The following is a 1,153,433-nucleotide window of genomic DNA, read 5'->3' as shown; positions in this document are numbered from 1 at the left end:
CAAAAAAAAATGTTGCCAGCATGCCCCAGCGCACATACCTGGGTTGTGGGATTGGCTTCTAGGCAGGGCATGTATGAGAGGCAACTGATTCATGTTTGTCTCTCACATTGATTTTTCTCTCCCTTTTTTTCTCTCTCCCTTAACCTCTCTCTAAAAATAAATAAATAAAATACCTTTAAAAGTCTTTTTAAAAATATATATTGCCACTTTTTGAACTGCTGAAACTAAGCAACATATTCAATTATATTAGAAAACATATTTATTTCTCTTTAAAATAACAAGAAAAAGAAGAAATGATATATTCATATACATGATTTTACAAAAACCATGCCTTAAAATTGAACTGAAAAACATGTTTCTTTTAAAAAATTTAAGGGAAAAAGACTTCCATAGACCTACTAGATGCTCAGTACATTTTCATTTTAGCTCACAGTTTCTTATATATTTAACAACTTCCTCTTGTGTTAATTAAGGCCCATTTATAAGAACTATACCCAAATTGTTTTATTTAATAATATATCAAAATATTTTATTAGCACCACTTCCTTACTATATAACTCATTCTAAAAAAAAAGCACTGTTATATAACTGGGACAAAGCTCTGAATGCCAATATACCTTTATTTTAGTTTGGTCCTTTCATTAACTAGTTATGAAATTTTGAGGAAATCTATTAACGTTTTCTGGCTTCTTTTCACTGATTTGTTTAAAATTAGGAAATTAAAGCAGACATCTTGATTATTTATTTTAGAAAGGATAAGACTATGAGTAAGGGTAGAGAAAAAGCTTGTCTAAAGGAAAATACAGAAGGTCCACAAATAACTTTGTTTTATTCAGTGTCATTTTATTATAACACTGATGAGAGAAAAAAATGATTCCCAGCCATAGCCAGGTCTACTATCTATGCAGAGCTTGATGGTTTCTCCACATCTGTATTTCTTTCTGTGGATTCTGGTTTTCTCCCACATCCCAAAGATGTGAATGTTAGGTGACTTGGCATGTTTAAATTGTCCCAGTCTGAGTGAGTGTGTGTCTGGGATAAGGGGGTAGTATACCCTGAGCTGCTGAGGGAGGCTCTGGCCACATGTGATGCTTAAGCAAAATAAGCAAGGAGAAAAAGGATTATCTCACTTGTTTTTATTCTTCTTTCTTAAATGCATGTATGACTCACATTTATTTCAATATTTATTATAGCAAGTGTTTTGGATTTTTATTTAGAAATTTGATATTTTTGTGACTAGAAACATGACTTAGGAATTTAACTCTTGGTTATATCAATTAGCCTATGGTAAAATTGTTTTATTTTTCTATTGATAATGTTAAGTGTGGACTTACTATATAACTATCTGAAGAAAATACTTATTTTATAGATTCAGTTATTTTATTGTACAGGTAGCCACCCTTAAAATTCTTTATTAATTGGTCAATTTTTCATGGAACAAATTATGATGGAGGCTCAGGTATCTACCTTTGGAAGGTGTTCTGTTAGGCCTTCAGGTACAACATTGAAATAAATAGAAATGGTCACTGCTTGAAATTTTTCAGTCTTTCACAAACATGCAATTTATTTTTTCTAAAAAAAAAACACAAGGAAGAGAAAGAAAGAAAGAAAGAAAGAAAGAAAGAAAGAAAGAAAGAAAGAAAGAAAGAAAGAAAGAAAGAAAGAAAGGAAGGAAGGAAGGAAGGAAGGAAGGAAGGAAGGATGGATAGGGGGAGAGAGGGGAGGAGAAGAAAAAGAAAAAGAAAAAGAAAAAGAGAAAGAAAAAGAAAAAGAAAAAAAAGAAGGGGAGGGAGAAAGGAATAGGGATGGGGGAACTTAAAAGTTGGAAAATTTTAGTTTCAGATAATAGTTAATAAGCCTAGTAGTTAATGCATGTAAAAAGCTATTGTTCCAGGAATTGCAGATATGACCCACCCTGGCTCCAGGAGACCACCAGCACTCCAGAAGGCACAATAAGCTATAAGGTGGTATAGGAGCCATTGTGTTCCAGGGAGACACAGCCCACTGCCTGAACACAGATAAAGAAAATCTCCCAAGACGTAAGAAACAGGACACAGATAAAAAATATATATATCCTTCAGTAGATGAAAGGATGTTAAAAAATTGACAGCTTTTATCTGATTAACCTGTTTCCCGAATCCTAAATCCCTTACTTAAATTTTTTTCCCTTGAATTAGGAAGCCTTCACCTATACATATTTTCCCCTTGAATTCCAATTCCTTTACCTACACTTTCCTCCCTTATAAAAATGGCTGGCTTGAAAGGAAATGTAAGATGGTCTCTTAGGGTACATTACCATCTGTCTTCTCAGATCACCAGCCATTTGAATAAAGTGCCCATAAAGATTCAATCCCTGTCTCTGCTTATTGGTTCTGGTAGTGACAGGTAGCATGAATGCTGGCTTTTCCAGTTTCAGAAGGAAGGCAAAGAAATGAAGGAAGGAAAAAAGAAAATAGAAAAAAGAAATAGTCTTTATTATCTTTCATCCTGTTACTGTTGGAATATTCTTAAAGAAGAAAATGAATTGTCCACTATTAAAAAAATGAGGACTAGAATTCATGTAGAAATTAAGCAATACATTCAGGATAACATGTTCTTTGGGCCACCAAGATCTGACTTCTGTTTCTGATGTTTCCTTAATGATTTTATAATAAACTTTTTAATTTTGAATAATTGTTGACTTCTAAAGGAATCAACTTCTAGAAGATGGTATAAAAGGCTCCCGTGTACCCCACATTTAGTTTCCCCATGATTAACATTTATATTGGAATGAATTCTCACAATTTTATTTCCCACAATTAATGAACCAGACTGATACTTGATAATCAATAAAGTACATACTATTATCACATTTTCTTAGTTGTAACTTAACCTCTTTTTTTGTCATCCCATCAAGGATACAACAGTACATTCAGTCTTCATGTCTATTTCAGGCGTTATCTGTTTAAGCAAATTCTTTGTTTTGGTGAGCAGGCCTTTGTTACAGAGAGGGCTTAAGGTATTTCACAATGAGTACTCTTACCCTCGTGCTGGCAGAGTCCCACACATGAAAACCAGGTGGAGCTCCTGGAAGGAAAACTCGCAAAAGTGTGCCGCCTCCCAGACAGCAGCTGCAGGAGTTTCTCACTCTCACACTGTCTACGCTCAGCCTCTTGAATTTAAGAACACTAACATCAAGTATTTCTATCAGTCCCTGGCTTCAGCAGCTTCTAATCCAGGTGGACAGAGCTCAGCTGTGACTCGGAAGATCTGCCTGTCTCTCCAGATTTCAAGCTTTCAGTTTCCTCTACAACCTCAGTTTTCTTATAGGTCAAGGAAAAATAATCGATTTTTCTGTGAGAGAATGGAAATAAGGACCTCCCAAATCTTAACGTAATACAGCTGAAAGCAGAAGACTCTGATTTTATGCAGTGTCAATGCTGAATATATATTGCAGATTTTTATAGTTCTTCAAGAGACAACCTGGGGTGATGGTTAAAAGAGAACTTAAACTTCAGCTTGACTCTTGTAAGAACCTATAACTTTTTGAAAATATATTGTGCTATTTACAGTAGATTTACAGTTTCTTAAAAGACTTCTACTAAGGGAAATCACTCTTAATAACTATCAGTAAAAAGATCATATCTAGATTTGTGATATGTTTACCTAATAAGCAGAGAGAAGAGGAATGCTCTAGTTTTTGTGAAAAAATAAATAAATAAAATATATATTATGCTCCTGTGTGGGAAATGCAAGACAGGGATGCCTTTTTCTTTTATTGCTACTATTTCTTTTGTTGAGAAAATGTTTATGAACTATTTTTTATTTTAATTACAATTTACATACAATATTATATTAATTTCAGGTGTACAACATACTGATCATACATTTATATAACTTACAAAGTGATCACCCTGATAAGTCTAGTACATATCTGACACATACATTTTCTTACAATATAATTGATTATATTGCCTCTGCTATAATCTACATCCTCGTGTTCATGAATTTTGCTGAAAGTGCACAAACTTACAATCCTGCAACCTCCAATTACCGATTTCATGTGTGATCTTGAGTGAGACAAATGTTCCATCTTTGTCTTCTCTAAAGTATGGGTGATAGTTCTGTGTGATTGGATTAGAAAATGTATATGAAGCTTCAAAATCAGTACACATCATTAATACTGAATGATCATTAGTTTCTTCCCTTTAAAAAATTAATCAGCTACCCTTTCACAACCTAATTCACATTTTTCTGAAGTTTCCACTGGAGTTCTTAAGTTTCCACTGGACCTCTGATTGGCCTTGTAAAGGAGACATAGTTTTCCAATAGGGAAATAATATTATTTTGAGTTATTTACATTGTCTGAAAATCATTCTACTTAATTAGTACACATTATTTTATTTCATTATTATAATATTCCAGTAACTCCTTATGTAGCTATGAATCAAAAAAGCAAGAAATGTTAACTGCCTAAGATCACACATCTAGAAAGTGACTAAACTATACATTATTTCAATTAAGTTCCATCAAAAAGCAAAAATCGTAGTTTTCTAGTCATTCTAGCATTTCATAAAATTCATTTTTCTTATATTAATATTGTCAATTTTTAAGAAATTGACAGAGAAAGCCTTGCCTGCTTGAAATATGAAGACATGAAATTGTATTTTCTGAGTCCAGATACTAGGTAGATGTGAATTCAAGAGTAAATATGAACAGGATATGTTTTGCATAATGAAGTTGTTGTGAAAGAATGAAGAAGCCAGTTGGATTTCCTTGTCAACAACATCTTTATAAGCAACCAAACAGCACTATTTTCAATGGTTCCTAGGAGCAAGATGTATAAAAATTTAAACTCTACATATAATGTAATCATCCAAAATGTTCAAACTTCACTCAGTTGGAATGGGATAAAGCTTAGCCACCCCTAAAGTGCTAATTTGGCAAAGTTTAGACTAATAGGATAGCTAAAATAATACTGTAAAATATACTGAAAAACAGAGCTTGTGTGGATATCTTAGAAAATAAAATTGAGCCTGCATGATACATAGAACAATTTTATCAGAGATTGCATCTGGTTGATAAATAATACAACTAGCATCTTGACTTAGTATTTCTGAGACATGCGTGAGTGAAAAAACTCTACTTTCTGTATATGCAGTGACTCTGAGATTAGCTGTTTTCTTCTGATAGGTTAATTTTCAATTAGATTTGACATGCTTGTTTAACACCTATTGGTTCATCCAATTATATTTCATACTTGATCTGTAATCTTAATCCATGGACCACAGATTCCACAAGGCCAGAATAGAATTTTTAAGGTTGATGACCTGCCAACAGAACCTCTTTTTCTAATGCAGCAGGTCTAAGTGAGCATACTTTAATCTTTACTCATCAATACTATTGAAGTGTCTATTTTGCAGCAGAGATGTACTGAAATCCAAATTCTTATACCTATTGGGAGTAAAAAGGAGAAAACTGTATATGAACAATGATTAAAATAAAAAAATTCTTATACCTACTGACACTATACCTTTTCATCTTTTTTAGGTCCATGGTTTTTGTGAAGAGTGAATAAAATAATGTTTTAAGGCCTATATAGACTCTAAGAAGACTTAATTTCCTCTTTAGGATTTATACTAGAAGTTAAAAAAAATTCCTAGGACTTGTTTTTTTCATTAGACTACAGAAATTTCCTTTTGAAAAACCTAAGTTGTGTGATAGAGCTGTGTGATTAATGTCATAAGCACTAGAACTAGACATACTGGATTTAAGTGTTTAAATCCAGGTTCTGTTTCCTATAAATTGCATATCAATGCAAAGATATTGTAACCTCACTAATCTTCAGTTTCTTCATTTTTAAAATGGAGATAATAGCATGTTTCATGTGATTTTTGTGAGGAAAACGTTATTTTAAAACACCTATAAATCGTCTATACCCATTAAATTGTGACCACTGCTATTATTCAAACAAAACAGCTTTCTTTATTCTCTTTTTTGGCTAAGCTAATAGCAATGTGATTCTACTATTCTCTTACTATGTAATGAGTCAGGATGTAGTCTTAAAACAGTATTTCCAATCCCAGATGCCTACAGACACAAACAATATAAATAGATGAATCTGAAGTGCAAAATATTGTAGAAAGTGATGGAAAATATGTAAACTGAAAAGTGTATGCCCATTGAGAATCTTTTCAAACTGAAAAAAGTTTTAAATACAACTATAACCAAACAAATCAAATCTGTAGGATTAATCTGACCCACTGGTCCCATTCAAAGTGACTTAATATGTTGCATAAGGAAGTTAGGTTATAAAATAAATAACTTTGTTCTCTATAGCATTTTTTTTTTTGCCAAGGGAAATTCTTCCATGTGATACTACTCAGCCTGTATATTCTTCAAAGATGTGTGGCCCTAGAGGTTAAAAAATAATTTCAGCAATCATAAATCTAGCGATTCTAAGTCCACATAATAACTTTTGGAACAACTGTTTTTGTAGGTGACTTATAACATTTTTTTGCAGTGGGAATTAAAAACATAACAAACATACAAGAAAACTATATATGGGTAACTTTAAAGAATTATTTGTATGCCCCTCTGAGTTCAATTCTAATTCAAGAGCAAGGAAAAGTATGAGAAGCTGCAGAAAGCTATGCTAGCTGTAACATGATGAAGACATGACATAGTCCAAGCATTACTCAAATTTCAGACATGCATATAATTTAGAAAACATTTTTGACCTTCCTTTATTATATGAAAATGAGTTTGCTCTTAGTGTTTTCTTCAATACGTCCATTTCTAATCTAAACACATTCTAAGCCCTTTTCTTTCATTAGATAAGCTTAGAGAAATTTTAAACCTCCTTCAAACAATCTTTCACGTACATCAGCTGTGCTGAAAGCCGTTAGAGGACAGCCTCACAACTGGAAAACCAGGCTCTCAGCGTGCCCCAGGAATGCCTCTGTACTTCCACAGTCTGCAACAGCCTTTGCAAACCTTCTCCACTCCCATTGAATCTCTAAATCCATCCCTCTGCTATGAGTTTAAGATTTCACCTTCCAGCCCTGGCTGGCGTAGCTCAGTGGATTGAGCGCATGCTGTGAACCAAAGTGTCACAGGTTCGATTCCCAGTCAGGGTACATGCCTGGGTTGCAGGCCATGACCCCCAGCAACCCAACATTGATGTTTCCCTCTCTCTCTTGCTCCCTCCATTCCCTCTCTAAAAAGAAATAAATAAAATCTTAAAAAAAAAAAAAAAAGATTTCACCTCCCACCTCATAAAGAAAGATCTCTCAAACCAGAATAGTCAAACTTCAGTCACCTTAAATAGAATAAATCAAGCTCTCTGTTCCTCACCCAATGAACTCTTTTCAACACACTCCCAGATGTAAGCAAACGAACAAAAAGAAGTGAAACTACAGAAAAGCTATGGCTTCTAAATAAACAAGTCATAATCAAACACCTATTTTGCTTGCAAACTGAGCAAGGTGCTTCTTACTAGAAATTACCATGATCGTATTTGTTTCTTGAGAGACAGGAATTTCATTTTACTTCTCTAATATCTTCTGTGCATCTCATAAACATTGAAGCCTCAGAAACATTTGACTGAATAGATTACTGTATAAGTGTAAGCATCAGAAATGCTTCAATACATTCAAAAGTTTAAAATATTCAGAAATCTTTCACTGATACATAATTCTCTGAGGATGTTTTTAAAAGAATATTTTGAGGTTTAAATCTATATTGGGTAGCTTAGAACTAAAACATAGTTAAAACTATGTTATTTACCTTTAGAAATAACAGATTAGCTACTTAATTGTAGTAAAAAATGTACTAAAATTTAAAAAAAAATGAATTAGGTAGCCTGTTTTTTTTTTCATTCAGCTGGCTTTTAAATATTCTATTTTCCCCAAATCATATTAAGAGCTTCATGAAATAACAAGACTCTTTATTTCTTCAAGTTGCTTCTGACATTTAACATTTTTTTTTCTTCATGTATCTTAAGCAGGAGAAATGCAGAGCAATTTCTCAATGGAAAATTTTATATTCAATGCTTATTCATTTATAGGAGGCAGGGAGTGGCAGAGGTAGGGGAGAAAGGAAGTAAAATAAGAGAGGATGGAAAAATAAAAAAGGAAGTAGAGAAATGATAGGTACCTAGAAACACTAAAATGATGTAAATAGATGGTCTGTAAGTTGGGCAAAGGAGATACTTATGCCAAAACCTGTATTTAAATAGATCATGTGCTTCTTGAGGAATGGCAGAATACTATCCCCTTCTTTCATTCCACCTCGCCACTGTCCCCCTCTGTGTAGTGTAGTCACAGAAAAAATATATTTACTCTCCACCTAAGTAAGTAGAAGTCTTCTTTCACTGAATTGCCTTCAGGTTATGAATTAAAATGTAAACCAGTAAAATATCAATAAAGCTGACATAAAACTTTTTGTTCCTAAAGATAGAAAGCAAAGAGCATGGCCTTAGGGTAATATACTATGCCTAAAGGCTAACGGAGTCTCCTGCCATGCATTATATCAGAGGGTTATTACATTTTGTCTATTAGAAGCATAGTGCCCTTGGGATTTTACAGGGTTTTGAACATAAATCCTTCAGCAGCTCCACTTTTAGTGGATGCAGAAGTACATACCATGGCTCTAATGCTCATGAGTGGGACAAAATACCCCATCATTTCTTGAGATGCCTAATGTGAGTGTCAAATTACCAGCCTCCACCAAGCAAAAGAAAATGCTAATTAAAAGGGTAGGACATGTTCCAGTTGTTCTAATCAAAGAGAGCTTAATCCGTCCATAAGCTGGCCGGCTTTGTTGGAGGAAATTCTGAACAACCTTGTTACTTTTGATAACTGTAAGCCACTGACTCACAGCCCCTTGACAGCTAGCTGAGCATGTAATAACATTTCTCTGTATTTGGGGACTGGCTTAGCTGGCTTTATAATAGATTATTGTGGATGTTAAAGTGAAATGTTAGTCTTTCTTTAAAGATCTGTATTCCCCAGTAATTAAGGTTATAAAAAGGGCACTGAGCACAATACAGTTTCAAGGTCGCCAAACACAGATATAACAGCCTTCAGTTTGTGTAAATAAGGTATTACCCATAGGTTTACTCTGCAATTGTGTCATGAAAAATAGGTTTTTCAAGAACGGTTCTATGGGAAAGTATTTTGAGGAGAATTTAAAAATGTCTTTTTTCCCCTTTCATTCCCCTAAAAATAATGACTAGAAGGAAAAGCAAGTGGCATTACAGGAAGGTAGGAAAAGGGAAAAAAATATAATAAAAAGAAGTTGAATGTTATCAGGGAAAGAGAAAAACCAGATACCAGAGCAGAGTTTCATCCAAAAGCATTTGAGGTTATTGGGTATAACAAGAACCATGGAGAAATCACAACCTTTGGCATGAAAATGTCTACAGAGACAACACAAACAAGGATTTCACTTTAACTTTCAATGAAGTGACAGTTACTGGCTATTTGTTTTTCCAATTCCTTGTAAATGGAAAAAGTTAAAGTTTACCCAAGAGAGCCATGTAACCACTTATTTCAAAGGAAGAAATTGGTGTAGTTTCACTCAACTTTAGAGTCTTGATATTCACTCACCATTTGAATCAGATCCTTATGTTGGTTATTACAACAGGGAGAAATGTTACATCATGTGTTTCATGAGAAACACTCCTTTGTGATTTTCACTGCCATATGATTTGAAATGAGAAAAGAGAAGATTTTCCATTTAAGTATTGTCAGGGTAAAACAACTTCCTATAGAGCAAAGAAGTCACACAAATGGTGTAGATTTCTATTGTAGAAGGATCCTAGGGTTGGGAAAGCATAATTCATAGTGTCAGTAAGGCAATCATATTTTCATTCTACCATATAGGATCAGGGCGGGTACTCTCTGAGGAAGGAGCCTCATTGCTGGCGAGAGGGAGGATGTCCAGTGCCCTATAGTGCAGGCAAAAATGTCACACTGCTAATTGCTACACAGGTGCTTGAGTACCTTCCAAATAAAACCATAAATTATATTTCTCATGCATTAGGCATTAATTGTGTCAGTAGTTAAAAGAACAATTACCACATAAAGTGTAACTTTTTAAAAGATAGAAATAATAAAAAAATCATTCAGATAACCTTTTGTGAAGAATTATAACTTTATTTCAAGTTATTTTACATCTTTGTGCCTATCCATCTTCTAAGCAAAGCCTTTATTTTAGTTAAATTTCTTCTGTCAGATGCCTCATATAATATGTTGAAGTCTTCCAAAATGTACCAAGTAAAACTATAATTAGTAATATAATGAATTCATTTAAAGTTACACTATAGAATAAAGGGAAGTTTGTATAACCTTCAGGATCACCCTTCCTCTTTCCCTATGCAAATTTACTCAGTTCTTCCTTTTGTAAGAGACAAAAACATTTAATAACTCAGTACCTCACACCTATAAACCCAATAACCTTCTTGTATTGGTCCTGCCACCTGCCCTTTCCTAGGCATAACTTCCATTGCACATTAACCCAATCTTAGCTGATCAGAGCTCTTTCCTGGTATTGTTCAAACAGAACTTGATGGAAAGACACGTGTTTTTACTCTCTGGACACAGGCAATAAAGATACATGCACTGAGATCACACTGGCTGGGGTTCAAGTATTACACAGAAATTAATACAGGGAAGTAAATATAAGAGCAAGGATTGAAATCTAATGGTATTCAACTTTCCAATTATGCCTAAAGCCTTATCTACCATTTACCTTTCTAGAATTCAGTTAGGTATGCTATTATCAACTTTTTGGTCTCTGATACCTTAGGTTGTTTTATACATATAAACAAAGAAAATGTGGGAAATACATATGTGTTTCCACTGGATTCTGTTTGTATTCATTAAGCTACCATGTACTAATTGTGTAAAATGCCTAAAACTTGCATTTGAATATGACTCAGCTATCTCTTAGCTAAGAGATTTTGGTCAAGTGCCTGAACCTCTCAGTGTTTTAGTCCCCTTGTATCAAATTAAGTAATAAGTATATATGTCTCATGGGAATGTTAGACAGATTAAATTGATTAATATATATATATATATATATATATATATATATATATATACACACACAGGACTTAGACTAATACCTGGCACAGGATAAAAACAATAATAATAAAATAAAATTAGTTTTTATTAAAGTCACTTAGTTGATTATTACTTTTAATCATAAAATAAATTTATATAAGGTTGCTCTTATTCTTTTCCTTTTACAGATAAGGAAACTGAATTAAAGAAGTCATAGGCTCAGCTTTGAAATCCAGTTTCATTTGAATAGTGTGTTGTTTTCTCTTTATCAGTATACGTCTTATAGTGTTAACATGAAACAACCCATTATATTATTTTTTTTCATTGTATAAGGATCTGTCTCCTCTGCTAGATCATAAATTCTGTGAAGGTAGTAACTATATTAAACTTATTTGCTAAACTCAGTGCTGAGCAATGTACATGTACTTCCCCTCCTCTCCAACTATGTCTCTTTTTCCTTTTCTTTTCTCCCCTCCCCAAGTCAAATAACCATGTGCAAGTCCCATGCAATCTAACTGGAATGATTCAGTCTGGGCCTCTTGACTACCCACAGTTTCCTTGCCTCCACAGAGTACTGTCACCCAAGGGGGCATCATATTTGCCCACAGGGGCCATCACTCCCTGTGGTCTGAGACCTGCTCCCTACTTAATTCTTACAGATTCTGTTTCATGCATGTGATCTTGTATCTGTTCTCACTGATCTGGGTTTTGCATGGAGTTTCTGATATAACTCAGTTTTGCATCTATAGCTCAGTTCTTTCCAGTCTTCATTGTCCTTGATACGTTTCACAAACATCACATTGCCTTTGACTCTAAATTCCCAGCATCAAACTGGTATGGATCTCTGCTCTGGACTTGTTAAACTTGATTCTTATTGACTGATCACTATTGTTGACCCATATTCCTTCTTGCTAGTGCCAGGATTTTAATTCTTGCTTCAGAGAGCTACACCTGAAACACCACTTTTACATACTTGAGAAGGTCCTGTTATTGCCACAAGCCATGAACTCATAGTATATATAAAGCCAGAATTGTGGGGGACAAAGGTGACTAGGTAACAGAAAGCCTAGAAAGTTGTAGTGACAAATTATGCCAGCGTAAGTACAATCATAACTCAGTAATGAATGGCTTGTATCATGGGAGAGTCTCTTTCACTTTCCCATCACCAAAACAACTTTCCTGGTGTTTGCAGCCTACTTTTGATCAGCATGTGTGCTGTGTGAAAGCATCCATCATCTAGTACCTTAAAATAACACTACATTTTTGTAGTAATTTAATGTACTTACTTGTAAACATATATTTACTTAAATAACAAACTAAATGTTATCTGTGTGTCAATAACAGATTGCATCAAAAGCCTCAGAGTCTCAAGAAAATTACCCCATTCATTATAAAATTTAGGAATATCTTGAAAAGTTTAACTAAGACACTTTTTCCAGTGTGTGCAATGACTGTCATCATAGATGAATACCCTAAAAGTTGTAGGCTAGAAACATATGCAGATAGAAATTGTGAACCAATTGTGAAACTTATTTCTCAATAAGTTTTATGTTACTAGAGGAGAGTAAACATGATAACATCTTCCTTAGTTAGCTTTCTAGAGACAATTCATGATAAATAGTCAAATAATAAAGTGCCATTCAAGACTGCTAGTAAGAGTACAAAGAGACATACAAACTGCTTTGAGACACTGTTTGGCATTACTACTAAACATAGGAGCCAATCCAATGGTTCAGCATTTCACTTCTAGGTATACAACAAAAAATAAATGAAAAATTATGCCAATGATCATAAACGATGTAAATACCAGCACTATAATACCTCCAGACTGGAAACAGACACAATGGTTTATCTAAGTAAAGTTTTAAAAAGTAAGCAGATGTATCCTATACCACAAAATCATATAAAATACTGAAAATAAAAAAAAATAAATACAACATGAAAAGATATAAGTGAGTTTTACTTACATGATATTGAGGAGGAAAACAGAACTAAAAAATATATGCTGTATAGTTCTATTTATACAATATTCAGGCTAAACCTACCTCTTGTACTGAAAGCCATGACAATGGTTATCCTTTGGTGGCATGTAGGTATCAGAAGTGATTACAAAATGTTCTTCTAGGTGATGACAATGATTCCATGAGGATATTTACTTCCTAAAAATTCACTGAGCTGTGCAGTGATGATATGTGTATCTTTCAGCTTGTTATTCTTAAATAGTTTACTTAAATCTGAAAGAGTCATAAAATGAGGCATTAAAAATAGCAAATTTTACATTAGTTTTCAAAAGGATCACTCAGTCCCAGTGCAGTTAAGCAAGATGTGAAAACAGTCAGTTTAATTAGAGTTTGAAAGAAGTATAGGTATAATACCCTATAACTCATCTTGGTAGGCCTATCTGGTAGAATAAAGTATAATGAGTACCTGGCCATGTACTTGGTTGGTTAGAGCATTGTCTTGATATGCCAAGTTTGAAGGTTTGATGGCCCAATGGTGCACATATGGGGAACTCCACAAAAGCAGAATTTATTTATTAAAAAATGTGCATTTATTCTTACATGTTTAAACTTCAGTCACTTTCAAAGTAATCTCCACTTGATTCAATAACTGATCAACACATTTCTTCCACTGCTCAAAACAGTTTTTGAACTTGTCAATTTTGATTTTGTGTTTCTGCTGTTTTTAGTTTCACCTCTTCCACATTAACTTTTGAGAACTTTTTCATTCTAGTCTTTCTGGGAGATAGGGTAAATATGGAGGATGAGGTATGGGGGGGGTCATGCCATTTTTGGTCGAAAACTGCTGAACACTCAGCTTGGTGTGGGCAGGTGTGTTCATAAAACACCCACCATGAAATGGGCAAACACATTGAAAGAGTCTTCAAAATAAATTCACTGAAGTTGAACACAGCCTCTCACAACAACCCATGATAGAGATGGGTTCCTAGAACACTCACTTAGAGGGGGAAGTCTGTACTACAAGGGCCCCTGCCCCCAGAAGATAATTCCATGTAGGGGCAGTCCTTCCCTTGTATAAGAATCAAACAAGGGCCCTGGCCGGGTGGCTCAGTTGGTTGAAATATGGTCCCATATACCAAAAAGTTGTGGGTTCAATTCTTGGTCCGGGCATATACCTAGGCTGTGGGTTTGATCACAGATCCAAGTGAGTATAGCAGGCAACCAATTGATGTTTCCCACATTGATGACTCTCTTTCTCTCTGTCTCCTGTACTCTCCTTCTTTCTCTATTTCCCTATCCCACTTCCTCTCTCTAAAATCATTAAAAACACCTTCAAGTGAGGATTTAAAAAAAAAAAATCAACCAATGAAGGCATAAATAACTGGAGGAACAAATCAATGTTTCTTTCTCTCCCTTCCTCTCTGTTTCATTCTCTCTCTCTCAAATTAATTTTAAAAAGTATTAAAAAATAACAGCCCATAAAAAGCAAATAAATGAATCAGTATGACATAAATAAAATAGAAATGTATTTCTCTTTCACTAGCCAAGTTTAGGTATATGTCCAGGTGAAGTATGGCAGAATCAAAGTATTCACCAGACACCCAGATTCCCATCTTTTTTCTGTATCATGTTGGTATATGGCTATATATGGCTAGATTTCTTATGGTCCAACATGACAGCTGCAGGTGCACCTGTCAAATGCATGCTGCTGACTCAAAGAAAAAAGCAAAACGGTAGTTAATAATAATCATGATAGTAATAATAATAAATAATTTGACTTTGTTCCCTTTAAACCAGTATCTAATAGAAGCCACATTCCTATGTATATCTCATGGTCACGTTTATCCTGTGAAGAGGTTGGAGAATGAGGTCTTTCACTCTGAGAGGAAAAGTACTGAGTTAAAAATGAGAATCTGTTATTAATTGAAATAAAAGACTGTTATAGGCAGATAAAGCTCTCCATCACAGTGGAAAACAATAAGCTGGTTATTATTGCTAAGAACTTACCTTTGTGAAACATCACTTTGAAAGAGTAGAAATAATATTGGAGTAAAAATAAATAAATGTCTCTGTAACCATAGAGGATAGCAAAATGGGGTGTCTGTCTTTGTGGAACACATATTTAAGTAGCCATATTTTCAAGCTTTATTTTATTTATTTTTATATTCATTTATGTACCCACATCCAAAGAAAAGAAGAAATAACTAGGACAAAACACTTTTTCTTAGATAGTTCCAAATCTAAGAAAGTAGATTTGGTAGATGCTTAAAAAACCTCAGAATCCAGAATTGCCCTGTCTAAAGAAGGAACTGCCATTAATAACAGGATCCTTAGTTTTCAAAAATCCTTGCCACATCTTTCCATCAGAGATACTGATTAGGGCAGTTTAGCCACATGTGCTTTCCTTGAAGTTAAGTGCACTTAGGAGGTAACTATAAGTGATACTGTTGTAGTTAGCTCTGGCTGCTATAATAAAAATATCATGACTTGGTGGCTTATAAACTAAAAATTCTTTTACAAAGTACTGGAAGTCAAGAATCAGGGTGTTAGCAGGGTCAGGCTCTGGTGAGAAACCTTCCAATGTACACATTGCTAACTTTTCATGTTACCTCCATGTTGCAAAGAGCAGAGAGGGGAAACGAACTTCTTGTGACTTATTGTATTTAGAAGAGCTCCACCAGCAAGGCCTCCTCTGATCCTAAATACCTCCCAGAATGCCCCACATCCCCATGCAGTCACATCTGGGGGTAGGAATCCAACACCATTTCAGTGGGGACACAAACATGCAGCCATAACAGGCAATGAGAGAACTTCGCACTAAGCAAACCATAGAAATTTGCGAGGGGGGGGGGGTATCTGCTGAGTTTCTTCAAGTACAGACAGCGCACTACTTACAATGGTTCGAATTAGGATTTTGCAACTTCATGATGATGCAAAAGGGATATGGGTTCAGTATAAACTGTATTTCAAATTTTGAATTTTCATGTTTTCCTGGGGTAGCAATATGCAGTATGATACTCCCTTGTGAAGCTGGACAGAGGCAGTAAGCCTCAGTTCACAGCCAGGCACACAGTTCCCAAGGTAATACTGCAACTCCACAGTGCACTGTGTTATTTCTTTCTTCCTTCCTCCCTTTCTTTCCTTCTCTCTTTGTTCCTTTCTTTGATACTGTGTTTGGAACATGTTTAAGGTAGGCTAGGTTAAGCTATGGTGTTCAGTAGATTAGATGTATTCAATGTATTTTTTACTTACAATATTTTCAATTTACGATGTGTTTATTAGGATGTAATTGCATTGTAGTTTTCAACATATCTGTACAGGATTTCAGTTCAGAGGAATTAACTCTGAAATGATTAAAGGCCCCTACTAGATTGTTCATACCTTGGAAACAAGAATAAAGCATTTTTATGTGTCTAGAATCTAGTAGAGTGCTCAGCAATTACTAGGCATTTAAAACTTGTTAATAGAATAAACAAATTGGATTCTGGAAGCCAAAGCCAGCTAGACACCAAGAGTTTAAAGTCTCCCTTGTATGGAGTGAAAGTAGCTTCTCTGCACTTCTTGAATGCAGGTGTGCTTCTTAGGTGACAACTTCTCATCAATGAAACGTGAGCACAGGCAATGAGTGAGTCCCGGGGCTCGGGCTTTTGAAAAGCAAGTGCATTGTGCTCTCTCACAAATCTGAGGTAAACATTCTGAGATCCTAGAAATGTTGTAGCTGAAAATGCAGCACATCTAGGCCATTGTATCACAACATGGGGTAAAGCTCCTCCTAAGTAGGACAACCAGCTGGGACTCTTGGTTGGGCAATTAATAATATAGGGTTAATCCACTGAGATTTTAGGGATTATGTGTTAAAACAGCTAACATAACCATACAAAGGCAAATATCATTCCCTAAAGGTAGAATATATAAATTAATATTCTAAGATAATATGGTCTTTGAAAAGAGGTAGGTCTGCGAGTGCTTATTAAATGTGGGCCAAAAGCCTTTTATGTACCAGTGTCTACACTGCTAACTTGTACAAATTATTCTGGAATCTTTAAACATAGATAAACGTATATGGAAATATTCTTATTTAGTCACTGACATCAATAACTATAGAAGTGAAGTCTCTACTATTAGATAGCTAGCTATTCTTATAGGTTCCAAATGCTATGCATACCTCTTCTAATTTAGGGTTAACCAACCTCAGTGTTTTTGACATTTCAGGTCAGGTAATTCTTTGTTGTTGGGGATTTTCTTGCTTATGGTAGCATGCTTAGCATCATTGGCCTCAACTGAGTAGATGCCTGTAACATCCTGCCATTTGTGACAACCAAAAATGTCCTGAGAAGCAAGATGTTGCCAAATGCCCCTGGGAGGCAAAATGACTCCAGGTTGAGAACCACTGTGATCAAAATCTTCATATATTGCTTAATTATTCAAACTGTAAGTATGGATTACCAGAAAAAAAAACTTGCTGAATTATTTACACAGCATAGCTCATTAATTAATATTGAGTAACCTCATGCTAAAATATGTTTATTGCTTTGTCATTTAAAAAGTACAAAATTTAAAAAAATCAATAATAGTAAATTACTTTGTATTGGGGTCTAATGAGAAAACACTTTTACCAACATGTGGCAGACTGTACACATTCAAAAACAACTGTTGACAAAATTTTAACCCTCTCTTGGGGTAATAATTCCACCAAAATATGTGTTTGATATAGAGGGATACAGTTAATTCATTTAGTTGCAAAAAATACTGTACTAAACATATAATTTATGTTAAATGTTGAAGTCACAAAGAAGAAGAAATTTAATAATCAAGATAGTCCCTTGAAATATTTTCCAGAAAGGCTTTTGCTCCACCAAAGCCCTGAGAAGCATTAAATACATGTCATATACACAAGTTTACATCTATAAAAATAAAGTTTTCAGATTATTTTACTTAAAAATCTATACAAATATTATTCAACAAGAAAAGCTTTGATGTTTGCATTTTATAGCCTTGATATTTTATTTTATTAAGAATATAAACATGAGTATCACATCATATTTCTGAAATATACACATTTGCATAGATAATGGTATAGCCATCACACTATATAATGGAGATATAAAATATAAAACATTTAATAAAAGTTTATACTTTGTTTATTGCTTATATCATGATATTTATATTTTGAGAGTAATTTTATTAATTTATGAGTGCTTTGACTCCTTTTTTTATTCTGCAAGCTAACATAGTTACTAATAGAATGCATTTTCCAATATTTCAAAATAAGAAAACTTAAAGAAGATTTAGATCAATATAGGTATGTATCAAATCTTTGATTTTTCCTTTTTGGAAAATATTGTGAAAGTTTTTAAAAGCTTGATCGTCATCACTTGCTTTTTATAAACTAGGTTGAGAAAAATTTCAAATAACAAACTCACAGCTTCTTTAGACTAGAACTTGTCTTCCTTTGTGGTAGTTCACCTTACTCACTGGGGACATGTTCCGAGACACACATTCAATGCCTGAAACCATGAATAATACCCAACCCTACATAAACTATCTTTTTTCCTATATGTATATGTCTGTGGTAAAGTTCAATTTATAAATTAAAAGAAATTGACAACTATAGTAAAATAAAATAAGTCAAGAACTTCTTATCTTTTTAGTTAAAGGAAGCACTTTCTTGTTTTTTTTCGGCATACCCGTATTGTCCACATCACTACTCTTGCACTTCAGGGCTATTATTAAATAAATTTTTAAAAAGATTCCTTGAACACAATCCCTGGGACACCAACAATCCCTCTGATAACTGAGGTGGCTGCTACGTGATCTAAATGACTCACAGGCAGGGGGAGTATTCACCATGGGGACACAAGACCCCGTGATCATTCCCATCTTGGGCAGGATGGAGAAAAATATTTCATCACACCTCTCAGAGTGCACACAATTTAACACTGATGAATAGTTTATTTCTGGAATTAATCACTTCATATTTTAGACCGTGGTTGAATGTGGGTAACTCAGTCTATGGAAAGTGAAACCATGGATAAGGGTGAGGGGCTACTGTATACTGATGCATTGGCTGACACATCACTCCCTACCATGTTTTTAAAGCTAACTTAAGGCATATTGTCATTAAAGGTTGTAGTTTCCTTGGGCTGTTCCTATCTAGATGATTTCTAAAGAAATGGACCTGTAAGGGGAGCTTGCTCCTACGGCTCCCCTCCACCTCTAGTCTTCTTCATACCAGACAATGCCAAGAAAATCAGCCACAATGGTGAAGAAGAAATAAAACCCTGCATAATGAAATCCTGCCTAGGTGGCAGCTGAGGAATGGCAGCACTTAGTAGGTCCTCAACTAACATTTGCCAATTGAAGAAGAAATCTTTGATTATCAGAATAGTACCTGCCTACAGTGGATTCTGTGGACTCCATTACTACCTAGTCCAGCCATGCATATTTTGATAGACAAATTGGTAACTTCACAGCCTGCTTTACTTGTGAGTGAGTCTGGAGAATGGAGGACTGCCGCTGCCTTCAGAAATCATACTGCTAGTGGCAAATATAAAAGTACAAGTTAGAAACTAGTTCTTAATTGTTACTAGAAATAGAGCTTTCCCTTTAGAGCAACATATCAGAAATAGATTTTGAAACATTTACCTAAAACATGTGTGAATAAATAGATTTTTCAACCTCTAGGGCATTTTTCACTCTGTTATATTTTTAGCAATTCTTCTCTCATTAGAATAAAAACACCAGTCTCCACTATTCCAAAACTGCAATATTTACTCTGGGACTTAGAGTCGCAAACAGTCCCTTCAGCTGCTGGCAGTTTTGTTGATAGATAACCTCTGGTGTTTCTCGACTTGGAGGCTTCAATATTCTTCCACTTGAGAGCTTAATAAGACTCTACCTCCTTCCACTACACACAAAATTGTTAATTAGCTGATTATCCTAACACCTTAGCTAACACTCTTATCTGAGAGTACCTTCTGCTTTCACTGGCATGATACAAGGACAGTACCTTGCTTGTGGCTCTCTCCCCTGCCAAGCCTTGATCCCTCAATCCTTCTCCTTCCAGACATAGCAGAAATGATGGGTATTGGTTGAGGGTGATTACAAAAGATGCAAGACCTCCTGATGCTGTAGTTTATGTAAGTCTGATCTGACTTTATGGTACTTCCCTACTAATCACAATCAGATTATTACATCAGTAATGTTGGGAAAACCTTGGCAAGAGCTTCCAAAAACCTTGTTTTTGTTTCCTTTTGGGAGCAGGGGGAATGGTCAGAAAACCCATGTCTTCATTAGTACAGGTAATTTCAGTCAGTGTTAATTTGATTCTTTTCCTTTCCTAATGTAATTATCTTCTATTCATTATTGCAAGCCTGTTTCTATTATAAACACAGGTATGTATGGATATCTGCATCTACATATACATACACCACAACACACCACACACGTACATACATATAAAATAGAGAGAGGCACAGATGTACCCACATACAAAACAAATCTTGAACGATTAACACAGTTAACAGTCAAGTTCTCTCAGTTTTCACTTCATTGCACCTTCTAACCCACAACTTTTTAATAAATTCTTAAGGCATTAAAATGATATAAAGAGGTGATAACATGGCATTTATTACATAATATTAATCTAGGTTAAATAAGGAACTTTACAGTCTATATTCGGAAACTTCATGCATTCACTTTATCAAGTAATATGCAAGCATGTTGAAGGAAAGTGTGTGTTCTTATTTTTATGGAGCAATTAAGCATTCACTTAGAAGAGAAAGATATTATTATCTTAATGTATCTATAATAGATAAAATTCAGATAAACTTTATCTATCTTTTCAAGGTCAACTATTTATTTGATAAGTAATGATCACTTCATGCTTGAAAACTCCATTTTTGATAAATAATCTCTAGGTAGTAATTGTTAACTTCCACTACTTTATACAGACAGTTTGGAGTGTAGGGTCAAACTAACCTTTCATTAAATCAAAGCACTGAACCAGATGCTTAGAATAAGAATGGTAATTAATCCATAGCCTCATAGAAGAACAAAGGCTCATTTGAAGAAGGCATTTATATGCTGGAGTCATTTCTTTTGTTCTTGTTTTGTTTGCATCTCATGGTAATTTAATTTCATAAGAGATTTAAGAAACATATTGCTAATATTCATGTGACAGCATATTCAGCATTTCAGAAAATCTTCCTGTGCCTCAGGGATCAATTTAACCCGTGTTTCTAATTTCGTGATAAATTTAAATATACTAAAATCTTTAATATTATCAAATAGGACAATAAGTTCTACGTTGTTTTTATGCATTAGGTTTTTACAAGTGATGTTTAATATGAGGTCTTCTTATAAAGGTATAAACAAAATATACTCAGATGAGTTGAATAAAATGTGATTAGACCAAAATAAAAAAATATGATGTGCTCATTTATTTTGTTAACAAAGCTAAATCATAATGATCATGTAGTATCTTGTATAATTTTGTGATTAAAAAATAATTTTCTGATACATTCTCCTTTTTACAAAGATATTTATAGTCTTGCTTATATCTTTTATTCCTACTAGACAAAGAGAATATAAAGCAGAGCATTACTAAAATACTCTGAAAAACACAGTTTTTCCTATGCTTCAAGAAAAAGTCATTTCTAAAATACAATATTGAGCATTAGAAATGGTCTGAACCTGCCCTGACTGTGTGTGTTCAGCTGGTTAGTCATTGTTGTGCAAGCAAAACATCAGAGGTTAATTCCTGGTCAGGGCATGATCCTGTGTTGTGGGTTCAGTCCCCAGTTGGGGAAAATACAACGTTTTTCTCTCTCTGTCTTTCCCTCTCCCCTCTGTCTGAAAATAGATAAATAAAACTCCTTTAAAGAATAAAAAAGATTTAAAAAGTTGTCTGAACCTATTAGCATTGCACACAGAAAGCACTAACAGACAAAATAATCTTCATTCATTTATTCAACAAATATTTACCATGTGCTTCTTACATATCAGGCACTATGCCATTTGATGTGAACATACTAGTAAATATTCAATGTCGAAAGTAAAAAAATCAAAGAAAACATCAACGAAGAGTACTTAGAACCATTTATAAAATTGCACAGGATGAGCAGCCCTCACAAGAAATGGGGAAATAATCAGGAAGAAAAAGTAGAAGGAAGACAAATAATTTATTGTACATAAAGTGTCCACGCAATTTCAAATACTGCCAGTAAGTCAAATAAAAAGAATACTAATTTTTATTGGTATTAAGACACTTGTGGGAAAACTTTATTATGCACTTCAAGGATGAAATAATTGTCAGGTTTCTGTGATTGAATGAGAGATATGATGAGAAAACGGAAAAATCCACGGTGTTGAAAATTCTTGAGACTCTTTTTAAAAAGAAAGCTATGGTGGAGGCTAGAGAGTCAACAAATTGAGGGAGTTTAATGGGATAACTTGGTGTGTTTGTGTGCTTCATGCCAGCTGAATCTGGATAGCCCAATGAATGAGTGATGTCCACAATGTTTTTTCTATAATAGTTCTTTAGTGAAATGAGTCAGTAGTAAGGGGAAAGGATGAAAACACAAAAGAAGAGAAAAAGGGCATAAAATTGTGAAGTAGAATTGCTTTCACTGGCAAAAAGGGATTAAAGAACAGTTTAGATGCACCTATATTGGTCTGGTGACAGTACTAGAGTTTGGTTTATTAAATAATTTCTATTTAATGTAAAAATTTATAATTCAATAAAATAAATATCTAGCCCTGGCCAGGTGGCTCAGTTGGTTGGAGTGTCATCCCAACACCAAAAGGTTGAGAGTTTGATCCCAGATCAGAGCACATACCTTGGTTGTAGGTTGGGTCTCAGGTCAGGTGTGTACAGGAGGCAACTGATTGGTGTTACTCTCTCCCTTCTTTTCTATCTCTCAAATCAATAAATATATCCTTGGGTGAGAATTAAAATTAATAAATTAAAACAAAGTAAATAGATAACATAAATATGTATCTATACTATTGTAAGGAATACCAGGAATGTGGAAGAAAAGGGAAAGAGAGGAATTTAAGAAAGACTTGAGAGTGAATTATGGAGGACATAAAAATTTTTTTTAAAAGCTGTTTTAAAGAATAGGAGCAAGAACTAAATATTATGAAAAGAATATGTCACAATAAGGTTCCTGGCAAGGTTGGATGTCATAAATGTGTGTTGACACAAATACACATCATTTGTAGGTGTTTCCAGTAGTGCTTAGTGGCTAGGCATGTGCGGAGAAGATGGACCCTTTTTTTTCATAGTATGCTTAAAGAACAATAAATTACTGGTATACAGAGGAACTAAGAATGTTTGAGATGATAGACCAGGAACCTTAGATGGATGAGGAAGAAAAGAGCATAAGAAGGGATATAAACAGAAAATAATAGAGGGTTCATGAAGTAGGATGACTGTATAATATTGAAAAAGTATCTTAATATGAACTGAAATGAATAAGCTTGTCTATGATTTAGGAGAAGGAATATTTCAACTAAAGTTTTAATTGGTTGAGAGTTTCCAGGTGATGAAGAGATCCAGTGTAGAAGAACACTGAGTAAAGACAAAAGTCACTAAAGGTAGAGAAACAAAGGCACAAAACTGAAGGTTTACGGCACTGAATTTTGACATCACCTAAAAAGAATTTTGATTGTTTCTCATTGTAAAAATAAATCAAAATAAAATGGAAACAAAAAAAGCCTAACCCATCTGACAAAAGTGACAGCCAAGAAAACGGTAGAAAATAACTGAATAATGCTTCAAAGTAGATAAGAAAAAAAGAGCAAGGGAAATATTTTTAATGGAAAGTGCATAGAATTTAGAGTCTGGGAGACCTGCACTCTTCTCCACAGGCTAGTTTCATGACAGCATCTATCTGAGCCTTGCTTTATCAATAGTAAAATGGGTATTCACTTAATAACAGGGGAGGGTCAAAAGCTGGTCAACAGTTGTGAGTGTGAGAAACACCAAGTTTATTTTTGTATTATTATTTATCAATTGCTATATTATTTTTAATTTTTTAACTTTTAATTATATTTGACATACATTATATTAGTTTCATGGGAACACCCCAGTGATTAGATATTACATAACCTAATAAGTGATCATCCAGATAAATCTCATAAATTGATCCCTATATACCCATCTGACACCATATACAGCCATTACACTATTGACCACATGACCTGTGTTGTACTTTACATCCCCATAACCATTCTGCTGCAACCACTGTGTACTTGGATCCCTTCACCTTTTTGCCCATCCCCTTAAACAACCCTCCCATCTGACAACCACTAAAATGTTTTTCTGTATCTATGACTCTCTTTCTGTTCAGCTTGTTTATTTATCTTATTTTGAGATTCCATGTTGATAGATATATATTTATTGGCATTGCATTGTTTTATATTCTTCTTCTTTTTCAAGATTTAAAAACAAAGAGAATCTTAAAAGCAGAAAGAGAAAACTAGTTATTAACTAACCAGGAGCTCCTATAAGACTGTCAAGCTGATATTTCAAGAGACACTTTGCAGGTTAGAAGAGATTGGCAAGAAATATTCAAAGTGATAAAAAGCAAGACCCTATAATCAATATTAGTTTACCCATCAAAGATATAATTTAAAATTGAAGGACAAGAATTTCTCAGACAAAAAAAAGTTAAAAACTTCACCACCACCAAGCCAGTATTATATGAAATGTGTTATTTTTCATACAAACAACTGTAAACTTACTTTTGACATACATTGTATATTTATGGGAATATTTCTCTATGCCAGAGGATAGATTAAATGCTAAAATAATTATATCCTATTCTTCAGATCATTGTCAGGATGAAATAATTGAATGCATAGAATCAGATGTGTATATAGATAAATATTATTATTGTCTCATGCTCTAATTTAAAATATTATATAATGAATAATTTTTAATAAAAATATATAGTATATTTGTATAATCTGGTCATACGAAGACAGAGTTTATTAAATATATTTAAATATTTTTATATTTTAATAAAATACATACATCTAATTTTGTTATGTTTTGACAATTGTTTGATACCTATTTTTAGGCTAAAATGCCTGAATTTTGTTTAATTAATTTATTTGCAACTAATTAATTTGTCATCATTGCACTATATAGGTATAGAATGTCTATCTCATTGTTACTGAAGCATAATATAATGAATTTTACTGTATGATACAAAATATATAATTAAATATTATACATTGTGTTTATATAAATTTTATATTATATTAACTGTTATATGCTTATGTAGCTATAAAGTTTTTAAGTTACATATGATATAGAAACCATGAAGGACTCCACTAAAAAAATCTAATAAATACATTTATCAAAGTAGCAGGATACAAAATTATTATTCAGAAAGGCAATGGCATTTCATATACCAATAATGAACTATCAGAAAGAGAAATTAAACAACAACTCCATTACTGTAGAGACAACAATAATAACAAGAAAATGTAATTAGGAATAAATTAACAATGAGACCTATACTCAGAAAAGTATAAGATTTTTGAAGAAGAAATTGAGGCAGGTACAAATAAATAGACACATAGAGTATTCATGGTTAGGAAAAATTAACTTCATTAAAATGTCTATACTATCCAAAACACTAAGAATTCAATACAATCCTACTAAAATATCAATGGCATATCTCACAGATGTAGAACAAATATTCCAAATATTTATATGGAATCACAAACCACTCAACATAGCCTCAGCAATCTTGAAAAAAGAACAAATTTATAGGAATCATGCTACATCGTATCAAACAATACTACAAAGCCATGGTAATCAAAACAGCATGATATTAGCACAAGAACAGGCATACAAAAAATGGAAAATAATAGAGAGCCCAGAAATAAACCAACACCTTTATGGTAAATTAATAATTGACAAAGGAGGCAAGAACATACAATGGGGTACAAACAATTTCTTCCACAAATGGAGTTGAAAAAATTCAACAGGTACATGCATGAAAATGAAACTAGCCCACCAACTTCCACAAAGAATAAGCTCATAATCAATAAAAGACTTAAATGTAAGTTGTGAAACCATAAAAATCTTAGAGAAAACACAGGCAGTAAAATCTAAGACATCTCTTGTAGCAATATTTTTGCTCACATATCTCCTTGGGCAAGGGAAACAAAGGGGACAATAAGAATGGGACTATCAACTAAAAAGCTTTTACACAGAAAAGAAAACCATTAACAAAATGAGAAGAGAGCTCCATGAATAGGAAACATGTATATCAATAATACATCTGGTAAGGGGTTAATTTCTAAAATATATAAAGAATGTATACAAATCAACACTGAGAAGACAACCCAACTAAAGAATGGACAAAGAACCTGAAGAGACACTTCTCCAAAGAGGACATACAGTTGGCCCAAAGATATATGAAAAAGTGCTCGACATTACTGAAAATCAGAGATGCAAATTAAAATCACAATGAGATATCACTTCACACCTGCCTGAATGGCTACCATCAGTGAATTAACAAACAACAAATGTTGGCAAGGGTGTGGAGAAAAGAGAACCCTCATGCACTGTTGGTGGGAATGCAGAATGGTGCAGCCAATGTGAACAACAATATGGAGTTAACTCAAAAAATTAAAAATTGAACTACCTTTGACACAGCAATCTCACTTCTATAAATATATCCAGAGAAAACCCAAAACACTAATTCAAAAGAAATATATGCACCCCTAAGTTTATTTGCACCATTATTTATAATAGCCAAAATCAGGAGACAGTCCTAATGCCCATCAGTAGATAAAAAAGTTGTGGTACATTTACACAATAAAATACTACTCAGCTGCAAACAAGAACAATGTGAATCTCACCTTTTATAACAGCTTTTATGGAGACTATAATGCTAGTAAAATAAGCAGTCAGAGAAAGGCAAATACCATACAATCTCACTTACATATAGAATCTAATAAACAAATAAACTGACAAAATAATAGAGACAGAGACATAAGAACAGGGAATAGACTGATAGCTCCAAGAAGGGAAGGAAAAGGTGGGGTTGGATGAAAGAAGGTGAGAAGGGATTAACAAGAAAATCTTTATATATGTGTGTGTATATACATATATATACACACATGTGTGTGTGTGTGTATACACACATGAGGTTTGCCTAGAAAAGGTCCAGACATTATTAATATAACAAGAATGGTTTTGCAAGACATTGATGTAACCTGGCAGCCAAGGAGAGTGGACTGGAATGTGCATGTGTGAACAATGATGACTTCACTGTACTAGGACAGTGGGGCAGTAGATTCCGCTGAGGGAGCATGTGACTGTGTGGTCATCACATTCAAAATGACTGAGTGAGTAGAACAACAAATCTGCATCAGATTTTGTGTTAAGCTTGAACATTCCAAGCTGAATAGAATAGGATAGGATAGGATAGGATAGGATAGGATAGGATAGGATAGGATAGGATAGGATAGGATAGGATAGAATAGAATAGAAATGAAATGAATAGAATGGAAACTATTCAGATGATTTAGAAGGATTTGGGGGGCAATTCAGTAAGTGCAGTGCAAATAAAACCCATGGCACAAATGCTACAAAGGTGGTTGAGAACCTGTTGAAAGTAATCCACATGTGGAGGGCCTGAAACAAGCAGAACACCCGAAAATGTTAAATTGTGTTGACGCAATCAACAAGATAGGTGACTTGATAGTGCAAGAACTAGAAGCTGATCTGGGGATTCTAAAAACTATTGTGTCCAAGATTTTAGACATAGGATCTTGTATTGAATGTGTCATGGCAAAATCTGTTCCATGGTTTCTGCTACCAGAGCAGAAGGAATATTGTGCTTACAGTTGCTAATGACTGATTCAAGCCACTACCTATGGAACAGATTTCTTCAGGAAGGTCATAGTCAGAAATTAATCTTGTTTTGTATGTCTGTGGTTTGAAAATGAAGGCCAATTCGTCCCAATGGAAGTTGCCTGGTTCTCCATACTCAAGAAGGTTATTGGCAAAGTTTGCAAAAGATCATAACCATGTTACCTGTGTTTTTTTTATTGGGAAGGTGTTGTCCATCATGAGGATACTTCTCTAGGCCAAATAATTTATAAGAAATACTACCTCAATATTTTTAATTGGTTAAGGGATGCAATATAATGAAAACAGCCACAGCTATGGGCAACTAACTGGTGATTTGCCCCTTCATAACAACAATGTCACCCACTTATGCATCCACATCCTTATGCAGAGTTTTTTTGGTGAAAGATCAAAATCACCAGGGGACTCAGTCCCCGAATAGCCAGATTTTGACATCCTGTGACTTCTGGCTTTCAAAAACTAAAATCACCTTCAAAAGAGAGAGAAAAGATTTCAGACCATTGATGACATTCAGGAAAATACAGCAAGGAAATGATGGCAATTGGGGAGAACCGTATGACGGCCCAAGGTCGCCTACATTGAAGGGAACTGAGGTGTTATTGTCCTATGTACAATGTATCTTGGTACCTTATGTCTCCTTCAGAATGCCTCTATTTTTAATGTAACATGGCTGTATACTTTGCAGACATACCATACACACACACACATATACATGCACACAGGTCTGCAGAAATAAATGCCTGCTCGAGTGTGGTGGATAGGGTAATATACGGGTAGAACAATTTACAGTTTTAATTGAACTTCCACTAAAATGTTATATGGTGTGCTGAGTGTGATATTGTTATCGTTATAGAATTGCATGCTTATGATTTGTAATAAAATATTTTGTAATAAAAAGACCGTTATATTATAAGACATACATAACACATAGATACTAGGGTGTAGGTTGAAGTAAGAAAATGAGGACAGATGGAATGGAAAGGGACCTCTACTTGGGGTGATGGGCAACAATGCCATGTCTGGATGATGATTTGTTGAGTTGTACACTTGAAACCTGTATGGTTTTGTGAACCAGTGTCACTCCAAAAAATTCAGTAAATATTAATCCAATGGAATTCTTTGCAAGGATTGCTCTTTCAGAATATGAAATGGGTCTAAAATATTGAGAAGCATTTTAAAATTTTTTGAAATTTAAAGTAATTCACTATGTGAGAAAGATATATATTCTGAAAATTTATTAGCATTAAATATAATTCATATGCTTTAATTATCTATTCCCAAACAATAATCACTGTCATTATGGTGACTCTAACATCGCTAAATCCTACCACAAATCAGTGGTACTTTGTAATAGAAAACTGAGCAAAATTTGTAAGTTTTTTTCACTGGATAAGTTGCCTCCTAGAGAAAAGAAAAACATAAAATACTAAAAGACTTTTGAGGCTAATCTGCTTCCTACTAAAGCCATTTTTAATTATTTTTTAACTCAAGCAATCTATCCATGCTTTTCCAGGTTTAATTGCCGTTATAAAGATTCCTTTTCAGTGTTGTGAAAAATCCGTTCAATAATAATCGGTTTTGTAACCTCTCATCTGGATCACCACTGTGTGACATCTGACCACTTCCTTGTCTAATGAGCACTAGAAGCGCTTTTCATTTGCCAGAGAAGATGGTTAGAATGATATCCTCACTTCCTGTAATAGGTAGATTGCAATTCTTTTCTTTTTTAACCACATGCTGACTTCTAAGCACACCTTCCTCCTCTTGTTTAAACAACTCTTTCCCTAAATGTGGAGGCAGCTACACTGAGAATAGAAGCACACTTTTGGTATGTTCTCTTTATTTATTGTCAAATTTCTTTTCTAAATTACCTCCTTTAGGGTTTACTAAGAGTTAAAAAATTTGGAGTATGGTCTAACATTTTAATTTCACTAAAATGCACTGGTAGTTAACACTTGCATCCATAATGTTCTTTCTTCCACAAAGAGCCCGTTTGTAAACCTAATATCAATTCAGAAAACATAGCAAACAGGATTATAAGAAAACACACAGAATGTTTTCTTCATAACAGATGAGTGGCTTTCAGAGAAGACAAGGACCAATAGGTATTCATTGCCGTGACTCACTTGTCTCTTCAAAATCCCGTTTCTACTTTACATGCACAATTTTAGATCTCACTGCCTCCCAGCATGGGCTGAGAGAGAGAGCCTCTTGCTCCTTCTGAATGTTTTATGCTCAATTTCCTCTCTAAGTTATTTTTTCTTCTATTGCCCTAAATTTATGACTACATTTTCTCCACACACCCTTTTCATATCCTATATATTTTTTTAAATTTCACTTCTATTTAATTAACATTTTTTTATATTTAAAGTATGTATTATGGTGAGTAGACATATGTAACACATTGCAAAATGATCCTTTCATTGAGTAAATTAACACATCCATCTTTACATATCTAGCTAGCTAGCTATTTGTTTGGTGAGAACATGTTCTACTCTGTTAGCAAATTTCAGTGATATAACACAACTATGGTCATCATATTTTACATTATATTCTCAGACTTTATTCATCTTAAAGCTCAGTTTGTATGCTTCTACCAACCTCTCTCTATTGAAAAATTTATTAGCATTAAATATAATTCATATGCTTTAATTAGCATATGAGTTTGATCTTGTTGTTTGTTTAGGTTTCACATAAAACTTATACCACACAGTATTTATCTTTTTCTGGCCTATTTCACATAGCATAATGCCCTCAAGTGTCATCCATGTTGTTGCAAATGGCAGGATTTCTTCTTTCTCATGGCTTTCTAATATTCCATTCCATACACATACAACACTTTCATCCAGCTATTCAAGGAACACTTGGGTTTTTCCTACATCTTAGCTATTTTTAAAGAGCTAGTTGAGGTACCACCTTCCACCATGCTTTTTTGATTTCACCTGCTATGATCCCACATTGTTCTTTAAGTTCTATATTTCACCAATGAAATGTATTTTTTTAGGAGTAGGTACTATTATCTTAGGAGGGTTGGTGGCAGTTGAGGTTGGGAGGATCCTTGGATAACTCAGAGATAGGCACATAATATGTTCTCAGTTTTCGAAAGAGGGTGAATATCCCTACCCCTGTACTTTTATTTCCGGCACAACTAGAAGTGAAATGCTTTTAGTTCTCTTCACCTCCATTTCAATGCATTTCTAATAAGTCCCAGCATGCCCACTGTTGGGTCTCACATTTAGGAAGAAGAAATCTGCATATAAGAATGCTACTACTCTGTGAATGGACTTATTTTCATTTTCTATAGTAAAGAATGTGAAATGTTCTGCCCTTATTGGACAAACAAAGGTCATACACAATTTTCCACTTCCTGGTCATAGAGACAAGGCTTTTGGTTTCTAAGATGTAAGCAGTCCCTGGATGCTGCCAGTCCCATCGGCTGTCCTGCCAGTTCCTGTTCCTCACCTGTGTTTCTTCTTGCTCAGGTGAACTGAAGTCTGCTTTTGAAAGAGCAGTGTAGAATATGAAGGGAGGACTAAACAAATTATTTGCGCAAACCTCAAATCTTCTCCACAAAGCTAGTAGATAAGTAAAACACATTTTTTAATTGAATAAACACTAAACAGAATGTGATGAACATCACAGGCAATCCCCTGGGAGATTACAAAGACAGAAATAAATCTCAGCCCTTGGTGTAGCCATGCAGACACCACCTGTAACAGACATATTTGCAAGATAAATAATAACTAGACCTCAAGTGAAAAGGCTTGACAGCACTCTTTGTGTCCCATAGTTCACCCTCACTTTATATGGTAATTGGGGTTATCATCCGTTTGCTAATTGGCTTTATTCAGAGAAGAAACATATTTCTTACATCTTTATTTTAAGCCAGGTGCTCAGGAAGTTAGGCTCATCATCTTTCACAGGAACTGTGAGATAGAGGTGTTATCTTCTTTGATGTTTATGTTTCTAAGAGATGCTCTCAGGTCCTTGAAGGGACATCCCTGGGTCAGGAAGCTCACAAAAGGCCTATCTGGTTGTCAAAAGAATATGCAGACATTTCAAAGAGAAAAGAAGGTACTTGCAAGTTTTCTAAAGTAAATGCTCTAAGAAAAAGGAGGCAGCAGTTTCTTCCCTTATTTTGAAATGAAAATTAAGTCTCATTTTAAATTTGTACTTGCCCTTAGAAATTTATATAAAATTACTGTTTGTATGCTACCTACAGAGACATGCAACTCCCAGCCTGGTCCACCCTCAGACTGTCCCACTGCTCCATTTTATGCAGTAGGTGCAGCAACAGCCCAAATGATTACAGAAAATATCTTTTAATAACTGATGATTAGAGATAAAGCATAGTTTCTTTCTGTTTGCATTTTTTATTAAAATAGAGCCTTAAGAAAATATAATTTTTCTAAAATAGTGATTAAAATGTTAACCATAGGTGTTCTCTGAAGGTTTATTTCAGGATACGTGAAAGCCAAAATAAAGAAAACAAATGGTTTAAATAGTGTGGGAAGAAAAGCACTGATTAGAAATGAGAAGCCCTGTACATGAAAATGGAGGTTTAATGATTTTTGCCTTAGTTGCTAAGCCCCTTATAATGCATGTAATTAGAAAATGATTTAAATATCTGGTGAAGACACACAGGGGGGCAAATTCCAAAGGTGATTTTGAACCCTTATTAAAAATGCAGCAAAATCGTAACTCCACATTACAATAGTAATTAACTATGGTTAAAGATGCCCTGAAGAGACACAATTACCTTTAAAATAATTCTGTAATTTAAGATGTATATTTAATGCATTTAGTTTTTAGTTAATTGATAATTTACCAGTTAAATTAATGTGAAAACCCCACTATAAGAAAGAGTGAATATTTTTCATTCATTTGGGGGTATTAAATTGTTATTTCTTGCAAATAATACTTAAGATGACCATCTTCCTTATTACAGCTAAATATAATATTCTTAGAAAGTAGATGAAATAAGGTGGTTACTATAGGGCATGTTCATTTATTGAGTCATTTAAATTTATAATAGTTCATAAGAGCAATAATAATTCTCTTTGAAACAATATAATTATTTTCACATTTTTAAAATAAATGACTGTGGTTATTTTATAATGGGTTGGAAAGTCAGGAAATAGAAATTTATAAAAAATACTAAACATAGTTATATTTCTAAGTGGCTTACCCCAAGCTCTATTAACAGATTAGAAACATTTCATGATTGTTTAATGGAGGGTGGATTTCTATTAATCAAATCCTGCTTTGTACCAATTCCCATCATTAAAAAAAAGACCTATTTTGTCAAATGTAAAAATTGCCGCTGGAAAATTTAAATGATAAAATTAAAGGTTAATTTAAATATGTATTAGAGAGAAAATGATAATTACACAGGCATTTTAAATTCTCAATAGCAAAACCATTTATAAAATAAATCTGAGGATAAGCATATGCTTCAAGATTTGAATTATTTACAGCAGGATTACTTGTTTTCACTGACTTAAAAATTGTGGAGCGTGTAATCCCTGGCATTTATCAATTTGTTTTTCACTCATCTTAGAGTGTTTCATTGCTTCCACCTGTGTACCTTGAATGATAATATTACTTTTGCTTTCCCCCTCTGTGGCTAGACTTTACTGACCCCTTTTGAAACATTGTCGCCTAATAATATCCAGAGAGTCCATCACAGTGTTATTGAAGAGGAAACCCTAAAGTAGGATACAGAACATTTCATGCATTTGACAACGGAGGGAAGGTCGATGGCTTGTGTTTGTCTAAATTACATAGAAGAGCAGTGTGATCTGTGGCTGATGACAGTAATTTAAAAAGTATCAAAAGCTATGAAAGTAACCATAATTTCTTAGTGTAAAAGGAACAATTGCTTTTTCTTTACCAAACACCTGAGTTAATTCTCTAATTGTTTAAATTAAGATTTATATTTTTTTTCAATCCAGGGTTTAAGTTCCTTAGACAAATGGAACCAGAGATGTTCTGGGTTGTAAACCTTACTCTCCACTCCCTCAGAGTCTGAGAGCTACAAGACAGTCTTTATTTCAATTTTAATTATTAATATTACATTATTATTATATTTAAGTATTATTACTATATTACACATCATTAGTATTACTATTATTATTACTAATATTGTTACAGGGTGCAGCCAAGAGGAGGACCCCAAATAGGCATTTGAAATGGGGTCCAGAACTTAAGGTGCCCAGGAGATTTCAGGATGTCTCCATTGCCCCCGCCCGGGGTGTGGATTGGGGGAAGGGACAAATGGAGCAGGGCCATGAAAGCTGTTTAGCATAGCAACAGCCTTGCAGCTAAGGTCTGGCGCGGTCGTTTGGCATATCTATAACCTTTGACTGGTTGCATAGATATGTTAAGTAGCTGTGATCAGCTCTAAGCCAGGGGAATGGAAGTAACTTCCCCACCCAGAAGTAACTTCCCCACCCAGATGTAACTGGGGGGGGGGGGGCGGGTCCCCTGCGTTACAGCGCCTGCGTGGGAGCTCAGAGAGGATTGGCTCCAGGACATGGGGCCACACCTGCCCAGACTCATGATGGCAGCCCAGTAAAGCTGGAAGGATACGAGTTCTGGCATGTGAAGCCAGGTATGGGAGGAGTCGGAAATGAGGCTGCAGAGGAAGATTGGCCTCTGGGATTTAAAAACCCAGATTTGGCGGCCATTGAGGGAGAGAACCATGCTGCTTTAGGAAGGAGAGCCATGCGCATCCCTGAGAGAAGGAGAACCACGCGGACTTAAGGGAGTGGAGACTCCTACAGCCCTGAGAGAGGGAGAACCACGCGGCAGCCCTGAGGGGAGAACCACACGTCTTTAGCAGAGTGGAGACTCCCGCATCCCAGAGAGAGGGAACCATGCGGCCTGGCAGAGTGGGGACCCCACAGCTTTAGAAGGGGGAACCACCACCTGGTTTTAGCAGAGATCCTGGTGACTCAGCCGAGGGTCCAGGAATCCAGGGAGGTCTCCCAGTCGAGATGGAGTTCTAACTGGGAAGAACCAGAAGACTACCTAAGCCATGGACTTCTATTTCCTTTCCTGAGATACGGTACTCTGGACTGGGCAAAGGGGGAAGGAAGGAAGGACTGTGTGTTTGTGGGTGTTTTTAGGGACTTTGGGATTTTGGTAAAGACATTAGGTCACTACTTTAAGTTTGTATAGCATTAAATAAACATTTCCTTTTCATGAATCTCTGGCATTGAGAGACGTCTTTCCTCTGGCGGTGGACATAATGGACCCGGGGCTTCTTTCAGTAATAGTATATCGTCCCAGGCCCCCCTTTATTCTGTAAAAATATTATTTTGAAGATATGGTAAACAGGCAGAACCAAAAGGGGAAGTTTAGAATAAAGCCATTAATGAAAATCTACTTAATCAAGGGTGAGACACACCCATCAATCCAATATCAATTCTCAAACTCAGAGGTAAATCAAAGGATATTCCAAACAAAATCTGAACAGGTCATTTGTGGAACTAAACAAACTGTTGTAAGATTTACTGTTGGGAACTGCCCTGCCTAGTATCAGAAGCTGTAACCCACCAAGGCTAAGGCTGACAGAACGACCTTGGAACCATAAGAAACCAAGGAGACAGGCTTATCTCCCTGGCAGGAGTGCTGCTTCTGCTACTTCAAGTTACTTCATCCATAACTGGCCCCAGTGCTTGATTTGTTAGCCAATGATGGGTAAGATTCCCCAAGGGGGGAATGATCTAAGAAAGGCACAATCATGTGGGAGACCCCCAAGAAAGGACTTTGGGGGCTACAGCAAAAGGGTTATGGACCCTTGCCCCTTGGCTTTGACATAGCCTGAGTCTTCATCAAAGCCTGAGTCCTCAGTGTCTGGGAGAAAATCTCCTTATCTCTTGGTTGCCTTAGTTCCCTTGCTCCACCTAAGCCTGAAACAATGACAGGGTGGTGCAGCTCTGTGCTGGAAAGAGTGGGTTCCCTGGGTGATCAGGCCTAAGAAAGAATATGTAGAATTCTGTGAAACCTGCTTTGTTTAGAATGCTCTCAGTTGAATGGAAGTCCAGGGAAGAAGTTTGTTCCTTAACGTTTTACAGTTCTTTGACCCCGACTCAAAATAGGCCCTCAGACTTCCTTGTTACCTATTGTTTGATCCTTACTTCCTGGCAATGAGTAATGAGCTTTGCCTAAATTCTTATGCAAATGAGCCCAATAAAAAGCTGGCCCCAGGGGGAACGGGGCTCTCCCCACCAGAGAGGGTGGCCATTTTGTTCCTACTTCCCCACAGGACCTGGTTGTCTCTGTGTATATTTTTCTCGAGTGTTAAGGAGCCATCGCAGCATTCCACAGTCACTGCCATTTGGTGATCAAGACAATTTGCATGGAAGTTCAAGTTGTCGAGAAGAGTCAAAACTAATCATAGAAGAAGAAAGGAGTACAAAAATGTATTCAATTACATATATATACACACACATTTAGTTAAGTTGCTGTGATATTGGCACACAAAAATAGATAATAAATCAATTATATTAGATAGAATATTAAGCCAATGAGATACAATAAAGAGAAACCAGAAGTCAAAACTATTTCACAGGGATATGGCAAGACTTACAATAAACTTATGTTTACAGTGTAAATGGAAATGAATTCAAGGGAATAACTTCATGACATCTGTATCTTGAAAGATGTCCTAAACTGACAAGAAAAGCAGAAATTATAAGGCAAGTGATTGATAAATTTGAATGTTTTAAACTAAAACCTTCTACTAATAAAAAATAACCATTAAGAGAATGTAAACTTAGCCACAGGGAGCTGAGATGACATTTCTAACAACAAACTCAAGGTTAATATCTAAACTATATTCAGAACCCCCCAAATTAATAAATGACAGATATGCAAGCCAATAGGTAAAAAACAACTTAAATATTCATTTTATAAAAAATTTAAATAAAAGTGGCCTGTAAATAAATGAAAGTGTGGCACCCATCATTAATATAAAAATAAAAAATAAAAATAAAATCACAGTGATATACCAATAGATCCCCACAGCTATGGCCAATATTGAAAAGCCTAATGGTTGACAAGTTTGTTGAGCAAAATGAATTCTCATATACTCTTGTAAGTGAGTGCTAATTGGTACACTCACTTTGGAAACAAATTTAGCATTATCTGTTGACAAAAATTCTCTCTGACCAAATTTAGTAAGGTTCTTTTGAGCTCTTTTCTGGACTGGGTCTTGACCTTGGCTTGCCTTTAGCAAGAATCAGCTTAGTGTGAACCCCCACCCTCATATCTGACCACCCTTGATATCTAATCAAGTTCTTCATCTTCCATTCCTGAGGTCTATGCCCCTGGCTTGCCTTTACCAAGAACCATGTTAGGTCAGGTTAGCAAAAACCCCTCTACCCTTGATGTCTCTCTACTCTTAATAATTTTCCATACAACAACTCACTTACTCTACTTCTTGTTTTAAATCCCCACGTGTTTTCATTGTATTGAGAGTTAAGCTCAGTCTCTCTTCCCTAATGCAATAGAGTAGACTCCTATTGCATTTGTCTCAAAATTTTCTTCCTGTTTTAAGAAATGTAAGGGTAATTTTTTAACATTGGTCAGGTAAACAAAAAATCGATGTACTGTATACCAATAAAAATCTGATTATAAAAACAAATTAAGAGTTTATTTGTGGTCTTAAAGGACTTAAATACAAGAAACCCAGATTCAGGGAAAACCTGAAATGTACTCTGAGGAAGACAAAGCAAGCCAGAGCTTATGAACACAAAAAACACAATTTTGTAACAAAAGAAACATTTCCCATTGCCTGTCTAACATGATGCGATGGCTAGTTTTAAAAGGATTGGTCAAATATAGTGCTGACATTCTGAGGTAAACAAGTTCCAGGATATGTTTCAATAGCAAGCATGAAACTCCAAGAGTTCAAACCTCAGGTAGGTCATCTGTGAAGAATCCTTGCTGGTGAATCAGAGTGGCTCCTTTCAAGATGAAGAGTAAAGATGGTCTGGTTGCCATGGTGAAGAGGAAGTAAAGTTCAGAAAGGGGTCCCATATCTTGTTCAAAGTTTCATAGGTTGGATAAACATTGGGCAAACTTTTCGTGACTTCCTGGTTCAATTTTAGTTCCTTTAACTTTAATGACTCCATTTTAGCAATTTCCATTTACAATATGCTATGACCTGGTCATTCCTTTCCAGCTATATATGTTGCAGAGATGTGCCCTTGTATATACCAAGATACTGATATTCAAAATAGTCATATAAGCATTGTTTTTAATTCCCTCAAGTGGAAAAATATGCAAATACACATTTTTAAATATATTTTATTGACTGTGCTATTACAGTTGTCTCCCCCCCCCCCCTTCATTCCCCTCTGCCCTGTACCCTCTTCCCTCCATCACCTCTGCACCTTAACTCATGCCCATGGTCATACATATAAATTATTTGGTTTCTGCATTTCTTACACTATTCTTAACCTCCCCCTGTCTATTTTGTACCTACCATTTATGCTTATTATTCCCTGAAACTTTTCTCCCATCCTCCTCCCTCCTGCTCCCTGGTGATAACCCTCCATGTGATCTGCATTTCTGTGATTCTGTTCCTGTTCTAGGTGTTTGCTTAGTTGTTGGTTCTGTAGGTTCAGTTGTTGATAGTTGTGAATTTGTTGTCATTTGCTGTTCATAGTTATGATCCTCTTTTTCTTATATAAATCCCTTAGCATTTCATATAATAAGGGCTTGGTGATGGTGAACTTTAACTTGACCTTATTTGAAAACACTTTATCTGCCCTTCCATTCTAAAATAAAGTTTTGCTGGATAGAGCAATCTGGGATGTAGGTCCTTGCCTTTCATGACTTGAATACTTCTTTCCATCCCCTTCTTGGTTGCAAGGTTTCTTTTGAGAAATCACCCGATGGTCTTATGGGAACTACTTTGTAGGTAACTGTCTCCTTTTCTCTTGCTGCTTCTTTAATCTTGGCTAATGTAATTATGATGTGCCTTGGTGTGTGCTTTGGGTCCAATTTCTTTGGTACTCACTGAGCTTCCTGGACTTCCTGGAAGTGTATTTCCTTTGCCAGATTGTTACAGAACAGACCGGGGGGTAGGGGACAATTACTGGTCCATCCAGGGATGCCAAAAACTGTTACAGAACAGGGCCGGGGGGGTACGATATACTATTACTGAAAGTACCCCCACTAGGTTCACACTGTCTGCTGCCAGAGGAAAGATGTCTCTCAATGCCAGAGATTTGTGAAAAGGAAAGGAAATGCTTATTTGAAGCTATACAGACTTAAAGTAGTGACCCAATGTCTTCATTAAAATAGCAAAGTCCTTTAGGATGCCCACAGATGCCCACAGTGCTTCCTTCTCCCCCTGCCCTAATTTGGGGTACTGTAACTCTGGAAAAGAGGCAAACGTCTGTGTTTCAGACCACTGGTACCATCAGGTGTGTCACTGTCCAGGCAGGATCTCTAATTAATGCAAAGCCATGTGGTACCTTCTCATGGCCTACTGGCAAGAGTTCTTTCACCCTTCTTCCAGGCAAAGTCTCTACTTCCCAGGCCACGTGGCCAAAGGGAACACCCCAAAGCCCCGTGGTTCTTCTACCAAAGCTGCGGGGGTCCCCACTCTGGCCAAAACTTCATGGTTCTCTTTCCACCAGAGCTGTGGAGGTCCCCACTCTACCAGAAGCGCGTGGCTGTCTCCAATGGCTGCTGTGTCTGGGTTTAAATCCCCACGCCAATTCTCCTCTGCAGCCCCATTTCTGACTCCTCCTACAACCATCTACATTTGCCAGCACTCTCATATCCTTCTAGTTTTACTGGGCTGCCATCATGAATATGGGCAGGTGTGTCCCCATGTCATGGACCTAATCTTCTCCAAATTCTCACGCAGGTGCTGTAACTCAAGGGACCTGCTCCTGGTTATATCTTGGGTGGAAGTCCCTCCCTTCTCCTGGCTCAAAGCATGGCCACAGCTGTTTAGCCCATCTATGCAACCATTTAAAGGTTATAGATATGTTAAATGACCATGCCAGAAGTTAGCTGAAAAGCTGTTGCAGTACAAAACAGCTCTGTATGTTCCTGCTCCATGTGTTCCTTCCCCTAACTTATACCTGTGGGGGGAAGGGGTGAGGGCATCCTAATATTTCCTGGACACCTTGAGTTCTTGGCCCCATTCCAAATTTCTATTTGGGCCCCCCTCTTGGCTGCATCCTGTTACAAGATTGGGGAAGTTCTTTGTTATTTGTTCAAATAAGTTTTCCATTTCTTGCTCTTTCTCTTCTCCTTCTGGCACCCCTGTGTTTCAAATGTTGGAGTGTTTAGTTGTCCTTCAGGGTCCTAAGCCCTTTCTATTTTTTGACTTATTGTTTCTTTATTCTGTTCTGGTTGAATGTTTATTTCTTCCTTCTGCTCTAAACCATTGAGTTCTGGTTTCTTTTCTATCACTGTTGGTTCCATGTACATTTTCCTTCATTTTACTTTACATAACCTTCACTTTTTCCACTCTCTTGGGACCATACTCAACCATTTCTGTGAGCATTCTGATTATCAGTGTTCTGAACTGTGCATCTGATAGGTTGGCTATCTCTTTATCAATTAGTTGTATTTTTTCTGGACTTTGATCTGTTCTTTTATTTGGGCCATATTTTTTCTTGGTACCTCTGTTACATAGTAAGGGGCAGAGCCTTAGGTATTCACCAGGGTGGAGCAACCCACTTGGCTGTGTTGTGGTACTGTATGTGGGGTGCAGGTCCGAGAGGGAACAATGCCACTTGTTCAGCTCTCTGAGGGCTTTCAGTCATTTCCTCTACTACCCACAAGCAAACTGGGCCCTTTTGGTGCTGATTCCCAGGTGGGTAGTTTTGTGTATATTCTAGGGTCCTGTCTCTCCAAGGAACTCTCCTGTGAGGCTGAGAGTTTATTCTTCTGCCTCAACCCCACAGGTTTTTCCAGTCAGAGGTTTTGAGGCTTTATTTCCTGGTGCTGGAACCCTGGGTTGTGTGGTCTGTCTTGTTCTCCAGTTGTTCCTCCTGGTTTATCTGCACACAAATGTGGGACCACCTTATCTGCCAGCTGCCACCTGTCCCGGTCCTCTAGCTGAAATGTACTGAGGAAGGGTCCTTGCTATGGGTCCTCTCTAACCACCTGCCTGTCTCTACCCCTCCTACTGGTCTGGATGAATGTTTCTTCTTTAACCCCTTGGTTGTCAGACTTCCATACAGTTCAAATTTTTGGTAGTTCTTGTTTTTTGTTTTTAAATTTGCTCTTGTCCTTCTTTTGGTTGTGTGAGGAGGCACAGTGTATCTACCTATGCCTCCATATTGACCAGAAGTCACAAATACACATTAACTATAGAAGAAATAAATGTTATGGATTGTTAAAATAATAAAAAGTAAAAAAAAAAAACCACCAACGACAAGTAATAACATAACTAAATCTTGCCCTGACAGGTGTGGCTCAGTGGGTTGGGCACCATCCCACAAACTGAAAGGTTTCAGATTTGATTGCCACTCAGGACATATGCCTGGGTTACAGGCCATCCCCAACTGGGGACATGAGAGAAGCAAACCATCAATGTTTCTCTCCCACACTGATATTTCTCTCCCACTTTTCTCCCTCCTTTCTCTCTCTAAAAATAAATAAAATCTTTTAAAAACTAACCTTTTTAAATAATGAAGAAAATATTGAGTACGAGGAGGTAAACAATGCATATATACACACACACATATATAAATAAATTTAAACAAAGTTTAAAAATAGTAAAAAAACCATATATACATAGGCTTACATACTGTTATAATTCTTTCATATGTCAAGTTGCTTAGGATATAGTTCCCAGTTATTTAACCAAACACTAATTCAGGTGTTCTTATGAAGGTATTTTGTAGATTTGGTTAAAGTCTATAATCAATTGACTTAACTAAGACAGATTTTCTATCTTTAGTCTGAGTGCCCCGACTAAAATTAGTTGAGCAGCCTTCAGGGCTGCACTATTGAGGTTTACCTGATAAAGAAATTATGCCTATGGCTAGCAGCTTCAACTCATCCAGCCTTCCCTTCCTGATGGCCAGATCTTCCAATATTTGATTTGGCCTAGACAACCCCCAGAGTTGTGTAAGCCAATTTCTTGGCTTACAATAAACTTTTACACACAAGATTGGGCAAAAGTAGGTTACAGTTTAATTCAAATGAATACACAATAATAACAATAAATAATAAAATACAAAAGTAAACTGTGTTTTCCATATTAACAACTATAAACCTACTTTTTCATACTGTGTATATCTTTACTGTTTCTGTTTTTTTCTGTTTGAACCCCAGCTGATGCCTATACGAGGTCTGTCCAGAACGTATCCAGCCAAATAATATGAAAAATAAAGGAAGTCAGTGAAGAAGGTACAAGATACAAGAAACATTGTACATAAGACAATGATGCCTCAGTCCCCTTCAAAGTAGGCATCTTGAGACCTCACACAGTTCTTCCAGCATCTCCTCTATTGTTCAAAGCTGTCTGCAAAGTCCTTTGTTGGAATTGCATCACGTGCCCCTTTGTATTTTCCTGAAACTGATTGATAGTCTGAAATCATTTCCCTTTCAAAGGTGATTTTAATTTTGTGAAAAGCCAGAAGTTACAGGGTGCCAAATCTGGACTGTAGGGGGCCTGAGTCACCTGAGTGATTTGATGTGTCACCAAAAAACTGTACAAGACATGATGCATGAGTGGGTACATTGCTGTGATGAAGCTGCCAATCTCCATGCCAATAGCTGTGACCATTTCTATTGTATTACATATCTCAACTGACAAAAAAGATTGATGTAGTACTCCTTATTAATTGTTTGGCCTGGAGGGGTATACCTGTGATGGACAACACCTTTGCAATTAAAAAAAAAAAGGTAACATTGTCTGGATCTTGCTGAGACTTTGCTGTGCCTTCTTAGGCATGGAGAACCAGGTGGCTTCCATTGGTATGATGAGGCCTTCATTTCTGGATCACAGCTAGCATATACATTCATCTCAAGTTATAAACTTATTGAGGAAGTCTAGTTCATTGGTAAAAGTTTGAATCAAGTCATCAGCAACTGTAGCATGATGATCCTTCTGCTCTGGTAGCAGAAGCCATGGAACAAATTTTGCTGTATGTTCCATGCCAAGATCCTGTGTCAAAATCTCAGACACAGTAGTTTTTAAATCCCCAGATCAGCTTCTAGTTCTTGCACTGTTCGTCACCTATCTCTGCTGACTGCAGGCTATGCAAGTTCAGAATTTTCAGGTGTTCTGCTTGTTCCATGCCCTCCAGAATGTGGACTACTTTCAACAAATTCTCAAGCACCTTTGTATTATTTGTGCCACACTTCTATTTGCACTGCATTCATTGCATCATCCCCAAAGCCTTCTGAATTATCCAAATAGATTCTGCAGAGGAATGTTCAAACGTAACACAGAATTTAATGCAGATTCATTGGTCTACTTGCTTAGTCATTTTGAATGTGATGGCCACAGAGTACACATGTTCACTTAATGGTATCTACCTCCCCCACTGACTGGTACAGTGAAATGGTCATTGTTCACACATGTGCATTCCAGTCACTCACCTTGGCTACCAGGTTACATCATGCTGTGCAAACCATTCTCACTATATTAACAATGGCTTGGCTCTTTCCAACAAACTGTATATATACTATCCAGAATAATTTTACAATAAAATAGTAAATAAGAACACAGATTTAAAAACAGTAAAAGTCAGGGTATGAGATTATTATGATTAAGAAGAGAATTGCATCAAACTAAAAAGTTTTTGCACTGTTAAGGAAATCATCAGCAAAATAAAAAGACAACACACAGAATGAGAGAACATATTTGCCAATATATCCAATAAGAGTTGTATATATCCAAAATTTATAAAGTACTTATAAAACTCAACACCAAAAAATCAAACAGCCCAAATAAAAACTGGGCAAAGGGCTTGAATAGACACTTCTCCAAGGAGAACATACAGATTGCCAATAGATATAGGAAAAGAAACTCAATGTGGTTAATCCAGAGAAATGCAAATTAATAACACAGTGAGATACCATCTCACGACTGTCAGAATGGCTGTCATCAATAAAGCAACAAACAAGTGCTGGTAAGGATGTGGTGAAAGGGGAATCTTTTTGCACTAATGGTGGGAATGTAGATCGGTGTAGTTACTGAGGAAAGCAATGTGGAGATACCTCAAAAAACTAAAAATGAATCTGCCTTTTGACCCAGCAGTCCCACTGCTGGAAATATATTTGAAGGAACCCAAAACACTAATTCAAAAGAACATAAGCACCCCTATATTCATTGCAGCATTATTTACAATCAGTAAGTTTTGGAAGCAGCCCAAGATTCCATTAATATGAGTGGACTTATATGATAGATGAGTGGATAAAACAACTATAGAACATTTACACAAAGAAATACTACTCAGTCGTAAAAAAAAGAAAACTTTACCCTTTGCTACAGTAGGGAGGGGAAAAAAAAAAAAAAAAAAAAAACAGGTACTTAATCATTTAGAACATTTGCTAGTTGATACAACCTTCAGATAGGCAATTACCTAGTACAATTTCCTTCATTTGTGGTATCTAGTGAAAAAAAAATGAACTAACAAGCAAACAGAGACAAACTGATAGATGGAGAGCAGATGAAAGCTAGGTTGGGTTGAGGGGTGGAATTTCAGGGGTGAAGGAAGTGAGCAAAAAGGAAAAAGGACTCATTGACATTGAAACATTGTCGTGATTGCTGGGAGAAGGGATGTACAAGGGTACAAAATAGTAATGGAAAAAATACAGTAAAGATAAAAAAAGAGAGAAAATCACATGGAGCTTCTGAATGCCGGAAATACTTATTTTCTTCATGAGTGGTGTGGAATATGGTTTTTCATTGCAATCATTTGTTAACCTGTACATTTAGGTTTATCTATTTTATGTAAGTTCTCAATATTTAAAGAAAGTTGTAAAGTATACTGTTTTCATCATGAAAGAGTATCTAATTCATTATGATATAATGTGGGAATATATATATATAATATATGATCAAATTAGATATATATATATTCTCATTTAATTTATTTGGAAATATTTTATAAAATAATAGTTTACTGTGAGATATTTTAAGTGTTTTCTACAGGGTTCCTTATAAATATTTTAATTCATTATGCAAAATAATCATTAAAACATAAATTTATCCTGCAAGACTCAGCACATTGTATCTCACTAATAGATTTGAAATTTCACTAACAAAGGTTCTTTATTAGTGTTCTGTTCTATATCAGTTTGTCAGCTTAAGTTGCTGTAATCATCACTTGAAAAATGATTAAGGCTTTTCTTAAGGAAAAAGCAATCTTTCAATGGAAAAAATGCTACTTTTATTCTTATTGCCCACATTCTCCAATGGTGATCTGGGTTTCAGTGTTCTTTGATGTTAGCATTTAGTTCTGTTTTATGTTATATCCTGGAGGTAGAGGGAACCCTAAAATGACAAGTCTACAGATTTTAACAAAGCATATGAAGTTTAAAAGATATTTAAATAGTTTTAAAACAGCCTGTTTATTTTAAAATATAACTTGAAATAAATAACAATAAACATAAAAATACAGAATGCAGATTGTATGTTGCTTTTGATGTAGACTAAATGAATAATCAGTGCAAGACCATACCACCCTGATGGTGCTGGATGTTGTCTGATCTTGGAAACTTAGCAGGGTTGGTACTGGTTAGTACGTACTTGAATGGAAGACTGCCTGGGAACACTGGATACTGTACACTTTGTGTAAGGAATAATCTCACAAATAATCAAAATTGTCTAGAGGAAAATGTCAATTTGAAAAGCTCCAGAACTTCACTCACTATGCACCAAAAACATTTTTATTAATTTATTAATAGAATTCATGTATTTGGTAACATTTATACTCAGATTCCAAATATTGGGAAATCATTCAAATTCCAGGTGTTTATCTCACATATATCACTAGATTCTTAGTGTCATACTGTCAAATTTGAAGACAGTCTTTGAATTAAATACTCCAGTTCAAGCTTTAATGTAGGGATGAAAGTTGATCTAATTTGACAGTTCTTTAGAAATAATCATTACGACATGTCAAAGATGGAACATGCCCGTGTCTCTCTTTTATTCAAAAAATGATGACATCCAGGGAAAGGAAAAGAAGTGAAACAAAGTCCTCTACCCAAGAATTAAATACTTCAAAAGCAAAAAAAAAAATTAGTATAATTTACATGGGTTCAGATTAGGCATGGAGGATGAGAATGTAGGAATATTTCCATCTATTCAATACTTTTAACCTTTTCTCTTATTCACTAACTAAACTTGGATTTGGGAAATTATGACAAAATGGGGATGAGGCACAGTTTTGGCATTTAACTTCTATAGTCAGAGGTATATTTTGATGTGAAGTTTTCTGTCATTAATAAATAACCAATAGTACAAGTATATTAGAAAATATTCATTATCTTATATGTAGGTTTTGAATAAAATGTATATTTTTAAACTTTGTGTTTGTAATTGGTTTAAGATATTTTCAGCAGCTACTGATGAAGTCTGAGCATTCCTTCTATCTGCCTTGTTTGGTTATTTATGTCAGATACTGATTGAAATTACTGGCTATTTGTCTCACTTTTTCCTATTTATAGTAGCAATAACTAAACCCATTTTCAAATTTTATGCTGTTAAGTACCAGCTAAAAGAAGGTCTTTATTTTTGTGCATAAATAAAATTAATGATTTTTTCCCAACTACACCATTTGAATTGAGACCTAATATGCAAGAAGCAATTCTAGGCTTGCCATGGTCCTTCAGATAGCTTTGTTCATCTGTGCCTTAGATCTCTGTGATGAGTCCACCACAATGGCACTGCAGTCAGCCTATGAATAACAAACTATCTCAGCTGAGTCAGCTGGGTCATCTCTTGCGCCCTGCTCACAGAGGAGAGCTGGAAGTGATAGATAGCTCCATTAACAAACAGTCTGACTTCACACACATGGGGAACACCAGACTGGAAACCTTGTATTTTTATCTCTCCAAGACAAACTGCAGGAGTACAGATGGTTCATTTTCATTTATTTCATTTCAATTGTAATAAGGATGATGTTTTAGAAAATGAAAGTTAAAAAATATTTTACATAATGGAATAGTATTTGACTTTTAATTAACACATTTCAGTCTAAACTGTCAAAATATTTTCTCAGCTTTATTTAAAAATATCTGTGAAAACTTTGACAAATCTAGCTCCATTCAAACATTACATATTTTAGCTTAAATTGAATAGCAATTTTCATGATATTAATAAATAAATATATATATATAGCATATTATAGGAGCCATTTCACAATGGAGCAATATTTATATGGGGTTGCTTTATAGATAGGGATTAAGGAAAGTTTTACCACAAGATCATAATTGTTTCTAATTTGCACTATTAAATATGCGAATATATCTCATCTCTTTTTTAAATTTAAAGAAAGAATATAAAATTTGAAGATTAAGTAAACTGATTCCTCAGATTCTTTACAATGATTTTATTAGAGTTTGGGTGTTAATAAGGAGGCCTAGGGAAGCATAGGCAATGCTGCTTCACCCAACTTGACAGTTTGGAAGTGAGTTATTTAAGAGTCAGATACCAGAAACTGGCAAGCTTTTTCAGGGTGGTAATTTTTCACTTCCTCATAGCACCAGCCCTATGTAAGTTATTTAAGTTACTTCTGAAATTCAAAAGTAGTAATGAAAAATAAATCAAAGTAAAAGGCACTTGTAGAAACAATGGGAAAAAGAGTCATTTTAAATTCTGAGCTATTGTATTAGATGTCACTGTAGTTAAATAAACAGTGAACATTTTCTAAAAGATCTACAATAACTCTATGACATCTTTCCTATATTTCATTTTCTTTTATGAAAAAGGGAAACCTACATTTCCAATCCCACTTTTACAATTTTTTTTCCTTAATTGATTTGAGGACCTTTTTAAGGCACCCTGAATTAAAACCATGAATAACTTCATTGTCTCTAAATTTAAAAGTGGAAACAAAGTATGAATTAAAATTTTCAAAATACCTGTGGGGGTTGAGGTGCCAGGAAAGACTCCCAACCTCACAAGAGAGTTTGTTGGAGAGACCCACAGGGTCCCAGGATGTACACAAGCCGACCTACCCAGGAATCAGCACCAGAATGGCCCAGTTTGCTTGGGGAAGTGGCAGAAATGACTGAAATTTGGCAAAGAGCGGAGCTAGCACCGTTGTTCCCTCTTGGACCCCTGCCCCACATACAGCATCACAACCCAGTGACTGGGTTGCCCCACCTTGGTGACCTAGGGCTCCACCCCTCACTACATAACAGGCATCTCAAGAAAAAAATAAAATACCATGGCCCAAATGAAGAACAGATCAAAGCTCCAGAAAAAAATAAACTAGCAATGAAGAGATAACCAACCTATCAGATGCACAGTTCAAAGCACAGGTGATCAGGATGTTCACATAATTGGTTGAATTTGGTCACAAATTAGATGAAAAAATGAAGGCTATGCTAAGTGAAATAAAGGAAAATGTACAGGGAACCAACAGTGATGGGAAAGAAACTGGGACTCACATCAATGGAGTGGACCAGAAGGAAGAAAGAAATAATCAAATAGAAAAGAATGAAGAGATAAGAATTCAGAAAAATGAGGGGAACCTCCAGGACATCTTTAAATATTCCAACATCTGAATTATAGGGGTACCAGAAGGAGAAAAGGAAGAGCAACAAGTGGAAAAATTATTTGAAGAAATAATGAAGGAGAACTTCCACAATCTGGCAAAGGAAATAGACTTCCAGGAAGTCCAGGAAGCTCTGAGTCCCAAAGAAGATGGACCCAAGGAGGAACACACCAAGACACATAATTACATTAGCCAAAATTAAAATGAAGGAGAGAATCCTAGAAGCAGCATGAGATAAGGAGACAGTTACCTACAAATGAGTTCCCATCAGACTATCAGCTGATTTCTCAAAAGAGACCTTGCAGGCAAGAAGGAACTGGAAAGAAGTACTCCAAGTCATGAAAGGCAAAGACCTACATCCAAGATTGCTCTATCCAGCAAAGCTTTCATTTAGAATGGAAGAGCAGATAAAGTGCTTCTCAGATAAGGTCAAGTTAAAGGAGTTCATCATCATCAAGCCCCTATTATATGAAATGTTAAAGGGACTTATCTAAGAAAAAAAGATAAAAAACATGTATAGTTAAATGACAGCAAACTCACAATTATTAACAACCACACCTAAAACAGAAACAAAACCAAACTAAGCAAACAACTAGAATATGAACAGAACCACAGAAATGGAGATCACATGGAGGTTAGCAACAGGGAAGTGGGAGGAGGAGAGAGGGGGAAAAGGTACAGAGAATAAGTAGCATAGATGGTGGGTAGAAAATAGACAGGGGGAGGGTAAGAATAGAATAGTGGGAAATGTAGAAGCTAAAGAATATATAAGTATGACACATGGACATGAATTAAAGGGGGCAAATGTGGGTGTGAGAAGGTATATAGGGTGAAGGGGAAAATGAGACAACTGCAATAGCATAATCAATTAAATATATTTTAAAAAACATTTCAAAATAATACCCATACAGCAGATATAATTGATACCTACTATATTTCAATCATTATGCTTGGTCCTTATATTTAATACAGATATTTAATAAGAAAGGTCGATATAGTCTATGTCTTCATGGAGTTTAGGGTTTATAGAAAGAAACAGACTTAAATGATAACACAGAAAATCATAAAATACCAAAGGTGATGAGAGCCAAGGAGAAAAGTGACATAAGGCTAAGAAGACTTAGTAATCTGGGTCAGGAAACGTTTCATTTAAGACAAAATGATTGAATTGATGTGTGTGGGATGAGCATGGATTTGCTGAATGAAAGGTGTCAGAAATATGGTCCAGACCAAAGAAACAGCACATCGTGGGAGGAGACATGGGACATTTAATGAACAGGAAGAGTGTGAATTGGGTAGAGCTCAGACAAATTGAAGTGGTTCAAGATGAAGCAGGAGAGGTCAGGATAAGACCTTAAACAATATGGTGCTATGTACCTAAAAACTTGTTAAGAGGGTAGATCTCATGTTGACTGTTTTTACCACACACACATGAAAAAGAAGGGAAACAAGGGTACAATGAATCTTTTGGAATTGATGGATAGGTTTATTTCCGGTTATGATGATCATATCATGGGGCTATGAATATGTTCAAATTCATCAAAATGTAAACATTATATATGTACTTTTTATATCTAAATATACCTCATTAAAGCTAGAAATAAAGATAAGGCTGCTAGGAAAAAAACATACAGCTCGAATAAGGCAGAGTATAGCAGTTTACAAATATTGGGCTTTTCCCAGGGTTATTAAAAGCAGGAACATATAAAAAAATGGAATATCAAAGATAGATTAGTTTAGGAATATCCGAAGGTATTAGGTGTTTAAACACATTGTGTCTGAAGGAAGAGATAAAATAAAACAAAGAGAAAGACCTATAAAGATAGTATGGAAGTAGTCCAAAAGAAAAATATAGTAGAAGGTGAAGGGAGTATGAATGACGTATGTACATGAACAGCAGTGTGAGAATTGACTAATGTAAAGGAGGGGGGGAGGAGAGCAAAAGGGGAAAATTGGGACAACAGTAATATAATAATGATATATTTTAAAAATAAAAATGTGGTTGACTAAGCTATAAGCTAGGATTAGATGGAGGAAAGAGAATGGGATAGAGAAATAATTGTATAAAATCCATTAGACTAATTGATAGATTAAAATGGGGAGGGACTGAAAGATAGATAAATCAAAATTGACTTTCAAAAATCAAATAAACAAAAACCTTAAAACAATGAGATTTGAGGAGCTCTGGACTGGTGAAGTCGTGCACATGGCTGGAGGGGCGCACACTGGCGCCACAAGGATAGAAGTGTTTGTGTTCCTTACTGCTTTAAGACCCTTCCCAACCTCACCCTCTTCACCTGGCTTTTCATTTGTATTCTTTATAATGAAGTGGTTAAATATAAAAAGAAAAGTTACCTTTCAGCTTTCTGGTTGTGAAACCCAATGAAAAGGTATTCTGTTCAGATAAAAACAATTGGTGGAAAGCCATGTTTGGGGGAGTAACGAGAAAAGAAAATTCTTTAATTACTTTTGGGACTGGTTCGATTTGTGGCAGTGTTGAAACAATCAAGTGAAAATGTCAAGATGATAGCTGGTTATCTCACAGTTTAGGCCTAGGACAATTTAATAAATGACCTGGAGGTCATAGAAGAAATTACCATAGGAAAGTACTTATTGAGAAGACAGTCTATGGGAGAACTTGTGTATTTCCAGGATTTAATGGCTGTATACAGAAGGATATACCTCCAGAGGAGATAAGAATTTGTTGTCCAAAGAAGACATTAGAAGAATGCAAGGATGTGATGTCATAGTCATAGAGGCCTATAGAAAGGGAATCTTTCAAGATGAGAAAAGGTTGGAAAATATTGACTATTCTTCAGAGGTTAAATGATATGTGATTATTTATACATACGTACACATATACACATATATATGCATATTTGTACACACACATATATAGTGACAGACACTAGTGGTATCTATCAAAGAGCATATTTAAATAATGATAAGAATGATCAAGGTAGGAGGAAAGTTGAACCCCCAAAGGAGAAAAGGAATTAAGCAATATTATAGCGTTCCTGAGAACACATGAATCTGAAATGCAGGTACAGACTGACTTTGTAGAGATCAAAGGATGGATCCTCATTTACACGAAAGGCAGAGAAAGGACTATGGATGCGTTTATATAGGTTGTTTTATCTGGTGGTAGGAAATTTAAAGGACGCTTACCTAGTAACGTTTAGTTTCTCTTTGAGATGTATATCAAGTCATCTTCTAGGGTGGAACTGGGAGATGAAGGATATTCATTTAGTGGGGAGCAGGGTGATTCATGGTTTTAAACTGGATAAAGAATATTTTACACCTATAGTATGGAAGAGTAGCAGTAGCAGAATAATGTAATGAATATAATAATGAAAAGCAAAGGTCTTTGGAAGCAAAATAAGAGTTAACTCAGGTAAAGATTAGTGAAAGTTCCATAGAAATGACTTATGAGGTGCATCTAGAAAAATAAGAGATTACCAGCTAGAAAATGGGGAAACGATATCAGAAAAAGAAGCATCATTTAGAGAAATAGGCATAAGAATAGCTTCAGGAATTTCAGTGTGGCTAGACTCACATGTGTCATGGTGGTCCTCTCATGCTTTGGCCAAAGGCTCTGTTTCACATGCTCTGACTGCAGTTGCTCTTTTCTTCTCCCACTAAAAATGTCTGGGCAAAGACCAAAGTTCAGCTGAGAGAATTAATGTGAACAATGTAGCTACCATTTTTTGTTTTTGTTTTTGTTTTTGCAGGTTGAGTTTTACTCTCATCTCAAAAGAAAAATTAAGCCCTGGCTGGCGTAGCTCAGTGGATTGAGTGCGGGCTGGGAACCAAAGTGTCCCAGGTTCGATTCCCAGCCAGGGTACATTCCTGGTTGCAGGCCATGACCCCCAGCAACTGCACATTGATGTTTCTCTCCCCCCCCCCTCTCTCTCTCTCTCCCCCTTCCCTCTCTAAAAATAAATAGATAAAATTTAAAAAAAAAAAGAAAAATTAAGTCAGCTATTCTTACAGAACAGTGAATATACTAAGTGGACTTTCTCATGGTTACTCACGAAAATCAACTTAAGCCAAGAATAAAATATGTGTATTCTTTTGCATCACCTTTTGGTATTCTCATTTTTACTGGTATGTGTATTGTGAGTGATGATTTCTGAAAAGTTAAAAAAAATCCAATCTATGTTGGCACTGAAGCTAATGACATTAGAAAATTGATATTAATTACTAAAGTGAATACTACTAATAATAAGCTAATGTTCTCATATTTAATATCCAGTGAAAGGATTAATAGCTATGCTTTCATTCTTTTGCTATTAAACTTAATGTGTTTATGTCAATTTTTATTGCTATGTTTATTATTCTTGGGAGTTTTAATGTATTAACACTGTGTTTATGGGTATGTTCTAAGGCATATACTTTGTGATGATTTGAATTAAATGATTTTGAAAAACAATTCAGAGCTATCATTGCTCATGGCATCAGTGTTTTGGTATACTTCATATTTACAGATATGTATCATGTTGACACTGTATGTTCAAACATTGAATTGCATAAAGATACAAAATCTAAAATGACATTAACACTCTTTCAAACTTTGATGTAAGACCAATAATGATACAAGGTTCACTATATTAACTGCTATATTATTTAAATTTACCAAAATCATATAACTCTCAGCTATTCAAAAGGTGCTGTTTTTACTTCTTTCAGTTTTCTTAGGATCTTGATTTTTGGTGCTGTTTTGTTCTTTTAATATGTTAGTGTATCTTATTTGAGTACATTTTCTATATAGTGCATATTCCTATCTATCTATCTACCCATCTCTCTATGTATACATCTATCCACCTTTTTTAAACTTGTTTTTTTTTTGTCTCTCCCCTTGTTCTGTGCTCTGTGTCCAGGAAACAAAGGAGAGTCTGACTCAAAACAGATACTTTATAAACAGATGAATATGTGCACTTCATTGTATAATTTGTCAATGATTTTTAATTATGCTAGGACAGGTTTCAAATTGTTCATTTTAAACTATTTTATGTTGCTTTACTTATAGCACTGAATTTTATTTATTTTTATTTTTAATTGTATTTATTAATTTTTAGAGAGAAGAAGACAAGGAGAAAGAGAGGGAGAGAAATATGAATGTGTGGTTGCTTCTCATGTGTCTCCTACTGGGGACCTTGACTGCAATCCAGGCATGTGCCCCGAGTGGGAATCGAACTGGAGACCCTTTGGTTCGCAGCTGGCACTCAATCCACTGAGCTAGGCCAGTCAGGGGACAGCACTGCATTTTAGACAAGTTCATTTTAAGCTACTTTACCGTAGAAGCCAAAAATAACCCTTATTTTTTAAATAATATGAAAACGTAATTTTTGCATATATTATCTGAAGTATGTGAGTACCCCAAAAGATACTACGTAATAAGAATTGGCTTAAATAATAAGAACACAGTGCTTACTTCATTTCCAAAGTTGTAGTCCAGATGTTGATTCTGTGACTGAGAGAATTCACCCATTTTCAATACCTTCTACTTCTACTCAATACCATGAGCATATGGGTGAGGTCCTTACCCACAGTTGCGAGAAGTCTGCTGCAACTCTGAGCATCTTACTCAGTCTCACCTCTCTAAACAAAGGAAACAGAGGCAGATTTTTTAAAAGGAGGGTGTGGCTTTGAAATGATGTCCTATAATATGAGTAAATTTAATATAATTTTATAATATTTATTCATAGAATACTTGTGATATATTTTTAAAAGTTGTTTCCTGGTTTCTTTCTAATTAACTGGTTTCTTTTTTTTGTTTGTTTTTGTTTTTGTTTTTAAGATTTTATTTATTTATTTTGAGAGGGAGGGAGAGAGGGAGAGAGAGAGAGAGGAGAGGGAGAGGGGGGGAGAGAGAGAGGGAGAGAGAGAGAGAGAGAGAGAGAGAGACAGAGAGAGAGAGAGAGAGACATCAATGTGCGGTTGCTGGGGGCCATGGCCTGCAACCCATGAATGTACCCTGGCTGGGAATCGAAACTGGGACACTTTGGTTCCCAGCCTGCGCTCAATCCACTGAGCTATGCCAGCCAGGGGGATTTCTTTTGATTCCATACTTTAAAAGTTTATTTTCCTTTCCTTTCTTTCTCCCTCTCTCTCAGAATTATTTCACACTTTTCTCAAATTTCATGCTTCTAAAATCCCAAACCCAATTCAATAATTAACAGATATCCCAGTAACCAAACAGTTATTTTTAGTATCCACAGACATAAAAATAAAATATTTTTTAGTGTTACTAATAAAACACTAATTTTAGAACATGCTTGAGCTCTTTTTTTTTTTTTTTTTAACTTCGTTTTACTTTTTAATCCCCCTCTTCTGGGACATCAGCTTCTCCACAGGAAACTTCCTTGGCAGTTTAAAAATGACTATATTCCCTAATATTACAAAAAAGATTAATTACCTAATGTTAATATTTCTTTTTCCTAATTCCTTATTATTTCTAATTTTCCAATGATCTCATTTTTTATTGCTATTTCTGATATTATCTATTTCTACAGCCTCCCACACAACATATAATTCTCTCTCTTTCAGTTCTTGCCATGGTCATCTGGTGTCTACCAGATACGAATGCTTCAATTATTTTTTAATAAAAATTGTATTCATTCATTCACGCAGCATTTATTGCTTGTCAACTATATGCCAATTGTTAAGCAAGGGGCTAGTGATGTATGACATGCGATGCATTTTTTCTATAGTTGCTATATATTTTTTAATTTACAGACTTCCAGTTTACTTTTTGGGGGGGGTTTCTATACTCTTGTCACATCTTTATGTAATGACAAACTTCTTTCATCTGAGATTTATTTGTATTTTTACAGTTTCTATTTGACTAAAATATCATTAATTTATCAATAAATTCTATTATGTCATCTACATATAATTTTAGCAAATTATTCATGACTTGCTTTGTCCTCAGAAATACATGTAGTTCTATAATTTAAGGTCCTTTCATTTTCCAGTTTACATGTAGAAACAATAAATTAAATTTATTGGTGTGCCATTTTTTAAGAGAATTATATAGGTTTCAAGTGTACATACAATTCTATAACACATTGTCTGTGAATTACATTGTGAGCCCTACACCCAAAATCAAATCTTCTTTCCTCACCATATACTTGGCTCCTTTTACTCTTTACTCTTCCCCAGCCCTCTTCCCTTTAGTACCAGCATACTGTTGTCTGTGTCTATGAGTTTTGTTTGTTTTTCTTGTTCATTTGTTGCTTTAAGTTTTATACCACACATGAGTGAAATTATATGGTACTTAAATTTTTCTGTCTGACTTATTTCACTTAGCATGATATTCTCAAAATCCATCTCTGTTGTCATAAATAGAAGTATTTTATTTTTCTTAAGGCTGAGTAGTATTCTATTCTATATATGTAACACATCTTTCTTCATCTATCATCTACCAAAGAACTCTTCAGTTTTTTCCTTGTCTTAGGTACCTGTATAATGCTGCAATAAATATAAGGGTGCATATATCTTTGCAAATAAATATTTCAATTTTGTAGGGTAGATACCCAGAGGAGAGGTTGCTGGGTCATATGATAATTCTATTCTTAATTTTTTGAGGAACTTCAATACTGTTCTCTATAGTTGCTGTAAAATTTAATTTTTTATACTTCATCATTTGTGAAAATTGGCTTCAGATAACAATGTGAGTTTAGGTCAAAGTTGGATAATATTTTAATTCTCAAAAAATGGAATTGGCTTCACCAAGTCTAAAATTGTTGCTGTTTTTTTTAATATGCTGTAGTTTAGACTTTTACTGGAATATTTCCAAATAGTTTATTACATATTATAGCATTAAACATATATTGTCATCTTACAAACTGTTACAAGTAATTTAATAAAAATAGTTGAAATACAACAGATTTGTTTGCATTTAAAGCTTAACAGGGTTAAACCAATAGTTTATACACTTCATAATTGTTATTCAACACACTGAGGCAGTCAGGTTCAGTATATATAATGCATCCAAGTTATAAATACACACACATATGTAATGTTAATATTTTGAAACACATCAGTGTTTAAGTCTGTTAGACTTAAATTTACAATCTAATGGTAAAAAAAATAAATAATTTGGTCTTTTACCTGAATATCACATTCCACTCTGATATTCATCCTAATAATTAGCACCCTAAATCAAAGAAGACTACCATAGATGTTTTAGCATTTCACTTTGCCTTATTCTGTAATAGAAACTTTTGGGTAAAAATGTACTGACAATTGGAATCTATTAAATATTTTATCTATCTATCAATCATCTATCTGTCTATCTATCATCTATCTACAGGATAGAGACATAAGGGGTGGGATGGATAGAATAGCAGTGAATAAAATAATAAAAGGAGATCAACCCAAACTCTGCTCTGTACCAGAACAGAATCTTGTAATAAAAGATTCTCTTATCATAGAGAGAAATATCACTTTCCTAGTTCTATCTTTTATTTTATAATCACACAGTATATATTAATAATATAGGAATAGAAACAATTATTTGTGATCCCATAGAATAGTTGGATAAGTAAAAGAGCACAGCAATTTATACAAATACTGATAGATGTTTTAAACATCTGGTATGATTTCCTTCATTGATCTGAGTAAAATTCAGTCACATTTACTGTTTTTCCAAATAATGATTTTTGCCATTACCTACCTTATTTCAGAAAGTGTGGCATTTCCCTAATCAAGGCTTTCACTACCCAATCATTTATAAAAATTACCTTGATTGAGTTATTGAGTCTAAAATTAGGGTCTATTCTGCTTTAATAAACCAAAGAGAGAGACATTTGTTGTGTAATGAACTTATTTCTGCTATTTTATTTCACTATTCTCTAGTATTGCTGATGAGCAGCCTACTCTCGTGGACGCTTTGTCTATTACAGATATGGCATTGCTAGTACATTTTTTTAACAGAATCTTGGAAACCATTTTCAGTCTTCAAAATTAGAATTCTCTCATTTATTGCATGCACAATCACTTTTTCCTGAAGCTCAGATACCATCAGGATGGCAGGTGCTTCAAGCATCACTCAAGTTGTAGAATTATTCAAACATTTTTCTTTAAACAATACTCTACTAAAATTATTTTGTATGCTTTAAAAACTAATTTACCAAACTTGATTTGTCTTTTCTTCAATATAATTTTATTTCATTGTACTTCTATGCCTCTCTGATACTGGATTTTACAGTATCAGAGAGTTGCCTAGTGTTGCCAACAACACTTAGGTTTCTTCAATTTTGACTATGAGAGCCTTGGTGACTCTAGCCCACATTTCCCTTAAGACCTCGGGCTCTATGTGGAAAAAGTACCCATCATTTCCCAAAAGCATCTTTGCATTCCAAAAGCAGCCACTTTTTTGTAGATCATCAAAGTCTCAAAAGTTTTTTTTATTTATTTATTTTTTTTTTTATTTTTGGAGAGAGGAAGGGAGGGAGAAAGAGAGGGAGAGAGACATTAATGTGTGGTTGCTTCTCACATATCCCCTCCTGGGGGCCTGGCCCGCAACCCAGGCATGTGCTTTAGACTGGGAGTCAAATCAGTGACCCTTTGGTTTGCAGACTGGCACTCAGTCCACTGAGCCACACCAGCCAGGGCAAAGTCTCAAAAGTTTTTTACTATAATAACAATAGTCTCAGTTGACAGTTACTTATTTTTATTACTTAAATGACAAATGGAAAGGGAGATTATATGCAAACTTGTCTTAAACACAGATGGCATGGCTTTCACGGTGCCTGTAAACCAATTTGATCTATTAGACAAAGTGTCTCTCATTTGATAAGTTTGGAAGAATGTAGAAATCTGAGGAAAGACACATGCTGGGTAAGTCATGACACTTACATGGCAGTCTTACATTTTGTTGTTAGTCTTAAATTGCCCATAGTTTTCCCATCCATAGTTGACTTTACCCATTTTCTCATTCATGCAGTGAACATAACATAAAGATGGGAGTTTGCATGAGAATATGAAATCAGGAGATTTTGAAAGTATCTCTGTATAGACACTGTAGCCTATTCACAGGGCAATAAATTTGGCTGTGCACTGACCAAAGGCACATGGGGGGGTCTCAGATAGAACTCCAGCCAGCCCTTGCTCAGTTACTCAAAGTTCTGCATTAGTTTGCATTTATGCCAAAAGCACAGATGTCCTTTTTATAATTTGTTTTCCCTTAGGGGAAATATTTTTGCAAATTAGTTGTCCTGGGGAGAGAGGAACCTATGTTGTAATTTGTTTAGGACCCCTGTGTGATGGCAGTAACAATGTCATAGTATTGTTGGCTAAGTTATTCATCTATGACTTTAGAAATGAGTTCTCCTTCCCATATATATTTGTATTTGAGGTTTGAAATATTTCCATGTGCCACTTATTAAATAAGAAAACAATGAAGTTAGATCAGTTCCAGTATTGCTTGGATTATTAGCCATACTGAGACAAGGTCAAAGAGAAATGTATATATAAGGTACTCACCCAGTAAGCTCAGGGGTTTCTGGTACTAAATTGTTCATTGAAGGAGATAAAAAGCAAAGTATTGCTAAAAGTTTATTCATTTCTCCATCCTCCATCTTCACTTTGCCTGTTTAAACAATACTTACACTTCTCCGAGTCGGGCAACACAGTCACACTTGCTGCCAAAAAGACAGAACATCTGAAATCTGTTTTTAAGCAGTGTCACTTTTTCAAAGTAATAGGCACAACAAGAAGAAAAGAAACATCTGCTATCTGCAGATTTTTTTCCCATTTTCCTCCCAACATCAATCTAGCAAGGCTTTGGCAAGCAGCCCCTTGCACTCTGAGTCACAGAAATGTCAAAGGAGAGTAGAAATGAGAGTGGACACCTCTGTTGAAATGTCACTTTGAAAGTAAATAAAATCAATGGGAAAAAGGTCATCTAAAAACAAGAAAGTTGGCGGCCAGATGAGTTGCACTGTGTCATAGGCAGTTGAAGAAGATGCATACAGAAAGGATACTCGCCCTCCCCCACAGCTTGTTGCATAAAGTAGTGAACGCAGTAGCCCTGAGCAGAAAGTAAAGTGCAGTGGCACTTACTACCTTGAAATTGGTTAATTGAGACTACTTTCTACTGAGACTGAACTAGTATTTTAAACTGAAAGCACATATTACATGTGAAAAATTTAAGGTATTTTTATTAAAAATTGCCTTCAGAAATGCTCATGTTAGATGTCAGGAAAATTTACTATGCACTAAGTTGTAAAGCCCATAGATGCAGAATGACTGGAATTAGAATTTTCAGCCCCACCACTTAGCTCTTTTGAGGTGAGCAAGTTACTTAAACTCTCAGTGTCCAATTTTTTAATCTGTAAGTTTTGATAGTAATAGTACCTAATGGAATTTTTGTGGTTATTAAGCACAAAGCACTTAGAATTTTGCCTAGCATGCATGCATACCCAGTAAATGTTTGTTTGTGGATATTAATTAAAGTATCCCTTGTGATTCAGTAAACTTCTCTTTGTCAGTAATCTATACATAAGGAAGCACTTTCCTTTTCTATCTTTCATTTGCTGCATTGCTTGTATGACCAAAGGTGTTGACTCCTAAACACATTCCTTACAGAGATATCAGTAAACCTGTAAGAAATGGAAAGGACTTAAAAACTTGGTGATCAAAATGCTGTGTAGCCTCCAAAGAACTGTAAATGTAGCAACATTAAGGTCATCCTACAGAAAAAAGAAGTGATCACGCAATCATTATTGGACAAGATGGTTTTGTTGAACTGATGCTGCACTTACTACCTAGAGCTGGTGTGGAAAACTCCAGATCTCTCAGAGACCTCTACAACATTTGCATATTTACTTTCCAGGCGTCTACAACTTACACCCTTGTCTAACTCCTCAAATCTCTCACTCACATTATGCAGATTTTGAATATCTAGGTCAGATATCAAGAAAGAGAATAACTTCATATCATTCATTTTGGAGTCTAGGAGCAAAATTACATGGTAGTTTTTTTTTTTTAAACTTCACTATGATTTTAAACTTTTTAAATTTATAACTTTGTGGGGCTTTTTTTTTTTACATTCTTCTTTGCTCCCTGGGTTATTTTTGTCCTTTCTGAAACATGGTCATTGATTCAGGCCATAAACTAATATGGATAATCCATGAAATTTCTTTTCTCCTTAGTAATGATCCTGGTCTCCTTCATCCTCAGTATTCAAGTGAATGTACATGGACCTGGCTTGAAAAACCCAATATACATTCTTCATTAAAGTAAACTTTTTCCTTAATACTTGCAGTAAGTTTTCCTTTGTTTGCATTTTGCTAAAATGCTATCCCTAGGGAGGTCCAATACTTTCAAGTGGCCTTCCTAAAGCTCTTGTAAATCAGTCCAGAGAAAATGCTATAAAATGTTCAAAACTACAAGTAATTGATGCCTTTTTTAATGAATAGACATCTTCCAGTAACAATGTTCTGCCACATGAACTGTGTTGAGCTATCTGAAGGGTCAGTCTCGCCATTGGCCACACCTGGAAGAAGGTAACATGGTACTGGCTGCTGCCACCCCCTGTGGAGGTTCACCTGTGGAACTGTCCCTGCCACTTGAGTTGGGCATCATGTGTACCTATGACCTTTCTCCAGGGAGCCATGGCAAGAAAGACATAGAGCAGCGTTTCTCAGATCATACATTTCTGAGCCTCTATATAGTATTAATACTTTTCAAACATATCACCCATGATATATTTCTAAGCCACCATATTTGGAAGCCAAACTTTCATTAAAATGATTGTATTTGCAAAGTGACATCTTAAGGAGAAACAATAATTAAAGACAAACATACCCATTGGTTGCAATATAATTTCGATTTTAACAGTGCTTTTGATCAAAATGTGTCAGTTTATATTCCTCTTTGTGTCTTAATCTGTACTCATATATACAATATTTCCTTTACATTGAAATAAAGAATGAGCTGTAATAATAAAATGCCCCAAAGAAGGCAACTTCTGGTATTGATTTGACAAAGTGCTCCAGGAGCTCCATTTACTGAATGTTTAATATTAGATTTAGGAGTTCATGTGCAGAAACAGGAATGCCTTTATTGGGGGAGACTTAATATCTTCTCTTTAGGGTGACTATTTTTAGCTCCAATCATTTTATACTCAAAAGAAAGGTTATTGGATATGATGGGTCCAGAAAATCTCATCTCTTACATACTGCTCTATTCAAGAACCTGACGATGAAGACAGGGCAAAGGAGAAGGTAGAACTCAAGATGCTCTATTCAGTAATGCTTGAAGATAAATAAATCTTTTGCTGGCTAGCCTATTTCTATTTATCTTCTGCTTTTTCTGTCCCCTACATTGAGAACATTCTATTTATTCATGCTACTGAGTTTCCCTCTTGACCTTTTGATACAAATCTTGTGAATCATTGTTAAAATCATATTAATAATTGTAATAACTATTATAAATAATTCTTATAAATAATATATCACTAATGTCATTTATATTAAAAACTGCTATCGTCTAGGCATATTAATATTATTTACAATTCTGAAAAAAGGCCTTATAATTTTCATACCCTCTTTATTTTTCACAGATTATTTAACTCTGAATTGCTCTTTACCCTTGCACCATTTTTGAAATCATATCAATCTCTCAAACCTAGTTCAAATATAATTGCTTATACAGAGAGCTTGTCTTGATGCTTTTAATTAAATATATTCCCTCCTTGCATTTCATTGTATTTTATTGTAACATTAAATATAGTATTCAGCCCCATTTGCCTTGTACTTCAAATTATAGAGCAATATATTAATATACCCCTTTAATAACTTTTAATGATAAAATTAACACAGTAAGTAACTTTGAAAAATATTCAAACCACATGAAAAGAATAAGATGTTTCCACAATTGCTTGCTGGAAAAAAGAGATATCTATATCTTAGAAACTCAGAACTTAGAATGGAACAGTGTGGATAACTATTTGAGTCGTATGATGGCACAATCATTTCTGAAATACTTATAGGAGAAGCTTATTACACCGAATTATCACAAATGTTTCGGTCAACTGGTGAGGAACTTCTATAGTAAAATGAATGTATTTGGCTATTATAGATATTAAACATTGATTTACTCATGCAGAGTTTTGGAATTTCGCATTCATCAAGCAAACTTTTATTGTGATTGCCTACCTGTGAAGGTTTCCGAAGGCAGAAAAGATATTTATCATGTCACTACTAAGTCTCGTGGTCTGTGTTACAAGAGTGTTTTATTGCACAGAAATCCATTGACATTCTGCTTGTACATCAGATTCATGAATTTGGTTAATAATGTGATTTTTGGATGTGCACAAGTCTAGGAAGAGGTGCATGCATCGCAGCAAACTTATGGTGATCATTCACCAGTAGTAAACCAATAGAATTTAAACCCTGCAGAGGAGTTGTAACATTCACGAATATTTAAAAATTTTAGACCTTTTAATATAATTAATTTGAAATTCTTCCTTACTATAAATTTTAGAATATTAGAGCAGGTTCTGTACTTATTTATATTTGCTAACCCAGTTGCCTAACACAGATCTTGGTCTATATTTCTTCAATAAATGCTTATTGAATTAAATCTGTGAGTGTGATGTGCTGTGTTATTGTCATTTTTAACCCAGTCTTTGATGGCTGAGACATTCACTCATTCAATCATTCAAAACATGTTGTATGTCTTCCATGAACTAGGCAAGCCTTTATGTGCATATAATTTCAAAATATCCTTATTGCTCCTCAGAAGCAGATCAATTTACTTAATAAATCCATGTTTAGTTTTATCTGGTGAATCAGAATTGATTTCCCCAATGTTTTTTTTTTAAATTTTAACTAATAAAGACACTAACTCTTATCAGTGATAGTGCCCACATAACTAAAGATTACATTTCTTAGCCTCAATTTCAGCATATTGAGCTATGTGACTATATACAGGCTGAATGGAAAGTGGTGAGTTTTAACTTTATATGCCACCACCATTTAAAGGCAGGAGCACACATACAATATCTCTTCTATCCTATGTTAGGTTGAAAATACAGACTTAATAATATGGAACTTTGGACGCTCTTTGACTGATGGAAGTAATATTTTGTGATCTCAGATTAATAAGGTGGGAAGTTCTTGGATCCTGAAATAAACAATTTACAGGAATAAGCTATTAATTGAAAGAGAAATTAAATCTTAATGTGCATTACTGCTTCTCTTTGGTCTTTTTAATAACAGCATATTCAAAATACTAATAACTAGAACTGGTTTGTTTGTTTGAATCCTCACCAAGGACACTTTTTAAAGAGAGATTAAGGGAGAAGGGAGGTAAGAAGGGAGAGAGGGAGAGAGAAAGAGAGAGAGGCTTGATCTGAGATAGAGGTATTGATTAGTTGTCTCCTGTACATACCCTGATCAAGGTATTGATCCAAAACCTGGGTGTGGTGCCCCAAAGAAAATCAAACCTGTGACCTTTTGGTCTACGGGACTATTCTCGCAACCAAGCTAACAGCACCAGCTAGGGCAAAACTGGATTTTACTTGGACTTTATATGCATTTTGTAAAACCCAGTCTGCTCTGTAGATGTGAATAAAGGCGAAAAGAAACTTATGGCTATTGTGCAAAAACATGGCATTAAGTAAGGTTTCTTTCTGGTTCTATAGTTCCCTCTCTTGGGCTGGCTCTCCATCTGCAGATTGTTCATACCACTTGGGTTGTACATGGGTGGTTGTCCTTGTAAAATTTATGGAGTCTATAAGACTTTTTGTACTCTCCTATGTCAGATTATACTTAAGAGTTATATATAAGGAATGTATATGAGTGTTATATATAGTTATAATATATACATATTATATATGAAGAGTTATAATATGTATATATAAATGTATTAACCAGTCAAATGGCTGTGCCACTGCTACAAAATAGTTGGGAGCAAATAGCTTTTCAAACTTTTCTATACGTATGCATAAGAAATGATATTTAACTCTGGCTGGTATGGCTCAGTGGATTGAGTGCTGCCTTGGGAACCAAAGGGTTGCTGGTTTGATTCCCAGTCAGGCACATGCCCTGGGATGTGGGCCAGGTCCCAGGAGGAGCAAGTGAGAGGCAACCACACATTGATGTTTCCCTCTCTTTCTCCTTCCTTTCTCCTCTATCTAAAAAGAAATAAATAACATATTTTTTAAAAAGTGATATTTAGCTAGCCGGTTGTGTTCTGCATTTAAAAATTATTAATTATGAAATGTGTAAAATATATACAAAACACAATAATCTATAATCATTATTTATTACTACTACCTGTACCCAGTTTAAAAATGAACTCACATTCAATTTGATTTTATTTATATTCTTGCTCATAAGCTACAAAGAGTTATCTTTGAAGAGAAAATGAAAAATTTGTAGACTAATAAAAGATATCAAGCTACACATTTAAAGCATATAATGAATTCCAAAAAGGCTAAAGTACAGTAAAACTATGCCTAGCAATAGCTTAAAGAAACAGCAGTACAAATGAAATGTACAAAGAAGATGTTATAAATAATGCATATCAGTAATGAAAAAATATAAATTAACTAAATCCAATTATGAGATTGGATAAAAGAATGAATCCTAGATATATGTTATTTTCAAGAGAAAAAAAACCATGATACAATAATGTTAAAAAATAAAATGAATAAAGTAATACAAGGTAATGTTAACTATAGCAAAAGCTCTTATAGTACTAATACTAGGCAGAATCTTTAAAGCAAAAAAAAATACCAGAGATAAATATGATTACTTTATTACAATAAAATTTTAATTCATTATGTGACAAAAGACATTTAATATGCATACAACTATAGCATAGCTTCAAAATTCATGGAACTTATGAGAAAAAAACAGGTAATAATATTACAATGCAAAATTTTAAGTTTATTTAAAGATTTAAATGTAAAATTGCCTTAATTTTGTTTTTTTAGATTCAGTTGTTGATAGATATGCATTTATTGTCATTATAGTCTTCATTTTTTAAACCTTTTTTTCTTCTTCTTAAAGACCTGGTAACATTTCATATAAAACCTGGTTTGTTGGTGATGAACTTCCTTTAGCTTTGTCTTTTCTGGGAAGTTCTTTATATGTTCTGTTCTAAATGATAGCTGTGCTGGGTAGAGTAATCTTAGCTGCAGGTTCTGCTTTTCTTTACTTTCAATATTTCTTGCTATTCCAGTCTGGTCTGTGAAAGTTCTGCTAAGAAAACAGGTGATAGTCTTATGGGAGCTCCTTGTAGGTAACTAACTACTTTCTCTTGTTTTAAGATTCTCTCTTTGTCTTTAACTTTTGAATTTTGCTTAAGATGTATCTTGGTATGGGCCTCTTTGGGTTTATCTTGTTTGGGACTCTGTGCTTCCAGGACTTCTATATCTATTTTTCTTCACCAGGTTAGGGAAGTCTTCTTCATTATTTTTTTGAAATAGGTGTTAAATTTCTTGCTCTCTCTCTCTTCTCCTTTTGGCACTTCCATGATGTGAATGTTGGTATGCTTGAAGTTGTCTCAAAGACTCCTTAAACTATCCTAATTTTTTTGGATTCTTTTTCCTTTTTGTTGTTCTGACTGTGTAATTTCATGTTTTTATTTGTTTTTGTTTTTGTTTTTCTTTTGGTTCCTATATTCCAAATTGCTGGTTTTGTTCTTGTTTTCATTAACTCAACTGTTGATTCTCTGTAAATTGTTCATTTAGTTAATGTAAACTTAATTTCAGACTGATTCCTTTTTATGATTTAATGTATTTTTTATGCTGTTGAAGCTCTAAGTTTCTTGAACATCCTCATAATCATTGTTTTCAACTCTGTATCTGGTAGTTTGCTTGCCTCCATTTCATTAGTTCTTTTGCTTTTTTAAAAAATATATTTTATTGTTTATGCTATTACAGTTGTCCAAATTTATCCCCCTTTGCCACCAACTGCCTGGTATCCCCATTTCCTCCAGCAATCCCCCTCTTAGTTCATGTCCATGGGTTGTGCATATAAGTTTTTTGGCTTCTCTATTTCCTGGTCTATTCTTAACATCCCCATGTCTATTTTGTACCTACCAATTATGCTTCTTAATCCCTACACTTGTTCACTTTTTCTCCCCCTTCTCCCTGCCAGCTGAAAACCCTCCAAATGATCTCCATATCTGTGATTCTGTTCTTGTTCTGGTTGTTTGCTTAGTTTATTTTTTAGATTCAATTGTTGATAGTTGTGAATTTGTTACCCTTTTAATGTTCAAAGTTTTGATCTTCTTTTTCTTAAATAGTTCCCTTTAACATTTCATGTAATTATGATTTGGTGATGATGAACTCCTTTAGTTTTAACTTGTCTTGGAAGCAATTTATCTGTCCTTCCAATTAAATGATAGTTTTGCTGGATATCTGTCTAATAATATCTAAGTTATAGGTCCTTGCTTTTCATTACTTTGTACACTTGTTGCCAGTCCCACCTTGCCTGCAAATTTATTTTGAGAAATCAGCTGCTGACAGTCTTATGGGAACTTCTTTATAGGTAACTCCATGTGTTCCTCTTGCTACTGTTAAGATTCTCTCTTTATCCTTAACCTTTGGAATTTTAATTATGATGTGTTTTGGTGTGATCCTCTTTTGATGCAACTTGTTTGGAACTCTCTGTGCTTCCTGGATTTGTATGTCTATCCTTCACCAAATTTGGGGAGTTTTCTTTCATTATCTTTTTTTTCAAATAGTTTTTCAATTTCTTGCTCTTCCTCTTTTCCTTCTGGTATCCCTATAATTTGGATGTTGGTAAGTTTGGAGATATCCCAGAGGCATCTTATACTATCCTCATTTTTTAAAATTATTTTTTCTTCTTGTTATTCTGGTTGAATATTTTCCTTATGTTCCAGATGGTTGATTTGAATTCTGGCTTCAACTTCTCTGCTGTTGGTTCCCTGTAGATTTTTCTTTATTTCACTTATTGTAATCTTTTTTTCCTTGGGTCTTTTTTATTTTGTCACCATACTCAATGAGTTCTTTGAGCATCCTGATCACCCATGTTTTGAATTCTACATCTGATTGGTTGGTTTTCTCTATTTCATTTAGTTCTTTTTCTGAGGTTGTATTCTATTCTTTCATTTGGGGGACCATATTTCTTTATCTCCTCAATTTGGTGACCTCCCTGTGTCTGTTTCTGTGTATTAGGTAGATCTGCTTTGACTTCCTGTCTTAGTAGCATGGTCTATTTTAGAAAAGGGACCTATAAATTATTTGGGGCAGAACCTTAGGTAATCACCACGGTGGGGCAACCCTCTTCACCACTTGTGGCTCTGTGTGTGTCAGGGGAGGCTTGGAGAGGAGACAATGACACTGATTGGCTTCTGAAGGATTGCCTGGCACTCGCCCTGTATGACTGGTGCCTTTCCAGCTGTTGCCTTGGTGCTGAATCCCAGAGGGCGTGGGTCTGCACAAGTTTTAGTCCATGCAGGCCCTTTAAGTGGAATCTCCTGAAAATCTGGCCGTTTCTCCAGCCACCCCAAGTTCCACTGGTTTTTATTGCATAAGTTATGGGGATTTATCTCCCCAGTGCTAGGACCCTGGGCTGTGCAGTCTGGCTTGGTGCTGAGATAGCCACTCCTGAGGTGTCCCTCCTGATTTTTTTTCACCACATGTGATTGTGGGACCTCCCTTTATACCACTGACACCTCTCTGTACCTCTCCACCCATATGTGTGTGTCTGTTCCTCCTACCCATCTGGATTAATGTGGCTATTTAAATCCTTGGTTGTCAGACTTCCATACAGCTCAATTTTCTGATGATTCTGAGTGATATTTGTTTTGAGGTCTAGTTAATTTTTTCTGTGGTTGTGTGAGGAGATGAAGCATGTTAACCTATGCCTCCTTCTGGAGCAGAAGTTTATTCAGTTTTTTTTTCCTGGAGAATTCTCCTGTTCTTTTATCTCATACCTGTTTCTTTCTCCCCTCATTTGTCAGGTTCCCTATGTTTGATTTTGTTCCTGTGTATTAGGTAGAGCTGTTATGTCTCCAGGACTTGGTAGAGGGGCTTTGTTCAGTAAGTGTCCTGTAGGACCTAGTGACCCAGCCTCCCAGTCATTCAAGCTGGAGATTCCAAGTGCCCTTCAGTGTAGTCTGTATGCCCTGTTTTATTGAAATTGGACCTTGATTGTTTTTGGCATCCCTGGGAGGGATTGATCCTCAGTCCAATATACTGCAAGGACCATCTGCTACTATAGTGCTGGAGCTGCTCTATGGGGGATGATCCTGTGGGGCAGGACTTGCTTCAGTGGACTTTGGTGTTCACCAAGTCTGCCCCTTAAGTGTGTCACTCTGGAGGTGTTAATGTTGAATCCGGTGAGGTCTGAAGCTCTCCACTGGGTGCACTGGCTCTAGGGCCTCCTTGAAGGTACAAGGTCAGCCACCACCCATGCCCTCCCTGCAACCACACTCTATGAGCTATAGAGAGGTCTGTAGATGGCTGCTATTTGTGCTGGGCTTGGAGGTGCCTAGCCGTGGCCAAGCTTGAAACAAGGCTGGCTGCTGCTAGTGCCATGGCTGGGGACACTGAGCAAGAGGAATGGGGTGTGCAGAGCCCAGATGCTGCCTGTTTCAGAGATTTTAGGAAAGTCCTAAATATAAAAGTTTTGATTGAGAAAGTTTAAAAGCTTGATCTAAATGCTTTAGAAAATATTGAAAACATCAACTACAGAATACTCTCTCTTTTCAAACATACGTAGACTATTCACTTGCTGTTAAGCATGCCTCAACAAATTTCAAGGGTTTGGAATTACACAGAATGTGAATAGATTAGAAAGCAAAAGTAAAATAATAACTAGAAAAATAAGTTAAGAAATTGTAAGATATTTCAGATATTCATGCATCAAAGTCACAATGCTCCTGGAATTTAAAAAATATATATTTACAAAGTGAAATTAATAAAATATATTTCAAAACTTATCCATTGAAAACTATGAATATTACTTAGAGTAAACTTGTACAAAATAAGGCTTCAATAAACTATGCCTTATGGGCAAATCCAGCCTGCTGCCATTTTAATACAATTATCATGATAAGAATTTTTCTGTATGGTTTTAAAGGGTTATGATAAAATATAGATATTGAACAAAGTCTATATGTGGCTCACATAACTTAAAATATTCACTCTCTGTTTATTTACAAGAGAATGTTTGCTGTCCCCTGGCTTAACTACTCACACAGAAAAGAAGATACTCTTCATAGAGTATATCTCCCAAATGATTGATAAAAGACCACTAATCAATCCTAAAGAAATTAGAGAAAAACAGTCAAGGTAAGAGTAGAAGTAATAATACAGAAACCAAATATATGGTTGCTATAAACAAAGCCAAAATTGTCTCCTTGAAAAGCCTAATAAATCTGGCAAGCTTCTGGTGAAACTGATCAGAAAGGGGTGTGGTGTGTGGAGGAGAGAGTGAAAGAGGGGAGCAGGGGGGAAGAAGTGAGAATGGGCCCACATAAATAACATAGTTAAAAATAAAGTAGGAGATATAACTCAGATTCTCCAGACCTTAAAATGTTATTAAGAAGATACAATGAACCGAAGGATTTAACCAGATGGCACAGAATGTTAAAAGTTAACAAGGAAATATGATGAAAAAAAACTTATGCTGTTAACTTAAAATGCTCATGATACTAATGTGAAAATTGTAAATGAAATATGAGAATATAAAATCCAGCAATGTGTACAAAAAAAGTCATACATCATAACCTAGTTGAGTTTATTCCAGGAAAGCAGGTTGGTTGGATAAGCATTTCACAATTGCTGAATTTAATTAACTATCACAACAAATTTAAAAAGAACACATAATTATATCAATGCATGCTGAATAAAACATTCAGTAAAATTCTATACACAGTCAGCATATTAAAAAGTATTTTTGTCAAACTACTTAGATGGCAATTAGATGGGAAATTTCTTATCCTGAAAAAAAATTAAACTGTGCACAAAAATATATATTAGATATTATATGGGGATGCTAATTCTATTTAAAATCAAAGGCACACCAGAGCCTTTCTATTAAACTACCAATTAGTAGAATTTACCTGAGAAATATAAACATATACTAAGTAGTAGGTAAAGAACTGAAAATATTTTTAAAGAATTACTCCCACTCCAAAAATGAGACACTAAACAGAACTTCTAAAGTGAATTCTATTAAAGCTTGAGGAATAGAAATCTAATATTAATGACAACATTTCAAACAGCAGTTTTAAAAAGGCAAGTTTCTAATTATTTTTACAGGTATATTATATGACAGTATCACACATGCACAAGTGTACACGCAAAAAATGCTGAAATTTTTCCTTTATGAATATCAATCCACAAATGCAAATAAAATATTAGACAGCTACAATGTTGCAACACACTAAGGCTAAAACACCAAAATCAAGTAAGATTATTCTGTTGTGGTTTAATATTAAGAGCTCTATTAATATAATTCACTAGATAAGTAAGTCAATAGAAGTTATTCTCCACAATGCTAGAAACGGTTCTTATTTTGGTCCAATATTACTCAGAATATCGGCTCAAATATATTTTCATAGAATTTGATCAAATAAATAATGTCTAATATAATGTTTAATATAATTTTAAATCTGTAACATAATTTTTAAAAACCAAAGCACCATATCACATTTAATGATAACACAGCTCACTGCAAATCAGGAGCAATAAAGGAAAGTAAATAACTGCAATGATAAATTAGTATTAGAAATTGTGCACATTTAGAGCCCAACATAAAACCGATAGGTTATTAAAATATGCACTGGATAATATAGCTAATTACAGAATTTCTATATAAGTATTTATTGATCCCCTATATATATGACTCATACAATGTAGAACAAAGGACAAAAGAACAATAACCAATATATTATTACAAATGGAAATGTCAGGAGATGTTTGACAGGAAGTTGAAATAACTACAAATCTAATAAATACCATCTCCAGAAATAGAATCTACAAATATCTCACACAAATATGCAAAAACAAATTTAAAAGGAGGATTCTTGCAATATTTTTATAAGTGCAAACAGTAAGAAACAAAATTAATTTTCATGCCCTGGCTGGCGTAGCTCAGTGGATTGAGTGTGGGCTGTGAACCAAAGTGTCACAGGTTTGATTCCCAGTCAGGGCACATGCCTGGGTTGCAGGCCACAGCCCCCAGCAACTGCACATTGAAATTTCTCTCTCTCTTTCTCCCTCCCTTCCCTCTCTAAAATAAATAAATAAAGTCTTAAAAAAAAAGAGCCTCTATAAAAAAAAAATAATTTTCATTAGTTTAAAGGACTTAGTAAATATAGTAGTCCAAATCCTATAAGAGGATACTATTACAGAGCTGATAAACAAATAAACAACACACAAAACCTCTATCAAAATACACTGGTATGGAATAATCTCCAGATACATTATGAAGCTAAAAACATAAGCGATATACATACTATGCATTCGTGCACAAAAAAGTTCTGTTTACATGAGTCTAGAAAATTTATTGAAAAGGGAGAATAGTGTGGGGGGGAATGGAGACAACTGTACTTGAACAACAATAAAAAATAAATATATATATTTAAGTATATATATTTATACATATTAAATGCATACATATACATATATATCACACACACACACACACACACACACACACACACTGTTTGGAATGGGGATTCCAAACATTGTTTTGAACTATATTATTTTGGAATGGGATTGAGGTTGTGTGATAAAATTTAAGGTTATATTGTATATTACTTAGAATTATTTGAAATTTTTACCAAATTTATTACTTTTCAACTTAAAAATCATAATTAGATAGAGATAGAAAAATAATGATGAATGAGTGGATAAGTAGATAATTAGGTAAATAGATACAAATAAAATACAACATTTTTAGAAGATAAGCTTATGAAAATGATCTCACTCAACAACCATCTCATTTTTCTTCAAATTTGTTATATTTATTTTTTAGAAGAAAATAATTTGTTTCTGCTGTCTTGTTTATATAGATTTTCCTGTTCACTATGTTCTTTTTCTTAAATAAGTCTCTTTAGTATTTCAATAAACAATCTAATAAATAATCATAAGTACTGTGTTCACTCAGCCTTCTGTTGTTTAAGAAATCACTCATTTTGTCCCCAATGATACTTTTGACCTAATGGTAAAATATAGTGGACTTTATCTTACACACTTGCTCTGATTGGCTGCATGGTAGACTCAGGTCTAAATTTTATTGGACTTATCATTACAGTCTCACAGTCATTTTACATATAACCATTGCCTATATAAAATCTGAATTATTAGAAAAACACAGGAAAATTACTTAGAATTTAGATGATAAATTAACTTGGTCCTTTACTAATTAATTATTGGGGGCTTACTGTATATATGTATGGCATTCTGCTGAAGAAGTGCATTAAAGAAATTTTTTAAGTACTTACTCTCCAAAAGTTCATATCTAAGTAGGGTAATAAACATAGAAACAATTATACAATGCAGTGAGTGCTATAAAGAAGACATGTACTAAGTATTAATGAACTCAACAAGGAAGGGCCTAATTCTGCCTGTGGTCAGGAGAGGTTCCCAGAGAGTGACATTCTGTAAATACACTGAGGAGTCCTTTTGAACTTGCCTATTGTGCAAGAATAAAACATTCTAGCAAGGGCACTGATGTTTGGAGAATATGACTAGTATGGCAAATAACATGTAGCCCAGCATGGATGGAATAAGGGCGTATGGTATATTGGAAAGTGGTGAATCATTAAGGTAAATTCTTTATGATGAATCTTTGTCAAGCATGTTTCTAAATGTGCATTTGTGCTGTAAGTAGGAAAACAGAATAGAATTGTGAGCATTTGGAGGATAGGGAAAGAGTCCTGACATAATGAAATTAATGTTTCGGAAAAATTATTTTGGCAGCAACATGGAGAGCAACATAAAAAATGGGTGGAAGCAAGGACAAGAATGTCGTTGAGAGATATGTTTTCCTGCTTTGGACATAACTCATCATGACAGCTGGAGGGCCAAGGTGCATGCATTCCAGGGCAGGCCTGCACATTAGAATGTAGAAGCTTTTAAGATCATCTTGTTCTGCCATTGAATCACACTTAAATTTCCCATATATGATCCCCCAAAAGTGTTTATCAAGCCTGTATTTAAAGACCAGGAAAACCAGAGAATTCACTGAGTATTATTCCCTGGTATTCTAATACACTTTTAAAAGTTTTGAACAATATTGACTTTTACTAACATGTCATTGAAGCCAAGGTAATATTTATGTTGTAACTCCTTTCTCTTCACTTCCTTGATGATTACAATTTCTCCCTTTCCACCCTCAAACTCCAAGCCATCCAAAAAGTATGTTTTGATCTTCCTTGACTCTCACTTTCTTGTTGGACAACCCATGTAAATAATTCATCTGTACAGAATGGATATGTTGATTAATGATGACACGGGATATCATAATGAAGAATACTCATTTATTACATTAAATAGAATTTTGCAGTATCTTAAGAAATGGGTTAAGTAAGAATAGTGATTGAGGATAAAACTCCTATAGATAATGCAAGACTTGTGTAGTATAAACACTTTTAAAACAAAATAATATCATATATTTAAGGATATATTGGTAACACAATTCCAAAACAACTAAGGTCAACAATGAAAACCAAGAATTTTAAATAATTAAAATAACTACATTTGATTTGTGATTTGTTTATTTTCAAAAATTAAGAAAATTAAATTATAGTCACATACATAACAGTGTGAAAAGGACTATTTGAGATATTAAAACATAGTTGTGTTATGCGAATAACTTTGAATTGACAAGAGGGTACTAGAACTATATTTGTTAATAAAGACCTAGCTCTGGAGCCAATCATGCAGAATAACAGGTAAATTCATACTTTATTTCCAGTTCTGAAGTAGGAACTATATGTGTGTGTATGTACACACACACACAGAATTTATAAAAATACAGAAATTTAAGTTTATAGGAGTTTAAAGTATCCAAGGCAAAATATAAACAGCACAATAGCACAACATAAAGTCAAGTTCAATTCTATCATTCTTTTAAGCAGTATGCCATATTTCCCGAGTTAATCAAAATTAAAGAATCGATAATGGTAGCATGCCATAGCCTCTTCATTGGTTACAGATTTGTTTTCCAGGTATAGTCTCATTTTTGTTGGGCAAGTTGAACCAGACCCCACAGTCTTCAATTTCCTATACCTAGAAAAACATATTTAAGTAGCAACAGTATCCGTTTCCATGGGTAACAGCTATAAAATCGCTACATGAAATCTGTTTTTGAGTTTACAGTTAATATAAAAATGTTACCCAACATTATTTAGTAACCTCAGTGTATATAAAATTCCACTACTAAAATTCATTTTGTGAGAATCAACAAACAGAAATGTCACTTAAAATGGACTTGAGAGGCTACCAGAGAGAACTCTGAAGCACATGTCACTCACACACTACTACCCCATCAGGAGAAAGTACCCTACGTCTTCAACAGGAAATAATACTTATTTACTACAGCAGAAGAAGGAAGAAAAGATTCCTTCTGCCCTGTAACCACTCAGCCAATGGCAGGCTGCCATAGCTCAGCCAATGAAAAGTCACTATGCTTGGAACTTTCAGTTTCCAACATACTATTCATTTATAAGTCCATAGCAGAGTGTTCTCATTTGTTTCTCTGAACTAGGTGTGATTCACCATTAGACCACATGTCCTGAATGACAATTCTTTGTTGTTTCCAAATAAACCTGTTTTGCTGGAGGAATATCTGGCTGTCTCTTTGTTTAAGGTTAATAATTTCATAGACAAATCTGAGATAGAGCTTAATTCTGGAAAAAGTAATCACATAATAAGAGCATGCATTGTTGTCCATTTGATTATCCAAATCTGAATACCAAATTTTTTTGAGAAAAAGTGATTGTAAAACTCTGTACATACTTGTTCCTTTTTAAACCTCATTGTCTGATTTGTATTCCTTATAATTTTTTATAATTAGATGCTTAGCCTTGTAATATAATTATCTGTGTAAAATGTGTGTAAGATAGGTAATCATTATTGTGAATACATATTTAATGAATAATGAAAGAGGAAGAAATTGGGACCAAATAAACCATGATATGTACAATTTAAAATAATGTTTAATTGTAATTTTATATTTTCATAGAATTAAAAATATTAGTATACCTGTTTAATAAGAGAGCATCTTATGATCTTGAAAATATGCCTTGTATTGCCATATATAATAATTAAAAATTAGTGGTATCTAGAGTAATTTAAATTATTTTTGTACATCATTTAAGAACTAAGTTTAATATAAAGTACATTTATTTGCATGGGAATATTTAAAGGCCTCTCCATATAAGGCAAAAAAAAAAATGTAGCTGAGAAATAAAGATTAGTTAAAACCATGTGAACTGCAAATCTCTATATAAATTGCATGGCATTCAACTTTGTTAAATATTTAATGTTTCTAGAGAGGTTTCCTGCTCATACATCTGTCTATTTGCTTTTCTCTATAGAAAGAGTGGAGCAGATGGGGACAGTGAGACAATATAAAGATAATTCTTCTTCCTGAATGTGAATTCACTAAATATTTAAGATCTTGGCAGCAGCGGTTATGCACCATACACAGAATGATAGTCCTATTATCTCACCATCTATAGACAACAGCTGTTTTATATATTGGAATATTTTTCCAATGTTTTACACCCACACATTGCAAATGAGATATAGATGTATGTGTGTGTAGATGTGTTTTTGTGTATACAAATTTTCTCAACATTCTGTCATGAATATTTTCTATGTAATATTCTACTATATTAATATTCACAATATATTCAACTATAAAATATTAAACTTCATTTTCTTGCATTTAATTCTGTGATGAATCTTAATCTTGTGGCATAAAAAATGATATCCTTAACATAAAGAGTAAATAGTCAATAAACTGAGGCCGTGATAATAACAATAAGTTAAGGCTTTTAACTTTTATCAAAATTTGGTGTATGTATGAATGCACTCAAAAAGAAAAGTAGGAAAGCCAATATATCTCTGAGACAAGCATATTTTAGGAGCCTTCTTTAGATAGTAAATCTAAAACTGGTTGGATGATCATATAGAAGAGCATTCATACAGATCACTACCAATAATTTAATTAGTACATCAGTAAAAGGACAAAACTTTAAAGGCTTAGATGTAAAATCAGTTATAATATTAAACACAGGCAATCATTGAGGTAAATTGTACATATAACAGAGCTTTTTCTACTCCTATGGTGGAATCAAATTTCCTTAGATATAATGTGTTGTTGATTTTAGAAACTAGGTGACATTAGAAGCTACAATTTACCTTTAAGCAATAAAATATTAACTGGTATATTAAAAAAGTATTATAAAATAAAATAATAAAAAGAACAGTAATGGTGTAGCCAGAGTTGCAACCTTATTGGGGCACAACTGAAATAAATTGGGAGAATTGCTGTTTTTGTTTATTTTACATGTTTTATGTAGAAGTCATATCTGGCAGTTTGGAATATCTATTTGCACAAAGATTAATCTGAAACATTGACAGTATCTATTAGGGTACAGATATTACAAATTTTCAGAATATCCTCATAGTCTTCAAATCTCAGGTTTCAAACTCACCATAAAAATTAGATGATGATGATGATGATGATGATGATGATGATTTACCAGTACTTGAAAAGAAAATATTGCTGCAGAAATGAAGAAGTCTCCTTTAGAGTGGGAGGGATTATCCTGATGTCCCCATCGAAACACATACCTGATACTTAGGAAACACTGAATTCCTCTTAGTGAAATTGCTCAGACTCTAATTATAAATCACACGTTAGTTGTCTAATAGATTTTAATCCTTGGTAGATGCGTGTGGTTTAAACAAGAATCTCAGAACATAAACTTTCCTGGGTAATCTTTGTCACAAAATTCTGGACTTCCAAAATTCAGAGTAGACTTCTCACTTAAGGGCAAACCTGAACATGCTACACACATGCAAACACACACCATACTTTCTCTTAAAAGGAAAAGGTTGGGGAGGCAATGTATTGTCTGGTATTAGACAATACCAAATGTATTGTCTAAACAAAATCACAGTAACGTCAGGCTATACGTTGACTTAACTGAACTGATAATGTTGGTCCTTAATACATGTTAAGAGCATACAAATGAGAATTTAATAGAGTTATTGCTCTAAAATTCTTGTCAGTATTCTCTTCTATTTCTTACCAAGGGGAAATAACTAAACAGTTACATATAGGTGACAATGGCTTGCTAATAAGAAAAACAAACAAACTTTGCTAGAGTTCACCTGCACCTAACTTGTATTTATGCACCAGATATATCCACATAGCTAAGTTAGGGGGAAAAATTAATGTTAGCACCTGTGACTTCTTAACTTGGGGGTCAGCTAAGAACATACTTTGCCTTTGTGAAAAGAATCAACTTATTCTCCCCCACTACAAATGATCCTCATTATCAAAGGGTGCAACAAAAAGACTCACCATAGGAAACACAGATTGTATTCTGAGTTCTAGGGGTCATTATCTAGGAGCCATTAATACTATCTAGTGACTACTTAAGAAATCCCCTATTAATTACTTATACTATTAATTACTATTAGTAATGGTAGTTACTATTACCAATTACTATTAATTACTATTACCAATTACTATTAATTACTTATTTTGTGGAAGCATTTTATATACTACATGTATTAATAAACCATTGTCTCTTTCCTCAAGGAGCTCAGTGTAGACCTGGATGAGACAAAAAACATATAAGTAACAAAAGAGAAAGATCTCTATTAACTAACTCAACAGATAAGAAATGAATCTGAAATGATTAGCCAAAGAACACATATGCATAACCCATAGACACAGACAATAATGTGGTGATGGCCAGAGGGAAGAATGAATGGGAGTGGACCAATGAAGGGAAACATGGGTCCCCTTCTGGTGTCATGAGCATCTGTAGTAGTGTCACCAAAAAATATAAAGTTAAAAAAAAGAAATGTATCTTGCCAGCCCAGAACAAATGTCACTTAATAGTATCTACCACCAAGAAAGAATTTATTATGATTTAGATTATCTCTTTTTGATAAAGATTCACTGAATACAGGGACATTCTGGTGTTTACTAGCCTATCGAATTCCCTTATTTTAAAAAACATCTCCACTGTAATCAAAACAGCCTGGTACTGGCATAAAAACAGGCACATGGACCAATGGAACAGAACAGAGAGCCCAGAAATAAACCCAAGCCTCTACGGTCAATTAATATTTGACAAAGGAAGCAGCAACATAAAATGGAATAAAAATAGCCTCTTCAACAAATGGTGTTGGGAGAACTGGACAGCTACGTGCAAAAAAATGAAACTCGAGCACCAACTTACACCTTATACAAAAATAGATTCAAGGTGGATAAAAGACTTAAATATAAAGCGTGACACCATTAAAGTCCTAGAAGAGAACGTAGGTAGGAAAATCTCAGATATTTCACGCAGAAACTTTTTTACTGACTTGTCTCCTAGAGCAAGGGACATAAAGGAAAGAATAAACAAATGGGACCTCATCAAAATTAAAAGCTTTTGCACAGCTAAGGAAAACAGTATCAAAATAAAAAGAGAACCAACTGTATGGGAAAACATATTTGCTAATGATACCTCAGACAAGGGTTTAATCTCCAAAATATATAAAGAACTTATGCGACTCCACTCTAAGAAGACAAGTAACCCAATTAAAAAATGGGCAAAGGACTTGAACAGACAATTCTCCAAGGAGGACATACAGAAAATCCAAAGACACATGAAGCGATGTTCAATATCGCTAGCCATCAGAGAGATGCAGATTAAAACCACAATGAGATACCACTTCACACCAGTCAGAATGGCCATCATAAACAAAGCAACAAATAACAAGTGTTGGAGAGGATGTGGAGAAACGGGGTCCCTAGTGCACTGTTGGTGGGACTGCAGACTGGTACAACCATTATGGAAAGCAGTCTGGAACTTCCTCAGAAAACTAAAAATGGATCTGCCTTTTGACCCAGCAATTCCATTGCTGGGACTCTATCCTAAGAACACTAAAACACCAATACAAAAGAACCTTTGCACCCCGATGTTCATAGCAGCACAATTTACAATAGCTAGGTGCTGGAAGCAACCTAGATGCCCATCAGTAAATGAATGGATCAAAAAACTATGGTACATTTACACAATGGAATTCTATACAGCAGAAAGAAAGAAGGAGCTCATACCCTTTGCAACAGCATGGATGGAGCTGGAAAGCATTATGCTAAGTGAAACAAGCCAGGCAGTGAAAGACAAATACCACATGATATCACCTTTAACAGGAATCTAAACAACAAAACAAAACAAAACAAAAAACTAGCAAAATATAACCAAAGACACTGAAATAGGGGGTAGTCTGACAGTGGCCAGAGGGGAGAGAAGAGGGAATTTCAGGGGGGAATGGGTAGGGATTACAGGAACAAATTTGGAGGACACATGGACAAAAACTAAGGGTGGGGGGTAATGGGGGGAAGGGAGGAGGGTTGGGTGGAGGGGCTGAAACGGGAGTAGGGGGCAGAAAACTGTACTTGAACAATGATTGAAATAAAAAATAAAAAAAAAAAAAAAAAAAAAGAATCCATCCCAAGAAAATAACCAGAAATGCTGTTCAAAAACATCTCCATGTAAATGGTGTGCTGGGATATATACTTAACTCTCTATTCACTCTGAAGTAGTCATTCATGATTTATTTGACCACACTAGGGTTCAAGTTCTCTTATCTGAAAATAAGAATGCAAATCACTTCACAGTTATAAAGCCTAGCATCAATGCTATTTTTAAAAATCTCATGACTCATTAAACCACTTCATAGTCTCTGTATCCCAAACCTCTATTAGGTGCTCAAGTGCCACCAAAGCTTCATCAATGAGTACACTCACACACCACTCACAAAAAACACTGGCGCCGTGAAGGGCGTGTGTTCATACAGTAAATGCCAAATGTAAAGAGCTTTAAATAATTATGACACTCACACTTAAAACAGAGCTCATTGTTGAATTCTGTTGAGTGCAAAAATCCAAGCATATAGCTAACTATTAATTTTAATGCTACAATTGTAATATATCATGGATATAGGTGGATATATGTGGTTTCTTTAATTAATATGTTCAATATTTGAACTAAAGAAGGGTCTTAGTCAAAAATATCTATGTATGTACACACCTGTTGGTAGAATTCAACACATAACTTAAAATCAAACTAATTAGACCATATGGCATATGTTAGAAAAGGATTAATGGAACTCTGTCAAAACTTTAAATGCCATCTTAAGATCTCCTTAAACTTCCCAGGAATTTGAGCTCATATATTGCTAATTCACCTATAAAGCTTTTCCAACTACTAAACTATATGATTTTACTACTAAGTTTATAATAAACTAAAATTTAAAGAAACCTACTTAAATGATGAATCAATATGTTTCTATACTTATAAAAATTCTGATGATCTTTTCAAAGAGCAATATCTACTAAGGGGGTACAGTACATTGAATTGTTTTTTCTTCTTTTGTGTGTAAAGAAGTAATTCAATGAGCCTCATCCTTCTGGTGTCAGAGGAAAAGGGCCCACACATTCATGTACACCTCACAAGCTATTCACATTTCAGGCATCTTACCCACGGAGGGGAAAAGAAGACTGAAGTATATTTACAAGTGATTAAGAAAACAATATGCAATTTTTTAAAAACTTGATTTTATGAATTTATATGGAACTAAATTTTCCAAAATATATACATGTGTGGGGTATGAGGATGATACTTTAAACATCTGAGCTGCATAATACTTTTACTAATCACGCTGGTGTTGGGAACCGCCCTGCCTGGTTTTAGAAGCTATAACCCATTCCCCCCCCCCCCCCCCCCCCGCCCATGGATAAGGCTGAATGAGCAACCTTTGGACCAGAAGCCACTAAGGGGACAAAGCTTATCTCCATGGCAGGAGCACTGCTTCTGCTCCTTTTACTTCATCCATAACTGGCCCCCAGTGTTTCATTGGTTAGCCAATGATGGGTAAGATTCCCCAAGGGAGAAATGACCTAAGACAGGCCCTAAGGGGGGCCCTAGGGAAGGACTTGGGGGGGCTATAGCAAAAGGGGGGATGGACCCTTGCCCCTCATCTTTGAAATTGTCTGAGTCCTCATTCTGTCTGCAAGAAGTCTCCTAATCTCTTGGCTGCCTTACTTCCCCTGCCTGACTTAAGCCTGAAACAATGACAGAGGGCGGTACAGCCCTGTGCTGGAAAGGGCCACTTCCCCGGGGTGATCAGGTCTAAGAAAAAATACATAAACTCTTTTGGAACCTGCTTTGCTAAGAATGCTCTTAATTAAATGATAAGAGTCAGAGTAGGAAATGAGTTTGTTTCCCAAAGTTTTGTAGCCCTTTAGTTAACAAACCCTGACTCAGAATAAGCCCTTGTAGTTCTTTGTATATTATCCATTGTTTGATCCTAACTGCCTGACAATGATTAATGAGCTTTATCTGTATTCCTGTGAAAATTGAAAGCCAATAAAAGCCTGTCAGGGCAAGGGTTGGGATGCTCTCCTCTTGAGAGAGTGGCAGTGCTGTCCCTGTTCTTCCACAGGACTCAGTAGTTCCTGTGAATGTATCTTATCTCATCCATAATGCTGTGGACACTGTGGGCTGGTGTCTGCGTCACTCTGGTACAACATAAGACACCTTATTACTCAGAAATCTGGAATACCTATTTGGGTCTGCATTAAAATTTACTTTACAGATGTTAATCACTGTATCACTTATCTATTCTTATATGTTTTCACTATAATTTTTTATATGTAGAACAAAAATGTGATATTGCAACATTTGAAACTGAATTAATGTAATAGCTGGTAAAATTAAAATTTTGAGAACAAAATGTCTGAACAATTGTTGCACATTCTTAAATATGTGTTCCGCTTCTTTTCAATTTGAATTTCCTTTCTAGAGACGATATAGATAGACAGCCATCTTGGTCTTTAAATGTCCAAACTTTATAGAGGTTTTAGTAGTTCATTAAACTGACATTACAGAAAAAATCTGACGAAAAACAAGACGAAAGTTCTTCAAAATATTAGACACTTTTTGGTTTTTCAAAATGTTAATTTTTTAAAAGATTTTATTTATTTATTTTTAGAGAGGGAAGAGAGGGAGAGGGAGAGAGAGAGAGAAACATCAATGTGCAGTTGCTGGGGGTTATGGCCTGCAACCCAGGCATGTACCCTGGCTGGGAATCGAACCTGTGACACTTTGGTTTGCAGCCCACGCTCAATCCACTGAGCTACACCAGCCAGGGCTTCAAAATGTTAATTTTTAAAAAATAATTGCCACATATGATGTTTTCTAAATTAAGTAACCATGGAGTTTTTTATTTATTGGGGCTCCTTGATGCCTTATTCTGGTGCATTGTGAAACTAACACCAGAATTTCAGATTACAGTCTTTGCTAGGGACTCTCAAACTTTTTCTCTCTATGCATTGTTTATAAGAATTACATTTACACACTGTTTGTGGTATTCGTCATTTATACAAGTTACTCTAAAAAGGGTGGATATGAGTTGTTGTATATCTTAACACCACCCACATTTCCCTTCTCATTATTTATTTACACAATGGAATAATTCATGATCATAAAAAGAAGGAGATCTTACCCTTTGTGACAGCATACATGGACCTGGAGGTTATTATGCTAAGTGAAATAAGCCAGTCAGAGAAAGACAAATACCATATGATCTCAGTTATATGTGGAATCTAATGAACAAAATAAACTGATGAACAAAATGCAGATAGAGGCATGGGCACATGCAACAGACTAAGCACTGCCAGAAGGATAGGGGAGGGAACACTGGATGACAGAAGGTGAAGGGAGTAGCCAAAGAACATGTAGGCATAGCCCATAGAAAGACAACAATGTGGTGATGGCCAGAGGGAAGGAGAGACAGAGGCTGGGTGGAGGTGGGCAAAGGGAGGTGGACAGGGGCATTCGTAATAGTGTCAACAGTAAAATAAAGTTAAAAGATAAACTTCAGATCTGGCTGAATTTTATCCTCTGTAAACCATAAAGTATTCTAGGCCCTTCTCATATCTACTTGGTCAAATCAACTATGACTAGTATGGATCAAATGAGACAACGTGTGTCAAAGTGTTGCCAAGGAAATACTCTGGCTGCTTAGTACCCAGCAGGTTGTGTATATGTGGTGATAATACTTGGGAGTTTCATAGGCTCCGGTCAACTACAACAAATTACTACAATGTGTCAAAGAACAGCATGAATGATATATGAGAACGGTTTACATATGCCTTGATGCTGTGAAGAGGCAAGTATTTCTCTTTGAGACAGTAGAGTCAACTGGGAAATTTTGAAAATATTAAACTGCACTGAACAAATCACTTTTGCCATAGATGAGTGTTTTTCAAAATAGAGTGTGTAATGGCTGTAATTATGCAGGTAAAAATTAGATTTTAAAAAAGATTGGTGAAGTCTTGGCTGCTTTCAATATGTGATTTGTTGTCCTTAATTGATTATTAAAATTGTCAAGTGTAATTGTGCCAAAATTAATCAGTTAGAGAAGCACAATCAAAAACTGTCAAATATTAAATGAATATCTCATCCCATTGTATTCAATGTCCATTCTTCTGTTTGAGTAAAGTAATTCCAGATTCTCATAAATTAAACAAGTATGAATTAATTTTATGATATTGTTCTCTGAAGTCAGGGTATAAGGAGAGATAACTGTGTTTACAGTATCAACAACAACAAAGCAGACAACAGGGTTAATTTTACACCCAAAACCCTCCATGATAGGATCCAAAATTACTTTGCCATCTCCCTTTCATTTCCTGCATGCTCCCTGCATGGCACTTGCCATTCAATAGATGGTCCAGGCCCACTCATATCTCCTTATTTTGTCTAGGCTACATCTTGTGCCAGGAATATCCTCCTCCTGACTTCTTCCTTTCTCTCCTTATATTTGGAAATTTATTTCCCAACTTTTAAGACATAAGACAGCTTTTTGGGGGTAGGTTAGGGAGTGGATGCTAGGAGAAGGGACTAAATGGTAATGGAAAAAATATAATAAAGATTAAATAAAAAATAATAAATTTCTCTATGTGTCTTTTCTCACAAGTCAAGGCCAGTTATCTACTGGGTTGCATACATAGAATTTGTTCTATGTCATTATTATAGCATTTGTCTTATTATATTATAATAACACTGTACATGCCAGCATCTCCCACAAGACCAGGCACTTTTCCAGAATAGAGACAACAGAGCATCCATTCTGACACTCCATTAACACAGCGCTTCATACAGTGTGTTCTCAACAATGCTCTTTGAAAGGAGGGATACATTTTTTTAATGATTAAGCATTAAGATAAATTCCTCCATGTACAATCTTTCTTTTATTTTTTATTGCGTGCCTTGTAGCAATGACAACAGCAACAAAAACAACAGACATTTATTGAGGACTTGTCTAGTGCTAGGCACAGTGCTAATAGCTTTACATCCATTGTTTATCTCATTTAATGCTCAAAAAATCCTCTGAGGTGGATACAGTTATTATCCTCACTTTAAGATAAGGACTCTGAACAAAAAGAGATTACACATTTAGCAAATGGTGGTGTCAATATAAAAAATCAGGCCTTTTGACTCCAGCACTTTCCATTTTGAAAAAATACTAAAAGCAACATCTTACATGATTGATATGGGAGCTAATAAAATGCTTTAGCCAGTGGCATAACTAGCAAAACATATCAAAATAATCCCCTAATAACTGAAAAAATAAATGACTCTTCATAAGAAAGTTTCCACTGCTTTCCTCTTTCCACTGGCACTGTAGTTATTAATGCACTGTGGTTGTGACACAAAGAGGTTCTATTATTAACTCTGATATTTTTCTACTTACATATGCCTAGTTCACCACTATATAGTCTTAACTTATGAATTATCATACACCAAATTATTTCATTAAATTAATGTATCCAATTTTGCTTCTAAAAACTTTGCATTTATTTTATAAAACTATATGAAACATTTTAAACATATAAAACAATGTAAACCATACAAAAGCAATATAAAATGATTGAAAAATTAAATCTAATCCTTGAGTAAAAGAAATTTAGACAGTGATTTATTATAATATTTTATTTAAAATGTACAAAATATAGCTATGCCTTTTTGCACACATTTAGTCCTCTACAGAAAAAAATATACCATGGCATACAATTTATTTTTGTTTATATTAATGCATATGAAGTTAACTTAGAGTGATATTATGCTTTCAGTGTTTCTAAATTAAAAAGAAAAAGGTAAATTGAGTTAAAAATCAATCATTCATAGAAATCACAACAGTGTTCACTATGGGGCATGGAGATTGACTTGAATGAAAATTGAAGAAACATTTGAAGTCAAGGACAGGTGGTACATCTTGATCGGTGTCTTAGTCATCCAAAAACATACTTTTTCAACCTAATTCAGCTTTTTTATTGTATTGTATGAAATATTTTATTTTTAATTCTTCTGAAATAGGCTTTCCTCACAAAATATGGTTTTAACACTGTTTTTATTAATTCCGTATTATCTAGTCTGAAGTGGTGTATACTATTACAATCAAAATTGAATTCCTCTTAGCTAAGTATTCTAAAAGAATGCTAAAGACAGATTTTACCTCCTTACTGGAGAAGACATAACCAAGGGCCTCCTTGTGGGCAAGAATGAATTATTTTCTTAGGATTTTTAAATTATTTCTAGATATCAAGGTCACATAGATAGAAATATATATATACACATACACAAGATAAATAGAAATATATATATACACAAGTATATATACACAAGTATATACACACATATATTTACACACAAGTATGTATATTTGTGTGTGTGTGTGTATATATATATATATATATATATATATATATATATATTTGATACTATGGATAAGGTTTAAAGTTGCTATGATTTGCTAGTTCAGATAAGATTTAAAGTTTCTATGATATCTGTATGACTACCAATAATACCAACGTTGCTTTGTCATTATGCTCTTAGGAGGGATAAGAGTACATGCATGTAAGACACTATGTTCTGAAGTATTCTTGGTTGGAAAGTAGCTGATAAACACTATGCTTCCTCTTGACTAGCATTGGAAATCTTGCTTTTCTATCCAGGCAGTAGAAAATGCATTTATTACTTCACTGATATTTTCATGGACAATGGCTAGGTGCTGACAGTGTGCCAGGGCCTGTGGTGGGTACAGCAGATACTCAGCCAAATTGCACATGACCCCTGTCCTCAAGGATTTTAAAATCTAGTGAAAGAAAAAATATTCCTTGAACAACTTCTTCTACAAATATATATATATATATATATATACACACATATTTTTATTTTTATAATATTTTATTTATTTACTTTTGGAGAGGAGGGAAGAGGGAGAAAGAATGGGAGACAAATAGCAATGTGTGGTTGGGTCTCATGCACCCCCATCTGGGGACCTGACCTACAGCCCAGGGATGTGCCCTGACTGGAAATCAAACCAGCAACACTTTGGTTCACAGGCCAGCACTCAATCCACTGAGCCACACCAGCCAGGAATGCACACACACACACACACACCTATATATCATATACATATACATATACATATATCTCCCTATATATAAAAAATATATTTTTTAACAAAGGATATTTTTATTTACCAGGAATTATTTAAACATTTTAAACATCAGCACTCTGAATAATACCAAACAATTGCTACAAGATTAATTTTGTCTCACGTTTATTAAGACATTATTCCTTCCATCAATGAATATGCAGCTTTGTGAACAGGTACCTACAAGCAATTAATTTTGCTATGATTTGATAAATTCTGTAATGGGGCTAAGTGCCTGTATGATTTTTATACATATAGAGGAATTTTAATGCAACATTTATTGTAAAAACACCACCAAAATTGTATTTCCACTAAGTTTAACCTTTATTGACTTTTTTACAGGCTATTTTCCAAATATTTTTAAAAACGTTTTACAGAAAGCCTTCTGCTTTAACTTTTTTTTGCAACAATCAATTCTTTCCCATTATACATGCGTAGATCTTTATTTAACATTATATTGAGATAAAATGGAATGTTAACTTGTAATTCAGAGTGGACATGCCTGGTCTCATTCTAATACTCTGTCCAATTATTTTCAAGTGTTTTTAGATGGTTTAATGAAATATGTCCATTCTGGCATGAATCCTGGTACATCTAGGGTATGCTAAGCAGAGGCATACTGGTCAAAATGCATTCTTGTGTGTGGCTCTATCAAATCATATTTTTAATGAAATTACCTGTGAAAATCAATAAGGAGAAAATATTATGTAAATTACTTACCTTAAATATTAGATAATACTCTCATCATTTATTTAAATATTGCTATATTATTTCCAGGTTTTTTTTAATTTGACTTGTTTGATTTGATTTGATTTTGAACCCTGTATTTTCCTTATTGTCATTAAAACAATCATGTTCATTATCTGATACTTTTGTAGCTCAAACATTATTTATTAATTTAAAAATTTGTATTAAATAAAATTGACTTATTAGCTCAATTTATTCAGATCAAAATAGAAAGAATGAAAATAGATATTCTAACAGAGGCGTGGAAATGCATGAGGCAGAGGTAACAAGGTTCTGTAGTATATTTTCTAATGTCCTGCCCCTTTGAGGCTGAAGAGCATAATCCTCCAGCTGGTGAGAATGTTGATGGAAGACAGATCTAAGATAACATCCTTCTTCAGAACTGCCATGCATGAATCCTCTTCCTTAAAGTCGTGGGGGCCTTCCCAGGGCAATCAGAAGCCAATGACATTCATGCACAGCTATTGCCACCTGTCCACCTTGCTCCTACCAGAACATCTCTAAAGGTCCATTCCTTCTGCAGATCTCCCTGTGGATCATCTGAGGTTGTCACTGAGAATGTATCACAGCTGCTCTATCCTGATTTCCTCCCTTTCATTCTTCTAGTGTTCATCTCCAGATTGCATCCATAAACCCCTCTAGCTTGCTAATCTGCTTCTCAGAGTCCATGTATAGAGAAATGTTAAGACAATCCCTATCCAGCAAACTTTGAGAGGGTCAATTGGCTTCTATCCTATCTGGGAAAAACTAGTTTATCTTGTGCTTAAATGTCTTGGGGAAGAAACAAGTGCCATTATCTGACAAAAATTCAACATAATTTAATATTTATTTAAGCATTCAAAGGAAAATAGTTTTTCTCTCCCCTTACAGATTTTACTTAAGCAATGCAAGAGGGATTTATTCAGCATCTTTAACCTGAAATGACAATATAGGAGAAAAACAACAAACACTCAAGAGAATAGTCTTCTAGAAAAGATTATTAGAATCCAGGTGCCTAAAAAAGGCTCACTGCGGATCTGCAGAATGATCCCATCTTACACTGGGCAAAGCTTCCACATTGCCCATGCTTCTTTCTCCTCTTTAAAAATATGAAATTCATTTCATGTTTAGAAAACAAAGAGGAGGAAGGAAAGTTGGAGCTAAGTAGAGCCACAGTTCATAAATATTTGTAAAAGAATGTACTTTTAATTTATCTCCTTTAAATTCCCTATATTAAAGATAAAGGGTTTGATAACCTGTAGAATTAAGTTGTACAGGTTAGAAGTTAGAGTCTTTTTTTCAAAATATTGCATTACATTTTACATTATTAATATTGTAAGTAATAATAAATAATTTTATAATTACAACAAAGCATAAGGCACACATGCATATCTGTACAAACTGTCCTCAGTTATAACCTGCAGGTTGGTGGGAGCAAGTAAATATAAGTAAACAACTACATAGCAGTTTGGTAAGTTATATAAGACAAGTAAGTTCACATGTACCTTTTACAATTATAACTAAAATCCACAATAAAATTACATATACAAATATTTCAGCTTAAATCTTGTCATTTTTTATTATTCCAAGTTTGGGTTTTAGCCTTGACAACATAGAACACACACTATCAATTAAATTTATTGAATTGTAAAACTGGTAATAGAGCTCTCTACCATAATAAATATATACAGATATTTAATAATATATTTAGATTCATATTTTAGGAGTTAGATATAGTTTGTCAATGAAAATGCAAACACTATTATTAATATTTTAAAAATATTAATAATAATAAATAATTTTATAATTACAGCAAGGCATAGCAAGCTGTGAAGTAAAGTTGATTAATACCATTCTGATACAGATTGGAAACACCAAAGAAGTACATTAATCAGAACTACTGCTTTGCTTGTCATGTTCTATCACTTAAGTATTCCTCATATTACTTTAACCACTAAATTTTAAATGAATCTGAATAACATATTGCATTAAATTAATTTACTATCTAAGAAACCAATTCCATAGATATTAATTGTATATCTGAACATTGAAAATATATTTGCCTAAGAGTATATAACCATTTGCAACTCAGATCATATTTATAGGCCTGCCATTGGCCCATTACAAATCGTGCAACTCAATTTTATTTAGACTATAGCCCTACTTGATGAGAATAGATTCTATATATCATAGAAGCCTCAAAGGAGGAGACACAATTCATCTTCCCAACACTTCTGGAGTAGTGTTATAGTGTGTCCACTTGCTCTGCAGACCTTAAACTCTAGCATCAGACATTCAGACAACAACCTTAAAGAGACTACTTAACAGGTTGCACAAGGTCGAATTGCACAAGGTCAAATCCCTTAATGAATTATGCTTTTCTCTGTGAATGTGTATTTACACACATACATATCTCACTTGTTTTTCTGACTGAAGATTCACTAACACAACTATTCTAAAATCAAGCAAAAAAAAAATAGACTCTAAAATAAAGGAAAAAATGCAGAAAAGCAGCCACCTCACCTCAAAATTTACTGTCCCTTCACCTTGAAGCTAATCAAATAAATGCCTTGATAACTCATTAAACTCTACCAATAATGCTGACAGTATGCTCATTATCAGCAATGATTTAATAGATATTTGTTCTGAAGGGTTCTTCAAACACTATTTTCTTGCATTGCTGTATTTTATTGCAAACTTCTATCAGTAAATTTGAGGATACATGGAAGTATATTATGCATATTCATATACTGTATGAATCAGTCACGTGCAATTATATTAATCTGTATATCAATATTGTAAAACCTTTAGTATATTTTTAGATACATGTAAATAGAAATTAGAATTCAGAATTATCCCTGAACAGTAGATGCCCTCATCCAGAAGGATGTCTTCCAAGGATCCCACAGATAGAACCAAACCTTTTATATATTGTTTTTTCTTATACATACCTATACATTTATATACATTTCTCATACACACACACCTTTCCCCTAAATCAATTTCTTCAAATCTGCTGCTCTGGAGCAGTGGCTTCTTCATTGGCAGATGCAGCCTGTCCAGTAATTTTTATAGTTTTTTTCAGTGCAAAAATATTCCTGAATCAGTGTAAGCATTCCTTACTCACAGTGTAAATGATTGGGTGTCAGTCATTTCAGGGAAACCCTAACTGAGGTCTTCATATAGGCTCAACGCTATCTGGCATAATATTTTACTCAGTCAGAACCCTTTTTCCACGCACAACTAAGCACTATCATGCACTGTGGCCATAACTTTTGCAGTTTGACATGCAACAGGAAAACTGGAATGAATTTCTTTATCCTTCAGAATTTCATGGACAGAAGATTTTATTTTAGCAACCTCAACATATGATTTTCTTTTCTTATTGAGAACTTCCATCCTTTCACTTAAAGGAAGAACTTTACAGCTTCTCTTTGACATATTCAGATTGTCAGCATCACTACTCTTGACTTTTGGGGCCATTATTGAATAAAATAAGGGTGACTTGAACACAAACAAGCACTGTGACACCGTGACTGTCAATCTGATAACCGTGAAGGCTACTGTGTGACTAATAGTAGGTAGCATATCCAGTGTGAAAAGGCTGGACAAAGGAATGCTTCCTGTCCCAGGCAGTACAAATCTGGATGGATTGGGAGGGGGCAAGAGTTTACCACCTTATCCAGAAGGGTGCATAGTTCAAACTCATGAATTACTTATTTCTGGAGTTTTCCATTTAATATTTTTGTACCTGGTTTACTGTGGGCAGCTAAAACCATGAAAAGTAAAACCTTGGATAAGGAGAGATTTACTGCACATCAAATTTCATCTTGAGCACTCACTAGCCTGGTATGTGTTTACTTAGCATGGAGTAAATTGTCATTGTATAGACCATCTTTTAAATTAGTACCTCTGTCCCCACTAAATCCTTGTAGTTTTCCCATAGTCATTGAGAGGGCTCAAAACACCCCAGTGGGTATATGCTCCCTAGTGAGCAGCATGTCATCTGGTTGAGCTGCTATCACTGACCTTGAGGTCCAGAGAACAGATTGTGACTGGCAGTCTGACCACACCTGCTTATTATTATTTTCCCACTTGTAGGTACAGTCAGTTAATGGGAATGTTCCAGTTGATAACATTTACATTCTCCTTCATGTATAGCATTCTTCAAAAACCAGTCATTTTGTTGCATTTGCAAACATAATCTGTAAATTCAAAGAATTAGAGAGGAGATTTTAAGAAAAACAAACCGTTGATGTTAAAAGTTGCAAAATATAGATAAAAATTTCCAGGAAACAAAAATAATCTTTGTTTTCCTATCCATTGTCATAAGATTATGTAGAAACACCAACTTCATTGCCAGTATTATAGGTAAGCTAATTATTTTCATCAGTTAACCTTTGCCTAATGGTGGTTTAATGAAGTTCCAATGCAAATGACTTTATAGCAACCCACATTCAAATCCAAAAGCATAATATGATCCAAATCCTGGGTTAATTACAAAATTTACAACTGTGTTTATAAAATTATGTTTTAAAGTTAACCAATGTTTTTTGTGTTTAATGTGAGCAAAACTTAAATAACAATTATAATTGCTTTTAAATGTAGACAGGAAATGCATGTATATACACATATAACTATCCCACATAAATAATTAAATTTAAAAAACACTGCATGTTCAGGCTTAAAAGGTGATTATATTTTATAAACTAGTTCCCTATGATGTAATACACTTAAACAACTCTTGCGTGTGTTTCTTGTTGTAAATGAGATTTTACTGGTTTATAGAGGAGTAGGAAGAAATGATGACATTTCTAAACTTGTGACTAAGAATCGTTTCCAAGATATATTTCTACTATCAGGGTTTATCACCAATTTTCGTAATTGATGTTTCATCTACAATACCACAACCTTTTGTACAATGTAGATAATTAGCTAGTACTCACTTTCAGCTGATTATTTCTATCCTCTAAGGAGTTTCATGTTACAATGGACCAAATGTCAGGAATAATTAGGAATAGTAATGGTGGCAACTATGCTATCGAATAACACGCCATCAAACACCTTGGAGTTATTCTTTAATGATTTCCCTTAGAAGAAGATAGCTAAAAGTGATTTAAAGCTCCTTCCTACACTTTAATTTTTCTTGATGTAAAAATAATACGATTCTGAAAAATAAAATCTAAATTCCCTTTATGGATTATACATGGTGTGAAAAGCTTGGATTTATATATTTACTTTTATATTTAAGGCAGTAAAATCCATCGAGCTGCCAGCAGCCACAGTATTACAGTATCTTGGCATAGGTAATCATTCGGTATTTTATACATATGTTGAAAGCTAATGGAACTATTTATCATAATGAATGGAGTCAGTAGAAATAAAGTTTTATTTTACTTTGGGAGTAAATACATTTATCATTAATGATACCAATATATACATATTTTTTTATTCTTAGATCACCTAATACGTGCTTACATGATACACTTCCAATGGGGGTTCCTTGGAGTGATTTAGGTGAGGAGAGGAAAGCACTATGTACTCTCATGTTATTATATTCAATATCATTCACAAAGTGTCACTTCTGTCAAATTACACAGAATCCATTTATTCTAATTCAGTCTAATACAGCTGACCATGAAGAAACTGATAACTCTATTTCAAAATATAACATAATTTTAAAACATAAATATATCTCATAATATAATGTATATTAGATCTCATATTACCTAAAACATTAAAACTTTTATCTGTACTTCTCTTCACTTTTGAAAATGTTTATCTTTTTATACAGTCTCCTCTTTTGTCCACTCACTGGCTCTATGAGATAAAGTGAAGATTTATGTCTAATATGATAGTTAAGAGTTCAGAGAACAAATGATTTATCTAAGGTCACACAGTTGGCAAATAAATCTCATTAGAAACAGAAGCCAGTCCTTTCTGAATTTTATTTGCGTTACCTAAATCTTGCTGTAGCTCTTTTAACACCACATTATTTGTAAAAGAAAGCCAAACTGATAAAATTTCCATTTTTTTCACTAGTTAAAAATTGTAAAAAGTATCCCTTAAAATATAAATATTTGTCCTGGCTGGGTGACCCAGTTGGTTGGAGCATCAGCCCATACACCAAAAGTTTGCAGGCTCAATCCCTGGTCATAGCACATACATACATCATGGATTCGATCCTCTGGTCATGGGTGAGAGGCAATAGATCGATGTTTCTTTCTCACATCAGTATCTCTCTCTATGTCCCTTCCTCTCTCTCTAAAAAATCAGTGAAAACATATCGCCAACTGAGTAATAATATATATTTAATTTCATAAAATAAATAATATTTATTAAATGCAATGAAACATGAATTTGATATGCGTAGTCTTAGGAGGACCCAGCTACATAGCACAAAGAATATTAAAGGTTAGAGAAAGAATATTTAATTCTTGCATATAACCTTCATTCCCAAATATTTGTGTGTGTTAGCTCAGATGTTAACCAAACTCAAGTACTGTCCAACTTAGGAAGTCAATATTCATTTTCCCATGCAGAAACGAACAAGATATGCAAGAGGAAAATAATATGTAAGACGATGGCCCTTGTGGTTTCTTGGATTTCTCAAAAAATTTCTTCATTAAAAAAAGACACAAGAAATCTTATGAAGAGACAGATGTTCAGTGATAGTAACTCCTGGGACCACACTTCAGAAAATCATAAGGAAAGTGGCTCCCACAAAAGTTTGAATCCCTGAAGATAAAGTAATTCTCTGCCATCGTTTAAGTGGCAGAGAATTACTAATCAAGTAAAGAGGGGAGTGTGCCTGAAAGAGTATCTAACACCTCATTTAATGAGGAATTCCATATTCTTACCAATGGGGCCACTTCATACAGTTTAAAATGAAGGCTGCTACTGGATTAAGTCTAATGCCATAAAACAGGTTGACAGATCGCTAAAATTATTTTTTAAGAGTTTATTTATTTATTTTTACAGAGAGGGGAAGGGAGAGAGAGAGAGAGGGAGAGAAACATCCATCCATCATTGATCAACAAACTGAGCCATGCCAGTCAGGGCAATAACTAAAATTCTTTTATCTTTTGTTTACTGTTATTCAGATACAATTATCTCCATCTTCCCACCACCACTGTACCCTGCCCCACTCACCCCTGCCTCTCACTCTCCATCCTTTCCCACTTTGACTTTGTCCATGGGTCCTTTATACATGTTCCTTGACGAACCTTCCCCTTCTTTCACCTCTTATCTCCCTCTCCCCTCCCTTCTGGTTACTGTCAGTTTGTTCTTAATTTCAATGTTTCTGGTGATATTTCACTTGTTTGTTTTGTTGATTAGGTTCCACTTATAGGTAAGATCATATGGTATTTGTCTTTCACCCCCTGGATCACTTCACTTAGCATAATGCTCTCCAGTTCCATCTATGCTCTTTTGAAGGGTCGGAGTTCCTTCTTTCTTCTGATGTGTAATATTCCATTGTGTAAATGTACCACAGTTTTTTGGTCCACCCACTTACTGATGGGCACCTAGGTTGCTTCCAGCACTTGGCTATTGTAAATTGTGCTGCTCTGAACATTGCGATAAGGAAAATGCATAAGAATTCCAAATCCTTAAAAACTTCTTAAGCATTCAAAAAGTAGAAAACAAACACAGATCTCTTCCCTCTTTCAGTCTGGCAAAGAAATCACATCAGCCCATGAGCCACTTGTTACCACCCAAGTGATATGTGCTTCTGAGCTGGTAGTTGAGAAGGGTTTGAGAATGAAATGTTTACCTCTCCTGGGTATGAATGCTTCCTTGATTTTGCCAACTCAAGAAATGAATAAAGCTGAAAATCACTCCAGTGATGCTAAGGATGCCACAGGTACCTTTAGCAGATGTTTGCAATGATCAATGGCTCTAAACTAGAAAAGCTTAAAAGGCACACTTTACAGCTCTTTAAAATAAGATTTTAAATATTTTTATATATTTTAAAAAATTCTTTGCCTGATTAATATTTATGATTTTACATAGAAGCTAGCTTGATGCTGTGGTTGGAAAGTTAATAATTTAGAAAGACTGCTTTGTAGTCTAATGGCAATGCTTGACTTTTGCTACAGCTTGAGGGCTGGCAACTTTGAAGTTTCTGTCTTAAATTAAGAGAAAAGAAAGAGTCAGGCATCCACTCTTGTTCAGTTACTTTTCTGAGGGGTTCTTTTAACTGAGTTCCATGAAGCCATAATGTCTTTTAACAAGAATATTGATTGCAAAATAAAGTCTTGTTCCATTATCTTCTTAGAGGAAGCCCAAATAGAGGTATTTTAAAAGTTGGAGTGACATCACTTCTTTGCTGAGTGTAAGTGTACTGTTAACTCTCTGGAGCACATAAAAGGAAAGTTTTCAGAGGAGTTTTCTGTGTAAGCAAATCTTTTCTTCCTCCCCAATTTAAAATAAAGAAAGAAAAGCTATGACACTTAATTTCCTCTGACTGTATGATTGTGTGTTTTAATTTAGAGAAAATCTCCACACCACTAAATTTCACTTACTAGTTAGATAACAACTGTTATGAACACTGTTGCTTGCTACCATGAGACCTAGGAAATGACAGGTAATGGTTCTTAAGGTAAGCAGTAGGGCCAATTACCCAGCCCCAGTGTCCAATGAAGCTGGCAGACTGAAGCTCAGCAAGCTGAACTGCTGCATATTGAGTGTGTTTAGTGAAACTCAGAGGATCTCCTTATCCAGTGGACATTATTTTTAGTTATTCATCTTCACTGCAGTTGGTTATTCCCAAATTCCAAACACACTATTAGAATTCAGCAACCCTACCATTTTATATTATAATAAAGCATACAGCTAAAGCTGAACATAAACCTTGAGAAATGTCAAATAACTGAAAAATCTCATTGAGAGATCTAAACAATTACAAGTTCTTTGAAATAGGACCCACAGATATAGGGGAAACATGATTTCTGATACCCAAGCAAACGTAAACTAGCACTAATTCAAATGTTTTGAACTCATTAGCTGAGGGTTTAAATTTAATGGACTACATTGGGACTCAACCATGTAAAGTGAGAACAAAAGGCAATGGAATGGTTCTAATAGTGGGAAGGGCAAGACCCTGAATCTATACTTCTTACTTGCTACTAATAACTAAGTAGAGACTAACTAGGGTTTATGGTTGGTGAAAGCTTGAAAGACCCACATAATCTTTAATTAATCAAAGAACTACTCTTCAATATCTTTGCTGTGGCATGCTGGAAATTCCAGAAATAAAAGAGAGATGGTACCTTTATTCTGACTTAATGACTAATGCAACAATTATATGCAGGCAATAAGTAATAAATATTCATTAAGACAGTGCTTTTTACATTTCCATACTGCAAACAACTATGTCACAATGGACAGACAAATGATTCAAAGCAACTTATGTCACTGTTTTTATGTTACTATGTGATTAATTGCTGAGAAATTTGTTAAGTACTTTAAAATATGATGAAGTCCCATATGTTTGATTATCTCATTATTTTTGAAAATATTAATATGTTGTTTTTCAAATTGATCTCTTTCCAGCAGAATTTAACATTAATTCATTATTTCTGATTTTAAGCATTTTTCACTAGCTGAAATAAGCCATATACTGAGGTAACATATACAGGGTAGGGAAAAAGTCGGTTTATAGTTATCAGTACATGAAACACAGAGATTATTATTACATTATTATATATCAATCATTGTAGTTTCCATAAGAAAAATGAAAACCTACTTTAGTCACTTACATTGAAAATACCTTAGGCCTTCCTGGAGTTTTTCCTCAGCTCTTTTTATAAATCAGGTTTCTCTGTTTTACAAAAGCATCTCAGGAGAAGCTTTCTAAACTCTATCTATGATATACCAATAATCTGATACATTTACTTTGTCTTTCTTTTTTCCAGCATATAAATTACACAATTTTAAAACTATATCTGTCTAATCTATCATCTTCTATTTATATGTAGGTAGGTTTTGTCCATTGGTATGTATTTCATGTTACCAGACTCCTATAATATATATGGGGATCTAACGACATTGCTTCATTGCTTAGTCCTCCTTTTTTGACTTTTCCTGCAGGGAATTCATAACCATCCAAGGATGCACCTTAGGATCTTTTATACATGATGGAGATTAAATAAGAAATGGATGCAGTTAGCAACACAAATAATGCTATTGAGAAACCTGCCAGCACTATGAATATGTCAGAATATGTTTAGAAAATAATCACCTTATTAATTAATTTTTCTTGGAATCATTCAGTCTTATGATTTTCCAGGAAATTAAATTGATCGAAGGCTCATAAATCATATATACCTTGTCACTCCTACCATTGCTCTAGTGAGAAAATACTTTTTAATTAATGTTTAGCAGATATTTTCAAACTTAATTTGTTGTATTTTCTTATTGTCATGCAAATAAAAATAAAATTACTAAGTTGAAGTTTGTACAAACTGCACAAAACTTCTAACTGGTGGCCACAAGGAGTCCCATGATTTCCTCGTGCATGGCTTGGCATTTAAGAAGCATAGATTATACATCTAGAAAAGGGCAAAAGAATTTACCCTAAGGTTATGTTTTTGTAAGCAAAGTAATTTTAGATGATTATACAATACTAGCAGACTGAGTCTGAAGTTACATTATACAGACTGTATAATCATGTCATGCTTTAGATGACCACTGCCAATGGGTCAGGAATTTATTTCTTGCATTTAGCTTTCATACTATCTACTTGTGTGAATTTGGACTAGTCAATCCAATTTCAAAAAAAAATTGAAATTTTTCTCAGTTGGTCTCAGTTTCCTGATTTATCAAATGTCAGTGTTTCTTTCTTCTAATATTTTGTTTATCCCAATTCTCACTTCACTGTAGCTCCCAGAACATAGCCTTCAAATTCCTAACATTTTTATTCTATTTGAAACTATTTCTGGATTTATAGGATGCTAAAAGGCTTACCAAATTTTTTTGCTAGAAATATAGTTCAAAAACATATCTTTGGACAAAATTTTTAATTAAAGACATTAGCTTTGGATAAAATTTTCAATATATTTATATATAAAGTATATATATACTTTATAAAGTATATCAAGTATGTATAGTATATAAATATATATAGTATAGTATATAAAACATATAGTATAATATATTATAAAGTATATCAAGTATATGTAGATATAAATATATAGTATATATGCTATATATACTGTATACTAGTAAAATATATACAGTATACTAGTATATAGTATACATACTAAAGTATATAAAATACATATATAAAGTGTGTTTGTGTGTGTATATATATATATAGTTAGAAAATAACTTAAATAATTATTTAAATTGATTCATTTAAAACATAAAATAAAGAAACATTCCCCTGGTAGAATGCAGCTTTGAGGACTAAACATAAAATGATTTTTAAGTGGATAAAATGAGAAAGCAATTTTTAAACACAGGTAATCTATATGTTTGGTGTTTCTGTTGTGAGAAGTAAATGCTTTTTCCTAATGCATTTAAGCAAGCAGTATTAATGATTAATAACATTTTTGATCCTGTAACCAGACCTACAAATTCTTGAATAATTAATAAGGTATTCAATACTGCATAGGATATCCATCTGCTAAGGATTTGTTTTGTATGTATGCAAACTGTTAAGGTTGAAAGCCTTACACAAAACATGAGAAAAATATTTGAGAATGGTTTCATAATATCTACTAATATCTATACAAGTTCATTATTTCTTAATAACTAGCTTATGTTAAAAATGCTTATAAGGCACTCATAAAAGAGGTAATTGTGACATAATAGCAAAAATGACACCTAAAAAAAGTGACAATGATTTCTATTTCAAATTGTCCTCTCTTATAACATTACTGAATAATTTTGAGGAACTACTAAATTATAGCTATTGTGCTGAAATTTAAGAATAATATGAAGTAGAAAATATGTAAAATCTAAAAAAGTCATAATTCTTCATTACACAGTATGTGTCAGGTTGAAAAAAATATTTCAATGTCTACTCTTAAGGCATTATTTGTGTTTTCCATGGAGATACAAAATTTTTGAGACATAAAATGAGAAAATAAGTGTTAGGTTAAAAGGCACTACCATGTCATCTTAAATATTTTAAAATACAATTTTATTCTTTATATTTTATTTTATATTCTAATTTTCAGGTTATATTCAAATACATGGGTGAGTATATTTACCAATGATATGTTGGACAAGGGTTTAATCTCCAAAATATATAAAGAACTCACATGACTCCACTCCAGGAAGATAAACAATCCAATTAATAAATGGGCAAAGGACCCGATCAGACACTTCTCCAAAGAGGATATGGAAAGGGCTCATAGACACATGAAAAGATGCTCAGAGTCACTAGTCATTAGAGAGATGCAAATTAAAACTACAATGAGATACCACTCTGCACCTGTCAGAATGGCCATCATTAATAAAAGAACAAACAAGTGCTAGCAAGAATGTGGAAAAAAAGGAACCCTCGTGCACTTTTGGGAATGCAGACTGGTGCAGCCACTGTGGAAAACAGTATGGAATTTCCTCAAAAAATAAAAATGGAACTGCCTTATGGCCCAATGACTCACTGCTGAGAATATACTGTAAGAATCCTGAAATATCAGTTCGAAAGAACTTAAGTACCCCTATGTTCACAGCAGCATTATTTATAATAGACAAGTGCTGGAAACAGCCTAAGTGTCCATCAGTAAATGAATGAATTAAAAAACTGTGGTACATTTACACAATTTCTACGCAATAGAAAAAAAAAAGGAACTCCTACCTTCTGCAACAGCATGGATGGAACTGGAGACTATTATGCTAAATGATATAAGCCAGTTGGTGAAAGACAAATATCACATTACCTCACTTATAACTGTAATCTAATGAATAAAATAAACTAATGAGAAAAACAGAACCAAAGAAATGGAAACATGGAACAGACTGACAGCTGGAGGAGGGGAGGAAAGAAGGGGAAATAATAGAAGGGACAGGAAGGGATTAGTCAAATAACATATATGAATGACCCATGGACATGGACAACGGAGAGGGGATTGACTGTAGGAGACAGGGGAAGGCTAGGCGGAGGGAAGCAAGGGGGAAAAAATGGAACAGCTCTAATAGAATAAACAATAGAAAAGTAAAGTAGAAAATGTTCTTAGACGAAAATCTATAAGAAAAAGAATTCAGGTAAAATTTCAAGTTGGAGAACATTATAACTAAAAATACCATTACATTTGACATTAGGCCTTGACTATATTATTTACTACCCTGCACCTGCACCAACATTTGGGGTTTTTTTACACTTCATTTTTATATAGTTTTGTACTAAATTTTTGAATTTTGCATACAGAGTATTCTCACAGTGTTTAGAACATTAACTTTACTGCATCACTTTTTATGTTTTTTAGAGATATGTTTGTGTTTCCTAAATAGCTATTCTATTTTTATTTTAAGATTTTTATAGATGTTGTAAATAACTAGGTTTCTTTCCTTGTGTTCACTGATTAATGTCAAAATTCTGGTCCACTCCTGGCAAAGAAATAGAATTTATGGTACCTATTTTTATGATAACCTCATTTCCTGCTCCATATTATATCTTTAACTTTATCAAATTTCCTTAGCTGACTTTTTTAAAGTATCTAGTATCTATGCTACTGATGTCAATATAAGCTGAAATCAATTAATTAATTAAATAAGTTAAGCTAAAGGTTTAAATTATTTTCAAATTCATGTAAGTTTCTAATCATTAAATTATCCAGTTATTGTCTTTGCTTCAAGTGTCCTCTTTAAAAAAATAAAATGAAATATCCTTTGATATATTTATCTTGATGTGGAACAAATATGCTAGAGCACCGACTGGAAGGCTAGGAAATATTACAAATAAAGTGAATTTGATATATGTCGGTACATATGACCATTTGTTGTTAATATCTAGATTCACTGCACTTCCAGAAGCAACGTCCATATCCTTCCAGCTGTTACAGTAACTCTGTCTTAGCCCATTACTCTAACTAATCTAAGCTTATTATCAGTGTTTCCATCATTCTGGAAAAGGGAAAGTCAAAAAGGTATAGAACCAGTGAACTTTCTGAGCTTAATTAGGAGGAAAAGAAACCTCTAAACATATCTAATATTGTAAAATTCTTTGATCTCTAAAATACCGTGTACCTCCCAAGACACATTTGAAATAAAACCTTGAAGATATAAAAAATAAGTCCAATAAAAATTATTATTGAAGCTAGCCAACTGTCTTTTCATTTATAGTAAATTACTGTTATACCATGCACATATAACTTTTATTCAAATATTATTAAAATACAAAGGTTGCAACTCCTATTCCCTACTGAGAATGAAAATACTAACAAGTTTCTTAAGAAAGAAACTAATTCCTAACATCCAAAATATGAATATTTTATACATGTAGATTAATCACCTTAAAGACAGAAGGAATGTGGCTGAGACAGTTGCATTAGGTACTACTTCAGAGTGAATATACTGCCTCATAACATAAATACAAATCCATATTTTTAAAGGAAACATGTAAAAGACCACAAAACTAAGTTGACTGCACATTATTGAATGTGTGAGAATTATGCTTTGGACCTCATTTTCCAATTTGTAAATACATAAAGTAAAAACTTCTGAATTTCAATTTAGACTTGTGTTTAAAGATTAAAAACAAGATCATTATATATTTCCTAAAAATTGTTTCTGATGCTATAAGTAGAAAATCATTTTCCCAACCTAAATTAAATAATGAAAGAAATGCTCTCTGGTGCAGGTTGATTAATCCCAGAGTTATGACTGCTAAGTAGCCATGCCCAGTGACGGTACCTTGCAGGGAGTTGTATTACAGATAGGCTCCAGATACAGCACAAGTTTGACAAGGATGTTTACCCATGCCTGGTCAGTTCTTGGAAATACTGCAAGTCTTCTGGCCATCTTTCAGGCCCTTTTATACCACCTGGCAGCTAAGCTGAACATTTGTATATGAAATATGCACTAGCATCTTTTTCTTATACCTGTCCTCCTAGATCACTTCAGGACAATCACTTGACTTCACTCTAATGTATTGTTTTGGAAATGAGAATAACTACACTGGCACTTGTGAAATTGTATTCTGTAGACCACTCAAATAAAATGACCTGGGATGTGGTTGAAAAGTCATGTTCCTGACCTCCATCACATCTCTATCACATCAGAATACAAATTGTAGAGGTCAGACAGACTGTATTTTCATACACTTTTTATTCAATACATATGCAACAAACTCTGAAAGTGTCTAAACTAAGCTTACATATAAGATGTGTGAAGAAGAGGGATAGTCCGATGGAAGTTCTAAGTCTTTTTTCCTTCCAGGAATAAAAAAAAGAAGCTTTTTTCCCTTGGCCTTTATATTGGCCTGAGCAGGAGACAAGAGGAGGCTGGGATGTGGGGGCAGTGGGGCACAGCCAGGGAAAACTCCAATGCTCCTAGCGGGACTTTCCATCTTGTTTTTCTTGATCATAGTTATCAGTATCTGACAAATAATATATATTTTACTTCTTTATTTTTGTCTTTATCACCCTCACTGAATTTATGTGCCAAGGCAGAGGAAATAGTTTGCCAATAAGTATTTTATAAATGAAAAAATGAATCAAATGTCTGTACATAACATCAGTCTTTATATATCTAAGATGTTACAACCAGTTTATGAATTCTATATCCTCTTGACTGCAGAGGTGCTTTAGACCCTCAATAACTGAGGGGGTGAATTTCAGTTTTGTAGAAGCAGAGGAAATAATATTTTTCTGTAGCACCTGATGCTCCCCCACCACCTTATAGCAACCCATTTAGCAATCTGATAAATGATCACTCAGACTTCATTCATCTCTATTTCTGTGAAAAATTCTTTGTGCTTTAGACATCATTCATAAAATTTTAGCTTTCTCAATAAAAATCCCATAACTAAAAATATAAAATAATGATTACTTTAATATGATAATGTAAAATAATATTCATATTGTTAATATTTTATTACTGGTTTTTAATTCAAGGGCCTATCACTGTGGCCCATTGATTTTTTTTTTTTTCTTTGTATGTTCAGTTTCTTTAATGACCCCCATCTCTCTGAAGAGCAGGTGCAGGAAGTTTGGCAATGACGAGAAACGTCCCACTGGAAATTATTGCCCTAAATGAAGGCTGTGCTCACATGCTGTAACCAACATCTGAATCTCCTTGCTACCAGCATTCAGTCTTTGCCACGCATGTGCCATTTATATGACTCCTAGCTCAGCTGTCAGTCTGCACTCAGCAGAAAGGTAAGCTCATGGCATCAGACCTAGACTCCCAAAATGGAACTGTTGTTGATTCCAAAAAGGATGACACTAGCAAACACATCTTCCTCAGCTTGCCCAATCCCTAAAATATTTAAGTATTGAAAGTACAACTCATGAAGATCTGGATGAGCTCTTTAGGGAAGAAGTACTTCAAGGAAGTACCACAGGGAATAGCTATCCTCATCAAAATGGTCCTTAAAATATGGTGGTATCTCAGGGAATGTGTCCTTATTGGCGCATTTGTGCGAAAATCATCTAACACAAAGGGCCTTGGGCAGGTGAGCAAAGGTACTGTTAGCTCTGGCTCAGCAGTCGGTGCCTGCTCACATTGCCCATCTATTCCTCAGGGGTGGGGGCAGCCACCTCCTCTTTCTCCTCTTTATGCTCAGCCTGGGCTTCTGTTTCTCCTCCCACACAGTTTTCCCTTCCCCTGTGGCATCTTTCCATGTGGTGTTCTTTTTAGGCTGGCTGTCTGCAAGCATTTTAACATAAAACTAGACCATCTTATCACAGTTTCACCTCCTGAGAGACAGACAGAAGATGGTGCTGTTTAATGCAAATGGGGAGCCAGCAACTGGTATTGAGTAAGACCTGGCAGAATGAAGGCTCCAGGACCTGTTCATAGAGCCACAGTATGGTGCAGACAACTGTGGTACCTGCCAGTGTCACACATTTGCCCACCAGAAAAGTCTTCATCTTGAAGTGAGCATCCAGCAGCCCCAGAATTCACCTCACCACCTCTTTTGCATTCTCTGTAGCCTGCTTGTCAGAGTGCCTGATGCCTTAAGTGGGGAATACCCAGTTACTGGCTGAGGGCACTATGCCACTATCAGCAAGGGTCACCCATTCACTCGATGGGCTGCTACCTCTGGGGTACTTCCCAGAAGCTCCTCATTGCTCACATAACGAGCCATGACACTACTCTCAAGCAGACAGAATCCACGGTTGCCCTAAAATTCTGGAAACTTTCTGTCAGGAAATTTATCGGGAAATCTAGGCGTGAGGTTGGTTTGGCCAATGTGGAAGTAAGGTGGTGCAGGGAACATGCCAACCTGAGCCTCGCTATACTGGACAGCAACGAGGTCCTAAACGGCCCTCCAGTTTTCACAATATGTGCACAAGTTCCCAGTCGAGATGGTGACTTCACAGAGAAAGGGACCACTCAGTGTTTTTACAGCTTTAGTATTTACCCTTACGTCTTCAGTCCACCCATCAGTGCCATTCCCTAGTTGTCTAATGACAGCACCATTGTACTTGATTCCTCATTGATCATTCATTTAGCCCATCTTAAGTCCTTTCTTATATGGGGCCAAAATGCCCATTATAAAATGCATGTCTAATTATAACACACACCTACTACTTAATGTCCATGTTTCTGTATCACCTATCGAATAATATCTATAATCATTTTTATTGATATGGAAGATTTCTATTACCCTGCCCTTAACTATTACTGAAAATAATTGCTGACAGATTTTCTGCCTTTTCCTTCTCCTGTACCAGACAATTTATTTATAGTTGGTCAAATACTTATAGTTTCCTGTCTCTGTACATTGGCATATATTCTCCTCTTTCCTTTAAAAAGCTCTGCCACCTACTTAATGACCTAGAAAGTGGTTACTCAACTCTAACTCAAGCACACAGTTTGTACAAAATGTCTCTGATTTGCTAGTTTTGATTGTTTAGTATCTCCTTTTGTTCCCATAATGCATTTTATGTGATCTTATCATCTGTACTCTTTACACTGCTCTTAAAGTATTCTTTCCAGAAAACAAGTCCATCATCTCAAGCTTTTCTACTGTTGAATAATAAAAAATACTCTAAGTAACACTGTTTTTAATCATTTGACTCCCTAATTCATAGAATATCAGATGATGGATGAGCACCAAATCCAAGGTTACCTGTTCAATAGGCTGAACATAAAACTCAGATGAACTATGTGATCATGTTTAATCTTTCAGGAGTTTGAATTGGAAAATGTGGAGGCAATAAGGCAGTTTTTAGCAGGGAATAAAGCTAAAAAGTTCTATTTAAGGAAACTCTGAGGTGGTTTATGACAGGCAAGGAAGAGCTAGGTTCATAAATGTTCATGGCACGCCAAAGTTATAAGGAAGCAAAAGTTACAAGTAAACAGGAGTTATATGACAAATTAAGTGTTTATGTACAGTGGAGAGTAAGGAAAAGTAATCTTGTAGCAAAAGGGGGAAATGACAGAAATTTAGAAGGTCATGAGTCATATTATAGCAGAGCTCACATAATCATTAGTGATTCTGTTCAATCTTCTACAGCTGATATTCTCAGTACTGCCTTAGATTCCTGAAGAAACTTAGGTGTCTAAATTTTTTCAGTGGTCTGCAATATTATGATTTCTAGCTGCTTTTCGCATAATTATGCATTTTTTTTGCTTGAGTGAAGATATTCTTTATTACTAGAGTAACTTGCATGACTCTCTTCCTTTTAACCACAAGAGCTTAATAGAACATCTTTTCTCACCATAATGTGAATTTCACAGAGACTGATGTACTCTCTTCTTTCTCATTACATCTCTGATGTACAGTAAGCACCTTTCCTTTCTTCAGTGCTAGACACCATTAACATGCCCTAGTCTACTCCCAAAGTCTCTCGCTTACCCTAGAAGTTGCCAATTTAATGCAATCAGGAAGGTTACAGTTCATAATCTCTTACCGTGATTCCCATGAGGGAGTGAGAAAAGGGCAGCTGGTCAAGTTAATTTCTATTTTAAAAAGATCAAAAGAGAAAAATTCCTGATTCACATATGAGCAAGCAATTAAGAGTACATTATGTCCCACAGTGACTGTGAGTATTACTGAGGACAGTAAAACCCTCTGGTCATTGGGTCCAGAGAACAAGAGAAGTCTAGAATATTCAGTATGCTACTGAAATGAGTATGCTCACATGGCCCAGTGGGGAGACCTATCCACATCCTCAAAATGCCCTCTTCAAGGAGCTCAGCTGGCCCTGAAATTCTAAATTATGATTTGTTTCTGTGACCCCCTTTTCTTATATATTTAATCTCATTAACCCCACATCCCCAGATATCCTCCAGTCTCTTACCAGCTTTGGAAGCATCTCATTTTGCAATCACAACACAAAAGGTCTCATATAGTAAAAGAGCTCATTCAGCATTCTAAGGTCTTCCTCTCTTAGCATTTTAAGTGATCCTCTACATCACTCTTCACCCAAAAGCAAAGCTACCTTTGGTAACCCAAAGATTATTTACTCCTTTATGGCTGATAAAGTTGGCTTTAAGGTATCCCTTTATATAGAGTCTTTGATGAAGTGGAAAAAACTACCAAACACACACACACACACACACAAATAAATTTTTGGTAGAGTATGCTAAAGCTGCAATAAACAACTAAATCAGTGGATCATAATTAGACTAAAAACAAGTGTTTGAGACCATGGTCTCATAACTTTTTAAACTAGTATAGTTACTAAAGCTAAAACCAAATTGTTTGGTGGTCACAGCAGAAATGATGTAATCACATTAATATTCCCAGAACTCCAGGCCCATTCTTATTAAGTTAACCCTCAAGTAATTGGCTCCGCTGTTTTCTCTATTTTAGGAAGAAGGTATTATTACCTTTGTTAGGCAGCATTTACTTACAAACCTAATACATCATGAAAATCTTCATGCATCAAGTCTTCTATGAAATTATACCAATTTTTCAGGAATGATAAATTTGGACATTTTAAACATGCAAATATAGAATAGTTATAAGTAAAATAATACATTTTAAATGTATAGCATTTATTTAAAGAGTAGGGAAAGACTGATAACCATACAGGCATTTCAAAATTAAAAAAAAAATTAAAAACTGTTAACTCCTCTCATTCTGAATTGTTCTATATTCTTTCAGATAAAATAAGTTGACATGATAAGTTGAACAGAGAAAAGCCTGCAAAGGTGCTAATTAGAGAATTGTAGGAGAACTAATTTTGCAGTTCATCAAGTTATAATTACTGTATATATGTTTTAAAGAATCATAGAAATACTCATACTATTTTTATTATACAAGGATTATTAACTAGTCTGTGTACTTCTTAATTATTTTTCACACTCTGAGCAATTTGTTAGAGTTATACTGCCTCTATACCTTGATTGAGTGGTGAAAAAGCTGAATCTCACTTATCCCTAGAATATTCAATATTTTAGTACAGCTATAACTGCAGCAACTGGGAAGTCTTAAAAAGTCTTCCGTGTGTGGTTGTGGTATGATAAAAAAGACATCTGATCTTTATCTCTAGTTCCTGCACAGAACTCTCAAAAGCCTTGGAATTTACTGAGTGATAAAGATGACAGAAGCTACTTTTTACTTTAATGAAACAACTTTTGGCAGGGTAGTATCTCAGATACCTTTAGAATGGGGGCTAGTCACCAGAAATACCAAACGCTGACTATTTAGATGCTTGAAATTTTCTGTCCCACTGTCACTCTCCAGAGAATGAAAGGGTCTTAAAATTGAGCTAATTACCAATAGCCAGTGATTTAATCAAAGCATGCCTATTCATTATATATAATGAAATCTTCTTAAAAATTCCTAAAAGATGGGATTCAGGGAGTTTCTGGGTCAGAAAAACCATCAAGGTGCAGGGAAAGTGGTATGCCAGGAAAGAGTCAGGGAGTTCCATACTTCTTGGAACTGCCAAGTTCTTGGTTTGACACCAAACCTTGCCTTATGAATTTCTTTTATTTGGTTGTTCCTGAGTTGTATAGTTCACAGCAAACTGGTAATAGTAAGTGCTTTCCTGAGCTCCAAGAGTCTCTCTGAAGAATTATTAAACCTAAGTAGAGATTATGGAAACTCATGATTTATTAGTAGATACTGGGTCAGAAATACCAGTGGACAGGGATTTGAAAATGGTGCCTGAAGTGTGGGCAGTCTTGTGGGACTGGGTCCTTTAACGGAGGATCTGATGCTAACTCCAGGTTGACAGCATCAGAATTGAATTCTTAGATAGCTAGTTGGTCTCAGAGAGTTGGAGAAGTGATGATGGAAAAAATACCGTGTGTGTTGGTGTCAGGAGAGAAAAAAGAAAACCAAAATCCATATGCCTGAATTGGTGTAAGAAAAAACACTAGGTCAAAATGTTTATTGTAGTCATTGAAGAGAACGTGTTTTCTGCTAGCTCTCTGGACACCCAGCAATGAATGCAGTTGCTAAGCAAAAAGGTTATGGGAAGAGGAGGGCCACAGAATACAAATTTTAGTTGTTATGGACAAATGTCTTGGTTTTAGCACAAGTGGGCAAAGTATTTTAATAATATGTAAAACCAGGACATTTTATGTACAAATGCTCAAACCACTGAGAAGCCATGCCTTGAATTTCAAACAAGTGAAAATTTAGTAATGACTCTTCTACTTTCTGCTCACATTTGCTGCTCCAACTCATTGCATTCTTATTGAAATTGATAAAACGTGCAGAACAGCTTTAGAATTATCTTGAGATGTAGATTTTCAAAAGTGGCAGCATTGAGTGCATTCTCCAAATTTCCTGGTGAGCAACATGTTAGGATAGACAGTTCTTTACATCTACTACCCAGCAGGTGTCCTTGTATTTAGAGGGTAATCTTTATATTCAGAATAACTCTAAGGTCATGGATAGTGTATTTTCTTAAAAAAAGTATTTCTGTAATTCTAGGTAATTGATGGATAAATAGGTATTATTTATCATTTATAAAGGAATTTTTCCCAGTTTGGTCACTGCTATACTCTCAAAGTCTTTGGGTATCAAAAGAAATCACAAAATATTTATTGAGTGAATTCAATAAATATTAAAATATGAATGAGTATAAAACCATTTGAAGCTAAGGAGAAAAAATCTAGGACCTTAATAACCTTCCTTATGTTACAAATGATTAAACCTTGTCTGACACGGACACCAGCCCACAGTGTCTGTGGCATTATGGATGAGACGAAATAAATTCATACAGACTACCAAGTCCTGTGGAGGAAAATGGATGGCGTGACTTCTCTCTCAAAAGGAGAGCAAGCCTCAGAGCACCTCGGCCACCCTTTCAAGAAGAGGTCACCTGGACCCTACTTGAGAAGTTTTATTGGATTCAATTTGCATTGGAATACAGGGTGTATACGTAAAGCTCATTAATCATTATCAGGCAGTAAGGATCAAACAATAGATAACATACAAAGAACTCTGAGGGCCTATTTTGAGTCAGGATCAGATAGCTAAATGGCCATAAAACTTTGGGGAACAAACTTCCTGCATGGACCCTTCTCATTTAATTAAGAACATTCTAAACAAAGCAGGTTTCACAGGATTTTACATATTCTTTCTTAGGCCTGAATGCCCTAGGGAACTCGCCCTGTCTAGCACAGGGCTGTACATACCACCAGTATTATTTCAATCTTAAGGCATTGTTTCAGTCTTAAGTCAGACAGGAGAAGTAAGGCAGCCAAAAGATTAGGAGACTTCTTACAGACAGAATGAGGACTCAGGCTATGTCAAAGCCAAGGAGTGAGGGTCCATCACCCCTTTTCTGTAGCTCCCAAGTCCTTCCCTGGGGGGCCCCATGATTGTACCTGTCTTAGGTCATCCCACCCTTGAGGAATCTTACCCATCATTGGCTAACCAATCAAGCATTGAGGGACAAGCAGGGTGAAGTAAAAGAGGCAGAAGTGGTGCCCCTGCCAGGGAGATAAGCTTTGTCTCCTTAGTGGCTTATGGTCCAAAGATTACTCACTCAGCCTTAGACATGAGGGAGTTACTGCTCCTGAAACCAGGCAGTGCAGTTCCTAACAGTTTTCATAGAAAGTAACCTTCTCAAAATCATACATTTGGTAAATTTAATAATTAATGTTATGAATTAGAATTAAAATGAGAATCCAAATTTTCAAGGGCAATATTAATTTCATGACACTGGATGTTCTCACTATACTTCTAACCAAATTTCTTTGGTAGCTATTATTTGACTGGGGAATAAAATTGCTTTTTCTATGAGTCAAAAATAGTCAAATATCAGCAATTCCATATGGTTAAAGATATATCCATCTGGATATTACCTATCTATTTACTTATATATTTGTAGACAGATACAGTTATATATACATACGCATGTATGTGTATATTGATGTACATATGTATGGATATGTAGCTATATATTCTTATACATACACATACAAATGCATATATATGTGTACTCACACATATACATACATGTACAGATTTCATAGAAGTATACTTCTCATCTGAGTTATGAAATTTTAGAAAACAAAGGGAAATCACATTATTTTCTTTGAAATTCCTATACCACTTTAATTCATTAAAATGTATTATTTAAGTATTGGTCCATTTGTGAAAAATCAAGTTGTACGCATTAGAATTTGTGCTGTCTGTGAGAAACTTCCTCTCTTCTAGATGGTGCCCCCTTTTCTTCCAAAATTCTATCTTCTTAAGAAAATAGTTCCTTCACTAGAAATTCTCTTGTCCTATTACAGTACATTTTGCATTTGCTTTTCAAAAAGACGCATTTGAAAATATCGATCTTCATCGTTTACATAAGAGAGTTTCTTTAACATTATTCTGTTCCTAGGGAAAAGTTGGGGCATAGTAAAAGAAAAGATTAATAAATCATGTTAGTATTATTAGGCTTTCTGTGACCATTAAGATGGCAAATTAGGGTATCTATGTCTTATAGAGCTCCTCAATTGCTCTAAGAAACAGAGCAGAACAACATCAGAATGTGCAGACAAACAACTGTGATGTGTTTTTTTAAGTCCATGAGCAATATCATTATTTGGAAGACATGTAATTTATTAGAAATAAGATAGAGCTACTGAAAGATGAAAGGAAGTTGTTGAGAATTTCCTAAATAATCTTTAAAATAAATAGGAGCATGTATATATTCTATAACAAAAGTGGGCCTTGAAAAGGAATAAATAGATGACTTAAAGAAGCTTTATCAAGATTTTAATTTATGAATTAAAAAATGAAAAAGCCTAAACAAATATATATATGCAAGTGTTTCAGGATATGGAAAAGTCATAATAGTAAGTAACATGGCATACATGACATAGCTACAATAAACATATTTTTGACTTATTATCTATGCTTGCATATACCAATTAAATAAGTTCAAAAATTTCACAGACTACTAATTTCTATATATTCATTTGTATACCCCTTTTCTGGGTATCTACCCCAAAATTCTGAAAACACACATAAAGATATATGTACCACTATATTTATTGCAGCATTATGCACAGTGGCCAAGACTCGGAAAGAACCTAAGTGTCCTTCAACCAGTGATTGGATAAAGAAGATGTGGTAAGTAATAGAATACTATTCAGCCATAAGAAAGACAACCTGCAACATCATGGATGGATTTTTAGAGTATCATGCTAAGTAAAATAAGAGAGAAACAGAGAAAAACATAATTTTGTTCATATGTCAATATAAAACAGAAAGCAAGAAATGAATAAACAAACTCATAGATACAGATAACAATATGGTCATTATTGGAGGAAACTGGAAAGGATGAAGAGGATAAAGGGGGTCAAATATATGGTGATGGAAGGAAGTTAGATTTAGGGTTGTAAGCATACAGTGGAATATACTGATGATGTATTACAAAATTGTACAGCCGAAACTTGTATAATGTTAGTTACCAATGTTACCACAATAAATTTAATAAAAATGTTTCCAGTAGAAAAAGTTGCACAGTTGATTTCACAAATCTCTCACGCATCCATGCATTTGGAATATGTGACAATACCAGGTTCAAATGGTCATGATTTTAGTATTCTGAAACCCTGTTAAAGTTTCTAAAATAATTATATATCTATTAAGTTACAAGGTCTGACTTTAAAATTGTGATATATTGATCATTAAATTATAGTTAAGTACATGGATCATTTTCATATTGTGTGGATAATAAGCAGAACATAGATGGTAACTTTTTCATAACTAACAGGGTATTAATATAAGCAGAAAAAAATATATTCCTTAATATGTTAGGACATAGAACATTTGATATAGTAGGTTACTATATTCCCGTCTTCCTAACACTGCATGTTTTTATTTGAATAAGCATAGATTTACACTCAGCCCTTCTGCTTCAAGAACCCAGTTTGGTAGAAAGTTCTATTAAAACAACCAACAAATTCTATTGCCCTAGCCAAATGATCATCTCAACTGTGAATAAATTACAGGATTATCCTTTGAATAGCTAGGTTAGAAGTGTTTTTCCCTTACTCAGAGGAAAATTTAAAAGCTGTTATTTCAAATCACCTTTAATCGTGCAGGAATCAGCCTATGGACAAAAGAAGAGGACAAAATGAAGAAATCTTAAGTAAATAGAGATTAATTCCTGATCAAACTATGTCTCAAGCCTTCCTTACCACTCATGAACCAGTATATCTCCTCTGTTGATAGAGATAGATTTCATGTTGCATATATTGTATCAGTTTCCCTAATTTGCAAGTAAAATTGTATAATTAACTCTTATCATAATTTAATATCTGTTCTATAGTGATATGAATTCATAATTGTACACCAAGCTATATGGTATGCATGTATATATAATATATGTATATATTTATACACACAAATAAAAAACATCATGTATGTTCTAGTTGTAAAAATTAACATTTTCTTTTTTTTTCTGTTATGGTTGACTATCAATGACTCTTAAGTTTTTTATGTTTTTGGCTTCATATTGTTAATTACATACAGTTTCTAAGATAGTTTCCTTTGTGTCTGTTTTGATATAGATATAAACCTCTCCAATACAGAGAATCTTTTTTCTTTTCATGGTACTCTTTTTTTTAGTCTATCTTACTCTTACCATAATATGATTGACTTAATAAAGCTTTATGAAATAGTTTTAAAATTCACAATTGAAAGCTTTTATATTTCTCTCTCAGTGTCTAAGTTTATCCTTGCCATTGAAGTTTATACAACTTGGAAAATAATAGTTTCTCTATAGATACATAGATAGATAAAATACATATATAAATTGTATAGATGGTTGAAAATACATATTATATACGTCTATGCCTATGTCTATATTCTAATTATATCATTTTACTGAATCTATCATAATGATTCTACCCTGTTACTTACCAGTGTTAAAATTCTGTATAGAATTTCCTACACCTTAAATGTGGGATGCAAAGTGTCTTGATTCCAAAGAGTACACTTTGGAAAGAGAAAAGGAAAATCATCACAGCATAGAAACCTGGCAAATACTGCCTCATCCTGGTAACTATGATTAGCATCAACAATACAGTAAAGAAGTGAGTCTTGTTGATTTATCTACCCCAGATATAATGTGATGAAAAGAGAATTTATCTCTATAGTCTTCCAACTGAAACCGCACGACCCAGGGCAACCATAAAATAATGCATCAAACTAATCTTAGTTCAGAGAAATTCTAAAACAAATCTGAGCTGTATTCCTCAAAATTTTCAAAATCATCAAAAACAATGGAAGTATGAGAGATTATATGGCAAAAAGAGCATAAGGAGATGTGATGACTAACTGTAGTATAATATTCTAGATGGGATTTTTGAATTAAAAAAAAACAGGTAAAAACTAAGGCAATCTATAAAAAAAAGGTATATACTATAGTTAATAAAAATGTATCAATACTGGTTCATGAATTTTGACAATATGCTGAGATAAAATGAATCACATGGGACAGTCAGTGTAACGTGTATGGAAGATCTCTCTTCTACATTTATAATTTTCTCTAAGTCAAACATGTTCTAATACAAAGGTTATTTTAAAAAACTATATTTGAGAATCCTTGAACTGATTTATCTTACATGTTTTCTAATTTGACCCACTAAACTAAGGTCTAAACTAAAAACAGACTCAAAAACTGTCCTGGATCATTTATGTAATTTGGTTGGCAAAAAAACCTGGTTAGTTTTTGCTGGAAAATAAAGAATACATTTTTTATTATTTTCATTGATAACTTTATTGATTTGGATAGCTTGAGTATGTCAGCTATCTCCCATGTGGTATAACATTGATTGTTCTCAATTAATGTCTTGAATTGATTGCAATCAATTTCAACTGGTCTACCCAACTGTGGAGCAAGAAATCTCCAGCATGAAACTTTGAAAATATTCAATCAGTTAAAGCACCTTCTCCATACACTGCACAATTTTATTTTTGTGTTTCAGTTGTATTTTTACCTTTCTTAAAATAATAAAGCATATTATGCAGAAAATGTTCCATATTTTCTTCCATCTTCATTATTAAAATAGCTACACAAAAATTCAACAATGTTGATTCATTTTTTATGCACGCTTGAATGACAACTGTCACAATACAATCTAACAAAATTGTTTTACGTGAAATTTAAAGCAACTAAGCAGTACCAGAGCCATTTTATGGAAGAAAAAAAAATGAACTTTTTGGCCAACCCAGTATGTCCATACCATTGAGTCTTCCATCACTGAGAGCTTACATTTGTATAAGAAAAAAAATTCTGAAAGAAAGAAAAAAAGGAAGAAAGACTTCTGGCCGAGATGGAAGGATAGACAGACACACTTTGCCTCCTCACACAACCAAAAGAAGGATAACAAATATAAAAACAAAAATAACCAGAACTGCCAGAAAATTGAGCTGTATGGAAGTCCAAAACCAACTAGTTAAAAAAGAAACATTCATCCAGAACAGTAGGATGGGTGAAGACAGGCAGCCATGGTGGAGAGGATTCATGACAAGGTGGTGGCTACAGGACTGGAGTGGGCAAGGCAAAAATTGCCTGGACCTGGTGAAGTGGCAGCTGGCAGAGTGGGCAGTCCCATATATGAGTGTGTATAAATCAGGAGGAACAACTGGAAAGTGAGACAGACCACATAACCCAGGGTCCCAGTGCTGGGAAATAAAGCCTCAAAACCTCTAACTGAAAAAATGTGGGGGAGTTGAGGTGGCAGGAGAAACTCCTAGCCTCACAAGGGAGTTCATTGGAGAGACCCAGAGGGTCCTAGAATGTACACAAACACACCCACCTGGAAATCAGCACCAGAAGGGCCTAATTTCCTTGTGGATAGTGTGTGAAGTGATTGAAAACCAGCAGAAAGCTGAGCAAGAGGCACTGTTGATTCTTGGACCCCTCCCCCATGTACAGCCCCATAACACAACAATGTGGGTTGCCCTGCCCTGGTGAATACTTAAGGCTCCACCCCATATTAAGTAACTGCCATGCTGAGACAAAAAATAATATGGCCCAAATGAAAGCATGGATCAAAGCTCCAGAAAAAAAATACAACTAAGTAATGAAGAGATAGGCAACCTATCAGATACAGAGATCAAAATACTGGTAGTCAGAATGCTCACAGAAATGGATGAGTATGGTCCCAAGAGTGGAGAAAAAGTGAAGGCTATATAAAGTAAAATAAAGAAAAAAGTACAGGGAACCAATAGTGAAGGGAAGGAAATCAGGACTCAAATCAATGGTTTGGAGCAGAAGGATGAAATAAACATTCAGCCAGAACAGAATGAAGAAACAATAATTTTTAAAAAATGCAGAAATGCTTAGGAACTTCAGGGACAAATTTAAAAGTTCTAACATCTGAATCACAGGGGTGCCAGAAGTTGAAGAGGAAGAGCAAGAAATGGAAAACGTATTTGAAAAAATGAAGGAGAACTTCCCTAATCCTGTAAAGGAAATAGACTTCCAGGAAGTCCAGGTAGCTCAGAATCCCAAAAAAGTTGGATCCAAGAAAGCCCACACCAAGGCGCATTATAATTATATTAGCCAAGATTAAAGATAAGGACAGAATCTTAAAAGCAGCAAGAGAAAAGGAGGCAGTTACCTGCAAATGAGTTCCCATAAGTGTGTCGGCTAATTTCTCAAAAGAGACCTTGCAGGCAAGAAAGGGCTAGAAAGTCCTTAGAAGGGTATTCAAAGTCATAAAAGGGAAGGATCTACATCCAACATTACTCTATCCAGCAAAGCTATCATTTAGAATGATAGGGAAGATAATACATTTCCCAGATAAGGTCAAGTTAAAGGAGTTCATAATCACCAAGACCTTATTCTATGAAATGTAGATAAAAAACCATGTTAGTAAAATGACAACAAACTCACAACTATCAACAACTGAACAAACAAACCAACAAAAAAAGCATAACAAACTAAGCAAACAATTAGAACAGAAAGAGAATCACAGAATTGGAGATCACAGGGAGGGTTAGCAGCGACGGGGAGGAGGGAGAATGCGGGAAGTGATACATGGAGCAGGAAGCGCAGATGGTAGGTACAACATAGACAGTGGAGGTTAAGAATAGTATGAGAAATGGAAAAGCCAAAGGATTTATATGTAAGACCCATGGATGTGAACTAAGGGATAGGGGGGAATGCTGGAGGAAGGGGGGTGCAGAGCAGAGTGGAATAGAGAGGAGAAAATATATGACAACTGTAATAGCATAATCAATAAACTATATTTTAAAAAGGAAAGAAAGGAAGCAAGGAAAGAAGGGAGGGAGGAATGAAGGAGGGAAAGAAGAGAGAAAACTAAGAGAAAAGAGGCCTTACTCTGAGACTTCAGATCCAACTCTCAATTTGGTAGACTTACCAAGAGCAGGAGAGTTGTGCTAGTGTGAGGGGCCCAGGTGTATAAAATTCAAAGAGTAGAAGTCAAAGCCAAAGAAATACTTGCCGAAATCACTCTCTATTTATAGTTTTTTTATTTCTTTTCCCAAATTGTTCCCTATCCACATCCAAACACCATATAACCATTGGTGTCCTGCATTTATATTATAACTTCTCTCCCTGTGAGAATAGAAAAAGGAAAATAGAAAGAATATTAAAATACCAATAAATTATTGAATGCCACTGAAACAGAAAATTCTAAAATAATAGTTATTAAAATTGATAAAATTTAAAAAAACCAACAGCATATAGTCATGAGTTTTGGAGATATTAGTTATATATGACATAATCATTAACAATAACTCTTATTTTTAACTCTAAATAAAACCTTCAGTGAAAACCATATAAGATATGTTTGTTCTTGTTTCTAACTTTGTTATCCTTATATGTTTATATTTATGCAAAAATGACCATATTATACTAGTTTGTATTTAGGAGTGTATCTTGTGACATTATGACATTTTCTTATATTACTTAATAGAAATCGATGTCTCCTGCTAATGATTTTTCCCTCTCCTGTTAACCTACACTCATCTTCATTTTGCACTTTCATCTCCTCTCATAATTGTTTGTATATTGACAAGTCTTTAAATGTAAACTTATAGGTGTAGAGTTGTATACCACTTTGGAACAAATTACCACAAATTTAAAAGCTTAAAACAACATGTATTTATTATCTCATAGATTTTATGGGTCAGAATTTCAGGAGTGACTTAGGTGGATCCTTGGATTATGTCTCACTGGACTGGAATCCAGGTATTTGACAGGCTATGTTCTCATCTGGTTGTTTGATTGAAGAAGATTTCACTTCCAGATTTGTTGTCATATTTCCCTAAGACTGTTGGTACAATTTATGTACTATTGAGAGTGTAAGGCTGAGGCCTGTCTGTTGTTGTTGTTGTTGTTATTTTCTGGATATTTGTTGAAGAATTTTCTTAACTCTGAGAGGCTATCTATAGTTCCTAGAAGCTGCCCACAGATCATTTCCATATGAGCTTTCCTAATATAGCTACTTTTCCATCAAGAGAGCAAAGAGTCTCTAGAGCAAATCAGCTAATAATATTTAATTATTAATTAGCTAACATAAGCATAGAAGTGACATGCCATCACCTTTTCCATATACTATTGATGAAAAGCAAACCACAGTTCTCTCCTGCACTCAAGGGAAGGGAACTGCATAGGTATAAATACTAGGAGATAGAGGACATAGTGGGCCACCTTCAAGTTTATCCATTACAATGACCATGTTGATATACCATAGTTCAGAGTTATTACCTTTTAACATTTTGCAAAATGTGTCAGAAAAGATACATTTATTTTATATGAATTGTCAATATATTATCAACTAAAAAATAAATATCAAAATTCAGAAGATGCTTTATGTAATAGTGTTATTTATGTAAAAATAGTTGACTGCATTTATCATTTATATCTTTGTTTTTATATGCCTGTTAATTCACAAAATATTTTTGTATAGAAGGTTATCCATGGGAAAAATATATTGGTAGTTTTCTATGGTGAAGGAGAATAAGTAAATTTTAATTTAATTTAATTTATATATTTTAACAATTCATGATTACCTACTTAATAATTAAATTAAAAATTAAAAAACACATGTAATTACAAATAACCACAAAATCTAACCAATATCACAAAGTATTAAAGTTGAGAACCATCTTTATTTTTTCTGCAATTATAGTGATGATGTATCAAATAGAAATTTCTGGCTGAAGAGCTAGAAAAAAACAGTTACTAAAAAGATAACATCCAGCCCTGGTTGGTGTGGCTCAGTAGATTGAGTGCCAGCCTGCAAATCAAAGGGTCACTGGTTAATTTATGAGTAAGAGCACATGGCTGCGTTGCAGGCCAGGTCCCCAATACAGGATGCAGGAGAAGCAACCACACATTGATGTGTCTTTCCCAAACTCTTCCTCCCGTCTCCTCTCTCTAAAAATAAATAAACAAAATCTTAAAAAAAAAGGTAGCATTCATAAAACACTCTGACAGTTAAATGAATTTTAAACTTCCACTATCTTTGTGTTAGTCCATGAGAGCTGAAGAAAAGCACAAAAGACATACATAGAACCCAAAGGATGTTAGGAATTAGGAAAATTGACTGGCGGATCTCAGTGACAAATGCACTGATCTTGATAACACCAGCAGACATTTTTGACATTTTTATATATGTTAATATCTGGTTTTTTAAAAGATAAACATATTAGCATGTAATGGTTTTGGTTCCTGGATACCAAAGTATGATTTGAGTTCTCATGCTGATCACAAAAGGCAATCTTGTTCACTTCCATATTTCACCATTGAAAATAATAGTGTGGAACTACAAAAGAAAGAACTATGAAGAACAGTGTTTATACAATTTTTGAGGCAAGTACTTTTCAGAGTCTTCGAAATGAAGTCACTGAGCAATATTACAACCATATTTTGAAACCTTTTAAATGAGCTGTTTGCAAAGCTCTCATAAATGCTCTCTTCTGAGCTCAACCATTTCTGTTTTGTTTCTGCCCAAGTGTTTGAATGTGGCCCTAGAGGCCGAGGAATATCAGTCATAAGCACTAGAGTCAGACTGCGGCCAAAGTAGATACAGATGTACAAATCCATCTTTCTCCATTTGAACAGCCTGCTAAACTCTGCATGCAGCTGTTGATTCTGAGTAGCTTTTAACTCTTCTATAAAATATATTCTGAAGATATTAAGATATATTATTTTTCTCCTTATCTACTGTCTTTTATTTCCTCTTCTTTTCTCCTTTGGATGTAAAATTTAGATAAAATAAATATGGTCATTACCCCAGATCCCTATATGTATATGAGTGTCTCCAACAGTATCATGATCCTAAGACATTTGTATTTGTTCTCTGATAATACAAATAACAAATAATGAAGCAGAACAAGACAGAAAACATCAATTCATTTTAGAATAAATATATCAGCCAAGGTTCTTCTATTGTGAGTGTTCAATCAAGCATTTTAAAGTAGAATGTGAGGCTTCCAGTCAAGATGGAGGAGTACATAGACAAACTTTGCCTCATTGCATGTCTAACAGTCATAAGAAGGAACACAACTAACTTAAAAATGAAAAAGCTAAGAACTGCCAAAAAAACACACAGAAAAATACCCAGAACTGTACAGAAGTTCAACAACCAAGGATTTAAAGAAGCTATATTCATCCAGTTGGATAGGAGGGATGGAAATCAGGGTCCTGGCAAAGAGTACATGGTGTGATGGTGGCAAGGAAGGGGAAGTGAGGAGGTGACAGCCAGCAGAATGGGCAATTCCGCATTCATGTGTGGTGGATAAAAATCAGGGAGACACCTTGTAAGCAAGCAATCTCAGCCCCAGGCCCGAATGCACAATACAGTTTCCAGTGCCAGGAAAAAAAAAGGCTTATAAATTCTGGCTGTAAACCCAAAGGGGGTTGGGATGCCAGAAGAAACTGCAGGTTTCTCAGGGGAGCTTGGAATGTACGCAAACCCACCCACTCTGGGAACCATAACCAGGACAGCAGCTGGAGGGGTGCCAGTCACATATGGGAAGAGACTGAAGTAATGGAAAAGGGGCAAATGCCAGGCAAGCCCTAGAAGTCAGCCGGCAGCTGCATTATCCCCTCATCTACCCCACCCCCACACATGGAGCCACAAAGCAGGGAGGCAAGTTGCCCCACCGTGGTGAATAACCAAGGCTCTGCCCCATACAAGTTAATAGATGTGATAAGACAGAAAATTAAAATGGCTCTACCTAGTACACAGGGAGGCTGCCAAAATGAGGTGACAAAGAAATATAGACCAAATGAAAAAATGGAACAGAACCCTAGAAAGAGAAATAAGTGATGCAGAGATAGCCAACCTATCAGACACAGAGTTCAAAACACTGGTAGTCAGAATACTCAAAGATCTCGTTGAATATAGCAAAAGCATAAGGGAACAAATAAAGGCTATACTAAGGGAAATAGAGAAAAATCCACAGGAAATCAACAGTGAAGGGAAGGAAGCCAGATTTAAATCAATAATGTGATTATAAACACAAGGAAGAAATAAATAGTCAAGCAGAACAAGATGAAGAAATAAGAATTCAAAAAAATGAGGAGAGTTTAAGACTCTGGGTCATCTCCAAAAGGGCCACATCCAAATTATAGGAATGTCAGAAGGAAAAGAGGAAGAGGAAGAAATTGAAAACATACTTGAAAAAAATAGTGAAAAAGAACTTCCATAATTTGGTGAAGGAAATAGACATACAAGTCCAGGAAGCACAGAGACTCCCAAACAAGTTGGACCCAAAAAGATCCACACCAAGACACATTATAATTAAAGTGCCAAAGGGTAAAGATAAAGAGCAAATCTTAAAAAGCAGCAAGAGAAAGGCAGAGACTTACCTACAAAGTAGTTGTCATAAGACTATCAACTGATTTCTCAAAGTAAACTTTGGCAAGTAGTATACAAAGTGATGGAAAGAAAGGGCCTACAAGTAAGTTCACTCTCTTCAGCAAAGCTATCATTTAGAATTGAAGGGAAGATAAAGTGCTTCCCAGATAAGGTAAAGCAGAAGGAGTTCATCATCACTAAGCCCTTATACTATGAAATGTTATAGGGTCTTATTTTAGAAAAAGAAGATCAAATCTAGGAACATTAAAATTACAAGAAACTCACAACCATCAACAACTGAATCTAAAAAGCAAAAACAAAATTAACTAAGGAAACAACTAGAACAAAAATAGAATGATAGATATAGAGAGCATATGGACGGTTATCAGCTGGAAAGGGAAGGGGGAGAATAGGGGGAAAAGGTACAGGGATTTAGAAGCATAACTGGGTAGGTACAAAATAGACAGGGAGAGGTTAAGAACAGTATAGGAAATGGAGAAACCAAAGAACTTATATGCATAACTCACAGACATGAGCTAAGAAGGGATCTCTGGAAGGAGGGCACATGACAGGTGTAGGGGGGCAAAGGAGGAAAAAATGGAACAACTGTAATAGCATAATCAATAAAATATACTTTAAAAAGTAAAATGGGAGTAAAGAAGAGAATAAAGACATAAGATAGAACATAGTTCTAGAAGAGAGAACAAAGCTTCAGCTTGAAAAAAATAGATAAGAAAACAGAATGATTGACTTATACAGGTGATATTTTCCCCCACTTTCCTTCATTGGTGAGGAGGTTTAGTCAATTTTCATTGATGTCTCTTCACCTTTATGTTCACTCTTAACTGTTTCAGAAGACTGAATCTAACTGTTGTTAAATGAGCATATCCAGCAGATTCAGTTTTTAACAGAAAACTAAAATTGGGCAATTTTCCCACTCATGTCCACCCACAAGTGCTAAGTGAATGTATCGGCAAAGTAATCATGTGTCAACTCCCCCTTGCTGTAAATGAACATCTAGTAATGTGTTGCCAAAGGCAGTTCACTTCTGTTCTTTCAAAGAAAAGCCTATCGTACTCATGAATGCAGACATCTATTCTTGCTCATAGCTAAATGCAGACCATTTCCACTGAATATGCTTGGAGCCACAGCCACTCTGAGAAAATGAAAAAAAAAAGTGATAGTTTTTTTCCTCCAAAGAAACCAAGTACACAACACAGATTTATCCACATTATGTGGTTTGGCGACTACCATCTGTAGCACACAAGCAAATTCCCTTAATTACTGGCATCTCTCTATGCAGGCCCATGTTCTCTGTGTGTGTTTTGCACTTTCCTTTTCATCAGCTCCCTTCTGGACCAAAAGCAACAAATCTGCCAGGTGAGCTTAACAGATGTCATTTTCTGACCTAGCCAGTAAAAGGTCTGTTGCTTTGTTTTTAGCTGGAAATATTTCTTATTGGATTATACAAGGTCTCTGCCTTTCAAACTGAGCCACCAGCTTGTAGCCCATGCTTCAACTTACAACCCTTATCAAAATTAGAAAATTTATTCACAGTACACGTATGGCACCCTAATCCATGGCATATAATACATGCCAAAATCTAATCCATAAGAATGACGAGTGAGAAACATGACTGGATCTGGTACAGAGAAATCAAAGCAAGCAGTGCTCAATCCTAGTATGCTTTTAGGAGTCAAAGTATATAGACAAATTCAAAGGCAAGATGAAAAAAAGCAAAATATGTGAACTTGAATGACACACACTTTTTATACAGTATGGTCATTTCTCGAAAGTCTCTGTGAAAATTCCAGACTCTGCTCCTGTGCTTATATCTATTTTTTAATGGTCTTAACATCTAAGGCCATTGTTTCTGTCATCTATACTGTTTTCCACTATCCACTTCTCCGAATTACCCCACATCTTTGACTTGTAGCCATCTTCTTACAGGCATCTTCATCTTGTGCGCACTGATTTCTTTTATTTCTACATTATCATTTTGCCTATGATCTTTATTTTACAAACCTAAGCTTTACTTAGTCATTCCACAAAAAATTTATAAAGTTGCCATCATTTCCCAGTTGTCCTTGACTTATATTTGTTTTCTTCATACTTAGGTACAAGAACCTTAATGATAGGTGTTTGGTGATATAAACTTGTTTTCATATCCCCTATCTCAGTGGTTCTCAACCTTTTTCATCTCATGGCACACACAAACTAATTACTAAAATTCTGTGACAAACCAAAAAATATATTTTTTGCCCATATGACAAAAATAGGTATAATTTTGATTGATTCACCAAAATAATAGTAATTACCTACCCTTTCTGCTCCAAAGTGACTTTTTTAAAATCATGTGCCCATACCTGTGTATAAGGATTGCTAATACCAACAATTAATCAATCAGACACAATCTTATTATGCAACTTGCCCAATAAGATACAACCCTGTGATATGATCTATATATTTACAGTTCAAGATAAACCATTCACATCAGACCACTACTGTTGTACTGGCTGTTGTCATTATTTTTATTTGATAATCTAAAGGAAAAGAAGTTAGTGCCCCTGACTAAATAATCATGAATTGCATATTTTAAAGACTCTTGCCGCACATTATTTGAAGTTGCTGCTCTATATCTTTTAGAATACAGAGTGAGAATTTAGCAAGGACATTTTAATAAAGAAATAAAGAAAAATATAAGATAGAAGTAAAATCCGATAGAATTGAGATAAGTATTACAATTTAAACCAAGTATGCAGTAGTATATTTTTATTGTGTATCTTGGAAATCTATATGTAAAATCAGCAACAAATTTCTTGATGAAATTGTATGTTAGGTCCTGAACTAGAGCTATTGCATTTGGTATGGGAAGGAAGGGGGGGGAATTAGAGTCAGAATAGAATTGTCAGAATCATAACTGATTGGACACAAGAGATAAAGGAAAGCTTTTATAGGATGGCTTTTAGGCTTAGAAATGGGTAGCGGAACAAACGTTAATAGCATGAATCAAGATTTTTTTCAAAAACAGACAAAACCTCTCTTTCAGAATCAGTAGCTAAATATTATTCTTGGCCAACTTCTCTATCCAAGATGAACAAATATTTCATTCAGCATTTATTTAGCAACTATTTATTGAATGAGTGATAAAAGGAGCAAAACAGACACAAAGATTCATAACATCCTACAGACAATTTAGTCACAGATATAGTATTTTAAACCAGGGATATTGATACATTGTATGTTTACAAAGTACTCTGGAAACATTTATAAACTAGTCTTTGAATTCAGAGAATGGTTTCATGAAAGTGGTATTTGAATTGAGTGATGAAGAACAAGTAGTATTGTATTAAGAACTGAACACTCTCTAAAGGAACCTGCTGATCCAAGCCCATAGGGACCAGAAAGCATGTTTCAGTTTGAAAAATGTTCAGGCCCCTGTCTCCTCTAACTCTTCATTATTCTGCATGGAAATAATACTACAATACTGATATAGAACTTTCACTTTTTCAAAATTCTTTGAAAAATTCTACTATCAAAGTTTAGAGTAGTTTAAGGTTACCTAGAGATTTTTTTAAAATACAGTTTTTAAATAATTTTTATACTTGAATGGTTGCATATCATCAGAGAGCATTCTAATAGGGGAACAGCTATTTTACATGATGGTTTTACTCAAAACAAGAAATTCACATGAACAAGGATGAAATTAATATGTACACAAAACAAGATCTCTATATTTCTGATATATTGCCTTATATATTTCAGTAGTTTGTTTAAAGTGAAAAATATTTCCTAAGACTAAACTTTAGCTTCTTTCTAGATTTGTATTCAACATTGTTACCATGTGAAATGAAGGTGGGGAAATGATTTCGTTAAATTTGTATTATAGTACCAAAAATTCTTCAAACTGTGAGAGAAGTCTTAAGATAAAAGAGAAGGATAATCACGTTGCTTTTTGTGTTTCCACAAAGTACAGAACTCCTTCACATAAAAAAGTTGTAGCAGCCTCATCTTTGTGCCTGAGTGATGAATTGCATGATAACCAAACATAAGTTAAGAGAGAATTGGGAAAATTGGAAATTAGATAATCAGAGATGTCACTTTCTTCTTGAAAAACTCTCTGAAGGTTAGGATGCATAGGAATTTCTTTTTAAGTTTTGTTATTTTCTCTGTCTGTCTCTCTCTCTCTCTTTTTTTTTACATTTTCTCCATGACAACTCTCTAATGTCCTCACAAAAGAATTTTCAAAATGAGTTACTGTGACCAAGTGAAACTCTTCAAAGGCAGAAAAAAAGCAATAAAAAATACCAGCACTTTACTTCACATCACCTACCAGAGGCTTTGCTTGTTATCTACCTTTGTTTCAATGTCTCACCAGCTGAGCAGGTTGGGAAAAGGTGTCCACCAAGGGTCATTGGTCCCACTTAGCACAGTGTGAAAACATCTCTCTAAGGTGCTACTGCAATAATGGGTTGTCTGGTAATGGTCCTTGCTCAGACACCGCATGTGCCTGGAGACGCACCATAGCTCTCAGACACAGTCGAGGGCAGTTGTGTCCTGAGTGCACTCCTGTGTTTACACAGCTGGTTATGTCCATTTGGATTCCTCAGTTTCCATTGCATCAACACTTGACCATGGCTTTCTCAAAAATCACCAAAATAGTTATTAGAAAATTAAACCATATATTCTATATGATGATAATTTCAATATGCACAGTGGTCATGTTTATTTAACAACAATTTTTCTTCTTTTTATTAATTTTATTAGTCATGCTATTACAGTTGTCCTCATATTTTCTCTCTGTGTCTACCTCCAGCCAGCCCCCACTCCCTTGCTATGGCCATCACTATAATATTGTTTGTGTCCGTGGGTCATGCAGATATGTTCTTTGGCTATACCCTTCCCTTTCTCTAATCCAGTATCATCCTCTCCCCTCCCCTCTGACAGCTCTCAGTATGTTACATGTATTCATGCCTTTGTTTCTATTTTGTTCATCAAATAGACGAGTTTATTTTGTTCATTAGATTCCACATATTAGTGAGATTATATAGTATTTGTCTTTCACTGACTGTCTTCCTTCACTTAGCATAATAGTCTCCAGGTCCATCCATGTTGTTGCAAAAGGTAAGAGTGGATGAGTGGATAAAAAGCTGTGGTACATTTACACAATTGAATACTATGAGCAGTGTTTAACAACCGTTTCTAGATCGAGGGGGCTATAAATATTTTGTGGCTAGAGAAAATATTTTAATGTGCACATTGATTCCCTATGTGTGTCATCCTATTTTCTTGACCTCCTTGGTTATTTTCTGGTTAAATAATTCAAAGACCTCAGAAAGGGGCTGCCTGCAGGGCTTGGATACCTTTGGCATTCATTTTCATCTGAACTGTACTCTCTAACAACCAAGGATTTTTTTCCCAAATGAGACAACTGATGATGTTAATGTTTCCTGTGACCTTTTTCTTTAATTTATTGGAACACATCCCCTGCCACTCTTGAAGTTTGTGTGTTGTCATTGTGTTGTGCTTTGCACTGAAGCTACAGTCTCATGGCCTCATATACCACCTCATCCTTCTATGCTTTCTGAGCAACCAGGTTATGGTCTGTGGTTTGATGAGCTAAATAGTCTCTCTTATCTCTGCTGACCCCAGAGTCTCCATGATCCCTCTTCTTTCTGCCCTGAGAACATCACAAACAAATTCTTGTCCCGCTGTCATCATTTTGAGTGTGAATTAGAAAAATGGCTATAATTTTTAGTGCTTTCTATATGCCAGTGTGATAAAGACTTGATACACATCATTTAATATAGTTCTCAAAAACAAAAAATTATATATAGTTGTTATATATATAGTAATTGTTATGTATATGTAACATGGGTACTGATATTAGCCACTTTTACAGATAAGAAAACAAAATCAGAAAAAATTTATATTAAGTACAGTCACAGAGGTAATAAATGACTCAATCTTGTCTGACATCAAAATCTACAATTCTGTCCATTAATCTCAACAGTAGGAGAAATCATTCCCAGGCAAAGTGAGATTAGGAAAACATATGCCTTTCTCTGACCATGCTCTGATCTCTTTCAAAAACTTGCCATTCTATTTACACTTCTAAAGAAATAAGCCTATTTAATAAACAGATGTTTGGCTCTTGAACAATTTATTGGTATGGACAGGGAAGTTAAGATTATATATTAAAATATTTATGTCTCCCCTCCCATCAGTGACCTTATCCTGCATTCACAGTTAGTTTTTCAAACAAACAACAAAATTAAATTTTGTCCTACATAATTAAAATTGTAAAAGACATCAAAAAATTTAAAAATGGAACTGCCTTCTGACCCAGTGATCCCACTTCTGGGAATACATACTAAGAGTCCTGAAATACCAATTCAAAAGACATAAGCACCACTATGTTCATAGCAGTGTTATTTACAATAGCCAAGATATGTAAACAGGCCAAGTGCTCATCAGTAGATGAGTGGATACATTTCTATAGTGGAATATTATGCAGCTATCGCTATGCATGCCTTCTCTGAGAGCATGGATGGACCTGGAGATTATCAAACAAAGTGAAATAAGCCAGTCAGAGAAAGATAAATACCATATGACCTCACTTATATATGGAATCTAATGAACAAATAAATTGATGAAAAAAGTAGAAATAGAGTCATGGATACATGGAGCAGACTGAGAGCTGTCAGAGTGGAGGGGGGCTGGATAAAACAAGGTGAAGGGATTAGCCAAAGAACATATATGTATAACCCATAGACACAAGCAACAGTGTGGGGATGGCCAGAGGGAAAGCAGAGCAGGGGCTGGGAAGAGGGGAGCAAAGGCCAGGGACAGGGCATATGGAGACATCTGCAAAAGTATCAACAATAAAAATAAAGAAAAAAAGGCATATACTTGAAAAAAATTGTGGAAGACATGTAACCAGCACTACTTCCACTATTTAGGATGTTTAAGAGAGAGAAAGGAGTTACATAGATGGAAATTAAGGTTACTGTAAAACTTGGTTCAGGTTAATTAAAATTAGACTGAGTCTCCTAGTCAATCTTGGGGAAAGCTTCCTGTGAAAGCAAGCCTCAAAGCAGTGCTTCTGCACTGCAGGTGATCCCCCTCTCAGTGGACGTTTGGCAATGTCTGGAGAAAGTTTTGATTGTCACAAGTTGGATAGTGCCACTGACGTTGTTGGGTTTAACTCAGGAATGCTGATAAACATCCTACAATGTACAAAAGAGTCCACGGAACAAAACATGACCTGGTTCAAAATGCCAGTCATGTGATGGTTGGCAGACCCTGAGCTAAGCTTAAGAAAGGGACCGGCACAGAGTACAATTAATTTTCTTTGGAAGGAGGCACAACCCTAAGAGAAAGAAGGGGGTGATCCTGATTACATTTACCCAGTTCTTGCTTTAAAAGTTATCAGTCAGATAATTCACTCATCTTTCCATGGTGAGGATTAGGGGTAGAAGCTATAATAAGAGGACCAGATTACATAACACTAATTATGGTTCCTCAACAAAGAAACACAAGGAAAAGAGAAAGGAGGTTCCATACTCTTTACACTTATTTATCAAATGTGAGTTGTTTACACTTTTAAAATTGATTCTCATTGCATGGGCCCATGACAATTTGAAGACAGTTTGACTTTGTACTATACATTTGTTGAACTCACTCTCAGAAGAATAATGAACATTTTTCTTTATTTTTTTTGTGGGGTAGGATTTAAGACTACCACACAAGAAGTGTAACCAATTGAAACTAAGTAATTTTATTTATGCTATCTTTTTAAGCTCTAATAAAGCATATAGAGTGACTTTTTTCTTAAATGGAAGAAAAAGGAAAAACTAATATATTTTGCAGAAGATGTATTTGCTTTATTGATTAAACGATTTAAATTGGATCTGATTAGTTAGTACAATGTGCCAGAAACACTGAATTAGCCATACTATTAAATTTAAACAGGAGGGAGAGGTGAACAAGGAGAACTGATAAGCAGAGCCATTTGAATAACCACAAAAATTGAGACTCAGGTTGCTGGAGCAACACAAAATGTAGAGACCAAAAGATGCCCTTAAATTTACTTCTTTATTCTATTTTCTCACTCTCTGTGCTATTTTTAGATTCTGAAACATATTAGCTTTCCCTTTTCCTCTCTTCCTTCTTTGAGCTTAAAGACAGGGTAACACTGTGAAGTTTTTAGTCTGCCGTCAGACACTATGCAGCTTTCCATTCTCCATCATTTTGGTGTATACATAAATAATGTAAAATCTAGCTAGAGCTATTAAACATAGGCCATTCTAAAACGAACAAAAAAGCAAAACAATAAAAACAGAAATAACTGCATATTTCTCCTTTAAAGTTATAACAAAGAGAAAAGACAATATTCCAAAGCAGAGGCAAGTTGTAGCGATAACAGAATAATATTTAATATGTATTAAAGATTTATCATGAATGAGACACTATATAGAGCAAATCACATGCATTATGTTATTTTATTCTCCTACTATATCTCTGAGCAAGATTTTTTAATTTCCTTTAGTTTACAGATTAAAAAATGTATCCAGTGTCAAATAGAGAGTACACTAAAATCCAGATTCATTTGTTGACTTCATATCCTATCATTTTAGTCATTATGTGAAAATGACTTATTAAAAAACAATCATAATAATACATATTATAGGACTCATTAGTCCCTAAATGTAAAAAGTTCATTAATAGCATGGTAGTATTCAAGTACTTCAAAAATCTTCCCTGTATATGAAGTCTGTTCAGAAGATATCCAGCTATGTGATATAAAAAATATAGATATTTATTGAAGAAGATAAAGGAGACAAGAAACACTGTACATAGGCCAATGAGGCCTCATTCCCCTTCAAAGTAGGCACCTTGGGACCTCACACAGTCCTCCCAGTCACCATCAGCTGCCCCATCACATTGTCCTGAATCTCATCGATGGAATCTCTACCCTTTCAAAAGTGATTTTAGTTTTGGGAAAAGTCAGAAGTCACAGGGTGCCAAATCTGAGATGTAGAGGGGCTGAGTCACCTCAGTGATTTGATGTTTCACCAGAAAACTCAGCACGAGATGTGATGGATGAGCAGGCACATTGTTATGATGAAGCTGCCAATCAGTTTCCCATAACTGCAGGCTTCTGAATCATCTGAATAGTTTCAGTCAGATAATGTTCAAACTTAACACAAAAGTTGGTACAGATTCATTGCTGTACTCAGTCATTTTGAATGTGATGGCCACACAGTACACATGCTCACTCAAGGGCATCCACTGCTCCCACTGACTAGTAGAGTGAAGTCATCATTGTTCACACATGTGCCTTCCAGTCCAATCTCCTTGGCTGCCAGGTTACATTCCATGTTACATAAACTGTTCTCATCTTATTAACAATGCCTAGACTTTTTCTGGACAGAGCTCACATATCATAAGGCTTACTATCCTAAATATTCTCCTTTAAATTATTTTATATAAATTAATTTCCCTGTGTGAAAGAAATAATTAATGAAATACTCCCAGGTGACAGTTAGGTTGAAGGTTATATCCTTGGTTGGGGTGTGTATGGAAGGCAACTGATCAATGTTTCTCTCTCACATGATGCTCCTTCTCTCTCTCTCTTTCTCTCTCTCTCTCCTTTCTGCTCTAAAATCAATGGACATGTCCTTGTGTGAAAATAAAAAAAAAAATAGTGTAGTGATGGAGAAATACAGGGTGCAGCAAAAAGTACATTTACAGTTGCAAATACATGAAACATAGAGTTTATTTTTGTATTATTTACTAATCATTGTATTATTTTACCTACACAAAGGGTATCCATTTGCCATACCCTATAGATTTGTAAAGAAAGGTGAGTGCAGTGCAGAAATGTTGTCTTTGAAGTACATTGTGTATAAATATTGTTTTTGAGTATGTGGGAACGCCCTTGCTCTGAAAGTAGCACACTGTTTTCAAAAAATGGTCCTCATACTATGTAGTTTAAGAGGAGTCACCCCTTCCTCACCTCTAACAAAAGAGTAACCTGTGAGTGAAGTCTTCCAAGCAGAGACAACATCTCACATGTCAGGTCACAGTGAGTATTTTGACAACAGTATTCTGGTTTTTGATTAAAACTTTACTGGTTTTATTTCTTCTTCTTAAAATCCATTTCATTGGCTTCAAAGCACTATTTTAATCCTGGTTGCTGCTCTTGTTGCTTCATCTGTTGTTTGGACTCCTGGTCTCTCCACATTTATTCTTTCCTCATTATATTCCATTCCTCGCATATTTGTGGTTTCCTGAATAGAATATTATGATGTTATCCCTTGTTTAAGACCTATTAATTGCTCCTATTACTTCTAGAAAAAATTCAAATCCCTTCTGCACCCAATTGACTTTAATGGGTTGACACCTATCTCTCTACCTCTTCTCCTTAATCTCATACCACATATCAGCTTCCTTTTTAAAATTCAAACATACTGTCCTTCTCATTCTTGGATTATGTCATTTTTCTCCCTACTCACTTTTTGCATACTCCTGTAGTGTTTGGACCCCCCTCACCTTTGTCCAACTTTACCTAGTTAATTCAAATTCAACATTAATATTTTTTCTTGTACTGAAATACTCAGGGAAACCTTATCTGGTGTCATAGCTTCTTGGTCAATTGTCTCTCTTATATAGATATTTATAACTTATCTCAGTTTTTAATATTGCAAACACTGTGTTGATGATTGTTTAATACATGTCCCCTGCTCATTAGGAACTGCTAAATAGGAATTGATAAATAGAAAATTATTGAGAAAATATTATCTCCTAGGCATTGTGCTATGTCATTAGGTATACAAAACACTACATGAAAATGTGGGCACAGTAAACATATAAATGTATGAACATACTACAATGTGATACTTCAGATCCAGCCCAGTTAAGCTAAGATTAATACAAGTGCTCAAAAGAGGCTCTCCTAACATAGTCAGAGAAAAAGTTTCATGAGGAAAAGGCTGAAGGTGGCATTATCACTTAGAAAGTGCAGAGGCATTGTAATCTCCAAAACTTATAAATTTCCATTCTTGTCTCCTTGGGATAAATTAGTGTGATGGAAAAAGAAAATAAAAAAGTTAGTGCTGCTCCACAATCAATTATTTATGATTTTCACTGACTGTCCACAATGTGCCAGACAGTGTGCTAACCTGGAAATAAGGAAATAAAACTGTCTTTTTAGCTTTAAATAGCTTTAAAGACAAATAAAGCTTTTGTCTTTAAATATTTCCAAGTCCAGTTTGGCAGAGAGGCTTTTGTGCTACAATATGATAAAAATATTCAAAGGGAAGTACCACAGAACATGGAAGCACAGTATAGGACCATCTAAGCACCTGATGAATCTGGAAAATGTCATTTGGTGAAACCTGATGTGAGTCTAAGACCATGAGTAACATTAAACAAGTTGGATAAAAATATTTCAGCTTAAAGAAGAATCAAAAGATGAATCTGGGAAAATACAACTCACGCTGTTGGTTTTGTGGTGTAGAATATTTTATGGAAGGTTTAGGTATGAGTCTGTAGTTGTAGGCATGCATAGGAAAATCATGAAGAATCTCATGAGCCATAAAAGAAGTTTGGAGTTTGTCAGGAAACCAGTGGGAGAATTTTAAGTTGAAAAGTAACCTGAGATTCACGTTTATGAAAAACAAATCCGGCAGATCTGAGAATATATTGGAAAGATCAAGAGATTCAAAAGAATCAAGAGGGCAGGGTTAATCTTACTAACCATGCAAAGTTCTGTTCAGCTGTTTCCCAAGTACAAAGCTCCTTACATTTACTCCCATGGCACCCTGTGCACGTCTCTGCCATAGTTAACTTACTGTAAAGAACCAAGCTCATCCGTTCACAAGTAGGTAGTTTCTAGCACACTCCTGGGTATGCAGTAGACTTGATGAATTCTTCCAGAGTGAGTGAGTGAATGAGATAACAAGTCAATCAGTGTGTGAGAAAGCTGTGAAGATTCCTAACAGTGATTGATATGGTTTACATATTTACCTTTCATAGGATGATAAACCACACTAAAATTGACTTATTTTATCTATAAAAATACTTAATATTTTTTTCTGGAAAACTTTTCTAATATCCAGTCATGTTCTTAGTGGAACAAAGTCAGCTATTTGAAGAAGATAGGAACTCTAAGAAATGTTGAGTCAGTTCTTTTGTTAATTAACTGTATATATCAGATATCAGAGTGACTATTTCAATAATGTGAGCAAATATGAGGTGAATGCAGCTTTTTTGGTATAAAAGTTTTAAGGTACTAAGTTAAACTACTCAAGAGGTCAAGGGATTTCTCAATGGGTTAGGTTTGAAAAGAGTAATAAATATATCTGTATTTATGTAATATCATTTTTTAAAGTATAATAGCAAATACAGAGATGTGGTTTGTTTTTTAAAAGCTGTTATTTTTGTTATTCTTGCTTAATAAAAATCTTTGTAATTTATTCAATGTACCATAGTTAATTTAAACAGCACATGAAATTTCAGGCAGATATTAGAGCATAAATATCCAGAATACAAATATCAAAATAATGCTTACAAGTAGAGAAAAGATTTATATTTTATCTTAAGTAATTAGCACATTTTGGGAATGTTTTTATACATAATTCTCAACTCTCAGAGAGCAGAAGCATGGATTGTCCAAAACTATTAATAATCCAGAAGGCATTTGTTTTCAATTTGGGGATATAATTTTTGTGTGTGTGCATGTGTGCGGTAACATTACCACATTATTGTGTGTTACTTAAGCAAAAACTCAAATTACTTTACATTTCCTGCATACATGGGAAATTGTTTACCAAATAAACTATAAGGTTACTTAGAAATATGTTGGGCTTTGAAGGTAGTAAAAGCTAATCTACAGGTAATCAATATGTCACAATACACTTATTACTTCATTTTATTAGATCCATTCACATTTCCTTAATTTTTATACAGAGTTTTACTTCATAGGCATTTAGTTAATTCAGTATTTTTCTGTACTATTTTGGTCTGAACTAAGAATATTTACTGTTCAATGGTAGCAATTACCAATTAGTTAAATACACAGTATATTTTCAACATTAAATAACAACTATATTTCCTATGGAAAAGTTGAATATGTACCTATAATCATTAATGTTCAAGGATAAATAGTCAATCATATTCAACATACACTGTTAATACTAATTATCTTTGAGTGAAGTCAAAGTCATTAGTTCCTTTTGTTTGTTCATATAAAAAACACTATTAAATGTGTGCTACTTTGTATGAAAGATTATACTGAGATCCAGGGCCATAATAATTACAAAAATAGAAAATGAAACAAACTGTGAAATAAAATAACTTTGGAAAAAATGTAAGTGAAGTAGCTATTCAAAGGAAATAGAATTGGCCAAGGTTGGACAGGTAAATCGAGTCCATAGGCACATAGTCCAATAGGCACATAAGCTTGTGCTCTAGTTCTTGAATGAAACTAGAAACAGGGAGAACCAAGAAGAGGCAACCCAAATAGTCTCAGCAGGGAGAGTGGTTTACCAGTGAAAGAATGGATTCCTAGTATAATAGACATCAAGATGAAGAAGTAGGCCCAACTATATTGAAGTGAGATGGAGGAGATGGAGAGAGGGTGAGGGTTCAAGGGCACTGATAGATAACTAATAAGCATATCATAATTTCTGTAGGGCATTAGCAGGCAAGAAAGTTAAAATGTTGATAGAAAGAATTTTTAATATTTCACCCTTCAGAAAACTATGAAAGTGGTTATAAAAAATCAGAATATTTTTTTATTATTAACAATTACATTAAATTGTAACTTAATTTTAACATTATACATGAAGAAAAGGCTCATTGTCCAAGATTTGTGTGCTTCTAACAATGTTTTACGAGCTCGGGTTGTGTCTGAGTGTGTGTTTTGAGAAGAAACGGGTGCCTATTGCACAAAATATGCTTCTGCTATTATCTGACCTGAACCTATAAATGGGTGTTTATTAAATCTCTGTCTTATATTCAGCTTAACTCTCCTCCAGCCTTGCTAAATCTCATTCCTGTCCTTTTGTGAAAGCACATTAGACAATTCTGTGTTTCCATAATATTGCTCTTACCCAGCATATTTGCTGTATCATTAACTCAACATCTGGACCACTTTTCTATAATTTAATAAAGTAATACATTACAAGGTTAAAATGAGAACATATATACATTAAAAATCATTCATTAACTATGGACTTAGATAACTATTATATTATTTCATCAGAATATTTGTTTTGAACAAATGTTACTTATATAATTCATATGTCTAATCAAAATGTACAAATACTGAATGAGTAATGTAATCTGATGTGGGCTATGAAGAAAAGTATTTTAAATGTTAACTTGATTCTAAAATAATTTTTAATTGAGATAAGACATTCATTACTCAGGTAAAATATTTTGTATATGTTCAGCATTATAGACCTTAAATTTGTATTGTTTTTAGACATACTAGCAAAAAATTATTTAAAGAAACAGTATATAAGAACCTGTTTGCCTCATAAAACCAACATATTTCATTGTTACAGTGGTTTTTACTAGACTTTTATTTCTTGTATAATTGCTTTAACTATGCATAGGCTGATATTGTCCTGTCTTAGTGCAAAGGGTTAAACTTACTTTCAAAGTAAGAAATAAGATTGTGTCCATCCAAATCATAGTTCTAAAACAACTTTCCCTTAATCTTTTAAACTAAAAGTGAGATTGCTCCCTCCATATGATTACATTGGTATGTTTGACACCTCTATCAGCTATCACAATACTTTTCCCATTTGTTATAACTGTCTCTAAAATAAAATGGGCTTATAAAACTCATTTTTAATCAGCAATCTACTAAAATGTCTGCTTTTCCTTTGTATTTTTTGTTCTGCTCCAAGCATGTCCTGTTATCAGAGACTGTGAAGCTGTGTTGTCCCTTGGTTCAGAAAGCTGGGCCCAAGAGTCTGATGTTGTATTTACTGCATGAACAACAACTTAATTAAGTATTGCTTTAGAAACATCACCAGAGCGTTGTTTCTGGTATTGCACTCCGGCATGTATCACATTGTTTTGACACATGCATTGGGAGATTTGCTTTGTAGTTAGTCATGTTTTTGGAACACTCCTATTTGAGACAGAGGAAAAGAATAATTCTACTGGTAGAGCAGGCAAAATGCTCTTAAAACAAACAAAAAAAATACTGTAAAAGACAGCATCAATGGCAAATTTTTCTTCTGAGAACACTCTCACTAAAGTCAAATTTCCTCTTTTGACATTTAAATGCTTAAAAGCAAACATTTTTTATAAAGATTAATAAAACCAAATGTATAAATATTACTTTATTTCAAATTTCCATATTCATCTCTCTAAGGAACATACTTTATATGTCTAAGTAAATTTGATATTTAAGTTTAGGTTATTATTTACCATGATAAAATGTCTTTTAAACAATGCTTTTCTATTATAAACCTAGAAGAGTTTAGAAAAGGAAAACAATGCATGAAAACATTTTTACACTGTTTTCTTTGAAGAAATAAACAATTATTTTCCTTACTGATATGCTCTGAAAATGAACATGGGACTAAGAGGAATTAAATGTGTATACCTCAAAGCACTAGAAAGGTTATCTCCATTATATCATTGAATTCATATCAAGACTTTAAATTAATACAAATTGCCCTGGCTAGTATGGCTCAGTGGATTGAGCTCTGGCCTGTGTACCAAAAGGTCACCAGTTCAATTCCCAGTCAGGGCACATGCCTGGGTTATAGGCCAAGTTCCTGGTGAGGGACATGTGAAAGGTAACCACACACTGATGTTACCCTTCCTTTCTCTCTCTCTTCCCCTTTCTCTAAAAATAAGTAAATAAAATAAAATATATACAAAAAATAAATAAAATTAATATAAATTAATGCAAGATATCCAAATACTTGGGAAAAGGAGCTGTAAACAAACAAACAGAAAAAAAAAGGAGCCCTGGCTGGTGTAGCTCAGTGGATTGAGCACGGGCTGTGAACCAAAGCATTGCGGGTTCAATTCCCAGTCAGGGCACATGCCTGGGTTGCAGGCCACGGCCCCCCAGCAACCGCACATTGATGTTTCTCTCTCTCTCTCTTTCTCCCTCCCTTCCCTTTCTAAAAATAAATAAATAAAATATTAAAAAGAAAAAGAAACAAGAAAAAAAGGAAGTGCTTTCTTTGAAGGCAGTGTAACCTGAAATCTGTAGACATGATGGCCAAATCATTGTGAAAGAAAGTGAACCAGAAGGGGCGTGGAACCTAGAGATCACTGAATTAAAAAAAAAAAAAAAAAAAAAAAAAAAACAACAACAAAAAAACAACAACTCAAAACTAGTTACTTTCAAAAGATTTTTCATGTGCCTCAGAAATAGTTTCTGTTTAAGTCCAGCAGTAAATGGCACTGACTAAACAAAATATAGCTAGACTTTGTTTACCTCAAGTAGTTTGGTATTGATCCTTAAATCTTAAAGCATCCAACTTAAGTAAGCTCTTTTAACCACCTGCTAGAAAAGATCCACAAAGACCCACATATAGCAATCATATTTAAACTGTTACTTATAATTTTTTGATAAATCAAGTGAATTATAAATCCATTTCATTATTCAAAATATGATTATTTGTGGAAATTTATAAGTGTGTTGGCACTTGTAGGTCTGTCTATATATGTTTGTGCTACTGCATTATAAAACATATCTATATTATAAATTATAACTTCATCTCATAATTTCAAAGATCAATACCACACAGTATATATGGCAATATTTTGCCAAAGTAGAAGGAACACAAGTGAAAGTAGGAAAATATAGCTTTTACAAATTGTGTCAGAAAGCAGCCAAGAATTAAGAAAAGTTAGCAAACATATGCGTGCCAGTAATCATGGCTGAAATGAAATAAATTTTGCTGAATACCCTCCAAAATGCCCTTGGTCTCTGAGAGTTCATTCAAATTGTGTTTACACTTTCAATAGACAGAAAATTCTCCTGTTATGTAAATCACTCTAGGGCAGAGAAAATGTAAAATGCTCACTTCTTTGTTTTACAAATTTGTGTATCTATAGTACTAACAACACTTAAAATAGAAATTAGAAACCAGTTCCTATCAGTCATTTATTATGCTACTGTTTCTCAACTCCAAATCCATCCTCCTATACACTTTCATGTTGCTGGAGCTGCACTTCTGCGAACATTTCTCCTTTGTCATCTGGCTCCCCAGCAGCTTTCAGCAACCAATGGTGCCAGAGGGAAGCTGGCAGATAGGATAAGACAATGGGCATTTCTCTTGTTGGCTTGCTGTCCTTGTCAGCATCACCTCCTCAACAGTTTTTCACCTCTGCAAAAACAGGTACCTCAAATTCTATTTTATTTTATTTTATTTTATTTTATTTTATTTTATTTTATTTTTATTATTTTATTTTACACACAGAACCATTTTTAATTGTGCTCCTTCAGAGGTACCAAGACTAGATGACAATTGCCCCTTCTTCAGAGTTGCTGCTCTTTAGGGGGCCTCACCTCCAAGCTCCTGAGATACAAGCAGTCTCTCTCCTGAGAGAGCTAGGTTCGAGCTCTGTAGGGGCCTTCTTACTACATTGTAGGTTCTGATAACATCCATAACTTCCCATTTGTTCCTACTGTCCTAAGGGTTATAATTGCTTTCTTAGTTACCATCCCTGTTTTCCCTCCCCTTTGGTGACTCTCTCTCTCTCTCTCTCTCTCTCTCCCAGTCTTTCTTTGTTTTCTGCATTTCCAATATAAAACACTTTTAAAAATATCTGTCATGGTTTCTATTGTCCGTACCAGAATGTGCAACAACCCTAAATGAAATACTAACAGACTGAACTTGTGCAATAGGATATAAAAAGAGAAGGGGAGAAATGAAGGAGGAAAAGAGGAAGAAAGGGAAAAGCAGCTAAGAAGGAGAAAAAGAAGTATCTATTACCAAATACAGAGTATGTTAAAGTAGGACTAGGATTGGTAAATAAAAAGAGATTTATTTACAGAAGTAATCACAATAGCATTTTTAAAAACTACCTGCTTTTCTTAATAAAATTAAAAAAAAAAAACTTTTGATAAAATCAGCATCTGCTCCCAATAAAAATTCCTGGTAAATTAAGAAAAATTATCATGATTAAACTGATATTTTCTCACATTAATAGCTGATATTATACAAAGCATCTCACTAATTCAAGAACAAGTACCTTTTGTCACTACTATTCACTATTATTCTGAATATAATCAGTACAAGTAGCCATAGGACTTGTTTTGACCAATAAAATGAGAGCCATTCTCTGAGCCATTTCTTGGTAAATGGAACAATGGACACTACTCTACATTTTCTTTGTAATCAGATTTGATCAGAATCAACTCAATTCAGAAGAAGATAAAATAGTTATATTTTCCCTTTTATTTTGATGAATTTAATTATAGAAGCAGATACAAGAGGCCAGAAAAGAAGATGTTCTACCACCATCCAAACTAGATAAAAAATAATTTAACTGACATAAATAATAATTTATTAAAAATTTAACTAAGTGAGCAGAAATTAGTTACTAAACATATCCAGCCACAACTATGAGAAGTTCATGTGGAATAAAAGGTTAAGTGACAGAATAAGATGTGGGAAATTTTTATATATCTGATTTGTTAACCTTCAATTTACAAATTAATGCTTTAAATGTTCCTTTAAAAATAGTATATAATTTATTATAAAACCATAAATATTAGGTAGAAAAAGATTTCACTTGATTACAAATGGGATTATTTTTAACATATTGCTCCAAAGAATTAGTTCACAAGTGATTATCATTACTTACAAAATAATGTCATTAAAGATCTTTGCATGATTAAAAGAACATGAGGCTGCACCTTTTGAATTATGTTCCTGAAATGTGAAAACATTTGGGGAATAACGTTCAACTCTTAAAGGTCTCTATCTTTATCTTTAACACCTAAAAATTATTTGTAATGGTCTCCTCCTTTATTTCTAGTTCAGGATAGACTAGATTATGTTATGATAGCAAACAACTTGAAAACAGTGAAGTTTTCTCTCTGATTCGTTGGGGTTGCTACTGTTCTTTAAAATTGTCCAGTGCCTCTCTTCTTCATATACTAAATATTTTGCCCATGTGTCAACCTGCAACTATATGTCTACATAGCAGAACAAAAATCTGGCCAAAAAGTTGATATTTGTGCATTAAATATTTCCACCTAGAACTGATGATATATGTAATTTCAGGTCAAATGCCTTTGGCTACAGGAAGTCACATAGCTTCATCTCTTTTCAAGATGGGTAGAGTACAATTTATCTGTTTACCCAGAAGAAAATCATGTATAGCTGAATACTAGGAATATCTGCCATAGGAATGCTTTGAAACTATAAGTAATCTAAATTAGAAAATCATTATTATTGATGCTTATAACATTCAATATACCACATCTAAACATATACTCCTTCATATGCAATATACACACATTCACTCACTCACTCACTCCGTGACCAAATTATACAAATTACTCAAGAATATGGCAATGCAGGGCCTTAATTAACTAAACTACTTAAGCATAAATTGGAAAGCAACAGAATGCAGCAATTTAATAAAACACAGAATAAATATTCAATTTTAATAAGAATCATCTACAAAAGAGGACTCAAAATGAAAAGAAAGTGGATTATCTGCCCTGAGTGATGGATCCTTCACTGACATTGGAATGCATAGGCTTCTTATTTCCATTTCCCAAACCACTCCATCATCAAATTGAAGAGAAGAGTCTCTATGTAAAACATCCATATGTAGAGTAGAGTGGTTTCAAGAGTTGTTTTCATCCCCAGAATTCTGATACATTATATCTTTCTCTTATCTGCTTTAAACCCAGAACTATGTCAAGACATGTTCTATCAGCATCAAGTGTTTAGAGAACTTTATTTTGGACACTCAAATTTCTTCCTATGTTTCTATGGCCCTTGCAGTGCAGAAGAAACTCCTGCAACCCGAGCTTTTAACCTATCTTGGGTTTCTGATTTCTAATCAACCTCCAATTTTTGTTTACCTATGAATTCTCTGACTCATAACTTTACTCATGGCTTCTGCTAATTCACTGCCTATATTATCTCAAGGTCTCAGTGTGTCTCCTCAGGCAGTATTATCATAACCAAATGCTTCCATTTTTTCTGTGTAACACAGTTAAATTTCTCAGAAAAGACCTGATTTAGCCAGCTAATTACATTATGCCTATTTGGTCAGGAACTTGATTTGAATTCTCTTTATACAAAACTGAACTGATTTACATAAGATGCTCCCCTGTTTATGGGTTATGTCCTGATAAACCCATAAAAGATGAAAATACCATAAGTTGAAAATGCATTTAATATACCTAACCTACAATCATTATAGCTTAGCCTAAACTACTTTATACATGCTCAGAAAACTTCCATTAATCTGCAGTTGGGCAACACTTTCCTACAAAATCTATTTTATAATAAAGTGTTGAATATGTTATCTAATTAATGTGTGTATTGCTGTTGCACCATTTTGATGTCAAAAATTTTTAAGTCAAACCATCATAGATCAGGACTGTCTCCATTGTTTTCCTTCGAATCCTTTTCTCTCCTTGGACCCACCAAGTTTTTCTGGGAAGAGTAGTCATGTAAAAACAAATGTAACTTCTATGCTTAAGGAATTCCTTAGGTTCACTACTAAGAGCAGAAATAATAATTAGGTGGCATCTTAAAAATTATTGCAGTCATTGCAGCCTTGGAACACTTACTATGACCAAAGTAGTGTCTATTAGCTCTTTCATGGGTTATAAACAAAGGATTGTAAAGGACTTTTAGGAGATAAACATGCATTTGTATCATTCATATGTCATAGAATAATCTTTGAAAAATGAATCCTGAATAATTAATGGCAGAAACATTGTGATGTTTGTTATCTGTACATTTCTTTCTAACCTTTCTTAAATCTATTATTTATTGTTCCAATCTTCTACTGCCTGTGAATACGGCCTCCTACTTTTCAATCGACAACCTCTTTTCTCTTGCTCTTATAACCTGAAGAGATCCTCTGAGGCCACAGATTATGTTGAATCCTGGAATAAAATCCCACTGGGTAACACATGTTTATAAATTCTAAAGTACACTTTATTAGCATATAAATTGAAAATAGCAATGTTGATCAGGTTGTTTAATGAAAAATGCCTCTTAGTACAAGTGAAAAACTATTTCCTTAATCCAAGTTGCTTAAAAAAATAACAACAAAACCTACTTAGGTGATTAATTCAAAAAGTGACAGGAGACAGGAAATCAAAGTGACGGCTGAACCGATCAACCTTTAGAAAAAACTTTATGTTAACTCTGGGTGGGTAAATAGCTGGATACATGTGTAGACAGAAAGCCTTCCAATAATGTTCCTGATGTCAAGGTCTCCTGGGCAATAAAGACTTCTCTGTGATGAAGTCCATTAGGCAGCAACCTTATTAAACACAGCACATGCAATCAGCTCTGGGTGGCTACCTCCAGGCTTCTCTTTAATGACAATGCAACAAATCTTCATTTTTACAATGAAGAGTAACATGGCTGTGATCAAACCTTCTAACTTCAATTTCCTTGGGTTAAAAACATTTTTAGAAAGTCTTTTTTTTTTTTTTGAGGATCAATGTCATATAAACATCCTTTTATTTTTCCTCTCATCCTTGACATTTTTAGCTTGTATGCAAACACCATGATATAATAATATACTACATCATTAAGGGTTCTCACTGAAGGCTATAATTTTTACAAGTATATCGCTCAAATATTTCAAATTCCAGAAAAAATCAATAAACTTATATCACTATGTACATTTGTATTCATTCATTTTGAGAATATACACAGTAACTTAAATAATAAATCTCAGCTTAATTGAAAAGAACATGTTGACATTATTGTGAACTGGATGACCAAGAAGAAAGAGAATAAACATGTTACTGAATAAGAATAGGCAGGTAAGCAAAGGGTATTCGTTCATATCTGTGTCCCCTAGGGCAGCGACATAAAATCTACAGACAAATGAAGTACCTATATACAATACAACCTAAAGAAACTGTATAACTAACATACAAAATGTATAGGTTGAGAGAAAATTCTGTGCTTTTATTTAAACACTAAAAAATAAAAAATGTATATTCTTGCAACTGAATCCTTTTAGGCAAGTTACTGTCCATATTTTCACAGGGCATAAAACTAGCTTTCTTAAAATAACATAAATGGTTCAAGTAGCTGGTTGAGGCATTTGTATTACCTGGCTGAGTCCTGAAGGCATTTGTGTTTTTTCTTACCCCTGCCTGTTACATTTCTAAATGTTATTTCTCACAGAGAATTTCTCTGAGGACTTGGGGCTACTAAAACTCTGTCTAGGCTAAGGAATTATCTGCCCCCCCAACAACTATGTCTTTCAAATGTTTATATAATCATTAAAAATTTCTTGACCAATCATGCTTGCACATGCATATATTTAAACACTATTTTAATGTATTACATATTAGATTGGCCAAAAGTCTGTTCAGTTCTTTCTATAAAATAAAAGACACATTTTTCATTTCATCAATAACTTTAATGATTTGGATATTTTGGGTACATCGGCTATCTCCCACACAGTATAATGTTGATTGTTCTCAATTAATGTCTCAATTTGATCACTATCATCTTCAATTGGTCTATCCAACTGTGGAGCATCACCCAGCAAGAAATCTCCAGCACAAAACTTTGCAAACCACTTTCGACACGTTTGATCAGTCACAGTACCTTCTCCATACACTGTACAAACCTTTTTTTTTCTGTACTTCAGTTGCATTTTTACCTTTATTGAAATAAAACATAACATGCAAAAATGTTGTGTATTTCCTTCTACCTTCAATATTAAAATGGCTACACAAAAAAATCACCAATTTTGATTTTTTTAATGCAAGCTGATATGACATATGTCACAATACAGTCTAACAAAATTGTTTCAAATGAAGTTAAAAACAACTTCATTTAATGTTAAAACAAGCATTACTAGAGCCATCTTATGGAAACAAAAAATCTTTTTGGCCAACCCAATATATTATAAAGCATATAAAATTAACATTAAACCATATGACTAGAAATGCTAAAATGTTTACAGCATCCCCCATAAAGATTGTTATTCTAGATGTTACCATTTCATTTTTACACATAATGACTGGTGAGAAACTCAGAGACAGGGATGATGCCCCCAAAAAGGAATCTTTATTAACTTAATGTTGATAATGTTGGTTTTTTGCATTAATCCTCATTTTCTCAAGTCCTATTTTTTAAAATTAAATGTTCTTTTGTGTGTGTCTTTTCATATTCTTTTTGAAAACAGTAAGTACCATAAAATAATTATTGAATCTATTGAATAGAGATCACATATCACAGAATGTTAGACCTCAAAGAAAAATCAGATAAACACTGTAATTGTACAAAGAAGTAAATTAAGACATGAAATTTAAATTGTGTTCTCAAGGTCACATTCCTTTCTATCTATGCCATGTCAAACTTAGTACAATACATTTTAATCCCTTTAGAGTTTCCAACTGAATCTTTTTTCTTTAAATTGGCTGGTACTTCAGGAGCACTTTTTTGAATGGATTCAAATTTGAAAAGACAACATCTCTTCCAAGATCTAATGGAATTTTTAAATATTTCATCGAGGAAATACAAATCTACCCTAGCCGTCAGAGTTACATATTCAGAATCATCATCTCAGGAGATTTTTAAACCCATAATTACAGTGCTAATTTCAAGATGAAAATCACTTGTTGTAGTCTCTCTATATGTAAAAAGGAAAAAGCAAAAGCAAAATAAAGTTTCTTAGAACAACATGTACACATTGCTACTTAAAAACCTATTTAATACCAAGAACTGAGATAATGACTAAATAGATAAAATTTAAATTAGTGAAATTTAAAACCTCATCCTTAATTAAAATAGCTATAAAAACCAGCAGGCGTAAGTGTACAGTCTTCACACACAAAGAGCCCTCTGTTTTCATTCCATCATTTTTGAACACTAAGCGGCTTTCATTTGATTCCTCTTATCGAATCCTCAGTTGAATAAGAAATTAGAAGGCAAATATGTCTGTAGTAATCACTTTAAATGAGCCAAGATCTTGTGAAATCTAGAATGTGTTAGTAATATTGACTTAAGGCCTAATAAAACATTAATATGTGTGCAAACACAATTAGTCTTTGCACTTCTATAACTATGTAACATGTTTGTTTTTGTAGACACTGGAAGTTGGGCTACAGATGGAGCCTGGTAAGTTGGTCTATCCCCCAATAGACCCTGTGTGATCTTAATACCTAAACAACTTAATTGTCATGATTCACAAAATGAGATATAGAAATGGAAATGAATAACAATAACAGTAAAATTGTGTACAGTTCTTTTCATTTTCTAATCACTGTCAAAACAATGAAGTATGACAACACTTATATGGATAAATAAATAAAAGATAGATAAGTTGATAAATTTGGGTTATGGTGCTGTTGCAAAAATTACTAAAAGGATGAAATTCATTTTCTTTGTTTGGACAAAGCTGGTAGTTACATTAAAATATGCACTAGGGAACATTTTCAAAGCTTTTATGGTGTCTTTTATGCTGCTACACATTCTGGTTTTGAGGAGGAGAATTGCCCTGGAGGAGAAATTCTTCAGAAAGAAGAAGAGAGGGAACACAAGGACTCAGAAAGAAAAAAAAAAAAAAACTTTGCAACTGCAGAGAATGATTAGTACAAGGAAAGGAGGAGGAGACATCTGTTGGTGAAATGATTTTTAGAGATAATTAAGTGCATTCATCCAGAAATAACACATATTATACATCGTTTGCAGGCACACATGGCTTTACTAAAAACAAGAGAGACTTTGAAAGGCCCACAAATAATCAGCGGTTTTGATCCGAAGTCACCGGAATGTCAGCTTTGCCTGAGTGCCCCGCCTCAGTCTTCCTAAACCCCTTCATGTGCTGTCACAATTTTCACGCAGGGTATGTGTAGGACTTACAAACTTTGTTGGGGAGTATTGTCAGAAGAGTGTAGCTTGCTTCTCATGTATTTTTAAAGCTTAGATTAATATTCCATTTCAATCTCATGGAATTTAATTGGAATTTTAGGCATCTAAGAGATCAACATAGAAACAGTATTAGTGTTCCAAATAAATGAATGAAAAAAATTTAAGCATAGAAAAAAATCAATCCTCCTGACAGTAACAGCTATTTTAGAGACAATAAAAATTAACATCAGAAACAATTTAGATTTTGCTTGATTCATGGTTATTTTATCTTCTTTCATAATAAAATTTATGTATCATATTTATGTATGTGATGTCTTCTTATGCAATTTTAGATACATTCTGTGAAGCATGAAATGATGAGCCTTAAATTGTAGTTAAAGAAATAAGAAAGCACAAGGTAAAAAATATTTTTATAAGACTTAACATACATCATTCATCATGCAAAGAACACTTAAAAGAACCTGCTTGGTCTTTAAATATAAGTGAATTTAAAATTTTTAGATTAAAATGTAAAGAAAAATGGAAGACAGTAACTTTCATTTATTGAGATAAATCATAACAATAAAATGAATGGTATTTCCACATAACAGATTATTTGACATTTAAAGATTTTTTATCTCAATCCTTCTTCCAATTTATATATACTGCTAGTTACTTATTTATCAAAACCATGATATTTCTTTAAGAACTAGTCCCAAAACCCCTACATTGAATTTTGTTAGGATATCTTTGGCTTCGTATCACTTCTCCTCCAAGAAACAAAATTAGTTTTTAAACAATAAAAATATATTTTTGCACAGAATTAGAAATCTCATAGTCATATGTTTCTATTGTTGATAAATTCATTAGTTCAAATCATCAAAACACCAGTTTCTTTGGGTTCATCTTTCCAGTCTGCCATCCATTTGGTGTTAGCAAACCTCATAATTCGAAGATGGTCGCCATTTTCCAGGTGTAAAAGGAAGATGACACTTTTGAAAAACCAGAGGGGTGAGAAAAAAGCATACCTCTCTTTTATGTTCCTTTTTAAGAGTGTAGGCAATTTTCACAGGTGGGTCTTGCCCAGTCATATTTATTGGCTAGAGTCATGTCACATGGCCATTCACATACCTACCACTGGAAAGACAGAATAAAATTACCAAGATTGCTTAGCCCTAGATTACTGAAGATCAGCTAGCATATGGCTTGCCGCTACCTAAACCATATACAAATTCTAATGGCAAAGACAAAAAGGTTATTGGTGGGTCTGACACACACGCTTCGATATTAATCCTACATTTATTGCAGTGATCACTCTTCTCCTTGAACTGTATTTATTTTTGTAGGAGTCTTGAATTAATTTACAGAATGCAAGTAATTTTAAAGAAGAGACCACATTGGAAAGCATTTTAATCCCACATTTTCTACTTGATATAGTGGTTTAATTATCATAGGTAATCAATAAAACTTTTTGAATGAGTGAGTACATTTATAAGGTTTTGTTTGTCTGGCATGTGGTTTTCATTTGCACAAGTTTATTCTTAGCTGTGATTAAGTAGATTTTTTTCTTGATTTGATAAAATGTTTCCTGAAATATATTTTTGGAATACTTATTCTTAAGAAAACCTTTTAAGAAATAGAAATACAATCTGCTTCTTATAAAAACTGCATCGATATTTTTAAACTGTAACTTTTATAAATGAATTATAACAATATAAATGAAAATGGAAACTGGCTAATTTTAATAATATGTTCTCTAAATAAATTAAATCTGCAATAATCTTAAATTAACTGCTTTATACAATTTGGTGTGAAACCGTCCTGAAATAATATAAGCACCAAATGTTGAGGAATGATTTTTTAGTTCTGTCATTTGTCATTAAACAAAAAAGAAAAATATGCCTGGAATAAAAATGAATCTTATATTTTATGTGTACTCTGTTACAAAGAAATTCAAACTTGGGTGGGAAAAAATCCAGCATGTTATTTTCATTCTCATTCCTACTATCTTAGGCCATGGTATAGTTTCTTTTACCTGGACTTTTACACCAGCTGTCTACATTCAGTCTACTCTTATCTAACCAACAAAATTCTACTGTACTGATTTTTAACATAGAGACACATCAACTTCTGATGTGGTATGTGCTGACCATACATTGGCGTAGTTATCAAGCTTCTTCCTAAATTATACCCAACCCAGTTTTTCAAATCTTTTCCCTTTTTTATATTCACAACTTACTCTCCCATCAAATTGTATATTCACAGTTTCCCACTTACAATCTCTATTTTCTCCAATGGTCTGTATTTTCATCTATTTCAAGATATGTCTACATTCCTTTACTGATTTTGGGAAGCTTTTCATTATCTCTGTTCTGTCATGTAAATTTTCTATGCAATCAATACAGTTTTGTTAATATTTCTCTTCTTACAGAAACAACTCCCCCTGGGGTCTTTTGTTCTATGGTTCTTTGCCTGCACCAGTAGGAATCATGGCTTTCAATGTCAGAGTTTGCTAAAAAGGAAAGAAACTACGGAATTTAAATAATGGAAGAATTCTACCATTAAATCTTACTCTCTTTAGAAAGGAAGATACCCCAGCAAACATATAGTTCTGCCCTCCCCTCTTTATCCAGTCAGGCCAGTCAAAAGTACCACCCTCCAGAAGAAGAAAAAAGCAGAAGTCCACAAATCAAAGCTCACTTCTTCTGGTTCCTCCCAGTAATCTGTGCTCAGCTGGTCTTCCGAGATTCCCAGCATCATTAGCTGTATCCCCAGTGATCTCCAGTTCTTAATCCAAAACCCTCATGGCCCACCAAAAAGAGTCCTTTCACACCTTTCCTTCCTGCATGGTCTTGCATTATCTCCCATTGTCTTGCATTGTGTCCCATCCCACCTGGCAACCTGCCTTTTATTTTAAATCTCAGCCTGGAACCTCCTCTGTAATCTCATTTCTGGTTGAGATTACTCCCACAATTGGCTACACCTGCTAGCACTCCCATATTCTCTGCCTTTCTTGGCTGCCATAGTTAGTCTGGGCAGGCATGGCCCTGTGGCATGGAGAAAATCATCCCCAAGCTCTTGTTCAGGCGTTGTAAAGGGGGAAGCTGCCCCCCAGCTACATCATGGGTCAAAGTCATGCCCATCTCCCTGCCTCTGCACAAGCTAGGAAGCTAGCCTGCTGTTACTGATGTGCAAAATATCTCTCCATCCCTGTGCTTCTGCTTTTCCCAGCCCCCAAGCTAGGCTTGTGGGGGGCCCTGGAGTCTCTCAGCCTACACCCTGTTAAGCCTATACTCCATTACACTCCTAAGTTATAGGTATTGTTGAATGTAGTTCCCCTGAAAAAAGAAGAAGAAGAAATGTTGAAGTTGTTACTCCCAGCACCTCCAAATGTGACCTTATTTGGAAACAGGGTCATTATAGGTGTAACTGAATTAACATGAGATCATACTGCAGTAGGGTAGGCTCCTTACCAAAAATGAGAGATGCCCTTATAGAAGACACAGATACCTGGAGAGAACTTCAAGTGAGGACAATAGTAGACATTGTTGTTACACAACTGCAAACAAAAGAACACAACAGATTGCCAGCAAATCATCAGAAGAGGCGAGGAAGGATGCTCCTACAGATTTCAGAAAGAGGGCAAACCTGCTGATACTTTCATTTTAGATTTTCAGCCTCTAAAATGATGAGACAGCAAAATTCTGTTGTTTTAAGCCACCAAGTATGTGCTACTTTGTTAAGGAAGTCTTGGGAAACTAATTCACTTACTAAATTGTTTCCCTGTAGTTACAGATCTTCAAGGGTATCATATCCCTCTTTCTCCTTCTCTACCTAGCCTCCTTTTCCAACACATGATACAAACTTTGTCCATCTCTCATCACAAGCAATACAAAGCAAGAATTGCATTTTACCTTTAAATGTCTTAATCATTTTCGAAACCTCTTCAGTGACTTAATAAGTGTTGCCTAATAAAAAGTAAGTTGAAACATTCTGAGACAATATTATGATTTATCTCTCCTTTTAAGGGAATTGAAATGCTTCAGGCAAAAACCTAAAGATATTTAAAAAGTAATCCCAATGTCTTACATTTCTTCTACAAACCATCTGGCATGCAAAAACATATGCTTCCTGACAAATAGTGAGTTTTAAGGACTATGCAGCTTAAAACATTCTGATACAAAGATGAACATTCAGGCAATTGTATAGAAATAAGTAAACCTATAGTGACTTTAAAGGGCATTCTATTATAACTTTTAGATTGTGTGAGTGATTGGAGTAGTTAGTTGCATATATATATAATCATATATATGTATGTATGTATATAAATCTTTCAGGAATTAACATTGCATAACCATACTCTTCCATATATGTCCCTACAATTTTCCTCACAAACTAGTGAAGTTTAAAAACATATTTTTTTCATTCCCTCTCACCAGTCCCTTACCCTATACTACCTTATCTGTGTTCTAGCTGTTCAATTAACATTTGTGTTGAGGGGGCACGATGAGAAAAGGGGAACTAGATTTTTATTTAGTTATAAATATATGAAAACTAGTCAGTATGTGTAAAATAAAAATGGAAAGTCTTTTAAAAATGCTATCTGTCATCAGTAGTTACAGTGAAAATACTGGGAATTCACATATGACATAGTTTTGAAAAGGTGGTAGTAGAAGTTGATAGCAGAGAATGAATGTTAAAAATACATACTCTGAGCAGCTGCCCTCTTATTGCCTATGAGAAAATTGTCAACAATCAGAATTAATGCAGAACAGACGAAGGGTCCCAAAAGTTTAGCCAATTCAGGCATTGTGAAGGAGGTGACTCATTTTTGGGGAAAGATGATACTATATAACATTCTTCATTTCAAATTCATTCATTTAAAATATACTTACTGTTTATGTAATATATAGATACTCTTCTAAACTTTGAGTTTTCAATAATTTAAAAATCAATAAAACATAATTAAAATTAATTTAATATTTTAAGAGTCTGATTCATGATTTATACTCTTATGAGCGAAACTGATTTTAAACAAGTAATCAAGAAACATGTGATTTCAGATGATGAAAAAGTAATAAAGTCACATGAGCAAAATAAAGGAATAGATAGTGACTTCAGGGAAGACTATTTTACTTAGGATGGTCAAAAGCTAACATAAGAACAGTTGAACAGAGATGCAAATGACAAGCTGGAATGAGCCCACCAATGTCAGAAAGAATAGCTTTCTAGAAAGAGAAGACCCTAAGTCAAACTTTGACTATAAAGGGCACAGTTAAAGGTAAGAAAAGAGTGCAGGGTGGTCAGGTCAGAGGCCTCCAGAATAGATTAGGTAAGGTCAAATAGACTGCAGACCAGGATAAGGAGTTTGCATACATATATATATATATATATATATATATATATATATATATATATATTAGTATATGTAACAAATATGCATTATAAAGCAATATGTGATGTCACATAATATATGTATAAAGTATATGTATATAATGAAGCAATATATACATATATATGTATGATGCCATTTATAAGGTGTTGGGACAGTGGGGTGACGATAACTAATTTTAAGATTTCTAAGTGATACTGGTGACTGCCTGAGGGATTGCCTTTAAGGGAGGTGGAAGGGTAGAAGCAGAAAGACAAGTTGGGGACTATTGCAGGAATTCAGAGAGATATAAAGGTGGTTTAGGTTAGGGTGGCTAATAGCTACATTCTAGGTGTAGAGTGGCTAATAGCTATATTTTAGGTTAGGGTGGCTAATATCTACATTCTAGGTTAGAGTGAGAGTAAATTAAAATTCCTGATGAATTGAATATAGATTTGAGGCAAAGAGATAAATCAATGTTGACAGCTAGGTTTTTGGCTTAAGCACTTGAGGGAGGGTGGTATAATTTACTAGGATGGGGAGGACTAGGACTGGAAGACTTCTCAGAGACAAAAATATTTTTTGGCTATATTATTGCTGAGAACCCTATCCCAATAGAACTGCCACTTAACTTTAGGGAATATGGAACTGGAGCTCAGGGGAGAAATTGAGTTTTAGGATAAAAGCTTGAATTCATGAGGACATTGAGTGTATTGTTAAATACACAATCCCTAGTGTTACATGCTTATCATCCGACTATTGATTTAACAATGCCACTAAGATAACTACTAATTTTCCTTTTCTAGGTAAAAAGTACACTGGCACATACTTTTTTTAAAAAATATACTTATAATCTGTAAAATAAACCTGCAAAATTCTGTTGGTTAGAACATGACTGTTTGAAAGCTACGGACAATTTTTGTATCCCCTCTCTTTGAAAAAAGAAAATAGGTACACAGTCAAATATTAAGACCTAAAATTCAAAATGCATTTTATGAATATGGTTCAGTTTTCACATAGCAGATACTTAGTAACCATTTTTTTTGTATTGGATTAAATTTGTAAACAAAGGTGAAGACATTATGCTTTGAAAAATTATTAGCAAATTTAATCAATTAACTAAATGAATATATCAACAACCTACTCAACTTTACCCCACAAATTTTCAAATATTCTAAGTCAATAATTTTTCCAAGGGGTGGGCATCAGAAGTACTTGGGGAGCTCTTTCAAAACCCATGCCCAAATCTCACTTCAGACAGGGAATTCTGACTCAGTGTGGTGTATGTGCAGCAATCTGACATGTGAATTGGAAAAAGACATGCACCCTGGTTCAAAGCACTGACTTTATTAAAAGTTTGGATTGGCGCTGCTGACCTTAATCTCTCTGATTCACTTTTCTTCTTTTTTTCTAAACAAACTCCCACTTCAAGTTTTAATTTTCTACAGATAAATTAACTCATGCATTAATTTACTGTAAAGTTTGTCTTATACTGAATCAGTCTCTTTGAGGTGATTTTGTATAAATTTAATTGAATTTGTTGCATGTGCATTTTGTAGGTTAATTTATAGGTGATAAATGAACTATTCTTATTTTAAATAAGTGAATATTCTCTGATTATTGTTCCTTTCTTTGTTGCCCAACTCTTAAGAAAGCTGGCATTTTTTACAGTTTTTTCTAAATGATGTCATTTTTTCCAGTCTCCAATCCATATTCAAACAATCACACAATTGTTAAATTAATTTCCATATCTGTTTTTTTAACTTGCATTAAGAATCTCCATCTGTATGTTACAGAACACACAACAAGGGGGGCCTGGGATGATATACTATTATTGAAAGAAGGCCCCGGATCCGTTATGTCCGCCGCCAGAGGAAAGACGTCTCTCAATGCCAGAGATTTGTGAAAAGGAAAGGAAACGTTTATTTAATGCTATATACAAACTTAAAGTAGTGACCTAATGTCTTCACCAAAATCCCAAAGTCCCTTAAAACACCCACAAACACACAGTCCTTCCTTCCTTCCCCCTTTGCCCAGTCCAGAGTACCGTATCTCAGGGAAGGAAATAGAAGTCCATGGCTTAGGTAGTCCTCTGGTTCTTCTCAGTTAGAACTCCCTCTCCACTGGGAGACCTCCCTGGGTTCCCAGCACCCTCAGCTGAGTCGCCGGGATCTCTGCTAAAACCAGGTGGTGGTTCCCCCTTCTAAAGCTGTGGGGGTCCCCACTCTGCCAGGCCGTGTGGTTCTCCTCTCAGGGCTGCCGCGTGGTTCTCCTCTCAGGGCTGCAGGAGTCTACACTCCGTCAAGTCCGCGTGCTTCTCCTTCTCCTCTCAGGGCCAAGGGAGTCTTCACTCTGCCAAAGCTGTGGGGTTCTCTCTTGCAGGGCTGCGCATGACCCTCCAATGGCTGCTGTGTCTCGGTTTAAATCCCGGTGCCAATCGTCCTCTGAAGCCCCATTTCCGGCTCCTCTCACAATTGGCTACAGCTGCCAGATTCCGGGCAGGTGTGGCCCTGTGGTGTGGAGCCAATTATCTCCAGGCTCTTCTGGATCTTAACAGATCCCTATTTGAGGCTACCCTCTTGGCTGCACCCTGTTACATGTATGCATGATACATATCAATCTATTGTTTCCTAAAATTCAGCCCTGTCCATTGAAAAGCATAGAATACACACTCATGTTAAGATATGATCAATATATATTTTTATAGTTTCCAAACTCGAAATCTCATTTTTTATAAACAATAGGAAAATTATTTTGTGATTTTATATTTAGGATTTTTTTTTTGAGAATCTATTCTTTATTCCACAAACAACTTCTATCCTGTACTGTTACCTGGGCAAAAGTCCCATTAAATTCTCTGTACTGATCATCTAAAAGTTGTAAGATTTGGGAAACAAAGTCAGACTACTCAATAGCAATCAAGAGGCTAATTTAACTATGGATTTCTGGTGTCATTTTCTTGGCATTTGCAAAATTTCTCAATGCCAAATCTATAAACATGTTAATGTGTCCAAGTCTGGAGGGTAAATACATTGTAATGAATGCCTGTGTTTATTAAACTTATTTTCCATATCCACATGTTTATTTTCAGTATTGTGGAAATAGTACTTTGAAAGCACACTGACAAAAATCATTTGGAAAGTGCATGGTTACTGCATTCAATGTGTTCATGTGGAAAAGCAGCAGGCCTCTGCGAGAAAACAGGGTGGAGGGGAGAAAAACGCAGTGTTGTGTGGGAGAAAGACAAATAGATTATTTTCATAATTATATGTATTAGAGTGGCCTCAATTATTACTCTATCAAACTTTTAAATATATAAATAGTTTAATACTTAATTTAAAATGTTATAAGTAAAGCTATAAAATGAATTTGAAATAATTAAGTCAAACAAACACATCTTAAGTAATTTTAAGATCATCCATTTGAACTAAAAAACAAAAACCTTAGAAATTGATGGTCAATGCCCCTGTTCTTAAAATACTGCACGTTTTCCTGCCATCAGAAATGTATTACTGGCCAATCTTTATATCACAGACCCATCTGCTTTCCCCTAATATGCAATTTAAAACTTATGAATTCTTTCTGGATTTTCCATTTAATATCTCCAGACCACAGTTGACTAAAACCACAGAAAACAAAACCTCGGAGAAGGGGAGACTACTGTGGAATTACACTTGGGTCCAATCAAGAGAAAGAAAACACACCGATTATCTGAAGAATTTAATTAAAAAAGGGGATTACTAAAAGTAGTGAATGAGAACTCTAAAGACTACAGATGTAAATAGTGCCCTGGATGTGTGGTTTCCAGATCCACATGGAAAGAGCTTGGCAGTAGTCCCTTTATCCTAACAATAACCAAAAAGCTAAACAGACCGAAAAATCAACCATTCCTCTTGGATCCATAAGAGAGCCTTCGTGGAGGACACAAGGAATCAACTGCTACGTAAGACTAGAGAAAGAGACCAGCAAACACAGGAAGTCACAGCTACCAGAACTCGAACTCAATTCTGAAAGCCTCCTCTGGAATCTGTGCTGGTGAGAAACTCTTAACTGTAATCCATGAACTGCTAGAGCTCCTTGTAGACAAGCTTGAGAATTAAAAACTCCAGGAGAGACATATGTAATGGAGGTCCCCACAATATTGTGAGGTTTAGCTCCAAGAACTTCACCAAATTCATATAGTAAGTATCAGAGTAAAACCCCTCTTTTTGCTTCTGGCAGGAGTAGGGGAAAAGTAAACATTTAAAAATACTCCAAAACACTGTGTTCTTCTTAACAAAGGCTGCCCTCAGGAAGAACTACTTAACCACAGCCTAACCTGCTGGGGTATTACCAGAGCCCTAACTCTCTGGAGGGAAGGGAAATACAAGCATTTTTTGTTTCCTAGTTCACATGAAAGTTATGTTACACTATACTTGAGTCTATTAAGTGTACAATTGCACTATCTACATACCTTAATTAAATGCACTATTACTAAAAATGCTAAGGGTTGAGTCTTCAGAAAATTTTAATCCTTTTGGTGGTGGTTGTCTTTCCTTGATGCTGATGGCTGCTGCCTGATCAGGGTGGTGGTTGTTGAAGGCTGGGGTGGCTGTGGCCATTTCTTAAAATAAGACAAAGTTTGCCACATCGAATGACTCTTCCATGTACAATTTCTCAAATGCCACTGATCACAGATCACCAGAGCAAATGCAGTAATATTGAAAATATTTGAAATAGTGCAAGAATTACCAAAACGTGACAGAGAGAGATGAAGTGAGCGAAGGTTGCTGGAAACCGGCATCTGTGGACTTATTCGACATAGGGTTGCCACAGAGAGTCAGTGTGTCGAAAACACACTGCCTGCAAAGTGCAGTGAAGCAAAACCATTGAAATAAGGTATGCCTTAACCAACTCCAGCTGGCTCCTGCCTTTCACGTGGAAGAAGCGAAATACCCAACTCCAAGTAACTCTGGCCTTCCAGACTCACGTACATGGGGAGAATGGGGTAAAACACTGAGAAAGTTTTATGACATAAAACTCATTTTCACTGGGGGTCACATCAGCCTCACAGTTGCCTTCAAAGGGCTGAATGTACTTTTAGGACTGTAGAAATGTAACTACTCCTTAACTAGAGGCAAGGAGCTCAGCGCTGCCACTGAGATAGAAACAAGGCACCAGGCTGGATTAAACAGATTGGAGGGCCGGATTTGGCCCCAGGGCCTTGTGTTTGCCACCTGTGTTTTATGTAGTCCATAGTCCAGAGGCTACAAAAACTCACCAAAAGACCAAGACAAACTTGCTACACCTAAACCTCATTACCACATCACTGAAAGTCTATTTACAGCACTTCATTTTAGCCAGTGATAAGAAAATACACTAGGTTCCTCAGGATGCAAATGGAAAGGTGTGCAGCCCTGGCTCTCCAGAACAGGAAGAACAAGGAAGTCACGTGCTGGGCTGCTGTCGAAACTCTCTAAAGTTTGATAAACACTACATTTCCAGCATACTTGTCCCAAGGAAGCCACTTGCTGGGGTGATAGCAAAACACACTAAGAAGGCTTTCAGAAAAATGACAGTGGAATTGCTGGGGGTGATTCCACTGTGTCTTTCACGTGGTCCTAGCAAGGAAACTGCTCATTCAGGTGCTTAAAATATGCAGGAGCTGAGAGACACTGGGTCCCTCCCACACCACTGGCAGTGTTCTGGTGTTTGACTTGCTGTAGGCACATCTAGTGTCCTCAGGGGATAGTTGTAATGGGCCTTGAGGAGAAAAAAGATGTTCTCTTTCAAGGCTTCTGCAAAAGGTCAGGTTATGACAGTGTTTTCAAACTAAATGTGGCAAGTGGCCGCTGACTCAAGAGGAAAAGCTTCTTCCACCAGCAAAGAGACCTCAGGTTGACTTGTGAGCTTGATGTGCCTATTTTATGAGTCCAAACATAGGTTTTCATTTCCAAGATTGGTTCCATTCTTTCCCAATCACAGCAGCACTCAGATGAAAGACTGTGCCACGTGGTGACATTGTGGATTCAATTGAAAATGTTATTTTGCAACTTACACAATTGTTTGATTTTTGAGCAATATCAGCTCTAGAGTAAATATAAACAAACAAACAAAAGATATTCTGTGGGGGCTGTCATGAAAACTCTCTGATTTTCATATCACAAATTGAACTGAGAGTTAGAGGACTTGAGCTTGTCATTTATTTCTTTGTAATTACTCCAGTGCATGAAGATGACTCTCATACCACAACAATTGTATATATCATGATTGCTTCATGGTCCAGTGCTACAGCCACTTAGGCTCCCAAAAGCATGTGCACTAATTGGCGGCACTTTAGCTGAATCAGCAACAGGTGGTAGTTTGATTAATTGTGATATCAGTGCATGCCTCCAATTATTAGCATCCTGCTTCCCAATGGTCAGGATATAAGCATTGTGCTGAAGCCCAAGGGCATGATGAAACCAATCCCTAAATCCTAAATCTCATCTTCTAATGTTTATCTCTTAGGGCCACCTCCAATCCTGATCTTGCATCAGTCATGATCCAGTTAGGAAATAGATCCATTACAAGTCATTGACACAGGGAAATTTTAATATAAATACTTATTAACTAATTAAAGATGATTAACTACTAAACCGAAGGCAATAATTAAAAAATACAGGAATAACCATAATTGGGAAACAGCTACTGTATCTAAGGCCTAGGGAGAGCATGCAAAGAGGGAAGAAACTTGGAACAACCACCCACCCACCCCACCCCACCCATGTCCAAACCCAGAGAGAAGCTCAAACTGTGCTGGAGAAGGTGTGGCTGTGGCCCACTAAACAATGAAGTTTCCAGAGGTTCTGCACACCACAGCTGCAGAGCAGGGGACTGCCAGCAAGGGTGCCTCCCACCTGGGCATGGCAAGCAGAGAACTGCCACTGGACAAAGGGTGCCACATAAAATAGAGAATGTGGGGCAAAATTTGAATGTCAGATAAATAATAAAAGGTTAATGTAGGTATATCTCAGATATTTCAAAATGTATGTTAACTTGAAATTAAAATTTAACTGGGTATCTGTCTTTATTTACTAAATCCGATGGTTTTCCTCAGCAGAGATATGAAACTTGCTAGAAGGCATGCACCATGGGCCTCCCATGCCCCAGTTGGCAGGAAGCTGCCCACTGGGATGGCTGAGTGTTGCTGCAGGCGCAGGCCCAACAGCTGCCCCTCAAACCGCTGGCCATCAGAGGCAGAGGGAACAAAAGACATCGGAACCCAAAGGAAAAGCTCCTTCTACTTTTTCTTCTACACTCCTTTCAATGCCATCTCATAATAAACATTGTACCAGGTATCAAAGAAAAAATGCCTGGGGGTGGAGCAGCTCCAATTACACAAGACAAGGCAGGAAGGAGTGAGTTTGAAGCCAAAAGAGAATAAATTAGTAGCTGTCATAATAAGTATTCACTGCAGATATATTTTTAAAAATATGATTAGATACCTCATTTGAACGAAATTATACAAGCGACTATTTTTGAAGATGCTTAAATCACCAACTCTATATTTGTATATTTAATTTTGAATCCAGAGCATTCATTTTCTATTTGAGGATTTTACACATTACATTATTACACATTTATAATATTTGTCTAAAATTTAGTTCAAAGTGACACGTGCAAATGGTGACCACAGTCATTAGTGGCAGTGAACGAATCAAAAGCCTATATAAGGAATCATTTCTTCATAACTTCATAAATCAAAGCTGTACTTTGAATTATACTTAAAAGCTATCAAATTTAGAGTTTGAGAGACTGGAGAAATGAGCTAAACATAGTGTTTCCCTGATTATGTAAGTGGAGATTTTTTTCCTATAATAGTGACATTTGCAATGATGAAGTTTCAGTAAACTGCTATTAGATGCATTCTTCTGGAGTAGAAAAATAGCAAGTGCTAATCTGGGATGGACAGAAAGGCCTGCAATTATGTTCTCCTCTACCAGCAAAGCCATTGAACATTTCCACGTTGTACAATGCGTTGTAGTAGATTGATTTTCAGGGATCCATGTGCCCCGTTCATTGTGCAGTTCTACTATGTAGAGAAATACGATTAAGTATCCCCCACATCAGTGTAAAAGTGAAACATTTGAGGATGTTACTTTATTAAACTTTGAAATAAATTTAATACATGATTAAATTTGGATTCTATTTTTCAGCATTTAGGTAAACTAAATGTCCTGAATACCTTTCCACATACATACTAAAAGAGAGTTATTTAAATCCATAGGTAAGTATGTAAGAATGGGTGGGTCAAAAATAACACAGTAACTGAAAACAAGACATTTAAGAAACAGATATTGCAGCTATCTGAAGGGGAGATGGGTAGAGGCTGAGTATTTTAGTCTAAGTAACAAAAGTTTGGATTTTAATAGACTTACAATAGGTAAGGCTTGAGCCATTATATGGTGGATAACTAAAACTCAGAATATTTAAATTTTTTCATCATCAATTACTTGGACATTTAAAGGACTTCACTATCATTGGACAGGTAAGTTAGAAAGAATCAATCTATGACAGCTAGAAAACAAAGAAACTCATTTTTGCTGGGGTCAATGTGAAAATAAAAAGTCTTTCCTGAGTGTTAATAAATATGACTGTTAACTCATAGCATCTGAATATTTAACTCTGTGTGAACCAGAAATACTCAAGCCAACAAATTAATACAAAAAGTGACCTCAAGTGGGACCACAAGTGACAAAAATATGTAAAAAGGGTTCTAGAAGGACAATTTTAATTTAGACAAGAAGGGATTCCCACAGATAGTCCCACTGAATGTAAAATCACAACCACAAATGATAGCAAGAATTTGCAGACAAAAGCAAGATTTCTATGCAATAGACTTATTAGATACAGACTTTTAAATGATGAATAAAATGCTTGAGGATATAAAAACATTTTGACGATGAATAAACAGGCCTGAAAATAAACAAAAATAAGCTTCTGTCAATACAATATATGAGGTCTGTTCGGAAAAAGTCCAGCCATTGGTAAGTAACGAGAATGGTTTGCATGACATTGATGTAATCTGGCAGCCAACAAGAGTAGACTGGAATGCATATGTGTAAACAATGATGACTTCACTGTATTAGTCAGTGGGGACAGTAGATGCCAGATGAGTGAGCATGTGTATTGTGTGGCCATCACATTCAAAATGACTGAGTGCAACAACAAATCTCCATTAAATTTTGCATTAAGCTTGAAAATTCTGCTGTGGAAACTAACCAGATAATCCAGAAGCCTACAGATTTGGGCAACTGGTGATTGGTATGCCACTCATGCATCATGACTCCTGCAGAGTTTTTTTGCTAAACATCAAATCACCCTAGTGATTCAGCTTCCCTACAGCCCAGATTTGGTGCCCTGTGACATCTGGCTTTTTCCAAAGCTAAAATCACCTTTGAAATAGAAGAGATTTAAGACCATCAATGAGACTCGGGAAAATATAATGGTGCAGCTGATGGTGATTCCAATAAAGAACTTTGCCTCTGTTTTGGACAGTGGAAGAGACACTGAAAGAGCTGCGTGAGGTCCCAAAGTGCCTACTTTGAAGGGGACTGAGGCACCATTATCCTACGTACAATGTTTCTTGTATCTTCTTCAATAAATGTCTCCGCTTTTCATATTCCATGGCTGGATACTTTCTGCACAGACCTCATACACCAAAAATATCACTTCCATTGATTGTTCAAATATAAATGAAATGAATAGAGAATTCAAGAAGTAGAAATTTTAAGTTTTGTAACATCTTGACTAGGAAATTACAGAAAATAAAAATATAGAGACCCAAAGATACTGAAAATGTGAATGTGGGATTAAAAGGGGAAGAATAATAAGGTCCAACATACTTCTCTTAGAAGTTCAAAAAGAACAGGTCTAAAAAATAGAATGATATAACCCTGAGTCCACAAATTTGAGAATAAACATATTTTCATGCCTACATAGAACATTTATAGATATTTTTTAAATGACAATAAACTAAGTCATGAAAATTACTCTTAACATGAAGGAAAGAAAGAATACCATTCAGAGATGTTTCCTAATAAGAATATAAATGTTATAATATTTCTTAATTGAACTTTTAAAAGTCTCATACATATAAGTTTGGAAGTTTTAAAATAAGTATATAAATAGCTCATTTGTCAAAGACTATCAAAATTACACACCAAATTGTTTTGATTCCAACTAAAGTAGTATTTAGAGGAGAATTTTTAGTTCCATAAGCTCACATTAATGGAAAGATTAGTGAGAATTAATGAGGTTAGAGTACAGCATGAAAAGCTAGAAAAGGAATGGAATAACTCTCTCAAGAAGGTAAAAGTTAAGGAATTAATGACACTAAACCACAATAAGAAAATTAAAATATAAAAATTGTGGGTCCCTGAAAGTAAAAGCTTATTTTTTAAGACTTAAAACTATGCAAACAAATAGATTGAAAGGATAAAAATGTCAAAAATCAATGCTAGGATTTAAAATTTTTAAATGTATACATTTTATATTTTAACATCTTGGAAATCAGGATTCATTATAATCAATATCATTGACTATTGGTGAAGCTCTTGTCTTCCTTAAGGGAATATACATTTTCCATATACTTATAAATGAATAAATAAAATATTATTTTAAAAAAGCACTAAAAGCGATTTTATGTCAAAAATGAAAACTGAGTCAAAATTAAATTATTTACACAAATAGTTGTTTAACTTAATGTAATTAACACAAGTAGAAAAATGGGATAGACAACAGAAAAATGCTTTAGCCTGAGCTTTCTCAAAAAAAGACATAAAACTTCACAGGTGGTATTTATGTGGAAATGTGATACTGTGGATCGTGGATCGGGAGTACAGGAGAGGCCAAAGGAAACTGAGGGGAGGGACAACCAGCTGAGGGATTGATCAAATTACACCCAGCTCTAGGTAAATGATCCTGAATCTAAGACGATAAGTCTCAGAACTCTTCACTGGGGGTACAAAAGGGAGAAGGGAGCATATATCCTTTTGTTCTCATTCCTCTTTTGTCAAGGGTAGCCCTATGGCCACTATTTTTTCTGCATTCCTGGGTTGTTCATGGCTGAGTGGAAAGTAATTGTGAATGTGGCTCTATGGTAGAAAGTGAGAGGTACAAGAACAGGCTCCTTGTGGTGGCTTGCCCCGTTGTCCTTGCACAGAGCAAATCAACATCTCATTGAAATGTCTACTGTAGCAGTGATAGGGCTGAAAGAAGATTGAAGTGGTTTAAAAGAGATAACCAAATTTATGAATCTACCAACCAAAACAAACCCAGATAACTTGTTTCAGGTATTTTCAAATTTCATGTAATTTATTCCAAAGTGTAGAAAAAACTCAAATTTTAAAGTTTGAAACACCTTGGTAAAAAATATCAACAAGGAGAATATAGGAAAAAAGATTATAGGCCAATCTCACAATATAGAGGCAAAATCTTAATTGCGATGTTAATAACTAAAATTTATTAATTTACATTTACAAAAAATTGTCATTACTAAGTTCAATATATGCCATATATATATATATATATATATATATATATATATAAATAGTTTAACATTGAAAACAAAAATGGTGACATGGAATCAAAGGTCCTGTTGGCCATGAGAAATTCAAAGAGCTCGTGACCAGAAACCTGTACTGTATTCAAATCTTAATAAGCTAATGTATTAATTTTTAGTTTTAAAGAGGGTTTGCTCAATGTGAAATACATTTAGGTGTTGTGTGCACACACCCACATAGGAAATGGATGTCATGCATCAAAAATGGTTTCAGTTTATCTGTAATTACATTTGTAATAATAATAATAATTAAAAAACAGCTTTTCATGCACAAAAAAACAAAAACCTAATGTAGTTCATCATATTAACAAGTTAAATTTAGTTACTCAGAGATGACAGTGTAGTTGATTGGTTAAGTCTCAGAAACAGATGTATTTGAATAAATCTTTCCCTCATCAGCTGACTTTCAGAAGTAAACTGTTGATATTGATTGGTTGGCCTGGAAAAGTATCCCCATTTAGGTACATTGTTGGTAGAATAAACAGTTCAATCCAATTCTGCTGTCTACCAAACAATATTATTTTCTTAAAATTGTGAGAATTAAAATATTTAGTAATCTTCCTGATAAAATGTCTTCCTGAATTTGAACAGCTTGGAACTGCCTTAACTAAGAGGTATCTACCAAAAAAAAAAAAAGTGCCAAAAAGTCACATTTGGTGATAAAATAATAGACATATTCTCCTTTAATAGGAACAAAACTGAGATATCTATTATCATCACTCACTTTCAATTTTTACTACTAATGCCAGTCCAAACAATATGACAAGAAAATGTAATTTATGATGAAATTGGCATTGTTCTCAAACTACACATATATACATTTTAAAAGTCAAAGATCTACCAAAGATTGTAAGAATAACTTTACTGTTCTGAAATCAATTGATCCTTTACACATAAACAAAAGCAGTTAAAATATATTCCAACATTTTATAAGAGCAATACAAAGATAACTAAACTACATTTTATAGTTTTGTTTAAAAGTAAGAGATCCCTTAAGTTAGAGAACTTTAGGGTGACCTGTCACATGTCCACCTTCGGGAGTCAAGAAGAAGCCCCAAGCATGGTTAATGACATCTCCTCCTGCATTCTCCTCCATCGTCATTCCTGTCCTACTCATGAGAGGTTATGAAGCAGCCCTAAATTTGGGGGGTATAAGATTGTTCTGATCTGGGCTCTGTAGGAGTCAAGCAACAGACCCAACCTCAAGAATTCACATGCTACTAGAAAAATCTCTACACTCATGAACACTGTAACATTCTACCTTGAGATCAAGATCTACCAATCACAGAATCTCTTATATTTTGGGGCTATGTTACTTCCAATAAGAATTCCATAATTCCCAGGTCATCACCACAAGTTATTCACTATAATTCCTTTCCCATCTCCTACTTCTCCAGTTCCTGAATACTTTTGTGCCCTCTGGTCATTATAAAATTTTCTGTATTTGCAACCTCTTCTCTAGTCCTTACCCTCTACTTTCCATTTTAACAAAAACCTATAAGTTCTCTATTTTTGTTTCCTTCAGGGTTGTTCTCCATACTTTTTTAAATGGCAAGTTTAGAAGACTTCAACCACTGCACTGTGAGTTGCTTTGGAAATATTATTTCTGTGGGTGTTTCTAAAAGCCTATAATAGATTATTTTTTTCATTATGGATTAGTGTTTGATCTGTCTGTTAACAGGTGACAAGGACCACATTTCTTTAAACACTTTACTTTGAGATAGTCCTCTAGACTAGTTGAGTGATGAGAATTTTGGCTGCACATTATTCACAGAGTTGACCAACATTTTCCTTTGTTTCTCCTTCCTTCTCCTCTCCCTCCCCCTCCTCCTCCTCCCCCTCCTCCGCCGCCGCCTCCTCCTCCTTCTTCTTCTTCTTCTTCTTCTTCTTCTTCTTCTTCTTCTTCTTCTTCTCCCTCTCTCTCTCTCTCTCTCTCTCTCTCTCTCTCTCTCTCTCTCTCTCCCCCCCCTCTCTCTCTCTCTCAGTGTCAAGGCAACTTTTCTTTCTAGTCTCCTGGGTGAAACAAGGAGGGGTGGCTGGTTTATTTCTGGCTAATTCTTTACTCTGATCTCATTTTAATGAGCAGACTGATCTACCAGATAGTCTATATTTTGACTTTTACTTTGCAAAGTCTCAAAACTAAGGTACAATTTGCCGCATGGTTGGGTCTTGATTGCCAAGAGTCCTCAGGTTTTATTCATATTATCTGGCTGCCTGTCCAGTTGTCACAATTTACCTAGTAATTCTTTACTATTTTTCTCTCTTTTATGTTTTTAAAGCATTCTATTTAGTGCAGCATTTTTCATTGAAAAAAAATTCCCCAATAATATCTTATCTACCTTTATCAAAATCAGAATTTTTTAGGATATTATTTTCTGTGTTTCGTATGTGTAAATTGAAATAAAGGAAGAAGACTTGGAATTAAACTTCTATATAGAACTTAAAAACCCATGATCAAACAGACTTATAATTACAATTACACTTTGGCAATTTGCATTAGAGTAGTAAAAAAATATTGAGTTAATATTGGACAATATTGAAAATAACAATCTGAGTTAGACCAAAATATTGGAATACTACAAAAAATGTAGGCTTTTCATATGTTTATAAATAAACTTATTTTGTGACAAGTTTGGTCCAGTCATCTCTTTCTCAGAAGATAAAAAGTTCTAAAATTATGACATCCCATGGACCCTGGCTATTCCACATCTGCTTGAGATTACATTTATGAAACCAAGATTAGTTTACCCACTAGGGCTTTAAGCCTGAATCTTCACTGATAGCCTTCAGAGAGATTCAAACATCTCTCCTGTTCCTATCCTATTTGCTGCAGTTGGCATGACCACTGAGTGGCAGCTGCTACTTACAGGAAATTAATGAGCCAAGACTATTTATGTAGAGAGATTTGCAGCAGCAAATCTCTCACCTAAAGCTAGAGTTAGTTTTTCTCTCTTGCCAATGGCATTGTTAAAGGAAAGATTTTTAAAAATTCCCAAACTCACATACTTACTCTTTCTCACTCTTACTCTTACTCTATCTCTGCCCTCTCTATTTATATAAGATATGTATATGTGTGCATAAAAATACATGAGGGAGGTTCCTGAAAAATCAGAATTTATTTATTTAAAAAATTGTGTGTTTATTCTTATGTGTTTAAACTTCAGTCCCCTTCAAAGTTTCTCTAGTTGATATAATACACCTATCGAGATGTTTTTTCCACTGCTCAAAACAGTTTTTGAACTTGTTAATTTTGATGCCTTTTAGTGCTTCTGCTGTTTTTTGTATTACTTCTTCCACATCAGCAAAAATATTTCCCCTTGAGGACTTTTTTTTTTTCATCTTAAAACCAAAAAAAAAAAAGGTCTCTAGGGGCAAGATCAGATGAATGGGGGGGGGCAAGGGGGTCATGTCATTTTTAGTCAAAAGCTGCTGAACACTCAGCACGGTGTGGACAGGTGTGCTTGTAAATCACCCATCATGAGATGGGCAAACACACTGAAAGAGTCTTCAAAAAAAAAAGAAACTTCACTGAAGCCAGACGCAGTCTCTCACAACAATGCCTGCTGGTACACTGATAGAGACCCTTTCCTAGAACACTCACCTAGTGGGGGAAGACTGAACTACAGGGGCCCACTCCCCAAAGATAATTCCACTTTTAGAGGTCCACCCTCGTACATATCTATGTAAATTTATAAACATATTTCATGCATGCTGTGTAAATTAGTATGCATGTATTCTATAACTGATTCCCCATGAGTATCTAAGTGAAGCAGTTATACATTGCTCTATAATAAACTACACTAAAATCCAATGTTATAAAATTACAAGAATGTATCATTGTATGTAGGTTTCTACAATTGATCAGCCTGGCAACTCTGGTCATATAATCCAGGCATGGCTGGTTTGGTTTTGTTTTGTTTTACTTAGGTTTCTGCCATCAGCAGGTAGGTCATGTGGAGGCTCACTCACGTGATGATTAACTGTCATCAGCTGTGCCTGACATGGTTCTTGCGTCTCTGATCATACAAAAAGGTAGGCTGGGTCTGTTCGTGTGATAGTATCAGGGTCCCAACAGAGGATACATGCAAATCCACTCACCACCCAGCGCTGGAATTAGAACAAGGTCACCCTCCACATACCCTTTTGGCAAAAGCACATGTAAATGCTTCCCCCTTTTGATTGAAAGGAGCAGCAAAGTCATGTTACAAAGTATGTGGATAAAGGGAGGATGGACCAATTGGTGCCATTTCCTAATCGATGTGCCTCAGCATGTATTACACACACTCAGTTTTATAAGTATGTGTGTTTACAATGTTTTGAAGAGATTTTCCAGTACTATCTCTTTATATTTCATCGCTGTGTAATTGACACAGAACATTATTTTTGGTTCAGTTGTACAACCCAGTGACTCAATATTCTTATTCATTGTGAAATGATCACCTCAAGTCTAGATACCATTTGTCACTTTACCTAGTTACGCAAAAACTTTTCTTGTGATAAGAACTTTAAAAATCTACTCTTAGCAACTTTCAAATATGTAGCATTATTAATTATGGTCATCATGCTGCACATTATGTCTCTAGGACATTTACTTTATAATTGAAAGTTTATATTTTTTAGCCCCCTTAAAACATTTCACCTATCCTACACACCCTGCCTCTCTCAAATACCAATCTGTTCTCTGTATCTATGAGCTTAAAGTTTGTTTATTTTTATTTTTATATTCCACATATGAGATCATACAGTATTTGTCTTTGATGTATTTTACTTAGCATAATGTCCTCAAGACCATCCACATTGTAGTGAATGGAAGATTTTATTATTTTTATGGCTGAATAGTATTCCATTATATTCATATATATATTCATATTTATATTCATATATATGAATACATATATATTCATATATATTTGTATTTAAATATATATTTTATATATGTACACATACCACATTTTCTTTATCCATTCATCCACTGATGAGCTAAAGAAATTCTTTAGTTGAACTGTATATAACTCTTTGCATATGTTCCCATAATAATTACCTACTCCATAAATATCAATAATATTAACATTAGTGTGAGAGGAATCATGAAAAAAATGTACTTTTCCAGATATCCATGCCAATTTTATGCCAATAAAGTTAATTTTTGCCAATTATTTATGCCAATTTTTATTCTATATTATAGAACTTGTGAATCTACCCCTTTTCTGTATTTCTATTGTAGTGATTACCTTTATCTAATACTTTAGTCATTCATTCATTCATCTACTCATTCATTCAACAAGGGGTTTCTTGGTGCTTCCCATGTCCCCAGGACAACGCTATATACAAGCAACAGTCTAAGAAAAATGAGAGTGAAAGTAAAAGGTGATTAAAGTAAAGGCTTCAAATAAAAAATAAAAAAGGCAATGATAATAAAAATATGTGGACACATTTTTATATACATGTGTAGTATATGCTTTTAAAAACAAATTTACTTATGTTCTCGACATTTTATCATACTTTATATAGTTTCGAACTGCTTGTGTAACAGTAGGGAATTGTAATAGGAAGGAATTGTAACCCACCTCACCATTTTTTTTGACATTGTTTCTGTAAAAGCTGACTCAGTAACGTGTAGCTTGTAGATGAACAGCATGTTTGTGTAAGAATCCTAGGAAGGAACTTCAAAAGATACAGACTCTGACCCTTAGATACCCCAGCTCCAGGAGCTTTGCCAACCTTCAACAGTGGAATCTGGATGACGTAAAGTCAGGATGACGTGAAGCCAGGATGACTGAATGAGGATGATGCACCCTAGGTCATGACTCACCTTATCGAATGGACTGTGCTCATCTGCACATAAAGAACGTTTCAGATCCTTCCCTTGATCTCTTTGTTCTGTTCCCCTCTCTCTTGTTATAGAAACATCTGCCTCCACTGAGAGGTGGAGAGTGACTTTGAGACAGGCCCTATTTTTTCAGAAGATGGGCTTTGTGGCAAATTCCCCATTTTCCAGGTGGCCAGCATCTGAATCATCCACTTTTCTTACATGTGCACCTGCCTCTCAAGTATTGGTTTTCATAGTGGTAGGCAGCCGGACATGTGTTCAATTACATTTACATTCACTCACATACAAATAGAAATATTTACAAATGGAGTAAATGAAAAATATAATTTCACCGCTGTAGTTTTCAAAACATTTTTCATGAGTAAAAATAGCTAATATCTGGGGACTTTATGTGCTAGGTGTTTTACGTGGATCACCTTTCTTAATTCTTAATCCCATGATGTAGGTACTATTATAATATCCATTTTTAGAGATGAAGACACTGGGGATTGGCAAAGTTTAGTAACTTGTCAAAAGTCATCAGCCTGTAAGACAGAGCTTAAAATTCAAACGCAGGCTTTGAGACTCTTTAAATCTTTGGTCTACACCAGTCAGTTTTCTCAGCTCTTCCTAGCTGAATTAATTGCTGAAAAATCACAGGGACTGCTGGTTCCTGCATTTCTCTAAATACATATAGAAGCAGCTATTATTATTACAAAGAAGTAAGTCTGCACCCTTACTACTGGTCTTCATCCAAACTTCTGGATATTTTTTTTTCTCCCTGGCCATCAAATGAAGTTTTTCAAGGAAATAAATTATATGCAATTATAGGTTAAGCATCTAGGAATAAGATTAGAGTTGTAAAAGTATGCTTACTCAATATAATGAAAATTTCAGGTAAAGGAACTAGGACAGCATTATTATTTATATTTTAATATCCTGTCTCTTGCATACACCTTACTTTTATCTTACTAGCATATTTTGTTTTTAGTCTATCTTACCCACTAAGTTCAAAATTCCTGAGTATGAGACCTTTTCTGCCTGCTTTCCTGTTGTCACTGGCCCATGATAGACACTTAAGGGCAATTTCTTGCTCTAGAATTTAAAGTCCAGGCAACTCTTTGCAGTTGCTCAGAGAACTAGAATCAAACTCTAAAAACTGCTTGCATGAGACGAAAGAGCAGGACTAAAGAAGAGAGAGCTGTTCCCACAGTTCCCAAAGGCCTTCCACTCTCTTTTATGCTGACACAGTCCGAACATACCTGCGAGGTCTGGTTAGACTTTCTGTTCTTAAAGAGGTCCCTCTTGATACTGATATGACACTTCCTCTTTCTATGTCCTCAGGTAAAGGGGAGATCTAAAAGGCAGTGTGCTGTCTAAGGCTGAAAGGAAGTGAATAGGTGATAGGCTGTCCTTAGGAGTACAAATTAAACCTGATGATAGGTTTAGCTCTCTATCACTCTATCTCCCTCCCTCCCTCTTTCCCTTCCTTCCCCCCACCCTTTTCTCTCTTCCTCCCTCTTTCCTTCTCTCTTTTTTGGTATCCTGAATAAACCTAGAAACTTCATTCCAAATGTCTCCCATGTTGAAATACATATATGATATATCATATTTTTTACCATTAAAATGTTCTTCACAAATTTTCCACTACTCATTCTTTTTTGGATAAAATATATTTGAAGATTCTTCACATATTTGAATAGCCTTTGGATATTTTGCTTACCCAGCTAGATTCCAACACCTGTTACGAATTTACTAAGACATAGAACAGAGAAGTAAATGAGGCACTGCAAAGGCAGACACCCCTAAGGAAGATTCAAAGCAACTTAACATTTTAACCTAAATTATCAATATATACCGTGTTTGTATGTAATGTTTAAAGTGAAACACCCCCAGCGCGTGGCACAACTCATGCAAACCTCTGTGTCTTCATAAAGAAGCAAATTCACAAGTAAATGACCATATATTTGTAAATTTCTTCTTTGCTGCTGTTGAAAGCAGTAAAGGGAGGGGAAGCATGCCATTTGTCAAGTGCCTATTACATGCCATACATTTTGTTCGCCACTCTAGAAGTGCTACTTCAGTTAATGTTAACAGTCACCCTCTCATATTAAATCCAAAAACTACCCCTAAGAGAGTGTGTGAAACATGATCCTGGTCACAAAGTTAATAAGAAGCAAAGTTAAGATTTAAACCCAGGCTTTTTTATTAACTCCAACATCTGGATATTTTTCATTTCACTGTGATTCTTCCCAAAACGTTTTTCTCTGAAGTACTTATTTTAGAGCCACATATTGATACAGCCATACCCTAGTGAGATATTTATAAGCTAGTTCTGAAACAAGGACAATTTTTCTTGAGAAGTTGCAGATGCTTGTGTTGAAGGTGAGGGAAAGGGCCAGATTTCAATTATTCATATCTTTCTAGGCCAAGGAATTGAAGGGGATATTAATTCAATCACAACAACTCTGTCAACTTAATCCTTGCATATGCTGAATGACTCAAGCTGAATAAATCTTCACTGTTGAATTTCTCACAAAATAGGTATAAGTACTAAAAGCAAAATGGTTATGGGAAATTCTGGTATCATTAAAATCAAAAGGTTTACAAACTATGAAACCATTTTTAACCAATGATCCTTAGTCATAAACCAATTATAACTGCAAATTTCTAGATATATTAGAAAAAAGAATTACATAATCTCAGACACTATTCTATCCTCCAAAAATATAAACAAAGTTCTGAAACAAGATGGGAAAGCATGAATGGTAAAGAACAAACAAACAAAACAGGCAACAAGAAAAAATGAAGAGCATAATAAATGGATTGGCCTACAAAGAAAGATAATGGAAAAATTCAAGTTGCCTAGATATTCATTAAATATCAGTTAGCTATCGTTCAAGGTCAAATAATTGGCTGTTCTAGACCGTTACTGAACTTCTCCATTCCTCTTATCTTTCTCTTGTCCTTTCATTTTTAGCAGAAGATCTTCCCTACTTGCCTAAAACTTCATGGAGTAAGTAGTACCCATTTGGTAGAGAAAGTTCTCAATTTTCTATGTGCAAGCACACCAATATCCTCGCATTCTATATCAGAAATCATAAATATCCTTCCATACAGACTGCCAGGGAATCTGATAAATACAACTGCATCATCTTCAAGGTACTTAATTCACAAGCTAATCCTCCTGCCTCTACTTTGAGTCTTTTAAATCATAATAAAATCATGCTCTGGGAAGCCTCTCAAGAAAACTTTTTAAGCCCTGGCTGGAATAGCTCAGTGGATCGAGCACAGGCTGCAAACCAGTGTTGTAGGTTCAATTCCCAGTTAGGGTACATACCTGGGTTGCAGGCCATGACCCCCAGCAACCGCACATTGAAGTTTCTCTCTCTCTCTCTCTCTCTCTCTCTATCTCCCTCCCTTCCCTCTCTAAAAATAAATAATTAAATTAAAAAAAGAAAACTTTTAAAAGAAAAAAAGTACAAGGTATAACTACAAAAAATCTATAACTATGAAAAGATAACTAAATTAAACATATTTTCTTTCCTTGTTTGTGTCATTGTCTTTCTTCCATTTCATTCTTGGGAACAAACTAAGAAGAGATCTGTATTCATTGTCTCCCTTCTTTTTTTCTTGTTCATTTTTCCCTCCTTCATTCATCTGTCATTCAATAAATCTGCATGAAGTGCATACCATAAGGTCGGTTAGAGGTTGAGGATACAGAAAGAACTAGGTAATATTGTTCATGCTGTTAAGGGGCCAGTTTACTTATAATGTAATAAAAGAAGAACAATGCATTTACATAAATGGGTACAATAAAAATTTATAGTTCAATGAAGGGAGATAAGAATGCACTATTCTATATGAGTGTATCAAAAAGAAATCAAAGATAGCAAATAGGCCTTGAAATATATGAGCAGATATTTACCTGTTGATAGGGACCGACATATGGAGCAGAAAAGCAATTTAAATAGTAATAAGTGATAAAATCAAAGTTAATGATTTATAAAACAACTTGAGATATTTGAAGGCTTGCAAACATCTATAAATAGCATTAAAGGAGATGCAAAGATTGGAGATAGGGAGAGACATAAGAGATAAATCTAGAAAGGTAAGCATAGATTATATCTTAGAAGATCTGGCATGTCAAGGAGTTTAGAATATAATAGAAGAAAATGAGTAATCAATTAAGAGTGAAAGTCCTAGGTATATGTTTTAGTAAATGTAAAAGGTATATGTTTTGCTGTGTAACAAACCACCTCAACATTTAGTGCCTTTACAACAGTCAATCCTTATGATTTCTCAGTTTTTGTTGGACTGTTCTGCCCTGGCCTAATTCAGCTGACCCATGCAGTCAGGTAGCAGTTCACCTGGGGTTAGAGGGCCTACAATGGCGTCACTCATGTGTCTGATAGCACGCTGTGGTAATGCAATAAGCTGACCATGTGCCCCTTACCATCCCACTTCCTAACTCAAGATTTATCACATGATAGAAATCTCCAAGTAAGAAGAGATGGCAAGCCCCAATGCAAAACACTTTTTAAGTTTCTGTTTGTATTGCATTGATATTGTCTCACTGGCTAAGGCAATTCCCATAGCTACAGCCAGCATCAGTATGGGAAGAACTCCCCAAAGGCATGGATACAAACATAGGCACAATCATGGCCATTTACTGAAAACAACCCTTGACCTACAACTTTATAGCATAGAGTTTCATGTGTTAATTATAAGTAATTTATAACTAACAAATTGACCAGAATCGCAATATATACCATTCTTTGTCTCTAGTAGTTATATAATTATCCCTTAACAGTTGTGAAGCATGAGGCCAGAATATAAACAGAGGTTTACATACCATATATCTAAATACTTAAAAGCCATAAACCAAACTGAAAGGTGTTAAATAAAATATAGATAACTCTCCTACTTTGACGAATATATGTTCATATTGGCCTGAAAGCCCAAGGTCAAATTTCTTGGACTTCTTAAAGTTCCTTGCTGGAATGTGGAGACCAAGGAGATAATATTCTTCTGTGCTCCATGTCCTAACTGCAGCACTGTAAGATGCTTCACACCTCTGTGTTTGGTTATCATAGTCCATATTTCTAATTTTTTATTGTTTCCAGACTGCAAAAATGTACTTGTAAGACATAGGGTTGTGTCCAACTATGGTATGATCTTTTCTCTGCAAGAACAACATGGAGAAGAAGGTTACAAGCCCTATGAGTGGACTTGGGGACACTTGGACAGGGAATTTGGAACCCAGGACACAATGTAGTAATTGGGGCATGGCCATGGACCTGTGTAGACTTCATGCTCCTTGGGTAAGTGTGCCGCTGGAGGACACAGGGCCAGGAGAGAGAACCCCTTGTTTTGGTATAATGGTAGTTATTTCAGGTGAGAAAATAAGAGTAACTTTAAATTCTCATTTACTGTGGTAGTGACTGAACTTGAAGTGATACAACATTGGCTGGGGGCTACTGATGATTTTCTGTGTGAAAAATCATTTCAGAGGCCATGACACCATGGACAGGACATGAACAATTCACTATTACTCCTTTTCTTTATACTTCTCAGACCAATGCAATGTCCCTTTTTTTCTAAAAATTGTATTCATTTATTTTTAGAGAGAGGGGATGGAAAGAGAAAGAGAGAAACATCACTGTGTGAGAGAAATATCAACTGGTTGCCTCTTACATGCCCCAACTGGGGACCTGGTCTACAACCCAGACATGTGCCCTGACCGGAAATTGAACCAGCCATCCTTTGGTTCATAGGCCAACACTCAGTCTACTGAGGCACATCAGCCAGGGCACAATCTCTCTTTTGTAGCTGAGTAGCTGCCAGAATAGCTCTGGCATCAATAATGTTTTGACTGTGTAAACCAAGGTACATTTTTCAGAACTTACCTCACTCATAGTAACAATGTTTCTGGTGGCCTATCCATTAACTGGTTATTTCAGCTTTTTTACAAGAGTGGGCACATGGCACAAGCTAGCCAGGGCATGAAGTTTACCTTCCTGGAGTAGTTGTGTGATCTAAGTAAAACCAAGCCAATCAGAGTCTGTCCTCAGAACTTTTATAGATGCTGGGGGAAAGAAAGTCATGTCCCCCCTTTCACCCTCACTGGAATAAAAGATGAACTTGGAACTGCCGAGGGCAAGAGGCAGAGAGGAGGAGAGAGAGAGAAACTCCTGATAATGTCTTAAAATCCTGGATCCAATCACAACTGGTCCAGTCAGCCACCAGGCTGGACTTCCTTTGAATGTTAATGAGTGAATTGATTTATCCAGGTATTTATTTTTTCAAATGGTTTTAGTTAGGTTTGTGTCACTCATAACTGAAAGTGTCCTACCAGTCCTGTGGTACATGATATTCTTATATATGGCTTATTTTATTTTTAACTATCCCTTTCCTAAACTTCCAAGATACATCTCTTGAGTTTTCCCTCCTGCATTTTTTAATACATTTATTGATTTCTTTCTCTGTATGCCCTTTGAATGTGGATATATTTCAGCTTTTTGTCATTTCATTCAATAGATTCTCTCTGAATAAAAACACCAACATTTATTGTCTACTCCCCTCTTATATTAGTAATGCTTGAGCCAAGACCCTAAATACCAAAAAAAACAGATAAAAATTCACTGTATCTTTCTGTGCTTTAGCTCAGGAATTGCTTCCACCACCCACTTCCTCAAATTCCCATCTTTTAATCATACACCGTTGTGCATGATTTAACTGTGTTAGCCTCGCTTCACACAATGACGCTTGCTTCTCGGTTTCTCTTTTTGCTGTCTTTCACAACTATAATTTTAATCCTAGAGGAAATAATCTGATTTTGAAAACTTTCCCTAGCTCATTTACTAGAGTCATCAAGTGATATAGCAAACCTGACTCCTAAGAGGGCAGAAAGATCCACCATGCAGATCAGTGGTTCTTAACATTTAGCAAGCAGCATAATCAGTTGGAGAACTTAGCACACAGAATGCTGGACCCCACTTCCAGAGTTTGATTCAATAGGATCGTCAGGACACTTTCAGTTATGAGTGACACAAACCTAACTGAAACCATTTAAAGCAACAGATATCTAAATAAATTAATTTATTGTTGTACATTCATAGGAAGTCCAAGGTGATAGCTGACTGGATCAGTTGTGGCTGGTTCCAGGGTTTTAAGACATTATCAGGAGTTTTTCTTTCTCCTTCTCTACTTGTCAGAAATTTGAATTTGAATTTGAATTTCTGACAAGTTCATAGGAAATGCTGATGCTGTTGATGTAGGTTAAAAGAATGATTCTGATCCAGTTCATATGTTGTTTATTAATATTTTCATTATTGCAAATCTTTGTATTCTGTGCTCCCTTTGAGTGTGGGAGGAACCTATATCTTTTTTCTAACCAATAGAATATGGCAAAAGTGATGTGATTTTACTCCCATAACTATATTATGATAAATAAGACTTTATTTTAGCAGACAAGAGAGAGACAAATTCTCCTGTTGGTTCTGAAAAACTAACCAGCCGTGCTGTATTTGGTGACTGTCTTTATGGAAGGCACACGGTAGAGATATAAGGGTGGCTGCTAAGACCTGAGGACAACCTCCAGCTGATAGCCTCAGCTGGTAAGAAGCTGAGAACCTCGGTCATACAAACACAAGGAAATAAATTCTGCCAAAAACCTAAATTAACTTGAAAGTAGATTTTTTTCCTGGTTGAGTAACCAGATGAAAACACTGTTTAGCTGTCACCTTCTTTGAATCCCTGTGAGCAGAGAACCTAAATAAGCCATGGCTGGACTCCTGACCCATGGAAACTGTGTTTTTTAAAACACTAAGTTTGTGATAATTTGTATTGAATATATCTTCAATAAATATTACCCCTAGCATCAACCTCTCCAAAGCTCCCATTTCGTACAAGATAACATTTAAAGATCTTAGTACAACATATGAGGCTTTTTATGAAAGGTGTCTTGCCTCCTTATGTAGTCTTAATTCTCAAGTCTTTGTCCATCCCCAGTAGTACCAAGCTAGTTTAAGTCTCCTCTTTAAATCTGGAGTATGGTCTAATAGGTATTTATCAGAAACTGTGAATAATTTTTCACCAAGAATTTTTGATTCTGCACATTTTTCTATCTTTTTCAACCTTTATTTCTGATGTTGTCATATTCTGTGAAACTTCTGTGAAACCAACTATCAAGCCAGCTCCTAAGCCTAACTATTTATAGTCTTTGCCTCTAAGTATCATGCATTTACCTCTAATTCCTCAGTTATCACATTGCTTTGAAAAGTTAGTTTGCTTTTCCATCTCCACAAGTACATCCCGGCCACTTGGGATCAAGAGGTTTTCCTTTAGCTTGTCTATATCCCAGTGTCTATTGAGTGCCCATTCAATGGCTCAACCAAGAACAATAATTTGTAAGAGGATCACATCTACTTTTAAAAAAGATTATTAAGATACCGTAAGTGAAAAAAAAGACTAGAAATATTGGTAGAAAAAATATATAACAGGCTAAATAACATCTGAAACCCTGATGTGTAATCCCTTAACAGGGATGGAAAACACAGAACGGTACGAGGTCTTTGTCTAGTCAGAACATGAAGATCAAACACTGAATAACATCTGTATTTTTAGGTACTCCATGATGTCACTCTTTACGGTGCTGGTTTACACTAAGCTAATGCCACAGTTTGAGTTTTATATACCTCTATCTTGATATACTCTTTGAATGAATCAACTGTTGTCATCACATTTGATGGGAGATACTTAATTCAATTACTAAACCAGTGGATAATCATGTACGTTATGATAACTCAGTTTTAAATGTGCCACATAGTAAACAAATGATAAGGTTAAAAAAAGAGTGGACTGTTATTTTTCTATTTCATTAAAAAGAAATCTCAACTTTTATAGTTTGTTTTTCACTTTTCTGAGAAGCTAGTACTAAAATATTTGATAGTATTCCAATTTCTATTTAGAGACCTCACATGAGAAGTTTTTCATTTATACTTCTGCTGCTATGCTCCTTGAGATGTTTACTCACCTTAAGGACATCATCCAATGTAATGCTCAATGGAATCGTTCCTTTTTCTTACTCCCATCACAATAGATGGAGTGAAAGGTTAATCTCATGTCACAGTCTTTTGTTTGTTTGTTATTTTGTTTCATTTTGTTTCATTTTTGGACAGTCATAATAAATAGAATTTATAATACATGAATAATTACACAGCAATTACAATAAATAGGTAAAATTATTATAAAGTTGGTTAAAATGATAATATAATCATTATTTAAATAAAATCTATTATCCTTAACAAGTCAAAGTGATGTACCCTTTGAATAAGAAAACCAAAATAGCCCTATTAATATAGACATTTACAGACCTCCCAAACCTTCTTTCGTATAAAAACAGTTTATATCACAAAACATAAGGGGAAAGAGATCACATAGCTTGTGTCAATCTACCGACACTACCTGTCCTCTCAAAGTTCATATATTGAAGTCCTGCCACTCAGTGCCTCAGAAAGTGACTATATTGGGAGATAAGACTTACAAAGAAGTAATTAAAGTAAAATGAGGTCATTAAGGCATGCCTTAATCCAATCTAAATAGTGGCCTCATAAGACGAAAAGATTAGAACACAGAGAGCCACCAGCAATGTACTTACAGAGTGCAGCTGTGTGGAGACAGGCAGGAAGATGACTGTCTGCAAGCCCAGGAGAAGGGCCTTAGGCAAAACCAAACATTCTAGCATCTGATCTTGGTCTTCCAGTCTCCAAAACTTTAAAGATAAAGTTCTGTTGTTTAAGCCACCTAATCTGTGGTATTTCATTATGGCATCCCTATCAATCTAAATACACTGCTCCTCAGTCCTACTAAGAGTATGAGGACAATAATATTAAAATGGGGGGGAAATATCATCACTCTTTGAAAAATGAAAGCAAAACAAAAAACCTGCTGATGCTATAAGAATTTCTCAGAATCACTTTTATAAATGATACATAATCTTAAAATTATATTTATTAATGTTAGTGCTATTTCTCTCTCTTTTGTTTTTCACCTTGACACAAATCTGCCTTGTCCTATGTCTTCAAGAAAGACTAATCAGGGTGTACTACACTAAAATTAGAAAAGAAAATATAATCACATCTAATATATTTCTGAAGTGTTTGCTTTTGCAATTAAACATAACAATGAGAGAAGGAGACACTTTCATCTTAAAATCTATGCCAGAATAGGGAAACAGAAAAAGACTGTAAAAGGTACCAGAGTGTTAAAAATTGCTTTGTTAAGTATTAGCATAACGAGAACTTGACATCCAGTCTTTACAATTAAATGGCAAGTTCCAGGTTAAGGAACTCTGAAGTACCTTTTGTTTTATAAACAAGTACGAAATTTAGCAGCTGAAAAATTTCTTTGTTTTGGCAACCTATGTTATGACTGCCATTGTTAATTAACACAACATGAAAAATGCATGATTTCAGGTATTGCTACTGAATGAGCTTTTTCTAGGTTGATGATTGAACTCATGAAGTATATAATTGTTATTCAGATAAATAAAATGAACATATTGTTATCTATCTAATACATAATAATATTAAAGCCTTCTATTAAACTCTTTATTCTTCTAAATGAAAACATCATGAACTTTTCTTATTACATTCTTGATATAAAGGAACAGTAATTTATGATCATTATTATATAAGAAGACACCTATTCTACACAAAATTTAATTCCACTAGTCACAGATCATTTTTAAGGTAGTTAGCCTACTAAGGTAGCAGATATATCTTGAAGCTATTGAACAATATAGCAGCTGACAAGCTAACAGAAAATTGAACGACAATTTTCAATACTATGCTCCAACTAAATGTCAATTTAGAAACTAAATATAACTCCTGGAGTCTGTTTGCACTTTAAAAATTATATTCCAAAGTTTAATAGTAGAATAAAATTTTCTGTAAGGTCTATATTCACAAGTCTTGATGTCTAGGTAAAGTTTGTTCCAAAAGAATGGGCACTGTTACTTGAAATACAAAATCATTTCCAAATCTATACATACACATTACATATTTTAAGAAGGAAAAACTGGAACAATGAACTTTCCTGTCATTAAGGTAACTAGGAACAGATTGAATAGCAAAACTACTGCTGCTAGAATGGAATGACACCTACTTACTAGATAGAACCTTAGGTGATTCATTTAACGAACATTTAGGGAAATGTACCTGTGTATCAAGTCCTGTGCCATCTACTAAGGAATGCCAAGACCAATCACTAAAACTAAAGAATCCACAAATAACTGGGGAGGTGGTAGAGAAAACAATGACAAATCAGTGTGCTAAGGGATAGGCAAGGGAATTATGACAGGTCATAGGAAAAGAATTACTCCCAACAAAGTATGCAGCTGAGGATGCCTAAGTATTGGTTTCTTGCAGAAGGTGACATGTATATTAAACTTTGGAAAATATGTAAGAAGTTGGCTAGACACGGAATCATGTACAAAGACACAAAAGCTTTTATGTCATGGTCTATAAGCTGATAATTAGAACAGCAAAAGGGAAGAGGCAAATAGTGGAAAAAAATTTAAAGGGATTTAGTTGTAAAGTCTATGGGAACTCAGCAAATGACAATATGCTTAATAATTGTTCTGGGTTATAATCAGGTCCAATAATCAAGAAATTCTGCTTTATAGTGCTAATTGGGTAAGTTGCTTCTTTTTTTTCAATATGCTTTTCTGTAAAATAGTAATAGTAATGTTTATTTCACAGCTTATTTGCAATGAAAATATGGACTGAATGTTTATATTCAGTCCAAAATTTATATTTTGAAGGCCTAACCCCCCAGTATGGCTGAATTTGGAGATGGGCTTTTAAGGAACTAATTAAGGTTAAATGAGGTCATAAGTGTGACCTCATTTATATACATATATAAATATTTTTATTTCTATCTATCTATCTAATCTATCTGGTATGTAGCCCTGGCTGGTGTGGTTCAGTGACTGAGTGCAACAGTGTGAACCGAAAGGTCACCAGTTGGATTCTGGGTCAGGTCCCATGCCTGCATTGCAGGCCAGGTCCCCACTAGAAGGCCTCTGAGAGTCAGCCAATCCATGTTTCTTCTCTTATACTCAGTATTTCTCTCCCTCTTGCTCCCTCTCTTCCCCTTTGTCTACAAAATAAATAAAATCTTCTTAAAAATTAGCTTTATAATATATATAAAACCTTAGAGTTCCAAAACTCATTTTCCAAGATAGAAAGCCTGGTAGAAGCTGTATAGCCATATTGATTGATATGACCTCAGCTTTAAAACCATGAACTGTCACTCCCATTGCACCTTATGCTATAAACAAGTCACCAAGGCCAGTTCACACTTAAGGGAAATGGAATTAGACTCTTGTTTTTGAAGAACATGATAAGCTAAATATTACCTCTACTTCCCATAAAGATGTCTGTTCCCTAATCCCAGAACCTGTGTGCACATTATTTTACACGGAAAAGGGGACTTTGCAGATGTGATTATGGATCCTGAGAAGCAAAGATTATCCTGGATTATTCAGGTGGGATCAAGGTAGCCACAAAGGTCATTATAATAAGGAACAGGAGGGTCAGAATATGAAAAGGGGCTGTAATAACAAAATCAGAGGTCTGGGTGAGGTAGGACTACAAACAAGGGCAAAGCTGCCTCTAAAAGCTAGAAAGGGCTAGAAAATAAATTCTCACATGGAGCTCCCAGGAAAAATGGAGTCCTGCCTAGATTTTCTAGCTATTTTGGAATCCTGACCTGCAGAATTATGAGATAATAAATTTCTGTTGTTTTAGGCCATTAATTTTATGGTAATTTGTTATATAGCAACAATAGAAATCTAATAGAAGGAATATCAAATATGTTGTGGGCATGTTTTAGAAGTATTACATTCATCATCTTTTTTGACTTATTGAGAAATTCAAATGAGTTTATTAAAAATCCTGTATTATGTAGCTTTCATGTACTAGCATTGAGTTAGATGCTCAGGATATAAAGATGAATTAAACATGACTCTTTTCCCCAATATGCTCACAGAGAGCATTCATGGAAGGACTTTGTAGAACTCTAAAGGGCAATATAAATGTAATGTACTCTGAGTCACTTGTGAAATTTAATATGCAAGCCAACCATTCTTTAATTTACTAAATCATAAATCAAAATCAATATTTCAACAGATGGGAACTATGCATACTTCCTGAGTAAATTACAAACAAATACAGAAGATGATTTAAAATTGAATGTCAATTGGATTTTCAGTAGACATTTACCATGTTTCAAAATAAGAAAACCTGTTAGAACAAGTACACTCTGGTCAATCTCATCGCAAAAGTTCTGCTAATGAGCCTCCAATATGGTGGGCAACACCCCCCTGGGACAAAGGCAAGGTGGGCTCATTCTTGCACTGAACTTTTAACTGAGGCAGCTACCAAGATAATTAACTGTAATTTAGACACATATCCAGTAGAAACTAGATAGAGAGTACTAATTTAGTTTGTTCAGGTCACTGAACTTAATCCATTAAGTGACAACTTATGGTCACTAATACAGACAGAATCATGAATACAAACCTAAGCCGAAAAGCAAAACAAAACAACAGCAACAACAAAAACCTATCTCACTTGCCAGGAAAAGCAACAAGAAGTAAGAGAAATAAGCTTTTATAACTCAACTGAAGTATCTATTTTTGTTTTGATATTTAGGTTTTAGAATACCTTGGCACTTAAGAATTACAAACAAAAATCTAAAGTGTGACTAGAATATGTAAATGAATTCATGAAAACAAGCTGGTCTGAATGAAATATTCCTTTAGACAACCACAAGCACTTTAATTCTTGAAGAAAAGTGACTATTCAAAGGATAACTAACCTAATGATTAGATGCTAAAAATTACAGGTTATCTTTCAAGAAACCTTAAAGGAGTGGTATTCAGTGGCCTTCCCGGAGCGTCTGAGGGAGACCTCTTTCCACAAGCACAGCTGCTGGCGGCTGGCCAGTATCTCAGGCAGGCAGCTGGCAGGGGAGGAGTGGGCTCTGGCAGCTGGCACTAAAAAATTAAAATTAAAATTAAGGGGAAAAAAAGCAACCCGAGGCACACATGCATAACAATCAAGCCTTGAGTCCTGGAGCTCTCCCACTTTCAGTCCACAGGGAAGTCTCAAGGCAAGGCAGCTCCTCCCTGCTGGTCCCAGTGCCTGCCCCTACACTGCACTTCTGGGATTGCGATCTTTTCTGGAGGTTGTCTGTGTTTGTTCATTGAAATCAATTTTCTTGCTCATAGTGTGTGCCGAGCAATGTGCTAAGGGCTGAGGGTGAAGATATAAGCATCAGTTACAGTCCTGATTTTTAGAAATATGTAAGTTAATAAGAGCTATGGGCTGATTTTAAAATGCCTATGAATGCCTGCAGAAAGCATGGTGGCCATGGCGCTTCAGGGACATAGAATAGAGTGCAGAGGGGATGACAGAATGCTACAATGATATAGGAATAGTAGAATAACTAAGGCTCTCTCAGCTGGACAAGGTGAAAAAACCTGTTTGAGAGAAAAGAACAGGAGAAAACGAATTCAGATAAAAATGAAAGTTCAATTTTAACATGCTAGTATACTATTATGGTATAGTATGAGCTGCCATAGCAAGAAGAGCAAACTTATAGAAGCTAAAAATACCGCACCTCTCTCTTTCATATTCATGCTTTAGAAAGACATGCCTACTCTGGCAGCACTGCGGCTCTCAATACACAGCTTCTAACTTCTGGACCCGAGGAAGCGGCGCCAGCTCTTCCTGCCATGTCTGTGTATCTGGGGAGTGAAGAAAGGACAAAATACCTTTCTGAGGAGTGGCTCATATTACCTCCTCTCACAGCGAGCTGCAAATGAGTTTGATAATGAGATCAATTGGTTGCCTTTCGAATACCCCCACTGGGGGACCCAGCCTGCTACCCAGGCATGTGCCCTTACTGGGAATCAAACTGGTGATCTTTTAAATTTCAGGCCAGCACTCAATATACTGTCACACCAGCTAGGGCCTAGACTATTAATTACTTAATGAACAATTATATATTAGAGGTAAATTAAGAACAAGAAATTGTGGGTATCTTGTCATTATCACCAGGTATCATAGTGATAAAAATGTGCTTAGTTGCACTATACTAAGGATGGAATTTTAAAATGACAAAATCTCACCATGAGAAATGGAAAGAGATGAACACATTGTTAGAGTCAATAGTGGAACAGGTTGGTCATCAGCGTTTTTGATGGATGCATGATACTCACAATAAAGTAGCCCAAATGGTCATAAAACCTTTATTCTGTCAAGTCAAAAAACCTCAACTGAAAATAATTTCACTCAACCTGCATTTCATCCTACCTCTCAATCTAGCCATCAGATTTTGATCTATGTGAGCCTCAAGGCAATACATTACTGCTTGTAGAGTCACAGTGTATTCCATATAGTCACATTTCATGCATAATAAAGATGGCAGTGAACTACAAAGGTGTTTATCAAGTTAAACGGGAATACAAATGCTGTCTAAGGGCAATTTGCAGTGTGTATTTTAAAAGAGTAAGGAAAGGAAAAGTTTTTAGGTCAATTTATATGCCTTTAGGGAATATTATGTCACAAAGGCATTTTGAAAAGAGAAAACTTTCATTTTAATGTTTTTTAAGTTCTTCTCTATTTCATCCATTTATTTTTCATATGTACATATATATGACAAGTAATATATATGCATGTATTATGGTAGTGTTGACAATTCAAACAAAAACTCATACAAAATATTTTAGATGTACGTTTTCTATTTAGATATTAAATTGCTTATTGTATGCATGGTACACGGCACACTGGGAACCAAAATTGGACATTTATTTCAATTAGGATAATTTTGCTATAAGAATGAAAGTTTCATAAAAAATAGATCACATCGATAAAGTATCTTTTAGAGGTAGTAGGAGCAGTACACACAATTTAAGGCCAGAGCTTACTCAAAGCCAAGTTGAGGGAGGTTTCCAGACTCAAGGAATTTCTGGAGACCTTACAAATATGTATGTACCTGGGATGATTTGTTTTTAGCTTTTGTTTTTTCTCCCTTGTTTCTCTATCCGTAGTCAATGTTTTCTTATATTCTTAGCTCAGAATGTCAAGAACGGGAATGTGATTTATGCAAATCATGTTCGGGCCATGCTACAGGTCTCGGTTCCCTGTTCTTCCTTATGTGGCCACCTTCTGTAACCAACTGAGACAAGGTAGATGGGGTCACAAAGGATTAAGGCCCTTTCTTTAGGGCAGATGGACATGGGGAAATCAAAAATGAGTGAGGCAGGGTTTTTGATTTCATAAAATATATTTGCAAACTGTTTTACATTGGAAATTGACAAAGTACTTACTGAGCAAACATAACTGTTATCATTTGTACGATATTTTATAAAGTATTTTTACCATAAAATAATTTTATTTTCATAAAACTTAACATGTAAGCAGAGGTGATATTCAGAATAGCGAACAACCAGTACAGTACGAGCACTGACCAATCAGAATAAATGCTGTCACTGGCAACCAATATAAGGAACTTAGAGAAGGCCTGGATCCCAATCCAGCCTCAATTTTATACCCATTACAGATCTTTAAAAAATGAAGTGCAAGGGCAGTTAAGTGACTGTAGATGAGAAGCTGGATCCTCAGATTCTAAAACTGGTGTAGTTGGCACACTTTGCCTCAATCTATCCCTTGTTACCAAGTGGAACATATGGCATGCTCCAAGGCCACATCTGTGACCTCCCTAATTAGCAGCCATTTTTATTTTCTGTGGTTTCTAAAGTGCTACATAAGATTTTATCTTTATTGCCCTTCCTGTGAGGTTGGTTTTCTACAGTCTTATCTCTTTCTGCACAGTATGCTCTCTGAAGGTAAATCTTTCCAAGTTTATTCCTTGTATTGTGTACATCCTATCACAGACAATCTGTAAATATGTTTTTAAAATTGTTGAGGAGAGTAGAAATGAACAAAAGCCTGAAAACTAGTACTTAGATCATGGAGCTGTGGAATTTAAATGAATTCATGAATGTGAAGGGCTTAGTGCTAGGTGGAGCATGCACTGAGCACCCAGCAGCTCTTGGCTGTGAAATAGTCTGTTATACAGAGAAGTCATGTAAACCTGGAGGGTTGGCGTCTTAAGTCGACGCATGCAGAAAAAATTGCAAAAGTTTTGTAATTTTCAAAATTACTCTTGAAAATCTCAACTCACCCATAAAGTACAATGAACCTGTTTTTGTCCACACAACTCTAACTTTGTCTTATATGATTGGTGCAAAACGTATTTATGAATACATTTTTATATAAAGTTCCCTGGAAGGATCATATTTGGAAGTTAATTTATTCAAGACTTTCAGTGCTTAGAATTCTTCAGTAAAATTAGCAAGCTTTCACCCTTTTTTTTCTGTTTGTTTTGCCTTTATCTCCCAGCTACATATAACTATTTGTTAGACAATGTTTTCTTTGGCCCTTAATTAGTTCTCCAATGACTTCCTACAGGAGGTCCAGGAAACCTCTATTCACCTGCTTCCAGATGATCACTAGATATTCTCAGCCTCCTGCTCTCTCTCAAACACAGTTGAATTGAGATAGCTTGAAAAATGGTGTGCTGTGATAATTCTGTGTAACTTATACAGTAATTCTAATTTCAAGCATGTTTGAATTAGTCATATAAAGAGTGGGCATCTTTAGTGTGTATTTTTTATTTTAACAATGCATTTAATTTAAACCTATTTATCAAAAACAGTATGGCTTCAACATAACATTAATATAAAGATTATTTACTACTGAGATGTTTCTTTTTTAGCATTCATTTTATTATTTTTTATATTTTTTCCATTACCATTTAGTCCCTTTACACTCCCTCCCCCCAGCAATCACCACACTGTTATCCACATATTTATAAAGAGCAGGAGACTAAGTCTTAAAGAATTTAAGTAACTCTCTCTGGGTTACATACAAATAGGTAGTATGGAAACAGATTATAAACTCTGGTTTTCAAATCTCACATACATAACATTTAAATCAGCAGATCTCCTGGGAAGACATATTGTATGCAGAAGAAATCCTGAAAAACGGAGTGGGAGATTTTTTATTACACTGGTTAACTGGGAGGTAAGTCTCTGACATTTAGCAGGCAGGGGCCTGGCAAGCGGATCTATTACAATGTGCAGAAGAGTCTGTCCAAAAAAAAAATGCAGTGGACCAATGCAACAGGCAAGGGAGACTTTATTCAAGAATTTTGCCATGGTGTTGCAGAGAGAGAGAGAGAGAAACAGAGACAGAGACAAAGAGAATAGACTTAACTCCTCAAAAAAAAAAGAGCATTTTTAAGTGCTGGTTGGTCCAGGAAATAGTCTATCTGTTTTTGCTGATTGTTGCTTAGGGAAGTTCTGCTCCCACCCTCTCACCCTCCCACAGAGAATGGAAGATAGTGGCTCAGTCTTCCTTGAAGATTAAATTTCAAAGAGATGGCTTCCATTTCCCTAAGAAAGATATTTCTGGATTTTAAAGCTGGCAAGAGGCTGGAAGATTTGCATCTCAAAGAAGCAGAGTAAGAATTTACAATTGTAAGTTTTTTTAAGTAAGTGCTTTCAGAAAAGGAAAGTTAGGAGTTCACAGCCAGGAAGAAGCTTTCCTGAAGTTTACTCCCACTCAGGGGGAAGTTAGGGCTATCTTGTTCAGGCCCCATATGTGAAAAAACTGCCTCCATCTCCTGCTTTTGTATAAGTGAAACAACTATTCATAATTATGTGAGCAACCACTCTATTTTATATATGGACACAAATGTTTTCACATGTTTTCAATAGAAATGCATTATCCAGGAATGAAACGAACTTCACATTTAGAGAAGATAGTCTGTTTTGCATTTGTTTGTTTGTTTGTTTACTTGTTTTGGAATAGTAATAAAATTTGTTCATCATCATATGTAATAGATCATGTCACCGACAGCTTTGCTGATCACAAATTTTAAATCACCCAGGAAACACCTGTTTAAGTCTGCTTTCTGTAGCTATCCTGTTCTGGGTGGCTCTATATGTAGATGCAAGAATCTCATGTACTTTACTTTGACTTGTAATAAATTTATATCCAAGTATTTACATGGTAAAATACATATTATTTTATTATAAATCACTTTACTTTTGTTTCTCCTTTATATTAAAATTATAGCACTTTTTAAAAGTTGTTGATGGTATTTATAACCTTTTAAAACTTGGATGTTTCCCTTGTTTACCTATAACAAAGCCAGGCACAGAGCCTCCAAATCCTTATTTTGGGCCTCCTGAAGCATTAGCTGGTCTATTGACCCCACTAGTTGACTAGTCAAGACAAAATGCTTGTTGCTTAAACTTCTTTCAAGCCTTTTTCCTTCCCAAGGAGGAACACAGATGAGGTCTTCCTTCAGCCAGAGTGAGCATACAGCTGAGAGATATGAGAATAGACCGGCTTTATTGTAAAACATGCTCTATCCTATAGAGCCCCCCTGTAATCCCACCTCTCCACACCCAGTTCAGTCCTCCCTAAAAGAGAAAAGCCCTCTGGTGCCTAACCTTCAGTCACTTGCTGACCTATGATCAGAGACTGTTTGCTACCAGTGTGCTCTCCTACCAGCTCCCGACCCCTCCACAACAAGACCCTTTCTAATAAAGCATCTCCTTACTAAGCCTAGATTTGTTTTTTGTTTGGTTTGTTATCTTGGCAAAATAAACAAAATAATGAAAATTCATTCAAAAATGCCAGAAAATCCAAACATATAACATTTTATCGAATTTCTAGATTAATATATGTTTAAAAATTTGCTGGAGTTCTCTTCAGAAGTTCATTAAAATAAACTCCTTGGCGTTCTTAGACTGCTCAGTCAGCCAGATTCCTACTTCTTTCTTTCCCTTATTTTTCTTTAACTAATGATTCTTCAGTAGGTGACTAAACTGGTTAATACCTAGGCAGTCAGACAGAAGCTCTCCCAGGATGCACTTCAGTGAGGCCACAGCAAGCCCCAACAGAGGTGGAAGAAAGTGTAAATGTCAGTGGTAGTAATTGTTAAACAGGTTGAAAATGGGGAAAAGATCCAGCCAACTCTAGATGACCTTCTCATGCATTTAACCCATAATGCCCATTGGCTGCTCACAGCCAATCTTCTCCACAGAGCACTTAGCCAGGCAACAATTTAACAACAGGGCTGATTTGTCTCCTCAGGATGCAGCATTTTAGGGCCAAATGTGTAAAAGGACAAAAGTCAAGTAATAGTTGTAACCTATAGTAAAAAGACAAACACTCAACAAATAGTTACAGCCTGTGAAGCTTTGCATTTTTTGATTGGCTAGAAAAGCCTCTATTTTACTGGACTGCAAATGAAAAAGTAACAAAGAAGCCATCATGAGTGATACTGAGAAGTTTATATATATATAATATATATATATATAATATATACACATATATACACACACACACATATATATATATTTGCTCTAATTATTTGCTCTAATAAGTAAGAAAAAAATCCTAAATGTTTTAAATCACTCTGACCTATAAATTCACATATGATTCATCACTGAGTCAAGATTTAGAATTAATTGAAACTACACCTAACTCTTTATTGTTTCTAAATATTCCAGATATTGGTGCAGTCCTGAGTTGTTTCATCAGCCCCAGGGACCCTCGCTGTGGGACAAGGCTTGGCTGCCGGGAGGGGCAGAGAGACTCTCAGGCAGACTTGCGGCCACAGCAGGCAGAGGTCAACAGCCATGGCCTCTATCCAGGAAAGAAGGTAAATGAAACACAAGCTTCATTTTTCAGTTAATAAAATGTTAATGCATCTGAAGGTAGAAGGTGATATTATCTGATTTTAGTTGTCGAAATAAAATGTTTTATGTCAGTCAGCATAATTATTTAGTCTTTTGTCTTCAGTGAGAAAATGCATGTTTCTTTTTAAATGTAAAATTGCATACACTAAAAATGGACTTTTTACCTTAAATAGTTGGGTTGTTTCCTTATTTATAACTCTATGAAATCTTCATTTCAGAAGACATAAAATAAAATTGCCTAATCTGCAAGTGATTTAATCATAAAAATCATTACTTGAGTTAATTTAGGGTTTAAAAATAAAGGCAAAATCTAGGATGGTACTTTTAATGTAATTTAATTCCTACATAATACACTTTCACTTATATGTTATACATATTTCTTATCCTAGTTTTGCAAAATAAGAAGAATGTTTCAAAGAGATACAAATATTTTTTATATTTTCCAGTATGTATATTTTTGTCATTCACTAATTCTCTTAATATTAGCACTTTTTCACTATATCTCCTTTTATCAAATCATTAGAATGCCTTTCCAACTATGTAATCAATATTCTTTTTAGCCTATAACCAGAAAGAAATAAAGTCTACATGAATTTCTTTGTTTTATACAGAGAAAAGGAAAGGGAAGTAGCAGAGAAAGAGAATGAAGCTACACATGTTCTTTTTGAATGGTTTAAAACTGGGTTATGGAGGCAACAGACGGCCCGGCCCCAACCTTCTCCCCTGTGAGCACGGCCTCTATCACTCTGTGAGGGCTTGCGGCAAGTGGGAAAAAAGAACTGTAATGATCTTCATTTTCTCCTAATATGGGAGGTGGAGGAGGTCAGGGACACAGACCTGTGTCGGTGAGAAGTGTCACTAACTAGGTGCGGTGGTGATTGGAGTGTGGTTACAGCACTTCTGCCCTGGGTAAATCCAGAGAGATGAAAGAACATGCCTTCAAAACAAAGTAAAATCAAGCTCCTCATTAGTAGAAGAGGCCAGTATGTCTCTTGGGGATGTCACTCTTCGCAGATACTGCCTACTTTAAAATGCTCATTTTAAGACTATAATGGATAATCATCGTACTTTTTCACTTAGTAAACTCTTCCATTATTAACATTGCAATAGCTTCCATTTATTTGGGATTACTGAAAATATTGGCTATTTTATTACCCTTATGATTTGTACTTTATTTCTCACTTTTATCTGTTCCATCTGTCTCAATGATGTGTGTGTGTGTGTGTGTGTGCATGTGTCCTTACCAGGAATTATGGGTACTGATCACTAAAACATTACTAGATCTATGAGTGTGCCATGCCTGGGTCTCTGAGCTATGCTAACATATCAGGTGTAAATGTTCCATGGTATCTCTAGTGTGAGTCACCTTTTTTCATTTTAAAAATGTGGTTCAACTATGCTACTTACCAATAGTGGCATGAGGCCAATATTCATCATTTTTCATGGTTCACTCTCCTTCCCTCGAGTTGCACCTGTAATCTGTAGCCACCATCCTCCAGAAACAATGGACTCCACTGCCTCTCAGTTAAAGCTGTCACTTGCTAAAGCTCCTTGATCAGGGCATCATAAACAAGTGCATTTGCCTCTGCTTTGGTAGGGAGAAGTCTCCACAAGCAGTGCACAAAGCTCTGCCACAGAGACATTTATAACCTCCAAGATTAGAGTTCTAAGGCTTTAAATCATCACGGGTATTTCCCATTTACTCCCATCCAAGCTCCTCAGCCTTTAATGCACTGATGGTGAGTCTGGTGTCACTCTGACACTTTGAGAAACTGTCATTCTTTTTCCACCAATTTAAAAAAATCCTTCACTTCTCTTATTCACAAACTGGCAGCCTTCAACACTTCCTATTTTAGTGGGAATTTCCAACTGCTCCCATTGATAAGCTTAGACCAAAGACTGCAATATGGTAGCCTAAAAAGCAAAATTCAACCCGCAGGTGTTTTTGGTGTAGCCTAAGCCATGTTTTGAAAATTAGGTATTTTCATCTTAAAAATATAGATTTCAAGTTGTTCTTAAAACACAAAAAAGGCTGTTAATCTTAACTAGAGAGACAAGTGAATACAGGGTTCTAAAACTATCTTTGCAGAAAAAAGCACAGTTATTGAATTCTTTTTACATTTAAAAGTTAATATATTACCTCAAAAATATGTTCTCCTTCATATGTGGAGGACATCTGGGGATCATGACTGCATGGTCTGTCCTTTCATAAGGTCAAAGCACCCAGCTTTCTTGGGAACCTGCATGTGTCATTCTCCGACCAGATAGTCCCGATGGCATTAAGATGTGTCCCCTGACTACAGAGATGGTCATGTGACCTAGACATGGTCAGACACGGCTAAGGACACCAAATGTTAAGGTTTCCTAAAAAATAAAAATTAAAAAATATTCTTTTTATAGTGTTGGTGGTACTGTGAAGATGTTTCCTTGTTACCGTAGAGGTAGCCATGACTAGAGAGTCTACTAAAAATGTAGCCGACAGAGAGGAAAGCAGAACCCAGGGACAGAGGAAGAATGAGACCTTATGAGGCCAATACTATTTGAGCACCTGTATTCAGCCATTCCTGAAGCTGGTATATATCTGCACATCTAGATCCAGAAGCTGACACATCCCTGTTCCTCTCTTAGGCATTTTGAGTTACGTTCCTATCAACCTAAATTAAGCTTCCTGACAAAGGAACTGCATACATATATATTTTCCCATCTATAGATTCTGTTGTTCTTACTCCTCTCTTTCTTTTAAAATTTCTCCATAATCTCTCTAATATATCCTGTTGTGCCTTTTATCCCTTCCAGAGGATTGCACTCACCACGTTAAGACAATGTTGTATAGAGCAGCCTGGAACTCAGATTTGGAGCCTGTATGGAGCTCCTACACTGGACTGCTACACAGAGAATAAAAAAAAAAAAATTAAAAACCCTCTTTTCTTGCTTTCTGAACCACTACTGACCATCATTAATTTATCAATATATTCTTATATATTAGCTGGTGACCCTATTATGACTTCCATGGCAAAAGGTCATAGTAAACTAATAATTTTTATGGTATCTATGATATTACACTTAAGTGTCTCTATTAACTGTTAGATGTGGCAAACTGTTTTCTTTTTAACAGTCTAAACATATAAAAAAAGGAATAACAAAGAGAAAATATATTATATAATATATGGATTTATATTTTTCTTTTACTTTGATCCATTATAAGGTGCTTAATTTAAAATGGCAGTGAGAGCCCTGGCTGGTGTGGGTTAGTGGATTGAGAGCCAGACTGTGAACCAAAGAGTCATGGGTTCAATTCCTAGTCAGGGCACATGCCTGGGTTATGAGCCAGGTCTCCAGCATGGGATGTACAAGAGGCAACCACACATTGATGTTTCTCTCCCTCTCTTTTTCCTTCCATTCCCCTCTCTGTAAAAAAAAATAAATAAAATAGTTAAAAATGAAAAAATAAAATGACAGTAAAATGTGTTAGTATGTGAAATTAGTTGCTTTTATGGATTTAGAAGATGCCGCAATGAATTGAAAAGGTAATTTAGAAGACAATGTGACCATATATTAAAGCAAAATCATCCCTTTTTTCCATAATTCATATTTTTAATCTTGTGGTATTTGACCAGTATTCATAAAATCCACCCCAGGACTAAAATTATTAGTGAATGCTTGGAAACTGAGGTGAGCAAGCATTTAGAAATTGTTCAGTGGTCTGTAAAATGAATTTCGGATCTCAGTCCAGTCATAAAACCTATCATCGCAATTGATGCAAGTCGATGCCTTTTCTATCAGTCTCATCAGGGAAACCTGGCACTGCCTGAACACGGACACAGAAGTGTCTCCTATAGAGCCAGAATCTCTAAGTCAAAATTAAGGATCACTGGTGAGGGAGTTACTGTCTTTGCTTGAATCATTCTGTAGCTAAGTGCAAGGCTTTAGACGACAATTTTAGATCTTTCAGGAAGATTTACATTTCTAAAGATAGACTAGAATAGATGCAATGAAAATCTCGCATTCCATTTGCAGAAGGAAACTGAAGATAAGGAACCACCTCATTCCATGGAGCAGAAAGGGAGTATATCACCCAAGTTCCTAGTCAATACAATAGACACCCTCACCTAGAAGTGGGGTGAGGTCGAAAGATCTTTATGTCCAAATTCATCAGTGGAACTCAGAGTACTTTAGAGAGGTCAGCTTTCCACATATATCTAATTTAAATGTATTTATGCCTGTATGAATGACATGATAACATTTTATTTGCAAACTCAAAGTGTCCATAGGCCCTTTTTTTCCACAAAGAGTAATCTTTACACTCAGTGTCACATTTTTTGACAATTTTTAACCTCCAGCCTCTTTCATTAGTTACATTTTTATTTTTTTGGTTTGATTTGTCTTAAGCAGGGTTTGGGGACCAAGAATATGTAAAATGAGGGCTACCTAACAACCAGAAGCAAATTCTACAGTTCATCCAGGCGAGCCCTTGCTCCTCTTCTTCTCAGTTCCTCAAAAAACTCTGGCGGTGCTTTGACATTCTGAATCCTCATCCTTTTGTGACGGAAGAATTAAAGAGATCTGAGATCTCAGGATGTATAGTGTACAATCTTTTAAATGGTCTGATCTTAGATAATGGTAAGGTGGCATTTTGGGATCAGGATCTAATATTCCAGGTATAGAAACAGGCTCTGTGTGTAGTGAGATCTCAAGAACCTAAAAGATTTGGATCATATCACCAAATGAGAGCAAAGATGAGATGACCCTAAGCACAGACACCTCCAAATTACAGGTGAAGTCCTCAAGCTTGAAACCCTTTAAATCTATTTTCTCTTTATAAAACCCCTCTGAATTTTAGGGACTGAAGTTTGAAAATAAGAGAACTGCTAATGTGGAAGGATATTTTGTAATTCTTAAGGAAGTTATAATCTGCACAAACACTAATGAAGATTTATGCCTTTACTTCAGGTATGCTATAATACACCAGTTGCTTTCACAATGCCAGCAGACATCATAAACATGTAAATGTGTCCTTTAGGTTCAACATGTTTCTTTTCTAATTTTTATTTGTGACATTCTCTATAGAATAGAGATGGGGAGAAGCCGCTGAAGTATTAATTATTTTAGTAAAAAAAAACAACTGGTTATCTTCGACCCACCTAAACTGGGTATTGATTAGGGTCCTGAATTCTGTGAGGTCAACTAGACTAAAGGTGGGAACATTTTCCTGGAATCTCATACTCTGTAAGATTTTAGGTTAGAACTGACCAAAAGAGGAATTGAGGGAGACTGGGGAGGTTAAACAAAAAGGCATTCTCCCAGAAAGTCAGCAAAAGTAGACATAGTGACAGACCAACAGAGAGGTGAGTCCTCTCTGTGGGTCCCAGCTGGTCTTTCCTCTCTTCTCTTCCCAAGAACTGGTAGTACTGATTAAAGTAGCCCCAAATTTGCCACCAATCTCCTGGCTTTGGACCCACTTGGGAGCAGCTACACAGTGGAAAGAGCTTCTCTAGAGCTCAGAATTCCCCATAATGTATTTTATAAGGGCTCCCTCCATGGTCCAACTAACTTTAGCTGTGAGATATATATGGCTTTTCAGGGTCCCCCACAAGTCCCACCAGTCCACACACCATAGATGGTATTGATTCTCGCTTGTGCTAACTACTTCTTTGTGTCTTGGGCATTTGCTCACTGGAAAATTTTAGAATAGGTAAATAGGGTTGGTCTTTTAATGAATAAACTCATCTTACATGAAACATTCCATTAACCAGCTTTAATATTCTATTACCTAGTTTTATTGGTTGCATGCAATTAATTGTCACATAGTCTCTAAGTGAAGCCTAGACATATCTTCAAATATAGGCCACCACCATCAGGGTAGAGTTTATTTCTCAAGGTTAGAGAAATGGAAACATTCAATGAGTAAGGAGGAGACAGAAGAATAAATTGTGTTGGTTATATTGCTTCAGCATATACTAAACATGGTGTGAGAAATGTTATTGTCCCACACTAGCCTCCTAACAGGAGTCCCTGATTGTGAGGCCTCTTTGGTCTGTCAGTATCTTCACCCAGTGCTTTTTGGGTTGCCTGCCTGCTATCACTTTAGGGCAGTCTTAATGGGTCCAAGGCATGTACAGGCATTGAGGATCTGACACTCAAGTCCAGCTGAGAAAAAAATTGCCCCCTTTTAATTTGTGGAAGATCTAATCACTCACTATGTTTATAGCTGTTGTTCTATTCTTTCTGCAAAGATTTTAGGCAGGGAAAAAATACTTGGCAGTCTAACTCCATGAGTAGAACTGAAATTCAGTCTAGTTGCCTACTGCATTACAAACCACACTAAACTTGATAGTTTAAAACAACAATCCTTGTATCATGTTCATGAACTTAGGCCAGGGATTCAGGTACCACTTAGCTGGATGATTTTTCTGTTCTCAGTGGCACCAAATGGGAGTACCATGTGGTATTTATCTGGAGGTTGAACTGATCTGAAGGATCTAAGATGGTTTCAGTCACATTTCTGTAGCCCTGGCAGAAATAGTGGCCACATAGGGGCCACTCTCTCGCACTGTAAATTTTTAGGGCCTCTCCATCTGATCTTTCCAGCGGAATAGTCAAACTTCTGATATGGCAGCTTAGAGCTTCAGGTACGGATGCTCCAAGAAATAGCATATGGCACAGTGTCACTTTTGTATTATTATCGTTTAGAGTACTTGCAGAGCCTGCATAGATTTAAGAAGCAGGAGCATAGACCCAACATTTCAATGGATGAACCATTAAAGATTTTCTGGTTCTCTTTAATGTACTCCACAACCAAAAAAGGATTGGTGTGTATAGTCATTAAAAATCTTAACGTGTTAGAAATGGGAGGTTCCTTAGTACTCATTCAATCCCCTTCATTTTAACTAATGGTACAGCTAAGCTCCTCAGTACCCAGTGATAATAAGGGAATTGCTTATGATGAAAGAGTTGGTCAAATGGAGAACAGAGGCTAGAACTCTGAGCTTCTGGCAAAATTCAATACACTTTAAACAGAAACACAGTAATAATTACTATTTTTCTGGTAAATGTCTTCTGGTAAAAATATTGTCCACAATACCACAAAATACAGTCTAGAATGTAGCAGTTGTTGAGTAGTTTACAGCAATAAAAGGAACCCGTGCATATCAATTTATGGTTTGGAAGCAGATTGACATCTATGCTCAAGGCTGAGACCCACCTGATTTAACTCCAGGCTCCAGTGTGACCACAGTTATATGACCTCTCTGTTCTTCAGTTTCTTCATCTGCAATAATGAGGAAACTTCCTTATTGGTCTACTGGTAAGGATAAAATGAGATGATATATGAAGTATTAGGCACAAATTGATGGTCAAGAACCCTCATGCATCGTTTTTACAGTTTGAGGTAGAATGATAATAAAATTCTTTACTGTAGATTTTTATTGTCTCATTTTTACCTAGGTAAAAATCATTAGCTGAGAGTGAAGTAGAGGGGAAATGGAGGAATATTGAGCAAAGAGGAGAAACTATCAAACTGCTTTTTCAGAGACTGAAAAAATGTGTGGAATTTTAAATCAATTGAGGGTCCCTTTGAAGGCTGTGGTAATGAATTCAAGGTGAAAGCAGGCAATTTAAAATAATTTTTCTAGAGCAATATTCACTTGTTTAGATACAGTTGCTCAAAAGATATTAAGTTGGGTGAACCAGAATTGGGATCTTAAAAAGTATGCACAATAGAGGGAGAGGGTTAAGAGAAGTTAAAACTTTTTGTGAAAAAAATGCTAATAATGCACTATAGAAATTGAGCAAAAGTAGGAGGGAAGTTTGAATGATTTTTCTAACATAATAGAGCCATTTTTTAAAAAAATCATATTGATTGAAGAAGTATAATAATTTTAGATTACATGCCAAGGTCCAGTTGTGTCCATGAAAGAGAGAGATTAAAAAGTATAGAGATAAAATTCATTAATATTGAGGCTTCACAATGCTGCTGTCGAATCTTGTGATGACAGAATTCTATCAGTAAAAACAGAGGTTCAGTTTCAAAGACCTAGAAGAATTAAAAAAAAGTGACAGAGAAGGAAGAAGATAAGAGCAATAATGGGGAGAAGGACTGATTGACTAGCTGGATGTCATAAGCTTCAAACGATCAGGTTTTTTCCTATGAGAAAAAAAGAAGCATTTTTCAAAACTGAATCTCAGAGCAAAAAGCAGTTGAACTTATTGTCAAGATTCTGAGATATACCAGGTAGCATAGAATTAGCAACAATATTTTGAGAAGGCTGAGGACCATTTTTTTTTGCAGAATTAAAAGGTATCACTTAAGTCACAAATGCTGGAGGCAGCATTCATCATCATCATCATCATCATCATCATTAATATTATTACTATCACCATTATTAGAATGACCAGGACCCATTCAAAAAGATTGAGAGTGAGGGAACAAGGCTGGGCGATTCAGAGAAGGGCCAATAGTGAAATGATGTGAGTAGGAAGAAAATGTTTCCTGTAGATGCTTACTTACTGTGTGGTGACTGAGAAGTACTCACATAGTACTGAGAAGTACTGTGGTTTCAACGTTGCCAAAGAATTTATCATATTCATACTGGTTTGAGAGGATTATATTCTAGAGCAGTGTTTCTCAAAATTTGACACACGTGCGTGTGTGTGTGTGTGTATGTGTGTTACCTGAAGATACTAATCAAAGAGTCTGATTCAGTAGGCCTGGGTGATGCCAGACTTTCTGCTTATCTAACAAGCTCCCAGATGCTGCCCTTTTAAAATTCACATTAACCCCGTCGACATTGCCCCACACTATAGGCAACAACAACAACAGCAAAAGAAGTCTGAGCAAAGAACATTCCCTTTTTAACCACTAGGACACAGTGAATAAGAGAAGTCTGAGATTTAAGTAGTTTAGAAAAAAAATTATTCATAATACATCGCCTTAAATTGTGTTATATCCCTTTTCTGTTAATAACTATGCATCTAAATACATTCTAGAAAGATTATTAGAAAGAATTTGGTTAAATTATACTTATCAAACATATCAGCTATTTGAAGAAGTGCTGACTTTAGGGACAGGGAGAAAGTGATGTATAAAAAGTTGAAAATTGCCAAGAAATGCCACACTCCATGAAGTTAATTAGCTGGTAATCTAAGAAAGAATGAATGTTGTAGGCATTATACACTGACAAAAATGGTTTTCTTGGAACTTATGGAGATGTGACAAAAGTATAAAAAAGAAAGCAATAATCCCTACTCCTCATTAAAAATGATCTGAGCATATTGGTAGATTTCTGGGTACTTTTTAAAATTAACTAATGGAAGAAATTAAATTTAGAAATCTGATCCAAAATTTTCTTCAGTTGCTGTGTAAATTATCTGTGAAATGTGGAGAAAAAAATGTTACATAGAAATGTCAATTTCTAGTGAGAATTATTAGCAATTTTTTTAGTTAAAAAAAGTCCTGGCCAGTGGCTCAGTTGGTTGGAGCATTGTCAGTGCACCAAAACAGTGCTGGTGTTATTCTTGGCCTGGGCACATACCTAGGGTGAGGGTCTGATCCTTCATCAAGGTGCGTAGGGGAGGCAACTGATCATTATTCCTCTTTCACAAGGATGTTTCCCTGTCTCTCTCTCTCTTTCTCCCTCATCCCCCCCTTCTCTCTCTTTAAAATCAACACTAATAAAAATAATTCTCAGGTGATGGCTAAAAAAATTCCTGATTCAAGAGGGCCGAAAAGGCACAGACAGATTTACAAAAGTTCATGAAGAATGGCACATACAAATAAAATATGTATCTTGGCTTGAAACAACTGAAGAAAAATCCAAGGGAAGATTGAAGAAGTGTGACTCATTGTTTGGCTTTTTGGTGTGTTCTCATATCAGGGGTATCTACTATTTTTGTCCCCAAGTCAGGGTGTTCTAAAATACCCATGCATTGCTCCTTAAATTTAGGTAGAGGGACTGGATCATTATAATCATACATTTGGTCTTTTAGGGCTTATAATTGTCCCAGGGATAACAGGATATTAACTCAATGGAGTGGATGAAGAGTTTGTTATGGACATTCACAGTCTCAGCAGCAATCAATGGGGCATGAGATCTCAGATGGATGACAGGCCAGGTCCATGACTCCAATGCTTAGGTGGTCAGGGGATATAGGTCCCATTTCAGGCAGCATTGCTCTTTCACTGAAAACATGGACAGCCAGGACTAGAGTAAAGTCTTTCAGCAAGCACAGTTCTTGGCTTCCTCAGGACTCCCAGATCTCTAAATAAGTTGTCAGTGACATTTTTGTCTGAACTGGCATCTGAACCTCAGACATACTCATCCAGCTATGAGCAGGCACATTTTCTAGGCTCTAAGGATAAAAGTCTTAAGTGAAACAGTCACTGTCCTCAGGGAACTTCAATTTGTCGTGCTCATAGAAAACAAGGGGAAAAGCTCCTTGTTACTGGTCTTGGCAATGATTTTTAGATGTAACGTATCAAAAGCACAGGCAAAAAAAAACAAAAATAGACAAGCGAGACTACATCAAACTAAAAACTTTTACACAGGAAAAGAAAGAATCAACAAAATGAAAAGGCAACCTACAGATTAGGAGAAAATATAGTCACACCTTTGTTCTCATCAGCTTGGCCTCAGAACTCCTCAAACCCTGTACTCATCCCATTTTGAAGAGAAAAAAGATGTTTCATTATTCATCACAAAACTGTTACAGAACAAACAAGGGGGGGGCGGGGCTTGGGACGATATACTATTATTGAAAAAAAAGCCCCCAAGTCCGTCATGTCCCCCGCCGGAGGAAAGACATCACTCAATGCCAGAGATTTGTGAAAAGGAAAGAAAATGTTTAGTTAATGCTATACAAACTTAAAGTAGTGACCTAATGTCTTTATCAAAAAATCCTAAAGTCCCTTAAAACACCCACAAACAGACACAGTCCTTCCTTCCTTCCCCCTTTGCCCAGTCCAGAGTACTGTATCTCAGGAAAGGAAATAGAAGTCCATGGCTCAGGCAGTCCTCTGGTTATTCCCAATTAGTACTCCATCTCGACTGGGAGACCTCCCTGGGTTCCCGGCACCCTCCGCTGAGTCGCCGGGATCTCTGCTAAAACCAGGTGGCAGTTCCCCCTTCTAAATCTGCAGGGGTCCCCACTCTGCCAAAGCTGCGTGGTTCTCTCTCTCAGGGCTGCGGGAGTCTCCACTCTGTCAAGGCCGCGTGGTTCTCTCCTCAATGGCTGCCATGTCTGGGTTTAAATCCCCGCGCCAATCTTCCTCTGCAGCCCCATTTCTGACTCCTCCTACACTCAGGCACACTTGCCCTCAATCTGCTGTCTTCTCCAGCTTTTCTGGTCACCATCGTGGGTCTGGGCAGGTGTGATCCCATATCATGGAGCCAATCTTCTCCGAGCTCCCACGCAGGCACTGTAACTCGGGGGACCTGCCCCCCAGTCACATCTGGGGGGCAGGTCCCTTTTCATCCCCCTGGCCTTGAGCATGGCCATAGCTATTTAGCATATCTAAGTGACCAGCCAAAGGCTATAGGTATGTTAAATGACCATGCCATGGATTAGCTGCAAAGCTGCCCTGCATGTTCTTGCTCTGTGTGCCCCTTCCCCCAACTTACACCTGTGGGGGAGGGGTGGAGACATCTTAAAATCTCCTGGACACCTTGAGTTCTGGACTCTATTTCAAATGCCTATTTGGGGTCCCCCCTCTTGGCCTCACCCTGTAACAATCAGAGTTTCTAGAACTTGCATGAATCAAGACAATGCCATGCAAGAGAAAATGCTTCATTGCTTGGTACTGTCAGTTTTGGCACTCATCACATATTCTGGAAGGAATTAGCAATGAGTACCAAAGTACCACCGTATTTGCAAACTATATAGTAGATAAGGGGTTAATATCCAAAACCTGTAAGTAACTCACAAGTCAACAGCAAAATCAATCAACCAATCAGTCGATCAATCTGATTTTAAAATGGACAAAAGATCTCAACACACATTTTTCCAAAAAAGATATAAATTGCCCAATAAGTATGTATGAAAAGGTGCTCAGTATCACCAATCATGAGAGAAAGGCAAATCAAAACCACAATGAGACTCATCTTATAATACTATTATCAAAAAGTGAAAAGATAACAATTGTTGGAGAGTATGTAGAAAAAGTGAACACATATTATTGGTGAAAATGTAAAATGGTGCAGCCATTATGGTAAACACTATGGAGGTTCTTCACAATATTAAGAAAAGAACTACCTCATTATTCAGCAATCCCACTTCTCGTGATATATCCAAGGAAATAAAATCACTATCTTTTTAAAAAAAATAGTTTATTTATTTTCTTTTTAGAGAGAGATGAAGGGAAGGAGAAAGAGAGGGAGAGAAACATCAATGTGTGGTTGCCTTTCGTGTGCCCCCTACTGGGGGTCTGGCCTGCAATCTAGGTATGTGCCCCAACTGGGAATTGAACCGGTGACTCTGGTTTGCAGCCCTTGCTCAATCCATTAAACTACACCAGCCAGGCTAAAATCACTATCTTGCAGAGGCTGCTGTACTTCCATGTTCATTGCAACATTATTCACAATAGCCAATATATGAAAACAACCTAAATGATCATCAACAGATAAATGGATAAAGAAATTGTGATATAGAAACACACACATATACGCGCACACACAGCAGAATACAGGCATACCTCATTTTATTACACTTCACTTTATTGTGTTTCAGAAGTGCTGCATTTCTTACAAATTGAAAGCAAGACCATCTTCCAGCAAAAAGATTATGGCTCAGTTTATTGGAATGCTTGCTGTATCCTGGTGGTCTAGAGCCTAACCTTAGTATCACTGAGGTATGCCTATATTATTCAGCTTTAAAATAAGAAGGAAATCCTGCTATTTGTGATAACATGGATGAATCTAGAGGACAATATGTTAAATGAAATAAGCCAGACAGAAAAGGGCAAATATTGAACAATCTCACTTACTAGAGAAGTCTGTAACAGCCAAACTCATAAAAACAGAGAGTAGAATGCTGGTTACTGATGCAGACACCAGCCCACAGTGTCTGCATCATTATGGACGAAATGAGACTTCCACACAGACTACCGAATCTTGTGGAGGAAAAGGGACAGCATGGATTTTCTCTCAAGGGGAGCAAAAGCCTTGGCCCTTGCCCTGACCAGTCCTGTTTGGGTTTCTCCACCCATTACATGATGGTCCTCATTTACTATGCACAGGTTCGCTTTAGGTGGTTACCTTTTACAGAAAACAAAGGAGTCAATGCCACTAATCACACCACAGAAGAGGGATATTGGCAAATGAAAAGGCAAAAGTGGTTGAACCAGTTACACTCACCCTTGGAAGGTTTAGCATGGATTTTTAGGAAGTTACTTTGCAGTAAATGTCCTCAATTCAGGGTGAGGGAGTTTTTTAGCAAGAGCAAGACTCAAAGTGGCCTAGGCACATTACCAGCCTGATTCCCCACGGGAGAACCTATCCGTGGGTGTGGGTCCTGTGCATCTCCAAGTGAGAGATGGGCCCATGTCATGCAGAACAGCCTCCCACAGGTTACCAGGGACTGAGAGTGCAGAAAATAGGGGAAATGTCGGTCAAAGGGTACAAACGAGGTAAAAAATAAAGTTCCTTGTACTTATAATCTTAGTTGTGCTAGAGATGAAGCAGTTATAATTCTGCCATTTTCCTCATTGTATTAAATTTATATTGTTTTTTTGTCAAATTACACAAATTTAGTGGTTTAAAACATTATATATACACATATATATGTGTATATATCTATATCTATCTATATCTAGATAGATAGATAGATAGATAGATAGATAGATAGATAGATAGATATCCCAGCTGGAATGACTCAGTGGATTGAGTGCCAGCCTGTGAACCAAGGGGTCACTGGTTTTGAGGCAGGAGACAGTCAGGAAGGAAACTCCAGAGGCCCCACAGGGCTGAGGTAGAAAACATCTATACGTGACAAAGACCCCTAAGATGGGTTGTTCCTGTTTTCTGGGATAACTCTGAATCATGGAATGCACCTGCACACTACCCCTGATTCATTATAATATCATTATAATGAAATAACATTGTGGGACTCCCTTCTCCAGTAACCAATCAAGAAAATCATGGGAAACCACACATGTGCAGTAGCTTTGAAATCCAACTCCTTGTACCTGTGCAGGAAAAGCCTGCCAAAGACTAGCCAGGAAGCTTCTGCCCCTATAAGACTAGAATCCCCCAGCCCATGTGCCCCTTCTCTGCTCAGAGTTGGCCCACTCCCATGTCCTGTGGAGTGTACTATCACTTAATAAATCTTCCCTCTTTCTTTACGCTATAAACTTTGTATGTTCGGTTCAATTCTTTGTCCTCGATCACTAAGAACCTGGTTTCCTGTGCACACTTGTGACAGTTTGATTCCCAGTCAGGGCACATGCTTTTGTTGTGGGCCAGGTCCCCAGTAAGGGGGAATATGACAGGCAACCACACACTGATGTTTCTCTCCCTTTCTTTCTCCTTCTCTTCCCCCTCTCTAAAAATAAGTAGATAAAATCTTTAAAAAGTACATATGTTATTTATATATAATTATATATGTTATATAATTATGTATCATATATAATTTATAAAATTTTTTTCTATATACCTCTATGGAAGTCTGACATGGACCTCACAGGGCTAAAGTATTAGTATTGGAAGGGCTTTGTCACTTTTTTGAGGCTCCAAGGAAAATAATTTTCCTCACTTTTTCAGCTTCTAGAGGCCACATGTTATTACTTTGCATGTCACCCTTTTTCTCCATCTTCAAAGCCAACAATGTTGTTCCTTACACATCATTCTTCCTCAGCTACATCTTCTTCTGACTGATGACAGCTGGCAAATTTTGTTACTCTTGAAAGGACCAGGTGATTCATTTGGGCACACATGGGTAATTCAGACCAATCTCCCCTTCTCAAGGTCGTTAGCTGAATCACATCTACAAAGTAAGCACAGATTCTGGGGATTAGAATGTGGACATCTTTGTGTGGCCATTATTCTACCTATAAAACCCATTTTTATGCTTTCAATCTCCTTTTTAAAACTTGGTAAGAATGACTCAGAGATTTCCTTGAAATATTTCCTTAATCAACTCACAGTTCTTCATCTCTAATGAAGAGTTGCAAGCCTCAGCTAAACTGCCAGTTCAATTATTGTGGCACGGTTTCATTACAGCCATGCTGTAAACATCTCAGACAGCATTTATCCACCCATCTCGAGAAGCCTGCATTAAATAGCAGCTTTATTCTATTAGTTCTCTGTAATGTGCATCTTAATTTTCCTAGATCCCTATCAGGTTTTTTAAATGTTGTTTGGATTTCCATTCCTTATATGACACTGTAAAAAGAAAAATAAATGGCCCATATGTAAAGGAAAGCTCATGACAATACAATGAATATTTGATCTCTCTAGATTTTTTTTCTTGTATGTCAAGAAGGAATAAATGGTTCACTTCGAGGTCTCTGGGCCAGATAAGTGTCTTACTGTGTGACCTCAGACAAGATAATTAACATCTCTATGCTTAAAGTACTATTCTTAAAATGAGGGCAATAACACACTATAGAAAAAATTCCTCAAAGTGTAGTCTGTGTGGCATTTACGTGGGGGTACTCAAAAAATCTGGAATAATCTTCTGGGGGGTTGGCACTTGTAACATAGGCTTTCCTCTCTGCATGAGTGTTCTGGAACTCATCTGTATCATTGCACCAGCTGGTATTGATGTGAGAGGCTATGTTTGGCTTCAGTGAATTTTTTGTAAGGACTGTCAGCAGATTTGCCCATTTTGTCATGGTGATTTACAAGTGCATCTGCTCACGCTGCTCTGAGTGTTCTGTAGTTTTTGACCAAAAATTACATAACCTCCAAACTCCACCTTCCCTAATCACCCAGTCTCACCCTGAGTGAGTTTTTTGTGTGTTTTTTCAAATGAAAAAAGTCCTCAAAGAAAAACGTTTTGCCAATGTGGAAGAGGTGAAACAAAAAATGGCAAAAGCACTAAAGGCATCAAAATCAACAAGTTCAAAAATTGTTTTGAGCAGTTTTGAGCAGTGGAAAAAAGTCTCAATAGGTGTATTACATCAAATGGAGAATATTTTGAAGGTGACTGAAGTTTAACGATATGAAAATAAATACACATTTTTAAAATAAATAAACTGTGGTGTTCTTTTGAGGGGGGATTCTTTCTCAAACACAATGGAATACTACTCAGCCATAAAAAAGAAAATTTGACCCTTTGTAATAGCATGGATGGACCTGGAGAATATTATGCTAAATGAAATAAGCCAGTCACAGAAAAACAATACCATATGATTTCACTCATATGTGGAATCTAATGAACAAACTGGACTAACAAGCACAATAGAGACAGAATCATAGATAGAAAGCAGGCTGACAGCTCTAGGGAAGGGGTTAGTGGGTAGAGGGATCTAGGAAAAAAGAAAAAAGACTCATGGACATGGACAACAGTGTGATGGTTGCAGAGGGAGTGGGTGTCAGAGGGATAAATGATAATGGAAAAAAACATGATAAAAATAAATTAAAAAATAAAATGAGGGAGATAAAATTGCTAATATAAGGTCGTTGAGAAAGCTGAATTTGGTAATACGTAAAAAACTTAAGATAGCACCTATATATTGTTAGATTTTTATTATTTTATGAGTTTCATTGTTATTACTATGCAGATTATCACAATGGTTTATCCTGTCTTCAGGAGAAGAGAGGTTTCATCCTAGGAATACAATAGCAAATATCCCCTTACCCTTTCTTGAGTAAAGAAAATAAATTTCTGTTCTAAATTAGGAAAAACAAACCTCAGCTATTGCAACCAGATTTTTTTATCCTCTGCTATATAAGTTTGCACACATAGTCATAATTTCTAAAAACAAGAGCTAAATGCTTAAATATTTATTTAAATTCACTTTTAAAACTGTATAAGAACAAGCTCTTGGAATAGTTTCTACCAGGTAATTTAGAAACAAGTATGGTTCTTGTCTATTGAGAGCCTACTCTATGCTGAGAGCTCTTCTAGGCAGTTTACACGTATCTTGTTTAATACTCACAGTATTTTTTCTATATCTCTATTTTTACAGATGAGAGACCTGAAGGTTAGAGTGGTTTATTAATTTCCTGAGGTCACAGGTTTAATAAACTCTACAGTCCTCTTTCCACTGCATAGGAATGGCTCAATTTTTTAATACATGGCTTTAAACATCTACTGAGTTCTTAGGGTACAGAGTGACATTCAAATCTCTCAGGCCTGTAGGACATGGACCATAATTCCTATTATACAAATAGGGACACAAAAGCTATGAGAGATCATGGTTATTTGTCCAAGACTACATTATTTAAAGGGTTTCAAATAGGGTTTGAACTCAGGTTTTCTGCCTGCACACAGATGTTCTGCCTATTTTACCAGCAAGCGCCACAGGAGAGGCCTTGACCTTCATCATGCTAGGGTTGGAGTGCCGAAGAGAGTTTTCAGAACATGTGTTGGTGCTTAACATTAGCATTATTAGAATTACAGAAAGTAGTAAATTACAGTCCCCAAATTAAAAAAATAACATTTACATTGTAAACTTCAGTTTGGTGGCTAATTAAACATGATGTTAGCTCATAATAGCCTAAAGTTCCAATACAGTTATTTTCTATTTGACTTTTAATATTTAAAATATGATCCAGTTTCCTCTTTTTGGGAAACTAATCAATGTTAAATTTTCTTTTTTCTAGACTTTTGCACTGTATAGATTATATTTTATTACATCTCATGTTTGTGATATTATGAAATTTGTCACTGGACCTTTTCAGAGATTCATTTTAATGAACAATTTTTTAAATCAATATTAAATATTTTTTAATATAAGTCATTCAAGGGATCATTTTGCCCTGTACTATATCTTCTATTATACCAAATTTTTCACTGATACTATATATTTTTACATCATCTTTAATCATGTCCATTTTTACCTTCTTACTTACACAATCCAGATTCAGATTTTATTCCACATAGAAAAATATTTTAAACTTACAACATCCCAAAATAGCAAAGATTATATTGTTGATAATCATAGAACTTTTTTTTTTTTGCCTTTCTGAACTCTCACAGAAATGAGCATTTCTTACAGAATCTTTGGAAGCAAATTTGTAGAGATTTTTGTAAAGGGCCCAGAAAGCTGCCATTATCTTATCACTGCATAAAAAACATGTCTTTATCACTTACTTATCCTCATCAAAACACACATTTTGTAACAATCTGAATGCCGCTTTATGAAGACCTTCCCCCTACCTGGCTCTCTGCCTCCAACACCATTCCAGAGTAGGTGCGATAGATAGCGTGTTCCTTTCCATGGCCTTCACAGACATTGGTAACTGAGAAATGTTTTTATTTTCAGAAAGTACAGTAAAAATTACATTATTAAACAGTCATTTCTTATGAGGTATTACATACCTGTTACCTTTTTAAATTATTATAACATCACTATTCAGTAGGTATTCTATTATCCCCATTTTACAGATGAAGGAAAAGGCACTTAGAGCTAAGCAACTTTCCCAGAAGTCCCTAAGTAAATAAATTGATAAGGAAGACTTTCAAGGGAAACTAATGCCCAAGTAATTAAATACTATTTTATGTTTCCTCAAATGTGTTGTGGTCATATGATAGAGACTTGGGATTTTGAAATTTCTGGGGAAACGTATGGTGCCATTGGATGGGGCCCTGTTATTAACTTGTGTCTTAAGGGTGCTGCTGTAGACTGAATGTTTGTGTCTCCCCAGATTCAGCCATTGAAACTAACCCCAATGTGATGGTACTTGGAGGGAGAGTGTTTGGTAGGTGATTAGGTCATGAGGGCAGAACCATGAATGGGAATCATGAATGGGATTACACTATTGATAAAAGCAACCCTGGAGACATCTCTTGCCCTTTCCACATAGTGAGGACACATTGAGAAGACATTTGTCTATGAATAAGAAAGTAGGTTCTCACCAGACAACAAACCTACTGGCACCTTGACCTTGGCCTTCCCAGTCTTCAGAACTGTGGAAAACAAATGTCAGTTGTTTAAGCCACCAAGTTTATAATATTTTTGTCATAGCAGCCTGAACAGACTAAGACAGGTGTTCCGAGGCTCAAATAAAAAGATTTATTTGTAAGCATATTTTAATAACACAACAAACATTTTGTTGTAATTAATAAAATTTTAAATAATAGACCTTTTCACAAAAGTCATTTTTTAAAATCTTATTTTCAAGTTCAGTGCTTTAATTCTACTTATTTTAATATAAGCTGATTTTGAACATTTTGAATAACAAATTGCTTGAAGGTATGTATCATACTTTAAAATAGAATTAGTTATTTCCTTTTTATTTCCCTGTGAATATCTATTTCTAAAAATGTAGAGGTCGGAAATAAAAAGTCCTAAAATAGAAAGAGAAAGATCAAAGCAATGTAAAAAAAGAAAAGAATGTGTATGTGAAATGATTTGACACTCTACAGTTACATAATGCATTTTATATGATGAGGGAAGGTCTAAAAATTTTTTAAGGGATAAAAACAGTTTCAAGTCACTAAATTCCACAATAAATTTTGTCATGGGACACCTATTTCATGAATATGACATCACAAAATAAATTTCTTTTCACTTTAGAAGTTATTGTGTATTGATAATCAATGTTCATAAGTCAGCTGTTAATTCTTTTTTAAAAAAACATTGTTATTCAATTATAATTGTCCCATTTCCCCCCATTACTCTCCTCTGCCCCTCACACCCCCTCCCACATTCAATCACCCCATTGTCCTTGTCCATGTATCCTCTGTACATGGTCCTTGATGACCCTTCCCCTTCTTTCCCCCTCTCCCCCCTCCCCTCTGGTCACTATCAGATTGTTCTTTATTTCCATGTCTCTGGTTCCAGTTAGCTCTCTTGCTTGTTTTGTTGATTAGGTGCCACTTATAGGGGAAATCACACAGTATTTGCATTTTACTGCCTGGCTTATTTCACTTAGCATAATACTCTCCAGATCCATCTGTGCTGTTGTGAAGGGCAGGAGCTCCTTCTTTCTTTCTGCTGCATAATATACCATTGTATAAATATATCACAGTGTTTTGATCCACTCATTTACTGATGGGCACTAAGGCTGTTTTTAGCACTCGACTATTATAAATAACGGTGCTGTGAACATTGGGGTGCATAGGTTCTTTTGAACTGGTGTTTCAGGGTTCTTAGGGTATAATCCCATCAGTGGAATCACTGGGCAAACAAAAATATATTTAGTGAAAAGGCAGAAGAGAACTTTTTTGTGATATGACTTGTCACAGTTTAAATTTAAATTATATAGCAGCATTGTGTATAAGATATCCATTATATGCATAATTTAGCTCTTACTTCTCTAACCCTACAAACTTAAAAAATATATGATTATGTTCTTTCTGTTGAAATACAAAATTTATAGATGTGAAGTAGCATGTCCAAGCTAAGTGAAGAATTGTATGCAGGTAAGTCTATCTCCAAAGCCATGTTCTTTCTAATAATGTTATTTTCTGCTGCAAAGTCAAAAATGTTGGTAATATTTGAATGAAGTTTGGGAACATCAGTATAATTCTGCTCAGTAAAAAGAGGGGGAAAATGTAATTGAGATAGAAAACAGCATTTGCAAAGCCTCAGGACAAGAAAAGCTGTCCCCTACTTTAGGATCTTCAAGTTGTTTGGTATGTATGAGTGGAGTATGATTAACCTCATATTCTGGAATCAAATAATGCATGAAGTTAACCATTTTCAGAAGTCTGTATTTTGTTGTAAAAGTCATGGGAAACATCGGTAGATCCTACACAGTATGTGGCGAGTGGGGAAAAGGAGCAGTTAAAGCAAAAGAAAAAAAATTGCCGGTAGGATGAATGACCCAGTTAAAGTTACTGTGTTCTTTAAATGTTTAAAGTTGTCAATATTCTTTTCCCTATTTTTTACCTAGCAGAGTTCAAAAGTTCCACTGTAAAAGTAATGACATTAACTTGTGGAATTGGATAAAATGTTCATAGGGTGAAACAAGGCATTCAAGGAATTTAAGATAACAGCAATAAAATGGGTACAGACATGAGTCAAGTGTTTAAGAAGAAGAAAAGAGAAGCTAGAAGTGGCTGATATGCTGAAACATAATTTAGTAAGGGTGGATAAGTCCAGATGAGATTAAGAGACCTGGAGTGAGGAATGCTGAGGAACACCAACTTTAAGCAACACCAAATATAAAAGGAGGTACCTAACAATCCTGGCAACCCTTTGTCCCCAAGGAATTATTGTCTTAAGATTGGCAATGTGAGGAAATATCCTCTGGGTAGAGGAAGAAGACTGATAAAATGAAATGTTTTGGAGGAGGGCAAGGTTCCCTATTTATGATATGTCAGTCAGGAAACAAATTCAGAGGGATATACTCTCTCTACTGTGAAGGCAATTTGCTATTCAAACATCTTTGACAAGATAAGCTAAGATGATGTGTTGAAATACCATGGAGTATTGCCTCCCAACAATCTCAGAAACAGATTGGTTCCAGGTGATAACAAGTTCTGAGTTGCATACATGGAAATGGGTTGATAATAGATATTATAGTTACCTGTAATAAAAGCAGAAGTTGACATAAAGACATAGACTATGAATATGGTCATTAAGTCCTTTAATGAGCCTCAGAGAAAAAGCTGAGTTTGAAGATAAATGAAAGTTCGGAATGGAAAGGTACAGCAAATTTACTAAGGGGAAAAGAAAAGCAATCATCATACAAGATTTCTATTGCATAAAAAAAAGGAAAATTGCTATTTTGTCAGTCTTTAGCTTCAGAACATACACATTAACTCCAGTTTTAGTGCTATGCATGCTGAGGTATTTAGGAAAAAGCATACTTTGAAATGCATTAAAAACAAGATGATGCATGGAGATATGGTTAAGCAAACATGGTAATCTTACTTGCAGCATTAAAGTAGTGGATATGCAGGTACTCACTAAAAATATTTTACTTTTTCTGTATGTTTGAAAAATTTCTTTATAACGTTGAGGTGAAAAAGATTGAGTGATGGTGGAGATATTTCATTGTCGTTGGCTCTGCTGCATACCTGGAAATTTAGAACAACATGAAGTTCTAAACTTCTATAGTACTGGATGGTGTTCCAGTTGTTTGGTCAAAACTGAACATTTTGGGGGGGTCAGATGTTAGTGTCTTTGATATTGAGTATTAGAGGTTCCGTGTAGACTTTATCAGGCATCATAATTCTGGTGACATCTTGGGGAGAAGCCATGGTCATGGACAATGGCAATGACTACAGATCCAATCAGAGTAAGCCAGACTGAGAGAAGCTATCACAGGAGCCAAGAGGTTAGTTTGAACAGCGCTTTTGTTACATGCCCTCAAAGACACACAGATCTCTTTGAAGGAATCTGACGGTATCCAGAATTCCAGAAGAGTTGAAGAAAGAGTCATGAAAACACTGTTTTATGATTGTAAAAATGTCCTCTTACCTGGTGTGACTAAGAAATCACTGCTTATAAAAAATTACTTAAAATAGTCATGGAGTTGGAGGAATACTCAGAGTCCTATTTTTCAAGAATTCATAATGGGCGGTGGAATAATGAGTTACCCACAAGCAAAGCAATAATACTGGTTTAAGATAAATTCTAACTAAGGCTAAAGTTGGAGTCAACAATATGATGTGATGGAACAAAATAGGGAAATTTGCATACAATGAGCTGGATATCAGAAGCCAGGGTGCATAGAACTGAAAAGAAAATCAGATGGAAGAAGTTGAGTAAGTAGATTGCCCAGAGCAGAATAATAAAACTGTTGATAAAATATGCGGTTTTTTTTAGAAAACAATATTTCTTTGTAAACTCTGAACTTCAATAATGTGGTCCTAATATATCGTCTTCATCTCTGATTTCCCAGCACTAGTTGTAGTGTTTGAAACTAGAGGCAGATTTCTCATAAAGGTAAGAAAATTCTTAGCCTTCAAAGTTCCTTCCTTCTGTAGATAACTTCCAAGACCCTGGTGGCCCCAAGCAATGTGTTCTCAAATTCATATGTTAATGTTAAACATTTGCACTCATAAAATGCTTCATTCTATAGTCTTTTATCAAAGGCAGCCTCCAAAATTATATGACTTTAGATTCCTACAAATCTGAATCCATCACTGCCTAAGATGCAGTAAATATTCAAATAATATCATGCAATTAATGAATGCATGCAAAAGGGGTTTAATAGTAAGATTTGTAAGAGGGAACTTTAGCAATTATTTGTATGACTTGGGGAAAGTATCTTAAAAGTGTTCAGTACCCTGCATGTATTGCAAAGATACCTACGATCCTTTCCTAAAGAAAAACAATAAACACAAATAAAAGTATATATTAATATCTGGGGAAATTGGGGAGACGCTAGAGGAACAAACAAAAGAGAAAAATAAATGTATCGAATATCTCATTTCAACTAAAATATGCAAAAAGCCAGAATATAGAAATAAATCAAATAAACGAGACTGAAAATAACCTTTTTTCAGCAAAAGATATGATGGAGCATATATATTTTATTTTCTCTAATAGCTGTCAAGAACAAACAGCCTTAAGCAACTCGTTCTAATTCCATAACAGATTATAAAAGAAAAAGCATGGCCACTGGAGAAATAAAATACTAATACAAGTAATTTCAAAATACTTCTCAAAAGCAAAAAAGGCTATGATAATTGAGTAAGCTAATAAAAAAAATTAGGACAACTTCAGAGAAGTTTTGGCCAAAGTAGTATTTTCTGTAAATGTTTGAAACCATAATGTAAATGGAGAAATTTAGAGATACCGAATTTGAAAATCTTCACTGAACAGTCATTTTTATTTTTCAAATAGAAAAGAAAGAGAAAATAAAGTTGTATTAAGTTGTTAATCCTATTTGCAATGTTCATGTTAAGAGAGGCAACATTAGGCATATTAATGTGTTTGCTTCTCCTCTAATTCACGATTCCCTTCCTTCTTTAATGAGATCTGCTCTGCAGCCCATAAAATAATTGTTATGGTAAACTGACTTTTTAAAATTAGCTACACACCAGTTGGTCCAGAAACCTATTCCTCTAGACCATTCATGCACAAAATACCTTTGTGTGAAACCCTTTCCAAATGTGTACCGGCTGGAGTTAGTCCAGAAGTTTGCCCGCAGAGTCTCCGTGGAAGCAGCCTTACAATTTCCTTTCCTCACAACCATCTCAATGAGACTCCGTCACCCAGGCATACACAGGCCACTTGCAGCACTGATTACCACAAAACACATTCAACCCCAGTGCTATTTCCAACAAGCATGTTTTCTTTAACCTGCAGAGATGCTACCTGACCCAGCGTCTGACTGTATGGCACATGGAATAAGAGAGAAGCCTATTCAAACATTCTCAGGGAAGGTGCAGGCAGATTTGCATGGACAATCTAGCCTGTTCTGAGAAGCTTTAGCTCATTGTTTCACACCCTCACAAACTGGTGTCCCTGCGTTAACTCTCAGGCTGTGATTGTCATTCCACCACAATGACCCCTGATGGAAGAAGTCTGACTGAGACAGGGATGGCTGGCGTCATCCTTTCCTCAAAAGTGGGAAGAGAGATATGTGTAAGATATCCCAAGGTTAAAGAGACCACATAGGACTTGGCATTCAAAATGATGTGGGGAGGGAGTGTTGAGATGTAGCTCGCAGGCTCATCTACCCCTTACTAGCACACTCCCAGATCAAAGAGGCTAACGAGGCTAAATGTGCACAAAAGTAGTACTGATTACCACAAACATTTCTCAAGTGTTCCAATTTGTGTTCGTGGAAGCATGCTGTATATCTGGAAGAAAAATAGAGCTTTGCTTTGCTACAATTAATATCAGTATATGTTGTAACACTTAAAAACTCTAAGGAAAAATAAACTGAAAATACGGGAGCTTGAGCTTACTTAGTGCATATTAATTATCCTGTTGAAGTTTTTTTCTTCAAAGCATGATAGCTTACTGTGCAAAAGAAGATTATACATTTTTCTACCTACATGGACAAATAAATTATTATGTCTGTTTTACTTTTGACATTTGAATTGAGCATGTGAAAATTCATTTAATTAATTTTACCAATATACAAGATCTGTTCAGAAAAAGTCCAGACAACTTGTTAATATAACGAAAGTGGCTTGCAAGACATCGATGTAACCTGGCAGCCAAGGAGAGTGGACCGGAATGCACATGTGTGAACAATGACGACTTCACCCCACTAGGCAATGGGGATGGTAGTCATCATTCAGTGAGCACATATATTGCGTGGCCATCACATTCAAAATGACTGAGTGAGCAGAGCAACAAATCTGCATCAAATTTTGCATTAAGCTCAGACATTCCTCTACAGAAACTATTTGGATGATTCGGAAGGCTTTCAGGGACAATGCAGTGAATGTAGCACAAATTAAAGTGTGGCACAAATGCTTCAGAGATAGTTGAGAATCTCTTGAAAATGACCCACATTCTGGAAGGCCTACAACTAACAGAACAGCTGAGAACATTGAAGATATATAGGCTGCAATCATCAAAGACCAGGGACTGACAGTGTGAGAACCAGAGGTTGATCTGAGGATTCCAAAGACTACTGTGTCTGAGATTCTGACACAGGATCTTGGCATGAAACACGTCATGGCAAATTTTTTTCCATGGCTTCTGCTATCAGAGCAGAAGGAACATCGTGCTGCAGGTGCTAATGACTTGATTCAAACCACCACCAATGAACCAGATTTGGTGCCCTGTGACTTCTGGCTTCTCCCAATACTAAAATTACCTTTGAAAGAGAAGAGATTTCAGGTTGCCGATAGGATTCAAGAAAGTATGATGGGGCCAATGATGGCAATTCCAACAAAGGATTTTGCAGTGTGTTTTGAATAATGGAAGAGATGATGGGAGGACTGTGTAAAGTCCCAAGGTAATTAATTTTAAGATGACTGAGCCATCATTGTCCTATGTACAATGTTTCTTGTATCTTCTTCAATAAATGCCTCTATATTTCATGCTATATGGATGGATACTTTCTGGACAGACCTCATATTAATAAACTTCTAATTGTAGTTCTTGGGCTCAGTGCTAGTAACCTAGTTCTGAACAAAATGGTTGACATACATCAGACATTCTAGGCATGTATACTACTCACTTTTAATATCCTTTATATATTTATAGAACTGTAAAAATGATCAAGTTGGCACTACTTTGTTTTATATTAATTGAATATTTGATATTAAGAGGGTTGTCCAGTATCAATAAAAATTGTTGTTGGAATGCATCTTCTCAAGGCAAGATTTGATATTATCACCTAAAATACTGAAAATGTCAACCAAGAGGACAGAGTCTGAGAGATCAGAGAAAAGACTTAGAAAAATATCTAACAGGCAAAACATAATTGTAAACAATATTTTTCAGCATGTAATGGAGAGGATGTAAATAAAGTTTGCAGCTTAGATTTCTCAAAAGGAATGTATGTATTCATCTTAAATATAACTCAAAAGAAAATTATGATTTATTTATAGAAATCAAAGTCATGGCCTATTGCTGAAGAGTTAAGATGTGCCATATAGAGACCACCACATGGAAGAATAAAGGAGAATAAGTGAGATAAATACTTGTCTTGTAGATATTAAAACATAGGGAAGTGTACAAACAGGTAAGAAATGGTTGCAGAAAGCAGCAAACATTGTAACTCAGTCAGGTCCTGTCCTTATGAAGGGAACAACGGACAAAAACTCAGATCTAGAACCATCCATTAAAATATGACTATTATGGGTATATATATATATATATATATATATATATATATATACCATCTATCTATCTAGATGGGGAGACCAAATAAAGCTGAACTAAGCAGACTGCAGGTCAACCTAGCATCCTGGGCAGGGAGCAAGTGAGTGTGTTTATCGGTGTGTGTGTGTGTGTGTGTGTGTGTGTTGTGAGAGGGGCCACAGGCAGGGCTAAGACACTAGAGAATTCAGGCAACAGATCAGCGTCAGGCTGCATTTGGTTGCAGGTAACAAATCTGCAGATCTGCAGCTGTTCTGTAAATATTTTTAGTATCTGGACTTTAGTAGCTCCAGCTAATTTAAGATTATGGCTGGTCTCTCTAGGGGTGAAGTAATTTCCTAAGAAATGAGATAGGAAGTAGTAAGAGATAAAAAATAGTTTGATACCATTCCTTAATAAATGTAACAAGTGGTGCATTCATAAGCAGCTGTTTAACATGTTTTCAGAAAAATTAAATTTTTTGCCTCTGGAAAAAAAAACTTTGCCTTCAGCAAACACAGCTTGACTACCTTTTAACTACCAGCAAAGAATACAAGAATCAATTAATTGTTTCAAGTTTTCAAAATTTACAAATTTAAAAGCCTTAGTAAAGTGTTGAAAAGTGTTAGTAAAAGGAAAGCATCATAAACTTAATCAAGCCACCATAACATCTATATTTTTAACTGTACAGGAATTTCAGATGTTTTATAAAACAAATCACCTGAGATTACGACAATTAAATGACCCCAAACTAGTTAGGACTCTTTCACAGTTGGCCGTGTCACAGGATGGGCATCAAGGGATGCAGGAAGGTCACCTTCCTCCTCAAATCTGAAAAAACTTAAACAGTGGATTGTGAAGTTTAACTACCGGTAATGGCCAGCATTTTGTTTTTAGCAAAGCAATATATGGTACATATAACAGAAAACATAGCAAATTAACTACATTACACATATTTTACCATGAAATTTTATTCTAGTCATGCACCTGGATATGTGTATCAAACCACAGTACAATATCTATTTTTTGTGGGTTAGAGTCAAAAATTTGGATATTAACCAGCTTAGAAATGGAAGTGGGAAAGAAGTGACCCTTTCCTTTTCTATATATTCTCTTTCAGGCTGCTATTAAACCTTTCTTCATTCAAATGTTTTATGAATGTTACCTTTTATCTGATTTAAGCTTCATAAAATGTGGGAGAGAAATATGGGAAACAAAATATTTTTTAGTGTACATCTCTCTAAGGATGATTCTGCCCCCAAAAATTGCCTTAGAAAACTTACCTTCTAAAACTCCAATTTACAAATATTGTCCAAAAAGGTAAAACCTAATGAAAATGTTGATATTATCAACCAGCATTAATATTATTGGTTGTTAGTTAGTCATGTCACTAAGTCTTAAAAACTCCCAATGCACATAAACATTCCATCATTATAATTTTAGTACAGCTTTAAGAGAAGAACACAAATGAGTCAGACTTTTATTTTCTTTATCTGCTTCAGGCAGTGAAGGAATTTGCTGTGTCTCCATGCAACATTTAAAATTTCCCTTATTTAAATTGTCCCAGCTTCAAAGAATTTAAAATACAAATGCATCTTCTTTTGGCAGCCTCAATGTCAGAAAGCCACCAAAGGAACAAAGCCCACCTTCAGCTTTAATAAAGTGATACATTTTTATGAAAGACATGCCCGTTATCTACAGCTAAACTAACCTCTATAAACAATTGCCATAATACTGCATTTAAATTACCTATTTATAAGAATTGTCAGATTACAAAGAATATTAAAGACTCCAAAGAGACATAAAATATGAAAACAATTCCTAGTTCACAATGTAGCCCACAGAACCGTGGCATGAAACCGGCCATCAGAACCACTATTAGAATAATAGAGGAGACGCTGACAATTCTGGCGTCTGTTCTGTCTCCTGGAATGAAAGAATCATTGGGAACATTTTATTCTTTCAGGGTCTTGGTGTCCTTTTTAGAAAGAGTAATTTTGAAAACTCACCTAATCTCTAGTTGCAATCTCCATAAAGGGATCTACCAAATAAAAACTAGTATTTATATTTATACATTAAATATTATCATTAATTTATATTTAGTAAATTATTTAATTTTCTTGAGCAGGGTTGTTGGATTTATAACCTGATGGCTGCATGATATTGGCAATTAAATTCTCTCAGCCTCAGTTTATCCATCTGTAAAATGGGATAATAGTTCCACTTCACAAGGTTACTGTGAGAATTAGACAAATCAATAAATATAAAGCACAAAATATACAGTCTGGTGTGTTAGAAATGTTAAGAATTATTTGCTATCATTATTATTATTTGCCTAAATTATTTATCTTCACATTCTGACTTTCTAGTGAAATTGTGAGAATTAATGAGGTAGCACATTGAACACTTGTCTCATTAGGTAAAAGGTGTTATGTAAATATTAAAATCCATGAATGCATCAAACACACTTTGCTACATTTATTAACACTCATAGGTAGGCTATAAACAACATCAGTAATAAAACATCATTTATTCATAATTCTAAGAATTAAATTAGTCATATATATTGTTATGCATAGAAACTTTAAGGGGAAATGTCTAAATAAAAATGTTTCCCTGTATTTGCTTCCTTTCTTTTTCTTTTGAACTTCAAAAACACAAACACAAAAACACAATGGGTTTCCTAAGAACACACAATTTTTTTAAAGAGGAGAGAAAAATTCAATGCACAGTATCTGGCTGTTTGCTGCTATATTGAGAAGAGGGTGATCTTCAACCCTCACAGTGCCAACCAGATACTCGGCTGGACACACTGGTCTCTCCTGCTGACTTTGACACATCCTGTTCTTCCTACTCACTTCCCGACATAGACTTCAGGGTTCCTACGGAAAGCAGGTGACATGAAATGGTAAGACATTATGACCATTAAAAGGAAAGAGAACCTTAAAAAGAGAGTGCAGTAAAGAGAAAAGACCACAAACTATGTAACAGTAATCTTAAAATCCTACCAGTTTTGAGCCTGGAAAAGGGCCATGTCTAGAACTTTGACAGAAGTTCTCTAAAGTCTCCAGTAAGCCCGAAATTTTATAGTTGGGTGTGATAGTCATAGATCTGAATCCTAACCTGCTGTGTCACTATGATTGTGTTAAGTGCATAACACTTTTAAATGAATGTATTCTCATTTAATATAACAAGAACACCGTGAGATGGGTCATCTTCACTCTCGAGGCACATAAATATAAATTTAGGTTCAAAAAGGTTGAATAACTTATGAATGGTACAGGGAGTTAGAGTTTGAAGGTACATCTTCAAAATCTCAAGGCTGTAGTTTCTTTCTGTGTCATGCTGCTTCTTACATATGCTCTTTCATTGAATGTAAAATATATTTCCCCATCGACAGCCAGTACAGTTTTACATATGACGTTGCTTTTTAGTGATTAGGGGAACTTAATAAACTTTATTCATTTGATAAATGTTTACTGAATGGCAATATGGCAAGCACTGCACAGTGTATCAGGGATCAAGGTAAACAGGACAAAAATGACACCCAACTGTTTAGAGTTTATGGTCAGATTCACAAGAAATATAAAAAGATGTTCAATTATTACTATTTTTGTAAGATGCCAGGATATAAATTTCATTACATACCAACTCTTGTGGTGGATACTTCTGTATATTATTTCATTTAATCCCTACCTGTGAATTATTTTTTTAAGAGATGAGAAAATATGTGTGAATAGTATAATCTTGTGCCAATTTATCCCCCTTCTGGCAATAGATAAAAGTGGCCAACTTCAACATATCTTCTCCTACACCAAGAAGTTTCCCTAAAAAATACTAGTTTGAGCCCTGGCCAGATGTCTCAGTTCATTGTAACGTTATCTGGTACACCAAAAGTTGTGGGTTTGATCCCCAGTCAGAGCACATACAGAAGGCAGACAACTGATGTTTCTTTCTCTCTCTCTCTCCCCGCCTCCTCTCTTTCTAAAATCACTAAATATATCCCCAGATGAGGATTTAAAAAATGCTAGTTTGACAGACTAAGGAATTGTATCTATAGTAGACTGTTCTGTGTGGCGTGGGCCCAGCTCCCACTGGGAGATGCACAGAACCCACGCCCATGTATAGGTTCTCCCATGGGGAATCAGGCCCGCAATGTACCTAGGCTACTATGACTCTTGCTTTTTGCTAAAACTCCCCCACTCTGAATTGAGGACATTTATTGCAAAGCAACTTCCTAAAATCTGTGCTAAATGTTCCAAGAATGAGTGTAACTGGTTCAACTACTTTTGCATTTTCATGTGCAAACATCCCTCTTCTGTGATGTGATTAGCAGCATTGGTTCCTTTGTTTTCTGTAAAAGGTAACCACCTAAAGTGAATCTGTGCATGGTTAATGAGGACCATCCTGTAATGGGTGGAGAAACCCCATGGCCTATCATGGTAGAGGCTGAGGCTTTTGCTCCCCTTGAAAGAAAAGCTATGCTGTCCCTTTTCCTCCACTGTACTGAGTAGTCCATGTGAATGTCTCATTTCATCCATAATGATTCGGCCACTGTGGGCCAGTGTCTGCATCAGTATCTCATTATTTTCACTTGTATTTTTATTTTTAACAAGGTTGGAAATTTGTTGACATGTTAGGAAAGATTTACTATGCATCTACTTTAATCAAGTATTATATGTGGCATACAGGATAAAAGACAAAAGTATTTATTTTAAATGATTAATAGGTTAAAAGATAAAGAGTTTATAAGTATCACAGGTAAAAAAGAAACACCTTTTCTTCATCGACTAGAATCATCTATTTGGTCACAGAGTTACAGTCTGTAGCATTGCTATTTTGTTCTGTTTACCACAATTCTGGTGTAATAAAGTTTACTATATTTTTACCTTTTGTATGTTGCTTTTTCCTTAGTTTTTCCCCTCTACCATACTCCATGACTTAAAATTTTATGTAGCTCCCAGTTTAAAAGCAATGAATGACTTTCACAGCATTGATCTTAACTATATGTAGATTTAATATCTATAATTTATCTAAACAAATAATTTCTAACTCAAATATAAAATTTATTTTAATGCATTTTCAGAATATGTCTATTGTGTTTGCTAATATAGGCTAATTGTCTTGTATTTGTAATGTCTCTTAAAGGCTATTAGTTACTCTTTAAAAATTAGATCAAAACTAACACCACGTATCTGGTGTCTTGGCTCTCATTCCATATTCTTTTAGCCAAATCATACTAGCTCCAACCCACTCTCTGGACAGCAAGTAAATTGCCCCAGGCTAGGATTATCACAGTATGAGAGTCAGATGCAGTGAAAATGAAACCTATTATTTATTACACCCATATGGCATATTCATTTTTCATAAAGCTTCTTCTTTGGTTTGAAAGAAACCCCCTATTATACTTTATTGCATTGTTTTAACTTGTTTATTTTTAAACTGTACACAACTGTTAAGAGTTAAAGTTACATCTATTTGTAGATTAGATCAAGCTTCATCTCTGAAGTTACTTGTCTGTGAGAGTTGCTTTTATAACTCATCAAAGATTTACATGACAGTGGCTTAAACCATAGGATGTTGAATGTTCACTTATTAGGAAGTCTCAGGTTTGGCAGTTGCTGGGTTAGCACATAGACTCAATATGCTCAGGGCTCTGGGTTAGCATCTTGACGATCCCCGTGGTCTATTCCTCCTGACAAGGTGGTGGAGTCTGATCAAGACATCTTTTCTTTTATTAAAGAAAAAACAAAAAGTAATAGCAGAGGTTCCCTGGAAGTTTCCCCATTTGTGTCACTGTATAACACTTTATACCAGAGATGAGTCTCAGTTTCAGTGATGTTAAAAAAAACTTATTACTGAACAAAATCAGGCCTATAGAAGTAAAAAAAAAAAGAAATAATTTTGGTATAAAGAAAAATCAAGAGTATCTAAGGGAAAAAATGTTTTAAAAGCACAATGATTGATCCAAATTAATATATTCTTAAATCACTTTGAAAGCAGCAGAAGAAAACATAAATTTATGATGATTAAATTTGGTCTAGGACCAATATTATAAATTTCAATATGTAAGCCTATCACAAATACCATATATTATTCCCATATCCCATAACCAAAGGAAAGTTTTTTCTTATTGAACCATATATTATATGTATTCCAATTTAACTTAATTAATATGTCATAGAATTGTGGCTTGATTCCATTGTGCAGCAAAAAGTTCAAAATTTATTGACCTAGTTCAGCCTGAGTAACAAAAAGGACCATATGTGCCATCAGTTTAACAAAAATACTATCAGAACATATTTCTGTAACAAAAGAGAAGTTTTTATGCATGAAATTGTCAGGAAGACACTTAGCTTGTTTGAACTTATGACAATAAGACAAGTTTGTTGAAAGTTATAAAGTCTATCTTTAGAAAATTGAATATATGGCAACTATGAAGCATATTAGGCATATAACAAAATAACAGCTTGGTCTAGATATTGAGAATTTATAACTACCTGCTATTTTTAACAACACTTTATGGATAGAAATAGCACACTGATTTAAAACAAAATAAATAATTTTTTTGTCTTATTTTGTTGTTTTTTTCTTTACTAAAAATATTTAAAATGCCAACCTTTAAAATATCAAAGCACATTTTATTTAATAGGATGTATTTCTAAATTTTAATTAAATGAATATGATGCATAAAATCTAAGAAAACTACTATAATGCAGAATTATTCTCAACTTCTTGGATAGTTAATTAACTAAGCAGCAGTAATTTAATAACTGTATTACTGAACATTTTTTAAATGCAATTGTCTCTTATTTTTTATTTGATTTTGTATATTTAAAACCACAACATGTCAGTAATTACAGATGATCTTTTTAATATGTCATATGCAATTGCACATAAAAGATAAGATTATATTTTAAAGGAAATGATGTGGTATAGGTTTCTATAAATAAGAAATGATTATTTAAATGTTCACAGCAATGAACATTTAAATAATCAATATTACAGAGATAAGAGGTAGTATTAAATTTCTAAAGAAAATAAATGGGGCAAATTGAAGTTAATGACTGTATTTTCATGTAACAAATACATTTTCTGATTTAAAAAATGGGAATTTACTTGAACAAAGTATTGCTTTACATAACCAAGCAAACTGGGGCTCAGCCACATGGCACCTTGATACATGACCCAACAATTAGTGTTGAAGGAAACAGGTTTTTATTAAGAGGGTTCCAGCTCCAGTGGAGGACTGAAGAACTGTTGCTCAGAGCCCTCCAGTCCAATGAGAACCAGCATTTCCCTTGCTCTCCAAAAGGCTAAAAGCCAAAACAATGCCTAGAAGTTCCCCATATCCTTCTTTATTCTTAAGTTGACTGCACAAACAGGTCTCCATCCTCTATGGAATGTGCTCTTGTGGGTTTCAGAGTCCCCATCCTCTCTCACAGCACCTCTCTCCTTCAGGATCTGGGGTGCAGTGTTCTCAGCCTCCATGTAGTGGTTCAGGGAACCATGTGCTGTGTTACACTGGATCATGGTGGAGTCCAGAGAGGCACACATTCCAAGAGAGTGGCTTCTCCATATGTCCTTCAGAGAAGCAGAAGTAGTATTCCCAGTCACAGTTCAGCTATAAGCATCCCCCACGAATCTACACTTCGTTAGGCAGGTACTCACACAGCTTCATCAGCTCTATTGCAGTCTTCTCCTTTTTACACCAGACCTTGTGGCATGCTCTTACTTCAAACTTCATGGCTTCCTTCTTACACATCAGACCTCATAGCTGACTCTCATCTACACCCTTTCAGACCACATGGCTTCTTCCTCCTTCTCTCTCAGCCCATCCTCATTTTAAATGCTCAGCCTAGAACTTCTTGTATGACCTAATATCTGGCCCATCCTAAAACATGCAATTTCTGTCAGTTCTCCCAATATCTTTACCTTCTTTCTGCTACCATCTTTAGTCAGGGCAAGAATTCCCAGAGACTTCTGGGGTCAGCCTCTGCCCCCAACTCTCATGCAGACATGAACTCCCCCAGCTATGTCATGAGTCCCTGAATGCTCTGAGTTACGTATACCTTTCGACTTGGGCAAAAGACCTCTTCCTTTGAGAAAGGCACAACTATGAACTTGCCATAATTATGCAAAGTATCTTGAATGCCATATCACCCACTTCCTCTTTTCCCCAACCAAAGGTTGTAGGGGCTTTTCTTATTTTCAGGGGACCCTCACTCTGCACTCCATTACAATTACTCAATGAAAATTGTTAAGGAAAGGATTTTCACCTCAGCACATATAAAACAAGCATTAGGAGCAGTGTTATAAGACACATTTATTGCTGAAAGAGAAAAGCTAAGTCTGTACTGTATGTGGTAACTATATCAAGTCATGTTCCCAATAATAGTTTTTAAGAATTTTCTGACATCAGAGCTAATGGTTGGAATTTTCTGTCTTTAACGCCTTTTCCAATTAGTCCCCTTCCAGTAGCTGCAGCCTACCACTGCCTTCTGTCCACCCTATCTCTACTACTCATCATGACCCAGGGAGAGAGTCCCAAGAATAATCTTTCTCCTTTCCCTCACTCATGGTACTGGCTTGACCATCCTGACATTTTTAACTACCTGTGCTTTTGAATTGTCAAGGAAACCCAGGGTCTACTGCAGCTGCTGCTCTCAATGTACAAAATTCACTCACAACAATTATATATTGTTCTATAAAATTGAGGTTTAAGAAAAAGTGGGGAGTGAAGACCTATTTATGATGGAAATGAGTCAAGAGCTTCTTCTTATTCTGTCAATAAATATTTTTTTTAATTTGAAAGAGCAGTGGCTTTGCAATCAAGACTGTTTGAAACTCATGGTGTATCAATAAGCTCTGCATGGAAGCAGGAAACTGTAGTCATGGAAAATATAGTAACGTGATATCTAAGCACTGAGGATTAGAGAGAAAACAATCAGTAAGACAAAAAGGTTATGGAGGCATCTAACACACATGTACAACTATCACATAACACTTCTCTTGAGAAAAATTATCCAGATTTCTAGCATTCCATATCCAAGCAAACTTTTGGAGGTTAAACTCTTTAAAGAGTGCATGAATGTTTGTTCATATAAATTAATGGAATCTATACTATACACATATAAATAAAATGCTTCCACCTCCCAGTTATTCACCCAAGCAGTTTTTCTTCTTATAATACAACATTAATATGGCCCAAACCCCCAAACTTATTTTATTACAGAAAATAAAAGTCTTTCATAGATTACCTTCTGTACTCTTTCTGAGGATTCCAAAGATATGCTTCTCTAGTCCAACAAATGGATCCTGGCTGCCTCTTGCCCTGTCTGCATGCAATGTCCTTCAAAGACTCTGTTACCTATCTCTCAATCGATTCTCCAAATGCTTCCATTTCCCAGACCAGGGAATGATTCCACATTATCCTTCAACAGTTAATACCAGTTTTTTTTTGTAATACCACTTTTCTAAGTCCAACTATAACATCAAGAGTTACGTGCAGGAAGAGACATATTAAATACTGGCATTCAATAATACAGAGGTACACAAAAATAGCCTTGCAATTGCAATACAAATAAATAATATAATCATTAATAAATAATAATTCAAGAATCAATTCTGTTTCCCATTCTCACAAATGTAAACCTACTTTTGCTCTCCCCTGTGTAGTCTTAGAATCTAGCAGTCTTTTTTCTCTCCTAGGACTATCTTTTCTTTTGAATCATGTTTGCCTAGTGTCACATTCCCACTATCTTCTGGGTGTGTGTTTGGGGGCTGGAGAGAGGATGAATAAACATTATTGTAAATCCCTTCAGCTCTAACAGAGCCCTAATGACATCCTAACAACTCCATCTGATTGTCTTCATTTAAACTTCATTGCTGGTTGAAGATTGCCTCACATCTGTGTGAATCGATGTTGTGCTCAAGTTGACTTGACAGGAATAAAGGAAAAGAAATTCCCAAGCACAATTTCAATGTCCAACTGAAAATACAGAATGTTTATAAATCCCATATTTGTCATTCTGTCAGCTTTAATAATTTTAAAATCCATATTCCACTTTGAGCAATAGAAGAAACTCTGGGAAATTTAAAATAGCAGTTTATCTCCACTGCATAAGCATTATTGCTTCTATATATTGGAGCATTGAGTAAGTGCAAATTACTGTCTTTTATGAAATATCTTTTAGTATTTCAAGTAAAATGCACCTTTAAAGAATGGCTGATAACTCATAATTCAGTATTTAATGCAAAAAACTTTGAACAACTGTATTTGAGTATAGTTTTTTTCATGTTCACATCCCAACCATTTTATTTTATAGTTCCATTTAGCAACTGCAGCATGATTCTTGAGTAGTTCACATGGAATTTGAAAACTGGAAATGCCTTTGAATTATTTATGCTATTCTACAAAGTTGAAGAAGGAGAGATCAGAAAAGAACTTTGAGCAGGAGGTTTGAAACTTCAAGTTGTCATTGACTAGTCTAATATCTTTTTTAATGTGATGTTAAATAATTTCTGGTGGAATAATTAGACATTAAAATTTGAGTTTCAATTTTATATGCTTTCATTTATAGATATTTATTTTCCAACCCTACATTATTCCATATATTCTATATACTGTCCATAAATACATGCTACACAGCATGTCACAAAGTATTGTATAACATCAAGTTTGAAGAAATAATACTTAAAGACCATTTAATCAAAACCATAGCAGATGTATATACTCTTAAGAGTTCTGACAATAGTTTCCACATTTATAGCCAAGTACAGCTTGCTACTTCGAGAAGCAGAAGAGTTTTATTCATACTTCACACTCTCAATTTATTAAATGTCTACCATATTATAAATCCCCTATGGGATGTTTATTCCACAGGGCTAAGGAGTCAGTTTCTGCCTTCAAATAGTTCCCAGCTAGCAGGAGTAGCCAACAAATAAATTGCTAATTTCTGTTCAATGTGACAATACTCTGATAAGGCACTAGAAGTATGCACAGGATAGTTACCTAGGCAGGGGAAAAACCAATCAGTTTCTCTATAGCACCTCCCTACTAAGGAATGACCACTTCTGTTTCTGCCTTTGTGTCAGCTAACCCTGACAAAAAAAAATGTAGTCTAAATCAGCTTCTACTAAAATTATGTTTACTTGTTCCCCAGACTAAAAAATAAAGAGGGGGGAGGAGTGCATATAACACATAGTATATCAGAGAAGAAGAAAGAAGACACATCCTCTTAAATTGGTTTCATAATACCTTTAAAACATTTACAATACCTTTTAATGCCTCTATAACGAGCAGTTGGATTATCTTCCAAGTTCTCTTAACAATACCAATGTGCACTTGCAAGAACTCAAAACACTTCACTTTGTATAGGACCCGACAAGTAGATTGCAGTCATGAATTGATTCCACATTTACCGATTTCAAAAACATTTATAGAACAGCTAATATGTTAAAGGCTCAATGAATACAATGGTGAATCTAGAGATATAACACTTGTTCTCAAGGAGTTGAGTCTAATGAGAGACACTAGAGAGTAAATAGAAAAAATATATTGTAAGTACTATGATAAATCAAAAGCACCTGAGTCAAAAAGTCTTTCTCAGGAAGGTCATATTTTGATCTCTGACCTGAAGAGTGGGAAGGAGTCAGCTACTCTAAAGGAGAGAACAAAAAGAAAGAATAAACCAGCAGAAAAAAGAACTCTCACAAAGGCTGAAAAGCAAAAGAAGAGCAAGGTACTTTCAAGGAACTTGAAGTTCAATTTAGAGAGATCATCCAATGATTCATGTTTTAAGGGAGCTTGAGAAGAGGCTGGTCAAGCAACCAGAAGGCTAAGCATGCTGGAATCAGCCTCTTATTTTAAGGTGTATTGACTTTTGAACTTAGAGTAACAGGCAATGGAGAACCCCCCCCCCAAAACTGGAATTTATTTATAAAAAATTGTATTTTTATTCCTACATTTTTGAATGTATTTTATTGATTATGCTATTATAGTTGTCCATTTTTTTCTTCCTTCTGTTCCCCTGTGTCCTGCAACCCCCTCCAGCATTCCCCCCTTAGCTCATATTCATGGGACATGTATATAAGTTCTTTAGCTTCTTCATTTCCTATACTATTGTTAACCTCCCTCTGATGGTTTTGTACATACCACTTATGCTTCTTATTCCCTGTACCTTTTCTCCCATTCTCTCCTCTCCCCATCCCCACTGACAAACCTCCCTGTGATCTGCATTTCTGTGATTCTGTTCCTATTCTAGTTGTTTGCTTAGTTTGTTTTTGTTTTTAGGTTCAGTTATTGATAGTTGTGATTTTGTTGTCATTTCACTGTTCACATTTTTTATTATCTTTTTTTCTTAGATAAGTCCCTTTAAAATTTCATATTATAAAGTCTTGGTGATGATGAACTCCTATAACTTGACCTTATCTGGGAAGCACTTTATCTGCCCTTCCACTCTAAATGATAGCTTTATGGGATAGAGTAATCTTAGATGTAGATCCTTACTTTTCATGACTTCAAATACTTCTTTCCAGACCCTTCTTACTTGCAAGGTCTCTTTTGAGAAATCAGCTAATAGTCTTATGGGAACGTCTTTGTAGATAAATGTCTCTTTTCTCTTGCTCTTTTTAAGATTCTCTCCTTACCTTTAATCTTGGGTAATGTAATTATGATGTGCCTTGGTGTGTGCTTACTTGGGTCTTTTAGGGGACTCACTGAGCTTCCTGGACTTCCTGCAAGTCTACTTTCTTCACCAGATTGGGGAAGTTTTCCTTCATTATTTGTTCAAATAAGTTTTCAATTTCTTGCCTTTTTCTTCTCCTTCTGGTACCCTGATTCAGATGTTGGAACATTTAGAGTTGTCCCAGAGGTTCCTTAACCTTTCCTCATTTTTTGAATTCTTACTTCTTCATTGTATTCTGGTTGAATGTTTACTTCTTCCTTTTTCTCCAAATCATTGATTTGAGTCCTGGTTTCACTCCCTTCACTCTTAGTTCCCTGTATATTTTTCTTTATTTCACTTTGCATAGCCTTCACTTTTTCCTCTATTTTGTGACCATACTCAGCCATTTCTGTGAGCATCCTGATTACCAGTGTTCTGAACTGTGCATCTGATGTGTTGGCTATCTTGTCATACCTTAGTTGTATTTTTTCTGGAACTTTGATCTGTTCTTTCATTTATTCCATATTTTTTTTTGTCTTGGCATGCTTGTTATGCAGTAAGGGGTGGAGCCTTAGGTATTCACCAGTGTGGGGCAACCCACTTGACTGCCTTGTGCCACTGTATGTGGGGAAGGGGTCAGAGAGGGAATAAAGCCATTTCCTTGGCCCTTGATCAGCTGATTTTCAGTCACTTCCCCTGCTACCCACAAGCAAATTGTGCCCTTCTGGTTCTGATTCCTTGGTGGGTGGGTGGGTTTGTATACATTCTAGGACTGTGGAGTTCTCTCCAATGCACTTTTCTATGAGGGTGGGAGTTTCTACAGCTGCTGCAATCCTCACAGGTTTTTACAGCCAGAGGTTTTGAGGCTTTATTTCCCTATGCTGGAACCCTAGGTTGCTTGATCTGTCTCACTCCCCAGTTGTTCCTCCCAGTTAATCTGCCCATGAATGTGGCAATGCCTGGTTTGCCAGTCACTACCTTGCCTGGTCAGTCTTCTAGCTGCTGCCTTGCCAGGAGTCCTCTCCACCCTTGCTGCCTGTCTCTGCCCCTCCTCCCAGCCTGAATGAATGTTTGTTCTTTAACTCCTTGGTTGTTGGAATTCCATGGCAATTATGGTTAATTTTTGTTTCCAAATTTGTTGTTTTCCTTCTTTTGATGTGCAAGGAAGCAAAGTGTATCTATCTAAGCCTCCATCTTGACCAGAAGTCCTATTCTTACATAATTAATCTTCAGTCACCTTCGAAATACTCTCTATTTAATGCATTACATCGATGAAGATGTTTTATTCTGCTGCTGAATACAGTCTTGAACTTGTCAATTTTGATGCCTTTTAGTGCTTCTGTTGTTTTTTTTTTTTTTCACCTCTTCTATGTCAGCAACATGTTTCACTTTGAGGACTTTTTTCATCCAGAAAACAAACAAACAAATAAAAAAGGCACTCAACATGAGATCAGGTGAATAGGGAGGGTGGGGCACAAGGGTCGTGATGTTTTTGGTCAAAAACTGCTTAACACTTAGCACAGTATGGGCAGGTACATTCATAAATCACCCATCATAAAATTGGCAAATGCATTGAGTCTTCAAAAAAAGTTCACTGAAGCTGAACATGGCCTCTCACAACACCACCAGTTGGTACGCTGATACAGATGGTTCCTAGAACACTCACCTAGTGCAAGAAACCTGTACTACAAGAGGTCTGCCCTCTGGAAGATAATTCCAGTTTCTTTGGTTCCCTCCTTACAGAAACACTGCACAGTTTTTACCTGGAGTAATATGATCAAATTTCATTTCAGGCAAAAATATGCTAGCTATTTGTGAAGGATAGATTTCAGGACTTCAAGTTCAGAAGAAGATAAGTATATGTTAAAGCTTAGTCTTCCAGCATGGTGCCTGTATCAGAACCAATTTGATCAATGCCCCAGGTTTGCTCAGCACCAATCAACTCCCAGGCCCTCAGTGACTTTAGTGGTTTAATGGTTTCAGTGACTTTTTTTGTTTGAGTCTGGAGGACTGTCACACTGAGATAATCTCCCAACATGATCAGCTCTCTTGACCTCCCCCTGTGAGTGTTGTGCTCACACACCTCCATCCTGCCAGCTGCAGAGAACTCATGGCAGCTCTGGTACTCAGGCACACAGAGGCTCCACTTCTCTCTCCACTTCTAGATTCAGACATAGTCTGGAAGCATGATATCTGGCTTCCCTAGAAGCTGAATAGAGAAGCTGAGTGATATTGAGTTTGAGGAATTTCTAGGATATTTTATTGGCTAGTTCTTTATGCAGATCTGGTGTACAAAGAAAAAGCCAGAATATATTTATAGGTACAGGGGCACTTGTAATTGAATCACTGACATGATTGGGGTCACCTTGGGTGTGCAAAGTGAGAAAAGACAGAACCTTGGGGAAAGCTAACATAAAAAAAACATGGAGTTTTTTTATGTTAGCATGGAAAAACATGGAGTTTTTTATGTTAACATGGAAAAATAAGGAGTTTTGCATAGTATGTGAAGATATGCCCTGAGTGTATAGGGGAAATGCCAATAGAGTCCATTGTTTCAAAAATAAAGGAGTAGAATGCTCTAAGAAGATGCATAATGCTGCTGAAAGATTGAGTGAAGCCTGATTTAGGAATGAATTTTTGCAAGAGAATTTACAAATATTTGGTTGGAGTGATTAGAAGTGAAAAAAAGAGACTATGGTGTGTTGATAAATTGGTGTACATGTAGGAAGACTGTGGAGTGAATAAAACAAATGAGGCAGTAGAAAAAATAGTGGGAGGAAGGTTTTTTATTTATTTGTTCATTATTTCTTGTTTGCTTTAAATTGAAAAGACTTGAGCATTTAAAAATGTTTATAAAAGGGTATAAGCTTATGAACAAGTAAGAAGAGAGGTTAAACTTACAGAAATTAGGAGAGAACTTCTGTCCAGTTAACAGACCAGCTACCTGGGGCAATGACTGGTCCACAGAGTTAGTTAGTTGCCTTAAGCCCATAATGTATTCCAAAGAGTAATTTTCCATAAATTATGGAATTTAGTTTTGATTCAAAAGTTTAGAAGATTTATCAATTTGGGGGATCAGTATTTTTTATGGAAATAGGTATGGTGACCAAATATTGCTATTGTGTATCTCAAAGAAAGTATTGTTTCTTGCTCAATTAATTTATCTCTCCTGATTTGATTTCTGTGTTTCAAGTTGTACAGACTGAACCACCAAATAATAACAATAGAATAATTATAAAATAATCCTGAAAGATACAGGTTCAAAAGAGTTAGAGTTTTAACAGAAGGGAAGAAAGAAAAGAAAAAAAAAAACAAGGAAATAGTTAAGTTTCTACTTGTTTTGGTAAAAAGTTGAGAGTTTTTGACTAACAGCATCTCTGCTCTCTAGAGTCAAGGGTGAGAAGTTCTCTGAGAGTTGAAGCCAGTTAGTTCATTAGTGAAAATCTTGATGATGACCATCATCAAATTATTCCTATAAATTCACATAGTTGTAGGAGTAGGATTAAAGAAAAATGCATTCATGAGTTTCTGTATAGTTAACATATTTGTTTTTTGTGATGAGAAAAGGTTTTAAATGAACTATTACTACTATGAACAATAATAATATAGTTATTTATGGAGCACTATTCTAAACTCTATAAATGACTCACCCCATTTAATCTTCACAGTAAGCCTCTGAAGTGAATTTTATTCTCCCTATTGTATTTCATTAAAATATGATTGTGTCAATTATATAAAATGCCAGGTTTTATGCTGCAAAATGAAAATTGCTCAATTTGATGAGATTCAGGACCATTATCTCCTTTATTTTTTTTTTACTTAAGTAGGATTTATAAGCTAAATCTCCTTATCCTCATCCCACTATTAATTTTAATAAATACTTAAATTTTATAAAGAACTTTACTTCCACTAAATATTGCTGAAGGCATCAACCATGAACTAAATAGTTAAGTATTTCACTTTGTACCATCAAAGTTTGAATTAATTCATGAGCCCCTAGAATGCATAACCAAGGCAATCTCTTCTCTAGTGATACTGTATTTCATTGACACTAGATCGTTTAAATGCCTCCCACGGGGAAAAGGGTATTTGTAAGAAATGATTTTTTTTTGCTTAGAATTCTGGAATCATATAAGCAATAGTAAAGTAACAAAAAATAACCATATGAGTTATTAATAATAAATACTAAAGGTAACATATGGCCATCTACATAACTATGTATCTTTATGTCCATCTATCTATGATAAAATATACCAAGATTCCCAGGTTAACATTTTTAAAGAAAATGCCTGTATGTGTTTTATTATTCAAGAAGTTTAGTATTGTTGGTTTTCACATACTGATTATTGTCTACACATAAAAAACAGGTATTTCCTACTACATTAATATTCAATTATTTACAAGACCAATTATGTTATAGCAAATATATAAATATATAACAGAGAAAGAAAAAGTTACCCTATAAAAGTGGCTTAATGGAACAACAGCTTATTAAATGATATTGTGGTGTTTCTAAACTACTATTAACTGAATATTTCTATTTAATACTTTGCCATTTAATATTGCACTGTGCTATGAAAAAGTGCACAGTAAGATTGGGAACTAAAAGGAGCTGACATTTAAACTCTATGGTTAGCCATTCCCAGGTGAAGGGGTGGACCAGTGCAGCACTACTACATGGTATGACCTTAGCATTATAAATACAGTAATTTAGTTCACATTGGGAGTTTGGGATTCTTGTTTGTAAGAGAGGGCATTTACGCTTTGAAGCTTAACATGTAGCTCTCTCTATGATGTTTGGGGATTCCATTCTCCTCTATGTGAATACGTAGCTTCCTTTGATGTCAATGAGATCTGCCTTTCCGTGACAGGAAGAAAATAAGCATGCTGAAGTTAATTATCAGACTGTTCTTGGTCTCATTTTAATGCCCTCTTTATTGCCAGTGTAAGCCTGGCATGCACCTCACTTTGTTCTTCACCTGGTTTTCCCAGGTAGGGAACAAAAGGCAAGTGCTACGTGTTAAAGGTGTAAGCTGTGAATGAATACTCTTAGGGCACGTGAATGGAATTCAGTGGTATTATCTAGCTGCAGGGGCCTCAGTTAGATTTCCTGACAATGCAGTTCACTCTAAACCTGTGTGTCATTTTAGACGATGCATATTTTGTCCCTAAATAGCACAATTGTTATACATGTAATAAAATATTTAAACCAACATATAAATATGTCATCCATTGGGTAAACTAAACACTAAATGGAAGGGCGATATTTATTTCAGAACAAGTTAATAAATCATTTTATCACTTTTTTCTTTTATTTTTTATTGTTGTTCAAGTACAGTTGTCTCCATTTTCCCCCCACCACTCCTCCAACACCAGTCATCCTCACCTCCCATCCCTGATCCCACCCCACCTCAGTGTTGTCCATATGACCTTTATACATGTTCCTGAAAAATGCTCCCCCTTCTCCCGCATTAGCCCCTCCCATCTCCCCTCTGGTTTCTGTCAGTTTGTTCTTCATTTCATGATCACTTTTTAAAAAGCAACTTATGTTTCGGTCTCAGAATCAAGATATGCTGGAATCTTTCATAAGGAGATCGTATTGCAGAGCTGTTAGGAGCCCAAATTGTACAGTCAGGCCAGCTGGTTAGCACTGCCGCTTGCATGCTCTAGGGTCTAGAGTTGATTTAATGAAATTTCCTATACTTCCGTCCCCTTATCTGTCATGTGGTGATACAAAGAGCATGTACTAAATCAGAAAGTCCATGAGAAAATGTTCATGCACGTAAATCCTTAGAACTATGTTGAGCAAGTATAGAGTGTCTCTAAGTATCATTACAATTATTAATAAATAACTAAAACAAAGCCTCTTGAAAGGTATTTAAATGCTGTGTAGAAACAACAAAAGATTGCAAATACATTTCCCACGTTTTTGACTTTTAGTCTCACAATTGTGCGGGTGGATGTATTTTCCCAGGAAATTATATTCTGCTTCATGACGTGTCAAGCCTCTCTCTCAGTTACTCCAAAGATTCCTGGACCCTGATTAAAACCCATTTCCATTGCTTTCAAGACAATCCCAACAAAAGTTAAATGATTGTTCAAGTACTGTACATTAGTTGTCATATTATGAAACTTAGCTAAAGGCCATCTAACTCACATGTACTGGGGAGTCAAGACTTTAACAAACTTTTGTAACCTTTGCTATATCCAGGGACTCTGGTCCTTTAGGTTCTGAACAGAATTTTTTCAGGGATGCTTTAAACAAGGGTGTGAGGCTGGGGAATGAGGATATATCTATCATTGAGACTGGATGTGTTTTACAGAGCTTATGGTCCCATTGGCTACAGTAGCTGAGCAGAGCAAGCACATGAATAAATGAATTCATTTCATCCTTTTGAAATGTGAGATTTTCTAAGAAAAAAACATTCATTTTCACAGTGGTTTAAAATGGTAGCTGCTATAACTAGCATTTTCCGTAGGCTGATGGTCAGAGCAGTGTCTCCTCAGTGGGGGTGGCAGCACTGGAGTGAATGTGGCACAGTGTGAGGGAAGCTTGGGTAGTGACCCCAAGTCCTGCAGTGTCAAGGAAGAAACAACAGCTTGTAAAAGCAGTTATCTCTTATCAGAGTTTGTAATTTATATTTTGAATGAACTAATGTGAATTATCATTATGATAGTTGTGTTGCAATAGTGTTTGCCTTATAAAGATATTTTAGTCCTAAGAGAGTAATTTTATATGTTTTCCACCATGAAAAGTCTGCCTGTCATCTACTACAATTTAGATTGGTAGTTGTGAAGGAGGAAGAACAGTATATAGAGAATTCATTATGTGATCACTGTGCCTTTAAGAACACTGGGGGATTTGAAAGCAGTCTCTTTCAAAAGAACCAATGAAGGGGCATCCTTTAGGAAGAGAAGATCAGCTCCATTTAAAACAAAGCAGGACAATGAAGCATTTTTATCATGTCAACACCACTCCTCCTTCTCATAGTTTGGTTTGCCCTCTTACAAAGTAACACCCTGGCATTCACATTAGAATTAAAACCGACAAGGCATTCCTTTCATCCCTAGCTGCCAAAACTCCTCTCTACTAATAATTAGTCATTCCTGGCTTCCAGCCAAGAGAGTTTAATAAATACTAGAATGGCTTCTGGGCCTCAGCTGTGTTTGTAGCTTTAGCTCAAGAATGATGGGGGGCTGGGAACACTACTCTGTGCTGAATGAGATTTGTTTGCTGAATGGCATCAATGCAGTGAAATGACTACACAGTCTATTAACGAATGACCATTATTTTAACATACGTATTATGTTAGTGTATGTATAGAAACACTCATTCAAATTGGTCATATTCAGAATTATTAAGTTTATTTCTATACCTACCTTATAAAATGTGTCAGTTTATAGCATTGTAATATTTGATAATCACTCTAAAATCATTATTTTTATACATTTCATGTAGGTGTGCTTTCCTAGGAAATGTAAATGGCTTTGATTATGATGATTCATAATATTCAGTGACTATACAATAAAATCATATGGATGATATTTAAGAAATAGTCATTATGGGTGTTATTTACTTGAGTAAATTCTTATTTGCTTTGTGATGTTATCAATTTTAAAATCTCAGAGAACATACAACTGAATGTCTTTTTTTAAATGTGTTTTTCTTTGAAGATTTTACTTATTTTTAGATAAAGGAAGGGAGAAAGAGGAGAGAAACATCAATGTGTGGTTGCCTCTCGAGTGCCCCCACTGGGGACCTGCCCTGGCCCGAAACCCAGGCATGTGCCCTGACTGGGAATTGAGCCCGCAACCATTCGGCTTGCAGGCCAGTGCTCAGTCCACTGAGCCACACCAGCCAGGGCACAACCAAATGTCTTGATAAGTGTAAATATTATTGTATTTCCTAGAAAAAATACTGTAGAGTTAGGGAGTTTCTTTTCCCCAATTCTGGGCAGTTATTATTTGTTTGTTGGTTGTTTTTTTTTGTTTTTCCTTCATAAAAAAGGGGGCTTCTATTCCACTCTCTATGGGAAGAAAAAGTATGAGAGAAATTATTTTAGTTTCTTTCATCTTTTATTCTTCAAGGCAGAGAAAAATAACATCTCACTGTAAAAATTGAAAAAAGAAAAACAACTGTGCAGGCATATACATAGATATATTTTTCTTCAGAGTGAGGCCTGTTTTTGTGATACTTTCATTCTCTGTGTCCTGGGGCAGGCTCTGCCCCTAGAAGGAAAGGAAAGTGGTGCTATAGGTGTGCTCAGAATAATGATAAGTCTGGCTCAGGAAGGGGAGGGTTTCCCTTATAGCCACTGGTCCACGCAGATACCTCTACCTCCATGTCTTTGTCTCCTGACTCTTACTTCCCAACTCTTCTAAAAGATCTAGGGAAAGAGTGCAACTTGGTTATTTACCCTAAAACCCTAACAAGTGTGAACACTGATCCAGTTGCTCTACAGTCAATATAACCATGTGGTATATGTGTGAGTGTGCCTTATCATCCTTGAAAGCTCTCTATGCATATTTTCTTAACAGGAAAGAAGTATAGGTGGAGTTCTGGCCTTTGTTTTAAGGCCTTAATTCCAGAATGGCCCTCTTCTGCCATGGCCAATAGTGAAATAGGTGAGAATTTGTTTCATGAAAGTATATTGAGCAGATGGAGTCAAGGAGATAACCTCACTAACTGACCAGTGCTAATTGCCCAGTTTTTGATTTGGGATTTGACTTCATTGAAATTTGTATGAATCTCGACTAGACAGTGAACCAGTTTTCTGTATGAATTTTCCTAGAAAATGATTTCATAGACCATTAAGGGAATTTTAGTCTAACCTAGAACCATATTTTCAGAACAAAGATATTAAACCTCTAACAAGTCTCACTCAATTTCTAATGAAAAGTTAAGTTTTATCAACATATATTTATCCAACAATTAGGGTAGAAATTGTCACTTTGGATGTTGACCAAGAATTAACACAATACAATCAGGAATTCAGAACATTTATTGCAAGAGCTGAATAATTGTAAATAACGTAGAACTGGCAAAGCAGTAACAAGGATAATTGTTTAGATATTTATTTTGTCAAAGTCATCAAACACTCCTCACAAACTGACAAAAATGTACTGCAATCAGCAATGCACCCCTACCCATTATTTTCCATTATATTGTGAAAAAATGTGAATTGCTATTTACAAAGTAATTTTACTTTTGGTAACAAATTAACTGTCAGATTAGCAAACCTTTTTTTTAATTTTTTTATTTTTATTATTTTCACTTTTAAACTGATGTTGAACTGTGGCATTAAGATAACTTTCACTTCTTTCAATAAAGACATTTTGTTGCATGCTATTTATTTGTTAAATCATCTGTCATGCCTTAACAAAAACCTGCTAAGAATGGTCAAATTCAGATTTGTTAGCACGTGCAACTGAGATCTTATTAACATTAGTTGTCACTCTGTTGGTTTGACCGAAGTGACAAGATGCAGTACCTGCCAGGCATTGACCAACTATGATAACAAACAGTTAAACAGCAATAATTAGAGATTTATCCCTTTATTTCCCCCAACTAGCCTACCTGGAGAATGTTCTGTTACATCATGAAGGCACAACACATTAAATATTTTGTGGCTATGTTCTAACACTTGTGTTACAACAACATTATTGTATATGAGGATCAACACAAACTCTGCCATTTCAACAAAGTTGTAGACACACATTTGCCCAATTGAAACTATTTTTAAATAGTAATTTTCTTTAATATATGCTAATTTCAATACATTAGTTTTTTATGAGTGACAAGTACAGGTTATTATATCACTTTCGGAACAATAACACTTTCCCATTACTCTTTCACTTAATACTACTAATTAAGTGATTTGCTTTTGCCTACTTTGAAAATAAGAATGTAAAAAAAATAGGTTCTGAAATTCCAAGCTTTTGCAGAAGTCATTTTTATATAGTTTTTCTTTTTATCTTTATTTTATACAGAATCTCAGCTTACTAAACTATCACAAAAGAAGCAAAATTCCAGAACCTTTTTGAAAACACAAGTGTTTGAGAACCTTTGAACAACATGTGTCAAGACAGACTAGTAACGCAGAAACACCTCACTTAAAGAAACAATAAAATGATGACAAAAGGCAAATGAAATGAAAAGGAAAGAAGTAACCATAAAACACAGAATTATGCTACAGGATTTTTTAGAGGAACGTTATAAGCACACCAAAGTTGTTAATAATAACTTGCTTCTATTTACAAATACTTTAACACTGACAAGTGTCCACTAACGTTGTTAACAGCACAATAGGCTTAATGCTTATCTTAAGTTTCATTTGAAGTATAATGTCAAGTATAGCAGTCCAAGAACAAATCAATGACAAAAAGAGCACAATTTCTAACTGGATATGTTTGTGAGTCACTCTAATCCATAGAACTTCCTTGCTCTCCAAATGCATATTCTATTGTTCATAGCAGCAGTCCAGGGTCAAAATAAAATACAATTAAAAAAAGAATATTTGCACAATGGAGAGATGTCTGGAGAGTTTAATCAATTCTAGTAAATAAGATCACAAGGCTAGTGGAACTATCTTCTCTCTTACGTTGTCAAACATTGTATTCTCCATGGTGCTAACACAAAGTTATGAATATCCCTGCTCTAAGGGGCATAGTTGTAGAGATCTATAGAATACATAAAGCTCTGACATACAAAGAATTAGCCTGTCTATTTAGATTAATGCTATTAGGTCCCATATACTCCTTTTTTGTTTGCTGTTTGTGTTTTAGAGTTGGTGCTCCTTAGGACTCTCAATAGCACCTCCTGCTTGCTTGTAAGACTTCAGGTTGGCCAGAGGAATGTCTGTCATGTGGCTGCCATTGTGGAAATGGCCTTCATTGGAGCCATACTGCTTACGGTCATTGAACTGGTTCCTGCTGCTGTCTTCTTTCCAGGCTCTGGTCAAGGTGTGCCCATTCACAAGCTTGTCTTTCTTGACCCATTCTTTCTGGGGTGCAAAAGTTGAGAGAGGAGATTTGGGGTGCTGATATGGACCCAAGCCAGGAGGCATCCAGCAATTATCAGAGTGACCCAAAACCAAGCACTCCTGAGTGCACATCTCTGTAGCTTCAGCTAATCCTCGGGGGCCCAGAGGCCCATCTGCAGAAGAGAAGGGAGAGAGAAAACAGAAGAAAGTGGTTAGATTCATATTTAAAATTATCTCCTAGGGAAAAAGTGCTTTGGTGCCCTCATTTTCTCATAAAAAGTATATGATGTTAATTAAAAGATATTTTCCCTATTCTTTTAAGAAAAACGGAAGACAAGTTTCCTGTTACAGAGGTAAGAAATAACTCTTTTCTTCTTTAAGCCTTTGTTTACATCAAAAAAGGAGACAGAAAAATTAATAAGTAAATAGATAGACACAAAGATACACAGACAGTTATGGGCAAACAGATGTACCCATGATGTATCATCTCTAATCAGCTCTTTCTGTGGCATATGCATTATTACTAATTTACGTCATAATTTTTAACAAAAAACATAGACATTTTACATGCCATGTTGAGGAATATGTAAATGCTAAAACTCCATGAAAACAAAATGAAGCACTACTTAAAATATATTATTAGAATACATACTCTAAATAAATAAATAAACACTCTAAATGGCTATATATGATATTGTTTTTCCATGTGAATACTTGTCATATATGTATACAATTATGTGAAAATAATTTTGCAACATTTAAGAAGATTAATCATTTTTAAAGGCTATTTTTACTATGCTATATTACTAAAGGCACCTCTGGTCTGATTAAAGCATTCTGAAATCCAGGTAAACAAAGAAGCCATTCAATTCCAAAGACATTTGCTTCCTTCCAGGTTTAACCTACTTTTGAGATTTATAGTGTAAAACTGCAGCTAAGTTGCAAATTGGATCACATGGAGTCTAATATTTAGGGAGAAAAGCCATCATAGACATTTATTTTATTTAATTTTTACCAGTAGACAGTCTAGAACACTTTGCCCATGATTTCAAAAGTAAACTCTTCTGTGACTGTGTAAAGAAATCAGCCTACTTACTGAATAACAACAGCCAAATAGTTAGGGAAAAAGTTGTTTTTTGTTGTTGTTGTTGTTTTTTCCTTGATTAAACAGTCAAGTGATAAGTGATAGCTTGGAAATTAGGAATTGATTTTACGAATGAGGTTAAGTGGATAGGTAAGAATGCCCGAGGCATACAGCAAGTTGAAAAGCAGAGTCATCAGAATAAAAGTGTACAAAAAATGCAGAAAATATACCAGCATGTTTGTCCAATGAACAATGAAAATAACTGAAGAATTGAAATGCGGGTGGTTGCTGAAACCCAAGTTAGCACTACTACCATTTTAAGTGCCCAGTAACTGTGGGGTTTTATTATATTATCACCTACTTGTTTTAATAGTATTCATTTCTTGCACATTAAACAATACCTGCTGAGACAGACAATAGTTCACAGCAAATACCTGAGACTACAAAACACAGGCAACATCATAATGGACACTGGATGTAAAAGAAATGTGGCTAAAATATACTTTCTTGCAAACTGATATTTTAGTCATTTTTTAAAATCTAAAATCTGCATTTTAGAATAATCTTTTTTCCATGTGACATTTTTTCTTTTTAAGTGTCATTCTTTGTATAACTTTATTTTTATTGATGACACTATTACAATGTCCCAATTTTCCCTATCCTTTGCCCTCCTCCAGCCAGCCCCTGATAAAGGTTCTTTGGCTACTACTCCCTTCAACTTCTTTCATTCATGTCTCCCCTCTGACAGCTGTTATTCTGTTCCATACATCCATGCTTTTGTTTTTATTTTGTTCATCAGTTTATTTTGTTCATGAGATTCCACGTGTGAGTGAGATCATACGGTGTTTGTCTTTCTCTGACTGGCTTATTTCACTTAGCGGAATATTCCTTTCCATCTGACTCGTATTACCATTCCATCAAAAGCAAACAGTTTTATTTTGTTTAAACACACGTTCATTACTTAACCTTAATTCTCCCATAAACCTCCAATGATTACTTCCTTTGTAGAATATTAAATTTAAACTTTTCTGTGAGCCTTTCTTTGTCCTCCAAATTCTGCCCATATTTTAAAAGTTTTAATCAATTTCTCCCATTTAGGTTTGCTTTTTTTGTGCTCAGTACCACTATTCACAGAGGTAACAGGTTTTCCTCAAACTGTTCCATCCTCCTCAAATTAGGCTTAGAAGATGCTTTTCAGATGGCCTGTTTTCTTTGAATTACTGACTTTGAAGGGTCAACTTGTTTCTCATGTAACACAGCAAACTTCCAAAACTATACATCTCCCATATGCACCCGAAAGATTTGCACAGATCTTCCCTGTTAGTGGATGCTGAATTTCCTAATTGAGCTCCTTCAGCTCTTACCTTAATGACATTTTTCTCTTTTGGAGGAAGGAGTTTCTGTATATTAATGAGCATCCATTTTTATTTTTGCTTTCTCCCAACTAGATTTAAAATCCATTGATGAAAAAAAAATGACTTCAGTTTCCTGATTCCTCATAGTTGGAAGTAATCATAATGGTCTGTGAATAATGTTAAATGACAAGTAAAATTTTATGAGATTGAAAATGTACTGAGAAATGGCTACAGATATCACCCCTTTAAAGACCTTTAAAGGAAGGCACTATATAATTATAAAAGATGCTGATTTCACAAATATAAAACCAAAAGCTTCTTTTTTTTAATACATGTAATCTTTTTTTTTTAAGATTTTATTTATTTATTTTTAGAGAGGGAAGGGAGATAGAGAGAGAGAGAGAAACATCAATGTGCAGTTGCTGGGGGTTATGGCCTGCAACCCAGGCATGTACCCTGGCTGGGAATCGAACCTGGGACACTTTGGTTCCCAGCCCGCGCTCCATCCACTGAGCTACGCCAGCCAGGGCTAAAACCAAAAGCTTCTTAACAACAAATCTCTGCCTAGCAATACTTTGTGACAGTTAATAAAATAATTATTTAACTTCTCTGTTAAATATATTCAATCCTTTCTAAGCACCAGTAGAGGTAAAGCAGATAATCACCAATTTAATGTGTAATATATCTTGAAGCCAAACCTTAATCTTCACTTTTCCAGAACAACTAAAAAGTTGTTAGTTATTTTCTTGTTACTATCTTCAAGCGGGCGGCAGGGAGGGACAGATTTCAGCTGATAGAATCAGGTTTTAACTGAGAATATGCAAACTTATTTTTATATAGGCTTATCCAACATGCATTGCCCCAAGGACGGAAGATAACGTGTTTGTGTTTCTGTAAGGACATGGGGACCCTAAGTCTTCAGCACTGAGTGACACAGTTTAACAAATAGAGTATGTTCTTTTCTTCCTTTTTTTTTCAGGACCAATAACATTTATTCATTCCATAAATATTTACTGAGCATGTACTATATGCTGACATTGTGACAGGCACCACATATATGGCAGTGAAGAAAACACTTGTCAACACTATCCCCAAAGGGCTTTTGGCCTATTTTGGGAAACAAATAATTTCCTTAAAAGTAGTGAACTGAAAGGGGAGAAAAAGGTGTCATTGGAAAGGAATGGGAGGCAGTTAACTGCATTAGGGAGGCATGTCCCTGTACAAGGCAGCAGACAGACTTTGTTAGTTCCCAGCTATGTCATCTCTACCATTTTCTGAAAGTTCTTACAGATAATTGACGATTTAAAACATTTATGGTTAATATTTCTATGAACTATTCAAAATCATTAACTTGTAAAATAGTTAGTTTCTATTTAATATTAATTGCTCTGTGATATTTGAACATCTTATGATTCATTCATGTAAATATATTCAGACATGTTTATAAAGCCTATAGATAAATTCATAGAAGCTTTATAGATTCTCAGGTAACTCTTTTAAGTACCCAATTGTTATATAAGTTTTAAGATCCATCAAAAGGTGGGACTCAATACAATGACACTTAGGTAAAAGTCAGAAGGTTTTAGAGGAGGAAAGGCCACAGTGCAGGACCACCCAGGGGTTTGCATCAGGAACACCAGAGCCGTGCCAAGGTAGGAGACAGCTTCTGCCTGGTGTGTAGGGTGGAGTTAGCTAAGTTCCTAAGGCTCTCTGTGAATTGACTAGTTTGAGCAGTTTTTCAGACTACAAAGCATAGGGGCTATCCCAAGTCATCTAGTACCTGACCTCTGCACCGTTAGGGTAGGTATATAGTAACCTAGGAGTTTGAGAGTTGGAAGTGGTTCAGGTATGGACCTAAGTAAGGAAACTGACCAACCTCTTGCCAGGACCTCAGACCTGGGACAAGAGAGTCTTTTTTTAAAAGAAAATTAAAGGCAAATACCATATGATTTCACTAGTATATAGAATCTAATGACCAAACTGAACTAACAAGGAAAAGAGAGACTCAGATAGAAAGCAGTCTGACAGCTCTGGGTGGGTTAGGGTTGGAGGGAATGAGCAAAAGGACTCATGGACATGGAAAACAGTTGTGATTGTGGGTTTTAAGGTAAATTTAATGGTAGTGGAAAAAAATAAAAAATAGATTCCAGAAAAAAATAGATGAAGCCTAAGATTATCCTCTTTGTCAAATTTTAGAGAGATTATTAAGTGAAAGTTTCATAAATATTAAAAAAAATTTTTTTTTAGCCCTGGCTGGCGTAGCTCAGTGGATTGAGCACCAGCTGTAAACCAAAGGGTCACAGGTTTGATTCCCAGTCAGGGCACATGCCTGGGTTGCGGGCCAGGTCCCTAGTGCGGGCCACACAAGAGGCAGCCACACATTGTTGTTTCTCTCTCTTTCTTTTTCCCTCCCTTCCCATCTCTAAAAATAAATAAGTAAAATCTTAATTTTTTTTTTAATTACCCTGGCCAGGTAGCCAAGTTGGTTAGAGTGTCAACCCGATACTCCAAGGTTGTGGGTTTGATCCCTAGTCAGGGCACATGCAAGAAGCCACCAATTAATACATAAATAAATGAAACAACAAACTGATATCTGTCTCTCTTCTTGTCCCTCTCTCTCTCTCTTTCTCTGTCTCTATCCCCCTTCCTCTTTTTTTCTAAAATCAATCAATAAAATTTAAAAAAACTGAAAATACCAATAAGATCATTGATTATGTCATTGATAATGTGAGTTGTGTAAGTTACATAGTTTGAAAATGTACTTTGTTTTATGCTTTGGTAAATTTTTATTTTGGGACATGATATTAAACAGAGAAAAGTTTCCTTTTTTTTTTAATTTGAGCCTATATATAACTGCTAGTTGTTGCCTGATACTAAAATGCAAAAAAAAAACCTAGTTTTATTTTGAGAAATAATAATGCTTGCCAGTTGTTTTCTATAAAGTCTGTTTCATGGATTGGTAAAAATAAAAAAAAATATTAATTATATTTTTAGTGATGAACTATTCAAAAGGACACGGTTATTCCTCTAGTTCCCTAAAACAGTCCCTGTCCTTTAATAGTTTATAATCTGAAGCGTGGGAAACACTGTATAGTTTCCAATTCATTTCTCTCATTTTTAGAGCCACTGAATGAAAATTTTAGTCCTTTTTAAAAGGAAACATTCTTTAAAAAGCACTAATATTGAATATTGTCATTTTCCAAAATATGATTAACATAACCTATAATTTCCCATCAAATACACAGTATTTAATATATCAGAAAATTTTTACTAATGCTGCAAAGTGTATATGCAATAAAATATTCATTTTTGATATATATTATTTTTAATGTTATCACTACATGTAATGGTATTGATAAATTACCCAATTTACTTTTATTCATATATTTCCTCAATAAGCACTTACTGAATATCTAACATGCATTACATGAATGAAATACTGTGCTGTACTCTCAAGAAATATCTTGAGATTTTACATGTGTGAGCACGCTCATGTATATGGTTTTCTCCTGTTTCTCTAATTCTTTTTTGTATATTTTGTAATGCCCCACTTGTTCTACATCATATAAAAGCTATTTTGGGTCCAGATCAGGATTCCAAGCAGCCTATAAATAATTTTAGTTTTACACCAATTTGTTTTTTTCCCCTCTTAAAAATAATTAAAATCCCGCATCTTTTGAACACTAAAACATTTGATGATTTTTTAAACCTAAATCATTTGTTCCTTTTCACAATCTGCAACCCATGAGTATGCTTATCATTTCCGATTTTTGAATGTATAAAGACACATGCGCTGATAAAATTGTACAAGCCATCTGTCTCTGCATTAAAATGTTGACAGCAAAAATGAAAGCACACTACAAAAAGCTTCTTGAAATTTGTCTCAGTGTTTCTATCAGGTTTCATTGTATTTCCCTCTTTATATTTGCACAACTCATCTTCTCACTCAAAACCAAGCAAAATACCCTTCCTGTGGTTTAAGCGACAGCTGTTACAGGGCTGCCTGAATTGCTAACTCTTAAAGTTGCAGGTTGAAAATAGGAAACAATCCAAGTTAATTGATCTCCAGCTCTACTTAAATGGTAGGAAACTTGAATGAGCCTCGATCTCATTTTATTTTACCTGGAAGCAGAATTGTTATTTCATTGATTAACTCACTGCAGTAATTACAAGTAGCTTCTGGCCTGTTGACCACCTGCTTTTCAACCTGATGACTTGAGACTCTTTAACTTCAAGCTAGACAATGATAGTTACAAAAATAATAAAAATCATGAAAACTTCCTATCCCTGGCCAGGTTTTACACTATATGAAGGTTTAGCCAAAGCTGAACTTTAAAATAGAAGTCATTTTTATATCATGTTGAATCAAACTCATCATGTCCCACTCAATTTTTCATTTTGTTCAATTTTTATTATAGACATATACCTCTTGCATGCAAACATAACTGATTATCATGTTATAATGGAATTTTTGTGGTAAGAACCTATTTCACCATTTTTAAACCAAAAAAAATTTTGAAGTTCCAATTGTGCTGTCTTTTCCCAAGACATTACCCTAGCATGAGTGTAATATGCAAAAAGTTGTGCACCACGAAACTCCTTAAATTGAACGATACTGTGGGGTCATGCTGGACGTGGCTCTTCCAGCCCCCAGAGTGGAAGGCTGGCTGGAAGGCCCCTGGCCAGAAGGAATGTGTATTGCTTTGGAAATGGATTGTAATTCCCTCCTTATCCCTTTTTGGGAGGGGCTCCCTCTCCTGTGACTGCCTCTTGACCTTATCTCTCTGCCTGTATACACTGAAGTAACATAGTTTAGAGTCACGTGCAAGACACGTGCCCCCTTTGTCTGGGACCCTTAAAACAGGTCTCAGAGTCAGGGAGGTGTGGTCCTGCTTGCCGACCTCCCTCCGTGGGTGCTCGCATTAATGTGAGTCATAAAGGCTGTGTCTGCTCCATCTAGTCCTCCTGGTGGCTTTTTCAACTTAGCCAAGTGAGCAGGTGAGATCCTCATGCTCGACCTTCTGCATTACAGATATATTCACTGATTTAAATTTGCTCAAGTAGTTTCCCTGATATTTAGGCACAATGATGAAATGTCTATCTTTTAAATAGGACTTTATCCTGTAATTTTGGCTTGCAACTGCTGTGATTAATTTATCAAGAAACTCAATTTTCATACTTGTTTCTTGCCTTAATCAATCTTCATATAATAAAATTTCAGGAAAACAAATGTCCTTATTCACTATTAAGTTTATCTAAGTATCTCTAGGGAATCAAAACAAAAAATATTTAGTATATTTTTACTAGCTCATTTTCACACTGTTTATTTCTCTTCTATTCGTTATTCTTTTCTGAGACAAGGTGTAACTGCACAACAATACCTTATCATTTCTGTATATTATCTTGAATAGAAAAAGAAAGCTAAGTCTTTGTGCAAATTTAGAAAGGCCTAAAAACATGTCAGGAAAACCCACTTGATAAGCACCCCCACTCTCCACTATTCCATCATCATTTTCTATATTTACTGAACAGTTGCTATTACAAAGCAAATCAATTAATGTGCTTCCAATCTAAATATGTAAAAATTAATTGCAAATATGAGAGCTGGCACAATATACAGAAGGTATTGATAAGCATTGCACCCATTCCCTTTTCACACTTCATTTCTATTTCAGATAACATTGTACTATGCCTGGTCAATACTTTTAAGTTGATGTTATATGGACATAAATATTAGTTATCCTTCTACTCTTGTTATACAGAAAAAGTATGTAAATTCCCTTGCCATTGTAACTTGGATTTTCATATAGAATAACATAGTATAATTATGTGAACAGTCTAAATTCAAAAATAGACCTGGCACATTTTAGTATACTTACAGAAAAAATGTTTTCCATTCATTCATTCCATAATTTTTATTTTATCATATGTTAGGTTCAAGAAATTTTTGCTTAGGATATCTAAAATCAGAAACAACTGACAAATCTTAAGTCACATGATCATCATAGCTAAGGCAAACAGAGACATAGGCTCCAGCAATAAATTAGTATGAACTTTATGAAACTAATTTTAGATTCCCCAGCTCTTAGGTTCTCATATATAAATTGAAAGTAAAAGAGTACATTTTGATGCATGACCTCTACCATCCTTACTTTTCTATTAAACATCACTGTGGTTTGTCATAGATAATCAAACTTTTCAATATTTTATTTGTTTTGCTAATGAGATGCTCAAGACATGTCAAGGAATTATAAATCAATTGTTCCTGTAGATTATTCTATTATCTAAATCATGTTTAGATTTTAGAATAAGCAACTGTATTTAGACCAAGATTTATATTTCTAAATCTAAGTAAACACCTCATAGTTTAATCAGGGCTTTACCTCCCAGCTCAGATTTAAACACAACATCTTGCGTGCATCTGCAGTCACCTCCAGAAACAAATGCAAAAAACCCACACTCACAGGATTTGACAAAACCTTGGTTAACAAGTAAACAAGGATTAAATGTTTCACACGTTCCTCATACAGATTTTCGTCCTTGGTCACAGATGAAAAGTCAACATTTGCAGATTGGAGATAGTCCAGACAGAATAATACGTGGCCAGTGCAAGCAGCAGATTCTCTACCAGAGAGAATATTGCTGTTTGGACAGACGTTATGGCTCACAAGGAATGAAGAGCGCTCCCTTATAAACCTACTGCTTTCTTCTGCATGCCATGAGTATCAGCTGTGTTTTTCTCATCAGCTAAAGTTAACGGTCAAAGAGAAAATGATCTTTGATAATTGTATCCATTCACCATTATTATTTAACGTAGAAATCATTTGAATGGCAATGATCTAAGTGGACAGGCTTTCACTGATTATTTATTTAAATTAACTTTCAGATTTTGAATGACTGCTCAATGTGAAACTTTGAGTCATTGAAACTCTATTGATATTATTGTGGATCATATGTACTTTCTTTTAGTTCACTATTTCTTTTCATTATATTTGAGATCTTTCATTTAAAATGTATTCATATACTGTCATATTCTGAATTATTCTCCATTTCTTAAAATTTGCATTATTTCTCAAAAAACATGATAAATATTTCAGGCACGAGTTTTTAAAAACAAATGAAAGATGTTAAGGAATGCAGTAACCCTTTACAGATTACTTTCAGGCTGATATCCAAGTTAAAAATGAGTGACTTATAATCTTTTGTCCCCTTTAACTGTCAGTCACTCTTCTGAAAACAGGCCCGTGATACACAAAATTGTGATCTGCTTTCACGCAACGGTTTCCCATATTTCAGGTGTATTTAATTAGAATGGAAGAAAAATAAACTGGTGGAGTTAATTTTCATTTGCTCCGTGTTCTCTGATAATTTTCACCTGGGACACGTAGACGCACAGACTCATTCCTCTCCTGGTCTCCGGGCCAGAGAGTCTAATTCTCACGGTACTCAGAGGGCATCAAGGTTCATCCCCGGTGATTAAAACATTGAAAAGTTAGGGAAAAATACTTTACAAATGCTCCAAATTAATGATTTAAAGATTTAATTATTAATACATTGTAAAAGATGTCGGAAGGATTGTGTTTTAAAAGAAATAAAATATCAATTATGATGCATGCGATTTGTAAGGGTGTGTGGCCTGTGTGTTAAGAGCTGCATTGTCTAACCAACACTTTGAATTAATATAGCATAGAGCAATGCTTCTCAAATGTTAATGTGTATGTGAGCAACCTGGGAAGATCATTAAAATGCAGATCCAAATTCAGTAAATCCTGGATGAGTCCTGAGTCCCCTTATTTCTAACAATCTCTCAAGTGCTATTGCTGCAAACGTTCAAGGACTTCAGATTGAGACGCAAGGACATTGAGGACTTACTGTCTCCATTTTGTCCTTTCCCCGTGGTCCAAACAACTGAAATTCTCAAACTTTTGCATGTATTAGAGTTAGCTGGAGGGCTTTTTAACACGTAAAGTGCTTGACCCCATTCAGAAATTCTGACTTTGTAGGGTCTTGAGGAGGAGCGCCAAAAATATTCAATTCTAACAAGTTCCCTGGTGCAGCCACAATTTTCTGATTCCTCCTATCACTATCTGTATGGCAGCTTCCTTTCAGGGCATCACAGCATTTTTCAGACTCCTGAAAGTTGCAGTGCTCCTTGTTCTTTATCTGCACTCCCTCTAGGTGAGCTCACATAATTTGGTGGCTTCACATATATGCTAGTGATGCCCAAGTTAATACTCTCAGCCCCTTATCTTTCTCCTGGGGAGGGGTGTATATCAGTATAAGTCACCATCAACCCTTTCGTATTATTTGGATTTCTAATTGACACACCCAAGTTACCTAATTCTCACTATTTTTCCTTTCACCAAGCCTGCTATTCTCCCTGCAATTTCCATTCTTGTATAGAATACATTGATCACCTGCTAGCTCAATTCAGAAGGAAAAAAGGAAAAAAAAAAGAACCAATCTTGGCAGCTGTTAGACAGATATATAAAATGCCTCACTCCTCATCTTCCCCAACTTAATCCCTGGGACTATGAATATATCACAAATGATTGTGTTTAATTATACTGCCACTGTGAACTGAAAATTTGTGTCACCCCTCTCCCAAATTCACATGGTGAGACCCTTACACCCAACGAGATGGCATTTGGAGGGACCTTTGGGAGGCGATGAGTATTAGGTTAGGTCATGATGTTGGAGTCCTTGTTGTAGGATCGGGGACCTTGTGAGAAGAGACCAGAGAACTAGCTCTCCCTCTCTCTGCCGTGTGAGGACACAGCAACAAAACAGCAGTCCACTAACCTGAAAGGGGTATTTCACCAGGCACAAATTTTCCTGCACTTTCATCTGAGACCCAGCTTGCAGAACTGTGAACAATGAAAGTTTGCTAGTTAAGCCACACAGTTTGTCTTGGTCTGTTAGAGCAGCCCAAACTAAAGCAACCACCAAAGGGGTTTAACAGATATAATAGTGACTCATTGGTTAATAAAGTTAACTTTTTAGTTTACCAAAGGACAATTCCTAGGTGGGACTAACATAATCAACATAATCATGTGAGTCCTTCGAAAGCAAGGAGCTTTCTCTAGCTGGTTGCCGAAGAGAGCTCAGATCCCAGGAACGACGACTCTGTCATTGCTGACTTTGAAGATGGAAAAGACCACATGGCAAGGATTTGAGAGCAGACTTTACTGACTGAGAGCAACCCCTGCCGTGCAGCCAGCAGGACCACAGGGATCTCAGTCCACAAGGACGGAATTCTGCCAAAAGCCTGAACAAGTTGGAAAGTGAATTCTTCCTCAGAGTCTCTAGAGAAGAATCCAGCTTAACTGATACTTTAATTTTGGTTTTGAGATACTCTAGGTATGTAGAGCCTGCATTGATTCCTCAAATAATAGATACATGGGAACTGAGATAATACATAGTTGTAGCTATAAACTGCTCAATTGTGATGATTTTGTTATTCAACAATAGAGAGTAAATGCATCTGTCCTTCATTTACTCATTACACAATTAACCAGTAAGTTCTTCAGTCTATTTACTTTCCTGTAAACCCACCAGCCTGAGCCACTATTATTTCCTAATAGAACTCCCTCCTTTAATTCTTTTAGCATTCTATTCTCCAGTTCATAACTATATTTGTTAATTTCAAGTATATAACTAATACACTAACATTAGATTCCTATTGCTACTATAAGAAATTACCACAAACTTAGTGGCTTGAAACAATATCCACTTACTCTCTTATAGTTCCAGAAGTCGTGTCTCACATCAGTTTTATTGGGTTAAAGTGAAGGTGTCAACAGGGATGGTTCCTTCTGGAAACTCTGAGGTGAGAATCCATTCCTTCCTCCTCACCCCAGCTTCTAGAGGCCATTTGTATCCCTTGGCTTCTGTGTATTTCCTCCAACTTCAAAGTGCATTACTCCAATCACCCCTTTTCTTACCACATCACCCCTCCTCCAACTCTTCCTACATTCTTCTCACAAGGACCACTGAGACAGCATTGCACACACGTGGATAACCCAGGATACTCTCCCCATAGCAAAGTCCTTAACTTAATTACATCTGCAAAGTCCCGTTTGCCATAGTCACATGTTCTGAGGACTAGGGTATATGTATATATTTGGGGACTATGTGAACTAGCGCATTTACAGCAGACCACCTCACTCCTTTCCTTCCAATTACATCGGATTAAAAGCCACACTTTCAGCCCTGGCTGGCGTAGCTCAGTGGATTGAGCGCGGGCTGGGAACCAAAGTGTCCCAGGTTCGATTCCCAGCCAGGGTACATTCCTGGGTTGCAGGCCATAACCCCCAGCAACCGCACATTGATGTCTGTCTGTCTGTCTGTCTCTCTCTCCCCCCTCCCTCCCTTCCCTCTCTAAAAAAAATAATAAATAAAAAATCTTAAAAAAAAAAAAGCCACACTTTCCTGTGGCTCAGGGAGCCTCACACGATCTAGCTTCTGTGAAGCTCTTTGATTTCATCTTCCTTCACTTCTATCCCCGGCCCCGCTGTACTCCCCCTTCTGCTGTGGTAACATTCTTGCTGCGCCTCAAACTCACCAAGATGAGTGAAGCCTCGGGGCCTTTACATTTGCTGCCATGTACCTAGACTCTCCTTCTCATTGGCCTCAAAGGCACTCACTCCCTAACTTCAGTTAGTTGTATCCTCAGTTGTATCCTTCAGATTCATGGAGGCATTTCCTGACCACCTTAGAAAAACAAATAATATCCTTTACCCAGTCACTTTCTCTATCCCCTTACCCTGCAGTATTTTTCTTGATAGCACTCATTACTACCTGTAATACTATATTTAGGTGTTAGGAGTCTAGCTCTCATATCAGAATGTAAGCATCACAGAGCCAAGTAATTTGCTTTTTGACAATTGCATCCTCAATACCTGAAACCAAAACCTGAAATATTGTAAATAATTACTAGATATACTTTGAAAGGAAAAATAAAGTTTGTGCTGAGCCCAAAATCAGTCAGTTAGCATAAAAACATGTAAAACATTACATGACAATTTACATTAAAAAACAGTTAGTAATCAATTCTTACCTGTACATTAAAAACACTGCTAAGAGTTCATAGCATAAAATTTCCCTCAGATAATATTTGCAATGTTTAAATATATTAATAAAGGCAAAATGACCTATGTGCTTTCTTGCAAGCTGAAGCAAGTGGAATATTCTAAAGTGAGACATAATTAGGTTACTTCCTATATCCCAGCAAACTACGTAATTATGCCAGGAAGTTCGTAATTCCTTTAACTAACAGAGCTCTTTAGATGTCTTTAGAAGTCCATATTCACAGGACTCATAACAAAATAATTCTTTAAGGCCTAAAGACACCGAAGTAATTATTAGCAATTATTCATTATATCATAGAATTATTCATTCTATCTCATTAGCAGAGCTCTAATAAGATACAGATAACTATACAGGATTTAGCCCCTTTTTTGTTACAGGTATGCTCTGCTAAATGGGAGAATAGAAAAAAATTAAGATGATAATGAAATGTATTAAAAACTTAAAAGTAGTTTAGACTCTCTATAAGTAGGTTGGTTTACAACTGTAAGAGATAAAATTACTTTTCACAAAGTTAAGGGGAAAGGGTGATTTTAAAAGAGGCTAATATGCCATATTAGATTACATATAGAATTCCACCCTGCAGTTCATTGCTTTAACTCAGTTGTATATAGAGAAAAATTACTCTACAAAAGCAAGGAATAATGTTATATGTTGAAAGAATTTCCTAAGGGAACTGTTGAAAATGTCATTACTTCATTATTGAAAATAGCCTGTATAATAGAGTATTGTGGAGTGAAATCTTGCCCTCTCAGGGTGGTGCATAGGATTACCCACTCCTAGCTGAAAATGTATGTTTATCTCTGAACACACCTTGCAAACCCAGAGAAATCACTTCATTAATATAGGCCTTTAAAGATACATTTCTCTCTTAGAATAATATTACATGTGAATTTTATAACATCTATATACATTTTTCTAAGATTTTCTGTAGTATCTTTGCACTGCTTATTGCCAGAAATTATAATTTTCTGATGATAGGAGACATGTTGCATCTCTTTAGTAGAGCGTGATTTTATTGGTAGCTGACCATAAGTCCCAACTATTCAGTAAATATAATGTCATATTTATCACTAAAGATCATTAGTCATCATTATAATATTGTATGAGACAGGAACCATTTATCATTTTTTGGAGATAGAAATAGTGTGTCGCATCATCAATGTCCTATTAATATTCAATCAACAATACTTTAAAATTCTCAAAATTAAGCTGATGTTTACATTCAAAATTTTAGGTAAACTAGTGTTACTCTCAGAAGAAAATTTCTCAGTGAATATAAGAAGATGAAACAACCCTGGCTGGCGTAGCTCAGTGGATTGAGCACGGGCTGCGAACCAAAGTGTCGCAGGTTCGATTCCCAGTCAGGGCACATGCCTGGGTTGCAGGCCATGACCCCCAGCAACCACACATTGATGTTTCTCTCTCTCTCTCTATCTCCCTCCCTCCCCTCTCTAAAAATAAATAAATAAATAAAATCTTAAAAAAAAAGAAGACGACGAAACAGGGAGGGAGGATGAACTACCATTCTTTCTATATCTAAAACAGTAATTCTTGGTAAGCAAAATTTGACCTTGTTTTCTGAGGGGTTGTCTTTTTTCTGCTTACGGGTTATTTTAATACTTTCTTGGGAGGAGTTACTGCTAATCACATTTGCTTCCTATCTAGATCTGCTGTCCCTTTACAATTAAATATGTTTTTATTATCTTTCAATCTGTCTCATCAAAATGACCTGTCTCTTGGGCATAATTGGTGGTGGGCTACTCTGTTAAGCTCATTAATCTTGGAATATTAATAAAAAAACTACGTGTTATCCTTTGGAAGGATATCTGCACTTCAGTAAGAGCTTTATATAGATGATTCGACACAAATACATACGTGAATGCTTGAGGCCTGATGGCAGCTGAATGCAATTTTAAGAGAGAGAAGCCTTTCAGGCATCCATCAGATCACAGTGTGAAAATATGCTTCTCCATGAGTTGGCAAAGCTTGGGTATCTTTCAATGTCCTGGCATGCATGAGATGGAACTCAAAAGGATCAATTAAAAAGAATTTAATGAGGAGACTCTTTGTGGGACATGGGCTGGGGAAAGTGAACAAGTAAGGAGTGGTTAGAGAGGCAAGGACCTAAACAAGCAGGAAAATGTTATCACTCCTAGGTCTACAGGATGAGGAAAGGGGAGGAGGGCTCACGTGCTCGGAATTTAGAAAGAAGTATGAAAGATTCAAAAATATATATGCAGGGAACCAGAAAATGATTAGGCAAGGTAACCTGTAATATAAAAGATAAGAGCAAATATGAGTAAGTTTTTGTTTTTGTTTTTCTGGAAATCAGAAGATATAAAGCCAATAAATGTCCTCTGACATAACCTTCCAATTTAAAGTCTCAACTGGTCTAAACACAATTTCAAAATCTCTTATGGCCACCTACCACTAACCCCGACAAATGTGACCAGTTTGGAAACAATACTTCTTACTAACTGTAGGTAACATGTAAGCAATTATTTAAATATTAACTTGGAATAAATATCATTAAAAATTCACAGCAGCCTTATGTGTTGATGTGAAGAGAGCTAGTGAGAATGAATGAAATATTTCATTGTCTGTTTTAATATTTCAGTAAAAATATCTTGAAATGCTGCTGTTGATAAACCCAACAAACACCATCTTCTTTGTATACATGGGTTATTACAAATTAACTAACCTAGTTTATCTTCATTAGGAGTAAAAATTATTTTAAGTTTATAAATTTCAGTTTCTGTGTGTGTGTGTGTGTGTGTGTGTGTGTGTGCTTTCTATACATAGGACAGTGTGCTTAAAACACCTAATTCCTGTAAGAACTCTGGAGTTGGCCTCTGTGCCTCAGTTTACCAGATCAATAAAATCACAAGACAACTGGCCCTTGCCAAATATTATCAGTACTGCTTAGGATGTCAGTTTGTTTCTCTCTAGTAGAAGTGAACTGCACAGTGAACCTTTGCTTTTTAATCTAGATGACAGTCAGAGGTTCCAAGATCTGTGAACCTCTGGCAAGATTTATAAAGTTAAGCTGTCATCTAGAACAATTGGTATGGCTTTGGTTCAAAATCAATCACTAAGAATATTTTTTATCTGGTGAAATATCCTTACATGCTCTCCCTGTCAGGATGGACTGTAAATAGAGCTCCAACAAATGGCATATTTTACAACTATGTATAACTAATAAACTACTTGGAGTTCTTACTTGGGAAATATGTATGTATATGATTCCATCTATCTACCCATAATCTCTCTTAGAGTTACCACATTGACAGCAGTGCTATTTTAGTTAATATAGCCACATTCTGTCAGCATTAATTATGTTCTCTCAGCCTTGTTTTACGAAAAGATGCCATAGATGAGAGAAGATGAAATGGCATTACTGAATAGATTATTTAAGATCACATGTAGCTTGAGCATTTTCCCTTGAAGCAATGTTACTGAGCCAAACTTCCCCCTCCTTCAGAGTGTTTTTCATTAAGTCAAAAGCATTGCTTTCTGGTAATTACTATTAGAAACACTAAAATGTATTTTCTGTCTACCTGAATTGCTACAACCACCTGATGCAGAAGACACATACCTGGGGTCGCTACATGGCCATGTCTGATTTGGCTCCTGAAATGAACTCTAAATATCAACACATACTAGTGATTACAAACTGCTCTTCAAATTCCATGGTATAAAGTTAAAGAAAACCGGGGCTGGGGGTGGGGCAGGGCTGGGCAACGAGGGAAAAACTGGGACAACTGTAATAGATTGACAATGAAAAAAATTTTTAAGTTGAAGAAAGCCAACATCATGAACCAGGAGAAATATAAAGGTTTTCCTTCTCTACCCGTGATAAAATATTCTCTGATTTTTTAAAATATGCTTTTTTTAGGTGAAGGGTTGATATGCTAATTAATTTTAAAAAGTGAACTAGAAAATGCAACTGTGTCTAGATGAGTGAGCACAGATGAAGGCTGACGTGACACAGTATTCTTGTAGTCACGTAAAATATCTTCGGTTCACGGTCAGCAATGCTGTTTTGGAAGCAGATGCTGTCTGAAAGGGTGTTGTCTGGCTGGCTGCCTATCCGAGAGCACTTTGAATTCCTGAGATGGTCAGGTCAGGGCCCGAAATTCAGAGCAGTTTTCATTTGTCTGTTTAATTCAAATGGTCACTGCAGATGAACCTGCTGTGTTTGTAGGTATACAGAATACTCATTTTTAAAAAACTTATTCTCTCTAATTGCTCCATGACAAGGTAAGCCACCTCCATATGTGTTTTCTGAACACCTACAAGATTTAAAGGTGCTGTTTAGTGTCCTCTCCTTCCAGGCTGCTTAAAGTTTCTTCACTGTGGCTCACTATGGGGTAGATGTTTTCTTTCTTGTTAGCTTTTCTTTGTTTCTACTCTAGCTTAATACCACCATGCCTTTCATACCTACCGATAATGTCAGTGGACCAGGCATATTCTAGGCCTATAATATAACTGTCTCACCAACTATGAATAGATCCAAGTCATAAGTGAGACTAATAAAATAACCCACATTTCATTAACAGGTTCAATCAGTGTATTTTGGGGAACACTGATTGTGTGATTATTATTGTTATTTGGAATATATGTTAAATTAGCATCACATTACTTCTGTTGTTTTCTGAAGGATATACTAGATGATTTTAAAATTATTTCCATGAGAATACATGCCTGGAACATAATGTTTGAATACCAAACAAAATATACGAAAGGAATGGAAAGAAGCTAATCCATTCAAATGGTCTCTTGTTATCTCAATGGAAGATATAAATTAACCTATGATTATTTTAATGGAGATTATTAGTAGTGATTGCAAAAGTGGCCACGACTCAGTTTGTTACATATAGATGCTGCCTAAGTGTTTAAAGCCATCAATCAAAAATCTGACACAGTTAAGTTCAACTCCAATGGCAGCACTTAGTCTTAGAGAGTGGAAGCCGAACTGGATTTGAGGTCAGCTGGTGATCTCTCCCTGTGTGGGACTGACCACCTTGCGCTGACATGGCTGTCGAGTCATCTGCTTCCTTCGTATCTTTAAAGGACAAGGCCCGGCCACATTTCCTTCATCTACTTAACAGCATACTTGGTGACTACATGCATATGGTGCTTATTAATTCAAGAACTTGTATTTTTAGATAGGAAAGTGTGTGCTATATGGACAATGAAAATTTCATACTGTAGGGAGGAGTAACATGAAGTTTTCTGAAGGAGGTCCAAAGATTTCATAATTAGTATTTAGTGAATATTTTAGTGTCATTTGCATATGGACATATGGTGTCATTCTAAGCTCTGCTAACACAACTAGATGTATAAAATGCCCTATATATTTTATGTCCCAAAGGATTCTAGAAACTAGGGCTTGGTGAAGTTTGCTGGCTCTTTTTCTTTCATAATTCTTTCAGTAATACTTAACAGGAAAATTCCTCCACTGTGAACTATGATACATTGTAACTTTTCATTTTGAAAAGCAAAAATATAGTTTTTAGAAAATTATTAAGTAAGATAAAGAGGGAAAACATTTTTATTATATTTCCAAGTGTAAACATATTCAGTGTTTTCATTTCTTGACAGAATCACAGTGAAGATGATAATAATGACGTATGCAGAATGATTGTCAAGGCAGCTAAAGCCCCTCTTTTTGCCCTCTGGTTCTCTGGGTTTGATGACTGGCTTGTGTAGGAGAATAAGAAAACTGTTTTAAATGTTTGGGGTGCGAGTTTCCACACGCACCCCAAGGCTTTCCAGAACATTTGGCTTTCCCTCAAAAATCAACTTTAAGAAAGGAACTATTATAACATTTTCTTTGAGAGGGAGTCTGTCATTGCACTTTAACCAGTTACATACACTTGCACTTGGCTAAATTATTAAGAAACATATTCAGAAGAGTAAGTCACTTAGAGGCAAGGGCAGAGAATTGAAGTGTGTGTGTGTGTGTGTGTGTGAAGAGAATGACTACAAGTAGTAATAATAATGATACAACACAAATAATAATGCAAATCATTGTGTCACTAACGAAACAAAGAGGTGCTTGGTTTCATTTTAAGGAATTAAAGAGTTGTATTTCTTTGGTTTCACTCTTATAACTTGGATTATTTCTTCTAGAGAATAGATTTTATGGGAAGTGCAAAATTTTCTTTATGATAAACTGATTTTTATTTTATCTTTGTTTTATATTTGTGAAAGCTATGGTGGTATAACATCTTAAGTAAATATGATGAGAGTAAATAATAAGAAAGTGAATGTTCCAGGCAGCATCCAGGCGGAGTCAGAACAACCGCTGAAGCACACTCAGCATGTCAAGTTGCTCACATTATACGGAGCACGAGGGAACTGAGGGAAGTGGCACTCTTGTCACCCACAGCCTTTTGTTCACTTGGGAGGGATGCCTGGCAGTCACTGTTTTAACTGGTTCTCTCTCGTCTCTGTTTCATTATCTTGGTTCAGCAAGTGTAGCTAAAGTTGGATCACTGAACTGCATATACGTACATATGAAGGGATTTTGCTCTTAAATAGTGGCTGCTTTTCGGTCATAATTCAGACTAAGTTCCACTCTGCTTTTTTTTTTATTTTTCCTGAAGAATTGTAAAGTAGGAGAAAGGAGGACTTGGACGGAGTACTAACATGATAGAACAGCAAACCATGAAAGACCACATAAAACATGGTGTCTGAAAGGGTACCACTAAGGCTTGATACTCGCCACCTCCCTCCACTTTCCTGCTGTGTTCTTGCCTTCACAACATGGAAAATACGTTTGTGAATATTGTCGATTAAAACTAGAGATTTTAGAATCGTCAGAGAGAGAAGAGAGCATTCCCCCAGGGCCATCATTTCATTAGTTACGACGGGCTCAGAGAGGTAAAGTGACTTGGCCATAGACACAGAGCACCGCAGAGCTTCCAACTCGAAAAACAATGCTGCATCCTGCTGCTTCTCTGCTGCTGACAGAAGACATTAATTTTAAATTAATAATGACAACTTAAGGAAGCATGACCAGAATAAAATAAAACTAAATGGGCCATTTCAGATAGTCTAAAGTAGAGGGCAGACACTGGACATTCAATGGAATGAAAACTTTTGAAAGGGGTAGCATAATGGTACAAGGAGGGTACACAAAAACTGATTACAAGGTGAAATATCACAGAAAATTAAATTCCTTAAGCAAATAGAACAAAGTGACTTTATAAGCACAGAAATCTGCTGTCTGTGAATTTGGATTGTTCAGAACACTTAAGTGAGTGGAATTCAACAAGTGACTGGAAGTGACAGGTTTACCACTGCAGTGTTCCACTTGTCACCAATATTTCTGGGTTGGTCACTAGAACCTGGAAAACCTCCTCATGCTGAAAATAAGAAAATCTGAACAGATATACAAACTTAATGCTTCTATTATCTCTTACTGTCATTCTGGGAAACTAGATGTCACTATCTCAACTTTGACTAAGTTACAGATATTGTGCCCTTAGTATAGATCCTAAAAATATCATATGATAGAAATAATGCCTTTCTCTAGAATTCTACTCCACTAGAGATTTTTTCTGGGTTAAATTCTGGACCAAAAACCAGGGACAGTCTCTGTAGTGAGAACTTCATGTGTATATTTTCAAAGTGTTCCCTAGTGCCGTTTAGTTCTGACACAGAATTTACGTTTGCCTTCCTATTCAGGGTTTGGATTTTGTGGTCTTCGCTAAGGGACAATCATTATTCAGAAAGCTAGTACATAGAGACTCAAAGGATAAACCCTGATCTCAGGTTTCTGACAGATTTCTTCCCTCTTCCATGTGTTAAGTTGTACATGTACTTATGATGTCTCACAACTTGTGATGAGTTGCTTTCAGCCAATGATATAGGGGGGAACGTTTCCAAAAGCCAAAACATTGGACAGGCTTAACATTTGAGTTGAGTTAACTTATGTGAATTTATTCCACAATAAGCATTGACAAGATTAAATTTCTGATTTTCCTTTACTGAAAAAGCCAGTATTCAGAATAATACAAGGATATTTTTTTCTTATTTCAGAATTTACTAAGAAAAATGGTACTGAAGAATGGTCATGATGATCCTGTGTTTTCACATGGTATGTGTTTTCTTTATGGTTACTCTTGCTGTTACATGTAAGCAATCCAAGAATACATTAACTGGAGGGCACTCATTTCACTCACAATTGTTAAAGATAAAGCTTTAGGTTGCTATTGATGAATAGGAGTGTTTTGGAAAGATAGTAAAAAACAAAAAGGAGTTCAGAGAATTAGATTAACTGTGATCTTGTGTTCATGGAGTTGGACTGAATTGGAATGAAATAGTTTCAAATCAGTGGTTCATTAGGGCTGTAATGAAACACAATTGGCAGATCATTCCTACCTCTTTTTCAGAAATCTGACAGAAACTGTGGCTTATTTTTTCCTTGTAATATGCCTCAGGTACATTATCCCTCTCATTACTCTATCAAAGCTCTGTCCATTTTCAGTTGATTCACATTCAGAACACTCTAATAGTCTTGTTTTTATCAGCCCTTGCTTCTCACATGTTCAGCTAGTCAGCTCTAAATACCATGACAAGAAAATTATATTCCTCCTGTATTACCTTGATTACAACTTCATTTCGTTTAAACCAAGGCATGGATGGATAAAACTTAAACACATAATTATCAGTCCTTTCCCTCTTACAGGCATGTAACCCATGGGTGTTCTGTTTGCTGTGTATTCTCTTGTCTTTCATGTTTCTCAATTATAAAGTCTTTATGGCTAACAGCCATGTCATTTACATTCTCTTATAAACACCCATTGATACCAGGTCAGTTCCACAGATGCATAAAACACTTTTCATTGATGATCATTAAATTTATGTGGGTAAGATTAATAACAAGTAAATTTTATTTGATTTTTAAACATTGTAGATAAAAATAAACATCTTGAATTTAAGTTAAAATAAGGTATAAAAATTATAAAACAAATGCTTCCTCTTGTCCATGCAACCTTCGCACACTGCCTTAGTTGAAAACCTGTCATTTCTCACCTGGACAAATGCAGCACCCTGGAATGAGCTTCCTGTCTCTGTGAACTCTTTTACTTTGTCTTGCCGAAGAAGTAAAAATCATCTTTCATGATATAATTACTTTTTTAAATAATTAAAACACTCTTGTGTATACAAGCCTTAGAAATAGTCTTAAGAATCAATTTACCAAACTCTGAAATAGTCATACCAAGTCACAAATCTAAGAATGGAATGTGTGTTGTTTGCTTTGGACGCTAAGGAAATACCTTCAAGACAACCCCATAACCAGACCAGTATGAGTTCTGATATCAGCGGTGCCTTTGGTGTTTTGTCTAACCTAAATCCCTTGCCCTCTATGAGAAAGCCACCACATCTTATGTTATGTCTGGTGGAGAGAAGAGTAACAGACTACTGTTTGTTTGTTTGTTTGTTTGTTTGTTTGAATATGCTTGTACTTTGGTTTGGGGGAGCTTGTGTCTATCAATAAGAGAATATAAGACCATGTGATATGGAATTTAAAAAATTAAAGATACTGCCCTGGCTCAGTGGCTCAGATAGTTGGAGTGTTATGCCATGCACCAAAAGGTTGTAGTTTCTTTCCCAGTCATGGCACATACCAAGGTTTCAAGTTCAATCACCAGTAGGGGTACAAACAGGAAGCAATTGATCAATGCTTCTCTGTCACATCTATGTCTCTCTCTCTCTCTCTTTCTCTCTCGCTTCCTATCAATAAAAAGCATATCCTTAGGTGAGGATTTAAAAAAAAAAGATTATTTTGGATTATTTTGTCGTGAAATACGTCATTCACAAGGCTTGTCTTTTTTCCTAAATGTACCACGTTAGTCACTTTTTTAGATCTATTAACCCCAGAGTAATGAAAAATGCACTATGTAAATATGCAAAACATATTCTTGTAAGAGGCAGGGTCATGTGGGCAAAAGAGTTCTAGACTCACTTCTGAGCACCAAGGTTTAAATACCTATGTCATCACGGAGAGAGGGCATCCAGGGTCTTATCCAATTTCTCTGTACCTACATGGATCTCTACAATGATGCACTATAAAACCTGATTCATTGTGAGATTATTGTGATGGTCATAATCGACTGGACAAGTGTGTTAGGGGACAAGTGTGCAAAAATCACTATGGAAATAAAATGAAAGCTATATAACTAATATACCCAAATTCTTATACTGAATTCCTCAAATGTGAATCCTAAAAGGAACTTAATTTTATTTATCCCTGCTTGTCTCTTTAATCTCTCTAAGACTATTTGTATTTTTTCACAATAGTTGGAACTGATTTGGCAACATCTGACATATAATTAATAAGCCTTTAGTTACTTATTAAAGATCAATGCTGAGAGCATTAATAAAATATCACTGACCCTTCAAAGAGCCCATCAGGTATCAAAAATGCATGTAGGATACTTTATAATTAGTTGTTACATGAAATTCATCAGTCAGTTTTTAATCTTCTTAGATTTACTCTCATCAAAGCCAGAAATAGTTTCTCTCTCCAAAATATTTTTGAGGCAATGAACAGAATGTTTTACCAAATTACACTCATATTTTACTTTTATCCTCTGCTTGTGTAATTACAGAAACCATGCTAATGATATATTTCAGATATAAATAACAGTGATCAGGTCTCTTCATGACTCAGTGGGTTCATGCCATTTCAACTGATGAGCACTTTAACAGCATCAGAGGAAAAATTATGAAAGAAGTGCCCAAGAACCAAGATATTGTCACTTATAGTAAATGAGGTAATAGTTAAGGCAAGCCATTAGTGTATCACTTTCAATTACTCTATTTTCATACAGAATTCAGAAAATTTACAATGTGGTATTATGATCAACACTTCTGTGCATCAAGAGCCCCCGTGGGCTGCTCTCCATTCCGACTGAGCACTCAAATAACCCATGTGAGAGGTGACGTCTCTATGTCTTCAGGGCAGTGGAGTGGTTTATATTCTTTCCAGTTGATCCGTGTTCACTGAGAATGGGTTTTTGCCTGGACTGAGGACAGTCACTGAGTGTGACAAGTGTGACTGACAGCAGCTGCACCAGTAAGCACTTTAATGTTTCAATATGATTTCTGCAGGCAAGATGTGATTCCCCCCCTCCTTAGACAAAGATATTGAATTGAGCTTCAAAGAAATATCAAAGCACATTTTCCTGGAGACTAGCCCTAAAAGTTGAATGTTCATTTTTAAACTGAAACATACCTTAAAGAAGGAATTCTTAAACCTTGCTTTAAAAGATTAGTTAATATTTTAATTTGTCAGCTTTGTTCATTGTTCACGTGTCATTTCCTAGCAACACTTCCTCTTACTAGTTTCTTTTCTCACTTTCAAGAAGGCATGTTTAGCAATAGCTCATTTTTGTAGGTAATTCTATATTTTTCTTTATGCTGACTCCAGGCACTTAGGAATGTGTAAAGTAATAATAGAAGAAGATACTTAGACAATAGTTAATAAATCACATCATAAAGCATATATCATTTCACCAAGATAAATTTTCTACAGACTAAATCTGTGTAATTTCAGTAATTTTACACCTGTAAGTTTGAGTCAAAGCCCACAGCCATAGTTGCTTACATGACTGACTACATGATTGGTAGATTCTGAATGCTTACCACTTATTCTGGTTTATGCTTTAATATAGAAAAGCTACATTAAACAGTTTGAAAAAGTTATCTACTGATTCTGGGAACTTCTCTATACAGATTCAATTAAAGAACACAGTTTCAACTTATTATCCCCCTTCCCTCTTCACTCCCATCTCTCATCACTGTTGCCCAAAGGAATCCTTCAATGTTTTTTGTGCTCCCTTTTCCTTGAGAGAGTGTAGCGCGCTAAGGAGAATGTCTCCTGCTGACGAAGGACACCATGATTCATGGTGCTGTCTGACGTCTTGGCCTGGGGCTGACACATGGAATGAGCTTTTAATAAAACACTCAGGGATCCCTTTTTAACCCTTGCCAAACAAAGGAAGCCTTGCTGTTGCTTAGCTCTTAATAGACTAGTGTGTGTCTGTGTATGTACATGCATATTATAGAGGGTGTGTGAACATAAGTCATACAGGGAGGTAGAAGGGAGGTCAAATGGAAAGTCTAAAAACAAGCCTTTCAAAACAGATAGAGCCCAAACCATAAATATGGTCTTCAGAGCTCAGCCATCATCTACTGAAGCAAACCAGGTATTTATTATTATATGAAAGTACTGGATTTTTAGAAGAAAAAAATGTAAAGACTTCACCACTACAGTGAAAAACCTCTGGAAGCTGTCTGAATATAAACGTTTTATTAAACAGTTAAACTCTCATCCTTTCAGTGCTAATTAAATAAATATAACCCAATTAGAGGATTAAAGACGCTGCAAGTGATCGATCACAGGACTGCCTGAGAAACATTACACTCCGTCACTTCTTCCCCTGCATGCCACTGGCACAGGGCATGGATCATAGTGTAGTCTGCTCAGTGCTTATTTCGGTACTTTTGTCCTGCTTTTCTTTGCTCTTTAAAACTCTTGTCCGATTGCTTGGTGCTGGCTGCTTATTCAGGATGCTTGCTAATTCACCACGTAATTGCTCATAGGACCCGTTTTCAGAATTGAGAAATAGAAGTGGGGAGATCTTCTGTTTCCTGCTGATACAGTGACATATTTAGAAGCAGTTGTCTATACAAGTGTCTACCTCAGCATGTCCTGAGGCAAAATTCAGCACCAGGAGCACTTGCCCAAGCTGCATATTTACCACGTTTCAGACACTCATCCTTTCTGCCAACACCTACTGTGATTCAACCGCGGCCCACTGGATAGATTTGTCGCCAGTGCTCCGTTTGTTTTTCTACCCGATTCCATGCTAAAGAAAAGTAAGGGAAATGTGATAAATAAAACTGTCCTTTGAAAGAAAAGATCAAAGACAAAGTAACTTCCGGAAAAAGTTCTCTAGGACACTTCTGGTATAGGAAAGTTAGAGTATAAATCTCAAAGGCTTTCAAGCTTTATTTTTCACTTGAGGGAAAAAATGCACAAATTTATATAATTCTCCAAAAAACAAATGGCTGCCGTATGTTATACGTTCAAGGACAAATGGCCTATACTCATCACATCCAACCTTGGCATAAGGTAGTTCCTGAACTGACTACCACACTTGAAGCAAAGTGGGTACTTCTGGAAAAAATCAGGCTCACATCTAAAGGTCAGATATTTTGTTGTGAATAAAAGTGTGTTGTGGGGTATATTACTTATGTCTGAGATAATGTCCCAAAAGACACTTCTCCATTTTTAGTTGTTTTTATTTTTTAACATGTTTATTGATTCAAGATGGAGAGAGAAAGAGAGAGAAATCAATCGGCCACCTCCCACATGTACCCTGACCGGGTATCCAACCTGCACCCTCAATATGTGCCCTGACAGGGAAACGAACCCAGAGTCTTTTGGCATACGGGACAATGCCCCAGCTGAGTCACTCAGTCAGGGCAAGGGCTTCTCTGTTTTGAGATGAACATACAGTTGGAGGATCCTGGTGAGTAATTTTTGAATCAGTCCCTGGAAGCTTTGGCACGAACTTTGAACTCTGCTCAGTAGAGAAAGTTCACGTGTGTATTTATGTGCCTATGTGTTTGTGTTTGCTGGGTTTTTTTTTTTTCAGTTATTTAAGACAAGTCTTTATATAGTGTATGCAAAATAGAGGGAAAACAGGGCCATCAGGATTTCCAGATGACTGGGAGTCCTTTCAGGTTCAAGTAGAGTCACATCTGACAGTCACTGGGAAAAGTCCAGCCTTGGCAAATCCATGCATGACAGGGATGAAATTCGGCCAACACATATTGAAATACCATTGTGGGAGCTCTCTGGCCCCACACTATGTGAGTGCCAGAGGAAAAATAGAGGCTCGCGACAAATCTGTACTCCGTTGAACATTTGCTAGACTTGATCATTAGACATTCCATGTGCACTAAAGCAGAATCATGTAAGTGATCCAAAATTCTCTGAAGATTTGATAAGATACATTTTAAAAGTGCATAAAGTAGTATAACATATTTTATGACTTGAGAAACTTATTTAAACTGGTAACCAAACCAAATGATTTGGCTGGAACCTTGCTTTCCAACAAACCTTTAGTGATTCCTTAGTTTTTTCAGACACTCTGCTAAGTACGGGACCACACAGAGGAACAGGAGGAGCTAGATGCCCCCACGTGGACTGTAAATTAATGGCAATGCATATGCAAATAAGCACGACTTCCTCTATATGGGATCTTAGGAGCAGCAAGGTGCTTGGCAAGTAAGCTAAGGGACTTCACCTGAGAAACCATGTTGTTGTGTAATTTCTATGTTTTATTTTTGGGGGGTAGGCTTTAGAATGCTTTCATGAAAATGGAGAGGAGGTGCAGAAGGGAGGATTCTGCATTACCTCTTTGGCACTGCAGCGAAATAACCAAACACTTAAAATAATTATAGATGTTGATAAATGCTACAAAGCAAAGTGAGAGCATGCGGTGAAAGGCAATGATAGAGAATCAAAGTTGCCAGCACGTGTTTTCTAAAAAGCAAAGAGAGGGGTGCTCTGCTGATCCCACTAAGAAGAGGATTCACAGAGCTCTCTGCTTCCTTGGCTCACCAAGCAGAGTAGTGCCTTGCAAATTGCTGAGACATTCAAGAGTGCTAAGTAATTCTCCACTATGAAGTGATACTACCGTGTCCATTAAGGAGAGGTGGAGGAGGGGGACCAGAAACAAAAAGAAAGAAGATGCATGAAAGGCAGAGTGCACCACGTTAGAAAGAGGCCTTAAGCAACTCTCTGCTTTGTCAAGGGAGAATGTTGCCAAGCCCTTTTAGTAACATGATCTACAGAGTTCTGCCATAATTCTTGAATCAATAAAATTCACCAGGTGTTTATTGATGTATTGCTCTATGTTAATTCATTCACTCAATAAATACTGACTGTGCAGGCCCCAGATCTGGGTGCTAGGGAAACAAAGGCCTTCAAGTGTCTCACAGTCTGGTAGGTAAAGCATATAAGTCAATACATAAGGAGGCAAATGCTATGGCAGAAATATACCTGTATGCCATAAAGGCACTGAGGTCTGGCCTCTCAGGGCAGGAGGGGTCAGGGAAATGCATTTTGGGGAAGATAAGTCAGAGAAGAACAGCATACATTGGACAATCACACATTTTTAGGACAACTCTAAAGAGAGGTTTACATGTCTATATACACATATGTATGTATATGTACATATGTAAAACTATTTGTAAAAATGTGTATGCTTATTAAGTCTGCTCTTTTATAGAACTAAACGGGGTGATGTTTGCCAATGCTCATTGAGATGACAAGCTCATTTCAGTGCAGTTCGAATTCTACTTGTCCTAGCACCTATGGCATTACTTGTTCTCTTACATTGATTCTGACAAATGCTTGGTTTATAGCTAACCTAAAGGTGGCATTTACAAACACATAGATGCTTCATTATGACAGAATTGAAAATGTACGGGTTTCCTATTACAAGGAAAACGTCTCACTGGCACATGTTTCCACTTGAAACACCAAACACAGGGTAAACTAAAAAAAAGACCCAGGAACAATTATCTTAGGTAAGAGAAATAAGCTTATGGTGTGTTTAGTGTTTTAGGAAGCAACACAGCATAATAGTCTCAGAATATTTGTCAAAGGATAAGATAAAGGTTTTATTTTTAACTTCGACCCAGACATTAACCGCAGGAGACATCAGAAATCTGCAAAACCCTTTGTACACCAATATAGCACTGAGTTAAAAATGATGGAGTAGGTGCCCCCCATGAAGGCCAGGCTGGCAGGGGGGCCGTACTCTTCACAAAACAGCACCAGCGGCTTGTCCGCTTCCAGAGCTCTTTCTCCTCTGTCTTGAAGTAAACAGTGAGGTCTCTGAGGGCCAGATACTTCTGTGAACCAGAAAAATTACTTTGGAAGGGAATTTTAAAGTGGAATGACCTAAGAACAAAGATCTTTATTTCTGATTTTGTTTCTTTTGTTGTTGTTATAAAATTGCATGTTTTAAAATGGGAAGAGAAAACTTAAGTAAAAGGTATTTTTTTCAGAAATATACATTTTTGAAGGGTAATTTTGCTGTATGTTTGCCTCTGGAGCTTGGAGTATTTATTAGTAATAGAGTGATTCATCAACTAAATGATTTAAGTTCAATTCTGAAAAACAATGGGCACAACCCTGAGATGGAGGATTTTATGTGTTAGTTTAGTTAGGTCAATGTACCCAGATTTTTGGACAAGCACCAGTCTACACGTCAATATGAAAACATTTTAAAGGTAGGATTAACAATTAACTTCTAGTAAAGAAGATTATCACCATGATGTGAGTGGGCTTCATACCATCAGTTAAAGGCCTTAAGACAAAACAGACAGAATTCCCACCAGGAAGAAGGGATTCTGCCTCCAAACTGCAGCACCGCCCCTTACCCAGGTATTTCCGGCCCGCCATCCTACCCTGCTCCCGGGTTTGGACTCACCAGCCCACAAAATCACGTGAGCTAACCCCTGAAAATAGGTTTATCTCCCTTTTTGATCTCTCTATCCATTTACCTGCATACTATTGTTCCATTAATGTTTCTGTGGACAACAATGTGTGACTAACACAAATCCTCACAGTAAGTAAGCCTACTTTATTAAAAAGTAAAAAAAAAAAAGAGGAGGCTCTTTGTCAGATTATGCTATACTACTGGTTCTCCTTCAAGTCTTCCTTTTGATTTTCACTTGGTGGAAGGATCGGGGCCAGGGCACAGGCTCCCACTCTTACAACAAAACATTCTCTTTTGATTTATATTTCATAAAGAACAGATACTAGCATGAGCTTTTATAATTTAACCTGTGTGTAGAAAGTTCAAGGATGTGCATGTAATTCCAGAAACCCCCCACATAACAGTTAAATGCTGTAAAGTACATTTGCATTTACTGATTTCTTATTACATTGAGTTTCTCGCACACACACACACACACACACACACACACATTCATGGCATGCAGGTATCTTTATACCTGATAAATGATAAATGAGGAGAAGGGTCTTGCCCAAATCTTTACAATGTACATGAAGAATGGGGAGAGGGAAAAATATTTGCTGAGCTTGTGTCCTGGACCACACCTAAGAGCTGGAGCTGGGATTCAAACCCAGGCAGTATATCTAGGTGTCCAAATTTATCTCAGAACATAAAACTTGTGGCAGGGTTACCAGGGAACCCACTAGGAAATATAAAAGGAAAGAATTAGGTGGACATTTCACTTTTGCTTACTTCACACTACTAAATTCTGGATCTTAATTTTTCCTCCTCATTATCTTTTATCTCTTAATACTGTTTGAACTCTCTGTATGTTCTCCATCCACTTAATATTTCTGCATTTCCTAGCTTGCTAGATAATAGCACTGACAACAGTAGTAATCAACATCAACATAAATTAAATAAAAAGCAAAAACATTAACATATTTTGAGTATGTACTTATATACCAGGCACCATGCCAAGTATCTGATATGCATTATCTTTTTAAATTTTTAATAAACTTTTAACTCTTATTTTAGCAAAGAAGAAATAAAAAGTCAAAGATGTTAATTGGCACAAAATAGCTGAGCTACTAAGCGGCCAAACCAGAATTTAAAGCCAGTGTTGTCTGATTAAAAAACATTGTTTTGGCCACAGTGGTAGGCAGCAAGAAATATTCCCTAACTGTGAAATGTGGTTTGACCCTACAGCCTTTTTTCTTGGCAGTTTTTAATGATCTTGAGCAATAAACAAGAGGAAATTGACTCTTCTCTTTCTAAGCCAGTGAAATGTTAGTAAAATTTACAAAGGTCTCTGCCTAATTTGAAAGCATGGCTTCTGGATGCCTATACTGTCAAAGTCAAGTAAGAAGCGCTGCATGAGAGCAATATACAGATGACCTGGCTTTGACAGAGCTTGCACAGAGAAATCCTATAAGAATAGATCATCCAACTATATCCTCCAGCATCCTCTGGGACTGTGGCCCCTCCTTCTAAAGACAAGAGAGCATGTGTAGTAATAATGGCCATGTGATAGAAAGGGAACCCTTCCCAAACACACACCAATATGAAAGACCCAGCTGAGAGGTCTGTAAGAATCTACTTTGCTCACAGGATTGAGTACTACTTGAGATTTTATTAGCATCATCAAATTTAAAGTTCCATTGAAAAATATAGATATGAAACAATTTCTCCGATATTCAGTACCATCTAAAGGCTGTAGGTTGCAGGATGTTTATTTATTACAAAATCCATGGTACTTTAGTAACTGAACATATGTGCAACTGCCAGTAGTGTGGGAAGATTCAATGTGCATAGACAAAAATCACCATCGAGACCTGATATGTCCTATATTATTCACTTTCAGAGCTGGAAAAACCAAAGCTGTCAGTTATTTTAATAACAGAAAGCATTCATAAAGTAGTTTGATATAAATTAATAAAATATGAAAAAATATATGAATATAAAATATACTATAGATACTTTGCAAAATGCCCAGTAATGGTTGATGTGTGTTGAATAGAGAAAAAATGATGTAATGTTTTTGTAGTTTAATATAAGGGAAAGATACATGAGTTTTGTTATTTGGATACAAGTAGACTAAAGTTAAATTTAAATATGTATATATTTTGTAAGTTGTAAATGTTAAAATGCATATTGTAACTTGTGGTTTTTCAATTTGACATCATTTTTAAAAATTCCTAATGAAGTAAGCTGGTCTAGCTGTCAGTTGTTTTGTCAACGTCAGCCCAGAATATCACCTCCTGTATACCATAAGAATCAGTTTCCTCCTAGTTCCAATTTATCCAGAGCACTTAGAAACTATATATAAGTGGTTTGATTACATAAGTTACATTACATGCAGACTATATAAAAATTAGAAATAAAAATAAAATAAAATGAACAGAAAGAATAAGTAATAAAATTCTCATTTATAGCTGTAGATGATACTATGGCTTAATTAGATAATTTTCTTCTCATAAGGTCCCCCCCACTTAGGGAATATTCTTTTCCCTAAAATAAAGCTTGAAGATTATTTGAGTATATAAATCAACATTAAACACTACATAGAAGCCTTAATCACTATATATAAAAATCATCATAAGAATGCAAAACAATAAAGTAATATTTGGTTCCTTTCCAATATCAGATATAAAAGTAATTTATAAAAAATACAAAAATGACATGAGGTAAAACTTAGGCTTAGTAATAATTATGACTTTTCATTCCATTTATATGAATTTAAAAACTTGAGATTGCTTTGAAAATTATTTTCTGATATGTGATTTGGTCTGTGGAGAGAAATGCATACCCACAAAGATGTAACTATACTTGGAAAAACTAGGAATTTCACTACAGAGCTGAGGTTTGATTGGTCCATGGTAAAGGGTTTTCCATCTTGGAAGGCCCTCGGTGAGGGAGGTATGAAGCCTGCCTATCTGGCTTTCAGAATGCTCATGCCCCTTTTAGAACTTTGGTTCATCCAAAGACCTATGCTGTTGTATTGCCCTGCAATTCAGTATGTCTAACTATCCTCATTGAACATGACCTCACTAGGGGGTACTCATGAAAAAGCAAGCCAACAAAAATACAGATAACTGGCCATTAATGTCTGCGAATGACTTTAATTTCTGATTCTAAGTCAAGGACTGCTCAGCTCAGTTAAGAACATTCTAAATTTTTACAAGGTGCTTTTGATGTTGTTGCCAACCTCAAAATCTTCCTTAACCTTCATTAAGTTAAAGAAAACCCTCCCCTATAGGCCAATACATTATTGGTAAAATAATAGAATATAATAGTAGGGATTACATTGCATGTAATTGCCCAAAGTAAACAAAAGGGCAGTGGATTTCCAATTTATTTGAGAAACATTTATTTAATAGAAAAGGAATTTAGTCAATAAACCTGTAGAATGACCTTGGGAGGGAAATCCATGCTCCTGATTTTAGAAAATCAATAAACAATTAAGAATATGGCAAAAGGCCCTGGCTGGCGTAGCTCAGTGCATTGAGCGTGGGCTGGGAACCAAAGTGTCCCAGGTTCGATTCCCAGCCAGGGTACATGCATGGGTTGCAGGCCATAACCCCCAGCAACCGCACATTGATGTTTCTCTCTCTCTCTCTCTCTCTCTCTCTCTCTCTCTCTCCCTCCCTTCCCTCTCTAAAAATAAATAAATAAAATCTTAAAAAAAAAAAAAAGAATATGGCAAAAGAGTTGATAACATACATAATGAGGGTAGATAAAGGGAACACCCACAACTGATGAACAATGTTCTCTTCTGCATTGGATTCAGATGGACCTGGCTTCAGACACACTTTGTTTTACCTATAATCTTGTGACTTTCGGCAAATTAATTAGGCAGCCAGACTGTTTTCAGTTCTGTGTTGTTTGGGATGCTAAAACTTGCCTTTGAAAATTACTGTAAAGATTATTAAAACATATAAATAAAATCATGTAGAAGAGTACACAGAACACAGCAGGTACCCAATTATTGCTTCTACTCTTTCTACTTCCCTTCCTGCCTCCATGACATCTATCTTCCTCTGTCACAAGGTTGAAGGACAAAATAACTGTCCTTACTGAATCAAATACATGTGAATGTATACTTGACATATTAAAAACATTATTTACCATAAATAATATCAAGTGCCACCGGTGAGTATTAGTTTAACGTTATCAATAACTAATAATCAGCTAAGGTGTTTTATTAACTTTAGTATGTCAGAGAAATAGATACATAAGCATCAACATTATATTCTGAGTATGAAGAGAGTCAATCCATCCTGAAACTTTTTAATATTTGGTTTCACACATACGTAGAATATTTTGTAAGTATAATTAATGCTATTTTAAAATAGAAAAATACCCATTCTTTAAGTCTTATTCCACTTGCTGGCAGGTGAGTGCTTTCTCTTCTCAGCACAATCCGCGGTGAGAGATGTGGCGGAGGGGCTCTCTGTGTGGAAATTCTCCCTGCCCTGCAGCTACACTTGCTTCCGTGGAAATGAGATCCTGACCACTGGGCTGATGGATGCACACATAACGGACTTGTTCAATCCTAATTTAATTCTGGGAATCTATCTCCTTTATAACTTTAATTTTTCTGACATGAAAACATTCTATCTTTTTAGGCTTCCATTGTTTCTTCAGAACAGAAATATTATCTTGGTGGAGGGGGAAAAGGCAGCAAAGAAGCAGCAATAAACAATCCCGCAAAACCAATTTTCACATTGGCAGAAAAACATGAGAACTCCAAATAGCCATAACTTGAAACAGTGGCAGATCTTTGGCAGCCCATGATTTGAAAATATTAATGAAAACTTTCACCACAAACATGCATATCTTTCAGTTTCAAGACTTGAGCTTTTCACATAGGCAATAGTCCAAAAGTGTATTAAAACAGAAGAGAGGAAACGTGTCACCCTCTTGGCGTGCCTACACGTACAGCTTTCGTGATCACAGGTGAGCTGAAACAGACTCGGGATTCACTTCAAATTTCTACAACATATACTAATGACAATCAAAAGAAGCACAAGGATGAACCTAAGAGAAATTTTCCACATGTCCTTGCTTATCCTAAGTGTTAGAATGACCTCAGTCCTCTGGCTTTCCAGCTGCACTAGTAATTAGTTTCTTTTATTTATTCATTTTTTTTAAATTTTTTATTTATGTTTAGAGATTAGGGAAGGGGGGGAGTAAGAGAGGGAGAGAAACAACAAGGTGTGGTTGCCTCTCACATGGCTCCCACTGGGGACCTGGCTTGCAACCCAGGCATGTGCCCTGGCTGAGACTCAAACCAACAACCTTTTGGTTCACAGCTTGCGTTCAACACACTGAGCTACACCAGCCACGGCTAATTTTTTAATAAAAGAGATATTTCACTTGTCTCTTCACATTACAGATATTTTATTTAAATTGTTGATATATCTACAGTACAATGAGATATTCAGACTAAAGATGCTAAGCAAATGTGATATTATCACTGTATTTTTTGCTGTGAACTTTATGCACTGCTATATTTTCAAACATTTAGGAGCAAAGGAAATTCATTTTTTCTCTAATTTTAATCTTTTTGAATATGTAATTGTGGTTGACTCAATGGGAAAGAAAGTCTTATCTTTACTTTGAAGGCACTTTTTGAAAAAGAACTTGTGGCTTTTTCTAGTCCACATCCACCTGAAGGAGTTCAGAACAAGTCACCCCAAGACGTGACTCTGTGGTGTGCACATTAATTAGAGCTAAAGACAACTGAGAACCTGGAGGCTCCAGTGAAACTTCTGCCTCTCCTTCCTCCTTAACAACTTAGAATTTAAATATGGGGCCTTGTCTGTAATAAGAGATTATCAGAGAAAAACTCTTTGACCTGTCCATATGGCAGAGAAAACTACTAATTACTGAACATCTGCCCTTCTCAGAGTCCAGCAATGACCTATCAGCCCTCTGAAGCCACAGGTGCCTTACCTCATCCTTAGCTCAGAATGCCATTGGAACTTTCTGTCCCCGAACCTCTCATGTATGTAGGGGTCTCTACCCTCATGTATGTGGGCTTCCCATATATATGCACATAATTAAATTTGGGTAAGTTATCTTGTTAACCTGTGTGATATAGATTTAATTAGACCAACTGAAAGAACCTTGAAGGGTAAAGCTTTTTCTGTCCTCACAAACCCTTTCATCATATCAGTTATTTATTTTTTGTTTCTCTCAGCACACACCTTCTATTCTCTTTAAAGCAGACATCCTCGCCACCTCTTAAAAATCTATTCTTCCTTAGGCTTAAAAACTTTATGTACCAAAGCATAGTCATTGTTCTCCTTAACTCAAAACTCCAGAGTCATTACAAATATCCAGTCAGCCAAGTAAATAAATACTGTGATGATGCCATATTCACTTCTAATACATCAAACTAAACTTCTTATATATAAAACCAAAGTTCATTTGGTAAGAATCACTTAACGTTTTGAAAGTATGAGCATCTTTTCTATTTTGTTCTCAACTAGTTTGATTCTGGAAAATTATCTCAGCTAGGGGAAAATAAGAATTCAGACACAGGAAAGATCCCGTCTTATTTCTTGGGGAAATAATCTTCATGATGACACCTTTTCATTACGTGGTTTGTTTTTCCTGCTCCAACCAATGGGCTCAGAGTAAATCTGAGTGACATGGAACACTGGCAAGAATAGATCTAGTTTTAATGACAAATCTAACCGTTCGTTTGGCATTTTAGCTATGCCCACAGAACAGTAACTTCACAGTGACAGCTCAGTTTTCTCCTGAAGACACTGTTCAATAAAGATATGCCCAATATTTACCATTTCATACCTGCTAAATTTCTTGAAAATGGTTATTGATTTAAGCTTGCTCCTAAGTCATTTACACAGTTAATTCCTTAATTCTCACATTCAAACTCCAGTGGCAAGTACAAACTGTACCCCCCAGTAAGGCGAGGGGGACCTGCTCAAGACCACCTGTGTGATGAGCCAGCTTTCTGCAAGGAGCTCATCAGTACATTGACATTTATTCTTTTCCAGAACATGAATTACCAGAGATCATTTTATTATTAGTTCTTCTGCATGCATGGATACTAAAATCCAAATGCCAAGTCCTTATGGGATTTATACATTTATCCAAGGGAAATTATTTATCTTGATTACAGTTGTCCTTACATAACAGAAGAGAGCAAATCTATATTCTCATAGAAAAATGTAAGTGCTTTCAAATGACTGAGAATTAGAGTACATGTTCAAAGACACCGTTGCTCACTCACAGGAGGCCATGACTTGTTTAAAAAGAAGACAACTCTTTACAGCTTAAATGATGCTCTGATTTTTGCAATGCAGAGAGCTGTCACTGTGGCATCACTGAGGGAGGTGTGAGCAGCGTTGACTCTCAGCCCCACCTCAGATCCCCTGACTCTCAATCTGCATTTTAACTAACTCATCCATAATTCTTATGCACACTGGAGCCTGAGAAGCACCAATCTAATTAATGACTGTTGATTTTTGATTGCACAAGTGACCCAAAGAGAAAACAAACATCTTATATCTATGTGTGTACCGGGGTACAAGGTGTAACACTGAGCTGGTTTGTGAGGACTCTGGCACTAACGGGCACAGGACGTTTGTGCAGCAATGTCATTAATTTCCAGAATGAGGGCATGGTCAGGGCAGAGCAGAGGCAGGCAGGAGGACAGCCTGTGGCCCACTGCACTGGAGGAGACAGGAATGTGCACACGGGGAGTGTGTGTTTACTTACGCTGTGCTAGCCGCTGCACAGGCTGTAGAGTGCCCGCCTTAGTTTGATCAAAGTATCAGCAAAACTGAAAAAATAAAACAGAGGATCCTTGCCACTTCTGCTCTGGGCTGGGTGGGGACAGCAGGCTCTTCCTAATGTTCACACAAGTTCAAAGGCAGGCACTTGGCATCATTATTTTTGAAAGAACAGCCTTTATTAAAACTTTTCATTCATATCTTACTGGGATTAAAACTCATCTGAATGTACAGATTTTTAAATATCTGTGCTAAGGAGCAGTTCTCACATCAAAGTTGAAGCAATATCACTTGAGGATATGTATCAATTTTTTAAAAATATCAATTTTGTTTCAATATTTTAAACTCAAGGACTGTTATTATTATAGTTTTAAACAAACTAGAAAACTATTAAAACATGACAATTCCCAAAAGTGTTCCTATTGAAATAGCTAAATGAACTTTTTCTAACTACAGAGATGAATAATTGTAATAATCACCAAAATAATTTATACTTATAAAACACTTATTATATGCTGGATGGTACATACATTAACTTATTTGCCTCAGTAACAGGATTGATGCTATTCTTTATTCAGACATAAAGAAACCGAGTCACAGAGAAGTAAAGTAACTTGCCTGAGGCCACACAACTAGTAACCGACTGAGTCAGGATTCAAACCCTTTCAGTCTGTTTCCAGAGTCTGTTTAATCAAGTATTACACTCTACTACCTTCTGACTTGTTACGCTTTTGGTGATCAGAAACCATTCTTAATGAGCATTCCCCTAAAAAGTAAGCAAACAAAGAATAAACAAACAACCCATGACTTCACTGGTATATGACCTTGCTATCACTAAGAAGAAGTATTTAATTTCATATATAAAAATAATCACTAAAGTGCAAATATTCTTGAGAAGGGTAAACTCCTGAAAGAACACGAGGGGACAGGTGCATCAATTTTATATTGCTAATATAACAAAATGCCCCATGTTAAGATTTAAAAATCATTTAGTATCTCACAGTTCTGGAGGTCTAAAGTCTGGGTGCAAAGACAGAGTGACTGAACTGGGTCCTCTGCTGACAGTCTCACGAAGCCAAACTTGAGGTGTGGGGAGGGAACCCCCAAATGAAATGTTTATAAAAAATTGTGTATTTATTCTTATATGTCTAAACTTCAGTCACCTTCAAAGTACTCTCCATTTGATGCAACACACCTATTGAGACATTATTTTTTTTTCCCATGGCTCAACAATGTTTTTGAACTCATTGATTTTGATGCTTTTTAGTGCTTCTGCTGTTTTTTGTTTCACCTCTTCCATACCAGCAAAAAGTTTCCTTTTGAGGACTTTTCATCCAGGGAAACAAACAAACAAACAAAAAAAACTGCTCTCGGAAGACTGGATAAATTGGAAGAGGTTGGGGCACAGGGCTCTTGCTGTTTTTTGGTCAAAAAGTGCTGAGCACTCAGTGAGGTGTGGGCAGCTCATAAATCACCCATCATGAAATGGGCAAATGTGTTGAAAGAGTCTTCCAAAAAAATTCACTGAAGCCAAACACTGCCTCTCACAACAACACCAGTTGGTACACTGATACAGGTGGGTTCCTGGGACACTCACCTAGCAGGGGAAGCCTGTACTATTAAAAGACCACCCTCCAGAAGATAATTCTGGTTTTCTTGGAGGCCCACCCCTTGTATACTCAGTGCTGCATTCCCTTCTGGAAATTCTGGGGATAAATCAGCTTCCAAGTTTATTAAAGTTCTTTGTCAACTTTGGTTACTTATGATTGTTTGGTGGAGATCCTGGCTCTCTTGATGCCTGTCAGCTGGAAGCCGCACCCAGCGTCCTAAAGTTCTCTGCATTCTTGGCCCCTTGACCACCCCACAATCTTTATCACAGTAACTGAGCTCCCACTTTAAATCTCTCTTGAGTTCTCCCCTCTAGTATTTCCTGGCTCTGGCTACAGAAAGTTATCTGCTTTTAAGGGCTTTGTAATTAGGTTGAGCCCACTGACATAATCTGGTAAAATTTCCACATCTTAAGGCCCACAATCAAATTCACATCTGCAAGGTCTCTTTGTCATATGAAGTAAGACCTTCCCAGGTTCCCAGGGTCCTGGTGTGGACATTTAGCAAGTTGGCATTCTGCCTACAACACGTGGTTTGGAAGGAGTAAAGGGCATTAAGGAGACCCAGTCTACCAAACTGGGGGACAAAAAAACACTTTGCAATCACTTAATCTTGTCTAATATAATGCCCACCTCTCACACATAATCTTTATTTGTTTTATGCAAGAGAATGTTTTAAATCATTTACCAAATATTCATGGAAGAGAAAAATTTAAGAAATTAATTTTACCAGGTAATTTAAGTTTAAAATATGACACACAGTGTCAGTATGTTCACTAACTTTTTTTCCAAAAAAAAAATATATATAACTTGTATGAAAAGACAAAATATTTTAACTCTTAAACTGACAGTGGATCAAAATGTACCTGTATATTATTGACACAGTCAAGCAACTGCAAATAGATGTATTGCTAGTACAGTACAGTGAAGAGACATGTGTATCCTCTTATGACAAAATAAACCAACTGGGCTGCTGAAGTCTCAAGCTCCGTACTGTGACGTGTTTCACTCTTGCCGATGTAAAATTCATGACGGGGGGCAAAATGAATTTTGGGATCCTGCCCTTAAGATCTGTGATGGCTTTATTTTTATGATGTCTTTATTCTTTGAAATACTAAATATCGTCATTATAATTCTCTAAATGCGCCAGCCTGCTGCTGCGGTTATCCACGCTTCTTAACTGTCCCATCTGTAAATACCGTGGGGCTTAAACCAAAACACACGTGCATGCCTCCCGAGCAGAAGACTGGCACCGGACTGTTGACACATGAATGGGATGCTTTGTTGAGCTAACACCAAAATGCAAATAACCTGCTGAGAAAGAAAACTAAGGAATTCAAAGGCTTTCTTGATTGCCTTCTTTAAAATGCCAAGAACTTAAGCTGGCCTTTCTTATCTTCCACTACATGCGTGTGACACTTTCGTCGGTCTTCCTCATTGTGCTCTAATTCAGAAATTGTTCCAGCTCTGTGCTCCATGCCTCTTCCAAAGGGCAGCCTGCAATGTATAATTCGGGTAATGAACAGTTGCATAATTTAAGGGTCGAGCTAGTAGGGCACTGTTCCTTATTTGTGTTGCTTTAGCACTTGCCAAGATGTTCCAGGCCTATTTAGGAATACAATTTTTTGACTGCTTTATTTCTCTCAGATGATATATGCTGGGATTTGGTTGTGTTCCAGAAAGCGAATTTTATCAGCAGAAGTACCAGAGCAAGCTTTTCTCTCATTTTACTCCAAAGGGCAACAGCACTGAGCTGTAATGAGGTAATTTTTTTTCCAGCCATGTAACTCCGTGTTCTATCAGGCAGGGTTGCTTAAACCCAGTCCTGTCCCTTTCCAAACCATGATAGACTCAATCACGGAGCTATCAAAGGCATTTCCACTCTACATCCCTCTCACACAAGGCCAATCTCCTGAAGGTTGGAAAGGGCCGGGCAGTGAGGCCCTTCAAGATGAAGGCCTGCATGCTGATTAATCAGGATTTTTTTTTTAATTCCATCTTGGCAAGTATTCCCTGTTTGCAAATAAAATGTTTACCCTGAATTTCCTGTCAACTCAGGAGTATAAAGTAGAGGTGGACTTCTGTCACAGAGCAAGAAAGCTGCCTGCTATCCAATGCAGTGAGACAGGCTGTGTCTGCCGCCATCAATCCCCCTTCAGGTGTCCTGAAGCATAACCGGAGTGTGAGCTCATCTGAAAACATTTCGTATGGTAACGCAGACCAGGCAGACTTAATTTTCTTTCCTGTCTTTTACTGTAATATTCCCTGTTTCAGAGAAACATCCTTGCGAGCATTTACAAAATACTGCAGTATACATCACAAAACAATAAGCTTCCAGGGGGAAAAACCATCAATGAAACAAAATGTCTTTTTCAAGAAATAAATTAGTGCACTCTCTCCCTCGTCAGATGGTAAATAGCTAATGGGAAAGGAATGTGACAGACCACAACGACTAGGGCTTGTCGGCACACTGGCAGGCGCGGCGATTTGCAGATGACCCAAATTATTTTTAGGCAGTTTGGCACGTCTCTATTTGTCACTCTTCCACCACCAAGCCAAACGCATTTAATTAATATGGAGTACTTTCCCTTTCTTGTAGTGAAAACGAAACAGCAGGCATTTTTTATTATTCTCCCACCCCTCAATCAGCAAGAATTACAAGCTTCGTGTCATCATTCACCTTAGGTTACTTGTGTGATGAGCACATGAAGGTTCACTCTTGAGTAAGGACTGTGGACCACGTAGAAGCATGTCTACTAGATGCACACTGTGTATAAGCCCCCAAAGCTTAGAAACAGTGGTTGTCAAAATAACATTTTACAGTAAAATTGGGCATTTTCCCCCTCAGTTTTAAAAGCAAGGTGGAGAGGCTTATTTTGCGAGGTGAAACTTTTCTAATCAATACCAGGGGTTGACCCTGTTATATAAGCCATCCATCATGATGAGGCTATTACAGCAATGTCTCACATTATGGCCCCTGGGGTTGGTGGGGCAGCCTGAGTTCTGGAAGGATACTTATGGAAATACAAGAATGGGAGTGTGACTTCTAAAATCCCTTCTCGGGAAGACAGAAAGTGGGAGCTACACGGTCCAGAAAATACTGCCTGGGGGCCTTTGCTCCCACGCCCTCTGCCCCTTGCTGGTTGTGGGTGAGGTAACCTGTATTGGCACATGGCTCTACACACACTTAAAATGAGGAATTCACCCAAACGAACACAGATAGCCCCTCCCAGCTCTAGGCATATATCAACCGCAAACACCCTAAGAACATGCTTTTATTCATTCTAAATTAATGCATACAAATCCAAAAGGTTCATAACAAAAGCAAACAAAAATAGTGAAAAGAAAAATACTAAATCCCCACAAATAAACTCATTTCATCATGCCAAATTTATGATTATGGGCTACATTAACTCTTTGAGACCTTGAGGGGTTTTGTGTCAAACAGAATACATCTTTACAACTAAAATTGTACTATGTGTTACAATTATAAGTTACAGCTCACTATATAAATTTTATACATGGATATAAAATGTACCTGGTACAGAAAATTTAAGAATGTCTCCAAAGAAAAATATATTAAAGCTCCTGTTCAATTGCATACCAAGTGCATTTTAATGTATTCATGTTTCTGAACATATGTAATACACAAATAGAATGCAATAGTATTTTGCATTTACATCTTGAATTTTAATAGTTTTAGCGCGTTGCTCTGTTTAGATGGAAAAAAATTTCTTTAACAGTTACAATTCCCTTGTCATTCAGTGTACTTAAAATGTGTAAATGTTTCAGGCCTTAGGCTATCGTTGAGACTGCAAATTAGAAACCAAAACAAATGTCAAAACAAGCAAAACAATTGTGCCACTCCCAAAACACTTGACTTCTGAAATTATTTACAAACAAAATTTACTTTGTCTTCTTTCCTAGGCTTACTAAATGTATTCTCTATCCTAACTGAGTCCTGCAGTACCTTAGGCACCTCCTACTCCCTGGTTTATTAACTCCTCTCTGGCCCCAACTGCCCTCCTGCCCAGCCTTTAGTCCTCAGTCAGCCATTTCAGATGCTCCTGCCAGGACCTTATAAAGCCTAGCCCTGCTAACCTTCAGCTGTGCCCATGTTGCTAATTCTTTGCCCTGCAAAAGCGTTACCTGTCTGTTTCCTTTGCTTCTCTCCCCAAGCTGCCAGCTACTACTGAAGTAACTCCTGAACTAGTGTTGACAGGCTTTTCTACAAATCTGTGCTGTTCAACCTCAACTTGACCCTCACTGGTGTTCAACAATTCCTTTAATCATCACTCATTGACTTGCAGGAGAATTCAACATGGTAGGTTTTCCTAAGGCCTCAATTCAGGCTTAAGCATCTCATTCTTGGCAAATGACACCATCTGCTATTTAATAGACTATTTACATTATTTAAAGACCTAGTTTTCATCCCTTCTCATTTACCTTTATTTTGTTTCTTCCCTTGTCTCTCAGAGACAGAACCTATCTCCTGCCTTGCCCCTAATATTTGCCTGCTTTCTTGTACCTCTTTCCCTGTTGCATCCCTGGGATCTGGCCGGCTTACCAGCACACCACTGGATCTCGATCATAAATCATCACTACCCCCTCCCAGACCAGGCAGATGCAATTCCGTTCATTTTCCCCACCTGTGTCCTCCTTCCACCATAGAAGTGTGTAGTAACTATCCCCCTGTCAAAAACCAAGAAACGAAATTCAGCAACAATACACTTTCTCAAACCATATTGCTGTGTCTCCCAAAGTGCTTGTACAATATCTTGTAGTTTACTTTTCTTTTTGCTACCAAGTTTCTCTGGCCTGATGCCTACAGATTCCGCTTGCACACCATCCTTTAAATCCTTGCAATCAGTACTCTCCCTTTGACTAAAATTATATTTTCAAGGTCACATTTGACTTCTATGTCAACCAATCATGTTTTGTTTCCTGACAGCCAGTTTTTCCTCCTCACAGCACTCAAACAGCTCACTCCACTTGTAAGCTTCCCCTTTCCCGTGCACTGGGTGTCTCAGGCTGGGATGTACGTAAGCCCTGTACACAAGCGTTCTTTCATTTAATCTTCTCTGCAAACCTGTAATTTAACTATTACAATTATACTTTGGCAAAGTAACCAAGTTTTGGCAGGCAAGCCCAGCTTGGCTAGGTGCATCTTCCACAAGTTCATTTAAAGAGCTCTGAAAGCTAATGAGATTAAAATAGGAATTAATAATAAATAAAAAGAAGGTAATTTGACATACTTTACACCTTCATGCCAGGAGTCTCCAACCTTCAACAACACTGAAGACTATCAGTCATGAGGTTACTTCTGCCTTTTCAAAGAAATAGGTTATTTATTTTATATCTAAGCAGGGAGTAGGTAAAAGAAGAGAGTTGTATGTTTGATTTATATTAATCTTAAAAGTAAAACACAATATTTTTAAAAATCAGGTCTACATTTATGAAATAATGGAAAATAAGAAGAGCATCCCAAATCCTCAAATATTTTTGAGTACTATCAGGTAACAAGCCCTGTGCTAAATTAGTTCATATTACTTCATTTAATCCTCTTAACTACATAATCTATTTTCTAGATTTTACACACACCCAAAACTGCTTTTTAAAGAGATTAACTATCATACTCAGAATCATAAAGCAAAAGGTGACTAAATCAATATTCCAAGTATTCTAAATCATTTTCTCATTTTGGTCCAGTGTAATTTATCACTATAACAAAATAAACAACAAACATGTTTCACCTTTTAAATGTCTTATGGTGCATCCTTTCCCTCAAAGTTAAAATTGAGGATATACAAGCAAACATACACAAAAGAGCTTCTAAACTTTAATCACAAATTAATAGACATGAAACAAAAGTACCTCTTTTATTCCTTTGTTTGTGAGCCATGTGATTCAGACATATCTTGGGCATTACCCATACCCGTACCTGCGCCTGCCCTTTCACACTCTGTAGAACGGTGTCGGCACGTTTCACCTGCTGCAATGAACCACCATGGGCGGGGTGGCTTCAGCCACAGAAAATCATGGTCAGTTACGGAGGCCAGGGGAGCCAAATCAAGGTGCCAACAAGTAGGATTCAGAGGACTCTTCTCATGGCCTGGGAGCTGCCACCTGCTCTCCGTGTGCTCACAAGACCTCTTTGTGCTGTCGTGCAGAGGGATAGCAAGGCAGCACACTTTCTGGTGTCTTCCTATAAGGACACTAACCATGCTAATGCCCTCATTTAACCTTCCATACACCTTTAGATGCCTGAACTCCAAGTACAGCCACACTTGTGGATGAGAGCTTCACAAATTAATTTGGAGGGGACACAAATATTCACTTCATTATAATAATTCATCTTGGAATTTGTCCTATACACATGTTGTATAACCAATACCTGGAAGTGTCTCTAGGAGGTTACAATTTCAGTATAAAACTGAGAGTTGACACCGACTGTCACAAACAGATCACAATGCTGTGAAAATTTAAATGGATTATCCCATTCTAATCTATCCATTAAATGATCACCATGACCTAATGTAGTTATGATCAATACAAATGTACATAGTGGCTATGAAACAGCCTCTCTAACCAGAGAGGGTAATCCTCCATCTTACAGATTTGAAGAGCCAATCAATTAAATGCTGGATAAGGTCAAATACTATTGATTCAAGATTCAATAAAATCCCTTCCTTTACCTTCCCCTCTTTTGATTTTTCTTGTGATCTAAGTATGGTTTGTAAAACACATTTTTACAGCAGCTGCACTTCCATACTGGCAGAAAAGTGAGTGGTCCTCAGAAACATAATGATCTACTTGTACTGAATCAATAGTGTGTTAAAACCTTTAAAGGCATGAAAAGGTGGGAAAATAAAAATAGGAATGCCTAAACCTTGAGAGCATGCTTAAGAAGTAATGTTTATAAAGTGCCCATTGCTAGTGGGAGATAGTTCATACATCAATGTAGACAAATGCTTCATACAGTGTGTCTTAACGACTTAAGAATACTGTTAATGATGTGTTTAAATATCACTCCTAATTCAATGCAGAATTTGGCACAATTTCAGGTTATTTTATCTATATGTATGTATGTTGCTATTTATTCTATACCGCTGTTGGTTTTATCTACACCTTTTTATATAAAGAGTTGATTACCTTTTCAGGTTTTTATCACAATCTAAAGCCAAGTCCTGTATGTTTACTTAATACAATGATTTTTTTCAAATTTGTAAAAACATAATAAAGTCATTACTTGTTTGTTTTTGTTTTGTATGTGAAACTATGCATTAAATACATTTTAGGGCTCTGTCTATATTTGAGTCTTGGATACTTAGGTACATTCCTGTGTCTGGAGAAAGAATTCTTTGCTGGTGAATTTTTATCTGTCTTCAGAAACTAATAAATAGAGAACTGTAAATATCACACATTTGGAAAAATTCTTCCTGGCACGAAGCAGTCAGTAGGTGACTAGATATTGTGAATAGACACAAATGGCAAAAAAAAAAAAAAAGGAGAATTCTTTGGTTAAATTACAGCAGTGCATTAAGTACTCTAATTAACAAAGAAACAAACATTGGCTTTTGAATAACTTTGCTGATGTTTTAACCCTCCTTTCCCTTTTGTTTTCTCATTTGTTTTCTTCATAATCACTTGTGCTTTGAACTTGGTCTGAGAAAATTTTGTGTTGTTTGGTTTGGCTTTCTTTCTTCTTTTTTAAACTTTACCCAAGAAAACATAAGATTAAGTACTAGATTCTCTCTGATGTTCCAGACTTTTTCTGTAGTTAGGAGTCTCTGCCATATTTTTAAAAAGAGAGACATTCTTTTAATCATTTCAAAAGGGCAGGAAAAAATATGATGGTATTTAACACCACAGCAAACCATTAAAGAAACTCTCTTGCTTTTAAGATGAAGGTAAGTTGTTTTCTGTTTGTTTTGCTTTTAATGAGAAAAATGATATGCCCTAAAGATCTTTAGAGTGGTATTTTTAAAAAATCTTATTTCCTCTAAGAGTTGCAAAGCTTCTCAGAAAAAATTCTACATATCTTTTTTTTTAATTTAATAGTATAAAGTAATGAACACTTTAAAATAGAGTTAAAGGTAAGAAAGAAAAATGGAAAAGAACTGCAGCTGATGAAAAAATGAACTTAAAGGAAATTATAAAAAAACTAAATAAAAAGGCTTTTATCAGACAAAGATGACTTAGTTATGTAATAAAATGTTCCTCCCTTTTTCAACAACCATTAGCGCTCAATGCTTCCATCTCAACATTTCTGTAGTATTTAACAGCTTACCTAGGTTTTTCATATGAGTTTGCCTCATTCAGTTTTTGCCTGGACAGGCAAGGCGACCATTTTATTAATGGTTTATTACCACCATTTTATTAGTCAGAAGTTAATTCACTGCATGCCATGAGTAATACTGTTTAAATGGTCATGTGCATACAAATTGCTATAATGTATATTTGATACAGTACATCTGGGGTGGGGCCTAAGAGTCTGTGTATCTAACAAGCCCTCAGTGATGTCGGCACTGCTGATCCACGGGCCAGACTGTTGTGACAAGGCAAGAGCATAAGTTCTGTGTCATTGCTTCACTGGGCATAGTGGTTTCTCACCTTATTTACAACCTAAGCCCATGAATGCTGTTTTTTAATCCCCAGTTTGATCAGGAAGCAAATACAGCCAATCCTTCCTATTCATAGACTCTATACTTGCAAATTCACCTGCTTGCTAAAACGTCTTCGTAACTATGGACAAATCAGTGGCTGTGTGCATTCCCGACAGTCAGTGCACACATTTATGCACAGAGCAGGGGAAATCTGAGTTCCCCGATGTCCTCGTCCGCAGCTGATGTTCAGTAAGGTGACCCTTTCTTCTTGTTTCAGCTCAAAAAGTGTCCTTTTTGAGGTCAATTTACTGCCACGTTTTTTGTATTTTTCTGTTTTTTGTTAGTAATTTTAGTTTAAAATGACTCCGAGCATGAGACTGAAGTGCTGTCTAGTGTTCCTTAGAGCAAGAGCTGTGAGGTGCCTTATGGAAGAATAGAATGTGCCCGATGTGCTTTGTTTCGGCCTGAGTGAGGTGCTGTTGGCCATGAGTTTAATGTAATGAATCCACTATATATTAAACAAGGTGTCTTTAAACAGAAACACACATAAAACGAGGTTATGTGATAATTGTCTGATTAAAATATTGTGACCAGATGCTCATAGGAACCTTGTATTTCCCCAAAGAGCAGTGATTTAGTGTTGGCTGATTCAGTGTCCATGGAGACTTTATAGAAAAAAACCCTGCAGAAACCACAAATAGTCTCTTGTGGGCTATTTTCAGGAGACAACTTACAGGGAAACATACACTTCAAATTGACGTCCCCTCTGACTAATAACATTTCCTACTGGGTGTCTGCCCCACCCCCCGGCTCCCAAAGCAGATGTTTTCAAACTATTCTGAAGCAGTAAAATATAGTTTATTAAATAAAAAATTGTGTGGAGATCAACAGACACTAGAAGTAAAGGGGAATATTATTAGAGAAAATGGATTCTACTGGATCCTTTTAAAATTACAATCTTAAAACCATATGAAACATTTAAAACTGAAATGCCAATTAAAATTTTACAGAATCCCTGAAGTACCTTAACAGAAGCCTTGAATTTTAAAGGTTAGCTTGAAAAGCACTCTTGTTTAAATAAATTTTCCTCTTTAGGCATTTGACAAGGTCATCGATTTCTACAATATACTTCTTCTTCCACCTCTGTCTTTGATAAACCAAAATCTGTTTTCTTCAAATCTCTTCTACATACCACTTACACAGGTTCATATCTTTTGTTCTAAATACTCTTTATTTCTCTTTCTCATCAATATTTTCTTTTTTTGTCAGTCCTTTTGCTAAAAAAATGAGGAGGTTTAAAAGTCATCACTGTATCAAAGACTTCTTTACAAAAGGCACATGAGGCAAAGTGGAGAAGCAATGATGCCATGTCAGGACTATGATAGCGATTTTATCAGGTCCAGTTAGAGTAAATTAAGGACTATTTCTTAAGAACAAAGGGAGATCCTAGAGGTTAGTCAGCCAACTCATTTACCCACTCATTTACCCGAATATATGCTAAGCACTTACCAAGTGAGATAGAGCTTTTTGCCTGAACTTAGTATCTTATTTAATTATTACAACATTCCTATGATGTCAGGGCTGTCACAGGAAGAGGCACACATACATTGTCCTTGGGTCATTTGCTTAAGTCACAGAGTTAGTATAAGCAGAGTAGGAAAGCAAACCCAGCAATGCACTCCAAGACCCACCCTTCCACACCTTTGTCCCAGTGTGCAGAATAAACTTTGAGGATGAGTAAGTCCTGTCCTCTGACACTATGGAACTAGCAGCTTCTCAAAAGAGAGAAAAGGAGCACAAAGTATGACAAGACAAAACATGGTCAAGATTTCAGATGAATTAAGAGAGAGAAATTTAGAAGACCCACCCAGACTGTCATACAAAAGATTGCATCAAGAATGGCTTTGGTGGGTGGGCAAGGTTCCGGTGGGTGACGAGGAATGTGGATAGCATTTCTGTCAAGAGTGGAGAGAACGGCAGCACATAAACAGAAAAGAAAACATTTGAATGAGGACATTGGTGAAGTCAGAGTTTCTGAGTCAGAGGATTTATTCAGGGCAATGTTAGGGTGATAAACCTGGCTAGGAAAAATGAATGTGTTTTCCAAGTGAAGACAGGGGTTACATTGGCTACTCTAACAGAGATTAGCCATAGATGCCAAAATGAAAGGAGCAATTCACCAAATGATTCTGTGAGTAATTTAAACCATGCAGCTCCTAACCCCTAAGACTCTTCAAAGAAAAACATAGGTCATAAACATAGGTGCATATTTGATAGTGTGTGTTAAAAGTTTCAGTTGCTAAATTGCATGAAAAGATTCAATCTCCCATGATCACATTTACTCAGACATGTATTTCTCACACTGGAAGTCCACAAAAAGAGAACTATCTTATGATCAATGTTTATTAGATAACCGAGGTATGCTTGGATCAAAACTCATTTGCATGCTCTCACAATAATTTATCTATAAATGAAAAACAAAACCTAGGTAACTATAAACAACTTATGTAGGGAAGTTACATAGCTTGAGATATGAGCACAAATGTCCTTCAAAGGCAATCTAGATAACATATTTTTATATTATACCCTGATATCATTGAATAAGCTCATCAATACAGAAAGCTCATAACATTTTAATTTTTTCTTATGGAATAAATGTATTGCTTCCACAATTAGGATAAAATACTCATCAGTAAAATACTCTGAGTAATGCAGCATAAGTTGTAATTCTAATTAAAATAAAATTGAATACAATGTAAGCAATATAACTAAATTACTGACCAAAATTGAGTTTAGGGTGAGGATTATACAATGATAATAATTTGATACCATTTTATCATTTTCCTAATCCAGCATGCAGTACATTATTAATATATTTTTAGTATTTTTTAAATATTTTATTTATTTATTTTATTTTTTTAGAGAGAGGAACAGAGAGAGAAGGAGGGAGAGAAACATCAGTGTACAATAGACCATCTGTCTATCGACAGGTTGTCTCTTGCACACCCCAGCTGGGAACGTGGCCTGCAACCCAGGCATGTGCCCTGACTGTGAATTGAACCAGCAACCCTTTGGGTTTGTAGGCAAGCACTCAATCCACTGAGCCACACCAGCCAGGACACATTATTAATATTTTTAATTTAAATAAAACTACTAATTAAAAGAAAATATGAGGTTTATCAGATGTTAATAGCATGATCATTTTTATAACACTAAGTCACCTTTGGTAGAATTTTAATTATTTTCTGCATTTTTATTACTCTGTCTATAGAAATATAGTATTTAAAGTGTTAAGACAAATTTTCTAGATTTTATATAGCTATTGTTACATAAAATAAGACAAAAATCTTATTCTATTGAGGTATCTACATATATGTTACACACATATAATTTATATATAGTATATATATATATGTGTGTGTATATATATTTCCACAGCTCATGTGGTGAAAAAGATCCTTCATAAATTCAACAATTAGTTTAAAAGTAGTTAAATTTACTTTTCTATACAGGACAATTATGTACTTTTATCTTTAAAATGATAATACACCTAGGAAATATTTTTGCAGGAGGTGCACTGATGCTTAAGAATATTAAATTTATTTTTAATACCCTATTACAAAACAGTTGGCAACTGAGTTTCCATATTAGCACAAAACTTGATCATGCTGGAGTATAAGAGAGCAAATCTGTCTCTTTGGCACAAAATTGGTGTATTGGTACATTATGGTCTACCTCCTTCAACCTAATCATTAGTTTCTTGGTCTATCCTGCTCTGCATTTGAGGACAAATGACCTTCCCCAAGGTGGTTTACAAGAAGTCTCTAGAACGTTAGTATACAAAATGCCACATTCATTTTCAGTTTCATTTTAAATGCTATGAACTTTTTGTTTTGTTTTGTCTCATTTTCACAAAGCTCCCTTCCCCACTACTATTCAGTAAATAATATTTTTTTTCTGAAGTTATATAATTAGTCCTAAATTTTGGGCAAAACCTTGTCAATGGTGATTTCATACTAACTGGATTCTTGGGCTTTTTTTCAGCTGCTTAAGTATAATCAACCCTGCAGGATATCTTAGAGTAGAAGAAACATTTAAAAGAATACAGTTGACATTGAGTGATATAATTTCACAGTTTCATCCTACAATTGACTACATTTCAAAATGCCTAAAGTTTTAATTCAAGACCTAAATGCAGAAGGAAAACATTTTTCCTCTGAAAGGCATTTGCGGTGTCCTGAAGGTTTCTTTGCTGAAGGACTGTCAGCATTCTACAATGACTGTTGATATTCTTCATTAGCTATAATGTAGTTAAAATGCAGCACGTGCAACAAATCAAAGTATCGGAAGATTGCATTAAAACTTGTGACAGTTACAGAGTTTGGTGGGTGTTGGTTGTTTTTCCTCCCCAGTATTCTGGGGTCATCACTCATAATAGTGAAAAGTACAGCATAAAGGAGAAAAAAAATCAGAATGTTCCTAAAAATAAAATAGAAAGCCCTCAGGAGTCCTTTCAGAGCAACAATAAAAAGTATTGCTAGCTGTAAAATTTGTAAGCAGGTTCCATCCTGTCGGCACAGAAACAATGAAGATGAATTACACTCTCCGAGAAAACACGGAGACTGTCTGGGAACTCGGTGGCAAACGTAGTGGAGTGAGGACAAAGCCCAACTATTTCTTCTGTCTGAAGTTGAAGGTATCCGGACAGGAAGGTGTGAATTAAATGGAAATAGAAGACCATCCTTAGAAATTATCTACTTAACCACTCAATTCACTCATTTGGTCATTGTTTGGACTACTCAGTTTTCAGAATTTCTGAATTACCTCTAAGCTTATAAAGACCAGTATATAATTCCATCGATTAAAGGTATAAATATGTAAACTTTTAATATATAATAGACAGATATGGGTTAGGGTAATGGCAGTTACTTACATCTCTTTTAAATGCTTTTGGTGTGACGGAGAAAAAGTCTGAGCACTGTTTGGCTAGCTGTAAGCAAAAGTACCCTTGTCTCAGGTGAAAGGACATTTGATCTACTTGGGAGGTGCTGGTGGGCAGTAGGAAACACCGGGAAGGACCCCCAGGCCTCGCAGAGCCCACCTACTACATACAGACTCATCAGTCCTGGACCTAAGAGTCCTGTTTTGCATATGTCCTTGGTTGATGCCCTAACTATTCATGTGATAGCTGAAAAAACACACTGCTAAAAGGAGAAATATGTGGACAGAAGTTGTTTCGAAAACACTGATGCCCACCTTGATGGCAGCTTGTAAGTTTAAGAACAAACTTTCCATATCCTAAACCAAGGTCAGCATATGCAAAATGAAACTCACACCACAGCAGAAATGGGGAGAGTGTTTATTAAACCTTAACTGTTAGTCTCAAAGGATGTTTTGGTGTGCAATATGCCTACACTCTACTAAAACAGCTTGACTTTTAATTTAAATTTAAAACTCAGAGGCTTTCATTTTTACATTTATGAAAGTTAATTAAAAGAGACATCTGATAATTTGAGCAACTATTTAGAGTCTTTATTTGACAATACTTGAAAGATGCTTTCCTTTTATGCTGGTTTCAGATTTTGTACCTATAGGAAAGAATGTGGCTTGAGTCAATTGTACATTAAAAATTGAAAGTAATATTAGGTTCTCTGAAAATCAGAGAAAATTGCCATAAATCATGTTCCACAGTCTCAGTGATTGATTGCATTAAAGCAATAGTGGAATTCAAGGTGAATTGAAATAAATGTTAAATGAAGGTTCTTTTTAACCTCATCAATACCTTTCTAATACATCATTTTTGTGTGTCTGTTGGAAGGACAACTAATAGTAACCAATCTCAAGCAATTATGCTAGATGAGATATGGTATTTGACTGAGTACCTAATAATCTCTTAAACCTTTGCTTTCACCAGCTGAGCTAATTTTTGATGGGATACCACTGAGAACAATAGGTCACAGAGAGCAAATGAAGTGGGGCTACCACTGTGTCTCCTCAAGTGCTCTCATCCAGCCCAGCCTTGGATGGCTGATGAGGTAATCTGCATAATAACATGGCCTTAGTGGGTTTCTATTAAGTCGATGGGGCATTAACTATACACAGAACTATCAGTGGTATCTATTAAGCAGACTTGATCTACAGACCACAATGACTTTACTCATGCAACAGGAAGAGTTGTGCACAAATCTCATAATTACACCCTTTACTCCAACACCCAGGGTTGGCAGTGACACAAGTATCATTCCAAGTATAATCCTAATTAAATTAGTTAAAATAAACTGTTCCAGTTATTTGTGTATGTACACTATGTGGACTAAATGTGTGTAATGAATTAATTCAAGTTAATGAATTTTAAAGCAACTCTATCTAAAACAATAGAATAGTATTAATATGGAGTTAAAAATAGGTGAAAATGTGATTTAATTAGGCTACAATCTACAAACAAGTCAAAGTTTAAAAATGTGCAGTGACAACGGATGCCTCCACTAGTGTGTGAGCAGCTATCCGAAATTCATGACTCAGCTCCCTAATGTGATATTATTTCTTGGCTTATGTTAAAATTAAAAATTTTAAACTTGGAAGAAATACATTTTTTAATTTTACAATGTCAGATTTTTAAATTGATATGGTTTTCATTAAATAAGCAGACTTATTTTAAATCCTTGGTCAGGATTTCAAGTTTATCTTTTTTCTCTGACATGTTTTAGAAATTTTAATTGATTTCTATTAGAATTTCTGTAGAGTACTAAATGTCATTAGAGTACATTTAAAATATGATATTCATTTTTGTGTTACCCATCAATAACATTTTCAAATGGATAAAGTACCTGTGTGTTTTAATAATAATTTAAATATTTTATGAGAAGTTTGAACTAAGTCTATCAAATTAAAGCAAGCTATTTCTCAATAACATGTAAATGTAATGGGAATCTATCTTTTAGTCAAAATTGTTGTTTCATATAGTGTTCTGGTGTGAGAGCTCCATTTCAATAATTACCTAGGTTAAGTATTAGTCAAATTTTGGGCACTCCCATCAGGGAGCTATTTCCAAAGTCATTATCATAGGGTGATCCCAACACTGTATGAACGCAAGCAGCTGGGATTTGGGGGGTGAAAGTTGGTGATGAGAATATATGACAGTGAAAGCCATTATCTCCTTTAGGAAGCCTGCATCCATGCAAGTGTCCTTCTGGAATTTTCACATATGAAATGAAATGATTACCATCTTGAAAGTTTCCAAAGCTGAGGGATGCATGGTTCCCTTACTCTTTCTCTTCTTTGCCTCTTTCTGTTGCATTCTCTGTTGTGTGTCTCCTTTCTCTCCTCCCACCCTGCCCCTCCTTGCCTTCTATTCCTCTGTGTGGGTTTGGTCATGGGTGTGACTATGAGAGGTGTTCCTGGGTGTGTGTGTGTGTGTGTTTGGTCTGGAAACTGGTCAAGACTTACCAATTGAGGCACAAAGTATAATAACAGGACAACCATATCACATATAATTAAAGCTCTTGTGCTAAGAACAATATATTATACAAGTCACATATTTTATCTAGCTTGTATCTCTCTTCACCTACAAAGAGTGATGATTAGGTAAAGATCCTTACTTTTTGTGATTCTCTGTATGGATGAAAATTCAAATGCATTTTATCTTTATTTATTAGCATTTTATCAGATATTTTGCTTTTTCTACACTGGCAACATTAAAACCATATATATATATGTATATATATTTTCTTGTTTTTTAAAGTCTTTTGGAAGGATTTAATCAAGATTAAGATTATCCACTACAATATCCAGCCTAAACATTAATCAGAAATCAGTTGAGAACTATACACATCAGATGCAATGAAAAGGAAAAAAAAAACATGAAATTAGAATAAAGAAAATGACAAAATAGATTTTGGCATTAAAATAATAATTTGGGGGGATTACTCCTTAAAATTTAAGAGAAAATGATGAAGATTTTCCAAGTCTTCCTTGCTTATTTTATAGATTTAAGACAGACTCCACACTGAATCCTATAACCAAAATACATAAATCCCAGATGGCAGAGTTCAATTTTCACTGAATTTTATGTGAGGAAAATGTGCTTAAATATGAGTGACTATACTTGTATATGTGAACATATTCTATTCCTGCATAATCATTCTTACCGCCCCATCCGTGTGTATTGAAATACATATCTCAATGAACACACACTGAGGCTCGGCATAATGCTGTTGGGCCTACTACTTTTACAGTTTCGGAAGAAACAAAGTTTATTTTCTTATTTCTTTTTCAACTTTTGTATTTATTTTATTTAAACACATGTTCATACAGTGGGGCACTTTTGATAAACTATCGCTGATTTTATTGTCTACATCTATGCAGATGCCTTGGGCCCAGGAGCTGGAGAGGGAGTGGCCCCAGATCTGCCATTATGGTTGATGATTTGATCAGTCTAAATCTTCAGCAAGCCCTCCATCTCTGGAACTTGAATACTGATGGTAATTGGAAAACATTAAAGATGTTTATACTGAAAAGAAAATGATTTTATTCCAACCACTGTCTGAAGCATGATCTTACCCAGCAGTACAATTATTATTTTTTAAAGTTCTCTTTGCAGAACTAACATAACTTAGGATATATGGGGAAATGCTATATGGGAGAGTATCTCTCTTCTACTCACTGCATTAAACTCCCTAATTTTTCTAACAGGTAGAAATATAATACCGGTGTACATAGAAAATGGAATGAAATAGAGTGAAACCCCACTGAAGATTAAGGTAAAAAAAAAATATATATATATATATATATATATATATATATATGAAAGAAAATTTTGAAGAGAGGAAATAGATCCTTCTACATCCTTCACATATGAGTCAAACATTGATTTTCTTAACATTCTGCAAAGTAAATGTAAAGAGTATGCTGCAAACAGGAGAGAATACGATGGTACAACTGCCACGTGAATCAAGGACACAAGTCTAGCAGAGGCTCTGATGTTAACAGTTCCAAACCAGGTGAAGGCTCACGCGGCATTTCTTACAAGTTCTTCTATCCCTTTAGTTCTTTTGCTCTACATTTCACAAAGGATGGGAGCATGCTTACTTATGGTTTTTATCATGACTGCCCCCTTTGAAGAACTGGCCCTTTGTTATAAAAGGGAATAATGCAAATGAACTCAATTTCTTTCATTTTCTACTGCACGTAGTTGGATTAAAAATATACCTCTCTCCTACGCTTGTTCCGTCAATTCCTTCACTCTATTTTCTGGCTCATCACATTGCAGACTGAAGCCCCTACAGCAGGCAGGAAGCAAAATGACAAGGTTCCTTCTTGGAGAAATGTCTGACAAGATTCCTTCTTGGAGAAATGTCATCTAATGGCTCTTGTAGTCCAAGTGATGTGCCACCTCTGGAGAACAGAGTCCTCTGACAGTTATTTCTGAGTCATCCTGGTGTATTTGAAACAGTTGGTTCTCTCACTTAGACACTTATAAACATGTGCAGATAATGTTTTAACTGGCACATTGTCACCAGCTGCATTAAATCAGGCAAAGCTGAGTAGCTGTGAAAACTGTGACATCCAATTCAAGTAAGAATTAGAGTACAGTACTAGAAGCAGAAATAGACCCCTTCATAGTAGGTGTTATTTTTATTCTTTTAAATATGTGGCTATTGTGTTCATTAACAAACAGTTATTTTTATGTTTTTATTTCCTTTATCTTTCTTGCACACTGGTAGATGATTGAGAGAAATCAGCTTTCCTAAATTATAAAAATAGAAAAAAGTGATCAATGTTATTGTTTTAAATATGTGGATGGTAGGTACAAATCATATAGATTCAATGTACACTAGCATATGATTTTTCTCTTTGCAGGGACAAATTTATTTATCTTTGAATTAACAGTATCTAATACATCTTATGATATATAACAAGGGGCCCAATAAAGGCTTATTGAATAACACATGACTTAAATAATTACTATAAAATAAATTAATAAAATTACTATATGGAATTCACATAATTGTATAGGAGACATAGGAGGTTGGCATAAAATTACTTTTGTAATTTTTAAGAGTATCACTTTGTAGCCCTGGCTGGTGTAGCTCAGTGGATTGAGCATGGGCTGTGAACCAAAGTGTCACAGATTCGATTCCCAGTCAGGGTACGTGCCTGGGTTGCAGGCCATGACCCCCAGCAACCGCATATTGATGTTTCTCTCTCTCTCTATCTCCCTCCCTTCCCACTCTAAAAATAAATAAATAAAATATTTTTTAAGTATTGTTTTGTGATTTAATATAAAAGTTTCAAATTTTTAAATGTACACGTACTGAAAATTTTTATCAAGACATATTAACATGAGGAGACACCAAGTCAAAATAAGACAATAAAACAATGTTGAAGAAAATCTCTAATTTTTTCTTCGGGCTTCAGACTAAATCTGGATGATTTACAAAGTTCCTTCCATATCCATAAGTTCATGTTAAAACAAAAAAATATTTGTCTTGTATTTATGTATCACCTAATGCCAACAGATTATTTCCATGAAATAATCCTATACCTAAATTTATTGACTTCTTTCAACAATTTGGGGTTTTTCTCTTCCATTTCAATAGCTTTCAATTCACCGTGTCTCTGACTCCACCTATTCATACAACAATACCAGAACTAATATTGCTCCAGCTTAAAAACTCTTAATAACATTTATAGTTAGTAAAATTAGTCATAAACTATGATATGCCTACTGTTGTCTTCAGTATATTTTTTTGTTCTTAAAAGGGAAAAAACGTGTCATACTTTCAATAATTTCTCATAGAACAATGTATAATTCTTAGATTAAATATGTTCAAAGCACTTTACTTATAGTATGTATCTAAAATGTTAGCTGATGAAAATAGCAGAAGCCCAATAAATAATGATTTTATTATAATACAATAAACCTGGGTAGCAAAGGTAATTATAATTAAATGAGCCTTGGTACACCCTAAGATTAATTAAACCTTTGTATGATTAGAATTCTTGTTTTGGATTTCTTGTTAAAATAAAACTAGGGAAGTTCAAAAAGATTTTTCTTTGGTTTGGGTTTATAAGAGGTGTGTTTACAGAAGTACTTTTTAGATTTAAAAATGGCTACATCTGCAGAGATAAATGTGTCTTAATTACAGGTTTCTGTAGGGTGAACATCTGTGCCCTTTCCTGTAACTATGCAGATACTTTGATGGTTATCTCAGAAACCGATGTGGTTAAATTTATATTCTTTTCTTACTTGCTAATTCACTTTATTTAGTGTAAATCAGATATACTTAAAGGTTTATCTGTATCACTTTGACGTACCATTTTATACTTAACACAATTTTGTGTTCTATAATTAGTTGATAAGATACAATTAGAATCATATCAGTGCTTTTTAATTGGGATTTTGAATTGGTTAGAATTAAATTTACAATCTCCTCTATTTATCTTTTCTTTAGTAAAATGATCATTCCTTCAGGTAGACAGCAGAGTTCCAATACTTTCTTTCATTCTGATCATCACTTTGGCTATAAAAGACCATGCTGCCTAGTAAAGTATAATTCCAATTTTTGAAAAAGAAAGTTATTTTATTTTACACGTCATTATAAAAATGATTCCATATGGATGAAAGAACATTGGGAAAAGGTTTAGTTATAACACTGGTTCTCTCTGAATTAGCAAGTATGTGAGCTTGGTATATGGTAGAGCGGGCTGGGAATGAGCCAGCAAGACATGCTTTTGATAGAAAGACTGGTCTTTGGTAATTGTTGACAGAAAAGCCTAAAAAATGTGTATTTTTAATCCTCTGGGTATAACATTTTATTTGTCAAAAGTATTGAAAATTAACTTTCCCCAGATAGCAGTGAAAGTACAATCCTTTGAAAAGAATTCTCGTCACATATTGGGTCAGAGCCACTCTAGTGAAAAGTGCAGCAAAGAACAAATTTGAAATTTCTACTCAGTAGCCAACATTGACTGGGTCAAAGAGGCCTTGACATTTCCTCAGCTTTATGAATATGTAGTCAGGCCTCCTCATGACTCTAGACTCCCAGCCTCCTTTGTCTTGTAGCATTTACTTTAGAAAACGAGCTGTGGTAAATCCTTTCTGTACCCCTTTGAGACATAAATCTTCCACAACCCAGGTACATCTTTTCCTTAGGACCTGAGGCCATCTCTTTTGAAATGTAATCATCAGGAAAAATAGGGCTTCTAACTCTCAGTCCCTGTGGGAGGGTGAGGACTTAACTTGACCTAAAATAGCAAACACAAATGACTTAATCCAACCACCCTCTAAAATCCTTGTGCTTTTCTACCTGAGCAGCCCCCTTCTGTTTCAGCAGAGTGAGTGCCACTTTCTCTCCTCTTGCAGTTGCCTTCACTAAAGTCTTCCTTGCTATTTTTAACACGTCTGGTGCAATTTTCCTTTTACAATTGTCACTGGTTTTTGAGTTTATGAATTAGACTCATATTATTCAATCCTAACTTCTGGGAATGGGTTAATTCACAAAATAATATTTGGTACAGCTTTTAGGAAGTTATAGAAGTGTTAATGACACAGACTTAATTGATTGTAACTTAATGAGCTTTGGAGAGAAAATCATAAATGCTCTCTTTTAATTATAAGACTGTCATTCCTCATGATAAAAGATGATCTTTTAAAAGTAATATTATGAGTTTAAAAATAGTGCAAAGGTTGTAAAACTTTCTCTATATTTAAGAACTTTTTATACAAATCACATTTTTTCAAAATTTCCCATCATTAATTTTAAAGAAGCATCTTCTAAGAATAGTGCTGATCAACTGAAGAAATTTTAGGTAGTTAGTTCAGTGACTTTTCAGGTAACTTGTCATTATAACATGATGTTAATATTTTATTGAATGTTTAGGGATCACACAGTCTTATTATTTAAACATCCATACAATTTATTAAAATGTCTACTTGATTTTCTGTATACTCTATATAGAAAAAAAGGTTTCCTATATTTCAAAGGAGATATTTTGTTTCAATTAATTAAAGACTTGCCCTTTCTGGGAGTTTGAGTACTGAGAATGTTTTTATGGCAAAATATCAGTATGTTCAAAATTATGTCTTTCACACTAACTTGACTACAATTAAACTTTAAAAAATATTTTTGCTTCGATGGTTTAATACTGCTGAAGTAAGTGAATACACAACTTTAAGCATCTAATAGATTAAAGTAGCTCTTAAATTAATTTTAAACTGAGAAAATTTTCAGTTTTCAGGCTAATCTACTGAAAGATAATAAATAATAAAATAATAGGATGCTAATCACCAAATAAAATACTACTTTCCATTAATAAACAAAAGCCTACTTATTCCCAATTTTCTCTCAAAGATAGATATATTTCAGAAACTAACCTGTTTGCTTCCTCAATGATCTCAATGCACAAAAAAAAAAAGGTGCAAAGAGTTTGCCTTAAATAATATGTGATTTCATGCTCAAATGTCAGCCATGTTTGAATACATCTCTCTGTTGTCTCATTGCTTGGTAAATATAAAACTTTCATTCCTTGTAAGCACCTGAAGAAGCTGTGTCTGTCCCACTTCACAATACTTATGTTAATTTACTTGTTGACTCATCCCCTCAAGACAAACATATTGATTGCTAATTGTGTGCGTAGTACTGTGGTATTCCCTAGAGAAGACACAAAGATGAAAACACACACACACACAGACACAAGCTGCCCTCAAGTTGCAGTTTGGAAGCTAAAGTCTGCGTGCATTTGAAGGTACACAAGTAACTACTGTGTAACATAGAAAGTGATAAATGCCATGGGGGAACACTCAATAAAGCACCATCAGCTAATTGGACAGGTTGTATAAAACCATGAAATCAGGCGTGGTTTCAGAATTTCAGCTGCAGCTTCAAGGACATAAAAGATTTGGATGGGAGAGAGAAAAAGTATGTTGAAAAACATTCCAGATCAGGAACAGCATATAAACAAGCAAGAAGGTCAGAAGATAAAAGTATAGGAAATATGTCTATAAGTAATTGAAACTGGCTAGAATCCAGACTTGGTAAAGAGAAACAGTGAAAGCTAGAATTAAAAAGAGGTTAAAATCATAGCAAATCTTGATCACCAGACCAAGCAGTTATGATTTTATATAGTAGCCAGTGGTGAGGAGGAATTTAAATCAAGCAAAGTAGCAATAGCATCAGAATCATAAAAATATTATCTGGCAGGAATTTAAAAGCCTATTGAAGGGAGGAAATGACCACTGGCAAGACAAGTGCCTAAGCACATAATTATAATGATCTGGGTATGAGGTAATTTGGTCTGCAAGCATGTTAGCATGAGGTCATTTTGAAGAGGAAGACTATCTAAAACATGCTCAGTGATGGGATGTGATGAGTAACAGACGGCCCTGGACGACTCTCATTTAGAGAGTTCCTGGGATGTCTTGTATTATTGATGGCTGGCACAATTGCTATATGGGAGAGTACCCCCAAAACCAGAATTATCTTCTCGAGGGTGGGCCCCTTGTAGTACAGGCTTCCCCCTCTAGGTGACTGTTCTAGGAACCCATCTGCATCAGTGCATAAGCTGGTGTTGTGAGAGGCTGTGATCAGCTTCATGGAATTTTTTTTCAAGACTCTTTCAACTCGCTTGTGCATTTCATGATGGATGATTTTACAAGCGCACCTACCCACACTGTGCTGAGTGTCCAGTAGTTTCTGACCAGAAACAGTGAAACAAACATGACAACCCCCCACCCCACCTGGCCCCACCCTCCTTATTCACCCAATCTGGCCTGAGGGACTGTTTTATTTTTTCCCTGGATGAAAAAAATCCTCAAAGGGAAAAGTTTTCCAGTGTGGAAGAGGTTAAACAAAAATGGCAGAAGCACTAAAAGGCATCAAAATTAACGAGTTCAAAAACTGTTTTGAGGAGTTGAAAAAATGTCTAGATAGCTGGATTGCATCAAATGGAGAGTACTTTGTAAGTGACTGAAGTTTAAACATGTAAGAATAAATACACAACTTTTTATACATGAATTAGTTCTCCCCCCATAAAAGCGAGTATGGTGGTTCTTTAAAATAATAAAATATAGAATTGCCATATACGTTAGCAATATTACTTCTGAGTATATATACAAGATAACTAAAAGTAGTATCTCATAATGATAGTTGTACACCCACGTCCATAGCAGTATTATTTCAATATCCAAAAAGGTAGAAACAACCCAAATACTCATTGATGGGTGAGTGAATAAACAAAATATAGCAGTTATTAAGGTGAAAAAGGAAGAAAATTCTGACACATGATACAACATGCAAAAATTTGATGGCATTATGGTTAGTGAATAAGCTGAAATTAGTGAAATTTCAGTCACACAAAAACAAATGTATGATTTCACTTTTATAAGGTATTAAAAGTAGTCGCTCTTAGCAAAGCAGAAAGTACAATTGCGGTTGCCAGGTGCTCGGTGGAGGAAATGGGGAGCTGTTTTGTACTGTGTATAGAATTTCATTTTTGCAAGATAAAGGTCTGGAGACTGGTTGTGCAATAATGTGATTATGCTTAACGTTACTGAACTGTGCACTTGAAATATTTATAACAGTAAATTTTATGTTTTACATAGTTCATGTCAATTAATTTTTTATATTTAAAATGGGAAAAATGGAAATAAAAACAATTAAAGATAAAGCAGAATGAAGAAAGAAAAGAAACACAAACCCATAATCAGAATTACTTCTTCAATTCAGTTCATAGCGGAAAGTGAAGTGTCAAACAGAAATAGCCTTAAAAAATTAGCAGTATTTATTTAAGAGCAACATTAACAAGGCAGAAACAACTTGGTCTATGTAAGGATAGGTGGTAGTATTTTAAAAGATGAATGAAATTAAGTGTTGGAGCCTGCTGAAGAAAGGTTTTCAAAGAGTCCTCACTATGTTGAGTATCAGAATAACTTCAAGTCCTGGCTTCTGACACTTTCTATTTATAAGATGTATAACATCTTGGAAAAGTCATTTAATGATGCTATTAAAACAATTCATAAATAATAATACCTGCTTATCTCATAGGATTACTATGTGGTATAAATAATACATTTATTAGTGCTTGGTATACAAGGAAGGCAAATGCTATTATGATCCACTGACCTCCTCAATGGGTTTTGTGTAAACAATGACAGCAATTTCTAGGTTAATTGCTGTGGAGAGGATTGCCAAGACTGTCAATGGCAGGCCAGACCATTATTAGCTACCAGCATCACACAGGGCATCGTGATCAGTGTTGAGAGCAGACTAAATAATTTAGACTTGAAAGTTTGGACTCACTTGCCAGGTCTGTATATTTACAGTAATGCGAATTGCTTTAAAAATCCAACACTTACTTCCTCTTTGCCACGTATTTTTAATGTGTTGATATTTCTAGTAAATTACACAGCAACAGAGAAAAAAAAATAGAAATGGAATAGGACACCGATGTGAATTTGACACAATAGAAAAAGGAGACAGAAAAAAAGAAGCATCAAGGAGAATTTAAAAGTGATGGAATAATACCACTTTTAGAAATTTGATTAGGGAATTCTCATTCATTTAGATTGCAGCTGACAGGAAGCTGGGGAGAGAGGGAACAGCAGTTTTCATCACTGAGCTCAGCACTTTACACATTTTATTCAATTTTTTCAACCATTCTACATGATCGACTTTTATTCTCATTTTTTAAATGACAACACTGTAAGTAATTTGCCCCAAAGCACACAGTAGTAAATGGTAGGTGGTTTCCAGTCAATTCTCTGTAGCTCCTGCGCCCACACATTTTCTGTAACACCATCTAACCAAATTCCGTGTCTCAAAATGCACTCAGGTGGCTTACCAAAAGATCACACACCTCAGTGCTATTCCATCTTTTAATCTAAACTGTCCCTAACTAGAGGGCATATGTCTATACAACAGAGAACGTTTCTGTGCTGAACAACAGACTACATTTCTTCAATGGGACAGAAAGGTCAGAATCGTTTAGAGTGAAAGAATGCTCAGAGATCATCACAGCTATTGTTCTCTTTGAGGGCAATTAGACCAGAGGAATACATTTGTCAGAACATACTCAACCAACTGATACTCTTCCCATATGCTGTGCTGCTGATTCATGACATGGGCAATTTTAGGTGAAGAGATTTAAAATGCTAAGTATTATTTATGAATATTCTAGAGCTATTCAGGGATTAAGAGAGTACTGTTTAATAGGTGATTAACTCTTAAAAACATCTAACGTGTCACTAAAATATAACATATTTCACTGTCAATGGCATTATTACTTTATCAAAACTGCTCAGTATTTGCCAGATGGAGTTAGACAATTTTTTTTTGTAATTCCGTATTATCACTGAAGTACCTACTGATAAGTGATATTCTTAAATTTATCACTAAAATTCATGGAACTAACCTTTCACTATTACCTATAATAAGCAAAAAGTATCAGTGTTGGTGATTTTGCTTAGCAATGTTAGTGATTTTTAGTTCCCATCCTTGCAGCTAATCAGGTGTTTACCTGATATTATTGCTCTCCAATAATTTTATCCTCCTTTTACTAGTCCCTAAAACTAGGCTATTGTACTATTTTTATCAACATGACAAGACATCATATTTGCCTTTCCATTCTCTTTTACTGTATGTAATGCTTGCATATTTTATTACAATTTTAATAAATTACATCAGGACATGTAACAGAACTGTGTTTCTTTAGTACTTAGAGTGACTTGTTACACGACTTTAAAGTTCATCCTGCAATTTTTCTTATTGACTTGTAAAGTGAACATAATCATGCTAGGAAATATTTATTAAGCTGCATGCAATATTAAGAAAGTGGTAACAAATTGAAAGTAGTTTATAATAATGGAGTTACATATTATTTAATATAAATACAATTTGAATATATGTAGTATTTTACAGTTTAAAACATTCATTTCTGAGCCAAGAATAGAACACCCACCCCCAAGTCCCCACCCCTACTACATAATACCATAGAATAATTTGAATCTCCATTAAGGTGGAAGTCCACATGAGATATTTAAAAATAAAAAAAAAACTCACATACATGCTTTAGTTTTCTGTGAGTGCTATGCATCTAATGAGAAACAGATGTTCAACTTAAAACCAAAACACAAACATAAATAAAGGCAGAGCATCCTCCCAACTGAATCGTCATAGAGTCACACCATTCAAAGATTCCTAAATACCAAAGTCATGAACAAATGCAGAGGGAAAAGCTCATGCTCCCAGAGTTACTATCACGTAAAATAGAAGGATTGTAATGAGGTCAGTTGAGACAGACAACCTGGCACATTAGCCCATACCCTCATATGGTAGAGGTCACTTATCAACTGCTTTAAACAACTCACCAGCTACAAGCATGCCGCTGGCTGTCTAAGAGCTGAGGAGGGAACTCCCTGGCATGCTGGATGGTGAAGCCATGGAGCTTGCACTCGCTCACTAGTTCCTCCTGTCCACTGTCTCTCACCTACTGCACCGCCTGCTTCCACATTGCTTTTGACTTTCTTCTGAAATTTGATAAAGTAATATGCTATTTTAAGTGCAATTGTTCACCTTATATATATGTAATTTAAGCAGCTTAAAATTTATTAAAATTGAAGTGAAAAATAGAGGATATTTTTTCTCATGAACACTACAGTGATTTCTCTTGAAAGGTAAAATAAAAGCAAGTTACTCAAACAAAACCAAAACAAAAGATACTTTTAAATTATGCGTGGATAAGATGTGTTGTAGTTGGGGGGACAAATGTTATAAAAATTTGGAAAAATACTGTTATCAATTTTTCTAAAATCTATATTTGAATTCCAGAGAATTTTGAACTTAAAAGATTACACAAAATAGATGAAATTATGAGTTAATCAGGAAAATAATGCAAGTCCCTTAAGACTAACCAAAATGGCCCAGGCATTGCCTAAAAATGACAAATAATTATACATTTAAAGATTTTAAGTTAATTTTTTTTTTATTATTCTTACTTCAATGTATTCAATAATCAACCACATACCTGGGCCAACAGTATCAGCTAAAAAGTCTTTTGCTGTACATAATGATAAATAGTAGCAAAACAATGAAAAATAGCTGCACTGAAAACATTAGAAAATGGCTCTTTACTCTTTACTCTTTACTTCGGTGCCCCGAAGAGTAATAGGAGGAGAGGGCACCACGCTTCGTTAAGGTTGCCTTGTCATCTGTAGGCAGTCACTGTAGTTGAATATACCTGCATTGTTAGTGTTCCGTGCACATGGAGTGAACAACAGTATCATCTTCAGTGGACACCTGCTCTGTCTAGCTCCCTGAGCAATGAGCATGGTTCAGGCCTGTGGTTCTCAAATTAAAAGGGTCAAAATCACCTGGAGGGCCTTTTACACCCCAGGTTGCTGCCCCACCCCTGGAGTTTCTAGATCAAGAGTTCTGGGAGGGGCTGCGGGATTGCTTCTGGAAGGAGTTCCCAGGTAACACTGCCACTGCTCGTGCAGAGACTGAATTTAGGGACCGGTATTTCAGGATATTGAAAAACAAAACAAAAGAGTGTTACTGTTGAAAATTTCTTTCTGTTCGTTTGCAATCTAAAGAAGCTCAGATAGCCTGAAATTGCATGCCAAAAGCAAGGCATAGACATAATTCAATATATAAATTGACCAATTGATTGTCCAGGGATGTATGCTAGAGTTGGCTAGAGTCAATGGTATAAAGGATTTTGAAGGAATTAGCCAGAAAATCTTTTCCTTCCCAAGAATAAAGCAAGGTGGCTGAAAATAATTGTAGTGCCTAAGTATGCATGAAGACTTATAAAATTATGTCTTTTTAAATTTGACTACCTGATTTAGACAGAACTAAAATCATTCTTACTATCTACCTTCTCATATTTGTGTCTATCATTATTTCACCTTTCCTTTTTTCCTAACACTCTTTTTATCTCCTAATGCTGCTTTCTCTGTGTGTTTTTAGTTGTAGTCAAAATCACAAATGAGAATTTTAAATTCAATATTTCAGTAATAGCCTTAACAGTGTCACAACCTGGTCCTAAAGGTACAATTCTGTTCATTAGTATAATAGATTAAAATCCATTTGGGAAATATTTTTCAAAGAAATCAAGTTGTGGAGAGAAAGGAAGATTCATTCAAAGAGAGACTCCAGGTTACGCTTTCTATTCCTCTTTAAAGGATTGATAACAGAAATAATTGTGCTGAAAAGCCCCGAGGATGAAGAGAACTGCAACCTGTGTGCTTAAATGAAAATAGATTTAATCACAGGAACTGTCCTGGAATTCTCTTCATTCAGCATCTCAAAGATGTAATAAATTTTATACTATCTTGCCTGAGCCCTGGTTTCTGCGAGAAGTAATCCACCCTGATTCATTTGACAGTGGTTAGCTCCCTCACTGCAGGTGGAAGTGCTTGCTTTGTGTCTGAAGTCATGCTCTCCGTAAAACAGTGCTTTGAGAGTAGGACAATAAGTAACGTGTGTGTGTGTGTGTGTGTGTGTGTGTGTGTGTGTGTTTTGAACTATACATTCTCATACTGACTCCCTCAGAAGGTGTCATTAAGTGTCATTTCCCTATGGAGGGAATTTTTTTTAAAGTGAATTAAGAAACCTGAAAACAAAATGAGGCTCTGTTTTCAGGGACTACATGGAAGAACGAAGATTCTAGAATGTAACTAGGCCTTGCTATGCAGGGGTAGGTGTGCACTTTTTATGTGAGACTTTTCAGAAATTTCAGGTGCAAAACGAGCATATGAAAACTACTTTTGCGTAAATGCAGAATGATCATAGCTTTAGGCTTGTAAACAAATGCAGTAAAATTATAACTTTATATTATTTAATTAAGTACAAAATAGTTTAAGAAGAGTTTTCACTAGAATATTGGGTAAACGCTATGTATTCTAGATTTTAATGTGATCACTGAATGTAATTACAGCATGACATTAAAATCTAATGCATTTTGAATACCATGGTATCCAACAGAGAAAAATATCACCATGCACAGCGTTACCCTAAAGCACCATATTTCACAAAAGTAATGTTCAAGAGTTCTGTATGTCCCAGATAAGTAAAAACATATCAACTCCCACCTACCCTATCCTCAAGAACAGTATATACTTCAGAAAAGCTATGGCTTCTCATTTCCTCAATTAGACTTGAGACCCCTTGAGATTATGAAATTATATTTTATATCATCATCTTCATTGTTCATAAGTAAGTATTTATTAACTATTAAAGAGGAACTTGCTGTAAGTATCTGCATACGAACCATTTGTAGGTTTACAGACGAGAGGATTAGGCTTGGGTTTTTTTCTCTCATCACAGCCGAGACTAATGTGTAACATTAGGAATTTCAGAGATTTAAAACACAAGATTATAGATCACTCACTTCTGTGAACCTGCAGTTTGCAGCTGAATTAGGGAGATGACAAAAGTTCATCAGGCAAGTCACCTTCAATCTATCAATACATGGCCTTTGCCTCTCAAGGGACACCATGCAGAAACAGACCCTTTGAAGCTCTGCACTGGATAGGCAATCCTTACCGAGTGATTCAGCAGAGAATGCCACAGCAGTCTGCACACCAGATGTGACGACCCTGCTTAACACTGTCACGTGAAGGAAAGAAGGGCAGACGAGTCATATGCTAATGGTAAAACGCACAGAGAAACTGCTGCATGAGCACAGATAGCACACTTCTCTCTGGCCATCTGTCTCACCGTGTGTACGGCACTCACTAGAGGGTGGAGAAGGGTGGACAGCTGCGTACGTCTCAGACGTTTCTCAGAGTGGCAATACGATAGCTCTCAGTAGCAGTGTGACAGTAGAGGTGGGAATTTTTATTACAATTGCAGGGACTGTGTTACTCATATTACTTAAAGGACTACAGTAAATGTTTTAAGTATTATATATATATAAAAAATAAATTTTGGTCCCATTAACCTTTTCTCCATTTCCCTGTATCATGATGGCTTTCTTGAGTGGCAAGGAAGTGTGTGTAGCTACAGCTGCGATGCAAAGGTTGTGCCTGGCAGTTTCTCGCGTCTGACAACTGTGACAGGTATATGGACAATGCAGTTTGAACTAAATGGACTGCTGGATTACCCTAATGCTAGTATCAGGCCAGGACCCAGCATAATATTTTAAGTTTGAACTAAATGGACTGCTGGATTACCCTAATGTCAGTATCAGGCCAGGACCCAGCATAATATTTTAAGATAGTTTAAGTGTTATGTTAACTAATCTTTACTCTAAAAGCTAAGGTATAGAAGAAGAAAATGCCAACCCTGACACTCCTTGAATGATCACAAACTAGAATAATGACATTGATGCACGGGGGCTGGGAGGGTTCAGGTGGTAGATCTGACTAGGGTGTGCTGCCACAGGCCTTAGTGGAACTGAGATTCATTCGTGGGACTGGAAGGGCTATGTGCAGGTACAGGGCACAATTCATCATGCCATGTGGCCCACTGCCCTTGCTGAAGAAGCGGAGAAAAGAAGGAGGAGAAAGAAGAGCAAGAAGTGGAGAAAGAGGGGGAGGAGGAGGAATAAGAGAAGGAAGAGGGAGAGGGGGGAGGGAAGAGAGAAAAGAGGGAGAAAGAAAAAGGAAATAGAAAAATAGGCAAACAAAAAGGTTAAAATCATATTTTTGTTAGTATTATACTTGTACATTTATATTCAAAGCTGATGCAGGAAATTAGCTTTCCAGAATTATTTTTTTAAAAGGAGAGAAATTTATTTTGGTCCTTTAGTAAGAAAGTGATCCAGAATGGTTGGGGAAAATGGCCTGTGCCTTAAAAATAAACAAACAATAAATAAAACACAAAAATGAGATTGTTATCTTCCAGGTAGAGACAAATAAAAAGGTCAGTCAAGAAGGATTACACTAGAATATACATGTGGACCTAGAGAAGTCCAAAGTCATCCAGCATACAGCCCAGATCAGGGGTTCACATGTAGCACATAGATAGGTACATATAATTTCTTTTCAACAAACTGGCTCTTTAGTCACACATGATTTAGAAGCAGTCATAAAGATTTTCATCCTGAGAAATATATTTGGTTTCATTAATCAATAGGCCTTTGATAAATAGCTTTCTCATACTGGGATGATAAGACAATCAAACTAGATAAAATGGTACCTCTATGTTCGGAAATACAAGACAAAAATTTCAAAACATTTGTCCACCCCAATGGACAAATGCTCCCTGACACATGTTTTTCCCATTTCAGGGATTTCATTGCACGGGAACAACTGTAAACAATCTGGGGGACCTGGGATGTGGCAGACTTAAGCAATAAAAACCTCTGTGGCGAACTGACATAGTAAAACATATAGTAGACAGCACCTGTTTTTGGGGGAAAAAAAGATAGGATTGTGGTTGTTTTGAGGAAGGAAATTACATTTTCCTCCATGGTTTATAAAATATGATATTATCTGATTTTCTCTTGGGGATCCAGAAATAAATCCCTGACTAAAGTTAAGAAAGACATACTCATGTTACCATTCAATGAGAAAAAGTGGAAGTGTTTCTATCAATGTAAATAATGCCTACAAAACTATCTCTACACCTGAGAGAAGGACAACCACTTTACTTTGGGGGGAATAGAATTTGAAATTATATTTTTAAAGTAGCAGTTAAAATATTTCTATGTCTGAAGACCGTTGTCTTATCAATTGCTTCTTTCTTAGGAATAGTGTTGTCATTCTTTAACTCAAAATAAGTCTTTAACATTGTCTGTCAGCAGTCTAACCTACATCAGTAGTTTAGAAAGAATTAGAATTCATTATGTAAAAACAATGGAACTTCCGTATTTGACAGTAAAGCTAATGTGCAGGATAAGTATTTCTTTGTTCTATAACGATACAAAATATTTGATTAAAACATGTGTTCTTATTATAAAATAACAAGAAAAACTTAGGAATATAAGCCTATCATGTATTTGTAATAATTTTTATTGTATAAGTGAAAAAAAAACTCAAGATGATGTTTTTCTTGTCAGATGCTACAAGATTTAATTTTAGTAGTAAAATTAAATAATATTGAATGTTTATGATTTAAAGCAGTTTTCTCTGATAAAGCAAAACACCACCAAAAAATAGTTCAAATCAGACATATAGCAAAAGTTTCTTAGAAGGCCATCCTAGAAAATATGAACATAAAGTTAGTCAATTAAGACATCAAATTCTAAGGCACAAGTAGATAAGTTAAAATTTTAAGTTAGCCCTGGTCATGTGACTTTGCTTATGAAAAGGATCTTGATTCTTTCATTTCTCCTGAAAAATATTTTGAGCTGTACAAAACTCCCTGTGAGCTCCTTTTCTACTAGCAGTTTTAAAACTTTCAAACTCTCATCCAGACTCTACTTGAGAACTGCAGTAAATTACACAGGAGTTTTTACGTTGCCTCTAAATGGCTGTAATTAAGCCCTCACTTAGAGCTTTGCCATCTATACCGACGGAAAATTCAGTGTCGTAAGGAATGCGTAAGAAAGAAAATCTGTGGCTTGGCACAGATTCCTGTATAAAGGATGCAGGTTAGCACTCCAATAATTTATTCTAAAAATAAGTTATTGTACAATATGAAGATGAGAAAGGGCAGGTGAATACAGGAAAAATATCACAACCTTTTCTTTTAAAGCTAAGATTAAAAGTGAACTCTTACCCAGGAAATCTATTAATTGTTAAACTTTTCATCTTCTAAACACACTGTGAAAACAAACGTACTTTTTGAAAATGACCCTGATTCAAATCCAATGTATACTCATAGGTCAAATTCTTTGAAGTGAATCTAATTAGCAAGAGTAGGTTACCTTGCTCAGGGGTCCAGAAAGCTGTCTGATAAGACCTAGAAAAGTGGATGACATTAATTTCAGGAGTGACAGAATTGGCGACTGCTGATGCAATATAGTTGCTAAATTGAATTTTAAAAAATGACATAAAAACAGTCTACTCTTTGAAACTAGAAGGGAATGACCAATTGCCCTTTCCTAAGCTACTGAAAACCTAAAATAAAAGCAAATGCATATGCCATTTCTGCTTTTTCAATTGTAATGATGATTGTTATGAGCTCACCCCCTTGGCCCTTAATAGACTACTCTTTTTTAAAGAAACAATACTGTTTTCAGATAAGAACTAAATAGATATATATCAGAAAGCTGCTGTTTAACAGAGAGGATTGTTGGGAACCACCCTGCCTGGTATCAGAAGCTGTAACCCCCGCCAAGGCTAAGGCTTAGGGAATGACCTTGGACCATAAGCCACGAGGAGACAAGCTTATTTCCCTGGCAGGAGCATTGCTTCTGCTACTTCATCCATAACTGGCCCCCAATGCTTGGTCGGTTAGCCAATGATGGGTAAGATTCCCCAAGGCGGTAACGATCTAAGACAGGCATGATCACATGGGAGGCCCCCAAGGAAGGACTTTGGGGGCTACAGCAAAAGGGGGTGATGGACCCTTGCCCCTCGGCTTTGACATAGCCTGAATCCTCATTGTCTGCGAGAAAATCTCCTAATCTCTTGGTTGCCTTAGTTCCCTTGCTCCACCTAAGCCTGAAACAATGACAGGATGGCTCAGCTCTGTGCTGGAAAGGGCAGGTTCCCTGGGTGATCAGGCCTAAGAAAGAATATGTAAAATCCTGTGAAATCTGCTTTGTTTAGAATGCTGTCAGTTGAATGATAAGGGTCCAGGGAAGAAGTAAGTTTGTTCCTTAAAGTTACACAGCTCTTTGACCCTAACTCAAAATAGGCCCTCTGAGTTCTTTGTTATCTATTGTTTGACCCTTACTTCCTGGCAATGATTAATGAGCTTTACCTGAATTCTTGTGTGAATGAACCCAATAAAAGCCTGCTTGGGTAGGACAGCGAGGCGCTCTCCCCTAGGGAGGGTGGCCAAGGCTCTCTCCACTAGAGAGAGTGGCCACTCCGTCCCTATTTCCCTACAGGACCTGGTTGTCTCTGTGTATGTTTTTCTCATGTTTCGACAAGCCATCCGCAGCATTCCACGGTCACTGCCGGTTGGTGGCCGCAACAGAGGATTTGTGATTTTTTTTTTATCGCTGAAAAGCAGTTTTCAACTGTGATATAAGGAAAATAAAACATTGTTAATTATCTCCTCTATGAGGGAAAAGGTACTGTAGCTTTAAAGTGTAGCTCACATTAAATATTATCAGGCCTTAATTCCTGCTGATCAACAAGATTCAGGAAAGAAGGGAAAATTACATTATGAACATTGATGAAATATAATGAACTGAAAAAATGGCTTTGTGTATTAATACTTCGCCAAAATATGAGTAAAAGGATCTTTTGGCTTTGGTTCATTTTCTACCCACCTAAGGTTGGTTTAAAAGCACTGTATTCCATTGCCTATCTTCTAAGAAAATATGAGTCCTGGTGTTCATGTTTCATTTGAAATGCTCAGAAATAATGCATCTACTCAGGGGAAATGCAATGCCATTTGCAAGGATGGCAAACATAAAGTCAACTTGCTAATTAGTTTCAGTTGTTTTCTAAGAACTATGAATGCTACCTGGTTATTCCAGCAGCAATTCTGTGGAAGTGATCTGATCAGCTGATATCCCGACCAACAAAAATAATGAAAATACAGTGTCACCACATCTTTCCATATGAACATACCCTTGTATTTTATATATACGCCGTGTGAGTGCCAGCGTTTCATTTATGACCTAATATTAGTCTTTTCATTTTCTCAGGTTTTTAACCATCATTCTTTTTCAAATTTTCATTTTCTCCATATGCAACACTATATTAAGAACACTACAAACACTGCACAAGGTTTCTAAATAAGAATAATTAAACCAAAATTTCTTAGCAACATGATGTTGGAACAAAGGAGCATAACATTTCAAGGATATGATATTTCCACTGAAATGTGCTAGTTGATTATTTATTCATATTAATCATTTATGGGTATTTAGTAACAATTATTAAATATACTTGCTTGTTTTTTTTCCTTAAACATGCTGATGTTTTGCAGGACTGTGATTTTACACACAGAATCTAAACTAAGGCACTACATTCAAACAAAAATACCTCTGATCAGAGTATAAATAGTACTTTTGACAACATGAAACATAGAAATGATTAACATATAATTAAAGACTTTTCTATTTATGTATCCCAGCTATGGACATTATGAATATTTAACCTTTGGTTTTAACATATTTATATATTTACTTTGATTACTACTTAAGCATTCTGTTTTAAAAGTTCATAACATTTAATGTTAACTGCGTATTTATATTGACAATGCAAACACAGAGAATCGAGACATATTTAGGGGTAAGAAAACATGAAGAATATTTACACCAGATTAGCAGAAAATGTAAAAAAAGCAAAATGTGAATGGAATCTATGATGTATTTGTATGTCTCATATCTACCCTCACCCTGAAAAATCCCCATGAAAATAACAGTGCTTCAAAATCACTAGTCTAACCATTGACTCACCATAGGAACCCTCCCTCTCCCCTATTCCAAACCAACAAGATGATAACTGGAGAGTCTTTTAAATTATATAAATAAAGCATTGATGCAGGAAAGTAGCAACTTGAAATAAAATCTGGCATGCCTCAGCTTTTCAGGGCAGAAGGTCATGTGTAATTTCCTTTGCCTTCCTTTGACTGCCTACATGTACACACACACACACACACACACACACGAATAAATAAATAAATAAATAAAGCCATTGATGATGTCATTGAAATAATTAATCAGACTTAAGATGATATGATCAACAGTTTCTCAGAGCTTTTGTCTTCTTTTTCATTATCTCTATTCATAATTTGAGTGTATAGCTTGTAATAAAGTGGTTACACACTTTTAATGGATTCTAACAGTACTATTAGAAGAGGGTAGTCAGATATGGTAATAAGAGTTAAATGGGTTAAATTACCTTTCAATTCCAAGAGTGGTTTCGAACATCACATGTCTTGTAGGATTTAATAGAAAACAAAATCACATTTAGAACTTTTGAGGAATAATAATATGTCAATCTGGAAAGCACAGAATGTGAAAGTCTTTGGTGGACAGGCATTTAAATGTGTTTAATGTAGCAAATAAAAAACTGTTAAAACTGTTATTTTCTATTTTGTTTTAAGAAACATATCTGCTAAATAAAGGGAAAAAAGGTACCTTTTAACTAGAGTAAAAACATGCTGGTTATAAATCATCTTAATGGTCCATAAGATTATTCTCTTACACATATACAAATTATACATTTTTTGCAAATACATTGCACATTACTCATTAGTCTAAAACAGCAGCATCTTCACTGTTCAGGAAAGAGAACTGTGCCATTATACATTTTTCTCTTTACATTGTAACTTACTCTTGTCTCATAAAACTGACAGTAAAATCTCTCATATCAATAGAAAATCTTGTGAAATTTATTCCCCACTTCATTCCTAAATGTTAGTGTTTGTTTTATTTTTCGAAAGTCAAATATTGTACCTTTAACTTCTTTGCATTCTCACTCCACTCAACTCCATGAAATCCATCACTAACATAATGAATATGCCTTAAGTTTTGGGGTGAAATGATGAATTAAGCTTCAGTTAGATGAATGGTTTATACCATCAAAGAAAAAAAACTAAGTGTTTACTAAATGTAACTATAAAATATACTGATTTATTTCATTGTTTTCACAAAACAAGGCCTGACTAATAGTAATGAAAGTAATCATAATTATTTAGAATCAGATTGTTATAAGTTAAATATACTTATGGTCCCTACTTAGCAAATGAGTTCCAAAATTATAGTGTCAGAGAAATATGCTAGTACTGACTGGCAGAAGTGGAGGGCTACTTAATTCTGAATCTAAAATAAAATTGAGTGTTTTCTGACACCACTGTGCATATTATATGACAATATATCCTATTAATGTCAATATTGATTTATTGGGAATAAAACAACAGATTTGTCAAGACAAGATATTAAGCTATGTCATTTAACGTCAGCTTTGCTACTTGGTGTCACAGTTTCTCTGTTTGTCAGCTCACATTGTAATGACAAGATAGTTATACTTGTACTTTCAATAATTATTAAGTACTTTACTTTCCATCAAGAAAAATCTTAACTTGTCAATGTAGTGGTCCCTAAGACACAAAGTGAATTAATATTCATTTTGAAATAACCATTTATTATTCTGCACTCTAAAGTTAATATGGGATTTTGGGAAACTGGTCTTTATGGATATACTCTTTAAAAAAAAAAAAAACAGAAATAGAAACAAATAAAAAGTCTTCAAACCAAAATCTTTATGTCACCCCTTTTTCCTCCTGTCTGTACAGTGTTAACAATTATAAGACTTTCTCTTCCATCCAACTAATTAAGCAACAAAAGTCTCCCACTTTTGATTGATTTCTACTCATCCTTCAAATGTATCATAGAGCTTGTTTTAAGTGTAAAATTTCCCATAAAATTACAAAGAGCTTGCTGCTTCCTCCTCCGAGTCCCTTGGTAGGTTACTGACAAAACCTCCTTTTCCATAATTATCACTTCTGTGATTGTGGCCAGAGCTTCTCAGATACAACCCTCTCCTCCACTGACATCTGTCTCCAGAGCTGACTATGTGCCTGGTGCGTGGTTGCACCAATTATTTTATGAATAAATACTTGAATGAATTAAATGGATATATTATGGCTCTTTCCCTCAAGTTGACATTGGGAAGTTTTTAAAAATCAGCCTGCTATTATCTGGATGCCAGTTAAATCCTCTGGTATACATATCTAAAGAGAAAGTGATTATTGAAAATGTATTTTCAAAGAGCCTTCTACCAGAGGATTTCATTAATTTACAGTTGCCTCAAGTTTTATCTGTGACCATTCAAAGTAAAGATATATTTCCATTAAATAATTATGTTTGCCAACAGAACAAACTCTTCTAGACTAAAAGGAATGGGAAATATATCACTTATATTTATGAAACTGTGAGATGTATGACTATGTTCATACTCATAAGAATTATACTCCCTACTCACTGGAATTAGAATTAGTCTAAATTGAATAATGATTTTACTTTCAATAAACTGATTTTAGCTTTACATTTATTGGATTAATATAGATCTCACAGTGACTTATCAAAGTTCAATGGTAGTCTGTGTGGAATTTATGATTTTATCAAATTTTTTTCTACTCTCCATTATAACCACCTCATAAAATTTTTCAGTAATATTTAGTGGACATATGTAGTGACTTTGAAGATTTAAAGATTGGATTTTGGACTATGAGAAGTTTACACAGTTTTCTGTTAACAAATTATTTTTTTAAAGATTTTATTTATTTATTTTTAGAGAGGGAAGGGAGGGAGACAGAGAGAGAGAAACATCAATGTGCGGTTGCTGGGGGTCATGGCCTGCAACCCAGGCATGTGCCCTGACTGGGAATCAAACCTGCGACATTTTGGTTCGCAGCCCGAGCTCAATCCATTGAGCTACGCCAGCCAGGGCAACAAATTATTTTTAAGAATTAAAAGTAAATATTCATGTCTTTTATAGAAGTGCTCTGATTTTACATTCCCAAAAGCCAGTAAGGAAAAGTTTTCACCCAGCAAAGATGGAGGTGCATATAGAAACACTTCACTTCCTCACAAAACCAAAAGCAGGATAACAACCAATTTAAAAACAATGAACACCCAGAACTGCCAGAATAGCAAACTGTATGGAATTCCAACATCCAAGGAGTTAAAGAAACTTTCACCTAGGCCAGTAGGAGGGGTGGAGACAGGCAGCCCAGCAGGCAGAAAGGACCTGCGTCAAGGTGGCAGACTACGCAGGCGAGGATGGGCTGGCTCATTGGGAAACTAAAGAATCAAAACCTCTAGTGGTAAAATACTGCAGGGATTGTGAAGGCAGGAGAAACTTCTAATCTCACAGGGGAGTTCACTGGGAATTGGGACTAGAGAGGAGCAAGCAAGCACCATTGTTCCCTCTCTGACCCTTCTCCCACAGACAGGGCCACAGTGCAGCAAAGAGGGTTGCCTGCTCTGGCAAATATCTAGGGCCCCCCACTTACGATATAACAGATATACCAAGACAAAAAATATGGCCCAAATGAGAGACGGATCAAAACTCCAGGAAAAAAGCAAAGCAACAAGATAAACAACCTATCTGATGCAGAGTTCAAAACACTGATAATCAGGATGCTCACAGAAATTATTGAGCTAGGTCAGAAAATGAAAGAAGAAAAGCTCCACAAAGTGAAAAAAGAAAAAAAAATATACAGGGAACCAACAGCGAGGAGAAAGAAAGAAGCTCAAATCAACAATTTGTATCAAAAGGAAGAAATAAATATCCAACCAGAACAGAATGAAAAAAGCAAGAATTTTAAAAAATGAGGAGAGGCTTCAGAACCTCTGGGACAACTTCAAGTGCTCCAGCATCCAAAGCATAGGGCTGCCAGGAGGAGAAGACGAAGAACAAGAAATTGAAAACTTATTTGAACAAATAATGAAGTAATAGTTCCCCAGTCTGGCAAAGGAAATAGACCTCCAGGAAGTCCAGGAAGCCCAGAGAGTCCCAAAGAAATTAGACCCAAGGAAGAACACACTAGTACACATCATAATTAAGATACCCAAGATTAAAGATAAGGAGAGAATCTTAAAAGCAGCAAGAGAAAAGGAGACAGTTATCCACAAAGGAGTGCTCATAAGACTATCAGCTGATTTCACAAAAGAAATCTTGCAGGCAAGAAGGGACTGGAAAGAAGTATTTGAAATCATGAAAGACAAGTACCTACATCCAAGATTACTCTATGCAGCAAAGCTATCATTTAGAATGGAAGGGCAGCTAAAGTGCTTCCCAGATGAGGTCAAGTTAAAGGAGTTCATCATCACTGAGCTCTTATTATATGAAGTGTTAAAGGGACTTATTTAAGAAAAAGAAGATCAAAACTAGGAACAGTAAAATGACAACAAGCTTACAGCTATCAACAACTGAATTTAAAACAAAAACAAAAGCAAACGAAGCAAACAACTAGAACAGGAACAGAATCACAGAAATGAAGATCACAGGGTGGGGGAGAATCAGGGGGAAAAGATACAGGGAATAAGAAGCATAATTGGTAGACATAAAATAGACAGGGGTAGGTTAAGAATGATATAGGCAATAGAGAAGCCAAAGAACTTACATATACAACCCATGAACATGATCTGTCCATCATTCAGTGGAGGAATGCAGGGCAGCGGGGAGGCAGTTGAGGGGATAAAGGAAAGAAAAATTTGGGACAACTGTAATAGTATAATCAATAAAGTATACTTAAAAAAAGGAAAAGTTTTTAATGTTCATTGTACTCTGAAGGAAAACATTTCCATCTTATATGATCCTCTTTTTTGTACTATTGAATTTCATGAATTGTTGTTTCAAAATCCTGTTAATCAACATATATTTTCACAAACAGGTGATCATGCAAGTCCCTTGGAAAGAAAAGTTTTCTTCATAAATATGTAAAGATGTAGCATCTCACAGAAGAAAGCCTACATATACATTCAGATCACATTCTCAAGAAATAAATATTCAAAATAAATATTTTGTAGTGAATTAGCCATATTTTATAATGTTTTGAATTATTCCAAAATAAATTGTGATGCACAATTTCCTTCAAACTGTGAGTGCAAATGATCTTGTATCTTCTGTCCATAGTTCTTAACACTTTTAAAACATGCATATAAAAGAAGTAAACTGTCCTTTCATGAATAAGATCATTAGATTAAGAAATTAGTCATTTCAACTCTCAGCATCTAATTTTAAGCTTTATAATGTGTTTCAAAGTAACATCTTGGGGCTCATTTACCATTTTGAATTCCCCAACATTCATCTTCCTCTTTTTCCCAAGATCTCTTTCAAAATGTTCGAATCCAATGTGAAAGATATTTAAAGAAATATGGTATTTTTCTTTATATAGGATGCACATAAGAATTGCTTCATGAAAAGTGATTTCTAAAAACATGTGAACATGTTCTGCCATTATTCACAAGTAAAATTCTGATTCAAGGATTAAGAGTGACTATTTAAAAGTATAACTCATCTCAAAAAAGATTAATTTTCTAGGATATAAAAACAGAATTTTAACCAAATGGTTTTGAGATTTAAAGGCCAATTTTAATGGTATATAAATTCATTTCAACAGCCTCTTCCTTGTATGTGAAACCAGGGTCCAAAAAGATACTTCAAAACTGGATGTTTATGTGTGCTCCCAGATGTCTCAGACTTAGCTGGTAAAGAGATTTCAATTCCCTGGGCTAGTTAGCATGGGCTAAATGTAACATCAGATAAACAGAGCCATATTGATCTGCTTTGCTTCCTAGAATCTAATCTTCCAGTTTCATGCAGACTCAAAAAAAAAACTAGTCAATGACTTTAGTCATGAAAGTTCTCTTTTTCCAGATAGTAATCTTTACCTCAACTAAAAAAGTATTTTATAAGGCTTTTGTTAGTACTTCATATAGACATATACTTGTTTTATAATTAAAGTGCTATCCCCTTAATATTGCTTCACCCAATGAAAATTCTGCCACACATACACATAAACACAAAACATTTCATTTTTATAGTCACAGTTATTTTATAATCAGAGAGAGAGAATGAGGCAGAGAGAGAAAGAGAATGACAAAGACACTGAGACAGAACAATAGGGGCAAAGAGACACAGAGATAATTTAGATTTGACTGTATCTAAATATGTTTGTTTATATCATTTTCCAGTGGCAAAAAACAGTGGCATTGTTACTCATGCAATGTCTAAAATGCACACAACTACGTTAAAAAATTCTGATCCCTAAGAGAAGACATTTCTCCGATGATATGACTCAATTACCTATCCTCTTAAACCCAGTGGATGGTAGACTGAATCCGAATTCAATTTAGTGTGAGAAATCAATATGGGCCATTGGTCTGCCTTATGCTCTCCATGCTTTTTTTCCACTCTGATTCAAAAACTGAAGTTATCCTGTGATCTTACAATTAGATCACATCACATAGCATGTAAACAAATAATAATTTCCAGGGAGGAAAAAAAAACAAATGGGACACCTAGTGGTTGTCTTAAACTCTGTGTCAGACCATTCTGCCCACAACCATGAGTCACAGGCCACAAATTCTATCTTACAGTATCCCTTGTCACATGCTAGGAAATGGATGGAGTCTACATGATGAGCATAGCAACTGTTACTGTGGAGAATTGGAAGCCGCTTCCAAGGTCATCAAGGTGGTCACACCTCCATTTATCTTATACCTTGAGCTGCCTGTTTTTCCTTTTAAGCTGCCCCATACTGTTACTTAAAATAGTATTCATCTCTAATAAGTGGAGAGTGCTGAACATCAAGAATTTTTTCCAAGCTTTGTGCTCTTATCTCAATCCAGCATACTATCACGAGGAAAAGATCAAATAGGAAGCAACTACAGTTTTGCTTCACAGGCCTTAGAAAGAACAAGCTCAAATGACAGCTTTATGTTTTACTCACAGTCTTTTAAAGCAGTGTGTAATAGATTATATTACCAGGATGGTTGCTTACTTAACAATGATCTGTAATTCATTAATTCTTTTAGACCTTATTTCTGTAGAATGTTGAAATATCAAAAACTGTCACCAGTAAAATGACAAAAAATAAATAACATCCAATAATACCCTATGATTTTATGAGCGAGAATCGTGCTGCAGTAAGTAATCAGAACCTATTTAAGATTTTAGGTCCTGGGTGTATATGTACTGTCTGCTGACAAGCTATGCAATTATAAATACATTTTTCATGTCAATGTATTGCAAGTTCCTAATGAAAGTTGTACAATGTTATTAGGAGGTTCCAGATACTGTTCAAGTCTACGAACATTCTGTTTTATCATTTTTCAGTGAACAGGTACATTTTTAAGGCACCCAAGTGTCAACAAGTGTATCTAATAGAGCCTTGAGCTTCACTGATTTCATAAAAGAGGAATTTGCCAGCGAATTTAGGAAACTCACATTATATATTCAGGTTAGATTCACAAATTCAATGTTGCATGGCAAGAAGTCTATGCTCATTTCTTGGTATCATGAATCGCAATTTTTCCCCCAATTCAGGGAACCAAACCTAAACCTTCATAAATGAGTGAACAACTGAAAGGTTTCTTATACTGTAGAAGTCTTAGAGAAGGCATTTATCATGTATTCAGTTTAAAGGGCTTAGTTTATGATGGCCAGGTATGCGATCTGCATCCAGTATACCCTGGTTGCCTGAAATAAAACTGATGTACCTTTTGTAGTAAATATACACTTTAATCTCTTCATGTGAACATACATATATTTACATGCACACATGTACACATAAATACACATATATGTTTGCGTTTTTTAGCTTATTTGTTAACTACTGTTACAATAACACAAATTATTAGCCTGAAATCACACCTGAAATCTTCTCCAAACCTACTGCTATATAAAGCTAGGAATTAGAAACACATTTCGAGGCATTCAGAACAGAGCATTTTCATCTTGCTAATTTGTACAACCTATGTACTATGTGTCATATGGTAGGTATCAAATATAAATTTGTCAGCTGAAACTGAATTGAAATGTAAAGATTAGACAGCCACTAGAGAAAACATATGTTTTTCCAATATAAATTAAATTTTTTCAGCTAATGGTTTGAGAAAATAAAGTCTTAAGCCAGTTTAGATATGGAAGATGAGAGTATTAAATACATGTATTTAACAGTAAGTGAAAAAACTTGCAACAACACAAAATAATTATTATTTACTTAACTATCTCATAATATTCAAAATATTTATTAAATTGTTTTTTGAAAATTTTATATGGTTTGATATGTAATTAAAATCATCTTTTATAATAAATCCCAAACACCTATTAGCACTCACTGAATGAAAAGTCATAATAATATTATGTATTGTTTCTCCCACAACAAATTCTTTATTCATTAAGCTGTTCCTCTCAATTTATTTCCAGTGCAATTTTCTGTGATTCTTTCCATTTAAAACAGAGTTGTCTGTCTCTGGGATTGAAAACTTTAAAGTCTACACAGCACAAACACCTTTGGGTTTGAACTGTACCCGTCCATACCCTATGAAGATAAAATTAGCCAACACTACTTTGGGTTAAGCTGTGTAAAAAAAAAAAACATTGTGGAGGTCTCATCTCTGCTTCTGAATCCCCCCACAGTGACCCAGCAAGAGGGAGCCTCCCTATCTATGCAGGCCCTGCATTGCTCTTCTTTTCAAATGAGAAGAGTAAGGTAAAAACATGGACATTGTTTCTTTCCTAAGGTAGGACTTTAACGGTTTACTAGAAGAGGAATAATTGATTCATTCCCAGTGTAAACAACATTTATTATATTGATAGCTCTTTAAATCTTGGGTATTTTAGAATGCAAATTAAAAAAAAAACTGCCCCACACTTTAATTTTTCTTGTTTTCTGTATATTTCTCCTGGCTTGTGTGACTTTGAGACAAGCTTTGGAAAGTTGGGATCTGACTCTTCCAGCTACAAATTTTCTTCTAGTCTTAAAACTATATGTCTTATTTGTATATGTTTAAAATCCTAGATGTATTTTTTCTTATAGTAATGTTAATGGCTGTTCATATCTGCAAATAGCCAATTGTCCACTCAGACAATACAAATATTGATTTATGTTGAAAGAATAGAAAGAAAAAAGAGACCTGTAAACATGTCCATGGACACAGCACCACTGTTGACTCCTTTTACGTAAAGAGCTGAGTTGCCACAATGCTTCCAAAGCTCTGCAGAAGATGACAAGAACAGTGGTAGAGGGAGCTGATGTCTGGCTGGGGAACAGAAACTCAACGCAAAGTATGGAGACGCTGACAGGTGTTGGAGATTTCTGCCACTATGAAAGGCCACTAGAGGTCTAGCTTTTGGTGATGAGCAGTCAATACCAAATTAATGCTGAACAAACACTTATTTAATGTGAATAACTTTAAAAGTATAACATGCATAAGTCACATACATTTAAAAAACAAGCATGCATAAATTATTCCACAATTACAAAATAGTGTGGGGGTATAGTGGGGAAGAATACAGGTTACCTGAAAGTCAAGACATGTTTCCAGAGGTCACTCTTAAGCTGTCTCTTAAGCAGAGTACACTGTAAGTTATCGATAGCAGGACTCAGGGTCCTTTATCCCTGGTGCCTGTTAGGCATTTGGAAAATATATACTGAATAAGAGAGAAAGGAGAGGGTGAGGCAAAAAACGAATCAGCAAATTTTGTTGAGGGCTAACAGGTACACTGTTAAGGCATTTAACATTTTATCATTGCTGATAGCAATAAAAGGGTATGAAGCTGGGGAATAAAATACAATTTTATTTTTCATCTGGTAGAAATGTGGGCATTGACTCAAGAGACTAGAGTTTGGTAGGTAGCAGGGAGTCCCGTTAGAAAACTGCTGCAATCAACTGCACAAAATGATGAGGATTCTAATCAAGTGGCAGTGGAGAACCCTCTCAGATTTTCATGGGTCACTGACATGAAGAAAGTTTACCTTCTCTAGCATTTCCCTGAAACAGAGCTCTTTGATGAAGTATAAAGAAAGTTACCTTAGTTTAAGAAATATCAATACTAAGATTTCTATTTGAATTTATTACTTATCATTTCCAGAAACAAGTTAGTACCTATTTCATGGTGCTTACTTAGAGACTTTATTGTCTTGGGTGTGGGAAGGAAAAGCAAGTCTGACTTAAAGCCTGGGGCTAATAAATAAATATTTCCATGTTTTTGTGGCCTTTTATTTTTATAGTCAACCATGGTCAATTACAATAAAAACTCACATCATAACCTTATGCCAATAGCTGAATTAAATATGCTTATTTATGGGTGGCTTGAGCATACTTACATTAATATTTTTTTTTGCAAATTATAGGAAAGAACAGATAATTTTCAAACTTCCATCTCATTTAAAATATATTAAGAAGTGGTCATCTTTACAATGTCAACTACCTTCTTTCTAATTTGATATCTTAGTTTAGTACAAAATGTTCTACCATACAATTTGAGAAATTGGCCAGAAAAAGAAGATAGATAATGATGTTTCTATAAAAGTGGTGCTTTTAAAATGAAGAAAAAGTACAGTTATGCATAGTGGTTAACACAGAGTGTTAATTATAATAAAATGTAACTGTCTAACAACCATAAAGTGAAAGGAGAGAATTTTAAACATAATAAAATATGCAAAATAAAAATAAATTATTGTAACATATGTCAACAATCACATCTAGAGCAAATATATTTAAGTAATTCTACTCTTCTCCCAATAAGAAAAAATATTCAGCAATGTCAGGGCTTAAGAGAATAACCTCAAAACAACAATACTGGTCATATACAATGTTCCTTTCCGCCCATTTGTTTGTACAGTTCTGCATCTTGGGAAAGACAAACGATATTATTCCTTATGTATGAGAATAGCTTCAAATGTCAATATAACATTCAATAAAATTAACTTTTATGTTGGACTTCATGGGATGGGGAAAGGTAAAGGATACTTCTTCAGCCTTTATATTCAATATCAATGGGTAGATTTTCTTGAGCACTATTGATATATTCAAGAGTTTTGTGCTTCCCTATAACGTGACTCCAGGAAAAATAAATACCTATAGAAGGTTTGAATTAAATTGGATGAAAGTATCCAAAAAACATATTTATTTAATGAGAAGAAAAACTTTTATATCAGCAAAACACTCTCTACTTGATGGTTTATCTTAAGCCAAAAAGTCACTAGGCACTTAATAATTATAGTATTAAATTGTGGGGTAAAATTTTTTACACTCAAGAGGTATTCTAGACAAGACCGAGGGCATAGGTAGATATGCTTCATTTCCTTGCAAAACCAAAAGAAGGATAACAACCAATTTAAAAACAAAAACAACCAGAACCATCAGAAAATCGAACTGTATGGAAGTCCAACAACCAAGGAGTTAAAAAAGAAATATTCATCCAGACTGGGACAAAGTCTGAGACAAAAAAATATGGCCCAAATGAAAGAATAGATAAAAACTCAAGAAAAATAATTAAATGACAAGGAGATAGAAAACCTACCAGATGTAGAGTTGAAAACACTGGTAATCAGGATGCTCACAGAAATTATTGAGTATGGTTGCAAAACAAAGGAAGAAATGAATGCTATACAAAGTAAAATAAAGGAAAATGTAAAGGGAACAAACAATGAAAGGAAGGAAACTGGGGCTCAAATCAACAATTTGGGATAAAAGGAAGAAATAAACTTTCAACCCGGACAGAATGAAGAAATAAGAATTCAAAAAAATGAGGAGAAGCTTCAGAACCTCTGGGACAACTTTAAGCGCTCCAGCATCTGAAGCACAGGGCTGCTGGAAGGAGAAGAGGAAGAACAATAATTGAAAATTTATTTGAACAAATAATAAAGTAATAGTTCCCCAGTCTGGCAAAGGAAATAGACCTCCAGGAAGTCCAGGGAGCTCAGGGAGTCTCAAAGAAATTAGACCCAAGGAAGAACACACTAGTACACATCATAATTAAGATACCCAAGATTAAAGATAAGGAGAGAATCTTAAAAGCAGCAAGAGAAAAGGAGACAGTTATCCACAAAGGAGTGCTCATAAGACTATCAGCTGATTTCACAAAAGAAATCTTGCAGGCAAGAAGGGGCTGGAAAGAAGTATTTGAAATCATGAAAGACAAGTACCTACATCCAAGATGACTCTATGCAGCAAAGCTACCATTTAGAATGGAAGGGCAGCTGAAGTGCTTCCCAGATGAGGTCAAGTTAAAGGAGTTCATCATCACCAAGCCCTTATTATATGAAATATTGAAGGTAGTTATCTAAGAAAGAAAAAGAAGATCAAAACTAGGAACAGTAAAATGACAAGCTTACAACTATCAACAACTGAATTTAAAACAAGAACAAAACAAACTAGGAAAGCAACTAGAATAGAAACAGAATCACAGAAACAGAGATCATGTAGAGGATTACCAGTGGGGAGGGGGAGAGGGGAGAAGGGAAAAAGGTGCAGGGAATAACCAGTATAGTTGGTAGGTACAAAATAGACAGGGTTGGTTAAGAATGGTATAGGAAATGGAGAAGCCAAAGAACTTACATGTGTACATGAACATCACATGAACTAAGGTGGGGCGATGCTGAAAGAAGGGTGGATTCAGGGGGGGCAGGATAAAGGGGAGGAAAATGGCACAACTGTAATAGCAAAATCACTAAAATATACTTAAACATTTTACACTAAAAATGCAAAAAAAAATTATATGTTATCTTTTCCATAATGTATTTATATTAACTCTAAAGTCACACTACACTGTTTGCTATCTATAAAACATTTAAAATTTCCTACCAACTGAAAAACAATCCTCTAATATAGTCTGACTCAATTATAGATTGTGGCATAAGAATATATGCACAAAAAAGAAGGTAAACCTTCTTAGAAGAAGGTTTAAACCTATTGAGGTAATCATATGTAAACAAAAATATTTAGAGAAAATGTGGGTAGGAGGTCTAAGTTAGTACAGAGTACATATCTAACTAGTTTAAAAGTTTTAACCTAATATAATGATGAGAAAAAATTAAGAATAGGAATTTAAAAAATTTAAATTTACCTAAGAACATGAGTAAAGTACACTTCCTGTCTCTCATGGTATATCAGAATATTTGAGGAGCTGTCCAGGGGAGATAGTCAGTAATTAGATTGTCATACGACTGCCTCAACTCTCCCCAGGTATGCAATAACTATTTTGTTAAAATATAATGTCTTCCAAGACATTTGCATTATTCACAATATTATTCTCAAGGATCTACACCTCCCCAAAGCATAGTAGCTTCTTTAGAATACATGAGTAACCCACGCTGAAGACTTGACTTAAGGATTCCAGGGGTGTCCAAACTTTTGGTGTTTCTGCACCACACTAAAGAAGAGTTGTCTTAGGCCACACATTAAATACATTGTGACACATAATCACAAATTTTTTTTCATAATATTTTTAAGTAAATTTATGATTTTGTGTTGGGCTGCATTCACAGCCATCTAGAGCTACATGCAGCCTGTGGCTGTAGGTTGGACACCCCTGCTACTTAAATTGTTGACTCCAATCATAATTCTAACAATGATCCCAAATGTCAGAAGTCTTCATCAGCAACTACCAATGCTTCATTCTTATCTATAACCATAAACAAATAAATACGTGAACAAAAAATTAAAGAACTGCAGGTCTGGGGGAAGCTCTGTTGCAGGGGAAGGAACACTAGACTTGGAGTGAAAGAACCTCAGTTCAATTCCTTGCCTTACCACATATGAAATTCCTAATGTGGATAGTGACATCTTTATTTATTTAATTGTTGTAACAAATAAAATTATGTATATGGAAATGCATCATGGAGCCTGACACATAGAAGGTGTCAGCTGAGTAGATGATTATAGATTCTGAATTTGGAAGTGAACAATAATGTGTGTGAGTGGTCTAAAACCAAGACTGAGAAAAATAAGAGAGAAGGAAACATTTATACAATTACAATGGAATTAAAAAAAACAGGTAAGTCATGGAGAATATATTTGGGTATCATTCTATGGTAAGCATTACCATTTTGCTTACAAAGGTAAATATTACTGAAAAGAAAGAGTCATGTAAATCTAGATCATCTATTTGTCTGATAATAAAACCAAAATCGTTTTTGGATCAGTAATTTCAGCATACTTGCAAAATGTATGCCCCTACTTTTAGAATCATAAACATTATTTAAATAAAGGAAGTGCATCCACTCCAAGAAGATTTTAGTGGCTGATATCATGTAATTACGGAATGAAATGTATTAAAGACGTATTCAGTCCTGTTTCTAAACACAATATTAGAGAACCAAAACATTTGTTTTTAACATATTTTACTTTAAAATATCTTTGTGAAACTTTATTCCACATGCTTCCTTGATATCATTGACTGGCTAAACAGTTCTGTACAAATGACGGAACTAATTGACCTTTCCCCTAAGCATTTCTGTTTCTCTGTGGAAGAAAACAATAACTGGACAACAAGCTTCTCAAAGGCATGCCTAATAACAGAAATTATTGAAGTGACGGTAATTGCTTATAGCAAATTTTAAAAGTATTATTACCTTTCTGCAATAATCAAGGTTTTTGAGAAAAGAAAATAAGATATACTTAAACTAGGGAATTATTAATGGTGACATATTTAATTTCACATAATCCTAGTGATTCAGAAGTGGAAAACACCCCAACCCTTCATTTTATAGAACAGAACACTGAGATCCATAAAAGTTATATAATGTGTCCAATGTTATATAATCCATGATAGTCAGAGTGAGGCCTGGAAGAAATGAGGCCACCAGATACCATATCTCATGCTTTAAATAAAAATCCTGAGCGGGGAATGTAGCAGTTAGAAAACAATTTTGTAAGATTAGACGATATGTATCCATTAAGGATAAATTTTCAATAGATTGCAGGATTTTTTTTTTGGTTGCTATTTCTTTAATTGACAATTTATTGTATTATTACAACTTTAATTATTATAACTCAATAAATGTATTATAAATTTTACTGTTGGAATGATTATGTCATCACTTTATAAATAATAGGTTCTTGGGTTTTCGTTTATATAAATGAAGAGTGAAAAAGACCTTGGAGATTTAGCGATGTTTCAATTAATTTGACACTTGATTTGTCTATTTAAAAAATCTATATCCACATTAGATTTCCCAAACTCTCTCTTTTATGATTCTAGCAAATATGTACAATTGAGGTATTTTCATTAAATGTGAAAGAAGAAAATGAAAATAGCTTATAGATAACATTTAAGTGAATTTTAAATAGAGTTTTGAAGTTAATCATAACATTTTAAATATATAAAAATAACATTTTAGTACCTACTAAAAAAGTTTAAAAACTAAGACCTATGAATTATTCATGCCAATCACCACAGTCTAGCTAATATTTATTGAAATATGTAAGAATAATTTTGTTACAAATTAAAATGTAATTTCCATCCATTAAACACAACAAATTGATAAGAAGAAAATAAAAGTGATACCTAGGTATAGGTAGCATTTGCCTGGACAAAATAATTTTTAATCACATGCTGTGAGATTTGTTAATTTTGCTGCCAAGGTGTAAGGTGGCATTAAATCCCACCACTCATTAAAACAGTAACTTTTTACTGAGCTATGCAGTGGGAAAATCTTGGAATTAGCCACACCTGTAATCGAATCCCAGTACTGTGTCCAAGTAGTGGACCCTGGACAAGTTATTAGGCTTTTCAAAGCTTCACTTTTTTACATTGGGAGTACTAGTATCATCCATCCTGTAGAGCCACAGTGGGGTAGAAATGAGCATGCATCTGAAGGCTCCTAGACTAAAGGCTGGCATCATATGTGTTCAATTATTTTTCTCTCCCGAATAATCAACCCAGATCTCTTCCTATGGTCTTCCACTGACCTGAGCTGGGCATGTCCATAAGCTCACCTGAGGTGAGCCTGTGTCATTAACTCTGCTAGAAAGAAACATGTGAAAGTTGTGCATTATGCCTGGGGATGACCTGCACTCTTCTGTCTCTTGCCAGCAGCTTATCTTTGATATTTAAGTGGTGTAGACAGGAGTGAACATTCCAGCCCCCTTTTCTTTTTGTAGAGCTCAAAATAGGAAGCTGAGAAAAAAATGTGGTGGTGCTGCTGACATTTGTTTGAAATTGGAACAGGAGAGTCAGAGTAAGCAAATATAAAAACACATTTGATTATTCCCCTAAGGTAAAAATATACTTAAGCCAAATGGTCATTTGTCTATTTTATTCTGAGGCATATCAATAAAAGCACTTAAATTTAAAATGAAACAGAACTGTAATTTCCCTTGTATATCTATTCTTTAACTTTCTGTTTAAAAAAGAGAGAGAGAAAATGGGGCAAAAAAAAGAAACAAAAATTAAAATCAAGGCTGGATTCTGAAGTCAAATGTCAACCACAGCAAATTAGGAAGAAATATCTGATCATGCACACAAATATCTTTATTTTTTAAATATAAGGACTTTTTTCAAAATAAATTTTTGTTGTTATTCCATTACCATTGTCCCAATTTCCCCCCTTTCCCCCTTTACCCTCCTCTGCCCACCCCACCTTCTGCTCCCACAGTCAGTTCCCACACTGTTGTCCATGTCCGTGGGTCATTCCACATGTTCTTTTTCTAGTCCTTTCCCCTTTTTTCCACCATTACCAGCCTCACACTTTCCCTCTTGTCACTTTCAATCTGTTCCATGTTTCTAGGCCTATTTTGTTCATTAGTTTATTTTGTTTTTAGAGCAAATCACCAATTCAAAAGAACTTATGCACCCCAATGTTCATACCAGCACTATTTACAATAGCTAAGTGCTAGAAACAGCGTTAAGTGCCCATCAGTAAATGAATGGATCAAAAACCTGTGGTGCATTTACCAATGGAGTACTATGCAGCAGAAAGAAAGAAAGAAGGAGCTCCTGCCTTTTGTGACAACATGGATGGTTGTGAACACAAATATCTTTAAGTTAATTTGTTCAGTTAAATAAAAAGTATGAGCATTAGACCCTCAGTAATAATTTGTCTTAAATTTTTATTTTCTTACTTTCCAGTTAATTGAATGAAAAAAAGCTGGGATTAATTAAGCGAAGTGGTTCCAGGTACAATGCAACATCACCGTTAACCCCGAAACAGGTCGGAGTCTTCCACACTCACCCACACTCTGCTCTCACTTCTGGCCACTGTGCCTGTTCCTATCCTATCACCATAAGACATACCCACTGTCATAAGTCATGTAAACACAAATTAGATTTAGAGAAAGTATTATTTTATATTCATTTTCTGGCATGAAATCTATCCATTTATTTCTAATAACCAGCTAAACATACAAATCTCTTAAAATACTGTTCTGTGTATCAATGCCAGGATAAAACCTGTTGATACATGTAAGGACTATCAGTCTTGCCAAGAAAGCACTATTAGTTGTAGAAAAAATTAAATCCTTACAAATCCTTACAAGTGAATCTTATTCAAAAGCAATGCATAATAGATTATAGTTATATAATAAATTACTAAGGGCAAAAATCTGTGATCCTCATTTATCCATAGTTAGCAGTTGTTCTCCAATCATAGCTTTTCCTAAAAAGAGTCATATCCAGGTAAGTTTATAAATTTGCATTTGCCATGATGAACAGCAAAAATGAGATAGCCCAGTCCCTGATACTGGGTTTTGACCTCCACTGGAAGCAAGCTCATAGAACATCTATTCTCCAGGTCAACTTCAGGGGGCTAATCTAATGCGGCTACAAGTGTGCTGAAGCATTTGAGAAATGACTGATTGAATCTCAAGTAAATGTATGGAAAAGGCATGGTCTTAACCATGATTATACAGCAAATCTAGTGAAAAGAAAAGTGATTTTAACTGCTTGACTTGAGGGTGTAGTTCCATAGGGGGGAAAACAAAACAAAACAGTGGTCCCAAGACTCTTTGCTCAGTGACTTCAACTCTTCTGTTTTTTAGGAGTAAAGAAGACTGTACTAGGGATTGATAATGTAATCTAACAGAATTCAATAAGGAATCCAGCCTCTCTGAACAACTAACAACAACAAGCAAAAATTACATGGCCTCCTCACACCACTTTAAAGGTGTAGGGAAATTAGCAACGTGTGAAAGCATTGCATTGACCTAATGCAGTATGATTATGTGGATGTGCATCCTACTTGTTTCATCTCAGCATTGGTTGAGTCTTGAAACACACTCGTGTAAAAGCAAGAGAAATATATGGTGATTGCTTTCTAATAAAATTTACAAAATGAAAATTGACCTTTATTATTAAAATAGCTTCAGACTTCAAACCACTGAACCTCTGGATATCCTGGTTGGTATTTTTCCATTTGTGCTTTCCACATGTTGTTACCTGGCTAACTCTTGCTCTGCCTCTAGATTTGGGCCCCTTATCCTCCCTCCCAGTGTTCCTTCCCCCGGCCCCTCAGACTGGACTTCCTCGCCCTTTGAGTTTCTGAGAATCCTGTGACTGTGTCTATTTTTATCGCATGATAGTTGTGGCAAAAGCTGGTGGTTTCTAATTGAACACAGGTGATCCTCTGTCTTCCTAACAGAGCTAGCCTGTTTTTCAGAATGCCAATGTTCCCAGCACATAAAGTAACTAATAGGAATAAATCAATTATTTGAATCTTAGTCTTTCAAACGGATGTTCACTTTTCAAGCTTTGCTTGTGCGAGCACAGGACCAAGCGACATGAGTCTGAGCAGGTAGACGTCAGAAGTCCGTCAGAGGGTTTCTGAGAAAATCTATCATTCCTATTTTAAAAATTAATACACTGTCTCTCTCACATCCTGCCATCTTAGAAGACGGAGTTAATATGGGAAACGTCTAGTTTGGTCATACTGAAACCAAGGAGAGAAAACAAGGTAACACTGTAGAACAATAGAAAACATTCAGCTCTTATTGACACCATTAAAGTGTTGTTAAACTAATTCTGAAACTGAGTATGACCAGAGTTCTTAAGTAGACTAAAAATATCTTCACAGTTCAGAAAAACCTTATGTGTTTTATTTGCATATATTTCTATAATAAGTGAAACACTGAATTTAGAAGCTTACATGAAAAAATGTTTAACAACATATCTAACGTCTAAGTTATTATTAGTATATATTAATACAGATTACATTCAAGATAATGTCCATCTAACTTAAAAATTTATATCCATCTTCTTGAGACTTGCAATCGTAATGATCACAATGTGATTGTTGATTGACCTGGATCCTTGATTCATTAAATCATCTTAATGGATGCAGCTGAGATGTCACTATTAATTGTGTTATAAATTCAAATCCTTATGAACACTGACATGCCATATAAATGTGTGATATGTTAAATTTATCTCTGTTGAAAATTTCTGTTCTCAGCATTTTAAACTAATATAATGTTGACTCAACTTCATCATGCAAAATGTACTTAACAGAATAATAAACAATAAAAATCAAAAGTTACCACCTGGATATAGTAATGACAGTTAAAATATGTCAAAGTTAATCTATATTATGTCCTCCTCTATTTTAAAGCAACTGTCCTAATGTGTTATTTATTCTATCAAAAGTTGAGAGTAATTGACTAATATCATACTCCTATTAATATACTTTAATGAAATATACACACACGTCTTTTTCTCTAAACACTATTTAACAAGCCAAGCACGCTATCCTCATGCAAAAAGGCTTCTAGAGGTATAACAAAATGGAGAAAACTGCAGGAGAAATACTGAGAAATTATCACAGGAATAGCTGGTAAAACCACACCAACTTAAGATGCACGACTATAATGTCACCAAGTATGAGAAAGAAACAAAATATACTTGCACATTTACACAAATTATGTATACCTACAGTTATCACTGAGACTTGGGAAAACACTGCCCAGGACTGGACTGTCACAGCAGTTTCCAAATATGTTTGTATGTCCTGGGCACCCTTGGCACTCTTAAAAATACTGGGGACCACCTGGCTGGCATAGCTCAGTGGATTGAGCTCGGGCTGCGAACCAAGTGTCGCAGGTTCGATTCTCAGCCAGGGCACATGCCTGGGTTGCAGGCCATGACCCCCAGAAACCATACATTGATGGTTCTCTCTCTCTCTCTTTCTCCCTCCCGTCCCTCTCTAGAAATGGATAAATAAAATCTTAAAAAAAAAAAAAACCTCTATCTATATTAAAAAAAATACTGGGGAACCCATAGAGCTTTTGTATATGTGAATTATATGTACCAATATTTACCATATTAGAAATTAAACAGAAATATTTATATCACAGGAATGCCAAGCATACATTTGATTAGCAATCACAGCAATAAAGCTATCACACACGATGTAGTCTTTGGCAAACACGACTCTACACTTGAGACACGATGGAGGAAAGGCATAAAATGTCCTGGTATAATTGTGAAAATAGTTTTGATCTTCTAGACCCCCAGGAATTTCCAGCTCTTATGCTGATAATCATTTGACTATAGTAATAGAAGAAAAACTTGGAGAAAAATGAATAGACCAAAGATTTCAGGAGGTATGTTGTTTTTTGGGCTAGTATTCAAAGAGAGAAACTGATTGAAGGTAAAAAAATAAAGGCAAACATTCCACTGCAGGGTCTACAACATGAAAATGCGTTTTCTAATTCAGTTTGCAGCTGTCAGTTCCTATGGATACATTAACTCTCATGAAAATTGCTAGATGACTCAGTTCTAAAAGTAGAGTATCTGATAAAATTTAAGACTGCTTTGAAGTCAATTATACTTCACTGGAAATAGAAGTAAATAAAGGCACTGCTTACCCTTGGCTTAATTGGGAAAAACCAATGCTCGTTTATGTATGAATGACAGAAGGCATGAGCTGCTCATGTTTTAAGTAATAAAGAAATTATAGCCAGGTGAAAATTTTAGATGATCAAAATCCACCATTTCTAAAAATAGAAACTTTTGGTTTTACTGTCAGAAAACAGGACTCATACATGAGGAGGTCCAATACTGGACATGTTGTAGTATAATTATACAGGCAGCTCATGAAGCAGAAGGGAGGCTAAGACTCTTCAAAGGAATTACATTCAGAATGAGATTGATGATGTCAGAACTATAAGTAAATAAAGTAAAGTAAAAAAATGAAGCAAGCAAGATTAGAGGAATGGGGGAAGGAAAATCAAAACTAAATAAAATTATGGGTCCAGGCACAAATCATTCAGTTTAAATACATCACTGAAATTCAAAATGTAATTGCAAATTTTATAATTGGCTTATGCTTTTTTAATAATACTATTTTTGGAAACTAAATAATTTTAATATTTTTACTTGCATCTCTCTCTTCAGTAGCCTTTCATTCTTCCTATTTTGAGTTGATTTAAGTTTTTATCAGATTAAAGTATAGTTGCTGTCAATTATGAGTTTTGTGTGATTTTAAGGTAAATTGTTGAAACATTCCTGCTTATAACTACAATACTGTGAAACCAGAATTACAGTCCATACTCCTTCCATTTATTCATAGCTTATATGCTTTTAAAAAAATATATTGTTATTCTGCCCTGGCTGGGGTAGCTCAGTTGATTGAGCGCAGCTGCAAACCAAGGTGTCCCAGGTTCGATTCCCAGCCAGGGTACATTCCTGGGTTGTAGGCCATAACCCCCAGTAACCGCACATTGATGTTTCTCTCTTTCTCCCTCTCCCTCCCTTCCCTCTCTAAAAAATAAATAAATAAAATCTTTAATATATATATATATATATATATATATATATATATATATATTGTTTTTCTATTACAGTTGTCCCAATTTTTCCCCCTTTGCCCTCCTACACCCAGCCCACCTGCTACTCCCACAGTCAGTTCCCACACTGCTGCCCATGTCCGAGGGTCATTCACACATGCTCTTTGACTGGTCCCTTCCCCTTCTTCCCATCACTGTCCCCCTCTACCATCCCCTCTGGTTGCTGTCAGTCTGTGTTTATGTATTTAAGTGTTGTGTCTACACCAAAAAATGTTTTAAAGAAATCAACTCTATTTGCTTTCATCACAGACCCCTGGTAAAGTTGGACAACTGATTTCAGCAAATTCACTAATCCTAAACAGCTCTTAAAGCTCAGTAAAATCTGACAAAAATCATAATAGCTATTTTTGTGTCTCATTTCTATTTTCTTTTTTTCCTTTTTTTTTTACCCCTGCCCCTCCACCATCACCCCAGGTTCAATAATCTACTAAATACTCTGCTTTTCATCTCTTCACTTCCTGTTATTACTTCAAAAAAGGTTTAACCTAGCAGTCGGTTTCCAAGTTGTTGGATGCAATAAGGAACTGCTACAAATAACTGGTGGTTGCCTTGATAGCAAAACGTGCATTACAATTTAAAAATGCCTCTTTCTTTGCAGAGATACTTAGCTCTGATTGAACAAACCATTTTACACAGAACATTTCCTCCCAAATACATAGGTTGTGTATTTGGGCACTGACCGAAGGATTTGCAGGAGAAAATAAAATGTTTTTCTCCATAGATTCCGCTGAACAGAAAATAGATTATTTAAATGTTAGGAGACAGTGCCAGTTATCGCTCTCCCCGTGGTCTGAAGGAGAGAAGAAAGGTGGAAGTTGGTATTAGACAGGCATAGCAGGTGACTGAGTGTGGGCTGAGGACTGCATTAATAATATATTGACTTTACCCTCGCCTTAAGGGGGAAATGTTTATGTATCCACATATAAGGTCAAGGACTTTTTCTTTCATTTATGCTCAGTACTTTCCTAATCTCACATATGATCTCAACCTTGGACTCATAAATAGGGTGACCGAACATCTTGGTCACCCTAGAACTGGTTCACAACTGTTAACCCTGAGTAACCTCAGGGCTATTATCATTAGTGTCTCATTTTACTCCTCAAAATAGTCCCCGTTTGGAAGATAATTTATATGGAGACCTTACATATAGGGGACAGATTTGAAATGGAATGAGTTAAGGAGGAAGTGATGCTAGAGAGATTATTTCAATAGCAGAAGGCCAAAATCTGCTCCAAGGTTATGTAGCCGGAGCATTGTTCTACAAACAGCTCAGCTGACTCTCTCGCTACTTTCAGAATGCAGGCTTGGGGGCCGAGAAAGGCGTAATTTGTTTCTCTCTCACAAAGGACAGAAGAGGAGAAGGGCTGCTCTAAGCAGTGCAGGCCTTGGGTTAAGTGTAAAATCAATGCTGTGAAGCACATGGGTTTGGGCACCAGATGAACACGGTTCAGGTCCTTGTTCTGACAAGCAGCAGCTGTAAGACGAGGGCACATTTTAATTAGATCGTGCCCTGAGCCCCGGATTCTTCAGCTGTAAAACAGGGTGACAATACACTTGTCAGAGTTACTGTGACTTTTGGAGATATCTGTGACATGCACAATGTGCAAACTGTTCCTCTTACTACTAGAATCTTAACACACATCGACATTACTGATACATGCTAACTAATATGTGCAAATCATTATACTGTACACTTCCTAGCAGCTGAGTCCTATCTTAGGTTCTTCATTTTAATTATGTGACGTTAGTTTAAAAATCGTGATTATTATCTGTTATTCACCCACAATAATATAGTGACTCAGAGAACTTGCAATGTATGTCCATTTTCATGGGGTAGTAATTGACCAAGTTAAGATCACAGGGTTTAGATCTGATTAAATTCAGGTTTTATCTGTAATCTCTGGTTTACTTAGAATTTACACCATCTAAGGAAGATCATGTGGTTTTACTTGACAGGGTTACACCAGTGCCTGGGACAGTGCAGAAACAACACAAAAACAAACACATAACAAAAAATAACCACTTAAGCGTTGCCAGTATGACATATATTATATATAATATATATAATATATATGATATATACACACACAGGCCAAGAAACTGTAGGTTTTTATTCTGTTTATTACCTAATATTGTCAACTTTTTATTTAAAATATATAGGAAAGTTTTAGCTACAAGAAAGCTTCTTTTGTCCATGTTCAACAAAGCCCTATGTAGGAGTTTAGAGAGAAGCACTGAAGAGGCGACCAGAAGAAAAGCAACGCCTTACCAAAGCGGAGTTAACAAAGCACAGCTCCACTCAGAGCCCTAAGAAAACACTCACAAAGCATTAAAGGGCTCGCCTTTCCACTGGAGCAATGTCCTCCTATGAAATGACTTCTGCCGTTTTTCCTCAGATGGCAAAGTTCTCAGTGTTTAAAGTGCAAGTAAAACTAACCAAGCAATGAGATAAGTAGCAATAAATATGCTCAATTATATATATATAAAACTACCCAAGATAAGGCTTAGGATGTCCCCTTACAGAGTTTCTTTCTTTTAATCTATGCTTAGTCTCGCATGCTAAATGCTGTGTTCAATAAAGGAACAGGTTTGGATTCACTGGGAGAGGGACCTTCATCATTCTAAGTTTTGTCTGTAACTGCAGCGGAGGGGAGCCGACCATGGCCTGCCCTTGGGCAGCATTCATACAGTCAGAGCCACGTGGGGTGCGGGGGGGTTCATGCAAGTATTAACTTCTGCATAGGTAAACATAATTTAGAACATTTCAACCAATTGCATCTTACATATTTCATTGTAGGATCTAAAACACTTATAGGGAAATTGTTCTCTTTTTATCTCAATCCAAAGTATTAGAAATACAACCTGCGGCCATCTCTCATTCTTAACTTTAAAGCTCTAATACATTGATCATTGTACATGAAAAACTGCACTCAATCAGTTTCGGTATTCCTGAGATTCCTGACAGTTTCCAAGAAAGCAGAATGTGTCTGCAGCCACTGAAACGAAGAGTCCCTCAGAAGACTCCCTTAACATTCTTAAATCCCAGGTACTTATTTAATGACAATTGACCTAAGCAGTCTATCATATATTAGTATTTTAAACATTGTTAAAAGGTAAATCAAGTTCCACAGAAAACAGTGAACTGTACAGTTGACACACACAATTGAGACATTAAACAAAGTTGAAGTGAAAATATACAGACTTATAACCCGTCCTTTCTTGGCAAGGATCTCTTGTGAAGGGCAGGGAGGCAGCAAGGACCAGGGTATGGCTAGTTGCAAATTGCCCACCTTTATCCTTTTCTTGACAAGACCTACAGAATTTTAAATGTTGGTAAATGTGAAAAAAAAAGAACTACTTTTCTAGATACTCATTAGCACACACCGGGGATAAATAAGATAGAATAATGAATACCATAGAAAATAGTTGGTTATGCTTTTGGCGCATATTCTTTAACACTCTGGAAAGAGAAAGCATGATTGTGACTTGCAGTTTTAATTGTTTTCCTTCAGCTAAATGGTAGAACCTACCTTAAACATTTAGGTACATCCTTATGAATGTCTAAGTGCATTGAATTTTGTATAGCCACCTACAAAGCATATAAGCATACTTTTCTTCTTTTCCCCCTTTCTTCTTTTTTTTTTTTCAAGTCAAAATTATAGAGCTTATGCAAACTAAATCACTGAATAGATTTGAGTTAAAATGGCATTAAATAGCAAACATTTCCTTGCTTCGACATTAATATTTCTGTTTCACTTGATAAACTTTAGCCTTTGAGCTTCTCTGAAAAAAAATTCTGCACTGAAATTTAAGCAAGAAACTTTCCTGCTTCAAAATTTACAGGAATATGTTTAAGAGATTATGTGAAGTAAAGCAGATAGTATAGAAATCCTTTACATGCAAGGGTTAGGGAATATAATGGAAGGAAGACAGAACGGAACAGTAGGGGAATTCAGAGGGAGAGGAAGAGATTAAAAGGAGGATGAGTACATGTGTCACTGGACTGGCTAGAAGCAGAGAGGCTGAATCTTTGAATACCACAAAAGCTTCTATAAATGATTTAAAGGAGCCAGAGCAAAGAGAATATCAGATAATAAATACAGAAAATAAACACTTATAATATTTTTAAAATATTCTATGGAAAACATTGTCAACATTATATCTCTTTCCTATGAATTCCATAGTTTCCTAAAGCATGATTAAAATATTTTCTGTATTTCAAAACCTAGCTGTGTATGTCATATTTAACTACTTACTTAGGTACTGCACTAATTGTTTTCACTTTTATGGTTCCTTTTAAAGCATATTCTGCAAAGGTCGACTCTGTAATGCCGGAAATGTTCTTCCACAATCGGGCTCATCATGAATTACGACATTTCCAACATTTTCTGCATCTCTACATCACCACAAATTCTTCAGCTCCAGAAGTTCTCTTTTCCCTAATACATGGGTTTAATTTGTAGCCGGCACCAAAACTAGTTTTCTCTAACACATCCATCCTGAAATTTGTAATCTACTGGACTGAGCAATCCAGGTATTATAACAACATTTACGTCTAGATTTAGGTTCCCGGGTGACCCATATACTCAAGATCATCCTGTCTTCTAATTGTGGAGTCATGAATGTGAGATGGGAGTCAGGACATGCTGGTGACATCTGTGCTCCCATCTATGCCATTCATAAGCGTCAGTACCTAATAAATTAGTTAGTCCCGTTGGTCTAAGTACAACCCACCCAGCCCCAAATCTCTGGTAGACACATATGCCTACCCCATTATCTGAAACGTTAGACCTGGCAATCCTATTTTAAGGTTCCCAGCAGCCACCTAACAGCAGTGAGGAGCAGCAGCAGGAAAAGAATGAGCTTTGTCTGCCTTTCCCTCTCCTAAGCAGATGGTTGGCTAAAACTTGCTCCACACGGGAAATCAGTTTTACATTTTTAAGTTGGATATCAAGTAATAAGCTGAATCTGCCAAGTGTGAGAAAGTAGCCTTTGCATTTATTTTAAATCTGTAATAATAGCAGAAATTTTAAAATTAAAATTGTATTTCTGGATTCATTATTTCTCAAGAAGCTGCTCAATGGCATTAACAGAATGACATTTAAAGGAAGACTACACACAGAAATGTGGTACTTCACATAACGATCAGCATTCTAACATAATTTTACAATGTCCAAACCTGTAGCATGCTTGAACCTTATGGAGCAGTGTAGAATAGAGAATTATAATCACATGCAACTAATAATTAGCTATAATCCCTGAAGTAATGCTGAATATTCCAGAGTGGCCACTAGAAGCTGCAGCTTGTGTCCATGCCACTTTCTGATTATTCTACTTACTTATTAGGAATGCTTTCAGGGCCAGATGTTGCTATACAAAATGACTGATTCCTAGTATTCCAAAAAAGTGGAAGACCAGAGATCTGGAAACTTACCAGTCACTGCAGTCCTGCCCATATCTTTGGCTGTGGGAGTGGGCTCCTGGGGGACAGAAATGTGGTAGAGAGTGGGGACCTAAGGAGCCAAGTGAATAGGTGGGTATTGTACACTGACCGGGGGCCTTCTGAGTTGATTATGAGTTGGATTCATACAATTATTTTGGTCCACAAGCTTAGTGTCAGTGACCTTAATGGAAGAGACAATGCTACTTTTTTTTTCCCTCAGGAAGACGAAAGATTTTTAGTAATTTTTCCTGCTTGTGTTGCTGAAGATCTGGACAAACTTCCGATTAAGAAATGGGCTGTATGAAAAGTAAGAAGACTTAAAATCTGCCAATTCCAAAAAGCAATAAAACACCTAACTGCCCACAGAGTTCTTCAGACAAGTTCAACACGTCCTCCTGTTAGTCCCTGCAATAGCAATATGTACAATTTAAAAAATAATATTGATCAGTCGTATATTTTTATTTTCCCTTTTGAGATTGTGATGCTTAAATGTCCAAAACTTAGATTATTACTTATAATTGGTATTCTTTAATCATATTACTGGGGAAAATATTTTGACTAGAGTGTGTTATACAAAGGCTGAAATCCATGTCAGTGAAAATTTCTGAAATTTGATGAGTTGAATAATCACTCCTTTGTGCATTGATTTTAAAAATTTACCATTTAAAAAAATACCATTTATCTTTGCTTAAAATGTTACATAAAAATTCCTGAAATAACAGCCATTGTAATTCTGAAGACCTGGCTAACATACCTGATGTTGATCACTGAAGATAGATAGATAATAGATAGATAGATAGATAGATATCCTAAAATAAACACCTTGGAGCAGTGAGGAGGAGAAATCCAATATGTGCATGCGTAAGAAATGGATTTATATTCTGAAATGTGTTCAGCTTTTACTCATATAAGGTCAACATTTTCTGACTGCTTTTTATTTCAATATTGACCCAGACAGTTATTTATGATGTGGCAATGGATACCTAAATCCAATATTATTCACTAGAATGTGGGCTGCTCCCATGGGAACAGAAATATCACTCTGCAGAGTATTTTCAAGTAGTTACATCTCCTTCAACAAGAACAAAGTAACAAGTCCCATGGTTTACTTGGGCAGCACATGAGCGTACAACAAATAACTACCTGCTGTTGAGCTTCTCCTGGGAGCAGGTGCAAGAGAACTGCCGAGTCCATTTGGAAAGCACCCATGAAGGGTTCCAATTACATTCAAAACCCAGGTCGGACAGACACATTTTTCTGCAATGTACTGTTCTTTGGGAAAAAAAAATATTTATTTTGCTACTTAAACTCTTTATCGTAAACTCTTGCAGCAATTTCTTGTTTACGTATAAATTAAATGATATTTTATTTAATTTTAAATACTATTTCTCCCTTTAGTAGAGATAGATAATTGGTATTATCTGAATACTAGATAATTGGTATCTGAATACTAGATACAGTCAGATAAAAGAAAAATAAATGCTATTAAGTTACATCCTATTTTCCTTCCCATACCAATCCTAGTATCCAAATGTGTATTCGCTTTTAGTATTTCAGATTCTTCCCTTTGGCCCCTCCCAATTTTTGCCTTTCTGTTAGTTGAGTAAAAACAATCCGACGTGATGCTGAATGAACTGAGGGCTGGATGTGGTAAATTGCTCTAGATCAGTGACTTTTCAACATTTTTCACCTCACAGCACACACGAACTAATTACTAAAATTCTATGGCACACCGGAAATATATAATTGCTGAGCAGACAAATAGGTATAACTCTGACACATTCATACCAGACAGCTATTGTTGTGTTGGTTGTAATCATTTTTTTATTTGACAATATAAAGGAAAAGAGGTCAATGCCCCAACTAAATAGCCAGGTTTTGCATGTTTTAAAACTTCTGTGGTACACTGGTTGAAAATTGCTGCTCTCAACATCTAAACATTTTATAGGGAAAGTTGAAGATCCTGCTTAAGCAAAACCAGTACACAGAGAAAATACATCCATTATTTTCTGCACCTGTGCACTTCAGTGGGGTCTGCGGAGACTTGTATTTACAAGCCTTTTTATTGTTAACAAACATCATGTGCCTAATTCCAGCTACATTGTTCTGCAAGTTGACACGTACATGTTTGCCTTAAACTGACACAACACAAAGAAACTTAGAGCAAAAAAATGCAAGAGCTCATAATGCATTCCACATCCTTCCAATATCTTCCCATCTTTATGCTGGTGGACTCATGCTCTCAAAGACACAGTTTTTGATTTTCAAATACTTAAACTATAAAATTATTTCAACTTCAGTAGGTTCCTAATTACTTACTCATATATTTTCCTATGTATGTCATGTACCTATATACCACACATTTAATAATTAGCAACCAAAAAGATATATACACATATATTCCTTTTAGATTCAATTATCTATCCCTAGAATTCTCAGACTTTTGACTATCTTTCATTTGAAAAATCCTTATAAAGACTGAGTTGTAATGAGTTGAGAATAAAAGTGGTACATGTATATGTAAACTAATTATGAGTATGTAATATGACCTATAATATTACAGGTTTGTAGTACAAACCTGTAAACAGTATAACCCAGGTATTACCTAATGCATGTTCATGTAATCAGTTTCAGATTTCAAAAAGTCCCTTAAGAATCTAGTTTTTAAAATGTCTTTGTTATTTTTTTTAAAAAATTATTTTATTGTTGTTCAGTTATAGTTGTCTGCATTTAGCCCTCACCATTCCTCCCAGCCCAGCCATCCCCACCTCCCTCCTTTGCTTCCATCCTTCCTTGGTCTTGTCCATGTGTCCTTTATAGTTGTTTCTATATAAAATTATTGTCTAGATTAATAGAGAGAAAATGTGCTTTTCCTCAATCATCTGAACATTAAAAAATACATTTCTACCTCAAAAGACTAAAGAGACTACATTGAAAACAAAGGCCATATATGAATATTTTAGGCAGTTCATTTGTTTCCATCTCTTCCCTAACACTTTAAATTTCACCCTGCAATATGGGGTACATGTGACCAACTTGCTTTCTTGTATCAGTGTTCTTCAAGTGCAGTGAAAATAAACAAATAGGTTTCATTTTCTGCAAAATTGTGGAGATGCTGACCTAACTACGGCGGTTATTAACTTTGGCATATGTCACATTGTACAGCTTTTATAGAATAAAGAAGTGTCTTGTTATCCAAAGTTTACAAAAAAACTCTGGAGCCAGCTTCAGGTTCATTATATTTTGGATAAAAAGGAGAATAGCTCTTTGCAACAATTTCCCTCCTTGTTAGAGAATATTTGGCATAACAAAATCCACCAGACGGCATGGATTACTTTATAATCTTAAGGAAGATCTTCTTACTTTAACTTTAAGAAAACATAAATACATTTGCTTTGTGCATTGGAGCTCTGCATGGCCTATGAAAGTGGTTAATGAAGACCAGGAGGTGCAGGGTGCCACTAAATATTGCTGGAAATGTGGAACATATGTTAATTCCGAGAGATAAGACTTGCTTATGTGATCAAATTACTAGTACAATTCTTCTCACTATAATTTGTTGGCAGCTTTAGAAGTGTAATATTTCAACATGAAAACTATTATGTCATACTTTTTTTTATTTTGCCCCAGAAAATAAACAGATTTGAATTTCAAAATAGTAAGAATGTTATGGATGCACAAACAAAGCCAACTGCGTATCTGCTTTCCTTTGTGAATGAACAGACTATGAAAAGAGGACAAAATATGGCATGTGGCAGAATAAAAATAAATACACTGTTAAAAGAACTAGCATTGCTCAGAGGAAGATGTTCATAACTTCTTATCCATATATATGTGGTATTTATAGATGGAAGTTTTGATGCTAAAAATGTGAATGAGAGAAATTGATGAAATTGTGTAAAGCCAAATGCAGATCTGGGATTAAATATTTGAAACAGGAAAGCTGAATCAATTTTGGAAATAAAATCTTTGAAAAAGAACTAGCATTCTCATTAAAGATACCCTTAGTACCAAACAAAACTCAGTTCTCCCTTCCTTATTCTCATCTTCCACCTTTCACCTTTCTTATCCATAACTATGTTTTTCTTATTTAAATGAAATAGCTGTGCTAGGAACTTAAAGCTCAAGAGAGTGTTTCTGGTGGAAACAGTAGCTTCCAAAATGTCTCTCCAAAATCCATCTGTTCCAGAAAACACTTCAGACTCATTGACCACCTACTCTACATTGCCAAACTTGCAATTCTTTCCACATTATGATAAATGCCAGCTCTTCTTAGGAAAAGTTTACAGCATGTAATGTCCCACCACCCACAAATACATTCTACTATCATTGGTTGAATAGTTTCCAACGTATAACTACTGTCAGATTATTTTGCTACTGGATGCTCTGTCACTTGCTGACTACTGCTATCTTACATCCCCTTATCCTTCTCTGTCTCTGTTCAGAAGGCACTTCTGATTTCTCTGCCACCTTCATTCCACTTTGAAGAATGAAGGTCATATCATCGCAAAGACAGACACAAAAAAAATACCAAGGACATAAAATACAGACCTGAATAATAAGAGATATATGCTAATAGGGGGAAAAACTTAGGGAAGTGAAAGAAGTATAATTCATATCTCACATTGTGATTCTAAAAGGCAAACAATGTAAAAATATAAATATATAAGATTGTTGTTTTAATATATTGGGAGGTTGTACATTAATTCAAGTGAATTTATTTAGTTATTCTCTTTTTTAAAGAAGTAAGTATTATAAGAATGGACTTACAATGTGTAAGCTCCACAGAACAACTTCCTGACTACTGCCAGGAATGTTTATTGGTTTCTCTTTGAAATTTAGTCTAGAGCAACAATGTTAACATATGTGAAGCCGGAGGAATGCCTCATTGCTAAATTCTGTGTTGTTGCTTCAGTGAATCTCAAGCTGTTTTAATACATACTGCTATTTGTTTGGGGTGGGGTGAGGAATTGTTTTTTAATGAATGACAATGGCATATGGAATAAAACCTTTTGTTTGTTTTTGTTTTTCTGGGTACTCCAAAATTGACGTGGCCTGAGAATTCAAAGACGACCTTCTCTTGCCATGCTGTGAGCCAAAGACAAAAGCCACCAATGTCTGGACACTGCTGGCCATCTACGTGACCAGGGAAGACAGTGTACATCACTAGGCTAAAGAAGAAAAAAATTTAAAACTAAGACAAAATCCCTAAAAAATGAAATCTTAAGAATTCCTACAAATTCTACTTTAGGTCACGTCTAGGACTACAAAAGTCTATCAACTGGGGCATAGTTCTCAAGTTGTAATATTGCCTACTCCTTTCAAATGTATAGTTTATATTTAATATTTTCTAAAATTAGAGTAACTGATGTCCTCAGGTAGGGTGTTACTGTCAGAAATCACAGTTGCAATTGCCCTGAATCTGCACTAGTCTGTATAAACTGGCAGGCAGAACTTTGCAGCAGGGAGTATTCATGGGTGTGCACTGAGTGTACGTCCAAGTTTGCGGGGAGCCCAGCAGGACCGTGGCCTGGACGGCACAGGCAGCATGTGCTAATGAAGTTGCAGGCTTCACACCAAGAATTTCGTCTGCTGCAATGAAGTGTATAGTCTAGCTTGTCTTTTGCCTTGAACCATTGGGATTAGTGTGTGCAACTCTGAATGAGAAAGGGAAGTCATAGAGGAGGTGTCAGGAGACACTTCTGAGAAAACCACCTGAAGGTGTAAAAACTTAGACTGACATTAGAAGGAGACAGGCATTCAGAGAAAAGCAATGTCATATAGTATTTCAAGTGATGTAATGTAGATGAAATATTAGATTTTGTTCCCATGTAATTCTAAATGAGATAACTATGCATAATAATGGGGAGTTGTCAAGGAACATGTATAAAGGACACATGGACAAAACCAAAGGGGGCTAGGATCAAGGGTGGGAGGTGGGGATGGCTGGGGTTGGGGGGATTCGTGGGGAGGAAATGGAGACAACTATACTTGAACAACAACACAAAATTTTAAAAAACTATGTGATAATAATACGATGAATTTTGTTCCATTTTTTAAACTATTAATCTGAACAAGCCTAAGAACACCAACTTTTTTTAAGAGAAAAGATGAGTTTCTTTCACCAGAGTTATTCAAACATGTAAAACCATTTAAGAGTAGTATAGAAAGAAACTAAGCTTCACTTGACCTATTAACATGGTCTCTCCTCCAGCCTTGAGACTTTATCACCCGTAAGGGCAACAGACCAGAAAACATAGACCTAAACTGAACTGAGACTATGTACTCAGCACAATAGCCTTTGTGCCTATCCCATTCCCATTTGCCTAGAAGTGTTCGGTCATCCTAGGAAGTACTATTACCACATTCTGTGTACACTGGCCAAAGGTTTATGTTACCAAAACAAATACATACACATATAAAAAATAAAAATTAAAAAAGAAAAATTTATCAGATTCATCATTTTATTTGCATTTTTTTTTCAGTAAGCTTCTCTGGAGTTTCCAGGTCAGAGACCCAGGTATAAAAGTATGTATAATATATTTTGAGGTTTTAACCATACCTAGGATTATACTACCCAATCTGTATTTGAATTATAAATTATACTGTATTGAAGAATAAAGAAATAGTCACCTAGAAACTTCATCCATGATACTTGCATTTATACATAAGGCAAAATACATAATCATAGTTCATTTACTAAAAAGAATGTTTTTGCATCGGGGTGGTCAAGTGGTAACAAATGGAATGTTAATATTTTAGTAGACTTGTATTAGTCTGCATAATTTGAATAAAAATAAAAATATGAAATTCTATTAAGTTCACCATTTTATGGCATTTGCTTTAGACATAAAAATGATGAATATTGCATGATATATCTTGTTTGAATATATTCCACTCTGAAACAAATAACATTTTATCTTACTTCCTGTCTAAAGAGCTTTGTGTAATACTATATAGATAAAGAACATTAAGGTTTAACAACTTTGTCCACAGTCAACATTTATTTTTCTGGCCTTTTGAGGTGATGTTCAATGGTGTAGCAGACATAAGATTTACACTGACTCACTGACTTCTTCTCCCATTGAATATGTAACTCCGTGCCCCATAATTTTCCAATAAAAAACAAGAATACAATCAAAATATAGCTGATAATTATGGTGTTTTTTTTTTTTTAATTTCTGAAGCTCATCAAAGATCTTCGGGGAAGAAAATCTATTCCTATGGCTGCAAGGTTAATCTTATTTCCAGAAAAAAAAAAGTCTATGAATATGCCTTGGCTCTACAAGAATACTTTTTAAAATTTCTCCAAAGGCATAAATTACATCTTAGGATGGAGGATGGAGCTGGGTTGGTATTATGTTCAGATCACTAAAAATATTTACTATGAGGTTTTGTATTATATGGGTACAGACCAAATTCTTGGGGAAATTGATTTCTACAGAATTATTCTAGTTAGAATAATTAGTATTTATCATAAATTGGGTTAATTTGGACATATGTGGATGGTACACCATACTCTTTGTTCAAGAGATGGGGTGATTTCTGAAGCTCACTAAGAATTTTACTATCCATCAAATCTCATCAGGAACAAGAAATAAAGACATGTATCAAAATGTAATCAGTAAAAGAAAAGGTACAGGGAATAAGAAGCATAATTGGTAGGTACAAAATAGACAGGGGGAGGTTAAGAATAGCATAAGAAATGGAGAAGCCAAAGAACCTATATGGCCCATGGACATGAACTAAAGTGGGGGAGATGTTGATCGGAAGCAGGATGCAGGGTGGAGGGGGATCAAAGGGAGAAAAATGGGACAAATATAATAGCATAATCAATAAAATATACTTAAAATAAAATAAAATGTAATTAGTAAGAGATAAATCATTGGCTAAATATTTATAAATATATCTATCATTGTATAATATTGTAATGGCAGAGGCTGATGATTAATATAAATGATAGGAAATAGAGAGCTAAGAGTAAAAATTTTCTTGTTTTTTACTAAACATTGTGGAAGAAAGTGATCAAGTTGGTCACATAACTATGTTAGTCTATTCAACAGGGAGTAGGTAAATGATTTTTTTCTATTGAACTCATCACATAAATGAAAAAGGAAAACATCCCCTCCCATAACCAGAGAATCTGGTAACAGATGTTAATACAGTCTAACAAGAGCAGTATAACACGTAGTTCTGTTTATCTTTTTTTGATCATTGAATAGTCAGTAAAATTAAACAATAAATATATTCTCTGAACTTAAATCACACCTAAAGACAAAACCTTGGTGGAAGTAGTTAATATTTTAAATAGTCCTTTAATTTGCTGGAGCACCTATTTTACCACATTTTGTTTTTCAGACTATTTCTTGAACTTTCCATAGTGCAAATCTAGATTTCCTTTTTTCCTAAAAATATATACAGGAAAATTTATACTATATAATGTTAAACGCTTATTCAAAGGGGCCATTTTATAGTAGTACTATTATTATTATTAAAAAAATATGTAGAAATTAAACAATGCATTTCTAATTCATCGGAAACTCAGAGTTCCAACTTCAAGTTTCTGAAATTTTTGAATTGAAATGTATCTGGCATTTATTGAAGACCAACACCTTACTAACTAATTTACTGCATTTTCTATTATCATCTTGGTAAAAATTTACCACATTTAAATAATCACGCATAGTTTACTCTCTATAATATTTACTAACATGGGTATCCTTGTTTGTATAATAAGGGTACTACTAGTGGATTTCCACATTAAAAAGAATTCTTTAACATGGCATAATTAGATCATTTTGTCACAGAATCTTATACTGTAATAATTGCTATCTCCTTTATTTTATAAATTTTGGTTTTATATATTGAGTCTGCAATTAAAGAGCTATGTACTGCCATTTTTATATAGAATACTAACACAGAGATATAAAAGAAAGGACTAGGTTTTAATTACTTTGTCAGCATCAGAAACTTTGACTGTTACCTTGAAAAAACAAAATATTTTCTATATAAATAAAATAAAATCCAAAATATCTAATGGTGCTAGTTTTTAAAAAAAGTTTTTAAGATTTTATTTATTTATTTTTAGAGAGAGGGGAATAGAAGGAAAAAGAGAGGGAGACAAAAATCAGTCTGGGGTTGCCTGTCACATGGCCCCCAGTGTGGACCTGACCTGCAAGCTAGGCATATGCCCTAACTGGGAATCAAACTAGTGACGCTTTGGTTTGCAGCCTGCACTCAGTCTGCTGAGCTGCACCAGCCAGGGCTAAAAATGATTAATATATGCCATGAACTTGGGATAATTGTTTAATATATTTGGTAACTATTTTGGATTGCAAGGCTGCATTGCTACCATTACAGCTAAGTCCTGGTCATGTGACCCTTGATTACCTACAGGACCCCTCATTTGCACTTCCTTTGACAGAATGAACACACACCTGCTTACTTACTTGAAATACAGGCATGATATCTCTCCATTTCCTTTCATTGTTTATATTTATTCTTCTATGGATAAATGTCCTTTTAAATGCACTCAATGCCGTGTGTGGAAAACAAAGTAGCTCATTGATTTACTTAGACTCGAGTTTTGTATTAGTTGCAGATACGGAAGGTTTTGCTCTTGTTTGTCATGGTTGTAAATGGGAACTCAGGAGCCCAAGAGTAAAGTCTGGATCACTGCCCCATTTCTAGTTAAACTGCATCCTCAGAGAATGTCTTTCCTTGTTTTCTGAAAAGTGTCAGGATGCCTCCCTGCACATCCTTTTTTTAAGTGTGCTTCATCGAGAATTAAGTGAAAGCTAATCTCGTCCTGTGAAGGGCCACGCAGTCATGCCGACCAAGTGGGGGTCCCTGGCATCAGGTATTCCGTCTCACATGTATTATTCACAGTAAGCTCAGTCATCAAAAAGGGTGATCGCTTCTAGAAAAAGTTTCTTGGTGATAATCATAAAAGAAGATTAACTGAGCACAATAAAATGCTAGTGTATATAAGCAATATAGAAACTAGCATTACATATTTGAAGTAGTCAAATATATTTAAGTAAGCTTGAAAACAAAACTTTGATGTTTTTCTCTCTTCTTGATTATTTATTACAAACTTCTTTAAAAATTTTTATTTTAATTATTGTTCATGTACAATTTTCTATCTTTTAAAGAAACTGAATTTTCCTATAAATCACAGTGTTTCAAGCAATGGTCTATACTGTTCTTACTTTTTTTTTAAATCTATGGAAACTTTATATACTGTATTAGATGTTGAATAATATTTCCATACAATCTTTTTTAAATATATGATTTTGTTCTATATAACACAGTGCTTAAAGGATAAAGAAAAATTATAATCAATGAATCCTGAAATGTTCGGAAATCTTACACAAGTAAAGACTGCATTAATATATTGATAAATATCTTCAGAACCAGTAAGTATCCTTGCAGAATTCACAAAATATTGCTAAACCTGTATCATGAACTTTATTTTCAGCCTGCTAGGACTACAGTAAGGCTGTGGAAAGGGATCACAGGGAGCGCACGTAAAACCGGGGCACTCAGAATCCTCTCAAGACAGGCCTTGGGACTGTGTCATCTTTCAATTGTTTGTCAATGATTTTAATCAATAAAAATGGATTATTAGCTCAAACCTGACAGAAGTGAACATGTTCAACCTTTTAAAAATGGCATGCCCCAACATTATAAAGTTAAATTTGCCAAAAATAATATAAATCTATATATAATCAACTAACTAAAACTTTAGTGAGATAATGGCCATATTTTCACGATGTGCAATGGGATCACAGACTGGAAGAAAGAGTTGGGGTATGGAAACCACTAACTGCAGTTTCACTGCAGCATGCATCTAATTGTATTAGCTCCGGCAGAATCGGTTGTACACCAGTGATCTGAGGTAAGGAAGAGCACGCACTGTGTTCCGTTGTGGTGAAAACATGTTTATACAGGGGAATTCACTCTGATGTGACTGCAATTCAGCCACATAAATAAATTAATAAAGATTGTAGCTCAGACTGTAGATAAATAAAGTATTTAAAGAATGCCATGTCTGAGAAAATCAAGAGAGATTAATAAAAAGGTACACAAAATAGTTAAGTGCAGTAGGAGAAATAAGCCAATGTTATTTCCTGAAGAACAAGTGATATAAAAAAGAGAGGGAAAAGACATTGTGTAATACACAATGGTGATGGTATGGACAACAAATACATCCTGGTGTAACTTGATATTTTGTTGCGTTTTTTTATTTTCATTTTTTATATCATTTTAAAATTTTTGTGCTTTGCATCCACAGTAGGCAAGATGGATATAGAAAAAGAAAGCTTCCTCACACAGAACACTTGTGCCAGAATAAATATGTTACAAAAGGAATTTTGGAGGATACAAAACACTGAGCTTGAAGAGTGCAAACTGAAGAGCTCCCTCGGAGGGAGCTGAACTTGGTCTATAAATATGTTCAAGGTAACCTTGTAACTAAGGGAAGGACATCATTCATAATGTCAGAAGATGGAAGGGCACAGAATAATGGATGACAGCTAAAAAAAAGTAGAAAAAAGTTTTGCTGGTTATTTTAAAAGTTCTAAAAACTGAGGTCAACTGTTTTGAATCACGGGCAGACAAGTGCAAGGCACCGATTGCTGTTGACAGGCAGGGGCAGTGCATTACAGGTGTTAGCACCAGGGATGGAGGTGGCCAGTTAGGATCAGATCATCTTCAGCATTACAGAGCTCATTAAAGGAAATGTGCATGCTAGTGAGACACCTCCACAGACTGCTCCCCTGCCCCCATGAGGGAAGTGTGCTAGGGGTAAGGCTCCTAGGAGCTGCTCTCTAGCTAGCCAAAAGAACACTCTCTCTAGTATGTAGATGAATGCAAATCCAGACCCTTTGGCTAATTTACATCATTTCTAGTCAAAGGTGCATCTCTGTTTTAAAAATAGTTTCTCTTTCTTATTTGTAAAATTAACACACACTTACCAAAAACACTCAGGAAACTAATGATTACTCTTAGTTCAACTGCACAATGACAGCTACTATGCACATTCTGGTTTATGTTCACCTATATTTTCCACTAATAAATGGCATGCTCGCACTTTTTAAAAAATGAGATCAAGCTACATGTCTCATTTTAACCTAATTCATTCACTTAGTAGATCAAGGGCATAATTCAACATCAGTAAACAGAATAAATTTTGGTCAGAATAAGAATTGGCCAAGCTAAAACTAGAGTAGGAAGGAGAAACTAGCTCTCTATTTGCTTCACAGCTGCAAACATTGGCTCCGGGTGGTCTATGAGGAAGAATGAAGGATGCATTTTCAAAGATTTTACTAAATCTTTCCAATAATTTAGCACCTGTACAATAACATAGTGTGTTTATTTATTCATTCAGCAAACACGTACGGAGTTGCAACCAGGTGTTGGCCCTGTTTTAGTAGATAAGGGGCACCAAAATGGTGACAGGGATAGCAGACTATAACATCTCTGATTCATTTTATCACCCACACATGGCAGTCTTGGAATGTTGCTAAAGGAACTGAATTGAAGGGAGCCACACCACACATGGAAACAATCATCCACAGTGCAGCATGCTGAGTGCTGCAGCGGAGCCAACTGCATAGTGTGGGCACAAAAGGTCTGGGGCACGGGCACAAAAGAATCTTTTCTCTCTCAAAGTTGGGGAGACGTTTGAATTCTTAATTTCTAAATCATAAGGAAATATGCTGTAGCAATTCATACGGTGTAAATCAACCTGCAGACTGCATATGTTTGATAATATAAGTTCTTTGAAAACCTTTGGTCACTCCATTTTAATAAAACTGTAATTGGTACATTTTACCAATGACCCTTCCTGAAGAAATTTGATAGTAACATATGCATGTAGGTCTGAGAAAATAGGAAGTGCAATTTTTCACTCAGTTCAGGTCTGTGTCTTCAATAGTTTATGAAGTTTCATTATTTCACATTCTTATTTAAAGGAGCAAAATTGGAGTCTATTTTTGATTCAATTAACAAGTTAAAATGTATTTAGCACCTTCTATACATAAGTTCAGTGAATTGGTACATTGGTGTTATGAGGTAGGTAATAAAATCTCAATCGTACAGTGTAAAACTTGAGACACAAACAGGGTGACTATACTGATCAAAATCACAGAGCTAGTAAATGGCAGAGGGGAGAGAGAAACAGTCTGTTTTTATTCCGTTGTGCCTTATGGTCCTACTCCAACTATCCAGCATTTATCTTGATTTATCAACAATGTAGTTTGTTAGAATTGTAAGCCCACAAATGATATGTATCATACTTAATAGTAGCACATATTTTGAAGTTCTTATTATATTACTGTTCAAATACCAGCTTTCTACTGTACAACATGAACGTATAAGGGTTTTGCAATATGTGTTGACTTAATCTTTATTAAAATCCAAGTAGTTCTAAAGGGCTTTCACTTTAATATCTTATATTTCAAAACCAAAAAACTCACAAACCCATTTATTATTTAAAAATTATTGCCAATACAGGAGGCTTTAAAAATAATAGATTTGCAAGAACATCATAATTGCATTTAAATGACTTCTGAGATTCCTTAGGGTTTGTGCCTCTTCATTCTCTCTGATAGAGTTTCGCAGACTACCAAAACATGACATGTGGAATGACAAGCCAATTTAGTCAATGAGCAGACTTCCAACTTTGTTGATTCTGATTATTAAGCACAATACTTAGCATATTCAATTTAGTATTTCCAAATAGGGTCCAGGAAGATGCTTCAAGTGGTAAGAGTTTTTGTTGGTTGTGTTTTTCATGATATTATAATGATGCAAATATGTCTTCTGTGGAAACTGTCCTTTACACTTAAACAAATGTTGGTGTATTTAAATAAGTTCTTGCTGCATACTTGCTATAGTACAGAAAAAAAAACAGCAAGTAAATCAGATAAGAATATTTATGTTTAAGTAAACTTATCAACATAGACTTCCTGAGTCAAATAAAATATGTCTTGCCAGGTCTAAAATGTTCAATATATACAGCAAAAAACAGACTCAAGAGAATACCAGACAAAAAGATTGCTTTTAGCTACCTCTGGGAATTTGTGACAGCATGGTGTTGAGACGCAAGATGATTTCCCTGAGCCAAGTAGATCATCGGTATTTTCACAGCAACAATTACTCATAGTTTTACTGTAAATAAGATAACATACTTGATATCCTTAAATGACATTCATTTTTATGAAAATTTAGATTATTTATAATTGTTCAATATGCAATAATTAGAAAAATTAGAGGAACTGATGGGTTGTCATGAAAAGTAAGCTCGGTAAAGACCTCTTTAGGTAGCAGGGTGTAGCAAGGAAAAATTGCAAACTGTAAAAGAAATAATGAGTGTAGTAGGGAAACTATAACTTTTCACCAGTCCTTACAGAAAATCAGAGAGGGAAAGATATTGGCTAGAGGAATGTAAAGTTGGAGGAGGTTAAAGGATAGAGGAGGAATTCCTAGACTGGAACCTGTCTTTCTCAGCTGTTGGGAACCTCTAGTGAGTCTCTGGCTCACTCCATGTTCTTATCATAATGCATAGAAGACTGAAGACATGGAAGAAAGCAAGAAGGCACAATTGCAGATGATGGTTAGAAAATAAAAATAAGTTCAGAAATGAAGAAGAAATGGTGAATACCGTGTAGTCTAAGTAGTTATCTCCTAAACAGCACCCCACTGGCCTGTATAAGTTCACAGAGCTCCCAGGGTGCTCCAAGTACTCCCAGAACATACATTTGGGCACACCAGGAAAAGATGCCTTAATTAATGCCCTTAGGAAGATGCCTAATTTATTACAGGGAAGTAAATTCTGTATTGGGAAAATCTTATACAGAATAAATCATATAAATAACAGTCTTGGGGCCAAAGGAATATTAAGATTCTATAGTACTTATTAATCTGTGAAATGAAAGGGATGCTTAAGCAGGTAATTGTCATTTGAAATGGAAGACGAAACAACATATATTTTAATCAACACACTTATTAAATGTCAATTAGAATTTTCATCAACTCAATTATATCGAACTAACTTGTAATAGCAAGCTTGCCAAATGTTAATTAAAGGAATAAATGTTAACTATTAGTTTAAATTTTGTGCTTTTAGAGTTTCCAAAATTTTATATTTATGATTACCAAGCAATTAATCTTCCCTTATTTCACTCAGTTTTTCAAATCTAACTAACCTTAACATGCAAAAATGTACTCACCAAAATTATCTTAATTAACGTGTGTTTGAGAACTAATGAAAACCTTCCTTATTTTTCAAGCCATTTATCTATTCCGTGAACCAATATAGAGATCACAGAATATTGCCTGCATACTAATATACAAATTCATGTGCTACAGAAATGGATTCTCTTATCAACATCCATTTAAAGACATTTGTTCATTCATATTAAATTGTATGTCTTATGTGGTTTATAGCAGTTGAAAACCTGATATTAAATATATCATTGATGCATTATTATGCCAGGTATTTAAGAATGCAGTTTAAACATAGGTCTCAATAAAATTTGTCCATATTTAAGTTAGATAAAATATACTTTTGTTGTTTTTATATACTCTCAAATTATGTCTACCTTTGTGTGTGATATTAAACTATGGTGTTAGTCAAATAAGCATTTTTTCCCATCAAAAGATAAAGAGTTTTAATTAGATTTTCACAATTGCATCTTTATTTCAATGATGTTAATTGACCTTTTGTTGGGATAATTTTGCTTGAAACCAACAGAATAATCAGAGATATTACCCATGGTCAAGAGATGGTAATTAATTTTCTAGACTTAACAGTTAAATACAATTACATTGAAAGAGTTGAATCCAAAGCCACTTTAGAGAGGAAATGAAGAAATACAAATATTTAAAACACAATATTATCAAGACACACTGTGGAAAAGATAGGGAATTTCAAGAACTGTATCAAAATCTATAAGAAAACTAGTGTCAAATACACTGGTTCTCTTTTATAATATGGTCTTCACATGAATCTCTGATTCTCTCTAAACTGAAAAAGAAATACTTGGGACATTTGAACATCTATAAGCAAGTCCAATTTGACATAGAAAACACATCTCAAGTACTATTTGTTCTTATTCTCAGCTGAATTTCAGTATAAAAATGTAAGTTCAAAGGACCTATGTTTAAATGTAATCTAAGTGGCTGTTCACATCTCAGGTTTACATTGTACATCACATATTTATTTATTTTTCTGCCTTCCCTGACTCTAAACTAAGGTACATTAAGGTGGAGAATTTGTTTTGTTCACTGTTTCAAAATTATTAGGATTCAGTGTGTAGTACATAATAGATGACTAATGTCCATTAACTAGATAAAAGTATAAATAAGGCCAATAAAATTGAACAATAGTGGTAAGAATTATCATTATTAAAAAATTCAAAGAACTTAGAATACATGAAGGTTTTAAAATGTTCACATATGTTATAACACATTCATTCATTCATAAAAACATCTGTGAAAGTGTCTGTGATATGCTAGCCATAATACAAGAAGTCTACAAGTCACATTCTAAGTCAATAAAAAAGGAGAATTATGTAAAAAATAATTCAATAATAATGTAAATACACTAAAATAAGGTATAAAAATGTGCTAGAAGAACCTAAGAAGGAAATGCCTAGGAATTAGTATAGGCTGCATTGCAGTAAGGTTTGATTTAAGACTAGAAGGATGAATCAGATTCTGGAAAGTCAAGAAATTCGATCAAGGGAGATGACAAGAGTACAAAGGAATCCATTATAGGGTTTGGAAAACCACTCATTTTTAATAAGTTGTACTGCAACATATGTTTGGGGAAATGACAACAATTAAGTTTGAAAAAGTAGCACAGTATAATTAATCAGTATTTGCTACTGAAGAATTTAAAAAAAAAACCCTGTAAATTATTGTGCCTCTGACAAGCAACTTTGTCTGTATCTAATTCCTTGTGACTGGAAATCCACTTGCAAAAAAGAAAAACAGAATATATGACTCTCTAAATGTCATGTTCATAGTGAATATTAGGACATTATCTACACTGACTTCTACAGCATATAATTTAGTTATTAAATGGAAACCACCAGGGTTTTATCAAAGCTGGTAATTCAATATAAAACTCTTATCATGATATTTGCATTGGTAGCTTGCTAATTGCTTTCTTATCATTTGAGGCAACTTAGTGTATGAAAGTCACTAATATGTTAGAGCACAGATAATACTTTAAGATGTATTAATAACTTCCCTAAGATCAACTCATTTCATGTTCATTCACACACTAAGGCTTTACTATTATATAAAACAAAGTACTTTCATTTAATATTCATTAAAATTGAATTCATTAAGACAAAGAGGAGACTAGAAATATTACATATTGCCTGAGAATAATAAAATATTGTCTTTAATGGCCACCTACAAAATGTTTCCGTTTTAACCAGCTACAGATATTCACAAAAAGCTGAACGAAGAAAAGAAATCCTGTATTTGGATTCGTGGTTGGAGATTTTAATAGGAGACGAAGTCTATGGAAAGCTGATAGTTTTCTCTAGTGCTCTTTTTAGTATCATCTTGGGATGCCAGGTTTTAATAATTCTCTCTCTTCTTCTGATGATTCACATGTTTGGCAGTGTTAGGATGTCAGCAAAGCAAGGGCATTATTTTTCAAACTAATTTGATACATAAAAATCACTGCCTAGCAACCATGAAAATAAATCTCATTTTGCTAGACTTTATGTTTGCTTTCTGGTTTAGTATTATTTTAATTTAAGTTAATATAGAGAGGATCACCATAATCTCTGCCATGTTGGACATTGCTAAAGGTTTTGATTTGTCTTTAGTTCTATAAGTAACTTATTTTCCCAGTTTTGTTTCCAGATTTTTCTATTCTACTTCTCTCTACATCCAGAACTCTCTTTCTGAACACAGCCTGGCAGATTAACTTTAACCCTGAGGTCATCTTATCCATACCGACCTGACTTTGGAAACCTAGACTATGCCTTAATTTCCATTAAATTGGCATACGTGTTGACATAGAGATAATACAGGCTTATAATCTATTCCTTTAAACTGCTTAGACTTATATATAACATATGATTGCAATCTTGTTAGAGTTAAAAATTATGAGAAAGTTTCATGAGTAATTTTTATATAATATTGTGTTAGATATTTCTTACTAATATCTTCAAAATGAACACTTTTCAGAAACTAAGAATTTTCTGAACTGAAAAAGTTATAACAAAAACATTTTCTTGCTAAGTTCAGGTGAGAGTACAGCTGGGTGATTTTCTCTGTGTAGAGTAAAAGAATTATGATCAAAAAGATAGGGCTCCTTATTCTCAGTTTACTCAGTGATGAGAAAGCTGGGGTCTCAGATGAAGATCTCATACTTTGGGTAATTCCAGCATTTCTCATCTTGCTGGGAACAAGGGAAAAAAATAACAAAGGGACCTCTAATATTTCAAATTATACTTTGAAAATAAACAGAAGACAAGTAAATAAAGGAGAATTTTTTCACATAATTCAGAAACTTTGTGGCTGAAAAGATGTTTAACAATATTAGCCGTCAAAGACATAGAAATAAAATCACAATAAAATAGTTTACATGCCAATAGAATGGCTAAAATAAAAAAAGACAGAAAATACCAGCTATCGGAGAACATGTGGCACACCCAGAAGTCTCATGCACTGTGGGTGGGAGTGTAAATTAGTATACCAACTTTGGAATACTGCTTGGCTTTGGCACTATGAGCTAAACCTGAAAAATACATGTCTTATGCCCTACAATTTCACTCCTATGTATATGCCTAAAATAACTCCATACATATGTTCACCAAATGACATCCACTAAAATGAAACTGGAAGATAGCCCTCGGAAGAATTCTGGATATGGGTAACGTTCAGCCTCTTGATCTGGGTGCTGCTTACATGATGGTTTTCAGCTTGTGAAAATACACTGTGGTATGTGTAATTTTACATACTCTATGAATATTACAGTTCAAGAAAAAAGTTTATTTATTAAGGAAAATATCCTAGCCACTCTTTGTCATCCGAAAGCAAATCATTTTATCTGAATAAATTGATCATTGCCACCATACCTCGAATACATTCAGGCACTATTAAAGGAAACAGGGTTGAATAACTGTTCATAGCTAATTTGAATCAGTGGATAGTTCTACAGCAAAGTGGTAGGGACGTTCCTTATTCTTTTTAAATATATTTTATTGATTATGCTATTACAATTGCCCCAATTTTACCCCATTGCCTGCTTGTTGAGTGCCCCCTTTCCCTCCAGCAATCCCCCCCGCCTTAGTTCATGTCCATGGGTTGTGCATATAAGAGCTTTGGCCTCTCCACTTCCTATCCTATGCTTAACATCCCACTGTCTATATTGTACCTACCGATCATGCTTCTTAATCTCTGCACCTATTCTCCCACTCTCCCTCTACCCTTCCCAGCTGATAATCCTCCACATGGTCCCCATACCTATGATTCTTTCTGTTCCTGTTCTGTTTGTTTGCTTCATTTCTGTCTGTGTCTTTTTATACTATTGTCACATTCAATGAGTTTCTGAGCATCCTGATAACCAGTGTTTTGTACTCTGCATCTGATAAGTTGGTTATCTCCATTTTGTTTAGCTCTTTTTCTGCAGTTCTGTTCTGTTCTTTCATTTGGGCCATATTTATTTGTCTCCTCTATTTGGTAGCCTTCCTGTGTTTGTTTCTGTGTACTAGGTAGAACTGCTTTGACTGCCTGTCTTAGTAGTGTGGCCTAATGTATAAAAGGCACCTGTAAATTGTATGGGGTGGAGTCTTGGGTGTAAGGACAATCCATTTCACTGTTTTGTGGCTCAGTGTGAGGAGAGGAATCAGAGAGGGGACAATCCCACTGCTTTACTTCTGGAGGTTTACTTGGGAGGAAGCTCTTTCTGGGCACTTGCACTATTTCCAGTCACCTCAAGCTCTCCCCATGTGCTACTGGTGTCCTTCCAGCTGTTGTCCTGGTGCTCAATCCCAGAGGGAGTGGGTCTGTGGATTTAAGTCCAAAATCCATGTGGGCCCTTCAGAAGGAGTCTCCTGAAAATCCACCAGTTTCTTCAGCCACCCCCACAAACCCCACTGCTTTTTATAGCCAAAAATTATGGGGATTTATGTTCCTGGTAGTGGAACCCTGGTCTGTGTGGATTGGCCTAGGACTGGGATCGCTCACTCCCAAGGTATGACTCCTGATTTTTATCCACTACACTTGAAGGTGGGACCACCCATTCCACCACCTCCTGTGCCACACCACATCTCCACGCCTCTCCTCCCATCACTGCATCTCTGCCCCTTGTACCCATCTGTGTGAATGTGGCTTCTTTAAATCCTTGGTTGCTGGACTTCCATACAGCTTGATTTTCTGACAGTTGTGGGTGATATTTGTTTTGTAGTCTAGTTGTAATTTTTTTTTGTAGTTGTGCAAGGAGGCAAAGTGTGTTTACCTATGCCTCCATCTTGACTGGAACTTCTTAACACACCTTTTTTAGACACTTTTTCAGAATAACTTTTCCAGGAAGAACAGCTGTTCCCAGTGGTGGCTGGCCAGGCAAAACTATTTATTTATTTATTATATCCCACATTATTTATTACTTACAAAACAATTTCCCTTTTTCTCCTGGGTGTGAATCAAAAAATATTTCCCATTCTCTCTCACTGGTGGATAACAGTTATGTGATTGATATGACTAAAATATGTGCATGAGTTTTCACCATCTGAAGGCCCAACTCATAAAATCCCCACACACTTTACATTACATTTACATTACTTTACATTATCTCTCATTGCTTATCTGGCAGATTCAAAAAGACCTACCAAATCATGTAACAATAACTTAATCTCTAACCCAATCTTGATAGTGATGCAGAACAAATAAATGGTATTGTGTTTAGTCATTGAAATTTTGGATTGCTATAGCAGCAAACATACCCTAATATTAGCCCTTAAGCCAACCCAGTAAGCAGAGATAGTTATGAATATTCTAGGAGAATGAAAAAAAAGATAGGAGGTCTTCTCAATGCTGAAACATTTGGTGCAATATATCCCATTATGTTTAGAATCAAGACAGTCTAATCCTAAACAAAAAATAACTGGCTGTGGTTGAAACTCAGATAACGGAAAAACATTTCTACAGACATTTCTGTACAAAGATTGTGTGACTAAGCATGGATGAAACAGTCAATTCCCTCTGGATTTTGAGGATGTAGCTTGACGCTGTCATTAGGAACATCTCTATTGCTCATTAAAAGCCCAACCTGGTGTCTTCAAAACAGGAATTGTGTTAATGAATGTCCAATAGTTTACCTGAGTTTTATCTGAAATAGACTTTTTATCTACATGAACTTGGGATGAAATGTAATGTAGGCAGGCATTAATTATCTCTCCTATGAAATGTAGTTAATAATAAAATAGCACATTTGTTCAGTTTTTTAAAAAAGAAATGCATGTAAAGTATGTTGCTTCTCATGCAGCGAACAGTCAATATATGCTGGCTGCCATGGCTAATACTGTTGGTGTCTTTATTATTTCGAGGTCCTAGTTAGGATTTATCTTTTAAAATAAGAGGTTGTTCATGCTATTGATTTGTACAATTTATTCATAGTATTAGACTTCAGGGAATTTTACAAATTACACAAAACTTTTTACATGCATTCTTTTCAGTGTTTCACTACCTCCTCTGAAGTTGGCCATGGCTCTCATGAGATTCTAATTGGTTTGGTGTCCCGCAGCAGCTGCCACACATCTATTATTTTAGAGGAGTGAGTCAAGGGTTAGAAAAATTTTTCTCAACATTCAGGGCTCATCAGAGCATGTAAGTTTGTTCGTGGGAACCCCTGCTTTACCCTTAATTTTTCAAGTGCACATTTGCTGAACAAATTAAAGTTTAGCTGGAACTAAACATATATCATACAAGGTAAAATACTTAGTCCCATGAAGAGAGAAGACAGTAAGGATTCTTAAATATATGACATAATTGATGAGTAGTTCTTGACACTGAATGAAAGGTGGAAACTAATTCTCTCCACCTGATGTGATTTTTCCATCAAACTAATGGTATAAAGAGGCAATTTCACGTGGGCTACTTAAGCCGATGCAGCAGCAATTGTATGGGAAATCTTTGCAGTTTAACTATAGAGAATGTCTCAGAATTTCCCTGATGCATTGAATTGTTTTGATCCAGGAGGCATCTATGCCAACACGGATAGCACTGCCACTTTATAGGGGAAATTGCCTAAACCACAGCCGACAAACATAAGGTCACTGCTTAATTCAATGTCAATTTATTGTGTTTGATATATGGAAAAGAGTTTTAGACTTTGGGTGGAGATGTAAAGAGTTAAATCAGTTATTGTAATGGATATGATATTTATTTACACTACATCTACTAATAACAATATTTTGAAGCTATGTTAATTTTACAATGTATATAATGTTTTATATTATTCAGAATAGGAAATATGTAGAACAGACACCATTAGCTCAAATTTATAGATGTAATAAATAGTAAGTTAGAAGGTGCGAAGTCACATCAAAAGGCACACAGGTAACAAATACAAGGAATAGGAACACAGGCTGACAGGGTCTTCTATTACCTGAGTAATTAGTCCTATTCGATATCTTCTTTCATTAAGGCAAGAGTTTGACAATTGTATCTAACAGAACATTATTTTCAAACTTTTCTTGTAAAGAGCCCTCATATTCTTATTCTTAATGCTTCTTTTCATCTGTTTTTTCCTCCTTGATAGCATGTGTCTCCATGAGTCCAACACAGAGACATTACTCATCTTATTTACAGGACACAATTTCACGCAAACATAGAGATTTTGCATCACATAGATCAGCCACAAGATCAACCACAAGCATAATTAACTTTAAAATGACTCAACTTCCTTCAACCATGATTGTCCTGTCTTTATTGAATTTTAATGTCTTTTATTTTAATCAAACAATAATCATTCGCAGGATATACATCAAGAAATGAGTTTTCCTAAACAAAATTGTTTTTTTATTGCCATTCTACCATACACTCTATTTATATCTCTAGAACATTAAAACCACTCTGGATGTGACTTCACCAGCCAGTGAAGTGTGTTTGTAAGAACTCCGACGGATGAAGGGCTTTCTCTATGGCCATGGCCAGACAAGCTGCATTAACAAGTCTGAATATCACCAATGTTTTCACAGATTATGCACCAAAGCTAGAGACAAATTTCACATTCTCAAAGCAATGAAAATTCAAGAGACTTGGACGGGTTTGTTTTCAATTTTCCTATGTCTTAAAAGAGGGGAGGGAAATTTTTAGAACAACTACCTAAAAACACATTGAAGCAAAAAATTGTTTTTATTTTTAGAATATGTTTGCAAAGCAAAATAGGTATTAATTAAAATGTTGTATTCTAACAGAACTGGCTTTCTGAAATATTTTTCAAAAATAGTTCAAAAACATGTAATGCATAGAGTGTCTTAACCTCAGTGGTTGTTTTGGAATTCCTAAATGCATGGACAGAGATTCTAAGACTAATAAACGATCCTTGCAATGATGACCTTCAGAATGAAAAACAGTATTTACCTTGTATTTTATACTTATATTTTATTACTTTATATTTTATTAAAGTCATTATATCTTTATTTTAATGAATTAAGAAAGGAAAATAATAATCATTGGTGAATAATGAAAATCACTATATCTAAAAAGAACACAGTAATGCAATGCATATTTTAATGACTTCTCAGTACTGTACTATATTTATTCTCTACTATAGAGTCCCTGGGTTTCTACATGATAAATCTTAAATTTCTTTACATATTCTTTATATATTCTAAGAGTAGACCTAGCCACAGGATTATGTATATAAATAGCAATTTGAAACCATTGTTCCAGAAGAATAATTTAGTTGGGCTGTTAATCTAAACTAAATGCGAGACAACTTTATCTGGCTGTAGCCACATTATAAGTTTATCTGTTATGATTGCCAACCACATAAAAGGATGAGGGGATGGCTCTATCCCCTGCTTCTACAAGATTTATTTTGTATTGACAAAAGATGGCTGTATCAAAACTGTCTCTTACTCTCCAGTGAATACCTTGCAATAGATGCATGAAAAAGTAAATAAATAAAAGGTTTGCTTTCACCACAAAGGTCCCTGGAGAATATCCAAGTTACATAAATGTACTCTTAAAGAAGAGTGGGAAAAAGTAGGAATAAAATAGCATACTCTAGACTTTCAATAAGAGGTTACATGTTCTTCCTCCCCCATATAAAAACACAGTGGTTTCCAGTCAAAGGTTACTATTAAATCAGCTCTTCCCTGGCTGGCATAGCTCAGTGGATTGAGCACGGGCTGGGAACCAAAGTGTCCCAGGTTTGATTCCCAGCCAGGGTATATGCCTGGGTTGCAGGCCATAACCCCCAGCAACCGCACATTGATGTTTCTCTGTCTCTCTCTCTCTCTCTGTCTGTCTCTCTCTCTCTCTCTCTCTCTCTCTCCCTCCCTTCCCTCTCTAAAAAATAAATAAATAAATAAATAAATAAATAAAATCTTTTAAAAAATCAGCTCTTTAATGAATTAGTTGGGTAAATATTCAAAAATAATTTTTCTCCTTGTTCATCAGGTCACTGACCAACATTCTTTTCACTGAAAAAGCATATAATGGCATAAATCTATACACTAAACAAATGAGTGATCTTTTCCAAAAAATTGGAGACAGTGTTAATATATGGAAAATTAACTTTTCAAATTAATAAAATTTAGATTTCAGAGTAACATGTTTTATTAACTAAAATAATAAATTCATTTTTACTTTTAGGCCTATCTGATCTGAATCATTTTGACATGAGCTTTAGAAATATTATTACTTAGAAATATGTGTGGACTCTAATACTACATAGTGACACCTGTTTGACTCTTTTGACATTATTTGTTTTTCAGGTTTTTGAGATTTAACCACCAACAAAAAATGTATATTAAATATACATAATTTACCTTCATGATTAATTTTACTAAGTTAGCAAAATGTGTAAATGGCAGTTCTTAATTCCAGGGGTATCTACATGGTATTTCTCTTTGCAGTTTACACAGCTGTAGAAGTTAACACAGTTCATCAAGGCAAGCCAAAAATTCCATGGCACAAAGGCCAATTCAACCCTCTGACTCCTTCTGAATGCCAAAACAGCAGCAAAGCAAGGAGCTAACTATGCACATCAGAAAACTAAAACAGACAAGAAATATATTGTTAATAAAGACATAATTTAGAAAATACTAGCTTGGTTTTATCTTTCACAAAGCAAGCAGATTTAACACAAAGCCATACACTCAATAAATACTTCAAACAAATTCATTCATCTTTTAGCCAACAGACTAATCCATTTTTTAGCTGGCACTGATAATAGATTTTCACCGATCAAAGAGGATGTAGGTTTTTTAATTCTGACATAATTGTTTAGAAAGTGTAGTGTTTTTTAAAATTTTAAATCACCATTGATCTGAATGAATTAGTTCCTATGTTGCTTTTAATCTTGAACTTCTACAAAATCATTGTAATATAATACAAACAAGCCAGGGAAACAAAAGGGTTTGGAAACTGTTCATGCTTAAGAGTAACAAAGTGCTAATATGACTAATAGTGCTGATTTTAATGAATTTTTTTAGTCTTGGATTAAAAAAATGAAAGCTTGGGAAACACTGCTTTGTCACAATATTACATGGACATGAGTTTACATAATGATACTTTTAATTGTGAGTTTGTCTTCAGTTCTTACCAATATTTATTATGTCAAGTTTGATTTCACTAGTTCTGAATTTTATTTAATCTGTACTGCATTTTTAACAGATTAAGGATACTTAACATGAGATATACCCTATGAACAATTTTAAGTGCACAGTATAGTAAGGTAGTCATCTAGATTAAGATACATGGAAAAGATCCTTAAGAAAGGCTGTGACATCACAGCCTTTCGGACGCCCTCCGCATCTTATACTTGGATATTTGCAAAGGAGGAAAACAACTGTTCAACATCATCATTAGATTTCTTGAAAATTATCAAAGGTACTTAACAAATTTTAAATTTCTTGCACATTCTTTCTTGTTTACACTCCAATTCGACAAATCGATGACTTGGTGAAGTCAGCTTTAGGAATTATTTTCCTCCTCTACAAATTCACCTGTTTATCTCTAATCCGTATGCACTGCAAGACGGATCCTATAATCTGTTAATACCTGATTTACTGAGAGCCAGGTGTGCACAACAGAGACTAAGCCACTTTTGCTCCCCAGCACATTAAGAATTTATATTTACCCTTACTGGACCTTTCAGGTTCCAATAAAAAACTTTAACAAAAGCTGCACAAATCCCTATCCAACATATACTAAGAGAATTAATAATAATTCTTTTTGATCAGAATTCCTCAGTTGGCCAGCAATGGTTTCCATGGTAATCAGGTGGTAGACAGGGCTGAGACTGATTTCATCAGTTGTAAGACATCATTGGAATGATCTTACATGTCTAATTATAACTTACTAGGACTGACTGCTACATAGTGTAGCTCAGAGGCACAGGAAATGAAGTTGTGACTTTTAACTGTTAGAAAGCTTCCAAATGGAAAGAAATTATTTTGTTTTCACTTAATAAGACTTTTTCTTTCCTTGCCAAGAATATTTTACATTAGAGAGGAGATATTTTGAAAATATATTTTATAAGAACCGGAGTGAAGAGTGGTGTGCGTATAATGAAAATTTTACTGAAAGTTTGTTATATTAAAAGAAAAATAATTTGTAATCCTAGAAAGTTTAAATTTAAATAAATGTAGCAATTAGACATATTTTAACACTTAAAACTAACAGGTATTAGAAGAGAAATGTTTGGTTTCTGTGTGTGTGCATATTATGTCAGTATATATTTCTATGTTGGTTGCAGGTGAAATCATCTGCATCTTTTTTATTTTTGAAACAGAAAGCTCCTTAGCAGAGTTTTACTCCTGTGTCGGCTGATAACCCTAGAAAAGAGTAGTCAACATTTAATACGCTTGCCAGCTCAGCACTTAATCCTTATATTAAAGGCAAAATATACTGTTGGAAATTAAAAATTAAGGAAATAGGTCATCTGGGAATTATGATATAACATAAACACTATGGACTCATAAGTTTATCCCAATGTATAGTCATTCACTCAAACAAACGTGTCATTGGAATTTGTATATGATAAGCAGAAAAAAGAGGCTCCAAAATGAAGTATGTCTGGAATAAACTACAATGTCAAAGGACCATACAAGAACTTATGTAAAATTTTAAAAGATCTATGTTACGTGTAAAAAGAATGTTGCTGGTTCTCTGTTCTGTAGGTTCAAGTACATTCTATACTTAAGGTGAGGCAGTTGCAAAAAATGTTCATTTTGATTCCCTTGGACAATGAGTGAAGATGAAGAATAACATGTTAATATTAAATATAAAGATGTTTATGTTGCCTATCACAATCAGAAATCTTAAATGTGTAGAGCCAGTTAAATGTTGGAAATATTTTTATCTAGAAAATCTATGGACTCTAGATAATAGGATTCCTTCATTTTTATTCTACTTTCCTAACATACAGTTATTTTAAGAAAAATAAATAGATAAAAATGCATTTATCAATGGATAACCCAAATAAACTGGGGGAAATAAATAAATGAAAGAATCCATAAAATATAGCTAGGTATTTGGGCTCTTAAATTATAAAGTTAACATTTTCTTAGCTTGTTGATAAGTTTATGGGCATGACAATGAACATATAATTATTTGAAGCATATTTATTTACTTGATAAAAATATATTTAATACAAACAGGTAATGTAAATTTTGTTTATCTATTTGCAATCATAAATATTAAATGCATTTTATAAAGTGCCATTTTTCTGATCTCCATAAACATTGTTGAAATGCTGTGCTATGGTTTTGAATTGGCAATATAGATTTCCTTTATCAATTGAGCCTTTATTTTATGATGTGTGCAACAGTTCTGCTTCAACCTGTACATCCAGAGTTCACATTACTAAAAGCCTGGGAGATCTGCATCTAATGTTAGGCTTATAAAATGCACTGTCTTTGCTGTTAATGCTCTAAGAAATGAAACTGAAAATAATTATCACATATTCTGAAACTATGACAGAGGGGTCTTTCCATACTAATGCAGTTTCTCCCAATAAATTTACTGGGATTTATTTTTCCTTTTGCAAAATAATTAATTATAATAATAATAATTTCACATTTCCCTCTACTTATCTTTTTAAATATGTTGTGCCCAAATAAATCTCTACGAGGTGATTAGGACTAAGTTCCTTTTTATCAATTTGTCTCTTACTGTAAGTTCCTTAAAAATACCAGTTACCTAAAGATGAAAAAAATTAACAAAACAAAAAGAGAAAACATGGTTATCTAGGGTAAAACTAATCTGTTATTAGAAGTACTTGAAAAAAATAATAATTAAAGTGATTATTAGTTGTCTTATAATTTATAAAATATTTAACAAATTAAGCTTAATGTTTCAAGGACAAAGTAAAACATGATTATTTCCTGATCTTGTACAATCCCTACCAAATCATTAATTTAGCTCAAGGTACTTCATGGAATGAAAAAATATGTAGTGACACTCTGAGTCATTTCTATCAGTTTAAAGAACTGCAAAAATCCTACCTCTTTCTCATTTTATGAACCCTACCATAGTCATTTGTGCCTTAATCATTTAGTTATCACATTGTAATTAGGTCCTAATTGGGTAATATTTGGCTGAATAGGTTCCTTTCTTTTCTCTCATTAGCCAGTAAAAAAGAAAGTAAAAAGCTAGTAGGAAATTTAGTTATAGGCTCTTTATAAAGAAATTTATCAGCCCAAAATAGACACAAATTCAAGTCCAAGAAAATGGTGGATTTGAGATGTGAAAATCTATATCGTGCAGTATTTTTGGATGACCTAATGCCAGAAATTCACAAAGTTTTGTGGGAAGCGGCTATAGGAGTGTATTTTTGATGGTTCAGATCCACAGAACTCCAATTACATCCCCAGAGACAGAGCCGTGCATTGTGTTCAGTGAACGTGTATGCACAGCCCACGTGCAGGTGTGAGATAAACTGAGTGAAGGCTGCATTTCACGTTGTAAGGGTCAGGCCCTAATTGGAGTCCTGCGTTAGTTCTTTTCACTATATAGCAAAAAGATATTGCAACGCTTTAAAGCAAAGACCCATAGAATCATAGCTAGGTTAATCCTAGGATTAAAGAGACTGAGGTATGAGGAGAGGTAAAAAAAAAAACTTAGTGTAAAAATAAAATCTTTGAAATTTCATGTACTGACCTATCTTGCTGATATGTACTGTATAAAGCACATGCAGTTTTGATAATATTACATCAAAGATACTGGAACAGAGATTTAATTGTGGGATAACAAAGGTAAATTAGGGTATATATTAAAATTACCATATTAATGAGAGAAAAAATACTTGAAAATAAAGCTGAAAGGAAAATCTATCTGTTCATAACAGAAAGAACCAAGACATCTGCTTCCTACTATTTTTGAGTTTCATATAATTTTTATAGCCCTACAATCAAGTTAGTAAATTTGTTCCAGAAACATTAAGTTATGCTGCAAGTTCTTCTTTGAAACATGAAATAATTCTAGTTGAAAATATATCTATTACAGAAACTTATCAGCTGCATTATGCTGCTTTTGGTCCTTTTAGCTGTCCAATTCTTTCTTGGTTTCAATCAACCCGTCAGCCCCCAGCTGAGATGAGAAGCCTTTGATATAAAGAAATTTAATAGTCCAGACAGTTCTCTTAATGCAGCTCAGCAAGAAACAAGGGGACAAAATCAGCTGCTTCTCCTAGTAAGCTTATACAATCTTCTTTATCTTAAGGTACTTTAATATTAAATACCCAATTAGCAACTAGTATTTGAACATGTAACAAGGAAAAGGCTTTCAGAGTGTTTCAGACAAACATGAAAATGAACAAGAATAAAAATGAATATCATTTCATACTTAAATTTGCCATTCAATGACAAGATAGAACTTCACAGTGATTATTTTATCTTCCTTTTATTTCTTGTTACTAGGTCTTCCCACCTGCCTTCTCCAATCCTGTTTCTTCCACTGGAATTGTTAACAATGCAATGTTTGTTTGTGTGTGTGTGTGTGTGTGTGTGTGTGTGTTTATTTTGTGAGCAAAAGTGATGATCTGAACTTGACATTCTGTTTTGCCACTCTTTGCTTTAGGGTTATGGGATTCTTCTCCTGATCTTTATCATCTTCCACTGTGTTATGAGTACAATGGAGACTTTAATACTTCCATGGGTCCCTCACATAAGTGTTAAGTCATATCTTACAGATAGAATGTAGGATGCATAGAAATTTAATAAGTAAATAAATAACAAAACTTTCTTGGCAGGGCTTTCCAAATGAATGAAATAATCAAAATATGCATTTAAATTTATGCATATTGCCCTTCTAAAGTTTTGTCAAACTCCTATACCCCAATTTTACATTAGTGCAGGCATACTACTTACAATATTGCTTTAACAAGTATGATTATCATGCATTCATACAATTCTTTTTAAACATTAAAAACTATTCCTATATGCATGAATGATATTAATTGTACATTAATGATATTGTGACTTCTAAAACAAAATAATTGAATATTCTACAACTATACTTTATGAAATTTGATTCCTCTACACAATGGACAGGAATATTGCTTTGGAGACTGCCATGATAAAATATAAAAGAAGCAGTGTTTTGACTTCAATACTTCCAATTGTTCACTCTAAAGGCATTTATTTTTTCAAAGAATAAAGAAATAAAAATATGGACAATCACTTTTAATCTAATAAAAGTTCAGTAGCCATCAGTTGATTTTATTCATAATATTTCAATGCTGTACAAAAACCTAGATTGTGTAAAACTTCCCAATACCATCATAAACTAATTGCCATTTTGCAACAATGCTGCAAAACATATTTAATGAATGACAAATATACATATAGGTACTACTGTACAATGTGCTAAAAGTTTTATTGATTAAGAAAGGGTCCTCACATTCAAGAACCTCTCACATCTATGAATGTGAGAGAACAAGGGATTAAACGATGGTAATGAATGACAGGATATTTTCTATAAAACTGTGACTGAAGAGCAAAGAGTCAGAGATGGGAAAACACTTTCCTATTGAGTAGAGGACCTTGCAGAGGTTTTAAAAGATGATTGAGCATTTAGATGGATATAGGAAGATCTATAATATTTCAATTGTAAGACACTAGGGAATAGTGGAGAAAAAGAAAAAGCAAACATTAGAATACATAGAGCATGTTTGAAGGATACAAGTACATACATGACCAAAGGCATTTTCAAGCAGACTTGTGACATTGTCAATATCTTCAAATAGTAATCTATATTTTATGTAATTTTATATAGAAAATTATGATATTTTAGGAAGGTAGTGGGATTTAAAATTCACTCAAAAAGCTGTATGTTTAATGACAGGCCTATGCCACACAAAACTAATGATAGAATTTACCTCTCTAGGATGAAATTTAGATAACATATAAATATAATTTAGACAGCAGTCTATTTTTTTATATTCTACAGAATTTGCTCTACAGACCGTGTTTTAATATGATTTATCTAATCTTGGAATTGGAAAACAATAAGTACGCTTCATTTTTTCAAATTGAAATTTCAAAAGCAGGTGCTATGGTGACATTTTAATGTGAGTCTGAACATAAAACAACTTTGATTAATTTCAATATATCCTTTCCTATTAAACTATTATTTAATTACTACTTATAGCTATTATTTTAATAAAATAAACTTTTAAATAATATATGAAATAATACTAGCAATTTTTCTCACATAATGCTTTTTATATTCAATACACACACACCACGCACATTCAAAAAATTGTTTGTAAACTAGGAATCTAAGATTTAGAAAGACTAAATCAATTCCAAGAAGTCACAAAGCCAGCAAGTGAGGCAGGCAAGACTAAAAACAAAGTATTTTTATATCTAGCTATTCAGTAAGCATTTTATTTTAAACAAAAGAGTACAGGAGTGAGGGAGGGGCATAATGGGGGAAAGAAGGGAAGGGTCAAGTCAAGCAACATTTATAAAGGACCTGTGGACAAAGACAGCGGTGGGGGGGGCAGGGCAGAACTGAATGTGGGAGCGGGGGTGGGTAGGGCGGGGGAGAGCAATGGGGGGAAATTGGGACAACTGTAATTGAACAACAATATATTTTTAATTGCCCTGGCTGGCATGGCTCAGTGAATTGAGCCCTGGCCTGTGAACACAAAGGTCACATATTCAGATCCTGGTCAGGGCACATGCCTGGGTTGTGAGTCAGGTCCCCAGTTGGGGTCAAGGTAACCAATGACTGATGTATCTCTCACACATTGAGGTTTCTCTCTCTGTCTTTCTCCCTCCCTTTCACTCTCTCTAAAAGTAAACAAATAAAATCTTTAAAAGATAAAAAACAAAAATAAAAAAGAATACATAAAGTTCTAAAATATTACATTAACATGTGGAAAATTTATGTAAAGTTGTAAATTGGAGATCTTGAAAATTCTTTCACCAGGTTATTTAGGAATTTAGAATAAATCTACATACTATTAGAGTTCAAAGATGATAATGACAGTAGCAATGTTTTGCAATAAAATTGATAATGCTGGCAATATTTCCTTCAGCATTTTTATTTGTTGGTTTGTTTTTAGCTTGAGTAATGGCCTAACCTGTCTGAAATATTCTTTTGAGGCTCGATGACTCTTGTGTCTTTAATAATCCTCCAAAGTGTGTGAACATATTACTGTGATAGATAACATTCTATCAGCTAATATCCAAGATAAAATTACTTATTGTTGTAGCTGAGAGCAAGATTGCAAAGAGCTACACAGAGGGGCACTGGGAGAAAAGGATGCTTTCTGGGAGGGGGGAAAGTGCATCTGAATTATTCTAGTTAATGTGGCCCGAGGCTGGCCTTTGTCACCACTATTTAAAACGTATTATATATTATTCTATATAGGTCCAGAGCATAGCTTGTTACACACTTCCTTCAAGCAAACTATCTTGCCAAATTTTCAATTCTGTCAGTATTTTAGAGTGTTCCCAATAGCCCAAACCAACATTTTGGATGGATTTCTAACTGATCCTTCATTTTTATCCCCATTTACCATGGCTGTGCATTTCTTGGAGATCCTTTCATTTGAGTGAATTAGGATTTGCCTGGATTTTCACTGCCACTCCTCTGGGCCGTGACTTCATGGCTCTATGCCCTGATTGCTGCAAAAGCCTACTGATCTCTAGTCTTTTCAGTCCATTTGGATTGCTACTTCCATGACACCACTCTTTTGACTAAGAGCTCTCAGTGACTTTCCCAAAGGTTTTTAAGTCAGGTTCAGACTCATCTTACTGGCCTCTAAGCTCCATAAATAGATTTCACCTTGTCCACACACCAAAAATATGTTACTTAATCTAAACATACATGGTCTCAGACAAGAAACCTCACAATTCCCCTCACAATTGTTACCATTCCCTTGGTATTCTTTCTTATATAACTTTGACCAAGCTAACTCTTTTCAGTTTGCCTATAGCTATCCATCCATCCATCCATCCATCCAACCATCCAAGCACCCACCCATCTCATTGTTTTCCTGTCCATCCATCCAGCTAGCCAAAGAGCCCACATTTAAGGAAGCCTGGCATTGTGCTAGATATTAAAAACTTGGAAAGTAATATCTGGTCGGGCACTGTGCTAGCTATTAAAATTATACACTAAAACATTGTCCTCAGGATGCTCCTAGTCAAGCTGAGAGGCCGAAATTACCTAATTATGTGGTAGTGAATGCTACAGATAGGTGTGTTACCGAGAGAATTTGAAAGGACTTTTAACTCAGCATGCAACAGTCAGGATGAGAAGGAGGTGACACCTAGGCTAAATCTTAAAAATTTCTTTCCTCTTTATCTCTTTCCATTTAAGATCCTACTTTTAAAGATTCTGACTCCAGTACTTCTTTCAAAGAAAATCTCAAGTCTAACTTCCTACATAAAGCTGTCCTGAACAAAGTGAGCTGACCTAGAGAGCCACTCTTCCTACTAGTTGTCGGGTGCATTTTCAACAGAGTGATAATCTATGTCACGCAGTGCTCCACTATTTCCTTTTTGCAAGTTCCCAGAACTATAATCTATGTGTAGAAAATTACTAGCTTCTTCAAGGGCAGTCTCTGGTTCTTCTTCTTTATTCCTCCCAGTGACAGTTATAATGATAAACTACTGTCAATTGTGTTAACACAAATGCTTTTGAAGTTAATTAAATCACCTTCTCTTCCCAATAATCCTCCAGCCACTGTGGACACCCATGGGGGCATCTAGGGAAATTTCATTTTGAAGGCACCCAGCAGCCAAGTTTCTGCTGTGGTGCAGAGTCCAAGCCGGGCCAAGTCCAATTTCCCTTAGGAAACAGACATTAGAACATTGGTGATTTCTACTTGGATCCAAGTTGGCTTTTTAAAATCTTGAAATATTATGATATAACTGGATTATTGATTTCTGTATTATTACTAATATATGCATATATCTCAATAATTCAGAAGCAAAAATAAACAAAGTAAACATTTCCATTGAAATTATTGTCAATCATCAGCCTAAAAAGTACTTATAACTTTCTTTTAAAAATAAGAAGAAAATCTATTTGCCTTGGAAATAATAATTATGATTTCTTATAGCATAGTCAATACTTTTTTACATGTCAATTTATATATTTGGCACTTTTAAGATGCTTCTTTTTTTGTCCTTTCTGATAAGGTTCATATCATAATTTCAGCCCAAACTGAGAACTACCCACTAGTCAGGGGGAAAAAAAAGCAGTCTCAAAATAAAGACCTGCTTTTTTTTAAGTAATACATATTCTTCCTAAAAATAATATGTGGCTCATGGGGTAGCTGAAAAATAAAAATCATTAGTCATGCAGCTACATGAAAGTTTATATATGAACAAATAAAATATAATGAACTAGAATGAAAGAAAAATAGCAAACTTGAATTTCTTCATTATATTTCTAATTAATGCCTATAATATTTAAGAATTTTCATAGATGCACTGAATGTACAAACCATAGAACAGTGACTAAAAAAAATGCTCCTAAGGACCTGCCTCCTCTATGTATCCAAAACATAAATAAGAGGTGATCTCCCAGTGATGTATGGTGGGCAAGAGGAAGGAGTGCTGTGGAAGGTACTGTCCCCTCCTGGAAATGCTTATTAAAGACAACAAGGCTGTGCTCTTTACATAAAGATGAATAGCCTCAAGTTACAGAGGACTTGAAGAAAAAAGACCCAGACTATCTCTTTTGTTGAAGAAGGAAAGGAAATAAAGGTCAGGGGATTACTGGTGAAGTTTTCTGTCCTCCTGAAAAGTGTGATCTTTGCATATTATATTTTTGGCAGCATGTGGGGAAAGAAAATCTTAATTTTATAAATTAGTCCTAAGAGATTATTAATTGATTCTCTTGAATGTGTGGTTGCAAAAATTACCAGGTGTCTATCTGAATATGAGAGAATCCTTTTGAAAACAGTGAGGAATATTTCTTAATTAGGTAAGTGTTTTAGTATAGCAATTATCTGTATTGATTTTCTTTGATATTTTTATGTCTTTCAGAAATGTTTGCCAATTTTCTTTTCACATATTTTTTGCAGTTACACTAAAAAGTGCAAAAAGATCATCATCTAGCTAATTTAATTTTAAGTTTGATAATTTAATCATGAAATAAACATATTTTTATCTGTATATTTTTTCATTTCAATTCTCCTAACCCAGCCTAACTTTTCATTCTTATTTTGACACTGATCAATACTGACCACAAACTCCTTGCCTTGTCACTCATATTTCTATACGTTAAAACCTAAAACGTTATATAAAATAGAATGATTTTGGTACAAATTCTTCTGCCCCTATTGATAACAGAAGTCCTACAAAAGTTTAAACATTATTTAAAATAAAAGCAAAAAGATTCTATTAAGAACACCTTTTGGGTGAAGGGTTTACAGGAACAACTATAAAGGACACATGGACAACAACAAGGAAGGTGGAAACAGGGGAGGGAGAAGGGGAGGGCTGGGGGGGTGGGAAGGGATGGGGGGGAAGGTAGAAAACTGTACTTGAAAAACAATAATAAAAAACAATTAGCCCTGGCTGGCGTAGCTCAGTGGATTGAGTGCAGGCTTCTAACCAAAGTGTTGAAGGTTTGATTCCCAGTCAGGGCACGTGCCTGGGTTGCAGGCCATGACCCCCAGCAACCGCACATTGATGTTTCTCTCTCTCTCTCTCTCTCTCTCTTTCTCCCTCCCTTCCCTCTCTAAAAATAAATAAATAAAGTCTTTAAAAAAATAAAAAAAGAACGCCCTTTGCTTCTCCCATAATGCACCAGATTCCAAGGGCAAACTGTGCTTCAGTCTTGGCCCAATATGAAGCACTTATCTGACTCCCAAGAAATGTTTTAAGAATGAAAGTAAGAAATAATAAAAAAAAAACAATTAAATTCTGGTTAATTTGAGTTGAATAATCCTTCCAAATTTGACTTACTCTATTTTAAATTGCTTACTATGTTCATTCATATTTACAAGATCTATATTTTTAGAGCAAAATTGCATATATAATATAAGGGACAGTTTCTCTTATAAAATGCAATCTATGTTGTTTCACTATGAAGATAATCAAAAATTTAGAAAGTTGTATTTGAATTTATTATTTGGTATCACTTATCTTAAGTAATAATATCTAATCAATATAATGCCTCATGTTAAATGTTTATATGCTAAGAATGGAAAAGAAAAAACTATTTTACAGTTATTTTACTTTAAAGATAAGACATTCAGCCTAGAGCCCTTGCAGAAACTTCAGCGAGTTGTACACAGACTATGAAATTATATGAACAATAATGCTTGGATGTATTTTCTCATTTTTCTGTGTTATGGGTCTGCTGATCTTCATATATCACATAGTAGATATGTGGTATCTACTCCTTAAAGAGAGTTTAGAATTATTGTAAATATAATAAAATATTTCTAAATGAGCATATTTAAATACATTGAATAATCTGAAAATATTAAAAGCATACTTTTTTATCTAATAATTGAATTTTTAAAAGCAAAAAATAATGAAATAATCTACAAAAATAATAAAGAGCTCAAATTGTCTCTCTATTGCATTTCTTGGTGGGTTGATTATACTGTATTAAAACCCACCTTTCATTTTTACTTTCCCTATGATCAGACTACAACCATCCCATTATTGCAATTTCTCAATTTGATAAATGATTAAGAATATGCCATAACTTAGTTTAGATTTTTTCCCTTTTTTTCTTCTATCACAACCTGATTCTTTCTTGTGTGTTTTGAATACCAGTAAAATTGGAAATAATCTTTCATTTTTGCTATAGACATGTTTTTTAATTTACTTTTGACCAACAAATTATATACATTTAAGGTGTACCTTGTGATAATTTATGTGTACAATATAAAACTATTACAACCTAAAATTAATTAACAAGTTTATTACTTCCCATAGATATGTTGTGTGTGTGAGGTCACACTTCAGATCTACTATTCTCTTACCAAATTTCAAGTATATATCATTATGAACTATAATCACCATGCTGTAAATTAAGTCTCTACAACTCTCATTTTCTCACTTAGAATTTGTAACTTTTGTTAATATCCCTCCTTTTCCCCCACCCACCCTCTGGTAAACACCATTCTGCTTTCTGTTACTAGTGATTTGAAGTTGTTTTTTTAATTCTTTTCTTTTCTTTTTTAAAGTTTTTCTGTATCAGCAAAATTATGTGATACTTGTCTTTATTTTTTTGGCTTGTTTCGCATACCATAATGCATCCCAGGTTCATCCATGCTTTCACAAATGGCAGAACCTCTTTCCTTTGTGAGGCTGAATAATATTCTGTGTATGCACTACATTTTCTTTATCTATTCATCTGTGGGTGCACTCAGGTTGCTTCCACATTCTGACCACTGTAAATATGCTGCAAAGAACAGGAAAATGCACATGTCTCTTTGAGATAGTAGATTTATATCAAAGTGAGATTGCTGGAGCATACAGTAGTTCTATTTTTAAGTTTTTGAGGAATCTCCATTCTGTTGTGCAAAATAGATGCACCAATTTACATTCCCCACGGAGGGCAAGAGCTCTCTTTTCTCTACATCCTTGAGCAAAATTACCTTTTGATGTTTTAACAATACTCATTTTAACAGATGTGGTGTGATATCTCATTGTGGCTTTGATTTGCATTTCCCTGGTAAACAGTAATGTTGAGCACATTTTCATATACCTGTTGGCCATTTGAATGTCTCCTTTGGAAAAAAAAAGGTTTGTTAGATCCTTTGTCCATTTGTTAATTGGAGTATTTGAGTTTTGTTGTTTAGCTGTAAGAGTTCCTTATATATTTTGAATATTGGATAGATTGGACAGATTGCTAATATTTCCTATTAATTCCATGGGTTGCCTTTTATTTGATGGATTGTTTTCTTTTGCTGTGCAGAACCTTTCAGTTTTGTGTAGTGTCCCTTATTTATCTTCACTTTTGGTGCCTGTGCTTTTGGTACCATTTCAAAAAAACCGACAAGGAGTTTCAGGTCTTACATTTAAGTCTTTAAGCCATTTGAGTTGATTTTTGTATGTGCTATAATATAAGGATACTATTTATGTATTTACTTTTGTGTGTGGATATCCAGTGTTCTCAACACTACTTATTGGTGCTGTGGAATACATCAAGTACAGAGAAAACTATAAAGTGTGAGGTAACAAACACATGTGTACTGCCACCAGCTTTGTCAAATCTGATCATTTCACTGTATTGACTTGGGATTTTTTTTAAATTAAAAATAATAACTCTGTACCTCTTCCTAATCCAGTTTCTTTCTACATTTCCCAATAGTAATCACTATCCTGAATTTAGTGAATGTCATGCCTTTTCATATGTCTTATATTTATTACATAAACAAGAGCAATTATTTTAGAGATTTTCTTACTATGAATGTTATATTGTATGAACGCTTCCTAAGTTTACCTTTTTTAATACAGTTTATTATTTTGATATTTAACCTCATTAATATTTAAGGCTTCAGTGTGTTTATTTTCAATGTTATACAGAATTTCACATCAACTATCTGTTGATAGCCCAAATAACCAGCATCACTTTATAAATCTGTTTTAAAGAGAACATTTATAATTTTAACATAAAAGGTGTATTTTGATTTCTAAACAATTAATACAAATTAAAACACACACAATTATTGCTTATTAAAAAGCTTCCTTGATATATTTTATTTTTTAAAGGGTATCATATTCTTTCTGGTGATCCCAAACATTGTTGTATGTTAAAATAGCCTAGGGAGCTTTTGAAAATCCCAATGCCTAAGTCAGACCCTATAATAATCAAATCAGAATGTCTGACAGTAAGATCCAGGCATTAATATTTTTAAAAGATCCCCAGGTAATTGCAAAGTACAGCAAAGCTGGCAACCAGTATACCATTTTTTTCATTTAAAGCACACTGAAATTTCAATACCCCCTTTATAGCCGCAAGCATACTAACTCCCATCACCTTCCTCTGCTCTAAAAAGTTTTCCCCGAGAAAGTGTTGAATTATTTTTTGCTCAATTCTTTATACATGTTACTTCTAGAACTACTAGCTCTATTCTTGAATGATAACTTAGATTATTTAGCTCATCCTGCTTTCTGTTGTTTTTAAGTCCTTTATATATATTTATATTGTTATCAATTGCATATTTCAATGTCCTAGAGATTTGGTAACAGGTCACTAACTTAGAACCTAACAAACTGCTACAAGCAGGGAGACAAATCATGTTTTTCTGATAATGGTATCTTGTGAAAAATAAAAACTATAACTCTCTAAAATCTGGTACCGAAGTCTCTTAAGTCATACTAGCTGACCTGCTTTTTCTTGACTTTGGTTTTATTCAACCTTATACATTGCATGTAGTTATTGTAATGTATTGCAATGCAGTAAATACATACAGTAGTTTTCTACTTATTTTAGACCATAATTGTATTCACATTTACTTACATGTAATGACGTCTAAATTAAATAGAAACTACATAGTATTTAGTTAGATTTAAACCCAATAGTCTATGCTCCAAAGACTATTTTATTTTTTTCAACAGAGACTTACCTTCAATACAAAGGAATCTATGTATTGAATTTAACATAAACTTAGGGGGCCACAGTGTCCCCAGCTGAAGCAAAGAGGAAGAATTCTTTTTGTTGTTGTGCACACTTTGCAGATTTCCACTGCTTTCTTCACTTTTGCACTCTCTTTCTGACTTTCTCCTCCACTTCCAAAGGTAACAAAACTGTTAACTTACTTGAAGTGTGTTGGAATGTAATAAGGTTACATACATATTTAGTACAATAGGAAAAATAAATTGATTCTTTTTGAATTGCTATTTAACTATAAATTTACTGTGCAGTACAATAATTGTGACATTCCCAAATTTTCCCATTAGGAAATACACTGTAAAATTATTGTAATGAAGGAGACCTAACCATTTAGTTTTAAAATTAAGTAACTCTCATTCAAATTATGTCAGCTGTACATCACTCTCCACAAATACATTCTGCAAGGCAGAGAAATGTTTATATGGTTAAAAAAATCCAAAGCTAGTAGCAAATATATCATGGCCATTAAATGAAATCAAAGCCATGTGCTTTTTGGAGGGTATTTTTAAACCCAAAGGACAAAAATGTGCTGTTTCTGACTTTTGAAAATAATAACTTGTATTTCAACGTTGTCTCTTTTCAGTTCAGATTTCAGGGAAAACTACTTTCAGGAGCCTGATGTTTTGGAATGCAGATTATTGAGCCCGTGGTAAGTTGTTGGCTACAGAGAAGTTGACCCAGAGGAAAAGACTCCAACTGGCTGAGTCACAGAAGCATGTATATGCATGGGGTTCTGCTTCAGGGTTGTTTACAGAGTTGGAGGACCCAGCTCTTAACCATGCTGTCACCCAGTGCAACAGTGCAGATGATAAAGAGTGACAGCTTTTGTGACACTAGGTATCATCACTGGGTGAAAAATAGAAAGGTGCTCATTTCTGTCCTCCACGTGGAAGCTATTGATTGAAATGATGTGAGGATTTACTTTAGATTGTTTTAATGTGTCAAGTTTAATAGCTTTTGAATCTGAGTTAATAGATTGAAGATATATCCATTGATGTAAATTTCTGGAGAGCTTAAAAATGTAAAACGATAAAATAAATGCCAACTGTTCTTAGAGGAGCACGAGAAGAGCAATTAGGAGATAGCCACTTCAGCCTCCAACTGCTTTGGTGCCAGTTTACCGCACATCGTTAATGAACCTGAAGACAAAATGCATTATCATGCTTAGAGCTGTGCATTAATATTTAATGTTATACCATGCAATAAATATCTGCATATCAAACTGGATTCTAGATTCAAAGTTAGCTCTGAGCTTGTTTTGAACCTTTTAACATTTATACAGATAATGTCAATCACACACAGCAATCAAAAACACCGCAAGGAGGTGTTCTTATCACGCAGAACATCATTCTCTAAAGCGCATCTCCAGTTTACAGCTACAATGTGTTTATTCAAAAAGCATCTGTATTCTGTGTAAGAAAAGTGAGGCACAATAACTATAAGAAAACTAACATAAATTTTACGCTTTTCCCTTTATCAGATCAAGTGCCATTTTAATATTTTTATCATATACTATTTAATTTTTCAGATTTTTGTGACAGGTAATGACTTCCTGCTAGAATTACAAAGTATTAATACTGTTTTTATTTTTTTAAATGTGTAGTTAAAATTAGCATGACAGGAAATCAATAGCCCTATCAAGTAAAATACATAGAATTATAGACTTGAACAACAGAAAGGAGAGAAGAAGGACAGAGTAAAGCAGTTGTATAATTTAGAAATATAATACAAATATCCAAGTGCAGGACTGTTAGCTTTTCTAATTTGAAGAGCTTTATCAGCCTGAAGCGACTTTAATAAGAAATAGGAAGCCATGCGGGAACAAACTCTAAGCCTGCCCAATGAGGCTCATTTAACAAGAATTTTCTACATGTTGACAGTAGGATGTCAATAATTGTGGAGGGAAATGGTGGGTATTCAGAAAACTCTGCCAAGTGAAGGGAAATTCAAGTTTTAAAAGTAGGAACATAACTAACAGATAACAAAAAAGTATAAAAAGCCTTGTCTCATGGGACTGCAAAGCATTGAATGGATGTGGTACCAATGTTACAATGAGATGGTTAAATTTAAACCATCTTCCTGTTTTAAAGTTATTGGAATAAAGCTACCCAGGGTTTTAAGTGACTTTTTCCAAGGTCACGTAGATGAATCAGTGGGAGAGACAGGTATAGCTGCTAACTGACAGAAACAGCAGAAGCTGTAGACTTGACTCTCGCTCAACACCTGCAAAACTGCCTAAACTCCTCCAGCATGCAAGCCCTTCGCTGATGACACCATCCTAATCATTACAGAATCTTGGCAGAGGTGACAATGCTGGAAGCTTCTACCTACACTCAAGTTGTTTCTTCATTTTTAAAAATAATACTAATTAGATTATCAGCACTAATGGAATGAAAGTCACAGAAGAAATTACCCAAAGGTTTTTTTTTCATAATGTTTGGACAAATTATTAGATGTTAAAACAAGGAGGTTAATACTGGTCAACAATTTGGACTGTAGCCCTCTGCCCACCCATCACTAAGGAATGCCCCAAGAAACTGTCTTCAAAGTGTTAAAATCAATTCATTGGAAGTCAGTTCCTAAGATATCACTACCACATTAAAAGTTCTTAAAAGATTATGCCTGACTCATACATTCCTTTGATTATTCATTCAAGTGGAATTTAAGACTACAAATCACATTGGTTACATTTTAGGAAATTCCCTTCACATAGTTTCAGTTATATCAAAGCTAAATAAATCATCTGTAGCCAAAAATAATTCTTAATCTTCAAGTTCCTCTGGGATACTGTACATTTCTATTTTCACATTTCACTGAATTAAAATTAGTGGTTTCTGTTGAATGCATAAAATGTTTAGAAGTAATATTGCTCTTGAAAAATGGATCAGCAACATAATGGTTTTAGTTTAAAAGACATATTTTAAAGCACACATCTTCTAATCCATTAAAAAACTGTGCCCTAATAATGAGCTATGCAAAAAATTATTATGCTTAACATAAATTGTAATTCTGCTTTACTTGCAGGAGACATCATGACATTAAAGCAATATGCACAAAATGTAAAGCCTACAATTTTATAAGTCTATTGTTTTTTGTCTAGGTACAGTCCTTTTGTTTCTCAGAGAAATGTCATCTAGTGCCTTGAGATTCGATAAACAGCTACTTTAGTTACAACATCAACTGCATTAAGCAATATGTGATTGCCAGATATGCTGTGAACAAAACTGTAACAACACTAAATGTAATTTTTCTTCAGTTATTAAATAAGTGGCTAACTGGAATATAAAGTTTAACAACATACAAGTAAACAGATGTTTATGTCAAAAATCCTGTGTAATCAAAGCTTTCACCCTACTATTCCTCTTTCTTATCCAGTGACACCATTCAACACCTGAGTTTGTTAGTACCTGATGCAATGGTGTTGAAAACAGCTTGTACCAGTTTGCAGGAGCTGATTGTCAAACATTATACTTTTTGCAAGCCATCATTGCCATGATGTAAAAATTTACACCACAAGGATTAGCAAATGGTATAACCAATGGCTCTCCCTAGCACCATTCCTAATTCACTACAGTAATTATCTAGAAAAGTCTGTTCAGAATGCTATAGGGACAAAAATAAATAAATAAAAACAAACTAAAACCCAGACTCAGTTCTCAACATACTTATTTGAAGAAATTAGATTGAGAGGCAAAGCTTAAAACCTGAAAAAAGGAAGAGTCAAAGGTAATTTGACAATTTAGATCTTCATAGTATAAATAATAAAAGTGTCATTATCAGAAATACAGAATTCAGGAAGGACATTCATTTGGGAAGTTTGATCAGGACATGAGCTATTCACCTAAATATAAAATTCAGCAGCACAATCAGGGGAGTTAATATTAAAGTTCTAATCATCCATGATCACATCTTTGTCTATGACAGTAGTTTTCAAAATTGCCTGAACACTAGAATCAGCAGGGGAACCTCAAACAATATTGATATTGGTGTATCACCCCCAGAGACTGGCTTAATTGGTATAGAATGTGGTCTGAGTCTTGGACTATTTTAAAGATATTAAATGATTCTAATCTGCAGACCAGTTTGGAAATACTGGTCTATGATTCAAACATTTAAAATTTTTTTAATGTCCTAAATTCCTGAAACACAGAGAGATATAAAGACATCACAAGCTTAAGGGCTTTCAGGTCAGTCCCTCAAACTCCACTAGCCACAGTCATTACTGAGAGCTGAGGGAGAAAGTTCTGGTTTCCACTACACAAGAGGAGTTCAGTAAATGAATTCAGTGACTTTACACTACCCCCAAATTTCAATAATCAGTAGTCAGGGACTGTGAGAAGGAAGTTCGTTTTCTTGGTATAAACTAAGATGTGATGTCACCAGTTGTACAAGCTAATCAAAATAAAATGATGCATTGCATGATTTCATTAAATTTTGGCTCACCAAATTTATATATATATATATATATATATATATATATTATATATTATGCATGTATATACACACATATAAATTTATATATACACACATATACATATCTACACACATACATATATAAATATGTACACACATATATTTTATATATGCACATGTGCATGTATAAATATGTTTATATTATACAGTTTATAATATATTATAATGTTATAATGATATATTATATTATTATATAATACTGTTATTTTTTATATTATATATATATATATACATAGAGAGAGAGAGTTTGTAATTGTGGTGAAAGAAGTGGCTCAGTCATCTCCTAAGTGATACTTTGTAAGGAAAAGAATTACTCATTTAGTCATGTGCTTGCTCATAGACATAATTCATTAAGATTATAAACAATCCACTTGACTCTATCCTGTGAACTCAGGAGAATACAAGAATGATTTCTTTAAGGAATGTATAGGCACTCCTCCTTTTTCTGAATGGCAGAATTCCAGATTGTTTAAGAAAACAGAATGGCTTAAAACATGTTATAGAAAATTTGATGGATGTCCTTTCTACCCTAATCATGCTCTGCCATATGCACTTGTACGGCATAGCAAACAGCAAGCTAGGGAGGTGTGTGTGTGTGTGTGTGTGTGTGTGTGTGTGTGTGTGAGAGAGAGAGAGAGAGAGGGAGAGGAGAGGAGAGGGAGAGAGGAGCATGAATGCAGAAACAGGGACTACCAGCCAGGATTTCCAACACTTAATATGCATTTAAAACAGATTCTGATTCAGTTGCTTTGGGCCTGGAATTCTGCATTTTCATCAAGTCCTCTGGGGAAGCTGATGCTGTTAAGTCTATTGGCTCTTGGAAATATTGTGCTCAGATGCGCAAGTACTATATACACAGCAGGAGAGACTGTCTCCTCTGTCCTCCACCACTAAAATCCCATGTTTTTCTCAAAGGTACAATTAGTCATTGTTAGCAACAAATGTTATATCAGATGTTGGCTTAAGCTAGCCATAAATCTACATATCATTCTGCATTATTTATTCATATATAAATAGATGTCTGATTGGAGGTGGGAAGGCAAAAACGATTAATGAACATTAAGAATTTAGCTTTGATGCCCAAATTACAAGCTTGTCTGTTTTACACTCTATGCACCAAAAGTCACTGACAGCATTCTTTCTGTTCACCTATTTATTTTGTAAATATGAAACCAAAATATGAAGTATCCTCTCCTTATGAGTGTTTGCATAGACCAGGAGACAGATTAAATTGTTTAAACCAGAAAGGACCCCAGTAGACAATGCAAATCACCTCATTAAGACAAGTGCAGTCACTGACTTATGAAGCAAAGCAAATGTTAAAAAAAAAAAAAAAGGTGTTCCTGCAGCAGCTTCGTAGTGTGATCAATGGCATTCACCTTCCTCTCTCAGTGTAACCGGAAGGTCTATCAAAACCAGAAAACGGAAGCCTTCAGAAGCATTATGGAGCTAAAAAAAGAGACTATTTTACCCATTAGTAATAAATGTACCTGCTGTGCAGAACACAGTTACACTTGAAAAGGTTCTACAATTCTCTTTCACTTGGTCTGCCTGCTATGAGGGAATCAGTGTGCTAAAGAGCATTTTGTAAAAGTAAAAGAGTTTATATAATTGACTTTACTGGAATTAGAAGACAGAGTACACTGTGCTCAACCTGAAGCAGCCCAACTCTATGATGAAGGAAAATTGCACAATTTAATAGCCAGATATAGGGACTGTGCAATAATAGAAGTGATCAAGAGCTTGGACATACTTAAAGAAAAAAAAAAAAACACTGTTCCTTTTCCATTTACTCTGGATGGGGGTCTGCAAGTGGATTATTTGCAAGAAGGAGCTAGGGAAGATCTTCCTAACTTGGGGTGACACTCTTAAGAAAAGGGAGGATTCAGAAGAGGAGGAGGGTATCACAATGCTTGTGCATCTTCTGGAAACTGAATTGTTGTGTTCCTAGATTATAACTCCTATTTCATGTGAAAGAGTTATAGAGAATGTGTCCAATTTATTGCAGTTAAGTTTTCATCCTCTTCTTCCTGGCTACACTAAACATCATGTTCATGAGAGATACTATTTTACTATATCAAACACTGATTTTCTATAGAAAGGCAACTATGAAGCCATATTTAGGATATAAGCCTATTAGCTTTTCTTTTGTTCTTTTTAAAATTTCTTTAGAGAAAGGGGGAGGGAGGGAGAAACAGAGAAAAACATTGATGTGAGAGAGAACACATTGATCAGCTGCCTGCCCTGTGCATCCCTACCAGGGATTGAACCTGCAACCCAGACATGTGCCCTGGCCTGGAATCCAACTGACAACCTTTCCCTTTGTGGGATGATGCTCAACCAACTGAGCCACACTGGTCACGGTGCCTATTAGCCTTTCTTAAGCATCTAGTGGAAAGGGAAGTTTCAGCAGTAGCAGTTTATACACCTGTACCATGTTGAAGAAATGTGACTTGAGTGATTTAGTATCAAGGAGGAGTGCCGATTTACTACTGCAGCCTCAACAGAACACCAGCCTGTGAAAATCAGAAGTAATGGATTGTAACTTGGGTGATCTTAATACAATCTCGATGCTAACAGAATTCAAATGATCAAAAGAGCACTTTCATAGGGAACCAAAGTGGTTTAGTAAATTCAGACATTTCAACATAGAAATTTTGATGACAAAAATGCATTTGAGATCATTTAAATCTTTTTATGTCCTGAATATAACAGTATTTATAATGACTCCAACTAAGCAGTTTAGCTGTAGATTACAACTAAATTGCCAGTTAAACACATATAAAATTAATTTTAGTAAAATGTAAGTATATGTGACAGCTCAATTAGTATGATTTATATACTTCAACATAATTATACTATTAAGGTAGGCAGTGCACCATCTAGCTTTATTCACATCAAAAACCTCATGCTTTGGTTCCCTTAAACTAACCACAGCATTAGAGAAGAATGAATACTGACCTAGCCTCTTTCACTAACTATGACATCAGCAATGTTATTTATCCTTGAGCCTCAGTTTGCTTATTTGTGAAAGTATTATTAAAAGTATTGAATTTTTATTTGAGTAAATCCCACAGAAATAGATATCTACATTTATTTTAATAAAATATATTCAAGAGTTTTTAAGTGAAAGTTCTTCTGTACTAGCCAATAAAATGTTTTATCAAAATATATTAGTAGGTAAATTTAATAAGTTCACGTTTAAGCTAAAAGCAAAACTAATATTAGACTCTTATAGATAGTTCTTACAATTTGGTAAATAAAGAAAGGTTGCCTCAAATCAATATTAATGTTTCAATATGTTCTTCAAGATATACCAAACTTACAAAAAGAACTAAAGAATTCTTACAATTGACAATATAAGAACTTAGGTTATGGAATTTTTTGTCAAATATTAGCAAATTCATGTTTTCTTCTCACAGAAATGCAACTATGTCTCTTCACAATTTTTAATTCAGTTCAGTTCCACAAAATTCCTTTTTCTCCCTCTCTCCTTCCCACCCATCTTCTGTCTGTCCATGCCCTTCTCCTCTATGAACAAGAGAGAAGAAAAAAATGCTCACATTGGACACATCTATCTTGTTCATTAACATACTACTTGCTTCTAGTTCAACAAATCCACTGTTGAGTTATTGTCTTTTATACTTCCCACCTCCCCCATCTCACCAATTACTCTGATTTTTGTCATGAATACTTATCTGGGTGTATAGTAACAGCAGTCTCTCAGGACAGTGAATAAGGAGATTATTTTAAGTCTTCCTTTCCCTCACCCATCAAATATCTGTTGAAATCCAAAGTTGTACAGAGTCTAAGACCTACTAAGAACTCTGAGAACACACTTGCACTTTCTATTCCCAATGCCTTGGTTCAAGACCCAACTCTAAAACATGTAACGTGAATTCAGGAAAGTCCCACTCTAAAGAATGAGCATATTCTCCATGCTACTTTGAGTATAATCTTTCTGTAAAGATATCTTACACCATTACTTTTCTTTAATGCTTTATATTAAATAAAAATGTGGCTTTGGAACTTTTATTTTCAAGGTGATAATGGTTTACCTGTAATGATAGGAAACTGTGTTGTAAGATGTATCTTAAATGATTCTAACATAAGTCTTGGGAACCACACTCTAAAAAAACTGTGTTAGACCTAGAGGTACATCATGTGGATAAGAGCACTTGAAATTATTCACAATTTTGTTTATATTTAAAAGTCTTAAAGAATCTTTTAAAAGATTTCCCTCACTCAAATTTTCACAAAGAATCTAATACTTAAGCTTATTATTTCTTTTATATGTTTATATATATATTTTAGTATGTACACATATAAAAATACTTCAAACAGCAGACATGACTAATATTAACGGGATGAGAAGTTTCTATCTCTTTAATCCCAACCTTCAGGCTCACCAGGTCTCCTCTATTAAGAACCTGGCACCTGGTTTCTTGTGGACATTTGTAGAGATTCTCCATTCATAGTAAATTATCCAAGTCTACTCAGTAGGCATTGTATATCTTCCTCTATCTTCTTAAAATTCCTATAATTTCATTCTCACCTCATTTTAAGATGATGACTTTGCTACCTATTTACTGAGAAAGCAGAAGCAACCCAACCCCTACCAGCCAACTTACACCTGTATCCATATTCTCAGTCTTTGTCTTGTCCTGTGATTGGTATTTGCCCATATCCCTGTAGAAGGATGTGCTCCGGATGCCATTCCTTTTGCTCTAGGTAGCAATACCTTGTTGTTTTTTTTTAAAAAAAACTATTGTATTTTTCCATTACCTTGAGTCCCCTTATACCCTTCCCCTCAGCAATCACTACACTGTTGTCAACACCCTGTTGTTAACTTAAGAGCACTGTTCCAAGAATTATCCCTCTAGACAGTACCATCTACACTTTTAATGGATCGTATCAATCAGAGAAAGTAAAATAAAACAAACAAAAACAAACCAAAAATATACTTTGACCCTCATCCCAGCTCGGTTATATTTTTCTTCTCTCATTTACAGCGAAAAATTCTCAAAATATGAAAATTGTTCCTCCAATTGATCTCTTTCTATTATTTCATGAACCCTGTCTAAAAGGTTTAGTACTTACTTTTTTAACTGAAACCTCTCTTATTTATGTCAACAGTGATCTTTCTGTTACTATATCCTATAGTGAATTCAGTTCTAATCACACTCTCTCTGCTTCCCTTTTCTGAAATCTAGATTTATACCACTCATTGTCCCTTCCGGATTTGTTTATTCAACTCCTCCTCATCTGCAATTGAATATCCAATAGGCTTTCTAAACTTAACATTTCCAAAATGGATCTATTATGTTATTCTCCAAGTATCAACCTGTCCACCCTAGACTCTTTCTCATCAAAAGAAGAAAGAAAGAAAGAAAAAGAAAGAAGAAAGAAAAGAAAAGAAAGAAAGAAGAAAGAAAGAAAAGAAGAAAAGAAGAAAAGAAAAAGAAAGAAAAGGCAGCACCTTTCTCTTTCATAAGAAAAGTCTGAAAACCTTCAGATCATCCTAGGACTTGTTTTTTTACCCATTACCTCCAATCTGGTCTGCAAATTGAATTGCTTCTCTACCTAGAAATCAATTAAGATTCAGTCTGCTTTTCAGTACCTCCACTGCCACTACCCTAATCTAAACCACCACCTCTGACCCTTCCTTAATCCTTAGTCTATTTTCAAAATAGTATTCACACTTAGCCTTTTACAAGACAGATGACTGTCATTTATGACTCACTAATAATGAATCTCTTAGTATTGTCCAATTTTTATTAACCACTCACATACTCTAATTTCTTGAAAAGAATATTCACCATTTCTTCCACTTAATACACACTTTGATTGCAGTGCAGTGATAATAGTGATACTATTATTAAGAGTGTTTCTCAAATGCAAGGCGCATTATTCTTCATGTATATTTTTGATCACTGTCCTAAGTTATTCATGGATAAAGTATAGATGGGTGAAATGATCCTTATTCAGTGGACTGTGTACCTATACTTTGTTTTGTGTTAACACTTAGCATACACACTTTGTTACTATATGTGCTCCCATGGTAATAAGTTGAACAAAGTTGTGAGCATGAGCCTTCTACAGAGAAATCTTCTAAACATTTGCCTATGGGCTTTCTAAAGGTTTAAATAACTGAAGGTACAAGTATGCCCACCACATACAGTCATTCTGAACCCAAAGAGACAGGATTAAGAAATAAAATTGTGCAAGATATATGCAAAAACATTATTCTAAAAATAATGTTCAGTAGAGATGCTTTCTAAAGGACTTGTGTGTGTGTGTGTGTGTGTGTGTGTGTGTGTATGTGTGTGTGCTTGTAGGGCGTGAAAAGAAAGTAGGTAAAAATATCTCTTTCGATAAGTTAACTAATGTCTTCCTGATGCCCCTATCATTTAACTACATTTATTGATTTTATAATTTGGATAGGATTTGTTTCATATTGCTTCAAAGCTTTTTATAATTTAATAGTTAGATACGATGTTACAGTTGAGGTTTAATTTGTTTTAATGAGAATAGTAACGTACCAGCTTGTATGAAAAGACATTTTCTAGAAAAAAAACACATTTTGTTGTCTTATCAGATACCTTCTTAAATGTATAAAGTTAATTAATATTTATTTACAAAGGCACTGAATTCAGAAAGCTAGGAAGAAAGTAGGAGGAAGGCATATAAAAGAGGTAAAGAATGAGGGAGAAAGGAGGAAGACAGGGAGGAAGGAAGAGAGGAGGAAAACTGAAAAACTGAAGAAAGAAGAGAAATAAAAAAGAAGGGAGAGAGGATGAAGGGAAAGGAAAATGAAGGAAGGAAGAGGAGGTAAAAAAGGAAAATCTGGCAAATTATAACCAATACTTCAAACTGGATACATTTTATGTTATAAGCTCTCTTATAAGTAGATATGATGTAATTCTTTCTATGCCACTGAGCGTTTTCATTATGCTTTTAGAATTATAAAATATTCCTTCAAGGCAGTGATACTGCACTGAAAATGACGAAAATGATTACCTCAGATCACCTCTCATTTGTACACAGAGCTCTGCATTACCCTTTCTGCAGGCTGCTCATTCCCTAGTAGTTTGGTCTCTCTCTCTGTCTCTCTCTCTGTCTCTGCTCTCTCTCTCTCTCTATTTCATCCCTTCTTTCTTTTATTTTTCTATCATGGACATTTTATTGGCTCTGTCTACAACAGATAAAGAAAGCCACAGTATTTCATGGTCAAGAGCACTTTAATCGTCCTTCAAAGTGAATTACACTACCTGCCTGTCTTCCTAGACTTCAATCCACTTTCTACAGTGGTCTCTGGTGAATTCCCTGAAATATACCAGCTCTACCTTTCTCTCCCTCTCCTCACTCTGTTCCTTTGTAATATAAATGTTACTTTTCTCTATAAGTGATTAAGCCACTTCTATATTAGTACAATTGCTTCCACAATTAAAAGAATATAACAGACCCTTACTTGCTATTTGAGTGTATGCATCTGTAGGTATGTATATATACATATAAATGAGAAAGAGAAAATAATAAGAAAATAAAATTCCAGAAAAAAATAGTATGATTTAAGGCCTTTTATACTTGAATTATATATATATATCTATCTTTCTGTTGATTTAGTATGTATTCATACCCAACACATGGCTTGCCATATTTATTCAGTGCCTAGTTTCCTAAAATGTAGGCATTTATGTAAGATTCACTAACTCAGTTTCCCAACTATTAGATTACCACTAGTCACTAAAAGGCTCTGAACACCTGAAAATGTTAATGCATCTTTGAAAAGTGCAATATTACTGAAGAGTATTTGGCAATTACAAAAATCTGGGTCAGTTTAACTGTGAAGAAAAGCTCACCTATGCAAGGCCTCACTAAAAAGCATTTGCAAACGCATCTCCATTTCCTATGATAAGGTACAGAATGTTGAAAATGAGAAATCTTATAAATATCTGGAGGAGACAGCCAGGGGGGGATGCATGTGTACAGACATGAGCCTTGAAATCCAAAACAACTTTTGAAATCTCATATAGGAATTAACATTAAAGACTATGTAGAACACATGAGTGGGTTCAAATCCTATCATTTCTACTTCCTGTGTGCAAACTTGAACAAGTTTTTTGTTTTTCCAAGTTTGAACTTAAACAGCTATAGAATAAAAACAGAATATCTGACAGTTGATTTATAAGGATTATTCCTTATAAATAAATGTATGTAAACTGTGTAAAGCACACTGGATGGTAAATAGAAAATATTCAATAGAGGCAGTCTTTATTAATAGTGTTCAATTGTTAATGTCTGATATGAAAATCCTTGTACTGAGCATTTTGGGAAGAAATTCCTTATCTTGTAACCAGACCACCATAGACCCTGCCTAGTCCTTAAAACACTGCTACTTGCTCACAAAATCAATTTGTGTTTTCCTCCTTAATATTTTTAGTTACAGTTTTAAAAAGACTGATCAGTTTACAGCTACCACTTTTCAGGGGGGAAGGAGGCATTGAAAAAAGGTGACTGTTAAATTGTTACCTTGACAACAAAGAAAACCAATTTTAAATAAGCAAAAAGACATTCTTACCAGTTACTCAGCTCCTACAAATTAAGCTAAAAGAGTCAATTCCATTTAATTGATCTTATAGAGTTGCTGTTTTGAGAGACAGAAACAGAGAGAGAGAGAGAGAGGAGAGAGAGAGAGAGGAGAGAGAGAGAGAGGGAACCAGAGAGATGTACTAATGGAATATGCAAAAATAGAAGTTGGAAATAATTTTAATTTGAGCAAGATGGATCCCAAGTTGATCACCTTAGGAATGTTCAATTCTTCAACTACATGAAACACTGGCACCTTTTAACATTATAATAGCTAAGACATACAGCGGGGGACCTCCCAAAACCTGGAATTACCTTCTGGAGGCTGTTCCCCTTGTAGTTAGTGACAGGCTTCTCCTGCGAGGTGAGTGTTCTAAGACCCAATCTGTTATCAGTGTACCAGCTGGATGTTATTGTGAAAGTTGTCTTCAGCTTCAGCGAATTTTTTTGAAGAGGCTTTCAATGTGTTGCCCATTGCTGGATGGGTTATTTACAAGTGCATCTGCCCACACTGTGCTCCGTGTTCAGCAGCTTTGACCAAAAATGGTGTGGCCCCCGCCATGCCCCAACCTCAACATTCACCCACTCTCACCCTGAGCAAGAAATGACTTTTTCTTGTTTCCCGGATGAAAAAAGTCCTCACAGGGAAACATTTGCCAATGTGGAAGAGGTAAAACAAACAAAAAAAATGGCAGGAGGACTAAAATTCAGACAACAAAATTCAACAAGTTCAAAAAGTGTTTTCAGCAATGGCAAAATGTCTTGATAGATGTGTTGCATGAAAAGAGGAGTATTTGGAGGTGACTGAAGTTAAAACACGTAAGAATACATATACATTTTAATAAATAAATTTTGGGGTTTTTGGCCTCCCTCTATGTCATATTCTATTTGCCAGACACTATGTGAAAAGGTTTACTTATGGTGAACACATGTAATCTATGTAACAATCCTATGAAGAATATCCCCTTTTCCAACAGGGGTCAAAGAGATAGTTTGCCCAAATTTACATAGCAACTAATTGATGAAGCAGAATTTGAACCCTGGTATCTAGCTTCAGAGTATATCCTCATAATCATCATTCTCTTATCAAAGGGATATATTACAAACATAAAAGAATGTTTTAGGTCATATCTGAATTATTTTGTGGTTTCCAAGAATTGTATTTATCATATAACATTTTTATTCATTTAAAATACAAATGCAGTTCATCCGTGTCAGAAAAAAAATGAATCTATTCTATAATAATTTTGGCTTTGTTGCTTTTCCTACTTGCATTTACTGACTATGGACATCTGTGGCCAAGTCCAATAAGGAAATGATTCCAGAACTCTCATCTCTAAAAATCTTTTTTTTTTAGTTACGAACTTTCTAATTAAATTTTATGGTTGATGCATCCAACCTTGTCTTATTGTTAGCATCTTCTCAAACTCAGAAAGCACTGAACAGGAGGAAAAAATCCGAAAGCCAAGCATTTATACATACTGTATATTGAAGAAACATTATCCTAATAATTGATAATTCAATGAAACACTGAGTCATTTCCTAAAGTATAGAAAATCAGTGCATTATTATTATCATATTTGCATCTTTATAATTGCTAGGTTATATTTATTCCATTTAAATACTAGTATGTGATCATGAACTTACAAATTTTCATAGTATATTTTATACATTTTTGTTTTTCTTGTTCATTTATTTCAGTAAGTGCCTGAGGGAGCTTTCAATGGTCAGAGGTAGTTTTCTATACAATTTAAGATATTAATCCATGACAGCTTATATAACCTTCCTTTGGACTTTAAGGAATACTAAATCTTACAGAAGAAATTACACATTTCATAATTATTATCTACATGATAACTTTGAAGGTTATGTTGGTGGAGATTTAATTTAGAAAAAAAGCACATCCGCAGCAATACTGAAAAAAATTGGCAGGCAATAAGAATTGAAGTATTAATATTTGCCAGTCTTACTATAATCTAATATAAATAATTCAATAATCTAATATGAATGATAAACTAATAATAATAAAGGTATTATATGTTCATTTAAATTTCTATTGGCATATACATAAACATAACTCACTTAGAAACCCACATTAAAATGATTAAAATAAATGCTACTAATAAGTGCATAGTGAAACTAAATTTGTGTATCTCTATCAAACTTCTAACAAAAACTCCTGAATAATACCTATATTAGAATTCATGTTACAATGTAACTAGTGATTTACTGCATACAATGTGATAAATGACAAAAGATGAGTCCTTCGCAGTCATTCTGTATTGTTATTAGCAATTCACTTCACATTCTTTGCTATATAAATATTTTAAACCACTTAACAGCCTTCTAAAGAGAGACCTAGCTCAAGTTATTAATATCTTTATTTAATGCAGATCCTGACTTTTCCCTGGGGACTGCTAAAGCTTCCTCCATAATCCTGCATAGAGAAAAGCAAATTTTCATTCAAATAATACCCACAAAAGAAATATATCTGGTAGTCTATCTCCTATGGATTTACAGCTCTCTACATGTTTGCCTAAGTTTCTCTTTAACAAACATTGCCATTAATAGCTGCCTTAATAAAAGATATAAAATTATTAACTCTTCAATCTCAACATATACATACAAATCACAAATTCTAATGTCCACCAAAAACTTCTAAGATAAAATTACCATTTATTTAGTTTTATTCCACATCAACATTTAAGGAAACCACATGTAGCAACAAATGTATTCAACATATTATTGTAAACCTAGGCATGGATAGCCTGCAGATATTTTTATGATCATGACCAAGTTTAATTAACCTACAAGTTTACGTTCAGTTCTCATTATCACCCACCTGTCTGCATGGACCAACCACACTGTGGATCTGGAAATGCAACTCCATGGCACATAGAACATAAAGATAGTCCCTAAGGAATAAAATGGCTCTGAGTTCACACACATGCTGTTTTGAAGACATAATTTCAGTGAATAAAATGAGAAAACCAAGGAAAACAGAAAAACTGGGAGATTTATTTCTACCATCTAAATCACTAATCTGAAGCTATATACAATAGGTTGAATTGTGACTATCCGTATAAGGTAAAGTAAGCAACCAATAAATATTTGCTGTTTTGAAACCTTTAAAGGTACATGGAGCCAATATTTGCTTATAAAGACATTTGCTATTCACAGAAGAAAATATTCAGTGAACTAAAAATCATTAAAGTTATGGTATAAAATATACCAGTATACACAAATAATAATAGTAGGATTAAGACATACAACATTTACATATACTATTTAATATGTAGAAAATTTATATTAATAATATTATTTAAATGACTGGAATTGAAAAGTATATAGAGTTAATATTTTTTGGCTCTTATCACTTATCACCACATGATTCCTTAGACAACAAAATCTTTAGCTTTTTAATCCAGAGTTGAAATGTTAGAGTTCTTAAGATTTTGTCTCTATATGTTTGGTTCTTAGTACTAATGAATTCAGAGGTGAAGCAGAAGGAATTACCTAGAGTCTCCTTGAATAAGTTTTGCTGTAATCCCAAAGAATAATTACATAAGTATGACTGTGTTTACATCTACAGATTTCTTTATTTTTTTTTAATATGGGTAAATGTCATTTTGGGACATCATGTCACAACAGACAGGTAAAATATATAACCAATTAAGTTAAGATACGTGTAAAGAATTCCAGACTGGTGGAAGAGATGAATCCTATACAATCTAAGGAAAAGAGATTGCTGAATATAACAAGATGCTTTTTTTTCCATTATGCAAGTGTTACATGCTTATAGCATAAAGAAAAGCATTTGTTGTTGGTTGTGGATACCATCTAGATGCAAGATTAGCAAATATCTTCCAGTTTTGCTAAAAGAGACCATATGCATAAGGCACATTTGTTGGCACATAGTAGATGCACAAAATATGCTAATCACCTTCTTACACCCCTGCTGTGACTATGACTTGAAAATAGCTTTGCAGAAAATATGTTTCCTTATAAGGGTTTTTGTCATGACATTTTACTACATACTATTCAATTCAATTATATTTTACTACTCACTGTTTGATTCAATGACAATAACTTTTAAGATACAAATTCTCATATGTAAGGTGCCTAAATTTATCCATTGTGAGACCATGTGTTTGAAACTTCCATAGTACAGTTTGCAGCTTTCCAAATATTCCTACATGAATATCTTCCTTTTCTCAGCTGTTTTCCCCCTGGTACCTTTTTTGCTATATTTTCTTATCTCAATTCTTCCTATGTCTGCCCAAAGTAAATGAAAGTAAATGCAATGAGCATGTATTTGATATGAGTTCTACTTAGCCATGTACCTCAAAATGATCTCCTATCAGGAAAGAATGATACTCAGATAACCAGTGATGTCACACAGCCAAATGCTCAGAAAGGGAGGTTTAAGGCTTCAAGTTTGTCACAATAAATTGAAAACATTTGTTCAGTGTGAATATTTCCACAAAGCACTAACGCCAGATGGTCTTTCACTCTATTTTTTTTCCCTCTCTAAACTTGAAGTCCTTAGTTCACCTCCAGGTCTCTTTCTTAACTGAGCTGCTCTCCCCTGACTTCCCTTTGTCTTTTATTGTTCTTTATTGTTCTTGGAGTTAATTCTTGGAAAAATCTGCCCTTTTAGAGTTAATGTTTTTTCCCCCTTTTCAGTTGTCAGAACTCTTCACTGCTCCTTGTTCACTCAGAACTAGGTTCTTTCTCTTTCTTCAAAGATCTCAGAACATTTCCTGAGACAATTGCTCTAGAATCTATGTATGTGAGCATGTAAGTACATGTGTGTGAGAGCACATGTATATGAGTATGTGTAAGTACATGTGTGTGTACATGTGTGTATACGTAAGTATGCATGTGTGTGGATGTGGGTACATGTGCATAAGTATGTATGTGTGTATGCAAGTACATACATGCACATGCATTTATTGGCCAACTGGTGATGACCTTATACCTCATATGAAAAGCATACAGCCTAATTACAAAGATCGATGCAGAAACTGATAAAGAACAAAATAAAACCCATGGTTTGCAGACTCTTATCCTGACCCAATTACAAATACCCAATTACCTTTATAAAACAGCAGCAACAAAAAACAGTTCATTGCTTAAGTTTTCCTGATATAACCTGTCTGGGATTTTGTTTCGCATCTGTCCACTGTCAGGCAAAAGTTCAACATATGGTCACTACACAAAGAGTTTTGCATTTTTAAGTCATTAAAATAGCATATAATAGTAATATTACAGAAATTATTCTGTTACATAAACATAGATAAAATATTGTTTTCTTATAAAAAATAATTAACAATAGAATTACTGTTATATGCATTTGGTGAGATATTCCAATCTTGTTACTATATTTGATAATCCATAATCCTAATTAAATATAAATATATTAAACTATTATCTGATTAAGTAAAAATGTTAATATAACTATCAATATAAAGATGGGTTATGTTTCCAGTATTTTATGAGATTTTAATTACAACATCTGTGTTTCAAAGTGGATTTAATGTGTACTTCTGATATGTCAGTGCTTTCAAGCCCAGCAAATGGGATGCTTGTTTTCTTCCATATCATGTAAGAACATAAATACCTTCTTGGAAGTCGATGACATTATTGTATTATCGCAATCTAAGAGTCTTTTGAAGACTCATACCAGAAAATATTGTCAAGAAAGAAGGTATGACATTAGCTTGATGATGTAACTTCAGCCTTCAGCTTGTCAAATAAACAACTCTTATTAAAACATTACATTTTAGGATGGAAAGATCTTAGGCCATAGCAATTTAAATAAGCAGGTGAATTATAATTATGGGTAATTAAATTTGTTAATATTCTTAAGAGTGTTTTATTAGTAAATGGTATGAATTATAGCAAGAATATTTCAATAGTGTTTTATTTAAACAATTAACTGTATTTCACTGATTTCAGTCATTAGGAGAAATACAAAGTATAAATTTTGACATGCACTTAGAGATTGCCTCAGTGTATGTGTGTGCATGTGTGTGTGAGAGAGAGAGAAATAAGATGATAAAATGACACATTTTATTAGGGAAGGTTTAGTTAAAAGTTTATTTATACTCTGTGGTCAGAAACCCTAAAATTCTGGATGTTGCTTTCCTATAAGCTTAGGCAACTTACTCTCTGAACCTTAGTTTTCTTTCTATAAAACTGAATAACAACACCTAAAACATGGAATTACTGTGAGGATTAAACAGGATCATACATATTACCAGCATGGTCTCCATAGATGTCAACCTCATGATTAGCTGTAATTATGATCTGTTTTATGGGAATCTATGCTGACCTCCATTTTCTGAGATTTGATGCTTACCTACATGATACAAGATTTCAGATGGGTGGTCAGTAGGTTACAGGCATCAAAGGGTAGCTACCCAACAGACATCTCGGGGTTCCACTGTCTCTACTGCTACCGGCTCATGGTGTTGGGCCAATTCTTTTAAGTCTCTGTGCCTTGGTTCCCTCTTTTGAAAAGCAGGGATAATAGTACCTATCTCTAAGGCTACTTGTGAAGATTAAAAAATCACTTTGCAAAACATTTATTATAACATCTGCCATATAAGTTTTCCATAAATTCGTTATTTTTATTATTTTCATAAATCATATATGAACCACACTTAAATCTACAATACACCAGATGAGAAAATATCTTTGTTTTAATTAGCATCAAAACAAGGTAAAGTGACAAAAACCCTGCTGCATCCATCCTCTTCAACTGCAAAAACTTGGTTTATGTTGCATAATCTCATAATGCTTTCTAGCATAACCTTAAATGACCACAAAACTACATGGGAATTATTATGAGAAAATATATATTGTGATTTAAAACATCTGTTTTATGAAATCAGTTTAAACAGCATGGCACAATGTTGAATTACTCAAAGTTAATTGTAGATCTAATTACACATGTTCTGTCTCTGAAACAGTAATTGACAATCATAATCTACTTCCTTCTACCCAATCTCTTAAATAAGGCAAAATCTTAAATCTCCACTTCTTTAAGAGGTTTGAAAGATATCCAAAGCAGAAGTCATTAAAAGACAATTCAGGAAATATTGAAAAGAACTGCAAGTCATTCAGAGGAACACACACACATACATACATAATGCAAAATAAAACAAATGCAAATTTCATAAATAAATCAACCCAGTGTGTACAGCAAAATCTATACTCTACAGATATGAACCTTTCATCTACTTTCAGAAAGTCAGGGGAGATTCTTAGTTTGGAATTTTTTTCAGCTGCAAAATCCAAAAACAAAACAAAAACAAACAAACAAAATAAAAACAGTAGCAATAGCTCTAACTGCGGCCTAAGCAAGACCTGAGTATCCCGTAGAACAAGGTGGCAGGTGATAGACAAATGATGAAGCGGTCACTCAACAATATCTTTCAGGGCCAGTCCGTTTCTGCTGTTCTATTGCTTGTTGTCACTTGGTCTGTTGATCTAATGTTTGTCATTTCAGTCTCCTGAAAGTAGTTTCACAATCTCCTTCTCCAGGCAGAGTCCCCCTCATTTCTAATTGAGCAGAAGTTGGGCACTCTGCCCCTCTGGCTACAGAAAGGCTGAGAAATTAAGTGCCTGACAAAGTGAAATCACATTTTCATGGTAGGTTTACATAAATCACGATCAATCACATGATGCTGGGCATGTTGTCTCCCAAACAGAGTCGTGTTCTGAAAGCAGAGCAGTTGTATGGTGGGTGGATATTGGTTAGGCAACAACAAGGATCTACAACAAGTAGCTTTTCAAAAGCAGCAGCAGCATTTTTATTACTATGACATGATTTCCTTAATCTTCTCCTTCTACTTAATCTTTTCCAATACTACATTAATTCTGAGAATTGTCCAATACTTTGGGGTGAAAATTATTCTTAGTTATAATAAACTCAAACTAAATATCTAATCAGCATCACTGATGTAAACAATGCATTAATTTTGAAACATATTTTCCTGACATCAGAATGAATGCTTCTCTAGTAACATTGTAAGGACTCTCTGGCTCTCTCCGTTGCCCTGGCCATTGGTGCCCACTTCCTCGCACATATGCTAAGCCCTGCTGTGTTTCGATCTGTTATTCAGGAATGTTGCAGAAAGTTTTTGCTATGAAGGAGAATGTCAACCAGATGAATGATGACAGAAAAACTGGCCTTTGTGACTTTTGTTCTAAAATTCCATAATCTATTTTGGACATTGTCAACTCATCTGAAATGTAGAGAATAGACATGCAGTTACATTTGAATGTTTGTCTTCAAGGATTTGAATGTTTTCTTCAAAGTGGTGGTGAGCTTCTCTGATTTGAAGACATGCTCCAAATTCTAGTGTATTGTCTTCCTGTCTTATTTGTACTTTTGTCTTATAGGAAACAAGTACATACCCCACAGGAATTACAGATTCAAACAATATTATCACCAGACAAGAGCATAGTTTTGTCAGCAACTTTATTTAGTGGGACAAGTGAAGTAGGCAGGCTAAAGAGTCAAATTTATTATCATAGCTTTCCCACATAACAATCTCCTAAAAAGTGGGATGAAAAAGTTTCTGTTATGCCAGCATCAACATGGGGAAACTATTATCACCAACATATTCATATGTTCATACCCACACACAAAAGCAGGAAAAAACTCATTTCGTCTAAAAATAATTTCACCTACAATTAGAACTACCATATGATTTAGCAATCCCATTTCTGCGCATGTATCTGGAGCAAGTGAAATCACTATCTTGAAGAGATTTTTGCACTCCCACGTTCAATTACACCATTATTCACAACAGTCAAGACACGGACACAGCCAAGGTGTGCAGTGATGGAATAGGGGGTAAAGATAATGTTATATATTTTTTTAAAACTGAATATTATTCAGTCATAAAAAGAGGAAAATCCTGCCATTTTCTGCAATACGTGTGAACCTTGAGAGCATTACACTAAGTGAAATAAGTCAGACTAAAAGAGAAAAATAACATGACCTCAACTTATAGGATGAACCTAAAATAGACAAACTCAAGAAACAGAAAGTGGATTAGTTGTTGTCAGAGTCTGGGAATGAAGGAAATAGGGAGGTTTTCATCAAAAGGTGCAAACTTCCAGTTATAAAATGACTGTTCTGGGGATCTAACATACAGCGAAATGACTGTAGTTAACAATACTGTATTGTAAGCTTAAAAGTTACTAAGAGATGAGATCTTAAATGTTCTCACCACAGGGATGAAAAAAGGTCAACAATGTGATAATTAGCCTTTTTGTGGTAATCATATAACACTATATAGCTATATCAAGTCACTGCTTTGTATACCTTACATTTCAATGTTATATGCCAATTATATCTCCATAAAGATGAAAAAACAATCCTCTGTTTTAAAAGTAACTTTGGAACCTGTATTTCTAACAAAAAAATGGAATTATAGGTTATAATTGTTAACCAGTATTTTCTTCATAACCTACCTTAAATTAGAGAAAGAAAGGTACTTTCTACAACAGTATTATTTTGGGGCAGTCCATGACACTACCCATGGAATTTAAATGGGTTTTATGATTAAATTACAATTACTTTGTAGCTTTCTTGTCAATAATATTAAGAAACTCTCAATATTATTGTTAATGTCTTTGTAGAGTAGGTATTAGCAGAAAAATTATGTGACTACATAAACATATATGTACAGTGAGAGAGCATTAGCTTCACAAGATGGGAAGAGTGTGAATCTGAATTCAGATGTGGCTTTGGATTTAAATTCTGCCACAGAAAGATCATTTAACTCTTCTGAGACTTTTTTCTATTTCTGTAAAACAAGGATAATTATACATATATTTTACTCACTTGTAAAAATCAAATAGATTAAAACATGCACTGCAGTTTTGTAAAATGAGACAAGCTCTACAAATATTTGTTATGTATTAGATAAAGAATTATAAATGTACACATGTACCTTTTAAAGTTCTACTCTAATATTAAAAATGAATCTCCCTGAAATTTGGTAATTTACGTGCTCACAAAATAAATTTTAAAACACTGATATCTGTCACTTTTTTATCTCATTCTGCAAGAAAGTGAAGTAGAAAGGTGGATGATAAATTCTAAGGTGTTCAGCATAGATAGTTAAATAGTATTCTTGAAAATGTGAAGATCAGATTAGGAAAAATTTAAAACTACTTTTGCATTATTTGTTTGTTTTTTTTAAGTAAAATGTTATGCCATGAAAATGTGTCTAAAATTTGTAAAATAACTTCATTAAGGCTATTGTTTTTTATAATTACTTCATGTACTAGTCATTTAAAATTTACTTTTAAAGGTTTAAGTGCTATTTCTTCAAATTTATAATTATTCTTTTTTAAAATATTTTATTTATTTATTTTTAGACAGGGAAGGGAAGGAGATGGAGAGAGAGAGAAACATCAATGTGTGGTTGCTGGGAGTCATGGCCTGCAACCCAGGCATGTACCCTGACTGGGAATCGAACCTGTGACACTTTGGTTTACAGCCTGAGCTCAATCCACTGAGCTATACCAGCCAGGGCAATTATTCTTAATAATGACTTATTTTCAGATAATAAACCACTAAATTTATAAAATACCACACTAGGCAGTTTAAAGTAAATTAAGAAAATTCTTCATTCAAAGATACACAGCAAAGATTTCCTGTATATCTAACATACACAGATATCAGCCAGTAAGGTCTGAATTCAGATTTAACAATATTAAATAAGACTTGGTCCCCATACTCAGGAGCTTATATATCCAAAGGACAAATAAGAAAGAAAAGAGGTACTACTGCATACATATGTATATTTACCTGACAAACTGGCTGGAAGTTTACATCAATCAGATAAGGTTGGTGCTGACAATGTGTACGGTCAAAGCTCATAGCGGACCACTAGATTGTTATCTAGTAATGCAATTTTAGAAGTGATCTCAAAAGTGCATTCATGCCATTAATAACACCTCATTAAAAAATTCTGTGAAAACATTAATAATGTGCACATACATATTTTTTCAAAAGACGAGTGGATTTAACAATTCATTAACCTTAATTTGTCTGTTATATATATTTAAAAGGAACATTGAACATATTACCATATTTTAGTAGGAATACATCAAGTTAACACTAAATATACACATTTACAAAGAATTTGACAATTATTATCTTGTTTTTCAGGATGCACTACCAGAGATTCCCTTTGTAAATCAAGTTGTGTTTTGAATGTCTAGCAAATAACTTTAGGCTCTCAATATGTGAACTAAGTAAATGATTGATGTTGCTGTATGAACCACAGGGTACAAAGATATATATGTGATTCCAATAATTCCTCAAACCATTGTCTAATTCTGTACACATTTAGTTTTATATTATCCAGGGGAAAAAAGAACAATTCCCATTTATATACAAAAGGTTTGTTTAGAGTTATTGAGTTACTAAAAATACATATGGCCTCTCACTAAATTTCTTTATGGATGTTCTCCTTTTCTAGAAATTGTGTCTGCAAATTCAATATAGCCTGCATATTTATACTGTTGACATAGTAACATGCTTTTCCATCATTTGCCAAACTTACCTTATGAAAAAGGAGCTACTATTTCAAATCTGTATCAAAGAGAGTTATAGTGGGTGAATTCTAAACACATACCTTGAAAAGTATCTCTTCTCTTCTACTATCAATTCCCATTTTTGTCTCACCTGAGTCGAACTGCTAGGCCAGCTAGGTGCAATGAGGACTACAAATCCATAGAGAGAACATGACTTGGTGATAATCAAGTCAAGTTCTTGGTCATATCCTGTGAAGATTTGGCTGCCAGAATTCTGTGTTACAGAAAGTTCAGCATCAGAACTGAGCCATTGAAAGGACAAGGCACCTGGAACAGTCACAGTGCCCTTCAGCAGAACCAGAGCACCCAGCAGGTCTCATAACTGAGAACTGACATTTGTTTTCAAACCACAAAGAATGATTTATGCAGCAACCAAACTGCTGACACTAGGAAACATCAACAACAACTTCTAAGCTAGTAGAAGCCAAAACTGAGTAATAAAAATCAAGCTAATGTAATAATGTAATATCTGGAGGGATATCAGTCCAAAGAAGTGCAAAAGAGATCCGGTGAGATAGAAATGCTCAGGGGGAGAGTTGGCCTACATAAATTCAAATACAGTAGCAAGCTAATTCTGGTGCTAACACACCTGATCTCTCAGTCAACAATTGGGTATGTGAATTGATAAAGCGATGGTCACTGATGAGGACCAAATGAGCACCCTAGAAGATCCAATGAAAGAGGTATCATAGAACACTGATAAAAATTACTTTGAATGTTGTTAAATCAAAAGGAAAAGACAAGAAACTTTTAGAATTGTGTGGCACACATATAAAATCAAACAATTTATAATGGAAAAATAATGAATTGCCAAGAATAGGAAAAGAAAAATGAAGCTGCTTTAACAGGTAAAAAAGTTCTACAGACTTGCTGTAATAAAATACAATATTTTATATTGGTAGAGGAATAATTTATAGAAATAAAATAGGGCATATATACATATGCATGAGAATTTATATTTGTGAAAATTTAATGTGTAATATCGGTAATAATTCAATTCTTTGTAATAAGTATTAATTATTTAATAAGAGTTGCTGCCATAAAAAACACTTGTAATACATCTTGAGAAAAATATAATTGAATAGCTACATTGTAGTACATTAAAATATATTTCATAGTGGATTAAAATATATAAAACAAATGAACCAATAAAACATTTCATTAATTAGTTTATTAACTATTTGCCACAGGTGAGTGTACCAGAATATACAAAATGTAAAACATAAAACTAAAGTATGTGTGTTTATACACCATACAAACAGAGTAGAATTTTAATTGCATTGTAATACTTTGTCCGCTATTTGTTAGTGGTTTTATAATTTCAACAACTTGTAAAGTGTTAATATACAAAATCATCGTATAAGTAAATATTTTTCAACATAATTTAAATCATTTTTAACTTTATTGTTTGCTCTTTTGAATTATTCATCATGATGCTTCTTTCTAATTATGGCATAACTGATGGCTGATGCTACATATTATATATTACTATATGATTGCATTAAAAACTATTTTAATCTGTCTACTCCCCAAATGAGTCCACACCAGCCTGGGCCTTTTGCCTTCTTATTCCCAAATTTCTTCATCATATTTTTATGAATATACAATTATACACCCATGGTTTATATATCCATTTACTTAACTAAAAATCTCTTGAGGAACATGTCGACTTTGCATGCTCACTGTTTAATTTTGTTGATCCCATTGAACACAGACAGGAGAAAATCACATATGTAAGGAGAAAATCAGTGAAAGATTCTCATAAATAACATACATTCTGTTATAACCAGTTTCAGTCATTATCAGAACTCACAGAGCCACAGGCTCAAAATGTTCAATATTTATTGTTCCCAATCAAGAAAACCATTTCAGTTACAGTATCTCAATAAACGATTAAGCTAATGATTTCCTAATATCTGTCTAAACACAAAAACTCCAGCACTGGGTGGAAATATTTCTAAATCTTGTATCTCTTTTTCTGACTTCTTAAGACTATGCTGAATATAAATGCCCAACCCAGAGTCATCATTAAGGGTGGAAACACCTGCCCTTTGCTGAAGAACATAAATGTCATGAAGACCTCCTGAGTTTTCCAGTGTTTTTCATACTTGAAAAGCCCAGAATAGGACACTGAAGCTTGCAGATGTACTGGGTCCTGCAACATCGCCATGCTGGTGGCCTTCTTTGGTGCCCAGCTTGTAACTCACCATTCCTCCTCCCAATTTGTTTCTTTAATCATGGATGAACTTCAAAGCTAGTTAGCCAAGCTGGCAAGAATATGAGAGGATCTTTTGTGAATATATTCATGCGATTCAGCATAGGTTTGGTGGATTTTGTTTTGTTACATTTATTTCTGTGATTTATGTTTTTATTTTATTTTTTTTCAGGGGAGGGTATTCATCAGCTCCTGATGTGAGTGTTTTAATGGATAAGGTGGTAGCCCTATAGAGTGTTTGAAGCCAGAGAGTTGTTAACTGGATAAAGATATAACTTGTTTACCACTTCTTAATGGATAAACCAAAGAAGATAAAACTCAGAAAAAAAAAAATGACGACACAAAGAACTCTGAGCAAAGCTAGAGCAATTATCTTCTCAGCAACTGATCCCAATAAGCTTTCTTTCACAGATAAGTTAAATATGTATAACATTAATTTTTGGTCAGAACTTTCTGTGGCTTTTCTCTACCCAGCATTTCTGTCTCTGCTTCAGGCTACCCTGTAGAGAGTCACAGCTTGTCTGAAATAAGCCTACCTTTTCTTTTACCTAATTAAGCCCACAGTTTATAGAAATGAGATATTCTCTCACTATGAAATATTAGTTTTACATGCTTCTTCTCAGTTTCTTCCAAACATTTGGTTTAAACTGAAATTAAACCACACTAAACACTGTAACTCATCCTAACAAAATGGGCCCTTCCTTTGCCTTTTTGATTCTGTTTTTTAGTGAAAGTATACTTGTATAAAACCATGCTATATGGATTGAGTTTGATTAGTCCATAGTTATTCTTTTTAGGCAATGGTTAAGGATCATTTAGCTTAAACCTGATAGAGAAATTTAATGAGAAGCTAGTTTTATTGAAATTCTCAGGTAAATTTTGCTGCCTAGAGTTAAACAAATTTTGGGCAAAGTAATGGTGTGTGGTGTGTGTGCACGCATGCATGTGTTTAGTTAGCAAATACTTTGGAAAGACCCACTATGATCCAACAGAAAATACAAACATTTTTGACCTAGTACCAGTTAAGGTCTCCTAAATGTGCCACATCAGTGAGTTAAGTGACATATTGGCTTCCAAGATCAAAGCTTGGAAAGCTGATCGTTTCTCAGTTGCTAGCCTTCAATTGATTAAGATACCGTTTGGAAATCGGTTTCCTCATGAGGGACTGGCATTGTTTTGAATTATTCAGTTTACTGCTTAGACATTGTAGGGTTTAACTCATGTACTGTAGATCATATAAATCCTATTACTTTTGTCACAGTAACATTTTTGAGTTAATTCTAATAGAATGTATCCATTTGCTTTATTGTTTTTTCCCCCCTCAGAAGAAAAGGTAATTTTTCAGTATGGTAATTTTTTCTGATAACTAAATTTTTGTTAATTTCTAACCAGCATCCATTCCCTCTCCTGATTTTCTATATACATATGGTCCACCATCCCTTCATTCTCTCTGTAGCTCATGTGCTTTGGGTTAAGCTGGTTTCATGTCAGGAGAGTGTGTACTGATAGATGTTATCTTCTCTATATCTTGTACCTTGTGTCAAAGTGATTGATGCAGATAACCCAAACCAAAGCCACACACAAATGGCATTCTCTTAGACACAACTCAGGTTTTAAGAGGGACAAGCCTGACCCAATTTAGATCAATGTAATGACAGCAAAGACTCATCTCTGGGCTTCTGAAATAAGAGGCTCCCTCCATTAAAAGAAATATCATGGAGAGAGACACAGCAGAAGCAATGCTTTCTCTCTATCCTCTCTATTGTAACACCACTTTCTCATGGTATTATTAATATCTTCCTTGATTTGCAGTTATTTGCCTTCATGGTTATACTCCCTTATAATATAGTAAGGTCCTTGAGTCTGTATGACTTATCTCTACGCCATTCTATTTTTCTCCACATTAAAGTTGCCTGAAATTAGGAAGGTATCCTTGTCATTAAATACGTCTTCAATGTGTATTTGTTTAAATCTGGGTTGCATAAATGAATGATGAGTACATGGGTGGATGTTTTGCAAGTAGCATTAAAGGAAAACATGATGTTGGGTTAGTAACACCGCAAGCTGTCAGCAAAGATAGATGGCTTTGCTGGTCATGCTATAAATAACCACCAAATGCCACTCAGCACTGGTAAGAGCCTCATTCTGCATGACAGCCATTGATCTGCTGCACAACTAAATGCAACCTTTTTGTGACACCACTTGAGGAGAAAAGGTTATGTTTCACATTTAAGGTTTGAATAATAAGGTCATGATCAAATTAAATGAATTTCTCTGGTGAATACATGAAATATATACAAATTAATACAACAAATTAGAGACATTATTGCAAAGAAAAGGTGAGCAGGCTGGAGCTAAGAGTGATCCTGGAACTTAGTCTTATGGAATGTTTTATTAATGAAGTGAAAATCCTGCCTCATTAACTAATCCTAATAGTGGGTCCCCACCACCTATTGAATGACCCTAAGCTGCAATCTAAGCTAGAATACTACAGAATAAATAAATTAAATATTAGACACATGAAGTATTATAAACTTAATAGAGCATATCCCAGAGACTAGAAAAATATTTAGAGGAAAATCACACATAGGAATTTTCACATTTACACCTTTTTTTTTAGGTTTTAGTAAATCTCATATTTGGTATTTGGAGAAGTTCAATTATACTTCATATTAATCTAACAAATACAGTGTTGTGTGATTTAATTGTGACCTAACAAGTTTTTCTTTATAAAACAAAGCAATAAGTTTTGCCCGTGACTTCAATGTTCAAGTTACTGAAGGTTGTTCTCTTTATCACCCTTCTAACAGTCAAATCTTCTATTACAGTAACAGTTGTGTTAAGTTTAGCATATATCTATATACTATTTGACATATTTGAACAAATAACAAAAATACATATGGTTTAATTTTTAACCAAGCAAAATGGTCCACTTATGTTTCATACCACTTTGGTAATTTAATTGATTAGCATAACAAGTATTTTCTACCCTTTAAAGTGTGAATGGTCAAATAAAAGTAACTTCATTCCAGATTTCTCAAATGTACATAATCTAATTCATACAAATCTGCAATTACCAAGGAACTGCTGTACCAATGAATATGTCATGACATATACTTAAAACACTGTTTTACCATCAAAATAACGTATGCACACATTCTTCAAATATTAATTCTCTACTCTGTGGTAGTCAGTATCATAAGCAGTTAGACAAATTGCATGATTTATAAAAACAGCTGATTTGTCAATACATTTGATTTTGACATATGGTCGAACTATGGTATACCACATGATGAAACATAATTATTTGTAATAATTTCAATGTTTAAAAGGTTTAATAACATGTTTCAATATAACAGTAAAATACTTAGGGTAATGTGATCTGTCACTAATCAATAATAATGGCAATGATGACCATCGTCACCAAATAATTGATTAAATTTCATTTGTAAGACACATTAGCTAACAATATTTTTATGTTAATTTATGTCAGATTTTGAAAATGAAAGGAAGTGGTATGTAAACAAGCTGTCGATGAGAATGCAGAAATGTTGAAGCATTACTTGGAGATGACTCTGGTTGGCTAAAGAACAAGGTAAACAAAGCTACTTATCCAATACATTTTCTATTTAGAGACTTGCATGCTTTTAGGATGCCGCGCCTTTAAAAAAGAGTAAGCTTTTGACCTTCAAGGCATGAAATTATACTAACTAATAATGATTAACTAGGTACTAAGGCATTTCACCACAAAATAAAATATTAGGAATAGATGATGCTCATATCAACAGCAATCCACCAAGCCTGACAAAGAATGAAATGCAAATCTAGTGGAAGTAGTTTTGGACATCGTAAATAAACCATTGACTGATTAAAATAGCTGTTTTGAACTCACCATGAATTTAAGAAAATAAATATATCCTGACTGCACATAAGAATTACCTGAGCAGATTAAATATATGTGCATCTATCTACTTGTCTTTGGTCTCTAGACCACTGCTCCCCATCAGTTGTTTTCTCTGTCAATATTTGACCAGAAAACAAAACAAAACAACAATAACAAAATCCTGGGGTGACGAGGCTTTAAAGTATGTATATATTAAAATAATTACATGACTTTCTTTAAAAAATTAAAGAATGGAACTATATCCAGACTATGGAAGATTTCATAGACTGGCTTGGTTTCTTCAACAAATTTATTATATGAAAAAAAGGATAAAATATAACAGGTATGGGGAATTCTTTTTCTAAATATTTTTATTCATTTATTTTTAGAGAGAGGGGAGGGGAGGGAGAAAGAGAGGGAGAAAAACATCAATGTGTGGTTGCCTCTTGCATGCCACCTACTGGGGATCTGACCCATATCCCAGGCATGTGCCCTGACTGGGAATCCAACTGGTAACCCTTTGGTTCTCAGGCCAGCATTCAGTCTACTGCGCCACACCAGCCAGGGCTGGAATTCCTAAACAACTCTACACCCTTCTTAAGACAATTGTAGACATTTGAATATGAATGATAATAATGAATTATTGTAAATTTTAATAAGTGTGATGTGAATGAGTTATATAAGAAAACATCAACATTTTTAACAATTCATACCAACTATATAAAACAAAATGTTGTCTAAGATTTGCTTCAAATTACTTCAGTGAAAGACAATAAAGAAAGAAAAGAATGAAAGAAAGAAAGAAAAGAAAAGAAAGGAAGGGAAGGGAGGGAGGGAGAGAGAGAGAGGAAGGGAGGAAGGAAAGGAGGAAGGAAAGGGAGAGGGGTAAAAAATATGGCAAAATGTATAACTGATGAACTTAGGAGATGGGTAGATAGAGATTCATTATGCAATTTTCTTAATGCTTATAAAAATTTAAAAGAAACAAAAGAAATTGTTTCTAGCAAACAACTGAAGACTTTTGTATCTTCCCTATCAAAATCTGCTTTCTAATTCTTGACTTTAGCAATCAGCATTTAAAAAACACTTCAAGTAGTCCTAGCTAGTATGGCTCAGTGGCTGAGTACCAGCCTGCAAATGAAAGAATTGTTATTTTGATTTTCAGTTAGGACACATGCCTGGGTTGTGGGCCAGATCCCCAATATGGGGTGTGCAAGAGGCAACCACACGTTGATGTTTCTCTCCTTCTCTAAAAACTAAATAAATTACATTAGTCAAGGTAAAAATGAAGGAGAGAATCATAGAAGCAGCAAGAGATAAGGAGACAGTAACCTTCAAAGGAGTTCCCATCAGACTGTCGCTGATTTCTCAAAAGAGACCTTGCAGGCAAGAAGGGGCTGGAAAGAAGTATTTCAAGTCATGAAAGGCAAGGACCTACATCCAAAATTGCTCTATCCAGCAAAGCTTTCATTTAGAATGGAAGGGCAGATAAAGTGCTTCTCAGATAAGGTCAAGTTAAAGGAGTTCATCATCACCAAGTCCTTATTATATGAAATGTTAAAGTGACTTATCTAAGAAAAAGAAGATAAAAAAACATGTATAGTAAAATGACAGCAAACTCACAATTATTAACAACCACGCCTAAAACAAAAGCAAACTAAGCAGACAACCAGAACAGGAACAGAACCACAAAAATGGAGAACACATGGAAGATTAGCAACAGGGGAGTGGGAGGAGGACAGAGGGGGAAAAGGTATGGAGAATAAGTAGCATAGATGGTAGGTAGAAAATAGACAGGGGGGGGGCAAGAATAGTATGGGAAATGTAGAAGCTAAAGAACTTATGACACATGGACATGAACTAGAAGGGGGGATGTGGGTGGGAGAGGGTGTGCAGGGTGGAAGGGGATGGAGGGGGGTAATGGGACAACTGTAATAGCATAATCAATAAACTATTTTTAAAAAAGAAAAAATAAATAAAATATTAAAAAAAAACACTTCAAGAACTTTTGGCACAGGTGGTTACCAGATAACACTTTGAGAAACACTAAAGAAAATTAGATTTGCTCTCCCTGGAATAAATAATCTGAGATAAAGCATCATAAAGTGATAAATCCTTTCAAATTTTGTTCTATTGAAAGATTCCCCTTCCATAGCCAGGTGGGGACTGGGCAGAACTGATCCCTGGTCAATCAGAATGCAGTACTTCCTTATTGAGCATTGAGGTGACACTATAGATTTAACATAGTGCTTTAGAAACAGTTGGAAATCAATTAATGCTTGCTTGCTGAGCAAAACTCTGGATCCATAGGTCAAAAGTCTAAGACCTTACTTCTTGAAATAGAATGCTATAAAATGAACAGAGTTGTTTTATTTAGCACTGGCTAGAGAACACAATGATGGCTACTTTCACCCCTCTACTGGCTGCATATCCACCTCCCAATCGTAAACCGCATATGCCACAAAAGGTTCCACCCTCGATCTTTGCAGGAGCCACTGGGGATTCACCCTTGCTAGTAATTAAAGCACAGACTTTGCAATCAGACTGTTTAGACTCTACCACTTACTGAGTGGTCTTGGGCAAGTCACTTTGCGCATCGTCTCTGTGACTCAGTTTCCTATTCTGTAAAAACAGAAGTAATAATGATATTTAACCACTCTGCCTTGCTGAAAGGATGATATGGTTTCTATGTTTAAAATGCTTAAGATTATGCTTGACCCATAATAATAAATTGTGATATTTATTATTGTTCTGATCATTTCTCATGGTATTAACACTAAAATATCTCTCTGCATTCATTTCCCTGACTAGGAAAAAAAAGTTACCTTGATTAGCTCATGCTGATTGACCTGTATTTAAAATAGTCACTACTTATTCAAGAGCACATTTTTAAAACTTAACAATTGTCTAGTACACTAAGAGAACCCATTAATGCTTTTAACACATTTCAATCCTTGTCCACTCCATTCAAACTATCTCACATGTCTTTAACATCTTGCATGCCAAGTATTCTTTCCTTTTCTACTGCACAAATCTAAAACTATTATTTTTAGATAATATTGTCCTAACGTTTCATTTTTCCATTCTATGAGTGTTTTCTTCATTGGCATATTTATTTTCTCCTCTCATTGCTGATACTAAGCCCTCAGGACAAATTATTACTTCAAATGTGATGTGTTACAGCTCTTTCAGTGTGATTATATATGTATAGCCAACCAACATTCATTATATATAATTCATAAGTGCTCTCTATATATACATCTATCTTGAGATTACCTATTCAGGTTTACACAAGTTAGTAATTTGGAAACAACCTGGAACATAATGTCAATAATTCATCAGTGAGGTACAATCACATACGTGTACCAACAATTAGCTGCTTGTTCCTTATTTAATAGTAAACATGGCCTCATATCACAAGCAATTAAGTTTTTAATGGTGCAGTTAGTGGCAAGACCAAATATAAGCAAAAAAGTTTCATTTTTTTAAGAAAAAATATTCAATAAAATCCCAAATCAGTGTGAGATTATTTATAGATGTTATCATTTTAAGACTGTTATACACATTGAATTATTGGCTATGGTTAGTTATTTAGTTTCACAAAGATTTTTTTCAACAGTTTTATGTTTGCAATGGATTTTTAAAATTTTCTTCTTGTTTTCAATAAATATACTGGAAGCATAACAAGAAATGAGTGGTACTCAAAAACCATTTATCTATTGAATAAGGAAAGTTATGCTTTGTTTTACATTATGCCTAAGCATACTAAGTTTAGTCTGATATAATTTCAATTAAATTTCTCTTCTGCCCAAAAGTCCAGTAGTCAATACAAATCTGAATTTATATTGAATAATCAGCCATATCTCCATTCCTTCTCAAGCCATCATGTTTATAGCCCAGAAGGATGTTAGAGACCATGGTTTAAATGCCATATATTGATGATTAGAAATTTGAGACCAAAAGAAGTTAGGAGACATTGTTAGCCTTATTAGGTGGTTGTAAGAGGGGCTGATAACCCAGGTTCCCAGACTTGTAGGCAGGTATTCCTCACATAGTACCAATTTGCTTCCCATGAGGAACCAACAGCTAAAAATGTTTATATAGAGAGGAAAATTATTATAAGCACTCATACTGTTGTCATCACTCTGGTCTCCCTAAATTACAACCAAATATTTCCAATGTAGTGTCTTTTTTCATAAGTTGAAAGGACATAGGCAGAAAGTGTTGGTGGGGATGACTCTGCATTGACTAGTAATGCACTCACTTTCTGAACATCCCGGTCATCTGAAAAGGAACTTACAATATTCTGGAATTTGTCCTGTATCTGTAACATTATAATTTCCTATCCTGTTTCTTACTGCACAAATATTGTGATTTTCAAGTAGAACATGCCATAGTTTAATCAAAGAAATATCTTCCCAGTATTAAATGGATGGGCAAGCAAGAAGTCCTTGAAAACATAAAGAAGAAAGGAGAATATGAAATGCTGACATCTTATCCTATATGATGTGGGAAAAGATAAAAGGTAAAAAAATAGAGGAGTGATTTTCATCTTGACTTTGGATAAATTAGTTCTTACATTTGAGCCTTGAGTTTGGCTCTCAAGTTGGTTGGCAGCTACAAGAAAAAGGTTCCTTCCATCAGCAAAGTCAAAACACAAGACGCAAGCTGTTTTTTGATTTGAACATCTAAGATGCCATTCTGAAATGCCACATGGCAATAGTTCACTTAAAAAACAACAAACAGAATGAAGTGCTAAAGAAACATTTTACTTTTCATCATTGTTTACTTATTTTCTGATGGATATGTCAGACCTAAATGCCTAAAAGCCAATGTAAAGGAGAGAGACAAAATAAAACCTTTTAAATTGGGGGCTAGAAAAAATTTTATAACATACATATTTTATCCTAGTATTATATTTAAAAAATTAATACTACCTCAGCTTGAAATAAAAAGGTGATATTTGAGTGCAAAAAAGGAGAAAAAGTAATTTTAAATGATTTTTAAGTTTATTCTCTCCTTCATACTAAATCTTTGCGACACATTTTTTTATTGAAAAAGGCCCATATATGAAAACTTAATTTCTATGATATTAAACTTAAATAAAAATAAAAGACTAGAGTAAACATTAATTTGTTTTTTTTAGTGAGTCTAGAAGAGTACGGCAGGTTGTGAGGAACACGGCTGTTCCAGTGAATTAGCCATGCGACCTGAACATCTCTGTGACTCAGCAGGGAGTCATGATCCTCAGTTCAGCGGAGATAGAGGCAGCAGTGCCGTCAGTGGTGTCATCAGAATCTGGCGTCGACTGGTATAAACCATGTAGCCCAGGGAGTGGGTGGTGAGTCAGAACACTTATGAGTCATTTCCTTTTAAGCTTACTGAGTGCAATAGCAATGACAGAACTACACTAACTATGTGAAAAACATAATGACACATAAAAAGTATGCAATCCCCTATAATCATCTCTTCTAATTCATATCATATCAGATTAATGGCACAAAAGAGAATAATTCCATTGTTACAATCATTGTTATTTTGGCTTGCAATTTCTGTGTGTGTCCCAGTGATTGCTTTTCTTTCTTTCCTTTTACAAAAAGATATATATACAACAGAAAAAAATGTCCCAACAAGGTAAGTTTTTAATGAGATAATGGACATAAAATATTTAGCAGGGTGATATGCTCTTAGAAAGACCTCAAAAAAGGCTCATTACCATTATTTAGGTTGGTATTATTTAAAATCAGAAATGTCTCAATTTTTTATTATGAAAATTATAACATTAATTGATTTTATTATTTATCAGTTTCAAAACAAAGATAATTGTGTAATTATGCATAGTACAAGAAAAACTACATTATGTTCTTGGTGTCTAGGTTTCCCTACATTTCTACTCTTTTTTCCTTCTTTATTTCTGTAGTCTACATTTCATTAATGCCTAATTAATTTCGTAATATTACTATTTTACAAGTGAGATATACTACTTACATGGCAAGGAAATTATTTCCTATTTTTCTCTCTTTTTGTCTATGTTTCTTTAAATTTGGTTAAGATTAACAACAAAAAATACTTGACAAAGATAATACTGAAAATAATTCAAATTTCAAGAATTCTATTAGATTTAACTATACTTCTAGTAGCTGAATTAACAGAGTAGTTATAAATATTTCCATTGGAAATTAGTTGCAATTATTTCCATTGGAAAAGAATCACCAAGTTCTATGCAAAACATAAGAAATGATTTGTACATTGTTGGTGAGAATATAAATTCATACAGCTACCATAAAAATAGTATAAAAGTTCTCCCTAAAATTAAATGTAGAATTATCATATAGATAAAACAGTATCCATAGTAATGCTAACAAAGTCTTCTTCAGGATATACATCCAAATTAACTGAAATCACTATCCTAAAGATATATATCTTTTTATGTTTGTGTATATATATATAGAGAGAGAGAGATACACAGATGTGTAGACGTATCTATGTATATAGATAATCTGCATAGATGTATATATACACACACACTCTATGTTCATTGTAGTATTATTCACAAAAGTCAGTACATGAAAACAATCTAAATATCTATTTATGAATTATTGAATAAAGAAAACATGGGTCATTACGTGTGTGTGTGTGTGTGTGTGTGTGTGTGTGTGTAATTCAGTCATAGAAAAGAAATAGGGATTCCTGCCACTTGTGACAACATGGATGAAACAACATTAGGGTATTATGCTAAGTGAAACAAGTTAGGCAAAGAAAGACACTGCATGATGTCTCACTTAGATGTGAAATCTAAAGTAAAAAACTGGCAGAAACAGAGAACACATTGGTCACTGGCAGTGGTGCAGACTGGGGGTGCGGAAAATGGGTGAATGAGGTCAAAGGGTACACACTTCCAGAATAAGTTGCTAAGAGGAGATTTTAAAAGTTGTCAACAAAAAAAAAAAGAATTGTAAGGTTATAGATGTGCTAACTAACCTTATTGTGGTAATCATTAAATACATATATATGCTTATAGATTCAAAATATATATGTATGCATATATATTCACTTAAACTTATATAATATTATACATCAAATGTATCACAATAAAATATGAGGCAGGTGGACAAATCTCAACAAAATGAGGGCCAAACTTAAGAAATACTAACATGAAATCTCATTTAATTTAAAATTTAAAATGCACGTTTGAATGAGTATTCTATGCTGGGAACTTTGAAAGTAACACTTGTGCTACTTGTGAAGTTTGTGCTCAGCTTTCCTCTAAGAGCAGCACCTTTCTGACTGGGAGACAGCAGAAGTCCATGTTTTACATATCATTTCCCCATCGAGGACAAAGCAATCTTAGACTCCAAAGCATTTCATCATGTGGTGAGTCATCAGTAAACAGTTTTCTCTCAAATGTCAACTATACTCTATTGTATCATAAAGAATTTCATTAAAGAGCATAGGGGAAATGATCAGAGTGCTTTAGGGACTTTTCCTTTCCATTCATTTTAAGCTTTATTATTTTTCTCCCATCCCATTTTCTCCCAGAAACTATGAATGATCTAGTCCTCATTCAAATGCAGCTAACCTAATTGTAGGTTATATTTTTAAGCATTTTTTTTTCTAGAATTAAAAAGTTACTGTCTCAATAGTCAGCAAAAATAATAATCACAGTAAATTCTAGTAGGTCAAATATGCAGGCATATTAAGCAATTAAGATAAATGAGAACCTCAAGAAATATTAATCACTGTAATAATGTGCATTCTAAAGAACTGAAAAAATCAAACTGACCCAAAACTCTCCCCACCACCAGTCAATAGCACACTCATTTCTGAAGACCTTTTAATGAGGTAGGTGCATTTTGCTAAAATGGAGTCATTAAGCTTTCTGAGGAGGATAAAGAAAGCCGAGCTAAGTGACTTTTTCCTGACCAAGAGCTGTCATCTAATAGAGAGAAAAGAAAAAATATAGAAGAATTCATCGTCTGAAAACCCTTCAGTGATTTCCGGTCTGGAGCTGTGTGTTAGGCACCTAGAAGGTGATGCAAAGGCTTACGTAATGTATGGGTGAGACAGCAGCTTCTCTGCAATTTTTCTGACGGCCAGCTTTGATGGTCTCTCTGTGCTGTCCAGTACGGCAGCAACTGCACACATGTGGCTATTTGCTGTTTGCAATATGCCTACATTCTAAACCTGATTAGTTAAATTTTAAGTTTAAAATAAAACAGAAACAGAGTAAAATAGTATTCTGTTAAAGATACTATTGTTTTAGTAAAACTTCATGTCACCTGTCAAATTGCATAAGGTATTTTTATGATAGCACACACATAATCTTTACCTTTTTAAAACATAGCTATTAGAAAGTTTAAAATTTCATATTTGGCTCACATACTTCCACTGGACAGGCCCACTCTATTAACACACTACTTATAAAAGTACAGTCTATTTCTTACGATCAAAGTATTTCCTTAAAATTTGTTTTATTAGGTTTTAATAGCACACAAGTGATTTATTCTTATAAAAAGTAAACTACATACAAACATGTTAACAAAAAACAATGGCCTCTTAGATTAACAATATTATCTGTGAAACTTTTAAACAATTTTCCCCTTGTATTGTAAGAGGATGTGAAGAATATAGAGACACATGTTTATGAGGAATGCCTAGATAACTAAATAATAGATAACTAAGTGAAAAACAAAATTTTAAATAAAATACAAGTAAACATTCAAGTCAATTTGTTAAAATATCAGTAAGGTAAAAATTCCATTGTAAAAAGATTCCTTTAAGAACTAGTCAATTATGGCAACAGAGGATAAAATACCTAGGAATAAACTGAACAAAAGATGTGAACAACCTATATACAGAGAACTACAAAAAGGCACCCAACAAATGGGAAATGATGTTAGCAAACAACAACTCTGATAAAGGGTTAATATCCAAACTATATAAAATCCTCACAGAATTCAACACCAAATAAACAAACAATTCCTTTAAAAAATGGGCAAAGAACCTTAACGAACACTTCTCCCAAGAAGACATACAAATGGCTAACAGACATATAAAAAGATGTTCAACTTTGGTAGCTATAAGGGGGATGCATGCCGAAACAACAATGAGATACCGCCTCAAACCTGTTAGCATGGCTGTTATCAATAAGAAAGGTATAACAATTGTTGGAGAGGTTGGAGAGGAAAGGGAACCCTCATTCACTTCTGGTGGAAATGCTAACTGGTACAGCTGCTATGGAAAACAGTGGTGCAGCTCTTCAAAAATATCAAAAATAGAGTTAATTTTTAAAAATTTTTAAAAATAAAAATATGGTAATATGGGACAGCAATCCCTCTTCTTGGGTTCTATCCAAAAAACTTGAAAACATTTATTCACAAAAATATATGCATCCCAATATTCAGTGCAGCATTATTCATGGTGGCCAAGATGTGGAGACAACCCAGTGCCCTCTGATGGAGCATTGGATAAAGAAAATGTGGTACATATATTCAATGGAATACTACTCAGCCATAAAAAATACAAAAATACTTCAATTCCCCAAAACATGGATGGACCATGAGAATGTCATACTGAGCAAAATAAATCAATCAGAAAAAGCTAAAAACCATATGATTTTACTCACATGTAGGCTATAAAATGGAAACTCATAGACACAGACAAAATTATGGTGGTTACTGGAGGGCAGGGGTGGGGGAGGTAAAAGGGGAGGTAGAGGGGACCAAACATATGGTGATGGAGGATGATTTGACTTTGGGTGTTGGGCACAAAATGCAGTACACATATTCTGTATCATAAAATTGTGTACTTGAAACTTATGTGATAGTATTAAACTAATGTTATATAAATTTAATAATATAAATTTAATAAATTGAAAAATAAATAAGAACTAGTCAATTGTTTCCACAAGAGTGCATATTATCTACAATTTGGAATTATACTACAGCTTGTTAATTTATCTTCATAAATTTGTGCTTGATCTTCAATGTTATTTAATTCTTAAGCAATGGAATAATTTATTTGCCAGAAGTTTTCAGAATAAATGTCTTTACTTTTGAAGAAGCATGGAGACATCGTTTTACCAAAATACAGTATATCAGTGTTTTGGAAGAGAAGATAAAAATGTCTGTTCCTGGTCCCTGGCTGGTGTGGCTCAGTGGATTGGGCAACAACCTGTGAGCCAAAGGATCTCTTGTATGATTCCCAGTCAAGGCATGTGCCAGGGTTGCAAGCAAGGTCCCCGGTAGGGAATGCTCAAGAGGCACTCACACATTGATATTTCTCTTCTTCTCTTTCTCCATCCATTTCCCTTTCTCTAAAGATAAATAAATAAAATCTTAAAAAAAAAAAGTGTGTTCCCAGACTCTCCTTGGAAATTTTTTGATTTAGTAAAAATCTACATTTTACCAAATACACAAAATTATTCTTTTTCATTGCAAACCTAAATGATACTTTAGAAATATTATTTCCAAATATATTATTGTTTGTTTTTTAACTATTTTACTGATATAGTATCCTTTTTTATTCTTTTACAAAAAGAAAGCATGAAAAAAGATGTAGTGTTTGATAAGGAAAATTAGATTCACTAATAATTTCTGCATGATTTTGAGTAAGTAAATTGATTTATTTAAGTTTGTTTTCCTTATCTTTACAAAATAGATGATTATCATATTTTAAAATCCAAAATCATAAAGCAAAAGCCTCTTTTAAATTATGTACGACTTTAAGTGAGTGTTTTAAATCTATTTCCAAATTTTTTGTTATATCTTCCCTTACCTGTTTCACTCAGATCATATTTCTTGACCACATTTTATGTTTAAAAATTATGTAGGACCTTGTTAAATAAAGACATCTGAGATATCATCACAACACTTAAAACCAACAGAAGAGACAGATAATTTGTGATGACTGCCAAAACAGAAGTTCAGAACGTGTAACCACAGTCCACAGAGCCCACTAGTCAGAATGACTCCTAATTTACTTCAAGCCTCCTGCTTTTTAGCTTAGTATTCCTCAGACATGCCGACCTCTCATCTCTGCTCTGCAAATCCCCATTTTTGCCTGCCTCTCCAAGAGAAGCCATTGTGCCTACTGGTTGATTCTTTTTTCTTTCAGGTAGCAAATTGATATCTCCTTCGTATGCCTTGGCTGTTCCACCTTCCTTTTAAGCCTGGCCCACCTCTACCTCACAACTAGGTCTAGTTCCTTCGAAACACTTCTTGGTATTTGTAATTATGTTATTTAATGTTAAGTCCTCTTATAGTCATAAGCCCACACATCTTTTCAGCTTCTTCCTTCAAAGAATGGGCTGGCCATAGGATTGAGTGAGTGCATGAGAGGCCACCAGTCTAGCTGGCTTCCACTGACTGCAGCACCAAGAGCAAGCCCAGATTAGCCCAGTAGAATATTATCTAAGCAACCCACAGAAAGAAAATGGTTATACCCTTAAACCTCTAAGGTTTAGGTGACTTTTTTTGTAGATGATTCATTAGTATAACTGCACTAGACTAAAAGTCTCTGAGCACAGAGACTGAAAATTGGTTATCACTGTGGAGGCAGAGCCATGAACTATTCCTCGTGAGATGCATGCACTAGGGCAAGAGAGTGATCGGTACCTCTCCATACAATTCCTGCACTTATGTGGAGCGGAGTGCCCTAACCACGGTTTTAGAGTTTCTTACTTTTCTCCCTCTTGAGATTCTGTGTAGACAACATGCTCGTGTCTTCCCTATTTTGGCCTACAGATATTCTCTGTGAATAGTTTGAACTGAACGAATAATGCATAGACATATTTGAGGGGAAGAACTATACAATACTCATATTTTTATGGACCTATATCTCCCCACTTTTTTTATAGTCAAATTACCTCAAAATAGAAGCCTGAAAATTTTCTACGATCATTTTCCCTTAACCCAAAGTTTAAAAAGCTATAAACTCCTGGTATTTTTCATTCTTTCATCCTGCTGTGGAAGAGAGACAGAATATTAGCCCATTTCAATATCCCCTGGAAACAGAAAAACATGTGAGAAACAAGCAAATGCTCCCTGATCATAATAAGAAAGAAGAACAATTTATAAATATCATTAGTAGAAAAAAGTAAGTCTGTGCTAGTCATTATTCTTTAAGTCAGTAAGTACAGACAGCGAGTGGGCAGAAGTCCACTCTGTGGTTACTGAGCAGGTCAGAGGCCACTCTGTTCTAATGGACAGAAACCACGTCTGTTTTAAATCCTGATTGTGGTGCCACACAACGAGAAAGGTTAATAAATGCTTAATGATGAAAAGACACTGTCTACTGCATTTGAAACCGTTTCAGTAAATATGCTAGTTTTAGAAGCTGAGAAAGGTGTTCTGTAAAACTGCATTTACTTTTAGTAAATAGCCAAAAGGAAGAAATGCTTTTTCAATATCTTTAAAGGTCTATACCTTGCTTTATAACAGGAGATTAAATGCATGGAAAATTCTTTGTTGTGTAGGGAAACCTGGAAGGTTGTAACAAATGATGGACAAGTTTGCATTCTTAGGCATCGCCTACAGCTAGGGACTTGCATATTTTTATTGTTATGATGGTATTGATTGTTAAGTCAACAGAAAGCTATCACAGGAGATTGCAGATTTCTATAGCAATACTCTGTGCTGTAACATTAAAATGTCATTACTGAATCACCAACTTTTTCTCCTGCTGTAATATTATTCTCTGTTGATTGCCTGCCTGAGCTGAAATTTGAAACTGTCACCCTCAGACTTGCAAAAGTGATTCAACTTCACTTATAAGGAAAGTGAAATTAAATATTCATTCACAGGCTGCATTTCAAGTTCAAACTGTCTGAAGCTCCTTAAGGCAAAATGTATTTAATTTGAAACACATTTTTCTTCATTTTCATGCAGCCAAAATTCAGAATGGGTATCATAGGTGGACAAATCCTAAAGCAATAATTTATTTTGAACTTTACATGGGGGGAGAATTGGATTTTTCATCTCCCTTCTGCAACCCTTCTATTGTTATGGGCTTACTCCATTTATCTCCTTTGTCAAGAAACCTGAATGTGTGGGTTTGTGGGTGTTGTTTATTGCTTCATTTTTTGTATATGTCATGTTCTAGCATTAATCAAGTTGTAAAGCATCGCAGTATCTGATGGAAGTACAATTGTGTCCATGTCTGCCACCGAGACAGAGGACTACACAATGCTAGGTATGTAGATTACATGGGTTCAAACCTGGCTCTGTTTTGTGTTACCTGTGACAGCTGTTTAATCTCTGTGCCTCAGTTTGTCATATGGTTGCTATGAAGATCAGAGAAATTATTTGATATAAAACATTTAAAATAGTTCTTGAGACATGGTAGCTTCTAAATAAATGTTAGTATAAATGCATGCTACCTATCATTTGTACCCTTAAATAATGATAACTTGCATTTGAAAATGACCTGCCATTTTAGACACTCCTCACACATCTCGCTTCACAATCAGAACCAGAACATATTAAAACATAAACAGTAAAGACAGCATTTGTGGTGGAGGGTGTACATTACATATTCTTGTGTACAACTTCCTTCTTGTGTAGCTTTCAATACTAGGGAAACTAGAAAGCTAAAACCACATTTCCCAGATACCTTTGCAACCATGGTCTGTGGTAAATTTAGGGTTTTTTCACCAATAAGATGTACTTTCGTTAGATTTATATTTAGAACTGAGTTAAGGAAAGGACAGAAGTGCCATGAATCAATTTCACTGGTATGGATTCTAACAGCATGTCTCTGGCAACAACTGTTATTCAGTGGCTCCTCACCAAGCCAGCAGGAGCTTTCCCAGTCCAGGGACAGAACCAGAGAGAGACTCTGGGCACTGGGGATCATTATAGGAGGCCAAGCCTAGAGCCTGCCCCTCCAGTTCATTCACTGAATTTATAAACATGCCTTTCTGTTTAAATAAGCTAAAGAAGGTTTTGTGTTTTTGTTTTATTTTGTTTTGTTTTGTAAATTAACCTTAACCTGTTGCACAGTGAAGCTAAATGGACTTGAAATTCTTGTCTCTGCTTTCTACTTAAGATATGATCTTGGGCAAATTACCACCAATGACTTTTACTGTAAGTCATCTTACAATGGGGTTAATAATACCTAACTTGAATTGTTGGTAAATAAACTCTAGATTACAAGATCAAAAAGGGAAGACTATATTTAGGGGGAAAAGATTGAGGTCCGGTGTGTTAATGGGCTGATACAGTCCTTCTAGGCTATTTGTGATAGGTTTGGGAGAATGCTCCCAATTCTTTGGAAAACTAGTCAAAAGCTCTTTCCTTTAAATTATGCTGCTTTTATGAAGGAGTAATACATAGTGTCTGCTTCTAGGAAGGAAGAAACATAATATTTGATGGTATGGTTTACTTTTAACAATACCTGGAATGTCTGTAAGACTATGCATTTTCACATAGAAATGACAGATTGCTAGGCACATCCTTATATCCCTGACCTGATGTGGATGGGTTAATGTTTGATTTGTTTATTTGATTTACCATAAACTACTAAAATTTACATCAGTGGATCTCAACTCTGCCTAAGTATTAGCATTACCTGGGAAGATTTCAAAGATTACTAAAGCCCAAACTCCACCCAACTCAACTGAGGAAGAATTTGTAGAGAGGTACTTAGGTAGTTGTATTTTTAGAAAGTCTCCAAGTAATTTTAAAAACAGAGTCATGAACCTTTGGTACAGAGTGAGAATCTATTGTCATATGAGTGTAGGCAAATCTGGAAAGAGCTTTATCTTCCTTTCTGAAAACAAAGGCCACTGTTCTCAAAAAGAAAGGTTTTGAATCATAGAGCAGTAAATGATCCTTAGAGCACACCAAAATCACTTCCCACTTTCAGGAAACTGAGCAGGTTACCTGATACCATCCTGGTCTCTCAGCCACATGCTCAGAGGAAAAATATATTGCTCTGTATACCACCTGCAGGCCGAAGGCCTGGGTGTCCCCATGTCCTAAAATTGACTTTGCACGCCTATCAAAAACATATTAGTTTTCTCTTTTATTTTTCAGGAGTCTTTTGTGAACAAAACACTTCATTAAAACCTGTGTTAGTCAGGTAACATCGTAGTCTTCACTTTTGTTTTGCTCACTGGTAATCACAGCATGGAAGAGTAGCACATAGTTTGAAATACAGAACTTTGCAGTCAAATAAGCAACATTACAAAACACTATGACTTCATTATACAGGGAGTCTTGGAACCCCCTGGATATTCACAAAGAGCCCACACCAAATACCACTACTCAGGATTATCCATCATATTGGCCTAATGGGTGACTGTCTTATTTATTTCCATTATCCTACATAGTATAGCAAGACTAAGTAATAGATGTCATACTATCCAATCTGTTTCATGAAAACATGCTTATGTTTGCAATAAGAAGCTGGAAGTCATTTTCTTTTGAGAAATTCTTTGGAAAGTAATACAGTGTTACTGCTATTTAAAGTCAGAAAGACCTTGGTTCAAAGCCCAGATGCTTTACTTTTTAGCCCTTTAAACTCCTCTTCCCTTGTACGTAAATTGTGATAATGAGAAAGACTTTTCAAAATGTTGTGAGGATTGAATGAGATAGTGAATATAATGGGTTCTGAATTCTGCTTAGCATATAAAAAGTACTTGTAAATGTAGCTGTTGAAAAATATTGTTACATAATATTAAGTGTAAAATGGGTGGAGGTACATCGTAGTAGACAAAAAGAAATTGTTAGCATAGGTAGTTAGCTAGGCATTAATAAAGGAAGGGAGCAAAGGGAATCAGACATTATTGTTTCACCAGGAGGCTACAGCTTTACACATTCCAAAGGATCATGCATTGCCCTGCCAAAGAGTAACAGCCCTCCTGCCATACTGGATTGTTGAGGGGAACAGAGGGAAGTAAGCACATGCAAAATAGAAGTCAAAGTGGTGCAGGGAGATGGGCTTTACCATAGAGGCCTGTCAGTCTAACTTGAGAAAGGGATGAGTTGGCTAGGGAGTGTACCCACTGGAAGCCCTCAAAAGCTTTGGGTAGTTGACTGGTTATTTTGAAAATGCTCAGGCTCTTCCCAAGCCCAAGATCATATAATCCCAGTGAAAAAGATGAGCTCTGTCTCAGTGACCCACATTCCATAACCGCATGGCTTTAGTAGCCATGTGCCCAATGGCTGCATGAACTCCAAATGCAGGCTCCAGGCAGAAGTCTAGATACCACAGCACAGCAATGGGTTGTAGACAGAAACACAAGCTAAGCTAGCTGGATGGCGAGAAAGGCTGGAATGGACTAAGCTTTAATGTGAGACAGAAACTCTGGGCACTGGTCTTTGTTTTGTCCTTGCCGAAGACACAGTTTGAGTTTTTCTATGGTGGGACTGTTGGAGATGACACAGAGGCAGCTGTCTATGTCCACCTGAATAAATCTTGCCACACCACCATCTCCCGTGTATGGGTCCATGAAATGCTTTTCTTGGGATCCCGTGAAACGGCCCTACTTCCACTGGCAATAAAACCAGTCGATTCCCAAAATGGGCCATATTTGTACTGTGACTGAGTTCCAAGTTCTCCTCAGCTTGACTAAATTTCAGACAGATTTCTTCCTGACTCTAGACCTTTGAACTCCCTTTTCTTAGAGCACTGTAGACAATTTGAAATTGTGAATTCTTTTTTTTTTTGCCTCTATGAAATGGTTATGAATCTTCTCCCAGCTTCTTGCTAGTTTTACAACCCAAGATTTGTCTTTCTTAAGGACCTGGGAACCATCTCTTTGAAATGTAAATAGTGAAGGAACTAGCCTCCCTAGCTCCCAGTCTCTGTGGGAGCCTTAGGAGCCTAACTTTTTGGATGAGCAGCAATTAGCAAACACAGATGGCCTAATCAAAGGAAAACAATAAAAAATAAATTGCAAATTCTGGAATAACTAAATGATCTTGACACACGACATTGATCAACCTCTTCCTACAATGTTCCTCAGTACTTTTTCTTTAGCTCACCTTAATGCTTAAAAATTTACTCACCCTTAATTTTAGCAGTTCATTTTCTATCCTTTGTTATAATAGTCTTCTTTTAATGGTTCACTGTTCATTGTATTTTTTTCCACTACCAGTTATCCCCCATATGCCCTCTTCCACCTCCACCCACCCCTCTCCCCGCACAATCACCACACTGTGGTTTTTGTCCACAAGTTCCTTGTCTTTTTTGCACAATCTCTCCACCCCCTCATCTTCTCAAGAGCTGTCAACCTGCTCTCTCTGTGTGAGTCTGCCTCTATTAAACAAAGTCTCCTTTGCCTGATTAATTGTGGCCAGTGCAAATTTTGCTTTGGCAATTCACACAGAGCCCAGTAATATCTTCCTGGCACTTACATTTTACATGAAGATTTGGAAACAAAAATGCAATTCAGCTATGCACTTAAAACATTTTTCCGGGAAAATAACATGAATATATTATGAGATAAAATTAAATTTTTTAATTCACTACAAGGTAAGGAAATTACAAATGTATATAAATTAGATCTGAATTTGCAGGCCCTCTCCCCTCATTTTAATTGTTCGCTCTTTTCCCCTCAGCAAAGTTCTGAAGAAAATTTTGAAAAGCTGTTTCAAAGTATCTTTCAGGTTTATTAGTGGTTGGAGGCAGACCTAACCATCACACTGAATTATGAGTTTTCAATATACATCATTATTTCTATATTGTCAATAAACGAATTTTGTTTGATAAAACTATTGAGTGTTGTGCATTTTAATGTGTCTCATTTTAAAAATAAATGCACTACTGGCTGCTCAGGAACTTAACAATTTATGTTTCTGTTTTCTATTTATAAAGCAGTCAAGACTTGAATTGCATTAATACATTTTGACTGTAAAAACATTTTGTTAACATCTTATAATACTTCCTGTACTTATAGAGTAGTTATGTTTGAATTTTTAAGGGGATAAAATATAAGCAAAATAGAGCTTTACAATGACACCTGACATTCTCATCAATATGCTGTTAAGTTTTTCATAACTATAAACAAAGGTAAAATTTGAAAACCAAAACATTTGTTGCAGCGGTGTTTCCATTGCTCGTTAGGGAAAATGACTCTTTCAATTAACACGCAGGGTAAATGATGTCATTGAAGCCTGAAATTGTGATGAGCTTCAAATGTTTCAGTGTTCCTCAGGATTAATATCCAGGAAAATTCTGATATTGAATGTCACAGTAAGATTCCTAAGTATTTATGAAACATACAATCACCATAAATTTGAGTATTTTCCTGAATAGATATGAAAATGTCTGCATTAGCTTTGCACTGTAGTTGATTTTCATTGTATATATACAGTATGTGATAGTGTCCTATTTAATTTCATTGACTTGAAATCCCTATAAATATGAATAGAAATTTGCATTCCCCCATTTACTAGCTGCATGCTCTGAGGCATATGATTTAACCTTTTTGAGTATTAATTGCCACATCTTTAAAATGCAGATCAGAAGATCACACTTGCCTCTGAGAATACAGCATAAAGTGATCACACAGCATCTGTCATGTTATAAGTGCTCAACAAATGATGATGATGACGGAGATGATGGTGATATAGGGTGGTGGAGGTTGTGTGGAGTGGTTAGGTCATCATAACTAATCTATTTTACCTATACTGGATATTTTGTTTTTACTTCATTCCATTTTGAAAAGGAATGCAGACAGGTTTACTGTGAAGTTATGAAGCTTAACTTTTAGGGATTCTCACTTCTTCAGGTCTCATCCCAATTAATATTTACTTCCTTAAACAATGTCCTTATTCACAATTTTATATTATTTTCTTAAGGAGGGTCCCACAACTCCTGCCTAATTTCCTAATGAACATTTACAAAAACATATAAAACAATTTAAATTACCCAACAAATAAATATGTATGGATACATTAAGAATTATATGCATACAATATGCACACTTAAAAGAAAACAGCTATTAATCATTAATAAACAGGTTGTATCATATATATATATATTTGTACTTTATAAAATATATGTGGCTTTTAAACCTGTTTTTAAATGTTCCCTCTCACAAAGTAAATGAAATGAACAAAATATTAAATGAGAATAGGTTCTAAGAGAAACTAACAAATATTTCAAAGGAAAAGAAAGATGTTTCTCACTCTCTGTAGCCCTGACCAGATCTCATTTATATTTACAGATGCTTTATGCCCAGGCTCTGTAGTGGAAGTCTATCCTCATCAATGTTTAGGCTTGCCTGTATTATTATGAGAAGTCATAGAGAGAAAACACACAAATACACAGTCTTTAGATTTAAAAAATAGAAAAAAATATTTCGTAGTGAATACTGCTTAAGCAGTGAGAAATTCCCTGCAATTTGAGCTGCAGAGCTATGAACTCTAGCACAAAAGACACATTCTTCTACATACTATAAAAACAGGCAAGTATATTTTCTGTTTCCTATAAAACAGCAGATGTCCTTCTCCATCAGTTAGAACATTTTATATGCCAGGGTGAATGAAATGCCCTTTTGCTTGTGTTTTACTATTATTTTCATCAACAGCAAATGAAAACTTTCACAAATTGTCTGCCACAGATTATATAAACTTCTCTTAAAATAATAATCTATTTTTAAAACATAAAACAAAGCTCATACTTTGTGATGTGTCTAAGATATCTGAGAGCTTTTCTTCAAACTACCTTTCCTTCAAGCTACCTCCCCCATGATACTGCCACCTTTTACATAATTTCATCCATCCACTAGCTGTGTTCTTATGCCCTTGTTCCCTACTGAAGACAAAAGAAGACAAAAACTATAGGCCCATCAATCAAAAACAACACAGTCAGCACCAAGTCCAATAATGAAAACTATGATTTCATAAATCATCTCCCAAAGGTTGGGTCATCTTTAAAGAAAAAAAAAATCTTATCAGGTACAGCTGAATATTCTCATGGTCTTTCATTCTTCAGTGTTTAATGAAAACAATAGAATGGCTGACAGAATAAAAATGTGTAACCTTTCTTAACTTTAAAAAAATGCCCTATGTCCTTGAAATAAGTTGAAGTCAGGATATTTTTCCCTCAAAAGGACCAGCCAATTCATTTTTTTAACAGTTTGGCAATCAGGTAACTTTTTTTTCTAACTCTCTTGTCAGATACGTGTGTTTAATTCAATTAAATGAAGATTAAATTTAAGAACTCCTTTTCAAAAAGCTATTTCCTGGCAGTGACAAGTAGTAACTGCGAAAGGAGCTTTGACGTGGCACTTTTGTTTTAGCTGATTCAACAACTCTTGGGTAAATTTTGTTCTGTGACCCTGAGACCAGATCCACATATTAAGAAGTAAAATAAGCAGCTGGAAATCACTAGGTGGGTTTAGACTGAATGGAGATTTATCTGTTTGAAAATATGGACTGTGTATTTGCAAACCTAGTTTAATAGCTCTGGGTAAATTAAGTTTGATTAGGTATACAGAGTACTGTATACTTAATAAAAGTTCTCAAATTTATTTTACATGACATTGCTGCCTGGCATATCCTAATTCCCTAATGTGATTCAATAAATCCTTTTTTTTATTTTAATTAGCCACACTTATTAGGACAGTCACCTTGTTCAAAGACCTAGACCTGGTCTGTACAATGTAAAGTTCATTTAGTAGTGGGTTTGGAACGTGGTGCAGGGACATTTGCTTACATGTGGACAGAGAATGGCATTGTATCTAAATAATAAATCTTTCAGTTTACAAATTAATGAATGGGAAAATGAAGTACATACAAAAAGAAGAGAGAGATGCAAAACAGGTCTAGATAGTAAATGTCCTGGGGAACATTTACATTAAAAATTTTAAAGCATATTATACAGAATTCAGAAATTCAATGCAGAAAGAATTTATTCTTCAGGTGTGCTTTTGTGGCTGACATGAGAAAGCCAGTTGATTCAGCAAGCTTCCATTGTCTTATTTAGTAAGCATTCTGGAAACCTCTATTCAGAAAAGGTTGCTATTTACTGGCATTTGAATTCTTACCAATTTTCTGCCTGCTACATAATGTAAAAGCAATGAATGGCTACACTGCATCGTTCACACTTTCAACTATATGTGATTATCTGGTCCACTGGTCTACTGCAGTGTATTTCTGAAAAGAATTGAAGATAAACCCATAATCGTCCATTTCATACAGAGACATTTGTCTCAGTTTAAATCCAGGGCCCAAATATGTACTTATTTCTGTTCTGTTTTACAAGTACATTGTTTTCATCATCATAGAACTGTATTAGTTCCCTGATTATACCTGGAATTCTGCAAGTGTTGTGAGAGAGCTACCAATCTCATCCCTGGTGCTTTAGTAATATCACTCCAAAATAAACAGTGCAGTTACTGAATAAAGGACAAAAGATTCAGATGATTTATGAGAAATTTTCTTCGTGATACTACATCGTGTCCAGTTTTATATAAATAAACAAAAACATGGAGCAGATTGACAGCTGTCAGAAGGCAGGAGGTTGGAAGCGACTGGATAAAAGAAAGTGAAGGGATTAGCCAGAGAACATATACGCATAACCCATAGACACAGGCAACAGTGTGGGGATGGCCAGAGGGATGGTGGGGGTACCAGTTAGGGGGGGAGGTGGTGGGGAGGTAGGCAAAGGAGGAGAAAATGAGGACATCTGTAATAATATAAACAATAAAAATGAAGTAATAAATAATAAACTGTATTTATGTGTTACTAAGGGACTCATATTAACCTTGCTTTGATCAAATGAATGTAATATATCACATTTCATTAGGAAATCAAAATATGATATCATATGATCTTACCTGTAAGTGGAACATAATCAACAAAACAAAGAAATGAGCAAAATAGAACCAGACACATGGAAATAAAGAACAAACTGAAAGTAACCAGAGGGGAGTGGAGCGGGGCACAATGGGTGAAAGAAGGGGAAGGGGCAAACAATGGCACACAAATGGAGGACCCATGGGCATGGACAGTGGTGAGGGACCGACTACAGGAGTGGGGCTGGAGAGGAGAGGGGAGCAATGGGGGGGAAACAGCAGCACAGCTGTAACTGAACAATTAAAAATAAATCAAAATATGATTGATGTTTAAACAAATTCAATATTATATTATTCAACTAATTAGAATTACTACTAATATATTTAGTAACTGTATTTTAATCAGTTCAGCTAATCAATTTTTTTATTAAAATATTCCTAAAATAATCTGACTTTTAAATAAAAGTTGCAAAAGGATAAATGCATTATATTATCTAGGTAAATTCCAAATAAGAAAACAGTTATTATATATTGTTTTGGGAATACATAACTATATAGAAAAATCCTGAAATCATGCATACAAATGATAGGCCGGCAGAAAAAGGAAAGAGACTATGTATCTGCAATGTTTTATTTCTTTCATAAAAAATTAAGCAACCAGAAGCAAAAAGAGAAAAATGTTAACATCTGCTAAGTTTGGGAAGTGAGAACATAGGCATTTTATTTTTTTTCTCTATATTGGAAATCTTTCATAATTAAAAAAATTGAACATATTAGCAAAAACACATATGAGAGATAAAATTGACAGAAACTTGTGGGCCATGCAGAAGCATTCTATGCACATGTTTCACAAACATAAATTTGTTGCCTGGTAGTTTCTTTGAGAATACAAATAATTAAGATTCAAAAGAAGTGATTACCTTTCTGTGTGTATAAAAATTCATACATATTAAATCTATAGAGTGTGTCAGATTGTCATTGATTTAGCCTTAAAATCAGTTACACTTTTAAGAAACCTGTATTGTTTTTTGTGTTTCCATACAAAAGACAACAATTATTACATTTACAAGTTTTTCAGTGGAACATTTGTCTCCCATACCCTCTTGTTTTGCTCTTCTTGAAAATGTTATTGCAGGGTTTCTTCTGAATATAATTAGAAATACCTTAACTTAAACAAATATTGGCCCATATAATTTTATTTTCCTTATTAACTTTCATCAACCTAAAATACTGTAATAATTGTATACACTTTTTTTATTTTTCTCAGTACAATAGATAAAAAGTATGCATTAACTTTATGAAGCAAATATTTAGAGAATGTATATGGTATCCCATAGATACAACTTGCAAAAACATTAAAACAAAGACATGCATACAGTAGTTTAAGATAGTTTAATTGTTACTAGTCCTTCAAGTAAAGCCAAGAGAACTACCAAATACCACCAATACTATCAATAATAATCCTGAAAAATGTGCTTCTCTTTTTGTTATTGTTTAGTGCTCTGTAAAAGCAAAAAATTCAGAATGGTATTATAAAACTTTGATACTTGCACTCTAATATTTATTAATTTAAAAAAGCACTTTGACATGTAACAGTGGGAATTGTAACAGTGGGGAATTGTAATCCATCCTGCCATTCTTTTCACACAGTTTCTGTAACTGCTGACTCTGACTACTATGTAGCTTGTAGATAAACAGTATGTTTGTTATAACAATCCTAGGAACTAACTTCAAAAGATAAAAGACTCTGACCTTCAGGCATCCCAGCTCTGGGAGATCTGATGACCTTCAACAAAGGAACCAGGGTAATGTGAAGCCAGGATGATGCCAGGACAACACACACCAGACAATCACTTGCCTTATGGGAATGGACTGTGTTCATCCGCACATAGAGAATTTCAACCCCCACCCTTGCTCTCTTTGTTCTGTTCCCCTTTCCCTCCTTATAAAAACTTCTGCCTCCACTGAGATGTGGGGGTGGGCTTTGAGACATGAGTCCCCCATTTTCCTTTACATCAGCACCTGCCGCTCAAAGATTGACTTTCAGAGCAGCAAGCAGACGGATCTACATTCAGTTACAAACATTTGTGAAATTAAGAACGTTCTTCAAAAAACGCTTATAAAGGAAGTGAGACATTATTGCATGGCTTATCATTTTTCCATATTCTTTGTGAGCAATTCAGTACTTTGAATATGCAATCTAGTTATTTTTTTAGAGACTGTCCAATTCCTTGCCTTTAGCTATTTGCTTACACACCTAAAAGTGTGTAAAAAAAATGAAGGTGACAAGCTGCCACCCTCCTAGAACTATCCACACACACACATGCTCTGTGTGTGTATTTGTCATTTTATCTACTCAAGACATGTTCACATTTAGCTACTTTATGGAAGCCTTTGGCAGCTATCTCCTTACTTACGAATCTTTCTTCCCTTAAAATTTTAAGGTATCTGTGGTCAGTGTCCCATTGTTTGGAATGCAGTTAAATAGCATTTTTACAACACAGGTAGAGAAACTCTTGCCAGCTGACCAGACCCAGCCATATGCATTTGTTTAGCTGTGTCTGTGGCTGCTTTCCTGCTACCCTGGCAGGAGCTAGCAGCTGCCACAGAAGGCTTATATGTCCAGCAAAGTCTGAAACCTTTGCTATCTATGCCTTTACAGAAAAAGTTTGCCAACACCCGGCAAGCTACGTGTAATGCAGAATAGAACACAGAAAATGTAATTTAGCTGTACATTTCCAGTGTCCTTTAAGTAAGTTTATTTTTGAACTAAAATGCAATCTATTTGAGATTAAGAATAATTGTTAAAAATTTATATTTTCAGTATGACCTTAAACTACCTTACTCGGCTCAGGGGACATATTGAACACTTGATACCTAATTGATTTATTAAATCACTGTAGAGCAAGAAATCCAATTATGATACAAACCACATTTTCTCTGAGCTTGATCCCTTTATCTAGTGAGATCAGCAGAGCACTACGTATCTGGGCTGCATGATTGTGGGATTAAAGATGGCTCTGCGGACCTTTGACGATAATTATGCTTTTAGCTTTTGGAATGAGACAGTCATTCTTAGAAGTCTCTGTAATTTTTAAAAAATGCCATCAAGGACAACATCCGCTGTGCTCTTTAAAGACTCTCTTAAAAGCTCATATGAAATTCCTCCCAGAATTCAACATTAAAAGAAAGTGTGCATTTCCTAATGAACTGCGGTGTTTCCCTTTATTAAACGATGACAGCCACCCAATCCATTGACCTTCCTTTTAAAAACTGGCCTTCCAGAAACCCAGAGCTAATATTAAGGCTCAATTTTAGCAGCTAATCTTACATTTCCAGCCCTGGCACGCACTCCATACTTTTGCACTCCACACTTTGAATACAGAACTCTTGGTTTTTTTCCTCTTAATAATTTTTTCAATTTTAAAAAACTTTTTCTCCACAATAAAACTATTTAGAAGTAAGCATGACCTAAAATGAGGTATGGATGCATGAATAAACAAATGAAGGAACATATGAATAGATACATTCTACATTATGGGATATATTATTCTCAACAAGATAAATTGGTATATTTTCTCCAATCTTATTTTCCTATATCATGAAAGGAAATCACAACAGAGCAATACTTTAAAGAGTTTTAATAGGAAAATTTAGAAATAATAGCTGATGCTTGACCCTGAGTGGGCAATACCCTCTCCCAAATAAACACTAGATTTAAATATTAGTCTAATTGAATGTTATCTTACTACCTAACCACTATCTAATCTAATATTAAATATTAATTAAATATTATGAAAATGCATATTTATATGTACAAGACTGGGGCTTTAAGCAGAATTAAAATAATACACTTAACATTCAAAATTGATGTTCATCTATTTGCCATTTACAGTTAGAAAGACAATCACCTCAAAGTAGGTATCTGCTTTGTCAGGAAGCACCTGGGGATTGCAAGTTATATAAACTTAGGGGCAATATAAATTTACTTTGATCATAAGTGAGACGGATGGGAGAAAAAAACAATTTTGTCTTGCCATATCATACTCCCAAATTCTCAGTCTGCATTGCTGTTGGTAGGAGGGGCAAAGGAATTCAAGGGAGGTCAATATATTTTTAGAAGGAATCTTCAAGCTTTTAGGATTAGGAGGAGCCAAAATCCTAACCCATAATTTGAAATCAGGGCAAACTGCCTCATCAGAACAATATAGTGGTGCCCACAAAGGCTCGAGGATACACAGGACAACTGAATCTCTGAACTGAAACCACTTTAAATTAGGAAAATCGTGCCTGGTGACCCAGACACAACATTAACATTTCCTCAGGGCTCATGGAGAATGATCTGTTTCTGAAAGTAGTTTTGAGGCAGAACCTCTTAGGACCCAGTGACTAGGAAGTGATGGTTTGTGTTGGGAAAGCTGGCTGATCACAAGAGTTTGGTGAACTTGGATGGGTTATTTCTGCTGTCAGTGCTTAGGTACCCTATTGTGAAAAAAGGTGTGACAATAGCACATTCCTCTTAGGAGCGGGTAAGGTTTAAGTAAGTTAATATGTGTAAATCCCTACAAAACTCAGGTACTTAGGAAGTCCTCTCTGGGAGACTGTTTAATATTATAGCCAGTCAGTATGTTTGGTTATGTCAATGAAGGTGGACTTGCCACTAACTGGGTTATGTGCACTACTGGTGACGACTGGGACAAACGCTGTGTGAGACCAACCTGACCATCACCAGAGGAAGAGTCAGAGGAACACACTATAATCGAAGGCTTATTTTTAATCAGCAGTGTGTCCTTTGGTGAACACTTAGAGCGCCTGAGTATTAATTTCCACATCTGAAAAACAGAAATGAGTTAGTTTAGAGACTCCCTAAGGGTTTTTTGGCCCTAGATTTCATTAGCCTATGAATCCTCTTAAAGTGTGAGCCTCACATCTCAGTTCTTTGCTATACATTGTGAGAGAAACAGACAAAAACACAAGCCAGTTCTCTTTCCCACAACAGGTTATGATCCTGATATGACTAAAAAGTCTTCTCATTTACACATGCACAACACAATAACATCCTCAATTATATAAGCTGTGTTATTTTTTTTTTTCTTCTGGTTTTGCAAGCCAAAGCAGCTTGAGACCACTGGGAAATCGTCGGGAAAACCAGGATGACTAGGGATTGCAGATTCTGGGCTTCTCTTTTTGAGTGACCAGTGGCAGTCCTATTGAAACAGAACCTTCACTTTCTCATTTTACTGACAACGGATTACACTAAATAAACCCTTTTTGATTGACACATATTTCCTATTACTCAGATTGTCCTTTGCTGCCAAAGTAGCAATCCAAATAGGTTCACGACAAAAAGCAAGGAGGCCTTGTCCCCTCCTGACTATTAGGGATGATGGAGGAAGCACTGGAACTCTGAACAGACAGTGAGCTTCAGGGCTTTTGGTGGCTTTAGACCTCTTCATGTCCTTTCCTAAACCTCAATACTATTATTTATTTTTGCCATCTTTTTTTCTTTAACTTCTCAAACTAAGTACTATGTAATAAAATGTCAGTGACAACAGACTTCCCCAAATTTCTATTAAATATGTACAGCATGATTTTGTCCCTCCCTCCCATTTAATCTGGAATTTAGAATTGTCCTGAAATTCCTTAGGTCTTCTTTTATATTAATAGAAAAAATATCAGTAATATGAACATGAACTGAATGCATTTAATTTTTCTCCTAACGCTATGTGGGAGGTAATATCAGGGCAGAAGCTTCCAGGTACTGTGCACTGCACCCTTCTCCTGCAGCCGTCCTGCAGATCACCTTGCAGGTACAAAGCCACATAAAAACCTGTGATGCGCAGCTGGCTGCGTGGGACCAGCCAAGCCAATTTTAATGCTCATTACCTTTAGAATTGATCTATCGGAGATCTGATTATTTAGCTGATCTTGTCCAATGGCAGAATCTTCAAATCCTATGCATTTGCAGGATACATTTTTAACTCTGGATTTTATTCTTTAGGGTTAATAAAATTCACAACAGAAGCACTCTGCACCATAAATGGGATATTTGCCTCACAGTAATTGAACCGTATGATGTCTTGTACTTAGGCGTCCTATGTCTTAATTCATACCTAGTTTTAAAAGGGCCTGTTTCCATAACATCAGGAAACCCTTGTCTTCTAGGAGAGAGGAGAATGAAATGTTTCATGATTAATGACACTATCTAAATTCTGGCACAAGCTGGCAAGCTCTTGCAAAGGAGGCGTGTTTCACTGCATTCTGCCCAACACAACAGCTCATTAAGCAATATTTCCCCATTAATGTTTAGTATTAAACACTGAATGAAAGACTAAATATCATACGGAAAAACAAATTGAAAACAGCACAGTGGGGTTTAGGGTAAGCAGCCAACAGCCTCCCCTTCATTTGGAAGACAGCTTGCATACCTATTCCAAAGATTAATGAGCAATCAGTTCCAAATTAAACCAAGACCTGCATTTAAATCTTTTTTTCCTCTGTTGAGAGCATGGCTATGAGTTACACTAACTGAGATAAAATACAGTATTAGCCTTTCTGTGTGTTGTGTAATGTGGTTAGAAACATGAAAGATTGTTTCTGAAACATTTCCTTCCCATTTTTTCATCATTTATTTTCCTGTGCAATTTGGAAGGAAATGGGCCATGATGAGGTCAGAAGCTTCTGCCACATGAAGTAGAATCTTGCTCTCTGTCAGTCACTCAAAAAACAGTCACCTCTTTGAAGATGAAATAAGAAAACTATTTTTATCAGCATCATAGATTGTATCATAGGTGGGTAAAATAGAATTCCAATTTTATAAAAACTGTCAAAAGAAACTACCTTTCTGTAGGAGCATTGATATTCTTATTGTGAGTAAAACTATAGTAGAGCCCAATGTATTTGCTCAGGACACCGATAACACTACAAGTATGTGTTATGGACAGACATTTTTATAAACAGAGGGGCATGGTTTAACCCACAATGTGACTGAATCCTAAAAATGCAAAATTTGTCCAAGAAAAATTAACTTACTTGGCGAGGCTTACTTTGGAAAAAATTGACATAAGAAACAATTCCCAAAATAAACACATTATTTAGGGATCCTTAATCTCTCTAATGTCAGGGCATCTATGAAAGAACTTGCATGGATGCATTTTTGGTGTATTATTTTGTTTGTGTGCCAATACATACATTTTTCCAAGACAGATTCTACAGCTTTGCATTAGACTCTGAAAGATAATTTTGATGCTGGGCTTTTAAGAATTATTATATAAGTCAGTGTCTCTATATCTTGGTTGCACTTTAAAAATACCAATACCAGAAACCCTTCCAAAGCTTAACTAAATCAGAATATCAGGGGCCAGGTGAAAACATGGGACTTTTCTTTAAATGCCTAAAATCCTAAGATAACATATGACCAGGAATCAAATTAAGTGACACGGATGATACATACTATTGACATGTAAAAAAAGGAAATCTGATGTAAACTCAAGTGACCAGAAAAGATCTCCTGGAGGAGGTTTGACTGAGAGATCAATTTGAAAATTGCATAGCATTCAGAGTTAAGAAAGTAGATTAAGCAATTTCAGACTTGGTTGAGACTGGCAATTACACAAATATTTGGAAGCACAGCCATCACATTACCTAAGTATACATGTAGGAGATGGAATGGGCACCCCCAGGAGAGATGCTCAGGTCCCAATCCCTGAAACAGTAAGTGTGGTATCATTTGGGAAAAATTTATTTTTTGAAAATGTAATTAAGTTAAGGATCTAGAGATTATCCTGGGTTTTCATGTGAGCCTTATATCCATTGACAAGTGTCCTTAGAAAGAGCACACATAAAGAAGAGGAGGAGGCAAAGTGACCTGAAGGCAGAGATTACAGCAATGTAGCCAAAAGCCAAGAATTCATAAAATCCAACAGAATCTGGGTGATTCAAGGAACAGCATCTCCCCTAACACTTCTAGAGGGAGCGCAGCCCTACCAGCTCCTCGATTTTGTACTTCTGGTCTACACTGGTGGGGGAGAAGAGTCTCTGTCTTACAGATCACCAAACTGCTACCAAATTTGTGGCAGCAGTCACAGGACACTAACAAAATATTCTTATTTGGTTATTAGTAGATACATAGATACAACCTCAGTTTAGTTCACTGGGTTGAAAATAGTCGTAGAAGACAGTTCACCGTGTTCCTGGTGTTTCTTGAAAACAACCTTAGAAGGCAAGAGTGGTTTTAGGTGAAGTCATAGCAACTTTTCAGGGAAGAATCATCAGCATTTTGAATGTTAACTCACTCTTGTCTTCTCTGCGCCATTGTCTTTCTGTGAAATGCTTCATCCTCATCTTCCTCCTCCATCTTCATTGCCATTATTGCTATAACTTACAATACATTGCACAGCTATATGCCAGTGGATAAGAAGATGTGTTTTCTCTTCAGAACAACCTTGTAACATAAGCCCTATTACCATGGCTGTTTTACAGGTAGGAACGGAATAACAAGAGCCTGAGTACTTGCCCAAAGGTGAAGTCAATAAAAGGAGTTGATACAAGAAAGACAAACAGCCCAGCTGTGATCCTGTTATGGAAACTGACAATAATTCAACGTGTTTAAGTAACAATGTGTGTCTTTGAAGAGCACAGTTCTCTCCACAAGCTAGAATCCTGATGAGCTTAACTTGTGTATGAGGATAGTACTACATGCACAGACTCCAATACAAAGACACATGTGCGTACTGCTCCAGAAGTTCGGGGCATTAGATTCAGGGCAGAGGCAAAGTGAGGGGAGAGAGAAGATTAAACAAGGGTGCTTTTTGTTGTTATTATTTATTATTATTGTTTTTATTTTTATTACTATTTAAAAGACAGTCAGGTCAAGTGATAACATCTATAGAATCACGCTCAGAACATGGATTTCTCTGTTGGCACAGAAAAAAACTGCATCATAGGGGAAAAAAAAATCCTGTTGGTTTTTAGAGATTTCAACTTTTAAATGACACTTAACAGAAAATAATTTACCTATGAGAACAAGCAGAAATTATTGAATTTGATTACATATTTTAGGTTCTGATTATACCAATGAAACCTCCACTGATATGCAGATATTCAGGGTCACTATGACCCATTGTAAGCTGATGCTAAATGCTGATTAATGTGCTTGATCATTCAGACCTCAGGTGGAGAAGCGAGAGAAAGAAAATGAATAAATAGTGGGAACAGATTTAATGAGTTCTTGTTGTTTTTGCCAAGATGAGCTTTCAAAATCTTTTATCACAATCTAATTATAGGAATTATCCATTAAGATAAAATAAATTGAAAGTGATAAATATATTTTGAAAGTACTTTATGTATGACACATCTTCATAGTTATATAAGCATACAAAATGATTATAAATTGCCTTTGAAATATGAATTCCATTTGCATCGACTCTATCCTATTTTTTTCTTATTACTCTTCCTTTTTTATCTATTTTGATTCTGCCACAGAAGACTGACAATTTTAGTTTTGTGAGTCTTGTGTGTCTTGAACTTTTATAAAGAGTTTCAGAAGAAGTAATCAGAATTCTTTCTGTTCAAGATTTTCTAAAGAGAATATAGGCAGGTCTGACAACAAACTTCGAGACCTGTTAAGAACTCCCTTTTCAGCTAAAGGGGGGGGCGGTATTGATGGATTAATGGCAATGTTAAAATTTGAACTTGCAAAATGACATGGAGAAATCTGGAAACACAGAGCTAGTAAAAGGGCAATCTAAAGGGAGAGGAGCAGTAGTGAGATCATTCCATCCTGTTCCTACGATGTTAACTCAGACTTTGTGAAGCACCACGAAAGGACGAAAATGATTATATAAGCTTTCTAGAAAAGCAAACACAAGCCAATATATTGCAGTTTATAAGAATACATGTTCAGAAAGCAAAAAAGTAGACAATATTCATTCTTTTCTAGGTGTTTTATTTTTTTATTATTTTAATTGCTGTTCAAGTACAGTTTTCTGCCATTTACTCCAATCCCAGTCCACCCCCCAGCCCTCTCCACCTCCCTCCCATTTCCACCCCCTCTTCCCAGTTTTTATCCATGTGTCCTTTACACTTGTTCCTGTAAACCCTTCCCTTTCCCCTCTGGTCACTGTCAGTCTGTTCTCTATTTCAGTGTCTTTGGTTATATTTTTCTTGTTTGTTTGTTTTGTGATTAGGTTCCTGTTAAAGGTGAGATTATATGCCTTTTGACCCAGCAATTCCACTGCTAGGATTATATCCTAAGAACCCTGAAACACCAATCCAAAATAACCTATGCACTCCAATGTTCATACCAGCACAATTTACAGTAGCCAACTGTTGGAAACAATCTAGGTGCCCATCAGTAAATGAATGGATCAAAAAACTATGGTACATTTACACAATTGAATTCTATGCAACAGACAGAAAGAAGGAGCTCCTACCCTTTGTGACATCATGGATAGAACTGGAAAGCATTATGTTAAGTGAAATAAGCCAGGCAGTGAAAGACAATATTCATTCTTAAAATAGAGAACATAATTCTCAAACCAACATATGTAGATCACTTCCAGTGTTTTGAATAAATTGCCATCTTGTGTCCCTGTTTTCATATAACTGGTAATTTTGGGAAGAAATCTCTATTAAAAATATAGAGTGAGTGTGCGCGTGTGGCAGGGTGGGAAAAATCTCAGAATTCCACAGGATAGTGTCAAACTCATCTGTGGTCCTGACTTCAGCTGTGTGCCCTTTGGTGTTGCTCAGCACGACTTCCAGTTCTCACCTCTCTCATTCTCCTTCTCCATAACAGCATTTTCAGCCTTCTGGACTCTCTTCAGGCCCTCAACCCCACCAGTCTCCCTCCACCTCTCAGCAGGCCGTATCAGTTCTTGAAAACAGACATCCAATCAGTAGGAAATACCCTCTATTTTCCACCCCTTTACAATGCTCCCTAATTCCTTCCTTATCCTCTTTGCTTTCATATGTTTCAAATTCACGTTCACCAGACTCCTGTTACATCCCAGCCCCTCCATGTGTGGTCTGTACCCAGTTCCTCTTCCTTTCCCTGGAACTAAATACTGCCAGTTTAGGACCCCTTTATTTAGCCTTCAGTGCTTTCCTCAGACACTCCTCTATAGGCGTTTACATATATCCAAATCTTTTCTCTCTTAAAACAAAGCCAAAAAAAAAAGCAACACATACACACACACACACACAACACCTGTTCTCATTAATCCACTCACTCAATCTTGCTGCTTTAAGCCAAATTTCTTTAAAACATATTTTCTACATTGAATGTCTCACTCTTTATCCACCATTTACACTTTAAACTGCTGTAATCTGGCCTCTACCCACAACACATATTCGACTGCATCTCAGACATCTGCATTTGCTCTCTCCAAAGGTACTTCAAAATCAGCATGTCCAAAATGAAGTTTATCATCTCCTCTCTCAAATTCCCCAGCTTTCACCCGCTGCCAAAGCTAAGACCTTGCATGTTATTCTTGCCTTAGCCATCTCCCTTAACCAACACAATTTAATTCTCCAATGTTAGCTCCTAAAAAGTGTTTAAATCCTTCCATTTATGTGCATCTCCACTGCACAGCTGTTTCCTTTCAAATAACTTATTTGTACTACTTAATTATATATCAGTCTAATTCCCCCACTAGAAGGGGTTATGGCAATATTATTCTTCATGTATCCTTGGGGCCAAGCAACAGACTTAGGCATACTTAGTGTTGATACATATAAATAATTGTTGTGAGTGTAAAGCCATCTCTCTATTTCTTTCAAGAAGTGGGTGAATGCTTCCAGTAATCAGAGTCTCCCTGTTACAAGTACTTTAAAGAAGGAATAATGTTATCTATTTTAGTTTTGAACTGAGCAAGCACCAAGAAGGTATACCTGAGGTTTGAGTTACAGATGCTGTGTAAAGTGACTATGGCCCTGTGGTGTTAATAAAAGACAAAAATAAGAGGACTATATCTTGTACAAATATTTCGACTAACAATTTTGTCAAATTCCTCAGAAAGGGAAGTCTGTACAGCTCAAATTTCAGAAATGTTGCTGAGCTAAATGCCTAATACCAAGCCTTACATTCCACGTAGTTTTTTAACTTGCACAATGCTTTGAAATCACTCTCTTCCTCTCTCTCCCTGCCCTACCTACAGTGTACAGCGCTTCACAGGTCCCTCTTGCCATTGGTATTTGTTAAATCTTGCGATAATGTGCCCTTTCATTTTGTGAGTACTTAGAAAAGGAGTTCTCTACACATTGGGAGTTTACATACAAGATGCTTTGGGTACCCTGGTTTTTTCCAGAATACCTAAAATATAATAGCGTAAAAAAATCTGAAACATAATAAAGCCAAATATCACATAAATGATGGTTCAAAACAGACTGACCACACCCCAACAAGAGTGTCTAAAAGTGACCTAAATTTGAAATGTTAGGATTATTTCTGCTTTTAACAAAATCTTTATGAATAAGAGAATTTGTAAGATGGGTACTAAACATACTACAGTGATCTCTTCAAGTGATTTAAATGTCTAGTTACTATGTTGTATACCTGAAACTAATTTCATATTGTACCTCAACTGTAATTGAAAACTAAATGTTAAAAAAAGAATCTGTGTTTTAGATCATTTATAAAGGATAAACCTACGTGATTATCTTTGGTGCAAGCACGGTTGCATGAAAGTACTGTAAACATATCATTGAATTCACACAACTGCCGAGATGGTCGAAAAAACCATTCCATGCTTGGCTGGGCTAAATGTGAGTAGTCAGACCGTGCAGTGGTTATGCAATTTAAATATGAATGTTCTCGGGAATTCCTCATTCCTAGGCCTGCTTTATTTTGGGACACTAAAATTCAATCTCACTAATCCTCCAAAAAAGCTTTGCAGAACACATTATCAGTCTTCCAGGACACTCCTTGGGGAAAATACCAGATTATGTAAAAATTATATTTTTTAGTTTTTTCATTTTCATTTTCCATCTTTTAATCACTCCCCAATACAGTGAGTATCAGGGTGAAATTTAGCTGGCCACCTTGTCTTATTTGAGCTGTTACAAAAAAATAATCCAGACCAGCAATATTGTTATGTCACTTTTTGATTAAATTAAGCCATAGAGAACTCTTTTTGAATTTATCACTTTGTATGTTAGATATAAATCTACCCTATGACTCTGGACTACAGATGATTGGTCTCTCTTTTTCTGCATTCGTCTCTGCCACTCTCTTTTAACTTATATCAAATAGATAATAATATTCAGGTGCAATGTAGAGATAGCTCTGATACTCCAAAGTAGGAAGTTCCACCTTGTAGACTTCATTTTGTGAGCCGGTAATAGGCTCTGCGCTCATGATATTCCTTATGGTGTAAACTACATAAGAAAAGCTGCTTGCCTCTTTAACTTTTAAACATAATTTCTTGCTTCTTTTGGGCCAGATACAATGGCCCAAAATGTGTAAGGAAGTAATAGATAACAGTAAATATAAAAGAACTGGTCATTTATTTGAGCTAAACTATCAAAGACACTAATTATGCATAGGTAAATCAAATCCACACGTGTCCCTAAATAAACCCTAAAAGGAATTAAATTACAGTAGAACTGTTGGTGAGTCATTATGCCGTAGTCACCAAAGAAAACAGGGGTGAAGACATTATTACGGAAAAAAACCTACATTATACACAAAATAAATAATATATTGTTAAAGAGTGATAACTCTGAAAGAGTGTTTTTTTCCTTTTCCTTCCTCTGCAATTTCACCATCTCTGAGATATCTAGAATTAGAAATATAAAAACAGAAATGGCAGAGGAAGAGAAACTATGGTCTCTTTGGAGCTAGCTTTATAATTTCTGCAAAATCCATCCCTGCTTTGTTATCATGGGCAATGAAAACTCTCAGCAGTTCCCTTCACAGGGGAGTCTTCCATTTCCGACTTGGCATTCCTCCTCAGCGATACAAGGTCACTCAATTATCCTCTCTACAGATGCCAGCCCCACAGAAGGAAACTACTCTACTGAGGAAGCTCCTAGTGTTAGTGCAATTGTACAAACAGAAGCAAAGTACTGGCATCTTGCTAAAATGTGTTTTCCCAAGCAACTGAAGTGTAATTTTCAGCTGTACAGTATCAACTACTAAACTGCACATAAAACGTGAGTACCTAGTCAAAAAGAAACAATCTCTCTTCATTCTAAGCTAGTCATACCTTTTGTATTACACTGCAAAGAATCATTTATTTAAGTCAGAATAACCTATCCATCGACAGGAAGAATCCATTTAGAAAAGTATTACATTATCACAGCAATCGCCAGCAAAATTCTCCTCAAAGGATGAGCAGAGGAAGAATAACAATGGTTTTCTTTTTTCCTTTTAAACAGTAAAGCTATGCTGATTTATAGTTTATGAGACCTGTGAAAACTCATTGAGAATTAAAATATTTTTTCTTGGTTTTGTCCAGACTGACATGTCATTCTATTGCTCACTTGAATAAAATTGAATAGCAGGATTTTAAAATTGACCTCCCATTACTCAGTTAATTGCCAAGGCAGTGGCAAACTCATCCAGAGAATGAATGTGAAACTTTGAGTGGCACCCTTCTCATACTTCTCTCATGATCTTATGGGGATTGATTGCATCCACAGTTAAATAGAATATCTCCTTTAATCTCCTCTAACTGCAGTTGACCTATCTCTGCCATTGCTTCCACATATATAATAAATCAAGTGCATTTTACATGAAAAATGAAGCAATTACTTAGTGAATCCAATGGTTAATTGCACATAGAGGCCTCTGGGAAATGTGGGACAAATCAGTGTCAGATTTCAAAAGGCAAAAAAGAAGTTGAAGTTAAAGACTCTCAAATACTGACAGGCTGAAAAGGACTCGAAATGCACCATTTCTCCAGACACAAGCTGATTTTCCACTTAAGGGAATTGGAAAACTTTAGCTCTCCGCCCAGTCTTTACACCAATAATAGTACTGACAGCTGATAAAATAGAACCTATTGCATAAAAGTGAACTCTTTCAGAGGAAAATGAACTGTTTTTTTTTATTACTATTTTGTTTAAAAATTTTTGAACAACAAAATGATTTGTATCTTTTTTCTTTTTGTTTGCAACATCAGTAGAGTCATATTTGTTCCAAAAACTAATAACTGCACTGTTTGTTGAGATGTAATGAAATCTGATTGTCTCTAGAATACTGAATAAAACCATATTGGAACTGAATATTATGCAATCTCTATTTATTACAAAAAGTCTGTTTTAAAATAAGTTTTTTTTGTTTGCAATAGTTTTTGATAGATGTGATCTGTTTTATTTCTTCTTATATTTATTTTATAAGGCAGCTAGTATATATCTGTGACATGAAACACAATGTATACCACAGTTACAGAACAGAGATAAGGAACACACCCCCTCAGATCAATACTACATAAACACAAGGTAGTACTGCTGTAACCAACCAAACCAGGGCTTGGCCACATGGTGCCTTGATATAGGACCCAGCAATTGGTGTTGAAAGAAAGAGGTTTTTATTTACATGGTTCCAACCTCGGGTCAGGGGACTGAGAGTACTCCTGCTCAGAATCCTCTTCTCCTATGAGACCCAGCATTTCCTCTGCCTCCCCAAAGAAAATATAAGCCAAAACCATGCCCAGGAATCCCCCATATCCTTATTTGTTCTTAAGCCGGCTACACAAACAGGTCTCCATCCGCTCTGGAATGGACACTCATGGATTTCAGAGTCGTCATCCTCTCGCAGCAGCTTCTCTCCCTCAGGATCTGGGGTACATGCTTCTCAGCCTCCATGTAGGAGGACATGGTTCCTCTGAGAACATGGTTCAGGGAAACATGTGCCATGTTACCCTGGGTCATGGTGGAGTCCAGGGAGGCGCACGTCCCAAGATAGTGGTTTCTTCACACGTGCTTCAGAGAAGCAGAAGTTGTCATTCAGCATTCCTGGTCATGGTTCAGTTTAGCTCCAAGCACCTCCCACGGACCCAAGATTGGTTAGTCGTGTCCCGCAAAGCCCCATCAGCTCTCTCCTTCTACCCTTTCCTCCTGCATGGCTTCTTCCCCCTCTCTTTTGGACCTCAGAATGGAATTCCCTTCTCTTTCAGCCTGCCCTCAGTTAAATGTTCAGCCTGGAACTTCCTATGTGACCTCCTATCTAGCCCTTCCTATGACGCGTTCCTTTTTCCAGCTCCCCTGTATCTTTTACTTACTCTCAGCTGCCATCTTTAGTCAGGGCAAGAGTTCCCCAAGACACAGGGGCATCCACCCTCTCTGGCTATGTCATGAGTCACTGCCTGCTCTGAAAATCACACATACCTTTTGCCTGGGGCTGCAGCAGAGCTAGTAACTTGCAATAGTTATGCAAAGTATCTTAAATTCCATATCATCTGCTCCCCCTTCCCTCAGTTGAGGTTTGTGGAGAATATGCTCTGTTATTTTCAGGAACCCCTGCTCTGAACCCCATACTGCATACTAGAAAGAAATTATATCACCATACCGTGAAAAAAAAACTGTAGTTGTTTCGGGGGGGGGGGGGGGACAAAAAAACTATTCCAAGAACTTAATGATTCACAACTTTTATGATAATAATTCCAATCACAACTATAAGCATAATGCATTCATACAATAGATTAAAGCTACATATATAGGCACATGCATATCTCTCTGCCCATATAGTTGAGTTATATTGGTATTTTGTATTGTCAATCACTGTTAGTGACATTTAATAAGCAATAACTTTCTGCTTACAGTTTTAAACATAAGTGTACATTTTCATTTAATTTATTTTCAAGCTTTGCCTACTTCCTCCTAATATGGTTTGGGATTCTGAAGGTCTTTTGTCTATGAAAAGAAATGATTAATACTGTCACAGCATAAGAAGACAGGTGTTTGTGACAAGGATTCCCAGTGGCTGGCCTTTCCAACTTCATTATTTTTAGGCAGCGTGTGGCTTATCTCCTGAAATCATCTCAAATGACATGAAAACTTAATGGTGACTTAGTAACATTTTACTTCTCTCTCACTACACTGCTCTGAGTATTAGATATCTATTGATTGATATCTACTAGATGTCTATTAGATTATTTACATAGCCATGTACTTATTTTGGGAATTCTTATCTCTGTGCCAACCATTAAATGCTATTTGGCATTTTTAAAAATGTAAACTATGATTTTAACAAGAAAAAGAAAATGCCTCCCATTTTTCATTTATCTAGGATCACAATATACACTAACAAAGTGTCATTTAGAAATTAGGTCAGTCATCAATGAACATTAGTAATGCCTATTTCCAGGGGTCTACAGATCCAATAAAACATAACCATAAGGCTAATACTACCAACACACTTTTCCCCTCTCTTTTCTCTGGCAAATAAGTTGATAGTAAGGAAATAATATGTTTTGTCAAATTAAATAGCACAACTAAATTCTTTGTTGATATTAGTCGAATTATCAGTCTGAGGATTTATTTTGAGGAGAGGATTGCCTTCTGAAATACTTTACTCATCTTTCTTTTGAAGTATTTGTATACTTTTAGGTGAAACTCACTGACTTCTACCACTTCTACCACTATTTTCTCCTTTTTCTTCAAGCCAACCATGAAATGCTTGATGTTAGGGGTTTTATTTGATTTTTTAAAAAAACCTTCCATTGTTTTTCCTCGTGTTTATTATCATGATAGTACTGGAGTGCTTTAACAAAAGAGATTAAAAAAAGAAGAAAACTTCTACTGAATTAAAAAGTGTGGGAGGTAAAAATAAAATCCCTGTTTTGTTACAAACAATTTTTTTTGTCTCCACTTCTTTTTTCCCATCTTTGATCCCTTTTGTTCCCTGCATTCTTTGTAATATTGATTCCATCAGACTCAGGTGGTGATAAGAACTCTGCTCTGTAGAACAAAAGACAAATGAGAACTTGCGGATAACAGATAGCTACACTTTTGCATTTTTTTTGAGACTAGGAGGATACTGCATTATATTTCTATCAATTACAAGAAAACAACAGTCTTTATCTCCATTTAATCTCAATGGATTGCTGTGATGTACTCATTAAAAGTTATATATGGAAAACTGAGTAAAAGTCAGTGTTTTCAATCTGTTGGTGGAAAGCAGTTACAAACAACAAGACATAATGCTAAAATAAAAGGATAGTATATCATGAACACCTCTAGAAGTAATCTTCTTATTATGGTCTGAATCTTTTCCACTCACTTGAGATTATTTACTATCAAGAATCTGAACTTGAGAAAGAAAAACCTCATCTAAATTTTAAAAGCTTTTCTAAGAAACACTGATTATGTCTTGAGATTTGCTTGCAAGGGTGGTCCTTCCCTATATCTGTAAAATGCCAGACCGCTCCTGGACAAAGAAGGGAAAATTTGCAGCTTCAAATGACATTTTTTAAAGAAGATTTTTATTTATTTTATTTTTAAATGTTTAAAAAATATTTTTTTTATTTATTTATTTATAGACAGAGGGGAAGGGAGGGAGAAAGAGAGGGAGAAGAACCTCAGTGTGTGTTTGTCTCTCATGAACCCCCAACTGGGACCTGGCCCACAACCCAGGCATATGCCATGACTGGGATCAAACCGGTGACCCTTTGGTTCACAGGTCAGCTCTCTATCCACTGAGCTACACCAGTGAGGGATAAATGGTATTCTTTTAAAAGTACTATTTATACATTCTAATTAATGGAGCACTAAAACAAACATGTAATTTATTGAATTTTAAGGTAGATTTCCATCCTGAGATTATTGACGAAAGATAACATAAAGGGAACTTAGAGACTTGGCTACAGGCTCTCATTAACATAAATTGAGACGAGTTACAATTTCTTCCCTTATAAAATAAGAAAAATGCTTATTCATCTCTAACTGCTATGTTTATTCCATTCCAAGATATCTTATTTGTATTTACTTCATAAGCTGGAAATCCTTAAATCAAATCTCCATGTTTAAACATGCCCTGTAAGTCAGCATAGAAGTTGTCCAAATAGGATTTCAAGATTTACAAATAGACGAGTAGATTTTAGTATTTAAGGAATTAAAACTGAGTTGTAAATGGGGAGGACAATTTAAATTTTTTAAAACTCTTAGTAACTGTAAAATTATTTTGTGTTCTGAATATATGAATATTTGATTGATTTCAATTTCTAATTGCTCATTTTCATCTCATAATAGTCATTCTCCTGCGTTTTCACTTTTCTTTCTACCTGTTATCAGCACTTGGCTATTCCAGCATTTTTGGCACAGTAATGTACAATTCAAATCTAAGTGACAATATGAGAGTTAGTTACAGTTTTAGAAAAAGTATTTAACCAAGGATATGATACAGCAGCTTCAAGATATGCTCAACTCGAAGAACTTAAAGGGTTAGCTGGTGGTCCAGGCAACCCATCTTTGTGCAGACAGAGGAGCAGCCGGTGTGCACAGGCCCTGGGGCACGCTGGCAGCGCTGTGCTGGGACCTGGGGCTGTTGGGCTCCTGTTATTTCTGGCGGAGGCAGAAAACCAAGGCCCAGGGCCTTCGCCTGAAGCCACAGTGAAATGGCACCACCTGTTTCCAGCAAACTGTGGCTATGTCCCAGACTGTTAATCCATTCCTGTTCAGAATTTGAACTCACTTTTTATTGTCTCATAATGAACCACTGAACCCCTTTCTCCATCTCATGGTTTATATATATTTTTAAAATCAAATATTGATGATATGTAAAAATAAATAGTACAAAACTATTTGGATATTCATTATAAATGAACAATCAAACCCCCTTTGCTCTTAACTGTAATAATTACTTTGTGAATTTTTTTTAAAAAATCATTAATTCCTGGATGTTAAGATTCTTTTTTAGCTAGATCCTTAGCTAGTCAATTAATTTCAGTGGTGAGTAGTCTATGTAGTGGTTGAAATCAGAAGAACAATAAGATGTGAAAGTTGTCTGAAATACATCGTTCAAAGAAAATGAAAAAGATTTGATTTCTTTTATATCTATATCTACTTCCACTTATAAACGTTGAAAATATATACAACACTAAAGCCTGAAAGGAGGTTATGAAAAATTTTACTTTCTATACTTACATATCGACGATATTTGACTGTTTCTTCTTATATTTCTTCCAAAAAATTTGTAAGAAAGAAGTTTTTAAAGAAGACATGAAAACTGTGAGAATAAAATGAGTATCTGAAGTGGTTCAAATATTTAGTTGGACATGAATTATAAGATAGCCACTGGGTTGAGTTAAGTTATAAATTATTTTTAATGATAAAATATATTATGCTTTAAAATGTTTCTATATAGAGGTCTATAAGTTTGATATATACCTCTAAATAGAGTTCAGGTAGTTAAGCAGCTAAAAAAAGAAACTACTATAATAGGCATGGGCTTACAAACTGTCAGAAATATCACAATTACAGTAACAGCAAAAATTTGGCATCTGTAGATCAAGTTTATAAAATATATAATCATTTAGTAATTCTAGTTTTCATTTGCCACTAATAGGCAGAACTTTGTCACCTAAAAATTAGTGTAAGTACATTTCTTTCACCTTTGACGAATGAACACCATTACTACAGAGAAGATATTATAGGGAAAGGATCATGTGCTTCTAATTTTTATTTATTTACTTATTTATTTTATCCTCACTGGAGGACATTTTTCATTGTTTTTAGGGAGAAGGGAGAGAGAGAAACACCATTGCCAGAGAGAAGCACCCTCTGGTTGCCTCCCAAATGCACCTGCACCAGGAATCACATGTGCATGGGTTTGGGCTAAAATCGTAAGCTCCTGGACCAGAGACTGAACCCACAACCTTGGCATGTGTCCCGACCAGGAATTGAACCTGGAACCATGCAGTTACAAGACATGATCCAACCAACTGAGCCACACCAACCAGGGTGTATCCAGCTGATTTTAAAATTATTCTGACTATTCCCACTAGTAAAAATGCTGGGGTCACAACAATTTCTTTAGAAGTATTTCACTGTTTTTTTCTGTTTTGTACAATTCATTTTCATTTACATTTTTTGATATATTTACTTTTTTCACTTTAGTCAACAATTTTTTAAAAAATTGTTATTCAAGTACAGTTGTCTCCTTTTACCTACCACCACTTTCCCCTGCCGCACCCATCCCCACCTCCCACCCTCAGTCCTACCCCCTCTGGCTGTGTCCATGGGTCTCTTATACATGTTCCTTAACAAGCCTTCCCCTTCTGTCCCGTTATTCTCTTCTCTCCTCCCCTCTGGTTACTGTCAGTTTGTTCTTTATTTCAATGTCTCTGGTTATATTTTGCATGCTTGTTTGTTTTGTTGATTAGATATTTTACTGTTTAATGACATTAGAAACAAAATTTAAAAAGTTTACTTGAAAAACATGCAATCAATTTTAAGAAAACTAACGTATCTTTATAAAGGCAAGTAAAATATACCATATTGAAATTAAAATATAACAAAGAAAAGACTTTTCTTGCAAATTATTCTGAATCTTATTTTATATATTTTCTTACATGTAGCCAGTATAAATGCACTATAATTACAAAGCAGTAAATTACTTAAAATTTAAGCATTTATCAAAGTACTTCTAAAAAATTACTTCACTTTAAAACTATTATAGTCCAATCTTAAACTCACTGATGAAAATGTCTGCTTTTAAGCATTTGTTCTTCATGTCAATTAATTTAAGTAGACTAAATGTTATAACTTATTCATAACAGGATATACTTATTCAACCACAATATTATTTTAATTTCTTTATGCTGTTAGTTTTAAGAGTCATAAACTTAGAATTTAAGTATTTTCACAGCTATTCAATTATGTTATTAATTGACTATATACTCAAACATGTTTTGATTAAAGGGCAATCAAATATAAAGTCACAAAAATAACAATAAGTAACTCATTCAAACAAATCCAATTTTAGTGTGATCAGTTGACTTCTGGAGCTCTGTGTAGGCCATATGTTTATGAAGGGTGGAAGTCTGTCTCAATTAGCCAATTTGAAAATTAAACTGAAAATAACAGTATAAAAGTACCATCAAAGCAGCCTGTCTATGAAGGAGGACCCCCCAAAAATAAGAATTAACTTCTGGAGGGTGAGCCCCTTATAATACAGGCTTCCCTGACTTGATGAGTGTTCCAGGAAACCATCTATATCAGTGCACTAGCTGGCATTGTTGTAAGAGGTTGTATTTGGCTTTAAAGAATATTTTTTTGAAGACTCTCTCAACATGCTTGTCCATTTCATGACTGATGAATTTACAAGTGCACCTGCCACATCTTGCTGAGTGTTCAGCAGTTTTTGACCAAAAGCAGCATGAACCCCATGCTCCACCCTCCCTATTCACCCGATTTCACTCAAGTGATATTTTTGTTTTCTCGGATGAAAAAAGTCTTCAAGGGGAAACTTTTGCTGAAGTGGAAGAGGTAGAACAAAAAATGGCAGAAGCACTCAAAGGCATCAAAATCAACAAATTCAAAAACTGTTTTGAGTAGTGGAAAAGAACATCTTAATAGGTATATTGTATCAACTGAAGAGACTTTGAGAGTGACTGAAGCTTAAACATATAAGAATAAATGCACAATTTTTTATGCATAAATTCCATTTTGGGGGTGTCCCCCTCATACATTTTGTTTTGATTCAATTGTTTTCCTTACTCTCACTTTTTAAAATGTTGCATTTAATGATGCATATTGATATTTCTATTTCAAAGAATAAATCAAATGAATCGAAATAGAAAGCGCAGCCAGTCCCAACTCTATGATGTCATTTTGATACAACTATATAATTTAGAAGAATTGTGCCAATTTTTGGAGAAAAGTCAGAAGAATCTGAAAACTCTAATTATATAAAGCTGAATAGTATTTTTTAAAGAAAGCCTTAGTTATAATTTTATTGTATATCTTTTCTTGCCTCTCTTCTGTACAGTTGTTCTTCCAATATTTTCTTTTTTTGCATGGGTTCCTATAAGAGTTACACAAATGGTGATGATCACTGATGTAGCCATCTAATAAATGCAGCACACAGAAAGCTGACAGTCTATTTAGCACCCTCACGGAAACTGGCAGCATGGTCTGTTGTTAGAGATTCTGAAATTTATAACAAATTCAAAAACAGCTCTTGTCAACTGTGACAAAAGCTACAGTTTTTAATACCTGGCAGGCATATTTTATTATAAAAACAGTAGCTTATCTTTTTTCCCCTTAACTTATTATATAAAAATACACCCAGAACCGAAAGCATAAAGTGGCTCTGTAATAAAGAAAAGTATGATTGAGTCATTTTTTCCAATCTGTTTGATTGTTTATGTGTACATAGTAGAAATAGAAACCAAACCAGTGACCCACTAAGTTTTTTGGTGTTCTGTATTAGTGAAACAACAGTAACAGAGTAATATTTAAATTATATTCTTCAAAACATAAACCACTGGAGAACTGGCTATAGCCTCTACCATATTTAGTAATGTTAGAAATAGCAAACCGTGTATAGGGCACACTAAAAATTGTTATCCAAGTGGGACACATTTTCTGGTGTGTCTGGTTTCCCTTGCAGCCACTTACCATGAGGCTCTGAGTAATACATATTGATAGAATAAGATGTCCCCTTTAATCTAACACAAAATTAGAAGAAAAAATGAATACTTTAGCAACTTATTTAATCCCAAAATACCATACTATAATCACAAATATTGTTGCTGAAACTCTTAGAATGGCAAACTTAAGTTTACTATTCTGTCCAGTGGCCCACTAAGAAATTCAGATGTAAGAACACCAACAGACAGAATAATCCAAATACAACAATCCATAACACATGTTACAAGTAAAGTATCATTTTAATTTAAATTATGATGTGCCAGAATTTCATACTAAATTTGAGCGATTCAGAATATAACAGACAAAAAGCTACTCTTGACGGTATAGAGAACAGGTATCATAGTTACTAGTGAATCCTAGACTCAAATCTCAGAAAACTCTCTTCTCTTCCCTTAGTCTCATCTAATTAAAATAAAACTCAGGAAGAACTACTTGCATAGCACGCCCCCAATTTTCCCAGCGCCATGTGACACCATTATGGACAGCCCCCACTGTAACCACAGATTTGGGGTAGCAGTATGAGGCAGCAGTCTCCCCGCACCAAGAATGTGATGGTAGCTACCGGAAAAAAAAGTTTCAAAGAAAAAAACTAAAAGTGCTCACTATAAAATATTTTAAAGAGTTGTAACTCTATTTATAATATTATCATTAAAATAAGTAATCAGTTACCAAATGGTACTTAAAGACCACATGTATACATGTGTGTGCATACACACAGATGTATGTCTGCATTGCCTGTTAAGTTTAGGAAGCAATTTTGCAACATAGTTACAGAAAAGAATGACTTCTTTTTTTATAGATAATAAACTGTTTGAGTTTGTTAGGTAACTTATTCAAGGTCATATTAGGGAGTAAGGCAGCTAAAGTTCAAACAAAGGTTTTTTGATTCCTCACTTAGTGCCCCTTTCTACCACGCAAAGAAGGATGTAGCAAAAGCAATCAATCAATAAGTTAATACCTACACACCATAATTACTTTGATCATTTAGCATGGTTTCTTTCAGTGTAGAAATAAACTGGGCTTTTGAAAATGTTGTCATGCTATTAGTTTATGACAAGAACTCTCTAAATGCTTCCCATCTGTTGCTACATCCAATCCTCACCTGTCTGTGATGAGAACATAAGCCTGAAAAAGGAAGCCTTGTCTTTTAATTATTAACATGACTTCTGCTGGGTACAAATTAAGAAAGCTTTAGTATTTTGCTATATTTTAGACAACAAAAGAACAATTAATAAAGAATAATTAGAGCATTAAAATGTTAGTGAAATGTGTGAAAACATTTTAAATGAATAGATGTTACTTCTAAAATAGAAAAGTACAAATATAATATTGTATAGAGGACACATGTTAGATGAACACTAATTCGGAGTTATAGGGCTATGTTTTTCTACTGTCACAGAAAATGTGCAAAAATAATCATGCATTGAAGTTAAAATCAGTGATAAAAGAAGGTGAAATACAAAAGCATGTTACAGAATTGCATCTGACTGAGTCAATGAATTTTAGGAGTAAAAACTCTCACAAATCTCTTCAAAGTATTTTGGGAGTACATCATGGCATTATCAAAATAGTAACCATAAATTAATTAGCATAGTTATCTTTCAACACTATTGTTCTCAAAAATAGACCTCAATTTTAGAACATACAGAGACAGTGCCTGACTCTCAAGCCTGCGTTTCTTGGGAGTGCTGGAAGTGTGCTCAGGTATTTCTAATTATCTGCCTAGACGAGAACCACTAGTCGAATTGCACATAGTGATCATGAGCACCCTGATTATGAGCACCCTTGAGTCTTCAGGAATCATTAGTCAGCTAATGATGCATTATGCCCAGAGGGTTTTGAGCATTGACATCACTCGGTAGATACAGGGCCTGGAGTGGAGTGAGCCTGAAGCCTATCTATATTGTCTATATTAACTATTCAATTAATACATAGTTGATGTAATCAGCCAGCATATTTTGATATACATAATACATAGGCAGTGCAGATGGGGTCAGTTGACATTTGATATAGCAGAAGGCCAATGAGAAGATGACATTTGAACAGAAAACCTCAAAGAAATAAAGAAGTTTATACCTGGTAAAGAGCATTCCAGGCAGAATTTGCTTTGCATGTTTGAAGAAAAAAGAAAACAAACTAAAAAAAAAGCCCTGTGGTACTGTTGCAGAGAGAACTAAGGGAGATGTGTGTGGAGATGAAGTCAGGGAGAGAGCCAGGGTCCAGATAATGTAGAGCCTTCGAGACTATTGAAAAGTCCTTACTGTTGACTCTGTAAAGATTAACACAGAAGTCATTCAAACAGTTTTCCTAATTAAAATACATCTCCTCTCCAGGGCACATTTGGTCACTGAATAACTCAGCCACTGAGCAGAAAACACCTAGGCTTTGAGTATTCAGCGACCAAAGTGTGCTACACAATTTTCAGGGTTCTTCTGAAAAGCTATCCAGTAAAATTTTCATTAAACACTAAAAGAACCCTACAAGTTACTCATTGTGAATTGCTCATGTGCAAAAACATGCTTTTTTAGATCACTATATGCTGTTTGACATTAATAAACCAAATACACAACACAGGGATACCAAGAGTTAATTTTTTTTCTTTATACTTTGTATTAGATTTACCTAGGTCGTCTAGTTCAGTGACAAGGATACTCTTAACAAGTCTTTCATGTTGATGAAGTTCAGACAGTACACATGTCTCACTTATATTTTCATTAATCAGTGTTTTGTACTCTTGGTTTCTGCATATTATTCAGAAAGACAAAATGAAAGGTCATGGAATAATGAAAAGATGTATGTTGGAAGCAAGTAGGAGTGAGGGAACCATCTACACATAGCATACGAGTGTATCATTGGAAAATAACGACAATACTTTTCAATACTTTTCTATATATAAATGTTCAGCAAACATTGTCTAAAACTGGAAAAGTAAGAGGAGTATTTCTGGCAGAAGAAAGCCTTTTACCAAATTACCTTTCCTGATTTTTTAATAAATACATCTCATGGTATATTATTCAGGGTTCACCAGGGAAACTGAACAGGATGTGTGTGTGTGTAAATACACATAAAAATTTAGTTTATGGAATCAACTCATACAATTGTAGAAGCTGTTAAGTGCAAAATCTGCAGAGTAGGCTGGCAAGCTGGAGACCCAGAGAAGAGCTGCAGTTTGAGTCTAAAGTCAGTTTGCTTAAAGAATTACCTCCTCACTGGGGAAGATTAGTCTTTCCCTATTAGGGCATTCATGTGATTGGATGAGGCCCACCACATTACTGAGGATAATCTGCTTTACTGGAAGTTTGCCGATTTAAATATTAACCTCACTTAAAAGTACTTTCACCAAAAATAAACAAATAAATAGATAGATAAATAAATACATGTACCTTTATAATAACATTTAGAATAATGTTTGATCAAGTATATGGCTATTGCAGCCTAGTTAGGTTGATACATAAAATTAACCATCACGTGGGATGAAGTTTGAAGTGAAGTATGTTTCTCTCTAGGGAAAGTGAGAGCTTCATCTCAGCCAAATTTTTGACAAAAATTATTCTTCAGTGAGAAGTATAATTTTCAACACAGGATCTCATGGTTCTAAAGACAATTAATAAAATGGAGGCAAAACTTTAAAATCAACTAGAAAGAGTTTATTATGTATATGGAGATATATAACAATATTTGTAAGTCTAATATGTACAGAGTAAGAATTGTTTTAAAATTATTTTCTTCTGCCCTAGCTGGCGGAGCTCAGTGAATTGAGCTCTGGCTTGTGAACCAAAGGGTCACCGGATCGATTCCCAGTCAGGGCACATGCCTGGGTTGTGGTCCAGGACCCCAGTAGGGGGCGCATGAGAGGCAACCACACATGGATGTTTCTCTCCCTCTCTTTCTCCTTCCCTTCTCCTCTCTCTCCTAAACTAGCCTCTGGGATGATGAGAGGCATGTGATCTAGTTGCTCTTTTACCTCAGCCAACAATAAACTAACAACCAGAGATGTGAGTTAGGCCATGTTTGACTGATCATCCCCTAGCTAATCCACCGGATGTGACTGGCAGGAGAATGCCATTATAGAGCTCAGGCATACATGGAAGAATCACCCTGCTGAGCTCAGCTCGAGTGGCTGACTTACAGAATCTTAAGCTAAACCAATGGTTACTACATTAAATTTGACAGTTTTAGGGTTTGTTTGTTTTTATACAATAAAAGGAATCATACACAGATTTTTACAAGCACTGAAAGTTTAACATTTACTTTTTTTTTTTTTTTTGCTTGGCTGGCTTTCAAAAATTCACTCCTAAGAGATACCCAAAAGGAAACCTAGAGTTTAGAATGTGAAAGATAAATTGCTACATAGCCTTCTAAATATAACTGAGCAATGATACATTAAATTTGAGAGAAAAAAACTATTTATATACACATATGAAGAATTTATTAAAAAACAAATTATAGATTCAAATAAATACAGTACACTGTAGTGCCCGTTTTGCAAACCCAGTAACTTTAGTAGGAAATTAAATCTGATCTGAACCACAAATTGAACTGTCACTTCCATTCCTGTGAAATCAGTGGAACTCGTGCTGCCTGAACACAATCAGAATATTCGTTACTAAACTTTCTATATGTGGTAAGTAAAGTTTAAAGTCCTGAAAGCTCTCAAGGGTAATTTTATATTAGGAGCCACCCAGGACACAATTAAAATTTTATGTACACTTATGACAATTGTCTGAAAATGCCCTGAGAACTTAACGTACATTTGTTTCTGTGTAAGAGTAATTAATACCCATTCCCAAAGAGACACTTCCTGTTCAAAAGAAACCAAGGTCTCCCTGTGGGTAGATTAGAACTGCGTCATACCTTAGATGTTGGTAGACCATTAATGGTAATTAAAATTCATTTTGTTTCAGCACAAAGCTAAGGGATCATCAAAGGTCGTGACTTTGTCCTTAATTATTTGGGTTATTGTTTATATTTAATTAGACGAGCTTAATGAGTCTTTGGTTGCAGCATGGCTCTAAATTGAGCAACACACCTTGAAAGTGTCTTTGACAGCCTTGGCTGCTCATTCTTACTCTAATGGAAGTAACTTATTGTACTCTACACACAACACATTAGGTCAGTTAATTCTTTCAGGAAAAAATAAATTGGATGAGAAAGGAGTTTTGGCTGGATGCAGTACAATTCAATTCAATTCAAACTAATGTGGTATTTTAAACATTTCCCATTGAAGAAGACTCCCTTCCCCCACTTCACTTCATTCTGTATCATGTAAGACTTGGAAGGTAACTGCTAAAAAGGAGATTCTCTCTATAAATCATCCTAAGAATCTCTTCAATTTAACACATGTCATTTTAGAATTCTCTACAGAAGCTTCATTATTCTTTTCAAATGCAACGTAAGGAAGATGGAGAAAGCTCCAATGGTTAATTGTAATGAGAGTGTATTAGTGTCTTAGGGCTATTAAATTACCACAAATTTTGTGGCTTATAACAACAGAGGTTTCTTTTCACACAGGTGTGGGGGTCAGAATTACAAAATCGACAGTTGTCAATAGGGCCATATTCCCTCTGAAGGCAGCAGGGATGGATTGTCCTTGATGATTCTAGTTTCTGCCAACTGCTGGTGTTCTTTGGCTTTGGGTAGCATAACTCCAATCTCAGCTACATCTTTATGGCCATCTTCCTTGTGCACTTTTGTGACTTTACATATTCCCCTCTCTGTAGCTCTCAATCCTCTTTCACAAAAACCCGAGTCATTGCCTCTAGACTCACCTTAATCTACTATGACTCCATCTTAACAAATTACATCAGCAAAGAATTTCTTTCTAAATAAGGTCACATTCTGAGGTTCCAAGTGCATAAATGAATTTGGAGGACACTGTTTAACCCTATACAGAGTAAGTACTCAATTATAGACAAAACATAGAAAGAAGGAAAAATGTGCTCATGCATCTATTTGAACTAGATTATCAGAGAAGCTCATTGGATTTTTTTCTTATCTGCATTTAAATAGACAGGCTTGGAATATATACAATCTTCTAGTTTTTAGTTCCTGCAATAATGGTTTGCATGTATAGGTAAAGTGACTTAAGAAATACTAAGAAATCCTTTAGGGAATAGGAGATGAGAGGCCTTTAAATGAGGTGATGAGAAAGTTTTTGCTGGTTTTAGACTATCCACCACATACTCTGCCATTTATACCTCTTCACATGAGGTAATCTGTGAAGTATCAAACATGGTACTTCCATTAATGACACTAGGCTGTATAATTAAATTAGATTTAACCATCAGATTTTATCAATGAAGGGTAAAACTGTTAGTATTGTCAACCTAGCTAAGCTACAGCACCCAGTTATGTAATCAAATTCTAACCGAGGTGTTGTGAATGTACTTTACAGATGTGGTTAGTATCTGTAATCAATTGACTTTAAGTAAAGGAGGCTGCCTTAGATCATTTGGATGGACCTTATCAATAAGCAGGGGACCTCAAGAACAAAAATTAAGGCGTCCCGGAGAAGAAGAAATTCTGCCTAAAGACTGCAACAGTGATTCCTACTAATGTTTCCAGCCTGCTGTCCTGCGCTACGAACTTCAGACTTGCCAGCACCCACAGACACAAGCCAATTTTTTAAAATAAATCTCTTTGTACATGTATGTATTTTACATTTGCATGGACAACAGTGTGTGAATTGTGGTGGGGGGGTGGGGTGAGGGTGGAGTCAGGAAATGGTGTGGGGGAATAATTAGTTATGGAAAAAATTAAAAATTAAATAAAATAAGTTGTCCTAGCTGGTGTGGCTCACAGTTGGTTGGTGCATCGTCCTGTGCACTAAAATGTCATGGGTTTCATTCTTGATCAAGCATGTGCCTAGGCTACAGGCCAGATCCCTGGGCAGGGCACATGCAGGAGGCAACTGATTGATGTTTCTCTCTCACATCAATGTTTCTCTCCTTCTCCCTCTCTTTCCCTTCCTTTCCCTCTCTAAATAAGTCATCAAGTGAGGATTAAAAATAATCATAATAATAAATAATTAAAATGAATTAACAATAATTACCCCCAAACAGGGAATTGAAAAATAAAATAAACAAAATAAAAGTTTATGTATTTAACCTGTTGCTCTGTCTCTCTCTGGAGAACCCTTACTAATAAAATGGGTGAATTACATAGTTAACATTATAATTTACAATATTTATAATTTTCAGATTAATGCATGTGTTTAGAAATTCATATGATCATAAAATGTAACCTTCGATTTAGGAAAAACATACAAAGATAATTACAATTGAATGTTGACCAGAATGTTTTTACTTTCCACTAATTTCATATATTTCCTTTTTATTACATATCTACATGTTGATTATCATAACGGTGTTCTAGAGGAAGAGGACTAAATAATTTTAAATCAATTGTATATTAAACTGCAAAAAATCACTGACATTATTCTTTCATATTACTGGAATATAAAGTAATTGGCAGAATATGTAATTTGTACCTCAAACTTGTGTATGGAATCTAGTCAGTTTGAGAAATGAATATTTATCCCATAAACTCATTAAGCAACTGTAAGGTAGTTGAAAAAGAGAAAAGCCAATTGAATTAAACATATTAAAAGAAGACACCTCTTAAAAAAACATTTTTTCAAAAAACATGGTATAAACAAATAACACAAATATAGAAATGAAACAAAGTGGTGTTGAGCTCTAAGTACTTCAAGTCTAAGCAAAAGTCTTCTAGACCCAAACTACCGTTTGTAGGTTTTCCGGGAATGAGTCTGAATGAGCACACGGCCAGCCTTCCTCCCCTCACACCCTCACTGTGTCCCCATCTGGCTGGCCTGGATGCACAGTCTGACAGCTCCTCCCTTTCCAGAGGAGAATATATGTAAGTTCAATACTTTAATGTCTTTATTTTATTGTTTAGACACAGAATTAGAAATGAATGTCTATTGAGTTTTGTTTTTATTTTTTTTACCTACCCAGACACAGGTAAACTTTCACTTGTGTCACGCAGGGTCTTGAGGCCTTGTTTTAAACAGCAGCATGCTCCTGTGACCACAGGACCTACCGAAACCTTGGACCCTGATTCCCACACCAGGCAAAAACATGCAGAACTCTCGCAGAAACCCCTAAATTAGTTAGATTTATTTAACCGACTATCTGCAGGGTGGTTTTACATGTGCGCCCACATCCACACACACACGCGTGTGCACGCACATTTATATGAAAGGGCGACTCACTTTTATTTAGGCAGACCCCACATTCCTTGACCAGCCTGAATAAAAAGACAGTTTAAATTAAATGCAGACTGAACATAAATATGGTTCCCACAAGCCTAGATATTCTTTACATTGTGTCACGTCACCCTAAGATTATATGATTATACTAAGAAAAACATATTTATTAAATTTGCTTTACTTGATTTATGTGCTGATTGTCATTTTTTAATTGTCACTTAGAACAAAGACAAACATAATAATTATTTTCACTGAGGAATCCTGACATTTAGTTTTCCCTTAGTAAACCCAAATTGAATGTTCTGATATTGATTAACCTATTCATTGGTTTTCATTATCGGGGTTAAACAGATATAAAATTTAAATGTATCTAATTAGTTAAAGAAAGATTTCAAAAAAATGTAATATAAATTGGACTTGTTTTTCTTAGATGATTGGTACATTAGTTTTCTCTCTATATCTGATAACATTCGGTTTTACTATTTGACAGATTGTGTAGGTTTATTATTCTATAATTACTTCTACCTTCAATCCAGTTACAGCACCAACTTTACAGAAATTGAATTCAACTGATAACTTTTAAACTAATTTGTTATTATTTGCTGTTTAAGCAGCAGTTGCTAAGTAGCACTTTATCCACTCTGGCGATTAAGCTATGACTTGTATACACTGTGTGGGACTTTGCTGAATAAGAGTCCCTTAAGAGCATTATTGTTAATGTGAGATCATTATATGTCCTAGTGGCAAAAATAAAAACAGTATTTTTATATCCTCCATTTGATAACATTTTTTCCTTTATTTAAATTGATGGAGCATATAAGGCTATTGATAGATTAAGGTTAATTAAATTGACTTTATAGTAACAATTCTCGTACTCTCCCACTGAACCATACAGTAGGATTTCTTATGGGGATAAAGGTGGCTGCTTTCTGCATTGCTCCCAGTATTGGCAAGAACTTTCCCACCTACTGCCTATACTTATTTAGGAAGCAATCTTTCTTCTCAATTCTGATAAAACATAAAGGTGCCCATGCATATTTCCACATATTTTATAGAAGCACAATAAAGAACTACCACATTGTTGTTTATCTTTAATTACTTGAGACGAGACATTTTTCCTATTTACCTATTCACACAGGGCAAGATTATTAAGCACCTAAGCTAGAATGCACATTTTTACACAATCCAAATAGCCAAACAGATATGGAAATATATAAATTAACTCATGGTTACAAGAGGGAAATAGGGCTGGAAGGGAGGAAATAAAGGGTAAAGTGAGTCAAATGTGTGGTGATAGAAGGAAATTTGACTTTGGGTAACACAGAACGCAATAAAGGCTTGAAACTTATACAATTTTATTAACTGGTGCTACCTCAATTAATTTAATAGAAAACATAAAAACATTAACCCGTGGAATTTTTTTTAAAGTTTTTATTTATTTATTTTTAGAGAGGGAAGGGAGGGAGGGGGAGAGAGAGAGAGAGAGAGAGAGAGAGAGAGAGAGACATCAATGTGCAGTTGCTGGGGGTTCTGGCCTGCAACCCAGGAATGTACCCTGGCTGGGAATCGAACCTGGGACACTTTGGTTCCCAGCCCTCGCTCAATCCACTGAGCTACGCCAGCCAGGGAACTCGTGGAATTTTAAAATAGCATTTAATTTAAAAATAATGACCTTAAAAACATAAATTGTAGTAAGGTTGTAGAAAGCTTTATGGTGTGTGTATGTGTGTGTTAGTGTCTGTTTTTCCACTGTCTAAATGTTGAGAACAATTATACCTTCTTCATTGTGTGATGAGATGCAGTACACTATAATTTAACAATAATGCCTTTTGAAATACACCTTTTTAACTCTGCAATATTAAAGCCTTATAAGCAAAATGTTACTCTATTTTTAAACTTGTTCTTGCAAAAATAATAAATACTAGTTTTTTCTTCCTTTTAAAATGTTATTTAATTCATTTTCTATAATTTAAGTTACTCTTGTTCTTGGATTAATATTTTGCTGTAACTACAATAATGATAATGTTTTTGACTTTTAATTGTCTACATTTGAATGATATGAACTCTAATTTTCAAGGAAAACTTTTATTTGAGCTTTTCAGTGGTGACTGGAAACAGTACTCATGAACCTGGAAGGTTTCACTTTTATATTTAAGAAACATATTACTCTTCCAAAGTAAACAGAAACTGAAAAGGATCTTCAACTTTATCAACAATGTCATTGATATCTTTTTGCCATTTAAACATGACATAATTAAGAACCAGAAATAAATTTTAAAATTTCCTTTGATTTGGATAGTTAATTCAAGGAAAATATACCACCATAAGTGAGAGAAGAGTCATTTTTCCCCTCAACTCATTGCTGCTAATTATCCAGTTTGCAAGACATTCCTTTTTCCAGCATATATTTCTTTAAAAGATTTTTGGAAAACCCCAAAATTGTATATTTATTCTTACATGTTTAAACTTCACTCACCTCCAAAGTACTCTCCAACTGATGCAATATACCTATCAAGATGTATTTTCCACTGCTCAAAACAGATTTTGAACTCTTCGATGTTCATGCCTTTTAGTGCTTCTGCCATTTCTTGTTTCACCTCTTCCACATAGGTAAAATGTTTCCCTTTGAAGACTTTACATCAGGGGAAAGAGAAAATAGTTGCTTGGGGCAAGGCTTGGGGTAAATAGGGAATGTGAGGCAAATGGGTCATGCTGTTTTTTATCAAAAACTGCTGAACACTCAGCGAAGTGTGAAGTGTGCTCATAAATCACCCATCATAAAATGGGCAAAGGCATTGAATGAATCTTCAAAAAATTCACTGATGTTGAAAAATACCAGCTGGTACACCAATACAGAGGGGTTCCCAGAATACTCACATAACAGGGGAAGCCTGTACTACAAGGTATCCACATTCTAGAAGATAATTCCAGTATTTTGGGGATCCCCCTCATATATACATATATATGCATGTGTATACATAGGTATATGTATATGAAAGTGCTAGATGGGAAAGAGTGAGTTTTGTAAAATTACCTGGGAATATTTTTTTTACCTCTAAATAAGGCTTTTTTCCTAGTGAACATAAAACCTGTTTGAAATGCTTTTGCTATCTGCAGACACATTTTTTTAAAGTACTGATATGAGGTCTGCCCTAACAATGTGCAACCAATGTTAATATAACAAGAACAGTTTGCGTGACATCGATGTAACCTGATAGCCAAGGAGAGTGGACTGAAATGCACATGCGTGAACAATGACAACTTCACTGTACTAGTCAGTGAAGACAGTGGATGCCATTGAGTGAGCATGTGTACCATGTGTCCATCATATTAAAAAATGACTGAGCAACAAATTTTGCATTAAGCTTGAATATTCCTCTATGGAAACTATTTGAATGATTCAGAACACCACAGTTATGGGCAACTGGTGGTTGACAGCTTCATCACAGCAATATGCCACTCATGCAGAGTGTTTTGGTGAAACATCAAGTCACTCAGGTGACTCAGCCTTCTACAGCCCAGATTTGGTGCCCTGTGACCTCTGGTTTTTCCCAAAACTAAAATTATCTTTGAAAAGGAAGAGATTTCAGGTTGTTGATGAGATTCAGGAAGCATGTTTCTTGGATTTCGTATCTTCTTCAATAAATGTCTCTATTTTTCATATTATGTGACTGGATACCTTCTGACCAGATCTCATATATCCCCTTTCAATATGTTAGACTACTGTTTTTAGTTTTTAATGAGGACAAAATTAAATGACAAATAGAATATAAAATATTACTTAGGGAAAAAGGCACTATGTTTGCTTTTATTTTGATTGTAAACAGGGAGGGTTTATATAGTGCAGATAATAATAGAAAAGAAGGGCACACACTCGTTTATAGTATTTAATTATGGTAGGTGTTTTTACATATAAGTTACTTAATTCTTATAACAGTGTTAGTTAGTAGGTTCTACTGTTATCATTATTTTACAGAAAAAAGAAACCATGCTCTTATGAGTTTCCATATTCAGCTAAGTTCACACAATGGATAATTAGCAGAGCTAGATTTTGGGACCAGATATTCTGACTCTCGAGGCTGTGATCACGACTTTGTGTAATTTCTCAGGTAAATCAAGCACTTACTCCTCTGATGTCAGTTTTCGTTTTTTGGTTTTAGAATGCACAAAATTACCTTAATTAAGAAAATTTTTAAAAATCCTTATAAAAATGTTAAAATTGTACTTTTCTCGTTATCTAGTTTATATCTTATTTTTCCCACTCCTCTGTATTTTCTCCCTTTCTTGATTAATCATTCCAGCTTATATATTTATCCCTTCTGCCATTTTTCTGTTTTTAAATCATGCCCCCTCTATGTACTGTATTAATTAATTTATCCCTCCTCATTTATTTGGATTTGATTTTCTTCCTCATTTCTCAAGTTGTGTTAGGTAGGACAGACAGCAAGCCAAGGCAGGGAGGAGGAGGGAGACATTTCTCACACACTAACTCAGCAGTCCTGAGCCTGGGCGAGTAAGATCTCCGGGTGTTCCAACATCACAAGAAACACTATGCTAGCACAGAAGGAGGGGAGTCCTTGAAATTCTGTGTGTCATTTCCACTATCTAGGCAAGAAAGCCTTTGAAACTGTGTGCCCATCCCAAGATCTAGGAGGGAAGGAGGAAGGAAAGGTTCCACGGTCCCCAAAGAAAAAGCCCATAAAACAATTTTCATTAATTGCCTACCTCTGGTCACTATCTGTTTATTGAGGGTGTCCCTAGTGCTTACAGAAAAAGCCCATAAGTAACTTGGGGTAACTGCCTCAACTTTCATTAACTGCCTCATGTCACGTATCTGTTTTACAACAAGATGAACAAATGTGCTCTGGAGCAAGGTAAGAATTTGGGTTAATAACGCTCCACATATACCTGTGTTTGTGTAGTCACATCCCCTGGGGAGAAGGTGGCACCACCTTTACCCACCAATCAATATGTAACTACCTCACCCCCATGTCACCAACTATGTAAGTCCTCAGGACAAAGGACCTGACGCTCTTGCCACCCTTGCTTTTTGCCACCCAAGCCTATGCCTTTCACCCTCACCTCCTCAAGGCTCCCTCTCTTCCATGAGAACATATCACTAATTAACATTGCTTACACATTACTAGACTTGCTGCTCTGTAATTCTTTACTGCATCTGCAAGGGAACCAAGTCTTCCTGTAACAGCTGAAAGCTTATTGTGAATTTTAATGATTAGATTAATAATTTAAGGATCCAAGTCTATGAGTCAACTTTAATATATACTTATAGAATATATATGCACATGCATATATATATACACAAATATCTTTCATTATACAATGTTTAAATTTATGTAATTTTCAAAAAAAAAAGCCTACCATTTTAGTTCCAAGTATGTATTTCATACAGGAGTTATTCAATCCTGGTTTCCTGGTAGGAAAACCAGGACTCAATTTCTGCTTTTTGGATCTATATATATCTATTATCACTCACTGATTCATTATTTCAGAATTACCTGGCTCAATGCAAATAGCATTCTAGTCTTTGAACAACTAATAAGCATGCTGTTGCTATTCTTAAAGGTTATTAGAAGTTTGACAATAATATTTTTCTTCATCCTAGACAATTGTTCGAGTCAATGCTAAAGAGTTTTACATGATTTTAAATGATAATCTGGATAGGCTCTAATTTGTTGTCTTTTTAATACATAAATATAAACTTACTGTCATCCATGATAATCTTTATTTTGTGTTCCAAGTACCAAGCATTGTTCCTGGTTCACAGAAGTTTTTCAATAATAACTGCTTTTGATTTTAATCTATGTGTAGTGAAATAAAATGAAGGTGATAAATGATTTCCAATGAAAGGAGAGCAGTAAAGAGAGTAATTATAAAAAATTCTCATTATTAGTCAGAAACAGCCAGGTAAATGAAGTAAAAAATCAATATATTTTAATACACTATAGATTATTATTCAGCCAAATCAGATAATTTTTATGCAAATGAATTTTTCATTTTAGATATTTTTAGTGCCCCTGAAAAAATGGCAAACACATGTACCTACTCTGTCCCTATGAAGACTCTTTTCCAGGATTATGGTAAACCAGGTTACATGCTAAATCGGTTGTTTGATTTTAATAAATAAAACCATTTATATATCAATTGGTGGTTTTAATCATTTCCTAAAATATTTTCCACAGATACTGGTTCTATGAGATTGATTATTTGATTTTTAGAATACAGAATCTGTGGTTTAATATATTTACATATCAGAGTCCATTCTGGAAGAGTTACAATGAAGAGTAATATATCAGAAGGTCTCCAATAGTATTTCATTATAAAATTCTGCTGGATTTTGGAAAACTTAGTATTTCCAAACTTTCTTAAGTATGCAATTAAATGCTTTGTTGCCCATCACTGAGACAAATTAAAAATACATACATTCAGATATACCTGTGTGTGAGTATACTACATACAAGTATACTAAACCATTGTTAAAAGGAACACATCACATTGGAAATGTTTATCTAAAGGATAGCCCTAGCTGGTGTAGCTCAGTAGATTGAGCACGGGCTGTGAACCAAAGGGTCACCAGTTCGATTCCCAGTCTAGGGTACATGCCTGGGTTGCAGGCCAGGTCCCCAGTGGGGACCATGTGAGAGTCAACCACACATTGATGTTCCTCTCCCTCTCTTTCTCCCTCCCTTTCTCTCTCTAAAAAAAAAAATAAATAAAATCTTTAAAAAAATTAAAGGATACTTTAGCATGAGAGGCTTTAAAGATATACACCAAGTGAAATAAATATGTCAGTGAATGATAAATATGTTTACAGGTGGAATCTAATGAACAAATAAACAAATGAACAAAATAAAAACAGAAGTATAGATACGTGGGACAGACTGACAGCTGTTGGAGGTGGGGCACTGGATGACGGATGGTGAAGGGATCAGCCGAAGAACATTTATGCAGGATGCCTGCACAAGGACAGCAGCATGGGGCTGACTGAGGGAGGGGAGGAAGTGGAGTTGGGAGGTGGTGGGAGAAGGAAGAAAGAGCAAGGACAACTGTAACAGCATAAACAATAAAATAAAAACGTTTTTTAAAAAAGGAACACACCACATCGGAGACATTGATGTAAAGGATATTTCAGCATGAAAGGTTTTAATAATAGCTGACAAATCCAGTTAATTACTGTATGAGTCCGAAGTTCAAGGATTTATTTTTGCTCTTCACACATTTTGCTGTGCATAATACATGAACACATTTTTGTGCATTATACATGGGGTTATTATACCCATGGTATATAATCATTTATATCCATGTATAATGCACATCCTTATTTTTCCCTCAAAAATTTGGGCAAAAAAGTGTGCATTATACACAGCAAAATACTGTACTCTAAATTTTAAGTATATCTTAGGGTTACCTATAAAGCTAATAGTCTTAGTCATACTGTGTTAATTAAAATAATAAGTAAGTCTATGGGAAACTCAACTTAAAATCCACACTACAATAATACTGTGTTTTCTTGAGATTTTTGAGTAAAAAACAAATTGTAATAACATCAAATGAAAAAAAAATTCATTATAAAATTTTACTTTTGTATTTAGCAAAAAGTAACCAAAACTGATAATCAGGTCTATAATTCAAGAACACAGACACAGGAAAAAATTAATAAGAGACTTTAACTGATTTAGAGTTGTTGCTATATACATTTTGTATTCTCATCTGCTTACTGTTGGCCAATTTGTTCTGTATTTATATTTATAACTACTCTTGAATGCCTTAAGCGTAAGTGGAAAACTCAAACAATAGAATATCATGCAAAGTTTATTAAATTCTTAGTAAGTGACAGAATCTAAAAACCTGTAATCACAAATTACAGTACAAGAATAGTACTCTTTTATGACTTACCTGAAACAAACAAGGTATAGAAAACTCTGGTTTTTCTTCAACATTTCTTCCTACTTTGTTCCTTTAAGTTGTACATGTGACCACCTCAATACATTTTCCAGCCTGCCTTAAGGCTACATCCTGGGCAATGGATTATAAAAAGAAATATCTATGGGATGCCTTTGGCCTCTTCTTCATCCCCTCCAACATCCTCCTGCCTGGGTTTTAGAGCTGCTATGTTAGACTTTAAGTTAAACACAATAAATTAAAAAGATCCCATGTCTCTGATAGCTCAGAGATTCAAATCAGCCCAAAACTTTTATGTAAGCAAAAATAAATTATTATTTGTTAGTGCCACATGCTCCTTTGGGTGTGGGGTCATTTGCAGCTAAGCTGCATCTTAGCTAATACAGAATTGCTGGAGAGAAGAGGAATGATGCTGACTGAACAGCCTGGCATTTTTATCAAAGAACAGTCATTCTTCACCTTTTAAGTGATTCACAAACACACTGGAGAGACATTGTGTGCTGAATGTTTACGGCATTACAAATGATACTTTAGACTAATATCACTGATTTCTCACTACAACTTGTTTGATTAGTCCCTTGACACTGTTCTCAGTTGAGGAAAGGAAAAAGTAATTCATGACATTTTCAAAAATGCAGCTAATCTACTTTCACAAGCTTGTCAGCTGGGATTTCAAGCTCAGGGTGACTCTGCAGTTATTTATTTATTTTTTTAATTTCTCATTTTCTAAGTGAAGCAGAGCTTTTTTAGTAATAAATTCCTCTCTTTACATCAGCCAACAGTATCTTTTTCTTAACTTGATGTTTAACCATCCTAAAATGACCTGGGAATTAGGATCCCAAAGGACCATATCTAAGTTAAGCCCTCTTGCCAAAGGGAAACTAAATGATTTCTTAGTTACAGACTTGAAGCACAATGCATCTCACTATAGAAGTGATAAGAGAATAGAATTCATAGCATCTGGCATTCATAGCTCACCACTGAGGAAAAAATATCTGGAATCATATGCCCTTCTGCTGTTCCTTGGCCTTTTCTTCACTAGAAAGAATTAAATTAGAAATACTTATAAAGAAGATGGCAAAGCCAAAGTGGGATAAGATTGAGGGTGGGAGGTGGGGATGGGTCGGGTGAGAGGGAGTGAGTGCTCAGGGGAAAATGGGGAAAAGTGTACTTGAACAACAGTAATTAAAAATAAAAAAGATGGCAACATGGTGAAAACTGGGAGGGAAGAGGTAATAGGAAATAAAAGAGTTCTAGAACTTGTGTCAAATTTAAGGCACACTTGTGTTGACAGCTAATCAACTTCTTTTTAATTCTTCCTGGACTTTATTATTTGTTTCCCAGTGCAAACGTAAGCAGTGATGCCCTAATGATATAGAAGAATGCAATTCTTCAGTAGAGCTCATTATCAAGTGAAAACAGCCTGGTAAATTTAAACTCCAAGGCTATGATCTACTATCAATGTATTGGCTTGGCCAAAATGTCCATTTAGTTTTTTTGTTAAAATAAAAGACACATTTTTCATTTTCACCAGTAACTATTGATTTGGAAGTTTTTAGTATGTCAGCTATGTCCCGCTATTGGCCTCTAGTGGGTAGAGACCAGGGGTGCTGATAAACATCTTCCAATGCAAAGAATTCTTTAGCCAAAATGTCAATAGTACCAAGAAACTTTCTAAACCACTTTTGACACATTTGGTCAGTCACAGCACCTTCTCCACTGCACAAATACTTTTTTTTTATGTTTCAGTTTTTATCTTTCTTGAAATAATAAAGCACAATATGCCAAAAATGTCACGTATCTTCTTCCATCTTCAATATTAACATGGCTGCAAAGTAATTCACCAATTTTTATTTTAAATGCACTCTAATATGACAGCCATCACAATACAATATAACATTGTTTCAAATGAAGTTAAAGACAACTAAGCACTACTAGAGCCATTTTATGAAAAAAAAAAAACTAAAGAAACTTTTTGATCAACCCAATACATTTTTAGATTGTAAATTCTTCATTTTGTTTGGCACTGCAAATAATGTGGAACAATAATTTACATCAAAAACTGAAGTGCTTCCTAGCCAAGTAGCTCAGTTGGTTAGAGTATGGGCCTGATATGCCAAAGTTGCAGGTTCGATCCCAGTCAGGGCACACAGAGGAAACAACCAATGATGCGTAAATAAGTAGAACAGCAAATCCATCTCTCTCCCTCTCTTCTCTCTCTCACTCTCACTCTTGCTCTCTCTCTGTCTTCCTCTCTCTCTAAAACATCAATACAATAAAAAGTGAGGTCAAACTATGTATCATACAATATAGAATGCAATGTCAGAGGCCAAATGACCTACATTTGCTTTCTTCAGTTTTACAAATGAAGAAGTAAATGTTTTCTATGTGGGAATTTTATCAAGTGTCCTATTTTTTCTGTTACAGCTGAGTATTAAATGTAAAATGAACCCATTTATAACAGGTTGAACACGACAAATATCCATGCTGATTGTCTTATAATTGTCAGCCCCCAGTGAAGTTCTTTTTCTTGTCCATCAAAGATGAGCCCATGGGTACCTTCTCATTATGCCAGTTTGGCCCCTCCCACTTTCCACTCCAGTTTCATTTGACTTGATTTCTGCCCTCACACAGTCTATGACAATACAGTGCAGCTCTGTGAGGTATTATCCATGTTCCCCCAAATATCTTATCTTATTTGAAACTTTCTGATACTGATCCTGGATTCTAAATTACCCCCACTTGAGTGTATATGACCTCAGTGTCTTGTTGCATGAAGAATTTCACAGCCAGGGAGACCCCTGAGATGTTGTCCCATGGTCACCAAGGCTCAATATTTCTGTGAACTCTCTGGATGTTTACTTCCCCCCTCCATTCTCTATTGCTAGGGCACCTCTTTCTTTGGGCACCAGTAAGTTTCATCTTGGCTTTTCAGTGCAGATGTGCTTAACAGGAGACCAACAATTGGATATATTCGTTCTCTGTCAAATATCAGTCAGGCCTAATTCCAATAACTCCTGCTTATTCAGTGAGTGCAGTGTTGGAGCTTGATGCCTGCCTCAGCTCCTCTTGTGTTGCTGGGGTGGTCAGCCTTACATTCATCTCAGTTCCACAAGCACATGCTGAAAATCTCCTGTGGGCCAGGCAATGGATGGGCTCAAATTAACTAAGATATTGCTGGCATCTTTGTGGGAAAAAATGTACATATGAAAATCAACAATCTGTTCAATATATTAATGATTGACCCAGATAGTTAATAAATTAAAATAGTAAAATAAAAGAAATGGGCACTTGTACTAGTCAAAAAGAACGTCCAGTTCTGAAGTAAAATCACGGAGCTGATTTGGAAGACGGCTGAAGAAAGAGCCAACATAACAGCAGAAGTTTCCTTGTGTATCCTTGTGTCCCCAATGCCTAGCTTAGTACATAGTTAAAATGCACAAAATATTTTTGAATGAATTACTGAGTAAATAAATAAATGATTATTCTTACAGCATATTAAGCTGTTGAATAAGTTAGATCAATATAAATTTTTCCCTACTGCAGATCTGTGATTCAAATTTATATGTCATCTGTATTAAATTGTAGCATGTAAAGTTGATTTATAAAGTGTTTTTATGCACTACCTCATTTAGGTCTAAAACTGCCCCCAGAGAGAGAGAACACTTCTATGGAAAATGGAAAAGTTGGTTACTTGTGTTGAGATGGGGTGCATTGGGGGTGGGGGGATCTGACCCTCAATACAAACATGATTTGGGTGAATTCTAGGGGCCTATACATCAATTCTGCATTCTATCATTTATATATCTATTAAGCTACCAAATGTATCCCTTACTAATATCAAGTTTCTCCTGCATATAAAAACATATACGTAATATGAACATTTTATTTCCTCTGCAATTAGATAATATCCCCATGGTTAGACATTGTGCAGTCATTTCTTTTTCCATTTATAATCATATAAATCCAGAAGAACTATTTACTTTCAGTTCTATAAAGTAACTTTATGTAAAAGGAGTAATTTTCAATATGCTCTATAATTATTCCATTCCATTCATTTGGAGTATACGTGGCTTCTGTGGGGATTTCTGAGCATTCTTTCCTTTAATTGCTAAATTAGTCTTTAGTTCTAAATTGTTCCTTATATCAAAGCTTCTGAGTCACATAAACTATGTCAAAAAGACATTTCAGACAAAGAAATTGTTAGTCCAAGGCAGACTTGGGGGAACACAATATTATTTATAATACTCTATTCTGTATTTTAGGGCTTTAATAACCTTTTTAGAGAAGCTTAGCCAATTGCTAATCAATAGTAATTACTTTTTTCTAACCACCTACAAAGTATCCATTAACCCCTAAAAGTAAGTTTTTCTAAAGCCAAATGACTATTTTCTGGACATTAAATATGTAGCTCTAGTCCAGTTTTGATACTGTATTTTATTCTCTGTTGCAATTTCACAGTAAGACCATTGTCATCAAATGAAAATGAAGTAAACGTTTTCAAGATGGTAGCTGTAAAAATAATTTTTGAAAGATTAAGGCAGTAAAACATTTCTAATCAACCTCAAAATGTTACTGAGTAGGGGCACAACATATGAAATGGATAGCTAGCTACTTAAATATGCTATGAAATGTTTTGCCTGAATTTGAATTAATAGTTAAAATCTATGTCATGCCCTGGCTGGCATAGCTCAGTGGATTGAGTGCGGGCTGCAAACCAGGCATCGCAGGTTCGATTCCCAGTCAGGGCATGTGCCTAGGTTGCAGGCCATGGCCCCCAGCAACTGCACGTTGATGTTTCTCTCTCTCTCCCTCTCTCCCTCTCTCCCTCTCTCCCTCTCTCCCTCTCTCCCTCTCTCCCTCTCTCTCTCCCTCCCTCTCTCTCTCTCTCTCTCTCTCCTCTCCTTCCCTCTCTAAAAGTAAATAAATAAAATCTTAAAAAAAATCTTTGTCATTTATTTCAAAAAGTAAAATCTAAAAATAAATTAGCTGTTGGATATTTTTGTTGTCTTACAGAGAAATGCTAAGGGGTGGGAATGCATTGAATAGGTGCAGGACATCATCACTAGCAAGATTAATAGTATTAAGAAAATCAAGCTTCAAAAATGAAAAGTTATTCATGATTAACAATAAATTTGGAGGAAAACAAATACATTAACAAATTAATGGTGAATTCATATTTAAATTAATGATAGTCTTAGAGAAACATGCAGAATATACTATAAAATATAATGTTATTTTGTGTGTCCATTTTTGAAAAAGTCCTTCTTCTACTCCAGCTCTGTGCTAGGTTAGATACTCATATTAGAGATACAAACATTATTTCATTCACAGAAACAAAAAGGCACTTACTCTCAAGTGTTTTTGTTTGTTTGCTAATTTGTTTCTGTATATTCTCTAATATCATTAACAAAATCACTAAAAATCACTGGGTCATTTATGCTAGAAAACTAGGTAATAACGATCAACTTCTTTGTTCTTTTGATCATCCAAACACTGACCATATTCAGAAAAAATTATCTGCAGAATATATTTTTAAGTTTTTCTTACCATTGTTTGTTACTTGCCTACTCCAAATTTGCATTATTTCTTTTAATCTCCCACCTGAAACTATCTGAAGTTTTCTTCACTTACTAAAGACCCAATTAGTTGTATTTTTATAACAGTTACAATAATCAACTTGTATTGAAGATTTTGATTTACACATCAATGTTTTTCATTATACTGATAGATCCAGAGGACAGGATCTACCCTGATCTGTGACATATTTATTTCTTTAGCCTCTATCATCTAAAACATGATTGTCTGAAATTAGTTTCAACCTCATTCTGAGCATAGGCTACAAAGACTAAGCTTCTATTGTAAAGTAAAACCCATTCTCAATTTGTTCACGGAGTTCCAAAATAGCAGTTTAATTAAGAAGAGATAGAGCTCTTGAATACACGATGAAATTTTGTTAAATTATAAGTAAATGTGACATATATATGGGTTTATTTGTTTGCTGATTTCTCCTGAAGCATGAATATAAGATGTGGGTACTGGAGAGCACTGGTCACAATCATACAAGTAGTTTGCCACTCAAGTGTTAAGGTACAAACTCTATTTCTCTGCTTGTAAAAAGGTGATGCAGTTTGTGGGGGCAGGTTGTCTTCAAAGATAGAAGGATAGGTAGTTTTCATTTCTATGTATAGGATAGGTCACAACATTCCAGAAATAGCAAGGATGCAGTTTTTTCTTTAGTGGTTGTTAAATATTTCACAATTTTAAAGGCAAAATTAGAAACTTAGATAATTTGGATACAATTAAAAAAACAAATTTATCACATTTTACATGAGTTTTTATTAAAACACAATAAAATATAAACAGCCTTTAGATTTTTAATTGGTTTTAAAAATAAAATTTGAGGCTGAGATAATTAGGTGAAGAAAGTACATATAATTGAATAAAAATAAACCACATTTTGAACTTCTTTTGAAGATATTTGACAACAGAACCTGAGAAAGTAATATTAAAAAAATCTAGTGAGATGTTTAAGTAAATTAAAAACTGTCTTCTTGGAGGAACTAACCTATAATTTCTTCAGAAAACTCCAGAGATTTTCTGACCTTGAATCTTGTCTGGTAAGATGAATTACAGTAAGGATAATTCTTTCTGCTAAGAACAATTTCACTTTCTTCCAGTTTTTCACTCTTATCCTTGACATGTAAGGGATTGAATAGAATATTAAGAAACCCCCTAATTTAACATAGAGAATATGACTGTAATAAGTTATTTCTAAAAGGTTTAGAGTGGATTTCCATGGGACATACCAGTGTCATTGTATGATGACATTATAATTTCTACTTATGAATTAATTAGTCTAAAATCATATTATCCAGAACAGGCTAGGTTATGATATAATAACACATTAACCCCGAAAATATTTTTATGACAACATGAAAAGTTCATTTCTTGCTCATTTTACAGAACCTTTGTAGGTCCGTGTTTCTTCCTAAAGTCACTCAAGGACCAGTCTGACACTCCGTGCTGATGTCAATGTTCCATGTGGAACAGGGAGCCTTGTAGGTCACGCCAGCTCATAAAGAGAGAATTAGGCTTTCTATTAGCCTGAAAATATTATATCACATTCCACTGACCAGAAAAAGTCAAAAGACCCTGCTTAACTGCAAGGGATCTGGAAATACAGAAGCAGATGGAATTTTGCGAGGTGAAGCTTACTCTTTCCAAGCAATAATCCATAGTTTATGTGTTGCAAATCGTATTGTAATATGGTGATTAAGTTGTATAGGAAGCTATTTTTATGATGCTTGCCTGAAGTATATATTTAACCTTAATTTCAAAGTATAACAGAAAAATATCCTAAATTATGGCTTTACATTGTTTTATCTAGGTTTCTATTGTGTCAAACACTTAAACTACAGTTGTTTGGAAGGAAAAAAAAAAAGAAAACAATTCTAGAATGCTACCCTGAGATAATGGAGCATTTTTTTTTTCAAAACAAATAGGGCAACCATTGAAGTAAGAAGAACAAAACCCATGAACCTCTGCATGTGATAGAAAAAAACTAGAATGGCAGCTATGTTTTGTTATTTAAAATCAATACTTAAGAGCCTTCCTTCTTCACAAAGATAAAGGAGTTATCAGAGCTAATGGTTGAGGTGAATGCTTAGCACTGTTTTAACAGATTACAGGTCGATTTTAATTTTGCTTTACAAATTACAAAGGATCCCATCAATAAGATTATGGACAGAGAGACACTGAAATGCTGCTGAGAAAGTAGTCCACCCTTTCAAGTTCAAATAGATTAGAGAAAAATATAAAGGGGGAAAAATTGCTAGAAGGCAATGAAAAGGAATGCATTTTTTTGTTTGTGTGTCAACCATGCAAAACTCTTCCCAAAATAATTACACTGTAATAGAGGGTGATAAATATTTATCAGAAAGATTTGTTTAGAATTACAGAAGAATTTCCTGGGTTAATCCAAAGAGGTGACGTTGCAAATTTTTAAATATACAAAATTATCACTAAACAATATATTTATGGACACTTTTAATAAGTAATACTAAGTATGTTCTACTTTATAAATGTATATTTAGTATTATTTTATTATTAATGGTATTCCTTTCACAGAATATTAGAAAATTTTAGAGAATATAATCTCATTTGCTCATAAATGTAGAAACCCCCATGTGCATAGTTACACAATGATTTATGTTGTTTTTCTGTATTGGATCCATCATTTTATCTCTGCATTAGTTACAATATAATTCTCCAACAATTTGGTAAGCATTTTTAAAAACAAAGGAAAAAAGTCTAAAGCAAAAAATATTCTAGTCTAATATAATATTATAAATGTTTGTAAGTTTCTAGAGTTCTGTTACACTTGAAGCTGAGTATGATTAGTATATGGAGAAGATATTCTAAAAAGAGGATTATATATATATATATATATATATGAAGATATATGAAAAGTACATATCCAGGTTATGACAGAAATATAAAGAATGTCAGAAATATGATCAAATTATGGACAAACAATAGAAATAAATGTTAATAAGCCGGCCATGCCACTATTTCTTTCACTGTATTACTAAACAGCACCATTATTACATGAAAATCCATTTAAGTAAAAAGACTCTGCTTTTGGGAATCACTTTCCATACTATTACATAAATATGTAGTTAAAGAAAAGCATTTGATGTCATGGGAATTTGAGCATAGTTTAAAAAGAGGTCAACAGTTCTGTCCTGCAGCTGCCCTGTGAGGGGCCTGGAGGGCAACCCGGCCCTGGGTTCCTGGCTCTGCTTTGTGGGAGTCATTTCAGAGGGCCTCTGGTGAGATTCTGCTCTCTGCAAAGTACACAGAAAGATGTTTCACAAGGGAAGAGTTAAAGAGTTGCTGAGGAAGAAAATACCCCCAAAGCCTTGTTTGGCACAGACAGAAATAAAAAAGCCTTTCCTCCCTCCCGGAAACTTTCAGAAAGTGCCCTAGTACACATCAGTTCCTCTGGAGCAATTGCCCAAGTCAGCGCCTCAAGCAGAGTGGGCAGGCACGAATAGGAACAGAACTCAGTGATGCAAAGTATGGGCTTAGTCTGGAAAATGCTGGATTCCCTTCAGACCACTCTAGATGCAGTCAGCCAGAAGCTAAAATTTGGTTCTCAAGACTCCTTAGGGCAAAGGTTCAAATGGCTTATTCTATAAGTTGTTCCTAGGATTGTTTTTAGTTGTAATTAAGGGAACTAAAATTCTGTAAGCCAAATGGAAGACTGTAATGAAGTGAGACATAATTACCAAGGGGAGTTGAGAGTTCCTAATTTGTGCTTCAACCACAAAGCTGACAAGCACTGAGTTTTGAGGACTTGAGAAGTGGGGTCAGAAGAAATCATTAAAAGGCCTGCAGTGGAAACTTTACACTTAGTTTCTCTTGTGCAGTGAATTTGAAACCTGTTGTTTCCATTAGCAAGACTTACTTTTGATCAGAACCAGAAGGGATTTGTCAGGAGAGTGAAGTATAAAATGTTTAACTCCTCCATTGACTAACTTACATTCTGTTAAAATTATTCTCAAATTCACTTTCCTGGTAGCTGGTAATCTTAGTAATATAAGGGGAAATGTGTAAACAAAAAAGCTACGAAAAATTATATTTCTTGAGCCTCTCTTATGCTTACAAATTCAAAAAATTTACTTCTTCACACTATATTGGAAGACATGGTGTGTTTGTTATATGGCCAATATTTTATTACATGTTGTGTCATTTAACCCTACAAATTGCTTGAAGCAGATATTATCTCTCATATTATGCAACTGGGCTTTAAAAAAGTTAAGTAACTTTTTGATATAAAGTAACTGAAACAGGTCAACCTGAGGAGAAGTCCCTTCCCATCACACCAGGCGACATCTGTAGGTGCTCTACCACATACAGCTAAGGACCGCACTTCCATACGTAGGAGAAAAACAACAATTAAAGCTTAGAAGTGTCTAGCTGATTCAGTCTGAAGCAACTAGTTTCCGTCTATGTTGGGAAAGGCCATCTCACGCATTCTTCAGTCTTTTGTTCCTCACAGGACCTTCTAAGAATGAGCTTTGAGCCTGAAACATTCCCTTACGAAGACAAAAAGAGCCCTCACAGCCTGCGCTGGCCTGATCACCTCATTTGGAAATATCTTTCCCTTGATGTGTTTTCCTGTATTCTCTTTAAGCGCATGTGTCAATGGTCCTGAGGCATGCAGTGAGCTCTCTGTATTTCAGACCCCGTGGGGAAGGGACTGGGGTCCTTCCACCACGGCATGAAGTGGAGGGTGTGCAGCTACATCGCCTGCCTGGGCTGCAGAGTGGATCCGCTGGCCAAGAGGAACCAAATCATTGCAAGAAGCTGAATCTTGTGCACTCTCTTGTCTTGCTGTAGGTAAAGCTGCACACCGGAGCCCGGTTGCATGTGTCTTCTGTTCCCAGCAATGTTGAATCACACACTGGTCTCATCCCTGGGCGGCACTTACTTGCCTTTTAACCTTGGCTGCACAGCCTTGCCACCCAATAAATAGTGACACACTTAACTCTGGATGTCAAAATAGGCAATTATGTAAATTCAAATAAATGGACAATTAATGCAATTGTCTGAAAGCTACTCTTGTATCACTGAGTTGAAAAGGAAGATTTAAGTCAAGACATCTTTGTCTTTGGAATATAACTTAAAATATCATTTTGTTTTAGGCCACATTATCTAACTTCTTTGATTGAACACTATCAGGCGAATGACACAGTTCTACAACTGCCTGGTTGCCTCTCCACTCTGCCTATAGAAATGTGATCCAACATCAGTCCAGACATCAGGGATTATGCACTTTAGGAATTCATAAGCTATGCAAATCACTAGTTAAGCATAAAACATATTTAAAAGGCAAAAAAGCACTCACAATAAAAAGTAAATCTAATATCCCTGATGCTATCATATATATATGTGATATGTCATATATACTTGGCATATCATCATATGTATATATAGCATATCATATATATGTCATATATATGTTATGTCATATAAATATGTCATACATACATACACATATGTAGAGAGAGAGCACCTATCATACAGGCTGCTGTGTTTTCCACATCATTACACCTTTAAAGAGTTCCTCACTTAAGACATAAACAGATCTCAGTAAGGCAGCTGCACTAAATGCATGAGTGGTCAGATCCAGGCTGCCTTCCTTGAGTAGGTAGGTGGAGAGTTGTGAAACTGAGTCACAAGGACTCCTGGGGCCATCCTTGATGACAGAGAATAAAACACAACTAGCAGTTCATGGTTACACTCCTTATCTATTTCAAAATTAGGGTATACATATGTCTATGTATATTTGTGTATCTGAAATATGTGTGTGTGTACTACATATACATATGCTTGCATGCGTTTTGTGTATTGTAATACTCTACAGAAAATTCAGTTTAACATGTCCTCTAAAAGCTTTCCATTCTACTTAAATTCACTGAATTCCACAAAGTTTACTTAACATTCATAGGTCTTACTGGACACCATTCAGCTTTGAAGAGTTATATATCAGATACTGTCATCTTCAGCTGATGTTTTACATGTCTCTCTACTTATCCAAGTAAAACTCTTGATTCTTTCCACAAGTTCCTATGTAAACCTCTTCCTCCCTTGTTTCCACCTGTTCCTCCCTTATTTCCATTTCCCAATTCTCTTAATATCATCATTATCTATCCAATTGTGAGGCCAAAACCTAAAAGTCAACCTGGAAGTCCTTTCTCTTCCACCTAACCTCCTCATAGACAAATTCAATCTATTGGCTAGTCCTATTGGCTCTGTCTCCAAAATAGATTCTGCACAACACTTGGCCTCTGTCTCTTCATTCCTGTTACTTTAGTCAAAGCCAACATCTCCCATGTGAGTGGCTGCTGTATGCTCCACAATACTCTCTCTGCTTCTATAGGGTGGGGACTTCTCCAGAAAACCCATCTTTACACTGAGCCAGTGATCTATCAAAATTATAAACAAGAACTTGTAGTCCCCCTGCTTTAAGCTTCAAGCTGTCTTGTCCGTGTGCCTAAAATAAAACTGAACTCCTTATTCTCAAAATAAGGTGCTGTGTGATCCATTGTCCATTGCTCTCATGTCCCACCATGATCTGCTTCATTTACATACTAGGCTCCACCATCAGCTGTCTTCCTTCTCTTTGAGAGAGAGAGAAGCCCATTCAATCCTCCAGACATTTACATGGTCTTATTTTGAAATTCTCTTTGCCAAAACCATTGTCCCACCCTTGACATCTGTCTGTTTTCAAGTTTGGGTTAGCTGTTACCTCTTAGAGAGTGATTCCGTATCTAATCATTGTAAATTAGCAGCCTGATTGCCCATTCACTTATTTTTTTTTAATTAGATTATCCAGTTTTATTTTTATAAAATCATTTTTTCAATTGAAATATTATTTATGTATTTTTTTTAAAAATTATTAGTTCTATCCACCCTTAATTCAGTCCTTTGTAAAAGCCATTCATTATCTGTTATTGTCAATCGTATCCCTCAGGGGCTAAAATGTGTCTGATACTCAGTCCATGCTTAGGAAACCATTGTGGAATGAATCAACCTGCTTTGCAGCTGACAATAAGCCAGACTAATAGAATCCTAAATAGAGCTGGCAGACCTAAAAAAGAACAATAGCCTTGACATCCTGCTTCAATAATTTTATGCAAATTTTGATACTCTCTTATCAATGTCTTGACAAATATTTTAAACAGGGTTTTAAATTTGATCAAAAAAGTTGACAAAGTGGGAGGATTACTACATGTGATGTCACTGAAATAGCAAATAATGTCTTCTGAAAATGCAAGGTGTCTTCTAATAGCTTGAATACTCCTCTCTGAAGGTAATACTTCTGTTATGAAAACATTCCATTTAGTTGCTGAAATACCAACATATTCTACATTTTTCTTGATGTGCAGTCAATAGGGAGTTATCTCTCACAAGTGATTTTTTTTCTACATCTTTCATCGATCTAGGACATGCAAATAAAAAATTAAACTCAGAAACACCATGTACATAATGTAGGTTTCCTTTTTAAATTTTGGCGCCCTGAGGAATTTTTTGTGTGTCCATAAATCAATGGGAAGTTTGTATTCATCTGCACAGATGCAATCTCTTTCTCTCTGATAGACATCATGTAGAGAATATTCTTCACTTAGAAAACTATACAAATATACTATATCATAAAAATGTTTACATATTTTAACTGTTTCAGGTCAACAAATGTACATTCTGAATGTGATATTCTCATTCTTGTTTGATTGGTACTAAAATGCTACATAAATCTCTTTTGCTGGCATATCGCTTTCTTGAAATTGTAACCTTGTATTGATCACAATGCTAATGTATAAAGATTTCACCCTTGTATCGAGGACATAAAGAAAGCAAAGAGATAAACAGTGACAACAACTTTAGTGCAGAAGAATGATTATCTAGTTTTGTGATAAAGACTATTCTTTGGTTTTGTTGAATGAATGTGCCAAGATTCACAGGGAAAGCTGTAGGAGAAGTCTAGAAATTGCAGTGAAACCTACTCTAGGAATGAACTTTCTCAGCCCTAGGTTCACAGGAACCTGGCAGAGGGGCAGATTTCGACAGAAGAGTTGTTAATGCTGGTACAGAGAAAGCTTCCAATTTATTTCCATCCTAATTTCATGCTCCGCTTTACATCCTCAGGTAGTTAGGCCCTCTATCATTCAACATTTTCACACCCAGTGATTAAATTCCTTCTTGTGCTAAAATGCTGTTTTATGAAAGCACACATCTTGATAAAACCTATGGCCAGTCCCCCTTCCTTAAAAAATACACAGATAATCATGTGCATTATTTTATATTTATATGCATTCCCTCTAGAACATTGGTCTGTCAGAATATAAGTATAGAGTCAAAACACATTCATTGTTTTACCATCTGGCCACATATTTCCCCTGCTTGGGAGAGATGATGAGAAGTTAGAAAATGGTGGTAAAAGTCTAAGCAAAAATGAAGTACCCCCTCCACTGCTCTGCCTATAAAAAGACATGCTTGGTTTGTGTTTTAGCTATTTTGTTCTAGGAAGGAGGTGGTAGTAGGGGTGACAGAGAAGGGAAGGATTTGGAAAAGAGACAAGAAGGGAGTGTGAGAATCAAGTTTCAGAATGGCGCTGAGTTTAGGAGGAATTCAAGGTGGTGCAGTCCCTGGAAGAACTTTTGAAAATGTGAAAGCTTACTGGTCAATTTGAAGTTAGTTGATCTGTGATGTACTCTTCAGATTCCCCTCCATGCTAGAATATTTTTAAAAAGTCTAGTACATTAAAAAAAATACTTCCTGGAAGTGTGTTTTATAAAAATGAAAGGAAGGAAGGAGGGAAGGGAGGGAAGAAGAGGGAGGGAGGGGAGGAGAGAAGGAGGAAAAGAAATAATTGTACTTCACTTTTAGGTCAGTAGAGTGTCTCTAAAGAAGCAAACTTCTGTAAGTACCCCAGCAACAAGAACTTGAGCCCACTGTAAATGTTCATAATATGTAGGGAAAGATTTAGATTTCCTCAGGTAACCAAGGACGTTGATTCAATTTTATCTTCACATCAAGAATCAAGGAGCTTTTATATTATTTCTATTTTCTATATATATCTGCACCTTATCTAATAAAGAAATAACAATAAGATTTGAGTGTATTGCTCTCCCTTTTTTCACACTAAACAATTAGTCAGTGAAATGGTAAGAGTATATAGCACATGATTCAAAGAAAGTAAAATGAGTACACCAACATCCCTACATCTTTTACATACATTTTTCTGAGTTTTTAAAATAAACTTTTAGGTAGGAAAACTTTTAGATTTTTATAAAAGTTGCAAAGATAGTATAAGGAGTTGCTATATATTAATATTCCCAATTGTTAACATCTTAAATTATCATGGTTCATTTGTCAAAACTCAGAAATTGAAATTGGTCTATTATTAACAACTGAACACCAGATTTTATCTGTTTTTTTTTTTTTTTGTCAGTTTTCTCACTGATGGCCTGTTTCTGTTCGAGAATCCAATCTCTTGTACCACAATGCATTTCATGGTCATGTCTCCCTAGCCTCCCACTGCATGCGACAGCTTCTCAGTCTTTTCTTATTTTTCATGACCTTGACTCTCATGAGGGATCCTGGTCCAATATCCAATAAACCACCCTCCAATCTACATTATATTGTTGTTGTTGTTGTTGTTTTCCTGATTAGATTAAGGCTTCCTATAGTGTCTTCTTTTAAAAAAATTAAGTATAGTTGGTATACAATATTATATTAGTTTCTGGTGTACAATATAATGATTCAATGTTCACATAATGTAGAATAATTACCTGTCACAGTGTAACTATATCACAATATTATTGACCATATTCCCCTTCATTTCATGCACCTCTTTTACCACAGTGACACTGTTTGTCAGGGCCTTATTAGTTGATGTGTTGAAGTGATCTGGCCTCTCACTCGTTCTGGGGTGGAACTGTCCTGCATGTTTTAGAAATCAGATTAGCACCTAAACCTTGATGGTCAATTAGGTCATAATTCTAACATCTAGTTATAATATTGTTAGACAGCATCTTATTTTAAAAATCATGCTCAAATTTTTATGCATTCATTGAGGTGGAAAACGTAGTGTTTCAAATGTGAATGAACTATTTTGACATCTCACAGTTATACCAGCAAATGGCAGCTAGTAAGCTGTGGAAAAGTAGGATAGGATCACAGGAAATCCATCGGGATTATGTGAAAAATAAAAATGGCACATGAATGGAAGAAAATAGTGAGGAGGAATACTCTCTATCCTTATATTTAAATAAATCTTTAAAATTCAGTTGTTCCTGGGAAATTCAGTCAGTCCTAAGGGAAAAGTCTTTTTTAAAATAATTCAGTGTGTTTCAGTTTAAGTCAGTTGCATTTAGAAGGGGCATTGAGTCTTTTCTTCTGGGAGAGCCCTGTGATTGGTGCTACATGGGATATGACAGAATTTACATCACCCTTTCTTTCTCAGGGAGCTCACTTTCTATCTAGGGAGAAGGAGTTTGCATATATGACAGTACTAAACTAGATGTGAGTACAAAATATGTAGTTTTAACAACTGTTTTACATTGTTGTGTTAATCAGCTCCATTTTCCCACAACACTTGCCTTCTTTCTCCCTCCTCTCCCATTTATTACACAAAAATGTCAATCCCTGACTGACCTTCAATTATTATTTCAATTTCTTTCATTTAGCAACACTGAATCTATCTTTCATATTATAAATCAATGATTGTGACATCAACAAATGATATTAAAACACAAACGTATAATCCTACTAAAAAATGCATAGACATCTTAAGCTCTTATACTTCTTTCTTTTGCATAGTGAGCCAAGAGAACATGTTTAGAGCAATATCTAGTGAAACACAATCCACCACCAATAGCATAGGCATAGCTCACCAGAAAGTTTTCTTTAAAACTGTCACATATAACATTTCAAGACAAAAAATCAAATTTATTTGACATAATAGTCAGTGACTTTTCTTTTCACTATAAAATTATATAACAGGTAAGAAATTATCCTAGTAAGCCCTGAAATATTCTTATTATGTAAATCACATGCAGCCATATCTATGCGAACCTAATTTAGAACTACATTTTAGTTGAAAATGGGTTTTTCTGGTTTATATTCCACTTCTATTGGTTTGCAGCCAAAGCCTAAAGAATTGCTTAATAAGCAAACCTACTGTGTGTTACTCTGCATATTATAACTGAATGTGCTCTCCCTTCCTAGAAAATACATATATTGAAGCTTTGATCCCAATTGTGACTGTATATGGAGACAGAGCTCCTGTGGGAAAGTGATGGAGTTAAATGAGGTAATTAGTATGGGACCCTAAGCTGATAGGGCTGAAGCCCTTAGAAGGAGTGGCAGAAGTACAGGAGCTCTCTACCTGGAGAGGACACTGAAAAGAGGCAGCCATCTACAAGCCAGGAAGAACATCTCACCAGGAACTGAATTGGCTGGCACCTTGATCTTGGACATCTCACTCTCCAGAAGCATGAAAAAAATTAATTTCAGTTCCTCAAGTCTGTGTATTTTGTTATGGCAGCCCAAGAAGCTTAAGACACTGCACAATTAAGACCTGAAGATATGTACATCCACATACATACATACACAAGGAACATGTAAAGTATATTGGGGGGCACAGGATAAACCCAAAAGTTCCTTTAATATTTAATGGATGAAAAAGAGGGAAATATCAAAATATATTCATAAAACTATATAGATACATATTGAGCAACATTCTGAAGGAATGGAGGGATATGTTTGTGAATGAAAAGCAAAAAAATCAATGAAAGTTCTTAAAAGTAGAGAGTTTCCTCACACTGCTGGGATATCAAGGTGGTGAGTCTTAATATGCAAATACTAAGCAATAGGTAACATGCCAGTATATTTGGGGTTTTTACTAACTTTTTTACATAAATTCAATTTTCATTTTAGAAAATGTAGAAAATGCAGATAAATACAAATAATTCTAAAGTCACCTATAATACTACTACTCAAAATTAACCATAATTAACATTTTGGCAGTCTTTTCTCTATATAATGTACAATACAACAATGTAAGCTTTTTCCACTGAAAGATGTATCATGAATATCTGTCAGTGTCATTATATGCCATTCTTACTCTATATAACTTTTAAGATTACCATACAGTCCACTCTATACTCAAAAACTTGTGTAGTCAAATCACTGTCTATGAACTTTTTGATTGTTCATTGGTTGCCAGGTGTTTCCATTTATGGAGGACATTCAGAGAATGTGTAGTTTTATTAGACAAGAGATGAGATGATCAAAACTTATCCAAATGCAACATCAAATGTTGGTGAAGATTAGGAAGCTTGGGATCCCATCAGATTCACAATTAGATTCCCACATTGTTTCTGTTTGTAGGAATGTAAAATGGCACAGGCTCTCTGGAAACTAACACTGTTCAAGTCTTACAAAATTAAACCTTGCTCTGACTGGCATGGCTTAGTAGGTTGGACATAATCCCACAAAGCAAAAGGTCATTGGTTCAATTCCCAGTTAGGGCATATGCCCGGGTATGCAGGCCGTGTACCCCCAGCACCCTAACCCCCATTGGGACACAGATGAGAGGAAAGAAATAGATGTTTCTTTGACACATTGATATTTCTCTCCCTGTCTTTATCCCTCCCTTTCTCTCTTTCTAAAAATATATAAATAAAATATTTTAAAGAATTAAACCTAAAATTACCATATGACCCAAGAGTCATACCCTTGGTCATTCATCCCACAGAAATAGAGATTCATGTTACCACACAAAGCTGCACATAAATGTGTAGTAGAAGCTTTGTTCTTAATAGGCAAATATGGAAATAGCCCAGATAGTCTTCAGTGAGTGAATGATTCAACAAATTAATTTTACCAGTAACACTGCTGAAATATTACTTAGCAATAAAAAGAATCAGCTACTAACACAGGCTGCCACTAGGACAAACTTCTAGAGAATTATTGTGAATGAGAAAAGCTGACACCAAACAGTTAAACCCTCTGTGACTTCATTAATTGAACATTTCTAGATGACAAAATTTAAGAAATGGAAGAGAGGTTATTAGTTAACAGGGGTGCGGTATGGGTTGCACAGGCGAGAGAGAGATGGGAAAGAGCATGTATGATTAAAAAAGGGCAGTGGGCAAGATTTTTGTGTTGTGGGAACTATTTAGTAGCTTGACTACTGTGGATGATGAGCCTACCCAAAGGGTAAAATTGTATGGAACTGAATGCACACACACACACACACACACAAGTACCAGTAAAATTGGTGAAATTCAAATGCGGTAAGTGGATCATCATATAAAGGTCAATATCCTGATTGTGAAATTGTCCTGTAGCTTTACAAAATGGCACTGTTGAGTAAACTGGGCAATGTGGACTAGGGATCTTTCTGTATTATTGCTTTCTTTCTTTTCCTAAGATTTTATTCATAGATTTTTAGAGAAAGGGGAAGAGAAGGAGAAGGACAGAAACATCGATGTGTGAGAGAAACAACATTTGGTTGACTGTCATGCATGCGCAGACAGGGACCTGGGCCACAACCCAGGTGTGTGCCCTGACCCAGAATCAAACCAGTGACCTTTTTGCTTTGTGGGACAAGGCTCAACCCACTGAACTACAGCAGTCAGGGCTCTGTATTATTTCATTAAACTGCATATTAATCTTCAATTACTTCAATAAACCTTTCAATTAAAAATTAATCAAATAAAAAGATTTATGGACAATGGAGGTCGGAGTGGGAAGGAGCAGATTTGGCTTCCCTCTGCTCAGGGGAGAAAATCCTGACCGATCTATGGAGTAGAGAAGCAAGCAACCAACATACTTGAGCATTTGTGAAAATAGGAGACCAAGGATTGTGGCTGAACCGAAAAACCAGACCCTAAGAAGAGTGCTGCAACAAGGTAGGGTCCCGGGGACCAGTGTGTGGTCCAGGGGCTGCAACCCCAGGCCCAGGGCCCGCTGCTGGTTTTGCCACAGAGTCCTTTGGAGAGAGCCAGGACAACTGCTCCCTCCCCAGCCAAACAAGGTCTGAGCAGCACTGGGAGGAATCCAGATGCTAGCAAACACACAGGGGCTATGAGCACCTTTGGAGGCTGTGGACACCGGAGAGGCTGGGTCGTGCAGCAGGCCCTGACCCCCACAGTCACCGGTCCCGCTGGAGAGTTTGGTGGCGGTGCGAGAAGCCAGGCCACTGTGGGGAGCGGCAGGCTTGAACAGGAGGAATTTCTCAAGAGGAAGGAGTGAATAGTCAGGCACTGTTGGGGAATTCTCCTAAAGTGATCAGTCACTCCAGCCTCACTGCCACCCAGCTGTGGGAGCGCAGGCGTGTGTGCAGGGAGAGCATCCCTGCACCCCAGTCCACAGAAGTAACCCTGGGGAAAGACCTGATTCCCATACCCAGGGTGCAAGGCCGAGGAGCCAGTTTGAGCTCCGCTGGCTGAGGAAGAAAAGCCATACCAAACACTCCTCAGCATGCCACAGCCAGCAACAGCAGAAAAACCAGTTTGGCTACTTTGAAACCAAGAGACTTTTTAACTTGATTCTATTTTTTTAACAATTTTTATTTTTTTTATTTTTGATTGTTTTTATTCTCTTTTGATTTCTTTTTCCTCTCTTTCCTGATTTCTTGTTTTATTCCTTCCTCCTTCCTTTCCTCCAATTTTATTTCTTCTTCCTTCCTTTGTCTGCCTTTTCTATTTTTACTTCTTAAAATTTTTTCTATATACCTACAAGTGAGACAAAATCCTGGATCTGTGAAAAGACCAAAGTTGAACCCAAAGAAGGGGCATCACAACAGCTGGGACAGTGAGACACATTTCACTCTGCTACTACAGAGAACCTGCAAGTTATTGCATATTTGTATTATTACTATTTTTCCAATATTCCTACATCTTTTTTAATAGTATTTTTGTATCCCTCTTCTTTTTGTATAGTCTGCTTTGCTAGGCTGGATATATTGTATTATCTGACAGCTTTCCCCTGATATCTCTTTCCATACTGTATTGCTAATCTATTGTCCTTTAACTCACCTGTGTCCCATTAGCACACTACTCAAGGTTCTGTACTCCCTATTCTTGTTACCTAGATCTCACAGATTCTGTCATATGATTGTTGCCATAATATTATTGTAAATATCTGCTGTTCCATGCAATTGTAATTACTTCACAACACCCCCCCATCTTAGCCCATTTCAAATTTTCCTGAACTCTATTACTGTGGTGGTTTACTCTATTCTCTCACACACTACACCCATTTACTATCCTTTACTCTCACCTTACCCCAGAATCTGACCTCCCACAACCTCTCTGCTTTATAGATCCAACTCACAATCCTTCCTTCCACAACAAGGGTCTTATCTTCTTTCCATCCTTTCTTAAAATCAGCTAGCTGGGTGGAAGATCACGGTTAACACTATACATAGTCAAAGGATCTCCTTCCCTACTTGCTACTACTGTAAATATCATAGAATTCTCTGTTGCTGTCTTAAACCATTTTGCCTTCCCCCTTCAACTGATAACAAAAAAAAAAATAGGTGGAGGTGGCAAACACCAGGATACCCACTGGAAGAGGAAACCCAACAACAAAGGAACCACTAACAGATAACAACAGAAGAAGGTGAAAAAGGGAGTAGTAACCACACAAACCTCAATCCAGGGCCTATCTGGAAATACAACTAAACAGTAGAGACAGTACCCAATACAAACAACTGAACAAGAGCAAGAGAGAATTCTTTAAACCTTATACACATGGAAGAACCAGCTTCAACACAATCTGCCCTCACCAGCACAACAAAATACAGGAGGTGGTGGACAGAGTGACCCTCATTTAACCAGCTGGTGGGAAGGAAGCACCAAAGAAAGACCCAACGACAATCAAAACCCAAAGGCAAACACAAAGCCAACTTAAATGACAGCCCAAGACCAGTGAGCTTAGGAGATCAAGGAAACAGCTTTCCTGAAACTCACTGCTATTCTACTAAAGAAGTTCACACCATAAACCCAGGGAGCCAGAACTGATCAATTTAAGAAGCTGAGGGTAACAAGAAGAGTCTCACAAACAATAGGAAGACAAAGAAACAATCCCCAAATGAAAGGAAAGGAGGAAGCCTCAGAAAGAATGCTAAATGAAATAGAGGCAATTCAACTATCAGATATTGAGTTCAAAGCAATGATCGTCAGGAAGCTCAATGAGCTCACAATGAGCTACCAGAAACTATAGGGAAGCTACAATGAACTCAATGAAAACTACATCAGCATAAAAAAGGAAATAGAAACTTTCAACAAGGGCCAAGAGGAAATGAAGAATACAATTTCTGAACTGAAGAACACAGTAGAAGGAATGAAAAGCAGGATCGATGAAGCAGAAGATCGGATCAGTGAGCTAGAGGACAAAGTAGAAGAAAACGCCCAGAAAAAGCAAGAAAAGGAAAAGAGGCTCAGAAAGAATGAAGAGGGATTAAGAGAAATGCAAGACAATATGAAACATAATAATATCTGTATAATAGGGATACCAGAAGGAGAAGAACAAGGGATCGAAAACCTAGTCGAAAAAGTAATGAAGGAAAACTTCCCTAATTTGATGAGAGAAAAAGTCACACAAATCCAGGAAACACAGAGAGTCCCAGTCAAGAGGAACCCAAACAGACCCACCTCAAGACACATCATAATTAAAATGGCAAAATTTCAAGACAAAGAGAGAATCTTAAAGGCAGCGAGGGAGAAACAGGAAGTAACATACAAGGGAGCCCCAATAAGGCTAACAGCTGACTTCTCAATGGAAACACTCCAAACCAGAAGAGAATAGCAAGAAACATTCCAAGTAATGAGAACCAGAGGTCTGCAACCAAGGCTACTTTACCCAGCAAGGCTCTCAATCAAGATAGAAGGCCAAATAAGAAGCTTCTCAGACAAAAGAAGTCTAAAAGAATATACCTCCACTAAACCAGCTCTGCAAGAGATGCTAAAGGGACTGTTTTAAGGAAAGAAAGGAAAAGAGAGAGTGAGAGATGACCACACGTACATAAAAGGCAATGAATAAGTACCTATCAATAATAACCTTAAATGTAAAGGGATTAAATGCTCCCATCAAAAGACATAGAATAGCTGACTGGATAAGAAAACATGACCCACACATATGCTGTCTACAAGAGACCCACTTCAGGATAAAAGACCTGCACAGGCTGAAAGTGCAGGGCTGGAAACAAATTTTCCAAGCAAATGGACAGGGAAAAAAAGCCAGGGTAGCAATACTCATATTTGACAAAATAGACTTCCAAAAAAGGTCCATAAAGAGAGACCCAGAAGGTCATTTCATAATACTCAAGGGAAGAATCTTCCAAGAAGACATAAATAGTGTAAACATATATGCACCTGACATAGGAGCACCCAAATACATAAAGAAAATCTTAGAGGACTTCAAGAAAGATATGGACAGCAACATAATTATTGTGGGGGATTTTAACACCCCACTATCAAAAATGGACAGATCTTCCAAACAAAATATCAACAAAGATATTGTGGCATTGAACAATACCCTACATGAAATGGGCTTTACTGATATATACAGAACCCTCCACCCCAAAGAAGCTAAATACACATTCCTTTCAAATGTACATGGAATATTTTCAAAGACTGACCACATGATAGGACACAAAACCAGCCTCAAGAATTTCAAGAAAATTGAAATCATACCAAGCATTTTCTCGGATCACGAGGGACTGAAGCTAGAAACCAACCCCAAGGAAAAAAACCAAAAACACTCAAAATCATGGAGATTAAGTAGCATGCTATTAAACAATGAATGGGTCAAAAATGATATTAGGGAAGAAATCAAAAGGTTTCTGGAAACAAATGAAAATGAACTGACAACAACCCAAAACTTATGGGACACAGTCAAGGCAGTCCTGAGAGGGAAGTTCATAGCAATACAGGCCCACCTAAAAAAGTTAGAAACATTCCAGACAAGCAACCTAACCCTACGTCTACAAGAACTCAACAAAGACAGCCCAGAGCAAGCAGAAGAAAGGAAATAACCAAGATCAGAGCAGAATTAAATGACATAGAGACTAAAAGCACAATTCTAAGGATCAATGAATCCAAGAGCTGGTTCTTTGAAAAGATAAACAAAATAGACAAGCCTTTAAGCAGACTCATCAAGAAAAAAAGAGAGAAAACCCAAATAAACACAATCAGAAATGAAAGAGGAGAGATTACAACAGATACCACAGAAATACAAAGGATTGTAAGAAATTACTACAAAGAACTGTATACCAAAAAAATTGAAAACCTAGATGAAATGGACAAATTTCTAGAAAAATATAATCTTCCAAAACTCAATGGAAAAGAAGCAGAAAGCTTGAACAAACCAATCACAGCAAAAGAAATTGAAGCAGTAATCAAAAAACTCCCAACACACAAAAGCCCTGGGACAGATGGTTTCACAGGAGAATTCTACAAAGAATTTAAGAAAGAACTAACCCCTATCCTTCACAGACTATTCCAAAAAATCCAAAAAGATGGAAGACTCCCAAACTCTTTTTATGAGACCAGCATCATCCTAATTCCAAAACCAGATAAAGACACAACAAAGAAAGAAAACTTCAGGCCAATATTGCTGATGAACATTGACGCTAAAATCCTCAACAAAATATTGGCAAACCACATCCAACAATACATTAAAAAGATCATACACCATGACCAAGTGGGATTCATTCCAGGGATGCAAGGGTGGTTCAATATTCGCAAGTCAGTAAATGTAATACATCACATAAACAAAAGCAAAGACAAAAACCACATGATCGTATCAATAGATGCGGAAAAAGCATTTGGTAAGGTACAGCACCCATTTATGATAAAAACGCTCAGCAAAGTGGGAATAGAGGGAGCATTCCTCAACATAACAAAGGCCATATATGAGAGACTTACAGCCAACATCATACTCAATGGGCAAAAATTAAAATATTTTCCACTAAGATCAGGAACAAGACAAGGCTGTCCACTTTCACCACTTCTATTCAATATAGTACTGGAAGTTTTAGCCACAGCGATCAGACAAGAAAAATAAATAAAAGGCATCCAAATCGGAAAGGAGGAAATAAAACTGTCACTGTTTGCAGATGACATGATAGTGTACACAGAAAATCCTATAGACTCCACCAAAAAACTGCTTGACCTAATAAATGAATTTGGCAAAACAGCGGGATACAAAGTCAATATCCAGAAATCAAAGGCAGTCTGTACACCAACAATGAAACAGCAGAAGCAGAAACCAAGAAAAAAATCCCAATTGAAATAGCAAAAAAGAAAAATAAAATACCTAGGAATAAACCTAACCAAAGAGGTAAAAGACCTGTATTCAGAAAACTACATAACACTGAAGAAAGAAATCAAGGAAGACACAAACAAATGGAAACATATACCATGTTCATGGATTGGAAGAATTAATATCATCAAAATGTCCATACTACCAAAAGCAATTTACACATTCAATGCAATACCCATTAAAGTACCAATGGCATATTTCACAGACATAGAACAAACACTTCAAAAATTTATATGGAACCATAAACGACCCCAAATCACTGCTGCAATTTTGAGAAAGAAGAGTAAAGTAGGAGGGATCACAATACCTGACACTAAACTATACTACAAGGCCACTGTAATCAAAACAGCCTGGTACTGGCATAAAAACAGGCACATGGACCAATGGAACAGAACAGAGAGCCCAAAAATAAACCCAAGTCTCGATGGTCAATTAATATTTGACAAAGGAAGCAGCAACATAAAATGGAATAAAAATAGCCTCTTCAATAAATGGTGTTGGGAGAACTGGACAGCTACGTGCAAAAAAAAAATGAAACTGGAGCACCAACTTACACCTTATACAAAAAGAAATTCAAGGTGGATAAAAGACTTAAATATAAACCATGACACCATTAAAGTCCTAGAAGAGAATGTAGGTAGGAAAATCTCAGATATTTCATGCAGAAACTTTTTTACTGACATGTCTCCTAGAGCAAGGGACATAAAGGAAATAATAAACAAATGGGACCTCATCAAAATTAAAAGCTTTTGCACAGCTACAGAAAACAGTATCAAAATAAAAGGAGAACCAACTGTATGGGAAAACATATTTCCCAATGATACCTCAGACAAGTGTTTAATCTTCAAAATATATAAAGAACTTACATTACTACACTCTAAGAAGACAAGTAACCCAATTAAAAAATGGGCAAAGGACTTGAACAGGCACTTCTCCAAGGAGGACATAGAGAAGATCCAAAGACACATAAAACAATGTTCAATATCGCTAGCTATCAGAGAGATGCAAATTAAAACCACAATGAGATACCACTTCACACTAGTCAGAATGGCATCATAAACAAAGCAACAAACAACAAGTGTTGGAGACGTTGTGGAGAAAAGGAGACTCTAGTGCACTGTTGGTGGGACTGCAGACTGGTACAACCACTTTGGAAAGCAGTATGGAACTTTCTCAGAAAACTAAAAATGGATCTGCCTTTTGACCCTGCAATTCCACTGCTGGGACTATATCCTAAGAACACTAAAACACCAATACAAAAGAACCTTTGCACCCCTATGTTCATAGCAGCACAATTTACAATAGGTAGGTGCTGGAAGCAACCTAGATGCCAATCAGTAAATGAATGGATCAAAAAACTATGGTACATTTACACAATGGAATTCTATGCAGCAGAAAGAAAGAGGAAGCTCCTACCCTTTGCAACAGCATGGATGGAGCTGGAAAGCATTATGCTAAGCAAAACAAGCCAGGCAGTGAAAGACAAATACCATATAATCTCACCTGTAACAGGAACCTAAACAACAAAACAAAGAAACAAGCAAAATATAAGCAAAGACACTGAAATAGGGGACAGACTGACAGTGACCAGAGGGGAGAGAAGAGGGAATTTCAGGGGAGAAGAGGGAATTTCAGGGGAGAATAGGAAGGGTTTACAGGAACAAATTTAAAGGACACGGACAAAAGCTAGGAGGAGGGTGGTAATGGGAGGGAAGTGGAGAGGGTTGGGTGGGTGGGCTGGAATGAGAGTAAAAGGGAGAAAACTGTACTTGAACAGTGATTAAAATAAAATTAAAAAAAAAAAAACAATTTATGCTGAAAACAACATAAGGACCAGTGAGATTCGGTAAAGAAAAGAAATGATTATTTTCACAAAGTAGTTACATTTAGACATTCTTTTGGGGTTGTTTTCTTTTTTGTGTATATTTTTTAAGGCTACGATAGTTTTTGTTTCCTGTTTGGAGGCTTTTGGCATAGTATTTGAGCACAAAATTGTACAAGTTGAAAATTGCAGTATTTGACAGTTATAAGACATAAAGTATTTATTTCATTTGTGAATAAGAGAACACTTAAATGATTGCCTCTCAGAAACAGAGAAAAGCTACTAAGTCTAGAATGTATATTTAATAATCATTTCAGTACTGATATTATTAATTTTGTGCATCCAAATACTGGGAGGAAAACTGACCAGAATATATAGTATCTATATATATATTTTTAAGATTTTATTTATTTATTTTTAGAGAGGGAAGGGAGGGAGATAGAGAGAGAGAGAGAAACGTCAATGTGCAGTTGCTGGGGGTTATGGCCTGCAACCCCGGCATGTACCCTGGCTGGGAATCGAACCTGGGACACTTTGGTTCCCAGTCCGCGCTCAATTCACTGAGCTACACCAGCCAGGGCTATAGTATCTATATTAATATACTATTTATTGATGGAAACATCACTTCTCATAAGTAATATTTTTAAACATTATCAGGCATAACAATCAAATCTTACTACTGGTTCACAATAACTTCTCAATGATTTTTGCTTTGTCAAAATATATTAGATGAGGTCTAATAAAATTTGAATTATATTTCCTATGAGAGAACATTCAGTGTGATCTGGTAAGTTATCCTACTCAAATAGCACACTGACATAGTACACCAGATACTTTGATATTCTGTTCTAAATCTGGTCTTCCCAGGTATTTATTGTGAATTGTCATGCTTATTTCAAACAATATTCTAATGCATTTGAAATCTCTTTATAAGCAACATATACATGTAATTTTAAAACACTGACCCTCCACTTGGTATTTGTAGACCTATCAAAATAATTTGCCTAACCGTATGTGAAAAATTATTTTAGTCAGAGACTGAATGTTATGGTAAAATAGAAGGACATTATCAAAGACAGAGAAAGCTCCGTTTAGCCTAAAAATAGCAATTAAATGGCACTGATTTTCTTTTCACTTTGTTGCCATGAGAAATAATTGTCCTCTTCTGCCCTACATTATTAGTTGTACTCCCGGCTACCATCCTCATTATCACTTGACAGTTCAACTGTTAAAATATTGCTGTTTTTAATATAATTATTCTTATCAGCCATTTTTCATAAAAACCTTATGAGATAGACTGATAAGTCTATTGCATATGCAATTACAAATGAGAAATCTCAACACTGAATGAGCAAATAATTCTTCTGAGGCCATAAAATAGTTTGATATTTGAGCATAAAAGTAACATCTTTTTTTCCTTTTTCCACTTTCTCAACTTGACACTTGTGCCCTGGCTCTCTTGGCTGGGCCTTGGAAACAAATATGCTATTGTGAATGCCTGAATTAATATTAACATCTAATTATGTCTAAATCTACAATTTGCTCTAGTTGTTCTTCCAGCAAAATGGCAGTGACATTAACTTCTAAATATGTGCTTTTGCAGACAGTGTGTCAAAATGGGAAAAAAGAGTAATAGGATTTAGAGTCAGAAGACTGATTCTACTTCAACTTCTGATTCTTTTCGACCATAGAAACTTGGGGAAAAACTCTTAAACCTTCTGAGTTTCCTTGTTCTCAATTAGGATCCAATTCAACTATCACCTTCTATATGTAAATTTGCATGTCTCTTGTAGACAGACTTACCCATTGCCTCGGGTGACTTCCTTGAAGGTGAGGGTCATAGTCATTCACCTCATAGCACTAGAATCCAGCACAGTGTCTGGCTACATATGAATTGGAGACACCAGTTTTATATTATGTCGATGCAGTGCTTTATGAACTACAAAGTGCTTCACAGATTTAAATCTTTATAATTATCAATATCAAGTGACAGTCAAAAACCTAAGCATTATTTAATTGAGTGTTTATGATTTTTTGGGGGGGTACACAATGAAATGCAATGCAATGCAACTAATTTGTCAACATTACTTGCATATGAACATAGGCATGCTGAATAATTTCACCGAAGTGTTCTTTCACCTTATTGATTCTCCCATTAATTTTTTTTCCTTTGCTTTGTTTCTCTCCATCAGTCTTCTCCAGCTTTATTTTCTCCCCTGTTTTTGGTTTAAAAATTTTATAGTGTAAATAAAGTTCCTCTCATCAGTAGCTGAACAGACCTTGTCACTCTGAGCAAAACAAGCCAGGAAAACAACCACTTTCTCATAATTTCAATTGTATGTTCCCTACATCCTAACAACTAAATTGCTTTCCATTGTTGGAGAAATATCTCATCACCTAATCAGGATCATTCAACTAAGTATTTGTGATCACCAGGCTCAGGTGGAAGCTGAACATGGCTCAGAAAAACTGCATTGGTTCTCTGGTTAGTTTGTAGTACCCCCTGCACAGCCACTTTTTCCAACCAGTTTGTCTCCTCAAACCTGTGTTCTGCTTTCTTCCTTCCACAGTCTCATTCCACTCTCTCTTTCTTTACTGAACCAGTCTCAAGCCCCAGGCAAATGACAGAGCCTATTGATAAATGGAGAAAAGAGAACTGTTCTGATAAGAATAACCTTAAAATAATAATATATAGGCTAGCAATATATCCTCTATTCACACAGTTATTTTAAAATGGAGTGTCAGTCAGTTAATCTTTTCTTCTGGGTTCTATATTCTAATCCCTCCAGCCTTTGCCATTGAGAAGGTAAGAAAGTATTCCTTACTGCTATTAAATCTTTTTGTGTCTTAAAACCCCCACTCCCTTATAGGTCTTCCAAATAGATTAAATCATATTCAACTTCCGAAATAACTTCCTCAAGCCAAAGTATTTAGCAACCTCTTTGTTTTTCTCTCTGTCTACCTGAGAAAGTCATATCCTTCCAAGTTGTCATCCTGTTGTTGATCTTCATTTTTCAACAAACTCCTGTGGCTTTAACCTTACCTGTAGAAGCTGGCCTTGCTCTAGCCACAAATGATTCATTATGGCTAAACTCCTCCTTAAAATAAAAAAAAAGAGTGCCCTAGCCTTAACAGGGATATTTATGTTTGAAAATACATAGAAATATTTCATTGTATTTCTCACAACTCTGTCATTCCTCTGGTGGTTCCTACCTCAGAAAATGGCACCAAAATCCACCCATTTGTTGAGTCAAAACTCTTGAGTGTCTTTACTTATATCTCCCCTGAAGCTTCCTCACATCAATACATCAGCATTTACTTAAAATTAGACAAAGGTTCTTCACTTATTTTGGTATAATACTGAAAAGTCTTAGAGAGTTCAAAAGGCCATGAATGCCTACCACTCTCCTCTTTAATGATGAGTGTGCTCCAAGCACAGTGCCTTCACTTAACTCCTTAGAAGTGCCTTGCTTTTACTTCTCTCCAGGCCTTACTATTTCTTGTTCTAACTGTGTGGTATACTCTTCATCCATACACATTTTTTATTTTTTAGGTCTTAGGTAAAATATTGTTTCCTTAGAGACATGTCTTATCCTCCATTCCCATCCAACTATGTCAACTTTCTCTTCACACACAAAACAACTTATATGTTTTCTTTATTTATTATAGCATTTATATATTAATCAGTTATATGTGACTTTCTCACTAGACAAGCCCATGTAATATAATTTCTTCACATATGTGTGCATACATATACTACATATATACATATATATGTATATATATGTATGTGTGTGTGTGTGTGTGTGTGTGTGTATATATATATATATATATATATATATATATATATATATCTCATATGAGGTCTGTCCAGAAAAAATCTAGCCATTGTCAATATAACAAGAATGGTTTCTGTAACAATGATATAACCTGACAGGCAAGGAGAGTGGACTGGAATGTGCACGTGTGAACAATGATGACTTCATTGTACCAGACAGTGGGTGTGGCAGACACCACTGAGTGAGCATGTGTACTGTATGGCTATCATATTCAAAGTGACTAAGTGAGTAGAGCAACAAACCTGCATCATATTTTGCTTTGAGCTTGAACATTCCTCCACAGAAACTATTCAGATGATTCAGAAGGTTTCAGCTAAAGGCAACTGGTTGGCAGATTCATCACCACAATGTGTCTACTCATGCATCACATCTCATGCAGAGTTTTTGGGTGAAACATAGAATCATCCAGTGACTCAGGCCCCTACATCCCAGATTTGGTGCTCTGTGATTTCTGGCTTTTCCCAAAACTAAAGTCACCTTTGAAAGGTAAAATATTTCAGACTGTCAATGAGATTCAGGAATATATGGCATGGTAGCTGATGGCAACTGGGAGAAGTATGTGAGGTCCCAAGGTGCCTACTTTAAAAGGGACTGAGGCATCATTGTCCTACATACAATGTTTCTTGTATCTTGTATCTTCTTCAATGAAGTCTCCCTTTTTCACAGTGCACGACTGGACACTTTATGGACAGACCTCATATATGCATTCTTTAGCCAATTTTTAGCATGGTCTTATATATAATAGCTGCTCATTAAATACATTAATTATTAATTATATGGTTTGTACTATAATTAACATATGGGTATAGTACAAAAAGTCATTAGATTAGAGTACATAAGCTAAATATATTGCTTTATTTTTAACCTAAACAAAAAAAGCAACTGGTACAAAAAATTACATCAGAGGGAAATAAGCAAGGGGAAACAGTTCAAAAAAGTAACTTTTATTTTTACAGTCAGAATGAGGTTAGAAACCATTTTGTAAATCCAGTTAACTATAAAAACACAAACATTTATTGCTTTCAAAGTTTTATTCCTTAAGAACTATAAGGTTAATATATAATCCAAAATGTTCATTATTAAGTGAATTATGTAGTTTTATGTGATTAGGTATTATATATTAATGTATAGATTTCTTTACACATACATTACTGTATATTACTGTGTGTGTATGTGTATTTCTTTTTATAATGCCCATAATCATAACAGTCAAATTTAAGGTTGTAGACTCAAACCTTAACAGCTATTACAGAGCCTCAGGAGGGATCTTACTTAAGATTGTTAAAGACAGCATTCACAGTTTCAGTCCTAACCTTGGTGGATCATTAAATAAGAAACTACTAATGAGACAGTCCCTTCGTCTAGCCAATGCATCTTTTTTATTCAGCATGACAGCATCCACACCATAACTGCAAAGTAAGCTATTTTGTTTTGGAATCATAATTACATATTGACAAGTTAAACTGTGAGATCTAAATCAGGAGAATTTTAGCTATTATGGGAACAATCTCATGAGGAAAAACTAAAGGGACATCAATTATTTTGCCACAGTCTCATTCCTTTTCAATTTTCCATTCTTGTACAGAATTAAATTCTAGGGAAAAGCAGCTATAGAAACACTGAATGCAGTATTTTTCCATGGGATTGAGAAATAGCTTCTGTGAGTAATTAAAATAAAAATAAGTATAACTCAGTGGTTTTATTTAGAGGAAGACATTTGTATCACTGTATTCTTCTGTTTTTTTCCCATGTAAATTTACTTTTAAGAGCAATAATATACAACATAACATATACATAGTTATCAGTATAGATAAAATTATGAATACATTAGGGCTGCTTAAACAAAAAAATCATAACTTTATAGAACAAAGTCACTGGTAAACTATGTCTGAGAAATGACCTTAAATAATTTAAACTAATTTCAATAGTCCCTGTCACTGATACAAGAAATCAGAATTATTGGTATCAATCTCTTCAGGAAATCAGTCTACTAGAAAATAAATATATAATCAATTAAACTTTATAAAATATTATGTCTTTGTCAATAGAATACAAATCAAAATGGATCTTTAAATTTTCTTTAAAAGTTTTCTTTTCAGAACTGACTCACATTAGGGTAGAATTATTAATGTTAATAGTAACAAACGTGTCCTGTATTTCAGGAACCAGGATAATCAAGTAAATAATAGAAACAGAAGTGCATGATGGAAGCTTTTATTTTTATTTAAATTTTGTTTTCCTAATGGCATTTTGGAATAATATTTATATTATCAATATTATGTTAATTCTACATTTGGAGTGGAATTAACTGCCAGAAAAAATAGTCTGCTCTGATGCCGATTTCAGAGTTTTGTCCTTTTCTTAGTCGGTGGTCACAAAACACAGTGGACAGGATGTGTGGTTTATATTAATATTTTTACTACTTTCATATCCTCAAAGAAATTAAAATAGAAACAGTCTGGTTCTCTAATAGAGAACTGCCTTCACATTTTCTTAAGTTTTGCAGTTCCACTTCAGTTGAAGAGCATTAGTTATTGGTTAAAAGAGGGTTTTCAGAGTTATGGATTTTAGCACTTTGTTGACTGAGGATTCAGCAAACTTGGCTAAAACCTAGAAGGTGACAGATGCATGAAAAGTTGAAAAATAGGGCACACAACTATAAGCTCAGCTGATAAGCTCAGTCCAAGATGTACTGTTTCTTAAAGTGCTGACACAGAAATAAAGCTGGGAAAATTGATTACATACTAATTTCTTGGGCCTTCCTCTTATCACAACCAGCCATTTGATTGAGATCAAAGTTAGTATTTGTCTCTCTGTAAAAGTTATGCTATATATCAAGAGATAATGCAAACTATCTAAAAGTGTGATAGTTTCCTCACACATACCTCCACAACATACCTCCACAAAGACACTTGAAGCAAGTAGAAAAATAAATACTAAAACCCATATGAATTAGAAACATGCTGTTTGAGATAATTTGTAAAATGTTCTGTAATTTCAAGGAAGACATTATACCACCTGGGTTCACAATATTGCATCTGAATGCAGTAACCTACTCAGAGAGGAGCATCTATAAGTGAGACTTTTCACACAGGATGGCTGACTTTGAATTCAATGTTATTAGTTGTCTGACTTTGAATAAATTGCTTAAGTTTAATGAGCTACAGATTTTGCATATTTAAAGAAGGGTGGGGAGAGGACAAAATTCCAGTAGTTTGGCCTCCCACAGGACCTGGATAAGCTCTCAAATGTCTTTTGAGTTGGTATTAGGGTGGACTCATGGGGACACAGCAGCTGGCAAGTTTGCTTACAATGGCAGCTTCTAAATCAGTGATCTCAAATGCTTCAATCTCAGATGAACATATTATACAAGAAAGAAACAGATATGAATAACTAGGAACTATATTAAATCTTCAATAGTCTGTGAGATAAGTAGAAGAAAGTGAAAGTCAAGTTTCAAATGATCCATGAAACATCTCATTTCCTGCATATATTCTTTTGGGAAAACAATAGTAAAAGCAACAGCAATAAAAACATATTCACACATAATACAAGATAACAAATTCAGTAAGCATTGAGGGAACCACTTGAGTTCCTGTGGGTCTCTGCCAACTAGTCACACCTCTCTCTTTCCTTGAATTTCCTGTGAGCCTTTAAGTTTCTTTAACCTCTGCAAATGAGTGCTGCCCAGCTGTCTCTGCTAGGCAAGGTAACTTATTCTACATCGATCCCTACCTGAGATGCTCATTTAGGGCCCTATTTTCCTGCCCGTGTAGGCCAAGGTTACTTAGTGGTAACCAATCAAGGCTAAAGCCTCTAGAATAAATTTCCTCCCATTTTTTTAAACAACCACGGAAACTGCATATTTAATCAAACCCCTCCATTCTACAGGTTCCTGTTCTCTTAACTGCTTTGTCTGTACTTTTGGCATGCATGATAAATAGGAAATTCTTTCTTCTGAATTTGATACATCTATTAGTTTCATTCTGCACTAGCCATTAACCATAAATTAAATACAAAAATATATATATGCATATATATGTGTGTGTGTGTGTGTGTGTGTGTGTGTATATATATATATATATATATATATATATATACTGTGTTCCTTAATGGAGACCATAAAATTTACTATATAAAGTCTATATAAATATACTGAAGTATATGAGCAGCCAAAATGCTAAACTTTGAACTAGAAAAATATTGCAACATGGACAAACAAAAAAAAAAGGAAGGAAGGAAGGAAGGACACCTGCCACATTCATTTACCCAAGGTCAAAAACATAAATTAGAAAATACAAAAAATATATACCAGGTAAAAAAAGGATTATCTATGCAGAAAATTTTGCTATGAACCTAGACATCTGACATCTTAGTGTGATGTGGAGATGGGAGGAGACAGGAAGTTAGCAATCCAGTGAATTTACAGTAAAAATAAATAGTAAAAAATGGGCATAATGATCAGTTAGATGGACCTATGACCACCTTATTTCAAAAATGGCCTGAAGTAGCTTGGCAGTCAAACAGTAAAAGAAAACAGTGTTTATACAAATATTAAAATATCTCAAATATCTGAAGAGAAAAATAGGAAGAAAGAAAAATGACAAAGATGGGGTTTATTTTAGATCCATCTGACAGAGCTAATGTTCTTACTTAAGAATTTAAAAAATTAATCCTCAAAAAGCCTTTAATTCAACACATTAAGTGATTTGATCCCAGGGATAACTTTAAAAATCCAGGTAATATGTCCAGAGTCAAATTTAGATCTAAACCATAAAAAGAATTTTGAAGATGTTAAATATCTTTCTTTAAAATGTATCTTTGAATTCTCACGTGTCCAGGATCAATAGATCTATACATCTTGAGAGACTATGGATTCAAGCCTGACATAAACTCTGTTAGTCAGTACTATACAAAGTGAATATTTTGATTAAAAGGTAGTAATTTTCTACAGTATATGTGTATAAACTTTATATTTTCACATCCCAGGTAAATTTAACACGATCTTTCTTTGAGATTACATATCAATTTAAAACATTTTTGTTGAAATATTCCTCTCATCTTTCTAGAATTATTGGCATATATGCATTTATTTCTTACTAGGTTACTTTCTTACTAGACTGCTTGAGGCAGTGTTATACTCATTTTATATCCTCAATACTTACCCTTTTGGCTGGTTCCTGGGAAATATTCAATAGAATTCTTGTTAAACAAGTATAGAGTGTCTGATATTATCATATTGCATGTTTGAAAAGGGCCATTAAACTTTGCATGAAGTGCTAAATATTGTTAAATACTGAGGTAGTGGGAAGTGACTGGTAATGGGTACAGGTTTCTTTCAGGGTGACAAAATTATTCTAAAATTAAGAGTGTTAATGATTGTGCAACTTTATGAATATACGAAAAAATATATACTTTATAAGAGTATATTTTATATTATGTGAATATTTCAGTAAAGCTGTTAAAAATACAATAAATCAATAATTGCCATATTAGTTTTGACAATTGTTCTTCTATATATTCAAGCTGGTGCTAAGAACAGAAGAACAGGACATAAGTGGACATGGAGGATGGTTACAGTGGGGGTTTTCTCAATCAGTGCTGAACGTGGCTGGAGTTCTGACCACACAGCGGGTCAGTGAGTATGACCTCTGCCTATAGCCTTGTCAATCTTCATTTCCACAAATATCCCTGATGCTCACGTTAAATCCCTGTATTCTTATTTTTAAAAATGCTGTGAGAGCTACTAAGCTTTACCATAAAATGAGTAATGACTCACATTTGCTGCAAATAGGAACCATGAAGTTTTAATTTTTGAATTCCATACAGTAAAAATTTGTAAATAGATTATGTCTAGAAAATGAGTTAGCTTTCTAGAAACAAATTTCAAAAATTAAATCACAGTCTTAAGATTTGATTGCCACTGGCAAGTTAGTACCATTCCATGGGTGGGATCAAACAAGCATCAAGATAAAAGTGAATATTAAGTCAGGTCACATGTTGCTATGTGAAGGTTTCCTGCAATCTTGGGTAATGAATAATAAGGAGATTAGCATTAAACACACCATCTGCTGTGGGCTTCCTGGCTCAAAGAAGATGCAAAGCAAAAGTGACTTTTCCTGCAGTACCATGTTATCAGAGATGCTTTTGATTATAGCATTTGTTCCTAAACCTCATGACAACAAAATTACATTGGAAGGAAACATGTAGATAAAAAATGGTAAAGGAAAATACATTATTTCAAACTCAAGAATATGTTCTTTATGAAACAGACTCATTTAATTACTTGATTTCCTCAAAATACTTAGATTTCATCCACAGACGCTGAGTTACAGTCAATGTGTGCCCAAAAAGGGAAGTGTGCCAGGTGCTGCTGGGAAAACAAGTGACTCAAAGGCAGTCCCACATTTTTTCTTCAGTCTCTTTATGGTTTCAAATGCCTACTGCTTGGAGCCTCAGAATTCTATAAAGTAATGCAAAATTTACACTGTCCACCAATGATGCTATTTAGATTTTGAAAAATGTACCTTATCTAGTCAGCATAGTATCTATTTATATGGACACACAGCACAGCACAGGATGAGCTAATGCATTTCTCGACCAGGCCTCTTTCAGTCTCCAACTGCAACCTTCCTCTTAAAAGCCAGTGAGAACCCTGGGCTCTACCAAGTCATTCTGGGTACTGTGTTGACATCAAAGCGTATATCATTACATACCTAACCTATCATAACGAGATAGAAAAGTACTTTTATTTTTAAGAGAAAGACAAAAATGTATTCTGCTCTCTTTATAACAATTATAATTTGGCTTACCTTTGTAATTTCACAGTTAAATTTTATATTAGAAGATGAGAATGTTTCTTTATCTAAATGGCATCTATTCTAAGAACAATCTGGATAAATTAAGTATCATTAAGCAATTTTAATAATTATCCTGATATCTCACTTATCTCCAGAAACTATCCATTTTATACTAAGGATAAAATATTAAGTTGACTGATAATTGCTAGTTCTAGAGTATCTTGTTCTTTTAATATTTCTTGATAAAAACTAACAGATATCCTTTATGATCTTCAACATTTAGTTCAAATATTTTAAATTTTATTTTATAATATTTCTAATGATGGTACATTAAGTCCAGTTATCTACAAAATTGTTGCTCTGTGGGTAAAACTACCTAAGTAGTACAGAGGCATAAACAGACAATCAGATTTGGAATTATAAATTGATTTTCCTCTTTAAGCTCTTATTCACAACTAATGGGATCTATTATAAAATCTATTTCTCAGTAACACAAATCTACAAAGGCTGAAGCAGGATCTCAGTGTTTTTTTTTTAAGATTTTATTTATTTATTTTTAGAGGGGAAGGAAGGGAGAAAGAGAAGTAGAGAAACATCAATGTGTGCTTGCCTCTCACGCATTCCCCTACTGGTGACCCACAACGCAGGCATGTGCCCTGGCTGGGAATCGGACCAGTGACACCTTGTTTCTCAATCCACTGAGCCACACCAGCCAGGGTTTGGTTCCTTCTTAATACTCTTCTGAGGACAGGGATGTTCCATCATTTCTTTTTTTTTTAATTATACTTGACATAATATTATATTAGTTTCAGATGTACAACATAGTGATTAGCCATTTATACAACTTAGGAAGTGATCATCCCAACAACTCTAGTAACCATCTGGCACCATACACAGTTATTACAATATTATCAATTAAATTCCCTATGCTGTACTTTATATCATATGACTATGTTTATAACTGGCCATTTGTACACCTTAATCCCTTTCACCTTTCTTGCTCTTCTCCCAAACCCCTCCCATCTGGTAACCACTAATTTGTCCTCTGTATCTGTGAATTTCTCTTTGGTGTGATCATTTATTTTGGTTTTTAGGTTCCACATGTAAGTGTATGTAAATTCTCTGTTTATACTCCACCTAAACACTGATGACCTAGTTTAGATACCTATTTTTAGCATTCTAGAACCCTCATTTTCAATGTGTCAGACTGCCTTATTTTTTTTTTTTAATCTGACTGTCTTTCTTTGAGTCTCTTTTTCTCCTCTCCTAAACAAGATCCTACACTGGCTTAAGAATGTTCTTGATTTTATAAGCAGAAATGTATGTACATGTGAATTTTTCTTGCAGTATTTCATTTTGCTGTCAAAAAATTCACAATCTGATTAAGAAATGGTTACCCTCTTCAAAATAAATAAATAAATAAACAAGTGCATATATGTACCTATTTATGACATCTGGGTTATTTTTATTTACTTGATACTTTCTTACCACCTGATTACCTACTCAGCATTAAAAATTGACACTTTTCAAAGGAGTTTATCACCACATGCTCTATTTATCCATCTTATTTGTCTAGAAAGAATCTATACCATTTAGGTAGGAAATACTTCATGAAAAAAACCTAAGAAAGTTTTTCTCAAAGTGCCCTAACAAAACACATACTCAACAGGGTGGTGTTTGAGTATAGAATTAATCATAATTGCTAGACTTTCATGAAAGCCCAGAATACTAGATTGCAGCAAGATATCACTGGTCCAAAAACAAAGGTATTTCCATTTTGATTACTAGGATATTAAACTACCAAATTATTAACCTAAGTACAGAATCGTTAGATACAATTACCATTCAAGCTTTAAGATTCATTTATAAGTTTTAGTTACTTCAGTCTCAAAAGATTCATTATGCCATTATAATATTATGCTATAATAATAATATTACTAACATTTAATATATTTCAAGATCATCTCTAACTCCACAAAAATATCTTGAATATTTTTCAGAAGTATCTTTATTACTTTAAAATCTGTCACAAAAGTATTATTAATCTCAATTTAAACAACATTTATTTAACTCAGTGTGTGTACAAGGCATGGGAGTTGATGCAGGAATGAAGTATTGTTTTTGACCTGTAGAGGCTCATAGTTGAAGTAGGGTGCAGTTTTACAAATGCTAGAAGTTGTAACACCTACATGAAGACGAGAGAACACAGTTTAATCCAACTAGAATTAAGCTAAGAAGATTTCAAAAATAAGGTAATATTTAAACTAAAGAGAAATAAATACAGGTCTTTTACCTCCTTGGTTAGGTTTATTCCTAGGTATTTTATTTTTCTTTTTGCTATATTGAATGGGATTTTTTTTCTTGATTTCTGCTTCTGCTGTTTCATTGTTGGTATACAAAAATGCCTTTGATTTCTGGATACTGATTTTGTATCTCGCTGTTTTGCCAACTTCACTTATTAGTTTTTTTGGTAGAGTCTATAGGATTTCCTATGTACATTATCATGTCATCTGCAAACAATGACAGTTTTGTTTCCTCTTTTCCAATTTGGATGCCTTTTATTTCCTTTTCTTGTCTGATCGCTGTGGTTAAAACTTCCAATGCTATATTGAATAGAAGTGGTGAAAGTAGACAACAGAGACACATAAAAAGATGCTCAGTATCACTAGCTATCAGAGAGATGCAAATTAAAAACACAATGAGATACCACTTCATACTGGTCAGAATGGCCATCATAAACCAAGCAACAAAACAGAGGTTGAAGAGGTTGAAGAGGTTGTGGAGAAAAGGGGACCCTCGTGCACTGTTTGTGGGTTTGCAGACTGGTACAACCACTATGGATAACAGTATGGAATATTCTCAGAAAACTAAAAATGGATCTGCTTTTTGACCCTGCAATTCCACTGCTAGGATTATATCTTAAGAACCCTGTAACACCAATCCAAAAGAACCTATGCACACCAATGATCAGAGCAGCACAATTTACATTATCCAAGTGTTGGAAGCAACCTAGGTGCCCATCAGTAAATGAATGGATCAAAAAACTATGGTACATTTACACAATGAAATTCTATGCAGCAGAAAGAAAGAAAGAAGGAGCTCCTACCCTTTGCAACAGCATGGATAGAACTGGAAAGCATTATGCTAAGCGAAATAAGTCAGGCAGTGAAAGACAAATACCATATGATCTCACCTTTAACAGGAACCTAAACAACAAAACAAACTAACAAGCAAAATATAACCAAAGACACTGAAATAGAGAACAGGCTGACAGTGACCAGAGGAAACAGGGGAGGGAATTTGGGGGAAAAAGGGGAAGGGTTTACAGGAACAAATATAAAGAACACATGGACAAAAACTAGGGAGGGGTGGAAATGGAAAGGAGGTGGGGAGGGCTAGGGCGGTGGGCTGGGATGGGAGTAAAAAACAGAAAACTGTACTTGAACAACAATTAAAATGAAAATAAAAAAATAAAAAATAAATAAAGAGAAATAAAACACTGTTACGCAGAAAAGTGTTAAGGTCATTCCACTTAGAGGGAATAGTTCATACAAAGGCATATATAATTAAGAAAGCACATGAATTGCAAAACTAGTAGTTTTTAGGGACTGAAATATAGAGGTATATGTTGGGAAGTGTATAATGTAAAATACAAATGAAAAAGTAAGTTGTCTTTGTACTGTGTAAAGTTTTAATTATCAGTGAGAAGTTGAAACTACTTTGGTAGTTTTCTAGTATAGCTAGTACTTTCACTATCTCTTACATAAAAATCCAATGAAAACAATTAAAATTAACTTAAATGTGAGTCTCCCCTTCTCTATTCTTAACAAAGTCTAACTCTTCATTTCTGGCAGAACTTCCTGAATAAATGAGATCCAGCAGGTTTTGTTGCTTCTCTTATCAATTGTTAAAATAAAATAAGTAACCTTAAAGAGTATTTTATCTATCAATTTAAGAACTTAAAAGGCATTTCAGAAATCAAATCATCTAAAATATTTCCTGTTATTCATTGTTTGACTTGAAAAAATATATGCATTGTCATAAAAATAAAGAGCTAGTAATACAGATACTAGGCAGGGGACTTAAAGATGATCTCACACATTCTATCAGAGACTCTAGGAAGTAACCTCTCATGCTGTTGGCCTTTATATTTATTTATTTATTTTTCTTTTAAAGAACTAACAATTACCTTGAACTGTATTGAGGTGCATAGAAGTGAAAAAATGATCTTAGAACAAGAATATATAACCAACAAATTCACTTTCAATTTTGACCTAAGGCAGAGAGACTAAAAGAGGTCTTCTGTTTCCTTTATGGCCAACATTCTGTGTTTCAAGCTGAGACCATTAAATGAGTGATTTATCTTCAGTCAACTCTATTGGGTTAGCACACTATACCCTTGTGATATAAGCTTGCTCCATTTCAAACCACATCAAACATAGACATCTTAGTACAAAATTCTATCTACAGAATAGGAGCAAGAGAAAGCACTCACATCTGAGTATCAGCTAATACACTCGTTAAATATATTGGAGATAGGCATTGATGACTTTTGGGGGTAGGGGTTCACTTAATAGTTTCCGAGAAAAATAAACAAAAAGTTGTAAAAGTACTAGAATAATAGTAGGTTAGACCTTAGGAAGATTAATGACAACAGATTTGAAAAAAGAAAAACTACCAAAGAGCTAAACTCATATGAAATAGGCACAAAAAAAGAAACACATTAGCTAAAATACTGGGATGAAATTACAGATTTTTTTTAACTGACTCTAATTTCCAATTCAACCAATGCCTTTTGGAAGACAGTAATCACTACACCATTTTACACATTTCTGAGGAAAGCAAATCTAAATGTGAAGCTGTGGGACTGCTACAAGTCATTTGGCAGATGGGCTGGGGCCTGGGATTGGCTAGGGCACAGGCTCAGTTGGGATGTCTGGGAAGGTGGGTCCTCTCATCTTCCAGGGAGCTAGCCTAAGCTTCTTTGTATTGTCTGGGCCCAGAGCAGGCCACCCCCAAGATATGTCATAAGAGTATATTGATAATTTTGAATTAAAGTTACTTGAAAAATTCCCAGTGCAAGAAGAATACGCTGACCTCTCTGTCCCCTTTAAAAGCGGAAGATAAATTTCACTGTGAAAGGTGTCCTTTCTACACCTGGACACACTCCCATTGCTAGAATTAAAAACTTTAGCCAAAAAGTCTGTACAAACAAACCTTGTTTCCTCTTATCTGAGTCACTTTTCTGTTTAAATTCCTCATTAATTATTATCCAAACCTTGTTTACATCCCTTTCTAATGAGCACTTCTCTTTTCCTTTTGTTCTGTCCAATTCTTCACAATGTTCCTTTGTCAAAAGGTTAAAAAGATACCTGACTGATCTGTTGTTTGAGGCTCCTTTTATGATCTGAGCATCACATGATGACCTCTCATGTGCACAAATGAACTTGACCTTTCTCCTGTTATTAGTCTCATGTCCATCTTATTATTGCATTATTAGTCCAGCCCTAAGAACTAACGAGGGGTAGAAGAAGGGGCTCCCCCATCTCCCCAACACTGTGCAAGCCTCTGGGCTCCCAACAGCAGAACAGAGCAAACCCCCACATTTTGTCATCTCTTTATGGGAAGAACTAAAAAATAGTGCAGCTTTAAAACAAATCTACCAAAAAGTATATAACATCCTCATTCTCAGAAACTTTAAGTGGCACATCTAAAAATAAATTCAAAGCTTCTGGTCAATATAATCTGTTAATTCCAAAAATAGAATCCAAAAAATTCACATTTCACCATAGTATCAACATGTCTTTATTGTTTTTGAAGTCAACTGATTTTATTGCATGGACTATATTATTATAATTTTCTGACCAGATAACTATAATTCCTTTAAAGGAAAATTGAAAACAAAATTAATGTATTCTTGTTTAGAATACAGTATAAGTCAAGAGGTATTATAAACATACAAATATAAAAACATACCAAAAAAGCATCATATTAATTTTTTAAATGATTTCAGATATCATTTCCATCAGCTAACAACTCTTCAGCTATTCTTTCATGGAAATCCAAATGCAATATTGAGCGTTAGCACTCTAAAGGTAAACCCACCTCCATGGCCATGAAATTTATGTAACCACTGTCATCACTACATGCTTCTCTCTGGGAGAATATCGATGTCTGCCAGAGCTCTGAATCTCAGAGCATTTCCCAGAGTTAGCAGGTGGATGGCATAGTGTTGTGAGAAAGCAGCTGCCTGAAAATACAGTCCTCTCTGCGCACGTGTGGCACTCAGGTTCCTAATGTGGTCAGAGACAAAATCAGTTCTTAAACCATCCCTTCTCAATTGAAAGCATGTTGCAGCAATACAGCAAAAGTTCATTTGCATTACCATAAAAAAAGTCTTGGAGATTTAAAACTCACACATAAAACTAACTTTCAAACCCATTAAAATAGCAATTTTCAATGTTTTTCATCTCATGGCCCACATAAACTAATTACTAAAATTCTGCAGCACACCAAAAATACATTTTTTTTGCTGAACTGACAAAAATAGTTATAATTTCAATTTATTCACACCCAACGGCTATTGTTGTGTTGGCTGTTGTCACTTTTTTTATTTGACAATCTAAGAGAAAAGGGGTCAGTGCCCCTGACTAAATAGTCAGGTATTTCATGTTGTAAATATTCCTGCAGCACACCAGTGTGCCTGCTGTGGCACACTGGTTGAAAATCACTGCATTACAATATTGCCAAACAATCAAGAATACTGAACGGCTGGAGTATAATAATTCTTGAACTTTACATCTTTCCTTGATCTTAAGATTTTGCTGAAGGTCACTGAGTGATTCGCTCACCCATAAGGCTCTCTCTCTCTCTCTCCCTTCTCTTACAACTAGCTTTTTCTTTCATATTCTGAAGACTACAAAAAAAAAAAAAAAAAGAAAGAAAAAAGAAGTGGCCCAACCTCTTCATTTTTTCTTTACAATAACTTTGTAAAAAAATCATTTCTTGGTTGACAGAATTCCCCTATGGCATTAGTCCACCTTCACATAGACATCTATGATTTTTCTCCTGCTTGAAACAATCTCGCACATGCCACTCTTGTTAATGACCGAGATACCCCCTGATGGTGCTTAACATTTAATAGTGTTAGAGCTCCACAGTTGCCCAAACAATCTTTTCCATTTACCTTACCTCAAAGGCCTTCTAATTTTTCTTCAGAGACAGAAATCCTTTAAGTCCATTGTATCCTCAGGCTACAAATTTACTGAGATTTAGGTTTCCAATAAGAGTGTTGAGAAGAATGCCACCATCTCATTTATGAATCAATTTTTGCCCATCGGCTTTTTACTGTTATTACTTTTTATTTTATTTTGTACTCAAAGGAGAGAACCTCTGTAAAATGTGTATGTATGTATAATATATATACACACATATGCATATTCACATGTTTAATATATTTATTACAATGTTAAAAATTTAAAGAAAATAGAGGTCTAGTTACACAAAAATTTCTGAATAAATTCCTAACCTGAAGAACCTGTCAGACTGGTTCTTCAGTTCTACGTTCAGTAGAGAAAGATACACAGGGTAAAATTCCTAAGGATTATCTTTAAAGCTGATTAAACAAGTTCTTTTCTTGAATATAATTCATGGAAACTCAATACAGCTGACAGCATAATACATTTTATATAATGTATGGTTTGGAGTTCTAATGCAAACAGTACCATGAAATGAAGAAGTAACAGAGAAAAATCCTATTTTTTCAGGACAATTACAAATCTATTTGTTATGAGCACATTAAAAAAATAAAAACTTTCCATTGTTTCACAAAGGAAAAACAGGAACAAAACTTGACTTTTAAATTACTTAATAATCAATAATTCTGAAAGATTTTCCATACTTCTTTTTTGCTTTAGTTCTTTTTTAATGTAGATGTTATATTAAATGTTCACTTTTATTGAAACCAAGAAATACCACTTTTGTGGTTGGCTGTTGCTCACCAGTTTCAAAAAATGGAAAAAAGGTTTGAATGTGACCTAATCTTTAAACGCAATTAACTGAAGAATTACTGCATAACCTTGTAGGTAAAGTCTGTGTATGCCTAGCCATCATTGTAATCTAACAGATACTTACAGATTAGGTACAGCCAGTGTGCTTGAAGCAATGTATTTTGACAAGTTCTGCCAATTATAACAAAACTGTAGGGTGAAACTACAAACATATTGAAAGATTAATTATGAAGGCACTATGTGAAATAGTCATGCGGGATGGCACAAATTGAAAGCTAGTGCCATATGAATCCCAGGACCTCAAAAGCCCCTGGGGTCCCTGCAGAATGCAGTCATCACTGCAACCTGAAAGCAGGGCTCTCTGGACAACAGGATGGGTTCCGTGTCATCTTTCCATCTTCAATGACGCAGCTTTCTTGTATTACAAAAAATACTGCCCGCCATGGAGAAGTTTTAAAATGGAAGGAATTAATAAATTTGGCAACATATTATAGTCAACTTGCATAACCTAACAAAAAGGAAGATTATGTGACTGCAGTAATTTCACATAGCTACTTAAGAAAACAGAATCATATATATTATGTCATGTCAAAAATAACTGGCATGTCTTCCAGGCTGGGTAAAAGCCAAGTTTTATAGATTTTGCCCATCTAAAAATTCTAATCAAATGGGAAAAATATAGTGAGAACCCTAAAAATAAATTCTCAGTCACTTGATATAAGATGCCATGTTTTGTGTTCCTATTTTTATGTAGGTTTTTATTGTTCAAACCAACAAACAAAATTGATTACATCTGTAACCCATAGTATTATTCCACTAATATGTGGTAATATTCAAATATAAGGGTTTGATAAACAATTCTTCAATCTTTAAATAGTTGTTAATATAATTACTATTTCTAACTAATGTTCTAAAGATATATTTAAGAAAACATTAATTAAAAAGTATTTAGAACTCCTGTAGACCACTTGCTTTCAGAACTCCTAAACAGGATTTTTTTTAAAACATAAAACTTTTAAAAGTTTAAAAATTAATAATAATTCCATAGATATTTTAAGCCTCCTATTATTCTTGTTCTGGATATCAGAGGGCAGTGATGCATATAAGCAATCCATCCCTCAGAACCGTTGAAAAATCCATGCTGTCAGTAGAAGAAAAGAAGTATATTTCCTTGATCTTTTTTAAAAAGTTAGTAAAATAAACATGAGACAAAGCCTTTTTCATGGTTATCTAAATTCATGTTAAACTGTGAACTGGTTGACTATTCAACCAAGGTGAAAATGAGATTCAGAGTATAACAATACGAGTTCTGAGGACAACAGATATACCCATTATTTGGCAGAGAATGAGAATCCATTTAAGGAAAAGGAACGAGGATCTGCATCTACCAATTCCAGAAAATGACTGAAGGTTGTCAACTACTCAGTGAACACTGTCCTCAGAGTTTGTTTTTGTTGTGTGTTGCATAGCTGTAGTTTAAGTTAAAAACCTTTTTAAATTTCACTTTTCCACTGATGCCCACTATTAATCTAAAAGTGGAAGTATACTTCTTTATCACTCTAGATGAAAATACTGTATTTCTTTATACGTAGCTCTATCTCTTGATTTGTTTTCTTATATTTATTCTCTTTTAATTATATAGACAATACAAGTATATATATTTAATATAATGATATTTTATAATATAGGTAGGTATTCATATAACACCCCCAAATATTTACTGAGTTCTGTAAAACCATATTTTTTAAAAATTCAAAATCTATTATTATAAAAAAATTGGTTTCTAATTTATTTCACATTAAAAAACTCTGTAGGAATGTTGTGTTAATGTCCCACAATAGGCATTGTCCTGAATCTATCATCCTTTTTTCTGTTTCCTAATTATTATTATAATAGACTTTGTTTGTTGTTTAGTACTTAAGCAAGTACTGTGATATGTAGGGTTTTTCCAGAATATCATATATTTTATACAGGTCTTTGCATATCACTAGTGGTAGTAATGTGTTTGCCCTAAAATTTATTTCTCATTTCAATCAGGATTTCCCTAATGTTGCATTTGACTTACGATGAATCACGTTAAAAGAAACTGGAGTATGAAAACTAAGCCAATATAAGCCAAATTTTTACCCACGCACAGTAATTATCTTAAAAGAAAAACTAAAAGTAAAATCTCACATTTAGAGTCTTGTGAAGTAGTCTGTTTACTGCAATACATAATGAAGCCAAATTAAACAGAAATCAATTAGCATGTAACAAGTAATGATCATCTATGATTTACTCTTCAAGGGAAGAAAAGTTGATTCAGGCAGAATTACAATAGGCCAAGAACATATTTTAATTTGCAGTTACCTAACAATAATAAATTCTGAATAAGCTAGAAAAAGAGCTGCAATTGTTATAGGCTTTAAAACTGCAGTCCCCAACATTTTGGGACCAGAGACTGGTTTTGTGGAAGACAATTTTTCTAAGGCTGGTAGGTGGGGGAGCTGGAGGGCGACACAAGACAGAACTCAGGCAGTAATGCAAGTGAAGCTTTGCTGGCTCTCCGTTCAACCCCTGTGTGGTCCAGTTTCTAACAGACCATGGACTGGAACTGGTCAACAGCCTAGGGGTTGGGCACCCCTACTTTAAAATATTGAAATAGTATAGAATTCTGATGATATAGTTATGTTAATGCAAAGTAATGGGGGAGAGGCAGTGAATAGGAAACAGGATGTTAAAATTATTTAAAATATTGGAGAAAAAAAGATCTTTTGGTCAAGATGGTGGCATTGATGAACATGGCTCACCTCCTCGCACAAACGCATCAAAATTACAACTAAAATATGGAATAATATTACTCAGACCATCAGAAATCAAGTTGAATGAAAGTCTGACAACTAAGGAATTAAGGAAAGCACATCCATGCAGACTGCGAGAAGGGGCAGAGACCCAAAATGGGCTGGTCCGAGATTCATGTGTGGTGAATACAAATTTTGGAGGGATATCTCAGGAGCAAGGAGTCCCAGCCCTGCAACAGGCACCCCAGCCCAGGGTTCCAGTGACAGAAAGATAAGTCCCCATACCTTCTGGCCGCAATAACCAGTGGAGACTGGGTTGGTGGAAGTAACTTCTGGAGTCCAAAGCAGTACCCCTCGAAGAACCCACAAATGAGCTTATTCAGACTCACTCCCTCTGAGCTCCAGCACTGGGGTAACAGTTTGAAAGGCTCCAGTGGCATACAGAGAGGCACTGAAGTGTCTGGCATCAAAGCAAGAGCTGGGAACAGCTTTCTCTCAGACAGAAAGGTGGGTAGAGGCCATTATCCCTTTTCTGAACACTCTCCCAACAGAGCCACAGAGCTGACAGGCAGGTGCCATATCTGAGTCTCAATCAGCCTGGCTAACACTGTCTGTCTGTTCCACACAACTTGCAGGCCCACTCAAGCTGTGAATAGGTACTCTTCCATATGAACGGCTGGTCTTGGCTCCTGCTTCACAACTTCCTAAATCCTATCAAACAAGCAACAACTGACTTCAATAAGCCCCCAGGAAACATATCATTTGCTAAGTGGCCCCAGGCCTGGTACTAGCACAGGCAGCCTGGATTCACAGCTTGGATTCACCTGGGAATCTCCAAGCCCAGCATAAGTAACAGCCATCTCAGATTGCTTTATAACTCAGGCATAGTGACCCTGAGCAGCACACATATGGAGACTGACCTTGGCCTGTACCACCTGGGAAACCCCAGGGCTTGGGCACCCAATGGATAGCTACAGACCATGTTGGAGTCCACCATCCTGCTCCTGCACAGCTGAAACTCCACACAGGGCAGAGCTTGGTAGTCAGTGGTCACAGCCAGTCCTTTCAGCTGACTGGCCTGGGTAAACCCCTCCCATTGATCTTCCAATAGCAACCAAGTCTCAACCACAAGAAGAGGGTATACTCAGCCCACACAGAGGGAACACCTCAAGTACCAAGCTTGGGTAATAGGAGAGGCTGTGCTAGTGGACCCTACCAAATACCTGCTACCTTAGGTTACCCTACTAAGACAGGGAGTCATAGCAGCTCTACCTAATGCATAGAAACAAACACAGGGAAGCTGCCAAAATGAGCAAAGAAATATGGCCCAAATTAAAGAACAGATCAAAACTCCAGAAAAAGAACTAAACAGAATGGAAATAAGCAATCTATCAGATGCAGAGTTCAAAACACTGGTTATAAGGATGCTCAAGGAAGTTAATGGGGACCTCAACAACAGAAAAAAGATCTAGTCTGAAATGCAGGATACACTAATTGAAATAAAGAATAATTTACAAGGAAACAACCATAAAGCGGATGAAGCTGAGAATCAAATCGATGATTTGGAATATGAGGAAGCAAAAACCACCAATCAGAACAACAAGAAAAAACAATACATAATAAATGAGGATGGTGTAAGCAGACTCTGAGACAACTTTAAGAGTTCCGATATTTGCATCGTAGGGGTACAAGAAGGAAAACAGAAAGAACAAGATACTGAAAATCTATTTGAAAAAATAATGGAAGAAAACTTCCATAATTTGGTGAAGGAAATAGACATACAAGTCCAAGAAGCACAGAGAGTCCCAAAAAAGATGGATGCTAAGAAGCATACTCCAAGGCACATCATAATTAAAATGCCAAAGGTTAAGGATAAAGAGAGGATCCTAAAAGCAGCAAGAGAAAAGCAGTTAATTACCTACAGGTGAATTTCCATAATACTGTCAGATGATTTCTCAAAAGAAACTTTGCAGGCCAGAAGGGATTGGCAAGAGACATTCAAAGTCTGAAAAGCAGGGACCTAGAGCCAAGATTGCTCTACCATGCAAAGATAGCCTTTATAATTGAAGGGCCAATAAAGAGCTTCCCAGATAAGAAAAAACTAAATGAGTTCATCATCACCAAACCATTATTATATGAACTGTTAAAGGGACTTACTTAAGAAAAAGAAGATCAAATAAAAAGGCAATAAATGCATATTTATCTACAATTGAGTCTAAGAAACAAACTAAGTAAACAAAAAAGCCCCACAAAATCATGGGCATGGAGAGTATTTTGATGGTTGCCAGACGGGAGGGGGTTGTAGGGGAATGGGTAAAGAGGTGAGGGGATTAACAAGTACAAATATGTAGTTACAGAATAGCCATGGGTATGTGAAGTACGACATAGGAAACAGAGTAGCCAAGAGAACTTAGAAGCATGACCCATAGGCATGAACAATTGTGTGGGGTTTGCCTGAGGGAGTGGGAGTGCTGGGTGGAAGGGGGATCGAGGGGGAAAATTGACACAACTGTACTAGTATAATCAATAAAATATATTTTTTAAAAATTTAAATCATTTAATATATTAAAGAAAATATCTGTACTATTTTCAACTTTAGTAACTACAAATAAAATCTATTTCATGACACTCTTAATAGAAAAGTATCCACTGAAAATACGACAATGAAAAGAGAAATTTAAAACCATCTGTTGCTTAGTGAGGTCAACTATTAAATGAACTATATATCATCCAGAGACACTTACTCATAGTATATCTCAATACATGGAGTACAAATGAGCACAAGACAGAGAGGATTTATTTATACACTGAATGGGATTGGACTAAGCTCACCTGAAAAAAAAGAAAAAAAGAAAAAAAGAAAGATTCACTCAACTAAACGGTGTTTTTGTTTAACAGGACACACACACACATACCTTCACAAAAATAGAATGCCATTTCAGTTAACTAGTACTCATTGCCTGATCAAGTTATGGGACTAATGTATTTGTTGATTCAGAGTTCTGTGTTAATCTTTTATTCTTATTCTGAAACTTATTCTTTTTGTAATTCAGCATGCCTTAGAACTGCATCCATTTTAGAACACAGACTTATTCCCCCTATCCTGCTCATACGCATTCCACAATGTGTGTACAGCCCACTTTATTTAGCCATTGCCTTATTTGTAGGTGTTTATTTTTTAGTTTTTAACTGTTTTTTTCCCATTAACATTTAGTCTCTTATACCTTCCCCCCTTGCTTTCAGAATCACCACACTGTTGTCCATGCCTATGAGTCCTTTTTTTCTTTTTCTTAATTGGAAAGCAAGGTGAAAGAGAGGAGTGAGAAGAGAGCGAAAGTAAAGAGTGAACAAAGTAAAGAAGGAAGGATTTAAAATATTTAATGCGTTTCTGACTTAAATTTAATAGTTAATTGGTAGTCCAGAACTTTTCGGAATATAGTTTTATGAAAACATGAAATATCAGTGGTTCAAGATAGTAAAATGAACTGAATTTACATTGACATCAAAACAGTGATTTTGAAAAGCTTGTAATTTCTCTATTTCCTGTGATTTTCCTTTCTCCTAAAAAATCACTTGTAAAAAAATTCCACAGAATTGATGATTTTATGCTCTACTTACATATATTCTTACTCTAACTGATTTGTTTAAAGTTTTCTCATTTTATCTATTTTGCTGTGAGACAAAGAGAGCGTAATTTTCTATAACATCATTTAAGGAAATTGACTAAAAAACATCAAAAGGAATAGAATAAGGAGTCAGGAATAAAAAGATGTCATAACAAAGTTGATTATTGAAGGGCTAAGACTACTTTATATGAACTTGTTTGCTTAGAAAATGAAATACATGGATAGAAAAGATAATTAATGTAAGAAAGACAAAAATAAAAATAAAGATACAGAAATAAAATTTCAGTGAAGTTGGTTTTCTATTATTTTACTTACAAAATTTGCATTGTGCAATAATTTATTTTCCACTGCACCTGAAAGTTAAAGCAGCAGCAACAAAGGCCCAGGAAAAATTCTATTTCAGGAATACAGTGCGTAATAAGTTCTCAAATCTTCCACATTGGTTCTGAGATCTTATCTAAACGGGGAGATATTTTTCAAGAGCTGTTTAAATTACATGGCACTGTACTTAAATGCACCCAATGTGTACATGTAAACTCCTGATTATCACCTTTGTAACCGCATTTTTTCTTGTCCTTGTAAAAGGTAATTTTAATGGTGCTGTATTAACCAGGGCTAGATATTTGTGTGTTGTTGCAGAAAGAAATTCTAGTGATACCCCTGGAAAATATGGAAAGCAATAAATTAATTATAATTCACTAAACAATTCAGGAAAAGATGCATTTGCAGTCAAGTTTTTATTATTCTGTACATAAAAGAATAATTTATAACACTGAAAAAATATGAAAATCTATGCTGGTTCTCTCACAAAGAAATTATTTGACAATGATCATAGACCAATAACAAGCATTTTTCCAACACCCCAAAGCATCAGTCAATAGTCTAATTTAAATAACTGTGCCTGCCATTGTTTTTGAGGCAAGGAGAAGAAAATATTTTTAATTTTGTGTTTAATTGTAAGTTTTCATTTGACATTAAAAAATAACAAATATTCTTTCCAAACATGAAACAGACTTATAGATTGTTAAGCTTTTGAAGATAGGAAAAAACTCAAGAAGAACTCATTTTCCCCTCAGTATCTCCCACGTATACATGAGTTATACATGTTAATAAACCTCTGTTTGTTTTCTCTTGATAATCTGTCTTTAATTATAGTTATCTCAGCTAAGAACTCAGAAGGGTAGAGAGAAAATTGTTCCTCTTGAAGTAATTTTCTTTCAAATGACACCAAATTCTTTTATCTATCAGCATTCCACTCAACAAGATTTGGGGCACCGGAGGATTAATATTCTTATTATGTATAAAGTATTTTAAACTGTTTTCAACCTTGATTTTTTTTCAAGGATAATGGTGTTTGGGGTAACAGATGGTATGATGTAACTGAAGCAATTCTGTTTATATTAATGTATCATGCCTTGGAACTACACAAAATGTTTACTCGGAAACAAGGCTTGGCTAAATTTCAGCTATTTCGGAAGTGACGCATCAAGGCGAAATATTTCCAGAAGTCAGAATAACATGACTATCAGATGTGTGATATGAAGGAAGGGAGAAACAATATGCACATATTCTCAGGAGAACAATATTCTACTTGGCAATCACAACATTTGAGCATAATCTTCTAAATCAAAGATAAGGAGGGAAAAATCTCTGACCTCGGTCCTCTGAAAAAACATTATGTTGAAAATTTATATGAAAGCAATATGCAAATACCACTCCATTTTGTTATTTTAAGGAAAGCAAGATAAAGTTTTGAGAGGAATAATACTGATAAACACAGAAAATTAAAAATAAGAAGCTTAATTCTCTCTATGGACAATAAGGGAGAAAATTCCCCTCCCTTCATGTTCCTAGAAGTCACTGTATAAAACTTAAAACTGGAAGTATTTTTTCACTTGTTTGAAATATATGTAAAGCCTTTTGAAAATTAGACCTCTTTCAATATTAGGACCCAGTAATGTCTTTGACTTTGACTTGGGCTCCATCTGTTTGAAATGTAAGTATCAAGAGAGAAAGCACCCCAATCTCCCAGCATCTGTGGGAGACTAGAAGCCTAACTTCTGTAGGTGCTTTATTAAATGTTGCAGAACTACCTCCTGTCATATGGTAAAGCCAGCAAGCTGACAAAGAAGGTCAGCCCATTGCCACATAAAGCTATAGTGAACTACATAGGACAAATGGTGCCACCAAGTCCTCCTACTTGAGGACTGATTATTGTTTGTCTTGAAAACCTGTCTGTAACAGATTGTATCTACTTGGCTATATAAAGAGGTGAGATTCCTTTCTGTCTGGGCAATCTCTCAGGAGATTGCCTAAGATGCTCCTCACTTCTGGTCTAACACATGTTCAATAATGAGTGTTGTCTTTCTCTCCTGCATTTGTCGAGAGGATTTCTGGGCAGAGAGAGATGTTGTTAATTATATTTCCCAACAATGGCAAAATTAGTCAGAAACAATTAAGGATATTTGCACCAGAGACAAAATATATGTCAACTTTTTAATATTAGTGGCACTAATTAGAATAAATTTATGAATAGTTATTAATAACCACATTTCTAAACATAATTTATTAACACCTAGGAATTATTTCTTTTTAGTAAAACTTAATATAAAAGGGAGTAAGATTCTTCTCTTACCTATGTGTACCATCATTCATTAAGTGAGCAAGAAAGACTGTGACCTTACAAGGCAAAATAAAAGTTGGCATAATCCTTTAACAGAATAAGAATTTTTAAAATGCACTGAGTTGGAGAGTATAGTAAATGCACAAGGACATAGACTATGCTGATAAAATTAAAAGTTATTAGTTTGGCCAAAAATTTTGTGTTTTTTCCATAAAATAGAAGATACATTTTTCATTTTCACCAATAATTTTATTGATTTGGATATATTGAGTATATCAGCTATCTCTAACATAGTATAATGTTGATCATTCTCAATTAATGTCTCAATTTCATCACTATCAACTTCAACTGGTTTTCCTGACTGTGGAGCATCCTGCAGTGAGAAATCTTCAGCACAAAATTTTGCAAACCACTTTTGACTCAATTAATCAGTGGCAGCACCTTCTCTATACACTGTACAAATCTTTTTTGCATTTCAGTAGTATTTTACCTTCCTTGAAATAATAAAGCATAATGTTCTGAAAATGTTGCTTATTTTCTTCCATGTTCAATGTTAAAATTGTTACACAACAATTCACCAATTTTGATGTTTTTAATGCATGCTGATATGACAGCTGTCACAATACAATCTAACAAAATTGTTTCAAATGAAGTTAAAGACAACTAAGCGCTACTGGAGCCATCTTACGGAAAACAAAAACAAACAAACTTTCTGGCCAACAATAATTCCTTTCAAGCAATAAGATTGTGTCAAGATGATATGTGATAATTTATTACAAACAAAACAAATATATATTGAATTCTCATGATTCAAATGGAGATTACATTATTTTGATCCAATATTGAAGATACCTAAAAAAAAAAAAAAAAAAAAAAAAAAACATTAAAAAGGCCTGGCTGGTGTGGCTGGCTCAATGGATTGAGTGAGTGCCTGAGAACCAAAGGGTCTCTGGTTCAATTCCCATTCAGGGTATATGCCTGGGTTGCAGGTCAGGTCCCCATTGGCAGGGTGGGTGAGAGGCAACCACACATTGATATTTCTCTCACTCTCTTTCTCCCTCCCTTTTCCTCTAACAATACATAAATAAAATCTTTTAAAAAGAAATAAAAAATTAATCTCAAATTATATAGAGAATCCTTTTATTTCACACTGAAGAAATTAATACTACATACCTACTTGTCCAGGCAGAAAAATAATGTGTTCTATCAAGCTTTCATTACATTTATTTACATTTTGTCTCATTTCCCAATGAATGATTCTTTAATGCACACATACATCAACAAGTTGAACACTGTCTTTTTCCCTAGAAAAATTCTAGAATTCTAAAAATAAAACATGGAGAATAACATGGCTGTATGTTTATATCTATGTATACATATGTGTGTATATATGCAAATATATAGGTTTATAGATATATATACACCCACCCATATGCAAATTTGGCATAAATAAATTATATTTTCATTTCGTCTATATGAAATACATATTCCTAGGTATTGACTGTTTGTAATCTTTCATTAAGGAATTCTACCACTGACCATTTCAATTAAATGGATGAGTCAAAGACTTTACAAGGATGTGGTAATAATGTTCTCCATCACTGGATCATTATTCCGTCTTAACCATGATATGTCAAATGGTTAAAAATCAACAGAAATATTCAAATTATCTCTCATAGAACTCGCATGTATACTATTTAACAGTCCATTACCCTATCAGAAAAAACACTTTGCTTTGATTCATTTTTCCCCCAGGTAACCATTTTTATTTAAAGAAAATAAGAAGGAAACCACTTTAAAATGTAAGAGTAATGACTGTACTGTAACAAAACAGGCAAATGAAAAAGAGACTAGTTTTTTTCGTTTTTTTTTTTTTTTGGTAACCTTTAAAAAATGGAAAATTAAAAATTAAGGATATATATAAGTAATACACAACTTGAGAAAAATTGCTCAAATACAGCAATAATTTATATTCCATATTATGCTTAAGAAATTAATACATATTTATCTTTTTTAAACTAAGTATTTGAGCCAGAAAGGTTAAAAATAGCTCAGGGAACAACCGTGCTAAGTAATGTTTTAGGGCCATGATTTATGCAACAAGTTCAGTTTAATAATGAGCAAAACTGCTTATCAGCGCCCACAGATATTAGATCATAAATCCAACGAGGCCAAGTGGATGTCTGCAGCACAGCAACTCCTGGCTTAATGAATTAATTAATCTGCACATGCAACATTTTGTGCTTGCTTAACTTTGTTCAGCACATGCAACATTAATGGAGATTAAAAACTAGGGGTGTATATTTGTATACTTAAAGTATGTTTTAGGCAAAAGGGGCAATTACAGGATCTTACATAAATGCCTCATATGAACCTGAAACTTGAGATAGTAAGTTCATATATTTGGCCTTGTAATTACTTATTCTATATTGCTAAGTTGAAACAGCTCTGCTTAGTACAGTGTACCTATAAAACTGCTCCAAAGGAAAGACAATAGTAATCAAAGTAGCAGATAATTAGAATACTAGATTTCCTTAGAGCTTTCTTATTGTAACAATTACTTCAAGTGAACTATTTGAAAATCACATAATTTATGTTTCTTGTTACATCTAACTGAAAATTTAGAATATTTCCTTTGCAAGACCATATCTGAGCATTTGAAAGTATTTTATCTTTTAAGATGTTTTAATATGTAGTAACATATGTTTTTTTTCATTTATCATTATTTTCACTAATCATCCATAACATAAATTGGGCTCTATATTTTGCTATTTGATGTAGCTGTATGAACACCTTTTAATAACAATACCTGTATTTTTATTTGCTCAGGGAATTCAACATGAATTTGTTTTGATTGAAGAGTTTTTTGATTTAAAGAACACCATAAATATTTAAAACCCCATTTTGGAAATATTTAGAACACCTAAGGTCTTACTATTTCACTCAGTGGGTTACTTTCATAGTGTTTGCAAACTAATTAGTTATTAAATAAAATATTAATATTTTGTTTATGTTTGCAACTGCTGTTGCTATTTAAAAAATATTTAAGTATATTAAATATTATTAATAGTTTTTTACCATGCTCCATCATTTAAATTATGTTAATGCTAGCAATTTAATTAAATGGATTTTCTATATATATCAGATGAAAGAAATACCAGAAATGAACATTTAATACTTAAATTTTTTTCTGTGACTGATTTCGATTCTAATAAAATTTTCTTAAAATTGTATGATATTAAAATTTTATTTAATAAAATTTTCTTAATTTTTTAAAATTTTATTTAAATTGTTGTTGCAGTACAATTTTCTATCTTTTACTCCCATCCCAACCCACAAATTTTCTTAAAATTTTATTAAAGAGAAATTTTGGCATAGGATATCAATTTCAATGTTTAATACCAATAAGCCTTCTGATTGAGTTGTTGTTAGGCTTGCAAAAACATGCCCCATTATCTCAATTATAGCACTTTTCAAATTGAGACCATATCTCATTTATATTTCCTTTCCCAGGTACATACCAGACCTTGGTAAATTTTAAATCAATGAAAGCACAAATGTATTAGTAGAATATGCATTCCAGAAATGGAATAAAAGAACTCCCCTGCATCTAATTACTTTCTTTCTATTTTTTATTGTTGTTCTACTACAGTTGTCATTATCCCCTCCCCTCACAACTCTCCCCGGCCCCGCTCACCCCCACCTCCCACCCTCCATCCTACACACCTTTGGTTTGTCCATGGATCCTTTATACATGTTCCCTGAAAACACTTATCTTTATTTACCCCACTATTCCTCTCTCCCCTCCCCTCTGGTTTCTGGCTTGTTCTTTATTTCACTGACTCTGGTTATATTTTGCTCCCTTGTTTGTTTTGTTGATTAGGTCCCACTTATAGGTGAGATCATATGGTGTTTGTCTTTCAGTGCCTGGCTTATTTTACTTAGCATAATGCTCTTCTCCAGTTCCGTTCATGCTGTCAGGAAGGGTAGGAGCCCCTTCTTTTTTTCTGCTGTGTAATATTGCATTGCATAAATGTGCCACAGTTTTTTGATCCATTCATTTACTGATGGGCACATAGGTTGCTTCCAGCACTTGACTATTGTAAATTATGCTGCTATGAACATTGGGGTGCATAGGTTCTTCTGAACTGGTTTTCATGGTTCTTAGGGTATAATACCAGCAGTGGAATTGCTGGGTCAAAAGGCAGTTCCATTTTTAGTTTTTTGAGGAAATTCCATACTGTTTTCCACAGTGAATCCCACCAACCACATCTAATTACTTTCAACAAGATTATTAGATCAATATATCAGGTAGTTTTCTAAAATAATTTAAATTCTGAATTGTTCAAAATTAAGTATAAAAATTAAGTCATTGTCAGACTAATCAAAGACAAAGTATTTTAGTACTACAGAGTCAACTAAGGAACAGTTGATACTATCAATTTTCATTTTTTTCTAGAAAAAATATTTTATTCTTTTGGTAGTATTTCTAGTAACTCATTTTCATGTTTTAATAAGCTGACAAAAGAGAAATACAAACTAAAAAGCACTTCAAGCAATTCTGTAATTATACTTTTTTTAACATTTTTTTAAGTGCATGATAATATTCTTAATTGCCCTCTACCAGCAATTAGGAGTTGGACTTGTTACATATTCTGCACAAGTAAAGAATTATATTGTCATATCGTTTTATGCTTTACATTTTATGAACAGTAATTATGGATATTGGCATAGATATTGGCATCAGAATTTATGCCTGAGTTTTTCTTAGTGTTCAAAAAATACATGTATAATAACATTTTTGACAAATTAAAAGTGTGTTTTTTTAAGGAAACTTAAACCATATTGTAATTGTTTTTTGTCCAGATTTGTGCATTAAGACTGAAATTATACAAAAGGCTCAGGGAGCATTCTAATTTACTTGAGAACACTTAACCTTAAGATTTTTTTCATGCTTCTTTTTTTAAGTACTATAAAATTACCAGTTGACAGAGAGAGGGGAAAGAGAGAGGAGACACACTGTATGGTTCAATTTTCAGTGGTTTTCATAAACAAATTAAGTACATCTCTCCCAGGGGCACACCTAGGGCTCATTTGTGCACTTCTATGAAATTCATTATGTGAAATATCGCTTTCTATTTGAAGTTTATTTTAATCAGCTTACAATATCTTATTCATATAGCATGTATGTCAAATAGAGGATTATATTTTTCAGATGATAATTCTGTGCTGGATACAATGACTTCTGCATTTTAGTCCCAGCTGACAGAATTTTCAGAGGTATTTTTTGCAAAAGATATCAGTGCCTTTGTCTGTTTTTTCTAAATAGGTATTTAAATTTTTTCAATGCCATGTACAGATCTCCTTAAAATGTGTTTTTGTCTATTATTTAAAACACAGATACAAACACACAAACACACACACACACCCCTGAGCAGAATTTTTGCTGGAGAATGACAATTAAGTACTTACATATAATTTGTTGGTGATTTGATTAATGCAGATATTAAAAACAGATATTAGTTTCACTGGGTAACTGTGAAATTGACTTCCATGTATTTGTTGGGTGAGAAGAGAGTTATATAATTAGGCCACAAACTCGTTATCACTGGAATTGAGTAAAATATGATACTAATCCTCAAGGCTCTGCCATGATTAGATCATTAATATCACAATTATCACTTCAAATGTCTTAACATATGGAGCATGTTATTTGTATTAATATTTTCTCAGAAGGTTGCTTTCCAGATAGAAATACTCCAAGAGCACACTCAAGACAATAAGTCACATAGCTTCAAAAAGGAAAGTAGACTTAAAAAGAGTTTTCTTAAGTCTAATGCTTATCTTAGTGCTCATAGCAACTCTGAACAGACTGTGAAAAATGTAGAAATCCAAAACAGTGTTTTGTTAATTAGAGAGAGGTTACCTGCCTTTGAACTTGGAGGACAAAGCTGTGATAACCCTAAAATGATTTTATTTTTAATCTATTTTATTGATTATGCTATTACAGTTGTCCCATTTTTTCTCCCCTTTACTGCCTATACCCTATACTCCCCCTCCCACCATCATTCCCCCACCTTAGTTCATGTTCATGGGTCATATATATAAGTTCTTTGGCTTCTACATTTTCCATATTATTCTTAACCTCCCCCTGTCTATTTTGTATCTACCATTTCTGCTTCTTATTACCTTTGCCTTTTCCCCATTCTCCTCCCTTCCCCTCCTCACTGATAACCCTCTATGTAATCTTCATTTCTCTGATTCTCTTCCTGTTCTAGATGTTTGCTTAATTCATTTTTGTTGTTTTTTTTTTTTTTAGGTTAAGTTGTTAATAGTTGTGCATTTGCTGTCATTTTACTGTTTGTATTTTTGACTTTTTTAAAAGTGTGGCATGTTTCTTGGTGTGTTCCTCCTTGGGTTCAACTTCTTTGGGACTCTCTGAGATTCCTGGACTTCCTGGAAGCGTAATTCCTTTGCAGGATTAGGGAAGTTCTCCTTCCTTACGTTTTCAAATAAGTTTTCCATTTCTTGCTCTTCTTTTCTTCTCCTTTCGGCAACCCCTATAATCTGGATGTTGGAATGCTTAAAGTTGTCTCAGAGGTTCCTAAGCCTCTCTTCTCTCTTTTTTTTTTTTTTAAGTCTTGTTTCTTCATTCTGTTTGGCTGAATGTTTATTTCTTCCTTCTGGTCCAAATCACTAATTTGAGTGCCGGTTTCCTTCCCTTCACTGTTGGTTTTCTGCACATTATCCTTTATTTTACTTCTCATGGCCTTCACTTTTCCCTCTATTTTGCACCCATACTCAACCATTTCTGTGAGCATCCTGATTACCAGTGTTTTGAACTCTGCATCTGATAGGTTGGCTATCTCTTCATTGATTAGTTGTATTTTTTCTAGAGTTTTGATCTGTTCTTTCATTTGGGCCATATTTCTTTGTCTAGGCACACCTGTTACATAGTAAGGGGTAGAGCCTTAGATATTCACCAGGGCAGGGCAACTCACATCACTGCATTGTGGTGCTGTGTGTGGGGGAGGGGTCTGAGAGGGAACAATGCTGCTTGCTCAGCTCTCAGCCCATTTTCAGTCACTTCCTCCACTATCCACAAGCAAATTTGGCCCTTCTTGTGCTGATTCTTGGGTGGGTGGGTTTGTGTACATTCTTGGACCCTGTGGGTCTCACCACTGAACTCTTCTGTGAGGATGGAAGTTTCTCTTGCTACCTCAACCCCCACAGGTTTTTTTTATTCAGAAGTGTTCAGGCTTTATTTCCCTGTGCTGAAACCCTGGGTTGCTTGGTCTGTCTTGCTCTCCAGATGTTCCTCTAGGTTTATCAGTATGCAAATGTGGAACTGCCCACTCAGCCAACTGACACCTAGATGAGAGTCCTCTACACCTGGCTGCCCATCTCTGCTCTTCTTACCAATCTGGATGAATATTTCTTCTTCAAATCCTTGGTTGTCAGACTTCCATACATTTCCATTTTCTGACAGTTCTGGTTATTTTTTGTTTTTAAATTTGTTGTTGTCCTTCTTTTGGTTGTGTGAAGAGACAAAATGTGTCTACCTATGCCTCATCTGGGGATATCCAGTAAAGATGATTTTAACTTTTTCATTTAAAATTAATTTGAACTTAAGAAAGTAAAAATCACTATGATATTTAGTCACTGAGAAATTTTTCAATGTATTTAATATACATCCAAAAAATCTCCTTAAAATATCTGAATTGAATATTCATTTATAACCAAGAATTTCAAGAGATACCTTGAAATTCACGCACACAGCATTGACTATTTGAACTTTAATTAAAGTAGTTTCATTATTATAAACAAGCCACCTTTCACCACTTTTATATTCCATATTTAGATTGTGATATTTCTTCATAAGTGTAAGGATTTTTTTTTAAAGTGTGGAATGTTTCTGGTGATCCAACTATCTTTTGAGGACTTTTAGATTTTAGTTGCCTGTAAAATGGCCTCCATTATTTAAGAATTTGTAATCTAATTATGCAGTTCAGCATCAATGGAAATATATGTGAAATGCCAAACATACCATAAGTACAAGAACATAAAATCATAACATATGCCTATTCAATTAAATTTAGGTGTTTTTTTTTAATTGCTGATTTTCTTTGATAAAATTCTCTTTCACAGACATGATTATGCCTGCATATTCTCTTTTCATTTATGATGGTTATTTCGACTCCTCTTCTAAACACTGTTTTCATGCTATAATTTACACTTTAGGTTGTCAAATTTATTTTCCAAAATACAGTTCCACAAAGTGAGCTCTCAACCTTGGCCCCATTTTTACCCACTGCCAGACTTTGCTGGCTTGGGCACTTGGTTATTTTATGCTTTCTTTGACTCTGTCAGCAACTCTTTCTGACACTCAGAGTTCTGCACACTTCAAAGGAAAAGATTCTTTTCCAGGTTGAAATCTATGTTTTCCAATGCACCTGACTGAACATATGATTTTTCATACTGTGATCTTTTCTTTCAGAACAGGATATTCTAAAAAGAATTTAAATGTGTGTTTAAATAAATAAAGTATTATGTATGTGCACATTTATTTTCATCAAGTCATTGTGATAGTAGGATAACAATTATTTTTACTTAACCTATTTATAGTACATAAATGCAGAAAGGCAGTATTTATGATTTCATGTTAATTATTATATATTACTAATTATGCATGCATTCCCATCCAAAATTAGCATATCTTTTTTAATTAATATGAATCTGAAGAAGCGTTAAAGGCCAGATGGGTAATTGATTTATTCTAACATGATTATCAAAACCTTTAACCCAGTGATACTATAAACATAATTTTAAAATACTATTCACAAAGGCTATTTTCCATAATAAGAAATTAACATAGGCTTAAAATATAAAAATTAAATATATATAAAAATAGAACAATTGATAAATTTCTTCACAATCCAATCATTCAATGGAAACCATTCAATTAGCAGTATTTTCTTAAGTATTATTCTATGCAATATATTTTCCCACTAATATCTCTGCTGGTAAGGCAGCAACTGCATCACTTTCCATAGTTTTTTCTGATTTAATACTCTCTTTTAAGAATGACTGTGAAGTTTCAACTAGATGAGGTGGTTACAAACTGATTAAACAGTCACATGTACTAAGTATCTGGGTGTTGAGAGAAAGTGAATTATCAGAATCACTGAGATTAGAGTAAATTTTAAAATAATATTATATTTGAAATATGTTACATTAATGCAAAAATATTAATTACTGGAATTTTACAGTCACCAAATATATCTTCCATCCAAATTCACCACAACTGGTGCACATACACGTGTGTGCACTGGAGTTATTGGTAGATTCTTTTATGTCTCCTAAATTTTGGACCAAATACTTGACCAAAACAATATTTGTGTTGGAACTGACCAAAGATGTACTGCCTCAGACAAACTCACTGAATTTATGAAGAAGCTCCATTTTGGTAGTAAAGAAAATCAACAAATAATATCTAAATAATTCTTGTATCCAGAAAACTCCTTGTACTACTATGCTGTTATGTAGTGCTGAATATAGAGGTTAAAGTCCTAAAAGAAAGGCACAAAAGACAAAGGAGAAAATACTGAAGTACAACACATGAGTGTACAAGCAGCTCTTACAAGTAGCGAATGGTAGGCTTAATAAGAAAGGCTAATCTACATTTAAAAGTTATTGTCTACTCAGCTCCTGCTTTGTCCTGTTCAGCCTTCAGCTAAACAGTAAATGAAGTGCTCACATGACAGACTATTCTCAAGAACTGGCAGTCTGATTATTTATTTAATAGTTTTATTTATGTATTAGTTCTGCCAGATGAATAAACATGTTTTCCATACATTATCTTAATAGACTCAAAGCAGAGACAATATTATACAATGCCACGTGTGGTCAAATGATTGCAGTTTTTTTTTTCTGCAATTCCCAGTGTTAGCCGGAAGCATTCGTTTATGTGCTAGGCCCATTTTTCCCCCTCAATAGCAACTTTGGCTGACTTCACTTTTCATGTACAATTCATTAGTCTGGATAACAGGGGCATCCGCCTCCTCCAGGGTCTGCCAAGATTTTGGGGATTGAAAATGCAGTTTCTGGAGTGAAGGACTGCCTTCAGCATTAATACAGCTTTTTAAGCTATGGGCAGCCTTTTCATCAAGCAAAGATCCTTAGGACGAGAGTTTACTGAGGAGCCAGACTCACCCGCTCTCTTGTTTTCTCCACACAAAACCAAACTGAGGAGGACAAGTCATGAGAACAAAAGCTGCTTCACTGCCCCTGGCCAGAGTCACTGCAACGTTTCTTGTGCTTCTATTAGTAGTAGAAAAAATGTACATGTTTTCCTGTTTGGCACATGTCAATACCTAATAGGAGCAAAACCGCAGTGAGTACTTTTCATATTTTTTCAACACATTTATCGATTGCCTCCCATGCAATACACATTGTCCTAGGCACTGGGGATGGAGCACTGAGCAAAATCTCTCATGGGCTTATATTCTAACAGGAGATGCTCATAAATGTATTAGGTGGCAACAAGTACTTGGCAAAATTTGTTCAAGGGAACAGAACTGGAATTCTGGAATAAAATCTGCTTGCTTCTATAGGATGAGCCAAGGACATATGTAAAAGACCCACAGACAAGGAAAACGAGGAGGGGGATTAAATGTAGAAGATGGGGGATGAGCAGGGCAAGGGAGACCAATAGAGGGAAATGGGGAGAACTGTAATTGAACAACAATGATTTTAAAAAAACACACTTCTGTTCTTATTGGAATGGTGGACCAGATCTGTGTGCAAAAATTATAAATAAAACTGTTCTGTGTGCAAAAGTTATAAATAAAACTAATAATAGCAAAGCATAATCAACACTTTTCTACTTGATATTAGGTAGCCAGATAAAACTTAGGATAACCACTCAAATTTGAATATCAGATAATTGTAAGTATTGTGTTAGTATAAGTACGTCCTAGACCTTGATAATTCATGGTAATATAAAAAAGTCTCCATTCTTTATCTGAAATTCAAATTTAAGTGAGTGTACAGTATTTTTACTTGCTGAAATAGGCAATCCTAACTAGGTGGAATTTTTTTCTCTTGAGTAGGGCATCCTAACCTAAGAAACCTTTCCCATTTAACCGAAGCTTAAAAATTAATAACAAATCATCTAAACATTGCTTAAACAAAAGTTAAAAAGAAAATCAGTCATTATATTAATGATTCTTACAACCCACACATTTAAAGTCAATGTATATGGAAATTGTGGCAGTATTTCAGTGTTGTGTGATAAAAGGCAGAACCTTTTAGTTGACGATAATTCTGAGACTTCAGATTCTATTCATACTTGAGTCAAAAATTGATTGGAGACAACGATACTTGAACAAGAGTTTTAAAAAATTACTTGACTCATTTTCAATGGATCTTTAAAACATTAAATGTCCCTATTAAAAATCTATTGGTTAAATATAAAAATGTTAAGATTTAAAACAAAACATTATTAAGGAATGTCTTAAGGGAGCAGTTAATTTAGTAGTTGAAAGTTGAATTTAGGGCCCTCTCAACCACACATCAGCATTGTGACTTTGAGAGGCAGTTATTAGTGAATTTATGCCTTAGGTTTTTTTGTTTTTGTTTTTGTTTTAATAGGAAAATGATACTTAATTCACAAGGTCGTAACAAGGAGAGAATGATTTCAGCCAGGAAAAAATTGATCACAGTGCCCAGCATATAGTAAGCACTCAATAAATAGTAAATATTATTACTAAAGTCCAAAACTGTTACAAATTATGCAATGTCTTGTAGACTTATTTCATTAAACATGAGATGGCAAACCACAGTGCTTGGAGAGAAAACAATTATGAGGCCCCTCTAAGTTGACCCACTCATGGTAAAGGGAAGATAGAGGCTACCCAGGCAAAAATACAGCAGTCCCTGCTGATCCACAGTTTCCTTTTCCTCCATTTTAGTTACCCACAGTCAACTGTGGTGTGGAAATATTAAATTGAAAATTCCAGAAATAAATGATCAATAAGTTTTACACTGTGCACTGTTCTGAGTAGCACGATGAAATGTCCACCAGTTCACTCTTTTCCTCCAGGATGTGAATGATGCCTTTATCCAGCACATACACATGGTATATGTTCCCAGCCCCTAAGATCAAGAGTACCGGTTCTGGGGATTTAAACATGACAACGAGAAGCCATGAAGTGCATGCAAGTATAGTAATCCCTCCTTATCTGAGAGGAGTAAGTTCCAAGACGCCCAGTGTATGCTTGCAACTGGGGAGAGTACTAACCCTTATGTATGCTATGTTTTTTCCCTATATATACATATATCTATGGTAAAGTATAATTAATAAGTTAGGTTTAGTAAGAGATTAACAAAAAACAGCTAACAATAAAATAGAATAATTATTACAATGCATTGAAATAAAAGTTACATGAATGGCTTTGGGACCATTATTAAGTAAAATAAGGGTAACTTGAACACAAGCATGAAATACTGTGACAATCTAGTAACTGAGATGGCTGGTAACTGACTAAGCAGCAAGTAATGTATACAGCTGGTTATGCTGGACAAAAGGGTAATTCCCATCCTGGGTAGGAAGGAGCAAGAGGGCAAGAGGGTTCATCACACTGCTCAGAATGGCACTTCAATTCAAAACTTATGAATTGTTTATTTCTGGAATTTTCCATTTAATATTTCTGGACTGCAGTTGACCATGGGTCACTGAAACTGAGAAAAATGAAACTGAAAATAAGAGGAAACATGATATAAAAATATAATGTGTATAGATAGCTAGACAGTTTGGGACTATCAGCAGTTTCGTGCATTCACTGGGTATCTTAGAATGTATCCATGAGAATAATGGGGTACTACTGTACAGCATTTACCAAAGTTATTTCTAAATTTCTGTGCTATTCCTAATTAATCACGCCTATATATTTGTGTTCGAATAGTACCAATAAAGCAGACTAAAAATTTACTTGGTTGGATTGATTATAGACAAAGCAGTCCAAAACCTAGACATCTACTTGAAGAAATACTATGCAAATTGTTATCTACTGTAAAGCAGTAAAATTTTCAAACTAGTATATGCCTAAGTCACAATCAAAATGACTGATGAAGTTTTCCAGTGAAGAAATGGATAATTTCTATAACCATTTAATAATTTGTTTAATCATTATGTTACTGCCTAGTTTATGTAATCATTTTCCCAGAGAGCATGTCTAGTATCATGTGAGTAGACAAAGCCAATGAAATATAGCACATGTTTAAAGTGCTTCTTTAAACATCCTGTGATGCAGTGAACATTCAGTAAAAATTTTCCAAATGTATGAATAAATAAAAACATGAATGAAAATTTTAAAGTAAGTGAAAAGAGTTTTGAAATAAATGAAAATGTTAAAGTGAAAAAAGTGAATTGATGAGTGGAGAGTGTAAAGAAGAAACTTGCTTCTTTGGAACTGGTCTCGGTCAACAGGTATTTCATAACTCTATTTTTTGATGTATTTGTCCTTTAAAACACAATACAGATATAGAGATAGTGATATACATATATACATACACATATATGTATGTGCACACATATATATTTATACACAGGTGTGTATATATATATACACACACATATATATAAAGCTGATAACAATGTTTCAGTAAAGCTGTAAGTCAGATGTCTGTGATAACTGATCACATAGAGTTTAGAACAGTACATCATTCATTAGGTTTAAGATTAAACCTTCCATTTATTGTGTTATTTCATAAGCTGTTCTAAATGCCTAGAGAAAGCATTCGAAAGTTTAAAACTTCAAGGAGACACTACAGGTTTCTAATAATTAAAAGCTCTTACATATTTATAATCTCAAACATTTATTTTGAATAAATATTTCAGAAAAAATACTGCAAAACTTAGCACTTAAAAAGTTTCTGCATTTTGTTTTACTGGTACAGAAAAGTAGCATTATAGCTAACGTTTTGTTCCAGCTGCTTGGAGTAAGAAGATGAGTCACATCGTTCACTCAAACCTCCAATTCCCCAAACTAATAGTGCTAGGAAGGAGGCGAAGGGAATAGACAGAGTTTGAACCTCACCCGAAAGGCTAATAGAAGACAGTTCTGTCAAGTGCCTCCAAACAAGAGATACCCCAAGCTACACTCAGGCCCGGAATCAAACGGAGGGACTCTTTAGACACGCTGCTCCATTTGACCTCCACATCACCATAGGACAAAAAAAAAAAAAGGCAAGTAACAGTTCCTAAAATATTTGAGAAATGCATTAAAAATATTTGGATTGAAATCAGCATCTTGAATTGTAAGAAGAGGAAAAACAGCTGTCAGTGAGAAAAGCTGAAAGAGGATGATCTCTATAGACTATAATGGACTATAGACTATAATGGTAGCGGAGGAAGTAGCTGATGGACCTCTCAAGGCCTCCTTCACTCCTCTGCCTTTTCATTCCACAGAGAACTCAAGGTGCTGTGTGCTACATGAAATTGTCAAACGTGTGTCAGTAGTGCCGAGAGTGGGAGGTGGGCAGTGGAAGGCGAGCACATTGTAGCTGAGGTCAAAGAGAAAGGGAATACTTAGCCACGGGGGAAAGAAACACTATTCCAGGTGCGTATGCAATTCAGTGAAAAGGAGAAAGTCCATGCTTTCTAAAGGCAATGAGAAAGTCAAGTCAGGCTTTCTAATGGTAGATCAGGAACCTCTGCCTGAAGTTTATTGTGGGGCCAAATAAAAAGCAATTGAGAAATATGAGGGAAATTTTTAAAAACTCAAATTAAGCACAAAATTTGATTTATGAATCAATAATATTTTGGGTATAATACATAAATTACTATGAACATAATATATCTCTTGTTAATTTAAAATATATATTTAAAAGTAAACGTTTTATTTTCTCATGTCTTCATAGCAATTTTATTTGATATAGGTTAATATTACTATAACTCAAATGTATATTAGTGCAACATAAATCAATAATTTATGAATTTTTATCATATGAAAATTAACATAATGGAATACAATGGAGGTTTTTAGTTTTAAAAACGCCATGAAAATTTATACTTTCTATACACAGTTGGCAGATTATCTTGAATAGTTGACTATTTGAGAATTTTAAAGCCCTTTATTCAATAACATCTAAACTATCATAAACATGCATATTGCCTTCATTGATTTTATTTTATAAAAATAATTAAAAATCATTTTTCTGAGAATTACAAAGTACATGAAAATGGTGTATGAACAGTCAAAATACATTTGCCTGTGTTCATAAAATATGCGCTGGTACATTATTCATGTAAATATCCAATAGGTTTTTCCTCACTTATTTACTCAAATTGTCTCTTCAGTTTATCAACTTAAATTTGATTCAAAGCATTATATTTGCAAAGGCTATATAGGGTCCTTGTGTGAGGACCCTAAGACAATAAGGAGAAACAGCATCTCTTACTTAATAGTAATGTTGACATGTTTGAGCTTCTGTTACCTGCCAGACCTTATTCAGGACACCTTGCGTATGCTATTTCTAATATTTCCTCTCTTTAAGACACTTACATTAATATCTCAGAGAGAAAGAGAGTGATAGAGTAAGAGAGAGAGGATAAGGGAGAAAAAGGCTGACAAAGAGAAACGGAGAGAAGAAACAGAAAGAGACAGAAATTGAGAGAGAAGACAAGGCCAGTCTCAACCTCAATTTTCTTTATTCTGAAGTACACGTTCCTAGGGCACTGCAGAAAATAAAATACCTTAATATTCCATACTTTGTTGACCATTTTGAATGAATCAAGACACCAAAAAGTCTTCTGATTATGCTACTATCATGTAAAATTGATAGACTGTAAGCCAATTTCCTTTGCCTTTTTCTTTTTTTTAAAGTTAAATATTTTATTGTTTATGCTATTAGAGTTGTCCTAATTCTTCTCCGTTGCTCCCTCCACACAGCCCACCTCAGACTCCAAGGTCATCCAATCCCCACACCATTGATATGTCAATGGGTCATTTATATATGTTCTGTGGCTAATCCCTTCACCTTCTTTTAACAAATCCCCACTTCTACCTTCCCCTCTTATAGCTGTCAGTCTGTTCCATGTTTCTATGCTTTTGGTTCTATTTTGTTTATTAGTTTATTTTATTCATTAGGTTTCATTTATAACTGAGATCATATGGTATTTGTCTTTCATCAATTGAATCATTTCACTTAGCATAACGCTCTCCACTTCCACACATGCTGTCACAAAAGGTAAAGATTCCTTCTTGTTTACTGCTGCATAGTATTCCATTGTGTAAATGCACCACTGCTTTTGCTTCCATTCATTTACTGATGGGCACAGGCTGTTTCCAAATCTTGGCTGTTGTAAATAGCACTGCTATAAATATGGGGGTGCATATATTCTTTTAACATGGTGTTTGGGGAGTTTTAGGATATAATCCCAGCAGTGGCACTGCCAGGTCAAAAGGCAGTCCCATTTTTGGGTTTTTGAGGAAACTCCATACTGTCTTCCACAGTGGCTGTACCATTCCCAACAACAGTGAAGCAGGGTCCCCTTTTGTTCACATCCTTGCCAGCACTTGTTGTTTGTTGAATTATTCATGATAGTCATTCTGGCAGGTGTAAGGTAATATATCATGGTGATTTTAATTTGCATCTCTCTGATGGCCAGCATATAACCCTTGCAAACATATATGCACCCAATACAGGGGACATCTAAATACATAAAGAAAATCCTGGTGGACTTTAAGGAAGAGATCTACAACAATATTTTCATCATTGGAGATTTTAACACCCCACTGTCACCAATGCACAGATCTTCCAGACAAAAAAATAAATAAGGAAACAGTTGCCTTAAAGGACACACTAGATCAAGTAGATTTAAATGACATTCACAGAACGTTTCACCCCAAAACAAAAGAATACACATTTTTCTCAAGTGAACCTGAATCATTCTCAAAGATAGACCACATAGTAGAACACAAAATAAGTCTTAACAAATTCAAGAAAACTGAAATCATACCAAGCATTTTCTTGGATCACAATGACTTGAAACTAGAAATCAACCTCAATTAAAAAACTCAAAACCATACAAGTGCAAAGAGGCTAAATAACATGTTATTAAATAACGAATGGGTCAACAATGAGATCAAGGAAGAACCAAAAAAGTACCTGGAAACAAATGAAAACGAACACACACCCCAAAACCTATGGGACCCAGCAAAAACAATCCTGAGAGGGAAGCACCTAGCATTACAGGACCACCTAAAGAAGATAGAAAAATCTCACATAAACAGTCCCTCTTTCCTAGGCTACTTGTTGCTCAAGTCAAGGTTTTACTTCATGTGGCCCTGGTCGGTGGGTCAGTTGGTGGGGGTGTCCTCCCATACACCAGAAAAACTGCGTTCGATGCCCAGTCAGGGCACATGGTTAGGGCTGGGATTCAATCCCAGGTTGGGACACATAGGGAAGTCAACCAATGGATGTTTCTCTCTCTCGCTCTCTCTTTCTTGTTTTAAATCATAATGTGCACAATAGTTTTGACTTTGGAGAAATTACTGAAGTGCTAATTTTAGATATATACTGCAGCTAGTGCATAAGGGCTTTAAATCAGAACCCAATATCCTCTTCTGAATTAGAAACCCTCTTTGACTTCATTTAGAAATGTAATTCTCTAATAAAAAGAGCCTCGAGAAAATATTGCAATGAGGCACCATTCTTTCTACGGTGGGATAGTACCTTTCCTAAATTGGCTTGCTGTTTTGTGGGATCCCTAAATCTATTTTTAGTCCCTGTAGTTTCACAACTGTCATATTGTGTTTCATCTAAGACTGCTTCCTTTTTTAATACTTTTAAAAATATTTTATTTATTTATATTTTTAGAGAGAAGAGAAGGGAGGGAGAAAGAGAGAAAAATCAACCAGTTGCCTCTTGCACTCCCTGAATTAGGGACCCAGCCTGCAACCAGGCATGTGTCCTGACAGGAAATTGAATGGGGGACCCTTCAGTTTGTGGGTGATGCTCAATCCACTGAGCCACACCAATCAGGGCTGACTGCTTCTTAAAATATAAAATATAATATACTCTCTTCTATGACTAAAGCACCTTTCTTTTCATTCATGAAATACTTTAAAAGCTGGTTCGAGTATTCTTGTTCTATTCCTAATGTGAAAAGGGTTTCCTTTTGAATGTGCAGGAATGATAAAATACCTGTTCATGTCAAAACACAAAAGCACGAAAAAAATCAATGAACCAGTGCCTGCACTTCAGGAAGTTTATGGTTTAATTCTTTCCTTCGAATGAGCATTTAAATCAAAATTGTTAGGTTATTTTTAATTGTGCTGTTGATTTGCAGCAATTAACTGGCAAATCTGCCCAAAATACAGTATATATCTTGTTTGCAGATCTGACTGTGAGTTAGGTTATTGCTAATTGCAAAGAAATAAAGAGTTTTCTGGCCAGTTACTAGGAATAAATCTGTAAATGTTCAGAGTTCAAGTAAAGATTGGGAGTCTGGAATATTATAACATTTTCATTAATATCTTTCCTATATAAATAAACTCTCACTAGTTAAACCTGTTCATAGATGCTTAGACCAATCCTATAGAAATAACAAATTCTCTACATTTATTATTCAAAAGCTCTTTTAGACTAAATCTATGTGACATTTCAAACAACTAGTGCTAAAACATACAATTTTTAAAAACAAAATGTAACTGTCTACGCAAGTAAAGTAAAATGCAGAGCTAAAATATTATCCTATTTAAGATACACTTAAAAAAAAAGCAATGTCTATCTTTTCTTAAGTAGCAAGCAAGAAATTAGAATTTAGGGAAAATAGGGCCTACGTTTCTATCCTTGCATATTCATCACAAGGACAGAATTGAAGCCAGTTTGCTTAGATAATTGTGAAGTTTGGCTTAATTCTTACAATACTACTAACGTAACTGAAGACGTGCTACGAACCTAGCACAATTCTGAGTGAGTTGTGGATGTTAACCGCAGTTTGGACAGGTCTGTGAGGTGAATAACCTCACAGTCGCCCCATGTGTGGCTCAGGTCTACGAGGCAGAGTCACATAGCTGCAGTGGAAGAGGTGTTGTCTGTGTTCTGTCTGTCCACCTCCACAGAGGTTAACCACCACACACATTTCCTCTCAGCATCTCACTTGAGAGGTCTCAAATGTGTGCTTTTTGTGTTCTAGGTGGATATGTTTACTAGGATTTGCAACCAAAGTCTTAAAATACAGAAACAAATTTAAACAATGCCTCTCTCCGTCTCCCTCTCCCCAGGACCCTCCTCCCGTGTCAACATAAGTTCATTTGGAATTTGTTAGATCTTAAAATTATCGATCAGACCTTGAAAGCAAAACAAATATATATATATATATATATATATATATCTCCAAAAGTCAATTAACACATAAAGAATCCTAAAATGAGATATCAAAAGATTAGCAAACCAAAAAAAGTGATGAGTCAAAACTTTATCAAGAATTTCTCTCTTGTTTACACCAGTAAAAGACCAATATAGAAGTCATCGTTCCACAATGGAGTATTTATACTGTTGAATATAAGCACAAATTGAACTTGTAATATTGAAGTGTAATTAATCTCTAATATGGAAATAACTATACTAAAAACTGATGATTTTTTTTTAAATAAAGAAATAATGTCTCCACATGAGGCAGCGACACATGACTAACACTAAAGTGGATTAATCACTGCTCTAAATTTCAATGTTAAATAAATGAATGCCAAGGGTAGATTTCCTCACAAATACTTGAATTTTATACAAGTTTTAAATTGAGTTTTAATTCTTCAGTATATTTTTAGGGTATAGTTGCCAGTTTTAGAAAAAATAAAATACAGGTTGGTTACTTAAATTTGAATTTCAGGTACATAATTAATATTCTCTTAGTCTAAGTATGCCCCAAATATTGCAACGGACATGGCAATATTGCAATATTTGGTACACACTTATACCAAAAGACATTACTGCTTATATGAAATTTGAATTTAATTGGCCACCCTGTATTGTATTTGGCAACCCTTCCTTGGAGTGACTACAATTTGGCATCCATGCATTTATTAGTCACACCAATCTGAAGGATTTTCAATCATCTGTCAGAAATGTGTGTCAATATAGTGCTAACTTAAATTTAGAACATTTTAGACAAGCATCTATGGTTCCTTCAAATATTTCAAATTGTTTTAAACTGGATATTTATTTTCACATATTGATAAAAATAAAAGGCAGTGTGATTTTTATGCATGCATGTTCTTTACGATTTGTGATTTATTTCCATAGTTTCTTTGTGAGATGGCTTTATTTGAGGTTAAAAAATAAATCTTTAATTTTATGCCTCTAGGAGTTACTGAAATCAGCAAGCTCTTCTTTGTAGATATAGCTCCTGATTTGTTTATCTATTTACCCATCACTTTTAACACTCTCAAATTATTATTAATAAAGATATACACAGAATTGCCTTTCCTCCTCTAGAACAGACACCCAATTTAGAGTAAAGTAACGCTATTCTCTTTTATGGATCCTTAGAATAATGAATCACATGACAGTATGCAGCTATGGAGATGTGATTCCATGCAGCACACCAACAGAGTTGACATTACCCTAACTTACACTAGGCGGCGCATTGTTCCTACAGATACCTCCACTATAACAGTTAATACTGCTCATGACCTCTTAAATAAGTTCAAATGCCAACGAATATTTCTAACAACTTTAAATATTAATAAAAACGGATACTCAATGCTTCTTTTGGAGATTAAAGTCATATTTGAAATTTAGAAGATCTAAAACTTTCCAGAAGAGAAAGCTTGTCTCCCTGTTTTACAGTCATTTTTGATTACTTTAAGTAATCATATATAAAATCATCTCATTGTAACTCTCTCAAAAATAAAATAATACAACAGAAAGCATTTTGTTATTAATTAATATAATAAATACTTTAAAACCATAAAGTGAGCAAAATTTACTAAATAAAACAATAAAGATACTAGAACATAAATATTCTTTATTATTTATTTTATTAGTCCTTAGCAAACTGTGATGTTTTGAAACCACCCATAAAATATAGTTATATGAAAAACAGTCTCAAAAAAGAATGTAAAATATGAAGCTTTTAGAATCTGAAATTACGACCTTGTTAGACTTCACTTTCTTTTTGTGTATAACAATAATTCCACATTTCAAAATTCACCATGGTACTTTTTAAAACCTGATTGGAAATAGTTTACAAAATAATTAAGTTACATGTTTTGCTTCTTTTAACTATATATTAATAACAATAATAATTTTTAAAATGATATATCTAAACTGAGTCTGCATGATGTGCCAATAGCCCTACTGCCCAGAGATCAATGAGTAAGGTCATAGGTTAACTCCACAGGCTCTGTTCTCACTCATGATTCCACGCAGCCTCTACCCTTAAATATGTACACAGTTTACGCTCCCCAGAGTTTTCAAATATCTTTTTTAATTGCATTTTAATTTTGTTGATTTTTCTGTCATTCTACACTATCTTTATCTTCACCTGCCCTAAATTTAGGTTAACACTTGTCATAAATATTTTCCCCTGAACTCCTTTCTCTTCATAATTATCACATTTACTCACAGAATTTCAGCACCTTCTGTGCTGTCAGTTTTCAATCTCCAAATCAGAATCAAACTTTAAAGTTAAAAAATTGGTAATTCCAATTAATATCATCTAATATATTTAATCATGCGGTTTTCCTGTAAGTCTCACAAACTAATATTTCGGAAATACCAAGTCTTTACTTTTCTTATCTGCTATATTAGATTTATCTTATCCTCCCCACAATTCAAAATCTGGCTCCATTTTATCTCTTAAAACCTTTTCATATATTGTCACATACTTGAACAGTTTAATATGAACTATTTTTGAGTATCTAGTATGTTTCATGCACTGTGCTTTATATCAAATAACTGTAGTATTTATGACAACATTCTCATAGATATGAACAGCCCATTTTGGAGGTTAGGAGCCTGAGACCTCAGGTTGGAGCTAAGTACAACCTCATGTGCTACAAAGATATTGAATCATTTACTGCTTGCCCAACTGGCCACCACCTTTTATAGCACCCAGAAGCACGCCCCAATTCTGACACACACTTTATTTACTTACAAAATTTCTATCATACAATGTGATTTATTTAAAGTATCTTTTTGTAGCATCTTTATTGACTTCTTATTCAAAATATATTACATTCTAATATCCACTTTTTATATACTTATCAGCAGCATTTATTCTAGGTCATTAATATTATTGATATCCAGTATCTTTTCTCTTACAAAACTCAATGTACTTTTTTCTTTCCCCCCTTTGTTAAAGGATCTATAAAATGTTTACAGCATGCCCCACAGCAAAAGAAAAAAATTGTAATACAATTTCAGAAATTTCCCCAATTCCTGAACTTCCTAAAAACCTATGCATGAATCTCTCCAACCAAGGAACAGATTAAGAACATTTGCTCTCACAGTTTAGTAACTGTGTATTTTTTTTTAAGTTTAAAGAGTTTTGGATTAAATGTCTCTCCCCAGAACCTACCATAGTACCTGGTACACAGCAGCTTTGACATAAGTGTACAGAACAAACAGATAAATGAATAAGTAAATGAGTGAGTCGTGGAGAGCAAAGTGAATAAACGACCTTAAACAAAAGTTCTTGAATACTAAGAGGTATTGGAATGACTCATATAAATTGTGGCCCCACATGATCCCCACTTCATGGTGTTCATGACTACATGTATGTATCCCTGTCCTTTGAGTGTGGACAGGACCTGAGACTTGCCTCCATCCAATAGGACAAGACAATAGTGATGTCACTCCTGTGACTACATTAAGTTATATAAAGCTCTATGTTGCTACAAAGTCACTGTCTCTCACTGTCTTTGAGGCAAGCAGTCATGTTGGGAGATATATGTAGCTAGCACCTTAGGGTGGCCTCTACTTGCTAAAAGCAATATCCCACGGATAGCCAGGAAGATGCTGGGACTCAGTCCTATAACTGCAAAGAAGTAAATTTCAACAATCTACAAAATCTTGGAAGGAAATTGTTCCAAAGTTTAGCCTGTAGATGAGACCACAACCTGGCTGATACTTTGATTGCAGGCTTTTGAGACCCTGAGCAGAGGACTGGACAAATCCAGCTCAGACACCTACTTTAACAAAAGTGTAAGATGATGTTGTTTTAAAGTACTAAGTTTGTGGTAATTCACAATATAATATAGGTAGGTGGACAGGCATATAGATAAAAGATAAAGATACGGGTAGATGTATGTTTGATGTACAATCAAGGTGTTCTTAATCTACAAAATGTATTGTCTTCTCTAATTTGGAAGTAAAAATAGTTAACATATAAGTTTTGGACTTAGATTTATAGAAATATGTTTAATGAAACAAAAGATTGAAGTCTCAAAAGATAAGTGTTCAAATTATGTGTGTTCATTTTACTGCTTAGTTTTGAAACCTTTTTTTTTTTTACTTTAAACTCAAACCACAGTAGGATTTATTACCTCTTCTCTCTTCCCTTCTTGGGGGAACTCTAGATTTGTTCAATCAGGGGCCACTTTTGTAGGATCACCCTGAACTGATTACAAAAATTCCAGTGAACACAACAGGTGACCATATGAAACAACGGACAATTTTATTTGGATTTACATAATTTGCTCTAGGATACTTATAAAAATTATAAACACAGTTCACAAAATCATTTAATATAATACTGCACCCTGTAAAATTAAATTTGTTTAGTTCCCACTATATATTATGGTTAGTGATTTTTTTCCTGCAGGTTAAGATTAGCGTAATTTCTAAGGATTGAAATTTCACAAGGAAATTATATTTTTCCTGGAGTCTTTCTAATTTCATTAACTTGATTTTTCTACCTAAAGTGACGTACTCTCTCTCATACCCAAATGTTTTAAATTCTCATTTTTCTCAACACATACAAGGTTTCTCTAGAAAAAGTTCAGCCATTGTTAACATAATGAGAATAACCTCTGCGATATCAATGTAACCTGAAAGCCAAACAGAGTGCACTGGAATTCACATACACAAACTATGATGACTTCACTGTACTAGTCAGCAAAGGCGGGAGATGCCACTGAGTGAGCATGTGTACTGTGTGACATTTGAAATGACTGAGCAAGACTTTCAGTCAAGATGGTGGTGTAGGCAGACATGGCTCACCTCTTCACACAAACACATCAAAATTACAACTAAAATATAGAACAACCATCTCTCAGAACCATCAGAAATCAAGTTGAACGGAAGCCTGACAACTATGAAATTAAAGAAACCACATCCATTCAGATTGGTAGGAGGGGTACAGGCATAGAATGAGCTGATCCCTTACCCACATGTAGCATATAAAAATTTAGGAGGGATATCTCAGGATCGAGGAGTCCCAGTCCTACCACAAACACCCCAGCACAAGGTTCCAGTGCCAGGAAGACAAGTCCCCATAACTTTTGGCTGCAAAAACCAGTGTGAATTGAACAGGTGGATGAAATTTCTGGAGCCCCAAGCAGTTCCTCTTAAAGAGCCCACACATGAACTCATCTACTAGAGTCACTCCATCGGAGTCTAGCACAAGAGGAGCAGCTTGAAAGGGACCAGCACCATACAGGGAGAAACCGAAGTGTCTGGCATCGAGGCGAACAGACGTCATTGTCCCTTTTCCAAAATCTCTTCCCACAGAGCCAGCAAATTAGTGCCATATCTGAGACTCTATTAACCTGACTAACACTGACCCACCTTGGAGATCCCCACTCAACTCATGGACCCACCCAAGCTGCTTTTCCATATGAATGGATGGTCTTAGCTCAGGCTTCACAATTTCCTAAATCCTCTCAAAAATGCAACAGCTGGTTCAGTGAGCACCAGGCCCTGCACTAGCCACCAGCCACCCTGGATTTGCAGCTTGGCTTCACCTGAGAATCTCCAACCCAGCACAAGTAGCAACCTCTCATATTAGGGTGAGGGGTTGATCCCTCACCCTAGGGTGCCAGGGTGATCCCAGACATAAAACAAACAAACAAACAAAAAAACAGGTGGTTACCACCACGCTGTCTGTGCATAGCTCCATGGAAGCAGAAGTTGGTAGTCACAGGCAGTCATTGAAGTTGAATGGCCTGAGTAAATCCTTCCCACTGCCCTTCTAACAGCAACCAAAGCTCAACTACAAGAGGAGGGTGTACTCAGCCCACACAAAGAGCATACCTCTGGTACCCAACTTGGGTGACAGGGGAGGCTGTGCCACTGGACCCTACAGGACACCTACTACATTAGGCCACACTACCAAAACATGGAGTCAAAGCAACTCTACCTAATACATAAAAACAAACACAGGGAGGCTGCCAATATAAGCAGAGAAAGAAACATGGCCCAAATGAAAGAACAGATCAAAACTCCAGAAAAAGAGCTAAATGAAATAGAGATAAGAAATCTATCAGATGCACCGTTCAAAACAAGGAATTTAGTGAGGACCTCAGCAGCATAAAAAAACAGATCCAGTGAGAAATGAAGGATATACTAATTGAAATAAAGAACAATTTACAGGGAAACAACAGTAGAGTTGATGAAGCTGAGAATCAAATCAATGATTTGGAATATAAGGAAGCAAAAAACAACCAATCAGAACAACAACAAGGAAAAACAACTCTCAAAAATGAGGATAGTGTGAGCACAATTTGGGGAAACTTTAAGCATTACAATATTCACATCATAGGGGTGCCAGAAGGAGAAGAGTAAGAGAAAGATATTAGAAATCTAGTTGAAAAAATAATGAAAGAAAACTCCCTAATTTAGTGAAGGAACTAAACATGCAAGTCCAGGAAGCACAGAGAGTCCCAAACTAGATGGATGCAAAGAGACCCACTCCAAGACACATCATAATTAAAATGCCAAAGGTTAAAGATAAAGAGAGAATTTTAAAAACAGCAAGAGAAAGAAGTTAGTTTCTTACAAGGGAGTCCCCATAAGGCTGTTAGTTGATTTCTCAAAAGAAACTTTGCAGGCTAGAAGGGACTGGGAAGAGAGATTCAAAGTCTTGAAAAGCAGGTACCTACAGCCAGGATTGTTCTACCAAGCAAAGATATCATTTAGAATCCAAGGGTAGAAAGAGCTTCCCAGACAAGAAAAAACTAAAAGAGTTCATCATCATCAAACCATTATTATACAAAACGTTAAAGGGACTTATTTAAGAAAAAGAAGATCACAACTATGAATAATAAAATGGCAAAAAGTATGTCTATCAACCATTGAATCTAAAAAACAGACTAAGTAAACAAGAACAGAGACAGAGTCATGGATACAGAGAGCATTTTCATGGTTTCCAGATGGGAGGGGTGTGGGGATGGGTGAAGAGGTGAGGGGATTAAGAAGTACAATAGGTAGTTACAGAATAGCCATGGGGATACAAAATACAGCACGGGAAATGGAGTAGCCAGAGAACTTATATGCATGACCAATGGACATGTACAATGGTAGGTGATTGCCCGAGGGAGTGGGGTTTCAGCTTGGAGGGGGGCAAAGGGGGAAAAATCAGGAAAACTATAATAGCATAATCAATAAATATAATTTAAAAATGAGTGAGTAAAGCAAGAAATCTGCATCAAATTACGCATTAAGCTTGAACATTTCTCCACAGAATCTATTGGGATGATTCAGAAGGCCACAGCTAAGGACAGCTGGTGCCTGGCTGCCTCGTCACCACAGTGTGCCCACTCAAGCATCACATCTGCAGAGTCTTTTGGCAAAACATCAAATTACTCAGGTAACTCAGACCTCTTACAGCACAGCATTGGTGCTCTGTAACTTCTGTCTTTTCCCAAAACTAAACTCAGCTTTGAAAGGGAAGAGATTTCAGACCTTCAGTGAGATTCAGGAAAATACCATGGGGCAGATGACGGTGATTAGGAGAACTATGTGGGGTCGAGAGCTGTCTACTTTTAAGGGGACTGAGGCATTATTGTCCTATGAACAATGTTTCCTGTATCTTGTATCTTCTTCAATAAATGCCTCTATTTTTCATAATGCATGGCTGGATACTATCTGGACAGACCTCATGTATTGTATATTTAGGACTGACAGGAATAATGGTAATGTAATTTTTATTATATATATATATGAATAACAATCTTTTGCTCTGTCAGGTGATTTCATGTATATTGCCTCATCACAAAAGGAAAATATAATCTTAAATAATCATCAAATAGTGGAAAATACAAACAATTTAAAAGAAATCAATACTCGAACCTAAAGATCACCACAGGTAACATGATACATTATTTTCTAGTTTTTGTTCCTTTGTTTTTATTTTGATAAAACACTGTTAATTTTTCTCACTGCATTTCTTTGTGTTTGTGAATTATTGATTTACTCATTTAGTCAACAAACATACATTTCTAGCCCACTACATGCCAGGTACTATTATGCATGGAGAGCAGAAAGTAAGCAAACAGTCTTCAGATTTATGGGAGAGAAGAGAGTTAATCATAGAATCATACAGATTTTCTTTGATCAAAAGGTATAAGGGACATAATAGGACAAATTGTTCCACTGAGAAAAGCACTAAATCAGAGTCAGCATCTACAAGCTTCATTCTTGACTCACAAACTATGTAACTGTATGTGAAGCACTTCTCTTTTTAAACCTCTGTGGATTCTACTAATGTCTAAATTTTCCTCATCCCAATGCCAAGGAAACCTGAAGAACTAGTCTCTTAACAAGATGTTCATCTAACTTGCAAATGTTCAACCAACTCATCTTCTTAATATCTAACTGCTCGAATTTCCTCTTAAAAAGTATTAGTGCCCCAAAATCTAAAACTCAAAGACAGCGACGACTGCACTGAGTTATACGCTGCCTTAAAAGATGTGCACTGAGGTAGTTTCTCTGACTAGTGAAAGCATAGCTGTGGACGCAGAAACTCTTGCGTTCATGTTCTGCCTCAAATACTTCAGTAGTTTGAGATAAATACACTTATTCAGTTTATTTATAATATGACTTACAATATTGATGTGGGATCCATAAACAATATATTTAAACATTTATTAGCCCTCTTGACTCATAAGTAGACCTCAAGTATTACCCATAGGTATCGTCAGGTTTCAAAACTATCCTTAGTAAGGACTTTACCAACTGATTTATACACAATCCAAGTGCACTCAGAAGCATATAGCAAATGGGGCTTTAATAAAAAAAATGTAATCTGAAATTTTGCACATGATTAAACAATAGAAAATACTTTAAAAGAAACAATGAAAAGAAATACCAGACATAAAAGTGACCCAATTCACGAGTCTCAGCAAGACAAGAGTAAGACTTAATTTTGAATTAGTGATAACAAGGTGTTCTTAATCTGGTCATATAATTGTTTTTGTTTGCTTTTAACTTAGTAAAATTCTTTCATCAGTCTACTTACATTCATTAAAAATAACAATCATCAATTAAAAAGCCCTTACTATTTCCTCAGAATTAACGGTTTTATTGAATCTTACATGGAGAGCATGATCATATTAACGAGTTCACTTCTTAAGGAAATATGACTTACTCTGCTAATTATCTTTTGTGATCATTATATTTGAAAAAAAAATAGGAATCCATACAAATGCAATACCAAATAACTACAGAAAATACAGATGTGTGATTTATATGCATATAGTGTGATTGCTACAAAATCATGGCTCTTCCAGGATTATTAGACCACAGGCAGAAAACTCCACTGAGGACAAAGAAAACAGTTTAGATCTAAATAGCAAGACTATTATGACTGGAGATTATTGCTTCAATTATACTGTACCTCACTTCACAAATTTCTCAAGAGTTAATTACAAAACGTGAGTGAAGAACTTTAAGATAATATATCATAATAATACCCTAATATGAATTACCATTTAGTTATGAATCTCTTAATATATCTAGGCTATTTTAATTAATTCTGTTCCAGACATTTTAAAAGGAGGTTAAAATTTTAAGTCCCATTAAATGTCAAAAAAAAAAACCCAAAAAAACCCTGTTAGTCTCCAGGGGCCTCAGGCCTCCTCCTTGCTCTTTCTTCACCAAGGAGCACCGTTCTGGTTTAACACATTTTATTGACCTGGTTTTCCTGGGGAAAGTCACTCTGGTGAGATGGATGTTGGAGTGTGCAAGGGTGTTTCATCCCTGGGGTCTCTTTGTCCATGTGACTAGATTGGTAAAAGCTCTGGGGATTCCTGAATCAGGCTTTAAAGGTTTTTTGTTATTGTTGTTGTTGTTGTTGTTTGCTTGTTTGTTTTGTTTTAGTTTTCCTTTTTTTCCCACTTTAGAATCTCTTGTATCTTCTCCCATTTGGAAGCTTGCCCAGTGCTATCGCCTAGGTCTAAGTCATTCGGTGAGTAGCTAAATATATCGGATAAAGTTCTGGCTTAGAGCAGCTTAAGTTAATCAGACTTATGTTTCAAATGGTGTCTTCTGTCTTTGTTTTGGCTGAGGCCCAAAAGCAAGAAGAGCAAACTTCTCCCCATTCAAAGAGGTAGTCGAAAACCAGTTTTGACCCCTTGGTTTAATGGCAATGAGGGAAGATTTAAAGTTGAAGAGGAAGCTGGAGACTAGAAAATCAGTTTAGAAAGAGCTGGCCTGCCTATCTGACCTATTCACATAAGCCTGGGGAAGGTGGATTCTGTGGAACCACTTAGATTCAGTGGTGCCTGGACTGACCAAAACCAAAAAACCTGAGTATAGTCAGCCAGCTCTCTCAAATGCTGTGTGATAAAACGTTGCCTCTTTGGGTATGACCTGTTTTTCTGGATACGTCAAGTCAAAAGATGCACTGATGTTTTCCTTATGAGACCAAGACCGAGGACGTGACAGGAGAGACAGAATTGGTATGGAATATACTTAGATCTTCCTAAAACATTGGCTAAAGTAGGGAGAAATCTCAGCAAAAAGGAGATGCAAACATAACTTTACATGGCAATGAGGAGAGAACTATTTATTGTGGGGGCAGAGTTTGAGGGGTGCATATGCATAAAAGATCCCCCCACCACCATCCTGGAAACAGAGTCAATTTAAAATCCCAGAAGTCAGAGAAGACAATTGCTGGTCACCATGAGCGAACTAGTTAAGAAAGTGCTTTTGTGCTTTCCACCTCCTTTTAGAATTTCTACTGCAGCCTCAGAATCTCCATAGCACTTACTAAGTTGTACTTATATTTTTAATAAAAGTAAACTAGTCAGTGATATTTTTTATAATAACAGGACCGAAAAAGGTATAACACTTGTCCAAAATCCCCTCCAAAGGCCAAGGAAGAGGTCCCACCCGACTTCCCCTGAATGGGCAGTGATTTCTGAGGCACCGTGTGGGTGTGTGGAGAGGACGGGTTCTGCCGTGTACGTCCCAGTCATCCCATTTGCTCAGCATACTAATTAAACACAAGTCCTCCAAAAACGAAATAGAAAAAAAAGTGGCCTTCCAAAATCATTACCACCAACCTTCACACTTGTTTTAAATTACTATTTTGTGAAGTCTTCACTGGAAAATAGCACTTCACAGGAAAATCTTTGTCTTATTCTTCATTGACTATGTTCCACTTAACTCTTCTCACATGTGTCAATCACACATTAACATTGCCCTTAACATCTTTGACATCAAGATGTCTGTCAACAAAAAACTTTCTGAATTATACTTACAGCATTGTTTTCCTTTTTTAATGGTTTAAAATAAAGGTGCAACATATAATTTAATAGCCAATTGTAGTGCAAGCCCTGCCTTTTTTTTTTCTATAATATGAGTGCCTGACTTAAGCTTTGATTGCTGAGACATCCACTTCAAAGACTGCTATCTCCAATCAACACATGACTAAATACAGCGGGTGCTCCCGCCTCTCCACCAGTTGAGAAAACAACACAAAGCAGGCCCCTTTGTTTTCAAGATCTTCGTGGATTTCAATAACTGACCATTTGGGCAACTTGCTTGTTTACACGTCCCCTAGGGCCCTACTGTCCACCCCAATAAAAACACAACCCCCAGACCCTGTGCTCACTCTCTCCGCCTCCACACCCTCTCCTTGTGTAGTTCCAGGTGTGTTGTGTGATTTCCAGGTCTCATAAGCAAAAAAACCCACATTTTTAAAAAAGTTTCCTGATGGTTACTGCTGAAGGGCTTCTTGCAATGATAATGAGAACTACAGTGCTGGTCCAGGCACAACATCGGTCACGGACAGGCTAAGGCTAGTACAAAACACCAATATATATCGCGCACATTAGACTTCATATATTTAAGAAATACAACAACATAACCAGAAAAGAAGCCCAAATATGCATCTACTTATTCCCCAGCATTGTTGTTTAAAGCTCAAGGGCACAATAAAAGACTAGAGGAACTCTACACCGGCGAGTTTGGAAGAAGACTCACCAGAGTTGGGGTCAGAGTTGCCATCCGCTTCAGTCCTCTTGTCCGGAGAGGCTTGGTCGTAGAAATCGTCCTGTGGCTGAACCAGAGGAAGAGGGTGTGAGATCAGCGTTCCACTACCCACCGGCTCGTGGTCTCCTAGACCACTGTCACTGCAGCTTTCCTGGGAACCGTCCGGGAGGTGAAACGTAACACGGCGCTGCGACTACAAAGAAGACCACAGGACAGGCTGGTTAACACTCGGCGCGAACGACAGAGGCGCAGTGGAACACAAATCAAAAACACTTTCATCTAATGATACAATGTAAAAGCGAAGTAAATAAAACTTCGAACAAAGCTAGACAATTATTATTTGCCATTTACTATGCAATTTCTAATTTAGGAAATACAAGGAATAATTTCAATCCTTTATGATTTAAAAACAAAAACTAATGGTAAACTGTTGAAAATTTAGGAAGAAAGGCAAAAAAAAATAATAATATATATCCTACTTGCCAAAGTTATAGAAAAATTTTAAAGAACCAGAAATGTACAAACACATATAATGTAACATTCTATTTCTTCTGAACGAACACATTTTGTTTACTTAATGATTTTTAGGTTGTTTTTCGCCATGAAATCACTCTTGCCCACTGGCCTAGATATTAATACCAATCATTGTTATCAATTATCCCAGTTGAAAGATGTTTGGAATCTTACTTTGGCACCTATTTGCACAATGTCACTATCAGAAGTGATCATATATATATGAGAGGGCACCCAAAAAACTTTATTTTATTTATAAAAATTGTGTATTTATTCTTAAATGTTTAAACTTCAGTCACCTTCAATACACCTATCAAGATTTTTTTCCACTCCTCAAAACAGTGTTTGAACTCATTGATTTTGATGCCTTTCAGTGCTTCTGCCATTTTTCATTTCATCTCTTCCACATAGGCAAAATGTTCCCTTCCACAACTTTTTTTCATCCAAGGAAACAAACAAACAAAAAAAGTCAAGTTGCTAGGGGCAAGGGGCAAAGGGCAAGGGCAAGACCTGTCGAATAGGGAGGGTGGGCCAGGGAGGTCCTGACGTTTCTGGTCAAACCACTGCTGAACATTCATTCAGAGCAGTGTGGGCAGGTGCACTCATAAATCACCCATCAGGACATGGACAAACACATTGAAAGAGTCTTCAAAAAAAAAAAAATCACTGAAGCTGAGTGCAGCCTCTTGCAACAATTGCAGTGGACACACTGATACATATGGGTTCCTAGAACACTGACCTAGTAGGGGAAGCCTGTCCTACAAGGGGCTCACCCTCCAGAAGACAATTCTATTTTTGGGGGGTGGGGGTTTCCTCCTTATATATTTATATGTACAAATTTTAGTGTTTTAATGAAATAAAATTGTCCATTTGAGCACATATTGCTGTATATTTCCCTTGGTAAATATTCTCTTAGTTGATGCAATCCATGAGATATGAGACTATTTAAAGCTGGTTGGTATAAGCATTTATGACTTAGAGAAGTACATGATGGTAGTAAATTCGTGCTATATGTCTGATTAAGCCTAATCTTCATCCTGCGTTAATAGCCGAAAGACCTTTCAATATCATGTCACATGTGACCACTTATACTTAGAGTTAATAAAACAGTGAATATATAAATAAAATATAAAACATATAATAAATATATAACATAATGCTATCATTTTGATACCTAAAACTTGTGTTTTTCAAGAGACAATTTATAGATTGTATCCATTTCAAAGAAAAATAAATGCAGTTAGAAAAAAATGCTATAAATAGATATGCTGCTACTGTATAAGTGCATTTTATGGACTAACATTTGAACATAGCCTATTTTCTGAGAATCACTGGTTCAAATCCAGCTCAGGGTTGTAATGGAGAAGAGCTGATACCACATTATTGCTGTTCAATGACCTGTGTAAAATGATTTGATAGTTCATTACATTTTTAATGAACTGATGCCTATATCACATAAGCTATAATCATAAATGGTGCTAATTAAGTCTGTTGTAAAACATTTCACCTTCACGCACAGCTCTCCCAGTGCTACCATTCCCCTTTCCATAGGTTTTGAAACGTGCCTAGTTAAGAGTTATACAATAAGCCAAACTTGAATATTAATATATGAAATGCATTTCACTTTTTATAAGAAAGTCATGCTACCATTTACTTTATTGTAATGTTTTGACTCTCTTACATGAATTTAACCCTTTAGGGGAATCAATAATACAAGTTTGTTTGTTTGTTTTTTTGTTTCTGTCTCAATATGCCCTTAATTCATTGGTATGCTTTTGTCAAAAACACAACATTAAGGACAATGACCAGACTGCTCTTAACACATGACTATCCCACATCACTTTTAAAGTGACTAACTTACTAAAAAGTCCATAATTTCAGTGACTAAAGTATCGCTGGTGCTTATTCTGGAGGAATACCTCTGAGCTATAGATTGGGGAAGTAGAAAATGAAAGAGAACAACAATGGAACAGAGGATTCTGTGACCTTTATAAAGTATTTCCTGAAGACTAGCAAACTGTTAAAAAGTATGTTTCATGACAGAATAAAAAAAGTGGAAAGTTTATATGTGATACTCTTCTAAATATAACTAATGTTGCTTAAATTACAGTATTTTTTCCTCCTAAAAAAATGCCCAAATCTACCACACCAGGTATGCTGACTCTGGCTGTTCTTACAATACAGTCAGTTAAATCAGAACTTACGAGCTTATACTAAATGCTTAGTGCTGTGATTACACTAACAATAAAAAGTAAAATTGTTCACATAAAACTTTTTAAAATATAACTTAATAGATTCAATCTCACATATACTACATTATGATTTTACCACTGTATTAGTAAGAATTAATTATGATTCTAATATAATTTATTTGCAATAAAGCACTGTATATTGTGGCTTATAAAATATTTTCTAATTAATTTGATTCAAAGAGGTTTAGGTCTTAATTGTCACAATTGTGTTGGGAACCACCCTGCCTGGTTTCAGAAGCTGTAACCCCCACCAAGACTAAGGCTGAGGGAACGACCTTGGACCGTAAGCCACTAAGGAGACAAAAACTTATCTCTAAGCTTGTCTTTAAGGAGACAAAAGGAGCACCACTTCTGCTCCTTTTACTTCATCTATGACTGGCCCCTAATGCTTGGTCGTTTAGCCAATGACAGGTAACATTCACCAAGGGGGTAACTATCTAAGACAGGCACGATCACGTGGGAGGACCCCAAGGAAGGACTTGGGGGGCTACAGCAAAAGGGGGTGATGGACCCTCACCCCTCAGCTTTGACAAAGCCTGAGTCCTCATTCTGCCTGCGAGAAGTCTCCTAATCTCTTGGCTGCCTTACTTCCCCTGCTCCACCTAAGCCTAAAACAATGACAGAGGGTGGTGCAGCCCTGTGCTGGAAAGGGCAGGTTCCCTGGGCAATCAGGCCTAAGAAAGAATCTGTAAAATCCTGTGAAACCTGCTTTGTTTAGAATACTCTCAATTAAATGATAAGGGTCCAAGCAAGAAGTGAGTGTGTCCCTCAAAGTTTTACAGCTCTTTGGCTATCTGACCCTGACTCAAAATAGGCCCTCAGAGTTCTTTGTTATCTATTGTTTAATCCTTACTTTCTGGCAATGACTAATGAGCTTTATCTGTATTTCTGTGCAAATGAACCTAATAAAAGCCCATTGAGGAACAGGCTCCTGGCCCTTCTCATTTGAGAGATCCGGCATCTTTCCTTCTCAAGCAGATCATGTCTTGGTAGACTTATTCTCCTGTGTGGTGGCTGGGTTGGGGGGGGTCCTGTGGGCGAAGCTCCCCCCCACACAATTGTGTACAATTTATCAGTCTAATGGGATATAGGGGTGATAATACATCTGGAGTAAGAATTGGAACACATATATGATGGTCTTAAGAAAACTCAGCAAGCAAATAAATATTTAATTTATCATCATAATGACTCATGCAAGTAGAATGTCTGAGATATCAAGGTAGATATAAGGAGATTTTAATAAATTGAAATGCAAATGAATGAGGATCTACAAAGTGTTAAGAAACAGGAATTGTGGGTGCACCAAAGACTCAACAATACTGATTCACGTTTTGCTAAATAGCACCAGGTGAAGAGCAGAACCCCACCCCGTGGATGGGTGCCCTTGCTCTGCAGAGACTGGTCCATGGCAAAGTACTTATCTCTTTGAACAAGTTCCCAGTTTTGTAAATCAGCGAAAACAGTGTCTCTGGCAGAGGAGTATTGTAAGGCTCTTCTAAAATACAAGTTATATAATACTTGATACACAGTAGTTACTCAATAAAAGGTAGCTATACTTCTTGAAATTTATAGCTACATATTATCTTTTAAACTCTGTGTCTGTCAATGTTTAGCTAGCTTGAAAGCTGCGATTCCTTCACCTCAGAATAGAAAAAGAGTTTTTATTCAGAAGGGAGCTGCCTGAATCGCGGAGTCCTACCAGGCCTCGCACTGTGCCCCAGCTGCTTCAGCTCAGGGACTCCTCTGAGAGGGAGCTTCCCTGGGTGCGAGCGAGGGATGCAGGAGACCAACAGTGCAGAATGCATGGATTTTCCTTCAAAAAAGTGAAGGTTTTCCTTTATTCTTTCAAGAAACCTACAATTGTTGCTACATTTGAAGGGAGAAAGAGAAAAACTTATTTCTTTATTGCCTCTGGGAATTTTGTTTTTGGCTATTCCCATGGAAATAGGTACAATTTGGGTTATAAATATAGTCAAATCCTGCCTGACTGAATTGGGACAACACATGTTATCATCAGGAGACTATTTCAGACTTTCCACTTACATTTTGTTTTTCTAAATCTATTTCTTACCCATTCCATTTCCTCCCATGGAAAACTATTACTATTATTATTATCAGCTATGTCTGGTTAATGGTATGAATGTTACAGTTGCTCGTCTGATTTATCACTGACAGGTTTGTTCCAGGTCCCTGCTGCCCCAAGGGAGAACAAGATACAAACAAGTAACTCACGAGGCTGTTTCACATTGTGTCCTCTGAGGGTCACCTGCCTAAATGAATGCTGACCAAGGGAACCTTTCATGGGAGATTCTGTACTCTACGCAAATGTAGGAGACCAAGAATACAAAGTTAGGTATGACCAGGATCCTGCAAGCTGAGAAGTGCCACACTGGTGTGCTTTGAGAAACATCATCAAGCACTTGTACAGTATTTTTTTTCCTTACAGGTTAGTGGAAAACAAAGAGAGGGGGAATTCAAGATGCCTCCTGTTCTTCAAGAGGCACCGAAACAATGAGCCACCAAGGATATGCCAATCATTCCTTGAATGCTTCTCTTGTGTGTTTCTTGCTGCTATTTAATAGTATTCACCAATGAACACTCACATCCAAATTTACACTTCCAAACCCATTAATCTAGAAAAATTACTGTGTGTTAAAATTTAGAGGTAAAGCTCATTTTATCTTTGTGTAAAATAGCAAAATTTAGAAAAAAGTCAAATGTTTAGTAGGCGGTTAATAAATTATGTAATATCGTAAAGTGGAATTATTCACAATACTTAAACTTATGTTAGTTAACATGGAAAATATTTGTAATCTACTGTTATGTGTAAAACTCAGGTTAATAAAGGGTTTGCTTAGTGGAACTGCATTTTTTGTTAGTGTGCTTTCATATGTGAATATGTATCAACTAATCCGTCTATGCATACATTGACTGTTTAAAGTGGTATTGTTTTGCTCACAGAATCAAAGTGTTTTAAAATCTTACTCTTTTGGCTACACTAAATTAATTAGGCATTGCCTTTGTAATAGTAAAACACTCTAATTTTAAGCATTCCTCTTCATCTCATAACAAATAAGAATTTAATCCAAGAGAATGGAAAAGTCTCATGATGGACGGTGAGTTTTCTCATAAGCTAAAGAATGTCAGATATTCTTTCTATACTTTTTCTGTTATTCTAACTTTCAGCCTCTATTTTCTTTACTACCTTTTAATGACTGCAATTAAAAATCCATGCCTTCTCTTCAAATGACAAAAAAACTATCTGAATCTGACACTAAGCCAATTATTATAAAGTCAAATAAACAAATTTACCAGTTAATGACTGACATTTAAAATAATTATTCTCTGGATAATTTTAAAGTGATATCACAGAAATAGAAAAAAAGTCATTTGGTATTGTCTAAATATAGTTATATTAATAGAGAATTCTTTAATTATCTTTTAAAGGGAATATTCCTAATTCTGATTTACTTCCTTTAACCACATTAAGAAATAATATATTATCTATCCATCTAATCACTATATAGTCCACACACACTCACAGGCATACACATACATATCAGCCAGAATTTACTAATAATAAAGTGGCAAAATTTTGTAAAAATTTCATATGCAAACCTGTTTTTACTTTATTTCTGCATTAAATCCAATGCAGAATATACATTTTTTGAATAATACCTACATGTGCAAGGTCCAGCAGAAATAACACCCCTTTTTATTACAAAACAGTTTATTACAAAATCATGAGTACATAATTCTGTAACATAACAATATCACACTCAAGCATACCATATGACATTTTAGGTGAAATGTTCAAATTAAAACTATAAATGATTACAGCTGTTATTACCCTCCCAACCACACTCAAGCAGGCGTTTCTCCTGCCGGGCTCTGTATATCTCTCTAAAATTAGCAGAGAAATCACCCCAAAGAGGGCTAAAAATTCTAGAGACTGAAAACTAAATTTAATAAAAATATTTATTAGAGTATTCATTAGAAACATTTTGATCTTTCTTAAGAGAGCACAGTTTAATTGTAATGTTTGCAGTAACAGTTATGAGTATTTGCAAGCTTTGCAAAGAGGAATTTTTAAATGATGAACACATTTTCAGCTAAAACCGCCAATTCAATTAAATAGTAAGTTTCTCAATAGCCTCCAGCCATCTACAATTAATGTACACAACAATTCCTCTTAATAAAACCAGAATTGAGCAAAACTTTTAGTGGTTTAGATGGTAAGGTATCCCACACAGCAATCTATGGTTATAGTTTAATTTGATATTACTTGTAGGCTCAGCCGAAGGGAAAATAATATCAATTCATACATACTCTTCTTCACTCATGTTAGAGAGATGAGTACCAAAGTGGTAAATCAAAAAAAGATTCTGGGTTTATGGTTTAGTAATTAGCAGTAAAAGAGGTCCGTTACCAAACATAAGGAGCAGTTTTGAAGGACAAACTTACTTGTGATAAATGAAATATTTGAAGAACAGAATTATTTCTGGGTCATTTTATCATTTTAACTGATACACTGAGTTATTCATTTTTCTTTTATTTTAAGTACTTAACATTAAAATGGTTCTGCTATTGTAGATTTTATTTTTAGATGGATATTACTTAGGAATGATCTATTCCTGGATCCGTTATGTGTCTTCAGATGAAATAAGTTAAAGTGACTTGTCTGTATCAATTGCAGTGGGAAACAAGCCGCACATTTTCTGATTTTCAGCGTAAAATAGAACTACCCATTCACTCATCTGTTCATTTGATAAATAATTAGTGAGCAGCTGCTATATGCTAGACAACATTCTAGCTGCTAGGAATGAAATGGTGAACAGAACCAAAACTATATCCCACAACTTCCTAGGGAGTAGAGTTTCATTAAACTCTTCTATCAGTTCTGAGGTGCTTTTGGCCAGCAGCTGTACCACCTTGTTATAATATGGTCCCCTTCTAACTCTTGCAAATTATGCAGATGCTGGCAAGGTCGGTGCATGAATGAGAGACTTTCAGTGTGTTAATCAACAGTAATCTGGGGAGATAAAAGAAGGAAGGGGAGTGCATTCTCAGTTTATGCCAAAACAACCTCCAGGTCTGTTGCCATCCTTGGATTGGAATCCATTCCTAATTTGTGAAAAGTAAAAAGTAAAAAAAGATAGAAGAGTAACTGAACCTATAGGGCAGGCTATTCTTGACTTAAAACAGAATCATTGTGCACTTTGCATGTCCTTGGGAAACACATTTTTTTTTATCTTGGTAGTTAGGAAAATGTTAACAACTCAGTAAGAACTGATGAAAACAAAACCAGCAAGTTTTACTGACAACATACACACTTCACATTTTATGAGTGTATTATGAATATTTACTGGATGCAGGCAACTTATCCAGAGTTGAATTAGGACAACTAATGGGTATGCAGTAGACATTAATATCATTATCCATCAGCCAAAGGTGCTTTTCCATAGGAAAAGTTCTCTGTCTCCCAGCAGGAAGGTCGTCAAGAGTGCAGCCTTGGTTTAAGCAAGTAGCAAAATGAAACATGGTAACAATCTGCCAGCCGTCAGTATTTCCTTTTTTCCTTTTTCCGTGTTTACATTTAGAGATAAAGGGGAAGGCTCAGATTGTGTTTGAAAAATATGTGTAACAAATTCACTGATCATTAGTGATGGCTGTTAAAGTGTCAGCAACTTCAAAATTATTTTTTTAAATATTCGTATTGTTATGTATGCTATAAAAAAAAAAAAAAACTAAGATGAGGATGGTAATGAGCCATATAAAGTTGAGTAGCATTTTCAGAGGATGGGGACTATTCACCTCTAGTGAACTTACTGCTCTGTCCACCAGTCGCTACCTGCCACTAAGTAACTATTTCATTTCGGGATAAAGCTGTCCCCCTTTTATTCCAACTTCACAACTCAACTGCATGTTTAGTTTAGGGATCTTGTTTCAATGTGTGTGGAAAACTCACATCAACTTAAACAGCCTGTTTAGTTTGTAATGACAGGCAGATGTCATTTTGTGAAATGACTTCTTCAAAGTAAGGACCTATCTTTTTTGTACTAAAACTTTATAAAGTGAATTGAAGACTTCTTAACAGTGTCTATGGAAGGAAAACATATTAATAATGTGATGAAATCTTTAATATAATTTTATTTTCATTTTCTTTTGATCTCAGTATGATTGGAGGAAGAGAGACAGCATTCTCTTCACATGCAAAAACAATTGATAGCTTTAAGAAACTTGAGGGAAAAGGACATGCTTTGTCCTCTTTTTGGGTGTAGCCTTGATGCTTGAATATACATAGTGGAAACATACATAAAAAGGAATCTCTTCCCTGCATCATTCTCCCTGCAGGTACAGCAGAGAAAAGGAAAAGATTTTGAATTAAGTTCCTCTTCGTTCAGTGGCATCACCCCACCCTAAAGATTCCTTTCGGGTCCAAAGCAAGCAGAGAGGATTAAGGATTGTCAGCATTGTTGGCTATTTTGCTTCTTATATTCTTATTTAGTTCCTGCTATCAGAAATACCCTCAACTTATTTCTCACAGTTAAATGTTGCCCAGGAGGAATGCAGCACTTTATCTGAGCACACAAAATATAAAATGACTACATTAAACAGGAACAGCTGCTCCTGAATCTACGAGCAGAATTTTTGTATCTATAAATTATATGTACAGAAATAGGGAAGAAAGGACTCAGCAAAAGTCCTTTCTAACTTAGTTTTCTAGTATAAGCAAATCTATGTGACAAAGGAAGCACCCCTCACCATATTTACAAAATCAGCATACATGTTAAGTCACAGCAATTTAATTAGCAATTATGGCAAAGCATCACTGTTATTAGGTAAATATATAGATTCTATGGTAGAGCATGAGGTTTTCTATAAAAAAAAGTGAGTCTCTTTTTGGATAATGAAAAATCACTGAAACATATGTGCCAGATCTGTCAATATTAATAACAGGAATATAGTCTGATTTGGTGTCTAGGATTCAAGAATTCATCTCAGGTAGTATTAGCAGTATTAACCAAAGATGTGATGGGTATCTCCCTAGCATTCCCTGCAGTCAAATGAATAATTCTTAATACAAAATAAGACTTACAAAACCAAAATAGGCCAAATTTTCTTTAAGGACAAAGTATCCTTTAGTAGACAGCCCAAACTTTATAGAGTTTAAACATTCATATATATCACATACATGAATACATGCATGCACTTGTACTTCCCTTGTATATTGCCCCTCTTCAACAAGGCCTAACAGGCCTTGACCTAACAGGAATGAAAACTAGCAATTCATGGTTTTAGTGGACAGATCATGTTATCCCAGGTTAGAGAATGCAACACAAATAGAGGGATTGAAATGAGCCATAGAAATCCTCCAAGAAACACTTCCTGTGCAATGGGGTTGTTTAAAAGTCCTCATGAAAAAGTGTTAATTTGCACTTAGAATGTAATGTGATCTGTTCCAATTGATCTTGTGTCAACACTGCAGTTTGACTTTATTTATCTAACTTTTGGGTTTTATTTTTGTAGTATAAAGAACAAAATTAAAAAAATGTTCTAGAAACAGTGAACAAGTCCTAGAATCTGTAATATATATTTATCCTGGGCAGCCCATGGATAATAATGAAAGTGGAGCCTTTCGTCATCTTCAGCAAAAATAAGGAAGAGCCTCTTGCTATTCTATAAGTCATAGGATTTGTAGATGAAGAGAGTCATCTAACTATGAATAAAACAGTCACTAAATGATAGGAGCCCCCAAAACAGTCATATTAAAGAACCACATCTTCATAAGCAGGTTAATGGATGAAGTGATTCGCATGGAGAAGGTGGACAGTGAAACATAATTTACAAAACGTTGGCAAAACCCCAGGTTACACTTAGAAGACATGGAACTGTGTACAGAACAAAACACAACAATGATACTGCTGACCAAGTATTGCATTCTCTCCTCTAGGCTTTCCTGTAAGCGCAGCACACTTTGAGAACTGCTTTTCCAGAATGGAGAAAGGGTAAGCAGTGTGGGCAGGAAAAGAGCTGACTTTGCCTGCATAGACCACGCACAAAAGGAACAGGCATCCTTGGACTTTCATCTGAATTCTTGGCCTCACTGGTAAAAAAATCTGACAATAAGTCAATAGATAGATTGGTTGATATCAGGTGACTATCATCTAAACACTGTCTCTATTAACTAACAAACTAAAAACAATGACTAAGAACTTCATTTATCCTTTGTAATTGTATTGTGAAAAACACTTGTGTTGTGAAAGACAAGGGTTTTCTATGTCTGTCTTCTTTTAGTTCTCAAAGGATCGTCATAGAAATATTACTGGCAGTTCAAAAATTTTGATTAAGAACATGAGAAATTCAAGTCATATTTATTTTTTCAGAGTAAGTTAGGAAGAAAATGAGGATACTTAAAAATATAGATACCACATATACATAAAATTGTGTATGTGTATTTATATGCATCTATGATAAACTTGCACACAAACTCTAATTCATATAGACAGACACGCTTAACCTCTTAGAATGTGAATTCTCTTCTATTCTTAGACAAGGAAATTGTCAGTGATATCTGAGATCTTTGCTTTATTTACTAATTTTAAAAATCCAATTCAAACAATTGAATCTGAGAAAAACTGCATTAATGCAGACCAATTGATTTTTTTTATACTCACATGAAAATATATTTTCTTGATTTAGAGAGAAAGGGAGAGAGAGCGAGAAACATGGATATGAGAGAGAAACATTGATTGGACAAATTCTTTTACAAGAAGTTACATTTCTAAACAGTCTCTTCATGGTAATAGTTAGTGCCATGTAATACATAGAATTATCTGGTGACAAAAAATTTCTTTTTTAACCATGCTATTTCATTGAGTGAAGAACCTACCATATAAAATTGTGATTATAACAAAACTGCTTTTTAAATAAACCTAAATTGTATAAAATATCTATTCAAGTATTTCAAGGAGTGAGTATTTAAAATCTAAACAGTTTACCAGTGATGGCAGTACATTTTAAAATACCCTGGAGTTTGCGTGTTTGAGTTGTTTTACAGCCTGCACAACAGTGCATTGCACAGGTGCAGGTGCCAACGTGACCATAACCTTTGTCTTTGATGATCACTTTGCTGTTGAAACAACTAAAAGCCATTCTTAATGGTGAATAATAGCATATTAAAAAGAAGAGATTGCAAAGTAATATAGCATATCTTATGCAGTGCCTTGAAACTTCTCTCTGAGGACCATGACAGAAGAGGAGCTCCAATATATGGAAAGAGGGTGAATCTGAAGGACAGCTCTCAACTAAGCGCATCGTTTCTGTTCTTTAGATAGAGATCACTCTAGTTTTATTCTCAGCTTACATGTAAGAATGTTCTTTTTGGATCATAAATTTAGAAAGAACAGTGAAGGTAGTATGGTATTAGAGAATGAGAGGAATGGTGATGGATTTCCTAAGGGGTTTTGAATTACGCAAATCGGAGGAAAAGCTTAAAAAACAAGTTTGATACATATGCATTGAGCAGTACATCTGCATCATTTGAATATGAAAAACATTTCAAAATATTTTTGAAAATATTAAGAAGCATTATCTAGTAGAGTGTAAACACTGATGTCCTGATAAGCTGGAGGAAAATGTTTTAAGCCTCTAGTGCTTTGAAAAATGAAATATGTAACTACCTACTCTACTCTGCTAGAATCAGAACCATTATAATGATCTCAAAAAAAAAAAAAAAAAACAAAGAATCTACCCAGTTGGAATAAACATGTGTAAGATTTTATATCTCCTTTCTCCTGCACAGATTGGCCTTTGTTCTAAAGTCAAAGTAGCTAGAGTGCATTTCAAAAAAAAAAAAAAATCTTTATATACACCTATTACTTTGGACAGTCACTGTGACTTTGAGCCTGATATTGAAACAAAAATCACTCCTACATCTCAGTAATAATCACTACTTGCCCTGTGGCTTTTATTCTTTTCTTCAAAAACATTACCAAGTCACCAATCTCAGTTATTTGTGCACTGGGGATAATTTATGATCCCTGTCTACAAATGTAAGCTCCTGTATTAAAAAAGCTTCTGTAGATTTATGTAACATCAGTATAATAATGAGTTGCACTTAGAAAATTGTAGTTACTTTTGAAAAGACAAAATTTCAAATATTATGTTCCAAATGTGGACACAGCAACCCAGAAAGTAACAATCCAAAAATCATAGCAATGGTTGAAGATAAGACAGTAAACATTTGTAAGTCTGCTTGACTCAAAGATTCAATGCATGTACCCACAAAGTCCTTCTAATTTTTATCTGGGGCAAATATGGGAAGACGAATTCAGAATGGAAAGTTTACAAAAAGCAACTTACTATATATACATAACAATTTAGCCTGTACATTAAAATTAAGGACAGTAAACAGCCTGCAGGTTGAAGAAATATATATATTAAGTTTTCTAAAGTTTATATTTAGGATCTTAAAAGACAAAAATATATTATCTTATGTACATAATGTTTAAAAGGATGGGCCAATTGCTAGTCTAGAATAAATTATTTTCTTTAAAAAAATTTTTATTTATTTATTTTTTTAGAGAGGGAAGGGAGGGAGAAAGAGAGAGAGAAACATCAATGTGGGGTTGCTGGGGGTCATGGCCTGCAACCCAGGCATATACCCTGACTGGGAATCGAACCTGCGACACTTTGGTTCGCAGCCCGCGCTCAATCCACTGAGCTACTGCAGCCAGGGCTAGAATAAATTATTTTCAATAAAATTATTGTTTAAAGAAATGTTTTAAATGTGTGTACTTAATAAAATGGGAAAAAGTACAATTAAATATTTGAACAAAAAATTATTTCACCTGGAATATATAAAAAGAAATTAGAATGCAAAATGCTAACAACAAGGTGAACTATGGACTTTAGTTAATAATAATACATGAATATTGTTCATTAATTGTAACAGATATACCAAATTATTCAAGACAGTAATAGGAGAAACTGCTCAAAAAGAATATATATATATATATATATATATATATATATATATTCTTATGTACTCATATATATGTGTGTGTGTATGGAAACTTTGTATATTGTGTATACTTTTTTATAAACCTAAAACTGCTCTAAAAGTAAAGTGTATTTTTAAAATTCTGAGGATTACACAGGAAGAACAAGTAGACAATTTTTTTTAGTCAAAGTGGAGAATTTCAGGCCATTTTCAAGGAATTTAAAAGATAACAGCACAGTTTTATATTATGTTGCATTTTGCTTCTATTTAATGTGTTTGTGTGTATATGTGACAGCAGTACTCATATACTATCATTCTTATATTTAGCCCTGAGATGTTCTATAGTTGTATAACCATATGCATTTCAAAAACATTTCTGCATGTATAAATTTGTAAGTTTTGGTCTACAATTGTCCTTTGTTCCTTTTTAGAAAAATTAAAACATAACCTTTTAAGGGCTCTCCATTAAATAGACATCTTAATTTGTAGTTTACAATGATTTAAACTAATTTTGACACTTCTAGGGACATATTTTAAAGAGTTAACTTCACAAAGATTAAATGAAATGTTGCTCATATCACAAAATAATTCTGATCCAGTCCATGCCCTAGCCTGACTGATGGGGAAAGACAGATAGTGGTACTTTGGGAATTACAAAATTATTGTACCTTTCCTGGCATAGATCATAGAGCTCAATGTCTACAGAAGGCATCTTATCTTCGGTTTCACAGACTGAAAAGGCACATAGAGAATGCAGTTCAGTTGTCTTATTTGATCACTAACTTTTCATAGATGGGAAACTCTTGGAGATTTTCACTGGAACTGCAGGTCGGGTGATAACTGATCAAATGCGGCAGCTAACCAACTTCAGTTCCCGGGAAACTCTCAGAGAAGAAAATTCTCTCAGTGCAAGAGCCTGGCCATTTGACTCCCACATGCACTAATCTCTCCTCATGTCTGCAGAACAACATTGTTAAAACAAAAGGTACCACCGGGGTGTTTCTGGTGAAAGAAGAAATTGGAAATTAACAACTGGAGATTAAATCTATTTTAGTGATACACATAAAAAATCTTCCAACATCTTCTAGTCACAAATTTCATTACTAGGCTTCAAACTACTTGCAAAGAGATAGATATCACAAAACAGAGTAAAAGGAAAACTATCTAAATCATGAATCCTCTAAAACAGACACTTCTGAAACTATACCATTAGAAGAACTTGTAAATGTGCAAAATGCATACTGAGATAGAATAGCTTTAACAGATTCCCTAGAGCTCCTTACTCAGCTATTTAGCAAAAATTGTTAATTCCTAGATAAATACTTTCTATCCGACAGTCTTAGATACTAAGAGGATTTTGTTGGTCAACTATAGCACAGTCTCTCCACTCTTGAGGCTTATAATCTAGTAAATCAAGTGGATTGGAACAAGTTGTTATAAATGTGTTAGATATCATGAAGGGGAAAGTCAGACACAGTAGGAATATAACAGAAGGATCCAACACACCCAGGGGAGAGCTCCAGCAAGGGACATGGTAGTTCATGCATGGCTACGTAGGTGATCCTGGGAAGCTGTAATGTATAGCCCTACTTTCTGATAATCCCATGCAAAAATAGGACATAATAACTCTCCAGAAGTAGCCTCCTGCACTTTTCCTATTTTCTTCTGGTAAATACAAATTATATAATCCCTAAATAATGTTAACATTAAAAATTCTAGAAGATATTGAAGCAGATTTTTCAGTGTTTTTGAGGATCTCTTCACTTCTACCACTTCCACTTAAATACATGAACATAAACAGGGATACAGTGATGTTTATCCTTTCAGGGTTTAATTACTATGCCCCTAAAATGCTGGGTACTTTACAATGGTTTCTTGTTTGTCTCAGGGTGTTTTGGGATGAGTAGCTTGTATTTTTAGCTTCTTATCTGAAATTATAATCAAAATCATAAATGAAGAAAATAATGACAAATCAGAATAAGATGTAGAAATTCTTTCAGGTCAGAAATCACTTCTTATTTGACTTGATATATTGAGTACTTAGTATAACCCTTAGACCAGGCACACACCCAACTACCTATTCAATGAAAATATTTAACAATATACATAATCATAAAACTTTCTGTTCCTCATTGACAGTGTCAGAATAAAAGAACTACCATGACTGTTTTAAACATTAAAAGGAAAAACTAACCTGTTGAGAAAATAATACTGAAAATTTAACTGAGTTGACAGATGGGGGAAAAAGTAGATAAACTCTGTATTTTTTAACAATTAAAACATAATATATAAATGCAAGCGAAATTGGCCCTATAGCAGTCTTCATGGTCTCAACAGATATTTCCGCTGTTTTCATTACGATGGTCATTCAACAAGTTGTGTCCTGCCCACAACGTCTTCCTCTCTGGGAACTACAGGGAACTCCGTCACAAACGGCCCTTGCATCATGAAGGGAAATACAGAATCACAGCCTGAACCTCAACAGTCAAAACCAGTTCCGCCCATTGAGTAACCCCTGACAAATGATGAAATTCAGTTTCCTAATCATAGATTTAAATGATAATAATAATAATGCCTAAACCAACTGTGTACAATAAAACTAAATGCCTTCAAGCATCTCTTTATTTTCAAAAAGGTAAGAATTCTAAATAATAAAGTTCTAAGTCTTAAATAATCTGTTCAAAGCTATGAGAGCCTGGCATAAGGCACTTTTGGATAAAATATTTATTCCTACAATCTTCTTAATATGCCTTCTCTTTATATCAAGTCAGCCCTTTAAAATATTTAGCTTAAATATTTTTAAAATTATAATTTATTTGAAAATATAAGCCACTATGAGCATAAAGTGATTGATCAAGGGCATATGCATTTATGATAAACATTAATGAAGATACACAGTGCTCAGAAACAAAATGAAAATCCTGAAATAATTACATCCAAAATTATTTATTATGTAAGGCTTTGGCTTGTATGAATAATTTATTGTAATATCAACTTGTAGATACATTTTGACACAGAAGGATTGATGACTTTTTCTGGAATCAAAAAATATCCTAAAGTGTATTTACTCTTAATAGTGTTTAATTTCATATTGCAATGATTAATCAGAGTGAATGACTTTATTTTCTGCTGTTTTGACTACAAGAAATAATCTCTTCTGTTTTTATCCTATTATAAGGATCGTTACAAAAATGAGAAACAATTAACACCGGGTTTAATGCCTGAATGCTATAGAGCTGAAGTAATTGCACTCAAGGTCTGCTAACTTTTTAATCAGGCATTTGGTTGCAAGCTGCTCGCAATTGATTCTGAGAGAACTAACAGTATCTAAGGAGGAAAGCAGGTGTGCCAGGAAAGCAGGCATGTTGGCAAAACAAATAAAAGATTTTAAAAGGAAAAGAAAAAAAAAGTAAAACCGGAGCTAAATGCTTGTGAGCAGGCCATTTACTTGGCTGAGCCTGTCATTGAACAAAGCCAGTTGTGCACACAAGCATAGTGCTGGTAATGTTGCTGACCTACTGGCTTCAAAGTGTAATATTACAGCATAGAGGTGAGGAGCCCTGTCCCTCCCAGTGTGAGCGAATTGAGTTAATTAACAGAAAAGGCTTGAAATTTCCATATTCAGTAGAGCTAAGACACCATCAGAGGTTTCTGGAATTACATTCTAATTAGAACAATTCCTGCTTCTTTGCATTCAGGCTACTCTTTGACAAACACATTTAGTTAGGTGCTCTGTTCTCTCCTAAAAGAAAAAAAAATATATCTGCATGTTTCCTCTGAAAGCTGATGGTGTCTTCCTTCCCTTTCTTTAAGAAGTGACACTCTCTTAAAGAACTGTGGAAGGGACAGAGGGCATGCTGCACACATCCCAAGCGCCCGCACTGCCTGAGAGCACTGTGTGGAGGAGGGCACATTTTAAAAATCCCCTTCTCTGTTGTCCCTTGAAGGAGACCCTCTAAGTTAATAGTCCTGTAAAAGTGCTTTCCACAAACAGGAGAATAATCTGCCCAAAATCAGGTGAATATTCATAAAATTCCAAGTTTGAGATTTGTTATGATGGTTCGGTACACCGTAGATCTCCCTCTACACAGAGAGAAGAAAACAAATGACAGATTTGGCCATTTACCTGGTGAATTCCAAGACAGTTGCTGTTTTTTTCTTGAAGCCCCAAAAGGAAGCAAGAGCATTTGAACACTTAAAGGAGAGCATAGAGCAGAACTACCTCTTGCTCCAGAAGAGCAAGTCAACAGAGGACTAAGAAATAGAAAACAACAGAAAGAAACTTCTGCAAGCAAAGTCCTATGTGCATTTTAATTACATTTGTGTGCCTGGGCCACCTACATTAGAATTCGTTAGGCTGTCTCAGGGCCCAGACTAAAGTACACAGAGATCAATGGACCTAAAACGTGATAGCCATTTACATGAGCTTCTACTCCAGCTTCAAACAAGTTGCGGAATACTCAGCTCATTTGTGTGGATCATTTCAGCTTCCAATGAGAACTCCCTTAGCCTCTTCTAACTACAAACATCTCTCCCTGAGTTGCCACAGCATCTGCTGTTTCTAGGTGAAGGGCTAATACAAATGAAAGGAAGGTACCTGGCATCTGTCCACCTGCACATAAAGTCCCTTAATCATATGGGACTCACATGGCTATTATCCCGAGCGGTTTCAGGAAGGATGCCAAGTAGGAAAGCAGAGAGACTGGCAGGCGAGGAGCCTCTGGGTGGCTCAGACAACATCACAAGAACGGCTGTTGCCAGATTAACAACTATGAACTTTCCGACTCCAAATGTAACTTGAAACAAAATTCTCATTCTCAGTGTAGCATTTCACAGCAATTTGAAACCCGACATTGAATTAATTCCTTGGAATCCAATAGATCTGAATGATGTGTGTATGTATGAATATATATGTGTGTATTGCATTCCAAAAACTTGTGAAAACACCTGCCATGATATTTCCTTTTGCCAGTGAAACATAAAAGGCATCACAAACCTGTGGACACATTTGTGAGTAAGAAGCAACACTGCTTACATGGATGAGCCGTCTACACTGATGTCTATTATGAGCCTAATGTTACTTCCAGTGTCTCCATGTTAAAGAAATCTGTAAGAAAACCTTGCCTTTGCTAGACTTTTAATGCTTGCAATTCTTTTTGTTGAGAGGTATTTGTTTTCTCATGTTATTTATAACCATCAAATATGTTTTGGGAAATAACTTCATCAGATAAGTTGGTTGGTTGACCTGTATTTAATTTGCAAGTATTTCTTACATCTATTCTAACTTCCCAAGTTGAAATAAAAATGTAGTAATTTTAGTGGAAGAGGTGTGTATAATTTTTACAGTTTATTTAGTCATTTGCCCTAGGCCACTGCTTAAACTATAGAATAACTAACTCTTAAGGGCATTGTTTAGTCATGATCCTTTATTAATTAATTTACTTTTATGTCCATGTTCTTTGTCACACATGTATGCAGGTATATACATATAGTTATCAATTTCATCTTTTATAGTATAAAATTAGTTATTTTAAAATTTATAACACTAGAACTATTATTTATTGTGAATAAAATTTAAATATCCATTTGCTCATGATATTTTCTTACAAATAAATACATACATTCTAGATCTAAGATGTTTCTATAATCAATGTGCTAAGGAAATATTAAGTTATAATTTAATTAATAGTATTACTTTCTTAATAGTACATAAAATAATATTACTCTGTACTTTGTAATCTATGGCTTCTCAGATCTGATTAAATACTATGTTAGTAGCCAAGAGGAGCAAAAAATAGAAATAACTTTTTTTAGCATTTATTGTTTTCCGACCACTATCCTATGTGCTTTGTACTAATGCTCACTTCCAACACAGACATAAGAATGAGCATCCTGCTTCTGCAAAGGAGGAAACAGGTTTAAACAGGTTCATTAATTAACTTGCCTCAAGTCATACTTGTTAAGTGTAAGGGTTGAATCAGTTGCTTGTTATTATTTGTATATACTATCTACATTTGCAACAAACAAAACACACACACATCCTATCCCTAATGATGGAAAGAATGACTAAATTTTTTTTTTAAGTGTCACAGTCTAAACTACTTTGAAGAGGACATCTCAATTTTTTTTTAAGATTTTATTTATTTATTTTTAGAGAGGGAAGGGAGGGAGAGAGAGAGGGAGAGAGAGAGAAGGGGGGGAGAGAGAGAGAGAGAGAGAGAGAGAAACATCAATGTGTGGTTGCTGGGGGTCATGGCCTGCAACCCAGGAATGTACCCTGGCTGGGAATCGAACCTGGGACACTTTGGTTCCCAGCCCGCACTCAATCCACTGAGCTACACCAGCCAGGGCTAAGAATGACTAAAATTTTTAAAAATGAAAAAAAATAGAAATAGCCAAATCAATAATAAATTGCCTACTCTTCCACTATTTTATAAGCACCATGAAAATGGAGTCATGTTTGTTTCACTGTCAAATACATCCCTAGCCTTAGAACCACCTTCAAACAAGTATTGAATGAGTCACAGAATTTCAGTCTCAAAGGCTTATTTTGTTCATGCACTAGTCATCCACTAAGTGGTATAACATCATCAGACTCAACAGACTCAATTATAAGTCTCTCAAGTTTACATCCCTTGAGGAGGACCACTGTTCCAAGTCATTCCAGAATGACTTATGGAAAAATAATGACACTGAAACAGACCCTGGAACATTTGCAACCAGGTGCAGTTTAATGTGGTTTCTCTCTCCATTTAGAGTGTATTATATTTCACGTTTGGCAGAAGAGGCAGAGAAGAGACTGTTTGCTTATTCTTTAGCAGGTTTTAATTTTCTTCTCCCATTTTAAAGCACATGCATCCTGCTACATTTTCCCTGAGAGACTTAAAACATTTATTTCCTATTGTTGCTTCGGTATCCACCCCCACCCACCCCTTCCCTGCCCTGGTCTCTTCTTTCTCCATTTCTTCTCCAGCTCTCAACATAACTCCACCCACGGGAGCATTAAAAATGTCTGACTTTTGCTATAAAGATACGCTGATTTAGGAGCAGGGTGTCTATTTTAGTTTATTTCTACCTAGGACTAGTAAATGGGCAAGTGGCCAAAAAGAATGGAGTGTAGCTATTAATTGCAGAGCAGATGATGGCGCTATTTAAGGTGCCATTGCTTTTTGCATGTGCTGAAACAAAATTACTAACTACTGGGGGATTCTAAACTGCACTGCCTGAGAAGTGGAAAGTTAGTACATCTCTCCAATGCTCAGAACCAGATGAATCCCTTAAAATTCTCTTTCCTTTTCTCTCTCTCTCTCCAGATTTTGTGACTTGAAAATAATAACACAGCACCATGCACTTGAGCAAACCATAGATGGCTGGGGCTTGGGATATGGAAGAAGAATATTGTAGGAAGAGAAACTTTCTAGACTGTTAAGGGTTCCTCGGGAAGTGAGACCATTTATTTTACTTATCAGCACCAGCTGTCATCTACCTGGAGAGGCAAGAACTGTCCTGGCTAATTGTAATGCATAGAGTTAAGGTATTTATTTTGCAGCCCCATCCTACCTTGAGCTTCCTTTTTTGTCATATTAACCTTATTAATTAATAATTTCATTGTCTGAGTAATAAGGCTGGGTTTAAACAAGGAGGCTGAAAATATGAAAGAAGTATGTTCAAATAATTGATTACTGGCCTACTAAACTGATTACAGTGCCCAATCCATTCATATATCTGATTTCAAATGCCCACTAAATTCACACATTAAACCTCTTTAAAGCAAAAATACATTTTTTAGTTGTGAAGTTTTTCTTTAATGTTCAACTTCTAACTGCAGCAGTGGTTTAAGTTTGCACAATACAAATATTTTAGTGATGCTTTCTAGAAATACATCTATTATTTTCATAATATATTAGCAACAACATGAGAATAACTGAAATACCAAACATAGAAAGTATTAAATGAAAATAATTCTTCAAAATCCAATGAAGATGTCAGTAACAAAATAAAAATATAAACAAAATAGTGAAATATCAAGCCTATGTATGAATCTTCACTTCTTTTTCTGAAGGCATGTTCATTTCACTATAGCCATAATTATACTGCCGTTTCCTATTTCCTTGAGTAGGAAATAAAAATTAAGAGCTAGGGATTTCAAGATGAAGAATCATATTTCTTCTAGAACGTTCACTTAGCATTTCCTTTTCCCTGGCTGGAACTGCAGAATTGAGATAACTCTGAAACCTGACACTTTGATATGGGATTTAGTGCCAGGAGGGTGAGTGTCCTTCACTTTGATCTTTACTTCCAGGAACTAACTTTAAGTGACACTTCTCATTACCCCTCACTGGCTCTTCCCCAGAGCTCCCTGCTTTTCACAAGTCAGGAATGAGAGCTCTGACTGATGGCACCAATATCTTCCTCTGAGTAACAGTTTGTTTTGAATGTGCAGTTTAAGGATCTTCTGCTAATTAAAATTGGTTTACCACTGAGAGGTCCCCTGAGGTTTACCCTTGTGTATCTGGGTTAGACCACGAAGCTGTGCTTGAATAAACCCTAGGACCAAAATTTGTTGCTAACTCGAATGAAAAAGTTAGGAATAAATTGATAAAATTGTCCCTCAGTTTTATTCACAAATATAATCAGGTTCATTAGAAACCAAATAAATGCATGTGATGATACACAAGCTGATGCTAGAAAGCAAACCTATCTATGTACCAGTGGAGTGATGTAACTAAATTCCAAATAAGCAATTTATAAAAGGAGAAGAATGAACTTTGAACAAACTGCATTTTCCAGTTGATTCATACTTATTACCATATAGTTCTTGAGTTCTGATGGCATAGTCCTTTGGCATTAATTAACATACAATCCTTAGGGTATAATTACCTAAAGCCAACCAATAAAATAGCTCAAAGTTACTTTCCCATGTTAGGTTAATTGTGACACGCTGAAAGATTATTCATGTGTGTGCTTTGTGAGTGTGTGTGTGTGTCCACGCATGGAGTGTTGGGGAGTGGGGACAGGAAGGCTTCCATAAACTGAGCCCCTCAGTACAGCTGGCAATGGTGAGAGAATATATCCAGTATATAAAAGTATACAGAAGAACAAGTAAAATAATGGATTCAAAGGCAATGTGGGAAATAGGACTTAAGCATCAATGAACCAAATACTTTTCCTAACTTAGATAGATTATCCAAGGTATTTCATATTTGTGTCTACCGAGATATTTCGAATTTGTGGATTGGCATGTTTAAGAAGGGAAGTGGGAAAGGGTGGATGGGCGGAGGAAGGATCCATGAGTAAAGGAAGGAGTTGGTACAGGGCTCTGGTCTGTTGTCTCTAGCTCCATACTAGTAACAGGCAAATAAGAGAAGACCAAAACTAAGACCTAAATAATTCAATCTGGAAACATAGTGTATATGTGAAAAATCAGTTAGGAAAATTATGAGAGAATTAGTGGCTCAGGTTGACTTGAATTCACTCTTACAGCTTAGATTTCAAGTGTCATATTATTTTCTTTATCTATGGAATATCAAGCATTCACTGATAGTTTTTAAAATGTTTTGATGCTATATTTTATTTAATGTTAAGAGATGCAATTCGATGCCTTTTTTTATTCTTCATCTTTTGACAAACTAATTTCTATAAGAGAATCTTAACAATCATAGCCTAAATGTGAATTGAGATAAATAAATATATAACTAAATTGCCCTATTCCTGCTTAGACTATAACAGGAATGATCACTATTGGCTTATGATATTTCAAATTTTTTTAGAATTATTATTTATTTTACTTAAGAGGTTGATGTCCTGGGATATTTAAAATTAAGGCATCTATTTGCCCAAACAACAACAATAAAAGTTTAACTCTTACTATTATTTCTATTACTATTATTACTATCATTCTGAAGGCAATGGGATTCTTCCAAATGTCAGTAAAAAAAAAATCTGGGCAGAACCTGACAGTATGAGGGAGAAATGCTGCTGAATTAGCACTTTGTGTGCAGCCTTGGGGAACAGAACATATATTATCGTCTTTGGTAGTGACAAAAAAATTTAAGAAATAAAGAAGAAAGTTTTCATAACTATGCAAGTATCTTTGCTAATGTAGAAAAGTGGCCTATATCCTAAAATATGTAAATTATTTTTCACAGAATAAATGAATTTGCATATGCATTTTATGCAAACACCACTGACCTATAAATTATTACTATATCTTCTGACACATGTACTAGGTACATAGAGAGAATGCAGGTCTGAAAATTAGTTAATCCCTAAATTTTTTAATCCTAATATCTGTCTTTTTCAAGTACAAGGTCCATTCTGGTTTATTCTGTAATTCATAATGTCCTATTGTGAATTAGACTTGTATACATGATTTGAAGGTCCCACAAAATCCTTCTTAGGTAGAGACTGATCTGCAATGAAGCATAGGAGGCCAAAGGGATGGGTGTTGGGGAATAGGGCAAAAAAGGTAATGGGATTAAGAAGTACTAATTGAGCCCTGGCTGGCATAGCTCAATGGATTGAGCGCGGGCTGGGAACCAAAGTGTCCCAGGTTCGATTCCCAGCCAGGGTACATTCCTGGGTTGCAGGCCATAACCCCCAGCAACCACACATTGTTGTTTCTCTCTCTCTCTCTCCCTCCCTCTCTCTCTCTCTCTCTCTTTCTCTCTCTCTCTCTCTCTCCCTCCCCTCTCTAAAAATAAATAAATAAAATCTTAAAAAAAAAAAAGAAGTACTAATTGGTACTCACAAACTAGGCATGGGGCTGTAAGAGAAAGCATAGGAAATATAGTTAACAATACTGTAATAGCTATGTATAGGTCCTGAGAGACCGCTTTGTAACTTACATGAATATCTATTGCTATGCTGTACACCTGCAACTAATAGAAAAAAAAAGAAACTGTTGAATGCAAACTATACTGAAAAAGTAAAATAAAATAAAAATAATAATAAAATGAGGCATATGTTAAAGCTCCTTACGCCAGGCCAGACTCTCATCTTGCTCTGCACCCCACAGTGCTTATTCGAGTGCAGAGCCATCTTTGAAAGCAATTGGAGCTTCTTGCTTGGCTGAGGCCATAGAGCTTGGAGCAAGATAAAATAAAGAACCAAAATCTTCAACTGTAATTCTGCTAGCGGGACACACTGAATGCATCCAACCGGAGCACTGTGGAGTAAGTTCACTAGTCCCTTAGTTGCATAAAAAAATACTACTTAGTCTAATTGGCCAGTAGTAATTTTCATTAAAAAAATGAGAGATGTATTTCAAAACATGTTTAATATTTATTTTATTGAAATTCTCTTCTGAGGTGCACACAAAAATATGTCATTTACAGCCTGTTCAATTTTTATCTTTTTTGATATGAGGACAAATAACATGTTCATTTAACGGAGCCCTCATTAAAATAACTTATAGCAGTGCCATCAGGTTAGAAGCACATTGGTGGCAGTTTGTTATGACCTGTGGGAAAGCTGGAGATTGAGCAGGAAAACTCTGGTCCTGCCATCAGCAGTTTTCAGATCCCTTCCCAAATAGCTACTTGTTTGTATTTGTGTTCAAATAAAGATTCAAATATCTCATCTAATACTAAATTTAAAAAAAAATTAACAACTTGCTCAGTGATTCTGGCAATGCCATCAAGTTTAAGAACCACTGCTCTAGAAGATACTGTGATTCCCAAAAGTTAGGAAGCTCAAGAAAGAATTCCTTTCTGAAGTTTACTTTCTAAGAGGAGAAATGTAATTTCTCTTTGAAACTATGGTCTAAGCATATGGAAAATGATAGGCTTAGAGAGGCCAGGGTGATCATAAACATTTTATCTTTCTCATGTCTACTCTCTGCAATGATGTCTCCTACCCAGTGATTCTTCTGTGTTCTCTCTCTATTGAAGCACTTACACCCTCTAACCTGGAATATTTCTGAGGCTCACTCCTATCCCTCCCAGTCTCTCTCCCTTCTCCCCTACAGCATAAAAAGAATCTTCCTCAGGTATAACACTAAAATAGGCAAAGTCTTATGAGTCATTACATAATAAAATGAAGGCTTCTCACATAAGCTTTGAAACCCTCGTTTAAAACCCTAGCCAACCATTTCACTTTGTTCCATTATTTTCCTTTATCAACTTGATCTTCTTGCCTAAACAGAAAGCTAACTGCTTTCCTGTTGATGTTCTATGTCACCAGGTTTACATTTTGCCCCTAATTTTCCCTCATCCTGTTCGGGCCCTTTATATTTTCCATATCTTTGCCAAAATCCTGCTAGTTCATTAATATCCATATCAAATTCTTCCTTGATGTCCATAAAATAGATTTTTTGCCATCTAAAATCTCTATTTGCTCTTTTGTTGTTATTGTGCATTTTTAAATGTACCTCTGGGGCACTTGGCCTAGTCTATTATTTATGTGTGTGTGTGTGTGTGTGTGTGTTTAGTGTCTAGTATTGTCCTCTACACGTGCTTTTCCCTTGCATATGCTCAATATAATTTTAAATTGAATTATTGATATACATTCATTTAAGCTAACACTTGCACTATTCATGGAAGAATAAATGCATGCTGGCAGAATTGATTTACTTATGGCTCTGAGACATATTAGATTAGGGTAGAAAAGTATTCCCCACTAAGGGTGAGTAATGAAGTGCCGCTTCAAAGCCATCCACTAAAGAGGGGCATCGATAGGACTCAAATAACATCAAATAATCAAGCTGATGTTTTCTCTTTCGGGCCCATTTTGGGGACCTTGGGTCTAGACCTCACATTCCAATGAGTGATAACAAGGAGGTCATGGTTGAATTAGAGGCCTAAAGCATGTGTACAAATAAATTTGCAAATGAATCCAAAGCTAGGAACTGAGCACCCGGCTGTGTTCGGGTGCAGAAGCTATGACCAGAAGCCAGGCTGAGTCAAAACCAAGGACTGGTAGTCATGGCAACAGGGGTACATCCAGAAGTCAGAGCTGGAAAACAGAGTAGGTCAAATGTGGGACAAGCTGTCGGTCGGAGAAGAAAAGTGAAGGCCAGAGAACCAGACTAGGTCTCGGCCAGAGAACGCTCCATGCTGCACAGCCTGCAAGGGGAGTTCCTACTCGAGTCCAGATGGAATTCTGCTGGATGTCTGGTGGAAGCTCCAGCTGGCTCAGGGTTCCATTTGCTCCTTATGCACAGAGTCTTCCAACTGGCTTCTGATGTTCTATGGTTTTCTATCTTTTGGATGCACTTGAAGCAGCCTCACAAAGCATTTTTTTCCCCAGAAGCTCCATAAGGTGACCCCATTTGTAAAAAAATGCCAGAAGTTAAAGGATAGTTTTTTTTTAACTACCTAGAAATATACAGCATATCTTTCTGTACTATAGTGAAAGAGTTCAAGGATTTTCACCATATTAGCCATGCAGAGTCTTCACAAGAAAACACCTACTTCTTTACTGTTATTAATAATGCTGATCAGTGTTCTTGTTCAAAATAGGCTGCATTATGGGAGTAGAGATTTTCACATGACATCAGTTACTTCCTAGTGATGACTGTAATTAATTGATGCTTGCCTTGACCTGCTGTATTGCTGGCATTAGCAAAAAGATTTGAATATATAAAATCGTTTTATTTTTCATAAACCTTTGAGGTTAGTTATTATCATTACTCCCCTCCTCTTTTATAGTTCAGGAAACTGAAACTTTGACGTATAGTGAACTAAACAAGAAGATATAGAGAACGGATTTTTGATGCCAATTTTAGACTCATAATATACATAATCTATTCAGAGATATCAACCTTTAGAATTAGTAGGAGTGACTGTCAGCACATTTCATCTAAAAAAGTAAGCAGAGTAAGCTGAAAAGGAAAGAGAGAGAAAAATCTGGCAAAATGGAACAAACAGTGGACACAATGCTTTTGTGGCTAAGACAGCACCTGGCTTGATGACTATGTAAGGAAAAAGGGACTTAGGAGGAGGGGGGATGGGGAGAAAAAGAGGAAGTCTGGAGCGTGTCATTATATAAAGGCCTTCGCAATGTGTAAAGCACTCACAAATGTGATGGTTTATTATTTATCAGAGCCTTGTTATTCCCAAACATTTGAATGTTTATAAATCACCCACAGTAGTGAAAATATAAATATACTGAATAAAAATTTACAAAATGGTTTTTATGCTAAGCATAAGTTTTGTTTGTTTTGTCTCAGTGCCTTTTGAAAATCTAATGACATATTTCTAGTAAAATGCAAACCCTTACATAATGAGGTCTGCAGGAATCCTGAAGTATACTGAACCTAGGCCAATGGACCTAGTGGAGGTGGGAACTGTAGGTGAAGAACTCCAAAGCTATACTATTTTATTGCTTAAGAGCTTTCATACTGACCTGAGAGAGAGAAGGAAACAGAAAGAGAGAGACATTGATTTGTTGTTTTGCTTATTTATGCATTTATTGGTTGATTCTTGTATGCTCCCTGACCTGGAATCAAACCTGCAAACCCCGGTATCTATGGGCAATTCTCTAACCAGCTAAACTACTTGGTCTATATATCCCTTTGAATCTGGGAATTGTAGAGTCTCTTTGGATCTAAAAAAGTCATGTTTGAATTTGTTCTTGTTTTTATAAAGGGCCATCATATTCCCCTACTATTTTTTCCTGACAAATAAAATACATATTTAGCACGATGCAGTGTTGTATTGTATATTATTAAATTTTACCAATATCATAGTTTAAAAGCAAGCTATATTTAGTTTCACTACTGAACGCAGTATTAACTGAATATTTGGGGGAAAAAAACTTGCAAATGTGGTCATGATACACAATTTTAAATAACCGTAGCTTAAGCTTGTTCTAAAGATTTACAACCAAGAGCAAAAACAAGAGTTATGCATTTCTTTGTATATCTAATTTTACAGTGGAATAAGCACAATGGACAAAATCCACTGAATGATTTGAAAAGATATGAGTTTCAGAAGGTTGAAATAAAATTACTTGTTTCCCTGTCTCTACAGATTTTATAGTTATAATTCCCAGGGGCCTGTATTCACTAAGGCAGAGTAAGGTGATTATTTTTCTCTGTCTCTTCTTTTAGAATAGTTTGAAAAGTGAGTGATAACTATAGAACCAAAACATCAGCGACTCTGTCAGTACTAAAGGGGCAATATTTTTGGTGGCATGCATGATTTTAATTGGTCTTCAATAAAATTGGAATGTAGTGATTTTTTTTCCTGAAAGTTTGTCTAACCTCTCTTTCTACCCATCTCACATTCCCTCCAAGACCTAAAACCTGTATGTTTTCCTTTGATTTATCAATCCCACATACATGGTAGCCACCAATTTACAAATGCTTTACACTGAAGGGCCCCAAACCCCAAATTACTGGCATTTCTTTGATCACTGTCATCCACGTTTTTTTTCATTCTCTTAGAAACATGCAATCTAAGTAGCCCATTTGCTTGAGTTTAGCACTTCTTAGGAAGATATGCATTTCTTGGTGAAATGTAGATGGTAATATGGAGTGGTGATGGAAAAAGTCCCCTAAAAATTCCCAGAGAACTGGTTTTTCAGACTGACATTTTATAAAAAGTTATTATTGAAAATCACTTTCTCTGAAGAATCTTTCTCTCTCCCTCCCTTTCTATATGAAAAGATTTGTTGAGCATTTATATGTTAGCTTTTATTAATGAAGAAATAGTTTGTATTCTTTGCTCACATTTTTAAAAAGCTAGTGTATTTTATAGGTTTTTACTCTTTTGGAGTAGCAATATGGTTTCATATTTATTTTTAATAATTTCTCTCACTACTTTTAGATCACTGATTTGATAGACAAAACATTGCCATACTCTTTAGGAAGTATTTCACCTATATTTTTTATAATAATTCATTTATTTAATCTTATTTCGCATTTAGTTTTAATTTTACCTCCTCAAATCATCTCAGTTGTTCTGTGAAATGAAATTTAGTCAATGGTCTGAGAACTAAAAAACAAATTTTAAAGAACCATTTTCTATTTCTCTATTACCACTCCATCTCTTTGTTTCAGTAAATTTGCCACTTCCACAAAAGAGAAAGTAAACTCAGGTTGTTTCCACTTGGAAAATGAACGGGTTTCTAAGCCATTGTGTTTTATGTCTGATTTGTCTAACTTAAATTGCATGTCCTTGGGGCAGAGAATGGTCTTCCACCTTTTTTACCCAGGGACCAAGTATCTTGTCACTCTTCTACAAAACAATAAGTAATGAAGCAAATTGAAGATGTGTGAATTGTGCCAGGTTGACTGAAGTGGAGTGGATGTTCTCAGAGATTATACAGCAGTATTTCCTAACAAGTGGCCTGAGCCACTCTCCCCACATCTCATAACCAAATAATGCTAGAGGGTAAGAAGGTGGAAGGAGAAAAGCAGGAAGACAACAAAGATACGAGGTGATATTTATTCATAGTTAACTAGTGGTTGCTTGAGCTGACAGGCTTACATGAAATAAACAAAGGTAATGAAGGGCAACTTTTACAAGTTATATTGAAAATAAAAACCATTTTGCAAAATGTTTACTTTATACCTGTGATGTGAAAATGAGAACACTAAACAATCATATGTGTTAAAAAGTTTTTACTTAGTTTCTCTTATACACAACCAAAATGAAACTCTTCCAAGAGGACTATCTTAACTGTATCAAAAGTAGTTCCATCCACAAACTTCTCCCTAACACAACTCTCCCACAAGCCTTTGTTTTTGTCCTTCTGTAACTCATCTCTACAAGAAATTGTTTATTTTGTGCTTTGTTTTTAGTCTGTCACATTATTAAAATATTAGTTCTTGGGACTGGCTTTATTGGTCTTATTTCACTAGTACCTTATAGAACACTGAATCATAGGAGGTACCAATAAATATTCATTGAAAGATAAAAGAAATGGGGCTTTGAAATAAAATAAGCAACTTAATTAATCTGTTTATTTTCTTTAAATAATATATAAGAAGATATCCCTAACAAAAATTGTGGTGCATAGCAGGTATTTAATACATATATGTTAAAAAAAGAATGGAAATTTGAGATAAAAGGCTACATAAATATTATTAATTATGAGTTGGGATTCAAAAATTTAGAGCAGCATCTTTTAAATTACTGAATTTTTACCAACTTGGTGACAAGAATTTTTAAATACATATCAAAGCAGGGTATAGCCTAGTTAAGTGGGAAGAATGGGGGACTTATAAAGAAAGATGGAAATTAAGTCACACTAACTGAAATAGAATACATATTCCACCTAATGTGGGCTGTTTCACACATTCCTAGATATCATTCACTATTACTCTCTCTGGGAAGTTTGGCCATGTAATAATATATGTGATGCTCATATGTTACAGACTAGATTGTGTCTCCCAGGTTTTCAAATCCGAATGTGTAGTACCTGTGAAAGTGACCTATGTGGAGATAGAGTCTTCACAGATGATCAAGTGAAGGTGAGGTCATTAGCATAGGCTCTAATCTAATATGAACTTGTTCTTATAAAAGGGAGAAACTTGGGCACGGAGTAAGGCGCACACATGGAGAGACACACAAGGGAAGCTGGGTGAAATCACAGGGACAATGCCATCCACAAGCCAAGGGACCCCTGAGGCCACCAGAAGAAAACAGTTCTGCTGATACCTCAGTTTCTGACTTCTAGCCTCCAGAACTATGAAACAACACATTTCTGTTGCTCAAGAAAACCAGTTTTGATATTTTGTTATTAAAAGCTCTAGCAAACACCATCCATTCTCATATTAAATGGATAACATCATTATATAGACTTAATATCTAGACAGATTATGTAACATGACATTCATTTAAACATTTTACATTATTTAATCTAATTTAATTATTTTATTTATTTATATAATCATGTAGTTGCAATTAATTGTCTACCTTGTATTATTTCCTTGCTATAAAATTAGTTTATGGTGTTATTCTGTTGTCATCAACACATTTAGGAAATTAGAACAAGACCTAAATTTTAGAGATTTTATTTACAGATTATACAAAATTAAATATTAATATATTCTACATAAACATATGGGGAGATGATTTATAATGTGTGGACCCTCTTCAAATATCATACAACAGATTTTCTCATCAAACAAAATGTTTAATATAACGAATACAGATAATATAACATTTTCAATATCTATGGAACTAATTTATGACAGCGATTTATAAATCTTTAATCATACATATAGTCCTAAAATAAAATTTTTCTGATACAATTACCAAAGTTATTTTGCCTAAATCTTAAAAATGTGCATTCTGCCCTGGCTGGTGTAGCTCAGTGGATTGAGCGCAGGCTGCGAACCAAAGCATCACAGGTTCGATTCCCAGTCAGGGCACATGCCTGGGTTGCAGGCCATGGCCCCCAGCAACTGCACATTGATGTTTCTCTCTCTCTTTCTCCTTCCCTTCCCTCTCTAAAAAATAAATAAATAAAATATTAAAAAAAAACAACCAAAAAAAATATGCATTCTGCTTTACTCTCTGTAGTACAACCCAAAAATCATTGTCTAGCAACAATTTATATTGGCAACACATGTATCTAGAATTTCCATTTTACATATTATTGATTTAAAAATGACTAAACAGGAGAGATGCAGAGATGCACAGACAGGCAGGGAGATGTGGACAGGTGCAGAGACGAAGAGATGCAGAATGGGCATCCATGTGAGGTGGATAAAAATCGGGAAGGATACCTTGGGAGTGAGGGATCCCAGCCCTACACTAGACCAAGCAGTTCACAATTCCAGAGCCAAGAAGATAAGTCCCCAGAACTTCTGGCTGTAAAAAACAATGGAGCTTGATGTGGCAAAAGATACTGAGATTTTCAGGAGTCTCCTCTTAAGGGTCCTGCCCAGACTTAGACCTTATGCAGACTCACTCTTTCTAGGTTTCACCACTAGGGCGACAACTGGAAGGGCACGAGTGGCATACTGGTAAAAATTGAAGTGTCTGGCATCAGGGCAGGTGTTGGGAGACAGCTTCCTCCCAGACAAAATTCCAGAGGCCAGGCAGTAGCATCATTCCCTCTCTAAACTCTCCCTCAACAGAGCCACAGAGTGGTGACAGGGGTTGCCCCTCCTCAGCGATTACCATAGGTTCCAGACCATCCTACTTACAGGTGTGCTTGTCTACAATAGGCCATGCATGCTACTAAGGCTGGGAGTCAAAGCAGCTCTATATAACATACAGAAACAAACATAGGGATGCTGCAAAATGAGGAGACTAAAAAAAAAAATAGCCCAAATGAAAGAATAGAACAAAACTCCAGAAAAAGAAGTAAACACAATGGAGGTAACCAATCTATGAGAATCAGAGTTTAAAACACTGGTTATTAGGATGTTCAAAGAACTCATTGGGTACCCAACAGCATGAAAAGACCCACATAGAAATGAAAGTTACACTAATTGAAATAAAGAAAAATTTATAGGGAATCAACAGTGGAGGGGGTGAACTCTAGAGTCTAATCAATGATTTGGAACACAAGGAAGGAAAAAGCATTCAATTAGAAAAGCATTAGGAAAAATAATTTAAAAAATGAGGATAGGCTATGGAACCTCTGGGATATCTTGAAATGAACCAAAATTCACATCATTGGTGTGCTGGAAGGAGAAGAGAAAGAGCAAGAAATTGAAAACTTATTTGAAAATAAGGGAAAGAAAACCTCCTTATTTGGGGAGGAAACAGACATACAAGTTCAGGAAGCACATAAAGCCCCAAACAAGATGGACCCAAAGAGCACCACACCAAGATACATCATAATTAAAATGAAAAAGGTTAAAGATAAAGAGAGAATCTTAAAAGCAGCAAGAGAAAAGTAGAGAGTTACCTACAAAGGATTTCCCATAAGACTGTCAGCTGTTTTTTGAAAAGAAACTTTGCAGGCAAGAAGGGACTGGAAAGAAGTATTCAAAGTGATGAAAAGCAAGGATCTAAATGTAGAGTAGTCTATCCAGCAAAGCTATCATTTAGAATTGAAGGGCACATAAAGTACTTCACAGAGAAGGTAAAGCTAAAATAGTTCACCATCACAAGGCCATTATTATATGAAATGTTAAAGGACTTATTTAAGAAAAAGAATATCAAAACTATGAACATTAAAATGGCAATAAATTCATAACTATCAACAATTGAGTCTAAAAAACAAACTAAACAAACAAGAAGAACAGAGACAGAATCATAGATATGGAGGTCATTTTGGAGGGTTATCAGTTGGAAGGGGGAAGGGGGAAGACGGGGGAAAAAGTGTGGGGATTAAGAAGTACAAATTCGTAGGTACAAAATAGACAGGGGCCGGTTACAATCAGTGTAAGAAATGGAGTAGCTAAAGAACTTATATCCATGACTTATGGACATGAACTAAGGAAAGGGGGGGTTGCTGGAGGAAATGTGGAGTGCCAGATGGAGGGGAATAAAGGACAAAAAACTGGGACAACTATAATAACATAATCAATAAAATATATTTAAAAATTAACTCTTCCCTGTCTCCTGTATATCACCTGTTTCTTATCTCTCTTGATAAATTAAAATTTATTTTAAAATAAAAAATCATTAAATATAGGTGGAATGTCAGGAGTAGAATTTAATGGTAATATAAATAGGCCCTGTTGGAAAACCATTATATTAGCCTGTGCTATACTCAGAAATTGTATAACCTACAAAGAAACTGCTATTTGTAGTTTTCTTTCTACATACTGTAAATGTGAATATCAAATTTTTTTCCACTAAATACAAGGGCTAGCAAAGGAATATAACAATGAAGATTAGAACAATGTGATAATTATTTTCCTTTGATATTAAAAATATCCCACAATGGTGAATATATAAGTTCAAATCATTTATCTGCTACAATAAATGTTTTCTTTTAATATAATTTACTTAAATTTTATTAATATTTAGCTCACTTATCTAAGGTGCTCTAAAATTATATAAAAAACCTTAACAAACCTTTTATATATTATAAATGAGGGAAGGAGAAAGAGAGGGAGAGAGACATCCATGTGTAGTTGCCTTTTGTGCACCCCCTACTGGGTACCTGGCCCACAAGCCAGGCAGGTGCCCTGACTGGGACTTGAACTGGTGACCCTTTGGTTCGTAGGCCGGTGCTCAATCCACTGAGCCATACCAGCCAGGGCTGATGCTCAGATTTATTATTTGTAAAAATAAACTGAGAATTTTAAGATCAAATTCTACATTTGCATTTTGTAGACTTGTATGCGTTCCAACTGTCTAAGATAAAGAATAAAATTCAATTCAGTACAAATGACAAAGAGCTTTGTATTCTTTTCAGAAACCTGTTGCTAGGTTTTGCCTATGACTTGATTTTTATCCAAGAGTTCTTTACTGGAATTAACTGCTGTCATTCAGAGGAGGTTTGGCTTCCCTGAGGGCAGTACAGAACTTCATGCTGAAAAAGCAGCCACAAGGGGTCTTTGTGCCATTGCCCAGGTAGAGTCCGCATTTACAAACTCCTAGAAGGCCTTGCTGTGCAGAGGGCCTGCTGCGGTGGGCTGCAGTTCATCATGGGGCCAAAGGCTTCAAGGTCCAGGTGTCTGGGAAACTCCAAGGACAGAGGGCTAAATCCATGCAGTTTGTCAATGGCCTGATGATCCACAGTGGGAGTTCTATTAACTACTCTGTTGATACTGCCGTGCACCATGTGCAGCTTAGGCAGGGTGTGCTGGGCATCAAAGTGAAGACCACACTTCCTTGGGACCCAAGGGGTAAGAGGTGCCCCAAGAAGTCCCTGCCTGACCATGTGAGCTTTCTGGAACCCAAAGATGAGGTACTGCCCACCACCCCCATCTCAGAACAGAAGGGTGGGAAGGCAGAGCTGCCTACCATGCCCCAGCATCAGTGTCTCATTGGCAGCTAGATCTGGAGCCTGAATGTTGCTTTATAAAAGACCCTTAATAAAAGCTGTTTAAAAGATTTTTTAAAATTATAAATATTTCTTTTATACAATTTTGAATAACATGTTTAAATAAGCAAAGGAATTAAAAATATGCCTAGCTTTCGAAGTTGCAAACTTAATAGATTTTGCAGAGAATTGTGCTGATAATTACCGCACTTTTCTGGTTGTATGTGCTGCCAAAAATGTCCACTTTAGATGAGGATCTACATTCAGGACGTAGATTTAGGCAGCAGATTAACTCTTTCATCCATGTATTTGGAGGCACTCTTGTGTTAAGGGATCAAGTGACCCAACTGAGTTGAACTCCGGGTGTCATAATAATGTCTACATTGTGGCATGATTAAGCAGTGTTTGAAGAGCCTAGTTCAGAGTGCTAACTGGCACCTAGCAGACATTTCTTCCTTTCCTCACTCTTATCTGCTTTCAGAATGGAATAATAGATGCCAAGACAGTTGGCTTTTTTTTTTTTTGGCTTTTTTTCCAACTATGGTTGATATTCAATATTATTTTATATTCATTTCCAGTGTACAACATGGTGGCTAGACATTTATATAATTTATAAAGTGATCCTTTTTTTTTAGGAGAATTCTTTTTTTTAAGATTTTATTTATTTTTAGAGAGGAAAGGGGGGGAGGGGGGAGAGAGAGAGAGAGAGAGAGAGAGAGAGAGAGAGAGAGAGAGAGACATATCAATGTGCGGTTGCTGGGGGTTATGGCCTGCAACCCAGGAATGTACCCTGGCTGGGAATCGAACCTGGGACACTTTGGTTCCCAGCCCGCGCTCAATCCACTGAGCTACACCAGCCAGGGCATAAAATGATCCCTTTAATACGTCTAGTACACACCTGGCACAATCCATAGTTACTACAATATTACTGACTATATTCAATTCATTATGCTGTACCTTACATTCCCGAGACTATTCTGTAACTACCAGTTTGTAGTTCAATCCCTTCACTGTCATCACCATTTCCCAAACCCCCTTTCATCTGGCAACCAGCAGTGTGTTCTCTGCATTTCTAACTCTGTTTCTTTTTGGTTGTTCATTTTTATTGCTCCTCAGATTCCACATAGATAGTTGGCTTTTGATGTAGGTCTGTCACCCAGATGGTCTTACCCTTGTGCAAGTCAGTTTAGAGCTCTGTGTCGGCTTTCTCATGCACAGATCTAACTTCTTAGATCCCTTTCCTATAAATTCCGTGTTTGTCATCTCTACTTTTTCTGGTCTATATTCAAGCATTACACAGAGTAATAAACAGGAGATTGTTCAATCTCCCTCCACCCATGACCTTGGATGACAGTGCTGTACTGCATCTAGACAATTTTAATGCTCACAAATAGGAGCTATTTTCTGTAGCTCTGATTTCGTTAGGGGACATTTATTATTTGCATTCTCTGCGCTATTTTTTGATATATGTTTTATCTCAATCTTCACAGCTTGAAGAATCACTTTCAGGAACTTCATTTCCTGCTGGTTAGCTTGGCATCTGAAGTGAACTTAGCACTATCACTTTTACTGTTACTTTTTCAAAATAGTGAGAAATTATTGGCCTGTTATTTAGCACTGTCACTTCAAAAAATAGAAATTGCTTGCCTCATATTTTAATATGATTCACCGAATCTCTCATCTTCTATAAGAGATCTTTACAATCACTGTAGTCCAGTGGAGATGTATCACCTGATGTTAGTAATCAAATCTTATTCCATTGGATCAAGTCTGTACATTAGCTATTTTTAATCATGCCAAATAATTATTTGAAACATTGCACAGATATTAAACAAAAATTTTTAAATTAAAATTAAAAACTAAATATATGAAAGAAAATAAAATAGTAATTTAATTAATAAAATAAAATTTAAAAAATAAATAGTATTCAGGTGACTTAAAATACAGGGTGTGCCAAAAGTATGTTAACGGTTGTGAGTACATGAACCATAGAGTTTATTCTTGTATTGCTACTTGTTAATTATTACATTATTTTCCATATAGGCAACTGTAAACCATGTGTATGCTTAAAACTTAGAAATTTTTGGACAGGTTATAAATTTACTAAAAATCACATGACAAATTGTTGTGGAAGCTAATACCTTAATTTAGGTCTGTTACTTCAAATATCAGGCTTTTTCATTTATTATGCCATTCTCTTAAAAATAACATTGTTATTGAAATCAAGGACTAATAAGATGTAACTATCATATACTTATTTATTTTTGAATCTAAAATCTAGAAAACAAAAACAATCCTGTATGTACATATGCACAGGTGGGTCTCACTTTATAACTGACTGGCATGCACGCTTTAGAGTGCAGATTACACATATCCTCACTGTTAGAAACACAAAACTGTAACCCCCAGGTGTAAGGAAAACATAGTTTTCTGCAAAATATGCATCACAACAATACTAACATAATCTATTTGTTTTTCCTTATTCTAGTGAGACATAAACATCTATTGACATGTCAATGTTGATTCATCTTCCAACTACTCAAGGTAGGTATGTGGATTAAAACTTACTTTAGATCATACTTGAGAAGATACAGATAGTGATACAGGAATGCCCTGAAGGTTAATGGATTGATCATGGTTAGAAAATCGTTAAAGGGTATACAGCCATCAGGGTAACTGTCATCTTAACTTCTTTATAAAGCAATTTAGAAAACCATAAACACAATGCCCAGACAGCAATTTTAAGATAATAGAATTTCTTAAAATGCTATCTAATCAATGTGAAATTTCATTTTAAGTACCTTGAAATGAGTAGAAATGCATGTCTAGGTTAACTTATAAAAAGCCACATGTCAACATTGTTTCTATTCTTTTTTAAAATTCTATAAATATGAATTACATTCTTTTAAGCCCTAGGATAATAAGCAGATTGGTTTAAATGTATATAAACATTTTACGTGGTTTTAAAAGTAAATAGGCAGCAAACAAATATTGAAAAAAAGATTTTTAAATATGTATTAGTTAATATTTTGCTTCAGTGATAGTTTGGTTTTATTTTAAAATACATTCTTTGTATTTGAATATTTGTTGAAAAAGATTTCAATTTTTCTTAAAAATTAGCAACCATAATCTTTATTTTTAACTGCAATTATACAATCATAAACAGAATATTAGAAACAGAGCTTTATTATATTTTAAGTCATTCCTTAACTTTTAAAAGTTCAGAATTGACTATTTTATGAAGGTGGCAAGACATGGTTCTCATTTTCCTTCCCACCCATTCCTAGTGTAACTGCATAAACATTTGTCTTAGCTTTCTTTCTTGGTTCACTTTATCCTCACTTTATTTTTCACTGCAGGTTTATATTTAAAGCTTATTAAAATTGTAATAAATATTACAGTTGATTGCCATGTGTTTTTAAATGTGCACATAATTAAGTGCAACTAAAGAAGTGAATTTCAGAAACACACAGAAATATAGCATTTATATCCTATCTCCTTTACTCTAAACCTGGAAATCTTCTCAGAATTTAGTAATAATTTAAAATGCATGAATCAAAACTGAACATAAAAACTTTCATGCAGTACCAAAGAGAGTCACTATTGTCTTTAATATACGTTGTCATTAAATAACCATTTTAAAGATTTAGAAACCAAGTTTTAGAGTGATTGAGAAACAGTAATAGTAAATATACATAATTATAATTGTGTTCAGGCACTATTCTGGGCATAGTATATGTACTGAATAATTTATTCATGTGCAAAGCAAAATAGCCATTAATTAGCAAAACCAAAATTGGAAACTAGGCTTGTTAATACAAAGCATATTCTCTGTACATTAAAAAGCATGCTGATTTTTTTTTCTGTATGAGAGAAATATTTAATAAGGAAAAGATAATTTTCTTATAAAAAGGATAAAAATGGGATTAGTAATCAAAAATGTGAATTCTTAACCATATTTCCCACTCAGATGATGAGAATCATGGGCTACTCATGAATCTGATATATAAGCATAAACATAACTATAAATATATGTGTATAAATATGTGTATGTGTTTGTAACAGAGAGAGAAAGATGGGGTGATTTTTTAAAGAAGTGTCTATTATGTGAATTTTTATGTTTTTTTTTTTTTTTTTTTTTTTTTTTTTTTTGTATAGGGGTCAGAATATCAATTTAAAAATTTCCAGGGGACAATTTGAGTAGAGTAATCTATACAAACAGGCTCTCAGTTAATTGATTACTGTTCTTGAATCCTTGATTACACTTTTGTTGAGTGCACTGACGTAAGGCTCAGAACAGCCGGAAGCCTCAGAACTAACAGGACACTATGTAGTTCACTTTTCTGTTCACAGGAGCTTCTTTCCCCTGGTGGGGTGAAGTGCTCACCAACATTAAGTTGTTTTTGTTCTCAATATATTTATTTCACTAAAGATTTTACTGACATTATATAAATAAATTGGCTATTATTATGAAATAACATGAAATTCCAGTGACATATGAGTGCAAGATAAAGAAATATTGTTTCAATGGAGATTAAGTTGAATACTTAGGAAAATCTTGATGAAGTTGCTAAAATTTCTGTTGAGATTGATTTGAGCAATTTTAGGAAAAGTAGAGAAATATTTAAAAAATCACTAAGGATTCTCAACTAGGAGTCTCAAAAACAAAATCTAGAATTTATAGTTAATGCATTATTTTGGGGGGGGGTTGTAAGACAGAGGGGCGGATATCCAGTTAACATTCAAAGTAGGCCAGTGTCCTGCCTGTTACATATTTTAAGGTAAAAGAAATATTCTAAGGTATGTATTCATATATTTAACCTATCCATTATGATTACTTTGGATGAATGGTTATATTATACAAATAAAAACATTATATTCAAATAAATCTTTAGATTAAGCAGATTTTCTTCTTCCACCATTAACTCAAATCATGCAAATGAATTTATCACATCTTTGAACATTTTGTACACATACTTTATATTCTGAAATACAATTTTATTATAAAAAATTTAGTATGGATTGTTAAATAAGTCCTTAGTAAGTGTAAAAACTTATAAAATAATGTTCATTGACCCATAACACACATACTAACATTATGATAAATTCAGGTCAATGGAATTGAAGCCTTGAAAAGATTCTGCTCAATTGCATTCACACATTGTGATAACACATTCATTTGTAGGCACAAGCTCACACAAGCAAAAGCACCAGATCCATAATAGGCTTTTGGAATCTTTTAGGCTAATGACTACAGTACCCTCCCAATCCAACACAACCTTCTCATGTGTGTTTAATTGTTTTGTTCTAAATTATTATTACACTGCTCTGGAAATGAAGAGAAGTTTTAAATTGGAATTAATATATCTGAAACCTTCATTTTTGTCTGAATACAGCAATGTTTGTATTACAGTAATTTAATTTTAAAAAGCAAATCCCTAATAGATTATTTAAATGTTATCTAAGTATATAGAGACATAATTGCTTTCAGAAATGTAATATGAAATGAAGATTTTGAATGCTAAAAGAACAGTTTCTATCATTTTTTATATGCAAATGCTTTTGAAAATTACCTTGCCTGATACATTGCAAGGCCTTGACCACATTTTTAATTAGATTATCCTTTGGAAATTTTATTTCAATAAATGTGGATGATTCATGGGATAAACCATCAAATTAAATTTTTTACATCTTCTTCAATACTACTGAAGAATTTTATTTATCAGTGTAGGTTTTCATATTTTTGTTCTCTGCATTTCTTTCTTCTGTTAAGAATCAGCATATGCTTTTAAGAGTTTAGGCTCACAGTTTCAACTCCTGATTACTTTGGCACATATTTATGGAGGATCAGCCATGTGTGAGGCACTTGGAAGCTGACATCAGCATGGATGACACAGGCGTCTGTCACCAAGGAACTTTGCAGTTTTACACTGCACTGTCCTTGTTTTCTCTGAAACTAATCTGACTCGGGAGCAACAGAAACAATCCACAGATCTTTAGGTGCTGATTCAGTGTTTTCTCACTTTGCAATTAATGACCATCCTATTTATAGGTAATTTAGAAAGTGTCTTTTCATTGATAAAAGACAGAGATTAATAGAATCTTGCCAGTTCAGAATGCAGCCAGTCAATCAATCAACTAATTTTGTCGCCCATTATACTTAATGAACAGTTTATCCCTAGCTAACCTGAATGATTTTATTTGGGCCAGAATATATATGTGTATTGGGCTAGAATATATATATATATTTTATATGTTCTATATAAAATAGAAAATATGTATGTGTGTGTATATATTCTATTTTAGTATTTTAAATTTAAAGACAATTCTTACATCCATTTGTTCCTCAAAATTCTGTGTTTTCTAGAAGTTTGCTATTCCAACAAATGTTTTTGGAACAAACTTACATCCTTTTTAGGATGTACATTCATTTATGTGTTACTGCCATAAAATAAAATTCCATTGTCATTTTAATTTTCCATTGTGATTAATGGCATTTTGTAAGTCCTATAGCTTTCTAAATGAACCCAAGGGCCACTACTAATGGAAATTAGTACACACGACACATTACTGAAATAAACTCTCCCAATACACAAAACAAATTCAAGGAAATATGACAAATTTAAATGCAATGTTTTAAAAATTCTCTTACAACCAAATATAATTTAAAAATAAACTATAGCAGCAACATTAATGTGCCAAAAATAAAAATGAACCATGTGTGCATAATAAAAAGATTTTCTTCTTATTTTAGTTTTCACTGCAGTGTATTTTTATATTTGCATGTGAATTATTTACATCTTAGAAGAACTCTGGTTTTTAAATTCTCACAATTTTTCACCAGCTATTACAGAAAGTTTTTTGAGGCAAGGGTTTATTTTGCATCCACTCCGTTTGTGAACAAATAAAAGGCACAGATAAGGCTATGGAATCATTTAATGGACTGTGTATTCCTGTGAATAAAATGGCCTACAATCTTCTATTCCTTTTAAACTGTGCTTTAAATAAAAGACAGGTATTAAAAAAGGTATATCGAGTACAGCTCACACGGGGCTCAGCTCCCCATGGCCACCAGTACACTCGCTCCAGCTGCTCTAGTCTGTTTTAAGCAGAAATCATATAACTCCTGGAAAACCACCCAGTTGTACTCCTGGTTTTATTCAAATTCTGTCTAGTTGTTCCATCAACACTGACTGCTGCATTCACTGCAGAGATGTATGGTGAATGTCACAGGCATTGTAAGTCAAACTGTCCCACACGCCCTGTAAACATTTGTCATGAGGGTTTTGTCTCCCCCAAGTGCACCATTTGTATATTTGATTAAATAAACCATTGCATTCTCTTTTTCCTCCTCTCCAATGTTTAGATGACACATTGCCAAGCAAGAATTCTGGATTTTGGGGTTTTTATTTTAAAGAAGAGCCTTATATGTTAGTAAGAGTATTCATTGATGGATCCAAGATGGAGGCATAGGTGGTCGAACTGTACCTCCTTGCACAACCAAAACTAAGGGCAACAAGAATTTACAAACAAAAAACAACCAGAACAGAGAGAAATGAATCAAATGGAAGTCTGAATACCATACATCCAGTCCAGTAGGGAGGGGGGGAATCGGAGGCCTACGGAGAGGGGTCGAGGTGTCCCAGCAGGAAAAATCGGTGGCTGGCAAACTGCAGTTGGCGGACCCGTGGCAGACCCTGGGCTTGGGAGGCAACAAGCAGACCCAGTGAGGCGCGTAAGGCAGCTGGCTGTCCTTAGCCGCACGTTAACCTACAGACAAACTAAGTGAAAACAGGCAGTGTGACACAGACCGCGCAACCCAGGGACCCAGCACCGGGAAACAAAGCCTGAAGGCATCCATTGAAAACACCTGTGGAAGTTGAGGCTGGGAGATTCTCTCAGCCTCACAGGAGGCTCCTTGGAGAAACCCACAGAGTCCGAGAGAGTGCACAAGCCCACCCGCCCAGGAGCCAGCACCAGAGGGGACCAATTTGCATGTGGGAAGCGGCAAGGGGAACTGGAGTCCTGGTGAGAGCAGAGCAGGTGTCATTGTTCCCTCTTGGTCCCTGCCCCCACATACAACGCCACAACCCAGCGACTGAGGAGCCCTGCCCTGGTGAACACCTAAGGCTCTGCCCCTCATATGTAATAGGCAAGGCCAGACCAAAGGAAAGTAAAATAAAATAAAATAAAAAAGATGGCTCAGAGTTAAAAGCCCCAGAGCCAATTTTGTTAAGTGACCAAGAACTAGCCAACCTATCAGATGCACAGTTCAAAGCACTGGTGATCAGGATACTCACAGAATTGGTGGACTTTGGTCATAAATTAGATGAACAAATGCAGACTACAATAAGTGAAATGAAGAAAAATGCACACAGAACCAATGGTGATGGAAAGGAAACTGGGTTTCAAATCAATGGAAGGGACCAGAAGGAGGAAAGGAACAACCAAACAGAAAAGAATGAAGAAACAAGAATTCAAAAAAATGAGGAGAGGCTTAGGGACCTCCAGGACACCTTTAAACGTTCCAATATCCAAATTATAGGGATACCAAAAGGGGAAGAGGAAACACAACGAGTAGAAAAGTTATTTGAACAAATAATAAAGGAGAACTTCCCCAATATGGCAAGGGAAATAGACTTTCAGGAAATCCAGGAAGCTCAGAGTCCCAAAGAGGTTGGACCCAAGGAGGAACATGCCAAGGCACATCATAATTACATTACCCAAGATAAAAATGAAGGAGAGAATTCTAGAAGCAGCAAGAGACAAGGAGGCAATTACCTACACAGGATTTCCCATCAGAATGTCAGCTGATTTCTCAAAAGAGACCTTGCAGGCAAGAAGAGGCTGGAAAGAAGTATCCCAAGTCATGAAAGGCAAGGACCTACATCCAAGAATACTCTATCCAGAAAAGCTTTCATTTAGAATGGAAGGGGAGATAAAGTGCTTCTCAGATAAGGCCAAGTTAAAGGAGTTCATTATCACCAAGCCCTTATTATATGAAATGTTAAAGGGACTTATCTAAGAAAAAGAAGATAAAAAATATGAACAGTAAAAAAAGACATCAAACTCACAGTTAGTAAAAAGCACACCTAAAACAAAAGCAACCTATGCAAACAAAGAGAACAGGAGCAGAACCACAGAAATGGAGATCACGTGGAGGGTTAGTAACAGGGGAGTGGGAGGAGGAGAGAGGGGGAAAAGATATAGACAAAAAGTAGCATAGACAATAGGTAGAAAATAGGGGGAAGGCAGGAATGGTGTGGGAAATGTAGAAGCGAAAGGACTTATGACACATGAGCATGAACTAAAGGGGGGGAATGTGGGTGGGAGGGGGTGGGCATGGGGGAGGGGAGTGAAGGGGAAAAATGGAACAACTGTAATAGCATAATCAATAAAATATATTTAAAAAGAGTATTCATTGGTACTTAGAAGAAAATATGTTGTTAAACATTTATTTACACTGGAAATTTAAGTTGACTTAATCCAGTCTTTCAGTCACACAATCCTGATCAGGTAAGTCAATCTCCTTCTTAAAATTGTACAATGGGTTCCTTTTTCTTTTGGGATGTATCCCAAAATGCCTAGCAAGACTAACGTGGCCTCCATCAATCTTTGAGTGACTTCTTCACTTTTACAAAACAACTTCTGCTGGCCTCCTCTTGGTCTCTAAACCTCAGCCTTCTGGATCCCGTTTGTTTATTTAAACATGTCACACTGTCTCTGACTTCTGGGCCTTCGGGCATGCTAGTATGGTTGCTTGGAACACTTTGCCTGGCTGCCTTCCATTTTTTACCCAAGTCTTTCATCAAAAGGCACCTTCCCAGGGTGTTTCTGCTACATGCTCTTGAAACACCGTACTTCTTCCTTCCCACATCCTCACTGCTAGTAAGAGTTTGGTATCAGTTTTCATCTAGTTTATGTTTCCCATACGAGAATGTTTATTGCTCGATTCCAAGGCAAGTGCAATGCCGGCACATAAGAGGCATTTAATAAATGTCTGTGGAGCCGAGGTAAAGTTAAAGATAAGTTTATCAGATACTGTGCATATTAGTATAAATACATGCACATTGCAGACTTGGGATTTTGTTTCATTTGTTCTGGTTTTGGTTTTAGTTTCCATGATGCTGCTCTCTGTGATCCCTGTCTCTCATAATTAAAATGCCTAAAATAAGTTACCCTTGACTCAAAGTCTTGCATGTAGAGCAATATTTCTCAGTTTTAGTTCCATTATCACACTACTAGTAAGTGTTTTTAGACATTCTGTTGTCCCTAATCGCTCGTGCCTGGTGACATTTGAAAACTACATGCACACTGTACAGCTGTTTAGGTACTGCGCATAACCGTTAGAACATCAAACATGTCTTACCCCACCAATAAATTTCCATCCCTTGGGACAACATCATCCCTTTTGAGAATGTATCACATATCATTTTCATTCTTTGTATCTATAATGTTTTATCTAAAGAATAAAAGCATGAAAAGAGAGAGAAATGTCCAACTGATCACTCTTTGATGACCTGCTTCAGCTGCTTTTGGCAGCATCTTTCCTGCTTGCAGCTCAGTCTCAGAGTGTGGGTCTGCTCAAACAGAGGCTCTGCGCAAAAAGAACATCCTCATTTACGATTGTTGTGTTGCTCTCCTGGCTATTGGGTACTTTACTGGGTGTTAACAAAACATTAATTTGTATGGGAATATTTAAAGTCACAATGTACTGTCACTTTAGGTGTCCATATTTTATATTTACTATAGTTATAATTTTACTCATGTCAGTTTCCAAATGAAATGTTTTATGTGTTTCCAACTGGAATTAATTTTCTTTGTCTAATCGCTCTTGAAGATGTATCAGAATTGAAGCTTTGAATGTCACTGGTGGCATGCAGATCTGTTCAGTTTCCACAGGCAGCTTGAAAAATAACTCTCTTCGGGCAAACATCTCAGGTGCAGGGAAAATCGTGGTCTTACATGAGCAGCTACAGAGGCAATGGGATTGCAGCCCTATTTCTTGCTTTCTCCGTCTTTCACTAGTCCACAGAGTGGTTAGAAACAAAGGGCTGGGATTTCCTGGAAACATTTTACAGTGCCTCTAGGGACTACAGTCTTGTTCAATCTACCTGCAGTGGCAGTTGTCATTTAAATACAATGTTGCTGTCTTTTACCATACAGAAGGTGGGTGGTTTATAAAGCCTGCCATCCAGGGAGCATCAATGAGGAGGGCAAATCTAAAAGACATTTCCCATTCGTCTTTGTTATTCCTTTTGCTCAGCAGACAGTTACAAACTATTCAGCCAGCTTAGTCCAGATACAGGTCAATTTCTGTGGTTTAACTAACAACTCATACTTGCACTCCTCATTAGTTGTTGCCCTCAGTATAATCATCCAATATCACACTGGCTTAAAAAATACACAGGCGTTAGTGGCAGCAACATTGAGAGAAGTTTCTGAATGTTCTCGATTTCCCTCCTGCACTTTAAACCTCGGGTGTTGTAATACCTCATTTTGCTACGGCCATGACCTCTTTACTCTGGGCCTGTGGATGCATTCGCAGGCCACGTTTTGATACTAACACTTGCACTTACTGTGTTGGTGGACAGTGTGTTTCAATGTTTCCCTTCAACTGTCCATGAACAACAATAAAAACATTGAAAAATAAAATAAAGAAATAATAAAAAGAAAAAAGAGAAAATTGTACTCCAACAACAATTTAAATAAAATTTTTAAAAAAATTAAAAAGAAAGATAAATGCGTCCCTTCATTATTCCTCACACAGCTGAACAGTAGGTGTTCTTATCGTTCTGGTTTTATAAGTGAGGAAACAGGGTAACACAAAAAAGACCTTGTGTGGTAGTAAACAGCCAGGCAAAAGTAGATCCCAGGTGTAAAGTCTGTGGGTATACATACAGAATCCACAGGCATACAGAATCCTCCACTGAACTGCATCTTGCTCAACATTTTAAAGCAAAGCCAATTGTCTTTCCCCCCTCATCACGTGTACTCCAGTTTCAGCCACCTTTTCAAATTCAAATTCAAGTCCTTTTCTTACCCAAGTCTCTAAAGGAATATAGTTCACAATGATTATTAATTGTAGGAACTTATATGATTCATTTATAAAATAATGACTTATTGATATCATCCTATGTATTACTATTTAATTTTTCAAGATTTTTTTGCCCTGAATAGATCAAAATGTTCTAGAGGGAGGGACTTTTCTGATATTCTAGTACTTTTTTTAAAAAATAAAGTTTCATATGAAGTATAAAATTGGAAAAAAAATCCTTTGATTTATTCATAGCTGGGAAACACCTGTAGTCACCATACACAATAAATAAATAAATAAATAAATAAATAAATAATAGCTTACTCTACTCTTTTACTTGATTTCTGCAGCACAGTTAATTAAGAGCCTGTATTTTAATTACAATTCTGCCCTTTGTTACTCCGTATAATTGATTATTTCTCTGATTTAACCTACCTATTGCTATAATCTTATTTACCAATACATGTACAAACACTTGAAATTCTTTGCACAAATTACAGAATCACTTGAAGATATCCTAATTATTATAAATCAAATCTGAAGGTCAGAGATACAAACATGAGAGGTAACTAAAGAGTCTCCAGCAGCAGCTAAATAGTCATTGGCCTAGTAAATGAAGTGGTCTTTAGCTCCCATGTACACAAAATTATTACTGCATTTGTCTGTCAGAATTTGCATATGGTTTCTCTACACATATATGAAGGCAGAGAAACCTGCTAAGTAGAACGGTGGCATGAAAATTACGGTTCTTTCGAAAGGAATAATAATGATCATTCAATAGAAGTGATGGGAAAGCAGACTTTAAAAACTTTTATGGCAGTCTAGATTCCAAACAATCTTTACATTGGAAGATGGTTGCCACCTTTGGCAAATAATTTAACTTTGTCAACTCTTGGTTTCTCATTTGTGAATTTAGTGAAAATATACCCTACCTATGCATCGCTTAGTTTTCTTAATTTTTAAAAAATATTTTATTCATTTACTTTTAGAGAGAGGGAGAAAGAATGGAAAAGAGAAGGAGAGAAACATCAATGTGTGAGACAAACATCCATTGATTGCCTCTAGCATGCTCCCAAGTAGGGACCTGGCAGGCAACTCAGGCATGTGACCTGGCTGGGAATCAAACCAATGACCTTTTGGTTCACAGGCCACTGCTCAATCCACTGAGCCACGCCAGCCAGGGCAAGTTTTTACATTCCAAATCGTTATTACAAGAAATACTAGCACTATTGCAGTCATTATTGCCATTCTTTCAAAGTAGCTTTTGATGAGTTTTCATGAAGAAACAAGGTGCAAGGCTACAAATCATTCACCTAAAATGTTCATAGTCAATCCTGTTACCCAGTGATTCACATTCTTTCATTGTCTACTTTTGTCATCAATTAACATTCTTAAGAAGAAATTCTAATTAAAGTACTTATTGTAATTAAAAATTCTTGATGTTAAAAATTTACAACTTCCTTAAACAAATGTAAAACATAAATCAAGTTATAAACTTTGTCTATGAGCTCTTTCTTTGTTTATTGGGTAGGTATTTAATTTTATGATTGGTTTAAATAAGCATGATTTTTACTAAAAAGCAATTTAAAAGGAAGGGAAAATTATTGTTCTGGTGCTTTGTAACAAATAGTTTCCACCTTATGTATATATGGCCACTTTAAAATCATATCATATCATAAAATTATATCATTTCATATATAAGAAAATAAAGAAGTACTAGTTCTCATGGTACTAATTATGAGGGCTTAGACTATATTAATGAAAATTGTTTTATTTATTTTATTTTTAGGGAACTCGGGATGGTCTTTTGAATCAACAGCCACAGCCCAGCCAGTGCATGAGGATGACTGGCTTTTTCAAGGGCACGGCATTAGTTCAGCAGTGTTGCAAGTTACTCAGAAAGGTTGCCCCACAGAGTCAACCGCAGGCCCGATAAAAGGTTTGCAATTTAAAGGAAAAGTAATCGCTACTTTTGTATGTTGCAAAAAATCATAGGAAGAATAAGTAGTATTTATTTTCTAGAAAATAAACGTTGATGTTATCTACTATGTTAATGAGAGTAAAGGTTCAAAGTGTTTGTATAATCATTTCTTACTGTCTACCATTTTTTTTACACTTGCTAATAATTGGGTAATTTGTTAGGTGAATAATTTGCTAACAAGTGGCAGACTCAGGGTTTGAAGAGAGGCCTCCCTCTTTTCTTCAGAGTACACGTTCCCAGAAAGGGTAAAGGACTAGCAAAATGGGCACAACTTGGTTTAGGAAAAATCTCAGAAACAGTGTGTCACAATTTTAATGATAACTTTTAAACTTAAATCTGTGGAGACTGAAAATAAAGAAATGCAGCTTTTTAAAAAGCCTATTCAGAACAAAATGCCTGGGTCCTCATTGTGCCCCAAGAAAGACATGGAGATTTCCCACATAACATAGGAGCAGATACAGTTTGGGCAACTCAGCGTAAACTACAGTGGCTCCATGACACATATGGTTACTTTGAGTTACTGTCATGTAGCAATCACAAGCTCACATCAGCTGGGCTTTGCTTATTTGGCCAACTAAATAATATGCTTAATTCAAGGTCAGAAATAATAGGAAAGTAATAGAAAATAACACCCATGAGTTACCCTCAGAGCTTTTTGAGGTAGGGGTTTTTTCCATTTTCAACACTGAAAAATGTTAAGTACCACACTTTAAAATTCTCCTTAATTGATATCTATTTCCTTATTATTTTATTTTGTTTCATTTATTCCTCTATTTACTTTGTGTCACAGTACATTTTTCTTCCATAATTTTTTTCCAAAAATGTATTTTCTGGGACTGTTTTTCTTCATAATTTCTACATATTCTCAGACTTGGTATCTACTCTAAGCTCAGTTATCACTCTTTGTAGAATTCTACCAATTCTGTATACCTCACATTGACATCCTATTAGTTCTGTACTTGAATGTCCAGTTACCTATTGTACATCCACAACTGTTTATTCTAATGGCTTCTAGAACTTTAGCATCTAGCATGTGTACAACAAATGAATTTTGAATTAAATAATACATATACAAGCTCAAACAAAGCCATGAACATTTTTACCAATTATTCATTAATTTGATCACTTAGTTATCCATATCTACTGATACCATCTACTGGGCTTTCAAAACCTAATTGTGAAATGAGGTTGCAAGGAGCCCTGGACTCCTGACCTTCCATGCCTCTCATTTGGTGCTGTAAGATTATTCTCTTTTAGATCTTCCCCGTTTCCAACTCCCATTGCCTATACTTTAGGTCTAGAGGATAAAGCTCAAAATTCATTATTTTGAATTTGGAGTTTGTGTGGTGGAAGTAAGTTTTGTTCTTTTCTGTCTGGAAAACCCGTGCTTTTCTTTCTCCTTAATGACTTGTTTCTTTATCTATACCTCTCAACATATTATCAAAATCCCAAGTCTCCCTTTCAAAGGCTGCCTTGTTTGTGAAGGATTTTCTACACTGGTGTCCACATACACTATTCTCTTTTCTTAATGATTTCTTCCTTTAAAGCACGTGTGATAGGTTTGCCTTAGGATATTTTTTCTTTTTTGTCACAAATGCCTGAAGCTCACTGCCTTCATCCCCATACCTTTGCTCCACTTCACTGGTATAATCTTCACTTTGTAATAATTAAATAAACTACTTAAATTATCATGTGCTCCATCCATAATCTGTTTATGTAAATTGACCTGTCTCAGTACTATTCTTCAGTTTTTACTGATGAATAGGGACCATATGTGGAGATGTCTCATGGAAAAGGCCTTTTCTACTTTTCAAAAATATTTAAGTACAGATGTGCACAAAGTGTTGATATCTGTTCAGCATGCAAGTAGAACTAGAAGGGTCGTATTAGCTTGAAACTAAAATTAAATATATATTTAAACATTAAAACAAAAAAAGTATGTGCATTTCTTTTGTGTGTGGTATGGTTTTGAATCAATTGCTTCACTAATAATGCAGTGTTCCCTAATCTAATTCAGTATGTTGCTGTTCTAGAAACCACTGTCTGAAAGTTGTTATACTATGGAAACTTAATAATTAATAACAATAAATAGTCACTTTACATTTTTATAGTACTATCATATTTTCAAAGCACTTTCTCAGTTATTATCTAATTTCGGCCTCATACTAACCCTGTTGTTATGTCTATACCACACACAGAAGCAAATTCATCGTAACTAGCTGCATTTTTTTTTGCACCCTGCTGTCAATATGCTCCATTACAAACATATTATGTAATAAAATATATTGTGTCTGGTGGTTCTATGGAAAAAAAATACTATGGGCATTTAAAAAGTAAGGAAAGTTTCCATTGAAAACAATTTGTTCAATAAACAGGTGTTCTCACCTGTGGTAATTATGCTTTGAAATATACTTTACTAAGGGAAACACAATGCATGCAGCTAGTCACTAATATGTGCTATCCTTATGAATTATCTTTTATTTGTGCATCCTCAAAGACTAAAGTTTGATTTTAATGTGTATTAATGAACCCCATCTTCTAAGGGAATCCAGAACCATTACAGGTTACAAAAAAGAAAAAAAAAAAAAACACAAAAACACATAGCCCTCTGGTGTTCAAAAGCTGTAGACCCCCGCCACCCCACCCATGGCAAATTCATCCAAGCATGGTTGAACTCATCGCCTCACCCACTCTCTTTAATGTGGGAACACTGCTCACAGTACTGATGGTAGGGGTACATACTGTTTCAAGTGAAGAATTATACATTGGCAGTGGAAACTGAACTGTTCTCACATCACTAGGAAAAGTGTGCTGATTACATGACAGCTTAGAAACTGCCTTCATGGGGGAAAATGTTCAGATAAATCAATTTTCAGCAGGAAAAAAAAAGAAAAATTAATTTGCTGTGTACTTATTTAAACAGCTGACTGAAGAGTTTATTATGCTTGATTGCAGGCCTTCAGCAATAGTTATTGCTTCCTTTTCCTTCTCTCCCTCTCTCCCAATGAATTCCCTTTGACAGGGCCTACAGCTATCCTCTCAGAAATCATATAAAACCTGACATTGCTAAAAAATTAACCTCCGAAAGGTGTCTTCGAGTGTTGCCTTTCAAATCAAATTTTAAGAGACAACTATGAGCTGAGGGCTCATTCTCTGTAATCTGATCATGAAGCCAAATTCACAAGCTTTCCCTGGTCTGCAGAGGGAGCTATTGACAAGACAGTGCTATCGACTTGAGAAAAAGCAGGGCGTGGATGTGACTTTCATTGAATGTTTTTTTTCTTTTTTCTTCCTTTTTTTTTTAGAAGACTATGTCTCAAAACATATACTAAGTATTATCTTTTCAATTAAAAGAAATCTACTCTCTGACAATTAAAAACAGCTCAAAATTTGATGAGCATTATCTATCTTGGTTACAAAACTAGACTATATAAAACCTACAGGAAAACAAACAAACAAACAAAAACAAAACAAAACAAAAAACCCCACAAAGAAACAGATATATGCCAGTGAAAAGTAATTGAAGCACATGGATAGACTATGTAATACAAGAAATAATAGCACTGAAATAGACTCTATGTATCATTCTTTTCTAAATGGGAATTTAGAATGTGGCACACTAGATTATTTAACATTTATTATTAAAATAGTACTTTCTCTGATAAAATATGTATCTTTTTGTATCAAATAGTCCATTATTACAATAAATCAGGCAGGTTGCATAAGAAAAATTAAGTATGGGATAGATGAATATAGAACTGTCTAATTTTAAAGTTGGAAGGAACTTTGGTGATAATCCAAATAAGATTTGATAGATATTCAGAGTCAGAAGAGACTTCAGTTATCATTCATTTATTCTTTCAATGAATGCAAATGTAACTCACATAAATGGTTATACTTAGTTGGTATTAGGATTAAAGAATCCAGTAAGCCATCTCTTGCTCTCGAGAAGTTTACAGTTAAGGTCCATAACAGACACAGCAAAGGCTTTAGAACAACTTAAAGGCCACAGAAACAGAGAACAAACCTCTAACCATAATTACTGTGGTATATCAGAAAAGGCAATTTAAAAAGTCACTTAGGCCAAATAGTTTAAGGTCACCTAGGAAAATTTCATCATTTTACAGAAGTGGAAACTGAGTTACCAAATATCACAACCAATAGTTGTCAAAATCAAGGTCAGAAAAGAGCTTTCCTTATTTTATTTCCAGAATTTTTTCTGCAAAAAATAAAAACAAATTTCAAGGTGAAGTATACATTAGTACCTGCTCAGAATGGATTAATGAGTATATAGTGTATAATCTCACCAGATGCTACAATGTAAGCAAGGCATCTGTCCTCAACTATGAACCTCATGAATACTATCAGGCATCTCAAGACCTTGGTCCCGAGATATATTGCACTGAGGTTTTAAAAATGATCAAGAATTACTTAAAAGTTTTAAGAAATTTCTTTATCCAAATTCAAACACTTTTCAACTGCTGTGTGTTTCTATTGACATAGCTAAAATAACAGAATACTGAATTCCTGCCATTATGAAGCTTAAAGTATGCTAAAAAACAAAACAAAACACATCTGGTCCAGTATACTGTCAAAACACCTGTTCTTTTGTGTTTTGCTGCTGTAGGGTTAGAAAAAAAATACTGTATCTGTCTTGTTCTGATTATTTTAACTTTTTATGTGATAAGCTATAGAAACTACTTAAACGTAGATGCTTTACATCTGAAAATTACTATAATATCTGTCTTGATATCTCAGAGGGAAAATAAACTTAATCACTATAATCACCCCTGGGAAAATAAACCCACGTATTCTATACTGATTCAGATTAGATTTTTTTAGAAGGGAACAAGAATAAGAAAAAGAAAGCATGCATTATATTTGTAAAAATATGTTGCTGCAAAATATTGAAAATATGGTAATAATATGTTTTCAAATTTTGTATTAAAGTCACACTATTTGAAATATTGTCTCTTTCATATTTTTTCAAATAGTGTGACTTTAATACAAACCTCCTTTATCTCTAACTTCCAAATAAATGTCCATTATATTTAGTCTTATTAAAAGTATGACATATTCAAAATAAAGGAGTTTGCACTGACAGGGATGGGGAGGAGGGAAGAAGGATGCTATGCCACTTGCTTAAACCTGAGTGATGTGTGATGCACGTGGAAAATAAGTTTTAGAAAACCCACCATCATTCATCCAAAGCTCTGACTAGGGTATTTTGAGCCATGAAGCATTAGGCTACTGAATTTCTATTTAAAGTTTTATACATCAGTGTGTAAATCAATAACAAACTGACTCGATGATGCCCACGCAATGGAAAGGTGTTTTTGATATAAGCCTCCATATGGCATATAGTTATTTTGTTAATCTTCAACTCACCTTCTAAGTTATACATTTGAATGAGACATGAGTTAAACTTGAAGGAAACTTAAAAGGATGTTTTTATTATTAATGTGTAACCTATTAGAATGTCAGGGAGAAAACAATACATTTATATTTCTTGATCATAATGTATAAATTGTTGAAAGTATAGAAAAACTTAATTTTGGCAGATTGGAAACCTCGTACTTGGTTATGAGGACCTTTATATGATTCATACTTCTCATCCTTAATAGAACACTAAAAAGAAGTTCTGAAATAAAATGACACAATTATGTTCACTCTATAGCTATTGATTAAATATTGGTTAAAGATTATGTAGTAGGTATTAATTAAGGAACACAATCCTCTTAGATTTTATTTCTATTTTCTAAGCTATTTGGTTATACTCCTAAGGTAGCCAGTCTAATGGAGTATGTCCACGCAAACCCATTCTGAATAATAACCATCCACTTACACATCATATTTCAGTTTGATGTAAACTATCACATAGTATTTTACACAAATATCCTTCAAGTATAACAATCTAACTTGGCTATTATAAACATTTCAATTACCATTACTTTTTGCTGTAAAATATTCCAGTTCATCCTTGAAAAATGTGGGTTTGAACTGTGTGAGTCCACTTATAAATGGGTATTTTTCAAAACATGTAGAGTTGGTCCTCTGTATTTCCAGGTTTCGACCAACTGCAAATTGAATAATACTTTTGATAATCCAGTGGATGCAGAGGATTTACTATGTCATTCATCTGTGCTACTTTACACAGGGGACTTGAGCTTCTGTGGCCTTTTTTGTTGGGGGAGGATGGTCCTAGAACTAGTCTTCTGTGAGGCCAAAGCATGGCTATAGTTTTTCAGAGTCAAAAGTTATACAAGGATTTTGAACTGTGGTGCCCATAACTCCACATTGTTCAAGGGTCAACTATAATTACATTATTTAGAGATGTACTAAAAAAAACAATTATATGCAATTCTTATCAAATACAGTAGTGTTGAATATTAATCTTTCACTAGACTGTTATCAACATGGTGCCATACTGGGCACAGTGGTGATATGAACAAGAAATCAATTATTTGAGAACTGTCCAAAGATGCCTATAATACAGAGGGGAATATGAGAAACAATTAGTGCAACATGAGTGGTATGATGCAACAGAAGATATCAAGTTCTCTGTGGGGAACTTATTTTAGGTTTAGAGAAGATTCAAGATGTTGTATTTTTGAGTGCATTTATCTAGATAGCAAGAGGCATAAATTCTAATGTAAGTTCTACCACTGACTATGCCATCCTGTCAAAATATTTCACTCTTTATGAATATTCATTTATTCACCTGTAATAGGAATAGCAACATTTTTATGTTTCTAGCACAGAGCTCTGGTATTACCGTTGTTTTTATAAATTTTGAATAGTTTTAAAATAGTCAAATCTCATTTTTATACATATTAATTAGAAATTATTTCTTAGATTTTGCTTTTTACAATAAGCTTTTTTGCATTATTATACTAAAAATATCACTTTTCTCTATGTCTTAGAGAACCCACAGACAAGAATAGAAAGTAAAAATGACATAAGGTGGTATTTAGATATTACTAATAAGTACTGATGATAAAATTATTAAATATGCATAATTTATGTTGTATTAAATTATCATTTTTAATTAAAAATGTCAAGACATTTCTCAAGATTACTTTTATGGACAATTTTCCAATTGTTTTTATATCCACATGCATGAGAATCGATCAGCTGTTTTCCTAATAACAACATTGTTTTGGCACGCTTTATAACTTTCCAAATTATATATTAAAAGTGTCAAATTGTGTTCTCCTAAACAGAAGTCTGTAATACATTCATATGACAAATAACAAACATTTCATTAGAACAGTCTGGTTAACTAGTCATAGTGTCAGCACTTCCTAGTAGAAGTGGTGGGGAGGACATTCAGATGCCATCCGCAAGGAACCTCTGCATGGCCAAGGGCAGTGTTCCAGTCAGCAGCTCTAGGTGAGAGAGCAGAACACATTGACATGCCTCCAGCCACACATTACCTCATCAATATTGTAAAATACAGGAGAAGTTACAAAGAAATGAAGATGGGATTTACAGGTGGCATTTAGCAGCCTTGTTAGTAAGAGAATAGGACACTCCCATAGGGACATCCCAGCTGAGAACTCTAACTTATGCCCGCCTGTTGTTCTCAAAATGATTTTATACCATCAGTTCAAAATATTCTAAAATGCAAAAGAATCACCTATGGGTGACATTGCAACTTAAAGCTGAAAGGATCTCATCTGAATTTCTATAAAAGGATGTCTGTAACAAACTCTTGTTTATAATGTGATTTCAAGAAATGCATTTCCAAAGGGCAAACACCTTGCTAATAGTGGTTGTACACAACACAGGCCTAAGGGGCTGTCAGATGATCAGCATAAACCAAAATATCAGAAAACAACTGTATGAGTTTCAGGCAAGTTAATTTATAAGGTCAGTTAAGGGAAAGACATTATCACACAACTGAAGTTGCATTTACTCCTCAGGAGGGTATTTTGGTTTATATCGATTGCATCAGAGACACCCTCAGGTGATATGAGGCATTAATCTGTGGCTGCTTTCACATAAATGCACCAAGAGGTTAAAAAATAAGGCCCATATAGGGCAAAACACCACTGTAAAAATTATGATTGCTATATGTTTCCTAATTATTTTAAATAAATATTATAGAAGGTATTTGAGTGAAAATAAGGAGACAAATATATATCATATCAAGGATTTTAGATATTTCTCTATTTTAAAAGTCTTTTCTTATTCATCTGCATATTCAGAAATTTGGACAATATTGACCTGCGGGTAGTCAATAAATATTTGCTGAATCAAATATGTGAACATTTCTTAAAGGTAAAATTTATTACTTCTATAAATATTTTAATCACTAATTGTGTTTTATTGACGCTAATTTAAAACTGGCAATCAAAATATATGAGTTCTGATTACTGCCACTATATCTGAGTCTTAAGTTCTATAAAATAATCCATGTTTAATATAGATTCTTCCTGCAATTGATTCAATAAAATCTGGGTCTATTTTAAAATATCATATCCCAAAGGCTGAGTGAGATATTAAAAAATAAATCTCAATAACAATAATTATCATGATATGGCTGTATCTTGAGCACAGATGACACAATCATGCTTTCTCCTTCAGAAACTCTTAGGTACACTAACTGGTAAGTTGATAGTAACTTGTTATGTGAGAAATAAACTTAACATATATTATTCTCTAAGCACACTGTAAGAGAGGTTTTGAAACCAGCTTTGGATACTGTCCAGTTAATAGGTGATCATCTTGCCATCCAAATCTATTCCTCTAGTCTCTGCTTTATGATACAGTGGCTGAACTCTGCAAACTACATTTCTTTTTTTGCCAGCTGGCTCCCTTCTAGGTTCTGCCAGTATGTGGTGCTTAGCTGACTGGAAGGGAGGAGATGACGTCTTTCTCAATACCTGCTACCAGTCTGGTGCATGTGGAAAGGTTCCAGGGAAGATATGACCCACACCTCTGAGAAGAGAAGGCTCGTATACATTCCTGACAGCAGTGCCTAAGCAATAGTCAGTTTTCCAAGTTGTGGCAATTGGTTCCAACTGCAGTTTGTTTCAGATTCTAGCTTTTCACACTTGCTGAGCCATCATGCCTCAGAAGATGTACTACTTTTGAATCCAACTCCACAAGGACACTGGTCTAAGCTACTGGGGTTTGGATTCTATCTCTATGGAACTTGACATACAAATTCTTGGGAGATGAGCACTTGTTAGATGGTCCCATCTCCTCAAAACCTGATCCAAGAAAGACAGGTACCTCCTCCCAGGTTCTCAGCACTCGCTTCCAATTGCTTTTCCAACCTTAAGGATGATCACTGTTGCCAGCAGCCACTACGTCAATGTCCTTCAGCATTCCCACTGGCCACTTTAGTCTTTCAGCATCTGCTTAACCTTTTGCCTATATTAAAAACTCCCTGTTAAAAGGACTGCCATTGTTTGTTTTCTTAACTGTATCCTGACTAACACAGGTACACTTTTAAATTTTTAGCTCCATAAAATTCTTTTATTGATAAAATAATCACATTGTAAAAAAAAAGTAAGCTTTAATGTCCCTGAGTTTGAATGTGAAATTACATGCTGTTCACATTTAAGTTTAATTATGATGTGATTATATTGGTTAGTATATTGTTATGGCCATTTCAATATTTTAGAAGTGATTAAATAATCAATAATATAATTTGCATCTGAGAATAAATATTAAAAAGCAATTAGAACATAATTTTCTTTGCACTAATATTGTATTTATCATGGCTCAGAAATTATGAGCATGATGAATAACCACAATAGATTTACTTTGTTATCCATCTTGAATTTTAAAACATGTTATTACATTAGAAATTATATAAATGTATGAGTTAATGTTTGTGTGGTGCAGAAAATTAAACAGCAGAATATTATGCACTGATTAAAATTCAGTGGTAATTCGAATTAAGCTACAGGTGATATGTGAATCTAGTGGATTTTTAAAACTAATTTTTCTGAGACTATAACACTGAAAAAAATAAGAAATGAGTTTTATTTGTATTAAATTAATGATCACTGATATATCATTTATGTTACAACTCAATATTCAGTAATCATTGATGTGCTTTTCTGATGACTGTGTAATCTTTGTCATAAAAAGATAACTCAAATATTAATCTGTGCTTTTTCATTGTGCAACCATGTATTTTAGGAAATACACAGGTAACCATCTTATAATAATTTCCATATTCACATCAATGCTGGGAAAATAAATAGTTTATAACTTCTAATTCTCTAAATTGGAAAGAAGAAGACATACTCTTCATTCATTTACTGGGTCTTCCATAACATGCATCTTAGTTTATGTATACACAAACCACCATTCTCTATGGGCAATGCAGTCAACTTGCTAACAGCATGATTGGATTGCCATGGGAAGGTGTATTATTCGTAGTCTATTATGTATGTCTAACTCCGTGCAGTCAAATGTTTGCCACCACATTTTTCTAACATTGAACTTGTAGACTGAATGATCTACTGTAAGCCCCAGTGCTGACTTTGAAGGAGAAACTCTACTAGTGGTCCAGGTAGGTAGGCCCTGCCTGGGGAAAGATGCCAGTTGCCCTGGGTCTAACAGTGGATGTCAGGGATTCCAATGACTCATAGGCTAAAAACAAAGTTATAATAAGAAAATACACAAGATGAAAAGCTAGGTTTGGCCTTTGATTGTTTGGTAACTGTGGCCATGTCAAAACTTCTGTCAAAACCATATGATCTTACATTACCACTTTTGGATATATACCCAAAATAACTGAAAGCAGAGACTCAAGCAAATATTTATATACCAATGTATTATACATGGCAAAATTATTCAAATAGCCAAAACATGTAAGCAACTCAAATGCCCAAATGTGGTATGAACATAATGGAATATTATTTGGCTTCCAAAAGGAATGAAATTCTGATGCATGCAACAACGTGTATGACCCTAGAAAACACTATGTGAAATGATATAGGCCAGATGCAAAAGGACAAGTATTGAATGATTCCACTTAAATAAGATCGCAAGGTAGTCACGTTCAGAGGGGCAGAAAATAGAATGATGGCTGCCAGGGTTGTGTGGAGAGAAGAAGGGACATTATTCTTAAATAGATACAGAATTTCAGCTCAGAAAAATGAAACAGTTCTGGAAATGGGTGGTGGTGATGGCTGTACAACAATGTGGATATACTTAATGCCACTGAGTTGCTCGTTTAAAACCTGTTAAAAAGGTAAATTTATATTACGTATATTTTGCCAAAGCAAAAAACAAAATGTCCTAGACATTACCAAATGTTTCCTGGGAGCGGGCAGAGGGAACAAAATCATCCCTCAAAATGATTGAGAAACGCTGCTTTAAAACATGGTTTGCACTTATGTTTTCTTTAATTTTTAAGCAAGAGACTTTGAATTAATATTTCACGTAGTGTTAGTGCTGTTTCTTTCACATTTTAAACTCCTATAAAGAGAACATTTTCTGCCTTTTAATATATTAGTACTACTTTTCTCTCAAGCCTGTTCTTGATGAGAAACAATTTCCATCTTAAACTGTCTTTAACAGTACGAGAGAAAATAACTGCCTAATGACTGGCAAACACATGACAAGTCACTACTACACACACTGGCTAAATGGCAGGTTTGGGATAATGAGTAGAACGGTGCCCCCCTCCCCACCCATAGTCAATGTCCTAATGACAAGAACCTGTGAATGTTAACTTACTAATAAAAAAGGGTCTTTGCAGATGTAATTAATTTAAGAATCTTTACATGAGAGCTTCCTGGCTTATCCAGGTGGGCCCTAACTACAGTGACAAGTGCCCTTGGAAGAGACACACAGAGGAGGGAAATGCAGAGAGAAGAGGGCAATATGAAGACAGAGGCCAGTATCAGAGCAGATGACCGCCACAATCAGAGGATTCTCACCAAGAGCTTTCTGAAAAAAATGTGGCCCTACAGACACCTTGATTTTAGACTTCTGACCTCAGAATCTCAAGAGTGCATTAGGCTGATACTTTTCAAGGCTGCTAGGCGGTGTGTTTACTTTTGACCTAACAATAAAAGTATCATATAGCATTGCCTATAACCATTCTAAACATATTCATTTAGAGCCCTCCAAAATATGCAAATCAAGGCATCTCTCCTTGTTCTGTGCTGTCAGGGTTGTTTGTGATACAAGGAGCTAGTTAACAGATGCATAGCAGACCCTGGCATCTGTATTGCAGGCACTTACCAAAGCACTCCTTCTGGGGTGAAAGAACACTATTTGCAATGCAATATTTAGGCTGCATGCAAAGGCCTGTAAAGTAAATCAATTTAGTCTGCTTTCCTGATCTGATTCCACTCTCTTGGCAGAGGTTTAACATAATGAGACAGGAGCCTAGGAGAGGTCCTGTGGAAAAGACCAGTGTCACCCTTTCCCTTCTGTCGCTCATTTTACAAGGCCTCTGGGGGCACAGTTGTGATTAAAGTGAATAATAGCCCCTGATCAAACACGAGGTTCTAAGCTCTTCACAAAGTTATTGAAAAGATGAGCTGGAATGCAGAATTCTGAGCACATTATTCATAATTTTTTTCATTTTTTCACTCCAAGCTCTCGAAAAAACACAAGAGTTTCCAGTAAATAATTACGGTTGAGGGGGAAGAAAACAGGGAAGAACATTCAAAGGCCGGCTTGCAAATACTGGGTTGATGAATTTGAAATTCAACAAAAGAAACAAATTAAGTGTTCCCTATAAGTCAGGACGACGCTTTCTAAAGCAAACTTATTTGTTCTTTCAAACACATGCTGAATTGGCAAATGTGCTCTCCTACCTCAACAACGAAGGTGTTTTCTTACATATGGAAACATTCTTAGTCGTTTATAAAAAAAAAACAACAGAAAAACACATGTAAAGGAAAATAATTCTCGAACACTGACAGATTATTTTCTATTATTTTCCATGCTTTGAAATCTTTTTTTCTATTAAATCTACTTTATACATGTTTCTTTTCTATCTCATAGGCATGAAAAATTAGACCCCCTATTTTTCTCTAGTTACATAGTTTGAATTTTTCATATAATCCTTTTTTTTTAAGTTAGTTTTGCCTGGAATGAGTAAACATGCAACCTAAGTATATAGAAGCAAAAATTAAAGCTATGTCCGTGCCATAACTTGCAGCGGCACACATTTGTTTGAAAACTTTAGGTAGGTTCAAATGAGTAGCATCAGACTCCAGCACTCAGACATCTCTAGATAGAACTGCGCCCTGTGCTTTGTCTTAGCTCCAGCTTTCACAGGATGGCTCCTGCAGGCAGCAGCACCGTATAATCACCTACATCTACCTGTATCTAAATGTATCTATATCCGTGTGAGTGTGTGCTGCATGCATATAAATGTGTGCCGGTATATATTTTCACATTTTGTTAGTTCTCGGGCCACCCAGTACTTGAGATTAATCCAGCAGAATTTAAGAAACTAAAATTTCTAAAAACTGTGATTATCTTATTGCTTGATTTGGCTATTTATTTATGCACCGAATAAAACTGTATTCTTTTAATGGCAGGTTTAGGCAGCTTCATCAACTACTTACTGAGTTTGCTACTGCTTTTATTATTATTATTATTATTTGTTTGGTTTTATTTACCTTTATTTTTTAACCAGTAACAAGAAAATTTCTTAGGTTTTGATAAGATAAATTTTATTTCTCTGACATTCTCTGTGGAGTCATACTATTAAATACAAAAATATAGTTAAGAAAATTCTAGTAAAAAAATCAGCAAAGGTTTTCAGTTAGTGCTGGTTAACTCTAAGGCCAAGACGATGAACAATTTCTCATTTAATACTGATCATAGCCAGTCCTGTGATGCCCACACCATTATTTCCTTTTACAGGTAAAGAAACTGAAGTCTAACAAGATGAGTAACTTGCCTACAGTCAGGAGCCTGGGAGAAGAACAGGTTCTGGGTCTGATTCCAAAGCCCGTGTGTCCTTAACTGAAAACACATGCAGGCCTGAGAACTATTCTGTTTTATTCTCTTTTATATTTGTGATGCTTTATTTTCAAATAGCAACGTAATCAACACTGACTCACACAATGCTTGATGATATAAAGTTTCACAATTGCTTGACAAAGTACTTCCTTTAACAAATGAATTCAGGCAAGGAAACACTTTCCAAAAGAGAAACTGGGAAAATTATAAAGCACAACAGATACTTAAATTTTAGCCCTAGAGTTTATATTACTAAAAGTATTTAAAAGAAAACTTAAAAATAAGCCTTTCAGAACACAGATTTTTTTTTTTTTTAGTTTTAGGAAAACAGTGTACTACTGAACTGTGAATAAAGGAAGTATGAATAAGAACAGTCAAACCAAGATTGATAAAGCTCTCAGTTTTCCAAGGAAAACCATAAATTTGGAATATATGTCATGTGAATTTTATTTGAATGCCCCCACTGCCAATATATCCACTATCATAATGGAATGAGAATTACAGTAATGAAAAAATCAGTTTTGAAAATAAAATGTTAAAATATAACATATGGGATATACTTATATAAATACACATTTTCTATACATCTACACATATATAGATACACATATATGTATACATAAATATATGTAGATATGTAAGTATGTGCATGTATTTATTTTAGGAGAAATTTGGAAAGAAATGGTGAAATTACACCTTAAATACATATTAAAGCAATGTAATTATTATTGGCATTAAAAATTTCCTAGAATAAATACCAGGAGAGATTGCCAAAATTAAAAATTTTCAGTTTACTTGAAATTTATTATTCATCATTTAAATTTATCATTTAATGTTTCAGTTTACTAAATTTAATCACACAACGCATTGTATTATCATTGAATTTTTTGTTAAATGTTTATAATTCTATTCAATATTTATACTTGACCCACTTGTTTTCTTCTAGGAATTGCATTTCCCCCTCTCTTGCTCTTACAAACAATACCACAAGGAACACTCTGGCTTTGACTCTGAATTGACATAATGAATTATAATGCTTTGTTTATATAACTAATGTTGCAGAGTGCCAGGATTTTAATAACTGGCCTAATGAACAATGGTTATGTGCTAGGATACATCAAACTTTGTGTCCAAGTTCTGAAACAACCTTGCTGATGCTCACCTCTGGATCCAGAAGAGCAGATGGGATCAAGACATCACTTATTTTCTCAATATAGTCTATATAGATTTGAGGGACAGATATGTTCATTGAAATTAAGAAAGGTTTTTCTATTTGGTACTATCTTTATGGCCACATACTCCGATAATTAATGTTGATTCAGAACATAAAAATATAAAGGTGATGAAACTAAAAGTATCAGCCTTGATTATTTTTTTTTTCTTTTTATGACACTAAATGCTTCATTACACTTAGGGTATCATGGTGAACAATTTAAAAATCAGTTTTTCATTAGATTTATTTTTGAACAGTTGGACCTGTAAGAATCATACAGACACTGAGCTTTGAAGAGATGCTTGACCTTGCCTAAAACAAAAAACTTGTCCATGAAATTAAATTTGATATATTCAATTATAAATGAAATAAACTTACTTATGTTTAGGGAAAAAAGTATCATTTCAATTTTGTAACATGCCTTCACTATAGTTAAAGCATGAACTGATGTCTTCTATGTGACAGGCAGTTTAGTAGCCTGAGGCTAAGCTGATACGATCCATAAGACTAGACATCTCTTAGGGCTGTTTTCTTTCTGCAACATTTCCGTCTTACATAGATAATTCATGTTTTATTAAGGATCTAAATAAAAGCAAATTTAGTTAGATTTATCCTTCCCTAAATGTAAAATGTAAAAATGACAAGAAGGTAAGCCTCTGGCACTTGAGAAAAGTAAAGTAAATGAACAAGGCAGTTAGGAAGAGGGGAGAGGAAGATTTGCAATTCATTTACGATTATAGAGAATTATTATAATACAGTAAGACAGAATGATGACAATGGAAATGACATCATAAAAAAAGAGACTAGTAAGGGTAACTTTCAGCAAAGGAATATAAACTCACATCTCTATTATGGTAGATAGGTTATACAGAAACCTGTTCCAGAGGAAGAATTCTCTAGATGCTAGTTTAGAAAATGCAAGTGGCTCTGTGCTGTGCAGTAGATCTCTAAGACTCACTCATTTTGCATGAACGAAACTTTGTGTCCTGTAACTAATACTACTACATTGTCTTCCTCTTCCCAGTCTACCATTCTCCTCTCTGCTTATATGAGTTGGACTATTTTAGATTCCTCACATAAGTGACAGCAGGCAGTATTCATTGGTGATGGATATGTTTCTGGCATAGATGGTGGTGATGGATTCATGGGTATGTAGTTATCTTCAAGCACATCAAGTTGTATACATTAAATATGGGCATCTTTTTGTTTGTTAATTATACCTCAATAAAGTATTTTTTAGAGGAAGAAAATTCAAGAAACATAAAGCACATCATTTGTTCCCTTGTATTCTACTTAGCATCTCAAAATATACTTTTCTTGATGTGAGTAAATATATCATTGAAACATATTTCTGATGCCAAATACTTTGCCATCATAGTTGATAAAAATTTGTGTTCTTTAATGCTTAAATACAAAAGTTCAGTTAAATTCACAGTTTTACTTTGTCATTTTTATTTTCCCTATAAACCTGGGGATATAAAATGTGTGTGCCTTCTCTAATCAAAGAAAATTGTTTTAGAAAGTGTTCAATTTATAGTGACGGTTTATATAATAAAGCTTTTAAGGAAGCAATAACTCAGTTTCTTCACGAAAATAAATAAGGACCCCTGGGATAATTGTACATTATAGGAATGTTACACATAACATGTGCATACTAGGATGTAATTTCCTTCCTTCCTTCCTTCCTTCCTTCCTTCCTTCCTTCCTTCCTTCCTTCCTTCCTTCCTTCCTCTTTCCTTCTCTTTCCTGTGGGAAAGAATACTATCAAACTGCAGTCCTAGAGGTAAGCTCTACTGGTGCAGGGCATTATTTTATAAAATAAACAACCAAGACAAAATATGTGGCATATAAACTGCTGCTGTTATAATAATGTTTGTGGGAGACATGGAAAAGATTGTTCTCCATGCTGATGTTAATCAGATCTGGATGCTGGCACATTTCCCCAAGCTTAGCTACATGTTGACTCAACGAGTTTGCTGCTTATGTTGACTTTCTCCTAAATTATACTTAGCTAGAGGAAAACAACAGATTGCCCAATTCCCCATTACACCTAAATAAAATCCATCTCATCTATTTTAGGAGAAGCTTGAAAATGCATGTGAATTGGTATAATGGGATTTTTCATAAATCACCTCCAACCATGGAATATAACATTGATATTAAACATGTCGCAATAACCTGGTCTAGGAAGCTAAGAAGTTGCCACTTAAGACAAGCTCAGGTTATGGTCTTAACTTTTTTTGCCATTCCAAGCACTACAGAACATTGTTGACTGAGTTTCTTAACCTACATAGGTGTGCTGTTGAATTATTTCATGGTGTTGAAAGAGGAAATGCAATGGTGATGAGGCACTTAGAGAAAAACAAGTGACAGATCCAAAAAGCAGCCTATAAAGTCAATTATTATGCTACAGTAACCCCTCAAGTGCTGACAATGGAAAATGAACTTATCTCAACTTAGGCAGCACTTCATTCACTCTACACCTACAGAGGAATGCTCATTACTTTATACTTGTTGGTGCTGATAAACATAAGGATAAATGAGATTACACAGGCTCTCTTATTTAATTCAGATAATAAACTTTAATTAACTCATCAATGGAAACGACCTACAGAGATTATCGAGATTTTAAAGATGACAAATTAGCAACAACGGGAAAGAAATACACTCCTCTCGCTGCTCGGGTCCCTCACTTGTCTCTTGTGTGCAAGGGGCACATTTGGCAGGATTTTATCTAATCACCATCAATTAATATTTATTGAACATTTCAGAATATATCCTTCTGTATTGAGCTGCCAAGCAATGTGTAACGATAAACTGTTAAAATATTTATAAGATTTAATATGCTTGCCATGATAAACTTTTTGTTCATCCTGCACAATTATTATTCTGCTTATGTATCTGCACACTAATTTCTTGACACCAATATGGACACCAGTTTGCAGCAGAATTTTTTTATCTTTTTGATTTTGTATGTTCTTGTTTATTTTTAAGGAAATATTCAAATTAAACAAAGGGAAAATCTTTTTTTAATTGTCCTTTAAAACTTAGAAATGTACCTGGTGATTTAGTTCCAAGATATTTTTCTTTTTGTCTGTTGCTATTTGAAACAGCAAGGCAACAATTTCAGTTCCAGAGGATGTTCCTTTAAACATTGTTCCCAAAGTATTAAGGGCATGTTTGTTTCCATACTATTAAGGAAAATTAATAGAATGCTGTGGAAAACCATAGACTGATGTAGATGCCTGTAAATGACACTAAGTCATCCATACTCCAGTTAGAGAATGTAAGAAATGACTGTGAATGTGCATCATCGATTCATTCTTCACATCAGAAACCTACAGCGATGTTAAAAAACACACTCTTCCTCTACATAAGTATGTGACTCAAATAACAGGCACCGTTTTCAGTGATAGAAGAATCAAATTTGCAATTAAATCACAGACCCTGCAGCTTTAAAGTAGAGTGTTGGCAAAACAATCCTTGGCTTCAACAGCAACACCCAAGAGCAAAATCCATGACATTCAGCTACTGTTTTAATAGAGATCACTCATTCTGCCCCCAACCAAATTTTCAGAGGTTTGGTTTGAGGGTTATGATTATACCACCCATACAGTGGCATAGTGGTTATGGTGTTCTCTGATATATCTTTGGGAAACATATCATTTTTAAGTAAGCCCTTGGTTAAGGGACAAGATCAGAATTGAGATTGAAAGCTTTAGCCATAAGACAGTCTTCAGGCTTTTTCATTTATAGGATATAGCTAGATGTGCTGGTAGAAAACATGACTTGACAATTGATTTACTGCACAACTTCCTGGCAGGAGGCTTTTCCAATTCACTGGGAAAATAACATAATATTTTCTATAGTGCTCTTATTAACATTTACAGACTTAGGAAATCATGGCACTGTGAAGGACAGTAAGACATTACCCATTTAAACTGATTATTTCACTCTAAAAATAAACTGTATTCATGAATATATTTTACACTGTTGCTTTGAAATATGTTTCCTTGTCTCAACTCTAACACAATTAGATCAGAGAAAATAATTATTTAGAACTCAGAGACATTTATTTGCCTCTGTTCCTAGTTTTAGTTTATCCAAGACAGGTTACACGGTACACTCTGTGGCTCTTCACAATCATCTCACCATATTTTTCTAAAGCCGAATTTTATTTTGAGTTCCATTTTCTTTTTTTTATTTTATTTTAATTGTTATTCAAGTACAATTTTCTATCTTTTACTCCAATCTCAGCCCACCCACCCAGCCCTCCCCACCTCCCCCCCATTTCCACCCACCCCTAGTTTTTGTCCATGTGTCCTTTATACTTGTTCCTGTAAACCCTTCCCTTTTTCCCCTTCAAGTTTCATTTTCTAAGTGTGCATTTGAGTTAACAGGTATTAAAGGATGGAGCTTGATCAGGGAACTATCAATGTGCTGCTTTGCTAACAACAACAAAAAACAAACAAATAAGCAAAGAAACATTAATTCCCTCTTTTGGTGCTTGAAAATGTAGGTGTCAAATACAGCACATGGTTTTGAATTAAGACACTGGCCTTTGCAGATTGATATTAACATGCATATGTTTGCAAATAACAGCTTTTGTAAAGAGTTAATATCCAGCCCTGGCTGGCATAGCTCAGTGGATTGAGCATGGGCTGGGAACCAAAGTGTCCCAGGTTCAATTCCCAGCCAGGGTACATTCCTGGGTTGCAGGCCATAACCCCCAGCAACCGCACATTGATGTCTCTCTCTCTCTCTCTCTCTCTCTCTCCCCCCTTCCTTCCCTCCCTAAAAATAAATAAATAAAATCTTTAAAAAAAAAGAAAGACTTGGAAAATTAAAAAAAAGAGTTAATATCCAAAATATTACATATAATGAACTCATACAACTCAACACAAAAAAACAACCCCCCCAAAAGCCCAATCCAATGGAAAATAGGTAGAAGACCCAAACAGACACTTCTCCCAAGAAGATATACAAATAGCCAACAAATATATGAAAGGATGCTCAACTTCACTAGCTGTTAGGAAAATGCAAATCAAAACTTCAATGAGATACCACCTCACACCTGTTAGATGACTATTATCTGCAAGACAGGTAATAACAAGCATTGGAGAGGCTGTGGAGAAAAAGCAACCCTCATTCACTGCTGGTGAGAATGTAAACTGGTACAATCACTATGGAAAATAGTATGGAAGTTCCTCAGAAAATTAAGAATAGAGTTGCCATATGACCAGGCAATCTCTCTTCTGGGTATCTAACTGAACTCAAAAACATTTATTTGCAAAGATATATATGCACCCCCGTGTTCATTGTAGCATTATTCATGGTGGCCAAGACCCGGTGACAATGAAAGTGTCCTTCGATAGAGGATTGGATAAAGAAAGTATGATACATATACACAATGAAATACTAACTACTCAGCCATAAGAAAATATGAAATATTGTCATTTGGGACAACATGGATGGACCTAGAGGTTATTATGCTAAGTGAAGGTAGTCAGTCAGAAAAAGCTAAGAACCATGTGATTTCACTCATATGATAGATATAAAACTCAGACTCATGGACACAGACAACAATATGGTGGCTACAGGGGGAAGAGGGTGGAAGGGGCATTAAAAGTAAAAGGGGGCAAACATATGGTGACAGAAGATGATTTGACTTTGGGTGGTGGGCCCCTAAAGCAATATACACATCATGTATCATAGCATCATACACCTGAAACCTATATGAACTTATTAACCAATGGCACCCTGATAAGCTTATTAAAAATGAATTTGTTTGCAACATGGGAGTACTATGGTAAAAAACCATTGCCAATGACTAATTTAATTAGTTTTCTAGCAAAGAGCTTCAGGGCTTCAATGCCAAATATGCACGGTTTGATGGGAATGATGGAAGGTGTGGAAGAGTCAGGGCAGATGCAAATTCCAGATATCCTTTCATCTAAGGAAACATGCATTTTGAGAGTGGTGAAATACACAAGGTAACAGGATGTCAAAGGAAAAGAGTATTTGTGCCTTTGTTGTAGTTTCTGAGGCTAATTCTGACCAAAGGTATGGACAGAGACAAGCATTCAATACATACATGCATACCTATATACATAGACAAGAAAGTAAAATCCTTTAAATACTGCAAGGCAAAGAAATATCTTTTCATGTAAAACAAATACAATGTATCACCTTATTTAAAAATAGTAATGGAATTTTCCATCTTGCTAAGTAGCTGCTGGTTCAAAATTGCCCAGTAGTCAGCCATTGAGACAAGTTTAATAAAAGCAATTTTCACTTGCTTTGGCACCATACATGTTTACTTCACTGTCTGGGACGAGATCTGGAACAAAATATGTCCTATTTAACATATAGCTGAAACTAGAATAGTTTTTCTCACTAAAAATTAATATATAGCTTTCTCTGCACCTTTTACTAAAATGTTTTTTGTCTTCTATTATTTACTGGTATGGCACAGCAAAAGGCATGAGTTTGTTTTATTTGGAGTCACAGAAGAAAACAGAATGCATTTCATTGTCTTGGCATCATAAACAATAATCTTTAAACTTTTAAACTTGTAAAAGAGAAGAGCATAGAAGATGACAAGACAGCAATGTTCTCTGTTATGCATGAGACTTATTTTTATTTTAAAAGGGGTGTGTGTGTGTGTGTGTGTGTGTGTGTGTGTGTGTGTTTTAAATTTATTTTTCCTGACTGGGCAGACTTTATACCCTTTCTGAAAACTTCAAGTACATTGTTTTCTCTATTTCAGTAACTCTACTTCATGAAATGGCTATCTACAGAAATGTTAACACCAGCATAATATATTAGGGTTTTTGCTGCCATAACAATGACCACAAAGCTAGTGGCTTAAGCCAACTCAGATTTATTCCATGCATTTCTGTGGGTCAGAAGTATGGCATACCTCTCTCACTGGGCTAATTTCAAGGCAATGGCTGGACTACCTTCTTCTTGAACCTCTAGGATAGAATGTGATTTTTACCTTTTACATTTTCTAAAGACTTCCAGCATTACTTGGCTTATGTCTTTATCCCTACACCTTCAAAGTCAGCAAAGTTATGTCTCTCGACTATTTTCCCACAATCATCTCTCCTACCAATACTCTTATTCTGCCTCTCCCTTCCACTTTTAAGGACCATGTGATTACACTGGGCCCACCACATTGATCCAAATAACCTCCCATCTCTAATTACTTAATTTATTCTCATTTCAGAATTCATTCTGCCATGTAAGGTGACAAAAATACAGGTTCTGGGCATGAGGATAAATAGTTGTTAGGGGAGGGGGCATTATATGCTACTGTACAAAAATATACACTGTTATTTTAATTCACATTAAATTGGAAACTATTTGTTAACAGTAAATTAACTTAAAAATTGTGATACATAGATTCAATGCAACATTACCCAACTGTTACAACCAAGCTGACACATATAAATTGGCAGAGAAACATGATGATAATATATATTCTATTAAAAAAGCAAGATGTTCTCAAGTACATTTGTTAAGACCATTAGTTCTATGGATTCAGATTCATCATGTTCAGATCCAAGTCCGTCTATTAATGTTTTATAGAAAGGGATCTATATGTACTGAGAAAGAAGAAAATTGCAATTACAAAGCAAATTATCCTGAAATACAGCAACCAATGTATCATAGCTAATTTTAATTTAAGGTCAAATGGAGTCTTTGATGTTGAGAGTGTATTTCTTTTTCTTAATCCTCACCCAAGGACACAATTTCATTGCTTTTAGAGAAAGAGAGGAAGGAGAGGAGAGAAAAAGGAGAGGTAAGGAAGGCAGGAGGGGGAGAGAGAGTGAGAAACATCAGTGTGAGAAACATAGGTTGGTTTTCACCTAGTACACAACCGGAGGATATGCACCCAGACCAGGAATCAGACGTGCAACTTGGGTGTGTGCCTTGCCTGAGAATCAAACCTGCGACCTTTCAGTCTGCTGGACAATGCTCCAACCAACTGAGCCACAATGGCCAGTGAGAGAATGTACTTTTTTCAGCTTTATTCGTGAGCCTCATTAAGTGCCATAAATAAAGAACAAATTCAGCAGTATCTTACTTAGAGAAAATAAAATTTATTTGATGTTCATGTTTACACATGAAGATTATAAAATTCAAGATTAGTAGACACTATGTAATTTTACTATAATAAAAACTGAAGTTAAAATTATTTTTAAAATATGTTTATTCTTTACCATAAATTACATATTTTTCTTATAATTCATGGTAACATTATCTGAATCTTTAACATAGTTAGCCTTGAGCTTCTTGGAGTCTCATATATGTTCAGTGTTTCGAGGAACATCTGCTGCAATCTTACCTGATTTTTTTAGCCCTTGTTGACTTCAGCTCTGGATAGCAACATACTGCTCTGATTTGATTCAAACTCACAAACAGCCACTACACTTTTATTTAATGTCTGTGTTTCCTAATTTCCAGGTTTATGACAGACATTACATGCTCCCTTTCTAGCTCATGAAGTATTTTTTCATTATGTTTCTCCTTTGTGGTTATGGAGAGCAAGGGTAATACTAAAATCCACACTTGTAGGTCTGAATTTTTAATAATTATGGAATGGGTATTGGGGAAATTAAAAAGTAAATATTATATTTGTTTTTATCAGGATTCTGAACTAATTTAAAAATAAGACAAAGTATTACTTTTCTTATTTTAGAATTTCTAGGAATAGTTTCCTTTTAGCCTTATCATGGGCATAGTGCATGTAGTTAAAATTATATGATAGAATTCATTTGCTAAATTACATTGAATAAAAACAATTATTATTATTTCCTCAAAACTGACAGATAAAAATAAAATCAAACAAAAAAAAACTCAGCACCTTTTCATTTACCATCAACTTAATTATACTGGAGCTATTTTAATAATGCTTGTTAAAACTCAAGTCTATTTTCAGAGATTGATTTCTTCATAAAATAGTCCATAAATAAGTGATTCTCATCATGTAAATACAAGAATAAATATTGTCATGGGTGTAGGAAATAAAAATCTGATTCATTTGAACACAGCATAATTTCATATTACAATTTTAAAGTAAGATTTCCTATTGAGAAGAAAATGGACACCGCCAAGCTTTGAAGACAGAAGTCATTGGATAATTTTTCAATTATTCTATATTGGCAATAGTACCTTTATATGACTATCCAAAATTTTTCCTAGTGCTATTAATGTTGAATGTGAAATTGTGGAGCTACTGATGTTCCATATACATCATATGTATGCATAGAGCAAGGAGTCAAATTCAGCTCTCAGGGACAAATTCTAAATAATTAAATCAGTGTAGTTGAGCAAGTGCTTGCAAAAGAAAGAGGCACATGAAAATACTTCAGATTATTCAATAACACGAGCTCAGATTTTGTTTGCCAATTAACCTTCTCATCTCTTTGTTATCTGTCATTGCTTTCGGTGAAGGTGGTAGTAGCCCAACATCAGTATGTTTCCAGTTGTCACATTAATTGTTTCAGACAGTATGAGCTAGTTTTTATTTTTTTAAGGAGTGTGTCACACTTGAAAAAAGCTGATTATAAAATGAGCTTCTATGCGTACAGGAACGCAGGTACAGACCTGAAATATGGTGACCTTACACATAAGTTTTCAAAACAAAGAACTAGAGAAAATCTTTGCCTTTTCTTTAAATTATATACTTTATAATAAATATTTTGTGTTGTGTGAAGTAATTATGTCTCCCATCATGCCATATTGTTTCAAATAAAATAGGTTGCTCTTATGTTTTAAAAAATGAACTGTAACTCATTTTGCTTGCCCAAATTTCTCTGAAATTTTCTGGATGTTCTAATACAATAAGCATCTCTGCCTCCTTTATTTTTTGATGATGTTTAATTGATTTTATTTTCTCATGTTATTCTCTGTAATTAATGTCATTCTTTAGAACAAAGGAACTGGATTTCAATACATCACATGCACAGAAATGCCAGATACACTGAAAAAATTAGATATTTATTTTTGATGTAGAGAAAAATTTTCTGAGAAAATCATTTAAGTCAAAACAAATGGAAAGGTCTCAATGTGAAGTTTATTCACAAATGTGTGTTCTGTGTGTGTGTGTGTGCACATGTGTATATTGATCAAAAACAAATATTGCTACTTGATGCATATTACTTTGAGCTCATTCATAACAATTGAGAAAATAAGTTCCAGGTTTAAAAAGGAAAACATATAAACTATTTACAAATACTGGAACCAACATAGTTGTTTAACAGAGTCTTATTACACACACTCTCTGGAATGATATTTTTAATGCAGTCTTTTTTTTTTAGTGGAGCTGACAAATTCTAGGAATTGAAATTTCTATTCGATTATTTTATCTATTCTCTCAGATAGGGTTGCAAGTGTCATTCCTAAATGAAGAAGGGAACACACATGCTACTCTTCTAAGATGTTACTTTGACATTAAATTAATTGACAGTATATTTTCTGAAAATATTTCCCTAGAGAAATTATTCCTACTGTAAATATAAAAATGTGCTGTGGACCTATGTAAATTAGAAGAAACTTCATTCATCAAAAATTAAAACTATTATTACATATTATGGAAAAATATGGTTCATTTTCTATTTTGAATGCTACATCACAGCTGCCTCTGTCCAATCAGATAAAACAGAAACTATATATTGCATAAAAATTTAATTAAATAGACATGAGTTAATTATAACATTAAAATTATATATTTTGGGCTAATTTTGGAATACCATTTCCAGAGAGTAAGAGAAAAGTCAAATGTTAGTTAATAAAATTATTACCATGAATAGCTTCAAATATGAATCCCTATTTATGTATGGCTAAGTAAATTATACCTTAAACTACTATTTTGTGTCAAGAGAAATGTTTTATAATCAGCAGTAGAAATTAACATTTTAAAAATCAGATATAAATTAATAATACCAGAAGAACAAAGCTCAGATAATTTATTTTTATACTGCCCAAAATATCATATGCCTTTTTAACATGAATAACATAGAATAATTGGGATCACTCTAACTTCAGAAGGGAAAGGATGCAGGTCAAGAAGAAACAAATGGGGGCTTCAGGCTAAGATGGAGGTGTAGGTAGATATGCTTTGTTCCCTCAAACAACTGAAAAAATGGATAACGACCAATTAAAAAAAAAAAAAAAACAGAACTGCCAGGAAATCAAACTCTATGGAAGTCCAACAACCAAGGAGCTAAAGAAATATTCATCCAGACTGGCAGGAGGGGCAGAGACAGGTGGCTGGGGCTGAGAAGATGTGCAACAAGGGGTGGGTGGGGGACTAGGTGGCCCCCCATTTATGTGGGGATAAAAAGGAAGGGACAACTGGGGAGAAAGACAGACCATGCAACCCAGGGATTCAGTATGGGAAACTAACACCTCAAAACTTCTGGCTGTAAAAACCTGTGGGGGTTGTGGCAGTGGAAGAAACTCCCAGTCTTATAGGACAGTCACTGTAGGGAGCCACAGGATCCCAGAATATACAGAAGCCCACACACCCAGAGTCAGCACCTGAAAGGGCACAGTCTGCTTGTGCAAAGTGATGAAAGTGACTGAAAGCGAGGTGAGAGCCAAGCAAACAACAGTGTTCCATCTTTGACCCCTCCTCCACGTACAGTGCCACAAAGCAGTGAAGTGGGTTGTCCCACCCTGGCAAATACCTAAGTCTCTGTCCCTTACAATGTAACAGGTATGGAGACAAAGAATTACGGCTCAAAGGAAAGAACAGATCAAAACTCCAGGAAAACTCCAAGTGACACTCCAAGAGTGTCACTTGACACTCTTAGTCAAGTGACAAGGAGATAAACAACTTATCAGATGCAGAGTTCAAAACACTACTAATCAAGATGCTCACAAAAATGTGTGAGTATGGATGCAAAATGAAGGAAGTGAAGGCTATGCAAAGTGAAATGAAAAAAATATACAGGGAACCAACAGTTAAGGGAAAGAAATTGGGACTCAAATCAGTAACTTCACACAAAAGGAAGAAATAAACATCCAACTGGAGCAGAATGATGAAACAAAAATTCAAAAAAAAATGAGGAGAGGCTTAGGAACCTTTGGGACAACTTTACATGTTCCAACATTGGATTCATAGGGGTGCCAGAAAGAGAAGAGTAAGAGCAAGAAATTGAAAACTCATTTGAAGACATAATGAAATAAAACTTCCCCAATCTGGCAAACAAAATTGACTTCCAGGAAGTCCAGGTAGCTCAGAGTCCCAAAGAAGTTGGACCCAAGGAAGCATACACCAAAACACATCATAATTACATTACCCAAGATTAAAGTTAAGAAGAGAATCTTAAAAGCAGCAAGAGAAAGGGAGACAGTTACTTACAAAGGAGTTCCCATAAGAGTATCAGCTGATTTCTCAAAAGAAACCTTGCATGCAAGGGGCTGGAAAGAATTATTCAAAATCATGAAAAATAAGGACGTACAACCCAGATTACTCTATCCAGTAAGCTATCATTTAGAATGGAAGGGCAGTTAAAGTACTTCCCAGATAAGGTCAAATTAATGGAGTTCATCATTACCAAGCCCTTATTACATGAAGTGAAGTGACTTATCTAAGAAAAAGAAGATCAAAATTATGAACAGTAAAATGACAACAACTATCAACAACTGAACTTAAAAACAGAAACTAAAACAAACTAAGCAAACAACTAGAACAGGAATAGAATCACAGATATGAAGATCATATTGACTGTTATCAATAGGAGGGTAAGGGAGAGAAAGGGAAAAAAGGTACAGAAAATATGAAGCATAACAGGTAGGCACAAAATAGACAGGGGATGGTTAAGAATAGTATAGAAAATGAAGAACCCAATGAACTTATATATATGACCTATGTACATAACTAAGGTGGGGGAATGCCAGAGGGAGGGAGAGTTCAGGGTGGAGGAGGATAAAGGGGAAGAAATGGGACAACTATAATGACGTAATAAAATGTACTTAATAAAAGGAAAAACAAATGAATGGCATTTATTCTTCCAACAGAACATTACTTTCATAATGTAGTTATGTTTTATAGTCATATGATATTAAACTGGAAGAAGTCATATTTTTATATAATAAAGGTCTTCTATCCACCCAAAATAGAAATATATATTAATAACAGTTTCAATCACAGTATTTCTTAAATTTTTAATGGAGGTTAGGCACAGGGAATTCAACTGCTGCTAGATGCAGAAAGTGGTGCTGGTGAGGTTAAAATAAAATTATCTTGTTGAGTTTCATAAAATAAAAAAGTCAACGGAATCAAATTGTCTGATAAATCTGCAAGTTGAAATGATTAACATATCAAGAAAATTAAAATTGCCAACTATAATTGTTTTCAAATAAGGTTTTTTTTTTTAATGTACTCTCCTTACTTCCAAAAAAAGAAAAAAAAGTAGTGAGAAAAGTTAGAGGTAGTCAGCGAAGGTAGTTTTCTAGCTACCCTTCTTGGGATTTTCCTTCCCTTTCTGCTTTCCATTCCTGCTTCCTCAAAGCCATGTTGAGGAAGCAGGAATGGTTCCTCTTCCCAACAAGCCATGTTATTATTTTGGTGTAGTGAAGGATTAGCACTAACAGGAAAAGGTAGTAGCTAGAATGATGGAAAATTAAAAGGAAGATGTTTGTTTCATGAAGAAAATGTGAGATCTGGGGAGAGAAAGGGCAATCCAACTCTTTCACTCTTTCCTTGTGGTTGTATGAATATGAATACTTTACCTAAAATCTCTGAGGCTCATTTATGTTACCATTTAGCAGAGCTGTTGTGAGTAAGAGCATGTGTTAATTGCCTATCTCAGTGTATAATTTAGTAATGGTAGTTATGAACTCTTTCTCTAACCAATGCCTCTGCCTGAGTGTAAAAGATAAAATGCTCAGAGTTACAGTGAATCTGGGTGTTTTGTTGGAGTGTTGTAATTTGTTTTCATTCTTTGAGAAAATAGAGGATCACTATTAATATGTATATACTGAACATCAATTGTGTGCCATATTGTGGGCTGGAGATAAAAGGAGTTTTTTTCTTTTTTTAAATCACGTAAATTTCTCTCATTAATCTTATTTTCTAGTGGGGAAGAGAGACAATAAATACAATAAATAGGGAAAAGATGGGTGACTATCACACAGCAATATATGTTAGAGAAAAATAAAGCAAAAACCAAAAACATGACATATTTGGTACAGGATTTGAAATTTTAGATTGGGTCTCAAGGGAAGGTCTTACTGAAGTAACACTTAATAGAGTCAAATACATGAATGAGTTGCATGGTACAGCCTGGGATCATGAAACTGTAGATTTACTCTGTGGGAAAATTTATTTTGGGTTCTAAACAATCAACTTAAAAATGAACAAAAAATGAAATACAGTGGAATCAAACTATACTTTCTAATTGAACTATAAATTTCACTAACATCATTTGCTCGCTATTCCAAGTTCCAAATGGCCTTAAACCAATCAAAAACAGAAGATCCAAACAAGATCAATATGAAACTCTCAAATACAATGTACTGTAATTACCCTCTGGAAGCCATAATGAAAGAGTAATGATGCAAAATATGTTTAAGATTTTTGATGGTAAGCTATACCGATGGCTTTTCTATTAATTATATTATTTATCTTTTATGGCTACCACAAATCTAAAGAAATGCTTAAAGGTTAAAATGAACTCTTTCAAAAGTAATAAAAGTTTTATTTTCTACAAAATAAGGGTTGACAATGATTTGTCATCTTGTCTTCCCATTGGTTGTCCACCCAAACATGAAAAGGACAAGATTTCAGCTCGTACAGTTATAATTTATTGCCTTTGATTATTTCACAAAAGTATACTTGGTTACATAAACTTAACTCATCCTGACACATGACTGAACTAATTTATCTAAACTTTATAGAATTAATGCTTAATAATCTGGAAATAAATACTATTATTTTTGTGATTTACCACAAAAAGGTTCATATTAACTTTGGCTTTATTCTTTATGTTTAGTATTATTTCACCTATCTCCTTTCCTTTAATTCTTTAATATTTCCTTTAGTAATGTCACCATTCAATACTTTTGTAAGAAGTTTAAAATTATTGTCAAATTAGTTTAAAAAATGTGATGATGAAGATTAACATTATAAGCCACATGAAAATTCAAATACAGGAACATTTAAATTAGTCATTCTTTCAAATTATTTCTGCAATGGCTCATTACTTTATTTTTATAATATTTATTTATTTTATTTTTTAACTTTTATTATTGACATTAGTTGAGATGTTCCTATTTTCCTTCCCTTGGCCCACATCCATCCAGGCCCCAAACCCCCTTCCCTCTGGCCATCATCACACTGTTGTCTGTGTTATGCATATACAGTCTGGCTAGTCCCTTCATCTTCTTTCATCCAGTCCCCTCTGCCCTCTCCCCTCTGACAGCTGTCAGCCTCTTCCATGCTTCCATGCCTCTGTTTCTGTTTTGTTCATCAGTTTATTTTGTTCATTAGGTTCCACATATAAGTGAGACCATATGGTTCTAGTTTTTCTCTGACTGGCTTATTTCACTTCGCATTATAAGCCCCGGGTCCACCCATGCTGTATGACTTATTACTTTTAAATATTTCTGAGTTATAAAAACGTATTTTTCATTATACAGTTAAATCATAACTGTAACTGAGTAGATTCCTCCATTCCCATGTTCTAAACAATAGTTCTGCTACTCTTCAATAATAAGGAGGTCTAGAAAAGAGTACACACCTCTCTTTTTTATCCAGTTCTCACCTATTCATCCTATAAATCTATGTTCAAACCTCATTTCCTAACAAGGACTCTCTCCCTCTCCTAGAGTTTTGTTCTGGTTCCCATACTAACTTGTGTTCAGAAACTATCCAATTGAACTGTGAGTTATTGTATAGGAAGGAGAATATAAATTAAACATATTATCAAATAAGTGCACAAATATTACTATAAACAACAAGAAGAAAAGAAACTGTGCTCTCTTGATATCTCCATTGCTTAATACAGTTTTTAAGATTTGATGAAAAGATGGGTGGTACATTTGTGAGCTCCGAAGAATGGCTGGATTTAAGGTTACCTGAATGATTCTATGTGAATTCAAAATAAAACTGAATTTTACTTTACTTTCCTCAACTGTTTTCTTTGTATGGGTTTGAATAATTGTGTTTTGACATCTGTAACCAATTAATAGTGTCAATCAAGTTGCAGTGGAGTCTAGTGAATCTCTGAACTCAGAGGTCTATGGAACCTGTCGCAGCCATCACAGATTGTGTCTCTGTGTAAAGCGGAATGTGGAGAGTGAGCCCTGCTAGGTATTCTTTTTGTACTTAATCCTCTGAACCCTACTTATTGCTTGTGAATAATTGATCAAACAGTCTGGTTATCGTTTCTTCATCTTACAATTTATTCTAAAGTGATAAAATTAATATATTTTTAAAGGGTTTTGCATATCCTTAGGTAAAGGATAGCTAAAGATGCTAATGATATATAACAGCAACTTTCAACTAGTGTGCCACAAGAATTTTTAAAATGTGCAATATCTGACTACTTAGTGAGGGACATTGACTTATTTTTCCTTAGATTGTCAAATAAAAAAATGACAACAGCCAACACAACAATAGCCATCTGGTGTGAATGAATCAAAATTATATCTATTTTTTGTCAGATCAACAAAAATATATTTTGTGTGTGTGCTGCAAAATTTTAGTAATTAGTTTATGTGTGCCATGACATGAAAAAAAGGTTGAAAATCACTGACCTGTAATATAAATAATATTATAACTTTATATTAAAATATAAATGTTTGACATAAAAGGGATGTTGCTGATAAATAGTGGTTTAAAAATGACATATTAAAAATTACATATTATTTTATAGGAACAAAGAACAATTTCATAGTCCAATTATGTAAAAAGTAATGGAAATGAAAATATTAATATAGTCAAATATATAGTATATTATTACATTGCTATCTATCTACCTACCCAGTCTGGTTTACCTAGGTGTTCGTGCTTTCAGGTGTAACCTGTTTCTGTTTTTATCACATCACCACTTAGACTGAGATTATATGAATGCATATATACTGAATATTATAATAAAATTATGATTTTTCCATTTTACATGGCTTGAATTAGTTAATTAAGATATAATAAAAGACTCCTACTTTTCTTCTAAGGCAATTTTTTGTAAAGCTTAAACAGCATTACTTTTTCTCGAGAACCAAGAAAACATCGGATACTTAAATATTTTAAATTGTTTAAATTCTTATTAACTCCTTGCTACCACCTCTTCCCAGCCCTAGCACAGTGTTTTACAAAATATTGCCACGCATAACTACGTCAGATATCAGCAACTGATTCTGAGTTCGGTCATACCACTTCTATTGGCGAGAGCAAGAATAGTAAGATGTTTATAGTCTTATAGGATCACCCAGATATAAGGACAAAAATTAGTCTCTTTGGAACAGAGAACAACAAACACCTGTTTGGATTGCTTCTGCCATGGAACACACACTTCTGACTTCAGCTCTAAATCATCAGTCCCTTAGCGTCTTCCAGTTCCCTTAGACTCATGGAGATTCCCTGAACTCCAACCTATATATGTACAGGGCCTAAAAAAATCTAAATTATTTCTTATTAAAAAGCATCAGCTATTTATTTTTTCTGCTACCTTGAATATATGTTTCTTTCAAATCATCAATGACGTGATCAATATTTTTTTTCTCACAGTATGGGTCTTGTTTGTGTTTTACTAATACTAATTATGGGTTTACTTGGCTTTCAAATATATATGACTTAAAAATTAGGTGATCACACTGGCTGGTGTGGCTCAGGGGATTGTGTGGGCCTGTGAACCAAAGGGTGGCCCATTTGATTCCCAGTCAGGGCACATGCCTGGGGTGTGGGCCAGGTCCCCAGTAGGGGGTGCATAAGAGGCAACCACACATTGATGTTTCTCTTCTCTGACTCCTTCCTTTCCACTCTGTGTAAAAATAAATAAGTAAAATATTTTAAAAAATTAGGTGATCAATTAGAACTTGTAATAATGAGACATTTATTTACCTGAAAATAAGAGGATGTATAATTTAGTAGTCAACATGTTGTATTTATAGTATGCTTGAGCCATGTATAGTTTTTAATTGGGTTTTAACTCAGTAAATTGTCTCAATAATTTACATGGCGCTGTAAGATATTATAACACAGATGATATACGTAACTAATCTATCACTGTGCACGTCTTTGTGTGTAATAAGCTGCCTACACAACATTCTACCTCCTGTAATAAAAGTCTTGTCTTTATTCCATTCCTCTGAGTATAAAGATGTCAATAAATAATGCACAGACAAATAAATGCAACAGTAAACAGATACTAAGAACCAATAGATCAATATAAATATGCATTAGTGTCTACATTTCAAAGGTTGTTTAACTTAAAAGAAAAGCTCCACTTTGCATCCATACCTTGCTTTCTTCCTTTTTTCATCATCTGGTTTCACAGAAATACTAGTATGAAGGAGCACTGGGAATCTTTAAAACATATCGTAAAACAAAACAGAAATAGTGATTATTTCTATCTTCAATATGTAGAGAGCTGCTCCCAGAATTAGAACCACTGCATGTTGTGCAAGTGGGATTAATAAACATCACACTTGATCCTATCAGAGAAAGTCAAGAGGGTGGCTTCAACACACTGAGAACAGGTTTATATCTCTGATTACCATTTTTCAAATTTGCAGTGATGAGCTTTTAATTTATTTTGAGGAAGCATTTGTTTTTGTCTGAAAGATTACTAAAATATCTGCTCACATAAAGAGCGCTACAGAAAATTAGCTGTGTTTGCCTGGTGCAAGCAGAAATCTGGGTCACTTAGTCAACATGTGGGCTGTGTACGAAATACCTTCGCAGAGATAATTAAGGCTTGGATAAATTAATGTATATAATCAGTAGGCCTGTTTAATAGTTTACAATAAAAAGTACCAAAGGGATTGATTCGTTTTGCCTATTCATCTTCTTCCTGAAAGCATAGGATGGGATTAGAGGAGTGGAGAGAGGAGGGGAGTAGAAAGGTTTGGGCGGGAAGTACTGGTGATAGGAGCTTGGCTCTGTAAGTCAGGAATCAGACTCCAGAAAGATTCTAAAATGGCCAGATGGACTCACATCACAATAAAGGCAGTTCCGCTGACAAAACTCAAATTCTCAATCTATTAGCTATGATTCTTCTCCTTGGCTTTGCTTGGATGGACAATGTCAATATTTATCTCAGGGATTTTTCTGGTTATAAAACTTCCTGGCTGGCCCACTTTTTTTCTTATTTACATGTTCTTTCCCCACATATGCTCATCCACTCAGTCTGCTGAAGGCTGTGGTAAGATAATCCTGAAGCTAAAGAAGCTTAAGCTCTTCACTTAAACAGGTCTCTTCCAAAGGTCTGAGAAAAGACAAAACAAAGTGTTCACATGGGAATATATCTTTATAAAATTTGCAAAAGCAAGTATTTGTTTCTGTAAGAACATCTTCCAATATAAACTTGAGTCCTCTCCAATTTGACTCTGCTCCTGTTTATGGTGAAATATAATAGTTGTAGCCTGGGAACCATTTTGCCATATCATTATGTGAATATTCTTATCTTAAGGCTTAAGCTTTATAAAATTATCTTTTCTTCTTTATTTTTTATTTCCTAAGTGACTCTTCAAGGTGTTTTCCAGCTACTCACAACTTTAAAAAAATTTAAAAAAGCTAAAATTTAAGCAGAGTAGGTTATGTTTGGTATATGAATGCAACTTTGCCTAAGAGTTTTATTATTCTCAATTTACTTACTGTCTGCTACCTAAATGGTCCTAATATTTACAGGACATTTTTTTAAGTCCTGCAAAGTTTTATAATCAGCTTGCAGTTATTTTTGTGTCATTCTTTCATTTCAAACTCTTAAATATTCTTTATTGTGATCTTTCCTACATAGTTATATATACCAAGTTAACATCAATTTTACCTAGACCTGATTCTCAGAACAAACTTCCTAACTATTTCATACATGCACATTAAGTAGTCCCACATGATTTTTTAAAAGATTTTATTTATTTATTTTTAGAGAGAGGGGAAGGGAGGGAGAGAGAGAGGGAGAGAAACAGCACTATGTGGTTGCCTCTCATGTGCTCCCAACTGGGGACCTGAGCAATTCAACTCAGACATTTGCTCTGACTGGGAATTGAACCAGTGATACTTTGGTTTACAGGCTGGTGTCCACTGAGCCACACCAGCCAGGGCCTGTCCCACATAATTTAAATAAGTAGTATAATTACTTATACAGACTCATACAGAAAAAGTAGAGACCCTTTTGATACTCTCATAGTGATCAAAATAAGCAGAACCATTGTAACACAAACCATTGCCTTTGATAGTTTAACAACTTGAATAAGTTCATGTTATCTTTCACCTAAAAAAATGCACCAGTTGAATTCCCAACTAGGCTCCAGTGGGGAGAGAGGCAGTTCTCACCCAGGTCCCTGCTGATCAGCAAGTGTAGTGTGGACACATCCTCCTAGGGGCCCCGAGGAGGCTGGGACTCAAGACGACCAAGTTCAAACAAAGCCAACACAAAGATTTTATCGAGGCCTTTGAAAAGAACCGATATCCTGATATTGCTATCTGAGAACTAGCCTAACAAATCCAGATTCCTGAGCCAAGAATCCAGGTGACTCTGGCATGCAGACCCACTGCCTAAACCCCACCCTTGATTTGGATTCAGAACTGGAGAGTTAGAATGTCAAAGAACACCAAGGAGAGGCCCCATGGGGAGGCCAACACTCTGGTTCCAAGATCCTATCAGGGTGGACTCTGTAATCCCAGGCTGCTGTAGCTAGCAAGGCCTTCTCCCCAGAACTGACTCCAAAGTAACTCTCCATAACTATTTCAATCATTTCTCCTGGGAGTTGAAGACTTCTTCTGGTCAAGCAATCCTCTCAGGGCATATTGTGTCCAGGAATGTGGTCTCTTTTGATATGAGACTCTAAGGAGAACACTGGGAAAACCTTCTGGAGACCCCCATCTCACTTTGTCTTCAGGCTTCAACTTTGCAACTCTGGGTCCTCTTCCTGCTCCCCAACATCCCTTCTCACAACTGGAAGCCAGTAGACCAGGGGGTCATCTGGGGCACTCTCAACTACTCATGACTCATGAGGACTGGGCCCTGCAAGGGTGGGGGCAACATGTTCCCTCAGGTGAGCAGCAGCCATGGGTGGAAGGAGCTGGGGAGAGAGGCTGGCAGCCCCCATCTTCTCTGGAGCTGGGGCTGGTATCCCAACAGCCAAGTCCCAGCACCCCAGGATCTAGAAGCAGCTGCCCCCATCCCCACAAAACCTTTCAGCCTAAGAACACTAGCCAAATATTGCTGATCCAATTCCTCTCTGGCTTCATATCTAGTCAATAGGGCTGGCTACTGGGCTTCAGAAACAGTTTCCATCCTTCCCTCCAAGTCAGGACCTCGCTGGGAGGACCTGGGGCACCCTAGCCCCATCCCCTGCAGCTCTGGGTACAGCATTTGAAATTGTCATCACAGCAAACAGTGGAAATGACCAAAGTAAGTTGTGAGGTCATTGAAGACAGAATAAACCAGCTGTGGTTTGCCTATACATTTAATATTACACAAAACTGGAAGAGGGATGTGAGACTTATGAACTGTGGCATGAAGAGCTCTCCCAGACATCTCTTCAAAGGCAGAACATAAGGAGTTTCCTTAGGCGGGAGAAAAGGGATTTAATAAATCTATCTCCCCTGCTTTTTATTGACATGTATACATGGAGCACTTACAATGTTCTGTAAACTCTTGCAGAGAAGAGATTAGGGGTCAGGGTGAAAGGCTGCTGTGTGGGATGTATCTAGCTATCAATAAAACGTGACATTCAGACCTCAAAAAAAAACAAAAACAAAAACACAAAACATCCGTGGAAGAAGGGCATATTAATCATATTTGAATGGTAGTACAGTACTAAAAAAGAAAAGAAAAACGATTGTCTTTTCAACATTATACTTATTTAAAATATGCTTAGGGTAAAAGCACCCTGGAAATAAACATTTTAATTGCATTTCCTATATGGATGAATTGGGCTCCTATAATTAGCAAAATTCAAAGATAAGTATGAAGGCTAGAATTCACATTTAGCTTATTTACTTTATTCAAGTTGGGATGGAAGGTACTTATATAAAACTTTACAAAATGCTTTCATATATGTCATGTCATTTATATTTCACAAAAATTTTATGTGTCAAATTCATCTAGGTGTATAAATTGAGGTTCAGAAGGGTTAAATCACATTTCAAAACAGTCCTTGTGTAGCCTGCTTAGGGAGGACTTTAACCTATGGCTCCCGATGCAGCCGAATCTGATTCCATAATCTGTTATACTATGCTATGTGAAAAATAGTTCCCACTTATGTGTACATCTTTAACTATCAATGATGGAATTAAAAAAATAATAAAATATGTTTTCTATTATCACTTGTCTTAAAATTGCTCAGTGTTAAAAGGCAAAAGGAGGTATAAAGCCCATCATCAGGGGATAATTTCTAGTAAGTTTATGATTAAGTTGTCCTGAGAATTATAAAAATTGTAAAGGGAACACAACTAGTAGTTTCGATGATTCCAACTTTGCAATGGGAGAAAAGTAATCAAAAAGTGTTGGCCCCTCAAATAAGCAGCAGATTTAAGCATATCCTATATGGATAGAAGGTCTGAGTTGAAGCATGGCCTGTAAGAAAATAGTTTGAATATTTTCTTGAGAAAATTGATTTTTAATCTTCCCTAAATCTTAGTCATAACTGGCTGGAAGCACAAAGCAGCTGCCGTAGATTGTGGGGGTGGGACCGTTTTAGGCTCCAGCCCAGGTATTAGTTAAGACCAGCTCCAAGTGGGTGGGTGAGTAATAAAGAAAGTTGTTGAATCATTTCCTGCCTGCAGATTTTGTTTTCAGACACATTTATAAAACTATTAATATGGTATAACTTTTAATTTCTTACCTTCTAACAGAAACACACTATATATGTAGATTTCCACAGTAAATTCATCAGGTGCAATACAATTTGGAAGGGTGGTTTAGTAGACTGCAATTTGGTCCTAGAGGTAGTCATAGGTGGGCTTCGAATCCCAACCCTGCTACTGGGTAGCTAAAACAAGGGCCTTAGACAAGTCTTTAATATTCTCCATTTCCTTCAAGTGCTAATACTATGGATTAAATATGAACATAAAACTTGATAAATATTCAACATAAGGTGATTATAGTCATGAAGGAAACAGCTAAATATTTCTATCACTTTTGTTTAAATAATTTGAGGACTCTAGACCTTTCTCTAAATAGCCACACTGAAGTTGTTTGGTATCAGAATGAGAATAGTATAGTAAACTAAAAATTATTCTAGAAAATGTTTTGCACCACTACAGTGAGGTTGTTTAGCAAGAGCATAATTAATAACAAATAAAGGGAGAAAGAGGGATGGAAGCACCAATGGTTGAAGAAAAAAATAAGCATGGCAGCTCAACAGAATAAGGAAGCATCTGTGGACCTAAAGTTCCAAATAAATCCCCCTCCTCCTTGGATGGCCCCATGCTTCAAGTTAATTCCTGATTAGCTAGATACCATGTTTGAGCTCTTAGGAGACCAAAAGTAAAAGGCAGAGGATCAAGATTAAATGTCATAATTTTTAAATTCAGGACAATTTCTTAGTTTTTACATTATATAATATATAAAGAAAGAAAAAAGCATTTATTTAGTGATACAGAACCAATAGTTATTTTTCATAGTTGAGAACACCAACATTAAGTGAAGGGAGTTTAGGGAGCACATCTGGCAGGAGACCCAAATACTAAATACATTCTGTGGTATGATTTTTAATTTTCAGATGCCAATCATAGCAATAAAAAAACTCAAAGCATTAAGTAAAATTATGATAGCAATGAATTCTGGCACATAATAAAGCACAAGAGAGAAAATTATAATAATGAGAGTCATTAATGAATATAATAATAACTTAATCATTGTATGTTCTGGGCCCAAAAGTACCAATAGTATTATGGGTAGACATAGAAAAAAGTTGGTATGGTGGACTAAGATAAATAGCAATGAATGCATCCATGATAGCACCTGCATTCAATGCAACTACATGTGACAGAGTCACTGTCATATACATAAACAATCCATTCATGCCAAAGGTTCCAATTGTTATGGTTTGTAACCATTAATGTTAATTTAATATAAAAATTTTGTACACAGGAAGTTCAAGTGCTTTTAATGATATATGAATAATTCTGTCATTATATGGGCTGTCCTGGTTATATTTTACTAATTTGGAAATAAATATACTGCAAATTGGATGAACAATGAGACAAAGTTATGTTTCCTGAAGTGGGGTCCTCAGAATACCTAGCCACACAAAGTGTACTATGGAAAAGTGCACTGAGATCAAATGGATCTTGGAAATTCAACATGCTATAGATTCCTATCTTGGACTTCATAATGCTCATCGACATATGAAAGTTTCTATTTAGTCCTGTGGCAATGATATCTATTTTTATTTAATATAGTGTGTTTTCTATTGCATATTGATATTTAAGGAATGTACAATTTGCTTTGAGAAATGCTGATCTATATTTTATAATCTCTTGAATTATACTTATATTGGATCTTGGATACTTTAGTGTTTTTTTCTCATTATAATATGACATGTTGCCCCACAATAATATCCTGATTCAGATGAAAGCTCCTGGAATTTATAGGGCAATTCACATTTTTAGAACACTCAGTGTCTGCTGAATTTTTGAATGTGTGATTTGTAAGACAGACATTCTCTTCCATGTGGAGAAAGACAAGTGGAAGAAGAAAGAATAAAACAAACATGATGAGAAACAATGAAAGAATCTTATTTCTGACTCTTGCTAATTGCTATTCTAATTTCTGTTCTTGTGTTGTAAGGTGCACCCATACACGCTCATACTAAATCCCCTCACAATCTTATCTTTGGCTTAAGTAATTGGGATTGCTTCCTACTATATGCAACTAGATAACTTTCAACTAATATTCCAAGTCTGCCTGATTCTTTGCCCTATATTATGTGGCCTTCCATTTAACTTTAGCATCCATACGTAACATCATACAGAAAAGAGATCATTCTTGATGAAATGGAAAACCATGTCTAATTAAAATGTTTTAAATAAAATTTTCCAAAAGGGACAGCATTAGATTTTACGAATTCAGGGAAATGGTGTAAGAACATTGCACTAAAGGATCTGTGTGCATTTAATGAAACTATAAATGAGAGTTACCTCAGTGTTCTACTTAAGAATTCCATTACAAATAAAGTCAAGAAGTTATGCAACATATTGACCGTGGTTTGAAGTAGGCAGTTCACTTGGAAACAGATGGGCTGAAGAAGGAAGGAACAGGGCATATTCATAAATCATAACAGAAGAAGACAAAAGACAAGGAAGCAAGACAGGAGGGTAAAAGAAGCCGGATAACAAAAGATTCAAGCCGAAGTGAAAGAGAAGGGGGTAAAAGGAAGGGCATGGTAATAAAAGGAAGGATAGGGGTGCCAACACGATGCATCATGCCCAGAATTCTAATGAAAAGCTGGGGCGCTGGAGAGCAGAGAGCTAAGGAGCAACAGTAAAAGGCCACACAACAGTTGGACAGTTTTTAAATGTAGCATTGTGCCAGAGGGCTGGTAGCGAGCCTCACCCCATAGAGAGCCATTTAAAATTTAAAGTACATGGCTTTGCTTAATTGGAAGATATTCTTTAAAGGGCCACAGGTTTAGGGAAGAAAAGTCTGACAACAGAACACAATGAAAGAAGAAAAGAGTGAAAGAAAAAGTGCGCAAAACTATAATAATGGCAGTACTAGTCAATTATGATGCTGGCAGTGCCCGAATATTTCCCCTTTCAAACCTCCCTGACTTTCCAAATGACCTTGACTCATAGTTAAACTATCTCCATGAAATAATCTAATACTTAAGATTTATACACAATGCATTTGATTATTTTTACTACAGATAGATAACAAGTCAACAACAATATTTAACTTAGCTGCGTCCTTGCAGAGAAGAATTGAACTTGGAACAGTAGCACCACTGGAAACAAGCAAAAGCACAGGGCTTGAAATCGCCACTAGGAGTCATGAAAACCATTCCCTTGCCCCATCCAATGTAGCCACAAAATAATTCTATATACAATGACGCAAGTGTAATTCTTTACATTCCACTCTTATCTTTTCCATTCACATTTACTCCCAGGGTGACTTTATCTAGTGTGAGAGGCTAGATATGAAAACAGACAATGGCCAGACCAGATATAAGGACAGAATTCTGACCCACACAGATATCCAGAAAACCAAACCACAATTCTGAAACAATTGTTCCAGAAAGGTCCGACTTTGTCAACAAATGCTTGTTAGTTTTCCACTTTCCCCTTCCCCCTTCCCTTCCAACTTAGTACCAAACAAAAAAGCCAAAAAAAAAGCCTTCCTGATATAAGAGGCCCCCCTTCAAGTTAGCCCACATCCAGCTTTTCCCTTCCAGTGACCTCCAATCTGAGCGTATCTGAAGCCTTCCTTTTCTTGTTCGTCCCCTACAATAAAGCTTTCCCCACTCCCTGCTTGCCAGGAAGCCTGACAAACACAAGTGATGGTGATGGACTCCCTTGATATTATAAGCTTTGAATTAATAGCTTCTCTTAGTTCTCATTCGGGTGGTCTTTTTGTATTTCTGTAAATGTTTGGAATTAAAATACTATATAGACACTAATGACTCCCAGTATTAGATCTCTTGCCCAGATTTCTCTCCTCATTGTCTGGCTTCCTCCACAACATCCATACTTAAAAATTTAATGAATTTGTTGAACTTAACTTATATAAAAATACCCCCAACACACTCCCTAATGTTCCACCATTCTAATTTCTTAAGTCCAGTATCCTGGTGTAATGCCTGATTCCTCTCCTTCTCCCATGCCTTGCACCTAATTCAATAGCAATTTCTGTTAGCTCTACCTTCAAAAGGTATCCAGAATCTGATGAAAATGCTCTATTTTACCACTTGGTTGATTGGCCAAAGGATCACTACCTCTCATCCAGATAACTGTAATAGCCTTTTAATTGATTTCTTGGTCTCTACCCATGACCTCCTATTTCCTACGAAAACCACATCTGGAGTGATCCTTTTAAAGCACCAATCAATTTGGCACTTCTCACTCAAACTGAGTGCCAAAGTTTCAAAGTTCTCTACAAGGTCCTACATGGTCTGGTCACCAACATCCTTTTCCCCCAGTTAGCTCCCAGCCACAGCTGCTTGGGGTGTGATAGTTACCTCTCCAAAAACTAAACAATAACCCTTGGGTCTAGTTTAAAGAAAAAGCTTTAAAGGATTAATTTTAAAACAGAGTATTACTCATGCCTCCTATAAGTATAAAAAAGCCTGTGAAGTAATTTATTTAGCTCTTGAAAGAATGAGGAAACCAGCAAGATGTTACAATTTGTTCAAAGGAGATAGATATAGGGCATAGGAATACTAAAATTAATTTACAATAGATGCAGAACTATCACAGCACACAGGGCAATAATCAATAGTATTAATGGAACTGCTGGAACAATTAATTTCTCATACTTAAGGATCATTTCCATGGTTATTACTTTTCTACAACTTCCAGAGTTTTAAAATAGCCTAATACAATAAAATGCAGAAATAACAAATAATTTAGATGAGTGAGCTAGATAGGACACCTTCTAATCTTTTCTTTCTTTCTTTTTTAATTTAAAAATGTTTTCCAACTTTCCCTGGCATGCAAGAGAGGTGGGGAGGGGAAGAAGGTGGGACGAGGGGAAGAAGGAGGAGAAAGGACAAAGAGACAGAGAAAGAAGATAAAAGGAATGTGTGTGTGTGTGTGTGTGTGTGTGTGCACTCAATTGGTACAAGAGTGTGTTTTTTAAAACTGTTTCTGTAAAATTTGAGCTAGGCAACAAGAAAAGATTATACAAGTTGAAAGCAGACCTGAAGGTGAAAAGAAGGTGAAAAATTAGAAAACAGACAGAGGAAGTAGAGTTGAACCAAAGGAGGGTTGTTAAAGCCTTTCAGCCAGTGAAAATCTGCATAATGGAAAGTAAAAGATAAAGCCACTCAATGATAAAACAAGTTGGAGCATACTATCACTATCACAGAGAGTGAGAACAATAGAGAAGCAAACTAGTCTCTTTACAGAATAATGCTAGAGTGAAGATCCACAGATGCTTGTTACTCTAGTCCCTAGTGGTACATTTGAGTCACGGAGTCTCTCCTGATTAGGAAAACATACTCCCAGCTCTGTGAGACCCAGCTTTTCCAAGGCTTTGCCGAGATGTTTGCTCCACCTGTTCCCAAAATTATTTAAAATAATCTTGCAAAACTTGAGGTAGCTTGAATTAGTATCCCAGAGCCTTCCCCGCACCCTGACCCCTGCAAATCAAAGACCCTAAATATAGCATTATTCCTGTTGGTATCCAATTTCTAGCACAATTTCTGGAGTACAGTATGTGATAAATAATGTTTAGAGAATAAACTGACTTGAACATATTTTGCCAGATATCTCATCCAATCTGGCTTTTAGTATTGAGTATTTCAATATATTCACTAATATCAAGAATCTTCGATTCTCATTTCATTCACTCCTTCTTGCTTATTTCATTTCTTGTATATTTCATTTCTTAATTGTTTTAAGAAATCCAAAATGCTGAATAAAATAATTATGTACATATTAAGCTTACAACCTTTTTCTAATACAGTAAAGGGTCATAAGTTAGTGTCTTTGTCATCTGCCTAATAATGAACTTTAAACCTCTGTTGTTCTTTATTTTTTATCTTTCCCACTACACTCTTTTTCTCATTTAAAAAAACTGTAAAGAAATTTGCTGAAACTATCACACAGATGGGGAAAAATGCCACAAGAATATACTCTGGAATGCTGACTTTTACCCACAAATCTACAAACGTCAAGTGAAAACAGATCATACTTTTGTAGTTGATACTTTAGTATATCTATGTGTGTGTTATAAGCTAAGGATATAGACAGATGCAGATACAGATGTGCAGATATGACTAGTGAAGCTGAATTATTCTTTTTTTCTCTCTTCTTTTCCTTATTTTACTTTTTTTCTTTCAAAAATGATGCTTGATATTTAAATTAATATAACCTGGGTTCAAAGTAGAAAGCATTCTGATAATTTTGGGGGGTGCCAGTATTGGGAAACATTTCTTTACAATTTAAGTAATTTTAAGGCCTATATAATCTTGGAAACTAAAAAAACTACTAGTAGTTGGATTTTTAGACACTTCTAGAATCGTAGTGGTGGCAAAGGACTCACTGTTTTAAAAGTCAGACATTTTATTTACTGACAACTATAAGTCTTGTAAATTTATTTTATATATTATTTTAAAATATGCCTCTATAATTTTTCACATTAATTCAAAATATACCTCCTCATAATTCCTACTTGGTTATCAAGAGTAACAAAAATAAACATAATTCTCTTTTTACATGATAAGTCCTTCAACTTAAAGAGAATTTCTGTATCTTTTCTAAAGCATCTCAGTTATTTACCATACTTTATATTATACTGTGTACATACAATTCACTGTTAATTGTACTGTTGTGTTGATAACCCTAAACCATATTCTCATCTGTGTGGAGCTTTGAAATATGAAGACAAGTCAATTATTAAAAGCTAGAGCTTTGTTGAGAATACTTTATTCTTAATTTTGATATCCTCTCTCTTTGTGTGTGTGTTTGTCTTTCTCTCTGTTGTCATATTGCGATGTTACTGCTTAAGACATAATAGTTAATTCAATTCTCCAGGTTTGAAAACTCTTTAAGCTAAAGCTTGTCCACTCTTACAATTGATTGTTTATTTAAAATTTGGTTATTTACATTTATCCTGCTAAGGTATCTTTTATGTATGATCCTTTCTTTGTTCAATATATACATCGTTAACTTTTAGACTATTTTTAATAATTAAGAAGTATCATAGAAGAGAAGTTTCTTCAGTTTAGTTAATAAACATTGTAACAAAAAAACTACAGCCTACATCATAGTTAATGGTGAGACTCAGCTTTTCCGCTAAGCTAAGTTACAAGACAAGAATGTCCTTTTTCACTGCTCCTTTCCAACATCATTCTAGAAGTCCTTGCTAATGCAACAAGCAGTAAAAGGAAATAAAAGTATTCAAATGGAGATATAACATGATTTTAAATTACCACTTATTTGTTGATGACATGTATGTATCATCTAGATATCTTTTCTGAGCTTTCACACCCTAAATTTAACTAGTTCACAGACTTGGGTGTCTATGTCATATGCACTTGGATGTCCTGGGGATCTTTAACATTCATCATGGCTAAAGGTAAACTCAGCATCTTATTCCCAAAACTGTTGATCTTATTGTGGTCCTTTGATGTGTGAAATAAGACAGTGTCATGTCCTTCCCAGTCATGTAACACCCCAGTTTAAACCCTGCTAGACATCTTTTATCCAACATTTCCCTCTGGTTCAAAATTTACCATAAATTCCCCTTATCTTTTAACAATCTTCAAACCTTCCCCTTGAATTCAGTAGGAAATCTAAACTTCTTAAATTATGCAAACACCTGATGATTGTTTCAGCCTTTCTTTTCAGCTGCCTACCCCTCCTCTCCAATCTCTGCATGCTTTCCTTCCTGCCACATTGAACAATTTGCTATTTATTCTAGGTACCAATTTACATTGCTATTGTTGCTTCTTCTGTCAGAAAACTCTTTTAACTATCTACTAGACTAATTTTTCTTGGCCAAGTTCTATTATTTTTTCAAGGTTGAACTCCCCCATGAAGCCTTTCCTGAAATTTCTTGACTTTTAATGTGCTGATGATCCTTTGTGCTAACCAAGATTTTAGCACTTACCACATTGTGCTGAAGTCAGTCTATCAGTCCTTTTTCTTGTCTGACTTGCTAAGTAGACTATTGAATGCTTGAGAGCAGAAAACATGGCACCTATTCCCCCTTAGTCCTTTGCTTTCAAAGCCTATAGGGTTATATGTATGTTTAGGAAAAGTTTTCTTAATAATTGTTAAACCATTGCTTTGGGTATATTTTAAAACCTATTTTACCAACTACAGTGGACCTGTGTCTCCATTGTATATTTTCTATAGAGATTTGGCATTCTATATCTTCTTCAAAATTCAAATCATTTAACTATTTCATTCTACTAACACTATCTTATCCATCCATTCTCTTTTTACATCATGGAATTTTTATTCTTTAGTTTTTATTTCACTTTTTTTTATTGTTGTTCAAGTATAGTTGTCTTCATTTCTCCCTACTGCTCCCCTCACCCAGATAGTAAAAAGATTTTTTGTCATTTAAAATATTTGATATTCCTATATTTTCACAACACATTTGCAAATTTTCACAATAAAAATCAATTTTTGTTTTAAATCTCTACTACTTCAGCGTCTGTGAAAAAAATTGGAAAACACGCTGAGAAACATTTGCTTCTCCTATTAATCTAGTTAAGTACGACACTACTGGCAGACCTCAGCCCAAGCATCTCTTCTTATGGAAGTATTACCTGCCTTCACCTTCAGCTGGGTTCCTCTGAGGGAGGCTCCCAGGCCACTCTTCTGTGCATCAGTTATCACATCCATAATTGTGTAGTTGTGTGGTTACTAATCTCTAAACTCCACGAGGGCAGGGGTATGTGACTATATTACCTCTCAAAGAATCACTAAATGTGGCTCCAAAGAGGTATAGTTAAATATAATGCAATAAAAATCTTTAGGCTTAGAAAAGAATCTTCCAAGAAAATGACTGGTAGTTTTTCAAGTCTATGAAAGAAGGGTTGGTAGCAACCAGAGGAATAAGCCCTAGTTAGAGGTTTACTTTATTTGCAATGAAAAGCTTTAGATATTAAAATAGCTTACTAAGTGAGTTTGTGGAATTTCGTCTGTACAAGTGTCATAGTTATATATAGTAATGGTATTGAAGTCAGACAGTTTGTATCCAATTCGTATTTAAATATGGCTCTAGTGAAATAGAGAAGATGGCTTTTTTGGGTTATTTTTAGCCTTTAGATGTTGAATGAACATTATTTTACTTAGCATTATGGAATTCTTGAATCACATATGCTCAGATTATACTCCATATTGTTTCATTAGCCTAATAAAATAAAACTTTGTGTTTTCTATTTAATAGAAATGTAAATGATCTGTACAATATTAAATTTATAAATGTGTTTTCCAAGCAACAACATGATTGATTATAGTCCCACTGAATATTCAATATGAGCTCTTGCATGGGAAAATAAAAGAAATTCACTTTGAACTGAATTGAGATAAACATATCTCATATAAATGAATCAAGTTTCAATAATTCACAAGCAGTAAAACCCAAAGTAAGTCAAAGGAGATCTATTACAAATGCCATAGCCAAAACCCAAATGAGTATTATCATAATATTAAATTATATGTCCTATCTATCAACAGCTTTTGCTTCCACACCTTTCTTGAAAAAACAATTTGAAATATTTTATAACGATATTAAATAAAACTGCATATTTTATGTCATTATAAGTAGACATTGTTATATTTCTTAAAATAGTTGATGATGCTTCATTATTTTTTATGGGACATAAGAATGTCACCATGTGTGGAAGCCTATAAGTACTACTATATTTGTCTTGAAAAGTCAAAATACTTGCAAAAACTGTTTTTCTTGTTTATTTTGTCTTACATTCAAGATATACTTTTAATTTTTAAATAAAATGTAATCTTTAGGTTTTCAGGCAATAATATTTTTAAGTCAACCTGCTGAGATCATCTGTGATGCAATGTGTAATTTAATATGTGCTTTGAAATGGTTTAAATAATATATAGATGTGTTTATATGGGCCAACTTATATTTTCCAACTTTGGAAAATAATTTAAAGTTAGTAATTGATAGCATCTGACTAGAGATAAGAGAAAAAAATTCACCACCATAAAACAAAACTAATATAACATTGAAAAAAAATATTTTTCCAAGTCATGAAAGCCAAATTTCCAAATCCTAAATATCTATAAAATACCTTCATGTTTTGTTTTTCTCTTTAGATTTAAGTAAAAAAATGATATTTTATTTCTGCTAAATTGCTAATGTCTCCAAATTTTGGTTAATCTAATACTAACTGAGTCTGAATTTAAGATAGGCTCGCTTGAAAACTATCATTATTATTTGCATATAGATAAATATATGAAAACTAACTTAAGATTTTTAATTGACCCAAAACTTCAAAACTTTCCAACAGACATATATGAGAGAAACTTTATGACAGGTACTAATTTTTGGCATTTATGTACTTAGTTCTTATAGCTCACTTAGTTTGATATGGACATGTGTGATAATTCCTATTGCTAATGCTAAACTGGAAACTTATTATTTAAACATATATGTATTATTTTACTAAGTTAAAGAGTTTAGTAGAAATAGGTGTTGGTTGCACCATCAAGAAAACAAATAAAGCCTCACCGGCCTTGATGATTGTTTATACAGATTGAAGGCCTGGCTCTGTGGTTTTGACTTTCACCTTGAAAAGCTTCTGCATATAATTTCATAAACTTAATCACCAGGGAGTGTTTTTGTTTACATAATTATTCTACTGAGAATATTTCCACATCTCACAGTGTCTTGCTATGATATCCTAGAACAGAAACCTATAACTCAACCTTGTAGTTCTATGAAATATAGCCACAAATTATTCTTTCCACATTTTTAAATTTTCAAAGTGCTTCTCAGTCACATTTAGTTAATTGTTTAGATCACCTTCCCCCACACTAATAATTTTTTCTGACAATATTTATTAATCTTTTAAATACAAACATGGAAACTAAAAATCTGGTGCCAAAAACGCATTCCCCAAATTGACAGCTATGAGCTGTTGAATTCATGCTCTTACACTACAAATGAACAATCAAGCACATATTTTAATTCTCTAGTCAGAGCTCGACTTTTTTTAGAAATTTTCATAGGTATATGTTGTAATATGTATGTGTTCTAACCTTTATAGGTATATATAATAATTTTAAACTTGATGTTTTTATACAGAGAGAAAACTATAGTGACCTTTTTATAGCATCAGAATTCTGAAGGCCACACAACTGTCATTTCAGCTTGCAAGTGTCTTTATAACATTAAAAAGATTATTATGACGTTGACTATTAAAGATTATACTTTGAAAATCTTCACAATAGCAACATTTTGTATTATTTTATATTATACAAAATATTTTATATTATTTCATAATACATGTTGTATTATTTGACTAATCAACTTACTGGGTTCTTACAAAATAACAATGCAACAAAAACTGTGCTGTAAATAATTTGGCCATGCCTACAAAGAAATATGGCTTTTTGCTTTCAGGTTCTGGGAGGTAATCCATGTAATACCTGATTGCAGCATTTTTTTTTTTAAGTCAGGGGCTATCCAGACCAGACCCTAGGATGATGCTGGCCATACCCCAAAGTCTCAGGGAGTGGGCTGGTGAAGCTAGGAAGACCAACTATATGATTTAGGGTCACCTGATATCAAGCAACCTAGTATCTGAGTTCAATCATGGGCAATCAATCATCAACAAGGCTTATGTTTTGAAACTTCAATAAAAACTCCAGACACCAGGGCCTGAAGAGAGCTTCTCTTGTTGGCAATGCTTTCTGCATGTTGTAACACCTCAATGTCAGGAAGACAAAATATCCTGAGGATATGGGTAATAGTTTTGCATTTGGAACCCTCCTAGATTATGTCCTATAAGTCTCTTTCTTTGTATGATTTGAGTATGTGTCTTTTCCCTATAATAAACACTAACCATCAGTATCTTGGTTTACATTGAGTTCTGTAAGGCCTCCACTGATAGATTGTATCTGAGGGTAGTTTTGTAAACCCCCCAAATTTGTAAATAGTGTCACAAATGAAGGCAGTCTTAGGGACTGTGCCCTCAGATTTGGCAATTTGTTAATTTGTCAGTGTTTTAGCATACTAGCAATCTATAATAAACATCCATAGTAGTTGACATCTACCACTACTCGGTCGCAAATTTTTGAAAAGTATTTAAAGTATATATGTGGCAAAATAATTAGCAGCAGCTCTATGTATTGAATGTTAAGTAAACATGCTAGGAACTTTGAATGTATTAAAAGCTTGGTATATCATATCAGTCTGTGAAATGCATGCCTGATACCCATTTCTGAAGAAGATAAGTAAGTAACTTGTCTAAGATTCACCACCTAATGTGTGGAAAAGCCAGACTTCCAAACCAGCCCCATTTCCAATCCTGCTCTCAGAACAACTGTCAAATGCAGCCACTCCCTGGTAACACAGCTCCCGAACCTATTTTGAGGCTGAGCTGATTAAGACTGAAATATCTTAAGACTAAAAATGTATGTTATTTTGATTAACATAATTAGCTAAAAACATAAGGAATAGCTGGTTTACTCACATGAATATAGCTCTGGCCACTTTCCATGAACCCAAAATATCATATATTTGTTAGTTACAAAATTATATCTACAACAGATTGTGCTATTGATTCTCAAAATTTCAAAAGAGTATCAGCTAATTAGGGCAGCTGTGAAATCTCAGGCAGATTCCTCTACCTTCACTTGACAAGACATGCTGCCAAAATGTTCCACACTATAATGTAAAATTTAACTATCAAATACTTGCAAAATCTTGTGCAACTAAAGCTCATTTTATCAATATAGGAGAGGTTTCAAACAATTAAAAATAGAAGAAGCTTATGAGATATGAGAAAATGTCTTATAAACTAAAGTTTGACTATATTTATGAACAAACACAGGCTCTACAGTAGTACATACATTTACACATATTTAGATGTATACATACAGTACGTGTGTAGAAACATGTGAGACTTAGGCAAACTAAAATGAATAGAATCACAAACCTTCCAGACTGGGAACACATAGGAAGTATACAGGTGTGAGGACAGCTGTGGTAGAAAAAGTAATATAGCAAGTGTAAGAATTTCATGAATTTGGATCTCAGGTATATCATTTTGTGAGATTGCTCTTATTTTCTCACCCAGTAATTGTAAAGATTAAATAAAATGTAATCCATTTAAAAATATTCAGTATATATGCTAAACCATTATAGTCAATAAAACTTAATTGGGCATACTAAATTTTTATTCCTATATCTTACATTATCATTAAATGTAATATACTATTATAGTTTAACATATTATAACATTAATTTTCTTACAGCTGAACTTTTGGCTTTGTTATGAGATGAACTGTATCTCTCCCAAAATTCATATGCTTGAGCCCTAGTGCCAGTAAGTACTTCAGAATAGTATTTCCAAACTATTTAGAAATAGGGTCTTTCAATAGGGCCTGGCCAGTGCCAGGAAGTGCCAGTACTTCCAAATAGTATTTCCAAACTATTTGGAAATAGGGTCTTTCAATAGGCAATTAAGTTAAAATGAGGCTGTTAAGGTGGGCCCTAATCCAGTTTGACTGGTGTCCTTATAAGAGGAATTTGGACACACAGAGAGATGAGCATGTGTGCCCAGCGAGAAAAGACTGTGTGACGACACAGCCAGAAGGCAACCATCTGCAGGCTGAGGAGAGCGGCCTGAGGGAAAATCGAACTTGCCAACACCTCGATCTTAGACTTCTAACCTCCAGAACTGTGAGAGAGTCAATTCCTGTTGTTTAATCCATAGAATCTTGTTTCGTATTTTGTCGTGGTGGTATTTTCTTATGGCAGCCTTGGAAAACTAACACAGACTTCTAATAAAAAATAATTTTCAAGGTAACAGCTAATTGCCACTACAAATGCTTGTTCCCACACTGAAAACTGGTCTCCACTACACTCGTTTTCAGTGCACCTGGAAGATGCCCGGGGTGGGTGGGGGTCTCACTTCAGTGTGTGCTCTTGGAGTTCCTGTTTCTGAAACATACACTTTCTTTACATCTGAGTCCACTCTATCATGCAGAACCTGGCTGGCTCCAAGAAGACATAACTAACAGCTCAATCTGCCAGAGATTTTTTCCCCTAAACTGACCCTTAACTACTATGTTCTTTATTGAGTAACTTTTTAGGATCATTTTGTAACTTAAAAAGCAATATAACATATAATTTCCCTGATTGAAAAAGCACTGGAGCTTATATTTTTGTATCTCACAAAACCCAGGATATGCCTTGCATAAAATAAGCAAAAAAATTATGTTAATGAATAATTTTTAAAAAGCAGTTAATCAGCAAAAATATATAACATTTTTTAAATTTTGTATTTATTCATCAAATAATAGTTAATAGACACTGCCACTACCAAAGTAACATTCTTGTTCCTTCCTTGTTTCTGTTTGCCATATACACACATACAACTGCTTGCACTCTGGTTTTATCTGGTTTCCTACTACGCCAGTAGCAGAATTATTCAAAATGGATACATTTAGCCTGTACACAGCTCTCCAGTCCTTACCCATAGATCAGTGGTTCTCAGCACTTTCATTGCCAGGTATCTCTTTCACAACCTGATTAAAAGTTACAGGTTTTCTGCCCCAAAACTGACACACACACACACCTTTGCAATCCATGTCAGAAGTTCATAGACTCTCAAAACCCGTGTCTAGGAATGCCATCTTAAACACTCTCACCTTAACAGACTATCGTTATGGAGACCACTAGTTGAACATATGAAAGGGGTGAGAACGGTTAAGTTTCTGTCTTAGGAAAATACACTAACTGCCTGTGAAGGATCTATGCATGTGTCAGGAGTATCAACGTTCACGACGGTACAGAAATAATTTGAGAGAGCACTCAGCAACGTGCAGAAGTCATCATAGGACGTATCTTACAGCTAACTAATTAAATAGCCAATATTATATCATGTTACTTTCTATTGTTTTAACCAGATAGGTATTTTATTTTGCTTTTATTGATTTTTTTTTTTAATCTGGAAGGAAACAAACAAAATCTAGGTGAGATCATGCCTGCCTGAATGTGGCTTAAAGTCCACTTTAAAAAAGTATACGTGTCCACAGAAAACAGAAAACAAAGATGTGAAGGGAAAGAAAACTTGAAATGGTAAGTACACAAATAGTTAGCCCAAAGGTATCAACAAGATGATTGGCATTATTCACGTCCATTTGAAATTCTCTCTCAGAACTATGAATGGAAGCAGAGAGCCCCACAAGTGCAAATAATGCAATCCTTACACTTGTGTCCAAAATTCCTAAACTATAAACCATGGTTTAAATAGTCATCCATTCCTGGGACATGTATTTGTTACTTTCATAATATTCAATTCATCTTTCCCAGAAAAAAAACAAACTATTTTATTACTCTATGAAGACTAAAACACTCGATAGAACAAAAATATTATTCTATTTTTAAAATAGTTAAGCAATCTATATTTCTGGATCACATGCCAAAAACTATAAATATGACTCTAAAGCATGACTTTGAAGTAAGCATTAATCATGAATATCAGTGGATCACTGTGTTTTGAGAGGCCGGAACTAAATGAAAGGCATATAACTAATCTCTTAAACCAAATACTATGATTGTGTTAGCCTTCCAATATTTACTATACCCAATACATGTTCACACAGAAGATACATTCCCAAAACTTTAGTTACAGATAAAGTTAAGTGTGACATGATTTTATTTTGTGTAGTAAACAAATGTGTAACAGAACAAATCTTTATTATATCTCCTCCTATGCCCTTCATTATCCTCAACACAAACAATAGGGGGGAAAGCCAGACACAAAGAATTATGTTCTTTTGAACAAGTGATTCTCCAAGGTAAAGCTGGACAGAGTTTCAGACTGAAAGGAAATACAGCTTCCAGTGCCAGGCAGACCACTGACATACTGACTTGCATAGACCTGACACCTCAGATTTATTTTGGTTCTGGAATTTATTAGTTATGTCCTCACCTCCAGGAATAAAATGAAATTGCCTGTAAATATCTTAAATATTTAAATATCTTAAATATCTTTCCTCTTCCTCCTCTTTTCTCTTCTCTTCTTTTTTTTTATATATATTTCATGTTGTTCAATAACCATATACTCCAAAGTCAGACCCTATAGATCCAAATTCAGGTTGGGCAACTGATTAGCTATATAACCCTAAGTGTTTTTAAATGATTTGTTTTTCCTTTCTATGCCTCAGTTTCCTCATCTGGACAATGGGAATAATTGTACCTACATTATAAGAATGTTGTGAGGATGAAGAGGGTGATGTACCTGCAGTAATTAGAAGAATGCCTCATATTTCATGATTAAATAACAGATGCTGATGAAGTCTTATTTATTTAAAGTTGTTATTGATTTTTTTTCTAAGTATTACACCTGAAGATGTTCATAAGAGACAGAAAAAAAACTCTATTTTCAAATCTCTAATATTTACTTTCCTTGAGGTAAATTCACCATTGCTTATAAGGCAAGCAAAAAGAGCACCATCTCAAAATTTGACCACAATAGTAGGCTTTATTCAACAAATAGTAAATTGCTTCTGAGAAGATTTCCTAATTTGACTTGAGCAATCAAACAGGCAGGAATGAGCTGGTTCCAACCCCTCAGTACAATGCTAATGATTTTTTCATGTTGAATTAATAGGATTGAAACGTTTGTGGTTTCAGCAACTGTTGGGAACAGTGGGAATGCTTCCACCAGCGCACTGACAGCCTCGTGCCCCTCACATGGCTGTGTTTAGATGTGGTTAGACAAAGCAGGAATGCTAACAGTTTGTCTAGAGTGCCCTGACCTTAAATTAATAGTAATTATTTCCACTAAAGGCAGATATTGAACATCTCCTCCATCCCATGGAGAATTTGTATATTTATTTATGCATGCATGAGTGGGTAATTTGTTGTGCACATAAAGTAAGATTTATGTTTTGAAGCAGGTGAGTGGCTAGAGCTTAGCTGTTTGATTAATTATCACAGCAAGAAATGATTAAGATTTACCAACACGGAGAGCATTTTTTACTTTGCTCAAACACATTATTACCCCCTTAGATCCTTTCACTGGCATCTAATTGCCCCCTGTTTAAAATTTAAATATTTTCTGTTTATCTGTGTTGAGCTTTTCTACTCTCAGAAATACTACCACTAACTAGTTCATTTCTGCTCATTTCCCCATAACATTGGTGTCATCATTAAACATTTTTTCTTGGATTATTCACTCTCCATTCACATGGTCTCACCTGTGTTTTCATCTGTCTGTCATTCGTCTGTTCTTCTAACCTCACATTGCAAACAATATAATGTGAATGTTTCTTTGTAAGGCATTTTTATAACACCTAAAATATTACACTGTTATTAAAAAATAAAAGGAATATTCAGGTATAAATGTGTGGGTTAACTACCTTTAATTTTTGAGAGTATTAATAAATAGAGTAAACAACAGTAAAGAAAGAAATGGATAATGAAGCAGGAATCAAAATATGGTTTAATACCATTACTAGTAAACTATCTCTAAAATAGATAAGCACACAAATTCAATTGAAATTTCTAAAAAGAGAACTGAGAAAAAAATAACTATAAGTATGAAAATTTAATTTTTATAAGAGATTTAGGAGTCTTTTCATTACAAAGTTAACGTGTTATCTAGTCCTCTTTTGATAGGAAACGACATCAAATTTCTTTAAAAATAAATAGTACTATTTTTACTTAGGAAAGGCAAATTTAAATCACTAAAACCAGATTAAATTTTCTCACTGCCTTGGTTAAAAAGTAAATCAGTATTTTGGAGAACCAATATTGGAAGTGGTAAGAATAGTCATTTTGGGCATTTTGTATAATAAGTGCCTCAGATTACTAAATGCAGGTGTCTCTCCTCCCCAACTCTTAGAATTTGTTAGATTTCTCACTCCTTTCCCCCCCTTAACATCAGTGTTAAGACAATTTTATAATGATTTTATGCACAGGGATATATTATAATGAAAAACAGGATGTCTAAATCTGTTAAGAAAGCATATGCCATGACTTTAACTCTTTTCATTAGAGCATTTTAATTGTTACCAATATGAATTCATTGTTCAAACTCCAGACCAGAGAGGAGGGGAGAGGGGGGGGAGAGAGACAGAGACAGAGAGAGAGAGAGAGAGGGCGAGAGAGAGGGAGAGAGAGAGAAATGATCCCTAAGTGCTGGATGCACTTATGGGAATATATACAAAATTGGAAAGGCAGCATTTGGCAAATAATTTGAGAATTTATTACATAGTTTTTTTCCTACAATGTGTGTGTACATATACATATACACATACAGGGATGGCCAAAATGTTTAATAATAATTAATAATATAGTAATTAATAAACAAGAACACAATAATAAACTGTATGTTTCATGTACTCACAACTATAAACCTATTTTGCTATTCCCTGAATATACATAGGCATATATAATATAAAAATGGCATGTTCTAAATGTTATTTTTGCCAAGCATTTATCTAATTGACATACACACACATACACATATACATTGAAGCACATGCATGCATATACATTTTCCATATATAAAGGAAACCCTTAATTAGTATTTCTGTTTCATAAAAACATGAAGATAATCACTAATTGTGGCATCTAGCCTCTAAAACTGCACTGTCAGACCTTGTTCATTGCACAGTAATTATAAAGAGACCATTAGAACCAACGCTGTGAACTTTTTGATGTAGTTCAGGATAGAGTGTGGTATGACCCAATTAAAACAAAAGCATTTAAGGAGGTAAAGAAACCATTAAGGCCAGTTCATTACACCTTCATATTTTGGGTTCAGTGGTACTGAAGATGCACATTCAAGCAGAAAAACTTAAATTGCTGATATAGCCTAAAACATACTGTAAATTTTTGAGGCAGGATAGCTTTAGAATGCCGATGAGACATTGACAAAGCTATCGTAATGATTTAAACAGATGTTACAAACTATAAAGATCCAAACCAACAGCAATGGATGGATATAAAGTGGATTATTTGAGAACTATGTTCTGATATTTTTCAGGCAACTTCAAGGGGATTAATTTTATGTGTATATTGGCAGGTTTACCTAGTTGTCAAAAGTCAAATTTATTCCTGAAGTGGATGAACAAACAGTAGTCAAACCATAACAAATCACAGTAGAGGGTTCAGGGCTTACTCCCTTTCTGAAACTGTTCAGATCATGCAAGCACATATCACTAAGCTAATTCTCTAGAAGTAGCCATGTATTTTCAAATGCTGGTGTGCATTTGCTCTGCTCCTGACAGCACTCCATAAATGCACTTTAAAATTGTTATTCTGTCTCTGCTTGAGCACACGGGTGTGGTGTGTCAGCACAGCAGACTACGTGCAATTCACTGAAAGTTTCTCACGGGGGCTCAGGAAAAGAATACAGCAATAAACACTGTATAGTCTTTTGTGAGGTCTGAACCCGCATTTACAGTCATCATCATCAAAACATAATATTGCTAAAGGATACCCCTGCAAACACAGACATGAACCACTCAGCTAGGTAACTGACTCATTAGCTGCAAAAATTTTATCTTCTTAAATGTCATGATCCACCAATAATACTTTTGGGGTGTATGGAACATTCCATCAACATTTTCAATATGTAACAGTGGGTGTGCTTGTTTTTAATTCTGACAGTATTTTTGATAATCAACTGCTATGATGATAGGATGATCAAATCTATCTTCACCTTCCTGCATCCACTCCAGGAGTAATATCAACAAACACTACACCATAATCAACAACCATTTATGAAGAACATTGTCTACTAGCAGCTTAACACCAGCATTTAGAAAGTGTTTTCAGCCCTGGTGGATGACATTCAGTGGACTGAGCACCAGCCTGCAAACCAAAGGGTCACTGGTTCGATCCCCTATCAGGGCACATGCATGGGTTGTGGGTCAGGTCCCGGTATGGGGCTCAGGAGAGGCAACCACACATTGATGTTTCTCTCCCTCTCTTTCTCCCTTCCCCACTCTCTAAAAATGAATAAATAAAATATTTTTTTAAATCAGTAATATTTTAAAAAGAAAGTGTTTTCAATATATTTTAAAGTGAAATTGCACAATGCCTTAAATCAGGACCAATGTCTGTACTACATACAGGTTGGCACCTACTCCTCACCAACTATATACCTCTAGGTTTAAGCTCTACTTCAGAAAGAGAATGAACTAGGGGACAAAATCTACTTTATAATCAGAGACCTGACACTGATCCATCTTCATGCTAGTTTTGCAACAAAAACATCTTGCAAGAAGAAAGGATCAGAATCAGAATAGCACAAATAAAGTACAGGCACAAAGAAAATGGATTTTTTACCTCCCAGTCTCTCTTTCCCTCTCTCTCTCTCTGTCGCTCTCTCTCTGTCTCTCTCTGTCGCGCTCTCTCTCTCTCTCTCTCTCTCTCTGGCCCTCACACATATACATACACAGACACACAAACCAGATGGGAGATATTGAATGAGTCTTCTAAAAAGCAGATATTACCTATTCTTAAAGAGGAAGAACATTATTAAACAAGAAGAAAATGATAAAAATTCTTATAAGAAAACAAAAATTACCACATTACCAAATCAATTTTTAAAAAAGTCATTAAATATGTTACATAAAACACACTCAGGAAACACACATAAAATAGAAAAATAATTTTATAAAATGTAATTTGCCATGAGCAATAACAATCACTTAATTAAGTGGCAATCTTGGTTGTTTCTTTGCTTTAATATGGTAACTTTTATAGCAATATGGAGACTGGGTCACAAAGAGAGAACAAAAAGGTCCTTAGGACTTCTAGAATGGTCCAGGTGAGAGACCATGTTGTCTTAAAATGAGGAAGTGGCAGCAGGAATGGAGAAAAGAGGATTCACAAGGTCTTTAAGAAGTACAAATACAACCCTTGATGACTCATGGAATGTGGAAGTTGAATAGGAGGGGAAATGAGAGCTGCCTCTAAGATTAATCTGGTGAATGCTGTTACAGATAACATTAATAAGGACTGGCTACATAACGTTATGGAGCCCAGTACAAAATGTGGGGCCCCTTGTTCAAAAGTATTACAGATTCCAATGTGGCAACAGCATGACATTAAAGCACGCATGGGGTCTGGTTGTTTATGCGGCCCTGTGCAACTGCACGGGCCACACCTCTATGAAGTCACTCCTGAACTCATTCACCAATTTATTGGGGCATAAAGCACGAAAGTAAAAGAAAAGAATTTGTAAATACTAGTCAGTTGATGTTTTAAATAAATTCCATATTATAAAAATAGCATAAACAAGAGTGAATCTCTTTCATGCTTACTTATTTCTCCGCATTGTGGCTTCTTCTATCTGTGGCTCTTTCTTAACAAGCCCTGCCTCTTTCCCCAGGACAGGGTCAGATGTCCCCCCAGGTCCTGGCTCTGTGGGAGGAGGGCAGTGCCCTGCCACTTCATGGAGACCCCTGGATTTGTTCTCAGTGTCCCCGCAACAGAAAATCTCTCTCTTTCTATCTGTAGATGATGAGATGATGCCACTCTCCTGCCCCTTTCACTTCTGCATTCCCTATTGCCTTCTTTGTTCTGGTGTGGCTGTGGCTTCCCCCCTCACAACACCAAAAGTATAATATTGCTCATGGGTGTTGGGCCAATGACTAGCCTCCTCAGGTCAGAGAAATATCAATTATCTTTTTTTTGTTCTACTCTGTGTCCTGTCATTGAGTGGACATTTGCTTCTCAGAGGTTATACAGGAGGGGTGGGGAAACTTTATCAGCCCTGGAGACAAGTGACATTACCAACCAGGTGCTGAGATACAATCCTGTATGTCTCCTCTTCTCAGTCCAACGTGCAAATTAAAGTATGTCCTTGTTTTAAACAAGGGTGGATCTACTGTCCTTCGGAGAAAGATAAGCTTGTTTGAAATTAAATCTATTGGGGTAATGTTGGTTAGTAACATTATATAAATTTCAGCTGAACAACTTTATAACACAACATCTGTATAACCTATCTTGTGCTCACCACCTGAAGTCTAGTCTACTTCCCTTGCCTCGTATTTGACCCCCTTTGCCATCTTGTCCAGAGCTTTTTAAACACAGGATGCACTTAATTTTATGTGGAGCAGAGGAGATGGGGACATAGAATGAAGGCTGCTGAGGTTAAAGTGGGAACTTCCCAACAGAGGACTATAGCTCCAGAAACTGATATTAGGGGAACAAGGGGGTCTACTGCCTGTGCTAATAGAAGGGATGGAGGGCAGAGAAGGCGTCTCCTCATTGTGTGAAAGGGGCCTAAACTATGAAGTGCAATTTCTGCTTCTCTCTGTGCCCTCCTATCACTGAAGCTGCCTTTGTTTTTATGACAATAAAAAGCCACTCCTCCCTTCCATAGAAAATCCATCTTCACAAAACAAAGTTACACATAAGATAAATCATAAAAGCATAAACAGAATGCCAAATGAAACTTTACTATAACAAAATATGGCATACAATCAGCTTAAGTAAACCATTAAAATAAAAAAAATGTATCTTGGATTAAATTTTTTAAATCTAAATATGTTTTGCCTGAAAAAAAAAAAAACATAAGGAGGATTAGAAATAAAATTTCAGAATAAATATACAAGTGAAATGAGCATAGCCAGAGCCATAAACCATTATCAATGGGGAAGCAGGAGTGGATACATTTATATCAACTCATATGTAAACCTTGTGAGGCCAGCTCATGTGTTTTACTTTTAAGTATACTGTTTAGAATTTGTTTAAGACTGAGAGAGCACAAATTCATGAAGATAGGTTCCTAAGACATGAAATATCAGAAACACGAGTAACATTTAATTCTGTATAAAACTATAGCTTATATCAAACAATTAACAATAGGCCCAATCATTCTAATGTTTTTACTTTATATTTTCACTAAGTTCTTCTTTGTGCCTTTGTAACATCCCACCTCCTCTTAAGGGACTCAAGCTGGGTTTTGTTTCTTCTTTTGCATCTATATTTCATAATAACATAGATACTTTGCAAGTTCTAAAGAAGAGCAAATAGACCAGCAATTCATCAAATATATTTTATTTCATTTTAGTGATACATAAAAAGAAATACATTTTGCCCCCTGGCAAGTTCTTTTATCTTTTATTCCTGTTCGAATCTCCCAATGACTTCAAAAAGAAATTTTATCTGGGAGATGTGAGTGAGGTTTGTAATGTATAAATCTAAGTTATAAATGTCAAGACATGAAATAACAATGATTCACTTTGTTTTAACTAATGAAAAAGACAACAAAAACAGAAATGAGTTAAAAAAATCCTCTCACCACTAAAATGTCTTTATTATATATGAGACAAACTTCCACTAAGTTCATGCACCAATAATGTATAATTTGTACATTTTTGTGTTATATTAACAATTCTAAGTAGAATGATATGGTGAGCTCCCAAAAGCCAGGAAGTGACATGTTATTCATTCTAGTACTGTCCTGTTTTCAATGCAGTCGTGGACATTTTCCCTGCACTGTTTAATATTGTAGCCACCAGCCTCATGTGACTATTTAACAGTTAAAATATGGCAGGTGCAAGCCCTGGCTGGCGTATCTCAGTGGATTGAGCGCAGGCTGCGAACCCAAGTGTCGCAGGTTGGATTCCCAGTCAGGGTACATGCCTGGGTTGCAGGCTATGACCCCCAGCAACTGCACATTGATGCTTCTCTCTCTCTCTCTCTCCCTCCCTTCCCTCTCTAAAAATAAATAAATAAAATATTTTAAAAATATGGCAGGTGCAATGGAGGAACTAAACTTTTAACCATATTTAATGTGCAATCAACTAAAATTTAAATTTGAAAAGCCACATGTGTGTATTGATTACCATACTGGATAGCGTGTTTCCAACTGTACTCTTAAAACTGGTGATCTGCTAGGCGGGTGTGGAAACAAAAGTGAAATTAGTCTTTAAGGTTAGTGCTGGTGACAATAAAGAAGTAAATTAATAAACAAAGTACTTTCAAGTGCAAACTGATAAGAAGAAAAGCATGTTACAAGATTCATATCCTTAGTTCTAAAAATTTTGGTAGGTTCTCAATACAATTTTTGTTAAAGGAGTTTTCCACTTAAAATAAAAAAATAATGAGAAGGCATAATCCAATCAGAAAAAGTAGCTCAGAAAACCTGGTTGGAGGGGTGCAGTAAGCAGAGCAGACTGTTTTTCTGCTTTTTTATTTTTTACCTTTTCTGTCATTCTAGTTAAATAATACTATATTCCTGCTTGAAGCAGTGTGGCAAAATGCACAATATTTGCAATAACTTATTTAAACATAAGGCATGCATGCAGTCCATCAAAACTGTCAAAAACACCCATTACTACAAATTAATATTGTGAACAAAAACTTTTTTGTTAAAGCTACTATAAAATCTATATTTTGTATTTTAGGTTTAGAAATGTATTGATTACCAATAAATGAGATAAATTATTATTTTTCTTCTAGGTGTTGATAACATGTTGTTGTCATCTATGTTTTTTCTGAACTTATCCATTTTAATTAAATAGTTTCTTAACCTTTTCTTCATTCTCTTTGTTGGAAGACGTGTGTGTGTGAGAGAGAGAGAGATGTTCGGGTAGCTAAGGAGTAAACTCACTTCTGAAGCAAGTCATAGTAGTCTAAAGCTTTCAAGAAATATTTTACGAAGAGATTAAAACATACAACATACTATACTTAATTTAAAAAGGCTGTAGGCGTGGGCTGGCCATAGCTCAGCAGGCACTTTGGTTCAAAAAAGGCTGTAGGAGTTCTGATTCCTTGAGAATTTCATAAAGAAGCATAATTGCTGCTCACATAGTTTTACAATTAAGTAATAAATACATTAACCAGATGAAATGGATATAAGTGTAAATACATCAAGCATTTATATTAGAAACTAAAATAAAATGTTTAGTTCTTCCCAGATCATATAATCCCTGAAATTTTAATCTTAAAATGTAAAAATTACTTTAATCCATATAATAAAAAATTTGCTCATCTCAGAGTAGAAACACAAAACTTCATATTCATTATGATTGTGAAAGTCAAACAAAATCATTTAATTTCTCATAATATTCTTATAAAACAGATATTATCCCCTTTCTACAGAGAAGGAAACCGGTACCTATGAATATTGACTAAATTGCCTTTATCACAGTTAGCAGGCTAAAAATACTTTTGAGAGTTAGGACTGTGTTTTTCTTTTCTAAACCTACAGTACATAGTTAGGTGAGTGACTGACATATCACAGGAACACAGAATAAGTCTGTTCAAGTAGTGTTGAAGTAGTGAAGTTGGGAACAAATGTGAGTGGTTTGGCACTAAAACCTATCATCATTCTACTGTGTTATATAACACTCTGTTGAAGAAAGGGATACATTTATTTTGTTAAAAAAATATATATATATATTCTGTACATTGTAGATTTCATTTGCTTAGCCTTCTTTAATGAGAAAAAGCAATTTTGGTTTTCTGGAATGCATATTAACTATGTTCCAAAAGCACAAAACTGACTGAAATAAGGGCTAGGGTATTGGGGGATGAAGGTAGCAGGGTCCCATAAGTCTATCAATTGAGGAAATAAAAAGTGTATCCTCTAGATATGAAAGTATTGCCTAGGAAAACAAAGATAAACAAAACAATAAAAGAGCACAAGGGGGAAATTCCAATAAATAAGAAATTGACATATACAAAGAAATTCCCCAAGGCATGCTTTTGAATCACAGGCTCATGTGTCTTTATGGCAATGGGCTGGGAAGGCCTGTGCATGTGAGTGGCTTTCTATGAATGTCAAAGTCCTTTGGATCCCTCAGAGCTCTCTATATTGTGTTTTATTAATAACAAGTGCCTGGTAAACATAATCATATTTTGATTAATACCATGGACCTGCAGAAGGTCCAGAGTAAACAGTTATATTACTCGAGGGATAAAGATATGGCTGCTGTTTAAAGATAGTTTAGAATTAGATTTAGATCTACAAACTCATAATTAAATGTCTATTGTGGGTAAAGCCATGAGTTTAGTGCTTAAGAAGAAAATCTTGTTAAATTCATAATTAATATGCTTTTTGAACTGTGAGTACTATAAGTAAGATAAATATGCCTACGTTTAACAAATCCTAGCTTATTAGAAAAATAAAAAAAAATCAAGGAATCTTGAATAAGATTAATATAAATGGATTTTTTAAAACTATGAGGTATTTTGTAAACTTATTGACTTGCTTATCATATAAGGCTATAAAGTTTGAATATGTAAATAAGTTTAGGAATTCTATTAGATAATACACCATTGCTCACTATTAAAGATAAATGAGGAATATTGGCAAAAAGCTCCCTATCCTTTGACGTTGATATCAATGAGATTAACAGGGTCTTTTTATAGAATAATCTTTGATGAAATGCAGTCTTAATCTAAGGATGCATATCATGAGAACACTAATTCTAATAACCATGTTTCTGAATTTCATTCTGAACCTTATACTCTTTTGCAAAATAGATATTTGTGTCTGTGCCAAGCAGACTATGGTGGATAGTGGTAATTTTATACCAAATTCTGTTCTCTGCTTAGCTGGGAAGATTGTCCATCTAATTATATTTTCTACTTTCGTCAGCTAGGTATAGTCATGTGATTGATTTCTGGACTGACTTGAAGGTTAAATCCTCAGCACCCTTTCCTACCATCTTTTCCAGAGTGACATTGGAAAATGCCAGTTGAAGATGTTAGAACTTTCCTTCCCTTAGGTCTTTGAATGACTTCATGGAGCACAATCATTCATTGACCTGGAATAGCTTTTATGGACCATTAAAATAAAATGCTTGTTTTACTTTATTCTTATATTATTGCATTCTTTAAGTCACTGAATTATTTTTAGTCCTTCTTGCAAAAACCTTAGTTTAAATTAACTAATACAGTAGTGTAGTTCTAAGAGTTCAGTCCCTGGTTTATTTAGATTATCATCAAATATTGTCGAACAATAACAATATCGAATTGTTCTATTTATTTAGTCATTCAATTTCTATGTTGTTGGGAACCGCTCTGCCTGGTATCAGAAGCTGTAACCCCCACCAAGGCAAGGCAGAGGGAATGACCTTGGACCATAAGCCACCAAGGAGACAAAAGCTTATCTCCCTGGCAGGAGCACCACTTCTGCTCCTTTTACTTCACCCTGCCTGGCCCCCAGTGCTTGGTCGGTTAGCCAATGATGGTAAGATTCCCTAAGGAGAGGACAATTTAAGACAGGCACGACCATGTGGTAGGCCTCCAAGGAAGGACTTTGGGGGCTAAAGCAAAAGGGGGTAATGGACCCTCACCCCTTGGCTTTGACATAGTTTGAGTCCTCATTGTCTGCGAGAAAATCTCCTAATCTCTTGGCTGCCTTACTTCCCCTGCTCCACCTAAGCCTGAAACAATGACAGAGGGTGGTGCAGCCCTGTGCTGGAAAGGGCAGGTTCCCTGGGTGATCAGGCCTAAGAAAGAATATGTAAAATCCTGTGAAACCTGCTTTGTTTATAATGCTCTCAATTAACTGATGAGGTCCAAGGAAGAAGTAAGTTTGTTCCTTAAAGTTTTTTTACAGCTCTTTAGCTGTCTGACCCTGACTAAAAATGGGCCTTCAGAGTTCCTTGTTATTTGATCCTTACTTCCTGGCAATGTTTAATGAGCCTTTACCTGAATTCCTGTGTAAACGAACCCAATAAGAGCCTGCTTGGGTGGGAGAGCGAGGCACTCTCCCCTAGGGAGGGTGGCCATGGCATTCCCCACTAGAGAGAGTGGCCATTTGTCCCTATTTCTCTACAGGACTCAGTTGTCTCTGTGTATGTTTTTCTCATGTTTTGATGAGCCATCTGCAGCATTCCACGGTCACTGCCAGTTGACTATGTGTCCTCCTTAACAAAAAGAAAATTCCTAGAATGTGTAAATGGTGAAAAGTAGACTAGAGTTTAACTTTCAGAATATAGGGTTAGATTTCAAACATGACTTAAAAGACAAAGTCAAACTTATATAGCACCTTTGGGGAAAAATATTAACTCTACCCACTCCCCAAAATAAAAAAAAATGTCTGACTATTACAAAAAGAAAATATCTAATTGCAATTATTCAGCCTCCTCATATGCACAGGTAGTGTCAAGTATCTCAGTACAAACAAAACTGAAAGGTTCTTGCATAGATGAAAAAGTAAAGAAGTACAGAAGACAAGACTATACTAAACTCTCAGCACATAAATAAGAGCGTAAGATCTTCCAATTTTCTGTTATTAAAAAAAATTTAAATATCTCAAAGGCTTAGCCTGAATTTCTTCCTGTATTCTTAAATGGATTAGAAATTTAAATGTCGATAATTATCTGCCATTTTTTCTTTTCCCCTCCTCCTTCTTCTCATTCTCTTTCTTATTCTTATTTTTCTTTCTTTTTTTTCCTTATTATTTCCTCTCTGAAATGCAGTTCCCAAACTTATTACATGTCTCAGCATGATAAAGGTAAAAATATGAAAAGTAAACAGATTGTTTTTAAAGTGCATGTCTTAAATGTATTTCTTTGATATTATGAAACAGATTATTGCAATTCACTGAGCTAGACCAAATACTAATATCTAAATTCATTAGCATAGAACTGTTAGGAACTGAAAAAAATAATAAATATACACTATAAATCAATATGCATTTAAATGCAGTATTCAGCATTTAAAATAAATGTATAGTAAATAGATTTTAGAATCATAAGACTACTAATGTATTTTGCCATGTATAGTGCACACCTCTGTGACCATTATATGTGGGGTTATTATACCCATGGTATGTAATCATCATATCCATGTATAATGTACCTCCTTATTTTTCCCTAAAAAATACAGGCAAAAAGGTGTGCATTATACATGGAAAAATACAGTAATTTTTGCATGTATATTTTGTGTTTATATACGTACATAACAATTTTATAGAACAGAACATATGTTTCCTTTACAATCTATGTGTATAAGTAAAGGAGAAGATAATAAACAGATATAAAAGTAGAAAAATAAACAGAATTTGGGCCAGGCAACATGCAAACAAGAGCAACTTATATTTAACTAAATAGCAGTTGTATTGAAAGATAAAACCAGAACCAAATAAAAGTCAATATTTAGTAGCAAGGCTGTGAAGTATGAAAGCACAAAGGAAATGAAAATACGGTGGGATTAAGATTAAGACAATTCCACTAAGGCTAATAAAATTTTAATCCTAGTTTTAAAAAATAACTGACATGGCCAAATATTTTATACCTGTGATCACCTCCTACCCCATTTTTCTAGGGATGCTAAAGATAATTCCAAGGCAGGAAGAAATTATGCTGTCACACTAAGTGGAAAAATCAGAAATCATGTTTCTTAAAAGAGTGGGATTTGCTAAGAATGGTATCATGAAGGCTGACTGCAAGGTCCTTTGGGAAACACAACCATGAAACTGAGTTCCAAGAAGTTGGGTCAAGGTTGTCCAGTGTAGATCTCAAATTTGTTTAAAAGTAGGTTTTGGAAATTAAAAAAGTAGGTTTCTTCAATAGTGAAAACTGAGTAATTATAAGTAGGGCTTTATTATATTTCTAAAGGAGCAGAGTATGGACAAGTTCTATATAGTGAAAATAAAACCTACTAATCAATCACATACACACACATACAAAAGCTTCAGATCTCATTCTGCCCTTATTCTAGAGAAAATTTTGTTTAAGTTTTAAGCCCTGGCTGGTGTAGCTCAGTGGATGGTGTGCTGTCCTGGAAACCAAAGGATCGCTGATTTGATTCCCAGTCAGGGCACATGCTTGGGTTGTGAGCCAGGACCTCAGTAGGGGGCACACAAGAGGCAAACATACATTGATGTTTCCCTCTCTTTCTCCTTCCTTTCCACTCTTACTAAAAATAAATAAATAAAATCTTTTAAAGAGAGTTTTAAAAAGTTAATGCATTTAAAAGATATTACCCAGACCACAAGGAACTTACAACTCAGGAGTTAACTTTAATTTCTTTGGGTTACAGCCATTAACATTTGCATGTAAAACTTTTTATAGAGGTTTTATGAGATGTTCCAATTCCAGACTTTGGAATGATCATAGATAATTAAGTTATACCTCTATTAAGCTAATGCTTAAAAATTTGGAAAAAGTGATACGAATCTTCATAATATAATATCATTTTATAATTTAGCTTAAAAACATCTGGTTTCCAAGATGAAACAGAGGAAAAAATGGAAGAAAGAAGCCACACAACTGTTTTTCATCCTCAAAAGCAAATCAATGGAATAGAGTTCAAAGTCATATGCAAGGCAAGTTCAACAACAAAGAAGCAAGAAGGCTGATGTTCATCTCTTCAGCTTTCTCAATATTGCACAAATTCAGTGATTTCTGAACAAAGAAGTGATTGATGCCAAAAATAATAATACAGCTTTGCACCATTGTTAGTGGTATGTACATTTATTAAGAAAATCTTGGTTTCTTGATGCTTTCAATTAATATACCTATAAATATATGCATATATAATTTGTTACAAAAACTTGAAGCATAAAGATACAGTAAGTTAAAATAATTTTTTTCTTTTTAAAAAAGTTGTATTTTTCCCCTTACCATTTAGCCCCCTTATAACCCTTGCCCCACACAATCACCACACTGTTGTCCATGTCAATGAGTTCTTTTTCCTTTTTTCTCACCCCTCTACCTCCTGACCTCCCATGACCTTAGTTGTCCTCCTGCTCTCTATCTATGAGCCCATCTTTAGTTTGCTTCTTAGTTCAGTATGTTCATTAGATTCCACAAATGAGTGAAATCATATGGTATTTTTCTTTCTCTGGTTTATTTCACTTAGCATAATGCTCTCCAGATCCATCCACACTAGGGTAAATTACAAAGGGTAAATTATTTTTCTTTTTTATGGCCAAGTAGCATTCCATTGTGTAAATGCCCCATAGTTGTTTTATGTACTAATCTACTGATGGATACTTGGGATGCTTCCATATCTAAGAGATTGTAACGCTGCAATGAACATAGGGATGTTCATGTTCTTTCAAATTAGTATTTTGGTTCCTTTGGATATATTCCCAGAAGTGGGAGCACTGGGTCAAAAGGCACATCTATTTTTATTTGTTTGAGGTATCTTCATACTGCTTCCCACAGTGGTTTCACTAATCTGCATTCCTACCAACAGTGCAAGAGGGCTCCTCTTTATCTACATCCTTGCCAGCCCTTATTGTTTGTTCATTTATTGATAGAGTTAGAGTTTGTGTTAGAGTTCACAAAAAATCATACACAGTTGAGCACATGCATTCAGATGTATCACCAGGGGGAAAATGGACTATGGCCAGGGGCCTACACTATGACCACAGAACAAAAACAAGAAGAGCATTCCTTACCTCAGAGAACTATCTTTGTTAGTTTCCCAACAACTTTGTTAATTTGCAAACACAATATGTTATTTAATTTTTCTCTAAGAAGTAAAAATAGGGTTACTTGGTCCTATTCTTTACTATTGAAGCCAAACATTATTATTTAAAAGTATTTTAAATTTTCTGTAAGAGATATTTAAATGATAATGCACTCATAAAAATAGAGTACTAAAGTCATAATATTGGCTCTAATAAAGACAGAGAGAAATGAGACTTTCCATGAAAGAGAACCAACTTCAATAGCTGTACTTCAGTTCCTCTACTTGGAAATAACAAATATCTTCCATGTAAAAAATAATCATTTACATACTTTTAGAACTTATTTTCATTTAATTGTTCCGGGATCTCAGATTTATGTCATCCTTTGAAATCTCCATATCCTCATACATAAAATGGAGATCAATATCAGGACTTATCTTGTAGACCAGGGGTGTCACACTCATTTTCACCGGGGGCCACATCTGCCTCTAGGTTGCCTTCAAAGGGCTGAATGTAATTTAGGACTGTATAAATGTAACTACTCCTTAACTAGGGGCAAGGAGCTTGGTGCTGCCGCCAGGTAGAAACAAGGTGCATGAAATCACGGCTGCATATTGTTTAGAACAGTGCCTGGTACATATGATTTCACCCTCAAATACCAGGTAATGTTAGTGGTATCATTTTTCTAATAACAACTGCAATTTATTTTCTGTTACTTTGAGACCAGTCTGCTAGAACCCTCAGACGTAGAGTCCAGAAAAAGCCTAGCCCTAAGTGGCTATATGAATTAAATTGAGACCGTAATGACCATACCCCATGCCCTGGGATTGGTTCATTCACTTACAATATAAAATAACAGGAATTCTACTTGCTTCACATAAACTGTTAGTAACTTTTCAGGTTGTGATATGACAAGAGGTATAGCTGACTGACAGAGAGAAAAGGAAGAAAGAGGAGAGGAAAAAGGAGAGGGGAGGGGAAGGGACCAGAGCGGAAAGGAGAAAGGAGAGGAGAGGACAGAAGAGGAAAGAAGAGAGGAGATGTACAAAGGGGTTTATAAGTGGCAGCTCTTCAGATACCCAGTAATGAAGAGAGGTGCGTCAGGCCAGAGGCCTGCCAAGGTAGAAGAGGTTGCTGCTTACAAAAGAAAGGAGCCAAATTGCTCTCTCAAGGACTTGGCACACAAGTATAGGTTATACCCACTCATTTCCAAACCTTAGAGCCTTAGCAGGGAAAAGTAACATTACCCAAGATCCCAACCTGGACATAGCAAAACACAATCCTTTTACAAGCATTTTAAAATCCAGTTGTGCATTTCCAGTTTAGAAATGATTCTAATGAGGAAAAAACAGGCAAAGTCCACAGATAACAAGTTTGGAAACTACATTTCAGAAGGGAAAATAATAAGGAAAAAAAGAAAGAAAATTAAGACTAAGACAGAGAAGGAGGAAGAGAAGAAGGAGGAGGGGGAGAGAAAAAAATGGCTGAGTTGGAGAGGGGAAGGGAACAGGAAAAGAGAAGAGGGAGGAAAGGGAGAATACTTAAAGTAGTTTTTGTTGGTCTTGATAGCATTAAACATCCTAACACTCTAACTCCCATGCATTTGGAAAATGCAATTATTGCAGTGGGTCAGTCATCAGTGGTACTAAGAAACTGAAGTACTATGTAAAACAGCAAACACAAATACAAACTGACATTTCAGTGTCCTCAATATATATGTATATGTCTCACAACTGATATCAGTTACTTTGAGATGGTGTTACAGTACCCCATAAGGGCTTCCCTCAACAAGCTAAGATTTTAAACATCAAATGTCATTGTCACTTGAGCCTTTAGTAGGGGGCTATATGCAAAAGAAGGGAAATACAGCTGTCAAGCATGGTAAGCCATATAATCAATACCTTGTTTTGAATGGAGATATTTAAAATCACTTTAAATAAACTGGTTTCCAAATCTGATGTAGAGTCTAAAAACATAATTAAAATAGAAACCTATCTCAAGAAAGATTGTGAGAATCTGAAGAGGGTATAGTTGACAAAACAGCCAAGAAAAAGGAGTCCCTGAAACACACTAACAGTGTGTGTTCCAAGCACTGTGCTGGGGAGCTGGTTTCCCATAAGGCCGAAGAGAAAATTTTATTAGAAATGTACAGATGCATTAAATTTAAGGTGATATCTTAAGCTAAACCCATTAAAGAGATCCCACTCTCGGAATTCCTCAATCACTAAGCAACACCCTGGCAATTCACTTTCTATTCAATTTTCCATCTGAGGAAAATTTATGAGTCAAGATAATTTAAATTGTGCCTGATTAATGTTTGTTCAGGTATTTGTTACTTAAGTGCAAGTACTGGAAACTCTAGCTTACCTTGACAGTCACCCTAATTGCAATATATCCACTAATCCTTTGAACTTCATCTAATAGTGTTGGGAACTGCCCTGCCTGGTTTCAGAAGCTGTAACCCCCTTCCCCCCCCCAGGGCTAAGGCCCCATGCTGAGTGAGCAACCTTCAGACCTTAAACCACTAAGGAGACAAAGCTTATCTCCCTGGCAGGAGCATTGATTTTTTTCCTTTTACTTCACCTTGCCTGGCCCCCAATGCTTGGTTGGTTACCCAATGATGAGTAAGATTCCTCAAGGGAGGAATGACCTAAGACAGGTACTATCACAGAAAGGCCCCAGAGAAGGACTTGGGGGGCTATAGCAGAAGGGGGTGATGGACCCTCGCCCCTTGGCTTTGACAGCCTGAGCCCTCATTCTGTCTGCAAGAAGTCTCCTAATTTCTTGGCTGCCTTACTTCCCCCTGCCTGACTTAAGCCTGAGACAATGACTTAAGCCTGAGACAATGCTGGTGGTGGGTCCAGCCCTTGTTCTGGAAAGGGTGGGTTCCCTAGGGCGATCAGGCCTAAGAAAGAATATATAAAATCCTGTGAAACCTGCTTTGTTTAGAATGCTCTCAATTAAATAATAAGGGTCCAGGCCAAGAGTGAGTTTGTTCCTCAAAGTTTTACGGCTCTTTAGCTATCTCACCCTGACTCAAAATAGGCCCTCAGAGTTCTTTGCATGTTATCTATTGTTTGATCCTTACTGCCTGATAATGGTTAATGAGCTTTACCTGTATTCCTGTGCAAAACGAACCCAACAAAAGCCCATTGAGGAAAAGGCTCTTGGCCCTTCTCCTTTGAGAGATCAGTCACCTTTCCTCCCCAAGCAGATCATGTCTTAGTAGACTTAGTCTCATTTGTGACAGCCGGGGCAGCCCTGCAGGTGGAGCCCCCCCCCCCCCCCACATAATAGTACCTAGTAGGTATCTTTCAGTGTAAGAGTTGGTTATGTTGAACAGCTTGACACCAAAGGGCCAGAATCTCTGTGACTTTTTTCTAATACTCACTAGAGGGTAGAATTCAGGATAAAGTGGGTTCTTTTGAACTGTGTTCAATATAGCTTCTTTTTTCACCCACTGAAGTGCTAAAAAATGTCTCTAGTAGTCAGTCTTGTCTCTGGAGTAATCCCACCACATAGATATTAAAAATGATCCTTACTTTTCTTCCTCTTCCTTCCATAAACATTTATTGAAAGCCTTGTAAATATACCAGACAGTACAAAAGAGCTGAAACTGCAGAGATTCCCAAGTCTGAGCCCTACATCTCCTCAGTCTAGTTGAGCGGACAGACTTGAAAAGTAACAGCAACGAAGTGAAATAGTTGCTGTGAGGAGGGAATATATAGGTTCATAAATCAACTCTTCAGGTGCAAAGAGTAGGATTGAGAAAGGTTTAAAGATTTCAGTTTGAAACTTTGGATTTTAAAAGAGTTCTGTCAAGGAAGATCTATTTTTAGTGCTGAACTTATATCTACAGTTAGTTTTTGTGTATTTATGACTTTTATTGTTTGTTGACATCCTGGAAAAATATGGATGCCTATTAAAAGTGTAAATTTTCTGCTAACAGCAATAGTAGATACAAATAACAAAAGAAATTGAACTCAATTCATACCTCATGTGGTTAGCCAGGTTTTCCAAACAGAAGTTTAATTTTATACTTATTATATGACAGAGAAACATCAATGATAGAGAGAAACATTGATCAGTTGCCTCCCACAGAGGCCTGAACCAGGGATCAAACCTGTGCCCTGGCTGGGAATGGAACCCACAATCTTTTGGTGCGTGGGAGAATGTTCCCACCAGTTGAGACACCCGGCCAGGGCTCGTATATAACAAAGTTTTTGAAGTAATTCAGTCCTCAGGAAACTTAACTTACCATATTCTTGTAATGTCAGTAAATCTAAAGATAAAGTGGTTTACTTCCTTCTCTTCAGGGAAATGTACTCTACACCAGTGAATAAAGTATCCAAGATGGGACACAGAAAATTCTACTCCTATGAAGATGTACCAATTCTGGATTTAATGAGAAAGTTTTACTCTTACAAAAGACAATATTTTTAATAGCTTAGAAAGTTGGTTAGAAAAAATGAAACAAGTATAGATTTTAATTTACAATTTCAAAGAGTTTTCTCGATGAACTCTAAAAAGAATGCAATAGAGTACTTAATACCAGAAAGCAAATATAAAAGAAACCCCTTCCTAATAAAGCATCCTTATATCCTTCAGATGTTATATAGGGCCTGGAGGAGATTTAGAAGGCAAAATGTCACTGTACATCAAATGTCTTCCTTCCCGAGCTTGTTTTATTATATCGTAAATGAAATCATAAATTAATGTCCTTAAAACACTATAGTTAACAGGTAAATCAGATAGAAAAAACAAATGCAAAAAACAGCTTTTTCTATGCTGATTTTCATACGTAGGGAGGTAATGCAAAAGATCAGTGAGATTTTAGTGAGAAAAAATGTTAAAATATACATAGTATGCCTCATCTTCCTTTGTACATATTTGTATTTAATTTTCATAGAGAAGACTTTTATAACTTCACTCAGAAGCAGGCTCTGGTTAAAAATATCATCTTTATTAAATCTTAACTAGCTATCAAATAAACAAGTACATTTCAAAGTAGTATCCCCGCCCTGCAGGGTTCCAGTAAAGGAAATAATAAAGTGAAATATGAAAAAAAAAGATTGTTCTTTGAAAGGAAGGGATCTAATTAAAAGGAGGCCCTAACAACTCCACGGATTAATTGGGAACCAACTGAGATAATTGGACCTATGGGAGTATGATTACACCCATCATAAACTGCTTTTTTCACAAGTATAGGTTAAGTGCTTGATGCTTTAATTGAGTGTAGCACTACAATGAAAATAGGGGTGATATAGAAAAATTAATATTTGGGAATGCAATTTCCTGAAGTTCTTTGGTATCATTAACAACTATATTTTTTCACAGATGCAATTATATAGGATTTTTGGAGTCCATTTGATAACTGCATAGTTATAATCCTATGAACCAAAATATACTTATGCTATTAAAAGTTGATCTGTAGACCACATGTAGCTACATTGCAATTAGCAAATCAACAAGATCACATCACTCTGTAATTGAAGTTAAAATGCACTGCTTTTTTTTTGTTTTTTTTTGAAGATGATATCTTTAAGTGTTCATTGCAACAAACCCTGGCTTTCGATGAGCCAATTTTCCAGGAAACAAAAACAGAATTGTGGAGCCTCAGGGAACCTTATCTAGTCAAACTCCCTATCTTTACAGTTGAAGGTTTGCATGAAGACAATGATTGAAAATTCGAGACCTGAGCTAGGTCTTTTGTGGAGGTAGGAGGTATGGGGGCTCATTTGGTGGGGGTGGAGTATTTTCATTTGAAAATAAATGACTCAGAAACCAAAGTCATTTGCATACATCAAAACATTTTGTGATTTTATAATATTTTAAAAACAAATCTCTAAGGGAAGTGTAGGGCTGGCAAATTAAGAATCATCCCATTTGTACTGGGTTTGCTTGTATCTTAAATAGTGACAAGTTATTCAGGTTTGTTAGGTAAAAGGGCAGAAATGATAGTACTTGACACAGAAGGAATAGTCCTCATATTCCGTATGTGAACAAATAGGTCAGCATATAGAGTAGGCTGCTCTTGCAGTCACTGTATTCCTCCAAAGGAGACCACAGATTCTGCCAGGGAGCTTCCGTTACTGCAATAACCATAGGTCTCTCCCACATCCTGCTGAACTCTTTCTATATTGGTCCTTCAAACATAAATCCAGACTTGCCGTCTATTTTAAACACTGAAGCAAAAGAAACTTAAAAATACAAATATGGGCATTTATACATCCTGGATTCTTAACCTGAACCATAATGGGGCTGCTCCTCATTACCCCGGTTTCACCTGAATTACCTCCTACTTTTCCTTCAAGACTCAATCTAAGTGTCACTTTCTATCTAGGTTCATACCCCTATTTTATTCTTGTACTTCTTTATAACAGTCGTTTGAATTTTAATAATTTGTTTAATTAGATTTTGACTGACAGGAGAATATGAATAATTTTTTTCTTTCCTCTCTTACTTTTTTCCTTCCTTCCTTCCTTTCTTCCTTCCTTCCTTCTCCTTTCCTTCTTTGTTTCCTGTCTTCAGCTTTTATCATTCAGTCTTTTTTTAATTAGTTCTTTTCATAAATACTTACAAAACATTCACCATAGTCCCTACCTGCCCTCCTTGGTATTACATTTTGACAAGGAAAGTAGATGTTAAACCATTAACTTCAATAGTAATCATTCAATTATAATTATGATAAGTGCTAAGAGTACAAGATGCAAGGTCACATACCACCTTGACTGTATTAACATCAGAAACAGCAATAGAAACTAACAGATAAAGGACTTGCCATAAGGCAAAGAGGTATAGTGTTTTAATAAAGATCATTGGTTTTGCTGTCAGTTCTGATTAGATTCAAATCTTGGACTCTGAATTTTGTTACCTATGGACCCAATAAAAATTAATTTACCCCCATAATTCTGTTTCCTAATTATAACTAGGACTTACAACATCTTCCCTTTGGAATGAAATGAGAACAAAAATGTTATATAAACCACTGAGAAAAGAATCTGATAAACACGTACAGCTAGCATTATGGTAGTATTTCTAGAAAGGCAAAGATATCTTGAACCACGTAAATAAATTTGTAAGAAAAGAAAGAACAAAAAAAAAAGAGTCTATAGCTTTTCTATTTTAAAAGACTATTACAATTTAAATTAGTCATAATTAAAGCCTCACAAAAATATGGAATAATTGATTTTAAGCATGAGGCATAAGGTAGCCAGCATTCTGGCATGAGGAATTTGGAAAAAAAATATATTAGTTTTAGAAATATAGCTCAATGTTTAAGAAGACACCTGGCAAATGCAATAAAGCAGCTTTATTAATACAGTGTGTTTCATGCATAAATCTGACCAGATTTGCTCTAGTAGTCATTCAATGTGCCTTAAGACACCTGCAGAATGGAAAGAAACCATGTTTCCATTCCATTTTTACACTCCCATCCTTTGTTGCCTCTGCTGCCCATTAACTGGAAATCCAAAGTTAAGTCATACCTGTTTATTAGTGGCAGGCTTTGTTTACATGCAACTTTTCAATTTCTAGCTTATTCTCACTTCATTTGTAAAATTATTATTGGATGCTTTTATATTTTGTAAACTGTAGGCAAATAAAATCTGTATATTATTCTCTTATAGATTCTATTACTGAAATGTTTGCTTGAATTGTCCCTGAGAAAATTGCCAGTCAGAAATATTATTTGCCTTTTAATTTTTCATATTTTATACCACATAAACATACATAAGTGACTTATAACATGATTTTAATCTTTATTTACATAATGATATTTCTAAATGTCACAAAGTTTGGGGTTAATACATGTATATAAAATAGAACATTTAATAAAATAAAAATAACAGATATCCATGAATATGTAAAGTTAATCTTATAAGTTAGAAATACTACATTTTCATTGTTCATTCTCAAATATCAAATTATATAACATTTTGGAATAGCATTAAAAGCATTAAAATGTCATAGGACTATCAATATTTATACCTTGCATATTAGTCACTATTCTTTCTCTACTATCTACATATAGATTCACATTGTGTGGTGGGAAATAAGCCAGGAAAACAAGTCTCGAAAAAGTTTCAGTCATTTAAATTTAGTTGATTACAAAAGGGCACTAGCAACCTTCTTAAGTTTTGCTTCATTTGACATGAACTGAATAAATTAAACAAAATGTATCACTTTTAGAATTTCCCTTTTTATGGTAATATGAACTATCCATTCAACCACATGGAGCTGGAGTGTCATCCCTGTGTGACTGCTCCCATCACATCAAACACAAAATACAATGAAGTGCTTCGTCAGTGCTTTGCAAGAGAACGTTCTTATTGATGAAAATGTCCTGTATTTGTGCTGTCCATATGGTATCCTCCAGCCACACATGGCCATTGAGCATTTGAAATGTGCTTACTGTGATCGAGGGACTGGATTTTTCACTGCATTCAATTTTAATTAATTTAAATCTAAATAGCAATAGCCACATAGAGTGAGTGTCTATCATATCAAATGGCAGTGGATTATCTGAATAATTGCCCCTGCACCTATTCCTGCAAGTTCTTAAAGGAACATTTTCATCAAGAAACAAGACAAATGTGTCCCAATATACTCATAATGATCTGATTCAAGTGGCAGAATATGACTCTTCCCGAGTCTCTTTAGTTGTATTCATAAGGGACTGAAGATCACAGAAGACAGACTTGCTATTATGAGAATCAAAGTCTGACTCACCCCATCTCTACCTGAGGGAATAAAAAGCCACCTTGCAAAACTAACGTGCTTGCACTGTCCCTGTATGAATCACCGTCTGCTTCAGAGATGAGAGGAAGGAGGCAGATCCCAAACAGATGGTTTATCAAGGTGCAAAAGAAAGAGGGGAGAAATTGTGGAGTCACTTCTTTTTCCTGCTCATTCACTAGATTTGAATTCTGGGGGGAGCTCATCAGCACATTTTAAAAGATATATAGCATATTTCCAAAGCATGTAAGTGTACAGATTGAGGATATCCTGCTAAACATAATACACTGTGTATACATTTTAGTCCTAATTGTTCTATAAAAGAAGCCCATGTATTTATTGTGCTTCATCAAGGTACCAACACTTGGGCATTGTTCAGCCCTAGAGTTTTCATATTGATCCCAAGAGGTGACTTAGAATACTCTAAGTGACGTATTGTTATTATCACCTGAGCATTAAAGTGGCCTACAATCAAGTAAAACCAGTACTCCACAGGCAATAACTCTATTGTGTGTAATTAGAATTACCCATGCCCTCCTAACTTTCAGCCAATGCTCACAGTCACCCCTTCAATCAGACAGCGTCCTTTCATCTACTGGAGTTTGGGTCTTCTCTCCCGGGAACATTTTCCATTTACCCAACTCAACTGTTACTTTTCCTCACTTGATTGACTTTGGATATTATTTTCTAAGTATATGACACTGGAATCCTTTGTAATTTTTAGACTCTATCTTCGCGATAATGAAGTTCTTGTTTTTTTAATGCTGATTACTGCTAAAACTTTACAAAGGAAGCTCCATTTACTTGAGCAGTTTTGATTTGCAGAGTATGAACAAACCCAGTGTTTCTTTCCAAAATGACATAATATTTATTTGCTTTGAAAAAAGAATCCCTTTTGAATAATAAGAAGTAGAATTATAAGATTTATTAGTGCCTCAGAAGGCAGGGCATGAATGTTGTAAACTTAAATCACTTTACATTTTCAATACACTTCATGTTGCTTTCACATTTGGGTAGAGTGCATATAATTTATTTCCTAAAATGGGATCCTTTTGAGGGGAAAATAAGACTCTTTTAATAATTAAACTGGGCCAACAGGCATATAGGTGAACTGCCCCAGGCACACCAGGACATGGTGACCCTGGATTTAAGACTTTCTTAGACGTATCATGTGAGTTCCCTTTAGATGGAGACAAATCTTTGTACATATGCTAATCCAAGCCTCTCCTGAAGCATCCTATGTTCATTAGGAGGTTCCTTAGTTTACTATGAGGGAGATCAGCTGATCCTACTCCTGTTTTTATCTGAAGTCTTCTGGTATGTTTTCATGGCTCAGGATCCTGTTGTTTACTTCATTACCCAAAAATGCCTTTACAAAACTTCATTTTAAAATCCTCTCCATTCTTCAAGCTCCCACTTAAATATTCTGCTATAGACTGAATGTGTATTTCCTCCCAAAATTGGTCTGTTGAAACCTAAGCCCCAGTGTGATGGTATTTAGAGGTGGGACCTTTGGGATGTGCTTCATAGAGAGGGGGTCCTCATGAATAGTATTCGTGCTCATATAAGAGACTCCTGGGAGCTCCCAAAAGACTGCTGTCCATTTACCAGGCGGTGGGCTCTTACCTGATAATGAATCTCACCAGACACTGGATCTGTGGATGCCCTGATCTTGGACTTCCCACCCTTGAAAACTGTGAGAAATAAATGTGTGTTGTTCACAAGGCACCCAGTGTATGATAGTTTTGTTACAGCAGCCCAAACAGATAAGTTATTCTTTTCTCTCCAATATCATCTCCAACTAACATATATGAAAATATTTTCTTTCGCTTCTAGGTTTGAACTGTGTATTTTGCCTCTTGTTTTAATTAAAGCACCTTCCTTCACGTTGCAGATATTTATATATCATTCCTCCAGAGTGGCAGGAGCGATGCTTTTTCCATGTGTGACTCATCATGATGCCTTTCATAGTGTATTTCCACATATTATTGAGTTAATTAGAGAGATTCCTTAAGAGGTAATTGAGAAAGCTTGGAATTATGTGGGAATAGCACTGCAGATACAGATTACTAACTCCAGTGATTGTCTACTATGTGGCCAAAGCTGCAATAAATGTTCTAAAATAGTATTTTACATCAGTCTAAACTATGCATACCTAACTTGCTAATGAAGCTCAGTTTCAAATAAAATTTTTTATCTCTTAAGTCTCCCCACAAAATAAGGTAAATTGGGGGATGAGAGTGACCTTTGTTCAGTTCAGTGTTTTATCCCCAGTGCTTAGAACAGCACCTACCACATAGTAGGTGTTCAACAAATATTTTTTGGCTAAATGAGTAAAAATTTGTTTTACTTTTTATTAAATGACATGCAGTTTAAAAGACCAATAAAACATCAATGAAGTAATGACAAGAAGCTATGATTGTGGGATTTTAGTCCCTGCTAATAATAGTGGAGGGCTAGGAATTTCAAAAGAATTTGTTATTCTAACTTCCCCACAAATAACGTCATATGAAATGGCAACATTAAGTAGCAAAAAACTGGACAGAACTTGCTATAGATAGCTACATCTTTTCTTTTAAAGGAACCATGGGAAGGAAACTCCTATTTCTAGTTGAGTCAAGTGATCACAGTGATCACACTGATTTTATTCAAGTATTATTTGATTACTTAAATTGAGATTAAATCAAAATTAACAAACCAGCAGAAAATGACTTTTGTTTTATTAGCTCCGTGCATGTCGAATCACTCCACATTCTGCCCTTACGGGTTACAACTGCACGAGGATTCACCTCTTCTAGGGCAAAGTCAGAACATGGAATCAATCCAACTTTTAATCAGCTGTACAGATGGGTTTATTTCACAAATACACTATGCTGCACAGATGGAAGTTCCTGAATGCTTGACAAGGTGTTAAAACTGCTACTGATATTACAAAGGAATTAAAAATCAGCACAGGAAAGTATAATTAGTAGGGGCTTGGTCTCTGAAGACTGTATTAGCTTAGCACATGTATTTTGTCCTTGGCAGGAAAAGAAAACATTTTTGCAAAAAAAAAATTTGAAAGTGCACGCTAGGTTTACATGATCTCAGGTTTTACATGAAATACATTTTTGCCATGTAAGGACATAGTAACTTAAGTAACTTAAACTGATAGAATATATGAATTTACATATTTTAACAAGTGTTCAGGGGTTAAATTTTTTAAATGACATCCTATCTGAAATATAATTACAAAAGTAATACATCACTCATGAAACTGGTACATAAGGTACACAATATTAAGCCAGTTCAATAAAAAAAAAAAATCCCATAATGGTCAGCTTAGAATAAAAATAGCTGCGTGTAGGACTCAAACAATCAACAGCCTCCGGGCACTATCTGAAAATTTGCTTTAAACACCTGTGGTTCTTTATTATGAGCTTATTTTCTGTATGGAAAAGAACTAGTAAAGAGCTGATTCTATTCTTTTGTTCAAGTATATTCCAATATATTTAACATACTGAATTCAGAATTTAGTACTTTCATTCATTTTAATTTTCTTAACATTACCATCTTGTATTCTGTTACATGCCGCATTTTTAACCAAACGCTATACCTTGGTATTCCCTTTTCCCTCCCATCCCAGTTTTCTCCCTTTCAACAAATGTAAATATTAAAAGTTTGTATTCATTCTATTTATAAAATAGAAAATTCCTAGTTTCTATAAATTAAGAATTAGAATAAATTTTAATGGCATAGGCACAAGTAACATAAATTATTTATTAGTCTAATAAAAACTAAAAAAACAAGGAGAGTTAGGGAGATGTTGGCTGTCAGCTGGCTGATTTATTTATTGGGCATGGGGTAACTGCCCTAATGTTATCAATCATGGTAATCTCAGGCTGCCCAATATGGTAGACCAGTTGCTACATGTGGCTATTGAGTACTTAGAATGTGATTAGTTCAAACTGAGATGTGCTCTAAATGTAAAACATACATTAGATTTCAAAAAAAAAAATCTAATATATCTCATTGATACATGTATGCTGTTTTCATGTTGAAATGATAATGTTTTACACGCACTGGTTAATGAAATATGTTGTTAAAACTACTTGTGTAATAAATGGATTAAAATTTATTTGCCCTTATTTCCTTTTACTTTTGTTAAGATAGGCTAATGGAAAGTTTAAAATTACATTTGTGGCTTGAACTTTTGGCTCATATTGTATTTCTTTTATACAGCACTAGCCTAGAATTTATTTACAGAGAATATCTCAAACAGGGGAGTATGTCCTGCAAGAGGTAATTACACATAACTTTAGTCAGATAAATAAGCTTTCTTTTCTGTCAAATGGTAATGGATATTATTAATATTTCTAAATTAATGACCCACTATACAGCTATGGCTCATTTAACGTAAATTAATCTAAACAATTTCACATTTATGTGCATAGTTTTGTTCTTCACATTGCAGAATGCTAACTTTTTCTAAAGCAGCAGGGCTGGTCCAGGACTAAAATCAAAGCATCTCCATAGGCCATTTATTTCTCTGAAGGCACATATGCGTGGTCTTATTCACTCCATGGGTTTCTACTTCTCTCTGCACATAGCCTCTGGCGTTCCCGTCTAGTCCATGTTTTCTGGACGCCATGTACTGTTTTATCTCTTGTCCCTCTAAGCACTGGCCCGCCACATGGCCCCAAAAGGATGTCCTCCAGCCTTTCGCTGAATCTATGTATTTCTGCTCTTGTTCACAGTGTTCTCAGTCAATTCCCTTTTTATTTTTTAATTCACACTCCCTAGAGAGAGAATCTGTATGTCCTTGCTCATCTTGTCACACTCTGCTATAGCTCAGAGGTGACTGACTAGCCTCAGTACACTACCAGTTCTTCTCAGTTATATGACCCCCCATTGTAAACATTTTGAAACTGGAGAATTTATGAAGCTCAGATTACACAAATATCATTAAAAGGGGGATCACTGTATCACAAGAATTGATAGCAATTATGTACTTGTTCGGAAAAAGCTGCTGGTTTCCTCCTCCAAGGGCTATTCTTCTCTTTTTTCTTAGTAATGATACTGTAATATTTAGTTAGCACATTGCCAGCAAACAAAGAAGACTAGACCTCCCAGTATCCCTTGCGTATAGATGTCATTAGGTGCTTAAATTCAGGCCAATGGCATGTCAGTAGAAAGGTGTGAGGCCTCTGGGAAGTCTTCAATACAGGAATTAGATTCACCCTTTTCCTGAGCAAAGAAATGCAGGCTAGCATTCTAACAACTTTCTATGACCTGCAGGGAGTTTGAGGGCAAAACCATATGCCAAGATTTGTAGCAGGTCTCTGAGCACACAAGACGCAATCTAGAAACCCTGGACCACCCAGATTCAGGCCTGATTCTTATTAACATGAGTAAACCTTGATCTACTTTAAGCGATCCTTTTTTGTCATTTTCTATTATATGCCACTGAGTCTCTAACACATTGATAGAATATTACTAATGCTGAAGTAATGTTCTTACATTAGCTCATATAGGCCTTTCTCCCAATACTTTTAAATGTAAAACTCTTTCATATATGTCTCCATAAATGTTTTATTGAAAAAAAAAAGCAACAACTTTGCATTCAGGCAAATATGAACTTTATCAATATAAAACATTTAGACTACAAATAACACCTTTATATAAAAAGTTAAGTTAAAGCATACTTCTTATATTAACACATAATACTATTTCCAAAAAATTTCTACCCAATTACAATGCCCATAATTTTATAAGGTATAGGTAACCTCTATGTAATACACATCTATTTTTAATAATTTTTAAACTTGATAAAAGGGTCTACTGCATACTTTTTCTTTTCTTTCACTATTGAAACTTCTCTTTCATACTTCCATTATTAAAATTTATAATTCTAAAACACATAAAAATACTGTTTATTGTAATTTTTCTCTTAAAAGATAAGATGACACTAAATACATTTTTACACCTGCTTTATTTAGCAGCTTTATTAGCCATGATATGAAATATTCCCTAATAGTGGGAATAACAGTCCCTCTAGAGTTAAATTATGTTATATATATCTATTTATCTATCATTGGATATTATAGGTTTATCTAGTGCTTTAATATAATACACCATGATAACACATAAATCCATATTTATATTGTCAATTATGCCTTTCAAAAATTAGTGGGTAGAATTTTGATTCAGAAGACATGTATATTTTTAATACTAGTGATAAATATGTTCAAACTGATCTCTTAGAAGAGTGTATCACTTTAGTCTCCTTCTAAGAGCCTTTGGCCAAAGAGATCAATTCATTATTTTTTCATTTCACAAAAAATAATTTTGATTTAACTTATAATTATTTTATTAATATATTTGCTCTTAGTTTTTAACATGGAGAGGCAGAGTTTTCCTAGAAATATTTACCTCAAAGAGCCTGTGTCTGTCCAGGCAAGAAGAGCATCATTGGTGTTAGTCTATTTCAGAAAATGTCATTCTATTGGTAAGTGACGAGACATCAGCAACATGACGGTGACATTTCTGCGTGTCTACCATCCTGAACTACTTTCTCTTACTCTATAATCCAAATGAAATCTGCTGGCAAAATGTGAGTGCTAATTCCCTATTTCACCGTTTTCCTCAGCTGAGGAGCAGCATTGAGCAGGCCCTGTGTATGACTGCATCGTGACTTTCACTCAGTAATTACTGCTGAGGTTTTGTGGTTTCTACGAAGGAAAAACAAAATCTAACTACTTGAGACTTGTATTTATCTAGCTCATAGAGACTAGGGATCAATTTTGGAGTTTAGGAATAATGACATAAAGATAATACTGTTATACAACTAGAAAACAATTTTCACCATAGAACATACCCCAGGTATTAGATTATTACTTCATGTAGGTTATTCCATTTAATTTCTTAGTTCCTTATGAAGCAAAGTTTTGATGTCTACCTTCCTATTGCTCTGAGAAGCCTAACCAATGTTTTCTTGATCAAACAGCTAATTAGCCCCAGTGGTAAGTTGAATGACTGGCCAATATTCATTTCTTTTCCTCTTAATTACAGAACCCTGCTATTGAGGTGTCTACCTCTGCTACATTCAGCCATGTGAAGCAAGGGCAGCTGAGCACAATGATAAGCTCCAGAGAGTAAATCCTCATGAGAATCAGCCATGTGTTATTACTCTGGAGACCGCTTCTGATCCAACATTAGATCCATTGTATACACTGGTCCAACGGGATCCAAAGAGAAGACCTATGTTTGCAGAAGAGGTTTGCTTTTATGGAACCCTGCTTATGAAACAAACTAACTATCCAAACTGTCACTTGCACCCATCCTGTAACCATAAGGAGAACTAGAATGACACTGATGCCAAATGGCAGAAATTAGAAGGAAGTTTCTCAGTGACTTCCAGGTTTCTCAGTGACATTTTTGAGTCATTGGACTAATTACAGTAATATAATTAAGTGAAGTACGAACTTCTTATTTTTAAAAAAGTCAGTGTGAATCATAATTTCTGTTACTTGCAGCTTATTTGCTTATGCCAGCCAGTTGGTTTCGCTGGCCTGTCAGAGGCAACAGCCATCCTCTTTCAATTGCCCTAACACTTCTGGAAGGGAAGGCTAGCTTCATTTAGGGCACAGGTGGCAAACACAAGGTCCACGGGCCAAATCCTGCCCTCTACCTTGTTTTATCCGGCCTGGCATGTGGTTTCTACAAGGCAGAAGCACAGAGCTCCTTGCCCCTAGTTAAGGAGTAGTTACATTTGCACAGTCCTAAAATTACATCTGGCCCTTTGAAGGCAATGGCGAGGCTGATGTGGCCCTCGGTGAAAATGAGTTTGACACCCCTGCTTTAGGGAAAATCTCAGTTGGGTAAATATATGACTTAAAGATAGCAAACAGCGTAGTGTTTTAAATTGGAAACTCTGAGTAAAAATGCAGACAGTAAATAAACAGTAAAGTTGTTCATACTTGAGAAAAATTTACCTTAATTAATTGTTAACAAAATACTAAATTTGTGTTTGCTGCTTTATTTTAGTTATTATTCAATGAAGGTTTTAAATTGTAACCCAGTGCTTCTCAAACCTAGCTAGTCTTCAGAAGCACCTGGAGAGATTTGCTTCCCCAGCCACTTAGGGGCCCAGTGCTAGAACTCCTTACTGTCAGAGGGAATATATGCCTTCTATATAACTAATACAACAAGATAAAGTCTTTGATAATAAGATATCCCTCAAAATGTAAAGGTACAGACTTGGCTGGATACACAGGATATTTTTTTCTTTGTTGTGTTTGCATTTTGGCTCATGTCTGAAGTACAGGGACATCACGGGAACAAGATACCTGTATTTGGGTTTAAATCCTTATTCACCAGATAACTGTTTGGCAACCTTAGGTAAGTTTACTTGATTTATTTGACTATTGCCTTCCTCGCCTGTAATGTGGTAATAATAATATACATGTCGTAGGGTTCTGACTGTTAGGTTGATGCATTTAATGATGCCTGGTACACTCAGCCTCTCCCTAGTGTTCTAACATTAAGCCCTGGAGTTGCTTGCCAGCTCACTGACTTCCACCCCTAATTTCAGGCTGAAATATAAGTATATCATCTCCCAGGGTACAAAGAGAAACAGTATTTTTTTTTCTTCCGTACATTCAAGTCAATACCTTAAAGGCTCAAGGAAAAAATCAAAATAAAATAAAGCAAATTAGCCCAGCAAACTAAACTCATGCTACTACTGTCTTCATGGCAGTCTTATTGTATGAAATCAGTGGTTGATTCCTGCTGATTTCCTGTTTAGACTTCTCTTTTTCCTGGTAGCACAGGACAGAGGCATGGTTTCCTAGAGATAGCGTTTCCATTTTGACTAACACATCCAGAGTTCCCTAGTTCTGTACAAATCTACTGGATTTAAAAATATTTCTGCTCTTCTTCCTTTCCTGGCTTTCACCAGAAAGGCTCAGTAAAGTCCAAACAGGCAACAATTACCACAAGCATCTCCCATTTATGGGTGATCTCCACATGTCAGAATCTAAACCGAGACATTTATGGATGCTGTGCCATTTAATCTTCACAAAGCCCCTGAGGGTTATGGGTAATTCAGACCCTGAGGAACTTGCTCAAGTTCAGCTGGGTAACATCTGGCAAAGCCGACATGTGTGTAAATGTGTATTTGACTCCCTAGCCCAGACTTTCAACCAGAACTCTTCTATCTCAAGACAATCTCCTATGTGGCTTACAGTTCCCATTAGCAAGGTCATTTACCATTGCAAGAATTTCTATTTGAACCAGCACATGCTGTTCGAGGGACTACTGAAGTGATTCTTTCCTTGGCAATTGAGCAAACTTAAATTTTTATCTCCAGCATAACATAATAGTCCCCACATGATAAGGAATGAATCTATCCACAGTGATTTTTTTCTTTCCCTTTTTCTTTTTTTTCATTTAGGTTTTTTTGCTCAGAACCTAGGCTGTATTTGAAGCTACTTCCAGACTTCAAAATGGATTACATATGTTTTTCTGGCTCTATATTATCCATTAGTACAGCAAAATTTAAGATTAGAACTTCCTCCCAGCACTCTGTATTTCTCTTTTTTGGTCTTGCTAACTAACAACTGCTATCTTCTAATATGCCACACAATGTACTTGCTGCTTCCGTTCATTACCTGGACCCCTTCACAAAATACAAGCTCTATGAGTATAGCATTCTTGTCAGTGTTGTTTGCTTCAATATCCTCCACATCTAGAGCAATATCTAACATATAATAAGTGTTCAACAAATATTTGCTAAATTGATTAGTCAGCAAAAATGAACAGTGAGCAGATGTGTTTATAACTCAATAAAGTAGTCTGTTCATTTTGAGTGATGGTTAAATCTAAAATACTGTTACCAACCACACTTGTTTGGGGGGCACTTATCTCACAGAGGAATGACTGAATTTTAGGATATTTATCAGGTAATGCTAAACTGTGTTTAAGTCACTTGGTAGTGACTCTACCAAGTTCTGCTTCCACAATGAAGAATTTCACTGAAGCCACATGCAGACTGCTTGGTATTGTCAGACTTTAATTTTTGTTTTCCAGTCTGATAAGTGTGACATGGTATTTCACTGTGGTTTTACTGACATTTCCCTAGCGCACAGCATTTTACAGAGTCATAAACCTTTACTATTTCTCTTCTATAAAATTATTTCAGTGATTTTTACTCAATGGATTGTTTTTTTAATTGATTAATAAGAGTTCATTACATACTTTTCACAGTAATCATTCATAAGTTAAGTAAGTAACTTAAATATCTTCTAGTTAATAGTTTAACTTTTATTTTTTGGTGACTTCTCATAAATAGAGGTACTTATTTATTGTAGTTGAATTTATTAATCTTTTTTGCGTGGTTTATATTTTTGTGTGTTTTTAAAGAGATTCCTGTAACAGATATATTTTTATACCAAGTTCTAATATTTACTAGTTTTGCCTCACATGTGTGTCTCTTTGGTGCATCTGGGGTTGATTTTTACATATGAAGTGAGGCAGGGGCCTATTTAATGTTTTTATTCAAATGAATAAACAGCTCTTTCATTGGTATTCATTAAAATTTCTATCCTTCACATGTAATGCAACCTCTCCCATATCTCAGATATCCCTCTTTCTTTTTCCTGTGCCCAATGTTACATATAGTTTTTAGCAATATTCTTCCATATGGACAAAAACCTTTAGCCATATTTAATCTGTGAAACTTTATACAAGATTAAAGAAGAAATCTAAATCACTGAGGAATCTAATTACCTAAGTTGTTTTTGAAATTGTGTTTTATCTGAGTCAATGTAGGCTTTATGTGGGTGTTAAATTTCAATAAATAATCAATCAAACATAATATAGGAAAGTTAATACTCAAATGTAAGACAATTTCTAAATAGGCAATTTATTATTGCTATGCAAATTTTCCAGCTCCAAGCCTGTAGCAAGGCACTCACTATTGTGTGAAGTTAGCTATCATCTTTCACCACGCACTGGATTTATTGCAAGAGTAGGCAGAGTGATTTCACTTTCTATTGTAGCTCTGTTAATCTGCAAAAATGTAAGAGCAAGCCTTTGCACATAAACATGAGGAATTAATACATTTTAAATAAGTACAGCAAAATCAAGGTTGGTAAGTCATAAAACAGAGAATTTGTTTGACAATGACTTTATGTTTTGAATTGGTGATGAAATGGTGAACATATTAAAACTTGCACAGTGTTTTACAAAACTAATTAAGTTCATATAAGTTAATAAGAGAGTTCATTAATAAGCTACACTGATAAACACTTCAGTGAAATAACTTCAGGCTGTGGCAACATTCAAATGACCAACTACAGAGGAATTTAAAGATTTTGAGACTCACATACACACCTATAATAACATTTTGTTGTAATAGTTTTCTAAACATACAGACCCCACTCTTGTTACTCCTGCCCTATTTTGTGAACTCTCCTAAAAATCAAATATTATAGTGTATCAATTACCACCCAGATATATTGAATTATGCACCCCCTCAAATCTTTGTTCCAAAGTCAATAGATGCTTATTCTAAGACTCCTAAAGACTTGGGTTATGAATTTTATAATGGAAATCAATAATTTCCTATTTAGAATGCTTGCTTTTCTCCATCAAAGTGCTTTGCAAATTTCACTTCACAAAACTCCAAAGGTATTTTAAGGTATATATATGTGGTTTTATATAATGTAGTTATTGAATATATTTTTCTTGTTGGTCAATTTATCACTTTTGGGAGTTATTCCAGGGTCACATGAAAAATTCCTCAGTAGCAGGTGACTAACTGTATTAATATATACAACTAGATAAATCATTACAAGGGCATGCTAGTTAAAAATTATGTGAACATAAGCTTTTATTAAATATATAACACGTGTACATGTTAATTCTACAGTTAGGATAATACAAGCTTTATACATGTAGCTCATTATAAAACCCAAGTTTAAGATAATTTGTTGTATCACTATAGTTTACCTTAGAAAATTTCTGATCACTAAATGAACTCTATACATGTGAATTTATGTCACACACATATGTCATACATTTATATACAGATGCATACCTATATGTGTGCACACCAGTCATATATCTGTGTTGTACATGTTGTATGTTACATAAAATATACATGTTATGTGTAATGTGTGCACACATGTATAGAGTTCATTTTGTGATCAGAATTTTTGTTCACACATATATTTGTAGATTTTGCACTTAAGGGGAAGTTGGCAGAGTAATCCAAACATCAAATCAGAATACTGAGAGTAGTTACAAACATTGTGTTGGTATCTAAAATGTCAAATGGAATCACTAAAATAATTTGGAAATAGTTTTAACAGTGAATCAAAGGAGCAGTAATAATTTTCCCTTAGTTTATTGGATTCCCTTATGGTGGGATCCTTCTGATACAAAACAAATAAACAAAAAAGATTAAAATTGGCTTTTGCTACCAAATCAACAATTTAACTCTATCGCACATATAATACATAAAAATAGACAACACAGCACATTATCATGCATTGTCATGGGACAGTTTGAACACCTAGAATCAGGGCCTGAATGTGGTCTATGAATGTCTACCATCTTCCAGAACTCAAACTCTATTGATCTACTGTTAATTAACCTTGACTGCATACATGCCTCAAGTCTACTGTAAATAGACCATACCTTTACCTATGATTTTTTCATCAAATACTAGATTTATTTCAAGAGTGTGTGGAGTGAATTCAGTTTGCTATGGATGTTGGAAAGATACAATTTTCTTTTAAGGAGATACAGTCTAAAAAATTTGAGCTGGAAAACAATTAGTAAGTAGTACTCTAAATGAGTCATTGACTTCAGAGGTGAAAAAATGTAGGACCGAAGGTATAATTAATTCTAAATACCATTACAGCATTGACTCTAGTGGTGCCATCCATTCACATTACTACTGAACTGAAATATATTTAAACAACCCTCATGTCTTTCAACATTTTAATGTCTTTATTTATTCATTACCAGTGTCAAAAACTTAATTGGAGTATTATAATATGATTTATTATTCCATTACATTTATATCTCTTTGTAGAAAAATATATGACTGTATCATTTAAAATCCAAAGGAAGAGAAAGAGGGTATGAGGAGTTGGCTATTAGAAGCTAATTTCTTTCAAAAAGAATTGTACTGAAACTTTTAGCATCTGTTGTACGTGATTGTTGAAGCTTTATTTTCAATGGCTTCCCCCCAAAATGCTGCTACATTCCAGCAAGTAGATTAAATGTTATTACCTTTAATACCCCTTAAAACAAGTAATCTGTTGAAGTGATAATGGAATTTAAAGTAAATACATTCATTAAATTGTTTTTCACACAATTGTGGTTTCCCTGTTGGCCACATGAATCTCTAAACCTGACATTGCTAATTACAAATATAATAAACGGTAAATGTATACGTGATTAACTTCACACTGCACTTAAAGCAGACATAATGGTAATTGAAGAACTTCACTGTCATGTATCATTTGATCAAAGAAAAACTGCTGTTTTATTTGTCTAACAAATAAGAAAGGGAAGTTTTTCACATATATGCATGAACCCATTAAAATCAGAAATTTAGACTGCAATGATTGCTTGTTAACTCAGTAAAGTACTAGATGAAAGGTAAGAGACTCATAAGGCAGGAAGGAGGGAAGGAAGAAAGGGAGAGAGGAAGAGAGAGAGGGAGTTGAAGAGGGACGGAAGTAGGGAAGAAACATGGATAGGAACTATATAAGAGCAACCTTCCCATATTAATACACCCCGATTTAGATTTTCAGTTACTTAGGCTTGAAGAATTGGCTCCACTGTTATACATGGCTGGAGGCAGAGTTTCGATACTTCTTTCTGTGTCAAGACACCTGTCTTTTCACTTCAGTGCCAGAAGGGTTTAACATCTTGTCACTGAAGCAACACAGCCTGCACATTTATAGGTGTCACTCACTCTCCCATCTGTTTCTTAGGATAACAGCCACCATTATCACCCAGCCTCCACCTGAGGCTTTAACAATCTCTGTGGATTAAAGTTTAGATCTACAAGGAAGAATGGCTATCAGTAATGTTGCCATTCAACTTTGCTTGACCTTACCTCCCCTGCTGTCAACACGGCACTGCAGCCTGCTAACTTGCTTTTTTATCTTGTGTGTATATTGCACTGTGAGGTTCTTGATTAAGCAATGAAACCATAGAAAAGGCTTTGCACTGCTATTAGCCTTTTGGGGTCTTTTTTTTTCTGCTTCGAGTTTGTTAAAACACTCAAGGCCACAGCTATCGTATTTTAATAAATAAATTTAAAGGGAATGGGACATAATTAGATTTCAGTTCTAGGGTCACTAATCAAATAATATGACAAATGGAATTAACTCAAACACACGTGCACATTAATTGAAATAAGAAAACAGGAGGGTCTTGAATCAAAAGCTAGCCAAAACAGGGTAATCAAGTGTCTTAAAAGCTTATTTAATATGATATCTATTATAAGGTAAAATAAATAATGTTGTTTACAAATATATCTTGCAAATTTATTAACATATACTTATTGTTAACACTTTCATGAAAGGTACCAACTGACAAATAATTTATAAATACCTTTTTTAATCAAATAATTCCAGTCAATTGCTAGAGGAAAATATCACCATTTTTTCTTAATTTGCTCTATCTTTCCTGGTGACGTGCAGTGTTTTCAGATTAAGTGCAGTGCTTTTATGCTTCCTGAGTGTTTGTGGCTCCCCTCATTCCTGCATAAGGCATTCTTCCACATTCAAATGATAAGGCAGTGGGCTCTGTGTATTCATTGCCAATCAAGCTAATAAAAATGTCTTGCAAAGATGGTAAAACATGAAGACACTGTCAATTTAAAGCAAGTAATTACACAAGGAGGAATGTTTGTGCACATTTTGTCTACAACTAAACTTTTACTGTGGCTATAAAACAGCATTCCTTTGTTATTACAAACAGTGCATTCTGCTGTATCCTCGTGCTTTGCCCCCTAATTTGTTTGTGTGTTTGCTCATTGTGTTTGGAAGGATTCAGCTCTTCTCTCCTCTGGGAGGCAATAAATGTTGCCCAGTAATGTTCTAGGATGCTGTCTGCATGCTTTCTCCTCCTTTTTATAGGCTACATTAGCAGGTTAATCAGTGATTTAGTCAACAAAAGCAATAGTTTAGGCTTTCAATATGACATTTTCATAACAAGTTAGTGTAGTCCTTTGTGGGCATTTTCTACCAGTTATTACTTCCCATTGGCTTATGAGGCACTTTGGCTTTCAGCTTCAGTTGGCTAGCAATTGTATGTCATGTCCACTCTTGATCCATTTGAATATGTATGATGTAAGCTTATTTCCTCAGCCAGCTCCACTTCGATATAGCACTGTAACATTTTTTGTACTATGTACAGAGCTGAAAAAAAAAAAATGATGTTGCAGCCCCTTGTCCTAAAACATGTGAACCCATCATGGAACAAAATAAATGGAACATTTTCATTATTGCAGTAATATTGCTTAGAATCACTAATTTTGCTTCTTCAATTAGTGACCATCGGTACCTCAGTCTACTGCAGTTAGTGGCAGCTTCCCCAGACAGCTCTGCTTCTCTTTTTGAAGAGTTAAGTATAACCAATTTTTTTAGTCGAGTATGATACTGAGGAAAGGCAAACCTAATTCCATGTTCCCCATAGGAAGCATACACAAATAATACAGTGAGCAAACACAAAGATTTTTAGTATTATACAAAATATAATTTTGCTTTAGGGAATTAATTCAACAAATATTTATTGAGCTTCTATCACACATTGTTTGTAAAAATGATGAATAAAATATTTCTTGCCTTCAAGAAGAACAAAGTCTAGGGGAGGCAGACATGTAAACACATACTCATAGTATATTTTATTACTTATATAAGAACAAGTGATGGAAGTGGATTAATGATTCAAGAAGGGAATAATCAACACAGAGAAGTAGGAAGTACTGGGCAAAATTATGAAGAGGAAGGAAAGATTCATTTGAGTGGCAACAGAAGACTTTAAAGGTGGGCAGGGTGGTTGAAATTGCCATGCAAAGAATATGAGGTACAAAGAGAAAATAATGAAATGATAATTCTCATTGCAGGAGTTTCAAGAAATCTGATGGAACTAATGCACACATTGAGATAGGGAGGGAAACAAAGAAAAATGATCCAGAAATAGTTGTAGGTCATGTAAAGTAACTAAGACTCTATCACATAGGTTACTAGTCTCTGTTCTTTGGAAATTAACTTTCAAAATAAGCACTGGTTTAATTTTTCTAGTACTTTAAACCATCACTGTTGTATTGGCTTAAAGACTTATTCAACCTAAATACATTTAGATTTCTTGGGAAGGTGCGAATAAAAATGCAAGATGGTGATGATATATAGTTATTTAAAATTAATTTTTACCCCATGATCCAAATGCATATATGTTTCAAATTAGTTTTTAACCAGTTTGCCATAGTGACATGGTTCTCTGAATTGTAAAAGTTAATTTTGGCTACTTCAAGTTTATTATACTAAAAAATTATAATACAATATAAAGCATTACTCTTCCAGTAATAAACTTTCTAAGTAAACCATCTTTGTAAATTTTAATTTGCAAAACAATTTGGCACAAATGGTAAATGAGGACATCACTAAATCAGTATGTATATTATGGTAAATAACATATTATTCCCTACAAAACAACTTAGCATTGCCCTCGACCATATGATATGCATATTTTATATATAATATAATTCCCCACACAAGTATGATTCCATTTAAAGAGAATGCATATTAAAATAAACAAAAGACTGGATTTTTAAAAAATACACCGACAAGAACAGGAGATTGTGACTTTCAGTATGGTCTTCAATGCCCTTTCCCAGTTTAGGTGCAACCTTTCTCTGCAGCTTCATCTATTAGTCCTACCCGGGCACACACGGTGTTCTCATCCCACACGTGGAGAAACAACTCAATAATCCTTTTAATAGAATAAATGGAAGGAGGAGGGGAGACAGGGAAAAAAGGAGAGAGAGGGAAAAAGAAGAGAGAGGAGAAGGAGAAGAAAAGAACAGAAAAAAAAGGGAGAAGAAGGAAGACATTCTTGGGAGTTAAACAGAATGTTTTTTTTCCTTGTTTTTGTTTATGTTACTATTAAAGTTGATACTCACTAATTTTTTTACTAACACAAATACAACCATGCAAAATATATGACCATCTCTTTCAAAATGTTAGTTCTAAATATAAATTAACTGTAATATTTTACCAATTGTTAAATATTAAATATCCTACAAGATCTCATTTAAAACTGTCCTGTATTCATGAGCAATGATTCTCTAGGACCCTGTGCTTCTTCGGGAATGTCTGGAATCCCATCTTTTCTTTTCTTCAACTTTATTTCTTATTTGGAGTATAAGCTTTTCTGTTGGCAGGCTTAATTGTGTACTCACATTGAATCTAGACAAAAGACTGAAGTTCCAGAGACAAAAGTCCAGTTCCTTCAACAAAATTAGAAAGGGGAAGGGTAGCTCCCTGTGTATTTGTGTAAAGGTAGACTTATCTGACTTGATCTCTGGTAAAAGAGGCAGTTATCTTGAAGGAGACATGTGCCTAATGGAAACCTACCCTCGGCAGCTGCTCAACATAACTTCAGAGCTCCAGGCTGCTTCATGCATTTAATTTTGTCACCTTCCCTGTACTTAACACATTAATCTTAGACCTATAATATTTTCTTCCCAAAGAAAGTGCTTTTCATTAGGAATTACTGATGCAGTGTGTAATATAAAGGCACAAAAGTGTTTCTGAATTATTTGACTGTATGATTTTTATTCTTGCTTTTCTTTTTTTAAGATATTTTACCATGTTTTCTATTATACTTGTTCATTTCACAATCACATTTTACTACTCTAAATTTCTTTCTTGTCTTGAATCCCTGAATTTATACCCACTGTTGCTCTTTTCTAAGTTGGAAAGTATAGGAGATAGTTTATACAAACAAATGGCCAAGAAAGTCAGCACACTGACTGAATAAGGAGAGACATTCAGCCTATTGTGAAGAGCCTGTCACCACATGCATCATGCCAAGGACAGATGGCTGGCAAAGTGCAGACTGTGCACTACTGAAGTCACTTAAAAATATTTCAGTCAAAACCAAAGTGAGATATCAAGTCACGCCTGTTAGTATAACTAATATAAAAAAGCGGTAATAAATGCTGGCAGTGAAGATGTAAAGAACAGGGCATCCTAATACACTGTGTATGGGAATGTAAATTGGTGCAATCGCTGTGAATAACAGTTCTTAAAAAATGATAAACTACCTTATTGTCCAACAATCCCACACTGGGTATATCCATAGGAACTGAAATCAGGACTTGAAGAGATCATTTGCACCCCCATGTTCACTGCAGTACTATTCACAATAGCCAAGGCGTGGGAGCAAAAGAAATGGGTAAAAAATATATGTGTGTGTATTTATATATGTGTGTGTACACATATATAAATGTATATACGTATATATGATTGAAAATTATTCAGCCTTAAAAGTGAAGGCAATCTTGCCATTTGGAACAACATAGATGAAAACAGAGGACATTTGCTAAGTGAAATAAGTTAGACAGGAAAAACAAATACTATATGATCTCACTTATATGAGGAATTAAGGAGGTTGAAATCATAAAAATAATGACAGTATTGATGGATGTCAGGAGCTGGGAATGAGGAAAAGGAGGAGAGGTCAGTAAAAGGGTACAAAACTTTAACTTAAAAAATAAATATCTAATGTACAGCATGGCGACTCTAATTTATAACACTGTACTGTGTAATTAAAATTTGCTGAGAATAGATCCTAAGCATTCTTACAAAAAATAATAGGTGATGGATGTGTTAATTAACTTGATGCGAGGATCCTTTCACAATATATTTGTATATCAAATCATCACACTGTACACTTTCAATGTACTACAATTTTATTTGTCAGTTATACCTCAATAAAGGTGGAAAGAAAAACTGTGGTGCATTAGAGGCATATCACCCTTAACAGCCTGATGATGCACCTGTGACTTGCTTTAGTAGTAAGTCATACAACATATAATAAAATGAGTTTTCCCTAATGAATAACAATATTCAATAATTACCTGCTAAGAAATATAAAGACTAATTTTATTTCATCCATAATTTATTCTCAGGGAATAAGAATGCCTTCAAATTTTCAGCTTCTATTTGTCTTTTAGTATAACCACTGATATATGATTAGAAATAAGTAACTTTAAATGATATCTCTTCATAATTTCTGTTAAAATCCTACCTTCTTTTAAATGTTAATCCACAATATTAAAAACCAAGTCAAACAAAAGAAGCATTTTTTCAGTCTTTTTGAAATTTGGACATTTGACAATCTGAGTGCCAACTTTAAAACTTCATTCCATCAGAAACTTTTGGTGGTCCAGGTATTTAAATATCACCTGAATCTGATCACATCCTATCAATCCCACTGTACCTACCTGGCCCTACTCACCTGGTTTGGAAGAGGAACTTCTAATTCATTTTGCTGCTTTCCTTATTGCTGCCATATAGTCTATTTTTAGTTTAGAATCCAGAGTTATCTTTTAAAATCATAATCCATAGCATTTGACTTACTTCCTCAAAATCTCCATGGTTTTCCCATCACATGTAGCACTGAAGTTCACAATATTGTGCAGCTACTGCAATTTCTCTGATTTTGTTAACATGTAACTCTATCTTTTCCTCCATAACGCTAATCTCAATGCTAATCTCTTTTTTGACCTTCTAGAACTTCCTGAAGAATTTTCCTCCATATTGTTCAGAAAAATCTCTCGTGATTTCATTCAAGTTTTTGATCAACTAAACATTCCAAACCATTCAAAATAAAACTTAACCTTACTTTATTCCCTGATTAATCACCTTGTCCAGCTTTTTTTGACAACTACCTAAAAGTATATTATGCATATATCATTTACTGTTTATCATTTGTCCCCAACATTCTCATGTAAGAATCAATACTAAAAGGCTTTGCTTGTCTTACTCACCCATAAAGCTTCAGTACATAGACGGGGCAGATTATAGATGCTCAAGCACACACATGCACATCAAAGGAATAAATGAAAAGCACGTAGCTAATCTGGAATTTTTGAGAACAGAGTTTTGGTCAATAAGAGCCTCACATGCATATTACTTTTGGTTGAGTGTGTTAGTACATTAAATTGACCAGAAAATCTTGGTAAAACTCAAACTTTGATTTTAAATTACAATACAAGTCAAATTGCTCTTTGTACAAATATATTTCAAAACTTCACTATTTCTCATTTTTTCAAACCTAAAATAGAGATAATAATGATAGCTACATCCTAGGGTTGTTGTGAAAACTAAATGGGTTAATTCATGTGAAGTACTTAGCATAGAACCTGGCCCTTCACAAGCACTCAACAAATGTTACCTGTTATTATCACTATTATTATTTAGTTCTGCTCAAACCAAAATGCATCTGTAGCATGTCCACTCTTAGTTCACAGCAAATGCATCCTTCTTAAATAAAAATGTGTAGTCTGAAAGTTCTATGGGGCAGAAGCAAGTCTAAATGTATTCCCATGGACTTTACAAATTGCCTTGAAAACCACAGGCATTCAACAAATGCTACGTGGCTGAATTAATGAACATAATTGAAAACAAGCCTGAATTTTTTTAGTAAAGATTAACCAATAATATTAGCTTTCCGTTGAATAATAAAGTCTCCTTTTACTACAGTGTGTTAGAAAACTAGAATTATGTCTAGCTCAGTAGGGACCAGAAGAAAATACAGTAACCTTATTTTTTTTTAATGTGCATTTTAGGACAGAAGTGCAGACATTGTCAAGGTCACAGAATCAAATGTTTATTGGGACTGATTAATAACATTATACTTACTGATATTTGCACTGTAACAAATTTCCATCTTAAAGCAAAATGAAGTTTACATATTGCTGCAGGCATTGTGCAAATTAGAACTTCATTGAATATTAATGAATTACTCTTTGTGGCCAATTGTTATGCAAATTGCCAGTGTCAGAATTTATCATTTTATTTAGTTGAGGATTAAGGGGAAAACATTTAAAAATTAAGCAGAAATCTCTACAAATATATAAATTCAAGCAAGAAAATATAGTTCCCAAATATTCAGAATTGCCATGCTAGTTTTGGTTATTTTTTAAAAAATATTAATTCAATGTATATGTTCTTAAAATTTCAAAAAGATTAAAATATATGGATAAGCAAATGGAGAATAGTTCTGTGTGTTTTGGAAGTTCTTTGAATATTTTTAAAATAATATCCACACAGCTATTTATCCATACATGATTAAAACTGACTATAATAACTTCAGTAACGTTTATTTAAATGAGTATATTGCTAAATAATTTATCAGATCCTAAATCATGATTCATGATTTTTTTAAAAATGTATATATCTTGTGAATCCTTAATTTTCATAATAGTGGAAATATACATATATTTTTTAACAAAAAGTTCTGGTAGGAAATATAACAAAATGACAACCTTGCACAGAATTCATTAATCAGATTTTTTCCTTTAGAGTTATTTATTATTTATTTTAGTCTGCTCTTAAAAATAATTCAGTCAGTATTATCAAATTTCAAAAATATAGTTCTAAATGCTGATTTAAATCTTAAGATATCACAGAGACTGTTAGAGGAAAAAAATACTCAGTGGCACTTGTTAAAGATGGTAAGGCAGACTTTCTTCAGGACTGTATTGATATAGATAGGGACCACTGAAATTGGATTTTTAGAGTGAGAGACAGAGATTGGGCTCTATTCCAAAAACAACTCGGGCAGGTGGGAATTTTTAGTCAAGGACCAGAGTGGGAGGTGCAGGTGGGAATTTTTAGTCAAGGACCGAAGTGGGAGGTGAGTAGCTGGAAATTCACTGTAAAGGAGATTCTGGTTAAGCTGACTTTTCTAGAGTCTTGACGAAGATGAGCGAGGGTGATCAGACATCTCCTGGGGGTGGTGAAGGATCAGAAACCTGGTTGAATAGCCATGGTAATCGTGAGGGTTCTGGTTAAACTGCCTCAGCACATTCTTGCTACAAGTGGATATTTCAAGGAAGACACAGATGAGCCTAGGAGAAAGGTAATGAGCCTGACTTAGGTTTGGTCACAGGAAGAATGTTCATCAAGACAAAACTTCCCAGAAGGGTGAGTTCTTTTTTAACATACTGACTCTGCAGTATCATATGATGGGAACAGGGTCTAACGTACACAAGGCTATTAACTCATATAGGGTGTTTAAACAATAAAAACTTAATTAATACGAGGCATGATTTTTCTTTAATTAGTAAAATTAAGATAATTTACATATATTAGTTTAGGAATATTATGAAATTAGAGATGTAATAACTGTCATCATAATGCCATATTTTGTGTGACCCATTTCTTCAACACAATAGAGAACCTTATTAAACTAAATATCATGGTGGGTGTATCCATTTATAATGTTATTAAAAAATGTCTACTTCTTAGTTTGTTGTAAAATTTAAAAGTAGTTTATTTTTCTCTTGGCAGTAAACTTCAAAAATCCTACCAAATTATTTTTTAAAAATATTAATATTTCCGCTGGCTGGTGTAGCTCAGTGGATTGAGCACGGGCTGTGAACCAAAGTGTTGCAGGTTCGATTCCCAGTCAGGGTACATGCCTGGGTTGCAGGCCATGACCCCCAGCAACTGCACATTCATGTTTCCCTCTCTCTCTCTCTGTCTCCCTCCCTTCCCTTTCTAAAAATAAATAAATAAAATCTTAAAAAAAAACATTAATACATGATTCACAATTTTTTTCTTTCTGTAGCATTACAAAATAATTGAGAATCAAAAACAAATCTTCACATATCAATTGCTTAGCATTTTTTAATTTCATTATTACTTTTTATTTATTTCAAAGTCAGTGGTGACTTGCTAATTAAACAGAGTGACGGTAAGGCCACCAGCACTCTCAGCACTCTGACAAGCACTGTGGGAGATTATCACAATGGAGCTTTTGCTTCTAAATTTAACCTGGTGTATATGGGAGTGGGGCTCTGAGAGAGCTGACTTTAAATTAACAGTCAATTCCTGAAGTATAGAAGACGTCACTAATTTAATGATAAACTTCTAGTTTGAATTATTAAAGTGCTGTATCTAGACATACAAATGAGATCAATTCTGAGTACACAGTGGAGTCAAGATTGAATTTCATTTCTATGAAACAAATGGGTATAATTAATTATGATGTCAGCCTCTTTAGAGGGGACATCCTGTCCCTGGAGGTACACAACTAATGTGTGTTGTTTTCAGCCCTGTGCCATAAAACATGCATTCTTTTTCTCTGCTTTCTATAAACATGCAATTCCCAATGCAATAAACAGCTGAATATAAAGCTATGAAAAGTAGAAATGAAGAGTGCATTGCTACCCAGAAAACCGATGCAGTAATAATGAGGTCAAAAGGTAACATTTAACAGCTTGATGAAACAAGTGTCTACCTCTAATTTTAAACACAACAATCTCATACTATCCTGGACAGCAAGGCCTCAGTGACCCTCACTGCACATTTGCTGTCTAATACTGAGCTTCCAGGAGGCACACCAAGGCAGTCCAGCTCATACAACTCTCTGAAATCACAAAAGCACATTTTCACAAGGCAATTCCATTTCTTTGGCTATCTCCAATACCACGGCAAAAAAGGGTATTATTTCCCCTTTTTACTCTACCACTCTGGGCTGTTTTGAATTTCACTACAATAATGATTCATTTCATATGCACAGGGAAAACAGGTTGAGGGGCTGCTCTGTGGAAAACTGGGTGGATAATGTTATAGATAACTTGACCTATCAGAAGGCACCATCAGCTAGATTCCTTTGCTTAATAAAATATTTTAAACAGTATCTGGAATTGTGGGGCTTAAATGCTGGTTCGTGGAATAGTCCACAAACAAGGGAGGCGCTTTCCAATGGCTGAAACAGAACATGCTGCTAAGTGATCTATGACATTAGCCTGGTGTAATAGCCAGTTGCCTCTGGCTCACTGGGGCCCAGGGGCTACTTGGACAACACAACCTTGAGCCTGATGGAGGCTGCTGAGTGACCACAACATGATTCTGATACAGGCAGCTGTTTTCGTGGTTTCTATCAATGAAATCCTGCTGTCATGGCAGCATTTGGGTCTGCGACTGTACTGTTATCAATCAAGAGCCTGACTATCTGATTGATTTATATGCATCTAATTCTCCCTTCCCCTCCTCTCACAGTCAGCTGTCACAGTTTGCTACAGTGTATTTTGGGCAAACACTCATAATTCAGCTGTAAGACTCATCTCTGGGTTAAGAGACTTTTCAGTGTTTTATTTTCATAAAGATTACTAAATATTTAGGTCATAATAATGTGTCTCCACAGTCACCACACATGTAAAGAGCAGAGGAAACTGGTACTTGGCATAAACAAAGTATATAGATATATTTCATGACACTTTGCATGATTTCTAGATAGTCTTACTTTTAAGATAAAATTTTAAATTATTTTAGCCAAGTGCCCTCGTTAGAGTAATGATGGCTTTGAGGGGCACATGGTTTCACAAGCACTGCTGGAAAACTGCAGCTGCCTTTTTCCTCTTCCCATCGGAGTTGCAAGAGAAGCTATATTATTAACAAACAAATTCATACATGAAAATAAGTAAAGGGAAAGCTTCCTTCGTCCTATTACTGCTCAAGGATCTGCTGTTAACTACTTGGAATTATTCTTTCAAGAGTCAAGTTAGTTCTTATTCATAGCTCATACACTTTCCAAATGTAAGTTGCTATCTTTTCTTCGGGAAGTTGGGAATACAATTGATACACAACAGTTCTAAAGACCTGAAGTTCAACTCTAGAATGTTTGCAGGGATTATACTTCCTAAAAGTAGGATGATGGACTATTTAATTACTCACTTTCAGACACTTCTGAAAAGGAGTGAAAAGGAGTGCTGTTAATAATTACATGAGGCTAACCATCCTGGTCCTGGGCAAACTTGTCTATGCAGTCAGCTTACCTCTAAGCAATGCTCTTGGAGGTTCCAAGGACATTGGCCAAGCCTACTGAACAGAGGGGCTCAGGGAAGTGGGTACCATCATAAGAATGTATCTTATTTTACCATCCCCTTATTTCAACAGACAACTAATAAATATTTTAAGCTATGGTTTACTTATGTTCCTTAGGATCTCTAAAATGCTAGACTTGATGGTACCATACAACACCAATTTTGTTCAGTTTACATACAGTGAATAGTTCTAAGTTTTAAAAAATCAATTCTGCAGTGTTTCCTAAGGTGTACATACTACAGAATCCCACAGAATATATAGCAGATCTCTGGAGAATATTCTTAAATCCTAATTGTGAAAAAGTGAACTAATTCTACAGTCAAATCTATTCCTGATACTCAGTAGCCCTGGTCAAAATAACTGTTAAAATTTGGTACTTGAGGACATTTTAGAGAATCCAAGGATGACAACTCTGCACCCAAAGAGAATTTTAAGAAAGATGCAGCTTTAAACTAAAATAAATAAAATAAAATGTTATCTTAATCTATAAAATTGGAACCACGGGTATTTATTTCTGGGAAGAGATGAGTAGTGATGTGGTTTAATCTCCTTATGTTACACAGGGCGGACATCAATACGCTGATGCTAAACCACAGACACCCAACCAGGCCCTTGACCATGGGACCTGTAATCTCACCTTCCCTCTATTATACATCTCATGAAAGAAAAAAATGTTTATAACATAAAAGTTGTCAATATTCCCATTCCCTCGTATTTTTTTTCAGATTAAGATGATAGTACGTGTATTTTTTCCTTATTTACTTTGTTGTGGTATTTTTATCCATTCTGGACACAATACAATCGTATTTGAGGTTTGGCAGACTGCCCTTTGGCTTAGCAGAGTTGATAAAAGGTTGCCAAATACCACGGTAGTTCATATTTATTTTCTGTTTCATGACATTTTTCCCAAAGCCCAACGTTCTTTTCCTCAGCAAACCATCAATCAATTCTAGAAAAAACATAACTTTTTCAACGGGTTGCCAAAGTGGCTCTAGCTGCTGACAGCATGCCTTTTATGCACGCAAAATATATTGTTTAATAATTCAAATCCAGGAGATAAACTGTCAAATTTTAGAATCTTGTGTATGTAGGACTGTGAATAGATCTGTATCTACCTAAAGATACACAAACACACACGTAGGTATGTGCTCATCTATGTATAAACATCCCTGCTAAAACATTTATGCCAAAGCTTACTTTAAATCACAAATACAATTCAATTTAATTGTTTTTCCTTTTGAAGCTTGGTACCGTGAGGAGTTCGGTGTGAGCAGGCTAGTAGCAGTTTGGAGCTCTGGTTATACAAAGCAGCCCCAGGTGGTATGATCTAATGTTGACTAACTCAAAAGTTAGAAGATGTTGGAAGTATATATAACCACTTCTTCCTGAAAACTTGTATCCAAGCCAGGTTCCAACATGAATCACCCTATTAGTTATGGTGCTGGAACAGGCCCATCAGCTGAATGCTTTTCGCCAGTGTAATCTTGGCTATGTATGATTATCTTTGTCACAGTTGTTATGGAATTTAACAGCTAGTCATCTGTTCTACAAACTGTTCTTACAACCCACCTATACTCATTAGCATAATTAAATAACTAATATCAAGACCAGAAGAACTGCTTCTGGGTTTGTACTCCGACTCTGCTGTTTGTTGTAATTTCTTGCTATGTAACCTATAGTGAAGCACTCCATCTATAAATTCTGTGTATAAATTTGGAATAATAATAATACAAATTTGGGAATAAGTTCGTATCATGCACCCTATTGTTTTGGTGAGACAGAGGACGATAGTACTAAGCACAATATCTACATGGAAGCGTTCATCAACCTATTTAAAATTAAATGTTGGCAATTAATTTTGTGCATAACCAGTGATGCACATAACCAGTGATGGCAATTATTATACATTCTATAAAAGGAAAACAGGGTCATTTGTATGCATTTATAATTTTAAAAATCTATTAATTCTGTTCTCCCATCACATCCCTCCTTTTCTACCCCACATACCTGCAAATTGAATTATAAAAGTACCATAGCAGGCACTTTAGTTTTTCCTTTTCCCTACATACTCATTCCTGAAGCTGGCTTCATACCTGAGTCTTAGCTTTATGAAGTTTTTAGCAGTATAAAATTAGACTATCTCAAATATTGTTATCTTATACAGAAATACAAATGCAAACATATAGTAACTTCCAGAATTATTTTATATCATAGGTTTAAAAGTTATAGTTTTTTATTCCCCCATCATTCTCTGTATCCTTCAAAAATCATATTCTATTTTAGTGTAAAGATTTTACAATCTAATAAACACATATTATTGCACTGTTTGCAAGTTTAAATGATCACCAAGTAGATATATATGGATTGAGGCAACACTCTAATCAGAGCATTTTTTCAATATCTTCACATTGAAAAATTAAAAAAATAATAATCACGCCCTGGCTGGCGTAGCTCAGTGGATGAAGCTCGAGCTGGGAACCAAAGTGTCCCAGGTTCGATTCCCAGCCAGGGTACATGCCTGGGTTGCAGGCCATAGCCCCCAGCAACCGCACATTGATGTTTCTCTCTCTCTCTCTCTCTCTCTCTCTCCCTTCCCTCTAAAAATAAATAAAATCTTTAAAAAATAATAATAATAATCATACTCTGGTCTACCTCTTATTTAAATTCAGATGACGTGTTGTGGAATTGCTCATTTGAAACCTGTATAGTTTTGTTAACCGGTGTTACCCCAATAAATTCAATAAAGAGGAAAACAGATACATACATGCAAACAGACATTCAAACACATTACAGGGTAGTATAAAAGAACTTGAGGTTGGGCTCAGAAAACTTTCTAACAGCATCTGTCCTTCAGCATGTGTATATGACTTAATGTCTTAGGCCATAGTTCCCTTCTCTAAAGAAGAAGTAATGACTAGTGTATAATGAGTTTTAAATGGCATAAAATACAGAAAGACCATTACAGCATGCACAATATAGAAACTTTAAATATTTGAAATTATTACTAACATAATTTAGAATGCTTTGAAAGGTAACCAATATTAGACAAAAAAGGTATAATTTTCATAAGTAATATATTTTTCAAGCCCTGAGAACTTTAAATTCTGTATAGTATTCAAAGCAATACACAGAATCTTAATTAATAAACATTAATTAAACCTACTACTAGTTTTTTTCCTCTGCAGAGGTGAACACTTCTTTTTAATTTTTTCAAATTGTAAACAGTGTGTAAACTTCTCTGAACTCTTTAATGGAAAAAGACAAAAGGATGCAGACAGACAGAATGCCAACTGTTTTCTCTTTCCTGTCCTGGGAGGGCTGGATATGCAGGTGAGTGTGGTGGGAATATTTGGTGAATGTTTACCTGTCATTGCTATATTAGACCAGACCAAAGAACTTTTTTTTTCTCAATATACCAGTATTGTAAAGTAGTTTCCTCTCATTTGCATTCAGAATTATGCAAGTGAGCAGACCTGCAGGAAAAGCTAGATATTAATATCAAATAATAGAAATATACAGAATGATCATTGTCTGTAAGTCTTCCCAACTAAGCATAGCAAATCTCAGCAACAGTAAAGACACTGGGATTGTTCTGGGTATTTTGATTTCTTTCTCTCTGATAGAGAGAAAGAGCAGCTGAGATTTGATTTAATCAAGTTTTCATAGTACAATGACATATCATTGACATACCATATAGATCTCAAAAAAGTTAATATAGGCGGTGTGAGTTGATCCTTTAGATTGAATATATAGTTTCTATTTTTATAAATGCATCACTTAAAATAGCTATGTAGTAATAGACCAATTGAATCACAGATTATTTTACTGAGGCATAAACAAAACCAAAAGCAGATTCTAACTAAATGGTAACAGATTTGAGAGCAGGTAACATGACTTAGTGCCTCATATTTGCCTGATAATGATTTCAAATCCAATCTTCTTAACTTCAAGAGTATTGAAAATATTTCTCTTCCTTCTTCCCCATAAAGCACTGGCAAGCTAATTCACAGCAGAGGTGAAATATCCTATCAGCCTTCCGGAATGCAGGTAGGTCAGGATTCCTCTGGGTTCTCTTTCTTAAAAGGCGGACCCTATGCTACATTTACAAAATTTAAAAGCTTATAGAAATGCAGAATCTTGGGCCCTATCCCAGGATTGTGGAAGGCAGATTTGCATTTTTAAGAAGGACTCTAAGAAATTTGCATGCACATTAAATTACATTTTGAGAAACTACACTAAAGGTATGTGTATCACCCAAGAAATTTGCATGCTCATTAAATTACATTTCGAGAAACTACACCAAAGGTATTTGTATGATTAAAAAACTTGAAAAAAATCACTTTATTTTTAAGGGGAGAGTACCTGGAGTCTGGATTTGAAAATAACTGCAAGGGTAATACTTCGAATGCATCCTAAAGTTTACAGAAAATCTTGTATTCTTTTACCATAACAGAAAACAGGCAAAATGATAAAGATCACAGAATCTTTGTGGAATCTAATTTTGTTGGCTTTTTAGAAATTATTCTATAATAAATAAGGATGCTTAAATTATGACCAAGTCTTTGGCCAAAGTAAAAGAAAAAAATCAGCAAACTCTAGGGGGTGCAAATTGTGGTAGCAAGGCTCTTTGTCTCTAAGGCTCAGCATCATTAAAGATGACACTTTTGGTGTGTATTTAGCAAAGATTGATGCGTGTAACAATTTTTCAGCAATCAGCATAACTTCCAGTTTAGTGCTTTCTAATTTCAGTGCGTTTTTCAATTGACAATTGTGTTTCCGCTATACTTACTGTGTCCTGAAAGCAGGGACCCAGTTTTATTAGCTTTTATAATTCTAGTTTCTACCTTAGTCCTTAGGAAAACAATAGATAATGAATATTGATTTAAATGTCACTGAAAAGTATTCAACAAAGCCAATATAATCAGCAGCTTTGTTAAATTCTTTAAGAATATTCTACATTTTGGCCTTGACCCTAGTGAGTAAAGGAGGCAACATATTGAAATAATAATTTGAATAATAAATATATTATTGAAGACCACACCTACTTAGCAATAAGGAGGGACATAAAATACCAAGGGAAAGAGAATTAGGCATACAGGTGGGTGTAACCATCTAAACTGACTATAGGATTTAGAATCATGTCTTACTGCTATTATTTACCACCACAGAACCGTGCAGACAAAATTTATTAAGCATTCATATTTTATAAGCACCTGATATCACAGTCTTTTCCTTTTTTTTCTGTTAACTTTATAAAATGGTTTGAACATGGGCTTGGAATAATTTATTATAAACTTAAATTTCCTTTTGGAATCAGATTATTATTACAAATACAGACTTTTTTCTTTAAGGTATCTTCTGCCTATATCATATTTTTAATAATGTACAAATGAAAAGTAGTCAGTATAGAAGGTTCAGGAACTTCACAGTTCAACAAATCCATTCAAATTTGTCTTTTATGTGACAATGCATAAGTTACCATGTCAGCATCCCAGTTTTCTTATCTGTTAAAAACTAGATAATAACATAGTTTTTAATGTTACTGGGTTATAATAAATGGAAAGTACTTGGGAATATACTTGCTCAATCAATGGGTAGTTATAATTATTCATGCCATTTTATATAAACAAGAATGTGTATGATGACACATACTTAAAGATCCAACACTAATAGTCTTTATTTCTATCAATCTTCTCGACAGACCTTACTATACTGGGCTACAACTCTGTATCTAGAAGACACCCAAAGAGATTTGATGAATCTTGTAACTAAGTGAGAGGAAAACATTTTCAAGTAGCAACTATTATTTTGGTGAAATACTTCAAACTTAAGAAAAATAAGCATGATTATGGAAGCTAAACAAGAGCTTTCTATGGCAATGTCAGTATTGCTGCAAGGTATGTATTACTGTCTCCTTTTATAGATGAGGAAACTGAATGAATACAGAATTAATTTTAGCTAATATAATTTTTTTAAAATTTCATTATACTTATGGGTTATTATCTTAACTACCACAGATAATGAACTGGAGCCCCTTCTAATAGCAACTTTCAAAGGCTGATTGCAATTTTATTGAACATTATTTTAGCATAAATGTTTTTGGGTTAAAATGAATTCATGCCTACTATAAATTTTGCCTCTAATTTGTTAAGACCATGTTATTTTACTTCAGTAAAGAAACAAAAACCTTAGAAGAGTAAACATCTAAATATAATGGATACTCATTTCAATTTTAGTTTATAGCCTCTTGGGTCTTTGTCTAACAGAGTGAAAAAAGTAAATGAGATATTCCTGCTGTTTCGCTAAATAAATAAATAAATAAATAATTGACACAGGGACCAAAGCTATTGTACAAAAGAATCTGCCAGTGAGGTCTCTATGGTCCTGCCTTAAGTACCTACCTATGTAACAGGTGTGTGATTGTCAAAGATTTTGTAATAACGAGGTGGTAACTAGTAAAGATATTTTAAGGAATGCTCTCATTCAGCTTTCTTAATAATGTTGTTTCTTTCCTATGCTGACAGTATTTCACCAAACTAATTGTCAATAGTTGAAAATAATTTTATTCATTGGCAGTCATTTCCAATATTCTTCATATTCCTTCCTTCTTCCCTTTCTGATACCTGTAGATCTGGCCAGATGGTCTGCCCAGACCCCAGAGAGGGGGGCGGGGATGTAGGAGGAGGCTATTGGAGGCCTAGCGCACACATGAGGCCCGATTCCCCGCCCCCCACACTGCCCCACAGAGACTAGCAAAAGGAAGCCTTCCAAGAAGTCTGCACCAGATGACTGACAGAGGGGAAAGCCCTCTTACTCCCTTCTGGTGGAAGGGAGCAGGGGAAGGATCTGCATTGGAGTAAGACCTGCCAGTCTATCCTGGGAAAAGGATGGGATTGGCTGGGGAGCTGGTTGCTTCTGGAGCATGTGGAAGCTTGTGCCCAGAAGAGTTTTAAAAGAAGCTCTGAGACTGGTTCTTCTCTTCCTCTGGGTTGCTCAGCACAGAGGGGCAAGCCAGAGCACTCAAGGACGTGCTGGCCTTGGAAGGCATGTGGCCAAGTGGCAGTCCTCTGGGCCCCTGCATGGGAATCTGTGGTGTGATGAGGGCAGTGCGGGCCTCCCGTTCAGACTGCAGGGAGCGTGAAGCAGACAGCAGTCTACCTAACAGCCTTGTGCTCCAAAGGACAGATAAGGGTGGAGTGGGTTTTCTGCCCATGGTTATGGGTTTCAGCCTTTTGGGGAACAAATGCGGTTTTTCTTTGTTTTACAAAAGAAGGGATCCTGGACCCTGACTCTCTCTTTTCCCCATATTGTGCAACATTTTATTAAGGACATTTTCCTTTCCCCGCCGACCTTTGTCTTCAGAATACACGTGTGTTCCAGTGTAGGCAGCCAAGCCCCGTTTTTGTTTGGTAACATTCTCTCCCTCCTTCCTTTCAGCTTTCCTTCTTCAACCATCTCTTCCTCTCTCCCTCTCTCCCTCTCTCATTCTTTCTTTTCCTTGGTAGCAAAGTTTACAGCTCAAAATACCTTCACAAAACCTAGAGAAAATCATAATGCATAATGAAGTCTTTCATAAAATTGTGTATATATTGAGCCCATTCTTTCAATATTTTCTTATGAGTAACATTTTCAGGAAAAGCATAACACCTATAAGAAATAAAAAGAAAAGGTTGGAGGAAAGGTGCAAAATACAAAAGGTGATAAAACATAAAATGTGGGAACAAAAATTCCTCAGCACTGTACAACACACGTTGTAAGAGCTGGGTAGTGCTAAGCCAGGCACCTAAGGAAAAACAGAACAAAGAAAAAGAAAACCTTGGAAGGTTTAGTCATCACTCCAACCAAATCCTGTTGGGTCAGAAGGACTCTAATATTTAACTGACATATTATAGACACTGATAAATCACTATGTCAAACACTCAAATTATTGTACTCTGATGATACCCAGGAAGAAATTATTTGCATGTAAAATGTGTCTGATTTGTCTAGGAGCAACTCATTTTCTATTCCGACTTCACAGCCTAAGGCACTGATGGCGCCTGAGGGGATTTGAAGAAGTGTGTGGAAGACAGAGACCATGGGAATACCAGAAAATAGAACAGTGCAGAGCACTATATCTAACTGGAATCTTATTTCCATGAACAGTCGCACCTGAAAGCCTAAGCTTACGACTAGGTGACCCCAGTTTATTTGTCACAGGATCAAAATAGTATTTGCAGAAATAATTGAGTAGGTTTATCAGTTTTGCTATGTTTTTCCTTTGGCTGAAACCTCTTTATTGTCTTTTTTCCCCCTTATTGTCCCCTATTAAAGCAAAGCGGTAACATCAGTGGGGGGTAGCATTTATAGTTCCAGTGGCAACCATTCACAGACACCAACTGGTCCCAACACTATCCTAATCTCGTGGTGAATTGTGTTCACACTTGCAACTCTCTGGAGGAGCAGCCTCAGTGAGGATAGGCAATCTCTACACAGTCAAGATAATTTCTCACATCTTAAATGCAAATTGTTCACAGGGAACTGTTCACTTTCCGCTTTTCTGGCAGGAGCATGATGAATGGAGTCAGTGATGGCTGTGGGGATTGATTTTTCATAAGCACCAACTCTTTTCACTTGTCAAAAAATGAGAAGTTTGCTAGCATGGACTGACGCCCGTGGATTGGTAGACTAGAGATGACTGCCTCAAGGCATTCTGACTCTCCCGATGTCTAAAGCGATTCCTAAAGCAATAAAAACAGTACCAAATTTGAATGTAAGCAAAGGAGGCCCACATTAAAATAAAGTAGATATATAATATTCTTTAGCCAGAATTTAAAAAAAAAAAAAAAAACAAGAGTTATAGCCAAACAGCTTCTGGTGCATAGTTGATGATACATATCTGTTGAAGGTGTAAATGAATGGAGAAGGAAGGAGAGGAAGAAGGAAGAAAGAAGAATTAAATAAAGGAAAGGAAGAGATAAGAAAGATAAATATCATTTAACAATCATATATAAATAAAAAGAGAAAAACAAAGATCTTTGGGTATTTTATAGATTTCATGGTGGTTTCTAAAGAGTATTGCATATATTTTGCCTATTATTCTCTTCTCTCTTTTTTTTTTTTTTTGAGGCTGAGCTTTTATTTTTTTATTTTTTCTCTATTTTTATTTTAAGCATTGTTCAAGTACAGTTTTCTGTCCTTTATTAGCATAGCAGGATATTATTATTAACCATGCTGTATACCTGACCAATTGTCCTTCAATTCTTAAAACAATAACAAGAAATGGGTGTTTTATTATATACAATATAATAAAATTCAGGCTTAAACAGCCCAGCTTCTTTAAAAAAAATGGCCTAAATAAAAACTTGGAAGTGTAGTTGAAAAACAGTGAAGGTTACCACCAAACATAGGTTTTTACAATACCAGCAGAAAGAAGTGGAGCAAGTGACAAGCAAGCTACCAGCAGCTTAGTTCTAATTAGTAAAACAAGGTCACATTGATGTGTAAATGTAGCGCTGAAGTAAAACATGCAAATGCCACTAATGATTAGCTTATCCACTGGTCACAGGAAAAAATAGACAATGGGCTATTACTTTCTCAAAAGTCAACACATTGCATGTTATGAAAGAACTTAAGGCTCCTTTTAGTTAATAAAATAAAAGTTGTTGTAATATTAAAAAAGCAGTGCTCTCCAGCTAAATAAGCTTTTTCAGAACCTCTTTAATAACTTAAATGACAGTAATGGTAAATAATTGCCATGGAAATTTAATCTCCAACGAGTGTAACCTCTTTGTAGCTTATTTTTTCTTTTCTACTTATAATTTTCACTAGCAGAAACTTATTAAATTGTTAAGATCAACAAGGATTATGAGGAAGGATGCACAATTTCTAACTCCAAAGTCTCCTTAGTCATATAAATGCAATATGAATCTATTCATATTTTCTATTTATTAAGATAAATTCAAACTTATTCAATGTACTTTAAAGTGTTATATTTATATAGAATAAGTAGTTATGCAATTAGTAATAGCATAAGCCTTTTAGCCACCCATATCTGGAGCAAGGCATCAGCACAGAAAAACAAATACATTTATTTACCTGATTACAGATACCCAAATGTATGTTATTAATTACCCAATGAAATAACCATCTTCATAGGCATTAGTTTTATTAATTGGAAAGAAAATATTTTATTGGGTTTGTCTTCCTTGTAGCATATAGCATTATTCTAATACAAATGCAGTTATTTTCTGTATCATTTCAATGTTTCGGGGAAACTTTATTGAGTACTGCTATTTATTGTGACAGGTGAGTTACATGTATCATATTTTTCAAAATAAGTCCATGAGCAAGGGATTGTAATTACTGCTTGCATACTGGAAAATTAAGATGTGAAGAAATTAAGCAACTGCTCCAAATTCATATCAATGCTAGGTGTTCAGAATGGAGCATGTATATCTGAGCAGACTTCACACTCCTTCTAGAACACCATGCTCTAGCCCTAGATAAGATGGGAAAGATGGGAAACGTGTCAGCAAAACCAACAAACTCAAGCTAAACCAGTCCTAGATCAGTAGGATTATTTTTGATGTTTCTCTCTTGCATCAGTGTTTCTCTCTCTCTCTTCCTCTCTCCCCTCCTCTCTCTCTAAAAATAATGAAAATGTGAACTTGGGTGAGGATTAAAAAAATGGTATCATTTTGTTTTTAAAGGATACTACTTTGGGAATTTGATTTGCATAAAATCAATCTATCTCTCTCCCCCCTCCCTCCTTCCTCCCTCCCAATTTTTTTCACATCTATCTGCTTGATACATATTGCTAAATATAGTCCAACTATTTAACTATTTGCAATAATTCACATTGTGCTTTATAAAATTACTTAACAAATGAAAGCTAAATGAGTATATTATGAGACTGAAGTGCTATCCACTGAGCTAACAAGACACCTTAAATGAGTATATTAAATGCCTTAGCATTTTCTAATCCATTTCTTATTTTATAAGAATATACTTGTGGTATTGTAATACTATTTTATTTTTGACTAAAATTACTTAAGCAATTTTATTCCAATGAAATTAATCATTTAATTACATTTTCAATTTTATATAGATAAATAATTGACCCCAGGAATTTCTTTTAATGCTCTAGAGAAATATTTCACTGGGAACCAAAATAAATATGTCCAAATAAATTATTGATATCAAATATAAAATATGCAAACCTTTCCTTCCTAAAAGACAGTCTCAATTTAGCTTCTTAATTGGTAACACTTTTAAGAATTCATTTCTTATATCAAAGTTAGAAATACTGGCTGATTTTATTATATTACTGTTAAATGGAACAAAGTCTTCATAAATTCAGGTAAATTATGTATGCCCATTTCTCCTAGCCTTGGACACAAGTTAGGCAAGTGACAAAACATATTTTAATTAAAATGTGTCAAAAATAAATAAGACTTAAGTTCCTTTTTATAGTTGTATTGCTGCCTTTAACAAGTATATAAGTTATATTGTTGCTTATTTATATAATTAAAAATATTCAACACTGATGTTTCTCTGAAGATGTACTTCAACTCCAATTTTAATCAGTATTTAATTTTTAAATATTAATTTATCTACATGATCATAGAAGATGACTGGATATAAACTCTTATGCTGCGGCACAGTGCCAGCAGAAAGGGAAGTGGAAAAAACACTACCCAGAACATGTCATTAGACTAATTAATAACTCAAAGTACTCTTCTCCCATGTTACAAATGCTCACAAAGCCAGAAACATAAGCAGAAGGAAAGCGGAATCTGTGTTCTCTGTCAAAAAGGTGCGATGATTTATTTAAAATGAAAAGCCAAAGGTTTTAAGGTCAAACTGCAAATGGGTGTCAATATGCATGGTCACAACAACGTGCCCCACAAAGAACGGGTTCCTGACAGCTGCCCAAAACAGCAGGCTTGCTCTAGCTCTTCGCTTCCTCTAACTGAGACAAAGGGCGTGGCTGTGGAATCCACATTTTAAACAAATAAAGAGAAAGCTACCTGAATCACTGGTTTGCCAAATTCCACCCGGTTTTCAGACCTTAAAAAGGCAGCCTCCTCGAGCTTTGACTTACTTATTTTTCCCATCAAAAAACTTTCCATTTACTTCCTCCCAAAATAGTTGATGAGGAAAAGCAAACCTTTCAAAAGTGCTTTCTTGCTGGATTGTTGACTGAAATGAACAACCTTGAAGAGACGGTAGAGAAAGGCTTCTGATTATATTATTTATTCACTCTGTAGCCCAGAATGGTTAAAGTTAATGACTTTTACTATGCAAATAAATATGGAGATGTTTTATTATTGGAACCTATTAAAATAAGGGGCAACACTTCTAGTTAGACTTTCATGGGATCCTTTTAATAAGTACATTATAGAGAGTAACTATTTTATCTCGCTAAAATATGTTTTGCAATTTCTCCTCAGTCTAATTTACTGGAATGGGCAAACATAAAGTTCAACAGAAAATATAATTATGGATATTTTAACATAAATAAAAGCAGTGATTACCTGTTATTCTTTAGTCAAACAGTAATTTGAAGTAATTTTTAAGATAAGTAGACCCATTATGAACAATCAGCAAATTTTAATGTTTATCTTATTCCAACAAATTATTTTGTAAACATTTAGGTTAAAGTGATTATCTGTTCTTGCAATGACTACATTTAGTCATAAAAATACAAATTAAATCATAATTTACATTATATGCTGTACATGATATTAGGTACTATTATAAGATAGCAAGAAGACATATTTATCCAAATAAGTTTCCAGGCCCAGAATAAATCTGCTCCTGCCTGTGGTGCCACGTCAGCACACTGAAGGTGAAATAAGTTTAGCATCCCTGCAAATGCTCCACTTGACCAGAAAGGTGCTGTACCCAGGCAGCTGACCCCCAAACCCCAAGCCAGCTCCAGGCTTTCTCATCCCAAACAAGGCTGACTCTTTGGCCCCAGCCAAACAGATGTTTTCTATTTTTCTCTTCCTTGTTCTTTATTCTTTACCCTATAAAAAAATTCTGCCTTCCACCCCATTTTGCAAATCTCCTAAAGGGAATGATCCACTTCATGGAGTGTTAAATAAATGTATCACCTAAATTGTCTTCTTTAACCATTTTTGAACACACTTACATGATTACTTGTTCTAGTCTTAGTAGGGTTTTTGTTTCATTTTGTTTTTGTCAATACCTTTAACTTTCTGGCTGCTGTTGAACTCACTGAGTATTAAAATGATTCCTCCTCTGATAAAATTGCTTTAGTCATAAGCTGTGGGTACTATGCTCTGATTATAATGTAATTTCAAATTGAACTATGTTTTAGTTATTTATATTTTATAAGCCTTTTATATGCCAGTGACCTTGAATTCTCTGTTGTATAATTGTAAGTTAAAGGTGGAAATGTTCACCTCTATTTTCATGTTCAGCTGAAAGCAGTGTTTTACACTAGATAAATAAGTGCGACCATATTTTCCCACTCAGAGCTTTCTTAGACTCTGGATTAGGAAAAAATGAAGATACTTCAGAGGATCAGAAAGAAATAGGCAACAAGAGGAAAATTGAATCACAGAAATATAGTAGCTATTCCTTTTTGAACCTCATAGAGTAATAGGGTTTATATAAACATAAGCTAAATGGACCATTTATATCCCTCTGAGACTTTCTGGAAGCCAAACTCATAAGAGTCATACTTCACTAGCAAAGGCACAGCATATCTTCCACCAAATACTTTGTCTGTTTTCATAGAAAAAGGCAGGGTTTTAAATGGCATCCTTAAGAGAGTAAGCCGGACTATTTATTTTCTCAAAGAAATAAATTTGGAGTGGTAAATGATGCAGGAACTTTTTTATTAAGTCATCCTAATTTCATAGCAGTTCTGCAAACTCTGTGACCAGAATCCCCAAATTAAAAATAAAAACATCTGTTAATTGTCCCCGTATGAAATTGTTATCCTTATGTGAGGATTTTTGTGGTGAATTCAATTCCCAATGTGCCTTAATACAATAACCAGAAATAATTAGCAACATGTCTAGAAAACTTCACTAAGAAACATGTTAATTTGCCCTGGAGACAGTTCTTTTATCTTCCACATTTATTTTCATAGATTTCTTACTGTGCTTGCCTACGTGATTTTATGTCAACTAACTGTTATAACTGCAGTCTATATGAACACTGCTTTTATAAAATGTTGGGGGTTACTGAATTTCTATGCCTCAACTTACACCAGGATTTTTAATTTGTAAGCATAAAGCAGCATAGTTCAGCTCAATTGTCCCTCAGCTTTTAATTCTTTTCTTTTTAACTTTATTTAGTAATAATTGACAAATATAATCATATATATTTAAATATACAATGTGATGATATGATATACATTGTAGAATCCTAGATCAAGATAACACATCTATCACTATACGTTGTTAACATAGATTGCTTAATTAAGATCTATTCACACCAACTTTCAAATATACAATACCACCTTTTTAACTCTAGTTGAGGCAGGATAGCAAGAAGCTAGGAAAATTCCTAGGCAAGTGGAATGGGGAAACTGAGAAAAGAAAATCAAACAAGGACAAACAGTTTGTTAGCCTACAGTCAGCTGGTGAATTGTAAGACTGTATCAGGCCTAACCAAGGACACTTGAGAGGGAATGGCTTGTACCTCTCCTCCCTAACCAAAGAACACATAGCTTAAATCTCCCTGGCCTGGGAAATAAAGAACAAAGACCCATTTAATGCTGTTTGTGCCAGCTAAACCCAAGGATAAATGAAGTCAGGGAAACAAATAACAAAAACCCTGTTAAAAACCAGACAGACCCAAGATAAAAATAAAACAGTATAGCAGACTCAAGAATATTCCCCAAACCCACTATGTGCTCATATTGACACATCAGCATATTAAAATGCAACTGGAAGACTGAGAGATGAATGTTCTGCTGAAACCCAACCCTAAGATTCTTGCCTACAGGAAAAAGATAAAAAACCTTAAGAACAAAGATGCAGCATGGGTTCATCCTAGAGCATGCCCATTCCCCTTCCAGGTCTGAACTTTTTGTTTCCTCCTGAATTCTAAGGGTGCCAAGGAAGCTTGCAGCCAAGGAGCAGTGGACAGTGACAGCTCAACCAGGGCTTAATCCCTGATCCTGTCTCCAAGGCCCCCTGCTCACAGGTGAGCTAACAGCAGCCCTGCCTTGGCTCACTCCTGTCCTAGAACCTTTCTAGGGAGACAAAGCAGAACTCCTAGGCTCTCCTGTTACTTCTTCTACCCTCAGTCCTTACATTGTTTCACTGCCCCAGCCTTAATAGACACACTCTCAAAATCACCTGGACTCATGTTGTGAAATCTTTCTTACACGTAGCCAAGAACCCACACACCACAGGCCGGCCTGAGGCAGACCTGCTCCGAGGCAGTTGCCTGTCCAGTCATGTAGTAACCATGCTGTACATTAAATCCTCAGAACCTTCACCTCTTATAACTAAAAATGTGCACCCCTTGATCTACATCACCCCATTTCCCCTCTCCCTAGCTCCTGTAAACACCAATCTATTCTGTGTTTCTACAAAATTGGCTATAAAATTGGTCTTATTTATTTATTTTTAGATTCCACATATACATGACACCATACATTATTTGGCTTTCTCATTTGGCTTATTTTACTGAGCATAATGCCCTCCAGACACAAACTATATAACAAGATTGGCTAAATACACACATATAGTAAGTATTAAGATTTTCCATTTATATGCACATACATATGTATAAGATTTACTTATTTTATGTATTTACTTTTGTTTTGGCACTCAGATCTTGAGTGTTTAGCATGCTCAGTAAAATGACATTTATACATAATTGTTAGGAAATGGACATCTGATTAGATTAGTTGAAAGTTAAAATGCACACGGTTTATGGATAGATTCAGAACTTACATTTAATTCTCAACATGCTTTAGAACCAAAATTATAGATAGAAATTTTCCTTATACAGTGCTACAGTTACTCAGAACAAGAGATTCGTCTGAATTTGTGATGCCTGAGATTTTTAAAATCATTAATCTACTATTGTTTTTTATTATTACTTTAAAAGAAAATGTATTTTATAAAAATAATTATATTCCTGAATTTTGGATGAATATGAATTTTCACACATGTATTATATAGATTTTGCTAATATATTTGTGTATAGAGCTGTATTGTAAAATTTCACCATGTATTTAAAATAATTTATAAGTTTTGCAGGGATTGTACTGCATAATTATTTATACATTTAGTAAAAGTGTAAAAATTCAAAAATATGAAATTTTTGAGAAATAGAAGTATATTCTATGTCATATTCTCCATGATTATAAATTAACAGTATTAAAATTATACATATTAAGAAATTTTAGCCCTGGCTGGCATAGCTCAGTGGATTGAGTGCGGGCTGCAAACCAAAGTGTTGCAGGTTCGATTCCCAGTCAGGGTACATACCTGGGTTGCAGGCCATGACTCCCAGCAACCTCACATTGATGTTTCTCTCTCTCTCTCTCTCTCTCTATCTCCCTCCCTCCCCTCTCTAAAAATAAACAAATAAAATATTTTTAAAAAGAAATTTTAAGTCATTTTTATGAACTAAGCAGAAAAATGCAGTTCTACTTTTTTTTTTAAGATTTATTTATTTATTTTTAGAGAGGAGAAGGGGTGGAGAAAGAGAGAAACATTAATGTGTGGTTGCTTCTCATGTGGCCTGCAACCCAGGCATGTGCCCTGACTGGGAATCAAACCTGTGATGCTTTGGTTCGAAGCCCGCGCTCAATCCACTGAGCTACGCCAGCCACGGCCAGTTCTACTTTTAATATATGTTTAACCTGTTTTTGTTTTTTGTAAATAATAGAGTGTAAAAATTGGGTAATTTTGATGATCACAGGGCTTTTGTATAATGTATCTAATAAAGGCCACATATTGAGTCATGTTCTATCAAAGAAAAACAATAAGCACATATATACCTAAATTTATATTAAAAGATTTAAAGTATAATATATAGAGATAATCTCTTTAAAACATTTACTTAGATGAAGACAGTCTTTAATAAATAAATCATGAATATATAGACAAAAATAGATTAAATAATTAAAAGTGAGATGCTATAATATGGAGTGAAAATAATTTTCCAAGTTGATTCTTTATATTAAAGAGTTAACTGGTGAATTCCATTCGATTATGAATTTTCATAAGGCATCCTAATATGATTTAACTGCCAATGATAATGTATTGGTTGTTTAGCAACAGACTAGTAATTGAAGAGTGCCTAAAATTTCACCCTATTCACATAGTATATTTTAGTTCATCTCAGGAACTGTGTCCTTATAGTAAAGAGTCTAAATAATTTAAATCAGAGCTTATAAAATTGCTCAAGATATTTGTATATTTTAGTTCTGAACCATAAAAATGCTTATTTTAATGAACAGAACTGATTCTCTGACACTATCTATATCAGTTATTAAAAATGTCAGGTTATCTGATTTCTATGCATTTATGCCACCTAATGTGTTTATCCATTCAACCTAAACTTATAAAGCATGTAATATTTATAAAGCATTCCTCAAAGCAAAGCACTATGTGGACTTCACAGATAACTGGGGCCTGAAAGCATTTTTTTTAAAAGAGTTATATTTGTTTTACAGCTAAAAATTTTTATAGCTTATTACACAGTCAACATTCATCAATTAAGTTTGGACCATCAAAAATATGTTTTACTTATTAACAAAAAGTAGAATCTCTTTTAAAATTATTAAATCCATTTAACTATTTTAAATATGTTTTTACAAAGCTTTCCTTAACATACTAACATATTTTCTTTTTTAAAAAAAATTATTTATTTATTTTTAGAGAGGGAAGGAAGGGAGATAGAGAGAGAGAAACATCAATGTGCAGTTGCTGGGGGTCATGGCCTGCAACCCAGGAATGTACCCTGACTGGGATCGAACCTGCGACACTTTGGTTCACAGCCCGCGCTCAATCCACTGAGCTACGCCAGCCAGGATACTAACATATTTTCAACAAAATTTATAAATTTATTATTTTTGAATTGCCAAATATATCTTTTAATAAATATTTAACTTTACATTCAATTGCCTGAAATAAAATGTACACAGTTGAATGTTCAAAAATGTTAAGTCCAATTGGATATAGGACTACTGTGTTCAATTTTCCAATTTGACAAAATAATCAAGGTAAGAGAATAGAACATATTCCAGAAATATCCCAAATGAAAGTGAAAAATCTGTCCAAAAGTTTCCCCCAGATAATCTGATGGATTTTGCAGCCATCTTTGTGTCCCATCGCCAGGTATCCCAAGCTATAGGGTGATTCTGCTACCAGCAGAGCCTATAAATTAAAAATAGAGAATAAACTGTGCAGGAATAAAATAGTTCCGTAAATTTTAAGATATTTGTGTTCATAATTTTAAAATCAATGACATGTCATTCTTTAACTTAAATTTTAATTGATTATAAACTTAGTAGTATTTTCAATCATTTGAGAGTAAAGTGGCTGCAGAATGCTTTCATTCCACTTGGCCGGAGTCTGAACAACGCTTGAAACAAATGCTAATAATGCCCTTCCCTCCTTTGGACACATTGTATATTTTCCTCACTCAACGCAGTATTTTTCTAAATACTGGGGCAGCATTTAGGACTGGTCGTAAACCTTGCTATATAATAGTCACCCTAAGTAACACTAAAAGCAGAAAGAGTTACAAAAGCTTTTTAAAAGTTTAAAGCAAGTTTGTTTGGTTATCTTTTTGGCTAAATCAAAATTGCCAATTTGGTGATAGAATTCTGTATGTTTCAAAACAAAATCATCATGATCAGATTCTTTTCTAGCATGCCCAAGAAACTCCACATAAAGGCAGTGCTTTAAGAATTTGGCTGATAGACAAACACAAATGATGCCAAAAGAAATCACAAAGACACGCACTATAGAAGGAAATCATTCTTATTAAAATAAATATTTTAGTGATCTTTCGCATGTTGATCACACTCATTTGATGAAGCATTAATGTTTATCTTTAAACAAATAAAAAGATGAGATTGGGAAAATTGTGGTGGAGGGAGACTTGACTTGGGAGTGGTAAACACACAATACATTATACATATGATGTGCTGTAGAATTGCGTATCTGAAACCTATATAATTTTATTAACCAATGTTACCCCAACAAGTCCAATAAAAATAAATTGAAAAAAAGAAAGCATTACATATGTAGAATTATATTTTTAGTATTAGATTAAAACCTAAAGACTCCTTACAGATATTAATAAAACTACCCAAAGAATACATACTTTTTACATTCCAGAATCATTTTTAGGATCATTGAAAAATAACTTTCATGTTAAGGACCATATTGACTAGCACATTCAAAGACTTACATAAATCATTCCCTGAGCTTGAATTCAGCACATGGTCATGAAATGGACTCCAAAATAAACAATATCAGGAAAGAAACAAAAAGACTTTTCAATAGTACTTACAAAAATATTACTCTCCAGGACTCCTCAGAAAAACACAAATAATGTCCTTTCCAAGTTTGGTTCTTCTTCTTGTGGCTAATGTAGATGCATACCTATACAGGTCATGGTGAAATTTAAATTCCATTGAAAAATAAAGATAACATAAAACATGTGGGTTTTGAAGTTATACAAGTATGAGATGAAATCTCAGCTCTGCAACAACTGAACCCCAGTGAGCCTCAGTTTATTCACTTTGATAATCAGAATACTATATTGTTTACTCAATATATATTTAAGATATTACCTTGTTCTTGCAATACAGTTAATCCAGGGACTGCATCAATGAACAAGACAAAGACCTTGCCTTAGAGCGGTAGAGTCAGTTAGATAAACAAATAAAATAATAGAGTTATACTGATTGTGAAGAAAATAATACAAAGCTAAAGAATGAGTGTGAAAGAGATTTTTAAAATACAGTAAAGATAAGAGAACATGGTGTTTGAACCAAAATGATGAAAAGAGGCAATATTCTAGGCAACTGAAATATTTGCCTAGGCAATATTTGCTCTAGACAATAAGCTCAGAGGCTATAGAATTGATTTGCTTAAGAAACCATCTTTGGTTTCAGTAGAGCAATTCAGGGGTGTAGCATGCTGAATAATGACCTCCAAAGATATCCAGGTCCCTGGGAACTGTGAGTGTACCTTATATGATGAAAGGGACTTTGCAGATGTGATTAAGTAAAGAGTCTTGCGATGGGCGAATTATCCTGAATTATCAGGATAAAGTACACGTGTAATCACATGTTTTTACAACATGGATTCCTCATAATATCATTAATGACATTACTAAAAACAGAACTAAATGCCAAATTTACCTCTAGTTATTAAAAGTACATACTTTCTCTACCAGGATATATATCTGTCTTAGTTATGTTATTTAATTGACTTTTTAAGGTAAAACCATTGGCATCTACAAACAATATTACATATCATCAATCATCTAAGAAAACCACTGTTTTTTTTAAAGTCTATCAGATAGTGCACAATAGAACAGTAGAGAAAAGCTAAAATAATTTAAATGTCCATAAATCACTGACTTGTCTAAGAAAATACTAATACAGTATATTAAGAAAAAAGTGACAAAGTGTTCAGGGAGTCAAGGACAACAAAATAAATTTTTTAATAGAAATTTGAATAACTTAGTAAATATACCCTAGAGATCCACAGTGACTGTTCTTAGATGCCCACTATAAGCCCTGCATCAAAATATTGCTAATAATTTTGGCAAACCATATTCCTTTATCATCTATGTAAATTAGTTTTAAAAGTCTACCTCCTACTGCATACACATGATAATGAAGTTTGTCTCTATTAGATATTATAAGACATATATAATTAATAATGACATCATTAAACATAAAATTAATATTGGCATTATTAAAATAAGACAATTAAAAACATATTCAAAAGTTTACATAATGTAAGATGTTTATATGACATCATGAAAAAGGTAAAAATATGAGAATAGGTAACTTCAGATGTTACCTCAGGTTGGGGTTGGGTGAATGGTTGACAATAAAGCCCACAGGGAAGTTATTGGGGAGAAGGGACACTGTCCATATCTTGGTCATGGTGATAGTTACACAAATGTATCCATTTGTCCAACATACAGCAACTGTACACTGAAAAGGGTGTATTTTACAGTATGAAATTATATTTAGTTAACCTGACTTAAGAATAGTGAAAGAAAAAGGGATCCCTTTTGCGATGCTGAAAACTAGGTTTCCTAGAATCCTGGGTTCTGTAAGGTAATTTAAAGTTTGTAGCCCATTTTAACTCATTAAATCTTTATTCAGAAGTGTGGAATTTATATTAAAAAATAACTCATTTACATTCAACCCTCAGGCTAAAACATATACAGATTATATAAAAGAAAGGAAAATTGTTCTAACTTTATATTACCTTTGGTTTTGAGTTTGTTGAGAGAAGAACAAAACAAAAAAACCAACAAATTGGCCAAGCAAAATTATAAATATTATGAAAACACCAGTAAAAGCTTGACTTAAATGAAGCCAGAGCAAACCTTAGTAACTAGAAAGAAAAATATGCAACAAGAACTTGGTTCTCACTGATCAGCATTTTAGTAGTTTATGCTTAAGATTTAATTTTAAAAATAATTATTACATTATGAAGAAAGATCACAAGATGAATGACATATAAACTAGAAGACATTTAAATTAAGGTCCTGTATCCTAGTCATAGATAGCAATACAGTAAAATTGTTAGATCCTTTCTATGAGCCCAGAATGTATGAATTTTAGATATATTAATCTATCCGTGATCCATAAATATGCAAAACAACTCAAGATGTCTTATGTGAAGAGTTGATTACTTTCACAATAACATAAGCAACATTTTTAAAAAACTTTTTCATTTCTAGGAAGAGGAGAATGAATTCAAAGTGATGAGTATAAACATACATTAGAGTTCAATAATATTTTTTATTAAATTTCAACTTTTTAAATTGTCCCTTTTGTAGATGTTGTGCCTGGGGCATAAATACCAAAGTTAAAGTATTTACTGAAAACACATAGAATGGAAAGTGCTGCAGCTATTAAAAAAGTAAGGTTCCTAGGGTAGGTCAATACACAAGTATATGAGTGCATAGCACAGCTTGTTGCAGACTCTGGTAGGCTGAAGAGGGCTACGAATGACAGAGACCCAAGCTCTCCATGGCTGTGCTCGACAAATGAGGGTATTACCTCTTGCACAGTGGTGCCTCTTTCAGTCACACAGATCTTTGGTGCATACTAAATTGTTGACCCAAAATTTGTGTTATTATTTGTATTGACTATTGTATAACATTCTTCATTTTTTAAATATGCCTAAGGCCTCTTTTCTTTCAGGCTAAAATGATTTTTTTTTTTAACTGACAGTATAAAGCATGAGTTATGACTTCCAGACACCAATCTTTCCTTGAAATTAAGCTGCACTAAGCAGGCACTGTTTTCCTTGTCTTTTATATTCTGAGTTGTTACAAGGGAATTCCAAAATGATAGCAGCTGTGACAGGCATACTAATTCTTGTGTACCTCTTGTGTTTGTTAACTGGCCTGAGGAAATGATCTCTGAGACAGAGAGGTAGGACTGATGTGGAGACAAAAATGAAACCTAGATGTCACATTGGCAGCATGTCAAAGCTAAGGACATTTATACAGCAGAACAGCCTAATCTCAGTTAACCTCTATTTGATTTTCACAAATAGGATTTCATCTGAAGCACCAAATTAAATCTGAGACTAAGAAATGGGCCTGTATATTAAGATGTGTCCAAATTAATTGGTGTCATGATGAGTGGCTAGCTTTCAGCCTCAGATTTGTGTGAGTCACTGTATTAGTATACAGGGTTGCAATTTGTGGGGGAAACTTAGGCTCAAATTTCATTTCACCTTAGTATAAGAGCATGGCTGCCAGCAGCTATTACTACATTGCCGAGAGTCAGATGCCTGGCAATTGGTAGTATAATGAAAGTGTCAGTAGAAACACAAAAGCTCAAAGAAGACCACATAGTTCCTTATATGTCTCCTTTTCTAGGGTACAACATTATGGGAAAATATTTCAAATATGGTCATTGTTTTACACAGATGCTTAAGTTTGTTACTGGATTCAGACTAAAATGCAGGAGGTCACTACAATTTTCACAGAGTTAAAGGATGACAGTAACTGATCAACCGCCTCAGAAAGAAAATCTTCTCTGACATAACAGTACACAAAGGATATGTATACAGGAGTGCAGTGGGTCAACAGGAACAGGATCCACCCCAAGATAAGGAAAAATCATTCTCCAGGGATTATAAATAAAAATTATATTGTCTGGTTATAATCATTACAACTAGAACTTACAATAAACTTATGACAAAATTCTATATAGAATTGAATTTGGTATATTTAAAGGTGATTAATATCTAAAACAATTCAAAATGTCCTTGGATGTAACAAAGTATCTAAAACCTCTTGCAGACATCTCAACACTTTAATTAACTGTAATACCATATGTTTTTTTCCTAAGCTTTATTGTTAATAATGATACATTTTAATTACTAATATTTTTATAGATATTTATGCAAAACAAAAGCTGTAGAATATCTGAGTATTTTATATAAATCATTTATATATTGATATAAGTGTATATTGAATATGTGCTATACATGGGTGAGTATGTACATATGAGTAATAGTTATCCAGTTTTCAATCTCCCTATATTTTGCTGTAAATAGGATAATATTATTTGGCTAAATTTAGGTTAGAGTGCCTAAATGCCTTTCCCAAATGATCAATCAAACATAAAGATGTGTATTTTTTTATAATTGGAATTTTCTACAATAGCTATCAATATCAACTCAGAGATGCTCAATTATTAGTTCAGGGATGCTGTATCAGTACAACATTAAGGCACAGTACTGAGTTACTTCATAGGCCACCAGCATCCTGCCTCTGCTTCCCATATTCGTTGATGGAACCAACATGCCCCAACCCATTCTGCTGCAGAATCTTAATGCCCTGCCATTGCACACTGTAAAAGAATCAGTTGTCACCCTGGCTGGTTTGGCTCAGTGGATTGAGTGCTGACTTGTGAGCCAAAGGGTTGCTGGTTCAATTTCCAGTTAGGGCACATGCCTGGGGGTTTCCGGCCAGGTCCTCAGCAGGGGGTGCTTGAGAGGCAACCACATATTGATGTTCTCTTCCTCTCTCCCTCCCTTCCCCTCTCTAAAAATAAATAAATAAAAAATATTTTTTAAAAAGAATCAGTTGTCATGTCTTTTTGTATCTCAAAATGTTCCTTCATTTTCTTTCTCATTGCCCTTACTTTAAATATTTAATGTTACCATGCAGGCTTTCAGCCAACCAGCCTCTCCCCTTCCCAATAATCCTGCACATAACACCTGGTAAATGTACCCAAAAGAGAGCAGTGATGGTCTCAGCTCGCTGTTCTACCGTCTTTCCTGATTTCTCACAGTAACATTTAGGGAAATGTTCCACCTTACTTCCTTCTTCCTTCTTTCTAAAAAACTGAACTGAAGCTCTTCCCTGGAACACAGATCTTGTTATGCTCATGTATTTTCTCCTTCCTTTACTCAAGTTTTTGTGGGTACAAATGCAGTCAGTGTGTGGGCATTATCTGAAGGGCCAACTTTTCCATAACATCTTGACTGATCCTCGCTCCCCATGAAGAAGAGGGGATCGTACTCTCATCTTCCTCATATACTCTGTTCCACCTTGTGGCCAACATCCAATTATACTTTTTGTTTGCCTATTGTGTATCTGTCCTTCCACTTTACAGAGTATCACCATTTTAAGGGCAGGCCTTGTTTCTTATCTTCATTTTCTTCAAATTGCTTGGAAGCCTATTTTAAGTAGGGTACATAATCAATCATGTTTAAGAGATGAATGATTCGATAAATGGTGATTATTGCATTTCTCCCTATTTCTATTTATAGTATTGAGTTTGTTATCCATTTCATGCAGAAAAGAGGTCACAATTTTATGAGTAAAGTTATATCAAATAATATTTGCAGGGTAGGCCTTTACAAGCATATAACTATCAGCTTTCAAATTAACACCACAGACAGGAAGAAAAAAACATTTTCATAAACTTGAAATTTGAACAAATTTTTGGTTAATTTATGAAAATATGGATAGCGAGTAATTACTTATAGAAATGACTTAAACATGACTTGCTTCGTTTTGTGATGCTTAAATAGCTGACAATTAGTTGACAAACACTTAAGTTTAATTCAATTCTTATCAAAATATCTGTTTCTATGGAAGAAAATAACACTTTTGGGAGAGTGAAAAAATTGAACTCTTACAAATTCAGTCCTTTGCAATAACATAGCATCCTTATATACACACATTTGTTAAACTCCGGTGTCCCCTTAACATATGCTTGCCAGTTCATTCTCCTGAACATAAATTTCACATGCCTAATTATCTAAGTGTTTACATACTTTTCCATGCATACATATTATAACTGTGCCCTAAATTACAATTTACAGATTTTTAAAAAAATTTGTAAAAGTCCAGAATAATACCGAAATCCTCTCAAACCCTGTAGGTATTTGCTGTGGAAGTACAAAAAGTCATCATATTGTGCTGTTCATCTATGTAGCTATTGCAAGCTAACAGGCTGCTGTAAGATGCTAAACTTATATACATTGGGGAATCTAAGAATTAACCTTCTGGTGGTCTTTCAGCAAGAATACTTTTTGTAAAGAAATATAATGAGTTATTCAAAATGCATAACCCTTATTTAAATGCCACCAGGTATATTTATATATACCTGAAAATGAAGCTTCCTACAGTACCATTTAACACTTCAGCAAAAGGCTAATGAACTCCAAGTGCTTTGTGTTTCTCTTCTAATCGGCATGCTACCTATGTTAAATAGAATGAGGTCTTAAAAGTTATAGGAACAACCCTATTTCAAGTTGAGGTCAAAATTATCTGTTTAGTTAGCTTATTTAAAAGTTAAAAAACAATACCCTAGATAATTGGGTGTGGAACAGCATCTCCACAATTATTACAGGAATGTGACACGTACAGTTAACTGGCCATCCGTTCTGTCTTGAAACTGAACTCCGAGGGCTAAGCACTTCATGTTCTCAGGATCGACTACCAAAGTGACAGAGTAGCTAAAGACGATCGCCAGCTAGGCTTAGTTCCAATGGAAAACAATTTCCTCTGGCAGGTTTTGAAGTTTGTTTTTATAGGAAATTGCCCCTTGGAGCATATAAAACTTATTCATGGAGTATCCCAGAGCTCCCGCACACCCGGCTGGACTCCCCTGTGGACGAGACCATCTTGTTGACATAGTCAGGCCTCTGCTCCTGGAAAAGCTCCAGCTGTTTGTGTGGAGCCACTCAGATTAGGTTAAAAGCCTCTAAATCTTCCAAAGTGTCCCCAGGAAGGGAATATAAATTTGGTGATGGTGATGCGGCAAGACCCAGGGAACGTAGCAAAGTCATGACATTCCTATTTGGGTCTGTCATTGTGATTCAATAACATAGAATTTGCTAGTGGATTCCGCAAAGGTCATGACACAAAGTGATGGATGATACGCAGTTCTATTTTTCCCCACTGAATCTGTGTTATAGGCTGGGTTAACTTTCCTTTGGGGGTTTGTTATGCTGCTATAAAATTTGTTCTCCTGACCATCTGGCTATCACAACAAATATTTTTTATACTAGAATGCCTATATGCATCGGAATAATAAATTTAAAATCAATGGACTTTATTTCTTTTGAACAGGAAATGTTAGAAGACAGTCATATATTAAAAACTTGAAAGGAAAGATTGCTCTCATTTTGATTATCCTCCTCCCTCCAATTTATTTAATACATACATATTCAAGAAAAAATTTTAAGGACAAAAATTTATTCACTCATTATAAAAAGGAAAGAGAGAAAAGTTTGAATATGACCCTAGACATGTAATTTGGGATAAAAATAGAAAAGCAAAAGCAAGATGAATTGGGAATAAAAAAATAACCAGCATTTCTTTGTCCAGGTGTGAAAAGTACTGAGGTTTGAACTTAAAAGTAATGTTAAGTGAGTTGAAACATCAGAAACAAAGAAAACAGCAGCTGTGTACAGAATAGATAAAAATAAAAGTGAGAGAACATTTGGTCACATGGGGAAACAGTCGAAAGAAAACTGTGTGTTTGTTTGAATTTGATATTGGCCACGGTAGTGAGCACTGAAGTTCAAAATGAAAAGCCATTTCTCTTATACCCATGGCTCCTCTTTCCTGTTGCTACAATTCTTGGGAATAAAAGGAATGAAAATGGGATGTGAGATCTTCTCCCCAACAGTCTAGTTAAATTGAGGACTGGAATATCAATAATCTGTGTTATGCAAATTTTACAAACTGTATTTATTTTATCATATTTTTATACCTAAATATCATTTTTATATGATTTCTTTAAAAATATTACTACATATTATTCCTTTTGTTTAAAAGGTCATTCTGGTACCTAGTCCTGTTGCCTATCAAACTTCTTTTTGACCTTCTTAGTAATTCTATTCATAGTTTTCTTCCTTTATTATGTCATCACCTTAACCCCCCACATAAAGGCAGAGAAGTTAACTCTAGTCTCTGTGCACCTACATCAGCATTTATTTCGCTAAATGGTTATTTCTGCTTATATATCTGTGTTATCCAAGAGATGCTGAGCTGTATTTTGACATTGGAGCATCATTTATTACCCCCACTTTTGCTCCATTGGTGCCTAGAATGGTTTCTGGACTTTGTGAAAAACAAAACCATGCAGTGGATAGAAACCATTCTCTTTTTTCGGCCCTTCACTTCAAATTTTGCCCTGTTCTACAGCTTAATAAAAGCAGGTACAAAGTATTGCATGTCTCCATTCATTGTGCTTAAGTCACTTTCTCTACCAAGCCATCATTATGTAGCTATGAAGTCTGGCAATATTTTCATCAAACAAGCTTCAGGGAGATAAAGAGAATCCCCAGGCAACAGGTACAGTTACACTTACACTACATGACCGCCAAATACACACCCATGAAAGTTAACACCAAAGGATTCTTCTTCTCCTCTTTTAATTAGAGTGCCAGGGAATGCAATAGTGATAAGAAGATGGTATAAATGAAACTGAATACTAAATTTTCACTGAAACATAAAGGAAAAATTAAGCATCAAAAATTAAAATTAAAGCATAAAAAATTAAAACTGAAATTAATCCACTATGCCAAATTTTCCAGTTTTGTACTCATTACCATTACTTTCAGGTTTCTAAATATATATTCATGTTACAGAATGTATATTTCATTTCACATTATCTTTTTCTCATTTTTCACTCTTCCGTAAATCTTGACAATTCACTAGATTCTAACCAGGAAGGAATTTCCGTTTTCTCTTCTAAAGGTTCACTCTGAGTCCACTTCAGCTCTCCAAGATATGTAGACTAATCAAACTCAGCAGTACCATGCACTTTAAATTTTACACTTAACAGACTCTTAGAAAATATCCACACTTAAAAAAATGCTCATTGTTGATGATTTGGAAAAAAATAAATTCTGAACTTATCACAAATAAAATATTATTTTGTACATATTCATATATACTTTAAGAATATGTAACATTTACTCAGGCTTTCAATACAGAAAACTTGCCTTGATATTAATACCTAAAATGTATTTGATATATTTGACAATGTTTTGTTTTTGTTCATTAAAACTGAACCAATATAACACAATTTTTCAGACTAGCAGGAAGCTCTGCAGTACATAAAACCCATGTGAATATTTACATTTGAATATTACCATTGAAATAAAACATATGAGCATACAGCCATGTCTTATTACAAACATAGCTAAATGTAAATGCCACATTTCTATTCTTTTTTCACTTAAATGGAAAACATGATGTACTAGAATTACTTAAAACAACTCATTTCCCTGTTGTGTTTATAATGTAACAGAATTTCATTCAAGAGAGAAGTGATCTCTTTAAAAACAATGTAACTTATTTGAATAATTTAGAACCAAAAAAAGGTACTGCAAATAAATTTTGAACTGGTGCAAGGAAGCTAACCTCCTCTAATGATTCCCAATCTGTGCTGTTATAAACTGCAAAATATAATAAAGAGATTTTAATCATTTTCTCTAATACATTTTATATAAACATAATGTATTTTAAAGGAAGGGTGGTAGTAAAAGCATTTAAAATAACATTATATGATAAATTCCTCAATGTATTTACGTTAAAAATTACCTCTTTGGAAGATTTAAAACATATTTAAAATGTAACTAGTCAATCACAATGATTACTTTTTAATGTTTGTGTCTAAACTGACTTGTATCCAGATTACTGTTTTTAAATAGTTACTTTACATGGCATCTAGATAGGTCATCAGAATTTCTAAGATATTATGTGCCCAGTTTCTTTACTTTATCTCCAAAGTCTGCATTTTTTTCCTCCAGTATTCCCCTCACCTTTACCAGCATGAAAACAGTTTCCAGTCAGTCAGACTACAAATGCCTGGGGTGTTTTTCACGTTTTCTTGCCTTCACATTAACAGAACGTCATGCCAAGGACACCTCTGAAATGTCTCCCTATGCAGTGGTACTCCCCAGGCCTGCTGTTACATCCTGATATATGACCGGGATATTTATTTATTTACTTTTAGAGGAGAAGGGAGGGAGAAAGAGAGAGAGAAACATCTATGTGTGGGTGCCTCTCACACGCTCCCTACTGCGGAACTGGCCTGCAACCCAAGCATGCGCCCTGACTAGGAATGGAGCCAGCAACTCCTTGTTTCACAGTCTGGCACTCAGTCCACTGAGCCACACCAGCTAGGGCTATGACTGAGATATTTAAACAGCCCTTTAATTCATAGCCCTACCTCTACTTCCCTATCTTTAAATCTACTGGTTATGGTATCATTCATTAATCGGTGTTCAAAAATACCTCTCTAACACTATCAGTCATTCAGTCTTCTGCCCCAGTTATCTAGTTGGCCTTTCAGGTCTCCACTAGAGCTCTAACTTGGATTCTATGGCCCTAGATTGGTACCCTAGCATGCCCAAAACACTGGTCAATTATTTTTTTCTTCCTATTTTGGTCCTTATATTCTCAAAGATTGGCTCCGTTTCTGTTAAAAAATTGAAAAAAAAAACTTTGAATATGAAGTTGTTATCCATTATATTTTTGATTCACCAGTATCCAAACATTTTACTTCTATATTTTTTTCCCTTCTGGATCACAATTCATTAGGTACTTACCAAAAAGCCTTAGGGCAATGGATTTGCGGTGAGACATCTCATTCTACCTGTAGAGGGTGTTGCTGCCCTAAGATGAGGGAAATTCCCACCAGACTCGAACCTGCTCAGCAGAGGTCCTGTCTTTTTTCACACTAGCCAAGCCCCGAGGGCCTTACATATACACACAGAAGTATATCTAACAATCTACAAAGCAATCTGCACTATTTTTTGAAAATAATACACCCTGTAATATGAAATCAATTACTGAAAGGTTTTTTATATTATACTGGAAATATAATATTTGTTTTGAAGCAAATGTTCTGACTCTCAAATTACAAATGTCATTATAACTAGTCAACTGATTTGGAAGTTCATTTTCCAGTTGCCAGTAGTTTTTATTTTTATTTTTTTTTTAATTTAAGAAAAATAGTTAACTAATTCAAACATCTCTTGATTTATTCACAGGTACAGACATAGGCATGTAAGTTTAACAGTTTCATTTAAAACTGGTGACCAGATCTGACAAAAGTATACAGAGAACACTGTTACATTTGTTAACTAAACTGCATTACTCGGGGAAGCTCTTATGTGTATGTAGAATTACTATATGACTGATGAATATTGTGATTTTTGTATTGACTCGTGCAGTACAAAGCACTTGCAGGCAGTAGAGAACCACAGAAAGTTGAGAGACTGGAAGGGTGTTATAAGAGTGGATCCGATTTCATGCTAGTAGGGCAGTTTTTCCATATGCCACTTTGAGTGTTTCTCTTGTACATCTGTTGCATGACAAACATAAAATGGTTGGGTTCACTATCAATTACAGGCTGGAACAAGTAAGATTTCAATTACAACAGGAGAGCAAAACAGCTGGGAAATCCCCAAGGGGAGGTGCAAGAACCAAGGGGGTGAGGCGGGCATCACAATGGTACATTGCACACTACTAATTAGAGAGAAATGAAGTCAAGTTAAAAGAAAATATACCCCTAGATGTTCTGTTTCACGGAGACCATTTGGGTGCTGAAAACAATACCTCAGTGGCTTTTTTCAGTCTAAACTCTCATGTAATTGTTGCCTCTCGTGAACAGATTAAATAAAAACTATGGCATAAAAAAATCTTATAGTTTTAAGATAACTTATTTTCTTAAAATTCAGTGTGATTAACTTGAGGCATTTTGATTATATACTAATATTTTTAAAAGACAGTGTGTCTCTAAGAGAGGTAGCAAAGTAAAAAAAAAAAAAAGATAATTGAGTTTACAATAGCCTGTGCTCCCTAAATAAGAAATGCATAAATATAAGCACATATAAAACTCTTGCTGACAAACATCTCAGTCTTACGGAAAAAATCAGGGTTTCTTCAACTATGTGCGTTGCATGGCAGGTATGTGATTTTTCTCCCTTACATGTCTGTTTTTATTATATTTAATTAAATGAATTATAATCACTATAATTAAAACAGCACTTAATATGCTCTTGAAAATTATTTCTATAACATAAAATCTAGCAATAAAGTTAAGAATTAGCAAGAGGTTATAAAGCATCAGATCTCTACAGAACAGCATATTTTCTCTGTGGTTTTTATAATCAACATTTTTCACAACAATAATGAAAATAATAATAGCAATTTTAGAAACATGCTGTATTTAAACTGTTTTTATTAACTCACCCCATACATTTTCTTTGGGAATTAACATATATGGGCTTAAGAAAACAACAATTCTTATTTTTATTTTAATAAGTATTAATGGAGACATCCTGAGATTTACCTTGTAGCTCATACATACCTGCAATCAAAGTTGAAGGTTGAACATTGATCTGAAATATTTTCATGGAGTCTCCCCAGAATAAATCTTTTTATTGCTTTATTTTTCTCACTAGAAATTTACATGGGTGGATATAAAATCATTTCACTAATTCAGACAATAGATGATTAGGGGCTCAATTAGGATAGCATGGGAAAAATAACAATATTCTATGGCAGGAATTACAGACATTAGAAAAGAATGGAAGGTGAGCATGAGGGAAGGGAGAACCCAGGACAACTGAGACTTCTACCATGAGAAACCAGACCTGGAAAGGGCTGGAAGAATATTGGGTAGGAATATTACCTTGGACTCCTCTAAGCACACAAAGTAATATATTATTAACATCAGATGTATCTTCATTTAACTGTATTTTATTTTTATTTGTACTTTTTAGTCCATTTATTGATCCTAATGTTTGGGAAATAAGAATAAAATATTATCACTCAGTGTCGGGGTAAAGAGAATGAAATATTATAAGGATACTTTAAACATTTAAAAGGTACAAAGTTGATAATGATAAGGGAGACAATTTTCATTTTAGATCTGGTAGTACAGGATGTCTCCCTAACTCAGATGCATGGTGGGGGAGGATCAGTCGGTGCCTCAAAATTAAATTCAGAAACATGTCCAGCCTCTATGGAAACCGTAAATGAAGAACTGACAGGCAATAGCAAAACTACAGTTGCTGAGATTGTGTGTGTAACCAAGTGCCACTTCACTCTTGATCAAGTTGACTGAAGGAAGGAAATCAATTACTATCAGCAGTGAATTTCAGGTAAACCCAGATTTGAGATGCCAGCTACACTCGTACATGCCCTCAACAAGGATAATTCTGACAACACCTTAAGTAGGAGTCTACTGCATTCACTGCTTTGAGATTTTAAGCGGTTGTGTTTTAAATGTACACAGAGACAGATGGAAAAACCCAAATATTATTAACTTTATAACATCGCCAACAAAAATATCTGCCTGATTTAGCTGAATTTCTTCTAGAAGACCAGGTCTTTTAAAGGAGAGCATGTACATACCATGACAATATGCTCTGGTGAACATAATGGAGTCTAGACATTACAATATCAGAGATCACATGTATTGGATATTTGTCATAAACTTCAGGTTGGAATACACTTCCATTTCTTGTGGTAAGAGTGTCCCAAATTTGCTCTGCAGATTTGTTCCTCACTTTTACTTCCTGAGTCTGAAGCCAAAGGAAAGACCATTCAAAACATCCCTTCTGTTACCCAGACCCAGATACTTGTTCAGGGATGAGAGTGTGCCTCATTTCCCCAGGTGCAGGAGAGTGACTGGGGGGTCTGGTTTAGAAACTCCTGGACAAGACACTGTGCTGAGATCACATGAGCTGGGCCTGTTGCGGAGGTCATAAGGAAGAAGGGGTGTGTCAGTGGAGCAGCCCAGAGAAAAGAGATTATGAGATGGTAGCCAATGCCAATGCTTGGCTTCTAGATGTAGGTACCACTGAAGTACAAGTCAGTAAGTGCCCTTTTGTGGAGCTATATATGTGCATCTGTGGATTAAATAGCCAAATTTACCTCAGGGGTGCCCAGTGTATGGTGCAACTAACACACGTGACTAAAATACACAGTGGTAGTCTATTTTTCAATACATGTTTTTAAGGGCATATATCTGACAGCTGACAAAGAGTAGTAAATGGAGTAAAAATCTGTGATTCCTTTATGATAGATTTCAATCTAGTTCATTTAGGGAAAAATACATATGAGGGGAGACCCAAAAACCCCAGAATTTATTTATAAAAAATTGTGTATTTATTCTTACATGTTTAAAATTCAGTCATCTTTAAAGTATTCTCCATTTGATGTAGTACACCTATCGAGATGTTTTTTCCACTGTTCAAAATAATTTGTGAACCTTTTGATTCTGATGTATCATAATGCTTCTGCCATTTTTCTTTCATCTCTTCCACATCAGCAAAAGATTTCTCTTTGAGGACTTTTTTTCAATTGGGAAAGGCGAAAACAAAGTCACTTGTGGCAAAATTTAGTGAACAGAGAGGGTGGGGCACAGGGGTCATGTCATTTTTGGTCAAAAACTGTTGAGCACTCAGCATAGCATGGGCAGGTGCACTCATAAATCAATCACCCATCATGAAATGGGCACACCTGTTGAGTCTTAAAAAAAAATTCACTGAAGCCAAACAGAGCCTCTCATGACACCGCTTGGTACAATGATACAGATGGGTTCCTACAATACTCATCTAGTGGGGGTAGCCTGTACTTCAAAGGCCCCTCCCTCCAAAAGATAATTCCATTTTGGGGGGTTCCTCCTCATACTTTTATTTAATTATTTTCAAAATTTCTCATATCTAACATTATATATAAGTCTGATTTCTAGATTGAATCAGTAGATAAAGTTTTAAAGAAATAAAGCTGAAGACAATATTCCAAAAACTCTCAACAAAACTCCTAAAAGATCACATGATATTCAAGAATATCTATTCTGTAGGAATTCACTGTGGAATGTACAATATTTAAACATATTATTTTATTTTTTAAACAATTAAGTATATTTTATTGATTATGTTATTAGAGCTGTCCCATTTTTTCCCCTTTATTCCCCTCTGCCCTGCAGCCTTCTCCCTCCATCACTCCCCTACCATATTTCATGTCCATGGGTCACACTATAAGTTCTTTGGCTTCTCATTTCCTATACTAATCTTAACCTCCCCCTGTCTATGTTGTACCTACCATTTGTGCTTCTTATTCCCTGTACCTTTTTCCCCTATTATCCCCCATTATTCTCCCCATTTATAACCTTCCATGTAATCTCTGTTTTTGTGATTCAGTTCTTGTTCTAGTGGCTTGCTTAGTTTGTTTTGTTTTAGGTTCAGTTGTTGACAGTTGTGACTTTGTTGTTATTTTACTGGTCATACTTTTGATCATCTTTTTCTTAGATAAGCTCTGTTAACATTTCATACAATAAGGACTTGGTGATGATGAACTCCTTTAACTTGACCCCACCTGAGAAGCACTTTATCTGCCCTTCAATTCTAAATGGTAGCTTTGCTGAATAAAGTAATCTAGGTTGTAGGTCCTTGATTTTCATGACTTTGCATGCTTCTTTCCAGCCCCTTCTTGCTTGTAAGTTTTTTTTTTTTTTTCTGAGATATCAGCTTACATTCTTATGGGAACTCAGTTGTAGGTGATTCCTTTTCTTGCTGTTTTTAAGGTTCTCTTCTTATCTTTAATCTTGGGTAATTTAGTTATGATGTGTCTTGGTGTGTTTCTCTTGGATCCAAATTCTTTGGGACTCTCTGAGCTTCCTGGACTTGCATGTCTCATTCCTTCGCCAGACTGGGGAATTTTCTTTCATTATTTGTTCAAATAAGTTTTCAGTTTCTTGCTTCTCCTCTTATCCTTCTGACACCCTTATGATTTGGATACTGGAACATTTAAAGTTGTCCCAGAGGTTCCTAAGCCCCTTCTCATTTTTTTTTTTGAATTCTTGTTTCTTCCTTTTGTTCCAGTTGGATGTTTATTTTTTTCTTTTATATTTTATTTCTGATAGTCATTGATGGCCACTGTTATTGATGAACAGATAACTTATTCTCCCTCGTACATCCATATACTTCAAAACATTTAGTGAAGTAAACCAGTTAGAGGAAAACAAGTACCATATAATTTCATTCATACATTGACTCTAATGAACAAACTGAACTAACAAGCAAAATAGAATCAGACTCATAGACACAGAGCAGGTTAACAGCTATGGAGGGAATGAGGAAAAAGAGAAGAGAAAGAATTCATCAGTGAGGACAACAGTGTGGTGATTTGTGGAGGGGTTGGGAGTGGAGGCAGAAGAGGGTATAGGAAGGATAAATGGTGATGAGAAAAGTAAAATAAAAAGGAAGTGAAAAAGAGAATACTCAAAGCATTTCTCATTTTTTATGGGTTCTTAGGTAGCTTTCTGAAGCTTTCAATTTTAGGACACATAAATTAAAAAGATAAAAGAAAGTCCCAAAGTCATCAACATTGTTTTGCCATGCATGTATCACACAATTTCCCACAAAGGAAAAGTTTTCATTCTACAACTCAGAGTGTGTTTAAATGTCCCCTATAGCTTTGTGTTTATTTTGATTAAAAAAAAAACAGTCATAACAATGCATAAAAAGTCAGTTTGCATTGTACAGTACAATTTATTATGTAAACTCACACTTAGGAACCTTCCAAAACACAGGTTAAGCTGGTAAATATGCATTTAGACACTTCTTAAAATGGAGATCAGTGCAATGATAGCTGATAATGCCATCATGTATTTAAAGAGTCTTAAGCATGGATTATCAATGAGATGGACCATAATACTTCCTCTGGGGCCATTACAGTGGAGAGTGTAAACACATATAGATAATGGGGATAGAGGGAGGGGCAAAAACAGCTTGTATACCAGGGGTGCATTAAAGCTTTCGGAAACAAAATATGGAGCACTGGGTATATATTTAGATGATTATTTGTAAATATTTGGGAAAAAGTATCACTAAACATGTAAATACCTTGTCAACAATAACCAAAAAAAAAAAAATGAAATTTTATGTCCCCTAAATATACAAGAAAATCCCAAATGTGCATAATTGTTGGTTAAGATATTTTGCTCAGTAATCAAGCAGAGGCTAATCATGTTGAATGATAAAATATATGTATGCTTTTTTCACTACCATATTGAACCTATTTTTTTAAATTGCCCATCTAAAATTCTAGAAATGGAAAGCAATTATATAACCTAAAATAATTTTGGATATTTCATTGCACTTTATTTTTAGAAAGATGATTCACTTGGTAATTCATTGAGAGTTATACTCCTTTTCTTTCTTCTTTCTCTTCCATTTTACTAATCTTTATTTTTTTTCCTCTCTTGCCTTTCAATTAACAAAGCAAATTATTAGGCACTATACTCAGATAGAGTCTCTTTACATGAAATGAACTTTCATCTGTGAAAAATACGTGGCTATTACTGATATGGAGGAAACATTTTAAACATTTCACCAAATTATTTTAAAAAATTAACTGTATTTTCCTTTTCCCTGATTTTGTGTTAATACTATAAAAGTAAGAGATCCTATGAAAATAATAGGATCCACCTTAGGTGTTCCAAAAATCTCTCTTCCTTACACCAACACATAAACACCACATGTTACAGTGGTTTCCTGATGATTTAATAAGAGCAGGTTTCAAAATTCCAATAAATATTTAATTTTCTTTTAAAGTGAAGAAATGAATATGGAAAATACTCAGATAAGTATAAAAATATGTCCACATATGAAAGATTTTCTAAGGTTGATCCATTAAATCTACTCATTGATCCTTGCCTTTAGAAATGATTTGCATTGATATTGTCTCCAAAACAAGGCTTATAGAAAAATATTTTCATAATCCGAAAATTTCTATAATAAATTGATTCCACAATATGTTGTTTATCCTTTCAACTATGACAGTAAAGCCAGTTTAGATAACACACTTACTATTTTATGCCTACAGGTTTTTATAGTGTATTTCCATGTGTTTGTACCAAACTTGATTACTGTATGTGCATGTGTGTCTGTGTTTGTGACCCTGTGCTTTTTGGTTTGATTATTTCAGTATCTCTGATAGCTTACTACCCATGACTTGCCAGGTACCCAAATTTCCTATAAGCATTTTGGCATATCAACAAAATTCACTATCTAAAAAAGAAGTAATATTTGAATTAAAAGTATATCAGTTTTACTAAAAAAGTGTGATTCCCTTTTTATTTGGCTATATTATCAATTGATATTAAATTACTAAGCTTAATAATAATAAGCTATATTTAGAATAATGGAACATTTATAATTCAAAAATAGCTTACACACATTTGAAATTCTATAACTGAGTTTCAGCTCAGCTTTCACCAATACCTAGTAAGAGATCTTCAGTAGGCCAATCACATTTTATTGCTGCCTTACATGACCAAAGGAAAAAATGAATTTTAATATTTTTGCTAAGACACCATTAATCAAACATTCACCCTTACAAAGCAGTAACAGTAGATCTTGGGACGCATCCTTTAAATTAGTTTAATGTGGGAGTATTAATAAATGTTCATGCTCTGGCACCAATTGCCAAATGTATACGTGCCCTACAGCTCACATCCTTTCATAGTATGCAGTGTAGATGACTCTAGGAACTGTGAGGACATGATTTCTAGGACATGTGAGAGAAGAGAAAATTAAATTTCCTTACTTTGTTATACAAAGAGCTTACAGTAACTTCACTGCCAAATATTCTACATGTGATTTCCTTTAAGTTGGGAGTTCAAATACATTAACACTTTTAGTATAGAATACACATTTATGCCTACTTTATTATCTGTTAGAGTAATAATCATTGGGTATACAAGGATCTGTATAACTTGTTTTTTTCTTCCATGGTAGTATTTTGTTAATATAGCATGATTTGACCAGTATCACTGCTACCACTAGCCAGTAAATAAGGTACAAGAATACACTGATATTCATCTGTTCAGTTCAGTGTGACAGCATAGTTAACAATGGCAGTGTGTATCAGTCATAGTGCTTTTACTAAAATGTAGGTAGCAAGACAACTTCTTCGGGGTACCCTGGATTTTTGAATGACTTTTCACTTGGTTAGCATATCTAACTGGTCTGGGAAACCTATATAGTAAGATATTTAGGGATGGTATCACATATAGACAGATAGATGATGACAGAGAGATAAGACTAGATAGATAAATAGATAGATATTAATAGATATGCAAGTCTTGTGGGTCTTACACAGCTATGACTTTTTGGCCTGGGTGGGATGGGGGGCCATGCACCTTTAAAGTAATGGATTCTGAGGGTATGGATTCTGATCCATATCTAGCCTTACGGAAGAGCATGTGATTCAGTCTTTTGGAGGAGGTAAAGAAGCAGGCATCAAAAGCTATGTAATTAAGACTAGGAGTTACTGTCAATGAGAAACAAGACTGGAAGAAGAATAAGAACAAAAGGAGCCCCCAGGTGATGTTGCTTTCAGCATCTGAAAGTCTTCAAGAAGAGCTACCAGAGACAAAGCCAACGGAAACTTCTCAGAACTGCTGCTGCCCATGGTGCTGGCACATTAGCATAAACACCATACCAGGCTGGGTAGGTGTCTGGGAGCACAGGTTCTCTCTTAGCGTTGAGTTACTCTTCAGGAATGAGAAAGTCTGTCCCTAATGACCACTCAATATCCTAGGGGGTCTTCCTTCCTAGAGATAGCTGTCTTTTCCATTTTACCACCTATCAAGGAAAGACAATAATTTTGCACTACTAAATATGGTGGTAGAGCTGGAGGTGCAGAAATCGTACCTGATTGCACAAGAATGTTAGAGCAACACCACTAGAGAAAGTTAGATATTTTGGTTGAAAAGTCTCAACCATTAGAATACAAGTTAAAAGAGCAACACAAAGAAAGAAGACATAAACAGCAAATGATGGTTATTATTTCCTGTGTTCAGGAAGTTATGTAAAAGAAAATAAATTATTTTAAAATCTACTGAAGCTTAAGGGTAACATATATGATTCCTTCTCCTCAAGTGAAATTACATTCCAATGTTCAGTCCACATATTTGTTGATTTTTCCACTTGCAATATTGAAAATTCTTATGTGATTGTACATGAAGCTCAAACATTAGAAACTTTTAGTTCAAACAAGAAAGTCGATCTTAACAGGACAGTCTTCTCTTTGAAAATATGCCCAGCTGATCTCTTAGATATCTTGTGTGGGGCCCTACGTTCTTGTCAAGTTCCATCACAGCGTTAAATGCTTTGAAACAGTATGTTGATAGACAAACCAGTCTTTTATGAACTGAAATTTTGGACCTCCTTGAGGAAATTCTGGCTCTGCCAACTTGCATGTTTTCAAAGAAATGTTGAATTAAACCAATAGGAATCTAGTTTAGGTTCTTCTAACATCTTTTGAATGTGAAGCATTGTACCTACTTTCAAAGGACTTAAAAATACAAAGTGTGACAAAGGACAGGAAAGCATTTGAGAAACTCTTCTAAAACACATGCTGCCCTTAGACAACGTTCCTTTGAAATCTGCCACAAAAGCATTAGTGTCTAGAAGTATTTCAACCTATTAGGAAAAAAAAGTGTACCTCTGAATAGATTATAAAATTCTTGACTGTATCACACAGAATCACAAACACTTTAAAACAGAAATAATAATACATTTTGGCAAAATACCTATTCAACATGTAACAGTAAGTTTACACTATGAATTACTATATTTCTCAAGAAATAAACTACATGAGATAAAAAGCAATCTTAAAATGAAAGTAAAATTTTTAATAATATATCCCTAATAAAAATGAAAAGTTGAATTATATCAATCTATGGGAATTACATATGGTTGCACTATGAGAATTTTAGGTTTTGGTATTAGCCTCTCTGAGTTATATCTAACACATTCCAAACAAATATAACTTTTACTGGTTGTATGACCTTGGACAAGTTACCTAACTTCTCTAGACTTGAGCTCTATGACTACAAATGAACCATACTAATTCTCTTCAAGTTCCTAGTACAACAAAATGAGAATATATGAATGCCATTGTCTTCATTTCCTTGCTCTACCATAAGAAAATACCATAGACTTGGCAACTTAACAACAGATTCATTTCTTATAATTTTGGAGGCTAGGAAGTGGAGGCTTATGTGCTGGCTGATTCAGTTTCTCCTGAAAGAAATTCTCCTGTCTTGTAAATGAGCCCCTTTTCTCTGTGTTTGTCACATGGCCTTTCACAAAGTCCGTGGATATGGAAAGAGAGAAAGAGAGAGAGAGCTACTCTCCCTTCTTTTTATAAAGACACTTATCCTGTTGGGTCAGGGACCTACCATTAGAACTTCATTTAAACTTAATTACTTTCAGAAAGGAGGCCTTATCTCCAAATACAATCACATCAAGGGTTTAGGTTAAATATTTAAATTTTGGGGGGAATTTAGTTGATAGAAGTGCTTAATCCTGGATAAACGGTGGCAATGTGTGATGAAGGCTATTCTAATGGTAATGATGATAATGTTGCTCACCTACTGACAGAGGGACATCCTTCTAGAAAGTACCACCCAGCTGTGTGACTGGGTACACAAAAAGCAATTAATTATTTTTGTCTCAAACTTTTGATATAGACACAGCCAATCACCCTCTTTCAATCATACATTTTTTTCAAAACTTTCTGCTTAAACTAAATCAAGGTAGGGCATTTGATAACCAAATGAGAAGGGGTGAAAGGCAAGAAGGGATGACCAAGATAGATTACTGTGGATTGTTTTTCAAGTTCTGTTTTTGATCATTCTAGCTGAGCATTAAGTTCTCCCAAGCTAAATTCTCAATGCATTTCACCCAAAGACTACCCCATTACTACCAACCTCCTGTGACTGGTTGTATAATCAAATGTGTGGAGCTTGTTTTGGGGTTCTCTGAAATGCTGATTCCATTCACTTTTCCCTACTCGTATGTAAAAATCCTTTGACAACCTGCATGTATGAACTTCATTTCCTTTCAGCACTAAGTGGCAGGACTCAAGGTGACCCCTATCACCTTTCTTAGAACTAGAAATATAGATTCCTGAACTTCATTGCAGATCTATTTGATCAGACTATCTCAAGCTGAAATACATGGATCTACAATTTTAAAAAAAAGTCCTTGGATGATTTTTTATTTATACTAAAACATGAAAGACCACAATTGCAGGGACAAGAAGAGGGAGGAGAATGAAGAATGTTTTAAAACCTTTTTTTACTTTCATTATTAATAGTAATTCCCTAAGAATATATTAATTATCTGTGAATTTTGAACTTGACAGATAGCAATATAAATGGAAATCTATAGAATTTTCTTAAGAGTAGTAGGGAGATGAGAAAGACTGGTCAAAAGAAACAAATAGTGGGTGTGAAAAAGTTAGCTCACCAGTCAAATCTGAGGTCAGCATCAGTAAAAAAAATGCTATTTAAGTGGGGAGATGTCCTGGCCCTAAGAAGCTCCCCTGGTGGTTAGGGTGTTGGAATGACTAGGAGCACCTCTGGTCCTTTCATTCCTTGCTCTCAACTACTTCTCTCTTCCCAAACTTCTGATCACCCTCTGTTCCCTTTTCCCCACTCTCACCAGCTCCTAAATGTCTGGAGTTCCTTCTACTTTATTTTTTTTTCTCAGTCCCCAGCTTTGAGGTGAGGTAGTCTCCACACCTGCCATTCATCAAGTGAACATGAGTTTCTAACTAAACGTATTTGGAATGTATAGCTTCGTCATTCCAGCCAGAAACTGTTTTCCCAAGATAACATTGCTTTAAAAGGTGGATTCAAAGGGACTATTGGTGTTCTTTTGCTAGTCCAATTTTACTATGGATGAACAGGCTTAAGGGGCTAGTCCAGGACATTCTCTATGTTTAAATAATCAAATTTCTGAATGAGTCACAAGTGAACATGACTCACCCATGAATCATTTTAATGGGAACATATAGAGAGAGAAAACATGAAATTATTAGGTTGTCAAAATTTGAGAAGTATGTGGCTTCACAACATAGACAAAGAAAGCAATTTTATTTTACAATTCAATAGCATGTTCAAAGGTAAGAAGTAAAGCCTTGAACACGAGATTCAAAGATTAAAGAAGCACTAAAATGAAACATGCTGTGCTTTTAGCCACTAATGTCACTCTACTGTGGATAATTGAATAGTATAGTCCTTAAAATGAGAAGTACAACATGGGGGTAAACAGCTTAGAGTCCCTGGACTCAGACAGACTGGCTTGAGTGCTGGCTAGTTCACTTCTAGTTGTGTGACCTTGCCCTTATTTCCTTAAGCTTTTATTTACTTGTCTGTAAATGAGTAGTATAGCCATAATTGTTAAATGAATATAAAGTGCTTAGTTCAGAACATGACCTGACATTTATTCAATAAATGTTTATTGCTATTAATGTAAATCATATTGGTACCACTGTTATCCTAGTGTAAAGGTAAAAACTTTTTGAAAATACAGGTTGTTTTACAGGCACTGTCAATCCTCATTATGCATGGATTCAGTTTTGTTAAGTTGCCTACTTGCTGAAATGTATTTGTAAGCCTTCAGTCAATAATCACAGTGCTTTTGTGGCCATTTGTGGATGTGCCCAGAGCTTTGAAAAGTTTGAGTTGCCTAGCACATGTTTCCAGCTGAGGTCAAACAGGGTGATGCTCTGCTTTCCTGCTTCAGTATCAAAAGGTGCTATAAACAAGAATCTTTTTGCAATCGATTTAAAACTAAGTTATGCATTAATAATATATTAAAGTTTTGTTATAGGCTCATTGGAACCTAAATTTCTTGTAAAATCGAAGATTCAGTCAATATTCACTAATTCAGTGTTTGAGGCAACATTATACAAACAAGCAAGCAAAAGAGAACCAGAGAAATGGAAATAAAGAACAAACTGACAGTGACCAGAGGGGAGGGGGGAGGGCAAGTGACAGTGGAAAGAAAGGGAAGGGGTAAGTAAGTCAAGGAACATGTATAAAGAACCCATGGACACAGACAACTGGGGAGGTGAGGAATGAATGTGGGATGTGGATGTGGGCAGGGCAAGGGAGACTAATGGGGGAAAATGCGGACAATTGTAACTGAAAAACAATTAAAACATTTTAAATGAAGGATAAAAAAATAAAATGGATTTTTTTTTCGGAAAAAAAACATAGCTACTGCAAATAATGAGAACCTAAATGTATTTATTTCTTAGTGTAAATATAAACATGGAATTTAAAAATTTAGGAAACACCAAGTTCCTCTTTCTTCTACTTCATAGGTGACAAATTATGAGGTCATTATAAAGGAGTAAGAATGACTTTGTGCCAATAATGCTAATGAAAAGATGACTAGTGTGTGACCTGGGATTATGTCCTTCTCATTGTATTTTATTCAGCAGTAATAGTATGGACTTGATCCATAAGAGAAAAGTCACTCCTCTCATTCAGCAAAACATGATAACATGTGATCAGATGGTAAGTCGGCTCTAACATACAGACCTCTGTCTTACAACTAGTATTTCAGAAATGAATAATGGATCAGGGCTTGCCTTGTTGTAACAGTGTCTTGATTGATTGCTTCCTTAATATGTGCTGAGTGCTGACAAAGTGCAAATCTCCCAATCTGCTGTGATGGGACCACTCTTATTAAAGAGCACAATTATGCTTTTGCAGCCTTCACTCATTTCCTGGTTTCACTAGGCTTTCTGAAAAAAATATAAACAACTTTTCAATTGAGACAGGACTAAAATAATAGCTAACCATTATTGAGTGATAACTCTAGACACTATGTTAAATAGGGTATATATTCATAGCACCTCTATGAATGAGGTGCTATTATTACTATTATTATTCCAGCTTACTGACAAAAAAATGAAGCTTAAAAAGTGAAGTAATTTGGCAAGGTGAGTGAGTGAGTGGTTGAGCAGGGAATTCAAACCCTTGGTTCATGTACTTGTATGGAAAATGCAATTTTATGTATATTTATACTGGTATAAATAAACATGTATGCACCTACCTACTCAGGCAAACTGAGAAATATTAGCATGAATGAGATCTATTGAATGGGTGAAACATTAGGAATTCTACAAGTTACCCTAAAATAAAATGAGGAGATAAAACCATAAATCTCAAAACAGTGATGACAATGGCTCCTCAGCTTCTTCCTACAGAGGGAAATGGGAAAAGGTAGATCATCTGAATACATGATAGGTATGAGACTTGGCCTTAAAAAACACTGTCTTACTTTCAAAGTCAAGAAGACAGGATTCTCTTATTGTGCCCTTTGATGTTTCACACAAATAAATATTATACTAACTTCAGTAACATGTGAAAATAGAAGCATGAAAAGTGATATTATTTTGCTGTTTTCTAGCACACTAAAGCAGGTTGACAGATGACAGATGAGTTTAAGAGAAATATTTTATCAGCATTTTAGAGACTGTAAAAGATTAAAATATGCTGAACATCACAGGAAGAAATGTGAGCAAGTCGAAGGTGGTCTCCTTTTACCTTATGAAAGCAATGGGAACTGAAACACACTGAGGCATCTAGTCTTAGAGGATAGATAAATCTGAAACAGAACAGCAATTAATCCCTGATCACCTGCAAATGAGTTAATGCCTACACAAATGGCTTCTTTTGAAAATGATCATTTTATGCCTGGAAAGTATTTTCTAAAACCTATAGCAAACAATTGAAAGATAACTTTTTCCTTTGTTTCTTTGTTGTCAGGGTGATATGCACACTATGTCATTGCTCTCCTCCATACATCCTCACTACCACCAGCAAAGTATTGCCACAGTTACATCTTTCTCTAAAAACTGCATGTGTATATCCTTCCTTGGTGGGGGAGGGGTTTACCTTGGAGTGGAGGGGCGTGTACCTTTAAAGCTTTATTTTTTTTTCATATAAAACTCAATAAAGCTCTTCCTTTTAAAAACTTCACATAATTTAATTAAAAGAATTAACAGTCCCTACATAAACATTCAATTTCTTAAACTTTCAACCTCTTCACTTCAAAATAATACTATAATATTTTAGTCTTTTTACTTATTAATTCATTATTTTTACTTTAAGCTTCTATTTTTTTTCTTTTTTTTAAGATTTATTTATTTATTTATTTTTAGAAAGAGGGGAAGGGAGGGAGAGAGGGAAACATCAATGTATGTTTGTTTGCCTCTCATGCACCCCCTACTGGTGACCTGGCCAACAATCCATGCATGTGCCCTGACTGGGAATCAAACCAGTGGTGCTTTGGTTCAAAGGCCCACACTCAGTCCACTGAGACACACCAGCCAGGACTAAGCTTCTATTTTTTAGGAATTTACTGTATCAGTTAAGTTCATCTGGCCTTACATGCTAAAAAGGAAAATTCTCCACATTTGCCTTAAATTCTGAGACCTCAGAGTGGTCACACTTTTATAGCAAAGTGTTTGAAGAGGTCAGAGCCTCGATAGTGAGGGACTTGTGCTTCACCAAAACTTCAATCTGTGTTTCACTTTTGAAGTTCAATTGACTTCTTTGTCTTGGGGGCCAATAAGCATTATTTCATTGGTACATTTCATTTACTGAAATCCCTTAGAAAATAAATAAGCAGTCCATTTTTTTTTGTTTTTGTCATATTGATTAGCAGTAGATGTGTATGGGGTGGGGTCACAGAGGTGAGGAAAAGGGTGTTAGGTGAGCAGACAGCAGTCTTGAAAAGGCAGCTGCTCTACTTGGGCACTGAAGCAAATTGTGCTGCTGAAACAGCAACTCCTGGAGGTAACTAGGGAACAAACACAGGCCTTGATTTGTATCGCTTTCCTTGTGCCCTAATACAAAAGGTAGATTCTGCACCGGGAGTCTAAACGTATTCCTTTTTTACTCTGGTTTTGTGTTCATTCCTCCTTGTCTTTTCCTCCCCTGCTTTGTCTACTAATAACTGTCCAATTCCAAAAGGAATAGTGATTTCAGAGTGCATATTATTATTTGACAGGGAAAAGAAATATAGCAAACATTAGAAGTTCATAAATATTTTGCCTGTGGTTACATTTTTGGAAGTATGGTCCATCCACTGAAGATACCGTACCCCTCCCTATGTACTCAGACAGGCTGATAACACCTGCCTCCTACACACACGGTAGTCCCAGAACCAGGAACTAGGTGGCAGAGTGAAACAAACTCTCAATACAAGAACTGCATATCCCTTACCTTGTATATAATAACCCAAGGACCATCACACTATCAAATCCCGGGACTAGAATATATGGACTCTTTTTTTCAATCCACTTAGTTAATGCTCTTTTAAAACAATATCATTACTAGGATGAATAACACAATTAAATATTAAAGTCACCTTTACCTCTTCATAAAACTTAAACGTGGTAAACTTATTCATTTTTCATATGATTTGTTTTCTCGTTTTGTTCCTAGAGGAGATTATATTTCGGAGGGTATGCCCTTAATTAACCAGCTCCATAAACCTGAACAAATGAAAGGATAGTCACTTTCAAAAACTTGTCATGATCATTTTTTTCTAGAAATCAAATTTGATTCTTATATTTGCTTAAAACATTTCATTGTCTTTTCCTGTTAGTGTGTGAGTTATATTCCTGTCTTTCCAAATCCATCACTCGTCACCTTCACACACGACACAAGTCACATTTACTTGCTTATATTCACATTCAGCCTCAGGTGTGGCACATACTTACCCCCCCTGTCTAGGATTCTCCCTTTATTCCCTGACTCCTTTGCTATATTTCAAGAATAGGCTCAAATTTCAACACACCTTTGAAATTTCCTCTGCCTTGCTACCTTTGGGTTACCAGTCAGCCCAAGACACAGTTTGTCAGGTCTTTCCGGGTGTTCCTAGAACTCTCTGCTGCCTTCTGCCTTAATAATCCTCACATGCTGTGATTGTTTGTTTACATGTCTGCCTCCCTGATTAGTAAGCACTCCTCACGCCTGCATTGATTTTGGTTTCATAGTGCTTAGGAGAACGTCTGGTTCAGAGCAGACACTTAGTGCCTCATAAAGCCCTTCCATCCTTTCTCCTAATTCCTCCGATATCAATTTTATTGTGTCTACATAATCACCGCATAGATTTGTTTAATATTTTATAGTAATTACTGGTGAAAAATGAGCTTTGGGGAGTCTACTACTCAGTGCTCTAAATATCAGATATTTAGAAAAATTGTTTCAAAACAAAGTTATTCACCCATGGTTTTATCAGTGTCACCTTCCTGAATGTGTGAGCTCGATAAATCATGACTTTCAGGAAAAACAATAAAGGGCTGCTTTGCTAGTTTGTGCATTCAAAAGTAGAAAAAAACAAAACTCTTGCCAACCTGAATTATTAATTACATATCCAAACTTTGCATTTATTGAAAAAGTGTCTATTGTTCAGGGCACTATTTTACCATTATTAACATTTCATTTTTGATTTCTGATTCATTGTTTTTTTACTTGTCATGTCCTCATATTAATTTCTGTTAACATCTGCATTTGAATGAAAAAAGCTTTTGAAGTGCCAACACTTAACAAACATTTAGCTTAAAGCAAAGTTTAAGGGTAAAATCTAGATTACGTAGATAGTTTAATGCAATATCTCATAAACACTAGCTTTAACTTTTACAGCCAGTCTTTAAATGGTCTCAGTAACAGAAAATCTGCATATGTTTTTAGGCACAAACAAAAATCATTTCAGTGCAAGAGAAGAAATTTTGTTATTTAATTGGTATGTAATACTGTTCCTGGTGAAATAATATAAAGCAATCAAATAACATAATTTTTCTTGCATTATTAACCTGATTGTGAAGACATTTCTAAAACAGAAATTTCAAAAGTATTTTCAGGAACTACAGTAGAAGAGTAGCAATGTAATCCAAGAAGCAAGTACACAGTAAAACACATGTGGGTGCCGGTGTCAGATACAGCAGTAAGCCCTACCCCTACGAGACACTTTCCAAATGGACCCTCAGTGGATGTCTGAAAATGTGGATAGTGGTGAAGGCTATATATACTGCTTTTCCTATAAATACAAACCTATGGTAAACTTTAGTTTATAAACAAGACATAGTAAAATTAACAACAATAACTAATGATAAAAGAGGACAATTATAATATGCTGCAACACAAGTTATATGGGTGTGGTCCCTCACCATAATTTATTGTACTTACTCTTATGTGATGAGATAAAGTGCAGTGAATGACGTGGCCACCGTGACTTAGAGTCAGGACACTGCTGACCTTCTGAGACACGACAGAAGGTAAATCATCAACGGCAATGACATGACAACGTTGATGGTTGGAGGTCTGGAGCAGACAACGTTGATAGTTGGGGATCCTCTAGAGTTGAAGGTGTTTTAAATATTTTTGGACAGTAGTTGACCACGGGTAACTGAAACCACAGGAAGCCAAACTGCAGAGAAGGGGGTGCTATCCTAATTGCTGACTGCTTTGGAGCCCTTTTGCTTTAAGGAAATACAACCCTGCTAATAAAACATATGGCTCTGTTATGGCTTAAAGATGTTCACGGCCATTTGAATATAATGGATCTTTAAATTTAAAAAAATTACAAACATTTACAGCCTAGTTTTATTATTATTTCCTGAAGTATTTTCGGTCCCCAGTCTATTTCAGCCCAAGGTTGACTGGAATACAAAGAAATATATATACAAATCAAGAATTAGCCAACCACTTAGCTTGAGGCAAATAACAGGGAAATGATAATAATGTCAATGTTCCCAAAGTAAAGATTTCCATCTCCCAACAATGCCAACGTCTAAACCAACCTAATCATATAAATCCTAAATGTCATCTATATTTGGCAAGGGATCATAAGGGAGAATCTTTTTACTCCTAACCTTGAGCTACATCAGTGAGCACACACTGTCATAAGACCTCACTGTATCCAAACGTATATGGGTGTTGGCAACAGCCATGCTGCCAAGGATGCTTCTGCCCCTTACGGGCCTGGGACGGGCCTGCTGCTTTCTGCCTTGGATAGAGCTAGCTGGTGAGTTGAGCTGACACCAGTCTCTGGCTCAAGTTTTGCCTAAAACTGACAGAAGGTTGTGTGGGAAGCTCCTGCCAGTGTTGCTGTACTTGATCTGAAAAGACACAGAAAAATTCACATTCTAAAGCTGTCAGCTTGCAAACTTGCAGCAGAAAGAAAGCCTTTCTTTACAGATGTAAACAAGGACAGTAAGGGCTTGCTATCTAAAGACATTAGCATTCAGGAAGCGCTCTGGCAGCTTGAGCACGGGGAGGCAGTGGCAAAGCCCCTGCCCCCGATGTGAGAGATTTGAGAGTGAGCCTACCAGGGACTCCGGCACTGTTTCTTCCCGGGAAGTACTGTACCTGTGATTGCAATGGCAGAGTCTTCAAAGGCCTGAAACAGAGGTCTGTCTCCATAGAAGCAGCAACGAGTCTCTCTAAAAGAATCAGTTTGGCATTTCTAGGGGAAAGGTCATTCCTTCACACCTCTGAAGAGGGTAGATAACGATAATAGAAAGCGTATCAGGCAAGAAAAGTTACATTTTCCTAGACCCCTCAAGGAAATCATGACAGCTAGTATTAGGAGCCGAAGCACTAATTTATACCACTTCTTACACTGACTTTCCTCCTCTGTGAACTGGCATCCCAGCTGGGAAAAGACATGTTTACTGAGACTTGCTGGATTTTATTAACAGGCCTAGTAGACTCCTTCTAAGCTTCAAAGAAGAGATGCCTCTAGTGAGATATGGCGTGGTGTGAAAATCACCCAAATGCACTTGAAAGATAGCACTCTTGTGACCTCAAGAAGGATAATATCATGTTAAGCGTGGCACTTTGACTTCATCCAGCATAAATATCAGTGCTGAGGCAATCACATGAAGGGCCCTTGGGATACAGGCTGATAAATCAGAACTTGGAAGGAAGCCTCCAAAATTTCCCCGATTATAGTACCTAAGGAACAGCTGATTGAGCCCTCTCTTAGAGACTTCGCCATCAGAAAATGAAGAAATATTTCGTCACACATTATCTAAGAGAGCTGCATTGTTACAGACATTTCTATTTAATTATTTATGTATCCTCTTTCTGGTAAATCTCATCTGATTCTCTCTCCTTTCTAAATGTCACGAGTTTTACTCTCGCATTGGCACTGAAGTTAACATTTGAAGGGGGGAAAGGTTGTACTTAAGTTTAATAGATTTCATATTTAATAATGTAGTCAATAGAGTCTGCCCACTTAATCAGTCAAAGGCTATTCCACTCTGGACACTGAATGCCTCCAATGAGCTTGGTTGTTTCCATTACATACAATTCACTCACTATTTTAAACTTAGGAAAATATTTCACTATTTCCAGAGCTTTGCTTATCTATTGCTGAAGGAAATGGCATTGCTTTTAAATAAACAAAATAGTGCTGACATTACTCTTCACACGATATGTTATCATTAACAAAATCACCAAACAAGGAAAGAAATTCAAATCTATATGGGATGTGAAGGATTTAAAGCACAGTGGGAAAAATCATTGTAAACTTTAATATCTTGTGACGATACATAGTTTGATCAAATGTTATTCAGGCTCCTGAAACTTCTCCTAAGCCCTTCTGTAGACTTTCTTGTAAAACCCAGTTTTAGAAAGAATGCTGCTAAGCCAATTGTAGCAAGAACTCTCTCCCCTCACCTTGACTTGAGCATCACCCCACAAATAGAAAGGTCGCCAGTTAGATTTTCATTCAGGGCACACACCTGGGTTGTTGGCCAGGTCCCCAGTTGGGGATGTGTGAGAGATGACCAATCCATGTTTCTCTTGTACATTGGTGTTTCTCTCCCTCTTTGTCTCCTCCCTGTTTCCCTCCCTCTGAACATAAATACATAAAATATTAAAAAATAATAAATATAAAAAAATAATCTGTTCAAGTTCCTCATTGTCCCAGGTCTCACAGGTGATGTCAGAGTACTTTACCAGCCTTTAACAAGAAGCCTGTTAGGTTGATTTATCCAGAATTCCCTGTTACCCTTCATGTGTCTTTTTGGTGATGTCATATCCACTGATCCCCCACCAAGCTCCTTGGCTAGAAATTCCCATATGTCCGTCCATGTTATATTTAGAGTTGAGCCTGTTCTCTCTCCCTCGCTGTCAAACCTCACTGCCATGGTCCCTATACCTCTGACTATGGCCCCGAATAAAGTTTGTTTTGCCAAGTGTCATTGAATTTTTTCTTTAACACTTGCAGTTTTTCATTTTATAAAAGACAGGATGCAAAAGTAAATATGAAAGAACAATTCTGTCACCAAACATGGATGCTAACATATCCATCTATTGTTTGTTTTGCATTCAGCTTTATAGAAATATGCCATCATTAGTCATTGCCATATTATTCTAAACAGTATTAACAGCATTACACTAGTGCCTTCATATTGGGTTTCTAGCTATTTAAATAATGTATTCTCAAACTTCAGTTACTAATATATAACAATTTTAGATAAAGAGATAATGCATGATTCAATATTTTTTCCATATCTTGGTATTTTATTAGTTTGAAAGGAAGTGTATACAAGAAGAATGACTCCAGAAAAACTTTAATTGTAAGCAGGAAAGATGTATTTGGTGGTACATATTAATGGCAGGTTGGGGTAGAGTTGTAAAATATACTGAATCTAGTGATTTTGAGAATAAAAAACCTTTTGTTGTTAACTGAACACAGTCTTCTGTTACAGAGCAACAAAGGACTTAAAAATCACTATATCGTTTCCTATCACAAAACTCCCATATTCTTCTGCTCTTTAGACAGTCAGCACCCAAATGGCTATAAAATGTAGATTTTTTTAACTGAAAGTTATATTGAGGTGCTTTTAGTTTTTATAGGCTTATTATAGGACTGCGAAGAAAACTGGTTGTTTATTCTTTTTTTTAAAGATTTTATTTATTTATTTTTAGAGAGGGAAGGGAGAGAGAGAGAGAGAGAGAGAGAGAGAGAGAGAGAGAGAGAGAGAGAAACATCAATGTGAGGTTGCTGGGGGTCATGGCCTGCAACCCAGGTATGTGGCCTGACTGGGAATCGAACCTGCGACACTTTGGTTCGCAGCCCCTGCTCAATCCACTGAGCTACGCCAGCCAGGGCTTATGTTTATTCTTTTCATTAACTGTTCTAAACTTTCTGAAATGTAAAACTGTTAAGGAAATGGAGTCCATTTTTTTTTTTGTTTTCTTCACTTACTAAGTTTCAGGTGAGGCTTTCCCTTTTCAAAATCTCTCTTAAGATACTCCAGACTGGGTTGGTTCATTTGTATTCAGGGTCTCCTCTTTATAGCTTTCATTGTGTTTGTCACTCTGTATTATAACATTTTTCCAATACTTTTTTCCCAACTTCTCTGTAAATGCCTAGTCAGTAATCTTTAACATAAAAGACAGTAGAATTTGCCAGCAGAAAGTGTTACTATATCATATGACATGAGCAATTTGGATTCATGAAACGAACACACTTCTGTCAGAAAAGAATCCCCTATGACTCGCATCATGGCTATGTCTAAGGGTTTCAATTAATAGGCTTCTGCCACTCACTCTACTTCGTCATTCTCTAGCACATCCCAGTAGAAAAAGACAGTGGCAAGTAAGAACACTTTGTGAAATAATTATGAATGAAAAACCAAATATCAAAGAAAATTCATTATCTATATTTAAACCTTTGGGAAAACATAACTTAGGGGGCATTGTTTACAGCTTCCCACTGAAGGAAGAGTCTCTTGTCTATACGATAGTTTACCTGTGTTAACAGTGGAATGCTGAAAGTCGCATTTTCAAAGTCACAATACCGTACTTTTTAAGTTTTTGGTATAATTCAAATATATAAAGATTCCTACTGAGAGGTTAATTTACATGTCTCATAGGGCTGGAGTAAGGTTAAAAAAATAAACAAAACTAAGTCTATAAAGGACTACTTAGATTCTAATTCTGCCCGTGCTCTTGGGTCATGTAACCTTTAGAAAGTTGTTTAATCTTCCTAGGTTTCTTTTTGGTTATCAGTTTAAAAAATGGTAATAATAATAACCATCTCAGAGTTTTGTTTTTAGTATTAGTTAAAATAACGAAGAAGAAAAACACATTGTATACAGTACTGCCTAGCAAATCATACAGGATCACTGAGACAATTCCAGAAAACCCACTTACTGAGTTTCAGTTTCATAAAATAAAATCGTTGGCTAAAACACATTCTGAAACTGACTTATTGGGATAATACCAAGCTACAGCAATAACGACAGCAAAAATAATAAACCATAGTATCAACTACCTAACAGACAAAATTCCTGGGGGACTTTTGACATTATTGGAAATTACAATACACAAAGTGTTTCATCAGGATATGCAGGAAATTGGAGTGCAAACTTTTGGGTAGTATTTCTCATTTTCTTGGCAACAGTGGGAACACTCTGAGGTTCTTCAGTCACTGACCCTTCAGTTTCTGAGGCTCACTACATGTACCTGCCTCCCTTCAAAATGAAGGGAGGAAAAACAGTTAAGCAGATGTTACGTGCTCTGAAACAAGATCAAATTTATTTAAAAATCTATTTTGTTTTCTTCTGCATTTTATCATACTTGAAATCAAGTAACAAAAAAATGACTATGAATGATTTACTCTCAATACCCTGTTATATCACACCAAAGCACATGCAAGATGGATTTAGACATTTACATATCTTTTCATTTATATTAACTGTATCCAAAATTTGTGAACACGGCCTTTTTCCTTAAAGTTAACTCTACCCATTTTTTTCTGCCCTCAAAAATTTCTCCCACAATGTTCTCTCTCCCCAAAATCTTGAGGCTCCTTCGGCATTTTGCAGGTGGCTGGCCTGCGTGAGTGTTTGTGCTTCACGAGTTAAACTGTTTGCATTAACCAGATCCCACAGTGTTTAATTTTGTGTGTCATTTTAAAAATGCAAATAAACTTGAAAGCTGACCAATTGCCTAAGAAGTATCAAAAAAAAGAACAGTTGCTAACAAAAGTGCTAAGGAAGACAACCCAACACATGTTCTCAATCACTTTGTCAGGGTGGAAAGTTGGAGGAGGGACAAGTTACAGAACAAGAAGAAATACAAGGGAAAGGAATGAGCCAAGATCTTGAAAGCAAACCCTTCCAATTGAGCCTTGCAAATATATTAACATAAAAGAATGTATCACAGAACAGAATCTCAGACATTTTTATTCCCTTAGATTTATTCTTTTTCTTTAAAATAATTGATCAAGGGAGGGAAGTGGGGATGGATGGGGTGGCAGGGCGTGGCAGGGAGAAAATGGAGACAACTGTACTTGAACAACAATAAAAAATGTGAAAAAATGATTCCAATAGTTTTAGAACATGGTAAAGGGCTTTAAAATTAAATTTTAAATATGGTAAGAGTTATTTACCCTTCTGCATGTTATGGGCACATTAAAATCCTCTGTGCTCATTATGCTTCTTAAGAGACACTTGAGGTGTCTGAGTGGATTTGTCTCACAAAAGAATGCTAATAATATATTAGAGCATTCAGTCCCAGAATGATGTGTTCTCTCAGTTTTGTATGTGGTCCATTCGTTTCTTTATAACTTAAAATATTTGTTACATACTGTCATTACAAGTTGTGGTATTTTTGTTACCGAGATGATTTAATAACTGTCTGTAATTAAAGCCTTTGGAAAAGATGTTTTCTAATCCCTATCAGCTTTTCTTTTATTGGGGCGGTTTTAGTTCTTTAACTTTTCATAGGTCAGATGCCCCAGACACTGAGAGTAGGTGTATTTCTGTAGTCTCTGTTCATGCACATCACAGAATAGTCCTCCTATTGCTTAGGGATGCCTGATAAACATTACAGAGAAGGACATGGAATATGCTAGGAATGTCTATTTCTTTCTCAAAATAGTACAGTTTTGAGAAAATGGTAGCACTTCTCTGCAACACTGGGATGCACAGCAAAGTTCAATCCAGTGTGGCAGAGACTGTTCTTACTTTATACTTTCTTCATGCGACTTCCCCAGTAAACGATTAAGTAATGGCAGTTGTATCCAGAACTGATATATGGCAAAATTAATTGGCTGAGTTTTAAAATATATCCTTTGAAATGTATACTCTCATTAGTTTTCAAAAAAATGATCTGATCCAGAGATTTATATAGCTTTTGCAAAATTAAAGGATATTCCTAAATTTTGTTATTTCAGGTTTGTTCGTTTACAATAATTTTTTTTGAAAGTGGTCCTTTGTTTATACCTACCTGTCCATTACTAAGTGAAAAACATGTTAAGGATAGAAGATGTAGGGTAGGTTGATTGGTTGTGATGGGAGAAAAGAGAAATAAGAACTTTGAAAGAAGAACAGCAGGAATAAATGTGTTTGTTAAATGAGAATCTGTTTCTATTTAAACATTTCTACAGCTATCACTCTTTGGGAGAAATATATAATCTTGGGGGAAAATCATGCTTGAGTGTATATAGATGCCATCCCTTATCAGTAGAGATATACTAAATTTCTGACATCTTTAAAAACCAGAAAGCCTAAAGCAAAACCATTATTCTGACAATAAACAGACTTACAGATACAGAGACAGACTGACAGCTCTCAGAGGGGAGGGGATTGAGGGGTTGAAGGTAAAATGTGAAGGGATTCAATAAATACTAATACCCAAAAAGCAGATCTATATGATTCTCAAGCTGTATATGGTAATGACCAAATCAGTTTCTTGTGCTGCATTTTTTTATTTGGTTTTAAATAGTACTTAATTACTATCCCACTTTTACATTTTGGGAGTTTTTTTTTCTTGAAATACACACAAAATGAGCAAACCTAGAGATAAGTGATCATTTCCTTGTTAGCGGTTCTCTCTCAGACCCCAAGGATCCATCGTAAAGTAAGTGTTACTCTGGTCGGTCTTCATTTAAGTTAAAATCCCATTAAACTATTTTCCAATTTCTTTTGAGGCACATACCTAATGATTATTAATGTTCTCTCTGGTGATGTTTATGGATGCAGAACTAGGGAATAATTTGTCTCAATAAGAGAGACTAAGCCTGTAGAATAATATTTGGGTACCTAAATATTTAAAATACCTAATTGCTTATCTGTAAGTAATGTTTCCTCACTTTAGGGAGACTAGGGTTCAATGCTGAGTTACTGATCACTATATGATTTAATATTTTATATGAACCATAAAATGTAAAAGACAAACCAGAGGTATGGATATGTGATGAGAAGAGCTGCAATATTATGAAAAGCTCAGAAACAGGAAATGTGCTCAGTGATTGAAAGCTGCTGAATAAATGACAGTGGAGGGGGAAATAATTTGTTAGGCTGTGCTATTCAAAAACAACCAAAATACATCATCACGAGGTGTGTATCAAGCTATCAGCTTTCTTTGATGACTTGGATTTTACTATGACAAGGAAGCCTTTAAAATCACTTGTAATGGAAACATGGGGGGGCATGTAAGGAACACTGAGATGAATATTTTCTGACCCTACCAAGTATTACCAACTTTTCAAAAAATTAAAATACTGATTTTCATTATTCCCATTTTCCCCTTAAAATAAAATATATATGATTGTCACTTATTTTTATGAATTGCTGAATAAATAAATGTGGATTTTAATGGATTCTGATTAATTAAAGGCTTTATAATGTATACTCACATAAATGATTGATAGATTGCTAAAATGTATATTATTTAAATAATAAATTAGCTAAAGTCACTCTCTAAATAGGTTTCCTAGACTGATTTACTGTCATAATACAAACGCCAAAATGTAAGGAGTGATTCAAATTTCACTGATATAATATGACATCTGACAGTTAATAATGGGTTCCTGAAACTGCTGCTAAAAGTAATATGCAATACAAATGTAGCAGGGCTAAATTCAATATTAGTCTATGAAGATAACAGTGCAAACTGGGCAAATTAGGTAATTTTACCATGACAAAACACTATAATTAGTTTTATAATTACATTTATTTACATGGTGAATTTTGATAATACTAACTCATTTCAAGTCATCATCAAATTTTTCATAGAAGATAGTATACAATTATATGGAATACTACAATCACTCTAAATTATCAGCTGTGGTTTTCATATTTGCTTACAGGAGAATATACTCAAATATACCAATGTGTTTTTACTTATTTTTAACAAATGTCTGAGGAATACCTACCATGTGCGAGAAAATATAATAATAAAGAAACGTGGAAACAAAAGGTGTTGGTTACTGAGCGTTCTACAGAAAGTATTGGTACTCTTTTTCTGTCATGGTGTGAGGAAAGAATGCCGCAGACGTGAATCCAGAGTGAACATGAACCAAAGATGGATACTAGACATTTGAAATCTGCTTGTGAAATCAACATGCTGTTATGTACAAAGATTAGGAGACATATGGTAAAAGGGTATAGCAGGAGTCAATTGATTACAGTTGGTAACTCCCGTTGACTTCAAGAAGTTGGAAAACATAAAGCTAACATTGGATTTAGTGAACAGGTATTTATTACTTGCCTACCATGTGTCAGGCACCATGCCAAGAATTGTAGTGTTTAAAAACATAATAAAAATCTGGATCTCTTTGAAGAGCTTATACGATAGCATGGTAAATATACACTTAAAATCTTTATTAAATATATACACACAGAGAGATAGACTGTAATATGCTTTGGGAGAATAAAATGTATGATTAAATAGGTTTGAGTCAACTGACTAAACACTACATTCTATATTCAATCAAAACACACAAGATTTTCATTCATGAGTTTACTTATTTAAAGAATTCATAGATTCCATGCCTTTTCTGGGTTTGACCTACACATGACAGTCATAGACCAAGGCTGCCCAAAATAAGATATCCTCCCTAAGACTTTTGGCTCTTACTGAAGACAGAGCATTTGACAAGGTGATTGTAAAATGACTGAATTAATGCTGATTTTAACAATTAATGATAGCAACAATAGTGAGGAGTTTTAATAGTGTCCATGCCCTCATAGATCCGTAATTATCACCACCGTCATAACTAACACTATTTAAAGATTTCATTTACTTTTTTTTAGAGAGTGGGGAAAGAAGGGAAAGAAGGTGAGAAATACCCATGTGAGAGAGAAGCATCAATCCATTGCCTCTCGTACTCACCCCCATTGGGCACCAAAACCACAACCCATCCGCATGTCCTAAGCAGGAATCGAACTAGTGCCCTTTAGCTTTGCAGGATGATGCCCAATCAACTGAGCCACACTGGGTGGGTCGTAACTAACACTGACTGAAAGCCTACAATAGGCCAAATGCTAAATACACTATTTTTTTTTTTTAATTTTTGCAAGCTTTCAAGAGAAAAAGAAAACCTGAAGCATAAAGAGGTTAGTTAAATTACTTAGTGTGTTACTGCTTGAAAGCAACAGTAATGGGATTTGAACACAGAGTTTATGGACTGTAAAGGCTGGGGTTTTCGGTTGCTATCCTGTTTATTTTCCCACCTATTTTTCTTGCCCATATGATGTGATCCAATAGAAATAATTTGAACAGTGATAATATTATTGCAGAAAGCTGAGGATGTTTTCTGCATATCTTAACATTTATTCTTTTATACAAGCCTTACTATATATTTTATTGAAATTTTGTTGCTAGTCAAACATTTTTTATTTCTACTTAAATTTGCAAAAGCTTGTTTTAAACTGCCCCTTAAAATGCACACAAAGTTACACATTCATATTATCCTTTCTTTAGTTTTTTTACTACTATTTCTCAAGTAACTAGAAGACTGAAGACAGACTATGCACTAAAAAGTATTTTTCAATAGAAAAAAGTAAGAGAATGGAAAAGAAATTTGGGTCTATTAAAGAGGAACTGAACTCTAGTGAAAACAAAATTATCTTTATTTCTCTGTAAGCTTAAAGGATAAAAATAATAAAATAATCATCCTGGTTTCCACCTTTTTGTCATTCTGTTCCTCACTGCTTCAGAATGTAATTATTATTATTTTTTATGACAGTGTTCTTTCCAAACCGGCATGAGATCCTTATGCCCATACTGCTGCCAGCGTGGTCTCTGCAGTATCTGTATGCCCATGTCACTAACAGATTGTTTCTTATTATTTATATTCATCGTATTACTTATATTGATGATAGATATTGATCATATCTTGATCTTCCCTAGTACAACTTTCAAGACCCACCTCCTGGCAATTATAAGAAATCAAACTGCTTTTCTACTAAATATTATTTCATATCTTTATTTTTTCTTCTACATGTTTTATTCCCTCATAAGGGAATAAGAAATACCCTGCCCTACCTCCACTGCATGGAAAACTTCTCATCCTTCCAGACACAAGTCAACATTTATCTCCATGTAACAAATTCTCCTAGATCTGCTATCAGAACAAGTGATAATTCTCTCTGCACACATCTCTAGTGTATCTGTAAAACTGTGTTTTGATTATTTTAACTTTTCCATCTACCACTAGTCCTTGACTTCTTGTAGAGCTGTCTTAAACAGTGCCAGATACAGAAGATTCTCAATTTAGGACATAGGCCAAAAGTATGAGACAAATCTGAGAAAAGTGTCAAAATTAATGATGTTGCTGATCTTTGGTAACTTTTTTTATCTCAAGAGGATAAAATATGCCTTTCCTTATGTGCCACAATTTTTTATTATCTGATCTAGATGAGTACAAAGACATTAAATTACATTTGTCTCTTTACTGAACCAATTCATACAGAAACATATGATTCCATTTTTTTTTCTTTTAAATGTTGACCTGCCCTTTTCAGTTCAAGTTTGGATGAATGAAGTTGAAATAATTTTTACCATATCTGGTTGTGCCTGTGTCTCCAGCATACATCTAACATGGCTATAATGTTTGGAAAAAGTTTAAATATGTGATAATTTTTCATAAAATCACATAGTCCTTGAAAAAAGATGGAAGTGGCAAAGTAAAAAGACCACAAACTGTATGAAGAAAGGTTCAGTGAAACAGAGGTCTTAACAAAAAATACTTCCATCTATATTCATTTCATTAATAATATTATTTATTATTTTCTGATATCTGATTCTTCAGTAAGACCAAGTAAAAAAGCCCTGGCTGGCATAGCTCAGTGGATTGATCGTGGGCTGGGAACCAAAGTGTCCCAGGTTAGATTCCCAGCCAGGGTACATTCCTGGGTTGCAGGCCATAGCCCCCAGCAACCGCACATTAATATTTCTCTCTCTCCCTCTCTCTCTCTCTCTCTCTCTCTCTCTCTCTCTCTCTCTCTCTCCCCTCCCCCTCCCTCCCTCCCTTCCCTCTCTAAAAATAAATAAATAAAATCTTTAAAAAAAAGACCAAGTAAAAAGCATACATAAATGCCAATAGGATATCTGATAATAGTTACAGATCAAATTTTGTGGGATTCAAATTTCAGATCTTTCAAACTGAATAGTATGTTCAAACACATTGGTCAATGCTTTCTTCCACTTCCCTATAGTTAAAATCTGTGTATATGATGTGCTCTTGTGAAGGAAATATTTCTCAAAATATATCTGGAAACCTTAGTAGCCTTAGTATGCAGTGGCTGAAGAGATGATTGCAACAGAAAGACTAATTATATAGAGAAATATAGCACATCTTTTAAAAAAATTTTATTTATTGATTTTAAAGAGAGAAAATAGAGAGGGGGGAGAGAGAGAGACATAACTGAGAGAGAAGGAAGCATCAATTTGTTCCCCCTGACTGAGGATCGAACCATAACCTTGGTGTTTGGGGATGACACTCTAACCAACTGAGCCACATGGCCAGGGCTACCATGTAATATTTTATGAAAGATTTTAGGAAAGAGGTATTTTCTAACTTTGAAATTTGTAAATCTCTCAAATCTGAGTTCTCAATCTAATATCTTAATTTGTACATGGATACATTCTTTAAAAAGTCACTATTCAATATGTATAATAATATAATGCATTTCCTTTTTTCCACTGATTCTGAAAAACCTCACTTTGATAAGTTAGGAAAAAAATAAATTCAATGTAACCTCTGCCTAATTTTTTTTTCTTGGTAAACAACTTCTATGAGTAAATATACTTCTGTTATTTTATGTGGCCTGCTATAACGTGTTGACATGATATCCATAAAAACATTTCAGAAAGAGAAATGCCATTTTTATATATTTAAAATATACATAAACTATTTTTTCTCACTATATCATTCTTCATTTTAAGTAAAAAACCTTAAACATTTCAAATGGAAGAAATGGTGAATGCCAAACAGTCCAGTTTAACTTTTAATAGAAGTGCATTTCCAAGACCAAGAAGCTAATTTAAATCTATTCCACTTTAGGACATTTTTTCTTTGCTATAATTTTTTATCTTTTAATGCGGCATGCTTTTCTCCTGATCTGCATGCACTGGTTCTATAGAACACCATAGATGTGGTTCATTCTACATACCCAAGATAATATTTTTTCAAGATTTGAAGATACAAGGAATGTACACGGCTCTCCCCCAACTTCACAAGTCTTCTCATTTTCCTGTCTCTCGTAGGATATGGTATCCAGATCATCACTGCCCAAGTTTATCTCCTTTCAACACATTCCAACATGTCTTTGAAAGTTTGGAGCTTAGAATTAAATGTAAAACTCATATATGACTTGATCAACCCAATATAAAGTCAAATCCTTAAACTTGTTAATATGAACCGGGAGGATTTCTTCATGTGGCCTAAGAAAATATTATCATTTTTTTCAATAAGAGTCTAAACCTGCTAAATTACAATGAATTATAATGAATTTAGTACTCCAAACCTTATTCTTTGATCCACTGCAAAGCTAGGTAAAATGCATTTTCTAATTATATTTCTCTTTAGTTCTAACATAAATGTAGAACATCACACATAAAACTGTTAATTTTATATTTATTATTCCACTCAAAAATTTTCTTTATCCTGATTCTGTCACCTATCTTGTACATTTTATTTTATACAACATGCAAAGATGAGACACATTATCTCTGGGTCTTTATTGGAGTTCGTAATAAAGAAAGGCCAGGCTAAATGAGGGTGAGGATCAGCATTACATTGCATAATACAGGGAATTCCTTTGGCTTTACACGCCTACCACACAAAGTAGTTATAACATGACAAAGCTGTGACAAGTAAGTAAGGTAAGTGGGGATGCTTAGGGGATATCTGGCTTAGAATAGGTGTTCAGTAAAATATACCTGATAGGATTCTTTTGAGGCTAAACATTAATTAAGACTCATTTCAATAGATAAGACTTATTTAACTGGGCATCTGGAGGTTTGAAGAATTTCTTAAGTATCAAATCCTCATAAAAGAATTAAATATTTTAATTTAAAAAAATTCCACTGAATTCTTTTCCCATGGAGTTTTCAGATGAGGGAGGTAATAGCCTGTATATAAAAAAGTGTGTATGTGTGTTTATGCATTAGTGTGTGTGTGTGTGTGTGTGTGAGAGAGAGAGAGAGAGAGAGAGAGAGAGAGAGAGAGAGAGAGAGGAGATTATCAGAACCCGATATCTTTTGGAGAAATAATGTTCCATAAATACATGAAATAGAAAAATTAGCTTCAAGCCACTAACATCAATTGTACCACCTACAGGGGCAGTATCAACATCACCCCTAAAAGAGCTAGACTTGATTATAGAATTTTTTCAAATAGAATGCCAGAGGCATTCAAACAGCAAGATGACTTTGATAATTCAAGTAGTATAATTCAAACACATGGCTTATGAATGAGGGATTGCAATATCACAACCCACTGTGTAAAAATCTGGTTACAGAGCTCTGCGTGTGTGGAAAATTAATTTCATATTAGATATAGATCCACATGCATCTTCTAACAAATTATTTGGAATATTCAAGCATATGTTCTGCTTTTCTTCTTATGCACTGTGGAAGGAAATTGTGCACCCTGTTATTTAATAAACATCAACATGTTGGACTCTCACTGCCTGCACAAGACACCAGATACACATAGCATACAAAGCGAGGGGTGAGTAGCTACTGGAAACATTTTACTACTTTTCTACAGGAGAGACTGGAAGCAGTTTCCATTTCAGCGAAAAGAACTTCACTATGTATTTTTAATTGCCAACAAGAGAAATGCTTCACTTAACCTAAAAATTACATGTTACCTTGTCTTTTCTATATAATCCCATGTTTATACAGACATCCAATTGGCTCTTTCATATCTGTTTATACTGGAATTTAGAGATTATTACCATTAGTGGAACATTTTGGGGGACCTGGAAGATAGACTTTCATTCTCCCTGAATACTGTAAACAAATATTATGTCTCAGGCATCATGTTGAATCCTAACATCCCCCCTTTCTCTTGGAAGGCATCCAATTATAAGTCTATTTCTTATAAAAGGTTGAGGTTGAGTTTTAAATTTAGATATTGCTGACCACAACAACATTTTACCAAGGCATTAAATATTGTGGGTTGTAAACTCTGCTTTCCTGTCTTATTCTATAAATGATAATGAAGTGATTCATTCCTAGTGTGAGCAGACACAGTGTTCAGTGGTTGGTAAAGTTATTCACTAACGTATCGCCAGGTCTTACTTAAACCAATGACCAGAACTGATTAGACTTCTGACTGTGAAGTAAAGTAAATACTATCACCAAGAATCAGAGGGTGAGGAAATAAAAAAAAAAAAAAAACACTCCTCAGTTATTGTGTATTTGTCCTCCTCAGTATAAACCTGAGAGCAGAGCATAAACGCACATCAGATACAGTGACTGCTGATTAAGAAAGCATGCATGGCATAACAAATAACTTCATCTTCGAAGGAGTGAAGTAAAAAAAAAATCAAAACAGCATTTCATATGGTTGATTCTAATCTGGTTTCTTGTCTCTAAGGTAAAATGCATTTCTCTGCTCTTTAGCATGTCAACAAAGATGAATGAATTTAATGTTTAAGGAGTGAATTAGGAAAATTTTCAGTTTCTCTAGTGTTTGATATGACTTGATTTTTGTTTTTTCTTTTGTAGACATGGACATCAACAATGATTTTACTTTAAAGTGTGTGTGACCAAATCAGTGGTCAAACTAAAATGAATAATAAAAAAAGGTATTACTATGTTAGAGAAATTATTTTTGAAATCAGTAGAAAAAAAGAGACTTCTAAAGATCAAAATGTCTTAACTGTCATGGGCAAATTAACTTTAAGAAAAAGCAAAGTTTGATAGTTTTATGCATTCTACTTTTCAATGTGACAATATTTTCTAATGTTTTAGGTTTATTTCTGTTGGGGACAGTGTTCTGCAGTTCAGATCACACTTACCACTTCTTACTGCATCCTGCATAGATACTGTCATTGTTTTATAATCCATATGTTAAAAGAATGATACCTACCTCACAGATATGAGATCAAATAAGACAATGTATATGAAAGTTCCTAAAAATGTTAGATGTTTAACTAATTAATCTTAGCTAAATTGAAAAATTAAGAAAATATTATTTAAAGACAGGAAAACAGGTATATGTCCTTTTGACCATTAAAATAGATTTCTTTTAAAAATGATACTATATTCTATAAATAAATAACTATTAAAATACTAAAAAGAAAGATTTAAAGAAATGTAAATCTGAGTACCATTGATTACTTTATATCCTGGCAGCTTTGGCCCTGCACCTAAACCTCTGCAAGCTGCCCAAAGAGATTTCAAGTTCAAGAAGAAGCCCATATCAGAAGTGGTCAAAACACTAGAAAATAGAATCTTATAAGCCTTAGATTCCTCAGCTTCAGTGAACAGATTTTTAGGGATTTCCTCTGGGAAAATGTATATGCATTCTGCCAATTCCAAACTTCAGATATTTGTGAAAGTTTCAGATCATTTCTCTCCAATCATCTCTTCCTGTAGGCGTCCTAGGGTCAGGCTAGTTTGATGCTGAAACCAACACCTTTGGTCATGAAACGTCTCCATTGGACTGACTTTCAAGCGCATGGTGTTTGATGTTCAGAGAGGGAAAAAGATTATTCTTCAACTCTTTAGAACCCACATTTTCTTTTTTTTTTTTTCCTTTTATTTTGGTGAGTGGCTTCTGTGAATTCAAATACTTCATCTGTCATGGAATTCTTCTAACCTCATTAAGAATAGAGAACATTTCCATATATCGATGACTCTCCCAAGCCCCTTTACCTTAATGGGTGCCTAAATTAACTTTCACCTTGTTAAGCATACACCAACAATTAGAGAAGACAAACTTTTAATACGATACTCCTTCCTCTGATTAGCAATTGACACCTAACTTTAGTCCAAGAGATTTTTAAATATTTCAGAATTAGCTTCACAAATAATAAAATAAAAAAAATAAAGATTATGTTCTAAAGGAGAGAGTAAAAGGTGCACAATGACAAAGGAAGATGAGTAATGACAATTCACAAAAAGGAATGAGAAGTAGTTGGGAAATTATATATTTTATGACTTAAAGTATAAGAAGGAAAATGTATTTGTAAACAAAGATAGTTACAAAGAAAGAGGATAAAAACAGAGGGAGGCAAAAAAAAAAAAAAAGCTAAACAGAGATCAGAAGTTAAAAAGACAGAATACAAGACAAGCAAGAACACCAGAAGGATAGCGTCACTGTTTCTTTGTTTTCTTTTCTAATGGATGCTCACTTCCAGCCTGGACAGGGCATCATGTACACAGAAGACAATTAAACCAAGAAAGGTACGTGTGAGTGTGGATAACCTAAGACTGTGATATATTGTCATTCAATGTAGCTGGGAAGAGGCATCACTATAGAAACAGTAAAGCTGTTTGTGAAAAGCTGAGCCTCTCCCAAGGAGAAGACAGTCACTTTAGAAAACACTTAGCAGATTGCTGTGAGCTAATTTAAAAAAAAAAATAGAGAGCAGTTACTTACTCTCAAATCAAATGAAAAAAATATTGAATGCAGAATTAATAATTATGTTTCTCTTATTTGGAATTTTCTCATGTTGAATAGTAAGAATTTCCACTATGAAAAAACACTAGTGGAAGCATTCCCTAGGATGGCAGAAAAACAAACAAGTACAAGTCTTAAGCTAATTTTACAGCTGGCTACATAATTACTTTGGCAACAGTCATAGACCAACCTTTATTCTAAAATGTATTCTTATATTGAAAATAAACGGTTAGAAACAATATGGCTAGAAAGGAGAGAGCCCAGCAGAGCAAACACTCTTGGTCCCAGGGGTAGGCTACCAATTATCTCTTTTTCCCTTATGAAACATATACACTTACACCCCTCCAGATGACATAATAGCTTTGGGGAAAAAGCTAATGCACTTGCAAATATCAAATGGCAATTTAGGGTTAATAACATGAGTATATAAAAATCCATTTTCCCACCTTGCTGATTTTAAAAATAACCTCAAGTAGAAGTTATCTTTAACAAAAGATGGTTCTACTCATTTTGCTTGGATCCAGGGATAGGAAAGAAACATGAAAGGAATTCTCAAAAATGCATTTGTAAAACAATACATCAAGCATCAAATTGAATACAAAATATTCAAATTAGATTTACAATAGATTGCACAATTACTAATACTAGAAAATTAAAAAGCAGACTAGGAAATGAAAGGAGACATCCTTTAGAACTTACTGACACATTTAGGGTAATTTAAGTGCCTTGGCTTAAAGACAAAATAAAAAAAATGTAATTTAGTACAAATGAATGCAAACACATCCTGGAGCCAAAGGACAAACCCAACAAATGCCTCAGGATGCAGGATGAGAAAGGAGATGTTATTAGTAAAGAAAAAATAGCTGCAAACACTCAACTCCATGCACAGTGGCAGTGAATGGAACAAACCAGAGATTGGTTGTATTGTGCTACTGAAGAACTAAAGAATAAATCAAAGTGAGTTCAATGATAAAACACTGGTTGCATACTCAGTATTTACTATATGACTAGTACTTTGTTAGGCAGCTATAGTGGGGGCATTCCTTTTAATGTGCATGAAACACCAAACACAGCTGCCTAAGAAGCCCCTGGGTGAAATCATCCTATGAAGTTCAGACATTAGACATTATCACTTGTGACAGCAACAATGCCTCACAGGAGGAAAACTGATGAGGGATGAGATATGTGCCTTTCAAATGGGATGGTCCACTCTCAGTAATTGAAGGCTGGCAGTCATGAGCAGAAAGGTCTTGCAACTTCACTGGACCACAAAAAAAAATGTAGGGAAGCAAATAATTATATTACTGGGCATGAAAGCAAAATGTAAAGCAAAAATATATAATTTTATTCTGGTATTTTTCCCAGGCTCTACTGTACTTAATATTTCATAGTCCTGATATGAAAATTTTTCTGTCTCAAGGTCTGATTCATTTTTCTACACAAGAAATAAAGATTCCCACCTGAAACATTAGAAGAAATAACTGACAGGGTCTTTATTGAAGACAATATGTAGAAGGCAGGTAATGGGGTAGTGGGGTCATGGAATATATTCGCTATTTCCCTTAACAACATATCACAATAATGCAACAAATAAATTCAATAAATTGGCTATTGCTTATAAAGTCTTGATAATGCTGAGTTTTACATTGCAGCAACAGCTGTGGGTTCTGGAGCCACAGTTCTGTTCTCAGCACTAACCCTGGTTGTGTGACATCGGACAAGTCGCTAAACCTTTCTACACTTCAGTAGCCTCCTCTCTAAGAAATGGGAGATGCTAATGTTTTTGAGTTGTAAATAAAACAACTTAAATAAAGTTCTTCAGACACACCAGACACCTTTTGCTTTTCAGAGCATGGTACACACCATGGGTGAAGCCAGGGCTCCTCCATGTCCCCTGAACTTGACGTAGAACTTTGGTTGGCACTGTTCCCCCTGGTGAGAAAGCCCTCCTGTGCATGGGCATGGCCTCTAAGACTGATCAGAAGGCATCTGCTTCAGGGGCGGTCAGCTTCTCTAAGCGGTGGAAGTAATCCTTCATTCCTGAGTAAAACCCATACACATTGTCAGCTGTTCGGAGACCTCCACTGCACTGTATTCATCTTTTGTATGCCTGTGATGCCACAGATATGTTGCCAGTTGTATAATCAGTGCCAATGTATGTGGGTATATATTCTTTCGTTTAACAGAATTTGCCACAGTTTCCAGCATCCAATGAATCTTAAATATCCCCATCTTTCTTCCTTTAAAAATAGTAGGTGCATTTCATTACTGACTGAGGATCCTGTAACACAGCCTTTCCTAAACTGTGTTCCATGCAACGCTAGTCGATTAGATGGCTCCTGGAATAGTGACAGCGTCTGATGGCAGAATAATGAAACATGCTAGCTCATTAAATGGGTAAAGAAGTCCTCCTCCAGGAACAAAACCTGGAGGTTTCAATATTTACTATTGCTATTCCTGGTTTTCTGTTTGCTTGTTTGGGTGTTGCTTTCCCCAGAACACCATTTCCTGGGATACAGTTTGGGGAGTGCTATTCCCATCTCTGCAGACGGCCACTTCCTCTGCAACATAACTAACTGTGTGCCAACCCTCCATTGCCTCCCTTCCTAATCTGCTGCACTCTTCACCTCGAGGGCTTTTGGTCCTACTTTCTCACCTACTGAACTCCTAATCATCACCCAAGAAAGACCTTATATATCACCTCATTCTGTTTTTTTTTTTTTTCACTCGACATCTACCAGGATCTAGTTGCTTCTTTCTTTGTGTCCTCACAGCACCCACAGTATAGTAGAATGTCACATCACTGTTATTTTATTCTTGTTTCTGATTCTTAATTCATGTAAGTGTAATATCCTGTGCACACTGGGTGATTTACTCTGTTTTCAACATTAAAAGAATCCTGTGAATTAGGCTGATTTTTTCCGGATGTGTGTTGAGGGAGTGGGTTTTTTAGTGTTTATGCTCATTTTTTGAGGAGAAGATGGTAAAACGAAGGACAGTATAAGGAAAGGATGCCAATGCTACATGACTTTCCTTCATTTTAATATTTGTTTAGGTAAGGTCATGTCAACAGTCGACTAGGCCATCTGTGAAATACATGCGTTCCCAGACTGATCAAGTGTACACTGTCTGTAGGTCACGAAACAGAAAGAATGCCTTCGGAGGAGCAGAGGAGGAAACAAAGCGGACAGGCTATGACGCCATAATGGATAAAATGTTTTCTTTTTTCTATGTTTCCTTTATTCCTGCCTCCCAAAATACCACTCCTGAAAGGAGAAAATTCCTGTATTGTTTTGTGAATTAACAAAAAAACTGATAGCCTGCATGCTTTCTCTCAAAAATATTTCTTGCACTCTATGGCTGCCTATCCCAGTAAGTCTTTAGTGTTAGATAATTTCTGATTTAAAAATTCATATCAACAATAAAATGGATTCAAGATTCTCTCTATCACTTCTTGTGATAGAGAATTCCTAATCCCTAACTTTTCCCATCCTCACCCCTCATTCTGCTGCCCTGTTTGTCTGGGCTGCACTGCTCCCCCAGTATTCTTTCCTGATCAGTGTTTCAATCTCCAGACAGCTCTCCTACAGTTCTCGAATGCTCTACTCAAATTCTTCTTCTTCCTTGAGTCATTATTTGCCATGACAGCCTGAATCTGTCTCACCTTCCACCTTTCTTCCACCTTATGTGCTCTGCACAGGGCATATTTTGCACATTTCAAACAATGGTGCAATATTGATATATTTGTAGGATCTGTCTCAAGCTCTAGAAAACTTGGCTGTAGAAGTTTTATAGATAACATTTTCATCCCCCAAGTTCCTAGGAAAATACCTATGTATTGTCTATAAGCTATATATTAATATGGAATATTAAAAGACTGTGCTTCATTAACAGTAAGGTCCAAGGTGTATCTTTTATCAGAACTTTTAAAACTGTGAAGTTCCTGGGCTCAACATTGAATGGAAAACTGGTAAGAAAGGGAAAGAAGTTTCAAGAACAGGGATTGTGCATTTATACAGTATTGCCAAGCCAGCCAACATTCCAGCTCACTCCCTGATGTCATGCAACTCTAAGGTGTTTCCATTTGTATCAAGGCCTTTTAGCCCTTCAGTGGTTAGCATAGTTAATTTCTCTTCTAGAGACACTTTGAAACATGTAGGAATAATAACTGACATAAAAGGGAGAGATTGTAATAACACAGTGTGTTACAGCCTGGAAGGGTAAATAATTTCTGAAGGGCTGTGAACACCTTGGACCCAGAAATACCTTATATTTCTTTCTCACATAAGTATTTTTTATCTAAAAAGTCATTTCCTTTTAAGACTACCTTGCTAGACTTTTTCCATGTCTTCTATATATTCTATGTCCTACCCTAATAGTATCTTCTTAGTATCATAAGACGTTCTACCATTTACGTCTTACTGAAGTCCCCCATCAGCCAAAGCTTTAACCATGGATCGATTCCCATACTATGTTTAAATGTTCAGCATAAACACCAGTACAATGATCAAAGCTGGCCTACTTACTGTTCCTCTTCTGTCGATTCATTTGCCTTTGTTGGATCATTAAACTCATCAAAGGAATTTCTGCACTGAGCTCTGTGTTTTGCCCTTTTAAAGGGCAAAGGTCACTGAACCCAAACTCTGATCTGTGTTTTCAGTGTGCACCTGAGCAGTTTCCAAAAGGTTTACCTCTCTCCAAGGAATCACAAAAGGAGGAAGAGAAAATGTGGTGAGAAGGATGTCCATTGTTTACGGGCTTTCCACTTTCCCACAAACAAAACAAGCAGAGATGAATCAGAAGGGTGCCTGTGAGGAGGCGGTCAGGACCACATAGGTGTTCCCCAGGATCCGCAGCTGCAGCTCCCCCTGTGAGCCTGCTGGGACTTGATTGCAAGTGGCTGTGAAAAGTCACTGAGGGTTTGTGTTAGCCAGAGGCCACGAAAGCTGCCATCCCCGGCTGAGTGACTCTCTGTTTAAACTGGGCATAAGTCCAATTTGAACAGAGAATCTGCTTTATTTCTCTGTTTCAAAGGGCACATTTCTGTCTACTTCCTCATGTGCAGGGATAAACTGGGAACAATAATATTCATTTATAAAAGAAATCATAGTGTTGATTATTATAACTGCATGTTAGTAAATACCTAAATAGCTCTGTGATATGGAAGGATATGGGTATCTGAAGAACCATGAATTTAAGCCCCTTCTTTAAAAAGTGCACATTGACCCAAATTATTTAATATGCAGGAGTTATACTTTTTAAATCTAAAAGTGACACTGAACTATCTGGATATTCTCCAAAGCATGCATTCTGAGATACATATATCTCTGTGATAGAATTGCTATTCTTATTCAATATTGCCTTGAGATAATTAAATATTTCTTCCTTCCATTATTTCTCTCTCTCTCTCTCTCTCTCTCTCTCTCTCTCTCTCTGTCACCTACCAACAAATACAGTAACACACACACACACACACACACACACACACACAATGCTGGATGATTCCTTAAATTATTCCAGACATGCTTCTAGGCAGCGCTTTTTTTTCTAGATTTGTAGTTTTGGCACTCCAACACCAAGTTCACATCCTGGACCATGCCTTCTATTAGTGGATGTCTGGGCAGTCTCCCAATAAAGCTGAGCAGCTTTCGTATCATTAGTGGGATGATGGTATTTCAGTTCCTCTTCCTTTCATTCCTCTTTAGTTTACTATCAGTGCCACTGAGCTTAATGAACCCAGCCGCCTGCTCATGCATTAAAAACGAAGACGTGCATTCTGCCATGGGAAAAAAGAAGTGCTACATTCTATTTTCTACAGCTGACACTTTTTAACAAACATAAAGTAGGGAAGGAAGCATGAGAATATTTGTGTAATAGGGAGGTGTTAATAAAGGCTTTTTAAACTTTCAAATAAAGAATGTAATGATTTGCAACTCTAGAGTGTCATCACAAATAACATGTATTCATAAAAATGAAAAATTATTAAAAGTGCTATTAACACTAGCTACCACTATATTTTGGTACTAATTATATTAATATACTTAAATAGTACTTAGTAACATACTAATTACTAAATTGTATCAGAAGTGACTATCGTGTAACAACTGTCTTATAGAATATTACCTGGATTGTGTAGTCATATCTTTGTTTTACATCATTTATTGTATTTTAAGTAAACTGGTCACTGGCTGGGAAGTAAAAGCCTACCCATATTGCTAAAACTACTAAAAAATCTAATTTGGAATCTAAATATCATTTTCTATGTACAATGATATCTAAATATTCAATTGTTGCAGACCTAAAAATTGAAACACTGCTTTTAAATAAAGAAGCGGTTGCATACATGAAGTGGTTAATAATAAAAAACTCTATTACACAGAGTTTTATGAAACACTGGCCCATATTTTGTTGTATTGAAGTCGCTCTGACATATCAAATGACTGTGGCATGGTTTCACTGAACTCAGCATGCAAACACCTCTGGCTGTAAAACTAATTCATTTCATTCACTTGAATCTCAGTGAGGAAAGTGGGAAAGTAGCTACTCAAAATTGTCATTCTCATCAACTATATGTTCCTAACTTAGCTCTGTTTGCATGCAGGAAATAGATACTTGAATCACAGAGAGTTGACTTTGAAGAGACAGGTAGACCTTGGAACAGTGTGGATTTTTGTAGCAGCCAGAACAAAAAGGCAGGGTTTAGAAAGAGAGAGTAGAGAATGAGAAAGATAAAACTGAAACTATCTTGCAATCATGCTTCTTTCTTTTAGTAAACACATTTTTATCTTCCACTTCCCCACCAAAAAAATGTGCTGCATGGTGTTTATGAGTTGTCTCAACGTTTAGAACCTCTTAAAGCAGTCGGGACTCTTCCTCATGGAAGATGTGCTTTTCCTACAATAATTTTCTGTAATTGTGTCAAGGAGCTAAAAATAAAAATGACACAAGAAGTTTCACCACAGTGAGAATCACAAGCTCAATTGTAGAACTGAGTCATCATCATCCTGTTTCAGAGAGATACGTGCAGGTTAGGAAATTCACTGTGCTGCCTGCCTTCCTCCCGCCTGTGTGGGTTGAGATATGAAGTCTATGGTGTGGTTATCAATAACTGCTAGGAACTCTGGCCATAATTGAGTAGATAGCTGTAAGCACTATCGTATTGAGAAAGCAAATGTGGTAAGAACCATAACAAGCTCTGATCTGGGGCCAAGGCTGTACAAAGCAGTTACAGAATTTATCAAGTCTTATTTAAACTAAGTGTATGTCTAGCTCTCTCCATTTTTATTTCTCTTCATCATGCAGCAGCACATCATTTTCTGGTTTATCATGCAACCTCTGTCTGCCCCATCTTTTTAGTCATTTGTCACACTCCTCAAGGTCACGAAGGAGCCTCAGAAAAGAAGTATTTGTTTTGATTGATTGGTTCTCTTATGCTTATGCCTAGGAGTGCTGCTAAATAAGCCTTTTGTATTTTCGATGAAATGACTAAAGGGTGGGGAGAGGGGAACTTGTGAATTTCATGTTAACAAGATACGTAAAGCATGCTGTTTCCTGGAGCTCCTTGTTTCTTGCATCTCCAACCCTTGTCACCAACACCCTGGTGAAAATGAGAACTTTGTCCTCCCATCACCACTACAAGGAGAGTGGGCACTCTGGTTCTTGAATTAAAATAAAGCATTCAGCGGTATAAGAGTCAACATACAGAAACTTTCCTTTTTTTCCTTGCCACTATGCTGCTGCTTTCTGAGAAAGAGGCACATGATAAAAAGCAAAGATCACTCCTGCTGAGGTGCTTTTCATCATAACTATGTACACCAGCTGTTGAAAGAATAGGACAATGGCTCCAATTCGTTGAGGCTGGGCTAGCAAGTGTGGTAGAGCATGTGGATGTACCACTGTATTGATTTTCATCAAATATGTTTTTTTTTTTCTGTGTACAGCTTCTTGCTTTTCGTAGCAATTCAGTAAACACCAAGACATGCAAGTGAACATATTTTATCTATAGCAGTTTGGGTCTCTATTTTGTATTTCTGAGTGGAGAACTGCTATCTTGTGTATATGTTAGGTTTATGAGTTATAATGTCACTCATAGAAGGTGTTTGACATTCCATACATGGAAGAGAAAGGAACTTATTTCCTACGAGGTTATAACCTCACTTTTTCTTTTCTCTATGGCACCATGGTTCTACTGTTCTAATTCTACACCAATGATGACACTTTTCATAGCTTCATTTTTTTTAAATGCCAGGTTTATTGGGCTTACAATGAAATAATTTGCATGCAGTGAAATTCATTCTTTTAGGAGTAGAGTTCTATGAGTTCTGACAAACACACACAGTCACAGAACCTAAGTTGCCCTCAACATTCTCCTCGGCTTGACTAAACTTTGGACAGTCTTGTTTCTGACTCTAGGTCCTAACTTCTCTTTTCTTAGGATATTTTCTAAAAAAAAAAAAAAACACCCCAGAAAAACAACAACAAAAAAAAAAACCTTGCAGTTGTAAATTCTGTACTTGCCCTTTTGAAACAGAAATCTCCTTTTATGACAACTTTACAAGGAAAGAGTATCTTCCTCAAAAACAAGTAGTTTCTGCTTTGAAATGTATTCATCATGATGGGAAGCTTCTATATCTCCTAGTCTCTGAGAGGAAGGACCCTACATATGATAAGTAGCACTGGCAAACACAGATGGCCTAATAACCAACCTACCACCTCACATTTCTCAATATTTTCCCACTAACTCACCCCTAAACATAAAAACTCTCCTGCAATTATTTCAAAGGAATTGAGCATCATCTCTCTTCCTCATTGTAATCTTGAATAAACTCTCCTCTGCCCATTTGACTCCATCCAGTGCAATATTTCTTTGGCAAACTATAAATACAACCAAGTCACAGAACCTCTTTAGCACTTCAAAAATTTCCCCTGAGCCCCTTTGTAGTTAATACTCTACCTTCAAACCACAGATCCTCACAAACACTAATCTAAGGTCTGCCTCAATAATTTTGCCTTTACAGAATGTCACGGAAATTAAATGACACAATATGTAGCCTTTTATGTCTCTTCCCCACTTAGTATAATACTGTTGAGATTCATACATGTTATTACATGTACCAGTGGTTTCTTATTTTCACTGCTGCATAGTATTACATTGTATACTATCACCATCTGTCTATTTTCAGTCCACATTTACAATTTAAATTTCCCTGTCCTTATTGCATCAATGTTTGTTTATACTTATGATGATGAAACAGTGTGCAGCCAAGAGGGGGTGGGGGCAAATAGGGATTTGGAATGGGGTCCAGAACTCAGTGTGTCTAGGAAATATTAGAAAGACACATAAGATGTCTTCACCCCTTCCACCACAAGTGTGAGTTGCGGGAAGGGACACACGGAACAGGAACTTGCAGGGCTGTTTTGTACAGCAACAGCTTTGTAGCTAACCTCTGGCATGGATATTTAACATACCTATAACCTTTAACTGGTTGCATAGATATGTTAAATAGCTGTAGCCATACTTTGAACCAGGGGAATGGAAGTGACTTCACCCAAGACATAACTAGGAGGCAACTTCCCCTGGCTACAGTGCCTGCATGAGAGCTTGGAGATGATTGGCTCCACGCCATGGGGCCACGCCTGCTGAGACCCACTATGGCAACCCAGTAAAGCTGGAAGAATAAGGGAGTGATGGCAAGTGTAGCCAATTGTGGGAGGAGTCAGAAATGGGGCTGCAGAGGAAGATTACTGCGGAGATTTAAACCGAGGCACAGCAGCTATTAAGGAGAGGACCACGTAGCTGTGGCAATGCAGAGAGTACATGTGGCTGTGGCAATTGAGGGGAGAGCCACACACTTCTGGCCGAGTGAGGACCCCCGCAGCCATGTAAGGGGGAGATCCACATGGTTTGCCAGAGTGGGGACCTCCGCAGCCCTGCGAGGAAGAATCACCATGTGGCTTTAGCAGAGAACTGCCACTCGGCTTTGGCAGAGTGGCAACTCCCCTCCTTGCAGCTTTGCCAAGAAGAACCATGCGGTTTTGGCTAGAGTGGGGACCCATGCAGCTTTGGTAGAAGAGGACCACGGGGCTTTGGGGTGCTCCCTTTGGCTACGTGGCCTGGGAAGCAGGAGAGACTTTGCCTGCAAGAAGGGTGAAAGAACTCTTGCCAGTAGGCCATGAGGAGGTGCCACATGGCTTTGTATTAATTAGAGATCCTTCCTGGACGGCAACACAGCTGATGATGTCAAGAGCCTGAATCATGAACGTTTGCTTCTTTTCCTGAGATACGGTACTCCAAATTAGGGCAGGGGGAGAAGGAAGCACTGTGGGCATCTGTGGGTATCCTAAAGGACTTTGATATTTTAATGAAGACATTAGGACACTACTTTAAGTCTGTATAGCTTTAAATAAACATTTCCTTTCCTTTTCATAAATCTCTGGCATTGAGAGACATCTTTCCTATGGCGGCAGACAATCGAACCTAGTGGGGGGTCCTTTTGGTAATTGTATATCGTACCCCCTTTGGCCCCTGCATGTTCTGTAACAATTTTTGGCATCCCTGGGTGGGCCAATAATTGCCCCCCCCTGTGGCCCCCTGGTCCATGTTCTTTAACAATGATAATCCCCATATTGTTTCTTCTAAGTACATGCTGAATCAACTTTAGATCACCCAAAATGTTCTTGATTTTCCTTCATAGGCTGGGCAGCCTTTTTTCATTCTTGTGGATGAAGAAGGTGCACACACAAGCTGACAAGCTCAAGGGAGGCTTGCATGGCAGGTCTTACAAACTCAGAGACCTAAAGTGACCACATAGGATGATCTGAAATTAAAACTTCCTAACTAACAGTGGGTGGTCTTGCCCTAGTCCTGTATCATCCTCGACAAAGGTGAATCTTTACCTTCACTGAGCTTGTCTATTGTCCTTTTGCATCTACAATAACATACCTTTACATGTCAGAGTAATCTCATATTTTTAGACTTCTCCATGTACAGTTTCCACCAGAGCAGGAGACCACAGACCCTCATGTTTCTTGTTCTCCCTCATACCATCTCTACATGCTGTAACTGTCCTATACTCACCAATGTAAAAGACGTATGTGTCTACCTGTTTTACTCTGTACCCAGTCTCAGGGACTTACCCACTTTGTTTTCTCCCACATCCCTAATCTATCACCAGTGGTTTCCATGTAACCCTTTTATGTCTGCTTCTTTGATGCTTATTTACAATAAAGTTCAAAACTGCTGTTCTCTGGAGCATTATCTCAATCCATTGAGATTTTGTTTCCTTGCAAATGTCATCAGTTTGGCTTAAATAAACTCATAAAAATTCTCCACAAGTTTGGACGTTTCTTATGTTGATAGTCTCAACTATAAAACTTACAACAATGCCATTAAATGAGTAACCAAACCAAACCAGTCATCACTTTGAAAATAGTACAAATCTCTTATAAGGTGTTGGTAATATAAATGTCTATAAATAGTTTAAAATTAAATATTAATATGAGCTATGCTAAAATTTTATACTATCCATTTGGTTTTGATAGGTATTAAGTCCTAAATACCTATTCAAGTCAAAGTTGAGTTAATTCATCCAGAAAGTATGCTTGAAAGCAGTTTAGCTTCCTGGCCAAAAACATGAAAATAAATATACACCAGTAAAATTTAACTATTAGATGGTAGAAGGGGATGGGATCAATTTGCCAAATGTAAACTTCTTTCACTTAATAATGTTTGTAAATTATTTTCTGTTGCTAAATGTGGGGTAAACTCACATACATTTTAAATGTATGAACTTTATTATTTTAGAAATCATTATCAAAACTGCATGCATTATGTTTCTTTCTTTTCTTTTCTTTTTTTTTTTTTGCTGCCCTTTTAAATTATTTGTGAGTTTATAATTCCAGGGCATCAGGGAACTACCACCTTCTAAAGCTAAAGGACAGGTTTTAAAAAGGAATGTTGAATGTGATGGCATTCCCTTTATTTTATTTCAATATTCAACATTTAGGGTAGCATATTAAAAATTAAAATATATTAAGAAAGTGTTAAGAAATGAATGAATTCTTCCTCTATTCTCATATTACTCTATAAATATAATTGGTTAGTTTTTAATAGTAGTGGCCAACCTAAAATTATTTATATTTCATATATATAAGCAGTACTTGAATTTCATATAATATACCTGTGGCCAATATAACATTTTAGCAATTTTTTATACATTGAAATTCATAAAATGTCATTGTATATAAAATTCAATCCTTTGTACATTAATGACAAAGAAGTCAGGCTTGCCTGCCATCCAAAATTCAGCTCTATTCTATCATCCTTCACTGGATGACAGTTTGTGCAATTATTTCAATACAGCTCTGTGTTTGGCCTCTGTTATTTTTTTAAGTAGATAGAAACTAGAAAAATTAATTTCAATTTGATCTTTTTAAAAATTCTTAGCAGAAATAAAAAAGAAGATATTATACTAGTAATAAGATATATATACCTGCTTAGAAAATATAAACAGACACATTAGATTATGTAACAATGCCAAAAGAAACAAGAATTCCACCTAAATAAGAGTCTGTGAATTTCTGCTTTGGAAAAGTGTGTTATTTGAAAAAATATGCATATATAAAATAAGCATATGTCATTAAGTATTTTTTGTTAAAAGTAAGATAGAATCAGAAATTTTAAAACTGTGTTTACTTCTGTAACAAGATTGTGGATAATATACACACATGCAAAGCTTCGACATCACATCTTCATTTTCATTTTGCATTATTTTCTGACATGCGTCTTGTTTAAAATTGAAGTCTCACTTAAAATTTAAGAGTATGAATTATAACATCAGAAAATTAAGTTTAACATATAGGTGATATAAGCCAACATTTATCAAAATAAGTTATATGGAATATAATATTAATAGGTGTCCTTTGAATATGATTTTATAGTCAAATTATTTTTACCAGTGACTAGATTGAAAATATATAAATAGGTTCATTCACTTTAAATTGGTTAAGTGCAGTTAGACATTAATCCTATTATAAATCACCAAGGGGCATTATTAAGAGAAGAACTCCATAAGCTCATTCAGCCTAGACACACTTCTTACTAGGAACATTTTATGGGCCAAATGATCCATGAGGCCAATAAACTCTGACCTGTGTTGGGGATTTAGGCTAGCAGGAGTGGTAACTGATGAAGTGAAAGAGTGCTGTATTATACTGTGAGTCAGGAGGCTGCTCACAAATCCTGGGCCTGCCACTGTCTTTGTCAGGAGCATCAGAGCAGCAGCCAAGAGCACAACCTGTACTACACTCTCTGGACGTGAATTCTGCCATGGCCTCTTATTGGCTGTGTAATAGTGTGCAAGTCATTTGCCTTTCTATGCTTTCCTTTATTCAACCAAAAACCACAGTTACAGGAGATTTTGCCCCAAAGAGTAGTTCATTTGGGTAATATAGTCAAAATATTTTTAAGACTCACTGATAAGTGAAAAGTGGTATATGTGATCTCCTTTTTATCATGGCTTTCAAACTTTGACTGTAGCTCACAATAAGCAACCTATTTTACATAGGAACCCAGTATAAACACTCAAAACTACACAAACATGTACAGTGGAAATAAAAGTTAAGTGAAATAATAATATAAAGCAGTAACTACTTTATATGCCGTAGACTCCAACGTTTTTATTTTCTTCTGTCTCTTCATTCTATTCTGTTGTAACTGGTTATTCAATCTATACAACTTATTCTGTTCTGTTCTTTTCCTTTCTGTTAAGAAAATGTTGGTCCTGATCCTCAAATTGCAAGACACTAATTATTGATACGACCTATATAATAATCATTATTTAATCTCTACCCTCAGTCCTGTCCATGTTACAGATAAAACCCATCGGATATTTGTAAAATGTGAGAATTGTTTAAAAATTCAGATTCAGGCCTTGCCCATGACCTGCTGAATATGGATCACCTAGTGGTTTTGGCCCCAGAACCCATCTGTGTCACTCATAACATACTGTAGGCACCGAATGCTGGCCTAGGTTTCTGACAATTCTAAAATTGAAGAAACAAATGACATTTAGAGAGAAGGTCTCTGCTTAATTTTCTATATTTAACCCATGTTGAATGTATACAACACAAACACACATACATATTAATGTACCATACACTGATTGTTAGTTTGAAACATCTAGGGAAAAAAAGTAGGTTCCAATAACTCTTCCTCGATAATTATATTCTATGCTGCTTCTATTTGTAAATGTTTTAACATTTTAAAACTCAAAATTGTATGAAGTTAGAATAAATCTAAAGTCAAGTGAGTTTGTGTAATTTACATTATCTGTATTATTTTTCTTTTGCATGAATAAGTATATTTCAAACATTTTAAATAGGTAAAACATTCTTATATTGATATTAATAATATTATGTATTACAGAACAGATAAAAAGACTTGCTGTAATTTTACCTCCATTACTTCCAGATTTTGGTGGTACACCAAACAGTATCTCATAAGTCCTCTGATATATAACATTTTATGTGTCAATACAATATAATAGTGACACTTACATTATATAAGTATATAAACAAGCACAACAATTAAAAACTCATTTCAAATTTAAACATCTTTTATCAACATTTCTGTAGCTTGCATCATAATCTAGAACATATTTACAAATCTTACAATATATACATACAAATAAAATTATTTTATAAAATTTTAGGCATTTCCTGTAAAAACATTGTTCTTGGTGAATATTTGGAAATTAAAATGAGTATTTTATAATATGAAATGCTCTTATGAAAAATACTGATTTAATTTAATTAGTCATTATGGTCTTGTAACAGTAGATACTTTGACTTCCTTTTGGATTTCCAAATCCTAAAATCATAGTTATAAAGGGATCTTACACTTCACCATCATCAATGAATATAAAAGAATTTTCTTCATTATCATTTCAATGCAGGTACACTTTTCTAAAATAAAGTTATCACTTCCTATATCAACTCTATATATTATCTTTTCCATTTCTATTCTCCTCTCATATATATTGGTATTACTTTTACTTCTAATGTGTTTTCAATACCCTGAGATACTTAGCATCTCAATAAATTTTATGATCATATACTTTATAGGAGTTTAGACATGAGGCTTTCTGGCAGGCTTCCACATTATTATCCACAGATGTGCAGAACCACTGAGAAGTCCACACACCTATGTGAGTTCCATAAGCAAAGGGCTGATTCATATTAATCATAAGAACATGCAATTCAGCTGAGTTAAAAAAGAGTATGTGTTAACTGTATTTTTCTCTCATTCCCACAATCTGATATCATACATTGTCATTTCACATGTGGTCTCTGTGCTGATCTACCAGATTGTTGATTTACACATTTTTATATTCTACATTTTGGTTGTTTTATTGTTATCTTCAGGATCCTTCAGTGAAAGACACTGCGGTTGTCACTTGTTTAAAAGGCTCTCTCCCTCTCTCTCTGTACACTCCACTCTCCGTGAACAGCTGCATCACAGCTGTCATTCTGAATTGCAAAGATGTCTTTGGATGATAAGACAGGGCCTGTGGCACACAGAGTGGCTTCAAACAACTAATTAGCAGGAGCCAGGCCACGGCAAGTGTTGGTGCTGTCCATCAAGCCTGTGCCCACTGCTGACACCCTCAGCAAACCTGTCAAACGTGGCTCTCCCTGTGAATACAGCCAAGCCCACTTGTCCTGTGGTGAAGAAGAAATTGGCAGAACAAGTTTAATAAACAGGAGAAGGTGATGGCCATCCTTTATAGGGTTAAGTACTTGATAAAAACTACTGAGCCATGGGAAGATTTGATAGCTGATTTATATCTGTTGCTGGAAAACAGGGAATCCAACTGAAAAATTCCCCATGAATTTCCATTGGAGTTCATTATTCACGTACATTTAGCTAGCTTCTAAAAAACAATAATATGTACTTTAATAATAACAGGCTATTAATTATTTATAAAATCAGATGAGTGCATCTATACACAGATGCAACCCTATATCACTTTTATTATAAATAATAATTATGTATGCTTACATATAATATAAATAAAATTGTTATAGTTGAAAATTATTTTAAAATCCAAATCTATAGAAATATATCTATAAATATGCATATCTGTGTGTTGAAGTTTTCAAGTCAACTATATTAAATTATTTTTTTAAATATATTGTATTGATTATGCTATTATAATTGTCCCATTTTCTAACCTTTATTTTCCTCTGCCCTGCACACACCCTCCCAGCCACATACCCGCCCCTTTAGTTCATGTCCATGGGTCATACATATAAGTTCTTTGGCTTCTACATTTCCTATACTATTCTTAACCTCCCCCTGTCTATTTTCTACCTACCATCTATGCTACTTATTCTCTGTACCTTTTCCCCCTCTTCCCCTCCCACTCCCCTGTTGCTAACCCTCCATGTGACCTCCATTTCTGTGGTTCTGTTCCTATTCTAGTTGTGTGCTTAGTTTGCTTTTGTTTTTGTTTTTCTTAGGTTCAGTTGTTAATAGCTGTGAGTTTGTTGTCATTTTACTGATCATAGTTTTGTTCTTTTTCTTAGATAAATCCCTTTAACATTTCATATAATAAGTGTTTGGTGATGATGAACTCCTTTAACTTTACCTTATCTGGGAAGCACTTTATTAAGTTCATATTGATGAATATTATATAGCCATTGTTGTTAGTAATTAAACATGTATATGGATAACACCTTAACTAAGAAAATGAAGTTTGAAGTCTTGCATTTTGAAGTAATCTTGAAGAGGCCTTGATAACAAAATCAAGAAAGAGATCTGACTGAAAAGAGACATAACTAGTGGAACTTTTCTCAAAGGTGTGAGGCCTCTTCTTAACATCTGGCCTTCACACATACCATCTGCTGGAACCTTCCTCTACTTCCACCACTGCACATCACACCACTCCTGGTCATTCACTTACTAGACTCTTAGAATAACATTATTATACTTTCCTCTGCTAGGTTAATTAAGCCTGTTATGTATTTTTCTTGAATCTTGAACATAACTTACTTTATTACTGCTTACACTCTATGGAATCATTGAATATTATAAGAATATGTCCCCTTATACTATAACATCTGAAACACAGAGGAATGTGTTTGCCTGCTCAGGAAGATGAATTTAGCATATAATATAACATTTTCTCTGATATACTTGCTGAATATTTTGGAAGGAAAGGAGGAAGTCAGAGGAAGGGAGGAAAGGAGGGAGGGGAGAAGGGACAGAGAGAGGGAAGAGGTCTTTGTCTTATTTTACTTAATATATTACACTCTAGGTTTTTCCATGTTGTTGCAAATGACAAGATTTCATTCTTTTATCTTGTGGAGTACTATTCCATCTTCTTTATCCTCATCTGTTGATGGACATCTAGGTTATTTCTATATCTTGGTTATTACTAGCAATTCTGCAATAAACATTGGGTGCATACATCTTTTTGAATTAGTGTTTTTGTTTTCTTCAAATAAATACCTAAAGGAGGGATTGCTGATTGAATGACAGCCCTATAATTTTGGATGCCATCTATCCTGTTTTCCATGGTGGCTGCCTTTACTTTCACTGCCACCAACAGTGCATGAGGGTTTCCTTTTCTGCAAATTTTCACCAACAATATTTTTTTGTTGATTTACTGATGGTAGCTATTCTGACAGGTGTGAAGTGATGTCTCATTGTGGTTTTAATTTGCATTTCCCTGATGATTAGTGATGTGGAGCATCTTTTCATATGTCTGTTGGCCATCTATGTTTTTAGTTGAATTATTTGGGGTCTGGTTTGGTGTTGAATCCCTCATACAGCTTGGATTTTAACCCTGTATTAGCTGTATCATGAGCAAATATGTTATCCCATTGAGTAGGTGGTCTTTTTGTTTGCTGATAGTTCCCTTCATTGAACAAAAACATTTCAGTTAGATGCAGTCCCGTTCATTTAGAAAAAAAGTTGTTATTATGAAGAAAAAAAAATAAACTGGCTTGTGAATTTATTTTGTGTCATTATTGAAAATCTATTAAATGCATACTTTGTATTATTACTCCCAAATATGACAAAAAATTATTACCAAATGGTTAACCTATAATTCGAATTTAAAAGGTGATACAACTGTAATAGCTAGTCTAAGTACTGAACATACTTATTTATTAAAACTTAAGTATACCTGGGTAACATTGCTACATAATACATCATGAATAGAAAAATGCAAGTATTTATTGCAAAAGCCATATATTAAATTCTGTTAGATCCTACCTAGTTACTTACATTAAACTTAGTGCGTGATAAGTGCAGAAAAACAAAGAAGAGGGAAGGAAAGGAAAGAAAATAAGGGAAAAACAAGACCAAATAAGGTATAAAGCAAAAATGTGTTGGCTTTATAATTCTCTCTCACTTTCTCTCTCTCCAGCAACAGATTATGTTACCATTTTGCTCTTACTATACTTGGCATTGTTAATGTAAACAAGAGCGTTCTAAGCTGTATCACAAACGGTAAGCCCTTTGTAGTCATGCCTTTCATTGTGCCTTTGGTTTCATGACTCAAGCTCAAGGCGCACACATAACTTCCTTTTTTGTTAGGAAAAGTAACATTTACCTGAAGACTGTTGTCCTGAATGAGGCTATAAATGTGAAATACATGCATGACACATAGCAATAGTAATGGTTTCATACATTTTAGCCCCTTTCTTTTATGACACACTCTTTTCACTCTCCATTTGACATACTTTACAATATTAAATACTTTTATCAACTGACAACATTTGGGAGGTTTGTGAAACCAAAGGTAATTCTATGAATTTCTGTATCCAGCAAAACCTGTGCTATACATTTGTGTAAAAGGTCAGAAATATTTTCTGTATCAAAATGATTTTTCCAATTTGGGTCCAGAGAGTTAGAGCAGTGGTCTCTCTGGGATATCTTCATCAGCCATCTGCACCCATGAATTTCACACTGGCGATAACCACCACCATTTCAAAGTCTGCCAGCTAAAATTCACACTTATTTTAAAGCTCTTCCACCAATCTCCTTAACTCTGAGAGTTAAGATTTCCATCTGACATTGATTTTCAGATTTTATTGCTACAAGGAAAAACTCTTATCTCAAAAATTCATACACTGAACACTAGACCATTTTGCAAAAACACTTCAGCTCAAGCATCAAAAACAGTGACAGAGAACAGCTACTCCTACTGAAATGAAGTCTTGTGTGAATTCCAGTGACTATTAGACATTTGCCTACAGACTGCAGAATACAGACACTAAAAGCTCTACCAGCTTACTCTCTGTGCTGTTTCATTTTAAAGGAAGTTAAATATAAGAAATGACAATACAATTTATAGCTCAGAGGTGCTTGGTAAAGGTAATATGCACCCATGGTATGAAAACAATGTGTAGTTATTCATTTCTTTGCTTTAATTTTAACCATTTTGGTGCTCTGTGTACCCAATGACAGAAGACCTGCCCAAAAGAGAAAAGTTAAACATGATAGTTTAAATCCCACACCTTATTTAAAATCTAACTTAAGAAACATCTCGAATTTGAAATACTTTCTTAGACAGTTGCCTGGAAAAAATTAATGTACTTTGAAGGTGGTTATTCCAAAATCTGAAACCGTGAGTCTCATTCTAGGCTATCACTAGCTAGCTGTATGACCTAGGACAAGCTACTCCATCTTCCCTGTCTTTAATTTATGTGTCAGTAATATGCATATGCACTCTTTATGGGCCTTGACAAAGAGCCTGTGATCTTTTAAAAAACTCTCACCGAGTAGTTAACCTTGTAGTTTCTGAAGCCATATTATAGTGATTATAGTCCAGCTCCATTCATTACTATCTGTGTGAATTTGAGCAAATTATGTACATTTTCGTGCCTCACTTTCCTACCTGTAAAGTGGGAAAAAATAGTAATAGTACCTACCCAATAAGGTTGTTGTCAGGATTAAATGATCTGCAGCTATATTTGAACATATCTTAAAGCACAATACATATTAAAGAAATCATAAATAAGTACTTACCAGAGTTTAATTGACAGAGTTGTTTTAGTGATGCATAAATTATAGCATGTTTTATGCTCAGTAATATCTTAGGTTAGATAAAATTTAGTGATACCTATGAAGTGCTTAGAATAGTGTCTGGTACAAAAATTGCCCAATATCTGATATTAACATTTCTTCATAAACAATAATTATTATAGCTAAGTTAAGAATGATAGGTTAAGAATGTTAATAATAATAATTTGTGTGGTTAAAACTTGCTAAAATCATATCAGCCTTGATTTTATTTTATATCTGATGTCATAATACAAATTTAATAATCTCATTCAGGTTAACCAACATTAATTGGCCCAAAATGTTTTCTTCTACTTGAACAACAGTATAGTTTTATACAATTAAATATTTTAATGGTAAAAAGAACAAACATCCTCTTTATTATTTTATTAGGTTGTTTAAGACAAAAAGTATACATTGTGAGGAATTAAAAATTAGTAAGATACATTCATTCTCCAGACTTAGCACATTATTCAATAAAACAAAAAATATAACAGCATATCTCAGGCACCAATTTGTAGGTTATAATCACTTTTGATACTTTTTTTTAGATTTTATTTATTTACTATTAGAGAGAGGGGAAGGGAAGGAGAAAGGTAGGGTGAGAAACACTGATGTGAAGGAGAAACATCAATGTTTCCCTTCCTGCATGCCCCAACTGTGACCAAACCCGCAACCCAGGCATGTGTCCACATGTGGACTCGACGTGGCAACCATTCGGTTCATGGGCAGACGCTCGACCAACTGAGCCAGGCTGGCCAGGGCAATCAACTTGTGTTGTTAATACTCAGGAATGATTAATACTACATTAATAACTTTTAAGGTACAGGTTATTAAAACTTTATTGTTTGTCTGCAGTTATTAAGTGTTTATACCAAAATCTTATCTCACAGAATGCTTTATAGAACTCCAACGCTGGCATTTCTGTCCTCAAGTTTGATTTTATAGATAATACCAGAGATTATCTGTCTGCATTAAAAAAATGTACTTAAGAAACTAGTCATATTGTGGTCAAAAGCAATGTTAACTGATGAAGAATAAAACGTAAATGATGGTGGAATATACACATGAGAACACTGAGATAGACCCTGGCGCAGGTATGTGCTACAAAAACATCAGTGGTAACCATCACCTTCATTTAGTATCAGAGGCAACTGAAGAGAGAGAGGACCTTACAGATGACCTGGTCTAAAACCATTCCGAGTATAATGGGTCTGGAGTATGATGGTTAAATGATAATTAGTGGGAAAACAGATTTCTAAAATAATTTTGTCTGATTTGTTTAGAAATATAGCAAAATACATTTACATTTACTATCATTTGATAATTTGAATCATAACATAAATTAACACCACAGCTCTAAATATCTTTTATTTTTCTTGTCAGCATTCCCTGGAACTTTGATCAAATAAACCCTGCACAGACTGTGTTGTGCGTTTTGGGCTTTATAAATACCTAGGGATAGAAAAAAACTCATGTTTCATAGAAAATTATTTTAATTACAGACCCTTTCATTTCTCTACAAAAATAAGGTAATCTTTAGTAAACAGTTTTTCCATCTCCCCCTTGGGCAATCAAAGTGGCATTTGGGGCATAGGGATTCAATATTCAAAAAGCATGGCCATGGAAAGGCTTTAAAAGTATGTCTAATTTGTACAAATTGAAGTCCACTGGGATTTCAGTGGCTTTTCGAACATTTTGGGTAGGCTTTTCAAAGACTTACAGGACTATTTGTTTATGGATAAAACTTACTTATCATTGCCAGAGAGTAAGGGTTATTGTGTTATTGCTGGATGAAATAAGGGTGACTAATGGGAGAAACTCCTGTCTTCTAGACACTTAAAACACACACAGTAATGATGAAAAATCAAAGGGGTAGAAAAAGTACGGTTCTTCTCCCAAATGTCACGTGACTAAAATTTTGAAGAAAGAGAGATAAAGGCAAAAATAGAAGCCAAATAGGAAGAAGAGTATATGCTGCAGTTTGGAGGGATGTCTCTGAATAGTTAGATCTACATAAGGATAAATAAAAAGAAGACAAATATGTGAAGGACTAATAAAGAGATAAAGCTGTTGAAATCATCACTTTATCTTTTCCACCTCAGTTAATGATGTATCCAAACAGGAGGTACTTATCACTAAAATTTTTATTAATCACAATAGTTTGTCTGACTTACATTACTACTAATGCTTCTGAAAATGATAGGTTCTTTTAGTTGACAAAAACAAGTGTAAAAATTCCCCACTGTACTGCTAATTAAAATCAAAGTGCTTACAATACCTTGAAGTGAATGGAAAAAAACCTAGCAACAACAGAAAATAGAATATACACTAACACACACATACATATACACACATACATATTATCTATCATCTATTTATCTATCTATCTACATTATGTCATGACTGTGAAAAAGAGGTGAAACAAATGTAACTACTGAAATACATTCCTTAAAAATATGAGTATTTTATTTCACAATGTGAACATACTTATCATTACTGAATTACACATTTAAAAATTATTTCAGTGGTAAATTTTTATGTGCTTTATACCATAATTTAAAAATAATAAAACGAAAGGTAACAGATTTCTGCATCCAGCCAGGTTAGAATAATTGGTGCTAAAATAACCCTCCCAAAAGAAAGCAAGAAGGAAAGAAGAAAAGGAGGGGGGAAAGAAAGAAGGGAAAGAGGGGACAGAAAAAAAAGAAAAGAAAAGAAAGAAAAAAATAAAGAATCTACATTTTACAGTAGAAAGAAGAAAAGCTGAGAAAAGTAGAAAAAAGTGAAAATAATAAAAATTCCAATTTATCTTATTTCTATTTAACACCATTTCTTTATTTTCCTTGAATGCAGAGGATGAAGTAAATCAGTCTTTCAACTGAGAGATGTATCTCTTAGCTCAACTAATAAAAATAAATGAAGAACATATAACTCTTGAAAGTCGCCTATTATTTTCTCCAAAAACAGGTAAAAATCAACACTTTGTATTCAATGACAACAACACTATACTGTCTTTAATAGTAGGACCATTGCCAAAGAAGAAAAAGATTATCATTTACTTTTTGTTCTAAAACTGTTTTTAAAGTTGTTTAAAAAGTCCTAATATAAAAATATGAACAGAAAAGAGGCCACCAAAGAAAGTATTTGTGATAGTTAACTTGTACTTAAAATCATTAGGAAAATACATATTCCTCAGTACTAGTATGGTCTCTATAGAGATATGGCATACCTCGTAATGGCTTTCTTCATTCTCCTGAATGTGGAAACCCGCAGAGCTGGGACATTTCTGAGGAGTGACAGGAATATTGTCACTTTTGCTGTGTGAGTTACACTGAAAGAGATTACCAAATAATTGTGACAAACTACTCCACATTTAGAGTGTCTATTGAGAGACATGGTTGTTTGCTAAGAGGCTAATTAAGTAGCACAACTTGAACCAACAAGGGTCAACTGTATACTCATAAGCACATGCATTAATATTGAGCTTTTACTGAAAACATAAAAAAATGAACCAAAAATAAACAAATTGTCAGAATGTTTTCACTAAAACTAAAGAAATCTAAGATGCAGTCATTTTATTTTTATACTTTCTTTGTATAAGCAATATTAATTTATTATGTTGATGATTTCAGTAGCTAAAGCTTATGTCTAATAGCTAACCTTAATAATACCTTACACAATACTATTTGTAAGCAACATTATCAAAGCAATATGTGTACATATATATGTCTATATATGACACATATTAACCTGTGACAAAAATATTATCCTTTTCTCCACTTACAGATGAAGAATATCAATCATAAAAATATTTTTAACAAGTTTGGGCCGCTACCCAGCTTTCTGGTTCCTTGTTCCATACCTTATCTATGACATGCATGGCCTTTATAAATGATGCATTTGAAATAGACACAAATAAAAACCCTAAAGTTTAAGGTCTTAAAATATTACTGCACTTTTTCTGTACCAAATATATTGTTAAAAATAGGTTAACTAAAATAATTCACTTGGAAGTAGATGTGAATAGTAGAACATAAGAGTTTAAATTATGGCTTGGCCTTTCTTTGTTAAAATATTAAAATGGCTCTTTTCAATATTCTTCACAAGAGTATTTCTATGGGAAATAAGATATTTACTTCCTGTTATCCTTGCTTCCTTCTTCTTTAAATCTCTTGCTAGATTCAAGACAAGGAATATTTATAATCATTGCAGTTAGGCTGTTTATAAACATAACAATAGGCTTTCTAGGATTTCTTTAATAAAAGATATTGTAGTGCTTCCAAAATAGATTCATTGTTGGTATATAACTGTTCCTCTCCCATAAGACTACAACATGTACAAAGAAATTTATTATGTAAGTTAGGGAAAACAGTATTTTTTCTAACTGGAATGCCAAAACACTCACATTACATTTTAAAGGGGTTTTTTGAACTAATATTAAACCCAGACAAGAGGCAAAAATATTTTTCAAAATTAGGATATTCTTTATTTCATTTTGAATATATCAAATAACTATCTCATTTATTTTTGTCTGTATATTTGTTTATTTAAGAGAAGCAACAATGTGGAAGACTAAGAAGGCATGACTTTCAAATCCAAAGTCATATCAGAAACTTTTGGCATGAAAAATATTATTTTATTAGTGTTTTCTCCACAAACAATATCAACCCTGTTCAAAACTTATGTCCCCTAAGAACTCTTCATGGGTAACTAAAGAAATGGTGATTGCCATTTTAACCTTTGCTTGCAACTTAAGCAAGTTTTTAGAGTTTGATGAATACTGCTCTGCCAAAATTAACTTTTAGAATGACTCTAAGCTTGTCTGAACAACTGTTATTATGAAGGCTTATCTGGTATCTCTACATTTGGGCTTCCTTAGCTTTCTAAAACAAAGAAATAACGTTTAGACCTTAAAATAGTTATTTTCATCTGTGATGTTTCCAGACATTTTAATCACTCAGTTCCTGTCCCTAGCCTCTCCTCATATCTACTCATGATGATTAATCTTATAAAAACATCTCATATATTATGCAGCTTTTCTCCCTAGAAACATTTGCTCGATTCCAGCGGCCCACCAGTGCCTCTCAGCCTGGCTGTATTGGAATCACCTGGGGAGTTTTTAAAAAATGTTCATGACTAAATCCCAACTCACACTGGAAAAATTACAGCTCAAGCAAAAATATTTTTTACATATCCAGATAACGCTAATCTGCAGCCAGAGTTTAGAATCCCTGGGTTATGGTTAAAATGTCTTTGTCGGGGCCTCAGAACATTAACAGGAAATTCTGACTACACTTCTCTTGCTCTTTACCATGTGTTCCTCACTTTCCTTATTTAACCTGCCATAGAGTAAATGGTATTTTTATGGATATATCATAATGCCTCTGAACTTGAGGAAAAAAACCTATATTTGTATCATACTTTATGATACAAATACAAGGTTTTATATATTATCCACAGGAAACCTCTGCAAAGAGCTAGAAGATATAATCCTTTTTTAACAGGTAGGAAAGACATGGGTTCAGATATATTTAATGCTCTTTGTGCAAGATTTACCCAGTAAAACACCTTAAGTGACAAGACTCAATTTATTTCTACTCTGTCATATCTCTGTTGGGTACATTCATTTGCTTATTTATTTACATACTCCACTCTTTGTTCATTCGTTTTTTTTTTTTAATTTTTAGTTATTTTCTGAGTGCATTCAATGTGTCAAAATTGTATTGGTTCACCCAGGTATGGTACTTAATATTGGTAATACCATGACTCTAGCAGGGAAATCATACATAGAAACAACTAATGCTATAATATGTTTATATATATTTAAAAATGTGTGCATTGGTGCTAAGGGACATAGAGGAGAGAATGACTAGACTTCTGGGTTTGATATATGGTCAGTCTTGAAGATGGATGAGTAAGGAAATGATGGTTAGCATGAATTCATGACAGAAGGAACAGCATAATCAAAGGCTACTAGAAATGAATTCTCATGATATGGCTTGTGAGCTGTGAGTAGTTTGATAATGCTTTAACCATAGAGTATATAAGGATAAATTTGAGAATAAGGACACAAGTTTTTAGTGTATTAAATTTAACAGCAGACCCAATGATGAAAAGTTAGAGAATTGTACTTAATAGAAGGAGAGACTACCAAATAATAAAACAGGTGCTTTATAACCAGTGGTGGTACCAAAGGTGAGCTTTTAACATTATTCCATCTCTCCTAACCTACCTAAGCAAAATGAGTACATTTGCAATATGACTGGAGCTCAGGTAAGTTCCTCTATCCCAACAATATTTCATTGACTAAAAATTACTTCTGCTTGCCAACTTTGACAAGAATAACTATATAATAAAATATAGTTAAGCTGGATTTGCTAAATCAGATTTAGTATTGCAGGAAACATGTAAATCAAACTTGAGAGGTATAGAACTCAACAACAATAAACATATTAAATGGAAATCACTTAACACATAACACATTTGGTTATGTTTTAAAATCAGTTTGAAGTTTTCTATCATCTACAGTTAATAGTCATTATTTTAATATGTGGATAAATCTTTTCTCCCAAAACATCCTTCACAGTTCCTGAAAAATTGTCCTCAAGTGCCTATAGAAATACCTACTCAAACTTGCCTCATTATCAGGAATATTAGCTCTTTCATTTTTGACACAAAATTTTAAGAAAGCATTTCATAGTGATGATATCAAGAGAAAAATGTCAACAGTAGCAAAAGCAATAAAAGTTTTATAAAAATTATAGAAATAAATAAGATGCAGCTAAAAGGGGGTTTGTTCTTTACATTTTCTACCCAACTCTATAGTAGCAGGAATATGCTATATTATATTATTCATTCTACCATCTCACAAAATCAAAGTTGTTTGCTAAAAATTAATGGCACTATTATAAATTTTGTGCAATCATTATGGAAGCAGTAGCCTTGTATTTTTGTGCTATGGGTTTCATTAAATAATAATTCTACCTGTTAAAACTCCCACTGAAAATGTTTTTCCTACCTGTTTTAAGAAACTAAGAATTCCTTTCATGAAGAATTGTAAAATATTCTTAAAACTTTTGATGCAAAAGTCCCAAAGGTTTACTAGAAATTTACACTTACAGAAAGAAGCCACTTCAAAGAATTGTCTACATTTGGTGTCTGTAACTTCTCTCCATACATTGCTTTGGAGAACCCACATGTATCAAATTCTCACCATCCCCATGCCCCAAAACTGATCTATCACGATCACCAATGACATCCACATTAGAACTCAAAGTGCAATTCTCAGTCCTCCTCTCACTCGACACACAGAATACTCCTTCCTTCTTGACACATTTATGCCATTAGCTTCCAGAACAACACACACTCATGGTTTTCTTCTCTTCTCTCATGTTCTCCTTATTGTATCATTTGTTATGTTAAAATTGAAAAGCCTAGAGCAGATGAGTCCTGGGTACTTTCTCAGAAAGTATGTTCTTCAATGATTCCTGACTCTAAATTATTCTCTCCATCAGAAACATGAGCAACTTCCCACTTAAAGGAAGGCAAGGGCAGAATTCTTGGAACATGTCTAAACAGGTTTATGTCAAAGTACATATTTTTTTAGTATTTCTAGAAACTGATCAAATGTGTATTTTAAGAGATCCAGAGAGTAGGTTCTCATCATTTCTAAAAATTTGTTTTAATTATTTGATATCCTAAAACTTACTCTGCCTCAAATCAGGAAGCCTTGGGTCTCTATCTACAGTCTTCTCTCTAATATCTTCTATGTTTCCTACATTGGTTAACTTTGTGGTCATCAGTAAATATGTTTGCAAAAAAGTAAAAATTCTCTTCAGATTGTGGTGAACACATAGGTATTCATTCAGCTTGGGTAATATTTATTTTGACTTAAAATGAAACAGTATATATATTAAAATCCAATGACATATAAATACCTATTCAAATCACTGAAATATAGATGGCTAGAATGCATATAGATTTCAAGGTAGAATGAGAAAAAAGTGAATAGTAAAAGGATTTAAAAGGAATATCAACTGTATCTATAGAATAGAGAGAGTGTCTATTTTTTTAAAAAGTTTTACTTCTCTTCTTTAAAAAATATATTTTTAAAAAAATGGAGACATAATCATCAGCATGTGTTAATTTGGGGTTCCAGAGACAGGTATTTTTCTTATTTCTCTAAACTTTCTCTAAATCTTTCAAATATCTGAAAATAAGCTCATAGAAAAAAAATCAGCATAATTTTGTTAAAAATCTGCTTCATCCACCTCATCGAGATTGTTGGTAATTGCTGTGAAAGGGCTTTATAAAGTATAAAATCTTGAAGTTGTTCATCTTCAGAAATAAAGGTACCACCTAAGTTTGAGGTCTTTCTGATTTGGCTCTAGGTCAATCCTCTTCTTTCAGTAGAAAATATTTTTCTAAAGCCAGGTAGGAAACAGGATTGTTTGTCCTTCTATAGTACTGTGGCTCAGGCTCAAATTCCCTTCTCTACTGCCTTTATATATAGTCCTGCTCTTTTTCACCTCATGAGAAGAAAGGGAATTCCTGGTAACAGTTTATCCCCAGCACATAATATAGTGCTTGCAGCATTACTAGGCAGCTTCTAAATATTTTAAGTGAAGTGAAATAATAAATGAAAAAAGAATAAATAAATAAATAAATGCAAAACTTTTATAATGACATATTCACCTAGATTATTCTGGTTTCTAGTTCTCTGTGTGAAAATTTCTTTGTACCTGTTTTCTTTTTTGTTTTGTGTTGTCTCCAACAAATCCATGCAAAACTAACATTACCCAAACTGACATTTTTATTACAAATGCTATCACAAAAATTAAATGTACTAGTAGCATAGATTGAGAGTATTTGTAGTAGAAACATTAAACAAATCTGTGGGTTTCCTCAACAGGTTTTGTTTCTTCAACAAAAGACCATTAGCAACTCCTGGCCAGAAGCAAATTCCTTACAGTAATATATTACCTAAGTGGATAAGTTTGCATTTACCTACTTCATTAATGTAATTTTTTTTTCTCCTGTTCATCTTCTGGGACCTGTATCATTTCTCTACCTGGTAGATTTTGCCAAGCCTGCCCTCTTGATTCTTCCAGAGCAGCAGACTCCTTGGTATGTGACTTGACCAGGATATACTCCAAACACCCTGAAATGACACTAACTCTTTTCACTTGGTGCAAACTCTCCTCCACTCTTCTCGCAATCCCCATTCCAGATCTCTCTTCAGTCCAGAGACACTTTCTCCCTGCTTCTTCACATGCCAAAGTACCTCTGTTCCTCTCTTCCTCGAAAACACTTTCTTGCTCCTCTGTACCAATGAGCCTGCCCATTTTTGCTCCAGGTTTGTAGACAGGCTATCCAGGTGGAAGTACTCACCACTGCTCAACGAACGGCAAGAAGCTAACTGTACCAATGAGGGATTTATGAAAAAATAAAAGCTGATTTTTATACAGCCTTAGCCACAAGGACATTAAATAGCCCTACTGGCTCCCCTCCATTATAGTTCCCTGTAAGTAAGTGATATTAACAGATAAAAAATATGTATTTCTTATTGTGCACTTTGTTTTTGCAAGTAGGTAACTTTTAAAGTATAATATTTAGTTAACTTACTATTTACTGATACGCTAAATGGAACCCATTTGTTCCAAAGAAGTTAAGATATAAGGAATACTTTATAATCAGGAAAATATTAACATATCTGGGTAAAAGGGGGATTGGAAAAAATATCTATGAATGTGAAATTAAAGTCTGGGGAAATTCAGGAAGTGGTTCAAGCTGAAGTACCAGATGAACCATTTTATTTCTTTTTTCTTTGTTTAGGAATTCTTGCATATGCTACCCCAAAATTTAGTGGTCTCTATTATAGGCTGGCTGACATTTTTCAAAGAGTTGTACCAATTTAATAAAATGTATAGGTGCCAAGTCCCATAACCAAGAAATCGCTTTCTCTCACTGTGTTATTGCTTAAGTGGTATTTGAGAGCAATTTATTGCCGTAAATATCTTTGGTTCCTCTAAATTTTAGCAATGCTATATATATTGCCTACTCCCTGAGAATGCTTACTCAGTTGATTTTCCTTCTATGCAATGACTTTCAAGGTTTTTCTTCAGGGACTATTCACAAATGCACAGAGATAAAGATAGAAGACATATTCCAAAAATAATCATTCAGCCTTTGAAAGAGCTTATTTTAGGCTTAATTTTGTCTCCTGTTGCCAACAAAATATTCAGAGTGGGGAAAAAGAGAAGAGTAATTGTGTAACCTTGTAAAATTTTTGTTAGTTCAATTAAGAATTTAACATAACACCCTATACCATGTGACCCGGTAAGTTCTCCCTAAATGTACCGTAACAGAGCCACCCTTTGTGAATTGAACACTGACTGTGCTGAAGAGTCCTCACGGAAGAGGTTTTGGGGTGCTGGGAGCAAAAGGATGAACATAATTTTGTTAAATAAAGAAATACATGGATAAGCCCCTGTATGTTCTCACACTCAACTATAAATTCCATCATAAAAAATTACTACTAAGCTCTCTAACTTAATATACATAAACTGGATACAATTTTAGGTCATTACTCACCAAGGAATAGCAATGCAAAACCACCTTCATGCAGACCACAAATTGTAGCTGCTCTGTGCACATTGCATTTTCCTTAAACGGTTCACGGATGGCATATTGGTTTTATGTATCTCTTTTGACTCAGTTGCTATGGGCATGCATAGAAATAAAATCCCTCAGAAAGTATATTTAAACACTAATGTTCTGTACTTTACACTTTCCCCATTGTTCCCTTCCTTGTATACCTTACTGTATAGCCATTTCACAAGAAGCAATAACACATTGAAAGGTTTTAAATTACAAAAGGATTACATGCTATATTGCCTGGGCAAAGCTCTATTAATGCCAGTAGGCATTGTGCATTGCAACTTAATTCTGCATTTTAAGTAAATGGATGTAGGTAATATAGGCTTTTGCAATTTTGCAGACATTTAAAGAGAGATACTAACTTCTGTTCAGACATTTAAAGAAATGTGGGATCAGAAATTTCAGTACCATGGTTAATCCTAATTATGCATGCTATGTTTTTTTAAGACAATTGTTTTGTAGTTCATTTTAGTTTATTATTTGTTGTTATAAAATCCCTGAGAATTTGCATATTTTTATCACTTAATTGTATTTATACCATGAAGAGAAATAAAAACTAAATTTTTCTCAACACAGAAAATAGTCTAAACTATTTTATATTAAAATATAATGGAAGAGGTCCTATTTTAGCTATGTTCACATGGATTTAAAGATGAAGTCTTCTGTTATGTTTCCAACTTGAATTGGAAGACTTCAGAAAGGAAAAATGATGAGTTTCATTTTCATTCAAGTCACTCAATGCTTAAGAATAGATAAGCCAATGCACTTTTTGAGTTGGTTAAAATTTGAGGAGTTCTGAAGAGTATCAAATATATCATGCCAAGCCTAATTTATTAGAGAACAACATATTAGTTTATCACATGTCCCATTAACTGGCATCAAAGTGCAAATAAAAGTTATATGAGCCTAAGATATAAGTGAATTCAGTTATACAGTGATGGGCTCTCCACATAATAAATATTTCTCTTTTATGCCCAGGTGGTCATATAAGAATTGCATTTACATATATGTACATGCATGCAACATGCACATACCATGCTTGTGAAGGCATATTTGATGCACATTATTTGTTTCTTAATAGATAATTGCATATATTTTTATATGAAGGAGTATATATTACATAGAACTGCTTTATTAATATTATATGAAAACTATCTTTTAAAAAAGATTTTACCCTCAAATATATAAATTATATATTATATGAATACATATAATTTTTAAATGTGCTATAAATAAAGCACATGTTACACTAAAGTTTAAGGTGAAAATGTTTTTAAGAAATAGTTTTACATAGAATTTTAATTATATTTTGAAATGTCTGTGATAAAAAGAAAAATTAAAATATCTAAACTGAATAAAATGTGAAATGGTAGAGTTACATCCTTATATGCTTTCCAAAAATAAACTTTTAACATAACATTAGTCTTGTGCATCTTTAACATCAGTCTGCCAGTCAACCTCCAGTAAAAGAATCTCTGGGTAATAAGCTCAGAGATTCAAATCTAGAGTTCACTTAAGTCAATTCAAAATTCAAGGGTGTGTCAAATTTGAATATTCTCTTTTCAAGGCAAATTCTTAAATAAGTTTAGTGGTTTATCATACTTCTTTTACTGGGAAGTTTTCTAAAACAGAGCCTGAAGCTAGAGCCCATGTTATTAATAGCACATTCAGAGAAAAATGAGAGAGAGAAAGCGCATGCTTTGTTTTTATAGTACATTAATAATAACAAACACTATTTCTTGAATACATTATTTTAAGATGCTTTTATAAATTAAGTGCTTTGTATTTTTATTTTAAATTCATTTGTGCAAATAGTACTATACCTAAATTTGAGTGAAAATGTGTAACTTTTTAAACTAATGAAAGAGAGTATAAAAAGAAGTTCTGGAAGCCCTGGCTGTCGTAGTTCAGTGGATTGAGTGTGGGCAGTGAACCAAAGCATCACAGGTTTGATTCCTAGTCAGGGCACATGCCTGGGTTGCAGGCCCTGGCCCCCAGCAGCCGCACATTGATGTTTCTCTCTCTCTCTTTCCCCCTCCCTTCCCTCTCTAAAAATAAATAAATATATAAAATTTAAAATTCAGTATTCTATCAAAACCAAAACCAAAACTCTCTTCCTTTAAAAAAAAAGAAGTTCTGGAATATGTTAACAGTGTCAGCTAACACTTTGGGTTCCTGAACTGTTTTTGAATCTCGGCTCTAACACCACCTGATTTCATCATTTCACAGCCCAGAGTCTTCGTAAAATGGGCAGTTTAGATCAGAGGATCTCCTCTACCTCTCCAAGTCAAAAGGCAGTAAATATGTGAGATATTATTAGATGCGTTACCCTAAAACTTAAGATAGTGTTTTTCCCACAAATATTAATCTCTAACTTCAGACCTTTATAAAATAATGTATGTACATAATTTACTTGACTAAGGGACTTCAGGAAAGCTGAAACTTGACCCCATTTGTTCTTTTCTTGATGATAGTTTTGAAAATGTGTTACTTTATTAAAGCCAACATGCAATTTCACGCCCTCATTTTCCCTATAGATCCTTTTGTTCGTAAAGACAAAAAACACCACTATCAATGGTTTAATGTTTATTGACTACACTTCCATTTCTCCTCAGAAAAAAAAGTTGGTGCATTGAGTGACTTTTGAAATAATTTAGAGTATTTAGTGCCAAATTAAACTAATCACAGTGATTTAGATGGAAACTCTTCAGCAAGTATGGAATATATCCAGTTATAAATATTTCAAAGGCTAGAGTGTTTTTCAATCTATTTTTTAAATTAAAATTATGTAGCCCTGGCTGGCATAGCCCAGTAAATTGAGCGCGGGCTGCGAACCAGTGTCGCAGGTTCGATTCCCAGTCAAGGCACATGCCTGGGTTGCAGGCCATGACCCCCAGCAACCGTACATTGATGTTTCTCTCTCTCTGTCTCTTTCTCCCTCCCTTCCCTCTCTAGAAATAAACAAATAAAAATCTTTAAAAAAATTATGTGTATTTTAAGGAACAAAACCAAGTCACTGAAATATGCTCATGTTTAAAGTCTCAAAAATGTTTTTTCTTTCAGGTTTGGTGTGAGAATATCTGAGGGAATGTACTTTAAAAACCAGGGAAGATTTATAGATGTAGTCACTGATAATAGAGTCATCTTTTGAATTACTTTCTTTGTCTTCAAGCTCTAAACTAATATAACTTTGACGAAACCACTTTACTGTTTATCTTTTAATCCTAAGGTCATAGAACTGAAACACATAGATGAATCTCTAAAATACTAACATTTATTTGATTTATCTTTATGAAGTTATTCCCTTGGTAAAGAGAGGTATGAAAATGAACCAGAAATAAATTATAGGAAGATATACAAAATTTTGTTGTGGTAATGTATATTAATAAATATGAAGCATAACTGGAAAGTATTTCTTTTCTGAGGAAAAATGATGTAACATATAATTTGATCTTCTCTTGAAGAAGTACATTAAATGTTATAACTTTTATGAAGATTCTTGCAAATAAACACATTCTCTCATTCAACAAACATTTTTTAATAACTAACCTCCTATGTGCTGAATATTTTTAATGATTAGGCTAAAAGAATAAAAGTAAGAAATAATCCTTGTCTTGAAAAATATGAGCTATAGTAATTACAGTCATTTTGATTAATTCTGTATATCTCCCAAATGTATTCAGCAACATACATAAACATCTCAAAATAGAGGCTGGGGGATGAATACAATCTAATGAGAATAGTAAGCAGTGGTACTTACACATTCTGTTGATTTTTTTTCTTACATAGTGTTCTTTAGAAGAATACAGAGTAATAGTTATTTGTCAGGTGATAATACTTTTTGATCACACAATGATATCAAAAGAAATATATTTACTCCAACTATTTAGGCTTAACATTTAAGTCCATGGTAGTCTTATGAAGTCAAAGAGGGCACTATTTAAAAGTGATTTAACAATATGTAGAGGATATTTTATAAAATATTTCTCTTTATATTAATAATGCTGATAATAAAAGTCCACTCACAAATCAAGATAATACATGATTTAAGAAAAATAATTTTAGGAAAAGAGAAATATATACATGTGTGCACACATATTCTAAAGATTGCATCTTAAAATTCAATACTATTGAAGCATAGCTCTTTGTGATATCATATTAGCATTCTATTACAGTTCCAAGCTCTTTTACAAAATATTTTAATTCAACCTTATAAATAAAGATTTAACAAGAATAAGTAGAATTTTTCACTCTTCTCATTGAAAAAGAAAAAAATAAATTCTGCTGGACTATTCTCACAGTATATTTTTCTTATTATTTTGATTACCAAGAGCCCTAAAATAAAGGTGGAATAAAACCATCAACACTAATTTGTGTTAGTTTTTATACATCATTACAAAAAGATGTTTAAATTAATCTTATAACCTGCAATATTCTGTAACAACCCAAATAATAATAGGTCACTTTAAAAAGCAAAATATAGCTTTTCCATAGCTGCCAAGGGGTAGGAGCTTGGGGAGGACAGGGTGTGTGTGCATGCATTTGTATGTGGTGTGTGTGCCTGGGTGTGTGGAGAAGCAGCAGGAAGGTCCCCAATAGGGTAGCTGGCTTCTTTTGAGGCTCAACATAAAAAGAAATAGGAAATCAGAGTATATATGACTCATACTCATGACATTGAACTCAGTAGCTCTGAATCCCTCTCTGCCTTTCTTTCAGGCTTTGCTCTTTTTATTTTTATTGAGTATTTTGGGGGTAACATTGGTTAATGAAATTATATCAGTTTCAGGTATATATTTCTGTGTTATATCATCTGTATAGTGTATTATGTGTTCACCACCCAAAGTCAAATCTCTTTCTACCACCATTTATTCCCACCTACTTTATCCTCTTTTACCACCCCATCCTCATTCCCTCTGATAACCACTAAGTCCTTTCTTAACATTTGACAGAAATTACTCTTGGGAAGCTGTTGGCTTCTTTCTCCCCCTTGGCCTCCATAATGCTGATCTGTCCAGCCCTCAATCCTTCTCTGTATTTCAGGATATTTCCCATTGGAAGCATACTTTATATTGATGTTTCTCAAGTCTACATTCTCAGTTAGTTTATAATCTCCCTATTTCTTATTTCTCTGGGGAACTTTATGCAATTTCCTATCTTTGATCCTACCCTATATAACTAACTATAATTGATGACACCCAAACTTACTACTTCAAAACCAACTGTGCTATTTTTCAATATGAATTTTTAAACACTTTTTTAAAAAGATTGTATTTATTTATTTTTAGGGAGGAAGAAAGAGAAGGAGAGGAACATCAATGTGTGGTTGCCCCTCGCACGCCCCCTACTGGGGACCTGGCCCACAATCCAGGTGTGTGTCCTGACTGGGAATCAAATAGGCCATCCTTTGGTTCCAAGGCCGACACTCAGTCCACTGAACCACATCAGCAAGGACTGCTTCAACATGAATTTTTAAATATATATTAAATATTCCATTTAAGATTTCTTCACACATCTTGAAACCAACTTGTCTTATGACCAAGTAATTGACTTATACTCTCCTTACTCTTTTCCTTTAGTATCCATTGCAAATATAACATTTTTAACATTCATTTATCTGTATAATAATGTGTTTGTGTGTCTGTATTCTCCTTTGATGTCCCAGTGCCATGTACAGTATCTAGCACTTAGAAAATTCATAAAATTATTTTTGAATAACTATATCTAGGTTTTTTTTAAATATCAAATTCTGCTTTAGAAACACAATTCATTGGCACTCACAGAGCTCTATTGATTTGCTACAGCTAATTGGAAGTATTGAATATTTGGGATTGTTTTGCTCAGACAGATTACATGCAGGCATAAGGTTTCAGAGTGCTCCAAAGGAAAAAAAAAATCATTGTATTCTCTTTAAAGCCACAAGCAAGTAGTTATGTCCCAATGGGAATAATAACCTCTCTCTTCCGTGTCAGGTAAGGTGCTAAGACAATTCAATGAGATTTAGATGTGAGAGAATTTAAAAACTATAAGGGACTCAATAAAGTTAGGTTGTGCTAGTATTAAAATCTATAAAGTATATATAACGTATCCTTATTATTCCTTATTAAGTTCTAAAACTAGCATGATGGTAATTTTTCAAAATAACAGATTAAGCCAGCAATTTTCAATCTTTTTCATCTTATGGCATACATAAACTAATTACTAAAATTCTTTGGCACACAAAAAATACATAATTTTGCTGCTCAAAGAAAATCAGTGTAATTTTTATTCATTCACACTGGACAGCTGTTGTTATGTTGGCTTTTGTCATTTTTTAATTCCAAATGGCTATTGCTGTGTTGACTGCCATTTTTTTTAATTTGACAATCTAAGGGAAAAGAGGTCATCACTCCTGACTAAGTAGCCAGGTACTGCATGTTTTAAAAATTCTTGAGGCCCACCAGTGTGTGGTGGCAAATCAGTGGAAAATTCCTGGATTAAAGTAATGTTTCTGAAATTCTTTCATTTCTTAAACATACTTATATGATTGATAATATGTTTGCCCACTAGTATAACAAAAATAATATTCTGCCTTTTACCCTTACAATACAAGAAGAACTTTGGCATGCTGTTGTTCAGATGAACATGTTCTTGATATCTAAACAGTGTGTGCATTTACTTGGATATTCTTTGTCTTGTAAGAGACTTGATTTAATGATCCCACATGGTTTAAGATGCACACTTTCAACTTTTACTCAAGAATAATAGGAATAGATAATTTTCTCACTGTGTTTTTAAGAACGGAATATAAAACAAGAATAAAGGAGGTAGCCTCAAATGGATTCAGTTTCCGGGTAAATAAAGGAAAAACCAACTGCATTCTCATTGCCACTAATCCTTGTGATCTTTATCACAGCTTTCTGAAAATTCCTGAGCTGTAGCATTAATCTCCTTGAAAAGGGGACACTAAATTTACAGTGTTTTTTTACATGTTCCTATGCAAGTCTTGAATGATGAATTTCACTGTCTGAGTGAGGTGGTTTACCTCAGCATATAATTTCTCATATTAATAACCTTCCCCAGAGGAGCTGAATGACCTTCTATAAATACAATCCCTTCTTTCAATCAAAAAATTAAAGCCTATAACCACCTTGTAATCCATCATCTTTTTTACAGGCAATTGTCAAAGCAGAAAACAAAACACAAATCCCCAATCCTCAACCCATGTAATGTAAAATTATGCAGCTTTCTACACTTATGTAACATGGATATATTGAAAATTACATAGCATTTTGTATTCCAAATCAGTTCTATTGAGTGAATTCCTATTTCCAGTGAACCATCATTTTCACAGCCAAAAATAACTCCTTTCCCAAATCAAAGGCATCCTGAAACAATAACCTCCTGAATGTTTGTATATTTTCAATCAGTCTTTTTAAAAATGCCTTTTCATATGAATGCCTCAACAGTCAGTTATGGTGAAACCAGATTATAGGGTTACTTGAAATCTTCAAAACTTCCATTTACATAAAATTATCTAAAAGTGAATCTCATTTTTCAGTAATGGGGCTTCTTCCTCTTTGAGTAAGACATGTGTGTATGTACTGAATTCAAATTCACTATGCATAAAGACCCCAACATATATGCTGGTGTAAATCCTTCGTTCAGCTTGAAAAACTCTATCACAAAAAGCCTAATCTTAGAGCAGATACTAATGTTATGTTAGAGAATTCTCATGTAAACCATTAGTTAAAAGGCTTCAGGTAGTACATATATTTTCAAAATATATAATTAGGACTATTGGATGTGTTTTAAAATTCAATATAATTTTTAATTATACTTTATATTTTATAGAAAAGATATTTTTCACATTTTATTGTTATTCAAGTACAGTTGTCTTAACTTCCTTTAATTATAGTCACTATAGAAGCAGGTATTTTGTTTACATAAGAAAGAAGATGTTTCTAAAGAAAAACTCATACAGATTCAAAATAGTGCTCTATAAGGCAGACAGTTCTATCATCTTAAATAGCTTCTTTTGGTTTATCCAGTTGACAAAACTAGGGTTACATTTACCATGTCTTGTTCTTTTGTTTTAGATAATTAATTTTGATGTTACCAAAACTGTATAAATATTAAGCAAATTTTAGTAGAAGTCCTAACAGGGTTAAACGTTTCTACATGAATACACACACACACACACACACACACACACACACAGAGGAATATATGCTTAGCATAAAGCATAAGTAAAACACAAACTCAAAACAACAGGAAGAATTGAAAAGACTAAATAAGACATATTATCTACCTTTCAGAATCTCAACTGTGAATGTACAAGAAGGAACTTAGCACATGGTACCTTGTTATGTGAATGCTTCCTAATTTGAGTGTAGTGAAGATAAACTGAGAGATTAGCAAAACTTCTGGGAAAATAAATAATAGTATCTTAAAGGTAATAGTTCCAGCAGTTATTTAAATTATCTTTAAATTTATTCATTTCATTAAACCAACTAATTTATAGAACAATTAAAGCCAAATTGTTGCCAGATAAATAGTACTGAGAGAACAAAAATGGATATGTAAACTTTGAAACTTTGTAAACATTATGTTGACTTTGTCAACTAAGCTTTTAGATGACTTGCTACTTGGGTTAACTTTGTCTCATGTATGTAAATAGCAGTGCTTGTATTGTCTTCACGGAGAGAAACCATGCCATCTCTTCACTTTATTACACTCGGCCTTGTGATTGACTATACACTGATGAAATAATTGTGCAGAAATTGTGTGATGCAAACATAATTTATCAAAAATTATTATTTAATATTTTATACAAATGTTTTATCATATATAAAATATGAATCTAGTTCTGAATGTCAAGTTTCACATTTGGAATTTTAAAAAATGATGGGCTACTTATTCTTTAAAACTTCAGAAATACACCTCTACCTTCTTTTATGAAGAATTCCTCCTGTCCCCCCGTGGAGGAAAGTGAGGAAGATTTTGTTTTTTTCTGAATGGTCTGGAGAGCAGTCTCAGAGAGTGCTAATAGGCATTTTCTATCTTTAATTTTCATGATTCTACAGGGTATGTGTGGGAAGGAAGGTAATGGGAGAAATTAATTTCAGCAACTCACCCAGAAGTAACTTCCTTATATTCATATCCTCTATGAGCTTTTGGCTTGAATAACTTTTTTGGTGGACAAGCATTGCCACTGCTTCATGCTTGGAAAGTTCTGGATTTAATTGTCTGTCAATGATATGATGATTTATAATATAATGCAATCTGTTCCTATGTTAGTGCTGCAGATATCTTTAATCTGCCAGTCTTGCATTAGATGTGAGGAACTTAACAGTCTTCAGTTTTACAGGTGAGAACAGCCAATCAAAATATATCTCTCTGCCATCCTTCTCAGGAAAAGGAAAACACTAAGATGGGATGTTATTGTGATAGTCATGTTTTTCTAACTTATTTTTTTATCTTAAAATACCTTCATTATATTATTAAATATTTCAAAAACAGAACTAGAAGTATAGGCTTATTACTTTTTAGTTATATTTTTTCAAATATTCTCCCAGCATCAATATAATATGGAGAGAGAATATACATACTCCCATGCAGATCCTGGCTGGCAGGATCTGTGTGTTGTGGCTGCTATGAACACACACACACATACTGCAGAAGTCCTGTAGAGAAAAAGGGACGGCATGATTGCTCTCTGAGTGAGAGAGAGAGGGCCATAGCCCCTGCCTGGACAGGCTTTTATTGTTTTTCTAGGCACATTACATCAAGGATGGTCCTCATTTACTATGCACAGGTTCATTGTAGGTGATTACCTTTTACAGATAACAAAGGAAAGAACATTGCTAATTACTTCAAAGAGAAGGATGTTGAAGACCAAGGGGAAATGTGGTTGAACCAGTTACACTCCATTCTTGGGAGGTTTACCACAGATCTTAGGAAGTTACAATAAGCACTTGCTGCCCCAATTCAGGGTGAGGGAGTTTTAGCAAAAGCAAGTCTGATAGCAGTCTAGGTATAATGCAGGCCTGATTCCCCATGGGAGAACCTCTCCGTGGGCATGGATCCTATGTGCCACTCGCTCCCCACTGGTTTTCCATGTGGAAGCTGAGCTATATTCCCACACCATGTGGAACGATGAAGTCAGAAACTAAGGCTCTAACGTCCTTAGTGTATCATGATTTAGATAACTGAAAATTGTGTAGAAATGTGAAAAGATTAAATTACTGGTGAGCAGACAATTCATTATATATGTTACTTGAAAAGTAGAAAGTGGAATAATTCATACAATTTCTTCAGATTCACAAAATTAATATTTAAGATATGCTACACTTGGCTAATATACATAGCAGTTGTATAATTGGCACATTTCATAGCTCATGTGTGTCAAATCTTGACTATAAAGAATAAGAGAAATGAGAAAAACAGTGCAGCACATCTTTCAGTTGTGCACAGAAATATACGTAAGCTCTGTTTCACAACAGTTATTTCTGAAAGTGTTGCATTAAAATATTTTTATTTTTGTAAATTCAATAAATATTCCACCTTAACTAAGACATATAATATATCTAGTTCAATAGGGTTGGGGCTATTTTAATATTCAAGTTTAAAACCAAAGCTTATGTTGTATTAAGCTCAGTTGGTTTGGCATGATCCCGCAGACTAAAAGGTCACAGGTTCGATTCCCTGTTATGGCACATGCCTAGGTTGTGAGTTTGGTCTCCTAGGTTGTGGGTTCTGTTCCCTGTAGGGGCACATGTGCAAGGCAGCAGATCAATATTTCTCTCATATTGATGTTTCTCTCCATCTCTTTCTCCCTCCCTTTTCTTCTCTCTAAAATCAATTTTAAAAAGTAAAGCATATACTTATAGGAAACATTGATTAGTATGTGCCCAATTTAATTCTAAGTAATTCAAAAGTATGATTAAAAAACTCTTCAATGCATCCAATAGAATCCATGCCACCTATATTTTCATTTTACAGATAAGGAAACTGAGGCATAGAGTGATTAAGTAATTTGCTGAAAGACACAAACTAATTGGCTAAAAAGATCAGATGTGAATTCTTTACCATAGCTGTAGGGTCCAAATACTGGTAACGGCACAGCTCTAGTATTGCTTTAGTAGTGAGGATGAAATAGATTCCAGAAATCAACAAAAATTATCAATGTATCTTCAGAAGCATTTTCACCATAGTAGATATAGCTTGTTTTATACAATTATTATCTGTTTAGTGTTTAAATGTAATATATAACATATCAATGAAATTTAGTAATTTCAGGTTCAAAAAAGGTTTAAAAATATAGGATCCTCTGTTTAATCTAATCCCTGCAAAGAACTTTCAACCATATGCCAGATTCCCAAAGCACACAGTCATGTTGGCACAGAATTAAAGCAGAAAGCAGGACTGCCAAAAAAACTAAGTGACAGAAATGAAGAGATAACCTGTATCCTGTAAGACAGCCATGCTTATTTTATTTTATCCTTAAGTATTTCACCACTGTCTACTTACTCCCTACTCAACACTGGGTGTGAATTTATATGCAACTTGTATGATTTTAAAACTTTCTGGAAACTGTGGCCACCAATCCATGACCAAGAGCCACAGATTTCTCACAAGAAGTGTGTCATTGGGAACTCCTGTAATTAATATGCCACTATCCTTGGCCCCCATCAAATCGAACTGCTAGTTTTAAATTTTAAGACATATTTGTATCTTATCTCAGAATGTCCTCAAATATGGCATTTATTTAAGAACTATATATTTATTCTTTCAGGTAGTACTTCTTTAAACATAACAAAATACTCTGATTCTGTTTTATCATTTACAGATATATTAATGAGGTAAGCATGTACATTATGTAAAGAGAAAAATGTAAAAAAATATAGTGTCTACACTTCATATATATTCTCAATCTACCTCTTTTTTATAATTATATCTGAGCACAATGTAAAAATTTTGATAATCTGAGTAATGGTACTTAAAATGGGACTCTGTAAGTCTTTAAATGCACTAGAGAAGACCTTCATTTAAAAAATCTATGAGGAATGTCATTACATACTAATAAAAAACAAAAAAAAAAAATCATCTGAAAATGTATATAATCATTCCCATAAATATTTTAAAGGTTATATTATTAACACATAAACAAAGAGAAAAATATCCATACATGAGCATATGTATATACATTAAGTCTGCACGCATGAAGAAAAAAATAAAAAGAAAAATCTACAGGTATGTTAAATATTAGAAGAATTTCACTGCTCAGATGTAAAATTTTGAGTTGGCTGGTAGAGCTATGTTACATAAGCCCAAGGATTTGGACTAATAGAACATGATATACCAAATGGCACAGTGGCATGCTTGGGATAGAGCACATAGCCTTAACACTCTTCAGAACTCACAAAGTAGCATCAATACAAACAATGGCACAAATATAAACATATTTTTTGTAAAAATGATTAAAGATCTCAGGAAATTACCTGAAATTGTCAAGTAAGGAATAGAAAGGATGTAAATCATAAAACTAAAAGCATAAATGGCATCAAATAAACTTTAAATATATTATCTACAATTAGATTCAACTATCAATTTTATATGGACTGAGAAATACAGTGTTAAGATAGATAGATCATTATTCATTCAGAAATTTAAAAATATGATCTCTAAATATTTTTCTGCCAGCCATTGTACTTCTTAAAATGAAAAATTGCTTCCAATGATGAGAATAACTCACTTTCCCATGTTCCAAGTCCTAAAATCCTTCCTTTACATTTATGTCTCTCTCCTACATCGACAATAAGCACCTCATAAAAGTTCTCTCTAATTTTATACAATCATTTCCTATTTGGATAACTCTGTATGTGTTCCTTTGGAGCTCTACGTGTAGGGGCCACAATGTACAGATTTATTTTAACCAAGTAACACTGGAACACTAAAAGTTTATTTTCCTTTAAACAAGCCTTCAGCTTCAATGCCCTGTTTGTTTCTGAGTTTGATGTTAACACAATTATGTAGTCTTTGATTGTTACTTGTTGATCCTCTACTTAACCTTAAGTTGATTTTGTATGTTCTCTCCTTATACATTACCCATTTAATGCCTCTGTCATTAATAGCCTGTTTGGCTCCTTTTTAAATTATTTATATTCATTTTATCAAATTCTTTATAGCATACAGATGTATTATGATATAATAATATGTGAGATAATAGCATAAAATATTTCCTAACAACTTCTATAATTGTTAAAATAATTTTTCCCTCCAGACATGATCATTCAATCATTCATTCTTTGCAGGGTTTCATTTATTTATTATCTACACACAATAATTGAATAAAACAGCGATGGCCATGATGATACCTAAATTACATCACTATGTTTCAAAAGATTGTTTTGCTATCCAAACTGTATTGTCCCAGAGAAGCGCCATTAACCAGCATAATGAACTTCCTCTGGGAAACCACTCCTTCACAGGACCTTAGCCTAGCAAGTGGCTCCCCACTGCATCTGAGCAGTGGGGAAGCAGGTACTCCTTAAATGATCTCTCCTAATATGACTTTCCCGTTCCCTTTCTTGACTATACTCTAGTATCTGACATGACAGACTATATAAATCAATCATCACTTTTTTGTTGTATCTTTTTCTTTATATGAGTTAAAAAACATTTGAAATACCCTCAAAATAATCTTTACCATCTCCAGTAACTGTGCAGGATGTCTGTCCCTCCCTCCCTCCCACACGTACCCCAGGCTATGTCACCAAGCTCTCACCCCAAACTTTTAATTTTCTCCTAATTAATATCATATTACTCTAATTGGGGTTTTCTCTTGTAAATTGCATGGATTAAGATTTGTATTACTATGTTAATTAGCTTTAGGTACCAAGGATGATCTGCACAACCAAGAACCAGAGTTATCATTCTGGAATTACACTGTAACAACATTGGCCTGTGTTAGTCTTTCTTGGAGACCATCCAAGAATATTTAATTATTGAAGTGTTTAAAAGATCACGTTGTGAAACTCTTTCTCCATGAAGGCAGTGGCTAGCTATATAATCACTTAGGTAATCAGACCAGCATGATGAAGAGGTTTCATTGTAATTCCATGAGCATTTATGAAGTCCCTACATGTGCCAGACACTACAATTGGCTGTGCTAAGTGCTTGGAGATGGGGTCTTTATCTGATCAGAACTAACATTTTACCTTTTTGGAGTGATGAAAAATCACTAAAGCACAATATAAAGATTTTCCTGAGAGAAGTTCAAAGAAAGGTAAAGTAGATTCACAGGACTAAACTAGGAAAGACTATTCAAGTAGCATTCGAATGGCTTTGTAAAGACAGGGTTCTGAGTATCACTATTCTCCCTTGACTATCAGATTTTTTTTTTTAAGAAAAAGAACGAAGTCTACATTTAAGGACATGATTTTAACATTTCCACAAGAGTTGGAATGGCTAGTTTTGAGTTTTAATTCTGAATGGCATAATGCAGATAAAGTTTTCAGAAGAGTGATTGGCTCTTTGTACCTAGTTTGCCAACAAAGTACCATGGGCTGGGTAGCTTGAACTGAAATTTATTTTCTTACAATTGTGGAGGTTAGAAGTTCAAGATCAAGGTGCTAGCAGGGCTCATTTCTTCTGAGACCTCTCTCCTTGGCTTATAGTTGTTCATCGTATTACTATCTTCACATAGTTTTCACCTTGGGTGTCTATGTCCTAATCTCCCATTCTTATAAGAACACCATCCATATTAGATTAAGGCTCACCTTAAAGACCTCATTTCAATTTAATTACCTTTTTAACAGTCCCATCACCAAACACACTCACATTTTGAGATACTAAGGGTTAGGTCTTCAACATACACTTTTTTGGAGAAGCACAGTTCAGCATGTAACAACTGACAAATGCACATTTGTTAGCTACAAAATAAAATGGAGTAGCCAAAGTAACCACCATCAGTCAAATTCTTTAATTTGAAGTCCCATTTGAATTTATATCTCCTTGTACCTCTGCCACCTAGAAATAGGGGTAGAAACATTTTAGGAGAGAAAGGCATACAATATTTATTCTCTTTGTTTAGAATCATATGGAAAGAACACTAGACTGGAAGTCATCAGACATGTATTTCTTCTCCATTTGCTGTATTTGCTGTGTGGCCTTGGAGGTCAGCGATTACAGTCTCAGTTCTCTCATTTACTAAAATATAAAATTCGAGCAGAAGTACTGTGAAATATTTCCAAGTTAACAAAGTCTTCATTGGCCTCTACCTTAACAAGTGGAACCGTGATGATTATGAGCACGGTAATAGCATACACTATGCATCTAGTAGAATGTTCAGGCACTCTACCTGCACTTTGTGTTCAGAATTTCATGTTTTCACAATAATACACAAGGCGAACATTATTATTTCCACTTTCCCAATGTGGAAATGGAAGTTTGCAATACTAAATAAATCTTCTGAAGCCACATAACGAGGACAAAAATGGCTTTGTGTTTCCACAGATCATGATTTTTCTGTATCAGGTCGAGGTATGTCTACAGTTGCATAGTCTCATGTATGGTAAAACAGATATCTCAATGCCATCTTTCATGTTTAAAAATAAATTTTTGGACAGAGAATAATTTCCATATGGAATACATAAACTATGGAACATGAATCTGATATTTTAAATGTATTTACCTTTAAGTAGATTACTATTTTTTTAAGATTTTATTTATTTATTTTTAGAGAGGGAAGGGAGGGAGGGAGGGAGGAAGAGGGAGAGGGAGAGGGAGAGGGAGAGGGAGAGAGAGAGAGAGAGAGAGAGAGAGAAACATCAATGTGCAGTTGCTGGGGGTTATGGCTTGCAATCCAGCAATGTACCCTGGCTGGGAATCAAATCTGGGACACTTTGGTTCCCAGCCCGTGCTCAATCCACTGAGCTACGCCAGCCAGGGCTAGTAAATTACTATTTAACTAAAGAACAAGATTGGTTTCTTCTTCTTCTTTAATATTATACACAAAATGTTTAAAGTTATGCTATCAAAATTATAATTACAAAATATTTTTGTCAAATTTCACAAAATAAATCTTGGTATATTTAAAAACAATATTTACTAAATATATTGACACTTTTTTATAACAAGTAACCTTTTGTCAAATCTTACTTTACAATTGAATTAAATAATTCATATTAATTTAACCTTTTATTTTTACCTTTTATGTAAAATTGTAAAACTTCAGGAATTTTATATTTTAATAGTTTAAACTTTGTTTTATATCATAACAATTTTTTACACAAACATACTCATGTAATATAATATATAGTAACCTTTTAGAACATGTCAGTTACCTTGTTATATATTTATTTTTTAATAGTATCTAGTCTTCACTACCAGAGAAATATTGGGACATACTGATGAATATAATGAGGCAGAGAATTTTCACATTAAGTATATCATGCAAAAATTTTCATAATTTCTGGTAGTAAAATAGATAGAAAACCAAAAGAGGTATTGTGTTTCACCATGCTCCTAAGTGATGTATAACCTAGTCTGTGACAAAGTCTGGCTTATAGTCTCATATCATTGTCAGAAATCTGGTTAAATTAAGGTTTTTCTCTGCTTTCTGATGATCTATGTTAATAAGAAACCAATTTTCACCTTACGAAATATAGGCACGGTCTTTTAATCTGAAATATATTCCTACGGTATGCTCTAGCCTTGCACAGATTTTGAAAGAACTACATTGAACCAATGATTTATATGCTTTTTATTTTCCCTAAAAGTAAGGTTATTTAGCATTCCCCTTTCATTCCAAGGATACAATCATTCAAACCTGTAAACCACTTGTAACTTTAAAGATCATTTTGAGTAGGTTTTACAGAATGACCAAAATTTATTTCCTCCATTGTTCCTGTTATAAAATCTCTCTCAAGAAGAATAATTTTGATCTAGTACCTTCCTATGCCCTGTCAGTGACAGGGGCTGCGAATCTTCAACTAAAGGCTATTCACAGGTGGAAGAGGAGACTTGGAAAGGACACTGCTTGGTTTTCGCTTTCAAAGTTCTGTTTCCATTCTGTGTAGCTTTTGCTCTGTAAATTTAGGATATCTAGTATAAAAGTCAATGAGGAAATATAAGTATGAGAATCCTAAGGAGACATTTCTAAAAGATTACTTTATCTGACTATACGTATACCATAAAGGTTATGAGCAATTGTCACGCTGTCATTCCTCTATTACCATTCACAGTTATTATTATTATTATTATTATTATTATTATTATTATTATTATTTCTGGAGGATAGAAAAGAAGGTGGAGCCAAGCCTCAAACATACAAAGATGTGTTGTACACTTATTTAAATAGCTCATATTTGACAAAATCAAGCAACAGCATACATTTGTAAATGCTATCTGCTTTGGTGTATTCATCAGGCCTCTCCCAGCCCCTCCTGCCAAAATGGAAATGAAAAGGCACATTGAGAAACCAAACAAGTTTCCTTTTTATGACAATGACCTCCATATAAGAAGCACACATACAAGTGGTGAGAGGAAATGTGATTAAACTGTCTACTAGAAACCTTTTAAGGTTCTCATAAAAATTGGATGTGCAGGAAATACTTGGACAATGCATTAAGTGGTAGCACACGCTGAATGTGCTCAGGGTTTTAAAATTTTCAAAAGGAAAACCTATACTTTCTGCCCACATCAACTAATGTTTCCCAGCTTTGTTTTGTTGAGTGCAGCTCCCTGAACTCCCATCCTACCCTACCTGACTTATTTAAAAACAAAGATCAGCTAGGAGCTTTGTAAAATTGCATTAGTTATGAATAGGCTATTATGTATTTAAATTTTCTTTATATAGTTTAATTTCAATAATTAATATTGTTTTGTCTTTTTCTTCTTTATTTAATATACAAAGACAAGCTAACCACATTATGGTATACATGTTCCCAGAATATATGGGATTTATATAACAAACAAAATATAAAGAAAAAGAAGTAATAAGAATTTTGCCTCTAAGCATATCATCCTACTCAGTAGTTTGTAAATATATCACTGAGGAGTCTTGAGAAAAAAATTCCTATAGTTGCTCAGAGGGATTCTGTTGTGTCCTCAGGACAGTATAAATGGATGTCTTAGATGTAGGAAAATGCAATTTATTTATATTTTTCTGAAATTAATGAGTTTTAGAGTATGGGGACAAGCAAACACTCACACACACAGACAAGGAAATCAAAGAGAAAAATGTCACTCATTGGATTTCTAATGCATGGCATTTCCAGTGCTTTCAAGTGTAGGAAGCACTGAGCAAGTGGCATGAGTTTTCTTCACTGTAAGTATATCCATGACAGAGAGAAGTTTCTCCTGTTAGGTCCTTAATACCTGATATCAGTCATTGATTCCATCCATATATGTATGTTTTAATTTAATGCTATAACAATTTCAGTTCTTATGCAAATGTTTCTAGAAGTGACAGAATATGCTTACCATCATTTCTCTCCCTACAAATGTTTGACTACACAGCAAATTACTTTGGAGGGACTGAGAGATTTTACTTGCATTGATAAAGAATAGATGAGTATTAAGGTTGATGAATGTATATGGATGTCTATATGTGCTGTCTTTTGTGCAAATGAATCATATTATTAGAAATGGAATATGTGGGAAATTAGCGAGATGGGAAATCAGTAGTCAACTGAACACAAATATTAGTACTTGCTGTCATAACAGGAAGGAATTTGTGCAGTCTATCTTGAGACCTCAAAGACTAGGTCATGATCTGGCCTGAAAGAGTGGCAGAGCACTCTTGATTCACAAGATGTAGTGGCCTTGAGTAAAATCCTTGCTCTGCCACTGGCTAGGTGTTTCATATTCAAGTAAATTCACTTAGGTTTTCTGAGTCTCAGTTTCTTCTTCCATGTAATATCAGAACTAGCAAAGATTCCGCTTTCAATTGTCATTCAGTCCCAAATCTTTTCAAAGAAATTAAATTTTGAAATCCTTTATATTTCTTTGATCTCAGAGTGATTTCTAAAACATTTCTGCTATAACTGTAAACTCAGATGAATAGTCAAAAGCCACACCACAAGCAAAATAAGAGGAAAAAGACTTCTTCATATAAATGATTTGTAGAGTATTATCTTCTAATACTCTATACCTACTTATCAGAAGACAAATCACTTCATTGACTTTAGAAAGTTGTAAAAACAAACTTTCATTTTTGTCCAGGCTTGAGGGTGTAAATGCCATATTATTTTTTTAGAGTAGACTTATGAAACTCTTTTAAGTTATTTATTGCCAATTCAGAATATAGTAAAATTATAGTGGTGTAACTGAAAGAAAAATATGTCTCTCAAACCATTTCTAGAATATCTAACAATGTGTTAAAATTTAGAAAATAGCCAGTTGCTTGGAAAAAGTGAGGTTTGCATTGATATATAAATATACTATATTTATATAATATGTTAATATAGAAATAGTTAGCATAACCATATTTATTGAGTTACTAGAAAACATACCCTAAGCTATATAAGTATATTTAAATAAAAGTTGTTTAGAAATATTGCATATGGTTTATAGCCTGTCACCCAGGGATCTGTAATGATACTCAAACTCACCATAAACCAACATGATATTTTTGCCTTTTTAGGTCCTATCTTTTGTGTCATTTCTTGTTGCATGTCAGTCTCTTCTTGTCAGAAAGCAAATGATCTCTTCCTATGATAATCTATGATCTAAAGTGCCTTTTATCTATGACATCAGTATATTTGCAGCACTGTCAACAAATATAGTATTAAAGAATCAGTTTAAAGAAAGTATGTCTCTTAGTTTCTCAGTCCAATAAGGTAAGTAACTGTTTCATAAAAATCAACATGAAAGATTAAGATGACTTTTCAACAGTATATATCATCATGTTGTAGGTGGTGTTCTTTCATAGTCCAAATAATACAGCCAAACTTAACACCCACTGAGAAAACCACTTTCAAGATTTGGTACTGCTACAATAGTAAAGTAGATTTATTTAGACCCCAGTATCTAAATTGGGAATAAGCATGCTCTAGTTGATTCATAAATTAGATTTATAAAAGCACTTTACTCAACCCAGGGTAAGAGATATTTTCAGTTGTTGTTTTCCTGTCAAGACAAAATGTGCAGTTCTCCCATTTAGAAGTAACTGCGGCAGGTGGAATGTCAGGCAAACAAGGCAGAGAAAAGCAACATCCATCAAATCTTAGAATCCTGTGAAGCACCTTGAATTCTGAAACTATTAGTTAGAAAGTTTATATTAATTTGCCTCAGCTCTAATTAAACAGTTCAAAACATGACAGTAGTTTTCATATGAAATATTCAGAATCCAGTAATTTTAGAGAAATATAAGCTAGGCAGAAAATATTGGGGTGGAAGATGCATTGGGTCTCAGTTCAGCTAAGAAAAGGAGGTGAAGATCCACTTACGATGTAATCACCCCAGCCAAAAGTAATCACTTTTAAAATCTTAGGAATTATTTAAATACAGATCGTGGTTGACAAACAAGTACACCCAAAGCACCTAAAGCCTGCATGCCCACTGCCTGCCTTGCTATTGCTGCCCAGTAAGTCAACTCGTCTGACTCAGCTGAATGGCTTGACAATATGGTGCTGCATATATCTCACTAAGGTGGCCGATATACAGTACTCTTCAGCGATCCAAACTCTGTAGGAAAAAAAGTAAACCTAGGTGAGGCATAAGAGAAAAAAGAAGAGATAAATTAAAAAGCACAATAGTTCTATGCGGAGGAGAGTTTAGTGAATAGTATATGGTGGTAACATTTCCTCTTGATACTTGTGCTCAATTTTCATGTGTTTACATTTTTAAATTTCACTAATTTGTTCAATTATTTTTGTTACTTGAACATGTAAAGTTTGCAAAAGATTTACAAAGTTAGGACTGAGTTGAACTCAGTGGCCCCTGTGCTTCCCTAGTTATACTGCAGGAAACAAGGTGTAGGTGTACGTTTTACAGATAACAACACAGTAACAGATGGTACAAATAACATGAAAAAAAAAGAGCTCTGCCAAGGTGAATAGTTATTATTGACTCCAATGAAATAATAGAGAGCAAAACCTTAACTGTGGATAATAATTATATAACAGTTGTGCAGTGCATTGTTTTGATTACAATGTAGACCTTAAGAGAAAAATACCAGAAAAATAAGAATATTGATTTAGAGAGAAATTAAGAAAACAAAAATAAATGTTAAGTTATGATCTAAAAAGAAATAAAAAGAAATTCTAATGCTTCCAAAGTTAGTTAGGAAACAATATTTGAAGCATTATGAAACCTTCTACTTCGTAAAATTAATAATGGAAAAGCATTTCTTTGGGTCTGAAATCGTACCTGGTATCTCCTGAATATCTTATGAAAGTTATTCTTCGAGGTGTTAGCTGACTCAATCTCATATGGAAGTTTCTTTTTTTTACAGAGCATGTATGTCACAGTTTAACATCAGGAATCTATTGATCCTAATCTTAACCATTTTTCAATTTGACAACATCTAGTATTTTTCTGAGTTTCAGTGTTTGCTTTGTATTGTTTTCCAATTAATATGCTGGACACAAAAAGTAGGATGTGTAGGGAATAATTACAACTATTCAAAAGAATTTTTATTTTTTAAAGGCATATTGAACCAGACTTCTGGAAGAATAAATTTAGGCCTGTCATGTCACCACATTAAGTGACAAAATTAAAATTAGGAACAGATCTAGACAGACAAAATTGATGGGTGAAATTCAAGTAAGATAAAATAGTACCTGGAGAAGAAATCTATGTATGTAGACATAAGATACCCAAATTAATACTTGGCTCTTCCATTAGCTGATTACTAAATAGGCAAGTGAGAAAGAGATATCAGTAACATAATACAAGTAACAGGTCTTTGAATTCGAAGACACATGAGTTTGAACTGCAATTTTTTTTAAAGTCAATGGCAGTTTACTTAATCCTCCTAAATTTTGTGTCATGTGGAAAACAGGAATCAAATCTAGTCTCCTCAAGGAAAATCTGAGATAATTTTAAACAATAGTTTGATGCATTTTTCAGCTTATTATTGTATATTGTATCAGTGATTGAATGTCCTGTAGATCAAGTTGCATAAGCCATTTTATAAAACTATGGGATACACAGTTTGGAAAGACAGAACCATTTCTGTTCAGATCATGTAAATTTTTTTCTCAAGCAATAAGGTTGAGAATAAAAATATTTGTTATAGTCATTATGGTTCTTAATATATTTTTTCCAGTTTTATCATCTGTCTTTATTTGTCAGATAATATAGTAACAATTAGTGCTGCCACAATCATTTTAGAATATTTATAAATGTGCTAGACATTTGACTATGCATTTTACATATATTGTTCTATTTGGCCACCACAGAAACACTATGGGGTTGCCTGTATTCTTTTACTATATAAGATGAGAAATTTCAACTTCAGTAAAGTTATGTAACTTGTAGAAATTTGCAAGTTAGTAGCATCAGGCTTCACATTCAGCAATGCCAGGCTCTACAGAGTACTTCTTAGCTTATCTGAAGTTGTTACATACAGACTGGAAAATCAAAATCAACCTGCTTTTCCCACAGAGTATTCAACGCTCTTTGAGGTTACATATTCTTGTTACTCCTGCCTCCCTAACTTACTTACCTTAAGCTCCATGAGGGCAGGGTATATAGCACTTATCACTGCTTTCACAAAAGAAAAGACAAAGTAAATTTCAGAACAAAAAAAATTATTTCCAGAAATAAGGAGGGTCATTTCATAGTTTTATGTGGATTAAAAGAATATACTAATCCTAAAATTTTTGCACCAGCTTCAGAATACATGAAATAAAAGGAAACAGAACAGCAAATAAAAAGAAAGTCAGCAGGGGTTACAGAAGATGTTAATAACATAATAAACTAATGGATGTTAAGGAACACTACCTAAAAATGGTGTAACATACATTTTTTTCAAGTGTACCTGGAATATGCACAAAATAGATGATACTCTGGAACAAAATAAGTCTCAAATGTAAAATAATTCAACTCATAATAAAATAGGTTCTCTGACCAAGACAGGATTGAACTAAAAATATATACAGATATTTGGAAGATTTCTGAATAGTTATATGAATTCCACACTTTATCATAACCCATGGGTAACAAAGAAATCAAATGGAAAATTAGAAATTATTTTGAATTGAATAAATGAAAACATATATCAATTTTTTTTGGAATGGCACAAATGTAACACTTTTAGGGACATTTATATTCTTGTATTAGGAATGAAAAAAAAGGCTTCAAATCAAGGATCTCAGTTTCTTCCTTAATTAAATAAGAAGAAGAAGAAGAAGAAGAAGAAGAAGGTAAACCTAAAATTAAAAAATTATATAGATTAAAATAAGTAATACTAAAGAAATCATAGATAACAATAGAGGTAAGTTTCCTCGATTAGATCAGTAAAATTGAGAAACCTCTAGCTATAATTATGAATATAAGAAAACATTTTGTATTCCTCCCATAAGCATTTTTAATGTAACCAATTCTTTCATTTTAAAATATGTGGATAATTTAAGAATCACATTTTGGCATAAAATATAAAATGCTAGGCAGTGGGGTCATATTGGAGTGATGAGTGGATGAGTATGAAACTGGTACTCATTAAGCTGTGGTTAATTACATTGCATTGAAGACATATGAAAATCCAAAGAATATTATATGATTTCCTTTATAAACACTTAATTGTATTTAATTTGCTTCCTTAAGACTATTTTGGAAAAGGACATATACCACACTTGTGAAAGGAGTACACACTATAGACCCAAGTAAATGGTAAAAAAAGAAAACATAGCGAAGGCCATAAATATATAATCCTAAATTGTACCCACTTGTGAAAACTAGAAAATCGAGTAGTCACTGGCTTTCTTAAAACTATAAAATCTTCATCCATTTTATGGCAATAAAATATATCTTCTGTTTCTCACCATGCCACAAATTCTATATATTTTAGAAATAATTCTTAATGGGAATGTAATAGCCTGAGGGTGATAATGTGCCATTAACTTTAATCTTTCAAGAATAGCTCCAAAAATATGACATGTTTCTGTACAATGAAGCTACCATATGTCTCGAACAAAATATTTGTTCAATAAATACACTATGTTTTTGCCATGAATGTTTCATCCTTAATAAAAACAGTCCCCTGAACTTTAAAACAACAAGCAAAATAGTCTGGAAGTCACAGTTTAGCATAAAGTTATAAAACGTTAATCCAGTAATATTGACTAGATTAATTTCAGAGCATATAATTCAACTGTGCTGAATCTCAAGTTTGCCCTACCATGAAACATCTCTGGTAGACAGTTGGCAAGGCAGGAGGGTAGTGTGCAATGGCCATAACATTCAAGGTCAGATAACTCATCTAAAATATTTATCCTTTATATATCACTCTATGGTACCCCATAATGAGAGGGAAAACACGCACACCTATGCTAAAGTGCTTTTACATAAATTGCCTTATTTATCTGTCAAAACAGCCCTGGTAGTAACAAATGAACATATTCATTTTACAGATGAGGAAACCAAGAGTCAGAGACAGGAGCTGTTAGTACAAACTCTACTGTAATTATAACCCAATAAACATTCAAAAACCACTCTGAAGTATGAGTGTTATGACAACTATGAAGACTATTGCAGTACAAGACAGACTATAATTACCATTATAAAGATGAAGATAAAACCCTGAAGAGTTTAAAGAACACTGCATTGATGCACCTTATTTAATCTTTTTGTTGGTGGTAGGCAGAGGTGTTGATCAGAACAAGACTTCAGGGAGATAGATTTGAATAAAGATTAAAGAAAGAGTTGGATCCAGAGGGTTGAAAACGTTATCAGCAGGTGTTTGAGGAGGAAAAGTACAGGATCATTTTATAGAGAAGAATAAATAATTCAATTTGTTGTGAAATTAGTTTATGTTTAGGGGAGACATTTGAGAAAAGTTTAGAAAGGTAGATGGGGTGAAATTGCAGATGGCTAGGCACAACTAGGCTAATGGTTTTTTTATGGTTTTTTTGGGGGGGAAGCAATAGGGTTAGGGGGCTAACATAATTAAAGATACTCTTTAACAAGATGACTCTGCCTTCAATGAGGTGGGTGAATTGAACATGAAGCACTGAATGAAGAGGAAAGTTAAGTAGTTATTGCAACTACCTAACCTATAAGGCAACAGAATATGGTGGGGAGCAAAAAATGGGGAAAATTGGTGTGAGAGGTATTACAGAAGTAGAATTGACAAGACTTTAAGAAATGTGGGAATAAGAAGGTTAACGGACTTCTGAAAGGTATTTTTGTAAGTTGAAGTTGTATGACTTGGAGGATAGTGGTGACATTGAGACAAATTGGGAATTTTGAAGAAATGGTTAGTTAACCATACTCATCTGAACATGCTAACAGGCTATCTAGAGACCTCAAACTAAATAAATGCTAATGTTTACTCGTTGGAAAGATATAGATATAGTTTATACTGGTATAGCTCCTATCATAAAGTAGAAATTGAATGCATTTTTGGTGATTAATGATTGACCACTAAACCAAAAAAACTGTTAGGCACTGCTAAAAAAACCTATTACTACGTGTTATTATAAGTGTGTATTTCCCTTTTTTTAAGAAGTAATCAGAAAACTTTACTTCATTGTCTCTTGTTATATTTTGCTTGCTTGTTTGTGTGTTGATAAGGTTCCACGTATAGGTGGAATCATATGGTATTTCTCTTTCACTCCCTGGCTTATTTCACTTAGCATAATGCTTTCCAGCTACATCCATGCTGCTGCAACAGGTAGGAGTGCCTTCTTTCTTTCTGCTGCATAGGCATGGTGGGGTGAAAATGGAGACAATTGTACTTGTATTTCCCTTTTAATTTTTAAAATTATTCATGCCTGCTCTTGGGAAGGAATGCAGGATTTGGGAATGCAGGATTTATATTTAGGATCCAGATTTATATGGTTTTGCTTCATTCTTGAGTATCCACAGTAATGCCAAAAAAATAGTATGCAGTGAATAGCTTATCATTAGTTGTAAGCTCCAAATTACAAAAGTATCCTTAGAATGTTTGGAAAAATTGATAATATAAAGTAAAAAAATAGATAAATGTCTAAGGATTTTATTCAAATATTAAAATGACTGGCAAATATTAACATTTTGTCAAGAAAAAATGTCATACTCAGCAATTAAATACTAAGATATTAAATGATCAAATGAGGGCCAAGTTTTTCAGGATTCTTCTCCAATTTTTGACTCTTCAAGAGTGTGTGTGAATGTCTCTTTTAATTGTTTTCTGTTTTTAATATAAAGTCACCACATTTAAATACTATCTTTTTGAATGTTATTCAGCATTTTAGATTTAAAACTACCCAGTAGAGTGTTTATTTTTGCATAGAAAACTATTATGTGAAAGCACCCAATTTAAACTAGCACATAGCAATGCTAAATCAATGCTTAAAAAGAAAAAAAAAACTTTATCTTAACTAAACTCTTCAATTCTTTTGGTGCCAAAACACATAAATGTACTAGTTTAGCTAAATATGCCATAAAGAGAGAGCTCTGCAGCTGAAGGGTATCTGGATTCTTTATTATATGTATTTTTCTCTTTATATCTAAGTATTCATACAGTACAGTATTTCCTTTTTAGGTGCATATCACAACATATCGAAGGAAAGATGGCATTTCCAGACAAGTCTTTCATCGTGTGACAGCTGAATTATTCTCTTCCAAATCTGCTAAAACAACAGATAAATATATATATGTATTTGTTATTTTTGTTATTTTTGTTTAAGGCCTTACATCATCGTTAAAAAGCCTTTTAGAATTTGTTCCAGTCATCAAAAAATGCAGAACTAGGAGAGAGAATAAACAGTGAGGTAAGAATATCACACCATCTCTTAGACAGGATTCAAACCTCTGAAAAAGCATGTGCAATTACAGAGAACCTTCTCACTGTAAATAGCAAAGCCAAGGTCTTACAAATAAATGGAGTAGGCAGCTTATGGGACGTGATTAGAGGGGCAAGCCAGATGTTCCTGTTTAAAAATATCTCTCTCGCCCGTTACCTTTAGAATTTATTCCTCTGCATCTTGGAGGGTGTTTTGATCAGCAAGAGACCCCCATTAAAATGTAAATACTACTGGGAGATGAACAGCCTAATCTTTTATCAACTATCATCTTAGTGGACTAGTTGGAATGAAACAAGAAATAGAATAGAGCTTTGGAGAAATGAGTAGAAAAACAAGATAAAGGGGAAAGTGATACTGGCAGGAGAGAGAAGACTCAGAGACAGGAACTCCTACATTTCACAATTCTGCCTGGCACCAGTTCTGAGTAAGCTGTGTACATGTATATTTTAAAAAGAAAAAAAAAAAGAAAAAAAAAGACACAGAGGGGCTCTTAGACTCACAGTTAAAATACTATTCAAGCAACTTTCAACAATTTTAATTTAACAGAATTATCCAGTGGTTAGATTAGAAGTTCGATTAACTTTTATGTTTTTATAGTAAATATTTAATTGGTTCCATCAGCCACTCCAGCACAAGTTTTCCTGGAAGGGAGGCAGAATCAATATATACAGAGGTTCATGAGGTATAGGGGTCACTGAGGAGGACCCCACCACATACCCAGTGGTCCAGTAAGATGAGGGTTGCACTGATTAAATGTGAAGAGGGGGAATTGGGATGCAGAGTGAGGCAAATACAGGCCTTGGGCCCTCCCTTAGTCTGAATGAGGGAAAAGTAAGGTCAGAAGACTCCCTGCCCAGAAGGTCTGGAACTATACATTCAAGTTTTCAACCTTATTATGTGGGAAACTGATGAGTCTCTTTCTAGCTCTCTCTTATTAGGAGCCCCTTCCAAGTGGCTTTCTCTCACCTCTGTTCTATCTTCCCCATTCTGTATTCCAAGTTCTACAGTTCGAACCCAAGTTCTGAATTCTAACTTCTACCTTCTAAGTGCCTGGTTCTGGGTTATTTTTCCTGTTCCTTTAGGTTTCCTGCCCCCAGGGCCTTTGCCTGAATACTTCCCACCTTCCCTGGCTACTCCTGCCTGCCCTCTCCTTCCAACCTTTGATGTCTTCTCACATTTCCTCCTAATATTCCTCACTCCAAGGCCACCAAACTCTAATTATCACCATGGAAAGCCTCAGTATAGCTTCAGTTACACAAAAGGAAGTGTGTCTAATGGTTAGAGGTGGGTGGGAAGAAAAGAGGTCAAACCAGATCAGGCTTTCACGAATTCTCTGGTCTCCACCCGGCCAACTGCTTTCTGGACAGTCTGAACCCAATCCCTCCTGCTCGGTAAAAACCTAGAACTGCCACAAGAAGTAAAGGAGAACCCTGAAGTTAGCAAAGGCAGCAGAGAGTCCCCCCAATTCACCCAGAAAGGCTTGAAAAGGGCAGCTGGAAAGTTTCTATTAACTTTTAAATAACTATGGAAATATTAATAAATCTCAGTAAATAAGACTATCATTTTAAATAGAAAATAGTAATGTCTACCATAGGATTTCTGTAAATATTAAATTAGGTTATATACATAGTGATACAAAATATCTGTATGTTAAAAGAAAATCAGATTTCACTTATAACTAAAAAAAGGGTAGTGTAGGCTCCAGTTTAATCCACAGAATTCCTTCAGAAGTAGGTGGTCTTCTCTCCTGCGTCTGTGACAGCACATGGCTTGGAGTCCAATCAAATAGAAGATTTGAATCCAGATTCCATCACTCAATGGTTATGAGATTTGTGGCACTGTTTATTCTTAAGTGTCCACCAGAAGATGAGTGCATAAAACAACTATGGAATATTTACACAATAGAATACTGCTCAGCAGTAAAAAATAAAAATAAAATAAACCTTTGTGAAAGTATGAAAGGACCTGGAGAACCTTTTGCTAGATAAAATAAGCCAGTCAGAGAAAGACAAACACCATATGATTTCACTCATATGTGGAATCGAGTGAACAAACTGAGTGAACAAGGAAACTTGAGACAGACTCACAGAGAGCAGGTGACATTGGAGGGGAGGGCAGGGGAGGGGAGGGGTGGAGGGACTGAGCAAAAAGGAAAAAAGACTCATGGACATGGACAACAGTGTGGTGATTGCTGGGGGGAGGGGATATAAGGGGGCTAAATGATAATGGAAAAGATACAATAAAGTTTAAATTTAAAAAAGAGAAATGTTAATTCCCTCGTCTATAAAATCATTATTGCCATGCTATGCCATGTAGTATTCTTTTATAAATTTGAGATGATTTATGTAGACTATCTAAAGTTAGGAAAAGTACTAGATTCATAATAAATGATATTTGTCTCTCTATATTTTATTCTTAATGCTATTTCTTAAATGAAAATATCAGTTTTTGTTCTGGAAAATGCTTTTTATTTTCATATTAGTTCACTATATATATTTGGATTAATAAAATGTCTTTTAATGTATAATAATCATAAGTGGCAGAATATTGAAATATAAAGCAGGTGACCATAAGTATGTATACACTGAAAATACTTCCTGGAAAATATCTACTCAGCACTGCCAGGACCCTGACAAGAAAAATAAACACTCAAGACAGGGGATCATGTGAACTTTTAAAAATGATTAAAACCATGTGAAGAGCTTAAAATTGTCTCCTGAACAACAAATGGCTCTGCTTCCACAAGCTATGTACCCATCCATCTGTCATACGGCATGGGACAGGTTTTCCCATTGTGTATTTATTTTTTTTCTCAGTACTAAGGACAGCTGGTTGAATGTGAATTTTATATGAGATATACTTAACCCTTGGCTTGTAAGCAAGGAAAACATTGAATTTTATCATTCCGTTACTATTTCTCAATGTTTCCTGGGTGAAATGTCCTCTCTTCTACCCTGTTGTTGGTTATCCGTAAAGCCTTAGAACATAGAGTAATGAACATTTAATTTATAAAGCATCTAGTCCAACACCACACAAGATTATCTGCAAACCCTCCATAATGATGGAAGATTTCTGTTTAAGTATTTATATATTCCTCTATCTTTTTTCACTTCCCAGTGCACCAGATGTATATACCATTTGCTTGTGATGATGGCAAATGGTATTACCAGTGAGGTAAATGTATAGGCATGCACCCAGTGAGCAGAGAGTGGAAGTCTCCCAAAGCAGCCTGGATTGAACAGTGTCTTGGGAAGATGATGAAAATGGAATATATTTCACTGAGCCACCAGACATTTTTTTCACATCAGAAAGAGTGAATGTGAACACAACTGAACTCATAACTTCAAACAAGAAATGAGCAGCAGTCACAAATGAAACTGTAGCCGAAGATCCTGTTTTCACCTGAGTAACTGGGGTGTTCACTTTAAATGCTGGAGGAGCGTGCTGGAAAGAAGAGGGTAGATAAGTGTGTCTGAGAGCAATGTTCTCTCTGTGTCGTCAGTTCCTAATACTGCCAGTATCTCTGATGACATAGACGTCAAAACGACAAAGCTATGTCTGCCGAGGAAACCAAACAGAACTGATGGTGCTACATTTATATTTCCCTCATGGAACTTTCTGTAGCTTTGCCTAAACTAAGGGGAGTTTGGGGTTACACTTTCCTGATAACAACCTTAATTTCCTCATTCCCTTTTTATACGTAGATACAGATTCTATCTTCTAAGTGCCTGCAGGGATCTCACTGTTTAAAAGAAAATTTCAAAGGAGAAGGTGAATTTGTATGTTAATCCTTTCCCTATAAAATAAACATGGGGTGTGTTGTAATTATTCCTTTCATCTGTTGCTGGAGATAATTTTAACTAAAATAGGGGTGAGCATCTGTGCTAAGGTAAGCAAGCTGGCTTTGCTAAAGGCCTGGTGAATCTGCAAGTTGTTTCTGTGAATTTTGTTGCATCGTGTGAATTTACCTTTCTGAAGATAAACATCTTACATGGTTGTTCACAGGTTAGTGTGTCCTTCATGAACCACCAAGATGCTAACAGCATGTGGAGCTTAAATGCTTCTCCAGCAAAGGCGCAGTGGATTGTGGAAAGGCACCTTGGGCAGGAATTGATACAGATCCTGTTTCCCTATGTTTAATGAATGATGGTCCACTTTCTGCACCTACAGCACTACCCTAATTTTTCAGCTGATATTTCCCACTATGGTGTTGACAGCCTTGCAGACATGCTTACAAATTAGTGTAACTTAATGGTTTGTTCCAAGCACATGAAAGTACCTAGCATATTATACATGCTCTAGAAAATACAGTTCTTATTCTTAAGTCCTGTTTTTTTTTTCTGATTCATCTCATTCAAAATAAAATCCTCCTCATAACAGAGTGAAATAGTTTACCTAGCGGGGATGTAGTAATTGAAGCCAAAGAGACGTAAAATATTAAATGTAAGTTCAGAGATTTAAGGGTTTCCAATTATATGCTATAACTTCCATTATCTCTTGGCCACTCAGCATAAATATATACATATAAGCATGTACTATAGGCACTAGACCTTACACAAGTTTTGCTGAAAGAAAAATCACCAGTATATGAGAATATGTTTTGTAAAAAAATTTACCTATGGAAACTAATATTAAAGCCATAGGCTGCAGTATTATAACTATTTATGACATGTTCTTTCCAGCAAGGGACCTGGTAGAATTTGTTCATCCTTGCACTCCCAGGGCCTACATCGCCTAGAACCAGTGCATGCTCAAAAAAATACTTGCTCAGTCAATGGCTGAACAGTCCACTATGTCTCTTAGACACAAGGTTAGTCATCACAATGTCTTATTTTATATACGAACTATATAAGTGTATACATATAAATATCTATCTACCTATATATACGTATATCTATATCTATCTATATTGATCTGTTCCCAAAATATCTTGGCAGATATTCTAGAGCACAGACTAATACTTGCAAAACTATTACACAAATTATTTCTAACTGCATCAATGTGTCCATTATTTCCTTTTCACCTGCTCGTTTCCTGTCACAAGCCAATGGTCTACCTTGAACCACTAAAAATAATGGGAGTTGGTGTTACTAAGTCCTCATGACTTTTCGTTTACCATCTCCACTTCCCTTGCCAACAAACCCAACATGCAGTTAATATTTGAAATAGCTTTCCTCACAGTAATTTTAATAGTATATCTAGTATGTGTATTTTCTTCCTGAGTTCAGAATTCTAGTGGATGAGTTCTCATTAAATAGGAAATAAGATAACTGACACAGAAAATCAAGTAAATCATGCTCTATTTCCTGCAGAGATATTGGAAGGAATAATAGTCATCTTTACTTCACCTTTCCCCTTTGTTTCCAACTGGGATATGGTAGTTTCTCAATTCAGCAAAACAACCGAAGTTTCAGAGACACGTGACAACTAAGATGCCTCTCTTGATAGCACAATTTGGACAGAGCAAAACATCAGATGAAGAAACCTCTCAGTGTTGACAATCTAGAACAGTGTGGTTGAGCAGCAGCAGCAGCCAAGTATTAGGAGTTATAGCAACCTTGAAATATCTACTTAGTATCTTCTATTGCTACTAGTTCATGCCTTAGGACACTGCCACTTATGACTCAGAGTATGAATATTATGTTTGCACATTAATAATTATATATGTACATAATTATGGATGTATATACCTTATATATATAATATTACAATATTTTTGTAAGATGAAATGAATCTTCTGCACTTCATTGACAAAATTGGTGTTCAAAGAGAATAAATCCTTTCTACTGGACCATTTGGCTAGTGATTATAGAAAATTGTTCAAACCAACTCTGTGCTCACTGCAGTGCCTCCTGCAGATTTTTAACCTAACTGTTGAAGAGGCTTAACTTGATGGAAAGAGCAGTGTTTGGGTTGTTGGAAGAGCAGCATTGGCTTTAATGGTCACTGTGACACAAAAGTGCTGGGGTGTATTAATTAGCAAGGGAACTTGGGCTCCTCCCCATTGACTTGGCTGAAATCTCTGAGTCATAGATTACAGCAGATCTCAACTCATGAACCCCACCCATGTCTCAATAAAAAGTGTAACATCACTCCAGTCCCCTCTCTGTCTCACAGGCTGAGCACACTTAGATTGGGAGACCCATCCTAAACTCCCTATCATCAGACATCTTGAATCACAGCTCTGATTGTGACCTGTCCTTCCTTGATCAATAGCATGTGATTGATTTGATTGATCAAAGCCCCTTACCAGGTTAAAAATTATATAAGAAAGTAGAATTAAGAGGGAATTAAATAGTCATGCTTAGAACTTTGAAGGGGAGAGGGGAATGAAGGCAAAGAGAAGGAGGGCAGGGGGCTATAATAAACCTATACATACATACACACACACACACACACACACACACACACACACAAACAAAATTTGGCTGTCCTGCTCTAGGATTTCTGGTAATAGTAATCTTCTTCTCCAAATGGGTTATCTCAAGTTTCTGAAACTCTGAAAATCGTTATTAACTTATTATTTAGATAAATAAATTTTGTTGAACTCTTCCACCCAAATACTGTTTGGGATCTGAAGAGATTTCATCATCCCTGACTTTTTTTCTATAGAAATACAATTAACATATAACATTATATCAATTTAAGTTTTACAACATAATAATCTATATATTGTAAAATGATTGCCCCAGTAAGTAAATATCTATCACTACACACAGGTAAGCATTTTTTTGTTTGTGTGATGAGAACTTTTAGACTTTATTCTCAGTAACTTCCAAATATACAAACCAGTATTATAATTAACTATAGTCACCATGTGGTATATTATATCTGTAGGACCTTTTTTATTTTATAACTTGAAGTTTATAGCTTTTGACCAACAAATGCCTCCTTTTTAAGATTCATCAAGTACCATACATGCTTGTATGTGAGGTAATTTTTTTTGAAAAACTATTCTCGGAACAAAGGGACAGACTATGTTGAGCCTCTTTAGAATTTCTTCATGTTGTGAGCCCTGTTTGAGGAAGACACACCAGCCACTGAGAACATGAATCAATTAATCAATTACCTTTTTTAATGCTTACAGAGGTAAACCTTTAGAAGAAATGGGAGGGTTCAATTTAATAATTAGTTCAGGGATGAACTAAAATATGCAAATGTTCTATAACTTTATAAAGACACATTTTAAAGACCACCTCAAATATTCAATAGGGAAATGTATCTGTTGTGGCAATGAGAAATAAACACCTGAGCAATAATTGAAAACCTACCTAATTGTTCTCTCATCATGCAAGTACAAGGACTAAAAACCTGGAGGCTGGGCTCTGTTACTTTTGCTCACTGAGTCACCCTGAGGACTCCTATAAAAGAGCCTGAAGGTTCTAAGGTGCTCAAAATGCATTTATTGACTTAAGGACTGAATGGCTATATGATTAATTATGGCTTGAAGTTCAAATTTTTAGTGAGAACATCAACTTCAAAAAGTACTGATTTCTAATAAGTTGAGAGTGGAGATGGCATGTTGAATGGGTCCCAAGATGGCATTGGTGAATACTGCCAATAATATGGCTTAAATTGAGTTCAATTTTTTTGATGCAAAGTGATATTGAAAAGACAATAGCTGTAACTTAAATACATGTGAAAATTTGACAATTTTTATATTCCCACATATTATTATATTTATATTCCTAACATATTATTATATTTAGGTTATTTTTTGTTTGTCTTTCCAAGAAAATAGGAATTCTTTTTAATGGATAGCATTCTAGTCCAGTTTATGAAGAATTTGAAGCCTTGGTTTCTGAGTTGTGTCTCTTTAAACTGAAACTTCTATGCTTCCACAGGGGATATTCATAAGGCATGATTTTAATTCACCCTAAAAGATATCATTGAATATGGGGCACCCAGAATTTAATGCAACTGTGCTTTGTAGCTGGATCAGCATAGCGTGAGGTTTTTATCTCTCTTATTTTGGAAGCTGTATGCTGACTAAAGTAGCTTAAAATTGCATTTGCACTTTGGCAGTCACATCACACTATTGACTAATATTGAGACTTTGTGCAACTAAAATCCTAACATCTTTCTGACATGTGCTGATAAGCCTCATAATCCCCCAAATGTACTTGGGCCGTTAGCTGCACTGAACTCTATTTTCACAGGTACTTTTGTCCAGCTTTCCAGATATCCTCGGAACAGAGTCCTACACCTCCAAGTTTCACATAATCTGCAAATGTGATACCTATTAGGATTCTATGACCTTTACTGAAATGTTTGATAGAGAAAACAAATGAAGATGCATTCATCAGGTATTAAAAACAGATCCTCTCCTAAAGAAAGAAGAGTCAGAGATATTAAATACTTCAGAAGAGTTGCTATGGACTGAATTGCATCGCCTCAAAATTTTTATGTGGAAGCCCTAATCCCCAGTGCAACAGTATTTGAAGATTGGACTTTTGGGAGATAATTATGTTTAGATGAGGTCATGAGGGTAAGAACCTTGTAATGGGAACAGTGCTTTATAGGAGGGGACACCACGGAGCTCCCTAGCTGTTACTGCCACGTAAGGAAAAGACAAGAAAGAAACCATCTGCAAGCCACAAAGAAGGCCCTCACTAGAACCACAATGTGATGGTACCAAGCATAGACTTCCAGCCCCCAGAACTGTAAGAAAATAAATTCTGTTGTTTAATCCATCCAGTCTATGGTATTTTGTTATGGAAGCCCAAGCAGATTATAGAAAGTAAATAAAAGGAAATTAGTACTAAACTTCAGAGGAGTTATTAACTTTTGGTGATAGATTAATATGATTGAAATTATAAGATACTAGAAAACCTGTCATATATCATCTAACTAGAGAGTTTTGGCTCCAAAATCAGTAAGAAATATGATTGATATATAGAAGAGGAATAATTATAAATGAAGGTGTGTTCAAGTTTAAAAGATCTCCTTATGTTAGAAAGCAGTAGAAATAAAAACCCAAAAACTGAATATGATAGAGAGGGTCAGTATAGTTGAAAGAGAGCAACTGGTTGAAATGCAAGTTAATAATGAAAAAAGTAATCATGAAGATGGAGTATTGGAACTGGAATGTTTAGAAAGTTGGAATCATTAGGGGAATTCTATGAAAACATAGAATTCTATGACTAATTTCACAGATTGCAAATAATAAGATCAAATAAAGTAAAATTTGCTCCACAGGTCAAATAGTCAGGCAGTAGCAGTGATACAGCAGACAAGTTCATTGTTCACTGTTTTCATGGTAAGCCTTGAATTATATGGGGTTGGAGATAAACGGGGTAGAGAAAGATAAAGACTCAATAATGTGGATTTAAGTGGCTTTAATTTTGTAAATATGCACTATATAGCAGTTAATATTTAAGAACCCACATTTATTTTCTCATTACAAATAAAAATTTCTCCATCCAATTCCCTTACAAGTGCAACTAGAACATGCTATTCATTGATGTATGTTTCAGTTTTTGTTCGTATACTTTTTCATAAAATGAACTGAATCTTCTGAGAGCATTTCTATATTAGGCACAGAGCTTTGCTGCTGTTTCTAAGCTCAGTTAAACATAAACAGGAGCTCTCCCCATTCCCATTGAAGTGTCACTCAGAGGGCTGCCCACGCCTGTGAGGTGGTGGTGCTCTCAGCAGAGATCTGTCAGGCTGTATTTTGTGCTTAGACATGCTCCTCAGAAATGAAACCATTGAAATTTGCCCTTGTATTGTTTGACTAGCTGTCCTTTTGAAGTTTGATGTTGTTTCTCTCTTAAACTCAGCCTTTATATTTTCCTCCACTTTTAGGACTTGAGTTTTAAACGATCACGTACAAGTGATCCAGTTTGTGGCAAGTCAGGACATACTCTATAGGAAGAGTATATGTGGGTTAATGTAATTTTAACTAACAGAGTTGCATCCTTAAATACTCAAAGAATCATGAAGTATATAAAGCATGATAAAAATGTCTCTGAATATTGTATCCTTCACATAACATGGGGCACATATAGGAGCTGGCACTTAAGCTTCCAAAGTCTGAAATGAATACTATAACAGGTGCCATGAAATAAGTATGATTTTACATTTTTATAAAATAAAAACAATATTCTATATAATTTTTATAAATATGTCTGATAAATATATTACCCCAAGAGCAAATCTCAATAAGAAAGAAATTCTTAATGTATTTGGCCAACTGTAAACTGTCCATAATATAATAAATATATATATATACACACATATATATCAATTAAGAAATTGCTTAAGTAAAAATTTTTTTTCCTCCTAAGAGCTAGAATGAACAAACTAGATTACCATTTTCTTTAAGTCATCAAGTCTCAATCAATGAAATAAATATAAGCAGAGCTTCTGAAATGCTTGAGACTCTATGTCAGAAGTTCTTGATGGTTTCTGAACCCATTTACTTATTGAGGACCTTTATATCATTTCCTTAGGGACTCAGTACTCAGAAAAAGCATCTAACAGACCAAAACACTTATTAGAGAGTGATTCTGACCCAAAGAAGCATAAAGCAAAAAGACCCAGAGTCTGAATTCTTGTTTGTGAACTCACTGACAAACAATAAAGTTTAGTTTTTTTTGCAACTGAACTGATATCACAACATGTCTGGTGACCTCATGTTCACTTAAAAAACATATGTAATTAAAAAAGAGCTTTCTGTTATCAGCCAAAATTAGATGTCAGTATTCTGTAAAGATCTTACAGGAATAATTTAAAAGAAAATAAACAAAAATATGGTTTTAATTATAAAAAGTGGCATGTAATTGGATGTTTTCAAACATATCATTGGACCTCAAGTGAATCAGAGTACTTTGTTCACTCCCATCAAAGTTATACAACTAGATTTATTTTCCCTACTTCTTTCTCCAGTCATTTTGAAAGCTCTGTAAAAAAATTATGATAAGAATTCAATCACTGCAAAGAATTTCAAAGGGCCACATGGATCCTTGAAAGGAGATGGTTTACTGTTAATTACATTTTGCCCAAGAAATAATGAAGGTCATTCTCACATTATTATTTACTTTTTTATTTTAAGTAAAGTAAAAGTTAAGATTGTAAATAAATTTTTATTAGAAGCTATAATACTCTAGCCATTGATGTTATAATTGTTACCTTAACAGAATTTATATTTGGGCAGTTAGGAAAACAGACAAATAGTAGCATTCATTAAAATTTTAATGCACTGAATAAAATAAAGAAAATATTTTTCAAAGGGATAATGAATCATTAAATCCATTCTTAATAATAGCATTCAATTAATTTACTATGTTCTGAAACAGTGATGATTTTTTCCAAATTATTCAAAAACCATACATTCTTCAACCATGGATACCTTGGTTTTGATGGAAGTTTAAACTGTACAGATTATCAACTGGTAAAATAGCTACACAACTTACTGGTATACTCTAAAAGTAGCATCTGTGGAAAATCCATTTAAATGAATAGAAAAATGATAGATGATAGATAGATATTAGATCATGCATATTTATTTGTAACTTCTGTATATCTTTCATTTCTGTATATCTTCAAGTGATTTGCCACAACTTTAGTATGACTGTAGTACAAAAAAGTAGCCATTACTATTTTTTTTTTACAGCCATGCAATTTAAAATAGAACTAAAAAAGAAACACTGGGATACATTTTAAAGCATATGTTGAAATAGTCCATTGGTGTGTCATTTTAAGGAGTGTTATAAAAACAAGTGGAGAGCTCCTTACTTATGTAACAGGGGGATTATATTTTTGAAATAAAGTCCACTAGACTTTGAGCACAATGATGGCAAGTAACAAGTCTCTTCACATCCTTATTGTTCCCCCAAAACGAATTGTCTGATGCTAAATAATTGAGTTAACTGACAAAATCAATGGAATCCAAAGAGCATTCTCAAAGGGAGAGATAGAAGTCTATGCTTTTCAAAATTTAAGAAACATTTAAATTAAATTAATATAATTTCAGTGTTTATCAAATGCAAGCCTGCACAGCCTAAAAGGTCAAGTATTTTTTTTTTTGTTTGGAAATAATTAAATCAATTGAGAAAAGTTACACTAGATATTTTTTATGTTGATCAGAAATTATGATTATATTATAGATGTCTTTGGTTAGTAAAAGTTGTAAGGCACCCTGGCTGGTGTGGCTTAGTGGATTGAGTGCTGGCCTGCAAAACAAGAGTTACCAGTTCCATTCCCAGTCAGAGCACATGCCTGGGTTTGGGGCTAGGTCCTCAGTAAGGAGTGCATGAGCGGCACCCACACAGTGATGTTTCCCTCTCTTTCTCCCTCCCTTCCCCTCTCTCTAAAAACAAATAAATACAATATTTTATAAAAAGTTGTAAGGCAACTAATTACCTATAATTCATTACAAATATTGGCTCTATTAGAGAAAGGATAATGAAAAGGATCTTTGATGTTTAAAGTTTGGTGATAGGCACACCTAGAGTTCTAATATCTTAAAGACATGTATCATTCTCCAAGACCCACACCAAAGTAAACAGGTATCATAAATTGTTGTCTTTAAGTATTTAAGAAAACTTGCAAAACTGGGTATAAGGCAGAACAGTTTCTTAAGTACAACAGAAACTGCCAAAGAAAAATCTCAATTATAAGCAGATCCATACACACACACACAGAGTGATTATGAGAATTAAACATTGGATTATAATGCTATGAGAAGACTCAATTTCCAGAAGAGTAAAATGCCATATGAATTCCCACATTACACATTGGTTCTAAAGTACAATCTTTTATCTCCAACATTTTATATTTGCTCTTTGGTTTAGTATTTTTCCATAGCTGAAAATTCAGTAGATGTTTCTAAATTCAGTGAAAGCTCAAGTAATGATAAAATTCTCACTACTTAGATACTTTAAATGATTTCCATACTAAGTATACTAAACTGATAAACCTTTGCTTTTATGACACCTTTTTATTTACCTTTATTTTCTAATAATTCAGAGATGGTATGATAAAAATATTCAAATAACCTTAATACTTTTGTTGATAGAACGTAAAGAGGATGGGAACAACATCTGTATGTGAAAATGCCAAATGTTCATTATTTTTATTTTGGGGAGTAAATAAAAATAAAATTTAATGAGTCAATATACAGTGGAAATACAGATTTATTTTATCAATCTAAAAACAGAAGACCTTGTATATCCTTGATCTTATGCACAGTGATAATTTTGAGTAAGGCAGCTTTTTTTTGAAAATAGGTTTAACATGATAGATATTTTTTTTAGAGAAAGTCTGAGTTTGTGCTGTATGTGAAATAACTCGTTAAAATTGTAGTGACATAAATATTAAAACTGCTAGTGATACAATTAATAGTTTCCACATTTAATACTGAAAACAATACAGAAACTCTCAGGTTGATAAATGAGTTTTATAACTGCACGGAATGAATAAAGAGTACAAACTCATTTGCTGCTTATACTCAGAAAAACAAAGGTAAATATATATATCTTTATAGGCAATAGGTTAAGTGCAAAACAGACAGGTAGGGAAATCTTATTCTTTATCACTTTCTAGGGAACACAATGCTCTCTGATGCATTTAAACATTAGGTTTAAACTGAGTACTTCTCAAGGTGGTTATGTGTGCTGCTTTCTCTGAAACAAGACTAGGCATACTAGATACAGACAGAAAAAATGAATCTAATGATATTAGAAAATACCAAAAATAAAAGAAAAATACATTGTGGTGATTGCATACTCTAACAGAGAGAGTCAAAAAAATTTAATCCATCAGAGCTGGAGCTAGAGCAGTAACCAGCTTTGGCCAAATAGGTCAATGTCAAATTCTCTACCTCAACTCTTTGACTTAAAATGATTGACCAAAAACAATGTGGACCTATTATGTACTTTTTATAGTGAATCTATCGCAATGGTCTGATTTTCTGGGAGAAATGTGAAAAAAGAGTGTTTTGTTTTGTTTTTGTTTTTTTTTAGAATTCTAACTGCTCTTCAATTAAGGAATTTTTCCTTTTAATCTCTTGAGTCCTTTCCTGAAGAAAGTTCCTGTCCAGTTTTAGAATGATGAACAAGATGACATTCCAAAAAAATTCCTTCAAATCTTGGAAAAAGCTTCTATATGTAAATACTCTTTTCAGTAAAAGTGTATGCTCATTGTTAAATAACATAGTAATTTTTCTGAGTGAGAGAACTGAGGCACATGTAAAATCAAGGGCATTAGAGAACCATACACCTTGTATCTCCCTAGCAATCATCAGTGAAAAACCTAAAACTATGAAATATGCAGTTTTTCCTTTATTAGAGATAACACATTAAATTATTGGGGCAAGCCAATAACTTTATGTACATTTTAGAAAAGAACATTTTTAAATGTTTCTTTTTAAAAATAAAAGAATACACCATTTTAAAATCCTTTATACCTTGTAAATGCATATAAGCACATTTACAATGATGCTATGCAAAGCATAAAAAATTAAAAACTTCTGCTTACCCATTATTGGACACTCTTAATACTAAATTCTACTTTAATCAATATGCTGAAACTAAAAACTGCTATCATCTAAAATCTTCTTTAACCATTCCAGCCAGTTTAACCTCTTACTGAAATATTATAGTAGCTTACTCTTTTAAAGAGCATATTCAAAATAATCTCATGATGTAAAAAAATACAGTGACCATCTCTACATCTGTCCTTTTTCTTCCTTCAGGCAATTCCCTTCCCCCAGGCTTTCCCTTGATTTATCCAATTTTTATATTTGCTCACTAGCAATTCTGTGCCATTTTCCTCATCACTCCATATGCTTAGGAAGCTTTTCCAGATTATACTCATCAAGCTATTGCAGCCTCCTACACATATCCCCCCAAATCAACCTGCTCAGTCAAACATTCCAACTGTGACCTTTTACGAATTTCTATTTTTCCTATTTATATTAAATTGTTCTATTTTCCCCCTCAGAGTCATCATAATTCACATCATAAATTTATTATTAATTAATCGCTGAAGGTTTCATAATTTATTTATTATATGCTTATGAATGAATGATTATTTTTAATCATAGTAACTCATTATGCCCTACTAATATAGTGAAGGTGGCAACACTATTACCATATTAATAGAATATTCTTTGATTATTTTTAATGTCAGCTATAGTTGCTTCATTAAAGAGAAGATAAAATATGTGGAAATATATTATAAGGTCTTATATAAAATATATTTTAGATATATTTCTTCAAAACACAAATAATGTAAAATAAATAAAAGAAGAGATGTAAAAAATGCAAAAAATGCAAGTACTTTACATTTTTGGAATTCCCATAAGACTCTCAGCTGATCTGTCAAAAGAAACTTTGCAGGCTAGAAGGGGTTGGCACAATATTGAGAGTCATGAAAAGCAGGGACCTACAGCCAAGGTTGCTTTACCCAGCAAAGGTAGCATTTGGAATCAAAGGACAGATAAAGAGCTTCCCAGACAAGAAAAAAGTAAAGGAATTCACCATCACCAAATTGCTATTATACGAAATGTTAAAGGAACTTACATAAGAAAAAAAAGAAGGTCAAAATTATGAGTAATAAAATGTCAACAAATACATATCTATTGACAATTGAATCTAAAAAACACTAAGTAAACAAAAAGAGCAGAGACAGAATCGTGGATACATAGAATGTTTTTTTTAAATTTTATTTATTTATCTTTAGAGAGGGAAGGGAGGGAGATAGAGAGAGGGAGAAACATCAATGTGCGGTTGCGGGGGGTTATGGCCCGCAACCCAGGCATGTGCCCTGGCTGGGAATCAAACCTGCGACACTTCGGTTCGCAGCCCGCGCTCAATCCACTGAGCTATGCCAACTAGGGCTGATACATAGAATGTTTTGATGGCTATCAGAAAGAAAGGAGGTGTGAGGGAATGGATGAAGAGGTGAGGGGATTAAGAGGTACAAATAGGTAGTTACAGAACAGCCATGGGGGTGTAAAATACTGTATAGCAAATAGACTAGCTGAAGAACCTACACATGATGCATGGACATGAACAATGGCGTGGGTGTGCCTGAGTTGGGGGTGCTGGGTAGAGGGGGCAAAGGATAAAAAACTGAAACAACTGTAATAGCATAATCAATAAAATATAAGTTTTTAAAAATAATTAAATTTAGGTCACCCAAATCATTTTGAAATGTTCTCATTATTAACTTATGCCATAAAGGAGGAAATAGCTGAACTGTATATCATATTTAAAAAAATGTGTTGTATACTCAGATGGTACTTATTTTTTCACATGAGGATTAAGGGCATTAAGCATGAAAAGATCAAATTCTTCTCCCATCTCTGCAACTCAACATACACACCTCTTGGGCAAATCTCTTATGTTTCTGAGTTTTGGCTTTCTCATTTAGCAACAGAAATAGTAATGATTGTCCTGCCTTCCCCACCTGTTTTTTTAAGTTGTATCTAGTGTCAAATGAGATACGAGATAACATTTTTTAGGAAAATGAATATACATGAAAACAACAATGCAACACACCTATTAGAACAGCCAGATATGAAACACTGGCAACACCAAATGCAGGTTAGGATGCGGAGCAACAGAAACTCTTATTCATCAATAGTGGGAATGCAAAATGGTATATATAGCCACTCTGAAAAACAATTTGATAGCATCTTACAAAGTTAAACATACCTTTACAAGGCAATTTGGTAATTGTGCTCCTTAGTATTTGGCCAAAGGATTTGAAAACTGATGTCTAACCCTGGCTGGCGTAGCTCAGTGGATTGAGTGCGGGCTGCGAACCAAAGCATCACAGGTTCGATTCCCAGTCAGGGCACATGCCTGGGTTGCAGGCCACGGCCCCCAGCAACCACACATTGATGTTTCTCTCTCTCTCTCTTTCTCCCTCCCTTCCCTCTCTAAAAATAAATAAATAAAATCTTAAAAAAGTAAAAGAAAACTGATGTCTACACAAAAACCTGTATATGGATATTAATGGCAACTTTACTCATAACTGCCCAAACTAGAAAGCAACCAAAATGTTCTTTGGTAGGTAAATGAATAAATAAATTAATACACTAAAAAATGGAATATTATTCAGTGCTAAAAGAAGTGAGCTATCAAGCTATGAAAAGACATGAGGAAATGTGAATGCATATTACTAAGTGAAAGAAGTCCATTTATAAAAGCAATATGATGCATGATTTCAACAAATGGCATTCTGAAAAAGGCAAAATTATGAAGATAGTAAAAACTCTGTGGTTGCCAGGTGTTGGGGGTTGGGAAAGATGAATAGCCAGAGCACTTGGGATACTTAGGACAGTGAAAATACTCTGTGTGGCACTGTAATGATAGATACATGCCATTACGCATTTGTCCAAACCTACTGAATATATAACACCAAGAGCACCCTAACGTAAACTGTGAACTTGGATTGATTTGGATGTATCAGCATACATTCATCAACAAATGTACTTCTCTGGTGAGGGATGTTGATAACAAGGGAGGCTATGCATGTGTGGGGGCAGGGGGTATATGGGAATTTTATATCTTCCCCTCAATGTGAAGCTAAAATAGCTTCTATTTTTTTAAGTAAAAATGTTCACTTAAATAAGAAATGAGCAATACAGCATAGCAGAAATTCCAATTTTTAAGAGTCAAATAAAGATATATAATATAGATATATTATATTATACTATATGGTGGTATGGAAATAAACTTGACTCCGTTTTGAAATTAATGCATCTGAACCTCTGACCCCTTCTGCCCTTCTCGTTCCTCCCGGGAGGCTATAGAATGCATACAGAGATGCCAGGTTAATCAAGAAACACTGTTAATTGGCCCTGGCACCAGAGCTCCTGGTATCTGGACTCTGTTCCCCTCCACCACCTCTGCATTCTTTTTGGAATCCATTGGTCCATGTATTAGGCTGGTATGAAATGGATGGTCTGGAGGGGGTGGGGGGTCACTGGTGTGGACATCCATTCTGTCCTCTGGTCACCCAGGATGACCTGTCTGTAAGTAAGGTCCCTATTAAACCTCTGTGAACCAATAAGCTGGACTTGTCCACTTCCATCTTTGGCCTGCTGTCTCTCGGCATTAGAGGGCTACTTTGCATGCATGATTTTTTCATGAACCAGGTAGTTATAATGTTGAACACTCAGCAGGGAATGTGGGACTGTCAATAGTGATGGTTTCCTTAGGAAAATAGAATCCTCATTAGGAAATATTAATATTAGAGAGAATAGAAGCAAGAATAAAAACCATTTCATAAGAAAGCATTAGAAAGATTCAAATATTTCTTAAAATCAGGTTTGCTCTAAATTTCCATGATTCTATGGTTTTTAGATGAAACATTGTGAAGCTACCTTCATAGTGAGGTAGAAACTATTCTCAATAATTTGAGTGCACACAGCTTCTGCTACAGGGGTGTGAGGGCACGGCAGTGTTCATACATGAGCTGACACATTCGATGGAATGTTCAGAAATGACCTCTATAGTGAGAGGTGAGAGAATAATAAACAGTGTGAAAAAGAGAAACTAGAAACATGTTCTTTGCAGAGCTGCTAGTAACTTAGAATCAGGAGATGTCATCAAATAAAATGCAAAGGCATGAAGCCATATGGACAAACTAAAAATGGCTGATAGCCTGACCCCCAATATATGAATAAACATCAAAAAGAAACTTCAATGCTTAACTCATAGACTAATGTGCAAGAAAAGAAGCAAAGCAGGACTGACTATCTGAATACAGCTCTTGATCTGACACTAGAAAAATGAGATTTAGATTCAAGCATACATACTGCACTTTCTCAAAGATGAGACAGATTCCAACTAACACTGGATGAATAATATCACCACAAACAGTAGCATGAATTTAAGTCCTCATAATTCTAAAAAAATAATCAGCTCCTTTAGTCTAATTATTCATGTGTGCTTATTAATTGATAGGTATAATTATTTTGGTGATATCAAATTAATCCAGTTGTTTAAAACAGCATCTTCCAATACTATTGCTACTAGCTGCAGGTGGTTATTTAAATTTAAACTAGTAAATATCAAATAAAATTCAAAAATTAGTTCTTCAGTCACACTAGCCACATTTAAATTGCTCAGGGACCACACACATCTAATCGTATCAGCCTAACTATAGAACATTTTCATCATTGCAGAAAGTTGTTTCACACAGTATTGCTTTACTGCCACACAGTTTTCCCAAATACTGAGGCACAGAGGCATGGTTTTTGTGGCAAGGCTCTCTAAAATCATAGATCAGCCAAGTATATAACTGCCATAGTCCTAAATGCCACATAAAAATAAGATACAGATACAAAATATGTAACAATTTACCTCATAATAAATGCTGTTTAAAATAAAAATATACATACAACTAAGTATTTTGAAATCAGGATCTAGGTTTATCATTTTATTTTTTTCCTGTTAAACTTTATTAATGATTTTTATGTTTACAGGATAATTACAATTTTGAGAGTAGAGTAGGTACTCCTTCATTACAACCTGGCGCATATTTTAAAACTGGGCCATTTACTAGTCTTTGCTTATCATCTCTGCAACCCTGGTATCTAGCATTGACTCAGTGCATTTGTGGAAGGAGGGAGACTCATCCCATTCTAACAGGAAATTATTCAGCATCTGCTTAAACACTTGGATTGGCAAGGGATTTACACCTCATGAGAGAAAGCATTCCATTTTTAACAGTTCAGTTCAAAAGAATCTTCTTCATTACAGAAAATCCAAATTTACCTGCTTATACAACTTCCATTAATCCTACATTTTGTCAGATAAAATGTGAAAGGAATGTATTTCTTTTTCCATGTGGAAGCCTTTGAAATAATTACAGGTGACTATAACACTTAACCTACCAACTTGCCTCATAAGGCATCATTTCCAGATGCTTTTTTGTCCTCTTCTAAATTTACGTCTCTTGCAATGCAATGTCCAGAACATTACATTACCTACCCATTGTTCTGATCAGTGCAGAGAATTATGGGAACTACCTCCATGGCTCTGTACAGTATACTTCTATTAATGATGCCCCAAATTCCATTAGCTTTTCTTGGCATTCTCATCACAAGATGACTCATAGTCTACTTACAATCAACCCAAGAGTTCCTAAGTCTTTAAGATGAGTTGTCAAATCATGACTCTTTTGTCCTTGGTTCTTTTTGTTGGTTTCTTGTATTTGAGTAGAGGACTTTATTTCATGCTGATGGCATCAGTCAAGATTTTCTAAAATTTGATTGTGTCAGTCATCTAATACATTAGCTATCAATGCAACTTTGCATTAAGTGCAAATATAATAAGCATAACCTATAGCCTACATAAAAGTCACTGATACAAATAGTCCAAGGGCAAATGCCCACATCACAGCACCAGAGACTGCTTGCTAAGATGGTAGTCACAGATGTCTATTTTTAATCACTTATGTTTTAAGAACCACACATATATAATCTTTAACTCTTATAACAATCCTTTAATACACTACCACCATTTTATACAGAAAGAAGCAGAAAATGTAAATGACTTTATCAAGAGCACTTAACTCGACATTGGCAGAGCTGAGCTTCTGTGTAGACCTTCTCATTGCAAGGTCTGCCTTGGAACCACATAACACCATGTCTCCTTTCAAGTATGGCTGGACCCCCTTGATTTAACACCTAGAACATGGTCAAGTATTCTGTTCCCTGAAATATAACAAAAGTCATGTTGACAGAGCTAATTTAGTTCAGTAGCAGTCCAGTAAACTATCAATCTATTTTTGAAAGTTCAAGTGAACTTTGCTTGATATTCTTGCTATTGTAAAAACTTCTTAGTGATTCCATTTTTCCTTAAATGTTTACATTGTAACTAATTTTCTATTTCATACTTTGCTAAAAATGATCATTAAGTTCATTAATCTTCTTTTTAAAAAATCATCATTTAACCCTTTTTGAAATCCAGACCTGCCCAAAGCAAATGATATATTTAGACTCTTTCCATTTTAACATTTTATTGCTCAGTGTTACATGCAGAAGCTTATTAAGCAATAATAAATTGAAGTCACTATAGTCTAGTTCTGACAATTAATGTTCATAGCATAATCCTGTCAAGTGAAAGAATAATGTACTCTTCAACTTCAGTAATATGATTGAGAAATCTAAATTTGAATCTCTTGCCCAGAACTTTCTCTCTGAAACATGATCATGTACATGAATCAAATATCCTGTTTCAAAGCATTTTTTCAATTATAATCATTCATTTTTATTGAAGGGAGACATGGTGTTATGTGAATTTACTTTATATAAATTGTTACCAGAAATCTAAAAAAATATTGCTGTTTTGACCTAAAGCATCCAAAACAGTATTTTATCAAATTCTATTTCCAAGATATACATAGAATCAATTATAGAAACAAAATCTATTCTGAATATGAGCTATTAGACTTTTTCTTCTTATATAATTCTGAAATGGGGCATGCATATCCTCTAAAGACTTAGTTCACTATACTTCATTTTTTGAGAATAAAGTTAACTGCAGAATTGTTTCTTGAAAAACTCATGGTTCTTAAAATAATAATATTGATAACAATAGCATTTTATCTTCTGGTTATGTGTCCAAAGTATATGTATATATGTATACTCTTAAGATAGCCTTCTATACCCAATTTCCCCTTTTTCTTTTCTGCAATTACAAATACAGACTCTTTGAAAGAAGAGGAAATAGAAAATCAAACCTGCCTTAGATATTCTTGCAAAAGAAAACTACATTATCTGACACCTATCAAAGTTGTTTCAGGTTGACACTTCTTGAAATTCGGATTAGAATTTCAGAAAAGTGAGATGCATAACAACTAGAGATAGTGTGATAAGTATTACTCTCACATAATTTTCACTGCAGAAGAACCTAAAAAATAATTTGTTGAAATGTGTAGTATCAGATGAAGTTACATGCACACTGAGAACGGGAAAGCACAGGAGGCATTTTTTTGGCAGTCCTTCAGGGAAATTATGGAGTTAAAAAAAAGGCTTAGCCCTATTTCTCACACATGTCCTGTTTTTATCTTCTGAGGTCTCATTCTGTGTCCATTTCTGGATCGTGACAATGCTCCTAACACTTCCTTATGATAGCAGGAGTGAGATTTACGTTGTTCCCCACCTTCTCTTCTCCATTATGGTTACAAGTCTCTGAGGGTGTCTCTTCATTAAAAAAAAAGAAAAAAAAAAAAAGAAAGCTAGCCTATATTGAATTCTTCAGTCTAGCCTATAATGATCAGTGTCAGAATTGCCTGCTACTCAGTCTAATTGCTTGGCCGTCTTTTCTATGCAGATCATTGCACAATTGTGCCCATCATAGATATTGATCTAAGGGGCAAGTTGTCCAGGTCTTTGGCCTTGCATAAGATCAGCTTTCTAATCACAGCACTGAGGATTTAAAGTGTTTTTGGACAAATTCTATGTGTTTGCAGAATCTTCCTCTTTTTAAATGTCAGTATAATACTGTAGAATAGTCATCTAACACTCTGTAGCATGATTCACTGGTCTTCAGTGCAGATAATTGTCAGGATACTTTTATAGATTACAATAATATGTATCACAAAGGATACACAATTGTATTATTCATATGTGTAATCATCCATGGACTGACTAGAAATAACAGTGGTCTTATTATGCAAACAGCAGTCCATAATATGCAAATGAATATAAACAAAACCAAACAAAAGCCTCCAGAATAATGTTTACTGATGTGTCCTTAAAAATCCCTTTCTTAAACCACATTTTTCCTGTCTTTTCAAAAATGTTAAATAAGATCAAGGATGAATATATGGAAAAGTTTATGCTTTGTCTTTTGCATTTTTGAAACGGAACAACAATATAATCTTATTCTGATTATTTGATTTATATTCTCCCAAGGCCATTACTTGCCTCCTGGCATCACTATATGCTTATGTAAGGTTTATATGGTGTCTCTTTTAATTGCTTAAACTAATCTATTCAATGACTGCAAATCTAATGCACACTGGAACAGGCAGCTCATAAATTCCATCCTTCAGATGTGTCCTTGAACATGTATTTGTCCTGATGAAGAGTAAAACAAAACAAGAATAATAAAATAGGAAGAGCCTTTCCAAATAATACACCAAGAGGACTTAGAGTACAAAAATATTTTAGTTAAAAATAAACATCTCCTTAGTTTCACATTTTATAAGGAATTATTCTAATTATATTACTGTCAAGGCTTTGGTCTACTCTTTACATCAAATTACATGTGCTATATCAAGTGATAACATTAGATCATTAAATATGCTCTTAATACAATTGATGTAGTATAAATTTTGTTTGAGGTATATAAGTTCCATTGAGTGCAAATAGTCTTAATACCAAGGAAGAAAATTATGTTAAGCTACTAAAACTATTTATCTCCTAATCTTACATGACTCCATATTGATTATGGAGCACTCCACTTTAATGTATTGCTAATAAACACACACAGCATAATGCAAGCAGTCAAATTACTTACATGTTATAATAGTTTTAATTCTTAGAATTACAGTTATTAAAAGATATCCAAACCTAGATTATCTTACACAAAAATAGACAAATCTAATCATATTTTCCTACTAAATATATAAGAGAAATCACAGGCACAAAATGGCAGTAAAAGAAAGAGGATGAGAAACAATGGCCATAAATCCCAGAAAAAAACAATAATTTGTGTTCAAAAGTATACTAGCCCTGTCTGTTCTTTTTGTGGACCTTTCCTCGCCTTGAACTGTAACCTTGTTGAATCCTGAAGGGAGACATCGTTTAAGTCATGCAGATTCTGTTTGCAGTATTCATCTTCTTAAGAAATGGTCTCTGCTACTCTACTCACCAAGCACATAGAAAAGACTTAGTTTTTCTCTAACTAGTAGAGCATTGTTTACAAAAAATTCTGAAATCACTAATTTGTGGCCTAGTTGTTGAGATCTGTGGTCATTTCCAAAATGTGCAATTAAAATCCTAGCTCATACTGTTCTAATTTCCATTATATTGATTGAAAATTTCAATTCTGATTTTGACAAACAATGTCTCAAGATCAACTTGAGTTGCTGATAGTTCTAACAAAAACATGAGCTCTGTGACTTATACTTGTCCTACCACCCTTCCTTTGAAAAATTATAATACAACAAGGAAATAAAAACTAGTTAATTATAGTCTTTGTCCATGCTTTATATATAAAACACAACATAAAATACAACAACATTCGAATCATAGGAATACCAGGAGGACAGAAGAAGGAGCAAAGGATAGAAAACCTGTCTGAAAAAATAATGACAGAAACCTTCCTGAACCTATAGAGGGGAAAAGCCATGCAAGGCCAGGAAGCACAGAGAGTCCCAATCCAGATGAACCCAAAGAGGCCCACTTCAAGACACATCATAAGTAAAATGCCCAGTTTAAAGACAAAGAAAGAATCTTAAAAGCAGCAAGGGAGAAACAAGAAGTAACATACAAGGGAGCCCTGATAAGGTTAGCAGCTGACTTCTCAACAGAAACACCACAGGTCAGAAGGACATGGCAAGAAATATTCCAAGTAATGAAAAGCAAAGGCCTGCAAGCAAGACTACTCTACCCAGTGAGACTCTCAATTGAAATGGAAGGCCAAATAAGGGCTTTTCCTGGACAAAAGTAGACTCAAAAAATACACCTCCAACAAACCAACACTGCAAGATATGCTAAAGGGACTGCTTTAAGAAGAGGGAAAAAAAGAGTGAAAGAGAGAGAAACACAGAAACAAAGGGGGGAATGAGTAAGTACCTATCAATAATAACCTTAAATGTTAATGGATTAAGTGATCCACTCAAAAGACATAGAATAGCTGGATGGTTAAGGAAACATGACCGGCATATATGTTGCCTTACAAGAGACCCACCGCAGAACAAAAGACCTAGACATACTGAAAGTGAAGTGTTGAAAAAAAGTATTCCAAGCAAATGGGCAGGAAAGAAAAGCTGGTGTAGCAATATTTATATCACACAGAATAGACTTCAAAACAAAGGCCATAAAAAGAGACACAGAAAGACATTTCATAATACTCAAGGGAAGAATTTGTCCAGAAAACATAAGCATTATAATCATATATGCACCCAACATAGGGGCACCTAAATATATAAGAAAAATCTTGGGAGACTTCAAGAAGGATATAGACAGAAACACATTTGTACTAGGGGATTTTAACACCCTAGTTAAAAATGGACAGATTTTCCAAACAAAAAATTCATCTGGAATTAGCTAAATTTACAAGTGGCCTCAGGAACTCTTTCTTTCCTTATTTTCCAATTTGTATGCCCATCTCCTTTCCAATCAACTCTAACACTACTGGCTGTAACCATACCCTAAAACTTATATTCTACTTCCTTTGGATCCCATGCCTACTTCACTGAGTTTTAATATTGTTGGGAGAATTAGCCCTCTGAGTATCTTTGAGTTTTGTTTTTCCTTGTGACTTCCCCAAGACATAGCCCTTGCATCCAACTCCTTAGCACTTATCTCTTTTCCTAATTCCTATCACTCATGTTGAAACACTGCTTTAGTTCTATAGAAAGCTAAAGGTTTGTCTTTATTTTTTTACCATGCCTCATTATGTAAGTTGTTACAAGCAAGAACACACATAAACTCTCAAGTAACAAAGCACCACTTCATGGATATTTTATTAAAATAAACATGAAAGAGATTGGGTTGTGTCCCACAGTCAGTTACAAAGGGGAGAAACTGTATTCATGTACTTAGGAGCCACAGGAAGGAAGCCCTAGGAAGAGGAAAGGACAGACTGATATTGGAGGTCCTAAGAGAGTGAGAGAGAGAGGAGAGAGAAATAACAGGATGATGGTCTGACCAGTGATTTCCAACTATGTTGATTATGTACTCTAACCAGTTTAAAAAATTAGATAATAGTAATAAGAACCTACTGTATCTAACTGTTTATTCATCATTGCAATTGTATCCCTGTATTTACAGGTCAGGCTTATCTACCAAGGCACACAAAACCCAGATAGAATTCATCATTAACATCTAATGATGTAACATCTGATATCAAATATTGTTCATATTTTCAATGTTTTGTATGACTTCCTATCACATCAGATAAATCATCAGTTAGTTTAGAAAATGTAATGTATTTGATGTAAAGCTGATTCTAGGAATAGAAATGTAATTTTCTTGATGTTTACTTACATCTACTGAATTAGGTTCCACTGGTAGTTTTGTGCTTTGCCCACTTGAAAATGGGCACATGGCCACTTGCTTAGAATTAGTTTAGTTATAACATAGTGATATAACTGTTATTTCATATAAAGGAGTGAACATGTTACCTGAGATATTACAGAAAAAGCAAATATATGACTAAGGGTGCCACTCTTCATTTTTCCATATTATCATTCTCCCATTTTTTCCTCAGAATACCTCGAATAGGTGTAAATGACCACTATAACTTTGGTATAAGTTTACGTTTCAATCCATATGTTCAATATCAGACAGTTAAACTTTGTTTTCTCTAAGAAGAAATACGCTGTGATTCCATTATTTTTTCTACATGTCAATGCATTATTCCAACCACACCATGGGAACTATGCTCCCACTTTGGATACCGTTGAAAGAATAGCTGTGAGAGACCATAGGAAGGAAACTCCCATTTCTGCTTTCCCTAAACCAACCCTATTCTCTTTCTCTTTCCCTAAACCAACCTATTCTCTTCTTTCTCCTCTAGATACAACCCCCTATCTGGAGCCATTCTAATACCTATCTCATTCAACTTCCAGCTATAAACTATAGGCTTGAGAGGAGGAAGCCTTGAATCCATGTGTACAAGAATTAGATTACATAAGAAGGAAAATTATAGTCCAGAGCTGAAAGATAGATAGTGTTATCACCCTGTGAACTTCTGTCAGCATTTTTCTATGTAACAGTAATGTATTAGTAACCACCTACAGAACTTTTCCTTGATATAGTTTAGGGGCAAAGTGTTTGTGGGCTAGCTTGCTCATCTAACTTCTTATTTTAAGTATATTTTATTAATTACGCTATTATAGTTTTCCCATTTTTTTCTCCATTCTATCCACCCTCCACCCTGCACTCCCCTACCCTCCAGCATCCCTCCTTTAGTTCATGTCCATGGGTTGTACATGTAAGTTTTTTGGCTTCTCTGTTTCCTATACTATCCTTAACCTCAACCCTTCTGTTTTATGTCTACCAAGTATGCTTCTTATTCCCTATACCTTTCCTTCCATTCTCCCCCCTCACTCTCCCTGTTGCCAACCCTCCATGTGATCTTCATTTCTCCAGTTCTGTTCATGTTCTAGTTGTTTATTGCTTAGTATTTTTTTTATTTTTAGGTTCAGTTGTTGATAGTTATAAGTTTGTTGTCATCTTACTGTTCACAGTTTTTGATCTTCTTTTTCTTAAATAAATCCTTTTAACATTTCATATATTAGGGCTTCGTGATGATGAATTCCTTTAACTTGACCTTATCTGGGAAGCACTTTATTTGCCCTTCCATTCTAAATTATAGCTTTCCTGGATAGAGTAATCTTGGATGTAGGTCCTTGTCTTTTATGACTTCACGTACTCCTTTCCAGTCCCTTCTTGCCTGCAAGATTTCTTTGGATAAATCAGCTGATAGCCTTATGGGCACTCCTTTGTAGGTAACTCTCTCCTTTCTCCTTGTTTCTTTTAAGATTTTCTCTCTCTTTTTGAACTTTTTAAAAATATATTTTATTGATTATGCTATCATAGTTGTCCCATTATCCCCCCTTCATTCCCCTCCACCCTGCATACCTTCTGCTACCCACATTCCCCGCCTTTAGTTCATGCCCATGTGTCATAAGTTCTTTAGCGTCTACATTTCTCCTATTATTCTTGCCCTCCCCCTGTCTATTTTCTACCTATCATCTATGCTACTTATTCTCTGTACCTTTCCCCCTTCTCTCCTCCTCCCACTCTCCTATTGCTAACCCTCCATGTGATCTCCATTTCTGTGGTTCTGTTCCTGTTCTAGTTGTTTGCTTAGTTTCTTTTTGTTTTTGTTTCATGTGTGGTTGTTAATAATGGTGAGTTTGCTGTCATTTAACTATACATGTTTTTTATCTTCTTTTTCTTAGATAAGTCCCTTTAACATTTCATAAAATAAGAGCCTGGTGATGATGAACTCCTTTAACTTGACCTTATCTGAGAAGCACTTTATCTGGCCTTCCATTCTAAATGAAAGTTTTGCAGGATACACATAATGAAGGAAAACTTCCCCAACCTGGTGAAATAAATAGACTTCCTGGAAGTCATTATTTGTTCAAATAAGTTTTCAGTTTCTTGTTCTTCCCCTCTGGCACCACTATGAGTTGGATATTAGAGTGCTTAACATTGTCCCATAGGTTTCTAAGCCTCTCGTCATTTTTTTTTTTTTTGAATTCTTGTTTTCTCATTCTGTTCCAGTTGGATGTTTATTTCTTCCTTTTGTTCCAAATCATTGATTGGAATCCCATTTTCCTTTCCTTCACTGTCAGTTCCCTGTATATTTTGCCTTATTTTACTTCAGGTATCCTTCATTTCTTCTTTCGTTTTGTAACTGAGCCCAGTCAGTTCTGTGAGCATCCTGATTCCCAGTGTTTTGTACTCTGCATCAGATAGGTTGTCTGTCTCCTTGTTGCTTAGCTCTTTTTCTGGAGTTTTGAACTGTTCTTTCATTTGGGCCATATTTCTTTGTCTCAGTTCACCTGTTAACTTGTAAGGGAGTGGAGCCTTAGGTATTCACCAGGGTGGGGCAACCCTCTCTGCTACATTGTGGTGTTATTTGTGGGGGTGGGTTCAGAGAGGGGACAATGCCACTCACTTGTTCCACCTTAGCCCCACTTGCTAACAAACTCTCCTGTGACATTGGGAGTTTCTCCTTCTGTCACAACCCCTCCCCCAGTATTACAGCTAGCTTTGAGTCTTTAGTTTCCCATTCAGCCAGCCCTGCATCACCCATGTGGTCTGTTCCTTGCCACGCATGTCCTCCCTGCAGGGCTGCCCATCTCCTCCCCTCCTACCAGTCTGGGTAAATGTTCCTTGGTTGTCGGAGTTCCGTGCAGTTTGATTTTCTGGCACTTCTGGTTGTTTATTGTTTTTTAATTGGTTGTTATCCTTCTTTTGGTTGTGTGAGGAAGCAAAGAATTTCTACCTATATGCCTCCACCTTGGCCAGAAGTCTGTTCACCTAGCTTCTTAATACATATTGTTTCTATAGTAAAAACAGCTTTTTAATTTCAAACAATTGCTGTAACCACATATTGTGGAAACAAAATCTATTCATAAATGACAAACTGCACATGTAGAAATTTTCAGGTCATATGCCAATTGAGAGTCTAAGCAGCTCTACAGTGAAATTTTATATTGTGAAGTTTAATTATAAGAGACTGCACATGCAGTATAGTGTGAACTATTCACCTTATCTGCAACAGTGTTGTGACATAATCTGGTTTAAACAAGACAGTTTTAACCACATAGTAGTTAAGTGACTTTTGATATGACACTAATAAAAGCCTGTTTTGTTAGAAATGCTAGGGATGTTTAGGCTTTTACTCCTTTGTTTATTTTGAGAATATTAATCATTGTACTAAACTAATAAAAGAAAATTGTGGGTTTAAAATTTCCACTAAAAAGTCCACATCTTCCCCATGAACTAGCAAGATGAATAACTTTAAAGTATCTCTGTCTATCCCAATAAAGGTTATTATGAACAGAAGAGACATGAATAGGCCATGCTACAGAAAGCAGAAACATAAATTACCTCAAGTTATTGAATTATAGCAATCAGGCTCTGCCTGGCATGGCTCAGGGGATTGACTGCCGGCCTGTGAACCAAAGGCTTGCCAGTTTGACTCCCAGTCAGGGCACATGCCTGGGTTGCAGGCCAGGTCCCCAGTAGGGGGCATGTGAGAGGCAACCACACATTAATGTCTCTCCCTCTCTTTCTCCTTCCACTTTTCTCTCTAAAAATAAATAAAATCTTTTTAAAAATAAAACAAGTTTTTCAAAAAACAGTCAAGATTATTTCTGCTACCGTGAAGTTACCTCAGTTGAAGAGATATCAATAAAATATAAAACTATTTTTTTTGTGTGTGGGAGAAACAGATCACCTATTCTAACACTAAATTATCTCAATGGATTTTTTTGTTAAGATAAAAATGAACAATAATCACTAACATTGGCCAGCATCTACTAACTTTCAGGCATTATCCTACATGCTTTTAAAAATTATCTCACTAGGTAGATAGATATTATTATTTCCATTTGAGAGATGTGGGGAGCACAGCTCAGTTACATATCCTTCCCTAGGGCATCCAAGCAGCAGAACATGCTTTTTAACCCCTGTAATGATATAGAATAACTACTGTTCAGAAAGTTGAGAGATTTTTTGAGATATTCAAAACATATATAGACAATGCTGAACATTTTATTAGAGCGGTGATGAAGAAAAATAGGTGGAAGAAAGAAAAGTGAATTAAAGAATCACGCAACAGGCCTTTCTATATTTATGAATGTTCTCAAACCTTTGTCAACTGCACGTTATGTGCCAGGAACTGGATACAAGGTGCCAGGAATGCAAAAATAATGAACTTGACCTTGAGGAGATCTCAGTATTTTAGGGGAAATAGAAATAATTGCAGTAATATATGGTAAGCAGTAATATATTTATATACAAAGTGCTATGATATCATCCCCCTCCAAAAGCAACTTTACAGTGAATGAAAAGTGATATATTTCTAAGTAAAACTGTATGAAAGAGCAATTTAGTAATCAGCGTGCTATAGTTAGTCAAACGAAAGTCTATAAGAAGTGAGTTTTTGCTACATTAAAAAAAAAGGATGAGGACTTGAGATTGGGAGAGAGAATGAAGGCACTGAGAAAAATATTTCTTCAGAAAGATAAGGCATGTATGAAATGATACAGGAGATATTCCATTTGTCCTTTGAGGAAAAATATGCAAAGTGACTATGGCCACTATCTACCTCGGTCAGTCTAGTGAATATCCTTCCATCCTAAAATCTCCTCACTAGCAATTGCATTTCACTTACAATTGTTTTCCCACTTTTACTTTGCTGTAATTATTATAGGAAAAAAATGGTTATTCATCTTAAAAATTAACAGAAAAAACTGTATAGAATAAAAATACTCATATATAAAACAGTCAGTCTAAGGAACACATAAACTAGAGATACAGTTAAACTTCCACTAGGCAGCTCTTATATGGGGATATTTGAGGAGGGCTGTGCAGGCCTTTTGTCTAAAACTTATTTCTTCTGTGGAATCTCTCAGTGCCTGAAATTTTAACATTAAAATAATTCCTTGAGATTGAAGTGATTTTTTGTTTCATGGAATAAAGTGTAGGTCCCCATAGGCAAGTAACACACCGTATTCCCATGCATATTGCATTTTACTGGGAGTAGCAATTAAGTAAACCTAACAAAGCTCAAGACCAATATGGAAGACAGGAGTCAATATTTAGGCAAGGCAGGCAGTGCTAAGGTTAGAGGCTAGTCACTTGAGCTGGAAGTCCAGGAAGGTGAGAAAACAAAATACAAGCTTTCATTTGTTGTCTGTATGACCTATATCCGGTCCAGGATATTACATTTTATCTGTCATCAAATAACAGAGAAAGGACAAATATGACTTTGGGGGAGTGAAGAGAGTTTATTTTACCTTTATTTTTATCTATAGATCCATCTGCTTTATCACTTTTTATTTCATAAATTTGAGGATAAAGACAAAAAACAAAGTAAGACTTTTCTGTCAGAAATTTGAACCTAATTTTTCATTTTTGTTTTCTGTTTAAAAGTTTCCCAAATTTTGAAAGTTAGACCATGGTCCCCCAACCCCAGTGATCCAAACACCTAATCTACCATGTTTGAATGATTTGTTAAGAGTATCATTTCCTTTAACTCACTAGAAACTTATAATAAATTTGGGGTATGTCATTTTATTTTTCATTCTATTAATACATTTCTGAAATTTTTATACTTCCCCCCAGGTAATAGTGAATAAATAATACTTCATTCTTCTTGAAATGTATGCCTCTCTCTATCTCTTTAAAATACATGCTATCTACATGCTTGAACCTTGGAGCTTCTTGACTAATTTTCATAGGAAGAAGAAAAAGCTGGCTTGAAGAGTGTGTTGGAGCAGAGTGATGAGAGACAGCCTACATGCCAATTTCACATGGGCTGTACTTTAAACAGCACATATGGCTGGAGAGTCATAGCAGCAGGGAAGTATGGCTATGCCCAGATCCCAGCTGTAGGCACACAAAGAAAGTTTTGATGCTGGTATCCATCTCCCTCCTTCTCATCAACAACGAAAAAGAACGACTACTTAAGATTCAGTTGTCTTAAAGGTCTTAAAGTCTTTATTAAGTTGTTGCCCAAGGTAGGAAAGGAATATTATTGTCTACATATGTTTGCCAGAATCATGCAGCTCCTCTGTTCTGGCTTTCCTAGCAGGTGTCCCTTTAAGTGCTTATTCTAAATGGAACACAACTGGGAAACATCAGAAAGGGCTCTGTTGACAACTGTCATAGCAGGTTCCAGTTTGAATGGCAACTGAGCAGAAGGTCTCTCTCCAGAATACTTCAGATCATCCTAATAGCAGCATCATTTCCACTAGGAACCCAGCTTCTACCAGAAAGGAGTGCTGGGCAATAGTGTTTCTTGTGAGATCTGATCTCCTTATGGGAAACTTTTCCCATGTCAGCAATAGAAAATAACTGTGGTAAAATTAAAGGCAATATTGCAGTATTTGAAGAAATCACATAACCCTGATAGGTGTCAATAATGAAATGAAAATATGCTAAATTAACCTTCATTTATACTGTTGAAACCTTAATATATACTAAAAACCTTTCACTAACATGAATAAAAAAACACTAAGCCATCCAAATTTTGCATTAAGCTATATTATTAAAGGTTAATTTACTAAATATAGGAGTGATGATTTAGATGTATACATTCAGGTATTTTTTTGTCTTGTATTATTATTTTAATTAGTTTTCAGTTATGTTACGGTTGCTATCATTAACCACATGAAAACAGCAGATCTATGTTCAGATGCTGAAATTTAAGAGTCCATTTATATGCTAATTTTCAGATAGAGCTTATTACATATTTAGGGTAAAGTTGCTCTGCTAACCAAATGTGTGGAGTAAAAAACAACATGGATTTTCTTCTTACTCAGGATTATGCATATGCAAAATAAAAGCTACTGTAATTTCTGCAGGATTATAAGAAAAATAGATAATATTATCTGAATGCTATATAACAAACTCCTGACAGGTATCTTTTGTCTGTATAATTTGTAAAAAAGTAAAATTTATTATGACATTAACATGTGTTTCCATTTTAATTTGTCCACATCATCTGAAAAACGTATATACCCAGTCTTCCTGATTAGAAGTCAGTCTTAGATAAGAGACTCATGCATACATTGTTTTCTTATTTTAAGATATAAATTATATTTAGATATGTGTGTGTGTGTATATATATATATATATAAATTATAAGAGCCAATACACCATCCATATCTGAATTGATAAAGAATAAACATATTTATATTTATAAAGAATTATATAAAATTATCTTTCAGTCTTATGGTTTATATCCACATTAGTTTAGCATAGAATGACTTGATTTTTTTAAAACTACATTTTGTAAGTACTGAGTTGATCTTGAATGTCCTTATAAGAACAAAGAGGCTAAAGCCTACAAAAAATATAAAACTACAAACCTTGAAGTTTTAACTGTCTTTTACTGGCATAGACTTGCAAATGTTCATATAATCAGGTCATTTCCTTACTTTTGTAACAGAATACTTTTATGTAGAATTCAGTGAAAAAGAGAGATCTTGTATCACAACTCAATGAGAAAATAAATACCAGTTGATAGAAACTCCTTATGTTTTATCCAAAAAGTCTATAAATCTACATGGTCCTCATCTACTATTTCCCATCATCTTCCTCATTAACAATGGTTTTTCCTATTAAAAGCTGATATAACCACCTGTTATGGAACCAATTTACCATTCTTTGCCTTTGAAGAATTCCTTCCCCTGAATCGTCAGCCTCCCAATCTAAAAACATGTCAATCTAATGACAGGTAAGTTATTCTACAGTGCCTCCTATTTTTAAAACAAACACATCCTACTGTATTTTATTCTACATTTCCATCAAAATAACATTGACTTTCACTTCTCTTAATTATGTTCAGATTTCTTGAGTCATTTATTCTAATCAAATTTCCTCCCTTATATCACTAAAAATTATACTTATAAAACCACCAATAACCTTCAGGTCTGTCAAACCATACGTATACTTTTCAGTGCTCATTTGACACATTGACCATATTATACTTGGATCTCTTCCCCTTCCCCCTTTCATTCCCTTTCCCTGTCCTTCTTTCTCTTCTTCGAGCATTGTTCAATCACTACTTGCTAGTTATTTTCTCATATCCTTCTTTCTTTTTGATTTTTCTTTCTTATCTCATTCTCTTCTATTTAACCACTGACTAGTAAATTTTTTAATAGCTCAACTGGCAGCAATTGTTTGCTTTTTTTTGTTTGTTTGTGTTTTTCCCCCTGAAGGTGATCTTGTCTACTCCCATCACTTTAATACTATGTATTTGGCAAAAACATCAACTTTAAATAAATAAATACATAAATAAATAATGACATTTGCAAATACATACATGCATATGTTTACATCCACCTATCTATCTACTTATTTTAGCTTCTGATATTTTCAACAACTTGTTTTCACCTCATTTTTTTCCATTGCAAGAAGTGGCAATGTTGATTATTTAGTTGCATAGATTTGCCCAGATTTGGGGGCATATTTAAAACCTTCATTATTCTATCTCCATCTAATCCATCAAGAGGTGATTTTGATCACACACACCCTCTTCTCCACCCCAATCCAAGACCAAGTTTAGCCCCAAACCACTTCATATAAGACAGTAAGGGAAATATTATACAAGTACAATGCAATCATGTACTACTCTATCTAAAACAAATTTAACTTAAAATAAGATAAATATTAATTATCTTGGCCAACATATCTTATGGTCTCTAACCACTAAAACCCCTACCCTGTATTTAGAAATTTCTGTTTTAGTTATAATATTACTTCCTTAATAAAATTTTCCTGATTTGATCTAAAGTAAGTCATTTTATCCTTTTTCATCTCCTCTATTTTCATTACAATCTATAGCAAAATTTGCAATCATATGTGTTTTGCATGCTAACTTATTTAAAAATTATAATATGAAACCTGTCAAAATGGCTATCATCAATAAATCAACAAACAACAAGTGATGGTGAGGATGTGGAGAAAGAGGGACACTTTTGCTTTGTTGGTGGGAATGCAGACTGCTGCAGCCACTGTGGAAAGCAGTATGTTAATATCTCAAAAATTAAAAACGGACCTGCCTTTGGACCCAGCAATCTCACTTCTGGGAATATATCTGAAGGAGCCCAAAACACTAATTTGAAAGAACATAAGCACCCTTATATTCATTGCAGCATATTTACAATTGTCAAGATATGGAAAGCAGCCCAAGTATCTATTAATAGAAGAATGGATAAAACAACTATGGGACATTTACACAATGCAATACTACTAGACCACAAAAAAGAAAAATTTACGCTTTGTGACAGTATGGGTGGACCTTGAGAATACTATGCTGAGTGAAATAAGCCAGTCAGAGAAAGACAAATACCATATGATTCTACTCGTATGTGGAATCTAATAAACAAACTGAACTAACAAGGACAATGGAGGCAGACTCATAGGTAGCAGGATGACAGCTAGTAGGAGTGGGGTGAAGGGGTGGAGGTATTAAGCAAAAAGAAAAAGGATTCATTGACATGGAGAGCAGTGTGGTGATTGCTGGGCATGGGGGTGGTGTAAGTGGACTAAATGGTAATGGAAAATACAATAAAGATTAAATTTTAAAAAGTGAGCCTCATGAAATTATAACAGTCATTATTTTTTTTAAAAATCATAAAAGTTGTGTTTATATATGCTTTTTTTACTATTTTATATCCAACCCTCTGCTTAATAGTTGGCATTCAGTAGGTACTTAATAAACATTTGCCAAATAAGTATTAGAGTAAAACTCTTTTAGTAGTAAAGAGCATTAAGGTGAAATTCAGTGTAAATTAAAAGCAAAATCTAAAAAAAAAATTATGAAAACACACATGATGGTTCAAGCTGTTTCATAAGCTATATTTGTTTCATCGCAGTCAGCATTTGTATGATGCTTATTAAAGTAAGCTCCATGTGTTTTGCTACTAATAGTCTATTTTAAGCAAGTGCTATATGCTATAGGTTATATCTATTAATAGAATGTATAAAGTACTGACCTTAAGGAAATTTCCAGAATATGTTAAAGTAACACTAAGACATAACAAAGTAAAAAGCAGAAATTCTATCCAAAAAATACACTTCAGAAAAACTTATTTTTTAATTACTTACCTAAAACTTGATTCCATTTAAACTTTTCAAATTTCATTTTCCTAAACAATCTTGTTATACAACTTCTATGAAGACAATAAAAAGCTTCCCTTTTTGATTATTTAGTGAATGAAATTCTTGCTATTCTATAAGTTAAAACACTACTTACTGAATGTAATATACATCCACCCACTTTCTTGACTTGTCATCATGTTATTTGCAAATAATATTAAGTATTGAAAAATAAACTGGAATGGTAAAGTTGAAAATTAACAAGGAACATTGGACTAAAATTTATGGAACAAGTAAGATTCATAACAGAAAATTAGTCCAACTGACTTATTTCCCAGTAAAAATAAAACAAATTCCTTATATAGGTTCCTTTGAAATACATATATTCCTGTAGAATGTGCTCCCAATATATACTGAAAAGCCAGAATTACACAAGTCATATAAAAGTAAAAATGAGTATTAGGGTACAAAAGCTACTTTATAAGTCAATATTTAGTGATAAATGTAGGACTGGAAGTAGCCTTCTTGTCTGTTTTGGTTGAACATATGAACATGTGAAAGCTGTCTTCCTGCACTACCTATACCAGGCTCTCCTAGGGGGAGGACCACAGCCCCCCCACCCTCACCTACTCCCTCCTAAGAAATGTCTGAAACCATCTTTACAACCTCTGTAAAAACTGGCCTGCTCTGCACACTACTCCCCCAAACTCTGTCTTGTCAATAAACAGTGAATCTGTGTGCTTTAAGCAGAAAATCTGGGAAAAAAAGAATATACTTGCATCCTTCAACTTCCCCCACAATGTTTGTTTCTTAATTTCAAGCAAAATTATTTTATAAACAAGTTTTTTAAATTAATAACCAAGTAAACTCCTGATCTTGGTATACACATAAATGCATTATATGTTCTATTGTGTGCTTCATTTACTCAAGAGAAAAATTTTCACTGAATCTTTAAATTGAAAAAGTTATTAGAGGATAAAATGCAATTTAGTGGAAAAAGAGACACACATATTTGTTTATTAATGAAGATTTCAATAAATGTTCTGAGAAAGGGTCATTCCACTGATAGTAGTATCTCATGTAATATTGAAGCTTGCAATTTGGAAACAAATGGTTTCGTTGTTTTCTCTCAGTCTTTCTCAGAGCCTTTAGGTTTATTATTGAATTTCTTGCATATGGAATAGGGTAAATACAATCCTCTTTCTTTATTGCTTGCAATAACAAATCAGACAGGAGCTCTACCTTGGCTTTAGTTTCATAAAAAGTATACTTCTCTCCACAATTAGGTGGATGAAAACCATAATTTTGAGATTGGATAGGTTTATGTTTAACATCTTTTGGCAAATTAACCAGTTTCCTAATTTTTTAAATGGTAACGATGTCTAGCTTACAGGCTGTTGAAAGTTTTAAATGAGATCTTAGAAGCACACAAAAATTATTCACTTGTTTATTCAATGTTTACTATATAGAAGTCATTATACAATTCTCTCCTTTGCTTTTCATTTTTTACATGAATAAATTATCCAAATACCAAAGTAGTTGAATGGACATCTGCTCACAAGATCTGGTAATTTCAACTTATTTATTGTCATTAAAGAATGATTCAGAAAAGGGTGTTATCAGATATTTTTATCCAGTGGGCACCTGAACCTTTGAGGTACATGGCCGGTTATACTACACAGACACTCACACATTGCTACGGCTGTGTGTGTGTGTGTGTATGCATGTATTATTAATATGTATTCATTATATATGTAAACAAATGAGAAGGCATATATGCAGAAAACATTGGTTCTAATATGAACATTTACAATTTCTCTAAAAAACATCTGATTCCAACCACTGCTAGTGATAGTCAATGGAAGAGAAGGAAATGATGCCCTGAGAAAACCAATCAGAAAGAGCAAATGCCTTCATTGCCACTGGCATTTCAATCACCTAATAGGTTATCTGGGCACATACATACACATGCTTTTGAAGACTGGAATTAGAGTTTTTCAAAGAACATATCCTCTTTAACTTCAGTTAAAATAACTCAGGTCAAAAAATTATCTTTTTTAAAAACTAATTTTATATTCAGTAGGAGATTTTTGGGGGAAGGAAATAGTCATTTAACCTCTTGCTATTAAGTATACATAGAAGTATATATTATATATGCATGTAATCTTATAAAATGTGTGTATAAAACAGTGGGAGAGATTATTCATCTATCATCTATCTATCTATCTATCTATCTATCTATCTATCTATCTATCATCTCCCAGCATTAATTTCATGTTTGCAATCACAACAGTGACATAGACAAAAATGACACATTTACTTCATTGAAAAGGCAGAAAGACAGGAATGGACATCATGATGTTTCCCACCCCCACCCTTGTGCATCTGATGCAAGCAGTAATCTTCTGAGTGGAATTAGACCACAGAATATGGTGGTTGGCTTAAATAACACAGTCAATAATTTAATTAGAGACTTTAGGTTACTACAGATGAAAAGTATTTTATTAGCTTTCTCTGTTAAATATATATTGTTTTCTAGTTTTAAGCATAAACTCAGTGCCATATGCCATATATTGTTTTATGTAGGTTACAACTGCATAGTTAGATATGTATGTTTAATTTTGTGCCATTTAACTACAGGTAAACATAATTTGTTTCCAAATTAGAAAATCCACAATTTTCCCAATTTTTACTATGTTCTAAGAGAGAAAACAATTCTAAACTAGTAACAGTAATCAGAATTCGTAAGAAGTTTGCTTTCTATAGAGTCTTCTGATTTATTTTTTTTTAAATGCTTCTCAAAAATTAATGTTTAACAAAATAAATACTGTTGTATTTATCCCTTAATTCAGGGGTGTCAGACTCATTTTCACCAGGGGCCACATCAGCCTCGTTTGCCTTCAAACAGCCAGATGTAATTTTAGACTGTATAAATGTAACTACTCCTTAACTAGGGGCAAGGAGCTCGGCACTGCCACGAGGTAGAAACAAGGTGCCAGGCTGGATAAAACAAGGTGGAGGGCCAGATTCGTCCAGTGGGCCTTGTGTTTGCCACCTGTGCCTTAGTTGAATCTTCAATGCCCTGGGTGAATATGCTCTTAACCAGGCCCTTATTCTGTACAGAGGAGGATGGATGGTACATGGTAAAAGGCCACACCATGGTTGCAACTTCTGGCTTTATCATCAACCAGAAACATATGCTGGTATAACCTCTGGCTCTTAGTAGCAGGGGATTTGCTTACAGTCTCAATCTAATGTGTACATTGGGGGTAAAGACAGTTTCTACTTCACAGAGTTGTAAAAATTTGCTGAGATAATTCAGGTAATTACTGAAACAGCCACTGATGCATCGAAAGGCAAAACGTATTTGAGTATGAAACCTAAAGCACACACACTCCCAATAGCCTATTCTCACCCAAAAGCTCAGATAGGCCTTTTAAATATGTAAGGTCATGTCAGCTTTATGCTCAATGTTATGCATTAGCTACCCTTTGCAGAATACAGTCTAAAGTGTGAATATGGACCTCTTACAAGGATCTCCACGGTCCAGTCCCTTCTTCTCTCACATTCTTCCCCTCCTTATCTCCCTCATTGCTCCAGAAACAAACCATCCGAATTTGTCCTTGCACTTGTCCTTTTGCCAAACCTTGAACATTTCTACCAGTGCCTCCAACAACCTCTCCCCATGAGCCCAGTATCTTCTTGGTCTGCTTCTTCCTCATTTCTCATCTCTGTTCAAATTTCACTTCAAGAGAGTCCTTCTTTCCCCACCTAATTCACACCTGTACCCACTATCCTGGCCTCTATCCACTTACCTTGCTACATTTTTTATTTAATTTTTATGGTGCTTAAAAATATTTAAAATACTATTACTTGCTTATCTGTTTATTGTCTCCCTACAATAAACTGTAAGATCAGGGAGGAAAGAGATTTCTTTCTGTTCCTTCTCACTGCTTTTGGACTGTATATTGTGTATGGGGTGGTTCAATAAATATTTTCTGGATTAATTAATAAAACTAGTTGTTATTAAAATTTTAGAAATCCTAATGCCACTGATCATCATTTCAAAAGTAGAATTTGGAAGATGCTTTCAGGTAAAACATAATTATTAGTTGATTTATATTTATAGAACTTCCATGAAAAAGCCCACTTCTAACAGTCTTGTATTAATTCTACAGTGTGAGTAGTAAATGTTCAATAATATTAATATAAAATAAGTGAAATAATATATTCTGCATTAAATGGCATATCAATGTTAAATATATTAATATTTATGCAAAATGTAAAAATGTAATCATTAAATTTAATTTATAAAATATTATTGAGTAAAGCAATAAAACATAATTGGCAGTCATTCATGATGAAATTGATACAACATAGCACTGATGGTAATTTTTTTTTATTTTAATCATTGTTCAAGTACAGTTTTCTCCCCACCTACTCCCATTCCAGCCCACCCACCCAACCCTCCCCCCTTCCCCCCATTACCCCCCACCCCTAGTTTTTGTCCATGTGTCCTCCAAATTTGTTCCTGTAATCCCTACCCATTCCCCCCTGAAATTCCCTCTTCTGCATTGATGGTAATTAAAACACTTTTAAAAATAGAATGTGCATATATATATATGCATATATATATATATATATATACCCATGAAGTAAATTATATGAAAAACAACAAAATTAATTCCCAACATTCATTCCCATTATGAAAGTATTTCTGTTTGTTTCTCCTTCCTTTAATGACAGAAATTGTAGCATTTGGTATTTTTGTAAATCACACATTAGCAGAGTTTAGGAAGGATGGCTCTACTCCTGGCCTTCAAGTGGGCCCCTTGCCCCTTTCCCAGTACACTTAACTATTATCTTTACATGGTGGTTGATGTCAGAGAAGATGCATAAATCCCAAGCCTAAGCCAATGCACATGTGGTATCCGTGGGTACCAGTGGCTGTTCAAGGGTGAATCAGTGAACTAACCTTGGCTAATCAGAGGGGAGCCTAGGACTTGCTCGTGATGTTCTTGATAGCATGCTCAATGGGAGTTCTAGAACTTTTGGAATATATTTACTATTGGGAAAAACCATACAGAAGAGACATCTTAAACAAAGCAAAGACAAACCAAGAAAATGGCAGAAACATGGAGCAGAATCCCTGTTAAATGATATTGGAAACCTGTACATTCTGGCCTTTCGGATAAGTTTGTTTGTTTAAGACAGTTTAAGTTTTTTTGCTTCTGGCAGTAAAGAGTATCTACCATATTACTATACCTTCCTGTAAGTTGTTAAATTATGTAAATTAAGAAGTTGCTGTAGAATTGCAGACTGACTTGATTGAGAGCCCTGCTGGAGGTAATAGTGCCATCCTGTAAGAGAAAGGGCTAATATACCAACAGTAGCACATTTGTGTCCCTTCATACACACACATTTCCATTAAAACCATGTAATGGAAGGGGAAAAAGATACCCATGGCTTTTAATAGACTGTTTTCTGATTCCTGTGAATTACTCTTTTCCTTAGGTGTTAAAGATTCTGCCCAGAGTGGTCACTACCATTAAAGGAAAAAAAAAAAAAAAAAACTATCAAATTGTAAAATGTCGCTTAGTAGAACAATATTTGCAGCTTATTAACTATGGCAGAATGGTTTATTTTCTTTCACTATCCAGCAGAGTTGGATCATTGAAACAATAAAAACATTTCAAAGGTTTATTTCCAATTTTTGAAAAAAAAAGTATGTAGGAAGTTAGGTGTATGTGTAAGAAAACTTTTGAGATAAAAAAAAAAGAGTAGAAAGGTAATTAGGCAAATACAAATACTTCTGGATCATTCGCTGCTTTACTTTATCCTTCTTTTTGGAAGGTAATTGGGAACTGATTGCATTCTCAGAATTACTAGAGATGCAGCAGATGGCTTTAAAAATATTCTCAAATTAAAACATGAGTTTAACATGTGCTCTGGCAACAGAAATCATAAAATTTTAGTTTATACACTCATTCCTATTTTTGCTAATGTAATTAAGAATTTCATTCTATTGAAAAGGTACTTTTCCCAAAAGTTCTCAACTTGAACATCTTATTTCAATAGATACCAATTAAATAAATGAGACAAATGCTCATAATTAGAGATCCTGTTATAAGCTATATACCTTTTTGTATATTTATATTATGCAAATAAATCTTCATACTCAGAAACAACATTCAAAATGTCATGAGGTCAGATAGATGTACACAAAACTGTAACTTTATTAAATATTAACTGCCATTGAGAAAACCTGCTAGCTCAGTTTCCCCTTATTGTAACAATGAGAACAAGGAAATTATTCATTATTTATTTCTTTTAAAATGGCTGGACTAACATTTGCCATCTTCTAAGGCTGCTTTTAAATTATTTAAGACATTTGAATACTCATGAAAATTGTCATATGTTTTTAAGATATCTACAATCTACACTTTGAAACCAACGTTTTTTCCACCTATTGAGTATATCCATGCATACTGGCTTGAGTATCAGGGAAAGTTAATAGCAGAGCCCTTCCTGTCATTGCTTGATTAACTTAGGAAAAACCACTGAATCTGGCTTTTGATTTCCTAATTTGTAAAAGGGAAGAGAGGAAATATTTTGATCTAATAAATAGCTATTTTTCTACACTCTATAATTCTAAAATGGAACCATATATTTTTGGACTCAAGAAAATAAATAATAGAAGTGAAATCCATCTATTATAGTGAATTATGGAAGGAATAATTTAGCTATAATTGAAAGTATTAAAACCATTCCTACCACACTTTTTTGAATATTTTTTTAGCAAAATAGCAACTGGTACATTATTTCATAAAATATCATACTTGTATAATTTGTCACTATTTTTAATAATTATATCTTTAGAAACTGCTTTTACTGTTCCCAAAAACTGATTTGGAAAGGTGTTTTGTATAAGCACATCCTCCACTTCAGTCTTCTTATTTCCCTTCTCTTGGCTATCTGATTTTTCTTTCATCTGGCCCAGAGAGTCCCTGCCTCAGGCTATTTGCATTTCTTATTTCCACCTGAAACACATTTCCTCCAAATCATTGTTTGACTGTATTATTCAGATCTCAGTTCGACTCTCATGTTCCTGTGAAAGTTTCTATGATTGTTTAAAATTATTGTATGTTACAGTCTCTACTATTGTTTCTCAGGTTTACGTTTTTCATGGGGCTTATTATAAGATGAAATCTTTTCTTCATCTTGACAAGAATATTTATTCTTTCTGTATTTTTTATTATAATGTCAAGATCAGTTCTTGGCAATAAAATCAAACTGTTGAAGACATAAAAATTCATTGAGTATTTATAACATAAAAAGTTAATTCATTACTAAAATAATACAAAGTTAACTTATTTACAATAAGGTACAATTATGTTATATATTAAATTATTTTCATAATTTAGCCTATCAACAAATAAAATGCCTAGTAAAATGCATTGTATATATAGTTAAATCTTATATAATACATGTTTTTTCTCTTTAAGCTAATTTGAAATTTTAAGTGCTAACAAAACCAAAGTTGTTTTCTTTCTCATCTTCAGACTATACCAAAGTTCTCAGGCTATGATTTCTGCCAGGCATCAACATAGCTTATTTGCATGACTGATTATAAAATTTACTTATTCATTGAGTGATACTTAGCTGCTGTAGTGTTCAAGTTTTGTAATAATACCTACAGGGTGACTGATAATGGCTTATCATCTCTCTACTGCTAAAGCATGTAAATTAGGAAAGTAGATGTTTACCGGTGAATGTGTGTTTACTTGTATGTTGGAGTGGTATGTATTATGCTGTTCTGTGTCAGTACAATGCTGCATAAGCTTTATACAATATGGGAGGGAAAATGTGTAGAAGAATGATAGTCAATCCTACCCATAAATTCTTGTGTGGTCAATAGCCACTATATCCATTCCCTTAGCAATGAATATAAGCTAAAAGTTCATAAATTCACATATTGTCTATTTTTCACTGGTGGGGTCTTTTCATCACATCAGCCAAAACAGGAATATAAGCATTACCTTAACTTTTTTTGACATTTTATGAATACATGATAATGGTAAAGCAAATGCAACTGAATAATCTTTTTCACTCAGGAAATAATTCAGGATTGCCTGATGCTATGTTTAAGATGTGGTATGAGAATAAATAAAGTACAAATACTAGATGGCCCATTTATGCAATTAATAGGAAGAGAATAACCTTTAGTTACTTGTTTTATTCTAGAAATTTAATCTAACATCTTACTAAAATTTCTATGGTGAATCTCTATAGTAATTTTCAAATAGGTTTTTAGGGGTACTAAAACCAGGATGGTTTCAGATGCCTGAAAAAAATATAGCAAGATATTTTCAGTAAAAGAGATATACTGTTCCATGAAAAAATTTACTTCATTCTCAATAATGTCAAATGTGTTAAAAATAGACATAAAAATGATCACATAATAGAGTGAAACAGAGAAAAAGTAGATATGCAGACAAAATAGATGGAACATGATTCTGTTATAATATTAATGCACATATAGTAGATAGATAGGCATATGTATTATATATGGTATGCGTCTCTATTTGTATCTAATATATAAATGAATATTATAGGTAAGGAATTGAAGGATAATTAAAACTAAACTATTAACAAAGCTCACCTACATAAATGGTATGGAGAGGAGAGATATGAATTTTTTAAAATCCTCACTTGAGGTTATGTTCACTGATGTTAGAGAGAGTGGCAGGGAGAGAGAGAGAGAGAGAGAGAGAGAGAGAGAGAGAGAGAGAGAGAGAGAGAGAGAGACATCATTGTGAAAGAGAAACATCGATTGGTTGGTTGCCTCTTGGACACACCCCTGCTGGGGATACAATCCACAGCCTAGACATGATCCCTAGACTGGGAATCCATCCCACGCCCTTTTGGTGTCCAGGACAATGCTCCCACCAACTGAGCCACCTGGTTAGGCCCAGAGAATTTTTTCTTCTGTTTTTTTTTACACTCTAGTTTTACTTAAATTTATTATGATAAATGTGTATCACTTTATTTTTTTTTAAGTTAAATAAACTAAAAAGGGGGCTGTGATTTATATTTGCATGTTTGTTTTATTACTTCAGAGTGTGTTTTGTAATATGCATATTTTAATCTTCTTGAAAACATTTGAGGTAGAGATGTGTTCATGCTTCCAAGGCTACATGTTGGTGCTTTTCTGCAGCATGCATGTGAAAGGTCTGTAAAGCCCAGCTTCCTGGCCTGTTTATAGACACTCAGAGGAGCCTGGTGTGAACAGTGGCATCATTACACTGCTGCTTAATAGCACATGCTGTTGATACATTAATTGTTTTATTGACTATTTTAAAAGTTTATGACCTCATCTGCATTCCAATTTGACCTTGTTTTGCACTTTTCTAGTGAATTGCCACATTCAACAACCTACATAATGTATATTATACCAATAAATTTACAAAATGAAAAAAGAGTCAGATGATATGTACCTCATTATTTTTTAATCAACTAAATCATTGGTAGGCAGGATTTATATTACAAAGAACTGCATAATTGCAAAACTGGGATGCTATAGCCTCGTGATTAGAAAAGATGCTCCACATTTTTAATGTAATTTTCTTTTAAGTAATAATTACCAGATAAGTAGGCTGGGCAATATACCCATAGTTTGAAGCAAAAGAAGAGGCTCTAAAACTGAAACTTTAAATAGACATTTTATTTAAAATGTCAAATAATTGAAGAAGGGACTCCATGATATCTATCTATTCAAAAATATTTTTAAATGGAATTGTTATTTCTAAAACCTGATTCAAGTCCTGTGTTTTCCAAGAAGTAAAAGCTGATCGGGAAATAAAGTTGATGAGGCCATGGAAATTTGGTTAAGATGCAAGGTAAAAATGCAATTCTGTAAAAAAATTACATTTACTCTCTAAAAAAATTACATTTTTATTGTTGTCCTAGTATGGTTGTCTCCATTTTCCTGCCACCTCTTTCCCCTGATGCACCCCCACCACTCCCACCCTCAATCCTACCCCTCTTAACCTTTTTAAACACATTGTCTGATATTTATAAAATAAAATCTCACTAAAGCACTTTTTCCAGTTTCTCTCCTCCTATTCCATCCTCAAAATACTATATAAAACTGTTTTTTAAAAAGTCATCACACTATTTTTTTTCTTACTAGGCACCAAATACCATGTTTGTAAGTTTTATGTTCTAAAAAAAAATATGAAAAGGTATTACATTCCACAACAGAAAGAATGACACAGACTTTTGAGATATTTATTACATTTTCATTATTGGAGCGTATTGCTTCACATAGTACTCTGAGTGCTTTTAAAATGGTTTAGAAAGTAGAACACATAAAATATTCCCCATGTGGAATGTAAATGAAGGAACAGGGCAAGAATACAAATGAAAAAATGAGGAAAGAATTAGTGGGAATTAGAATTTCAGAGCTGGATGCAATAAATAGTGTTAGGCAGAATAGATAGCAAACCAAGGCAGGGAGGGGAAGGGAGACATATCTAACCCATTAATTCAGCAGTCCTGAGTGTGGGCAGATAAGATTTCTAGGTGTTCCAAAAAACACAAGAATATCCACAATAGTTCAGAGGGAGAGCCCTTGAAACTCTGTATGTATCATTTCCACTATGTGGAAAAGAAAGCCTTTGAAACTGTGTATTAATTCCAAGGTCTGGATAGGGGAAGAGGAGGGGAAAACTAGAAGCTGGCTACAAGCACAAATCCCTAAAACCCCTAAGATTCCAATAGTTGGGCACTCAGACTAGCAGGGTGCCTACTTGCAGTTTCCTGCACAAGTGGATATCATAAATAAAGTTGCTATCTCATTTCCACAATATGTGTTGTCTCTCACCTGAATTCTCTTGCGAGTGAGACAACAACCAAGGAGGGGGAGCCCCCTAACTCGGGTCTTCCCAGTGACAACAGGACTAATTATCTATTCCCTGTTCTTCTTACGGATGAGAAAATGAATGCCCACAATCATGAGATGACTTGTTCACAGCTTCAGGGTGAATAGGGAGGGTCATGGTGATCTAAATCTAGAGGACTTGTAAGGACTGACTGTGATTGCAGAGGATACCATGGGGAGCTGTTCAGGGCAGATAAACGGTGTGCACCACCACTGCTGACATATGAAAGATGCTCACATGCAGCAAACTCGGTCAGAGCACATGCAATGGCCAAGCTGCTGAGAGGAGAGGCGAGCTTTAGAAAAGAGATTTCTGAAGTACAGAAATTAAAGATTTATATTTGTTTACCACTCATAGTGAATAGGTGCTGGTATAAATATTCTATATGCTTCAAATTGTGAACTGATTGTGATTCCAACTGAAATGATGTGAAGCAACTAGAATGTAGAATATTTTAAAAATCATATCCTAATTAGCTTATGAATATCACATAAAATTAGCTTCAAATATTTTCCACATTTAATCCATTAATAACCCAAATAGCCTTATGAAATAAGACTGGATCTTATTGCTATTAAGGACAAGGTCCTTAACATAGAAAGAGCAGATATGAAATGGGCTACACTGCAATTTCATCTTTCCAGTGGTTGCTTCCTATGATTTTACAAATATAATTATTTGAGAAACAGGCCCAAATTTATTTCTCAACTAATTTTATCAAGTGATGAATGCCCCTTCCTGATTGTAGAAATAGTACTTTATGAAATTACTCCACGCTCTTAAGTCTTTTTTTACTCAAACTCTCTACCAGAAAGACTTTCACTTCAGCTTCAACTCTAAATCACTTTATCCATGAAATATGAACTGGAAACCTTGTATACTTGAGAATTATTTTAGACACAGTTAAGTTACAGTTAAAATATACATGCTTAGCTCATGTGAGAGAATGTCTAATTGGCTAGGCACTTGGTAGAGCAGTCGCTTCCTCAGACTCTCCCAGAATAGTAAAGAGCAGAGTGAGTCATTAGCACATTGGGGAAATAGACAACGGAACAAGGGGGAATATTTCCTCAGACTGGCAATGTTTTTACCTGCATTGTAGAACAATTCAAAACTACTATCCTGCAGGATGCCTAGACTACTTCCTTAGAAGAAACAAATAAAATACTCTATAATAGCACATTTCAAAGACTGATAAAAAATAATAAGTTTTCAAGCCATAGCAGTATAATGTATCAACAACTTTCTGAAACCTAAAAACAATTATTTTAATTAGTTTCAATAGACCAAAAAGCATTGTGAGATTTTAATTTGTTTTGCTTTGGTTTGGTTTTCTGTAACTGTTCACTAAGTTTTCTAGCTCCTTAACAAACTTTGATGATAATTCAGTGAAAGCAACTAATAATATGAAGGCTAAACTGAATGCAGTTTCAAATAATCATGTATACCTTCATATTACAAGGAGTAAAGTAGCATAAACTTTTACAGCCCAAAATAATTTAAACACTTATAAGCAATAAACCCCAAGCACTTGCTCAAGTGACAGCACTTAATGGTCCATCAAAACCTCTCCTTTTCCTTCTCCTCAGAGGAAACAACATTTGTAACACTGTTAAGCAAATGTGACAAAAGAAATTAGTATCAAAAACAAATTCAGCAGCAAACAAAACTGAGAGTAATTTCTCACTGTATTAAAAGGAAATTCACAATTCTGAGGAGGGTACATGTCTCTACACTAAATAATAAAATACTTATATATGTATAAAAAAATATATATAACTGGTATTTTCATTACAGATTGGATAACTGATATATGTTGCACCTTCCAACTCCTACTCACCCTAATTTTGATTTACATTTTTCTACTTTTGACCCGGGCAGTGTGGTCCAGTTGGTTTGGCATCATTCTGCAGGACCAGCAGGTGTGAACTCAAGTTTTTAAGACTAATAAATTCATGTCTAAAACTATTAATGAAGAAGTATGGATGAGGTACATTTTCTTCTCATTGCAATGGACAAGGATAACTCTAGTTCTTATGAAGCATTTGATCATGTATGTCACAACCAAAAGTATAGAATTAATACTGTTTTATAAAAATTCACTTTCTTTTGTAGTCTTCAGTAGATATTACCAAAAGAGTACAAGAGCACTCTTTAAGAGAGGCAAATAAATATTATCTATATAAAGAATCATGAGAGACTGGCATAAAGCAACAATCTCTGGTTACACACATTTTTAAAAGTATCATTTTAATTTACTTTTCTTTAATAAACTTAGCACTCTTTATTATTTCAGTATACCTTAAATGTCATTTATTCATTACAATTTCACTTGGCTAACTGCTATTTTTACCTGAACTCAAGCCTAGGAAATAATTTTGAGCGAACATTAAAAATGAGGTTGACTTGAAAACAAAAAGAACAAAACACTTGAAACAAAAAAAAATATAAAGTCTTTATTTCAGAAGTAACCTAAAGCATACTTTCATGAAGGAAATAAATATCCTTCTGGGGGAAAATAAGTATTTTCATGAAAGATAGTAAGAAGTTTCACTAGCATAAATACAAATGAAAATAAGAGAAAGTGGCAATGTAAAAATTATCGTGGTGTACTGCTTGATTATTAGGAAAAACCTCATACGTTAACATTTCAAACTGTAGGAAATGATATATAATTAAGTTAAAGTATGCATTTTAATTTATTATCACTTCCTCCCTATTTGATGGAAAAGTCCCCATTTGATAGAATAAGTTTGATGTATAAACTCTGTCAAACAGTATCCCGGACTCTAGATATTTAGAAAAACTATATTAAGATGGTGACCCCGTGACCACTTCATAAACATTGTGTTACTCATGACCTACCAATGGGCAGATTTCAACTTTAGATTCAGAAGAAAAAAGAAGGTAAACATCTCCAAGGAAAACAAATGCTTCAGTCATCTGCCGATACATTCACTCATTAAATATTTCTTGAGCTCCTACTGTGCTTTACCTCGTATGCTAGAAGTGGTGGTATAATGGAGAAAGATACTGTTACGGCCTCAAGAACAGATAAGGAATCTAACTTGATATTGGGGAAACCACCCCACATCAACCCATCACATACGCTATTTGTTTGCCTCGCCAGTGTATTAGCATAACTACAACTAAACAAAGTGCTTTTCTTTGACTCATACCCCTTTTTCTTTTTTTTTAATTGTACTTTGTTGATTATGCTGTTACAGTTGTCCCAATTTTCTCCCTTTGCCTTCCTCTACCCAGCCCGCCCCAGTACTTCAGGCAATCCCCACACCATTGTCCATGTCCATGGGTCATGCATATAAGTTCTTTGGCTACTCCATTTACTATACTATACTTTATATTCCCATGGCTATTCTGTAAATAACTATTTGTTCTTCTTAATCCCCTCACCTTTCCACCAATTCCCCCACACTCCTCTCCAATGTGGCAGCCATCAAAATGCTCTATGTATCCATGATTCTACATTCTTCTTGTTTTCTTGGTTTCATTTTTAGATTCAATTGTTTATACGTGTGTGTGTGCGTACACACACAAATACATGTGTGTGCGCACATATGTATACACACATATACATACACATACAACCATTTTATTGTTCACAGTTTTGATCTTCTTTTTCTTAAATAATCCCCTTTAACACTTCATATAATAATGGTTTAGTCATGATGAACTTGTTTAGTTATTCCTTGTCTGGGAAGCCCTTTATCTGTCCTTTGATTCTCAATGATAGCTTTGCTGGGAAGAAAATCTTTCATGCAGGTCCCTCCTTTTCATGGATTTGAATACTGCTTGCCAGTCCCTTCTAGCCTGCCAAGTTTCTTTTGAGAAATCAGCTCACAGCCTTATGGGAACTCCTTTGTAGGTAACTAACTTCTTTCTCTTGCTGCTTTTAAGATTCTCTCTTTATCTTTAACCTTTGGCATTTGAATTATGATGTGTGCTGGAGTGGGCCTCTTAGCATTCATCTTGTTTGGGGACTATCTGTGCTTCCTGGACTTGCATGTCTAATTCTTTCAGCAAATTAGGGAAGTTTTCTTTCACTATTTTTTTCAAATAGATTTCCAATGTCTTGCTCTTTCTCTCCTCCTTCTGGCACCCCTATGATGCAAAGGTTGGACCTCTAGAAGTTGTGCCAGAGGCTGGTTATATACTATCCTCATTTTTGGACTCTTTTCTTCTTCTCGTTTTGATTGGTTGTTTTTTCTTTCTTTATGTTCTGACTCATTGATTTGATTCTTGGCTTCATCTACTCCACTCTTATTTCCCTGTAAATTGTTCTTTATTTAAATTACTGTATCCCTCATTTCTGACTGGATATATTTTTATACTGTTGAGCTCCTCACTAAGTTTCTTGGGCTTCCTAATAGCCAGTGTTTTGAACTTGGCATCTTATGGATTGCTTATCTCTATTTTATTTAGTTCTTCATCTGTAGTTTTGATCTATTCTTTCATTTGGGCCATGCTTCTTTGTCTCCTTGTTCTGGCAGCGTCCTTGTGTTTGTTTCTATAGCACCAAGGAAAGCAAAGGCCATCATACCTCTTCTAAACCCTCCCTCCACAGAGTCACAGAGCCAGCAAGCCAGTGCCATATCTGAGGCTCCATCACCCTGGCTAACACTGTTTGACCCACCTCAGAGAACCCAGAGACTCCACCCCACCCAACTTATGGGCCCATCCAAGCTGTTTTTCCATATGAGTGACTGGCTTTGGTTCATGCTCTATGACATCCTAAATCCTCTCAAATAAGCAACAGCTGACCTCAGTGAGCCCCAGGCCTGGCACTAGCAGCAGCCAGCATAGATTCATGCTTGGCTTCAACTGGGAATCTCCAAGTCCAGCATAAGTAGCAGCCATCTCACATTACTTTATGGCTCAGCCAGGGTGGCCCCTGAAAAAACACAGGTTGCGGCTGGCCTTAGCCTGTACCACCCAGGAAACCCCAGGGCCAGTGTACCTAGTGAACAGCAACAGATCATGTCGAAGCACCACCACCCTGTCCCTGCACAGCTGATCCTCCATGTAGGGTGGAGGTTGGTGGTCAGTGGTCACAGCCAAATAACTGACTGTCCTAGGTAAATCCCTCCCACTGACCTATCAACAACAATTAAGGTTTAACTATAAGAGGAGGGTGTACTCAGCCCACACAAAGGACATACCTCCAGTACCCAGCTTGAGTGATAGGGGAGACTATGCCACTGGACTCTATAGGACACCTACTACATTAGGCCACACTAACAAGACACAGAGTCAAAGCAACTCATACTTCTTTGTAGTATTAATTCATTTATTCTTTGTTGTATTATCACACTCCTGTAGGAAGATGAACCCAATTTCAAAGCCAGTATCTGTTTCACTTTACTGACCCCTGACATTCTTAGTTGAATATGGAGGATAATTGAAAATAAAATAAAATTGAACTGAATTAAAAACATTGACTAATTAATGGCTTATTCAGACATAAAGATTTGGATGGATTTGGATTAGTAACACAAACAAGGTGAGTTCATTAAAATTCATGGCCCAAAATACAGAACTGTAGAGAAACAAAGTAAAGAATTTCATTATCAAGAATCTTCTAGGGCTAATGCATATCATTAGTCTTGCTTATCAGTTGTTTTCAGGAGGATGTAAGTCAGAGCTATAGAGTAAGAGTGATCATATAAAGCTTTGACTCCTAAAAAAAAGAGTCCAAAATGGGCTACAGCTAAAATGTAAAATACAAAATGCAAATGAAAAAAATACACAAAATTAAAACATGTCTGCAATTACCACATAAAGGAAAAGTTTTACATTAAAGTTTAGATACTAAAATTTAGATTTTCTATGAAATGAACTCTAGTGAGAACACAAATAATTTTCAGTATGTATGAAATACATACTGAATACATAATTTTGTCTAAATTACTTACACTAGTTATTATTTAGTAAAGAGTGATCTCATGAAGAATTTTCCATTGAAAGTATTTCCTCTTTAAACTGGGGAGTGGGACTGACCATGCAACCCAAGATTCCAGCACAAGGAAATAAAACCTCAGAACTCTGGCTGTAAAAACCTGTGGTGGTGGCAGTGGAGGAAAAAACTCCCAACCTCACAGGAGAGTTCATAGGAGAGACCCACAGGGTCCTAGAACATTCACAAGCCCAACAACCTGGGAGTAAGCACCAGAAGGGCCCATTTGCTTGTGGGTAGTGGGGGAAGTGACTGAAAGCCAATGAGAGCAGAGCAAGTGGCATTATTCCCTCTTGGACCCCTCCCCTACTTACAGAGACACAGTGCATCACTGTGGATTGTCCTACTGTGGCAAATACCTAAGGCTCCACCCCTTACAACACAGCAGGTACACTGAGACAAAAAAATATGGCCCAAATGAAAGAACAGGTCACAGTTCCAAATATAGAACTAAGGGATAAAGAGATTGCCAAACTATCAGATGCACAGTTCAAACCACCGGTAATCAGGATGCTCACAGAAATGGGTGAGTATGGTTACAAAATAGAGGAAAAAGTGAAGACTATGCAAAGTGAAATAAAGAAAAATATACAAGGAACCAACAATGAAGGGAAGGAGACTAGGACTCAAATCAACAGTTTGGAGTGGAAGGAAGAAATAAGTATTCAACCAGAACAGAATGAACAAAGAAGAATTAAAAAAAATGAGGAGACGCTTAGAAATCTCTAGGACAACTTTAAACATTCCAACATCTGAATCATAGGGGTGCCAGGAGGAGAAGAGGAAGAGCAAGAAATTGAACACTTATATGAACAAATAATAAAGAACTTTTCCAATTTGGCAAAGGAAATAGACTTCCAGGAAGTCCAGGAAGCTCAGAGAGTCCCAAAGAAGTTGGACCCAAGGAAGCATACACCAAGGCATATCATAATTACATTACCCAAGATTAAAGATAAGGGGAGAACCTTAAAAGCAGCCAAAGAAAAGGAGACAGTTACCTACAAAGGAGTGTCCATAAGACTCTCAGCTGATTTCTCAAAATAAATCTTGCAGGCAAGAAGGGGCTGGAAAGAGATATTTGAAATCATGAAAGGCAAAAACCTACATCCAAGATTACTCTATCCAGGAAAGCTATCATTTAGAATGGAAGGGTAGATAAAGTGCTTCCCAGATAAGGTCAAGTTAAGGGAGCTCATCATCACCAAGCCCTTATTATATGAATGTTAAAGGGACTTATCTAAGAAAATAAAGGTGATCAAAAGTGTGAACAGTAGAATGACAAAAAAAGTGTAACTACCACAACTGAATCTAAAAATAGAAAACAAAAACAAAAATAAACTAAGCAAACAACTAGAACAGGAACAGAATCACAGAAGTGGAGATCACATGGAGGGTTATCAGTGGGGAGGGTAAGAATGGGGGAAAAGGTACAGAGAATAAGAAGCATAAATGGTAGGTACAAAATAGACAGGGGGAGGTTAAGAACAGTATAGAAAATGGGGAAGCCAAAAAACTTATATGTATAACCCATGAACATGAACTAAGGGGAGGGGATGTTGGTGGGAGGGAGGTACAGAAAGGAGGGGAATAAAGGGGAGAAAAAATGGGACAACTGTAATATCATAATCAATCAAATATATTAAAAATGTTTAGTGTTTAATATGTTGCATAATACATAGTAGATATTTGTAAAACATCCACTAAAAATGAATATATACAGAATAAACAAAAAATGATTAGCTGAGAAAATTATTTTATTTTCCTTATCTACCTGATACTTTATATACTAAAAATGAACAATAAAACATCAGTAATTCTAACTTCTATAAATATTTGAATCTAATATAATTAGCCTCATTTCATTTGGGGGAAAGATTTAAATTAGTCAAATTCCTGACATAGCCTTTGTTCAGTATAATCTGAGGAATGGCTATGAAGTAAGAGTAACCATTTCAGAAAGCAAAATTGTTAGTATGATGATGAAAGAAATTAATAGAGGTTGGGATCTTTAACATTTTACCAGGAACTTCTCATTTACTCTGAGTGTGTGGGGAACAGAGAGTCTGAATGGCCCACTTGTTCACTAGTATAACTGATAATAGGAAGAAAGATTCTCAAAGCTGCAGCCACTGTCATACAATTGTCTTTCTTCCTCACACTTTGACTTGAAATGCAAGAGACATTGGAAATCTTGGAAGAGTGGAAGGGAACAAATCCATAGGTCAATAAGTTGTAAGGTAACCTGCTGAGGACTCTGATTTTATAATTTTTAAAATTATATATATGTGTACTTGTGTATTATATGTTACATAATTCTATATGAATGTATATATACATTAAAATATTTTCAATTACCTGAGACAAAAGAGATCAGAATTCTGCAATAATTTAATTATATAAAGTACTTTTAGAAGCTATAGGCAATTAGTTCTATTTTTAAACATGTTTTTATGGTCTATAGCACTTGTAACAGCCAAGAATTATTTACAAAAACACAAATCATACTAGCTATTTTATCAGAGAGAATTTGACATAGGGAATTTTTAATCCAGTTTTGAAGGGCTAAAGATGCAAATAAAAAGCTGAGGGAAAAAAAGAAATAAAAAAGACATTGAGTAACATGGTTGTGAATAACAGGGAAGGATCAAACATCTAAACACTATAGGACACAAAGGGAAGAGCTTAGAGGTTTCAGGAACTGGAAGCATGGCAGAGAGCCCCACAGAATTAGACTCACTTCTTCAGACTCTCTGAAGGGAAGGCATTACCTATCTACTCCTGATAACTTAAGGGTCCACAATAAAACTAATTTTAAGAAGAAAAAAAAGCAAACAAACAAGAAACTCCATTGAAATCAGGGAAAGGCTGCTACCAGGGTCAAGTGCTATTGGTGGGGCAACAAAACCAACTGAGAAGGAAGCTAGTTTCCCTCCCTCACCAGCTGGCGCCCCTCTAGCGCACCCTAGTGCCAGAACCTAAACGGCAGTAGATTGCCAAGGTAAAAGGCAGTTCCCAGGGCTCCTGCCCAGAATCACAAAAAATGGTGGGTTTGGACTGGAAAGATAACAGCTTTATAGCTGGCACTAATACTTAACCAAGTAAATTAAGAGGTGATAACTGATATGATTCGTTTTATATAATTCATAATATTATTCTGCAGAACAGCTTGGGCTGAGGTGCTGACTACAGAAATAGTCTTTCGGTGTTCCCAGAGACTTGGTAGTTGAGAAGCCCTAAGAGCAAGGGAAAACACGAAAATATTCAAAGCACAATTTTGTCACCTGATCGCCCCTTTTGAGCTTCCCTTGAAAAGAATCACTTTCTGGATGGTTCTGTGGCATTGTATTCAAAATGATACCCCCTACTCTCTATTGTATAGAAATGTGGACTAAAACTACATAGGCCCTGGCTGTATTTGGCATGTCCCATCTATCCTGGGATAATTTGTGCATTCATCTTTTAAAACTAATAATGAATTTCTGAAACCTTTCAAACAGGCTTAAGATTTGTAATCCATTTATTGAACATGCTTGCATTGAAAAATTAATTATTAAACAAGAGCCCTGGGAAGACATTGGCGGCCTTGGCACCCATGCACTCGATTGATGACATGTCAGTTTCCAGACCAGGAAGGGTGCTGACGACTCTGGAATTTCAACCTAGAGGGGTAATGCTACTAAGCATGTCATGACATAAGTCACATGTTTACATTTATTTTTATTAAATGTGAGATAGAATAAATTCATCCATGCCTCTCAAACTCCGCTTGATTAAATGAGCTGGCACTCTTTCAAATGTAAAGCATGGTTACGACTTCTCAAGGGCATCAGAAACGCTGAAGCATAAGACAATGGTAGATACAAAAGGCAAAGGAGGTGGACAGTGATATATTCACAAGCACCAAAATGCTGAGGCTAACAAAACAAGGGCAGCACGCTCACCAAATGGTAAATACACCTGCAGACAGAGGCTCTGCTTGAGTGCTTGTGCATAAATGTGTTCACCATTCAGGAAAGAAAAAACAAAACAAAACAGAACAGAACTAAGAAACAGAAAGGAACAGCTGCAGCCAGTTTTCAAACCCTAATCTTTGGGGTTGGGTTACAAAGTTAGGAAAATTGTTCAATATCACTGTCAGTTCTACCTTTTGTTTTGCCCATGAAGGTGGTATTCTGTGACTCTAGAGAAGAAAAGAACGTGTAGAATTGCGTGTTCCTGCAGCAAGCACTGCAGCTTCTTGAACTCATCTCCTTCCAGGCAGAGCTCAATCTCTTTCTATAAATGATTGGGAAATAGTTTCTATCAGACATATTCAACTAAAGCAGAGAGAACTGATAGTCTACATCGCTGCTATCTACAAATGCTCTGATCTATTTAATTCGAATTAAAAGAGCCTAGATGAACAAAATGGCTATTATGCAGAGCTTTTAGATGATTATTACTGGGTTGCAATATTTTCAAAAAAGGTAATGAATACCTTCTTAGAGTATCATTTCACATCTCTAATCTTTGTCCTATTTTTTTTTCCCCAGTAAAGACTTTATTGCTATTTACTGGGCTAATGGGTTAAATTCTATGGAAGATACAAATATGCATACAATACTCACTAGCCTCACACAACTTTGTATTTAATAGAAATATATGGCAAAACAAGTAAAATTAGGTCTTGTTTAAGAAGCACAAGAAGAGTACTATATAAACCATAAGTTGGGTCCTCAGAAAATATTTCATTAAGAGTGTTTTTTGAGTTGGACATTTTACTGACTATGACTGTGTTCCTCACAGTAGTGATACACTGGTGAATGGTCACAGATCCCAGTCCTTCCAGATGCTACATTCTAGAGAGTGGAGGCAAGTGATTTACAATAGACAGGATAAATAAGTCATGTGTCATTATGTAGAACACGCTTAGAGCACTAAGAAAAAAAGGAAAAAGCAGAGAAAGTTAGTTGGGACTCTGAGTGCCCACACTGGGAATGAGTGATTACAATTTTAAATAGGGTAGGCGAGACAGGCTTCACTGAGAATGTGACATTTGAACAAAGACTTGAATAATTTTAATAAGCATTCACTCTGTGGAAGAGTATTTTAAAGTAAGAAATAGCATCAAAAGTATAATATATTTTATACTAATATTCAGAGCCTAATACTAAACTGACACAGAATACCCACAAAAATATGCTGAATATATAAATGTATGTGGAAACTTATAGGTTCATCAAAATATACGTGTCCAAATGTGCATAGTCCCATTTAGATGGAAGGTGGTGTGTGTGTAGTAAAATCATGGTAGAAAAAGCCAAAAAATTAGGTGAAGTCTTTCTACATTTACATTTGCAGGTAAAACATTTTATAGGAAATTCAATACAGAATTGGAAAGATTTCAATGTTTAACTAGCATCAGTGTGGAGGAGAAAAGAGAGTGGTAACATTAACAGAACTATGCTTTGAAGTGGTGGCAAAACTAGATTAGATATGGAAGAGACTGGAGATATGGGAGATAATTGATAGGCTTTTAAATATTCCTGAGGAGAGGCAATAGCCTTAAGCTTGGATTATGTTAAATGTACTGGAAAATTGGGCCATATTCAAAAGAACCCCATTTATTTATTAAGAGACAAAAAGTTGTAATAAAGCTTAGTTAAAAATAAAACAAAAGTAAAGACTTCAAACAATGAGTGTCAATTAAAATGTAAACCAAGATAAACCATCAACACTTAGTAAGACTCAGAATCCCTGATGATCTATCTACCAGCCTCCTTTTCATCCTTGTAGCTCTTTCTCCAGCCAATCGCCCTTTAGAATGTCATGCTCTCCAAACGAACTGGGTTCTTTCCCACCTCGCTGCCAATTGTTCAGGCTATACATTCATTCTTTTCTACTCAGTCTGGCAGACTCCTACTTATCCTTCCAAGCCCAGTTCATAATTGGGCCTGAGATGCCAAACAACTTTTAGAAATTATTTCAGAGTCAGCAGCAAATTGTAAAATTGCTGATAATGGACGAAAGTCACAAAGGAAGATCATATAAAAGATGTGAAAGAAGATGGGCACACTCATTTATAATTCTAAAGTATATGCTACCTTTGCAAGTTTCTTTTTCATCCTTTGAAATTTTAAACTAAGTAAATTTACTGATGAAGGAATAAGTAACTTGATTCTGGTTTCATGATTTAATCATATTTCTGAGAAAATAAATTTTGCAAGGAACAGAATCAAGATTTTTGTACATAAGGAAACTAATAACATTCTCAATTCTAACCCACACTAAAAAGTGGTTTTAGATTTAATTCACAATTGATTTTATTCACAATAATTTTAAATATCTTGAAGCTAGCCAACACATAATAAAATTTTTCTTGAAAAAGTTGAAAACTAATTTCTGATACTTTTAAAGTGGCAAAACCATTTATATGAAATAATCCATATTGTTATTACTGATTTGCATTTGTTAGGTACTATATGACCCTGTCATTTTTCAATGTGCTTAATTAACATCCTTCACTCATATACAAAATGATAGATGAAGAATAGCTTTTGTAATTACCACATTTTACAAAAGACTAAGTTAAGAATTAAAAAGGTGAAATATCTTCCTGAAGTCACATAGGTTTTGTACAAAATGAAGTCTGTCTCGATTAAAAGCTGATAAGATAGTTATTGTAATCACTATACTCAAATAAAAGTGGGAGGTTTGATGTTTGAACTATAATTCAAATGTACAGTTATTGTGCTCCTATTAACCACATTGGTTAGAGTAAAATAACTTTAAAACTGTGTAAAATGTAGAAGAATTATACCATAAAATTTTTTAAATTATGTTCCTGAAAATTATCTCACAAGATGTAAAGAATCAAGAGTAGGAGCTACGATGTGCTGCTGGGAATCCAAATTCTAGCTTGTTTCTTACTGCTAACAAAACAAGGGTAGACAAATCCCAAAATGGGAAAAGCTGTGGCTTGTTCACTGGCTGGCATGGTCTGAAAATGCTCTTGGTACAGCATTCTAAGTACCTAGGAGAGAATGTCAATCCCCTTGGTTTAATTAGGACCAGAGTTGTTTGGCTGTGTCTAAAAGACAGAGAGAGAACAACATGGGATCTAAGAAATAAGAGGAACAGACAGGCTGCATGCTCCTGGTGGGATGGAGGGACCCGAGTGTGTCCCGTGGTAGTAGTGGGTCCCAGGTACTTTGCTTAAAAAAGAATTTTCCAGGGACAACTAAGAGTCATTTCAAAAATCATGGAAAGATTTCCTATATTACACTTTTTAAGGTTTTACTTCTCTTCATTTTAATTTCTATCAATACAGGTGACTACAGGAAGCTTTGTAAGAATTCAATTATTGTCAGAATAATTTTTCAGCTTATTTATTATGCCTCAAATGTCTTGTACAAATTAATGTAGGTTTCTTCCATATTACACCATTTGTAAAATAAATATATATTATTTGAAATGATGCTAAGATTGTTTCATTTGTTCCCAGAAATTGCTAGAGTCAAACTACTTCAATACTAAAAGTAAGCAAGTTACAGTTCCTATAGTGTATCTTCATCTTCAGAATTTCTTTGGGCAAATACTAAAAAGATTCAAAGCATTTAGTTTAATGTAAAGCCACATTCTATCAATCACTTAAATATGGGAACATAGCAATCATTGAGAGTAATGCTTATTATTTAAATCCTAATTTGATATGTCAATAAACATATATTAAAATATTTTACTAATGATTTTAAAATTGGCTATAATAAGTTCATATGATGTTCAAAAGCTTCCTAATTTAACTTAAATAAAAAAAAATAAACTGAAATTTATGTCAAAATACATATCTAAGTATGTGCATAAAACATATCTTATACTAAATCAGAATGTACTTTAGAATAAAATACTAAATCAGGATGTAGTATAATATCAGATTTTATGCTAAATCAAATATGTTCAAGATTGAATTTTTAACTTATTGAGTCAGTTATAAAAATTACTATTATTTTTGAAATAATTTAATGATTACTCTGGAGCCTAAGACATCCAATGTTTTCATTCCTTATTTTTTCTCTAATTATCAATTTTTAGAACCCATCGATCATCCCTGTTTGTCTCCTAAATAGGACTCATGATGTGCTAAATTTAATTACACATAACAACTCTCACTGAAACAAAGTTAGCCTTCTGAAGAGAGAATTTAATCTTCTACAAACATCCTTCCTTTCATTTGTGATCTGACTATAATTATCAGGTGTGTACGCTATTTTCGTATCTAATGGAGAATATTATGAATGGTGTTGGAAGGTGACATATTGATCAGTCCATTAATTTTTAGTCTGTCTAGTTCTTTCATTTTCAGACATCTATCTCTGGGCCTTTCTGTAGTTTCCATGTGAACAAGAAGTCTGTTTTTGTTTGTTTGCTTGTTGTTTTAAGTTAAATATGACAACCAATTTTAGATAAAGATGTTTTTACTAGAGCCACACATTAGTTTATGTAAGTCCATGCTGCATCACATTGGCCTTTACCAGACTCGCCTTCCACAATCTTCCAATCAAACTCATTGACCTGGTTCATTTATGGAGTTTTCTCACAACTATAATTGCATATGCATACACATAAAATGTAAGTGCACATGATTTAGACATCCATTACATAGAGCAGATTTATTTTTAGAAGTATTAATTTATATTTTAAAGTGCCTTTAAAAATAAGTTTCATGCAACAAAGATATTTTCTAACTTCTAAAATATCACTTATTCCCAAAACTTTCACATTCTGGTCCCTTATACTGGGCTATTTTTTTCCCTGTTCCTTTTTTTCCTCTTTTACTTAATTAAATTTATTGGGGTAATGTTAGTTAATAACATTATATGAGTTTCGGTGTATAATTCTATACTAGATCATCTGTGTATTGCATTGTGTACTCACCATCCAGAGTCTAGTCTCCTTCTGTCACCATGTATTTGACCCCTGTACCCTCTTCATCCTCATCCCAGCTCCCTTTCCCTCTGAAACCACCATATTGTTGAGTCTGTTTGTTTCGTATGTTCATTTATTGCTTTCCATTTTATATCCCACATATGGGTTCAATCATATTGTTCTTGTCCTTTTCCATCTGGCTTATTTCACTCAGTATGATACATTCAAGATCCATCCATGTTGTCTCAAATAACAGTATTTCATTCTTCCTTATGGGTGAGTAGTATTCCATTGTATGTATGTACCACAATTCTTCATCCAATCATCTGTCAAATAGTCTTGGCTATTGTGAGTGATGCTGCAATAAACAGAGGGGTACATATAGTTTTACAAATAAGTGTTTTCAATTTTTTTCAGGAAGAGAGATTGCCAGGCCCTATGGTAGCTGTAGTCTTCATTTTTTGAGGAATCTCCATACTGTTTTCCATAGAGGCTGCACCAAATTACATTCCCAAAGGAAGCTCTTACATTTGGGCTTTTCACAACAGTTTAAGTTTAAGAAATGAGGAAAAAAAACAGATTTAATTGATTCATTTCCTCATTCTATCATATGTTTATTATTAATATGTTATCAGCATATTATTTTAGGGAACTATAATGACAGAAGTTTACTCCTACATTTTATTCTTTTATTCTGAGGTCATCTATTTAAGATGTTTTTCTTCATCATAAGCAGCTTCTGATGGATACACATATTATTAAATAGACCTAATATTACTGGACTTAGAATATATGCAGGCACATCACATTCAATTGCTTAAAAACAGATGAAGTGTCGCAGGTTCGATTCTCAGTCAGGGTACATGCCTGGGTTGCAGGCCATGATCACCAGCAACCGCACATTGATGTCTCTCTCTCTCTCTCCCCCTCCCTTCCCTCTCTAAAAATAAATAAATAAAATCTTAAAAAAGAGATGTGTCTATCATTTAAAAAAAAAACAGATGAAAAGAGAAGCAATATGATGTGAAGCAGAAACATTCATTACTTCCTCTGCTGTCAAAGAGTCTGTCCCAACTGGAAAATTAGTCATGATACACTCTTCAGATATTTCACTCTCTAGTCTATCCATCATAACTACCAAATTAAATAACACTTTACAGGAACTACTTTAATGATCGCTTCTCATTATTAGAAAATAGCAAAGGAAGAAAGGACCTTTATTTAAAAAAAAATAGTCTCTTTAAAAGGCATGATATCTGTCACGAGTTCCCCACTGTACGAGTCTCCAGGGGAGGCAGATGGATGTACCCGTTCCTGTGTGCTGGGGAGATCTAACGGACCTGACCGAGACTCTGATAAATCTTCTCCACAGTCCCATTAGTTCTGATGAAGTTCTTTGAGAAACTGAGAAGAGAAAAATGCCTTTGAAAAATGTCCCTATTCTGCAGTGTTGGGTTATGAGAGCCTTGATTTATTCCATAAAAGAGAGTAGGTCACAGAGGAAAAAATTAACTTTTTCTCTTTAATGTTTTTATTAGCTTAGTGCAAACATACAGGTAAATACCTCATTGTGGATTGAAAAAATTTTAAAAAATTCTATTTATTAATTAGATTATATTTAAATATTCACACAAAATATTAATTTGTTAAGGAAGAAATTTATACCTTGCACTGTTACAGGCATTTCATTATAAAGAACATATTTTAAACAAATACGTTTAAAAATTTTTTGGCAGTAAGCAGTAGATTGTAGGCTTCTGTGGAGTCCAGTTTGGAAGCCAAGTTCTTTTACTTGGTAAATGTGTGAATTTGGAGATATTTCTTGAATAATTTGTGCTTTGGTTTTCTTAGCATAAAGTGTGGGAAGTGAATAATAGATGATTTGTGGAATTTGTGAAATAATTACTGTATTTATGCCATGTATAACACACTCCTGTGTGTAATGCACACCCATGTTTTTGGTCAAACTTTCAGGAAAAAAATTTCTCATTTTAAATTTTTAATTCAATTTTTTATTTATTTATAGATAGATACTTTTTTGTTATGAAGGATTTTTAGCATTTATTTTTGAACATATGGTACAACAAATTTTATGTAACAAATAATTACAAAACATAAGAGCAGATACAAGGCATTTCAGGCACTGCTCATGTATAATGTGCATCCTTATGCCCCCCCCAAATTTTGGCAAAAAAGTGTGCATTATACATAGCAAAATATAGCAAATGGCATATTTTGCATAAGGCTCTCATTATTCCTGGCAAATAATAATAGATAAATACTTTACTGTTGTTGAAGTTTTTTGTTATTGTTGTGTTGCTACTGTTACTATGTCCCAATATTCAAGTGAGATGTCTAACTGAATGTCAACATGTAAGGCAAAAAAAGGGTATTTTGAAGTGATCCACCTAACAATAAGTATTATTTTCCAAATTGTTTATGGGGTAGTTTTCCTAGACTCTGTAATTTAGCAGACATTAAAGACGTTCCCCATTGGCAGGAGGTGGGCAAAGGAGGCAGAGACTGTGCAACAAGTGTTTCCTGTTTCAAAACTTCACACGGGGCATTGGAGGGAATTTGAAAAACTAAACCAAGCCGAGTCACAGGCATTTAAACTTGTAGGAACATTCACTTGCTTTCCCTGCTGATTTAGTAGAAGATTCACAACCTTGAAAGTAAGATCACTATGAAAAAAAAAAAAAAAAGGAGGGAGTGAAAGAGGAGTCAGAAGAGGAGACTTATTTGGTGAAGTTGGAACACTTTCTTTTATGATTTGAGTTCACTCTGAACCGTTTTCCATTTGCAGGTTTGGGTAAGTGTGCTTGGGTAGCAGTAAACCTTTGCAGCACAGAGCTGGGTGGGCTTTTCTGTGCACCTCTGTCTGTCCTGCTTATCACTTTGTCTTCAGAACTCTTCCAGCCACCTCCCTCACACTCCGACTTTAGAAGTTCAAGGGCACCTTTCATTCCCCTCAAACATTCTGTGTGTTCACCCTGTGGTTGGCATCTCACATTTATTGAATCATTGTGTTTCTTTGCCATCAAATTCCTCTTCAAACCCTTGTGGTTCCTACAGTGACAATTGTATTAAATTAAACCATGATAATGTCAATATGTGCATTGTACAATGTCTTCCGGAACTAATATGCACAAGTCTGATTTTCAAACCAAAGGAACGAATTTAGGTAACTAGTAGCTGTCATCCTGTCAGTGAAAGGAAAGAATGAATAAGGTATTTCAATGTCTCTTAAAGGACACATTTCTGCTTATTTCACAATATTTAGTCCTGCACTATATCCAGAACCAGCATAGACAAGGGTTAGATGATAAACCTAAACAAGAGCACTAGGCATCATTAAGGAATGAATTAAAATTGAACTTATAAGGAGAAATATAATAATACCTCAAATGCAGGCCCTAAAACTATAGGGTCTATTTGCAGCATGCACAATGGACTGTGGAGGGATGTAAGATATATAAAACAGAAACAGAAACAAACTGGGATTCTGGTAATCCAAGTCACTGGTTCTGGATCCTACCTGCAATCATCACAAGTACCTGGGGAACTTATTAAAAAATACTGATTCCCAACCCCAACCTCTAAAGATTTGGTTATGAGATCTGGAAATAAGTATTTTTAGCCATGTCCCTGGTGCATTGATATAGTTCCTTCCACACTGGTCCATGGCACATGATTTGGAACTTAGTAACTGGGAGGAAAGATCAGTGATGTATTTAAAAGTAGGAGTCGTTTTATTTTTCAGCTTTATAAGTTGGATTAAAGTCACTTATGATAAAAATGTGTGTGTGTGGGGATATTAATTTAGATGGAATTTTCATTCATTTAGCTCTTATTACATGATAAATATTACTATATAATATTATATTTGAATATAATAGAGAATATATATGTATTTGATGATATATAATTGTAAGTTATATTTAATAACTACAAATAACAATATTAATAGCTTTAAAGGGAAACATAACTTCATATATTTTTTGGAACTACATAATTCAAATCAGAAGGAAATATAATTTCAAAGGAAAAAGTGCTTTTGAAAGGAACAAATCCATCTAAGCTTACTTTGGCCTCAATGTCAAGACCCAAATTATTTGTGTATATTCAAGCTTCAGCAACACTGCCAATGCATGTATATGTCACACTGATATACTCCAAAGAGCATCAAAACCTATTCTAAAACTATTTTCCTGAACAATTTTAATACATTAACAGTAAAAAGAGTTCTACAAAAATTTTTATAGGAAGAGTATCTATGACAAAACCATTTTCAAACGAAAGGAATTAATTTATAATATCAATTCAATGTCATTACATTCAATTCAATGTTATTACATTGACTATACTGTGTAGACATCAAAATAACAATAGTAACAATGTGACAATTTTGGAATTCTTTAAGGTATAATTTTGAGTTAAAAGTAAAAATGATTTTTACACATCAAGATTATAAATCTGTTACTACATTTATATATGAGCATGGAGATCTAAGTGAAAAGAGTTAAAACAGTAATCATGGCAAAATATATAAAGAACACACATGACTCCAGACAAACAATCCATTTAAAAAATGGGCAAAGGACCTGGAGAACAGACACTTCTCCAAGGAAGACATACAGAGGCCCCAGGGACATATGAAAGGATGCCCAGCATCACTAGCCATCAGAGAGATGCAAATAAAACCACAATGAGATACCACTTCACACTGGTCAGAATGGCCATCATTCAAACAATTATCAACAAACGACAAGTACTGGTGAAGTTGTAGAGAAAAGGGAACCCTAGCACACTGTTGGTAGGAATACAGACTGGTGTAGCCACTGTGGAGAACAGTATGGAATTCCCTTAGAAAACTAAAGATGGAACTGCTTTTTGATCCAGCAATACCACTGCTGGGACTATGCCCTAAGAACCCTGAAACACTAGTCCAAAAGAACCTGTGCACCCCAATATTCATAGCTGCACAAGTTACAATAGCCAAGAGCTGGAAGCATCCTAAGTGCCTATCAGTAAATGAGTGGATCAAAAATCTGTGGCACATTTACACAATGGAACATTACACAGAAGAAAGAAAGAATGCCTGCCTTTTGCAACAGCATGGATGGAACTGGAGGGCTTATGGTAAGTGAAATAAGCCAGGTGGTGAAAGACAAATACTGTATGATCTCACCTATAAGTGGAACCTAATCAATAAAACAAACAAATGAGCAAAATAGAACCAGAGACTTGGAAATAAAGAACAAACTGACAGTGACCAGAGGCCATAGGGGAGAGGGATAATGGGGGAAGGAAGTGGAAGGGACAAGCAAAAGAAAATAAATAGAGGACTTGTGGGCACGGCCAGTGGGTGAGGATTGACTGTGTGAATGGGGGGACAGGATTGGGATGAGCAAGGGGGAAAAAGGCAGGACAACTGTAACTGAACAACAATTAAAAAAAACAGTAAACTTGGTAAAATAGTGGGATTATAAGAGATTTTTAAAATATTTAACATTTATTTTTATCAACTCAAAAGGTGTTAATGAAAGAATTTTTAAATTTCTGAATAGAAACACAATATTAATTTGGCTTAGAAATTATTTTTGTTCTACTATCATTTCTGGCATAATTAAAAACATTCACTATTCTCCATCTGACTTTCCTGAGCAGTTGGGAACATGGCAGGTAGAGGGGAAATAAATAACTTCCATTCACTCATTCAGCAAAAAGATACTATACTATGTCCAGGCTATGTAGTTGAGCTGGAATAAGCATCCTCATGTGTGCATGCAGGTGATGTACACTTTTGTTCCTCATTTTGGCTAGTGTTGAAGAGCAATTTGTATGACAAGCCCCGGGATCCAAACAACCCTGAGTCCTTGTGCCTATGGCTAACATTTTTATTCAGGTGTCTTTCCTAACATGTATAATAGCCACTGCAGGGGTAGTGGGATGGTCATGAGTATATCAACTTCACGCCATTAAAAACATAGAATGCAATTATATGACTGTTTTGAGAACAACTGGTATATAGAAAATACTTCTGGTCTTCTGTGCTTGTACACAAAGGGAAGCCTTCTAATTGGAGCTTATTTCACCATTCATAGTAGCATCCGCTATAAAATGCAAATATATTATTAAGTATATACTGCAAAAGTACAAATAAAATAGGCAGATTTTAATAAAGAAAAGATAATTCCCGGTCACCATTGGATATGATGTGTGGATTTTGGAATAAGAGAATAAAACAAAACCATAATAATATGGAACAAAATAATGGAAGCTCTCAACAAATCCTTTGTTTCTCTTTACACTGTTAATAGCAGTTAAAATTGCTAAGCCTATTCAAAGTTACTGAAAAGTAAAAAGCACTATAACCAATTGTGGAATTTTTTAAGTACTACCTACCCACTGGGAAAAGAGCTGTATTACATTTCTTTTCTTTGTAAACAATTTAAACAAGAAAAAGTCAGCTAGTGTACAATCTATAAAATTCTTAGTTTATTTCTGTGGGGGAGAAGAGAGTGTGTAATTGCATACTATTTTGTATTATATTGTTATCCAGGAAATATGATAACTTTGTATTTCCAGTGCTTGCAACTAACTCTGGTTCCTTTAAGCCATTTGGCTACTAAATAACTTTTACTTAAGAAATCTCACTGATATACTGGAGTCAGTATGTTCAAAACATTCTTGGAAGTATATTCATACTGCTTTCCACAGTGACTGCACCAGTCTGTATTCCCATTAACAGTGCAAAATTGTTCCCTTTTATCCACATACTTAACCAGCACTTGATTTTTGATTTATTGATTATAGCGGTTTTGACAGATATGAGATGTTATCTCATTGTGGTTTTTATTTGCATTTATCTCATGATTAGTGGCATTGAGCATCTTTTCATATGTCTATTGGCCATCTGTATGTCTTCTTTGGAGAAGTGTCTATTCAGGTCTTTTGCCCATATTTTAACTGGTTTGTTTTTTGGTATTGAGTTTTTTTTCCTTTCTTTATAACTTTTGGATATCAACCCCTTATCAAATGTATTGACACATATGTTCTCCCATTCTGTGGGTTGTCTTTTTATTTTGTTGATGGTCTCCTTTGCTGTGCAAAAACCTTCTAGCTTGATGTAGTCTCATTTGTTTATTTTTCTTTTCTTTCCCTTGCCTGGGGAGATATACCTGATAAAATGTTGCTATGAGCTATGTCTGAGATTTTGCAACATATGTTTTCTTCTATGATTTTTATGGCTTCAAGTGTCACACTTATGTCCTAGTCCATTTGAATTTATTCTTGTGTGACACATAAGAAGGTGGGCTAGTTTCATTTTTCTGCATATGTCTGCCCAATTTTCCCAGAACCATTTATTGAATAAATTGTCTTTAGCCCTTTGTATGTGCTTGTTTCCTCTGTTGAATATTAATTGATTCTGCCTTTTGACCCAGCAATCCCATTTCTGGGAACATATCCAAAGGAACCCAAAACATTAAATCAAAAGAACTTAAGCACCCCTATATTCATTGCAGTGTTATTTACAATCACCAAGATATGGAAGCAGCCAAAATATCTCAGTAGATGAGTGAATAGTACAACCAAGGGACATTTACACAATGGAATATGACTTGGCCATAAAAAAAGAAGAAAGTTTTACCATATGTGACAGTATGGATGGACCTGGAGAGCATTATGTTAAGTGAAATAAGACAGTCAGAGAAAGACAAATACCATATGATTTCACTCATATGTGGAATCTGATGAACAAACTAAACAGGCAAAATAGAGACAGACTTATAGATGGAGATCAGGTCAGGACGGTAGGGGGTACAGGGTTCAAGCAGAAAGGAAAAAGGACATGGACATGGACAAAGGTGTGGTGATTGTGGGTGGAAGGGAGTATTAGGGGACTAAATGGTAATGGAAAAAATACAATAAAAATAAATTAAAAAGATACTCTATTAAAAATAATTTAATTTGATGAAAGCCATTTCCCATTTTTGGTCCTGTCTTTTCTAATCTCAAAGATTAGTATACTAAAACTGGCCCTATTTATATAACAGGATGGCCAAAAAATACAATAACATATAATTTCTAAAAATAAAAATTGGGAAAAACATAAAATGTTAACACAACTCTAGGTAGTGTAGCTGTTATTTCCCTTCTCTAAGTTCTACATTTTACTTACAAACGGTGGAAGAGAAGAAGAAAATTAAAAAAAAAAAAACCTGTGTTGTTGTAGCACCTCAGACTTCATTTTCTGATGTCTCCAAGTGGTTCTACAGTTTGCTCATTTTCAGATCCCTGCCCCCACCCCCAGCCGACATTTTATTCAGAGCACCAGGGCTGCTGTACGCTCATCTCCAGCGTGAGGGGCACAGAAAATTGGAAGAATGTGAAGAGCCCAAGCCTGCGCATCCACCTAGTCTTACGTCTTCATGTCACATACTGCATGCAGCCCATGATGTAAAGCGACACTCAATCTGGGATGGTGTGAGTCCTGAATAAATCCTGCAGTCAAACTGGGACTTCAGGGGACACCTCCGGGTCACAACTCAAAAGAATTTATAATGTGCATTGAACTTGTTTTAGTTTGGGTCTCTGACTAGAATCAAAACGAAATCTTCTATTCTTTCCCCCATCCATTAACCCCTTCTTCTCCTTCCAGCAAAGCACCTCTCTTACTTCATTGCTGCTGTCCAAAGTAACCTGTACACCTGGACTCATCCTGAGATAAACCTCATTCACGCTCAACATGCAGCAATCAAATCTAGTCAATTCCCAGATTCTTATATAGCTTCTTATTTGAATCGTTTACCTAACAATGTGACATCCCTTGCCTACTTGCCTCTAATTCAGCCAATGCTGCATTGTTACAATGGGCCTAAACCACTTTCAAAGAGTGCCACTACCTGGCCCGTCTTCATTATAGGCAGTCAGAGCCCCTCTCTCAACATGGTGTCTCAAACTTTGGTGTCCATCATAATCTCTAAGCGTGCTTCTTACAACACAGGCTGCTGGTCTCAAAATTTATGAATCGGATCTGGGGTTAGGCCCTAAAATCTGTCTTTCTAACAAGTTCCTATATGAGGATGAATACCTGCTGGTCCTGGAAATATACTTTGAGAAACACAGTTCTAATGCAGTTTTAAACTTCTCTTTCAGGATTTCAGAGCTGTCCATAATTTGAGGCCACCTTATTCATTTCATTATACTTAAATTCTTCTCTGTTACATAGAGGTGGATTTACAACAAAGTTAACACACCAGCTTCAAGGTTCCACACCTGCATAGGCCTGCTTGAAGGCCTAATAATTAATTTGTATTATTTTCTTTAAAGAGAGCCCTAAAAATATTTAAGGCACATAAAGCCTGTATCCTCCCTTGCTGCTAGAATCTAGGTGGCTTTTTTTTTTCGTTGATTTATGGATATGTTAAACTTCTTTTTTTTTGATCTATCCTGTCTGATCTGTTCTCCCTTCTTAGTTAAGTTCTTTAGCCTTCACTCTGCTCTTGCTTCTCTCCCTCAGCAAATTCAACTGCCAGCTGCTTGTTTGTGTGTTGCTACTACTTTTTGTACATGTTTCTTGCTAAAGAGAAGGGTTGTGAAATCCTTTTGGATTTTATCTTCCCAAGCTACATATCTATGAATTAAGTAATTGATGTTAAGAAACTGTGAGAAGTAAGTTAATCAGATTAATTAACTATCACAACAGAAGCAGATTTTTAAGGAAGACTAGCTAACTAGCAGACATTGTACTATGGGCTCTGAACATATTATTTCATCTAGGCTCAGATTTTCCCTAAAATAAGCTACCATTATTGTTCCAATAATTGCTGTTTTGGGATAAAACTGAGGCATCAAAAGGTTAAATAACTTCTTCCTCAAAATCTCTTATGTAATATAGAGCATTGATTCATACTCCAGACTATGGGACTCCAAACCTTAACTTTTAGTCAGCTTAACTAGAAGCTGTAATCCATTATGTTGAGGTGTAGTGGGTAGGAGGAGGTACTTTCAATCAGTTGTCTTCTCTCTATTGCCTACCAGCCTGTAAGATAGGATGCTATCCTCACTGAGACCACAGCAGCACTGTGCATAACAGAACCACACCAGCTTTAGATGGAACAGACACACATAGAAGTCAAAAGGAAAACATTGAGGAATATCAGAGATGTCATTTTTATAGCTTACAAACTGATGAAAATACTAGTTAACAGGTTGTGATGACTGACATTCTTTTGATAAGTGTCCTATTATAATTCTATAGTGAATGGGTTATCCTGGTCTATTTGCAACATTATTTTCCTTACTTGTATATGCATTGCCCACGTTATGACAACTCCTGGCTCATGAAATGATTTCTTGACCCAGAGATACACCTCAGGGCATATTAACATTTCCACTGGACTCTAACAACTTAAGGAAAATAATTCAAACTCAAGTCAGTCACCTTTGGCATGAGGTAGAAACTAGTGGGTAAATTCAAAGGTGGGTTATTTGACTTACATTTTTCTGAGCCAGAAAGATTGAATACTTGGTTCTTACAGTCTGCCCTTTACCTTATGGATTAAAAAAAGTTTTACATACATTTTGATAGTTATCAGAATGTTTATGTAACTTAGAGAGAAGAGGCCTAATATAATTCCCTATATCAATATAAAACTAAGTAAAAGGAAGTTAAGATATACACAACATGTGAGCAAAAGCAACTTCTGACTTTACTTAATATGTTGCCACATTTTTCTCTATATATCATGTCATCGCTTCTTTTAATCATGATATTATTAGCATCAATTCTATGATGAAATGTCAAATTTATATTTCCAGAGCTGCCATCCACAATAATTATTAGATACATGTTTTATCCATATAACCAAGAAGTAACAGGAAAATCTGTTGGCATATCCTACACTTACAGTCAAAAGCTAAATAGACCAGAATATCATTAGAAGATTTAATCCAGAACTTCATTATTTACTGAATGCTTCAAAGAATAAGGATACTAAATAATTACTAGATTTCTAAAACAAAATGGTGGAACATAGAAGAGATGGCAGTTTTGCTAAAAATACTTTTTGTTAGATATCTGTTAAATCGATACCTGAGAGTGACTTTCCTTTAAGGTGTATTTTTGGTGTGTAAATAATTAAATGCCTTGTGTACAGCACCAATCTATCAGTTATGCCAAAGACTGTTTCCATATAAAACATTATTAGACCTTTGTAATAAGATCTGAGGCATTTCATTTTCAATTAGAGACACCTCTACAACTCACGAATTAAATGTACAGAGGAAAATACTAGTGTCAATAGATTTTAAAACTTACTTAATGCCATGCCTAATGGTTGGAGAGCTGAATATTAGATGCTCTTTAAAATCTTTTGTTCTTGATAGGGGTGTTCACAGTTCGATTCCTTCTTCCTTGAAAACGTGGTCAGGTGGCTATTAATATTAGCAACACTGTACTTCAAAATAACAAAGGGCCTGTTCTCCCATTCATCTTCCTGTTACTCAGTAAAAGCAGCATAGCAATTCTTCTTTTATATAGAGAACAAATTTCAGTTCAATTATCAATTAAAACGTGAAACTAAAAATAAATGCAGAACCTCCATTTAGGTAGAGCATTCTATGCAGACAATTAAGTTTCCTTCCTTCCTTCCTTCTTTCATTTCTTTTCTTCCCCCTCTCTATTTTTGCAATTTTGAAATAAATATTGCTTAAAAATTTTAAAGTACTAAATCTTGAAATACTTGGTTTGACAGATTTTTGAATAGTGGTTCCATTGTTAATTATTGATCAGAATGTTAAGCTATAAAAAGTAAATAAATTAATCATTTTACAAAGGTATAAAATAAATTATTACTCAGCACAAATGTTAGCAAATGAATATTGAAAGCCATCAACAAGGAGTAATTTGTATAGAGCATGTTATATAGCACGTGGCCCATATTTAGAGCTCAATACCTCTTATCTCTCTAATAGTATCTTTAATAATAGTTGCATTATTGATGACAATGAGGTTTAGTGAAATTTTGTCATAGTCACAGCAGCAAAACAATGTTTAAATACATAGTATTATGTCTGTGTGCACGTGCAGGTGTGCATTAGAAAGAAAAAGAGAGAAAGAATGAGACCAAACGTAGCAATCAGGTCTCCTATAACGAGTTACATTCTTTCACAAGGTACAATAGGCAAGTTATTACCAACAGCATTTAATTACTTTTGACAAAATTTACCATTGATGCAAGAAGGGAAGAAAAAGCAAAACAAACCATGGGACCTTAAGATCCCTCTTACTGAATGAACACTGATAAGGAAATTCTGAATCATTGTTTCACCCAGTTTATACTATTCATGGACTAATGAACAAGAAGAGTACAAAAAAATTTAATAGTTACGGAATCATGTTGTTTTCCACCTCATGAGCAGCAGAGACAGCCTCTGACTCATCCGCTTCCTGCTCCCATAATTGTGCTGGTTCCTACACTCCCTTCCTCCAGTTTCATCAGATGGTTAACCCCGAACCACCCAATAATAGACACATATTTCTTTTTTTATGTAAAAAGATTAAAGAGTCACACCGTTGAGAAAATTCTAAAGTGTCATTATATCATGAAAGGCCTAGAAGATCGATTTTAAAAGACCTAAGTGTAAATTGGTTGGCATTAGAAATTGTGGCAAAAAGAACACACTTCTGCAGGAAATAATTAGTCTCAATTACCAGATGAAGTCACTATATTCATTTAAGATCCAGACAATATGTCAAAGTGTGCATGTGTGTCTGTATGTGTAATTTGGTGTGTGAGTGCCATAAAATTGTGGCATAACGACATTATAGCTGTAATAATGTAAGTATTCATTTTTATTAATATCTTTTCCATGATTAGAAAAGTGATATAGCTTATCAATTGGAATAATCAATACTATTAAAATGTCTATACTACCTAAAGCAATATACAGATTCAATATAATCTCCATCAAAATTCTAATGGCATGTTTCACAGTACTAGAATAAATAATTCTAAAATGCATGTGGAACTACAAAGATGCTGAATAAACAAAGCAATCTTGAGAAAGAAGAACAAGGCTGGAAGGACCATGTTATCTGACTTCAAATGTTCCAAAACTACAATAATGAAAAAGTAAGGTAACCTCACACTTGTTAGAATGGCTCTTATCAAAAAGTCAAGAAACAACAACTGCTGGAGAGGATCTGGAGAAAAGGGAGCTCTCATGCACTGTTGGTGGGACTATAAATGATTTAGCCACTATGGAAAACAGTATGGAGGTTCCTCAAAAAATTAATAATAGAAATACCATATGATCCAGCTATTCCACTTCTTGGTATTTATTCAAAGAATATAAAACAATAATTTTAAAAGATATGTGCACCCTATGGTTATTGCAGTATTATTTTCAGTAGCCAAGATATGGAAACAGCTTAAATGTCTATCAATAAATGAATGGTTAAAATAAGATGTGGCATATATAGACAATAGCGCACTACTCAGCCATAAAAAAGAATAATATCTTGTCATTTGTGACAACATAAATGGACATTGAGGGCACAATGTTAAGTGAAATAAGTCAGAAAAGAAAGAAAAAAGTACCATATGATTTTACTGATATGTGAAATCTGTTCTAAAAAGAAAGAACCAAACAAAATAAAACAAAAACTCATAGACACAGAGAAGAGATCAGTGGGTAGCAAAGGGGAAGAGGACTGGAGGGGTGAGGAAAAAGAGTGAGGAGGTCAGCTGCAGGGTTGCAGACAGCAAGGAGACTTGGGGAGCGATTGCTTTGTACTGTACAGATGTCAAACTTATATGCTATATGCCTGAAACATATTTTTTAAAAAATAATTGATACATGGTAAATGTAAAAGTTTAGCATACTTAGGTGAGTGCACTGGAAATGCATAAATCATCCATGAAAACACCATGTAGAAATAATCAATGCAAACATCATATTGTAGTTTTCCCAGGAATTTTCCTAAATGCTTGCTTATCGTGTAACACACAGACACACACGCTCTTGCACACATTTCTGTCTCCTAAAATATGGGCCATTGTTTTGTGTCCTACTTTGGGTTTAGTTATCTTTATAAGCATTTTTCATGTATAATTGAATATTAAGTTAAAAAGTCATAATTTCATCCTATGGATGTACCATGTTCTTAATTACATGTCTATTAAGATAATTAAGATAAACTTGACACATTATTCCTTTTCCACAACTCTGATTCATTTTCATTGATATACACTCCTGGAAGTAAATCTAGGTTTTAATTTTAAGATGCTATAATTACAACATAATTGTAATCATTGAAAGCCACTCTTGATGACATAACCTAAGATTCATGTATAGACTGGCTCTGCTCACCTACCACTCTTCAGATACTACACTCAGGCATTCCGGACCGGTTGTCCTTGGATGAGTTTTAACCAGAGCTGATAGATAATAGAAACATTGGAGGTTAAACAAGGGAAATAAAGTGTTTAGCATAAAGCCAATTTTGAATTGGAGAAACCAGTTTAGCATATGGCTATGTGCCAGACTATGAAAAAAGCTAGGGAAGCCAAGAGATTCCAGGAACGGTCACACGGGTGAGAGACAGGGACTGTGAGGGACAGTGGTGCCACTGTGAGGCGAGCGTTCTCAGGATCCCATGTTCTTCTTCTCATTCTCAGTGTGGAACCCAGTGCTCTTGCCAACAGCCCATTTCCCACTCTGTCTGCTTGCTCCTGTTCCAATCTGAAACCAGTCAGAACTGAACAGCTTTGAATCTAGGCAATTTTCTTGTCCCCACTAAAAGGAAGGTTACTTTCTATAATTTCCAACACATATGAGTATATCTTGCTAGAATCCTATCTGCAGGCAGATGTTATGCATCTGCCTAATAAGTAAGATTGTCTTATATCAATGTCCTCTGTATTTTTTAAAAAATGGTTTATAGAAATAGAAACTGTGACAAGAAGCTCACATACAGTGCCATGTAAACCTTTTAATGCCAACTTCCTTGTGAAATACCTTTCTACCTTGATTGTATCTTCTAGAACTTTCATTTCCTTGCTAAGAAAAAGTGGATATCCTTAAACTTTCTCCCCAGAGCATTCTCTCTACTGTTCCGCTTACCCAAAGTCAGGATTTCCTTTGATAATAGCACTGCTCTTCTCTCAGCACTACCAGGCACACTTTATCACATCTACTGGGTTTCCTTTCCCGTTCCCTTTAAGAAAGTTCTGAGCTATAACCACCCTACTCAAAATACCCATCCCTCCACACCCCCTGCTCCCCCCACCACAGCCAACCCTTTAGCAGTTGATCTATTTCTGTGCCACTACTAGCCGACTTCTTTACAGTCTCTTGGGAAAAAGAAGTTCAATTAGTTTTGATCTGTATTTTTGATCTTACACGCTCCTACTTCTTGCAGTTTTACACTAAGAAAGCTATATTCCCCCTTCTATATTTCCAACACCTCCATCCACCATTTCTCTTCTTGAAAATGTATTAAAATATCCTCGATAGCAAAAGATCTCTGTTGAGTCTACTTCCTCTTCAAAAGGCAGTGCCAACTCTCCTTGCCTTAGCTACCACACTTCTTGAATTAATTATCTAACTTTATATTCTTTTTACCATAATATAACCATTGCTTTCCACAGTGAATTGATTATTGTCAATTCCAAAGATAAATTCTTAGTCTTACAAAGCAAGTATGGATCTCAGTCAGGTTTCCTTGATATCACTAAAGCATTTAACAATGCTTTATTTACGCCTCATTGTTTAGATTTTCTTCCAGAGCTTCCATGGCGGTATTCACTTCTGGCTGCTCATTTACAACTTTTTTTCCTGCTGTCTCCATCTGCACCTCTCTTGTGAAAACCCCTAAAATATTACTTGGATTTAGTATGCACTTCCATACATTCTCTCTCCCCTTGTTCTCCTGGGACAGGCACAGTGGCCTCCGTGGTTCTGCTGCTGTCTAAACACAGGTAAGTATTAAGGCTGCAGATATGTGAGTGAATATTAAAAATATAGCCTGAATTTTAAGTGAAGATTAGAATGTGAGATACAGAAGAATATGAAACTTAATTTATAAAAATTATATTTTGTTTTTCTTTTCTTTAATTTACCCTTCCTTGCCCTCTTAACTTTTGATATTTAGTTAATGGTATCACTACCCACCCAGTTACTCAACTTGGAAATCATCAAATCTCATTGGGTTTATCTTGCTCTGTTGCTGTCTCTCTCCACAACTCATTTCTAATCTGCTTTTTCACATCACCTTCACAAAGTCCTTTTTAAATACATAGGACAGACTAAATACATTGATCACATTCAAGAGAATCTTGAAACTTTAATGCTTTTGTTAACAGGATTTAATCTATATCTTCTATTCGAGTCCTTCACATTTTGGCCCCAAACCCCTTTTCTAATCTCTGTTCCTACATAATTGATTGTTCTCTTTATTCCATCCAGGCAGAATGAATCTCTATTTCATCGAGGCTCCCATGGCTCACTGTTCATGCCAATAGTTATAGCTCCTGACTCCTTCTGTCTTATTAAGTTCTTACCAAGTCTGTCCTCCCTGTCAGACCACAAGTTCCTCAAAGGTAGCAGCCACTTTATTCATCCCTGTAACTCCCACGTTAGCCCAGTTCCCGGCGAATATATAGAGCTCAAGATATGTTTTAAAAACTAATTTCAGGAATTAAAATCATCCTGATATCTGTAAGAATAAGCTGCATTTAGATGAGGTTAATTTGATAGAAAAACATATTTTCATGTAGCTTAAATTTATCAAAATTTAGTGCATGTTCTTTCTTCAGAAGAACTCCAAAAATTTTCTTGAGCATTGGTATGACTTCTTATAATACTCCTCATGATACTAAGTGAAAAGTATGGATATTTCTTCATGATATAGATAGAGAAAATAAGACTAACAGAGGTTAAGTTACTCATCATTGTCGCCAAGCCAGTAGGTGATACAGTAAGGATTAAAACCACTTACTTTGAATTTCCACCCATTAGCGAATTCACTCCATGAAGCATTCACTCAAAAGTAACTCCCCATCTCTATGAGGACAAATGAGATAATGTCTGTAAGACAATTCGAGCTGCTCAGGAAAAGCAGGCTATATAATTTAAGAGATGAATCTGATAAATTGAAATCACAAATAAGTGAATTGGCTCAAAGCCTCTAGAAAGAGGAAGTTATTGTGTCATTTTCCCAATCATCTTGCCAATTTACCCCAAGCTTTACAGGCATACAAGTCTTCTATAGAGCTCAGCAAATGAACTTCTTGAAAATGAGTTTTGGTCTCAACCCAGTAAATTTTATTTGTACTTTCCCCATATTCTCTCCAATAGTTCACTGACCCATTAAATCACCAAAGCTACTTCTCATCAAAATCAGAATACAAGCACATTTGACTTTTTTCATGGCTAATATTTTAACAATAGTCTCATTTAACAATATTGATTTGATATAAAAGCATTTTCTCTTTTATTTTATTACATTTATTTATAGGATCTACATGAGGATTTGCCATATAAGCCTTCAGAAGTGTACTTCTTGCATTGCAGGCTTTTTCAATAATAGCACCTACTACATAGGACCCAAGGGCACCCATTAAGTGCTCAATGATATTTTCTACAAGACATTTTTTGTCCTCTGAGAGCATTTCTAGCACTCTCAGAAGGGCAATACAATCAATGCAACCTCCAATAGTTCTGAATTTAACAATGTGAATGCTATTGAAATAGCCATAGCGTACGAAGAAGCTGCTGATACATGGGCTAATATGAATCATATGCAGCCAGACAAAGCTGGCCATGTCCTGTCTTTTTCACTGTTTAGAAAAATAGAATGATTCCATTTAGGCTAGAACTGTGATCTGCTCAACAAAAATAGCACAGAATTCTATCTGATTTCATAAGTAAACCCTGCTCCAAGAAAAGTGGCTCTGTATAAACCAAAAATGCAATTTAAACAACACAAAACATTTTAGATATCTGAATGTTCATTCGGCTTTACTATAAATGAAGTTTCATTTTAAGTGAATTATACTGTCACTTCTGGGAATCTAAATAAATCTAGCTCTCTAAACAATTTATAGACATTGATATCCCCTTACAGTTTAGAAAATATCCCTGTTTACAAAGATAAGGCAGATGGGGACCAGCAGATGGGCGCCATGAGGGGAAAAAGGAACGGGGCCCACCTGTTAATGCGGATGTGCCCATGATCCCAGGTTTACTGAGAAAATGGTTCTATTTTTACGTTCATTTCACTTATGATGGAACAATGGGATAAATTATAGTTAAAACCATTTACACTTTCAGTATTTTTAAAACTTAAATATATATCCAATATAAAATAATGATGGTTTTTGACAACTTTCTACAAAACAAACATTATAAATATTCAGGAACTTAAGAAAATTATTGTTACAAACAGCCTATGAGTAAATAAATATGTAGTGCACATACATGTATCAGTAGTGGTGAGGACAAAAGTGGTAAAAGTGTTTGCTCTACACAGAGAAGAATCCCAAATTGAATAATCTCAGACTGATACTTCAGAAAGTACATATTACTTTAGAACTAATGCTGTAGGTGGCAGAAAATAACGACGTTAAAGCCCCACATAAAAACAGTTCAGATGGACTTCAGAGTCAAGATTTGCATACAAATGCATTTTTATACCTATCTTTTGTTTATTAGTGATCCAACTTTGTTGTTAATCTGCTTATATTTTTACAAAATTTTGTTTGATTTGAAGCAACTCATCTATTACTAATATGAAATGTGTCCCCATGTGTTACCACTCTTTTGACTTTGTCTTATAATAACCAAAATGTCTTGCAAATCCATTCAGTAAATATTGACTAATTGTTGATTATGTGCAAATTATGTTTGGAATAAGAAAATTTATGTTAGGCAAATAGCATCATCAGGTTCTAAATGAACTTGCCATTTAGTTAGAAAAAGAGTCATAAATGGGTGAAACTAATTTTAAAATGAGACAGGCAGATTGCATTTCAGAAGAAACATAAATAAGCAAAATACATTATGTAAGATCACAATAAAAGGGGTGACCTAATAATGAGTTGCTAATTAAGTTGAACATATTTTCCTATAAGACTTGTAAACGAACCAATAAACTAGCAGTCATCCTATCTCAAAAATGGCAAATACATGTTTCCTTGGCCCCTCTGATTCACTGGGTGGGTTTCAGGAGTATTGTGTTGTTGAGTCATACCCAGGTTTAGCCACAGTAAGTACCTGATCTGTTAGCACTGGGTCCATGGATCCAGGGGTGGAGGATGGACCTCACAGCTCTATCCTCCCGTCCCCTTTCTCTCATTCTCTATATGTGGGCAAGCTGCATGCACTGTCTTGTCTCCTAAACTCCTCAGCTCTCCCACACCCCTCACTTAAGGACTGTGACACCATGCAGCACTCTAGTCTGTCTGCCTCTAAATTTAATAATGTACGCTGATAATAAGATATTTTTTTCTGAAATGTAAATATGGCCATGTTACCCAACCCAAAATCAAAATCTTAAATTAAATTTGAACTTAATTTATTTGACAAATAAAAACGTTCCTGATCTCCTGATTTCATAAATATCTAGTCCCAGACAACCATCATCGCTGGCCCTTCTTTCGGCTTTCTCCCTTCTCTCTGGAGTCATACAAAGCTAATTACAGCTTCTGGAACCACCCCACTATTCATATCATTTTTTTTTCTCATACTATTTTTTCTGCCTCCACCCAAAGTTCATATGAGAACCTTCTCATTTTGAAAATATCAGTTCAAATAGTTGCCTGTGAGGCTTTCCCCAACACCTTCAGACAGTAGCTCCTCTTTTTTCTTAAACTATTGATATGTTTCCACTGTAATGTTTAGTTTTCATGGACTTCCCAAAAGATTATAAACTCTTGAGGGAAGGCATGTATTCGTTCACTGATGTGTTCCCAGGGCCTGAATATCACCCTGGTCATAGTAAGTATTCAGGAAACACTTAAGGAGGGGAAGGATAAGCTCAAATTTACATAGATGAAGTGGGGGATGGGGAGTAATGTTAGAGAAGCTAGAGATGGGGATTATTCGGAATGCAGAGAGGAAACTGCAAGGGATTCCTGGAAGGGACGAAGCAAAACCAGTAAATTCCAGGAACAATGAGCTCATGTGACACTGAACTGGGAGAGAAGTGTCTGGATGGGGTATCTCAGCTGGATAAGGTGGCTGTTGTGTAAGTTGTTTTATTAGACACACTCCATCAATCAGTCACAAACTTTTAAAAAGTTTTGCTATAAATAAATGTTCTATAAGTGACTTAATACTTTTTATAAATGTTGTTTCAAGGCAGTCTTTGATTTTCTATTATATTTATTTTTCAGAATGCACAGGTAGTGTTACTTTTTTTTTTTTAGTATGTGTGTGTGGTATGTTTCTTTTTCCTAAAAGTCAAGTACTTCTTACAGGCAGAATCCATCTGTAAAATATATCACACAGAAAAACAACAAAACCACTTTTATTTGGTTGGGTGACACTTCTCCCAGTTTGACTGGCCACATCATGTGTGACTAATGCCAGTGCCTCCAACCACCTGCCTTCTCGCCACCAGCCACTGACAAGCTGCAGTTAAATAGAAGCTGAAGTCCATTGACAGACAAAATTATCTTTGGATTCACTACCAGAGTGAAGCTTTGTTGAATCCATAGCAACCCAAGCCATATCCTTATCTGTCTGGATTACTAAACAGGCAAATATCTGTCAGAAGGGTTGAACCCCTGAAAAAGTATACCCACATTAGGAGATGAAATGCATATATTCCTTTTTTCCCAAACAAAGTGCAAAGCAAAAAAAAAAAAAAATCAGAAACAGACCACTCATCAAGAAAGCAGCTGGAAAAAAATAAAAACAGTACAATATGAGGTTGGCATGTTGCTCTTATATACTAGCCAAATCCACACAGGGGAAAAAAAAACACCGAGTAGATTTCAGTCAATAAACAAGTATCTGACAAGAGGTCGAATGCATCAATCCAGACTGCTGTAATGCATGTGTTTGCAGAGTTATGAGAATAGACTCATCATAACACCAGTAACAACGGGCTTGGTTTTAACTACATTATGTGTCTGTCATCTATTAACCTAAATCACCTGGACTAGGGAATGTTTTTCCTCCTTTTATAGAATACTTGGAGCCTACAAAATCAGAATATATGAGATTTCTATCAGTAGTTAAAACATCAGTATGAGATATTAAATATGAGAAAACAAGTAAAACTGAAGAGTTCAAGCAAGTTATACAATTAAATGTAAATATCTTCATTATATAAATATCTGCATCTGATAACTTGGCATTCCCATCCTCTATTTTTATTTGTCTATGTAAAATTAAAGGAACATCATTCTTTTTCAAAGTTTCAGACTCCTTTTAGTGTCTTGCCACCCAGTGTACAACTAATTTCTGTGTTACCCAGTGCAGACCTAGTCACATTTCAAACTTGTGACGCAAAGGGAGAATTTCTTATGTTATATTGATATACAGTAAATTCTCACTTAATGTCATCAATAGCTTCTGTGGAAATGAAACAACTTATAATGAAATCAGTTTTACTGCAGGATAATTGATATAAATAGGATTTAATTTCCTGTGGCATTTCATCAATACTATAACAAAACAACATTGAATTAAACATTATTTGAGAACTTGCTATACTGTACAACTACTATCAGACAAGCAAGAATATTTTGCTATACCTACAAGTCCTCTTTAGAAGTTTAAACAGAATGCTGCAGAAACCAAGCATAGTTGAATCTCTCTCACCTAGCACAGTGCCTGAATATCAGACCCTCAATAAGAATTTAATAAATGAATATAACAAGAAAATATCATTAAATATTTGAACGCATACTTACATGACAAGTAGTACAGCTTATTTTATTGAAGCAGCCACAAAAGTTTTTGGTACTAGAAAAGTATTGTTGAAATAAATTATATATTTTCCCTCATACCTCTGGGTTTCAAAGTTTATATGCTACTATTAAAGTACTAATGGGAGTGGAGGTGGCATTTTTATTCTAATTATAATGTTACTTTTAAATGTGAATTTTTTTCTTTCTCTGTATATACTTATATATCACTTGAATTTTTAAAATAGAAAAAATATATTTATGAATTGATTAATTTATGTGCATTAGAACCTCAAAATGGAAGACTTCTCCATTTCATGAGAATACTCCAGCCTCTAAGTGCTGGAATAAACCAGGGGATGGTCTCCCCAGGGGAGGGACTTGAATCAGAGCCTCGGAAGTCTAAGGTGTTCTACCTAAAACCCTGCCCTTCAGTGGTGACAGGTGTGTGAAATTACTTTGCTACCCTTTTTTTCTTCTCAGTCAGAAACTATGCAAGACTTACCTATGTAAGTCAATCTGCTATACTACACATTGTAAAATACAGGCATATCTCATTTTATTGTTCTTCACTTTATTGAATCCCATGGTCTTTTGTTTTGTTTTTGTTTCTTTGTTTCTTTTGCTTTTTTAACGGCTGAAGGCAAGACCTTCGACAAGCAAAATAATTACAACTCGCTTTATTGTGATGCTTGCTTTGTTAGGGTGGATTGGAACGGAACTCAATATCTACAAGGTATGGCTAGAACCAAAATCTGGTTTTGTACCTTTGTTTCAAAAAACAATATCTTCTACTTTCAGTGTTTAGGCATATTTAATAAAGATAAATCTTTCTAGCAGTTCAATATCCTCAGCTCTTTTAAAAACGAGGAGGCAGAATTTTCTGAGATATCCTTTAAATTTATAAACTATGGTGTTCCTTTTATTAGAATGAGAAAACAGTATTGCTTGCTCACAAGACATCAAAGGCTCCTCTCTAGGCTGAGTTTCAGGAATGGGGGTACAACTATTGTCAAAAGGAAAACCTATTGCTTAAGATGGGCTGCTTCAGTGCCATGCTACTGACTGGACAGGTTTGCAGGCATACAGAGCTTTGCCTATTGATACAAATTGAATCTGAAAAACAGCAATTTATTCACCAAATCAAATCAATCACTGCAATGCAGTTTTCTCTTTCGGCTTTTATTTCCAACTACTCTTAACCACTTTGAAACTTCTGTTTTACTCAGGTTTCTGTTTCAGGAAGGGACTTAGGATAGCTCTCATGGAAAGCCTTTCTGTTAGTCTTTTGAGCTTTGAGTCTTTATTTTAGAAGACAGTCTGTTTATAGTTACACCAATTAATCTAGGCAAGAATGATCAACACCTGTTCCAAATTAGTACATCAATCCCCAACTCCTTCTTTCTCTTCTCCACCAACTTCCATGTGCCTTTCTTTACCCATAAAAAAAGCAATCACATAAGCAACATTTGTAACACAATTTCAAAACTTCAAAGACATCCCAAAAATTCTATAGTAATACTGCATCTTTTCTGTGCCTTCATAATCTACTTCCAGGAAATAGGAAAGGATGAAAGCAAAGTCATGTTTGAAGTGAATCTTTTCATTTAAACGGTTAACTTGAAGTGACATAATAGCCAAGTCAAGAATTGGAAACAAGTGAATGAAAGACAGTTTGCCTGAGGGAAGAAAACAGAGCAAAGAAGTATGAATTTGGATCAAAGACTGGACAACTTAATGGACCCTCTCAAAGTTCTGAATCAGCACATATGCCTGGCATCTGGCCAGTCTTTTCAAAGCTCCTGGATGGAGAAGCTCCCATAGCTAATCATAAGTTGTTGCCATGGCTACCAGCAGCCATGGGGGGAAAATAACTAAAGAAAAGCATTTGGTAAACAAAAGAAAAACAAGTGGAACTGAAACGAATGTATATTTAAATGTAATTTTTAGGCAAAGACAGAGACTATCAGAAAGAGTGTAAAAACAGAAAATAAGTTATATCAATTACAAATCAGACTGTTTTAAAGGATATTCCATGATACTGTATAAGGTTTTCTTTTGTTTTGTTTTGTTTTGTTTTTCTATCTGGAGGAGAAGAAAGAATAAAAAGCAAGAAGAAGATAATGAGGAGGAGAGGTATTAATCAGAATAGAAGCTCTGGTTGCCATAATTGTTGCCCATGCCTTGGAACATCAAAAAAGTGAAATGTACATGCAACTGTTAGCCTGTGTATTACTCTTAATTCTTCATCAGGAAGCAAACAGAATCTCATTTTTGGAATTACCTTTAAGTCAGTGTAGTATTTTAATGTGAACAGATAGTGGGAAATCATTGAGTCATTTAGATCAAGAAACATAGAACTTGACAATCTGGTGAAAACTTAAATTGACTTCAGAAAAAAACTGACCAAAAACAGGTGATTAATTACCACAGAGCAAACAATCATATCAGAACAGGCTAGCTACCATAACACTCAGTGGCCGTCGCGCACAGTCTCTGTATCTAGGAAGGCAGCACTCTGTAAGCCGTGTTGTACTCAAGCTGTTGAAACCTGTTCACTATTCAGGAATTTTGTGAGCCAGATATTAAACATAATTATTATTAAAAGTTAATGTGTATGAACTTCTATTTTAATAAATTATATTAAAGTCATTGTTTTACTAACTTGTACTATTAGCTATACTCGAGGTGCCCATCTACGTTAACTGCTTGGTGTAAATAGCATCTGAAGGTGCACTCTGTGCATCTCTTCTTGACTCCAAGTTCAGTAATATGTCGGTAGCTTGAAATTAGCCACAGTGGAAGGACTTATGCCATAGGATTAGCAAACATTACATTCAGAGCTTGCTTTGTTGCTTTGTTGCTCATACTTAGGAAAGTGACAAAACACTATCAATAAAGAATAAATAAAAATGTTTCCTATCTCTAGCCATTACATTGCAAATAGCAGAAAAATGGATGAAATCTTCTTTCAGTACAGCCATCCCTTGGACTGATGTCAGCCCCCCCCCTCCCAGAGATGACAAAATCCTTTGATGCTCAAGTTCCTTATATAAAATTGCATAGTATCTCATATAACCTATATACACCCTCCCACATATTTTAACTCATCTCTAGATTATGTGGTACAATGTAAATATTATAAAAATAGTTGCTATGTTGTATTACTTAGGAAATAATGACAAGAATAAAGAGCCTGTACATGTACAGTACAGATGCAGCCATCATAGGCCCAGCTACGTGATATATGTCAACAGCAATAGAACTTTTTTCCTGAAAATTTTTGATCTGTGGTTGGTTGAATTTGCTGATACGGAGCCCTGAAATATGGAAGACTGACTCTATTTGAAAACTATTATCTGATTAAACAAATAAGTGCTTACATTGTTGATAAATAAGTGAAGTTCTGAAATATCTTACTTCTGTTTGTTTTAACACTGTTTCTACCAAACAATAAAAATATTCTGTGACAATCAATTGGTTATATACAATTATGAAGTTTATGAATTATAAGCTCATGACGTTTAATGTAATTATTTGTGTAATGTAAACTACATATTCTTCACAGCAGTAAAACATCAAAAAATGCATGGTGTCTGTGTGACTATATATGTATACATATGCTAGGTAAGAAGAAGCTATCAGTTACCCTGGTGCTACATTCTAACTTTTTTCTTCTAAATGGACACGTGAAAATTGTTTAGTATGTTTTATCTTAACTCTCCTATGAAAAGTCAGGCCATCTATTATATGTCCTTATTATAATACTGGACAAACATAATGAAACATCAAAACCATATCATTTCAAATATAATTCATGGGATGTCCAAGAAAAATAATATAAATGTTTCTTTACCCATTCTTAAGTATTGAAAATCTCTATTGCTATTAAGGGAGAGCCTTCATTGTTTTTTAATCACTTTCTCTTCAGGCTGCAGGGGCACATTCAAAAGTATATAATTTTTTTCACCACCTGGCTTATTTCACTTAGCACAATGTTCTCCAGTTCCATCCATGCTGTCATGAAGGGTAGGAGCTTTTTCTTTCTTTCTGCTGTGTAATATTCCATTGTGTAAATGTATCACAGGTTTTTGATCCACTCATTTATTGATGGGCACTTAGGATGCTTCCAGCACTTGGCTATTGTAAATTGTGCTGCTATGAACATTGGGATGCATAGGTTCTTTCAAGTTGGTGTTTCAGGATTCTTAGGGTATAATCCCAGCAGTGGAATTGCTGCATCAATAGGTGGTTCTATTTTTAGGTTTTTTTTTAGAAAATTCCATCCTGTTTTCCACAGTGGCTGTACTAGTCTGCATTCCTACCAACAGTGCACTAGGGTTCCCTTTTCTCTACAACCTTGCCAGTACTTGTTTGTCAATTTGTTTATGCTGGCCATTCTGACCAGCGTGAAGTGGCATCTTATTGTAGTTTTAATTTACATCTCTCTGATGGCTAGTGATGCTGAGCATCCTTTCATATGTCTCTGGGCACTCTGTATGTCCTCCTTGGAGAGGTGTCTGTCAGGTGGTAAACGACAAATACCATATGCTCTCACCTGTAAGTGGAACCTAATCAACAAAACAAACAAGCAAGCAAAATAGAACCAGAGACATTGAAATAAAGAACAAACTGACAGTAACCAGAAGGGAGGGGGGAAGGGGAGAGGGATAATAGGGAAAAGAAGGGGAAGGCTCATCAAGGAATATGTACAAAAGATCCATGGAGAAAGCCGAAGTGGGGTAGGATTGAGTGTGGGAGGTGGGGGTGGGTAGGGTGGGGAAGAGTGGTGGGAGGGTGAAATGGAGACAACCGTACTTGAACAACAATAACAATTTTTTAAATAATTTTAAAAAAGAAAAAAACCCACAAAATATAAAATTTTGATATTGCAATTGGCATCAAATTTTAACTAAATTAACCTTTCTGAAAAGAATTGCTTTGGAGCATAAACTTAATAGTAATTTACTTAATTTCCATCTTTGAATGCCCACTATGCGCTAACTTAAAAGCAATTCCATTTCTGCAACAGTAGATTAAAAGTTACTGGGTAAAGATGGGAGAGAGTAAAGATGAGGCTTGAGGGAACTTTTGTGGGTTTGTTTGTGGTGTCTGCTGTTTTGATTTTGGTGATGATTTCACAAGTATAGCCACATCTCAAAACTTAGCAAATTGTCCTTTAAATAGGTGTATTTTCTTTTCTGTGAATTTTACCTCAATAAATCCATTTTAAAAGTTTCTAGAATAAAGAAAAATAGATTAAAGCATATTTATATGCTTTTATAATATATGTATATTATGTACAATGACATATAATAGAATACAATATAATGTAGTGTATATCACATCGTATTATACAGTCTTAGGGTATCACTGTGTAGTTTACTATGTGCTTACTCTTTTTAATATTTTGAGGTACGTTCTTTTAAAATAATTTAACTAAATCATTTTATTTTCTGATAAACAGTTTTTCTATATTTTAAAGCAGGCAAAATGGTATATATGTGGCATGAATTCATTTTTAAAGTATACAATTCATAGAAAATATTAAAATGTTTATTAAAAGTTAGTTAAGCCAAGGCTTATTAGACTGTAATTTTTAATCTTTCTTGTACTTTCATTCTAAATACGTTTTTCTAAATATTTTACTATGTTTTACTTTTTTATGTTGATAATATTATTTAACTAACAGAGCTACGGGAACTTCCCAAAAATATCACTTAAATAACTATTCACAATACACCAACACTGACACCTTAGAACAGTGACACTTACTTTTATGGATTACCTACAAATTTAAATGAGGGTTGGGCTTATTTGGCATCTTTAAAGAGCTTTATTCTTTCCTAAACTAAGGCAGACTACTAAAGTTAAATTATGTCAGAAAGATAATTCTAGCAAAGTCATGTTGGCCTAAAATCAAAGTAGTTTCTAAAAATACCTTATATGAATTTCAATTTTAAATTACCTTTTTAATATATTTCTATCAATTTCTTAATTTATTCAATAAATAATTTGACTTAAACACTAATTACTCAAAAACAAATCAGAAAAAAGGTCTGCTGTGATGGAACTCATAATATCAAGATAAGACAGATCAAATAATAACTTTGATGACATTCTTAAAAAGCTGTTGGATTTTTTTTTATCAGAAGGAAAAGCAAAAAGAGAGGATATCTTCCTCCAATTTTCCCTTAGTGGGATTTATATGTGAAAAGCTGTGCAAAGAAGCATGAGAAAAATATAATGTCTTCTTAAAATGAACATAATATATTTTTTGCAAGTTTTTATTCTTTTGAATTATCTAGTTCTTGTAAATAGCCTATGTAGACTCTCATGGAGGCTTTCTCTCCATCATGGAGAATTGTCTATCTTTTTCCAATATCTGCTGCTTTTCCATTCCTTCTAAAATAGTTCTTCAGTGGTTAACCTTTTCATTCAAAAGCTAATGCATCTCTACCTTCCCTAGAAAGCAGATTCTTTTACTGGCATCATTCCCTGCATGTGTTTTAAGAGCCTTGACTAAGTTGTTTTGCCTTTTAGTTTGCAATGTACTTTTGAATGATCAATATGCATTATAGCATATGCTTATTCATCGTTTTTCCAGCCAGGAAAACACATCAAAATTTTGGTGAGAACATTCAAACATAAATAATAATACTCACCTAAAGCAACCTTTCATTATTCGTTTTTCAACTCCCAAACTCAAAATATTTCAGTTTGTTTTTCTATTACTATTTTTTCATTCTTTCTAGGTAAATCCCTCAATTTAAGAACTAATGTATGGAAACAAGCCAGAACCCTTTATATTCCTATCATAAAACATGGTAAAAATTAGTAGAGGCCTTGGGACATTGAGCCAGCCACTTTTCTTGCTGGCTTAGTGATATCATTATGAAAAGACACTACACTTTTATCACGTGTGAGCAGAAGAGGAAATGCCCCAGGCACATGATGCTCTGGGTTGTAACTTTAGATCAAGAGCAAAACATTTGCCATGGGTACAAATGGATAAAGTGGAAGACAAATTGTTCAAATAAATCTGAAAGCTGAGAAGAGTCTCCAAGACCCAGCACACTTCTGGAGCATGTAGCTTCAGCTGAGAGTCAGGGTGCTTCCATAAGGATCCTATGCCTTCTGCCTAACATACTCTAAGGGAGGGAACAGTTTGCTCTCTGTACCTTCTTAGGGCCTTCAACCTGAAAGTTGAGGGCACTCTATACATTTAAATTTTGCCTTCACTCTTCTACCATTGATGATTAAAGATGCTACCATTTAACTTCAAAATCAAAATTTTAAATTCTGAAAACAAAATAAAAAGTAGCAAGTATAATATTAAAACACCTAAGCTCCTAAAGTAAGTTTGTTTATTTAGAATTTTAAACAAGGCATTCATTGTAATATATTCAAACTCCTAGTAACACCGATACAGGAAATAAAATATCTATCCCTATAATCATATACTGTGGCTTCAAAAATGGCATTTTGAGAGTAAAATAACAAAGAAGAACTTCTGTTTCAAACTATTCCTATTCAAACTATGCCTTTGTATTCAAGGCATAAATGAGAACAAAAACCCCATTTTATAGGAAGCTTTGAGAGAGCTATAACATTGGTTCCTTTTTTTCTCCAGCCACAAATTAGTTTGAAAGCAGGTGTTAAAAAAGAAATGATATTGAAACCACAGTGTCATCTAAAGTTGCAAACATCTATAATATCTGTAATGAGCAAACACATTTTTAAAAAAGTTATCTCCAGAAATTAAACTATACCATATATAATGAAGTTTCAAATTATCCATATTTTCTACAATTTATAGTAATAATTTCTTCCAGAATCCTTAACTCTTTTCCAACCTGTAAAAATCCAATTTAAATAACACTCGTGTCCCTCCAAAATGTTTGTTAGTCTATGTTCAAAATATAATTTTGTAAAATAGTGGATATTTCATCCTTAGGTTATTTTGACTTCTTTTTCCATTATCTGTATCTGATACATTTTCCTTGCTACTAAACTTTTTAAATAAATAAAAATATTTGTATTGTTTCTGATTTATTATTACAGAGTCAAGAGAAGCTACCTTTGCCCCCTCTCGTAAAAAAGCAGCTCCCTCTTATGCCCATCAAAGAGACAGTAGATCTGGTCTTTTAGTTAGTCTTCACAAAATTTTGTAGCAACTTACCAATGGAAAGTTTCAATGGAAAGTATAGGGAAAATAACTTCAAAACACATGTTCAAAAAGTATTTTTCGTTTCCTTTTGTATGCTCATTTATTTTTTAAAATTATTTTATTGTTGTTCAAGTACAGTTGCCTGCATTTACCCCCACCACTCCCCCCAACCCCAACCATCCCCACCTCCCTCCCCGCTTCCACTCCTCCTGGGTTTTGTCCATTTGTCCTTTAAGGGGGCAGTGCTATAGGAAGCACAGGTATACTTGTACCAATAAGAATTTTGTAATTAGCCCCTTGGCTTCCCGTGGAAGTTGTTAGAAAAACCAGCAGTCGTAAATTATAGTCATGAAGGCATTGCTGATGGCTTTCGGAATTAAAACATCAGTTTATTTATTTATTTATTTATTTATTTTTAAATTACTTTACTGTTGCTCAGTTACAGTTGTCTATAGTTTCTCCCCACCCTGAAGCTTCAGTTTAACAAGAAAACAATAATAAGCAAATAGTTTCAATTTAGAGAATTATAGTGTTGATTTTATTCATGTAAAAATCTAGCTGAATACTACAAATAAATAAATAAATAAATAAACATAAAAGTCCCCTCTTTCCTAAGATTTAAATATAAAACAAGAATTTATCACATGGTCTTGGCACTATTTGAATGAAACTCATTATAAGATATTTAGATAAATATTCATACCATATTCTAGTTTGAATTAAATCTGTGCAGCTATATTATATAAAGGGCACAACGTTTAAGAAGTTAGTTATTACTATATAACAGAATTCCTGTCTCGTACAAGCTATTGAGTAACAATTTGCAGGGCTTGTCTCTAAATTCAGTAATTGGATTTCAAAAAATAAAGAATACTTCAAAGAGATAAATATATAATATAACTTACATATTAATTTTAAAAATATGTTAATAAAATTAAATTATATATCAACTTGTTAGGGGAAAATTAGTGGTAATGATGATAAGGCACCAAAGACAAATTTAAACTAATTAATTAACTTTGCTTAACATCAAGAAATCCCTCCTTGTAGAACACGCTCTAGAGCTGGTTTGCCAATGACGACAACTCTTGTCTTATCTATGTGCAAAATAATACAATATTTAAAAGTTTAGCATATATCCTAACAGTTTTCCTTGGTTAATTTTCTCATCTGCTGTAAAGTTACTGACCACACTTTGATTTTAACCTTGAAAACTTACGGAAAGCAATCATTAAAACTTTTCTGAACAATGGAATGTTAAAACATGACAAGAAAGAATAACTCCTGTACATTTTCAAAGTTCTGATAGATTTTCTCTTTTCAAAATGATCACTCATGCCACTGAGAGAAATTGGAAAAGATCATGAGAATTTTAGCAGAGCCACACACTGTTCTAAATCTAAAAAGAAATAAAAAAATAAAACACCACATCTCACAATAAACAAAAGGCATACAGACATACCTGTAAGAAGAAATATTTTTAGGGGTAATGCATGGGCATTTGACCAAAATGTGGTGGGTACTCATGAGATTGATTTTGTCCGCACTGTTTCATATTTTATCTGCACGTATTAGCTAAAGTACATTGTCCAAATCAGGTTTCCAGCCATTCAAATTTCTCTGCCTACATAAGGCTCTAAACCCACTAATCTCTCAGCCCTTTGATAAGTCAACACTGAAATCAATAACAGCATGCTGCTTTTAGTTCTCTGTGATATCCTTTGATTAATGTCAGCTTTCAAAGAGAAATATGAAAATCATATCATGGGCAACTGGATCAAACTGTCAAGGAATTTTGGGAAACTGAGACATTCAAGGGATATGTGAAAATGAATTGTAGTAGATTAGTGTCAACTTCAGGGGTTTTGACATTTTGTTAAATTTTATTTATTTATTTTTGCAAGGATTTAAATCAAATTTAGTTATTTTGGTTCCTTCCTGCTCTAAAACAGGTTGATTTTTCCTTTTTAGGAGATTCTGATAAAATATGTGATCATCCCTTGCCAACTTTTTCCATTTTTCTGTGTGCAGACAGCAGGGTTTATGTGATAAAAATTTAATGACCCTGGACTTGTATAATAATGTGAGGCACCAGCACATTTTCAATAAGGGTGTGCATTTGTTAAGGCTGACACTGGGTGTACTCTCTAAACGGAAGCCTTCCTGGCTTGAGAAGCAGGCGCAGTAGAACAGAAGCTGTTCCAAAGAAAGCACCCTCATCGTACAGCACTCATCTTCGTCTGATGAGATGGGGATTTGTGAATCACTGCCAAGGAAACTATATTACTGGTTATAAATTAAAGCTGGGGTTTAGCATACACCGGACACTAGGCTGGAGGATCTAGTTTTTTTTTTTTTTCAGATTACCCCACAGACTTATTAAAAGCAGCTTTAGAGCACCCCTCCATTTCTGATTACATCCCCTCAACTTTCCACAAAATCCTACACTATTTTCTGGTTGTAGTTTTGTAATTGGAATGTCTGAATCAAATCAAGAAAAATTTTGGATATTTGTTTAACTAATATTCAATTAAAGTTTAAATAGCATTGAAACTTGGGAGGTATTCACTTTATCGATATTAAATCATAAAGTGTATTACTTGCTTGGCTTACACAGAAATGATTTTGTATTTGGCTTCTTGATGCATATATGGCCTGAGCCTAGGGATATTTATACCTCCTGCAGCTTACTATAAGTATTCTATGAACAGATATAAAAATCCACTATAAATTTTTAATTCTAAAAATGCTATTTTTAAAGATTTTTTGTGGTTATTGTTTTTCATAAATGTGGCCATTTTTGAGAACTCTATGTTCCATGGAGAGTATAAACACAGAAGTCTGTGGTCTTGATTCAGAATCCAGAAGGACCATCTTACAGAAATTCCACGTTTATGTTGAGCACAGAATGCCGTCCTTGCTGTGTTGTACAAATCTGACTGATGCTAGGAGAGTTATTTCTGTAAGAACAACATTGCAGCTTTCACGTGACAGAAACATTTGAAAGTTCTGTTCTGGCTCCAAGCATGCTGTCATAAAGCACAGTGACGACATGGGTCAGGGTTCAGGATTAGTTTATTTTCCAAATGAAATACATTACTGTTATACTTAGTGTCTCAGCAAGATGAAATTAATGAGAACCGGTAAACAAGACAAACTTGAAAATATGGAGTAGTCTACCCCATAATCCTTTCTTAGCCAATGGAGAAATGCCACTCACAGCAATATTTGGCATATTGGGATAAATATATCCCAATTTTATTTCTATAATAAAAAGAGTGAAATGGTCATTACAATGGAGTGGAAAGATGGTAGTGGTGAGGGGCTGGAAGACAGATCAGAAATACTAGAATATGGCTGTGAGATAGTCCCATAAAGAAAAGAATTCCTAGAAGCTTAATATTCAGGTATAAATAACAGTTTACATGAAAATGATGAAAACAGCTTTTAAACCAGGAACAGAAATCACAACTACTTTAAAATAAGTTGCACAAAATTCCACTTGAATTCAAGGACTCACCTAGATTCCAAGGAAATAGTTTTTGACATTGGCTGCAGGTATAAGAAACTGTTTGGGGCTTTACATTACAAGATGAACTAAACTGTAATTTAAGGTGAGTGGTTTTGGAGTGAAAATACTGTAACATTGATTGCATTATGAAAAACCACACATTTCAAACAGTTTTTAGAATTATATGAAGATCACCATAGGCCTTAGAGTATAAGAATAAAGTGGTCATAAACATAATTATTGTTGGTAAGTATAGTGATTTAAATGTGCATGCATATATTTAGGGGTTTTAGGAAAATGCGATCTGGTATGTTGTTTAAAGCATTAGTTATTTTTTATGTAATTGCTCATAAGGCAATAACATAGCAGGTCGCCTCAACATACACATGCCTCAACTGATTTAATTAGATTTGAACCAAGCTGTATTCAATTTCCTGATGAAATTACAAATCTAATACTTAAAAATACCTAGTCAAATAATCCACTCTTCTTCATGATAGTAAAGCAATAATAAACAACTTAAACAGTAATAAGCCTCAACTGATTTAATTAGATTTGAACCAAACTGTATCTAATTTCCTGATAAATTTACAAAACTAATACTTAAAAAGACCTAGTCAGATAATCCACTCTTCTTCATGATAGTAAAGCAATAATAAACAACTTAAACAGCAACACACACATCCATAAGACTTATTTATAAACATAAACATCAAGACCATAGTGAAAAACTGGAAGTATGGTTTTCAATAGCCAATTGTTTGTTGAGTTTTTAACTCAGGTGGAAAAGAGCAGCACACAGTGGGGGCGCAAGAAGTGCTGAGGGTAAAAACTACTTGATATCGTTTGCTGGTTAATATTTTTCTAAGAAAGAGAAACATTGATGTGGGAGAGAGACATTGATCAGCTGCCTTCCGTATGTGCCCCAGCTGGGGATTGAGCCATAAACGAGGTGTGCACCCTGACTGGGAACTGGCTCTGTAGACTTTTGGTGCATGGGAAGATGCTCTGACCAACTTAGCCACCTGGCCAGGGCTGGGAAAATGTTTATTTCACTGAGGGAAACTATGAAGATTCATCTATACAAATAAAACAAGTTATAGTTGGATTGAATAATTAACTGCTAATATCATAAGAAAATAATTTTATGTCAGAAGGAAAATATCTATTCCTCAAGACTTAAAATTTTAGTTTTAATACCCTATATTCACTCTGGAATATTTCCCTCCATTATAACCAATAATTTTGAAGAATGTATAAAAATATGGACACATACTACTTTTTTATTTATTCATTGTAAAGATTTTATTTATTTATTGTTAGAGAGAGGGGAAGGGAAGGAGAAAGAGAGGGAGAGACACATCAATGTGTGGTTGCTTCTCACATGCTCCTTCCTGGTGACCTGGCCTGCAACCCAGGTCTGTGCCCTGACTGGGAATCAAACTGGAGACTTTTTGGTTCACAGTCTAGTTCTCAATCCACTGAGCCACACCAGCCAGGGAAATAGGTACTATATTTTAAGTGAAAATAAGTCAATCAGAAAAAGCTAAGAACCATATGATTTCACTCCTATGTGTGATATAAAACTGAAACTCACAGACACAGACAGACAACAGTATGGTGGTCACCAGAGGGAAGAGCGTGGGGGTAGTAAATGGTAAAGGAGATGTATGGTAAAGTAAATGTATGATCACAGAAGATGATTTGAGTTTGGGTGGTGGGCACACAATCCAGTATGCACATTGTGTATCATAGTAATGTACACTTGAAACCTATACGACCCCATTAACCAATGACACCACAAAAATTTTAATAAAAAATATAATAAATTTAAAAAGAGAGAGAATTCATCAGTATACCTTATATATGCACATGGACAACTCCAAATGAACATATTAATGGTTTTGAATAATAAATATCGTAGGTATTTTATTTGTTCATTTTGCCTTTCCAGAATCCATTTCCTCTCCAGTGTAGTCTTCATCCTCAACCATCAGTCCATGATTGTCATAGAAGAAAGGCCATCAACATTTGGGCAAATGACACAGGCCTGGCCATTCATAATATTTGTTCTAATCATACTGATTAGTTAAGACTTAAGTGTTTGCTATGAGCCAGAGTAATGAAATTCTCTTTCAGGACTCTTCCTGAGACAATGGACAAAGATATAATAACTAAAACCTGTGAGTGTTTACCAAGTGCCCAGCCCTCTGCTAGACACTACTGATATTAATTAATGCCATGAGGCTCGAAACCTTGCTTTTCATGAACATGTGAAGTATAGAGATGGCCAGGGAACACTAAGTGACAAGCACCTACCAAGATAGAAAGCCCAAATAAAGGAGAGTTGATCTACAGATGAAAAATTACCCAGATCCTGACAACATATTAAAGCAACAGAGCAGTTAAGCCTGAAGTCAAGGCAGGCTACACTGAAGTTTTTAATACCATATATACATATGGTATTATATATATATATATATATATATATATATATATATATATATATGTATTCCCTTTTGTGTTTAAAAATCTCTGTTGAATACTATAGCTTAGAGTGAGGAAATCCTGACCAAAAAAGAAAAAAAAAAAGTAAAAGGCAGTACTGCTTCATGAAAAGAAAGGGAATGAAGGTCTTTGCATTCTTTCCTACCTCCTCACAAATTTGACTGTTTTCCCAGCCTGGATCACTAGGACTCCATCTCTGGAACAGGTACCACAAGGCTGTGGTACATAGTAATGTGTAAGAATGATCACATTTGCTTCCTTATGTTTTTCAGGCCCCTGACATTAGGCAAGGCCATGTGACTAGTTCTGGCTACTGAATTGTGTACAAAATAAAGTTGTGTAGCTCCTGGGTGACACAACTTTGTGTCTGGGTCTTCACTACCAAAAGACTCATGCAGAATTCTCCCTTCTATTTCATGATGTTCCTCTTGCAAAGGCCCATGTTCCTGAGGGTGCATGTCCAGGATGGGCACGTGTTATCAGCCTGGATTCTGAGTGACTATGTGGGTGGAGGTATTTTGTCAGGCATGGGGCTTGTAGGAAAAGTGAGAAGTGAGGTTTTGTGGTGTTGAGCCTAAGAGATCTTGGGGCTTGGGGAAGGGTAGAGTTGTTTTGTTCTGCTTTACAGTATGGTCCAGCCTTTCCTAATAATTATAAGACTTTTGTCCAAAATATGCTCTAGAAGATCATCACCAGAGTTTCGTCTAAGTCCTACAGTCTCCCCTTGAACAGAGTGTACATTCACTTAACATCAAGGAATTAATATACAATTTTGGTTAGAATGTGATATCCACTTTGCTTTTCTTTTAAAAAAAAAAAGATTTTATTTACTTATTTTTAGAGAGAGGGGAAGGGAAGGAGAAAAAGAAGGTGAGAAACATGCATGTGTGGTTGCCTCTAATGCACCCATACTGGGGACCTGGCTTATAACCCAGGCATGTGCCCCAACTGGTAATCAAACCCACGAACTTTTGGTTCCCAGTCCAGTGCTCAATCCACTGAGCCACACAAGCCAAAATTCCACTTTGCTTTTCTGATTAAATTTTTACTTGAGATAAATGCTCTTAATCTTCAGTTACTAAACACATTTCAAGCAGTAAAACAATAGGAAACTACAAAGTCATCTCAACTGAAAAACAAAACAAAATGACCAAAAGACATTAAAAAATGGTCCTATGTTATCACAAGGATAACTGCAAACAAAACAATTAACTCTCTGAATTTTTTCCCACAAACTGAGCATGTCATATACAGATAGCCTTTAGTCTTTACATTAGCAATTCTTCATCTCACTATTCATTTAAAAACAAACATCGCTTGTCTACTATGTGGCAGGCACAATGGGAGTTATCAGAAATACAATGACAAATGGTGCTTAGCTCCAAGAGCGTAGGGTTTAGTAGAGAAGCAGTCCAGAAAATAAATATTAGAAATTGCCTTGTTGTCCTCTACTAGAGATATGCAACAACATTGTGGAAGCCCTGTAGAGAGAGGCCTCGTGCTGCCTAAGGAATGTGAGGGTAGAAATTATGTAAGTGTAATCCCTGGTGATCACTGAGGATTAAAAAGAATTTACCATATACAAATATTATAAATTGGGGGGGGGGGGTTCATGAAAGGTGGTCAATTTGAAAAAGCTTCAAGTTTTGAAAAAATAATCATCCCTAGAGAGTTTAGGAAATTGGAACATGAGATTCATACAGTGATATGCTAGGAAATATACAAAAAGAAGAAGAAAAAAAAGGTCTTAAATATGCAAAAGACTTGGGACTTTATCCTCAAGGGATAGGAAATTGCTTACAAATTTCTAGCACTAAGATGACATGCCAAATTTATATTTTAGAAAGCTCTTCCTGGAAGTAATTTGGGAGATTGAATTGTTGGGGGAAGAGACGGAAGGCTGAGAGAATGGTTGGCATCTATTGCAACAATCCACATAGAGAATGATTACGAATTCAAGTAAGCCGGATGAAGTAAACATAGGAGGACTGCATGAATTAAAGGGATTATAGAAGTTTGAATCAGTAAGACAAAGTGAAAAGCCGGGTATGGAAAGTGAGGAGGAAGAGGAAGGGAAACATCTAAGATTTCTGTGACAAAGTGGATGGTAGTACCAAATACAGGGGAAAAAAATACTAGGAAATAGAACATAGGTAAAATGAGATAAACTTGAAAGGCCTGTGGGACACAAATAAATATATTCAATAGCTGAAAACATGAATTCAAATAATAGAAAATAATTGGGCTGGTTTAGTTAGAATGTAGAAATGACTTAGAGTACATAACAATCATTGGCTTGTCCAATAACCATCCAAAGTTAGAGCAGTTGTCAGGGTTGGTTGATATAATGTTTTAAAACTCATCAATTACCTGTTCCTACATATTTCTGTTCTCTGTAGTTGCTTTAACATAAATTTCCTATCGCCGATGGTAATGGGTGGCTCCCAGTTTTAATGACCATGATTGTGTAAATGTAACCTCACTGGTGCAATATAGTAGTACTGGTTTTGTTTTAAATGCACGGAAACATTAAGCAGTACACCGCAAACCTCTCATCAAATCAGTTTAAACTGGTTTAGGTCAATCCAACCCTAATCTAGGGAAAGAGAATTAATAGAATTAGCTCACTGGAACAAAGTTCCAGCCCTGGCGTGGGGGTGACACCAAGGAAGAAACCCCCAAATAATCAGGCTTCTACTGGGAATGAAAAGTGAACACACAGATATTAGGCAGGCAGCCAAAACTGTCCACCAATTTCAAATAGGACATTTAGCCAATCTGTGAAATTCCTTTATCCTGAAGCTTTACTCAAAGGTGTGGGGGTGGGGGAGAAGAAAGATAGCAAGATTATCTCAAAAAAGAAGGCTTAAAATACTCTTTGCTTCAGAAAATAGTAAGAAATATAATCTTATAATAACATCCCATCACTAGTGTGACTGGAAGAAAGAAACTGAATTCGCATTATATTTTTATGGTTAACAAAATGATACCTAAAATCCCAATTCCAAATGGACTTCTTAGTGCTTCTCAAAAGTATTCACTGTGTTATCTACATGTATGAAAGGTTGTGTTTGTGCACAATATAATGCCATATGCCTCCAAAGTGCAATAACCCCCTCTGTTTAACCCCCGGAGATTTATGCCCTAAGCTTGCTCCAGGCTAAACCTTTTAAAACAAATCTAATTCTTTCCATGGAATATCCTAAGTGGAATGGCAGACATTATGGAATCTTCCAAAGACTGTTGACTATGCTACAGTTTCAGAGACAAGAAAAGACTGTGATTAATTCTTACTGAACATTAATAATTAGCAAATGAGCAAATTTATGGAGACAGTGGGGGGTGTCTCTTAAGGGCTTAGATGTCAGTTTATATCAGAACTTCAGAGAAGGGGGATAAACTACTCTTAATGAAAGGGGAGAGAGGGAGTAAAAAGAAGAAACTTAGAGGTATGGCTTCTCAAATCTTCACCAAAGTACTAAAAATGTGAAAAACTTGTTGCAGATGAATTTTTTTGCAAAAAAAAAATGTGGACACTAATCTGGTACCTTTCCAGACATATGGTGAAGTAGAAGTTCTTATACAAAGATAGAGAGCAGAAATGAAGCAGATAATGGAAATGCCAGTCTTTGGGAATTCACAAATTATGGAAAATAACTGAGACATTCATAGGATATAAAGAATCAGGGAGACAGAACATTACTCAGATCTCCAAGAGGCAACGGGGTAACCTCAACACAACTCTAGGTAAAATAACATTTAGATGCCCTGGCTGGTGTAGCTCAAGCACAACCTGCAAGCCAAAGGGTTGCTGGTTTGATTCCCAGTCAGGGCACATGCCTGGGTTGCAGGCCAGGTCCCCAGTAGGGGGCACACAAGAGGCAACCATGCATTGATGTTTCTCTCCCTCTCTTTCTCCTTCCCTTCCCCTCTGTCTAAAAATAAATAAATAAAATCTTAAAAAAAAAAACATTTAGAAGCAGAGTCTTTTGTCCAGCATCCTTATCATTTCGGTTCCAAATATCCAGCTTCGATGCCTGATGTGGTAAACGTTCTCAGCTGAGCTTGAATTGTTGTACAATATGACTCAAATTTCCCTTCCCTCTTTCATCCTTCACCACCTCATATATAAATGCTATGTTCAGCCATAAACTAGATAGCATATTGCGCAATTACCTCCCAAGCTTTTTTCTTTTCCCTCCGTGGTCTTTAATACTTCCAATACTTACCTCTCCTCATTTCAATGTGTCTAGCCCTTTCCAGTCACTCAAAAACTTTTCTCTCATTTCCCACCTGTGCTTTACAACCTTTGTTTTCTCGTTTGATAATGCAATGGCACCGCCAAGCAAGAACATTAAACGATAAAGCTGTACTGAGACTACAAAGAATGCTTTAAATGGCCTCAAAGGCTGCTAAACTCTAAATTTTAAATATGCTATTTAGTCATAGAATTGGAAAACTCATCACCCTGTAGCATCAATAATTAAATGTTTTTAATGTCCTTATCATGACTACTACTAAAATTTAATTAAAATATAATGAGATGCTTTAGTATCCTTTTCAAAAGGAATAAACCCTTAGCCTCCTTTTCACTGTCCAGAGCACTGTGGAAGGAAATGTTTCATCAAACTCTGGTATTGTTGTCACTTGACTATTTTTTGTTGTGTTTTGTTTTTATTTTTTACTTATTTTTAATTCTTATTTTTTCTCTTTATTCCCCCTCTTCCTCCTGCATAGTTGTAGGGTGTATTAATGGTCAAAGAAGGGAAAAAAAAGGAAGAATATTTAACTAAATATAACTCATCCTATCCACCCTAAATATAAATTCAAAATATTTCAAAATAGTTTATACTAATAGGAGATTTTCATCTCAATAGATTATATATAATTCCATCCATGGCAAGTGGCCCAAGCTATTATTCATGTTATTATAATATGTTAAGAATGAATTTACCTCAGAATATAATTATTATTAGATAATGCACCCTCTTAGCTACGTGGGCTTCACAAGCAGTTGTTAAAACTATTTGCCAAGATTACGCTCTAGCAATCAGCCTTCAGTGTGGGCTGCTAATGGAGCTCACACTTAGCTGTAAGATACAGACACTAAGACCATTTTAGAAAATAGCTCAATAATTATTTTTAGATTAACAGGGACAGACTAACAAATCTTGGCCAATCAAAAAAATTTTTCTGTATGATATTACTGATAGAGTTTAATAACATGTTAATAGCTGTCACAAAAACAAATATAAAACCATAAAAGGCATAGCTTTTTAAAAAAGACCTAAGACCTAGTTGATGATCAATGTAAAGAACACTATTTGGCAAATCCTGTGGATTCACTGTGTTTTTAGTGTCACATAGAAATGAAATTCTATGATGTTTTCACTTATCACTAAGAACAGTCTATGGTGGGAATGTTTTTGTTGTGTCTGAGTGAGTCGTTTGAGTTATAAATATAAAATTAAAATAGCAATGATCTATGATAACACAGGGGAGGTATACCAAAAAATACTATATCGAAACATGTTACAGCAAAGGAGAAAACATGAAGGAAACCCTCCCTACTCTGATGAGAAGAACATATGATCTTATTTTTAGTTGACATAATAAAAACAAAACAATTGAGAAATGGGAGACCTAAAAGGTCAGTTTAACTTAACAAACCTTACTAAGCATCTAATAGGTCAATAAAACATACTCTTTGTCACATAGGAGAGTTAGACTCATGAACAAAAAATTTAATATAATCTAGTAAATATTCTGATAGGATATTTTAAATAGCAATGCATGCAAAGGACATATCATCCTGCCTGCATAGTAAGCCCATGACACAAGTGGGTTATAATGTGTATATACCATATAAAATGCTAATGTGGAGTGAAGGAGGGGCACTTACAACAGGAGAGTGATGTCCTCCCGGTTACATAACCAGGGCTAAAACCAGCTGGAGCCAGGTTTCTTAACACCTACTCTAGTACTTTTCCAGAAGGCCATGGTGCTCATGGGCTCATTAGAATGAAATCTGTGAGTTGAATAGTAAGCAGCACCTGTTGAAGTGCATTTGCCATTCTCTTCCCTCCTTGAACCACACTCAAGAAAGAACAAAACACTTTCCAAATATTCCAGTTACATAATTCTAATTATAAATCTGAATAAAATGACATCTACAGTAGAAAAGAGTGGCATTTTCCTTTTTATTTCATATATATTATATATAATACACATATATATCACAACACTTTAGAGGTTAAGTTATGCAAAATATACAGTCACACACAAAGGACACGTCCTCTTTCTGTTCATTGGAAAATGACATCTGGAAGGTCTTCTCTTTCCTACACTCACTGCTTATCAGTTTGGTTCACAATTTCACCATAAGAAGTTCTTGATGTGACTTCAAATACAGATACAGAAAAAGAGTGTGATGCCTTTAGGTAAAATTAAATGTATTAGTGAGAATGCACAATGCCATTCCAGGTAAAACAGGGTCTGACTGCGCACCACCAGGCTCTCATGTTCTAATATATGCCTACTTACTCTAAAAGTCAGCCCTCTCGATTTTAAAAATATCATGCCAAGTGAGATGAAAATGCTCATGTCAAATTGGAAGGCTGATTTAAGGACCTGCATGGATTAATACTTAAGATTACTCATCCTTATATTTCCAGTTTCTCTGACAGTGCAAGTATAGTACAATTTATAAAATTTCTTTGAAAAATCAATTCAGAGGGATTAATTACTTGAGAAATGGTTGTTTCTGGTTTTTCACTTCTTTCCAATAATAGAAAAGCAACTTTCATGCTATTTCTGTCATTAATGTGTGTTGCCCATTCCTCATTCCTGACCATTGACCTCAAAAACCTGTGAATCCAAATTCAAATAGTGAAATTGATCCCTAAAGATCTTGACAAGTAATTTATTTCAAAAAAAGATCCAAACACTTGCTTGTCTGATAGCCTAACATGAAAGTGCCTCATTCATATCCTAGTGACTGAAAATGCCATGGAAACCAGTGCTTAATAGCTTGACTGGGTGTATTTTTCACTTGCATAAACCCATCCCTCTCCCAAGTGGTTCACAAACACCGCATATTCGTAGGGAGGCACTGTAAGTTTTATACACGTGCAATAAGTGGTTCTGAAGACAAGCCCTTGCCCATATGTTCAGAGCCTGAGGTGACACTGTCAGGTGCAAAGGGGAGTAAGGCCGAGCTTCTAAGAGCATCACATGCTGCCTGTCCCTTCTGTTTGTTTTATGTGTGTGTGCAGGGAGTTAGGCATTTACTCCCACACAGGTGTATATTTGTAGCCTCAGAGGAAAAAGGTCAAATGAAAGAAATCAGGCATGGTCTAAAAAAGATAGTGTGTGGGTAGGAGGGGGCTAGAACAAATGTGTGCTTAATGGAGTTTCCCCTGGGCCTGCTAACTCTGAAGCTCTTTGTCTTAAATTAAAAACTCAGTAATGCCTGTACACCACCCTCCCACCCGGATTGTGGGCAGTGAACAGGCAGGGCCTCGCTCTGCCTTACTCACAGGTGTGTTCTGCTCAGTGAATTGCACAGATTTTGAACACAGTAGGTATTTATATCATGTCTCTAAAATTGAATCTGCTGCTGGGATAGTTCTGTCATACTGCCGGGAAATGCAGAGGTCTGTTACAGCTTGGATTAAAAGCAAAACCACTGGAAGACATCTCAATACTGAAATACCTGCAGGGCTTGCACTGGCCACAAGTGCTTAAAGCCTTAGGACACCGAAAATTCTAGTCACCTCTGAAAGATAAATTACTTTTTAAATGTGCACATATTGTAATCAGATATTTTAATAGTCTAAAATTAAAAATGGTCTGCTCTTCTAACTTTTAGCTTTCTTTAATTGATACTTTTTATTTAAAGGGAAAGGAGCTTGCTTGAATCCTATGCTCTGAGTTTACTAAAACATGTGTGTAAATGTAAAAACAATAATATCTAAGTGACATAGAACTAACCATTTCATTGGCCTAACACATTGCCTTAAAAAGGATTTCGAGCCCTGGCTGGTGTGGCTCAGTGGATTGAGTGCCAGCTTGTAAACAAAAGGGTCATGGGTTCAATTCCCAATCAGAGCACATGCCTGGGTTGCTGTCCAGGTCCCCAGTAGGGGGCGCATGAGAGGCACTGATGTTTCTCTCCCTCTCTCCTTCCCTTCCCCTCTCTCTAGAGATAAATGGATAGAATCTTAAAAAAAAAAAAAAAGCAACAGGATTTTGAGTGCATCATTTAAACACTGATGGTCTGATGATCTGTCTTATATGCACATGTTAAGGGATGATGTTGCTGAGAGTAGAAATTTGTAAATTATGGAATATCATACTCGGACAATTTATAACAGAAGGAATGAAGTATATTCCAAGCATGGAGAAGCAATCAGATTCTTCTTCTCAGCAATGAACAGAGTTTCCTCAAGGGGCAGATTATTATAGTTCTCTCCTCACTGTTGGTGGAGCAGAAGCCCAAGAGGCACATGTATATATATCAAGAACTTATTAACACCTTTTTGTAGGCATCTTTGCCTGCGGATAACTATAAAAAACCATGTGTTTTTAGACAAGGCGGTAAGCACTTACTGCTAGCTAGCTGAGTATCCCCATCTTTTATTCAGGGTTAGCTTTTCAAACAAGGGAGGTATTTATCTTACCAGTCTATTGAAATAACTGCCAATTTGAGAATCTCTTAAACATTAGCATTTGAAGAAATTTAATGAGTCTGTGGGAAAATGGTATGTTCGGGAAAAGCAGAAAATGTATAAACATAAATATTATTTTGTACCATATTTGAAGAACTGCATGTGGCCAGAATATTCTGCAGATAGACAGCAAGACAAGATATCCAACAGTTAGTGTTTGTTCTGCTTCTTGCCTTCAGAGAACAATGAATTCAGAATGAACAATAGTAAATTCAGTGGGAATCAGAGAATGGAAATGTTATCTAGTTGACCTTAAATGTTTGTCACAAGATTTCCTGCAGGTTCTTCTGAATCCCTGTCTGCTACTGTGTGGGGTGCACAGTATGGCACAAAATAATAAAACACTTCAGTTTCAAAAATAAAAACATATCATTTTCTTCACTAGAGGTTTTCCCTTTGCAGGCAGATTTCCTGTTGAAGTTTGGTTGCATGAGGTACCCCATGATCTGATAGCATTTGTTTTGCAGGGTTCCTTAAATATGTTTAAATAATTTCCTATTCTTTGGATCTAATCTGTTTGAAATCACTACACACCATTGAGAAAGTAGGGGGAAATGCCCCACAGCATTGCCATAAATAAAATCAGTGTGTCCAGCCACTCGGTTCCACCACATTGGTACTTGAGTTTATATTTGCAAATTTTCCATTCTTCTAAGAAAGACACTCAGTGTGATCTCCACTGGGTATTTATAAGAAGCACAAATAATTATATTCTTGGCAAGCTCATGAAAATTAAAACTAAGCAAGAGTGAAAAAAGAGAGCAGAACTCAGTTTAGAGTGAAGTTATCACAAGCTTACTCATCTGTAAGCAGTATTCAGCTACATATTGTTATTGTACAAAGCACTTCTAAAATATGCTGTCATTTGGCTCAAACTTAATGGCAGCTTAGGGTTGGTACTTCAATGATCATAACAGCAAGTCTGCCTAGAGTAAGATATGAAACCCACAGAACAGGCAAATTGTCTTCTTTCAGCAGAAAAGTCTTTTCTAAACAATCACGTCTGTCTGATGAGCAGGAGAATACGTCTCGCAGCAGATCTTACAGCATTTACATTCTCTCAGATTTCCTATTTCATATTGCTTCTCTGGCCCTAGATACAAGGCAACAAGTATTGATTCAATATCACCCTGCTGTCTACTGTAATTGAAATCTTAAGCATTTACAAACATGTCAAGAGTTAATAATAAAAAATACAACTAAAAGCTCAACAAGCAATAGATACATATCTGTGGGGGATTAAAAATCGTATTTCTTCACTTGATTTTTGAATTGTATTAGTTGTACAAATGAAGATGCACTTGGAATAGACTTTATTCAGATCACAGATAAAGTAGAGAATTTTCAAGATTCCTTAAATATAACCTGGTCCAAAGTGATTACCTTCCTGATTGACCTTGGCAGTGAAATCACCATTCTTACAGCCTTTGGGTTAAACCCCAGGAGTTGCTCGTAAAATGCAAACATTTTAATAAAGGGGAATAAAACATTATCCTAGTTTAAAATTAACTCTGACTTGCTAACGATCCTTGTTTCTAGAACTTTCTGGGAGATGGGTCTCCATGATCTACGGTAGCCATTAAGACTAAAAAGCCAGAAGCACAATGAAAGGTGTAACAACACAAGGAACCATCATCAAGAAGCTGGTAATTCTTTACAGCTTTGGAAGGCAAAAACCATCTGATTTTCAATTTAACTCTCTTTCTCCTAATGTGCATTAGGCTATCACATTACTTGTCAGGTCACATCTTGGTAGGCAGGGTGAATGGATTAAACAAGTAAGCTAATTGGATCTTTGAATAATTTGCATTGAAAAATATCCAGATAAATCCTACCATTCTTGCTGTGTTTTAAATATTCCAGGCACTATAGTAGATATTATATAATATTATTAAAATATACCACAGACATGTAGGGCTGATGTTATAGTCGATATTTTATAGATAGGGAAAATAAAACTCAGAGAAATTAAGTGGCATATCCAAAGTACTCAGCTCCAAGGGATATGGTTGGAATTAGACTGGTTTTCCTGCCTCCTCATTAAATTTTCCAAATAATTACTTGCCATTGTAATATGCTGGGAGATAACAATTAGCAGCAAGGCTGATTATAATACAGCGTATACAATAAGGAGCCCAGCAGGAGGGGCCAAGGGGACACCCTGAGAAATGGCCCTGAACTGAGAGGGGATGCTAGCCTTTTAAGAAGGGGCTTTTAAGAAGGGGTGTAAGAAGAGGTGGGGAGGGGAAGAAAGGGAAGATGATTTCAAGCAGGGAAGATGCATGCCCTCAAGTTAAGAGGGAGTCGAGGCTGAAAGGCTCCAGGAACTAAAAGGAGTTGGGTACAGGGGTTAGCATTCAGATCACCTTGTAAATCCCCTTAAGGATTTAGGAGGTTATCTGAAGAATAATGAAAATCCATGGAAAGTTTTACTGATAGGTTCATGTTTCTAAAAGATCACACTGGCAGCTCATTTTTTGTTTGTTTGTTTGCTTGTCTGTTTGTTTTTAGCACAAGTTCAGGTTGAGTTGAGAGGATATAAGAAGACATGTTAGGAACCAGGAGCAGCCATTCGGAAGAAAGGCGCTGGCAGATGTGGTGGGTGAAAGCATGATGGAAGGAAATGAGATATTTATACAAATTGTATATGAATTTACATATAAGCCCATGAGATATGCATTAGTCAGCTTTGTGGCCCGAGTGTGAGGGGAAGAGTGGAGAACGAAGGGACTCTGGTGTGAGGAAGTGGTGCATTGTTTACTAAGATGAGTTACAAAGCCCAAGCAATAGATTGTACCATTTCAGACAAGAATGAGTTTGAGGCTCTGCACATATGCACACGGTGCTGCTCATGTGGACAAGACATGTAAGCAGTTCTTGCAGAACTTGAGAAGGGTAGTGATCTAGAGACATGGCCATAGTCTGAGAAGGCGGGAGAGGTCAGGTGCCTTGTTCTGAAAAAGCCAGCAGAAGCAGGAGAGAACCCAAGGCACAGCAAACAAAGATCATCTGAGTCAAACCTCCATTTGGGCAAAATCTGCAAGTGAGAGAAGCTGGGGAGTTCATCTTTCACTTAGGTGGTCTAACTTGTTTTGTTTAAAAAATGAAGGAAAAAGGTAATTTGGGGTAGAGCTTTGTCCAGAAATAAGTGTCATACAAGCACCATACTTACTCATGTCTAGAATTTTGCTTTTGCTCTATGCTCTAGGAACCCCGGAAGAGAAAGATAAGGAAGCCGCGAACGGTACGGAGGGAACAGGGGGTAGGACAAGTAAAGTGGTACAGAATGAAGGGAACAGAGTGTATTGCTCTGGGAAATTTCTGTTCACAGCATAAAACAAGATACAGAATACTGGAAAAGGTCAGAGACTAAAATGCACATAAAATATATTAGGTTTCCAAATAGCTAGCTAGCTAGATAGATAGATATATTCTTAATTTTTTAATTTTCTACAGAACAAAAGCTATCTGAAAAAAGTGAATTTGTGCTGAATTCTCTTTCTACATCTGTGAACCTATACAAACAAATAAAATAATGAAAAATATCTTTGTGATTCATTCTTAAAATAATGTATATGATGTATGATTTTCCTTTTAGGCCAATTTGTCATTTATATTATTGTCTTGATGATACAGACGACACATAATTGTAACATTTATTAAAACCATTTACTAGACATTAACTAGACTTATTGTGATTATTTTACAATGTATAAAAATATCAAATCATTATGTTGTACACCTGAAACTAATATAATGTATGTCAGTTATAATTCTTTTAAAAAGGGGGGAAATTCAAAACAATTTATAATTGTTAACTCATTGAATATTCATAAAAACCTTATTATTATGCTCCTTTCAGGGGGGAACCCTCTATTCTAAGACATTCTAAAATTATAGTACCTCTTAATTATCATCAATGGAAAATGCAAAGTGTTGATTTCCCCCACCCAGCTACAGAAACAAAGACAAAAATCTGGTCGTAACAGATAAACTGGTAAAAAAAAAAAAAAAAAAAAGCAGGGGCAAGGCAGGGCAGGGGCAATACAAAGTGTGTTTGTATTTTTTCCAACCATGTATTTGGAATATACTTCCAGAAACCTTCAAAACATCAGTAACATTCACTTTAAATGGGGGGCACATAACTTAGTTAACAGAATAGTGCCTTAAGAAAAAACTGTTATTTTGAAATTATAGCATTTCTATTTTCAGATATTTTAATTTCCAAGTAAGAACATAAATGCATCCTATTGCATTGCATATGCACACCCGTACAAGCCAGAAACAGAACTTTGCATAAACTTACTGGCACTTGAGATTTTGCATATAATGGTTCAAAAGTCACTGGATTTGTTACTGTCAATTCTGCAGCATGTCTTGCTTTTGTCTGAAAATAATTCATCTAAGAACTCTAAAAGACATAACTAGTAGCCTTACAGGTTAGATAAGTTAGTTTTATTAAAACTTCAGTTTTTCTAGTATCCTTTCCTTATGCACATATGATAGGTTATGTAAGTTTTTCACAGAGTTAGTACACTAACATTCAACACTCTAGAAAAGAAAGAAAACATTGTGATTCTTAAACATTAAAAAAACTTGTTGAAATTAAAACAGCTTGAAGGATTAAAGCAGAAATAACAGGAGTAAATTCACCTAAAGAAAAATCACAACGCTTTAATGTCAGAAATGTCCCAGCCTCTTCCATATTACCCAACTGCAACTTCAATAGAGGATCAAAAACAAAAGTAGTTTTACATAGATAAATGAGTGGATGTATTGGCCTGGGCGCTATGGTATAAGCAAATCCTGTTGTCAAAACCATCGGAGAACTATACGATTTTACAAGTATTTTGAAGTGCGAAATTTTGCTCATAGTTCTCACCATGATATCCTGTTATGAAACTCAATTTCAATTTGGTAAAACACATTTTATTATCTCCACTTAAAAGTCATTGAACTATTTTGATTCTAAATGAGTTGTTCCCTTTGAGAAAAATATTATACTTACTAAACATTATTCTCCTTTGTTCTGATGTTTTTGATATTATTACAGTACCTTTGTTGAGTCATCAAATATGAGAGTAATGGTTGCTATAGATATCATTGATCAAAATGAACTCTAGGAAATACTAAACAATTTGTAAATGTTAAACAGTTTTTCTGAAAATTCTGGTGAATTTGCTGAGATTTTAAAATGGATGCGTATGTATCTGGATGGGTCCTGCGAGCAGAATCAGTAGTCATCCAATCCATGTTCTCTGAGTTTCTTAAATGCACAGTACCCCCCTGCCCCTAGAAATTTTGGTCAGAATCAAATGGAATTATGTATCCTAGACCTGGGAGTGGGGTGTTTTAGGTGAAGGAGGGGTTAAACTCTAGGAATAATAATGTTTGAATAGAAACAGAGCAAGCAGTACAGAACAAATAAAAATAATATTTTAGAAAAAACATGCAAAACTAGACAGATTTGCTGAAGTGGAATCTATAAAGCTCAGTGCTATTATTTTAAAAGGAGAAGCTACAGGATGCTAGAATATTTAAAGTGGTCGTATCAATTCTCATAAGGTGGTTAATGTACTAAGTGAGGCCAGAGCTGCAATTTACTTATTTAAGAGACAAGTCCTTATTTGTTTAGAAAAATGGATGACAATAAACAACACTAAGGGTCTAATTAACAAAAATGTAATTATTTCTGGATCTGATCACCACATCTATTCTAGTTAGCTAGCTGACTAGATACTATCTATCTATGTACCTCGATGTCTATTTTTGAATCTCTGTGTGCTTGTTTGATTTCCTGTTCTCAAAATGATACACAATTATTCATCATATTTACAAAGAAAAGGAGGGAGGTTCAATATGTCAATGATAATGAAGCTTTCTTGGTAGAAATATGTCTCTGGGAGTTATTTAAGGAAGACCCCTAGCCTCCCCTAGAGTTTCCTTGCTCTTCACAGGAGACAACAAAGTGTAAAACAAGGAGCCCATGTTCTGGAGCCAGAGCGCCTGGATTCAAATTATGGTGGCTCTGTAACAGTGTAAGCCTTGATTAATTAACCCCATCACACATTCATTTCCTCCTTTGCTAAATGAGAATGAACATGTCAGCTTAGCAGTGGGGTATTATGAGAATTATACGGAAAACCACATGTAAAGCACTTAATGTAGCGTCTGGCACTCTATGAGTGTCAGAGGATGTTTTATTGTCATCAGTATCTTCATCTCATGATCTTCCACACTATCACAGAAACAGGAAGGGTAGATTCCACCTAAGCTTTTAAGCCAGCACTGGTGGTGTATATGCACTATTTTATATACCGTGGATCCTTGAAGAACATATTTTGAACTACGAGGGTTCACTTAAAACTGGATTTAAAACAAACAAACAGACAAAAATACCTGTACTGCCCTGGCAGGAGAGCTAAGTTGGTTACAGCATTTACTCACTATGCCAAGGTTGTGGGTTCAATCCCCAGTCAGGACACATGCAAGAAGTAACCAATGAATGCATAAATGAGTGGAACAATGACTCAATTTCTCTCTCTCTCTCTGTTCCTCTCTCCATTTCTCTCTCTCTCTCTAAAAAAATCAATAAATAAAAAACAAAATTAAAAAAATCTGTACTCTTTTCAATCCAGAGTTGGGAATCCATGGATTGAAGTGCATGCATCGATACATGCCATTTTATGTGGGGAACTTGAGCAGAGGGGATTTTGGTGTTTCTGGGGTGGTGCAGGTCCTGGAACCAATCCCCTGTGAATTCCAAGGAAAAGCTCACAGAGTTAAGTTTGGGGGGTGTCAAAAGTTACACATGGGCTTTTGACTACACATGGGTCAATGTCCCCACCCCCACATTGTTCAAGGATCAACTGTGTACCATGTACGAAATTTCGGATACACAGATGAACAACTCTTTATTCTGTAACTATGTATTTTTTCTGTAACTTTATTTTACTACCCTCTTGGTCATATATTCTCAAATTCATGACCACATAGAAATTTAATTAAAAAGATATAAATCATCACCACAAAATGAGTATTATCTTTTTAACTTTTATGGTTGAATAGCGACTTATTTGAAACCAATACTTTTCAACTCAGGGCACAGCTATTGATTTCATGTGCCCTCTTGAGGTTAGGAATAGTTGTGGTTTGACAGAGCTACCCTGTGAATTATGATATGTGTTCTCTAGGTCGAAATCCATGATTCACTACATTATTGCACTTAGTATAGTGGCTGTTTCATTGCTGCATGGAATTAACAAGGCAGCCTGAATCTGGCTGACAGAAGCTTGAGAGAGAGGTGCTAAAGTTGACTCCAAATCCACAGAGAAGCACGACCTTTAGTCTTGGTAGCCTTTGGGCCCACTGGCATGTCTACTACTGAAAAATAACCAAATGTGTGCATGTACAACAAGCCATTGCAACTGTTTCCTAGAATTCAATAGCATGGATATGCTTTTGGGTGACATTAGCCTTGGAGGTCTAGCAGGCAGAACATAGGCTTTAAGCACACACCAAAAAAAATCAGCTATAATGTTATCTCCTCTTTATTAAAATCTAACTAGGTGCCACACACTCTTCAAAGAAACCATATATATTACCTCAAATATTATAAAAGCTCTGTAACATTTTTATCATTTTGTTCCTTGTCTATATCTGAAAACAAGGCTCAGTGAGGTTGAATATTTTGTACTATATTTTATAGGAATATCATCTAAAACCACTATAGTTTGAAGTCAGACATATTAGACTGAAGATTCCAGTTATTTTGAACATGTATTAATTAAAGGATGCAACTTCATGCACTTTTTAAAAGTATGCTACTTTTCTTTTTTGTTGTTTTCATTTTATTTTTATTGTTGACACTATTACCAATGTCCCCATTTCCCCCCCTTTGCCCACCTCCACCCAGCTCCTGTCCCCTTTCCCTCTGGCCGTCCCCACACTGTTTTCTGTGTCTATGGGTCATGCATATATGTTCTTTGGCTAATCCCTTCACCTTCTTTCATCCAGTTCCTTCCTCCCTCCTCCCCTCTGACAGCTGTCTGTCTGTTTCATGTGTCTATGATTCCATTTCTGTTTTGTTCATCAGTTTATTTTGTTCATTCGATTCCACATGTAAGTGAAATCATATGGTATTTGTCTTTCTCTAACTGGCTTCTTTACTAGCATAATAATCTTCAGGATTGTCCATGCTGTCACAAAAGGTAAGATTTCCGTCTTTTTATAGCTATGTAGTATTCCATTGTGTAAATGTACCACAGCTTTTGTATCCACTCATCTAACAACAAATAGACTTGGATTACTAAGTGGCATTACTAACTCATGATATCCATTATATAGTAGGTGCTCATTAATACCTTCTCTCAAGCTTGTTCAGAGGTTTTCTAACTTATTAGGTATTATCAGTTGCTTCCTAAATGAATACATTTCTCTGCCTTATTAAACAATTATTAACCTATACCATCTCCTAAACTCTGCAAATGCAAAGATAATCCCAGTTCTCTAGGAACTCACTGTCTAGGGGTGAAAAACATATTAACCTACAAACTCTCATAGACAATGCATTTCAAAGTGATTGTGCTATAGGTTGAATGGATTTATTATGCACATAAACAACAATAAAAACAACTCTACCAATATTTTAAAATGAATGATTTCTTATAAAAATCTGAAAGTGTGTTCTAAAAATTATATTTCAGGCAATGCTGAACTATGTCACTACATGACAACAATTGGCAAGTGTTGAGTAGTGGCTACACTCTTTTACATACAGCAGGTGTGTTTGGGGTAGTTACAGATGGACCACATATACTTCCTTCTCTTCTTTATTGTGCCTGCCTGCAAGTTTGTGTTCTCAGGCCTTGTAAATGCCTTTAGGTCCTATAAGAATCAGGACAAGGTCTGGCACAGTGTCTTCGCAGGTAAGTTTTTATTATGTATATGTTGACTGAGTTAATAAATAAGTGACAGAAGTCCTGAAGAAGCACAGTAGTTTATTTTTTTTAATTAAACTCTCTTTCTTAGATTCAAATAAATCTTTTATCCATTGACAACTGATCTAGGGAAAAGGCTGAGAGGACATGAAATTCTCAGCATGACAACACTTGGAAATAATCAAAACGTGCATATTATAGGCCATAGAGCATCAACACCATAGTTGGCCATCAAAAGCAGAAATGTACCTAATCCAGAACTATTAACTGTGAATCTGCTGTGTTTGAGGGATTGTCATGCATTCCCAGTACTAAATTAGATTTACTGTTTGATGCCTTTTCCTAAATTTTGGTTTAAGAAAAACAGATAAACAAATAAAAACAAGGTAACATTACTTTTGTAGAAAGAAGGGAAGGAGAAGAAAATTGGGTATGTCCAGAACTAATAAAGATGGAATTTGAATTCGGAAAGACCTAAGTCTACATCCTGTTTTACCCATTATGACCAATTAACATGGCCAAATTATTGAATGTCTCAGACATTTTGTTTTCTTCTTAAAAACAGAGATGTCACTTAGCTTTCATATTTACTGTGAGCATAAACGGTATTACCACCAAAAAACAATTAGTCAAACAATATGCCTGGCACATAATACGCCCACAAATAAAATGTGGTGGTGTTGTTTTTTTTTTCCTTTCTTATTTCTTGCTTACAAGTTTACAGAATATTTTTTTCCTCCTGATTCAGTATTAACCTCTCAAATTCTGCAATCATGAATGTATAAATAAAAATCCAAAAGTTGAACTTTATTTACATAGTCCCACTTTATATTCAATTTAAATAGTAGCATGTCTAAAAAATAGCTTTCAAAGTCATAAGCTAAAATTATTTCTAAATCCTTACAGTTTACATGATCTAACATTTTCTCTTTTTATCAAAACATTGTAAAAGAATAACATTATTGAAAAATGATTTTAGGCATTTACAATGTTTATCTCTCAGTATATAGATAAATGTATTTGTTCAACATACACATACATCTGTGTATTTGTGTGTCTAAGTATACATATACATACACACTCACATGGGGCCATATGCATCATCCAAGAGAAAGTTATAGGCATTTAAACAAGAGCTACAAAGCCAGCATCTAAGCATCCCTGAAGAATAGGACTGAATGCCTTTTATCTTACTATGGTGACCCCTTGCTCTCCTATGCCAAGTGTGCAAATCCCAGCAGTGAATTCAAACCCAATCTCATTTTAAGTTTCCTTTGTACTCAGCGTGATCCTCATTTTTCACTGCATTGCCCTCCTCAGGGGCATGGTCCAGTCTGAGACACTGCTACCGATAAACCAGGGGCTGTAATTGAACTTATAATTACACATACTTTACCTCCAACCATAAAAGTATTACTGTAAATAAGAGCAAACAGACCTTCATGCTTTGAAGAAGTGGTTAATCTTAAATAGCAATAACAGCATGCCTATGATCTATGTTAAATAGTAACAGTGTGTAACTAGCTCAACCTCTGACCCTCAAAGAATAACAAATAATTGTATTAATAAATTTATATACATTACTACACCTTTAAAAAGGGCTTTTAGCTAGAGATGAGACATTATCTGGCACAGGGAAGCCCACATTCTGAAGCTAAATGGATACAGCTGACCTGCGAGGATATGGCAGCTTTCTCTTAACTGTAAACAGATGTACTTGTTTTTAGGGGTAATTTTTTTAAAGCAGGGATCTTTCAAGACATATTGAATAAAAAGTGTCTAAAGGGCATTTTTAGCAGATAACCTGCAACATAAATGAGGGCATTGCAAGTGCACTAACTCCCCACTGTTTTCCTCCTCCTCTCCTCGCACAGCTATTCCCCAGGAGAGTCTGAGTCCTCACAGAGAGACACGCACCTTGGACCTAAATTTAAGGTGCACATCACTGCCCTCTCCTTCCTACTCTGTCCTCCTTTGTTATTGTAGAACGACAAACACGGTTGTCCCATTATCCAAGTGTAACCGCCTGCTGCCTAGAAACTCTTCCATTCATTTTTTGCAATAAATACCTTCTGCTTATTGTGTGCTAGCTTTGTTCCAGATGCTGAGAATGAAGAACAAAGTTCAGGGCCTCCTGAGTCTAACATTCCAATGGGGAAATAGGAAATTAAAAATTAAAAAAAAAACTGTAATATACCATCACGTAATAATAGATGTTAAAATGAAAAATACAGCAGGGTGTGGCATGCAACATGCTGTGGAGGGTAGCTGCAGGTAAAGGGCTTGGTCAAGGAGGGCATCTAACATCTGAGCGGAGACCTGAGTGACAGGAATGAGTGTGGTCACACAGCTCCTTTGGGGTGAAGATCCAGGCACATGTGGGTCTACGTGTCCTTTCAAGACAATAATGGGAAGCAATTTCCCCAAGCTCTCACTGCAGAAGGGGGAAGCTAAACTTCAAATCTAGCACTCTTACAACCACAAACACTCGCTTTGTTTTTTGTTTTTCGAGATTCTCTTTGTTTTTTATCTCCTATGTCAATTCATGAATAGTAAATGCTTTTGATTCTCTTTTCTCACTTGTCTGCCATATCTAATCACTCTCTAAGTCCTGGGTATTATTTTTGTTTTGTTTCGAGATGATTCTCTTAATCCCTTCATTTCCATTCTCACCACCTGCATCACAATTCTGACAATTGTCACCATATAATAGAAATATGATGACATTCAATTAAGCCTTTTTGCTTCCATTTCCTTCTCTATCCCCAAATTAGTTTCTCTACATCACTTTGAGAGCAACATTCACTGACTCAAAACCAAGTAGATTATCAAATATAATATATACTAATTCCATTCATGAGCAATCAATTCCTCGGTGATGTGCACTGGATTCTCCTCATGGATCGGAGTATATGAACTTTCTCTGATGTCTCTTCTGTAAAGGTTTCCTTTAAGGTTATTCACACTAGAATGATCCTGCATTAAGACCCTGGGGAGGAAGTTAGAGCACCTGGTTGGCAAGGAAGATCTGATTTGGCCTGTTTTCATTATTATTATTGTTTGTAGGAGTAGTAGCCTCACCACCATCATCATCACCATCATAAAACCAAATGAAGCTACATCTCGCACAGCTGAGAAGTCCAATGACTTTTAAAAATTTAATTACTCTTTTTGTACTCTTATGCAGTTAGATTATGTCAGTGCCAGGTGACATATGAAGAAAAGATTGAATTGACTTTTCAGTAGCAGTAAAAACAGAAACAAAAAGTTAAACATTCTCCTTGAAACAGTGACTTTTCCCCCTACTATCCCCAGTGTTTCCACTCCCCCAGGTTAAGCAGCCCAGTGGTGCTTCCTACATCACAGCAGTTATCAACAGATAATAGCTTTGCTCTTCACTTCACTGCTCCTACAAAAACCTCACAGGTCAGCTGGGAAGACAATCAAATGAGCAAAAAACTAATACCCGTTGAAATGCAAGGTCTTGGAGAGCAGGCATGATGTATTAATCTTATCTCCGTACATCTATCTACTACAGGTATAAAATAATTGCTATATTCGTATGCAAAGAAGCTGTGGCTTGAAAACTGGCAAAAATATATTTGAAATGACATGATGACTGATGAAGGAAAGATTCATATAAAAATCCATGCGATATTTTTTCAAATTACTTTTTTGTTATTTCTGGATCTTTGTCTTTTAGAAAGTTTCTAATGAAAAAATTTGAAAAGCAAATCAATTAACTTTCTCATTTCCCTTCATGCCTCTTACTTCTCAAGAAACTCCCAAGGACAAACACACTTTTCTGAAAGTATATTACAGACATGTTCATAGTGTGTTTGCAATAAAGAAAAAAACCCCTCCCTACTGCCTTACATTTTCTCACATTTTCAGGTAATTACCTGAAACAGACCTTGTAAGGGCAGAATTCACTTCCTTGAATCTGTCTTTTGGGCAGAATCCAAAAGCAAAGGAACCAAAATAAGGAAATCAATTCCTGCCAAGGAGTGCCTGAAAAGCTCCAGCTAAATGAACTGATGTAATCTCAGGGCTGGACTCGCAGGCTGTAACAGTCAGGGTGTTCTCATTACTCCTGAATCTTGAGGAGCGAGAAGGAGATGGAGTGAAACACTCCAGCAGCTCCAGCTGGTGGAAGTCAAAGATTACTGATAAGACAAAGCCGGAAGAAGCGCTCCCTTGCTTTAGCTCGGGTGATATGTCTTACATTGTTTCACCAGGCCTCAAGTGACAGGAACCCCAGGTACTGATATCAATCTTATTTGTGCCAAACAGATAGTTAAACAGAGACGAGAAATCAGGGCAGTTAGATAGATAGATTAAACACACACACACACACACACACACACAACACATTTAAGCTTGTGGCTTGCGTGCACCCCCAAACCATCAACATGTTGCAGGAAAAATTCCAGTGTTTATCAGAATGGATACAAGTATGCTACAGTCATCTGACAAAACAAAAGCCTTCTTTGCAGTTCCCAGGAATGGTACGGGGGAAATCTGCAGAGGATGCAAGATTTCTTTCACAATGTTAACCATCTCAGATGATATAAAAGGCTAGCATATCTCCTGCCATTTCACTGCATGACTGTGCATTGCACATTGTATATTGTTAGCTTGCATTTGCAGAGGCAGAGATATATGTTGAGAAGAAAGAAAAAGATAATCAACAGGAACTATAAAAAATTGTGTGCTCTGTACAACATCTGGAGCTCTGGTCTTAAAATAAACTGTTCTTTAAAAAAAACTTGTAAAACCGTACACATGTATTTCATACAGCAATCTAGTGAATTCTAAAATTACTCTGAAATCAGAAGTATGAGAAGGAAATTGGTGTCCTAAAATAATTGTGGATAAATTAACTAAACATGCTTCAGCTTAATTAAATTAATGATGTAGATTGTCTTTTCTAATGTGTTTAAGAACAATGGGGTATATTCATTACTTTTCTCTTAAAAGATAAGAGAAGCAATCTATGGAACATGCATTAAAGTTTCCTAATCAAGGTGAGAATTTGCTGTTAAGTGCTAAGTAGTTTCAAAGAACTAGAATAATGTTGGTATTATACTCTACACTTATTTAATGGTTATGTAAATCAGGATAGGCTACCCTATGCTGCAGAAAATAGTCCTCAAAGCTTAGTAGTTTAATGCAAAACTTGGGGAGGGGGTCATTCCTCACTTATATTACAAGTCCACTGTTGGTCAGCTAGAGGCTCTGCTCTGTGATGTACTCACTTTGGAATCTTAGTTGATGGAGCATTTACTATCTGTAACAGTGTTGGTTGTCATGGTAGAGACAAATAAAGAGTCCTGGACAATATCACACAAGCAATTACATGCTCCAGCCCACCGAGATAAACCCCATTCTGTCCACAATTTATTGCATACTCTTCACACCAGGGACCGTCTAAACACAAGGGTGTCAGGAGGCATAAATATTAGAAGAAGCCACCATTTATTAAGGTCCAAGGAAATGTCAAGTTGGGGAGATGTTTTCCCCACATTACATAATTTTATTACACACAGTAACTCTTGCAGGTAGGTATTACTAAGGTTTCATTTAGCTAACTGAATGAACCTGAGGCTCTGGAATTTAAGAAGATTTCTAAAGCAAAAAGCCATTACTTCTGACAATGGTCATCTCCTTGCCTCTGTGCCATACCACTGATTTTCCCATTAGGGCTCAGGTACTATTTAATTCTTCACATTAAAAGCAACAACAAAATGCATGCTGTATGCATACAGCCATTTTGTTTTGACTTAGTAATTTTATATAACAAAATGTTTGTGAAGCAAATCAATGGTTTAGAGCTAAAAGATAGCTCTAAATCATGTGTTTACAGAAAAGGAAGTGCAGCTTAGCTTTAAAAAAAAAAATGTGGATATGGACCCTGGCTGGGTAGCTCAGTTTGTGAGAGCATCATCATATGCCAAAGTTGCAGGTTTGATCCCAGAACTACAGGGAATATGATGAATTGACATGATATTTATATAGCATCAATAGACTGTAGGAAAAATGGAGAGGGATAACATTCTGGCATAAATTATTCAATAGAAAAAGAAACATGATACTCCTTTGAATTCCCCCCTTTATCTCTTTTCTTTGCTTGGATATTTCTTCAAAACTCAAAGTTAACCTCAGAAAATAGTCCCATCTGCTCCTAAGTGTTAAAGTGCTAGACACCTCTTCAAAATTGCCAAGTGTACTAACTTCTTAGTATTGGAAAACAGTAGACTGGAAAATTACAGGGGATTGTTTTCCACAGACCCTTGTTTACAACTGTAGCTGGTAACTAGACAGACCAGCTCATTCCATGGTAAGTGGTTTCTCTGAAAATCTCCAGATCAAACAAAAAAAACAAAACAGCAAAAGCAGTGCAGCAAACTTTAAATACTGTTTATTCCTTTTTAAAGGGCAACATTTAAGACAATCAGTCTAAGTACCAGTGCAAGAGCCTAAAATATTTTTCTAGATTTAATATAAATATTATGATGCCTTAGCTGGTGTGGTTCAGTGGATTGGGCACCCGCTTGCAAACCAAAGGGTAGCCAGTTTGATTCCCAGTCAGGGCACGTGCCTGGGTTGCGGGTCAGGTCACGTGGTGACCTGTGTTAATATGTCTGGCTAACCAAAGGGTAGCCAGTTTGATTCCCAGTAGAGGGCACATGAGAGGCAACCACACATTGATGTTTCTCTCCCTGTCTTTACCCTTCTCTTCCCCTCTAAAAATTAATAAATAAAATATTTAAAAATATATTATGAGCTGAGGAAATCATTTAAGTAATAAAATAACAAGGAATAACTTTTTAAAAACCTAATAATCAGTTAGTGCTTTTATCACATCAAATGCATTAAACTTCTTCGAACTGAAGCATTTTCATCATAATGCACTAAATTAAATATCTGTTCCTTGTAGAATATGATTCTGCTAAACTGGATTAAAATCAAATCATGGACAAAATCAATTTTACTTACAATAATCCTAGCCATTTGAGACTCTAAGGTTAGTAATCATAATACATGTCTCTTTCACTCATATTTTTTTCCAGGTTTAGACTTTCCCAAAAGATATAGTTCATTGATTTTGTACACTTTTTAAATGTATTTCATCATAGTCTATGAAAATATACAAAATTGTATACATTTCAACAGTCCCTTAGGGTATTTGAAAAGAAAATATATGTGTGTGTTTGAGTGTCTGCATAGGTGTGTATATGTCTGTGTAAAAAGACACATAAAATAATAATAGATAGATAATTGATATGTATATCTGTGGAAATGGAATCCAAATGAACCTCAGGGATTACCTAATTTAAGAGAGAATGATAAATATTTCAGCCGTCTTGGGGGAATTGTGTTGACATTGGATCTTACTTCTCACATAAAACTCAGAGGGTTTGGTATCTTGTCAGAAAACTGGAGTGAAGTATCCTTACATGATGCTAATAACGTATTTAACCATTCCTTTATTGAAAGGCCACCAGATTGTGACAGATAAAATGGAAAGAGAAACATGTAAATATTCTCCCCATACAACTGAACTTTCTCAAAGGAGAACACGAATTTAGCTATGTTCACTTATAAAAAGTTATTTGTCTAATTTTAAAAATAATACCTGAAAACAAACAGTCTTTCACTGAAAGATATAATTAATTTTTCACAAATTCTATTCAGTTGTCTGAAAGTATTTTCTTGTTTTAGATATGAACTAAACTTGACCTCCAATATAACAGAGTGGGATAGAACTGAGTTTGGAAGCTGCTTCATTATGTCACATACATACAGGAATCTGTGAGAGCTAAAAGTTCTGCTAAACAACCCATCATGGCATGGTTTAGATGATAAAACTTTAAAACAAAATTTTAGTTTTAAACATCAAAGATTCCACTGGCAAATATTATCTGCCACCACTGTTACTTTAGAAATGAAGAAATCGTGACTCAAATAATCGATATGAAAATCACAAAGCCATATGGTTTTGGGAGGCAGAGCAGGTTTTTTCACACACATCTCATTTTCTTTCACTTACCATGAAAATACTTTTGATCTTATAAATACTTTTATGGTACTTTAACTTTATACTTAGGAAAAATAAGACTAAGTATTAAAGCATGTATTAATTTAAATATTTAGACATCAACTTGGGAAATAAAAATCAGCATATATTTTGAAAGTCTAAAATCCCACTGAAAAGAAGTCATGGTTAGAAAAAAGGGTCAGTCTCCTGCATTGCTAGTGAAAGCACAAACGAACACAGCATTCCTGAAGGAGAACATGGCTCTAAGAACCACCCTTTGTAATGTTTTCTTTCACAAAGCACCTCTATGTTAAGGAAGTTATTTCTTAAAAAGATAATATGTGTTCTTAATGATGTGAGGGTTAAGGGTTGTTCCCCACAGAATTTTTTAAATAGAAATGATAGCTTTGGGCATTTTTAGCCTATAAATTCCATAGACTACTTGGCAACCGTTATATATCCGGGCCTGTTTTAAAACCCAAAGACAAAATATGCATCAACTTAAAGTATATATATGCAGAATGCATCTTCTATTTTTTTAGTGTGATTCAAATGACCAGGATAAATAATCCTATCATACAGAAAAATCTTTGTTATTTAGTATATTATTTTTTAAATTGGTGTTCAAGTACAGTTTTCTGCCTTTTACCCCCATCCTGGCCCACCTCCCCAGCCCTCCCCACCTCCCTCCCTTTTCCACCCTGCCTTGTTATTGTCCATGTGTCCTTTATACTTGTTCCTGCAAACCCTTCCCCTTTTCCCCTGAAATTCCCTCCCCTCTCCCCTCTGGTCACTGTCAGTCTGTTCTCTATTTCAGTGTCTTTGGTTATATTTTGCTTGTTTGTTTTGTTGATTAGGTTCCTGTTAAAGGTGAGATCCTGTGGTATTTGTCTTTCACCGCCTGGTTTATTATATTATTTTAAAATTCTAGGGATTTTATCAGTGTTTTTCTTGCTGAGTGAATAACTCATATTCATATTTAACATGAAATAAAATAAGCCACTTCTTCATTTTCCATATTAGTATGCACCTAGTAATTTTTCCCCTATACCAATTTCAGTATGCTGGATTTTGCGGCCATCTGTTTGAGGTCATGCAACATTTACCTAATCAGATTATAAAGATGTACGCTTATAATGTTCCTTGATCGGATTTGGGACATGCTAACCCCAAAATGGAGCATGCTGACACACTGAATATTTTAAGGTGAAGAAGTTTGAGAAAACAGCAGAAGCAGTTCACTCTGACCTTCCCCCACCCCTCTCTTTGAAGAAGGCCGTCAAACTCTCCTGTGACAGGTACCCTTTCTCTGACAGGTGGAGAGGAGCATGCTTATCTCCAAAAACAATCAGATGCCAAGAATCCAAACAAACACGCCTTACTAAGTTTCCCCACTCACACTCATACTCCTTGGCCTATCTATCTCCTTTCTTCACAACTGCCTGTTCTCATGTAACCTAGCATAAAAATGCTCAGGTCCATCTGCTTCTCCTGGTCTTCTTTTCCCTATGAAAGCTCCCATACCACATGAAACTCAAACAAACATGTGTGTATTTCTCCTGATAAAGTGTCTTTGTCAGTTTAATTTTCAGATCCAGCCAGAGACATGAAGAGAGGAAAACCTTTTCATCCCCTACAACTTCACCGGTGTGTTTAGAACAAACCCGACATATCCATGTTAACTGAATGAATCTATGTCCTCAATAGCAATGTTGCCTGTTAGCAGTGTGGAATTCTGTTTCTGAGCCTGAAGACACGGCTCAGGCTTGGAAACCACCTAGGTCTGCCATGCCTGCCAGGCTCATCTGCTGCTTTTCTTCCTGTTTTTTTCCTTAGTGAACAATTCCAGCCAAAATCATTTCATTCATATTTCTAGCCATCTCACTTTATATTGTCCTTCATTTTAATTACGGGAGGGAATATCTGTTAATGAACATAGAAGCATGACTGGCAACTTCAGTTCTAAACCAAAACTGGCCAGTAGATGTATGAAAGTCACATATTTAATTTTGCATATTTTAACTGTCATTTGATAAGGTAATAAGATTGGATAAAACTCATTTTAATGATGTACTTTATTTTACACAATGTATTCAAAATACCATCACTTCAACATGCAATCAACGTAAAATAATATTAATGACATCATTATAATTTGTGTGTGCATGTGTGCTGTCTTGGAGTTAGCGTGTTTTACACTTCGAGCATGTCTCATTTCGGACTAGCCACATTTCAAGTGTTCAGTTACCACATGTGGTGTATCGCTACCCTACTGGACTGCAGTCTTTGCTAATGTAAAAATGCCATCTCTCTTCTCAAAGGAGCCATGTGATTTCTTTCTTTTACTCTTATTTTGCTTTTTTTAAAAAACAAATAAGAATCATATAAAGATCACCAGTGCTAAACGAAACTCAACAGCAACAACGCAAAAATCTGGGTGTATTAACTCCCCAGGCAGGGGAACATCAGGCAGCGAAGACATGCACTGTGCAGGTCGCTGATACACGGAAAGAAGCCCAGGGTTTTAACTGCTGGGGTGGGAAGGGAGCAATTTCATGCAAATTAAACTAATTAAAAATGGAAAGCTAGTTTCCTGGATAGCATTAAGTCTCTTTATGACTTAAATGCCATGATCCTATGGTCAGAATGGTGTTCAGTTAGTTTCAGTGAAAATCTGGCATCCTTAGCTCAAAGTTCACAGTGCTTTACTCAGTTTCATTTGGTTAGAACCAGTTGCAGTGACACATCATTCAGTTTTGATAGCTCCCAAGCAAATACCTCTATAAGCATCACATATTTACTTTCCAATAGAATGATCCAAGAGAGTAGTGTGAAACAAGCATTCTAAATACAAAATAATGCTAATTATTTTCTAATTTTACACAGCACTGTCACAAACAATAGTATCAACAAATCAATATATTTTAATAAATATTACCTCATTTAAATTTTCTTTAAACATTCCTTCAAGTGTTAGGTAAAAGGGTATTCTAAAATATGATTTTTAGGTAACCCTTATTCATTACACATTTATTTTTCCCCAAAAGCAGTCATCAACAAAAGCTAGCTTAGCATGCTACATGGAATGTGCCTTGTGCTAAAAGTTGGATATTCAAAGATGCCTGGTATATGTTCTCTAGCAAAAGGAGAACGAAAATTCATTGTGTAGAAAATTCAGAGCTACATATTTATTATACGTAACCACAATGCATATAAGATGTTGATATCATTATCTCCATTCCACATATGAGGAAACTGAAAGTTAGAAAAATGTCTCTGTTTCTACAGGTACATGACAAAGTCAGCCTTAGAACAAGTGTATTTGATCCCAAACCTCAAACTCATTTCTGAACAGTGTGTTGATTACAGTTTACAATCATCTAACAAAAAATTAATAGCATAATAAAGGAAAAGTGATCTTCAAAGTGTCATATTTAACTCATTAATAACTCTACATATAAAACCACTAAATACCATGACTTCATGCTATCACATGTGAAAATATGAAGGATTAATCCTATCAAAATATGTCTGTATCTTACTTTCTTGTCATCTCAAAATAATTGAGCCCATAATAGTGAATCTTTGAAATTAAAATATTTATTCTATCTAAAGATCTCTAAACAAAATTTAGTTGCACCGTGTTAAAAATAAGACAACAGGGCCAAAATGGAGTCATTTATGCTAAGTCCCAGGTCACCTAACCAAAGCTCAATTACAGTTTCAGCTCTCCCAGAAGTAGAACCTTAACCAGTCTCTCAGGAATCTCCTGATCAACACTAGTTAGGAAGTGTTCCTGATAAACCTCCGTCATTCCCTAAAGGAAACTAATTTTGCAATAACCAACTTGCTCTTTTATCTAATAGAATTTCCTTTTTCTTGCTTCCTTCTGCCTGTAAGCCTTTCCTCTCGTACAGCATCTCAGAACACCTTTCTGTCTGCAAGACTGGATGCTGCCCAGTTTGAATTGATTTTTGCTCATCTAAACTTACAATTTTTAATATTCTTCAATTCACCTTTTCAACAGTTCTCATGTCAAAGAGGGAACAGAAGGAGACTTCCACGGCCCCCAAGAGCCATGGGCAAACAGACATGGGACCTGCTGAGCCCCTCAGCTCTCTGCTTTCTAGATGCCTCTGGAGGTGGTGGGTTAAGTCCCTTTCTGATCCTAGTTCTGCAGCTTTTGCTTATGTGCTTCTAGACTTAGAACACTTCTTTCTCTGGACTGGAACTGACTTTAAAACAGGACAGGTTCAGGGTAGGACTGAGTCTAACTTAGAAACTGGACTGGGTTCAGGGTCAGGCTGGTTCCAACTTAGAAGCCCAATTGAGTGCAGTGTGAGGTCTCAGGTGAGTGAAAGTTTCCTTTAAAGCTAAATAATCAGGTTAACTTTCCTAAAGACAATCTTCAACTATAGTGGCCAGAGTATAGAACTTTTAAACTAAACAAGTTTATCCATATAAGGTACCCTACAGAATAAGGGGTCTCAGAGAAGCACTCACCATAGAGGGTGGAGGAAATTTATGTTTCCTCATCTATCTTGCCTGGTGACTAATATAAGACTCACTGGAACACACCATTTGCTTTAGAGCCCACAGATGGGATTCTGGGGAAATTGCTAAAGCTAGCAAAGCATGAGAATTCTTATCAAAGTCAGCTCTTCCAGATCTGCGGTGCCTAGTAAACTTTCCTGTTGTCCTTTCCTTTCCAAACTCAGATTGGCAGGAAAAACATTTGTAAGAAGTAGCTATTTGAATTGTGACTTGGGAATTTGCTTTCAGGTACCCATTGGTCATTGATCCCTTCTCTTCCAAAGACTATTGCCTCTTGTTTGAATTGTTTTGTGTTCTGGGGAGTCAGCTTGGCAACAGTCAGGTTGGGAACCCTCAGTACATGGCTGGACAGAAATATGGGTTGCACTTCATTTGCAGTTAGGGTCCTATTGAATGTTGCCAGCTCTCAGGGAATTTCTCTCTCTCTCTCTCATCTTTGAGAGTATCTCTGGATGTTGGGAGAGTTAGTACCCCAAGCACCCTTTTGGGGACTAGGGGATGCCTCTTGCTTCCTTAGAGTTATTAAATACTGCCAGGAATATCTACTCTTTGTCCTGACTGAAACCCGAAAAAATATTTTAAAAGAATTTTTAAAAAATTTAAGTAGCTCTGTGGTCAGAAGTTGACCAAATAGGTAGCTGATATTCAGAGCCTGGTAGGAACATTCTTAGGCCTTTTCCACTAAGCTAAAATAAAGCCATGCACCCAGTTTATTTTTAAAGCACACAAAGCTTCCTTTCTTAAATGTTTAACTTTTCTTAACATTTTAAAATTGAGGATGTTTTTACAGTAATATTTTTATAAAAGCAAAAGCTAAATAAAAGTTGATTTGCATTTAATGCTCACACTTTAAGTCATGCATTTAGCCTAATTATTTTATAAAAGTTTAAGTTGTAGTAGTAATCATTTTCTGATGAATTTCTCAAACAACTACCAATCCTTTCTCTCAAAAAATAGTACTCAATGAAGAGAATATCCCATAGGAGAATAGTATCTTTCTGCAACCACCCAATTACTCCAAAACCCCAAATGAACAGAAGCAAGTTGAATGTAAGGCAACCCTTATATTTTGCATCAATATTTAGTGGTTAGATAAAATAACAACCCAACAAAAAATAAATTTAAAATACTATTCAGTTGTTACAGTTGTTTTAAAAATTATATTCAAGTATTTTATAATTAATAATCTACTAATTTAAAAAACAACCTTCACTGCAAATCATAGGGTAACAGAATTACCATCTGCCTGGGCGGATCAGGCTGGTTTCAAACAGGCTACACTCTGTGTTACTTCCCAGTCCACGCTGAGAATGAGCAGCTTGATCTCATGCTAGGGATTTTCACACCCTGTAATAGACCATCTCCTTTCCTTCTGAGTTTGCTTCTGGCAGACCACAAAACTTTTTATGGTAAAGAAATCGTTACATATATTTACTGTGAGGAAATTTCATCTAATTAATTTGTTGCATTTTTATCCTTATGGAGGTTTGAATAAACAGTACTAATGGGGAACAGATTTAAGAAGATTAATTGATAAAGAATTTGTGATGCTAATTGCTCTGCTGCTCTAAAAAATCCTGGAATTGTCCAAAGCAGGGTATATTCACAGGAATATAGGAGTACTGGGCATGTGAATATCCTTACTGTTCCGTCAAATAAAAGACTGAGAATCTCCTTTGACAGATATGATTAAACTTCCCTCCATCTTTGACATTCTGAGATTCAGAATGCTGCAAGAGAATTCTAAGTAATTGGTAGGTTCTTGATTTTTATCAGCTCTGGCACCCACTATATGAAGAGTGAACAAGATAGGATACATTATAAATATGAAACTATGTATTTTAAATAAAATATGATTGTTTTCCATGTACAGGTTTTAATGGCTACATATTTGTATTTTGTTTTATTATGGACAAAATTAAGACATATATGCCCCTTGATTTTGTGTCTCTGCAAAGATAAGTTTAAAGGCATCAATCACAATACTTAATTTCTGCCTGATGTTAAGTATTACCAAGCATAACTGCTGTGAAAAAAAGAGAGGTTAATTTTACCATCACAGGTTCAAAAAAAGGAAGTTAATTTAAATCTGTCAACAGATATTATGGGGTTTCTGAAATCAATAACATTCAATGTAAAGAGAAATGGACAGCCTTCTCTCTTTCAGTGTGAGAACTGTTAACACCTTACAGTTTGCATGAAAGTTGCTTTTACTATTTTTAAACTTCTCTTTAGGCTTACAATTGTTTCAGGAATGTACCTGCTGTGCTTGTTTATAGTGATTATATAGAACAAGCAAACAACTGTTTTATGTGAAGACTTTTCTATTTCATCTAAGCATTGCAATTGCCACTGATTAAATTATGCAGAGGACTTTGAGAACTAATTATGTTCAGTCTTAATGTATATTTCCTCTTTAAATTATGCATCTTAATAACTCTCCAAAAAACATTGTAGTCTGTAGTACGTATTTCTAATTATTTGTTCAATTTAGTTCTTGAATGTGAAATGTAATAATTGAATGTAAGTTGTTTCTGTTTACTTTTCCCCCCTTACACTGGTACTCACATTATAGTTTGCATATATGGGTGGTGTTAAAATGCAGATTCCTTGCCATACTTTTCAGAGATGTTTATTGAAAGGACTGGAGAGGTCATCCATATTTTTATCAAGCTTTTAAACTCTAGGTAGTCTGGCATATATTTTGACAAAATCTCAATGCTCATATTTACATATCTAATTCTGCTAATTTCCCAAACAAAAGGCCCTTTCTCGTCTGAGATTTTTCTACTCTTTCTACCCAGAACCCTATCTCTGGGCATAATAGAGAAATCAGGAAGAGATAAATTATTTAATAATGATAGAATGAGCAGATTTAATTGATTAGTAAACCCATTTGCCTGTTTTATGTCTAGCTACTGGCAGTGAATTTTTAAAAACAAAATGAATAAACACCACCTTCCAAATCATAAAAGATGAAATTTAAAAAGCTAAACTCACAAAATACAATAGATATCACTCTGCAATATAATGTTTGACTTTTAGATTGGCAAGACTTTAAAATTTTAAAACTGATCCTTTATACACTTGGCAAAATCTTTGTAGGATTTTAAATTCAAACACTGATGAAAGAGTAATTTGGACATCTCTATCAAAGCTAAAATCATTATAATCTTTTATCCAGTGAACTTATTATCAATATTTTCCCTAGACTTCCAGTCAAGATGGAAATGTAGGTCAACATGCCTCACCTACACACACAACTTCAGAAAGAAAAAACAAAACAAAACAAAAAAACTAGGCTACAAAACAAATTCCACCCAGAATTGTCAGAAAAATTGAGTTGTGTGGAAGTCAGACAATCAAGGATTTAAAGAAGCCACATGGGTACAGGGGGCAGAGATACAGAGAGGTGCAGAGAGGCTGGAGAGGTGTGGGGAGGGGAGGTGCAGGGAGGCATGGATACCTGGAGTGGCAAAGAGAGGCACAGAGACTGGAATGGGTGGTCCCACATCTGTGTGTGGTGGATGTAAAATGGAAGGGATACCATGGGAGCCAGGGATTCCAGCACCAGTCCAGACCACCGAGCCCAGGGTCCCAGTTCCAGGAATACAAGTCCCATAACTTCAGGCTATAAAACCAGTGGGGGTTGGGGCAGCAGAAGAAACTGTGTCCTCTTAAAGGTCCCTCAGTAGGCTTAGGACTCATGCAGACTCATCCCCTCTGGGCTTTAGCATCAGGAGAACAGTGGAAAGGGTACCCGTGACATATGTGGAGAAAATGAAGTGCGACTGGTGAGACAGCTTCCTCCTTGGCAAAAGCAGCATTGATCCCTCTGTAAGCCCTCCCCCCATGGAGCAACAGAGTGGTGACAAGAGTTGTTCCACCCTGGTGATTACCTAAGTTTCCACCCCATACAACTTAACAGGTTTACTAAGACAGGGAAACAAAGCAGCTCTACCTAATACACAGAAACACACAAAGGGAAGCTGCCAAAATGAAGAGACAAAGAAATATGGCCCAAATGAGAGGGAAAAAAACAGGAAAAAAACCCCTCCAGAAAAAAGAACTACGTGAAATGGGGCTAAGCAACATATCAGATGCAGAGTTCAAAGCACTGGCTATCAGGTTGCTCCAGGAACTCAGTGGGTACTTCAACAGCATAAAAAGACCTAGACAGAAATGAAGGTTGCATTAAGTGAAAAAAAGAAAAATCTATAGGGAACCAAAAGTGGAGGGGATGAAGTTGAGAATCAAATCAATGATTTGGAACACAAGGAACGCAAAAGCATTCAATCAGAACAACAGGAAGAAACAAGAATTTTTAAAAAGGAGGATGGGGCATCTTTAAATGTACCAACAGCTGAATCATAGGGGTGTCAGAAGGAAAAGAGGAAGAATAAGAAATGGAAAATTTATTTGAAAAAAATAATGAAAGAAAGCTTCTCCCATTTGGCAAAGGAAATATACATACAAGTCCAGGAAGCACAGAGAGTCTCAAATAAGATGGACCCAAAGGGGACCACACCAAGACACATCATAGTTAAAATGCCAAAGTTTAAAGGTAAAGAGAGAATCTTAAAAGCAACAAAAGAAAAGCAGAAAGTTACCTACAAAAGAGTTCCCATAAGACTGTCAGCTGATTTGTTATAAGAAACTTTGCAAGCTAGAAGGGAATGACAAGAAGTATTCAAAGTGATGAAAAGCAAGGACCTACGACCTCGATTACTCTATCCAGCAAAGCTATCGTTTAGAATTGAAGTGAAGGTAAAGTGCTTCCCAGACAAAGTAAAGCTACAAGAGTTCATCATCACCAAGCTTTATAATATGAATGCTAAAGGGAATTATATAAGGAAAAGAAAATCAAAATTGCGAACATTAAAATGGCAATGAATTCACAACTATCAATAACTGAATCCAGATAACAAACTAAACAAACAAGCGGAACAGGAACAGAATCACAGATTTGGAGACTATTTGGAAGGTTATCAGTTGGGAGCAGGAAGGGAGAAAATAGAGGGAAAGATGCAGGTATTAAGAAGTACAAATGGGTAGGTATAAAATAGACAGGGTGTATAAGAACAGTATAAGAAGAGTATAGGTGATGGAATAGCCAAAGAACTTATAGGTATGACCCATGAATGTGAACAAAAGGGGGTAGATTGCTGGAGGAAATGGTGGTACCAGATGGAGGGAGGCAAACAGGAAAACTTGGGACAATGTAACACCATAATCAATAAAATATATTTAGAAAATATTTTTCCTAGAAAAATAAAAGATAAAAGTATTTCTTATTTTCTGATCGGTGTGGCTAGGACCTCCAGTACTATGTTGAATCAGAGTGGTGAAAATGCAAACACTTGTCTTATTCCTGATCTTAAGGGAACACTTAGTTTTTGCCCATTGAGTATGATGTTGGCAGTAAGTTTTTTGTATATGGCTTTTATTTTGTTCAAGTATGCTCCTTTATTCCCACTTTACTAAGTGATTTTATCGTATATGGGTGCTGGATTTTATAAAATGCTTTTTCTACATCTATTGATATGATTATGTGGCCTTTGTCTTTCATTTTGTTTATGTGACATATCACAATGATTGATTTGTGAATATTGTACTATCCTTGTGTCTCTGGAATAAATGCCACTTGATCATGGTGTGTAATCTTTAACATGTATTGCTGGATTTGGTTCGCTAGTATTTTGTTGAGGGTTTTAGCATCTATGTTCATCAGAAATATTGCCCTGTAATTTTCTTTCTTTACTGTGACTTTACCTGGTTTTGGGATTAAGATACTACTGACCTTGCAAAAAGAGTCTGTGAGTCTTCCTTCTTGAATTTCTTGGAATAGTTTGAGGACAGGTGTTAGTTCTTCTTCGAATGTTTGGTAAAATTTGCCTGTGAAGCCATCTGGACAAGAGCTTTTGTGTGTCTGTAATTTTTGATGATTGCATCAATTTTGATAGCTGTTATTGGTCTATTCAGGTTTTCAGCTTATTACCAATTCAATTTTGGAAGATTGTATGTTTCTAAAAATTTATCCATTTTCTCTCAAGTTGTCCAACTTCTTGGCATATAGTTGTTCATAGTAATTTCTTACACTCCTTTGTATTTTTATGGTATCAGTTGTTACTTCTCTTTCATTTCTGATTTTACTTATTTGGGACCTTTCTCTTTTTTTCTTGATGAGTCTGGTTAATGGTTAATTTAAAAAAAAATTCAAAAGATCAATGAATCCACAAATTGGTTCTTTGAAAGTATACATTTATTAAAAGTATATCAGGGAAAATTTGAGACAAACTATTCAATAGTAAGAGTAATACTTAAAAAAACATGGTTCAAAAGCCTTTTACTTTATATGTCTTAATAAAACCATCAAAGTTACAATATGGTCAACATAACTGAGTTTCTAGTGAAAGATGTAGTGTTTTGCACAAAACTTATTTCAGACCATTGGGAGAAGTTGCTCTAAGCAGACAAGGAGTAACTGCCTGCCTGTATGTATCTATTCTCATGACGATATCAGTGAAGGTGATGTTCTGCATGCTGGAAGGCAAGGAGCAGGGAAGGAATTTTTTATGTAATATACTTTAAAAATAGTGACAATGTTATGGTAAATATTCCAAAATTTCTACAAAGCAATATGTGTTATGTTATGTATTAGCAAGTATATATTCAATTAAAAATCCACCTTGGCATTTGTATTACAATGAAAGCATCTCTTAAGTGCTGGAAATTTTAAAATGATGTGCACAAGGGGACTCAGAAGCCAATCATTTTAGTTCATTTTTGTTCCTCGAACAAAAGAAAATTTGGATTTGGTAGCTCACATGCAGAAATAAATTGTAAATTTTCTTGAAGAAAATAATTTCATTCTACAAAAGTGCATTTAAAGATGCTCAATTAATTCCCTGCAATGCATGTCATAGAGTAGCCATTCCTGGGCTTTAAGTACCCACTAAAATGGAAGATTCCAGAATACACATGCCCCAATGGTTTGTGGTGGAGCCTAAGGATTTCAATTTTTACAAAGTACTGAATGTTGTTCTCATGCAAGTTGACTGGGAATCACAACTTCAGAAAGGGTATCCCAGAACAAAGTTGAGGTTAATGGGCTTGCAAAATTGTTCTAGTAGGTATTAGTGATGACCTTCTTTAAATAGAGTTAATCTTCAATTATATTATGATGAAACTTCATATATCAAGCAGCAGAGTGATGGTCATTGGAACACCCCTGAAACTAATTAAAATAGTTCATACTGTACATGAGGCTGTTTCAGGTTGGCTAATTAAATTTTGGCAAATGTCTGTCAAAGATAATTTTATTTTTCACAAGATGAATGTTGAACACATGAACTGACACTAAATATTGAGCCCCATTTCAAAGCTACCTTTGGTTCATGCTGTCAATAACTTCATAATTGCTATCACAGAAACACATGTATCCAATCAATTTAACTGCAGAGAAGTTGCAAGAAAGAACTAAAATACCACCCTATTTTATTATACTAGATATTATTGTGTGGTTAATGAAAATACTCTTCTGACCTCCAAGGTGTTTACAGGTTAGGAAGAAAGACATAGCAGAAAAACATCATATTGCATATTATAAGCAACAGTAATGAAAAGATGAAAACTATTGGGCATAATTAGAAATTTTTGATGGAAAGTGGGATAACATGCAAATAAAGTTATCAAATGAAGTTGAAATATAAGAATCCTAGGAGATCTTAAAAAGATATAATTATTTTTTTGCAAAACTAATCAGCCATTTCTTTACTCACATTCTAAACTTTTATAATTTAATAGCTTTACCTATTATATAACTGCCATAATAATATAACAATTCTACAGCTGTTATATCTTATGTAAAACTATTTCACATATAGTACAATATCTTTTCTAAATATGCATAATTTTGATATTCATAGTTCTCTTGTATGCTAACTAGATGTTTATTACTTCCATTTATAATATTAGAATATTATATATGTATGTTGTTTAGACCCATGAGACACCCTTGTTTCACCATTAAAATATATTCTTTATTTCCAGTATAATGAAGTACTTCTACTAAAAATCAGCCTCTGGAATTGCTTTAAGAGTTTTTAATTTCTGGTGCTAAAGCTCGAGGCTTTAACCTGAGTACCAGTTTTGTACTATAGCCTTCCTGATTCAAGACTGGGCTGGTATATTGTATTTCATTTCATTGAAATGAAGTTAACTTTCTATTATCTATCATCTATCTACCTATCTATCTATCCATCTATTTAATATCCCTATAATAGAATATCTTATGAAGTAAAATTCAATACAAGATAGTCTTGCCTTGAAACCCAGACAAGAGAATATTTATTTCCTTAAGTACCTACAGGTAATGCTATTTATAAGGTTATCCAGGGGGAGAAAACTCAAGACAACTACTATAGAATGGTCACACTCAACTGGAAAACATGTAAAACTCAAGCAATATAAGAAAAACATTAAAGGATGTATTGTAGCCTAAAGTGTGCTAAGGTATGATATATAACATCTGATTAAAATGGAAATAAGAGTGTAGAGTTATTAGTATCGATACGCAATAGATTGTTTTAAACTCAAAAGAAAAGAGTGAAAAGAAAAGAACCTCATGGGAACTGCAGCTCTCAACATTTACTAATTTATTCTTACACCTGTGAACAGTAGAATCCCCTGGTATCTGATCAGACCCTCTGTGAATCTGAGCTGGAGCCAGGATTTGCTTGTCCTTAGTGTAAGCATTGTCTTAGGTGCCATGCCTCATCCCAGTGGGGAATGAATCAGTTGTCATATACACTTCTACTTTCATTCCCTTATGGTATTAGTATGATATAGGCAAGAAAAAACATACAACTTCTGTGTCCAAATAAAATGCTTACAAGCAGATAGGCACATGATAAAAAGTATTTCAGAACACCAAGGAATATAATCACCTATGTGTATCATTTTCCACATGGAGTTCTCTCTTTTGAAATAGTTCATTTTGTTTAAAACTTCTCAGTCATCCTAAATTTAGTAAATTTAGTTTTTCTTATGGGAACAAAATTATTGTTCTTCCTACGTGTGCATAAAAAAGAAGGATTATTGGAGTCAGTTCTGAAGAGGAAGAAAGAACAACTGGGGATAATTTGATTTTACATAAAGTTAAAGAAAACTAACAGATGTCGCTTTTATTACTGCTCACTAGGTAGGGTACAAAAAGCTTCTAGGTATTGCCTTCTATACTCTTCCCACTTTCAAATCCCTACATTTCTTATATCATATACAATTTGAGTTAATTCAATCAATCGTTTTAAGGGAAAGTGGTGATTTTTTGCATCTGGGTCACACGAGGGAGGGAATGGAGAAACCAGCACTACCAAACACAGGGCCCACACCGGCAGAGCAGGGGGGCTGGGGCAGCAGGGTGGTCCTGCACACACCTGTGATGCAAGCTCTCTGGCAGGAGCGACCCTCAGTTGAAGTGGTGTTTGAACCAAGAGCTAAACCATGAGGACGGGAAGCAGTGTTTCTGACAAATGAATCAGCATCTGCAAAGAACTCTCCTCTCCGTGAAAACTATTATTAGAAGTGATCATAAAATTTTGTGAAACAAAGCTGTTCTTCTGAATAGTGAAAAGGGAATGATAATACATCCTATTTATTCAAGACAGATCACTAGCTACATTCAATTTATGTACAATATAGGGTTTGATTTTTCAATTCAAAATAACATAACACATATGTTTATTATCATTGCTTCCAACTTCAAAGTAAATATACATAGTCATAACAGGGTAACTGTTTAGTGTCTGATTTTCGTCTGACTAATGTACCTAAAATCTGAGTTCTTCCCACCACGTTCATTGCTAACATCTCTTGTCTGGTATTGGAAGAGGCTCACTTAAAGTCCTGTTTCTGCACTGGTGTTCCTGAGTGTTCTCAAAAGCATAAGCAGATGAAGATCAGAGTGACATTATGTCACTCCTCTGTTCAAAAATATCACTGATCTTTAATTTCATGTAATATCCTCAAGGATACCTGCCTCTACCCCATAATCATTATCACTCTGGCTCTGTCACTCTTTTATTTACTCTCTTGTCACCCCTGCTGTCACTCGAGCATGTTAGAAAATCTGCCACCTCAGCATCTTTGCCCTCGATGCTTTTCTTTTGCCCTCCACCTTCTCTTCCACTGATACCCATTTGCCTGCTTCCTCAGCTATTCCTGTGTTTTCCTTGTTTAAGTCATTTGATGAGGTGTCCCTGATGACACTTTTTAAAAGAGCAACTATCCCTCTCACCTCCCTGATAACTCCTTAACCTTCTGTATGCTCTGTTTAATTGTCTCATAACACTTATCATCACTTGATAAAACAGTGATGGTAAGTAAGTGAAAAGTATCTGACTTAACTCTTTTTTTAAGTCTCATCCTACTTTAATGTAAACTCCATTAAAAGAGGATGTTTGTTCTTTGTGTTCTCTGACATATCTCTGATGTCTAAAATAGCTATTTGGCACACATAGTAGATGCTCAATAAATATTTCAAATAAATAAATGAACAGATGACACTAACATTCTTTCAGAAATCTAGATTTAAACTTAGAATTACCTCTCATTACCCCTCTTCCCTCCCATTATTTCATCCTACTTGTTCTCTCGCCCCAAGTCTTTTGTCAACATGTTTTTCTGATGCTGCATTTCAGTCACAGCTGTTAACACTTAACATTAACGTTTAGGACATCATTATTTCAGTAGATTTAGGGCATTAGTTACCCCTTGTCCACAGGGAAAACATTCCAAGACCTCTAGTGAACGCCTGAAACCGAGAATAGCACTGAGCCCATATGTACATAGTGTTTTTCCTATATATACATACCTATGATAAATTTTCACTTATAAATGAGATACAGTGAGCAATTAGCAATGATAGATAATAATGAAATAAAATTATAACAATATCCAATAATAAAAGTTATGTCGCTGTCTCTCAAAATATCTGTTTTGTACTATACTGACACTCATCCTTCTTGTCCTAATGTGAGATGATAAAATGCCAACCTATTCCCAAATCAGTGTGACCTGCAAGTCCTCACTTGCAGTAAATGGCTTGGTGTTACCTGTTTGGGAGGATCCCTTGCTGAAGACTTCACATTGGCTCAATGCTTTCTGGCACGACACGCTGCCAAAAATCTGACCGTTTTCTGTCCATGTTTTCCACCCACAAATGTAATGCCATTTTTGTCTTAACTAAGCACTTACCATTTAAGTTTGAAGTGACAGCAAAAGTAGCACACATTTCTTCGTCCTTTTTCACAATTTCATGGAGAGAAGACTTGTTCTTACTGTAGATCCTAACAATATCAGCATACAATATATTTTTTCATTCCTTCAGTTCACAACTTTCACTTTTTTCCTTAAAAGAGGCACTTGCGGCTTCTCTTTGGCATGTCTAAGTTACCAGCATCACTATTCTTATGTCTTGGAACAATCATTAAGTAAAATAAGGGGTGCTTGAACACAGCACCACGATATCAAGACAGCAGATCTGATAACTGAGTTTGCCAGTGAGGAACTAACCAGCGAGGAGCATATACGCATCACACAGCCTGGAGTCGTTGGTTGGAGGGAGGAGCTTCAACTGGAGGGGAAAAGCGGGACTCGCAAAATTTCCTTGCTAGGCAGAACAGCGCACAATTTAAAATTTATGGATTATTTCTGGAATTTGTCACTTAATGTTTTGGACTGTAGTAGCCCAGGGATAATGAAAACACAGAATGTGAAACTGCGGGTAAGAGGGACTAATTTATAGTAGATACTGAGAGGATTGTTCAGCCAACCTGACCCTTTAGAAAAATCCATCACATATCTGTTAATTTAGCTGTCAAGATTAATTATTTATAAATGATATTTCTATATATTGTAATAAAAGTGTAAAACTTTCCCAAGTCTTTTCATTGGAAAAAGCATGACATTTTAGGACCTCCACGATGTAGTCCCAACTCTTGCCCTGTGTTATACTCTGCATGTTCCAACCAATCAGACTACTTGGCATCCCTGCAGATGGCTGTGATGTCTGTGGCCCTCAGTCACTCGGGTCTCCTTCAAACCATTCACAGGAGCCATACGTGGGCACAGCCTCTAGCTCTCACCAGTCAGTACTGAATCCATGGTTCCTCGTCCTGCTTCGCACCCACAGCTAAGAGTGGTGTGAGAGCGACTGCCAGTGCCTTGGATCCCTGCTAACCCATCAGCCTGACCAAATTTTTTTCACCTGCACTGAGTTCTGGGCCTCTCCTGCCCAATGTTCCCTTCCTACCTCTTCTCTCACAGGTGTGAGACCTGCGCTAGTCTCAAGGCTCTCTCTCTGTTTTCGCCAGCTCCTTCCCCTTTATCCTTCAGTAACTTTCTTGTAGGTCTTGTTCCATCATATGGCCCACTTACCTTGGAGAATTTGAACTGACAGACTCCTCCTCAAAAACACTTTCGTGATTTTCCACTCTGTCTCAGCTCTTCCTGAAATGCCTTCCTTCTCTTTCTACATGTTTAAATCTTATTTGACCATAAAGAGACTATCCCAAAGCTCAAATGTGCCACACACACACACACACACACACACACACACATATCCCTTCTGTAATCTTTCCAACTTGTGAACTTTTACAAAAAAAGACATTTTTATTATAGCTCCTCCTGAACAATAACTCATCCTCTCATTGGACTTCAAGCCTCTTGATGGGAGGAACGATGTCTTATTTATCTTCATAAAGTGTAAACACAGCACCTTGGAAATTCTAGAAATTCAATACCCATTTGATGAATTCGATTACTAAGGGTCCTTTGTTAGAAAAGTGTGAGTCTAGAATATCAAAATAAAGTACTATTTATGATCTAGGGCCCCTCTTCACACTTACATTTAAATTTTTCATAACACTGCAATATATCAGAAAGCAGGGTTTTTTTATATTACAGTTCTGCAGTGGTTAGTCTGGATCTGGCCCACAAATAAGAAACTCAGAAAGCGTCAGTTTACTATAGTGGACAAAATCCGAGGCTCATATGTGGTTAACAAGGTCCCCACATAAATAGGATAATTATCATGACTCTAAAATTTATCAAATACTAAAAGTCAGCATGAGGGGGCTTGAAATCAAGGATAGAAAATTCATCACACTCATCTTCATTTATCACATTCTAAAGAAATATATGTTAAGAAATTATAATATTTAGAAATGTATTCTTATTTATCATGTTAGAATATGAAGAAACTGTATGGGTGGACCTGGAGAATACTATGCTGAGTGAAATAAGCCAGTCGTAGAAAGACAAATACCAAATGATTTCACTCATATGTGGAATCAAATGAATAAACTGAACAAACAAGCAAAATAGAGACAGACTTATAGAGAGCAGGATGACAGCTAAAAGTGGGGAGGTTAGGGGGCAGAGGGACTGAGCAAAAAGGAAAAAAGACTCATGGACATGGACAACAGGGTGGTGATTGGGGGGGGGTTGTAAGGGGACTAAATGGTAATGGAAAGATAAAATAAAAAATTAAAAATATGAAGAAATGTATGAAACATAAAATAAAAATGTTTCCTTAAATAAGAAAAGAAACAGTATCTTGGTAAATTAATAAAATTTGTAGTGATTTAAAACATGGATTTATCATTCCTGAATCATTACCAAAGCTCTCTAAATTTTAACCAATTAATTCAATACACTGTGACATTTTGCTCCTATGCATATATTTTATCTAGACTTGAGAATATCAACTTTGGAATTTTAGTGGGAAATAAGTAAAAAGGCTATCTGAATCAAAAATTTTAAAAAATCCAATATTAGGAAATTTTTTTGCCTACTAGTCAAGTTCCAAAAAAGTCCCTCCTCCTCATCCACCATTCTGATAACTGTATTTCTGTGAACTGTTAGATTTTAGTTTAATGTTCTTGACATATAATTGTGACACTTTCTGCACTAAGAGGTAGTAGCAAATCAAAATCAGTAAAACAATTTGGGATTTCAGAAGGAATTAGAAAATGAAAGCAAATTATTACTTTTAATCAAACTCCTATAGAATCAATTGCCCAATTTAACAGCTTTTAGGATGATGATCAACAAATATGGTCAGTTTTCTGAGTGGGTAACAAAAGTATCAACAGATGCATAATCTGAATCTAAACTCTGCAAAGAATATGTCATTATATTAACTGTGAAATATGTATTAGTGTATATAATAAACACACATAACATTATTGGTGCAATCTTATTATGAAATCTAATAGAGTAACTTTTCATCATCTTGCAAAAGGTACAGTAACTTTTTGATTAGCAACCCTTTGCCAATCAATCTAATTTAATATAAGGTGTTCCATTAAGATAGTAGTGATAGTAAAATAATATTCTAATATCATTTTGAAAAAAAATACTTAATTGCCCTAGAGTTTAAACATTGCTCAATTTATAATACTGGGAATAGACAGACTGACTCAAAGATAGGAAAAGACAAGGAAACACAGGACAATTATAATTCAAAAATGAATCACATGCAATAAATGGCTACTAGTGGTGATACTACTTTAAGCAATGTAATGATTTTTCTTTGTGTTGCTATACACTTAACCAAACGTCTCATGGAATAGTATGTTGTTTTATATGATTAATTTTGGGGTATGGTGAAATTCCTACAACTATAATGTAATCTGTATTTATTGCACTATGCCATAAGCCTGCTGGTCTTAAAATGGTAAAATACTGACCTAACATTAGTATTAAGTTTATTAATAATATCAGAAATGTGATATTTTTACTCTACTTTTAATAGCTTCCTAGAGATTGACTGGCAAGGACCAGAATTTCAATTATTTTCCTTTATCAGATTTTTGTTAACTTTCTTTTAATCAATGACCTTGTTTGGCCTCTGACAAGATATAATTTAGGTCCTGTACACTCATATACTATGCTTAATATTTCTCTGGCTCATGGTTTAAGTTTTAAATAAAAACTTCATCAATTGTTTTATCTTTTTATGTTCTACTATCATTTATTCTAGATTTCAATTATTTTTCTCAGAAATCATTTGGAAAAAGATCAAATTAAAAATCCATATTTAGTCTTCATGTTGCTTCAAAAACCAATATCTGTTCTCAGAGCTCAAACTATTTGCAAATTCCTGAATCTTTACAGACCGAAAAGTTTTACCATGCTATGTTGAAGTAAAAATTACCAGCAAACTTCTAAAAGTCTATCATTTCAGAAATTGATTTCTTTTGGTAAATGAAAACCCAAATTCAAAAACAAATACTAGAATATATTTGGAACTTTCTAATGTACCAAATATTTATTCAAATTGTGAACCTTGAGAGGGAAAAAAAAAAAAAAACACTGACTTAGAAGAGCTCTGGGTGGCTAACTGGGCTCAAACTTTTAAAAACAAAGCCCAGCAGTCGTTTCTACTCAGGGACCTCTCACACAAACTGCGCCTCATGGAGAAACCAGTGTAGGACTATCCGCCTCTGCACTAAACGGACTGTGTGCACTGTGTTTCTGCTATCTGAGCCAGCCCTTGTAAAAGAGTTCTTGGAATCCTATTTTAACCAATAAGATTGAGGCTTTCCCCATCCAATTACAGCTGCATAGCTCTGGTCCATCAAAGTGGTTTTATTTTGACCAGTCAAAACAGTGCCTTTTAGACCAATCAAATTGTCAGGATTTGGAGTCCTTATTTGTGTGAGCATAGACCAATCACAGACTAAAGGCTGGGACTTCTGTTCACATAAGCAGTTCCCTGCTGGCTCAGGGTGCACACTTTTTCTTTCCATTGAAGACAATTCTGTCTCCCCATCTCCTTGACTGAGCTGAAACACCAAAAAGCATACAGGAGCAGATCAGCACAGCACAGAAGAGACCATCTAGGAGCAGAGCAGAGCTGTCAATCTGGAGAGTGGTCTGGGCCCAGAACTGTTCTACAGCCAGGCTACGTTCACAGTTGTGCTGTATCACAACTGAGCTGCTTTGCACTGATTAAAGTTTCCTTCACTGCACACTAAATTGGGGATTCCTAATGTCATTGAATTGGCACCAATGACCATTGGATGACAAAATAAATTATAAAACTAAAAATTAATGAAAAATTTCTTGAATCTTTGTTAACTCTGGAAAGGGTTTTCATTTTTTAGCTCTATAAGATTAAAGAAAATAACTATAAAAAAGTACAGTTAACCTCCATGAATTGGAAATATATTCTAAACCTATTCAACTGAACATATGGATTAATAACATGTATTATTACTATGCACTTACTACCTTTGTTGAATTATACTTTATAGAGTTTGCGTAATTAGTGTGGTATTTTAATCATGTTACAATAACAAAAGTCAGTCTGGAAATATAACTGGATTAGATACACTTAGTAACGTCCGGTGGGAAGCATTCTTATACCAGCTTTAAATAAGTAATTAGAGCAACAAAATATGTGTCACAAGCATCATTAAGAAAAAAAGGGTCTATGTAGTATTTAAAATATGAATATGCCAGTAGGAAGAGAAAATATCATTTAAAATGATATATACACAACAAATTATGGGAAACGAATCAGTTCTGTGGCTTTTCATTACTAAGTATTGTTATGAGAACTCGTAAGCTCAATATGTTTTTACTTCTTTTTTAACTGAGTGTTGTTCATCTACTGATAAGAAAAAAATAAGGAAATGGTCAGCAGGAAAATGAGCACAGGGCACAAAGGACGCCCTAAAGGTAGCATGTCAGAGTCCACACTATGGTAGTGCAAGATCCTCTGAGCGCTGCCTCCAGGCATCACCAGGGAGGGCTGTTTCAGGACCTGCCCTTTTGAGATTCTAACTATAAATGTGACATAACTCAATTTACTAGCATGCCTTGGGAAAACTCATTTTGAAATTTAGTTTAACAATTAGTTTAAATTTGACAATTTAAAAGTGATTTTTAGTCTAGTTTAATTTTCCAGCTCATGCAAATTCCACCTAAATGTAGGCTCTGTATTAAAATGTTATGCCCCACTGGTTTCTGGTATACGTTGCCATTTATTCTTATAATTGGGAATATATTTACTGGTTGGCAGCCAAAAGATTTAGTAACACGTAAACTCACTGCTGGGGGTAAAATAGTAGAAAATTCTACTCTGTGTTTTCATTTAAGAAAAAAATATTCTACAAATGAAGCTTTACACCAACACTGTACAATGACTTCTTGATGGAATTATTCCGAAAACAAAGACAATGAAGGCAGAGATCTGTGATCATTACCCTGAGAATTCTACAAAGCATTCTAACACCTACAAAGAGCAATCTTGTATGTCCTTAAAGAAGGGTTATCAACAACAATAAAAATAAAAGAAAAACTATTTAACATGCACCTACTGTGTGCTGGCCATTTTTCAAAGACATGTAGAAAACTGCCATATGAACTATAAAGTTCAAGTATTCACAAGGGATGTTTTATGAAATCACTGAATTTTGAACACTAATAAGCATTGTTGAAAAATAAGCATTGAAAACTTTGTCAATATTCATTTCATACCAACAAGTTGCTAAAGTGCTAATTCTAATAACTGGCAACACCATGATCAAACAAGGAGAGATAAATTAGTGAATGTGCTTAACTGATTTAAAAATAATACCTTGAGACCTCTTACCATGTCCTATTTCTGTGGCTAGTATTCCAATATTTCAATCAATGATTTTACCAATAATTGATTTCATCCTTTGAATGAATGCACTTCTCTAAAGGAATAGCCAAATGCAAATAACAGATGAGGTAGACATATTTCCCAGTATAAATTTATATTTTCTTATTAGCCTGGCTAATAAGAATGAATTCTCCAGAACCCCATCACTTATAAAGGTAATTTGCTAATGTTAATTTTCAAAATATATAAGATGAATAAAACATTAACCAACCTTTGACCCATAAAGGACCCCACTAGTGAATCCTGAAAGACAAAGCTTGATATAGCCTACAGTTTTCTCTCTAATTATCTTTATAGCTAATAGAAATGGTAACTAGCACTTGATTCAGGTAAATCCTATATAGGCATTACTGTGGATGAAAACAAACCATATATTGCCAATACTGTTTAATGTTCTTCTTTTTAATAAGGGACCCAAAAGAATGTATTCTTTAGATATAAAGCATTAAATTATTTAACTTAATAATAAGTTACCTATATGAACAGGCTTATTTGCATATTTCTTATATGTAAGATGTACAGTTGCCATGGTTCAGTTTAATCACACCAGTCCCCAACAGCACAATTCAAATTTTAGTTACTACAGTCTGTTAACAGTGGCTGATATAAACTTTGTAGAGTCACACATTACAAATTTCGCTGCTAGCCTTTCAGTCCACAAATTACTATGTATTTATCCATGACTGATCTTGACATTTCTTTCAATGGGCACAGGCAGCAAAGCATATAGTTCCATATGCTTCTGTCTCCCAGTGATAAACCCCTGTGATGTTTTACAAAAATACATAATTAAAAGAAGTAATTGGCCCACAAAGACAAAGGTGCAGCAGAATAAAGAAATGTGATGACATCACAAATAAAACCTACATAGAATATAAACGAGTTACAGAAGAAATTACTGAGTGCGGGGATTGTTTCTAATACTGTTCAAGAGACTCTAGATCTGCAATCCAAGAAACTTAGTGAAGGCAACGTTATCGACATAAATGAGCAAAGTGGCTGTGATAGAAAGGATGATGATGTCCCAGAAGTGATGCCAGCACAAAGCTTCACAAGAATGGAACTCTCAGAGATACTTCAAAACATTGACACTGCAAAGGATAAAGTGTTGCTAGCTGATCCGAAAGCAGAAAGGAGTGCGACAATTCACCAAGGCAGAGAAAAGATGCTTGCTCCACGCTGTGTTATATGACAATGAGAAAAAGGCAAGCACTAGTTTTAAACTACACTTTATAAGTTTTTTTTACACAGCCTTCCAAGATTTTAAATTATAGCATACTAAATATCAGTTTTAAAATCTGTTCATTTCTATATACATGTGTAACAATCAGAAAAAGAGTTTTCAATGTTTTGAAAAAAAATTAAAGGTGAGAGAACAATTATAACTTTCCCAACAGTTATTAAGCTCTCTTTGCAAGGTTTCAGCTAGTGGAGTCATTTTAAGGCCCTCCCCTACTGTGCAATGAGCACTGCCTGAATTTCAAAGGGTCTTTAGTGGTCCCTAAAATCCTCCACAGGCTTATGAGTTCCAGGCCTTAAAAATGTATTTGGTGTGCTCTGTAAGAGCAAAGATTAAAGGATACAGGAATAAATCTTCTTAGTACCAATTTTACAAGTATGTGGCAAACCTATTATATTCTAATCTATAGAAAGAAAGGTTTATACTTTCTAATCTTCCTGAAGAAATAAATTTTAATATAGTAAGTAATTCAACCATTACTAGATCATAAATGGTAAATGCAAGTTCTGAGTGTTAAAAATATGTTAAATGCTCATCTCTTAGTCTCCGTGCACTGCTGTGGATCTGGGTCCATAACAGTCGCCCTCCAGGCTTTGTTCATCTCAGCTGGCAAGCACTGGCTGCCCGTGCTCCATCCTCCTGTTACACATACTTTGCTTATACTGCACTGGCCAGTGTGTTTTTTTTTTTTTCTTCTGATGTCTTTTGGATCATCATAAGCATCATAGACATTTTCATTAGCGATGCCAAGAGAGCTGGGAATGTGTTAGTTTGCTTTTGCTTCCTCTGTTGCCTAGTTGGCTACTTCTGCAGCGACAGAACCAAAAGAGGATCATGCATGAAATAAAGCTATTATTTATGAGAGAATGGCTGGTTTTAAAACAGGATAGATGTTTAGTTTTCCATGGATATTTCCCCCACCAGATTGTAACAGTTCTGAAGGAGGTTAAACTGTGAGCCAAGACTGTCAAAATTTTTTCTTGATATAGCACCAAAATGCCTGATCAGCCTGAAAGCTGCTGAGCCTCACTATTAGGAATTGCAGCTACTCTGCAAAGTGAAAGATAGGGGATTTGGTCTATTTCATCATTTTGGTTTCTTTCCTCCCAGAGTCATTTCCTAAAGAACAAGAATTTCTGCTTGAGTGGCTTGATGTGACATTTATCTCTAGTTTTGTGAATGAGGTCATGGGAATGTTTAATGCACTACATTAACCCATGTCCCTTGGATTTCAAATCATTTTAGACTGCGGTTCAACTTCACCCAGCTTCTAGGGGTACATATGTAAACAAGTACAACTGATTTTCTAAATCTAGATTAGTCTACAGGCCATCTATCCATTTGTCAAATTTTATCTAGCATCTACTGTGTGCCGGTGATACAGCTTGCATAAAGAATTCAATAGAGACAAAGAGGGTTTTTTTCTCTTATACCTTCTCCCATATTTTTTTCTTAAAAATTTGATATAAAATAACTTAGAATTTTGGCAAAAGTTATAGGAAAATCCTAACAATGAGTAAAGTATTTCAAGTGGTGACTTTTAAGGTCTTGACAGGCTGGCCAATTTAGACTTCTTTAAAGAGGAAGAGTTGTCATTCTTTCTTAGGAAGTCTTAAGAAGAACTGGGCAAATAGTGTAATCGTCACTTTATCTCATAGATGAGAAGGTATTTATTTAGTGACAATATCAGGGTTCAAAATGTTTGTGTTGAGAATGAGGGACCCTAAATTCTGTGAGATCTGTTGCCTTATCAAATATACAGGGTGGAGCAAAAGTAGGTTTAAAGTTGTTCATATGGAAAATAATGCAATGATGAATAAATAATAATATAGGCATAAACTCTGTGTTTCACATACTCACAACTCTAAACCTACTTTTGTCCCACCCTGTATGTTTTTAATATATTACTGAGAAGTTTAAAAACACAATTCTTGTTTTATTTCAACAAAAAGAACACTGCGAGAAAGTAAATGATCACAGCCTGACACTTAAATTGATAGTATCATATTTAATTCCTGGCATGCAAGGAGGCTAAGAATAGTAACTGTAAAATTAGAAAATAGAATGAGAAGGATGGCAGAATTTACTCTATATAAAAGCATATAAATAATCATACTGTATTTTCTCTTATACTTCTCTTGTATATTCATTAACTTCATTAATTTTTTTCCATTTAGTGAAGTTTCAAGGTTATTTCAGACTACATATGCCAAATGCTGGAAGAGTAAAAATCATTAATAATGTGTGCATTATTTCCTAATATCCAATTTCACACTTAGAGGCAGAATATTATAATAACGAGAAAAAATAGTGTGTGTGGAGGAGGTATAATTAGATATTCAAATATTACTTGTCTTTTTTCCCTTTAATGATATACAAGTATAGAAATATAATTGCCTGTTTATAAAAGACTGTATTTTTATTTGGCTTGTTATTCGGTTGCTGCTTATTTCCAAAGGCCAAGATCATAACCTCAGTGGTTCTTTCCTCAATGATGAGACAGTAGTGATCCATCTGAAGATATGGACCCCTTCGGTGAATGAGTACAAAGTCTTCAGTTAAATTTCACTTAATTTGATTTTATTTTTTTGAACATATACTATATCCATGTATTCTATTAGGCCATGAGTATAGGAAGGTTAAACAAATTTGCATTCTGCCTTCAAGAAATAAAAAAATTGTGGAATAATTAAACTTTTTCATATAAGAAGTCATTGCAGTGTGAAAAGTGGCTACTAAAATATAATTATTTAGTTATAAATAAAATTATTCTAAATACACAAGAAAGCCATTTTATATTTTAAAAACTAAAACAACAACAACAACAACAAAATCTCTTCAGTCAAATAGTGAATCCTCTGGAACCTGAACATTGCCTCTTCCATTTACCTGCATTTCAACATGAATATTTTATTCATTTGCAGATGTTCACAGAGTTATGCCAGGGAAAATGTATAAAGCTCATCTCTGGTATTTCTTCAGGTACCCTACCTGTTCCTGGAGCTTTTAAATGATGCTAATTAATTAGCTGAGATTTTAACTGGTCATTTCAAATTGACTTTCTCCCCTTTGCATTGACCATAACTCCAAATCATGAGAATGGAAGAATTTCAAGAAACCAGAATAGGCACTTACTAAATATGTAGTAAATGAATGAATGAAATGATTACTAATGAAGACGACAGACAAAAATGTTTTAGGGCAGTTCTTCTCCATGTTTAATATGCAGATGAATCATATGGGATGACTTGTGAACATGCAGATTCTGATTCATTGCTTCAGGGGTGTGGCCTGATTGCATTTAAGAACATAATTTATTTATTTTTTATTACATTTATTTGGGTTGATACAAACATATAGATTGATACAATTACATAGGTCTCAAGTGCACAAAGCTATAATACATTACCTGTAAATTGCATTATGTGTTTACCACCCAAAGTCAAAACTTCTTCTGTCTGTCTGCATTTCTAACAAGCTTCCAGGCAATGCTAATGCTGCTGGAACCCAGACAACACTTTAAATAGGAAGAATTTAGGAGACTAATAAAAACTTCCATTAATAAATAAATGTTCTTAGCCATGAATACTTAGATTAAAATACATTGGAAGGCATAACCCTGCATTGAGCTTAAAAATAATAATGATATTTGTTTCTTCATTTAGTGTTTACCATGTTCTTATGCCATAGCAGGTACTTTTATGAGATAGGAATTTATTAAGTTACTGGAGGGTGAATAAAGAATGTTGTACAACATACATAGAAATGAAATAGTAGTGACTGAATTAACAATTACCAGCTATAAAACAATGGTTATGCAAAATTACAATGATGTTCTGAAACACTAAAAAATAAAAATGAATTGAATTGTTAAGCTAGATAGAAAATATGAGAAAAAGGACATATGCTATTCCATTAAGGTATATTTCAATCACAAAGGGTATAAAGCAACTGCATTGTGGATGCTTACATTTGTTAGCTGTTATGAATAGTCTGAGAAAGCCACTATTTTATAGGTAAAGAAATGGAATCACAGGCAGGTTAATTCACTTGGACTAGGTCACATGGCCAGTAATGGGTAGAGCCAGTATTCAAATTAAGTGTAATTCTAGAATTTTCACTGAAATCATTTTTGTTTAGCATTAGACTGCAGATCTTGAAGTATGCTATTTTTAGAATTTTATTGTACTTTTTCTCAACCCTTGATGTTATATATGAAAGTGGTTATAAAATGACTGAGTTTCAAGTTCTTTCTCCTTTGCTTCACAAAATGTTTCATTTTGTTTCCCCTCCAATGAATTTGTAAATTCATAACATGTTTGAACTCCAGTATTAATTTAAATAAATTCTACACCCCTTTGGTTCAATGCAGTTTAAGCTCACATATGTTCTCTATTTAAATGACTTAGACATTATAAATGTACATAAAACTAAAATTCAAAATAAAATCTATGTTTTAGCTACACAAAAATCTTCATAAAAATGCAAGAGATGAAGCTAATAGTGTGGATTTTGCAAATTGAAACCCACACTGTTAGAAATTACAAAAGCTAAAGTTTATGAAACTTCGACTGCAAACATCCTCACGTTCTGTTGAATGTGTGCATTGCCATGACTTGTACGACTTGCTGCCAGTGCTGTTCTTTTACTGTTGTGTGCAGATGTAGCGTACAGGCTAACACTCTGGGATGTAGCCACAACCTTTGAATTTATTCACATTCACTTTAATTTCTCATATTGTAAATCCTCTAACACTAATCCGATTATTAGGGACAACTGTCTTACACTTCAATCATCCCAAGGAGTAATTTGAGAAATAGAATGACTGTAAGCTTGAATGCTGACAGCAGGGTCAGAGTGCCTGTGAGAATTGCTTCCTGACTTGTGCTTCCCTGGGGTAATTAATATGAATAATAACGATCAAAAATCAGTATCTGAATATGCTCTGTAATTGGCAAGGCACAGCCATCTTCTTATATGACTATCACCTACCAATAAGAAGGTGATGTTGACATTTCTCCTTACAGATAAGGAAACCGAGGCTCACTAGCTTGAAGGGAAATACTCTGAACTCAGGAGCTGTTAATCAAAATCCTACTGCTGTGGACTGCTCCTTGCTTATCTTTTCCTGCTTCTCCTATCAGATGCAAACAGGTGCTCAGGCACCTTTTTAACTCTTATAACCAACATAATTTGTGACTCCACAGTCTCCTAGAAGGACACACTACACTGTTGCTGTGAGATCATTTCTTCTGAGTCCCACACAGCTGATCCTGTCTTACCTGTTATTAGTTGAAAACTGAAGATACTAATACTTATATAAGCATTAAACACAACATGCATGTAAAAATCAATAGATTATTTCACATTCTGGCATGGTGCACATCAGTAGCAATATATGGTTAAAATTGCCTCAGGTATGTCATGGACACCTTTTATTTATTTATTTATTTATTTTCTGATATCCTTTATAGTGTCAACCCACAAGTGACTCATGAGAAATCAATACAACCATGTACTTTCATTCTCAATAAAATGGCTTTGTTTTAAGTAATATTTATTTGTTAGTGAGGTTCATTCTTTTTCAGATTGTTTTATTATTTCTTTTTTTTTTTCCTGAGGCAGGATATAATCCTTTAAAAGAAATATGTTTTACTTATAGCTAAAATACAAAAACAAGATTTAAGATTTTGGCCATATGTCAAGAACAGTGCTATAGTTTCTGCACTGATTTGACTTGAGGGTCTATGCGAAATTATCAATTTTAAATATACTTTCTTTCATTCTTACCTTACCTTCAAAGTAATAAAGAGCACTTTGTCCACTTACTCAAGTTGCTCTTATTTTATGGGATTTATAGTGTCTTAATATCCACATCAAAGATCTATATATAGTTGGCTTATGATACCTATATGAAAAGTGATCCCAGTCTTGTATCACTGCCAGATTTTGATTTTAGGTATTTAGTTTTGGGGCCTACAAATTAATAGGACTTAATCTGTAGCAAAGTCAAAGCTTCAATAACATGATTTATTAATTTCTTCATTAATCCTGCAGTGCATCATAAAAAAAGAACTTATGTACCCAAATGTGTGTATAGCTATTAGAATCCAGGCAAAAACTTATGAAAAAAAAGCAAAAACCTCATTTTGAAGAGCCCATAGACATTTGAACCACTGCCACTGTCATAACTCTTTCCTGGGAGTTAATTCTCCCTGACTGAGGAGATGATTCCAATGTCCAGTGCCACCCCGGCCTTCCTCGATGGTAGCATGGCTTGTCTGCTAAAGCTGTCATCTCAGCAGAATCAAAGCCCATGATTTCTCCCCAATGCTATTTCACTTTATTTCCCATAAAGAGCCCAATGAGAAATACCCTAGGAGTCAAACCTTTTACTCTCCAACTGTAATGTTACAACATCATTAGGATTCTCACAGAAAAATAATAATGTGGGCAATGCGAATCAGTTTCTTACATTGGCTTCAGTGTTTCTGAGGCCCGACCAGACATCAGATTTACTTCCTGACTGGAATTTCTGCTAATTAGTGATGCTGACTAATAGGCTGCAAGGCAAAAAGGGGGAAAAATCCACAATACCTTCAAAACTAAGTAATTACACAATACCGGTATCACACTAATAAGATATGAGCTAAGGATGTTTTGACCCCCAAAATAGAAATGTCACTTGCTACCATTTGAAACCCAATGGAAGTAGCTATAAGAAAAGTTTAATTTTATTAGTTAATGGAAAATAAAATTTGATTTGTTTTTCTTTAAAAGAGCAAAATGAAGATTGGCAACTATAATCTTAAATCTCTGAACCAAACAAAAACACCTCAGAATAACATAATTCAGCTGAAAGTATGCTAATCATCTTCTATGAAAATTAGTATATCCTGCTTTTTTTTTTATTAGGGAACCAATGCACTGATTGAAATATGGCAGATTTGCATAGAATCTGATCCCTGTAGTCAATACCTGCCTGCAAGGTAACTATACAATTACCAATAGTAGGACTTAACGATTGGGCTGCCAGACACTTGGTGGCATTGATATCTAGTTCCATTGTTACTTATGCAATTTAGCCTGACAAATTTACTTTCTGGCTTTCGGGTACTGGGAAGATGAGAAAAGGAAAGATTTTAGAAAAGGAAACAGATCTGGAATAGGTATGTTCAGTGAGAAAGAGAAAGAGGAATAAGAATTTTCCATTCTTTTGCTCCATGGACTTTTATTGCCTACAAACAATACATTCATTTATATAGTTGAAAATCTTTATACTCTCCTAATCTATGGCTGTGATATTAAATTTTAGGAAATATACTCCCAAGCAAGCAGTTAAAACTTCTCTTGAGAATTCAGGAGGATAGGAAATTCTTAAGTCATATCTATAGCAATCATGAGAATGAATTAAAATCATGAATTAGTGAGAATACTTAGTGAAAAATAATTCAATCATTTCACTATTTACTTCTCATATTCTAATTTCCCATTCTGGTAACTGAGAAAATTTTACCACAAAACCTTCTTGTCAGTCATCATTTCCACCCCCGGCTGGAAGTAGCTTAACACTATCTAAATAATTCTGCTAACAAGCTAATAGTCATGGATTAATTAGGGGAGGAAAGAATGAAGCTGACATTTATGGATGGCATTCAATGTGTTTAATACTGTAGATATATTATAGCATTCAACTCTGAATCTTATTCCAAGAAATTTGTGTTTTTTGATTTTACACAAAACAGAAATAAGATTAAATAACTTTCCTAAGTTAAGTGAGGTGCCAAAAAAAAAAAAAAAAAGCCGAGTTGCAAACCTATATTCAGCACTGCTATGTTGCCTACAAAGAAAGACCTCAGATATTTTTAGCTTGGTTTTTGTTTGCTTGTTGTTTATTTTCCTGCATAAATACACTTAATAAAATGAACACAAATTTCCATATCTTCTTTTTAAAAACAGAGCGAGGGCCATTCTTTGAATCATGAATCTCCTTTAGCCAATTTCTAAATCTTTTGAATTTTCTAAATTACAGTCTTGAGAAAATCCAGCCTCACTGCCTTTCCAACTAAATGTGGTGCACTGCCTTCAGGTATCTTATCAGTGTGTCTTTGTAGCCCATAATCTAGCCAAAATCTCAGACTAAAATAAAGAAATAATATTTAAGAACTGAAAAGCAACCCTTAGCTGAAAATCAAGTTGTCTCCCTCAGCTGATGGGAAAATTGTGAAATATTTGGCTCTCCTTATGGTACATATATTTTCATTACCAGCTGAGAGTTTTTTTCCAAAAGACAAATATTCTTTCAAATTGTTTGGTTCATTTTTACCACCTTCACTGAAGCATGAATAGCACAGAAGTAGGCTTAGTCTTTGGCTTGTGTGTGATTCAACCAACTGTTCGTTACGTGCATTCCAATTATTCAGACTGCATAGAATACAGCTGTGTCCAAGAAGTATTTCAGAGTTTCTTAAAACCTCTATATGCTCTAATGTTGAATTCACTTGCATTTTATGTGGACTATTATAGTTTAGATTTGAACTCAAGGTGTTTCTTGGTTATTACTTCAAAATAATGGATTCTTTTAAATTATTATGAAATTCAGAGAAAATTTTGTTATATTTAAAGTTGGTAGCACATTTAAGATACTCAGAGTCAGTTCATATGTATATGTACAGTAAATTAGACAAAAGAAAAACAATGTCAGATAACACCGCCCATGACAGCAACCTCTCGGCTAATACAGAAGAGAGGGTACCTATTTGACTAGCATAAAATATTATCAAATTAATCAGATGAGCAATATGTTTTACTAAACTCTGCCTCTATCATTCATAGCTGCGTGGCTTTAGAAGCATTCTTAGCTTTCTTCATTCGAACTCTATTAACAGGCTCCTTGTTGGAAAGATTAAATGAGATAATGTACATAAGTGACTACATCATACTTGTCACCTATTTAGTCTTTGTCACCAAAGAAATGATGAGTTTCTTTTCCAAGCTGATTGAATCTAAAACAAGATCTGAGACAATACCTTATTTATCATGAATTGCTCAGTTAGTTATATAATAACATATGGTTCAAATAACCACAAGTGGATGTTTATACTTATGAAAAGTCACACCTAAATAGAAACTAAAAATGTTTTACTAAAAGGAAAATCTAGTTTTCCCATGCCAAAGCTGAAGTTGTAGCCTTGAACTTAAGGCTAGTAATGAACAGAATGCTATCTTTCATAATTATGCATGCTATAGTACTGGTAAAAAATAAGCAAGTTCACAATAGTGAATGTTTCCTTTTTGACAAAACATAGAATACATTTTTCTTTAAAAACATAACAGATTTTTATCTATTTTGGGGAAAAAATATTTACTTAACATATACATAGAGTAGCCATGAATAAAGAAGGAATACAAGATAAGTTGTGTGTGTGTTGGGAGAAGCATCTCTCATGCTGCATTTTCTTCCTCTTACAGTATTGCTGTAGCTGTAATACTGTAAGAGTTTTATCTAGATAGCAGCACAACAAAGCCACAACCCATACAATTCTACCAAATCATTTGAAAGACATTCTACTTCCTAGACCCCCAAGAATTTCAGAATTTACTAAAATATATTCATTTTATTTAAACCTTGTCTCCTCCCTAAACTACATTCCCATTGCACTATGAGATGAAAAACTGGTTTCCTCCCTGATGGAAAAGCAACACTACAAGAATCGTCAGCAACTCAAGAACTAGAATATTGATTAATTATATCAGGTGGGCAAAAAGACAACTTTCAGATATTGTTCACGTCTCTTCAACGGCCTTTATCACAGGTTCTCTTTGACATCACAGGCTAAGGATAACCATAGCATACAATAGAACAAGCTTATTTGAGATAGTGCCACAGATTTTGTGTTCCTGCATTATTTACCTATCTCTGTTTTCTTTCTCTTTCAATAGAAAATGTAAGAAGTAAATAAAACTCCGGTGCAGGATGGTGATAGGGAGGCTATAGGTGTGTGGGAACAAGGAGTATGTGGGAACTCTGTATTTCTACTTGATTTTGCTATGAACTTACAACTGCTAAAACAATAGTCTATTTTTTAAACTATATAAAATTAAAATTAGATAGTTCTTTGTACTTTGCTTTCATTATCAAATGTGTAACTGATATAGTTTTTAAAATATTTGAAGAATTTTTAAAATTGAAATATTTTCACAATTTAAATGTAGGTTTAACTAAAAGTTATCATGTTAATTTATTTTTTGATTGCATTTAATTAAATTAGGATATTTTCTGCATTACAAATAAATGATCTATATTCTCAGGGTCCAATCAATTTAAAAGTAAACTAGCAAATATAAAGCAAAGTATAGCAATAGGATATTTTATAAATGGAAAAATTTGCCCTGGCTGGTGTGGCTGAGTGGATTGAGTGTTGACCTGTGAACCAAAGGGTTGCTGGTTCAATTTCCAGCCAGGGCACATTCCTGGGTTGCAGGCCAGGTCCCCAGGAGGGGTTGTGCAAGAGGAAGCCACATTGATATTTCTCTCCCTCTCTTTCTCCCTCTCTTCCCCTCTCTCTAAAAATAAATAAATAAAATCTTTAAAAAATAAATGGAAAAATTACTGTAATTTCTAAGCACTTAATATTAGAAAACAAAGACTCATTATGACTAAAGTAGTAACTCAGATTTTTAAAACAGGTGTTACATGAAAAGTTTTAATCTAAATTAAGTGAATTTTCTGCTCTCATAAACATTTGATCTATAGTTACTATTTTCTGTAAAAGAAGTAGGATAATCTTATATTTATTTTAATTTGAACTTCTTAGAACTCACACAAAAGCAATTTGTTGAGTAAAAAGCATTTATAAATTTGTGATTTAAAGAAAACTTTTTATCAAACCAAAGAGCACAATCAATGAAGAGCTTAATAGTTTACTTTTGTGGGGAAACATGATTGATCAGACAAGAACTTCAGAGTACTATAAATGCACTACATACTGCTTTAGAGATTTTTTTAATATTAATTTTTTAAGGAGAGGAAGGGAGAGAGAGGGAGAGAAACATCAATGTGTTGCTCTACTGACTTATGCATTCATTGGTTGTCTCCTGCGTGTGCACTGACCTGGGATCACAGCCTTGACCTATCCAAAGGATATACCTGTGAACTGAGCTCTCCAGCGAAGGCTGTGCTAAGTTCCTTTTTTTTTAAAAAAAAACTTCACCCAAGTACATGCTTATTGATTTTAGAGAGGGGGGAGGGAGGGAGAAAAGCAGAGAGAGAAACATTAATGTAAGAAAGAAACATTTATCATTTCCCTTTTGTAGGAACTCTGGCCAGGGAATAAACCAGACAACCCAGGCCTGTGTCCTGACTGAGGTGGACCATGGGAACGTTTGGTTTACTGGAGGACACTCCAGCCAGCTGAGCAGTGCCAGCCTGTGCTGTGCTAAGTGCTTGTTAATTAGTTAATCCCAAACAACATTCTAGTGAAGTTAATGCGTTATCTACACTTATGAATAAAAATATTTATTTTTTTAATCAGAGAAGGTAGGGCAGTTATTCACTCTTGCAGATTTGCTTAGGAGCATGCACACACATGTAATAACATATAGAAAAGGCACACAATTAATCTCTCATTCTGAAGCACATCACTGAAGGACTAAACACAGTATCATTGCCAAGGTTAAAAACATACAAAACAAGTGGCAGCAACAACAACAAAAGACCAGGGGGAAGAATTGATTCTAAAAATTTAAATAGAGCTATAGAATATTATGCAGTAAATAAATATTAACCTGCAGAATGTCAAAAATACTTATATCATCTCTGAATCATGAGATTGTGTGAGCATTCATATCTGTTTAGTAATGGGACTAAATGACCTCTGACACATTGTCTTGGTCTTAACTCTACACACCTAGGACTAGAATTTTAAAAAATGTGTAAATGCTTTAAAATTAAGTAAAATTTTAAAAATCAGAGTATTATTTTATTAAAAATGGTCTTTGTTAAAGTCTCCTAAATGCAGAATTATTTTTCTTTACAATCAGGAGAATCTGATTGTAAATAATGTGGATTTTTATAATCCACAAATATTTTTAAGTTCTTTATGTAAATCTTGTTTCTGATTAAATTTATTTAAACTAAGTTTTTCCAGCTTTATGTTTGGCATGACTACCTTATGCCAGATGTGTTAGAGTAGAAGAATTTAAAGGGAGTGATGCAAATAAAAGTGACGGTGACATAGAGAAACTTTGTATTCCCACAACTGGTCTTCTTATCTGATTAAGTAGATTTGTTATTTGGGGATTATAAGGAAGATTGATTAAAATACCTTAGTAAGAAAAAAATATCGTTCTTAGGAAATGCAAATAAAAAAGCCTGAATATTGCATAAAAATAAAATAAGTAATATATTTTAAAAACAGCAATAAGAGCAAGAACAAAAGAACTAAAAAAGGTGGGTGGTAGTGGGTAGACCAGTTGTTCCAGTTCTGGGGGGAAGTGAGATATATATATTTAATAAATCACAAGACATTTTCAATAAATAAATGTCATGTCAGTTAATCCTTTTTAAAGATTCTGCAGTTGGACACTTTGAGTCTAGAATTTTACACTGAAATTCATGAATTTATATTATCATTATTCTCACACCACTATCATCCTAGTTACCTAAACAATGACAAAGTCAGTGGAAGGGTAGAATCAATTTACATAAACCTAGAAAAGATGTGAATAGTGCTGTTGCCATCAACACCGATGCTCCCGTTTTCCTCCTTTTGGTCATAGGAAAGATTAATGGAGAAGTCACTGAACAAGGAGGCTTGACGGACCTAAATGACCATATTCTCTTTTAGGTATACTACCTTTCAAATGACTAATATGATGCACTTGAAAACTTCAATGTAAGTCAAAAGTCAATGGACTTTTAAAAATCTGCCATTCAGTTTACAAAGATTCAAACAAATGAGATAAATATCAATAACTTCCAACATTAATGTTTTATTATCTGACCATATATATATATATCTATTTTAAGGGATTGTACTATAGTCAGTAAATCTGCCACTTGATCCAAAATATTGTAAGTGAAAGATCATAAAGAAATCACTTTTTCTAAATATTCAGAAACGGAGTATATTGTGTTTTTTTCAGCACGATTCATCTGACTAGACGGCACAGTGGGGGAAGCTAACTCATCTATAATGCATTAGATAAAGCAGAGGCACTCAGGTGAAGGGTCCCGTGGAGAACACAACAGGACTAAGTAGAACCGGATATGAGGGGCTGACACGGCAGACTGGATAACATTCACGCTCTGTAGCTGTGAAGGGACAGCAAGTGAGGGGTCTCTAAGGATAATAACTTAGAAATACCTTTCAGCTCTTCATCTCACTTCTTCCTCTAGCAGAGGTTAAAAGTTGGTTTGACACCTTGTTCTATTGCCTGCACTTACCCTCAGGTAATAAAAGAGACAATGAAATATAATAATGGGTCCCTGAGCTCCATGGCACTGTATAACACCTATTGCACCTCCCTAGAAGTTCAAATACACTCTTCCTAGAGATTTTAAATCATTGAACTATATTTAAAAGAAAATAAAACATTAGAGTAGATGTGTCACTAAGTCTATGGCTTTTTGCCCTCGCCTCTGAAGTGGTTGACATCTTAGTTAATACTCCTTCACGGTCCCTAAAGAACCCGACATCAAAACATTAATGTATATTTTATGTCAGCTGACCTGTAACATATTAGTTAATTAAATAATAACTGTATTGGCTTTATTTGATCCTCATTATAATATTGACTAAGAAATAATAGTACACATAGTGATAATCAAAATAATGAGCTAACTTACTGAATGATCAGTATGTACCAAAACTTGTTTCATATGGCTTATTTAGATGCTTTCTCGAAATGAAAAAAAAATGCTTGAAGAACACAAAATAACTTACCTTTAAACATATACATAAAGTACAGTCTACTGGCATATAGAAAGTATTTATATCTTTAATCATACTAACTTCATCAAAGTCTGCTAAAATGCAGAAAACATTATTATGTTGAACTATATGTATGCATTTAAGAAATAATTTAATTTAATGTAAGAATTAATACTAAGCAACTGCAGAAATAAGTACCAAAAAAAGATATCACTGAAGTTTCTAATTTACCTCACTTAGCCCTCCCAAAAATTCTTCCAGAAAGACCTTCAATTGTTCCTTTCTTCCTCAGATGTTTTATATTTTCCTTTCTCACACCTTTGTTTATTATCTAATATCAATACATATTTTAAGAATTTTTCTATTTGCTTATTTGCTTACAAATTGCTCTAAATCATTCTTTCTCATCCTGTTTATTTGAGTTTGAACATCTGTACTTTGGGCTGCTCACAGGATATTTACATAAAATCTCTCTAAAGAAGTAGCACAGTGGAAGTTACAGTGAGAACTAAGAGAGAAAAGTGCTGGGAAAGAAATGTAATCGCCCCAAAACTGGGTACATTTCTCCAGAGTGCAAAGCGCCTTACAAATGATTAACACCGGAAGGGAGTGAGCAAACGCCAAACCACGTCCATCAGCCTGGAGACAAGACCCAGGGACAGCAGGTGCTAAGTTCTCCCCCACAACGTTCTCTCACTTACCATTATCTTCTGCCACCGCGGCCTGGCAATGTGGTTTTCCACATAAAACAACACAGAAAATACCGATATTTACCTTTTGATTCTTGCTGTCAGAGAAAAGACTTTAGATTCCATGTGATTATAAGCAAGAAAATGTTATTCAAAAGCTGTAGTAGCGACATGCACTACCACTTATCCATCCTTCACTGGATCAGCTTCTGTGCATAGAGGAAGTTAATGGGGTACACGTGTGAATAGTAAACACACTGGGGTTTTTAGGGGTCAGCTTTTCTTCTCAGATCCAGTGTAATAACGATTTCTTAAAAATTAGTTTTCCTTTAAAATTTAAAAAGTGGGTTGCCAGTGAAGTAGGATATAAGTTTGTCTCACTCATTTAGCATCCTCTAAATACACATGTATTTATTTAAATGCATACTCACACTCATGTTATATGTGTATCAGTATATATAGATGTGTTCCCAGAACTGAAAGTGTAGACCACTTTAGAGTAACATAACTCTAAAACATGGTGGGAACTTTTTTTTATTTTAATGTGCACATCTAATTAATATTTCTGTATTGTCAATGAGCATTTTAACCCCAGAGTGATATCTATTGATTTTTCGCTCTAGGTGTATGTTATAATATCTTTAGTTATGACAAAAGTTTTCTTTCGGGACAAATACCAGTGAGTTGACATGGAAATAAAGTAAAAGAGTGAAGAAAAGAATAAAACCAAACAATGGACACAAAACTGTTCATAGGAGTGTCAGTGCTGTCACAGAAAGGAATGGAACGCCGTGATGGAATCATGCCTCAGTGGAACACTCATGACACTGAATAACTGAAAATTGATGAGTATCACAATATCTCAGTCCTGATACGGAATTGTTGTGAGAATATTTCTTTCTATGGTAGTGAAGATATTTGTCAGTTTTAATAAATATTTTTATCATAAATGGGCAGAGAGGTCATTATTCAACATTATTCTCCTGCATTAAAAGATTAAACAATTATATATCTTCCAGAGCTTCAGTTAAAATGCATCAAATGTGAAGGGCATAGGGACTTTGCATGGGGCAATAATGACACTGCTAGAATCAGACTTTTGGTCCCTTATTTCTTAGCAGTTATGAGCCAAATAATTATAGACTTTGTAAACAGGCAGAAAAGGACTCCTTCATTAGTTTCTTTGCATTTTGTAATCCTGAGATTTCTCTGAGCCTCAATGATCTCATCTGTAAAGTAGGCATATTACACCTACAACTCAGCATATTCTAAACATGAAATGATACACAAATATAAAAATTGGACATTAAAAAATATGAGTGTTACTCTGACAGTTTTCTCTGACACGTGTGCTTTTACATGTAAAACAACAAAACCAAAAATTCTATAATATGAAAGGAATCACTTTCAAATAAAAAGGAACTATACTGAATGCCAAAATTATCACCTTTATTTATCCTTCATACCTCTCAAAGTAAACAAAAAAACACATGCAACCTGTTTTTCCTACCTAGGAGAAAGGTATAGGGGGGATATGACAAAAATATACTAAATTTAATCTATAAGGTTAAATAATAAAGAATGATTTATTCTAGGAAAGAGAGTTAATAATTAGACCTGAACTAGTGGGTATAAAATATATTTAAGTTCATTGTAATATCAATTAATATTCAAAAGAGGAAAACATTAAAGCAAAAATAATAGAAACAGAGATTAGCATACACATGAATTTAGTTCACAATTAAGCTAACAATAGAAACTCTTAATTAAATAGTACCTGGGCAACTGATACATTTGAAGGACAATAATGTTATATTTCTTTCTCTTACCACATATAAAAATTAAGTCTCAATAGAGTAGAGCAATGACATTTTAATAGTTGTTAAGATATATAGGGAATATATAGGTAAATATTTACCTAAAATATTTCCTAAACATATGACAAAAGGAAATAACCATAAAAGAAAAGAACTCTGCCACACAAGTATTTTTACTTTTTAAATTTTTTTGTTTTATTTATTTTTGATTGGTGGCAGTGCTGGAGGGATAATTAAGCAACTGGTTGGATCCCCCTGAGAAGTGTGGGGTCTAAACCCTAAGCCGGGACCCCCAGCCTAGAGCACCAGGGCCCGAAAAGCACACAGATAACAACCTGCGGTGAAAAGCAGCAGGGCTGTACACAAGGATTTTTAAATGTTTATAAAGTGTAACAAAGTTTAAGTAAAAAAAGGGGGGAAATGCCACCATATATGGGTAACTATTATATATATTATATTTTAGGATCTTTAAAATAAAAAAAATATATAATAATAGTACTGAGAAAATAATAAAATCCATGGAAAACTCATACATTTAAAGCATCAAATACCAGCACATGGGTGAGGAGGGTTGGGAAAATAGGCGCCTCACATGAGCCTTTCCAGAGGCTGTCACTGCGCCCACCCTGCTGGCGGCGAAGGTGTGGATAAAACTGAAAAGCTTCTTAAGTCTCCATATGTTATAATTCACTAATTCGGCTTTCACAAATTTATTTACAAGTAATTATCAGAGATGCTCACAAAAATGTATATATCGTTTATCAGAGAAGGTGGCAACTTAACTACACAGCACTGAGAGAAAATTATAAACCTCTACATTCAATGCAATTTCAAACTTGCCAACAATGTTAGCAACTAATACTGATTTTCTCCAAGTGGCCAAAAAACACTTTTCGCTTTTTTTCCTATTTCTATATTTTCCTAATTTCCTATAACAAATCTTTATTACTTAACGCAGTCTGGGAAAGTATTTCAAATTATGTTGAAACAGAAATGATATATGGTGGACAAAAAAAGAGATAATTTAGCTTGCACTCAGAATACTTGGGAGAGTGGTGGGTTGCACAGGGACTTGAATGCCTGACTAAGGAATCTCTGTCATTGAGTAGGCAGAGGGGAGCCATTGAAGTTCTCTGAACAGGGAATTCACACAGTCAATTTGATGGTTCTGTGCAGAGCTAAGTGAACTACTTTGAATCTAAATGCAAAGGGGCGAATTGTGATCAAATTACAGTGGTTATGGAGTGGTTGGGGTTTAGTGATCTTCAGAATGTGACATCAGACATTGGAAGGTAATCAGATCACTTCACTAATACATAGTTTTTATGTGACATATTCAAAGTAAGGCCTTGCTGTCAACTGCCATATGAGATGCAGCAACAATTTAAGCCTTGTGTTCCTCTCAAGGATATCTCTTGAAAAGAGTGGCATAAAATTCATTTGATTCACATGAAAAACCTCCTGAAAGCACCTCATCTAAAATCTGGGCCCTGAAGTTTTCAACATATCATGTTGAATTTAGGCTAGATTTTACTATGAGGATAAAAGAAATGCATTATCTCTGTTACTTCTAACCACCCAATTGAAGCATTGAACTGCTGGAAACTCAAATATGTCAGAATTCTAGGGCAAAAATAATAAATTCACAGGGAATTTTTAAAGCTCCCTTAAAGTATTTTCAGATTAGTTCTATCGATGACAGGAGCTAGGGGCTGTTGCGTGACACCCCTCCTCTCCCTTCCTTTTAAGCCACCTTCCTTCCCAGTAACCATATCAGTTTTAAACTAATTGCAGTTTTGCTCAGCATGACACTTTACAAATAAGACCTTTGGATTACTAAATATATAAATCACATCTGGTTGTACAATGAAGTGGTTTTAACATGTAAGATCCCTCTCTTTCTATAAGGGAACCCTTGATCTCACTTTTAAATCAATTCAACTTCACTGCAAGGAGAACCAACTCCTCTTTTCTAGAATGCTCTTTTGAAACGTTTCCCTCACAAGATCATCGTACTTTTGAACTCAAACCCTCTCTTGTCCCTCAGACCGCTATGCCCACAGTCACATACCTTGCCACTAATATACTTTCAAATTTGCAGCCTCCTGTGACTTGGAGTTCCTGTTCCACGCATGCAGTATTTTATGCTCTTTTCTATAGTTGGATCACAAACTAATTTGGAAAGAAGATTATGTAAAATTGTCTACACTTTTTGGCAAAAGACCAAAAATACACAGGATAGTACTATTTTTTGTTGTTGTTCTTAAAAAAATGAGAAAATTGGAAAGTGTGGGTTTTTTTTTAATTTGTCAGTAAGTTAGTAAAATAATACTTTTGGGCAAAGAAACTCTAAACTTTGGAAATAAAACACAGGAAGCACAACACTTTACTTTAGACCATAAAGCAGCACATCCTTCGCTACATGTTTTGAGAACTGCATTCCAGGTTACTGGGAGAGAATGGGTCATTAACAGTCAAGTCTTGAAATAAATCCTTCCAGCTGCAGATCCCCTGTGCACCCAGACATGAAGTGAGCACATGAATTAACTATAAAACTTGCTTATTTGTGAAATAAATATGTACATTTTTGTTAAAATGTGAAAGTCATTATAATTATTGTGATGTACCTTCAGAGCTGTTCTGTTTTACAGACTAAAAGCAGCCTCTTAGTTGGTGAGTGAGAAGAGGAATGATGCAGCACCTTTTTAAACTAAGAAATGCAATGTCTTTTGGTCCTTTATTTCTTGTATTTTCTACTTTAAAAAAATAAGCAGTTTTCCATATTTTCCTCACCATATAACTTATACACACCTGAAGAATATTCTTAAGTCCCATAGCTTACATTTTCACAACTCCTTAAATGCACACTGTATTAACAGAAGAAGATAGCCCCAGCTGGTGTGGCACAGTGAACTGAGCACTGGCCTGTGAACCAAAGGGTTGAACCAAAGTTTGATTCCTCGTCAGGGCACATGCCTGGGTTGCAGGCCAGGTCCCGAGTGGGCGGCATGTGGGAGGCAACCACACATTGATGTTTTTCTCCCTCTTTTTCTCCCTCCCTTCCCTCCTCTCTAAAAAGAAATAAAAAAAATCTTTAAAAGAAGATAAATGCATTTAGTATGTCAAATATATAATATTTATTTATATCATTAAAGTAACTAACCCAATACATTATATATTATATGTATAATAAATCATATTTTATATATGTATATAAAATGATTTGTGGTGTAGGGACAGAAATTTGAATGACTTCTGGGTCAGCTAGAATGTCTATCAATACTTGACCACTAAAATAATGGTTTCATTGACCAAGTCACAAACTTTTCAAATGTTTCTTCACCAGTAAAGTGATGATAATGCTGTTAGATTAAGGAAGCTAAGAGATACAAAAAAATCACAAGAAGTTACTTTTATTTTTGTAATTTTATCACAAAAAAAGGATTTGTGATGAATCCCTAGTGAAATAAAATATGATGCCTCTTGAAGGGCCTCACATGTGGAAGACACTCAATAAATGCACCCTTGCTTTTTTGGGGTTGTTGTGAGGATTAACTTGGATCATTTACGAAAACTCTCGGGGCCCTGCTTTACATGTGACTGCTGTTTATCCACTTATTCTTTCATCCAGCACCTACATGTTAAATACCCATTGAGTGCTAGATGTAGTGAGTGCTATATATTAAAAGAGTGTTTTAAATAAAATGCGAGATAAATGTAAGTGTCAAGATTACATTAAACAACTAAATTTCTGGACTTGCTCTATACTAAATGTAACAAAGGATTATATCATCTTTAAGTAGAAGGCAGTAGGTTAATCATCAGTTGTGAGAATTTCATATTAAGAATTTTATGCTAAGAATTAATTTGGCCATACAACAATTCTAATTTTAATATGGTACATTAAAGGTAATGCAATTCTGATGCAGGATACTGTCCTTTAAAATAATTAAATGATATGCACAGATCACTTGCTTATAAGCTGATAATATAATTATATGGAACTGAGGATTATTCATAATAATCAATAGATAATGTTTTAAATTGTGACAGTTAATGGTAATGAGACAGATGTGACTCAAAAAGACACTCATGCCAACATTATAAACAATTTGTTTTGTCATCTTCAAGGTAGAAAATTCCACTTTGGGATGAAAATAAAATATTTTTTACAAGAGGAGCTAATTTCCATTTGTACCATTTCCATTGTATAGGATATAGCTTGATACAATATATCAGAATAAAGAACAATCCACAAGGAATAGCAGGGACTTAATTCACACATATAATCATGAGAATTACCATTTCTTCATCAAATAAATCCACAATTCCAATTAAAACTAGGTATTATATTAAATAAGTGGGTAGGAGCAAAGTGAATATTTTAATAAACTTGAATACATTATTTTTACTTTAGTTAATAATGTTATAAAGAATACCATCACAATATGGACCTACACAGCAAAACTATTAATTAGGTCACCAAAATATTTTAGCATAATATTAATAGTTTGACTCAATACCATTGCCACATCATACATAGTTAATTTTCATCAAAATCATGTGGACCATTTGAAATGAGATAAGCAGCTTTAGTCCCCTGTCTGGAAAACATCTGTACAAATTTTTAAAACATATACATTTTGTAAAATTTTCTTTCAATAATACTGAACTCTCTGCAAACTCTCACAGGTCCACAATTTTAAAGCGACAATGGAGACCAATCACGTCTCACAAACACAAAACAATAGGTGATCAATATCTTAAAGGTGAACAATAACTTAGAGGAAGAAGGTTCTCTGATTCTGCTCCTTTTCCTCCTTCTTCAGTATTTCCCCACCCTCTCTCTCCTTCAGGCCTATAACCTAATAATATTTCACCAGCTATGATTTTGATTTATTTTGAAGTTCTATTTTGCCAATGAGATTTAGGTAATTGTGTGTTATGAAAATGATCAAATTCATTTTCCTAAGTAAGCCAATAACGTAGCCTAAACACACAGTTTGACATATTTAATTTTTCAAATGCATCTGTCTTCAATTGGTATGCTTCTAAAATTCAGTCCAGGTCTGGATTCTTTTTATTTGTAGGCACACATAAATCTTCACTACTGATTTTAAAAGTTTTTCTAAATTTTTTGTCTAATACTTTCTAAACCACAATCAATATTTATACAACCTATTTGAATAAAAGTCTGTAGAAAATTCTAATATTTGTATCAAAATGACATTAAAATTGTTTCAAAAAATTATCTCCAGTGAGGCTAAATTGATTTTCATCCTATTTTAGAGATAGTAAAATCTTTTATATTAGATCAAAATAGTTCTTTGGGATGATGGAAAAAGCTACCTCAAATATTTATTATGTTTCTCTGTTATTGGGATAGGCCATTTTGCATCTTGAGCTTTGATTTCTTATTTATAAAATGAAAAATCAAAGCTTTTGTGATGAATTCCTAGTAAAATGACAATGTGTCTCTTGAAGTGCATCATATAACGTAATTATATTTAACCAGAACAAGAGACCTTTACTATGTACATAACACTTCCTTTGTGCACTACATTTCCATAAAAATTTAAAGAAGTAGATGAGTCCTTGATCTCAAGGGCTTAACAATTTAGCTGAGGAGGCTTTACACACACACAAAAGAATTTAATAATAAGTAGACTGACAAAGCAACATCTAGGCAAGTGCACATTTTGAGAGTCCTTGTAATCTAGGTTGAAGCTCCTCATATGGAAAACCACTCTGCCAAAATGTGCATGTGCAGAAAAATACAGTATGAAAATGATTCTTTTAAAGTCACAAAGCATGTTGTTGTGCAGATGATAAGCCAGGTGGCCCCTGAAATGCAAGCTGGTAGTGATGCATTTGAACCAGGTTCACTGAGATAAATAATTTCCCAAAATATCCAGTGAGCATATGACCACCTTCTCTTTACCCTTTTAGCAAGGCAAAAAAATCCTGACCACAGAATAATTACTCCATTTACTGTGAGAATTAAAAGTTAAATACAAATACCTGACTGTGTTTAGCTTATGAGGCCTTTGAAAAGATAAAGAAATATTACAAAGAAGGAAAATACTACATGATGTATTTTTGTGGCTCTTATTGTATGGTTCTTAATGATTGACAATTACTGAAGGCATTTTATGGACCAGACATTACACAGTTCTGTGTAACATCACAACAGCTTTGCAATGTTGGTATGATCCTTCTTTTACAGATAAGGAAACAGAAATTCACTGAGCCTAAGTAACATACACATTCAGGAAATGGCTGAGCTTTGATTAATATACAGTTGACCCTTGGACAATGTGGAGGCTAGCACCACTAACCCACATAGTTGAGCATCCATATAAAACCTTTGACTCCCACTAAACTTGACTATTAGTAATCTACTATTGACCAAAAGCTCTGACAATAACACAGACAGTTGATTAACATGTATTTTGCATATAATATGTATTATATACTGTATTTTTATAATAAAGTAGAGAAAAGAATGTTATTAAGAAATTAATCAGAAACAGAACATACACTTGCAGTATTTATAGAGAAAAAAACCTACATATAAGTGAACCCATGCAAATATATGTAATGTATATATACACATATCAATATATATAAATTATTGCTTTGAAGTTAAATATATATAATTTATTAAATTATACATATTTAACTTCAAAGCAGTTCTGTGATACAGTCGTTAAGGTGCAGTTCAATACACGAGGGCACACTTTGTTCAAGGACACATAGGGAATGTGTGCAAGAGCCATACTTACACGCATCTAACTCTCTGGGTGTGTTGTTCTTCCACCCTCAGCATCACAACCCTTCCGGGAAAGGGCTTCTCATGGGCCCTGCTCTGCTGTCCCCAACAGAGCATATAAACAATTAAATGTCTATCAAAGAATTTAAAAAATATGTGAAGCTACAAATTTTCCAAACATTTGAAGAAAACTGAATAATATTTTCTTATTATTTGACTAAAATGCAAAAATTTTTAAGATTTATGAAAGAAAATGTCCTGTTATCTTTTGGGGCTTTCTTTGCCTTATGACTTTAGCCCAATTTCACTAGAATATTTAATTTTCCAGTTAAAATAGTATTATTGACCTTGGTGTGATCTTGTTTTTCTACTATTGGAATCTAGTTCCTTCTTAATATTTTGTCTTCAGGTTAAAACTTCATTGAAATTAACTTTTGAATCTACAAAGTAATACTAAATAAGTGTATAGTACCCAGATATAGTGAAGTAGATCAAATCAGCATTATCTTAATTAGGTAAATATAACTTTATCTAAACAAAAACTATACAAAGTATCTGTGACTATATTTCCTCTGCCTTTATTCCTATAAGAAAGGAAAGGAAAACCTTTTTTACATTCCCAACACAGGTGATTTCCAATATTCCATGTCTTATACCTTCAGCTAAACCACTGTCACCTATGAGGAATACTCCTTAACAAACTGCAAGTGATTAAATTGCTCTCCCTTCCATCACTAATAATTACTTTTGTTCCATATGGTAGCGGGAAGAACACCTCACATTAGTGTATGCATTGCCAAATGATGTTTTCTTCTGATACAGTAACTGCCAAACTTTGCTCATCAAACACCTGGATCACACTGAGAAATGCAATCACTGAGCTAGGCAATAAAAGGCACTTGTTTTCCTGGATAGAGCTAATTAAAAGTCAAGGTGTTCAGTTTGGCACATCATAGAGAGTAATACTCCGTGCAATGCAACCCAAGTTTTATTTATTTACTTTTCGAATAAAATTAGAGGACATAACAGCATAATTACAACTTAGCACAAGGCCTGAGTTCAATCTTCTCAAAGTCAAAGCAACTGGTCAGTTCAATTTAAAATATAAAGTGGACAAAATAATCTATTCCTTATGTTGTAATTTCCTTTTCAAGAACCTACAGTAGTGTTTGTCAACCTTTTTAATTCACTTTTCCTCTAAGTAGCCTTTTAAGACATTTTTTTCTTAATTGTCAAACCCTTGAAATTTTAATACTGAAGATAAAGTGTATATCTATTTCTGTAATGTACATATATCTGCACTGTGTACATACAAAGATACTCTTTATTTTACTCTTCTCCTCCAGGAACCAATTTTAGCCCCCTCGGGGGCTACAACTCCTACTGAGAATGTATGCAGTTAACAAAGCTCCAAGTTTCACGTTGTGGGAAATATATTTCCATTTAATTTCAGTGAGTTATTTGCCAGTTTATATAGTTTAAACTGTTCTCACAGCTTTGTTTTGTTTTGTTTTACACAGAAAATTTTGAATGAAAGGAATGCGAGACACAAACAAAACAGAGAAACTTTTTTGTAACCATCTTTAAAGCAATGTAGTGCACGATTCACCCATGAGCCCAAGGTATAAGATTTCACCTATATATATTTTTAAAGTTTTAAATTAAGTATGGAACTATGCTACAGTCCTTTCCTGTGAATTTTAATTTGCAAAGTATAGTCTGTAGGAAATGGGGAGGTACTAGAATGAGAGAGAAAAGGAAAAAAAGGAAGGCAATAATAAATATGTCTGTGTATCAGAAACTTTGGTTCTAGATAGACACACAAAGAAGATTGTCTTGAATTTTGCCTTTTTATCTCATTATACTAGTATTACATAGAAATTGTCTGACTTTACAGTATACTTCACATGAAAAAATTGTGAAATACTTTAAAATTTCATTAGTATCCTGATCCTCTCCAATCTAACCCAAGTGGTATTTCCACTTCACTGTTATTTCATTGTGTTTGTTCAGTTTTTCCCAGCTCTGTACATATGGAACATAACCTGTATAAAAATGGCAGTGCACAGCATGGGTTAATTTTGGCTAATTTGGACTGACCACCTGATAATCCCGGTGGCCACTTACCCAATGCTGATGAATCTATTACCTAGAAATAAATGTTGTTCTACAACCTTGAGTCTATATATTGTTTTGGAGTAGGCTATATGGAGCTGTTACCTTTGTTAAACAGTAATAACTGCATTTATGAAGTACATCTAGTTTTGGTGGAGTTTCAAAGGTAAATGCTGGTCATATGTTAGGATGTGAACAAGATGCCTCCCATCATGGGCAGATTTTGGGCTTTCTGGCCCAGAGGTGTTTTGCAAATACCCTGGAGACAATGTATGTCCTGCACAATGCACCCAGGAGTGGGAGGACGAAGAGCCTGTGTCTATATTTCTTAACCCTTTTCTATGCAAATATTTCTACTGCTGCTGTTCTGTATTTTTTTTACCTGTGTAAAAAAGGTGTCTCATGAGAATAAAGTAAGTCCATGAGTTCTTTAAGTAATGGGACACTTAAAGTGATTAAAGTATAATTAATACAGTAACTACATTATACTATTATATTATAATATTAGCCATACAAATAATTCTTATCCATAAAAACAAAAATTGTGTCCAATAGAATGCAGTTGATTCTGCCCCAGTGGATACTGACCTGCTTTGCTGATATTTGTACATTTAATTCAACCTTATTCTTTATCTGACTTTCATCTGTGGCATTTTGGGTTCTCCTTTGAATGAAATGTAGTTAGTTCCCTTGTTAGCTAATGCATTAAATAAAATCTATGACATTTTTTCACTTTATATCTGGGTGAGAGTAATAACTACATCCTGTTTTAAATGTTGCCCTTTATCAATTTAAATAAGGAGCAGCAGCGTCACATAGTCATTAGGTCCAAAGGCACTAGTCATACTCTCTGGATTCAATTCAAATGCTGCCAGCTACATGATTTTGGCAAAGTCAGCTAAATCCTCCAAGTATCCATTTCAGTAACAAAGAAAAGGATTATATAACTTCCTAATAATTTTTAAAAATCATTAAAAAAATAGTTTCCTACCAGAGAAACAAGAATGCTACTAGCTCTTATCTCAAAATGCAGTCATTGTATCATTCCTCCCGGGTATGTCAATCACATAACATTTTTTGCTTACAGCCTTTCTCTCAGATATTTGCTATTCAAAAAGTATCTTATTTCTCCTGGCCCTGGCCAGGTAGCTCAGTTGGTTAGAGTGTCCTCCCTATGTGCCAAGGTTGTGGGTTCCATCCCAGGTCAGGGCACATGCAAGAATCAACCAGTGAATGTAAATAAGTGGAACAACAAACAGATGCTTCCTTCTCTCTCTCTTCTCCTTCCTCTCTCTCTCTCTCAAATCAATAAATTTTAAAAAATTAAAAGAAAAAGTGTGTTATTTTTTCTTTTGGTATGTGAAAAGTCCCCAAACCTAGATAGAGATCCCCAAACCTAAATAATTTAATGCAGATCACAATATCAACCAGAAAATTCAGGAAATGCAGAGAATTAGATGGAATTAGATGAAACTGTTATATTATTTTCATTCTTATAATTACTTTTAATTATATGCCTTTACTTTAAAAAATTTGTTGTATACCTCAAAAGGAAATCCTGACAAAGTCTGATGTAACTTCCAAAATACAACTCACAATTTTCCCATCTTCTTCATAAGTTCATCCAGTGGTTGTGGAGAAGGAGGAAGAGGGAGAGAAAACATCATGAAGACTAGTTGAAAGATGAAGTGCTAAACATTTTCACTCTTGGGACTTGGATAGGGTAAATTATTGTTGGACTCAACTTCACAAAAATAAAATATCATCTTGGAAATGAAGTTTAATCAAATACAAAGCAGTAACTGATGTTTCCTCACACTAAGGTGAACTGACTGAAATGAGACTAGCAATATTGATAGAAACAAATATGGTAACTCCTTTTTTCCTACCTATCTCAAATAGAAAAAAAACACTATTAAAATTATTATGTTAAAAGTAACGGAAACAAGAAGTTAACATAACATTTTATGCTCTATTGAACCCAACACACATACTTTTCCCAAAGCAACAACAAATGCACCTCAGAAATGCAATCAAGGTGTCAAACTCATTCTAGCAAATTTATTGTGCTAACCCATTACTAAAGTTGCCTCTCAGAGAATTTCTATTTCCACATAAACTGGGACAAATATTATTCACAACTTTATTTATCATATTTTGCATTAGCCATTTAAAGAAAGACATGTATAGGATGGAGAAGGATAAACTCAAAGAATAAGTTCTGATAATAGAACCAATCTTTAAAAAACAAACAAAGAGGAAAAAAAGTGTCTCCACAAATTCATAAAGAATTTATGATGCTGACACTAACTGGTGGCAGATTTGACAGGTTATAGATAAGTGAGTTATCACAGTTGGGCAATTCTGTAGATTCATTTTTCTGTATTTCTTTCTTCACTAATCACTGAAAATCCTGGTGAACGGGCCCAGCTGAATTGAGCCATTGAAGGGGAGAGTAGGGGGAATTGTGTTCCCTTGCATCTTTTCCTACTGCCAAAGAAAAGCACTATTGTCCCCATTGAAGAATTCCCTTTCAGTCTTAGGACCACTGCCAGCTCCATTGAGAAAGTCAAACTGCATATCCAAGTGGAAGTAAGGGATGTTCACATCCAGCTTTGTTCTTGGGGAAGGGGGTTGTGATGGCTTCTAAGCATAAGCACCACTGAGCCTCATGTTTTAAGTTTATTTTGAGAGTAGCTTACTGAAAAATGAGAAACACAGAAGAATGAGAAAGAAAAAAGTATAAAGCATAAATTCATAGCTTGAATAAAAGTTACACCGAATGCTATTTATAAGGTTGTCTATGTGTGCGTGCTGTGAAATTGCTCTTGTTAAGTGCATAAGAGCCTCTGAACCACAGAGAGCAATCCTATCTGAAGTAATAACATAAATGTCCACTTTCACAGATGAATAGATATATTGGATTTTTTAAAAAAGAAGCACTTTCTTTAATGTGACCTAATTAGGGGTGCAAATTAAAAAGGATCTTTAGCTATAAAAAATGTCAGATCTCAAATATAACTTACTTGTGGATTTGAAGATTACCCACATAAAATGCAAGAACTATTTAGTGACTCCCCAGGAAAAGGACATGGTAGTGTGATTTCTATAAAGGAAGTAGGTAAATGATGGGAGGATCAGGACTAGAATGTATACAATTTTAGGAAAAGTATATCATCACTACACAAGTGAAAAATGACATTAAATTTTCAACATTTTGTCTGAACTCAATAAAAGTTAGCAATGTATTTGACAGGAAAGCGTTCATATTGGCAATGTGAAACAATTTTAAGGTAAATTTCCCTACTTTTTTCTGTGGGAATAAAATATTATATGCTGCAGAAACTTTTACTATGGAGACTGGTTACAAGTACATGCCTATTTGTAACCAAACAGATTGAATATTATGTTTCTTAGGTTAAAAGTCTTCATAATTCTTGGCACTTGTAAGAGGACTGGGAGGGGACTAGTCTAATTTAATTCTCTGTTCTAATTGGATTTCATCTTCTTATACTTCCTGCATAAGACGTCTATAGATAGATGTCTGGGCAAATAACCCTAAAGAAACCTCTTTTAAGAATGCCAGATATGTATAGTAAAAACCGTGAAATGCATAAGCCAACAGTTTTATTTGGTAATAAATTCAACTGTATGGCATAATTGCCATATGGCACAATGGATTCTGTTTGTTTATCTGTGCTTCATTAAAGTGAGCTCCCAACATTCCTTCTCAGTCTGTGAAAAATCTATTATAAATATGACTTCCTACAAGTCAAGCAAAGTGAAACATACACATACACCTCAGATTAACTTTCCAAGTGGCCCTACCATTTTGGAAAACAAGAAGCCATAGAGGACAATAGTATTCCACTGAAGACTGGCCTAAACTCAAGATAAATTTGTTTAGAGATTTAATTTATTTACTTTTAAAGAGAGGAGAAGGGAGAGAGAAAGAGAGGGAGAGAAACATCAATGTGTGGTTGTTTCTTGCATGCCCCCAACTGGGGCCCTGGCCTGCAACCAAGGCATGTGCCTTGACTGGGAATTCAACCAGCAACCCTTTGGTTCACAGGCCCACGCTCAATCCATTGAGCTACACTAGCCAGCCTCAGGATTAAAATTATTTAAGATGCTAAATATTTATATCTATGGCCTTGCAAGCACCTTCACACTACAACTGTTTTTCAGAAATACCTTTTCCTAACCAGATATTTTCTGGATGTCACCACAGTTTACCAGGGTCACCATCCAAATGTAGAACAAACAATATTTAAATTAGTTTATTTGGTCAGAAAAATGTTATATGACCTGGCATGCATCATATGATTACAAGTTTAGTTGTACCTGGGATTTAAAACAGATTCTTTGCCAAAGCAGGTGGTTTATAACTGAATTAAATCACAAATGGTTAAGATCACATTTAGAATACATCAAGTAAGAAACCAAATGTCCTTTCAGTAAGGCTACCCTGGATGAAAAATAAAAGGCTTCCATCTGAAAATTCATTATGGAATGAATTCACCTAAAGTTGCAGGAGATTTAGGGGTTTTTTGGTTTGTTAATCTTGCCATTGTTATTATTGTTTTTATGATGATCATCTAATCAACTGGGTTTGGATCTGGTGGATCTTAACCTGGAATAAAATACATGATGCACCTCCTTCCATTCTCTATAAACTCTCCATGAGAACTTAGAATTATTAGATCAACATGTCACCCTCCACCTCCTTCTGAACACTTTGCCTTAGTAAGGAAAGATTATTTGTTTACATATCAATATTCTTTAAAAAATTAAATATGGCCATTAAAAATACCTTTCACACCAGTCCTTAGAGTATGTTGTCTAATGTAAGACTGGTAAATGCAGAAAATGCTACTCAGCAATAATTAGAGCAGGAAAGAGTCATGGAACCAAATTTAGAATCAATTTGATTTAAAAATTTGTGCAATCTGGAAGTGTGACAACTTACATAAGGAAATGACATAAATTCATTTGTGTCATTCAGGAGTAGAACTTAGACCCAGGCATTGTTTTGGCCAAAAGATGTAATAGTCCCTGAGAGATAAAAACCTACACGTTTTGGAAATGCTTAAGCAGTGATTTATTTGCAATTATTCTTACACAGCTAGAAAAGGGTATGGAGGAATGAGCCGGATAAATATTGTCAGGACCTCAAAAAATGGTGCAAATAGGTTTGGAAGATACTGGGCCAGGTAGTCATGAGCAGGATGAACTGGGAGCACTGCGTTTTACCATTTTAGTAATTTTTGGTTTATGTTGTCAGTTTATGTTTTTTCAGATAGTATCTAGTAGGTATGCAGAAAACAACAATGGTTATGGATTCACCATACTCTCACTTTATAAACTTGTGCCCTACTTATTTAATAATTCTGTAGTATCACCAAGAACAGAAAACATATTTAAATATATGAGGAATTTCAGATTTTCTCTTTTTCCCCCAAACTATATGTATGTAGTAGTGTGAATTCAAAGCAAATCTAAACTCTACTGCATACCATGTCTACACATTAAAAGAGAAAATAAAGGTCTGAATGAAGACCATAAAGAAGACCAATTGTGCCAAAAAGGCTTTTATACTCGTGTCATTGTAACTAGTCTTGGTCTGCATGTAATTACACAATGAAAGGGGCAACGTAGTTTGTTGTGTATGCAGGCTACCCCTGTGGATACAAGTACTATTCATTAAGAATGTGAAGCTTCGCTAGCCTTCATTTTTGACTAATACCTGGAATTAGGGGCTAGAAATAATTGCTTAAATCATTTTTCTACAACTGAACAACTTGGCTTTTGCTACCTAACCCTTCTCATTTTGTTTCCTTCTTTTTCTCCTTTAGTCTTTGCACCACTCAAGCTTAACGATTTAAAGTTTGAGCTTTTTTAATAATATTTAACTCTTCACCAGCACAACAAACCCAATTTTTTTCTTGTTTTTGCTTACATAGTACCTTACACATAGTTCAATCACGTTGTATCAGTGTTTAGTCACAGAAATATTTGGTCCAATATGACAAAAATTAGTTCTTATTAATATTTGAATCTTTGATGTTACATATTACATCTTCTCTAAAATCTTGCTGAAATAAATTGATAATATTCTTTCATTTAGGTAATACTTTTCTGTTTTCAAGTCACTTTCTCATATATTATGGCACAAAAACTATAGATTTTGCAATAAGCAGCCAGCATATGTTCTTAAGGAGATGAAAAGCATCTTATTTTGAGGAAATTACTTGGACCACAGTAAAGGAAATGGCTTTAGAGGCACTATTCCATTGAGAAGAAACTTTCAATTGTTAACAAAATCTATCTACTTATTAATCTATTTAACAACTACTGACTTCCTACTGTGAGTCTTGAAGACACTAATTAATGACCAAGTTAGTCCCTCAATCAGAGTTCAACAGTGGGGCAGTGTGCCCAACAGTGTGCATACGAAGCTATCATGAAATAATCTTTACCCTTTTCAGGGTATTCCTTTACATAAATATTTATTTTTAAAGTTTAGGAATTGCTATAAAGTATAAGATCAATGTATATTATAAGCTTTGCAAATAAAATTTATTTGCCCTTAAGGATAGCCTGGGACACACAGGCTCTTACTCTTGCTTAGCTCCAACTATTTGTCCAACGAGCAGAAAATAAGCATGAGCTGTCATTTTAAAATGTGTTAGACCTGCAGGCCCCATGAGTTACTGTATTGGGACTGGGGAAATCTGCTCTGTGTTCTGCCAGTGAATTACTACATATTGCTGCCTGAAGCAATGATAACTTTTAATGTCTTTATTGTGTTCCCTTAATCTTTTTTCTTCTATCATATAGAATAATTATTTTTCTTTGTCCTTTTCCACATTACTTGTATAGCACTATCTAATCTTTTTTTACATACGATCAGCCATCTCAAGAGACTGCTCCTTAAACATATATCCTTTTAGAATGCTGAGTTAGAAAAAGTACTTGTGTAACAGCCATGGCTAGAATCTTCTTGAGGCACCATCACATGAATGTCGCTGTGGCTGTTATAGATGGGCGAGGAGTCCAGATTTGAAAGTGTGAGAGACTTGACACTATCCGGGCTCTGCCATTAAGTAAATATATGTAAGGTTATAGAACCCATGTGATTGAACTTGGGCTCAATTTCCACACTAGCTCTAGACTGTTTGCTTTTTTTTTTTCAAACTGGTATAGTTGCTCATGATGAATACACTACACACTGTGTCTTAAAGTAGAACTTAGATCTATCTGTCCTAAGATGGCCAAGTTGAGTTTATTGACAAGACCCCTTCCAACATCTATTATTTGTCCTAGATTCTTGATTGCTCTTTCTTATTTATGAATAACTGAATACAGATGTGACTATTCCAGCTGCAATAAAGGAAATTCATGTCTACGTAAATAAAGTATTGCATATAATTATAAGCACCAAGCAATTTTCTTACACAGCAGAGATGCCTGATAAAACAGGTCAATATATCTTTAATACTTTCATCCCCTTAACATATTACACATATTTACTAGGTTCTTTCTAACAATAACTTTATGAACAATACATTATCATCATTCTGCAGATAAGAAAGTTGAGGCTCATTGTGAAGTTAATAGTTAGGAAGCAAAGATCTTATTCAGCTAAATGAAGCTTCACCATACCAGGGATATCAGGCAAATAACTTGAAAACATAGCATGCACATTTGTTCAGTGATGAAACTGATTCTTTTTTTTTTTGAGAAACAATTTTCTTACTATTTTGTTAGTGACACAAATATTCAAAATGTAACTAAACAAAATTAGTATGTAAATTCCCTAATTTTGTTTAAGCCTTTCCCATTTATTTATTTATTCCTTTAGTTATTAACATAATTGTTTTTAAATTTATTTGATTTCTCCTTTCAAACTTGGAAGGACAAAATCTACTTATCTTTATAGACTTATTATAGTAAAGGACCTCTTTCTACTCATTTATATCCTTAACTGATTCACAAAAGATAAGTTCTCAGGAGCAGAACACAAAGACTATCATATTTTGCTATTTTCAAATGCATACATATACATGTATGTGTTCCTATAAAAAGTGCTATGAGATGTAAACACCAAAAACTCCCTTTCCTCTTCTAAACTGCCCCCAAGTCAAATTAAATCAAATCAAAGCATGGCTGTACTACACCATACCAAGTCTATGCATAAATTTAAGGCAAAGAAAGATCTTCTGCATCCTTTATAAATATACACTTAGTAGGAAAGAAAAGCTTTATTTACCTATGTTTCTAGTCCTTTCATTTTTAGCACTAACTGAAGCCCTACTTTGATTTTCTTTATTCAGATATATGTCTTTCTGAAGAAATTTTATGACACCCAGTATGGGTTAGCATGATGACTAAATTATGAAAGTATAATTAGGAAAGAGTTTGTGCCTACAGTGGAACTTAATATCTGTCATCTCATTCATCTTTAGTCTAAGGAAATGTGTTATTAGAGACTCAATTTGTTCAAAATACAAAGAAAAAATTTTTTCTAAGAAGTGATAAAAATACCTGTTAGTTGATTTCTATAATTTTCCTTCATAAGACACCTAGTCACAGAAGGTTACCAATTTTTTATTCATGTGTATGTTATATACTAGTGCTCACAATTTTTCAGGTTAATTAGACAGCCAGTATTAAAGAGCTGTCCCAAATAGTATCTAAATTTTCAAAATATGCTTCATATGAAAAGCTAAAGGAAAAAATTAACCAAAGAGGCTTGCTATCATGCCAAGCCATGACTAAGTATGTCTTTATTTTCATTGTAATTTACACAATTCTTCTGAGTCATGTGGGATTTTTTTTTGTTTTAAATACAAAGTAATGATGAATCTAGTCTTAGAGTAAAATGTATACATTCTATAACTACTAAATATTGCAAAGCAATGGCATTTGTGGAATGCCACACTATTATCCACTAGAGACAAGGAAGATCAAACTGAATTTTAAGGATGCTCACGTCTTTGTTATTCATGACAAATAAGTACAACAATTATAAACTCTAAACTCAGTTGGAGAAATGACTAGTGAGAGTGTCAGATGTAGTAACCATATGCATTCATTCGGGGACTTTAATATACACTTACTGAACACCCAATATATGTCCAGGAATACTGTAAGTGTAATGAAAAATAAGAGTTATAAATAACCTGTTCTTTTTCCTCAAGCATCTTTCAATTTTCTGAAGTAGAAAAAGATGTTAAAAATTAATTTGGTAACAGAGTAGAAGGTCCTACAGGGCTTCTTAATCAGTTCTTAGCTGTAAAACAATAAATATATTGTTGGCTACCCAGTGTTAATTTATGACTATCCCATGGCACTTTTCAAGCTATATTATTTTTATTAAAGTTAATAACCTAATATCTACTAACATATCAACTCTACCTTTCTTCTAGTACTTTTCATTGATGTAGATCATGACCTCAGTTGCAGTAAATCTCTAGTTTTAATTAAATGAATGTATTCTACACACATTGTCTTAAAAAGAAAAACATGCAGAGAAGGGGTAAAGAAAGAAGCAAATGGAATCTTCTTTGAAATATATAGTAAATAAGAAGTGGAAATAAAAGACAGATTTTATATCCTCTTTGATTTGGCATCCTCTCTCCCCATGGTCATTGCTGTGTAGATTTCAGCTGACTGGGCAGAGTAATACATTGTTCAAGAAGTTTTACCCCAGTAGGACTAGAACTACTGCCCTGGTGTTGAGAAAGAGATTTCTGTGTACCTTCCATGGGATGCATGCATGTTGGTGACATGAAGGTATTGAGATCCACCCCATTGGAGTTTACTAATTTAAATATTCCCAAGATCCACATAGGCTCTGCTGCAAGCCCCTAAATTAAGAAATTACAACAGTGATTTGTTTATGTCAACATAGCCAATAATAACCCTTGAACTGAAAAACAGGTCACATGGAAATAGAAAGCTACTGACTTGGAGTCAGTGCAGACTACATATCCTGGTTCAGCAATTCATGAAATCTCATTTGGGGCAAGTCTTTGAGCATCAGTTTCCTTGTCTACAAAATCGGGAACTCAGAGATGTGGAAAATTTTAGGAAAAATGGATGTAAAATGTCAGTTCTGAAAAAAAGCAGGCAAGCATAAAATGTTCACCACTTTTTTTCTTCCTTTTTTTCTTCCTGGCTCCTAGATCCGCACTCCCCATGCTGTGCCACTGGGCTGCAGACAGGCATGGAGTTGGACCACTGGTGTTACCTTTTGCAGCTCTTTTGTGACTTGGCAGCCTGAACACAGAGCATGTGCAATAGTGTTGACCATGGAAGAGTAATACAGTCTTGTTAGGAAACAATTCAACATTTTTCTTTATTCCTTATTCTTAGTAGTTATGTCCCTTACCCACACCTGGTGGGCAACACATGGAGGGTATACCTTAAAATAAAGGCCCTGTGATTTTACCTAGCCAGAGGTAGGAGGGAACAAATATATGGGATGAAAGGAAGCATCTCTCTTCCCCCTTTTGTTACAGAAACATTTAGCTGTAGAAGAATCATAATTTTGGACATGGCACACATGAAGGAGAGGTAAATACTGGGGATTTTTGAACCAACGTCATTTATCTCTTTCATTATCAATGAATGTCACCATCATGCAGTCTATGTTGCACTTGGAATTTATTCCTTTTTAGTTTTTAGCTCACTAATATATAGACTATGTGATAAATAATCACCTCTCATATATCCCAATTGGCTTATTTCTCTTATACTAACACTCATTTTTGCTTAACTTGTTTTTCACAAGAGTGTTGCTTTTTTCCACCTTTTAGTTTGGCCATATATAGTGTCCTTTAAAAAAGATTTTTCTCAAAGTGTATATGTAGGTATGGGTAATTATATATCATACCAATATAAATTGAGGACACTGGGGATATTGTTTAGCATGTTAAGTATCCTAATCTCCTATTGCTGCCACATTCTTTGTGTTTTAAATTAAGAACTTCCAAGCATCTCTTTTTATATTTTTCCTTAATGTATTTACCTATAAATAATTGAGAGGGTTTTTCCCTTTATTTTTTTAATTTTCATTTTTCAATTACAGTTTACTTTTATTATCATTTTGCATTGGCTTCAGGTGTACAGCACAGTGGTTAGACAATAATATTGTACAGTGTTTCAGCTCCCAACTAGCACAATACATAGTTGTCACAATATTATTGACTATATCCCCCGTGCTGTACTTTATATCCCCAGGACAATTTTGCAACTGCCAGTTTGTACTTCCTAATCCCTTCACCTCTTTCACCCAGTGGCCCAACCCTACTCCCCTCTGGCAACCTCCAGTCTGCCCTGTGTCTATGAGTCTGTTTCAATTTTGTTTGTTCATTCATTTTGTTCTTTAGATCACATATAAGTGAAATCATGGTATATGTCTTCCTCTGACTGGCTTATTTCACAGACCATAATACCCTCTAGGTCCATTAATGCTGTTGCAAATGGTATGATTTTGTCCTTTCTTTATGGCTGGGTAATATTCTATTAGAATGGAAAGTTCTGAAAAACCAAAAGGTTTATGTAATAAAATAGGTATCATGTTTAAAAGAAAAAGCCTAACTTTTGGTAAATTATTGACTCAGTATTATTAATGTTTGGGTAATTATATATATATATATATATATATATCATAACTCAGTATGTTATAGTTACTTCTTGATTCAAATTTTTCAAAATAGTCTACAAATTCTTCACTAATATTTAATATCAAATATAGCTAACATTCATTGAGCACTCATCATGTGCCAGCCTTAAATATGTTACTTGTACGAACTCATTTAATATTCCTAGTTGTCTAGTAATATCCCAGTTCTCATATGAGAAAACAGAGGCACAAAGGGAATCTAGAAACTTAGCCATGTTATGTATTTAGTAAGTAGTAGATTCAAATTTCATCTGTGCAGTTCCAGAGCCTTGGATCTTAACTGCTACAAGTTAATTGCTATACTGAACCTATTTCACTATTTATTTAACTATCTTAATCAACCAATAGAAGATTCTCTATTAAACTCTAGTATGTAATAAGGCCTCAGTAATGTCATCAATAGTTTCTGCCATTTCAAGTGGAACGATGCATAACATAACCAATTGTGCCATAGGCTAACTGATATAAACAAGATTTAAGTTCCTGGTAGCATTATTTACAATGGCCAAGACATGGAAACTAGCTAAATTTCCTTTGATGGGTAATTAAATAAAGAAGATATTGTACAAATAAAAAATGGAATACTACTCAAGCATAAAAAGATGAGACATTGTCATTTGCAACAACATGGTTGGATTTTGAGAGTATCTTGCTACGTGCAACAAGTCAGACAGGAAAGCATAAGAACTGGATGGGACCACTCACATGTGTGGCACACAACAAAAACTACAAACTCAGATACAGACAACTGAATGGTGGTTATCAGAGAAGGGGGAGGGAGACAAAAAATGTAAGGGGTCAATTACATGGTAACAGCAGCAGATTAGACTCCATGTGGTGAAAACACACTGGAGTACACAGGCATTTTCAAGTTGTATGCCTGGGATTTATATAATGATATTAACCAATGTCACTTCAATAAATTTAATAAAGTTACATCAAATTCCTACAGCATCTCATCAACATTATAACAAAATGACTTTGAACAAAACGTTATTCAAGAACCAGCTGTACTCATAAATAGAGGGAAATTTTACCTCTTTTAAACAAGCACTCACTAGATCAATGTAGCCATGATATCAGTTTATGCATACATTTTTAAAGATTTAATTTGTAGACCAGACATTTAAATATGAAAATAACATAAGTGGTGATTCAACATCAAGTATAGGTACACAGGCCTATTTAGTCCATTATTGATTAACTCGTCATTAGGTAAGGCATCAATGTTTTTCTCCTGGCATCAGGGAGGCAGACATGGCAAAGAAGAGAATATACAAGTTTCTTCCCTCCTCTAAGAAGAAATAGGGCTCATCCCAGGCAAGTTATTGAAATAGTTGAAGTTTGACTTTGGTACTTCCCAAACCTCCCTACTACCCTCAAACTACTTCAGCCCTCAATAGTTCACTTCATGGCAACCACTATTTTTATGTCCTAAAGTCACTTGATCTTTGTTATGTGATAAGCGGGGAATATGAAATTTCAATGAGTAAAATATAAATCACAATTGCTTTCTCATGGACCTAAAAATATTGTTAAATATTGTAAAAAGATAGTCCTTACCCAGATAAATGGTGAATTAATTGAATTCAGTCTCTAAATGAGGAAAGACAAATCCAGATGGCCCTGAAGGCAGATTTTCTTCCTGTTTTGGGTAGTTCCACACGAAGCTGGCCCAGCAGACCACAGAAACTCAACAGAAGAGCACATGGACACAATGTTCTCTGAGGAAGTCCTTTTCCAAAGCCACTTTGTTGACCAGAAATTCTAGCTGTACATAGCTGTCCAGATGGCTCTGTTTAGTGGGGTGGGAGACTCCTCCTGGAGCATTTTTCCTGCTACAATCCGTCTAGCTAAGTCCACCCTAAGTGTCCTTCTCTGTGGGATGATGAGACTTTAGGAGACCTTGCTACTGACTCTTTCCTTGATAACCTAATGCACTTCAGGGTACTACTGTGTGTGTGCTTGTGTGTGTGCCCTCTTTACACCACAACCAATAAAAGTCTCATGCTGTAGGGAAGGGCATTTTGAGCATACCCTTAACCTAGCCATCTCTGGAGTCAGTTCTTCTATGCATTTCTATATTTTTTGTTTTAGATATATGTATATGTTCATTAACATACTAAGCCACAGTTTTTCTAATGGCACTAGTGTGGATACCAACAGCTTGTGTCATCTGTTGTAAGGCCTTCAGGACTGAGGACGAGAGCACTTCTTGTCTGTGAGAATTTATTGCAAATCAGTGTTTATATGTCTGGTGTTTTGCTTTGGGATCTTTTTAGCACTACTTATTTGTGCCAAGTAGGAGGATATTACACAGGTATTCTCATCAAAGTAATTAGGTTGTTAGATAGGCTCTGCATGTGGCAGTTAATGTGATACATTAGTTAAATTGTAGCCCCAAAGGCTTGTGGGATCAGAATTCCAAAAGCAATCTGAGTTCCCAAGTCCCATGAGCCTACACGCCTTTAGGATATACTTCATCTGTAGTGAGAAGGAACACTGCAATAACAGATTATCATCATAAGGGTATAAGCTGATTCTCTTGGAGAAAACACTTGTGTAAAAATATTCAGTTTAAAGAAGCACATTTGGATATGCTGGAACTTTTCCACAACCCCCAGACATGCCAATCAAAGATAACACAATGCAAGTATGGCTGAGTGACACTTCAAGCCGCATTCATAAGCAACTTGCCTCATTCAAAGTCAACGAAGAGACAGAATTTACAAGCCCATGCTGAAAAGTTATTGAAATGTGAATGACATCTCAAAAGAAAGGTGTCAAAAGGGTTGCATGACCCATTGCTGAAACACAGCAACGTTAATCAAAGTCATTGCAGCGGGGTACTGCAGAGGTCTTCCTTAGGTTTATTTATTTTATTTAATGCATATCACTCGATGGGTTTATTACCACCCCTATATTCTCTCCCTTTGGCATTTAACCTCTAGTTTGTACTATTGGTTGTAAACTTTTGCTTTGGCTATGGTTTAGAAAGGGAGAAGTAAAGTTTATCTTACTTCTGAGGCTTCTGAAGATAAATGCTGAGGTGCCACCTAGGAAAAGAGGACAGGGAAGATAGTCTTCAATTCCGGTCAAAGAATTTTCACTAGTACCTGAGTTTAATGATTTACGAAAACCCTCTCTACTCTCAAAGAGGGTCCGACGGAAGAGAGTAGAAGTAAGTTTGACCCTGGTCTATCTAATTATCTTGTCTCTTCCAAGTGGCAGACAGACATACTCTCCTGCCTACTTGTGTTAACAACTTTTTTGTGTGTTTGTTTGTTTGTTTGTTTGTTTACTTGATATTGACCTTAGGACAGAAGTCAATCCTCTGAGAAAACTCGTCACATAACCACGAATAATAATTACCAGCAATTCTTTTATATTTGTACTTTATGCTGAATGTTCCCATGGCTTCTCTTCCACATTGCTGTAAAATACAGAAGTTACATCATCACCTGACAGGGAAAATAGCTAATAACCTTGCCTAACAAAAGAAGGAGAGAGGCAAAGAAAACCTCTCTGTAATGAAAAAAACTCACAGATGCTATAATTATGTTCTTGGTAATTATGCTCATGGTTAAAAAGCTTAAGCAATTATAAGTTATGTTTATACATGTTAGAAGGTAACAAATAATGCATGATAAAAATTATATGTATGAAAAATGTGTGTTTTTCAATCCAATATTCTGGCTTCATTTCAAGCCCATATTTCTTGGCTTTTTTTTTAAACCTTGTGAATCTATTAAGAATGAGTCACTGGTAAAATAGTATAATCACAAACCTCAATACCATTGGCTACTAAGTGTTTAAACATCTAAATATGTATAGAATCATACATATTCTCTATAACTAAACAACCCAGAAAGGAAACGTGATTTTTTTATGCTTCCAGACAGTTCTACTACCAAATAACTGCCAGGTTTGATAATATCAAATAAATTATCTAGTCTGGAATCAATCCACAATTCATATTAAAGTCTTTCACAATAATAAAAGAATAAAATAAAAGAGAAAAATGACAGTGAAGTGACTACAGTTCTTATTATTAATTATTTCAAAAATTTTTAAAGGGATGAGAGTTAGACTTTGGAAAGATCACCTTGGAAAGAAAGTATATCAAACATGACTAGCAATGGACTTTTCCTTTACAAAGAATAATGGTTTAATGTTTAATTAATCTTATCCATTTCTGCATTTATGGGAAGGCAGAGAAGAGTCTGCTTTCTAATGTAGAAAATTAAATATTAAAACCTTGGTGCCTACCAGACTTACATTTTCTTATTATGAATGAGCATTTTCACTTTCTGCACACACAAAGAAAGGAACAGGAGATAGATGCAGTCACTTAGCTCTGCAGAAAAGGATTATTTCAGTGTATCTCCTTTACTATCTTGCTGCTAGAAACAAAACACACCAAAGATGAATAAAGGTTTAAAGCCAAACAAAAAAAAAATGGAAAACTATGACATGTCTATTCTATATAATATAAATGCTCAATTATAAGTGTAGTAACTGAAGTAATTATTGTCTTTTTATGTATGAATTACCTAATGTTCATAGATCTAATACTGCAAATGATACATTGTTTAAAGGATATTACAATAGTTTTCATATTCTATGATGCCTTTTCCAGTGAGAAAACTGAAGATATTAATTAAAAACAATAAAATACTGCCAGATTAAAATATAAAAATAACAATTAGAAAATATAAAGAAGATGCTTAATTCAAATGTTTAAATGTTTAATTCAAATTTGTGCTTATTTACATTACATATAGTTTGGGCCAGAGGATATATTTTATAATGTAAATCATTTTATAATATAGATATGAAATTTTGAGTTATATTTTAAACTATCATTTGCACCTTTGGTCTTCATGTATTATTTACCACAAAGCAGGGATTGTAGAACGGGCCAAGGAAGTAGCCATATCACAGCAGCCCCACTTGTGACAAAGTCAACTCTACAGATCATCAGAGATATTTTGCCTCTCTATTGCTCCTAGAAAATATGAATTTGAAAGGAAAGAAAGCATGCTTTACAAGCATCATTCCTAAATTGAATGGGTAATGTGTGATTTAATATGGCAAATTCTTCCAAATTGTTGGTGTATATTTCTGAATTTGTTGACATTTTGATTGCTAATTCAATAGTTGACTCTTGAATCTGTTGCAACTAAGATTAAAAGGATTGAAAATATTACATTCACAAAAATCTCAGCAACATAATTTTTTCAATTTTGTAATTAGAAAGCATCAATAACAATTATGGGGGGATGTAGAAGAAAAATTGCAAAAAGTTTAGAAAACGTTTGGGAAATAAATAAAATACAAAGAAATGAAATACATGTTTTTATCTAATGTTTCGTACAACTTTTAGTTTCTACTACATCAGCTTTTGGATGTTGCCTGGGACAATTGCCTTTGGGACAGATTATGAAATTATGAATATGACGAACATATCATTCTGGTTATAGATGACTTTGTAGCGGCCTGCATACCCATTCTTGTTCTGTTAGCAGAGGACCTTTCAATGAGAACTCAGTCCTACATATCATCTACCTGTGCATTTGCCTCTGTGATCCCACACCAAGTCAATCCATTTCTATCTGGACTTTCTGCTGTCAGTATCAGGAAGGAGGTGTGCTCTTCCCACAGGAATTACAAACACAAGTGTCTAGTCCAATTTAATTATCAACCAAATTGCTATGTAACTATAGATATGATGTAAGTTTTCACTGTAAGTTTTATGCTCATATAAAGGATCAGAGAGTTAGGAAATTAAAGTTGATTTTTTTATTATGGGAAGCAAGGAAATAATGGATATTTTCAGCTTCAATTATTTCTTCCCTATTGGCAACCAATGTCCCTATTTAACCATAATATCCAGTACCTTCCCACCACCAGGAATATATTTAAATTATTTGATATATACTACTCCCCATTCCCCTTCCCTCTCATATTATGATCCACAATTAAAAGATTATATACCTTTAGAGAAAATTTTCCTGATTTCTCCAGCTAGAAATATCACAGGGGCCCACATTTGAGTTTACTTTCTGGCATATATATATATATATATATATACATACATACAGACACACACACAAAGTTTACCATGTTTAAATTAATAACAAGACAAAGAAGGCATGTGTGTCAAATAGGAGATATAAATCATCTAGTTTATAGCAATAATGACAGCAAAATTTCAAAATAAGTGTAATAAAATAAAACACTGGGTAGAAATCAAGAACATAGAAGTTAGCCCTGACCAGTGTGGCTCAGTTGGTTGGGCATTGTCCTGCAAACCAGAAAGGGCACTGGTTGAATTCCTGGCCAGGGCACTTGCCTGGGTTGTGGGCTAGTCCCCAGTTGGGGCATGTGCAAGAGGCAACCGATCGATATTTTTCTCCCTCTCTTTCTTCCTCCCTTCCCTCTCTCTAAGAATAAATTAATAAAATACATTTAAAATAAAAGTGCATAGCAGTTAATACTAAGTCATGCCCAGTATAGAACATAGCATTAAAAAGTAAGTTATTTTAATTATATGACTAATTATATGACTACAGATACAGTTGACAAAGCATATGTCCAAAAATCTAGGCCCTTAATGTAGCATGCACTCAATAAAATTCAAGGCTTCAATACAAAATGTTGTGTCAGACAGAAGGATAATACCCCTGATCTTTTCTTCTGGTTAAAACTCTACATGTTACTTAAGTACCTGCTCAGATTCAGTTATATCTGGGATGTCTATCCTAACCACCATGTGTTTTCTGAATTCCTGCCATACTCGTTTTATATACTAGGATTGAAGATGACATTTCCTTGTAAGACAACTCAGTGATTCTCCTCAAAATATAAATTCAAAGATTGGGTACGCATATCATAAAAAATAAAGCTTCAAAAGTGCTCTGCCATAGTCAGCCAATATACAAGCAATCCCATGCCCCTAAAAAATACATGTATCAGATTTTTGAACAAGCAATGTAAGATCTCAGAAAATAAATTTACAACATGACATGTGGATCTATTTGCAATGAGAGAGGGGCTTGATAAGCTGCCTCAAATTTTGGTGGGTCATACATTGGAAAAAACTTATTTGTCCATTTTTATTTCAGTGGGTAGAAAGAGGGACAACAGAGACATAGATTTTAGTTTGACTTATAACTGAAGCCCCATAGTGAAATAGGCTAACCTTAAAAAATGGTGGATACATTCTATGGTGCATATAGGCTGCATGGGACTCTTAAGGAATTCTGAATCAAAATTGTTACATGGCTTAAAAAGTCAGATTTATGACTGGAAGGTCTTCTTTAACTCTGTGTCATAATATTAGAGAAAAAGACGTCCCTTTTCATTAGTTTAGTGCTCTACAGAACCCCAGCCTATATCAAAGGGAGATAAAAGATTTGCTTAAGAGGAGAATTGGAACCAACCCAGGTTCCCTGGCAGGCAGTTTGTGTTTCATCTGAATGACTGCATTACCCCTTGTGTTGCTCATTTAGAAATGAAAAGTTGTAAAAAAGACATCACTAAGAAAATATCTTAATAGCCAAAGTTAGACCCTTCATGCACTAAATTCATCAAAAGCAATATTAGAAAGAGTGACACTGTCGTGAACTAATTTAGTTTAGAAAAATGGAGGTCTCATGAGTTCTTCGAAAAAGTCTACTGTGAGAGTGGTATGGAAAAGACTTCTACCAAAAGGTACCTGTGAATATTCATAGTCAGCTAGATCTCATAAAACACAGATTAAAATCTATCAGGACGACTCTCACTCTTGAAATTTTGCATCAGTAGTGTTTTGGTGACTTTAAATTATTTATATCTAATAATGATATTTTTCTGTTAAGCAATTTAATTTCTAATAGAAGTTTCTGTTTTTCATAAAATCTTCTATGACTCCCAATGTTTCCAAAATAACTATAAAAGCAAATCTTAAAAAAATATACAAGGCAAAAAACAAAAGCCCTAATGGTTGCATCCTCTTATTTTCCCATTTTCAATATAGCCAAGATTAGTATTCAGGAGAATTTAAAATTCAAAATACTCCCTGAGGTTCTTAGATATAGGTCATTTTATTTAGATAAAAACACAAACTTGTAATAAATGATATAAATCACCCTTTATCACAGAATTAGCTGTTTTAATAATCCAGAATAAGCCATTCTTTTTGGCACTCAGTGCACCATGGTTCATACACACGGCCACCCCAGGCGGACCTGAAATCACTGGCCCTTCTGCTCATGAAGCATTAAGATGACCCTGGAGGCTCAGAGTCACTGAAATTTTTGGTCCCGTGCCCAATTCTCTCCTGTTGCATTTCTCTCTCACAAATGTGTGTTTCATCCTTTAAAGCCTTTTTTTCATTTGTTTTCAAAAGCACGTTTTTAAGGAATACAAGGCCGAGTTGCAGGGTGGCTTTCTGCTACAGAACATCTGAAAATACTTCCAAACGGCATCATTTATAAACCCAGGGATACGTGTGAGAGCAAGCAAGTGGTCTCTAAGTGCACTCCAGGGGCTTCTAAAACAATGCAAAAGTGGCATCTGGCTCAGGTGAGATGGCAATTTAACTTCCTTGACTCTTTTTTCCAAATGTATGCTTAAAAGTCTTTCAAACAACTAATTACAGAGAGAAAAATCACGTGGTGCTGGTTGACTTTTCTGCCATAGAAACAAAAAGGAAGCTGAAGTTACAAGGTGGTAATGACACATGAAGAATGAGATTTTTCCAGTTCCCCTGTACAATATGCATAGGTTTATGAAAATCATTCCTGGGTAGAGAAGATTACTATTAACTATATTTTTATAAGAATGGATTTCATTGATTCTAAGATGTCATCAATTGTGTGATGCATTATGGTTTTGCATGCCATTAAATATGATATCAATTAGTTTTAAAATGGCATTGATTGTAAGATACCACACAATTTCAAAAATATCAAAATGTCCATTATTCACTGTTACAAGACATGAATAATGTTTTCTAGTCTTTATCCTGGTAACCGGTTTATGATGCTATGAGTTAAAGGAGGGTGAAGGCACTTCGGGGGGGCTTTCACAGCTTCAACTGAACATTTGGCTTCAAAGCTCAGCTTGGGAAAAAATAATCTAAACTCCAGCTGTGTGTATCCAATTTATATTTTCTACATCTCCCTCCATTTTCTTCCCACAGATCTCATTTTGTAAGGGCATTTTTCTGTCTTCTTATTTTAGTTCTTAAAATCTGTTTCCCTTTGGTTCACAGAAAGCCTAAGGTTTTCTAAAGTTATAAGGTGGAACAGTGAACCAAGTACCAGCACTTCACTACCAAGGTGATTTCACAGTAAGAACACCGGTGGGCAGTATTTAGGTGATAGAACAATTAGTGATTTATAAACTGTGTTGCTCTGAGGGAAGGGTGCACAATGAGAATAGTTTAAAAAATAGAAAATTCATGCAGTAAACTTATCAAGAGTCATTTAAAAACAACACTTGTAGAAAAACACAAGTGGGAGAAATTGTAGTACATTTGTAAAGTGCAGAGAGGTGTTGGCGTGTTTTCCCATCGCATTTGTTTTCTCTCGTGGAACGCTTTCTTGGACAGAGGGAGAGAGAGAGATCCGGTAGCGCCGACTGTGGTGGCGAGACGCCATCCTCGTTTACAGTAACATTTCCTGCTCCTTGTAAGCAAGAAAGGGCTCATCTGACATGTCTGCTCTGCTGCCTCCACTGCCGTTGCTTTCTCTCCACTCATGCTGAATATCCTTAGGCTCTAATTATGTGTGGTAAGGTAGAGAATGAATCAGTCCTCCACCACAGCACCTGGTCCTCAAGGCTACCTGTGTTACAGACGGCATCGTATTCTATACTTGTGATTGCTCCTTTGAGTTTGCTGCATCAAATCTAGTTAATGTCAAGGTTGGGGGAAGGACTGAGTATGTTATACTTTGAGAATTTGATAGGCTATATTTAATTGCACCCACTAGAAATGAAGGGTAACTAAACTATCTACCTAAATGTTGTAGTTTCAATGGATAACACTGTCTAATCTCTTAAAATGGACACTCAAGTTGCAATTGAAATCAATCATTCGGAACTAAATTTGACATTTTACAAATTAGATAATAATAATAATAATAATAATAATAATAGGGAAGCACAGTAAAATACCTGTGACTCCATTTTCTCTGTTTCCAAATTTTACACAACATGATTATGAATAAAGGCTCTATAAAATGACTTATGGAGGTTATTTATGTTTCTCTACCCTGCAATGTTACCGAGCATCATTGCGAGACACAAGGATTTCTCATTTATTCATTGTACTCAATAAATATTTTATAATCACCTATGATCAGCCAGGGACTGATATATATCAGCCAAGTCATATTTCAGAGATAATGCAAGAATAAAGCCTAGTATTTTATTTAAATCAAATCTTTCTCCATTGAAATCTCCAACCATAAGCTCACTGAAAACACCAGACTATCATTATTTCCTCAATCTGCCTTATCAAACCCAATTTTGTAGGTCAAAACTTTGGGTGATCCTTTTACCTCCATCATGAGGATGAAAATACAGCATGAATTATCTTTAGTGAAAAAGAACAGTTACCAAAATAGAGATGACTCAACTTCTGCACATTGCAGCTATGTTGTAATGGAAATTGGCTTTCAGCTTCTGTGACATGTAATTTTATAATACATTTTTGAACATTTAACCTATCCACATTTTTTTCCAGCTCTGTCTGCAGTAGTGAGAGGTAGCACTATTGTTACAGAATCTGCTAAAGCTACTTGTGTGCTATTAATATACAGGAATTAAAGGGAATTCTTTCTTCACTGGTGGCCTCTTCCAGCTACTCAAAAAGCTACTTGGCCTAAAAATGTCATCAAATACAAGGATTATTTAATGTTTTTGTCTATAATCGATTACTTGGCTCTCACTAAAAAGCACGACTTAAAAAAATGTGCACAAAAGACAGAGAATCTGTTCACTTCCATGTGAAAAATTTCTAAACATTTTTGAGGCTGAAATAAATGCTCCTTAAAATTCTTACTCTGGTCTTATTTTCAGTAGTCATGCACAGATCCTACAGTAAAGAAAAAATAAATTTTCTGAAAGAGACAGAGAAAAAGATTTGGGGTGGAAGTCCATTTTAGCTCAGTGGAAAATGTATGAATTTCCTTATCATGTAAAGTGACTTTGAGTCTCATCTTTGTTATTTACTTGAGAGATTCTGAGCAAAGTACTCTGTCTCCTTGAGCCATAGTATCTTCCTCTATGAAATCTCAAAAATTACCCACACTCTTTTCATTCAGTTATTGTGAGAACCAAGTGATCTGGAATATTTAGACTGTTTAGCACGTTGTCTGGAACATCATAGGCACTCAAAACATGATGTCCATTATTTAAGTGAGTTATGTAAATTGCATAACGTGTTTAAAAATGGTTATGATGGTTTTTGTGTGTTCAAGTTTTATTTACAGTCTGTGCCATCTGTTGATCTAAAGAATTGAACTTAATGATAGTCTGTTAATACATCACTAAAAATAGCCTGTACAAATCAGAGTAACTACATACTTTGATCAAATCACACAACATTCTCCTAGGAAACAGAATGGAACAGTAAAGTTTAATGTAAAATAATATGAAACTATATCAACAAATACTATGTGTGTCTGTGTGACTGAGGAAAGGGACCTCCCGCAGTGGGAATCCAGCAGTAAGATGATACCTCTATCAGGAAGGAAATGCCACTCCCGCTCTGATTCTCAAGGGCAAAAAACCCAGTCAGTGTCATCACATGTGCATCTTCCTCTCCCTTGACATCTGCCGTGGCCTATTTTGCATACACCATGGTGGATTCTGTCAAAGAACCCAAGTAATAACATAACTATATAAAAACATTAACAGAATACTTTCTTCTGACATCCACTGTCACACTAGGTGTGATTCAAACTTACTTCATTAAAATAATTTGCTTTTTGTTCCAACTTCTCAATGTTGCCATTTGAATCTGTGAGAAGTCTTATTGGCTCTTCAGCACTATTAACAGGTCTTAATCGCTCAGAGATTCTGCACAGTTGGATATTGCAATCACAGCAAATTCCCCATTTGATTCCAGCACAGAAGTTACCACTGAAACTAACAGAGTGGTAATACAAAATTCTCTAATGTTATCTCTTTTTCTCCCCCTTCTCTGTGAATAAAAATGAAACTATACAGGGAGTTATTCGTATAATCTGCTATTTCTTAAATTTGCAGTGGTCATTAACATCAGTACCACCAAGGGTTTGAACATATCCCAAATATGTTACTATTACTTTAAAATTAAAAGAATCAGGGCAATCAGTACTTTTGCTTTTCCAAGTGTATGACTTGTACATCTGGTTACCCAATCCAGTCAAGAGGCAATCGCTGTAATAGGCTCAGGTTGCACCAGAGCACAACATCTGCTCCACAGTACCCGATTTGACTCTGGATATGAACCCTTGAAATAAAGTAATTTTGCTTTCATTAACTCCAAAGCAGTTCCCGACTGCTGATCTTCAGTCACAAATGATAAAGTTAATAAATGAGCCATCTGAGTTACTTGCATGTAGTCTTTTTTTGGTGTATGGTGGTTATTTTGTAATAACCACATTACAGGATTGAATATTTTTTGTTATCTGAAATACACCCTTTGTAAGGTAATTCCAACAGCTAATTTTCCTTCTGTTACTAGAAATGCCATTTTCTGTTCATTCCCTGTTGCCTTATTTTTTAAAACGACAACATTCTTGGGGTTTAAGGAAGGGTTAAATCACAAAAAAACAGGCTTGCTAGCGTCAATGGCTACTGATTTATGACAAGAGCACTTTTAGTCAATTATTGTCTGAAAGACTAAATGTACCTCCTGGGGTCCAGCATTCAGTCATACAAAGTGTCTGGCTCATATTGCCAGAAATGACCATTAATTATGATGGCCACAGGTGGCAATCCATGTATATCTTAGCTTTTTCTGGAAAATGTGCAACATGAGAACTATTAGAGGTAAAAGTCCTCTGTTGGAACAGTAAAGAGAAAAATATTGCAAACCTGAACAACCTTTTAAAGTATCTACTTCAAACTCTCTGGTTTAGAAAGAAGAAAACCCAGAGGAATAATATCGAGAAGTGCATACATCTGGTGTACACCAGATTCAAGACTAGGAACACGTCCTCTCTACTTGAGGTCAGGTGCTCTCAGTGATGGGGGCACATTACCATCAGCGTTTTCTAAAAATGATAATTCTTGGTTTTCATCCACACAAATTCTGATTTCATTTTTTATGTGGGGCAGAGCCTATAACTGGTATTTCTTAAAAGCCTTCTCCATTAACATTTTTATTTGTACCATCAGGAGAGATGTTTCTCTTCTCTTAGAATCAGAAGCAGTTTGTTCCTATTTTAAGATATGCACATTCTGGACATGGTGGATCATGTGTAACACATTTCTCTTGTTGTCTTGGCTACTGGAAATCTCAAAGTCAAGTGTGCAAGGAACACTCTGTATCTGCATGGTCTTCCGGGAAATACACTCTCTTCTGGTTCATTTTTATGGCGCTACCTTTTCTTTCTTTTGCATTTTTCCACATTTATTTGCGATATTTATTACTTTGGTATTTGATGGTTTCTTGGAAGGGACATTTAAAGAATAATTTGGGACATCACAAAAAAACAAGGAACTAGATTCCTAACAGTGGAAAAAAAAACCCAAATATGATATTAGAAGCTATGAAAGTGCAGAGGAAGAAAGTTCAGAATGTCTATATATATTTTGCTTGAAATTGGACAATCCCAATAAGAGACAAAAATAAGAAGAAAGACAGAAGTACATATGCAATAGGAATGTTGAGCTAAATGTTGTAAGACAGTGGGAAAAGAAGAAATAAGAATTGGAAAACAGAAAGCATGACAGTTTAGTAATAAGAAGAAAAAGGGCTGGAGAGTGGCACATGAGTTTTTTGGATTATTGCAGGTAACCACCATCCTGAATCTCAGTAAAGTGATTGCACCAACTTGATCTTTCCTTATTGTCTGGCAACATCATATGGAGTCTGTTCCACATCAACGATCCTTAATCTACAAAATGTCATTTCTTCTAAAGGTTTTAAGACTGAATTTTTTGCGTGGAACAATTTTAGCCAACTACATAAATGCACTCTGGGCTAGAAAATATTTGTGGTGGGTTTGATGACTGCTATTTTATGTTACCATCAATGGAAGAATGTTCCTGATATGCAAACCTGGGAGGGTATTTGTAAATATCAGATCATATTTCTTTGAATCCAAAATGAGGACAATTAATTCCATTTTATCTCATTGTTTTGGTACTGTAGGTTTTAGAAAAATTAAACAGAATTAAATTTTAGGTATGGTCTAGTAAATGTATAAGTTTTAATAATTTTTTATATCATTCCATTTATTAATATTAATAGTCTCAGTGAAAATCTTACATTGATTCAGTATGGAAATAAATTTGCTCTGCATCAAAGGCATAGAAAAAGAGTTCAAAGTGATTCTATCTTAAAAACTGGTATTTTAAAAATAATGGCTCACATTGCCTTCAATTTTATGACTTTTAAGTCAGCAATAGTTTCAACAGCCCCATTCATACTTGGTATTTGAGTTTCAAATGAAAATAAAAGTGGCAGCCTGGTTCAGTTCTCTCCACCTAGCAATGAAGAGTGTTTGGCACACTAGCATGTGCTCAAGAAAATGTTCTCAATGAACAAAGACAAGCTTTGAGAGTACAAAGTAATAGTAAAGAAGGACAATATTAAATATTAAAAAAATGGCTCCAGAAATTGAAATTCTTGCAAAATTTTAAAATGACAAATTTTGTAAGAGAGAATAAGATGAGAAAATATAGACATTAAAAATTAGACTTATTCCTCATAAAATATATAAGTACATAAAAATAAAAATATCTCATCAAATATGTCATTATTATCTTACAGAGTATCAGCTCTAGATTATACTGGTTTAAATAACTCATTTTCACACAATGTACATTTTATACTTCCATAAATATATCCACCTGAGCTACCCAACAATCCTATGAGGTAGCCATAGAATCCAATATTAGGGAATCTAAGGTTTAGAGTTAAGAAACTTGGTGGTTAAGTTAGGTCTGCTCTAGGTTTGGATTTTTGTATAGTATTTTCTCTGCTAGTTACTGGAAAAATGGTTCTGGTGACACTGACTTCATAATGTAGATGTTTATAATATAAGGTATAAATACATCCAGTGTAAAATAGAAATGGATCTAAAATAAATGTTATGGCATAAAAATACATCTGTGGCATTTGAATTGAAAAAAGTAGAATAGCCTTCTGCAAAGGTATTTCTTCTTTGTAGGGATTAGAGCTTTTGGAAAGTCTCAAAAGATAAAGAAATAAAGAAAGGCAAGGGACACTCCCGGCCAGACAGAACAATAAACCCAACTGGGGAGTGATGGAAAGTGTGAGCTACGTCATGTACAGATTACTTCTTGGTGACAGAAGTTTCTAGCTGAAGTCCCATTGAATTCAAACTCATTTAAGGATGTCACAGCTGTTGCATGCTTCAGGTAGACTATGAAAAGAAAACTGAAAAAGAAATTATCCTTAGAGATAATTAGATGAGTCATAACACTATGCCTGTATATTTTGGGAGAAGAGTCACTGCCAGGGAACAGACTTCCCATTTTTTCCCATAAGGAAACAAGCCTTATATTTCCCTGAAGGGTAATAGTAACTATCACAGAGGAACTCGCCTTAGCATAAGAAAGGTGAGAAAGGGTGCATTTTAGGAGCTTTCTAACATAAAAATCTGTAAAGTGAAAATGGAAATAGAACTCTTTAGAGCAACAATTCCCATTCCTGGCTTTGCCACACGATTTCGAAAAGCGATATTTAATTTGCTTTAATGATAGTTGGCTTATTTGCCAGAAAACAATTTAAAGAAGAAAATGTTCTAAAGTGAAGGACAAAGAGGGTGATAGCACTGTGGGAAACTCGTAACTGTCGCCTAGGAACGATGGCCGTGTTTGCCACCCTTGTTTCTCATCCTAATTAATAGCATTCATCTGAGAAGAAGAGCCTTGTTACATATAATATCTTATCACTGTGTTATTACTAAACTAAATTAGATACAGCCCAAATAAAAAACCAGTATCTATTCGTTTTGCACCACCTTAGTTAATTAGTAAAACATTTATACACTTTATAAAATATTCATAGTAGGAAATACTATAGTTCTGGGAATAAGTACACGTATTAAATGTGCAGAACATTAGGCACTTGCTATATACCTAACTGACATTGAAAAAGTAAAAATGTCAACGATTCTAAATCCCTATATGAACACCTTTAATCATTCACTGTAAAGGAATGCTAATAGATTACCCAGAGAATACCCCTGTATATCATATTAAATGTTCCTTGAGTCATTTCACTTAACATTTGAAAGTGTTGACAGAAGGTGAGTGTGGTAGGCAGTTAGACAGACATGAGCAGAACAGGGATGATGGGTCAAGTATAGAAGGTCACCAGGGCAGAAAGCCCCCGCTGCCTAGCAATGGGCAGAACTGGGAAAACAAGGACCTGACCCCAGGGTAACCTTTCCCCCCCAGCATATCTCTGGTCAAGTGGTTTAGACCCCCTGACCTTTCCTATCGCTGGCCATTTGGTTTGGATCCCCCCCTGCCCTTTCCTCCCCTGGCATGTAGCTAGTCATGTAAGTGACACTCCCTCAGGGGAGGTTACTCCCTTGGGGAACAAACAAGGAGGAGGGACAGTAGTCCTTAAGCATTTACCCTGCACAACAAAGTTCTGACCCACATCAAATACATCTAGGCTACAGGTGTATTTCACCTGCAGGCTCAGAAAAGCAGCAAAACCAGAAAAGGGACTCTGGCTGACCTCAGGACCAAGTGTTGACTAATGACCCTTGACCCTGGTGCTGACCAATTAGTAGACACCATGATCCTGAAAGTGTGCACCTGGAAAGCTGATGAATATTTCACTGGGATCCTCTTCTGGCGCCTCCTCTAAATCCCCACACTTAATAGCCCTTTGGACAGAAGACCTAGCATGTCCTCTGTCCTAGCAGTACGCCAACACCTTTCCCCTCTCCCTTCCCCTTCTCCCACCCACAGCCTAGCAGGTTGCCTTTACCCTTCTCTCTTCTAAGCTCCACAGACCCTTCTTTTTCCTCTGTAACTCCCCCACCCCGTGCCACCTAGCCATTTCTTCCCCCGCTCACTTCTATCTCTGTGACTTTCTAAGTAAACTTTATGTTATAGTTGAATTCTTTCCTAGCCAGAACTCAAGTACCAAGGTTGCTGAACCAAGGTAGGTTTTGACCCCACCGGTCTAACACCTGGTGCTGTTCTCCCTGCTGCCAACAGTGTGTGTGGTAGGCATTAGGAAGAAACACATGAAAAGGGGACACACAGATATTCTGCAATTTGCTAGACTTTCTTAATCCAAAAGTAAGATGAAATGGGAAATGCTGTCTCAGCAGTCACATTCTTCTGTATTAAAGTTCTCTTATGTTTGTCAATTATGTAAATACCACCTGTCATACTTTTGACTCTCTTAATTCCTAAAAAAAATTTCCTCTAGATGTTAAATGGCATAAATCTTTCTGTTTTACTAGTAAAGTATATCTGTAGATTAAATTGGGAGATGGAAGTGTTCACAGATTTTCAGATTTCCCATCATCTTTGCTGTTTGACATAAAACAGGGAAAATGAGAGTTGTGTTAAATCAGACATTCATTTCTCCCTAAGTGATTTTAAAGAAAAACAATCTATTACATACCACAGTGCAATGCAACAATGACAGTCAAAAAATATCCATCCCAACATGTATCGCCTCATGATTACCCAAAACTCTCTCTGGGTGACTGTCTAAATATTAGCAACAAACACCAAAGAAATAGAATTCTTCAAGAACTCATGATTTCATGAGTTCTATCTTGGAACAAGGTAGTTATACGTGAAGTATCTCTCCAGTCACATTTTTAGTTTTCTTCCAAGTATTCTAAAATAATGTTTTTTACCTGTCATTTTTTTTGTTCTTCATTTCTCATGCATGATAGGAATGTTGAGGAATTTTAGGTACCTCATTTAGTACCACAGAAGCTCAAGAGTCTTAATTACACAAAATAGGATTTCTCAGTAACAAGAAGAGGCTGTTCATGACTAACAGGAAAGGATATCTTACCCTATTAAATTAACACACAGCCCTAGCTGGTGTGGCTCAGTGGATTGAGTGCCACTGGCCTGTGACCAAAGGATCACCAGTCAGGGCACGTGCCTGGGTTGCAGGCCAGGTCCTTAGTAGGGGTTGCATGAGAAGCAACCACAAATCCATGTTTCACTCCCTTTCTTTCACCCTCCCTTCCCCTCACTAAAAATAAATAAATAAAACCTTTAAAAAATAAATTAACATCCACATTACAGTTTATACAATATGTTTTATAGTATAAAGTAGTGGGCTACATCAAGGAAACCTTTTGAAGTTTCGTTCCTACGTTCAGATGTTCAAAAGATTCCATAACTTTTAAAACCCAGGAATAGCCCTGACTGGTGTGGCTCAGTTGGTTGGGTGTCATTCTGCAAAGCAAAAGGTTGCTGGTTTGATTCCCCATCAGAACACGTCCCTGGGTTGCAGGTTAGTCCCTGGTCAAGGTGTGTGCAAGAGGCAGCTGATCTATGTTTCTCTCTCACATCAATGTTTCTCTCCCTGTCATACCCCCTCTCTTATCCCCTCTCTAAAAATAAATAAATAAATATAACCTTTTTAAAAAATAAAATAAAATCTGGGAATAAGTAACAGGAGTCTTTTATGGACAAAGACTAAGAGAAACATTAATGCAAACTAGTGCAGTTCAAATTCAAATTACTACTTCATGGTTTCTGTACTATTTTTATAGAATATAAAATATACTAGTACAATGAATGAAAAGTCTTCTTAAAGTGTTTGGAAAGTCACTTCAATGACATTATTCAAACTTCAGAAGAAATGATATATCTGTCAATAAAATGACACCAAAATCATATTTTATACGATTTTATATTAACACGTGCTTTTGAAGGATGACATTACATGGTCTTAATATCTATAATCAGAAAGTCTTTTGCTCTTAACTTGCAAGGTAATAAGTTTAAGAATTAATTTTGTCTGCTATAAAGCTGGCTTGCCTTTAATCTTCAGATTTAATAGGTCTCTTTGCTGAATGTTTTAGGCAGGTAATTGAGGAAATAGTCCACGTTCCATTTCAGTCAACATAAAATGACATTGAAATGTCTTCAAATGTTTCCAGGAAATTCAGGCAAAACAGTCTCTCTGTTATATTTGATACTGAATAACAGCAGATGTCCTTGTATCTCGTAATGTTTCCTAAGATTCTATGTAACAAAACTACACTCTCACGATAACTTATTTTACTAATGAAGATGTTGTGAGACTAAGCGTATATACAATGCATATACATTAATGTGAGGATAAATGATGTGACGATTTATACACTAGACAATATCACACATGCCATATGTTCTCTCCTCCAAATAACATTTCTTAGTGTAATTTTGAAGTCAAATTCCCAACAAAACCAAACAAAACAGAGTGATTGTCATTGATTTGTTCTGGTGGACATCTTGATTCAGGCTGTCTGCCATTATTTATGTCAATGGAAATCTTGAAAAATCATCTGCTCAGTAAATTCTGTAAAGTGCACAAAAAATATGCATGGAACATCAGAAACCAGCAAATGACCCTATCCAAAATAGATCCTTCCAGGAATCTTTGAGACTGCTCACATTTAGAAGCGGCAGTGGTTAGCTACATTAGGGGCTTATGAAAGGGTTCCAATTATGAAATGCTTTCAATGCTTGTGGATAACTGGCGACTTCTCTCTCTTTTATTAAAAGTACTCTGCCAGAAAAGCCTGCTTCAGTCAAAACAAACTTCCATTTAAGAGCAGTTTTTCCCCCTAAACATTTTCATAAAGTAAATAGTAAAAAGCTTTTATATTTTGTTTTCTCCTCTGTTCTGATAGAAAGTGAGATTCTAGTTTGGCAAGGAACAACTGTGATTTGGGTTTTCTTTTTCAAGTTTATTTTTTTCATGGTTTTGAATTTGTTATATAGTGCCCAGAGGCAAGTGGAAGCATTTTTATACATACAAAGTAGATAAACAATGGAGGAAAGATGCTCTAATGGACCGTTTCTCTGCTCTCCTCATCTAGCCCACAGCATTTTATCTATTTTGCAAGTGTTACAGTTCCTGTGAAAAGGCTTCTTATACCACTGATTTTAGATTTAGTGTTCTTTTTCATTTAATTTCTTTTTTTCAACAGTTGAAAATAGGATGCTTAAACTTTTTCTCACATCTTTATTTTTTAATGGAAAATGATCATTTTTGGAAAAGTAAAATGGTTCTATCTTTGCTATTATTCAAATCCACTTACTGCATTTTTTTAACAGCAGAGATGGGAGTGGGGCGAGAGGAGAGAGTGGGAGGAAGTCCACATCACAAATATAAAACTGGGAAGTGTGTTGACTAGGATAGACTAACAGGCTGTCGGTCTCATTCGACCACACGGCCTGCACTGTTCCCGGAGGGAGTCTGTCTCATTTTAAAGTGACCTCTTGGCTAATGCTCACAGCTCTGTTAAGGAGCTTGAAGGGGGTGCCATATCTCCTCCCTCTCTCCCCCCCTCCCTCCTTCCCTTCTTTCCCCAAAAGTATTAATAACTAAGCTAGAGTAATTTTTAAAGAAACAATGGCATTTATTCTGGGGCAATTTCACGAATGTCACCTTTTAATAGCCAACACAATTTCCTTCTATTTCAGGAACACAGTTACAAGCAGGGTCGATTCATTGTTTGGTTTTTTTTTTTTTTTTTTTTGTCACCTCCCCTCATTAACTACCAGAGGAATACTTTTGCAGATGAATTACTGAGAAATGGCAAGGATCTGGGCCATTTCTCTTGTGTTTTCAATCTGTGATCTCACTGTCAAAGCACTCACTCCACCCTTCCCCTGCAATCCCGTCATCCCCCCAGTAAATGAGCATGCATTACATGCAGTCTCAAACTCTTATATCCTTAAACAAATGTCCTTTTCAAAATATAATATAAAGCAGACCTAGAAAGTCTGCTGCTATAATGATTTCATGTTTTGCTGATCCTGGTCTTTTCTTCTGAAAGGCTTTTTAGTGGTCCCCAGTGTAAAGTTGAGATCAGCATTTAAATGCGGGCCTATCTTTTTAACATACTTAAAGTCCTCAGAAGTCATTGCATCTCAGTGGCTTTGAGAATTTATAAGCACATCTAGGATGTTAAAAATACCACTATATCTTTTTATTTTTTGCGAAATTACATTTAATTGAAAGTTGTATTTTTTTCTTCCCCTTTGCCATTTGAAAGAAACATACAGAATTAGATTTGTTCAAGACCATTTCTTTGTGTGAAGAAGCTCTCCCCAGACAGCTAGAGATCAATGATAGGAATTTCCTATCATTAGACGTGAACAGCTGACGTGCACACACACTGGTCAACAGCTGATGGACACTTGTTCTTCCCCCAGGTAAAAAGCAACAGGTACAAGGACAATGAGAGCGGGGTGGGGGAGTAATTATGTTGTTCCTCGTTATATGCAATAGCCAGCATTTTGTTAGAATGCCTGCATGAATTTTAATCTTAAATGAAAAAATTAAAGCAAAAGAAACCAACATTCTCCTTAAAATCACCACCATTATGAATCAATCAACATACACAGTTTAAACAGCGTTTTTTGCTTCAGTCATAGTTTTCTTCCATGTCCTTTGAAGTCCTTTTCTACATTCTTTATACCTGTCACAGACATTTTCATTTACCATTAAAAGTTTAAGAGGAACTGAACAAGGCCTGGAGGTTCATGTTCTTAGAGGTCTGGGCCCACATGTTGAACTGCAAAAATACATTCACTGAAAACTGTTGAAGAATGACTATAACAAATAGACGGAGTCCCTTTGATCTTTAAAAATGTATTATGTTAAGTTTTTATTCCTGTGATGTAAAACTACTGTATAATTTTCAATTCTAATCAAGAATGGAATCATCCAATGAAACAAACTTTTATTGAGCATCTACTAAAAAGCTACAAGTAAGTTAAGGAAAGGGAGATACCTTTGGAGCGGAATTTAAGGGTTTTACCCTCAAGCTGGTGCTCAAACTTGAGCACCCAGATTCCTGTCCTCATGCTGTATGTCACCATAGCCTGTCAATAATATTTTTAGAGTAACTACATGCCAACAGTGTCACTAGGTCTTTTGAAGGAATGTTAAGAGGGAGAGTTATGTGGAAAAAGTGCTAAGACAGAGGTCTGTCCTCTCAGGGCTTGTGTTCCTTAAAAACCTACCTATCAGTATGAAAACAGCAGGTGCGAGAATATGGGCTCCCGATGATGCGGACCGCCTCAGCTGGAATTGTGCTGTCACACCTGACATGATATTTTTAACATTCCTAAGACTCATTATATTCATGGAATATGTATAACGGTGCCCACTTTACACATAGGGCGAGAATTCAATGAGATATTTTAATCACAGTGCCCAACGACATGTTATTGTAATTATCATCATCATTATTTTTTACAAGAAAGAAAAGAAACAAATCTGAACTAAACATCTAGTTTTATACAAAACAATGTAACATTAAGTGAAAAACCAAATATAAGTACCAATGGCCATTTTTTTTTTATTTTTTATGATTACTTGTTACCTTATGATTACAGAGAAATTGCAATTTCCACTTCTATGCAAAATAAAATTACTTTAAAAGCTTTTACTTCTATAAAAAAATTCCAAGATTATTAACTTTAAAACTAGGTAATGGCAGTAGTAATAAAAAATGCATTTGTATAGTGTTTGGATTTTAAAAACTGTTTTTATCTGAACACTTTAATACAAAATAGCACATTAATCTGCACAAATGACCAAAAAAAATACTTGCAAAAAATTGCATTTTGTCCTCTTTAAGGATGGTAATACTTAATATAGTAAAAGACGATGACCTTATTGCCTATCTCCCATGCCATTTCTTTTTATGGGTTACTGGTTTGGGTATAGGTGTCTGAGCAATACAAAGGGTACAGGGTGGGGTTTTACAGGCGAACCAAGAGCTACACCTACTTTGATGACTCGCTTGAAAGAAATGGGCATGATTCGAACTTAGGCTGGAAATCTAAGAGGAAGCACTGCATTCTGAAATCCTGTAACATTACAACTAGAAGACTCCATCTGATCCAATGACCTCATTTCACACAGCGACTAACAATAGGGAATATTTCTCTTCTAGAAGTTTGGAAAGCTTTTTGCTCAATGCTTACAGGAAGAGAAAATTTTGTCTTTTCAATCGACCGAAACTGAGACAAATAAACAGGAGAAAAATATCATAAACAAAAAAGGAGGAAGATGTCGTTAAGCTTGGGGGCTTTGGGTTTTCAATGCCTTGTAAAGACCTCTGGTGTAACAGCCATAGCAGAGCTGAAGGGGGCATATCCACTCAGTTCGGGGCCAGATTCACTTTTAAGGCATCATGTCCCAGATGCACTGAGGGTTTCTGAGTCATCACTGTGTCTAAAAAGGCAATTCACTTGTTTCAAGATAATGCAAATGGATTAAAAGATTCTTAAGGTTATTTTTTTGTTTCTCAAAACACTGATCTCAAGTGACATGGGAGAAATTGTAATATTTCACAAATTCCCCCAAATTTCATCTTCTTATAAATAAAGAACACATAAAACATTTTTGTTAGACTTGTTTTTACACTGAACGAAAGCACAAGCTGCCTTTTGGAAGTGAGAACATTCCATACCCCCAGAAGAAACCTGTATTTTTTACTGTTGATAGGAAACAGAACTCTGCCAAGCCGTGAACTAATGAATTAGAATTTGGCAGCACTCCATGCCTGATACAATTTAGTTCAAGTTTATGAAATCTACTGCTTCCAGAAATCTACTTGTGGCTCAGGCCTCTCTGTACCTTTCAGAGTAAAAAGCAAGGACATTGCTAGACTTCTAATTTTACCTTACTGATGAAGAAAAGATTATGAACCACATATTTTTTCTAACCTAAATCTCTAAACAGTTCTGCAGTCTTGCAATAACAACAGTAAATCAGTTGAAAATCAGCATCACTGTGGATAAATAACAGAATATTTTTAAAGCTCCATTGAAATTAAATTTCCTTACACATGACAGACCTAAGCATCTCAAAAAATATCCACCACCTCAAAATGATCGATGCACTTTGGAAAGAAAGGAATACCAGCGCTGTTCAAAGGCATGGTGTCTTGTTTTATACTCTTAAAACGAAGTAGCACCTTTTCCCCCCATCAAATGAGAGATGAAAAATAAAACTTTCCATCAGTCAATGTGAAAAAAGAATCATTAGCACTACGTTCAAACTCCCCTTATTCGGGGGAACCACTTCCCAAATTATACTCAAGAAATGAGAATAAGAAAGATGAAAATGTTTCACATTTTATGTACTTAGGAGGAATAAATCTAGGATGTTCCAGGACTGCTGCTCAGGTTCAGATTAGCCCCACCTCATTGTCCACACCTCAGTGCAGCGTCCTGGACATTTCCCCGACTGGCCCTAATCACTGTCCCGTGGACCCGCCTGCTGTCTCTCCACTTGCCATGCTTGCCTTGAGACCTCATGGCCCTATGACCCAACACAAGCTTCTCTTTTAAACTGCCCTTCTCCAACATAACAGGTTGTTCCTTCCACAATATTTAAAAGAAATATAGTTCGCACTTCTCACAATACACTTAACAACTTGTTTAAACATATTTTCTGTTTGTAAAATTGTGAGCTTTTTACTTATAAAAGCTGTGTCATTTTCATCCTCATATACTTTGAAATGTCCTACACATTCAGGGCATTCCATATGTGTTGATGGAACTCATGCCATTAAGTGGTTACTTGGGGGGAAATGTATATAAACCCCTTATAACTATTCCCTTTGCTTACCCAGAGGTTTCTTTTTCCATGTTGTTTTTATCTGCAGTGACTGAAGGCTTGCCATTTTCTGAAAAAATCTACTTACAGCATAATAGGCACTGATGAAAAATTTATTTCACGCTGAAATAACTGAATCACCAAAGGGAATCATTTTGCATGGATGACAAAAGCAAAAGCAGTCTCATTTGGCCTTGTTGTGACCTTAGAATTAAAAGACAATGCACCCTCTTTGGCATCGTGCTCAAGGTATAGATTGCTTTATGCCTAATTGTAAAATCAATGGTGTGTTGAATTGAAAGAAAGGTAAGGAAGAAGAGAGTAAAAATAAACAGAAACTTAAAATGACAAAATATATAAAACAGAAAAATAAATGTTTATAATAATCCACCACCAGGTTTAAAATATTCAAGAAAGAGATACTATCTTCTTTTGGTAACTTGTGTTAAGAAATATTATCTTAGAATTATTTATTTTTACCTAATTTTCATTACATTCTTTTAATGTTTGCTTTTGTCAAAGGGTTTTGAGTTTATATGTGTGTGTATATATATATATAATTTTTAATTTTGTATTTTGGCATCTCATCCCAGCCTCTCACATATTTTACAACTTTTCACTAACTTGTTTTGTAAAAACTTACACCAGTATTTTTCAGGAACAAACTAACTCTCTGTCTGGAACTGAATGCAGTAGGCCAGCAGGTTCAAGTAATTCCAGTATCATTTCCAAATCTTTTCAGGTTTTCAGAGATAGTTCAATGCTTTTGGTTTTTCAAATATTTTAAAATCTGTTATGAGGCTTTGTTTTCATGATTACTTGATGTTACCGTTCAGGGACCAGAGCATTACCTTAGCATGAGGGAGATCTCCAAATGGAATAGAGGGGTACAGAAAATGAAAGTTATTTATGTTGAAATTGGATCATAATGTTAAGTGGTAATTACCAAATGCATGGACAACAAATGTTCTTGCATTTTTTATAACAATGCAGCATATGTTAGATGTATGCTGTGTTCCATTAGGTGATTTCATTTTTAAGTCATCTTCTCTTTAAGGCCCCTGGGGCAGTCTCCATTCTCCCTTTGTATTTACTGGGGAATCACTCACTGCTGACAGAAGCTAGATGCCCTCAGGGAAATGTCCAGAATACAACGAACTGTACAAAGAGAAGTAAAACATGGGACTCACTTGAAAATAACCAACAAGGAGGCTGTTCTGCGAAAATTAAAAAAACAATATCAATCCCATCTGGCTTTTGCTTAGGTGTCTAAATTCTACCCGCACCTTAACACTCCCTTGAATAATGACAACAGGAGTAAACCCGCACCTGCGTCAGAGCTGTTTAGCTCGTTCTTCTTCCTGCCTGGAACATCCACCACCTTGCTGACTTTCCTGTGGGTGGCCAATGTCTGCCTCCAAACCTCACCTCAAATAGCGTGTGATGAGGAGTCTAGCCTATATGATAATGTCCTGTGCCTCTTCAAAGTATTTAACATTATCTGTTATTTTATTTATTTGTTTATTTTTGGTTTTGTTTTATAAAATAAGTTGGTAATCTTCCATGTTAACCCCTGTATCCTTGGTGCCTAGATTAATGCCTGCCATATATTGAATACATATTAATTTATTGACTGAATGAAGAAATGCACTCCTTTCTGAATATTAATATACCTTAACTGCATCATATCTATTTGTCTTTATATTTGTCATTACCCCAACATTCTCTGTATGTCTCACTGAAGCCACTCACCATTCCCAGTATTTATATAATTAAAAAAACCTTCTTCATTAAAGTAAACATTTCTTGATAGCTGGGTTTTCTCATTTTTGAAATATTCATTCCTTTAAGGCATACTAAGTGATCAAGTAGTAGTATTTATATATTTTTAATTTTTTTATTAAGCACATTTAATGATTATGCTATTACGGCTGTCCTATTTTTTCCCATTTGTCCCCCTCTACCTGGTACCCATTCCTTCCAGCAGTCTCCCCTTAGTTCATATCCATGGGTTGTAGGTATAAGTTCTTTGGTTTCTCCATTTCCTATACTATTCTTAACATCCACCTGGCTATTTTGTACCTACCAATTATACTTCTTATTCTCTGTACTTTTTACCCCATTCTCCCCACTGATAACCCCCATGTGATCTCTATTTCTGTGATTCTGTTCCTATTCTAGTTGTTTGCTTAGTTTGTTTTTTTAGATTCAGTTGTTAGAGTTGTGAGTTTGTTGTCATTTTAGTGTTCAGAATTTTTACCTTCTTTTTCTTAGATAAGTCCCTATAACATTTCATAGAATAAGGGCTTGGTAAAGATGAACTCCTTTAGCTTTACCTTATAAGCACCTTATCTGCTGTCCCATTCTAAATGATAACTTTGCTGGATAGAGTAATCTTGGATGTAGGTCCTTGCTTTTCATGACTTTGAATACTTCTTTGCAGTTCCTTCTGCCTATAAGGTTTCTTTTGAGAGATCAGCTGTTAGTCTTATGGGAACCCCTATGTAGGTAACTCTCTTCTTTTATCTTGCTGGTTTTAAGATTCCTTATCTAATTACTCTAATCTTGGGTAATGTAATTATGATGTGCCTTGGTGTGTGTTTCTTTGGGTGAACTTCTTCAGGACTCCCTGAGCTTCCAGGACTTCCTGGAAGTCTATTTCCTTTGCCAGATTAGGGAAGTTCTCCTTTATTATGTTTTCAAGTAAGTTTTTACTTTATTGCTCTTCCTCTTTTCCTTCTGGCACCCCTATGAATTAGATGTTGGAACATATAAAATTGTCCTTGAGGTTCAAAACACTTCTCATTTTTTTTTTAATTCTTGTTTCTTTATTCTGTTCTGGGTGAATGTTTATTTCTTCTTTTTGTTCCAAATTGCTAATATGAATCCACATTTCCTTCCCTTCCCTGTTGGTTCCATGTATATTTTTCTTGCTTTCATTTTGTACAGCTCTCAATTCTTCCTTTATTTTGTGGCCATACTCAAGCATTTCTCTGAGCATCTTGATTACCAGTGTTGTGAACTCTGCATCCAATAGGTTGGCTATCTCTGTGTCAGTTCTTTTTCAGGAGTTGGATGTGTGTTGTTTATTTTTTTGTCATTTGGGCCATAATTCCTTGTCCTTTCAATTTGGCAGCCTCCCTAAGTATCTGTGTATTGGGTAGAGCTGCTTTGATTCAGTGTTGGTGCACCTGTTACATTGTAAGGGGCACAGCCTTAGGCATTCACTGGGGTGGGGCAGACTTCTTCACCACTTTGTGGTTCTGCATGTGGGGAAGGTGTTGGAGAGGAAGCAATGCCACTTGCTCAGCTCTTGCCCCATTTGCAGTCACTTCCTTCACTTCCATAAATAACTGGCATCCTTCTAGCTGCTGCCTTGGTGGATGGGTACATGGGTGGGTTTGTGAATATTTTAGGACCCTATGAGCCTTTTAAATAGACTTTCCTGAGAGACTGGCAGTTTCTTCCACTGCCCCAACCCCCATTGGATTTTGCAGTCAAAGGTTATAAGGATTTATTTTCCAGGTAATGGAACCCTGGGCTGTGTGATCTGGCCTGGGCCTGGGATTGCTTGCTCCCTGCTCCCCAGTTGTCCCTCCCAGGGTTTATCTGTTGCATGTCAATGTGGGACTGCCCATTCTGCCAGCCGCCACCACCACTGCATCACCACACCTCACTGCATCCTCTCTGCCATGGCTGCCCATGTCTGCCCTTCCTACCCATCTGGATGGATGTTTCTTCTTTAGATGCTTGGTTGTCAGGTTTCTATACAGCTGGGTTTTCTGACAATTCTGGCTGCTTTTTGTTTTTAGATTGATTGTTACCTGTCTGATGGTAGTGCAAGGAGAGGAAGTATGTCTACCTATGCCTCCATGTTGACAGAGAGTCCAAATAGTGTTATTCAAATGAATGGATATGACTTATTTTATGATGAGCCTAAGAATGACTATGTCTGTTTTACACAGGTGCTTAAAAAATGTTGTTTTCTAAAAGTCTCTGAAATGACACCTATATGATTATAGTACTGGCTCGCACTGTGGATAACCTCTATTACTCTCAATCCCATGCAAGATCTTGCCAAAGTAATTTCCAAATAGTTTATTTTATTGAATAAAAACTTGATAGGGAATAAAATGTGCCATGTGAGAGGAATAGTAATACAGTTATGAATGTGGTAAGTTTTTAGTCCATAATATTTACTAAATATAATTCTCTGGTAATCAGAAGGGAATTTAGCAGAAGGCAACCTTAAAACTAATGCATAAACAGACACGGATTTTTGGGAAGTTTGAAACTTGAGTTTGAAACCTTAATGGGCATCACCATTTCTTCACTGCCAGCATAATTCTCCCAGTCTGGGCTCTGGCAGGAAAATCAGACAATTCTCCTCACAACCTGGGGGTTGACATTAATTAAAAACATAAAATCATAAAGCATCTGGTGAGTTTAGATGCCAAATGAGATGAAGCAATTTTAAAAGTAAACTTCTTACAAAGGTAACTGAATGTCAGAATCTTGTGTTTTTCAAAATAACAAGAATTACAATGTCTTTTTTGTAGCACATCATATGCGCACTCTTATAATTGACATAATTGGTACCATGGACCGTTTACTGTTCATGAGAGACACTATAAAGCTATAAATATTAGTGTTTACATAGGTCCAAAGAAAGTAAATGTATATGCTTCTTCATTTTGCTTCACACAAGATCAGCTAATAAATATCAGTTTGTTTCCATATATCCTTGCTTGAATGTTTATGTAGCTCACAGACTGGAAATTAGAAGTGTTGGCTTTCTTTTTTGGTCTTTTTTATCCCTATGGATGAAAAGCCTCAATGCATGGATTTAAAAAAAGAAAACTTTTGTAATTGCCTCACCCTTTATGAGCTATGGTAAATGAGATTTGCCTTCTGTGGTATTTTTGCTTTATCTGTCTAAGCTTAGGGACACTGAATGAGTGGCTTAGGCAAAAGTTACATAAGCTACCATGTGGAAATTATACTAATTTATCTCCTATCAGCTGGAGGAAACAACATCTCTCTGTAGTAAAAAAAATATCAAATTCCCCAAGATCAAAGGTATCACTCTATTCAGGGACAATAAAACAGGCACTGGCTCAGTGACACCATCTTTAATTTTCCGAAGTACCATGAAAGTAAATGAAATTATTATTCATATGTTACAAATGAAAAAATAGGCACAATGAGATAATTTCTTCAAGATCACACAACTGGAAATTGTTGGAAGGAAGGGAAATATTTTACTAATTTTTTCAGAGAAAGGAGAAGGAAGAGAGAGGGAAAGGGAAGGGGAAAGAGAGGAAGAGAAACATTGATGTTGCCTCTCGCATGCCCCTGGCCTGCAGCTCAGGTATGTGCCCTGATCAGGAATTAACCCAGTAACTTTTCCATTTGCAGAACAATTCCCAACCCACCGAGCCATGCCAGGCAGGGTGGAAGGGAAAGATCTTAACTGGAAGATGCAAGAAATGACAACTGCCATCCAGTCATCAACTGTCCTAACTGAGTAAGATGTGGGACTTTTGGCCCATGTGGGGCATAGTGGGCAAAACTTAAGAGTGGAACTACCCCTGCAGATATAGAGACATACAAACCATGGCAAAGAGTTCAGAATTTATTCTACAGGAAAAGGTTTACTGCTGAAGTGTTTTGACTGAGGAATAACAGGACCTGACTTGAAGCCAGTTTGGCACATCCCTTCTGGCTCAGTCCTGGCATACTTGTCCCTTCACAATGTTTCTTGAAGTCAAATGGAATTTACAAAAGGAAAAGCAATGAGTTCTTTGACCTTAGGTAGGAAATAATGGAGGTCAGAGAAATGAGAAATTTAAAAAATATGTTACTTTAGATTTGCAAATTATTCAAATATTTTCATTGAACTCATTAATATAAGTGTAGAACTGACTGAAGAGAGAGGTGGTTAATAATTTTTTGCTTAACAAATGACAGCATATCTTCTTAGAGAATTGATTCATTTTATCATTGATGCTTAGAAACAAGTTAATTTGGGAAAGAGAACATAAACCTACATTGAAATAATGTAACTGCAAGGAAAACCAATACTGTAATAAACAATTAAACTATGCAACAGTGCAAAGCAAACCAAAACCATAATAAATAAGTAAACTATGTAGACAACATTTTTTTTCTTTTTGTCAGAGAGGATCCTTTATCTGCTAACATTGTTCTTTTTTCCTTTTATTTTTTGTCCAGTTGCTGGAACTTTAAGAGCTGCGTGGCAGCTGTGCAAGTGAATCAAGCCCCGATCTGAAGGGCTTTCCTGTTTCTTCCACTGCCCAAGTTCCCCAGCTCAGATAAACGCTCTGAAGAGTGTCCTCGGAAGAACGTCACTGCCATCTTGAAAATCCTGGCTTCACTGAGTTTTTGTGATTCATTTCTCTTCAGCCCCATAGACTTCAGACAAAGAAATCATCATCCACAGCAGCAACCAAATGAAACAAAAATGAAGACAAGTTCCCCTCGTTACCCAAAAGTACAACATGCCTGTGAAAGCGTTCATAAACCAAAGTGGCATAAAGTAAAGAAGCAGTTACTAGCGTTCCAAGACCCCTCAAAAAACCTACTAAATCATACCGAATGGCACATAAAACCTAAAAGAACACTAGCATTCAGAAAAAGCAGTGCCACTCTCACTGCTAGGGTTGAGCGCTCCCTTTATAATGGCTTGCTGCAAAACAAATGTTGAGTGCTATTTTTGCTTTTTACCTTTTCTATTAAAAGCAAAAATCCTCTTTGGATTTCTTGTAGTTAGCAAAAACAGACACTGATGTAAGTCTTCAGTAAAAGCAAATTGGTCTAACAGGAGCTTTCAAAAAGCAGGGGGAAACCTCCAGCATTTTTATCAGTTGCTGCAGTACCATGAGCCATGAACATCACTCAGGATCTCCGTTAAGAAAGGGCACTTCACTCACAGGCACCTACTCTGTCCTACTGAGTCAGACTCTGGATTCCCTCTGAACATTCGTGTGGCACTGAGTACCGCTGAATTCGCACATCCTTTGAATTATGTCATTAGGAGCTAGTTTGTGGAGTGGAGCAATTTTTCTAGTCACTTAGGTATTTTAAGCATCTCTGAAATTCCAGTACCATGGGAACATTTACCTGAAATTTCAGATAATCTAACCAGAGCAACAGTAATAAAGGAGGTAGGCAGAGAGGTTCTTGGGAAGAACACTTATTTTGGGTGTTTTTCATCACCCCTTCAGATCACAGGACAATTAATAGAATGAAATGATTTAATAATCTGGGTTTCCAGAGGAAACTATTACCAATTCCCTTCCTGATTGCAGAATGAGCCAAAATTGTTAGACAATTCTCTGTAATTTTACTTTAGCTATAAATCCTGTCCAAACACAAGGAAATTCTCACAGAAACAAAGCTTATGCAAACAGACAAACCTCCCAGTTAATGAAATGCCTCTGTGAGGATTGCAATCAATAACAGTATAATCTATGTTCATAAATAAGCATACGGCCTCAGAAGAGTGTAGGGCAGAGATGAATTATTCAGGAGGTCTGCTTTGCTGCCATTCTGCAACTTCCAGGCTTAAAGCTCTTCAGTGACAGAAACACCCAGCTCAGCATCCACCTATTTCAGCCTCCTCTGAATAATGAAATCCCTTTCTTCCTTCTTGTTCTAAATGTAATTTGTCCACAGTGTCCAAGGTGCTTGCTGCTCATCTAAGAGTAAAATCCAAAGAGAGCCACTGAACTCCAAGAGAAATAGGTCACATTCTGCAGGTCACAGACCCACGTGCAAGGCTATCATTGATGGTTGTGAATTGTTGGCTGTAGAAAGTACCACTGACAGTACATAGAGGACCAGGACCTAATAATAAACACTTTAATGTCTAGGGACTTCCAGGCAGGGTTAATGTGAGCAGGGAGAGGGAATTAGTAGTTAATAAGGGAGAATAATAGAAAACAAAAGTGCTTCCTCTTGCCAAATGTCTGTAATTTGTGACTCTTCCCATTAGTTTTACAATTAGAGACATGTTGTAATAATAGCAACAATATAATCTCTCCAGGGATTACAAAGGGTTTTGCTTTTCTCTGGACTTACAAAATTGATAACTGAAATAATTTATGTGCAGTCCATAGTGCTTGGAAATTGGTGAGGGCCTAAAATTATTAGCTTGCCCAGTCCACAGTCTAAGCATTTTGTTCAAATCAGCCTTCCAAAATGACCCTAGGGGTAGAAATTGTGCCATTTCTTCTGGGAAGCTATTATAAAGCCAATAATTTTTAATGTTATTAATTTTTCATTTTCAGGCTAAATTTCCCTTGGCTTTATTCCTTCCATTTTTTTTAATACTTATTGGGCTGGATAAATACCCTAAATAATGTACCTTTGCACAAAACTAACATTTGTAGACTATAATATTTGATAAAATAGAAACATATACCAGTGTCTTTGTCAATTTGAATTATAGTTCAAATGTGTCATAAAATTGAAGTATTTCAAAATACATGTTACCTTTTAAAGCATCCAACTTTCTGATAACTTCTCTCTAGAACTTTAGTTTCAAAATTTTGGTTGGTTAAAGTGGACTAGATATACTTTCTTAGAAATTTTGCTGTGAAGTATTTTTTGTTACAGTTCACATAATGAATACCACAAGCAGTGTTGACTTCCACTTGCTAGACTCCTAACTCACAGAGCAACCATCAAAAGCCTTTCCTATCCGTTCACCAGAAGAAATGTTCACAGAGGCAGGTCAGCAGTTTTTGACCTATTTCCGGGCCTGCAGGAGTCTGCATCAGAAAATAAAACTGGCCATACTTCAATGTCCTCTTCTAAAACCCCCGAGTGAGTGGAGAAGATAAGGTGTTTCAGTCTTTAACATCTTTCTGTACATCAGAGAGAAAGGAAAACTGAGCATCCCCGGAGATTACTGTTTAAGTAATAATGTATTCAGAGAAAGGTAACTGTTGAATATACAACTACCTGCACTTCTGAACTAAGAAAACAGCATTTGGTTTTAGGCCACTATAACAGAAAGTTATTAAAGTTAGCAGTGTTATTTGGAAAAGTCAATGTGAAAATACAGGAAAAATCATGTATGCCCTTTTGTGATCCTTGATTGCTCTCCGGCTTTCCCACATTAACTCATGATGCCGAGTAGCCAGGACAATTAATTTTTTACTGTATTTCACTTGTAACACTTTTAAGTTCGGCATATAAAATCAGAGAAGTAACCGACTCTGGGCTTTCAAATATTTGTTCAGAGTAGCAACTCTATGTGTATGAGTGAGAATTAAAAGGAATCCAGTATAAAGAAGCTCACACAGATCTTCCTCAATCCTGATAAAGAAAACATGTGGAAGTCAAGAAAGACCATTGCTTTCCATGAAAACCACTAATTGTTCATAATTTTTGGAATCAATCTCTTTTACCATTTTAATATCATGGTATTATAAAATCTATATGCTTTTAAAAAGTGCATTGTGTAGAAATACTTAACATGATATCTACACTCTTAACAGATTTCTGAGGATACAATTAAGTATTGTTATCTATGAGCAAATGTTGTAGAGAGCTGTGTATAACAATGGCACATAAACGTATCAGTCCTCAGTGGAGAGGAATCAAGCTATTCTCAAATTATGATATGCAGTGAAAGTATTTAAAAGCTATATTTAAATATGTACATAATATAAGACCTTGAATGGGGCTTTCAGAAGACACTTTAATCTCATTTGTCAAACCCAGTTATTAAAATTATCCTTTATATGTGCCTTAAATTTTCCATATTAAATTTGCTTCTCTGTCATATTCTAACCATTTAAAATTCCAGTGCAAGTTTTCTACAACAAGGTCATATAAAAAAACATTAAACTCCCTAACTTCAAATCACTGTAACAATTTATTTTCTCTTGTAGAAAGATATTCACACAGTAATTATTATTTCTGGTTTTAGCCATTAATATACCAAAACAGATCCTTGAAAAGTTTATTTTTATTCCAAAACTTGTTGTATCGAGTAACTGAATTTAAACACTGCATAATGTTTTGCAAAAACATATCCTCATTTAGAAATATACAATCCTTCAAGTAGTAATTAATCACTTACATTATTATTTTTTCTTATATATAATCAGGAAAACTGCCAGGAAAATAGGCGCTGACTTGTTCATTAACTCCCTAAAACCAGGCCATTGCAATAAAGACAGCAAGCATAGTGATGACCTATGGGCAAAAGTAAAAGGCAAAAGGGGTTCCTGAATTTTGTGAAGGAAATAAATGACAGGGTTTTCCCCTTACCTTATGGTAAAATTCACATAGCTGAAAGTTGAAAGGATTTAGTTTTTAAAAGTCATTAATCAACTGAAATGTAATTGTGTTCTTTGATATCTCCTCATCATTGCCTGAATGCACTAGCATACCCACATAATGCAATTACAATGCATCTCCAAGTTCTTTCTCTGCTCTTCTCATTTCATCTGTACACATTTCTACTTTTGTTATTTCTGCCTCTTTTAAATGACTCAGATCTATGTCAGTTAAAATATTTGAAAGTATATAACATGTCTAGCATAGAAAAATGAAAAAATCACCAAAAGTTATTAAGAAGAACCAACATTCGACTCTGGCTGTGGAACTCCCACTGCGAGTCCAGATAGCCTGGACCGCACCCCAGCTGTGTTCCCTGTGTTACTCAGGTGGGGCTTTTTCTGACCCTCAGGACTTTCAGCAGGTTGTGCTCTTTTAAGTGTGTGTCTTCCTCTTGTCATCCTGGTCTCCGTTTATTTATTTATTTATTTTTATCCTCACCTGACGACATGCATACTGATTTTAGAGAGAGGGGAAGAAGCAAGGGAGAGACAGAGGTTGAGAAATCCAAGAGAGAAACATCTATCGGTTCCCTCTTTTATGCTCCCTGACCAGGGACTGAACCCACAACCTAGGCATGCACCCTGACAGGGAATCCAGCCCTCGACCTTTCAGTTTATGGGATGACGCTCCAACCAACTGAGCCACAGCAGCCAGGGCTCAATTTATTTCTTAACTGCTCAGATATTCTCAGGCCACGCTTTGCATACAAGCACTCTTGCTCCCCTCTCCCTATGCAGTCACTTTCTAACTCATTACTGTTTTGTATTTCTACAACACTAACCCTAGGGAAATCACCTTAGAAATGAATTGATTTACCTGTTGACTATACACCTCAATGAAAGCCCCATCAGACCAAGACCTTGACCATCTGGTTGACAGCGGCAACACAGAGTATAAAACAGGGCCTTGGCAAAGTGCAATACTTGAAAATGTGGGGTGAAAAACAGTGTGTGAGGAGAAAAAAGGAATTTAAAAATTAAAATCATGTAAGTCCTATCACCCAGAAATAAACTGTTAATTCTTTGTGTATTATTTACTTCTCTCACTTTATTTTTTCATTAGTAAACTGTGCTAATGAATTTTTTAAAAGTTGGTTTAATAGTAAACTAAGCCTAAGTTTAGTTTTACTTGATAAAACATGTGATTGCCTTTACAAAGTGAAATCATATTATAAATATTGTTTTATATACTGCAATTTTTATTTACCCATGAATTAACAAAAATTTCAGCATGTCATTGAATTCTAAAGCTGAACTTCACAGCTGCAGAACATACCATTATATATTTCACAGTAGTAATACTTAATATTTTGTGGGAGCTTCCCATGCCATGTTCTATGTTAAAAAACTTTATATTAGTTACCTCATTTGTGCTCTCAATAACTGTTATCGTTTCATTTTATGAATTATCAAGACTGCCTTAGGGTAAAATGACAGAAATGAGACTGAATCCAGGACAAAAAAGAACATTTTATCTATCTATCTATCTATCTGTCTATCTATCTATCATCTATCTATTCTCTCTCTGGCTCTCAAGGTGGGGCAACACTATTCCAATTTATACTGCCATTGGCTCTCATAAGAATGCCTGGTTTTTGAAACTTAAATTGTTTTTGCATACTTAATTTATTTTTGAGAGGTGGATAGCCATTATTACCTTATATTTTAATATGAATTCTTAGTGAATTTAAATAATATTTCAAGATGATTTGCATTTTTCATTAGTAGAATAAATCATATTTGAATGGCTGATTTGTTGATTTATGATGACTTAACAGTTTATCATGCTCTGTTAATTAGGAGCTACGTAACACTACCCATATTGCAGACAATATATTTGTTACAAGTAATGATTTAAGCACGTTTAAACCAGTATGATTAACTAGACTTACTGAATCTGTTTCTTCTTGAGTTAGAAATGCTGTAGTATGGGGGTCAGCTAGCCTGAATGATTAAGGCCAGAGGCTTTGCAATGAATTCCGTTTTGTTTTCCTATCAGCACAGACTCTGCTGACCACTCCATATACATTAATGTTCACACCCACCATAGTCCCTGGCTCCTTATTCTTCCTGATCCATCTTCGGTAACTTCCTGAGGGACTGACATGCAGTATGATGATAGTTGTTTTTCCCTCCTATCAGATACAGTAAGTGCCAGGAGGGCGCAGCCTTGGTTTAGCTCAGGGCTGCACCCCACCCTCTGGTGCTCATGGGTCAGGTGTCCACAGGACAACTGACTGGATGGATTCAAAAGACTTGTGGCATCTTCTTGAACTTTTTACTACACTGAACAGCCATGAACAAGTCACTTAATTTCTTTGAAAACTCAGTTTCATATTTTACAAACTGGATATTTGAGTATCCACCTGCACTGTGAGTGTAACAAGTTTATTTCAATTATTTGATTAGTACATGGTTTTCGTTTGGTAATACAACATAACAGATACTTTCTGTCAAATGAAAACATCTACTTATTTCACTAGACTTATATACAAAGCATGATCAGTAAGAATTTTTAAGGATTTTGAGTTTGCTTTGTTTTGATTGTTTTGTTGTGCTTTTTATTCTAAATTATATAGTGGTAATAGGAAAAATAAAGTTTCTTTTATCTATTAGGATTAAAATTATATGATATTGCAATGAAATGGCATAGAGTAAGTGGGTAAAAATCATGTTTATCTTTGACTGCGTTTTTACCTAATAGACTGAAACTTTACTGTCATTTTTATGATCTGGAAAATATGTTTTCTTTAGTAAACTAATTCCAGAAAAGGTCTTCTCATTACATTAATATTCACATAAATTTAGAAAAAGAATGGTCACTGAAAAGTAAAGTTCCCTGCACTGTGCCATTAGAAATTAATTTGGTTTCTTGTCTTAGAACAATACTTCTTATTCTATCTTAAAGTAATAAATTCAGAGGAATTGATTATGATTTTTAATCCTTTGTCTAATCCAAGTGCAAAATATTTAGGTTATGTTATTTGACATTAAATGGGGCTATATGTGTTTAATAAAATGGTTAAGCACAGAGAGAATCTAGGGCCAGACTATACAGGTTTTGATTTGTTTTACTCTTTAATAACTACATAGCCCTCAGCAAATTATTTAAGTCCTTTGTGGTCCTATGTCCTTTTATTTAAAATGAGGAAGATAATAACTATATTTACTTTACAGTGTGATTGTTAAGATAAAAACAATAAGACTTTGGTAAGGGCTGCATATATAATTCTCTAGTACATAAAGTCCAATGTATTATTTCATAAGGAGAAAACCACTCTTCATCAAGCTTTCACTTAACCATAGAAAAGCTTTTGATGTAGCCTTCTAACTCATTTGCTTTAAGTCAATATCTTTTTCTTTACAAGTGTTGACAGTCCCCTGTGGCCAGAAAATCAACATCTTAAGTTACCGGCTTTATAAAACAGACTGAGGCCCAGCTTTGACATCTATCCATTTCAATTCATTTTCAAGTCTTTTAAATATGCTGAAGTTAGTCTGTCCCATTTCATCTAAATATTGCATTCTTTTTTCCCTTTTCTCCATGATTACACCATAAGGGTATTATTATTATGCTATGACCAATCTTAGATGCATCTGTCTGGAGTTACTTTCATAATCCAATTTATTAGCTAAAGTATTAAAATTAATGTATCCAAGAATTAGATTCATGTGAAACAGTGAAAAAGCAATATAATACACCCATAGAAAAGTGAAAAGGAGACAGGGCTGTCTTCAGAAGCTTGAGGTCACATCTCTACTATTTCATGCAGAAACAAATTGCTTGCTTCACAGCAATAGATAACAAGAACTCATATTAAAAATGACAAATACAATGCCAGAAGAGAAGAGAACATACCGATAACAGCAGCCATGTTGTAGACAACTTCGCTAGAAAAATCACTTGTTATCCAAAGCAAGTAGCAATCTATATTCACATTATGACAAGTTGTGACAAAACCTTTATTCTTGCAGCTTTCTTCTAATGTAAAATATCTGATTTGGAAATGATTTCAATATATAATCTTCTTGCTAAGCCTCAGCATCATATCATCATCTTATATTGATATAGTTCAAGAACATTGATTCTAAAGGCTGATACGGAATGTTCATAACCATGGGAAAATAAGCAAGGAAGAAGAGGAAATATGGGCAGAGAAATAGATCCATACCAAGAATACTAAAAAGGATTTCAGTGACCCTAAAAAGAGGTATTGAGAATAGAGAAGAAAAATACAAAAAAATGCTAAAATTTGTCAACCATTGACCGATATTTATTTAAAATGTTATCTTAACAATTAAACTTTTATTATCTCTAACTTGAATAAGCTCAATTTCCTCTGAATCTCTGCAACATTTTAAAAGTAACTTTTAGGGCAGCTTTCATGATTAAGTCTGGGTCATTTTAGTATTCCTAAGGATGAGCAACAACAGTTCCAGTAGCTGTTTAATGAATATTTGTTGAACAAGTAGTTATAAATATATGTTGTATCCACTCTTTCCCACTCCTCACACTTTCACAGGACATTGCAAGTTCTTGAGGTATAAACACATTATTTAATTCACATTGATGACACTGGCACTCATCAGCATCACCACAGAAAATCAATGGTTGTTTATGAATGGAAACCACAGTTATATTTGGCACATAGATGACTGCCATTTGACATGAAAACTAAAAATTAAAACATGAGGCAAGAACTATGAAATTCTTGAAAACTCACACTTTAAGAAAACCAAAGCTGTAACATTCTAAAATCATCAGTTCAAATTTTATATATGTATGTGTGTATATACACACATGCACAGCATATTATGGCAACTGAATTTAAATTTAATGCTTCATTAACAAAATTAAAAACTTACACATTGATGGGTTCCAATACTCCAGTATAGAAAAGAGAGAAGTGGGGTTTTTTTTGTTGTTTGTAATGGGAAGCTCTGGCACAGATTTAACTCATAAAATTATTGCTGCATATACTTTTTTTGGTTTCTTTTAAATAGAACCTTATAATAGATTCTGAAGTGTTACTTTTTAATTATTGTCACTGAAAAGCTCTACTATAAACCAAGATTATTTTGAAAAATCAACATTAGTTTAAATATATTCTGTAGCTATTGAAACTGCCATGTCACTGTAACTCACATAGAATCTTAGAAACCCTGTGCTACTGAAAAAAAAAAATCCAACAACATATCTATGTATTTTCCTAACAAGCTATTTTAAAATAAAACTTTCTATGAATAAAGTAATAAAAATTTGTTTCACTAACCATTGAAGAGCAAGTGAATTAATCTTATTCACTCTTATTTTCCTCTTCTATATTTTTTCCAATGAGCCCATTGCTGAAAATATCATGAGATTGCTTCTTTTTCTGCTGTATATCACTGTGTTGAATGATAATGCTGGCAACACACCCAGCTCCCAAATCTCAGGACTAGGGTAGGTGTACCCCTACATGCTTATAGATCATGGTGTAATTCTGTTCCTCTTTCATATTATTTGTTTTACAATAGGTATCTGCTTATTTAAAGGTTGATCTCTCGTCCTAGATGATACACTCTTTGAGGACAAGAACTCCTTTATGTTCTTCAGAGGAATGAGAGCTATAGCATTATAAAAACACTAGTTTATTTTATTTACTTTCTTTTGCAAAGTTCTTTTTTGGTATTTTGTATTTGAATTTCATGCTTCATTAAGAAAGTTTAACACTTACATAGTCAGGTAGTTTAATGCCCACCATAAAGAAACAGTAACATATATAACACTACTATAGACGATCAATAGACTATTGATTGTGAATGGACTTCATGATTGTTTTCCTTACAGAAAGGACCACATTTCATGTCATGTTTTAAAAAAAAATTGCTAAAAATTCTCTAGAGATTAGGTGAACACTATGACAAAAGGATTATTTCTATACCAGATATGGAGAGGGACTGTCTCTAAAGAATGGCAAAAAGTCTAAAATGGGAAATAGCACTTGGTATTAAAAGGCAAGGGTATTCTACAAAAAGTCCTCTCTTAAGAATTAAACTTTGGCAACACAACATTAAAACATTATAAAATGGGGATGCATATTGAAATATATTTACCTCAGTAAGAAATGAGAACCGTGGGGATCAAGTAAAAGCCACATGTAATCATGACTGAGGAATAAATATGGTTACTGCGTCCTTTAAACTATCAAAGGGAGATATCATGAAGTTTGACAACTCCAGGCCCAAGTAACTTCTCTCTCTTATGTTAAAAAATAGAGTACCAGAACCCACTTACCATGAACTGGTCCATGTTCTGAGTGATTTTTGTTGTACTTTATTTTATATTTTTCCAAGTAATTTTTCCTAAGAAATGATTTTTCTATTAATTTTAAGCACCCAACCCAAACAACATTTAAAATACAAAATAGAACATCTACATTAAGCAGAGGCATGCATAAACAGTTACAAACTGGGGTAAAACTTAAAATGAGGGGAACAGTTGACTTCTAGCTCAGGGTGGGTGTTGGTGTTCCACTCCTGTTAACAGAAGACTTTGTGTATGTTAGACTGTCATCAGTCACTAAAACTGCCGATCTCATTCATTTGGTAATGTGTGAAGTTGATATATTTCCCATGTATGTGTCAGAAGTGAAACTGAGTCTTGAGCCAAACTATGGAGCTACCTATGATCTCATCCAATATCTCAGCACCTAAACCCAGGTGAAATTGTGATGGTAGTGATTTATCTTTGATAATATGGTTCTATCCCTATTTTATTTTATTATAGATTTTAACCAAGACTTTAATGGCATAGCATGTAGAAACATAACAGTGAAGAAATTATCCCTCGTGATTTAAAGCCTGCCTCAATGACTTATTAATTTTATGATCTTGGATATATTACCAGAGGCAACTGAACCTGGATTTCCTCTTCTATGAAGTGATGATTATAATACTTTCCTACAAATGAGGAAATTGTAGTGGTAAATGAGATTACCTTTATAATGTACCTGGAAGCATGAGGGACACATCATCAGTCTCCAATAGATGAGAGCAGTGGAATTGATTTCTGTCAAGGACATACACTTGGCATCTAATTATCTGCTACAGGTATCTGGATTTCATTGGCTGTTCTAAGAAAATGTGGATGTTTTCAAAATGCTAAGAGAGCATAATGCAATAAACAAAGATGCACATTCAAAACTTAAGACCACTACTTACTAGTTGTATCACATCAGATGAGATCCTGAACCTCAATTTTGTATATCTAAATAGGGCTCACTACAAAACCAAAATCAACAACTGTGTGTTAATATGTTTGAGGTAGAGAAAAAATGTACTGTAAGCCTCAGCCTCACTTCCAGTTGCTGTAATGGGACTATTTCAGGTAAAATTGTTGCTTACTAGTTTTAGCCCATCAGAAAAGATCTTGCATCTCAGTTTTTCATATGTAAATTAAAGCTAACTAGATTATTACACAGCCAAAATTCAGTGTGTTAATCTGTCTGAAGAAAAGAAGTTCAGTAAGCCTCAGCTTCTTGTCATAATCGTTGTAATGGGAGTATTTCAGGCAGCCCGGCTGCCCTTCCTCTCAAGTGTGTGTTAATGTCAACTACATCTGGTACGATTGTTCTCACCCCTGCCTCGCAGAAGATAGTGCCATTTTTGAAGGCATACTTTGCTGCCGAGGCTAGACAGAGCCCTGGCATCATATTCAATATATCTTTCCAGGAAGTACATACTTATTTTTAAGACTTAGCAGAAAATTTATAACATCTATGCCCTTCCTATAGAATGAGCGGAAAACTCAAATGACTACAATGAGCAGACAGTTAAAGTAAATGAGTGAAGCCAAGTGGAAGATGAAAAATGGCAATAGAGACTTAATCTCAAGTGATGGGACTATTGGGCAGTGATGGGGACCATTCCAATTTGAAGGAGCCTGCTCTTTGTAAGGCAGTGGTCAGGTTCAATTCTAGAGGGCTTTTGTGGGCTTTCAAGAATAAAGCGGTGTTTGTGGTTCGTATAAACATTCTAGGGAAGTAAACATTGCTTAATTCTTAAATACTGGCAACTAATTCAAACCTAAAATACTCCAGGACCAAGTAAAAGAAATTCATAAGCCGCATTTAGACCTCAGACAGAAACTCTTTTGCAGCCACAAGCAGCTAAAACTTAAAAAGCAAATAGTCACTCAGGCTGGTGTCACGCAGTGAACTGGAGCAGAGTCCTATGACTCTAAAGCTGGCTCTAAACAGGTCCATGCCAAGACACATCATAATTAAAATACCAAAGGTGAAAGATAAAGAGAAAACCTTAAAATCAGCAAGAGAAAATCAGTTAGTTACCTACAGGGGAGTTCCCATAAGACTGTCAACAGATTTCTCAAAAGAAACTTTGCAGGCCAGAAGGGATTGACAAGAAATATTCAAAGTCTTGAAAAGCAGGGACCTACAGTTGAGATGGTTCTTCCCAGTAGAGCTATCATTAAGAATTAAAAGGCAGATAAAGAGCTTCCCAGACAAGAAAAAACTAAAGGAGTTTATCATCACCAAACCATTGTTATATAAAATGTTAAAGGACTCATTTAAGAAGAAGATAAAAACTATGAATAGTAAAATTGCAACAAACACATATCTACCAACAACTGAATCTAAGAACAAGCTAAGCAAACAAGAAGAACAGAGGCAGAATCCTGGATACGAAGAACATTTTGATACTTACCAGATGGGATGGGGGTGTGGGAGAATGGGTGAATAGGTGAGGGGATTAAGAAGTATAAATTGGTACTTACAGAATAGCCAAGGGGATTTAAAGTACAGTATAGGAAATGGAGTAGCCAAAGAACTTGTACATGTGACCCATGGACTTGAACAAAGGTGGAAGGATTGCCTGAGGTGAGTGAGGGTGTTGGGTGGGAGAGGCAAAAGAGGAAAATTGGGAAAACTGTAACAGCACAATCAGTAAAATATTTCAAAAATAAAAATAACAAAGAAGGTTTCCTGGTTTGGTCCCCAGTCAGGGCACATACCTAGCTTGTGGGTTCATTCCAGGTTGGGGTTTGTACTGGAAGGCAGGCAATTGATGTGTCTCTCTCAGGTGGATGTTTCTCTCTCTGTCTCTCTCCCCCCTTCCTCTCTCTCTAAAGTCAATAAATGTATCCTTGGGTGAGGATTAAAATGAACAAACCAACCAACCAACAAACGACAAAAAGTCCCTCAAATTTTCTGCAACCCTGGCCCTCACAGCTCAGGGAAATCAAAATAATAATATATATTTTTTAAGGATAAGCCAAAGGGAGGGAAATTTAGACCACCACGACTACCTTAGAGCCAAATATTGGAGTAGGGGGTGGGAGGATTGAAAGTTATCCACTTTAAAACTTCTTTTCTATAACGATCTTAAATAAATATAATTTGCGATTTGCTATATATAAATACCCAGGAGCAAGTGTTGGGGGTGGAGAATTTTATCACCTGGGAAGTACGGGTATTGAATCCACCTTCCTGTGAAAAGTAGTAAAGCAGGAAATGTAGGGGTGAATAGCTTAGCCCTTGAAGGATACATCTTTCAGATCAGCAAATTATATATACTTTTCCCAACTGTAACCCTGATTCACAACACAGGGACTCACTGAGCATCTCTCAGTACTTAGCTCATTTTCCCCTCTGCGGCCTCGCTGCAGGAGTTTCACAAGACGGAAAATTCACTTAGGCTACCTGCTCTAGATAAAAGTCTAGAAAGATGAACTCAAATCCCAAAAGCCTCTGGTACATACTTCAGTTTGACAGAGAAAAATTTTAACTGTACTTAAAAGAAAATGACCCTGGAAAATAGGTTAGCAAGGTAGCAGGAAGTGTATGCCTGATATGTTTTAAATTTCAAATTCTAAGTACTCTTTATAGGCAGAAAACTTTGTTTTATGCCTCTAGCTATAAGACAAAAATAAAACAGAATGCCACCATCCTCTTATCAAACCATAAACTTCCTCCAAGAGGCCTGATCTGTAGTGTTGCATGCATGAATTATTTGTGCTTTTTAAAAAATAATTTTGTGCAAAGCGAAAAGCTAACTCTTTCAACAACTTAGATGACAGGTTTTCTTTGTCAAATATGGCTGTTCATTAAAGGGGGCAATGAAATGAACAATCTGTATAATTTATTACATTTTATAATTAATTTATTCATAATATTTTATTTTTTAGATGGAATAAAAATTAAAAGCATCTTTAATATCCCACAGACCATATGGTTTGCATTAAAAACATCGATTAAATTTAAAATAATATTTATTTATGGGAAAATTAAACATCTCTTTTACATACACACATTCCAGATATAATGCAACTTATCTTGTGTATAAAATATTAATTTTTGCATACGCTACTGATAGCAAATAGGTAGGCAATAGGCAGATAGATAGATAAATACATACATGAATACATTCACACATGTGGGGGTATGGAGGGAGAAAAGAAACTTATTTGCTTATTACAATGGTTCTATCCATAGAAACCCCTGACTATAGACATTCCTGATAATAAATGTAACTGTGCATTGAACCAATAACTAAAGCTACATTCTTCAGGTGAGCAGAGAGTGAGGTGCGCTGGGCTTACGTGTGTGTGGGTGAGTGGAGTCCCGTAGCATTAAATATTCAGATGACGTTTCCATCCCAGCTTTCCTATTTCTATCTTAAACTGTTTTACCATTTATTTATTAATGTCAAATTTATGTTTAAAAGTCACTGTAAATTTGAAAACAAGTAAAAAAACAACTTTTGAAAGTCTCAAAACTCACCTAAAACTCATACCTCCAATCTCACACCTTAAGCTAAATATAAAGAGAATTAAGAGTGCTTCAATCAAGTGCTAGTGCTAGATTTTAGAAATGTGCCAATATGCAGATGTAGAACCCTATCTAATGTTTAAACAAAAGATTTAGACTGTTCTAACAGCAAAATACAGAGAAACTCTTTTTTCTTCTTCTTCTTGACTGGTCTGTTCATTCACAGCAGGAAGATGTTTCCAGCTGATGTGTTTGATTGAGCAAGCTGGTAAGTTTTATTGCTCTCATGAAGACAATGAAAGAAATGCCTAATGGGGGAAATTACATGGAATCTTACTTGGAAGCAAAGTTGGCCTCTGGCTAGTGAGTGGGTCCAGCTGAGACAACTAGTTTCAATGCCCTCCAAAAGTTTAAAATGTAAAGCATGAAAGAAAGACAGAAGATGGATATTTCATTAAGATAGATAAACTCAAAAAGAGCGGTGATGCAGAGAAAGTTAATAAGGGAAGCAGGGAATTATTACCAGCGTAAAGCCAATCGCTCAGGGTTCCATAAATCTTTTCAGGTTCAGTCCCCCATGCTTAACCAGATGATCTCCTAGACCTCTGCACAGGCATCTGGCCCTGCTCTCTTCATTAATTCCCTCTTCGAGAAAAGGTACTTTCAGTTCAGTGTTAAAGTTTTTAACTAAAATAATTCCATTACATTAGTAAGGCATTACTTAAAGATTTTGAATGGTCTCCAGAAGTAAAAACAAAAAGTAAAAATAATGAAGAGTCTCTATTAGAACAGAAAAAAAGGTATTTAGAGATGCTTCAACTGACGAGCACTACCTCACATCATTTATTCCTGAATATTAATATTTTTAGACCAGCCAAAGATGAATATGTAGCTACAATGCAATGTTAAGTAAGAAGAGATTATTTCTCCCTTTTATCTAGCCTTGTCTATCCGATTACGCATCTGGTTCTTTTGTGGAACTTCCCTTTTTTTGGACTAACATAGCCATTCTCTTTTTTAAGAACATGTGAGGATAGTTCTGTCAACCCTCATACGATGTTACGGTAATCGTATTACAAATATTGAAAAGAAATGCTGCACTGATTTGTTGTTGGAGAGGAAAGGCAGTGCAATTATTGAGTTACCACAGGTACTATGCAATCACTCATAGTCATAATTTCTTCATCCCTAAAAATGGAAATAACAGCGACACATTTTTATATGTTGTTATAAGAGTTAAAGGAATATTCTGTCCAGCTCATAGTAAGCATTCAATTAGTGCCTTTATTATTGCTATGAATACTCATAAGTCATACTAAGTTATAGATATTACCTACTAATTTCAGAACTTACACTTGCTTTCTAAAATTAAAATTGAGAGTATCTATTATTTGAATATTATGTAATTTATCTTCTCTTTCTTTAAATAAAATTGTTTGCTATCTGTCACCCTTCCAAGATTCTGTATCTTTCTATCTCAGAATGTATCTCCTTGAAGAAATTATATTTATCCACACTTCAATTCTTCACCACCAACTGCTGATCAATTTCCCTAATGTTATATGAATTCCACCACTACTACCCTCAAATCTCTCTCAGAGCAGTCTTTTCACCAAGTCCAGGCGACTTTCCAGCCGTTACCCTAGTGCTTTGCAGCCTTTGACACCCTAACCTTCTTTCTTTCAGTTGAGCTCTGACAGTTTCACGCCTACCCCATTCTGCTGTCCATCTCTGAATACAAAACTCTATAATCTTGCTTCTGTGTATAAGTCTTACATCTTGGTGCTTATTCCTCTACATTGATGTTCAACTTCTTTGTTCTCTTTTCTCTAATAACCTCTTGTAGGGCAAGACTTACTGTCTACCACTGATGCTCTTTAAATTTCTACTTCCAAACAGGAAGACATACTTCACTGACCTCTCAGCTGAGATATGCCCCAGATGTCTCAGCCTCACTGTGTCCAAAATTGAACCCATAATGTCTAACACCCACTCCTAAAATCAGTGCCCTTCTTGTGTTCCCTAGTTCAATAAAAGGAAGCAATACCCACACAATTGCCCAAGCCACGTCTGGAGGTCATCTTTGAATCATCCTTTTCATTCAAACACAATAGATGATTAGGTACCAAAATACTTTTGACTCTAAATATCTCTCAAATCTGCTTTTTCCCTTCACCACTGTCACTGTCTTAATCACATGATATTTTTCTTGAATTCTTACTGTTTCCAACTCCAATTTTACCTCTCTAAACCTTGAGAGAGATCTTGCTAAGATCACTAAGATGGGGAAAAAAGATATCATAGAAGGTTAGACTAAGTTAAGTTAGAATTCTATTTTCATCAGCACAGTTGTCTGATCTTGGGCAACTTATTTATTTATATCTCACTTTCTTCCATCATAAAATGAGGAAAATTACTATCTTATGCTGAGAGGATTAATGAGATATTACCAGCCAAAGAGTTAGCATACAGTGATTGTTCATTCTAGTATGTGGTATCTGCTTCTTACCACTGTTTCTTCTACATTTGATTATGCCAACTCTTCACACTAAAAATTTTGGTGAGTTTCCACTGCAATTTGGAATAATGTGTATATGTTTTAACTTAGCCTTCATATAGCATGGGCATTGAACTCGGTCCCTTTTACACTTAACTTGCTGCTGGATTCAGTAGCCACATCCAGTGTTTTCAGTGTCACTCGCATTCCCCCTCAGACTTTGCACATGTTGTTATGTTTTCCTCAATCATCCTCCTTCCATCTCTGCCAGTTAAATCCTACTGTATTTAAATCTTTTAAATCTCCTAAACACGTTAATTATAAGCAACATTTGCTATATGGTTATTTTGTACCAGGCACTGAATTAAGATTTACAGAACTAATTTCATTTTTCAGTTCCTCAAAATGACCTCATGAAGGAGACTTTCCTATAGAGTGACAAAGAGATACCCTAGCAATAGAACACCTTGGTACTGTATGCTTACCAGAAGCAGCACAATTCAAGACTTGCTTAATTTTCTTCCCAGTTCTATTGTGACGTCTGTGAGGACAGATACTTTAAACATAATTTGTGCACAGATACCCAAATTTATATCCATATATCCAAATAAACACCTCCGTGACCCATAGGAATCACACAATACACCTTTGAGTCATGAAGACATAAGTGAATATATTACTATGTCCCAGCTATGGTACTGAGTTTGTCTTCTTTAACTGCTATGAAGCAGGTAGTGAATCCTTGTTTTAGAGAAGAGTAAACTGAGCTTAGAGAGCACCTAATCATCGTTCAATGCCCAGAGACATTGCCAGAGCTAGTACTCACTTGCAGAATTGCCAGACACAGACATCCATGTAGCATCTGCATAACTAGTTCTTATAATGGGGTTATTGAGGCTTACTCAAGTAGGTAAAAGTGTTTGCCATAAGAGTCAGTGTCTGTGGCTGACTCACAGCAACCTATCCATGAGCCATTCACCTGAGTCTGTTCACCACACAACTGCTAAATGACTACGATGTGGGTTGTAAAAGTACTGTTAACTAGATGACGGGTCAAATGAAGGCTGTGAGAAGTACATCCTAACAAACCAGGTTAGGCAAAGACAGATCTCCAGTGTTAACTGCTATTTATTTACTTTATATTAATTGTAATAATTACTGATATCAAACATAGTTTTAATACCTATAGTACTCTCTTAAAATTAAAGCTAAAAACACAGGAAGCCATCTTGAGGTCATTGTTTACAAAGCATATGTTCCACAGATTGGTTTTACACAAGAGCTGGCATTTTGAAGAAAATGATAAAAGGAAATTAAACTAGGTTACAACATTCCTGCCCAGTTTCCTGAATGTGCCCTCATTACATCTCTTGGGCATCTGTTTCTATCATCTATCTTTTTAAAATCTATTTTAGAGTCAAGGTTAAGGAGAAGGGGGGGAGTAGAAAAGTAAACATTGATTTCAATAGAGACTTAAAACTACAATTTGCTAAGATATCCATGGTCTATATTTCATGCACCCAAGAAAACTTTAAACCACCATAGCACGTATTTATGGTCAGTTACCTAGAATAGAATTTCTTTTAGCTCTGTAAACTACCAGTTGATATTATTTCTATGAAATTTTTTCTATAAAATTTTATTGTGTGGAAGGTTAGATAAAATACCTAATGAGTATTTGATTTATGCATGATATATTGAAATGCTTTTTAATAATCTGTAATATTCCTCACAATCAGCTCCATCTCTTAATTACAGATGCCTTCTGCTTTGTTCTTTCTAGTTGGAGAATGAAAGAATGGAAAGGCTTAATGACTATAAACTTCAACTCACAACCACAATCTGTAAGCTATGTAACCAGCACTAGTTTTCAGGAATATCGCTTGCAGTTACAACGGTGTATAAGTATTATGATTCAAAGTTTTTATTGTCTCCCAATCTGCTAGTGGAGCTCATTGTTGGGTTCTGGTATGGCTCTCTGACAAACGCAGTTCTGCTATTATCACAGGATGCCTCCAACTCCAGGAGCCACTTGTATTAAATCAACACATCATATTATTTATGGTTTCAAGTTCCCTAATTCACTTTTTGGTATTGATTTTTTGGATTTTTGCTTTTGACCTGTAAGACTCGGCATGGCCTATGCACATTTAAAATAACTATTCAAAATTCCCTGGTTGGTCTCTAGGAGCTGAGCTGACTCTGTGAGATGCTCCTAAGTCTTGTGTTATTATGATTGCCCTGTAGGCTTTCTATCTATTGCTCCTTCTACCTTCAGAATTAATAGATTGGGAAGATTAGGTCAATTGGCATTTCTGAGGCAGGTCTGAATTAATTTTCTTTGGCTTGTCTTGTTGAATTTCACACTCCCTGAACATTTCTCACTGATAAGTAGATTATGATGCTGGCTCATATTCAGGGATAGCAACTCCAAATGTGTTTATAGACTTGTATTGTTACCTTTTAGCACCATCAACAGCAATAAGCATTATCATTTATAAAGTTAAAGTTCTTCATTTTAAATTTGTGTCAAGAGGCTAATATAACTGTGATTTTAATTACTAAAAATCAATTTCAAACTAATGGGGAATTTAACAGTGGGAGATGTGTAGGATGCAGGACACAGTCAGCTTGGCCTTTACCTTGGGTGTCGTCCTCTGTAAAAGACATTAACATAATGCTTGTTTTCTAGATCAGTGGCTTTGAAACAAGGTTCTATGAAAAGCTTAAGTCAAAAAGGAGCTCCTGGGGGTTTATTATTGAAATTTTAGTCATGGTAAATCAAACTTGCAAATAGTGTAAATAATTTTTTCAACTTCCTACTTGAAGTAGCTGCATAGAGAGAATAAAAATCATAAAAAGCCACTTCCTCCAGGAAATCACTGGTGTCATTAAGCAGAGCGATTACAGGGGAGTTGCAGAGAAAAGTCACTCTGCAAGAGGTTTGGGAGAGACAGATCAGAGGAACTGGTGGGAAAGGATATAGGTCATTTAAGAAATAAGCTTGTGAAATTAGTATGAAGACAACTGCAAAACACTGGAGGTTAAAATAATTAAGATGTTAAGATGGAATAACTTTTGGAATTTTATAGATAACTCTGTAAAGTGAAAATTCCATAAAAAGTGTCCTACAAATTGTGAGAGTAACAGTGGGTGTCAGCTCTGTAAGTGGGTGTGAAATCAGAGTAATGTGGGTTAATTCTGGAAAGATGAAGGAACATGGTAATCGAGCTGTCTCTTTTAAAGTCACCAAAGGGACATAGATAGAAGTGACTGAAAATGTAGGACATAAAAAAGAAAAAACTACAACAAATTGGATTCCAGAGCCATTCTTCTCAAGGCCACAAATATTATCTTCAAATGGTTGATTCTCTGTATTTTACTGCCATCATGCCCCTTCATCAGAATTTACTGGATAATAGTTCCCTCTTCCAGAAACTCTTGCTTCACTTGGTCTCTAGGACACCACCAGCCCCAACTTTCCCCTCACTATATTGATTACTTTTGTGTCTCTCCTCCTTCTGCCACTGAATGTGAGCTGTCTCAGAGGAATTCTTAGATCTCTTCTCTCACATGCTACCTGCTTTGACATCTAGTTCCAGGGAACTGAATTATATAAAGATGGATCCCAAATATATACACCCTCCCTGCCTCCCAGACTCATAAATTAAAATACCTCTCTGATATTTCTAGTTAGATATCAAATAGGCATCTTAATCTTCTGCTTAAAACAGGACTCTTCATTTCCCTTCTAAATCTACTCCAGCCCCAAGATTTCTCATTTGTCCTTTTGTTTAGGCCTAGAACAAAGGAGTCAAGAAGTTAGACACAAATTGTCTCTTTCCTCCACAGATCCACATTTGGTATGTAGTAAATATCCCAAAGCTCTCCATTCTTCACCACCTTCTTGGTTATATACCCTGGTCCAAACGACCATTATCTCTTATTTTTATTGTCACCCTTTACCTACTAAAGTCAGATCACATAGTAATCTGAATAATTGATCCAAGAATCTGAATAATTAATTTAATTACATAGTAATTGGAATAATCTTTTGAATTATAAGTCATATCATGTTATCCCTCCGCTGAAAATTTTCACTCACTTTTCTTCCCATTCAGAATACAATCCAAATCTTTGCTGTTTTGAACTTAGGTAAATTGATCTATGCCAACTCTTCATCCCATCAATAGCCCTCAGTATGCCAACAGTAAATTTTCACCACCCAGACAAAGGAATCATAGGATGAAAAAAGTTAAATAAAATATTCCCTAGCCCTTCTGGAGAAGTTAGAATATAGACAAGATTTATTTTGGAGAATCCTCATCCTCTAGTTGTCTCCGTCCCCAAGCTTCCCTCTACCATCCCTGACTTCCAGAGTGTTTGGAAGGTGCCATTGCAGGAAGGAGCTAAATGCTAAAATTTCTCTCCTTTAAATGTCTTGAAAAAGCAAAATGAACCAAAAGAATATTTCTGTTTCTTCAGTGCAGCTTTCTGGGAAAAATTAATTGGATTTATTATTTTATCTACAATAAAATAATTATTGTAATGTATGGAGTGCCTAGCCCTTCATGCTGCATTTTAATCTCACTGCAATACATTTCAGAAAGTGAGGCTCAAATGGGCTAAAATGTTGTTCTAAATCAGAGAGCAAGTAATGGGCAGGAATAAAATCTAGTTCTACTGACTCTAAGTCCTGACTCCTAACTATAAAGTAAAAAAATACAAAGTTAGGATATCAGGTAGAATTTTGGTCAGTGTAGGTAAATAAGTTTTTCACTAAGCCTGCTATGAACTAGATCCTGATACATTCCTGCATCCATAATCTGTTTCTTCCTTTTCTTCTGAATCCAAACATCGCCCGAAATATCACAGTTGATATTTGTATCATGTCTCTCTTGGGCCTTTGGAATGTTGTTAAAGACAGTGCCTCAGAGGATAAAGGCAGTCACTTTTAATTTCAAAGCATCCCATACATTATATATTTTATTCAAAAGCAAAAAAACAAAACCAAGACAAACCAAAAAAAAAAAGTCATGACTGAAGTTTGAGATGAAATGAAATGGTTTTAAACAGTTTGACTCATTTTAACATTTATAACAAAAGTTCCTTGTTAAAATTAAAAATAATTTAAGTCATTTCATAAAAGTAATTCTTTACGTGGTTAAAAATTATGATTTAAGATATAGATTTGTAGTATCTTTTCATGCATATTTGCAAATCATTCTATCATGCATTGGTAATTCTCTTCTTGTTCAAATGCACAGTGTTAATGAAAAAGCTGGTGACCTAAAAATGCTACATTTGCCTCTTTCTAAAATATCTAGTAATTGTGCAGTTAGCTAAATTTTCTGTTTTATGCCCAGTGAAGAAAGGGAATGATGTCTCTTTCCTTCACAACCACCGGACTAGTGGAAATATATGCTAAAGCTTCCTTCAGGTGGTTGGTGTCTGAACATCCTCTCAGGGACCACTGTGGTAATAAAAGTCACACAGCTACTGTAATAGTAAAAATTATGAAAAAAAGGTTATCATAGACAAAGAGGTTAATATTTTTTCATGTCATGGATTCTATGCTAATTCTGAACAAATTATGACTTTTGTCCATGTGATAATCTTATTTGATCCCCATTTAGAGCTCTGTGAGTTTGTGGATATACAGGATTTGAAAAGGCATAGGCAGAGTAAGGGATGCTGATAAGTTGTAAACGATAACTCTACTCTGCAAAAATCACCTCTCATGATATTGGGGAAAGTAATTTTCTTATCTTGGAAAATAAAACCATAGGTTCTAGAAATAGTACATTTTTTCACTATTTTCCATTCATTTAGAGTGACCTTTCCTGACCTGTCAAAATATGATTCATCCTTTAATCCTCATTTGAAAGCATCTCTAGTTGGTCTTCTTGGCTAACTGTATTAATTCCTTCCACAGAATGACTATACTACATAGTCAAGACTTTCCCGTGGTATTCTCATATCTTCTATGATAATTACTTGTCCACTTACTTAGCTCCTCTGTCTCTTACATCCAGCAATGTCTTTGAGTGCAGTGAGTGAATGTTGCACTAATTTCTCAGTACATTAGATCCAGAGAGACTAGAAATTAAAATAAATGTATGTCTGTAGTTCATTAAAAAAAAAAACCCACACACTACTTAAGGTCTTGGGCACTTAAAAATGCATGGTAAGAGTATAGATCTCGTGCTAAGTATTCTTACCATGAACACACATACATGCACACACAGAGAGAAACTACCACCACCAAGGACAAATTATGTGAAAACAAAACAATACTTCTGCAATATAGATTCTACTCCCATTTATTTACTTGTTTTGTGGGAATAGTAAAAACCCATCACCAACTTTACATGAACAATTCAAAATAACAACTTAAAAACTAAATTGTCTACTTTTTTTGCACAGAATGAAATAATACATTAATATTGAGTGAATGTTATAGTTAGCTGCTATTTATAATTAAGGTTCTTAAAATATAAGATATGTGTTACTTTGTATAATGTATAATAGAGTTTTAAGAAAAATTTTATGAAAGTCTGAAAATTTCTATCCAATTATATATTGTATCCTGAGAATCCAAAGCATCTCTGATATATAGTTGAAGATGTATAGCCCAGAAAGCAGGAAATTGAAGCAAATGGGCTTCGTAATTAATAAGGCCTTTGATAAAAAAGTTCAATGGTATTCCTTTCCAACATATTTTCTGGGATTAAAACTAGTTGAATATATAGATGACTTCAAAAGAAAAACAATAGCTAAAAATGACAGATGAACTATTCTCAATTAAATTACATAAGATAGCTAAAATTAGAACTAGGAGAAGAGGATGAACGTAAGTTAAAAGATAATAGCTTGGGTGTAAGGGGGCAGCCATGATAACATGAATCAGGACTATAGTTTTCTGTATGAAGATATATTAATATATACATATATAACATGCTGTAAGTGGTCACAATAGCTAAAATAAGTATACTTTAAAGCAATGTAATTCTTTGTAAACCAAGAAATCTTTACACATGAAGCTAATATAATCTGGAATTAATAAACCAAAATCAATCATTTGAAATATTTAATTTGCTCAGGAATTTAATCTACTATTTTTAGGGTTTTCAGACATACTGATACCATAGATCTCAAGTATGCTGAAGCATCCTCTCTTAGCACCATGGGGACACTCTACCATGGATTGACATTCTTCAAATAGCTGTCCATATTTTTAACAAGCATTTAAGACTTTCCAAAGCTAAAAGTTGTTGGGATACAAAAACACAATTAAGGCACCAATAAATATGAAACAATCTGCTGTTGGAAAGAATTATACTCTTCACTCTCTCTTCAATCCTAAGGGCATCCACTTAACAATACAAATTCTGACAGATAAGTATAATCTTAAAATAATTTATGCTGACTTTCCTTTGAGTGCGGTGACATTGAAGTTATCATGACCTGATGGTTGGTTATATAAAGTGTAACAGAAAACCATAAATTTATTTGAGATCAAAAATGTATCTAGGATTAGAAAATATCTACTGTAATATAATGCATACATTAAAATAGTGATTTTCAAATTTTACTATTCATTCAAAAATCACCTGAAAATCTTGCTGAAATGCAGGTTCAGTAGGCATGGAATTTTGGATTTCAAACAAGCTCCCTGGTAAGTTAGATGCTTCTGGTTCATGGGTGGCTTGCATTTTTAGTAGCAAGACCTTAAATCGAATTAGGTAAGTTTTCATGACCTACTACATGGTGAAAACATTAGAATGAGTAAAGAAAAAAAGGAAAGGGAAAGTTATTCTGTGGTGAAAGATCAACTGGATAATAAGTGTACTAATCATTTGATATATTAGTGTTTATTTTTAACATATAAGTTTGCTACAACCCCAAAATGAACATGGACATTAGATCCCCCATTAAGCTTCAGACATGGAGAATTTTTGGGCTTTATTAAGTCTGAGCTGTTCAAAGCCTGCACAAAAAACAATATTATAAAGCAAAAACTAACGTTAAGGGCATTTTATTTGGTACATAATACATTATAATGTAAAAATAGAGAACCACTGATAATTGGATGATGAAACTGTAAGTACTTTCGTTGTTCATTTGTTTGTTTCAATTTAGGCAGATCCAAGCACTTTTAACGTTTTCCTTCAACTCTTCAATACAAATGCAGCACGCATCCATCTTTCTCTGTCTTGCATTTTATATCTAACTTATCCTCCAGAAGCATCAAAGCTTAACATGGCGGTCATGCTGTCCCATGTAGCCGTGAAAGACAAACAAAAGAACAAATATTCCCCAACGACTTAAAACCTGGAGCCAAGGGAGTTCTCCGGGTTACACAATGACTCTCTGATCCTCTGATCTCTGAAGAAAAGCCTCTTTCTTCAGTAAATGAAAACAATCATAACCGTCTTTCCTCCAGCCTTGTTGAACCTCTGGGGACAGAGGAAAGACAGCATATAGAAATGTGCACCAAAGTGTCCACAGATGGATTTGATTTACACAGTATGATCTGTTATAACCTGTGAAGATTAGATAATGCATTTTTTAAGGTATAGCTTCTGTTTCCAGCAGAAGACATTCTAACACCTTTAAATGGTATAGCTATAAAAAATTGTTTTTATAAAGTACAACTGATCGAGAACTACTTTTACTAAGCTTAATCATAGATTTTATACAACCTTATATTTAGGTACATACAATCATAAAAAGTTATCACATGTATATGCCTAATGATTATAATAAAATTTAGAAATAACATCTATTTCTATTTTATTGATGTAAGCTAAGGGAAAATGCAACTATGTCCCTAATAGAGTTACTTCAAAGCCAATGTTCTTCAGATAAGCAAGTCAGTTTCAAGAGTAAAATCTAATTTTAGAAATCTCATAAGAAATTCTGGTATTAAAACTAACAAGGAAATTTATATGTTGTGACTTACTAATAAAATTAAATTTTAAGTAGTAAGAACCTGCCTAATATTTATCATACCTATTTCTAGGCATCTATGTGAGATTTCTGATTTTACTAATAATAATTTTGTTGATGATTTATATGTTTTAGTCACTCTCTTATGCCATCAAAGCTATACAAGTGCTATTATTAGAGGGATCTTTTCTGTTATAAATACTCAGCCCTCCCATTCATATCTTCTATATTTTGTCTAAATCTTTATTGAAACTAAAATGTATATTTGCTTTATATTTTCTTAATATTTCTATCCTAAAGAAACAAAAGTTATATGTATTAATTGAAAATATTAAATTTTATTTAAGATTCTGGATTTGTACACTCATTTTTTTATTTTACATATTTTAATGTTAATCTCTGTAGTGCTAACAACCACAGAATTTCCTCAAATGGTGGATATTTTCTATGTCTACACTGTATAATATAGCAGCCTCTAGCCATATGTGACTACCTAGTAACTGAAACATGACTAGTGTGACTCAGAAAATATTTTTCTTATATCATTTACTTTAATTAATTTACATTCTCATATGTGGCTAGACTCTACTTTATTGCATAGTATATTAAATCTAAGCAACTGGGATACAGCCTTACTGTAAATAAAGAAACCCATCTCAAGAAATTTATTTCTCACCCTAGCTTGTGTGGTCCAGTGGACTGAGTTCTGGCCTGTGAACCCAAGGGTGGCTGGTTCGATTCCCAGTCAGGGCACATGCCTGGGTTGCATTCCAGGCCCTCAGTTGGGAGCACGCAAAAGGCAACCACACATTGATGTTTCTCTCTCTCTCTTTCTCCCTCCCTTCCCCTTTCTCTAAAAATGAATACATAAAATCTTTAAAAATACAGTGACCCCATTTTATAAAAAAGAAACATTTGTCATTAGTCATAAAAATACATACATTTAAAAATAAATAAATGTATTAATATGTGGTCAGGTTGTGGTAAGTGTAATGCAAGATCATGATTAAAAAGGATGGATGGCATTGGAGGCTTACTGAACAGAGATGTGAATGAAGCGAAGGAGAAAGTCACATGACAATCTGGCAAAAGAATGTTTCCCAGTTTGAAACTGCCACATTTCTTTAAAAGTTTGCCTACACTTTGATACATTAAACTAAGAAGTAATGTTTTATTTTATTGTCTATCTTAAATTAAATATAGAAAGCAAAATGAGCAATTATTGGATGCTTTTGTGAAAGATGAACTAGCAAATTGAATAATGTAGTTTCTAGGACACAATGATGGATTCCCCACTTTAAAAATGCTAAATCCATCATACTGGGTGGTCAAAACCCGGTAAAAAACTTTTAATATAAAATTAGTATTTAAATTATAGATAGAAAAAGTGCTGAAGTACATTAAAGAATATAGGTTTGTCAACAAATATTTTTCTTAATGTGAAGAGTCTTACTGTTTGTAACTCAAGTTGTTTCTGTAATTTTAAATGATATATTTTGTAACATAGAAAAATCTATTTTTCCCATCATCTTGTTGGCATACATATAGCTTTGTTAGTGTTCTACATCCCTTAAATTCTTGATCTTTCAAGAATTTTAAAATGTCAAATGAAAGCTAATTTTTTATTTGACCATCGTATAGATAAGTAGAAAATAGAGGAAACCAGTAAAACTGATAATTTTTACTTTCTAGTTTACTAAAAAATATAAGAAAAGATTATACAAGAAGTTCTCAAGGCCTTGACTTCTGTTTTACTCATATGTGATCCCTTAAGACTGAATCTCTCAAAGCAATAATATATGTTTGTGATGTATTACTATCCACTAATACTTTGGTAAATGCTCTGAAAAATACTCCATTTTAGGGATATAATTCATTCTTTGAGCTTTTAGCATTTACTCTAAGCTAAATCCTAATTCCATAAGTAATATAAATTTATGATCAACATGTTTTTTAACTATTCTTTTTCTCTGCCTAGAATATAGATTTCTTGGAAATAGACATTCCTTAAAAAATACAAATTTCTTGAAAACAAGCAGGATGTCTTGCTCACTTTGGTGTCTCATATTTTAGCATACAATAGGCTCTCAACAAATTCATAAGAATTTGAATAAATTTGAGAAATTTATCTCTACAATCTACTACTTTGCTCATGCCCTCTCCTGCTTATCATCTTGAATTCCTTCCTACTAGTCCAAACTAGATCCAACGTGTTTGAAGAAAACAATGTGTAACCTTACATGATGTTCAGAACCTGTACCCAAACCTCAGGCTGAAAGCACCGGAAACAGTGTGCACAACTAGAAAGCTATTTTGTGCTCACTGTAATTCGATGCCACCCTGCCACTTTAGACATATCTCTAACTACTTTTCTAAACAAATCTCTTCCTGGTCAAACCAGCAGCACTGGTATTTGGACCTGCCTAACAGTCTTCTACACACTATTGTCTTCCCTTTGCCTACTCTGCCTCAGGCTTCTCCAAAAGTGCTCTTCCCCTCTTTTCCTGCTAATTCTCCTTCAAGAAACCATCCGAAAGAAATCAGAAACAATGGGACTACCAGGATTCCAACACCTGCTTTCTGTGTGACCCCAGTCATTTCACTGCTTTGATTTCTTGTAAAAATTGGGACATATTAATTTATAATTAAAAGAATTGCTGGAGCCCTGGCTGGCATAGCTCAGTGGATTGAGCGCAGGCTGGGAACCAAAGTGTCCCAGGTTCGATTCCCAGCCAGGGTACATTCCTGGGTTGCAGGCCATAGCCCCCAGCAACCGCACATTGATGTTTCTCTCTCTCTCTCTCTCTCTCTCTCTCTCTCTCTCTCTCTCTCTCTCTCCCTCCCTTCCCTCTCTAAAAATAAATAAATAAAGTCTTAAAAAAAGAAAAGAATTGCTGGAAGATTTAAGAGAGACTAATGCAGTTCTTACCACAGATTAAGAACATAATATATATTCTTCTTCCACCATGCATTCTCTCATTCAACTGTAATTTAGTAAATAATAATATGTGTTTTTGGATCTGACTTTCTAAACTCATAATGTTTTTTATGAATAATTGAGAGAATAAATTTTAAAGTGATATAAAAAGACTAAACTCCGCCCCCCAAATATATAACTATTGACTTAAATTTTGAGAGACTTGTTAAGTTTCAGTCCTTTCTGTGATTTTTTCTGACCATCCCAATTTAAAATGTTTACTTTTCTATAAAACCTGCTGGTTGTACATGTGTATGTATTTTAAAAGTATAAATATAAAAACCATAAATCCATGTTTTTATTAAATATTTGTTAGGATCCTTGGATTTCAAGTGACAACATACTCACTCTAGCTTAAGAAAAATGAATTTGAAAACCAAGGGGTGGGGTTACAAATGTCTCAGAAGGGCCCTGCACTTTCTCAGGAAATGGAAGGAAAGCTGAATAACTAAGCATTGCTGGCTAAACTTAGAAAAGTAGAATTCATCATGAAATAGATTCATCAGATGTTATTTAAAATGACAGATAATCTATTAAAGGGATACTCCCTTCCTTATTTTTGTATACAAAACTGCAACTTTTAAAATCACTTAACTTAAATACCCTGTTCATTGAATTATTGCCAGAAGCATAAATAACTTCCATGTGTTTGTAAAAAAAATGTTTTTCTGAGATTTCCCAATATCTTTTATCAAGAAGCCAGAGGGAAAATTGTTTAACAGGAACCATCCTCTCTGCCCAGTTCTTTTGCAGCTTCCTTCCCCACACTGCTCTTTTCTCAACCCATCAACACCCCACTGGCTTTTTGGAAAACTGGAGAGATAAAGTGAAAATATGCACATGAAAACTCAATTATAGTTCAAAGCATTATGACTGTGTCCATATACGCCTGACTAAAGTCACATTTGTCTGTAATCAAACAGATACCCAGTGGCATGCCAGATTTGGAGTACAACTAGGATAAAATCTTTCAGCCTAGTGACATGAAGATATCTGGTAAGTTGACCCCATACCAAATTGGTTAGTATCATAAGAGATTTCTATTCCTGGAGGCTTTAGTTCTTAGCCAACTATATATAAGGAATCATGCTATGTACTAAAGGAGATTAAAAACACAGCCACGCAAAAGGAAAAGAAAAAGAAACTACTCATGCTCATCCCTTATAACTTCACCCCTTCCACTCACACAGTTCTTTGGCATGGTCACATTTATTTTCCCTCTATTCCTTTTGTTAACATCAAAGCAGAAAAGTAAGCACAATATCTCAAGTCTGGTCTGATGCTGAATGCAGGTAAGAAATGAACATGACTCCCAACTATATTACCTATTAGTTAAAATCTAAAACATGAGTTTTTACAAAAGAAATAAATCATGAAAATAAATATCATATCATGTAAAGCCTATATTACTATAGATTATCTTGCATATACATTCTTAGTTCACTTTTTTATAAGGGCGAAAACTTTAATTGTAAGTAAGGATTAAAGAGAAGGCCTGCAGTTAATATATGTTTTAAAAAAATGGTCTTTTAATGTTTCAATTTGATCCTTTTGTAATCCCCCTGGCAACAACCCCTAGCAAACATGGCAACTAATTCTCTCCATATTTCTTTGGAAGTGAAACCAGTTTTAAAAATGTGTGTTAAATCAGATTTTATTACACCAACAGGGCTAACATTTAACTTCAGTGCCACTATAATTTAAGCTATACATACCTACGTAGCAGAAAGACACAATGGAACTTCCAAATTTTGTACACTTAGATTATGTTAGTTTTTCCTCAGATCTGAAACAGGATTTTTTTTTAAAGCTGATTGGTCAGAATACTGTTAAAGAAAAATGAGTTTTTGAAATTAAATTGAGAGGGCTCTGGGAAGTTTTAGCAATGCTACTTATCAAATACTTTATGCATGTTCATTATGTTCCAAGCACTATTCTAAGGTCTTTCACATGTTAACTTACTGATTATTGCACTCATATAAGCACTATAGAAATATCAATGCATTTAATAGTTCTCTTTTTCACAAATGTTGAGACACTACAAAATCATTGGCTTCAAAATAAAACATATGGGACAAAGACAAAAATTTAATGGTGACTACTGCAGACTAAAATAAGCTTTGTAACTCTAATTTCATGAACATTATCTTTATGTACTTCATTCTTCATAAGTTTGATGAATATTCAATGAGTTATGTCTCTGTTATTGACCATATCTGGTCATCTCCTCATATTATTTGCTTGATATTTTCTCAGAGAATAAAATTATTTAAATGTTTGCCCAAAAATTACAATTGAGGAATTGAATTTACTACTCCAAACCCAGGAATAGCATAAGATAAAAACAAATACAATTTGGATCACTTACTCTTTTGCAATATATCATTTCTTCTCAAGATACTAATATTCAAACATCATTCTATTAGATGAATTATACTTTAAAACTTTAAGTTTTTGTTTTCTGATGACCTCTATAAATAATTGCAGGGAAGTGGTATTTTATTACTGTTCATTTAATATACTGTGGGAGGACTGATAAATTTTATGGTTCTGTAACTTAATGCCAAGAATGGAACAGTCAAAGCCACTCAGTGGTTAGAGTACACATTGAAATACAGTGGAAAACAAAATTCTTCAAAAGCATAGTGAAGAGACACCATTAATACAAAGAATGAAAAGTCTCCCAGGAGAGCCAACTGTAATTATAACAATGGGTGTGATATTTATTTGTCAAGGAAGAAATGCTGACTTCATTGAGAGTGGAAACCTAAATCATTTGTGTCAACTGGGAAATTTCTATAACAGGAGGTCACCAGAGCGCCGTCTGAACGACTGCCAAAATATGCCTATAAAACTGCAATAAATACAGCCTCTCTGTGTAAATCAACAATAGCTTGCATATTGTTAGGTTTCATACATTTTGAGATGTTTAAAAGTAATTAATTAACCTTGCTATTTAATAGGTAATCTGTTATTCAATTGTCAATGAAGGACTCAGCCACCAGTTTTGGGTGCAATAATCACTGGTCATCTCATGAAGAGTTATTTGATTTTATCAGATCTTGAGAAAAATAAAAATCTTTACCAATTAGAAAAGTTGTGGGGGAAATGATTCAAGCTCATGAAGTTATAGATAGATGTTATTATATTTTCATAGTATTAATCATTACAATAATATGTAGAGATATATTTATTTTAAAATAGTATCAAAGGGATCACTTGAAAGCAAAATACAAGGTTACTTATGGTTAATTTCACATATGTAAAATGTCCAGAATAGTCAAATTTGTGCAGATAGAGTCTGGGGCCTCAGGATGCGGAAAATAAAGATCAACAGTAAACTGGCACCAGGAATTTCACTGGGGTGATGAAAAATGTTCCAAAAACCAATTTACAGCAATTGATGCACAACTTTCCATATTTACTCAAAATTGTGGGATTGCACACCCTAAATGAGTTATATAAGATTTAAAATATGCCTCAATAAAGTTGTCAGCATATAAATCGATCACTACCTTGTAAGGAGAAGTGGAACCAAAACGGTTTACTGCTTAATCTGTAACAGTTTTCTGTGAAGTTGAAACAAATGTTCTGCATTTATTACTTAATGTCTATGAAACTCAGTTGCCTTGTTAATGAAATGAGGATAAGAACACTTACTTCATAGAAATCTAGTTAATGCATAATGATTACTTGGTATAGTAACTTTGACTACTGATACAAATTCACTAAATCTAAAGAGCAGTTGCAGATGGAAAAGAAAATAAAACATCCTTAAGAAATGGATTGAGAGAGAACAATTGTCAGGACCCATAAAATCTGTATTTATTAGCATTCTCATCTAGGATGTCTTTCACCTCAGTGGTAAGAGAAACTACTCTCATCTCTCTATTCTGGGATAAGATTCACGAAGAAGAAAGAAGAAAGAAGAAGAAGAAGGAGGAGGAGGAGAGGAAGAGGAAGAAGAAGAAGAAGAGGAAGAGAGAGGAGGAGGAGGGGGAAGGGGAGGAGGAGGGGGGAAGAGGAGGAGAAGAGGGAGAAGAGGAAGAGGAAGAAAAAGAGGAAGAAGAAGAAGAAAGAAGAACAAGAAGAAGGGAAGGAAGGAAGGAAGAAGAAGAAGAAAGAAGAACAAGAAGCAGGGAAGGAAGGAAGGAAGGGAGGGAGGGAGGGAGGGAAGGAGGAAAGAAGGAAGGAAGGAAAGGAAAGGAAAGGAAAGGAAAGGAAAGGAAAGGAAAGGAAAGGAAAGGAAAGGAAAGGAAAGGAGGGAGAAAGAAAGGGAGGAAAGAAGAGAGTTTTACTAATTCACCAGACTTTAAATGATTATGGATTAGAGAAAACTGCAGATAGTACAAAATGTACTGTGAAAAGTATCCCGCATCTAAGACAAGTACTATTAAAAAATTATACATAAAAAAACATTTAAAGTTTTGAACATGCTTTCAAAAATGAATTCTAGGGAAAAAATTGTGATGTATGCTTATGTAACACTTCATTTTATTGTCTTTAAAACACATTTGTCTCTTTTTCAAATCAGTCCTGATTCCTGGGATGCGTGTTAAAAGATTAAAAAAAATACTGGGTAAGCCACATAGGAGCTGTGTGACCTTGAAAAAGTCACACACTGAGCTTTAATTTCCTCAGAAATGGGGATAGAAACCAAACTTAAACATTTTTGTAGGATTCAAACACACTATTTTATGTGAAATTAATTTATAAATTTATACGGCTATAAGCAAAAAATATATTGTTTTTATTATTCTCTGTGCAAGAAGAAAATGTAAGGCAAAGTCCAGGTTGGAAATATGAGGGTGTGTGTACAGGAAATTACACCTATGTTAAGTCACATCATGGGAATTGTTTATGCATTTTACAGACATAAAAAGACAGTGGACACATATAAAAAATAAATCAAATTTAATAAATAAAGAGAACTGCATACACCAAAACGTTTACATTTATGCGTGCCCTATTGTGTTTGGCTGGCTCTTTCTGCTGCTTATTTGCATGTTTGCTAACAGCATCAATTACACATTCAATGGAGAACATTTCATTACTGTGATCAATGTATGCATTCCAATGGCAAAAGGTATGTTTTAATGTTCTTCATGTTTATATTGTACAACATAAAAAAGCAAAAGTAGTTCTAGGTTTTAGCCATTATTGTAGGAGGAACTGGTTGGAAGAGTTCATTTTCTAAAAAATAGCTAATGCTGACAAAAGAATATTAAATTATTTTTATTTACTTCAAGCTATATTCAAGGGTAGTTAGTAGCAGTTGAATAAAGAGATTAATAATTTCCATATGTTTGGTTGTACCCAGGGCCCTAGGACCCTGGAAAATAATATGGATGGGTTTCACACAGTATATGGAAAATTTGAATAATTTGCAATTAAAAAAATACATGTTGGTATATTAATTTTCTGGACAGTGGGTCTATAGCTTTTAAATGATACAGGAGCCCAGAACCCAAAAGTTTGAGCATTGCTGGCTTTAAAATGACATTTAAAGTAACAACTATATGTGTAATATTAATAACCATTTATATGCTTAAGGCTATGACAATTTCTAAAATAATTAAAATAAGTAACTGCCAAAAGGCACAATATTACATGTATGCACTTAATACATACATTTAAAAATAGCCTCTTAACTACATCAATTAATAATAGTTACTACTTATAAATGAATTATTGTAATACTGCTGCCCTTCCATATAAGGCATGGGGTGATAATGCAAATAAAGTAACTCAAGGATTTTAAAAGAAAACAAAGTTTTGCCTCTACAGGTTTTTGCAGTTTTAAAAGTATAATGTCATTTAATTAAATATATATGTATATTACCATGGCAAATATTTGGATAATTAATTTTCTGGACTGTAGGGGCAATCTATTATTTTAAATATATAGTTTATATTTGAAATAAATTATTTCCCTCATTGTATGGTGAACACACTTTATCCTACCTTGCAGGAATGTTAAGATGTAGAGTAAATAAAATCAAATAATAAAATTAACCATAGTGTGCATTTTATGATATAATCCAATTAACTAAAATTTTATTTTAAAAAATAGATTATAATCGCTAATATACATTTCAAAAAAAACTCCATCATCTGAAATCTTTAGTCATTCATTTATCCAGAAAGTATTTTGGAGTGCCTATTATGAACCAGAAATTCTGCCAGATTTCTTTTGAATTTGCAGGATGTTATTAAAATCTGAGTTGGTATACAAAATTCTAAGTTTTGTGGAAAAAAAGGTAAAAAAACAACACCCAGTCACCTTATAGATCTTCTATTTAGAAGTACATCAAATTATGTGTAAAGATCCACTTGGCAAAAACCTGCACCATAGTATAGGTGATCGATAACTATTTTTTAAATAAATGAAGTGTGGAATCCTTTTTCCCGACATAATATTCCAAAGTAACCAAAAGAAACTAGTGATTCATTTACACAAACTGGAGAATTACAAATCTCTTTATATATTCATAAATAAATGGTAACTTGTACATGTTTAATAAAATTAAGTGGGTGTTTTGCTCAACTAAAGGAACTATATTTAAGTATCAAAAGCAGCTAAGGTAAAAATAATGACCTCAACTTGTGACATTTAGATTTTTAAAAATATTGATTAGTGACAAAAATTCCAATGATGCACCTATTCAAAACTTTAAAATAGGAAGCAGATACATTTTTCAAATACTATCAAAAGTAAATTATTGGCATTAAATATGTATTAAATTCTGATTGTATAACAATCAGATACACCAAGATACACCAAATTATCTTGGTGTAACTTATGTATACATACATAAGTTACACCAAGATAACTTATGTATTATATTTAATAAATAAAAATTAAACTTTATAGTGTAGCATAGTTCAACCATTCTCAGTCTATTACATAATGTATATAAACACATTCTTCTATATGCACATTCATATAGATTAAAATATATTTTTGTCTGTATGGGGTGGGCAAAAGTGGGTTTACAGTTGTGAGTAAATGAAACAGATTTTATCCTTGTATTACTATTATAATAGTAAGCTGAATGACTTTTTTTCTTATGAACAACTGTAAACCCACTTTTGCACACTCCTGTATATAAAGATATGAACATATACCCATACATATACATCTCTGAGATTAAGCACTCTATTTTTAGTCAAATAATAAAATTAAAATTATAGCCTACTTTTGTCTATCACAATATCTTGTTGTAAGTCATACTATTTATTACTTTTCCCCCCTGACTGTACTCAGTTAAAATCATGTTTCTTTTAAAAATATTACTAATAATACTTATTTAACCCTCCAAGTTATTATCAGAATTCATTTTTGAAGTTACTTAAGTGGTGAAAATGATAACATTGTGTTAAATGTTTTAATATAGTAATAAAATATGCACTATTTAAGAATAAAAATATGAGGAAAATACCTATAAAGAACTACATCTCTTGAGAAAAAAATATACAAATTAAAAGAACTTATATGCATGACCCATGGGTATGAACTAAGGTGGGAGGAATGCTGGAGCAAAGGGAGTAACCGGGCATAGAGGGAAAAATTGGAACAACTGTAACAGCATAATTACTAAAATATACTTAAAAAAAGAATGAGTAGAACTGCTACATATCATTAAAACAGGAAACAATTTCAAAAATATCACAGGGGAATTGCATATTTCAAATTTATTTTCTCTTCTCCTATAGTAAAAAAGCACCTGTTGCCCAGGCCGGGTGGCTCAGTTGGTTGGAGCTTCATGCCCCACACCCAAAGGTTGCGACTCCCAATCAGGGAGGATCCCTATGTTTCAGGTTGGATCCCTGGTTGGGTGGGCACATCCAGGAGGCAACTGATCAATGTTTCTCTCTCACTCTCCCTTCCTCTCTCTCTAAAATCAATTTGAAAAACAAAATAAAACAACAACCCAAAACATGTCCTTGGGTGAGGATAAAAAAAATAGAAAAAAAACACCTTGCTATACCTGGATGTTTAATATTTAGCTGAGATATCAATAATCTACTTGCCCAGTTCTTGTTAGTCCTCAGATATGAGGACTTTAGTATTCAAAATACTATTCATTACATAAATGGAAAGTTTAAAAGTTTCATTACAGAAACAGAAAGTGTTCTGTTTTGTGAGTAGCATCAAAATGCCAGTGTAAGCTAAAAATATTTTTATTCAACCACATTTGTTGAATGGGCCTGACCAACTTACTGTTTTCTATGACAGTAAGATATCTATGAAAACAAAACAACACAAAACCTACCAAGTAGGACAAAATGGGCTAAATTTCTCTGGGCTCAAATAAGGGTGACTTTAAGACCAACAGCAATTTTGTGACATTCATTCCACAGTTATAATTAGTAAATTTTCATCCTTCCCTACTATTTCAAGTAAGTATTGTTACAAAGTGGGGCCTTTTCATATAAACTATGCTTGGACCTTTCAATGACATCAATGATTTTTCTTTTTTGCTTGTTTACAAAAAGTGTGTGTGTGTGTGTGTGTGTGTGTGTGTGTGTGTTTAGAGTATATAAATAAAATAATCAATCTGCACTCAAAAGGATTATTTGCTATGAAAACCTAATTCAACTCAAAGTTCTTATCATAGGGAATCTAAGCATAAAACACATAGCGAATGAGTCTCTGTTCCGACCCAGCAATGCGGAGTACATGTGTTTCTCTGAGAAAAACAGCCTCCAGGTCGTACCTCAACAGGCTTCAAGGGTGACATTAAATACTGCAGTGAACTCACAATGATATGGGGCTTGTCCTCAGCCCAGGTAGCTGAATATTCTTAGCAAAATAAGTGAGCCAGCTCCTAAGTAAGCTAACCTGAACCCAAGGCAGATGCTTATATTTACTATATGTGAGAGCTTAGACCTACATTTTAATGGGAGGTCAAAGTGTTAAGAGTAACATTTTTACTCTTAAATACCCTGTAAATATAACATCAGAAAGTTCTATTACGACATCAAAAAGTTCCATTAACAGACCTGCATATATTTTCTCCACATTACCTCCATGAAACTGCTTCTCTGCAGTCTCGGACGCTCAGTTAAAGTGCAAATTGCTTGACATTCCAATGCTGAAAAGTGGATATCATGAGTGACTAGGGATTTGAGGGAGAAGCCCATTTTGTTTCTTTTAGCCCAGGTGCCACAGGTGTGAGCAATTCATCACTTAGGAGAACAGCCTCTCGATTACACAGGGGCTAGCTCCTCACCACATCACATGGTTTAACTCATTTTATCAATAAGAGTAAGTTCAGGGGATCCTTATTAAAAAACCAGAGAACAAGTTTTAAAAAAAATTCACAAACAAATTCAACACAAAATCTCAACATCGTACAAAACAATTTCTGAAACTTTATTGTGAATTTTAAGGTACATTTAGTAAAGGAGGTTTTCCTTAATATAATTAATTAAAATAAATTGGAAAGAAATGCACATACTACTTCTTTAAAGCAAAGATAAGTACAGACTTTTGAAGCCACAATATATACAATTATATGAGTGCAATAAGCTTCCAAGTACATTAGGTATATATCTGTTTAAATAAATAGAATACTTGATTTGACATATGTGAGAGTCATACTGATTACACCAAATATGTTTTACAAAATATAGCCAAAAATGGAATGTTATACATTTTGATATACAACTTTGTAAATACTTTATATATTCATGACTTAATTCAAATTATAATGTACAAAAAGTCCATTTTAATGAGGAAAAGTTTTAATGGTGTTGTTAACACTGTTCAGCAAATATAGATATTAAGATGCATCCCTATACATGTTACTAAATTCTCATTCAACTTAAATCACTAACACAGGGAAGAAAAAAGTCTATTAATAATTAACAGTAATAAATTGTGTTGATAAATTATCAATATAACACACTGCAACATTATTTTGGCTACTTTAAATCTTCTAAAATATATCACCTAATTCTTGAGCCAAATTCTCTGAGTATATAAAAACTTAATTTGAAATCAAAATAGAAAGATACCGCTACATTGAACTTATCTACTCTGCAATACACTTACTTTGTACAATACCTTTAATTATCAGTTTCAATTGGGAAGATTTCCCCAATAATTCTTTACTAATAATGCTTATGATGAATCTCAAGAATTCATTTCATAAATTAGCAATACAATATACTGAATTATGAATTATGAATACTATCTACAGATTAATGGTATTATAGGAACATGAGATGTCACGTGTTTACATTTTAATTATTCATACACTAGCACAAATAAGGGAGATTATTTTCCACCACATTGCATCATTTTAGCATATAGTTACACATGACAATTTGTTTGGAGTATATAAAAATGTGGCTATTTTGCAGAGGTAAAACTGAATTTAAATGACCAGGTTATTGTTGCTTAACTGAAAATAAATGTTTTATTATCTATAGGGTTCTTTTAATAATAAAAGAAAGAACAGTAAGGGAATCTAACATATCTATCTATCGATGAATGTCGAAGTTCGGGCAGGGATCACTCAATGGTCATGCTCTAAAATTTACTTAAGTAATAATGAATAAAAAGATACATTTTGCAATTAAATAGTGAATCATGTATTTATCTATGCCTAGATAATGGCCTGGTTAATATCAGAACATGATTATAAAATGACTAGGAGAACATTATCATTCTTTCTTTACATTGGTACTAGAAAAGTAATATCAGGAAACTTATTATATATGAGTTGGTGTTGCATTTTTTATTTTAAGAATATTAGGATATCAACATATCTAAAAGCACATCGAAAAACAAGCAAGACAAGTGAATTTCTCCTGAACCTCCCCAGTCCCAACTGCCCACTGCTTTAATGGAACAGCACCACATGTCAAGCACCCAGTCAATCTCTATAACTCACCAAGTTGCCTTTTACTGGTCAGAATGAAAGCACATACATTTTCTTCGAGTAGTCAGTTGATGTTGGGGATGCTATGTAAAGAGCACTCACAAACACAATCTTAATCTATTTTTAGTGCAGGCCATAAACCTGTACAACATAATTTTTGCCTTCCTAACTATGGCACTTTTTTTTCATCAGAGAGAAAATGCCATTGGAGCTATTAACATTCAGTTTATGTTAGGAAGAAACGTATTCACGGGGTGGGGATTTCTGCTGTCCATACCTGCACTGGGGGGGTGTGTATGTGTGTATGTTTTCAGAGTAATAAAAGATTAAATATAATTCAAGTAACATGATTGCCAAAGAGTAATCTTATTTCTTCGCCTGTAAATGAAGCAGGAGTTAATTATGTAAATGGCTGTGTCTTCTCAGCACTCTGTGCTTTAAGATGTGCTGTAAGACTGTGACAGCAGCAAAGCAGTAATTTGTTGAACTATAAAGTGTGCATACATTCACACCAAGTTAAACCACCTCCAGTCTCTTGACCATTCTCTCAGAATCTTAGAAACTAAATAACAGAACTTCAAATATTCTTTAACTAATGCAGCCTTAATTTTTGGAAGTTAAATGAACATAAACAAGGTTTCATAAGCTATGAAGACTCCTAAATTGGGTAACAAATTTATTGCAAGTTTAAAGACAATCATTTTATCTACATCTAGAATTCCATCACTATGATTAGTAGACTTTATAATTCTGTTTTAATGTATATCAAAGACTCATCTATAATAAATTCAAAAACATTGGGATTAAGTTTGTAATTTCTCATTTTCAAATAATCACCTTAAATTTGGTATATTTCTGATCTTTTTGGCTTTAATACTACTATTCTCAGAGGGAAAAAGCAAGCTTTAATAAAATACTGTGAATTACTATAATCCATTGCCTATGTGAACAGATCTGCAAAAGTGACACCATGTAAGTCATTTCCATGTTGCTATCCTTCCCCTTTGCCAATCCATGCACAGTATCCCAACACATTTTGTGGTTAAAAAGAAAAAGAATACATACAATTGAAGGAAAGAAATCACCTTCTACTGAATAAACATCTCAAAAAATCACATTTCAAAAAAAAATCTCAAGATTATCACCCACACTAGAAATTTATGTAAAAACACATTTGAGAGTTTGTGAAATCAAAATCCAAAAACAGTAATTTTACTAAAGTGCCACTATTAAAAATTGCAATAAAGATAGTTAAAAAGTTCTCCAATAATTTGAAAAAATAAATACACAGCCCTAGTATTAGAAAATATTGCCGTAATTCTACTGTTACGATCAATAAACTTTATAAGCAGGAAAAACAAAAGCTGGTATTGGGGGAGACTTCAATAGTTTGTAGTTAAATTATTTTTCCTGGATTTCTTTTGACTATTTTATTTACTTTTAGAGAGAGGGGCGGGAGGGAGAAAAGGAAAAAAAAATGATGTGTGAGAGAAACATCAGCTGGTTTCCTCTTGCATGCCCTCAGCTGAACACCCTACCTGCAACCCAGACAAATGCCCTAACTGGGACTGAATAAGCGACCTTTCTGTTCCAATTCGTAAGCCAAAACAGTTCACTGAGCCACACCAGCCAGGGCTACCAGTGTTTATTAAACCTTTTGGTAAGGTCACATGCAAGTGGCTCAGTTGGTTGAAGTATTGTCCCATGCACAACTATTTGCGAGTTTGATTTCTGGTCAGGGCATTTACCGAGGTTGTAGGTTCAATCCCCGGTCAGAGCACATGCAAGAGAGGCACCCGACTGATGTTTCTCTCTCACATCAGTGTGTGTATGTGTGTCTCTCTCTTTCCCTTCCTTCCCCTTCCTCTCTAAAATCAAAAGCATATCCTCCGGTGAGGATTAAAAAAAAAACATTTGGCAAGATATAGAAAAATCTTTTCACTTAAGAGACATTTCAGGCAGCAATATGTATATGATTGTATATCAGATTCATTATGTATATTTATTGCATCTAATTTTCTTATTGTGGTCCCAGAATAAGCATATGTTTTCTGTGAATATTTTTAAGATGTAAAAGTGATTATGATTAGATGGGCAAAATAACATACTACATATAATATTAGGCCAATCCATTGAAACAATTCTTGATATTTTTGAAAAATTATTTATATATTTGACAAAAAATACTGGCTTGAATGACATATTTGTTTTCTGCTTCTCTTTTATCCACTTTTTTGAAATTGTGAATGTGCAAGGGCTAGGAATTGGTGTTGATTTGCCTTTTCTACCACATCATCGCAGAAAAACCATGACAGAATTTTAACTTCAGTTGTGTGATGTTGTCCAGTCCCACTAATCCTCTCATGTCATTCCTCCATTGCCTGGAATTGCTGTGTATTAATCCATAATTGTGGAGGGAGGAAACAAGTAAATGCTAAAAATCTTCCTCTCTCCTCAAAACAGAAATTTCCAATGCTGAGACTATGAAATTTGGCTCTTGTGTCATCCATTTGGATAAAGCCTGCCTGTCACAATCATAACCAATAGGCATAAAGTCACTGCAAATTATTACCAAAACCTCAAATGTCAATGCAAAATTAATTGTTTCACAAAGCCCTGTCTGTCCAGTTCCCTAGATGAAAGAGAACTCCAGCCATATTTTAAGTCATTGAGGAAGCTAAATAAACACATCATGTTAGACCACTAACATACACATGCCAGAGATTTAATTGCCAAACCCCAGCTGAGAACTCGATCACAAGACTGCAACCTATTGTGAAACCGAAACAATTTGGCACTCTTCTACCTGAATCCGATAAAAAGACATTACTGAAAATGTTTGCTTTTGTGTTTGGTTTCACTAAACATGAGATTCATCAAAAAGGATCATTCATAAAAAACATTTCTCTAAAAATGACTCTTTAAGCAATTGTACTGACAACATTTCTGTATTCTTGCAAGCTATGGAGTTCAACATAAACTTGTATGTCTCTGAGTTCATAAGTAAGAATTATGCTTTTCCAATATCTTACCTTAATAATTTAAACTAAGAAAATCCCGCCACTCTGGTCCATTGACAAATTAACAGGTGAACTTAGCTTTCTTATATCAATAGTTGATCTAAAAGTATGCTCTTACCAAATTCTTGTCTACTTAACAATATAAAACTTACCTTTGGCCAACATATTCAATACTGACTTTTAATTAGAATAACTGAATTTTTTCTGCCTATGAAAGCTTATTAGTAAAGGGTCAATAAGAAGAAGCTGCTGCTCCAAAATCAGACTAAGCTCTAAATAATAACTGAGTCCACACAACCAAAATGTAAGCAATGCAAGCTTCAAAACAGTCAGTTTTAGAAATTATGTCAATCTGCTGGTCTCATATCAAGAAACTCTTTTTGAAAGAAGAGATCTTATTTTTAGTTTCTGGGACTGTGATAGAATTTATGTTCCAAATAAGAATAGCATTCATGAGTGATTTCGTGATGTACATAAAACACACAATGAACAGAAAGGTTAGCACGTTGTTTTAAAAATCAATTGCTTTTACCAAATGGAATAAGAAAAGCTGTGTGTTCATAACTTCCTACTATTTCATTTTAACCTTCAAATGCCCCTCAAATTAAAGTTGCAACTTATTCACCTAGAAGTTCTATCAAAATGCACTCATTACAATCATCTGTGATAAACAAATTTTATTTGACTACGTGGCTGAAATGGTTCTCATTGGTTCTCAGATTTAAGGGAGATCTTGAAAGCCCAACACAGGGTTGATATGTGTTTACCACCTATCATTAGAATTTTAAGCAAGGAGGCATTAGCAAGCTGGTAATGAAACATGCTATATTTATAGAACTGTACAAAATTACTAATATCTTTTGTGGTTGTAGGCTAAAAAAAAACTGGAAAACATACTGCAGGGCTGAAATTTTACAATTGTACAATAACTTACTGGACATGTTTATAAACAGACAGGCTCCCGTGTTCTCCCAGTGCACTACGGCTGGGTTGGGGAAAGGCCCGTGCTGATCTGTGATGGCAAGTCTGTGCAGAAGTGGGTGGAAGTTGATGCTTCTCCCAATTCAGAAATAGGGATTGAATTTTTAAAAAAAAATTAAAAAGCATCATTCTTGTCTAATGGAGAGGAGAGATCTTTCTGTTATCGTGATTTGACCTCCTCCTCTTCTAGATCCCTTCCTATCTGATATGTGTAGTTTTTTTAAAAGGACTACTGCAAAATGTTTGATCTATTTTGAGATGAGCAGAATGTTTGAAATTCACTGCTAAAATCCACTGTTTGTGAAAAGTTTACAGAATCTTCCTGCCTAAAAGATATAAATGCTATTACTATTCTTAGTATGTAATGTCTGTGAAGGTTCATTGTAAACTGTAAAGAACCACACGTGACTTAAGTATGGTTGTATCATCAAGCCACATGCTCAGTGGTAAAATTATACACTAAAGGAATCAAAAAGAAAATGTCAAATTAATCTTCAAATGTCCTTTTTTACCTTTACATAAAGAATTAATTTTTGGCACGATTGACTCTCCGTGATGTGCCACAATTTTATACTTTGAAATAAAATGTCAATCATAAACGCAATATTACTTAATGACTACAAGCAAAGTCTCTGATATAAGACTGCCATGGTTCAAGTCCCGAACTACTCTCCACTTACACAATTCCAAATGACTGCATGTCCGTGGAATGACTATTTGAATCACATATCATGTGCACATGGCCATATGGGTAAGGAAGGCCACTTTGTTGCTCCACATTTAGGATATGAGCATTAGGATAACATTGCTCAATATGCAAGGAAAAATGAAGTGTCGTGTGGCATTGTGCCATTTTTTTAACCTACACTTCCTCCACTTATATCAGCTTCCCAAACTGGCAAAGTAATTGCTAAACCCATCTACCTACAGTGTAAAATAGTCTTTTTGTAGTATCTCTGCCAAGAAGATCAGTGGAATTGAGATTTCATAGTTTTTTTACAAGATGAAAGGGCACAATGCAGTAAGCAGTACTAGATGTCAACAAATATTGGGGTTCAGAAATCACCAAGATATTAGAGGACTGAGCATTTCTAGCCTACAGCCTGGTTCCGAACCATCCTCAAAGGCCCTGTTTCTGCAATGTTCTGAGGAAAATTTGGTAGACATAGTTTATGGCAGAGCATAGTTTAATATATGTTCCAATAAGCAAATAGCACTTGTTCAAAATCCAGGTGGTATATTTGGGGGCTACTTCAGTTAATTTGAAATGCAGTTTCTTTCATCATGAATCCAAGTAGATTGACAGTTCCGATTATTTACATTATTCCTTCAAATTAACTTGATTTTGTCTTTGAATAAACAGGCTGCCAATAGAAATCAATGAGCATTATTAGATTTAATTAGCTTTTCTGGGACTTTTCCTGATAACAAATGAATAATCAATCAAAATTACCACTGTTCGATGTTTCAAAAACTATGCTTACATATCATCCCCAAACTATGTATATTCTCCAATACTCACACAAGTTGAAATACTAATGTCATCTTAATGCCTTACCACAGAAAAAATAATCAAACAAAACTAGTGTACTATTACTGTTAAAAATGTGGTGGCTATATAGCGTTTTAAGTTGATAGTGTTCTAATTAAACTATGAACACCAACAGCTTGAGATTTTATAATTCTTCTGTTTTGTGATTTCTGATTTAGAAGGAGATTTTTTAATTTTCTAGTTTGGAAGGAAAAAATTAATCAGGCAGAGACTGCAAAGAAGATAAAGGCAACACTATGTTATCAACACATGCGAGAGTGTGATAACACAGATCATACAAACAATGAAAATATTGCAAATCGTTCATTGTCGAGAGAGCCTGAACCATATGATTTACTTTGTAATTGCTTTTTCTTGGGCCAGTGTTAACATTATTAGGAGCCGTTTGAACATATATCAACTGATGATAGAAAGAAGTGGGTCAGCGGATGTTGTGTGGTGAGAGGGAACCTGACAAAGACTGATATTTCCCTAAGTAATTAACAAACGCTGTAGTTCTATTTCTAGTAATAAAAATAAAAAAATGACTGAATCCAGTAATCCAATTTGTAGATGAGAGAATATAATTCTCAAGATGCTAAGTGAAAGTTTAGCAAAGTGTAAGTGGTTATGAATAGATATTATTGTGGCCAAAAATTAGAAAGCAATGTGCAGAAAAGTTTTTGAAAATGGTAAAGTTTAACTATTTGTTTTAATAACTCCTCACTGATTTATTTTCTTTGGTAATGCATAGTCACTTACAGAAATCATATTAAGCAAGAAATTACAAGTATGTAAAAATACCACATTAATTGTCACTGTAATTGTAAGACTGCAAATTTCTAATTTATATAAATAATTGATAAGTGTAACATTCATGTTATTGCTCTACCAACCTTTATTTAAATGTATCTATTTTACTATGTTTCACATATCCTGTTGGTGGGTTCTAAATGAGCTTTCCAAATTGTACATATTTTCACATTATTAGACAGCAGATTACATTTAATTGATGACTGGTCATATCAATAAATACATTATTTCTAAAAATTGTTAATATTTTAATCAATATACTTAATAAGTGTTATTATACATTTTATTCCTAAATCTATATATTTTTTTTAGCTTTCAATTTTGTAGTTCATTTGCATTGTAGTAATTACTTGGGAGACTGTTGCCTAAGTAGCCACAGAAAAGCTGGAAAGATCTTTTTGGCACCAGCTCGATGGTTATCACTGAAGCCTATCTGAAATTAAAATAGTGCATTTTCTGGCAATAAAAATTATGTTAAAAATATGTTCACACCAAAATGTGCAAGTTAGGCATTAAATGCATTATTTTTCAAAAATACAAATAGCTTTTGCTTCCATATTATGTTGAAATTTTGAAATGACCAGCTCATATAAACATTCATCCACATGTAAATTATTAGTGTTTTAGAAAAGGTTAAGTTAAAATAACATGGCCTGTCTTGCCTGAAATCTAAAGCCCAATTATAACATTTTCTGCTGTGATTAAAGGACACCAAATTTTTAGGATATGGAAATTTTTTAACTTAAAAAAATTATATCTAACAAAGGTCTCTATTTTCAAGATTTATGTCATTATATTGATCGCCTGAAATAGTGTGATAAATATTCATAAGAAACTGTACTTGCCCAAATCAGCACCATCTGGAGGTAAAAGCCAATTAAATCAAACATTTATTCTAGCCAGAGTTTAACATCTATGTTCCATGTCTATGTTAAGGTCATGTTCTTTTCAAAGAGTGAAGGCTGAACATTCTTTTGCAGAATATCATGACTCAAAATACCCATCTTAAATGGACCCCTGTACCAGTGGAACTCCACTTTTAGAGAACACTGCCTTTCACCTTGGGCTGTTATTCAACATTATCAGTGTGTGCCATGTTTGTAAAGTGATTTTTAATATAGGAAATATGCTAATCTCATAAAGTTATAAAAATGAAGTTTTACTTGCAACTATATTTTATTAACACCTTTGCCTGTAGAAGAAGTGTGATTTTAAGGATGAAAAAGTATATCTCCCTCTAAATTAATGAAAGGATAAATTTAAACTTGGCATTCTTATAATTAGAGTAATAGGTCTTAGAGTTTTATTACCCTACGGAAAAACCAAGTCACCAGCACCAGTTAAAAAAGAGTAGAGACTTTTAAAAATATAATTCAGAAAAGTTATGACATAGATTTAAAACTATATATGCAGTTTTAAAAAGAGAATTCAAAAAATGTGTTGTGTGTAAAATCCACTGGAATCTTCTAAAGATGATTTATTTATTATTTTAAAAGATGACCATTTTCTAACACTGTTCCTAGATCATAACAGTTACCTAATAGATGTCTGTCAAATAGTAGAACTGATAAAAAACTTAAAATATTAATTTGCATATATATCAGTAGATCGTATCACGGTTCTTTGGTAGCAGAAAAATTTCATAGTTATATATCAGAGAATTTTTTAAAGAATACACATTTAAGACTATAGGATATAATTGTGAAATAAGTCTTAGTATCCATTAAGGAAAATGTAATATGATTCATAGTCTAGAGATAAGGCTGAATGGATATTGTCTAGGTGTCAGGCTTGAGCCCAAATAAAGTAAAAGTTTAGCAGGAAGCAAAAGTCCTTTACATTGCTGAGTAGTAAAATCAAAATATGAAAGGTGCAGTACAAGAATTATAATTCTTTTCATATAAGTGTTTGATCATTGTGTGAACTGGAATTTACATAAACTTCCTGGGATGCACAGTTACTTCTGCCCTGTAAGAGTTAATGGGAGTCATTATTGATATGAACAACCTAGAATGGTGGTCATCTTAATTTGCATTTAGCTACATATATAGTACACCTGTAACATGTACTTGATACCATGAGAGTGCAAAGTATTTCAAATAAAACAATGAATGCAAATCCTTAAAGCCTAATTCTTGACAATTAAAATGTGTTTACCACCTTCATTCTGCCTGCTTATGTTTGCCCCTGTGGTGTGATTAAGAATTTACTGAACATCTACTATATGTCATGCTATAATTCGTACAACTGCATGACATTTGGTACACAAGGTGTGCCCACACCATGTCCCCACCTGCTAAGAATTCTCAAGCTATAAGATGGAGAGCACATCTTAGCATAAAACAAGAGGCAGTCTAAAGGAAATCATGTCACTTTGCCACGTTTTATGTAAGTTTTTCCCAAGCACGAAGAGATCTCTTGCCATTGTTTGTTTTATTTTGAAGTGCTTTCTTCTTATTCAGCCGCTGTGTATAAGTGAAATGAGAACTAAACAAAAAGGCCAATCCAAAAACAATCAAATCACACTCAGAATGTAGCACAGGTCAATAAGAAGTTAAAATTTTAATTGCTACAATCTCAGTCCAAATAAGACCAAGTGAAACATGACTAGATATACTTCTTATTTAGTTGATAAAGTTCACTGAATTAATAACAAACCCCCACTACATTCTGCTCCAAATCATAAACTTTATCTTGATGATTTTAGCTATTCCAACACAAAGCAAGGATTTTGGCCCAAGGACATAAAGTATTTTCAGGTATTATCATATCATGTTATATTTTTATTTTGGGGTTTTACTTATGTTGCCACATTCTCAAACATTATAAACTCCATATTCAGATATTAAAAACTTATAAATGAATATGTGAGTTGTGAAATATGAAACATAGTACAAAAATTGGTTATTATGCTTCTGGCCTAAATGTGATGAATCCCAGAAATATGATCCAAACACTCCAAGTCATTTTAACTAGTTTGATTATACCATGGATGCCATTACTTCAACAGAGATGCTTTCCAGTCTATGGAATAATTGGAAGCAAAACCCAGCAGGTTTCAAATGGCTCCAGCTGTGTTAACTACTACTGTGAAACAGATTCACTCTCTTATATGTTGTTTGGTAATAGGAATGATGTATAAGGTGAGAATCCCCAGAGGGGTGGAGTCCCTATGGGTAATCGACAAGAAAGTGAATTATTAACAAATACTACAGGAAGCAGAATGATTTTAAAACACAACATGCAAATGAATGTGGTGAAATACTCAAAATGAAAGATGAGGCAATTATACAAATGTGAAACAATAGGGACTGAGATTCAAAAAAATGACATCCTAGCTGCTATACACCGATGCTGTTACAAAGAGCAACTTTTCAGAAATTCTAAATAACCAATAAACAGTATTTTAAACTAAAAGAGACATTTGTTTTTTTAAAAGAGATATAATGAAATTGAAAGTCCAGAAATCCACCATACACCAAACTAAGAGGGCATGCATTAAGTGAAACAGGGCAACTCTCTCAGTGTTAAGCTGGCATCCGTGGATAAAAGGGTGGAAAAACAGGTTGTTTTTTGGAGTGTCTGCCTGCCATGGGCCAGATGTTTAAATGAACCCATGTACCTGTATACTTGATCTCATATCATCCTCATGGATTAGGCATGAGTCCCTCTGTTTTACAGGCTAGAGAAGCAAAGACCAGTGCATTTAAATGCTGTGTCTAATGTCTCCTGATCTTTAAGTAGCAGTCCATTAAGTCACTTTTTTTTTCACTTCGAATATCAAACTACTTTTCATAGTCTCATTTTTTTACGAAAAGGAACTAAATAGGCCAAATAATCTCAAAGGTCTATTTGAGTCTTGAGAAACTATTAGTATGAGTTTTATTAGACACCAAATTTATCTTTCTAAAATTAACATAGTAGCTAGACACCGCTTCAGTCACTATTCAATTAAATTATTTTGCTTCTTTTTATAGAATTCATACATGATTCTAGGGTGTTGCCTGGGTGACTCAAAAGTGTAGTAAGGGAAATTTAATGACTTTTTTCCTCCTCCAGAACACTCATGTCTATTAAGAAGATATCAAAGTAAATATGTTGACCATTATGTTTAAAAATAATCACTCAATAATCTAAGTATTAAAAAGTTGAAGTAAAAGTTTTGGATGAGATGGCTTAGAAGAAAAGAAATCTGATCCCATTCATGTAGTTCCCATTTCTCTTCCCTTTACATCATAGTATAAAGAAGGATGTTAGGATGGGCAGGCAGAGCGGTGTGCAAAAATCGAGGGAGAGTGCATTGTGGGCATTAGAATCAGCAGTTTCTAATTTCACGGCTACTCTATCTGATTCTCTGCTACTCGCTCTCTCTCTCATTCTCTGTCACTCCCTCTTTCTCTCTGATCTATATGCATAAATCATTAATCAAAACACTGATAAGTGATATAAAGATATTAATTATGTATATTTTACTGGGTAAAAAAATGAAAACAGGCAAAATGAAGAGCCTAAGAATGCCTATATTTGCTCATCTAGAAGGTTAGGTTATGTTAGGTGGGTCTTCACTGGACCTCCAGGACTATGAATAGAAGGGTACCAGGGAGCTTGCAATTTAGACTAGAAAGCATGGGGACTGCTCTCTCTCTCTCTCTCTCTCCCTCCCTCTCTCTCTCACACACACACACACACCATTCTTAATCTAATTAGAACTTCTGTTATCAGCTGCTGTATAGGAAAATAGGGACACTGAAACCCGACACTCAGAATTCTCTCCATATATACTTTATACATTTTTGGCTCTGACACAGTAATACAACCAGAATGACTTTTGTGTGCCATATGCTTTCCACATTTTCGTGTAATCTATGCTCTAGAGCTAGGGTACCGGGGGTGGGGTGGCAACATGTGAAGAACAGTTTGAGGGGCATTGAGTTGCCTTGTAATACAGGTTTTTAATAAATGGGCTCTAGTCCTTTTTGACACAAATAATATGCCAAATAAAGAAAATGTTTCAAACTTATATCTGGCTTCAGGAAACTGTCTTACAAGGAAAAGTAGGCCACACGCATGTAAGAAATAGCTGTACAGAGGTAGGCTTCTAGACTGAAATAACAGCTACTGGCTTTAGTCATTTGACTCAGAAAAAACATTTTCTGATTCCCAATATTGTCATAAGTTGAATAAGAATGATAATTTCATCTTTCTATGATTATTATAGAGATTAAATCAGTGGGAATATTATACATATATAAAGCATGATTCCAATATCAGCTAATCCCTCAGGATAGGCCAACATTTAATGAATGACTACTAGGTTTACTCTTCTAGACAATGTTGTAGGTTTGGGCTTGGAAACACAAAGCTAAGTCAGAGATAGCTTCTTACTTTGAAGGACTTTCTTATATACTGCTTAACCATTAAGTGTTACATCATGACATGTCAGTATCTGATCTAACTGAGCTGCCATTTGAGACTGAAAGATGATGAGGAACCAGGGCCATGTTTCAAAGAATTCTGAATAAACACCAGGAGGTTGACACTGTGTGGGCTGGAGAGGATGGTTTTGTAGGAATAGTTTAAACCTTGAGGAGTACTGTTCCTAGAACCACCATGAAGTCAACAACCCCGAGCTAAAGCGGAATTTAATTGTCTAAAACAGAGACTTTAATTGCCTAAAACAGGTGTCAAAAATGATTTTGCTTAATTATTACCATTTTGGAAAAGTCAATTAATGAATTCTAGATCCGTATTTTGCCACTGCTGCTTGGCAGAAGATTTTGCTGTCAAGATCAAAAATAAAAATGAGTTCATGTTAAACTCCACTACTAAAGACTCTGTCTACTTTTACTATACCTCAGTGTAATTTTGATGCTCATCTCAATTTTGCAGCAAAAATTATTTTCATAAAAATTCTAACATCTTGTTTAGGTTGGAAATTTGAATGGATTGGGAAAACACTAAAACAATATTAATCTATTCTGTATGGTACCAGTAGGTAAAACCAATTTAAAAATTACAAAGAAAAAAATATAAATACAGGTTTGCTATTTCTAGGTAGAAAGAACACATTGTGAGTGTTTTACCTTAAACTTTATGGATATTCTTGAGCCAAATCTTTTCTTTGCTTGTTCTGGAGGAAAGATATCCAGAAATAATTTTGCATTCTTTAAAAATCTATCAAGATACTAAGAAGGCAGTCGTGTAATAAGGAATGTAAATGAATATAGTCCACTCAGTGAATGGAGCAGAGAAAAGTTGCCAATACAGGTGTGTCCACAGCTGACAAACAGAGACAAGGCTATTGTGATTCTAGGCTTCCAATGTGAAAATTTGTTCAATGACATGAATATATGACACATCAACTCACAACTCAGAACTCACTCCATTTTGTCTCCATTTATCACTTTGCACCCTACAAAAAGTTCCCTGCAGAATCCTGTGTAGCCGTGGATTTGAGAGACCTCAGCATGCAGCTGCTATCACACAGAGGCACAGATTGGTTGCATCCTCTGAATCCAAAAAAGCACCAGTAGGTTTTTTTTCCCAAGAAAAGATCTACTGTGGAACTACTGTCAGCAGAAGACATTTTCCTCCTATAAAAGATACGGCTTCATTTTATATATCCTTCTGTGTTTCCATTCTTCTCCTCCTTGAGGTTTGTTTAATGAAGGGAAAAAAAAAACTCATTCACTGAATTGTGGTTGCTATTGTCTTGCACAAAAACTGTTTTGTTTTTAAAATCAATCATCTATGATGATTCTCAGCAAATCCACTGTACCCACTGTGGATGGCACTGAGATTATATACTTTTTCTAGTAGGAAAACATACATGATTTAAAAAATCTTTTAAAAATATGCATGGCTATTTCCATTGATTTATATCTAACAGGGCCAACGATATTAATCATTTAAGAAATGAGAGACATTTTACGAACACTGTAGTAAAGGTAAATATATTGAAACCCATGTAAGTCTGTAATGAAATGCTGTGCTACAAATACACGCTATTTACAAGTGGAGCAAAGATGAATTCTAAAAATACAGTTCAAGAAATGATTCAAAACAATTCCTATGGGGAGGGATCAAAGCACTCACATAGGAGCCAGCCCTCTTCATTATGGTCATGCTATATAGTTTTATAGATATCTAAGGTGTCCATATAATTTATGTTTAGAAAAGCATCTACAGGTGTGATTGAGAGTTTCTTCTCAGGAGAGCCAAAGACCAGATTGTGGGCATCAGGTTGCCACAGGTAAATAGGAGAAGGCCTGCACCTCCTACCTTGATGACTAGAATCGTCACAGAGCAAATCTGTTTGTTCTAAGGAATGCATTTAGATTTTTATTCTTTCAGACACATCCAGTGTGTCTGTATTTGGAGAAAACAGGAAAGACTAATTCCCTAGGCTATAAATCACTCTAATGTAGAGGGAAATGTGTTAGCTAGTTGTATTACAAAGCTTTTACTTTATAGTTAATAGGCACCTGCAATACCAGATTTATACAAAGCTCTCTACTTTGCAAATCTTTAAAACCCCACTTAATTTTCAGTGCTGATTTCCTGCAATCTAAGAGCTTATGAAGGGTGCACTGTGTTCATACAGATCTATGCAAAATGTGCCAGAATTTCCCTGTCTGTGATGGCATTCATTTAGAGGTGAATTCCAAATTTCTATCACAGGCATGCTTATTTCCAACTAAAATACTCTTAGAATGAAAGCTGAAGATTAGGAGGACTAAAAAAAGGAGGCAAAGTAACTAGCGCTGAGAGAGATATATGCAAATATCAGCTCAATGACAATTCTTCATAACCATTTACAATTGAAGCTTAAAGACCCAAATACTCTGCAATCCATTAGTTTCTCAATATTCTGGAAGGGATTAGAGTATTTCTTAATCAACTGCTAACAGACTGAGAAAGGCCACAGACTGGATATTAACAAAGCAGTGTAATAGGAAAATATAGAGATGAGCAGATAGAAAGACAAACTGTGGAAGAATGTTAAAATATAAGATACACAAGCATGCTAAAATTGACCATATTTCTGTTCTTTCCTGCAACCCACATAATTAAAAAGCTATATAAATTCATGAGTGGTAAGGCTGTAGTAGACCCCCTTAAATAAAAGTTAATTTCATGTAGTTTTCTCAAGGAATTCCAGAATAATAACTGTAAAATGACTAGAGAAAGAATCAAATATGCCTCTGAAATCTTGCTTATATCTACACTACTCCCAGCTGTACAGGTGGTCCCAAGTCCATCAGTTTAAATGCATGTGCTGATGTCACTGTAATCGATCAAGGTGTTAAAGATTGGGGAAAATATTTCCATATGCCATTTAAATAATGAACAAGCATGTAAACACAGATCCCTAGCAAATGACTTTGAATTCTGAATTTCTTAAAGCTATATGTTATGGCTCAGGAAATGCAACAGATTCTGCCACTATTCTTGTCTAAAGGACGAAAACATGAGAGAGGGAGATTAAATGTGGGTTGTTTTTCCAGTTTATTTCTCCCATAATACCTTACTGTTCAGGAAGGGTAGTTGTTTAGCTAATTTAAGAATTTCACATTTTAATGAATGTTGGTTTAGGAAAAAAGAACATAAATCAAAACCAAAATGTCAATCATGGTAATATATCTTGTTCTATGTTTCTTATGACTGACAGCCCAATAGGTTTGTATCAAACAAAGACAAAAAGCATGTGTTCCTTTCCAAATGAAATGTTTGACAGACTTAATAGCTTTCTGAAACAACAGATGAAATCTGAAACAGTAAAGTACATCTCCTTATATACATGAGAGATTATATTTCTACATTTGAATTTGCTTCTGTGATGTGATGCAGATTTGGGGGTCCTAATTGCTAAAAGGGCCATAGCACATTAGCCCCATTACTAACTGAGTGGCTGACTCATCTATGCCTCCAGATAGTGAAAACTTTAGAGTAAGCCTCTTGCTGACTTGCATTCGCAAATTCTCACTAATAGCTGGTTTGTGATTACAGTCATATTTCAACAAACCTGATATATATTTTAAGACCTTGATATGTAACAAATTCGGGAAAGTATAATAAGCATAAAATTAGTTATCAAGAAATCCCAAACTTAAAAATCCACATGAAATAATTCTTACTTAGTTTCCAACTATGTTAAATATATAAGATATTAACTGATTTGTTAATAATATCAAGAGGCTAATTTATAGTTTTAATAAAGGAATCCCTTCCAGAAGACACCAGACTAATTTCAGGGAGAGCTTACTCCAAGATTTTAAGCAATTGTGGTAAACAATTTATGACTCAGTTTTGCCTTTGTCTTTTTTCATTGCACGCAAGCTAAAAGTTCAACTTTGACAAAGTCGAACTGAGAAACTATTTAAAAAGAACAACAGAGTTGACAAGGCCCCTGATCCTGCAAACACCCTGGCTGCCAACCCAACACAACTGCTGTAGCCTTTAGTGTTCAGTGGATTTCTGCGTTCTCCAAGACCAAAACAAAAAAATGTATAGAATCGAAAATTCTAAATAATAAAATAAAAACAATTTTGGAACAGAGCTTAATAGAATATATGATTTATAGGTATTACTATCATACCTCAGTACTAAAATGTAAAATAATGTACTGTGAAAAGAATTCACTAAAATGCCATTGGCAATATTTTGAGTGTAATAGACACTCAATATAAAAACAAAACTTCAAGATTCAAAATAATCTACAAAGGTTTATGAAAAGATATGATGTTACATGTGAAGTCTTGCATTAAATCTAATTTCTTTTTTACTATTTCATATATTTTAATTTATTTGTGCTTTTATGAGAAGCTGAATACTTAACCAATAAGACTACGCATATACCATAAGAATATAACATTATTTCAAGTACAACGTCTATGAGGTCATTACAATGATGCCAAAGCCTGTCTGTGACACTATGAGGATGACTCATCTGAAACTCAGGGAACATCAACTTACAGTGTTTCTATATATAGAATTAACTGCAACAATATTTAGGAAACAAGATAATAGAATATTTCAACTGCATAAATTTATTGTCTCTGTGTTAATGCATGTTCAGGAATCCATAGACATGTCTATGCTTAACACAGTGGCGACATTTTATTTTTACCCTCCTTAAGGTTGTTACTAATAATGCTAAGTTGCACCTTAAACTGTACAGCTTAGGTATATCAAGCTGCAAAAATTATCAAGTATTTGTCTCATAGTCCCAAGAGGTAAATTAAGGTAACCAGTTTGAATGGATGGTTGGTCCATCGTGTTTCAAATTTCTGAGTCATTTTGCAAGGGGTCTGAGTGTCCTCTGCCTCATAAACAGATTTCATGATCACAGAGCACTTAGCCAAAAGGAAGAAGTAGAAATAAAAAGCACAACTGGTAAGATTTCAAATGTAGTTTGTATTTTGGGGAGCGATTTTTCTCCAAATGTCACTGGTTTTCAACCAGCACAATACACTGCAAAATGCAGTAGTTTAAAATATCTTAAAGTTTTTGCTAGCTTCACATTAGTTAACATTTTCCTCCCTCACTTTCAATTGCATTTTTCTTTCTCACAGTTCTAAATAGCAATTCTATGACTGTCTTGTGCATTTTACATGACATAACAGCGTTTCAGCAGTGGTTGTAGTGGGATTACTCAAAAATGAAAAGTAATCATAAATGTAATATAGTACCTCTAAATGATTGGGAATAGAAGCAATTCCCTTTATACTGCAAAAGTACATGTATATGATGAGTACAGCATGCATACACATTACCAATGTAAAATTTCTTCAATATATACACAAATGTATTTTTGAGCAAATACTTTATATACACAAATGTATTTTTGAGAAAATACTCTAGATTGTGAAAAGTAAAGTAAGGATGTTTAAGCTCTAAGAGGAGCATTTCATTTAGAAAATTAAACATGACTGTTTATCTAGAACAAAACTTTAGTTCAACTATCAGATGGTTCCATTACTGGAAGTTGTCAAGTGTAAATAGGTCACTTTTTTTCCCCTTTAACATTTTCATTTATACCCCCACAAAAACACACTGGGGCTGAGAAAATTAATTCCCTAAACCTGTCAACTGGGTTAGGAAACAGAAATGAACAGCTTACTATAAAGCTTCTAGCTACAGTAAATGGCTGTCAATAGAGAGCTGAGAGTTGGGCTGTGGGAAAACAGGTCCTCCAGAAATAATAATCTGAAAGGGAAGCAAGCTGACATGTCTTGGTCCAATATGCTGAGGCAGTGGTTCTCAAAGTCTGGTCCCTTGGCTAACAGCATCAACACCACCCATGGCCTTGTCAGTGACGTGGATTTTCAGGATGGACCCCAGCGGTAGTGAATCAGAACCCCTGGCCTGAGGCCCAACAACCTAATTTAAGAAACCCTCCAGGTGATTCTAAGAAAGCCTAAAATTTCAGAACTTAGTATAAGGGTACTTCCAAAAATTCAGAAAAAACTAATCCGCAGACAAGGCAGTGACAGATTGGTTATACATAAGGAAAACTTGAAAGCTTGATAAAGTAGAGTGGATGAGGAATGTGATTCACAGCAGTTTCACGTGACCTTAGCAGGGTCACACGAGGTAACACAAGAGGGGAAAAAAAGACAAAATAAGAAACAAGGCACTACGAACAAGCCCAGGGTGTGGATGCCAGACATGTATTTACTGTATAGACAATTCAAATCAACGATATTTAGGTTTGCTAACCCTCACTCAAGAATCCTGCTTGTTACACACGCATCGATGAGCACCATGAGGTGAAAAGGTGTTCCCATTAACAGCAGTCTGTTCCTGCCCAACTGAAAACCTTTCTAGGTTGCATGTTACTTTATAAATTCCTTTGAAAGCTTTCATGGTAATAAATCCCACTTTTCAAAATTATGTAGCTTCAGGAGTACATTTGGTATAAAAGCCACTAGTTGAAGTGAATGAGCTAAAAAAAAAATTTACTTCTTAGTTTAACTGGAACGTCTTCAGATAACAATCACACAGTTCAGTGGGAAAAGTTAAAAGAGTGATATATAATGTATGTTCTCAGTCATAGAAAATATGCCTTTTCATACCAAAGTTGTACATGTTGCTATCGTCATCACCTTCCCTTACCCTCAATATTCCTTTTCTCCAACATCACAATTTTTCTTTCTCAGCATGCAAACTTCTAAAAGATACAAGCAAAGCCATTACAACAGCTCTCTATCATAATAGTGAATTATAGCTACATGTGAACATCAAAGTGCCTACAAAGAGAATTGCACAGTGACACAGGGTCTCAAGGAACGCCCACATCACACTGTAGTTCCAGTTAGATAGTTACTCAGCATCCTGTTTCAAAGATTACATCATACCAACAGATACTCTTTGACTAAGCCTCAGTGAAAGATCCTTGCCATATTTTGCTAAAATGCACTTAACATTCATGTCACTGTACTATAGTTTCAACTTCTGGGGCAAACTCAGACAAAGTGGATCTGTAAAATGTAAGAAGAATATATGTATGTTTCTTTGGAAAACAAATTTCTGCTTTTATATGAAGAGTTTAAATCATGTTAGTTTTTTTCAAGTTATTATGCAAATCATATGGTATCATCAGTATATTGTGAGTGACCTTCACATTAAAAGTCAATCATAAAAAGCTATTTTCTTACTTTTTATTAAAATAGAGATTCCATATTTAAATCCACTTAATTTCATAAATCACTTTTCTTAACTATTTACCAGCTTTTATAAGCCGTTAGTAAGCTCAGAAATGTTCTAAATTTTATAACTGATGAATTTAACATGAAAATAAGTCATTCTGACTGCAACTTATATCTAATAACTTTACGTCCTCTTCTAGAACTTTTCTTCTGACTCTTTAATTCCTTTCATTCTGTACATTTAAGGTCTAAGTGTACTTTTAAATTGTCCTAGGTATTTTTTATTTAGGAAATGGAGATTTTAGTTGTACAATCATAGACATTGCACTTAACGATCTGGGAGTAACTATGTGATTCAGTGTCAAAATTACTTTTATAAATATCCCATTACCTCGAAACCTTAAAGTCACTCCAGAACAATAAATACTAGAAGGTGAGAAGGAAACGGAGTTTCAATAACACATTCTACCCCACTCCTCTCTCTCTCTCTCCCTCTTTCACACACACACACACACACACACACACACAAACAAAGATGGGGAACTCTTGAATTTTCAATCACTAATCAATGACTGTCAATAAATACTACCCACAAATTTATTTTGCTTTACTGGATTTTCTGAACTCTCTTTTCCTTATTTTTAACAAATTTAGATGTCCCATCACCATAGATGGACTCAGTACCAAAAAGATTGAAGTTGGATTGTGAAATCCTGGAATAAGGTGGTGTGGTGAGAGCTAATTACAAAAGAGCAAGCAAATGAACTGAAATGCTAGTTGCTCCAGAGCAACTATCACTAAATAAAAGGTATCTTTGGCTGTAGTACCAGCTTGATCCTTCCCTCCCCCGTTTCCTCACTACTGCGGGATTGGCACCTGGCCAGCATAAGTGACATGATACCCTAGTGCCATCTACAGGCTATTATTGACACTCAAATTTTGTGGCAACAGACAAGCACCAGTGAAATAAATTAGACAGCGCTGCATTTAAATCTTTATTAACAAGGAATTATTAGACCTAAGAAAAACTAATTCTGGATTTGGTTGAAATATGAGTTCCTCAGCCTCTTAATCCCTCTTCATATGGCATATTTCACAGTTTAAAATGAGTTATGACAGATCACTTATGCATTACTAAGATGAAAGAATATTTACAATGGATTCATTCTTTCTGTATAAATCAGTTAGATAAGGGAGAAAGCATTCCTTCTTTTTTTTTGCTTTGCAAGAATACTTTGGCCATTGTGGACGATCTACAAACCTTTCTATTTAATACCCAATTTACTATATTACAATAAAATCAACTGAAATCAAAAAGACTTCCTATATGGCTTAGTTGCAATCTATCAACAATCATGTGCTTCACAGCTGATGTACATTTAATATTCTACTCTCTTGTTTAGAGACTAAAAAAAAATTAACCCCTTTAGCAACCACAGCTTCAACATAATTACAGTCAGACCTTCAAACGTCATTTAATATTTGAGATTTGAAGGTGACTTTTTAGATCAAAGGTAATGTGAAAATCTTGAAGCAGTCAATTTGGAAACCCCAGGGGCAGAATTTGGCATGTCTGGACAGGTTTTCTTCTTCAGCCAACGTTATCTTGGGACATTTTGGAATAATTTCCTCTTTTCATCTTTTGCCATTTGAAGGAAACTGGGAAGTTAAATAATTCTCAGAACTCAGAGATTTCAAAGCTGTTCTAAAAATTCTTGACAGAGCCCCAGAGGAAGAAAAAAGGGGTCAAGTTTTTTTTCCCTCTTTATAACTAAGCTAAAGTTAGACCAAAACAATAGACACACTGGCACGTTAATACTGGTTGACTGGGCACTTGTATGCAGTACTTATAGACCAGTAAAAGTGCTCGTTTACCTGTCTGGTGTGTAAGGGGCCCTTTGTCTTGAAGCCTCCTTGGGAACTGCACTCTGAGGCACTGAAGTGATCTGAACTAGTGGAAGAGCGTTTGGAAAGGGTGTCACAACCCCCGACAAAGGTGTTGTCCAAAGGGAGTTCCTGGATCACGTGATGCTTTTTCACGGAAACTGGAGTGTCTGGTTTGAGATGAAAAGCAGGCTGTGGAGAAGCAGATTTGTAGTGCTTGGCCAGGTCAGGGCTGTTAGGCTTGAAGGTGGTTGGAGGGGCTGGGCCCCAGTCAAATCTTCCTATACTTTGTTCCTCCAGCTCAGCGGGCAGGCTTATTGTCCCATTAATAGGTTCGTGAACTGCGTCATCGGGTTTGGACTCTTCGATGGTCACAAAGTTCAAAAGAGAGCTCTTGGGAGACTTCCTTTTCTTTCTTTTCTTTTTCTTGTTTTGTTTGTTCTCCTGGTTTGGGGACATCCATTCAGCCCCTTGCTTGCTCCTCTGAGCTGCTTTGAACCTTGATGCATGGCGACAGCGCACCAGAACAGTGACGAAGATCACGACGATGACCACCATAGCACCGGCAACGATGGCGATCATGATGGTGAGATAGTCCTCGTTTTGATAGGGCTGGCTACTGTCCCCTATGTTCCTGTCCAATGGTGTCTCCATAGTCCTGCGAATCAGGTCATAGATATAGGAGGCATTTCCAGCAGTGTCATTAACGTAAAGAAAAACAAGCACAAGCGTGTGCAGAGACTTAGGGTAGCCCAGGTCACTTATGTTGACCACCAAACGGTGCAAGCCCACATCAGTGGGAGCCGGTTTTTCTTCCAGAGTAATGTTACCTGTGACCGGATCAATCCGAAACAAGCCTTTGTTGTTCCCACTCACAATCGTGTACTTAAGTTCGGCATTCATCCCAGTGTCGATATCTACTGCAAAAACTTCTGCTACCACGGAACCAGGAATGGCCGAGAGGGGCACCAACTTAAAAGAAGTGTTAGAAGGTGGAGAGATGACAACTGGGCTGTTGTCATTGACATCCATGACATTGATAGTTACTTTTGCAGTGGAGGACCGGGGTGGTTTTCCTCCATCAGTGGCTTTGACATCGAAAGTGTAGGAACTCTGCTGCTCTCTGTCAAATGAGACGTTTGACTTTATGACTCCAGAATAGGGATCCAGCACAAAATTATCATTATCATTTAGAATAGAAAGAGTCACAGCTTTATTCTCGCCAGCATCTGCATCTGTCACTGTGATTACCCCCACAGTACTATACTTTGGCAGATTCTCAGACACAAAAAATTGAAAATGATTATGAGTAAACTTGGGGCTATTGTCATTCTCATCCAGAACAGTAACTATCACAGCCGCTTGGCTTTGGAGAGGAGGGGTCCCATTGTCTCTGGCAGTTACTGTAAAAATGAATCGCTCTTGTTCCTCTCTGTCAAAGACTCTGGAGGCTGTCAAAACTCCAGTCTTTCGGTCCAGATCAAAGAAGGAGGCATTCGGCCCAAGCTGATAAACAATGTCTGCATTTTTCCCACTGTCTTCATCTGTGGCACTAATAGTTGTTAAGTATAACCCACGTCGGTTGTTTTCAGAAACTGACAGCTCAATTACAGGCTGGTTGAAAATTGGTGGGTTGTCATTTTCGTCCTCAAGCTTAACCCTTACTAGGGCAGTCTGATTTAAACTGGGCTTCCCAGAATCAGAGGCGACAATTTTAAAGCTGAATTCTTTGGTGCCCTCATAGTCCAACAAAGAGGAGGTCTCTAACAAATACTGGTTGTCATATACTGCCTTCAAATGAAATGGGACCTCTCTTTCAATGAAACAGATCACTTTGCCATTCACATCCGTGTCCTTATCTGAAACTGTGATTAGGGCAATCTTGGTATTGACAGGATCTTTCTCAGATAAATACACCGTGCCATTGATGGGACTTATAATGTACCTGAGGTCTATGTTGGGAGGGTTATCATTTACATCAGTGACATTGATGGTAACAGTTGCTCGAGCAGGAGTAGAGCTGCCATCACTAGCCAGCACTGTCACTTTGTGAACGGCTGTCTCCTCTCGATCCAAGGACCTCTGAACTGTAATCAGCCCAGTAGTATTATTTAAAGCAAAGAGTCTTTTGGTAGCAGGGGTGACCTGGGCACCAAAAATGTACCGGATTTCAGCATTACTGCCTATATCAGCATCGGTGGCATGGAGCTGAATTACAGAGGTGCCTACAGGAGCATTCTCTGGAATATGGACCTCCACTTGGCCCTCCTTAAACACTGGCCTGTTGTCATTGACATCACTTACTGTGACCTGCAGTATGGCTGTGCTGGATTTCTGTGGAGTGCCTCCATCCTCTACTTTGATTTTCATCACATAGGTATCTTTCTGTTCTCTGTCCAAGTTTTGCTGAACAATCAATTGCGGCCACTTCTCTCCCTCCGGAGTTTCCACAATATCCAGTCCAAAAACACTTTGCCCATTTAACAATTCATAATGCTGTACACCATTGAAGCCTGTGTCAGGATCTGTTGCTGATGGGATTGGAAAGCGGCTGTTAATCAAAGTGTTTTCTGGAATGGAAATATTGATGACAGGAGATGGAAACATGGGGGCATTATCATTGGTATCTTTAACAATTATTTTTATTTTGATCAGCCTGAAAAAATCATTAGGGAGGATCACCACCTCAAGTTCAAAGAAACACTCATTCTCCTCAGCATAAGAGGCTCCAGCACAGAGTTTTTCTCTGTCTATTCTATTGGAAGTTGTGAAAATTTCCCCAGTGTTACTGGATACTTTCAACAAAGGGGCATCCCCAGGTTTAGAAACCAGTCTGTAGACAAGGCTGGCACTGGTCCCCGTGGCAGCATTGATGTGAGAAATGTTCAGATCCTTTGGTATGTTTCCTATGGGCACATTTTCAGGCAATTCCTCTCTAATAGTGTAAATAAGTTCTTGAGCTATTGCGGAATCCAGCCTTAAACAGGTAATCAGAGCAGCCAACAGGTAAAAATCCCTCAGGTCCATGATAATGTATTTATTTTCTTTTCCTGAATTTTAGGGTTTAAAGGTTTCCACTGAGGAATGATGCACAAATTGCAAGAGGAAGCGTGCATGGACTGGAGGATGCATTACATCTCATCGCTTATTTGGAGACAGCCACTGTCAACACAATTGTATAGACAATATTATTCTTCAGTAAACAAAAACACACAGTCACGAAATATCACAACACATTTTCCACTGCATATTAGTAAACATGGCAGGTTGCTCTGCCACCGTTTGCAAGTTAACTCTCCACAGAGTTAAAAAACACTCAATATCCCCTGCTTGTTGCATTTGCCCACAGAAAATGAAAGTATCTACTTTAGAATTCAGGACAGCTGCTATTTTTACCTGTGTTCACCCACACTGTTTTTCAGGACACTGTTTAAATCAAAACGTGCATTCTTGCATTCTTGTTCTCCTCTTCCCCTCCCCCTGGCTTACCTACCTCCTGGCTTCTAACCCTCCTCCCTTAGGTTTTTTTTTTTTTTTTTTTAGGTGCAAGTGAAAAACACTAAGTATTTAGCTGTGGTTCCTGCTAACTGCTTTGTCACATGCCAACTGTGATGTGTTTTCTTCTCTGCCATACTGAGTCATCTCTTTTTTCTAAAAAGAGTCTTCTTCTTTCCTCCCAGTTCTTTAACTGCCTTCTCATACAATCTTACTGGGAAACAAGCATCAGGCATGCTGCTGCAGCATCAGCAGCAATAGTCTCTGGCCACTACAGATCCTCATTGCCTAGAAGCACAACACCAAGACTTCAATTTTTTTTTTAATCCAGACCCTGCTCTCATTTCTCCATATTGTCAAATTGCCCCCATTAACATTAATAAACACATTCAAACTTTACAAAATAATAGTATAGAATTCCTTATCCTAGAGGTGGAAGAAGAGTGTTGAGATATAAGTGAAACACAGTAATATTTTCATGTAACAAACAGCACAATATTTTCTACAGAGCCTAAAAGGAGAAAAATGCAGTTTCTTAACCCTGATCTCTGGTTATAATATTAGTAACATTTGCCACACATAAATACTGCAACCGAATAATGCAGGTTAAAAGACTTGCTTAGATGCTCCCCTAACTACAATTTAAATGGGTGCAAGGCTCCAGGCAGCTACCCACTTGAGTAGAACTGGTCAGTTCCCAGGCTCCAATCTTATCTGCATTAGGCTGCACGGTGGCTGATGCCCGTGATTAGTTCCGGCAGAGTGATGCAGGTAGGGATGCAGATACATCCTAGTAGGTGAGCTCTGACCCAACCATCTACCCAATTACAAACATCCCTCGTCTACACTGAGGACATATCTAAACACAGAATTTACAATTGTGCATGCGAAACTTTACACTTACGTTAGTTGCCTCAACCTTTCCCCTTTCCCGGTATGCTGCAGTTAGGAATGATTTGTTCCAACACATAGAAAGCCATGCATCTGGTAGCACCAGTTTGGGAAGAAATCAGAAGCAGCAAAACGTTTCCTCCTTGTGAAATGTGTTGCTTCGGGCTTGCAAATTAGCAACTCCAGAGAACAAATTCACGGATTTGTCGTTATTCTCTCTACATTTTGTCTCTATTACCCACGGGGTCTGGGCTCTTCTGGTATTTAACACATACAACATCCAGTTGCACTTCTTCCGCTCGGGGGTATTTTCCACAGCATCAAGCATACCATTTCCCTCCGATGACAGTACTGCTTAAGTCTCTAACTTCTTGTAGAAAACGTCAGAGTTGGGGTGATGGTGATTCTCTGGCTGCTCTCCCGGGTGACAGCCGCCCGCAAAATTCCTAATGGGTTAGCTCTTACTGGCTTCAGAGACTCTAGGGCGCTTCTTTCCGTCTCGCTTGCTCTCCCTCTCTCGCTTCTCCTCTGCCCCTCTCTCCTTCTCCCTCTCCTCTCTCTCCTCTCTCTGAACTGAATTTCTTGATATAACTCTCAATAAGCCCAGAGGGAGGGCGTGACAGCCGAAGCCCCGCCCCCGGTAACCGATTGGCCCGCATCTTGCGGTGCGGGCGGCCGCAGCCGGACGCGAGGGAGGGGGCGCCGAACACGGCGCAGACTGTCTCCAACCTCCCCTCCGGAGCGCCCTCTCGGCAGCCGCGAAAACACGGAGAACTGATCCTGGCCCCGAGAGAGCTGGGTTCCAGGAGGCGCACCGAGCATGCCCAGCAGGGTCCACCCAGGAGGGAACCGCCGGCGCGCCTTAGGCGGGCGCAGGCGGTGCAGGCGGTTGCTCGGTGCCCCTCCGGGAAGCGAACGGGAGAGGGCCGGCGGTCTGGCCAGTTAGGGAGCTTCAGTAGGCAGGCGGGGGTGCAGACGCCGGGCCCGGAAGGCTCGGGCACCGCGGCGGGCGGAGGGGGGACCCCCACTCATCTCTGGGAACACATTTCGTACTCGCTTTCCTAAATGGAGGGGCCAAAATGCAGAGATGGAAGAGTCAACTCGGGGCCGAAGGCCCGAGACGCAGGGTCGCCCCTCGGAAGGGAGCACAAGCCGGCAGATTCCCGGAGCACATTAAACGGACGTCGCGCCCGGTGCTGCAACTAAAAGCTTTTGCTGGCAGGGACACTGGCAACAAGGGCGGAGAGGACGGATAGCGAAAGGTCGGGGCAGAGAATATTTGAATCTCAGTCGAGACTCGGAAAAAAAAAAAATAATAATTGGAGCGCTCCCGGCCTGCAGGGTGATGGGAGCTCCCGGGGTAAGGGAACGTGGCAGCCTCTGGGCTCCCCTTGGTCAGCCCCGGTCTGCCCCGGCCAGTCCGGTGTGCGGCGCGAAGTCTCGTCTCCCCGAGCAGCGGCGGACGAACGTGGCTGTCTTGGCACTTCTGCTCCCGCCGCGCCCGGGAGCCTGCGGACCCGAGCTCACCCAGACGCGCGGCTGCGGCACAACCCGCTCCAGCTCACTTAACTGCAAACTTTGCCTGTGAAGGGCTGGAAGGAGTCCCGTCCAGCTGCTTCCCCAAGCTATGGAGCCGTTCGTTTCCCCTTGCGTTTTCTGCTGATTTCAACTTGACTCGTAATACTTGTCTTTCCCTGTGCAATTCTTTTCTCTGACTCCAGTTTTGTAGCGTATGCTCACACATTTCTCATCTTCATACAAGAGCAGGATGGAATGACTCCGGAAAGGACTGACCTTATTCCTTAAATATTGGCCCCGAAAACAGTATATGTGATTGATCTTTTAAAATCAGTAAACCGAGAAGGTCTGCGTAATGGGTTGTTACCTATAACACCAGTTATCTAAGTTTGAGGCTTTAATAATAACAATTCACTTAGAACAAAATTGTATTTGTTTTGAATGACCCATTAAAGGTTGTTTGAGAAGGTCTGAAAAGCGTAATAACAGGATCTAACTTACAGGGAAGATAAAGGGCATTTATTTTCAATTTCCGTGTTCCCCATTCTGTACTGAGCTGTGGCTCCGTGCATGCCTCTTCAAATAGTTCTGCACTATGATGGCACGTACAAAGATGTCTCTTATTTTTGGAAAAAAGTGGTTCTCTTTTTCAACATGAACACTTATTTTAGATACTTAAAAGTGAAAATATTATCACTAAGCATACGCACCAAACTTAGATATCGCATACATAATTTTACTCTTTAACCAACTCATTTGATGTTAAAATTTCCCCCATCGATGGCAATGTAAGTTCTTCTCAATTCAAACTTCTGAGGTCAGTATTCATGGCAAATATGCAGTGCCTAAAGTTCACTGTGAAGTAGGTTAATCTTTTCTATGTTAAACATAAAACAGGTTTCTTGCAGGCAGTAAGTTGATACTGTTTTTAAATAGCCAAAATCTCTTATTTAATAAAATAGTATTTTGTATGGCTAGAGCTTACAAAGTTTTAAGAATAAAAAGGACTGCTTAAGTATCTACAATTAAAAATGTGACCTTATGTAATAATGCCAATGAGTTAAAGGAAGCCTCTTTTATCTTAACTGTGTGAATGATCATTTTGCCATTCACAAAATCTACAATTAGAGGCAGTGCATTGCTCCAATTGTCACCTATTTTATACTCTGAACTTATTTAAAATAATAAATGGAACATCATTCTGATACATTTACAATAACCAGATGCACAGCCATTCTCCAGTTGACTTAATACACATCACAGTTATCTCACATTCTTACCCGAATCATACTGTAGTCCTTTCAAAGTCATGTTTCAGCAGACTAATATTTCTGTTTGCTAAGGGATAGCTTTCATAGTAGTCAGAACCCATTATTATCCTGTGCTCATAAGTGAAATCTTAGTATGAACACAGATGAAAGGTAAGGAAGAGGAGAAAAAAAATAATGATTAAATTTATGACAGAAAGACTTAAAATTAACAGAAAGCACACATAAAAGCCCCCTAATGAGGTCTGTCTAGACTCTTCAAAGGAATGTCAATATAATATAGAAATAGAGCTACTGACTTCAGTGTGCTCCATCATTTAGGTGTTTATTTGGAATATCTGAATTATTGGGATGCTTTAATAACACTAGTGTTATCTGTTAAAGCTAGAATAGTTGAAGCTTATTGTTTGCCCTGTTATATCCCAGCTGCTGAATTCCAGAATGAGAACTTATTAAATAGTATTCAGGAAGAAACTTAAATACAAAGGGTCATATTTTTAACCCTCCGCTATCATTAACTTGAGGCTTCTGCCCGAAACTGTATGCAAAACATTTCCATAACGAGTTCTACTCGCAATCCACCTTTTCTATCCTATTTTTAAAGTTATATCTACATGTTATGAATAAATGAGGAAATATTACTCATCAATTTTAGTTTTATAGGAAAATATTTGTTTCAATACATTGTAGTCACTTATTTCTTCAGTGAATTTAATAAAATATTAGATTCCCAATTACATGATCTCTAAAGTAGATCTTCTAGTAGATATATTAGGCTTCTAGTTAGAGTTCATTAATTAATCCTTATTCATCTTTGTCATTGCATGTTTTCTACAGTAATCAATTATTATATTCTTACCTGTAGTATACCTGGTGAGAACACAAGTTAGGAATTATGCCATCTGGGCTGTAGTAAAGCTGCCTTAGTGTTCACTGCTGGGTATACGGGTCACGGGGTGCTTGTGAAGCGGAGTCACCTTATACCAGCTAAATAAAAGCTAAAATACGATTGCAGAGTTGTACAGAAACAAATGTCGAGTTAATACAATTATTTGAGACTCAAAATTTAGCGTTACTCTGTTTATATATTTAAACAATTGCCATGTATTGACACTTAATAACCTAAGTTATCAAGCAGTTTGGCTTCTTAACTGGATTTTCATTATGATTTTCTAGTTACCAGTCAGCATTTTAAAATTACATTTGACACAGAGATTGTAACTTTTTCTTTAAGCTACATTTTTATATAAAAGCCAGACTGTGGTATTTGCAATAATCAAAGGATCTTCTCAAGGATTTCAAGACTAAAATTTTCAACTTGAATATACTAGTTCTGTATTCCAATTAAATATAAAAATAAAAATAAAATAAGTACTGTTGTGCCTTGTACTTCCAAAGTTCCTTTAATGCAATGTCATGTTGTGTCTAACGGGCGTTAATCAATCAATCTCGTGATCTTGTCACAGCAGGTGTTATCATCCTCATTTTACAAGAGTCTAGACTATTACCGTACTTCTGGGCAGAAACTGTGGGAAAAAATGCTAAGGGTTATTTGCATTATCACTTTTTAGAAAATGACAATGCAGAATGTTAACACCATGGAAAGAAAATTAATAGCTTTTAAAAAAATGCAAACTGGCAAAGTGTAATAAGGTCCTTGAATAATTCTTTTGTTTCACTATTAGCTCTATCCTTTGAATATCCTTTTCCTCCTTTTTCTTTTTTCCTTTTTTAAAGGAAACAGTATAAAGTAATCAAGTCATAAAGAAAAGCAGCTGACAAGAAGCTGCATTCTGTTTGAATGACTGAACTAAATTCACTCCAATTTGCTATATTTTTATGGCTGGCAATGATTATAGATGTCAGGTTTGTAGCTCTAACAGTTATTTCTATATAAACTGACGTTTTCAAGTGCCATTATTTTATCATGAATACTATATAAACAAAGAAAGTGTTGAATTTTTAAAATTGCACTATTGGTTTTTAAGACTTCAGATTATATAGAGATACAGCTTTTATAACAAATATTTTCCCTATCACAGATCCGGCTCAAGTAGTCACTCAGGAAACATGAAAGCGTTAAGTCGTTGAAAACAGAACTTCATAGTAGTTGAAACATCATCCTAGTAACTTGCATTTCCTATTCCCCTCCCCCACTTTTGGATGCCTAAATTTTTTGTCCTGTCCTTTTCCTTTTTAAAATAAACTCACATGATATTCTTCTAGGAGCCCAATTTATTACATAATGTGCACATAAATAGACTTACTAATATAGGGCAGGATGGACAAGCCTCATTTTTCTCTTATAGTCTCCTCTCAGGAACCAAATTCAACCCACAGTCCTCCCCTAATTGAATTCGGATGAGCCAGGGAGGCTGTGCATATCCCATTGACTCCTGCAGCCTTGGCTTAATTCCATATCACTGATAACACCCGAGTAATGGAGACAGGGATTGCTCAGCTTTTATAAGATGCTGGTATGCTTTGTCTGGGATTTAAGTCAATACCACTCTACTTACAAAAACTGTGTATGCATATACATCATTCTTTAATATATTTTTTCTTAAATGAAAATCTTATGCTGTCATGTACAATAATATGATCCTTTAAAAGGTCCTAAAATGCATATCATCTTTTCAACCCTATGCCTGTGAATTTACTGTGCTCTAGCCCCACACAGATGGGCAGAATTTTCAGAAAGGATTCAAAGAACCTCAAGGAAAGTTCTTGGCTGTATGGAATGGGGTCAATCTGCTTTAAAGTAAGCCGGGACACATCAGCATAACAGAAATGTATATTTAAAAATAGAAGTTACAAAAAACATTATATATTGAGTATATAAGATAAACCTAATTAGGCAAACTTTTCTTGGAAAAATCACTTGTAAAATAAAAACAATAAAAATGTTACAATTTAAAAGATTATAAACATTTTTAAAAATATGTTTATATCCATAAACATATGGATATAAAAATATGTATGTGGTGTATCAATTTGTAGAGTAAGTAAGTACCTCTGTTTGAGTGCATTATCAGCATGTTTATGGCCTAACTGCAAATGCGTCTGTTTAATTTCGAGAAGTAACAACTGTGCCAGTGGAGGTGTCTTTCCAGGCTGTGCCAAAGTAATGGGATTGTGTTCCTGTAATGCTCGTCCCCCACTGTGGAAGCAGGCCGACACTTGGTGTGTTGTAACAGATTAAGTCGATCCTGAATACCAGGGGACACTTCCAGTACACACCCTGTTTAGTAGGAAAAAAGTGGAAAGCGAAGATTACATGAAATAATTATAAAGCACAAAAAAGAAAAAATAGTATTATAAATTGTCATTATTTCACTAAAAAAAACTAATAAAAACATACTATGTAAAAATATCTAAAAATACTTACTATATTTTTTAAACTCTCCTATATTCTCAGCACAAAAATATTTAAGTATCTACAGGGTATGGCAAAAGTAGGTTTACAGCTGTGAGTACCTGAAACACAGAGTTTTTATTTTTGTATTTTTATTAATTGGTGTATTTTTTTCATATGAATGACCATGAACCTACTTTTGGCACACCCTGTTTATGTCAAGCATAAATCAGCTAAGGCCTCTTACTGTTTGTTGTTGTTGTTGTTATTTATTTTTTATATAGAGACATACTATCCTGAAAGTACTTCCCACTTTGCTAATTCTCATAATAACTCTCCTTTATATTTTAGATTTTAAATGTTTTGCTTGTTACATTAATCTCAATATTTCAAATACTCAATGGCAAGTTTTTTAAAAAAATTTATTTACTTTTAGAGAGAGGAGAAAGGAGGGAGGAAGAGAGGGAGAGAAACAGCAATGTGCATGAGAAGCATTGGTGGGTTGCCTCTCACTTGCCCCCTACTGGGGACCTGGCCTGGAACCCAGGCATGTGCCCTGACTGGGAATCAAACCCGTGACCTTTCAGTTGGCAGGCTGGCTCTGAATCTACTGAGCCACACCAGCCAAGGCTCAATGGCAAGGTTTTGATCGTATGCATAAATAAATATACTAACAATGCAATTATGTTTATCTTCATATTGTTTCATAATGGTTACTGAGTTTGTTATTGTAAGCCTAATAATATACTAAAGTTAATGTCTTTGTGATTTAAGTAACAATTAATTTAAACTGATTCTGTGTTTCTCAAACTTTAATTAGGATACAAATTACCCAGGTACCTTGGTAAATTAAAATGTGAATTCTTATATATTAGTTCTAAGCTGGGAGCTAAAGTCCTTCATTTCTACCAAGTTCCCAGGGGATCCTGATGCTGTTATCTAGGAGCCACATTTTAGATAGCAAGGACTTAAGGGGCATCTTAGATACAAAGTGTCCTGGTACACAGGACAACGGGGAAAAAGATAACTGGGGAAATGATTATACATGCTTTTTACCATGTATGGATTAATGGTCACTAATCATTCTTTTGATGCAAGTACAGCTCAGAGGCTCAAAGAATTTACACATCACTCGTATATTAACTTGATTTAGTATCTTTGCTTCCCCACAGAGATTAGATATCTTGAGCTAAAGTTTGGTTTTACTTCAGACTGGAAGTGAGGAAAGGTCGATTTGGAGCCTAGCACCCTTGGGGGGTGGGCAGTTCTGCTCGGAGCAGAACAGGGGTACTTGGGTCACTTGCTAAGTGGTGTGAGGGGACCAGGGTAGTGATGAGTATAGAAGCTGTCAACCAGGTGACAGAATACATTCCTTCACACCTATGAGTCCTCTCCAAAGCTCACAAGGGTCTCTCTGTTTTGGAAAATGTTTCTCCCTAAATTCCATCCACATGGTAAGCAAAGTAGCTATTTCACACAGTGAGGACTTCCCCACCCTGCCAGAAATTAATGGATCTATCCATTCCACCAACATCTGATTATATTTATGAAGATACTAAATTCAAGATGGACCAATGAACCCTTTCATCAGAGAACCTAGATCTGTATCAAGATACTTCCAGATCAACCTAATTGCTCTGTGAACAGGAAGTGATATGTAATCAGGAGTAATTAAAAGTAGTAGTTTTTCCATTACGTAAACCTGAAAAACAGAAAAGTAGAAGGAGAGAGAGTAAGAAAATGAAAGTGAGGCAAGGAAGGAATCGGAGATGGAGAACCCCTTATGGCAGTTAATTATCTGGTCCCAGTTCATTGTTGGTGTCCAGTTATATTCCTGCCACTGTTTCTTAAGAGCTAATCTAGAAGCCTTTATAATAGCTACTACTTGCAAGCAAGAGTCCTAACAAATATAAGAGCTAGTCAGAGAAATCTGGTATTTTTGCTTGACCCTATCTATTCCTGATTAATTAATGCACTGAAAGGCTAAAATATAAACTGTAATAACATGACTAGCATTTTTGCATTGTGGAAGAGAATAAAAAGAGTGAAAATAATCACATTTTTATATCAGCGCTTTTCAGCACAGGGTAATTTTGTCTCTTAGGAGACACTTGGCAATGTCAGGAGACATTTTGATTGTCACAACTGGAACATGGGTGAAGAGGTGGTTGTCGCTACTGGCACGCGGTGAGGTGGAGGCCAGGGTTGATGCTAAAGACGGTACAATGTACACAGCAGCCCCCCGCCCCACTCTCCTGTCCCAGGCACTCACACACACAAATTATCTGGCCCCAAGTGGTCGTAGTGTCAGAGTTGAGAAACCCTGCTTTAGACAGATAGCATTTGTATTGTATGTATTATCATTTGTTTAAAAAATTATATCTAATAAAGTTTCTAAAAAGTCAAATAAAAGTTAAGCTATCATTAAAGTTTATTTGATGACCTATAGGAAAATAAACAAAATATGTTACAAATTATGCCCTTGAAATCTGCAGAAACTAATTCTCTTCTAACCATTTGTGACAAATGTTCTATTTTTACAGCAGGCACAGCAAAAATATACACTAACCATTGGGCCTAATCGTGGGCATTCCTCTCTGTCTCTGTTTTCAGAAATTGTAGGAGTCTTCAAGGCATATATGAAGCATTTTTATTAGCTTAATATATTACATATTAGATTAATATGTTAATGTGTAACATATTCCTTATAAAATTGATGTATATATCTTTACTAATTCTCAATTATTAAAAAGTCTCCCTACCAACAAGTTATCTGACAAAATATGATTCCCTGAGACTGTTATATATTTTGTGACTTATTTGGGCTGTTCATCAGGTCAAAAAAAATAAAGTTAAAATTATTTGTAATAGAAGATAAAAACTTTCCTTGGTTATAAATCAATATTGATTTATAAAGCATTTATAATTTCATTTAAATCTATGATGATATATACAAACTTGAACAAAGCTAGTAATGTAATTCATCTGGTTAGCTGCTGAGATCTTTTTAATCACTGTTACCATAGTCTCAATAACTTATTTTATTTCTTACAAAGGGTATAAATTACATATATGTTTTAAAGTGTTTCAGTAAACCTAATGATTTCTGAAAATTTACAAATGAAATTGTAATAATCTAATAAATAAGCAAAAAGTTTCTAAATTAGATTTAACATTCATTCAGAGAAAAGTGCTGAAGAAGTATTGAATACTAAAAAATAAGTGTTTAACTATACATTGCTTAAGTCATTTGAAAATCATTTTAAAAGTTAAAGTATTGCTAAAATAATTTCTAACTGTGGTAAACACTGCCATCTAGAGGACTTTCCTGGTAATGTATACCAAAACTAAAATGCCTGAAAGCGTTATATGTATGGGTTTACGGTATGATTTTTATTTGACAAATTTCATAATATATTACAGTTTTCTCTATATTACATGAAATGAAAAGTTGTAAAATTGAGCCAAATATTTTGCTGTGATTTTCAAGTGCCAACACATCATCAAAGTAGTTATTAGAATGAAATAATTTTTAATCATGTTTTCAAGATGTTTTCTCACATTTGTCACATAAAAATCTAACCTTTGCATTTAGTAGACTAATCTTTGCATTAATATGATATCAGAATTATAATAAGATTCTTGCAAAGGTATATTAGAATTAGCTAGAAAAACCTGTAATGCAATATCGCTCTGTGAGGCACACATTTTACAACTGTTTTTTTTTTTAGAAAAGCAACAAAATTACTTGTACTATTCCCCTTTCTCTATTTCTTTTCTTTTTTCTTTCTTTCCTCTTTTATGTTAGTTTTAAAGTGAATATTTTCCAGTCCTGGTTCATTAACTTACCTGATGTGCTACTTTCTAAATTCTACTTTTTGAGCAGCTCTTTATTAATCAATGGTGGCAGAGACTATGTAAACTCAGGACTTAAAAAAAGAAGGTAAAGTAAGAGGTAGCTTGCTCTGTTTCTTATTTAAATAGGAATACAAGCACCTTAACATTTAAGGAAGTTTCCATGTAAAAATTGATGGATAGGAGCAAAGAAAATCATGTGTGTCCTGTAACACTTTTTCCACATAACAATAGTATCCATTTTCAAGGTAAGTGACTATTCAATATTTTCATTTATAGTTAAAATATATAAATGTTGCTTATTGAAGTTTATTTTGTATATACTCCTAATTATAACTTGATTACTAATAAAAATTTTTAAATTCTACTTTATATCACTTGCAACCAATTTTATGCATACTTGCATATTTTAGATGAGTAGGATTGATTCTATTTTAGTGTCTTCTTTATGTTAGATCTACACTTAAACTGCTAGATTATTAATTTAATTCTCTTACTAGGAATACAAAGGAGTATAATTTCAAGTCAAGTAAAAAAGATGATGTAGCATTAAAACCTAATTCTGCAGAGTTGCTAAAAAATCTGTAGAGAAGTCTAGCTGAAGGGGAAATCTATTAGTGAGGATAGAAGTAATTTTTCTTTTCATAAGTTGATGTTTTAATTACAATACAAATTCATGTTAGAGTCAATACAATTTTATTCGATTGTTATTTTACATTTGCATGAGCAAAAATGACAGGGTTAATAATACTAGTGGGATGCTGACTGGTGCAGTTACCACTATTTCGCATCTGGGGTTTCCGTTGTAAACAAGTACTGAGGAGAAAGGAAGGAATTGAATCAATATTAACGTACATAGGTATAGTTATTTATTTTCTAGAGGAAGTTTCTGATAGTTTTATACAGGGGTGGGCATAAATAGGTTTACAATTGTACTACAAATAAATAATACAATAATAAATAATGCAAGAATAAATAATAATACAAGAATAAACAGTGTTTTGGGGGGTATCACAACTGTAAACCTACTTTTCCCACCCCTGCGTTATTTGATATTATACATTTAATATTGTATTTTTTATCAATGTAAGAAATACATATGGAAGAAAATAGTATACAAAAGAGGAACAGACAATGCAAACGTTTTGGCCATCCCTTTTGCATTTGAAACTTTGGAACACTTGCCTTTTTAATAAGAAAACTTTTTGTGTTTCTTGACAGGAAGGAGGATTTATTGGTAGACGTAAGGTGGGGACAGAGCCCGAACTCTCATGAGTGCAGGGACCGCCGTTTGTCCAGGGGGCATGATTAGAGATGTATTTGACCCCAGAACCATCTGGGATGAGCGGATTTTCAGCCAAGTTCAAACTCATACTCATTAAGCTCACTAAAGCCCTACTTTTTTTGATACGTGAATCTTCTGGCACCAAGGAACTTGAACTTGGCGCTGCGTGTAGCCTCAGTCACGAGCTCCTTGTTCTGACGCTTGATGCTCACGAACAAGACAACTTGGCCAACGTGGCCCCTGGCCACTGTGCCCTGGGACTCTCCAAAGGCAACTGCACCCCTGTCTGGAGCCTGTCAGCCCCTGCACCGGACAACATCTTGTTGATGCTGAGGACGTGGAAGGGGTGGCGCCGCTATTAGATGTGAAAGCTCTTTGCCACAGCTTTTCACCGTGTCCTGCAGGCACAAACACAGGCGGCCTCTAGGGCTTTGGAGGAGAGCTGCTCACATTCATCTGACACCATGTGGCCACAGAGTGGGAACTGACCACTTTTGCTTCTTCCATCCCGGGTCAAAGATGCAGATCTTGGCATCAGTCTCTGAAGAAGCGAGACTCAGAGTAAGGCTGGTAACGCCGGGCAGGATGGCCGCCCACGGCTAGACAGGGCTGTTAAGCGGCATGCTAAAGGGAAAGACTGTAAGAAAACTTTTATGTGTAAAAGAATAGTGTAACCCTCTACCTAGATTCAGTAATCTTTAATGTTTTCCAATTTTCTTGGATCTCTTTTTCACATTTATGTTCAACCATTTGAAAGTAAGTTATAGACCTGTCATTGCAAAATCATTCAGTATGCGTCCCCTAAGAATAAAGACAATCTCCTACATAACCACAATGTCATTATCATGCTTAAGTAGTAATAATTCCATAACATTGCATAATGTCTGTTTTATATTCAAATTTCTCTACTCATTCCCAGAAAGACGTTTATAACCATTTGTGTTTTTTTCCCTTGCCTAAACTCAATCCAATCTAATTTATATTCGCATTGCCTTTCCTGTTATACCTCTTCCCTCTCTTCGTTTAAAACGGTTCCTTTTTTTTCCCCCTTGACATTTTGCTTATGATTAGTTTAGGACAGCTGTTGGGTAGACTATTCCATAATCTGGATTTGCTTAGTTGTTTCTTCTTGGGTCATTACCATGATTCTCTGGGACCTATAGTTTTGTAAACTAGGATCTAAAACAGTGCTGTTCAACAAAAATGTAGTAATTTGGGCCACATATGCAATTTTAAATATTTTAATAGCAGCTTCAAAAAATAAGAAAATACAATGAATTTATTCTAATAAGGTCTTTTATTAATCCCAGTATATCCAAAACACATCCTTTCATCCTGTAACCAATATAAAGAAAAGTGTTAATACATTTTACTTTCTTTATTTAAAGTACTATTTCTATGAAATTAAATCTGGTATGTATACTTATATTAATTTTGACTAGCCACAATTCATGTTGAATAGTCACACGTGTCTGGTGTCTAACATTGTATAGCACAATGTTACAGTTGTAGCACATTGTATAGAGTCTTTTTTTAAAGGATTTTATTCATTCCTTTTTAGAGGGGAAGGGAAGAAGAAAGAGAACAGAAACATTGTCTCTCACACGCCCCCTACTGGGGACCTGTCAAACCAGCTACCCTCTGGTTCTCAGGCTGGCACTCAATCCACTGAGCCACACCAGCCAGGGCTAGTGTCTTGATTAAAGCTAAACCGTCTGGGCAATAGCATTTCATAGGTGAGGTGCGGTTTTCATAGCCAATTTTATCAGGATACCCAAACCCGTCAGATTATTTCACTGTTTATGTTGTCACTTTGTCACTTATGGTCATTTTATGCAGGAAATAACTAGAATCCTTTCCATTTTCAAGAACTTTTCCTCCTTTCATTTAGTAAATGATCTGTGGGAAGCTATATTGGCTCTATTAGAAATTTTAATTACTTGATAAAATGGCACCAAATGATTCTAATAGCCATTAATGATCTTTGACCTGAATTGATAATTATATAATATACTGCAAAATAGGGATTTTCTAATACTGTTATCTTTTCTTCTTTTATTACACATCAGTTTTTAGTAGAAAAGAGCTTCTCTTCCTCTTTCTTTTATTTACTATCATTTTTTAAAAAATTCTTAATCATACTTTTCAATTCTAATGCTCCTTCACAGTCTCAGATGAGGGTTCCTTTTTAGAGTACCTTGTTCTTGTTTCTTGAACATAGACTTTTATCAAATTCTTCTGAGTGTAATGATTTGGTTTAACTTTGAATCCACATTGTGGAGATAGCTGGGCCCCAAGATGGAAGTGACCAGAATCCAGGATTCAGACCTTAGAGGAGTCCCAGACTCTGATCAGGAGTATCCAGTGAGGATGAAACTGAAGGCCTGGCTAGGTAGCTCAGTCGGTTAGAGCATGGTCCTGTTACACCAAAGTTGCGGTTTCAATCCCTGGTAAGGGCACATGCAAGAATCAATCAGTGAATGCACAAATAAGTGGAACAACAAATCAACATCTTGCCCTCCCCTCTCTCATATCAATAAATACAAGGTAAAAAAATAAATAATAAATGAACCTGAAATAGGAAGACTGGAATTTCAGGGTTCTCTCACATGTTGGCTAGCAAAAACTAAAGTCACATATGGCCCTTACTATTCCTAAACTTGGGAGTCTGGATTCTTCCAGGTTCAACCTTAATCTCCCTGTATCCTAAACTATAGCCTTCTCCTTCTTGTGGCCATTGCCCCAATTTCTTTCATTGTGATATAGGTTTTTAAAGAAATTAAAACAATACACAATTCTATCTGGAAAAATATATATATATACACACACACACACTACCTGAAAATATTAGATTTAGAAATAGATTCTAGAAAGGAGTTGATTTACATCGGCATAATACAGCATCACCTGTGCTGTTTCCACACAGAACAGTCTCCAGTCATCTGACTATTTCCTCCTTAAGAGGATAAACTTAGCAAACATCTTATTTTCTCTGTCACTTTGCAGGTAGAATGCATGGTTAAGAGTAAACATGTCATCTCTCAGGGCTCTGTGATGACTTCTTGCTTGCTTTCCCCAGCTATCCTGTGTACCAGTTCCCCAGGATAAGAGTGATACACCAGTTGTTTAAAAGAGGGAAATCTCCTCAGACACAATATCTCAGCATAAAGACAGTTTTCTTTACTGTTCAGCAGAAATTGAACACCTTTTAAAAGAAAGAAGTCACCTTGTAATTGAATAAATGAATTCAATGCTAGGTAAGTTTCTATGTTTGCAAAGCCACTTGAAGACAGAGAGAGAATCTCTTCTGCCATTTTAGTCTCTAGGGCTTTTGTGCAGTGTTGGAAAGACTACATATAATCACTGCTAATATATGGGAAGACAAATGCAATAAAGCAGAGTTATAAAAACAAGACAAAACAAAGAACTGAACAGAAAGCTCTCCCAAGGCTTCGAAGTACCCGAGGGCTCTGGATTCCTCCCGAAGGGCTGGCGTGGGTTCCTTCCTACCTCAGCCCTGCCTGCCACGGGCCCACCAGTCCTAGATGAGTAATATTGCCTGGTGTAGACTGGGGGCCTGGTATGCCAACAGCTGAGGCCTACAACCAGCCTGGAATTCACCAGCAGTCCGGAGTGGCAGGGTGAGGCCTGAGTATTACCCTTCTGGAGCCCTTGCCTCCTGCAGTGTTTCCACTTCTGCCTCCCCAGTTCTGTCGTCCTTCTGGTTTTCCCCTCAGTTTCCCTCAGGTTCCAACACCTGTGCAGGGCCCCAGCCTGCTTGGCAGGTACCCTGAAACACCTGCCTTCTGATGTGTTGGAGTGTCTTCTTGTCACTGCTCCTCCTTGTTTGGAATCAGCCTTCAATTATGGAGCAACAAAGGAGACAAATACTGTCAATGGCCTGATTCTGAGCTTCATTATGGCGCAGGGACTCCAACCCTCAACTGCAGACCTGTGGGATTCCGCATCCTGTGTGTTTTGATTCGGGTGTGAATTCACCAATTTGACTTGCATGATAATATTTGTAATGCTTGCCTTCATCCTCGTTGTCCACGCCCACTTCCGCTCTTTCTGGGAACATTCCTACAACAAGGTTAAACTTTGGGGACTGCAAAGATCAGCTTCTGTTAAAAAAATATTTAATTTTAAATTTATTGTTAAGTGTTTAATTACAGTTTACATTACTGCTACTTTGTATTATTTCAGGTGTATAGCATGGTGGTTAGTCAATCGCACACTTTGTTACAAAGTGCTACTCCTAATATTTCCAATGCCCATCTGACACCATGCATAGTTAGTACTATATTATTGACTATACTTCCTATGCTGTACATTACAACACTGACTATTTTGAAATTAGCAATTTGTAGGGCTTAATTCCCTCACCTTTTCCACCCAGCCCCCCGGCCCCCTTCCCTCTGGCAGCTTTTGCCTGCTGTCTTCTGGCTCTACTGCTGGTCTGCACACCCTCAGCCTCCCCCCATTCTTTTTCCTCCTTACTTCTTCTCTCCCTCCTTTCATAAATATAGAAAAAAAAACTATTAGGGCTGCATTGGTTTTCAAATGAATCTGATGACATTCTCATCTGGCTTCTAACTTTATTGCACCAATAGTTTTCAGAGCGTTTGCTCTTTAATTCCATCATTTTTGTTTAATTCTATCACTTAAAGTTAATTTCCTGTCCTTTAAACAAATAAGCTGAGAAGAACACAGTGAATTAGAGACAGCTTACTCACGATCTGAGGAGCTGGTATCAGCTTCTGCTATTAGTTTGCTGAGGTTTCAGCACCAAATCAAGACATATGTGACACTGCCACATAGTAGCCAGCAGGTCCATGTGCCACATGTGTTTCTCTTGCAACATAGAATTATGTATTTAATATTATACAACTCAGCTTCCTACAGTGAAACAAATACATGCACTGATCGGGTTTCTAGCATTCTATTAACCTTTTATGAGGTCTAAATCACCCAGCATGAAAATAGTTTACTGCTCTCTGAAAATCTTTTTAAAGGCTTGGAAAAACAATCTAAGAAATTATATATGCTTGGAAAATATGTGTACATTTTATTTAAAATATGCTTTATTACTAAAACTTTGTATTTTATGAGATTCATAGAGGTATCAACAATTATCAAATCATTTCTTGCCCTGGCTGGTGTGGCTTAGTGGATTGAGCACAGGCTTCAGAACCAAAGGGTCACCGGTTCGATTCCCAGTAAGGGCATGTGCCTGGGTTGCAGGCCAGGGGCCAGGTTCTCCAGGGCATGTGAGAGGCAACCACCCATTAATGATTCTCTCACACAGGAATGTTTCTCTCCCTCTCTTCCTCCCTCCCCTCCTCTGTCTCTAAAAATAAATAAATAAAATCTTTGAAAAAATCTTAAAAAGGAAAGACTTTAAAGTAAAACAAATACTCTTTAAAAATGGATTACATACACTGAGTATTTAATTACACAGATTTTTCTGTTTTTCAATTTCAATTTTGTTGATTTTTGTTTCAGTAGTATTTTTATTTCTTTTATATTTTAAAATGTTATCAGTATAACTTATATTCACTGTTTTCAGTTCTGATAGTCTGTTAGTAAAGGCTGCATTGTCTTCATTTACTGTTTTGTTTCTTAGTTTATATAACCTATTGAAATTCAAACCTCTAATATAATTCTTTCAGTGGCCTAGAAATAGTATTTTTCCATATAGCTTGAGCATGCATGTCATAACATTTTAATGAGTCCAGGTCAGTAACATGATTATTTAATTTAATATAGTACAAAACAAAATGTTACCTGTTCTCATTAGTGAGTAAATTCCACGTTTAATTTAATCTTACTTTTAATACAGGAATACCTCGGAGATACGTGCGATTAGCTCCAGACCACTGCAATGAAGTCAATATTGATAAAGTGAGTCCTACAAATTGTTTGGTTTCCCAGGGCATATAAACGTTATGTTTACACTAAACTGTAGTCTGTTAAATATGCAATAAAATTGTATCTAAAAAAATCAATGTACATACCTTAATTAAAAATATTAAAACTTTATATCAGCAATGAGGCTGTTTGTTTGTTTTATCATTTGTGTGTTTGCTGGAGTAGCACTTCCAATCTCCTTCAAGAATTTTCCTTTGCATTCTTAACTCTTTGGACCGACACAGTGGATGTAGCTTTCTGCCTGTCTCGGCTCTCCACATGCCTTTCTCACTAAGCTTAATAACTTCTAGCTTTTGATTTGAAGTGGGCAACTTGTCATGCTTTCACTTGAACATTTAGAAGCCAGGCAGGTTATCAATTGGCCGAATTTCAATACCGTTGTGTCTCAGGGAATAGGGAGGCCAGAGAGGGACAGAGGGAGAGATAAGGAAGAAGGGCTGTTTGGTGGAGCAGTCAGAACACACGCAATGTTTACAAACAGTAACAATTACAGTAGTAACAGCAAAGATGACTCATCACAGATCACCATCACAAATATAATGATTAAAAATTTAAAATATTTTTAGAATACCAACAGGTGACACAGACATGAAGAGAATAAATACTGTTGGAAAAAATGGTGCTGATAGACTGGCTTGATGCAGGGTTACCACAAACCTTCCAACTTAGTTCCAGAAGCTTGGATTTGAGAGCTAAGACCTCAAAATCTGTGAAGTGTTAGATGTGATCTGCAGTGTGATTATTCGAAAGTTTAGGCCAGCTTCCAGGACTCAAATAGATACTTCTCCAAAGAGGACATTAAGATGACCAATAGATGCATGTAAAAATGCTCAACATCATTGATCACTACAGACATGCAAATTAAAACCACAATTATCACCTCACACCTGTCAGAATGGCCATCGTTAATAAATCAACAAACCACAAATGTTGGCAAGGATGTGGAGAAGGGGGAACCCTTGAACACTGTTGGTGGGAATGCAGACTGGTACAGCTGCTATTGAAAGCAGTATGGAGTTACCTCAAAACTTAAAAATGGAACTGCCTTATGACCCAACAATTTCACTTCTGGAGATATATCTGAAAAACAATTAATTTGAAGAATTATATTCACCCCTATGTTCATGGTAGCATTATTTACAATAGCCAGATTATGGAAGCAGCCCAAGCACCCATCAATAGATGAGTGGATAAAAATGTGTTAGTATATATATACAATGGAATATTAGCAATAAAAAAGAATGGAATCCTACTGTTTGAGACAACATGAATGGTCCTAGAGGGTATTATGCTAAATGAAATAAAGCAGACAGAGAAATACAAATACCATATCATTTTAATTATATGTGGAATCTAAAAACCAAAACAATAATAATAAAAAAAACAGAAACAGAATCATATATATGGAGAACAAATTGATGGTTGCCAAAGAGGAGCAGTGTTGGGGGACTAGGTGAGAAAGGTAAAGGGATTAAGTACAAACTGGAAGTTACAAAATAATCACAGGGATGCAAAGCAAAACAATGGGAATATACTCAATAATATTGTGATAACTGTGCATGGTGATAGATGGGCACTTGAATGATCATGGGGCTCACTCTGTAAATTATATCACTGTCTAATCACTATGCTGTACACCTGAAACTACTATAAAATATTGAATGTCAACCATAATTAAAAATAAAATTTAAAAGTGTATGCCAGCTTTGAGTGATCAATCATCGCCTCTCCCTAGTGCCAGTGCCTGGGAATAAAGGTTCTTTCACTATGTGAGTGGATACTACTCACTTCCACGTGGCCAAGGAATGATGTGGTTTGTCTTCCTCATCTTTGTCCTGCAACGATTTTTCTTTCATGATAGCCTACTCACCCTGAAAGTATAGTGGAGTTGAGGCCTTTGAATCTAAATCTTAGTTTCTCTGAACTACCTTATCTGGACAATTCCCTCGTTTAAACAATGCAGAAAGTTTATAAAACCACTGTCTACCTAGAGGGACAGAAGGGATATGAAAGGTACAGGGGCCCAACGTACATCTCTGTGCCCTTGAAGTGATGGCACAATTCACCCAACACTTTCAGTTGAGCAAGTTAATTATGTTTGATTCACTCTTAGTCTTCTGACACCCACTGTTCTGTGATGGATAGACACATAATTGGAGGACAGATAGAACTCCAGTTTGTCAATTAAAAGTATCTCTGCATTTTCTCACTTAGGAATGTATTTTTAGGTGTTTACTTAATCTGTTCAAAGTTCAATTCTCTATCAGAGCGGATTCTTTCCTATCCTAAGGTTGTTATCCCCCTGCACCCCTCCCCGCTGCAAGGCCATTGTACCTTTCTTCATTTTCCTAACTCCTTCATGGCAAGGAGCTCTCAACTCAGGCATCTCTTCATCCAGGAAGCCTTCAGCTTTCTCCCAGTAAGAGAAAACAGGTGGTCCCTGTTTTCCATGTACCACCAGACTCACCAGTTTCTTCAGTCATGTGCTCTTCTCGTTGTGTCATCTTCTGTTTCATTGAATGCCTTCTTTGCATATTAACCAATACATAATATTCATTTCTTTTGACTCAATGGATCAATTTCTCAAAGGCGAAGAGAGTGGGCTGCATTTTCTTTTTTTCCTTCTGGATGATCTCTCTCTCCTGGTTCAGTCCAGGAAACCTAATGGGTACTTAGTAATTATGTTCTTGACAAATGATGTTGTAAATAATGTAAACATTCCCAAATATTCTCGTAACAAGCTTGAATACTTACTCATGTTAGACAATAGGACAAAGGATTAAGAGCTGATCATGCTTATATATTATTTTTCTAACCTCTGCCCTTCTTAAGAGTTCCACCCCTTTCCAACCTCTCCTCAAAAACCTTAATAATTACTCACTGACTTTATTCCAAATATTTCTTTCCATGATTCTGTAGAGAAGGATAAAATAATAAGGTCCTACCATGATAAGGTTGACAAAACTGGAGATTTTCTGAGTAGCAGCACTGCAAACTCTCCCTTTTCCCATTTTCAACCTGAAATGAACTCTGTTTCCCTATTTTCAACTCAAGGAATCTCTTCCAGGCAAATCATTGGAAAGATCAAGACATACTTTCAGAAGGCCTGTTAAAATGTAGTTGTAGTTGTGCTGATTCCTAGCAAAATTATCCAGTCAGTGCTGGTTTTTTGAAAGTATATGTGAATCAAAGTGATAGAACTTAGGTGGGCTGAAAGTAGTTAATTCAAAGTCACTTTTTGTATTTCAAATAAGCTGCCCTTGGTGGTCATATTTTGATCTCTATTATCTAACTAAAATTTTTAAATGAACATAATGGTAAATCTTTCTTTATGCTCTACCCCTTTCTATAAGGGTTATGGGGTCAGGGACAAGTAGAACTTAGAGCTCGCTAATGTTATGAATGGCAGGCAGCATAGAAAAGCCATCCTCTGTTAAGTCCCAGCAGTGTCTTGTCATTGAAACCTTTCTAATGTTACTTCCCATTCCTGTCACCTTGGAAAAAATGATTCACTGTTGAACATAATAGAAATCACCATTGAATGACTACTGTGTGCTATGTACTCCACAAAGTACTTTACAGATACCATTCCTTATATATGCCTTTTCATGCCTGTAGGAGCTTTTGCAGATGAGCAGCAGCATTTTGAGAGGATAAATGCCATGACAAATTTATACCACCTGTTGGTGGCAGAACAGAAATCAAAATTATTTCACTCTCACTTCAAAGCTCAGGCTATTTCTCTAAGACAGACTTTCTTCTAAATGTGTAGAAATCATTTCAATATATTATCCTTATTAGTTTAATGTTAGTTCCTCATTGAATTTTTAATTTCCTAAGTAGTTATCTCACTAAATAAAAGTATTTGAAACTCCCAATATTATGTCTAAGATGTATATTTATTACTTGAAGAAGTTTGTCAAGTGAAAACAGTAGCATAAACCAAAATACTGCATAAAAGACAAGCTCACAGTTCTGAACACAGTTACTTAAACACATTTTTGTGCCCTAGTTCCCATTTTTACATGCATTTTAATGACCTCTTTTTTCTTTCTCGATACATTTTTATTTTGTCTGCTAATCAAATATAGTATCCTGTGATGAGATAGCATGAGTTAATTAAAAAGGTGTTGAAGTTTTTATTATATTTTGGTTAATGACAGAATTCTGCAAATATTTAACCTTAGTGATATTTCCACTTCACTTCTGTGGCTTTCATTCATATAATTTATTGTAATTTTACCAGTCCTATCTTCTGTGGTAGTCAACTTAATTGTATGAGTCTTGATTTTTGTTGTTTAGTAGCCTTTTGTTTATTCAGAAAGAAAAGTTTTCCAACTGCAAACAGAAGGGGTGCGAGTAGAGGGAGGTGTCTGTCCATCCAGCCCTGGCCCCCAGCCCATGTGGTTTTGACAGCAATAAGGGCTGCAGGGTAATGGCCCCCAAAATAAAAGTAGTGTACATGTGTGGGAAAGAGAGGAGTGCGGAAGCAGTGGGAAGTTGTCGGCGGGGGGAAGGAAAGAAGAGGTCAGTGCCAGAAACATTGCAGGTGGGAAGCCATTTCATGGCATTTCTTATAGACCATACCACCGTGGACACCTTGTTTGCCCATCAGCAAGATGGGGGTCCCAGAAGACATGTGATGGCGATGTTGAAGGCTGGGGTGGGGAGGGCAGGGATGGAGAGCTTGGGGCACATGCTCAGTGCCTCGGCCTAGACCACAGCTCTGATAGCTGATTCCTGATTTCTAGGTGTAAAAGTAATATTCCTAGAAGTTGAGAGAAAACCTCTGTATGAGAAAGTAAGAATCGTTAGTAATATTTACGTTTTTAAAATAATATACATATCAGTTGATAATCTGTTAGCATATAAAACTTGGTCATTTCAGATATCTAAACTTTACTTGCCTTAGGCTTTTTTCAAGTGTGAAACATTTCAATTCAAAAGAATATATTTTTGGAAATGATTCATTATTATCCTAGAAAATAAAGACAATATTTCTTATATTTAAAGGAGAAAATTCCAAACTACTCTCGCTTTGAATATTTTTTTAAAGAAATGATGTTTAGTGCCTTTGACAAATAGTCACTGGCAGACAGCTTTATTTTCTTGTCTTTTTTAAAAAATGCAAATGTTAGAATTCTTAACTTTCTAGGATTCTGTCCATCATTATAATGAGGGTGTCAATGCATCTTTTCTAGACTACAAAACCTCAAATTACTTCCTGTGTCTTATTCACTGATAGAGCCTGATCTCTACTCTCTAGAGAAAATGCTGAATTTTAGAATCAGAATGAAACAGCAACATTAGAAGAAAGCAAAGAACCGATATAAAATTGCATTACAACGGGTATTAATCGCTCCAGGACACTGAAAGTGGAAGAACTGTAATGTTTCTTCATTTTTGCCAAACAAATCAAACCTGGTTAAGGATGCCCATTTGCAGAGGTCAGAGCAAAGCTCCGTGACATACATGTCTGCATACACTACACACAGCAGGTTACACCTCCATTTGCAGCTACAATTATCCAAGAAAATTGGAGGTAGTGTGTAGGCTGAGGTGGGAAGATGCCACCCATTGGCATCTGGTAAACCATTGTTGTGGACATTCTTTTTTATTGATTTTGTTCATGCTTACCCGAGGATATGTTTATTGATTTTAGAGAGACAGGAAGGGGAGAGAGAGAAACACGGATGTGAGATAGAAACACCCATTGGTTGCTTTCTCTATGTGCACCCTGACCGGGAAATCAGACGACAACCCAAGCATGTGCTCTGACCCAAAATTGAACCTGTAACCTTTCACCATACAAGAGGTTGCTCCTACCAACTGAGCCACCCGGACAGGCCTGGTCTGGAGGTTCTTGAGTTGCCATGTAAAATATATGTCCTACAGCAATGCTCCTCATAGTTGATGTAAAAACACTTTAAAACCAGCATTTTAAGGAAATAGTGGAGACTACTAAATAAGCAATTATCAAGAATTTGAAGAAAAAAATGTCAGAGTAAAATCATACATATATGGTACCATATAATTAATAAATACTTTAAGAATACCTTTTGATTTTATTCCTGAGAAGGGCTCCTGGGATAACTATGAATTATGGCTCAGTTAGTCTCATTTGCATACTTATTTTCACTTAATAGAACACAATAAAAGATAATATTAGAGGAGTTTTTTGGAATTATATACATATTTAGAGAAAGATAATAAAACTTCTATAAAGGAAGGTCACCTTAAGAATTGAAGGGGTTTCAATGCGTGGGTCACCACCGGCCAGCAGTGATCACGGAATGCTGCGGATGGCTCGATAAAATGCCAGAAAAAATTTGCACAGAGACAGACTAGTTTCTGTGGAGAAGTAGGGACGGAATGGCTACCCCCTCTAGTGGGGAGCGCACCAATTTACCGTCCAAACCTGCTTTTATTGGGCTCGTTTTGCATAATAATTCAGGTAAAGTACAGTACTCATTACGAGGAAGTAAGGAACAATAGATAACAAGGAACTCTGTGGGTCTATTTTGAGTCAGGGTCAAAGAACTGTAAGACTTTGAGGAACAAACTAACTTCCCCCTTGGACCCTTCTCATTCAGCTGAGAGCATTCTAAACAAAGAAGTTTTCACAGTAATTTACATGTTCTTTCTTAGGCCTGATCACCGGGGGAATCCGCCCTTTTCAGCACAGAGCTTTAGCACCCTGTCATTGTTTCAGGCTTAGGTGGAGCAAGGGAACTAAGGCAACCAAGAGATAAGGAGATTTTCTCCCAGATGATGAGAACTCAGGCTATGTCAAAGCCGAGGAGTGAGGGTCCATCACCCCCTTTTGCTGTAGCCCCCCAAATCCTTTTGGGGGGCCTCTCACGTGATTGTGCCTGTCTTAGGTTGTTTCCCCCTTGGGGAATCTTACCCATCTTTGGCTAACCGACCAAGCTTTGGGGTTCAGTTATGAATGAAGCAGCAAAAGCAGCGCTCCTGCCAGGGAGACAAGCCCTTGTCTCCTTGCTGGCTTATGGTTCCGAGGGCGTTTCCTTAGCCTTAGCCTAGGCGGGTTTACAGCTTCTGATACCAGGCAGGGCGGTTCCCAACAGGGGTTTATTTTGTTGTGTATTTAGTTTTTATTTCTTAGAAATGAAAAATTAGACTAACAACACTCAAAAAATGTTGGAGACATTAAACACATTGTTTAAAAAATAAAGGATTATGAGAAACATAGAAATAATAGATTATGGATAAAAACTGAGTTGGAGTCAGTGAACATAGATTATAAACAGAAGAAAAGCTGTGGGTGAAAGGATTACTAAAAATTGCTTGTGAGAGCATAATAATTAATTATTGTATTTTAAAACAGTTTCTGAGATACCATCTCACATCTGTCAGAATGGCTATCATCATCAAATCAACAAAATCTGGCAAGGATGTGGAGAAAGGGGAACCTTTTTGCACTGTTGCTGGGAAAGCAGACTGGTGCAGTCACTGTGAAGAGCTGTAGGGGGATATGTCAAAAAATAAAAAATGGATCTGCCTTTTGACCCAGCGATTTCTCTTCTGGGAATACATCCAAAGGAACCCAAAACATGGATTTGAAAGAACATGGGCAGCCCTATGTTCGTTGCAGCATTATGTACAATCTCCAAAATATGGAAGCAGCCTAAGTGTCCATCAATAAATAAGGGGATAAAACAACTATGTGGCATTTACACAATGGAATACTACTTGGCTAAAAAGAAGAAGAAAATTTTACCCTTTACAACAGTATGCATGGACCTGGAGAACATTCAGCTAAGTGAAATAAGCCAGTCAGAGAAAGACAAATACCATATGATTTCACTCCTGTGTGGAATCTAATGAACAGTCTATCCAATCTATGGTCAATGGATAATGCCATATGTAGCCGTAAATCTTTGACCACAGGACTATAACTTCTGGTACTTGAATTATGCTTCAAATACACCTGTGGCCCTTTTTGAATGTTCAGATAGTATTTCCCACTGGAAACTTAATGAATTAGAATATCTTGGGTTATGACCTAGGTTTCTGTATTTTATAAAGTCATCCACATAAGTCACATTCTAACTATTAAACCAATAGTTAAGATATGAACTATTATTCTATTGCTTACCAATTTGAAAAGACAGAACAATTGAGAATCATTGTTAATATCTAGACCTGTGAGGTGGTTTCCAAAATCTCAATTTTCTTACTTGTGGGGAAAGAACATCACAGTTAACATCTTTGTCCTCTTCTCCTTCATCCTTATGTGAGCATAAAAATCAGTAGACTGATGAAAACCAGGGCCAGCCTCTTTTGTGTATGTATATGCTTTCAACCTTTAAATACTCAGCATTACCACAGACTAGTTTTCAACACACATTTTGTAAAGAATGAGTACATTTACGAGTGACATGTATGAGCTAAGTAACTATTAGGCCCTTGCATAGGTTATACCTTTAATTCATTTCTACAATCCTTAAAGGTATGTGATATGTATATACAGATTAACATAAGGACAATGAGGACCCAAGTTTAAGTTGTCTCAAGTCCCACAGCCAGTTAGCACAATCTTCCGCAGCAAGGCTTCAAGAAAGTAATCTGTCCCCTCGTCACAAAAGTTTGAGGTGTCATGAAGTATAAAGTCAAAAACTGCCACTATGTGAGTAGAGTTTTTTTTTTAAATAGAGTTCTTTAGAGATATAAAAGTCAAAAAGGGATGTTACAAAATTCATAATTCAAAAATATTATGAGAGGTTGGACATGAAAGGTTTTAGCAATCTGAGAACATTTGAAGAGGCTATCCCCAGAAACTCACAAAAGATACTTTTTTAGAACTAATAAAAGACACCTCCATTTTACAGAGTTAGTTGCAAAACTGTGAAACTTACAGCCAAAAATGTTCCGTGTTGAATATATTTATAAAACTATATATTTGCCATAGGTGGCAAATTCATAACAAATTTAAGGGAAACTAGAACTTGAAGGCCAATATGCTCCCAACTGTGACTTTTATTAATGAGTTATCTCAATATTTTCAGTGGAGTCCAAGTTCTTTGAAGTTTCCACTACTCCGTCTCCTATCTGCTCAAGTTTTTAAAAGTGGGGTTTAATCCTGGCTGCTCTTTAGCTGGCAAAGCAAACCAATGTTGTTTCCATGAGTAAAACACTTATAACACTTATGTTGATTGGGAAATACACTTAAAACTCATCACCAAATTATTAATAAGATTGTATTAATAAATTAACAGAATCCACATTTTACTCGGCTTTAAAAAACAGGACAATGCATATTTTTTATTTTACACTTAGTTTCATGATAGTAGGTTAGGGTTTTAACCAGTGATTCTTGACTAGGGGTGACTTTTTTCCCCAGGGGGCATTTGGTAAGATCTGGAGGGACATGTGTGATTGTGATAACTGGGACAGGGGGTGTGACTGTCAGCAGATAGAGGCCAGGGGTCCTGCTAAATATCCTACAATGCAGGTGACAGCACCCTCCACGAAGAATCGTTCTACACAGTGGTAGACAGGGTTCTAAGATAAATCTGAAGATTTATCACCCCCTCCCAGAGTACACACCCTGTGTAATTCCCAAACCTTGAATACGATGAGACTTCACACTGTGATTACAGTTCTGTGGCACAGTTGACTCCAAGACAGGGAGATACTCGAAAAAGGCTAAACCTATGAGCCCTTTTAAAGCAGAGAGTTTTCTCCTAATGGTCACAGAAGAGGAAATCAAAACAACTTGGAGGGTGAGAAGGATTCAACAGAAGTAAAGGAAGTTCTTCGTCACCCAGATTTAGATGCCCGAGGTCAAGGATCTGAGAGCAACCCTTAGGGGCCAAGAACAGTTCCTGTGTGACATCAGTGAGAAAATGGGGATTTACCCTCAGGAGCACAGGGAACTGAATTCTTCTCATGACAGGAACGAGCTCGGAAGAGGATCTGAGCCTCTAGATGAGAACTCAGCCACACTATTGGCCTTCTGACCTACAGAACAGCACTATAATAAACAGGTGTTGTTATAAGTCACCAGATTTGTCATTTGCAATGTAGCAATAGTAAACAAATACAGGCCCAACACAGCAACAGTGCCAAGGTGCGGAAACCATAGTTTAAGCATTCTAGTGTAGCACTAAAGGGGTGATACTAGGTTTGATTTCAAAGAAACAGTGAACAAAAAATTTCCTCGGAGGAAATGATTTACTTAACTCCAATCAATTAAAGATGTTTCTTTACTATGGAACATTTTGGAAAGTTTAAGATCTAATTATATCATGGAGCTACAGGAGAATAGGTAATTCAGCAGTAATTCCAAAGAGTGGAATTTTAACAAACAAAGAGTGTTTTAACAAACAGCTATTGTTTTTTGAAAAATGGACAGATATCTTTTGTTCCTAAGGTTTCTTAGGATTGAGTTTATCAAAATGTACAAATTAGTTAACTTAAAAAAAATCAGTGTCACAGATCATCTTTCTAATTTCAAACAAAATAAAATATGCTAAAATATGGATTATCCTTCATAATTTAGACTGTCTAGTTAAGCAGTGATTCTTCTTGAGCATTTATTATTGTAGAGATCTTGGGAAAATGTGTAAAGCATCTGCCACTTTCAATTTGCAAAGAGTCTACATGTATCTCAATTATTTGTGAGGGGAGGAGCTAGTGTTGAGGGACATGCATATTAGATGTTGGGTGAGGTTCTACTTCTACTAGTTATGCTATTATCTTTCTTCCAAGGCTTTTTTCTGGTCCTTTACATGGCATTGTCATAGACCTGGATAGAAATTTATTCTCTGCTTTGTAGTAACTCTTTCACAGATTACCACTTTGTCTATAATTCCAGAATATGGAGATTTAGGAGCAGTGATATGTGGTACAGGGATTATTTGTATCCACTTGAGAATACAGGGAACAGCTTCAAAATATAGGATGATAGATCCATTAGTTTAGAAAGCACTATTATTCTATGCATTGCTTGCTGATGATTAATCTTGATATGATATGTGGAGCCTGCTGCCCAAGTGCTGATTTATGCCTACTAAACTGAGGATCACTGCCTTCCATCTGGCATGAAAGTGGTTTCATAACATAGACCCAACTGGCCTTTACAACCTCATCCTGCATTACCACCCTACGCAGGGGTATACTCTAGTGAAACTAAATTTCATTTTTCACTTTTGATGTATTCATTTAAACAGTTTTATTTACTCTTTCCTCTGCCCAGAATGCTTTTCATTGAGAGTATATTACAGATTAAATTGCAATAACAAACAGCCCCAAATCTAAGTGACATAACCCAACAAAAATTTCTTTTTAAAAATTGTTTTATTTATTGATTTTTAGAGGAAGTATGTGTGCAGGGGCAGAGGGAGAGAAAGAGAGATGTTGGTCCACTTATTTATGCATTCATTGGTTCATTCTTGTATGTGCCCTGACTGGGGACTGAACCCACAACCTTGGCATATCAGTGGCAATGCTCCAACCAACTGTACTACCTGGCCAGGGCTTTATTTCTTGCTCTTATGAAAATATGTATGTAGAGGGTACGTGGGAGGGAAATTTAGGTGGAGGAATGCTTTGTTCCTCAGCATCTCTCAGAATCTCAGATTGATGCAGACCCTGCAAGTTATTTAATTTCTTTACAGTTTCTCATTAATGAAATGGGAGTTAGAATGTCTACCTTTGCAAGGGTGTCATGAGGATAACATAGATAAAAGCACTTTTCTGATGTCCCAGAAAAAATGTTCACTCCCTTGCCCCTTCTCCCTCTTCCTCTTTCTCTCCCCCCATCTAAAAACACTTTTATAACAAACATATTCCACCTTTCATTTTGCCTTGTACTATAATTACTATTTTGCTTGCTAGATTTTAAATGTTGGAAGTTACAGTATGTGCCTTTTTTTCATTCTTTTGTTTTTGTAGGCACCTCAGCACCTAACACAGTTTTCAGTAGGCATTTAAAAACACTGGTTGAAGAACTCATGATTTTCTAATACAGGAGTAGCTTTCTGAGAGTTTTCTGTAATCCTAGCTCTGTATTTAACCTGAAATTGAGATAAAAATAAAAAAAATTAAGCATTTAAAAAAATACATTTTATTGATTATGCTATTACAGTTGTCCCATGCTTTCCCCCCCTCTGCCCTATAACCCTCTCTCCCTCCAGCACTCCCCCACTTTCCTTCATGTCCATGGGCTGTACATGTAAATTCTTTGGCTTCTCCATTTCCTATACTGTTCTTAACCACTCCCTGTCTACTTTGTACTTACCATTTATGCTTCTTATTCCCTGTACCTTTTCCCCCATTCTCTGCTTTCCCCCTCCCCACTGATAATCCTCCATATGATCCCCATATCTGTGATTCTGTTCCTGTTCTAGTTGTTTGTTTAGTTTGTTTTTGTTTTTGTTTTTAGTTTAGTTGCTGATAGTTGTGAGTTTGTTTTCATTTTACTGTTCATAGTTTTGATATTCTTCTTTTTCTTAAATAAGTCCCTTTAACATTTCATATAATAAAGGCTTGGTGATGATGAATTCCTTTAACTTGAGCTTATCTGGGAAGCACTTTATCTGCCTTTGCATCCTACATGATAGCTTTCTGGATAGAGTATTCTTTGATGTAGGTCCTTGCCTTTCATGACTAGTCATATGAAGTAAAAATGCATAACTAGTTTTAGCTTTAACTTTTCCCACTACAAACCTAGATTTTTTTAAAACTAAAGTTTATGGATTAAACTTTTTAAAAATAAGCATGGGACCTGGCATACAATAATTGCTTAATACATAATCATGAATGAAGTCTGATCTACTTGCAGAGAAACTATATGAGTTCAGAGATATTAATTATACATCTGTAAAAACAAGTTAGTACTGGTTTTGTAAAGAGTTGTCCTAAGAATATCAGGTGAGAAATATTTCAGAATCTTGAAACTGAAGTACTTAAGCTTTATACATTTTAAGGAAATCTAGTAGTTTTTGAATTTTTATATTTTTCTTAGAATTTAACAGTTGCCTAGACATAGGAGGAGGGGAGAAGAAATGCTAGAAAGTCATTCTTCTACAAATGTTATTTTTACTGTTTGCATTGTTTCTTGAAGTGTCGGGTTGTGAAGATATAAAAAGTGTTTACCCATTCTGATATTGTTGCCTCACTTGTAGCATTAAAAAAAATCAAATTCAATAAATTAGTTAAATGAAAGTATAAATTATGTTACCATACAACTTTTTTCTACAGATGAGTCTTTAGTAATTGTCATGTATAGATTTGGATTAATACTGGCAAATTTTCTCTTAAATAAAAAGGAATATGCCAATGAGATTATTTTGTCTTGGAAAAACAATTAAAAATCTCAACTATATGGGTAACTATATGTATATGTATATATGTGTTCACACACACACCTTAACCTCTGAAAAAGTGTCTGGGAGAAAACTTGTACTTACTAAATACATCCAGGAACATTTTAGGATGAGATATATGTTTTGAGAAAACATGTGTATCTAAAATACGCATTTCACTTATAAATCCCTTGCTTCTTGATATTCTAGGTGGCAACCAATTTTTCACAGGATTTTCAACCCATAAAAAGGAGTTGTAAATTTAAGACCAAATGAGAGTGATTCCAAGACAAATACATTACAAAAGGGTGAATAAGAAAGAAATGTGTTGTTTCAGCATAGGCAGGTATTTGTCTTAATTTATGGAACTGTTTTCCCTGCTTGTAAAATTCCATTTTTTATGGAATAGAGAATTATTGCTGCTGTAAGATGTAACCAAATGGCTAAATGCCTGAGGAAAATGTATAATAAGGACATTTGTGTTAAGAATATAATATTCAAAAGCTTTCACTGGGGGCTTAGTTAGTTATCCTAGTTTTCTTTTAAGAAATTGGGACAGAGTGCCAATTTAGTATTATGTAAATACAAGAATCCGAATGCTACAAATACACCAATGTAACTTCTTTAAAAGACTGGACAAGTGGTCTATCATTACTGAAATTCCATGACTTTTTTCCTTTCTCCCCTTCTTTTTTACTCAAAGAAACCCAGTACAGTTTGGGTTAGTAATGTGCCCTGCTAAACTCTTGATTTGCCATGCTGTTGCCCATCTAGGTGGGGCCTAAGCTATACATTCTGGCTAATAAAAGGTAAATGGGGAAATATTGGGCCTCACTCTGAAGAGGGCTGGTTATTTTTGGACTAGCTAAGACAGATTTAGCTGTCATTCTCCTTTACCTTTAGTTTCCTCTGTCCTCTTTCATCTTCTGGAGTGTCTTTGTGATGCACTCAACTATGGCAGAGGGATATATCCTTCAGCTTCCCTCACAGGTGAGGGGGTATACCTCTTTACCTTAGTACGGTGCTACTCGGACCACTTCGGCTTTCTGTGAGTATGTAGGAAAAGGGAAAGGATATTGCCTAGGAAACTGCCACTTTATCATTGCATATCAATGTCACAAAATGAGGGTATTTTTTTTCTACTATTCTCTTAAAATTAGGGGGCAACTTCTTACTTTCATTCAGGTAGGTATTTTTCAATGTACATTGGCAATGTTAGATTATGATTTGAGGTTCATCAAGAAGGTTATACTGCCATAGAAACTGCAGCAATGAGAGATATGGATGAAATAAATCTACCCTTGAATATGGGGGCTGGCATCATGGATGGTCAGTGCCTATCACTGAGGGGTGC

At 35.1% G+C, this 1,153,433-nt stretch overlaps 1 protein-coding gene, 1 long non-coding RNA gene, 1 other non-coding gene and 3 pseudogenes across 6 annotated transcripts; 3 read left to right on the top strand and 3 right to left on the bottom strand.

The window, feature by feature from the left end:
* Nucleotides 1–104,454: 104,454 nt before the first annotated feature.
* On the bottom strand, nt 104,455–107,050 carry LOC114508426 (annotated as a pseudogene).
* A 132,591-nt stretch (nt 107,051–239,641) lies between these two features.
* Nucleotides 239,642–1,122,106, bottom strand: PCDH9 (protocadherin 9). Of its 4 annotated transcripts, none has more exons than XM_028526261.2 (5): nt 1,121,550–1,122,106; nt 1,117,142–1,120,312; nt 805,752–805,853; nt 562,902–563,103; nt 239,642–241,812 (listed from the first exon to the last, which is right to left on the bottom strand). In XM_028526261.2, the coding sequence occupies exons 2-5, from the start codon at nt 1,120,175–1,120,177 to the stop codon at nt 241,439–241,441; spliced, it is 3,714 nt and encodes a 1,237-aa protein (XP_028382062.1). In that variant the 5' UTR covers nt 1,120,178–1,120,312; nt 1,121,550–1,122,106; the 3' UTR covers nt 239,642–241,438. The 4 variants fall into 4 exon arrangements, with proteins under 4 accessions (XP_028382062.1, XP_028382065.1, XP_028382064.1 ...); XM_028526264.2 differs by having other exon boundaries at nt 562,902–562,977; XM_028526263.2 differs by lacking the exon at nt 805,752–805,853.
* Nucleotides 317,204–317,354, top strand: LOC114509008. The gene has a single exon (XR_003685578.1). It is a non-coding gene; the product is annotated as a small nucleolar RNA SNORA67 (small nucleolar RNA).
* Nucleotides 597,989–598,538, top strand: LOC114508801 (annotated as a pseudogene).
* LOC118497339 lies at nt 838,632–839,316 on the top strand. Its single transcript, XR_004899865.1, has 2 exons — nt 838,632–838,814; nt 839,058–839,316. It is a non-coding gene; the product is annotated as an uncharacterized LOC118497339 (long non-coding RNA).
* Nucleotides 1,122,107–1,132,801: 10,695 nt separating the features above from the next.
* LOC114508427 lies at nt 1,132,802–1,141,252 on the bottom strand (annotated as a pseudogene).
* Between the last annotated feature and the right edge of the window lie 12,181 nt (nt 1,141,253–1,153,433).

This window comes from Phyllostomus discolor, chromosome 11 (assembly GCF_004126475.2).
Source record: "Phyllostomus discolor isolate MPI-MPIP mPhyDis1 chromosome 11, mPhyDis1.pri.v3, whole genome shotgun sequence".
Taxonomy (NCBI): domain Eukaryota; kingdom Metazoa; phylum Chordata; class Mammalia; order Chiroptera; family Phyllostomidae; genus Phyllostomus; species Phyllostomus discolor.
The sequence above is the reverse complement of the archived record's forward strand: the minus strand, read 5'-3'. Positions and strand labels throughout refer to the sequence as shown.

Bases quoted from the DNA above. Each gene is read 5' to 3' on its own strand.
- PCDH9 (XM_028526261.2), bottom strand. From the start codon at position 1,120,177: ATGGACCTGAGGGATTTTTACCTGTTGGCTGCTCTGATTACCTGTTTA. The intron at 805,854-1,117,141 runs GTAAACGAGCAC...AATCTCTTTCAG, and splicing joins GCCCCTTACACACCAGACAG to TGTAACTCACACAGCAAAAG. The intron at 241,813-562,901 runs GTGAGTCTTCTT...TCTCTTCTGCAG, and splicing joins CAACTCTGACCCCAACTCTG to ATGGGCCTCTGGGCCCCCGA.